Source organism: Anser anser (genome assembly GCF_964211835.1).
Source record: "Anser anser genome assembly, chromosome: 21".
Taxonomy (NCBI): Eukaryota; Metazoa; Chordata; class Aves; order Anseriformes; family Anatidae; genus Anser; species Anser anser.
In genome coordinates this window covers 896,237-1,932,134 of record NC_139742.1, presented here as the reverse complement: position 1 = coordinate 1,932,134, position 1,035,898 = coordinate 896,237, and the positions used below count along the sequence as shown (strand labels likewise).

At 52.1% G+C, this 1,035,898-nt stretch overlaps 45 protein-coding genes and 2 long non-coding RNA genes across 143 annotated transcripts; 29 read left to right on the top strand and 18 right to left on the bottom strand.

Annotated features, from left to right (window-relative positions):
* Nucleotides 1–2,594: 2,594 nt before the first annotated feature.
* Nucleotides 2,595–13,834, bottom strand: LOC310884988 (cholesterol 7-desaturase nvd-like). Of its 2 annotated transcripts, XM_083807668.1 has the most exons (7): nt 13,516–13,834; nt 9,504–9,692; nt 7,648–7,826; nt 6,468–6,593; nt 6,062–6,181; nt 5,384–5,560; nt 2,595–4,011 (listed from the first exon to the last, which is right to left on the bottom strand). In XM_083807668.1, exons 1-7 carry the CDS (start codon nt 13,817–13,819, stop codon nt 3,850–3,852), a joined length of 1,257 nt encoding a protein of 418 aa, XP_083663794.1. In that variant the 5' UTR covers nt 13,820–13,834; the 3' UTR covers nt 2,595–3,849. The 2 variants fall into 2 exon arrangements, with proteins under 2 accessions (XP_083663794.1, XP_083663795.1); XM_083807669.1 differs by lacking the exon at nt 9,504–9,692.
* Nucleotides 13,835–24,221: 10,387 nt separating this feature from the next.
* Nucleotides 24,222–58,802, top strand: GRIN1 (glutamate ionotropic receptor NMDA type subunit 1). 13 transcript variants are annotated; one of them, XM_083807639.1, is made up of 22 exons: nt 24,222–24,704; nt 27,683–27,817; nt 33,611–33,787; nt 38,130–38,192; nt 38,985–39,085; nt 39,613–39,734; nt 40,213–40,387; nt 41,904–42,048; nt 42,142–42,225; nt 42,812–42,947; nt 43,701–43,828; nt 43,961–44,125; nt 44,226–44,344; nt 44,635–44,747; nt 45,215–45,363; nt 46,144–46,301; nt 46,730–46,891; nt 47,900–48,009; nt 49,055–49,200; nt 50,823–51,074; nt 51,862–51,972; nt 57,594–58,802. In XM_083807639.1, exons 1-22 carry the CDS (start codon nt 24,447–24,449, stop codon nt 57,660–57,662), a joined length of 3,078 nt encoding a protein of 1,025 aa, XP_083663765.1. In that variant the 5' UTR covers nt 24,222–24,446; the 3' UTR covers nt 57,663–58,802. The 13 variants fall into 13 exon arrangements, with proteins under 13 accessions (XP_083663765.1, XP_083663758.1, XP_083663770.1 ...); XM_083807632.1 differs by lacking the exon at nt 57,594–58,802 and adding an exon at nt 54,512–55,650; XM_083807644.1 differs by lacking the exon at nt 50,823–51,074.
* A 694-nt stretch (nt 58,803–59,496) lies between these two features.
* LRRC26 (leucine rich repeat containing 26) lies at nt 59,497–61,985 on the bottom strand. Its single transcript, XM_083807647.1, has 2 exons — nt 61,371–61,985; nt 59,497–60,531 (listed from the first exon to the last, which is right to left on the bottom strand). The coding sequence occupies exons 1-2, from the start codon at nt 61,954–61,956 to the stop codon at nt 60,272–60,274; spliced, it is 846 nt and encodes a 281-aa protein (XP_083663773.1). The 5' UTR covers nt 61,957–61,985; the 3' UTR covers nt 59,497–60,271.
* On the bottom strand, nt 61,943–70,798 carry RNF224 (ring finger protein 224). 2 transcript variants are annotated; one of them, XM_083807645.1, is made up of 2 exons: nt 66,693–70,798; nt 61,943–66,062 (listed from the first exon to the last, which is right to left on the bottom strand). In XM_083807645.1, exons 1-2 carry the CDS (start codon nt 66,995–66,997, stop codon nt 65,555–65,557), a joined length of 813 nt encoding a protein of 270 aa, XP_083663771.1. In that variant the 5' UTR covers nt 66,998–70,798; the 3' UTR covers nt 61,943–65,554. The 2 variants fall into 2 exon arrangements, with proteins under 2 accessions (XP_083663771.1, XP_083663772.1); XM_083807646.1 differs by having other exon boundaries at nt 66,850–70,798.
* Nucleotides 70,799–70,934: 136 nt separating this feature from the next.
* On the bottom strand, nt 70,935–72,919 carry LOC310884985 (uncharacterized protein). The gene is made up of 2 exons (XM_083807651.1): nt 72,783–72,919; nt 70,935–72,331 (listed from the first exon to the last, which is right to left on the bottom strand). Exon 2 carries the CDS (start codon nt 72,290–72,292, stop codon nt 71,906–71,908), a length of 387 nt encoding a protein of 128 aa, XP_083663777.1. The 5' UTR covers nt 72,293–72,331; nt 72,783–72,919; the 3' UTR covers nt 70,935–71,905.
* A 16,439-nt stretch (nt 72,920–89,358) lies between these two features.
* Nucleotides 89,359–93,492, top strand: RNF208 (ring finger protein 208). The gene is made up of 2 exons (XM_083806934.1): nt 89,359–89,694; nt 91,142–93,492. Exon 2 carries the CDS (start codon nt 91,807–91,809, stop codon nt 92,626–92,628), a length of 822 nt encoding a protein of 273 aa, XP_083663060.1. The 5' UTR covers nt 89,359–89,694; nt 91,142–91,806; the 3' UTR covers nt 92,629–93,492.
* A 5,221-nt stretch (nt 93,493–98,713) lies between these two features.
* Nucleotides 98,714–100,838, bottom strand: LOC310884975 (ring finger protein-like). Its single transcript, XM_083807625.1, has one exon. The coding sequence runs from the start codon at nt 100,082–100,084 to the stop codon at nt 99,113–99,115; it is 972 nt and encodes a 323-aa protein (XP_083663751.1). The 5' UTR covers nt 100,085–100,838; the 3' UTR covers nt 98,714–99,112.
* A 1,555-nt stretch (nt 100,839–102,393) lies between these two features.
* On the bottom strand, nt 102,394–117,360 carry NDOR1 (NADPH dependent diflavin oxidoreductase 1). 3 transcript variants are annotated; one of them, XR_014574481.1, is made up of 16 exons: nt 117,155–117,331; nt 116,460–116,594; nt 115,922–115,999; nt 115,466–115,563; nt 114,708–114,806; nt 114,122–114,223; nt 113,423–113,629; nt 112,937–113,058; nt 110,838–111,058; nt 110,355–110,462; nt 109,614–109,728; nt 108,542–108,688; nt 107,839–107,957; nt 106,408–106,563; nt 105,636–105,978; nt 105,112–105,206 (listed from the first exon to the last, which is right to left on the bottom strand). XR_014574481.1 is itself a non-coding variant. In XM_083807606.1 (15 exons), the coding sequence occupies exons 2-15, from the start codon at nt 116,592–116,594 to the stop codon at nt 102,457–102,459; spliced, it is 1,791 nt and encodes a 596-aa protein (XP_083663732.1). In that variant the 5' UTR covers nt 117,338–117,360; the 3' UTR covers nt 102,394–102,456. The 3 variants fall into 3 exon arrangements, 2 of the variants coding, with proteins under 2 accessions (XP_083663732.1, XP_083663733.1); XM_083807606.1 differs by lacking the exons at nt 105,636–105,978; nt 106,408–106,563; nt 117,155–117,331 and adding exons at nt 102,394–102,601; nt 117,338–117,360; XM_083807607.1 differs by lacking the exons at nt 105,636–105,978; nt 106,408–106,563 and adding an exon at nt 102,394–102,601 and having other exon boundaries at nt 117,155–117,307.
* A 44-nt stretch (nt 117,361–117,404) lies between these two features.
* On the top strand, nt 117,405–118,241 carry TMEM203 (transmembrane protein 203). The gene has a single exon (XM_083807627.1). The coding sequence runs from the start codon at nt 117,516–117,518 to the stop codon at nt 117,924–117,926; it is 411 nt and encodes a 136-aa protein (XP_083663753.1). The 5' UTR covers nt 117,405–117,515; the 3' UTR covers nt 117,927–118,241.
* A 13,529-nt stretch (nt 118,242–131,770) lies between these two features.
* Nucleotides 131,771–140,072, top strand: LOC310884973 (ectonucleoside triphosphate diphosphohydrolase 8-like). 4 transcript variants are annotated; one of them, XM_083807623.1, is made up of 10 exons: nt 131,771–132,124; nt 132,537–132,672; nt 133,613–133,730; nt 134,570–134,720; nt 135,254–135,413; nt 136,167–136,400; nt 137,379–137,651; nt 138,087–138,197; nt 138,817–138,954; nt 139,214–140,072. In XM_083807623.1, exons 2-10 carry the CDS (start codon nt 132,547–132,549, stop codon nt 139,235–139,237), a joined length of 1,335 nt encoding a protein of 444 aa, XP_083663749.1. In that variant the 5' UTR covers nt 131,771–132,124; nt 132,537–132,546; the 3' UTR covers nt 139,238–140,072. The 4 variants fall into 4 exon arrangements, with proteins under 4 accessions (XP_083663749.1, XP_083663747.1, XP_083663746.1 ...); XM_083807620.1 differs by having other exon boundaries at nt 131,772–132,124; nt 139,031–140,072; XM_083807622.1 differs by having other exon boundaries at nt 131,772–132,124; nt 132,537–132,713; nt 139,031–140,072.
* Nucleotides 140,073–141,802: 1,730 nt separating this feature from the next.
* LOC310884967 (ectonucleoside triphosphate diphosphohydrolase 8-like) lies at nt 141,803–147,256 on the bottom strand. Of its 2 annotated transcripts, none has more exons than XR_014574480.1 (9): nt 147,121–147,256; nt 146,375–146,492; nt 145,539–145,689; nt 145,131–145,290; nt 144,583–144,813; nt 143,304–143,567; nt 142,830–142,940; nt 142,439–142,622; nt 141,803–142,247 (listed from the first exon to the last, which is right to left on the bottom strand). XR_014574480.1 is itself a non-coding variant. In XM_083807603.1 (9 exons), the coding sequence occupies exons 1-9, from the start codon at nt 147,253–147,255 to the stop codon at nt 142,038–142,040; spliced, it is 1,518 nt and encodes a 505-aa protein (XP_083663729.1). In that variant the 5' UTR covers nt 147,256; the 3' UTR covers nt 141,803–142,037. The 2 variants fall into 2 exon arrangements, 1 of the variants encoding a protein (XP_083663729.1); XM_083807603.1 differs by having other exon boundaries at nt 142,439–142,576.
* A 9-nt stretch (nt 147,257–147,265) lies between these two features.
* Nucleotides 147,266–158,812, top strand: LOC310884968 (ectonucleoside triphosphate diphosphohydrolase 8-like; the record flags this gene model as incomplete). Of its 2 annotated transcripts, none has more annotated exons than XM_083807604.1 (10): nt 147,266–147,721; nt 151,605–151,736; nt 152,170–152,287; nt 153,153–153,303; nt 154,238–154,397; nt 154,849–155,079; nt 156,201–156,464; nt 157,036–157,146; nt 157,302–157,433; nt 157,995–158,812. In XM_083807604.1, the coding sequence occupies 10 exons, from the start codon at nt 147,266–147,268 to the stop codon at nt 158,184–158,186; spliced, it is 1,947 nt and encodes a 648-aa protein (XP_083663730.1). In that variant the 3' UTR covers nt 158,187–158,812. The 2 variants fall into 2 exon arrangements, with proteins under 2 accessions (XP_083663730.1, XP_083663731.1); XM_083807605.1 differs by having other exon boundaries at nt 147,532–148,352.
* Nucleotides 158,794–172,995, bottom strand: NOXA1 (NADPH oxidase activator 1). The gene is made up of 15 exons (XM_083807619.1): nt 172,701–172,995; nt 171,250–171,332; nt 170,172–170,280; nt 167,843–167,977; nt 166,681–166,788; nt 165,921–165,980; nt 165,655–165,692; nt 165,008–165,149; nt 163,564–163,617; nt 162,533–162,605; nt 162,305–162,363; nt 161,280–161,449; nt 160,353–160,458; nt 160,147–160,270; nt 158,794–159,919 (listed from the first exon to the last, which is right to left on the bottom strand). The coding sequence occupies exons 1-15, from the start codon at nt 172,872–172,874 to the stop codon at nt 159,822–159,824; spliced, it is 1,533 nt and encodes a 510-aa protein (XP_083663745.1). The 5' UTR covers nt 172,875–172,995; the 3' UTR covers nt 158,794–159,821.
* A 521-nt stretch (nt 172,996–173,516) lies between these two features.
* On the top strand, nt 173,517–470,009 carry EXD3 (exonuclease 3'-5' domain containing 3). 30 transcript variants are annotated; one of them, XM_083807591.1, is made up of 22 exons: nt 173,518–173,662; nt 182,640–182,706; nt 240,160–240,274; nt 268,424–268,488; nt 272,628–272,795; nt 274,104–274,271; nt 284,758–284,811; nt 285,393–285,532; nt 286,361–286,461; nt 293,828–293,901; nt 296,632–296,670; nt 313,994–314,160; nt 319,289–319,427; nt 319,796–320,009; nt 320,779–320,888; nt 322,019–322,229; nt 323,481–323,647; nt 326,041–326,211; nt 332,699–332,752; nt 334,476–334,607; nt 460,570–460,663; nt 469,454–470,009. In XM_083807591.1, exons 3-22 carry the CDS (start codon nt 240,238–240,240, stop codon nt 469,765–469,767), a joined length of 2,619 nt encoding a protein of 872 aa, XP_083663717.1. In that variant the 5' UTR covers nt 173,518–173,662; nt 182,640–182,706; nt 240,160–240,237; the 3' UTR covers nt 469,768–470,009. The 30 variants fall into 30 exon arrangements, with proteins under 30 accessions (XP_083663693.1, XP_083663707.1, XP_083663717.1 ...); XM_083807586.1 differs by having other exon boundaries at nt 272,625–272,795; XM_083807587.1 differs by having other exon boundaries at nt 182,640–182,786; nt 272,625–272,795.
* On the bottom strand, nt 365,016–368,998 carry LOC310884980. Its single transcript, XR_014574486.1, has 2 exons — nt 368,892–368,998; nt 365,016–365,712 (listed from the first exon to the last, which is right to left on the bottom strand). It is a non-coding gene; the product is annotated as an uncharacterized lncRNA (long non-coding RNA).
* Nucleotides 470,010–481,118: 11,109 nt separating the features above from the next.
* NRARP (NOTCH regulated ankyrin repeat protein) lies at nt 481,119–484,492 on the top strand. Its single transcript, XM_083807631.1, has one exon. The coding sequence runs from the start codon at nt 481,313–481,315 to the stop codon at nt 481,655–481,657; it is 345 nt and encodes a 114-aa protein (XP_083663757.1). The 5' UTR covers nt 481,119–481,312; the 3' UTR covers nt 481,658–484,492.
* Nucleotides 484,493–499,188: 14,696 nt separating this feature from the next.
* Nucleotides 499,189–504,479, top strand: AMBP (alpha-1-microglobulin/bikunin precursor). The gene is made up of 10 exons (XM_083807624.1): nt 499,189–499,400; nt 500,283–500,425; nt 500,566–500,642; nt 501,186–501,299; nt 501,752–501,853; nt 502,061–502,098; nt 502,765–502,843; nt 502,924–503,091; nt 503,252–503,428; nt 504,350–504,479. The coding sequence occupies exons 1-10, from the start codon at nt 499,293–499,295 to the stop codon at nt 504,379–504,381; spliced, it is 1,038 nt and encodes a 345-aa protein (XP_083663750.1). The 5' UTR covers nt 499,189–499,292; the 3' UTR covers nt 504,382–504,479.
* Nucleotides 504,480–505,512: 1,033 nt separating this feature from the next.
* RABL6 (RAB, member RAS oncogene family like 6) lies at nt 505,513–563,962 on the top strand. Of its 3 annotated transcripts, none has more exons than XM_083807600.1 (15): nt 505,515–506,086; nt 513,108–513,242; nt 520,560–520,607; nt 527,342–527,394; nt 528,960–529,051; nt 529,930–530,070; nt 531,207–531,312; nt 538,168–538,271; nt 547,682–548,040; nt 550,211–550,373; nt 556,206–556,418; nt 557,184–557,529; nt 559,349–559,520; nt 561,189–561,238; nt 561,846–563,962. In XM_083807600.1, exons 1-15 carry the CDS (start codon nt 505,957–505,959, stop codon nt 562,038–562,040), a joined length of 2,307 nt encoding a protein of 768 aa, XP_083663726.1. In that variant the 5' UTR covers nt 505,515–505,956; the 3' UTR covers nt 562,041–563,962. The 3 variants fall into 3 exon arrangements, with proteins under 3 accessions (XP_083663727.1, XP_083663726.1, XP_083663728.1); XM_083807602.1 differs by having other exon boundaries at nt 505,518–506,060; XM_083807601.1 differs by lacking the exon at nt 520,560–520,607 and having other exon boundaries at nt 505,513–506,086.
* Nucleotides 563,963–564,833: 871 nt separating this feature from the next.
* Nucleotides 564,834–582,309, top strand: AJM1 (apical junction component 1 homolog). Of its 4 annotated transcripts, none has more exons than XM_083807560.1 (3): nt 564,834–566,684; nt 576,688–576,761; nt 578,421–582,309. In XM_083807560.1, exon 3 carries the CDS (start codon nt 578,483–578,485, stop codon nt 581,738–581,740), a length of 3,258 nt encoding a protein of 1,085 aa, XP_083663686.1. In that variant the 5' UTR covers nt 564,834–566,684; nt 576,688–576,761; nt 578,421–578,482; the 3' UTR covers nt 581,741–582,309. The 4 variants fall into 4 exon arrangements, with proteins under 4 accessions (XP_083663686.1, XP_083663684.1, XP_083663687.1 ...); XM_083807558.1 differs by lacking the exon at nt 564,834–566,684 and adding an exon at nt 573,827–574,116; XM_083807561.1 differs by lacking the exons at nt 564,834–566,684; nt 576,688–576,761 and adding an exon at nt 573,827–574,116.
* A 103-nt stretch (nt 582,310–582,412) lies between these two features.
* On the top strand, nt 582,413–584,147 carry PHPT1 (phosphohistidine phosphatase 1). Of its 4 annotated transcripts, none has more exons than XR_014574485.1 (4): nt 582,413–582,615; nt 582,813–582,937; nt 583,313–583,585; nt 583,696–584,147. XR_014574485.1 is itself a non-coding variant. In XM_083807628.1 (4 exons), the coding sequence occupies exons 1-3, from the start codon at nt 582,456–582,458 to the stop codon at nt 583,786–583,788; spliced, it is 378 nt and encodes a 125-aa protein (XP_083663754.1). In that variant the 5' UTR covers nt 582,415–582,455; the 3' UTR covers nt 583,789–583,797; nt 583,953–584,147. The 4 variants fall into 4 exon arrangements, 3 of the variants coding, with proteins under 3 accessions (XP_083663754.1, XP_083663755.1, XP_083663756.1); XM_083807628.1 differs by lacking the exon at nt 583,313–583,585 and having other exon boundaries at nt 582,415–582,615; nt 583,696–583,797; nt 583,953–584,147; XM_083807630.1 differs by lacking the exon at nt 583,313–583,585 and having other exon boundaries at nt 582,419–582,529; nt 583,696–583,797; nt 583,953–584,147.
* Nucleotides 584,148–588,125: 3,978 nt separating this feature from the next.
* On the top strand, nt 588,126–599,092 carry MAMDC4 (MAM domain containing 4; the record flags this gene model as incomplete). The annotated part of the gene is made up of 27 exons (XM_083808076.1): nt 588,126–588,408; nt 588,571–588,696; nt 588,859–589,082; nt 589,207–589,291; nt 589,549–589,680; nt 589,931–590,074; nt 590,636–590,730; nt 591,021–591,179; nt 591,879–591,963; nt 592,480–592,629; nt 592,781–592,894; nt 593,124–593,255; nt 593,429–593,559; nt 593,639–593,744; nt 594,102–594,218; nt 594,486–594,620; nt 594,779–594,909; nt 595,022–595,238; nt 595,506–595,643; nt 595,805–595,926; nt 596,067–596,157; nt 596,305–596,451; nt 596,886–597,020; nt 597,301–597,428; nt 597,514–597,628; nt 597,991–598,166; nt 598,778–599,092. The coding sequence occupies 27 exons, from the start codon at nt 588,126–588,128 to the stop codon at nt 598,823–598,825; spliced, it is 3,666 nt and encodes a 1,221-aa protein (XP_083664202.1). The 3' UTR covers nt 598,826–599,092.
* A 1,202-nt stretch (nt 599,093–600,294) lies between these two features.
* Nucleotides 600,295–603,819, bottom strand: EDF1 (endothelial differentiation related factor 1). The gene is made up of 5 exons (XM_083807626.1): nt 603,660–603,819; nt 603,318–603,369; nt 602,087–602,247; nt 601,425–601,518; nt 600,295–600,865 (listed from the first exon to the last, which is right to left on the bottom strand). Exons 1-5 carry the CDS (start codon nt 603,735–603,737, stop codon nt 600,804–600,806), a joined length of 447 nt encoding a protein of 148 aa, XP_083663752.1. The 5' UTR covers nt 603,738–603,819; the 3' UTR covers nt 600,295–600,803.
* Nucleotides 603,820–604,223: 404 nt separating this feature from the next.
* Nucleotides 604,224–630,708, top strand: TRAF2 (TNF receptor associated factor 2). Of its 13 annotated transcripts, none has more exons than XR_014574482.1 (12): nt 604,224–604,641; nt 604,802–605,132; nt 606,977–607,197; nt 607,790–607,868; nt 608,258–608,356; nt 618,704–618,778; nt 620,536–620,610; nt 621,320–621,697; nt 622,643–622,820; nt 626,348–626,496; nt 627,248–629,879; nt 629,922–630,708. XR_014574482.1 is itself a non-coding variant. In XM_083807613.1 (12 exons), exons 3-12 carry the CDS (start codon nt 607,010–607,012, stop codon nt 627,464–627,466), a joined length of 1,602 nt encoding a protein of 533 aa, XP_083663739.1. In that variant the 5' UTR covers nt 604,224–604,641; nt 604,802–605,132; nt 606,977–607,009; the 3' UTR covers nt 627,467–630,708. The 13 variants fall into 13 exon arrangements, 10 of the variants coding, with proteins under 10 accessions (XP_083663739.1, XP_083663740.1, XP_083663743.1 ...); XM_083807613.1 differs by adding an exon at nt 615,788–615,949 and having other exon boundaries at nt 627,248–630,708; XM_083807614.1 differs by adding an exon at nt 615,788–615,949 and having other exon boundaries at nt 604,224–604,767; nt 604,952–605,132; nt 627,248–630,708.
* An 813-nt stretch (nt 630,709–631,521) lies between these two features.
* FBXW5 (F-box and WD repeat domain containing 5) lies at nt 631,522–644,452 on the bottom strand. Its single transcript, XM_083807608.1, has 8 exons — nt 644,116–644,452; nt 641,852–642,009; nt 641,103–641,277; nt 640,039–640,187; nt 638,177–638,663; nt 635,428–635,575; nt 634,242–634,454; nt 631,522–633,581 (listed from the first exon to the last, which is right to left on the bottom strand). The coding sequence occupies exons 1-8, from the start codon at nt 644,306–644,308 to the stop codon at nt 633,335–633,337; spliced, it is 1,770 nt and encodes a 589-aa protein (XP_083663734.1). The 5' UTR covers nt 644,309–644,452; the 3' UTR covers nt 631,522–633,334.
* Nucleotides 644,453–644,759: 307 nt separating this feature from the next.
* Nucleotides 644,760–648,407, top strand: C8G (complement C8 gamma chain). Of its 2 annotated transcripts, XM_083807553.1 has the most exons (7): nt 644,769–645,005; nt 645,338–645,477; nt 646,088–646,158; nt 646,458–646,565; nt 647,256–647,357; nt 647,637–647,675; nt 648,128–648,407. In XM_083807553.1, exons 1-7 carry the CDS (start codon nt 644,874–644,876, stop codon nt 648,139–648,141), a joined length of 606 nt encoding a protein of 201 aa, XP_083663679.1. In that variant the 5' UTR covers nt 644,769–644,873; the 3' UTR covers nt 648,142–648,407. The 2 variants fall into 2 exon arrangements, with proteins under 2 accessions (XP_083663680.1, XP_083663679.1); XM_083807554.1 differs by lacking the exon at nt 647,637–647,675 and having other exon boundaries at nt 644,760–645,005; nt 648,128–648,277.
* Nucleotides 648,408–651,069: 2,662 nt separating this feature from the next.
* On the top strand, nt 651,070–653,940 carry LOC310884962 (lipocalin-like). 2 transcript variants are annotated; one of them, XM_083807557.1, is made up of 7 exons: nt 651,070–651,277; nt 652,234–652,373; nt 652,555–652,631; nt 652,825–652,938; nt 653,168–653,269; nt 653,465–653,490; nt 653,788–653,940. In XM_083807557.1, the coding sequence occupies exons 1-6, from the start codon at nt 651,179–651,181 to the stop codon at nt 653,488–653,490; spliced, it is 558 nt and encodes a 185-aa protein (XP_083663683.1). In that variant the 5' UTR covers nt 651,070–651,178; the 3' UTR covers nt 653,788–653,940. The 2 variants fall into 2 exon arrangements, with proteins under 2 accessions (XP_083663683.1, XP_083663682.1); XM_083807556.1 differs by having other exon boundaries at nt 653,784–653,940.
* Nucleotides 653,941–654,653: 713 nt separating this feature from the next.
* LOC310885013 (lipocalin-15-like) lies at nt 654,654–657,117 on the top strand. Its single transcript, XM_083807728.1, has 6 exons — nt 654,654–654,849; nt 655,395–655,534; nt 655,757–655,827; nt 656,092–656,205; nt 656,640–656,741; nt 656,855–657,117. Exons 1-6 carry the CDS (start codon nt 654,754–654,756, stop codon nt 656,878–656,880), a joined length of 549 nt encoding a protein of 182 aa, XP_083663854.1. The 5' UTR covers nt 654,654–654,753; the 3' UTR covers nt 656,881–657,117.
* A 1,101-nt stretch (nt 657,118–658,218) lies between these two features.
* Nucleotides 658,219–661,776, top strand: LOC310885014 (extracellular fatty acid-binding protein-like). The gene is made up of 7 exons (XM_083807729.1): nt 658,219–658,376; nt 658,694–658,833; nt 659,495–659,565; nt 659,973–660,083; nt 660,560–660,661; nt 660,938–660,963; nt 661,576–661,776. Exons 1-6 carry the CDS (start codon nt 658,290–658,292, stop codon nt 660,961–660,963), a joined length of 537 nt encoding a protein of 178 aa, XP_083663855.1. The 5' UTR covers nt 658,219–658,289; the 3' UTR covers nt 661,576–661,776.
* A 12,566-nt stretch (nt 661,777–674,342) lies between these two features.
* LOC310885130 (olfactory receptor 2A25-like) lies at nt 674,343–676,900 on the top strand (the record flags this gene model as incomplete). Its single annotated transcript, XM_083808075.1, is given in 2 exon segments — nt 674,343–676,670; nt 676,673–676,900. Coding segments are annotated over 2 exon segments (1,161 nt in total). The 5' UTR covers nt 674,343–675,737.
* Nucleotides 676,901–678,211: 1,311 nt separating this feature from the next.
* On the top strand, nt 678,212–683,493 carry LOC310884876 (lipocalin-like). Of its 2 annotated transcripts, none has more exons than XM_083807340.1 (7): nt 678,212–679,067; nt 679,491–679,630; nt 680,806–680,876; nt 681,679–681,744; nt 682,426–682,536; nt 682,762–682,863; nt 683,280–683,493. In XM_083807340.1, the coding sequence occupies exons 1-7, from the start codon at nt 678,615–678,617 to the stop codon at nt 683,300–683,302; spliced, it is 966 nt and encodes a 321-aa protein (XP_083663466.1). In that variant the 5' UTR covers nt 678,212–678,614; the 3' UTR covers nt 683,303–683,493. The 2 variants fall into 2 exon arrangements, with proteins under 2 accessions (XP_083663466.1, XP_083663465.1); XM_083807339.1 differs by having other exon boundaries at nt 678,219–679,067; nt 683,277–683,493.
* Nucleotides 683,494–685,719: 2,226 nt separating this feature from the next.
* NPDC1 (neural proliferation, differentiation and control 1) lies at nt 685,720–716,866 on the top strand. Of its 2 annotated transcripts, XM_083807332.1 has the most exons (9): nt 685,726–685,881; nt 703,847–703,990; nt 712,199–712,306; nt 712,624–712,800; nt 712,947–713,013; nt 713,516–713,600; nt 713,751–713,830; nt 714,076–714,172; nt 714,962–716,866. In XM_083807332.1, exons 1-9 carry the CDS (start codon nt 685,782–685,784, stop codon nt 715,037–715,039), a joined length of 936 nt encoding a protein of 311 aa, XP_083663458.1. In that variant the 5' UTR covers nt 685,726–685,781; the 3' UTR covers nt 715,040–716,866. The 2 variants fall into 2 exon arrangements, with proteins under 2 accessions (XP_083663457.1, XP_083663458.1); XM_083807331.1 differs by having other exon boundaries at nt 685,720–685,881; nt 713,516–713,830.
* A 4,379-nt stretch (nt 716,867–721,245) lies between these two features.
* LOC310884870 (POU domain, class 5, transcription factor 3) lies at nt 721,246–727,140 on the top strand. Its single transcript, XM_083807323.1, has 5 exons — nt 721,246–721,841; nt 724,195–724,306; nt 724,636–724,766; nt 725,431–725,595; nt 725,879–727,140. The coding sequence occupies exons 1-5, from the start codon at nt 721,326–721,328 to the stop codon at nt 726,128–726,130; spliced, it is 1,176 nt and encodes a 391-aa protein (XP_083663449.1). The 5' UTR covers nt 721,246–721,325; the 3' UTR covers nt 726,131–727,140.
* On the bottom strand, nt 726,996–737,069 carry FUT7 (fucosyltransferase 7). 3 transcript variants are annotated; one of them, XM_083807338.1, is made up of 3 exons: nt 733,946–737,069; nt 733,058–733,168; nt 726,996–731,707 (listed from the first exon to the last, which is right to left on the bottom strand). In XM_083807338.1, the coding sequence occupies exon 3, from the start codon at nt 731,606–731,608 to the stop codon at nt 730,565–730,567; it is 1,044 nt and encodes a 347-aa protein (XP_083663464.1). In that variant the 5' UTR covers nt 731,609–731,707; nt 733,058–733,168; nt 733,946–737,069; the 3' UTR covers nt 726,996–730,564. The 3 variants fall into 3 exon arrangements, with proteins under 3 accessions (XP_083663464.1, XP_083663463.1, XP_083663462.1); XM_083807337.1 differs by having other exon boundaries at nt 726,996–733,168; XM_083807336.1 differs by lacking the exon at nt 733,058–733,168 and having other exon boundaries at nt 733,946–737,068.
* A 2,505-nt stretch (nt 737,070–739,574) lies between these two features.
* Nucleotides 739,575–783,149, top strand: ABCA2 (ATP binding cassette subfamily A member 2). 5 transcript variants are annotated; one of them, XM_083807309.1, is made up of 49 exons: nt 739,575–739,848; nt 752,743–752,836; nt 755,386–755,497; nt 755,978–756,144; nt 756,332–756,459; nt 756,671–756,775; nt 757,276–757,461; nt 757,529–757,762; nt 758,475–758,806; nt 759,118–759,277; nt 759,503–759,631; nt 759,930–760,097; nt 760,419–760,515; nt 760,953–761,126; nt 761,208–761,310; nt 762,308–762,422; nt 763,097–763,287; nt 763,687–763,837; nt 764,166–764,370; nt 764,933–765,097; nt 765,373–765,553; nt 765,839–766,051; nt 766,363–766,559; nt 766,931–767,113; nt 767,576–767,760; nt 768,099–768,219; nt 768,505–768,714; nt 770,035–770,253; nt 770,620–770,722; nt 771,138–771,466; nt 772,089–772,302; nt 772,466–772,571; nt 773,020–773,131; nt 773,547–773,607; nt 773,811–773,985; nt 774,067–774,182; nt 774,467–774,614; nt 774,976–775,099; nt 776,443–776,575; nt 776,862–776,979; nt 777,103–777,281; nt 777,576–777,717; nt 778,099–778,233; nt 778,517–778,620; nt 778,933–779,025; nt 779,339–779,441; nt 779,593–779,730; nt 779,992–780,198; nt 780,496–783,149. In XM_083807309.1, exons 1-49 carry the CDS (start codon nt 739,783–739,785, stop codon nt 780,529–780,531), a joined length of 7,467 nt encoding a protein of 2,488 aa, XP_083663435.1. In that variant the 5' UTR covers nt 739,575–739,782; the 3' UTR covers nt 780,532–783,149. The 5 variants fall into 5 exon arrangements, with proteins under 5 accessions (XP_083663435.1, XP_083663433.1, XP_083663434.1 ...); XM_083807307.1 differs by having other exon boundaries at nt 768,505–768,795; XM_083807308.1 differs by having other exon boundaries at nt 739,576–739,848; nt 757,544–757,762; nt 768,505–768,795.
* Nucleotides 783,150–783,292: 143 nt separating this feature from the next.
* CLIC3 (chloride intracellular channel 3) lies at nt 783,293–787,146 on the top strand. Its single transcript, XM_083807341.1, has 6 exons — nt 783,293–783,682; nt 784,496–784,605; nt 784,898–785,023; nt 785,161–785,267; nt 785,614–785,789; nt 786,207–787,146. Exons 1-6 carry the CDS (start codon nt 783,647–783,649, stop codon nt 786,363–786,365), a joined length of 714 nt encoding a protein of 237 aa, XP_083663467.1. The 5' UTR covers nt 783,293–783,646; the 3' UTR covers nt 786,366–787,146.
* A 265-nt stretch (nt 787,147–787,411) lies between these two features.
* Nucleotides 787,412–789,261, bottom strand: PAXX (PAXX non-homologous end joining factor). The gene is made up of 4 exons (XM_083807345.1): nt 788,935–789,261; nt 788,520–788,591; nt 787,986–788,079; nt 787,412–787,888 (listed from the first exon to the last, which is right to left on the bottom strand). Exons 1-4 carry the CDS (start codon nt 789,134–789,136, stop codon nt 787,849–787,851), a joined length of 408 nt encoding a protein of 135 aa, XP_083663471.1. The 5' UTR covers nt 789,137–789,261; the 3' UTR covers nt 787,412–787,848.
* Nucleotides 789,262–789,496: 235 nt separating this feature from the next.
* On the bottom strand, nt 789,497–789,907 carry LOC310884882. Its single transcript, XR_014574443.1, has 3 exons — nt 789,770–789,907; nt 789,615–789,664; nt 789,497–789,534 (listed from the first exon to the last, which is right to left on the bottom strand). It is a non-coding gene; the product is annotated as an uncharacterized lncRNA (long non-coding RNA).
* Nucleotides 789,845–791,888, top strand: TMEM141 (transmembrane protein 141). 2 transcript variants are annotated; one of them, XM_083807344.1, is made up of 5 exons: nt 789,845–790,159; nt 790,236–790,302; nt 790,424–790,507; nt 790,805–790,936; nt 791,593–791,888. In XM_083807344.1, exons 1-5 carry the CDS (start codon nt 790,106–790,108, stop codon nt 791,667–791,669), a joined length of 414 nt encoding a protein of 137 aa, XP_083663470.1. In that variant the 5' UTR covers nt 789,845–790,105; the 3' UTR covers nt 791,670–791,888. The 2 variants fall into 2 exon arrangements, with proteins under 2 accessions (XP_083663470.1, XP_083663469.1); XM_083807343.1 differs by having other exon boundaries at nt 790,068–790,302; nt 790,424–790,455.
* Nucleotides 791,889–793,361: 1,473 nt separating this feature from the next.
* ENTPD2 (ectonucleoside triphosphate diphosphohydrolase 2) lies at nt 793,362–805,104 on the bottom strand. Its single transcript, XM_083807318.1, has 9 exons — nt 804,857–805,104; nt 798,090–798,207; nt 797,447–797,597; nt 796,626–796,785; nt 796,300–796,527; nt 795,504–795,770; nt 795,186–795,305; nt 794,768–794,902; nt 793,362–794,536 (listed from the first exon to the last, which is right to left on the bottom strand). The coding sequence occupies exons 1-9, from the start codon at nt 804,965–804,967 to the stop codon at nt 794,336–794,338; spliced, it is 1,491 nt and encodes a 496-aa protein (XP_083663444.1). The 5' UTR covers nt 804,968–805,104; the 3' UTR covers nt 793,362–794,335.
* Nucleotides 805,105–823,852: 18,748 nt separating this feature from the next.
* On the bottom strand, nt 823,853–843,261 carry SAPCD2 (suppressor APC domain containing 2). Its single transcript, XM_083807342.1, is given in 7 exon segments — nt 823,853–830,825; nt 831,334–831,456; nt 832,047–832,148; nt 832,976–833,122; nt 837,059–837,192; nt 842,600–843,122; nt 843,124–843,261. Coding segments are annotated over 7 exon segments (1,272 nt in total). The 5' UTR covers nt 843,238–843,261; the 3' UTR covers nt 823,853–830,696.
* Nucleotides 843,262–851,964: 8,703 nt separating this feature from the next.
* UAP1L1 (UDP-N-acetylglucosamine pyrophosphorylase 1 like 1) lies at nt 851,965–882,200 on the top strand. The gene is made up of 9 exons (XM_083807317.1): nt 851,965–852,298; nt 866,730–866,934; nt 870,386–870,561; nt 871,803–871,975; nt 872,880–873,073; nt 874,029–874,169; nt 876,836–877,021; nt 877,825–877,891; nt 879,917–882,200. The coding sequence occupies exons 1-9, from the start codon at nt 852,025–852,027 to the stop codon at nt 880,001–880,003; spliced, it is 1,503 nt and encodes a 500-aa protein (XP_083663443.1). The 5' UTR covers nt 851,965–852,024; the 3' UTR covers nt 880,004–882,200.
* A 2,411-nt stretch (nt 882,201–884,611) lies between these two features.
* MAN1B1 (mannosidase alpha class 1B member 1) lies at nt 884,612–907,780 on the top strand. Of its 2 annotated transcripts, none has more exons than XM_083807314.1 (13): nt 884,612–884,906; nt 886,936–887,044; nt 887,679–887,815; nt 888,285–888,442; nt 891,391–891,500; nt 893,486–893,671; nt 895,958–896,106; nt 896,744–896,932; nt 897,876–898,066; nt 898,888–899,008; nt 900,539–900,736; nt 901,038–901,169; nt 902,019–907,780. In XM_083807314.1, exons 1-13 carry the CDS (start codon nt 884,778–884,780, stop codon nt 902,220–902,222), a joined length of 2,013 nt encoding a protein of 670 aa, XP_083663440.1. In that variant the 5' UTR covers nt 884,612–884,777; the 3' UTR covers nt 902,223–907,780. The 2 variants fall into 2 exon arrangements, with proteins under 2 accessions (XP_083663440.1, XP_083663439.1); XM_083807313.1 differs by having other exon boundaries at nt 884,617–884,906; nt 888,282–888,442.
* A 2,007-nt stretch (nt 907,781–909,787) lies between these two features.
* DPP7 (dipeptidyl peptidase 7) lies at nt 909,788–932,301 on the bottom strand. 3 transcript variants are annotated; one of them, XM_083807319.1, is made up of 13 exons: nt 931,347–931,598; nt 930,962–931,075; nt 928,509–928,648; nt 927,609–927,772; nt 925,612–925,747; nt 922,724–922,805; nt 921,778–921,944; nt 920,481–920,541; nt 912,461–912,579; nt 912,194–912,350; nt 911,843–911,907; nt 910,822–910,892; nt 909,788–910,216 (listed from the first exon to the last, which is right to left on the bottom strand). In XM_083807319.1, exons 1-13 carry the CDS (start codon nt 931,414–931,416, stop codon nt 910,081–910,083), a joined length of 1,482 nt encoding a protein of 493 aa, XP_083663445.1. In that variant the 5' UTR covers nt 931,417–931,598; the 3' UTR covers nt 909,788–910,080. The 3 variants fall into 3 exon arrangements, with proteins under 3 accessions (XP_083663445.1, XP_083663447.1, XP_083663446.1); XM_083807320.1 differs by lacking the exon at nt 909,788–910,216 and having other exon boundaries at nt 910,821–910,892; nt 911,794–911,907; nt 931,347–932,301; XM_083807321.1 differs by lacking the exons at nt 925,612–925,747; nt 927,609–927,772 and having other exon boundaries at nt 931,347–932,301.
* On the top strand, nt 912,587–920,474 carry LOC310884865 (kelch-like protein 13). 2 transcript variants are annotated; one of them, XM_083807316.1, is made up of 5 exons: nt 912,587–913,649; nt 914,298–914,654; nt 915,263–915,515; nt 918,142–918,302; nt 919,468–920,474. In XM_083807316.1, the coding sequence occupies exons 1-5, from the start codon at nt 913,596–913,598 to the stop codon at nt 919,864–919,866; spliced, it is 1,224 nt and encodes a 407-aa protein (XP_083663442.1). In that variant the 5' UTR covers nt 912,587–913,595; the 3' UTR covers nt 919,867–920,474. The 2 variants fall into 2 exon arrangements, with proteins under 2 accessions (XP_083663442.1, XP_083663441.1); XM_083807315.1 differs by having other exon boundaries at nt 912,587–914,654.
* A 644-nt stretch (nt 932,302–932,945) lies between the features above and the next one.
* LOC310884871 (dual specificity testis-specific protein kinase 2-like) lies at nt 932,946–1,026,385 on the top strand. 12 transcript variants are annotated; one of them, XR_014574437.1, is made up of 10 exons: nt 932,946–932,970; nt 955,323–955,522; nt 960,136–960,257; nt 960,404–960,452; nt 961,479–961,628; nt 962,950–963,123; nt 963,706–963,789; nt 965,142–965,228; nt 966,749–966,965; nt 1,026,369–1,026,385. XR_014574437.1 is itself a non-coding variant. In XM_083807324.1 (9 exons), the coding sequence occupies exons 1-9, from the start codon at nt 932,961–932,963 to the stop codon at nt 978,126–978,128; spliced, it is 1,128 nt and encodes a 375-aa protein (XP_083663450.1). In that variant the 5' UTR covers nt 932,946–932,960; the 3' UTR covers nt 978,129–978,581. The 12 variants fall into 12 exon arrangements, 6 of the variants coding, with proteins under 6 accessions (XP_083663450.1, XP_083663455.1, XP_083663454.1 ...); XR_014574438.1 differs by lacking the exon at nt 1,026,369–1,026,385 and adding an exon at nt 982,068–991,259; XR_014574439.1 differs by lacking the exon at nt 1,026,369–1,026,385 and adding an exon at nt 981,164–981,539.
* On the bottom strand, nt 976,999–989,906 carry LOC310884881 (ficolin-2-like; the record flags this gene model as incomplete). The annotated part of the gene is given in 11 exon segments (XM_083807346.1): nt 976,999–977,247; nt 978,611–978,745; nt 979,212–979,341; nt 979,818–979,942; nt 982,193–982,294; nt 984,631–984,666; nt 988,070–988,123; nt 988,562–988,675; nt 989,510–989,632; nt 989,635–989,674; nt 989,676–989,906. Coding segments are annotated over 11 exon segments (1,338 nt in total). The 3' UTR covers nt 976,999.
* Nucleotides 1,013,173–1,026,352, top strand: CFAP119 (cilia and flagella associated protein 119). Its single transcript, XM_083807330.1, has 8 exons — nt 1,013,173–1,015,162; nt 1,016,114–1,016,145; nt 1,016,471–1,016,530; nt 1,017,374–1,017,519; nt 1,017,594–1,017,664; nt 1,018,164–1,018,280; nt 1,018,363–1,018,477; nt 1,019,260–1,026,352. Exons 1-8 carry the CDS (start codon nt 1,015,136–1,015,138, stop codon nt 1,019,685–1,019,687), a joined length of 996 nt encoding a protein of 331 aa, XP_083663456.1. The 5' UTR covers nt 1,013,173–1,015,135; the 3' UTR covers nt 1,019,688–1,026,352.
* Nucleotides 1,026,386–1,035,898: the final 9,513 nt, after the last annotated feature.

Below are 1,035,898 nucleotides of genomic sequence, written 5' to 3'. Positions count from 1 at the left end.
TTCCAAACGAGCTGAGCGCTCCAGGCCAGAGCTCGGTTATTTGGAGATACCTTAGAGACATGTTTCTGCAACATTCTTTTCAGAGTTGATGCCAAGGCAGAAGACAAACTGTAACTGTAAGAAAGCATCCGTTGCTTGAGGATTTTCATGTCAGTGTTGTATTTATGGTTTTACAATAAAACAACCTTTAGGAAAAAAGAAGTGTCTGAGGTTTTCTATTTTTCAAGCACGTTCATGGGACCTCACTCAATGCTGAGTGTCTCGGTGTGAAGAGGGAAAGGAAGACATACGCTAAAGGGACTTAAATGTCAGTAGCAGTCTCTTCGATGGTCCTAAACAGGGTTAGAACTCTGTAGTGGCTTCTCACTGCCTCCCTTGTGCACCCAAAGCATTTTAAAGTATTTTCCTGAGCATCTTCTGCCCCAGGCGTGGTTGCCAGTGCAGTGAACCTGCTCCTCTCCCCAGCAGGACATCTGTGTCTATCAGAAAGTGAACCAACACTATTTGGCCAGCTGGATGTACGTTGTACAGTATGTTGTAATGAAATGTTTGTGTTCACACAGCCAGGACGGGTTCAGGTCAGCTGAATTTTATGCTGTTATAATTAGTCTTAATTCACACATGCCATGTTCTTGTCCAGTGTGGTCAGTGATTTTCATTTCTATAGGCAGATCCTCCTGTGAGCTTGATAAGCCCCATAAGAAAAGAGGTGTCCAGGCATTGAGCCAGGCGCTGAGCAGGCTCGGCCCTCTCCACGAGACAAGGCACACGGTGGCCGTTTACACGGATAGCCAAAATATCAAAGGGCACAGAAATCCTTGCGTAGAGGCTGTGTCAGCCTTGACCTGACTCAAGGTGCCCCACAAAGGTGTGGGAAATGGGGCTCACTCGGGAGTTTTGTATGCAGGGGGGTGGCGTTGCTGATGCTGTCTGGAGCTCCAAAACCCAGCTCCAAAGGAACAAGAAGTGTCTGGGGAATCGTCCCAAGTACAGACCAAGTACATGGGGCAGGGTTCAAAGGAGGAGCCCAAGCCTACTGCTGGCAAATCCAAGGCATGTTTCCTGTCACCCTTCATGTATCCTTTTCTTTGAATTGTTTTGATATCCTTTGGGGGTTTCTAACCTTGCCAGAAAAAAGAAAAAGAAAAAAAAAAAAAAACTTGATAGTTAGGAAGTTTTTAGTTAATTTCTTTTTTAGAATAAAAGACGTGGTATGACAACAGGTCAACAGGTCTGGCATTTGGATGTAACTGTTTTGGCAAGTGTGAAGATATGAAGATATGCGACAATAGTAAATACAACTATTAGCGTATAATAGTAAGAATGTCTGTAGCTTCAGAATATAATAGAATGTCTGTAGCTTTGCAGGAAATTTGATGTAAATGAGCAATTTCAGTTAACAGTAAGCTTAGATGCTTTCACATCCTATGAGTAAGGATTTGTTTGAAAATCTACATATGTGAAGTGGATAAAGAATAGCCAAAAGGCTTAGCAGACTGGAGGACAGTGTTTGCTGTCCTCTGGCTTGCCAGTGCCTCCCAGCACTGACTAGTCCTTTTCGCTAGACCCTTTTAAAAGGATAAATACGATTGCAAAAGGAAACCTAGAGGCTTAAGCTAATCCTGACTTATTTCCCAGTTTTCTAATTTCTGCCTTAACAGAAAACAACTACTTTAGTCATAGTAAAGAAAGAAATGGTAACTCAGAAGTCAGGCTCTGTTGGTGGTGTCCCATGCTTTCCTCTGATTTCAGAAGAACTGATGAATCTAAGAAAGCCGATTAGACTCACTCCCTCTACTCTGATCTTCACCAAGTTGAATTCCTTGGATTTTTGTTCATCCTGAGATCCTGTATGGGAGCTCAGTGCAGAATGGGGAGCAACTGGGCTGTCTCTGTCCCAGAAGCTGGAACTTGTGCCTCTCGCTGTATCTCCATCTCCTTTCCCCTGCCCATGCCCATGCCCGCAGGGGTTCCCACAGCCCTGAGAGGAGAGCAGGGCAGGCCTGGAGGTCAGGGCCAGGCTCAGCCAAGTCCAGATCATCTGGCAAGCTCATGGTAATGAGGCAGGTCTGAGGACAAGCTGGGACATCAATCTGCAGCTCGCAGTCAGGATCAGGCCTGGTGAGGGTAACCAGGGTCAGCCACAGCCCTGCGATCACGGGGCAGGCCAGGCTGGGAAGTCAGCCCATGGGCAGGGCTCAGCTCAGCATCGACAGACCTGCAGCATCGCCTGGGACAGGGAGCGATGGCCCAGAGCTGAGCTGAAAAGGGGCTCCTTGGCCATGGGCAGGATGGATGAAGGCCCCATGTGGGGCTGGTCAGGACAGGCTTCTTAGGGCTCTCGTGGCCCTGAGAGGCTCAAGCTGCCAGGCTGGGCAATGCTCCTTTCCCAAGCTCCCTGCTATCTTTTTGCATTCCTTGCAGGAGAGCTCCTGTGGCTCCTGAAGCAGCACAGCATGGGCCAGCAGCAGGACCACTTCTGCCATGCAAGGACGCACACACGGGGAAGTGTCTACACACATAAGCCCATCTGAGTACAGGCACATCCTTGGCTTTGTGCCACAAGTGAAAAATGACAAATCAAGAGCATGAGATCAGTTGTTAAAAAATTTTAATAGTAAAGTATTGCCAGTGCAATAGGCTGGTGTGAAGGGCAAAGACACTGCTTGCACAGTGTTATCCGGGGTGCTTGCCAGGGTGGGCGATGAACTCTGCACTGGCAGAGCCTGCAATGGCATTCTCCAGCTCCTGCTCTACGGGTTAATGGTGAGGGAGGAACCAGAAACCTCAGCAAGGTGCAGAATTCACAAGGCACAAACAAGCACACAGAGTGCAAGGGCAGCAGCCCCCAGCCTGCTTGGAAAGCTGCTTCATTTGGGCATTTGCTCTTGCAAGCTTGTGGCATTGCGTAGCTGCCAGAGTCCTGCAAACTGTACAAGGCAGGCTGTTTCTACAGTGAATACAGGTTTCTCTAGGGTGTGCAGCAAGGCAGAATTTAGCCCTTTAATATCAAACATTTAGGCACAAAGCACAAGGGAGCCTAGACCACTTTTAGCCATATTTGCAGCCTGATTTCTATGTGTTAATTTCTGAGCACAGTCACAGTAAGTGACATGTGCTCTTGCCGTGAGATACAAATTTTTACAGCCATCTCGGCATCCTTGGCATCACTGGAATCCAGGGGTTACCAAAGCAGGATCTTATTAACATCCTTGACCTGCAAAGATGTTCTCAAAGTGGTTTGGTCACTGGGATGGTTCCTCTGCTTCCCAACTTGGTGCACGAGGAATTCACTCATGCAGAGCTCAGTAGGCTCGAGGAAGCCCACAGGTCTGGTGAGGGCAAAGTGAGCAGTTAAACCCATGCTGCCCAGCCTGCTGTCAGATAGCAGACAGCAAACACCTGTGGGCTTTGTAATCACACCTCTGATGCCATACAGACATTGGCCAAAGCTTCCCTAGAGAGCCGAAGCCTGCCCCAGCCAAGGTGCAGAAGCAACAGCAAGCATGGCTGGGAAAGGAAACTTCAGGCAATAAAAGGCCATATGGAAAGTGTTTTGTTTAACTACACAAAGTGATGACAGCAGTGAGAGACAAGGATGTTTTAGATGCAGTTCTGTCAGTCTTAAGTTCAAACTCAGAACATACATGACAGCAGAAGTGCAACAGCAAGCATGTTACAGCCTCAGGGCTTCAGTGCCCTTACAGAGGGTAAAAAGGGGAGCGCCAGGGCTCGGGCTCTCTTCCCTGCGGCAGCATGAACACAAGGGATTTCAAGTCTGCACAGCACCACTGCCCGCCAGGAGCCACCTGAGAGCTTCTGGCCGTACTGCAGAGGGCGGCAGGGTCCTCACCAGTCCAGGCCCTCCTTCGGCGCCGAGGGCCTCGTGCTCTTCTCGCTGTAGAACTGCGCAAACCAGCGCCTGTGCTTCTGGATGCTCGCGTCCTCTCTGACCAGCAGCGGCTTAGGCAGGTACTGTTTGTTATTCCAGATGGTTATATCTCGCTCAAACTGGGGGGAGAAGGGTGGTGAGGAAACTGAATGAGCAGTTTTGTGCATGCTGCCTGCACACTAGGTTTATTTTTTAGCATTTCTTCCCAGTGGCCGGTGTGGGACTATTTTTAAACTGCAACACTGCTGCTCTCTGTCTGCAGTTAGCAGACATTTAGCCCATTGCAGCTCCCCAACGAGAAGCTACTTTCAGCTTAGACAGCCCCTGCCAGGGGATATACTGGAAAACGAATGGAGGTTGTGAAGGTAGGAGCAGCTCCACCTGAGATTTTTGATTTGTTGGGTAGCTCCAGCCAACCAGGGCACTATAAATTAAGCACAGGTGTCTTAAATTCCACTCAGACATGCACCCAGTAAGGTTTATGGAGTTTCCCTTCACAAAGACCTCTGCAAAAATAAGTGCTGCTTATTCGCATTAGTAACAATGCAAAATTTTAAACCATCATTTAAACAATACAAGCTAGCAAAGCTAGGTTTGATTTGGGGTAGGTTTTTGGCATCTGAAAATCATCTTTTGGCAATATTTACTGTGGTGCCCTCTGGTCAGACCAAATGGTTTCCATGCTTTAACCCCTGACAGAAGGGAATGACGTGAACTATTCTGACTGCTTAAAAGGGAGTTACAGGGATGAGAGAGTCAGATTTTTCTTGGTAGTGCCACCTGGTGTAATGAGCAACAGCCACGGGTTTCAAGTTGAGAAGTTCCAAATGGACAGTAAAAATAAAAATCAACGCTGTGGGTAGAGCAGTAATGGAATGGGTCACCCCGAAGGGGGCAGTCTCCTTTCAAGGCTCCTAGAGAACTCCATGCCTGACCTGAACTTGGCCATGGTCTTGCTCCAGGTGGGATTGGAGACATCCAGAAGGGCTCTCCCTCCACTTTTATGTATCCCTTTTTGTAAAGACCTGGAAAAAACTCTGTCAGGAGGGGCAAGAATTGCCAAATCTCATGATAATCTAACAGCAGGGATATTTCCTGGCACAGTTATCACTGAAGGATATTGGATGGTTTTAAAGTACCAGCCTGGGGTGCTGGAAATCTGGATGCAGTTATTAGAGCTTTCAAAGATGTCCTGCAACCCAGGAGAGGTGGCCTAACCCTTGTACCCCAGTTCCCCACCCACAGCAGATGGCTAGCATCTCTCCATCATCATAAACAGATGAGCCACTGCAGGGACCCTCTTCACTAAACCTTGAGTTTAGTTCTTCGGGCCCCTAAATTGGAAAGATCATGCCAAGCACTGAAAGGATCTTGCCCAAGCCTATTTTGCTCCCACATATCTCTGAGCCCACATGGGCTGGATGTTGCTTTATGCAACATCCAGCAAGCTCCAGGGGATCACCTTTCGCTGCTCTCCCTCAGAGGCCTTACCTGTATGCACTCTGCTCTCAGGATGAACTTGGGGACTATGGCCGGCACATTCTTCTGATAGTAGATTTTGTGGACCACGTTCTGCAGGAGAGGCTCCAGTGGTGTCACAGTCTGCAAGATGACCCCGTGGCCCAGGAAAGCGTGCTCAAAGATGAGGAAAACCAGCCCTGGCCCCACCTGCGGAGCAAGAGCACACCCTCAGGGGAGAGTGCCCAGCAGACCCACCGCCAGAACAGCAGCTCCAATGCCCTTGGTAGGGCAGGCTGCGCTGAGCAGGCAGGCAAGGACTTGTCCTCTTGGCCTACCGTGCCCTTCAGCTCAAGGGGTCACCCTGCTCTCAGATCCAGCAGGAAGGGGTAGTTCAGTCACATCCATGAGGTCTCCGCTCCTGCCAACACCGGCTTTCATTTGTGAGACAAGAAAGCACCCTGCCCTACCTGGTTGTGCAGCTCATGCTCACTGCTATTAATGCAACCTCCTGCCCTTGGCTTCTGCAAGCTACCTCACCGTGTTTGACCGCATAGGCTCACTTGGCAGGTAGGAAATATGGTCTTGTGTAAGTAAAAGTGACTGGTCAGGATGCAAGGGCAGCGGGGCCAGGCACCATGCCCATGGCTCACCAAGCCACCTGCCTTCCCTGGTGTCCATACAGGGCATTTCATGGCACGCGGGACATACCTGCCTGGCTGAAACCGACAAGTCCAGCAAGGGGAAGTGCTTCCCAAACACAGTTGCGGTGTGTTGGAGCAGCATGCGGGAGCAATGCTGGCTGGGCTCTGGCTCCGGCTGCCACTCGGCCTGGAGGGGTGGAGAAGGAGCGGCTCAGCCCAAGAGCCAGCGGTCAGGAACATGGGCTGAGGGGAGGTAGCATCGAGAGGGTGACTAAAGGGGGGCTGTGAAGGGCATCTAGAACTAAGCACAGATGAGGGAGTGAGGCTAAAACCGCTGAGATACAGAAAAGAGACTTGCAGACTGAGGGATGAGGCAGAAGAGATGAGGTAGGACTCAAGCACTGAGGCAGAAAGGGGACCTGGCCTCAGGGACCTCAACCTACTCACGGCCACGAGGGGACGTAGGGTCCTACCTTCCAGACGTGCTTCATAAAATCCCACACCTTGGACTTGGTGTATCTCAGATCGGATCCACTCAGAAAAGACGGTCCATGGAGAAAGGCCAGGTGAGCTGTGTCAGCCGCATTCTCAGGGATTTCCTGCCGGGGGGAACAATTTATCGCTGTGAGAGCTGACCTGGGCACGAGCTGCCCATCTGTAGCAGCAGCGCTGCAGCAGCAGTGGTGTGATTGCAGCACAGCCCAGGGCCCTCACCCCATGGCAAGAGGCAGCCCAGGGAGTGGAGGTGGGGTCTCAGCACTCACTGACCTGGGACCAGCTCTTAACTACTGTGTGAAATAATTTAATGTGCCACTAGAACATTCAACATTATTATTAAGCTCAAAGCAACCTAATCATGTTAACTTCTGTAGCCACACGTGCTGGGATGCCAAACAAGTCTTTCCTCTGGCCCTAGAACAATTGTAAGGAATGAAGCATTTTTGTGTTTGTGATCCTAGACTGGATTTCCCATATTTTAAACGAGTGTAAACCTCTAAACCCCACCAGCCTGCCCACATCAGGTCACTTGTTGAGGTTTTAACTGCTTTGTTACTCAAGTACACCACCTCTCCTGCAGCTTGGCAAGTAGCACGGACTGGCCATAGCACAGACTTGTGTGCAGTGGTTCACTTCTGCTTACGGCCACAAAACTTCTCCCTTTTCCAGCCTCATTTCCACGAAGACAACAGAAACTGCAGCCATTTTGTTTGGCTTGGCACATTTGTCAGCATATGGTGGTGATTATGAACATCGACAGCAAAATAACCGTGCGTTTCCATTTCTGTCATCGGTGAGTTGAAAAGCCTTCTGAAGCTAAGTGCTGCAATCCTTGAAGAATCTTTTTTTAAAATTACATCGGATATAGGTCAAAGCAAATTAATAGATTCCCTTTAAGTGCCACCCAGGACATCTGTTGTCTCTCAAACAGCCCATGGACCCCCACATATGGGGAACATCTGCCACGTTCTCAGTATAGGGCGCAGTGATGCATTCCTAGGTGTTGGCTCTGCTGGCAGCAGCAGCTGCCCAGTGGCACTGGGTTAACTGGGAGACGATGCCCATTAACGTGTCATCTGGGAGGAGACATCCCTGAACTGGACTCCAGCAGAGGACCCAGCCCCAGACATGCCCTATGTGCTGCCCCAGTGCTACCTGGATGTGGGCATCCACAAAGTGCTCCGTCTGTCCCCGAAACACCCACTCCTTGGCGGCAATCTGCGGCTGCTCGGGCACAGCCCACGTCGGGCCGGTCTCGTCGCAGTGGTACCAGAGCAGCAGCATCCCGTTCACCTCGCAGCATGGCCACGTCCGGACCTTGGCAAAATCTGGCACTGCAGGGAAAGAAAGGAATTGGATTAACGCAGCGTTTCTGAGTGCTGAAGGTCACCTTGTCCTGGACTATGGCTCAGAGCTCATTTTATGGGCAGTATTAATGTGGCACAAGCTCCCTGGTGACATTTGTCAGTCTGCTGAAAGATTACAGCCCCTTAATTTCACAGAAGTGTTTGCCTTGATGAGTCTCATTTCAGTGGTATCTTTTGCGGGTCCCTTCAGGAGGCAGGAGGGATAGCTGCCCTGCAGCCTACTATCGCTACTCAAAACCATTTAAACAAGTAAAAGGCTGCGTCAACTAACCCTCAAGTTTCAGTGAGCTAAAAAGCAATGGTTTTAGGTGGACAGAGAGTAAAACCAGCTTACACCCCTGAGTTCAAGTCATTCTGATACAATACAGCAATACCATGGGGTGCTTTAAGAATAGATCTGCACTTTCCAGCCTTCCCACTGAAATGCCTTTTGATATTTACATTTACTTGATTGTCAGAAAACTCAATGGGAAGGCTTTTGCTTTCATTACTTTTTTTCCTCTAGTTTGCAGACAGGTGTCTACAACCACTTGGGAAGCCAAATAACAGGAGAAATTATGTTTCTCTGTCAATCACTGAATGTCAGAAGAGGCAGGAGGAGACCATCGGTACCACTTACAATCTCAAAACCTGGCTTTTTGGGTAGGATTCATCTCACTGAACGGGGCTTTGCCAGCCCCATGCAGAGGCCTGGAGCCATGCTGGGCTCTGCAGCTCCCTGCCTGGCTGCCGGAGCTGCCCCTCGGGGCCCCTGGAATCCCCCCACCGCAGCGCCCTGTGGGCACGCAGGCAGCTTCTCTGTCTGTTTAAATCAACCTGACCTGTCCGGGCTGAACTGGCAGCTGGGCAGCTCTTTGCAATTCTGTTCTCTTCATAAAACACGGTAATCATGACTCTGAATAAGGCAGTTTCCTATGAAACAATACATTTTGGCAAGTATGTGTGTATGTCCAAAATATTCGTTCTCATTTTGTAATGAAACACATCTTTACTCATTACTTGGAATCAAATTTTTCATCCAAATGCAGCTCCCGAGTGAGCATATAGGGAAAAAAAAAAAAAAGAAGAAGAAGAAGAATTGCAGTTTGATGCAATCTATAAGCTGTTTATCTTATCACATATGGAGAGTATGATTTTTCCACTTCTGGAAAAATAGACTGTTTAGTAGAAAGACTGAGTTTTGCTGCTACTCGGTGCTTTCATTGCTATCCCAATCAATCCCAATCAGAGGAAATCGACCTTCTAAGGGAAATTAGGAATCACAATCCAAAGCAGAATTCAAAGTAAACTACTGGTTTCAGCCACATTTAGAGTTGGTAATTTATTTCAATTAATGCAAATAATTGTTACGTGTGAACTTTAAGTAAGATGTTTTCCCTACACAATCACCGCAAACCATGTCTAAAGACCCGTCTACCATCTAACATGTGCAAGGGCACTGGAACACTGTGTCACAACACGGACAACCCAGGAGGAGAATTAGGGCGCTGCAAAAAACAGGGAAGCGGGGGGGGGGGGGGGGGGGGGGGGGGGCATGGTGAGTTATTATGAAGCCCACTTTTCCTTACTGAAATATTTTTTAGGACGATGCCCAGGGCACTAACAGTACTGCAGGTGCTTTCTGCAGACCTGGGAAAGGTTCACCTTTTTCAGCATATGGGATGCTGGCGCATTTTCCGTCTTCTCCTCGAAACTGCCAGCCGTGAAAGGGGCACTCGATGCAGTCGCCCACGACGCGCCCACCGGCAGCGAGGTTGGCACCGAGGTGAGGGCAGTAAGCGTCCACCACATGGGCCTGGCCGTCCTGGGTGCGGAACGCAGCGAGCTGCTCTCCTGCAGAAAGACGGGGTCACCGGCATGTCCCTAAAGCCAGCAGCCCCGGGCAGGGGCAGGTGGGCTCGGGGATCCGGGACCAGGGACCCAGCCCCGTCCGCGCAGCCACCAGGGGACACCGGGCGGCCGCAGCAGCGGTCCCCAAACCCGCACGGCTCCCACCCTCTGCACCCTTTCTCTGGGCTGTCAGAGCCGGTTACAGCTGCAGGAGAAAAGGCACCTCCTCAGGAATGTGTAAAGATGCTCCCTCTGCTAAAGAGGGGCTCCAGGTAGAGCAGAGCAGCGGCTGCATGTAGAGAGATTCCTGTCCCTTTGCCCAAGATGTCTAGAGGAGAGCGTGGGCTCGTGAATTTCAGGAAAATCTGGCTGAAAGGAGAAGCCCTTTATCTGTTTGCTCTTGACTTCCAAGAGCCGCATGCACCCCAGCCCAGCAGCTCAGCACAGAATCGCTTCCTCAAGCAGGGCCGGCTGAGCCAGAGCCCCGTCACCTCCCCGGCAGGGGGGTTCTTGCTAAGCAAAAGGCAGCTCCTGCCCCAGCCAGCTCTGTGCAGGGAGGGATGGAGCCAGCGCTGGCAGAGCTGGGGCTGCATTGCCCCGATACCCAGACTTGCTTTGCTCTGCTGCTGGGCCAAGTTCCTTCTGCCCCGATGCAATGTGAGGTTTGCCCTGCTGATATCTGTCTCTGCTCACTGGGATCACACTCCTCCTCCCTGGCCCCAGGGCAGCACCCTGCTAGCTCAGCAAAAAACTCTTGCAAAGTTTGCCCTGGCTTCTGGAGAGACAGGCTGTGCCCATGCTGTAGCCGTAGGTCTGTTCATGGCACACGTGGCTGTGCGAGGAGGCCGTGACTGCGCTGTGTGCCATGCCATCACCTCCAAGATTGCTCTGCCCCAAGGGACAGACCTGGTGCCAGGAGCTTTCCTGGCACAGCGCGAGCTGCTCCTGTGCAGCTGCACGCCTCGGTGCTGCGGCACCATGCCGTGGGAGCAGGGCTGCTCGTCGGGACCTGGCCTGAGAGCAAGGCTGGACCTGTCCCCTGCATCCTCTCGAGTTGTGTCCTAGCTGGTCTGGGGGCTCGGAAGCATGCTGGGGGCTGTTCATATGGATGCAGCCAGTGAGTTAAAGGCTGGGGTGCTCCAGGGTCCTCTCTTCCATACTATGCGCCATGCAGTGCATGTGTATTAACCCACCAGCTTGTGAAATCTGATTATTATAGCTGGTACTGTACCTTAGCACTCAAACAGTAAAAAATGAGACCAAACTGAAGTCCAAAGACCAAACTAAGCTTCTGTCCATGTTTTCCCAGACAGCCACATTGATGACCAGTGACACACTGTGAGCTACACAAAGCTACTTCCTTTGGTTTTGTGTCCTGGGCAAAGAAAACAAAACAGTGAAAACTTCCCCAGCCTTCAAACCTAGAAAAGGTTATTTCTGCCACCTGGCAGAAAAGCATGGTTTTACTGCAATGCCTGGAGGTGTCTCCTTATCCAGGACGCCTGGCGCTGCTGCCTTGCTGGAAGGCGCTGGTACCTCTGCTGGCAGCTGGTGAAGGGAGTGGAGGTGCCGGAGGCGCAGGTCCTTCCCCCTGCTCCAGGCAGCAACCAGTCATTCCTCAGCATCAGCATTTTCTCCTATCACCAATCCACCTCTTTGCCTGACCTGAATTTCAGAGCAAAGGGGGGCTATGCCAGGAGAGGTTTCTGCCCATGCAGCTGTTGGAGGTGACAGAGTCACTGGGAGCAGTGGTGCAGGAGTGGTGCTGGGCAGGTCAGAGTGGGGCACTGGGAGCCTGGGCTCCTGGGGGGTCCCGAGGAACAGCCCTGCACCCTGGTGCTTTGCCCAGGAAGGTCCCACCTCTAGAGCTTTCCTTCTTACAGTTAGTCTGGAGCTCATCTGCCGTGGAGAGCTGAAGGGGTGCCTGTGGCCAGAGCCTTGCGGGGCTGCCTGGACTCCTCTCCTGGGACTCCTGAGCTAGCACTGCTTTCATCTCCAGCCTTTGAACTCCGGAGCCAGCAGAGCCAGAGGAGAAGCTGATCTTTGCTTAGGGTGGTGCATCAAATCTGATGTCTCCCCATGTGGGAGGACAATATCCCAGCCTAATATATGCTAAGAAACTCTGTTGTAAATGAATATCTAGAACCTAAGAGCCACATACAGGCACAGATGTTTTCCTGTGAAATTAGTCTATTTTCTTCATGGAAAATGAATGGCAATTATGGCAGGAATAACACATGGCACAGAAAGAGACACAAGGTCATCGTGCAGTTCTTGGCTGGGGACGCAGAAGCTGGGAGAGAGCCCAGAGGACTCACTCAGGGGCTTTGCTGCACAGGAGCCTCCCCTGGGGTCTGAGCAGCTTCACTGCAGCAAGCCCCAGGCAGCAGAGCTGCAGGACACAGCAGCCCTCAGGGGAGCCTGGGGCTTTCCTGCATGCTCCATGCTGTGGTTTGGAACGTACCTGGTCCCCAAGGTCAGGTCCTGCAGGGACCAAGTCAAGAGATTTTGCTTCATCCCCTCTTGCTCACTGTCTCTGGAGCAGGGCCACATTTCAAGGCTATGCTCAGAGACTCTATCCCAGATAAATTAAACACAGACTTGGAAGCTTTGGGTTGTTTAACTTTCTTATTTACTGATAGTCTTCCTGGCACCAGTAAACTACTATCATGCTGCGATGTGAAATGATTTTACTTGCACATTTTAGCCAGACCTGGAGGACTGGGTGCCAGGGCCCAGGCTTCAGGTAGACGATGAAGGGATGCAACTGATAGGCTGGCAAGGGCTCTCCAGGATGTACATATTGAACTGGAAAGTTCCCATCACACAAAGAAACAAAACATCACAGGAGAAGATGGCTCTTGAAAACAGATCTAAAAAAAAACAACACCACCACTGACTCTGACGGACTTCAATGCAGAAACCTCCTTTATGATGAGGAAGGCACCTGAACAAGTCCCAAACCATCTTCAAGGCAAAAGGACCCTGGACAACCTAGGAGACCTTTCTGGATGTGGCTGTGAGACCTGATCTGCCCCAGGACAGGGGGAGCTGTGAGCACAGCAGTGCCTGGGAGGGGAACCCAGGCAGTGAGGTGCCCTGCTGTCCCAGAAGAAGCCCAGAGGGGTGCCCTGCACACGCACAGTGAGCCTGTGCCACAATGCCGCAGCTGGGGTACCTGGTGCCTGTGGAAAAGCCGAGGCTGTGCCATGCTTGGTGCCCTCATCTGGGTGCTGCATGGGGTGCCCCAGAAGGGATGCCCCAACAGAGATGCCTCAGTGCCACAGCAGAGACCACAGCAGAGATGCTCAGGCAGAGATGTCCTGCACACTGGCAACGGCCAGGGCAGGGAGCCAGCATGGGTGCTGGCAGGGATGGCCCAGTGCCCTGGCAGGATGCCCCCGCAGGGTGCCCAGCGCCCTGGTGAGGATGCCCAGGTGAGGGTGTCCTTGTGCCCCCACAGAGACACCCAGGCAGGGATGTCCCTGTGCGCAAGGAGGGATGCCCCCATTCCCCGGTGGAGTGGAGATATCTGGGATGCCCCGGTGGGGATACCCTGGTGGGGATGCCCTGCTGGGGATGCAGCGGGGCTGCCCCGGTGCCCCAGTGCAGACGCCCGGGGCAGGGATGTCCCGGGGGCCCGTCAGGGATGCCCGCCGTGCCGTGCCAGTGCCCTGGCCGAGACACCCATCAGGGGTGTCCCCACTCCGGCGGGGATGCCCGGGCACGGGCACGGCGCTGTCCCGGCGGGGACGCCGGCGGGGATGCCCAGCAGCCTGGCCAGCATCCCGGGCCCGGGGAACGGGGACGCCCGTCGGGGACTCACCGAGCAGGGCGAGGCTGCGGACGGTCCCGGGGGGCAGCTGCGCGGAGTCGAGGACTCGATACCAGCCGTTGGGGTACGGCGGCGGCCGGGCGCCGGGGCGGCGGGGGCGGCGGGGGCGGCGGGGGGCCGGGGCCGGCAGGGAGCCCACCTCCCCGCGGCCCCGCCGCAGCGCCAGAGGCCGGCAGCAGCCCGGCAGCACGACGAGCAGGAGGAGGAGGAGGAGGAGGAAGAGCCGGAGGAAGAGCAGCGCCCCGCTCCCCAGCCCCGCCGCCAGCAGCTCCGCTCCGCACCACCCGCTCCCCATAGCGCGCCCGGCCCCGCCGCCGCCGCCCCTTATAGCGCGGCCGGCCCCGCCCGGCTGGGGCTGGGGAGGGGGAGCTCGGGGGGGCTGGGGGGCAGCTCACACCCCCGGCACCCCTCAGGCACCCCCGGGCTGCGGCGGCTGACGATTCGTATGGCTCAGCCCCCCGAGGGCTGCGAGGTGCACAGCAAAGAGTCACAGCAAGACAAAATCACAGTCACTGAGTCACGGAGTCACAGAACTATGGAGTAACGGAACTGTAGAATCACAGAACCACAGAACGGTTTGGGTTGGAAGGGACCTTAAACCCCATCCAGTTCCAACCCCTGCCATGGGACCCCAGCCTGGCCTTGGGCACTGCCAGGGATGGGGCAACCACAGCTCCTCTGGGCAGCCTGGGCCAGCGTGTCACCTCCCTCATTGTGTAAAATTTCTACCCTACATCTAACCAAAATCTCCCCTCTTTTACTTTACAACCATTCCCCTTTGTCCTATCATCATCTGCTTGAGTAAAAAGAGGCAGTGAGCACAAGTTGCTGCAAAGGGAACTCCACTTCCACAGAAGGAAAAGTTTGTCCCAGAAGGAGCAGTACAAATTCTGTTCGATAGGTTATTTAGATCGATGCATACCACACCACCCTCCTGAGCTGCTATCTCGTTCCCAGAAAGATGGGGCCGGTGTTGGGGCTGGCTGTGACAGCGGCTGCCTGACAGCACTCTGATGTGTCCCTTGGAGTCCGAGGACAGCTCAGAGAGTTGTAAGTGCAGGAAAAGGAAGGGATGCTCTCGTGCAGAGAGAATAAATCAGGGCCAAGGAAAGATCAGGTTACTTAAGCATTTACAGCTTGCTGTAGAGTGAGGTAGGGAATTAAAGCTTGATTTAGTCCTAAGAATTGTACAGTTCAAGAGGCACCTGCAGAAAGCCCACCTGCTGCCCATCACGTAGATATAGCCAGGGATTTCCAGGCATAGAAACAACCCCCCAAACCCTACATAGTACTAAGTAACTGAAAAGGGAAAAGCACACAGAAATGGAGCATCTGGCTGAAGCAAAATCAGCAACCAAAAACGTGAATTCAGACAGGTTGAAAGGCCTGAAGACCCCTAACTAAAGGTTCAGGTAAATATATCTGACCTACTGGAAACCTTTTCTAGAGGAGAGTGCCAGTGCAGCTATGCAGGAGATTGAATACCCCAGAGGGAAGTGAACAGACATCCCTAAGAGAGGGGCGGGTTGCAAGTCCTGTCCGAATGAGGATAAGGAAGAACAACGAACAAGGAAGAACAAGTGAAATATCTAGTCAAAATAGGGCCAGACAAAGAGGGATTTTCAAGAGTAACTTACTAAGGGCATAAAAGCACGTAATAAATACATCCGCAGTGCTGAAACAGAGACTTGATGGCAGTTTGGGGATTGGCAGACCAAGGACTCTTCGCACTGTGCTGGGCAAGTCCACCAGACACTGTAGTGAAGGGGCTCTCAGGCACAGGAATGAGTATGCTCCATTGAGGAAGGGTCAACAGCACATTTCTAAGTAGAATCCGTGTCTCACCAAGAGAGCTTAGGACTCAACACACAGCTGAACAAGTTCATGCTTTGTTCACTTGGACTTTCAAGACACTTCCTCTAAGACCTGCTGCAAAAGGCTCTTAAATAAGCCCGAAGTAACAGGAGAGGAATCCTCTTTGCTTCTTTAATTGGTGAGAAGACAGGAAACAAGTAAAAGGAACAAATGCTCAGCTGTTACAATGGAGAGTGGGGATCTGCATTTGTATCTGCCTATTCATGAAGAAACTGAGAAACAGGATAAACAGATCTCTAAATCACCTGATTAAGATGGTTCTGAATTATTCACTACAGTAAAATGTAAAGTTGACTATGAACTACTGCAAAATAAACCCTACAAATCTCTCAGTGACTGGCAGGCAAACAGCAGTGCCTGCCATTGAAATGTAGTGCATGTGGCGAAGACCCACAGGAGACGGTTAGCTATTAATTGGCACTTGGAAAGCGATCGGCACATTACTTGACTTGGTCTCTGAATACATCCGATCACTGTTCCACTCAGCTCAAAAAGACAAATGCAACGCTAGGAATAATTAGCATTAGTGCTTTTGTAGACATGGTGATCTAAGCATATAAGAGGGGCAAGGTCCATAGAGAACAATAAAATTTTCTGTTAGATGCTCTGATACAGTTGGAAAAATAGTTCATGAGCTTTGAGGCATAATAGCCCTCCTTCGAGAATAATTAGGAATGTAATTGGGAACAGAGCACGAAACCATCTGCACGTCTGGTGAACTGCAAGGTGCATGTAATGGTGGCCACCTCATCTTGCATGGAGTAAACCTAGAGGAGATACCGAGAAATGAGGGCTGTGATCAGAAGCAGGGAATGGCAGCCGCAGGAGGCGTGAGAAGAACAAATACTTGAAGTCTTGAAAATCAGAAGACAATTGACACACCCATTATCAGTCCCTGAACTAGATAGGTCTCAATCTAGGACTTTCCTTTTAAGCTCATATTTCACCCCTTTCCAAGTCTGAAGGAATTTCTGATTGGGCAGAAGTGGGTCCAGCAGGAGGGAAGTGAGAAAACAAAAGGACAAATGGCAACACGGGGAGTCCAGGGGTGCTGGTGGGACACAGAATTCCGGCAGCTGGGCACAGCTGGGGGGCTCCACGGGAACCTCTGCTTCTACAGACCGGGGCAGGGAGCAGGAGTGGAACAGCCCATGGTGTATGAAGGCAGTTCTGAGCAGTACAGACAGCACAAGAGCCACTTATAGATGGACTTAAAGGGTCCAGGAGAGGACGTGGGGTGTTCCCGGGTGGCACAACAGCAGAAGCACCCAGGAGCTGCTTGAGCAGCACAGAACCTCTGTGCCCACACGGGGTGTGAGGCTGTGCCTTGTGTCCTCCTCTTCCTGGGTGCCTGGCTCTAGGGTGGGGGACGAGCAGTACTGGGATGAAACAGCCCAGGCTGGAGGGGAAAAAAAAGTTCAGTGCAGGAATTTCCCTTTCATTCTTTGTATGCAATTTTAGGATAAATTACGAGTTTTTTGACTGGTAATGTAGCAACCTCAGCTATACTAAATAATTTGTTTGGGATTTGAAGTAGTGTGTATAGTGCTGAAAGCCTTTCACCATGTACAAAACCCTGATTCTGCATGCTCCCGAGTTTGTTGAGCTACCTATCCAAGACTGAACTCCGTCAGTCCCTACGCTGGATACATAAATGAGCAGTGGTTATGGTACAGAGGATTCCTTTGTTTCCAGAGACAGAAAACATAAAGTTTAGCTCTGTCAATAAATAAATAAATAAATAAATAAAAAGTAAAGGAAGAATGTGGTGTTTGGCTGATATTAGAAATCTTTGTATTGGGTTGGACTTTCTAGCAGGTTTCTGCATTAGAGCAGAGGTGGGTCTTGATGTGGTGTTCAAAATCGGAAAAAAAGGGCAATTCATGGGATTGCAGGAGGGGAATGAAGCCTTGGAGAAGGGGGTTGCTGGTCACAAAGTCTCTCAATGACATTTTTCATCAAATAAGGGTTCTACCTGTGTGTTCATCTTTCCAGGAAGCCTACCTCGAGACTGTGCTTCTTGCTTTCCAGATGCACTATGCAGTGCGTGCATTATGTGAGTGCACCTCTAGGGGAGGAGATAAGGAAAAAACTGTTTTCTTCAAAACCAACACAGTTTCACCTAGTCTCATCATGTTTTTCTTTATTTTTAGGCTGGTTTCATAATCAAACAAAACTTGTGCAATCAGTCCTCAATGTGTCCTCAGGAATAAGGTTTTGATCTCCTTGCAAATATCAATCACGCATGACAGGAGGGCACAGCCCTCCAGAGGGGCATGTCTGTTGTCACATTCCTGTGCTCTGGATTTTGTGTTTGAGCCCTAACCCACCAATTATCTGTTCTGGCACACGGAGGAGCACACCCGGGATCCCGCTCCAGCCTGCCAGCTGGCTCTGGGGTGAGGCACATCAAGTGCAGCAAAAAGCCTGGTGCCACACGGCTTCTGCCCCTGCTTGCCATACTGACACAACTGGGCCAGCTCTGGCGTCGTCAGGCTTACTCAGCATTCTCCAGAGCTATTCCTGAGGCTGTATGCCTCACACTCATTATGCCTGGTGTCTTTAAAAAAGCCACATAGGGCAAGTTGGAAAGCAGCCCCCTAATTTTTCTGTTCTCCCCGGGTGAGGAGCATTCACATGGGAGTTGCACAGGGTGGGAAGCCCCTGGAGCGAGTTAAACATTCACAGGGATATGAACATTTCCCAGCAATATCATGAAGCCGAGAGAACTGAGGTGTCCTAGGCAGACACATGCCATGGAATCACAGAATCAGAGAATGGTTTGGGTGGAAGGGACCTTTTTGAAGGTGATCTGGTCCCCTCCAGGGACACCTCCCACTAGATTGGGTGCTCAGAGCCCTGTCCATCCTGACTTTGAACTCTTCCAATGATGAGGCATCCACAGCTTTTCCGGGCTCGTTCCAGTGTCCCACTGCCCTCATCATAAAAAAATGTCTTCCTTATGTCTAACTTAAATTTACACTCTTTCACGCCTAAAACCATTACCCCTTGTTCTGTCACTACAGCCCCTGGTAAAAAGTCTTTCTCCACCTTTCTTATTAAGCCCCCTTCATCTTTTGAAAGGCTGCAATGAGGTCTCCCCAGAGCCTTTTCTTCTCCAGGCTGAACAGCCCCAACTCTTCCAGCCTTTCTTCACAGGCAGGGTGTGGGGGCATCACAGAGCGGGGCTGCAGGAGGTGAGGGGAGCTCTGAGCGCTGTGACGAGCTCCTGGGAGGGAGCTGGAAGGCTCAGGGATGCAGGTGAAGGGGGGTCTGCCGAGGAGATGTGTGCTGCCTTCTCCCAAAAGCAGGCTTCAGGAGTGCGGAGGTGGGAACCATTGCATATTTCTGCACCCATCACTGTGAAGACAATGTCCTGCTTTGAGGACAGTTGGCTCTGGAGGTGTTACAATTTCTGGAGTGCCACATTGTTCATTGGCACGTTTTTCCTTCCCTCTTTTCAGCTTCATCCCACCCCAAAGACGCTGGGCATGCCCCGATGTCTTGCTCTCCATTTGACAAGGCACAACCTCTGCCTACAAGGAGCCTGTCACCACCTGCAGTCACACCTGCCTGGAGACCCTTGTACAGTCCTTGTAGAGAATTTTGGCCCTCCAGCATGCCTCCAGCTCCTTCAGAAGGTCAGGCCATCTCACGTGGGTAAGGTGCTGCACAGACACACTGCTGAGTCTCACGATGAGCAGGACGGGTGCAGCAGCAGCCTCTGGTGTCTTGGTGTCTCCACAGAGTCCCTGCAGACAAAGACAACAAATGTGACAGCCCCAGGTGACAGCACTACCTCGTCAAGCAGGGCAGCCACATCCTGACGCAGCTTTATCACAGGCACCCAGGCTGTTGGACTGAGCTTCTCAGCAGCCGTGCTGATGGCCCTGAGATGGGCTCCTGTGGGTCCCATCCAGCTCGCTGGCAGCAAGGGCAGGTGCTTGGGAACGGCAGCATGGCTGAGTCATGAGTTTAGAGAGGAGAGCGAGGGGCTGCCCGAGTTGGACCCCCTTATAGAGAGGCTGTGGAGGTGCTCACAGTGCACGTAGAGGGTGGGCATGTGTGGCGGCTGGGGCTCCCCCGTGTGCTCCATGCCCAGACACTTGTCACCATGTTACCTGCGGTGACTTTGTCACAGCGTTACCTGGGTCCAGGCCCTAGCATCCTTCACGGTGAAGATGTGCAGGAAGCGCCCAGCAGTGACAGCTGTGCCCCTGCTGTGCAGCAGCCTGGGGAGCTGGGGGTCCCTGGGGATGGCCGTCCTGCTCCCCATGGACAGCGTGCAGGCAGCTGCAGCCCAGCCACCTCATGGCTTTTTTTTCCATCAGAAAATGGGGATTTCGTCAAAATGAAATTTTCCCTACAGAGTATTTCAAATTTGTGAACGTTGCTTTTCCCTTAGAAAATTATTACAATGAAAATTTCTACCTGCTCCTACAGTCCATTTGACTGTGCGTATCTGTGCATTCAGTCCCTTCTTAATTCCCCAACACTGTTCTTGTGTTTCTCACCATCTTTTCCTCTGACCACTGGTGTTTCGTGTTCCATCCTCCCCACAGTCACAAGACTATCTCCCTGCCTATTCAGAAACCTGCAGCTTCTTCACATGATGACAGGACTGCAAAGGTGATACACACTGTGCTCAGGAGGGTAGCAAAGGTTTCTGCAGTCCTAGATCTTGTGTCCTGCAGGGAGAGCTGAGCGAAGCCAACAAGGATGAGCACTACAAACAGGGCAGCTGCTGCTTGGCAGCTCCACCGAATTGCAGAGAAGGCTGGGCTGGGGCCCTCTTGTCTGAGAAACCATGTAGGGAGAGCACAAGACCTGCTCTGTGACTGCAGTCCATCCAGGATATCATCTGGAAGAGAGGTGGAGACAGAGGCAGAACGTACGACAGCAACAGCTCAACCCAAAGGGCTGCTCTGGCACTTTCACCTCGGTCTCCATCCCAGCGCTCCCTTCAGCCCCCACCACAGAAACAACTCCTGTGGGCATGCTGATGCCTGCCAGCCTGGCTGGATGTCCGGTGCGGTGACGGGAAAGTCCTCCCGTTGCATCCCAGCTGCTCGCCCAAATCCCATTCCCATGCAGGCTGCCGGTGGAGGACACTGCGCCAGCCTCAGGCGGGTATCAAGGTGCTAAAAGTGGCCCCTGCAGCCCTTCCTCGCCCATCGCCCCTGCCCACCGCCTGCCTCCACGGGGAGGGTCACTGCTGTTCTCCTGCCCCAGCCCCAGCCATCCGTGCTTCCTCTGCCTGCAAGGTTCCCAGGGCATGGGATTCCCCAGTGAGCAGTAGGAACAGGCTCCAACCATGGAATGGAGGCTGTGCATGGAGGCTGGGTTGGGCACCAGAAAACCATGTTCCACCTTCACCATCCTGCCTGCCCCAGCTGTGTTCCAGAGCCTGGAGACAGCTCCTCTGGTGTGGAGAGCCCCGGGGAAAGCGCCAGGTAGCAGTCTGTCATTGCTCGGGTGGGCGGTGTCTGACACCGCAGGCAACATGCTTTGTCTTCAGCTACTGCACCTCCTCTATAGCATGAGGAGTTCATCCTCCAAAGAGCCTCTGGGGACCTTTTTTCCAGTTTTTCAGCCTCTTTGTAAAGAATGCAGTCTCCACATCTGTGGGCAGTATTCCCATTGGGGTTCCCCCATGCTTTGTACAGAGATTCAAGCCATTGCCTGCTGCTGCTCTGACCCCTCAGGAGCTCATCCAAGGACAACACTAGCTCTTCTGGGCCTTGAAACTCGTGTTCAGTGACCCCCAGTCAGTAGTGGAGGCCCACTTTCCAGTCAGTGTTAGTGCTGTCCCAAGGGCAGGACCAATAATACCCGCTTCTATTCTTAAAATGTTTCAGTGTGCTCAGTTTATGAAACAATCCAACTATTTGCTATTTCACAGATTTATCAGCAGTGATTGCTTCCAGAGCAGTGGTAAAAATAATGAAGCACCAACCACCTCTCAGATCCTGTCATGCCTGTAGGAACGCCTGCCGCCAGTTACTGTTCTTCGCTAATCTTCGTCCATCAGCTTAACCACTCCTGCGTCGTGCAGCTGTACACAGAAGGCGTTACCACAGCCTGTGTTACAGCCCTGCAGTTACCAATTACATTTTAACTTTCTCAAAAGAGGAATTTAGTTTGTTTGGCAGCTCCGTGATGACTGGCAAGACTCGTATATTCCTAATGCTTCATTTCCTCATTTATGAAATTTCGTATTATCTTTTCCCCCATTGGGACTGATGCCTTACTCCAAGGCAGATGAAATTCCAGCTGGGTTCGGTGCTGCTCCTGTGCAGACTCTCAGTTTGCTGGGGGCTCACCCTGGCCTGGGAGGATTTACACCATTTGCAAGCACAGACACCGCACAGAGGTTGGTCTCACGCTCTTGCCCAAATCCCCTGCATCCAGAAGGTGCCACACATAAAGAGAAGAATCATGCTATGCATATGCTAATTGCTAACAGGCAACTGTTAATTGCACCAAACCATGGCTGAGAAGGTTGCCATGACGTGCCAGGAGGAAGCCACAGGAAAAGCAAAGCCCACTGCTTGCTACAGAGTCCGCACGTGGATCAGCCGGTGGGTGCAGCTGTACCTGCCATTTACACAGCTTCCACCCCGCGAAAACCCTGTGTGCACCCATTGCCTTCTGATGATCAAAGAGCCTGAGGACACAGCAAGAGTGGAAGTCGTGCAGTGACAACGTCTGCACTGGCTGCGGCTTGCTGCTGGAGCTTGTGATCTGGTCTGTTCCTGGTGCCAGGACAACACGGCCCGGTGGGAGGCATGGCCTGAGACAGAGGCAGGCATTTCCCCGTGCTCGGTGGTGGTGCCAGGAACAGCAGTCTCTGGAAGAAATGGCGACGTGGTGGTTAGAACCTGGCTCCTGAGTACGACCACCCTAGGCTCATGGGCTCAGGAGGGGCTCAGCAGCAGTGTTAGTTTTTCTTCCTATGGGGAAGTCCAGACAATAAGGAGGGAAGACCTTTGGCACTGCAATGTGGGTAAGACTAAAAGTTTCAAAGCCTGTCTTTTTCAGTTGTCTTCTCTGCTAAGTCCCCTGCTGTGGCCAAGGGGGCTGTGTTACTCTGCTGCCAGCACACCAACCAGGGCAAGGTAGAGCCTGTGCCTGCTTCCCAAACAACCTTCAGTAAACATGCCTGGTAAGCAGAGGAGGGAAAAAAGCCAAATGTGTGTAATCCGTCGGTGTGGATGCACCTCCACTTACCTGCTCACATGGGCCCCTCAGGGTGGGAAGAGCCACACGAGCACTGCGAGGAGCAGAACAGTGCGGTGGCGCTGAACAGGGCAAAGCCCGGGAGCCTCACTGCGTGCACAGCAGGATCGGTGCGGAGCGCCACACGAAGCACTGCAAGAGTTAAGATGAGGTGGGGCCATTTTCCTTCTCTCTCTGAGCACATCACGACTGCCATGGGCTTCATTGCTTTCCCAGGCAACTGGGGCTTCTCTGAGAGGGTCCCCTGGAGGGACGGTGCCGTGCAGCTCCGCGGCCCCTCGCACACGGCAGCCCCGCGGCGTTACACAACGGCCATTTTGCTTCTGCCGCTTCTTGCGAGAGCATGTGGGCAACGTGGGACACAGGCAAAATGGTTTCCATGGCAACTTGCACTTCAGAGATGCCAGTGAGAAAATTTGCGTTGGGGGAGAAAATTCTGCTTCAACTCACGTTGCAGGCAAGCACAGAGGTGGGCTGTGGCAATACCCTAGAAATGGCTGATGTAAAAATATCTCCGGTGATTTTTCTTCTGCAGGCTGCTCTCTCGGCTGGCACACAGTGGGCTGGCTGATGGCATTTGTCCCACGCAGTTACAAAGCAACACCATGTCGCTTTCTGCAGCCCCTTTGGTGTTTTTTTTTTTTTCCAAAAGGACTATGTTGGCAGCTCTGGAGTGCAATGTTCTGTTCTTGGAATTGGAGAGAGGTGGTCCAGGAGTGGAACGCAGTCCCTTTCAGCCGTGGAGATGGACAGTCCTCCAGATGTTGCCCACTAGCTGCTGTGGCTCCCTTTCCTTCAGGGGAGGCTAATGGTAGCCATGGGGCAGAGAGATGAAGAGAACCCCAAGAAGTCTCATCACCAGACAAATCTTTAAATAATAGCCCAGACGTAATGGAGCAAATTTAACGGAAGAAGTTGCCCTTTGAGGTAATGCCTGGAAGAATGATGGCTCTGTCTGGAGGGACAGAGTAAAGCCAGGAACCGGGTGAGTGCTTAACCTCTCTGCCCCAGAGGTGTGTTGGCCAAGGGAGGGTTCTCCAACTCTAGAGTGAACACAGACCTTGATGACATTCATGTCATGGGCTGGGAAATCATGCCAGAGGTACTGTGTAACTGGGAGCACAAACTCAGAAGACCTTGCTTTACCCAAAATGTAGTGTGATTATGCCTCCCAAATTAATGGGGATACCCACACCCTGAACGGACAGCCCAGCAGCAAAGATGAAAAAGAAGGAGCCGGACCCCAGGAGATGCTTTCCAACAGCAGCCCGGGGCTCAGCCCCACTGGGCTCTGCCCCCAGCACCGCACCCCCCCCCACACACACACACGCAGCAGCCCTCCCGGGGGGTGCAGGAGCAGGTCCCCGGCCCTGGAGTCCCCGGGGCTCCTGCAACCGCCCCCCGGGGCCGGCTCCCTCCGTCCCTCCGTCTCCCCCCGCGCACCCGGGTGGGACCTGGGGTCGGGGAGGGGAGCGCCCCGGACCCCGCACGGAGCGGCGCTGCCGCAGCGGCCGGGCCCTGCCGGGGTCCCTCCCGCCGCCCGCGGGGGCCGGGGGCGGGCCGGGGGTGGGCGCTGCGGCAGCGCGGGGCCGCGGAGCGGGAGGAGCCGGCGGCGGGGAGCGGGGCGGCGCGGAGCGGAGCGGAGCGGGCGCTTCAGCACCAGGGAGAGCGCCCCGCGCCGAGCCGAGCCGAGCCGAGCCGGGCCGGGCCGGGCCGGGCCGGGCCGCGCCGCATGGGGCCGAGCTGAGCGGGCGGGCGCGGGCGGCGGGGAGCGGGCGGGGGCCCGGCGGGCTCCGGGCCGGCCGTGGATGAGCACCATGCGGCTGCTGCTGCTCGCCCTGCTCTTCTCCTCCTCCTTCGCCCGCGCCGGCTGCGACCCCAAGATCGTCAACATCGGCGCGGTGCTGAGCACCAAGAAGCACGAGCAGATCTTCCGCGAGGCGGTGAACCAGGCCAACAAGCGGCACGGCACCTGGAAGCTGCAGCTCAACGCCACCTCGGTCACGCACAAGCCCAACGCCATCCAGATGGCCCTCTCCGTCTGCGAGGACCTCATCTCCAGCCAGGTACCCCGGGCCGGCGCCCACCCCCCGCCCCCGCCGCAGCCGCCGCCGGAGCCCCCCAGCCCCGTCCCCGGAGGGCGCCGAGCCCCGCTGCCCCCCGCTGCCCCCCGCTGGCCCGCAGCCCCCAGCCCCCAGCCCCCGCACACGCCGCGGCCCCGCGGCGTCCCCCGGCCGCCGCCGAGGGCTCGGGGCGCACAGAGCCGCGGAGCGGGGTCGTGCCCCGCCGGCCCGGGGCGCCGCTGCCCGCATTGCAGCCTTTATGTAAGCGCGGGCGGGCTGCGCGCTCCGCCGCGCGGGCACACGCACGCCCCCCGGGGCACACGCGGGCTCCCGCGCCCGGCGAGCGGGTGTGCAGGCACGCAGCCGCCGACACGCGGGCACGCACCGCCCGCACGCGCGCCCCCAACACGCGGGCACCCGAGGCAGCACTCAGAGCCGCGGGCACGCGCTGGGTGCACGCGGGGCACGGGGAGCAGCACGCGTGCACACGCATCGTGCGCGCTCGCATACGGAGTGCCCACGGGCTGCGCTGCATGCGCGTGCACATGCCCTGTGTACACGCGCATCATTGTGCAAACATGGGCACACACACAGAACACGGCAAGTCTATGCTCCTGTCAGTGAGCAGGCGTGCTGGTTCAATCACGCTGTGCCACACGCATACGCGCATCCGTGTGCACACACGAGCACACACTGCACCGGGTGCACATACATGCTCACTGTCACGCAAACACATCCCACTCCATACACTGCAAGCATCCGTGCACAAAGTACTGCCTGTACACACCCACCTGCACACACCCACGGGCCATACACTTGAAGGTCTGTGCACCACAGCTGCACCCCCATCACACGCAGCACCACTGCTCCCCCCAGCACCGCACCACACATGAAGCAGACACAAGCACACCCATTACCACACACACATGCATGAGAAACATGAGCACACTGGGGATCATAGATACACAGACAAAGAACACACATGCAACTTGCAGCCACACTGGAGGTGCACACACACACATACATGCACACACACTCCCCTTGCGCGTGCTCTGGGGGCTGAGCCCACCGTTCCCCCTGCTTGGGGTGGCAGGTGGGCAGACAGGCACGTAAAAACCCACCCCCACCTCAAATGCACTCGTGAGCATGCAAAAAGGTGTCCACAGAGCTGTGCTTAGGTGCACAGGCATGCACACAAAGCGTGTGAACACCTGCACCACGAGGACTGCACACGGACATGCATAAACACGGGCACGCCCCAGCACACAGAAGGGAAGGAGCTGAGGTGCTGGCGGAGCAGCGCTGGCAGGGTCACAGCGCAGTTCCCCAGGGATGCAGGATGGCTGCAAACATCCCCAGGGATGCCGGCAGCACTGGGCAGGGAGCACAGCACAGGCTGTCCCTCGCCAGCAGCAGGGAAAGGGCTCAGTCGGGTCCCTCCCTCGCAGGAGGCTCTATTTCAGTGACCCAGCTGAGGGATGCCCGTGTCCAGGCCACCTCTGTGCCTCGTCCCCAAGGCAAACCCTGCAGGCAGGGGCAGCTGCCACGCTGCAATGCAGAGGGGCTGTGGGTGCTGGGGTCAGGATGCCTTGGTGGCCACGCCATCCCGATGGTCCGACTACTCCTGGCCCCGCAGCCCTAGCTCGGCACACAGCTGCTCCCATCCTGGCTGGCTGGCGCTGCGCTTGAGCAGGGGGCTGCAAGGCAGAGGAGGGGCTGGGCGCCTGCCCCACAAAATGGGTCCTCTCGGCCAGCTGCCGTGCGGCGTGGAGCAGCCCTCGCCTCCCTGCCTCTCCCCCCCGTGCCTGGTGCTGCCCAAAGACCCGTCCCCAAGCCCATGTCCCGGACCTGCCAGCACAACCCCCTCGCCCACCCCTGGTGTTGGCTGGGCAGCAGACACCCCCTCTGCCGCCTCCCCATACCCTGTGTGTTCTTCCCAGCCCCTTTCCCTTAAAACCCTCCCATGGTAGGGTCTCCAAACCCTGCCCCAGCTCTCTCTGCACCTTCAGCCTGCTCCCCCCCCAGCACCGGGCAGGATCTGCCCTCATCCCACCCACTCATTCCCCAGGCCCTTCCCTGGGCACACTTCATCCTCCTCTCCCATCCTACCAAGCCATCTCTCCAGCCTGGGTGCACAGCACATCCGGGGGCTCGGGCAGATGTTTGGAGGAGGGAAGAGGGGCTATCTGCTCCTGGACATCAGTCCTTGCATCGATTCACCCTCACTGGAGACCTGTCACCAGCTGGGGACATTCCTGGTGCTGTGAAAGTGCATTATTATAACAAAGGGTCCCCTAGGGATTACACAGCTCCTTTCCCCTTGGTTTGACACAAAACATGATCCTGCTGGAGACCAAAATCCCAGCCCACTAGAACAGCAGGATGTTGCTGGCATCCTCCCTCCCCATTTTGGCACAACCCCATCCCCTGCACCCCATTGCCCACGCTCCGGGCAGATCCCCTGTCAGCGCCTGAGAGCCAATGCCCCCGTGCCCCCCGGCTCTCTGGTTTCTCGGCGTGCCTGGGGCCAGATGGCTGATCTGCGCCGTGGCTCTGCGCTCTTCCTCCGGCTCCGAGTCCCAGCTGACCACTTTGTTCATAATAGTCCTCGGAGGGGAATTACAACCGAGTATTAAATGTGTGGTTAAAGAAATCGCATTACACAGTGTGACTGTAAGGGAGATGCTTCCCTTTAATCTGTAATCCATGAAAGTTATTAGTTTAGCTGAGCAGCTCGGCATGGCGTTTCCACCAAGACACAGCCCTGAGCAGACCCATCCCCTCCGAGCCGCGGCAGGCTCGCTGCACCCCTCGCCGCGCCCTCGCTCCCAGGCGCAGTCGTGGCTTTGCTGATGATGATTACTTGAATGCCGCTGTCATGCTAACGTGGGGCTGTTTAACGTTGCAGAAAAGGAAAATCACACTCGATGGCCGATGTGCTCCTGTGAAATAATGTTTGTGTCGTGTATCCTGTCCTGCAGGTCTATGCAATATTAGTTAGTCACCCTCCTGCTCCCAACGATCACCTAACACCAACACCCGTATCATACACAGCTGGCTTCTACAGGATCCCTGTCATTGGTCTGACAACACGCATGTCTATATATTCTGATAAGGTAACTGATGCATGTTTCTAGTCTAGTACCTCATACATGTGGTGTAAATCAAGAGTGCCTCAGGAGGGTTAATGATGTTAAACACTTCCTATGTGTCTGTCTGTCCATCCACCCTCTCCGGTTAAACCCGCAGGTCCCTCCCTCTCTAGCATCCCCAGTACATCATTTTTTTGCAGCTGCCAGTGTTGACCTACATAGTGTGGGATGATTTCTGCAGCGTTTCTCTGCCAGGCTGCTGGGCTCGCTGCTCTTCAGCCAAGCCAAATGCTTGCACTTGCTCCTGCCCTGCTCGTTAGAGGCAGCCAGGGGGTCCTGGGTGCTCCCCAGGTGCGGGGGGACCTGCGGATGGGCAAGAGGTTTTATGTGATATTGGCAAAGGAGATAATAGAATTGCCTAACAAGTTATCCCGAGGCTAATTCGCCTTCCCTGGCCGTGCCCAAGGCCAGGCTGGGTGGGGCTTTGGGCAGCCTGGGCTGGTGGGAGGGGTCCCTGCTCCATTCCCCATTGGAACCAGGTGGGCTTTAGGGCCCCTTACAACCCAAACCATCCCATGGCTCAGGCTGAGCAGCACTCAAGAAAGATTCAGATTCCAGTCTCAAACCACCCTCTGCTGTCCCCGTGGAAACACATGGATCTTGATGCTGGATGTGCTCCTGCTGTGTAGGATCTGGGGCCATGCCCTGGCGTGTGCTCTGAGATGCTCTGGTGCTGCATGCTCTCAGCCCCTCTGCAAAGCCACGGCATGGCCAGCGAGAGCAGAAGCAGCAGCTGAGCAGGGCCAGGCTGTCCAGGTGCCATCGCAGCCCTGGACCAAGGCAGCCTTGTGGAGGGTTTTGTTCAGCTGCACGAGCTTAGTGCGTGACAGCAGGCCTGCTCCAAAGCACGAATCATAGGCCTTTGCTTGGAAATTTTGAATATTCACAAATGCAAATGTTCAGTGCAAAAATAGTCACTCTGCCCACATGCTAAATGAAGCCAAATTTCAGGAGAGGAGGAGCAGAAGCTCCCAGAAACCCAGCCAGCAGCGATGCTCGGCAGAAGCAGCAGCAGGGCTTGGTAAAACCTCAGCAGGGTGGCCAGCAAACCAGGGCCATGGCAGTGGCAGGGCTGGGGACCTGCCGGGGTCCCTCCAGGCACTGCGGGAAGGGGAGGGGGCAGGGGAAAGGGTGATACCAGAGCTGGCTGACCAAGGGAACAGGCAGCCGGGACGTGTAGGGGGATTTGCTTCGTGCTGATGTGAGGTGGGGATGGGCTGGACCTGCAATGCCAGCAGGTCAGCAGCTGCTTCCAGAGGGTGACCTTGTGCTGAATTCTCCTGCTCCCCCTGAGAGGGTGGAAATTTCCCATGCAGACATCCCCAGCCATCTTTCCCTATTTAAAAAATGTTCTCCACAAAAAAAAAAAGGCTGATAAACACCATCCGGTTCCCCTCAGAGCCATGGCGGTGGCAGGGGGATGCACTGGGGGCACTGGGCAGGCGCAGGGCCACAGGTGCCCTCGCACGCAGGGACTGGTGCCCTGCCCCAGGCACCTCTCGAGCATCCCTGCGGGGCTGGCCCCCGCTCAGCAGCCTTCCTGCAGAGAGGGGCGATGCCTGCAGGAGCTTGGGCATGGGCAAAGACTGGATGGAGAGAAGAGCAAGGAGGCTGAGCATTTGGCTGGCAGGCGCTCAAGGGCACGGAAGAGTGAAGGAAAAGGTGAAGGCATGGGAGAGGGTTGTGCAAAGCTCTGCCCACCCCGTGCAGGGCAGGCTGGCGCAGCACTGGGGCATTCAGCTGCTTCCCTTTTTGGTTTTCAGTGATCAGCTTGCTATTTTGTTTTAATTCAGGAAATTATATCTTTTGGTTTAGTTTCTATGGAAACAAGCGTGCAAGATCACTTTGTGTGCATGCTCCTGATTGGTTTTGAAGGCATCAGCCAATTTTAGCTAAATTTCACAGGGGGTTGAAGTCTCAGAGTTAATTATGGTCCTCCCAAGGTTAAACTGCTTGAGAGGGGAGGCGTGGGCCTCAGAAAGACAGATTTGCCCGGTTCCTTTTGATGCTTTCGGAGCGTCTCCAGTGAAGTGCAGCGCTCCACGAGCTGCAGCCAGTCCTTGGTGATGATACCTGAGGGAAGCAAGCTTTACTGCTCCTGGTATTCAAAGAACTGTTTGCTGCAGAAATGGGATTGCAGCCAGCAATCCCATTGATTGGGGCATTCACATCTCCTTTACGTGTCACCCAGAAAAATGAAATGCCGTTGACACCTGGACCCTGACATTTTTCTGGAGAGGCAGTGGGGCAGGAGATCAGGGGCAGCTCTGGACTGAGATCTGCTCTGCTGCTGGAAGAGATGGAAATCGGAGCTTATGCAGGCTGCACTGGGAGAGGCACGTTAATGTCCAGCACCCAGTCCTGGTGGTTGAGATGAGGTCTGCCTCTCTCTCCAGCCTGGGTCTGGGGACGGCTTTTCCCTCTGGTTCCTTGTCTCACTCCATGCTCTCTCAGGGGGTTATTGCTCACTGAGAGAGGGGGTTTGGTTGTTTGGTTGTTTTCTTTTTTATTTATTATTATTGTTTTTATTGCTGGCCTCACTGTTAAGTGATGCTCAGCAGCAATGGTGTGAATCAAGGCGAGAAGCTGCACTGCAAATGGGGACAAAACCAATTCCCCCCAACCTCAGCTGAGGTGTCAGGGTCAGGACTTGAACAAGAAGTGATGTGAGAGGCAGGAGGGGGGCTCCCAGCCTCCTCCCAGCAGCACAGCCATCAGCAGGGGCAACTGCAGCCAGTGACGGGCTCTGGGAACGGCAGCCAATGCTGCTGGCAGTGGGGAACCCACCCACCCCAGCCCAGCAGAGCATTCCACAGCCTCCAACAGAAGCTGGAGGGGACCTGAGCAGCCCCATTGCTCCCAAAGGACACCCTGTCCGTGCATCACAGGGGAGGGGAGGACGATGCATTTGCACCCAAGCTTCCCACACATCTGCCCCCACCAAAATCCCTCCCAGCACGCATCTGAGCTCTTGCAGAGTTATTTCAGCTTCCTCCCATGCCTGCAGCTTCCAGGAGGGGTCTCGGCGGGGTGGACAGGCTGAGCAGAGCAGGCAGCACAATAGCTCAGGACCCTTCCACAGAGGCACTGGACAAGGCTTTTTAGTACCCAGCCGATTGTTTTGGCATAATTGGTACCTTTCTATATTGGGATTTCTGTCAGTCTCCTTGAAATTGCCCAATGGCTCAGTTTTGGGGTGTGTTGCTGGGAAGGGGACTGACCTCATGATGCCCACAGGTTTTCAAACCAGAGCATACTGTTTCCTGCAGCCTGTAGGTAAAATGACTGTCCCAGCAATGGACAGAGAGCTGCGATGTGTCCTTAGGCTGAGAGAGGTAAAGAAGACAGCAACCCTTTCACTCAAGGACCTGTACGTGGTCCTTATGTGGACACACGTGTGGTACCCGGTGGCCCCACATGCAGCCACGTACACCTGCGTCTCCTCACGTGCTCATGTCAACAAAGTCAGCAGCACTAAAACCCTGCCGGTCCCTGGCTCATCATCTCCCTGGCTCTGGCCCCAGTCTCGTAACCACAGTCACTCCCAGTGTGTTTGGGTTTCCGCTGGGGTGATCCTGCTATGAAGCCCGAATTCAGTCCCAGACGTTTTTCCCCAGAAGCAGAGCTCAGTGAGGGGGCGCAGGACTGAGCTCCCACGTTTCGGCAGGGGACAGGAGGGTGCTGCAGGGAGCTGCTCCCGGGCTTGCTGCGGGCGATTCCCACGCGCCCATCCCAGCCACCCTGTGCCCAGCAGGCACAGAGGGGAGCAAACGTTGTGAATCCTGCAAAACGACTTGCAAGGAGAGTTGCTGGTTGGTAATGAGGAGCGTTTTTGCTGTGTGCCCAATCTGAGGGGAAAAGCAGTGGGTAGTCAGGGTGCATGCTGTGGTAGAGGTTATCAAAGCACCAAAACATGATCCCCAATGGCCTCTGCACATCACAAGCTGGACTTGTTAACCTTTGGGAGAATTTACTCTCATTTTTCCACCGACCTCTGGGCCCTGCAGAGAAGCTCAGGAGTCCCAGGTTCTTCAAAAGCAGGGTACAAAGATGGGATTGTTCACCCTGAAATCCAGACTCAGCATTTGCAATTAGCTTTTCTTCAATACCCTACTTAAAAATGACAGTTTGGAATCCGAGAGCTGAGATACCCTCATAGCAAGCCCATGACCTTTTTGACACTGCCTCAGAAAGTAAATATGCCTGAACCTACAGCAAGTAATGGGTGCCTCTGGCCTGAGGTGTGGAACTGGACCTGGAAATGCCTGGGAGTCTCCACCAAAGAGAGCTCAGACGCCATGCTTGCATGGAGACCACATTTCTTGTCCCATTTTGTCCCTCTTGGGCTTCTTCCTGATCCCGTTGTTCAGTGCTGGGCTTACAGGGTGAGCTGTATTTCTCATGCTCTGCACGTGGTTGGGAATGTTTGTGCTAGTCATACAAAGCTGCACCTCTGTAGCACTCATTACGACTCTCCTGGTTCCTTTTCTCCTTTAGTTAAATAGCCACAGCTCTTCCCTGTCCTTCCATAATTAGGAAATGCTTCCAGGCTTTGGTATCTTGCTGCTGCCTCCATCATTTCCATGCTTTGGGCCAGGGCAGCCGAGCAGCCCCGCTGTCCCGGAGATGTCCCAGTGCACGGAGATGTGGCCGGGACAGGAGCTGTGCACTGCTTGTTGTGTTTGCATGCTTTGGTTGGACTTCATCACTGTGCTGTGCATGAGGAAAAGGCACTGGCTGGTCTGCCTGCTCCTCCTGCCTGGGTCCGTGATATACACAGTGCCTTTTCCCTCCCAGCCTGAGCTGCCATGGCAGAGTCAGGACATTTGTGACCCATCTGGGTCAGGTCCCTGGATGAGCAGCTCTGGACAAGCCCTGGTGGGTCCAGGGGGCCATCTCAGCCTAAAATAGGAAACACTGTGGTGCTCTCCTTTCTGTCCCCTCCTGCTTAGACCTCTGCTTCCCTCCTGTGCAGAGCTGGTTTGCTGAGCTGCATCCATGCTGAGCGTAAGCACTTCCATTTTCTAATATCTGACTCTGGGGCCTTTTGGAGAAGCTGCATTTTTTGAAATCTCTCTGTCAGCTGCAGCTTTTGGTGCAATTGCTCCCCAAAGAGTGCTGTACTTAATTAGGCTGGAATTGCTATTGCTCAATCATCCAACCATAATGATGTCTTTAACCAAATCAGATAGGTTAGCTGGGGCAGGAGTCCAGCACTGACTCCTCCTGCATGCTGCTGCAGAACAAGCTGACCTAGAAACAGTCCAACAGCATATTATAAAACTGCTTTTCTGAGCTTTTCTCCTGACCAATGCCTGCTATATACCTGCATATATAGCAGGCACCCGCAGCTGCTCCTTACCATGCTCTGAAGGCAATTTGTTTTCTTTGTGATGCCCATAGCTCTGTAATATTTTTGGACAGAGCAAAGAGCAAAGGCTGTATTTGCACTGAATATTTTTGACGGTTCATTCCTGGATAGGGTTTTTTCACCAAGCATTTACGGGCCACAAAGCAAAAACCCTCTCTCCCACGCACTGGATAGGCCACAGCAAAGCATGAAATCGTAGCCAAGGTTTGCTTCTCAGCCAAAAGAAAGGAGCACAGGAACCAGCTGAAGGTGTGCAACCCCCAGGACAACCCAAAATTGCTGCTTTGCCTCTTTGGCCTTGCGTTCTCAGCCCTGCCCGGTCCCCCAGATGCACCCTGACAGATGACCCACACCAGTCTATGTTTAGCTCTTGTTCTTCCTTGCAGAGCATCCACCTGTCCTTTTTGCGCACGGTCCCACCATACTCTCACCAGGCCAACGTCTGGTTTGAGATGATGAGAGTCTTCAACTGGAATCACGTCATTCTGATAGTCAGCGACGACCACGAAGGTCGTGCTGCACAAAAGAAGCTGGAGACCCTCTTGGAGGAGAGAGAGTCCAAGGTCAGTTCCTGAACATTGTCTTGTAGCTTTGTTTAAGCAACAACAACAAAACTAGAAGTCTCGGGCTGTTGTATGTATGTAGATTTCTGTATGTAAAACACCTTTTCTTTCCATTGTAACATGGCTAACATGCTTAAAGCATCAACAGTGTCTGACTAGTACCTGACAGAACTTTGTACTTTATTCATTTCACTTGCTTTGCCATGGTCAAAATCTCCTACATGTAAATCAACTACAAAATGAAGGGAAGGATAACCTGGAGCTCTGCAAATGCCTCGCCCAAGAGTCCCACCTAAGGAGAGGACCAGTCGCTCAGCTTAGGGAAGCACCTGCGCCACTTACAGCCACCCAGGGGCCCACCCAGACCCAGCAGTGCCAAACCAACCCAGAAAGCAGCTTCTGAATTGGCTAACTGGAGCTCACCTTAGTGGCTTAGGAGGGGCGAGGGCGGCTGGCGCATTGATGCACGGAGGTGTAACACACCCTCTCTGTGCAGCTGTCAGCTCCGAGGTGTTAGGCTGATGCCCCCGTTCCCATCTCCATTGAAGCACACGCTAAATGCCGCTTTCCTGGCGCCTCATGCTGTCACCAGTGCGGCTGAGGCTGGCAGGAGGAGCTTTACCGAGGAGGTGCGCGGCATCTGCACGCAGGGAAGTAGGGAGGGAGGCAGGGGAGGTCCCCTGAGCCTGCTAGAAATTTGGCAGGACAGCCACAGACCTGCTGCCATTGAGTAACGGGACCGAGCAAGCGTTCAGGCCAAGCAAAGGAGGACAACACAGGGAGCTGGTTGGCTACAGCGGCTCAAAGGCAGACACCTACCTGGAGAGCAAGGAGCTTCCTGCCCCGTGGGGCAAAGTCCCAGCGCGCCCTCTCGCTCTGGGCAGCACTAGGTCCTCTGGGGGAACAGAGCCCAAGCCCACCGCTGGGTCTGCAGCAGTACGTCCCTTCCTGCTCCCTCCTGGCTCATGGCCACAGTCTGATCTTCCCCAGCCCCAGCCGTGGCCTCGGGACGTTTGGCAGTCGACTGCTGAGATGTGCTCATAGGCATCTCTCGTGCTTGGAGCTGGCATCTAAGCTGCAACCAGCCAGAGCAGCCTGCCGCTGCTCTTCCTCATCTCTTGTCAAGCCACCGAAGGAAACGCTGGTGCAGAGACGTGGGCTGGCACAAACCGAGCTGACTGGCAGGCTTTTGGTTTTGGCACTGGACTCCAAGAAGTTGCACCCCCGCTGCAGCCTGGGCCATCGTGAGGCTCTGGTGTGCCACTGACCACGCTGGGATCCTCCTGCCTCCAAAGGCATCCCTGTTGGATCACGGCAGGACTGTGTTCCTCCCCACAGCCTCTTTCCAGCACAGTGTCCCTCACCCAGGGAGCACTGTGGTTGTTCCTGCTGTCAGTCCATCATCCCTTATCTGTCATCTTTTGGTTTCCACCTTCCGTTTTCCTGCAGCTCCTGTGCATCCTCTCTTGCTGCTCCCTCTCACACCTCCCCTCTGCTTGCTCTGTGCAGTGCTCCTGGGCACAGGGTGTATTTCTTCTTTGCTTGTGCATTGAACAGAAAAGCCATTGAGACCTTGGGTTTGAAAGGCAGGGGAGAGAGGATCTGTCCTCAGATCTGTCCTGCATTTGAGCTGAATCTATGACATCTCTTGGTGTCTCCTGGCAGCTGCGGGGCTACTCTGGATGCCCTGCCCATCCCCAGAATGGGGCTTGTGCTCCGTGGTGGTAGGTCACGGCGTTTTTCCTTTGGGGTCTGCCACAAGCTCTTGGTTCTCTTTCCCTTGAGCTTGCTTTGGTCAAACTGGCTGGACTGGCTGGTCTGGAAGGTGGTAGCTGCTCCCATCAGGGCTTTCCTCTCTTCCTCATTTCTTCTGCTAATTGCCCTTCTAATCACTACTGTGCCAACTCTTCATGCTGTGAGGGGGTGACCCGGCCCCCTCCCCAACTTTTTCCAGGGCATCCTGAGCCCTGGGGAGACAGCAGGCAGGAGAGCTGCTCTTGACCTCCTCACAGCTTGGATCACAGCCCCTGAGGACCTGGGAGACTTGTAGTGAGTGAGAGGCTCACCTGGCCCTTGCACGGCTTGTCTCTGGGGTCTGCGCCAGCCCTGGCTGTTCCTCAGGCGTGGATGTGTACTTCAAGCAGGTGCTTGGAGCCCAGCACTTGACCAGCCCAGCCCAGCCCTGGCACACCCACCTGCAAGCCTTGACCGAGGTGTCTGCAGTAGCTCTTCACCAGGGGCTGCTGCTTGGGCCCTGGCTGAGCGGCGCAGCTCTGCTGTGCCCACCAACCACCAGCGCTGATTGGGCTCAGGGAGGTACCAGATGCTGTGAAACTCAGAGCTTGTCCAAGTCAGGGGTGGAAGGTCCCTGGGGTGCCAGCGCCCTTCTTCTGGGATGGTGGTGTTCATGCAAGCGGTAATTTTTAAGCGAATGCTGGAGAACCTGGTGGAAAGTGAATTTTGAATTTGTGGGTCCCTGAGTGAAACATGGGATGAGGAGCAGGGAAGAGCTGTGGGACCACACAGAAAAAGTGGAAAGAGAGGAGAAGATTCTGCTGATTGCAATAGGGATGGAGACAGGGAGAGGCAGAGGTGATCAGGTGCCATCAGGTCCAGCTGTGGTGGACCCAAGACTCTGCTTCGCTTTGCTGACCAGCTTCAGTCTAGGTGCCAGCACATCCTGGGCACATGAGGTCAACCATGTCTGAAGGCTGCGGAATGGATGACCAAGTTTCCAGCTAAATTGATGGTGCCTGAGGGAAAGTGGCCAGTCTCTCTTCACTGGAGAGCATTCGTGCTGTCCTGCTGCTGCAGCTCCGCTCTCCTCTGAGGCTGTGTTCCTCCCACTCACCGCAATTGGAGCAGACTCAAAGAAGCAGTTGCAGAAAATCCCACTGTGGACGCCATCAGAAGTGAAGGCAGAGCCGGGCTTGGAGCAGATTTTCCTCCTCAGATTCTTTTCCTTGCAAGAACCCAACTTCTTAGAGCAGTGAAAATCTGCCAGACTGTGCCCACGGAGAAGAGAGGGCAGATCACACAGCTGCACAGATGGGACACCTGGCAGAGCACCTTGCCGAAGCCTGGCCCGAGAGCTCAGGAAGAAGCATGCAGTTTAGTCTGGAAAGCAAGACACAGAGGTTAAACCTGGCTGCCTGAGGAACAACCTGGGAAATGGAACCCTTGTGTTACTGGAGTGCAAAGGGTCGGGTTCCTGGCAAGAATCAGTTGCCATAAGATACTGCAAAATGGAGATGTAATAGAGCCATGTCCTGCACCCCACACAGGCAGGTCAGGGTTGCCCAGCTGGGGTGGGAAGGGGCCGAGAAGGGGTCAGACTGTCCCACCAAGGCTTCCTGCCCTGCAGGCCCCACCAGGCTGGCACTGGGAGGACCGCGGGGCTGCTCCCGGGGTGTCGTGTGGGGGTCTGTGTGTGCTGCTGGGGTCACAGCCCCGGGAGCTGGCACCATCAGCCCCCAGCACGCTGCTGGAGGAGAAGAACCTCCAGAAGCAGGTTTTATGCCCCTGGTCCCTGGGGGCCACGCAGCGGGAGCGGCTCAGGCAGGAGGCAGGGGAGAGGCAGGCTCCCTGCTCCGCTCCCCACGAGACCACCTGCATGGGCCGAGCACCCCGGCAGCCCCGCGGGCACCCTGCCTCCAGCAGAGCCACCAGGTGCCCCCCAGCACCAGGTAAAACTACAGTGTCATCCCATGATCACCATTGCTTCATACTGCCATGCTTTGAGCCGACACAGGACATAGCAAGCTTTTTTCTTTCTCTTTTGGATGACAACAGAGCTCCAAAAAGCTGCTCCCTCCTTGCGGGAGGTGAGAAGTTCTGCTGAGGCTCCTCACATGCTGCAAACTCTCTTAGGGAGAACAGGAGTGTAATGGTAATAGTAACGGTAGTGATGCTAACGCTTTGATAGTAACAGTTTGTGTTTATCCAGCACTTTCCGTACACAACATTTTGTCCTTTACTTCCACAGTAATTCCATGGAATTCCCACCACTTAGGCCCTTAGAGATGCGTAGATTGTTTCTGAGCTTAAGATAAAAATTCCTTGCTGAAGAATTCCCCAGTCCCACAAGGGAAACGCAACTGCACCGTGACAGCTGTGGCACTCAGGCTTGCTCTAACCAGTACGGCTTTGCACCCTGACGCTCCCGCGAGAGCTGAGGCACTCTCTCCTGATAGTGGTTTTTGCGAGCTCCAGCGTTATAGAGACCCTTTAGCAAACAGTGGAGGAGGAGGTGGATGTTGGATTGCTTTACTACACGTCATTTTCAACTGTTTATAATATTCTTCTGTGTCTACATATTTTCTCTGTGCACATTATTCATCAGAGTAAAAAAAGGAACTATGAAAACCTCGACCAACTTTCCTATGACAACAAGCGAGGACCCAAGGTATATATGCATGGAAATGCACGCCGCCCACCAACCTAACTAGCAAATGAAAAATAGCCACAGCCACCAGAAAAGATAAAAATAAAAAATAAAATAAAATAAAAAAGAAAAAGAGAAAGAGAAAAAAGAAAAGAGAAAGAAAGAAAAAAATAAAAAAGATCCATGACTATGTTTCTTGGTAGCACGTTTTTATGTTGAGATAGTTTGGTTTGGACTTGAGAATGGAAACCTAGCCAGCTGACCCTGGAAGGATTTCTTTTTGAGACATGCATGTGAACCAGTAATTAACTTGCAAGTGTTTTTTTTTTTTGGAAAGTTGAACCAACCCCTTTTCCTCCCCAAAGGAAACGGTTCCTTGGTGTAAGTTGCTCACTTTTATTCCCAAAGGTTAACCCTGTGCAATATGTTTTTTTCATTTCCCATGTTTTTGAAAAACAACACTCGTTTGAGTTTTCAATTGCATTTCAAAGCCTTTTTCTCTTTCCTGTACAATGCACGCCTCTTTTTGGGTCTTGATTGACTTCAGTTTGCATGCACAGTGCAAAAAAAAAAAAAAATCAAACCAAAAAGCCAAAACTTTAAAAGAGGAAGGAAGGAAGGAAAGAAAGAAAAGAAAGAAAAGAAAATAAAAGAAAAAAAAAAAAGAAAAAGAAAAAAATTTCTGTAACCAATCTTATTTAGCAGACTTTTGTGCAGTTTAATGAATTTTCTTGACCCTTTTCTAGATAGCATGGCTCTCACAAACAGTCCTCAGTCTCCTGCACTAACCAGCTTTGCTCACACTAACCACAGGCTGAGAAAGTGCTTCAGTTTGACCCCGGGACCAAAAATGTGACGTCGCTGCTGCTGGAGGCTAAGGAGCTGGAGGCTCGCGTCATCATCCTCTCTGCCAGGTGAGGCCCGCTCAGCTCTCCCTCCTCTCCCCTACACCAAATCCCCTGCTCCCCCTTGCAATGCTGCCCAGCCCTGGAGTCCGTGCAGATCTGGGGCACGCTGCTCCTTTTGAGGAGCATGGGAGAAAATCCACGTGAAGCCCCACATCCCAGCACGGGGTGCGCTGCCATTCGGAGACCTTGCAGTCACAGCCACAGTAGAGGTGCCTGGATGTCCTGCAAGGCACAGCAGCTGTGGGTGCAGCGGTAGTACCACTGACGTATCCTGAGCCCCATGAGAATGTGTGGGCCCTGTTAATTATAGATGGTGAGTGATAAGGAAGAGGCCAGATTTTCTGGGTGCTGTGGGATTAGATGATGCTGTGAGAGAGGTTCCCATTGCATCAAGCAATTACCCATTGCCCAGAAGAACCAGTGCCCGGAGGTTGATCAGAGGAGGCTGCCTGGGGCTCCCAGGGGTGCGAGACAGGGTGAAGGGGGCCATCGGCACCTGGAGCCACAGTGCTGTTCCCTTCTTCTCATTGCAGCGAGGATGATGCGGCAACGGTGTACAGATCAGCAGCCATGCTCAATATGACGGGCTCCGGCTACGTGTGGCTGGTGGGGGAACGGGAGATCTCGGGCAATGCCCTGCGCTACGCCCCTGATGGTAGGCACCTGCCGGAGGCACCCACCCCATGTTGGCCAGGCCTGCTGGAGGAGCCTGCTTGGGGCTGGGATGAGTGGTCCCGATGATGGGATGAGTGGAGAAAAGCGATGTCGTGGTGGTCCCGAGCGAGTGGCGGGTCCCACACAATGCTCTGCCTTGCCCGCATGGGGTGGCAGCAGCCTGAGGGCCTTGGCCACGCTGCCTTGCCCCACATCCAGCTGGCTGAGACCCTGCAAGATGAACGTCACCTGGGAGAAAGGCTCGGTGTCCTTGTTGTCCCCTGTTCTGCTGTGGCACGCTGTGGGGTGCCAGCCCAGCACCGCTGCAGCCACCTGCGCCTGCCCAGAGCTCAGACAGCCCCCCCACTGCATCCGAGGGGACCTCAGCCCCATAATCATGTGCTTGCCATCCACAAGCCCTGCCTGTAGGAGCGACAGCGGTGCCCAGTGGGGCTGACCTGCTCCTCTGCTCGTGGCAGGAGTCATCGGCTTGCAGCTCATCAACGGGAAGAACGAGTCAGCCCACATCAGCGACGCTGTCGCGGTGGTGGCCCAGGCTGTGCATGACCTGTTTGAAAAGGAGAACATCACCGACCCGCCGCGGGGCTGCGTGGGCAACACCAACATCTGGAAGACGGGGCCCCTTTTCAAGAGGTATTTGGGGAAGGGTGGGTTCCGCGTCCCCAGGGGAAGGGTCCTGCTAGGGGAAGGAGCTGGAAAAGGTGGGAGCATGTGGAAAAGGTGCAGGAGGGCAGCACGGTTGCTTTGTGCAGAGCATCTGTCAGTACAGCATGTGGCACAGGACTGTTTGCACTCTCCTGCATGATGCAATGTGAGAGCCACATCTGTCCTAGAAGAGTAGCCAAGACACGGGCTCAGGCTCTGGCCCCAGTTTGTCCAGGCTGTTAGGGCACCATCCTGGTGCCTGGCACTGGTTCAGTCCCTGCCACCCCATGCTGCCCTGGGCAGTGCTGGGACAGCTGGGGTCAGCTGGGGATGAGTCCCCAGAGGACAGCTCTGGGGACATGAAAGGATGGAAATTAATGTGGGTGGGAGAGGGGAGAAATGGGGTTTTCTGCCAAATCAGGGTAGGGGGAGGTATCTGCCAGTGCTGCAGGCACGTTTCTTGCTGGATATTTCTGGGCTGCTGTCAGGGCTTGGGGACGGGAGAGCTCCATGCATGGGGCAGGCTGCTCTCTGCTGTAGCAAACTCTGGTGCCATGTTCTCAGGTAGTGTGGTCTCAGCAGACCAGGGCATGTGGTGCAGGATCAGAGCACGTGTGTGTTGATCTCGCTGCTGTGGGTGGTGTGATGGGCAGATGCTGCATGCGGTCCCCGGGACCTGATCTTTTTTCTGCATGGTGTTTTGTGCTGCATCTCTGCAGATGCTGGAGCCACAAGGGCCTCTTCTGCAGGCGGGATCTCGCTAAGGCAGCAGTTCCCTCCCTGTGCAGGATGGCAGCTTGGCCCCTTGTTTCAGCAGTGGGATCCTGTGCTGGGGGTTGCTCCCTGCAGACATAATCGCGGTGTTCTGCAGGATGCTCTTTCTGTACGCCTGGGTCCTGTTGAGCGTGGGACCTGCAGAGTGTGAAGCTTTCTTTAGAAAAGCAGTGACACAATCTTTGGCACAAGCCATGTGATGTTGTTCTCTGTGGTGCACCGCAAGGGGCCCAGTCTATTCTGTGTTTTCTCTGTCGTTTTTCAAGGGCTCAGAGAGGTTGGTTCTCCCCTTGGTGGTGCATGTGCATGCTGGGGTGTTTCTCAGGTTGTGATGGGCTGCTGCCAGGCAGAAGCAGCAGGAACTGTGGCATTGATGCAGCTCCCAAGAGACCCCCAGAGGAAGGTCTCCTTGGGTGCTGTGGTATAGAAGTATGGGCCAAGTCATTCCATAGGGGACTGGGACTGATCCGATGGAAAGGAGGGGACAATGACAGAAGGTAGGGTAGTGCAGCATTTGGGAAATGCGGCTCCTCAGACTGCATCCACCTGGAGCAGATGCCCACCAAGCTATGAACCAGTCATAGGTGGCCTTGATTGGACTTCTGTAGGGTAATGGGCATACGGGTCATACCAGGCAACTGAGAAAGCATTTGCCTTCTGAACCCTTCTTAGATCTCCCAGTGGCCGCCGCCGGTTTTCTGTGTTGGCCCCACTGTGTTTCTCTTCACAGGGTGTTAATGTCCTCCAAGTACTCGGAGGGCGTCACCGGCCGGGTAGAATTCAATGAGGATGGGGACAGGAAGTTTGCCAACTACAGCATCATGAACCTGCAGAACCGCAAACTGGTCCAGGTTGGGATTTACAACGGCAGCCACGTACGTACAGCCCTGGGCAGCCTGGGCGGGAGGGGGGTGCTGGTGTGTCTGCCCACAGGCTCACGTCTGTCTCCTTGCTCGGGCTGATCACAGGTCTTGACCAATGACCGGAAGATTATCTGGCCAGGGGGAGAAACTGAGAAACCTCAAGGCTATCAGATGTCGACCAAATTGAAGGTAACAACACATGGCAGCAGGGGCTGTGACTTCGTCCACTTCCCACTTCTGCTGCTGCCCCTGCAGCTTCCAGCACCTGCCGTCTCAGAGCGGTTACAGCAGAGCAACTCCGACAAGGTGCTGGAGGGTGCTCAGAGCTGCGGCACAACTTCCAGCTGGGGGCAAACCATGAGGGTATAACCCTTTGGTTTGAAAGGAGAAAGATGGAAGGGGATATGAGAGAGTGACAGAGAGGGGGCGGAGGGGAAGGTGGTCACTGTTCCTCATGGCTTGGGAGACAGAAGGCACCTGGCACAGGTTTGCAGCAAATACAAGGATGGGTTCCTTTGACCAGCACGTGGTTCGGTTCTGGAGCCCTTTGCTGCTGGACAATGCAGAGGGCAGAAGGAAATGGGTTCAAAAGGAGGTTAAACAAGCTAATGCAGGGTAGGTGGGCTGAGAGCTGCAGTGCTGGGCTCAGGAAAACCCTTAACAGCTGATGGCCAGAAGCAGGAAGTAACACTGGGAGAAGGTCCCTCTCCCCACCTGGGAGGAGATAGCTCTGGAGAAGGATGGAGACAAGCGGACACTTGTGCTTCCCCTGCAGATTGTGACGATCCACCAAGAGCCCTTTGTGTATGTGAAGCCCACGCAAGCAGATGGGACATGCAGGGAGGAGTTCACCATCAACGGTGACCCTGTCAAAAAGGTCTTCTGCACGGGGCCCAACGAGACCATCCCAGGTAACTCTTTCAGCAGGGAGCACAGCGGCCTCTGCAGCCCACACGGCCTGTGCTGTGACCCCAGCAGATGACTTTTCCTCTGTCTCACTTCCGTGTGGGCTCCAAGGCTGTTTTGAAGGATTGCGCCCCATGTTTGTGTCTCATGACAAACCCGCACTCCCTTTGCCTTGATCTGAAGCAGAGGAACCAAGCAAGAGCCCCAGGGCACCCACTGCACTGGCGTTAACACTAGCCTCACACCATTGTGCTGGGGAAAGCCTGCTTCGGGATTAGGAGTGAGCACCTGGTGGGGGCTGTGAGAGGTGCAGCAGTGCCGGGCCTGCCCCAATCCCCCTGAGGTGCATCCCCTTGGCCCATCACAACGTCCTCTGCACAGCTCTCCTCAGCCCCGAGCCATGTCCAGGCCGTGTCCAACCCAATGGGGCCTTGTTGGCTTCCTCCCGGGCACCCAGCCCCCTCCGTCCCCCGCTGCAGGTCAGCAGCAGCTCAGCCCACGTCCCTGCAGCATGTGCCCTTGGAGCCCTGCTGTCCCCACCTTGCCTCCTCCCACACTGCTCCTTCCCTCGCACCCCGGGCGATGGAGGTGGTGGGAAAGGTGCCCCAGGCGGGCGGCACTGTGTAACACGGTTGCGCCTCACATGACACCAAAGCTGTGCAAGGAGCCACTCTCCCCTGGGGACAAGCGTGGGTGCTGCAGGGGGTCCCTGGCAGGGGGCTGCCTCCACTCACCTCCCCCTTTCCTCTCGCCCACAGGCCGCCCCACCGTGGCACTGTGTTGTTACGGCTTCTGCATCGACCTGCTCATCCGCCTGGCGGGGGTGATGAACTTCACCTACGAGGTTCACCTGGTGGCTGATGGTAAATTTGGTACCCAAGAGCGGGTGAGTCTGGGCAGCCTGGGGTACCTCTTTGCCCGTATCTTGTGTCAGAACACGGCCAAGCCATTCGGGCAGAGCTGGCCGGTGGGGTGGGTGCTGGGGCGAGGGGCTGACCCCGCGCTGGCTCTGCGGCAGGTGAACAACAGCAACAAGAAGGAGTGGAACGGGATGATGGGCGAGCTGCTGAGCGGGCAGGCGGACATGATTGTGGCTCCCCTCACCATCAACAACGAGCGGGCACAGTACATCGAGTTCTCCAAGCCCTTCAAGTACCAGGGTCTGACCATCCTCGTGAAGAAGGTACGGGCTGGGATGGCTGGGCTGGCTGTAGGAGATTCTGGGTGGGCAGGGTGCAGGCTCGGTGGGTGCCAACACTGTTCTTCTTTCTCCCTTGTGCTAGGAAATCCCCCGCAGCACGCTGGACTCATTCATGCAGCCCTTCCAGAGCACGCTTTGGCTGCTGGTGGGGCTGTCTGTGCATGTGGTGGCGGTGATGTTGTACCTCTTAGACCGATTCAGGTGAGCGCGCTGTGGGCCACCCAAGGGTGGGTCACCGAGGGAGGCAGGGGACGGGGAGGGGTCTCCCAGGCCTCTCTGTGGAGTGGTACCAGCATGAGGCAGGCAGGGCTGCAGGTCGGCAGTGTCAGGGACACGAGGGCTGTGCAGCCAGGCAGGGAGGCAGGGTGAAGGGCTGCCTGGGGCAGAGCACGGTCTGTAAGGACCAGTGCTGGAGGGCTCCCAGGGCATGGGGAAGAGCCTAAAGAATCAGGATAAGGGACACCAGATGAGCTCTTTGTCTTGTTTTCCAGCCCATTTGGCCGCTTCAAAGTGAACAGCGAGGAGGAGGAGGAAGATGCCCTGACACTCTCCTCGGCCATGTGGTTCTCCTGGGGAGTCCTGCTGAACTCTGGCATCGGAGAAGGTGCGCCGAGGCAGGCAGCCGTGCTGCCCTGTGCTGCAGCCCTGGAAGGGACCTGGGGGACACTGGGATGGGGGAGAGCCCGTGCCCCCTCCCACATCCTTCTGTCTGTGCCCTGCCTTGTGCCCTGCCTGTGCCTATGCCCTCGTCCCCCATCAAGCCTTCCCTGGAGGGGGATTTGGTGATGCTGGGGTGGCATGCTCATGGCACTGCTCATGCAGACAGTCCTGCCATCCCTCACCCTCAGTGATGGGAAGCCCTGTCTGGGCTGCTTCTCTTTCCTGGGGTTATCCCTCCATCAGGGTGCAATGCGTCCTGCACAGGAGCTGGGTTTTTCTTGGTTTGGGCAATCATAGCTGTCGAACAGGGCACATCTGCAGCTTTCATCTGCCTTGTATGGGGTGTGCACAGCTTTGGTGACAAAGTCAAGCCCTTGTTGTGCCATTCTGAGCTCTCCTCTCTCCCTCCAGGTGCTCCCCGGAGTTTCTCTGCCCGTATTCTTGGCATGGTGTGGGCTGGCTTTGCTATGATTATTGTGGCTTCCTACACTGCCAACCTGGCTGCCTTCCTGGTGTTGGACCGACCTGAGGAGAGAATTACAGGCATCAACGACCCCCGGGTAATGACCCCTTGCTTCATTTCTCCTTCTCTGCCCACCTCTGGGAAGAGATGAAGATGCCTGCAGTGGGCACCTCCTGGTCCCTGTAACATGGCTGGTAGCACCCGGGGCCTGCTTAACGTGGCTGTGGGACTGTAGGGCTGTGGGGCGGTGCCCCTGCAGTGTGTGGGGATGGGCAGACACAGGCAGGGATCAGCAGGGAAAAATGTTGTCCAGAAACAGCACGAGCCCAGCCAAACTGCCTGGCAGTTCCTGGAGAGCCTGCACTAACCAACGAGGAAACGATTCATTATGGATGAGTTATAGCTGATGAAAATGTCCCTGCGGTGCAGTCAATACTCTCAGCAGATACCGGCATGCTTCATACCCGTTTCCTACTCTGGCAAGGACACAGCCACAGACTATCAATCTGGGCTAGCAGGAATGCACCCCACAGAAGTGCCAGCCCACAGCATCCCATGCCCCACTGCATCCTCTGCCCACAGCACTGTCAGCCCCATGGCACCTGCGAGTCTCCTGCATCTTCAGCACTGTGATGTCCCTGTCCCCTAGCATCCCCTGCCCACCACCGTGGTCTCAGAGCATCCCTAGCCCCACAGCATCCTGAGCCCCACAGCATCCCCTGCCCCATGGCACCTTCAGCTCCACTGAGGAGATAAAGGTGTTACCTGAGAAACAGGTCCCTGAAGGGGATGGAAAATCAGGAAACACAAGTCTGGGGGTGAGCTGGTTTGGTTGATGTAGGACAGAAGAAACAGAAGCCCTGCCCTTGCCTTTCAGCTGCGCAACCCCTCCGATAAGTTCATTTATGCCACGGTGAAGCAGAGCTCGGTGGACATCTATTTCCGACGGCAGGTGGAGCTGAGCACCATGTACCGGCACATGGAGAAGCACAACTACGAGAGCGCTGCCGAAGCCATCCAGGCTGTGCGGGACAAGTGAGTGGGACCAGCTCCCTGCCTGGCCGTGCTGGGGTGGGCCTCGGGGGGCAGGGGCCGGGGGAAGTGAGCAGGGCTGGTGCAAGCCCCAGGGGAGCTGCTGCCGAAGCGTGGCTGGGTGGGAGCTGTGCAGACCCAGCACATGCCAGGTCTCTGGGTGGAGGGCTCAAGGGCTACGTGGGGAGAGGCGCGTTCAGTGCCCTGGCACTGGCCTCCCTTTCTGGCCTCTGTGCCAGACTGGGTGGCTTCAAACTTTGTTTCAACCCCTCATGCTCCTCAGAAATATTTCCTATCCTTTGCCAGGAGGGGGATGCTGGTCCCCATGCACAGGGCTTGAGTTAGGGCTGGTGATGTTGCTGCTCCTGCAGTAGCTGCAGACAAGGTGAACTGCCTGCCCTTACCTGTGTTACACCTCTCTTGGTGTCCAGCAAGCTCCATGCCTTCATCTGGGACTCGGCGGTGCTGGAGTTCGAAGCCTCCCAGAAGTGCGACCTGGTGACGACGGGGGAGCTTTTCTTCCGCTCCGGCTTTGGGATTGGGATGCGCAAGGACAGCCCGTGGAAGCAGAATGTCTCCCTGGCCATCCTCAAGTCTGTACACGGCTCTCAGCCCCCAAACTCTGCATGTGCTAGCACGCAAGTAGCCCCACACCAGGCAGTGCCACCCCCTGCGGTGGGGACACCTCCCTGTGAGCTCAGCCAGGCCAACAGCACCGTGCTGCCCGGCTCCATCTCCCCAGGGTTATTCTCTCCACTCTATTCCTGTTAGGCAGAGATGCTTCAGGTCCCCTCCCAACTCCAAGTAAGGCTCTTATATCAGCGTTAGCCTGCAGTCTGGAGTGCCACAAAGCATCTGGTATCACAGATAAAAAGGGATTTCTCTGTGTTGGTTTGGAAATGCCACGTTCATTGCAGAGAGTGGAATGTGGCGATGGAGGAAAGGCAGCTGGGAACCAGCTGTGGAGGGAGGGGAAGATGCAGGATTAATTGTAGAGGGTCAGGAGCCAGCGGGGTCCTGGCCAGAAACCACCCGCAGGACCCAGGGTAACCGAGGGAGGCCCTGGACCCCACCTGTGGGGCAGCTGTGCCAAAGAGCTGGGTGGTGGCAGGACGGGTGGGATTTGGGGCTGCAGAGCCTGGAGAGGCACCAGGAGCCCTCGGGGCCCTTCTGGGAGAGGACAGGGAGGCCCAGGGCTGCAGGTGGCCCAGGACGGCAATGAGGTGTGGGGATGTGCCAGGAACAGGGGACAGGGATGTGCCAGGAAGAGGGGACAGGGATGTGCAGGGGCCCCGTGGTGGACGTGTGCCCTGTGCCCACCCCCATCCCCGCGCTGTAACACTGGGTGGGTCCAGCTCTCGCAGCAGGGATCTGCCCCCTGGCACCAAAGCTGTACATGCACACGCGTGTGCACATACACGCACCCTGCCAGGCATACACGCACCAGTGCACACACACACAGCACCCGTAGGCGTGCCCGTAGGCCGCGGCCAAGGGCAGAGCCCGAGGACAGAGGGCTGCAGAGAGCACGAAGCCAGCCCCTGTGTCCCAGCCGCCTGCGCCTGGTCTCCTGTGACCATCCTGTATCCTTGTGCTTTCAGGTCCCACGAGAACGGCTTCATGGAGGATTTGGACAAGACTTGGGTGAGGTATCAGGAGTGTGATTCCCGTAGCAATGCCCCAGCAACACTCACCTTTGAAAATATGGCAGGTTTGTTCTGCAAACCTCTTTCTTCCTCTTCGCTGGGTAGCCTGCTTTCGCTCAAGACATTCTCCTCTCCTGAGCTCTCCTCCCGGGCCAAAGCTCTGCTTCTTCTGGGTTTGTGCTTTCCTAGCGCTGGGAGGCTGCTGTGGTGGGTTCCCACCCCGCCTTGTCCGAAACAGCTCTGCGAAGCTTCCTCCACCTTCCCTGGGGTGGCTTCCTCATCGGCGGGGGCGGCTGCCATGCCCATCACTCCTGTCCCTCCACTCCGGCCCAGCCACAGCTGTCGGGGTGCAATCGGTGCAGAGGGAGTGGGGCAGCATCTTGGGAAGGGGCGAGCAGCACAGGGGTGAGCAGGAACCCTGCTGCAGGAGGGAGCTGGCACAGGGCAGCCCTGAGGAGTGTGTGCTGGTCCTGGGCAGGGGCAGAGGGCAGGGGGATGGTGATTGATGCGGTGTTTTCTTCTCCTTGGCCCCTCTTTGCAAAGATTGATTTCTCCCAGGTGGGTTCTCTTCCTCCAGTCAGTGTGGCAACGCAGGGTTAGGGGTGTCCGAGGGGACCCCGTGCATGCTGGCATCAGCGAGGATGAGGTGGAGCCATCTGCTCCATTCCTTGGGATGCAGGGCGCTGTGCCACCTCCCCATCCCCAAGTACCAGCCCCAAGGGTCACAGCCAGCTGAGGACAGTGTAGAGAGCTCCGCACATGCTGCGCTTCCCCGTGCACCAAACAGCAGCACCAGAGCTGGGTCTTTCTGCTGCAAACAGCCCTGGGAACAGGGTCTGCCCTGGTACATGGTGCAGCACCCAGCACCCCATGCCTGCCCTGAGCATCCCTGCAGTATCACCGGTGCCCGGACAAGAGGAGCTCACACGGATGCCCCGAACCCATCACCTCCCTGCCTGTCACCATGGGTGCCCCTCTGGGACTGCGGAGGGTGGCAGGGGCCGGGGGGCCGGGGTTGGCCGATGCTGCTGGTGCTGAGCGTGATGCAGAGGAAATGAAGTGTCGTGGTGCGATTCCCACTGCCCCCTGTAACTTTCCTGCTTATTTCAGGTGTGTTTATGCTGGTGGCTGGAGGTATTGTTGCCGGGATATTTTTAATATTCATAGAAATAGCTTACAAAAGGCATAAGGACGCGCGGAGGAAGCAGATGCAGCTGGCGTTTGCGGCCGTTAATGTGTGGAGGAAAAACCTGCAGGTAGGACAAACCGTTTTTAGAGCAAATCTCCAACAGGTGCGTTTTCCATTCCTTCACCAAATCAGTGAATGCAGAGCTGTGGATTAGCATGGGCCCCCCTGTCCCCTGCCCCACACCCAGTGACTCTACTTAACAGCACTGCTAGCGAGCTGTAGGGCCCTGCTTGTCCCCAGGGCCACCCCTGGCCGTTGCCACCTCCCATGGGAGGTGTCATATCCAGCTCTGTCCTGGAGAAAGACCTGGCCTAAATGCCTTGGTTTGTCCTTGGTGGTGCTGGGGACAGGGACCTTGCTCTGCTGGGGACCATGTGCCAGAGCCACATCTTGTCCCAGCTGAACCAGCGGTGCCAGCAGCAACTTTTGTAGGCTCTCTGATCTGCTCCAGCCACGCTCACCAGCAGAGGAGGGGAGGGTTCACATGCAGCCACCAAGCATCCCTGCCCCGTGGTCCTGACCATCCCTGCCCCATGGTCCTGAGGAGCCCTGCCCCCATGGTCCTGAGCAGCCCTGCCCCGAAGCCCCCCAGCATCCCTGCCCTGGGCCCCCGAGAACCCCTGCCCTGCAGTCCCATGGAGAATTGCTCCGGGTTTCTTGATGGTTTCCAGTGCCTCCCCCTCCTGCCCCCCCCCCCGGGGCTGTGGTTCTCCTGCCGCACCCCAGCCGGTTCCATAAGAGGCGGTGCGTGCTCTTGTCACTTGGGGATAAAAACATCTCCCCCCAGCATCTCCCATCCCTGAAGCACCCCAGGTGAGGGGAGCCCGGGGGGGCGGTGGTACCCGATGGTGACACAGCCCCAGGCACGTCCCCGAGCCTCCCCCCACCCTCGCTGCGCTGCGCCCTCCCAGCTCAGGGACCGCCTGGGTGCTCTCTGCAAACCGTCCGGGCTCCGTCCCACCCTTGGGGAAGCAAACCGGCGCTCAGAGAGCCAGGCATCCGTCAGGGGACTCAGGGACGCTGCCGCTTGCAGGGCCACTGCCCAAGGGACAGAGCCCCCCGACGGCGGGGTTGCTGGCCGAGTGCAGTGCGGGGTCCCCGCGGAGCGGCGGGGCATGGGGGGTGCTTGGGGGACACCACCTTCCCGAGAGCAGCGAGGGGAACACGAGGCCGGGCTGCTACATCCTGAGAGCTCGCTGGGTTCAGTTCACTGATACGAGTTTCGGAAAAGCCATTTCTTCTTTTTTTATTATTTATTATTATTTTTTTTTCCTTTGCTTCCAAAAAGCAGCAGCACCGACGGGGTTAAGGCTGCTGGGACAGAGCACACTAGTCGCACTGCCATTTTTCACTTGCCAACCTTCTAGAAAATACTGCACTGGGTCCTTGGGCAGAGTCTGTGGGACTGTGAGCAAAGCATGCTGCCCTGTGGGGATAAACAGCCTCATGGTAAAGAGCCGTTTGACATTGTAAGACTTTTCCACAGGAGGAAACGTCAGAGCACTAGTATCTGGTACATTGCTAGAAGGTAGGCAAGTGGAAAGATTTATTTGTTAAAACAAACAAACAAAAATAATGGTTTTTGGGATCACAGTTTTGCCATGGCTATTTCCTGAGATGCCATGGAAGAAAAAGACATTTCATTCCATTCATCTTGCTTTCCTTTCCGTTTGTGCATGTCCGCAAAAGAGAGAACTGAGAAGGAGGAGCAAATGTATCCCCGAGCATGCTCTACGCACCAGCGGGATACATTTTGGTTACCCCCGTGCGGTAGCAGAGCCAGACCTGGTCACTCCGTCCCCCGTCGGCAAGGTCACACTCATTGGCACGAAAGCAATTGGGGAGGAATCGTTGTCAGCGCCCGCCGCCGAGCGCGGCCGGTCCCCACGGCTCGCTGCCCCCGCACCGTGGCGGCTGGTGCTCCCAGCCTGCGCCAACCAGGTCCGACTCGCTAACACCAATGGCTACATTTTTCAGTTCTGTTTCTCTTTGAGTTCATCCCGACCCTGATGACATCATAGCGCTAACGCTTTGCTTCCTCCCTTTCTTTTCCTTTTCTTTTTGTTTTGTTTTGTTTTCTTTTCTTTTCTTTTTCTTCCAGTTTCCTTTTTTTCTTAAAAAAAAAAAAAAAAAAAAAACGGTTTTACTTTGGAAAAAAAAAAACAACAACAAACAACACAACACCACAAACACCAGCAACCACGTTCGGCTTTGCACAAACGCGTCATTTAAATTTTGGAATACCTTTTTTATGGAATATTCATACAATGACTTCTCTTTCAATGCAGTCCTCTCTCTCTCTTGTGGCACTAGGATTCAGCCTCAGAAAAGGCCCTGAGCAATTTTTTTTTTAGTGGTAGGTGCAGCATCTCACCTCTCGGTCTAGGCAGGCTGGCGGTGGAAGCAAGGGGCAGGGCCAGGCGGAGCACCCGCAGGTGCTCCCGAGGAAGCAAGGTCAGCGCTGCAGGCTGCCGGCAGACACCCAGGAGACGCAGGGCTGCTCCCCAGAGGGGTTCCAGCGCTCCCGACGCGAGGCCGGCCCCGTAGCCGTAGCAGTGTGGTGGCCGCGCTGTGCCTGCGGGTCACAGAGGCCCTTGGAGGACTGGGAGTGACATCTCCAGTAGCTCTCTCACCCAAATGAAGGACATGACACGGGGCAGTATTCAAGTAGATTTAGCGTTTCCAACAGCACACTAGAGATCTAATCGCTTATACATATTCATTTTAGGATAGAAAAAGTGGTAGAGCAGAACCTGACCCTAAAAAGAAAGCCACTTTTAGGTCCATCACCTCCACCCTGGCCTCCAGCTTCAAGAGACGTAGGTCCTCCAAGGATACGGTAAGAGGAAGAAGAACAATTCTGCCCTCTCTCTTTCTCTCTCTTTCTCTCTTCTGCCATCCCATCGACTGCCACACACCCATCCCGAAGCTGCCAGTGTACATGCATAGCTCATGTTCGTCACCAGTCAGTCAGTCAGTCAGTCAGTCAGTCATCCCGTGTTCCTGAAAGGATGCTGGGATCCTGGAGGGCAGGCAGGAGGTGCTTTGGAGTCCTGTGATGAGTTGGGAGATGCAACCGAGTTTTTGTTTTGTTTCCGTTTTCTTTTTGCCTGGATGATTTCGGATGTTCCTCTCTGTGCTTTGCTCACCGTACCGGTGCTGACCTCTTGAAACCGATGACATTTTTATTTTCTTTTTCTGTTCCTGAGTGTTCCTGTACCTGTTTGTCATTGTATGCCTAAAAACGATCACCCCGATTTAATTTGGGCACTGTGTCACCTCACCGAGAGCCATACATGTCACATTCTCTACATGTGATTTTTGTTTGTGACTTAGCATTCGGGACGTAGCCCTCGGCACAGGAGGGACAGCTCTCTCTGGTTATCGTCAGCAGCGAAGCCTCTCTAGAAAAGAGGCACCACGGCTTGAAAGAGGAGGTTGTTAAAGACCCAGCCTGGTTCAAACCTGGGCTTTCCACATCGCAGTATCGCTGCTCGCATGTAACCAGAGAACATTTCCAAATAGCTGCCTCTAAAGCCAGCCGTTTCCCCATGTGCAAACGTGTCTGCTCGTGCTGGAGCTTCGGACACGCCAGCGTCAGGGTGGGCTGTTGGTCTGTCGGACTGAGCCGGTGTCCCTCTGCATGTTGCCGTCTGTCGTACGACACTCTGCACTGTGGCTACTCTGTTGTCTCGTGTGGACGCGGGCGCTGCGCTGCCCGAACCTCTTGCAGTGGGCTCCCCGCCGCAGGCGCGATGCACGGCGGGGATGGGGGGGACGCGGCGGGGCGGCCCGTCCCTGGCTGCAGGCTCGCGGGGGGGAGCGGCGTGCGATGTCGCAGGGGGTCTCCGGCCACAGCGCTGCATGGAGGCGGCTGCGTTTGGCACCAGGGCAGGCTCCGTCCCCGGCACCCCTGGGACATGGCCCCGGGGACAGCTGAGCCCTCCACCGGGCCCGGCTGCCGCCATCTCGCACAAAGCGCTCCCCCAGCTGTCATGGGGTGTCCCACGTTCTCCTCGCTTGTCCCTGTGCCCACTGGGGAGGACAAGCATCCCCGTCACCTCCCGCACTGCCCCCTGAACCACCTTGTTCTGGTGGTGCCCCAACATCGCAGGTGCCCCCACCCCGCTGCCCCAGGGACCAGACCCCTGAGCTTGGGGGAGGCTCGGAGGAGGGTCTGCGTGGCCAGACCCCGACCAGGGGACAGGAGGAGAGGTGGGGTGGGTGGGGTGGCAAGGAGAAGGTGGGGAGTGAGAAGAACCATGAGGAGGAGGGACTGGTGGGGAGAAAAACCTGCAGGGAGAGCTGTCAGGGGAACCCTCAGCCTGGCTGGAGTAGACCCCATGTTTTGTCTCCAAGGTTTAGCAAACCGAGGGGAGCTGGCCTGGGAGAGTAGGAGCATCACAGCAAAGTGGGCACCAGAGGAGACACATGCCCACCACAGGCACGTGAGCAATGCCAGGAGAGGGGACCCCATGGCTGTGGCCATGCCCTCTCCTGGGTGCCTGCCCGCTCCCCCAGGAGCAATGGGGCACCCCAGTACCACCTCCAACACCCTGCTCCCTCCCCAGGGATGCACCCTGGGTCTGATCCTGCTTCATGGTGCGGTATCCATGGCCTCATGCCACCCCACCACCCAGGGCTAGGAGCTGGCCAGGTCCAGGGACCATCTACACCAGAGGCTCCAGAAGATGGCATCCCACTCTGGCGGCAGCTGCAGCTGTGGGGCAGCTATGGGCAATGATGCCCCACTGTCTAGGAGCCCGTCGCAGTCTTCTGCATGCCATGGGGTTACATGGCTGGGCCCCAGCATGTGTTCTGAAGGGGGAACAGGCTAGTTGGGCCAAGAACAGGCTAGCAGGACCAAGATCCAAGCCAACTGGGCCAAGACTGAGGCTAGCAGGTCCAAGACCTGGCTATTGCAGGAGGCCCACAGTGGAGCAAGCTTTGTGGCGATGTCGGGCAGGCCCACTGGTTGCTCCTTGGGGTGAGCAACCAGCGGGAGGGTGCTGTTACCAGTTCACGTCACAGCCTGCCTTTTGGTGCCCCCAGCTTCAATGCAGCAGCCCTGGCTCAGAGACCCCAGTGCCCTCCTGCTGTGGAAGGCCCCATGAGTACATAGCATGCGGGAACACGTTGCCTGGGGTCCTTGTAAAGGCGAGAAAGCAGTGAGGTGCTCTGTTTTGTGATGCTCGGCAGAGCCGCGGGCCCACACCAGGTCTCAGTTGGGCAAGGCTTGAGAGCCCATGGGGCTGGAAGGCCAGGCTGACCCCGGCCCCATGGGCTCTCCTGGCTAGCAAGCAAAAGATGCAAACCTGGTGGCCTTGCTTCTTCCCTTTTCGTTGTCGGGAGTTTTAAAAATGGATTCTGCTCTGCAGCCCTGCAGAATGGTCCCTCAGGAGTGCCAGAGAGACAGGCTGGCACCATGGAGCCAAGACAGCCCTGGGAAGCTGCCACCCCACTCTGAACGTCCTAGCGCCCACCATCACCCGAGCTGCACAGCCTCTCCGCGGCACATCATCCCCACCGCCCCAGGAGGAGATGCATGTGTTCCCCATAGGCAGCTCCTGCAACTCGAATAGCACTCGCAGAGCTGACGTACTGCCATCCATCGCAGCCACCCACGCTACTGCAACCCCACAGAAGCCATGTGAGACGCATAAACCACACAGACACCTTCCGAGCCGGCACATTTCGTACAGACACGTAACGAGACGCACAGATCCCTTAGCCCCCACTGCAGACGTCATCAGCCCCCGCAGCCCCACTGCCAGCCCGCGGGCCCCCAGACACAGCACGACACACGTCCCACGTCACCGCCAAGCGAGGGCCCCGCCAGCGTGGGGACGATGCCAGAGCTGGTCGAGAATCGAGGGGGTTCATGGAAAAGGCCACCTTTTCAGTGAAAGATCAGCCATTCCAAAATCAAGTGCTTTTTGGCTGAAAAAGAACCTAGTTTTTGGCCCCAAACGAACAAATGTAGGCCAAAGACAACTATATTTTTTTTTTAAAGGAAAGTTGACATTTTCTACAGCAAGATTGCATTTAGCTGGAATCCTAATACTTAACTGAAAAAAAAAAAAAAAGAAACCCAAAATTCTTCCAGAAAATCTTCCACCAGCCAGGGACTACCATACGAGCCCAGATTAGGTTGAAGTCATTTTTAAAGACATATTAAGTTCTTGTCTATATTTTCTTCCTGGTGTCATTTAAAGTTTTTGGTGCCTTCACTTCACTTCCATACCTTAACATGTTTGAGTCTCTTCTACGGTTAATATTGATTAATTTCTTGGCTTTATAATGTTTGGTTTGGGGATAATTGCACCATCCCTGTAACATCATTTACCCTAAATTACTGATATGTGCTTCTAGCTTTAGTTCTACTTTAACATAGTTTTGATATGACAATTTTCTTGTTTTTTTTTTTCCTTTTTTTTTCTTTTTTTAATATTAAAAACTGCATGCATGAACTCTACACAAAAAAAAAAAAAAAGTAAACGCGAATGTTACCCTGTGATAACTGTGATTGGAGGAGATATGCTTTCAAACCCAAAGCCATGCTCTTGTATTGCGATTTTCCTGGCCAGGCCCCCCAGATCACTTGGTGGTGTCAGGGACTCCCGGAGCTGTGCAGAGAGGCCAGAGCACCCCGGCCCCCCTGCCAGACGCCCCTTGCCGCCCCACGGCCACGTGCACCGAGGCACACGCACCCACACCCACACACGGCTTCTTTCCTGGTTGCGTCAGGCCGGTAGCGCAGGGTATTTAACAAAGGACCTTTTCTTCTGCCCGTATGTGGTTTTTTTTTTGTTACTTTTTTTTTTCTTTTTCCTTTTTTCTCTGGAGCTCGTCTTTCAGCAGCGGCTGGCACCATCTCCTCTGGGTACCCGCCCAGCCTCTCCCCTCTCCAAGTCATCTCCTCCCCATGGGGCTCCAGCCCCATCCCATGAGCTTTGCTGTGGCAGCCGAGATTTTGGCAAAGAGGGGCAGCTGCACCCCTGTAGGAAGAGGCATGCTTTTAGTGGACCAGCAAAATGCCAGAAAAAGCTCCCCAGGGTGACAGAGCAATTTGTCTGAGCAAAACCACCAGGAGATGGCCAAGGTGCTGCCACTCAGCGAAGCAATGAGGAATTTCATATAGGCTCCATTTTGATAGTAGTTGGTCCCCTACACGAATGAACGATCCCAAGAGGTGTTCCTTCAGCGGCAGTGTCCCCACCACGCACACTGCAGGGATGGGACTGTGCTGGCTCCAGCCCCTGCCCCAGCAGCTCCCTGCCAAGGTGCTGGGGTCATTGTGAAGCAAAAAACCACACAGGTGAACCCCGAGGAGCCCACACCATGCTTGGGGGGCCACCAGACCTCCCTGCACAGGCTGAAGGGCCACACAGGGTAGCCACAGTGCTAGAGCCACTAGCAGCAGTGCGAGGGCCACAGTTGCCCCCAGGAAGCAGAGGATGGGTTAAATCCTGTGAAATCCTTCTAAAAACCAAGGAGTCCCCGGAAACCCAGCAAACCAGCAGCCCTCCTAGGTGCACGGCCAAGCCAATATAGAGAGGGTCCATGCAGCAGCAGGAGACCCACCAAGTCCTTCTGCCCATGTTAGGTTCCCAAAGTGGTGGCAGATGCATTGGTGTCACCCATTTAGGGCTTGGAGCTAGGAGAGGGAGAGGAAGGACATTTGGAAGGAGGTAGGGAGGAAATAACTGCCCAGCTATAAGCCCCTGCCTGAGGAGGAAGGGCTTTTTTTTTTTGCTTTTTTTTTTTCTATTTTCTTTTTTTTTTCCTTTTTTTTTTTTTTTTTTTTTTTCTGGCTGGTTGAGGGGTTTTTCTGCTCTCCCTGCTTGCTTGCTGGTGGGACCGCTGCTGGGGAGGTCTTTCCCGGGGGTGTTGGCCGGGCCCCCACTGCGAGGAGCGCAGAACCCCAGATCCAGGCCACGTCTCCAGCACAGGCTGCATTCTCACATTAGCAAGTGATGCTACAGCTAGTCACAAATCACCCGCACGGCACGGCTCCTCACCTGCACAGAAGGATAGTGAGAGCAGGGGCACTCAAGCAAGGAGGTGCAACACCCTGGCCTCAAAGCACAGCTTGAGCTGGCACCAGCCAGACCCTCCAACCACAGGCGTGGCTGTGGGTTGGGCTGGGGGGTCACAGCTTTCTCCTGTAGCTGTCCCCATGTAGGGACAGGCCGGCTCCGCAGGCGACACGGCCGCCGTGCGCTGCGCCCTGCTCCTGGGTGTCCTTCCCATAGGCCGCAGGGTGCTTGGAGAGCGTCTGCAAGGACCTCTGCACGAGCCCACACTGGGCATGGGGCCTCGGCCAGCAGCAGGTCTGGGGCCATTGCATCCACCCCAGAGACATCCCGTAGGGACACAGGGGGTGCAAGGAGGCGCGGGGGCGAGTGCCGTGACTGCCTAACACTTCTCTCTCCTTGTCTGTGTATTTGTGTGTTACAGCAATACCATCCCACCGACATCACCGGCCAGCTCAACCTCTCCGACCCCTCCGTCAGCACTGTGGTGTGACCTGCTCCCCGGGGGCCATCAGCCCTTGCCCGACACAGCGGGAAGGCACAGCCAGGACTGCCTGTCAAGGGACACTGATGGGTTCTTCTGGGTGAGACGGGAGGAAAGCATCCTTCATCCATACACAGTGACTTCATTGTATATCTCCCTCCCTCCCTAGGCCTGCTGCCATACTCACGCCCCAAAACGCACGGCGGAACCAGGACAGGGTTTGGACTTCACTGTACAGAGGTAATCGCTTCCAACCTGTGCTGTTATTGATCAGTATCGCCACTGGCCAGCTACGTGCAAGGGGAAAGGACTTCGAAGGCACGTGGTGCCTGCTCTCCCACAGTAGCAGGGAAGAGCTGGTGCCAGACTGCAAACCCGTGCTTCACCTTGCAGGCTCCGTGTTCTCCACATGTGTGTGGCTCTCGGAGCACCCAGAGCTGTGCTGGTGGAGCAGCCTGTTTAGTTCGGCAGTCCAGGGGCGTGCTTCTGCCGTGCCGTGCTCCACCACCACCACAGCAGGGCTGGGAGACGTGCGCTCTGCTCCTGGCCAAGGGATGAGCCCCCCGGTCCTCCCCTCCATCAGCCTATGGTACAATTGAACCTGGTGCTCTGGAGCTTACAGCACGCTGTCAGACAAGATCCTGGCTCCCCATATCTCTGCACACCAGCTGTCCCCAAGGCCAGGCCACGGCCAGCACGTAGCTCCCACACTGCAGCCATCCTGACCAGGAGACACGGCAAAACCAGGTCCTGGCTCAGGAGGAGGTGACCAAACAAGACTGCCTGGAGCCCTCCTCCCGTGGGCACCGTGCCTGCGTGCCAGCCCCCCAGGCTTCCTCCAGGCAGGCTCCACGAGCGTCTGTGGACACCCCAGAGCTGGGGAGCAGAAATCCCGCCTGTGATTTGGTACCAAGCCCCAGCGTCGAGAACTGCCTTCTCCTTGCCCCAGCCAAGCAGAGGGGGCGGACGGGGCCAGCAGGATTTTTGGAGGGCAGCTGGGGTCTGAGAGCATCGTCCCACTGGCTGCAGTGGTTCCATCAAATTCATCTTGCTCCAGCTGAGAAATCGAGCCCATTCAACTTTATACGTCAGTGTAACATTAATACCAAGTTTTTGCAAGAGCTCAGTAAAGTCTAGACTGGATCACGGGCTGGTTTTATTGCCTCTGTCTGTCTCTGCCTGCCGGCGGAGCTGGCTGGGAGCCCTGCACTGAATCAGGGCCTCACCCAGCGCTGCTGCGGGGCACGCGAGCAGAAAAGGTGGAGGGATGGGGAGGGAAGGAGTGGGGGGGGGGATAGGAGCTGCAGGGAGGACTGGGAGGAACAGGACGTTGCTATTCAGGGCTGGCCAGCATGGGGCAAGACCTGGGCTGAAACCACCCAAATGCCAGCCCCTTGCAGGCTGGTTCGCACCCTCCATCCAGAGGAAAACTGGGGTGAGGCTGCTGAGGACGTTTCCCTGGCCACTCCTGCTTGGTGGCAGCAGCCATCTCCTCGCTGTGCCACCGGCTCCTGCAGGACCCCCCCCCCCCCGGCTCCCACGTGCTCCATGTGTGGATGAGCAGAGTGATGGGCACAGCAGCACCCCCAGTGCCCATCCCCATCCCCTCCAAGGCTTTTCCTTTGTGATGCCCAGTCTGTGGCCACAATGGCTTCTTCAGCTTTGAGCCCCCGGGCAGGACAACTGTCCCCCTGGGAGGAGCAGGCAGGGGCAGCAGGGCTCAGGGGATGACGGAGGATGACAGGCAAGGCCCTGGCTCCACATGGGAAGCCCAGGCCTTCTTGAGTAGGCCCACATGCACACTGGGCTGTTCTCTGTCTTGGAAATAAAGATGAGAGCAAGTCACAACAGAGGTGACGATTTATTCTCTGCAGGATTTATTTAACCTCCACTGAGAGCTTGCCAACAGACACATTGACCACATCCCTGGCCTGTGCCACAGCTCTTGCACAGGCAGGAGATCATTTCTATGCCACAGGAGCTAACAGGGGGAGGTTGACACCCATGGCCATCTCATTATGGCTCTTATTGCCTTGCGGTGGGTAGGAACTCGTGCCAGAAGGGACTGTTTCTCCTCCTTGGGGGTTGACCCCTTCACCCCAGCTTGTACTTTCCTTTGCTGCGTGGAAGCTCTGGAGTTCCCTCAAAGCACCCAGAGATCCTCAAGTGCACAAACAGGCCTATGGAGAGCTTTGGGACACAATAAAAGGCCTTCTGGAGACACAGAAAAGGCACGGAAAGTCTTTGGGGCACCAGAAGGCACCCAGAGACTCATGGGGTTCACCAAAAGGCACGGGAAGGTAAACAGTGCACCCTGAAATGCACACAAGAGCCCTGGGGAGCAAAGGGGCAGGAGGGGGTGAGCCAGAGGAAAAGGGTCAGCAGCCCCCCTGGGAAGGGGCTGTGCAGGTCTGGGGGCGGCCTGAGGGAGCCTGCCGAGACAGGGAGCAGTGCTGCAGCGGGGCCGAGCTGGGGGCAGTCGGGCAGAGCTTGGGGATTCCTCAGGGCCCCAGGGAGGAGCAGGAGCACTCTGCAGGAGCAGAGCATCCGCTCACTGCTCCACAGGGAAACCTTCACAACAGCTGGGTGCAGGCACTGCCCAGGGCTGGTGGTCCTGCTCAGTGCCCCCTGCAGAGGAGGGGTCTCCTACAGAAGCGGGGTTCCTTGCGCAGGTGCTGGTAAATGACCACGACGCAGCCCATCAGGGTGCAGAAGATGATGCTGGCCAGGAAGGAGGACAGCCCGAGGAGCAGGAAGGTGGCGTAGTGCTGGGCAGACAGTGGGGTCTTCTGGCACGGCCAGAAGGACTCGTTCCTGAAGTCCATGATCGGGTACGTGATCAGCTGCTCCGGGAACACGCACTGGAGCGAACTCTCCTCTGGAAGAGAAAAGCAGTGGTGGTGGGCACAGGGGGCAGCTGGGTGCCAGGGACAGGAGGGACAGCAGGTCTGCGTGGGACAGAGGGGTCAGGGCAGGAGGACAGGGACTGTGGGGCCATGTTGGCCGAGATAGCCCAGGGCAGGGCACAAAGGGCACAGTGAGGGTCCAGCACTTGCATAGGTCCTGCGCCTTGGGGAGTGGGATGGGACAGGGAGGTGGGCGCAGTGCTGGGCAGGACACGATGGGGCAGCACAGGAAGGGGCAGGCAAGGCGGTGGGGCTGGCTCCCTGGGGACAGGCATGGGCAGCAGTGAGCAGCCAGCCCGGAGATGCCACAGAAAGCCCCCCCCCCCAATGCAGGCAAGAGGCATGGGAGTGGGTAGCAGCAGAGGGAGAGACCCCGCTGGCGGAGCTGCTTCTCGCCAAGCCTCACGGAGGAAGAAATGCAGGATCAGACCCATTCTCCTGATGGCACTGGGGAAGGGGCTGGAGGAACTGAGTCGTGGCCAAGTCAGGGGTGATGTCCACCCCACAGGTGCCCGTTGCCCGTCACCCCTCGCCCTCCCTGTGGCAGGACTGGTGCCACTGCCGGGGACAGCGCCGGGTGCCATTACCCAGTCTGCCTCTGCAGGAAATCCCTGCTGGTGACCAGGGACCAGCCACCAGCCACTAGAGGGTGGCACCAGGGACCAGACCCAGGGACAAATCCACCCAAGTGGGGCTGTCTTCTGGGAAACCTTGCTACACCCACAGGAACCCCATCCCCGCAGACCCATGGCCTGGCAGCTGATGGGGATGACGAGCGAGGATGGAGCAGGTGGGGGCTTGGGGCACTCACCTGGCACTTTGTCCCTGTTGTGACCAAGCCAGCGCCAGAGGGGCAGGATGCTGCAGGAGCACACCCAGGGATTCCCATGCAGGAAGAGCTCTTGGAGCTGGGGCAAGGCACTCAGCACCCCGGCCCCCAGCTCCTCCAGCCTGTTGTTGCCCAGGTTGAGCGTGACCAGGCTGCCGAGGGGCAGGAAGCTCTCGGGGCTCAGCATGGCCAGGTAGTTGTTGCTGAGATCCAGCTCCTGCAGCGCCCCGAGCCCCACCAGCGCCTGCCTGTCGATCATCCCCAGGTGGTTATGGGGCAGGCTGAGCCGCAGCAGCGCTGGCAGGGAGGGGAAGGCGCGTGCCCTGAGCACGGCGATGAAGTTGTAGCCGAGCCAGAGGGTGCTGGCGTTGGTGGGCAGGCGCGGCGGCACCTCGTGCAGGGCGCGCTGGCGGCAGTCCACGTCCCCTGCCCAGCAGCGGCAGGCGGTGGGGCACGCAGGTGCGGGCAGCGGGCACAGGAGGAGCAGGAGGGCCAGCACGGTGCTGGGGCCCCTCCACACGCCCATGGCTGCCCACTCACGCAGAGAGGGCTCCCCGGCCCCCAGCATCAGGGCTCCCCCCGGGGGCAGGGTGCCCAGCGTCCCACGCCTTGCCCAGTCACTCGTCCTTGCCCGGCACCCTTGGGTGCGGTGAGCGGGTGGACGCGCACGGCTCCCGGTAGCTCTGTGCATTCCCCACCGTGTGCTGTGCGGGGTGGAGCTGCACTTTTCTTAGGAAATATTTTTGCAGTGATGCCTGCCCTGGCAAGGTGTGGCTGTGCCCTCGTCCCTCCCCCTGCCAGGCGCCGCTCCAGCCAGGTAAGCAGCCAGCTCCGTCCAGCCCGCAATTAACTGCTTGTGGGCACCGCAGCCTGGGGAGGTGGAAAAAAACAAACACCTCCTGGCCTCCATCATCCCCACGGGGCAACCTGCCATGCACAGAGGACCCACGGCTGCGTAGCTGGCTGGGATGGGACAAAGCTTCAGTCATGCCGTTGGCGGGTCTAATGCTGTCCCTGCCGTGCCCAGAGGTCCTTGGTGGGGAGCCCTTGGCCAGGCTCTGTTTGCCCCTGGCAGGAGACCACAAGTGAGAAGGGTTGGGATGTGACCCCCACCCGAGCAGGCATGAGGGAGGTGACTGTGCCAGGCTGCTGCCACCCGAAACTTGCTCGCCCTGGCCTTGGCGTGGCAGTGCCGGCACTGGAGGGCTCAAAGTCTGCCTCCGCCCTGTTTACACCTGCTCCTGTTTGAAAGCCCCGCAGCAGGAGCTGCAGAGGGGAGGTGCCAGCTCCCAGCACCCCCCTCCCTGTCAGGGCTCCAGGGACCCCAGGGGACCAGAGGACCTCATCCCACCCTGCCCAGTGGTAGAACAGGGATGCTCTTGTGGCTCCTTTGCCATTTGGGACTTGGGGCACGCCTGCCCCATGGCAAAGAGGCTGAGAGGCAGCAAAGCAGCGCGTGCCTGTGCCCCCAGCCAGATCCCGGATGTTCCCAGACCCAGGAGCAGGCAGACCGGTTTATTAATAGCCTCCAGAGGAGCTTTGGTTTGTTTATCTACCCTGCGGCAAACTCAGTTTGCTGCATTAATCCCCATCTGGAAATAATTCAGAGGAATCCTCCAGCCCAACCCAGCCCCACAGGGCTGCGCAGCTCCAGCTCACCCGCAGCACCCCAGGCTGTGTGGGGACACAAATTTCAGGGTCCCAGTGCGCTCAGAGGTACTTTGTCCACTGTCGTTTTCGAAGTGCAAAAATCACCAAGGAAAAAACAAAATGCTGTGAAAAACAAAGTCATTTACAGATTTTGTGCTCAGAGAGCCCAGGAGGCTGTGAAGCATCCCAGCACCCTTCTCTCACTGCCACCCTGCTGCACACCCCACTGGCACATGGTGGGGGGGGGGGTCCTGCACCCCAGCAGACCCAGTGTCCCCACCACTGTCCCTTCTCTCACCCCAAGAATTTCTCTGCAGGGTACCAGGCTCCTGGCACCCCCAGCAGCTTGGCCCTTTGAGGCCCTGTCACTGCCCTCTTCTCTGGGCAAGGGACACAGTCCCCGTCCCCATGCACCTCTCCCCACGGAGATGCCTCCCCCGGAGGAGGTTTTGGGCTCCACAGCCCAGCACAGCCCCAGGGCCAGCACCGGCCCTGAGCATCCCCTGCCCTAGCGGGGGCTGCAAGAGCGGTCCCCATGGCATGGGCAGGGGGAGGGAGTCAGGGTGCCCAGCCAGCGTGCTGAGACCATTCCCAAAAATGCAGAGGCAGAAAAACTCCAGAGCCCAGCCACTGACTGCTCCTAACACAGCTCTCCAGCTTGCTCCTGGAGCTGAAGGGATGCAGGGGTGGTGGCACAGAGACCAGGAGCTGGGGCTGGGGGTGGGCAGCCGTGGGTCCTTGCTGCCTTCCGCCACCAAAGAGCTGGAGCCGGGTGCTGGGGTGAGCACAGAGCCTCGCCGCCAGCTCTGCCCCTTCCCAGGCTGTTCCCACTGCCCCCCTGTGGAGCATTTGCAAACCGAGGAGCTGGGCAAACATCTCTTGCCAGGCGAGAGCACTTTCTTATGCCTGGCCTGAGCCCTGCAGGGTGCTGCAGCTGCCTGCGATCCAAGGATCCCGGCAGGATGGGACCCGTCTCCTCCTGGAGGAACCAGCACCAGCGCGGTGAGGCTGCAGCTCTTCCAGGAGCAGGACACTCGGTGCCTCCAGGGCTTTGCAACCCCGACACCTTGCTGGGGGGTGGGCTCGGCTCCCACACAGCCCCTAGCACCATCCCCACCACCGCAGTTCCCCCAGGGTCCCTGTTCCCAGGGGTTGTCCCTCACAGGAGCACAGCACAGCCTCTGCTCAGGCAGGGCAGGAGGTCTCCATGCCCGAACCTGCGACAGGGACAATGAACCACTGGGCAGCAGGAAGATGGAGGGGAAGGCACCTTAGGACTCCAGGACAGCTTTTATCACATCCTCGAAGATTTTAAGTTATTGCATTTTTCCACGCAATTAAAGAATCGAGGCCGGCAGGTGCCAGCACCATGGCAGGAAGGAGCCCCCAACGCACACCATGCTCCGGCCAGCCCCCTGGGCACCCCTGCCTCTGCCCTGGGGCACCCCTGGAGCCTGCTCTGCCTGGGCACAGCTGAGGGCTCTGACTTTTTTATGGCAGGTGACACCAAGTGGCAGAACCGTGAACGGGCGCTGGGCACAGCGTGGGCACTGTGCACGCCAAGGGGACAGCTGAGCACCAGGACATGGGGGCGCGAAATCACCGCGGTGCCTGGCACGGGTATGCTGTAAGAGCTCAGGAATTGCATGGAAAATGGATGCAGAAACTGGACTCTGAGGAAGGATGGCCTCTGCAAGCCCTCTCCTCCCAACCCAAGAGCTGTATTTACATCACCCTCGTGCACCCCTGCCCCCCCCTCCTCCCCCCATTTTGCCTCTGCTAACCCATATGGTGCTGGAGCAAAACAGCTGGAGGCCAGATCAATTCAAAGAGCTGGAGCCACGAGCTGTGGTCCCCAGTGACCCTGTCTTCCTCGGTTTTAACTATTCACCTGCCCCACAAAGCCCAAATTTCTCATGCAAATGGCAAGTAGAGCAAACACTTAAAGAAAAACAATTGGACAAAGCAGGTCACTTCTCCCTGCTCTGGGGGCAGGGCTTGCCCTGGGCTAGCATGAGGCTGACTAACGAATACAACCAACAGGTGCAGCACAGCAGGTGTTTAATAGATGTGTTGGATACTCCCCGGAGCATCTCTGCATCGCTGCACTGTGCCAGGCTCCTGCACCCCCTGCCCTGGTGAAGGTGTCCCCATCACACGTCTGCATGCACAAGAAAAGCCGGGCACCAGCAAGCCCTGGGCCAGGCACCAGGGGACACCCGTGATGGTTGGACCAGGTTTTGGAGCTGTCAGGATGAAGGGTGGAAATATCCTCATCCCCTCCTATTGCACCCTAAATCCCAGCAGGATAGAGAGCAAACCCCGAGAAAGCTGAATCCCTTCCTGGGCTGCAGGGACAGCCCCACCACTACCATCCACACATGGGCCTGGGGCATGGCATGGGGTCCCCAAATTGTGAGACCCTGGGAGCTCAGCGTGTGATGCAGGATGCCGTGGCTGGCTCCACTGAACCGCACCAAGCCTGCCCGCATGCTGCTGTCCCCATGTCCCCCAACTCAGCTCTCAAAATCCGCCGTCACCCCGCAGCAGATGCATGGCCGGCAGCAACCGCGGCGTGGGAAGGGGGCCTGGGGCACCGCGTCTTGGCACAGCCCCGACGGCTGCTGCGTGACCGCCGGCTCCTTGCACGAGCCCTTGGTGGCCGTGTCTGGCAGGGACCGTCCGGCCACCCGGGGCTGCTCCTTGTCAGCCTTGACGGCGAGGAAGGTGGCCAGGTCGAGGTCGAGCATGATGACGCCGCCGCGCGGCGTGGGCGTATTTTGGCGGCACTGCGGGCAGGGGATCCAGCGCTGCTCGTTGGCGACGGCGTCCAGGCGCTTGAGGCAGGTCTGGCAGAAGGTATGGCCGCAGTACAGCCGGCGCGGCAGCCGGCCGCACAGGTCGTAGGAGGAGTAGCAGATGATGCACTCGACCCTCTGGCTGCCCCGGCTCGGTGTGCGTGAGTGCGCCTCGGTGCGTGGCCCCGTGTCCTCGGCCCGGGGGCTGCCACCGGCCTGGGACATGCTGCGAGGGGAGGGGAGGGCAGGAAGAGATGTCAGCCCCATGGCTGGGGCGGGGAGCAGGGTGTGGGGTGCCACCTCCATGTGCAGACAAAGTTCAAGGGAGATGGGGACCAGTCCCACGCAGTGGGGGCACTTGGGGGTTGCTGGAGGTATCAGGGTTCCTGCCCAGCATCTCTGCCTGCCCTGTGGCCAGCCCTGCCCCTCTGGGGTGAACCCCATCCACTGGGATGCGTTATCGCGGCGCCACCCTACACGGCTCTGCTGAATGCCCCTTCCCACCCACAGGGGCTGGGGGCGGCCAGGCCTCATCTGCCTGCCCAGGGCTGCGGGGGCTCTGGGCCAGTGGGCACCATGGGGTGGGAAGAAGGTGGGAGCAGCAACCTGAGTGCCAAGCCATGCCATAGCCCTGCTTCGTGCCAGCCTTGGGCACCAGCCCATGGATGTCAGCAGCAGGGGGAAGGCATGCAGGCCGGTGGGGAGGGGTCCAGCATCATCTCAGGGTACCCTCCAGCACGTCTGCAACCCTCTCCAAGGGGCCACCAGGACCCCACACCTTCCCCACTGGTGACCTTGAGCATTTTGGTTGGTGTGGGCACCCACTTCTCCCCCCAACCCTGTTCCCCATCCCTACCTGGGGTACTGTCCTCCCCAGGACCTCAGGGGAGGTGGCAGAGGGGCTGCAGCATCCCGAGGGGCTGTGGCAGTCCTGGGAGCAGCATCAGGGTCCCAAGCAGCTCCCTGCCAGGTCCCAGCGGCCGCGGGTGGCTGTGCGGTGGGAAGGGGCTCACCTTTCAGGGGCAGGCATGCTATCGGATCCGCTGCTGGGAAGCCAAGCCTGGGAGATTGAGTTACAAGTGCCTGGATAACAAAGACCGCCGAAATTGAAGCCCTGCCTCCCTCCCTGGGAGCGTTCATTAGCCACCCGCTCTGCCCCATTAGCAGAAGGCTCCGTCCCTGCGAGGTCGGGCGTCACCGTGTGTGGACATCGGCTGTGCCTGGGCAGCAGCGGCGGACACCTCCCCGTCCTCGGCCACCACATTTGGGCAGATGTTGGCCAGCAGAAGCCTGACCGCTCCGCAGACTCCCTGGGACATGCACAGCCAGCACATCCCCAGGTGGCCCGGGCTGCGAGGACGGCTGTGACTCACGGGTGAGGACACCAAGGGTCCAGGCTCGGGCCAGCTGGGGCTGCCAGGGGGTCACCCAGGCTGCAGCCCGCTGCGTGGCTCCGAGGGGGCAGCACCCACACGTGGGGCGGTGCAGGGGGACGGGGACCCTGTTCTGTGCCTTGGGGGTGACAGCTGCGAGAGGAAAACCAGCTGGGGTGTGAGGAGGGCTGGAGCTGGGGCAGGTGGGGGAAGGAGTGGGGCACCCGAGCTGTCCTCGACCTCCAGTGCCTTGCTGACCGTGGGAACGGGGGCGAAGGCAGCACGGCACAGCACAGCACAGCTCTTTGCTGGTGGCAGCAGCTCGGAGGGGCTTGGTGCCTGCAGGCTGACGGGGAGCAGGGTGACACTGCGGCCCAGCTTCTCCAGGAAAGCCACCAAATCCACGTCCATGCCCTGTTCCTGCTCTTCCTCCTGGGGCTGCAGAATCTGGTATCAGGGTCCTCGGCTCTGCTGGGGACAATGCTCATCACTGGATAATGCTGGGGAGATCCCGGCACCCCCCCGGTGACACTCGCAAGGTCTGTGCTGATGCACGACCCAGGGGCGGCGGCAGGGCAGTCCCCGCAGCACCAGCCCCTGCACGACCCTGGGGCCAGCAGCGGTGCCACAGCCCCAGCAGGGAGGGTGCTCGGAGCAGGGAAAGAGGCTTTGGGGGGACGAAGCCAAGATCCTGGAGGAGAAATGCCCGGGCCGGAGCGCTCAGCACTTCTGCCTGCGAGCAGGAGAGGGCAGCAGGCAGCAGCGCAGGCAGGAGCAGGGTGCCACGCTGTCCCCACGCTGTCCCCACGCTGTCCCCACACTGTCCTCACGCTGTCCCCACGCTGCTGGGGCTCTTGGCAGAAAGAGACAGGGGTTTGGGGCCGGACACCGAGTGCCTCACCGGGACTCTGCAGAAAAGCTCAACCCTGACCCTGTGCAGGGCAGCAGAGCTGGCAGCACAGCAGCTTCGGGCTCGCTGTCTCGACTTGCTCCATCACAGCAGCACCCGGCAGGTGGGACCCCGCTGCCAGGGACCTGGGGCAGGACATGGGGTGGCACAAGGTACCCAGGGGACCCTGCAGGCCGGCAGCATCTGTCCCCATGCGTGCTGGGGCAGGGCTGGGCACACAGATGGCACTATGAGCTCCATCCCAGTCCTGTGTGTCCAGGGATGTCCATGCATCCGGATGCCTCTGGATGTCCTGCATGTCCCAGAGCCGGCAACAAGTCACTCTCCTGTCCAAAGCACCATCATGGCCCAGCTCACTGGCCAGGCAGTAATGTGTGCAACCCAACAGGCATCACTTGGGTCGTACAAAGTTAGACTCAAAACCACTACATACATGTCAGGGTGGGCTTGGCTCTGTGCACAGCCAGGGTACCCATGGCACTGCCTGGTGAGGAAGGGTAGGAAGGGGCAGGGAGCCATGGACCTGGCACAGGAACCTCCTGAGGTTCCCCAGGGAGAGAGGTGCAGGGTCCTTCCCCCCAGGGAGGAACAGCCCCGGCCCCAGGACGTGCTGGGGGCACCCAGCTGGAAGCAGCCTGGCCAGAAGGGCCCTGCTGGGCACCAAGCTGACCGTGCGGCGGCAACCGGCCCTCCCTCGGGGCAAAGAAGGCAGGGAATGGTGCCCTGGGCTGCATTAGGGAAAATAATACCAGCAGGTGGGGGGAGGTGATCCTTCCCCTCTTTCAGCACTGCTGAGGCCACCCCCTGAGGGCTGGGTCCCGCTCGGGGCTCCCCAGAACAAGAGACCCGGAGCGAGTCCCCTGAAGGGCCACGGAGACGAGCAAAGGCCTGGAGCCCCTCTGCTGTGAGGAGAGGCCGAGAGAGCTGGGACTGCTCAGCCTGGGGAAGGGGGACTCCGGGGGGATCTCATCAGTGCCTAGAAATACTTGGAGGGAGGCCACAGAGGACAGAGGCAGGCTCTCATCAGTGGTGCCCAGTGCCAGGACAAGAGGCAATGGGCACAACCTGGAGCACAGGAGGCTCCCTCTGAGCACCAGGCAGCCCTTCTGTGCCGTGCAGGTGACAGGGCACTGGCACAGGCTGCCCAGAGAGGTTGTGGAGTCCCCTCCTTGGAGATCTTCAGGGCCCTCCTGCTGGGCACCCTGCTCTGGGAGGCCCTGCTGGGGCAGGGCTTGGACCAGAGGGACCCAGAGGTGCCTCCAGCCTCAGCCGTGCTGTGATTTTGTGAAACTGGGACACATGGGACCAGCAGGCAGGGCTAGGTTGGGGTGGGGGAAGCCCTTGGGTGGGATGGGCACAGCGAGTGGCATTGCTGCCTGAAACCAGCTTGGCTCCACCTGCCCTGCAGAAACAGGCAAATCTGGACGTAGGGGAAGGCGTAGCTGCAATCAGCAACAACAAGAGGGTGGGAAAAGTGTTTTTCTGTTCCCAGGGCTCTGCTACAACCCTGGGACCTGCAAGAACCTTTGGTACAGCAGGGCAGGGAGAGGCACCATAAGGAGGGTGCAAAGGTCTGGTCCCGATGAGCCAGCGCTGTGCATCACCACCGACACCCCACCCGCAGGAGACAGCAGCCACCCAGCACCGCCCTGCACACAGCTCAGCACCCCGCGGACATGGGCAGTGCCTGCGGGACCCTGCACGAGCATCGCCCAGAGCCCTGCGTGTCCCTGCTGGGGTCTGCCCCCACCGTGCCCTCCCTGTCCCCCCTGCTCCCCGCCAGCCTTGCCGCTGCCTCCGGTTTAATCATTGCCCGGGGGCTGGCAAGGAGCGCTGTTTGCTGCCATCCCAAGGTTATGCGGAGCGAAGGGCGGTGGTGACACTGGGTGCTGCCGGCGGGTGCTGTGCCCTGCCCAGCACATCCCCACGTCACACCCACGGGCACCAGTTTCAGCCAGGGCCATGTGCCACCGCCTCGCCACCGCGTCCCTGCCCAGCCCACGCTGAGGGTGGGCTCCGAAGTGGGGAAGGGCATCTGGCATTTGGGACAGGGAGCCCACAAAAGCAAACACGGGGTGAATCAGCTCGTCTCTGTGTCAGCACTGACAGCGCTCCAGGCAGGGCGGACAAGAGAGCTCCTTGTGCAGGACAGGCTGCGTGGGGCTGCGTCCCTGCCAGCGTCCCCCTGCCAGAGGAAACCCCCCCACCCCCCCGCCAGCCGCCAGCACGGGACCTGGGCCAGGTGGAGGAGCCGAACTCCTGCACCCCTGCCAAGCCTCTGCCTCCCTGGCCCAGAAGGTCTCAGGGGCTGCAGGAACCCCAAGGGGTGGTGGAAATCCCAAGGGGTGGGTGGGCTCCTGGTGCTGGTGGGTTCCCAGTGCCGGTGGGATCCCCAGGGGTCGCAGGCAGCCCGGGCAGTGGCACAAAGCCCCCCCAGCACCCACCTGCCCCAGCCAGGAGCCCACCCCTTCCCCAGCCCCCCGCAAAGCCAGGCGCTCTCCTTCCAAGGGACAGGAGGGACAGCATCCAGCTTGGCAGGGTCAGGCCGAGCCCCAGCCCGCGTCCCCAGGCTGGCAGCACCGTGCTGTACTGGCAATGCCTGGGCGAGGGGATGCTGGAGGGGGCTGGCAGCAGCAAGATGGGGAGCTCGAGGCCCCTGGTGCTGCTGCAGTCAGCAGTGAAGGAGTTAAGCCCAGTTTTCGGGAAGAGAGCGCCGCGTGCCCCCCACAGCACAATACAATGCACAGCCCTGCTGGAGAGGCAAGAAGTAACTCAGGAATCCCGGAAAACCCGGGCCAGAGGGAAGAGGCGTACCTTGGCAGGGCAGGAGAGGGCAGTAACTTTATTTGTGGCACGCTGAAGTCATCTGCTCACACCCGCGCTCTTTCCAAGCCCCTGCAGACGAGGCCATTCCCGCGGCCGCCGCGGTTGCTTACGCAGCTGCCGCTTGGCAGCGCGACGGCCGGGGGACGCCAGCACAACGGCCGGCTTGTTCCAGCCCCGCTGCGCCAGCCCCAGCCCAAAACCGAGTCCAGAGCCACCCCAGCTCGCTGCGAAGAGGCCAGCGGGCTCCACGCTCACTTTTCTCAGTGCCTGGGGGTTGCAGAAAGCCGAGGATGGGGATCGGCGTTGGCACGGGGGGGCCCGCACACCCCGACTGCATGGGACTGGGGGGGGTCCTGGCATCCTGACAGCAGGCCCCCAAATGCCACGCCATCAGGTGCTGCCCTGGAGTGCTGCCTGGCACCCTGACACGCTTTGTCTGTCTGTCCTTCCTGTCTCCTTCCCTCCGTCTGGCGGGCAGTGTGGCGAGGAGGAGCGGCACCCACCCAGAGCTCGGCGCAGGGCGTGCGGCAGCCCCGTGACACTGCATGGGGGCACTGCTCGAGGAGGGGAGGGGTCCCCGTCCCAGCCGGGGACGTGTCCCTGACCCTTCTCCATGGGTTTCCCAGCAAGGGTGGACCGGCCAGCTCAGTGTGCAGGATCGCAGGCTGCTCCAGTCCCAACGTAGGCACTCCTCGGAGGCATCTGTGTCGGCACGCATCATCCCCAGGGTCCCTGGGCCTCCGTGGGGTGGGGGGGACCCGTCCTTATCCCCCACACCCCACTCTGGGCTCCAGGGAGCCAGCAGGCACCCATCACCGGTGTAGCTGGTGGCAGAGCTCATGGGTGAAAACCAGAGGTGAGTCCAGCCGGTGCCACCTCCCAGCTGCCAGAGCAGGTGATGGGGCAGCTCCCCGGGGTGCCCGGGCTGGGCGCCCCCCCCAGCATGTCCCGCGCGTCCCCTTAGGAGATAACACAGCAACACTTTCTGCAGCAGGGGCAGCACTTGCGGCAGCAGTTCCTCCCACCAGCCTCGTGGCCTTTGGGTGGCTTGTCCAGGGTGACGGTGTAGAAGGAGTCAGGTGAATCCCCATTGGGCATCTTCATGCTGGCATAGGGGTTGTAGGGCCGGGACTGCGACTTCCCCGTGGAAATGGTCTGGTTGTCGCAGCTGCCGGCGCGGTCTGCCTGCTCCTCTGTGCTGTACACAGGCACGACGGCGGGGTTGGCGATCACGGTGGGCGAAGCAGGCTCTTCCTTCAGGTAGTGAGTGATGAAACTCTGCTGGAACTGGGACCGCGGGATGTTCACGCTGGCGTAGGGGTTCTCCAGGGTGACACCGCGATCCATGTCCCCGTCCCTGCTGGCTGGCAGCGCTCTCCCCACCTCCTGTGAGAGATGGACCCCATGAAGCTAAGCCATGGGGGCACCATGGGGTGGCCCCACTAGTTTGGGAGCAGGGTGCCGAGCTATGCTCACCCCTCCCTGGCAGCCCCACAGGACCCAACAAGCGACCCGTACGTGTGGCCCTACAAGCAAGGGCAGCAGAGCCGGGCAGGGGCCGGGGGCAGGCGGGGTGCTGGGGCTGTGGGTGGTGCAGGAGCTTCTGGGGGGAGCAAACCTGGGAGGAAGGGGGGCACCGGAGGGAGGGGAGCAGGGGAAGGACAGGAGCCGGGGGGGGGGGAGTGAGGGGACTGGACCGGGGCGGGGGGGGGGAAGAACCGGGGCAGGGGGACTGGGGCAGGGGACGGGGGAGCACAGCGGGGCGCGGGGACGGGGAAGGGGCGGCGGGGCAGGGGCAGGGGCTGCGGGGGGCTCCCGGGGGGCTCCCGGCACTCACCGAGCCGCGCGGCTCCGGCCGGCTGCGGGGCGGCTCTGCCCCGGCTGCGTTTCCTCCTGCGGCGGCGGGGCTCGGCTCGGCTCGGCTCGGCACGGCCCGCCCCGGCCCGCCCCGCCCGGCCCCGGGCAGGGACAGGGGCAGTGCCGGGGGGGCACCGCGCTCCCTGTGCCCTGCGGGGGGGCACCGGGCGCTGGGCACCGGGCACCGCCTGGGCAGCGGGCAGGGGACACCGCGCACCTGCGCCCCCCGGCACCCCCAGCCCACCCCCCCGCCAGGCTCCCGCTGCCCCCAGGCCCCCCCACACCCAGGTCCGTGCAGCACAGGGGTCCCGCAGCCCCTGCCTGGCTGCGTCCCACCTGCCCAGTGCAGATCCAGCCCCTGACACCCCGATGCCAGGTCCCCAGTGGGGTGTGTCCGTCGTCCCCCCCCCCGCCCCGCCTGGACCCCAGGCAGCGAGAGGGGCACAAACCGGGGGGGCTGGACCAGAGCCCCCAGCCTGGGCCTGGGCATCAGCTGGGGACGCCGCAGCTCTGCGGTGCGATGTTGGCTGTTGTGGGAGCCAGGGCCAAGAGGGAAGATGCGTATTTGGGGCACCCTCCACCTGAGAGCAGTCAGGGGAGCCCCCGTGCGAGCCCCAGCCCCAGCCCTGCTCTGGGGTGAGACTTCTCAGAAGATGCCAAATGAAAACCCAGCCCAGAAGCCAAGCGCCGTTGCCTTGGGGCCCTGATCCTGCCATATTCTCACTGCCACAAAGCCGGTGTCCCTGTCCCCCCGGCCACCCGCCGTGCCCTCGGAGGGGCCCTGGGCTGCAGGCAGGGCAGCGCTGCCCCCAGGCCCCCGGGGCTCCTTGTGTCCCAGCAGCAGCACCAGCGTGGGGACATGTCACGGGGACGTGGCACCACCACAGCTTCCCTGCTCTGCTCGGCGCACCGTGTCCCTGCTGCCAGGTGCCTGGGGCAGGGGGGGTCCGCAGGGGACCCTGCCTGTCCCCAGGCCAGGGGCGCAGCTCCCGGCCCGCAGCCGAGCGGTGGCCGAGCACCCGTGGGGTGGGACGGGGCCACCGGGGGTCCCCAGCTCCGTGTCCCTGCCGCGTGATGTTGCCGCGGCCACCGCGGGGACCCGCGCCCTTCCTGCCACCCGAACGGCCCGTGCCGAGCCCCGGCCTCCTCGCACGGTGCTGGCTGGGGCCGTGCCCGTGGGGCTGGGGCACGGGGCCCCCCCGCCGCAGCCGAACCCTCGGGGACCCGAACTACGTTTCCCACAGCACTTTGCAAGGGGAGCCGCCCCCTCCCGCGGCTCTGCGGGACCGCGTTACGCTTCCCAACCGGCTCCGCCGGGGGGAGCCGCGCAGAAGAGCCCCGCAGCGAGGGGCTGGGGTCGCCCGGGTGAGTGGGGGCGCGGGGCCGGCGGGGGGAGACGGGGCCGGCACTGGCAGCGCGGTCCCCAGGGGGTGCGGGGTCTGGGATCGGCTTCGGCAGAGCCTCCCCCGGCCGGCTCCGTGCCTCAGTTTCCCCAAGCCCGGGCACCGGGAGGGGCGCGTCCCGCACACCCGGCCCTCGGGCCCCGGGGGGGGAGCGGGGGGAATCGCGCTCCCGTGGCAGGAGGGCAGGAGCTGCCGGACCCCCCCCCCCGGCCCTTCCGCCCCCGGCTGCCCGTCCCGGCTTGAGCTGTGTCCCCAGAGAAAAACGGCTGGATTTTTATTTTTATTTTTATTTTCAGATGGAGGGAGGCTTTAAAAATAAAATATAAAATAATAATAAAAAAAAGAAAAAGGCAGCGCCCCGGGAAGAAAAGCCCGGCCCGACCCGCGTGTCGCTGCCCGCCCGGGCGGTGTCGCTGTGGCTCCTCCGGGGCCCGCCCCACGCGCGGCCGCGCTCACGGGTGGGCTCCGCTCCCGGCACCCGCTGCCCGGGCCCCCCCGTCCTTCCTCGCCCAGGGGGTCTCAGAAGCGCAGCTCCTACAGCAGGCGCCTCGGAGGTTTGGGGGCAGGGTTCCGGGGAGGTTTTATGGTGGGTTTGGGCGCCGCCGCCCCGCTGTGCCGCCGTGGCCCCCGCAGCACCCGGGGGGGACCCGGCGGGGGCTGCCCCGTGTCCAGCCCGCACATCTCGCTGCGTGCAGCCTCCGGCGCCTGCTGGGCCGAGCTGTTTGCGGCCTTGTCTCTGGAAGCCCCTTCCTGCCCCAGCTGCTGCTCTCCTCCTGCAAAACTTCGCCTTTCCAGCCTCCGTTTACGGATGGCCAGTTTGATCTTGCACCAACGGTGGCTTTATTAACTGCAGGCAAAGCTGGAAGGGTCTCCAGCAAGATGAGGGCTTTGGGCTTCTGCAGCAAGTGGGGGCGAGGCTGGGGCATGCCGGCCCCAAGAGGGACTAGGATTCCGCAGTTCAGCCCAATGCTGTTGCCCCTGGGAAGCTGAGCCCCCTTGGCTGCACAGAGATGGGCAGGGGCTGCGTCCCCAGCCCCAGCAGCGTCCCCAGAACATCCCCGTGCTTTGCCCTGGTCACACCACCTCCAAAATCCTTGCGTGCTCTTGTGCACAGACATGTCCACGATGGTAGTATAGCTCCAGGATGGGTTGGTTGGGATTTGGGTTAATCTGGGTCCCGTTGCAGGGAAAAGGAACAGGAGCAGCTACAACATCTGTGGACCCTACAGGATCCGTACTAGACCAAGGTGGCCACCAAGGCAACTCTCTTCTGCCTGCGAGTACTTGGTCTGCTGCCTAAAGCCAAAGCATCCCAGAGCCTGATGGATTCAGGGTCACAGCAGCATCGCCCCTTCCTCCCCAAAGCTTTCCAGCCCCATGCCATCTTCAGGAGCTTCAACCCCCTTCTGCCACATCTCAAGCACGGCAGCTGGGGAGCCCTGGCCCAGCCTCAGCACAGGGCTGGAGGCACCAAGGAGGGCTGGGCTGGGCAGGGTGTGTGCAGACCCAGTGCTCCACGTTGATGCATTTTATCTGAGATACTTGGAGGTGAAAAACTCCCTCAAAGGGACGTGGGGATGAGCAGAAAGGCCTCTGCTCCCCACGGTGCTCCTTCTGTGGTGGAGGACCACGGGCCATTGTAGGGCGCAGCCATCCTCAGTGGTGAAGCATCTGCTGTGCCAGTTTCTCCTTGTTTTCAGCACAGGGAAGATTACAGAGCCGTGGGTTTGTCTGCCGTGATAACACAGCCTGGTGCTGCACTGGTGTTTGCCTGTGGGACGTTTGTGCTTCGCTGCGAGGTCAGATAGGGACTGGAGGGGACGGTTCCTCCTCCCCTGTGCTCTTCTGACTTGTGCCATTTCAGGCCGCTGTCCCCAGCTTTTAAATATTAAACCTGTCCTCGTGGCGTCGGGACCGAGGCGTACCTTGTGATAAGACATGGAGCGCTCTGTGCTGCCTTTGCCCCTCTCTGGGGCTCTGTTCAGGGTGCAGGGTGAAGGCAGGGGCTCAGACCATTTCCCTGCGACCTGGGGATTTTACTCCTCAACACCTCCCTTATTTACCCCATTTCTGTATCCTCGTCATGGGGCTGTGCTCCCCCGTGAGGTTGCTGCTACCTGGAAGCAGCAGGGCTGAAGTCCTGAGCCATCCCAGGGCTTGCTCATCCTCTCGGAGGCTTTTTGTCCCAGCTCTGCCCCAGGGGCTTCACCCTGTCCCGGTGGGTCTGGGGGGTCCATAGGAGGTTACAGCTGCTCTTGCTTTCTTCTGGCAGATGCTGGGGACCTGGCAGAGGAGGAGGTGGAGGCTGCGGTGCACCGGGGGACCACATGGACACACTGCTGGGGACAGAGCAGGGTGACAGCAACAACCCCTTGCCACCCTGGAACCTCAGGGGCAGCGGAGAGAGCCCTTATCCCTGAAGCACTCCCATGGCAGAGAGCCCTATAAATGCCAAGGCACAGGAGGGGCTTTGTGCCCCACACCAGCTCAGACACTGCGGACCCCCACGGGTCAGTGACCCAGTGGGACCCTCCTCTGGCACCGGAGAAATCGGGCACCTCGGGAACGGGGGTTTGTGTGCAACAGGGCAGGGACGGAGGATACACCCAGGAGAGGGAGGTTGGCATCACAGGCAGTCATCAGCACGTGCTAAGGTTAAATCGACGGGACCACTTGCCCTGGGTGCTCGTGCTTTGCCCTGGGACCTCCTCCCGTCCCCATCCATCACTGGGAGCATCACGGCGTTGGTCACACCTGTGCTCAGGGCCGGCAGGGTGGACAGGACAGACACCCCTGCACCAGGCGGGCGTGCTGCCCCCACTGCACCCTGATGGCAGGAGGGGGCTCGGGGCTCACCTGTCCCTGTCAGGGGACGACGGGCACCGGCCCTGGGAGTCCTGCACTGACCCTGGTGGAAGCAAACCAGTCCTTCAGCCACAGTGTGTTCCCCGGGAGGGCGCTACAAGGGGGTGAAAGCCCGAATCTGTCCTTTGCAGCATTCAACAGCATCATTCCCTTTTCCTGTCCTCAAAATTGGTCCATCCTGCGGCAGCCACAGGCCGTGGCAGAATCCTTCAGCGTTTGTCTGGCCAGTGCCAGGCACAGGGCAGACCCGCAGCCGGGGCGAGCCGCCACTGGCCCTGGAGCTGCAGCCATGCGTCTGGAGTCTGATGTTCAAATATTTAATTTGTTCACAGGATACAACTCTGAACTGAGCTAGGAGAGCCGTGTCTGGGTCCCTTGGTGGCAGATAAGCCGGACCGAGGTTGTGGCTGGGCTGGCAGCCGGTGGTTGCTTAGGAACTGCACTTGCAGCAAGCAAATGAGCGAGGCGAAATAACGCCTAGCTGTTTGTCGCTTCGAAGCAGCCTCGTTTCCCGCAGTTGTCTGTGGGGAAAAGAATTTCAGCAGAAAAATGCAACTGGAAGGTAGGAGCCACCTGAGACGTGGCCTGTTCGGGGTGAGGTGATGGGGAGAGAGGCCCCCTAAAGATGTCACGGCACTCACAAAGATGCTCCAACTCCGTGCATGCTTTCTCCAGCATGCAACAATGCAGCAAGCAGTTTGAGGGGAGAAAAAGCCACAGCTCAAGGTGAGGAAAGCTCACAAAGTGAGGAAGCTCAAGGGCAACCCAAAAAAGCAGGCAGAGCCGTGGAAGGGGGCCATGCACCGTGTTCCCAGCAGGGTCCTGATGTCCCCATCGGGCAGCCAACAGCTGGTCTGGAGCCTGCGGGTGCTGCAAGGACAGGAGTGTCCCCGGCCACGGGACATGCAGGGCATGGCTCCACCAACAGCCACCCACCGCCTGCCAGCCCCGGTGGGCGCAGGATGGGGTCTTTCATGCCACCTTTCATGCTGCCGTTCTGCCCATGTCACAAAGCACTGGTCTCAGCATCTCCCGCAGTTCCAGCCCCCAAAAGGTCTCTGTGGCCATGGCAGAGCACCCGCAGTGCCCAGTCCTGTGTGACCAACCATGAGCCTGCCAGGATGTTTTGACTGATACCAGCGACCTCAGAGGATGCCTCAACTCGAGCCTCGAGGACCTTCACTCAACATTTATTTTGTTAGCCCCAGAAGGTCCTGCTGCAAGGACAGGCATTTCTGACCCGAGGTTCTCCAGGACCCAGCATGGCACCGACAGCCGTGTCCATCGAGTGTTTCCCTCCTGCTCCCGCGGCCACGCAGTGCCACGGCACGGGCACAGCAGGGTGACTGGGCTCCTCCCAGCCCACCCATAGCAAAGGATGATAATGGGGGGGGGGGATTTTGAAATTGCCAATGTGCTGGGAGACGAGAGGCATAGCAAGGAGCTTCCCTTGCAAACGGTGACTTCTTGCCACTGCTTGGTGGACTGGAGACTTTTTGGAAGCTAAAGAAAGGGTGCGGGTGGCCCAGGGGTGGGAGTGGGGTGCACTGGGGGGTGGCACCTGCAAAGGGGTCGGTGCTGGTGGCGGTCAGTGGGGTGTCCAGTGAGCAGGGAGGTGCTGGGGAGGGGACTGGTGGTGTAGTAGGGTGACACAGGGAGCACAAACCAGTACACAGGGACAGAGCTGCCAGGGAAATGGGATGTGGGGGCTCATGGTGGCTACAGGGGCTCTTGGTATGTCTAAAGCAGAGCCCTCGGATGCACTTGTGTCTCCTGAGGGGCGGAGCAAGCATCACCCACAAGCATCACCCACACCACCAGGCTGCCAAGCCCCAGCACAGCTGCTGCCCCTCGCACCCATCAGCAGCACCAGCGCCCTGGTGGAAAAAAGCAGCGAGGTGCAAAATCTAGATCCCCCGACACAAGGCCCAGTGTCCCTACAGCCGTGCTGTCCCCAGAAAGGGCTGACAGCTCCCCAGGGCACACAGGATCCCTCAGCAGCTCTGTCCTGCTGATGTGACATCTGAGCCACTCCACCAGCCTGGGAGCGGGGGACAGGGACACTGGGAGCAGCACAGGGGCATGCAAAACGTGCCGTGCAGACGTGGGTGCTGTGCCCTGTGCCTGTACAGCAGGTGCCGGTGCTGGGCACCCCAGCAGCTCCCCAGCTGTAACCGTGCGCCTGCAGGAGGCAGCCAGGGCCCTGCAGCGGTGTCCCTGGGACTGCGTGTGTGCAAATTCGCAGCTCCCGGTGCACTCGGTGTCCTGCAGGCTGTGCCTTGTGTGCACAGGGGTGCTCATGCCGTGGCTGCACAGCCCAAAGCTTTTGTAGATTAAGCCCTGCTCTGCCCTGCCAGGGGATGCTTGTGCTCCTCGAGGATGATGATTCAGACAATGCACTGGCACAGCTGCGGTCGGCGTTGCAGGGGTCAGCCGTGCCTGGCTGGCTGCCGGGGTGTCCCCGGGCTCGCGCCGGCCGCAGGGACCAGGCAAGGAGCCGGCTTCCTTATCGCCCTCCCGCACTCGCCCGCCGCCCCTCTCCCCCGTGGCTCCTGGCCTGGCTCATGCGGGGGCTTGGCAGCGATGGGGGGGAAGCTCACATTGTGGCTGCCCACTGCGGCCGGGCTGCAGGAGAAAGCAAGGATTTCCTGGCCTGGAGCAAGTCCTTCCCGTCCCCTCCCTGCTGCGGGGGCTGGGCCCGGGCTGCTCCTGCTGGGCTCTGCGCAGGGAACCGGCGGCTGCCCCTGCACGGAGGCAGCAGGGATGGAGCTGGGATTTTGCCGACACCACCCTCCGGTGCCAAAATCTTGTCCCACCAGCTCTGTTCTACCACATGCACAAAGTCCCTGCTCCAAGAGGAGATCCTGGGGACGGGGTTGGTGTGGGGTGGCCTCACAGCATTGCACAGGGTTGTACCCTTGGGCAAAAGTCCATGTTGGGAAGGGTGATTCTGGCGGCAACCTCAGCACGGTGCAGGCTGGATTTGGGTCCCCTGGGCTGCGGCTACCGCTCCCCGCTCAGAGCCAGGAGCAGCCGGCAGCCCAGGATGTCTTCCAAGGCTGCTCACGCGCAGAGACACAGAAAATGGCCCTACGAGCCCCAGCTGGGGACACCTGGCTCAGCAGCTCACGTGCACGGCCACCAGCTTCCCTCCTCAAATTTCATTTCTCCTTCCAGCTGAGAAGGCGCTTCCTGTGGACAGGGGGCCAGGCCGGGATGCTGCGAGCTGCTGGAACCCACGCTGCCGCAGGTCCCCTGCATGACCCACTTTTGGTTTCGTTGCAAGTAGCCGCGCGTGGTGATGCTGTGGCTGCCTGCTTCTGCCGTGCCACAGCCACAGGGAGATGTTAGAGGTTGGCTGCACCTGGAGATGTTTTTTAGGTTGTTTTCCTGTTATTTTTTTCCATGATTGGGAATCCCAAGGCCTTGGCAGGAGGGGAAGGGGTGTCACCTGTTGTCCTGACCTCGGGCACCCCCAGCATTTTGCCATTGTCCCACTAGTCCCAACCCTAGGGACAGCGTGGGGACATCACCATCCTGTCCCCAGCGAAGGTCCAGGCTGAAGCAGGGACACGGTCCTCATGGGAAGCAGCGGACCCTGCGCAGCACCCAGCTCCCAGCCAAACCCTTGGCTCCGGCTCCCTCCCCGCGGAGGTCTGTTTTCTGTCCTGCCGTCTGCTTGTCCTCCCCTGGCTCAAACAGTCCCCGTTTGTTTGGCTTTTGCTGCCGGCTGGAGCCGGGGCCGCGTGCCGGGGCCGCCCGTGCACAAGGGCCCCTTGTTCACCACCGCTCGCTGGCCTTCCTCCCTCCTCACTCGCCTCTCGCCTGCTTTAGCAATTATCCCAATTAGCGGTGCCCCCTCCCTGCTGCCTGGCTCCAGCACGGCCCTCGTCCCTCCTGCTCCGTGTTGGTGGCAGCCGCCCTGCCGTGCACACAGGGCCACTGGCCGTGGGGACGTGGGCACCTGGGAGATGGCTGCCTGTTCGCAGGCTGGGAAGCAGGGGGATTTTGCAAAATTCAGGTGCCTAGAGGCCCGTGCAGGACACCAGGACTTCCTGCAGGCTCTGGATGGAGCACGAGCGTGGCTGTGCTCAGCCCTACAGCCGCCAGCCCTGCAGCATCGGCACCTCCACGTCACCTTCGTGGTGGCTTCCCGTCCTGCCCCAACCTCGGGGTGACGCCGCGGGGCCGTGGAGCGTGGGTGCAGCCCGGTGGCTTCCTGCGCACCGTGACCCGCGCGGCGCTGCTGACACCTTCCTCCCACAGCCACCGGCTTCACAAGAGCCTAGGGCAGGTGCTGGAAGTTTCCACTCACCGACGCAGGCAGGGGCCGTGGCTTCCCGCAGCAGTTCCCGGCAGGGCCCTGTGCTGGGGCCGCCTTCCCCTACAGAGCCCCGGGGGGGGCCGCGCAGGAGCACCCCCAGCAGGAGCAGAGCCGTTTATTCCTGCACTCCGGCAATGTACATCCCCGTGCAGGCAAAAATCCCATACCCAGTCCCTGTGGCGCGGTCCTGAGCCACAAGGGGAGCAGAGCCAGCCCCAGCCGTGGCCACCAAGTGCGGTGGCAGCGTGGGCAAGCTCCTGCCAACGGGACCGTGCCGTGGTGGTGCCAGGACGTGGCTTTTCGGTGGGGGCAGCAGGCAGGGCGAGCGATGCAGTGCCTGCCAGCATGGCTGCGAGCACCCCATCTCGTGCTGACAGCAGCCCCGGGCACCCAGGGTTTGAGCTTTGCAGCTCGAGCCAGCCTGTCCGCTCCCATTTACATCTGCTGTGTTTGCAAGCTCCGGGCTCACGCAGCCTGGCAGCACCGCGCTGCTGCAGAGCCTCCTCCGCAGCTCTGCCGGCCCCGGTGCTGCGTGTGTGCGTCAGGGTCCTCCAGTGACCCCGTCACACGTCTGCAGAGCCTGTTCTGCCCTGGGAGGATGGCACTCATCCTAGAGCATGCACCCAGAGCAGCACCTTCTTCCCCAGCTGTAGGACCACGAGTGCTCCAGAGCATCCTGCAGGCTGTGTGGGTGCCGGGTGCTCTGCGGCGCTTACAGCCCTACCACCCACAGCTGCCCCCAAAATCCACGCATGCGCCTGGCAGACAGGGACATGGCTCATGGTGGTGTGTGTCTGTGGATATCCCCGTTCTGCTCCCAGGGCGAGTGTTTTGGTGGCTCCCCCAGCACTCTTGGCATCCCTGTCCCCTTCCAGGTCGGATCACCAGCTTCCTGGTCTTCACATCCCCATGGCACTAGGCATGGGGCTGGCTCTGGTGGGATGGCTTGCTCCCCGCAGCCTGCATGGAGCACTGGCCTGTGGCTCTTCAAGGTCCCCAGGGCCCCTATCAGCCAGGACATGGGAAGAGAGTGGCTGCAGGGGTCAGCCAGGGAGCTGCTTCTGCCTCTTACCCCTGCCTCTGAGCCTTGTGAGCACTCTTGCAGCCCAGGACAAGCAGGCTCTTCTGGCTGGGCTCTGCCCATTCCTCCTGGTCCCCTGCAGGAGCTGCCCATCCTCCTGCAGCATCCCAGTACAGCTCCTGACACCATATATTTTGTCCAGGTCCTTGGAGAATGGAAGAAATTAGGGAGAGGAAAGAGGTGGTAGAAACTCCAAGGCCAGATGGTGCCCATCAGCCCTGGAGCCCCCTCCTGTGAAGTCAGGCTCTCGTCCAAAGTGATGCTGGGGAACTCCTGGAGGCTCACACCTGCCTCCAGCCCTGTGACCCCGGCTCCCCCAGGCACCAACCCCTCCCCAGCTCTGCGAGCCGCCACGCTTCCCCCAGCCAGCCCCGTGCTGCAGCTCTCCCCGATGCACGCTCACTCGGCTCGGCTCAGCTCAGCCCTGCTCAAACCACAGCAAAGGTGCAGGCACCCCGGGGGCCCCCGCGCACCCCTGCCCACAGAGCTGGGTGTGTGGGAAGGAGCTGCTGCAGGAGCAGCTCCTGGCTGCACACCCACACCGCTCCCACGGGGGGAAAAGCAAGATCCTCGGGTTCAAATTTGCCCAAACTTAGCTAGAAATGCAAATATGGTGCTCTGTGTCAGCACATCGGTTGCTCAAGCTGAGCAGATGCGATAGCAGGAGACCTGGGGATTCCTGCAGGAGGTGCAGGAGATGGGGTGAAGGAAGGGGAGCAGGCTGTGCCCCCAGGCCCTGCTGGGGACGCCAGGAACGTCACACTGGGGCAGCGGGATCACACCGCCCACGAGCGCAGCTGCAGCTGCCGTGTGTGGGGCTGCATTCAGAGCAAGGGGCTGCAGCAGCACTGCCCAGATACAGGTCCCATCTAGCTCATTTGGGGATGTTTTCTCGAAAAAAGCCCAAATTCTGCTGCAAAAACAAATTGCTGCTTCAGTGCTCAGCTGCTCTGTGGAGCTGTTCCCCAGCCAATGCAGAGCACAGTCCTGCAGTCTGGGGCAGGACGAGCTTGGGGACAGACTTCTGCAGAGGTGCCAGGACCTCGTGCAGGGCTCAGGCGCACCCGAAGCGATGTGAGGTCCCTGCTGAGCTGCTGGCAACATCTCGGGTGCACGAGCGGCCGCCGCGCCGCCTCCTTCCCCGTGACCCACTTTGCGTCCTCGCCGCTGCATCCCTCCGCGCCGCGCTGTCAGGTTACCAGTGCTGGGCTCTCCCAGGGAGCCAGCCGAGCAAGCGCTGAATGTCATCGCAATTACACGGCGTCTGCCTCAAGCCCAGCATCCCCGGCACCAGCGCTGCTCCACCAGCTCCCAGCAAAAGAGCCGGAAAAAGCTGCCGTGTCCCTGCTCTGACACACGCTCCTAAGCCCCAAGCCCCTCAGGCATTATTAAACCCAGCTTCGGCTGGGCTGGAAGTGCAGGGGGAAGGTTTCTGCAGAGCTGCCATTTCTATTTCTGACCAGTCTGTTCCGTTTCTCTTAGGCACAAGGTGTTTTCTAAAGGACATGGGTCTGTCTTGCACCGCTTGCCCTAAATCCCTGCTGTATGTCCTTGAGGCTGCTCTCCCCGGCCAGCAGCCCCAGGAAGCTCTGGGTTTCCCTGTCAGCCCCTAAATCACAGCAGGAGGGATGGGGAGTACATGACGTGACAGTGCTGCTGCTGGGTCAGGCTGGACGGTCCCATTCCAAAGCAGAATCCAAAAAATAGCCAATGTGCTGCTCAGTGGGGTTTTGGGTATCTCCAAGGCCAGAGGTCCCAACACCTCTCTGCCCTTGCTCAGGGTTTGACCCTCATGGTGAAGATGCTTTTCCCTGTGTAGATACAGGGAAATAAAGTTGGAGTCCCCTGTGTTGCCAGCTAAGGGCTGTTGCCTCTCGTCCTTTCACTGTGCACCTGTGGGAAGAGCCTGGCTCTGCCCCCTCCCTCCTCCCATGAGACAGCTGTGGAAAGCAATGCATTTTCCATGAGACTTCTCTGACGGCTGAACAGGCAGTCCGTGGGGCTGCAGGCAGGGAGCTGGCAGGGAGGAGAATGAAGGTCACCACACCCAAGGGAGAGGAGACAGCCTGTCTGGCCCTGCCGCCTTGATTTCCCCTCTTCCCATCTCCATCTGTCCTGTCCTGCCATCTGGGGACACCTCGGGGTGCTCCCTGCTGCAGGGAGGGCCACCTGGAAGGTGGGCGCCCGGTGCTCAGCAGGGGCTCCAGGAATGGCCACAGTATTAAACACTAAAATGATTTAATAGTAAAAATAATGGGATTTAGGAACATCCATAACCTTCAGGCTGGCCATAAAACCACATGTACAGGTCTCTCGTGCCACGGAGATTATTGCTCCCACGATCTCCAAGTCTGCGTATGGTGGCATGGGGATGAGGCATGGGCTTTAGACCACTTTGCAAATATCCTGAGCACCATGTTTCTTACACTGGAGTTTGTGTAAAGGCTGGATGCCTAGAAATGACCACTTCCAACCCCCCGCAGATGCAATCAAACAGTACTGCAAGTGCATAAATGGTCAGGTCCTGACTGCCACCGACCCACACGCTTTTGCTGCTGCAAACCGCAACCAGAGCAGAAATAGCTGGCTCACAGTAAGAAATTCTCCTGCTTTCTTGGCAGATGTTTTAACAGCATTCCTCCCTCAAAACTGTGTTTGCTCAGCTTGGGCAAGCGCCCATCCGTGGGAGCTGAGCGGCTGCCCCGCTCCGCACAGCAGCGCGCTGCTGGCTGCCACCCCCGTGCCACTGTGTGCTGATGCCACCTCGGCCAGGTCTGGAGGGACGCAGCCCGGGGGGGTGGCGATCATGGCACCTGGGATCCTGTCTTAATCCTTCCTTGCATGCTGGTGCTCTACACTGCACATCAGTGTGCGGGGAAGGAGAGAGTCCTGTGGGGATGGAGCACGGAGAGCGCAGAGCGCGAGCAGCAGACTCACCCCTTGGCCAGCTGCAAGGCAGAGCACCCAGCTGGTGCCACTGCCCAGCCCACTAGGGACCTGCTGATCACAGCTGCTCTCTGGAAAGCTGAAGGTGAGCTCATTTTTGTGGGTGAATTACCTGTGTAATCAGTGATTCACCAGTGCAAAACAAGCCCATTGGGAGAAGCAGGTTGGATTTTGGAAAGAGTTGTTGATGTGTACCTGACCTGGTCAAACAAAGTGTGTAAGGAGAGCACCAAGCAGTGGATAGAAGAGGCATGAGTCAGTGCAAAAGCAGCCCAGGTGCTGAAGGCAGATGCAAGGACAGCAAAGAGCAATGCCCAGACGTGCACACGGGGCAGAGGGGCCCTGCACATCAGGCTGGTGTGCACGGTGCTGGCCTCCCCTGGCTCCAACAAAAAGCAAAGCCGCGGGCAGTCACAGCGCAAGGCTGGCGCCAGGAGAGGAAGAAGCCATCCTGCTAGAGCAGGTCACTCTCGGCACACATCGTTAAGCCGAAGTGCAACAAAATCCCAAGTGTGCAGTTGGACCAAGCTGATTTTGGCTGATGGAGATGAGGAGGAGGAAATGTAAGGTCAAGTTATCTGCTGGCACAACCATTCATCTCAGCGTGGTTGCGCCAGCAGTGCCACGCCACTTGATACATCTGTAAAGCAAAGTTTGGAAACGGTCGATTTGTGACACTGGAAACCAAGGAGCTCACGGAGAAGCTGTGGTGGCAGGCAGGGCAGTCCCAGCAGTCGCACCGAGGACCAACCACCACTCGAATACAAAAAGCAGAACTTTGTTCAGCTGGGTGGCAGGAAATGAACCCACTGGCAAAGCCGCTCTTGTGTCTGCCCAAGGAGAGCCCAGCCCTGCACACCAAGAACTGCAGAGCGTACCCCGGGCACGCTTGGTCTGCTGGAAAGGACACAGAAAATGGGAAAAAAATTTACCAATGTTTGTAATACCCAGAAACATCAGCACAGAGCTCAAAAACACACAGAATGTCCCCATGCAACATAAAGATGTACAGTTACAGTAACACACAATAAGAAATACATTTATGAAAGATAGTACAGCTGCTGGAGTCGTGTATGTGATAGATTTGGGCAGTATGACCAGGGGCCATGCAGCAGGAATAAGGGTTTGGCCAGGCCCAAAGGTTCGAGCCTCCCACAGGGCTGGGATTTGCTCTGGACCTCACTCGAGCGTGGCTGGCGGGGAGATGTCCGTGCTTTGGAAGACGAGGTTCTTTTCAGCTTGGGATAGAAACCAGAGGTCTTGGTGGGACCAACTCAGCGCAGGAAAAGGGCAAACTCTGCACCTCCAGCTGCTATTTCAGGCAGTGTTTATTTATGTGACTCTCACGGGGGCTGTTCTAATGCTGGAGAAATGAGAAGAATCCTGCACCTGCCCTGCGGCCAGGCCCAGGTACCCCTCCATGAGCTGGGGGAAAACCCAGCCAAGAGAAGCCTGGGAGAGCCCTGCCAGCCTTGCTGAGCTCTCCGATGCTGAGATGAAAACAGAAAGCATCCATTGTTGGAAACAGGAAAAAAACCTCCCTTGCACTAGACCTAACAAGTGGCCAAGGACCCTGTCAAGCCCAACACAAGCTCCAGGAGAAAAAGCAGTGCCAGCCTTGGCTTGGGCTGCAGATGTCTCCAGGAGAGTGTGCACAGGTGTAGGGGAGAAGCTGCTGTGCTGGGACGGGGACGATCCAGTGCATGTCCAACAAGTGCAGGAAGCAGAGGATAACCAAGCCATCAGGGCAACACGAGGATCGCCAGCACCTTGGCACAAATACACTCTTATTCAGCAGGAAGCATCCCTGATATCATTTATGATTATTTTTAAATAGAGCTGTTGCTTAACTCACTGAATAGCAGCATAATAACACCGTGTGGCTGGGTCAGCATGGGGATGCCACATGAATTAATAACAGAAAATGGCTCACGATCACTCACTTCCTGCAATTTCCTTTGCTCTGTGAGTTCAAGCATAATACATCAGTTCTTCGTATCTGCATCCAGAAGTGCTAGCATGAAAGTAAGCAAAAAAAAAAAAAAAAATTACATGGAGAGGACAGGGAAGATTAAGGGAATCCCTGTTTAGCACTGTTAGGGTGCTAGGCAGCGAGAGCCTCACACTGCTTTCGGCAGGTGATCAGATCAAAGAACTATGCTTAGCGGGACTAGAGGCAGAGCCGCTGCAAAACCCCTCGCGCAGCACAGAACAGGCAGGTTGCAGGCGCAGCCGCCAGCGCTGCCAAGAGGGGCGCGAGGGGTGCCGGGGGCAGGGGCAGGTGGAGCCGCAATGCCCAGGGGATGCCACGCTCTCAGGTGGGCCCAGCTCAGGGACGCAGCGGGGCTGAGCCCATGGGGTTTGGTTGTCTTCTCCGGGCCAGGCACCTGGGTGGGAGTTTTAGCATCATTGCCTGGAGCTCGTCCGGCCTGAGCTGAGAGCGGCTGCTGGGATGTGTAAGGCCTGGTGGAGCTGAGCTTTCCCCGAGGCTGACAGTGGGGACACAAAGCTGCTCGGTGAGTACATGAGCTCTTGTATCTGTCCTGGGGATAGAGGGGAAAGTGATGGTGTGAAGGCGTGATGCAGGTTTGCTGTCCCAGTGCAGCTCCAGACCCCACAGCTCAAGGGCTTCACTGCAGCAAGGGCTGGGGTCGGCCAGCTGGGTCGTGGTGTGGAAACCTTTGCTGGCTGGAAATGTGTGCTGCAGCAAGGCAGGGGGAAGGAGATCAAAATCCAGGCAAAATCCTGAGGCCAATGGATCAGAGGGAAGGAGTACCAAGAGCAAGACAGTTGCAGAGGGTGGCACGAGCAGCAAAACCCCAGCAGCACCCAAAGGAGCCCAGTGAGCCTGATCCCAAAGGTTGGTGTCTGCCTGTACCAGTGGAGGGGGGCAAAGCAGCAAGACCAGCCCCGCACACTGCTCCCCAGCGCTCTGCAGGGCCCTGGGGGCGTTATGGGGGGCGCTATGGGTACCCGGTGGTGCGTGACCCCTGCTCACCGTGCCGAGCTCACCAAATCCCTCGTGGACCAGGGAGACCCCGTGCCCTGCTGCCCCCTCCCTTGAGCTCCGGGGGGTCAGGATGCTCGGCTGGGTTTTGACCTCAGCCCTCACCAGCGGGGCAAGGCTGGCTGCGGGTCTGGCGGTGGGGATGGGGCCGTGCGGTGCAGGTGGGGAGCCCGGGGCCGGCCCAATACCAGGGCCAGGTGGGGAGCGTGTTCCCACCGCTAAGGCCGTTCCCCAGCCCCAAATCCCACGCGGGCCTCCCGCGGGGAGCCCTCTGCCCCCTATACCCCCCACACCCCCCCCCAGCCTTGGTGGGGCCCCAGCCCTCGTCCCCCGCACCCCATCGGAGGAGCCCCCCAGCGCGGCAGCGCCGGCAGCAGCGGCGGCTGCTGAGTCACCGCAGCCCCCCCCGGGGAGCTCCGCGCTGGGCCCCGGCCGGGGGTGGGCAGCGGCGGCGGGGGGCAGCGGGCGGCGGGGCCGGGGCAGGAAGGAAGGAGCGGGGCGGCCCCGCGGCGGGCGGAGGGGGCGGGCGGGGGGCGGAGGGCGCTGCGGCCGCGGGCCCCGCGCTGCTGCTGCTGCTGCTGCGAGAGAGAGAGGGAGAGAGAGAGAGAGAGAGAGAGAGAGAGAGAAATGTGAGCCGGCTGCACCACTGCAGCGGCACTGCGGGCGCCGGGAGCGCGCAGGGAGCGCCTCCGCGCAGCGCCCGCGCCGCCGGCAGCGCCGAGCCCCGGGGGACGGCGGGGAGGGAAGCGCCGGGAGCCCAGCGCCGGGGCTCGGCCGGGAGCCCTGCACCTGCCGAGCGGAGCGGAGCGGGGAGCTGGGGGGGGGGGGCCGGGGCCGACCGGCGGCCCCCCAGCCCTGCACCGGTTCGGTTGCATCAGCTCTCGCCGGGGCGCTGCGCGGCGGGGGCTGCGGGGGCTGCCTCCTCCCCCGGCGGAGCTACCGGAGGCAGCGGGGCCGCCGGCAGCCCCGGCCTTTGCGGGAGGCCGCCCGGGGATCGCGCCCCGCCACCTTCCCTCCCCTCCGAGGCCGGGCGGGCTGCCCGAGGCGGCGGCGGGGCCGCGGGAAGCCGGGCGCGGCGGGCGCGCAGGCGGCAGCATCCCCGCGGAGCCCGCGTCCCCCCGGCTGCCTTTCAGATAACCTTTAGCCGCCCGGGCCTCCCCGCCTCGGCCGCGGGGCCGGAGCGGGGCTTCCGGAGGCTGAAAGCAGGACGCGGCCGCAGCGGGACCCCGCATCCGAAGCGTTCTCCCCGGGGCTGCAGCCACGCAGGTAACGAGCCGCAGGCACCGGGGCTCTCGGCCGGCCGGGCCGGGAGCATCGCCCCGCGGGCGCGCAGGCGCGGGTGTGAGTGTGCGCGGGTGTGCACATGTGTGTGCGTGCACATGTGTGTGTGTGCACATGTGTGTGTGTGCACATGTGTGTCTGTGCACATGTGTGTGTGCACATGTGTGTCTGTGCACATGTGTGTAGTGCACATGTGTGTGCACATGTGTGTGTGCACCGCTGGGCTGCGCGCAGCGCGAGGCGGGGGGCTTCGCGCCCGCGGCTCGCTGCGGGGGGCGGGTGCTGGGTGCCAGGGGGGCCGCGGGGCGCCGGGGGCTGGTGTCGACGCGGGGCACCGCGGGGTGCTGCGAGGCTTCGGGCTCTGCCCGAAGGGGTGTGACGGCGCGAGTGCGGCGGCCGCTGTCCGAATCGGCGTGCCCATCGCGCTGCGGGTGAGTCTGCGTGAGCCCTGCGGGCAGCCGGCCCCGGGGCTGCTGCTGGGCGCGGGGGGGGAGCCTGGGCTGCCTGCAGGGCGCGGAGTGCGGGACGTGGGGTGCAGGATGCGGGCCGTGATGCGGGATGCGAGTCCTCTTTCCCCGGGGCAGGTGTTGCGGGATGCTCCCGGGAATCGGTGCAGCCAGGGCATTCTGCCCCCCCCCCCCCCCACCCGGGGTCAGGCAGGGATCTAGCCCCCGCGGCTCCTGGGCATCTAGGGCTGAAGCCCCCCGGCCCATCACTGCCACCTCCGCAGCCAGATGGCCCCCCCCGGGTCCCCTCCGTCAGGCCTGGCAGGGCTCGGTGGGAGCAGGCATCCTGCTAACAGCATTTGCAGTGTGATGGAGGAGAAGCGCCTTCGCCCTTCCAGGAGGAGAGGCAGGCTGTCGCCGGGGCTGCCCAAGGGAGAAAATGGCCCCGGGCTGGCTGCCTGTACCCCATTGCCAGTCCCCAAACGTGGCCCGACTTCCCCAGCAGCTCCGGGACAAGGGCAGGGAGCTGTGGAGGGGTAGAGGGGGAGAGGGAGAGATGATAGAAGGGACAGATCAGGAGCGCGCGACAGAGGTAAAAATAGATCCACAGAGCAGAGGAGGGGCTAAACGTGAGCGAAAGCCCTGAGCACAGGCAGGCCGGGGGGGGAGCCCCCCTCAGAGGGCCCTGCACACCCAGTGGGGCACTCAGGGACCCCCGCACTGCCCGGGCATGGCCCCCAGGGCCGGGGGCTCCACAGGGCTTTTCCCAGCCACGGAGGAGATGCCTGGGGGGGAAATACCTTCCAGCTCCCACATCCGCCGGCCCAAAGCGCGCAGGGCAGATGGACAGGACCGGTAGGGCCGGTGCCGCGGGCAGCAGAGAGCCAAATTGGCAGGATGGAGGCAGGCACGCATCCGCAGGGAGCACCGTCCGGCAGAGCTCCAGTGAGCCCAGGAGCCAACCTCCTCTTGCTTTTCCTTTCCAGTGAGCACGAAGCTGAGCTGGGGACGGAGGTGCTGGCCGCAGTGGGGAGAAAGCATGCAGCAGCCCCGGCGCCGGGCAAGGTGAGCGCCCGCCCGGGCGGGATGCGCCCCGTGCCCTGCGGGAGCTGCCGGTGACAGCAAGTGGGAGAGCCGGGAAGTCAGAGCAAAGGAATTTGCAAACACATTCTTCAGCGCCACGAGGATCCCACGGCGGTAAACAGGAATAAAGACTGGGTGGAGGCGGGGGCTGCCCCCCGCGGCACTGCCCACGTTTCTGCCACAGCCCCCCCCCCCAGGCTGCCTGCCCGGGCATCGCCCGGCACCGCAGGCATCCATTTGCCATTTCTGACTGCAGCCTGTCTGGTGTGGAAGTGCCAGCAGGGGCAAAGGGGGGAGCTGCCGAGTGGCAGGCGATGTCACGTTAACGTCCCGTGAGGCGCCGCGGGGAGCAGACGCTTTGATCGCCTGCCCGAGAGCGTCCTCAAAGGCGGGCGCGGGCAGGATGCGGCCTTGAGCGCCGCTTTCCCCTGCACGCCTCCGGCACCCCGGGGTGGCCGGAGAAGAGGGGCGCAGGGCCCGCACGTCCCCCATGTCCCCAGGATGTCCTGTGCCGGCAGCTGCCCCCCTTGCTCCTGCTTCATGGCCAGAACGAGATTGAAAGCGCTGCATGCTGCCGGCATGTTTTAGCCTCATGCAGGCGTCCCTTGGAGACCCCAGAGCAGTGGACAGTAATGTGAAAACCATACTCATGTCGTGTCTGAAAGGGCAACAGGTCATCATTAAAATGGAGGCGATGAAAATCATCCACCCGGAGAAGTTTTCAGAGCTGCAAGCATCGCAGCCGCGCTACGCACCGGCCCCACGCCGTGAGCCGCCCCTCGTGGCCAAGCGCGCGTGGCCCTCCGAGTCCGAGATCATCGTCAACCAGGCGTGCGGGGACATCCCGGCGCTGGATGCCACCCCCGGTCCCCTGCCGCTGCCCCGGACTCCCCCCCTGCCGCGGCGCGAGCGCGGGTACCAGGGGCAGCGGAAGGGCAGCTCGGAGGTGTGCTACCACCGGCAGCCGCCGTCGGACGAGGTGATCGTCAACCAGTACGTGCTGCACCCCTCGACGCCCTGCGAGCCCCTCGAGTGCCCCACCTGCGGCCACATGTACAACTTCACCAACAAGCGGCCCCGCATCCTCTCCTGCCTGCACTCGGTGTGCGAGGAGTGCCTGCAGATCCTCTACGAGTCCTGCCCCAAGTACAAGTTCATCTCCTGCCCCACCTGCAAGCGGGAGACCGTGCTCTTCACCGACTATGGGCTGGCGGCGCTGGCTGTCAACACCAGTATCCTCAACAGACTGCCGGCCGAGGCCCTGGCCGCCAACCCCGTGCAGTGGAGCAGCGACACCGACCGCAGCTGCTACCAGACCTTTCGCCAGTACTGCGGGGCCGCCTGCACCTGCCACATCCGAAATCCGCTGTCTTCCTGCACCATCATGTGAGGCCCGCGCCCGCGCCCTGCCCCGGCCCGGCCCCATCGGGGAGAGGACAGAGGACGGTGCTGCGCCCCGCCAGCCCCCGGCGATCCAGCTGTGCGGGGAGGGATTTGCGCTGATCCTTCGTACAGCCGCGGACATGGGCTCGCTCCCACCCTGGGCTCGCCAGCGCTGGCGGTGGGGATGCTGCGCTCTGGGACATGGCGTGGATCTGGTGGCAGCCCCCCACGTGCCAGTGGTGCTCAGGGAGAGGGACATCAGGATCGGGGTCGTGGCACACCCCTGGGCATCTGTGGCAGCCCCGCTGTGACCAGCATCAAACATCCCAGGGGCTTCTCCCTCCTCTCCCAAGAACGGACGCTCAGTCCCACCGGTGACACCCTACCCATTGCCCCGCAGCTGGTGGTAACGGCACGAGGTGCCCCGCAGAGGCACGGTGCCCAGCACGGGACAGGAGCAGGTGTGAGAACAGGCCCCCATCACCCCCCCCTTCTCTGTAAGTTATTTGCCAAAGCTTTCATCTCAGCGGCCAAGCTGCCGTGCGTCTGAGTTGCTGTAGCCACGCCAAGCCGCTGCACCAGTGCGAGCAGACACACGGCCCGTTTCCTCCGCAGGCCCCTGAGGAAAGCTCCCGTTTGTCCTCGTTTTGGAGGATTCTTGTTTTTCCCTGTCTGTCCCAGGCCGCTGTGTGTTCACCAAGGCATTGCGCTGTGCCCGTTCTCTGTGGCTCCATCCACCCAAGGCTGCGAGGGACCCTGTGCCCTACACTGATGCCCCGTGGGGCAGCAGCCTCTTGTGCACGGTCTTGCTTTCTCCAGGGCATCTGGAGGGGGAAGTTTGCTGCCAAAAAAAAAAAAAGCAAAAAACAAACGAACAAACAAAGTAAAAAAGAAAAAGCCATAATTTGCAGGTGCTCCCATGGGGCTGAGCACTGCAGCACCAGGGCAGGAGGCAGAGCCCCAGCACAGCCCCCAGGACATCGGGGCTGGGGAAGCCGGGGGGGGGGGCATGGAGCTGCCCCCTCCCATCCTGCTCCCAGGCACTTCAGGAGCAAGGAGCAGCCCCGGCACCGGCCAGAGCCCAGCATCCACCCAGGCAGAGGGGCCAGGCCTCCATCGCCCACCCTGAGGAGTCGCCGCCGCCAGCGAAGCCCCGACACCACCCTGCTGCCCGGGGCTGGGGGGGCGCGGAGAACGGGGGCCGATACCAATTCTGTTCTGCTCTGCCAATGCCTCCCGCTGCTGGTTGTGACAATGATCATGTTTTATACCCGGCCTTGTTCGACCCTGATCAGTCTCCCCAATAAAGATTATATTGGAACGAAGAGCATGCGAGGGTGTCGGGGGTGTGATGCTGCGGGGGGAGCGGAGCTGTGCACCAGTGGGGTGTGCTCAGGACACTACACTGTCCTCACATGGTTCGTGGGGTGTGTGGTGGTGGTGGGATACCCCAAAGATGGGCTTTCCTGGGGACCAGGGCTGCCACGTCCCCCTCTGGTTGTGTGGTTGTGTCTCCTCCCTGCCTAGTCCCCAGCCCCACAGCTGGGCACTGTGGGGTGCCCCGTGGCAGGACACTGCCCCATCCACGCCCTGCGGTCTTGAATAGCCAGGAGATCTGATCCTCCCCAAGAGATGAAGTATACGGGGGTGGATTTGCCAGCGTGGTGGCACCCCCAGGCAAAGGGACACGGGCAGGGATGGGGCAGTGCTGGGCTCCCTCTGCCCCTCTCTGGCTGCAGGGCCGGTGTGTGTCCTCCTGCAGCACAGCCCACACAGGGCATCCTGGTGGTACCGGGAGGCACGGGGCAGCCCCACAGGCATGGGGCAGGCACCGCTGCAGGGCCAGGGGCAGGCTGTGGTTTGGACGAGGGAGGATGTTCTACAGGACCCGGATCTGCACAAACCTGGGCAGTGAGATCCGGCTGCACCCTGTGCATGGCAGCGCAGGCAAAGAGCATCTGCAGGGAGCACCCGGTGCTTTCTCCAAGAGAAAACTGGGGTTGCTGCAATGGGAAACCTCCAGCTAGGACAAGCAGCAATTGCCAGGGTCAGGCTCCCCGGGGTGTCAGCAGCTCCTTTCTGCTGGAGCCACAAGCGAGCACAGAGCAATGTGGTGCCGAGCACACCTGAGGACGCCTCCGTGTGTGTACATGCATGCAGGGGCTTTCTGTGCACACGCAGCCCCAGTGGCCCGGTGCTGGGCCCCAAATTTCGTGTCTCTGAGCCGCTGCTGCCTCTGCACTCTGCACCCTGTGGCAGGCGAGGGGTTCCCCGCCAGGCACGCAGCGAACGCAGCACCTGCCCAGTGTCCGTGGCTGTGCAGGAGCACACACGGTGCTCGGGGCGGGGGGGGGGATTTCTGCCCATGAAAATGAAACCACTTCACAGCCCATTGGTGCTGAATTACAGCATCAATAATGCAGCCAGTGCCATCCCTGGCCCTGCGCACGCCGCGGCCGTGACCCGTCTCCGCAGCCCTGCACCTGCATCCTCCAGCGGATGTGGGGTGCGCACGCGGCGCCGGGCGCTTTGTGGGTCGGGTGACGTCTCCTGGCCTCTCGCCCCAAAGGCCAGGACACCGCTTGGAGCGGGCAGCCTGGCCCCAGGGCGGGAGCCAAGGCTCCCCGTAGCTCTGCCTCCTCCCGTGGTCCTGGCGGTGCTCCGGGAGGCTGGGGCGGCCCCAAGCCCTTTCCAGCAGGAGCATCTCCATCGCCCCAACCAGTTCTGAAATCCTTGGCTCCAGGGAGACTCCTCCAGCTGTTTTCAGTTCCCCAGAGACTGAAGCACAGATCTGGGGACAGTTTTGCTCTCAAAGCAGGGATTTGCTCTTTTTATTACATAAGGATGAAGGGTACAGCATGTCCTCCCATCTCCACGGTACCTCTTGGGCACAGAGTAAATTTAAAGCTGCTAATTTGGTTTTGAGTCACAATTAAGGAAGAAACGGGGCCTTTCAGGAACAAGTGCTGGGTGACAGCCCATTTCTCCAGCCCTATTTATCTCAAACAAGCACACGCTGGAAGAGGGGCCCAGGCACAATGCTGGGAGGACAGGACCAGGGTGCCAGTGCTCAAGCCCCAGCTGCAGGTGAGCTAAAAGTCTCCTGAAGTCACTGCAGCATCCCAAGCCCAGAAACATTCCAGCAGACTCGACGGCCAGGCTGAGCTTTTTGCCTCCGAGGTGAATTTTCAAAGAGCACCGAGTTCCACCAGCTGCTCAACCACAACAGACATCGCTGGGGAGAGGTCCCTGTGCACTGCCCCATCCTCTGTGGGTTGCACAACACTGGTGGTGACCAGTTCCCCTCTGCACAGAGCTGGGGGAGGATCTGGCCATGGTGTGGCCAAGGGGTGAGGGCTGCACGAGTCCACGGGAGAGCATGACGTGCTCGGTTCCTGCAGGTTGGCAGGGAGAGGGCTGAGCACCACGGCTGGGCCCACCTCGGGGAAGCACATCATGCGTGGGAAACTTCAATGTGGGGCAGCCACGCACCCGAAACGGCCGTTCGAGCAGAGAGGAAGCTGCTTGCGACAGCTTCTTTCAGTGCCAGGCTTGCACAATGAAATACAACCCTGAGATGCAAAGCTAACGGGCTGCGGCAAGGAGCCCGCGCGGCCGGGACAGGTCCCAGGGCAGCGCTGGCCCCGCGGGCAGGGAGCGGCTGGGACCTGGCGTTTCCCTGCGGACGAGGCCGGTGAGAGCTGCGGGCAGCCCTGGGTGCCAGCGCCACCGTCGAGGTGCACGAGGTGCTCCCGGTGCTTTCGTGCCGTCCCCACGGATGGCAGCACTCTGGCCTCTCTCGCTCGGGCTGGGGACGGAGGCACGGGGTAGGGCTGGGTGGGGAAGGGACCGTGCTGCTGCCACTTGTGGTGCCAAAGCGATCAGATGCCTCTGGAGCTGGATGGGGACCCCAAAACGCTGGCCCTGCCTGAGAACTGTCAGGCTCCGTGCGTGCCCCCAGCCGTGTGACACTCGAGGACACCCCAGTGCGACCCTTCCCCACGGCCACCTGTGCGCTGCTGGGGAGCTGGGCTGGGGGGGGGGGGGGGGGGGGCGGGGCACGCTGGCCTTCAGAGAGGTGTGTGCAGGGCTGGGGACAGCCACATCGCTGGTCTGAGGACGTGGGGGTGCCCCTCCCCCCCAGTGCCACCAGCAGGGAGAGACAGTGAAGCGTTTGGGGTGCAGTGGGGTGTCAGGGCTGGTGAGAGGGCGTGGGGAGGGGGATGGGGGGTGACGGGGTGGGTTTGGGGCACCGTGATGAGGTGGGGGGGGGGGGGGTGAGAGGGGCTGGGGGCTGCAGGGGAGCTACGGGGGCAGGTAAGGAGGTGGAGGATGGCTGCCGGGGTGTGTGCATGGGGAGATGGGGGCATTGGTGCATACCAGGGTACAAGGGCCCCTGTGCATATGAGAGCAGCTTGGGGGGGGGGCAGGCTGTGCATGGGGACGGTGCCCCCCACCCCACCGCAGCCTCCCCCAGCTTTCAGCACACCACCCCAGCCCCTGCTCGGCGTGCCTGCGGCGCTGCCTGCCGCTATCTCAGCGCGCTAAATATAACCGAGTCCTTGTGAGCGGACATTGCAGCCGAATTCCTGCGGGCCAGCCCTTCCTGCACGCCGGGCTGGCCGCCCGCGCTCGCACCGCCTGCGATGCCACCACCCTGAGGCTGGTCCCACACCGCAGCCCCCCAGGACCCTACCCCTGGGGGATTTAGGGGCTGTTCTCTGGCTTCGAGCCCCCAGACAGCTCGGAGAGAGCAGCATGGATGTGCTGGAGGATGGCATTGAGCATCGTGCTCCAGTGCCGGTCCCCATGGGGACAGCTGTGGCCTGGTTTGCCCAAAAAAGTCCACCCCCCCGACAATGTAATGTAGAGCAGGGATGTGTGCCAGGTGTCCCACATGGTGATGTTCCCCCCCTCCCCGTGTGAGCCCTCCCTTCCCTGCAGGCCCAATGTAGCCAAAAAACGCCCCCAGCCAGGCCAAGCTCACAGTTCTCCTGATGGAGATGCTCCACTTTGTATAAATAATTACTCCTCGGTGTAATGGGGCAGGTGGGGTGGAGGGGGCCCTGCCGGTCTCTGCCTGACCCATTTTGGGGTGCCCCTCTCCTGTTTCTGCCCCCTACACCGTCCTGCAGCCTGAGGCAGTGGCAGCATCGTGACAGTGCCCTCAGCACCTTTGCCAGAGTTGGGGCAATCCAAACAGGCTGGGGGGATGCAGCCCCCTGGGTGGGATCTGGGGGAGTAAAAGAGTGAAAATTTGGGTAGTTTCTGCTGATGTTGCTCATGGTCAAAGGAAGAGTGCTTCGGATGCAAAGCAGCATTCAGTGTCAGTGCAGGGGGCTTTTTCCCAGAGCAAAGCCAATTCCCCCGTGGAGGTGGCCTCAGCGGCTGCCCCAGGGGTGCGGGTGTTCCCAAGAAGCTGCCGCCAGCCCCATGTCCCGCCGCACGGCTGGGAGCACGGGTGCAGAGGAGCCGTGCCATGGGCTGGGCATCCCTGCAGGGGGGCCTGGGGAGCAGTGCATTGTGCCCCCAGCAAGGCTGGCTGCCAAGCAAGGAGGAACATCGCTGCTGAGGTGTTCCCAGTGCAGGCGGGCAGCCGGTGGTCCCAAGAAGAGGCTGGCACAGCCCCGGTGCCACGGGCTCCCCTGCCTGCCCTTGTGGGCACGGTGCTGTGAGCTGGGGCCCTGTGGGTCCTGCTCGGCACTGCCTGTGCAGAGCCTTCAGGAGCAGAGCAGTGTTTGCTCTCTTATCTCCATGCACGGGGAGGCGAGCAGCTGTGAGAAAGGCACAAGCACGGGCTGGCACCGCTCGGCTGGGGGTGGGAAGCTGTGGGAGCCTGGGCACTGGGGGTGGGGGGGGCAGGCGTCCTCTTCCAGGGGGCCGGGGACCACTGGCAGTCCCCGTCCCCTCCTCAAGCCATTGCTTGGCCATGAGGTGTGATGGATGCAGTGCCTGCCTTGGCGTTCCTCCATGGGGTGATGCATGGCAGGGCTGGCCCCAGGGACACGCTCAGCACCCCCCGCTGTCCTCATCCCCAGCCAGTGCAGCATCATGCTGCCCTGCCAGACACCAAACTCAGACGGACACTGCCGTGGTACAAATGCAATTTGTATTTTCAGTCCATGCCGGGGAAAACCCCATTCCATCTGTCTTGGGAGTGGGCAGCAGATTCCCACAGCTCAGTCCTGCTCCACCACCAGAGCTCCTCCGGCTCCCAGCCCCAGGGATGTGCCCCCAGCGCGGGCAGGCAGAACCCTGCTCCTGCCCTATCCATCCCTTTGGGGCCATGGCACGGTGACACGCGGTGCCCCATGGGACATAGGCGATGCTCAGCTCCAGCCTTGCCTCCCTCGGGCACTGCCCCAGCTCCTGCACTGCCTCACCTGCTCAGGGCTCACCGGCAGCGCCAGGGCTCCCCGGCTTCCCAGGCTCAGTCCCAAGCTGGCATCTCTACCCTGCACTGCAGAGCATCCGGGGGCACAAACCCAGCACTATTTATCGAGGATGAGGAAGAGCAGCACCATCAGGACGATGGGGAGGAAGATGAGGAGCAGGCTGAACAGCTCGGCCACCAGCAGCAGGGCCAGCAGCAGGAGGTAGCAGCAGCGGCAGCGGCGCTCCAGCCGCCCCAGCCCGCGGATGAGGCAGGGCGGGTAGCGCACACAGGGCAGGCACCCGAACATGCGGCTGGTGTGGAAGCGCACCTGGAAGTGATGCTCGAGGGCACCGGTGAGGCCCGGGCGCCGGGGCGGCAGCACAGGGGGCCGGGGAGCTGCCAGGGCGGAGGTGGGGCTGGGCTGGGCGTGCAGCAGCAGCAGCTCCTCCTGCAGCTTGCAGATCTCCCACTCCAGCATGGGGGTCTTCTGGCGGCAGATGGGGCAGCGCACGCGGCCGAACTCAGCGCTGGCAGCTGTGTCCATGATGGCACGCAGACAGGCACGGCACAGCCCGTGGTTGCAGTTGAGCAGGGCTGGTTTGTGCCGCTGGTCGTCGTAGGGCTCCGTGCAGATGGGGCACTCGTCCTCGCCGCCCACCGGCGTGTGGCACGGCTCTGGCACCGTCGTCTCGCTGCTAGATGTCTCCCCATCCTCGGCAGAGAGGCTCAGGATGGAGCTGGAGGCACTTCCCAGGCTGGGAGACCCCTCCGGGGGCACCGGGGTCTCCTCGTGGGGCAGGATGGGGATGGTGGCGGTGGGGGGGTCCTGCCCCTCCGTCAGGACTGCACCGTGGGTGGGTGGCTTGTGGCACCCGTTCAGCAGTGGCTCTATCGTGTCCTCTGCCACTGCCGGGCTCCAGCTGCCCCAGGCCGCAGCGGGTGCCTCTCCGCAGAGCGGGGGCAGCTCCGTGGGGCCCCCCGGCCCCTCAGGCTCGCTCTCGCCCCGCCGCCCAGCCTGGCCCTCCCCGCCGGCTGCCTGCATGGGCCGGGAGCCAGGCCCCAGCTCCTCACCCACCACCAGCTCCATGGGGGCAGCCGTGGGGCAGCCGCCCCCCTCACCCACCACCCACCGAGTCCCCTTGGGGCCGGGTGTGGGACACCGGTGCTGCTCCAGGGCCGGCGGTGCCCTTCAGCTCCACTGCCAGGAGGGTTTAAGGGCGGCAGCAGCAGCGTGGGGTCCCGTCATCCCTCCATCATGGCCTGGGGCCACCTGCCAGGCCGAGGGGTCAGGAGCCCCCGAAACGCGGTGCATCCCCATCGCCCCCAGAACCAGACCACCCCAAAAGGGGCATCGCCAGGAGCGTCCGGCAACCGCTTCCTCCTCCTCCCCAGTGCCAAGGCAGTACTGACCCACCGCAGTCCGGAGGAAGACAAGGAGCCGGGCGATGCGAGGTGCTCCGGCGAGGGCCGCAGCCGTGCGGGGCCGGGGCTGGCCCAGCTCTCACCAGGCTGGTTTGTCAGCTTCTGGAAGCGGCTCAAATGGAGGCAGCCCGGGGCAGGCGGCCATGGCCGCGCCAATCAGCTCCCGTGGGAGCCGGGGAGGAGCTGGGCCCGCGGCCGCCTCTTCCCCTCGCCCCGCACGCTCCGCACCCCGGGAGCCAACATGGAGCGGAGCCCTGGGGCCAAGGCACCCCGCAACCGCAGGGACAAGGGCACGGTGCTGCTCCAGGGCCGCCCGCAGCTCAGCCCCAGCACTGCCCGCCAGCACGGGCCCAGCACTGCCCCAGTACTGCCCCCAGCTGAGGTCCCAGTACAGCCCACCAGTATAGGCCCAGCCTTGCCCCCACTATGGCACACCAGTATAGACCCAGTATAGACCCCCAGCACAGCCCCAGCACTGCCCCAGCACTGCCCACCAGTATGAGCCCAGCACTGCTCCAGCACTGCCCCCACTGATGTCCCAGCAGTCTCCAGCACAGCCCCAGTACAGCACACCAGTATGGGCCCAGCGCTGCCCCAGCACACTGGTGCACACCCCACACCGCTCTCCCTCCATGTGACCGCCCTCGTTTCTGCCCCCCTGTGCTGTGTCCCCGCCACCCCTCGCTGCCTGCGGATGGTCTGGGTGGTTTTTGCCACTGGGAGAGCCCAGCTCATCCCTGTCCCCCCGGCTGGTCCCTGCACTGGGACACTTCTCCACGCTGTGTCCCCTACAGCCTGATGGCGATAGTGGCTTGCAGCCACTGGAGGGGTGAGCGCAGCCCAGACAGTGCCCCACACAGGGGGGGATGCTGACATGCAGCAGCTCCCTGCTGGCTCTTTGGGGACGCCCAGCTCTGCCCTGGCAGCTGCTCTCAGCAAGGCAGCACAGGTACCACTGCAGGGTGGGGAGACCCCAGAAACGTCCCGTTTTCTCTCACTGCTGCGGGGCAGAGCGGATCTGCAGCTCGAGCAATGCCCTGGAGCACCGCTCACCCACACAGGACCCTGGTGATCTGCAGTGTGGGACGGTGGCTGGGTCACTGGCACGGTGTGGCAGCCCTGTCCCTTCCTGTCCCAGCCCACTCCCAGGGACCGTCCCTGACTCACGGCCTGGACCCTAATTGCTATTTACACTGTAGCATGGAGTTCGCTGAACTGGGCTAGGAAGGTGGTGGCACTGGTCCCAGCGGGGCAGGAGCAGGGCTGGCAGCACCAGGGATGCCAGGGAAAGGGCTGGGGGCTGCCAGCTCGCTTGGCTCTGGCTGGAGGCAGCTCCTAGGCTGGGGCAGAGGATGGGTCCAGCAAAGCAGCAGCTCAAGGAATGGGAAAACTCAATGGAAACCACCACTGGTGCTCCAGGAGCTCAGGCCTCAGTGTTGAGCAGGCTCAGGAAGACGAACCAGCAGCAGAGACAGAGGGATGGAAGCTTCCTCCTGTGCCTGTCCCCACTGGCCTTGGCTACCAGAGACAGGGGGAACAGGTCTGTCAAGGCAGCCTCCTACAGCAAGGCTGCTGCTGCTGACTAATGCTGGGTGGGGAGACTCCCATGCAACAGCTCACTTCCTTTAGGTCCTACCACAAACAACGGCCACCCCAAAGCCGTAGCTCTAGCAATGCCCGCGGGTGCTGCTCATCCAGCACGGGGGGCCCTGGGAGCTGGAAGTCCCAGGACAGCAGCTCGGACCCCCACAGGAGCCAGCCAGCAGCATCCCAGCACAGAGAGCTCTCACCTCTGCCCCAGCAGGGAGCAGACACGGGGAGTCAGGCTTCACCCACACCCCCAGGAGAGGGATCCCCCTGCCCGCTGTGGCCCTGCTGCCATTGGGGAAGGGCAGGTTGGGTAAATCCAACCCCTCCGCCAGACCTCTGCCCTGGGTGGGAGAACCTCAGCCCAAGGATGATGCCAGAGGCAGATCATTTTGCTGGTTCCTTTATTCAGACACAGCTCACAGGGAAGGGGGAGGCAGGGAGCCAGGCTTACGACCAGGTTTCAGACTGGAAGCGCTGGGTCTGTTCCAGGGCTGTTAAATACTTCTCTGCTTCGGAGGGCGACAGGCCACCTTCCAGCTGCAACACTGACTGCAAGGCTTCAGCCACCGCCGCTGGCATCTGCTTGGCATTCCTGGAAGAGAGAGCAGGTGATGTGATGGAGGGCAAGCAGGAAAACCCAGGGCACATCCACATTCCCTGTGCTCCAGTGAGGCAGCAAGTCCCCGCAGCTGGCCCCACTGGCCCCCAGCACAAGCCTGGCCACATGGGCTGACACTGAGCTGGGCTGGTGGGAACCTGCCTCACCCTGCAACACGGGCTCCCTGGCACAGAATAAATGACAGGCTTCAGGAGGCAGCTGGTACCGCTCCCTAGAAAGCGGCGCCGTTATCCATGCAGGGCTTTTAAGCACTGGCACTCGCAAGCAAGGATGTGGCCTCGGTACCTAGTCCCTGGCTGAGGAGCATCACAGCTGAGTGCCCTCAGCTCTGGACCCTGTACCATTTCATTTCCCATCAGCATCATTAGAGGGGCACAGGGAACAGGCATGAGTTATAATTTATTAGCACGAGGTCAGGAAATGATCCTTTCATCTCAGGGGAGACACTCAATGCAAAACGTGTCTGATTGTGAGCTGGGCAGGATGACTGCTGCAGAGGAGACTGAACACAGCCACTTCAGTCCACCCACTGTCTCCTTGCAATAAATCTAAAATGATTGTTTTGATGGTGACAATTGTAATGAAAGTCAGTTCTAACCTCAAAGTAAGAGAAATGGTGAAGTAAACATGAGCTCCTGTGTAAAAAATACTCAAAGAGGATTCAACGTTTCCAAGTGCAATTATTTCTTATGGGAAATAAGAAATTCAGACTTTTTCCTGGAGAGTTTCATTTGATGAACTGTGCTACTAAAAACATCTAATAAAAAAAAAATTCCCAGACAGCTCCAATTGGCATGAGCATCTGGCACTGCCCTCACTGTTTCTAAAGAACGAGGCAGAATTTTGATTTGCATTTGAAGTTGATTAATGTCCCAAAATACACAGAAAGGAGGTCTTCTGTTTTTGGAAGAGTTGTATTATTTCTGAGTCAGGCATTGATATGCAAGTGCAAGATAATGTAGCCGTGTCTGTGATGGAAAACATGTCAAATATCTATCTCCTGCAGAAGCAAGAGACTCTCAACATGTTGGCCCCTGGGCTAGATAAGCAAGGCACAGTTAGTGAGAAGATATAGCCCTGGCTCCCAGCTGCCTGGCCGGGGCTGAGAGCCACCCCTGTGCCAGGGACGGACCATGGGACAATGACTGGCCATGGAGGTAGGTCTCAGAAAAACCCTGACGTCCAAAACACCAGCACCCATCTTCATGGCCCCCTCAAAATCCTGCAATGGTGGGAGATATGCAAGCTCTGCTCTTTCCAAGGCATACAACTTGAGGGAGGACATCAAACCCGAGCCCCACGTCTGTGGGTAGGAATCACCACTTTGGGGTGAGGGTCCCAGGAAGCCCTGCGGTGCGGGGAGGCACAATGGGAGAGGCGGCAGTGCCAGCACAGGAGTGATGGGGTGGCCAGCAGCCTGGCCCACGCTTCCTGGGTAGTCAGCAAAATTCTCCTTCTCCCGGGAATGCAGCGAGGCTGGTCGCGCTCTGCAAGGCACCGGGAAGTTCCTGCTCTCGTGAGGACAGGCAGGAAAAGAGCCTCCTGCAATTGCTGCTTGTGTCGACAGCAAGGCACAGGAGCAGGGCTTGTGCTGTGCTTTCTAGGTCACAGGGTTTGCAGGACAAACACCACCACTTCCCTCTCATCAGCTCAAGGAGCCCATTGCATTTCACAACACTCGCCCCGGGCAGCAGGTGAGCAGCCTCCTCCCTGCCATACAGGCAGCAACAAGGGCAGGTGGGTGAAGGGGTTTGCCCTGGAAAAGAGTCACAGAGCTAGGAACAGAGCCGCACATGCTCTGCCTCCAAATGCTCCCAACCCCCGGTTTTTGGACACCACTTGGAGATTTCCAACCAGCCCAGGCTCAGCAGCTGGCAAATGGCTGAGCTGTCACAGGAGGCAAGCCACGGTGCAACGCGGCCCATCCCTGCCCCTGGGAGGCAGTCTGGGGTGCAAAGAGCCAGCCAGGATGTGCCAAAGGTCCCAGAAGCTACTGCTTCAGAAGCCTCCTGCCCACCCGAGCAGCTGCAGGACCTGCACAAGTTTTTTTTGGCGCAGTTTGAACAAGCCCCGCTGGAGGAGAGACATGTGAAGAGAGGCTCTCCCACACATGGACTTGCCATGGGTCAGAGGCCAGGCAGCCCCTGCTGGGAGGTGACACCAGCCACAGGCACTGGCAGGTGCAGGGACGGGCTCACGGGGTCAGCTGAAGCAGCTTTACCATGGTGCCAGCTCTGCCCCTCCTAACCGGAGTGCAGGGTAGGTGAGAAATGGCCCTCTCAGCCCAGGGCTTGCCAAGCGGGATGCAAAGGGAGGAGGAACCATGCAGGCAGTCCCTCTGCAGCAGCCACTGTAGGCCCCTAAGACATGCTGGGGTGCAAGCACTGCTCTGGAGGCTGAGCAGTGGAAAAGCCTCCAGGGAGCTGGAGAAGCAACCATATGTGACCCTATTCCCCTGGTCCCTGTAGGGAGACCTCACTCACCCAGCCAGGTAGACGTGAGCACTCCTGCTGGTCAGCAGCTCCCACACCAGCCTTCGGTTCTCCTGGATGCGGTGCTGAACGTACACCTTCTCCTCCTGCAGGGAAACACAGCGCTGAGCCTGCCAGTAGCCCCAGCACCCATATGGCCCTTGGGATTTCTCCCAGGGGCTGCTCACAAGAGCTCAAAGAAGTACAGCCCCTTTGGAGAGTGGGGGGCACCGGGAGCTTGGCAAAGCAGTTGGACCAACTCTTGCACAGGGAAGGGGAATCCCACACCCACACCGCTGCAATCAGGCAGGTCAGTGGGAGGCGGGTGCAGAAGCTTCAGTGGGGAGAGCCCCCCCGAACAGCCCCCAGACTCCTTGGCTGCTCCCCGCCTGCTGCCAGCTCCGGAGAACAGCCAAGGGTGCAGAGCCCTGAGCCAGGGTACCCCCCGAGGGCTCCCTCCTCTCCCTGCACGGGCAGAGGAGGCTCCACGGCCCCTTGTGCCAGGGCTGCTGCTGGGCAGAGACCCTTTCTCGTACCGTTGGTTGCTGGTGCCTGCCCTGTCACCATCTGAAGGACTGCGACAGAACAAAAGGGCAGGAAGCCAGGAGGGATGGCATCGGTCCCACTCCCTGCCCCTCCGCTGCGCTTAGGCACTGGGTACGGCTGGCGTTTGGCACAGTCCAGACCAGCTGAGCAGAGCTTCCAAAGGGTTAAGCCGCAAGACTTCGAGCGTCCTGCCTACAGCCCTGGCGCCTGCCCAAGAGGAACTCCACGGCCAACGTGCTTGAATTCACTGCCGGCCCAGACAGCTCCTCCGTGACAAAGGTGACACTGTGATGCAGGCCAGGCCCTCTGCTGCATGTCCCACCACGCCAGGCTCTGCAAAGGGGTGAGGCGAGCTGCAGACGCAGCCTCCTCCCCGCGTCGCCCCACCTCCCATCCAGCCCCACGGGCAACAAGGCTCTTGCTGCACCCCAGGCTCCCGCTGCCCGCAGTCTGGAGGTGCGCGTGGGAACGCCCCGCACAGCCCTCGGCGCTGGCTGTCACCGGGGCTGTCACCCTACAGCCAGCTGGTCCCACGGGGCCCCAGCAGTCCCACCGCACGGAGGCAGGTCACCCCTGGGCACAGCTCCACAGCCCCAGCCCAGCCGTGTGAGTTGCGGGAGGTAAGCAAGCCTGTTGCAAACACCGACACAGCCAGCCAGTAGCTCAGCTTCAGCGTAATTAACGTTAATCAGCTAAGTGCTGACAGAGGCTCGACCAGCAAGGCCAGGGCTCTGAGCAGGTCATTTAAGGACCTGAAGCTACCTGGAAACCAGAGCACCCAAGTGACAAACTCAGGTCACGACGTCTCGGCTCAACCCCAGGGCATCCTGCTGAGAATTAGCAACGGGCGCATTAGGCAGGGATCAGTCCGCTCTGCAGGGCAGACGTGCTGTGACAGAAGGTCACTGCAGAGGGCACCTTAGAGAGAAGAGGAAAATCCTTCTCAGCTGTGGAGCATCCCAGCTCAAAGAGACTGCCAGGCTCTTTGAAAACACATTTCTGACAAGTTAACATCTGCTAGGACTCCGGGCACAACGTCCTGATGCAGCACATCCCACCTGGCTCTGCTGCCACTCGCCTCCCTGTGAAAAAAACTGCAAGGACGCGGCAGAAGACCCTTATGACAACCTGCTTTGTTCCATGAAGTCAGCAAAGCGGAGAGGCTGGGAGGCACATGTTGAAGCCAGTCCTGTCCCTACAGAGCCTGGAGGGCAGGAGGAGGCTCTGGGGCTGCTCTCCAGATTTGGGGAGCTGCACATTTCCCCTCCACTGTGTGAGCCATCAGTAAAAAGTCAGAGTAGCCATCCAAAATAACCTCTGCAGAGCCGCTCCTGTTAATCAAAGGCTTGGAAAGCCTTCACAGAGCATTCAACTCGTGCTTTACAAGTGACCAGATGAAAGATGCTGGCTTAACGTCAGTGCATACACACAGCCAGGAGAAAAGGACTGGTGCAGCTGAGCTACCCAGGAATACCAATCCTCACTGACCCTTTTTATCAGATCTCTATTTCAAAGCCAGGCTGAGCTTTTGATGCCGTCAAGGGACTGGGCAACGCAGTCAGAGTCCCAGCTCGCCAAGCCACTCCTGCAACTTAAAAAAAAAAAAACTCTGCAGCCCAGAGAGGGGCTGAGGAAGAGCTGCCCACCAAGGACACTGCCCGGGAAATTCGGGAGCAGAATGAAGGGCTGAGGAGCAGGGTGCTCTTCCCTCTGGGAAGCCTCCGCCTCTGCAGCTGAGGCTCTGGGGAGGTGGCACGGAGGTACCATGAAATAGGGCAGGAGGCCAAAGCTCCTCAGCTTCAGCCAGTGATCAGAGCGACACAGTGGGGAGGGTGGCATTCAACCAAGAAAGGTTATTGCCTGGTGACCCCTCTGAGGGGCCTGGGAGCCTTTTATCACTCACGTGGTCCAGCCAAACAAAGCTGGCTAACACCTTATCTGCTCGGCACTTGCCAGCCCCGTCCTAGTGACCTTTCCAGCTCAGCTCAGCCAGTCGTGTCCCAGCCAGGCAGCAGCACTGTGCTGCCAGTGGCAATCCTGGCCAGCACCCAGGTGACGCAGGGGAGCGAGGTGACCACTGTGCCACCCCACCAGGCCCTTCACAGACCATGCCAACAGGCATAGGGGCCAGAAACACCAGCAGGCCCTCATCAGTGTTGCCTGAGATGCTTCTCTCCTCCTCCAAGAACTAACCTGGTCCCTGGAGAAGGCCGTGAAGAGTGTCAGGAAGCCCTTTGTCACCAGCTCTTCCCACTCTGCCTGGCAGTAGAAGTCCTTGGATTTCTGGCGGCAGCCAAAGAACAAGCAGTTCCCTGCAGAGAGCAGACCATGAGGGCTGCGTGGAACAAACACCCTGCAATGGCTGGGGGCAATTGGCACCCACAAAACTCAGGAGTTGTGTGAGCCTGACTGCGGGTGACCTGTGGCAACCAGAGGTCCCCGTGTGCTGGGAACGCAGGAGGTGCGGGGCAGGTAGGGCAGGGAGAGCCCCAGGTGCTGTTTCCCTCCACCAGCCCCTTTGCAGCTTCCTGTGGAGACCCACAGCTGAGCCAGGGCAATGAGGATGGAACAAGGACAGAGGCACAGCTCCTTGCAAAGCAGAAGACGAACTCAGCAACCCAACTCCACTCACAGGGAGATGACAGTGAGCCGCCGCAGAGCCCTGCCCTGCCCCACGGGGCAGCCTGGCAGCACAGCCTGTGAATAATCACACAGGCTGCACACACCAAGCTCTGGTGCTGAGCTCCCCCAGAGCCCAGCTTGCTTCCACCCAACCACAGCAACGCTGGGGCCTGTCCAAACCCTCCAGAGCCCCCAGTCCTTCCTTCCCCTGTGCTGAACACAGACCTGCCTGCAGCAAGGGGCACCCTGAGTCCCTCTAGTGACCGCCCCTCACCTTTCCATCCTTGTGCCACCCGCTCCTGTATTGCTGCTCTGAAAGGTGCCACCCCTGTGCCAGGGCCAATCATGATCACAGGGGTGTCAGGGTCAGCTGGGAACTTCATTCCTCCTTTCTTCACCCAAAGAGGGACTCGGACTTCACCTGCCAAACAGACAGACAGACTAGCATCACTCCACACCTCTGCACCCACAACACCGGACCCAGCATCCAGCCCTTCCACAGTGCTCCAGAGATCCATCCCGTGCCTGGCTGACCACCACCCAGCATCGTGGTGCCAAAAGCACAGCGTGTATGTGTGTGTGTGTGTGAAAAGCCCTTCAGCTGTCTCAGGACTGTATCTGCAAGGACTTGAGCCAGCCCCAGAACAAGGCAAGAAGCCCCCAGCACAAGGGCAGTGGGACAGCCTCCTCCTCACACCTGGTGCCTGGATAAAGACAGCAGTGGAAATCTCTACCTGGCTGCCCTGTAAAGGAGGGCAAGGCCTGCCTCCTCTAGGAGCCAAAGGAGAAGTGTGAAGATCCCCATCCTGTCCTGGAGTCAGAGCAATCCCCCACCATCCTGCAGCAAGGAGAACTTGTAAGCTTGTCACAGTTGCATGGGGACCCAGCTGGAGAGGTTTTGTGGTTACAGCAGAAGAGCAGCACACACAAGCCTCGCAGGACAGGATGGCTATGCTCATACGAAGGACAATCCTTCCAAGAGCTGATGTAATGAGGCTGGAGATGTCCAGCAGTCAGAGGAATATGAGCTCCAGGATGCCAGGAGCAGCCCCCTGTGGGGACAGTGGGGCATGTTGGCACTGGGAGCAGGAGGGTTGAATGACAGAGAAAATGAGGAGCTCACAGTGCTCAGGGCAAGCTAGGGGAGCACACCATGCTCTGAGAGGATGGGAGCAGCAAAGAAGGGCAGCTACCACGCATTCAGCCTGTTCTCCTGGCAGTGGTGTTCCACCAAAGGTCGAGACAATTCCAGCACGTGGCCAGCACACACCACCACAGTCCCATGGGATGACCACTGTGCTTTGTGGTGAGCACCCAAGGTCCTCATGTCGTCCAAGTAAAGTTACCTTGCTCTGGGTTGAGGGAAGCCAACCAGGTAGAGCAGAGACCACGGCGGGGTTTGCTGAGCCGCGTCTTGTACCGCACTACTGCCACGAGGATCTGGATCCGGTCGGGGTGAGCCTGTGTGCAGACAGAAGCCATGAGAATCAAGATGCCTGGCACAGCTCTGCAGGAAGCACCCAACGCCTCCTCCAGGGACAGAGTCCGTGCCCAGCTCCTGCCAGGGCATCTGCAACGCTCATCCCAGCCTGAAACAGCCATTTGGGCACAGAACAGAGCAATCCTTGCCCAAAACCTTCTCAGCTAGGGAAGGTTTTCCCAGAGCAGCACTGCCACGACAATGCTCTGTGTAGCTGGCAACAGTGACAGAGACAGTCCAACCCCGGTCCATGCCACCAGTGCTTGGGCTGACGTCTGCCAGGCCCCGAGGCCAGGTCCCACCGCCACCTCCCGGCAGCAGCAGGAGCAGCATTACCCCTTTCCCGCAGCCGGGCGCGTCCCAGCCTCCGTGGCACCACATCCCACAGCTCCCTGTGACCCGCACAGCACAGCTCTGCACTGCGCCAGCCCTAGCGCTTGCAGGGCTGCAGGAGGATGCCCTCATCTGCAGAAGGGTCTTGGGTGGGCTGTGGGTGCTCACAGGGTCGGGGACTACACGTTGAAGGTCTGCGGTGTGCACAGCACCAGCAGTGCCCTGGCGCTCAGCTCAGAGCCCAACATAAGGCCAAGAAGGGCTGAGCTCTTACCAGCATAGAGGAGGCGATGGAGAAGGCACGGGGTCTGATGCGAGGGATGAGGTCCAGCAGGTATTCGGGGGGAACGGCAGATGTCGTGTGAGGGAAATCCCAAAGGGCCTGTAAAGCCACAGAGAGGTGAGACCTGGTGCACCCCATGTCTGCTTTTTGGGGGCAGCAGAAGCTGTCCCATAATGCTGTCCCACACTGCCCTTGGCTGAAGGCATCACACTAGGTATTTCTGAGCACCAATCTCCCTGTCCCACTGCCCTGCCCTCATCCCCAGGCTGCGGCACAGAAACCAAGAGAGCCTTGAGAATTTGGAGCAGGTCTCAGCCTGCTTAATCCAAGGACACTTCAGAAAATGGGTAAAGTAAATTAAATTCCTCAAGAAAGTCAAGAAATTTCCCTTCCATCAACTGCCTCCTCTGCCTTGGGTGCTTTATGCAATGGCACAGCCCTCATGGACGGGCCTGCTGTACTCGCCAGGCGTACCTCAAGAGTGGTCCTGCGGGGCCGGTTGCAGTAGCTGTACAGCTCCTCCTGGCCCTGCGCAGAGCTGAACTCCTGCAGCTTCTCCCGCTCCAGCTCATTCGTTGAGAAGTAGGACAAGAGCTCGAAGAAGGAGCGCCGCGGCACGCAGGAGATGTCCAGGTAGTGGGTGACCAGGTGCCGGATGGTGCAGGGCTGCGGCAAGAGGGCAGGGAGGGCTGTGCCTGCAAGCGAGGCACGAGGGCGAGCTCAGGGCTAGCTCTGGCACTCCCCAGACATCCAAACAAGGGCAGCCCTGCTGCCTGGGGGCATCCACACACTACACGAAGGTGCTAGCGGAGCTGGCTTTAGCCACCACCTTTGCTGCTCCCCCTGACATGCTCCCACTCCCTCCTGCTCTCCTTAACTTGCTTTGCAAGCACACAGGCTTGCAACAGAGAAAGTCAGTGATGCTGAGCATTCCCTTAATTTTTTTTAGGTGTTTTTGGACACGGCCCTACGCGTACGCATCCCACCTTGCCCACACACCACAGTGGAAATAAACAGCAGTATTCTATGTGCTGGGCCTGTCCTTGTCTCCTCGTTCCCTCCCAAAGGTGTGAGGAGCAGCCTGAATTTCTCTTGGGTTTGCCTGGCAGGCCAAAATCCCAGCGCTGAGGGACAGTCAAAGAGATGGAGGGGGGAAGACAGGAAATATGGTCTCGATAGAGCAGTTACTGGCTAAACAGCAGGTGCCTGCTGTAACCTCTGTGGGTGCTGAGAACATCCTCTTGTGCAGCAGCAGGTGGGGTGAAAGGAAGGATGAAAATAGTCCTGACCACTGCTACCTAAAAAAGGACCACAGAATTGCTCTGCAAAATCCGACATCTGATCAATCAAGCCAAACTGACAGCAATGTGTTTTACAGCTTGACAGATTCCTGAAAGGATGGGGATGCTCACACGCTGATCTGCAGGTGCATGAGTCAGGATCTTCATGAGAGGCAGATCCCTGCAGGTGGACTGAAATGCCAGGGATCGATGCTGGGACAGATCGGGAACAAGAGTACTCAGAGATGGTGGGGATGGAGCTGTGGCAACCTGGAGACAGAGCAGCTCTTCCCTATCACAGTGGCTTGGACACTTCCTGGGCCACAGAAGCCCATCAGAGGGTCCTCACAGCACTGTCTAGCTTCAGCTGGCAGCAAGCAGAGGGGCTGGCAACGGCTCTGCATCCTTTGAAAGGTCCACAACTTCTCCTTTCCTGGAGAAGACCACACCAGGAAGGTTGTAGAGGAGGATATCAAAGGATTCATGTGCTCTCCCTGTATGGGCAAAAAGAGTGTGATGCTGAAGATGTCTGTGTTCCTTCACTCCCAGAGGCAATCAGGAAAGAAGGGAACAAATGAAAGCACAGGTCAGAGCCTCATAAAGGCCTGAGGCACAGGAAGGTCTTGGGGTGAGTTTTCCAGGAGATCTCAAAGTTACTTCCTGTCATCTTCAATTCCTTGTGATCTCTGGGGGATCCTGTTTCGCTGTCAGTGTGGACTGTGCTCTGCCCAGGGAGGAGCTGGGCACTCCAGAGAGAGAACAGAAAAGGAGAGAAAAGAAAACTCTCCCAGTGCCATGCAGACTGCAGAGCCACGTCAGTGCCTGGCAAGGGGCTGTTGCCTGCAGGGATTCTTTCTGGTTGTTGGTGCCAATCTATGGCTGCTGAAGCATCTGCATTAGGATCCTGGGGTGCAGGCAAAGCAGGGGGACCTGCACACCCCAGCAAGGAATCAGAGATGGATGGGGGCAGAACTGCGAGCAATCTGATTTGGGTCTTGGGCTGGGGAGCGTGTAGGATCCTTCACACTCTGGGCTGGCAAAGACAAAATGCACGGGTGCAGCCCGGGCACCACTGGGCCCCTCTCTACGTTAGCCCTAATATGGGAACCCCATGCACGGAGAGCTGGGAGGGAAGGAGAGCCCCAGCACTGCAAGGCAGGCAGATGTCCTGTACCCATCAGCCACTCCCAGCTCCCTATTTACTGGGTCTGAAGCAAAGGAAAAGCAGAGCTCCAGGCTCAGTGGGCTGCCCTGTCCCAGCAGAGAGGGAAAGGAGCAGCCAGCAGGACCTACCAGGCTCCGTGGGCTTCAGCAAGAAGCTTCTGTCTGGATCCAGGCGCAGGAGCTGGCAGAACTGCTGCACGTCTTCGGGGCAGTTCTGAGGCTGGATCATCACCACGTCTCCTGCGCTGAACCTGCAGATGCAGCAGGACCTGCTGAGCACAGCTAAGGGGCAGGCCTGCAGGCACAGCACCACAACCCCAACCAGCACCCACACCAGGGGAGAGGCCACAACTCAGCCAAATTCTCAGTGCCGCTAACATCGTGCTCCCTAACCTGACAAGGCAAAGAGCTGGTCCACGAGCAGAACCCACACTGCCACACATCCCTCCACACCCTGACTTTGTCATGGAATGGTACAGTACAGCCAGGACCACACTTGTGGGAAACAAGCTGCAGTCTCAGGTGTTACTGAAGAAGGGGAGAGGAAGAAAAAGAAAGGTTATGGGACACCTGATCCTGCACAGAAAAGTTTGGGGGAGTCAGAACAATGCTCACGTGATCCCTGATCCCGCAATATCGAACTCAATGAGCCGGACATCCTGGAAATGGGATTCTGCCGTGACACGCTGGTTGGACACCATCCGGGCAGCAAAGGGATGTAGCTCAGAGGGAACAGCCCTGGGTGCTGTCGGCTGGAGCAGGCCACCATCAGGGTGCATGGAGTCCTCAGCCAGGTAGTGCAGGGTGTATTTTGGGGGCAGGCTGTGGGAACGAGAGCAATGCAGTCAGTGCAGTTACCTCCACGTCACAGCTTTTCTGTTACCTTAGCTATAGAAGCTGGAGGTAGGGAGAGGCCCTGACGTCTCTCAAAATATTCAACACCCTTTGTTCCTGTACCTTGGAGCTGGTTTGTGAAAAGGGATCACAACGCAGCCAGTCTGCCAGGAGGAGATCCCAAAGGTGGCGGAGCAAGCGAAGCAAGGCTGGCCAGCCAAGGGCAGAAGGGCATTGGGACAGTGAAATGGGCAGAACCCTGCCAGGGCAGCTGATAAGCCAATATGCACAGCCAGGGGACAAGAGGACATCCCATCTAGTGGGAGAAGAGACCACCCACGGCCCAAGTACAAGGAATGCTTGGGACACTGGGAGCTGTGCAGGGAGACTTCCTGATCAAAGCAGGGCATGTGTCCACCCCAGAGAACAGCCATAGAAGCCATTTCGTGCCAGCCAGTCCCAGCAGCCCTCTGCACTTACCGTACATCAGGACTGATAATCTCAAGGCCAGGAGGGAGAGGATACAAGGCGAGGATCTTGTCCCATAAGGCCAGGAGCCAAGGATCAATCACTGCATCTGGCCTGCAAGGGGGAGATTCAGACTGCAGCAGAGCTGTGACTCTGTCACCATCCTTTCAGGCTCCAGAGATGCTACACCAGCAGAGTGCACTGCTGCCACTGCAGAGGGATGCTGCAGTGCCACGAACAACTGTGGTTTTGCTGTCTTGGTGGGCCTGATGCTGCCTCTGCACCTGGACGATGCTGGGCCGGCCCTGGGACACCACCTCTGTTGTCCTTTTGCAGCACAGCCGGTTACTTCTTGCAGTTCTGCAAGACCTTGGCACGTGCTGGGGGTCGCAGAACATCCCAGTGAAGCAAATCAACCCAGCCCTGGCACAGGAGAGGTCTGAGCGGAGACCACCATGCTCACACAGGGCAGGAAGAGGCCACTGGCCACATCTGGAGTGCAGGAGTAGAGCATACGCAGCCCTGCCATCAGCCCAAGGACAAAATCGTAGTGCAATTCAGGGCCTCCCCTCCTGCCACCCCTCCACCAGGCACTTACCCCAAGTCATGCTGGTCGTCTCCCAGTGCCACTGGCAGCAGGGGATTGCCCCCAAGCTGTAGTACCCGTTTGTGCAGCTTCTTGGCAACAAAATTAAACCTAGGCAGAGAATAATCACAGCCGTGGAGGGCAGGGCTCCTCCAACAGGACACACAAGCCAGCACACGCTGCTGGGGCTACCAGAGCAGCACAGGGGCAGGTCCAGCCCGACCCAGCACACACACCCATGCCCAGCCCATAGCTCTGCTGTGGGACAGCTCAGAGAAGCTGCTGTTACCACTCTCAGGGCCACACGAGATGTGCCCAGCCCAGGGACTCAAAGAGACTCCCCTCCTGTCCCACTGCAGCTCTGCTGGGGACATGGGAACAACCTTCTGGGAGAGAACTGAGATCAGTAGGGCTGGCTGCCACCTAAAATTATGTTTGATGCCTCCTGTTAGCCTTGTCCACTGACATTTCTGTGGTGTAGGCTTTCCTGTAATTCAGAAAAGAGCATGTCTGTAAAAATTGACTGGGAGACAACGTCTGAGACGCTGCAAAGCATCTGCTTGAGAAGGCCAGGAGGAAAGAAATGGGCAGAAGCCCAGTTCTTGGGGGTTAGGAGGCACATCGGGCTAGTAGGGCAAGGATTTTGAAGGCTGGTAGGAATTACGTTTTGTCCGAGCTGCTGCTCTAGAGCCACGTTCTGCCTCTGTTTGCCCCCTCAATTCCCCAACCACCGTCTCATCCGAGCCACAAGGAGCACCGGAGCTACTTACTTGGGATAGGAGGAATCACCAAGGCCCAGCACGGCGTAGTCCATTTGGCAGAGGGAAGAGGGTGGCAGGTTCTTCCGGAACAGAAACCTCCAGAACACCTACGAAGGACAGGGGCAGGAGTCACGTTGCTGTGCATGGATGCCTACCCTGGCTGCTGGCTCCCCCCTCGCACACCCTGCTGAAATCTCAGCAGCTCATGCCCCATCAGTAACAGCAGAAGTTTCTCAGCCCCATACAAGATTGGCAGTAGGGGACTACCACTGAAGACAAGCCCCAAAAGGCTGATCTGAGTGAGCAAACATCCATTTCACACCATCCTGCAGGATGACACGTGCTGCCCCAAAACACCCCCTTCCAAAAAAAACCAAACAAAAATCCACCACTCAAGTTGCTCCAAGGGATAAATCAGGTCACAGGCCGGGTACATAAAAGCCATATGCACAGAACAGGTCCTACCTTCATGTTGTCAGGTGGGTCACCCTGGCCAGTGGTTGCACACACAAATACCACCAACAGCTCATTGATGAGGTTCGCCTGCAGGCACAAACAAGCATGAGAAAGCACCTTCAGGCCAGCAGCCTACAAAGGTATGCCCCAGCTGTCTGGACCCAGCTGCTACCACTGCATCGAGCTTGAGGCCAGATCCCATTTAGCTTAGAACTCACAACCCTGTCTGACACAGCCTCCTCTACAGGCACTGCAGCATCTGCTGCCCCCAGCATCAGCTCCTTGGTGCTCCCTGCCTTGCAGGAACACAGGACATGGCTGATCATCTGCCAGCTAACACTGCCTCTATCCCAAGAGTCATTGCTCAGTTTTCACATTTTCAGCTGAATTAGGCATAAGCTGCCCTCAGGAAGGGTAAAGAGCTGGGATGTGGTGAAACACAGGAGGTCACAGCACGGGTGGAGGATGCCTGAGCCCCAGAAATGGGTTTGCTGGAGATGAAGCAAGACCAGAACTGCCCGGAGCAGCCCTCCACATGGCCACTCACCACGTCATAGCTGTCCAGTGCCTCCACTCGGCACTGGAAGTGCCGGCGCTTGGCTTCTCTGCCTATTCTCTCAGCTGTATCTTGAGCTGTCCCAGTTTGGCTGCCATAAAGAACGAGGAGTCTCCGCTCTGCCATCTGCAAGAGACAAAACCAGAGAAATCACCAGGAGCCAAGGCAGAGTCGGACCTGCTCGGGGCTGGGCGTCACACCAACACCCTACGCAGGCTTCAAAGGAGCGCTGGCAGCTCTGGGTTCAGGTGAGATTTGAGGGCTCGACGCTGCAAGCAGCAAGCAGGGGGACAGCTGAACAGCTTGGTGCCAGTGGCACGATTCAAGGCACCTGGGCTCTCCTTCCAACCTGATCTAGCGGGTGGCACCCCTGCCCACGGCAGGCGGTTGGAACCAGCCGACCTTTAAGGTCCCTTCCAACCCAAGCGGTTCAATGACGCTGATTCCAGCCGGGGCAGCGCTGAGCGACTGACACCCGTTTGGCCCCGTTCCCCGCAGCACCACGGGCTCTGCTGCGCTCCCCGCCCCGCCACCGAGACTAAAGGCAGGGTCCGGGGACACCGAATCGCGCTCAGGCTCCTTCTAACCGCCCTCAGCCCTGCGCTCAGCACCCCCCCGGCACCAGCCGTGCCCCGCTGCCGATGGCAGCACGGCCCCCCCCGGGTGCCGCGAGCACCCCGACCCACCGCCAGCTGCGCCCGAAGCCCCGCGGCAGGACGGGGGCGCTGCCACCCGCGCGGGCCCCGAGCAATCGCCCCCTGGCGAACCCGGCCCCGCGCAGGGAAGCCTCGTCGCGGCCCGACCCCCCGGCCCTGCCCGCGGAGCCCCGCGGAGCCCCGGCGCCACCCCGGGCCCGGCCGCGGCCCCACCGCCCGCCGCTTCCGCCGCCGTCATCGCGCGGCGCCGCCGCAGCTCCGGGCCCTGCGGGGCGGCGGAGGGACGGGGCGGGGCCGGGCGGGGCGGCCGGGAGCGGGCCCTGCCGGTGCGCCCTGAGCGTCGGCCCCTGAGCGCCGGGCCGGGGCCGGGGCCGGGGCCGGGGCCGGGACGATGCTGTTCTCCCTGCGGGAGCTGGTGCAGTGGCTGGGCTTCGCCACCTTCGAGATCTTCCTGCACGGCCTGGCCCTGCTGGTCTTCTCTGTGCTCCTGGTCCTCAAGGTGGACAGCGAGGCCTCGGCGCTCTCCTGGTGGGTCGTCTTCGTGCCCTTCTTCGCCGCCGACGGCCTCAGCACCTACTTCACCGCCATCGTCTCGGTGCGGCTCTTCCAGGACGGCGAGAAGCGGCTGGCCGTGCTGCGGCTCTTCTGGATCCTCACCATCCTCAGCCTCAAGTTCGTCTTCGAGATGCTGCTGTGCCAGAAGCTGGTGGAGCACACGCGGGAGCTGTGGTACGGGCTCATCATGTCGCCCGTCTTCATCCTCCTCCAGCTGCTCATGATCCGGGCCTGCCGCGTGAACTGAGCCCGCGGCCCCGCGGCAGCCCTGGCTGGCACACCCGGCTCTGCGGGGACCCCAGCGCCGTTCGGGGGCTTTCCCCCATCCTGGGTTCCGGACGGAGGTTTTGGGCGCAGGTGCGGCGCTGCGAGAGGCAGGGCTTGCGGCAGCGCGCTGTCACCTCGTACATAGCTTTGTGCGTATCTTTCTTCAGGAGATCCTTTTGCAGCATCGTTACTTCAGGTTCACTTAGTCCTTGGTGTTAGTCTTAAAATATCGCAATGTGCAGGCACTGTCTGGTATGCCGGTTATTTTATTTTAAAATAAAAGTGCATGGAAGGATTGGTTTTATTTATAATATTATTTTTTACTAGAAAGCGTTTGTACCTAAAACTGGTGCCGGGAGAACAGGAGTCCCGTGGAGGCCGGTTGTTTGCTGTAGGCACCTCGCACACCTCAGGCTGCTGCTGGCCAGAAGCACCATAGCTGCTGCGTCGCCTGCGCCACCCTGTCCGAGACCACGATCGTATCGATCTGTTGTCACCAACAGCAACGCTCATTTACTTCCAACTTTCCCGAGTGGTACTTCATGCCTTCAGTGTACTGACGAGATTTTATGGGGCTGTGCTCTGAGCCAGAGAGAACTGATGTGTGTGTTTTTGAACAGAAATGTAATTTTTTTTCCTTTGTAATGCAGATCCATTTCCTACATAAAGCTATGGGGGTACTGGGAGGGCAAGGCACGGGGTAGCTCAGCCAGATATACAGATCGATGTGTTAAATGTCCATGTTGTGGGGAGCTCCCAGCACCAAAGACTCTGTGTCATCTGTCACAGTGGCACAGCCACCACGAGGGTGCTGAGAACCTGGGTCTGCCGCTGACCTATCTGTGAGAGGTTGCATGTTGCTTTGGTGCCCAGACGACTGTTCTCCTTTGGAGAATGAATTGTCAAGCCCTCTGTAATGCTGGTGGCAACAAAACACCTCCAGGGCTTCCCTTTGAGCCTCAGCTGCTCCCTCACCCATCTGTGTCTGCCTCATCCACCCTGCTGGTACCACCCTGTGCTCTCTGCGCTCTCAGGATCTGTTTCATGGAGATAAGGTCTTGAAATGGAAAACTGCTGCATAAAGGGCTCTCAAATTCGGGAGAAGAGGTGGGATGTAGCTGGCAGAGCATGCATTAAAAAGAGCTGAGAATTGCTGCAGAGTGGGACTTCATTGTGATCTTAGAAATTAGGATGCATCTCAGGTTGCATAAAAGAGACTTTTCCAGATTCATACCTGGGTTCTAGAAAATCTATAATTACCTAGCCTGTTGTGTAACTTCTGTTTGCTTTTAGATTTCAGAGGCATGCAGGAAAGAAACGACCAATTTCCTTTTTTTTTTTTTTTTGGTGTGCTGATTGGATAAGCTTGCGGTGTGAGTTCAGAGCAGATCTCACAGGATATTCCACATCACCTTCCCTTTTGAAAAAGCTTTCTTTAGCAAGGTGCCTGATGCTTTATCCTGCAAAAAGTTCATTACAAATTCTGAGGCCTGCACAAGGAGCGCACAAAACATTACTGTGTTGATTAAGGGCATGAGCTGAAGGCTTCAAGGAGAGAATTTGCACAGAATAGGACTTGGAAGAGAGGTCAGTGATAAACAGCCGTTTCTCAGGGGCTGCTCTTGCCTGGGAGTAGGAGTAGGGGGACCTGTGCGCAGTCCCTGTGAGCAGGTGTAGGCACACAGATTGGGAAGCATGGCCCAGGAAAGCAAGTATAAGCAAAGAGCGTAATTTCAAATAATTCATTTTAATAATCCAGTAATTCAGTAAAGCACTAGGAGCTCCCAATGATTCTCTTGCTTTTCAGCCACAGTCACTGGAGATAATAGATAACCGATGTTAGGTAATAGATAATAGATACTGAATCTAGAAAAATACTAGTAAATGTGCTGGAGATGTGAAAAGCCACTTGTCCTCGCGACAATTACTCATTTATGATGAGATTTATGATGACCCCCAGTGACCTGGTGCTCTAGAGCTGCCCAGGGAGGAGGGAGCCTCCTCTCTCTTCCCCATGGCCGGCAGGCTGTCTTGTTCTCAGGACACAAGGAGATGCTTCCCTGTCCTTAGCAGATGAACTCCCCAGGGAAGGTTCGTAAAGAAGAGATCACTATTCATCATTCAGCTTTATCTTAAATGCACTTCTGACTGAAAAGTGTATCAGTTCATTTCCCATTGTTAGCTCTGAGTAGATGGCAAGGAAACTAAGAAGTTAAGGGAAAAAAAAAAAAAAAAAAAAACCACCAGGCTGGCTCCAAACAAGCCATCTGAGGGCAGCAGAGCTCAAGTGTCTGGGTTCCCCTGAGCTAAAGCACCACTGAGGCGGATGTGAAAAGCCACCTCGTGGAGTTATTGCTGCTGATGTCCCCAGGTCGCAGGTCCTGAGCCACCACAGCAGCGCAGCCCTGCGTGGTCCACCCGGGGCTGCTGAGGACGTGCGGACGAGGCAGCCTAGGCATGCAGCGGTGAGGACAGATGGCACAGGACAGACGGCACCAGCCAGACGCACGGCACGGCTGAGACCGGAGGCTGCGTCTGCACGGCGTGATGAGCAGTTACAGAGCACGCGGGAGTTGTGCCTGTCTGTGCCCACGGGTACCCAGGGTGAGAGAAGGGGGTTGCTGCTGGGTTAAATACGCTGCTGCGGAACCAGGGAAGGAGAAGGAACTGGCCGAACGTACAGAAGGGAGTGGTTAGCGTGGGCTTTGGCTGCTCCTCGCACGTTACTCATGCAGCTGGGCCTGCTGGTGCTGAGCGGGCCCCAGCTGAGCGGGGCCTGGGGCTCCATACCCTGGGGTCCATCCGTCAGGAGAAAACTGCTCCACCATGACTCCCCCGAAAGGGGGGCAGCTCCCCTCAGATCCACCTGCTCCACCAGGGGCCTCTCCCCAGGCTGCAGGGGAACTGCTGCTGTGAGCCTGGAGCACCTCCTGCCTCCTGCTGCACTGACCCTGGGGGCTGCAGGGCTGGTGCTCACTCCTCTCTCCCACCTGCTGTAGCACAATGTTGTGGTTTTTGTTTGTTTGTTTGTTTGTTTGTTTTCCCTTCCTTAAATCTGTTCTCCCAGAGGCCCAACCAGTACCACTCGTGGCGTGGCTCTGTCCAGCAGCGGGTCCCTTTTGGAGCCGTCTGGAGCTGGCTCTGATCTGACCTGGGGCAGCTGCTGGGCTCTGCTCGCAGAGGCCACCCCTGCAGCCCCCCACTACCAAACCCTTGCCACGTAAACCCAACGCAGTGACGAAGGCTGTCCCTTCATGCTGATGCTGCCTCATCCAAGCCATCATGGAAAAGCGGTGGGAGAGCCAGTGGCTGGCCCAGCAGGACCCCTCGGCTGACACCAGCTTACCCAGCTGGGCCATGCTGGGGCTTAGCCCCTGGCGTGTGGTGTGACCTGCTCCCCACCAGCCTCCGGTCAGGTGGCACCTGGCTCGATGTCCCCAGTGACTCTCGATGGCCCGTGCTAGGCTGGCATCAGGCTCCAGCACAGGACAGGAGCACCCATTTCGCTCACTCCTTGTAAACCCTTAGGTGGCGCCGGGACTCGAGCACAGGGACCTGGTTCCTCCACTCCTGTGTCACCTTGTGATGTGGTTTTCCAGGGCTCTGTGCCAGCCAGGTGCAGCCACAATGTCCCCAAGCACGCCTCTCGTCCTTTTGCTTGGAGCCAGCCGTGGCTCACTTGTGTCAAGCTATGGCACACCAAGGTCACGTCACCTGGGAGGAAGCAGGCGGCTGCTTCTGGTCCTCTTCCACCTCGTGCCGCTGGGTTCATCCCCACGCTCTGTGTCCCCAAATTGCGGCTGTGCCCACAATGTGACAAGTCACTCTGAGTGCACGGGCCACAGGCACTGCGTCACCTGCACCCACGGGGTCACTCACGTGGGTCTAGGGTGGATGAGGGCCGGGGGTGATGGTGTGAGGGTGGGGGAGCGAGGCTGGGGCAGGCGGTGGCACTGCTGGTGCCTGCTGAAGGGTGCCAAGGGCAAGAGCTGAACAGGATGGAGGCCTTGGTGGGACACGGAGGGGCAGGGAGCAGGAGGAGGCTCTGAGTCAGAAGAGGGCACTCACTGAGTCCCCCTGGGGATGGGTGGCTGCCTTTGGGCTCCCAGGGCTCTCCCAGCTAATTAACCCGAGGAAGGGGCACACCAATAAAGATCAGACAAGTGACTGCATCCCGCGGCCTCGCTGTAACGCTGTGCAGAGGAGCGGGGCAGCTTCCTGGTGCCGACCCGTGGTGGGGCTCACCCAGGCCCGTCAGACCCAAGCTAGCCATGTCACCAGGGCGTGGTGCGTGACACGGGGGATGATGCCACGTCCACCTGCGTGCCTCTGAGCTCACCTGCAAGCAGCTTGTCCTGCATTTTGCACATCCCCCAGCCCTGCTCTCCGAGGCCAGGCGAGCTCCCAGGTACATTTGGGGACACAGGGGTGGCATGGGGCTGAGCCGTGGCGTGTGGGTGCTGCCCTCAGTGGGGGTGCGAGTGCTCCCTGCGTAGTGGGGGGTGGTGGTGGGCTTCACCTGGCAGCCTGGACCAGCCAGTTTGCTTCCCAGGACGTGCTCCTTGCCCTGAGGAGTTACACTCTGCCCAAGTCCTGCAGCAAAACTTCTCAGGGTTTCATGTCCCTGTGGCCGGGGAGATGTGGACCGGCCGTGGAAGCTTCTGGGAGCATTCCCCTGTGAAGTCCTCCTGCATCCAGGGGCAGCCCCTGGCACCTGTCCCTGCCCGGTGCAGGAGCCCTGGCTCGGGGAGGAAGGCTCCTCAGGGCTTGGGCTGACAGGCTCCTTCAGCACGCTGGGATATGCTCTGGCAAAGATAAGAATCTAACCCCTGGGTTTATTTTTGTTGCTGCAGCCACAAGTCGCTGCCAGCTGGGCTGTTCCCAAAGCAAATGAAGCTCCTGGGTGGAAAGCCCATACTGGGGGGTGCCCCTGGTTTGGTCCTGCAGATGCAGCACCATGCACCTGAGGGTGTGGGGAAGGAGCCCCCAGCAGCCCAGGCACCTCCTGGCCCTGTGGGGGAACCGTGGGGGGGACAGCACCAACCCTGGCTGCCCCCTCCCTGTGTTCCAGCGCCCGGAGCCCCCTGCTGCAACAGGAGCAGCTCTTGGAGGGACATCTGCATTTGGGGATGACCACACGGGAGGGAGACGTGGCTGGGGCTGTCATGTCCATATGGCATCTCCAGAGCAGAGCCCAGCCTGGGACACCTCAGATGGATTTCACACACAGGGGGGATGAATGTCCAACATGACCTGAGCTACTGCAGGGACAAGAGGGGTCCCAAATGAGACAGCTGGGAAGAGGTGGTGCCAGGGGGCTCCACCTCCACCTGCATCTTGATGCGGGCAGCACCTGGGAACCTTTTCAGTATAGTTGTGGCTTTAACATCACAATGCATTGGGTGGCTCCCAGTCAGGAGCTGCGAGCTGCATCCCTGGCAGGATGCCTGTGTTGTGGTTTGGGCAGCGTCCTGCCTTGCCCAGGGCTGGTGGGAGCAGAAGCCACTGCCCGAGGGCAAGGCTGTGAGATGAGCAGCCACACATTCTGGGGTGTATGAGGAGGATGGTGTGGGAGAATGAGCAAAGGACATGGCTGAGGGCTGCCGTTGGCTTGGCACAGACAAGCTGGGAGATGTGGAGCACCCTCAGTGCCGTGGCCACAGCTTGAGGACTGAGCCCTGTGTCCAAGAGGTGGGCTGTGTCCTCCAGAGCGGTTCTGCCATGCAGAGATGGCTGGAGCTGCCCCAGAAATAAGCCCAAGTCTTGAAACTAACTGGGAGCAGTTGCTAACCGCCCCAAAAGCAGTGTGGAAAGGCCAAGGGAGCAGGGAACGAAGATGCCATTAGTCAGCCTGTTCCCACGTCCAGTTCTCACACAGGGACAAAATCCCACTAAACTGGGTAAGATGCACCAGGGCCGTGAGGGAGAGCTATCCAGCACTGCCCAGCCACCCAGCAACCCCCGCCACCGCCCTCACCTCTACCAGGCTCCAGCAGTCCTGCAGCTCCGCTGCTGTCTGTCCAGCCGGCCCTAGTGCTCAGAACATGCATCAGGAACAAGGACATCTGCCGAGAAGGCTTGGGCCGGCCCCTTGCTGTGTTTCCTGAGGGCAAGGGGAACAAAAAGCCTAACTTCATTTGGGCTTTGAGGCTGAGCACGACCATCTCAAATATCTCCATTCATCTCCTGTAAGCACACCCTTGTGAGGTCCCGCGGCTCCCGGCAGGGCTGCAGCAGTGGTGCCAAGCCGTGCACCCGGGGCTCCCAGCAGCTCCCGCCTGGGGCTGCCTCACCTCTTTCACCCCAGAGATTGGGGGTTGTGGGTGGAACAAAGCCTTTGCTAAAGCATCTCCATCAGACGCTCTCTGTGCTTGAAACTCTCCAGCCTTTTGCAATGCTCTTTGCAGAGGATTAGCAATCCTGGCAGCAAGCCTGGATGATTTATTTCTTTCAACCATTCATTTTCACACGTGCCAGCAAAAGACAGCTTAAGCAAAACCATCAGTTGCTCGGAAAGAAGCCCTTAACTGGAGTGCTTCCCCTTCCAGCTGACCCTGGCCAGTCTCACCGACTCTTCTCCCACACTGCCCATACCAGATGTTGTCTGTAGGTTGTCATCTAATCCTTGGATGATCGGATGATTGTCTGACATTGTCATTTAATCCTTGGATGCTTCTCACCAGAACAGAGGGCAAGTTCACCCCTTGGTGCTCAGGGGTTGGTTAGATGCCCCCCTTCCCACCTTCAAAGCACGTACACCCCACTCACCAGTCTGTGCCTGCATCTTTGCTGTGAATGATGGGGGACTGCGGCCAAGGCGTGCATGGAAGGAAACCAGGGGTGGTGGAGCAGCTTTCAGATGTCTGTAGAGTCAGGAGCGAGGCACCAAGATCAGGAAGGCTCATCCTGCTTTACCACGTGTGTGGGAGGTATAGACAATACATGGTTGTCAGGAGTGGGAATTACACGATGTCCTGGCTAGTGGCTGACTTTGGCGAGCCCAGAACATGTCTTGCATTAACCACGCTGGCTTCTGCGGCCTTCCCTGGGATGAGCTGAGCTGCAGGGACCCAGCAGCTGCCGGCTGTGGGCAGGGGCTGGGGCTGCCCAGGCTGGGTGCACCCCAAGCACCCATGCACGGCTGCTGGCCGTGGGCTGGGCAGGTGCCACCCAGCAAAGGAAGGTTCTGATGGACATCTCCAGCAGTGCGTTCGTTCAGGTTTTTCTCGTGGCTTTGGTAACTTTCACATGCTGAAAGGATTCACAGCCAAAACACTAACTCCATATCCAGCTCTCCTCCATGCATATCTTTAAGGAAATGGCTTGATTCATGCAAGTGCAACTTAGATTTTTATTGCTAAATTAGCTGAAACATGTTTCAAATCACCATGGCCTGGGAGCCTTCTCTGTGCTGGCTCTGACGCGTGGATCACTCCAGAGGTTTGCACGGTGCTTTGTGGTGCAGGAGTTTCTTCCAAGGGCACGTCACAGCTGGGGCAGGATCAGCCCCTCTGCAACCCCACCGCTGCTGCTGCTGGTGCTGGGGGCTGCTGGGGGCTGCTGGGGGGCAGCTGGAGGAGCCATTTCAGTGGGGGGAGACATTGAAGGCAGGGCCGAGCTGGAAGCCCCCCTGCTGCAGGCTGCTCAGCAGTGTCCCGGCCCTCTGACCAGGGCTCTATGAGCAGCGTCTGTGCTTTGAAGGAGAAATCTCCACGGGTCCTCCTCTGGGCCTGGAGCTGCCCGGAGCACGCTGACCACCTCCACCACCTCCACTGCTGGTGTGGTTCCCACGCCATCCTGTGCTCTCGGTCTGCTTTTCTACTTTCCTCCCTTTTTATTTAAGGCCCTCAAACAGCAAAGGGAAGCCCAGTGCCACCCGGCATACCCCAGCTGGAGCATCCCTGCATCCTGGGAGAGCCAGGATGGCAGTTTAGGGTGGCAAAGGCGGTGTTTGCAGCAGGACGGGTCCTCTGGTCTCTTCCTCCACCAGCAGCACCTGGGCCATGTGGTGAGAGCCCAGCACCAAATCATGGCCTGGGATGTGGTACCAGTGTGGCTGGTTATCTCGCACATTCCCTGTACCACGATAAGAGGCTTGGCTGCCTGCACCAGCTCTGTCCTACCAGGAAAACAAGAGAAACACAGCACAGCCCTGCCAGCAGCAACCACAGAGCCTGCAGGCTCCCTCGTGGCTCCCACCTGCTGCCATCCAGCTTCCCACCTCTTTCTGAATCCCCATAAATTAGCTTTCTTTTGTTTTCAATAAGCTCCTGTGTTTGGGATGTGTTTTACCTCCACATCGGAAATGGCAGATTGCAGCCCTGGTGGCTCAGCTTTGAACTGCTGGGAGCACTGGGACAGGCAGTCAAAAAGTTATTGGAGAGTCCCAAGAAAACGAAGAGAGAAGTAGCGTTTCACCTCAGTTTGTCAAGAAACCATGCAAATCCAACCTGGCATCCTTCTCTTATGGGTGACACCCCCTCAGGAAATAAAAGAGTCCTGTAGCTTCATTTTTGTTAGATTTTTTGCTCTTTTGGGTTGTAACTGTAAGAAAAATTGTCACAAGGAGCCTGCACAGCTGTTTTCAGTGGTTTGTACAAGTGAGTGGGGCTGCCTGGAGCTCAAACAAGGCTATAACTGTGATCTGGCCAAAGGGATGAAGAGGATGCACAGGGACGTGCTGGTGGCTCCCTGCTGGGAGAGGCTGATCGTGTGCTTGGGGCCATCTTTCAGATTTCAGAAGGTCCTAACAAGCAGGAGAAGACATCCAGGAAAGGAAAAAAACAATGGATCATTCACCCTTTGGGATCACAGGATCCAGAGGTGGATTGGGGTGTCCCTGGCTAATACGGGCAAAAGAAAAATGTCACCCTGTGAGCACACAGCGCCGACGTCTTCATCCTGACATGGGTGCTGAGCTGCTGCAGCCCCCAGGTTCATGGCTGATGATCCTAGGTCTCCATCTGTAATTTTATAGAATAATTTAAAGCTGGCAAAGTTCTGGTTGAAAGCATAGGTCCATTTCGCATCACCACTCTTGGAACGATGTGATGAGAAGTGTGCAGCGAGGGCTGACAGTGCAGAGGGGAGCAGCTGGGATGGGGTGGCACAAGGAGGAGGAGAGGCTTGGACAGGAGGTTTCAGAATCGGTGACCTCCCTGCAGCAGCTTCTCAGAAGCTTTGCTGAGACTCTGCAGAGAGCGAGGTGCTGCAGCAGCACTGCCTGGTGACGTGGGACCACCAAGCAGGGGAGGAGGGCCATGGGCCATGGCAGGGGAGTGGCTCCATCACAGCTCAGCTGCCCTTGTCCAAACCAGTTCGGCAGCTGGAGGGAGACCTCCCAGGGCCCAAGATCTTCCTGGTCTCCCGCAGATAGCCTACGGCCATGCTGAGGGAAACCTCTACCACGTCACCGTTCCACCTTCTGGCTTGTTTCCTTATGGCCCTGTTGATTGTACTGAAGGAAATCAAACCCTGCCAGATCTGCTCACCTCAGCCTCCTTCCATGCTGTCTCCAAGCACTTGTGACACAGGTGAAAGGGAAAACCCTGCCCTAAGGGTGCTTCAGCCTCATTTCTCTGTTCTCAGGAAGGAAAAAGCTTCAGGATGCCCAGAGCCAGAGGAGAGCCTGTGGCTGGGGCTCTGGTGAGCCAGATCCTAGACACCCAACCTCATCCTGCTCTCACCTCCTGGCTGGTGAGCAGGGAGAAGTCCCGACCTCTGAGAGCATCCCTCAACACAGTCCTCAGCCCATGCCTCCACTCCACAGCACACAGCTCCCAGCCCATCACCACAGCACTGGCGCTCAACCAGCTGCCCCTTTGGCATCGAAGCCCTGGTATTTTCACTGATAGCATCAGTCTCGGGATGCAGGTGTTGTTGCACTGAGCCCCATCCCAGTGCCGCAGGATGCTCAGCAGCAGTAGTGCCAGCCCATGTGCAGGGCAGGTGCCCCAGCTCAGCGCCAGGCAGAAATTCAAGTGTTTTGGCTGGAAGATGGGACTTTTGGGAAGCAGCATGCAGCAGGGGGATGGGAAGGTTTCCTGTGCAGCTAACCACACTGGGGGCCAGGGAGGTTCCGTGATTATTACAACCAATAACTGCTGACAGATTAAACAGACAACCCTTCCCTCCTCTCCCTAATTTTAGCAGCAGTTTCTTCATAAGGAAATTCTTACCCTGGATGGTAGCTAGCCTGGATGCCTCCTTCCTGCCTGATCCCTGATCTCACCCAGCACCAGGAGCAGCAGCTCACAGTGCTGTGATCAGGGTTAATGCTGCAGCCCCGGGCACGTCCCTCAGCAGCAGCTCTGAGACAGGAGCAGCAGCTCCGCTTGTGTGTGGCTGCTGGTGGCACCCATGAGCACTGCAAGGGCACCTCAATGTTAGGATGCTCTTGTGTGGCTTTTGTTAATTCAGGGGCTTGTGCAGAGATGGAAAAAGCAGTGGCTGGTGGGAGGGACACCTGGAGGGCAGGACTTTGTTGGTGAGCTGCTCTGCTGGCTCTACAGGGGTCCGTGCAGCTCCATGAGGTCTGCGAGCATGGCTGGGGGGGATGGCACCAGGGGAACCCAGGAACGTGACCTCCCCCTGCATCCTGGAGAGCATCGCCATCTGACTGCCTGCCGCCATGCCAGGCCCCAAAGACTCATGTGAGCCGGGACAGATCCGTGCCTCCAGATGGGTTTTCCCCCACCAAGGACACGGCAGCAGGGAGGGGGAACAGCCTGGGGTGCCCACACTGTGTGGCTGGCACAGCGCCTGCTCCAGGTGCCCATCCCCAGCCCAGAGCTCCTAAACCCACAGCTGAGAGGTGGCTCCAAGACAGGCACAGCTGGGGCAATCGGGGCATGTTTATTAATTATACACTCAGGGAAAGATGGTAGGTAGGAAGGAAAGGTCTGGTCTGTTATTTGCCAGCGGGGAACAGCAGGGATGAGGGGTGTGCATCCCATAGGCAGCTGCAAATGTCCCCGGCTCCACCAGCCCTGGTGGAGTCGGATGGGGAGGGAGGGCTGGAGCTGTTCCCCCTGGGACGGGTCGCAGTGAGGCCTAGGAGCCTCTGGGAGGGGAAAGAGGAGAGGGGAAAGAGGAGCTGGAGTGAGCGGAGCAGCTCAGCCAGGCAGAAGGCACCAGCACCCGCTGTGGCCAGAGCTGGGGTGGCCTCATGGTGCAGGAATTGCCTGGCGGGGAAATGAGAGGCTCTCCTTCCTCCGGGCTCCTGTCCTTTAGGAAGGCCCAGGGGAGATGCTAGTACCCGAGGGGATCCCACTTCACAAACAGCAGCTGTGCCAGCTGCTGGCAGTCATGGATGGGCTTTGAACCATGCTGAGCCTCCAGCAGCTCGGCAACATCCTTCTGGGTCTCAAAGAGTCACCCGGAGGGCCGGGGACAAAAACATGCGTGTCAATAGGTGTGTGGTGTACTCTTTCTACTCTTTCAATACCTCCCAACAACAGATCTGTCATCCTGCAGCAAGAAGAATGTGACCTTTAGGTCACTTCTCCAGTTATGAGCAAACAGCACATTCAGCTCTCCTCACAGCACATCCCTGAAGGCAAACAAAGCTGGGGCTCAGCAGCGCTGGGACAGAGCACCCGAGGGTGTGCGGGCAGCCCCAGCCCGTGCTTTCACAGGCAGACACCCTTTCAAGTGGCATCACCCAGTGACTCTCTGGCATGGAGATAAGGCTGTGGTCACCTTGGCAGAGCCCAGCCAGGACGGTGACACCCATGAGAAGGAGCAGTGTGCTGCACGTGGGGCAAGCGCAGGTGGGAGGGGAACCAGCCTTGTGCCTCCTGGGGAGCAAGGGGGAAGAGAATGGGCCAGTGCCCAGCCCAGAGGAGGTAAAAGCTGAGGTAATTACCCGATTTGTTTATGCAGGTTGAGAGTGAACCCACCAAGGGAGCAGGCATGGGTGCATGGTGTGTGATGCATGCTGGGGACACAATGCAGGTTTGGGAAGGGGTCTGCAGCAAGCCTTCACTTGGTCCCAGTTGGGCTCTGCACCTTCTTCTGTTCCCTGAGGTTTCTGCAGGGAGAGTTTTGTCAACAAATTTCCTCGTGACTTGCATCAGGATTATTTATTGTAAGCAATTGGATCTTTTAACTGAGCTATTTAAAGACAGCATTCCCTCTCCCAGCAAAGGCCCTGTCCTGCCCTGTGCCCACCTGCCCAGAGCCTGTGCTGCCAGCTGCCCACTCCCCAGCTGCAGCCCGGCCGAGCCCTGCCAGCCCCAGCACTCACATGGGCTCTTTGCTCAGGGAAAGCAGCGGGGAACGGGTTCTCCTGCCTTCGCTTATGCTCATTTCCTCCCAGGACTCATCCACTTCTCCTCCCAAGAGGAAGGTGGAGGACTGGGGCCCCAGTGGGTGAAGGGGGACGTGTCCTGGCCCCACTCATGGGTGCAAGCTGCTGGGTTCCTATGGGGAGGTTGCTCCAAGGCCCCCTTGGAGTGACCACGGCTCCTGGAGGGACCGGGACCAGATTCCTGTGCTGGAGCCAAAGACAACGGGTGGGACCACGGGGCCACATGCCCCTGCAGTGGCACACATCCCACTTACTTGAACATGTAGTCCTGCTCACCACATTCACAAGGTGTCCTCTGCTCTCAGAAGCTGTGCTGGTGGACCCGGCAGCACCGCAAGGCTCTGTGCCTGGCGTGTGGTCCCAGCTGCGTCCCAGCTCCCTGCCGGGATGTGCACCAGGCTGGATGCAGACCTGGGGTGCTCCCATCCATCCCTGCTCCCCGCAGCCCAGGGCGCCCTGCCGTGCACCACAGTCCTGCATGGCTGCCTCAGCTTGGGCCCACGAGGTGTGTCCTTCACTGCCCTTGCGCCCACGTGGATTGGGGCCGATATTGTTAAGTGACCTCTGGAACTTTATTTCCTACTGATCGACCAGGAAAAGCAGGCTGAGGGGTCACTCAGCCCTGCTCAGGGGCAGGAGATGGAGGGTCTGGTGGGTGTGGGTGCAGAGCACTGCATGGAGGAACTGGGGTCAGTGCCTCTCTGTCCTGCCTGGGGATGAGCCCCCTCTGCTCAGGAAAGCCCTGTCTGGTGGCTGTGCAGACAGCAGGGGATTTCAGACCCAGAAAGGGAGCAGACACTCAATCACCCTCTTCCACAGAAGACCTGAGTCCAAAGGGTATGTGGTAGGTGGAGATAGGAGCAGAGGAGTGGTGGCACCATTTGGGCTCAACGCATCCCAGCAGCAGCATGTACCAGTGCAAAGGAGGCTGCCAAAGAGTGACTGGCCTGAAGGTCTGAATTGCAGAAGCAGAGAGCCCCGGGGATGGCCAAGCCCCCTGTTTTGTAGGGTGCTGCTTCGGCTTCAGTGCACACAGCAGGGCCTCTGAAACCACCATCCCTCCAGGCACAGGGAAGGGTGCTCTGGGAAAGTCGTAACACACACCGACAGCTCCTCCCTCCTGGCAACTCTGCTTGACTCAGCTGAGATAAGGCAGCTGGGAACTGAATCCTTCTGCTGCAATCAGCCTTGTGACAGCCGGGTCACACACGAGGAAGGGGTGACCACAGCCCCAGACGGGCCATGTAGACTTCCCCCTTCCCCGGCTCTCACGCCTCCCCTGGCAAAGCTCAGCGAATGCTGCTGAGACCCCCGGCAGGGCCACCCTCCTCTTCCAGTGTGACAATCCTTCTCATCGTAATAAAACTTCTAATCAAGTCACCTTCCACTTTGTGTGTGATTGCGGAGCATTGGATGCTGGAAACATCACTCTCACCTCTTAAAGACCTTGTAGAGACTTGTAATGGAAGGATTAAGAATGGTCAGAGCAAGGAGAGAACAGAACTGTGTGTGTAAAAGCACCAGAGGAGCAGGGGAATAAGGGTTAAATGGGATAAAAGACAGGCGTTACCCAACAGCCGCCGGGACTTCTATGTGTGATTCCATTCAAATGAGGAGGAGGAACTACCTCGGCAAGGATAAGTTGTCAGGAAGATGCACAAGGAGGCTGAGCCATAAATACACGCATAAATCAAACATGAGTTTTGCTTAAGGCTGATGAGTTTTGAGGCAAAATGAGGTTGAGAAGACCTTCAACCTGTGTCCACTTCCAAAGGATATAAAAGGTGAGCCCAAGCTGGGTTTGGTGCCAGCAGTGGAGGAGCCCACAGCCACAGTGAGGACTCACAAGCCAGCTCCTGAGCTAACAGGTGAGCTGAACTTTATTGTAAAATAAAATCACCTTCCCCTTCTACAATATCTTGCAGTGGGGTTTGTTGTAATTTCTCATGTCCTTTTCTGTTTGGTGCAGTGTTTCTTTTCTTTTTCCTGGACCTGATCCTTCCCACAGCAGTGAGCTGAGCCGGACGGGCTGTGGGACCTGGAGGACCATTGTGAACCCCCATGGTTGTGCCAGACTCCTGGGGAGAGGCTCCTCTATCCTCAGCCCCACAGGTTTTTTCCTAATATTGCTGCTCTCAACGAAAGACCTGACTACCCACAAGGACTTTTGAGCTTGAGATACTGTCAGCCTCGGGAGAACTTTTGGGGGTGCTCTCCTCAGTTCTTGCTGACCAGGTGGACGTGTGCAACCACCTTTCTCCTCTGTGTTTGGGTTTGCAGGTGCCTTCCCATGATGTTTGTTAACAAAAAGTTCTTCACCACCACCCTCCTCGGGGTCCTGGTCACACTCTCCATCATCGCCCTTGTTCTCAGCCTGGTGAAGATTGAAGATGTTGCCCTGCCACCCACAGTCAAGGTGAGACCATAAGAGGGTCCCTCAGCAGCCACCCTGGGGAGGTGAGCAGAGACAACGGCTTGTCTTCGGGGTTAGGAGTGAAGAGGGTGGTGGCACCTGCCGTGTATTAGCTGGGTGGGCATTTTACTTTCATTCCCAGTTGCAGGCAGAAGAAATACAGCCTGGGCACATGGGAGTCAGGTCACTGCACGCTGGGCTGCCTCTGGCTGGCTCCTGCCCTTCATCTGAGGCTGCGTCTCCATGCCCTGCCTGCGGGGCAGCAAGCACAGCCATATCGTGGCTCCTGCATGGCGTTAAGAGCATGCAAGCAGTGAGAAAAAACTGACAGCAGGTTGGGGCCAGACTCCTTGCCAGGCAGCAGAGGGAAGCCTTCTCTGAAACCTGCTGCGTGCCTGATGCGTTACGAAGAAGCGGGTGGGTAGGGCAGAGTCCCTCCATGTGGCCTTTGTCCCCTGGCAGCCTGGCATCCCGCCAAGGCTGCTGAAAGAGGGGTGCAGGGTCCCAGCAGAGCCGGAGGGCTCTTTGGGGAGGGTGACGTGGCCGGGTGCTCAGGGCCAGGTGTGGCTCTGCGGGGCTGGGTGCAGCGATGAGGGGTTGGAGCAGGGGGATGGGGAGCTGCTGGCCCCGAGGTGGGGCAGGGCAGATACAAAAGGCATTTAACAGAAAAAGAAAATAAGAAAGCATGAGGAAATCACCAAGAGAATGCTTGTGTGAGCTGGCATTGTTGAACAGGGCTCAGCAGAGGCAATGAAAAGCCCATCAGGGAGAGATGCCCATCCTGAGGCCGTGTGCTGGCGGATGCGTCCTGCACTGCCGCGCTCTGCCTGGGGTGCAGAGCCGTACCTTGCAGTGGTGCTTTTGGGGCATCCTCGGGGCTGAGCACCCTGGCAGGGGCAGGCTGCTCCTCCCACCAGCATGACATCTTGGTTGTTCCTTCCAGTACGGCATGGTGTTCGATGCGGGCTCATCCCACACCTCTCTGTTTGTCTATGAGTGGGACTCAGACAAGGAGAACGACACCGGTGTGGTCAGCCAGACCTTGTCCTGCGATGTGCAGGGTCAGTATCCCCTGGGCATGGGCTCACATGGCAGATGGGGTGGCCTGCTCTCCTGCTCTTTGCCCAAGCTGGGCACCCCCTCTGCAAGCTGTCACTGCTGTCATGGTGTCATGTGGCTGCAGGCAGGGGGTCTGTAACTCCCGTTTCTTTGCTCATGGCTGGGGAGCCCTCAGCACGAGGTAGTGCCCAATCACTTGGTGGGACTGAAGTGTCTTGGAGCTCCTCTGGAGTTTCATCCTCCGCCTGGGACTGCCACCAGCAGCACAAGCTGCTGTCCCCAGGGAAGGTCTCATCCATACAGCTGGGGGCGTAGCTGGGGGACACAGTGGGGACCCTGATGCAGCTCTTGCCCATTCTGGTTGGTGCCTTGGCTCATGCACTGCTTGGAGGTGACATGTCCCATTGCCTCTGCTTTTAGCTTCTTGGGCTCTGCTTTGCATCGGTGCTCTCTGCTGCAAGGCTGGCAACTGCGCTGGCATCCACAGAGGAGGGCATTGACACTCCACTGGGACTTGGTGATAGGGCAGGGAAGGGACTTTGAAAATGGCCATTCTACCTCTTGTGTGCCTGCAGAGGGCCCAAACCTGTATAAACCCAGTAATGAAACATGGCCAAGTGTTAAATACCCAGTCGGGGCTTGGCTGGGAGCACAGATGCAGTGGGACAGCACTCAGAGGTGGAGTAGCAAAAGAGGAGACCTGGGTGAGCCAGGTCCTGCAGGACCAGGGGACCCTGACAAAACACCCGTTGTTCCAAGAGGTGAAAGATGTCACTGCCCTATGTCCTCCTGCTCCTTCACCTCTTCCGCATCAGCCTGTCCCAGCCTGACTCTCTTCCAGGGCCAGGTATATCAAGCTATGCCAACAATCCCCCAAAAGCCGGTGATTCCCTAAGGGAGTGCTTGGATAAAGCCCTGAAGGTCGTTCCTGCTGAGAAGCAGAGGGATGTCCCAGCTTACCTTGGAGCAACGGCAGGCATGAGGCTACTGAGGTACTGCTCTGGGGTGCGGGGCTGACGGGGCAGTGGCACAGCATCTTCTCCTGCTCTCAGCTCTCCTGCTGCCTTGAGCCAGGCCCACTGCCAGACCAGTGGGGACTTTAAGGTTCTTTCCAACCTAAACCCTTCTATAGTACTATGATTGCATGATTTTCTGATGTCCTGTGTTACGTAGCACATTAGATGAGCTTGTCCTGAAGGTTCCCTCTGGCCTTCAACACCGTGAAGATACTTAGGTAGCAAAGGGTAGCCTGGCAAACCACTATGTGACTGGAATCAAGCTGCACTGGAGGGAAGAGGTCAATATGGTTCCTAGATTTGTGATTCTGAGCCTAGATGGTGGGACAGCTAGGATTTAGGCAGCAGAAGCTGTGTGAGCAGCTCCCACAAGTTACGTAGCAGGAAACACCATTTCACACCATCTGCCTGTTGCAAAAAGCTCAAGCGAAAAAGCAAACTGTTTCTTGTGCTTCCTCTGCAGTACTGATGTAGTTGGGTATGGGTCCTGACCTTTGAATCCTTCTTAGGCTACAGAACAGCTCAGCTGCAGACCAAATCCTGGCTGAAATCGCTAAAACCATGCAAGAGTACCCTGTGGCTTTCCATGGGGCTCGGATCATTACAGGAGAAGAGGAGGGAGCTTATGGCTGGATCACCATCAACTACCTGCTGGAGTCCTTCACCAAGGTGGGTGACAGGCAAAACACCCACTCTTTTGATAGCGCAGAAGGAAGGGACTGTGTTAATGGCTTTCAGCAGTGGTCTGGGGGCAGCAGCCAGTTATCTTCTGACTTGCCCCCAGTGAAAGAGGCAAGAAATCAGGAATGGGGGTGCTCCTGCTAAAAACTGTGGGCACCACGTGGACATGGGTTCTCTTAGGGGCCATACAGCCCAACAGGGACAGTTTGCTCCTGACAGGCTTTGCCTCTCTGCCCCGGGAACCTCCATGTCCACGTGGCACCGGGAGGTCTGTGCTTGGCTTCCACGTGTCACTCGGGAGGAGGCTGGAGCCAAACCTGCTTCCTGCCATCCTCGCTTTCCACACTGCCACAGCTGCCCGCAGTGCCGGCTAACGGAGCCTTTCTGTCCTTCCCCTGGCTCTGATGGCCCGCAGCCCTCTCTCCAGAAGAGCAGAGGTCCACCCCCTCCAAGTCAGGTCCCCTGCAGCCCTCTGGGGGGCACAAGTGACCTTGAGCCCACTGAGCCCACGTCTTGACCATCAGATGGTGCAACCTCTGTTTTCTCCTGGCTCTGAGGAATGTCCAGGCTGGTTGAGCTGGGAAGGCAGTGGGACCTCATGTACAGAAAGAGACAGCTAAGACCCCACACCCATCACATTTAGTAACAAAACCCCACTGACTTAAATGGATGACAGTTTTGCTCAGGGCAAGTAATCGCAGCCATATCCCACTCCTCTTCCTCTCCTGTTTGTCTTGGCAGTACTCCCCCAAAGCACACATGTGGGTCCGTCCAGAGGCAGCCAACATTTTTGGGGCGCTGGATCTTGGAGGAGCATCAACTCAGATCAGCTTTATCCCCAAAGGTTCAGTTATAAACTGGAACGAAACCTCCAGGTTCTTGCTGTACGGGTATAACTACAACATCTACACACACAGCTACCTCTGCTACGGGCAGAATGAGATGCTGAAGCGCCTGGCAAAGGAGCTAATTCTGGTGAGAGGAGAATTGGGGGGTAATCAGACTACCCTCGGGATACCAAGCACAGGCTTGTTAACGTATAAAACAAGAACGGATAATGCTCTTTCAGAGAGGCATCAGCAGGGACTGAGAACAGGTACAGAAACGGGTAGGCAGGCGTGGGGAGGAGCATGGGAAGCACCAGAAGGGGAGGCTCAGGAAAGATCATCTGCCTGTATGCATCTGCCTTGCAGGAGGGTGCAGAAAAGGCAGGATCAGACTCTTCTCAGAGGTGCAAAGTGACATTGCCACAAGCTGGAACATGGGAGCTTCTGACCAGATGCAGAACTTTTTCCCAAAAAAGGGTAGCCAAATATTGGAATAGGACCCAGAAATGCTGTGGAGTCACCACCCTTGGAGACATTCAAATCTTGTCGGGACAAGGCTCTGACCAACCTGATCTAGTTGGTGATGCTTTAAGGAGGGGGCTGGCGCAGAGTCTGATAGCTGGCCCCTAGCCTCAACTACTCTGTGAATGTGTGGGCCTGAGAAAAGACAACCAGAGACATTGCTCAGGGCACTTTTGGAAGGTCAGAGGGGAAGAGGGTCTTCATGGAGTTGCACCTTGCCTGAGGTTTGTTCATGCTGCATAGCCAGGAAGATCCCATGTGGTGTCCCTGGATGGGACTGGAGCTGGAGTAAGAGCTGGGGTAGAGAGGGTCTGTGTGTCCCAGACCATGGAGCAGCTTGCTGGGTCTGCAGCATCTGTCTGCCTCAGTGGGAGAAGGGTATCGTGCAGACCGGAGCTGCATAAAGCAGGGGGAAGAACTAATGCTAAGCTCAGGCTGGGACTGCAGGCGGACAAGACCAGGATTAAACAGCGTGGGGGTCATTCCCTGCTGTGGAGGTGGGATATGCCTGCACCATGGTCCTGGAGGGAAGCCACCTGGCATGCCCACCAAGAGGTTTGGAGAAGGCTGCAGCCTGCAAATCACAGAATTTTGCTATTCCCAGGAGTCGTCCTCCAGCACACGAGTCGAACACCCGTGCTACCCCAAAGACTACAATGAAACCATCTCACTGTCTTCCTTCCACACCAGCCCCTGCACCAACGCGAGCGACCCACGCCTGTCCCCCAGTGACAGAAATGTGACCCTGGAGGGCAGGGGCAATGCCAGCAGGTGCCTGGTTGCCATCAGGAAGCTCTTCAACTTCTCGGCATGTGGCCAGAGCCAGGACTGCACCTTCGATGGCGTCTACCAGCCCCCCTTCAGCGGGCAGTTCTTTGTAAGGCAAACCCTGTCCCCCCACCTGCCAAGCTGCACGTGTCCCCTGGGCACTACAGTGTCACGCTGTGCCCCGTGCCACTGTCACCTCCCCACAGCAGAACAGGGGCAAGAAGCAGCCACATTGCTGGTGCCCCAGGGCACGTCAGGGCTTGCTGATGGTGGGTTTTCCAGCCAGAGCTCCATATGGGACCATTTTAATAAGACAGGAGCTTAGCCAAAAATAAGTTTTCAGTAAAAAAAAAAGAGCAGGCACACAGACCCCCAGCCATTATCTCTGCCGGGACAGGGACAGCGATGCTTAGGGCTGTGCAAGGGTGGGACAGACCTGGTGAAGCCGCCCCTGCAGGCAGTTGTGCTCTGAGGGAGACAGAGCCGCTCCCCCGGGGGGTTCTCTCACGGTAACAGATCAGCGACTGTACCTCTTGCCTTTCAGGCCTTTTCTGCTTTTTACTATAACTTCAAGTTTCTCAACCTGACCGAGGGGCAGCCACTGGCCACCGTCAGGGAGACCATCGAGTGTTTCTGCGCAAGGAGCTGGGAGGACGTATGTTCCTCATGATCGGAGGCTCTGGGGCAGCTGCACAAGCAGATTGGTGGGGGGACTGCCCCAGGGAGAGGCTCCCTGATTGCTGAGCTGTGCCCTACACAGAGGAGCCATCCCTGGGCTCTGGGAGGGAGCCAGGACCATCCTACAGCTATCCTTAGGGGCCCTTTTTGCCCATGCAACATGGGGAAAGGGGCAGGTCAAAGCAGCATTGTGTCCCCATCATCATGGGAGCTGGGATGGAGGTGGGGATGGAGCCCTGGAGGAGGGTGGGAGGATTCAGCTGCTGGGGAGGAGTCAAGCGGGGATGAGTAAGGTCAAGAAGTGTGATAGGACCACCACGGGGCAGAAAGCAGGAGCCCCTTGTACAAGGAGGCTGAAATGGGAGAATTTGGGGCGAAAGAAACTCCATCCAATATGTCTCTGTACTTTCACGTGGGGATTAAATCCTTCTCAAAGGAGTTGTCCTGTGTAGACAGAACCAAAACACCCGTATGGCCCTGAAGCCTTTTTCTGCATGTTGGTGGTTGTGGAGCCATTGCTCCTTGAGCAGGGCATTGTCCCTGAATGGAAATGACTTGCAAATAACTTCCCTTCCTCTCTAAACATCCCCTCCCAGCTTTCTTCCAGCTACCCTGAAGAGAACCCTGAGAGGCTGCCCAAATACTGCGCCAACGCCAACTACATCCTCACACTCCTCCTCGACGCCTACAAGTTCAACGAGAGCAGCTGGAACAACATCTTCTTCCAGATAAAGGTGAATGGCAAACCTGGCCGGTGGGTGGGGACAGGGGCAGCGCTAGGCTAACTCAGCGCCCCCTCTCCTCACGCAGGCGGGGAGCGCCGACGTGGGCTGGACGCTGGGCTACATGCTGAACCTCACCAACATGATCCCGGTGGAGGCTCCGGGGCGGCTGAAGGGGCACGCTCCCTCCCTGTGGGCTGCGGCCGTCGCCTTTGTCGCCCTCACACTGGCCTTGGGGCTCATTGCCCTGCTCCTGCTCTTGCGCGTGTAGGAACAGCAACCTCCAGGGCACTGAAGAACCAGCGGCTGGCCCACGGGACTGGCCCCAAACGTGAAGAGAGGCACTACAGGAGGTTTTCAGATCAGCCTACGCACCGCAGCCATGCCGATCTGCCTCCTCGCACCGCCACGCCTGTTACAGGTCCGGCCTGCACCCGCCAGCCGGAGCGTGGGGCTGGGCAGAGCCAGCCGGGCCGTGGAGGACCTGGGTGCCGGACCGGCAGCCTGTGGCCACAGGCACCTGGTGGCCGGGTGCTTCCTCCAGTGCTGGGTCTGACCATGGTCAGCCAGGAGGGTTCCTGCCAGGTCTGCCAGCCTGAGGGCATGCAAGGCCCTGTGGCGCCCCAGCTGGCTCTCCTAAATACCCGTTGTCTGGGCTCAGCTGATGGCCTTGGAGATGAAAGGCAAATTGAGCATCCAGAGCCAGAAGGGTGGTCCATGCCTCCCCACAGGGCCCATATCCCCTCCCCTCCCCTTCCCTCCCCTCCCCTCTCTTCCCTTCCATAATGGGATAAAGGGATCGCCGTTCCCAAGCACCTTCCCAGACACCGGGCTGTCCCACCAGCACAAGTCCTGTGCACGCTGGGTGTCAGGCTGTGACTCCAGCAGGCTGCAAGTCCTGCCCTGACCTGCACAGGGCACTGAACTGGGTCCTGCCCACAGCTGTGTCCTTGCCTTTGCCTTTGGTCCTGCTCACTCCTTATCTGCCCTGCGCATGATTCATCTTGTTATTTGCCGGCAGCACATTTGCCTCCCGGCAGTACAGAGCTGACATTTGCTGTTTCTGCAGACAGGCAAGCACCCAACCACTCCTGTTATCCAGAAATAAACATTGCAAAAGGCAGCAAAGACAGAAATGCTTGTTCTATTGCTCCTGAGCAGATAAGATTTTATTGCTTCCATGTCCCAGGTAAGGGCCGGTTATGATGACGACAGGAACTCAGGGGAAAGGGGACAGGATTGCCCCATCCACAGGAAGTGAAATCCATCCCCTCAGCACCGCCCAGTGCTGCAGGGAGCACGGTGCTCGCCCCATGCGGTGCCCACCGGACCTTGGGGGCGCACCAGGACATCTTCCAAGAGCTGGGGTTCCCAAATCGCCTGGGTGCTGGAAAGGGCGAGATACCTGCCTGGCACAGACACAGGGCACAAATGACAAAAGATGGACCTTGTGTGGGAAAACAGGGGGGCTACTCCCATCTGTTGTCTACCCAGACTTCAGTAAGGCCTTTGGCACTGTCCCCCATAAGATCCTCATAGAGAAGCTCTTGAAGTAGGGGCTGGATGGGTAGATTGAGGTGGACTGAACAGCCACACCCTTGGAGGGTCATTAGCAGTGTGCCCCAGGGGTCAGCTCCAGGTCCAGACGTGTTTAACAACTTCGTTAACGATCTGGATGAAGGGGCAGAGCGTACCTTCAGCAAGCGTACAGCTGGCACAAAATGGGGTGGCATTGCTGATGCACCAGGGGGCCCCGCTGCCAACCAGAGGGCGCTCAACAGGCTGGAGGAATGGGCTGATGGGATCCGCCTGAGGTTCCCCAGGGAGAGAGGTGCAGGGTCCTTCCCCCCAGGGAGGAACAGCCCCGGCCCCAGGACGTGCTGGGGGCACCCAGCTGGAAGCAGCCTGGCCAGAAGGGCCCTGCTGGGCACCAAGCTGACCGTGGGGCAGCAACCGGCCCTCCCTCGGGGCAAAGAAGGCAGGGAATGGTGCCCTGGGCTGCATTAGGGAAAATAATACCAGCAGGTGGGGGGAGGTGATCCTTCCCCTCTTTCAGCACTGCTGAGGCCACCCCCTGAGGGCTGGGTCCCGCTCGGGGCTCCCCAGAACAAGAGACCCGGAGCGAGTCCCCTGAAGGGCCACGGAGACGAGCAAAGGCCTGGAGCCCCTCTGCTGTGAGGAGAGGCCGAGAGAGCTGGGACTGCTCAGCCTGGGGAAGGGGGGGCTCCGGGGGGATCTCATCAGTGCCTAGAAATACTTGGAGGGAGGCCACAGAGGACAGAGGCAGGCTCTCATCAGTGGTGCCCAGTGCCAGGACAAGAGGCAATGGGCACAACCTGGAGCACAGGAGGCTCCCTCTGAGCACCAGGCAGCCCTTCTGTGCCATGTGGATGGTGGGGCACTGGCACAGGCTGCCCAGAGAGGTTGTGGAGTCTCCAAAGCTGCATGGACATGGTGCTGGGAAAGGAGGAAGCCTGCTGGAGCAGGGGTTGGATCAGAGGGACCCAGAGGTGCCTCCAGCCTCAGCCATGCTGTGATTCTGTGACTCCCCACCTCACACAGCTTCTCAGTCCTGGGCAGAGCCCAGGCCAACTTTCCCCCATGGCCCCAACATCCCTCTAGGTGGCACCTCTGTCCCACCTGGGGTATCTGCTGTAGGTGGCGACCAGCCCTGCGATGATCCTGTTGCTGCCAGACACCCCTTCTCTCTTCCTGGCCGCTCTGGTCATAGCTGCCCCCCATCACTGCTGTTGCCAAGCCCCCAGTGCTGAGCCCTGCCCCACACAGCCATGCCCTTTCTCCTAAAGGCTTCTTCAACCAGCAGCAAGGGGAAAGAGAAACCACACAGCACACAGTTACAGGGTGGGGTTTTTTTTTTTGTTTGTTTGTTTGGTTGGTTGGTTGGTTTTGTGTTTTGTTTTTTTGTTTTTTTTTTTAAGCCTTGTGCTGCTTCCAGCTCACTAGGCCATGACACAGGTGCCCCACATTAGAAGTGCACAGCTCTGGGACATGGGACCCATTCCCCCCATGGCAGCTCCTTGCACAAGCTTGGCAGCAGGACCAGGTGGCTGCAGCAGCCTCTGCAGCCAGCACTGCTAGAGGCTCTCATAACCGGAGTAGTTCTTCTGGTAGCACACAGCCACGAGCAGGCAGAAGGTGAGAACCAGCATGACGGCCAGCAAGACCATGGCTGCTATCCAGTTGCTTCTTGGGAGCCCTATGACACTCTGGGGGGCCTCCGGGGGAATCATGTTGGTGAGATTGAGCATATAGCCCAGAGTCCAGCCCACATCTACATTCGAGACCTGCGCAGACAGAGAAGGAAGAGGGATGTGAAGGGTTGCAAAGTATCAGGCAAGCCTGGACGTGGGTGGTGGACTGTGCCAACCTATCATCCCCTGTTCCCGCACCCTGGTGGGGCAGAGCAGGGTGGGCACAAGCGTGCAAGCTTAGCGAAGCAGCTGCGAGGAAAGGTGGCAGCCGGGCGCTTTCCTACCTGCTGGCGGAAGTGGATGTTGTGCCACGTCTTGTGGTTGAATTTGTAGCCTTGCAGCAGGAGGGTGAGGGTGTAGGAGCTGGCTGCGCAGGAGTCACGGAGGTGGGTCCTGTTCGCAGTGGGGAACTCCTTCTGCAGCTGTAGATGTGGAAGAGCAAAGGGAGGCAGCCAGTGGGGCAGGGCCCTGCAGTGCAATCAGGAGCAGCAGCTGTGAGGCTGCAGGCTGCTCTCCCACCTCTCTCCCTGCCCAGAGATCTTTGTGCTCTTTCCAGCTCCCTCCAGCTGCCCTTCTGCGCAGCACAGGACAGGCTGTGGCAGGCCCTCAAGCTGCCCAGCGTCCAGGCTGGGTGAAATATGGGCAGGGGCCAGCAGCAGCTAGGCGGGATCTTACCTTCTTCCAATTCCTGGTGCAGAATTTCCAGACAGTGTCATTGACTGAGCTCAGGGACTGCTCTCCAGTCAGGTTCAGAAAGTGAAGGCTGTAATAAAACCCTGAAAAGGCCTGTGGGTGTTTATGACCAAAAGCAGCAGGTTAGTGAAGGGCCCAGGTTTTCCTGCCACCCTCCACCCTCACTCTGGGTGCCCTGTGGGTGTCTGCAGGGCAGACCATGTAGGGTGCTGCCTGCTGACCAGCTTGAAGAGAGCTCTGGAGACTCTGGAAATACAGAATATGGTAGTCTGTTTGGCACACCAGTGAGCACCCTGCATGTCTCCATACATCAGGAACACCCCAGCTTTCAAGGCATCCATTGTCACTGGCACTATTCACTTTCCTCCCACAACAGGTTTCCCAGAGCCTTGGCCAGCCTCTGGTGCCCCAAAACCCCACACCCACACCACCACCGTGGGGTCGCAGGCTCCTTACAAAGAACTGTCCCCGCACGGGCGGCTGATAAACCCCGTTGAACCCACACGTCCTGTTGGTCCCACAGGTGAAGTTGAAGAGTTTCTGCATGGCAGCGCTGCACGCCGCCGGGTCCCCTGTCCCCGTTACCATGAGGACCTGTGCGGGGCTGGGTGTGCTCGGTGTGGGGACACAGGGGCTGTTGTAGAGCTCTGCCATGGTGACGTTCTCCTGGTATTCCCTGGGGTAGCAGGGGTGCAATATGTGCTGGGAAGACAGGTTGCCCTGGAGAGAGAGGGAGGCATTAGCATCACTCTGGCACTGAGGATGAGGACGGAGAGAAGCAGCCCACAGACAGTGCCTGTTCCCACACCCAGACGCAGGCACCCTGCCATCACGCAGGCCCATGAGGTCTCATCGATACCAGGCCACCACCATGCTATGAGGTGCAGGCACAGTGCTGTAGGCACAGCCAGGGCATGCCATGTCGCAGTCAGGGATCAGCTACAGCAACAGCTGCATGCCCAGGGCCTTGGGGTTTTGTGCCCTGTGCTGAGTGTGCACCCATTTTGTCCCCATTCTTCCTTTCTAGTGTCACCAGACTCAGAGGCAGAGCCAAAGCTGAGAAACCACTTAATCAGAAATGAAATGGATACTGATTTCTGTCCGCTAATATGCTCTGGATGTTGCCTTTTGCCCATTCTTGTTCCAAGCATCATGAGCTGGCATTGAGACCTTGCCCCTCAGCCACGCTACAGACACGAGTGCTACCCTGAGCAGCAACGACACCTCCCTCCACTCTCCCAGCACCTGCCTCTGAAGACCAGCCTATTCAGACTCCTCCTCATAAACCCAAGTTATTCCCTACCAGGCGTATGCTAAAAAATCCCACTGTGTCTCCCCCAACCTCCTGGCACCCAGTGTGTTCCCTCCCCCAGGACTCAGGTCCTTCTAGCAGCTGTGACTGAGGCTGGGCTGGCACAGCCCCTCCATCAGGACAGGGAAGGAGAGTGGGTGGGCAAGATGGCCCTGGGACAGGACCCCGGGCACCAGCTGCCTTGGCAATGCCTGTGGTCAGGCACCAGGCATCTGACTCGATCTGTTTCATTCCTGCCCTGATGTTGGGGCACGCCTGAGGTGGCTCCTGAAAAGGTGGCCCCAATGCATCCGCTATCCTGACTGCTGCTTGCACAAAGGCGCTGAGCCCCCTGGTCACAACACCCAGCATGTGCTGCCTGCCCAGCTCAGTGAGATCAGGGCTTTGGCTGCAGCAGATGAGCACAAGGCTGGAGGCAATTACCTGGTGTAAAGATGCCATCAGCCTCTTCAGGGCTTGCCTTTGTCCATAGCAGAGGTAGCTGTGGGTGTAAATGGAGTAGTTGGTCCCGTACAGTCTGAGGAGAGCTCTTGTGTTGCTGTCATCTATGGTGGTCCCAGGAAGAAATGTGATCTGGGTGGAAGCCCCACCAAGGTCCAGAGCTCCAACGGCATCCTCCACTGGTGGGTGGGTCCACTTGCCTGTGAAGGAATGCTGCCCCGAACCGAGACTCACTTACAGGGCGCACAGACCCAGTGCAGGGTGAGCGCAGGAGTATTGGCTTCCCAGCCCAAACTACAGCATGGCAGGGAGAGGGGACCCACAGTTCACTGGCCTCACAGCCTCTAGGGCTCCTCCACACACTGTGGGGGCTGATGCAGCTCCAGATTTCCCTGTTTCACCTTCAAACAAGGACTGACCCCAGGGGATCCTGACCCTGATGCCCAGAAATACTGAGGATGCTCCATCAAAGCCGGATCTCCCAGCACAGTGAGACCTTCCCTCCCCTCTGCCCTCTCACCATCCCATACCTTGATGAGTGTCTCCAGCAGGTAGTTGACGGTGATCCAGCCAAAGGTGCCCTCGTCATTCCCTGTGAGGATCTGAGCTCCACGGAAGTCCACAGGGTACTCTCGAATGGCCTTGGTGACCTCAGCGAAGACCTGCTCAGCTTTTGTGCTGTTTTGCTCCCTGCGAAGGGAAGGAGAGCATGGTATGGGCAGAAAATGTGTAACGACAGGGTCACTGGTTCCCCACCACAAATGGGTCCACCAGAGATGCCAGCCAGGAGGGCAAAGTGTCCCTTCAACCTTGCAACATAACCTCTGAGCCCTTCCCATCACCAGCAGCCCTGTCGCAGTGCTGCTTTCACTGGAGAGCAGGCTCTGAGGGTTTGGGGCAGGGCTGTGGAGGTGCATAGCTCCAGGCAGCGCCAGTACCTCAGCAGCCGCATGCCCGCTGTGGCCCCCAGGTAGGCGGGGGTGTCCCGCTGCTGCTCTGCAGGGATGATCGTCATGGCCTTGTCCAGGCAGGGCTTCAGGCTGGCTCCAGCCCCAGCGGGGTCATCTGCGTAGCTGGAGATGCCAGATCCTGCAAGACAGCACCCCCTGATGGAGCCAGCCCAGGAGGGATGAGATAGCAGAGGACATGTCCACCCATCCTACCGCCCAGGGAGCTCTCTCAGCCTCCCTGGCAATACTCAGAAGTCTCAGTCACTGCCCAAAACTCTGTGTTTTGGGCGTACCTAAAAGACAGGTACTGACCCAAGGAGCAGGTAGGAAATGCAAGCAAAAACTCAACAGAGACACAGTAACATTTATCTGAAGAGCTCTTAGGAGGCCTCGTGGGAACATGAAGACACACTTTAAGTCATGAAAGAAACTGTAAAGAGATGTTATGGGAAGAGCTAAATAATTGGTTGCACTGGAGAAGACTCGAGCTCTGCACTTCCAACACCCAAGGCCGCAAGATGAAGCACAACACCTGGCCGCAAGATGAAGCACAACACCTGGCTGCAAGACAAGACTGGTTCCACGAGCTGTGCTAACTGGGGGCCCAATTTCTTCCCCACCTCTGGGCAGCCTCTGGGCACCTCACCCTGATACTCTAGGGCTCCCTAAACCACAGCCTCTCCCCCACAACAGTTTAGTTTGGTTCTTCTGGGCCATCTCCTTTTGGCACAGCACATGCTGTAAGACTCTGGTCGCCCACCATGCTGCAGGAGTTAGGGACAGCAACCTGGGGCAGAGGGGCAGACCTGTCCTGGCACACTCACCATTCACGGTGCAGGTTTCCACCTGGCTGACAATGCCTGTGCCATTCTCCTTGTTCGCAGGCCACTGGTAGATGTAGAGAGCTGTGTGCGTGGAGCCAGCGTCAAACACCATTCCGTACTGGGGAGGCAGAGGGGACACGAGGTGACAGCATTCTTGGGGCTGCACCAACTGCCATGGGAAGTCTCGCTTCCTACGTGTACCCGCCAGCAGCAACCCTCAGCCTCCCTTCCCCGGTCCCGCTTCTCTTCTAAGGCCCTGACGTGGCCAGCCAAGGCAGCCACCGCAGAGGGAAGACAGGCAGGACGGCTGCAGGATGCGCGGAGCAGGGAGGCATCCCGACATGTGCTACAGAGCTCAGCCAGGGCTGCTGTCAGACCTGCAGCCGTGGCAGATCTCACAAAAATCTGTGATTTTTAACAAGTCTGCAAAAGCCCGTATGAGACGACAGCAGAAAGCAACAGGAGAGAGAGAAGGGAAGCACCGCGCGGTCCAGAGGTCTGACACCAGGGAAGAGCAAGCGCCCGGGTGAGGACGGCGCAGTGCGGGAGGCAGGCTGCCCTTCGCCTTCCCCTCCTCGCCAAGGAGACGGGACCACGGTGTGGGGCCCGGCCCGCCAGGCCCTGCCTTTGCTAAGCCCGGAAAAGCTGGGCCGGTCCTGGGCAGCCTCGCAAGCGGCAGTGCCGGGGCAGGAGCCGGGCCGAGCAGTGGAAGGGGCTGGCGGCCCTTCCTGGCCCCGGGCACCTACTTTAGTCCTCGCGGGAAGGGCAGCGTCCCTGTCCGGGCCCAGCACCAGGAGGAAGACGGCCGCCACCAGCACCGCCAGCACGACCAGCGCAGCTGCCGAGCCCCAGCCCGCCGCCCCGGCCCGGCACGGCCTCATCGTGCCGCCGATGGGCTCCGCGAGGCCGCCCCGGCCCGTCCCGGGGGTCCGGAGCCGCGCGGGGCCTCGGGCGGGGCCCGCGGGCAAAGCGAAAGCGCAGGGCTCGGACGGCCGGGACCCGCCCCGGGCGGCCTGCGGGGGGTGCGCGGCGCGGAGCGGGGCGCTGCGGGGCCGGGAACGGGGCCTCCGGCCGTGGGGACGGGCAGGAGCCTCACCGCGGGGCCAGAGGGGACTCCGGTCACGGGGGGGGGGGGGGGCCGCTTGTGATCTGCGGGGACGGGTGCCGGCCCCGGGGACAGCTGCGTTCCTGGCTGCCGGGATGGGTCCCTCGGCACGGGGATGGGTCTGCCTGGCCGCGGAGGCAGACGGGTCCCTGACGAGGAGAATGGGATGCTGGCGGTGGAGCCCAGCTGTGGGGACAGAGAGGACCCCGTCCATGGGGACTGGTCCCTGTCCGTGGAGACAGGTGGGTGCCTGGCTATGGTGGCAGGTCCCTGGCAGTGGGGACGCGTTCCACTGTGTGTCCCTGGCCGTGAGGATGGGTCCCCACCTGCTGGGTCCCTCATGTTTCTGCCCTGGGGACCTCTGCAGCTGGGGTGCAGGGTGACAGGCTTGGCCCATGCCTTACCCTGCAGCGTGTTTATGCAGCAGGGGTGGGACAGGGATATCCGTGGGGCAGATCCCCTCTCCCAGATCTCAGCTCCTGTCTTGGTCCTGGTGGCTTCCTCGAGGTGCAGAGGGGAGGGCTGGGGCTCTCGTGGGAGTCATGGAGAGCTGAGCCCTGCCGAGCCCCGCCAGCACTGCCAGGCATGTGCGGACCCAAACCACCCACAAAGGCGGAGATCTCGGCGGCAGAGCCTCTCCTCCAGCAGCAAAGTGGTTAATGCCAGGTGCTGTTCTCACCCGGGCTCCCCAGCCTCAGCCCTGCTGCCTCCTGGACGAGCGCTCTCCTGGGCAGGTTGCTGGTCTGGGGCCAAGGGGAGGGCCGTACGGGGGACTCCGGGGCAGCCTTTGTCCCAGGCACTGAGCGCCGCACTCCAGGTACGCGCTGACACCGAGGCGAGCGGCAGCCTGGCCCTGTGCCGGGAGCAGCCCAGGTGAGCTGCGGGCAGGGGAGGGGGCCGGGGCACCCCTCCAGGAGGCTTTGCTCCAGGGGGCTGAGAGCTGCTGGGGCGCTCTGGCCAGCAGCAGAGCCAGACGCTGGGGATAAACACGTGCTGTGGGCTGGGGAGGTGAGCGGGAGGGCACCGGGTCGCTGCTCGCTGCTCGAGGTGCCCACGGTACGGGGTGCAGAGGGGATGTGGAGGGCCCCGCTGAGCCCCCACGCTGGTGGGAGGGATGGGAGGCACGGGACCACTCTGCCTGGCAGGGATGCTCCCAGCGTGCGCGTTCACCCCCTTTCATATAACTTTAAGAAATTTTTGACATCCGAATCCCACACGTGCACGGTGGGGAGGTTTGATTTCCATTCTCCCGAGCAACACACAGTTTAGATCCAACAGTGCTTGCGAGACTTTTCTCCTTAATTTTGAGGCTCCCCCTCCTCCCTCCCTCCCTTCCCTCAAGGGACGCTGCAAGATGCTGCCCTGCAGCTGTTGGCAGATCACTTCTCTGTGTTTGGTCATACACAAACCAGTGCAAGAGCAGCCCAAGCAGTGTGCACAGCTGCAAACTTTCTGCTTGCTGAAACATCTGGGCATTACTGCTTGAGCTGTGCAGCAGCATGCTTCTTCCTTTGCTCTGGGGGCATCACCGCTTTTCTTTCCCTTCTGCTTGTGCCCCAAACCTGCTCCCTGAGAGCGCCGTGCCAGGTACAGCAGCAGATACGGGCACCTGGCCAGCCCTGAGGTGCCACTGAAAAACAGGGCAGATCCATCGGCTTCTCACATCCCTCCCTCCTTGTTTTCCGCTTGCAGGGCTCCTTCCCCATGCCCTGCTCTCATCCCCTGGCCTTGCAGGCTCAGCCTTTGGGTGTTGCCTGCTACCAAGAAAAAATGGAATTTAGTCCCTTCCAAGAACAGGTGGAGGTAGTTTTGCACCTGCTCCCGCACACAAGACCGTGCAATTTATTACCATCACACAGTGGCTGGGACAGGATTTTCCATGATGCGTGCTGGGATAGGGACTTTTCTATTTGCTCTATAACCCGGAGAAGGGAAGGTACAGCCCAATAACACAGTTACACCTGTGCGGACTCCAGCAGGGCTAATAGGACTGGAGATGTGACAATACAGGAATTCATCGCCATCTTACATGTCTCTATTGTTACCATACAGGGCAGGGCTTTGGGGTATTGGATAAGGTCTGATAAATGTTTCCTGTTAACGGAAACCTGATAAAGGTTTCTGTGTCCCATATGCCGTGACATGGAACAGAAGAGAACAGCTGTCACCCATCATTATACATCTGATGTCACACAGGGCACTGGTCACCCTTGTTTGTCACTGGAGATGCTGACTGAAACAGGAATCAGCATCTCCTGTGACTTTGCCAAAGATCTTTTTCTCTCCTATTGAAACTGCTGATCCGGCCAGTCTGAAGGGCGAGGGAATTTTTTGTGTGTTCTTGGGAGAACCACATAGCCAAGTGCACACCCCGAGGTGCCCCCCGAAGCACCATCTGGGTCAGACCACTTCTCTAGGTTGTGTCTGGGGCGCTCGGGGCATCTGTCGCGTGGCTGCGATCTGGCTCGCAGCCTGATGCCGCAGCTGGAGGTCAGCCTCGCTCCCTGCCGGCACGCTGCGTGTGCTGGTGCTGCGGAGCAAGCTGATGCAGGAGGAGGAGGGAGAGCTGTGTGTGTAGAAAAGCATACCTGGGGTGGCCTCAGGGTGGTGAGCACGTGAACGTGTCACCTGCTGTGCGCTGAGGCTGCTGTGGAGAACCAGGCCCTTGGGCTTTGCTTCTCTGCTGCAATTTCTTACTGGTGCCTCAGGGCTGATCCTGCTGGGAGCTGAGCTCTGGCCAGGCGAGGGGAGGCATAAGGCCCAATCCATTTCCCACGGGCTCCTCAGTGCCTCGCTGGCCTTGCCTTCCTGTGACCATCAGCATGCCAGCTTGGCTAGCGTGGCTGTGTGTGCCCAGATCAGAGGGAGCTTTCTGCCTCTGGCACCCTTCAGGGGCTGCGGGAGAACTTGGAGCATCGATCGCCTGCAAGCCTGGACACCACCCCCGTGTGTCTGCTTTCCTGCTGCAGAATCACCAAGAGCCAAGGGGAGCTGGAGCAGACAGAAGACATGTTGATGGAGATGCTGTTCCCCTGCATGGAGAGGGATCCTAGGGCAGTCTGAGACTGTTGAGCAACAGATGTCAGTAGAATCCCCATCACTGGAGGTTTTCAAGATGCACTTTGACAGGGTGCTACATAATTTCATTTAGGCTTCCTTTCCTATGACATTTGGGGAAATTTGGACCTGATGATCTTTTCAGGTCCCTTCCATCTGGACTGTTCTATTTTATGTGACCTGATGGTCCCAAGTCTGTGGGATGGATTGTGTGAGGGTGCAGGGTCTGATGGCAGCACGTGGGTGCCAGAGGGATGTGGCTCTGCACCCCAGAGGGGACAGCCCCACTGGGAACCTACCAGGGCATGGTCCTGCTGCCAGCCTGGGTCTCGTGTTAGCCACTTCCCTACTGCTGCTGCTGGAAAGGGAGATCCTCACCTTCCACACAGTTTGAGTACTGCCTATCTTGAAAAATCCCATCTGAAAATCCCCCAGGGAGGCAGGGCTCAGAAGGACAGGGTGTCTTGGTGACAAGGGCCTCCCATAAGAGCAGCTGGACACTGCAGAATGGGGCCATGAAGATGAAGCCCCTCTGCTGTGAGGAGAGGCTGAGAGAGCTGGGACTGCTCAGCCTGGAGAAGGGGAGGCTCCGGGGGGGTCTCATCAGTGCCTAGAAATGCTTGGAGGGAGACCACAGAGGACAGAGGCAGGCTCTCATCAGTGGTGCCCAGTGCCAGGACAAGAGGCAATGGGCACAACCTGGAGCACAGGAGAGTTCCAGCCTCACCTGAATACCAGGCAGCACTGCTGTGCCGTGCAGGTGACAGGGCACTGGCACAGGCTGCCCAGAGAGGTTGTGGAGTCCCCTCCTTGGAGATCTTCAGGGCCCTCCTGCTGGGCACCCTGCTCTGGGAGGCCCTGCTGGGCTTGGACCAGAGGGACCCAGAGGTGCCTCCAGCCTCAGCCGTGCCGTGACTCTGTGATTCTGAGAATGGCTTCGAGCCCTTGTTCAGTACATGGGAGAAGCTCTATCTTGACAGGTCCCATCTCCATCCATGACATCTGCATTTCAAAACTGGCCATGCAAATGCAGGTGTGCTAAGCTGGGGGTTGGGGCTGTTCTTGCAGGTTGGAGGAGGAATGGAGTACAAAGCCAAGGTCATTGCAGGTCTCCTAGCAGCCACCTGTGTCTTCAGTATCATTGCCCTCATACTGAGTGCCGTAAATGTGAAGGATGTGTTTCTGCCTCCCGGCACTAAGGTAAGGTCCTTGGCAGGAGCTCAGCTACCTGCTCTCACTTGCGTGTTGGCTAACCCTTGGTAGGAGATTTTCCCCATGCTTCAGGCAGACTGTGCTGTTTGTCACCAAGACGGGGACAAATGGCCATGCAGGCTGGCATGCCACGTGGGTGTGCCACGGTTTTCTTGCTGACAGCACATGCGGTCCTTTCCTCGCAGAGCACCAAGATACCTTCCCTGCTGGCTCCCAGGGCTTGTGATGGAGCCTTGTCTCCGATACAGCTGGTGACTGCAATGTTACCTTTTGCCTGCTCCGGTGATGCTCTTTGCTTTGCCACTTGAGTTCCCCGTGCCCACAGGGAGCTCTGCCAGCTCTCCTGCAGCAATCCTAGCTCTGCAGCCAGCTGAAGGTGCTCTGCACCCCCTGTCACCTCGTGTCCCCTCTGCCTCCCCAGTATGGAATGGTGTTTGACGCTGGCTCCACGCACACAGCTCTCTACATCTACCAGTGGCCTGCGAACAAGGAGAATGGCACAGGCATTGTCAGCCAGGTGGAAACCTGCACCGTGAATGGTGAGTGTGCCAGGACAGGTCTGCCCCTCTGCCCAGCCTCTGCTCTGCCTGGGGACGCCGCAGCTGGTGGGTCCCGGTGCCCGACAGTGGTGGCTGTTGTGGGTAGGGCCAGGTAGATGGTACAATGAGCTGGGCTGGGACTGGCGAAGGCCACTGGGCTAGGGGACAGTGCCTGGGCAAGGGGGTGAGAGGTTGCAGAGCCTGCCCTGATGTCAAATCAAGGCTCTGTGGCTGCAGTGTGGCAGTTACTGGTTAACTGCTCCAAAGCAAAGGTCTGGTGGAGGGCAAAGGGTAAGGGAGAGGGCAATTGGGCTAGTGACAATACTGTAATGCAGAACTCAGGGGAAGGTAAATAGTGGTATTAACCATCCCCACCCACCACAGGACCATGCTGGGTGCTCAGTTCTGGCACCAGCCTCTAAAAATAGAAAGATTTTATTTGCACTGAGCTGCACACAGAGCACCTCCATGGGTGCATATCAGCTCCGCACGTCCTCCCAGCAAGACAAACGAGAGCTTCCCCCTCCCCTGGGGAGATAAGGAACCACGATGTTTGTTAACCAAGTGCTGCGGGACTGGATGGCTATGTTCCTGCTGTTTGGCCTCCCTGGGATTAAGCATGCACTCAGCATCACAGGAGCTCACCACCTGTCTCTGCAGATGCCGTGGCCGTGGCACATGTGCCACCTCCAGGCAAACCAGCTCTGAGCGGTGGCCTTCTAGGGACACCCTTGGCAAGGGCATGCCTGATCTGGGTACATGGAGAAAAAACCTGGGGGCTTCTAGGCTGTCTGGGCGGATATGTCCCCCATTGTCCTGTCACATCCCTCCTGGGCTGGCTCCATCAGGGGGTGCTGTCTTGCAGGATCTGGCATCTCCAGCTACGCAGATGACCCTGCTGGGGCTGGAGCCAGCCTGAAGCCCTGCCTGGACAAGGCCATGACGATCATCCCTGCAGAGCAGCAGCGGGACACCCCTGCCTACCTGGGGGCCACAGCGGGCATGCGGCTGCTGAGGTACTGGCGCTGCCCCACCACACGTTGCTGAATCTTAGCTGGTGCATGAGGCTGGGATGCGGAGGCAGGGGGTTTGGGGGCTGCTGCCCGGACAGACCATGGCAATGAGCAGAGCATCCATTTCTGCAGCCTGCTGGGGGTGTCCAACAGACATGACTCACTGTGCCCATGGGGAAAGCCCAAAAACCCCCACCAGCAGCAGTATGACAGTGCCCTGAAGGAAGAGGAACCTCCTTTACCAGACTTAGAATCACAGAATCACAAAATGGTTTTGGTTGGAAGGGACCTTTAACGAACACCTAGTTCCAACCCCGTGCCATAGGCGGGGACACCTCCCGCCAGACCAGGTTACTCAAAGCCCTGCCCAACCTGGCCTTGAACACTTTCAGCAATGCGACATCCACAACTTCTCTGGGAAACCAGTTCCAGTGTCTTACCACTCACATTGTGAAAATTTTCTTCCTTACATCAAATCTGTATCTACCCTCTTTCAGTTTAAAACCATTGCCCCTTGTCCTGTCATTGCAGTCCCCGGTATAAAGTCTTCCTCCGTCTTTCTGATAAGCCCTCTTTATATAATGAAAGGCCGCTTTAGTCTCTCCAGAGCTTTCTCTTCTCCAGGCTGAATGACCCCAACTGTTTCAGCCTTTCTTCATGTGAGAGGTGTTCCAGCCTTGTATTTACCTTCCCATCTGCTCAGGCAGAGCCTGCGGGCAGCATTTTTAGGAGGACTCCCAATGCATCAGTTTAGTGATTTGGTGGCTTGAAGAAGAGACAGCCCACAGGTAGAGCGGTGGATGGATGGGGCATGTGCCCTCTCTCCGAGTAGTTCCATTACTTTGCAGCAGACAGCAGCCTTTTAACTGTTAGCTCTGCCCTGAAAACTCCCCAGCAATTGCCTCCTTCTCCATGTGGAGTTTATCTCCTTCTGCAGGAAGCAAAATAGCACAAAAGCTGATCAGGTCTTCGCTGAGGTCACCAAGGCCATTCAAGAGTACCCTGTGGACTTCCGTGGAGCTCAGATCCTCACAGGGAACGAGGAAGGCTCCTTTGGCTGGATCACCGTCAACTACCTGCTGGATACGCTCATCAAGGTGCAGGCCAGAGGAGAGGGCATGGGGGTTATGCAGCCTGTGTATCCCTGTCTGAATTATGGCCAGGTTTCTTTATTCCCAGAGGAGAGAAAAATGTTGTTTTAGGGCAATAGTTACCCAAACAAATGTGGCCTGTCGTGAACTGCACCTTTGACTCTACTGACATGATTAACTCAGAGGCAGGAGGATCTTGTGTCCAGCTCAGCCCAGCTACGCTTTCGCTCCTCAAAGTCCCTGGATCCAAGCTGCTATGCAGTAGCCAAGGGGCTGGACCTCAACGCTACATGGAGATCTAAGTGGGTTGAGGAGGACGTGGGCAGCGAGGGGTTAAACAGGGACACAGAATGTGGAACCTTTCTCCGGGGCTTTTAAACCACAAAACCTTGAGGGAAGGGACAGGGACTATGATTTCCTTCAATTCACACTAACACTTGCCATTTTATGGGGCTAGTTTTCCTTTGCAGAAAAATGGGAACATCCACAGGGCACGGAGGTTCTGGGAGCTCTGGACCTTGGAGGTGCCTCAACACAAATAACCTTCCAGCCCGGAGTCACCATTGAGGACAAAAACACATCTGTCCTCTTCAGGCTGTATGGCACCAACTACTCGCTCTACACCCACAGCTACCTCTGCTATGGGCAGACGCAGGCCTTGAAGATGCTAATGGCAGATCTCCACCAGGTATCGCAGTCACTGGTAAACAGGATCTGAACCTTTTCCCATTGCCTTGAAAAATATCTTCCAAAAAATTTGGACGTGTGTCAGGGAACAGAGAAGTTTCACAAATTCAAGAACCTGGGAAAAGCTTAGACTTTATGTACTGAATGAAAAAATTCTCAGATTTAGGTGGAAGGTGGTGCTGGTTCCCTGCTAGGGCTCCCTTCTGCCCCTTTATTGTCACGTAATGGCATTGTTCATCATTTCCCTAGCCCAGCTGTATCTTTAGGTTCTTCCCTGTTCCCAGTGATAGGGGCATGAGATATTTCCTTGCCTGGGTGGTTTCCAGGTGTCAGCTTCATTTTAATTCCAGTGGTTCAAAAGGCCACCAGGTTCTTAGGGCCACTGAACAACAGATGCAACATCCAGGTAGCAGAGGACAGGGAGCCCAGTCACCCACAGACATGATCTGGCACCTCCTGGCTAGGATTTTTGAGCCTCCAGTCTTCGTGCCCTTAAATAAGAGAGCAGGTGGGGTGGGGAGCTGAGACTCCACAGGACTCAGTGCAGACATGGTAACTGTTAATGGGGATTAAATTCATTTGCCCCCTTGACTTCTGCCCCAAAGAGGATTTCCAACACCCTCTCCTGCACACTGCTCCACTACTAACCAGTGTCCTCCCCCCTCGCTTCCCGTGGAGGGCACAGCCCAATCCCATTAGAGATGGAGATGCTTGAGAAGTGTGCAGATAGAACACACCTTCAGTCCTTCCTGGGTTAGGGCCTGCGAGATGCTGTGGGGACAAACCAGATGCCAAGAACAACCTTTCTGCACACGCAGAGTGTGTACACTGCACTCAGGAGCAGGTTTCAGCCTCACAGGGAGGCAGTGGCTGACAGTGGCACTGCCACTCCAGCCCAGCTCAACAGCAGGGTCAATGGCAGGACCAGCACAAGTCATAGGCAGGTTAAAGTTATCCAAAGGATGGATTCTGCTTCTCCTCAAATCCTAGGAGGGGAGAAATCAGAGCCTAGGAGGGTCTAGATCCTGCTTTGTGGGAGGATGTAAGCGCAGGCTGAGCTGTGGGGTAGGGTCTTACTGGCATCCCACACCGAGCACTGGTAATGCCTCCCTCTCTCTCCAGGGCAACCTGTCTTCCCAGCACATATCGCACCCCTGCTACCCCAGGGGATACCAGGAGAACGTCACCATGGCAGAGCTCTACAACAGCCCCTGTGTCACCGCACCGAGCACACCCAGCCCCGCACAGGTCCTCATGGTAACGGGGACAGGGGACCCAGCGGCGTGCAGCGCTGCTATGCAGAAACTCTTCAACTTCACCTGTGGGACCAACAGGACGTGTGGGTTCAACGAGGTTTATCAGCCGCCCGTGCGGGGACAGTTCTTTGTAAGGAGCCTCCAGCCCCACGGTGGTGGTGTGGGGAGGACGGCGGGTGGGAGTCTCCTCTACTGCTGGTTGTGGGAGGCGGTAAGGAGAGAGGGGTCCCCAAAGCCAGTCCCATCTGCAAACCTCTCCTCCTAAGGTGGGAAGTGGCTTCTGTTTCTTGCAAAGTCCCAGCCCTGTCTGAGAGAAATGGAAGATCTTGTTCTCAAGGAACAAGTCTGAGTTGGCCAGGCTTCCACATGCAAGCAGCAGTCCCAGGGCTCATCCACCAGCTCCAGGTCTTTGTGGTAGATCATCAAGTGGGTGCTGCATGCAGAACCCCAGGGATTACATGGAAATCTGTCTGTCCCCAGACAGAAGGTCCCCTGGGCCAGGCCTTACGCTAGGATTTGGCCCAAGCAGTCGCAGTGAGATGCTCTGCCACAGGCTCAGGCAGCCCTCCTGATCTCCTGTCATCCCACTCCTGTGGGACAGGGATGGCAGTGCTGACCCCAGCCCAGAGGGGCTGTGAAAAGAAGCCTTCCTTTGGGTGAGGAGGGAGATGTCATTTTCACCATCACCCCTTCTTCCTCAGGCATTTGCTGGGTTCTACTACGCCTTCCACTTCCTGAACCTGACCAACCAACAGTCTTTAACCCATGTCAACACCACGATTCGGGCCTTCTGCAACAAGACCTGGCAAGAGGTGAGAGCCCCGTACAGGGCAGCAAGGAGCCCTGTGCCTGCCCTGTCCCAAAGCTCTGCCCAGAAAGCACATGCCCTGCTGTTCCCTGGGCCAGGGAGGGTTTCTGAACATCTCTTTCATTCCTCATTGCACCATGGCCCCTGATGGCCCCGCAGCTGGTAGAGACCTTCCCGCAGGACCAATACCTACAGACATATTGCTCCGTGGCGACTTATATCTTGACGCTGCTGGTTGATGGCTACAAGTTCGATGAAAACACATGGAGCAGCATCCACTTCACACAGAAGGTAAAAGCCCTGTGGGGCAGCAGGAGTGGACGGGGGGCTGTGGCCACATCTTTACCCTGGCCCGAGGACACATTCAGCAGCAGCAGCCCTGGAGTCCCCTGAACCAGAAACGTGTCCCTGCCTCATGCCTGTCACTCAGGCACCCAGCACAGCTTCACTCACTCCTGCCTGCCCCCAAACCTCTGCCCCCAGCTCTTATGTACTCTGGTGTGGATGTAAGCTAATTTTAAGGGGGGCAGAGGGATGCAGAGCAGGATTTGGCCACTTTGATCTCTGATTTTGGGTAGAACACACGCAAGCATCAGACAGGTGATGGTGGTCCCATGACCTATCTAAAACTGAACATGTCCAAATTCCCCCTTGAGAAAGGGGGAGAGCAAAGCTCTCAGTGTAAATGGTGCTGCCAAGACCAGGTTTGCCCCTGCCAGGTCTGTGTACGAAATCACAGCTGGGGCAGCTCCTCGGAGAGGCACCCACCAGTCCCTTGCACCAAAGCAAGGGGAGTCCTTTACTACCTGGGAGAGGCACATTTTGATGATCTCCTCTGCTCTGTCTCCTCAGGCGGCAAACGCAGACATCGGCTGGACGCTGGGCTTCATGCTGAACCTCACCAACATGATCCCCACGGAGCCTCTGGAACACCTCAAGGGGCACCAGCCCAGTCTGTGGGCAGGTGCCATCTCCTTCATTGTGCTGGCCATAGTTGTGGGCCTGTTGGCAATTCTCCTTCAGTGTTTCTGGAAATCCAAGTAGCTCCCAGTATCCAAGCTAGGGGCACCCTGCCCACTAAACTAGACAGGGAAAGTGGTGCAAGAGAAGGTGGAAGGGGAAGATGCTGAAGGGCATTAGACTCACCTCCACTGCTCTGGAGGCCCGCTTGAGCCACCTCTGTAAAGGCATCAAAGATGGCAAAGGCATCTTGAGCTCCCTACGCACCTCTAAGAGGAAGAAATACCTGACTCCAGGAATGTCTTCAATCAGGCTGACAAAGGCCAACCGAGACAAGGTGGCTAGAAGATGAAGCCATATAAATTCAAACTAGAAATAAACCTCTTTTTGTTTTGCAAACACAAAGGTTGCTAACCGGCCTAGCAGAGTTTCCACCCATTGGCATTTCCAGTCCTCGCGGGTTGGCTCTCCCAGCAGCCAGCCAGCTGCAGCCATGGGAGGCAATGGGTGCTGGAGAGCAGTGGTGACCACCTAAACGCTAAGGAGGACTGACATTTTCTTTATCTTGCCCTGTGCAAGATGTGCAAGATTTTTGTAGCATATGACAGAAAATCTTTCCAAGGACAGACTGACTGACAGCTGTCCTTAAGATATTTACTGGCATATCTTAGCAGAAAAATACAATCAGAACTTGATTTAAGAACTGCCAACTCTGGCTCAGAGTTTATTTTATATTCAAGTTATATAGCTCAGCTTTGTCAGACACTTAATCCACAGCACGTTGCAGCTCCAGGCACTTGAGTATTTTATCTACATCAGCAGAGCCCAGACCATCTCAGCTGCAGGAACCAGACAGTCATTTCAGTTTTTCAAGCTACAGCTACCAGCCCAGTGCTGCACTGCCCAGCCAGACCCCTCCACAATCCCTCCAAGCCTCTGACAAAGCCCAGGGCTGCTGTGAGCAGGGATGTTTCCACAGCTACCTCTCCTCTGCACTGCAAGACCCCTGTCCACACAGCAGTAAAATCCAGGTAGGACTTTTTAAGGGCTTGAAAAAAAAAAAAATCAAAGGCATCTGGCCTAATAAATGATCAGAGCCCTTTGGCTCCGGCAGATCCATGATGGTCCTAACCCAGGGTGTTGTCCCATATACCCCACTGCAAAATAGTTACAAAAGCCTTCCAAAAGAGCAGCAGCTCTCTCTAGTGCAGATAAGAATATGTGGACAAGGGCCCCAGGGAGTGCTCTGCCTCCTGCTCACAGTCAGCTTCCCTTTGCTTCATTAGAGTAAGGCTCAGCCTTCCCAGCCTGAACTTTAGCAGCAAGGGAGATGGGGTGAATTCCTCCATGCAAAGGAGAATCTTCCCACCCTGTAGTTTGAGCTCCTGAGCTCTGGCAGACTCCTCTGGTTGCTGCACGGACGTTTCCCATAGCCAAACATCAGATTCTTCCCTCCTCTCTCTGCCCCGTACAAGCAAATCTTTGGCAGTGGAAGCACAGAGGTAAAAATGTCATATCTGGGAACAGGCCATAGTAAATGCTGTCAAATTGCTGGAACAGACGCCATGGGATCTGTTTGTGGCGGTCATCTCCTGTTCAGAGCTCCTGGCTAGGCTGGCTGTGGCCAAATGAGCTGGTACTGGTGTCTCCTACCCCTGGCAGACAGGACTGATGGCAGTGGGCTCCATGTGCAGTCAGGCTGGAGAAGGCTCCTGTTCCCTATGGGAAGGTAGCACCACAATTGGTCTGGGTTGCAAAGCATTTGGGGAAGATGCCAGTCTTGCCATTGCAGTGTCCTTCAAGCCACTCCTCATTCACTGGGGAAACATAAAGAAGCAAGATTAGCTTTGACCCCTAGGAGCAGGATTAGGGAGAGTTTTCATGGCTGGAATTTAACTCTGGGCAAAACCCAGCGCTAGTCTGCACATCCTGAGGGCACAAGCTTGAAACAGCATCGGAGAAGCCATGCACTCCCCAGTCCTTCCCTGCATCACACTCTGAAAGCCTGGCCTGGGACAGCCTGCAGACAGGCCTGGAGAGCTACCTTCAGAGAGAATATCCAGCATGTCGCCCTTGCTGAACTCCAGGTCCCCTGGTCCCTGTGCAGGGTAAGCGTGCTGAGCCAGCATCCGGTAGAGGATGGGTCTGCCTGAGTGGGAGTCCAAGTCCTAGAGCAGAAAGTCAGAATGGAAGTTGCAAGGCAGAGACTAGAGTCCAGCACAGCAGAGAAGCTTGTCATGGCCCACGTACCTGGCAGCAGAGGGTGAGCCTGCCATCTGTCAGCTGCTGCCACATCTTCCCTAGATCTTCCTCTCCTGAAACTGCACCCAGTTCTTTGCCATCCGAATGCCTGTAGCTGCAAGGGTTCATTAACATGGCTCAAATCATCTGATTTGAAGACAAGCTTTGAGGTATTTCTAGCCATCTACCACCTTCAGTCTCCAAAGCTCACTTTGTAAACCAGCTCCAGCTTATCACCTTGCACAATGACACGGGGCCATCCTGCATGCTCAGTGGGCAGAAATGGCACTGTTAGGAAGAGATTCACCTCCTTAGACACTTACTTGAGGGGTAGATTCTAACCTCTCATGACTGCACTGCCCGTGTGCCCCTAGGGGTGTCGCCGTCAGTGGGATTTCAGCCCAGGACCAGTTAACACTTAGGCCAGACTCCCAGATTGCTCTGCATTGATCCTAGAGTGTCTTAAAGGCTGAGTTGGGCACAAAAAATCCAATATACAGCAGTTGTATATGTACACAGTTTTTCCTTCTGTTCCCCCATTGGTACAGGTTCTCTGGAAAGAGCCTCCAGTTAAATGACCCCAATTAGGACCCAAGGGAATGGTGTCAAGCTGCGAGAGGGGAGGTTCAGGCTGGATATCAGGAAGAGGTTCTTCACTGAGGGTTGTTGTGCACTGGAACAGTCACAGCACCAAGCTTGTCGGAGTTTAAGAAGCATTTGGACTGTGCTCTTAGTCACATGGTCTGAATTTTTGGGTAGACCTGTGTGGAGCCAGGAGTTGGACTCGATCCTTACGGGTCCCTACCGACTCGGGATATTCTATGATTCTATGGTAATTAAATGTTCCCAGAGACCAGACACAGTCAGCTGCCTGTGTCCTCAGGGAAATCACTGCTGTCACACACTGCAGGGAAGGCATGCACACCGAGAGCCTACCTCAGCCTCCCACGCTCTGCCTGCTGGCTGAAGCGCTCCCGTAGAAGGGCCCGCAGCTCGGGCAGAGACGGCACCTCGCCTGCCCTCACCACCACCATGCACTCGCAACGCACTCGCAGCACAGCTGGTCTGTCCAGGACGGATGAAGCATCTCCTTGGGTGTTTGGGATCTGCAGAGAGATGTGGCAGCATGGACATCCCGGTTATTAAGGAAGCTCATAGCATCAAAATGAAGACCTTAATGTTGGAGGGGGGAGCTATGTGTTCAAAGCCTGGGATCAAATGTTCTTCCCGTGACCCAGAAAGCCTGTTTCTGGGCCTGATCACACAGATACCCCCAACGCCAAACCTATATGAGCAGAGCCCCAAGACCTCCAGCCAGCTGAAGAGGTGCAGCCAAGGCCCCGTGTCCTGCTGCCTTCCGTCAGAAGTACAGCTGACAAAAAATGACTCCAAAATCCCTACAAACATAGGCAGCAAAGACAAGGCAGCAGAGCTGATCTGCAGCTGACACTGCCAGAGAGGTGCTGTCCCCAGGCGGACAGAGGAGCAATTCCAGCTCCATCACACACAGTGGTTGGTAATAACAAAGAAGTGCATTGGAGGACATCATCCCAGAAGAAAGCTAGTGTGAGTGAATTATTGTGGTACCCAGGCTGACAGGGACACAAAATGTCACACTGGCAAGGGACTGCAGGTAGTTCAAAGATTGCTCTCTCTTGCAAAACAGGCTGCAAAGTGTGTGCCTGAGAGCACTGCCATGCCTGGGGCTTCTGGCTCATTGGAAGATGGCAAAAGGGCATTGCCCAGGTAAAATTCAATTTTGGGTTGCCTCACAAAGCTGTACGGTCACAGACATGGGAGTGGTGGAGGAAAGGCCTCTCTGGAATGGCAAAATGGACAGAGGAGGAGTTTTTTTTTTCCCCAGTGGTTTTGGGGCAGCTCAGGAATTTTGGAGGATCTGATCTTTGCACTTTTTACAACCTCCTGAGGCTGTGACAGCGTCAGTTTGTGAAACACCTTACCTCAAAGCCCGTCTGGGAACCAGCATCATTTGCAGAAGCATTCACTCCACCAGGAGATTCTGCAGAACAAGAGCACAGAAACAGACCCTGTAGTCAGCAGAGGCCCCACACAGATCTTCTGCAACCCACTAGCACACAGGCAGCCTCTCCACACACCCCTAAAGCTGGGGGCTTTGGGCACACCAGCTTCACAAAACACCCACTCGGGTCCTTGGCCCAGGAGACTACCTGGTGTCTGCTTCACATGGAGTCGGTTGGGAGGCACCTGGGCAGGAGGGAGAGGAATCCCAATGCTGATCTTCTGCAACAGAACAGCATCAGAAAGGAGTGAGAAGACACCAGAGAGTGAGCAAGGCCAGTGTTCAGGACAGAGCCTGCAACAGGTTATAAATTTCAGGGTGCAACCTCAGAGAGAACCCTAGGGAGACCAGTTCATGAAGCAAATGCCCAAGTGCATGCTATGGCCAGGGATTCATTTGGAGGAAAAAATCGTAGGAATATTAAAACAACCATAAGCTTGAAAAATCTCTCAGAGGCAACTAGGGTCTGAGTCACACCTTGCTGCGTTGGGTTTGGATGGAGAAGAATTGAGATCACGTATGGAGGTGCCTATGGGAGATGAAGGAAGTTTTCCTGAGTCAAAGGTGAGGGTTGAGGGCTTAGGCACATGGCCTCCAGGCAAAAATCTGTGCCTGTTTAAGATATTACTATCCCACTGCAGATTTCCCTGCTTTTGCTCTGCTGGCAAACTAGAACATGCAGACGCTCCTCACCCGCTTCTGTGCTAAGTCTGGTGGCTGTAGACATCAAGGGAACTGGCTGGGGGCTGAACGATCACGTCTCATGCCCTCAGACTCATTGTGACAACAACGTGACAGTTGGTCAGGAGCGCTGTGGCAGCCGCTCCTGTTTGTGTGATCCATCAGCCCACTGCAGATAAGAGACAACAATACCTATATCTGCCTGTGATACAAGCCACTGTGGCCTGGATATGTGTCTAAGCCCCTCCATTTTGCTGTAAAGAGATCAGATGTATAGAAAAAAATCAGCTTTTTTCCTGCTTTTAACCCTTCTGTTGTTCCAGTTCAAGAGCACTTAGTCCTCATTTAAGGTGTCTGAGCTCAAACATTGTGTCTGAGCTCAAACACTGTGTTTACCTTACACCACTCTTCTATTCTGTGATAGTCTTACAAACAAATGTCCTGAGTGTATTTCTTAGTCCCTTCCTCTCTCCCTGGGTTGCAAGTTTGTCAGCTCACCCCTTTATCCATCTTTGAGGCAGGCTCCAGAAGAGAGGTCGGTATGCGCAGCTTCTGTAGGACACAAAGCACAGAACTGAGACAGGAGCTGCTGCTGTGGCAGCTCCAGCCTATCAAGTCTGTCTTCTGTTAACACCAGTTTGCAGTGCTTCTGCCCTTGCAAAGCACTGTTGCCTTTTCACCCTATTGCAAATGTGCCCACGGCACGCCCAGGGATGAGCCCAGTATCCCATATGGTTTGTGCTCAGAAACCAGAGAACAAAATCCAAGGGTCCTTTTACATCTTTTTCTGCTGAAAGCAGTGTGGCTACTGGAGTGGCTGTGATGTGACAGACCAAACACCAACCCATGTCCAACACCCTGCTCCTAAAACAGATGCTCAGGGAGAGAAGCAGCAAGGATGTCAAGGGGTACCAGCCCATTTCCTGCGACTCTTATCAATCACTGCTATAGAGCTATTAATTTCAACTGATCACCGAGAGTAATTATGTTTACTTTCTTCCAGTATGTGTAATGTTTTACTCTTCTTGACTTTGAATTTTGTCTGACACTTTACTGACCAGTCAACCAGCATATTCAAATCCTTCTGTAGCTCTTCACTGTTAGCTCCAGGTCTATGCTATGTTGAATGATTTGACTGTCAGTCATGGCACATTATCACCTTAAGAAGCACTGTATCACTACCACTATTACAATATCACTTAAAAATATGCTAAATGCTGAGGTAACAGCAGATTCTCTGTTGGGACATCCTTTCTTAAAAACAGACAAACAAAAACACCTGTACATTTATGCCCACCCTTTTTTTCTCTTTTAAGCTGTAATCAGTCCTCAAAGCACTGCCCCTTGTGCTTAACCAGCTCCCTTTTTTTGTGGCTTTATGAACAATCTTTTCATTTATTTATTTGAAATACAGGCTAATGATACGTTTACTGGCTCAACCTAATCCAGGTGTGCACTGACTTTTTCAAAGAACTTACACAGATGTGAGAAATGGCTTATGTCAACAAAATAATTTTCCATGTTGTCATATTTACCTGTTTCTATTCAATCTATTTATAAATTATATCTAGTAAGGGACCAGGCCATCTCCTTGGCTCTGTTAGAACTCCCTGGTGACAAATACTGCTCTAAAACGTGGTCCTTCATGACTGTCATCCTACCAGATTCCACCACAGGAATACATACATCCCATACAGTAGAGAGCACAAATGCCCACAAAGGTGCCCTTGTGGGCACAGAGGTGAATGGGAGAAGCTGATGGGAGCCAAGCGTCAGAGACACCTATGGTTAGTAACTGGTCTGCGGAAATGAGCTCCTGAACTCATCCTCAGCTCTGCAGTCCTATAAATGGGTCCCCAACGATGTGCTCAGTGGACTGCAGTGAGCTTCTGTTCACAGCAGGGCTGTGGTCTCTGCTGGAAAGCCCCTCCGTTTCCCTTACCTGTCCGTCATGTATGGCTGTAGCCCAGCCATCCGCTCCTCTTGCTAGCACAAAGACCAAACTGTTGGCTTTCACTGCCAACTTCTCTGAGTCCTCAAGGTAATAATTGGACAAAACTCGATAGTAGCCCGATTCACGGTCTCTGGAAAGAAAGAATGAAAATAATGATAAACATCTTCCAGATCAAAACAATGACTAAATTCAGCCTTGAAGTTCTGTTGGTACAAGATCACCAAACCAAACGACTTTCATGATTTTTGAACCAGGTAGTGAACACACTTTGTCCTGGAAACTACGACTAGACAGCTGAGTAGCCTCTGCCACTGACCTGAGCAGGTTCTACAGCCTCTCCGCTCCCATTTCCCAGCCACATGATTCTTGCCTGTATCCCAAAATCATTGAATCAGTTCTTTCAAACTGCCCTGATATCTTTATATAAGAGGTGCTACTGAACTGTCAAACTCTTTTCAGTTGCAGTATCTCTCGCAGCCACAAACCTTTGTGCATTTTGTATCCACCCCACCCTTTGGGGGAGGTGGCTGTGGATCATAAAGAGTCCTCAAACAAAGACATCAGAGGACAAAACACAACTTTCTGAGCAGAAATAGTAAGAGCAGAGTTAGACCAGGCTGGAACTGAACACTTACCGTACAGCATCAGCACTGGGTTCATAAAAGCCCTGTTTCTGTGGGGGAAACAACAGAATCTATTTATAACAGCATGTAATATAGCAAAGGCACTGTCTTATTTACTGTCCCTCTGAATGGGGTAGACCTTCACATGTGGTATTTTCTGTCTTCCCCTTTTAACCACATTCATCATACACTCTTACCATGACAGAGTTAGGATCTGAAGCCCTACATGGAGCTCCATGACTGCTCCATTCCACCTTTCACAGCTATGTCCTGCTCACCTGGGGCCTGAGAGGTTCAAAGCCAATGTACTCATCATTGGGAATGATGGACGAGATCACCTGTGGGAGAAAAAAAATGTGAATCCAAGGTGGATGAAGAGATTTCCTGCAAGATTATCCACTCAGACCCCCTTCATAAAGTAGGGCCATGCACATAGTGGAAAATGAGAGCTAGACTCCCAAAAGAGCTTCAGCTGTTTTTGTCCGTTTTTTTCATTGTTCCGAAGTTCTTCAAAAGTATGTGAGTGAATTACTTTCCTGTTCCTTTATTCATGTAAGAGCTCTATGGCCTATGGCACTTCTGATGAATGCACTGGGCACAGAAGGGATCAGAGAAATTCTCTGCTGACTTGCATTAAAGTATGTGGCAAAGCATTTGTCTCCTGAACACACGTTTGTCCCAGTGGGAATGCAGCAGTGAGTAGGAGCAAGCTGGAGGAAAGCACTCCTTTGAAAATGTCGTTGTCAGCACAAGGTTCCCTAAGCACACTCAGCTTTTTCAGAGTTTAAGTGACTCAGATTCAAAGCTTTTTTTAGCAGCAATGTGAGATTTTGATAGAAGAGGTGTCAATTCTAACAGATTTTGATTTGTGTGTCTAAGATGCCTTGACTCGCTGCAAGTCCTGACGGTTCTGCCATTGGGTCTCCACTAGTGCACTGACTGATTGCTGGAGTGTCCAGCAATAATGCTCTCTGGAGATGTCAGGAGGTGGAATTTTTATATGCTTGCTCTTAATCTTAATCTAAACATGTCTTTTACCTTGGGTTTACCCAGGAAATCTTTTGAATCCAGCTGTTCAACTTCCTTCTTCCGTGGTCTGAAAAATTCTCCAAGGGGAACCTGCATAGGCTCTAAAAACAGATGATTCTAGGGCAGGGAAAGAAGATAAAGGAAAACCATCAGTTAATATTAAATGAAATGTGGCAGCAGTGAAAAGCAAGTATAGCTTCTGTGTGTGTGTGAAACCAGCTCCAGGAAGACAATGGAGCAAAAAATCTAGCTGTGAACTTGAAAAAGGTCACTCAGGTTTAACAAGCACATGAAAATTAAGAGTGCAGTAGCCACTGCCTAGTGTTTAATCAAAGGCTGACTCTGTCAGCATGGGATGGGTGGGAAGGGAGGGCAGTAGAGTAAGGCTTATTAAAAAAATCTCTGAGCAGTTTGATTTCTGATGGTTTTGTTTTGTCAGTCTATGCAACCAATGAGTATCATGCAAACAGCAAATGTAAATCATATGCTAATGTAAAATGCAGTCATGATGCTAAAAGAGATGGTCAGATTTAAAAAGTGATAAATCTTTAGAAATCTTTAGAAAGGATACAAGTAAGATAAGGACCTATGGAGGTAGGAAAATAGTGGATCCTCCAGGGAAAGTAAATTGGAGACCTCTAAGTTGTTCCTGATCATAAAAAAGTCTAACCGAAAAGTATTATTTAGAACCAGCTCCGTAAACTTGATTACACTCTATTCAAGCTCTAAATGTGATCGCCATTTATGTCTGAGCTGCTACTAATTATCACTGAGGCCAAAAGGATTCAAAAAAGTCAGACAGTTTCATGAAAAGTGAGACCATCAAAATCTGCACTTGAAGGGGTACTGCAGTTAAACACTCCAGAAGACAACTTGTTTTATAGTATACGTATGAATATAACTAAGCTCCTGAACAGCAGGGACTAGAAAGTACCCTCCCCAACCTGAGAGGTTATCCCACAATTCCCAACTCTGGTGTTTCTGTGGAATTACTAGATTAGCTGAAATTTGGTAGAGCATCACACAGAGATGGCTTAGACTGTCCCCAGGAGACCAAGCAGGTGGGTTGACAGGAAAACCTGAACAGATACAATAATTAGCATGTTTTTATCTTGGATTTATCATCTTGAGCCAAAGGCACACCCCCAGGAGCCCACAGACGTGGTCTTACCTGCACCTGCTCAAGGGCCAAGGCCAACATTGCTGTTCTTCCTTCAGGTCTCCACACGACAGCCTTGTCTAGGGTGACTCTGGCTTCCTGCCACTGCTGCAGCCGGCACTGCGCTGCTGCAGTGCTGTACAGCACCTGAGGCCAGCAAGGAGGGAGCAGAGCTGTCTGCCTGCTGCTCAGAGGGCTGCAGCTGAGCAACCACCCAGTGCAACCTACAAAGCTCAGCCAAGCAAGAGGGACCTGGCACAGAAACACTGTGAATATGGCAGCAGCACAAACCTGCTCCCCTGATTACAGGAGAGGCACTGTGAGGAGCACAGCTGAAAAAAAAATCATAATCAGAGTGGAAAGAGATAAAAGCTGTACTCCCAGCTGGGAGCTGGCAGTCCAGTTCTGTTCAAGACAAGGAGTGGCATGGCGAAGAGCAGATGAACACTCTGCTACCACACAGGTTTTGATCTTATTCCTTCCGTGTCTAAGAAGCCAGTGAGGACTTCCTTGGCAAGCTGCATGGGTTCTTTTATGCATGTAACTAGGTAATATTTTTTGCTGTGCAGAATTACTCTGATTCTCTTTTGCTTTGGGATAACTTAACTAAAATTGTTGTCCATTGCAGTGGGCTCTGAATGCGTAAGTTGTTAGCTGTAGCTTGTTACCCAGCATGTAAGTACACTCTTTGCTGAAGTGGCAAAGTGTGGAAGTATCACGAACTGGGTGTCAGGAAGCCTCAATTTATATGCTTAAGTAAGAGGACGATAACTCTTTCCTTCTTGTCACTGGCCAACAGTTAGTGTACAGAAACGCTGCTGGCCTACAAGACAGAAGTGTGGCCAAATAGCCTCCCTCCAATTTCTTACTATTTTACGTGATGGTTATCAGTTTGTAAACTGCTTTGTGTATCTGGATGTGAGCTGTGCTTGGGACAGATGTGCAGGTAGTAGGATGCTTTTCCTTCACTCCTTCATCACAATAGAAAATTGTTCTTTCGGGGTAGAATGGTCATGTTGAACGCCTATTGGAACTGCAGAGGTACTCCCTCTTGGAAAGACAAGGCAGCAGCTTTCACTCAGCTCAGTAGAGGTACTACAGCCCTGAAAGAGGCAAAAAATCTCAGGATTTCTAAACCATCCACCAAAATTTCCTTTGCTTTGAGAGGATCAGATACAGCCTTTGAGAGGCCGTACCTGGGGAAAGCTGATGGCGCAGTTCTGCAGAAGGCTTTTGTCTGCATAATTTGTACAATGAGCTGCAGGTAGATGTCAGAGTGAAATAGAAATGAATCAGGATGTAGATCCTGAGTTCAGGGTGTCAGCACCGTGAGGGCACACATCCTGGTAATACGTAGAGCATGTGGAGCAAGGGACTGGATATTCATATCAAAGAGCACCAACTTCCTCCTAATGAAACTGGGCACTCCTGTAGCCCTGTGCTTTTTAAAGGGAACCTATTATTTCTAGGTGTGTCTGAGCTCAAAGAAAGCAGTACTGTGGCACTGAAACTGTTAAAAACAGTAAGGTTTGGGTAGTGTTACAGATGCCAAGGATAGCTTCTTCCTGCCAGGTATAATGAGCACAGAAATTAAACAAGGCTGAATGACTGGTTCATGGGCATGCTTGATTTGAGTTGCACAATGACTGCTCTTGCAGGAGTAAGGGATTAAATACTCATTTCCTGTATCTACTTTTCTGTCTGTGTGCAAGAACTCAGGACAGAACACAAAATGAACCCTCGCAGTAATGCACGCACAGTTTCAAGGAGTCATTTACAATCTCAATATTACCAACATTTATAATCAGTTCAGACAGACTTTTATGAACAGGATGTGGCAGGTCATCTCTGTGGAAAAATATAAAAGCTGCAGCGTGAAGTGTTACAGAAGCAATATGCAGCTTGATGCCCAGTATGTAGGTTAGACAGAGATAATTTTGAGACAAGTTGCTACGTTTGGAAAGATGGCTTTTGTGCACATGAGCTTTTTAAAAATCTTCATTCTGGACAAATTTTTTTCCTATCTGTCTATACTTCAACCTAACTTTCATGCATATTTATGCAAGTAAGCTTAAAAAAAAAAAAAGGCAAATTCCTGGGGATCTGCTCCAAACAATTTCACTTTTCAAACAGTAATTTGTTAAACTCTTCAGAGATGACATTGTTGTATGACCTTTTTTTACTTTTTTAAGGGAACTTAATTATAAAAGCACAAACAGAAATTTCTTACTGTCCTAATGTACTGTCTTGAAAAGCTCTTGGGTTACTAGTGCCTACTGCTGAAAACACGATGAATACCCCCAACAGAGGGGAAAGATGACTGAGACAGGTTGGCCCTTACCTCCCATGCATAGAGAATGTGCCTCAGCCCCAGCTGCTTGTAATCAATGAAGGGATTTTGTCTTAGATGACTGAAGGCCATCTGATAGTCAGAGAGAGCTTCTTCGTACCTACAATGCAGAGATGACAGGTGAAACTGAGACTTAAAAAAGCTAAAGACTCTAATACGAAGTTCAAGAATCAAACTAGCAATGTATTCTTCCTGAAAGGCTAGATGAAGAGAGATGCACCACAGACATGTCGTCCTGTGACCACAAAACTTCCTGTCCTATTGGGTAGTTCCTACCTATTGGGTAGTTCATACAAAATGAACACGGTGCATCTCTTCTCTAGGATTATCTGCATTATTTTACTATTTGGGATAAACAATAGGCTTTGATACCCGAAGCACAGTTGCATTGCCAAGGATGAGAAAATATAAAGAACAAAGGTTAACAAATGGCATAAGCTCCATCACCTGATGGTGAGCATACATGAATGGCCAGAGCACTGCTAGTAGAAGTTTGGAGAAACTCTAAAGATAAGGAGGGGATTAGTCTGAATTTATACCAGCTATACAACCGAAATCAAAACAGGTTCCCACTGAGGTTTCAGGCTATGAAATGTGGGAAGGGCTGTGCAGTGGTTACCTGATCAAGAGCTGGAGGGGGAGCAGCTCTAGGCCAGGGCAGGGCACTACCATCCATGAGCCTGCCAGCAGACTGTGTTTTTGGGAAGGCCAAACTCGCGTATAACATGCGAAGACACACCAACTAGTGCAATTATATTTTCATTCCCAGTGAAAAACTGGATGGCAATATAATCTCCCATCACTCCTGCATATAGGAGTGGCTTCTTTCTCTGTGTGTGCATGACAATAATGTCACATTAGCCAGCTCTGGGGTCCTGGAGTTGTGCAGCTCACATTTTCTCAGTTCTCCTGTGTAAATGGGAGGTAACACTTGCTGACGTGTGACATGGTTTACAAGGCCAAATCAGACCTTATGAACTGCTTAAAATTACTGGAGGAGTGAATTTTAGGAATAACTTTTTAGTAAAAGGAGAAAACCAGAGAATGAACAGGCAAGAGCATCACTTACATTTCCAACTGCAGATAAACGAACCCCCTCTGAAAGTAGCCAACAGCGAGGGAGTTGTCCTTGGTAACTGTTTTATTGAATGCCTAAAAAGAAAAACACAGATATCCTGGGGGTCAGTTAGGATCTCTTATGTCAGTGTCTGGGCATATGTACCCAGCGGGGTGCAGAAGCCATCCCTGGGCTTGTGACCAGCTTGTCTTGTCTAAGAAATGTGGGGCTGTGATCCAGGCCGAAGGGCAGGAGATGGCTTCAAGTCACCTTTCAGGTCTTGGCTCTGTATGAGATAAGCTTCAGGATTTTATCCTTCCTTGGGAAAACAGACTGACAGTAACAAATGAACCATGTTTGCCACATGAGGTTTTGTAATCTGCAGAGCCTGTTGCCTTGAGCAGAGCTTGCCCTGATAACTGGCTGTTTGAAATGCCTGTGGTGATGAGCGTGTAAAGGGAGAAAACTGAAGGGGTTCACAAACTGCATCTACAAATTGGTATTTCTGATCCCAGTTTCCCAGCTGAGTAGAGGTAAGTACCAGGAAAGCTGGTAACAGCATGTAAGCAGTGGTTCAAAGTGGTTTCCCGCTCTGCTTTGTACTAGTACCTTTCTGATAAAGCTAGGAGGTGTGTCCTACACTTACCATTGCAATGAGATGGCGTGTAGATAATGAATCAAGCCTGCAACCCCAGACTTTCCTTACATTGTGTAAACAGGGACAGCACCGCAATGGGGAAAATACGTTGCAGGACATTAAGGAGTGACTGTGCTCCTCGGCAGAGGTGGCTGGCCTCTCCCATGACTCAGCCAGCACACTTTACTTTGTCTGCTCTACCGTGCTATAAAAGACAAAATAAACAACCAACCGTTGGTGTAAGCAGAAGCGTAACTGATCTGCTTCCCCATAGGTGCCCGTTTATTGGGGCTGGAAACAGGCTCTCGGGCACCACCATGCTGCTGTCTCGCAGCGATGGCCCTGCTCGGTGCTGCCCCAGTTCTGCCCCAGCCCCTTCCAGCACAGCCTGCGCTCCTCTTTGTGCTGTTTAAGACAAAGTATTTATATACATCTCTTTGTTGGGCTGCTGATAGAGAGACATGCAGACAGGCTGGCTGCTAGATGCTGAAACAGTTTATCTCAGCACACTTCTCAGGTAGCTAGTTCACTTTCCAAAAGACAAGGGTAGTCCAGGATAGCAACTTATTTTGGAGAAATCTTAGCTCGTGCGGGATTACTTAGGGATGCACAGAGCTGCAGCGCTCCCTGTTTTATCCCCACACCATCACCACTCACACCCAAGCTATCAGCCCGACGCGCTGAGTAAGGAGCACTGGATTTTAAGTAGTTTGAGAAAGGTGTCTCAGAAGAGTGCCTTCAAGCACTAATCCCCCAGGAATCAAGGTGAGGAAAGCGCCATCCGCCCCAGACAGAGCCCGGCCCCAGCCCGCCGCCAGCCTCTCACCCGCAGGGCCTCCTCCAGCCTCCCGGCCCACAGGTGCACGCAGCCGATGTTGAAGCAGATCCTGGACGGCGGCTCCTCGATGCCGCAGAAGATGTCCAACGCCGCGTCCCAGTCGCTGCCGTCCGCCGCCAGCACTCCCTGGTGCCAGCGCCTCAGCAGCTCCCGGTAGGCCATGGCCTGCGCCCTCCGGCCCCGCGGCTCCCAGCCGGCGCCCCGGCGAGGAGCGGGCGCTGCCCCGGGCGGGAGGCGCTGAGGAGGGAGGCGGCCGCCGCGCCCAGCGCCCTCCTTCCCGGGGCCGGCGGGGGGCGGCCAGAGGCCGGGAGCCGGCCCCGCTGCCGCCCCGTAGGTCCCGCTGCGTGGGGCGCGGGGGCCCCGCGGGCCCGGCCGTGCTTCGGGGGAGAAGGGCGAGGTGAGAGGGCGAGGGGCGCACGGCGTCGGCTCCGCTTGGCCATGGCAGCGAAGGGCGGCTCAGAAAGCCCCTCGAGTAGAATCTCCGGCGGTGCCGCTGGCGGGGCACGGGCAGGGGCAGGACCGGCACGGCCCGCGAGGCGTTGGTTTTATTCGGTGAAATACAGATTTATTGTCACGGCCGCATCTGGGTGCACCTCAAGCAGGGCACGCGCAGCGGGTCAGTACGGGAAACTCTCGGGTCAGTACGGTACATTCCCCTCACACTCACACACACAGACTCACACACGCGGTAAATTCCCCTCACACTCACACACACACACGCGGTACATTCCCCTCACACACACAGACTCGCACTCACACACACACACCGGGTTTGTTCGCAGGTTTGTTACGGGCATCGGCGCCCCCTGCAGGCGCCGCGCCGCGGTCGGTGCTGCCGCCAAGGGGGGCCGGCGGGGCGGCGGCACCGGGCGCCGGGGGTTCCGCGCCGAGCCCAGCCGAGCCGAGCCGAGCCGCGGGCCCCGCGGGGGGGCGGCTCCGAGCGGCGGCAGGTGAGCGGCTCGCGGTGGCGGGGGGGGGGGGAACGGACCCGGAGCCTCGGGAGCGCGAGGGGCGGGCGGGCCGCAGCCGGGATAGAGCCGCGCGGCCTCGGTCGGGCCCCCGGTGCTGCCTCGGGGCTGAGGGGGAGCCTGGGGGCTGGAGGCTGGGGCGGAGGAGGCCGGGCAGCGGCGGCGGCTCGGGGGGGAAGCGGCTGCCGAGGGGGAGCTGCCGGGGCGCAGCTCCGCGCCTCGGTGCCGGCAGGCTCGCCGTGCGTGACCCGCTGCGTGGCTCGCGGGCGGCCCCGGTGGTTGCCGAGGGCGAGTTGGCCGCGATCAGCGGAAGCCAGGGGCGCCCTGCCGTAGGCAGCGACGGCAGCGCTGTGCCTTCAAACGAAGAGGCGTAGTTTTAAACCCGCTGGCCGAGTTCCCTGTTACTGATTTTTAAATACTTTTGGAAAGTCGGGGGAACAGTTCAGCGGGATTGGAAGTGCCACAAGTGTTGTCCGTGCACGTGGAAAGATGAAACGTGTTGTAGGGGGGGAAAACTGTAGGTTTGGTAACCTGGTGTCTGTTGCGGGATTAAGATAAAATAGGAGGTGACCGTCCCCCTGTTCTCTGCTCTGGTGAGGCCGCACCTCGAGTGCTGGGTTCAGCTTTGGGCCCCTCACTACAAGAAGGACATCGAGGCCCTGGAGCGTGTCCAGAGAAGGGCTATGGAGCTGGTGAAGGGCCTGGGACACAAGTCCTGTGAGGAGCGGCTGAGGGAACTGGGGGTGTTTGGTCTGGAGAAGAAGAGGCTCAGGGGAGACCTTATTGCTCTCTGCAACTGCCTGAAAGGAAGGTGTGGGGAGTTGGGGGTCGGCCTCTTCTCACAGGTAACCAGTGATAGGACTGGAGGGAATGGCCTCAAGTTGTGCCAGGGGAGGTTCAGGTGGGAGATTAGGAGACATTTCCTCTCAGCAAGAGCGGTCAGGCATTGGGACGGGTTGCCCAGGGAGGTGGTGGCGTCACCGTCCCTGGGGGCGTTTAAGGAAAGGTTGGACGTGGTGCTGAGGGACATGGCTTGGTGGGCGACATTGGTGGTAGGGGGATGGTTGGACCAGGTGATCTTGGAGGGCTTTTCCAACCCTAATGATTGTATGATTCTGTGATTCAATGATGAATGTAGATACTAAAGACCAAGAGACATGCTTATAAAATACTTTTTTTTTCTTTTCTAATAAACCTCATGTCCCCTCTTGGGAAGAGATTTCAAGATCCAATTAAGTCAATTATTATTATCTTGACTGTCGCGGACTTGAAATTCTCTGAGGAACTTGATTCTATCGCAATGTGGCAATTTGATTAAACAAAGATACTGTTGTATGGCAGTGAGGCAAAAGTGCAGAAGGAGCTTAGGAACAAACAACACAGCTTGATTGTTCATTGGAAGACATAAATATGCGGCCTATTTCCAGTCAGCTCCTATTCTTACAAATTCTTTGTTCGAATACTAATATGTCTACTGACTTAAATTATCCAAAAGAAGGTGTATAACCTTTGCAGTGACAAGATGTTAGTGCTGTAGCCTGTTCTGACCTTTCTGGTTAGATGAGTCCAAACTGGGGAAGCATCTTAATGTAGTGAAAAAGAACATATGAAGTCTAAAAACCAAGGTCACCTCCTCTGTTTATGTGGTAGGAAGCTGTTAGATAGCGACTTGCAGGATTTAGTTGCATCAGTGATGCCATTTGAAGTTTGCTGTTGTGGGAAGAGTTGATATCCTCCCCTTTTTAAAGGGAATCAAGTTGGAGTGATTGTGTGTGCACACAGTATTGTTAGAATGGCTGCTAGAGCATAAGGTCCAGTTATAGTAGCTCTTCAGGTAAAGTATGAAGATCCTGGAAGGTTCAGAGGAGGCCACACAAATGTTCTGGTTGTGGAAAAGCCCTGTAACAGATCTAATGAACTCAGTTTATTCAGACACATCCAAGAGAAGAAGGTCAAGAAGTCTCAGCTACTTTGTGGAAATCCTTGCCTATTGAAAAGTTGTTTGATAGTTGAATATTTTTAGTCTCTTTGAGATCCGGTAACTGAAAATCAAAGGTACACAGATTCTTTAAAGTATGACACAGTTTCCTAGCAGTGATAGAGCTTACATACAGGAATAGCTTGCAGGAGAGGTTAAAGGCTTGCTTTTATCTGGAGTGCTTCACCTGGAGCTAGATAACAATGTCGAAGAAAGGCTTAAACCTGGAATCTCAGGGAACTTAGTGGTGTAAAAATGTCCACGTGGTTGGGGGGAAATCAGGGATGTTGTCAGTGAGTCACCTTCTGGGACTCTACTTACTCTGCTTGTTCTTCCTCTTTGCTTGGCTGTAGGAATAGCAGGATTATTTATTTGTTTATTTATTTGTGTTGCTGGTACCACTTTAGTTCTAAATTAAGATGGGTTTAACAGATTTTATGCTTTTGGGTGAACCTCCACTTTAAGGGGGAAGCAGGCTTTTCTTACAGGGGAAAATTGTTTAAGGTAGTGTATTTCTTCCTCCACTGTTCTCTAGATTGTCAGAGTTGGCCACAGAGAACAGACACTGAGGAGGGTAAATTGGTGTGCTGTCGTAGTCCAGAGAACCCCCTTCCTCATGTAATAACTCTTCCCCGTATGTGTGCAATCTGCTCCATGTTTGAGGTCAGGAAGGGGTTTCCAGACAAGTCTGATTAATGCACGAGAAGAGTTTTTTCACCTCCAGCAAGAACATAGTTTTCATGCTGGGACTTTCTGCTGACACTGTTTCTGTTTCACCAGGTTCTTGCAAAGGGTGGATCTATTTGTGTCCATTTGTTGTTTTGAGAGGATGAGAGTGCTTTCAGGGTAGTAGGTGTTATAAAAAGTATATGAGATGATGGACTCAACTAGAAGATCTGTTGACTCATTCAGAAATCATGACTTTTGAGTTAAAAAAAAAAAAAGCCTCCTGTACTTACTTCCATGAATACTGAAACTACCTCACATAGCACTGTGTTTTTTGGTGTTCTTTCTGGTTTTCGTTGGAAGCAGGCTCATGGCTGCATGACAGCTTTTTGGCACAAGTGTCACTAATAGCCGTAACTTCTGTTCCCATGGTTTTTCTCACTGTTTATGAGCAAACAATAGAGCAGGAATAATCAGCAATTTTAGCATGTGGAGTAGAACCAGCGAAACATATAATCTAGAATGTAAAATGATCTGTCGGAAAATGCTGTCTGCTACAAGTAATCATAACACACAAAAAATTGTTGGTGCTTACAGTTTATCAGTTAGAGCAAACTTCTCAGCTTTGTCAGGGGAGCTGAATATGCTGCTCATATGAAACTGCATCAGAGCAGAAAACAAAAGTAACTTATGTTGTGAGGAAAAGGAGAAGTGGGTATTCTCTGTCTGCTGAGTACATACTCAGCAGCGCTCAGAGCTTAATGCAGAGGTAGTCAGTTCACAGTTATTAAGAGGAGCTGGTCTGTTCATCTAGGCTCTTTGGCAACCAAAGCAGTTGTTCCTGTGTAATTTTGCCCAAACTTGCACCGAATACTTGAAATATGTGAAGTGATGGAGCCTGAGAAGAGCGGGGATGAGGGGACACAGGCCACCTCTGGGCTAACTAAGAAACAGCAAGCGTTCTTCCCCTGAACCAAGTTTTAATAATTGAATTCAAAGGCAATTGCTGAGCTTGAGCAGTATGCCAGTGGCTTAAAAAAATAATTCTTACTTTTTTTGTAGCTGCCTCCAGATGCTTGATGCTATGCAGTCAAATAAGGACAGCCTACAGAGGGAGCTCCCTGTTATCATTGATCACCATTTCATTGATCATCATTTCACATATCTAAAAAAAACCTTTTTATTGTCTTCCACAGACTTGGCCAGCTTCAACTCTAGTTGGGCTTTGGCCACACGAATTTTCTTCCTACAAATGTGAAGTGTCCCTGTTTTCCTTCCGTGTTGCCTGACCCTCCTTCCAGCAGCCGTACATTTTCTTTTTTCGCCTAAGCTCCAGTAGAAGATCCCTGGTCAGCCAGGCTGGCCTTCTGCCTCGCCTGCTTCACTTCTGATATTTTGGAATTGCCTGATTCTGTGCTTTTAGGAGGCAGTGCTTAAAGACTGACCAGCACTGATGGATGCTAATGCCTTCAAAAGCAGTTTCCCAGGGGACCTTGCTGACTAGTTCCCCGAGCAGCCTGAAGTCTGCTTTCCCCGTATCCAGGGCTGAAGTTGTGGTGGCAGTTTTCCTTCTGTCGCCAAAAATTTTAAACTCAACCACTTTGTGGTCACTGTGGCTGAGACAGCCACCAGTTGCCACGTCTCCCACAAGACCCTCTCTGTTCTCCAGCAACAGATCAAGGAGGGCACCTTTCCTAGTTGGCTCCCTTAGCACCTGCACCAAGAAGTTATCATCTAGGTGCTTTATGAACCTCCTGGACTTGCTCGTGTCAGCCGTGTGGTGATCCCAGTTGACGTCTGGCAAGTTGAAGTCCCCCATAAGGACAAGGGGAGTTGATCTCGAGGCATCTCTTAGTTCTGCAAAGAAAAATTCATCGGCATTGTCGTCCTGGCCGGGTGGTCTGTAATAGACTCCCACAGCGACATCCCCTTTATTTGTTCGTCCCTTAATCCTTACGCAGAGGCTCTCAACTTTGCCATCGCCAACTTGAAGTTCCACACTGTCCAGCCCCTGCTTCACGTACATCACCACCGTGCCTGACCTGCCTGTCCCTCCTAAAGAGCCTGTAACCATCTATTGCGACACACCACCCACAGGACTCATCCCACCAGGTTTTGCTTATGCCGATGATGTCGTAGCTGTGGGGCTGGGCCAAGACTTCTAGCTCATCCATTTTATTCCTCATACAGCGTGCATTTGTGTAGAAGCACTTCAAATGCGCCTCCCTGCACGCAGCACCTTATGGAGCAGACCGAAGGACCTCACTAGCACACAGTGCCTCTGATTCTAGTGCACCATCCCTTAGCTTATCACCGGCGTGCCTGGTTTTATCCCTTTCCCCCTTCGACTCTGTTTTAAAGCCCTATCTACCAGCCCTGCTAACTCCTGAGCAAAAATCCTTTTCCCCCTCTGAGAGAGGCGCATCCCATCTGGTGCCAGCAGGCCTGGTGTCGCGTAGACTTTCCCATGATCGAAAAACCCAAAGTTCTGCCGGTTGCACCAGTCCCGAAGCCACGTATTAATGTGATGAGTCTGCCTGTCAACATTGATCCCTCCTATCGGAAGGACAGAGGCAAACACAACCTGTGCCCCTGAACCTTTAACTAGTCGCCCTAAAGCCCTAAAGGCCCTTTTGATCGCTCTCGGACTTCTCCTTGCTACCTCGTCATTGCCAGCCTGAAAGACCAGTAGTGGGTAGTAGTCGGTGGGCCGTACCAGGCGCGTGACTTTCTTAGCAATGTCTCTCACCCGAGCCCCAGGGAGGCAACAAACTTCCCTGTGGGTTGGGTCCGGTCGGCATATCGGGCCCTCTGTCCCTTTCACAAGGGAGTCCCCCATGATGATAACCTTTCTTTCCTGACAGAAGGTGTAGCAATGCGGGGGGTAGGTTGCCTTGCCTTAGGCACCCTCTCCAACTGGGACGGGCTTTTGTCTACATCGTTGTTTCAACGGTCATGTTCTAGAGCTTCATACCTGTTAGAAAAGGGTAGATGGGAAGGTGAGGTGGGCAGGGACAGGGCTCGCCTACCCCCCCGAACAGGAACCTGCCTCCATTCCCCCCCTTGGCCTAGGTCCCCTCCTACTGCCTGGCGGGATGAGGGAACTTTGTGTAGCAGGAGACACTTGTGCTGTGGCAGGCTCGTGAGTCTGTGTCAGAGAGGGCAGAGTACACCTGCACCAGTCAGTTTCCTTCTCTGACTCCCTGATGCTCCTGAGCCTGCTCACCTCCTCCCAAAGCTCCGCTACGTGCCTGAGCATCTCTTCAACCTGGGCACACCTCCCACAGGTGTACCCCTCGCTGCTGCTGTCAGATACCGACAGAAGACTCGGGCGCACCCTGCAGCCCAAGACCTGGGCGGCCGCGTGTTTCCCCGAGCCCTCCGTCTGAGTAGCCACATCGGTGACTGTGGCTGGAGAGGCCGCAAGAGATGCGGAGGCCATGGTTTTCTGCCTGGTGGCTACCATGGCCCGGCTCTACGCGAGCAGGTTACAAGCACCATTGGGAAAGGCCACTGCAAAAGAGTGGTGAGGGCCCGCAAACTGCCGCACCACGCCCTGTTTGTCCGTCCTGGTCGCCGCGCTCCCCAGGGGCTGCTGTTGAACATGAGGGGAGCGCGCGCTGCTGGCTCCACCTACGCCTCGTCAGCCTCCCTCGTGAGGGCTGCCGGGTCCTGGTGGCTCCCTCGGCTGCTTCGAGTGGCCTCAATGCCGAAAAAAAGCCCTGCCCGCCTCGATCCCCTGCTCCGCTGCAGAACGCGTCTGCCCTGGAGCCGATCGCCTCGGCGATGCATTAAATCAGTGTTGTTTTTTTCTTATATAGAAGTTTGTTTGAGAATAGCAACTGCCTCAACCCTCAGACAGGTCTGTTGTGAATCCACATGCAGGTTTAGTGATGCAACATCACCAAATGGCATTAACTTGGGCATGGAAGGTGGGAGTGTTGTCCAACTGCTCAGGATCAGGAGTAGTGTGCTCTTTCCCAGCTGCGTGAATTCCCCGCTAGATGAATTAGGGCAAAGAATGCCTTACGGTCTGCAGATAATAAACAAAAATAACCCCTACTCATGTAACTAATAACTTATTTTGTCTCAACTTTGCCACTCACTTGGGATGACACTTTGGACGTAGTCCTTGGTGTTGGCTCAAAGTAGCAATAGACCTGTTTGAGGGTTGAGGCAGTTGCTATTCTCAAACGAATTTCTATATAAGAAAAAAAAAACACTGTGATTTTATGTATTTATTTATTATAATAATCCTTTTTGCGTTGTGTTCTGCAATAAAAACCTAAAGAAAGATTGTTTTGGAATCTGATCATACCAGAAGCAACTAAAAATCCAACTTCTGCCCTTTTACTACCTGTAAAACATGAGAGTCCTGTTCCTTGTCTGTCTGGCACTAAACTTGTGTGTTACCTATATTCAAGTTACAACACTGGATCTGGAAGAAGAAGAAAGTTGCTTATGAAGAAAATAGAAATAATGGAAGAATCAAGCACAAGAAAGTTCTAATTTACAATTGTATAAATGTTTAAACAGCAACAGCACTAGAAACTGTTTTGAAACTAAGGTATAAGGCATGGTTAAAGTTGGTGTCTTGAGACAGTTGCTAGTGTTGATAACTACCAAAAAAAATAGTGTCAATGTCTCATTTTTATGTGGTAGTATAGAAACGAGGTTCCCTATTCAGTGCTCCAGTCTAAACCATTACCGAGGCTGTTCATGACAGCAGCTTATTTCAGCTCATGGAAGCAGATTTATACCAGTGTAGGTGAGATCTGGCTGCTGTGCATTTAGCAAGGGCCTGCTGCTAAGCTGAGCGAGGTGATTCTCGTTACCTTACCAAGCTAGAGCAGCAGAGGCTACGTGTAGCTCTACAGGTATTGCACACACTGTAACGTGTTCATTCCCCCTTAGCTACCTCTCCTGCTGTGCCAAGGACGTGGTCAGACTTTGTGTTAAGTGTAAACGTGCGGCTGCTGTCATTTTAGACTTCTGATTAAAATAATGTCGTTCCTGTTTTGTGTTTAGCTGCATCCATACAATCCATGGATTTGTTCTTGGCTGTTGTTACTCTCACCTCCAGAAGGCAAAATGCTTTACAAGAGGCTGCTCCTGTAGCTCTGCACACAGCTGTGCAGCTTGGCTACCAGTGCTCGTTATGTCTTTCAATAACCTTTACTGTTTTAAACTTTTGCCGAGTGTGAATTGCCTAGTCTCAGTTTTAGTTAATAATTGCATTCATTATCATACTTTCAAAAACACACACACACACAAAAAACAAAAACCAAGCATGATGTGATATCTCTCTTAGCAGTAATTATAGCTCAGGCTGCAAAATATTTTAATTTTCAGTTTCAGTTTTTTCTTGTGCTTATGTTTTTCATTCTGCACTGAAACTTTCTGCTCTGTGGTTCTAAAGGCGCTCCGTGATCATGTCTAATTTTCATGGAAATTCATTGAGCCTTGTTTGGGTTACATGTTCATGAAAGAAAAATCCCTTTTTCAAAACATCCAGGACACTGTCCACCACTGATCTTTTTAATGTCAAACTCTGCCTGAACCTCCTCAAGGAATAAGCTGTTAAGTCAGGAAAAAAGTTGGCTGGAACATAACAGTGCTGTGAGGAATGTCTGAAAATGTGGGAGAGAGCACAGGAGGAACTGTGCCCTGCCTGGGGAGTGCCTGCGTACCACACCGCGCCACGTGGGCTTTCTTAGGTTACACAAATCTCTGTAAATTTTTGGGAAGTATTCCCCAGGGACTGAAGTATCCCACTGTTACAAACTAAAGGGAAATCAGTTTGGCTTTTTGAGATGAGTGCAGTCTTGCTTTACAGAGCAAATGGCTGCTGTTTCAGACTGCGCTAAGCTCTTTTTAGCAGCCACGTTTTTAAGCTTTGTTGTGTGCCTTTTTTATTTTTGTTTTGTAAGCTGTTGTTGCCAGTAGGTGATTCAGATGAATGGGAGGGGAGATGGAATTGTGTTAAAGTGGACACTGCGCCTGGATTGGGACAGTGGGTCTCAAGGTAACACTCTATAACATCTGCCTGGTGTTCTTTCTATTCTGTTGTGGTTCTTAGCCACATGATCTTAACGTTACAGTAAAGATGTTTAGCAAGAAGTAAAAACACTGGCAAGTATCTAAGGCCCTATTTCAAGAAAACACTTAGTGTTTGCTTGAATCCCGGTCTTTGCAAGGTAGCACTTAACTGGGTGCATGCGTGCTCGCTTAGGTACGGTTGCTTCAGTGGAGCACAGGTGGTGTGTGTACAAAAAGCTCGGTGTGCTAACAGCAGACCCGTTTGCTTCCTTGCAGGGCTGCACAGCACTGGCATCCCAGACGTCACCCAGCAGACAGCAGGGTCGGGTTGCTGGCCGTCGGGGTGAGTTTGCCAAGTCTCCGGACCTGAGTCTGTTCAAAGGCTTTTGATGATGCGGAAAACCACACATTTGGCAATACAGCGTAAGGAGCTCATACCCCTTGCTAGCCCCTGTCTTATTGGGGCTTAGAAAATGATCAGTTTTAATGCTTACTACTTTGTCCATCTCTTCCTCCTTATGCGTGGGTGTTTGGGGGACGGCTGAGTGGGGTGCGCCTTGCTGTGGAATGGGGTGGGAGGGAGAGAGAGGCGATTGCTTAGGCTGCTGTGACTGCGCTGCCCCCACACCGAGAAGCTATGCCCTCTGCGGATAGTTAGGGGCAGACCTGTGAGTGGTACGGCCCCGTTCTAACAAGTTGACAGTGAGATTATTAAGGTTAATTTCTGTTCAGTGGATGGGTGTCAGCTTTTCTGCGTGAGGTTTGCTTCTGAAAGTATTACAAGCACCTTTTGTTCACAGGATGTTTTGCTAGTGCATGTGTTTGTGTAGGTAGGTGACAGTGAACTCGACAGTAAATGAAGTAATAGTTGTACAAACTTGTAGCAGGTTTCGTTTCATCATTGTATTTTGTATGACCACTATTAAATGAAGATATCTTTTCAAATAAGCAATATTTTCATAGTACTGCAATGTAATAGGGAATAGTTTTATGAGGATTCAATTTTGATTTGTGAACTTCATTCATGATATTCAGCTATTTTTTGTAAAGATTGAGCAGTTCCTTAGAGATAAAGCAGACTGTGTGGAACTCAGTTTATCTTTAAGTTGTAGTCTTACAACTGGAGTCTCATCTAATTCAGTATCCTTTCTTCAGTCAGAAAGGGAAAGCTGAATTTTTCAATCTTTCTCTTTAGTTCTGCTGCCTACTGATGTATTTACCTCAATGAGGGCTTGCACAATATAAAATGTCTGTGCAGCAGCAGTCCACCAGTCACTGTGTATCACCTGTTTTCCCCTTTTGTTCGACTGAAAGCAAAGCTTGGAGTTTAAAGAGAAATTTCTGGAAAGTCTCAGTTTGGGTTTTTCTGTTCTCCTGTGTATGTGTTCTGAAATACAGCTGCAGCTTCGTTAGAGGGCACTCTTGAATAATGCATGGCAAGACTCATGCTGTCGGACAGCATTCACCACATCCTCTTTGGAGGAAAAGAAGTACTGGTGGAAACGTTACTTGCTGCTCCAGAGGAGAGAGTTTGAAGCCTGAGATGGATTACTCTATATGCTACACTATCTCGTGATGCAATGCAAAAATGACTATACTGTAGGCTGATTTAATGCTAGCACTGTATATGGAAGATAGCAGCAATCTATTAGATAATTCACTGTAGTCTTCCAACAGTGGATTAATTCATTTAGCTTGTTTTTCTCATGACCTTTGCCCCATAAACTATCATGATCCTAAATGTATGTTCTTTTGAGAACTTTTTTGTATTGCTGCCATCTTAAAAAAAAATCCTTTAGAAACAATAAGTTGCTTCAGAAACTCTTGGATTTTGATTCCAACCCTTACATGAGTTCCTTCTGTGCCTCTGACAAATTGCTTACTGTGTCTTATTTCACTTTCCTTCCGTAATAAAGAGCATAATGATTTTTACCTTGGGACAATTTGTCAATATGTATAAATGTTCTTTGAAATCTGAAGTATTTTATTTTTATTTTTATTTTTTTTTAATATATTAACATATTGAACAAAGCAGGAGTCAGGGAAGTTGAATTTAAGACAATGATTATTGCTCAAGTGTTTTGGTGCTTCTCTTCTGGCAAGATTATAGAGCCAGATCATTTGCATTAGTTTTGACTTTTCTTGATGCTTTTAGCTTTTGTCCAGGGAGCAACATTCTTTATGTGCAGGAGTCAGATTGTCTGTAAACATAAACAGAATCTTAGCTTTGCCCAAAACATACCTTGTTTTGCTTTTAAAAAAGCATACCAAACCGGTGTAACTTGAAACATTTTTCTGAGCAATTAGCACTGAATCATACCCACACTGGATAGGCTTGGCTAAACTGAAGCGCATGTCTTATGCTGGAACCGTGCCTACTGCGCACAAACCTCAGCTTTAATGTATTGCTTTACTTTGCCTTTCCATTCCCTGTTCTGTCTTTGCATTTCTGCTGCTGGCTGGGTTTTACGTAGGCACTCGGCAGTGCTCCTGTGCCTCAGAAGAGGCAGCGCGTGGGGTTGTGATTTGCTTACGGTCACGGAATAGGGTAGTGACAGCTATGGCCAGAAACCAGTCCTCTGGCTGGCTGACCGTCTCCGTACCGGGACGAGTTCCTCCCAGCTGGGACTGGCGGGTCTGTCTGCCAGGAGCTTGGCTTCACCTCGCAGAGGTGGCAGCTGTGCCTTAGAGGTGGTAGACACTGACAGCCAGAGAGTTTATCAAGGCGGTGTCTGTGCTGCAGATAGAAGACTGTACTTTGTTTGGTATCCTGAATGACTGTGTAGCGCTTCCATGAACTCTAATATCCAGGAGGGTCAGCTTCCCAAAATTAAGGTAGAACAATAAGAAAAATGCACTACTTGCTAGGCCATCTTTTACTTTCCCTAATTTTTATCTTCTCTTGCATTTGCCCTTTCTGTCCCACTAGCGTGTCTCCTTGTAAGCCTTGTTGGCAAAGAATGGTTGCTTGGATTAAGGGTGGAAAGCTGAGAAGCTCCTTCCCAGGAGCCCTCAGTGTCCGTCCTGTGTAAATGGTAGAGGAGGAGGCAGCAGGAGCAGAGCTGCAATATGGCCCGTGTGCGTGGCTGCAGATGCATGGGAAGGAGCACTCGTGCAGACCATAGCACAGTTGATTGGCATGAGGTGAGCAGCAGGAGCTTGCTCTTGCAGTAAAGTCATGGCTGGGTAGCTTTAGAAAGTCAGTTTTTCCTTTGCTTGAGGCTGTAGACTGCAAGAAGTTTTTAATTGCTAATATTCTTTAAGACCCGATCTTCTGTACGTACAGTTAGTTACCAAGCTTTGGTCTGTCGGTAACCGCTTTGCGTGGAGGACAAAATGCTGGATGAGAGCAGGCACCCTGGGTGGCGTGTCTCTGGTGTTGCCTTTAGGGCACAATAGCTCGTGCCTCCAGCGGTCAGCCGACGTGCTGGCGCGCAACTTGTGCGCCTGTGACCCCAGTGCTCCTTATCGCGCTCCACCTCCGGCGGGCCGGTGGCAGGAGCAGCTTCTCTGGGCAAAGGCAGCAGGTCCGGAAGGTGGGCAGCCCAGAGCTGGCCCCGGGGCTGCTGCGTCGCCCCCGGGATCGTTTTGGTGAGCTGGGAGCAGGGCAGGCGGGCGGGCTGGCTTGTCCAGCAGCCGGGCATGGTGCCCAAGTAACTGCGTCAGCTGTAGTTTGGAGGAATCTTTTATTTGCTTGACTGGCAAATGGAATTTAAGGTGAAAGAGAATAAATAAGGACTTCTCTGGCAGAAAATAACAGTTAGGGAGCTTAAAGTATTTTCATCTGTGGGGGCTGAGGAATGTATTTTTAATGGTTTTGAAGAAGCCCATCTCCTGTGATTTCTGTAAATGAAATTAGGAACAAAGTTTTGAAAGATAGAAGCATCAGCCAAAGTCTTCATCCCCTCAACGTTATTACTCCTTGCCACATGTAGATGCCCTCCCGTGTTTTACCACGCATAAAATTTGGGTATTCTAAAAAATAATATTAATCTTGCAGCCAATGACATCTAAAAAATGTGCTGAAGAGAAGCTCCAGCACACTGGAATGAAATACGTTTCTCCAGTGTTGAGTAGCATCTCCTACAAATGTTTTCTCACAGAACATTTCCGTAGAACTGACAGTTTATTTTTACGATGATTTATGTTTTGGTCTTTGTCATTCTTTGAACACTAGCTGGAGTTGTGTGGTGACATGTTTGCATGGGGTAGCCAATGCCATCTTCATGTGTGTATCAAATGTAATTAGTAGATGCTAGTGTCATCTCTGCTTTAGCTCTCAAATCAGTTCCAGGTACCATCTGATTTTAATTAAAAGAGATGGTTGCAGTTCTTGGTCCCATCTACAATTACAATCAGTGTCGTACTTAAAATGTTCTGCCAAGTCCTCCTTGTTTTTCAGTGTGCCTCAGCAACAGCTTTGGGATCTGGAGACCAAATGCGTATTTCTGGGCAGTATTTTGAGGATGGTGATTGTAGTTTCTTGAGCACTTCCCTGTGCTTAGTGTCTATCTAAGGACTCGGATCCTGACGTGGCAGGATATTCTGTTGGTCTCAGCAGACGTGGGAGAAACTGCTTCCTGACATGGGTAGGTAGCAACAACTGAAGAGTGTTTCCTTCTTAAGTAAGAATTAAAAAGCTGCTTCTAATAGAATTTGAAAAACAAATTAGAACCCGTGCTTGTGAAAACACAGGACAGGAACATAATGGGGGAAAGCGTAAGTTTAGGCCAGTCCTTTGCCTAATGTAATAAGGTAAATGGAGTGAGCACTTTTTTACTTTTTCAGTAGCTAAGAGCCCAGTGGTGCTACCTGTCCAATTTGTCAGAAGTTTATGTCCCAAAATGTAAATATTTTTAAGCAAAGCAAATGCAAAACTTTGGCAATAAAAAAAAAGGGGGAGGGGGGTGGGAGGAGGGCAAAACCAAGAACAAAACCAAAGAAGCCCTTTTGTGTGCTGTGTCCAGACCAATTTAAAAATGCTTTTGTTCCATGCCTATATAAATGGTTGTTTCAGCCAAAGAAATCTTTCCTATTGATTTATTGCACCAATTTAGATATAAGCCCTCTGTGCAGAATTGTCAGCTTAATAGAACAGCTTTCTTTCTCCTTTCAGATTTAATCCACATGTTGTTTTATCAACAGAGCCTTTGTCTCAGCTCGGTTATAAGTTATCCTTTTTTATAAAAAAAAAAAAAGTGAAAACACATGGTTTTTAATAGCCCTATTACAAAAGAGCATAAGATGACATATGGGAGAGGTGACCAGCAAATAGTGACTCTCACGTGCAGGTAACTTCAAAGTGTCGCTTCAAATGAAAGAGTGGAAAACGGACCTTTCACCTCTCCCTGTCGTAATGAATGTGGAAAGCCTAGCAGTGACAGGAGGAGGCAGCATTATCTTTAACCAGGATTACCTAGTTTTTTCCCAGCTTGTTCAGTGATGCTAAACATACTCTTTTTTAGTTAACTTTAATTTCCTTCTTTTTTTTTTTTTTTTTTAAAGGGGAACTTATCCAGAGGTGTATGTAATTCATGTTTCCTTCCTTCCTGCCTCCCTCCCCGCAGAGAAGGATTTCTTTCTTGGACCCCTCCTGTTTTTCAAGCAGGGGAGAATTGCTCTCAGGAAACTCATGCGTTTGGTATTATTTCTATACTTGGTTTTGCGAGAAAACATTTATTTGAGTATCAAGGCTCATTTGATATCTGCATGGGAGCGAATGTTAGAGCTGTTTGACAAAGTAGTTCATCATTTGATTACAATCTTTACTTTGACCTTATCATGTGACTAAACATCATGCAGCATCGTGAATTAGTTCATGATTTACTTCAGTGCATCCTGAACTGGCAGCTCGGTGGGCTGAATACAGCCAAAGGCAGAACAGTTGCAATATGTGTCTTTGTGGTGCTGGCCTGGTTCCTTCCGCTTGTGTTACATTCCTGGCAGTCATTTCCATCTCCCTTAATTCTCTTTTAGATGTCAGCACAGCAGATCCCAGCTCCAGAGTCAATATAAGTACTTGCAGCGATAGGATGTGAAAAGAAATTAATAGTAATGTCTTCGATGGAAAGGAATTTGTCTGGCACCTAAAAATGTGGTGCAGCCCTATTCTTAGTCTAAACGTTACAAAAGAGAGTAAGAAAAGGTCTACCTTGGAGGCTTAGCACTCAGTGACAGGAAAAAAAAGTTGCATCCTTGTTGCCCGAACCAGATAGTAGGCCAGGCAGTGATATTGTGACTCTGGGGAAGGAAGTCTCGCTATATCAGGCAGATTCCTTGGTCCACCAAGCTCTTGCAAGCAAACACAAAACCCTTGGAGAGTGTGTGCAGCTCCAAGGAACTGGCAGCATCCCTTCACAGAATTTAAATCAGTCAGGCTTTGTCAGAGGAGAGGTAAGCCTGGCAGTGGTCAGGAGAACCTACTAACTGTGTTAGTAGAAGCAGGCTGTTCATCTCTAAGGCAACTTACGTACTATCAGATTCTCTGCGTGTTAACCATGTTAACTCTGCTTCTTGCACAAGAAGAAAAAAAAATCAATCTCTTTCGACATGGCTGTGGAATGCAGACTTACTGGGGGCCGTTTGTTTTCCTGCAGGCTGGCCTTTTGTCACTGCCTGCATTTTTTTTATGAGGTCTGAGCATACCTTTCCAACGTAATTTAAAACATGGGTTTTGGGAGGAGTATACTTTCCAAGCTCTCTCAGACAGTCTCCCGTCCTTAAGTATGCATTCTACCAAGCTAAGTTCTCCAAATGTTGGTAGTAATGGATATTAAGATTAGATTGGTTTCCCTTTCAGTTGATCACTGTTCTTAATGGCAGGTAACCATTATTACTTCTCTCAAAACAGCTTAGAACTTGAATCTTTCAAGAGCAGTAGTAAATGGAAGGGGTATTCAGCTAGCAGGAGCAATTTCTTTATATGTGGATTTTGCAGGGCACTGTACTGTGTTGTGCTTTCATCTAATATATCCTTGGGCAGCCTCATCTGTCTTTGAAGTTGGCCTTCCTTTGAGCAGGGGATTGGACTGGAAACCTCCAGAGGTCCCTCCTAGATGAGCTTACTTTGTGATTCTGTATTCTGGTAGAGTTCTGGCAAAGATACTTTTGGCTTCATTTTTATCTCCCTTCATGCTCAGTAGCTTTCATCATGTTCCCATGATAAACAATTCTTTAAACTGAAGTGATGTGTAAACATCAGGAACAGTTTCTAAACTGCAACACAGAAGTCTTCTTCCTTCATAGTTTAAGCTGGTTTTTGTGCTGACACATTTAGATGACCCCCCCCCCCCCCTTTTTTTTTTCAGGCCCAAATGTGTTAACATAGGGCAGTACAAAGGATGATTTTCATAAAGCTGATGGATCTTGTTCTAAGGTCAGCTTTGTGCCTTTGCACTTATTCTTTGTTAGGAAACTGCAGAAGGAAAGATGAAGAAAAAAGCCTTGCTACTTGGGATTTATGAGACTATATCATTACTGCATTTTGAGTGAGATTGTGCATTTCTGAGTTAAAAGGTGTTATTAAGAAAAATAATTTTTAATGGATATTGGTATCTATTATCTAACACTTTAGCTCATACTTAACTTTATGCTGTACGGTATTGCGGTATTTTGCTTGAAATTTAAGCAGTTGCTTAAACACTTTGAATAGTAGTGAACTTAATAATGTGTCTTAGTAATTCAGAAACTGTGTGCTTGACAAGGGAATGCTGACAGTTTGTTGGCTTGTTTGGATTTACGACTTTGTTCTGAGGGCAGGACAGGATGGTGGGGCAATTAGATGGAGTTACATACACCAAATGTGTAATTTATCACATATGTACTCAAAACTGAAGTTGACTAATCTTGTAGCTCATGCTTGCTGTATGTTCAGTCTTTAACCTCTCTGTTTAGATTGCCAACATGGTGCCAATTAGTGGGACTGTGATGTGGACACTAAGGAATATAACTCACTTCACATGGGTTGCCAAACAGCTAGCAGATGTTAAGCTAATGGTTCTTGGCTACTACCAGCCTGACTTGGATTTCAACCCAGAGGTGAAAGAATTTATTTCTTTCCCATTACCATTTCCCTTGGGCCATATTGTCCCAAGCATCGAAAATTCCTTCAACTTGCTCTGTAAGATGATGTATACATTCCCCCTCCCTCTTAAACCTGTTCTCACGGTGCAGTGAGTGTTTCTTTATTTTTTTGTTAATTTGTCTTCTTTGGTACTTGATATTATACCAGTAGGTTTTTTTGTAAGTGAAAACTGTAAATAAAACTCACAACTGACATTTTTAACAAGAGGTCTGTGCGGAGTGTATGGTTTGGTTCGGTGGTTGTTCGTGTCCTGTACATGCAGCTACATTTCAGGGACTTGACAAAAGGTCTGTCCTAGGACTGGTGTTGTACAACAAAGGCCATAGAGAGTGGTGGGCCTGGTTTGCCTGGGATTTTGCATGGTTTTTGTGTGGCCCATAGTTTTTCTCCTAAGGATGAATCAATGCAGAAAAAATAACAGACTCTGCAGCTTCTTCAGTGTAATTTAGACCAAGAGGCAGTACTTGTTACTCAAGCAGATTTAAAATATGGTGTGAAGTATAGTTTGATAACTGGAACATCACTTTCAATTAACATCGCTTTCATTTTCTCTTCTGTGGTCTTTCAAGTGGTAAGTATCATAAGGAGGTACTTGTCCATATAACCTTAGTAACTTCAGGAACAGAGGTAGGGTAACGGAGGGGTCAGCTGAATGAAGAGCAGCACTTCAATACTTACTGATGCTTAAATCCCCTTATAACGCACTGCACAGTCGTTTTTTTCTGTTTTACCAGTGTGTGTACTATTAGGGGTGATGCTTTTTGCTCGCTCTCTGGTAACTTTCTTTTCTTTCCTTCTGTGAGGATTTAGCCCTTGACCTAAAAATTTTATCTGTAACATTTTACAGCATCCAATTTTTTGGCCATAGCGCTAAGTTGCTCATTTTACACTTCATTAAAAAGCAATATTAGTAGCATAGCAGGTGTCTGGAAATCTTTCACCAAGTATGAATTTGTTTTTCAGTTATAGCTTCTTTTCCTGATGATGTGCTATTTTGGGGGTCCCAAACATGAGCAGTATCAACATGAAGGCCAACAGGAAGAGTTGGCTAAGGTTAAGTAACTGTTGTAGTTATCTTTCAGTGAGCACTGAAAGTAAACCGCTTGCAAGGTCCTGTCAGTTTTTGCTTTTCTTCAGGGTTCTAGATCAAATGTTTCATTTGGTGATGCATTTGATTTTTGAACTTCCAAAGAGAGCAACTATTTTTAATCTCTTGATATGAGCGGAACTCCTTGCGTCCTGTGGATTAATCTTTCTTACATATGTAGTAAAGATGATGTAACTGAAATAAGGGAAACATTTCTGTACTTAGATGATGAATAATAGCTAAATACTAATTCTCTTTCTTGAATAATTAATAGTTTTCACATTTTCTGTAGAATGAACGGGGAAAATTCAACATGATAAACTAAAGACTAAGCTGAAATATAATTTTTTCAAGAGTGGCAGGCCATCAGGTTTTGGGTGTAGGAAACAAAATCTGACAGCGGTGTGTAACTATGTACGTTCTTCTCTTTCAGAATCTAAGTTATTGAGACCATGAGATGGACCCTTTCTCTAGATATTTCATTGGCTTTCTTTGCCTCCAGACTTCCATGTAGCTCTTTATAATAAATTACTTTTTTTTTTTCTTTTCTCTTTCAAGAGATTTAAGAATCACTGATGGCCATGTCTGTACTTGTGTATTTTAGCATATAGCTTCAGGGACATGCTAAAATTATAATAAATACAGAAGGTTTTTTAAGTACATTGTCGTGTTCATGTATATATTTCAGAAACAGTTAAAAGTTAACCTGAGAAACAAGACACAAGATATCCCTCCTTCCCCTGGGATTGCTGGCTGAATTATTATAGGGTTTGTCTACTGTCAATGAAAATAAGCTTTCTGGTTCATTTTTCTTATCATATAAAAACTTATGCCTGCCATGTTTGCTTTGTCACTGAAAATTTTCACCATATGACCAATGTTTTTTTCTCCACTTAGATTAGCATTGACATAACATGAAAAAATAGAAGATTGGACCAGATATGTATGCATTTCTAGGCAGACTCTGAAATCTTAAGAAACGAGGTAGATGACCTAAGAAGTTTGTTTTTTATGTGAAATTGTTAAATAGGGCAGTAAGAAGGTTGATGGAAGAAAAATGTCATTTGGAACACCCTGATATCAAGTTATAGGTTACATAAAAATGACAAAAGGTTTCAAACCCATGGAGAAAGACTGTGGTGTCTTAAAGCTGAAAATCAAATCAGGAAAATAACTGTGTTATAATAGAATCCCGAAGATTAGGAGTTTTGCAAACTTTCAGATCAGAAAATTATAGACTAATACAAAGTATGTAGCTTTAAAGTAGGAAACACAATAGGAGAAAACTGGCACCCCAGTCCTCTTACACATCACGAACAACACCTTTGGGAAACATCTGGTCAGGGAATCTAGAAAGAGGAAAATACTTTTGACTTTCTCCTGAGAATTGTGCAGAACCTGGTGCAAAATTTTACTACCAGTGGCCCCCTGTAAGTGTGAACACAAGAGTACTTACACATCCTTGCAGAATTAATCCAAACCAAGAATGAGGAAGCTTGTTAAAAAGAAACTGAAAGAAGCAGTGAAAATGGGGAGATGTTTGTAGTAGCGTGAAGATTATTTAAAAACACTATACTGAAGAGCAAATGCCCCAGCCCTATCAAAAGCCAGTTGAGAGAGAGAAAAGCTATGATGTGAAACAGCAGGGAAGAAAAGCTATAGAGTTAGAGGCATCCTTCCAAAAGCTGAAGTCATGACCAAGTGAGGATGATAGAAAAGAACAAACACTTTGGAAGGCCAAATAACAGTTCTTTTCCAAATATTTAGGGAATAGAAAAGTTTGTCTGAAGGTTTGCAAAAACCCTTAAAAACTACATTGTAAAAGAATCACTTGGATAAGGAGGAACAGAAAGAAAGAAATGAGTTTTGTGGCACCTGTGTTCATCATGGTTTCTGCACCAGAACTCAAAATGTTCAAAATTAATCCAGCCAGATCTCAAAATGAACTCTAGAAAATTTAAGAAAGCTGTGACAAATAATGAACTGCGGGAGCCAGATGATGTTACAGCCCAGGAGGGATTCAAGAGAGGAACTGCTGAGTTATAAACACTTGTGTGCAACCTTTCACTTAAAGCATCCTCAACCCTAACAGAGAATAGGTAGGGCTGGTATGATGACAACTTGGAAAAGACTTCCAGGGAGCTTGGGGAACTGCAGACTGAGAAATCTGGCTTTCTGCTGTGCAGAAACATTGAACTAGTAATATAAATTAGAATTATTGGGCATATGATAAACTTTATATGAACATGGAGGAGTCAACGTGTCTTTTTAAAAGGAAGTTGCACTTGACAAATCAAAGGACTTGAAAGGCTCATCAAAAGTCTGAATTAGGATGTTCCAGTACCTGTAATATCCTCGGATTTTCAAACAGTTTCAGACAGGGTGCTTTGCCACAGCTTCTTAAGGCAAGCTTAATGTCTTGGAGTGAGAAAGAATACTCTTTATTTAAATGTTGACTGGTGAGAAAACATGTGGCAGTAATAGTTGTTACAGTGGACGGAGGTTACCATTAGAGTCGCATGGGAGTCTTACAAGACCTGTGCTGTTTAACACTCTTTCTCATTCTGTAACAAAAAGTAGGTACAGCAAATGGAAGTAGGAAGTTCAAAAGAAGCAAAAAGAAATACTTTGCACGATAAATAAAATGCATCAGCTTTTGAAACAATACTCTAGTGCTAATAGTTTGCATGAAAATGTTGGACATGTTCTTGGAAGAATGATCCACAAAGTCTGTTTCATACCAAGGCAGAAGACCTGGCATGTGGAGATCTTAAGGTACACTTTGTTGCAGGCTCAGGAAATGTGTTGGGCCATATATTTGCCCAGTTCTCTTCCTTAGCCATCGACCGCTAACTACTGTGCAAGATGCGATATGTGCTAGATGAAGATACAATCCGAGTTGGTATGTCTTGTCTTTGTACCTTATTCTCTTATCTGAAATAGGCAGGTACAGAATAATCCCTCCTCTCTCATATACTCCTCCTACAAAATAAATGAAGTTTCTTTTTTAAGAAAACAAACTTTTATTTTGTTTTGGTTGGTTTTGTGTAGTACATTGAGTTGCCATGTGTGTAGCATAGTTTATTGTGTTTGTCTAGAAACTTCTTGGACAGAAAATGGAGCTGCTTCTTAAGCATTTCCATATGTGTTCAGCTGTAGTGTTCAGTTATATTCTTCACCTAATGTAACTGGTGAAAATAAACATCTTTAAAACATTATTTTCACATATTGGTAAAGAATTAATAGAAAATGTTCCGGATCTGTGTCTGTCCCTACTGTGGCTCATAAGAAGGCTGTGTCAAGTCCTACTAGGTCTTAAGCAACCTACAGCTTCATCTCTATGAATTTGATGGCGATTTAGTTGATCCCTTTAGGAGACTCGGTTGAATACAATCCTTCTGACATTTGAACACAGCAAAATACTCGAACGTTAGCAAGTTTTCCATTTATAAGTGAGTTGTTTGTTAAAAGTGGAGAGAACAATCCAGACTCTGCCAAGTACATGCTAGGCGTACACAGCCCTGCTGGCCTCAGACATAATGTGTTGTCAATTTTGTTTTTTATTTATGGCAGATTTGCAAAGCTGGTGTGTTGATAGGGACATAAGGGAATGTGCGATATGTCCCATCTGTGTAAACTTAGTTTCCTATATGCTGTGTTACCCAGATGGTATGCTTTATAGGGCTTTTTACTCTCTTTAGGCTGAAGAAGACAAGTTTGAGGAGGTGTTCTATATTAATTTAGCTGCTTGAAAATTTAAGATAGCTTGTTGATGAAGGGATAGGTAGAAGGAAAGAGTGGTCACCTCTGTCTTCTGAATCAGCCCCTGAATCTCCCCAACATTTCCCATTCAGCACGTTGTGTCGGATTCTGCACCTGGGAAGGGGCAACCCTGGCTATACATACAGGCTGGGGGAGAGCTGCTGGAGAGCAGCCCCGCAGAAAGGGTTCGGGGCTTTTCATCGACAGCCAGCTGAACATGAGCCAGCAGTGTGCCTTGGTGGCCAGGAGAGCCACCCGTATCCTGGGGTGCATCTGGCATGGCATTGCTAGCTGGTCAAGGGAAGGGATTACACAGAATCACTGAATGTTAGGGATTGGAAGGGATCTTGAAAGATCATCTAGTCCAATCCCCCTGCCAGAAGGAGAGTACCTAGATCAGGTCACACGGGAACACGTCCAGGCGGGTTTTGAATGTCTCCAGAGAAGGAGACTCCACAACCCCGCTGGGCAGCCTGTTCCAGTGCTCTGTCACCCTCAGGTATTGAAGAGTTGATGCTGGTCCAGGTGCTGTTTGGAGAAAGGAGGAGAAAGATGGATAATGCGTGCTGGATCCCTTAACTGATGGTGACTTACGGCTGGAAACTGAGAGCCTGTTACTCAATAGTCAAAGGGAGCAGGGTGGCAGAAAGAATGAGGATTTAGGTTTATAGCCATGGCCTGTGTTCAATATTTGTAAAAAATGGTAAGAGTGCAAAAGCTGTGTTCTGTGATAGTCCTGAACTTTATTCCATGGTTGGTGTGTAATCATCTAATCAGGAATTTAAGCATTTTGGCACATGCTGTAGGACGTGGATGAAGGAAATCTCTTTTGCAGTAGTTATTCTCTTGTGACAGCCATAGCCGAGGCTGTAAAGGGGAATCCAGGGTTTTTCCTGTGTTTACCAACTGAATGATTTCTCTCAAACTTCTCCTTGCTCAAAGTTATAATTTTTTAGAAATACCATCACAGAAACCCTTTTATCTTGTCTGCAGTGTTTAACGCATAAGTATATAGCCACATCTCTTAGATATGCCTCCAAGAAAATAGCAGAAATTGAAAACTAATCTTGAAAAGCACCTCAGAAGAAATTACTGCTTCTCATGAGCTTGGAGAATATTGGCCGTTAAGAGAGAGAGGGATTTTATGATTGGAAAGGATCATTAGAACAAATTTCCTCTCTTTTATAACATGGTCCACCTGTTTGCATTTCAACTTCTTAAAAAGATATTTAGAACTTGCATACAGACTTTCTTTACGCTTTCAAAAGGCAGAATTCTTGCAGAATCACAGTATCCCTCTGAAAATGTCCCCCACTACCTCTTTGTCCATTGATGCATCTAATAGGGAATTCTGATACTAATTTAAAATCCGTATTATCTTCTTTTAATTTTTATTTCCTCCAGACTTCTCTGATTTGTCAAGATTAGTTTGCTTTTTATTCCTGTATGTCCTTCCTCATGCTAGCAGCAGCTCCTAGTTTGGTGTATTTTGCAGATCTAATAATCATATCTTGGTTTTCAAATCTTTTTTTGACTCAAGTAGTAGCTGTGAGTGATAGGCAATTTCAGCAGTCCCCAGTAGCTTGGTTTTCTCTCCAGCTTGTTGCATTATTACCGCCTGTTTCTTTCTCTTCCATGTTCCAGTGTTTGATCATTGCCTCATTTGCAATGTCTCAGAATTGTAATCGGAAGGGAATTTGCTCACAGCCCTCTCTAGGCTTGAAGCCTCTTAAAGAAATTCAAGTTTCACCTTCTAGCCATTCTTTACTAAGTATTTGCAAATGAGGGTTTTTCTGTGGCTCTCAACATGGCCTAATTGGGGAGATGTTAATGAGAACAGCAAAAACACATCCGGGTATGGAAAATACACGTGTTCTAGAAATGGAGGAAATACTTATGAAGGAATTCTCTAAAGTAATTAAGTCTGCAATTTCCATCAAGGAAATATGCTCCTAAATAAAGGTTCATAAAATTACAGGCTATTTCAAATCTGAAGCACTTTAGTCATATTGTTGGGGTTCTGCAAGTTTGGTATAAAATCCTGTATGTCAGTTCCAGAAGTGCAAGTACCTTATATCATCTAGTTGTGTGCCTAGATTACAATGTGATTTTTTATTATTAGCATTCTGCTGTTTTTTGTTTGTTTGTTTTCAAGCAGGACCCAAAAGAGACTTTCAAATGTTACTCCTCTCCTGTTTGGTGCTTCAGCCCAGGGGAGCTGCCATACCTGGGGGCTGCTCCACAAAGTTCAGTGGTGCTCTGTGACCTGCCTCTCTCTCTATTGCCCCCAGCGAGACCAGCCTCTGTACTTCTGGCTGAAGTGAGGTGAGAAGATTCCTACCTGTCTCTGAAAAGGGACTGAACGTAGACATCTGCTGTGCCCTGCAGAGCTGGTAACCCCAGTATTCAGAGAGTCAGTGGAGAGAAGTTTCTAAGGCACGATTCAGATTATCCTAAAGTGCATCAGCTGAATGATCTCTTAGAAGTGCATCTTTATTTTTACAGCAGGAGTAGCTACAGGAGACATGGTAGACTTAGACGTCCTAAGATTGGTCAGACAACCTGCAGCCTGTATCTCAAGGAAATGCTAGAGGAGAAAGCAAGGTAACACACCCTGCCAAAATGGGAGCCTGACTAAAACCGAACAGAGACATTCCAGTTCAAACATTGCTATTGAGCAATCAATGTGAAATTGTTTTCAGGAGCAAAGTACTTGAGCCTGCTTTACCCTTTTCTTGTTTGTTTTTTTGTCTTGGTTTCCATTTCCTGTATCATTGTTATAGTACTTCACAATGAACTGTTGAGGTTTAACTATGGACAAGCCAAACTTTGTCTGCCGTATGTATAAAGACATTTGCCAGAGCCTCCCCAAGCAACATGGTGTGCAAAGCAAAATATGCTAATTTTTCTCTTGCTGTCTCCCATCTGTGCAACCACAGGGATACAGTTGTACAATCCTGTACAGCAGGAGCTAGACCAGTTCCCTGGTGACTTTGTTGCCCTGAGGAAGGGGTGGAAGACTGGAGTACAACAGGAGACTGAAAATATGAAAATTGCAATCTGTTTCAGCTGACTAAATACGCATTATCTTTTAGTCAAAATTTTGCTGAAACTGCTCAGTAAATGCATATGCTGGATCTGCTTACATGAGCCCAGTGCATTTTTTCAGCTAAAGGAGTCATCCTTCCCCAGTCGCCAGCGAATGTGTCAGTATGACTTGTATGAACTGAACATAACCATCCCGTGAAAACGATGGCTGAAGTTCTCTGTGTTAGTAAAGCTGAGATGTGAAAGGCTTTTAGTTAAGGGCTTTGGACATACCATTGCCAATGGTAATGGAATACAGAGGTGTACAGCGCTGCTCATAAAACTTGATTTATACTCAGTGATCCTCTTATTGACAAAAAGAGGCTGGTTGGTATCCAAGTGCGCTTGAACCACCTGTAGAAGGAAAACATGTTTCATTCTTGTGGAGGATAGATTTGTTCTAGTCCATATTAGCCTGTCCCGGTTCTTCATATAATAGTTTGTGTGAAATGTTGTGTCATGCACAAGCATTAAAATGCAGTCTTATGGAAAAATCATAAATATTTAAACATTTAAAGGAATTTGAAGAGCAAAACCAATGAGAGTAATAGAGTTCCTCCTTCCTTGGTCTCTGAAAGATAAGAAGATTGTTGCATGTCTTACTAAGTCTTTCCCACTGCACTCTGTCTTCTGGAGATACATCCATATATACCAGTGCAGAAACAATAAATCTCCTAAATCCTTCTGTTACTTAATTTAACGTTTGCGGTATAGAGTAAATCCAGGCTAGAAATAAGGTACCTTTTTCCAATATCCACTTTTATTGAATGGAGAGAAAGGAAAGAAAAATGTGTTTTAGTGAACTCTCCCTTTTTAATGCAGAATATTACAAAGATATACGCCTGATCTAATAATGCCCCTAGGCTTGTGATTAATTTCAAGAACTTTTTAACTTTAAGCCTTAGAAGTAAATTTTGCAGATAGATACGAGGTGCTTTGCTGGGACCTTAAGGAAGGTATTAAAAGCAGCAGGGCAAGGAAATTATATGAAGTGTCTGTTTGAGTTTCTTTTTTATGCTCAGTGACAGTTGCACAGGCAATACTTGAAAGTCTGTTTTACACAGTCCAGTTTTCCCAGTCTGCTAAAGTGGAGACCAGCATTTTCCTTTTTCAGTTTGGTACTGCTGAAGATCAACCGAGTATGTTCCTGGAGTAAGGGCTGTCTGTAATTTCTCATTCACACAGGCTTGGAAGCGTTGATGCCCTGCTACTCAGTATTGCTGGGTGCAGTGTGCGGTTGGTAACACAGCATCGTCTCCCTAAAGCTGCAGGGCCTGTTGGAAGCTAACCCGCTTATCGCATTGTCCGCCCCCTTGCCCAGCTCCCTGGAGGGCCCTTGACCAAATAGCTGTGGGAGGTTAAAAGTATATCACTCCCCAAAGTCCTTCCCAGGCATATGCTCTCATTGTTCTTATAATTGGAAAGGATTTAAATGACAATCCATGCTGGTGGCATAGTCACAGCTCTCCTATTCATCTGATATTTATTACCTCCTTTAGGAACAACAGCATTAAATTTAGAGGGTTGTGCACTGTTATGTTCCTCTGTAGAGAGGCTTTGGAATCCTTTTCCGTTGTTTTGGGCAATAGGTTAAAAATAATGGTAAAAAGGTATACAAGGGCTCAACAGCTTTATTTAGCTGAAGCTTTAGTCTATATTCTGCATTTGCTTGAGCAGATGACCTGGAGGTGTTTAGTGACAGGTGGTAAAATAAACAGCCGGTTACTGTGTTACCGTATTGATAGCGGAATTTATCGCATTGTCTCACTAACTAATGCTGAAATGAATGTATGGGAGGGGGTCTGTTAGCTCTTAGAACCTCCACCAGAACTCTTGGCATTCGTGTCTGAGTTCTTTGGAGGTGTATGTAAAGGTAGTGAGCTAAGTGTTCAGGATACTGCAAAGGCAAGTCTTGCCAACGCTTTTGAGAATGATCCATATTCAAATTCTCCTTGATCACAGAAGTGGATTAATTTGCCAAATCCAAACTGTGCATGTTTAATTTATTAAATTGTATGTTTGTGTCCAGTTGTATTTCTAGAACTATAGGAGCAAAACTAAACTACTGTAGTTTTTCTGCTGAAGTAATGGCCAAAAGAAAATAAATGAAGCTTCCCCAAGGTCTTATATTCTTGAAATCTAATCTTTTAGCATTCCTAGAAGATCTATGGAGCAAAACTTTGTTCCTTTGAAAAAGGATCAAATTTAGAAGTCTGTATTTTCTCAGTATTTAACTCTGTATTTTTTTCCCTGTGTTCTTGACTCCTTTTCAGTGATCATGACAGTTCAGTGAGACTGTTGGATTTTGATACCGAGTGTCCCAGCTGTTGGACACCTTAAGTAGATTATGATTAGTGAAATAAAGAACAGGAGTAGGCAGAGATTGTGAACAATCTCTTCCAATACAAGACTTACGGAATTTCAAATTAACAGTAGAAAGGTTTAGGTAAGCAGATGCTTTTTTGTAGATTGTAGGTAACTTATGAAAATTGATGCATGGCAGAGTGTGCTAAAGCTCTTGTGAATTCAAGAAACAACTGAACAAACTAGCAAAAGAAAATTACATCAAAAACTACTACAAACACAACCTCCATTCAGCTTCCCTATGGTGGTAGACTATGCGAAGGAATTATCGCTTCACACCCTCCCCATTTTATAATACTCCCTTGGCATCTGCTGTTGTCCACCTGTGTTAACAGGTCACTGGCTGGATGACTCCTTGCTCTGTTTGTTCTCCCGTCTTCGGAGGGCAGTGAGCACGCTTCTGTCCGATGAACGTCTTCAGTGTCCAGCTGTGCAGTAACCCAGCCAGGGGCTAGCTCAAGGGATAGGTTTGGGAGCATGCCAGTAAAGAGATGACAAAACACAGATCAAATAGATGCTCGAGAATTATCTCTCGTCAAGGAACTCGTGTTAACCGAGGTGTCGTATATTCAGTAAATTACTGTTAAGCTTGCAGGAACCGTCAGGCAGAAGGAGAGGGCCTCGTTACGCATGGTGCTAGTGTAAAGCTGTCCTAGAATGCTGACAGCAGCTTGCAGCCATGAGATGAGAGCTGAATCTCTGAGTCCTGTTTTATCACGTCAGCTGTGCATGTCTCCTGGCTTGACTGCCAAGTTAATCAGCTCTCTCATTTTCCTGTGATGCTGCAAGGAGGGGCTGGTAAATTCAGCACACGAAGGTGTCCCACGAGGGGACAAATCATTGTTACGAGAGGGGAAGGATGTTTTAATTGGGCAGTGTATGTGTTTACAGTGGGCTAGTCCCCTGAATAGACCATTTCTCTGTTTGCTAAGCTCCTCTTTATTTGGATTTTGTGGCCGGTTCCTACTAGTCAACGACGAAAGGGAAGCTTTGGCTTTTTTTTTTTTTTTCCCTCCTGCAGCAGCGTCTGAAATAGCTGCTCTGATTTGGAAGTGCCAATGGTAGATACACAGAGTGCCTGTGACCTGATCAGATGCAGATAGGTGCTCAGATTTTCTCTGTGCTTGTTACTGTTGTGGGAACACTCTGCAGGGAAAAGCTGCTGACACTTCTGCTGTGCTTCAATGAACTGGAATGAACTGGAAAGCATGAGGCAAATACAGAAAAGCAGTTTGGCCAACCAGCCATTTTCAGTGTTTCCATCGCTGCCATCTGTCTTTGGAAGAGAGTCACTCTCCCCCATATGTGTCTTCAAATGTTCTGTTCCTCTGAGTTGTGTTTTTTTTTTTTTCCTTTTAATCAAGTTCAGACCTCTTGTTTTCACCAAAAGCTTTATTCTGTGTCTCAATTTTCTGCTCCTCAGTATCCCTAGTGAATTCTGTCTTACAAAATCTGTGGCCATAAATTGACCCATCATTAATACAAAAATAAAATAACAATGAAGAGGCACTCCCAGATCCCCTTTGGTCTTTGGTGTGGTCTGTCTCAAGACCATACCCCTTCCAGTGAGGGGCTTGGGGCCTGTATGGGACAGTGCTTAATGGTAACACCACAGATTCAGTGGTGAGGTCATGGTCTTCTCTTCACAGAAATCGGATCTGGAAATTGTCTTAGTAACACGTTTAATCCATTTCCTTGCCATTGTCTGATTCTTTCCTGCAGTACATTTGTTGGTGGTATGCCCAGTCTCTCATAAAATACCCACGCAAAAGCGCTTCCACTGTTTCCCTTAGGAATAATTCCCTATATTGATTCTCACTCTTCAAGATTTTTTTCCCAGATACTCAGCCTACCTTTTGCTCTTGCTTAATATCATTGCTGCCTTGCCTGTATGTTGGTGTAGTTCTTGATATTACTTGCCAATTCCTTCCACTCTTGAGGCTTGCACTTCTCAGATCAACTCTCCCAGTGCTGTTGCTGTTCTAAAACTGCTTCAACCTTGGCTCCTAATCCTGTGTTCAAGGGTTTCCTGATCCCTGTTAGTGTTGCTTCAAGTACGTTGTGCAGCAGTATTTCCCTGATAAGGAGATGCCAACATTTCAGAAGATGCGTTACCACATAGGATGGTTGACTCCAGCAGGCAGTTAAGACCTGCTTCTCAAATGCTTCCGCGTCTGCAGACCAGAGCAGACATTTCTGTGAAGTCCACGTGCACATGGTCGTGTTCTGGGAAAACCCTTGGATGCCTTTACGAACTGGGGTGTTCTTGCTTATTCTCATCTGTTTATTTACGGGTATTTTTCTGAAGTACATTTAGTTTACTTTTTGCTCAAACTTCGTTTATTTTTTTTTCATAAGCTTGAGGTTACGCAGGGTTTTTCTGGTTTTATTGACTTCTCCCAAAACATTTGAATAAGGATAATCTGCACAATTTCTTTAGGACATTTACCAGTTGTTCAGAATTATGTAAGAAAAATGGAACCAAACAACAGTATCTTTCCAAAGGAATCTAAATAAATGTTGGCTGTAAGCTTTTGTATAAAGTTCTTGTAGTTACCTACATTTTGCATTTTTTTGAAAAATCAAAGTTAATCCTTCTGAGTAGTCTGCTAAAGTTTATTTATCGCGAACCTGTCTGTGGTTTTCTCATCACTTTAGAAAATGAGTCCTAAATTTATTGAAGCCAGTGGCAAACCTGAGAGTTAAGCTATTGATATTCCGTTTTTCTTAGCATCTGTTTTCTAATGCCAATCTCTTGTTAACACCAAGAATATTTTCCTTTGTGAAAATAAGTGTCGTGTCACAAATTTGATGTTAAAAGTGTCTCAGGATTAAAAAAAGTAATAATACTAGTGTTGAAAGACCTCTGTTGAGCTGACATCAAACAGTAGATTTCTGTTGAAAAATGAAGAAGGTGAATGTGCAGCTCCTTTATTCGTATGTCCTCATTAGGCTGTGTTGTGTCCACAGGTGTGGCAAGAAACAACCAGTGAATGCTAAGACAAAGCATCCCTCCCTTTGTTCTTAGCATGTGAGTTAAAACAATATTGCTTTCAGCAAGAGGAATGCCTCTGTCTGAGCCTTGAGACATGGTGCCATATCTAGCCGCCTATGTAATATTTCTTCCACTGTGCCGGCAAGGTTAAATAGCTAAATAATTTTTGCTTTCAGTTTAGTTTATTTTTACTGGTATATTTTATTTCTGCTTTGTAAGGTAACTTTTCTTAATGAGTGATAACGGTTGAAATTATCTATGTAAGCTGTGTGGCGGATATGAACTGACATTACATTTGATAGTTTATGGAGCTAAAATTTTGATCCTGTAAAACGTCTTGAAAGAACCATGGAAATCCAAGACAGTTTAGTCCGTGTCTTCACTGGAAAAGTGTGTGGTGGGGGTGCTTGTCACCTGGGAACTCTTGCTCAGCAGTTGCTCTCTGTATGGGAGGAAAGTCACAGGTCCATATGATCACAAGTGAACGAGGTTAGCACTCTTTTCTCTTCCGAGGGTCACCTTGCCTGGGTTGATGTGTAGGAAAGCTGCCAATGGTTTGTACTCCCTGGGTTTGTACTCACAGGAGAGCTAATGCAGGCTTGCTCACTGAAAATACACATTTTTTGGAAGGCAGTGCAAAGCCTGTGTCATGTAAGTGACTTTGAAGTTCCAATTCGAAAAGAGTGATGCAACGTTCCTGAATGTTTCAGTGCCAGATTTTCAAAAGCTCTCAGCAGCCAGCAAGTACCATTGTTCTCAGTGGGAGGTGCTGGCAGGGTGCGCTTCAGAAGATGAGGCGCTAGCAGTGCCTCAGTGCCCTGCACCCCCAGAATGCCAGGCAAAGGAAGGTGCGCGATGCTGTTCCCGGTTTGCAGATGAGAAATGGGCCTTGAGGGTCTTCCCCCAAGTTAATGAACCGAACCAGATACAGAAATAACTGCAGATTATCAACAGCACAGTTGTTAAAATATTACTTTAAAAGGATGAACTAATGAACTGTGATGACTGTGATCCTGATTACAGTCAGATTAATGACACTGCTGATTGCCATAGGAACTAACTTGCAGCATTTGCTCTAAGTGTAAGATAAGTTGCTCTAAGTTACAAGTCTGTAAATACAGGAGTTTTGAGTAAACTAAACTATTAATTTATTTTAGTGGTGTTTTCTTTGCAGGAATCCTAGCTGTGCAAGGACAACATTACCTGTCCCTTGCTTACAGGTACTTGTGTTGTCTGTGGAAGTCTCAAATACTGATGACATGCAGCCTTTAGGAAAGGGAACGTTTCTCATTCGAAGCTGTGTGACTCCCACTAGTCTACGTGTAGTCGGAATTAGATTTTGTGTTGTGAAGGGAGAATCAGGCTGATTCCTGACTCTGTTTCTGCTTGGCCATAAAGGTAGAAAGGGAATTAATATGAATATGAATCTAATCTTAATCTCCATTTAAGATGGTCCTAAAAACGACTTTTTTTTTCTGTCTGTGATTTGGCTTATGTAGTTGTCACATCACTACCAATGCAGATGCCATACAAAACAGAAAAAAGGTTATCCTTTTTTTTTTTTGCCTTTCACATACCCTCTCTTTCTGAAAACAGTAATAACAGCTACTGTTCGTTCCCAGTGGAAGAAGTTGTGTTGAAACTTTGCAAATACTGTCAATACATTTTTAAAACCCTGTACTTGATTGCAAGATAATACTATTTACTGGACGACTAGGACAATTTGCAGTCGTACACATGTAGGATGCATCTAATTTGTTCTATACTTATTCTGTCAAACAAGTGAAAGTTGACATGTGCATGACAGTAAAATTCTGAGCTGGAGCTTGAGTAAATATTCCAAAATTGACATGAAAATTGTGTAGGTTGGTGAGAATAAATGGTACGATTTGGGAGTAACTGGGTAACTTTTAGATGAAGTTGTGATCGGATTTCAATACATTGTAAAGTTTCTGTAATACTCCTAAGCATGTTTTTGTAACTATTTTACTAGGATTATCATTTTTTTACTCACTGGGCACAGTGATAATCTAATATTGGTATTTTTGGAAAGGCATTATATGTGCAATTATTCCCAAGTCTGGAAATAGTTTTTAATAATGATCCTGGAGTGAGGTTCTTAAAGAAAAAAAAAATGTCAGTTGCATGCAATATTCCTAGAGGCTGGAAAAATGAGTCGGTATAGTTTTTAGTAAAAGTCCGTGAGTAAGATCCAGAAAAGTCCATTCCTGGCTGAAACATTCATGTTAACCAAAGGATTTCCAAAGAATGCTCTTGGAAGTCATTTCAGGATACGTTAAGCATCGTAGCCTGGAAGGGGTCTACATGCATGTGGTTTTTAGCAGGGGCAAAAATCCTGGATTCTCTGAGCTCATGCAGAATAGAACATAATGTTCTCTTTAGAGGAAGGCCACTTAGAGAACAGCTGCTTCACAGCATTGCAATGTTTAGTGAGCATGCTGTGCATCTGGAAATAGATTTTTTTTTTCTTTAATATTAAGCTGCGGTCTAAATGCATTCACCTCGGTGTTGTACAGTCTTGTACTTACAGTTGGGGTAAAGAGGCAGCACAAAAACTACACTGTAGGAGACAAGCAGCTTACCACCTTTTCACAACTTCCTTTCGTTTAGAATGAGTGTTTGCTTTGAATCCTCATCCTTCTTTGGAATGGGATGTGGGTTATCGGTGAGTGGGCACTGTCACTTGTCAGGCCTGGTGTGAGATCCTGTCCTGCCACAAGTCTTGTGACAAGCCCCTTCCTCCGCCCTTTCTGCATGTGTGTGGCAATATCTGCTGGTACTAATGAGCTTTGTGTTCTTTTGGAGGTTTTATTTGACCATTCAGCTCAAGTTGTATGTGAATTTAGGAAGAAACTGTGTGAGCATGTGTTCACCAGTGTTACAGGCTCTTCTGGAGGAGGGAGGCTATCTAGAAGCTCAGACTGTATCAAAGAAGATTCCTTGGACTTTTTTCTGTAATATATTTAAAAACAAAACCAAAAAACTTTTAAACTTTCAGCTACAAAATTTGCCTTAATTTATGAAACTAAGGTTGGCTGTCTGGTTTAAACTCAGGGATTTTTTAGGTTGGCAGTAAAATTTTCCCATTGATAATTGACTATTTCCTCTTCTTAATTAGCATAACAATTCTTTCTGTAGTCAAATCACCTTGATACCTTCACGTACTGCCCAAATTTCTTGGTTTAATCTGTTCATCTCTTAATCTGTGCATCTCTAAGGACCCTGCATGATTTGCTGAGGAGAAGGAGTGCAAGACAACATCCCGTTGACTAACGGTAATGGTTTGTTAACCTTGCTTTTTCTTGAAATGGAGATCAAATGCTATGCAGAGAAGCATTTATTTACCCTTGGATGTTCATATAAGTGTTAGTGGGACTGAATTAATGGCGATGAATAAACAGGTCTGTAATAAGCCAAGTGAATGAAAGATTCACGAATATTTTGCTGATGCTACATGCCTATTTTCCAAGGACTTTATTTGTTTATTAGAAACACACAAGTAATCTGTTACTCTAGGCCAATACAACAACTGTTGTATTAGTTTGACTTTTGTATGCATTTATAAATGTGAAAAATTATAATAGATTTCCACATTGGTTTTGAGGCTGATCAGGGCAATAACATAACACCATCTCATCGCTGCAGAAACAAGTCTTAAAGAATACTTGAATTTGCCATTGGAAATTTGTCTACTGAATATTTCTCCAAGCTTTCAGGATTTTTTTATTTGAAATAATGTCTGAGTAGGTATAATGCTGGCCTGATGCAATAGAAAACTGTGACAATTCATGCTGTCTTGCTAGATAATATGAAAATCAGCCTTCTAAGATTGTTTACACACTTTGTCAGATGCAAAGTTTTTTGTTATACGCAACAAAAAACGAACAAGCACAGACTATCTAATTGTTAACAGAAGTTAAATTTCAAGTTTTACATTTGTTGTACGTGGTCCTTCTTACCAAAGGGTTAGTGAAAGGATAAGTCACCACATAATTTCATTCTTTGCCTGTTGCTAAAGCTTTTTATTCTTATTTTTCAGTAACCTGGCTTGTTTTTTTTTCCCCATCGCTATCACAGGGGTAGACACCAGTAGAAGCTTCTGCCTCTGACAGCATTATTAATACAAATGCAGAGTGTATCTGTATCCACAGGTGGGCTTCCTGAGACATGATCTCATGGTTTGTTGGGACCTGAGCTAGTACAGAACACAGTTTCCCAAAACTGTACTTCCAACTTTGTTGCTTTAAATGTAATCCAGGTTGCTTAGGCACTTTGTATTTCTTTAAAATGTCCCTACTGGTTAGACTTTTTCTTTTGTTCTGGAGATTGCTGATGCAATCCTTACAGGCATAATTAATGATTATTTGCTGTTGTTAATTCTGGTCAGCAAGCAAGGAGGGAGTAACAGTGATCGTTTTGCTCATGGTGATCCTTTGGGGGCATGTTTGATGCTGGCTTTCAGTTTCTGTTTTTCCTGGCTTTTCTTTGATTTTTCTGTTCTTATCCATTTATTGACATTGACATCAAGTGGGTTCTTAGTCATGATTTAGCATACTACTCTGCCATTGTTTTGTTGGAGAGAATGGCTTTTTAGTTCAAACTCTGTCCTGAAAAATCTTATAGTTATTTTACGTATTGTTTTTGTTTTGGTGAATTTTGCCCACATACCTGTGTGATGCCAGCTGTGTGGAGCTGTTTTGCATCTTCACTGACATAATTGAATTTAATCATGTGCAGTTCGCTAAATGCTGTCATGTGATAAAATACCATGGCAAAACTTGGCATGAACCATGAGAAGCTTTTAGCGGGCAGAATAATTGCACTAACATTTGCTCTGAAGTACACTAGAAATTAATTTAACACACCATTGCTAGCAAAGTGCATAGGATGACAAAAATACTCTGAATTGCCAACTAAATCTGATTTGCTCTTGAAAATTCTTAACTCTTGCACTTTCTTCCTTAGCACTCTAAAAATACATCTGTTCAAACAGGTAATCAAAGTTAAGATAAACTGCTAGAAAGTGTACATCGCTTCAGGTAGAATGTAACAATTGACCGTGTACTTCACTATTCAAACAGTATATAGAATTATTATATTTTGTCACCTTGTATTTATTAAATGTATATGTAATTGTTTCTGGGTTAGAACATAATCATGAAATTTCAGTTAGGTACAATTATGCTAGAACTAAAAATCTACTGTAGAGAGGAAGGTGATAAACTAAGTTTGGGAGGAATTACTGAAAGTGTGTCAGTGCGCTAAGTAAATAATCTTTGAAAGATTGGAGAAGTGGCCTAAAAAGAGTAGTTCAGCTATGGTAAGCAAAAGGCTCAACATTAAAGCAAGAATTCCAGTGAGTTCAGCCTGGGAGACAAGTGACAAGGCAGCAGTTGTATAAACTCCATTGCCTTATGTTTTTTGTTTTGTTTTTAATTAAAATAAAGTAGGTATTGATTGCGTGATCCTTGGAACAGTTTTTATATTCAACTTCTTTAGTACAAACATTTTCCTAAGTGGTATAGTAATAGATGCAACGTTAAACAAAATTTCTTCATATTTTTATAGGCTGAGTTGAACAACAGCATTCAAGATGTGCCTGGACATGGTGCTACGAGATATGATTTAATAGCTTAGTGGATAGTATTGGTGATAGGAAGACAGTTGGACTAGATTATAGGTCCTTTCCAACCTTGTGTTTCTATGATTCTGTGATTGTGTCTACACAGTGATCTACTGTAGCTCTCAATGTCCTGGATGGAGGGAACAGACCCATGCAGGTGTCTTTAAAACGTGAAATAATCTTGTTATGCCAGTGAGTCATGGTAAGACCTCTACCTGGAGTATTGTACCCAGGTTGGGATGTTGCATTTGAGGAAAGCTGTGTTCTACTAAGGGGAAAGAGCAGTAAGCTGTTTTTCCTGTGCATTTTGAACAGAAATAATGAAACACAGGAATTTAGTGCCTTGGTGAGTTGTCAAGTCTCCAGATTTGAAAGGCTTTAAGACTGGATTAGACAAGTATCTGAAAATGGACGAACTACAGTTGATTCTGCCTTAAGGCATAAGAGCTAGACTAGATGAACTCTTAAGGGCTCTTCCAGCTCTGTTCTCTGATTCCCTAGTATAGCTAAATGTTTTCATAGCATTCATTATTGTCATCACAAGCACAACTAACTGAGAATGTACCACTGCAGCAATGTTGTCAGGCAAATTAAGTGACATTTTATATATAAAGTACAAACTCATTGCCAAGAATTTTCCAACCTTTTCCAGCATGAAAATTTAAAGAAGCTAGAGCAAACAATTATATGTGTATTCTATTTAAAATTTGGTTAAACAAGGATTCATCAGAATTTGCAGATTATCAAGGATGGTAGGGGAGGGTGCTATCTACCCAACTCTCTGGAGAACAGTATTAAAGTTCTGTGGAGAGATTTCATTGTGCAATAGCTGAAGCTCATGTCTTACCTTCAAGAGCTCTAGACAGAAAACATGTGGAGGGTGAAAGGCAAAATGTAAACATTGAGCATGAAAGATATAATAAAGCTGGCCAGGGTGCAGCATGATGTTCTGACGATGAGATCCAGACAGTGAGGATTGCATTATTCAAACAGGAAATTGGAAGAATGTTTCTTCAGTGCCTGTCCTTCCAAATCCTGGGAGCTGAGAAGAGTTATCAGCTAATTGTTATGCTGTGCTGGAGCTGGGAAGATAATGGGGAGAAGTTTGTCCTCCAGCCACAGCGTTGCCATTCCCAGGATCTGCATGCTCTGCTCTCGCAACAATCCTACTTCTTGAACAACCAGCACGAGCTCCTGCCTGCTGTGTTTTGTCTGATAGGACCACATCTAAATCATCATTTGGTCTCTTTTGAAGCTTGAAAGAGGCAATCAGAAGTTCAGCCCTAAGGAAAGGAATCTTTTATCTACCAGCTGGGCTGACAAATCTCCTCATCAAAGCCAGATGTATCATTAGGAAGCCAGCAAAGCAATAATAGGTGCACTAGTTAAGTTGTACCTGTCATGTGAACTGTGCAAGAGAAATGGGAGCTTCAGACTGATTTTGTTTTTTCTTTCCAGAGGTTCCTCAATTATAGTAGCTTTCTCTTTAATAGAAACTCAGAAAGGCAAAAACAGAATTGTTGTTAGTCTTGGGCTGCTTTCTGCCCAAACCAGCATTTGACAGCAGCATTCTTCATTTGGTAAGAAGCCTGCTTGTTGCTCTGTCCAAATTCTGTGGGTTTCTGTGTAATGGTGAAGAGGGCCCCAACAGCTCAGTAGTGCAGTGGTTCTAAAATATTGTTGTATCAACATTACTGCACGTTGATTTATGCTGGATACACCACAGAGGTGTCCTGTGTTCCACCTACTGCTGCTCTGTGTCAGCCTTCCCCCTGCCCGGCCCCCTTTCCTGAAGCTGGGCCAGCAGGAGTGTTCAAACAGAGGGCTGAAGGGCCTTGGCTTCCTCTTGCAGACAGAGCAAGATGAGAGCTGGTGTGTGAGAGACCTGATCTCCACAAGCCCTTGCCGAGGCTGTGGGCGAAGGAGGGGCCTGCACTGTGGCGGAGGATCCTCCAGATCCTCCAGCCCGGGAGGAGCAGGCAGTCAGGAGGTGGGAGCGCTGTCCTGCCATGACCCTCTGCTGTGGGGTGGAGCCCCCAAAGTGGGACTAGCTTCTTCCACCCAGTGAGATCTGCTGTGGAATGAGGTGTTAATGCTTAATGCTTGGTTTCCATCTTCTAAAGCACCCACTTAGAGCCCTGCCCGGCAGGATTTTGTGGTATCATAACAGGAAGTGGGATTTAAAATGGCCTTGCCCATGACTGACAGGCCCTGGTGGGAAGCTGAAGGTTCTGCGTATTCCTCATTCTGGAAAATGAGCAATGGCCAGGGTCCTGCAGTGTGCCGAGCACCTCGCCCACACCGGAGTGCAGAAATCCAACAGTCCTCAGTCCGCAGTCTGGCCCTGTGACTGTGACCACATCGATTGTCCCCAGGTTTGAGTTGGGGGCTCCACATGTCTTGTGCTCTGTAGCCAGCAGTGCTGCGGCTGCTTCCCGTCAGACTGCATCCCCTCCAGCTGATGTTCCTTCTCTGGTGAAATGCATACAGAATCATGGATAATTTGAGTATCTAAAGTTTCTGATGTGGTGATGAGTATGCTGGAAAATGTGAATATTTAAATCTGATTAAAACTGCTTCTGCCCTGAAAACACTAACCATTTATGTTGAAATCTTAGACTGAGCCTGCTTGCATTTGAAGACAGTGGAGTCAATGATGACTCCAGACTGTAGAGGTTGCATCTTTCTCATGGTCTTGGGTATAATCTTAGCAGCTCTTCAAGGGGGCTATAATACTTTTGTTCGTCAGAGTAATGCCATACATGTATGCTCTCATGTGACAGGACATGACCATGCATTTGTGGGTCTCCCCGCTTCTTGCTTATACTTTTCTTTATAGCGTGCAGTATGTCAGTTAACCATTCTTGATGCATTTGGCATTCGGAGATGTCACTTTTGGACAGTGACTTTTGATTATAAAAGAAGTCATTGTAAAGATTTTAAAAAGTCTAAGTCAATTTAGAAGTCTCAGAAAAATGTATTCAAACCCACTTACAGCAGATTACAATCTATTAATGATTTTAAAGACATGATATAGAAAAAAACAGTGCATTAGATGGCAAACTGTTGTTTTCTGACTGCCTATAAATTGAAACTGGGAGATGTCTATTTGCAAAAAAGCTTGATTAGTTGTAACCCATGTTGCTTTTGAAGATCATGTAAATATGAAAGAAAAATGCTCTTTTTTTCCTGTTGACTTACCCCTGTTTGACTAACATACGTTCTGTCTTAAAATTGATCTCTCTCTTCTTGGCAATAACTCCATCATTGAAGAACTTATATTCAATACTGCAGTGATTACTATTGTCATTATTTTATACCGCAGGGTCCTTAGAGAATCCTTTAGTGCCACACTGGTGATGGCTATGTTTATCATTTTGTCCAAACCTTTAGAGAGATGCCAATGTAGCCTTAGTGTCTTCAGGTTTCAGTGGGACCTAACATTTGGATAATTAAGAGAAAACTCCTTGGCAGAGATTTCAGAGTTGACCACTTGATGTGGCTGCAGGAATGAGCAACTGGAGACACAGGGAGATGATTTCCTGGGAACACCTGAAGCAGGCATTCTGGTGAAGAATACAGCTCCTGGTGCTTCACCTTTGAGGGGCATTCCGAACACCATGGATGAGCCTAAAACCTACAGGGCTTACAAACAGTAGTACTTGAAGTGTTACTAGAGTCACAGTTGCAAAATAAGATTATAGCATTAAATAATCATGTTTTGTTCTTGTGGCTCAGGAAGCAAATAAAGCCACAAACTTTGTAGCCCCCTGTTAACAGAATTAATTTTCTTTGCCCACTCCTGAGTCTTGGCGAACACTGCATCACACCTTAGAAGTCACAGACTGTGGGGTTATTTCAAGCAAGGACTGTGTGTGTCCATACATGCACACGCACAGCGTGTGCACATGCACGATATTCATGATCTTTGTGAGTGTCCTTCCAGGATGCTTTATTATAATAAGAATCTGGTTTGTGTTGCATGTAGCAATGCACTGAGGGAGAGAGGAGTCGGCAGTCTGTCAGAAAGGCAAGCCTAACTGTAAGCTGAACTCTGTTTTTAAAGTTTAGTCTATTGCCACTGTAACTCTCCAAGTGCTTGTGCTAAAATCTTGCAGTGATGTGTCCCATTCAATAAACGAGGTAGTGCCATCTGTATTATCTTTGGACATCCTGTATATAACCTGTATTTTGTCAGTGGCAGGGCAGATCTGTAAAAAAAAAAAAGAAATTGCATACTCTGAACCTAGGTACAGATGGCTGCATGCTGGTATCTCAGCAAGAGGTGTATTTTTAGTTGCCACCTTTATTTTTTCAAATGTGCTGAATGTTTATCTTCTTCCAGTCAACAAAAAAAAGGTTTGGTTGTGTTTTACATAGCCAGTTTGCCCGGAGTAGCTTTAACAGACTTGAAAAGAGGCCATGCAAAGAAGAGAGATTGTCTGGCAACTACTTGCCCAGTGCTGTGTGAAGAAGGATTTCTGTGAGTCTGCTGGTACAGGATCACTCTGAGCCAGGGTGGGTGACTAACCTACGTCTGGGAGGTTTATAAGCACTTTTTGAGTTGACCAGTGGAAACTCAGTCTGCCATGAGGGGTGTTGGGGCAACCTTCACCAACATCTCTTCTCTATCTTTAAACCTGCAATTATCCTCTTTGCCTCGCATAGCTGGCCTTTTGCTACCTTCCCTTAACTATGGCTCAGCTAATGGTTTCTTTATCTGAGCTGGACAAACGGAGATGAGCTACCAGGTGTTGTCTGTGTGCTGATAATGCTGCATCCTGCCTGTCCAGCACCCCCATGTGTTAAATAGGAGGAGTCATAAACTAAGATCATAGAATAATGACATGCTTTAGATAGGAAGGGACCTGTGGAGATTACCCATGCCTCATCTTCTCAGGGCAGGACCTACTTCAATTATGTCAGGTTTCTTTGGGCCTTGTCCCTCCTGTATCTGTAAGGAAGGAGATACCACAACCGCTCTGGGTGCCTGTTCTAGTGCTTTTATTACTCCTGTGAATCCCACACCCCCATTATTAAGCTAGAATTTACCTTGTTGAACTTGAGTCCATTGTTCTTCATCTTTCAGCTTTGTACAAGCCTTACCTTGAGAGCACTCTGGGAAGAGGAGCAGTTGAGATTTTCAAGCAGAAGTGCAGCCCTGTCCATTCCCTTTCACGCCTGGGTCCTCTAATTGGTGGTACCAGGGTATGTAGTAATCCCAGCTAAGTTTCATTTGCATCCACCACCAGTGGGAGAACACTTATGAGCAAAACCAATCTAATCTCTTTATTATGTTCAGGTCTGTGCTTCACCAACACAGTTTATGGAAATGACAGGTAGCTGGAGGCTTGTTATAGAGTGAGTGCTGGCAGGCTAACTGGACCCCTGAAAAATGTATTGTTCTCCACTGACTGGGTTCCTCTGTTGTGTGTAGTGAACCTCAGTGCTCGTGTTGTGCACAGCACAAGGGAAGATGGAGTCTTTTCTTCAGATAAGTTGTATTTTAAATGAGAGCGATGAAGTAAAAAGACAGTCTGTATCATGCGTTAGCATTTCTTACCAAGTCAAAATTGCTTCTGGGAATAACTGCCCTTCTTGGTGTGTCTTCTCAACATTTCATCTAACATATTAGATGTTCTGAGGGCAGTTATTGACAGTTAAAATTTTTTCACACTTCCATTTGAAGTTTTAACCCGCTAGCATTTCTCATACAGGAATTCCTCCATTACAGCTACATGAAAATTTCTTCTAAGTCTTATTCTTAAACCTGAAGCCACTTGTCAAATCTCTCAGAAATAGGCAATTATATTAGTCCTTTTGGTAGAGGAGTTGTCTTTGGTTTAAAGTGGTGACTCTGATAGAAGAAGAAAGAAACAGAAAATCATGCTGTATATTAGGATATAAGTTTTTCATGTCTTGGAATCATGTGTTTAGCATTGCCAAGCATTCTTATTTTATCAGGTAGTTACTGTTGTTTCTGGCGAAATGCAGCTGATGAAATGCACAGTTTGGCTTCTTGTGCAAAGGGAGCCCTTCTTAGGAAGCGGGGACTCCTGCAGCATGAGTAACTGATTAGTACCGGATTGCAAAAACTCGTAAAATGATTTGGAGTTGGTTGAAGAAGTAAGAAATAAAATAAGAAACGAAAATGAATTGCAGATGTGCGTTGTAGATTTTAAACTGGGAATCCTAAAACCACTTGCCTAAGTTGAACCACATTAAGGGCTTGAGAAACACCAGGTCCATGGGAATCCTGTGCTTGTTGGCATTGTGTCCAGAAGCCTCTGTTTTTCAGGCTAGACACCACATTTTCAGCTAGAGACTATTTGGGTTCCAAGCAGATTTTTTTCATTTCATTTTAAGCTAAATTAAAAAAAAAATGCAGCCAGCAGCCAGGAGAATATTTGGCTTTTGTTTCTTTACCAGCTGTTTTCATTCTCGGAAACTCATTTTAGCTCCTGGTGTGTTTCTTCAATTTGTAGCTTATGAATTGCAGGAGCAGATGATACGCTGCTGAGTGCACCCTCTGTACGGGGCTGCCTGTGAGAATCGAGTGGTTTTGTGCAGCAAGGGCAGGCAAATAATTTGACGTTAATTCCTAGAAAGAGGGAGCTTTGGGGTGAAGGTCGCTAGACAGGATCTTGCGACCGAGAAGTTGGCTGCTTTTAAAAATCTTGATTAGTGAGAAGGCTTTAACAAGCTCCTTCTGCGTCTCGTGTTTTGCCTGTCCTGGAGCCGCGGGTAGTGCCTGCTGCTCTGGAGCTTGCTCCCACGCAGCGTGCGGCAGAGACTGGCAAAGGTCTGTGTGAGAGCTCTTGTTCGCACCTTCCCCTTCATCCTGCTTCAGGAGGCCGCTCGCTCCGCGGCCCCGTGCAGCCCGCTGGTCCCTGGCCGCCCTGCCACCTCCTTGCCCTGCCCCAGCTCCTCCAGGCCCGCCGCGCTTCCTTTGGCCTCCGTCTGCTCAGCCTTGGCCAAGCGACCGCGTCACTCGGGTGGGGGCCCAAGTCTTGTCTCCTCGCAGCTCTAAACCTCGAGGTCTGGTCGCACTTTGGTGAGGATGCTTCTTATCTCGGCCATTGTTCCACCTTTCCTGCTTGTTCCCTTAACAACCGCTTTTGATCCGGCTCCATAGCGACTAACCCATCCTACACCCACGCGGAGGCATGCGTCGTCGGCAGGGAGAACAATGCCGTTATCTCCTTGCCGTTGCTCGTGGCGTCAATATTATTCTTCGTTTGTCTAGTGTAAGAATAAAAAAGAAGATTGTGTTCAAGCCCAGTGGTGTGAATGTGTGGCCTTGTCAGCCTGAGTCCTTTCTGAATCCATTCGCTTTCCCATTTCTTCTCTTTGATCTCAGCCCCCTGTATTTTCTCTGTAGCGTTGATTTGTCAAAGCATGTGGTGCTTTATCATGTGCTTAATTTTAAACACAGTGAGAGTGCTTATGTGCTCAATCTTGTTCAGATGCGTTCCTGTCTTGGGCCTGGGGTGTGTCTGAGGAGCCAGGATTGTGGCTTAATTCTTGCAGGGGATCTAGCTGGGTTTTCCTTCTGAGGAATTATTTTCCAAAGATATTTCTTTTTCTGCACAATTAATTTATGATGTGGTACGATAAAAACATCACTTAGATTTCAAACGCAAGTAGCCTAAAATGAGGAAATGCCAGAACTAAGGATGCCTGCACAACTCCAACCTACCACAATGCGGGTGTGAATTATGACGGTCTTTAATTACATGACCACATACCAACGTGGTGTTTTTTTCCAAAGAACTGTTGCCTTTCACAGTGTTGAAGATGGATGTGCTCTGGAGTGTGTAGCTAAGAAAGCGCGTGTCTGTCAAGCGCTGCCTCACTCGTTACCCTAGCGGAGGGTGCAGAGGGAGCCGCGCTGTGTATTGCAGGAAAAATTGCATTCCTGCAAAGCCTGAAGTTCTGTTTTCATTTCTTCCATAGAGGTCTCGTACAGAAGTAGCTGTCCTGCAGCTAAGCAGGATTGAGAACAATTGTTCAGAGTATCAATTAAATTATCTCTGACAGAAGAAGTAGATGGGACTTGTGGAATGGCAAGGGGTAAGGGTTTTGTGGGGTAGTGGGAAGAGAAGTGATGAGGAAAGAGCCAGGTGTGTAATTTATAACCTGTGGAACATGGTCATTGGAGAGAGGAGGTTATTTAAATGCCACAAAATCCCTTCTGCTGTTTTACCTAAGATGGTTTTCTCTGCCTTAAATCTAATATATATATATTTTTAGTTTAATAAGGGTGATATAATAAAAGAATTCTTGATGACAAACGTAGAGTAACGTAGCTGTAACAGTACCACTTGGGTTTCTTTCTTTCTTTTTTAAAGCACTTAACTTGACCACGGTAGTTCCTGAGATCTCAAGGTGTGTTCCTCATGGTGGCAAAATTATGTTGTCTCCCTCTGTGTTTCAGTTTCCCATCTGCAAAATAAAGACAGCACTTCTTGGTACGCTCTGCTCTCATGGCTTCCAGTCTCAGTACTGCTGTCTGGTTTTGTTCATCACCCTCTGTTCAGAAGGTGGCGATGCAGGGGAAGGAGGCATTTTGCAGAGCAGTGCTTGTTCTTGATCTAATTTCATCCCTCATAGAAAACTCCAAATTAACACACTATCTGTATTGTCTAGATAAATTATCCAACTTTATTTTGTTATGCTAATGGTGGTCCTGACACCACTCCCACTCCAGCATCTTCAGGTCAGGAGCACTTATAGTTTCATGTGCTGGGGGCAGCGCTGGTGATGCGCGGCCAGTGGGATGAGCTGCAGGGCTGGCTGCTTAGCTGGAGATGTGTCAGCCTGCAAGTTCCTCCTCGGGGAGGTGGGAGAGACCTGGAGCAGGTCTCTGACTTGTCTCTGACTGTCTAAAGATCAGTGGAACCAAACGGAAGGCTTTAAATCAGGATGTTTCCTCCTGAGTTCCTGTGGGAGTTTAGCTCTCCCGGGAGAATCCAGGGCTGGTTTCTGAGGCAGGAAGAAGCTGAGCATTGATGCTGGTGTCTCACTCGTGGGCTGAAACTGTTTTGAATGCTTCCGTCTCACTTTTGATATTGCCACTAGAATTACAGTTATCATAGCCCTGCAATTACTGTGCCACAGATAACATAAGTATTTATTAGACTGTTTTATGTTGTGTTTCTTTTGTTTCAAATTAAGCATTTTTATAAGAACAAAAAAACAATGAACAGATGCAAGCTTTGAAGAGAACTGTATGTTTTCAGAATATGTGGCAATGGGTATAGTTTGATAGGTCATAATAACTTTCATCCCCTTGTGTGAGCATATTGCAGGTGTGTTGGATTCACAGCATGCTGTAGCTGCTATACGTAATTTTAAAAACTTTGTAAATGTAACAGCTAGGATTTTTTTTTTTCAGACATAATGTACTTTAAAAAAATGCAGTAGGGTGGTTAATTTAAGGCTCTTAAAGCAATTGCAAAACCAGATTTCCTTATTGGTATTCATTTTTTTTAATTTCTGCTGGACTTGGGGATGGATAATCACCTAGCAGCGTAAGAATGTATGATTCACAAATACCTCTTCAGCATGTCTGTTACATTCTGTTTTCCTTTGTTCCACAAAATCCCTTTGCTCTGTAGCGAATCCCACAGTACTCAAAGTGGAGAGCGCTTCTTGGATGAATAGCATCTTGTTGTAATCTTTTAATTTCAAATTCTTTTCTGTCCAAAACATGTTCTTACTGAGGCTTGGTCAGCTTGAAAAAAAAAACCAACAACAACAGCAACAAAAAACCAACTGATGAGCTATTTACTTTTAATTTTTGTCTTACTAAGCTTGATTATTGTTTTAATTATCCATTGTTATTGTTTGTGACCTTCCACTAGAATTGTTCAGCATGAGTTTAGAAAGATTCCTGCTTTTATGTGAGGAGGGCGTGACTGTGAGGAAATGTTTGTTCAGTTGGGTGGAACAACTTATCTTTCTTGTGCTTTTTGTGGGACATTCATCTTCTGAATGCTGCGGGACCACTTACTGAATTGTTTATTGCCTTTAGAAGAAAGGGGTATTTTAGATTCAGTGGATTGAATCCTATGTTTCCCTGAAGCCACCTGGTGATTTTCTTGACTGGGGTGAAATGCTTGAAGGAAAAATATGCTCTTAGTATCTTATCTTTGTATATAGGCAAAGAAGGAAGAAGTTGGGCAAACCTAAACGCTAGAGAAGATGCCTTTTGCAATCAAAATCTTTTAAATTTGGATTGTGCGATGTAGCCATAAGGCAGTAACTGAATGTGCTTTAATGGATAAACTATTAAAATTGTTCCTTTGTAACTTGTAGTTGCTGTATTTCTGTTTTGTGTCTTGAGGAGTTAAATTCCAGCATGGTAGAGTCAGGATTTTGATGTAATGTTGGAAAGCAAATGCTGCCAATTTGGAGTCCATGACTTTTGTAATTGGCGGCCCTACTGCGTTATCCATAACAAATGGGCAGTTCAAATGTTTTATGTTTATAGAACTAATTTCCTAATTTAAATGCCTATTTAAAAGCTCTGGTTTAGTGTTTCATTTCTCAGTGACCCTATTGTATTGAGGGACTGAGTTTCAGATCAGAGTCTTTCTAGATGTTACCCAGTAGATCTTAGGAGTACTGTACTGTCTGAAATATACTGAATGTGAAAAAAGGCAATGTAAAGCACTCTTGGATGCATACAAATTATGTGGGATACACTAGAGACTAGGACATGTTAAGTCTATGACTGAATAGCAACTACTGTAGAAAGTTTTATAGATGTGAAACGCAACCATCGTTCTGCAGGCCTGTGTATTAATACAGTTGTTTTTGAGGTAGTCCGTCTAATGCTGATATTTAGGGGGTGCACTTTTAAATGGATAATAATTTTGTGCCTAATATACTAGGTTGAACTTACAGCTTTTTCTATGAGAGCTGTATATATTAGCTGTATATATTAGTCAGCTGTATAGCTGACTAATGTTCTGTGCACCTGACTATATTTAGTTTCTCAATTTTAAGTACCTATTAATCTTTAAAAGTTACAGTCTTATGTTTTACATCCATGCAGGGTTTTTGAGTGGCTTCTTTGGGGCATGGAAGAAGCAAAATAACCAAAGGTTTGTCCTTTTTGTATTTTATCAAGATCTCAGTGCAATTACTTGATACACAGGTTAGATGCTTATTCTTCATGTAGCTGTGGCAAGTGTGTGTGTGTATATATATATGTATGTATTTGAACAAAATCACTTAGCTAAGGGCAGTGAAGGCTTCTGAAATTGTAAACTACAGAAACCAGAGTAATGTTTTAGAACATGCTCATTTGGGAACAGGTTTATGTTCCAGATTCTTAAAACCATCACCTCTTGTTTTAATCAGCAGCGTGCTTGTTGAAAATATGCTTAACCTCCTGGGGGGGAGACAAATGAATAATGTCCTACTTTTCATTAGAATCTCATTAGTTTTGCAGTTATGAGGTATAAATCAAAAAACATAAGCAAAAACAGCAGTTCCCAAAGCAGAGTGCTGTTTAGGTTCCTGCTAATGGATGTCTGGCTCCTTATACTTTATGTCGGTCTGAGATTGGAATTCAGTGGGGTACCGCGAGGTTTTTGGGCTTGGTCTGGTTAGTATAGATTGCACTAGAAAAATCCATCTGTTAGCATATGTGTGTGAAAGTATGTTTGGATTCGCATGAATTTGCATAGGTGGGAAGTCTGCTCACTGGGGTTTGCACACAGTGTATTTGAACACGCTCGGCCTGAAGAAGATATATTTTTCAAGAATTTCTCGTGATTGTGAAAAACATTTTAAAAAGAAGACTTAATTGAAACTTTCTGTCTCGGATGTGTTTTGCAATGCAGCAATTTTAATTTTAGTGGAATATTGACATTGTGAAACATTGTGAGATCTGGAAGTGGGCATGAAAAGAAGGGAAACTTAATATGTTTCCTTCACATGCAGTTTTTGCAAACTTATGGTAAACCGGATAGTAGCAAAAGCACAGTGGATTGTTCACGTGCAAATAAAACTTGCAGAGGTGAAGATGGGGAGTGCACTTCTTTCTGCATGTTACATAGAGCATTCCGGGGGGAAATCTCCAGCGTAATAGATGGGTTTTCTTTTCAAAGCTGACTGTGGTGCTGCGCTCTCTGAGCTCAGTCCTCACAAACATGAGCTCTTCTCCGTCCTGTCCCTCTATTGCAGCACTCCATTTCTGCTGGGCTCAGCAGACTTTTCTGTTGCAGAGGTGGAAATCCCACGGGAGAGGAGCGGGCTGCAGCCTGGAGGCTATCAGCAGTCCCGCTTCCTGGGAGCGCAGCGGTAAGAGTCGGGAGAAGCAGTTCGGCGGTGCAGGCGAATCCCTGCCGGTGGCATGTTCTGGTGGCGCCGTTAACCTGTGCGGCCCTGCTGTCTCCCAGGCCAGCTCACAGGCAGGGGCAGCACAGCCGTGCGCGTGTCGCGGGGAGCAGGGACCACAGCCCATCTGCTCTCACACCGCCTCAGGCTGGTGGGGTCAGGAGGGAAGCTGGTGAGAGTGTTCCCATTCGACTGATGCTGTGACTGCGTCCTGCTCGCCGGCTGTGGGTGGACTCTGCTGAAAAAACACCTTTTGTTGGTTGCTGTTTGTTTATGTACACCCAGGACCCACACAGGCCTCCGTGAACCAGGGAGGCTTTTCATACTGAGGCCTTTGGGACAAAGCTAGACTCGTTTTCTTTTTGTGGTTACCACTTGGCTTTTATGATAAATATAGGAGATAAAATATAGCAGTTCAAGGAGAGGAAAATGTCTCTAGCTGAACCGAATTCTATGGAAAACCAATTCTCCCTTTCGGTGTTACAACAAAAAGACTACCTATTTGCATTTACGTAACACCGAGCATGTGTAATTTTAAAAAGTGGGACCTTCTTTCTTACAAAAATGAACTTGCTGGGCCCAAACAGATTTAATAGCTGAGATTGGAGGGTGCATGCAAGTCTGTTCAAAATCTGTTGTAATTTGACGTGGACTTTGATTTCCTGCCAACCTGAAATGTAGGTCAGGAAAAACAGGTACTTGTTTCTACAACAACTGTTTGATTGCTGTGGTGTAACGTGCAGAAGCACTCTCTTTTTTTGAAAAAGATTTGCATGGATTTATAAATCTTTAAATTTAGAAAGGAAAATTGGTCTTTCAGTTTTTCCAGCAGCGCTTCATTCTTTCCACAATATACATTTGGAAATCTGAATGCTCTTCTGCTTGGAGAGCAGGGGAGAACGACAGTGGAATGCTAGCCAGTTTAAAATGCTTGACATTTTTTAGAGCAGCACAGGCCGCACTAAGAAGCATTTTGAACCTTTCCCTCCAGAGAGCCCTGGGATGCCATGTGGCCTCATTAACTTGGCTACTCCAGGAACAGATTGAAAGCTGCTATTTTCATGTATATTGTTTAAAACTTGGCTGCAGCGATGAGGTGGGGAGGGAACATGGGGGAAGGAAAACAAAAAACAGAAACGGGAGAGAGCAGGAGAAGGAGCCATAAGGCCAATATTGTCAGTTGTTTCGTTACAGATATGTACATTTTTGAAATTTTGCTAGGATAACATCATTTTGGCTTTTCTTTTATGTATTTCATTTGGGATGTCTTCTTTACACTTGCTGAGTTTAACTTGGATTGGGATGAGGAACTCATACAGATTTGAGCATGGCTCTGTAATGTCTCTCTTGGTGGTAGATTAAAAATAAAAATAGAGCAGTTTTGCTTTTTTTTTTTTTTTTTTTTTCCTCCTGCGGTCTAGATGAGCGTAAAGAGGAACAGGCTTTCCATTGTGCTGCTCTCCTGGGTTTCACTCTGTGCCGAGCGAAGGATGGGGCTCCGCTCTGCCTCCCTAGAGGAGGCTGGCTCCCCCGGGGGCCGCCGAGAACTGTGGGTCAGGCCAGGCGCAGACGGGCAGGCACCCGAACCCCACTGGGCAGGCACCCGAACCCCACTGGGCAGGCACCCGAACCCCACCGGGCAGGCACCCGAACCCCAGCGGGAGCTGCCGGTGCCGCGTGCGCCCTGCCCTGCATGAGCGTCCCCGCGGCCGAGCGAGACAGCTTCTGCCTCCTGTCTTGGCTGGGAGCAGGGCGCTGCCTGCGGTGGGCAACTGGATGCTTGCTGGAGGGGATTTCTCCTCAAAGCTGGTGGTCCTGGTGGGCCAAGAAAGAACATCATCCTTCTTGTGTTCCCTCTTCGTCCTCCACCTGCCTGCGGTTCGGCAAAGATTTTGGTAATAGGGTATTTTAATGTTCAAAACAACGATGGCCCTGCAGAGGACCATGAACTTTCTTTTGATGGACGTTGAAAGGTTTTCATTTTTGGATGTAATTCGTCCTTCCCGTACCGCTGCCTCCTGGAAGCATCGCATTTCCTCAGCCTGACAGCAGGTGCGGGACCCAACTCCTGCTGCCAGGCTCTGTGTCGAGCACCGACCGCAGGCTGCGAGCCCACAGGGGGCCGTATCCTGGCCGCGTCCCCAGGGCCGTGGCCGTACTCCCCACGTGGTCTTGGCTTCCCCCCGCGAAGGACGGACGGTTCAGCAAAATCTACCTGTGTTCAGAGCAATTCGTTTTGGTTTCAGGCTGCTGCATTTGACTTCAAGATGTCACGTCTGGCTAGTCTAAACTTCCTATTGACAGTGTCTTGGCTGCTCTAAGTAGGAAACCAGAAGCTTTCAGGAAGGCCGTCTGTGACAGGTAGCAGTCATGCTCAATTCTGTAGGCATGCCAAAGATGCCAGGTGCTTGTTCAGAAGTGTGCGGGAGGGGGGACGCTGCCCTGCAGTCAGCCGGTGCCGTGTATACCTGGCCTCGGAGGTCATCTTCGGAAGAGGGACTGGAGCCTGTAATGGGTGGCCGGTGGCTTTTGCTGCTGTTGCTGTGCAGATGTAGGAACAAGCCTAATGCCACCCGATAAAAGCTTCGTCATTTGCAAGCTCTTTCTTCCTTCGTACTGAAGTCAAAAGAGGGCACTGGAAATGCTTTCGTTTTAGCATCTTTTGCAGTTTGTAGATCAATATAGTTTTAATTGTCGATTCTATCAAGGAATGGCTTCTTCTTCCCTGCTAATTGTTCGTTCGGCCCTTCAGAGGCCTGGGGACTGGTTAATGGCACGGTATCAGATTGATTGTTGCTGCATCTAAGGCGTTATTGTCTGAAGCTTGGCTTCTGATGCTGCGTGCGGCAGCAGCGCGCTGCGAGCAGAGGAGGATGACAGATGAGCAGAGGCTTCCTAGAGAGCAGGCAGCGCATCCCCCAGCTGTTTGGAAGAATTGAGGGAGAAAAAAAGGAGAAAGGCAGATTATCCCGTTATGTTTACAGGGCATCGGTCACACAAACAATGACTGTCCTCTTTGACAAGAGGATTGTTTAATTAGTTAAGGGTTTGATAAAGAGATGACTAAACATACAGTGCTCTGAAGGCATCTGCCTTTTAGTACAGCAGGCACGTCCTCCGTGCTAGTGCAGTACTCTTCTCTCTCCTCAGGAGCTCTGGAGACCTCCAGAGCTCTGTTCCAGTTCTCAGAACTGGTTGCTGTGAGCATATTAAATTGAATTTCTGTTATCTGAGAAACAGATTTAAATTATTTAGTTGCCTGTGAACTAGCTTTGATGATTCTGAGTGAGAAGATGTAAATTATACTCGGAAAGGTGTATTTTTAATATATATGTTCTAGTGTCCTTAGTCCTCTTATCTTCATAGCTTTTCCTTTGCTACTTTTTTCTTATTTTTAATTTGTGACAATCTTCACCAATTTAGATTCCCTCCCAGAAACTTTAAACTGGACCTCAATGCGAATCTGTGTAAATGGATTGTTAATTTCTTCATAGGTAAGCGGGTGTGAACCAGTGGAATTAAGAACACGTGTTGCAGTGGTCTTAAGTTCAGGATTGCACTGTCTGTGCCATGCTTCTGAACTTAAACATAAAATCCATTTTGAAATATAGAAATAACAGAATGAATTCATTTAGTATATCAAAATGCTGATGTTAGCACTGATTCCAGTCTACAAATCTCAGGATCAAGGAGTGTACAGAAATAAAATCAATATTCAGTATTTGTAAAGTGTTCTAGTTGAGCCATGAAATTTGCATTCATGTTATATTTAACTTCATGCTGCACTTAGAATGGGTTTCTTGTTTTTAAATTGGCATCTGCCTTTATAAACTAATACTGACAAATAATTGCACATGACCGATTCTGTGAAATAAGAAAGTGTTGTACAAATATGATTTTTTTTTTAAATGAAAGCTTTCTAATATTGTTCTGTTGTTGTATTGCACTCTTAAGGCATAACTTAGAAGCCACTTATTTCTTAGTGCATAGCGTTATTTTTAAGTTTTGAGCCTCCTTGTATTTTTTTCTTGGACGCTTTTTATTTTTTGTAGTGTTTTGTGACCACAAAACAAATTCTTTTAATCTACCAGAGTGTGAGTTGTTAGACGTGTAATCATGGCCAGAGACAATATGTATCTAGTGTTTTAAATTCACAGGGGGATCGTACACCAGGATTAACTGCCCGGCGTCGGGGACAAACTGCCGTTGTGTCTTCCAGTTATTGATCTCGCGCTTGCAAGCTTCCTCTTTGTTTGAGGGTGACAAGTGGGTAGGCTGTGCCATGCGTCAGCGTCCTTCCTCAGGCTGGGGAAGACAATGCATGGAACGTCGCAGATGGGCGAAAATGACAATAAAGCTGCAAATGCCGATTTAAGTGTGGGTCAGGCATGCCTCATACCTGTGTTTGTTTTCTCAGTGCTCCCGTCTCAAAACGTCTGCGCTGCAAGTTTGCCCCAGTCCTCAAGAATATGAGCTATTAATTAATATGTGAAAACAGAGATGCAGCCCTATGCTTAAACAATGTTATCTGGATGCAGACACTGCCCTGCACCTCTTGGGGCCTCTCCTGCGTGCACCAGCGCGGGGCTTGGTGCTGAGCGGCACCGGGCAGTGGCGGGGCTCAGCGAAGCGTTAGCAGCTGACGCCTGCTGTCTGCAGGGATCGCAAAAGTTTGTGCAGCCCCAAGTTGGTGCCTCACTTGCTAGAGTTCCGTTAGAACTCTGTAGGGAGATGCACAGTGCTCTAAAAGAAGTTTTTCCTCCCAGTAAATAGAAAGCGGCTGTTAATTACTGTCGATGAGCAACTTCCCTCCTCCCTGAGCCTCTGGCTCAGGCCACTGTTGACCTGGCTGCTTGTGTCTTCCTGTTTTCCCCAGGCTCTTTAGACTGGTGGAGGTGGTAGAAGGACCTGTGAAGAAAACCCAGACCAAGCATCTCATCAGCACAGGTTGCTGTTTCATGCTTTCGTGTCAGTGACGATGGTATTTCTCTTCAGTATGAGCTGTGCCAACTTCACAGACCACAGCTTTGACAAAGGATATTCCTTCAGCATTTGAAGGGATTAATAATTTCTAGGAGTTGGCGATTTTCTGTTTCCAGCATGTTACCCCTGATTTCCTTGTTGCATCCCAGAAGGCTTTGGAGCAGGTGAGAGGCACGATAAGGAGCAATTGTGCAGTCAGGCTTGCCTGCATGGAGAGGGAATGCTGCAGTTCCTCCAAAAATGTGCTGTGTCCATCCAGCACTATTTGAGAATGAAGTTAGTGGTTTCCTGAGTTGTGGTATTCCATCTTTGTTGGGGCAGGAAAATCCCACTTCTCAGGGAGGTCTTTTTTTCTGAGATTCACGTGGATGTGCTTTGAAACGTTACACCTTGGGCAGTCCCTCTGCTTCTGCCTTTTGCAGCACTGCTCTTCTCCGTTGGGGAGTTTCTTGTGTTTTTTTAACCAAATATTGCTGTCTGTAAACACCATCAGGCTGCAAGAACTTTCTTCTCTGATAAAGAATTTAAGTAGCAACTTTCCTGCACCTTATTTCCACCACTGGGCTGATAAATTCCCTGAAGAGGGACAGGAACAGCCCACAGTCACATACAGCTTTTAAGAAGCTGGTCTGCATTTGTGCAGGGGATGCAGTCAGTCCATTGCTGAATGCAAAGGTACCTCAAACAAGACGGGAACACATGGGGCAGGTTCAAATCTTTTCAACTAGTGCCTTTCTTGTCAAGCAGGACCCTTGTCTGTTTTCTGTGGTCTCACCTCACTGAAACACCCTGCAGGGAGAGCTGTGCTTAAGGCTTTCCGCCTTGCTCTGCGCTGCACCTATTGCTTGAAGCTTGGTGAGAGACATTCCTCTGGGCATGTTCAGGAGACTGGACATGGACGGTTGGTACCTGTGTGCACATCTGGCTTCCCCTAGCTCTGTAGCAGAAGCACTCAAAGCTGGAGCGAGCTGTTTTGGTACCTGGATTGTTGCCACATTTTAGGTTTGTGACCTGTGACAGCATCAGGGTTATACAGATTTGCCCTCATTTGTATAAAACCTGATCTTTGAAAAAACAGCAGTTAATAATTGCAGGGGAGCTAGGGAGGGGAACGAGAGGGCTTTTCCTCTGAGGTAATGCATGCTCACTGCTGAGCACCTTTCCTAAGACAGCATGCATAGCTATAGCTCCCCTTCCACTTTTGAAGCAGTCAGGAAAAGTAGTTAAATAGCATCACAGTCCAGCTTTCCAGTGTGGAAGGCCACGAAGGGCAGATAGGTGGAGTAAGAGATGATGTTTGGGACCATCCTTCAAAACTTCTAAGAAAGTTTTAAAAGCATGTAAGAAAAGAATGCAATGCAAACAATGTCGAGGCGAGCAGAGCACTGTTCTGTTGTGAACGTCGGCCAAAGCACCCAACACTTCTGTTATCGTGCATCCTGAGGATGATGCACGGTGCCACTTTTGTTCAGTGTGCAGCCTCTTTGGGGCTTAAGAAGGAACTAGAGGTGCTGGTCCCTCTTCAGGTGAGACACACACATCAGTCCTGGGCATTCTGAGCGTGTAGCATCCTGTTCCTTTTACCGACCACGTAAGCAGACATCCCACAATGTCGCCTCCACAGTGCCTGCCAGCAGCATGGAAATGGAGTTGGCTGGATTAGTGATATTGAAGAAGTTATGATTCCCTTTTCATTTGCTTTTCAGACCCTGCACTTTCTGGTAGGCATCTGCATGAACAAACTCGCAGAATGGAGAGCTTTGCTCCGTAGGGTGGGATCTTTCTCCTGTGGTTACTTTGAACGAGTGAGGACTTGTGCGTACATAAAGCTTAATAAGAGAGGCACTTTATGGCATTGTGGCAAAGTAGTGTAGACGCACACTAGCTTGAAGTAGCCAACTTGCTGCTCTGTGAACAAGTGAATTAGGTTAAATCACCCCTGAGCAGACATGGAATTTCATGTTGAAATGAAAAAGGAAAGAATCCTGATCTTTGCAAGCGGTTGCCCACAGCTTTGCTATTTAACTTTGAATTTGTTGCCAGCTGTTCAGAAGCCAAATCATTTGGCAGACATAAATCAGATATTCCTACCCATGCCTAAAGGAGAATAATATGTTGGTTCTAACATTTGTATTATTTTATGGGTCGATTCATCATTACTTAAAGGTCTTTCAAAAGGTGGTTAAAACTATGCATAAACCGTAGTACTTTGTGAAAAATTAGACCATGATTATTGCAACTATAACTGCAGCTAGTAAATCATAGTGAGAAAAACACATGCCTTTCAGGGTAATAATACTGTTTATGGATGCGCAACAATGCAAAAGTTGGCTAATGCAGCGTTTTTCTCAACTTCTTCTGAAGATAATGGTAGAGACTTTTGTAGCATACTGGGATCTCCTGGTCTGTGCAGCCAGTCTCATGCACAGTGCTGTACATGCTGCTTCTTGGACATAAATCTGAGCCATTGAACTCGGGTACACTGTTCCCCCTGAAACTGTATGACTCATTTGCCGGGTGGTGATGCAGAAAGAGGATGGAAAGTCAGAAGAAGCAGCAAAGGGCAGTGAGAGGGTCGCTGGAGACCCATTTTCCAGACATACTCAAAAGCAAATGGAAGGCCTGGCTCCCGGTGCAGGTGTTTGAGGAATGGTTTGTTGGCTACACGGTGCCAACCTACAAGGTATGTTGCGAGAAGAACTGAACCTCAACTTCCAAATTTTCCTTTATCCTATGTGAAAGTTGTTTCTGCCACCAAATACGACCTTGTTATTCCAACTCGTGGTATATATAAACACTGCATTGAAAGCCTGCTGACTGAGGAAGACCTTCTCAAGCTTATTCAGGAGTTAAAAGGTGAGGAAGAACTCTCCCCCAAAGGAGTTTTGAAAGCAACTTATCGCACGTGACGTAGATAACACTGAAATGGCTTGGGAAGAGATCCAAAATAAGGCGCACAGTTTATGGTGAATAGCGTGGTCAGAATTTATTCTGACTTTCTGGGATTTGTCGTTAGCGTGCGCTCCAGAAAGATACTGTTTCTCTGGCTGTGGGTGCAAGCAGAGGAGGCATACAAGGCAAGTGTTGTGGAGTTGTTGACTTCATCCTCTGAATGCTTGACAAAGACTTGATTGACCCTGGGAAGCAGCCTTACTTGGTCTTGTCATCGTTTGGTGATGACAGTGAAAAAAATAATTGCTCAGAAAGAATCACTGAGAACCCTCACACTGAAGGATTAGTACAAGGTTTTTAGTCCCTTAGATGTAGTAGTGGAAATTGTTCAAGACAGTGGTCTTCTCAGTGCTTGGACAAGGCCACCAGTGCATTGTAAGATTTGATCTTGTATTATAAAAAGATCTACTGGTCAAAGCCTCAGGCCAGTAATCAGTTGTCCCTTCTTTTATATTTTAAATAGCAGGGAGGATCTTCAGCCACTGTGAAGCCAGTGTCTCCTTCAGCTTTAGGTCACTATAGTTGCTGGTTAGTTGATCCCTGGTGGCTGCATCTCCTGCATCTCCATTCTCTGTGTCATCTAATGTTCCTCCCTCCTTGCTGCCGTCTGCCTCAGCATGTCAGACCACTCTGAAACTCATGTTGCACCACGTGAGCTTTTACTTGAAATGTCACTTAGTTTGATAAGAAGTTCACGAAGTCAAAATGTTATTTGCATTTCAGGCATTTAACAAAGAGGATATTCCCTCTTTGAAGGAGATAGGAGGACCCATGCATAGAGATGCCCACATCAAAGTCAAACATAAATAAGAGGTAAAACTTACTAAACCGACAGGGTTCATGTTGTTAACAAGGTATATCAGCTCTCAGGTGAGAAAAACCTGAAGAAAATATAGGTCAAGTCTGATAAGATAACCTAGAAATTAAAATGCCAATAGCTTGTGGGATTCCTTCTGAATTCTGGAAATATTTACAAGACGTACCAGCAGTGCCTTTGGGAGAAAGAAAAGGCACTTCTCACCAACTTGAGTGTTGCCTGGATCCTGTGTAAGCTTCAGACCTGCTGCCTTAACTCCGGTCCAGGACGGAAGATGCGGAGCTGCAGACAGGATCCGAGGGATTTGCTAACAACAGGGATAACAGAGGAAATGTTAATTTGAACGGAAATCCTTGGATTATTGTGCTTTGATTCTAGTAGTGTTTAGGCCTGGTCTGGAATGAAAGTAATCATGAAGAAATCAGCATGGTATAGTTTAAGGTCCTCTGGGTGAATAGAAAGGGAGATCAACAAGGGAAGCAGGTCAAGATAGAGAAGATTTACTGGATTGCTGACGTTACCCATTCATCCAGTAAAGGGTTATGTTTTCGTGCTGCGTCTACAGCTACAGCTACTCAAGCAAAGCCACCATGAGAAGGAAAGCTTCAACTCTGTTTTGTCAAAGACAAACCTTCCTCCCTCCCTCCTTCCCTAAATGACATGATTCCTAAAATTGTATCCATCTTGTCTGGGATTTTGCTCAAGCATCTGTCAATTGGGAAGTGATTATTTTTACTGCATTTTTACCAACATGCTTGTGCTTCCAAAACTCTCTAGTGCAGTTACGGCTGAAGAATCTTGGTGATCCCTGAGGATCAGCCCCCAAAGTGAAGCATTCGGCAGGAGGCGAGAGTTCAGATCATGTTCCTGCATGCACTGATGATCGGTGTGCGTTACTGCTCTGACTCATGTCTGCTGGCCAAACAGCTGCAATAATTTAAGACATGACTGTCCCCCGCTGTTTATTAGTGCTGCAGAAGGAATGTGTCCTTCTATCTCAGTATCTCTAGTTCAGAGCGCAGCAGTTCCGCACAAATACTTTCACCCACTGTTCACATTAATATGCCAAAACGAGAGCCGAGATAGCCGAGGCATCTGACGTGCAGACTTCAGCCAGCTGTGCTCACAGGCAGCCTCTCCTGGCAGGGAGAGGTGGGGTGAGCAGCTGGCGAGAGCAGTGGCTTCAGCTGTCACAGCCACGCTTCCAGAGCCCCTCAGTCAAAGCCCTTGAGAAGCGTCGGACTCTGGAGGACGGTTAATGCATTAAAAGAAGAAAATGAATAGGTTTAAGCAAGATAGTGAAGCTTCCTCAGCAATCCAGGAGAAAACATTCACGTGCTGTCCCCCCAGAGCACTGGACAGATGTTAACAATGCTGGCTTCGTCGCTTAATTGTGGTGTCCGAACTTGAAATCAGAATGCTGGGAAGCAGACAAAGGTCTTGAAGTCAAAATGGAACCACTCCAGCTCTGGTTTGGGAGATAGCAAAGTCACGTATTGAGTCTGTAGGGTTGTTCTGCTTATGGAGTTAATATGAGGTTATTCTAGGACTGGAAATAAGAGAGTAAAGAAAGATTATTTTGGGCAGTAGTTGGGAAGCACTCAAGTACTGAATTGTCAGCATTTACAGTAACTGCACTGTATCTCCTAGTTAGGACGTACATATTACTGTTACAATCTTGATTATTGCATCCCATGGCTTTTTAAAGTTTCTTTTTCAAATCTTGTGCATTGTAGTGGTTCTCAGTCATGGCCAACAACTTAGAATTAAATTTGTAAATTGTGTGCCACCCTGACCTGTTTTCCTACATTTTAAAACCTTTTTTAAAACTTCTGTTCTGGTTGAAATTCTGCACTGTGTATTTCCAAAGTTCACTCATTTTTTGAAGGTGTTAGTTTGGAAGTAAAGTGCTACATTGGGGTTCTGTGTACTGAAGTGGAGAACCTTTGTAGGTTAGGTACAACCTTCAAGAGCTTGAAATAGCATTTAGAAATTTAGTGTTCAGTGTCTATATAGCCTGCAAAAATGTACTTTGGTCTACCCAGTGTAAGCCAACTGGCAAGCAGGGCTTATTCTTCTGGCCTTTTCTTCATTTGAATATAAAAAAGCAAGCAGCAGAAAAATGCAGGTAAGAGTGAGGCTGAAAATCAACCTCCAAAGTCAACACCTCTCAGAAGATTAGGTTTCTATTTCTCTGCTACATTTACACAGAATATTCTCTGCTCTTAGCGTTTGTTGTTCAACTTGAAGCTTAAAGTGCAGCACAGCGGGTCAGTATGCATCACATCAGTGACTTAGTTAAGCAAAGCCCTTCACTTCCAATATCCGCTGACTGCAGAGAGTCTGGGTGCAAATATCTCAGCGTACCTGCATCCCTTCGCTTGGGACCCACGTGCTGGACACGTTACGGGGTCGTGCTGGGTACATGGCAGAGGTCTGTGTGACCACGTCCTCCCTTGCCTGCCTTTCTGCCAGGTTGCTGTGGCGCGGAGCCCCCCTGCCAGGCGCTGCTCTCACTGCCAGGTTCTGCAGCCGCTTCTGCCCCTCTGCTCCCTGCTCCTCCTGCCCAGCCGAGGGACCTCAGGGAGTCACAGTGCTACGGGAGCCATGGGAGAGGTGTGGGGTGCGGCCCGTGGGGGGAATCGTGCACCAAGAGCGTGGGACTGGGGGTCTGCACAGTTCGCTGATGTCAGAGCCTGACTGTCACGCTTTGGTTTATTGTGCTTTCTGTTCTCCAAATCGGTGTTGGAGTTTAGGTCACCTCCCTGGGACATGCCTTTTTGGAAAGAAGGGAGAGGATAGGTGCTGCATGCAAGGTGGTGGAGGTCATTGGTAGGTGGAGAGGATGGGAAATACAAAGGGTTTTAAGGTAACACAGCTATGAAGAGTAGGGTGGCTTCCTTTATGTAGCGGGCTCAGTTACCAGAGCAAACCAAGAGGAGGGAGGTGCATCTGTGATTAGTATTATCTTATGGAAACATCTGGACAAACAAATAGGAGAGAAGAAATTTGAAGTCATATCATGTTCATGTAGCAAAGGAGGTGTGATTATGTTGGCAGTATATGACTTTTCCAGCTTGAAACTTCTCTGATTGCACTGGGCACTGGATGGGTCTGCAGGGATGAGCACCTCGGTGGTGGTTTGTCAGTAGAGGGTGCCAGAGACCAGAAAACAAAGTCACGCTCTTTCAGCCTCCGAAGGGAAAAGCAGGTGTGAACCACAAAACCTTGTGGTCCAGAGCCAGCATCCTCCCCTGGGACCAGGCTGTGGCTAGAGAGCCACCTTGGACACTGGGGAACATGCTTGCAGCCTTGCGCTGGGCTTCAGCAGTGCCTTGGGCTGTGCTGGCTGTTTGCAGGGTGAGTTTTCCAAGAGACCGAATGTGACTGATGTGTGAGAACAGCGCGATGATCAAGGAGAGCTTGCTCTGCAGAGTGGGACCTGATCATGTCGCTGGTGGAACAGGAGGACTTCATAAGTACTTTGGAAAGGTGGAGGCAAATAAGAAAAGGCAGAGAACAGCAGCTGTAGTCCTGCACTTGAATTTGTAGACAATATTTGCACACGCTGTTAGCCTGCGGGAGCCTCTTGGTGGGAGTGGAGGTTTGCAGGTGATGAGGCACACTGGTCTGGGAGCCCTTCAGAAGCTCAGAGCCAGCAGTAAGGTGACAGGAGACCATGGGCAAGCTTTTTTCTCTTGATGCAATGAGCCTCTGTGGCAATTAGCTTCCAAGAAGCGAGATAGCAAACTGTCTCCCAAGTAATTCTGGAGGTGGCAGGAATACTTAAAAGAGCCTTGTATTTACTTTGTCCTCCGTAGTTGTGACTCTGGATTTACAAGAAAAAAAGACAAACATTATTCTTACCAAATGCCCTGATAGGCAAATGTCTGGGTGCAGATCTGCGTGGGACAGGCAGCAGCAGGAGCCCTGCCTGAGCGTGCGAGTGCCTGGGCTCTTTCTTCTAACTCACGTGTGCTTTAGGAGTCACCGTGTACCTCAAACGGGAGAGCTTTAAAGCAGAAAGCACTGAAGCATCATATTTAAAGGTCTTTCTGTTTTCAGGAGCTCAAGTCCAAGCTAAGAATTTTTCTTTGATTGCCTTCCTTTGGAAAGGAGGATTCACCTCATCGCAGGGGGTTCCGTTAGATTGCTTCTGCCCACCCTGTGGTACAAACCCTCCTTGCAGCACCGCTGCAAATTGACTGAAGTGCTTTATCTCTTCATTACCTTCAGCCAGACGCTGCTGGTAAACTCTGCCCTAGCTGGAAGGGACGGGGTGACCCAGCTGTTTGAAGCTGCTGCTTTTCTAACGGAGGCTCACCTCTACTATCAGGAGCAAAGCATCCTGAAGTGAGCTGCTGGCCTGCGACGTGCACTGTCAGCTACAGGCTGAAAAGGCTGGGGGGAACTTCTCGGTTTCTGATGGTGCTTCGCAGGGCGAGTACCAGCATGCGCCAGTTGTTTTCTTCTTGGTATGCTGTGGATGTCAATGACGTGCTGGACATGTGTGCAGGAAGACATGCTCTCTGGTGTGCAGGGCTTTCTCCATGGGTTCAGTTTTTATTTATGCCTGTGGTGTCACAACAATTTGCTTATTATTGATATTACTTACTTGAACAGGAACTTCCACTAAAAATACATTTGTGCCGAACTGGTGGGTTTCACCGTGTTGAGGGTGACAGCTTTGATAATACAACAGACTTTGATAGGCATCTGATGATATTTTGTCAGCTGCTTTCTAGTTCTAATGTCAGAAGTAATGAGGCAAAAGGAGGTACTCTAGAACAGCATTACCCTACCGACTTCTGTTGTATTTGGTCTGTTTTGAGCCTTCAGCTGTTCCAGTGAATCTTATGGTAATAATGTCATTAAATGACTTCCTTAAATGTTCAAAAATCAACGACCATTTTGTAAAAACTCCATTAAACTGAAGCAGAGGAAGAGCAATCTCCTCATTGGGATGAATTAGGTAACCTGGATAAACTCGGTGAGCGCAGGAGGCGGCTGTTATCTGCGTGGTCTCGTCCCGGGGGGTTCCCACGGCCACGGCTGCCCTCGCGGTGCTGCGCAAGCCACCTCTGGATGGCTCGGGAGGGAGCTCCTCAGCCCACCGTGGTGGTGGAGGGCTGAAGTTGCCCGTGGCTCTGTGCACTGGAGCAGTGTTGCTTGTAGGCACTGGCCTTCTGCTGCTTTTTTTTTTTTTAATTCCTTTTTTTTTTCTTTGCTGGTTCAGTGCCTTTTTTTCCCATATCCTTATCATAAAGAAATGAAGCTTCTATTTCTGGGTAGTGAGAAGATCTATGTGATAAACAAATGACTGTAAAATAGGTGGAACTGCTATTTGCATTTCAGCCTGAGCTACAAGGAGACCTAGCATATGTGACTTTTTTCCGCTTTGAAATAATGTAGGCTACTGAGATTGCTTGTAAACAGTCTCAGTACAAAGAGGTCTGAGGTGACGGAATTCAGGAATGGGGCAGAGGCTTTGGCTGCTGTAGCTTAGCAGTCTGTAGTATAGTGCTGGGCAGAATGAAATACTGGGTTTGTGGCTGGCCCCAGGACTGCTGAACTGGGTTTAGTAGAGGAATCAAAGTCTGAAAAGGTCAATGAAAAGACACCCGTGCACTTTGGATGAGGCGTTTGGTAGGGCTTCTGGGGCTAGCCTTACCAATGCTGCTCATTCGTTTGTTTTCTAGAAAGGGATCTGTGCTGCTGGATATCTCTGGCTGTGTGTTCTGCAACAATAAAGCAATAAAAGCCAGGTTGCAAAAATGTGAGGTAGGCTTAGAAATCACAGTATGGAGAAGAATACAAATAAACATCACTTCCTTGTAGTTGTCTTCTTCTTTCTAAAGCTTTAAGTTACTCTCACTTCATATTTTCAAATCTTTTTTCCGTCACCAAGCAGAATAGAAACCTACTTCTTGTTTTGGTGACACTGTTTTGTGAGGAGAGAGAAGATTTTTCTGCAGGCCCTCCACCCGGCTGCTGGGCTTTGAGGGAGGCACCAGCTGTGCCAGGGCTCGAGAAAGTCTCGCTGGTGCAGCCCCCGCAGGGCACTAACGCGCGCGCTGGGCGAGATTTGCTGCTCACTGCTGCCTGCTGGGCTCAGGGTTCGGGACTCTCCTTTGCGCAGTGCTGGGGTGGCCCTGCTTGAACTGAAATCGCGTAAAAGGAAGCCAGCGGCCTCCAGTTCCTCGTCTGGTGTTATCTGTGGCCTCAGCTGTTACTGAGGAAGCAGGACCATGAACTCTGCTGGTCAGGCTGCAATGCCCCCCGACCCAGCGTCACCTTTGGGGCAGTTACGAAGTGAGGGCAGTGCAACTCTCAGACACGTATGAGGCCTTTTGCTTCAGAGCATATGTGTTATTCAGGACGGCTGCTACAATCGTCGGCTCATTTTGCTTAAATATGAAGCAAAACTCTCCTGCCTGGCACTCATCCCGAAATCAAGAGCTCAACAGCACCCACACCTGCTCTGGAGAAAAATCAGACGTCTCTGGTGAAGCAGTTTGGCAGCAATTTGCTGAAGCTTTTTACTTCACCTGTTCTCTGCTCGTTGCCGTATGGGAATACTTTGAACCAGGCAGAAGACATCCATAACAGTGACTGCCTTCTAATACGCTGTTTGTTGTTCCCCGTTGTAAACTGATGGCAGCATCCTGCAAGGTGCAAGATGTGAAGTTGTGCTTTCCCTCAGGACACACTTAGGCCTAACTAGGGCTGACCAAACGCACCCACCTTCCAACCCTCTTTAAACACCCCAAGAAAAACCACCCCACAAGCTTGATCCTGACTGCAAAAATAGCAGACAAAGAATGAGAGGATAGCCTTTTTAATGAAGAACAAATGAACTACATTTAATACTAATTCCTAACATATTCTCATATGATGGGGAAATAAAAACAACAAACAAACAAACAAAGGCTGGAGTGTTTTTAAATAATTCAAGGTTGAAAGAGGCCTCGGAAAGCAATTGGGACTTTTTCTTACTGTTCAAGAGAACAGAAGTAGTGCTTCAAAGTGTCTTCTGGCAAGAAACCCTCACTTTAATAAATTATTGGATGCGTCTGTTTAGTGCCAGTGACTTGAAAAACTGTGAAGCAATGTAGAACAAAATGGAGACAGGTATCCTGCAGCAAGCAGTGTTTTCTGTTGGGGTGAATAACGGAGAACAGTCTGGGGTAGACGATGTTTCATTGGAAATCTCAGCCTTGCCTTTGGGCAATGAGATTTGTCTGTGTTCAACTGTGCACATCCCAAATGCAAGGAGTCTTTTCTTAATGTACAGCCTTCAGCAGAATCGCTGAATTGAGAAGAGTCTGACTCTGTCGGACTCTTGTTTCCATGTAGGTATATGAAGATAAAACCGCAGGTAATTGAAGTAACTCAGAAAGAAAGAGTAGACAATGGATTCAAAATGCCAGATTTCAAAGCAGTGTCATTCGTCTTTGTTTAATACTGCTGCTTTCCCTGACAGTTTCGGATGTGTTTCTCCATGTGCTATGGGACAGCAGAGCTATATATTCAGTTCTGGGGGAAAACCAATGATAGAGCAGGGGATTGAAGTAGTTGAACACAGACGCCTTTGCCTGAGGTGGTCACCGAGTCTCTAGGCAGTCAGCAGAGAGAAGCGGGTGCTCCACGGACGTCTGCTTAGAGCTGTGCCCATTGCGGTGCACCCCCTGAGGTGCCCCTATCTCCCCTGGTCGGAAGGGAGCCCCGACGGCCAGGTGGGATGCAGGTATCTGCTTGTGATAGATGGATCCCATCCAAAGTGCCTGTGGAGAGGGGCTGTGTGTCTCCAGAGCTGCACTGATACACCCTGCGGTTGGTTTGAGAGCTGTGATGTGGGGATCGCTGTGGCCTTGGAGTTTAATGAGCAAATATAGGAGCTAGTTGTGGGGAACAGAAGCTTGGAGATGTACATGTGGGTACGTGGTAGGATGGCTGCCCTCCGGCCAGGCTTCTCCAGAGAGAAGACTCTTCCTTCAGTGGGGCTGGTAGCTCCATCAGGGCCTTTGGGGTGCAGCCTGTGTCTTGGGGCTGTCCTGCACCCTGTGCACCAGAGGCTGAGCATGTCTTGCATGGGTCTGCTCTCGTGGCAGCTCTTTGCAGTTAGCTGGGCGTATCTGATGTGTTGTTTAACAGCTGTTCTAGATTGACAAATGTGAGTCCAGGACATTGTGACTGAAGGCTTGGGTTTGGTTCCCTGCCCCTCAAAAGTCAGTCCTTCTGGAATTTCTATACAATGACATTTAAAAGGGGGTATAAAAGAAATTTTGTCAGAGTTCTGGGAATCTGCCCAGGCGCGTTTGTGTCAGTTACTCTGGTGGGCTCCCTTGGGACACAACCTGAAAAGCCATTGCTTGCAAGTGGGGAAATTCTTCTCCTTTGCCCAACTGCTGAACAGAGCCAAATTCTTCAGAGTCCGGGACCATGAACTTGCCATTTCAGTGGGTTTGTGTTCTTTGGCAGATCACGGATGAATTACAACCCTTTTGTTTTCTAGGAGGCTAATGGGGAAAACTGTGTTTAGGTTAAAAGTATTTGCTCCGCTGATATCTTCTTCCTGCCCTTCTCCCCCCTCCCCCCAGTTTTATTTTGGCTGAAGACCTTAAAGAAAGAGCAGGCCCTTTGCTGTTGCAAGATGTTGAGATAATTCTGACCCCCCAAGGCCACATTTTACAGCTGCTTGCACTTAGCAGCTTAGTGTGTGATGCTACAAAAGGTGACCTTCGCAGTGCCTAGTAAGAATATAAACCTTTGAATCTCCCCTCTCAGAGTGACGTATACCTAATGCTCAGTGTGGGCTAGATGTTTCTGAAGTTACGTATCATCTTCAGAAGACAAGGAGGCTATTACTCTGAGGACATCCGGATGTGCTGCTTGCTCTGTGTAATGTCCTGCTTGATGGTGCCTTCCTCATACTGCTGCTAACAACAAAAAACAATATGCTGATGTACCTTTAGTCTCTTGTACAGTGACTTAAATCACTTGTTGTTATTCCTAGTACATTTGTATTTTTCTAAGCATTTGTGTTCCACCAGCACACTCAGAGTGAGTACTCTCAAGGGGGAATTTCCTTCCTGATAAACAATTCTGCAATGTGATTCAGCAGGAAGGATGTTGTGGTTAAGGCACTGGATTGGGATTTGGGAGACATGGGTTCTGTTCCCAACTCTACCACAGTCAAGATGTGATGAGTGGAAGGGCAAGCAAACAAAGAGGAGGAGCTGTTTAGCTGTGGCAAGAACATGCTTTCACATTGACTGTCTAGTTTGGAGGTTAGATAGGTCTGTTTTTGGGTTTAGTTAATCAAGTAAACAGCGATAAAGACTCCTGTATGTGCAACTGAAATCTGAAAGCTAACCTTGCAGTACTCCAGGAATCTAGATTTAGTTTTAACTCATGTAATGACTTTCATGAGGTTTCGGATACCACTGTTCAGTGTTTCTTAGTTGACTTTAATTTACCAATTCCCTGTTAAGTTCTCTGATCTCTAGGCAATGTACTATGGTTTCCATGAGAAGCCATATGCTCATATAGTTTCTACGCTATCTTGTATGCTTACATGCCAAAGCTACAGACCATACATATGGTATTTCCTTTGTCATACAGGGTGAGGTTCCTATAGTTTGATCATAACACTGCATCTTTCTTTTCAGAAGCAAGAGCTTGGACTACCAACTCTGAGCTGTAGACTATTAAGCTCAGCATCTTAATTCGGTGCCACCTTTGGGAGGATGAATCAGGAGAGCGACTCAAATGATGAGCCTGCTGGTGAGTTTTCTGCTTCTCGAGACATTTGCCTGTCTCTGGGTCATTCAGCATCATTTGCTTTCCATTTATTTTCCTTAGTGCTATTGGAGGAGAATGCTGAGTCACAAGCAGAGCAGAAGCTCTGAATTCGATTCCACATTGCATATCATGAAGGTGACCAGATCTTTGAGGTTGCTTGGGTACACAGCTAGATGTCAGCATTCTTATATTTCAGGTTGAAAATTTTTAAAACAATTGTTTTTCTAACTTCCCACAAATTCAGAAGTGCCCCATCTTATTAGTATATTACACAACTCATTCAGATTTCATCCATACTTCAGTTTTCTCATGAATTGCTTCTGTAATTGCTATAAAAAGTAAGACTTGGGGAAGATGCACACACATTCTGTTGTCATGTTATGTCCCACAAAGTTTCAGTGTCAGGGTCATTGCCGCAGAGATGGAACGGACAGGAATTTGTTACTTACTCTGGCTCAGTTCTGCCAAGAATTTCCTCTCTTCTTCCATCCCCTTCTTTGGTTACTGGAAGTCAGTATCATCTACTACTTCTGGATGTTTCTGCAAAGGAGAAGGGCCTGGGAGACACACAAGCCAGAAGCAGCGCCTGACAGCCTCCCAGGCTCTTGCTCAGCTGTGTGCTTTTTTGGATGTGTAAAGGAGCATTCTTAGTTCTGACGTGAGGGCTATTTTTTGACAGTTTTCATTGTTCCCCACTCTTTGTTAATGGGTGAGGTCTTTTTGTCTGATGCCTTTTTCAGAAATAGGGGCTGATATAGGAGCTGTCGGTTTATTTTTTTTTGTCTTTGTAACATGTCCTCCCCTTTTTGGACTTGTTCAAGCAAACCCATCCAGACTATATCTGCCTGACAGGATTATTAGGATATCCTCTTACTGGGGTGGCAAAGAAAGCGGTCCTCATAGACACCATTCTTCTGCCATTCTGTTTTACTGTCACAGCCCGCATGGGTGTATGCAGTGTAGGTTGGTGAGTTTGGGATTCAGAACATCTGCCTACACTGAGAATCTTGCTGTTGTCTGTGGATTTGAATCTGGGATTTCAAGAATGGAAATTTTAAGAAAATTCTTCTGTTAGCTTGGAAGAAAAAGAGATCATTTATTGTTCCTTACAGTCCTGCCAAGCTGGCTATGGGGCTGAGAAGGGAGAATCTGTATTCTGTATTACTCTGCATGCATTTTTTTTTACTGTGAACAGATGAAGATTGCATATCAGGATGCCATGCAAATTCACGAGTCATCTACAAAAGGACTTGGAGGCAGGATCTTTGGAAAAAGGCATTCAAGGAGGCCTTCCATAACACAAATCATCCTGGGTGCTCATGAGAGAGGTGTGGATCACATGGTCAAAATACTCACAGGTTGCTCATTGCAACATTATTTTTCTTGGGGTAATAGAAAATATGCTTTGAGTTTTGATCCACTGTCTAAGAAACAGGCACTAGAATGAAGCTGTCAAGAAGGACACATTTCCAGCGTACAACTACTGTGTATTTTACACCTTCTGCTGGAGTGCTTAGTACTGGTCAGTCTTGGAGTCAAGGTTCTGGGTTACACAGGTCTGATCCACTGATGATTTATATCTTGGCTGAACACAGGGATCTTCAAATTTGGATCTGTTTGCGCAGCTTCTAGCACCAGCGCTCTGTAGCCACCCAGTAAGTGTTCCATTGTCAATTCATTTCATTATCTAAGCCTTGCTGCACTGTAGCTATAGTTAGAGAGGAAGGATATTATAATCTTGTGAAAGATTAAAATATTTTTACTGTAATCCAGCTGGAAGGGTAGCACTTTTCTCAGGGTAGGAGACAGCCAAGGTTTTTCCCATTCTGTCCTCCCCTTGTATACAGGAAGGAAGTACTGGCAAGGGCCCCCTCAGCTTCCTGTCGACTTTGGAGCACATTTCCAGACACTACCTTCTCCACCATCCATCACCCAGCCTAGCCAAACAATCACGGCAGTGCAACGGGAAAAACACACGTCTCACATAAACACTTTGGAGGCAGCATGAGTGCAAACCTCTGGAATTCATGCACAGGCCAGTCTGATCTGTAAAACTTTGACAGCAGGTTGCTGAGGATTTTCTTCCCTTCCCTTCCCTTCCCTTCCCTTCCCTTCCCTTCCCTTCCCTTCCCTTCCCTTCCCTTCCCTTCCCTTCCCTTCCCTTCCCTTCCCTTCCCTTCCCTTCCCTTCCCTTCCCTTCCCTTCCCTTCCCTTCCCTTCCCTTCCCTTCCCTTCCCTTCCCTTCCCTTCCCTTCCCTTCCCTTCCCTTCCCTTCCCTTCCCTTCCCTTCCCTTCCCTTCCCTTCCCTTCCCTTCCCTTCCCTTCCCTTCCCTTCCCTTCCCTTCCCTTCCCTTCCCTTCCCTTCCCTTCCCTTCCCTTCCCTTCCCTTCCCTTCCCTTCCCTTCCCTTCCCTCAAATATTTCAATAATCAAAATTCTCCTTTAGAATAAGCTTTAAAAAGAAAAAAAGGGGGAAAAAAAGAAAAAAAAAGGGAAAATGGTAACAGGTAAAGGAGCTGATGCTTGGTAAAGAAGCCACCAGGACTGTGGAGCCTTAAGCCAAGGAGGTGACTAGGCATGCTCTCTGGTTCACAGCACCCCAGGGTGATGTGTCTGGCCACAGGGGAAGGAAGTAAGTGGCATTACGGAGGCAGAGGTTTCTGTCAGGTTTTCAGGGTAGGGCAGTGACAAGGCAAAAGCGAGTCTGATGCCTTGAAAGAGGAAATAAATAAGGTGGAGGCCTCACCATTAAATGAATCACCTTTATAGAATATGACTCCATGCCTCTCTCCAAGAAAGCACTCTGAACTGAATCTTGATCTTTTCTTCATATTAAACAAAAGTTTAAAAGCTGCATTACAATATTTGGGTAGTATTTTCAGGCTTATCTGCTCTGTAACCTTTTCAAACCATTCCTTAAGCCGTCAATTTGGTTTTCTTTTCTTCAGTATGGCTTCAGTATTCTTATCAAATTTGAGCTAGGAATTTCATTTTGATAATCAAAGCAGCAGTCTTGCCTGCAATAATTAGCTGTTAAGAGGTGATGAGCACTCACTGGAAAGCCTCTCGAGACAGCTGTGTAATCCTGTTGAACAATTGGATGATTCAGTTATTCAATCTGTTATGAATCCTCATAACAGATTATCGGGAGTCTTAACTTGGTGGAGAAGCAACTTTTTTATGTTTGAAATTTAGTTTTCCTTGTACATCAAGCTTGAATGATTTATGGTTAAGGTTGAACACCTAGCGTAGTCTCTATGGGCATCCACACAGTCAGAACCCTGTCTATGTAACCATGTTCCTACTCTGCATTTTCCAGTAGTCCTCGTGGAAGCCATCTTATTATCCTTTGGTGTGAGATGCTTCAAAACTACCTCCCAGGAGGCTGCGTCCAACAGCAAGGGGCCCAGATTGTAGTTGCGAATGGAAGGCGGGCTGGGAAGGCTATCAGCCGTCAAAGCAATTGCACCTGCCCTCCTCGTTCTGCATGGATGTTGCACATATTGAACTGCACCCCGCGTTCGAGCCCCCACGGCTGCATCAGCCAAGTACATTGGCTTGTAAATTAGCATGGAGTTAGAACACCTCTCAGATTTCTCTGTTTGTGTCATTGGAGAGCTGGGGTAAAGTTCATTTAAGAGTCCAGCTTAATAGTAAATTTAAAACTCGCCCTAAAATTTCCTCTGTGCGTACTGGCCTACGTGGCAGTTGTATTTGTAACATCCTTCAGCGCAGTTGGTACTTTCTATCGCGTGAAAACCAGTCACTAACTCTTAACTGTGTTGAGACTCAGAAACCGCCCCAGCTCCATGCTGGCTACCTGCAGGAGCGCCTTCCTGCGGCTGGTGCTTTCCCTCTTGTCTGGCTCACGCTCGTGTTGTCCTTTGTCTGGGCTTGTAACGGATGTAAGCTCCTTACATGCCTTCAAATACTCTGTGGGGCAGAAACTATTTCTCATTTAAGGTTTTTACAGAATGTGATACTGTGAAGTCCTTGTTTAAAATCTGAAGGCATTTCTGAAATGCTAACATTTATTTTGAAGTCTACCAAAATGAGGGCATGAGTAACACCGATTGAAAAGGAGGTAAAATGGACTGGGGCTGGGGAGGATGGTAAATAGCAGTGATAGCTGTGTTTTTGTAAAAACAATAACAAACAAACAAAACCTGTCCCCATCAGGGCAAAGGCTTAGAATGAGTTAATGTCAGATTTCCCCCCACTGAGGGCTGGGAGTAAATGCTGTCAGACTGAAGCTGTATCAACTTTTAAAGGCAAAAAACAAAACTTAACAACCTAGTTTCAGGTCCTGCCTTAGACCTGAAGTCCCCAGACAGGGAAATGAGACTGTTGAATGCCACAAACTGTTTATAAAAGTATTAATCTTCCTCTTTGTGAAGGTGTTTGACTGTACATGGAACAGCATTCACGTTCACAGCATGCAAAATTTCTTAATTTCCCTGCAGAAAGTAATTTGTTGCGGGATTGCTTCTCCTGGACGTCCTCTTTGGAGGAAGAAGACATCACTAATGGGCAGTGGGTGCAGTCTACTCAGTTCCTACATCACTGATCTCTTGTTTTACTCATCTAATTATTCCCTGTAACAGCAATGGGTTAAAGGAAAGTGAGGTAGGGCTGATTTGTTGGCAGTGTCCCTGTAAAGCACAGGAGTGCCAAGGTGAAATCAATCTGCCACACGCTAGCCGAGCAATGCAAGGAACGTGGGGTGGCAGAAACGTGACCAGATTTGCTCGAACCACCAAGCAAAAGGGCTGCTGTGTTCGCAGGAGCTGTGAGGGACGGAGGTGCTCATTTCCAGCACCTGTGGCTGTGAGGACTGATGCTTCTCAAGGAAGCGAGAGCGGGTGGGGACTGGCGAGCCCCTTTTGACATGCTGCTGGCTGTCACGGCTCAAGGGAAGCAAGTCCTCAGGACCGCGCAAGTCTCTGAGAAGTCAAAGAAATGGGCTTGTGATGGTAAATGCTGTTTGCCCAGAGGTACAAAAACACTGTGATGATAAAATTTAGTGCAGATTGGATATAAACTGATCAATAACAAAGAAGTCTTCTGTGAATTGCCTTCTGGTGTCTATGTTCCCCTTCGCAAAAAGGATCTGGTTCTTTCACATGTATTTAGTGAAGGCAAAGGTTCAAGTTAAATCCAGCAGCCCCACGCAATCTTCACAAACTCCCAGGTCCATGTTACAAACTGGTGGAAAATGTACTGTGAAATCAAACAAGCACTTGCCAGGGCTAGTGAATCAGAGGCAATTAGTTGTAGGAGGTGAAATCACGACGTGTGCCACAACGCAGGACTGTATTACTGCAGCACCGTGCCTGTGCAGCACCTTGAGTGCTTATAGGGCTTTCTGCATCCTACTTTCTCTAGCTCCATAGCCATTGATTACTGGATAAAAGTCCTTTTCTCCAGCTTGAAAGGAACCTGCAGGAGCAGAGGGGCTTGCCTGTGGTACTCAGATGCAGATCTACTCACCCAAGGTTTCTGCCCCTAAACAAAAAGGTTTGGGCGTAGAAATCCAGCTTCCATTTGTGGGGAAGGAGGAACGGCTCTGCCGCGGCAGGGATTCATTTGTGTTTTAGTGGGAACTGTGAGGCAATAGAAATGTTCTGCTCCGAGTCTAAAGCAGTGTTTGCTGTGTGTGTGATTGTGCGTTCTTTTAAATTAAACTATTTTGCAAGCACTTCCTTCCTGCATTTCTCAGAAGGAGGGAGGGGGGTGTGCAAAGAATGTTTAACTGCCTTTGACGGAGGAGGAAAACTGAAGAAAACAAGAGATGCAATCCTAACTACTGACCTTTTACTTGAGCTTGGTGATGTTTTTCAGCAGCAGAGCCTCCAGGGAGTAACAGCATCCTCCTTGCTATTGTGCTGCCTGCCCAAAAAGGGGGCTAAAGTTCAGCTTTTATGATGTTCTCACTCTGGGCTTGTGGGAAAAAGGCCACATTCCCTTTCTTAGGTCATACGAGTGCAAGAGATGACAGAGTCTACAGTCTAACCCCAGGACATGAGGCCGGCGCAGAGTGAGACTGGGATAGGCAGCTTGGTAAAAATGCAGTCAGCTTTTTCTCCTTACGAGACTCACAGCAGGTGGGAGGGTAATTTACATTGTTAAATTAAAAAGCACTGATTTATTTTATGTTGGTGTGTTATTGTTTCATAAAAGCACATGAGTTGCTATTACTCATGGTGGACTCTTGCACTTTATTGTTAAATAGTCCTTTTCCAATTTGGTCGACAGTTACTGGAAACGAATGGTGCCTCTTGTTTTTGCCTTAGTGGGTTACTAAGCATAAAACAAACCCCCAGTCTCCTTCCTGACAAGGTGCTGTTTTTTAGGGAACCCTCCACAGTTTTGAGGACTGAGATTACTGCAGCTGATGTTCTCAGATAGCCTGTTTGTCCACCAGACTGTTTATTCCCTTTGCGCTCTAGAAGGGGTTAGGGGCTAGCAAGCCATCAGGCCCTTCACTCCCTAGTTCAGGTCTGGCTCCTCATCCGCTCTTCTTTCGGTCAGCGTCGTGGTCGGCTGGCTGTTGCCCGTTCTGTTACAGCTTCTAGCATTTCTGTCTGTTGAAGTTTCCTTCAGCCTCATTGCAGAAGTTTTGCTCGGTGCGTATTGACCTGGAGTTTCTAAATGGCATGATCCTGCCTGTGCTTCCCAAAGAGTGGAGCAGAATTTGGGGGCAGAGGAGGTGGTTCTCCCTGTGAAGGCTATCTACCTTAAGGACAGAGGTACTGTTTACAATTGTTTTAAAGTTGCTTTAAGACATAATGTTTACAAAATAAACCTGGATGATCCTGACGTCCGTGTGTTTGCTTCTTCCAACAGTGCTTGCAACTCCTGCTGTAGATGAGGGCGCTGCAGCATCTTAGCCTGGCCATGTTGTGCTGCAGCAGACTGCAGCAGACTACACATCTGTGGCTGATGTGTATGAGTTAACTGGACTTTGAGCCATGTCTTTTGCATGTTGGAAAATGTAAACCTCAACATGGTATCTACCTACCTGGCAATTCTTAGAAGAATATGTATCACTATCTATTGCGTCTACCTATTATATAAGTAATACGGCATCCCTGTATATGTCATAGGGGAAGGCGCATGTTCTGGCAGAACAGAGCAGATGGAAATGGTGAGTGATGCAGCAGATTAAGTCCAACTGCAAGCTGAAGGTTTTGCTCCGTGCCCCTCTCCCTCGTGCCCTTGTCCCCAGCCCTGGGTCCATGAGTCATCCGCTGTGCTCCAACACTGGTGCCTTGAACCCTTTGCCGAGTTGCTTCACTTCACTGGCCCCACAAAAAGTGCCCTGCGTTCTGGCCGAGTTAGCTTTCTGCCAGCAGCGTGGGTGGGGCTGGCTCCTGAAAGTTCTGCCGAGGGCCAGGGCCATGCGAAGTGGCACGGCGAGGGGCTCTCTGCTAAAAGCAGAGAAAAAGAGGGGAGGGCCCAGGTTGGTCTGTGTACCCGCACTCACATGCAGCATGAATAGAGATATAAAGAGAAGTCACTTTTGCTTTTGAATGACTTCTGCTGGCATAAGTAAAACGTCTTGGCACCAGCGAAGTGGCGAAGTACAGACAGATACTCATTCAAAACACTTGCAGTATGTGCATATGCCAAAGTACACCTTCAGTGGCTGTTAGATGTCCCCCCGAGTCATGCTTTCACCTTCCTGGTGTCACACATGTGACATGGCAGAGCAGCTCGACAGACCTTGTGATTTTCTTTGTTCTTTTCACATTCAGCCTTGTCTTCTGCAGCATTCTTCCAGTGGCTCTCTCCTTTCTTTTCTTGATCCTCAAATTTGGTAAATACAAGTGTCTTGTTGAGGTATGCAAGCGTTTGTGTTTTTGGAGGTAAGAAAATAGTATGTTTTTAAAAAAACTTGAAAGTTGCTTAATATTAACCTGTTTTGGGGGCTTGAAAGTATTAATTTTCATGTATGAAACAAAGCACCTGTGGCAGTATGACATTCAGTTCGGTCTTGGCATGGAGCTGGGTATCTGTACTCGCCCAACTGCCCGCTTCCCACCAGCTGCCACCCAGCGAGCAGCTTCAGCAGCTGGGAAGAGCTGCCGTCTCTGCTGAGTTCAGGGAGCAATGCCATTTTTTTCAGAATCAGAGCTCTTGGCTCTATGGATCATTCATTTAACCTTATTATTTAACCTTACTTTAATTTTGCCTAATTTAAGGAAGTTTCTCTTTTGATTTTCTTCTGTATGTTCTCTGTATTTAGCTACCCAGACATTGGGAGGGAGAAGAATTTTTCTGGGGTTGTTTGTTTTTTCTTGGGAAAAAGAAATAAAGATTTATCGTAAGTTTTCACTCTTCAGGGTTCTACCTCAGAAAAATCTTCTGTAAAGAAATTTTCAGCTTCTATTGCAAGAAGTATGTAGCAAGCTATCAGTAATTCAGCATAACAAAAGTTCATGCAGTTCAGAGCTTTCATGATTGCAGTGAAGCTTTTCTTGGGATTTTTAAAATGTCCTAGACATTTTAAACAATTAAAAGAATTTCTCAGCAAGGAGAGTGCAAGCTGGGGACTCTCCAGCAGATGTAATCACTCAAGGAAAACTTTGTTTGGCTTGGCTGGGTCCTGCCTTCGTTCCATGCTTTTATCCCGCCGCCTGTCTTTGTCTCTCAGTCTTTTGCAGTGTCTCTCTGTACGTCTTTGTCCGTCTTTCCCTCTTTCTGTCTGCCCCACATTCTCTTGCAGGCTGAATGGGACAATGTTAACCTGGCTACTTCCAAGACAAACAGCAAATCAGATTGAAAGAGGGGGGCCTTTGGCTGTCAGGATCCTTTGCGGTCACTCACTTCCTAGAATTAAAGGCTGGGAGTTGATCTGTAAGCCAGCCAAGCCAGAGACAATGATTGGGTTTCCATTTTGTTCCTTTGATACTGACTTAAATATGTGCACCAAATACAAAAACAAAATTTACATAAAAGTAAGTAGAAATCCACTTTCTTACACAGAAATGTTCTGCCCTGCATCGTCTGAGATGGATTTGCATCTCACAGGTAGTAAAACTCACTTATTTTTTCTTGAAGGACTTTGAAAGTCTTGTCTGCTCTTAGGGAACTGATTTGTCATTGAATTCTCGACTGTGGTGGTTTTATTTTTATTTTTTATTTTTATTTTTATTTTTATTTTTATTTTTATTTTTATTTTTATTTTTATTTTTATTTTTATTTTTATTTTTATTTTTATTTTTATTTTTATTTTTATTTTTATTTATTTTTTTGGTAGCTGTGAGAAGATGGGTCTAATGCAGCTGAATCCCGGTGGGCAAGAGGAGACAGTATGGGTGCTCAGCGGCTCCAGGCACAGCTGGGGGACGTTGAGTCCCTGTGGCCCCTGCCTCCAGGGTCCTGGTCTTCAGAGGGGGACTTTTCCAGAGCTGCCGATACCAGGCTAGAATAATTATGTAAGAAATGACTGTATAAACAGGTAGATCCATACTGATGCAAAAATGAGGGAGATCAGAATTGGCACCTGCTGTGGTTTCTCTGGTGGTTCTTTTGAGAGACTTTGGGCAAACTGCTTCACTTCTCGGTGCCTCTCTGTCCCTGTGTGCAGAGGAAATGTGACACCTACCTGCCTTATCAACTGTAGTGTATTGCCTGAAGCTCAGCTTTTTAACCAACACCTGCTCAATGTAGAAAAGGTAAAATACAGAGGATTGTTGTCTCCCAAGCAATACACGTTACTGGCAGGTCATTACAATAGTGCTTCATTGAACACTGCTGCTTTGCAGTGTGTCTTAGTAGCATCGCAAGACAGTGTTCAAGTGGTCAAATTAAACGCTGTGAAGGGACTGCATTTGGGAGATGAGCACTTGCCTGTGTGCAAGCCTGATAGGGAGGTTTCAAACACCTTTATTTAAAATGTCTTATTAAAAAAAAAAAAAAGTGGTGGAAGAGTGCAACTTAGAAAATATTTTAGGTAACTGCAGCTCACAAACTCGTGCAGAGTGTGGTAGGTTGTTCAGGTAGCTTCGTATAGAGCTTGGGGATGTTTCCGCATTGCCAAGGAAGCCAGTACAGACTTCCCAATGCATCTGCTTTAGTGCTCTCAGGAGTCCAAAACCAGTGTCTTCGCTCCTGGACCAGCTGCAAGCCATTATGGCTCATAAATTGTTGCATCTCCTGGATGGAATATGCTCTAGAGAGCACAAAGAATTATTGAAGGTAAGTATTACAATCAGTCACATCCCTCACACTTTGAGATCCCTTTTCGGGATCGAGTTGTTGTGACTGTGCATGGGCACTTTGATGTTTTAATCCCTAGCAACCGCATTGTGCTCTCCTTGGAGAGCTGTTCCAGTCCACCTCCTCACTGCTCACTATTACCGAGTCCATGTATTTATTATCCTTCGCTTCAGTATGTGATTGTAGTCATTTTTCAGGTTAAGATTTTTTACACTCTACTACATCATCGTTATTCTAACCATATGCTCAAATAGTTCTGTGGTGGACTAGCTATTATAAGGCAAATTATTGTTAATACCAGGTCTTCAGTGTCAGTCCCTGTGTCTAATAGTGTACAATGACACAATTGTTCTTGTGAATGACTGGAGCAGTGCAGCGTATGGTCTGGTTCTTCCAGGGGACATGATGACATGCAAAAGGTCTTAATGGATATTTTATTTTAAATTGAATATACATTTGAAATAAGCAAAGCTATGAAGAAATAAATGCGTGAAAGATTGTTGAACTGTTTCAGAGTTAACAGCTGATTCTTGGATACCCCAGACCAAAACATTTGGCAGTATAAATTTTGCTCTGAGGCTGAAGACTGAGGAGACTTTAACTCCAGTCCACAGTAGGAATGAACCCTCAGGAAGTCAGGCTGGAACATGCTATCCTTCTCCTTCATTTTTTGTTTGATTCCACGTAAACCTTTATTCTCTGAGTGGTTTACATATGCCAAACGTCTCCTAAAACACAGAGGGATGTCCCACTTCCACCCTCTCACTTACCTCCTCCATCTTCCTTGTTGAACACCCCATTCTTCACGCTAACAAAGCAAAACAGCAGCTGGCAATTAACTTTCCAAGCTGTGCTTGTATTTTTTTTGTAAAATACCTATCTCAAGGTATACCTTATCCTCTCTGCCTGCCCACGGGGAGTTTTTCTCTTTTCCCAGTTGAACAGGAGTGATGTATTAAAGGATGTGAGAGCTGACTCTGGGTCATCCTGTCGTATTGCTCAAACAGTTCCTTGTTTCATTTTTATTAACTTGCTCTGGAGCTGGAGGTTTCTAGCCAAGTGTGTTGCTCATGCACGCAGGTGACAAGAACATGAGTGTGAAGACCAGCTCCTTTCCCCTGCTCCAGAACCTTCAGTGGGACAATGTTGTGCTTTTTGGACACAAGCTGGTTTAGTGCTTTAAACTGCAGCGTTATTTGGCTGAACCAGCTTGTCCTAATTAGTGGGCACCAGTGATTGCAGCACCATACTCTGCTGTGTGGCTCTGACATGTTTCAAGTTTCCTAATTGATTAGTAATCATTTTAGTAAGGAGTGATAAGGTTCCCTCTCGGGCACTGATGGACTTTTAAAATGTTTAAAGTAGCTACGATGATTACTTAGGTGGGTTGAAAACCTGCGGGCCTGAGAAATGCCTGTGAAATGGTGACCAGTGCCACGAACTGCTTTATAATCCTTTCTGGCTTCCCTGTGTAGCAGTAGTGCCATTGCAGCACCCCGATTCACTGTACCTCTAGCCATCAGCAGTCCTTGAAATGAATACAGATTTTTGGAGGCTGCAGGACATTGCAGACTAAGCTGTTCTTCAGTTTTGATTCAGCAGTGTAACTCAGTATCTCACACTAAAAAGACTTTCCATTGGTATGCATGGCTCATATAACAGCTCCTCCACTGTTTCCTGCGGGTTAGGAGGGAAAGGATCTTTCCATGCATAATTTAATCACATTCAGCAGTTCAGCATTTGGATTTTTTTCCATAGAAAATCTATAACATCTTGGTAGTTAAGTCTTATACTTTTAGAAATGTCAGTGTGTGTGCTTATCTTGTTCATTCAGATAAACACCTCTCAGCATCCTGTTTTTCTTATGTCATACGAACAGGAAGAGAACGATTGTTTGAGATGTGCGTCAGTCATAATTGTAACCAGGCAGTCACGTTACCCTCCCCATTTACCATAGAAACCAGCAAATCTCTTCAAACATGCTGGTGGTAGCTGTTAGGTATCCTTTCTCTTCCACTTAACCTCCCAAGAGCTGTAACGTTGCAAGTCCTGTATAGTAGGACCTCTCAATGATTTAATTTTATTTTTTATCTAAGATGATGCACCTATAAATTTTGCAAATCAATACCCATCACTACTTTTATCTTAAGTAACTGTGATGTCTTTTGTTCTGTCTTGTGCCTGTTGTTAAACACACTGCAAACTCCGGGCAGTGGTACTGCCTGAAGTACTAGGCAAGTCTGGCCAAGCTTTTGCCTGAGTGTATGTAACTTCTAGAAAAGCATTTGAGCCAGACAGATTTTTGAAAGGCATTTGGCTATTTTGCAGTCACTTAAAGGTGACCTGGAGAGCTTTGTGCATGTAGGGAACACATTCTGCATCTGGAGAACCTTTCAGAGGAGCTGGTAGTGTTGCTGGCACCTTGGGGTGGGATTTTTGAAAGCAGCAAAGGGAACAAAGATGCATTTGAGAGACATGTTTTCTGAAGGGGCTAGCTTTCTCTGGCAATAGTGCCAGTGCTGGAGATGTAGCTTTAACCTAACACCGTGAGATGTAGTTAGTTAGAAGAAGTACTTTCACCATTATTTTCTTCAAAATAAGCAAAACAGTTATTGCACTCTGCATATGGAGAGCATGTTTCAGCCTAGGCAGATGGGTTTTCTCCAATTTAAATTTAATTACATTATATGTAATATTTCTTTACAAGAAATATTTTTAGAATCGTAGAACCACAGAAGGGTTTGGGTTGGAACAGACCCTAAAGCCCATCCAGGTCCAACCCCTGCCATGGGCAGGGACCCCTGCACCCAGCCCCATCCAGCCTGGCCTTGGGCACTGCCAGGGATGGGGCACCCACAGCTTCTCTGGGCAGCCTGGGACAGGGCTTCACCACCCTGTGAAGAATTTCTTCCTCATATTGCATCTAAACCTGCCCTCTTTTAGTTTAAAGCCATTACTCCTTGTCCTGTCACTACACTACCTAATAATGAGTATCTCCCCGTTCTAGTCTAATCTCTCATGATTAGAAGAAAGCTACTTTCTCAAATTATCATGTAAAGCAAACCACTTTGGTTCGACGCACTGTCCCCCAAGAGTGCAGATCACAGGCGCCGACATCTGTCCTAGGCGGCTGCTACCCACCGCCCGTCCCCGCATGCGGGCAGGGATCCACGGTGTGCGGAGCTGGTGGCACCGCCTGAGCGTTCACCTGGGGAACCGCAGCCCGAGGGGCAGAGGAGGGCACTGCTGGCCTGGAGGTGCTGGCATCAGAGGGATGGCAGCAGTCGGGTCCGAGGGGAAAGCAGGTTCGGGAAGGCGGCAGCGCCGTCTGGGCGCAGCGTGGGGCAGGCCGCGAGCGGCAGCGCCTGAGGCGAGGCGTAGAAGGGGCTGGCGGGGTAGGCGTCCTCCAGCTGCGCTCCCAGCGTGCGGGCTGGAGATGTGGAAGTCGGCGAGGGAAGGGGCGCAGCACGCAATTCTCACACATCTGCATTTTCAGAAATTGACAGATAAAATCTGGAGAGCCGTTTGTTTCAGTTTTCTGTACCTTTTTTCTCCCAGCAGAGGAAGGCTAGAAATATCATAATCTCCTACACTATTATCTGCTGCACGTTTAATTATTTTTTTTTGTTTTTTAACTCATGGGAAAGGTTCCTACAGATTGTAAGGTGTGTGGTGGTAAGAGCAGATGAAGAGGAACTGTCATGCAGATAGTGGAAAGCTGTGAAACTCAAAGTCAAAAGTAATAAATGGCAAAATGTAACGTGTTCTTAAATTTCGTAGCCTTGTTTCGATTGTCAGACCTCCTTTGATTCTGCCTTTGTTGACCATTAGACGATAAAAGCTGCATTTTTTTTCCTTTGCTGCTAAAGTAGGTTTCAGTTTTAATTCCAAAGTGCTAATCTTGTCTCCAATACTCACCATTAATTGGTGTTTTAGCTAAGCTGACAGCTTTAGTTTCTGCTAAACTGTGCGTGCTGAGGAGATAACCTGCCTCCAGAAAGAGAAGGTGGTGCTGCTGTCATCTTGGCTTTTTCCCTCTTGCCTACCTGTAGATAACTTGTCAGTGTATTATGATCTACAGAACCAGTGTTATAAAAAGTAATGTTCCAAACTGAGTGGTCAAGAGTGGTGTTCCCCAGGGGTCGGTGTTGGGGCCCATCCTCTGTAATATCTTTATTGATGATTTGGAAAAGTGAATTGAGTGCACCCTCAGTAAGTTTGCAGATGACACCAAGTTGGGGAAGTATCAATCTGCCAGAGGGTAGGGACTCCCTGCAGAGGGACCTGGACAGGATGGGTCGATGGGCAGAGGCCAATGGGATGAGGTTGAACATGGCTAAGTGCCAGGTCCTTCACTTTGGCCACAACAACCCCATGCAGCGCTACAGGCCTGGGGGAGAGTGGCTGGAAAGCTGTGCAGAGGAAAAGGATCTGGGGGTGTTGGTTGATGCTTGCCTGAACATGATCCGGCAGTGTGCTCAGGTGGCCAAGAAGGCCACAATGGCATCCTGGCTTGTAGTGCAGCCAGCAGGACCAGGAAGGTGATCGCCCCATGTACTCTGCTCTGGTGAGGCCGCACCTTGAGTGCTGTGTTCAGTTTTGGGCCCCTCACAACAAAAAGGACATCGAGGCCCTGGAGCATGTCCAGAGAAGGGCTATGGAGCTGGTGAAGGGCCTGGGACACAAGTCCTGTGAGGAGCGGCTGAGGGAACTGGGGGTGTTTGCTCTGGAGAAGAGGAGGCTCAGGGGAAACCTTATCGCTCTCTGCAACTGCCTGAAACGAAGATGTGGGGAGTTGGGGGTCGGCCTCTTCTCACAGCTAACCAGTGATAGGACTGGAGGGAATGGCCTCAAGTTGCACCAGGGGAGGTTCAGGTTGGAAATGAGGAGACATTTCCTCTCAGAAAGAGCGGTCAGGCATTGGGACGGGCTGCCCAGGGAGGTGGTGGCGTCACCGTCCCTGGGGGTGTTTAAGGAAAGGTTGGACGTGGTGCTGAGGGACATGGTTTAGTGGGTGACATTGGTGGTAGGGGGGTGATTGGAGCAGGTGATCTTGGAGGGCTTTTCCAACCTTTATGATTCTACGAAGCTGCATATTAAGCATGTGAGAAGGAAATCTCTATTCATGATGTGCCGTCCTGCTTTCCCTACGTGTAGCTTGGCAGTATCTGCCCCTCATAAGCAGAACTTGTCAGTGTTTTTCAGCAGCATTCTGTAGGAGTTCCCAGCATGTTTTCCCCATCCCAGGTGAGCTGCAGCCTTATACTCATGTGAGAAAGCTCGGTTGCACCTTTCTTTTGCTTCACTTAATAAGCTGAACTCCTCACAACTGTACAACATAGAACAAAAAGAGTTTCCATCCCCACTCCTATGTGAAACAAGATCTGGAGTGTCTTCTTGATATTTAGTTAAAGCATTTAATAGTACGACTTTATAGAAAGCTAAATAACCCGAATTTAGGTGAAATTCTTTACTTAAGCAGAAATTAAGCATGAATTAAAACATGGATTAAAAAGTTAGGATGTGGTCCCAGCTCAGTAAAATGCTTCCTTAATTGACGTGTATGGAAGTGTTTGTGTCAGCTCTGTTGCTTGAGAATTTCATCCCCAGAGCTTTTCCTTCATAGATGTTTAGGTTTAAGGCTTTGGCTGAAATACATTGATGCCACTTGATTGGGATGTGTTAAAATACATTGACTTTTTCAGCTGAAGGACTGAACCTTTGTGTTGGGGTAGTGGAAGTGGACCAGGTGTTTCTAGCTATGCATTTTAACACGGTCTTAAACGCACAGTCTAAATACTTCACTAACATCAGCTCCCAGCAAGCAAAAGTGTCTATTTTACCTTCTGTTTTTAAAAACAATTTAATTCTTGTTGGAATACTTTTACAGCAAAGCTTCCTTGAAACTCATTTCTTATCTTCAGTGATCTAAATGGTCTCAGCTATTAACAAAACAACAAAAAAGTGAGTTTCTGTTTTACTGGAAGGGTTATTTTAACATGCTTCTGAAATGCTGGCGTAAAAGCTGAAGTATTCTTCAGGCTCAAGTTGGCTTTTTCAGGTATAACCTACAGGTTTCTGTTTTTTTTTCCAGCCAAAGTTGAAAACAAATTGTTTGATGGATATTAAATACCTGAATCATCTTTACCAGTTACGTATCATTGATTTTCACTGAAAATTACAACCAGTTTATCAGTGAGTCATTGGGTTGTGCTGGTTTTCCCAAGAAAAGCCTGGATACAAAAGATTGGGAGCAGGCAGTCTGTGGTACATTGATTCATCATCCCGTGTCCGTGGGAAGTGTCTCTGCCAGACTCATTTGTCTTTACCTAAACTTCTTGCAACCATAGAGTTTCATTATGGCAGCATCTTCTTGTGTAATCTCAAAGATGACCTGATATATCTGAGGTGAGTGTTTTATTATTTTCGAAAACATGGCTTTTTAGCTTGCTCACTTGTCTTACGTGGCCCCATGAGTCAGTGTGTAATTCACCATTCAGTTCTCTAAGGGCAGAAGGAGAAGGTGAACTGCAGGCTTCAGGTGTTCATTCACTCTCCTGTACCAGAAAAAGAGTGTCTGTCAATAATAATTAAAAACAATTAGGAGTGTCCTCATTAGTGTTAACCTTTGCAACTAATAATTGCTGCCCGTTCCTCTTCCTTGGAAGAAAGGAGGTTAGTGTTTTAAAAAGGAAGCTGGATGGCTTCGAAACATGTATCAGGGCTTTTTAGTGTTAACTGTAGGGTTTGGTGCTTTTTTTTTTTTTTGTATGTGTGGAAACCTATTTAGGAGACACAGTTAAAGGCTTTTAGGTTTTTTAGGTTTAGAACTTGGGGATGTCTGAAGAGATGTCTGAAGAACAAAAAATGCTATCTTTTTAGCTTCACTTTTCATCTGATGCTCCTTTTCCAAATTGTAGTTCGATCTGCTAGACCTGCTGAGGCTTCTGTTCTGACAGTCACTGAGTAGCCAAAAAATGAGGACATGTAATAACATTCCCCCCCCACACGTTTATCCTGGATAGTATTAGTTTTCTTCATCTTTGCAGGATTTATAAGCTTAAAAGAAGAAATTGCTGGCTTTCCAGAATGTTGTTTTAAATGTTGTTTTTAAACTCCCAAGTTTCCATTTCCATTAAAATGTTATTAACTGGGTGTAGGGGTGTTGACTGGTATCCTGGTTATAGCAGATCTCTTCTGAGGCTTGATGATCTGTGATAAGAGAGCAGCCAGCACTCAGTGCTGAGATGTGGTCAGTGGCTGATTCCACAGCAGTGAGTTATCAGCACTTCTGGGAGCGCGATGACTCGCTCCTTACCGCTCCCTCCACAGCAGTGACACATTTTATGGGAACAAAACCCTTTTCTCTTTATCACTAAAAAAAATGTATGGCGCTGTTGGCTAAAATGAGGAAAAATAGCTTGGGCTGAAGGTTTGGGAGAAAAAATATTTTATGATGAAAATGTATTTTTTACTTTAATAGATTTGAAGAGAAGAACACAAGCCATGGGCAAGGGTGCATCAAGCTCAGCAGCTTCAGTAGCCTCTGACCATAACTGGTAGTGAATATGTATAGGGAGAGGGTGGAAAAAATCAGAAGGGGACGAGGGAGTGAGTGCCCTGCTGTCCTCCTCTTTGCATGTGCCTGACTTCATCGGTCAGCAGCTCGGAGTCCTCCTATGCCAAGGACTGTTTTGTCATCTTTGTGCTTAACGTTGAGGTCATACCCCATGCAACAGATGAGGAAACCATTAAAAGTGCTGCCAGTTACTTGCAAAAGGTTAACAATTGCTATATTTTTAGGCTTTTATTAATTTGAATTTCATTACCTGCATAAAAAGCAAGCCGTTAGTGTTATTTTTAGAATTGCCACTTCTGTAAAAATAGGTGCACTTTTCCTTGTAAAACAGGGGCGTATTGAAAGTATTTGATAATGCTTTCTGTATGTCTGAAGTGATGACCCATGTGCGTGAGCAGGCTGATGGTGTCAGATGCTCTCCTTGGCCACTGTACCACAGGAAGGGGTGTTTGTGCTCCCTGCACGGGTCATCTCGGCCAGCGAGATGGGCTAAGGATGTGCCCAAAGCTTGGCGACTTCTTGGTTAGATTTCATTTTTATTTGCTTCAGTTGGCCCCAGATCTGAAGAGCATCTTTTGCTCGCATGCCATGGACAATGCCTAAATTTTGTTGTTGTTCAGGTGTCTGTGTGCACTAAGTGGGAGAGAGAATGCGAGTGCCCCGTCGGGCTGCTGTGGGTGGGTTGGTGAGCAGCAGGTCTGGACTGGGGCAGCTGGTAAGCAACTTCCCCTTCTCCTCGCTGACAGAAAGTGCTCGTAAAATAAGAGGAAAGTGTTATTGGCTGTTCTGCTCGTACAAGCAAGCCTTTTATTTTAACGAGAGTGCATTTTGTTTGATCTGCGTTTTTTTGGGGGGATGATGAATTTTAGCCATTATGAAAACAAAACCCATGGTTATTTGTAAGGACTGCTTTATAAGAAGCATATGTGTGCTTTATTATTCTTTTGCTTGGAGTGTGGGGATTGTTTTCAGTTGGGAGGTTGCATTAGAAGAATGTGAACTTCTGACTCACTGAAAAATAGAGCGTGTATTAGCAAAATTGTGAGGTTTCCTATTATGTTTTCATAACTCAAATTTCTCAGAATGGAAGTGATCTCTTTTTGCCTTTAGTGAAAGAATGACTTTTACTGCCATTGAGAAAGAATGGATTTTTCTTCTAGAAAAAGTTGTATTGCATTTAATATACTTTTACTCTACCCACTATTCTTCATTCCCGCTTTTCTTCTCTCCAGAGTAGCAGCTTCTCTCTCTGAGGGTAATCTGCCTGTGGAACTCATTCTTCAGCCACGTTTCTGTTTGATGTCTAAATTTTGACTTTTTAATGATGACGTAGTCAACAGTAAGACCAAGGTGTGGCTAAACACGGTGATCCCAAGAAGGGGTCGACTCAGCTAATGGCATCTGAGGAATCCCAGCTTTCCTCTGGAAGAATCGAATGAGAAGCATTAAATTGGCTTTGAATGCTTAGTTGATTTGCAATAAGGGTTTGCAAAGATACTAGAGAAAATACAAATAGAGCTAACCCTGTGATACAATATTGCATGTTACCACATTAACGCAAGAGACCAAAACCAGAGGCTACAATTTTTGGAATTGCTGGCCTAAGCTGCTGCTTCTACACGCAAGGTCTGTCTGAAAGTTGAAGAACCTCCAGAAAATAAGCTCCCAGATGCTGAACCCCTCACAAAGTGATGCAAGATGTCTTCTGTTTAGTGAAACAAATACCTCATTTTAATTAAATAGAAACTTTCCCCTGTGCTTTTGATATGAAGAGAAAACTTCTGGGGGAACCTAACTTTTCAGTCTGGCCTATGAACCAAAGCATAAACTGATTTTGCAGTTCCAGTTGTTGCATGGAACACCATGTCGTGGTGGTGCGTTTGGTGAAGGCAACGCTTTGGTAATGATTCCAGCCAGGGGCACTTTATCTGCTGTAGCAACACTGCAGGGGCCGTCCAGCCAGGGCCCGTGCGCTGTGCCTACAGGCCTGCTCTCCTCTGGTGAGCAGGAGACAAAGACTGTCGTGTAAGAGGCTGCCAGGGCTGGAAGAAGAGCGTCAGAAACAGTCACAGCTGGTCAACAAGCTCGGGAGCAAGGAACCATTCTTGTTAAATGCAAATTCTGGCTACTGAAAATGAGCTGATGTTCATAATCAGGAGGCTACAAGTGAGGAGCTTGCTTGGTTTTGTTCTTTTTTTTTTTTTTTTTAATCTCCTTTTTTTTTTCCTCCTGTCTGATGCGGATACTTCCATGGGCTGCAGAAGGTGAAGCCAGATGTGTGAATGAAGAACTGGAGGGACATGCAATGAATTCTTTTCCTTTGGTGAACCTAGACTCACAGACCTCCCAAAGGGCTAAATCTTTAATGTTAAAATTATAGGGGAGGTGTGTGGTGTATGGAGCTTTTAAGACTGCAGTTACTGCGTGTGGTTGCTTCCCTTTTGAGATCTGAAGCCTTCTATGCAGTGAAGTTCAAAGCTCCGTCGATTAGAAAGCTGTAGCTAAAATTGGAAACTGAGCCAAAGGCTGGAGTCAGCCAGACATACCTTATTCAGACGGACCCTCTCCGTGTTGTTGCTTCATTGCCTTATTGTTTGAATTCAGCTAAACCAACATAGTTATACCTTTAAAAAGCATATTTGTCTTTTGCGGGAGACGCATTTAAGGAATGGTGGCTGGGCATGCTGAGTGTGTTTTGGAGCTCTGGAAATTGTGCTAAAGCGGAGCAATTTATTGCTTCTGAAATGAAATAGTTTTGTGACATTTGATCCTCTTGTAAATTTTGCACTGGAGATTTCAGTGGTGGGATATAATTAACATTTAAATTGGTTGGGCTCTTATGACAGCATTCCTCTGCCTGTCTGCAGACACTGGTACAGTCGACCTTTCCCTGTAAGCAAATAGCTCTGGGGAGCTTTTATTCTTAGTGGGAATCTACTGACTGCAGCTGGTGGGGATTCGGATGAATCACTGAGTGGTTACCCCTTAGTCATAGTGTGCTTGGAAGTGAACTGCTATCATTCCTGGAAATATCCATTTCTGCTAAGACAGAGACTCTGCCATGAGAAAGTGTAGAAGAGCCTATGAGCCCTTTGGTGCAGGTGCCTCTGAAATAGGAGTGGGCACTCTTGTGAGTGTAAAACCTCCCAGTCCCCAGGATAATTCTAATTTACATTTCAAAGTAATGTGCAGGGGAGGAGAAGGATGCATTGGAAGTTCGTCCTCAATTAAGGGGAATTTGAAGATCTGAACAGGAGATGGCGTGGACATTTGCTAGGCAGCTGATGGGGCGTTTTCCCTGCTGCCTCCATGACAGAGGCTCATATGTCAGCTAGGGACAGTGAGGTACAGCCAGGGCAGCGAGAGGAAGAGAAGAGCTTTAGGAAGCCCTCCTCATCATGCTGGTGTTTGCTGCTGTAAACCTGAGCCCGAATGCTTAGAGCACCAGGCTTCCTTCCAGGCTCTGCAGCAAGAGAATTTCCCAAACTGGCTCCCAGGAGAGACTTCTAGCTGTGCGTGGGGAGCCTGGGGTGTGTTGCCTTCAACAGATCCACACTCTCATTCCAGTCCCTTGCAGTGTGTTGGTTGAACTCTAACTCTGGGGGAAGTACCGTGGGTGCTGGCTCCCAAGTGCTTCAGCAGCATCCACAGATATTCGCGTGCCCGAGATGAGCGCGAGCCCCACGGCCATAGCATATGGTGGCCCCTGACCTCACGGGAGCATCGTCAGTTTTGGGGCACGGAGGTGCAGCAGGAAGAGAGGGCAAACACGGCAGTTGCATGGTAGGCACCACCCTTGCTTTGGCACCAGCCTTGCTAGCATGGTTTCTCAGCTGTTTGGAACTCTGCCTTTCCGGCTGCTAGCTGAGTTGTTTGATTTTTCATTCCTTATGGGGAGAGTTCTTACTGGGGAAAACCGTGGTTTTATTACTTCTCCTCACCCACACCTATAACTTACTTGGTACAGTGTTGTGTCTGTTGAGCAAAACCCTTTGTGACATTTATATTCAAAAACAGAACTGAATGAGAATGGTGAAAAAAAAGACTTTGGATTTGCAGAAGATGGTGGCTGTCCCAGCTGTGCTCTTGTATCCACATGAATGCAAAGCAAGCAGAGGTTGCATTTCATTGTGGATGAACAAGGAACTACAGTCCTTGTCACTCTTTGGAAAAATAAGGGCAAATTGTGTCTCTGCCATTAAAAGACATTTAGAACACGTGTTCTCAGTAAGAAATGCAGAATGGATCAGTGCGAAGGGCATGGATCGCTGCCGGCCCGCTGCTCAGGATGTTACATCCACCAAGGTCTGGTCAGCTCCGTGTCAGGATACTAAGTCCTGCCTCTGACTTCTGCAGCTTCTGATGTGCTGACTCCCCTTTGCTGGTCCTGCCTCTGAAACTGAGGAAGGTCGATTGCTGCGTTAGCCTGGCTGACAGGTCATCTTTGAGCTGGGTGCACCCGGGCTGAAACATGGCGATTACTCCAAAAGGAGCAGCGAAAAGCAGGAAGCTGCTGAAGCTGGGCAGGGAACATGCCCTTGGGAACGTGCTTCCTAGGGGCGCTGTGGGCAGGGGGCCTCTTGTCGTGTGAATGTCTCAGTGGTTTGGGGGAGATTTCCCCATTTCATTGATAGGTGTGTTGGAGGCCTCATCTCCCGCTCGTGCTGCTGACACAGTGATGGAGCATCTCTTGAAAGGTGAGTCAGGGACATCGCGGCTGGACCAGAGTGTTGCAGTAACATGATCCTAGCTCTTCTGCTGCTGCCCTTTTTTTTTTTTTTTTTTTTTTTAAGAAAGCAACCATATCTATTTTGACAGGTGACCATAAATTCTAGTTTTATGATGTCTTTACCTACTCCACTGCTTATGTCCCATATTAAGTATCTCTCCCCACACCCTATGATAAATTCAGGTAAAGAACAAATTTCTGAAAAAAGCCTCCTACAAAGCAAAAGGAGAATGGCACTCCCGTTTCCCACTGGCTAATACCCAGTGCATATAACATGCTTTTTAAAAATAGTACAGCATTTTACCTTCTGTATCTTTATTCTTTATTGTATCTACTTTCTCGTAGGTTATCTTTTTTTTTCTTTTTTCTTTTTTTTTTAATACAACACAGAACACAGAATTTCACAATGTGCATTATATAGTACCTGTATATTCTAAAATTGTTTTGGTATATTTCAAATATTATTTCAGATAGGCAGGAGAAATTCCGTATGGAATCGTTTTCGGAAGTTCAAAAATATTTAAACAAGATTGGAATGTTTATGCTGTGTGCACTTGTTAAAAGTGGGCACAATAAAAACACTTAGAAGGTGTGAAAATCTAAAATTTCCTATTGAGGAATTTTGTTTCTTTTCAGTTAAGTCAACTTGTTCTTAGAGATCAAACATTTGTCTGAAGAGAATGTTTCTGTGCATTTTTTGCATAATCAAAGTGATGTTTCTGTTCCCTATCAGCCTTCTCTTCTACAAATCCAGCATGCATTTGATCTGAGCCACAGACACTTTCCTGAAAAAAAATTGAGGCAAAGTAGATTTTGATAAGAGATTTTGATTAATTCTTAATCCACGTAGTATAATATTTTTTGGATTTCTGTTGCAATCATGACATTTAAATAACCCGTGACACTGCTGAAACAGGGGGTTGCTGAATATCGCTCTGCTCACTCCTCTCCCTCTGCCAATTTGTAGATTGCCTGTACATCTACAGATCTTTATTCTTAAGTGCAAACAGACCAGGTGCATTTCTGTTGACATGGAAGTGTCTGGAACCGTTGTTTTCCTTTCAGAAAAATATCTCAAATGTTTTTGCAGATTGATGAGAGTTTTCACAGAAGATGGATTTCAGGGATTTATTGCAGGGGCTCACAGAACAATGGATAGTACTAAAAATTCACTGATTGTTTAGTGCGGTATTGTACATTTTGCATATTTTGTTGTATATTTCATTAAACATTTATTAAAATCCTGTTAATTTTCAAGGCAAAGGTGTAAGCTCTCCGCCTAAAGAAGGTTTAAGCATTTGCATGTTGGTCTCGACCTTCCTTGTCCTTCCTATCCAGGAATTTCAGCTGTAATTGACTACCTAATATGATCCTGCATTTCAATCACATAATCCCCTTTTTCTTTTTTTCTTTTTTTCTTTTTTCTTTTCCTTTTTTCTTCTACTTTTTGCATCCTCTGTCTCTTAATTCATTGACTGTAATTCTTCCAGGTCTCAGGCCATGGGGCGTTCAATGGCTTTTGACACAAAGCAAAAGTGTTGAGAGATTTTTCACTGGTAAATTCTTCCTCTGGGGTTTGATGTCTCACTTTCCCTATGTGAGACACACAAGTAGCCTCAGTCAGAAAGTGGATTTGTCTTGCCAGGGCATTTCAGCAGAATCGGTGAATAATACAGCAGAATTTTGCAAGGATGCAATAGCAAAACCACTGCTTTACCTCACCAGCCTGCAGGCACATTTTTTGTTGTGATCCCAGCAGGTTTTGAGTGATCTTATGCACAAAGGAAAAAGAGAGAATGAACAGAAAGCAGTTTATGGCTTTCCTCAAAGACACTTTTCTAACTCAAAAATATAAGCCTTGTGGTTTATATGGTTTTGAAATGTAACCACAGATATTGAGAACTGGAAAAGATCTGATTTACCATCTCCTTCAAATTTGGTACCAGATTCAGGGCAGAGGAAGTTTATTTTTGTAATGAAAAATATTAAAAGGAAATATGTTAATATCTTTAAAATAAATAAATAAATAAAAAGCAGGAACATTTTTGGAGAAACTATCATATGAAAAAAATCTAGGTCATTTGTGCCTTGATGGAGTATGTGTAGATGTGTCTCTGCAACCTCCACCAAAGTAATCTTGTAATCTTGTTTTGGTGAAGCTCTACTAGACGTTTAATGGTGCACAACTCCCTTTCTTTGGAGCAGCAAAAGATCAATGTCAGACTACGGGCTTCGTCTTCAAGCTTGATCTCGGAACTGAATGGGGTTCGCTGTCTGGGACATGTCTCAGCTTCTCTAGTTTGCGAGCTGGGTAGATCTGGCCATGCTTGGCAGCTCGTGGCTGGCAGCAGAGAGAGGTGATGCCCTCCCACTCACCACACTGTCTTTTTTTTCATGCTGTTTGATATGGCCCCATCCTTCTTTAGTTTGTTTTGCTCATTGAATGACCCATTTGCTAATAGTTGGGTACCTCTTCGTTATGTAAGAGTCTCTGTAGGATTTAACTTTTCTTCAAAAAGGAAGATTCTTGATGTTCTTGATATGTAGAATGTAAAGGTATTTTTCTGGCCTCCGGGACCTATCCTTGCTTTTGCAAACACTGTTCTGTAATCATTTTAATATGTCTATCAACCTTTATCTTAGTAATTGCTGTTTCTTGCTCCTACTGCTGTGGCTGGAGGTTGGTCCAATATTTTCCTGTTCTTGTCCCCTGATTTGAGCCCAGATGCATTTGTGGTTCAGTTACGACCATTTGGTTTTCAGATGCTTTGCTTTGTTCTTTTTTCCCTTCTATTTCTTCCTCTCTCCCTTTTGCATTGAGCAATCGTCTGCTCTCCCCATTTGCTCTGGAAAGCTTATGAAACTCCTCATAAGGCCCTTGTCCTTCATCCTTGGATATCTTGGCATTAGTTTCTTGCTGTTTCTCCAGTCCTTTCTCAGATGTGGGTGAGCAGGGTCTTGTCTGGTATTCCGATGGGAGCTTAACAGTACTGTTACTGCCAAAGACAGTTGTTCTCACTCTTTCTGGGTGCCTGGAGAGCCAAGGGGAGTCCAGTCCCCGGAGAGGTCCTGCTGGAGCATGAAAAGAGGAATTTTTCTTCATTTCTTTCAGCAGCCAAAATGATGCGGGCCTTCCCATCCACATCTTCTTTCCTAGCTTGAGGTTGCGAGGTACAAGAGCTCAAGGTCCAGTGTGAACTGTAGCGGCTTTCCCCTCTGGTGGGGCTGGCAAAAGAAGAGTGGTGCTTCGTGCTCTCGTTTGTTTGGCTCTAGCAGTGTCTGCTTGCCAGTTGTTTGTTACGTAGCGCCTCTGACCGTGTTTCATCCCCAGGTACTTCCAAGGTTTTGTCTGGTAAGGGAAGCAACCAAACCGTTTGGACGTCAGCATGCTGCGGTGCTGGCTCGGTACTTTCTCTCCTTGTTTAATCCCCGCTCTGGAGAATCACCTGGGAGATGCCTCCCCGCTATGCACAGAGCAGCGCGGGAGCGAGCCCTTCGCGTGCGGCTGAGCAGCCGGAGGAGCAGCCGCAGGCGCGAGGGGCTCCGCTCCCAACCCTGGCTGCCCCAGCACCGCGGGGAAGTCACCCTGCTGGGGGTACCTCTACTCCCAGGGCCCGGGAGGGATGGGCGACGCTGTTTCCCACTCACCTGTGCCTGCACAGTAGCACGCTGGCAAGATACTGCAGTGTTTAAAAGCGACTGGAGGGATGGTTTTCATGCGAGTGTGTATTGAAATAAGGGCGAGGTTGGATTTCAGCAACAGGGAGGTAAGGTAGGAAAAAATCACGTAAGAGCAGGGCTTGTTTTGTTGATTGAGGTTTAGAAAGCGTTTTAACCAGTTGAATTATTGGCTGTATCTGAAGTAAAACACTGCTTTCCTAACTGCTCTCATTTCCTGTATCATTCCAGCTTGTTCGCTGCATTAATTGGAGTTCAGATTTACAGTGTATTTGGTTACACACTGGGCTGCATTCTCTTTTTTTTTTTCCTTGTGTGTATAAATTCTTTGGGAGTTGGGCCAAGCGGAGAGCGTATGTATGCACACACACACACATGGGCTGAATTTCACTGTTAGTTGCTAATTTTGTGGGGAAAAGGGATCTGGATTTTTTTCTGTTTTCTTGTAAAAAGAGACTTTCCTTTTTCCAAAGAAGAGGCAGCAGCTGAGAACAGCCAGTGTTCAGAGAGTTCAAGATTTCAGAGCAGCAAGAGATGAGAGAAAATAGTATCTTATGAATTGTAAATGTGGCATTTTCAATTTGGCTGGTGTTTCCCAGAGGTTAGTGGATAATGGAAATGCTATCGTTCTCCTGGCTCAACCAATAATCAGCTTGCTACTTAAAATATTTTATAAATACTGTGCTTCAGAGTTGAGTTGGATGAGGTAGAGCTTTTCACAGTTGAAGTAGCTTTTTGTGACCTGAAATATGAAGTGAGAGGGGATACTAAACGAGAAACCTAGCGTTTTGAAACAAGTTATTTAGGAACTGTAGAAGGCAGAAGGTGATTTAAAGGATGTTTCCTTTTCAGTTGAACATTTTTCTTTTGGCTTTGTGAAAACATACGAAGAGGTGCACTATATGTGTGAGGAGTGTTTTTTGAGAACTTGTAGATTTTCAAATTCACTCTTCATGTGTAAACTGTTGATAACCTGTAGAGGATTTCCATTCAGAATATTGTGAGTCAAAGTTTTTAAGCAAATGACCATTAATTAAATAGAACCAGGTATTAAAAATGTTACTGCTTTTAAAATTAAATATTCCTAATCATTTAATTCAGAAATAATGATATGATGAATAATATTGGTATGATGAGTAATAGTAGGTACAAAATAACCGGATGCCAGTTTTCAAATACCTAGGTAAAAAGAAAAAGAGAATAATTCCAAACAACCTTCTTCTGAAACATTTGATCACCCGTTATTTTTTATGCTTGACACTAATCCCAGCAACATTTCACCTTTCCCCCTTCCTCAAGCACCACCTCAGCTGCATGCTGTCAGGGCACAGCCTGCTCCCGGGCTGACGTGGGCGAGTTCGGCTCCTGCTCGCCGGGGCTGGCCAAGCAGAGCTCAGCTCCCAAAAAAAGTCACCCACTGCCTCTACCATCCACAGGGCGCAATGAGATTTGCACCTTAGAGCCATTTCGTTAAAAGTTTGTGCGTGTTGATAATTCCTTTACAGGCTGCGAAAGACGCTTACTTTTCTGGGACTGTTTTGTTTTAATATTAAAAAGAGAGAGCTGGCGGGGACACCACTGTGGCTGTATTTGATGCATAGCAGCAGCATGATTTAGTTGTAAATGCACTGATACAGATTTCAGTATTTGAGCCGGTGTGGGTGTTTAGTTAAAGCCATGCATGGATGGTGTCTGTTATTTTGTTAGGATCTCAGAGTGAGGGGTTTTAGCACTTTAATCCTGACTGACAGTTGGAAGGTTGGTGGTTTCAAACACAGTGGCACAGAGTAGCTGATTTCTCTTCAGTCAAACAATGCACCAGTGTGTCTAGGCTGCCTGTACAGAGCCAATAAATCTGTTTTGTTTTGTTTTTCTCCCCCCTTTCTCTCTCTCCCTTTCCCTCTTTCTTCCCCCTCCTCCAGGCCAGGACCCACTCCTACTGCTGAAAACCCTCCAGCTTCTCTGGACAAAGAAAGAGATGAAGAAGGTAAGGCTGTGTAGCTGAGCCTCCCCTCCTCGCTGCGGTTAATAACTGCATGCAGAGCATGTCCAGACGCAGAATGCTTAGGTCAGACCTGCAATTCTTCATGATTGCTTTCAGTTCCAGCACACAGGGAAAGAGCCTGTGCATTTGCAGCAAGAAGTGAAAAGGTAGCTCTGTGTGATGTGAAGCAGTGAAGGGACTCCTATAAAAGAGCTGAAGTTTACAGGGCTGAGTTACAGGCAAAAAAAATAATCAAAGTTGCTTTTGTTTTCTTTTAAACACGTTTTTGTCCATTATATTGAGTGTCTTGGGGGAGAGGGAAGAATATTTCTAGTAGCTGAAAAAGTAAGGGTTGAAATCAATAGAAAAAGTGCATTTTGCCAAGTGGAATGATATCAAAACCTTTGTGCTCAGGATTTTTTTTACCCTTTTTTTGGTTTGGTTTAGTTTTGCCTTTTAGAGTGGTGAATGCAATTTACATTGCCTCTCTAAAATTAGTGATATATTTTTATACAGCACCCTATGGGCTCTACGTGGAGATTTCTCAGAGGGAGTAAAATAGACTTCATCTAAATTTGGGTGCTTGCAAACTAACAAAAACACTAGATGTATCCGCTTGGTGGTGAGTTTCCCATGTTTAACTCTGTGCTGTTCAGGCATGTTCATAGATGAAATGTTCGTTTCTAAAAGACCCCAAAGCCAACAGCTCACCACGTAGCTGTGGAATGTGTCCTGTGTGAAACGGCTGCCGTGGCTATGTTGGTGTACGTGCTCCATCCTAGGTATCTGAAGTGTTTAGTCATTGTCCTTGTCTGGCGCACTGAGACTTTCCATTGCCGATAGTCTGTGGTTCCCAGCCTGAATAATTAAACAACTGGAAACCCAGTGTGAGAGGTGCCTTTCCAAATGGTCCGTCACTGACATAAACTTGAGCTCAGCAACTTGGAAGCTTTGAGCTTTCTATCAAGTTTTGTTAGAGTTGGTGGAAAAAAAATATTATTTGTTAGGTCTTGAGGGCAGTTAATCCCGCAGAACAACAGTAGGAAATAATAATCATCAAAATCTCTATGCTGTGTACCCTGGGATGTGTGTGGATTGTGAAGAAAAATACTCTGAAAAAGACAAAGCATCCCGTCGATGTGTCCTTGGGCAGAGAGCACCGCAGCTTTTCTGCTGAGGGTGGAAAAGCTTGAGGATCCCCATGAGTCATGCTGGCAGCTCCGCTCATTGAGTTTGCTCGCTTCTGGACCGATCACCCCAGGAAGATGCATGGTTTTGCAAAGCACGCGCGCTGAGGCTTCACAGCAGGGCAGGCCCTGTCCTCTTAGTGCCCATCCTTCAGCCTGTGCTGCCTGCCTGCAGGCGTGGGCAGCACCGCGGCTCTGAGCCCCGGGGATGTGTTTCTGAAGCAGGAGGAAAGTCATTTCGGAGAGATGAGGAAGCGGCGCGGTGAGACCAGGCGGTGGCACGGCAGCAGCTGGTTCTAAGGTGGGGAGCCCAGGACGAATGTCCCCAGTGGTTTCTGACATGTGCCTGTCACACTAGCACTAAGATGCCCTGATCTTCAGACATGTGCACCCACAGCAATGCACTTTTTTCAGGAGTACCTGCTGCCCTGCCTTCTGTGTGTAACTCAGTGCCTGGTGCTGCTCTTGTCCTAAGCACACCAGTATCTGACATTCCAGTTAAAATAAACGAGGGAAGTTGACTTAAATAGAGCACAGCCTGCTTCATTGACATTTAAATGGCAGGGAGCTGCTTTACCTTTTGCTGTGTGGGAGTGTAAGTCAATACTGTCTATTAACTGGTGTGAATCAGTCATCTCCATTAGATGATACCTGTCAGTCTCAAATCAGTGCACATCATCAGAAAGAGGGTACCTGTCCCTGATGTGACCTCAGTCCTGGAACATGGTTATAGGAAGTAATCATTTCCTACATAAGAATGATAGTTTTGCGATAACAGATGCATCAGCACACTGCCCTGAGCTGTGAAATAAGGGATCAAAACAGAATGAAGGAGTGTGTAGTTTGAGCATCAGCAAAATTTTCCTATTCCCATGATCTGTCGGGCTGTAGAAATCCCCCAAGGAGCATTCCCTGCCATGGGAATCAATTGAAATGGAAATGGCAATTACATGTTTAAGAGGAATCCTTCTCTGGCAGAGAGAGGAGCCAGGCAGCACAGCACTCTTTCCTCTCTGATTTAGGTGTCTCATGCGTTTTTATTTTTATTTTTTTTCATTGGTTGGTCATTTCCCCTCAAACAACACATACCATAATTGAAGTCTTCAGATTGCTAGGAAGTTTTGGAGAAGGCTTTGCCCCTGTTTAAAAGTGGAGTAGGACGAAGCCTAGATGTGTTGTCAATACTCTTGCCAGTTGTGTAAGTGTTTGGAGATGCTCTGCGTGTGAAAGCAGACTTGGGCTTTTGCAGGACGTGGTGTCTGCTGGCAACCGTCCTGCCAAAGCCCAGGCTCTGGTTCCAGCTGAAGGAGGAGCTGAGTGGTGTGGTGAAAGCTCTTGTTCAGTCTAAATGTGCTGAAGTGGGGCTTTGGGGAAAAAAGGAAAAAAAGAGAGGCCATTTATAAACAGTGCAATTTAGTTGGCCAGTTGCTTTGTTTTCCTTTGGCTGTTGTGTTGGATATTTGTGGTTGGATAAGATCTTGCCTTCTCCTTCTGCAGAATCTTGCAGTGAAGTTGGAGCCCTATGTTTAACATTGCAAATTCTTACCACAGTGAAACATACTTACAGGGAGAAAACTGTTATCTAAAGTCACATCTTTGTTAGTCATCAGCTTTTTCTTACTGCATTTGATAATCTAGTGAGAAGGAAACCGTTTCTGTCATAAACGATAGGTTTTGTGGTTTTTCCCAACATGAAAGACACTATGGAAAATAACTGTCTTCCAGTAAATATTGTTGATGAATAAAAAAAGAACAAATTCGTTGGCAAATTTTCTGTAGATTTTCTTTTGTTTTTTCATGCCATTCTTCAAAGTTTATGTTGTTTCCATTGGAAGCCATGACTGAAGCCATCATATACAGTAAATTACAAGTGCTGGCTGCAGGCAGGAATGAGCATCTTTTGGATTTTGCTTTTTAGCCAGAAAAGAAAGAGAGCAGCTGCTCTTAGTGATTTCTTGTTTTCTGTCTCTGCTTTTGCCTTGCTCCACGCCAGTACATGTACCATGCAGTGAAAGGTCCTGTGTGGGTACTGAAGGATGCCACTTCTTCACCCTGCCAACCCTCCGAGCGCCTTGGAAACTACTTCTAATGTAAACATTATAAAGATATTGCTCAGTACTGCTAATTTATCACTTCTACCAGATGGGTAGTAAGTAGCCTATTAACATTCACAAAGTGAGTGTACAATTCCTGCACATTTCTAAACACATCACCCTGGGATTCCTAAGATTTATGGCGTGATGCTTTCCCAAGTTCCAAGCCCCTTCCTACGGCCTTTAGTTCTGCTGAGGTGTGCAGTGCCCGCTGTGTGGAGGCAGCAGGCAGCCTACAGCAAATACCTTGCTCGGATAGGTTTGGAGCAAAGAATAGATTTACATTTATAGTATTGCAGTACGACAGGGTGTGAACTTGGATCTTCCTTTCTTTTTATTCCTGTATGTAAAATCCAAACTATTTCAATGCTCCCAAATATTGAGGAGCCATTGTGGCTGAAGTGGGTATAAGGTCAAATATGAAAATTTGTGGTACAGGAGGAGGGGCTTATCTGAGTTATTACTTGCAGGTCTCTTAGAAGATGAGTAGGTTTTTGAGCCCAGTTATCTACCTTCAGTATCACTATTTTCTTAATAACACCCCTTTTTCCAGCTCACTTCTTTTCTGCCCCTCCCCCAGATCCCAAGCCCCTTTGTCTGCTCCACGGAACAACTTCTCTGTCTTTATGGGATAATTAGTGTGGACAATTGCTGCTTTTCCCATTGGGTTTGAGGTGCAGTGAGCCATGAAGGAATCTGTAATGACATGAAAAGTCACTGGAGGCGCGGATGGTGGCTGAATAGCAACAGTTACCTCTCTGAATAGATTAAATTAAAAAAAATAAAGCTTTGTGTATAGCCGGGGGAAGGGAGGATTCACTAATCTTTTTGTACATGACAATGTGGTTTTGTATCTCAGCAGCTCAAGGAAGAAATCAGGCGGGGCTTTGCAGGACTGGAGGACCCATTGGCAGGACTCCTGGACATACTGGAGAGCAGCAGCGATTGGAAGGGGAAAGGGCATTCCCTTGGGTATTACATCACCAGTGAGTTGCAGCTTTGGATGAAAGAGCATCCTGCTGTTCAACAGGTTAGAAAATGAGAGAGCAAGAGAGCCTGGGGAAAGGAGAGGGCAATTGATTTTGATGTCCCTCAAGTGTTCCCAATTGCACTTCGTTCTGTAGTCTAGTGTCTTCTCTGTAGCCTCATAGAAAGGTAGTGTGACAAGGTGTGAAATTCTTACTGAGATGTTGCGATCTAGTGATTCTGGCCTGAAAATGAAGTAACATTAGAAACTATGATGTGAGACCTCTGTTTCCCCTTCCAAGCTGGGATTTCCATCTTTCCAGATCAAAGCACTTTGATCAAGCATGGCTCTTACAGCCTTTGCTGGGCTGGAGGCTTTCCCACTGGAACTCACATCGCTGCTGTCAGGATAAACCCAGTTGCAGTAATCTGCTCTGCATATTCTTACAGTTCTGCAAATAGAAGCCAGTTACCGTATGATTGCTTAACTCTTACCATCTGGTGGGGAGCTTTTATCATTGGGAATGCAGAAAATGGTAACAGTACAACTTTTCAGCAGCTGAATGATTAGCTTTGTAATTTTGGGTCATCAGATTTTACATCCTAATGTTTGCCATTCCTTATGCCTTCATGTATTCTGACGTCCCAAGATTTCCCTTTTTTATATGGTTTTACCTCTGAACTGCTTACAGTTTTACTTTAACAATTTTACTTTACATACTTTTATATGTGTTGTTTCATTTCCCATTCTTCCAAGTGGTTCTTTTTAGACTTTGAGCTGTGTTTAGATTCTCAAAGAGCACTACCATTACAGTATCTGCAAAGTGCAGTGAAGTGCTACTGGCACTGAAATTCCTGTGTCATAAGAGAATGGTCATAGAAGAACACAAGGATTAATACTTGTGTCTGTGCATCTTGCTACAATGCTTTTGCTTTTCCTGTTGTTCCTGCACCCAGGAGCAAGCCTGGGAATGAAAGCTGAATTCTTAGGCTTGATAGGTGAGATGTCCCTTGAGGGGAGTTGCTGGATTCAAAGAATTTCTTCTGGGAACTAGAGGGGAGAATTTCTAAATAGCTGTGTTAGTAAAAGAGGGCATTTTTCCAGTTTCGTATTTTACTTTTGCACAAGGCCATATGCCTTTTCCAGAATTATCCTGCAAACATTTAATGTTTTTAAATTGGATGCTGTGAAAAAAATGTGTATCATATTGTTCTGATTTCTGCTTGCAGACTCCATGGGGAAATTGGAGAATCCCTTCCCAAGAAATTGGCTTCTTCCACTGTTTAAACAAGCTGCATTTTCAACTGCCATTGAATTGTAGCCATCTTTACTAAATCTGTGTTTGATTTCTTTTTTTTTTTTTTTTAATAGTCTGGCATGAAGCTGAAGAAGCTGCAGACCCGTGTACTCAGAATACTAGCCCAGTGCCCAGCTAATCTTCTTGACCCTCTGATTAGCATTTACCAGCTCCATACAGCAGACCGGAACTATTTGCTTGGACATGTCAGTCATCTTTATCACAGGGGCGATTACAAAGAGGTGGGTCATGTCTTTCAAATAAATTTACCTTCCCAGCTCTCTAGTTCTCTGTTAAGGTCTGTGTCCTTTTTTGGATGCATTTCAATGTGAATTCCATTTCATCACAGCAGCTGCACACTGTGAATGGTACAGCTTAGCATGGTCTTCTTATGTACAAGAGTAGACTGTGTTCAACCTAATTTTTTCTAATGGCTGAATACAGAATACTAGCGAGTCTTTCCTCTAACCCTTTTTTGACCTTTGAAAGTGATAGGTTAATAGGGTTTAATTTGGAGAATTTAAGAGGATAGATGTATTCTTTTTTTTCCTTGTCCTTGGCAAGAAAAGAAGGGATTTTAGTAGTTGGTCATAGACCTGCTGTGCTATCTCCAGTCTGCCTGCAGCGAGAAGGGGTTGGAAAATCTCTACTCCCACATGATTACTCTAAGCAAAGGGTTCTCAGCTTGAGGAGGTTCTTGAATCTTATGTGTGTGTGTTATAACTCATGTATTTGAGTTTGAGTGACTGACACTGGCAGAAGTTCGCTAAAACCAGGATTTGGTATGCTTACCCTGTAGTTTAGGTTTCTTATAGCATCTCTGGCATCACCATTTGCTGATATCCTTGAGAGTGTTTTCAGGAGCAAAATACGATACTGTTAATTTTTCTTATTTTTTGCTTTAAAAAAAAAAAAAGAAGTTTGTATGTTTGTTTTCTCAAAGGGAAATAGTTTGCTTTGACAGTGTAAAGCAGCCTGACCTTGCTTAGCAAAAGAAAAACATCAAATAGCATTTTTATAAGTCCTATTCTTCAGTAAAGCTCAATTCCAAAGTAAGGTCGTAGAATTCCATTATTTCTGATTTTTTGAAAGTAGAAAATAAGCTATTTCATGTGTGATTAGAAGTTCATAGGTAGCTACTTGAAATATACTTTTTGGTCAGTAAGACTTGAACATGAGTGTTTGAAAATCCTAACAGAAGTATATTATTTGACTATATTTAAGTGTGATTTTTAAATCCATGTCTTCAAATATATTTATGATTGTCTTTTAGAAATGCAGTTCTTTCTAGATCTGGTTTTGGAAAGCTCCAAATTTTTGGTGGAATTTGTTTTTCAGTTCTTTTTTCCACAAAAAAGCTCATTTGCTAGTCATTCCAAGTGTGAAGAACAGGAAAGCTCCATTTGTGATTACCCTCAGCCATGACTTTCTTCTAGTGTTGTTTTGTTGCCAGAAGGATGAATAGAATTATCTTCGAGAATAACAGGAAATCTTTTATTCCCCTCGGGGACTGATCATACCTAATTTCACAGCAACTAACCCCCCCCCAAAATGGAACAAAAATGGAACTAGGGCTCTGAACATTTACAATAGACTGTGGCCTGTCTTTTCTTCCTGTTCTTCCCCATCTTTCAGTTGGGGCAGTAAAGCAGGTTTAAGTGCAAGTTTTTTCGCTCGTGTCTCATCTGAGAGGACAGAAGCCCTTATAATTCCTTGCTCTTATTATTTGTTTTCTAGCCCACATGCCACATTTACTATAAGGCACCAGACTTATTCTAGATTATTTATTATTCCATTTAACTCTTTTGATACATTTTATTCTATTGTGTTTGAATCCTAGAAGTCACAGCTTTGATCCATGTGTTGATATTCCTTTCCCTCACAAAAGTTTTGGAGAAAGATCACTTCAGAAAACAAGATCCCAGAGTTCCCTGTGGACAGGCATGGCAGTTATGTGTTTCTGAAGCTGCTCTGGGCCTGCCTGTACTAACTCCATGTTAATAGCAGAACTGGTCAGAAGCTGAACCAGTTTGTTAATCACACCGGCCTAAAGTTCTGCAGTTGAGCTAAGCTGCTGCTTCTTGCTCATGAACCGGACCGCAGCCTCCCATAGTGGTAGACCTTCCACGTGTCAGGGTGCAAGTGTCGTGGGGGTGTCAGTTCATAATGGGAAGAAAGATCATCATTTGTGTGGAGACAGTGGTACGTTTGTTGGAAGATGGTGAAGGTGGAGGTAATCTTTTATTCCAATATAATAGCATAAAAGAGTGGCTGTTTTTAGGAGGCACCTGATTGAGATGTGGGATTGAGTTAGCTGGCCAGCGGATGGCAGTATTTCTCTCATGACACACAACAAACTGATGAAGCGACAATTAAAATAAAAACCAGGGACATAAAAGTGGGGTTTCTTTGGAGGTGTCTGGCAGGTTTGGCGTTTTCATCCATTCTTTTGTGAACGGGGTTTGCAGCTGCTGGAGTAATATGGCATGGGGCCTTGCATGACACTCCAGAGCAGTGAAGAGCACTTCTGAGTCCTCTCCTCATGGCTCACAGAACATGAAAACTCCTGTTCTAGAGGAGAATCTGGACAGAGGGGTTGTAATGTCCATGTCTGGGCAGCTCCATCTGAAATAGCTGCAGTTCCATCTGAAATACCTGCAGCTTCATCTCCTCTTAGGGTGGGTTGGGAAGCCCCAAGGCTGCAGGCTGAGGCCGGCCGTGAGGCTCCGTGCATTGGGCAGGACCGGGGCGGCCGGCGGCACCACAGCCTTTCATCGGTGGCTCCTCGGGCATGCGGCCCCAAGTGCCGGTGGATGGCTTTGTGGGAAGGGCGATGGCTGCTGGTGGGGCCTGGACAATGTGGGGATTCAGCAGACCGGGGGTAATGCAGTGCGAGCGAGTCTGTAAGAGGCCCTGAATAGGCCAGGCTGTGCTTGAGAAGAATGAGGGGTAGGCAGAAGGCAAGCTAGTGTTTCATGGTCATCTTATGTTACACTTCAGCCTTTCAAAGAGTGTCTGGGGCTGGTTGAATGAACCTCTCTTGCACTGCGAATGCGGGAGGCTAAAGACAAAGGAGACTCTTGTCACTCGCAGGCCTCTTTCGGGAATAAAAGCCATTGTCACATGAACAGGGGCAGTCTGGCAGGCTGTGCATGCTTCAGTGCCCCATGATATCGCTAAGTCTCGGCAGAAATCACATTCAGGGCCCTGTCAGCTTTGATTAGCGGGGTCTCATGACTTAATGTGCTGCGATATTTCATGTCTAAGGGTGGCGGCTGTCTTTCTGTGGAATGAATGCCCTCTATTGTCCACTGAGTTATTTTATTTACATTTTTTTAAACAGCTTATAAAGGTAAAAAGATAGCTGTGCTTAAAAAAAAATCAAATTCCTTTGCTTCTGGATCAGTAGTGAGTGCTGCTCGGGTCAGATACAGTGAAACTTGTTTTCACAGTCAGCATCAAAGTTCTTGTCTTGTTTAACAGCTTTATAGTAAATTCTGAACAGGTGGCAGTGGAGCTGGGTTTAGGAAGGAAACAATAAATAATCTTTTTAGCCTCTGACAACCAGAAATATTCCTGGGCCTGAGAGAGCTCCCACTCCAACTTCTCTCTGCCAGTGACTACCAGTGTGTCTTTCCCCCTTCATCAGTTTGTTTCATAAACAAGAACACATAAACAAGATCACATAAACAAGAACACAGGTCTAGCTTATTAGTGCAACAGGGAGTATTTACTTTTTAACAAGTTGTTGTTGCTCATCCTGACTTCTCCCTTTTCAAAAGCTGTGTATTATTCTACTAACGTTTCATTTGTTAATTTATAAAAATAGGGAAGGTTGATTCTCCATATTAAGTTCAGTAAATATTTGCTGTTTCAATTTGAATAGTGTGGGTTATCTTATTAAAAAAATCAGTTGTTAAAATTTGTCATAAAATAAGTTGGAGTAGCCACAGGAAAAGCTCCATAGACACAGAATACAAAGTTTTTGTCAGCAACACATACTAATACAGAAATAGTTTGATAATTCAATAGGAAGAGCAGCCGACCAAAGAGCTAAACTTAAAGGAATACAAATATGCTAAGGTCAGGAAATGCATAGCTCAATCAGCAACATGACCTTATTTTTTTTCTGTAGCAATGTTTTGAACACTGTTTCAGGGATGTTACTGCTTGTAGTTCTACTTCATAGTGGTGCTTGAGTACACATGTATTTTTGCAAATCTGTCAATATACATCAGTGTTAAAATTGACTGATCACCATAACGGATGTTCAGATTTTAGATTTCTTCACTCTGAACTTTTTGAGCTATTCTCAGGACAGTGAAAAGTCTCTGATTTTGCTTCCTTCCCCGATTCCCCACTTAAATTGCAAAGGTTTGTTCATTTCATATGGTATTTGCACACGTTTATATAAAAAGTGTGCACTTGATTTCGTTGTTTCTTTTAAATTAAAAATATTTGATAAGGAAACCAAGGAAAATGTAACAAGGGATGTTTCTCATGCAGAGATGATGGTGTCAGTCTCAGCCTCTTTTCTTATCAACTTAATCTACTGCTTTAGTTGCACATTGTCTGCAAGATGCATTGCCACTTGAACAGAGGTAGCCAACCTGCAGGCCATAGGCAACTCCATAGTCTGTTCCCAGACACCATATCTTCTGGAGCCACTTTCTGCTGCTGGCATCTGTCTGCTGAAGTGGTTGGGAAGGAGCTTGAATGTTGCTGGGAAATAATAATTCAGATGGTAGTACTCTGCTTCTGCTGCAATTATTACTGGGCTCTCGTCAAGCAAGGAGAGAGCTCTCTGAGAAGAGGTGTCAATGTGCAGCAGACCTACCCATACAGAGAGTCTGGATCTGGAGAATCTGGTGAAGGTGGGTGGCCTGAGTACACAGGAAACTTGGGCAGTGCTGTAGAGGATCTTTAAGTTGTGAGGGTGCACTGACGAGTTAAACCAGGTTTAAAACTGCTTTGAGTGACCTGAGGAAGACAAATCACTGCAGTGTTTGTTTTAGTTCCCTCTTCCCTTCACCTGTATGCACACGTATTCCAGCCTTGACTTCTACTTCTCTTTCTCTTCCTCAAATTCTTTACATATGACTAACACATCACCACTTACTTTTGACTGTCTCACCCCTTATAAAATATGGTCAGGCTCTCTTGAAAGTAGACCTGGTAAATCTCATGTTTTTCTTGTTTCTGAAGATCTGCCCAAAGACAGCTGTGTATATTGTGTGCTCTTTAAGCAGGAAGTAATTAAACATATAACCTGATGTCATATACTATGCAGTGATGCATTGTGAGAGTTTGAGCAAAGTTGATTAGCCACAAGTTTGAAAGGAGTGATTCCAAAAACACAAAACAGATGTTCCCGATGATTAATAAGTGATGTGCCTTTTACTCAATTATTTCTACCATTATTATGTATCTACACTTTGATCACAATGATTTGTCTTAGACATGACATTGGATCCTCCTCTGCAAATCTCACTCTGTTGTTTGGTCTGTTATATGGGTTTTCAGAAATTCCTTCACCATTGGTTTAGAAATACTACCGTAAGTGAGGCATATTTACCTTTGTGTTGTCTCAACTTGCTTAGAGCAAGGCTAAGTAATGCAGGAGTCATCAGAAACCATTTGTGTCTGTCCTTCATCATCACTCCGAGCAGTGTTACTAGCAAAAGGTTATTCCTCTGATGCTAACCCCACCGTGGGAAAATTGCCTAAATTGTCAGTGTAGACACCACCCAAGTGTACATGCCCTTGCAGATAAGATCTTGTGTGGCTTCCTGCGCTTCATACTGTATATGGAAAGAATAGTCATTTTTAGATGAGACAGAGCCAAATGCATTCAAAACAAGTAGAGAGAATCAGGTATTGGTGCATGTGTGTTTGCCTAGAAGCAGTCATCATTTTCTCATATTCTTGTTTTTGCAGTTGCATGACTAGAAAAGTGGTCTCTCGGTGCAGTGGCAGCTGCGGTGCTCATGGCTTGGCCTGAATGCATCAAGTTCGTGTAACTTCCCCCATGCTGTGGTCAGTGCACCTCCACACTTTTTAGATATAAATTAAAGTATTTTTGTCCACCTTTGAATTCTTTCCCATGCGCATCCAGCCCTCCTTCACTGCATTTTTTGAGACTTTATCCTCAGTAAGCGAAACAGCAACAAAATGTCCAAACATGATCTTCCCTTTCCCGATAATTAAAGAATGATCTAAAGCTCCCTGAAAACAATCAGAAGGCTCATAAACACTGAGGAGATTTGAATCAGGTGGTGGGTCATCACCTTTTTTCCTGTACTGCTAAGCAGTGGCTTCATCGTGTACCTGTCCCCTGTATGTTTGGGGAATGAAAGGAAAGAGAGAGATCCAGCTTTGGGGCCAGGGCTGGGGCGGGAGTGTTGTAATATAGGTTAAACACTTGTATGTGTTATTTCTTTGCTTTTATTAGATTGCATTCTAGGAACTCGCTCTGTTTGACATAGTTTTGTGAACAGACTATTTGTATCACATAATCACCTGTCAGGACTGTAACACATTCTCTTTCATAGATTGACGGAGGGCGGATAGACTGTCTTAATAAATTGACAGTATGTTGGAGTTCACCAGAGCTTTTCGGTGTTCTTGTGCAGTAGCTGTTTTTTGCTTTTGTTTGTCAGCTGGTGAAGTGGGGGAGGCATCTGCTGTTCAGGATTTTGGTTGCCTTGCCGTTCCAACCTGAGTTTGAAGATCTGTAGCTAGACTAACATGACTGCTAGCTTCCAGCTACCCTGGCTAGTCTCCTAGCACAGCTTGGACAGTGCAATTGCATATGGGGAAACGTTTGTTGGGTGGGAAGGGGGATTCTCAGCATTTCAATTAGAGTGTGCTGTCTGCCTAATTGAAGTGTTTGTTTTCTAACTATAAAATGAGTCTATGAATGAGGTGTTGCTTTTCTGGAGATTTTATCATCTATAAACAGACTGTTAAAAATAGGGTCGTTTTACACAAAACTTGTTTGTGGAGTGAAACAATTCAAAACATGATAATAACAAAACAGAATCTTAAAATAGCCTAAAGTTGAGACCACAGACACAGCTGCCAAGCACTTTCATCTTTATTACAGTTACTCATATCTCTTCTCTTATTATTTCTATTGTAAACATGCTGATTTTATCTAAGTTGTCCTCGCTATTCAGCCAGCCAGCCCATGTAGCTGCACCCTGCAATCCAGACTGGTTGTTTGTTCCTAAGGCCTGGGTCAGGCATCACCTTCCACGCTTTGCTTTGTGCATGGGAAAGGCCGCTGCCCCGCCACCGATGGCACTCCCGCTGCAGGAGGCTACTGCCACCGACCACCGGCAGCAGTTTGTCTGACTGCTCCATCACCTGCTGTAATCGGATGATGTTAAAACGGTGTTAAGAACCAGCTCACGTGAATTGCTTGAAGTGGGTGAGTGTTGGTGGCAGGACAGTGTTCCTTTGGCCTGTAGCAGCAATGGTGGCGTGAGGTGGGTCTGCCACAGCGGGGTTTGGAAGGTGCCGTTTCTCCACACGCTGGCTACATGGATAATCATTGCCCTCCACCCTGTGCAGAGCAGTATACACATCCAGCAAAAGAGGTAAACCTAGCCTAACACAGCGTGTGTTCATCTGATTAGGTCACCTGTACTGTTAATAGAGATAGAGATAAAACTATGCCATTTAGATAACAGTTCTGCAATTAGATTAATCTGAACATGCCTGTGAACATTAAAAAGCTATTAGGGAAACAACTGTGTGCTTGCATGCTAAAACTAAGAGATTACTTGTTTAATAAAAGATACAAATGAGATCAAATGGTGAAACAAGATTTTGAGAGTTTTTTTTTTATTTGGCCAGCTGAGATAGCTCGGAAGAGGAAAAAAAAAAAACAGCCATTGAAGTTTTGGAGACACAAAACCCTTCTTCAAGTCCAGAACAGATGTAGCAACATTCAGCTTATGTACAACTTGAGAATAATTTCTCTGCTTGCACTTTATGATGTTAATCTGATAATTTGAGAGAAAAGGTACTTGATGCTCGTGGAGCAGAATAGCACATTTGGCCTTAAACTGGTGGATTTAGTTATCAGGTCTGGAGTGAGAGAGAAAATTTGTTGCAGAATTAGCTGGGCTGAGACATTATTATGTGACTTTCTATTCAATATCTGATTTGCATCACACAGTCTTTATATTAACGTCAGTTCCTGGTTTTGTCACTTAAAGTTCTTCTCATAATTTCTCTTTTTGATCAAACATGGACAGTGTCTTGTAAAAAATAAATAAATAAATAAATGTATTCCCCCTGATAACTGGGCATCGTTATTCTGCTGGACAGTCAGAATGAACTTAGGTGGTGTCTGTTGGTTATTTGCTTTTGTATACAGTCTTTGATGCAGTGGATGTAAAACACACATAAATTTTCCAAAAGGTAATGCTATCCACAGCTTCTGCTGCCTCCTACCCCCTCTTAGGTTATTTCTCTTGTTAAATTTTTCTGTAAAGGTTTCGTGCAGTGAGGGTTAACAGTGAGGTTTGTATTGGGGGGGGGGGCAGGGAGGCATTTTTTACTTTATTATCTTTGTTTACGTATTCTAACATGTAACAGTTCAAAGAAAAAACAATTAAAAAACCACAACCATCATACTCTTGATCTCTTTCTCTCAAAGCAAAATGAATAACAATATCAGACAAACCTGTTGAAGAGAGTAATTTTCCTGTAAGGCCTAACCAATTGTTTTTATCCTCATCGGAATAAATAGGCATTTGTGATCTATGTTGATGAAATACTCTGTTTCTTTGTCTGTTGCTTAGCGTTACAAGCATGCTGCAGGAGGGTCAGAGGTGCAGCACTATCAAACTTAGGTTTCAACCATCTTGGAAAACACAGCCTAACTTTTTGCTAGGTCATGTGAAGGACACTTGATTAAAGCCTCCTTGTTACATAGTTAACAATTATGTTAGTACTAATATGTAAATGTGTTAGAAGGCTCCTTGCTCTTACTACATCATTTACTGGAAGAACGCACTATACTAAAGAAAGTCATTACATGCTTATTTTTTATTTGAGATCCAAGTGTTCTCACACATACAGAAATTAAACACTGCTAACAGCTTAAAATCCTAATTAGTTTGTGTGCCTCCTGTGCAATGCACAGTTAGATATTAATATATTTCACAGAATCACAGAATGGCTGAGGTTGGAAGGGACCTCTGAAGATCATCTAGTCCAACCCCCCTGCCAAGCAGGATCACCTAGAGCACCTTGCACAGGATGGCATCCAGGTGGGGTTTGAATATCTCCAGAGAAGGAGATGCACAGCCTCTCTGGGCAACCTGTCCCAGTGCTCTGTCACCCTCCCAGTAATGAAGTGCCCCCTCATACCAGTAAAGAAGTGCCCCCTCATATTGAGCCGCAACCTCCTGTGCTTCAGTTTGTGCCCACTGCCTCTCGTCCTGTTGCTGGGCACAACTGACGAGAGACTGGCTCCATCCTCTCGACACCCTCCCCTCAGGAATTTATATACATTATTGAGGTCTCCCCTCAGTCTCCTCTTCTCCAGGCTAAACAGGCCCAGCTTTCTCAGTCTGTCCTTGTGCGACAGGTGCTCCAGTCCTCTAATCATCTCTGTAGCCCTCCTCTGGACTCGCTCCAGGAGCTCTATGTCCCTCTGGTACTGGGGAGCCCAGAACTGGGCACAGTACTCCAGGTGAGGCCTCACCAGGGCTAAGCAGAGGGGCAGGATCTCCCCCCTTGACCTGCTGGCAACACTCTTCTGAATGCACTCCAGGATACCGTCGGCCTTCTTGGCCACAAGGGCACATTGCTGGCTCACGGTTAACCTGCTGTCCAGCAGGAATCCCAGGTCCTACCCCTCAGAGCTGCTTTCCAGCAGGTCAGCCCCCAACCTGTACTGGTACTTGGGGTTATTCCTCCCTAGGTGCAGGACCCTGCATTTGCCTTTGTTGAACTTCATGAGGTTCCTCTCGTCCCAACCCTCCAGCCTGTCAAGGTCCCTCTGAAAGGCAGCGCAGCCCCCTGGGGTATCAGCCACTCCTCTGAACTCCAGGCTGAGCAACCCCAACTCCCTCAGCCTGTCTTCATAGGAGAGGTGCTCCAGCCCATTGATCATCCTCGTGGTCTCCTCTGGACTCGTTCTAATATTTCCATGTCCTTCTTGTGTTGGGGGCCGCAGAGCTGAACTCAGGGCTCCAAGTGATGAGCCTTAGTACATTCAGAGGTCTGGAGCTAGGCAGAAATTATACAAGCTAAGACCTATTGATTTGAGATTCTTTCAAATATGAGTAGTTTTCACAAAATAAAACTATTTTACAAAACTTAAAGGCACTGCAAGATGTATATTCAAGTTAATTCAGAAAAGTATAATGGGTCAGGATTTTTTACAATTATATTGCTAGAAAATATCCTTCATATCTAAGTTTGTCCAAGCACTTTACTTTCTCTCTCTCTTTCTGCCAGACAACCTGATCTTTAGTTTTTATGCCAGGGTATGCTACTGCTCTTCACAATATGCAACGCTGCCAGGACTGTTCTTGTACATTTCTAAGTGGACTGTATGTGGTCAAATGTTTATACTTGAAAACACAACAGAAATAATTATCACATTAAAACTTTCTATAGTAGCATATATACTTAACTTTGGAATAACACCTGTTTATCCACTGTGTTTTCTTTTCCTAAATACACTCTTTTTTTTTTTCTCTCTAGGCAGCCATACTGAGTATTAAGCTAAAATTACAGCCAGATCAAGATGTGGAGAAGGTGAGTCATTTCCTCTGCATGCCTCTCTGTCTTCAGATCCACCTTTTGTTATGCAGCACATCCATGAAGGCCCTCCAAGTTATGATGTGTTTCACTTGAGGCTTTATCTTGTTTGCAAGAAGTCATTCTGCTGCATTGCTAAAGTACCTTTACATCTGGAGAAGTGACAGACTATATTTTGTTAGACCACATTAAAGCTTATTAGACTATTTTTCTAGCTACAACCACTGCAATCAAAAAATCTACCTGTGTTCTTGACAAGTGGTTATCATTATGGTAAATTTTATTGGTTTTGCTACTTTAAGGCTTTGCCACTTCGGCTAATGTTTTATGTTGGAAATGCCATATCCATCTTTTAGACAACACTAGTTTATTAAGCAAGGGTTTTGTGACTTGTTCACAATGTCTGAGCAGTAGGGGATGAGACAGCCCTCTGCCAGGTTTCAGTCCCGTTTCCTGCACATGAGCTGCAGGAAACCTTCCACGCCTCCTGCTTGCTGCAGCACTCAGACTGCTGAACATTGTGATCAAAGGCAGGGCATAACTGTGTCATTTGCACTAGATGTTATTTCTTTTCCTAGATGTGTATGCCACTGCTGTTTCAAGATAAAATTAACTTGATGGAAGATTATGTGGGAGAGTATCCTGAGCTCCAGTGCAAGCTCTTACAGATCCTGGACACCTGGTGTGAACCTGGTTTTAATATCAGAGACATTGCAAGGTAGAAGTGTTTGTTGAATTTCTAAACAGCTGAGGCCAACTGCCTGCCAGAGGACGCTATGTTCTTTGGTTGTCTATCTAAGATCATTTTCTCAGCATAATGGAGCGCAATATATTTATTTTTCAGCTGAGAATGGGGAAATTTCTGGCGTCTGTGCCGAAGTCTTTTCAAATGCCTTAGCCAGTAAGACAGAGGTATCTTTCCTATTGACAGATGCTTAGCTCCTGACAGGAGAGAGGAGTACAAAATGAAAACTATGTAGTAGATCTTAGCAATATAACAATATCAAAGCTCCCTCCAGGAGGTTGTACTAATCAGACTCTCGTGCTTTGCTACAGACAAGGCTGAGTTTCAGTATCGGTTGTACAGGTTTGGCAGGAAGATAATACTGTGATGAAGTGGCAGAAAAACAAGAGAAGCAAGTGGTTAACCTTCATGTTCTCGTGAAATAGTTGTGTGTGTTTTAATTTATAAATCGCCTCTCAGTAGAATAGCTCCTGTCAGTCACAAAGCCAACAGTACAGTAAAAGTCACAATGTAGATGCAATGGTTGCAGTCTTAGTGCTGAAAGAAGATGAAGGAATTCCTGGCTTTCTCTTTCTTCAAAATAAGTCTCTGGTCTTGCTACAGTCTTTGACTGGGAAATGTGTGTGGTTGTATTTTTGGCTTTTTGCTGTAACTCAGGAAAGGTAGGAGACTTTTCTTACCAATACCTACCAAACCCTGATATATCTGCTGTTAAATATCTACTGTTTGCAAAACCTTAGGCAATTCCACAAAGGTGTTGTGTTTGTGCTTTTTTTTCTTATTTTGTTTGTTTGCTTACAGACAATATCAAGGTCTGTCCAGGTACAAACCAGACAAATTGAACCGCAAAATGCTAAGCAAGCTGGTCTTCAGGCTCCTAGACCGATTTAACGTAGATCCAGGTATGTGATATTGCAACATCTTCTGGAGTTATCTCACCAATCAGAAACAGATGAAGTCAATTTATCTTCTTCCATGTTCAGCAAGGAATCTCTGCTGTAATTTATCATGGGGAGTTTCAGAGTTTAATTAATGGTATTCAAAAACAAAGTTGGTAAGTTATGGGAATTACCACTTTGTGCTGTCATAGAATGAAGTGCTTGTGACTAATACACTGCTCCTTCCATGATATGAAATAAATCTTGACCTCAGAATGGCTCTACGTAAACACATGATGGTCAGCTTTGAGTTATGACTCCATTCCGCTCACATAAGAAGCAAGTCATTACTCATCTGCGGATCTGTTTTCTTGAGTTGTGAGTCTGTCAGTACTGAAGTGATAACCCCCGGGAAGCAGGAGCCTTACAGCTCTTTGTATTCTTTCTGTAAAATAGGGTTGGCAGCAGGGATTTTTAAGACTCTTCCAGTCTTCTGAGAGAAGTAACACATTGCACATCATTGAATAGATCTGCTTCACTACCAGTTGTCTAATAAAATCTTTGTTTTGCTTTTGTTGTTAGTGGAGACTGTTGATCTTTTCAGTTTTCTTTGGGACCTTACGTTGGAAACCTTTAGATGCACCATAAGGTTTCACCCTACAAAGCTTTCCATCATCAGCAGAAGATACGCAATTCTCTTTTCTTGGATTGAAAAGTGTTTTCTAACCACAAATTACGGGTTTATTATGCCTGGCAGCAACACTATATTGCATATTAATCTTCACATCTTCAACCTGCTGTTCAAAAGTTAATAAGATAATCCTTGCAGACCCCCATTGGAGGATAAGTAAATATAATTAAACTTAGCACGTTGGTGTGAAATCTGAGACACAAGGGGGTGATTTATTTAACATCTAAATCCTTCCCTGGAGTTTACTAGTCTTCGGTAATTTTTTCTCCTTTGTAAGACTGGTCATTCAGTAGGCTGTATTGTCCTTTATGATCTGTAACGAACATTGAGTTTTTCCCCTTTCTTTTTGAAAGATTCACCAAGGGTACGGTGTTAACTGTAAACATGAAATGCATGTGAAATTTTGTTCACATGCAAAATCCTGAGAAAGTTTTTTTTAAAAATCTAGCAGAATGAGAAAGAAGAGTATGTACCTGTTGATCTCAGGTGCTCTCTGTGGGATGACAGCGTGTCTTAGCCTGTTAATGGTGTCTCAGATATTGTTGCTGCCACTAATAATGCCAAACTCTCACTGGACCTCCACAGTAGGTTCATGGGTGAGGAGCTCCCTTGAGATACACAGAACAAGAGTCTCTCCTATAGACCCTATTCCTGGCAACACTTCCAGAGAGTGATTTATCCTATGCCAACTTCAATTCCTACAATGTAGGATAAGCCAGGTGCTAGAGAGGACTGACCCTTCTATTGATGGGAGATGGGATGTGGGCTACTGATTTAGAAAAGATGCCAGACTTGGGCCAGCTAAAGCCAAGGTTAGCTGATTCTCACTCATAGACTTATATATGAAAGTAGATATTCATTTTTTTACCTAATATCACATGTAATTCAAAGCAGCGCTTTACTAAAAGGTTGGCCTCAGTCTCCTCTGAAATGCTTTGGAAGCTTTGAATCCCTGCAGAGGAATTTCTGCCTTAGTGCTGGTTCATCTTGAACTGAATTGGAAAATGGTGGCAGTTTTCCCCTTCTCCCCTCCTTTTTCCTCTCTTTTCTTTAGTGGAAGTAAATCTAACTGTGATGAAAGAGAGTTCAAAAAGGAAGCAGACTAGGTAAAATATACAGATTTAAAAAACTAATTGTTCTTGTTCTGAGCAGTTCCACCAAATTCTAGCAGTAGGGCGAAACTCACACTTCTTGTTACCTAACCTGGTTGTGGGCTTGCTTGATGCCGCAGTCTTCTGCTGCTTTCTGTCTCCTCTTCTCTCATGACTCCTACTCACTGTAAGAGGCTGAGAGCAGCAGCAGCAGAGGGAAGTGGCTTTTGGTGAGAAAGGCTGGAGGAGGACAGGGTTTCTTGGTATGAGAAGGCAAGCTTATACGTGACTTAGTTATTGTAGTTCCAAATCTACTTTCGTATTTTGCTACCCAAGAGCTCGCTGTTGTCCACTTAGAAAGTTTCACTGACTCCTAAGCAAAACTTAGATGTGTGTTGATCAACATCTAAGGTTTGAAACACTCCTTGGAACAGCCAGTCTTAAAATTCAGAGCCAGATAAGAGGTGGCCCAGTAAAAACAAAAGGTCTGGAGCCTCAGAAAAAATAAGCCATCATCATAGATTAGTCCACTGTTTCTTTTTCTGACAAGAGAATGTTGGCATTCCTGCTAACACACACAGCAGTGGAAGATTTTCTTTTGAGTCCCAGAGGTGTCCCAATAAACTATGCATGGATTTCATATAATTAGCTTTACTGGGGAAGTAAGAGGCTGGGCAGAAATGGCAATGATTGAGGAAACAGAGTTTTATAGAGTCTTTTCTCACACATGGGTCAGTTTATGCACTGGTTTAACAAGCCTTGTAGCTATTGCAGGCTAATTACTTAATACTCTTTGGAGACCCTGTGAGATCGACATAAATTTACAAATAAAACTTTTAGTCAAAACAGTTCTCAGAGATGAGGGAACAGACCCTCAAGTCTCAAGAGCCTAAAGTACAACTGTCCTTATTTCTTGGACCTTAGTACTCATGGCACAATAAAGCAGATATTAGTGGTGTTGATGGAAAAGAGATGGTAATTGAATGTGCAGTTAAAAGTTGTCTTATAGCAGTATAACAAATTGCTTAAGCACCTTAATTCCTGAATGCTACGAATGTGTTCTTACTGTAGTCTTTAGAAAGTGTTTTTAGTATAAACCTGAAGAAATGTTCTTCATTTGGTCACCAAGTTGTTCCTCTTGGTTTAACATTTATTTTAGATTCAGTGTGAATTTTCTAAATGAAGCCCCCAGAGCTGTCTTGTGTGATAAAGTGTTATCACTCCGATAGTGTTGGGGCAGCAGAGGGCAGACGAGGGCTGCTCAGCAGTCGTTGCATTTGCTCAGGTGAGGCACAACTGTCCCCAGGCTTCTCCAGGTCTGCCAGAGCTGGGAGCAGGGTGTCAGCAGTCACCAGGGAGAGCCCCACAGAGACCCGTGGGTTCACTGCACTGAGCACTTTGAAAAGATGCTGTGCCAGAGAGAGCAATGACTGTTAAAACTCTACAAGAAAGCCTTTGGAAGGAGGATAGTTCAAACGTTTTTACCTTTTCATTGTTAAGAGCAGAAGATTATTCCTTTCCTTTCCATATGCTTTACAAGGGTTGTTCCACCCTCCCTCCCCCCCCCCCCCCCATTCCATGGTGATGTCCCTTCAAAGTTTTTTATTTAGCTCTTGAGTTACATGCCAGCACATTTCTGTATAACAGTGTGACTAAGGAGCACCTCTAGGCTTAGACATTAGAAGGTAGGAGCCTTCTGCTTCTGAGGTTGAAGTAGCTGTGGAGTCAAGCTGTCGAAGGAGAAGGGAAGTGAACATCCAAGAGTCCATCCTTGGCCCTTACCTTCTTAAAAGCATTTTTCCCTGCTGAAGTACAAGTAGTAGAAGATGATCTGCTTGAGACAAGACAAGCTGGCCAGCAGCTCCAAGCTTTCTATTGGAAAAGTCATACCCCTTGTAGTTCTAAGCATGAATTTGTCATATGCAGATGTGTGTAAAGACTACACTGGAGCATTTTTTCCTTTAGGCATACATTGAAACTTATATGCTATGCTCACTGTTCTTCCTTCAGAGTCAGCCAATGCTCCAAACAGCAAAGCTAGCAGGTACCTCAACAGTTTGGGGCCAGTCTGGGGCTTCTGCTGTTTCACTTTCCCTTCTAAGGACCACTTACCCTGATCTTCAGTGGCACAGAGCATATTATGAGAGACAATTTACCTTTGAGGCTACAACAAAAAGAGGTTTTCTTGAGTCCTGCCCTACCCTCCAGTAATTCGCACTTAGGGAATAACCTCATCATAATATACTGAGATTAATGCACCGTTCACTCCTCATCAGATTCCCCAGCAGTCCTTAGCAATATCAGGGCAAAAGCCTCTAACATTTCAGGTACTCTGATTTTATTAAACCAAGGCAGCTTTACTTTGTCCCAAAACAAAGTGTGCTTTGTGTGGGGCCTTCTGTTATGCCAGGGCAGGGTAAAGGAATCTCACTGTGAATGGAAGTCAGGATCTCAGTATAACAAGAGGATCAGGTCTCCATCCCAGCTCAGGAGGAGTCATTTGTAACCTGGGAGCAACAGCCACACACCACACCTCAAAATGTATTGCACCATGTCCCCAGAAGACACATTACTGCTGTTACATGAGTGGAATAGGTGTGTATTAATGGTTTCGTTCTCTGTGTGACAAATGGATTTCATTTTTACTTCCTCTCTGTTGCTAATAGTCACTAATTCTCTGCTAATGGCTGACAACAGAATGGAATTTTTGCTTCTGAGTTAGTCCCAGATGTGAACTGTAGCTCAGATGCAGCACTGTTGTGGTGGAGCTGCCAGGGTAAGAATTAACACATGGCCAAGAGTTGCTTTCCCTGTATTATACTGTTTGTATTCCATTGGTGCTCCACAGCCCAGTCATGATTCCCAAGCCCTCCACAGTACAGACGCTGAATGGAAGGTTGGTTTCTGTTCTGAAAAACTTAGGTTGTTGTCTTCTGGTTCTGCAAACAAAACACTGGTTTTCACTCAGGAGACTTGAGTTCAGATTCCTGCCCAATCTTAATGAGTTGTGTGATCTTGGGTAAGTTGTTCTTCTCTGAGGTGCTTTGATTTCTGGAAGTGTAAAGCACAGATAGTTGTGAAACTGCAGTGAAAAGATTTGGCAAAGATTCTGCAGGCCACCTGTTTCACCCTTCCTGCCCCAAAGCCAAAGGAGCTTTCCTTCTGTTATTTCTATATAAGATGTGTAACTTATTGTTAAAGACCTCCAAGATGGAAAGTTTACAACCTCCCATACAACCTATGATAGTTCTTCTCTAGCCTTGCTGTTAGATTTTTTTTCCTCCAAAATGTTAACTGGAGTTTCTCTTGCTATAAATTAAGTTCATTACCACCAGCTTTATCTACTGTGAATGTGGAGGTCTTGAAAACCCTTAAAATGTTGCATTTGACCGTATCGAAAACATTACTGTAATAAAGATGAGCAACAACTGCTGCTTCATCTTTATCCAGGACACAGCTTACTGAGTCACAGAAAAGTATCAGAAGGACTGATATGACATGGTTTGTGGGTTTTTTGCACTGTTTTTTTGGACAGTGCAAAGTCTGTAACAAATCACATTTTCTAGGTGCTCACAAGTAATATGTTTGTTACAGTATATGTCTAGAAAATATTTTTACTTTTCCAAATACAGTTGTACTATATTTGGAAACTATAGTACTATAATGGTTTGTACTTTTTTGTAGTAGTTATTTGTACTTACAGTTGTATAGTACTTCTACAGTACTATGGTTGTTTGTACTCTTTTCAACTTTCTCCCCTGTGCTTCACATCTTCTCAAAGGTGACTCTTACACAGTCATGGGTGGGTTACATGAGGCCTAGGATTTGGAAGCATATACTGCACCTGAGCGCACATGCTAACCTGATTGTTTCTTCTCTAACCTCAGTTATAATCCATTTGTTGCTCTTTTTCAGTTAGCACCTTTAGTTGGGCCTTCTCTAATGAAAAGTGAAGAAAAGCAAGTATTGTAATCATTTTCATTCTTCATGCCCTAATTCATCAGCTTTCCTTTTCTATCAAGTGACTGACTAGCACTTTCCCTGGTCTTCCTCTTTCTACAAAAATATTTTCAGAATGATTTTTTTCCTGCCTTTGTGGCTTTTGGTAGATGCATCTCATAGTTAACTTTGGGCTTTCGGACTTTTTGTGTTTGTGTTCTTCTTTTGTATGTGTCTAATTCAGTTCCACTTTCTGTGTATTTTCTTGTTGTATCTGCGGTCAATAGAAGCTTCACATTTACCAGAGTTAGTCTCTTAGTTCACTTCCAGTTTTTCCATTGCCAGCTCTTACCTTCTTTTCCCCTTATAAGCTATTTCCACATTATAAATTATTTCCAGTTCTCTGAGTTTATTGAAGTCCATTTTGTTTTTATTTTGCTGTTCTTCCTTTGAACTCTTCAATTCATTGTCTGTCTTACCAAGTTAGCTTTCATCTTCACGTTTTCAAGTAGTTGCTCTCTGTTGTTTATAATAAAATACAGAAAATGGATTCAAATTCAGCTTCATTCTCCGTCAGAATAGAAAATGTCACTAGTTTCTTTTAAAATGTTCCAGAGTATCTGTGTTTCTCTGTCTTGACACTTTAATTCTGATTCCAGAGTCTGGTATTCAAGGATCTTTCTTCATCTGATCTTTCTTCATTCTCTCCATTTGCAGTCCTCTGGGCATGCCACGTGAGACACGTGAGTCCTGTGCTCTGAGGCCCTCTGAATCAGTAGCACTGTTTTCTCCTGGTGTCCGCTGAATGCAAGTGAGGCTGCAGGGAATTTTCACTTTACTGTTTTCTGTTGCTATTTCTGAATGTTGATCCTGCTTCTTCTGGCCACCAGCGAGATGGTTTTAGCCACTGAAACCCCAATGAAGGCTTTGGTTATGTCTTTCCATGTACATGCATACCAGCATTTAGCAAGAACTGACAGATACGTATGCTAATCCTTTCTAATCTATTTTATCTTCTACATTTATCTCTTGTTGCATTGGATTTCAAAACAGGGTGCTGTGTGAAGATCTTGTTTTCTGCAGTTGTAATGAGGCATATCTAATGAAGATGGCAGGAATAAAAATAAAAACAACTGTTGCGTGCTAGCTCAGCAAAACAATTGTCACCTCACTTTTTGTATGGATATGGAGTCTCTTTCATGGGTATATATTTTATTGGATAAACCATAGACACAAGTGTAAATCCTGAGTAACATGTTCAAAACTGCTTCAAAGGATTAACAGCACAACTTCCATTTAAATCAAAATTAATGTAGCCTTTAGAGACTGGAGGTGTATGAGGATGCAATGTAATTAAAGGTGTGAAGTCATTGACTGTGAAGGATATTGAACCAGCAAGTGGATCTTATCATTCAGGGGTGGTAGAACCAGAGATATCAGTAGCCAAGGATTAGCATTGGTAATCGTGGTTGAAAGTGTAAATAACAGTTTATAGTTTAGGTAAGCTGACAATGTGTGTGTCTGTCCCTCATTGTTCTAAGTTTGATGGCATCCTGCCTTCCATTTACTGAGTTCAAACTTGGGGAAGGAAAAATGTAATGTCTAGACAGTAAAATTTAACGGAAGTTCAGCTATGTTGTATACTTAAATGTCATTTTCTTTCTTTTAGCTCTCTGCCCTAATGTCATAAATCAGCGGCACTTAAGAACTCTGCATTATCTCTTTTACAAGAGGTTTGTTGAGGTACGTTTCTTTATTATGTGGCATGAGTGTGAATGAGTTTTCTTATTTATTTTTGCATTTCAGATAACTGATATAATAGAGATATATTGATTATACATGAACAAGCTGTATATACATTGGGTACGCCACTGGACCTGTACTTTCTGTGATTGAATAATTTGTGTGTCCATTCATATTCTAATGACTGGGTGTTACAGTTGCACAGAGCTGGATGCTTTTCCACCTCAGCATCTTTAGCAGCTATCTGGGACACGTACATTGGGATATACATAGGTCAGGGTGGAATCTCCATGTGTCCAGTTTCAGCCATCTCAAATAAACAGGGAGCATATCGGATAGAGATTTGTTTTTACTACCACTATTATTACTTTTAAGAACAGAGTTATTTAAGCACTCTGCATTGCTGGGTTATTTGTAGCCACTACTTTGATTTGGTATTGGTGGCCTGGCTGTGATAGTTACGCCACAACCTGCCCCAGAAGCTTCTTGTGCTAACAGCCCTGTTACTGCTGAGCAAAATGGGAGTACTTTCAGCTCCTGAGCAAATCTCTGAACTAACTTTATTTTTGTCCAATTTCTGAGTCTCCTTTCCAAATACACTAGTGCTTGTCCTGACACTGAGGGCTTGTGGAAATAAGATGCCGTTATTTTTTTCTGTGGAGCAGGTTTCTAGGAGGCAGCTTGGAGTTTGACTTGCAGTTCATTGCAGAATTACTTGACAATGCTTTCTCCTCCCCTCTCATGAATGTACTGAGCCAAGTCACTGCCCTTTGGATGCTCTCGAGCACACTGCAGTGGGAAGCACATTTCTCTTCTTGTTAACAAGGCAGTTTTGGTGCTTGTCTTGATTGTCTGGCATTCAGCATCATCCTGTGCCTGGAGACAGATAGTTCCAGCTGAGAATAAACTTTTGTTCTTCCTCTTCTGAAAAAAACAGCTTGCTTGCAGGTGTTGTATCCAGGTATATTAATTGGGCTGTGAAAGACAGGGACCACAGGGGACTGAACAGCACAGATAAATGTTTTCATTTCATGAATTTTGAATTACCAAGATGTATTTGCCAAACATTTTAATGGAGCAGTATTTCATCTGCAGTTCACAGAGAGCTTACTCCCTGTAGATACAAGAAGCTTTTAAACAAAGATTTCAGAAGCCCAGCAGGTTGTTCAGATGTCCCTATATATGGTACTATTGATCCAGTCTTCAGAGATTCAGTTTTCAGGAAATGAGACACCTCCTCCAAAAGTTTCTGTTCTTTTCTTCAAAAGAGGATTTGTTTGATGTTTACTTTGGATGCAAAGATGGGGTTGAGTGGTGGTGATCTGATGACACCATTCTGGCACTGGCAGTTCTGCTTCCAGGACCTCCTGATCCACCAGTGAAGGCTCTGATCTGCCTTTCCTGCCTTCCAGATCCACTGACACAAGACCTAGGGAGGCTTGAGCGTTTCAACGTCCTTCAACTCAAGGCTTTAATGTTGGATGGCATCATTTTAGGGAGCTTTCACAGTGAGAGAGAAGAAAACATTGCTCCAGGTGTATTTATTTAGCGGAGTGAAATTAATTTTTTATCTCATGTTCTGCTCTCCCTGGCCTTCCATTTCCTTTGTTTTGGAGTTTATGCGTGCTTTAAAGTATCCAAGCTGGCCAGTTAATTCCATTAAGGTACATTTGGCAGCTGTTTCTGGACACCATCCCTTCTTCTGAGAGCTCTTTGGTGTTCTGTGTTTACCATTCTCAGCTGTGTATGAGGCCTGGTCAAATGGCTACTTTATCTCAGTAGTATTTAGATTACATGCTTGTATATCTCTGAGATGTTCTCTCTGAGGCTCTTTTACTCCCTCTTTGCTCCTGTAGCTTTCTTTTATGGAAAAAAAATAGAAGTGGCACTGGTAGTCACTGTGACCTCTGCCAGAAGTGGGGGGTGAGACTCTGGCCTGGAAGGCTGATCGGTCTCTTGCAGCTTGCATTCTTGGCAGAGTGGAGAGTAGGTCCCATCCCAAGTTTCTCCCAAGGTTGGCTCTGAACTGCATTTGAATCAGAATATTAACTTATCAGTTTCCTTTCCCAGGCCTCATGATTCCAGAGGACTTTTCATGACTTGGCTGTGGAGAAGAGTTTGTCTTTTTATATTCTAGAGCCTCGCGGATAATCCCTGAGATCATTTCCTTACCGGAGCCTATGGGGATAGCTCTCCATTGGGCTAGCTGCTGAGGTGAACAGTCTGCGGACACATTGCAGCTCTCCTGAGGTGGAGGCAACAGCAGCGATCCACGTGTTCCACCACAGCATGGCCTATGTCAGCTGTGCTTAGCAATGTCTCTTGCATTGCAAAAGCACCACTCAGGCTTTGAGGCCTTCAGAAATTCTGCTGCACTTCGCAGAATCTTGTTAAGGTGATTATTTTTTTTGCGAATGAGTCCTAGCTCCAGGTAACGAGGAGTGTTTGGTGGAGCTAGGTGAGGATCTGTGTTGCCTGTGTACTTTGATCACATATGAATTTTTGTCTTATGTGCTGCAGCCTAAACAGTTGTCCGAATTACTTGATCTAAGCTGTGTTTTTCTGCCATGCCCTCCCTGGTTGGTGACATAGGAGAATCACAGGTTTCCAGAGCATTCCAGTGTGCGTTCCTCAATCACAGTTGATGCAAGTGTCTAAGAACTTTTTCAGCTTGTTATATGTAACATTCTTCCTTTTCTAAGGTGGCTCACAAGTAATTTGTCTTTTCAGAAAACCATGACTCAGGAGAATTGGACAGATCATGTTCAGGTGAGTATGGATTTTCTTCTCCCATTTTCTCAGGTTTTGCTTTGGAAATTATTTTTATAATGTTCAAAATATACAACTCTGGATATCGGAGTCCAACAATTACAATTTTGCACTTCCTCATAATTTTGTACTCATATAGCAAAATAATCTGTACAGGGAAGAGCAAGAAAGAAAAAATGGTTTTGAATTCCTGTTACGTCTTTAAAAATGGTCTAGTTTAGCTCTAGCATTTAGATGAGATTATCAAGTACATTCTTGTACTTCCATGCACTGATTTGTAAGTAAACACTACAAATATTGAGATTGCTTAATTACAAGGAGGAAAAAAGGAAATTTTCTTCAGGCAGCTAACAAGTTGTATGCATAAAGCTGGACAAATGTTAGATTCCCCCTACATGCTCCACTGATAATTTTCAACAGGTTTATTATGTGACTGTTAGATACCGTGACTTCTACAACTTGTAGGACATGAATAGTTTTAATGACACAGGAAGAAAGGAGCAGTATTTTTTTTCTTGGTGTATAAACAGGAGAGTTCAGGCAACTGTGTTTTGGCCTGATACTACAATAAATACATATGTGGCAATGAAATGTTAAGAAATTCCATGGTGACATGCCATTAGTGACAATTTATATGCCCATAACATCCCTGTGGAATTGCAACTTTATGGTGAGTGTTGGCTCCTTTTCTATAACTCCCTCAGTTTGAATTCTGCAGCCATTAAGGATTTCTGACTGTCAGCAAATTCTGCCCATGAAAACCCATTTGATCAGTGTGGGCCTCTGAGTGGTAACAAGACAGTCCAATTAATGTCCAAATAATGATGAGATCTTGAGATCTTATGCAGTATCTGTGCACACTAGATATGGCTGCATTTTAAGCATGAGATGTTTCTTCTCTCTTCCAGGAGGTGTAGAAGGAAAAAGGACAATGCAAAAGCACGAGGTTGTTTTTTTAAGACAGAGGTGGTTGATAAGATGTCCACCATCCCTTCGTGGTAACTGTTAAACCTACTGAGCATATTCAGAGTTGAATATTCAGCTTCTATGTGTAGTTTATTGTACCCATGCAGAAGGCCAGACTTCGTGAGAAACGAAGGGGCCTTGCCTCTTGATCTCAGTGATCTTATCCACTGTAGGAACTTTCAAGCATTTTTGTGAGTTCTCTTTGATTCTCACAGGCTTTGAGGCCAGCACAAGTGCAGGTATCTTGCAGGATCAAGACCTGAGATGGGATTGGCCACGATGGTGTAACAGACATCTCTGTCACAAGTGGCTGTACTTTGGTGTATGCAGTGAAGGGGTTTCTGCCAGCACCATGGTAGACAGTGGGAAAAAACTCCTAATTAACACACACAATTGCAGATCATGTCAGTCACTTGTGGAGGCCTGAGGCTTGGGAATAGATACTCTCAGAAAGGTTTGGTGCCTGGTAAGAAAGCTCCCTTGTGAACTACACAGAGCTCAACCGGATGATGGACTATGGCAGGAGGTCATCTTTGCTTTTTCAAACTATTGCAAACTTCATATTTTCCTGATTGCTTCCAGCTTATTCAGTTTTGATAGCTATGTAATTATCACACGAGTAGTGCTTAAACTTGCCTGTTATCAACCCTGACTCGTAGTGCTATCAGAGATTACTGTCTTTGGCACCACATTAAAGCAATCAGAATCTGTACCTATGCATCTGGAGGAAAACGAACTAATCATATGTGCAGATAGGCTTCTGCTTCACACTGCTAGCAGCATGGCTGCACTGAACAAAAGAAAAGTTACAAAGGAGGAATCTCTGGGCATGTTTTGCTTTTCAGTGCAAAAAACAAAGCTGACTTTATCTTTTTTTGAAAGACTGGGCTTTACATGAGGGAAAGATTCTGCTTCTCATTCAAATTTTCACCTATGACCTGGCACGTTTGACCAAAAAAAATATGTATCTCTTAGATGGCACCTTGTAGAACTGGAGAGAGTGTTTGTGTTGTATGTCCCATTCATATTCTGGTTCAGGCTCACAGAGAGTTTCTATCTCCTGAACTCTGCCTGGCGACACAGCGTTAAAGATGCATTGCACTGAGTAGGAAGCAAAGGGTGAGATGCAGCGTGACCTCTGATCACCTGGGGGAATGGGAACCAAAACTCCTGAAAGGCTGAGCAAGCTCTCAATCAGAACTTTTAGATAAATTTTTCAATTTTAAGTCAAAAGAGGTTGAAAGCTTACATGGGTTTAAAATTCATTTTTGTTTAATTCTGTGCTGCATCCATAACAAAAAAAAAAAACAAACAAACATAAATTATGTAGGTATTAAGAGCCTGGTCAAAGTCCAGTCCCTCCCTGTCCAATGGTGCTGGTCACATCACATTCGGTACAGTGGACGATAGACATTTCTGGGTTAGTATTTCTTTTTGTTTTCCCAGAGGAGTACAAGTACAGAATTCTCCTGTTCCTGCCCAGTAGGACAAGCAAAACTGTGATTCTGATTGCTCCTACAAAAGGCAGATCTGTAGTTAATTGTGGGGCCAACAGAACCTGTTTTCAGCCCTGTAGCAAACTGGTTTTGCCCCCTCCTCCTTGCCAGCTCCCCTGCTGCAGATCTGTTGGCCAGGCTGCGGCTGAGCAGGCAGCGATGGCAGCTGCAGGCAGGCAGAGGAGGCTGGAGGGAAAGCAAAGGGATCAAAACGTCTTCATACCCTAGGGAAAGTGCCCTCATCAACTGCCTGTTGGCAAGCCTGTCTAGCCCAGGAGAAGAGCTACATTTGTGCCTCTTCTCCAAGCATAGGTGCCTCGGGGGCAGAAGGAGGGGAAGAGCACTCTTCCTGCACAGTGCCAGCTGTGTTGCTATTCATTAGCTTGCCTAACTGATTCTGTGAGCTGCATGGAAACACGCAGGGGAGAGAGTGCCTGTCTTCACAAGCAGAGGAGAAGGTGTGTAGGATATTGATGGTAGATATGCAGGGGAAAAACAGGCAGGGCATGAGCCAGCTGTCTGCTTTGCTATGTATCCACTGCTTCCATTTTTGCATGCTTAATGTTTTTCATAGTCTTAATTAGCATAAAGATAGTAGAATTGGGTACAGCAACCACAGAACAGTCAATATGACGCTGATCACACACATACAGGAAACGTCTTACTGCCAGTGGCTGCAGAGAGCACTTGGCCAGCAGCAAGAGGGGCTTTTTGAATGTTGATGCTTGCCTGGAAATTCTGCAGGAAACAATCATTTTGAGACTAAAAAGCATGGAAGGCATTTTTCAATCATCTGCCAAGCTTTTAAAAAGCAAGCACACACAGATCAGTAACATGTACAGGAGGCACAGTAGGGGAGCAATCCTGATAGCAAATGTCGCATCTGAGTGCTTTAGATGTCAGACAGCACCTGAGATACTCGCGTGAGGTTGGCAGTACAACATGGGACCTGCTGGGGAGCACTCCCTCCTGAGTTGCGCCAGCCACCTCTGTTCTGGTTACCTGAAGTTCCCTGATTTAAACAGGAAAGGGAGGGTCAGGTGCTTTGATGCACCTCTTTTAGCACGCGGTGTTCTCATGGCTGTTTCTGGAGCGATCTTGCAATTGTGCCCTTCCAGTCTCAGCTTGGTTGATTAGTGCCAAAGTGCCCATTTTGTGTGGAGTCACCCACACCCCTCCGGATCCGGTCTGTTCCACATTGCAGCTGTGCCTGTCTGCGCGAGCAGAGAGCTGCCTGGGAAGCTCTGAGGCCCTGATGCCACCCACAGGTGACAGTCGTATCTTGGCAAGGAAAGGCTGGGATAGCCGAGGTGTGTACGGAGGAATGATGGAATGTTATGGGTGTTTTCTGAACAGTTAGAGCCCAGAAGGCACATGCATGCTTGGTGACTCTAACATCCGGAGTATTTTTGCAAGAAATATTTCAACTGCAGCAGAGCTAACCAGTTGGTACAGTTTAAAATGTTATTTCAAGGTGTTTTGATCCAGGAACTATACTTGTGTTTGCGTGGACTTCTGCTATGAAATTCCTTCTCCCATGGAGCAGAGCAGGGCGACGTAGAACAGCAAAATGACTCTTCGTTTGGGGCAATAACTAGAATACAGTGTTGAGTAAGGTTAAAGTCAATTAGTTTTTTTAGGACTGCCAGCAGATAATTCCCTATTTTGCAAGATGTCTGGAGCAGTGAAGTGGTGATACAGTGCTACCACTTTTTCTGACCTTGAGCCAAAGCGCCTTTTGTTGCTAGATCTGAAAGCTTCGTGTGCTAGTTTCTGTGCTAGTTTCTGTGCTCGTGTTTGCACAGGGTAAACTGTCCCTTAGTTCCTCAGATGTTAAATCCTAAACCATTCCAAAATTAATGCTCAGAAAAAGCGCTGGAGTTTGAAACAACATTACTTGTTCTCTGGGCATTCATTGTGAGCTGTGGCTCTCCATCCATCCATCCATCCATCCATCCATCCCTTTTGCCAGATAATGGTTGGCAGCAATCTGCCCTTCACTTGGCGTGTGTGACTTGAGAGAAGGGCACGGGGATACAGCACCTAGAAAAGTGGCCCCTGTTTTGCAGCTATCCCACCTACTCTGGTCTTGCATGAGAATGAAGCAGATGAGCTTTGCAGCCAGCTGTTTCCCATGTTCAGCACTGGGAGAGGCTACAGCTAATCTCCTCTCCTTCTCCAGCTGTGAAAATGAGATAACTTATTTATTTTAAAATTTCTGACCATGAAAATCAAACACTGTGAGCTCATAAGTCTCATTCCCTGGGTGACCAGGGGTGAGATGCTTGCTTGTAATTCATAGCAAATGTATAACCCGAGTTACACTAAAATTCTAGGGATGTTGTGCTACTTTAGAGAATATTCAGAGATCTGCCAAACAGTAGACATAAAAGTGAGCTGCCCTCCCTTACATATAATACATTTGAAAACTTTGGCAATTTCTCATCCATAGGTGTAAATTATCTTACACTACAGCAAGGAGTTGACGAAATCTTATTTATGTAACCAGTTAAATAAATGGCAAACATCTAAATGGCAAACATCCTCAATGACTGACGCCAGGATTCTAATGCACTCTGTCTGTACAGGACCATTTTGACCCCAATTAAAATGTAACTACCTCTGGGATAAAATGTAATAGCTGTTACGCTCAAGGAAGTGATTTTGAGTGGTATTTAAAGGGCAGAATGCAATTTTATTTTATTTTATTTTATTGAAGTTTTTGTGGACAGAACACCTGGCCAATAATCCTGCTCTGGGGTACCTTTAATAAGAATAAGAGGTCAAAAAGGTCACTGTGCAAATATCAATATCTAGTGTCCTTCCCTAGAAGTCCTGAGTTGAGGCAAACTTTTAAATTGGCTCAAGATTGTTCTGAGTACGGCAACGTCCCTACAGTGTAAGTAACTTAATATGTATAGGGAATTAGGCAATCTGTGCAATGCAAATGGGAATGATATTCAGGAGGTGCTTAATAAACGACATGTCTTTCAGTGTAAGTCTGCCTGTCAAATTATCTTTCACTCTGAGTGGACTGTTTATTCAGGGATATAATGGATTTCATCACTCAAATGTTAAACCTAGACTGGCTGTTTTCCTGGAAGGTAGAAACCAAAACTAGTTTAACCAGCCGTCGTGTGGTGTCCCTTGCTAGTATTTATGGCCTCTTTTTTAGCAGGAAGTTAAAGCCAGTGGTGATTGGTTTTGTACCTTCTGGTCTCAAGAGTTGCAGGGAGGCATCTTCAGCTGGAACAAATGCTCACGGCTCTGCCAGCGCTGCTGCACAGCGTGCCTGAGCTGAGGAGCTGTCCCACAGGGGCTGGGCAGCGCTGCTGGGCGGGTGTCTGTAATATGCTGGAGCTGCTGCTCACCTCTGATTATTTGGCCTGCACTTAGTCTATTAAGCTAACTGCGAAAGAATTGTATTTATCTTTTCCACAGCTTTAAGCAGCTTCCCAACAGCTGCCGCATAAAACAGAGATTTTTTTTTCCTTTCCCTTTCCCTTTTGCAAAATGGATGGTATTCAGATCTGGACAAATGACAGATTTAAGATCTGGTATCTCTCTTGTGAAGCCAGAGTGAGGGAATTGCTTTATATCAGTTGAGATTTGGCAGTCTCTCTTCCCCCATGCTGCTCTGATTGCTCTTTTCATTCCTCTTCCTGTGTTTTGTTTCCTGGTCAGGGACTGACCAGAAACTCAGTGGTGGTGGGAGTGTTTCCAGTCTCAGTCACGGCAACCTCTCTGCTTTTGCCCCATGCCTTTTTATTTAGATTTACTATTATTGTCAGAGGTCTTTGGAGAGAACATACAGCCACAATGTGATGTAAAAGTATATTGCACCTAAGGGTATATTAAAGCATGAAGAAACTGGAAAATGAAAGTAGCAGGCAAAGTATAGATTTCCTTCTATTTTTCAGTTCAGTTTGTAAGTGGTGTCATATACTTAGATAGCTGAAACATCAGAGTTGCAGAGCAGCTAAGTTGCACGCTTACTGATAGGGTTGATGCAGAAAACAGGCACATCTGTGAATGTCTCTGGAAAAGCATAATGTGATTCTTCAGTCACATTCTGCTTTCTGGATGGAGAGCAGTAAAATATGCATCTGTACTAAAGAAGTTAGCACCGTTATTCTAAAAGAAATGGGAACTTCTCATTTAACAAACCCACAGCTGCCGTGGGAGAAATACATGGGAAAAGCCAAACATGCTGAGCGTTCTGTACCTTGCTATCTAAAGAAAAGTCTAGCAAAGGATGATATATACACTTAAATGTAAATACCTCAACGTACCTCCTGCACGGCTTAGATAGGATTGTTTTCTGTGAGAGCTGGTGTGCCTAATAATAATTGTGGTAGCTTTATTTATAATCCAGCCATTTCTAAATAAATAAATAGTGGTGAAGCACAAAGATACTAATGAATTCTGGTGGAATTTGATGTTATGTACAAATAAGCTAAGGAGAACTGCCACTTTTTCCGTACCATCTACCAGAATGTCAAAACCGAGAAAAAATCAGCCACAAATTTCTCAATGGAAGATGTGTTTGCTCAATAACATTGGAAAATTAGCTCACATTACTTAAGTAAGGATCTACAGGGAGAAGCTCTGGGAACTCAGCAGAAGCTTATGGGAGCTGGGTGTCCATCTTCTGCTTCACTCAGGTGCTAGAAAGTAATTCTTCTGAAAGCTCAAGACCTCAGTCTTTAAAAGTTATGTCCAAATAGCTTTTATCTGCACACATATTAAGTACTAAAGATTAAAAAAAAGGAAATAGAACACACTGGGGGAAAAAAAATCCTTAAAATGTTTCAGTGTGTCAGAGATGCTTCCTGACCTTAAAACCCCTGCAACCAGACGTGGCTAGCTTGATTCTAAGCAGTGTAATAACATTTCTGTCACTAGCATGCTGTCATTCAAAAGCCCAGCTTCATCAGAAAGAGATTTGGTATGCTATAAAAAAGAGGGTAATTGGCTTATGGCTGTAGGTTGGAAGGTCACGATTAGATTAAAGAGTAAGACCATTAGCAAGCTGTTAGACTTAACTGATGTACCCTGATGGTATGTTTAACTCAAACAAATGGGAGAAATATTGCTTTTATGAATAATATAGGAAGTAGTGTCATTCAAAAATTTATGGGAACATGTGAGGCAACCAAGGTCCTTAAAAAGCTACATCAGGAGTCTTATATAGTAGTTTCCAGGATACCTATTCCTGACTCCAAACTGCATCAGCTTAGTATGCTACAATGAAAAAATGAGACCAGTCTTATTCCCCTAGAACTTACACAAATCCTCTTGTTCTTTTTGGTCTAAGACAAAGGGAATGATATCGAGTGTGCTAACATTGGCCTCTCCAGCAGAAATAGGCAAAGAAGAGGATGGGGACATTGAGCTTTCTGCTTCCTGTGTTAGAACAGAAAGAGAGGATGTATTCAGTGCCTTTTTGAAAGTGGGAGGCAAATATGTCACCAACAAGGCTCTGCACGTATTTTATTTGTGAGTGGGACATGACTCTTACTTGCAGCTCTTTGGCAGGAGACATAGAAGTCTTGTCCTGTGGTAGTTTCTGCGTGACTGGGGATGTGCAGATGAAAGGGGCTATGTTTGCCCAGTTTTACTGAAGTTTTATACCTCGTGCATTTTCACACACATGCACAGATCCACTCTTATATTCTTATCCAGCCAAGCAGTATAACTATCCAGTCATTCAATAATCATCCCAGATTATTTAAAAACCCTGTAATCGATCAGTACCTGTCTGAGTGCTTCCACGGATAGATACTGCATTCTAAAGGCCCGTGCAAATCAGCTGCCTCTCACAAAGATGCTTGGGCTATTTGCAATTGATAGTTTGGCTGTATTATACTTTTAGGCGAGATTAGTTCACCAGTTCCCTGCCAAGAAGGGAACCACATAAACAGAGGATTGTTTAAAAAGAAAAAAAGATCCTCTCAACAGAGAAGTCATGTAAATGGGAAGAAACAGGAAACTAGTCTTCCCTTGTTCGCTCTGAAAGAATGCATATCTCTGAGGAATGTTGTAATTATGGATTTAGGAAATCAGTCCAATTTGCCAGGGTGTGAATTTCAGAGTTCATTCAGGCAACCCTCTCAGGCATTTCTCTTTCAGAACAAAAAACACCAGGGGTTTAAATGTACCAAAAGAGATTAAAGGAGAGAAAAATCTACTGCTAAGCTTTTCTTTTGGTAAAGATCCCGCAAAGATACTTACTATTGCTTTGGCTGTGAGCCAGTTGAGGTTCGTGAATGGTAAAATAGAAATAAGTAGTAACCCATGTTTTTCCTGTGGGCATCTATTTTTCATAGACTAATGATGGGAAGAGTGAGTGCTCCTGAGCAAGGATTTCCATCATCAAGATTTTTGCTTGTTCACTTTGAAGATTTTCCTAAATAGAAACTGTCCCCTGCTGGGAATGGCACATGAGCATGTTCTTAGAGAGAAAAGATTCGAAAACCAAGTTCCTAACTATTCTGAAGCAAGCCTGGGCTGGACCAGGTCAATTGGCAGAGCGAAACAAGGAAGTGGGCTAGGTGTGAATACAAGGCACAGTGAGGCTCAGGAGAATTAATGAAATAACCTACAGTGTGCATCGCTGAGGATTACAGCATGACCTGCAGAAGGGCTCTCTAAGGCTGGTCATAAGCTCTCATAAACCTGCTTAGAAGCAGCAGTGCGGAGACTAAGAAATTTGATGTGAGGGAAGCTCAGGGCTGGGTTAAAAAGAAAGCAAAGAAATTAGCTTCTTTCTTCTGTTCTTTGGCAACAAACCCTAGAGATTTTAAGTTAATTCCGCTTCAGAGCTTACAGGCCTTTTAATTAAGGTAGTGATGGAGCTGAGAACCTGGAGCTCTTTGATGACCAATGTCTCATGTAACTGTTTCCACAAGAAAAGTTGAGATCTGAGGGGAATTGCCAGGCATTAGCACTGTGTCCAAGCAGCATAATGATGCATCCTGGTATGGAAGGACCTCTACGGAAAGCTGTTAAAATACATCCTGAGCCAGGACAAAATAATGGGAGATTCCTGCTTTGTTGTTTGGTTTCATGTCTTGGAATTTGACCTGAGCAGGGAGATTGGAGTAGGAAGAGAAGGAGAAAAGTTTCCGAGGCTCTTTCCCCACCTGCAAATCCTTCCTTCTTATAAGTCTGCATCGACCGTGTGGAGCTGACACAGGCTGGACCCAAGCAGTAAATCCTCCTGCCCCACTGGGGACCAAAAGTACTGGAATTCCAAATTTTTTAGTTAGGAAGATAGAGTTTATGAATTGTCATTATGTATGTGACTGGGTATGGGAACATTTAATTGAGTGATTGGTTAGGTTAATTGGTATACTGGTTTAGCTTGTTAGGGTTAATATTAGGGCTTTTGAAAACAAATGGGAAGGCGTCATGGTGATTTCAGTTCCTGTGCATCCTGACAGACTGATTAAGTGTAATCCTGCTAGTTTGTATAACAGCAGCGGAGGAGACACAGCGACAGTGGTTTTGTTCCTGCAGGCTCTTCTTCTTTACACATCTGCAGCTCTTGCAGTCCTGTAGTGAAGCAGTGCTTTAGTTCTCTGTTCTTGTCCCCACAACACTGTTGTTCCCTGGCAGCATGTGGCTGTCACTGAGGTCCCTTGCTGGGCTTTTCTAGCTGGAGTGACAGATCTTGTAGTGCGCCTGGATGTCATACTTGCTGCTAAGCTGGATTTTGGAATAGTTACGTTTTGGTAGTAATCCTTCAGGCAGCCTCAGAATTCTGCTAAGTCATAGTTTAACAGAGAGTGTTTTATTTTCCTCATGCAGGATTTCAAGCTTCAAGACACAAAATGAAGTAAAGTTGTGTTATGGTGACATTAGTAGAAAGTTGATGAAAGTGCTTGGCAAGCGTGTATAAATCTTCTTAGGCTTGAGGGACCGGAGAAATTTTGGGTCGTAAGATCAGGCTGAGTGAACTTCAGTAGCAGTGTAGGTCACCTGATGTGCAGTATATGGTGGCAGCCCTCGCTTTCTTAAACTGGAGAGCACAATTGGCCATTTGCCACAGTGACACTTTGTTCGTATGTGTGTGACAAAATGACAAAAGGCAGATAGATAAATGCTACTTCAAAATACACTGGGAAGATAAGGGTTGCCAGTTTGTCTTCAGTGCACTGTTATTGGTCTTAGACAAAGCATCTACTGTGATAAGTAACATATTACTTTGTGCTCTGAAAGAGTTTGGCCAATTTCCCCATCCTCATTCATTTTCAGGCTTGCCAAGTGCTGGAATCTTCCCAGAAAATATCTGCCATCATGGGATCTAGAGGTGTGAGAAAACTGGAAGCATATCAAAACTGTGTGGCTTATTTATTCAGAGCAAGTTCTTGGTCCTTTGCTGATCCCTGTGATGAATAATATCCAGCAGTTCTCGGGCCAGAGTTAGGTTAGAATTCAGAAGACGCCTCTGCAGCAGTAATGAAAAGGGTTTTCTGGGAGAAGCACAGACACTCAGGACAGCCTTCACATTGAACTAGATCACCAAGCTGAAGACAAAAGAAATTATATCTTAAAAAGCAAGTAAAATTAGTCTAGTAAAAAGCAAGTCTATTAGTCTTAGTCTATTTGTTAAGGATTTATATTCATTTTGTTTTTTGTGGATGCCATGCAATTATTTCTCTCTCCAAATAAAGCTGACTTGAATAGGGTTAGTTTGGCTCTATAGCTCATTAAAGGCATATATCTATGACATTCCCTGAACAAGTGGAAGGGAGAATAAGTACTGCAGGTGAATGCATCTTAATTTGTGTATCCACATACCTGGATCTGTTGTGGGATGTAGTTGAAGAAAATGAGTTAATTTAGGTTAAAAAAAGATAAAAGTTCTGCTGTTCCCACAGTGAAAGTCGCTAAAAGTGTAAGGCTCCACCTACAGTGCTAAACAAAAGAGGACCATGAACTGATCCCTGGCCCCAAGACAAGTGTCACTGGCTGACTCATACCCACACAGCCTCAGGCTGCCTTCCCTCCTGGGAGATTTGTCTGAAATAGATGGTGACATGCATGGAGGGATGGATTCCTTTGCTAACGTCACTCTGCAAGCACAGCAGTGGTAGCTAATCAGACAGTAAAAGCAGATTTTTCAGGACAGCATTTAAGAGGCTGCATTGATAGGCTGGTGTGGTTCACCAGCCTCAGCAAGGACTCAGCCTCAGTGACAGTCTTAAAGACGTATCATGATGCTCTTTCCTAAATCCCCCAGCATCCCGAAGCGGCTGGGGGATTGTGCGGCAGACCATTCACTTGAGCATGTTGGGAGCACTGTTGTCCTAGAGTATTACCGCATTGACATTAAACCTGGATTTCTGTCTGGGCTTAGGCTTTCTGCAGCCAAGAGTGATACCTGTGTTCTGGTTTGCTGCTGAAGTTAAAGTTGGCAACATTTGTGTAACATTCAGAGCAGTAAACTGTTGTATGGAGTGCTTTTTTGTCTCTGAAGTAGACAGAATCATGTGCCCTGTGAAATGGAGCTGTTGCCAGCACTGTTATGCAGCTCTGAGTTGAGTGAAGTTTGCTGTGAAGTAGTGTTCAGTTGCCCAATGTTGCAGGGTTTTGTTGTTGTTGTTTTTGTTTTTTAAAGTCTAAACTTCTTGCTTAGTATTTGTTGAAAATACTCTCTCTTCAGCTCTGATTTTGAAAGCAGAGTCTGTTCTTCTGCTTCTGTAATATACCTTGTCTCATCTGTGGCAGCATGAGCAGTTTTTGGAGACATGATGATTTCATCTGGCGAAGATGAATGACTTCCCTCAGGGGCTGCCTGACAGAGGTTTGGAAAGAATCCCAATGCAGGATATGTATTTTGGATCTCTCTGTAATACTGTTGAGCATGATCAGGACCATCCTGTATTCTGGGTAGACGAGATCTTGGGTGTTCTTAGCCCGGGAGGTGCTTGGAACTTGAAAGCAGCAGTTGCTGCAAGAAGCCGCCTGTCTGTGTGAAGAGAAGCCTTGGTGCTTTGGAAGGCCTGGCAGCACTAATCACAGAATCAGAGGCTAGGTTCAGTTTGAAGGAGCCTGTCGAGGTCTCTTGTCTGTCCTCCTGCTCAAAGCAGGGCAAACTTCAACGTTGGACAAGGTCTTGCAGGGCCCTGCCTGGTTCCACAGTTCCTCTAGACCCATTTCAGTGCCTTGGCGCCCTCACTGTCACCTTTTTTTCCTTTATACATAGTTGTACTTTCTAAAAGGATTTGACTCTGTCTTCTCTATGATGGCCCACGATACGAGAGAAGGGAACGGCTATATTTCCCCATACACCCCAGCTAGGCCTTCCCTAGGCTGAACAAGCCGTGATCCCCCAACTCCTCCTTACACATCCCGTGCTTCAGCCCACCAGCCATCTTATCAGCTCTTTGCTGAAGTCTCTCCTTTTTGTCCGCACCTTGCTTACAATGGGGTGCCAAAACCAGGCCCCACGTCCAGAGGTGGTCTCCCAGGTGCTGGGCAGGGAGCGATCGCTTCCCTCAGCCTGCAGCTGGGCATGCAGTTAGCCTGGGGAATTTGAGCAGACAAGCTGGACATGTGATACTGGCGCCTGGGCTTCTGAACAAGAAATTGTTTTGGTAAGGTCGTGAGAGCTGCAAAAAGAGGAACAGAGCCAGACACATCTCTTCGCATGGTGTTGTCCTAGCTGGCTGTCACAAGCTAACAGCTCTGTTTGGATGTCCCGGGAGCAATAAGCTCCTTGTGAGGAGCCCTGGTGCAGCCACAAGTTGGCTTTAAACATTGCTTTTGCCTTGATCCCTTCAAGTCATATCGTAAGTTAGGCTCCTCTGAGTTGCCTTTCAGAAGAGCCGTCTCTCCCAGTTGATTGCATGGGGAGACTGGGAAGCCGAATCTCCTGATTCACAAAGCTGAAGTTAGGTAGTGTGAACATGCCCCAGGGAGCCACATTGCCAGAGCTTTGTTGAAAGAGAGAAGAAAGACCACTTCCCCGCCATTGATGTGGTAATGGCCTCCAGAACACTGAAGTGTGGCTCTGTCAATGACGCACTGATTGCTATCTGAAAGTCAGTCTTCTGGGATGTGAATGGAGGCTATTTTGTTCATCTTCAGTTCATAAATTAGTGCATCTGAGCAGCCTGCACTGTGAGAGAGAGAACAGCTCAAGTGGTGAGAAAATCTGTCTTTCTCATGCTTCTGTCTTTTGTGCATTGGCCATGGGTGAGTGGCCTGCTGCTTTTACAAGAAACCCTGTTCAGAAGTGAGTGTGAGTAAAGCTGGCATCTTTTATCTGAGTGCCATCTATTTCGGATATCTGGTGGTCAGGATCCTCCTTCTCTTGTGGAATGGGCTGTGACCCTGCTCCGAGCTTGTGCTCGGGGTCCCTGCTCCGCACCAAACTGTAAATCCTTTCCTTTAATGAGCTACTGCTGTGGCACCTCGCCGTGTAGTACAAACGATGCTAACTTCAAACTGGAAATCTCAATCACAAATAAAGTAACAGTGAAAAAAACACAGTAGGATGTTCCAGGGTATCTTTAAAACAAAAGTGTCTGCACAGTACCTGCAACAATGCATGATTTTAGAAATGCTTGTGGTGTCCTCCATGGCTTACAGTGGTCTTGACCTCTCCATTTTTTTTTCTGCTTTTAAAGTTGCTGGCTCTAAAATATTCTACTTGACATTTTCTCTGCACTAACAGGACTTTTTTTTTTGTTATTTCTGGAAACACTTGAGAACAGGGGAAAATGGCCAAGACATTCAAAAGTTAAATTAAAATCTGACTCTGCAAATAGTCAGTGTCGCTTGTGTGAATAACTTCACTGCTCGGTAAAAGGTATTGGGAGAAAGTGGAGAATTGTATCAGACAGAAATGCAGCTTGACTCACACAGATAAAACTAATTTAGGGCTGGTGAGTGTGACTTCCAGAAAAGATGTTGGATATTTGAATCCAAAATTTTTGATAACAATGGAGGAATTGCTGACACTACGTGTTAAAATCAGGACATTGCTAAGCTTACTCTACACTGACTGTTATGAGCTCTGTAAAGCATTCAGCTGGGTAAGAACAGGATTTACGGGTAGGTAATCTGCAGCAGTCATTTTGGAAAGCTTTAATCATGGGTTATTGTTGGTGTCAGGAATTTTTGTGTGTGCCTATGGTTTAAAGAACGTATGATATGTCTAGAATTCAGAGAAGGATGTAAACAAGCCTCATGGTATAATCTTTTCTTGCTTGGAGGTGTCACTGATGTTGATCAGAACAGCCATGCCAGTTTCCTCTTCCAAGTGTCCATATACTGAAAACAAAAGGCATGAAATGTCACCCCTAGTGAAACATTAGTCTCTGAATCTGCATCCACATCTTCTGGGGCCAAAGTTTCCATGTTCTTGCTTCTTGCAGAACTGTTGTGGTGGAAGCCTCTCCCCTTTACAACAATGTTATTTTTTTCAGAAAAAAAAATACAAAACAAACAGTCTATTTTCCATTTCAAAATGCAAGATGTAATATCTCTGGAGAGATTAACCATCTTTACAGAGTTGTTTTTGTGGTTGAAAGAATAAATCTGTTATCATAAAAAAAAAATGAAGAAAGAAAAAAAAATCTGTACCTCATTGTTTCCAGAAATAAAGCTGACATAATGAGATTTATTAAGAATTGACTCTGGGTGAACTGAAGAGAGATCCAAACTCAAAGACTTTGTGTTGTAGAAAAAAAGGCAGAAAGACAATAGGATGGACACAGGGGAACCTAGAAGAGGGAATTGCTCTGTGATGTTAATAAGAAAATATGTTCTTTTAGGGAAGGACTCTGAGAAGTGGCTTGGCAAACTAGGCAGGAGGAGTTATTCAAACCCCTTCATGGCCTAGGTGCTTGGCTGAGCTCAGCTGCATAAGCAGAGATGTGAGAGATGCACAAAGTATCTGGACTGGCATGGCCAGGAGAGGAGGTCTGGGGGGAGGAAATGTAGAGGGCAAGAAGCTGCAGTGTGATAGCTGATCCCTTCCTGCTCTGCTCTGTCCCTGCGTTCCCTCTCCCGCTTCTCTTCTGTAGCTGAGCCCCTGGTTAGCTCCCACCCAGCCCCTGGATCCCCGTCCTGCTGACAGTGGCTCCTGGATGCATCACTAAGCTCTTGGGAACAGCAGTGAAAATATCCCTCCACATATCCGTGAGAAGAAATGTGTTTTGGCAGTTGGTGAAGTCACAGGGGTGCAGACTTAGTGCTGAGGCAGCAGTTTTTATGGGCAGGCTGGCTTCTTGTGTGCGCTACCTGGGATGCCAAATTTCTCTGTGGTTTTTCTTCCAAGTCTGTATTCCCTCCTGCACCTCTGTGGGTTTTTTGTTTGTTTGGTTTTGTTTGTTTGTTTGTTTGTTTGTTTTCCTTCCTTTTTACCTCCAGGCCATCAACAGGTTTGTTTCCTGATTTCCGTGAAGGGTGTCTGCTTTGAAGAAAACTTCTCACCTTTTAGTTACTGAAAGAATGTGAGGAATGAGGCCCAGTGGCCCCAGCATACCACCCAGCCAGCAGTGTTTGCACATGCGGTGGAGGAAGAGCAAGGTGCCTGCAGGCCCTGGGAACAGACTCTGACCCTGCCAGTGCTGCTTGGTGGGGCAGCAAAGGAAGGATGGCAGCGGCGTGTGCACCTGAGAATTTAATTCCTGTGGCTTTTCACTATGCTAAAAAATACTTGTTGGTAGTGCTAGGAGCAATAGAGCCATATATCTACACATCCTGATCTACCATGCAGAGTTTCAACTTGTTTTAACAATTAAGTTTTCTTGACAGTAATAACTTCTAAGGCAGATCCATGAGTAAATCAGTCAACAGGACTGGCTAGAGAAATAAACTGCTGATCTGACTGCAATGGCTCTGGGACATTTGCAAGCACAGCTGGGTTGGCTGGGCAGAAGGAGGGGGTTATTGCCACCTCTCTGTAGCTGACTGTTGGTGTCACCGTATTCATATTTCCTCTTAGAGCTGCTGTGCCACAGCACCTCAGAGAGCAAGAGGGTGTTCAAGAGAAAAGCTCTGATGGTTCTAACTGTTGCAGTGGAGAATATTATGGGCCTATTTGCCTGCCTCTGCACATAGTTGCTCCCTGGTGCCAATGTGGGCAACATGCTTGATTCCCCACTGGCTTAAACCACAGCCAGCAGTGAGTTTGTGCTTGTGCCTCCAGGCTCTGAAATGTGCTGAGGCACATGCACACCATTCACTCCCACCAGAAAGTATTTGGGAACAGGGAACATCTCCAACTGCCCTCCCCTTTTGCAGGTGCATGTAACTCAAACTCCTGCACTGACACATGAGATCATGTATGTCTTTACTGCAGAAGCAAGAACATCAGGTCACAGCATCACTTCAGAGTCATGTGTGGGCACAGAAAGGGACTAAAACAATACAAACCCTAGCCCCTTCCATAATTGCCTGCCTAATGAGCTCAAAGACCTGTACTCTGGTCAGTCGCTAGTTCTGATTTTTCTTAATGTAATCAGTATCTGAGACCAACCAAATAATATCCTAGTCATCAGTCTGGCTAAATGACATTGTTTTACCCTTGTTTATCTATGCTGCACCTGTGGCCTTCAGACAGTCTCATTCCCTGAACAAATGCAGTTTGGAGCAGCCTTGCTGCCGAGAAATCCAAAGATGTCAGTGAGATCTCAGGGGTCAGATGTGCTTTTCATATCTTGGCAGAAAGAAGTGCAGCACTTGGTGGGCTTGAGCAATGTCACTCCTGTAGTGTAGGAATTCCTGCTCCTTTCTGCACTGGTCCAGGACCCCAGGGAGGATGCTGCATCCTTAGAGTGGGTGAGACATACCTGTGATGGAAATTGTACTGACTCTCTTCCTTCACCCCTAATTCCTTGCAGAGCACAGTTGGAGAGAATCAATGGCTTCAAGGGCACCTGATACAGTTGCTAATCAGTTACTGTGATTTGAACACAGCAGCAAGATGGGCACAACGCTGCAATTTGCCCAAGGAGATGCTACCTAATGGAGTGGCTGATGAGCTTCAAAAGCTTAAGATCCAAGAGAGGTAAATACTCTGTTTCATTCCTCATCATTGTAGACTACTTATCATACAAAGACTGTATTTGCTTAAAATAATCTACCATAATTCTTCCTTCTGTGGTGGTTTTACTCAGGTGGGCAGCTGAGCTCCACCATAACCACTCTCTCACTCCCCCTCCTCAAAGGGAAGGGGGGAGAAAAATACAATGCAACGGGCTCAGGGGTTGAGATAAGGACGGGGAGATCACTCAGCAAGTATCGTGACAGGCAAAACAGACTCAGAGTAGGGAGATAGTAAGATTTATTGCCTATTACTAACAAGCTAGAGAAGTGAGAAACAAAGGAAAGAAACCAAAAATGCCTTCCCCCAACCACCCTTTTTCACCTCTTCCCGAGCAGCGCAGGGGAACAGGGGAATGGGGGTTGTGGTCAGTCTATGGATCTTCGTCTCCACCGCTCCTTCTCGGTCACTCTCGTCTCATGTGCTGTGAGGTCCCTCCCACAGGATGCAGTCCTTGCCGAACTGATCTGGCATGGGCTTCCCACAGGCAGCAGCTCCTCAAGAACCACTCCAATATGGGTCCGTACCACGGAGTCCACCCCTCAGGAGCAAACTGCTCCAACCTGGTTCCCCCACAGGCAGCAGCTCCTGCCAGGTCACCTGCTCCTGAGTGGGCTCCTCTCCATGGGCCACAGCTCCAGCCTGGAATCTGCTCCGGCAGGGGTCCTCCACAGCCCGCAGCCTCCGTCAGTGCAGGTCCACCTGCTCTACCACGGTCTCCTCCCATGGGCTGTGGGGGGACAGCCTGCTTCACCATGGTCCTCACCACAGGCTGCAGGGGACTTCTGCTCCGGTGCCTGGAGCACCTCTCCCCCTCCTTCTTCACTGACCTTGGCGCCTGCAAGGCTGTTCCTCACTCCTCTCACTCTCCAGCTGCTGTGTGGCAGCATTGGTTTTTTTTGTTTGTTTGTTTGTTTTTACTTTCTTAAATATGCTCTCACAGAGGTGCAAACAACATAGCTTATTGGCTCAGCTCTGGTCAGCAGTGGGGCCCTTACCTAACATGGGGCAGCTTCTAGATTCTTCCCACAGAAGCCACCCCTATGGCCCCCCGCTACCAAAACCTTGCCACATAAACCCATTACACCTTCGTGAGATAATTTTGCAAAAACTTTCTCCATTTCCTGAGATCACGTCTTGGTGATGAACATGCCACATTTGCTTTTCATAAGCCTGGAAATGTCTGGGAAGGTGCATTTTAAACTCACTCATGAGTATTTAGAAGCTGTGTGAGATGCTGTGGACAGGTCTTCAGACTGCCTCTGCTAGATCGCCAGTGAAAATGAAATGATGCGGGTAGGATCTGAACATGCATTTATTTTATTGAGTTCATTACATGTCTGTGTAAGTTGTCCATATACTCTACATCCCCCATGTACTGTAATGTGGTTTAATGCCTTTTGGGAGACTTGTGGGCAACAAAATAAAGTTCCTCAAAATTTCTTAATCATGTCTATTTTCCTCCTCCTTTGACAGCTCTTAAGGCAGTCTGTATTTTTTGCTTCATCCAAAGCTCTCAGAAGTAATGGGGATTTTTGACACTTGGGATCAGATCCTAGAAGAGTCGTGTTAACTGAATTTGGGATAAAACCAGACTCCCAGGCACAAATTTACCAAGTGAGGTTATAAGTCTTTAGCCCCCTAATTAGTTGCCATCCCTTTTCCTTCCTCTAATGCAATCCCAGTAATGCAGTACCACATTTCCTCTTCTGCTTTGGGACCCCTGTGTTGTATGCAGCACGTTAGCCTGCAGCAGCCGCATTTCCTCTCCTAACTTCACTCCATTGCGTGACCTGATAGGGGAGTGCAAAGGCAGAGCTACAAAAAAGAACCCTTATATTAAGATGGGTTCTTACAACTCCTTGATTTCAAGTGCAGGGAACTGGGCAAACAGCCCCAGCCAAGGCTTTCTGTGAACCTGCTGGTGCAGGAGGAGCAAAGGGGTAGGATGAAGGGTCTGCTGAGGGAAAAGGTCAGCCAGGTTCAGCACTGAGTGCAGCCAAAGCTGTAGGAAGTTGAGAAGAGGCTCAAAATTTAGGAAGGTCAAATATAGCCAATTAAAGGATTAGAAACTGTCCGATCCCCACAGTGTGCTAAATGTGGAGGAGTACCAGAGCTTTGTAGTTCTGATTCTGGGTATTCTGTGCTGTGTCTGGGAGACAGCAGCCCCAAATCATCCTCTTCGTGCAGCAGTATCCCAGACAGTTGCTGAGCTATGCTGTACAGAGGAAGAATGGCTGCATTTGGGTAAATGATGCATTGCAAATAATTTGCTGAGTCCTCAGTTGCTCACTTTTTGTTCACAAGTGATGGTGTTTCTGCCATGCTTCAGTGAGTCTGTCCACAAGCTTTTTTTAAAGCAAATTTTTGAGAGATTGCCATATTTGGCACCCTTTTTTAAACTTTTTTTTTTTTTTTCCTGCAAAAAGGCCTGCACATATGCAGGCTACTGCCAAGTCTTGAGGAACTGCAGAGATTGCAGGTGGTGCTGCATGAGGGTCCTGTCAGGGTCTCACCGAGGACTGCACAGGATATCTGGAACTTCGGTCTGGGTGAGATCTGGTCCCGTAAACACACAGCCTGGTAGCCTCCGTGCCCACGTGTGTTCATGAACCAAACTCCTGCAGGGCTGCAGGCTACCACAATCCTTGGGTTCAGGCTAATTGCACAGGCATTTTGGAGACCTGTTGCAAGCAAGCAGCATTTTCTCCACTCATTCAAGAACAGGAATTCATCTAATTGGATTCTCTGCATAGAAGAGGACCAATCCCTGAATACTCGATGCAAATACAGGAGGTCTGTGGGCTGTCTTGTTTCAGTGCAGCATAGCTCAAAGCTTTGCTGACATTTGAGGAGCAATCACATGCTTCCAGGTAGAGTCAGGGCTTTTGTCAAAAACATAAAAGAGGAAGCAGAGTCATAATTTTGGGGTCCCCTAGGACTCTTCCATTGCTATAGACATCAGTAACCTTATTGCAGGATGCTGTGCTTGTCTGGACTTGGTACCATTTGCCCGATGTCTCTTTTACCCTCACTTGTGAAATGTTTGATACTTGGGGGGGATATCACAGATAGCCTTAAACAATTCATGATCAGGGATCTGATCTTTCTCCCAGTGCAGATCTGCACTGGTTCATGTTCAAGTTCCGTGTAACCTCAGGAAATATGACACGTATGTATTCACCCTCAAACACTGACTGCAAAGGCTCACTTCTCCAGACAGTACATGGCTTTCTTGGAGCACAGGAAACTCTCGTCTGTCTAGGACCTGCTTCTGCTTAGCTCTGATGCATCAGTGGAGCTGCTTCCTCCTCCCTCCTGAATCTGTACCAGCCGCCTGTTAGGAGCCAGGAAGTTTTTGCATGAGGTGTAATCCCTCAAAACACAAAGAGGTGGTTAACAAGAGTGTGACCTAACCACAGACTGTGCATCTAAGGAGATAAAAACCAAAGAAGTTAGGAATCTCTGCATGTCTCTTCTCCAGGAAGCCTGTATCATGCCGAGGTGGAGTGAAGGCACACAGATTAGGATGTGCTATGCCATTCATGATGAGTTCTGGCAGACAAACAAAAACCTTTGTTGCCTGGGTTTACTCATCCGGTCATGATACCTGCTGCAGTAGCTGCTATAAAATCAATGGAGCCATGGAAGCTAATAAAACAATCTTTCTGCTATGTTATTTATTGAGTTAACAAAGCAGCAGATTTCCAGAGAGGGTGTTCATAGTGTAGAGAACAAGGTGGTACCAGCATATAAATGACATCATCTCTGTCACTGCTCACACCACATGCTGCTCCTGAACTCCGCGGACGAGAATATTCCCGGAGACCTGAGGCTGCACACCTTCATTAAATATTTTACACAAATATTGACTTCCGCATGCACGCAAACCCATGGAAAAGAGTGTTTGTACAGCGAAAGCTGCTCTGCTACAAAATTAGTCACACAGTCCCCTAAACATAAGGTTAGTAAATATTTTCTCAAATAATAAAACATTTCAGGTCTCTATGGGAAAGAGAGTGTCCAAAAATTTGTGATATGTCCAAAATAGCTGGATATTTTTATTAGTTTCTTTCCTCTGATTGCATCATCTGGCTGAGACACCACAGCAATATGTTGACCTTCCAGTTACAAGGCCATTTCAAGAGACTCTGCTGCATTTTGTAAAGAAAATGTGCTGCGTAAGATCCTGTTGTAGGAAATCAGTTAGCTCATTCTGCAGGCATCTTCCCAACAATTCCAGTGTGTTAAATACAGAGATAGTGAATTTCTTTGCATGGTACCATCTGAAACCCAAGTGGAGGGAGTAGCATAGGCCAGGCACATGGTCTGTGGGGTCAGCTGGCAATGTAGTGCTGGCTGTGCAGTATAGGGCAAATGATCTTGTACAGAGTATGCAAACGTTTTACAGGGAAGGCAGTAGAGAAGAAGAAGCTGCAACAGGCAGTACATGAAGTCTTCCCAAGTCATTGCACTATCAATGATGAGAGAGACCCATCCGTTCCCGGCTGGAAGTGATCTTAGTGTGAAGCAGTCTGAGGTTCTCTTTCTGAGCCAGTTTATGTTGGGGGGAAGTGTGAAGCTCCTGTTTGGACACAATGCTGGTCAGAGATGACTTCTCTGTTATGTGTTACACCGTGGGAACGAGCAGACTTCCATGTTAACCTCCAGGGCAAAAAGCAGTAAATCTAAAATGTGTTATCTCTGAATGTGGAAACAGCTGCCCAACTTTGTCATCCAAATTTCATCAATTCTGGGAAAGAGGGATGAGCACTGAGGACAGGGACTGGGACTCTGACACAAGTGTTTTGGTTTGACTTTTCTTTGCTGTGGATACAATGCATTAGTGTGGTGAGGTTGCAGACACGGTGCCATTTCTGTGACCATTTTTAGGAATAAAAAGAGAAGATGAGTCAGGATGCAAAAGACAGTGATTACAGGTAAAATGAGGAAAGAGAAAGAGTTAGGTAGCATGGGGAAACAGAGGACCAGGTTGAAATCAGGGGCTTAAGACTTCATGATCCAAAGTTCCTCCAAACAAGGATTTCCCCTCATTGCATTGTTTAAAGTTACTGCATCTGCTTCTGTGCAGTGTAGAAGAGGCCGCAAAAGCAGAGAATTATGAAGAGGGCAACAAGAAGGATTATTACCAGCTTCCTATTCCACGTGCAAATATTCATTTCCTGCAAAAGTGGGAAGAGATGCTGCAGTGCTGGGAAAAGGTGCTGCAGGTGAGTGTAACTCTGGTATCTGCAAGATCAAGGAGCAGAAACTCCATAACAGGCTGGGACATGGGATTGTGTGTGGGTCACTGCCATCAAATGTCTCCCTCCAGAAGTCAAGGACTGCAGTGAGGCCTAAAGGCTTGTGTGACTGGGGAATGTGTTGGGAATTGCTGTAGCAGGGAAGCCCCAAGGGGATAACTCAAGTGTGCTGTGAAAGTCACTTGAGACTGTTGTAGTTTGCACACCAGCAAAGAGATGCAGTTGTTGAAAAGGAAACACTTGTATTCTGGATACTGACTGTTGCTCAAGCTGGTCCCAGCTATGTTTAAGTAAGGACAGTCTGCAAGTGCAGGAAGTTTTTGTCTCTGCTGCAGCCCGGACAGATTGTTGCTATTGACATGGAGTGGAGGCCTTCATTCGGCATGGTTGGGAAGCCCCGCGTCTCCCTCCTTCAGATCGCTGTGAAGGATGAGGTGTTCCTGCTTGATTTGCCACGGCTCCTTGAACACGCTGAGATGGAGGGTGAGAAGGAGAAGCTTCCCCATTTCATCCAGATGCTCTACTCAGATGCAGCCATCACTAAACTAGGTAACATGCTTCTCTTCTCCCCTGCCTCGGGTCTTTAAAGCAGCTCAGTTCTGCAGAAAATGCCTTGGTCCTGTTGGGGTTGTCTTTCTCACAATCCAGTTATCATGGGATCACCTTTTGTAGCCCTAGGTATTCAAAGACTGCCATACCAAGAATCAGGGAGAACAAATAACTGGTAATTTTAGAAATGTCTCCCTGTTTCGGGCAAGACTCAAGATTTCTGAATTAGCCTCCCCGTTCAGGCTTAGGATTGCTTTGGTTAGTTGCACCCAACCTTTAGTGGTCTAGGGAAGTCTACTGTCCAGAGCTTTCTGGATTTGCTGTCCCTGTCTGCAACCAGTCCTTCTGGACACCAGCGTTCTCCAACTTACCATACAATTGTTTATGTGGTCTTACGTGGTTTTCAGTTCTGTCAAGAGGCTTTTTGGCAGTTCAAGGGCAAATTCATAATTCTCTCTTTCAAGTTCCTAGAATCTAAACGCTTCTTGCTCTGTTCACCTTTCACTGATCTAGCACATTTTAACAAAGTTGAGTTTAAACTCAGCATTTTTCATCTACCTTTTCTTCTCTTCAAGTCTTGATCTGCAAGAGTATCTCTTCGGAACAGGAGAGATGGGAGTCGCATTGTTCCCTATCAGAACAGTCTTTCCACCAAAGTTTACACATATATTATCAGCATTTTAACTCCAAACTAGAAAAAAAAAAAAGCTGCAGTGCATTAGCCATGATTTGAGTTTTTCTAACTGTGTGGTATTTTTTTTCTCTCCAGGTTATGGGATGTCTGGAGACCTTAGCAGTCTTGCAGCCACGTGCTTTGCTTTGAAAGGCATGGATAAGCAATCACAAGGTGTAGTGGACCTACTCACAGTAGACAAACAAGTAAGGGTGAACATGTGAAGATATGGAAAAATGTGTCTCCTGCTTGTGTGCTGGTAGATAACTGTCATGATTTCACAGCATTGTACTTTTGTACCCTGTATTGGCAGGGAGATGGCTAAGAGAGTGAATAGACTCTTTCCTCTTCTGGCTTAGAGGGTAATCTGATTTTGTAGCAAAAGACAGAAGCATTTAGTTTTCACCAGCTAAAAAGTGAGTGCTTGATATACTAATAATCTTTTCATAGCCTTCATACAAGTTATGAAAATGTAATCAAAATGGAGATATAGCTCCGTTCAGTTAGGAAGAAGTTTCTGAGCACAAGGCATACTTGAACTTGGTATGAATAAATTCTTGTACAAACACTGATATTCCAACAATATGTTGAAGCAGATATGAAGCTCATGATTTGTAGAAAACTCATCACATTTCAGAAGGGCTGCAGGTGAGTTAAGCACAGGAATTTCTGTTCATCTGAGATACAGATGTCTGTGGCTTAACACACACTATTTTTTGAGCATTCTGCAGAAATGTTAAGGAGAACCATTTTAATGGGTAAAATTTGCAGAGTATGTTTAAAGCTGTGGACTGGGGAGGATCCAGATCTTTGGGACTGATAGCTTAACCTGGGAAGTGCAGTGGTGTCTGAAGTACCTGCCAACAACTGTTGCCTCAGTTTTATCTGAGAAATGGCAACTTCAGAAAGGCTGTTGCCCACTGTGTTGGGTGGGCACCTGTTGCCCACCTTTTCTCTGGATCCAGGAGGAGAAGGGTGCTGAACGTACACTAAGTTGGTGTCCAACAGCCTTCAGTGTGGTTGAGCACCCTGCAAATCTCCTTGAAGTCACAATCACAGCCCCACTGCTATGATGCAATGTTGTCAGTCTGTACTTTTTCTTTTTCCTTTGTGGCTATGAAGCAGATTTCTTTCCAGCAAGTGTGTTTGTTAAGCAAATAATCAGACACTTTATACATCTAATGTCATCCCAGCCCTTGTCTGAGACAATGGGATTCAATGTGCCAGGCAAGATATAAAAATGATAGAGTTGCTGTGTGGCCCCACCCACCAAAACAGGAGGTGTTGTAGAATTTGATTTATAACCATGTGTTTTATATCTTTCTTTTTCCATCAGCTTCAGAAGAGCTCCATTGACTGGAAGAAGGGCAGCCGGAAGGCTGATATACTGTCTGCAGAGCAGAGCTATGAGGATAAAGGGATCAGGCAGCCAGAGAAAGGGCTCAGCCTCTTGGTACAACACATACTGGGAAAACCTCTAGATAAAACAGAGCAGCTGTCTAACTGGGAGAAACGGCCGCTGCGGGAGGAACAGATCATATATGCAGGTCTGGTCACTGACTCTGTCACAAGGTGCTACATTTGTCCATTAGATGACATGTTTGTCTGTTGTCTGTCACCAGAAAAATTGTTAAGTAGCAAATGGAGAAAAATGGCTCTGTGGATTAATTCCTGTTCAGAGAAGCCAGCACATGGTATATTTGTCCTTTTGCAGACATAGCTTTAATGGTTGAAGTTTAATCTGTCCAGTGATTCATTATTTCATGAAAGAATTCCTGTGCTTTGCAGATTTTGTCTGATGAAACATGTCAGTGGATACTCCTCTCAGTAAATGAATGGAAGAAAGTCCACTTCCTTCTGCCTCATTTCACAGCCTTTCTGGGCGACAAGTGCTCTGTTTATTTGTCATAGTGACGTGCTTGTTAGAGCAATACTAAAAATGGGTAGACATGGTGTCAAAGACTGTAGCACAGAATCGGTATGGTGGAGGCAACAGTGTTTTTTACTGCTGATTACCCCAGAGTCAGAAGTCTGAGTCTAAATCTTTTCCTAAGGCATCAAAGGACAGCCTACTGAAGCGAACCAGCCCTTTGTTAAATTCAGCTATCCTTGAAGTTGACACAGTTCCCACAAAAGTTAATCACCAAGGCTTGTAACTTAACTGGCTTAACTGGCTTGGAGACTTAGTTCCCGTTGCAATGAACAGAGGCTGGATGGCAGTGCGTGTGGGCAGGTGATTGCAAACAACTCAGTTATTACTTTTTAAGATATTGCATCTAATGGGAATTTACCTTCCCATACCTGAGATGCAGTAATAAACCACGGGCAAGCCGCTGCTCAGTAACAATGGAGAGTGAAATGGGTTGGCTGAAGCTATCTTACCTGGTGGTTTAAACAGACACACTACAATTTGCATTACATTACAGTCAGAGACAACAGAGGGCCTATCAGTTTTGGGCTCCTTTGCCTTGACTCTTGGTGATTGTGTGTTAGGTTATGATGGTCACTGAATCAATAAAAGAGTACAGAGTACGACAAGGCCAGGTTGGATGGGGCTTTGAGTAACCAGATCTATGGGGAGGTGTCCCTGCCCATGGCAGGGGGGTTGGAATTAGATGATCTTTAAGGTCCCTTCTAACCCAAATTCTATGATTCTATGACACTAATGAGCTGGAGCTTCACAGGATGTGTGCATTCAGTGGCATTTACAAAGATGCTGTCTTTTCTTTGCATCAGGAAAGCTTCTTTTTGGCTTTTGAATGAAACCAGCTGATGCTCATATTCTGTTTTTTTTTCAGCTTCAGATGCATACTGCTTGCTGGAGATCTACGAGAAACTGTGTAAGGATCCAGCAAGCTTTGGTCTGAGTTCAGACCTGACTAAAAGTCTGGTGGGAAAACCAAGCGTAAAAGCCAGGGCAAAGAAGCAGCTGAATAAACAAGAGGTACCGTCACCTTGTGGACAGGTTTGTAAACATCTTCAAAGAGCTGCCTGTTGCTCAAGACCCCTGCAAATCATATGTTGCCTTGTCTCTCAGTCATACTATTAGCTATGCCTGGCATGCCTGTTTGTAGTCTGTTCTCAGGACTATTGCAGCAAACATCTTTCTTGCTCCTCCCCTTTACTGTTAAGATGCGTTTCCTCCTTTGTGTGCCTCAGTTCAGGTTTCCCTGCAATTTTAGGTTTAGGTCTTTGCAAAATGTTGGTATAGATCTGGGTGGCAGAATCTAGCTAACACTGCTAGTAGAAATGCTCCTTCTGCATTTCCTCATTAGTGTGGGTTTGAATTCTGTGGCCTAGGTGGTGCATTAATCAGGTTTAAACTCTGATTTCCTTACTTCTGCTCTTAACTGACCTTGTACATTATGATTTCACAATGGGTATGCCTCCTTTATTGTGCCTGCAGTAAAAGTCTGCAAAGTCAAAAACAATCAATCAAAAAAGTCTTTCTGCTGATGGTTTGTATCTGGCACCCAGCCCACCACCACATACACTGTGACTAGCATACCCTTGCAGTGTATGTTGTGGTAGAGCCTTAAAACTCAGCTGGCAACTTGGAGCTATGTGACTTATTAAATATTTCGGAACGTGACTGGACCTTCTCTCTTCATAATAAAGTTTTACCTCTGAAATGCAGCCATCTGGTTGTTTATGCACCTATGAAAACATCAACAGAAGACAAGTTTTGTTTATTAACTGACAAGACTCACTATGGCTGCGTATCCTTCCAAGCAGTCCCAAATGTGAATTTCTCTCTTGAAGTCAGTACTACATTCCATGCTTGGACTGAGATACTCTCGCGTACAGCTACCAGGATCCTCCTTATCAAGCATGTGTGAATGTACACTATCCCATTAGTCTTAGGCAGTAAAACACAAAGCTGCTTAGTAGTTTCCTAAGCACTCTTGTGTTCATGGGAAAATTGTATGTTACAACAGATCTGACTGGCTGCTGCAGAGATGGGGAAAGTTAGCACTTCAGGCTTGAATTACCTTGTGAACTCATGGGTCATCGTTGTGTTTTGTACAGTTAGATTCATTAGCCAAGAGGTGGTTGATAAAACTTGGCCTGGGACTCAAAAAAGCAGACTTCTCCTGTCTGTGTCCTGCCTGAATCCAAGCTCTTTTTGCTAGTGTTTCCTTGTCCACTGTCTGAAGTGGGGCTAATGACACTGTTCTCCTTTAGAAGCCGTTTGCATTCTGCTGGCATGAAACGTGAGAAAAAAGCTACGTATAACATTGCCGGCCATTGAATAAACACGAGCTAAGAGCCAGCTGCTGCTCCTTTACATCTGTTTGAACAGAGGCAGCAGCACAGGGTTAGTGTCTTCCAACTACCTCAACAACGAAGGGTCAGCTTGATCTGTTATCACTGCATTCTGATGCCTCAGGGCATCCGCCAGTGTCCTTTCAGGAGCCAGTGACAGTCCAGCCAGTCCACCCGGTGCTGCAGAGCTTTGAGTGCATGGAGCAGCTTCTGCGAAGTGTCATCATGCAAATTGAGCTCTAGGATCTGAGCTAGTTCACACAGTCAGCCCAGGTGCTATCTGCATGGTGCTCTACAGCATTTCCAAGCCTGAGTCAGCTCCTGCAGAGCTTATCTGAAATGCTGCGAAGAGCATAAAATCACAGAATCATAGCCCCACGTAGATGGTGGCTGTCTCCTTCAGCCATCCCAGCTGACTCCAGTTCCTGAAGGCAAAGCTGAACCCTGGAGGCTCCTTAATAACTTCCCTTCTCCATGAATTTAGCTATTGTACTTCTGGGAGCCTCCAAAGACAAAGTCTCCAACTACAGGAACTCACCCAGGAGCAGACATTTGAAATGAAATAAACAGAATTCAGGCACTGTCTATTTTTAAACTTCCGAAGATAACGAGGCTGACGTGATTGCTTTGTCTACCTGTTTCTCCCTCTGTCTGTCAGATCCCCTCCCACAGAATAACCTCAGCACATCTATATTATTTGCAGCCTAATTTGATAGGGGAATAGCAGTCTTGAAGATGTATTTCTGTGACTTCATGGAAAGCAGTGTCTGTAGATCACAGAAGGCCAAGCTGGTATTTCTCTGGGGAAGGGTGCGGATCCCTGCTTTGGGTGGCTGGTTGGCCAGTGAGTAAATGTCTAATTTAGAATTAGCCCCATCATGTCTTGCCTCCTGCCCAAGTGGTCGGTGGTCAATGAAGAAAGGACATGAAGGGAGAGCTAGAGGTATTGCAGAGCATGAGGGAAATTGTAATACATGTGGCAGGGGACAGTAGAGTTTATCATGGCTGAATGAATGTAGGGAGGCAAAAGCACAAGTGTAATGGCAATCAGTCTTCCATTCTACTGCTTACAGATCTCTTGCTTTTCTGTAGCAATGCAAAGGATCTGACAAGGAGACCTCACATCCCCCTGCTCCCATTTCCCCCAAAGAGTTCAGTGTGGTCTGTGATAACATGCTGCAAGGCCTCGGACGCTATCTTCGCTGCCTTGGTGTAGATGTCCGGATGCTGGAGAATGAGGATGACCATAGGAAAGCTGCTGAGGTTAGTTGTGCGTGCGTGTTTATAGTTCCCATCTGCACTCCTTGGAGAAGGTCTGCTGCTTGCTGAATTACTGGTTAGTGACTTGCAGGAACTGCCCAGCCCATGCTTCCTCCTGTGCCTATGTGAGACACAGTTCTCTGGTTCAGCCAGAACCATTTGCCTGCCTTGTGCCTGGGTCAATCAAGAAGAAACATAATTAGAAGTTGGCTGTTCAGTATGAATGGGAAAATTTCCATAATAAAATTGCCCTGTAACTTCCTAGCTGGCTACCAGCTTGTGAGATGACTCAGAGTTGATCAGCCAGAAATTGCAGTGGAATATTTGGGAAATGAAGAGTGTCTAACATGCACAGGGACAGCGAACATTGATCTGGACTCCCATAACCACTTTGACCTTTGGCCTTTCGGAGGAGAGACACATGCTTCTTCATTTCAGACATATTTCTACCATGGCAGAAATGGAGATATCCAGCCCACACAGTGTGTTGCTATCAAATGTGCACTGATCACCCGGCCTGGTGCACAGCATGTTTCCTCTTCAGATGTCATTTTGGCCTGAATCCTGGGCAAACTCTAACTTCTGCAGAAATAATTAATATCTCATCTCTGCCAAGCTTGCACAAGTCATTTAAACAAACTAATTCTCACTGCCTCCCCCCAGAGCCCTGTCTCCGCTTCTCATCCTGATACCTTATCGTGCTACAGACAGGATGTTTTACATTGCTTTCTCTATGGTGACCAGACAAACATCCTTTCACTATCAAAAGCCCTTGTAGTGTTACTGTATTGCAGAGCCTTTGATCTGTGCTTGGATAATCAAAGATAAAAATAGACTCCTCCCACTGTGCTTTATATCTGTCACTCTCAATTGAATAAAAGTTGAATGTTGAATGCTGTACACCCAAAAAACAGCAAATGTTTTTGCAAAGTCCAGGATAAAGGTTTGGATTCTGGTCAGCAAACACAAGATTGACAGTTTGGGTGTTGTTCCAACACAGTCTCAAACTAGCGTCACCAGGAACACGTAAGTGTATACAGATATGGTGTTTGTTCTGCATTGTCATTTCCCTAAAATGACTTATCAGCCATGTTGCATGTCTCCTTGCACCAAGCACTCCTGAGTAGCCTGGCATTTGGTCCTTATTGTTCGCTGTCACTTGTCGAAGTGACTTCAAGTATTGGTAGGCAAAGAGGTCTTTTCCTTCACCTCCTGTTCTATGAGATCAGACTTAAAAGCCTGAGAGCTTTGTAAGTTGTGCTTGGGGGCAGCCATTGATTTTTTTTTTATTTTTTAGACCAATGCATGTGATAGTAATAAGAGTAATGCTCATGCATTGGTTTGAAAAACCCCATTCCCAGGATAAACTTGAAGTCTGTGTCCTGTGTATTGCTTCATATTGTGCTGCTGTTATTCGCTAAATGCTTTATTTTGGACAACAGTTGTCATGGCAAGTTTCTCATGTCAGATCTGCAATCTCAGATCTGCTGGCCTATGAGAGCAGGACCACTGATGCAGGAGCCAGTGTGTTCCACTGTTTGCCCACAGTTAGTTTCTTTGAGAAGACATCAGTTTGCATTCTTCTGTATTTATTTCATGGTGCCATTTATTTAGAACTAAACTGGGGAAGTGATTGATTAAAACTACTATCATAATCATGGACATGGGAAGTCTTTAATAATGGTGGAATAATATAAATTCTTACTGAAATTTTATTTCTATGTTTAAATCTTCCTCATGTTGAGAGCAAAGAGCTCACAGTCCACCCTTAGAAAAACATTTAGCCTTCTATTCACAAGTACCAGCCTCTCCGGGAAGAGCAGCTTTGTGTCTGAGTATGGGCACTGTGTCATTTTTCCAAGTCTCATTTGTTGGGGTGGCAGCGACATTTTTACCATGTTGCATTTGCCTAGCTGCTGTAGTGCTGTGCACACAATTGTTTGGCAAAGCAGATATGCAGCTGGGAGATAAATATTTGCACCAGCTGTGCTGGACCTGACTTAAAGCAGCCTGTGAACTAGAGACAGGGGTTGCCATATGCTTTCCCTGAAACATGGTCTTGACTGACAGCAGTACTCTGGTCTGGCACCTTGGGTAAAAAATGTGTCAAGGTGGCTTTGCGTAATGGTCTAGACTAGCCCAAGCCTGGCGCCCTACTCTGTGGCAAAACAGGGAGGTCTTTCTTGAAGAAGGGCTGCGTGCATCCATCTGTTCCTCACCACAGGCTTCTGACTCCATCCCAAGCCTTGATATTTCTGCATGCACCCTTTCCCCTAGGGATTTAGTTTTGTTACTGGTAAAGAAAGTAGATATTCAGTATCTCTTATGCAGCATCATTCTGTGTGTACAGCTGCCATTATTGGGGCAAGCCACCCTTTGCATTCCTTTTTGTTATCCCTATAAAGAACAAGTTATTTCTATTTAAATACATTTTTCTTTACTTTATCAAATCCTATCCCGGTTCTGTTTCTGGCCAGGTCCTCCAGTTTCGTTTCTACAAACTTCTTTGTAAGGAATTTTAAGTCCCTCTTTTGGGCCGTCTAGGTGGGTAATTGGAAGGAGGTGGGAAAGTTTCAGTGGGTGTGCTTCTTCTCTGCAGTTTTGCAGATTTTGGTGGAGCAGTGGGATGCTCCTTACACTAACCTTAAAGGATCGCGCACCAGCCTGAGGTAACTGCAGTAGATCTTAACAGTGCTGCACTTCAGAAGTGCACAGAAGCTCGTAAGAACATCACGTTAGTTTCTTAGGTCACTAATGTCTAAGAAAAGGCTTGGTGGAATCTCAAAGGGATTCAGGATTCAGAAGTCCTCAAAGTTGAGTTGTGGGTTTGTTTTATTTATTTTTAATGGACTGTGCTCTTGGTCTTCAAAATCATCTTCATCTCTAAGAATAATCTGCACACTGAGGCAAACTTGGTATCTTTTGAAGTGTGATAATATCCAGAAGGCTGGTAGAACTGCCTTCCTGCAGATCCCATGGTGTAAAAGGTTCCCTCACAAGGCTATATGCACTCCCCCAAAACTCCAGGTGAACCGGCAAGTTGGAGAAGAGGCCTAGGCTTGGCTGAGTCTCAGGAGCCAGAGGGAGCAATGTGTACCTGGATCTGAATTGCCCTGGCCTTGTCCCCCTGGTTTGGATCCAGGGGACACAAAGGGGACTTCTGAAACTGCAGTTAGCAGAGCTTCATGTGATGGGAAAATCTAATCTCTGATCTCATCTCAGTTTTGAATGTCTTTCTCCATAGTTTTGATGTAAACCACATTCTTTGGGTTTGCTAGTCTTTCTACCTTCCCACCACTATGCACAGTGAATTTGCAGAGGACAGATGGAGAACTGCCTTTGAGATTAGGACATAGCTTTTGATGTTTGGTCAGCAGAAGGAGAATTTCTCTGGAGACCTTATTACAAATGTGCCTGCATTAAGAAGCAAGGCTAGGTTTATGGTTTAATCTAGCACTTGAGGCCATGTTATGAAATCATGCTGTAACGCTTTGCAATTTATGATTTTCAGGAATGCTGAAGAGAAGTCTAGGGTTGAAATACCAGCAGTACAGCAAGTGCACAGCAGGACTGGACTGAGTGCATTTATAGTTATTAAGCTCATCAGTTAACTGTCTGGGACATTGTATTTTAAGAGAGTCTCAGATGATGGGTAGGAAGACTTCAGGGTTGGATTGAGTTTTGTGATCCATTTCTCCAGTAGATCGCTGGCTGGGTGCTTTTCCGGTACACATCCTGAAGCAGATGCTTGCTGTCTACTTCTTTCTGTCCACTTCTGTCTGAACTGGGCCCTTGCTGGCCTAGGCTCAGGGTCACTGCTGGGCATCTGCCATGGCAAGATGATCACAGCTTTTCCTGGACAGCTACCTTGCAAATGGAGCGTTGCAATTTGCCTCTTCAAGGGCATGTAGTGCTGCCCAACACGTTGTGCAAGGCCTTGGCTACAACGTCAAGCACAGTTTCTCTTTCCTTTAAATTAAAAATCTGTGGCACTGTTTTTGAAACCTTCTTTGGCTTTAGTTTGGAATCCTTTAGGTTGTCAAGAATCTTTCCATTGCCAGTGCTAGCTTCAAAACATAGGGTCTCTCTCTGCCCTCTCTCGTCTGTCATTGCCCTTACAGGTCTGTCTTGTAGTAATTCATTTGTGCTCATTCACCTCTGCAAGATGAAAGTTAGCTGAACAGACAGCCATGTAAAGGGCTAAGTAATAATCCCAAGTTATTAGGGAGTGCTTTTTATCCAGAAGGTCTCAGCCTTTTCCAAAGGAAGTTGATACTATCTTCGTAATAGATTGTGAAACTGAGGACAATGCCCTCTCTGCAGCACTTGGGATGGAGCAAAACACCCTGACACCCACCCCGACACTCTGCTTGGATTCTTTCTGTTTGTGTCAGTGAGCACACATCTCCCAGATGGTCCTGGCACTGCACTTGGTTATTTCTTTCAGGAGAAGAGAAGGAATTGAGCCTCTTTCTGCAGCATGTCTCCTCTGTGGGTTTTGGTCAGATGTGTGCTATCACATGGGTTTTCTGGCTTTGCACATTTCTCCCAGTGATTGTTCCAGAGGTAGAAAAAAACATGCTGGAAGAGTTACTGCTTTTCTCCTTTTTATTTGATGTTCTTTGCCTGTCTCTGCAGAGCCATTTAGATAAGGGGGATTTATCAAGCTTGAACTAATTAACCCTGGATGCAGGAAGTCAGAATGGAGTGTTCCAGCTGTGAAATCCTCAGACATATCCTGACGCACACATGGGTCTAAAGGAATTTCATATCTCTTTTCCCGTGTTGGTAAATCACTATGGTAAAATTTTGTTCTTGCCTTTCTGGACTTCTATTGCTAATGTGCCATGAGGATGTTTTGTAGGCAGAGCTGTTTAGTAATCCGGACTGTATGTAGTACGATTGTATGCAGAAAGGGTTGTCTTTGCTGCCACTTCAAGGTTTCTGTTCCTAGAGGTTTTTTTTTTTTTTTCCTTTATTTGTGAGACAGAGTTGATTTTGAAAGAAATGCAGTAATTTTGCCTGTAGGAAGGTACTTTAGAAGTTCTTGCCAATCACCTTCTCAGTGCAGAATTGGCAGCCAAAGCAGTGACTTTATATAAGAAAGGAGGAAATAGGCTATCTGAAAGGTCAAGATAGGAAAAAAATGGTTACTCATTTTACTACAAGGTGCCTTCAGAGTGTTCTCCCCCTTGTTTCATGTTGCCATAGGTCAAGTGGGTCTTAAGAGAGTAGTTATCCGAGACAAAGTTTAAAAAAACTCATTGTTTTGTTTGTTTGTTTGTTTGGTGTTCCCTGGCTGTATTTGGTGTTGTCAAACTGCCTGGAAAGTGCAACAAGACTCAGATCCCAAATCCCTCTTGCCAGGGTTAAAGAGTGATCAAGAGAGAGCTTCTGAGACTCTGATCCAGAAGAGAGAGCTCCGTGACACACATCTGGAAATAGTGAAAAATGCAAGGGCTTCCAGCAGAATCGAAGCCAGAGAAGAGAAAACCTCGTGCCTACCTCAAAGTGCCAATCTCTTGTCAGCACTAGCACAGCAGAAGTGCTGGTTCACATGGGAATCCTATTGCTACATCCATGAAACTATTCCCCTCCAAGAGGAGAGGGTGAAGAGGTGGAAGGGAGCGATGTCACTTAATCATACAAAGATCAGCCACACTTCTGTCTTTCTGAAGAACTGCAGTTCCAAACTTAGTATCTTCTTTTGGCACCAAACCATATCAAAGATTCTCTTACTCTATCGTGAAGGTTGGAATGAGACCCTTGTTAACTCAGTGCAGACCTTTCCCATGAAGGACAAGACCTCTGATAAAAGCATAGGACTGCAAGCCAGGAGACAAGCTCTGATGGAGATGTTCTTTATAGCCTGGAAAGGGTGCATAATTGCCGTATGTCTGCTCTTGGGCTGTTGGGAGAGTGACACTGTCTTACCTTTAAGATGTGAAGATCATTCTGTGAATGTCTATGAAGCTCACAGGCACATTTAATTGTACCTTTTTTTTTTTTTTTACTTTTTTTTTCCTGGAATTACCTGCTTAGGGTATTTTTCCTTTCTCCCCTGTGTATTGCTGTGAGAGCAGAACTGCTTGCTTCTTAGTGAACCAGACCATGGAAACAGAAAGAGTCCGGGTTAAAGAAAAAAAAAAAAAAAAAAGAGAAAGCTTTTTGATAGGATTATTTCAAGGTGTGTCAGTTCCCTGGACCATCTGCAGTGCAGATGCACAAGTAGCTGTTCCAGCACATGTGAGGCAAGGCGGGTATTGGCAGGGAGGGGACATGTATGGAGCGAGTGATACCTTACACTGCTATTGCTGTCAAAAGCATCTTGTTGAACCAGACCCAAATACTCTTGGCCTAGTGTTTGTCGACATAAAGAGAACGACTCCATATCATCAGTTCCTGTTCTTTCTGTTTTGACTGAGAGGAAAGCTTGAATCCAGTCGTAGCTTCAGCCCATGTTCCTTACAATTTTTACTGTTTTTTCCAGATTGCCCGACAGGAAGGAAGGGTCATTTTAACCTCTGGACTGCCATATCAGACTGTAAGTGTTCAGAGCTTCTGGTATTTTTCTGGCATTGTATCCTTGTATGGTGCAGGATGTTCAGAGTAGAGAAGAGGACAAGACAGATGTGAAAGCAACAGCTGGCTAGGCTTTTTCATGTTTCCTGCACTAAGAACTATGTAAAGGGTTTTGTGAGGCACTCTGTTGTTTCTGAATGGTCAAAGGTTAGGGTGAAATGTCTTTTATACATAGTACTTCATCAGTGGGAGTGCGATTGCCCTCCATTAAAGAAAATAAAAAATCAAGCCAAACAATCCCAGAACAAAGTGTTTCTGTTTGGCCTCACTGGCAGGTGAAAGACAGCTCAATCCCCATGCATTTTATCAGGAAGATTCTTGTTTGCTGATTTGCTGCACATTGACATAGTTTCAACACTTAAAGACTTTTCTTCTGGCTTGGAAGGAAGAGAATGGAAGTTACCAAGCATGGATCACTGTGGAAGCTGTGGAGGTTTTTTGTTTCTATAAATATACACACACATTAAAAAAAAAAAAAAAGCAAAACCCAACCCTCAGCACCAGATGTTGAGAGCCGTTCATGAGACATGCTTCAAAACAGAGTGTTGATGGAAATACATTGAACCTATCATTGTTTGCAATGTCATGATGCCTGCTGCAAGTCCTTGCACTTTGTTATTGCCCAAAAAATAATTTGGAAACTATTCTGGATTACACACATGAGCCAGAGTGAGGGGCTTCTTTGTTACAAACTACCAATATGAAAGCTCCCAACTATTTGAATAGTTACTTAGAGTATTTGCAGAACTTAGGTTGTTAATTTGCCAGATAGTAGCTGAGCACTGAAGAAAACTCCCCCCATGATAAGATACTGTGAGACAAGTGCAGCCATGCCGTGCTACGGGTTCCTTATCCAGACTGTGGTTCCTCTATCGTACAGTTGATGCAGTAGGTAATGCAGTGTCCAGAATGATCTTACCTGCAAAACTTTAATTTCAAAGCACTGTGTCAACATCACAAAAGGAAAATAACTGCTTCACAGCATACAATACCATCCTGGGAAATGTCTGGTTCCCTTTGTTCCCTTGCCTTTGTGTGCCCTACGCTTGGACAGAATGGCTCTTCTGCTAGGCTCTTTTATGCTAGTAAAAGATGTAGCAGATCCCACCTAGCTGTCAGTACTCATCATGTTCATAAAGATGTGTCTGGACACTTCCCAATTCTTGTTCCCAGAGAGACTTTTCTGCCAAATGTGGAACAAACATGACAGGGATGTCCACACCAACCACTTCAAGCTCTTTGGCCATCAGTGAACTTAAAGGGGTGAAGTGATAAAACTGGCATGAGACACCATCTCTTTGATTGTACCTTTGCATACAGTGTGTGATCTGTAAGGTTTCACATGAGAGCTGTGATTAAATTCAGTTTCCTCTCGCTATCCCAGTCAGCCCCACAGCACTAAATGATAAGTTAAAGGGAACTGGGCAAACATGTTTGATATATTGAACACTGTACTGCTTCAGTTGTCTCAGAAGTATTTACAGCAGTGGCTAAGTGTTAAATTTTACCTGTTGTGCCCATTAGATGAAAATTTAGTCTGTAAATGCACATTAATTGCAAATGTCATTTGTAATTAAAACCAAACTAAGTGTATTAGGGGGAAAAAACCAAACACAGATCAGGATCAGGCTGCATGGAATTTGTCTCATTTACTGTCTTTTTGGTTTATGACTTGTCTTTTCAAGCTGCAGTCCCAGGTAGGAGAAGGAAGGTGCTTCTCCGTGAACTGCTCAGAAAAGGCAAAGGAACAGGCCCTGCAGGTTTTGAAGCACTTCAACGTTCACGTAACCCTGGAGGACATCTTCAGCCGCTGCCAGGTAGGACAAGTCTTGTCTAAGCTTAAGGCCATGCTCACTTACCATCCATTCACAGCTGGCACTGCCTCAACCCCAACCCCTGTTGGGGTTTTGCACTCGGTGCCATGTGCTTGGTTCCCAAGATTTCTGCTTGAACTTTGGCAACAATCGTGCAAAGCTGTGAGGAGTTTTGAGCCTGCCTACATCCATCAGAGGTGTTGATGACCAAGTCAGAGGCACTGCATCTGGAACTTGCTAGAAGTTGCACTGTGTTCTGAGTATTGATACTTGGCGTGTGTTTTGGCATTAGCTGTCAAAGTTATATTCTCTTTGTTCCTGTGTTCTCTGTCTAGGACACATGCTGTTTTAATTATAAACTGTGTTTAATTATGGCTCTGTGATTCTGATAACACTTAATTACTTTAATAGGAGGATTTTTTCTAGGATCGTGTTTTTTTCAGAAGCTGTTAGGTTAATTCATGTCCATGCTGGTTGATGATTCCAGATTGTGTTTGGCACTGGATATCTGCGGATTGTTTTTAAGAAGAAATTTTAATTGTGTTAGCTCAAATCTTCCTCTCTTCCAATTTCACTCTTGTATTTGTTACAGTAACACGCTGAAACCTATCCCTTCAAAAACTGTAATATAAACCAAATTGAGACTTCACCATCTCTCATCTTATCAGTGTTCAGAGAGAGAAAAAGAAGAAACTGCAAAGGTGGCTAGAAAAGCAGCTCTCTACAAGGAGTAAACGAGCCAGCCGAGCACTTCAGTAAAGTCTGATTCTGTGCCTTTTGGTTGAACTAGCAGGGTCTCCCGGCCTGGGGAAACTGGACAAATTTTGTTGGAATAGCAATGGCTCCAGGGCAAACACGGCAGAGTACAATTTTTTAGAATTCTGCTTAGATCTGATGCTGGTTGTTGAAACCATATCAGTACCCTGTGGAGAAAATGGGAGTTGTCCAGCTGTGCAGGTTGCGTATAAGATGAGAATGATTTAACAACATATAGATTGGATCAACACAGTATGAGCTGATCAGTTGATCTTACTGCACGATAAATGTGTATGCTTAGATATAAGATTGCATTCAGTCTGGTGGTTTTATTGTTCCGAGAACAGATTTCAGTTGTTATATAGTGACACGCTGGCTTTTTTTGCAATTAAAAAAAAAAATGGTAGATTCTCCGATTCCCTGAGATCCCATAAAATGTCAGTGCTTTTCCTGGCGGTTGTTGAAATACCACAAGAATAAGCACATACAAAAAAAAAAAAAGTGCTGCTGCAGAAAACTGTGATATCTGTAATAAATACAGAAGGCTGTGCAGCATACAATCTAAAACTGACCCCTTGCCCATGATCTGGAGTCCGGAACTGTTTAACTATATGGCTTTTTAGTATGTGCTGTCTTAGTTTACAATATAAATAGGGGTAATCAATCTGGCTAGGAATATATACGAAGTGTTCTCTTACTTCCAGAAGAAATGTCTTCCCTGTAAATTGTGGTGGTAGAACAGCTGCATGTTTTATACTGCTAGGCATGGGAAGATGCTATTATTTGTCAAAGTGCTCTGTGTTCTGAATCATATATTTACCTACATTTAAGGCCTTGGCGTTTTGGAGCTGATTTTGTTCAGCTGTCATCTACAGCCTGTGCAATTGATGCTGTTGTTCTCAGGGAGAATCCCAAGCGGTTACAGCTGTCTTCCTAGCAGACACCCAGCCCATTACGGGAGCACTCAGCACTGCAGCGTGCGGCCATTCTGTGTGCAAGGGAGGGCAGCGGTCAGTAGGTTGAGAAGGATGATACTGTATAACTGCTGAGCATATTGACTGCCTGCATCAAAAATGGCAAATTTCTGCATTTAAAAGGGTGCTCTGGGGCCACTGTGTCCAACAGAGACCTCAGTGCATCATTTGCAGGTTCTTTCTAAAACATCCTAACTCTCTGCAAACCTAGTGAAGTTTAATTGCACTTAAGTAGGATGGGGGCTCCATCCTTAAACTGCTGAGCTGTTCCCTCCATGCTCCCTGTTGTGGTCTCTAACCACTTTACAGACCTCAGGGCTCGCAAACTACTCAGAGTTCTGCCACCTCGTTGCAGAAATGTGCGTTGCTAATGGATGACTGAGGGTTTCGGCTGTCCCTGGAGCAAGGGAGGGCTGACAGCATACAAGCCTGGGTCATGAAGAGCTTCTGCAGGCGCTCTCAGCAGAACAACGGACCTAAGCAATGCCAGCTTGTGAGCGGGGCCCTCTCCATCCTCACCTTTCCAGGGCTCGGCTGGACAGTGCTGACAGCGAGGGGCCAGCTCAGCTCTGCTCACAGCATGCTTGGAGATTCATTATCGGCTGCAATCATCCCTTGCAGATAAGCATTTTCTGTGTGTCACAGGAAGCAATGTGGCATCCTGCCTGCCTCTCTCTGTCTCGTGGAGCAAGGGCTTGTTTTGTCTCTTGGGCTACTTCTGTAAATGATTGGAGTGAATATGTCAGCAAATATCGTTGCGGTAACAATTAATGCGTGTAGTGCACATGGTAAAAATAGGTCCCAATTCAATGTTGTACCCGGGGTTGCTGTAAAATACATTTCCTCTGTCAGGTCCCTCAGCAGGGATGGGCAGTCTCCCTTTTGTGGATATAAAGAATGGACTGGCTTTGTAACTCTGCCAAAACACTGACTTTTTCTGTTAAAGCAATGGCAAATACCAGTTACCTCTGACTTCTCTAGCAAGTGCAAGGAGAATTTCACCCATGTGCTTCTCATCATTTCTGCCTTCAGTTGTACTGGGCTTTGACTCGTTGCTCTGGTTATAAGCTCCAGAAATGGAGGCTGCTACCAGCAGAGCCAGTTACAGCCTGCCAAATGTGCCCATCCCATGGGTCTCTCACGTGCTGCATCGCAGGGCTCTGTGATTGTCATGGAGAAGCCACCTGTGCACAGCAGCTTTAGCCAGGCCTGGTGTTGTCTTCAGTGAGGAACATTCTAGGGGGCTTGAGGGAAAATAAGATAAATTCTGTCTTTTAGTGGCTCGCAAAAAAGCCCCAAGAAGTCATGTTTCCTAGCTTTTAAATCTCTGAAATAAACTCATTTCCTCCATCTATCTGAGATGCAAATACACACATTTGAATATCTCATACAGCTTTTCTTCTTTTCAAATAACCAGAAGTCACTTCTTCAGGCAAAGGTGATATGAAATGCATGTTGGAAGTTGTTTGTATATGATAAGTTCAGCACCTTGGTGCCTTAGACTAGTCAGAAGGTCTTTGTGGAGTTGCCAGGGGCTACTATAAGCAGCATTAGGGCCAACTACCGAATTAGCTTGAGTGGAAGATCAGCTCTTGGTAATGTGTGGGAAGTTATCACACACCTTACATTTAAGAAAAGATCAAAACCTGTGTCTAACTGGATGGCTGCAATTTTGGGTTCAAACATCAGACAGCTAGGTTGTTTTATATAGGGTTTGACGTTTGGCACTCCCACAGTTCTGTCAGTTCATGAAAGAGGTCACTTCCCAAAGAGGTCACTTCCCAAAGAGGTCACTTCCCAAAGAGGTCACTTCCCAGCCCTGCCTGCTGCAGCCACCCATTGTGCTCCATGCTGGTGTCTGAGCGGCTCAGCACTGGCAGGAGAACGCAAGCTCCATTCCACTTTCCTGAAGAAATTCTTGAAAATGAACATTTTTGACATATTAGCTGGATGACTGACTTGGCTTTTTCCATCTTGCTTCTCTGGACCATCTCATTGAAAATCCATCTGGTCCGGGAGAAACATGGGTAGAATGCATCTGCTGACCTTGGAGTGTGGTTGATGCGTCTCTGTGTACTGCTTTTTTGCTCTGTGAGCCTCATGTAACAAGGACTTTGGCTTCCTTGGGCTGAGGTTTGGTGTCAGGTCTGGCTGACGCTTGCCAGTGAAACAGCACTTGTGTCAAAGCAGATAGGTTCAGGAGGGGGCTGGAAGTCCTTGGCTGTGAGTAATGCTGCTCTGTGCAGCACAGACAGGGTGAAATTATGGTTTGAATGGTGATAAACTGAGGAGATAAACAGTGCAAGTTGTTAGCTTTAAATCTTTATATCACAAGTGTTTGGCTCAACAGTTTGAGGGAAAAACACTGTGTTCAGTATTGTATGGGATAGCTGATAAATTATTCCTGTTATATCGTTAAAGGTTTATAACTCTGCTGCAAAATCCTTGCTGGTTTGAAGCTGTTAAGGGAGATTTTGAGGCAGAAGGGCCTGTCCGTCTTCAGCAAAGCTGATTTGTGTTTTACTTGAATGTGTAACTGCTGCTTAGCTGAACTTTGAGGTTTGGTTGTTTTTTATTTTGTTTTGTTTGAGTTTTGCCCTTGCACTGAGCATGGGAAGAGTGGGCTCCTCTGGTGCCCAGCCCGGGCGTGCTCAGCTGGGCTCAGGAGACATGGGTGCTGCTGGGGGCTGTGCCACATGCTGGCTTTTGACCTGACCGTTTAGCTTCTCCTCTGTCCAGGGAGGGAACCCTGCTTGAACAATACCAAATGCAATGTGGGTCTGGTCCTAGGTGAGAGTTCTAGGCTTTCCTGCAAGCAAAAATTATTGTACTTATATCCCCTGCAAAAATAAATGTGCCAGGAAAAAAAATCTCAGGCTCCAGCTGCAGTTTCTGCAACTGAACAGCCCTGCATTTATTATAGGATTATCTGCAAATTCAAATAGGTTGTCTCTTTCACTTCGCTGAACGCTGTGATCCTAAATAAGCAAATTACATCACCTATTCTGATGTCCTGTTTAACTTGTGACCTCAGCCTGAGCTCTGCAGGATGTGAGAGATAGCTGCTTTATTTCATTGTCTGGAGATCTGATATCTTTTTTTTCTACCCCCTTCCCTGTTCTTTCAGTTTCAAAGCTGCTCACCCCAGCCTTTTACAAAGGTGTTAGCATGGGATTAGGAGTAGGCGGAGAGGAGGGGGGAGGAAAGGAAACCACCATTTTTTTGAAATTAGGTGCAAAAGTGTTATAACAGTTACAGCAAATGTTTCTGTTTTTTTGTGGTTAAGGTAACGAATTTCATTGCTGCAAAGCTCATCATGTGCAAACTGATTTACACAGTGAGCCGGGTATGGAGCAATCCATTTAGCAGGGACAAAGAAAAAGGCATTATGATTAGATGAAAAACCCTGTGCTTGGGGCACTTTGCGAGAACCTTTGAAGCCAGCCTGGGAACTCTGGCAATATTAGTCGATAATTAGTAATATAGATCCCTCAAGCTGTCGTTTAGGTTGAAAATGTGCACGTCTCTCATGAGCCTCTGTCACACCAATCTGATCAGCAGGCTTTTTTGTTCCTTTTATGTGGGTTGCTCTGTCGGTCCAGATGATGATGAGAACTCCCAGACATCATCTTTCTCACTAACTTGTGAGCCAAACAGCTATCTCCCGGCACTGTCGTGTCATGGAAGTGGGACCAGGGCAATTTTGTTTTGTGGTCACCTTTCTTGGCTTGGACAACAGTCATTTTATTCTTTTAAATGTAGCAGTTGCCCTTTCCTGCATGGACTTAAAAAAAAAAAAAAAGGAAAAAAAAGAGAATTTAAAGGCTATGTATTTCATAAAAATGTTTCTGCCTTAAAAGACAGCGAGGGATTTGCCTCAGGAGCTGCTTAGGACAAAAAGCATCTGCAGCTGAAATAGGACTGAAGAGATCATCAAAGAATTTTGAAAATGCCAGTTCTTAGATCCCACATTTCAGCTCTGAGATGCCTTCCAATGATGCAACATTGTGTCCCTGTTTGCTTCCTTTCAGCCCCAAAGTCTCTTTGGAAAGGGACGTGTCACCATCTCAATGACAAATTAAGAAGGGTCATGTGCACTGGATTTTGTAGACTTGGGAATGCTGAGAAAGAGAATATCGTTTGGAAACCCTCTGTGGTTTAATAAAAGGTTCATCCATAGGATGCAATTTGTCAGCGCCTACAGGTCAGGAGAACCTGTGATTAACAGCATCTGTGGTTTCCCCAGATGTGTGAGCGAGCTGCCTACTCCTCACCAGCCCTTAACCTAAACTGAAAAGTCAGCCCTGTGCCTACTCGAGACGTAGGCTGTGATTTCTTGGTTCAGAGTGTGATTGTTCAGCACAAAGGGTAAGGTCCTCTTAATCTTTTTGTTTATCCTGGGCCTGGCAATTTAGATGTAATCTGCAACTTGTGCTGCTTAGATTCTGGCCAGGAAGCACAGCTGGTATTATTCTGCCTCTACAGACATTGTTGACGGAGTGAATTGACCTCAAAAGGTACTTGTCCCTGGGCCTGTTTGAATGTGAGCATTCAGTTGTGAATGTACCTAGCCCTGAAACAGCAGCGTTTCATTCAGAGAGATGTAGCTCTTTTTATGCGGAGTGACTCTACACATAGTTGTTAAATACCATCAGAGTTTGTGAAATTTTGTCGTAGCAAATCATGCTTCTTTTAAGTCTTGAGTTGAGATTTTTATTTGCTAATCTCTAAGATATTGTAGCTGGTGTTGAGAGCTCTGGTGAGTGGGTGGTCACCATTACGGTCAGGGAAGCACGGGCACACGAAGCAAGGTGGGTCAGGTTCCCAGCAGGAACGCAGCCCATGACTCCTCACCCCACCTGCACCTGGTCTTGGAGATACAAAGGAGTCCTCCCAGGCTTCACTGTATTTATGCACCTTAAAGGGGGAAAAGAACGTACTTAGCTGCCGCTAATGATAGAAAAGGCTCATGTGGAGCATGCCACAGGAGACAACCCTGCCATCTGGAGTGACTAACGGACCCCGGTGTGCAAGGCAGGATGGTTGGCAGGACATTGTCCATACCAGCGCCACCACGAGATACACAAGAGGGGCACCAGCACAATACATAGGTTCATAGAACACAAGTCCTACAAAATTCCCTGCCTGTAACTTGCCTAACCCTGTTATCATCCATGTACAGCTCAGAGCCCCCCCAAAAAAGGGCTCAACTGGGCCTAATTCTCACCAGTGAGCCTGGACAGTAGTGCCTGGTTCCCACAGACTGTACACTTCCCTGCCAAGATTTCAGTATCTTCAGAAATTCAGTGGAGCATGAAGGTCACAGCAAGGGAAGAATGACAGCCTGAGACTTTTTTTCCCCCCTTTCACCAGCTAGGAGCAGACTGTTGTCTCTCTAGCATGTTGACTGTTTTCATAGGGTTAGCGTGAAAGTTTATGTTTTACACAGACCAGTGGAAGTCAGATATGGGAATGCAGCAGATCAGCTGTGTTTCTTCAAGGAAGACGGTCTCGTGTTGCAGACTTGCTTTCTCAGTGTCTGCAAAGGCTTGATTTCCAGTGAAATTTCCTTTACAGATCTTTGTCTTTAGGCTCTTTTTGTGGATGTATGTGAGAGACTGTACCCAAGGTTTTGGGCTGTGTATTTATTTCCTTTCTCTGATTTTTGTGTGTGTGTGTGTTTTTTGTTTGGGGGGAGGTGTTACATTTTTTTTATTTTTTATTTTTTTGCTTGCTTGCCAAGCTGCAGGCGAATATTAAACTTCAGAGAAGAGGACTGTTAATTTTTCATGGTGTTATGTACCACACTGCTCAAAATGATGATGCCAAATTAGCCATTAGAGGTCAAACCTCGGCTGACAGCAAATGTTTTCTTTTGAGGAAATCATCCTTATTCCTGGGAACCAGCTTTGTTCTTCTGTGCTAAACGCAAGAAAGGTATGAATGTGTGTTTTTTCCTGGAGGGTAACGCTAGCTGGAAAAATGCTGGTTTTAGCCAGTAGAAACAGAACAAGCAAACAACGTTTGGCAGTGAAAACAGCACTTGTATTTAGACTAGCATAGAAAAGAAGACACAATGTAGTACAGAGTAAACGTCCTTTTATACAGTTCTGTACAAGGCTTTTTCTTCCTCTCATGGGTTTGGACAGATTGGGAAGTGCATTGGTCAGCAGTGATGCTGGTGCACTGGGAGAAAGTAGTGAAAGGTCAGTGGGTGACAGTGATGGAGTGACTGTAAGGAAAATGAAGAACTCTCTGGAGAAGGCAGTGACACAGCTATAACTCCCATGTGTCCCAAAGAAACTGTCCCCATGTTTTCTCTCAAATGTCATGAGAAAACGAGAGATTTGTAGCCAATTTAAGTTCTGTTGGTTTCCAGTCCCCTGTGCCTCCTGAGGTCAGAGTTCAGTGTATTGACTGTGTCAAGAAGTCAAAATTCCCATGTTTTATACACTGTAGAGTTTCTCCTCCTTTTTGACATGGGTGCCCTTATCATGTTCATTGTTTGTATGTCATAGTAAGGATTGGATGTCCAGTTCTTGGTGTGTGAATGGCTGTATATTTTTACTGGTGGGTTCTCAGGATAATAATCCTATACATAGACTCACGATACATTTAATGCATCTCATTGTTTGAGATATCTCATACCTTAAAAGTAAGATAATGTCAAAGTTCTTCTTTTCACAGTGGGGTAACTGGTTGCATCGGTAGTTCAGGTGAAGTGAGTTGACTTGAACTCATCCAGAAGGTCTCCAGGGCTTTATTTTCACTTCACAGAACAAGGTGATTGAATAGTAGTGGATAGGAGCCCTTCTTCTAAACAGTTTGATGTAGACCATCTTAATATCACACCTATGTTTTCCCTATTCCTGTTGATAATCTTGCACAAAACTCTTATCCTGTTGTTGCAAACACAATTAAAAACCCACTGTGCCCTTAATGGGGAATGAACAGTTTTGCAGTCATCCAAGATTTGCAGCGTTTGCCTGGGCAGCTGCTAACACCAGCAGCAGACCTTTTCTCCTTCAAAAGAATGTGTGATCTCTAGGCATTTTTGAAGCTTTCATTTGAGTCAGCATTATATACTGAGGTACACATACTTGACTTCACTGTAGAATTTGCCAGATCTGTAATTACTTGACAGCCTTTATCTGAAGACCTTTAGGCAATAAACCGTGTAACTTCCTATTGGTATAAATTAAACCATATCTGTTATTTGTAGCATTAATTATATGACGAGACACCTCACAGCAAAGAAAACCATACGTCCGTGGACCCCTGTGGGATACAGTTCATGATTTCCTGTTTTATCTACTGCTGTGAAAGCTTTTTCAGCTAGAAGCTGTTAATTCTGAAGGTGGAAAGGAGCATATGTAGGGTTTGTGCTTTTAAAGACCTTGTCCACAAAAGCTACACAGGGTCTAAAATGACTTACTTGACATAAGAAAAGACTGCTTTGTATTTGGATAAACACCAAGAATTAAATGCTGTTTCAGAAACAGGTACAGCAGTATCCTGGTGAAACCTGAAAAGAGAAGCAGAAAGCTTCTAAATGAGTTTCTCAATTCTTACATTATGCCAGTCTTGAAGAAGGTAGTATTGATGAAATACAGCTATATTGTATGCCATAAGCCAAAACAGGATTTTGCTGAAATGGCACGGATGCTGTCTTTAACTGAAATCATTTATAAGAGGGTCAGGATAAATTTCTCTCTCTCTTCCCCGAGGAAAGCAATAGAAAACCCTTGGTAGCACCAAGGGTTTTATAGTGAACTTATCTGAAAGCGTGCTGATCTAGAAAAAAGTCTGACCAGCACAAGCATTTTTTTTTCCAGGGGACACCCCAGTGCCCTCTGATTTCTCAGCTATGTGAGTGGTAGCTCAGAAGGAGAATGACAACTTAGGAGTTTTGGCAAAGTTGAAGAACATAATGTTTAGGGCACACTTCTTGTAAGTGATTATCTTTTCTCTGGAGAATTGAATTTAGATGATTTACCTGTCTTAGTTCAAGATATGCAATCTGAGTCGACCATACTTTTGATCAAGAAAGAGCTGAGGGAAGACGCAGGTGAAAACCTGCTTTACACTTATCCTCAGGATCATCTCTGTTCCAACCTCCTTCACCTTGGCTTTTCTCTTTGTGGGTCCAGAGGGACCTGCCCCTACTAAGGCCTTTTAGTGACGTAGGAGAATGTCATATGTTGACGGTGAGCACAATCAGGATTATTTTCCTAATGCCCACTGTAATGACTGTGGTGACAATCAAGTGAGTCTAGCCTGAGGCTGTCTCACTGCCCGGAGGGTGGCCCAGCAAGCACCTCTTGGCCTCTGCGCACTTGTCCTTCATGTTTGCAACTCCTGCTTGGGAAGGGAGCATGTGGGCAGCCAGGTGCTGAGAATGGTCCAGCTGAAATGGGTCAGAGAACATATTTGCAGCTGGATCAGGCACAAAGGACCACAGCAACAAGTTAGGCTCTGGTGTACTGCTCACATGGATCCCTCCATCTCTGGCAGACAATTCCTGGTGCCATGCCCCTGCTGATAGCCTGGAGCATGGCAGCGAAGAGGCACGGGCAGAGCACTAATCTCTGCAGCTATTAGATTTTTAATTTAACTGTCTAAATTCATAGACTTTAAAGAAGGGGGCATCATGGAGCTGGGTCATGCAGGAGGAAATGAGACGGTGGTTGGAGAGGAGGAAGTTGGTGACACAGGAGTCAGATGAGGAACACAGTTCCCTACAAACAGGGTCATGTGAATGCCTGCTTGGTGACAGTATGGAGTGATCGATGTGCAAGGATAATAGGTCACTGGGGAGTCAGCCTGAAAGCTAAAGCCTCTCAAAATGTGTGGGACACTGTGGAAAAGAAAGTTAAAAAGACAAGTAAAGTCAGACTGCTTCTTGCACACCAGCCTGACTCACAGCTCTGGTTAGCTTGCTTTCCTTGGCTTACTTTGCACAGTCCAACTTCTGAATATATAAATGAGTTGGGCACTAAAAAGTTGTTCATGCTTCCCTCTGAACAGACCCAGGCCAGTGCTGGAGGATTGAGCCTTCTCTCCCTGGAGTGAAGCCATCCCTCGAGGGGACCAGCCCTTCCTTGCCCCGACAAGCCTTAGCTCTGGCTGCCTTCTGCAGTGGGGCCATTTCTCCCTGGAGCTGGGCCTTCCCTGGATCAGCGGCATTTAGTGGCATTTACTGGAGGGCTCAGATTACCCCAGTGAAAATAATCGGTTATGCAAAGTTACGCTGTTTAGATTGGGTTTCTTCTGTGTGGCCAGTGAGGTGTGAAAGTCAATCTGCTCTGCAAACCCTGAGGGCACTTTCTCTGTGCTGACTGGATATGATCCCTTTGGGGTTTAGCTGTCGGGGGAGAAAAGCTGGCCCTGAGTTCAGTTCAAAGGATGCAGAGCACAGGTGGTTGCAGTGGGACTGAGCTCAAGAGCCACACAGCCTGCTAAACCCAGATGGGGCCGAGCTAGCCTGGCCTGACAAAGTGAGACGGTCAGCCAAGAGCAGGGTGTGAGGTCTGGGCCCTGCTGGGCTTGCGCGCCTTCAGTTGCCTCAGCTGGGTGCAGGCCAGCGGGGCAGAGCCTAGCTGCAGACCAGGCATGGCTGTTTGTGGTTGCAATTCTCTTCACAGGCCATCGCAGCCCATGCAGTAAGCGACAGTGTCATTAGCAAGAAGGCCTTCCTGCAGCATGAATGTTTCATGGCATCCATCTTATACATCATTCATGATTATCTTCCTTTTCTCCCCGGTGCAAGCACAGATTTGGAGTTTCAGTGCAAGATCAGGAGCAGAAAAGTCCCTGTGGACAAACACTCCCTCCTGCTGCTTCCCGCTTGCCGGCCATGGGTCTCAGTGTCATTGCTGCCCAGGGGGACATGGGCTTGCCTTGCGATTGAGCTGGTGGGTGACGGGAGGCAGCAGGTGACCAGGCGATCGGGTTGAGGCCCTGAGCTACTGTACTGGTATGGCACTGGAGCCTCTGCCTGTAAGGTCTCAGTAGTGGCATGTGGTAGCCATCCTAAGAGGCTTGCCAGCCCCTTGGTAATGTCTGGAAGTACATAAGGAGTCCAGTAATAAGTGTGAGGGATGGCCCAGGGACTACTGTCTTTGCCAGGTAATGTGAACATTTTGTAATGGAAGCAATACTGAATGGCAGTACATGCATATTTAAATCAGCACCAATTTATGCTGCTGATCATCTGCGACTTACCACAGTATCATTCATATTCAGCTTTAGTGCCAAAAACAATACTCAGCTGCTTTCTTGTTTCTTAATGAAAAATACCTCTTTAGGGTTTCTTTGAAGTCTCCACCCCTGAAAATCCCCACTATATTGTCATCATTGTTACTGTTAACAGCCCCTGCCAGTATCAGGAGCCTTTCCTGACAGATATCTCTGCAGGGGCTTTGTCAAGCGCTGCAATTCAGCCCTATACTATAGACAGTTTTAAATGGCTAATGACGGGCCTCCCAGGGGATTTCTGCCAAACTCTCAAAGACCTCCCAGGTTTAAAAGTGGCAGGGTGTCCTTTTCCTGGGGCCAGTCGCAGGAGGAATGCACACAGTCAGATTCTCCTACCTAAGCTGCATCAGCCTAGTTATTTTTGCAGTTGCAAAGACTCATCCATGCGTATATAGCTGGTTGCTTAGCAGAGGAGAGATAGTTCTGTCAGTAGAAGACGTAGAATAAAAAGGCGAAACTTCCAGAAGAAAAAGATTAGGTGGAAAATATCCCACTGGTTTGACATATTACTGCATTTAAACTTTGAAAATATTTTTGTTTGACAGTAGCAGAAAAATATGAAAGGCTTCAAAAAATTAAGCCAGGTTCTGTATCAGAGGGAGCAGAAGGCTCATTTTTCCCCAGTGTATAAGGGTGATACAGATATTTATGGGATAAAAGTAGGAATGTGAATGATGTTGAAATAAGCTGGGCTTCTATATGCTATTTTCAGAAGAGAGGCAGAAAAACACTTGAAGATCATTGAGAGTCTGCTGGAAATGGGTCCCAGGCTCTTCTGCCCATGATTTCAGGAGAGTTTCAGATTGGTATAGGCTGGCACAGACAAGCCATGCATCTCCTGCCACCTCTCCCCTGCCCCAGTGCCTCTCTGAGTACCCCTTGTCCCATCACAAGTGCTTGTTTAACTGCAGGGTCTCTGGATCAGGAAGCTGATCCCAGCTGATCAGGCCTGTCACAACCAGATGGCTGATTTTAACCCAGCTCTCTTCCCCAGTCTGGTTGGCGGCGCAGCTGCCCATATGTGCATGCGGGGCCGGCAGGAGGACTCTGCCTCCGCTGTGTCAGCACAGGCTTATGCTGGCCAAAGCCCTTGTGAGCCTACAGCTGAAGGAACTAGAGCCAGCATTTTGACAGCCCTCGTCTGTACAGTCCCAGCATTAAGAGAATTTGGATTATGCTGTGGAGCAGGTAGAAGGCTCACCAGGGAGCACAGTCGCCTCTGTGGATATCCAGGCTTGGCCAAGGAGATGAAGCCTTCAGCCTGTCTCAGCCCTACCCTGTTAATAACCATTAAGACCCTACTGGCAGTTCAAAATCTGTTTCGGTTCAAATTTGACGTTGATCTTCAGATTTATGAAAGAAGTACAGTCAGGTGGATGCTCATTCCCACGTAGACAGAAACCATTCTATTTTGAACAGCTTGTAGCTGTTGTTCACCTCACCACATTTTTGCATCGTGGCTAAATACAGTTCACAGTTTCTGAGTGTATTTCTCAATTTATTCATAGCGAAAAGGGCTCTTCTCAGAGATTAGCAAACGAATTCTCCAGAGAACTTTTAAGAATTGGTTCTTCACTTACACTTGTGCTACCAAACAAAACTAAATCTTTTCACTTTCTAAAGGAATCAAAATGAATGCTTTTTCTTCTGTATTGAAATAATTTCAGGTCTTTTACCGGAGGGAAAACTACCATCTCTTAAAGTGATTCTGTGCCTTTAACTGGGCTACTGTTACGCAGGATGGTTGAAGCTTCATTTAGCCCGAATGAAAAAGTTGATGCATGTTGCTGAAGAGAGGAAACTGGTAGTGGATGATTTACTTGGAATGCCCTACAGCAAGGAGGTTATAAATGAAGTGGGGGAACACCGAGAGCACTAAGATCTGAACCAGAGGAAATGCATGAAGCCTTGAAGTGACCTTATGTAAATTCCTGATGATGAGACTTAATTGAACTCATTTTTTCAGGGGTTGTAAAGATCCAAATAACTACAGCCTTGAAATGCAAAGGCCTCTAGAAAACACATATGATCGTATGGTTACACAGAGCTGAAAACTGCCTGGGTTTGTGTGACCAGCTAGCCCAGCAGCTGGGTGTTGCACCCACTGTTGCTCTGGGAGCTGTGGTGCCCGGGGGCCTGGTGCCAGCCTTGGCCCCAACCGGCACAGCGAGGCTTCTCAAGGTGCACGAGCAAGGCCCAGAGGCCATGTCCTGTCTCCCATCCCTGTGCCAAAGATGCCTCTACTCAAATGCCTATTTTAAACTGAAAACTGATGTGTTTCTGCACTGACTCCCAGGAAGCCTGACGTGCCCTTGGATGCCGGCAGCGTGCAGAGCTGTGTGCAGCTGGAGACCCCTCTGTGAAACGGGCTGGTGGCCTCAGCCCAGCTCCTTGAGGCGAGTGTCCCACTGCACACATATGGAAATCCCAGTGAGGAGAAACAGAGCGGCTCTGGAGGGGTCATCAGGCTATGCCCTTCTTGATGAGGTTGGTTCCCAACGTGAAATAATGTGGGCATGTGTTCAGTGTGACAGTGTCAGAAACTAATACAGAGACTGTCAAGACCAAATTCCTGTGCTGTTTCTAGAGCTCGGGATTTTTCCCTCTCTACTTGCATTAGCTCTAGGATTCACTCATATTAATGGATTTATGATAACATGATGAAGTATTGATCAAGGAAAAAGGAACAAGTGATCAATTCTGTGAAAAAATACTTATCTGTGATTCCAGTTCCTGAACTCTTCACTTCTCTGAGCTGGCATTTTCCAAGGGCTTGTGCAGTTAGGTACCCAAATGCACTGAATGTCTGTGAAACACCAGCTGCCAAAGTCTCCTGAGTTTCATTCAAAATACCAGATTAATTGATTTATTTAGATTCATAAACAGCAGTGGAGAGTGGGAGGCTCTGACCCAGTGAGAAACTGCGGATATGGCTGTGAACAGCAGGCTAATGAAGATGAAAAACCTCCCCTGTCCAGAGTAATCCAAACACAGCCTTACATATTAGTCTGTTGGCCCAAGTGCAGCTGTTTGTCTTTTCAGTAATCTGAAGCCAGAGCAGTACCCTGAGAAGCAAAGGGGACAGTGACTGTTTGTACATAGTGGAGGTCAGCAGTGCTGCTGCCTGAAATGCACGACTTCATGCTGCGGAGGTGACATGGGTGGCACCGCGGTGCCACCACGGCCCCAGGGCCATGCTCCCATGGGCTGAGCCCGGCTTCCCAGCTCCGCCAAACTCAAGGAGAGCGAGAAACCCAGCGTCTTCCCTTCAGAGGGAAGCTGGAAAATCTTCCCTGTATTTAAAGTTCCCATGGCTGCAGTTTGAATTTGGCACACAGTTGGCCATGGGGTTATCTGAGGTCATGTACTCAAATAGTTGTAGATAAAACAAGGGCCTGTTTGGATTGGAAATCTCCAGAGGGCTTTTCCTTTGCGCGAGGGTAATGATATTGCAAGAGGACATGAGCCAAAATAAAGATTCGGCTCCGTATGCAGTAGCTCAGTAAAATAAAATGAGCAATGGAAAAAAAGAAGTAGGGAAAAAAAAAAAGACGACTATTTTCATTACGTTATTTTTTGAACTTGCTGTGAGATGGAGGAATTACAGCCAAGGAGAGGGAGTCCTGCAGCGCGGTGCCGTCCAGGACTCAGCTCACAGTGCTGCTCTTCCAGGAAACTCACCGTAGTTGCAGAAAGCCCTCACTTTTTGGCTGTGCTCACCTGCTGGCAGGCTCGCCCCCTGTGCATCCCGCACTGGGGCAGGCTCCCATGCCACAGGGGATGCTGTGTGGCCACTGCCTCTGCTCCTGGGGCAGTGCCAGTGGCAGCCAGCCCTGTAGTGCCTCTGCTGCAAAGGTTTGTTTCCAAAAATCCCTACCAGTTGGGACGGTTATAAAGAGGGAGAAGTTAATGTTTTTTGGAAGTTAAAGAAGGAATCGGATCCTGTCAGACTCTTTCACAGGCCCTTGGGCTTTTATGGGAAACTATTTACTCACCACTTAATGGAAGACTGCAGAGCAGAGCACATTTGGACAAGAAATGTGATTCGCTACTTTTCCAAGTTGCCATTAGAGCAAAGCATATGCTTGTAACAACAGCTCTCTTATTGCTTGCTTGCTGCCTGGTACAATGATCTTTATGACTTCGCAGCCTGTTGTTATGAAAATAATTGAAATTCAAAAGCAAAATGACAAAGTTGGGAAGAAAATTAGGCCTTCGGGGGCTTTCTGTCTTCCTGTGGTGCACTCAGATGCAATGCTGATAGATGCTGCTATAAAAGCATCTCTCAACAGGTAATGAAAAAGTAAAGATGAGACAAGAAAGAGGAGAAAAAGCGAAAGGAAAAGATGTTCTCTGCCCTTCACATGATGCTGCAGGCTGGGGCTCCAGGCACTGGGTGTAACCAAAATGGTAACTGACTTTCCTCTTGGTGCCGTGATGTCCTTCCTGTGGGCCTGACTGAAGCACGTTCAGGCTGCAGCGGGATAGGCAGCATCAGCTTTGCTGGCCTCGAGGTGCCCGCTCTGTTGGCAGCCAGGACAGCTGTGTGTCAGGGGGGAGCGCTGCTGCCTCCCTGCCTGCATTGCCGGTGCTGCCAGGTGGCCCCACTGCCCATGCTAGAAATCCCTGTTGGGTGTGGTTGGCCAAGTTGTGCCGAGCTGCTGGGTTGTGGATATGCATTTCGGATGGCATTGTGATGGGTGGCATGTAGGCAGTGCCACCTCCGGGCTCTCCAGGTGGGGAGATGCTATATGAGAAGAGACAACATCCCACACCACACAGGGTCATTACAGGCACTGTGCAGACCTGCTGCGCGTCCCTTAGGGCTTTCACTGAGAACTGGGACCGAAACTTTGTTTGAATGCAAACTTAATTTCAGCATAAAAATTATCTGAAGATGGCTTGCAGCTTTCTTACGCTTGTTTTTTCTGTTGTTTTTAAGATTGCTTGCTGAGGAACTCAAAGTATGGATGCTTTGTTGGTGGCTGTGAGCATGAGGAACCCAACTGCCACCAAGTTTAATGTGATTGGTATATCTGTTTCCTCTGGGCTGCCAACAAGAATTCAGCCTCAGCTGACAAATCTTTACCTATGTGTTCACTGGCGTTCACTCAAAATGTTCACTGGAGACTTTGGGAGTTTGAAAGGTTGAATTCATCATTTGATTTATTTCTCCAGTTTGGATGGGAACAACTGATAAATTTACATTTCTGGTGTGGATTCTGAAGTTTACATCTTCACAATTCAGTTTCTACTAGTATATGCTTAAAATGTATATTCACATTCTTTAGTTTGTTAGTAGGGAAGGAGTCATAAAAAGGTCGCATATTCATCAGGATTCATTTTTAGAAAGAGAACAAGCCTGTATGCATGTCTCCTTGGAGCATTGGCCCCTGCTTTTCTCCTTATAGGGAGTATTTTAATAATGGTAACACTAGTTTTTCAGCTTATGGAGACATACAGCAATGTTCCCAAAAAGACTTAGCTGCAGTCAGTGCCACCAAGTGTCTCTTCATGCATCCTGTGTTTTTACATGGTGCACATTACTACAGGCTTTCCGTATCTTGTAGACATGGTATTTCTTAATACGCTTATGGTGTGATTTTAGGACTTAACTCCCATGACAAACTACTAACCAAATACTTTAGGTCTATAGTATTCCATAAAAAGCACTTCTGACCTGCTAGGTTTCTTTCAGAGCACGTGTGGATGTACTGGGAAAAACCAGCAAGTCCTCACTGACCAAAGAAAGAGGTAATGGGAGGACTGGGTGCCTGGATGGATTATTATGATGGCATACAGAACTATATAAAAATTACATTTTCTTTATAGAAGGGCCGAGTGCAAACCTCGTTTGGGTGACTGTTAAAGTCAAGCGATTCATTACCACCAGTCCTGCTGCTGCCCAGTGGGTTGTGCAGTTGGTCTGAGTCACAGCTGGCAGGATCGCATATCCCTGACCAGGCAAGAGGGGACAGAGGGTGGCTGATGTGGCATTAGAGGCAGGCAGTACCCTTCCAGCAGAAAGCCAGCCAGGACAAGTTAGTTTGATTTTTTTCTTTCTTCTTTGTAGGAATATGAACTGGCTCCCTAATTTTGTGTTGCTTGTACTGTGTCACGTGCCTGCGCTGCCTTTGATCCCATACCAGAAGCTTTAATGCTGGATTTACTGTATTGTCACACTGCAGCCTGTGTCTCTCTCTCACCTCTCTTGGGCAATAGTCCATTTTAAAAAACCACACCTGAGTTTAGCAGGATTATTATTCTGGTTCAAAAGAAACTGAGGACTCGACAGATGTAAATGCCAAGGTTTGAAATGCATTTAGCAAAGCTGGGAGGTGTAAATGCCAAGGTTTGAAATGCATTTAGCAAAGCTGGGAGGATGAGGGAGAAATTTGTCACCTGAAGGTTCTGTGTGATTTACCATCTGGCAATTTTATAATGGCGACATTTTGCATTTTTTCCCCAGTGGTCCAGCAAAAATCAGTGAGAAATGCTTCGAAAGGACAACTGTTTTATGGTTATCATAGCATGAGTGCAAGAGGAGGCTTGTCATCATGGCAGCCTTGGAACAAATTTGCTGAGACATTCAACTGCCTTTAAATCTCCTCTAGAGAACTTCTGCATTTCTCGTCGTGGGTCACTTGTGCTAATTTGGCATCTCTTTTAGAGCAATTTACATTTTTCTTTCAACAGAAACACTTACCCTCTCTAATAATGAGAACGCTCCTGTGCTTGGTTTTGGGGGTGGTGGTGAAAGTAGTTCAAATCTGAAAAGAGGCAGCTGTTCTCCTTGGCTCACCAGCGTGTTTCAGGCATTTGTTGAGCCTACAGAGGAAACACATTCTTAAAGTCTGTGTCGGGAAACCAGCTTCTAAGGCAGAAAAGTCGTGTGAATTTTCAATGTTCCTGTACGACCTATAATTTGTTACAGCACTGTGGGTGCTACAGTTCGTTTGTGGTGTGTGTCAGTGAGGACCTCATGGGATTTGCGCTGCAACACATTTAGCAGATTTCATTCTAACGTTACCAAGCTGAATCAGAAGTTTCTGCATGAGAAGTTGGGACATGTGGTTGTTAGTATGTAGAGACGTACTCCTGACGTGAGCACAGGCCCGTAGCTTTGAGCATGCACCAGCCAAGAAACTGGAGCTTTTTCCAATGCAAGTGAGACTGTGCCTTAAAATATCTGAACGCTAAATGCACAAAGCAAGGCCCGTATCCTGCCCCATCCTGTGCACTTGATGTTGGAAGAACGGTGAGACGCTTGTCCCTGAGCTGCCCAATGCTGATGGGCTTAAAGGCTCCAGAGAGGTAATTTATTGGTGAGATCAGAAGGATGTTTTATTCGTTTCAGAGTATGAGGGTGCCAACATCTTTTAGAAGAGGACAGTGGTACCTGAGTGAGATGGTAAAGTCCATGAGAGCTCCTGCACAAGCAAAATGCAAAGCAGGGCCCAGAGCAGAAGAGTCCCTGAAGAACAAAGCATTGGTGACTCAGTCTCCCACTGAAGAGTCCCAGGGAGGACATGGCCCTCAGGGTAGATGAACAGGAAGAGAAACAAGTGATTTCTATTAGAAAGGGAGATGGTAGGACTGAACCTGGACGCAGCTTCTTGAATAGGCTTTGCAGATTCCCTCTTCTGTGCCAGTGAGCCTTGATTTCAGGTTTAAAGTAAAAAGCACAATTCAGATAAGTCCCTCAAGCCTAGCTAACAAATGTCCAAAACATGAAAGTGAAAAACAGCCACTTCCCAGGAGCAGAAGACCTCTGAAAGGGGGATTATTTGTTGCTTGTCCAAGTGACAATGATTAAAGGTTTCTCAGCAGGTTTGCTCCCTCGTTAAGAGATTTGAGCCTCTGCTTTGAAGTTCCATCTCCAGCTGGAAACTCACACAAACCTTTGGGCCAAGAGCCCTTTTTTTCCCTGAAATATTTGATATCAATGCTTTGGTGCAAATCTACAATCCTTTCCCTTTCTTCTCTGCAAATATAGAAACTTCTAACTCTCCTTCATACCAAGTGTGTATCATTTGGAAACATAGAGCATAATAATGGTGTCAGAAATCCTTTGTCTTTTTGCAACTAGGGAATATTTTAAATAAAACTTTGAATCACAGCCCTCACATTTAGTCCTTCAGAGGGTTGGAGGCTCTAGATCAGGGTGCCAATACAGATGTGAAGGTAAAGCTCTGCTGTGTGCACATGTTGAGGTCAGAGCATTGTGGGACTGCTCTGCACACACTCACTTTGGTTCTCTTTTCTCTGCGGCAATACTGGATAAGTGTGTAAAGAGGAAAGATGATGTACTCGGAGCAGCCGTGCGTGTGCATCTGTTCCTTCTTCTCTTGAAAATGCATTCCCAAGGAACCCAGGAGAAATGGGTAGCTTCAAGGTCTGCACTGCTGCCATGCTGCAGTCCGTGCAGGAGGGACCTTCTGGTGGTGGCCATTGGCCACGCAGTCCAGTGTGCACCTGGACTCTGGATTTCCCTCCTCGGAGCTGGGGGATGTTAATGGTGTTCATGTGTGGCCCTTGGAACAAAATGTGCTCTCATTGCTGCCGCTGCAGTACCCCAGCCGGGCCCAGCAGGCTGGGATGGATGCTGAATGGATGCATCATACTTGCAGGGACGCTTGGTAGAGGCTTCAGAAAGCATTTCCATGGAAGAAAGTCCTGTCCCGTCATCTCTCCCCCCACCCCCAGTCACAAGCATCTTTGTATAGCCCTTCCCTGTCACTGTTTTCCCATGGCAAGAAGTGCCTAGTTCAGAAAGCATCAGACCCAAGTCCTTTGATCTTTTCTTTCTCAAGAGAAAAAAGATTAAAAAGAGACAAGAAGTTAAGGATTTGTGAGGGGGAACGGAACATGAATAGCAAATTCTGCTGCGGAGGTCACCTCCCCCCGGCTTTCTTCCTGTGTGATCAGAAGGACGGCGCGGGGTGGGAAGGGTGCTGAGTGGGTCTATTGGGGAATCCAGGGAGGAGGGGAGTGAATTGGGGGCAGAGGAGTGGGGGTGGAGTGGTGAGCCCTTCAAAAGGAACAATGCTTGCAAGCTTCTGCATTGTTAGGCGGCCTTTTACAGAGAGTGCCATGAATACAGGTTATAAATTCTTTGGCCATTGAGAGAGCTCTCCAAACCTGACTCCATCCTGCACTAAACCAGGCCTGAGCCCTATCAGTTGCATAGCAATGAATTCATTTACATCTGGATAGTTAATCTCCAATTCACTTGACAGTTTATCTCACCCTTGGAAGAGCAAGCAGTGCCTGTCTATTGTGTTGAAGCAAGTCTATGATCATCAGCTAGGCTAGCACCTCTTTTTTGTGCACAGCAAAGATAAGAAGGGTGGGTGTTGATATCTAGATTATGAAACACACGGTTATTACCCCAAGCCGCATGATTCTGCTTTGCTTTCGCTTGACATCTTCCCCATTTTCACCCTTTGCCTCTTCAGTGTGGAAATGCCGTCTGATCATACTCCTCCCAGAGTTACTGATACAGGATGCTACAAGTGAAGTGCTGCTTTTCTAATACGGATGGCATAGATGGATGATTTGCACAAGCCAAAACTATTTAGTTTGTTCTCACTTACTGAGGTCTCCTCATTTTACATTGTTTTTTTTTTTTTTTTTTTTAATCTCTGGATATTTTGCTCAGCTCCCTCAGGGAGGAAGCACTGCTCTTGCTCCAGCTTGGCTCAGCAGAGCATCTTTGGGGATGCCTGTGGCAGTGCGCTGCAGCCGCTTCGCAAGAGGCTGCTGAGAAGCCTCGGATATCCAGAGGGATGGGAAAGGCATCATTCTCCCAAAACCCTAGCAAGATGAGGCAAACCTACTTGTGGGCCAAACCCTTTTTAGTAACACTGATTTGGTCCATTGTGGCTGGGGAAATAATTACAAGAGTACACATCCAAATGGGCAGCAATAGAAGAGAGAAGTCACTGCTTTCAAGCAGTGTGGGCATGCGGAGATGAGAACAGAGCCTATTTTGATAGATAGACCAAATTTCTGCTCGTGTTAGGAAAGTGGATCAGGAAAGGAGACCTTCAGGGTCAGACGACAAAGTTAAGCATGAGAATTCCTTGATTTATTCCTATTTTTAAGTCTCAACTTTAATTTCCTGCACTCGATATTTGTTCATATTTGATGTGGCTTGGACATGATCTGTGTAAAGACCACTCTAATTAAAACATCCCTCTTTTATCTAGAGTGGCTGCAAATCTTTAGCCAGTCCTTTTGTTTCCTTTAACACACGGTGCACTTAGTTCTGCTCTGCTCGCAAGAATTATGTCTGAAAAGCTGTCTGAAATGTTTAGTGTGGTTAATGGTAAACAGTGAAAAAAGTGAAGTCCAGTAAAAATGATGTGATTTATAACTAATAATAATTTGAGGAGGGAAATCAACTTCAGCTTTTCCTTTCTGTAAGTATTAAAAGAATCTTTGGTTTGTCTGCAACCAGGAAGGCTAGAAACATTTCGTCTTCCAGTGAAAGCTCAATCTGTCACTGATCGCAGCATCTGGCAAATCTCCAAAGACGGGTAACAGCTCCTGCTCGTCTTTCCGTCTCGCCTCACCTCGCCTGGGGAGGGCTGGGCATGAGGCTAACAGGAGATGCCATTCAGTGAAGAGCAGCTTTGGAGTGTCCAAGCAGTATGTCTCAGATGGGACTCTGCCTGTGTTACTTGTGATCTCTAACCATATTGTTTTTAATTTTGGAAAATTTGGCTCAACAATGTGGCCATTACTTGTTGCTGGTCTTCCTTCAGACCAAGGCTGTGGAGACTGATCCTACTCAGGCACATCTATGGGTCGTGTTTGCTTTCTTTCCATGTTGTTCTTAGGAAGCCAGTGAGAAACCAGCAACTTAACCAGCCGACAGTGTATCCTCTACGTGAGATATAATGGAGCTGATACTGCTTTCCTGAACAACACGGTTACTAACATTGTAATAATGTAACTCAGACACGGGGCAAAAAGACAACCCCACAGAATTTATTTTGTAGACATAAAGATGGAGACAGAAGGCAGAGTATGAGGAGAGGGGCCTGGTTGGCAGGCTGCAGAGGTCCTGACCTCCTGAGATGGGGAGAACGTAAATCCATTCTTCTTTAATGGTCACAGGCAGCTGAATGCCACAAAAAGATACGAATGGGTCAGAAGTGAAGTTGGCCCCTCCACACTTCATGAGAAGCGATAGGTGTGAGAGGGACAGGACGCTGTGCTGCATCTGGGAGTGAGAGGGGAGCTGGGGACAGGGCGCACCGAGGGGCGAGGTGGCCATGGCGTGGGTGGAAAACGGTCGCTGCGGGAACGCTCCAGTGAACGAGGGGGACAAAATGGCATTGGCTGAGACTGGAAGAAAAGATGCTGCAGCAGCTGGAAGGAGGCAGTGAAAGCCTTGCAGGGCCACCTGTCAGAGTGCCGGGCATAGGGACAGGTCACAACCCTGTGCTGGCTTGTGGCAAAAATAACACAGCCAACAGGTAGTCACCTTGATTTCGTTCAGAAAATTGAAAGTTTGGTGGAAGTTTGAGGAAGGGTAGATATATCTACTGCAAAGACCCTGGCTGCTGGAAGAGCTGGGGTGGGACTGTCAGCTAACCTGGGAGCATGCTGGCACTGCAAAGAGGCGCCGAGCAGCATTTTCCCATGGTTGGTGTTACCCAGGCTGAGAGGTAATAGGAGGAACAGCTGTAGCTTGGTCAAGGTTGAGTACTGTTTTTCTCCCATCCGCACTCCAATCCACAGGTCCCCTGCCCTGGGGACAGGGGTTGCAGTTCCCTAGCAGTGGCATGGCAGCCGGAGCGGTCTCTTTGCAGCCGGCAGGAGGCAGGCGATGAGGAAGACGTCCGCAGGAAGGAGGATGGGGAGTTTGGGACTGGGGAGTGGAAGGGTGTGCCACTGCATTGCCACTGCCTGGGAGAGGCAGGATGGGGGCCGGGCAGGGATGGGGGCAGCACCGTGAGCTTGTTCTGATCTCCTTCAGCTTGTGGTGCTTGTTCCAGGGCAGATGGTGGAGCTTCGCCCTAACCTCCGTCTGTCTATGGCATGGCCTCAAACACAGCCTCTCCTCACCTGGAGCTAGCAGCCTGCCAGGGTTTCTGAGCAGACCTGGAAGAAAGCATGTGCTTTGCAGAGTGTTATTCTCTGAGCTGATTTCAGATATCCTCGTTTGAAGCAGCGGTGCTCTCCAAAAGCAGCAGGTGGGAGCATCAGTACTTTCCTCCATCCTCTGTGCACTCAGTGCAAAGGGCAGTGCAAAGCCAAACCACACCAAAACAAAACAAATCAGAGAAAAATCATCTAGAGCTGGAGAAAATGTCTCCCAAGCTTCTGATAAAGGGAACTGAACTGCTTTTTGGTTGCTCTGAGAAAGCTGAACTGAGAAAGGCCAGGAGCAGCTTGGCCTCAGCCCCAGAGGTGGTAGGGAAAAACAAGATGATGGTGGGGGCGTTCTCTGGAAATAACAGCAGGTGTGCTATTTTGAGGGCTAAAAGTATTATTTGTGTGTGTGTATGTGTGTGGTAAGAATGGTATTGCATGAAGTTTTCCAGGACTGCACTGAGAGTGTGGTGAGAAATGCTGTTCCTTTGCAAAGGCACTGTAAGGTAGATGTACCCAAACTAGCTCCGAATGTGCTGGATCAGTCCAGCTGCAGCATCATTAGCATCTCTCCTGGTGATGTCCAGCAGGATACTCCCGTGTATGGCGCAGAACATTCACAGAGCCCAGTTTTCCTACACAAACCAAACTGCAGAAGTCCAGGCTTAGTCTGCGTCTCTGTGCCTCTGGGTGTGTGGGCCATCCCTGCGGGCATGGGTCAGGCTGGCTGTGCTTGCCCTCGGCCTTGTGCCCACATCTGGGGAGGACTGACTCCCTGCACTGGTTGCCACAGGGTTGAATGACTCCTTTGCCTTTGCAGCATGTGAACATGCATTTTTGTTATTAAATGCTAACATTTTAATTTGCCAACACAATTTTCCACTTAAACTTTTACTCCTCGCTCTTTCTTTTTCTTGGGATGTTGCTGTGAAACGTGCAAAGTCCAGGAGACTGAGCTGGTTTCCAGGACCACCTTGCAGTGCTTTGCCCACAGAGCATGGCAGGCTGCTGCTGCCTGTGGGGACTGCAGCTCACCGACATCCTCAAAGTAGAGATCCTGTGCACACCACCAGCGCCATTCCTCGTCCTGGGGCGAAGGGTGCTTTCTGTTTGTGTGACAGCAGAAGTGTAACAATGTTTTAAATGCATTTGTTAATTAGTGTTGGCAGTCTGGAGACTTTCTCTGGCTTAGAAACCTCCTGAGGTTTGCTTTCCCACTCCTCTCCAGCAGCTGAGGGTAAGCACGGCTCTGCCTCCCCGTTGAGTGAAGCGGTCCCAGCTGTGACAGCACGCTCAGCCCATGGTGTGCTGCATGCTCAGCACCAGCCAGCCAGCCTGCTCCATCCTGCCTTCCAGTCACACTTTTTTTCATTTCTGATACTGCTCAGTAAAATCAGCCGAGACCCATGGTGCACCAGTGGGTGCTGCCGTGCGGACAGCTGGAGGCCAGGTGCTGGCTGTAGCTGAAAGCATCAAGGCAGAAGGACCTTGGCATAAGAGGACACAAACTGAAATTTGTCTTCTTACAGTGAGTTTATATTTGCCTTTGAAAAGGACCATTTTACCCCAGATTGGCCATTTCCCATCCTTTGGTTTACCTGACATGGGTAAAGTCAGTCTCCCGTACAGTGCCATGGTTTTCCTTCTGCTGGAAACCCTGTTTCTGTTTCTTCTTGTGAGCCACCAGTGTCCTCAGACAGAGTCCTTGCAAGTTTTAAGCATTCATCGTTTAGTTTTTGGCATTTCTCTCTTTTTTTTCTGCTTCATGAGAGAAGAGCCATTTTGTTTCAAGATAGGCCTATGTTTGTGATAGGAATGACACACTTCTGCTGAGGAACGGCACGTGGAGAAATAATGATTGAGCTCTGGAACAGCTCTGGGTACCAGCGTGGTGCATCCTCCCACCCTTGCAGTCTGGAGACCAGAACTATGAATGCCTTTCCAATGTGCGATAGCAGAAGGAGGATTTATCTAAACAGAACTACGTTACTGACCTTAAAGTCTATGGAGAGATTCAGAGGTTGGTGGATAAATTAATGGATGTGAAAAAGCAGCATTCTGTTTCAAAGTACTAGGCTAATTTTTCTACAGAAAGTGGACAGGGTTGTGGTTTTTTACATTTCTTTTTTTGTGCTCATTTGGAAGATAGATGAGGAATCATTCCTTCTCTTAGCATTAATCCTGTGCTGCCATCACAACTCCTCTAAGTGTTTAAATGCATTTTTTGTTGTTCCTTGGTGTAGGAGCAAATTGCTGTTTCTTGTGTTAGTGTCTACTGACCCACAGCCATCTCTCCACATGAAAGATGTTTTCTATCTATCTTATCTGGTCTGTGGTTTTTGTTTTTAAAACAGCCTAACACAGCTTTATTTTAATTTACTTTTATGTATGCGTTTAAATAAAAATAAATTATAATAAATAATATTTATGGTTAAGATTTTAAACTAAATGAAATTAGGGTGTTCAAAGCCATGTTTTCCATAGCAGCTAATGAAGCTCTTTCTGCTTCGTTTCTTGGTGGTCTCTGAAGTGGGCTTGTGGCACGTTGCACCCATGGGGTGTGGACGGGATGGAGCGAGACTGCACTTGGCATATTTGGCATTTGCTCATTTGAAATTTCAGTCATAAAGTCTCACTAACTCAGTTACATGGGTTTGAGTTACTTACTTTTTTTTTTTTATTTTTAATTAGAAAAGCAGAACAGTTCTTTCATTTCTTCTTTCACTGTACCAGAGCTTAAGTGTGGGCTTGGGTAAGCGCAGGTGAGTTGGCACACAGAGCAGCTCTCGACGTGATGAGCAGAATGGTGTCATGGTTTGCAAATCGTTTCTCCTTGTGCAAGTGCAGGGATCAGTGTCTCGCTTAGGACTCTCCACACCATGTTTGAAGGTTTAGGTCACTTTTTTTTATAAGCAGGTTTTAGAATTTACAGATGCACACAGGACGCATCTGGAAAGTGTCTTAATTAACTGATGATAAACATCACATTTTCATGCTCAGCTATCTGAAAACCAGCCGTACGGGATAGCATGAAATGCTTTCGCTTAGAGGGCGTTTGTTGGTATCTAAGTACAAGAATTACTGCCGAATTCACTCCTGATAAACCAAGCCTCCGCCTCTGAGGAGGTGTGAGTCGTGCTGGAGGTGCCCTTCTTGCGCTGCGGGGCAGAAGTCCTCTATTCTGCCGTCTCCCTTGCAGAGACTGCAACTTTGTGTGAATATTTGTTATCTTCCATGACAAAAGCCAGATGAATAATTGCTGCTACTTATACTACTGAACTTTCCTAAAGAAATTCTCCACTGAGTTAAGAACAAGCATGACAAATCTCAACCCAAAGGACTTGGGGAAGGCTGGAGTGTTAACTTATAAGCCATGAAAAACAAAAGCTCTTCACAGAGAATGGCTTTGCACTGTAACACTTCGCACTCGCTGGCCGATGCTTCAGCCTGTGTGTTTGGTGCCACCAAGAGAAAACGGGGAGCATGTCCATGCCTCAGTGAGCTTGTTCATTGCTCCACAGGGGCCAGATGCGGCCCAATGCCCCCTTTGCTGACAGCAGGCCTGGCGGGCAGACACTTGTCAAGTTTTGCTCTGGGCAGAGTGGTCCAGGTGATCTGCAGATGGGGAATGAGCGTTTGGGCACTTCAGGGAGTACTGGGGGCCAGGGCAGGCAAAGGGCAGCATTGCTCATGGGGCTGTGGGCTCTGGGGATGGGCAAAGCTCTCAGCTGCTCTTTGGTGGCCGTCTGGGGGCTCCTGCCCGTGTTTGGAGAGCTGCAGGCCTCAGAGAGCAGACAGGTGTGGGGAATGCTGGCGATGCCCAAGGGAGCCGTCCATGGAGCCTCCTCTCCTCCTTCCAAGCGCTGCCCTGGGGGACCGCGGGCGGTGCAGGCGGGGTGGAGGCGGGTCTGCCGTGGGGCGGCTGTGGAAGGAGATGAAGACCTGAGCTTTTGTCCCTCCTGTCCACCAAGGCGCGCCGCCGCTCCCTGGCACTGTGCTGACAGCTGCAGTGTCTGGAGCCCTGCTCTGATGCCGTGGTCTCAAAACCAGTGCAGGGCTGTGTTCACACGTCCTGTCTGGTGGTGGTGGCAGTGAGGACATGGTGTAACTCCCCCACAGAGCCACTAGCCACAGCATGAGGCCATCATTTCTGCACGCTTCTCTGAAGAGGTCAAAGGGCTGCAATTCCTTGGGGGGCATGGAAGGGCACATTGGGCAGGGGGCGGTGAGCCCCCCCTGTGCTGCCAGCCGTGGACCCCCTGCAGGCTGGGAAGGGTTAGGAGAGGGTGTGGGGTCAGGGGCTACTCTTCCAGTTCAGGTGGCTCTGGGAGCGCTACTTGTGAGCGTGTTCCCTGTGTGCCAAAAGTGGGGGCCAGAGGCATTATTTAAACCTTAGAGGAATATATTTTAAAAAACAAAAATGTTTTCTTCTTGAACTAATGCAAAAAACAAAGAGCTCGCTTCAGTGTTTGCCACCTCATTCAAACTGGATGTGATCCTGGATTTTTTAAAAGAAAACAAAGCATATTTCAAATACAGGCATTCTTTTATTCTTTTATTTCCCCCTCCAGTTGCTTTCTGCTTGCTGACAGAGATTTTGGAGCCCTGGGGAAGGTACATCTGCCAATGATAATCTCAGCTCTTCGGGAAGCCAGGAGCGGCAGAGGTCTGGGTGGTGCGGGGCGGCTCTGCCCCCTTCCTGCTGCTGCAGCAGCCTGGCTGGGAGCAGTCTGAGCCATCGTGGCAGGGGCCGTGCCCTGGTCCCCCACATGAGATTGTAATCTGGGCCAGAATAGGAAAAAACAGCTCTCGGCTGTGTGCACAAGCTGTACCCAAGGCCTGTTTTGTACAGCAGCTTCAGGTGCTCTAGACACACCTAATGCTACAGTCGTTGAAGACTCACACAATTCTCAGCAGTTGCAGGCACGCACCTTTGCACGCTGATGAACAGTGTCTGACAGCCCCCACTTTTACTGAGATCCTGAGGCAGTGAAATGATCCGTCCCATGGCCTCTGGGAGCATTGTGGCAAAGCCGCGGTTTCTGGAGATAGGCAGGGACAGAGCGGGTGCAGAAGGGATGTGTTAGAGCTGTGCTGTGGTGTTAGCCTGATGTCAACCCCTAGACGAGAAGCTTGACAACTGGCAGAAGCCAGAACCTTAGCAGTGCCCTCCTGTGCCTTATCAGAGGGAAATAAATCTTGACTGATTAGGTTTTTTTAAATGAGAATTCTCAGCAAATAAATGAGCTGCCTGCACAGTGATAATAGCCTGCTTGGAAAGCAAGTCTGCGGAGTGTATACGTTGCTGGAAGTCATCAAAATCATCTTATCCCATGGAGTCTCCTGTGCTGAGCTTGTGTTTACAATATCAGACAGAAAAAGGAATTTTTCAATGGATATTTTCTGATAATTTTTTTATCCAAGCAGTAGTATAATTAGGGCCTGTCTGTGTGGGGCCAGGGTGTCTTTGCTGGCTGTGGAGGACTGGCAGCCTTCTCTCTATCTGCTTCTTACTATTTTGATACATCTTGCTCTAGTTTAAATTACTGTGCTGAGGTTTCAAGGAGCCTGAACACCCCATTAATGGTTTGCCAGTGGCCCTAAGGGACCATCAGGGAGGACAAGCTGATGCCCAGGAGGTGAGCATTTCTTCACAAAGCTGGCAAGGATGCAAATTCTTCCACTAAGTGAAGCTTCCGACAGTATTTCTTGCTGTGATTTAGCATTGTTATTTTTAGGCACTAACTATTTTTTGCTTAACAAGTTTTTCTAAATAATTCTGACTAGAGTAGTCACTTATTCTAAGCTGGAGTAAGAACAACCTTTCCAAGGATGTTCATAAATATTTGATCACAATTCATGATGCTGTTCATTTCCCCCAATCTTCACCTCTCTCCTTCCTTTCCTGCTATCTTCTTACCCATAAAGATCCCTTTATTAGTTCCTGCTGGAAGTCAGTGCTGGATAATTGACCAATTTCCTGCATGCTGACTGTTTTGTGGATTCATTGTGCTCACGTTCATCTCCCTTGCTGTGTGTCGAGATCATCCCTACCGGGGAAGAGCAGTAGCTGGACCCAGCCATGTCTGCAGGTCAGATCTTGAAAAGTGCTGTGCAAAAGCCAGAGCTGCAAATGCAGTGTGCTGGCAGAGCGTGCTGTTGTAATAGCCTCCTTCAGTAGGAGAGGAAATGTGTGCTCTGCTGACTGATGCTGAGACCGTACTTCAGGGAGAGTGTTAGAAAAAAATCTAGAGATTCAGATCAGATGGCTGGGTCCAGCATTAGGTAACCATGGAAAAAATGCAAATTGAACTTGAAGCCCAATCTCCCAATTGTTTGTGTGTGTGAAATCTCTTGGCATCTCACATCTCCTTTCAGAAAAGCTGGTATTTTTAGATTTACGACAGATTATTTTTGATGCTGGAAGCCTTAAAACTGTTCTGACATGAACCCAAGCTATGCTGCTATCTTAAAAAATGAAGTCTTACTTAAATGAGAACTGAAACTTATTGAACTATACTTCAATTACAGTATAGCAGAGCACTTTAACATGTGCATGGAAACAAGCCTGGGAGGAAGGGGAAAAAAAATAAACAAAAACAAAAATGGCTCAGAAACTGGAGCTGTTCAGAGGCACTGCATTGGTTACCCCTCTCTGGAGCTGTACCCTGGAGAAATCAGCTTTGCATGCGAGACGATCACAGTCCAGCTGTGAAACCCAGCTGAAATGTAAACTTCTCTTAAGTGTTCACGGGAGGCTTCCATCTGTATCTGTGCCTGATTAGCTAGAATTGTGCAACTGCAGTCATTTTTGTTGCCAGTTCTTTCCTCCTTACCTTGACCCATGGCTTCATTCATTCGCGTGTTGTTTTGTCTTTGGCTTGAGACCATCGTCCCTTGTGTGCATTCAGCAGCAGGCGCAGCGAGACCCTCACTGTGTTCTCCAGGAGCAGTATGATACAAAGCCGAGTGATGTTTCTGATTCCAGCAGGCATTTATGTGCAGGGACAGTTCACCTGGAGAGGGGAAGGACAGACCCAGGACTGGAGGTGGTCATGAGTGCAGACTTTCTGTAATAGGATTTTCACGATGATTTGCTTCCCCTGTCATGTTGTTTCAAATTCCTCGCAAGCCATACTTTTCACAGTCTGGATTTTCTCTCATGAATTTCTCAAGGGGCTATCTGAAGGGGAAACTATTTCTCACCATAACAAACAACCAAAGCCTTCATCGTTAAAAAATAAAGCACTAACATGGCCCTACAATGGACCCCTTTGTCAAGTTACATCTGTTTAGATCACCAGAAATGATAAGCCTTTACTTTTGAAAGTAATTTTCTTTTATCAAAATAGGAAAGAGGACTGCAAAACATTCAGAAAAAAATCTGCATGAAAGCTAAGGCATGTGACAGTAGTACTCTGTTTTACATAGAAAAATGAGATTAAATTGCATACGTACACAAATACTGGACTTGTGCTCTTCTAGCACAAGTTAGGGATGGCTCTATAGTGCAGCTTGCTGCCGTGCTAATATAAAAACAGTGTGAACAAAAAATCTGACCTGCTAGATAGCAAAGCTCTAATTTCAGTGCTAATCCAAATTACATTGTTTTTTAACCCCCAAGTTTAAAATCTGTTTCCCAGAAGTTGTCTGCCAATGATTGCCAAATTGCAAAGCAAGCTGAATCACACAGAGAATGGGGTCAAATACTACGTGAGATGCATTTGATCATTTGTATTAAATAATCCCCAGACATTTGCCCCCAAGTAATAAAAGTGATTGCACACCCAGAGGAAGTTACAAGTGCTGTTATCCCCGTGTGAGACCTATATGCAATTACGCAGAGGTCTCAGATAGGGTATGCTGATGCTGTGGCAGGAGCAGCTGCCCAGAAACCCACTGCCTAAGGCCTCATGCTCCCTGTTTGCCAGCGATGCTTCTCTTTCTCTTTACAGTGTGAGCTGCCTCTCTGCAGGTGAGGAGCTGGTAACCACCATCACAACAACAACACATCTCAGCGTCATCCTTGGCACTTGCCCAAATCAATCGTCTCCTTTGGAAGAGAAGTTTCCCCTGAAACAAGGGTGAGATGTGGCAAGGCAGTGATTTTCAGGACAGCGGGCGCAGATTGTCTCTCACTGGATCGTTAAGCTTTCCTGGGTGCTTTTGGAAATCTGACTCGTATGGATGTTTGCATTTAGAGCAAATACTTGGGCTGAATTCATCATGTTTGAATTCCACTAGGTTTCTGAACCCGACGTTCCTACTGGCAGGGCACCGTGGAAAGCCCACAGGGAAAAAGGCTTGGGGGAATTGAGATGAGCGTGGTGGGAGCCATGGTGCTCAGGAAACAGGGTGAGTTGGGTCTGGGCTGTTAAGACGGAAATATTCTGTGGAAAGTCCTGCTCTCTCTGAGGTCACATCAGTCTTGCTATTGGCCGTAGTGGAAAAAGGAACAAATCCCTTGTTTCCATCGAGCCAGCTGAAACACAGACTGTGTTCATCCTGTTTCACCTACAGCTTTTAAACCATCGTTACTGCATCGCCACGGGAAGTTTCACTAGTGGTTAACTGAAATGTCACAAGCCTTGAATCTGATGTGAAGCTGGAAATAAACTCTAAGTTCGCCCACGCTAAGAACTGAAGACCATGTGTTCATGTTAGGCATCTTCTGTAGATAAAAAGAGGGAGAAAAAGAGGCAAAATTGTCTTGATGGAACATTTTTCCCGTTAGAAAGTTCTTCAAAGCCTTTTCAGAGGCACCGTCAATCAAGATGAATTGCAGATCATTCCTGTGCATCCAATAATGAGAATGGTTGTAGAAATTCCTCTAATTGCATATAATTGGTTTTGAAATTAAATGATCTGGAATGTCATTGAGTGACTCTGAGAAGGATTATCTGCTAAGAAAAAGGAGCAGCCTGCTGGAAGGAGATAGATACGTGGAAATAATTATAGCAATGGTTAGTTTCAAGAATTACGATACCAGAATAAATAAGACTAGTTTAGGTCAATGCATCTGGACTGTTTCCCAGTTGACTCCTGCACAGCAGTACTGTGTTCTGGCAGGTCTAGAGCGACACGCGTAGCTTCAGCTTCTTTAGAGGAAGAGGCTGAATAGCATATGCTGAGGCAAGGTTGTCAGATGTCAGTCCTTCGTATTTTCAGTGTTAAGTGGTACAAAGCAGAGCTGCTTTTTCACCATCCTTTCCCCAAGCATCTGATTCTGTCAAGTGACTTTTATTCATTCATAAATATTCTCTGGACTGCATGGTCATGCCAAATATGCAACTGTCTGGGTAACAATGTGCAAACAAGGTGTGCCTGATTCCTGCATATAGTTACCGTGACAAGTGCAAACATGCAGCAGGAATTTGAATACATGAATGAACAGACACCTAGATTAGCAAAGAATTTCTGAATGCAGAGAGCCGATTTGAGCAACAAGTCATGGCATCTGTATGTGTAAATTATGTGTGCCATTGCACATGAATTTTGAAACTCTGTTTCTAAGGAATAAAGGTATTTCTGTGACCACAAAGCTTATCTGGGTTCCCCTTTTAAAACAGTGATGAGATCACTGGAAAAAGAGTTAGCCACTGCTCATCACCCTTCCTCATTTTGAAAGCCTGTGTGTTAAAAATCACGCAGTGCTTAGTTCAGAGCTTGGATATCTAGGGAAAACAAGATCCAGAGATGGAGGAGAGAGAATAAGGGGACTCACAACCAGTGGAGCCGTGGTGGCAACAGAAGGGTTCCTTGTGTGCCAACCACAAAGAGATGGAAAAAATACAGAATCCAGCTCCCGAGTTCCCGGAGCCCACAGCCATGAAGGATGGAGGTGATCAGTCCGGGAAGGACTCTTCTGTCCCCTCCAAGTCACCCACATCACCCACACCCCGGCCACCATTGTCTGCAGCAGCAGGATGGGAGCCTAAGGCAGCATGGCGTTGTGGAGATCTCTGCTTGCTCAGTCCCTGGGAGTCTAGCCAGGGATTTCTCTTTTGAGGTAGTTGCGTTTTTGACCATTTCTGCACGCTACATGCATCCTTCCCCATACTCTTCCCTTAAAAAAAGACAGAAGGCAAGAAAGGACACCATGACACCTGAGCTGCTGCTAGCCTGCAAACTCATGGGGAGCATCGGCACTTCCCACTTTCAGACTCTTTCACTTCTGAATGCTGTTTAAAAATACCTGCTAAGTCTGACTGGACTCAGTCACAAGGGTGGGCAGCTTGAGGCCAGATGCTGGATGAAGCCTGCTCCTTGCTGAGAGCTTCCTTCTCAGCTGTTGTTTGGGCTCCGTCTGGGTGCGTGTAGCATCAGTGCTGGCCGTGCTCCTCAGCTCCGCGCTAGCAGCAGTCACTGTTTCTGTTATTACTGTGCTGAGCTGAAGAGGAAATAGTGATGCCTTTTTTGGAGCTTTTGAAGGCTCTTATTTCTCAAAGTCTCTTTTAGAAACCTAGTTCGGAAAATGGTGTTTAATTAGCAGATGCTTGCAGCCACTAGAAAACTGAAGCAATGAAACAAAGGCAAGCTATGTTTAGCTACATAAAGCATACAAAAAAATGAAAAAAGATGTGGAGTACAAACCGTTTTTCTTTTTGCAGGGTTACATGCAACACAAATGAGTTCACTGGCTTGGTTTACCGCATCAGTCAACAAATAGTTGTGTCAGCATACACATGGGAGCAATGTGTGCAGGGCTGGGTGGACAAGCACCCTGAGCTGACAAGAAAAGGGTACGAGGGCTGACATGGACGTGCACCTCCAGAGAGAAGAGTACCCTTGGGGGCAGAGCTAGTACTTGTCCAATACTCCCTTTTTCCTTGCCACTTTGCTCTTCTAGAAAAAAGTTGGGGGCATTGACTGTGACCTGACCATAACACTGAGTAAGCTGCGTTGCAGGTACATGGAAATGATGAATGCACCTGTGCAGCTGTACTTTATTTCTCACTTTTATATTTTGACTTGATTCTTTGTACACATTTATGGATGCTCTTCTTGTTTTTTAAGTCCCCGTCCACTCTCAGTCCCCGGTGAGTGTAGGTGTCGGTGCAAAGTGGGACACTGTGACAAAGCAGAGTTGCTGAAGTCCTCCCTGCTTGCTTCAGGGACACACGGTGTGCAGCACTGGTACCCAGACAGCATTCCTCCGGCATCTATGGCACATCCACAGGTGGGAGCGGGGTCGTCACACACCTTGTTCTGGGGATTGTCATTGTCGTGTACTCCCCAAGTGCTGTGCAACTCTCACCACCGTAACAGCAGGGCAGGGTAAAATCTCTGTAGCACTGGTTTAGCCCACACAGTGTTAAAACGACATCACGGTCTTGTCACTGTGCTGCAGACCGCTGCCAGAGACCTGCACCTTCCCCAGGCCACGGGTCCCTGCACGGGCTGGGCAGCCCTTGCAGGCAGCACCGTTCGCTGCAGCCTGGCGGGGCACGTGCCCTGCAACGGCAGCCCTGCCAGTTCTGAAAAATGTCTGTTTTGTTCCTATTATCCACATCAGAACTCATAAAATCACCCGTCTTCAGAACCAGTAGCCAAATTTCTTGCCTGTTTACATCTCATGTTAGAGCCTGGGTAATTTGGGGAGATTAGGCAGTAAACAGTTGTAAACAGAATAAACCTGGATAACGTTGCAAAGGGCAGCCCTCTTAAATGTTGTTTTTAGTGTCGGTGTAATTTGTGTGTGGTTTTGTTTCGTTTATAAAGGCAACACAGTGATTAGATATGCTGGATGAGATAATTGGAAAATGCCTTACTCACCGGGATGTCTTAAAGGTTTAACCATTGGCTTAAACTCGCTTGTAACTCCAGCCACTGCTTAGGCCTGGGCGTGAAGCCTGCGTGTAGCCAGGGCCCTTGCTCCAGCAGAGGAGCAGAATTAACTTTTTCCTGCCCTGGCCAGGTACAGGGAGGGCCGGGACCCATGCAGACGGACTGGGGATGGGCAGAGCTGCTGGCAGCTGGGAAGTCACCGTGTGCTTCTCAGGCTATTTTTGAAGCTAGAAATGCAAGTGTAGCCAACTCTTCGGCATTTTCCCACACCTTTCATGTGACACGGGACTGTGCCCAGTCACAGGACTCTGTCCTTAGGACTTAATGAATTATCACAGTTTCACTTCCCCGGTGTTTTTTTGTTCCTTTTTGGAGGCAGCAGAGTTGGTTCCCTTTGCTGCCCTGATAGCTCCCTGGGGAACTGCATGGTGGGGCTCCTGTCCAAAAAGTGGCTGTTATTGAAGGATTTTCTCCAGTTTGGGGCAGTTTCTGCAGGCCGGTAGTGCCCATCTCATTCTCTCCAGATGTGTTTCACACCAGCTGTTCAGTGATTTCAAATACAGAACCAACCCTTGGGGCAAAAAAAAAGGAGCTTTGCAGGTGGTTTTATGCATAATTCTCACTATGGTTAAGCACTAACCTTAATGCAGTTTAGATCAACATTTAAAAACAGTGAAATGTACAGCAATTCACATCGTTATATTGAAATGGTTAGAGAAAACTTAACCCTAACTACTGCATGCACCCGTTGCCTACCCACAGCTTTTGGATTTCTTGATAGCCAGTCCCCTTCAGGTCTTTGCCCATTGTGCTGCGTGGAGGACACAACCATGAGGAGCTGCACAGCAAACATATGCAGAAAGACTGGCTACACAGAAAATGCTTTGACTATACATATAAAACCCAAGCTATGGATTGAGGTGCAGGTTTTCTGATCTGCTTCAGTTGCAGCCATTCTAGGGATGCCTGTGACAATAATCATTAAAAATGCTCAAACAGCTATATGATTTTTAAGTCAATGGTATCCTTTAAGTCTAACATAATATTAGAGTGTTAATTAAAAAAGCATACCAAAATGAAATGCTCCTTAGAGAACCAAGAACCTGTCATTTGTGTGAAAACCCTGGATTATAAACTGCTTCTTCTACTTTTGCTGCCAAATATGCAAAGTAAATTGCACAATTTCAGAGATGCAGTTGAGCTGCTTTATATTTTTCTTTCTCCAACTGAGAAAATTTTTTTTTCAATCTGAGAGGGAGTCATTTGTTTTTCTTGCGGTGTAACACATATGGGCCCTCATCAACAACAATACAATATCTTTTCCACCATTTCTTATCTCAGTTTATCATGTGGTTGTGATTTTTCTAAGAGAAAAATTGTTCGTTTGCTTTGTTTGTTTATAATTTCTGAGCTATTTTTCATAGTCTAATTTATCAAGAAAAGCAGCAATCGCAGTTGTGTGTTGTTTGGGGGCACGCGATCTTTTTCCCATCCATGCTTAGTTGTGAGAATGTTCTCAGCATGTGAGACTGTTCTCATCCAGATTGTTCTCTTCCTTAGTTGTCAAATACCCAAATCCTTTTACTTGAGCTTCATCAGTAGATTGCACAATCAATGGTTGCTTTATGGCAGATGCTGAGATGCTTTCTTACCAGTTTGTTAGCACTCTTTTTTTAACTTGCAATATTATAAAACGCTGGTTCAAGTTTCATCAGTGTTGTAATATGCTCTGGGAGAAAGGGATGGAGAGCTTTTAGAAACCTACCTCAATAAATTCTCAAATTCACGTGCCTGCAACTCAGTCATTGAGAATGGGTTTATGAGTGCAATCTCCTCAATGGGAGAGGGAAATTGGACATAAAAGTATGGGCTGGTCTCAGCCGCAGGGATTGGAGACATTAGGTTGGCATAGGACGTGGGTATTTCATGGGGAATGTTTATTGTAGAAAGCTTCCAAAACATGTTTAGAGCATTTAAAATCTGATGGGCTTAAAATCTGATAGCATATATTAATTGCATAAATCAGAATAGTTAGTGTGCTCAGTCATGGTCCCTTTATGTGTAAATTGTGCTGATAGCTCAGTGATCACCAAAAGTGTCCAAGTCTTGTTCCACAGGTGGGACAGCCACTTTCCTGTACATATGAGCTCTCCAGACTTTGGTAACCTGTCCATTATTTATCCCTTTACTCTCTTTGTCTAAATTGTCACTTCGGATTTTTGTTTTGTGTTGTGTTCCCAACATCACACCGGATATTTCGGGGCCATGCAGTAGCTGCGAGTCCAAGCGCCCGCCTCGGCCATTGCGGGCGCTGCTCCCGCCGTGGCGGTCAGCGCGCTGCTCGGAGGGGCCGAACACGGCGCCCTGCTGCTTCCCACCCGCCCCAGCAGCGTCTCAGCCCCAGAAGGGTGGGAAACATTTGCCTGCTTTGCTGCTGCTGCTGAGCTCACTGTATTTGTCCTCAAAAGCATATAAAAAGAAAAAGAGGAAAATTGTGTAGATTCCTACAGCTGAGGCTGGAAGGGGCCTCCGGGAGCCCCTGGGTCTATACAAGTTTGATAGGTAGTTTGGTCTGAGTACAGAAAGGGACTGTGAGTGCTGACATGAAATGTTTCTCTCCTGAGGCCCATCTGAGGTCCTTTCAAAGTCAGCACAGGGACTGCCTTTGACATTGAGTGGCAGATCTGGGGTCCTTGTGGTGACGTTCATGTCTCCAGCTTTGAACTTCTAACAACCGGGCAGGTGGTGTAAGCTCCTGGTAGAGACACGGACATCTCCAGGACTTCCTCCACCCGTCCTGAGGCACTTGGGGATATGAGTGACCTGCTACGGATCCTGTCTCAATCCACCAGCTTTTGGGAGAGCCTCTGTAATTCACTCAGCACTTTGTGGGACTTTCAGCTTGGCGAGGACGTTAAGTTGCCTGGCTGTGCTGAAAGCAGTTCATAATTTCTTCCTTATTTCAGAAAATCTATTTGTTAAGAGAGATTTTAGTCTGTGATAAAACAAATGACTTGTGAGTTCATCACAGCTCTTCAGGATTTGCAGAGGCTCAGAGCTCAAGTGTCATTTCACAGCAAGGGTTTTCCTGCTGTTAGGCTTATGCTGCATGGCTGGAGTGTGAGTGGAGAAGGGTTCGGCCAGCAGGATTTAAGCCCAGAAGCTGAAGGCATTAGGCTGTGGACTTACTTGCTCTCAAAATGTGTTTATAGACAAGAGGTTGGGAGTTTCCAGGAAATCCACCAAAAAAAAAACAAAACAACAACAACAAAAAAACTCTGGGGCAGCATCTGTTACACACCATGATGTGAGACTGCAGCAGTGGAAAGCAGCTGGATTGAACTTTCTAAGGCTCCTTTCTTCTGCAAAGAAAATCAGAGGTTAAAAAAGCTGCGGTATGTTTGCAGGCAGTATTCAGCCCCTACCACAAATGCTGGAAATTGAAAAGAAAATCCAGTGCAGAATGGTAAAAGCCATCTGTGCACGTATATGCTGTAGAGTTGTATGACCAAACATTTTTGCAGGGAGAAGCTCTTGCTTCCAGGGGAAAAAAAATCAAAGTATGTGCTCAAAATAGGAACAGGCAAAAAGCAAGACCTCTTGGTTGATCAGCATTCCCTCTGCGTGCTTGCTGCCACATGTCCCAGTGGCAGTCCTCCATTGCCCTTCGCCTGTCGGGTGTAACTAAAGAGAGGCCAGAGCCAGAGCTGGCCGCACTGCATGGCACCGGGGTCGGTCACAGTGGTGCGTACGGGGCTGCCCACCTGGCTGAGCTGCTGCAGCGAGTGGAGGCGCGGGCATCTCGCCTGCAGTGCTCGGGGCGGCTCTGGCTGGCTGCCCTGCCATCACTCTGCGTCCTGGGCTGCTCCGTGGCCTGAGCTGAGCCCCACGATGCTGCCACGACCCTGACACTGCAAGCTGCCTGGTGCAGAGCTAGAGACTCAGGAGCCCACCCTGTTGCAGCACAGGGTGCCCCGGCAGCATTTCTGGATCCAAAAGCGTTGTCTTACTACAGCCCGGTAGGCTATGCACGGTGAAAACTGAGGGATGAGCTACCCATCTGTACATGAAGGCTATATTTATAGCTCTTCCTAATTCAAAAATACTGGAACCATGTAGAATCTTAGCACGTTTGCATGTCTAGACCACCAGGCTAGGGTTGTGTTAGAGCCAGGCTTATTTCCACTCAAGCTGATGCCAACAACTTGACTAATGCAGGACTGGAATTACCCCTCGCCCCTCAAACACAACTGGGTCTGGCAGCAGCATGCAGCCGGGCACCTCGTGGGCAGAGCAGGGTGTTGAATCCCGCTACATCAAGAGGCTGCCCCTGAAAACCTGCCCTTGCTAACAGCTAAATTTGGCATTTCTGCATCTCAGCCAAGAGTCATTTTTTTGAAGATGTTCAATGGACAGAGGAGATGAAATAATGTATTGCAAGACAGTGGCAGCTGCTCTGAGGTGCTGTGGGGCTGCAGGGCTTGTAGTAGTGCTTCTGGTATCCAGAGCATTGCTGCAGCTCTCTCACATAATCGTCTTGTAAAGCTGATGTCGAGTTCCTGACAGGCTCCTAATCCGTCCTGACATGCACACAGATGCTCAGCTGAGTGTCATTTCCTGCTCTGAGGAGCCCAGATTGTTCCTGACTGGCCCTTGGGTTTGAGCAATCAGTTTAAATTTTCTCTCTCATTTATTTCTTTGCCTAAGGGAGCTGTGCTTCAACCCCCTTCTGTAAATCTCCTTATCATATAACATGCAAAATACACTCAGCAAGGGCAAGGGCTTTATTGACGAGCTGAACTCCTGCGAGATTTCATGATGCTGCAGTGCAGGTTTGCTCTGGGTGCCTTGCAGCTCTGCGCTCTGGTTCCACGTACCCAGCTCAATCTATGCCGGTACTGTGCGAGGGCAGGGAGAGGGACTCTGCTGTCCTCAGGAGGCATAAAAGGCTCCAAACCACTGTTGTCAAACCAAAGCAAGGTTTAGGCTGAGCAAACAGCAAGGTGCAGCTCCTTTCCAGGTTGCTTGCTCCTGCTTTCACGCCCAGGACAGCTCAGGGCACACCGAGAGCAAGGTTTCAGCGCGAGCGCAGTGGCTGGGGCTGGCGCAGCGGGGCTGCAGCAGCAGCAGATGTCTCAGGACCGCTGTCTGCTCACCATTCAGAAGGGAATGCTCCACTTGGAGTCCTTTCCAAAGGACTCCAATTTGAGGTTAATTAGCAACTTCTGGCTTCACTATCTAGCTGTTCTGTTTATCTTTTGTCTGAGTGAGTTCTTTTCTCTTCCTGTTGTTGTTCCTTCTTCCTGAGCAAAGGGGGGCCACGCAGACACCCGACCCCTCTGCGTTCGGGGGACTTGCAGGCCAGCACAGGCTCTGCCGCCTCCTCTCTGCTCCCAGATGTGCTGGCTGGTCCTTGCCTTGTCAATTGTCTCTCCTTAACCTTTAATTTTTGGTTTTGCCTAAATGTGGGCCATTTGAGTGCAAGGTGACAGAGGTGAGAAGCATGGTGCTGGGCTCAGTAGTTAGAAGAGAGCGTTTTGCTCTGCTCTGAGCCACCCTTTCTGGCGTGGTCTCAGCTCCCACTAGAAGTGCAGACCTGGTGGCCGTGCTGGCTGGGACTGCTCCTTCCCGATCCCCAGCGCTGGGGCACTGGGACCCTTCAGCGCACCGCCGCAGCCCGTGGGTGGCTGTTGGAGCAGAGAGGTGAGATCTGAGCTGCCCTCGGAGCCCAGCTGCTAATGTCGGTGGAAGGGATCCAAATACTAGCACATGGGCTGGATGCAGCTCAGCCGTGGGGTAACCCCTGCTCTTCAGCGGGCATGCACTGGCCATAAATGTAGTCCCCTGTGTTACTCATGCCCCCACCCTCAATGTTTTATATAACCTCGTGAACTCCACGTAGCTGTAATCTTAAAAAGCCCGTGGCCTTTGCTAGACTTGCATTTTAAGCAAGAGGCCTGGAAGAACCAGGCCATCTGTGGTGGTAATGAGTTTCTCATCCTTTCAGAAAGCGAATAGTCCCTTGGTGGCCTTCCCCATGCTGAAGGCTGCATGGGATTTTCCTAACTTGCGTGAAAGCGGAGGATGGAGCAGTGCGGTTAGGGAGACCGTGGTGTGAAACTACTGGATATGACCCTTAAATTCATCTGTCAAACTGCCGCCATTGTAGGACAGGTGAAACAACAGATACTGAGCATGGAAAGATCATCTGTATGTGGAGCTATTGTGCAGTCTGTAAACGATGCCCAGATCTATGCAAACCCAGAGGTGCTTCTGAACCAGGTGTCTGCTGTTAAGCTTTTCCCTCCCCTCTGGGACTGTGAACTGCCCGAAGCTTCCTGCAGACCGGGTGGCAGAAGTTAACCACCAAATACCTGCTGGGGGCTGCTTTTGCAGGGGCCATTTCTTATCTGTTAACACTTCTGCCTCCATTTCTCTGTCTTGATCCCGCCTGAGCCCTCTGCATGGAGTACTCCACTCCTCCTTCCCTCCTTCCTGTTCTCTCTTTGTGGTTATACCACAAAGGTCTTCGCCAGGCTCAGCTCCTCTGTCTCATGGGAGACCCCGGCTCCCTCTTGGCCCTCTCATCCTAGAAATCCTTCCTGCTCTCCTCCCACTGTCCAGTGCAGCACGCGGGCAGATGGTTTCTGTTGCAGCTGTCAGAGTGCAGCTGCATCGCTGCGCGCTGGGACAGCCGCACGGTAGCTCCCCTCATCCTTCGCACTGCGCCCGGCCTTCTCCTGTCCCCTCCCCAGTGTGACGGTGCACAGGTGACGGGCTCCAACCAGCTCACAGTCAGCAGGGACAGCCTGGGTCGTGCTTCTCTCCTTTGCACCAGAAATTTTAACCACAGCTCTGCATGCACAAGTGAGTTAGAAAGTCAAGCGACGGGCATGCTCCAGAACAATCCCTTTATTTCTCAGTGCGTGAAGTCTCCAGCCCAGCCCTCAGGTTTAACCTTTGAGTGGTTCTGCTGCATTTCAGGTCTCTTGTGAGTCTCTCAGCAGTGACTGCCACAGCACCTGTACGTGGCCCCTATGGGAAAACTCTCTGTTGCTGCTCGGTCTTGGAGCACGTGCCCAGGGATTGCCTTCCCCCAGGTCTAGAGTGTATTTGGGGTAGCAGCAGCATGATAAACAGATAATAAGGGAAGAGCAGTATTGTGAAAAGGACCATCCCTTCATGCAGGGACTGGAATCTTGGAAATACCCGATGAGAGATGTGCGTGGACGTGCATCTCCCAGTATCAGATGGTTTGTTCCTGTAGCCAGTCATCTGGTCACACAGAAGAGAAGGCGTCTGTCTGGAAATCGCATTTTCACACTCCCACTGTCTGGGTTTTCAATTCAAGTACTGCCCCAAACATGCATCTGCTTTCCCTTCCTTTTTTTTTTTTTTGGCTTTTACTTCTTGCTTTTTCCCCCCCTCCAGTTTGAAGTATTTTTCTGGACCAAAGTGATCAGGAAGGAATAGCAAGGGTCCCTCAATTCGTGTCTGGGTGCTCTGTTCTGCCAGACTCCCCCCATGGTCCTGCAGCTGGCCCATGTGCTGTTTATATGGATCCCAAACCATATCCACTTCTCTGCCAGGATGGACCCAGGATCTGAGTTTCAGCTTGGTGGTCCTTACCAAACCACTTTTTTTTCAGAAATTCAGGTCATGAGAAACAGTGTAAATGCTTTCTAGTTCTCCCAGCTCCTATTCCACCCCCCCTGCCCCATTACTCTCAAGTTTCAGCGGCAGCAGCGCCCCTCTGCCAGCCCTGTGTGCCCTGGGCCCTGCCAGGGACTGGGGTCTCCCGGGAAGAGCCACCGCGCAGCCTCGCCGGTTTGTTTGCTACGGGGGGGAGACACCAGCACTTGTTCTCCCGCTGCCAGCTCGGCTCTAGGAAGTCTGTGCTCTTCCCACTGTGTCAAATGTGCTCCAATTTCAATGGGATTTCGTTTCCACCAGTAGTGGTTCACATGGTGCAGCCCAGCTTCTGGGCTCGGCCTCGCTCCCTGCCAGAGAGGTTGTGTCCTGGAGAAACCAGCCAACTGCAAACAGTACGTGGGGCTGATATCATTGCAACCGATCTTGGCCCCATGCATGGGAGAAACGAGTCTTGGCAGAGAGCTTGCTCTGCTCCGCTCTTTCCCTCCCGCCTGCGACGTGCTCCCGCAGGACCGCACCAGGGACCCGCTCCCACTCCAGGTGGCTCCAGGGCTGGCCAAGCCCCACCTGGTGTCTGCCCCTGGTCACAGCTGCAGCCCATTAACTCTGATAACTTTGTGCAGGGCTCCCCCGCGTCCCCAGACCTCACCAGGAATGCCCATGCACAATCCAGGGGAGCAGCTTGTGGCCTTTCTGGGGAAGGGGCCGGAGGCTGGTGCGGCAGGATGCCACCACCCGCATTTGGGCTCTGCCTGTGCAGCCCTGCACTGCAGATCGCAGCCTGGCTCTGCTGCCTCTGGTTGCTCTTCCTCTGCTCCAGGTCATTAGTGGGAGAGGCTGAGGGCCTTGCCATAGCCCCAGCCCATCTGCCAAGCATGGAAACCGCTCCAACACCTTCTCTACTCCACCAATATACCATTAATGGTGATAAAAGAGCTGGTAGGAGACCAGGTCTGAGAACTGTGGTGATGCACAGGGCAGGCCAGAGCCTTGTCCACCCTGCTGCCACGCGGTCTGCAGGAAGGTGGGAACATGCACTGGAGACAGATAAGGAGTGGGGGACATGCAGGGTCAGGATCTGAATTTGGAGGTGACGCATCTGCAGCTGCTTCTGATTGCGACGGTGTAACTCATGGCTGGGAAAATCCCAGTTAATTGGTGGAAATTTGGATCAAGCGGATTAAGAAAAGGAATGGTAACGTGCCAAGATATGTCATTCGTACTTTAAAGTATGCATTGGGCTAATAAGCACGCAGTAGGAAAAGAAGTTGACGGGTGGGGACCCATAAATCCTTCCAACTTCACGTGCGAGACAGAACTCACAGACAGCCTGATCCTTGCCTTACTTGCCTGCTTCCACCTTCGGCTGCGTACGGTGCCTCCGGGATGAGCCTCCCCTCGGGGACAGGAGGCTGCAGAGGCAATGGCCGGAGCCTGGATGCCTGACTCGGGGCTGCTGTGGGTGAAGCTCACCCGTCTCTGGTGCATCATTTCCTTGGTGCATCATTGCTTCTCAGTGCATTTACCGCTGTGGGATCTCATGAATGTGTAAGCAACTTGCTGCTACGAGACGCTGTCTCTGACCACAAATTGTGAGTATTTAGGCAGTCAAATTTGTTTCCGTTCCCATGCTGCTGTTGTAGTTATCGTGGTGCAGGTCAGAAGGCACGGTGCCGTGATTTGCAAAAAGCCCAATGACTTGACGTTTTGTTCTTGTTGGGAGGGCTGCTAGCCCAGGTGGAGGTGTAGGGAAAATAAACAGACCAAGTCTGAGAGCAGAAAATGCAGGCTGGCCTCTGGCATAACAAGCCCTCACCCTGCAGCTTCATCTAGCAACTGTTACCTATGATTAAGAGTCCGTATCAATCTTGATGTCATGAAAGTCATACAGACCATGAAATCCCCATGTTCAGTGTGGAAATACAGCATTTGATGCATTTTTGTTTGAAATGCGTTAAATCTGAATTAGAGAGGCCGCAGGGAGTGCTCTGGGCCCTGTCAGCCAGGAGTAACTGAGTCGCTTCACCCCCTGGCCAAGCAGAGCACACAGATTCACCACCATGCATAACATTTTCTCCCCGGCTCATCCATGACAAACTGTAAAAATCGCAGGGATGTTTGCCACGAACAGCCTGTGAAATCAGCCTCCTCTCTAGGAATGAGAAGCCTGCATAGCTGTGCGCCTGGGCTTCTCTGCCTGTTGCGTGTTCCCTGCCAGAGAGCAGCACCAGAGCAGCAGCTCAGAGGCAGGGTGGTGGGGCAGGGTGGTGGGGCAGGGCATCAGGGCTTGCCTGAGCAGTCTGTGATGTGCAAGAGGAGTGGGGAAGCAGGGTGAAGATAAGAGGCTGCAGTAGTTTGAACACTTCTCTGTCAACCTGGCACTTGCTTATTTGCTGGGCAGGGGTTTAATCTGTCAGGGACTTTCTTTCATGCGCTGTGTTCAGCACAGGCTATAAAGCCACTCTCTGGGTGAGAGTCTCTGTTGGCAAGTAAGATGTGTTTTAGCAGCCAGATAGCCCCGGGGATGTCCCCGATCGTTCCAGCCATCCCATGGGATTCCTGCGTGCACCTGCAGCCAAAGGGGAAGCGGTGAAGTCTGCTCTGCTGCACCAAAGGAGCTGCTCGTCACTGCAGCAGGGCTCAGGGTCTGCCTCGGGTTTCGTACAGCTCCGCTGTCTGCAGCTACAGTTTCACTAACATGCTGATTGATAACTCTCTGGAGTGCATTGTCACTTCCTGTCCACATTTGTCCCAAACTCAGCTCTCCCTTTGACATTTCCCACTTGTGGAGCAAAGATTGGGGTTTGTCCGAAAAAGGGGCATGTCAGAGAGGCCAGAAGCAGCTCCCTCGCTGAGCACGGTGGCCTGGCAGCGTTTGTTTGTGCGAGGTAGAGTTCTCACGCTCTAAATATACAATCTGCGATAAGGGAAGGGAAAAAGCCCAGCATGGAAATATTCCCTCTGTAAGAGAAATAATTTGCCGCTGCTAAAAATATATGTTCATATTATTCCTGCCTTGGTCTCTAGTTTGATGGGAGAGAGTGCACGCAGGCTGCCCTCAGGGGACTCGGCTCCGCTGCAAATACCCAGAGCTCAGCAAGGCTGCGTGTCCGCTGGGGCTGGAGGATCACGGGGGGGCTCGGCATCTTCGCACTGTTTTATCATCCCCATCTCTTTCTCAGGGCAGTAAAGCTGTGGTACAGGGTTACCCTAAAGGTCATAGTCAGTAACCTCTAAGCAGGTGCTGACAGTGGGAAAGGAAAGTGATCCGCGGCATTCCCAGAGCAGCTGGGAGCCCCTTCCCAGCCCTGTCCGTGCAGCGGCAGGAACGGCTTTGTTCGAGGGGGACGCGTGCTCAGGGTGGTGGGATATGTGTAATCCCTTCCTGTCTCATCTGTGAGCGTCCCGGGCCCGGTGCTTCCTTCCCTGATTGCTGCTCCCGGGACCCCCGTTCCCATTCGCAGTGCTTCCGCGCCCCGCGGGCCAGTGTAGCAGCCGCCCCGCGGGGCAGTGCCGGATTTCCCAGGGACTGCCCCAGTCAGAGACAAAGCCAGCCCGGTAGAGTCCTGCCCGCTTGCTTTTCCGCTGCTATCCGGTACTGAGTGAGAAGCGAGCGGCGTTTTCTGCTAATTCAGGGGCCCACGTCCTCAGCTGGCAGAGCCTGGTGTGGCTGTCTGGAAGTGGCTGTGTTGCCCAGAGAGCTGTGCCCTCCGCTCAGCTGGGACCCCAGCCCACCCAGCCCTTTCTCTGTCCCCAGTGCCACTGCACACAGTCACAGAATCACCGAATCATCTAGGTCGGAAGAGACCTCCAAGATCACCCAGTCCAGCCTCTGACCTAACACTAACCAGTCCTCCACTAAACCAGATCACTAAGCTCTACATCTAAACGTCTTTTAAAGCCCTCCAGGGATGGTGACCCAACCACTTCCCTGGGCAGCCCATTCCAATGCCTAACAACCCTTTCAGTAAAGAAGTTCTTCCTAATATCCGACCTAAACCTCCCCTGGTGCAACTTTAGCCCATTCCCCCTCGTCCTGTCACCAGGCACGTGGGAGAACAGACCAGCCCCCACCTCGCTACAGTCTCCTGTAAGGTATTTACAGAGAGCGATGAGGTCTCCCCTGAGCCTCCTCTTCTCCAGGCTGAACAATCCCAGCTCCCTCAGCCTCCCCTCATAAGACTTGTTCTCCAGACCTCTCACCAGCTTTGTTGCCCTCCTCTAGACTTTCTAGACCCTGTAGTTCGTATAATCAGGTGAAATCCTTAATCTTCACAGTCTGGGTAATGAGACCTGTGCCGTCACTTTTGCATCACAAGGTTACCACAGCCACACGTATCTCCTGACTGTTATTTGTGAAGTTGCATTAGTTTACAGCTAGGTGATTATTATGGGAAATAGAATAGATTCAGTTCAGGATCCAGCAGCTGGACCACTTGGCAGGGAAAACATCCCTGTGAAAGCTGAAAGATGCCTTTTTTGTTTACATTCTAGTTCAGACACCCTCACCATGCTTATTTCAGGAAGGTAATGAGAATAACTGTCGCCACTCAGAGAGGCGCTCCAGAAAGCCCTTTGCAACCTGTGCACTGGTCGCTGACATGGTTTTGAAGTATTGTTTGCTTTGCCAGGTTTGCTCATGAAGGGCAGTGTCCACAACTTGCGTTGGTGGGGGCTACAAACCCAAGCCAGGCTGTACTGCGTCGTGCCAAGTTGGGTTTTTGAAAGGCTTCTGCAAAGCCTGGAGGAGGACTGAAAGGATTTCTCTGCTACATGTGCTAAGCGACGTGGGTGGAAGTGCTGACAGAGAGCCTGAGGCCCAGGAAGCCACACTGGTGGTGCAGAACACACCGCACCCCGATGTGCTGCCATGGCCTGCGCCTCGATGTGGCCGCGGGGCGATGGGGAGGGACAGCCGCCATGCCTGGCGTGACGGGGCAGCGAGCGGGACGTGTGTGTTTGAAGAGGAAATGTCCATGAGGCGAGGGTTGGATGCACTAATCGCTACGTTTGGAGCTGTTTAGCTCAGGTGTTCTAGCTCAGGTTAAGTGCTGAAAGAAAAGCAGAATATTGACCTCACGTCAAGCTGGTCCCAATGCGTTTCCATGTGGCCTTCGGGGAAGGGTTTTATTTTGCTTCACTGCCCTGTTTGTGCCACTGGGTGAGTCACAGCCCCGTATCGGCCCGGCAGCGCCCGCAGGTTTCCTCCTGGCCTCAGCAGGGCTGGCCAGGACGCAGCCTCCCCCCGGCCACAGCCTTCATTCAGCTCCACGCTGTGCTCGGGCTGTCCCACGTCCATCCTGGCACCAGGTCAGGAATGTGTGCGCCGGGCAGGCATGGCAGGGCGGGGAGCTGCTGCAGAAAGAAAGGGAAAAGCTGCCTCCTTGCTCTTCCTGCTTCAGACCCTCTCCCATTTCAATCGCTGGGAAAGGCAGGGCTCAGCCAGCTCAAGGTTGCGTCCTTCTGCTGCCTGGCCGCAGGCCAACGTGCGTGAGAGCAGCTAGACACAATAACCACGTGTCACACGCAGCATCGCTCCCCTGCGACTCAAGCAGGCATGCAGGCAGTGCTGGGAAGGGATTAGCAGGAACGAGGCTAGTGGTGGGGCTAAAGAGTGTCAGAGCTATTAAATAGGTTTCTGCCAGGTATGCTTCCAAAAAGGCAGCCTCATACCTTGGTACACTGGGTTCTGGAGTGCAGAAGTTCTGCCCCATCAGGCATTCAGCTGCTCAATGGGATGTGAAAAATATGGGGAGAAGCAGCCTGCACACGCAGCCTGGATGCAGACTGGTTTAAGCCAAGGAGACAAAAGGGGAGGCTTGAGCCTCTGCTCAGCTCATGCCTTAAGCAACCAAATGCTGGTGAGGGCCTGCACTGCTCCTGACCTCAAGCCCAGGCAGTATTTGCCTGTTGGATGCTTTGGCTTAATGCAATGTTTGGTTCTTGGTCAAAGATTGGAGCAAAATCAGATCAGCATCTGTGCCAGCAAGTCAGTATAGCAATAGCAGGACGTATTATTTAGGGTCACTTGGTAACTGTTTTAATACAGCCTTTATCTTGCTTTGAACACAGGGAATATGGAGCAGATCTTAACGAGTGCAGACACAGCCAAAATTATTTATTGGTTGCTGCTTGTCAGGCTTGCCCTGCTCATCCGGCCGCACGCTGCACCCAGGAGAAAGCCTCTGCTGAGGGCTAAGACATTGTAGGATTTCTTTTCCTTTATCCTATGATGGTAAAAGGTCAGAGTCTGTCCTTATGGATGGAGATGGGTTTGGGAACAGAGCTAAGGAAGAGCACAAGTCCTCTCCTCTCCCTCTGCCCTCTGGTCACCGCTGCGCTGGAACAAGTCCATGTGTTCCCGGGTGACTCACACCAGCCCTTCCCAAAAAGAGGAAAAGGAGACGGTGGTGGTTTATAGAAGAAGGAGATGGCTGTTAACAGAAGTGTTTGGGATAATTACGGAAAGACAGTGGGTTGGGTGGTGAGAAGGGATTGGCTGAAGATTTCCTCCCAGGCTCTATTGGGCCATCACTTCGGTGTTGGCCTTCCCCAGGCAGTTACTTCTCACCTGGCTCCTGGATCTCCTACCTGCTGCAGCCGGAGCAGGGGAGTAACAGTGGTTTGTGTGCTTTCAGCTGGGGTCTTCATGTCCACACAAGTGGTGGGACGGGGAGGTGGCCAGTGGCCCTGCGCTGGCCCCCAACAAGCCCCATGGATCAGCCCCACTGGACGCACACGCTGCTGGTTGTTTTTTGAAGATGTGCTAAAAGAGGTTGGAGGAGCCTGAGGTGCTTGCTTATACATCCCAGTCCTGAGCCTGTCTGCCACTCCTCTGCATTGTGCTCAGTGTGGAGAACATACATGTCCTCTGCGGAGAAGTACCCCTGCTTTTCTGATGGTTTTGTCTTTAATCGTTGCTTGCTTTCCTGACTCTCCTCCCCTGCTAAATGAGACCGGGAACCCACGCTGCAGCCATGCCCTGGGAATGCGGCAGTGACAGACGGTGCCACGGCAAATGCCTGGAGCACAGGAACTTCACAGCCTGGAAATGGCCATAGATGTTACGTGACACAACCAGGACGACAGGAGAAGGTGGGATAGAGCCTGGCCTGGTCTCATGAGCCCTGACTTAGCACCTGAGCCTCACAGTTCTGCTGAGGGTTATACTTTTAGGGGGAAAGTCCTGGCAGGTCTTCAGTGGGCACCATGGGCCATGCCCAGTGCAGCACTGCTGCTGTCACAGCCCGGAGAGGCTACGTGTGTCCTGGCTTTCAGCAGTGGAGTGGCTGAGCCAGGGCATGTCAGTTCACTGTCTGCAGAACTGCTGTGACCCACAGTGAGTCCCTGTATCTCATTTGCCTCCTCAAAAGCACCTTCAGACCCATGAGTCAGTAAAAACCCCAGTGAAGTCACTCCGGCTGCACCACAGGGCAAACCCTCAGAAGCCACAGCTCCCGGCAGCACAGTGGTCTCCTACAGCTCCCATCACCGTGCTGCCCCAGCGAGCACACAGGGTTAGAACGCAGAGCCGTGGGCATGGGCACTCAGCACATCCTTTCTCTATGCCTGCAAGCTCCTCGGCATCACTCAGACCCGATCCAAGCCGCAGCAGCCCCATGGTTTCGCAGAGCAGCCTGCAGTACGAAACCTCAGGCCCTGCGAGCAGAAACCTGCAGAGCAGAGCTCTGCCAGGCTGGGCCGCTGGGGCTCACTTGTCCGCTGGTAACCCCGGCCTCGGGTGCCTTGCTGCGACCCAGGTAGAGCAGGGTTAACGCCAGCGGTGTCCCACTGCAATGGCCTTTTTATCTGATGCGATCCAGCGCATTTCCTGGTGGAGCAGTTTGCGTCCGGTCGTTAAGGCTGCTTGGCAGCTGAGCAGAGAGGAAGGCTGGAAGTAAACAGAGGCGCTCTTGGATCGGTAGCTGGGAAAACCAGTGAGAAACGGCATGGGATTGCCGTCTCCAAAGCCTTCTTGCTTCCTCGCCTCGCAGACAAACGGCTTCCTGCCAGGGACAGCGCACACAGCGCGGCTCCGCAGCCACCAGCCCTCTGCCTGGCCAGCCCCAGTGCCGCGCGTGCTCTGCCTCCAGCAGGGGCTTCCAGCGAGAGGAACTCATCGGGGACTTGAAGAGCTTGTGGGGTTTGCATGCCTGGCTCCATGAGGCCCCACAGAAAATCCCAGGCTGTATTAACTTGCTGCGTTGACCTCTTGCCCTCGAGTCCTCTCTTCACATTCAGACTATCTCACCTTGGGTGTACAGCTGCTCCTGGACAGGATGATGGGGCTATTTTGGCTGCTCAATTCTGAATTTCTGGACTTTCCCCTTTCTCCTTTGAACCACTTTGAGCATGTCCTGGAGGTTCCTAGAGTGAATGAAAAATGTGTTTCTAGATCTTTGGGATCAGATAGGAAGGCATCATCTTTCTCAGCAGCTGAGGACTGAGTCATAAGTGAGGACTGGACTCTCCCATGGCTAATTAAGCAGTGAGAGCAAGACCCTATCCCTCTAGCTGTTGGTCTTGAACAACAGCAACTCAGCTGCCCAGGTACAGATGTCACCATCTGATTTGGACAGACGATGGTCATGGTGCTGTGGACTTCCCTGCAGTCACCTCGTCTCTTCAAGGTTTTCCTCTTTTCTTATTCCTAATGCAAAACAGTTTTTCTCATGACTTCTCCCTGGATTTGGGCAAATATTAGTGTACAAACTCCAAGGCTGACAGGAGGTCAAAGTCTTTCTTCCAGAAAGGAGACAGATACAAAAATGGCCAACTAGACTAAAGAATGAGAGTTTGTTTGAGTCCACAGTGCTGAGCATGTCTGCCAGAAGGATTTCCCAAATAATGAAAACATTCGCCTGTTTCTGCTGTTCTTTATCCTGTACATTAAAAAAAAAAAAAAAAAAAAAAGGAAAGAGAAGAATAAAGGAGGAAGGTTTGAGGCTTTTCTTTATAACTCTGTATTAAATTATGTAGCTGGTGATCAGCTACAGAAATAAATAATCCATCACATGGAGCTATAGCTGAGGTTCAGGATATGAACTCCACTCCAGTCTGTGCAGAGAAGGAAAGCACTCACCCAGTCTAATTCAACAGAAATATCCTTAGTTTCTCATGGAGGCATGAAATAAAAAGGGGGCTGTTTCCTTAGCCTGAGCTTTCCACTGCAAGGTCAATAATCACAAAATGCACCAGACTGGAGGGTACTGGGATCCCAGTCACAGCGTTTTCCATGTCACAGGCTTGTTCTGAAGCCTCTCTGTAGCTGTGAATGGAAATCGATAATGACTTCACTGTTTTGCAATGTAGTTGCTGCCGGCCATGCAAACGGCAGCCTTTATCCTGGCGGTGAATTTGCCTTAGATTCCCACTGGGGCCTCATTTGAATTTCATGTCTCAGTGCAGAAGGGCAGTTGGCTGATTTCACGTTCCCACTGTCTCAGCTCTTCTCTGCTTTTTATATGCATGGACTTTCCTGGACTTTCCCTGGAAGCAGAGTCCAACCTGCCATTTTTCCTTTTCTTTCATGTCATTGCTGTTTCTGCCAGCCTTAACGTTTTTGAACAACCAGGCCATCACACCGGCCATCAGTGTCACATAGAGACCCTGGATCTTAAGCCACCAACACCACTTGAAAACCCTTGTCCCACATGGGGATGTGCTAGCTGCTGAGCTGAGCACTGCCTCTCCAGTTACCATTCAGAGAAGGGACGAGCTCATTGTTGCTGTCCTGCAGAAGTCCAGCCAGGCCAAGTCAAGCTGAGCTCTTTGCTCTCCTGAACAGGCTTGAAGATTTGGGCTTTGCTGTTGGTATGTGTTTTTGGCTGCCGTACAAATTCCTCTTTTCCCTTGAAAAATAACCATACAGTTGAGAGTTCTACCTCAAGACTGATGTTGTGTGGGGGAGCAGTAGTGTACACACTACCGGCACAGAACAGCATGGTCATTACCTTCTGCGGGGATGTGGGACATCACCCAGATCCAATCCTGGAAAATGAAACAATTCTGTGGTTCCTCTTGCCCTGCTCTGTTATGTCTGGGCAGCTTGTGTTGTTGATCTGCAGTTCTTTAACCAGCCTTTGGGATTGTTTAAGGACTCTTTGCTCAGTCACATAAATCAAGAGCCACTAATAGTAAGAGATACTTGATATCAAGACTTACGTATTTACTTAGAGTGAAAGGCTCTACTTCTTCAACAGATCCTCAGTGCTGTGTATCTGAGGGTTTCCCTTCAGTTTAGCATCATGGCTGAAGTGTTTGAAGGAACCAGTCTGGCCCCAACACATCTCAAGATGAGCAAGAGGCAGCCAGAGGTAGACGGGGCTGAGGCAGCAGCGTCCCTTTCATGTGTCTGCCTGGCTCAGCAGCCTTGTGTTTCAGAGGCAAATATAGGCCCTTCTTCACAATGTTTTTGCTCCCATTTGGCTGTCTGGGATTATGTCTCCATTGTGCTTTGAAAATTGGTGAGCGGTTATTCCTTTAGGATTTCCTCCTGAGATGGCACAGCTTTTGAGGAACAGCCGTACCCTCTGGTTTTCCAGCAGCCTGCTCTGCCCCAAGCCTGAGCCTCGCTTGAGCCTGTCTCTAGCTTCCTACCACTCCTGCTTCTTCCTCCTTGGCCCATGTAGTCCAAACCAAGTACATGTTCACAGGAGATCTTGCCAGGCTCATGGATCAAAACAAAATATTTAGAGACTTAGGTTTTTCATGAGCTCGTTCCCTGAATCTGTTCCTAAGAAGAGCCAAGTTCCTGTGCCGAACAGTTTCCTCCTTGTTGCAACACGCACACGCTTGCCTTAGGATTTGCATGTCTGAATCCTTGCTCACGCCGCGGTGAGGCGCGGCTCCACAGGTCCCGCTGGGAGCTGGAGGGGGACGCGGGAGCACGCTGTAGGGGAGCAATGCGAGAGAGGGAGAGCGGATGCCTGGATCGCCGGGCGGAGGGAGGACACTGCGCTGCCCTTGGTGGGAAAATGAGTGTCAACACCTGTTCCGGTCTGTGTGCTCGGACTCCTGACCCACAGTGGATTCTGTCCCTGGACGTCAGTCCTGTACTAGCCTCTTGTCTGGACAATGTTTCTTGACAGGAGCAGTAAGTAGAGCTGGACCGTCCTGTGGCAGTGCTGGGGGAACCTGCAGTACTTTAAGCTTCTCGCTCCTTTCACGCCGTTTGTGCCCCTGTTTATGGGTGCTGGGGCAGGGGGAGCCCTGACAAAGCACAGCTGCTGGGGAGCATCACTAGCAAGTGCCCAGCCACGTGTTCTGCTGGGTGTTTGAAGCAGGAGCTGAGGTTCCCTTCTTGGCCGAGTGCTGAGCCCCAGCTTGGGCTATAATAATCTCTGGTGTTGCTCTGGCACCAGGCCATGGAGGCTCCCGAGCCAGTTTCTCACCACCAGTTAATGAACTTGCTGTGTCTCCTCGAAAGGCAACCAGTTTCCTATAGCTGCTGGTAGAGCTAGGGAACCAAAGGCACATGGAGGTAAAGTGGTCTGCGAGGTGCCAGGGATACAATTTCTGTATCTTGGCTGCCCTTAACCATTAGAACCAAGTCAGTGTGTGACCTTTACTGTTTTGTATAAACATCAGTGTGATTATAATATATCACCAGGCTCTGCTTATTCGCAGAACATGTGTCCAACTTCTCCTTCAGTGCTGTGGACCAGCTGAGGAATCTGATTCTGCTTTTCTACCCAACACTGAGATAGCTCAAAGGCCATGGGACTTTCTGAACTGAGGAATTTAGCTGCCTACAAGATAGAGTGTGAGGTTCCAGGTTAATCCATGAAGTTGAACCAGGAGGAAATGTCAGTAGAGACATTTAGCCTCCATCCAAACCCCATGAGTCTCTCAGCTGCTTTGAGGTTTTGCTTGGGTTTCTCCATCCAAGATCCCTTCCTGGCATCCCTCTGTGTGCTGCAAAGGAGGAAGAGGATATTGCTCTGACTGCAGGTCTCATGAAGCACAGATGGGGCATGGCCACCCACATCCTCCTGGTGCTTAACATTTCTGTGTCTGGGTACAGAGAAGTTTTGTGTTACACTTGCTCCATTTGCCAACTGCAGTGCTGCAAGAGCTGGAGTCCATCTGAGAAGTGTTTCGGGTTTCTTCCTGATTTAAGATAGTGAAGGGAGAAGGGCCTGTCCCCAGCTATTGGGAGGAAAGAATCTGCCCTGAGCATGCACAGAGGGAGGGCAGACAGCTAATAAATAAAGGTATTAAGTCCTCTCTCTGGAGAATGTCCCTGTGATGCATTTTGCCTGGTGCAAGATCACAGCTTTGGTGCAGCTGTGCAGAACAGACGTGCAGCAGGGCCCCAGGCGCTATGGATGGTCAGTGATGAAGGGACACTGCACTGGCTGCTCTGGATGAGCCTTTCCAGCCCAGTCCCTGCCGGTCTGGCCAACGAGCTGTGCCCAGAAAGCAGTGTGATGGTCCCTGGCAGCAAGTTGCTGTAGCTCACCAAGAGGCTGGTGTGAGGCTGGCAGGCAGAGAGGGGAGCAAACAGAGGTTGTGTGTGCGGGGAACCACTGTTGGAGCTGTTCCTTTGTGAGCAGGAGATGGACAGAGTGCTCCTTCCTGGTGCGGTGAGGGCTGGCATTGCCCCAGCGTCTGGGGAGCCCCGGGGACAGGTGCCTGCTGATGGGGACGAGCCCTTAGGAAGCAAAGTCCTTCCAGCACTGTCTCTCACTGCCCTGCTCTTGGCTGCAGCGGGGGTTTGGAAACTCTCCCGCAGCTTGACACCCCCTTCCCTGGTGGCTGTCAATCACAAGGGGCCACCAGGAGCCTCTTTGTCTCAGAGCACCTCACATCGAGGTGTACCCCAGTCCTGCCATGAGCAGGGAGGCTGTCATGTGTGGGGTGGGGGTGGAGAACCAGCTTTCTGGCTTCACCGACTTTGTAAATAGAAGGAAGTAGGAGAGACGCGAAATCTCTGATTATCTTCCAAGGGGACTCCCATCCCCTCCAAGGCATGTCTCAACTTCCCAGCCAAGGCTGGAGCCATTCCAAGAGCCGCAATGTTTCTCGTCCTATTTTGAAGCACTTTGCTCCTCTCGGTACAAACCTTCTAAGGTAGCGATGCCCCGAGCCCTGGTGCAGAAGCAGTCTGTAGCCAGAGCACGCAGCTGACTCACAGGATCCCATCTCTCTTCCTGCTGCAGGGGAGACCTGTTCCAGGCAGAGCATTTGCAAAGGTGCTCCAGAGGAGTGACTTGATGCAGAACTACAGGTTTGGAGTTCTGCTCCTGGTTGTCTCTGGCATCCGTGAGCTGGGCATGTGGGCAGGACCCTCTGGCAGTGCTGCTGCTGCATCGCAGGTCTTTGTGGTGACCGGGACACTCTTCCTCCAGCAAGGCGCACTGATGCAGAGATGCTTCCCAGGTCACGTTCCTAGGGTTTTCCTCCTCCCACCTACATCGTTCCTCCAATTTTGTGGATATTTGTGGGTTTGCTCTAAAGGCACTCTGTGCTGCACAGCTCAGCAGAGCCCTTCATGGCTTTGGGGAGTATCTGAAAGGAGAGACCTAAAAATTATAACTGTCATTATCAAGTTTTGCTTGATTGCAAGAATCTCACCTGGTCCCTGGGGGCGCACTGGGCCATCTGGAGTGGGTGCAGGCACCTGCCCAAATTACTCGTCTAGTTTCTGGTGCGGTGGGCAAAAGGCACGCAGGGCTATGGCAGCACCCCCTTGGTGCTGCCAGCCAGCACATTCTGAGCATTGTTCTCTGCAGCAGGACACCACCACCCACCCGCTAGGTCCACAGTGGGGTTAACCTCTCCTGCTCCCCTGGCCAAACACAAACAGGATGGCCCGTGGCCTTGCAACCAGGAAGGCTGTGAGTCAACAGCAGTTCCCCCCTGCTGACAGAAAGCCCTGCCGGTTTCCCGTGGTGGTAAGGCAGGGACTTGAGAATCTGTGGGAGCAGGAATTGGGTTATGGAGTTGGTGGGTAGGAGGAAGGGATGCTGTTGAAGGAGATCAGGGAGTCCACAGGCAATGGAGGAAAGACCAGTACTAGGAAGAGATTTTAGCTTGGATATAAAAGCAAACAAGTCTGAAAGTAAGGCTGAAGGCAACCTTGTCAAGGTTGTTAAAGGAAATGGCAAAAGACGGGTTGCGCAACTCTTGGAAACTTTCCAGCCATATAAATGGAAAGGGAAGCAGGAAAGAAGAAGTGGGGCTGGTATGCACTGAGGATGGGACAGAGATGAAAGATAATCTAAGTATAGTCCGGAAATAAAATGAACACTTTGCCCTGTTTTTTTGGTAGCAATGGAGATGCTGGCTGAGGGGGCAGATGCAGGATGAGTCATGCAGTGTGTGGGGATGGGAAATGCCACAACTCAAATGGAAGCAGCAGTCAAGGATTCTTGAGCATGCAAGCAGGTAGGACCAGCTAGCTTCTCCGCTGGAAATCAGAAAGGACTGGCACAAAGCTGAAGTCACGCAAGAAGGGTTTGTAATAAATCTGTCAAACCACAAGGGTTGGATGGTTTGGCTGGGGAACAGCAAATAGAGGTCTATTTATCGGGGTAGGGAGAATGTGTTCTTGGCACGTAGGCGGCTATTAGTCTGAATCTATTAGTATGCAAACCCTTAGAATAAACATTAAAATAGAGAATAATTAAGAACATGGATAAGATGAGATTTGGATTTTCTGAAAGTAAATGATGCCAGGGTAGATAAAAAACCTGATCTTCTTGACAAAGCAGACAGGATATATCCGAGTTGTCTAGTCTTCAGTAAAGGAGCAGGAAGGTGCTGGGCTGTGAGGACAGTGCTAGATGGATTTCTCAAAAGTCGGCCTTGGAAACGATGTTGTTTCATATTTTTCTTAATGGCCTTGGCACAAAACATAGAAATTGCTAATGAAATTTAGTAATTACCCGTAATTGGGAATCATCATCAAAACAAAGGAGCTGGGGAAAATTGTGCACAGTGAACTGGATGCCCTTCAGGATAAGAAAAAAATAGCGGAGTGATGTACAGAGGGGTGTATAGCTTAGGTTTCTGCTCCGCATGAGGAGCTGACGTTCACCTAGAATCTCACAAACCTAATGTTGTGAAAGGCCTCGGTGTGTGAGCGAGCCACTGAGTCACTGAAAAGGGGGCAGAGGAAGGCTGAGAGGGGACAGAGCACTCAGCAAAGCTGCTGGAAGGGCAACGCTGTCGCACGGAGCCCTCTGAGTCCTCTGATCTCACAGGAGTGACATAGAAGAAGGTGTGCATGGAGGAGCAGGAGGTGCTCTGGAGAAGATCAGACAGTAACGGTAGAAGCGCTGCGTGGTTTTGTGTGATGCATAGTTGGATATGGAGTCTGTCACAGACTGTAGAAACCAAATACAGAGATCAGAGAGGATCTCTGAACACAGAGAATAGAGAGATCCTGCTTTTGGTGTGGGATGTTGTGACTCGTGCCGTCTGCATCCCCCGATGTCCTGAACCTGTTTGGTCTTGAAGCCTGGGGAGGACTCACTCTTTCATGCCTGTTCTTATTGCCCTCTCACAGGATGTGATTTCATGGGATGACCTGACTAATTTTAACACGTCACTGCTGCCAAAAGGTGGTCCTGCCCCACCCAGCTCTCCATGGGGAGCTCTGCTGAGCTCGAGCAGCTGCTGAGGCTTCTCCAAACAGGCAGAAGAAGCCACTTCAGTGCACTGCTGTGGCAGAAAGCAAACGTGGACACAAAAAAAAACTGGGGGGGAGGGAGGGGGTGAGGGGTTATTTCCACATTTGCAAGCCAAATGGCTCCCATGAGTTCTGAGGTTGGGCCAGGACCAGCCCAAGGGTGTGAGCAGGCGCTGAGAAGGGGGTGCAGGGCCGGGACCTCTGAGGGGTCCTCTCTTGGCTGCAGGCAGCTCAGACGCTCACAGCCCTGCCATGAACCTGGGCCCTGAGCTGCAGCGGCTGGTGGGCGTGCAGAGCAGGCCGCCGGCCCAGCAGGCCTGAGCTCCGCTTTGCGCAGCTCGGTGAGGTGGTTGTTCCTCGCGGCAATAGTTCCTCCCGGTTCATGGCCCCGCAGATGAAGTCAGATGGGAGCCATGGGGAAATCTCAAGGCAGGTCAGGGACATGACGATGCCGCCACACAAGAGGAGACCTAAAAGAGCCTGGCACAGTCAGCTTAGGTGCGGGGCTGGCTGAGAGCGGCTCCCACAGCTCTTGCTGGGTGCAGGCGTGCACAGAGGAGGGAGGAGAGACCTAGAGCCAAGACACAAGGGTGGCACAGGAGCAAAGGTGCGGCATGCCAGGAGTGAAACCATGCTAGAAATGAGAAGGAGGCTCTGAATCCCCCCAAAAACAGGTCACATGCTTGTAAACCTGTGGTTGCACCCTTGCATGTGCTCCTTACATGCATGTAAACACCAGGGTATTGTTGTCTGTGTCCTGCCCTACAATTATATTTCCCAGTTATGCTGCACTGCAGATAGTAATACTCCAGCCCTAAAAAAATCCCTCCTGGATTTTTGCTGTTTCCACCATTTGCCATAGATCTGTTGCTATTTGCACCATTTGCCGTAGAGTCCCTTCCAGATATTGGCACTGGCAGAGTGTGACAGAAAAATGATGATTTGCGCACGGTCCTTTCTTTTTTCTAATAATCCCATGATACGGTATTTTGTGTTGCAACACAAAGGATCACCTGAGGCAGTAGAATGGTGAGAAAATAAGCCTATTAAAATGTTCAAGCTTACTTAACTCTCAGACAACATCAGAGGATAACTGGTAAGTTTTTAGCCAAGTCTGTGAGTCATGTTGTCCTGCACAATTGTCACAGCTCGGCTCATCTGTTCAGCTGGAGCAGCTTTGATGCAATTACAGGGAGAGCCACTGTTAGCAAACTACGAGGCATCTTGCTCAGAGCAGTGAAAGACCTGCACACGGGTTTCTGGTCAGCATTAGCAAGTCACTGAAGCCCAGCACCTGAAATTTAAAAAGAAATAAACCCTTTGAATAATTAAGATGGGAACTCATCAGGAAATGAAGCTTGTCTTGCTGATGATACTTCCATCTACGCGAAGCTTTAAAAAAAAAGATGATTATTTTATGTAAATAAAATGTGATATCAGCACCATTTGGATCATCTCCTATCTCAGGTACTGGCAGAAAGCCTCCAGCCTTCCCTTGTAAAACACTGGGAAAATGGTCCATTCATCGCCAGCCACTGTCAAGTGTTTTTTCAATCTGTTCCTGTTTAAGCAGCATGGTATCAAGGGGATAATTGCTCTTTGGAATTGATCCCAGAAGAAAAATCATTCAGTTCATTCTTATCAGGTCCTTTCTTGCAGGGCAAGATACCCACAAGACTTATCTCTTTCTTCAGTGTTGGCCTCTAATTACTATTTAAAGAGCTCATTAGAAAACCTTCATTTAAGTGTTATAGTTGAATCTGGAAATAAATTACAGATCATGCTGTGGTAAAGCGCTGCCCTCCTACAAGCAGGTGGGGGCACCACTCGCAGCCCCAGGGCTGCCCGAGCGGGGCACAGCTCTCAGCTCCTCGCAGTGCCACCGGCAGCGGGGCTGGTGGAGGAGCTCACTGCAGCACATACTGGGCCTGGGGGATGTGGCTCGTCCTGGCACCCACCTGCCCGCCAACTGTCCAGGGCACATCACGGCATTTCTCCAGCCCTGCTGGAAGCCTACCAGGAACAGAGCTGCATGCTCAGCCCACCGCAATGCCCAGCACAGGATCTCAACAGCTGTGGAGCATTGCAAAGTTATGATTACAGCCTAGAGAAAATGAAAGACCATAGCAATCCCATTTTAAAGAAAAAAAAATGCATACATGGGAAATATTTTTATATGAATTGACTTGCTGGTGAAACATTAGTGTGTGTGGGCCTAAGGTCCGCTCTGTCTCTGCAGAGCATGGAGAGCATGGTCAGTGTCAACACAGATTCCCCCCACAGACGTGCTGCAGGTCTGGCCAGGCTGGCTCTTACTTAGCTGGCACTAAAATAAGTTGGGGAAGGAATGGACATGAAGGCTCTTTACTTCCCTGTGTCCTGGCTCCCTGACAGTTTCAGCCCCAGAGGAGTCACTTTTTGGCATTAATCTTCTGCTGGGTTTTTCAGCAGGAAAACCGCAAATGTTTAATAAAAATCATTGTGAAAAGCATGCCAGGCAGCACCCAGTGAAGTGTGCATGTGTGCCCTTTGGGCTGGCGTGCATGCTTTGCAGAAGTGGGGCCTGTAAATATTTTCTTGACATTTAGGAAGTTTAGAGAAGTGCTTGTTACTTTGCTGCCAACTTGATGACCATAGCACGAAAAGCACAGAAGATGTGCATGGCTCCCTCCTGAGAGCAGCACTGTGGGGTGTTCTTCACCATGCAGCATGGCTTTGGGGTTTGGGGGAGTTGCCCTGATCTAGAAAAGGGAGAAGCTGCAGCTGGGGTGGGGTCTGGGTACTCCTCCCTTCCTGCCGCTGTTGCCCTCTCTGTGATTTGGGGTGATGCAGGAACGTGACATCCAATTTGCTCGTCCCCAGCGTTGGCTGTGGAGCTGCTCGCAGAGCTTTGGACGTGGGCACCCTGGCTCTGGGTAGCAAGTGTGGTTCGGGACACTTTCAGGCGCCCCTGGCTGGCTTGGCTGTCTTACAGTGAACCTGCTGAAATTGGAAAAAGCCCATGTCCCATCTGTGAGTCAATCCAGAGCCACCTTGCCCAAAGAAAAGCTAGAGATGTCAGCGGTTACAGGCAACACAAGCCTTAAGGTAGGCATTGACTCTTACAAGTCCCAGCATCTGAAAAGAATCCCTTTGCACTCAAGAACACTTTTTTTCTCTTCCACTTTGTGAATCTAAAACTGTACTTTTGTGGACTTACTGAAAACTCTGAAATACATAACTCCTCTGTGTACCCCAAACCCAGTAATGTGGCTGTAACCTGCTGTGCCTTCAGGGAGCCCGCGGTGGAAACTGCTTAAGCTGCTGTAGCTGGCTCCATGCTAATCGCTGTGTGGTTATGTGGCTATACTGCTGAGCTGCCTAAAGCAGGGGGTAAAGCAGCAACCAGCTGTAAACTCGTATGTACAAACATCTCCAAGGTCTTATTTCAGAAGTGTAGGATGATTTGTCTGGGTATCATTCTGCTCTGTATTCACTGCACTTTTTGTGCCTGAGCAGTAAGCAGAAACAGAGCTGCAGGAGTCGTAGGGAAGAAGAGCACGCAGCCTGGAGAGGAGCAAATTGGAGACATTTTCAAGACAGTGTTTGTGGGACTGCAGGATTTTTTTTCTTTGTGGATTATAACTGCTTCAAAGTATTAATTTTGTCTTCTGACATCACATAGTGACTATCATACCTTTGAGCACCACCACCATGTATCTTGCTGCAGAATCGAGGGAAGGTAGGCAGTTCTGCAAGTATCGCTTTAAATCCTCTTACCAGCTTGGTGAGGGATTTACGTGTTTAGCAATTTCTGGTACAGCTTTAATGGAGCGGTTCTACGTTGGGGGGTCCTTTGAGGCTGCGAGTGGAAAACTGGACGTGAAGCAATACTGAAGCATTGTCAGAATCGATTGTCACTCGTCTGGCTTTGCTGGGCAGGAGGGCAGCAGGTTCCTAAAAGGGCACTTGGGAGTTGCTGTCGCAGGTTTGGGAACACGTGGTTCAGCTGGCCTTTGTCGGCCCTGCCTCTGGCAAAGCTGCATTGCCTACAGCAGCTGCGCCGAGCAACGTGTGCAGGGCCTGGCCCTACCTCCCATTATTGGGGCCTGGGACAATTAAATGATGGCTTAGGTGCATCCCCTCTTTGCCATCAGGCTTCTGACTGCGGTGTAGGCATGCCCTCTGCTTTTCCAGGTGTTTCCCTTTCAGGCATATCCCAACGAGTGTATTAATGATGGAAACTCTTGTGGACCCGGCAGTTTTGTGAAATTCTCAGGTCTCTATACTTTGATTCTCAGTATTAACGTTTTCTTTCTGTTTTAACTAGAAGAATGGGGACAGCGGAGTCCTCCCCACCACATGGAGCTGTAAAGCATCGCACGTAGGCAGCTGTTGGCTTTTTCTCTTTTCCCACTTCTGTCCGCTTGTTCCTTGTACTCATTCCTTACAGTTTCTTTTTCTCTCACTCTGTTTCAATGCCTCCTAAACTTCGGCATTGTCACTGCTGCAGGTTTCTGTGCTTGGTTGGCACCTTTGGTATCTGATTAGGTCAATAACCATGACATAGCACGGGCTGTGTGTTGAACAGAGCAGTAGGCAGTTGCGGAAGCTAACAGTGACAAATGATTAATGCATGAGTTGAGTGAAGAGCCTGTATTTGATGGAGACCCCAGCTGGGGGGGAGGGGGAGGGAACCTGGCTGGCACGGGGAGGTGGGATGCAGTTTTCATCTCGTGGGCGACCAAAGAGCCAAGTGCGACCGACCCAAATTGCCAGTGGTTTGAACTCCTGTAGCTCTCTGAATTCAGGAAGAATTCCCCATGCATGGCATGTGTCTGCCCAAGTAGCTTTTGAGGGAAGAACCTTTTGGTCCCACACCAGTCCCCGTGACCTGGTGCTGCGGTTTGCAGTCCTGTGGCACTGAGGAAGCAGCGTGGGAAGGGCAGGGCAGGAGGGCAGCAGGTTCCTAAAAGGGCACAGGCTGCACTGCTCAGCGTAGCTGGAAATCACCTCCGGTGTTTTCAGGAGTGCAGACTAGGCACGCTCGTTCATGACTAAAGCTGTTCACCAGACTGCAGAAAAAATAGCTGGGGTTTCCATGAGGTGCTGCCTTTCTCAAGAGGTTGGCAGGAGCTCCTCTGATGCAGCCGGCCGTGCACCCCGTCAGGTCCTCAGAAGGAGCCAGGAAACATGACCCTGGAGCAAGGGGTCAGAGCCAGTCAGAAGCCACCACGCTTAAAGCTGAGGTGCCAGAAGCGGTGGCTCTGCAGGGCAGGAGGTAGCTGGGTGAGAGCAGAAACCATGCTGCAGCGCCCGCAGCGCAAGCCCCGCACTGGGACCCTGTGCATCAGCACTCTCAGGGTGACAGCCCCTGTGGCGGGGACTGTCCCTGAAAGCCTGCACCGAGGGCCAGGTCACTGTGAGGCCATCCAAACCCTGCCTCTGAAACACGCTTAGTGCCTGAAACCGGCTTCCGACACCACCACTGGTCCTTGCTTCGTAAAAACGTATTTTGTCCAAAATTGTACTCCCCTGCTTCACCAAGCCAAGAAACAAAATTCTTTCCAATGTTGTATTTCATCAAAATGCTTTAATGAAAAACACTTTTTAAAATTAAAACATTCTGAGCAGAAATTATAATTTCTCCATTGTCAAAGTATCAAACCATAATTTCTCCAATATCCAAGTATCAAGCAGTGTAGTGCTACAGGATCAAGGTGAAGCTGCAGCGAGCACCATGAGTTCCTCAGTTGTGCTTGCTTTGCAATCCCTTTCCAGGTACCATCTCTTCCCAGGCCTTTTCCTGCATGCGTATAAATGTATATATTCTATTTGCTCTGTTAACAAATCATGAGGAAGCAGTAGGAGCTCAGACCCACAGCTCTTTCTCTTCCATTGAACTTTTCTCTGTTATTCTTGGGGAAGCTGAGCAGGGGTCAAGCCCAGCTAGGGAAATGAGGTCTGGGGCTATGGAAAACTCGGACCCCAGCGCCACCTCCTATTATATAGATATAAATGGAATGGAAAATTATTTCGAATAAAAGTGCACTGCCCTCTGAGAAATGTTCTCACAGAACCGCCTCTGAGAGTGTCTTAACTCTTTATCAGAGCACGGGGCTGTGCCGGGGGGGGGACTTCCCTGACGCAGCGCAGCCAGCACAGGCTGAGTGCGAGGGACGTGCCTGCAGCCAGCACCCAGCGGAGCGGCCGAGCGGCCGTGCTGCTTTCCAGGCACAGCAGGAGGGCGATTCCCTTCGCCTTCCCTCTTCCCTCTTGCAGGTGGTCAAGCTGCATCAGCATCACCCGCTGGCCCAGCCAGCACTGCGCCAGCGACCCTGGGCTGGGTTCGGGCTTCTCCTCCTCCAAGGGCTGCGGGAGCAGTGCAGGCACAGCCTGAGCGCACCCAGCGCCACCCAAGTTTTTGAGAACATCACGGTCAGCAGCATGGTGCTAGACTCACACAGCAAGGCAGCAGCAGGGACATGCACCAGCCGTTCTCTGTCTGTCCCCACTTCAACGCCAGTCCATTTGCATCTCTCTGCACGTGAGAGCAAAGCGCTCATCCTCATGGACAGAAAGAGAAGCAGAGGAGATCCCACCCTGCGGTGCCTGGACGCGGCCGCGTGCTGCAGATAGCAGGCAAACAGGCGAGGGGTGCGGGGTGAGCGATGGCTGAGTGACAGGGTGCAAGGAACAGGGGGAGGCAGGGGAAGGAGCAAAGCCGTTGTGACACTGCAGCTCCTGGTCACTAGCCTGGCCTCCTTTGTCACTTGTCACTGGCAGCCCCATCACCTCCCTCTCCGCTAGCAGCAAGGCAGCTAAGTGCCAGTAAGCAGGAGGAAAGGCTGCGCCGGGCGCTCACGCACTGCTGGGAGAGCTCCTGGAGGAGAGGAGATGGCAGAGCTGGTCGGCATCTGCACCCAGCCCTGGTGGCTTTCTTCAGCCCAGCAGCAGAGCTGGAAGCAGCGGCGAGCCTCCCACCTGCAGGGCTGGAAAGCCGGGCGCAGGTTCGCAGCGGGTTGCTCCAAGCAGTTCACCGCTCCACTCGGTTTTCCTCCCCATCTACACAGCCAGGCTCCAGCTCTCCTGCTGCCTCCCAGCACCTCCTAAAAGTCAGAGCTTTTTTTTTCCCCCTTCTCATTTAGGTGTTGAAACACAGCTGCATTGTTTTCTGGTCATAACTGCACCACCTGCACAGGCAGAGAGTCCTGTAATTACAGGCTGGGTTGCAGGATGTGAGTTGGAACAAAAGTCAACAAGCTTGTACGAACACACGTGCACAATAAGGCAACTGGGCAGAAATTTTATTTGCTTTTTAAGGAAACATTTTGAAACAGCCACTTAAGGACTTCATCAAAGGCAGAAAGCAAAAATCTAATGGGCCATTTTTTGCAAGGCCTTGTGGCAAAATACCAAATCCTAATTCAGTAGCCCAAAAGAAACTGACTTGGTTCATTAAAAAAAAAAAAATTGTAAGTACCCAAATATAACACTGTGACAAAAACCAGACACTGGAGACTGGTCAAGAGCGAGTCCCATGTCCATTTTCCTGTGCATCTAAGTGACCTACTGGATAAGGGGAGGAAACACATGACACATTCCTGAGCTTACAAACACACTTATGCAGATTCCTGCGCTGTAGTTGAAATGTGCTGTGCCAGGTTTTTGGATGAGCGGACAGCAAAACCTCCCATGGAGGCATTTAAGGACAATACTCTTCAGCCTCTCTTCATCAGGTGGCATGTCTTAGGTGTGCCCTGTGCTTTGGAGACCTGCAGGTTGTCTTCCGCCTCTTGTGTCTCCTGTGCCTTCTGATGACAGAGTTAGGAATGCACCTGCTAAGGGTTACGTATCATTCACATTTTGAGAAGTCATGGAAGAAACAGCCAAAATGCACTAAAAGCCTTCCAATCTCTAATAAAAAAAAAGAAAGACAAATGACAGGGCTCCAGGTTTTGGCTACAACTGCTTTATTTGTGTATGTCTTATTTCAGTTCTGAAGAGGAGGACAGATGTCAGGCATGAGCTGGTCTGCAGGTTCGGGAGTGCTGTTCAGCCTAAAGTAATGAAGAGAGACTTCCTGAGCTCCCTACAGAACAAAGGCAGAGAGAGTGTTATGTCCTGAAGCTGTATGTTTCTGTGTTTACATACTGCTGTAATTGTTATTAAATTTCACCAAGTACTTATGAAGAGTTTTAATGAACTGATGTACTGAAAATGCTAATACTAATGTTTAAAAAAAGAAAAATGATCTAGTCAATAGAGTGCCTGTAACAGTTCCCTGCACAGCCTCTCTCTCCTCCATGCAGTATGGAACTTTGCAGGCAATTAAATGCAGAGGGCAAAATGGCAAGTTTCAGATGAGTTATTTAAGTCACGAAAGGATTCTTACAAAACAGAGCTGCAGCCTTAGTAAAGCCAGTAAGATGCATGCAAGTGGGGCAAGCAAAATATAAGGTAAGATTTTGTAAACCACAAAGAGCTCATGGTCAGTGCTGCTGACACATGAGCAGAGAGACTGAAAAACCATCACCAAGCAGAACGTAGGGGAAGAATAGGAAGATAAGGATGTTTTAATAAAACAAAATGGTTTCTCAGCACCCTCCTAACCCGCAAAGGACATGGCAAAAATACAATTCATTCAGACAAGAATTACGTAGGAGTCACTGCTGGGTTTATACATTTTACCTACTAAAGTAATGATTTGAGTGTAGAGCATTTGCAGTAGCTTCATGGGGATGCTGCCCGCTAATTTGACCTCACAATTTTAGCTGTCCTTGGGAGTGTATGAGAGAGGCTGGGATCTGGCTCCTTGTGCAGTCCTGCCGACCAGCTCCTAGCACGGGCAGGCGGGCGGGAGGCTCGCGCCGTCACTGCAGCCTCCAGTGAGGCGTGGTGAGGAGCAGAGGACGTGTCCCTGCCGCGACCAGAGCCGGTGAATGAGGCCGGCCCCGGGCCGTGGGTGACTTCTGGCACTGGTGCCCGTGGGGCTGCTCTTCCTCTCCCGCACCCAGCAGTGCCCAGCGCGCTGTCGGAGCTGGAAGGGAAACGGTCGACGCCTGGGAATGGTTTTGCTGATAGGGGAATTAGTCATTGTGGATTTTGGAGCAGGGCAAGCTGGGAATAGACAGGAGACTTTTCATTTGCGCATGGAGGAGGTTGCGTGCCCTGCGATAACAGCTGCCCAGCTGCTGGTGGCTGCTCTGCTGTCGGGGCAGGTTTTGCTGTTGGCTGTGGTCATCTTAGCGGCAAGGTATTGTATTTTCCAGCCTTGTGCTGCCCACCAAGGCCCTGCTGTGGTCCTGGCTGGATTTTGCTCCTTGCCAGCCCAGCAGCAGTGGGGTGCAGTGAGTGTCCCAGGCTGCAGGTTTCACCAGGGAAAGCTCAGCAGCATATAACCTGCTCTGTGCCAGCCCTGACACAGACAGGCGGAGATCAGAAAGCTCTGTCTTACATGGGAATACCAGGCACAGGCCCTGCCTGGCACACTTCCTGCGGGCTCCTAGCCCATGTCACTCAAGGAAAGTAACACCACAGTGAAAATAAATGATGTTACCAGTGTGGTTATGATGAGGTTTTAACTGTCTGCTGCTGTGGGTGGCTTTGTATGCTCTGACATAGCACCCACCCTAGGGCCTGTGTGGCTGCTCCCGGGGATGCTCCATCACGGAAGGCAAGGACCATCGGGACACTGGTGTGGTGTCACCTCCCCTCGACTGCTGCCTAAGGGACCACTCGGGGCCACCTGCCTGCCCACGCCTTCAAAGGCTGACCTTGGGCATTACAGCAAAAAGCTTAAGTCAGGCGGAGGCAGGGCAGCCTCATGGGCAGGAGGAGGGCAGGTTGCGGGTGGCCATCCCAGCTTGGCATTTGGGTGAGCCAAACAAGCAAATTCTCCAGACCCCCATTTCCCCACCGCATGCTTTTCCTTCTGCACAGATCACAGAATGTTAGGGATTGGAAGGGACCTTGAAAGATCATCTAGTCCAATCCCCCAGATGCCTTCAGAGAGCCTCCGAAGGGGTGACTGGCACCCATGGCCCCGCAGCGGGACCCTCACCGAGGTTCATCTGTGGCCATCAGCACAAGTCTCGGCTCGAAGGAGCCAGGTCCCCAGCACGCAGGCTGTGTGCCACCCCCAGCAGAGCAGCACCCTGCTCTTCTCCCACGTGTCCCTGATGTGTGGCAGTTGGATGGACAGGCTCACAAGCACTGCTGGGAGAGCTTTTTTTCCCAGGCAGATTACGTAGCCTTTTTAGCTTCATCCACCCCCCCCCCCCCCCCAACACACCCCCCTTCCTCTGTTATTTTGGTGCCTTTCCCCAAGGGAAACAAAGTTTGCTCAAATGCTGTTCCCACCAGAAAGGCAAAAGCTCCCCCCCCTTTTTCCTTCCTCTTTTGGGTTCATGGTAATGTGTCCCATGACAAAACAAGCACAAATCTGTGCACAAAGTGCTTTGCCTTTCTCCTTAAAGGGAGAGTCTTTCTCCAGGGCTGGCGCCTGGGGCCAAACTGCCATCATCCAGAGGTGCCTCTCTGATGGAAGGAAGGTCAACGCTGACTCTTTGTGTTTGCACTGAAAGCAGCCTGTGGCAAGACATGGGGAGCCATGCTGGTGGGTTGAAGAAGGTCTTGTAGATGGGTAATATGGAGTGGAGCTCATTGGTGTAGCCAAAAGAGCTGGGCTGGAGGTCTCGTGGCTTTGCTTCAGCCAGCCGTGGTGGAGAAGTCTCCATGAGAATGGGTCGTTTACGCTCCTCGGCAGCCCACAGGGAGAAAAGGCCCCTCCTGGGACCCTAAAGCAAACATCCAAAGCGGAGCAGCTGAATCAGGCACTCAGAATGCTCACTTCTCTCTAGTGCATGTAGGAGTGATGGGTGAGGAGAGCTGCTCATCCCCCCGCTGGAAGGGAAGATGTGATGGGTCCATATGTAGGCAAAGACCACCTCAGCCCAAACAGCCGGCCAGGTTCGGTCACGAGAAGCATCCGTGGAGGTGGCAGCAGGAGCAGCCTGCAGCAGGAGCCTGCCCTGGCAGGGGAATCCCTCACACACCAACCACGCACAAGCCCATCCCTGGTGTCCTGGACCTGGGCTGCAGCAGCCAAAGCTCCTGGTGTCCAAGGTGGAGCTCAAATGTCAATTGTACCTGAAGCCAAGATCCTTGCAACATGTCGGGGATGTTTCCAGCACAGACTTTCACCCAGTACAGCCTTCAACACCCATCATTTTGTGGTTTGTTTGGCTCTGTTATAAATGCTTCACTGGGAGAGGCTGATGCTGGTCCCCAGGTGAGCACCCTGATGTGTCTCGGCACTGGCTGAGGCTGCCTCTCTGGCTGCATTCCCACAGTCAGTGAGAGCTCTGGTGTGTCCCCACTGCAGCAGCGTTGGTAGTGATACTTGTGTGTGAACATGGGTCTTGTCCCACTAGTCTGCCAAGGCAGTTTTGTTGTTGGTCGGTACATAAGACCTTCTTCCCAGAAATCGCTGGTCACCACTCGCCTGCCTGCCATGTCAGAGAACATTTACGTTACCTTCGGTGTATGTGGCCACTGTATCCACCCGTCCTGCTGGGAGCAAAGTGTCTCTGCTCCGTGCAAAGTGCCCACCAGCCGGGACCCTGCACGCCACGCACCGTCACCAGCATGTGCTCTGGGAGGACAACGACCTGCAGTTTTGCACGGACTGCTGCCCAGAGCTGATTTGTCAAATGCGGCTCATGTATTAGAAAACTAACTGCAGATCTAGCAGAGAGCAAGCCAGATACGGGGGCCAAGCTGAGATGTGTGTGAGGCCAGGTGCAGGAGACCTGCTGGCATTGTGCTTGTTCAGCATTTAGCACTGAAACACGGCACAACTGAGGGTCTCCACAGAAGTAACCAAAACAGCGTGACTAATGTTTTTCCTTGTAAATGCTTTTTTTCAAGATTCCCTCTGCCCTTAGTTTTCTTTTAACAGTATTTAACAAATGTGATTTTAATACATCCCCCTAAACAGAGAGGCTATAAATGTTTGTTTCCCGTACCAGCAATAAATGAATGGTGGGAGCCTGAGGAAGGAGAGGTGTTTCCTATTTTTGCAACTCAGTAATTTTTCATAATGAAACCTTGGCAGCTCACACTTGGAACCTGCTCCTGGGGTAAGGTATCTGAAAAGGAAGGAAAAAAAAAAAAAGAAAAATGAGAGAAAGAAAACGTAAAGGCTGGCTAGTGATGAGAAAGGCAAAGTGAAAATTTAATTTATATTTGCAGTTTGTGTTTTTTTTTTTTTTAAAAGTTTCAAAGATCTTAAAATCAGACTGTTTGTTTGTTTCAAATGTTTGCAAGAAATACAAAACTTGGAAAAAGTAGGAAAGTTTATTCAGAGCATTCACACACGGAGGCTGGGTGGGCGCTCGGTGGCCTGGGGGCAGGGTAGGGGCCGTCCTCTGCAGCACCTCTGCAAGTGGCGGTGCCTGGGGAAGGGTCATAGCCTCTGGCAGCCTTCCCCTTTGGGTGTGAGGACCCGTGCTGTTTCCCTCCACAGAGCATGAACGGAGTAGTACCGCCAAGCCCAGGTGGAGACGTCCCCTCACGCAGCAAGAGCCAGCCTGTGCTCAGAGCCAGCCATCCGCTTCCTATCAGTATCAGTGGCCCTTGTGGCTGGAGAACCTCCCAGCCAAAAATGTTCACCTACTGCCAGTCTGTGGAGGAGCCAAGCAGAGATGTGGTCCCGGTCTCGTGCTTGCTGTCAGGTACTCGGCTTCTGTTCCACAGTGCTTCCAAGATGATGTTTCTGCCCTGAGAGGTACCTTCGTGGCTGGTGCACAGTGATTAATGACTGCCGGGTCCCAAAGGTGTGGATGTGGGAGTGAGCATGGTGGAGCGGAGGGAATACAGCTCTCCTGGCATAGGATCTGCAACAGCCTGGCTCATCCGTCAGGAATGCCGTGATGGAGGGGACGTTCCAAGTGTAGTCAGCATGGGAAAATATTTTATCAAAGAAACTTGGAATAAAATAAAATTAAAATCTAAACATGAACGCTTGACACAGTGCCACATGAGGGCTATTTTTAATTTCCTTCCTGATCGTTCCACTTGTTTTCATCATCGTCAACTCTTTGAATGGTGGAATTAGTCACCATATGAGATGAAGTAAACAGAGAGCCCGTGGTTTCCAAGTGAGCATCATCTTACCTCTCCTCAGGGAAATGAGAGCTGTGCCCATCGACTTGCCACCAGCCATGGGTGTCCTGGTGGCACCTGGGACTGTGTGCTCAGCTGGGGACAGCGCCATCGGGTTTATTTGGGACAGTGGCACCCAGGGGAGAGCTGGGGATGCTGGTGGGACTGGCTGTGTCAAACCACACTCCTATCTTTCTTGGAGGAAGGTGCCTTCTGTGGAGTCACCAGCTTAAATATAATCGGGGAGGCGGGGGTTAGAAAGAGGGAAAGCAGGCTTATGCTCTGTGCTCACCGCTCAATATTTTTATTCTGATTAGGTTTAGCTACACACTTAATAAGCTGGAGGAGCTCTTGCTGAGAGATTTGCCCAACACAAGTACGGGCTTGATGTCCTCCTGGGGGCAGGTGTGGAGAGGAAGAAAAGCTGAGCGCCAAGTTCCAGCATAGGCAAATGCAAAACCGGATTTTCCCTGAGCACCAGGTCCCGAATTCGCAAGCTGTCCTGCTGGGGGGCTGGAGGAGGACCCGGTGCCATCACTCAGCCAGGAGCCGCAGAGGTCAGTGCCCATGGCACAGCGGTGTCCTAGAACCATCTGCTCCACATCCTTTGAAAATGCCAGTTGCACCGTGTGTTTTCTTTCTGACTCTTTGGTTTCTCAATATACTTAACAAAAAGCAATACTAATTTCTTGAATTTCTAGTTGCGTAGCTATGTCTATGCTCACTGAATTCCTGGGGGGGGGGGGGGGGGGCAGGGGGAGAGGGGGATGTTATTTGGGTGATGCCATAGCTGCAAAATACTTGGCAGTGTAAGCGGAGGAGTCACCCTGTTCACTGGTACACAGAGGAGGATCCCTGTGATTAGCCCTGTAACAATGCTGATCAATTACAGAGCACTTCCCATTTTGCAGAATGCAGCCCAGACTTCAGTTAATCTTTCTACTAGTCCTTTGAACTGATCTCCTGGAGTTAATGGGAGTTATTTGGAAGCCTAAGGAGGAGTATGCACACTAATGGCTTTGGAGCTGGATTGGAGTAATACCCGTTCATTAGAGTGGCACTCTATTTCTTGGGAATCTCTTTCTAGGCAAATTCTGATGTGTTTAAAATTTCGCTTCTTAACCACTATACCTCTTCTGTATTTTTCTGGTATCTTATCAACTGATAATGATCCATTTAATTGCAATACTAAACTAAACACCAAAATATCCAGTTGGGGCTTTGATTCCAGTGCTGTTATTGCCTGTGATTTCAATTTCACACTAAATTTGTGTCCAAGAAGAGTTAACATCACCTAATAAAATGGCACAGGTCCCCTCCAGTGTCTTTATGTTCGGATTTATGTTTTTAATGAGAGATTTGCTCTGCGCTTTGGCTGACTTGATGGGCTATAAAGACGAGCTGGAGGCGATGGTGGATTTGGGTTGTGCTGGGAAATGCGATGCCTGTTTCTGGACAGAGACAGTGGCTGCCCCAGCAGTGCAAGCTGCTACTCCCACCAGGTCTGGCAAGACCCACGTGTTACAGAGCTCCATGAAGAACAGTTTGGTTGGCATTGGGTTATTTAAAAATACAAACTAATGCGGAAAACCAAGATTATTTGTTTTTGTAGAAGCCTGGAGTTTCCCACGGTGGGATGTTGCATTTGGGGACTGTTTGAACTGACATCCATTTTTTCCCTAAGATGAGGATCGTTCCTCACTAGCACTGTTGGGGTGACAACAACAGACATTTCCTAATGAGTCCTTGATCATGTGTTGGCCTCTCCGACATGGCCACGTGGTGACTTTCTGGGTGCTGCTGTTGGCAGCTGGCAGAGGGGTGGCCCTGGTGCAGTCCATGAGTGCAGCAGAGCACATCCATACATCCCCACCTCCCAGCCCATTTTGGGCCAGCCTGCAGTGCAGCAGGCTCCTTCTTGGGACGGCATATCTCTGGCCAAATCCTTCCCCTCCTGCAGCAGTGCCCCATGGCTGTGTCCCCAGAGGGATGCAGGGACACAGAGTTCACAGGGAGCCTTTAAACCAAAGAATTCTGGCAGTGCAGAGGTACCCCATCCCTGATCCCACAACTCCCCCATGGGCAGTTGTGCAGTGAGGGAATGCACAGAAAGGAGACCAGCTCCTCCCAATGGAGATGGCGTTTGGTAGGACCAGGGCATGGGCACGTAGATCCTCAAGGGCAACACCAGCTGGAGGTGCATGGGCACAGCCTGTCTCCTCGGCCAGGTAAGATGGGGAGAAGAAGGAGATGGAAGGCTTGAGAGGCTGCTTGTTGAGATTTCCAGTGGGTGAGAGTTAAATCCCCACAACAGGACTGTGATGCGTCACACCTGCAGTGAGGACCATTATCAGCCATCTCACCAAATCCACCAGCCCAGCCGATAACAGAGCTCCCACTGGTTGGCAGACTCGATGATCTCTGATTTACCAGGTTTTCTCATTTAAAACACAGAGGGCTCTGCTTTTGGTGTTGGAATCACTCCTGTGTGCTTTGATGCAGACACAGGGCTGGGGATGCTTCTCAGCTCTCCTGCTCACATCTCCATCCAAAGCACACAGCGTCATTGCCAACACCAAACGCAAAGCCACAGCGGGAGTGATTTTCTCCAAGTCTTTTCTCCCCCCAAGACTTTTTCTTGCCTTTGTGAGAGCGCGGGGCCAGCAGCAGCATGCAGGGTACCCCGGCGGACCCCGTTCCCACACTCATAATCCCTGGGTCACTGGAGGCACAAAGGAGCTGTCGCGCTGCTGGGAGCCGAGGAGGGGGCAGAGCCAGCTCCGCTGCCGCTGCCTCATTTCTTTCTCACCGAGGACGACCTTCATTTTTTTCCCCTGCTAATCCCTCCCTTTAATCCCCTTCTCCTCTCCTTACCAGGGTCAGGGCATTTCAGGGTGTTTTCTAGTGTCTGCCCCCCCCATCCCTCCCCCAGCAGCTCCATCCTGATATCTATTTAGTGAAGGCCAGACCCAAGCAGAGGTGTCTCCACCATCTGCACAGCGCAGCATCTCACTGCTTTCTGGCGCCTCAGAGCCACCACTTTGTGCTACAGTCAGTAACGGGAGCCTGTGAGCCCTCTGTGCTGAGCATCCAAAAGAGATGGGGGGCCATGGGAGTAAAAGCCCACGTTTCTGTGGTCCCAGGGCAAAGCTTCAGTCTCAGGGTTACTCCTTGGAGCTAGTGGTCCTGGCTGATCCCTCATCCCTGCCTGAGCTGGGGCCACAGCAGGGCGCAGTGCTGGAGCGTCCTCGGTGTTGGGAGCCAGAGGCAGGCACCTGCCCCCAGTACAGGCACTGCCGCTGCTGGGCTCCAGCATCACTGGGACGTAACGCCCAGGGCTCAGCTCCAGGGGCTTCGGGCAAAGTTTCCACATGAGGCTGTCCAACAAGAAGGGTCCACACTGCCATTTTTAAAGCGGCTTTGGTCCCATGTAGCTCTTGCCAAGAGGATGACTCTCCCTGCTGGGCAGCAGCCTCCTGGCTGTGGAGTTGGCCACAAATGTCACCGAGCAGACAGCCCAGCATGTGCTCATGCCCTGGGGCAGCTCATCTAGCCTTCTGGGCAGGTTTTGCAGCTCCGTGGTGCTGCAGCTGGCTGGGGAGCAGCAACCAAGCTCAGGTGCCTACAGCCAGCATGGAAACGTCTGCATGGGACATTCCCTGAGGCTGGCAGGTGGCTGAGCACTTCCTCTTGTCTGTTGCTCATACAAAGCCTAGAGCAGCAGTATCCCAAACCACCGCCTGGGCTCCGAGACACGTCCACAAGGCAGATAACGAACATGATGGATAACAGTGGACTGGGTTAATTTCAGCTGGGGAGCCATGGAGGGACTTAAAGCTGCAGCTCAGGTTCCGTGCAGAGTCAGAGCAGCGCCTCACTGACTGACTTTTGGTCCCAATTTGGGATAATCTTGGCTCTAGCATCATAACATCAGTATGTTCTTTATTAAACTGTCTAATGCAATTGATTTCCAGTCCACACTGTAGCTACTAGACAAAGTGCTCAGTAGACATGAAAGTGAATGAAGTCCGTAGTCATATTTTTATTGAAAATCTAACAGTAGCAGCCACATTTCCAAGGACTGGAGGGATAAGCAACATGTTGCACACCGTGTCTGCAGTGCTGCCTGCAGACTTCAGACCTGTCACTTTTTAGGGCTGTAGCTGTTTTTTGGAAATGCTGCCTACTACTAAAACCAGTAGATCATGAGAAGTTAATTCTTTTTGTCTGGGATTCAGGTACTGATACTTCTGCACATGGCATGGCCCTTGCCCACTGGTGAGCGGGTTTCTCCAAAATCTCTTGTGTTGGGAGAGCTGTCACCTGAACTGGTCCCTGGTACCCACAAGACTGGGGGTTGCCCTGTGCAGGGAGTTCCTGCCACGCTTCTGGAGAACCCTGGTGATCTGCCCGTAAGTTTATCATGGTAATAAAATCCAGGCAAAATCCAGGTGCTCGGGGGCTCGGTGATGCCTCCAGAAGTGCTGCTCAGAGGCTCAGGCAGCACAAAGCCCTCTCGGCGGCCCCGTATCATGTAGCATCAGGAAAGCCAGTGAAAAGAAAGCAAAGCTGTGGCAGGAGAAGCGGCTTGGGATGGAAGATAAGGTCTTCCTGTTTCCCACAACACCCTGGGCTTCTTATCTGCAGTACTGCAAATAAAAAACAAGGAGCCAGCCAGGCTGATTCCCACAGTACATGGAAGACTCATCGGCATGTGTTTTCCCGGCAGCTTCTGTGTCTGTAGGAGGATGCCCGGGACCCAGGATGGGATCCCCTGTTGAGGAAGCTGTGCCAAGGGGTTTGGCCTTCCCTGCGTCCCAGGCAGGGCTCAGCAGCGTCCCCTCTGTGTCCCATGGGAAGGGTCCTTGCCAGCAGCACATGCAGCAGGGACCGGTCCTGGGGCATCTTGCGGAGGTAGAAGCCACTGGTTGGCCCCGCCAGAGCATCACATCCTCCGGGGACAGCAGTGCCTCGTCCATCCGTGCGTTCAGGGAATGGGAGCGTCCGAGCTCCAAAGCTTGCCAGAAGGACGCGTGACCCGCGGGGGTCGGGGTCTGCTTCTCTGCAAGCGTTTGTGTTCAGGAGCCTGCTCCCTCAAAGAGCAACACTCGCAGGTCACTTGGGCAAATGTTGAAAGTTCACAGTATCTGCTCATTATTTTATGAAGTTTGACTTGTTTTTTTGAAAAGTGGGAGCCCTCATTTATCACCTGCACTAAAAATAGGCCGCTTATTTCTGTGTCAGCCCTTTCAAAATGTTGGGTGCTTCTGCTTGCAACCGCTCTGTTTGCATTACCCATTTCTGGAGACTTCCTTGCTCTGTGATTGCGCCATCTCTCTGTGAAAGTTAACGGGAGAAATGTAGGTGCTTCTGGTCTGGAAATACATTCTCAAGTCAGCTTTTGTTTAGTAAGCCCTAGGACAGCTCATCTGTTGGAGCTACACCTCTGATTTCAGGAGGAGTCAGTAAGAAGTCCAGGCTCGCCTAGTAAGCCATTAATAATGACCAAGCATCACAGCACAGATGTAGCCTGGCAGCACAGAAGTAGGGCTGGTGCCCATGGAATCAGCAGCTGCTCCTTCGCTCTGGGAGTGTTTAAGCCAGAGGGAACTGCATGGCAAGAGAAAACAGCGCAGTGTTTTTCCGGGCCTGACAATGAGGGTCAGTTTCCTCTGCCTCTTAATGAACTACAGAATGGCACCGTAAGCTTTTAAGTGCAACAACATCGAAGTTTTAAGTGTTTGTACAAGCTTTAAAGACGCCAAACATTTGACTTGTGTGAAAAAAAGCAGCGAGGGAGATTCCTTTTTCCACTGGAATAAGTCTGGATTGGCAGTCCATGCCCAATTAGCAGCACAAGCCAGTAATGACCCAGCATGTGCAGCTCCAGCCTCCGATGCTTCTCGCAGACCCCATGATCTCCAGTAACATCTTTTCATCCACCGTTTGCTGGCATGAGGATGCACTCTCTCACCCTCCCAGTGGAAACCAGCTCCACCAGAGCCTGAATTGGTCCGGGGCAGGAGTGTCCCTGGGTGCCAGGGGCAGCAGCACCCCTGGCTTGGGGCGATGCTGTCACCTCCCAGGAAGGTCCCTGGCTAAATGAACGGTCTCTTTGGTGGCTGGAGCACAATGTTGCCCCGAGGTGCCTTCTCCTGCTTTCCCCAGGGCTGGATTTGGGTTTTCCCATAGTTATATTCCTCCTAGCCCCTTTTTGAGATTATCAATTACCAGCTTGCCTCCCACTAATGGCTCCGTGCAGCCAGTTCTCCCCAGGGCCATCCATTGGGCTGCCCAAAATCCTCACCTAGGTGCGATGGAAGCTCCCCGCAGAGATGGAGGTGGCCCAGGATGCAGAGGGAGATGCAGGAGATGCCGGCTGGCGTAGCTGGCGCCCGCAGGGCCAGGCAGGGATGCTGGCATAGGGTCGGGGGGGGGAGAAGCTTCTGGGAAGGGAGCCACGGGGAGAGGGTGTGCCCCCGGGAGCTGGTGGTACTGCTGCAGACCCATGCTCTGGGGATGCTGTGCATGCTGCTCTGCCCTGCAAAGTGCTACCCTCCTGCAGCCTGCCTGTGCTCTCAGCTTCACTTGAGCTGCTTTTCTTCCCATCATCTTTGAAAACGAGCACAACTGCGGGGCGGGAGCTGGAGCCCATTCCTTCACAGGGAGCTGCTGTCCCCATAAATCTGGGCGCCTCCAGGATTTTGGGCTACACCGTGGTTGTATGCGCATTTCTCAGAGCCCTGCCATTCACCAGCTCCTCTCCACATCTTGTTCCTAATGTTCTGCTCCTTTTCTGAAAGATTTGACCCTAAAAATAAGGGCAGCCCACATATCCCTGCCATAGCTGTGACCCCAGCCAAATTTCTGCGTGCCCCTCCGTATCCCTGCTCCTGTGTGCACATCCCTTACAACATCCCCATCCATCCCATGGCATGGGCAGATTTCCCAGAGCGTTCCACAGACAGATTGGGGCTTCGTCTCCCTGTAGCCACAATAATCTTCCGCAGGACCACAATAACTCAGGCAGGTTTCCTGCTGTCACCAGGGTTTCTGGGGCAGGTGCCCAGCACTGCAGTACCAAGGAAGATCCAGGCCACCCCCACTGGACGTCTCCATGTTGCATTTCCACCAGCTGAGGTGCCTGATGTTACACCACTATCAGGTGCCAAACAATCAGAGACCCGGTACTGCCTCCCTGCCTTGCTGATGGCTCTTTAAAATTGGAATGTTTTATTTTAGATCCTAACTGCCCAACAATACAGAAATGTACTTTATTAAAAACCCTAGAAATCTATTTCACTAAAGCAGTAAACAAGCAAGGCAACAAAAAGCAGATAAGTCTGCTAATTATTTGCTCATTAAAAAAAAAAAAATCTCCAATAAATCCTTTTAAGGTGATCCCATAAATCTCTCCAACATCATTAAGGCCAGTTGTCTTCAATTCTTATCTCCCCCTAGGGAAGCCTTTTATGGGTGTACAAACAGAATGCTTTTAGGATTTGTATCACAAACATAACCAAAGTCTGACGAGATCATCCAACAAAAGTGACCCTCTGTTCCCCGTGGCAGCAGCTGGAGAACAGCAGAGCCTCCCCAGGGAGGCAGATAACACCAGTCCCCCTGGGACTGGGCTCCAAGACCGTCAGCGCTCATCTCATGTCTTCAGGAGCAGGTTGCTGTGGCGTCACCATGCCAGGCATCCCGGAGGCTGCGTGGACACTGGGGCTTGGCCTGAGGTGCTGCAGGCGGCTTTTCCTGGTGTGCACCAGATGAGCCTCACCACAGGCAGCGGGGCTGCTGCATGGGGTGCGTGCAGGGACCCTCCTGGCTTGGCACAGCACCTACACGCCAGGGCACAGCCCGGAGGGAACCTGGACACAGCCCAGAGGGAAGGGCGGCTCCGGCCAGCCCCTGGCCGCTGCTCTGAGAGCCCGGGGTCAGGATGGACGTGGCCGGGGGCTCTGCGCAGCACAGGTGGCTCTGTTAGCAAAAGGCCAGGAAGCCTCATATTTGTGGCTTCCCCCACATGCCACAGACCCGAAACCAGCCCAGATGTGCACCCAGGGCTTATTAAAAACCTGCAGGGAAAGCATTCCCCCAGCCACCCTTCACAGGCATTCCTCAGTGGCAAAAAGCTCCTGAAAACTTGAAACGGCTGCAAAAGACTTTTCAACTTGTGAGATGCTGATGCTGGGTAGTTTCCTGAGATGTCTTGGCTGTCTTTTTCTGCTCCTCTTGCCCAAACAGCGCTTCCACCATTGTGGTTTCTTTCATTCATATTCATTTGCTCATAGCAGTAGATGCCGGATGTTACCCTCACTGGGGACCTGCGCTGGTGACAGAGACCAGGACTGACTGAGGTCTGGAGACCCTGCTGCCTTCACCAAGCCACCTCCATGCTTTTTGGCTGGGGGCTCCACCAGCCTCCCAGCGTCCTTGCATGTGGCCACCCTGTGCTGGGAGCCCAACAGGCTCCGGTGACAACATGGCAGCTCCTGTGGCCTCACTTTGCTTATTACTCTGAGTGACTACTTAATGGCTGCTTTGGCTCAGGGGTGCTGGGCAGGGGTGGGCACAGCCCCAAACTCTCTGTCAGCTGAGTGGCTGTGGCTGTGCCACGCGTGGGTCCTTGGCAAGGACCCCCGGAGCCCTCGGCTGGGTTCTGCAGGGACAAGCATCCTCCAAGTGCAGCACCACACCGTGCGCCAGCACCACCTGTCAGCACACCCTGGGCATGTGGAAGAGATGAGGCGTTGCAGCTGGCCCAGAAAAAGGGTGTCTGCTCCTCTCCATCCAGGCAGCAGTACCCTTGGGCTGTCAATAACCTGTTCCTCTCCCTCCTGCAATGCACCAACCCAAGGCACCTTGCTGCCAGCCCCAGATTTACAAGGGGCCTCTGGTGTCTCGGATCCACAGCGTTGCTGCCTTTCCGTTATCTGCTTACACCTACTGACCTGGAGAAAAAAAATGTAACAGACATTGAGTGAAAAGACCCTGAGCTTTGGCATCTGGGTGCTGTATATATGAGATGCTCCAAGAGTTTTAACTCCCAATGGTCCTGGGACTTGGAGCCGGGAAACCTGGTTAATTTTCCCCTCTCCTTGCTGAAGTGGCAGTGATTTTATTGTCTGATTTTATTTTTTGCCCAAACCTGGTGGCTCCCCAGCAAGCTTCTAGGTTTGTTTTATTCCTAAGTGGAGGTTTGTGCCAGTGGCTCCTGCTGCAAGCCGGGCACTCGGCACGGTGAAGGCTGGGCATGGCGCTGGTGGCTGCGCAGGCACTGCCCCGCCAGTTACCCTGCGCCCTCGGACTGCAGCTGCTGGGACTGGGAGCATTTCCCCCAGCAAATGTCACCAGCAGCAGTGAAAAGACTCATATGTGAGCCTGATGCTCCCACTGCAGCCTTGCAGTTCATCCTCATCCCCTGCTTCTGTTCAGGCTGCGGCCTCAGGCTGTGTTTTATTTCCAAGTTTTATGACTCTACAATTACAGTGCAAGAGGGGGCTGTTTCTAACCACCCTTCTCTTGCAGAGATGATGTGTTGCTTGATTTTATGTTTTTTCCTGATGAGTTGTGCTTTCTGCTTGTGAAAAGCCTCGCATCTATTTTATGGAGTCAGGCCAACCCAGCCAATGCCACTAAAATCCTCTGCCGGCACCCGGGATCCTTATCCCAGACACCCAAGAGTATAATCACTCTTTCCAAAAAACGAGAAGTGAAGGATGTGTTTATTTTTTGCATCTCAGCACATGCAAAGGCTCCAGTCTGTTAGGGAGCCCTGGCTCTCCTGCGGGATGTGGCTCCGTCGGCGACCGCCTTTTTCTGAGGCCCATCAGTGCAGGGCAGTGCAGATGCTGGCGTGCCGGCCGGGCACACCGGGTGCTGGTGCACGGCGTTGCGGGGGTGCTCGGGAGGCAGCAGAGCTGTGACCGCGAATCCATGCTGGGCGCAAAGATGGCTGGGTGCAGAGTGGGCTCCGCAGCCCGTCCTGCATCCATCCGCTCTCTCCTGGCCCCAGGTACGGCGACAACTTCAGCATAGCCCAGGTGGCCGCAGCAGCCTGAGCCGCAGCTTCTCCTCGTGGGTGCCTCCTGGGCAGGGCGCGGGGCTGCGCTTTCCCCTCGCTGCTGGCGCCCAGCCCCAAAGCCGCCTTCCCACGGTGAAACGCAGCCGGTCCCAGCCCCCTCCCGGCTTCTCTCTGATGTGGCTGCCGAAGGATGTGGTGACAATAAAAGTGTCAGTACGGAGAGGTGCTAAGGCAGGGGAGGCAGTTGGTTTCCTGTTAGCACCGGTGCGACAAGGCGCAGCTCTTCCCTGCCGCCGGAGCGCGTCGGTTCCCATCCCGCTCCCTGCACCGCAAGCTCCATTTGCAGTTATTTACTAAAACAACACACACTGTGTGAACTCCCTCTAGGCCAAAAATAACTGCCGCCCCATTAACTCGAACTGTTTGTTTGTTTTTGGCTCTTTGGTGCCCCGATCTCAGGCAGGGAGCCTGCCTGCTGGGGGCTGGGGAGCGGGGTTACCACCCCTCCGCCACCCAAAACTGCTCGGCTGGTGACGCCTCTGGGCTTTGAGCTGGTTTGTGCTGCAGGAAGGTTTTCTCACACCAGATAAAAAGCAGTGGCAACCAGCATGTCTATGGCCTCTTTGGGTTTTTGCTTTGTTTTTTGCAGTGGGTCTCCCGTGTGGGGGCCAACGCAGAAGGGGCTGAGCCTTGAGGGTGGAAATTTGGGGGGACCTTTGCTGGTGTCAGGAACCATGGGGAGTGCTGGTGCCAAGCAGGGTCCCCAAGCCCCCTGCCTGTCTCCAAACCAGAGTGTAGGATGGCTTTTGCTCATTTTTCCCCGAATACACTGCAGAGGGAAACACCCCCGAGATAGGCTCTAACGTCAATTCTTAGTCCTTCAGCCAGTTTTCAGGGTTATGAATGATAGTTTTTACCCTTAACAAGTTTCCCGGGAAACCCATCTTGGTTTTCAACCAGCTTTAAGGAGAAAAATCTCAACATCAGAAGTCTCTGTGAAAAGATGTCCTAGATGACTGGAATGAGATGAATGAATTTAAAGCAAAAAATAACACTTTTTTTTATTTGTTCCACTAAAAATAATCTCCTGTGACAACGTTCACATAGGGCTGTCAGCAGAGCCCATCGCTGCTGCTGTTTCTGGAGTCAGCTCTTCCGTCTCATGCTCTTCAGTAGCAGCAAGTATGTGGGAAGATTTGGCAGCTTCCATCCCAGCAAGAATGAATTCTGAGGCAGGGAGAGGACTCGGGAGGGCTGCAGACCTACCTGATCCCATCCTCGCTTGTTTCTGCCCACGTGAGAAGACATTGTGTGGGCACCTCCGCCCCTCATGCACTGCTCCTCGTGCTCTTTCCTTGCTTTTCTATGGGTGCAATCTGAGTACAGCTGCCCTTCGACTGCTCCCTGGCCTTTTCAGTTTAGTCCATGAATTTTTGTTCCATGTTTTATATGCCTAGGATATAGTTTCTTTTTCTTTTTTTCCCCTTCTACCTCTGAATATTGTGTTTATTTCGCAGGTTTTGCTTGCACTTAAGAACATATGGGGATTGCAGCCTGCTCTGCCCTCTGTGCATCTCACATCCCTGCCATGATGCAGAGAGATCTTGAAAACCCTCAGCATTTGTCTTCGGTCTCGTCAAGACAGTGAGGGCAGAACTGGGGCAGTGCTGTGGAAGCCTCATGCACTGTTGGTGTCCCCAGCTCTCCCTGGGAGCAGACCGTGGTGTCCCAAGCACAGCACCTTGCCAGCGCACTGCTTGCCAGGATGCACTGCCTTGCACAGCCTGGCTCTGTTGGCCAGGACGAAGCAGAGTATTGCAGGATGCTTAAACTCAGGGCTTTGTCATTACCTGGCCACAGCCAGAAAGTCCCTTACTGTTCTGTTCCACAGCCAGAAATAAGAAGTTGGGTCTGTCACGAAGGAGAAGGGAATGTTTTGCATACTCAGAGCGCTCCCAGCCACCTCTGCATCTGTCCCACGCAGCCTCCCCCGAGCATGTGCCTCCACAGCGTGGTGGGCAGCCGGCTGCTCTGCAGGGCCTGTGGAAGCTCTCTGCATGGCAAAGTCATCTCCGTAAGGCCCCAGGCTGGGGAAGTCACTTAAAACAGCCGTACAGCGTGTCCCCCCGGGCTTCATCTCAAAGCGCAGCTGACTTTGCAGGGAGGAGCCTGGTTCTCCATAGGCTGTAGCTGCACCACCCTGGCAAAGGCTTCTCCGTGGTGGGCTGCGGGAGATACAGAAATACGCCAAAATGGTCTTTTTGCTTCTGTGAGGAAGATCTGGCTGTACATAGAAAGATTACTGACTTCCTGGAGTGTTGGCAGTCTTTCTCACGCTTCCTCAATATAAAACTTCACATGCAATTGCTGGTGCATTGATAGCTATGTCCATGTGGTGCCCTCACTAAGTGGAAAAGTCAATGAGGAACTGATGGACCTGAAATAAATATTATCTAGGAAGTTACTGGACTCCTATAAGTAGCAAAACATCGAGCAAAGCCCTTTCTTTGGCAATAGTGGTAGCTGGTCAAGATGATTCATTCAGGCAGGGAATGCCCCAGGGTGGGAATTATCATCCAGGACCATTTCATCTCCATTAGCACGTCCATGGAGAAGGTTAATGGAGAGGTCAGAGATGGGAACTCAGCTCCGGGCTGCGGAGAGCACAGGACCAGTAACCAGGCAATTTTGCAGTTTGGGGTTTCGTTTGTGCAGATAGAGCAGACAGCCCGGCTGTTTTATTTGTTGACCCAACTAAGGTGTTTATAGTTGCCATCAAAGTGATTTCTAATTTCAGGAGGCTCTTTCCCATATTTCTTTCCTCTTCTGACAGCTGAACATTTTTCCCAACCTGGCAGCTTCCTCTTACATGATAGATGAGCTCACAGCACATGAGAACTCACCTTATGTTCCGGACGGTCTCTGCTTTGAATTCAGCAGGTATACCTCCAGTTCTAAGTTTGCTTACACTGAGATTGTGGCCCTGGGGGAAGCCTTTTCCAGCCCTCTTTAAACCTCTTCTGATGTTTTGTGGGAGCTTTTGGGGTAACTGCAGAGCCGAGGCTGCCCAGCGCGCTCCGTGGGAAGGCGCTGACCACGCCACTGCTCCCAGCACCTCCGTGCACAGCACCCGGAGCCCGAGGAAAATCCTTCCCATCTGCCTGCTGGTCCCTGGGCTTCGCACCTCCCTGGCGGAAAGCAGGGCCTCTCCCTTCAGCTGTTTCCATGCAGGCTTGTGGCTGAGTACACAAGCTCGCGGTTAGTGTTTGTTTTTGGAGAAAGCACAGGGGAACTTTTCACATGGGTCTTTTGAATTGCCTTTTATTCCTCAATAAACAAAACAACATTCTTCTCCGTGCTCAGAGAAAGCAGGAAGAGAAGCACCTTTCTTGCCTGTAACATTATTTTCCTCTTGGGAGTATCTCCCAGAGCAGGAAACTAAAGTGGGGGCTCGGGTGGCACCTGCCTGGGGGAGCGGGGCATCAGCTGCGCGCTGCTCTGTTGCAGCCTCTACAACGTAGGTGGGGGTCCTGAGCTTACCCCTCGGCCCGGATGAGCCCTGCAGTTCCTAGGTTCGTGGTTCCCAGGGCCTGTGCAGAGGCCTGGGCTGAAGCAGCCATGAGGAATTATCACCTGACCACCACAGGGTATTTTGGGGATGAGAGCAGGTGAAGAGGCTGGAGCTGCCACCAGCTGTGCTGGGGGCAGGGGTCTTTGCTTCTCTAGAAGCACTTTGATGCCAAGGCAGGTAGGTACCCAACCTTCTGCTGGTTTAAGTCAATCTGCAGGTGGACCAGCAGGGCCATTTTTGTGATTTAACATCAGAAATTGTGCAGGGTAAACAGGCACTTTGATTGCCCTGTAAGCTGGGCAGACAGATCTGTGGCTGAGGAGGGAGGGAAACGCAGCTCACAGGGTGGGTTTCCCATTTGGGCCAGGATTCAGGCTCTACCAAGGACCGGGTACTCACCCTCTTTCCCCAGATGATGACAGTCTGAAGACTAAAAGGAGCAGAAAAGAGCAGAGCAGCAAAAATTCTGGTTCTCTTCAAAATTTCGGGGTTTGTCTATGTTTAAGGCAGGTCAGAGAAAGATTTTGCAAGCACATTTGATGAAATGAGCTACTTGCCAGGTGGCCTGTGCCACCAGGTGAGCCTGTAGGGACAGCAGCCCCATTGCAGCCCCACGGTGGCCATGCAATGTGTGGGGCAGGGCAGCTGGCCCTGTGCTGGGGCCTCGCTGGGGGTCACGGATGTGCCGGGGCCACCACAGTTTGCTCCAACGTGCCCTGCTGACCCCCAGGATGGAGCAGGGGTTGTAGCCAGGGCGCTGCAGCCTCAGGAGCAGTCTCAGAGCAGGGGAGACCTTCAGAGATGTGTTTGGGGCTTTGCAGCTGTTCACCAAGACCACTGTGTATGGCTACAGCAAGACAGGGCTGGGGTCCTGCTGCGCGCTGGGTGGCCTGGGAGCTCTGGCACCGCCGAGCAGGGCAGAGCAACCCTGGGGACACCCGAACCCTGGTGAGCTTTGGGCCTCTTGCAGCGGGTTGGGTGTGCCGTGGTGGAGCACCGCGGGGCAGGACTGGTCCAGGTTTCGCAGGTGTGAAAGTCTCCAGGTATCACCTGCACAGCACACTGATGCTCTGCTATGAATTACATCTAAAATCACTGAACCAGAGGATGTTCACCCAGTGCCTTACCTGGACTCGTGTTCTCGGGAGCCACCAGCCCTGGCTTTTCAGAGCTCTGCAATACTGCTAAGTGCACACTTCTCGGGACAGCAAGTTTGGTCCCAACTGGCACGTGACGTTCCCCAGTGGTTGGGGTGATGGCATTTTCCTTTCTGGCATTGCAAAGAAGTGGGAGACATTTACGGTGCTGTCTGGCATGGGAGGCATGGCACTTCTGCTTTCTCCTCTGGGAAAATGTTCATAGAACAAAAAATAATAAATTTTAAAAGACAAGGTATTTTCTTTTTCTGGGTCAGGGAAGAAGTCACTGCTGTTTGTTAAAGATAACAGAGGGGATGGATGTTTACCATGTGGAAGAAGCCACACCTGGCTTTGGCTTGTTCACAAGGCCATCATCTCCATGGCCTCTGACAGCTCACACGGAGTGAAAGACTATTTGAAAATCCTGATGCTGTCTTTAAAGCAGAAACAGGCTCAGCACAAATCCTGTGTCCATGGTGCTTCTGATTGTTGGTCTGGCTCTCGCTCTGTGGTGGGCCTAACTCCAGTCCCTCTTCCAGAACATTTTCTAAATGCCTTTTGACAGCAGGGAGCTTTGAAGCCAGCTCTGCACCTGATGGTGCAGAAATCTCCCCTTTTCCATCAGAGTGTTTGTTCCAGCTTCAAAGTGGCTGCAGAATGCCTATGGCTGGAAAAACACGCTCAGGAATACGTTGATGGGAATAGAGGGTGAATAAAGACAGTGAAGAGCAGGAAATGCATGTGCAGGGGTTGTGCATTGGGTAAGGGGCGGAAAACATACCTGGGGTGTCAGGGGTGAGAGAGAGCTGTGTGCACGAGGGCTGCTGGTACACCGATGGGTCTGGCTGCCCACCAGGACCTGCAATGGGGGCCGACAGATGCCAGCACCCTTGCTGGCTCTTCTTGGCATCACAGTCCCACTACAGGCCCTGCTTCTGAGGAACCATCTCCCCAGTAGGTCTGCAATCTGGGGGAAGGGTTCATCTCACCATCTGATACACTTGGAAAAGTCAGGTGCCCCTGTCTGAGCTATTCCCCCTCAGCTAAAAATAAACAGGTCTTGGTCCCTGGAGCACCTAAATGCTGATGGGTCAGTCCTCAGCTGGCAGCTGCCCGTGGGTGAAGAAGGGGTCCCATGGGGGACACGGGGCTGAGCACCTTGCCTGGGTCAGTTCGAGCACTGGGGCCTCCATGGCTGCAGAACAGAGCATGAATGCAGAATGTGTTGTGCCACCTGCCTTTTGCTCCAGGTGGGTGTCACAGCGCAGCAGCCACGGCGTGACTCTGCCCTGTTCCTCACCACTGCTCGCTGCCTCCGTGTGCGCATCCCCAGGGGGTGGGTAGCACTGCAGCTTGCTGGGGACACCAGCGTCTGGGTGTTAGCCCTGGGTATGGGGATTGGAATAGCTGGGGCACCAAGTCTGAGCAAAAATCCCTGCCTGGATGCCACAGGGTACCTGAGCTCCTGCCCCTCGTTCGTTTTGTCCCTTTGCTTGCATCGGTGCCATCCTGCTCGTCAGCGTGTCCCTCTGCAGCACTGAGCCCAGCAGTGGGCTGCCGCGGGATGACAAATACACACACGCACCGACTGCTGTTTATTTATTGTCACGGCCCCGCAGGCCCCCAGCCGAGCTTCTTGGCACTCCAGCCGCTTCGCCTTTTTGTTTCCTTGTTCGCACATTTTTCTGGACACTACGTTTTCACATCTCCTGTTTGTTTTGAATGCGGGGGGGGGGGAGGAGAGATGACGGCAAATTCCCATCCTGGACCATGCTGTGCTGGCCGCCTTCTTGACACAAGGCAGGGGGGCATGAAGGCGCCCGCTGAGAAAGCGCTTGCGTTGCAGCGACGATGTCAGACGGCTGCAGCCTCCGAGCAATTCATGTGGCTGTGGTGGCTGCAGCCCCTGGGGACGGGGACGAAGGGCAGCAGCTCCCAGTGCCACACTGTGGCCCTCGGCTCGTGCCAGCCCCCCCCCCCCAGCACTTTGGGGAGGATGTGGCTGTAGCCAAAGGGAGGAATTAGGTGTTTGGTGTGTTCTGTTCTGCAGGACGTGAGGAAGAGGAAGGTTTCTGTTTGCAGGTGGGAGCAGCTGAGAGAATGCCCGTGGCCGTGGGGATGCATGTGCTCACTGGGACCGGGCATAAACCTGCTCCTGGGACCATTTGTGTTGGGCTGAGGCTTCCTCCCAGCTTTGTCCCACTCAGCTCCACCAGACCCTTCTGGGTGAGGTCAGGGCCACGCAAAAGCCTTCCCTTTGCAAGCACTGCCTTTTCCCACGGGATTTTGCTCTGCTGCTGGGTCTGGATGACGCTCGGCCTGACTGGTAGCACTCGGGGGAGCGCGTCCCAGCCCCTTCCTTAGAAAAACAGACCAGCACCCTCTCCTTAGCCTTTCTTTCAAAACAAGACAAAAGGAGTTTCACATCAACCTCAGTAACTCTGGCATGTGGTTGTCCTGTGGGTCGGGCACCAGGAGGGAAAGTCTAGGCCTTAAAAACAGAGCTTGTGTGGGTGCCTGGGGGCATCCGGCTTTGCATCTGCCTCCACCTCCTCGCAGGGGCCGTGGAGGCTGTCCCGCCGCCCCCCACTGGCCTTCCCCTGACCAGGCTCAGGACCTCCTCCCTTTCCTTCCCCACATCCTCCTGCTCGCTTGGGAGCGGATCCTGTTTGTGGTAGACCCCGGAGGGTTTCGCCCATCGGGCAGTTCCCTGTTTCTGGCTGCCTGTTTGTTGGATCCGGTTGGGGGGGGGGGGGGGGGGGATTGACTGATTTTTCATACTTTTGTGTTTTCGTTCCTGCTGTGTGTGGCCTGGGCTGGTTTGCCAGGGGTGCCCCACAGACAGCCCAGCAGTGCTCAGGGGAAGGCAGGCTGAGATGGGTAGCAGGACGGCAAGGGCCAACACCTCCTTGTAGCATGGCAGTGCCCAAATCAGAGCCCAGCGGGTGCCCTGGAATGGCAGAGATGGGCCCACGCTCCCACCAGCTCTGCCTGGACACAGGCTGGGGTCACACCACACTCCATCTCCTCAGAGCCTCCAGTTCCCTTGCCAGGTTTTCGTGTCCTTCCTGCAAAAAGCTTGAGGAAGGTCTTGTACCTGCAGATACACAGCAAGCCAGCTGGAGTCACTTGACTGGCATTGGTCTCTAAGTAGATGGTGGCAGCTGCCTAGGGAGCCAGGTCACCTCTGCCCATGACAGTGGCACAGGCTGGATCCCACTGTGCCTTCCCTGGGTGCCAGAACAGAGCCAGGCTCATTCACAGTACCGTGGGCATGACAGAAGCTCCCGGGCTGGCGTTAACACCCAAGCAAGCATCAGCACCCGCAGCGGTGTGAGCACCCAGGCTGGCGCTCTCACCCTGCCTCCAGTTTTGCGTTGGGTCTCGGAGCAAGAAGTCCCAGCATGGGCTGCAGTCAGCCTGTCACCAGAGAGCGGTGGCCTTGCCCCAGTGCTGGCAACAGCTAGGCGAAGGCTAGTGCCAGTTCTGTGCCTCCAGCTCCCTCCCTCCTTGTCCTCTGCCAGGGAGGTGACAGACAGACAGACAGACGGCAAGGTGTGAAGCTGAGGGCACCGCTCTCTTGCTGCTCTCCCCCGGCTCTTTTCGGTGCGTGCCCGGCATCACTGTGCTCAGCCCCGTTGTGTTGTAGTCCACAAGGGGGTCCGGACGTCCCCAAAACTGCCAGCAGCAGAAGCGCACGATGTTCTCAGTGCTCCCAGGAGTTCTCAGTGATGGAGGCACACAGGGACGAGTGGCATGGCGCATTTGCAGGCATGTGGTGCCAGCTCCATGTTCCTCTGCTGTTGAGGACATTCAGGACCTTGGCTCGTGCCGCAGCTCTGGTGGGTCACCCATCCTCCTGCCTGTGGCTGAGGATGATGCTGGTAGGGATGCAGTTTGGATTAATCCCAAAACCAGTCTCTCCCCAGTGCATGGCAGTGTTTGCACAGCTCCTTCCCAGCCCCAAGCGAAAGTGCTGCCCCCACCAGCTGCTCCCACACCGCAGCCGCCTTGGCACTGCCCTTGGGGGCTGCCCCACCAGGTGCCAGAGATCACATCCCTGAGGGGCTCATGGGCACCGCTCCCCTTCACAGCTGCATGCACAGAACTTCCTGGCAGACCGCGGCCATACAGCACTTGCATGAAGTCAGGCTTGGAGCAGGGCCCAGCGGACATTGCATGTCCTGCCGGTGGCCTTGCGGAGGCTGCGGTCCCCAGCATCCTCCCCAGATGGGACAAGTGCCAGCAGAGCCCTAGGGTGGCTTTGGGGATTTTCCTTGGGGCTGCCCTTGGGCTGCAGCAGCAGGGAGCAGCAGGGAGCAGCAGGGCAGGGAGCAGCCTGCACCTTGCTGCCTGCTGCACGTGCCCTCTTTGTGGGGCCGTGCCTTGTGCCAGCCCTTGCTGATGCCGGAGCCTGAAGCAAGACTTGGGGAGCATGGTCCTGAGAAGGGAAAATCCCCGAGCTCTCCACTCCCACCTCACCAGCCCAGCTCGGAGCATTTGTCATTGCTTCAATTTCTACTCGCTCTTGGGACACAAAGACCAAAGCTGCCAGTTTGCCTGGAATGACCCCTGGTGCCCTACAAATCTAACCCCTTCCTCGAAAAGACAAAAATCCCATTGCCTTGCACCTCCATCTGTTTAGAGAACAGTTTAACCTAACAAGATTAGCATTTGAGGTCGTCTCTTCTTCTTTTACTTTTTTTCTTTGCCGATTGCAAAGAAAACAGCATTGGATTTAGGACAAAGGCTTGAAAACCCTCATTTGTAAGTAGCACAGCCTTTGGAAACTGTTTTGTTCCAGAGTTGCCTTGGAAAGGGGCTTGCAAATCCTCCACTAAAGCAAACAGCAGCCAGCCAAGGGGGCCAGCCCATGTGAGGATGGAGCCAGCACCCAGCATGGGGCTCCCACCACCCCTGCGCCCTGCTTTGGCTGCCGTGGGTGTGGAGTCGTGTCGCCTCGCCGTGCCGAAGCGTGCCCAGGAGGGTTTGTTAGCAGGGGAGGCTGGAGCAGGAGGGGATGGGCATTCAGATATGTGGTTCCCCCATGCACACCCATTTCACTGCACGCCTCCATCCCCGTTCGGGTGTCCCACGGCGATGGATGAGGCCGCTGCGGGAGTGCGGTGGCGGAGCAGAGAGCCCTGGAGCCCGATCAGCCTACGAGGGGACACCAGCGCTCGCTCTGTGTGCACGCTTGCTCTCACCATCGTGCCCCGCGGGAGCCCTGCCTCCTGGGGCTGCCTCCCTGCCGCTTGCAGCCAGGAGCTGAGGAGTCCCCAGGGAATCAGCGGAGGAAAGGTAGAGGGTTTGATTTTCATTCTTTGGGACTGTTTCCCCTCCCTCTTTCCCTCCCCCCCTCCCTTTTTGCCACATTGTGCTGAGCTTGAATCAGACCTTCACAAAGGGGATTAGAGGCTCGGTGCTGATAAATAGCAAAGCAGGTTGGAAGCGTGGGAACCAGCCATGGCGCAGCGCAGAGGGACATTCCTGCTCCGGAGGGCCGGGTGGGAGCAAAAGTCCGGGCTAACCCCGGGTCACCCGGGGGACCCAGTGCCTGAGAAGATTTGTTCGGACACTGGCTTTTGTTGTGCACAGTTCCGTGTCAGCCCAGCGTGCATCTCGCTGCCATTGATGGGGAAGGAAAGCGCTGTTGTCAGGCGCACGAGGGCCCCCCTTTCACTCTGTTGCTCTCGGGGTTACGTGGGAACCACTGTGCCACGGGAGCTGGCCCGGTGTGGGCACACAAGGATGGGTGTTCAGGGACACCCTGGGGTGCCCTGCACTCATGGCACTGGGGCTGCTGGCAGAACTGGCATCGTGTTTTCCCCTTGCAAGGCTTCTTGGGTTTGGGGAGAGAACTTGGAGGGCATTTTTCTTTATCTCAGCCCCAGCACTATCAGTAAATTTCCCAGACGGAGGGGATGAGGCAGGGCCGTGCCAAAATTCATGTCAGGAAACTGCTGCTGGAAGCGAGTGCACTCCCCACCTCCAGCCACATCTCCCACATGAATCCAGGGATGTCTGTGTGTACATGCTCTTGCCATCTGGGCACCTGCAGACGGTTTGAGCGTTTCCCTCAACCTCCAGCACCTGTTTGCCAACAGTTTTAGTCTCCATCTGGACACCCTGGGAGAGAAGGGAGAAGGGCCTGGGGTGGTGCAGAGCTGGGTCTGACCCACACCTCAGATCCGTTCCTGCTCCAGCCTCTTTTTGGGAAAAGGACAGGCAGGGAATTTCCCTGATGAAACGCTACGTGGTGTTCAGCAAAGCTCCTCTGACAGGCTAAATGAAGCTCAGCTGCTTTGCATCTGGCACCCAGGCTTGCTACAGCATCACTGAGCATCTGGAGCCACGCAGCATGGCAGGGATGGAGCCTGATGGAAAAATCCCTCCATCCCTCCTCCAGCTTTCCCCTGTGAGCTGGCAGTGAGGACCTTAAACCCTGCAAGCTGGCTTTTTCTGTCCAAGGCTTTGCACGTCTCTCGACTCCGAAAAAGAACAGAGCACCAAGAGTCCCCCCCAGGTGCCTGGGACTTGTGCCGAGCCACAGGAAGAGGCTATGGCTTTCATCCCCTCATTCTGCGGGGTCTCCACAGGGACTGTCAGGGATGTGTGACTCCAGAGCCAGCCCAAATCTCCAACATGCTGCAGATGGATGGTCTGAATGGCCGCATCCCAGTGTGACCCAAAGCCTTTGTGTTGAGGCTTCCAGCAGGGAGGCAGAAGGGTGAGAGCGGTGACCATGCTTGCTGCTGACTGTGCTCTGTCTGCACTCCACCACGTCAGAGATTGCAGGAATGAAAAACAAAAGCTTTGTCTGCACTCTAGGATTACCCTGGAGAAATGAAGCAGCACAAGCGGGACAGTGGGGACTGGGGCTCTTACCGAAAGCCCAAGCTGCTCCGTGCCTCACCGAGGCTGCATGTTGTCCTTCCTGGGAAATCTGTGTGGGCAGCAGCATAAATAGTCCTGGAGGCCACTTGGGAGTCTAGGAGCTGGAAGGGCAGCTTAGCTCAGTTAGGGCTGGGCAACGGCCAATTTTTTTCAGAGATGTGAAAAAAAGGGAAATAGCTTCCGAGAAGCAGGATTTCAGCATGCGCCACCTTGGTTCTCCCGGGGGGGTGGAAGGAGCCCACCACCACCTGTCTGCATCTGTGGGCCCTTTCCCAAAACGCCACCGCAGCCCCATGCATGCCCAGGACAAGGTCCCATGGCACCTCATGCCACCAGCATGGCTGGGTCAGCACTTAGCAAGACTGGGGTGTTCCTGTTGAGCCTGGGAGCATGTGGCCATGGGGCAAGGATGGGGATGGGAAGAGGGATAGGGACAGAGGCACTTTCCTGGTCCTGTTGCTTGGAGCAGATGGGATGGTTTCAGACACACCACCCTCAGTCAGCTCATTCCTTCCCCAAGCCAAACCAGCCATGGTCCCCAGGCTACTCCTAACGGCCCGATCCCCCAACTCCTTCTCTTCTCCTGCAGGCGCCCACAGGGACAGAGGGAGCTGGAGTGGGATCGGCCCCGACAGCCATATCCTGCATGCCGCTGTGTTGTCTTGCACCACTGGCGTACACACACTACAGCACAGAGGGGCAGCTCCCAGCACCCCACGGATGATTCTCTGGGTGAGGATGCGCCTTCCAATCACTGCCCCTTGGGTGCCCAAACCTGCTGCAAAGGCATCTTCTGCACCCTCCCGTAGCCCAGCATGCGCCATCCTGCAGAACCCTATGGGGCACTCCCCAGAGCCAGGCTTAGCCCTTCTGGGGAGCTGAATGAGCCATCCAGCAAGTGTCATCACTGCCTGTCCCACCCCTACAGGCCTGCTGAAAGGACCCTGCCAGCCACCTTCTGTTTTGTGATGGGGTGTTTACTTTCTGTTTGATTTTTCTACAGAAAATGTATAGTTCTGCAACAGGAGAGATTTTCTTTTTATTATTCCCAGGCTATCAGAGCCACCAAATTAGCCCTTCCTAATCGAATACAGCTGTTTCCTGTGCACTCAACAACAGGCCTGACGCTGCACTGTCCTCCCAGCAGCGTTATTTAAGTAGGTAGGATCCAGATTTCCGGAGTGAAACAAACAGTGCCGGGTGGCACAGCCCTGCAGCCCCTGTGAATGGCGCTGCCCCTGACACCCCTGCACCCATCCCCTGCAGCATCCCCTCCATCACTGGGATGAGACAGGACAGGATGCACACACCTGCTTCAAGCCTCCTGTGTGATTGAAGCCCCCAAGGCACATGTGCGCCAAGGGCAAACATCCCCGTGCTCCAGAAGATTATATTTCTTTGGCTGAGTCATTAAGACTGCAAGAATCATAGGACCATGGGATGGTTTGGGTTGAAAGTGACCTTAAAGCCCATGTAATTCCAACCCCTGCCATGGGCAGGCACTCCTCCCACCAGCCCAAGCTGCCCAAAGCCCCATCCAGCCTGGCCTTGGGCGCTTGTAGGGAAGAGGGGCTGCCTTGCACCGCTGTGACTCCCGGGGCCAAACCTTACGGGTGGCTGCAGTGGGGTGCTGAGCCCGGGGCCAGTGTGCCCCTGACCCAGCTCTAGCAGCCCTGGTGCCATGCATCCCAGCGTGAGGGAAAATAAATTACTCAAGTAAATTACCCAATTCGAAGGATAAATAGTAAATGAGAGAAAAGGAGAACAGCCAGAGTGGCTGGGTTTGGAGGGGGAAGGCAGGCTGGGAACATCGTTATGCGTTGAGGCAGACTATTAGGCTTTGCTGGGCTGAGTTTTGTGACCGTTTTACAGGGCAAGATTAAATTTAGATGGATATTAACCTTCTGGTTTCTGTAAGACTATAAAACAGTTCAATAAACAACAGGTGCTAATCGCTTCCTTTTAACTGATACTCAACATTTGATCAGCCAGAAAACAGACTTGAAAACAGGGTCTGTGATACCCCATTAGGATTTGTGAAGGCACGTGGTGAAAGCTTACCCAAATCCTCTCGCTGTCCCTAGGTACGAGGGATGTCAGATGGGAAGGACAAGGTGGGTGCTTTCTGCTCGGACATGGCCATGTTACTTGTGAAGAGTTTGCCTTGCAGGGGCACACGGCTTCCCGGGCACTGTCCCTGCACGTGCGTGGGTGCTCCCCAGCCATCCCACCGACCCCGCTGCTGGCTGCTCCCCATCACCAAACGTGCTGGACTGCCTTTTCCCTGCCATCCCACCGGAGGTTTCTCAGTCTCCTGACCATTGCTTTCTGTGACCCAGGACACAGCTGGGGGCTGCGGCTGCTCTGCAGCCCCCTCCTCTTGGTGTGGCTTTTGCTTCAGAGCATCCTCCCTGCCCCACAAGCGGCACCATTCCTGTGACTTGTCCCTTTGGCTTTTAGCAGAAGAAGCATTTGGTGGTGTGTGAACTCTCTGGTGTTAGTTACTGGCTTTCTGGGTGCAGTTATATGATGTGGCAAAGTTGAAGTGTGGCTTTCCAACACTGTGCATGCTGTGCCTTGCCTGGCCTTGCATTCAGCCCACTGTGTGCAACACCACTGACCGCAGTGCAGGGAGCTAAGCCAGCAGCAGACTCTTCATCTGCTTTAGTGGGTTTGTTTTCTGCTCCCTCAGCTCCCCAGGGTGGGAGCCACCAGAGCCCGTGTGTGTCCAGGGCAGGACCCTGAAGGGGCCAGCAGAGACAGGGTCCCTTCAGGGGATGAGTGGCAATGCTCCGCTGCTCCTGCTTTGCCCCGTTCCTCAGGCAGGTGTGAGCCAGACACAGCTGGGGGAAGTAAAGCAAAAGCTTTTATTGTGCTCCCTGACAGTGCAGGTGCTGCTCCTTATCAGTGCTGGTGCACAGCCCCCCGAGTGTGGATCCCAGCCCCAGGCTGCTAAGAAGGACCATGGGCGGCTTGGAGGTGCAGCCAACATCACACAAGAGTCCTGGGTCTGGATACTTGGGAAGAACCTGCTGCTTCCTTCTCCTTCTCCTTCTCCTTCTCCTTCTCCTTCTCCTTCTCCTTCTCCTTCTCCTTCTCCTTCTCCTTCTCCTTCTCCTTCTCCTTCTCCTTCTCCTTCTCCTTCTCCTTCTCCTTCTCCTTCTCCTTCTCCTTCTCCTCTCTTTTTCTCTTTTTCTTTCTCTTTCTTGGTCTCATTCTCTCTTAGCTTATCACATTACCCTGTTGCACTCTTTGCAGTCTGTACCAATCTTGTTTAATGCTACCTGTAAGGATTCACAGTCCTTCAGCCATCTCCCTATCCCAGACGGCCCGATTTATGTTGTGATCATGATTTATAGGATTTTTCATTTTGGAGTTGCTGGTGGTGTCACCAGCGAGCCTCCTCCAGCAAAGCCTCCCACTGCACTCAGCACCCATTTGCTGTTCTCTCTGCTGCTCTTACTTTTTTTCCCTTTAGTGCAGAGAGATCTGAGAGAATTTGGGATTGATGGTTTTTAGGGATCTGGCAGGTTTTCAGAGTTGGTGACTTCTCTGCAGCCCACGGTATGAAGAGCTGTCACCTTTAAACCAGCAGGTAAAGGACAAGCTGCAGCAGAATTGTGCAACGGGACGATTCTGGGGCTGGTCACGAGCTGGGCCCTGGATGTGCATCAGGGCCCCAGCACCACCCTGGGGGTCAGGGAACCCCTGGCAGCTCAGTGCCCACCACATCCCTCCTGGACTCTGACCTCGGCTGCTATCTCCCTGCATAGAGGAACAAAGATGAGCCGAGTTATGCCAAGTTCAAACAGACGTGAACAAGACCAGGCTCGGGCCTGGCCTCACCACACTGGTGCGTGGCAATGGCAGGCCCAGCACAGAGCCAGCTGGGCCCCGCGGCCCAGCCCAGGCCCCGCAGCGCTGGTGCCACGGTGCCGAACTGGGACCATTTGGGTGCTGTCTGCGGCACGGCCGCCGGCGGGGACCCCGTGCTGTTCACACCTCTGCGGGCTGGGCAAGATGAAAGAGCCGCGCGCTCGGAGATGAAAGAGTCGGCGGGGAGAGGCCAGGAGGGGAGGGAGGCCCAGCAGTTGGCTTCCCTCTCATCTCCGCCGCTGAGCTTTCCCAGGCAGAGCTGCCCTGAGCAGGCGGCCAGCACCGAGCCCCCTCCCTGCCGCCGGCCCCAGGGGGAGATGCCGAGCAGGCGGCCACCAGGCTGCGCAGGGATGGGCGCTGCAGTGCCGCTGTGGTGCCATGGCCTCAGCTGGCCCCTGGCTGAAGTTTTGGCCATGGTGAGGCCCATGTGTTGGGACAAGGCTCGGCGGCTCAGCTGGTAGGAGAGTGGCACCAGCAAGGCAAACTGCGGCATCCCCAGTCTCTGCGGCTCCTGTCCCTGAGCGGGAGCATCCCCATGTCACAGCATCCCGGAGTGGTGTGCAGGGAAAGCCCCGTGCTGCTCAGCCCTGTGCTCCTGAGCCCTGGCCACCTCGGGTTTGCCACCGCAGGTCTGGACCCCAGGGCTGAGCTGTGGGCACAGTCCTGCCTCTGTCCCCGTCACACCAGTGACTGCCCCAGCTTCTCCTGCCCTGAAGCCACTACAATTGGACCCAGCTGCGATGTGATGGGGACAGCTCTGTCCCCGACAGCACTGACTGGTGCAGGGCTGCTGTACTGTGGGGAGCCCAAACAGCAACACCCTGCTTTTTTACCTTAACAGAAAAAACGTAATTCTCTGCTTAGGCCCCCCGCCATCCTCCCCCTTTGCCCCCAGCTTCTGCTGTGATCCTGTCTGAGCCTGGGGCAGGGGGAGCTCTGGCTTTGTTGGGCATGCTCATGAGCAGGAAGGTAGAGAGAAGCCTGAGTCAGCGCCCGCAGCCATGCCATGCTGTTCCGTTCCATGCCATGCCATGCTCCCATTAGCTCAGCCCAGAGTTTTCAGGTGCAGAAGTGGTTCCTGCAGCTTCAGGGCTGCCTGGCAGCCTCCAAACACAGGCTTGAGCTTCTCACTGGAGTTTTTTTCCATAATTCCTTTGTGGCAAAACCCAGGAAATGTGGAGTGTGTGACTCCTGAATGTCTACAGCACTTCTAGTGACTCTGGGAAGGCACTTGCCAAGGGTGGCAAGTATGCTGAAAGAGGCAAGGGGAAAGCACCCACTCATTCTTGTGTCTTTTTACTTCTACCAGCCCATGGGAAGGGGGGTGGCAGCCCTCCAGGCTTCGTGCAGCTTCAGGCAGGGTGGTATGCCTCCCCACGTAACCAGTCCAGCCTCAAGGGGTGTGGAGTTTTCTGGGCAATTTGGACTGATTTATAGTTCCGTGCTGATGGTGAGAAAACCTTGCTGCTTTTCCCAGAGAATGGGTAATGCTTGGCAAGGGGGCTGAGTGCTGCTTTGGTTAGGATGCCAGCAGGAAACATGAGATTTGAGCCTGGGAGAGTCCAGGGTCCCTGAACCCTTCCTCACTGAGACATGCCCTGCAGAATTTCAGACGTGTCTCTGCACCCTTCAGAGCTGGCCAGAAGTGTGTAGCCAGCGTTCTGGGGTGGGACTGCCCATCTGCAGCAGCACGTTGTGAGTTTGGGAGCACCGGGGTCAGTTGGTGAAGGCCTGGGAGCATATCCCAGGAGGAGAGCAGAAGCTCAGTCTTGATGGGACAGTTTGGTGCTGCAGAGGACAGGACAGCCTCATCCGTCCCTGCTGACGTAACAGTGCCTGCACTGCCCAGGGCCACGCTGGCACACCCCATGTGCCCTGTACGCTCCCATGGGACTGGGCTTGTCCTGTTGTCCCCAGGCCAGAGCAGGAGTGGGGCAGCACAATGGGGCACATCAGGTCAGGGCTGTGCTGTCCCCATTCTGGCCAAAAGGGCTGCTGCTTGTGCCAGGATCCACTCTTTCATAAGGATTTTCCCAAGGAAATGACCCCACTTTTCTTCTCTTTTTTATTTTTTCCCCCACTTCTAGAAGAGGCCAAATTTACTGCTGCTCTCAATCCACTCCTCAAAGGAGGATGTTGCAAAATCTGCCTTTTAAGAATGTAGGACCAGAGTTTATTATGTTGCAGCACTCCCAGTGTTGCTGTTGATATAAGAGGAATGGTAGATTCCCTCTTGCAGCAAAGAGCTGAGCTGGCAGCTGTGGGACAGCAATAGGCTGCGTCTGGCTAGGAGAGAGCATGGAGCCATCCTCCAGCTACATGAGCAAGCTGTGCTGCTCGCATCAGCCTGGCTTTTCAGGCTAGATGTTTCAGTGCCTCCTCTGCCATCTCCACTCATAGGGTGTGATTTAGCAGGGCACAGACAGCACCAACATGGGTCCCCTTTTATTATGTGCAGTCATTTGGCCCCAACAAAAGCTGGAGGAACAGCGATTCTGAAGGGAGTTAGGTTCAGCGCACGCCGAGCGGGTGTCTTCCAGGCTGTCAAGGATGCTCTGCTTCAAAGGTCACAGTAACCTCCTGCATTTCTGTGGTTTTCCCTAATGTCTCCTACAGAGCACTGGGACCAGAGGCCAGTGCACTGGCAGATGTGCACACACTCTGTCCCCAAAAAGACTGGGACCGTCAGAATTGGACTTAGACTTGCCTTGGACTTTGGGGTGCAGCCTTGAAGTCCAAACCACAAACTGCTTCCCCCTAAAACCTAGGGGGTTACGTAGGTATCCAATTACAGCCCATTCTTCATTTCTGTGCATCACTTCTGTATGCGAGAGCTTTGTGCAAGGGACTGGGCTGTCGCTCTGAGGAGCCTCAGCCTTTCAGGTGCCCATGAAATGGGGCTGAGCAGGAGAGGCTCCCACCCCCTCCATCATGCTGCATCCCCGCACAGGGCTCCCAGAGTGAGGATCCAGTCTGCTGGCCCCAGGCTGCTCAGGCAGGGGGTATTATCCACCAGCCCCAGCCCTGTGCATCCCAGGGCTCAGCAGATGTGCAGCGGCTCCTGACAGGCTGATACTGGCCAGAGGCCCTGACCAGCAATGGCCATGAGCAAAGGACAGAAAAGGGCACTGAGTCCTCTGACATCTCAGATGGGGATCATCAAGGCTCTGGGGACAAGCAAAGAGTATTTGGCAGGGATGCTGATGGAGCCGAAGAGGTCTCTGGCTTGGAGTCTGCAAGACCAGGACTGTGATGTGCTCATTGCATGGACTGAACTGAAAAAGTGAGGGGGAGGGTGCAGGGAGCATTCACTTTTTTCAGCTTACAGTATTGCATGTGGAGTTATTTTTCATTGCCTTAGATTTGCTTGAAATTTTGATTGCCTTAGATTCGCTTCTCAACCTGTTTGGAATGATCACATTCAGGCAGACTTCAGGCTGGGGAAGCAGAAGATCTGTGACCAACCTCTAAAGTGAATTCTCAATTTGTGTCTCCTGGCTGGAGTCCAGGTCTCCCAGCAGGTTTGGGGCCTCTGCCTTGCCTGGGAGCAAGTGTGCTTGCTCAGATGCCACTGTGCATTTTCCACGCTGGACTCAAGCAGGCTCCAAGTACAGTGGTGGGGACAAGTGGTGGGGAGCCCAGCTGGGGCTAAGGTGTTGGACAAGCCCTCCTGGCCTATCCTCATTCACAGCAGCAGTGAGATCACCTCTACTCTGCCTCCCTGGGGAGCATCAGCATTTCTGGGAACTTTGCAGTTTGGCTGGCAGCAGGATGCCCAGGTTCAGTGGCTGGGAGGATGGGGCTCCTGGCTGTGCCCCTGGCTCAGCTCTGCACCTCTTCTCCGCACCAGCACCTTCTCATCCTGCCTTGTCCGTGTCAGCCTCTGGGTAAGGATCACATCTCACCTTGCACAAAGTTTCACTCCTATGGCCCTGCTTCGAGTTGTGTCTCAAAGGTGCTTCTGAACTACGAACCATAGATGATAACTGGCCTGCATGCTGCCCTCTGCCCCATGGACACATTCGTGCAGCAATGCTGCTGTGCTCTGTGCAAGCACAGTGGGCAGGAGCTGTCCTTGCTGCTGCAAACACCCGGGCACCCGTGTGAGCCGACCTCCTGCCACACGGCCCAGCCTGGGACACACGTTTTGCACTGGAGCGAACCAAGAGCTCCTTGAAACCAGCCCAGAAATGTACCAGGAGACAGCCTGCATTTATCGTGCTTTTGCTTGAATTCCTGTCCTCTGACACCTTCAGATCAAACTTGATGACCCAAATCTGACTGCAGTAACTGAGAAGAGAAGAGACCTTCTAAAAGCGTGGCTCTGCAGGCACAGGAGAGCAGCCGTGGGTGCCTTGGTCCAGCCCTGGGCTGGCCATTGCAGGGAGTACAGCCAGGCAGCACCAAGACATTTCACTGGGTTTAATTCCTTTGCCAAGCAGGATACAGCACTGGCAGCTCTTCACAGCATCACACGGCAGCAGCAAAACCTCTGGAAGCTGTCATTGACTTGCTGGCAGCCTGTGCGAAACGGCTTGGTGGTCTTGGCCCGGATCTGATAAATGCATGCAATGCAAAACCCACCTGCCTCTGTGCAGTGGAGCTGCGGTGCCCATCTGGCTGCAGGCAGTGCTGTAGTCTGGAGGAGTAGGGGGTCTCCCCAACCCCCCCCGACACCGGGGCTCTGGGAAGGGGCCAGCAGATAGTTGAGGGACCTGGAAAATCTCTCAGCCCTAGGGGACAGGCAGGCAGGCAGGGCAGGGAGGGAGCTGCCTTCACAGCCAGCTCCAGAACAGGTGCAGCTGGATGCAGACAGGGAAAGAAGCAATAGGAGAAAAAAAAAAAAAAAAGGCAGAAAAATGGTCATGCATCCCTCCTTTCTCTTGCTGTCCTCATCAGACACATTTTGTTGGTTGAGGCTGCAAAGCTACAAATGAATCGGGAACTAGTGGGGTCTCCCAGTGAAGCAGGGAAGCAGATTTGTGTCTCCAGTGTGAAACTCCATGGGTTGTGCTGCTGAAGCCTGCTCAGGCCTTCAGCACTTGCTGTGGGCACCTCCCAAGACCACTTCCCCGAGCTGACAAAGGTCTCCATCAAAATAGTGGGGCAGGTGATCAGATACTTTCACAGTGAAGAAACCAGGGAAACTCCTTTCAACATCTCTCCTCTAGGGCCCCCTTTAGCTCAGCATCAAGAAGCTGCAATGGGCAGGAGCTCAAATTTCTGCCCTAGGCAGGTCTCATTTAATTAGCAGCCTGAGAAAGGAGAATGTTGCCCCAACTGCTCAAATCGGGCGATGCCTGCCAGCGTCCGAGGAAGGCAGATGAAGGGGGCCGCCATCCACGCTCAGTGCTCCCGATGGCCCAGCTGCTCTCGGTGCTGAGCTGGGGCCTCCGGCGCTGCCAGCCGGTGTCCCCGGGGGTTGCACGAGCCGGTGATGCTCCCGCAGCCCCGCTGAGAGCGGCTGCAGAGCGGATGGGGTGGGAAGGGCAGCAGCTCGCGTGGTCCAACATGGCCACAGCCCAGCCCACCCACCTTCGAGGGTGCCCGAAGGAGAGTGGGGATTTCAGAGCATGCAGGTCCCAACGTGGTCAGTGGGGCAGGAAGAAACGAGCGCGAGCCATGCAGGCTGCGCAGGGGGAGCCTGGGGAACTGTGGTCGAACTGGTGGCCTGAGGGGCTCTGCCAGCTCGGGGGCCCCTCCCTCAGGGACAGAGCAGGGCTCTTTGCAATGCAAAACCCCCCTGCACCCATACCCACAACCCCATGAATCCTGTGCTGGGGGACAGGCGAGGTGACACCGTGAGCACTAGCTGCCCTTGCTCATGAAGCCCTGTCCCCCCGTGTATGCTCACCACAGTCCCCACAGCTCCACAGGGGTGTCTGGCCCCCAACCCCTGCTAAGTGCTTGTTGGGTTGTTTTTTTTCCTACTCCTGGGAACGAAACATTAGCTTTTGTTGGTGAACAGACTGTAGCTTTCATGTGAAAAGGTTAGTACAGTATGTTAGTTCCTAATGAGGGGATAATAGAGACTGATTCTCACACCCCGGGGACTGCGAGGTGACAGCAGCATGGGAGAAGAGCATTTAACACCTTCACCCTGGAAACCTTTTCCCTCCATAGCCGGTGTCCCCTTCCTTGCCCAGAGCAGGGGAGGACAAGGGACAAGCACATTGCAGCTCCTTTGTCCCAGCTTCCCACTCACTCTCCACTCCATCCCAGCAGCACGCGCTTCTTTCCAGTAGGAGCAGCCTGGAAAAGAACTGGCCAAGAAGTCTGGCTCCAGCCCCACATCACCGGCTCATGGTGTCAAAATTTCTGAAAAACTCCCCAAACACAGTCACGGTGGGGAGCACAGGAAGGCTGTGGGTCACAGTGCCTGAGGTCAGCATGGTCCCCATGGCCACCGCCTCCCTTGCTGCCTTCCAGCTGGGGGACACTGGCCAAGACCAGGGCTGTTGGAGCAGCCCAGTGCATCCTTAGTGGACCAGGGCTTGGGGATGGACGTGTCCTGCAAAGCCTGACAGCAGCACAACCCTGGCTAAGAGCATTTAAGGTCAGTGCTGCCTGGCCTTGGTTTCCCTAGGAAAACCAAGATTTCTTCCTAAAATCCAGTTGTCCTGCTGCAGCAGCGTAGAGGAGGATGGGTCCCACAGGTGCGTGCCAGCCTGGGGACAGCTCCGGCTCTGTCCTGTTGCCAGCCCTTGGCAGCTACGTGCCGTCCCAGTGGGCTGTGGACACAGCTCAGTTTTCCTGCTCTCCCGAGGTAACAGCTCCCTGCAAGGGCAGCCCAGGTGCCTGGGTGAGGCTTCACAGGCGATTGCCTGCCTGGGAGCAGCAGGGAGGGATGGAAGTGCATTTGGAGCCTGCTGCAGAGCAGCGCGTTGGTGTTTTCCAACCAAAGTGGCCTGAGATGGATAACCCCCCAGATGCCGTATTTATTGAGGGAGTTTAATTCAGACTGCCTACACAGGGTGCTGGAATGTCCTCGGAGCAGGAGAGACCAGTTCTGCCAAATTCCACCCCCATGGGATGCCAAATTACAAGTGTCCTCACCCAGGCTGTCACTGCAATCAGAGCCTTTCAGGACACACTTTCCCACTGCCTAGCAGTTTCAGAAATCACAGACTTTCATTGTCACCCTTTCCTGGGTGTCGAGATCATCAGCCAGTGGCATGGCTTTATGATGGGGCCATCTGTGAGCAGTGGTGGACCTACAGCCCATGCCGTGCCAGCGTGCACAGCGCTGTCTTGTGATGCTGATCTGGACTGCAGGTCTGGCAAGCAAAAGCCAGTGCTGTATCATGCAGCGAGTCATGAGGATTTTCTCGGCTTGTCTGTCTCCACAGGGTTTGTTTCTTATGCTGAGGCTGCATGTGAGGCCCCATCCCTGGAGGTGTTCAAGGCCAGGTTGGATGGGGCCCTGGCAAACCTCATCTAGTGGGTGGCATCCCTGCCCATGGCAGGGGGTTTGGAACTATATGAGCTTTAAGGTCCCTTCCGACCCAAGCCATTCTATGGTTCAATGTGGGAAACCACCAGCTCCCAAAATGTCAGTGACCCCAAGCATAGTTTGCTGCTCCAGCCCTGTGCTCAGGTGTGGCAAATCATGCTGCAAAACAGCATCAACTACAGCATGTACCTGGTGTCAGCAGCTCAGCTCCCTGGGTCTGGATCAGCCCCTGAAACACCAAATGGTAATCCTGCTCTCTCAGGCCCCTGGTGTGCGTCCCCAGCTGGGACCTGCCCTGCGTAGCCTCGAGGCAGCTTTAGGGACAGCCCCAGAGCTGGAGGGAGGGCAGCCCCTGCAGAGGTACTGCTGCTCTCCCTCCTTTATGTCCAGCTCCCAAAGCACATCGGTTTTGGTCAAGGCTTATTTTGGGGGGACAGCAGAGCTCCCGTCACTACCCTGATAGCCCCACAGGCAGCCAAGCCCTGCAGGGACACCCTACAAGCCCCAGCGTGGGGCAGCAATGGTGGCTTCAGGAGTGGCACAGCACGGCAGGAGCAAGTGTTCAGCTCCCATAACAGCACATCAGAGATGTGGGATTTAAAGTGGGCTCAGCTTTCAGCTCCTGAAGAGATTTCAGGAAGCCACTGCCAGGCTCTGAAGGATGTCAGACCGAGTCCCACACTGACACAGTACCTGCCTCCCACTGTGGGTGCCCATCCCATGCCTTGAAGAGACCTCCTGGGATTTTCCTTGCAGGGACACAGCCCTGCAGTGGCTCATCCCCTGGGGTTGCTCTTCTTTCTCTAGAGGAAGGCTCCCGCAGTGCTCGACCAGCATCACACTTTCTTGGCTCACCATCACCACACCAGTTCTAGGCACCAAGGTGATCTGCAGAGGGGCAGATGTTCACACCTGTGCCCCTCTGCTTACTGACTGTGGTTGAGGAGTTCCAGCACTCCCTCCTCGCTCCCTGCAGCACTTGGATCTGTTTCTCCGATCCCTTGTGCTATTTTGTTTGTTCTTCATTCTTTGAAATAGCAAGATGCCAGCTCTGGTCTTGCCTGGTTTTATGGTAGCACTGTTTGAAGGGTTCCCGTGTCTCAGTTCAGCAGTGACATGAAGCTGGTGGCATTGCCTTCCTTTCCTCCCTGTGATGCACAGATATATCTGCAGGTCAGCATCCTGAAGCACCCAAGGAACGAGAATCTAACATGTTGTTTTGTGGTTATTTTTAAATGTCCAAACCTACTAGGCTGTGTGATGGGTGGAGGTTATTTTTAAATGTCTACACTTGGGAGCCCAAGTGTGGTCCAGTTCTGGGCTGGGGAGGCAGCTGCCCTGTTGGCTGCAGTTCTGCTGGAAGTCAGGGATCACCTAAAAATTAATGGGAGCCCAGACCCAAGTGCTCAGGGGATGGTTAGCAAATGGGGCTGGCTGTGAGAGCAGTGAAGTTTGGGAAGAATTTTCTGTACTGAAATAGGAGTTGTGAGGTCAAAAAGCTGCTGTTTTTGAAGATGGAGCTCTTGAGTTTATGGTTCCTGTAGGGCATGACATCGAGTATGGGGTTGGCGGGCACTGACCTTGCATAAGGCCCACCCTACCACATAGGGGTGGGGTAGATTCACAGACCCTGTTCATCAGTGGGCGATTCGAGGGTCCTAGAGGCTGGTTTCAGGGCTGGCCCTGAGCCTGGCTCTCCGTTGCACCAGGGACAGCCAAATGCTCGGAAAATGGGTGGTGTGGGCTGCGCTACTCTCCGTCCTCCGGGAAGAGGGAAGCACGTGGCCCCAGCCTGCGCCAGTTTGCTGGGAGCAGGTTGCCCACCCAGCCCTATGTGTTTGCATTGCCCCTGGGCTGAGGAGCATCTTTCTGGGTCATGCTGCATGAGCCTGTTTGCACCAGAGGAGATGTTTTCCAGCTGAGATAGCCTGGGCCTGAGAAGCAGACATTCCCTTGCTTGAGTGTGCTGAAATGTTTAATTAGAGTTTAACAGCAGCCTGGGAAAAAGGTGTCTTGTCATATTTCTGGGCTGCGTTTTGTTTTTTAACTGCTCGCCCTGTACATGCACAGCCGAGGGAGACCTGCGGCACAATGAGTCCTTTATGTGCCTCTCCCTGCGGCTCGCCCCGACCCTGAACTTTCCCATCAGCTGCTGGCGCCGTGCCCTCGCGCATGTGCCTGGGAGGGAGCCGGCACAGGGATGGGAGCACAGAGTGGCCAGAGCACATAAATCCCTGCAAGGGTCATGCAGGGGATGGTGCTGGGGCAGCATGTAGGTCGCCCCGCTCTGCTCCCTGGTTTCTGGGCTGCTGTTTCAGAGCAGTGTCTGGAGGAGAGGACGTGCCACCAGCTGTGCTTGGATGTCCAGACAAGCCTGAAGTTTCCTGCTCTGAAGCAGGGTCCAGCGTGTGGCCTAGCAGGTGGCCATGGGGACACAAGGTGATGGCCATGTATGTGGCAGGACCCTAGGGTGCAACCCACAGCAGGATGGCACACAGGGACACAGCATTGCTCGGTGAGGGACCTTCATCTGAGTGTTTCTGAAGATGCTGGGAGCTGCCCCAATAGACATGAGGTTTCATGTCTTAGAGCAGACCCCAGCAGGGAGCCAAACCTCAGTCCCTTCCACACCAAAAATCAAAGACCCCAACCCTGCCCAGAGCCAGCGGGGCCCCAGGACTGCACTGCCAGCCCCTCCTGCCCCGTCCCTCACCCCTGACCCCAGCGGCCATCACGGCCAGGGTGACCCCACCACCGTGCCGCGGGGCAGGGAGGAATGTGAGGAATGGAGCGGAGCGTACACCTTCCTTCCCTGACCTGGCCTCCACAAAGAGCCCAGCAGCACTTTCCACTCACAGGTATGTTTTTGTGAAGTGAAATTAAAGTTTTGCCAGCTCTTGCTTGCTGATGCAATGTTTTTCAGTGAAAGAGTGAAAACAGGCAACTGTGGAGGGGCTGCTCCACTCCTCTCTCTGTCTGTCCCCCTCTCTCTTTTCTCTCAGCGAAAGCTTAAAAAACGCCACAAGTTAATCTGTCTCTTATTACTTTTTGTAACCTTTTTTTGGTGTGACACAAGTGTGCTGTGCTAGCTCCCTGGGTGCCGGCTGCTGTGGTGAGAAGATACGGAGGTGCGGGGGACACCCCGGGAACAGCCCCGCAGCCTGTCTGTGCACTGGGCTGTCCTCACACACCACTAATGTGCGTTCGCTGGGGTCACGTTACCACATCTGAAGGTGTTGGGCTGGAAATGTGCAATATATCCTTGAAGAGACCTCCTGGGGTTCTTGCAGAGCCCTGCAGTGGCTCATCCCCCGGGCTGTTCCCATACGCTTTCCCCTTGAAGGTCCCACTTACCAGCTTGCATGGGCTTCTTTCTGAAACTGTTTTGGGCAATCCTTTAGGAGAAGCCCCACAAGAGCTGGTGGTGTCCCTCTAGATAAACTGCATGTGTTTGTTCCCAAAGAAGTGGTGCTGCCCATGAGCTCCTCTGTGCTGAAAATGTTTCCAGAGTCCAGGCTCGCAACCATCACAGCGCATCATTAAAGCTTCCCAACAGTGCTTGGCAGCAGCCTGCTTCTCACTGGAACCCCCACTTTTTCCACCTTTGTTCCACCAAAGACCTCTCAATAGGTTCAGGGCCCCTTTGCAGCACCTGGTCTGTACACGGTTATTCACTGTGTGTCCTACAGCTGTACCCATACACCTTTGGACCTGGGGGCTCATCTGCACTCAGCAGTGCGTGGGATGGAAGTTGTGTTGCAAAGCTCCCTTGGCTGGCCGCCTTCCCCCCGTGCAGGGGAAGGCCTTTTTCCAATTAAAGCAGCGTGGCCAGCAGGGCAAGGGAGGTGATCATCCCCCTTTGCTCTACTCTTGTGAGACCCCACCTGGAGCCCTGAGTTCAGCTCTGGTGCCCCCAGCACAAGAAGGACATGGAAGTATTAGAACGAGTCCAGAGGAGGCCATGAGGATGATCAAGGGGCTGGAGCACCTTTCCTACAGAGACAGGCTGAGGGAGTTGGGGTTGTTCAGCCTGCAGAAGAGAAAGCTCTGGGGAGACCTTACAGCGGCCTGCCAGTGCCTAAAGGGGGCTGCAGAAAGCTGGGGAGGGACTATTTGCAGGGTGTGGAGTGATAGGACATGGGGTAATGGCTTTAAATTAAAAGAGGGTAGGTTTAGATTAGATATAAGGAAGAAAATCCTTACTCAGAGGGCGTTGAGGCCTTGGCCCAGGCTGCCCAGAGGAGCTGTGGGTGCCCCATCCCTGGCAGTGCCCAAGGCCAGGCTGGATGGGGCTGGGGGCAGCCTGGGCTGGTGGGAGGGGTCCCTGCCCATGGCAGGGGTTGGAACAGGATGGGCTTTAAGGTCCCTTCCAACCCAAACCATTCTGTGATTCTATGAAATACCTACCTGCTAGGAGATCCCAGGGGATTCTTTAGCTGTCCTGTCAATTGTACCTGCTTTGGAAAACAAAATCAAAATATCTTCATACAGCTGATGACTTTCCTAACTGGATGGAGCTGCAAGAAACCAGAAGGGACCATGGGACCATGTCAGGGACTGTTGGGTGGGGCAGTTTTTCTTTCCCCAGTCCCTCAGAGCTGTCTAGAGAGAAGGGTGCTGCCAGAATGGATCAGGAATGTGGTCTTGGGTGTTACCATTGCTCCTCAGAGCAACTGGGATCCCAGAGTGCTCGCAGCCTTGCCTGCCCTGGCAGGGGCTTTTGGAGCCTCTGGGCCACCCTGGCTTCCCACCCCATCACTGCACCCAGATGCCTGCACCTCAGCAAGGCATTTGTCAGGAATCCTTCCTGGCCCTGCTGGCCCTGCGAGAGGAGTGGGATCTGTATTGAGAATGACTTCTCCCCTACAAATGTGGCTATTGTTTGAGCTCGCAGAGCAAATGCAGGGATGTATGGGATTTTTGTGCTCTCCATGAGGGCAAGAACACGTCCTGACTCACAGCTGGGAAGATTCGTTAGATCTTGAGCTGTGAGGAGAGCAATGACTGGGGACGTTGGGCATCTCCATCAGCAGAGGCTGTTAGGATGGCATGAGGGTAGGTCTGGTCTTCTCCTGGGAGCTCTGGTGACATGGTGGCCCTCTACATCTGGAACATCCAGGCAGCTGCTGTGTTGCTAAGCTATATCTGTACTGGGCCCAAGGAAAGAAGCCCTGATCAGAGAGCAGCCCTGATGCCACAGGGAGGGACAGGCTGAGAGGATTCCAGGCAGGATGGGGTGGGCACTGGTGGGTCACAGCTGCAGGGCAGACCTGACGCTGCTGAGGAGGGTGCAGCCACAGAGAAAGCAGGACAAGGAGCCCCAGGTATCTGGCCCTGCTTGGCTGCAGCCCTTCTTGCTGGCAGGTGTTGCTGATCAGGGTTTGGTGGCACCAAATCCCTATCTGGGACCTGTTTCCTGCTTCTGGGGTGTGTCATGCTGCCTGCACCCACAGGGAACTGAGACTTTAAATGCTTGCCTGGCTGCGTGCATCATAGGTCCGTTTGTCTGGGCTGATGCTGCAGTGTCACCAGAGCTGGCATGGGACATGCAGCCAAGCCAGCCTGAAGCACTGGAGCAGTGCCATCAGGGAGGGGAAAATGTTCCTGCTTGGATAAAGCAGGATGTAAAAGCTGTCTTGAAAAACCCACTTTTTTGCCCAAAGCTCCCGGCTTCTGGCTCACCCATGTCTTCCCCCCAGGATCCTGGAGTTGAACACCAGTTCAGAAGGGCTGCTGCCTGAAATTTCTCTTGGTTAAGCTCCAGGAGCCCCTGGGCTCCCAGCCGGGACACAGGGGAACGGGTTGGGGTTGGGGTGCCCAGCACTGGAAGCAGGTCCCCAGGGTGTAAGCAGAGAGCTGCTGCAGGTCCCTTTTGGTCAGTGAGAGGGGAAAAAAAGGTCACCAAGGGAGACCCAGGGGACAGTGCAGTGACAAATGGTGACCTCAGGAGAAGTGAATCCACCTGGGCAGTGTGGTGGCCAGCCCATGTCGCTGCTCCAGGCTCTGAGAGATTACGTGAGAGATAGCTCATGTTCCTGCTTCATAATAATAGTAATGGCAACAATTGCATTTGCGAAGGCAAATATTTGCTCCTTCTTCCCACCTGCCAGTCTGGGAAAGCTGCCCGTTGTGGTAGGCTCTGAGATGGGAGTCAAGGTTTAATTATCTGGAGGTGCCAAGGAGCTCCAGCTGCCCAGGGTGCCACCGTCCTCACCCACCTGGTGACAGCTGTGTGCCCAGGAGGGCACAGACTGGGGGTGCCCCTGGGTGGCTCCCGTGTGTGAGGACTGCATGCTCCCTGCCAGCCCATCAGCATGCCCTGAATTGCAGCTTGTTCCTAGAGCGTTCCTTGGCCACACGAGGGTATTGCAGCCCTTTTCTACTGTGTCCAGATGTGCGGGATCTGGCCTTTGTGCCCAGGTGGCGATGGTTTCTAGAGCACAGTAGCGCACACCAGGCCAGCTCGAGGGGAGGAATCACAGTGCTGGGACAGGCAGGCTCTGCCCAAGGCTTGCCAGCTGCTGCCAGAGGTTGCCCGATGAGGACAGGGCAATCCCTGTCCTTGGCCCAGTGGAGGAGCTAGGCTGGAGGAGCACTTGTGCTCGTGCAGAGCACAGCAGTGCTGCAAGGCTGGCCAGGGCAGGCAGCTGCTGCAGGAGTGGTGCCATCGCATCGTCATGGAGCAGCATCGCTGCCTCGTTGGGAGCAGGGGGTGCTTGGCTGCAACAAACACACTCAGGCTGAGCTGCGAAACATCACACAGAGCTGAGAGGCAGAATAGAAACCTCCTCCACCAGTGGGAGGCCGGTGTTAGGTTATTTCCCCTCCATCCCCAGCATTGCTCCTTCCCCTTCTGTTCTGCAAAATGTCAAATCTGCTTTCATGCGTTTGTTTCTCCTCTAACCATTTTCCACCTGCGTGCGGGTGTGCTTTCCACTGCGGTGCTGCAACCTCCCATCATCTGCTGGGCTGCAGTTTGGGCTGGATGTTGAGTTTCTGGCCATCTCATGCAAGTGAGGAGAGCCCTGGCTGCAGGGACTGCGGGGCAGGAGCTCTGAGCTGGACCACGGTCTGCACCGAGGTCTCTGCAGCGACCAGCTGAGAAGCTGCCCAAGCTCAGCTCATTTTCTTATCACCTTCACTGAGTGCAACAGAAATGGGCCTCCTTAAGAGCTTTTCTGATACAGGGCTGATCATGGAGCACAGGTTTGCATTTGCTATTATAGGGCTGCTGGCAGGCTGCCGCCTGCTGGAATGTTCCTCAGAAGTAAAAAAAATGAAGCAAATCATTTGGTTGGGAAAAAAAAGGGGAAGTGGAAAAGGAGGTGCTGGTCTCTGCTCCCTGGTAACTGTTGACAGGAGGTGCAGGGACAGCACAAAGCTGTGCCAGGGGAGGTTCAGACTGGACATAAGCAAAAATTTCTTTACTGTGAAGGTGATCAGACACTGGAACAGGCTTGTTAGCACAGTGGTTGATACCCCATGCCTGTCAGTGTTCAAGGCATTTGGATAGTGCCCTTAATAACATACTTTAACTTTTGGTTAGCCCTGAACTGGTCAGGCACTTGGGCTAGATGATCTTTGGAGGTTCCTTCCAACCAAACTATTCAACTGTATCCTGTCCTGTCCTATCCTATCCTATCCTACCCATATCCTATCCTACCCCATCCTATTCTATTCTATTCTATTCTATTCTATTCTATTCTATTCTATTCTATTCTATTCTATTCTATTCTATTCTATTCTATTCTATTCTATTCTATTCTATTCTATTCTGTTCTGTTCTGTTCCGTTCCGTTCCGTTCCGTTCCGTTCCATTCCATTCCATTCCATTCCATTCCATTCCTAAAAAGAGAAAGAATCAAAAGGACTGGATGGACTTGGCTCTGAGAGGAGAGAGCTGTCAGGAATGCTAGCAGGACTCGCAGGGCTTTGCCCCTGTAGCAGGGTTCCTGCAGCTGGGGCTGTCCCAGGCTGCACACAAGGGAGCAGCCCTGAGCTGGGTGCGAGGTGCTGGGCGCAAGGTGCAGGGTGCTGGGTGCCAGGCACTGGGTGCCATGACCTCTCCCTGGCTGGCTGCACAGCCCCAGCCGTGGGGGGAGATCCATGACCCGGTGCTGGGGGACCAGACTGGGGGTACCAGGCTGGAAGCAATGGAAGCAGAAGGCAAAGGCTCCATCAGGGGGTTGGTCCTTCTACCCATGGTCCTGCCTTGCTGTAAGGGGTCGTGCTCAGGGAGAGGAGCCCCAGCTTCACCACCACATGGGTTGCACACCCATGAGCGGCTCCGGGCCATGCATGCACCAAGCCTGGCAGGGTTTATTCTTTGCCTGGACCTTGTGGACAGAATCGTGCAAAACGAGATGCAAAGTGCGTGACTCCACCAGGCTGCTGGCAAGCTGCCCAAGGGGCCCCACGGTGTTGCAAATGTGGTATCTCTGCCTTAGGATCTTTATTTCATTGTTAAACTAATGGCTGGCTTTGCCTGTCGGGTGTCCGGGGCTCATCACAACACACGTCCTGTGCACTTGCACCACAGCTGATTTTTATGGGCTCCCAACCCGCAGAGCTGATCCTGAACCAGCTGCGAGGTCTGGTTCAGCGCAGGGACCCGGGGCAGCCCCAGGCCACGCAGACAGCCCTGCCTGCATCTTGAGCCGAGAACCTCTGCCTGCCCTGTGCAGTTGTCCTGTGCTGCTCCCTGCCAGATATTTGGGGAATCCAGGGCCCCATGCGCTGCTCGCTGAGGGGAGCAGGCTGGAAAGGCAAGACGGCGTGCTGGGAACCCAGCTGCAGACTGAGAGGGCTTGCAAGTGTGTCAAAGCAGAAAAATGTGCTGGGAACGGCTTTGCCCTTGCTCTCTTTGGCTCCTCCTGTGTGCACCAAACAAGGCCAAGTCCCAGGGCAGGCTGAGAGCACCGCTGCCTCATGAGGCTACTGGAGCTCAATGGGATGGGGACTGTTCAACACACGGTGCGTGGAGCACAGGCTGGGAATGGGCCCTGCATCCCCAGCAGGGCTCCGAGGTGCAGGACCAGGAGGACGGACCCAGTGCGGCCTGCTGGGAGAGAGGCCTGTGGTCCTGCGGAGCAGCAGGGCTGTGGAGAACAGAAATCCTCAGGTGCAAGGAAGTGCCTGCAGTTCAGTGCAGGTCCTGATGGTGGGTTTGTTATTACAGCCATTAAGCTTCTGCTTCAAAATAGGAACCATCCAGCCCATCTGTGGTCTTGGTCAGGGGCTCCCAACCAGGCTGCAGGGGGCCGCATCCATCCCCCCCAGCTGTGTCAGAGCAGGGGACAGGCCTGGCCCGTGCTGGAGCTGCTCTGCCTGCCCTCCTGCCTGCCGGGCTGCCGAGCTGGGCTGGTAGCGAGGGTGGGCATGAGCCAGGCCAGCTGGGAGGGACAGACGGACAGGTTGCCCTAGCAGCGAGTTGCCTGCATCCTTCATCTGTGTCCCTGTAGGTTTTCATCAGCAACCACTCATCCTGCCTGCCCTGCGCCATGGGACACGGGGAGGAGGGAAGGAAGCTGCATCCCTGCTCCTTCCCCAAAGGGCCGTGTTTGCGGTGTGGTGCCCAGGCAGGTCTGTGCTGCCCCATGGGCAGGTGTAAGGAACAGCTTCCCACCCCCCGGGGACACCCAAACCCCTGCGGCACAGCAGCGCCCGCTGCCTGCCGGGGACCTGTCCAGGACCTGCTGCTGGCTGGGCTGAGCCCAGGTTTGGGGTGAGCCCAGGCCGGGGTGAGCCTGCCTTGGGGCTAATCCCATCCTCGGGGCTAATCTCAGACTGGGTGCTAATCCCAGCTGGGTTAAACCTAGAGTCTGGGCTGAGCCCTGCCAAACACGAGCTGGAGGAGTGATGCCGTGAGTTGCTCTGTCCCGCCCCGTGGGTACGAGATGGCCCGGTGAAGGACTGGGGTTTTCCCACCAACCCCGCTATTCCAGGCTGCAGACCCGGCTGGGAGCAGCCCCTCTCGCCCTCACCCGGAGCCGCACGGTGCAGGATACAGCCCCGCAGGGTCCCAGACACTGGGGCTGCGTCTCCCGGTGCTGCCTGGGCGCTGCGGGAAGGGCAGCGCAGCCCTGGCAGCCCACAGGCTCTGAAGCCTGGGTTGTTTTGCAAGCTGGGAGCGCACGGGGTTAGCCTTCCCGTCCCCTCCTCCAGCCGTTCCCAGCCTATTCTACCTTATGTGTAGGAACTGGTTTTTCTTCCTGGGCTATTGTTTCCGCTGGATTGGTTAGATTGCTCCAGGCCTTGCTCAGATTTCCTTTCTCACGCTTTTTTTTTTTTTTTTTTTTAATTCCCGTTTTCTGCTGCAGCTTCTATTCTCGCCCCAATTAAAGCAGCAGGCACTGCTGCCGGCTGGGGGAGGAAGGGGTCTCAGTCCGCTGGTGCCCATCGTGGAGGCTGTGGGCTGTGCCCTGATGCTGTCAGCGTTGTAACGCCATTCCAAAATGGTGTTCCTGTGTCAGGGAGACTGCTCCTAGGTTGAGGCACCCGGGTCCTGGCTTGGGTCCCTGCCTGGCACAGCCTGCAAGCTGAGCAAGCTCCTCAGGCTCGAGATGCTGAATGTTCCATTTTTCTGCAGCCATGTTGGCTAAATCTGTTTTGTTGCTCTTTAAACAAAAACCTACAGATCTGTCGCAGTGCTGCAGTCACAGGTCCCAGCTCCGTGCTGGTGTTCCGAGCCGTGCAGTGGGATGGCAGAGTCACAGGCGTGTGCTGAGCCAGTGACCGGGTGGGCTGTTTGGGGTGGCTGCTGTCACACTGCTCCTGGCTCCTCGCCATGATGCTGCCACTGGTCGCTGCCCTATTACCTTTCCAGACCAAGCTCATCCCTCTGCCTTTCAACCACAGCTTCTGGGCAGGGGGTGAATCGTGGCCCTCTTGGGCCAGCGCTGTCCTGTGGAGGTGCACAGCATGGCGATGTGGCCAAGCTTGAACAGGGACACATCCATCTCACCGCTAGCACTGCTGGTGGTGAGGTGAGTGTGGGCACGAGCTGCCCTGGTGCCCCCGGGCGTTTGGGTGTGATGAGATGCCCCTGGTGTTGAGTACCAGCCCCTGCCCCCACCATGGAAGGAGATGCCTGGGTGCCTCGGAAGATGCTGCCCTCTCCCAGGAGGTTTGGCACACTGACAGGGAAGGCAGGTAGCGAGCTGATGGTATCTGGCCAGGTGGGGAGGCAGCGCGTCCCTCGGGGGCCTCCAGATTGCACCATGGGCAGGCTTTGGTTCCCAGATAAAAATAGAAGCTGAAACGTGAGCCCAGCTTCCGCGGCCACCACCATCACCACCCAGCTCTGCCTTGGCTGCTGCACCCATCCCAGGGGCCCGTGGGAGGCAGCAGGGAGTGGGTGAGGTGGGGAGGTTGTGAGCCAGCTGGCCACAGAGGAGAGGAGCAATGGAGCACCTGGCCCAGGGTGGCCTCAGCCCCTTGCACAGGGTTGAAAACTGCTCTGGAGAAAAACAGAGACCTTTCTGGGGCATGGATTTTAGACAGACATGACTTGGAGGGCTCAGTGTGGAGTATGGAGAGAAACCCTCTGGCAATGTTATTCAGATGACCCCATGAGCCCAGCTGTGCAGAGGAGGGACAGCTGCCAGGCGAAGCCAGGACAAGCAGGAAGAAGGGTAGCTGTTGTCTTAATACATAATAAATATAATTTCCTAAAGCTTGCCTAGCACCTGGAGAACAGGACAGAGCCTTGAGGATGGCTGCACATCCAACTGTGTGAAACGCTACCCCGGGAGGAGGGTGCAGAGACACAGCAAGGCCTCTGGTTGCAGTGTTAAGTTTTTGTGGCACCTGAATCAGGCAGAAAACAGACTCCAATAGGGCCAGTGTGCAGTCGGGTAACTAACAGCAGTGCTGTGAGTGACTGTTAGTGGTCTGAGTGGTGGTCTTGTCTGTAGAAAGAGCTTTTGTCCTTTGCATTTTCAAGGCTCTGACTTTCATTGTCAGAAAATGTATCTCCGGGACTCGCTCCTGGTGCCAAAATCAAATGCTCCTGAAGGTCTAGAGGACCTTCTTTTACTTTTAGACGGATTTCCACCTGTATTTTAGATTTCAGTTGAGATCCTTTCTAATATGAGCTGGTGGGACAGGACCCTTGCCCTGTGTCCAGAGCTCAGGCAATCTGAGAGCTTGAGTTGGGTTGCTTTTTTCCAGCACTCGCATCCACCAGCCTTGAACATCCTCAGGCCAAGAGCTGAGATCTCATATGCAACTAGACAAAACTCTGTAGCTTGGTGAGAGGAGCAGCAATTATCTGCACTGCGGAGAGCTGGGCAACTTAACCCTTCTCCTGCTATGGCACAGCCTCTCTTGGGATGGCTCAGAACCGGACCTACAGGAGGTATGCTCCTTGGATCTGATGGCTGCGGGATGCACATTTGCACACTCAGGAGGGGCTCACCCTCGCCCAGAGGTGGCTATAAAGCAGGGAATTTCATTTATGCAGGCAGAAGGCAGCATGCTGGCATAGGGCTGGAGGAACTGAGGCACCAGCGGTCGGGCAGGGCGAGGGTGGGAAGGAATGGCTTGCCTGCTGGCCCCAGGAGCTCCTGGCGTGGAGCTCACCCTGAAATAAAGGCATTGGGGATGCCGAGCAGCCTCATTATAAGGCGGTTATTACTGGTTTGGCTTTGTTATTAAACTTCTTGTAACCCCTAGGAGCCTGTCCCAGAGCAGCACCCCATTGTGCTGGATGCTGTATAAACAGGGCTTACGGCTACGGTTAAGGTTGGGTCAAGGGTGCTGCTGCAGCTCAAGCTTTTCAGAGGGGCTCAGCCCCCATCTAGTGAGGAGGAAAAATAAGCAAAGGAGACTTGAGACAGCTGAGATGCAGCTGCAAGAGATGGAGGGACCTGGGGGGGGGGAGGGGGGTGTGCATATGAGTGTTAACAGCATTAGTGAGGGGTTGAACATCTTACTTTTTTTTTTTCCCCTGGGAAATTCAGCTTTGCATGTGGGTTTAGGTGCAATGTCGGGTAAGATTCTCATCACTGCAAAGGCCTTGAGGTACGGAAAAGAGCTTTCGGTGTCGCTGACGATTAGTCGCCCACAGTGCAGTGCTGACTACCCCAGGCAGTGCGATGGCGAAGCAGCAGCGGGATGGGGTTTGTGGTTAGGGACCTGCAGCTGTGAGCACGTGTGCGCAGAGAGGAGTGAGCATGTCCGATGGGTAGGCGCTGCAGCTGGCACGGCACGGCATGGCACAGTATGGCACAGCATGGCGTGGAACAACACAGCATGGCACCCAGAGCTGCTGCCACTGTGGGGACAGCCCCTCTGATGCTCAGCCAATGCAGAGGGCACCTCAGGTCCAAAAGGAGCACACGCTTGTGTGAAGGAAGGGGTGAGCATACCGAGGGAGATGTGTAGGTGGTAGGGGGATGGTTGGACCAGATGATCTTGGAAGTCTTTTCCAACCTTAATGATACTATGATTCTGATATGGCTCCTATGCCGAGGCGCCTGGGAGCTCAGGGCAGAGCTGGAGGGATCAGGGCGCTGCAGGCAAAACCCTGGCCCCATCCCTGCTGGATGCTGAGCCCACTCTCTCATCTTCCCTGTATCACCTGGGGACTTGTTTGTGCTTCTCCACTGGAGGGGAGCTTCCCTCTCCTTCTCTGGGGGAGCTGAAAGACCCCCACCATCCAGAGCCATGTCCTGCTCTCGTTGGGATGAGAGAGGGGGCTGCCCCAAAAAGGGAGACTCAACAGGGGCACCCCACTGGAGTGGTGCCTGCCAGGGCTGCGTCAGCCCTGGCCACTTTTCCTCTCCCCAGGGCTGACCTCCATTGGTGCTATCTCCCCAATCTTGTCAGCTCCGCTAATCTGCCCGTTTCAGTGCCCGTGGTTCTTGTTTTGTGCTCCCAGACAAATGAGGCCCTTCTAGCTGTCAGGTGAGCCTTTCCCAGAGCTTATGCAAATGATACTAATTAAAGGCATTCTTATCTGTTCGATTTCCCACACCTTTTGCCTCCAAGGGGGATAGAAAACTTCGTGTTTTAACTCTGTATTTCATGGCACTCAGAAGGACTGCCTAGGGAAAGCATTGGGAAATGCAGCGGGTCACTCCTGATGAGAAGAGCTGGCTTATGCAAGTGTTGAAACACTTTATTATGCATGAGAAACCTTCCAGAAACAGATGACTAATAGCAAAGCGGGAGCAGAGAAAGCAGTGGGAACGCCATACCAGGCTGGCATGGGATCCCATGTCATCTTACCAGCTTAGCAGGGTTGGGCTAGGTCAGCACTTGCCTAAGAGACCTCTCAGAGTACCTGGCTGGCGATGAGGGAAGTGATGTTAATGATTCAATAAACAGAGCCCTTCCCTCTTTGTGAACCAAAATGCCCCTGTGTGATCCCAGGGACCCACTGGCAGCCCCGTGTTTCCACTGGCAGCCCGTCACTTAGCTCACAGGGCCATACCAGTACTGTTGAATGATGCTGAGGCTGCAGTCCCACGTGGCCATCATGGTTCATCTCCTGGCATGGCTCTTGCTGCTTTGCTGGCAGCTGGGGCTGCTCGGGTTTCAATGGAGGCTGAAGAAGACTGGTGCACTGAAAGCAACCGCTCCCCCAGAGCACTGGGCTCACACACCCGCGCCAGCTCTGCTGCTTCAGTGGGTTTGCTGGCACTCAAGGCAAGGCGTTAGGCCATCTGTACCGGAGCAGGAGCAGCAACATGCACCGCTAAGATTCCCGGGTGCTGCTAATGAGGTCAATAAGAAAAGCTCTTGGCACAAAAGGGAAGGGAAGCAGCCCAGCCCACTGCTTTCTGAAGCCCCTCTGGGAGGTGCAGCTGTCCCAAGGGCCTGGATCATGCTGTGCCTGGAGGTGGCCTTTGCACCTGCAGGGGTGTGGGGAGTACCTCCAGGTCGGATTGCTGAGATTTACACACTTTATGCATGGGCCTTGGAGATGCTGCAGGTCAGAGGGGAATCCAGCCCCCAGGTTTGGGAGAGGAGGAAGAGAGTGTCTGAAGGTCAAAGCTGTGGCTGCAGCAAGAAGAAGCTGGAGACTTGTGAAAAGCATGAGAAGATACATGGATTATCTCCTGCACATGAGCAGGAGATAACGAAACCTGACTCGGAATTCCTGCTTGGTATTTGCCAGTGCTTGTTACTGATTTTCTTTTACTGTCCTTCCCACCATCTCCCTCCTTTCTGGGCCCTCCCTGCTTTGGGTCATGGGCAGGGGGTCCCAAAGAGGCAGACCTGTCTGTGTAGCAGGGCTTGGAGGCCGCACGTGAGCAACCTGTGCTGCTGAGAGCTGGCTGGGCCTGGGCAACCTGCATGCCCATTATGGCGAGTTTTCTTTTCTCAATATGTCCCTGAAAGAAACTTTACTTAAGGACTCTGGTTTCACAACCAGAATGAGAGTTGCAACCTCCATCCGGAGGAGTGGCCCTTTCACCACATGATATCCATCTCAGAGAGAGGGAAAGAAAGGAAGGGAAGAGGGTAGGCGGTGAGTAGGAAAAGAGATATCACTGCAGGTGGCTGTTGAGTAGTCCTGTGATATGGTGAGCAGAAGACGCCCAGGGAATTGTCTTGACATGAGCTGCCCCCAGTTGCCCCAGAGAGTTCACTCCGGGCACTACCAGTGTTGTCCTTTACAGCTGATGTTGATATATTGAGAATTTCCTAAGCTAGAAGCTCTCCAGGCAAAGAGAGTTGCATCTCACCGGCAAAACCAGTATTGAAAAGAGCCTTCAGCACTGGTGAGTGACACTGGCCTGGTGCCGTGTGTCAGCAGGGTGAATGGGAGAAGCCCTGCAGGCCTGGAGATTGTTTTGGGGCCAATTCTTCTGGGCAAAGCTCAGCACCAGCAGGGTAACTCTCAGAGCACTTGAGTGATGCAGCGTTCAAGGATATCAAAGGAACGAACAAGACTGGCTCCACTCCAGCCTGCACCACACCTTCCAGTTGCTGGGCACCAGCCTCTGAACTTCCAGCTGGCCTCAAGCCTGCCTCTTCAGCCAAGCTCACACTGGCTCTCAGGGTCTTTCTGGAGTCCCAGAAAGTTTGGTTCCTGTTGTCTGTTGGACCCGGGTTATCTTTGAGCTTAAGGAAAAGGTGGAGGCCCGGAGTGGGGACAGGAAGCTGAGATGGCCCAGGAGCTCCAGGCTGAAGCATCCAGTCCCTTGAGTTTGTGCGTCACTGCCAGTGAAATCCCCCCAGGGGGTGGGAGAGGCAGGGATCGTGCCCTAAACAAAAAAGCCACCGGACAACCCAGCATTGCAAAAGGCATCTCGCTGCCTTGTCCTCCTTGTCCTGTGAAGGCAGGGAGAGCCAGGGGGAGCCAGGGCAGCTCACGCTGCTGGGGCTGCTGCTGACCCAGCACAGGGATCCGTCGGCACTGACTCACTGTGATGTCTTCTTGGTCCGGGGCCGCTGGCATCACCCCTTCTCCCCATGTCATAGTTCTTGGTAGTGGCTCTTGGTGTCAAAGCTCTTGGGGCGGGGTGGGGGGGAAGTTTCTGTGGGCGCAGCAGATGCTGGGACAGTGGGGCAGGAGCTGTGGAGGTGATGGTGCCTGCACCAGGGTACAGCTCCAGTGGGCAGATGGGAGCAGGAAGAGGGGACAACAGTGACGGACCATAGTGGAGACAACCGGTTGAGCTGAGATGGAGCAGATCCACTCCTCACCCTTGACATGGACACAGCGAGCAAAGCAGAGGCAGATCGCAGCCATCCCTGCCCTCCAAAAAAGCCTGTGTTTGGCACAGAGCTGAATGGGCGGCCGAGCCATGGTGCAGCAACGGGAGCCAGGAAGTGCGTGCCCAGCTCTGCCCAGCTGGCACCAGCAGCACCAGTGCCCAGGCACCTGCACGTGCACCACACCGGGCACCCAGCACTGGCCCCGCTCGCGCTGCCTGCGACAGGGCTGATTCGCACGGGGCGCTAGAAGCCGGTCTGCCGTGGGAAAGCGCACCCGCCATGGCTCCCGAGCGCCGGGATTGCTTCAGCAGGGGTGCAGCCAAGATCCGTTTCACAGCGGGCAGAGCAGATCTCGGCTGGGATTTACCAGTGACTAAGCGTGTGCTGGCAAGGGCTGCCCTAGCGTGAGAAAGCACTAGCTGCTCCTCCTCGGAGGTGTGCTCGCGGGCTGTGCCGGGACACATGGCCCCCGGGCACCCGTGGAGACAGGCACCCTCTGTGTGACAGAGCATGGGGGCTGTCAGACCCTGTGGGGACCGTGGGGGCTGCAGCCATCGAGCCCCCTTCTCCTGGGCTGAACTCGCCCCTTCGCTTCAGGTGCCCCAAGCTGTGGGGTGGAGATGCAGTGTCCCTTCCTGCTGCAGTGTCGCCCCAGCTCACACCCCAACAGCATCCTCAGGTGCTGCCAGTGCCCTGCTGTCTCACCTCCGTGAAGAGTTTTGTTTGTATGTGTGCACTGCTGCTTGGGGCAATGGCTAATCGTGCCACAATGGGTCTGGGGAGACCAAACCAAGGAGGAAAAACCCATCACAGAGGCTCTCCCCTGCTGTCCTGTGCACCAGCCACTCACAGAAACTACTCCAAACCCCCGTGTGGTGAAGCTGGGATGCAGGAACCGCACCAAGCCTAAGGCCATCACCAGCCCCTGCATGGCACCCAGTCAGCCTGGCATTATCTAGGTGGCAGACTGCCCTGCTCCCTTCATTTCTACTGTCTCATTTTGGCAAGGCATTAAAAAAAATTAACTGCAATTTTTATTACAGCTAATTGGCACTGCTGCTAAGTGGCTTATCAAGCTCTGGAGCCTGCCCTGTGCTTTGGGAAGCTGAGGGTGGTGAAGGCCCGGAGGCTTTGGAGATGGCAAGAGGCACGGAGCTTCATAGCAGAGCATCCAGGAGCCCCAAGCAAGTGTGAAATGCACGGCCACGCTAGGCAGCCAAGGTGTACGTGGCTCTGAGGGGTGGATTGCACCTGGGTTGCAAGGACACCGGATTTCAGGAAAGCAGAGAAATTTGCCTGAGGTCACCCTGGGCACCTGAGGGAATGAGGGCCCCGTGCCCCGTGCCCAGCGTGCCCACATTGCAATCATAGGCTGCATGCACCAGCACCCGGCCACCCTCGCATGTCCTGGCCCCTTGCAGCCACACAAAGACTTTGGGTGGCTCTGGAGAGGCAGAACTAGTTGCTCCCTTTTTCAGTGTCACCTGGGAATCCCATCACAGGGAAGGAAGCACCCCAGAGAGCAGCAGTGTATGAAAGCAGCTTCTCCTGCACTGCACTTGGTGTGACAAGGCAACAGCAGACCTCGGGGAGCAGGGACAAGGCAATGCAGAGCAGAAGCACAGAGCAGGTGGGAGCTGCAGCCAAAACTCCTGAAGCCAGAGGCTGCAGCAGGACAGCTCCGGTGTTGAGGCAGCCCTGCAGGTCTGGCCTGTGCAGGCTGGGGACTCCTCGAGCCCCAGAGGGATGGTCCTGTCCTGCAGCATCAGCATCAGGTCAGCTCCACTGTGCAGCAGCTCTGAGGCTGTGCAGTCCCAGCAGGTAGCAGGTGACACTTGTTCAAGAAAAAGGACTTGGTCTGTCTCTCCCTTCTCTGCCCATCCCTGGATCCATCCATGCCCCTCTTCCCTTTTTATCTTCCATCTTTCAAGGGATGGCTCACAGGCACAGCTGAGCCAGGGCAGAGCTGGAGAAGGAAGAGGGGAGGCAGGAGGCAGAGGAATGAATGCGAGCCGTGAGTTCTCCAGCTCTGCCTAGTCCAGGCAGTCAAAGCCTAAGATCAGATCAGATGGTATCGGGCAGCCTCCACCTGTTATCATGTCACCTTCCCTCGTGTGATGTTGGCAGTGAAATTCAAAGTGACATCTGCTTTATGATCTGATAACTCAAAACGCTGATCTGGCCCCTCAGCTGAGCTTCTCTCAACTGAGGTTCTCTCAGCTGAGATCTTCTTTCTGCTTTCCTGGGGTTTCACACAGTTTCACTTCCTCTGGGTACATGGCTTTTAACGTGACAGCCCAGAGGGCGCCTGGTTTCGGCATGGAGCCGGGCAGGCTGGGGCCACATGCTGCTCCAGGACAGGGGTCCTTCGGGTGCATCAGCATCTGCTGCTCTCCCAGAGTGAGTGAGAAAAAGCAGGACTGGGGAGCAGGAGAAGGGTGCAAGCATCTGAACCACATTAGAAAAAGCAGGAGATGCCTGGTGCTTACAGTCATGAAAATGAGAGGAGTTTTGCAAAATTCGCTTTTGGGAGTGATGCAGAGGCTCCCAAGTCACTTGGGTGCTTTCGAAACAGCACCACATCCGTCTCCATGTGTCTTGGCCATGCTGCTGCTCTGCCAGGCTGGAGCAGGGGTTCAGGCTTTGAGCACCAAGCAGCATAACATGCAGGCAGGCTGGCCTGCTGCCTTCAGCCCATCCAGGCACCCCCTCTCCTCCTCTTCTCCATCCCCAGCAGGGCCCAGGGGGCTGCAAATGCTTTCCTCTGCCAGGCAAGGAGAGTGCTGGGGCCACGCTGCTGCCGTGGAGGCAGCAGGGAAGGGGCAGAAGCTCTGCTGAGCTGAGGCCACGCAGGGCTGGGAGGACGCAGCTGGGATATGTGGCCCCCACGGCGCAGCTGCAGCGGGGCCGTGCCTGCCTCAGGCTCTGCCTTCAAGGACCAGAGCCTGGCATCTTTTCGTAGCCCAGGCTGGAGACTGAGTGTTGGTTTAGCAGGTGCTGCGGAGGCTGCAGGTAGAAATCCCTCCTCCAGCTGCGGGGCAGAGCTGCCGGGACATCGTGGCGAGCTCATTTTCAAACAAATCACCCTTACTGAGGCAGTGTGTGGGAAGCAGGGGCATCTTTGCACCTCCCCGTGACCCTAGCGCTGTTCCAGCCAACACACCACAAACACGCAGAGCTGCCGAGGGCCCGCGCCGGTGCCCGCTCAGGCGGTGGAAAGTTTTTCTGGTTTCAACAGGCTTTGGAGCAAACCCCCAGGCAGGGAACTTGTTCTGGTTGGTGAAGTTATGCACCTGTCTCACTGCTTTCCTTGCGTGCAGCATGCCCAAAATGCTCCGCAAGCAAAAAACAGCCCCTTAAAACAAATAGCAAACAAAAGGTGTTGCAGCACATCCCAGCAATCATCCCGCTGGTTTCCACTGCCTTAAAATGCTCTCAGGGAGGGTAAGGGGAGGCCGAGCACATCTGGCTGCCAGCTGTACCCCAAGCTCTGCCCGAGAAGCCTGGTGGGGACAACCCTGGCCGGATGGTTGGAGCCTCCCAAGGTAAACCAGGAGTCGGGCGGCACATGGGCCTGGCTGCGGCCACAGCCCAGGTGGGCGAAGAGGGCAAGCTGAGACCTCGACACATCTCGGGGTCCGCAGCCATCCTTCAAAGCTTTAGTGAGATGCGAGAGAACAAGTTATGAACCCGCAGCCCAGCCTTTGGGTGTCTGCTTGATGTTTCAAGGCAAACCTCAGTTTCTGGTGTTTTCAGGCATCATGTAGGACAGGGGTGGCTTTGCCCTGCTTAAAGATACGGAACCTCTGGGATGGAGGATTTGTGGCTTGTACACCCCAAAGCTTTTGTCCACTTCCATTGTGCCACCCCCACTCAGTGGGACAGGCTGTGCCTCAGTTTCCCCATGCACGTGAGTGGGGGAGCCCAGTAATGGGGCTGTGTGCTGGAGGCACTTTCCTGGGCTGTAGATGTCCCGGCCACCATCTCACCACCTCCCCTCCCTCTTTTCCCAGGTGTGCAACTGCAACAAGTACCTGAAGGTCCCAAAGGAGAGGATGAGGCAGCTGGTGGAGGGCAGCAAGCGCTCAGCGGGGGACGGCGGCACAAGTACGAGTGCGGGCAGCGGGGGCTGGGTGGGGCAGTCAGAGACCAGGGTCCTGCAGCCGGCCCAGGGCTGCGCACACCCACCCGGACTGGGTCCCTCCAATAGGGAACGGGGACCCCGGCACCAGGCTGCGGCCAGGTACAGATGTGGACCTGCTGAGCTCTCCCAGGCTCCTCCTTGGCCATGCTCGTGCACGTCCGAGCACAGACATTGCCCCCCAGCAGCCCCTGCAGAAGAGTTGCATTGCCCGGCAGGAGCACGGCTGGGTTTTGCATGGGAAGGTGTGGGGTGGGTGAGATGCCAGTGGTGGCTCAAGTGTTGGCCTGAGGCCATCGCTGCCTGACTTGGGAAACACGGCTGGGGCTGCAAAATGCCTCCACGCTGTTAGTGGTTGCTGATGTGCAACACAGTGCCTTTCTCACCTTCACAGAAGCTGTTAAACTAGGTCAGGCTGCAGGCAGAATGAGTTCAGTGCTGCTGCTGGCATGGGGAGCGTGGTTTGGTGGCATGATGCATGCTTGGGAAAAGTGTGCTCACCCCACTGCACCCCTCGAGCCTGGCTCTGCTGCCAACCCTTGCACTGCCCGGCAGCGTGCCTCGGTTTTCCCATCTTCTCAAGCTGGGCAAGGCACGGGCCGCTGTGTGCTCCTGGGCGGCTGCAGCTTTGCCAGGGGCAACACACGTGGCTCGGAGGATGAGGGACGTGGCGACTTTTCGCATGGCGCCAGCAGCCTGGGAGCGCTGCACTACCCGAAAGGCCAGGGCATCCTCTCCATGGTTTCTCTGGTGAGGGCACTCGCTGTTTGTGTGTACCCAGGGACCAGCCAGGCCTGTTCAGCCAGTTCTGGAGCATGGGAAATAGCAATGCCGTGGTTTGCATTCAGCCGTGTGAGCGTTTTCCCCATCCCCCTTCAGGAGGGACTGATGGCACTGGGGGGGGGGGGGCTCACACAGCGTCTCTGCTCCTCCACACCACCTCTGTGGGCCCCCCCTTCACTGCTCCAGCCTTTACACCATGTCTGCAAGACCCCCCCCACCCCCCTGGGCCATGCAGCCTCTCATGGTTCCCCTGCTGCAGAGGGATGGGGTCAGCAGGGACCCCGTGCTGCTGCACCAGGCAGGAGCACCGTGCCAGGCATAACCACGCCAAGGAGAATCCTTCACCACCGAGCAGTCAGTGGCAAAGAAAACACCACAGCGTCCTTGGGGGGTTGCTCTTTTGCTGCACTGGAGATGCAAAACAAAAGCTGATTCACCTGGGCTGTGTCTGTGCCCGGGAGCAGCCAGGTGGGCACAAAGTGTGGATCTCACCGAGCCTAGAGCGGGGACCCCACAGAACTGCCAGGGGGTTCCCTGTGTCTTGCCACACTGGGATTTCTGTTTCTGTTCAGACTCTGCTTGGGGGCTGCTGGACTGAGAGCATCAGCTTGAACTGAAGTAGGCTGTCCCCGGAATGGCCCACTTTGTATCAAGTTTTGTGGAAGAGAAGCAGAGAAAGGATGTGATGATGATGTGCCACAGTCAGGCAGGTGGTGGGGACAGTGGCAGCAGTGGGACAGGCCAGACAGCAAGAGTTCACGAGAAAAATAACAATCGTTTTCCAATCTCCATTGCATTTTCCATCTGGTGGGAGTGGGTGAAGGGGAACTGCTCTGCCCATGGCTGGCCCAGTGCACCCCCAGGCTCAGCTCTGGCCTGGGCCTCATCAGCTCAGATTTATCCCCCGGGACTGTGGGCAGATGCTTGTCCAGCACCCCAAGCCTTGGCAAGAAACCTTGCACCTAGGTTGTAGGGAACCTTCTCCCTGACACAGCCATATTTTCCCTGCATAAGAGCTTTGATGGAAGTGCTGGAAACTGTTTCAAGCCCAGACAGCTTTGCCCAGTGATGCCTTTTTCCCAATGGGGTGCCCAGAATGGCTTTTTTTTCTGGGGGGGGGGACGGGGAGACGGGACAGGCTGTGTGCCTGGAGCAGGCTGAGGATGGGGGAGCAAGAGGTGACGGTGCTATAGGTCCCCACGTGGCACAGGCAAGATGTGATGTGGCTGGAGGCTGTTGGCAGCATGCGGGCTCCTGAATGACCCAGGTGGATGGGATGTGTCCCAGGCTCTCGTCCAGCCAAGGGAAGCTTCTTGCTTAGTCAGTGTGGTATAACTGGCTGGCACGGCGCCCCGGCACTTGGGGATACTCTGCCAGATGAAATCTGGTCCCTGGGAAAGGCAAGGATGTAGCCCTCTAGAGCAGGTTAGGATTTGACAAACAGAATAGGCTTCTTTCGTCATAAAATTGCCCCATTCCATCTGAAATATTCTGTAAAACACAAAAACAACCATTACTGCTTTGCTTGGAGCTGTGCTGCTAACTAGGTGTGCCAGTCTCCTCGGGTGCTTGTGTGCTGCCACGTGTCACTGCTGCATGAGGGAAGAGCTGATAGCAACTGGATGCTCTACCAGGAAAAATCGCATAATGAGCCAAACCCGCAGCATTGTCTTTGTACAGCCTCTGGCCAATTTCTGCTTAAAAACCCTCTCCAACTCACCCACATGCAGATTGGAGCAGTCTGACCCCACCAGCCCTTGCTGCCTTGGGAAGCCCTTGCTCCTGCTGCACGCCATGCTGGTTGCTGGACGTGTCCTCACTGCCACTCCAGGCTGGAGAGAAGCGGAGGAGCAGTGGAGGGGGTTTGGACACCCTGAAGCAACATCCTGGAGAGCCAAAAGCATGGCAGGGCTGGTACTCAACACCTGCACCACCCCTCCTTCTCCTCAAGCCATGAAACCTGCAGGTGCAGGAGGATATGTGCAGCCCTATGTGCTGCTGGAGGAGCAGCCGTGAAGTGCCCCCGCAGTGGGGCAGGATGGCATGGGGTTGGTGGGGCTCCAAGCAGATGGGCTGGGGCGTCTGCTTTGTCCCTCCCACCCTGGAGCCATAACTCAGGGTTTCCTCCCCAGCCCTCAGCTCCAGCGGGGGCTGTGTGGGGTGTGCAGGCAGGCAGAGGAAGAGCTGCATGACTGCAGCGAGCAGGGAAGGAGCACAGCAGCTTCCAGCCGGGGCTGAGCCAGCACAGTGCCGCACCTGGATGTCAGTGGGCATGGACTGGCCAGATCCCTTTCCTCAGCCTGGTGCTCCGATGCACCGCAGGACACTTTGTGTCTAAAACCTTGAGGATGGATTTGCTTTTTTTATGCTCTGCTTCCCTGATCTGCAACATTTGGCTTTGCATCAGGCCAGTCTGACTGGCACGTGGGAAGGCATGCAGTCCCCGTGCTGTGCTGTCCCACAACGGCTCTCACACTCGTGGAGAATCCCATGCATCCCTGCTGCCTCGTCCATAGCACCAAAACTGGCGTGTGGGGGCGGCCAACACACCTTGCATGTGTCCAGCTGCTCTGCAGTTTTGGGCAGGGAAGGACACCAGTCTTTAACGGCCTGCACCCATGGGCTGGGGGGCTTCCCAGCTCAGACCAAGCAACCAGGAGCTCATCCCCCACCGTGCAGTGGGGTGCTGGAGTCTTCCTCGCTTCTACCTACAGATGGGGCAGGGATGGGGCTGCAGAGCTGCCACACAGGGTTGGGAGCAGAGGCTGCGGTGGGGACATATGCTGGGGCCACGCAAAGCTTTGCTCCTGCCTGGCCACCAGCTTTGGAGTGCAGAACTGGTGGGGTTTGTTCCCATGGTGGCATGCAGAGATTACAGCAACTGAAGGTGCCCCTTGCCTTGAGCTCATCCTCCCGCCACCGCCCTGGGAACGTCTCAAGAACATGGCCAGGCCTCTGCAGCCCAGGTTGCACAATCCCAAGTCCTTTGTCCTTTGCTTATCTGACTTAGTGAGGAGGAAAAGATAACCAGGCATCTTCAGCGCCCTGCAATCGAGTGTGTTTCTCAGGCTCGTAACTCCTCTTATCAGGTTCAATCTCTTACCACGGCGAGGTTTCCCATGCACCTTTGTACTCCAAGAATGCTCCCAGGTCTGCTTTCAGACTTGTGCAAAGTCTTTACAGCGTGCGCTTTCTCCAAAACACCTAATCCTTAATTGCCTAATTATGGACGAGTCTCCCGTGTGTGTGCACGATGACAGCTGGGTGCGGCTGTGGGGCTGTGGGAAGGGTTCAGCTTGCACAAGCACTGCCGGAGCCCCAAGTCTCTTGGGCTGGGGCAGGAGGCTTTGGTGAGGGATCTGCCTGGGTGACACAAAAGGACCCAGGCTGGAAACAGGTCCTGGGGGCAGGATACGGTGTAGGAACAAGCAGCCGGGGGGGAGGGGGAGAGGGCATTACCCACTGGTGCTCTGGGCACACCAGGTTATGGGGGGGCATTACGCATTGGTGCTCTAACACTCAAGCCCTGAGGGTTCCCAGGGCACCCACACAGGGGGACAGGTTGTTTGCAGCCAAACCAGGGCTACGTGGTCTGAGAAAGGGGAATGGGCACAGCTTCACACTGGGTTTGATCCTGCTCCATCCCAGCTTCCCAGGCCCTGCTGTGCCTCCGTCTTGCAGTGGGGGGAAGAGGGGGTGTCTCAGTGCAGACTAGGCTTCAGGGACTGCGGGGCACCAGTGCCACTGTCATGGTGGCCTTGGAATACAACCCCACAGCCCTGGGGGCCTCTCTGTTTGGGGGTGTGCACGTGCCCCACTTCGTGCCCCCATCCCTCCCAGTGGATTCAGAGTCCCTGGGCTGTGGGCAGGACCTCTCAGCAGGGCACGCAGCCCTTTTCTTGGGACTCTGGAACAAGACCACCCCACCTCCGCTGCAGCACCTGAGCCTGAGGCCACAGGGCCCCTGCATGCCGTTCCCAACCTGGGGCAACCCCCTGGCTCCGCATCCCCCTGGGTGAAGCTGCCACTGGTTTTAGGGCACCAGCACCCACGCTGTGCCCCAAGGCACAAGACATGGCCTTGCAGTGGGTCTGACGGAGGGGGGTCTCTCACAGGCTGGTGGGCTCATGCCACCACCTCCATCCTGGGGCCCTGGAGCCCATGGCAGTGGCTGGGGCAGGAGACAGGGTTCCTGCAGGGGCGATGAGCAGGTCTCTGGGCTGCAGGGAGCTGGCTCCCACTGCTGAGGGCGGCCTTGCTCAGCCAGGTGGAACTGATGCAGAAATAAGCAGAACTGGGGTCCTGCAGCATCCTCGCTCCCCCAAGCACAGCCATGTTCTCTGGGAGGATTTCTCAGGTGAGGTGTTGTTGTGGGGAGGCTACAGCTGTGCTTTGTGTTACTGTTATTGGGTCATAAAGTCACAGAACCATAGAAAATCCCAAGTTGGAAGGAACCCACAAGGATCATCAAGTCCAACCCCTGGCTCCACACAGGACCACCCAAAAAAATCAGACAATGTGTCTGAATGTTGTCCAAATACTTCTTGAACTTTGTAAGGCTCAGTGCCGTGCCCATGCCCCTGGGCAGCCTGTACAGTGCCCAACCACCTCTGGGTGCAGAACCTCTCCCTAACACCCACCCTGACCCTCCCTTGTCCCAGCCCCATGCCGTCCCCTCGGGTCCTGTCGCTGTCCCCAGAGAGCAGAGCTCAGCGCCTGCCCCTTCCGCTCCTCTCGTGAGGGAGCTGCAGGCCGCCATGAGGCCTCCCCTCGGCCTGTTCTGCTCTGGCCTGAACAAACCGAGGGCCCTCAGCTGCTCCTCGCACACCTTCCCCTCCAGACCCTTCACCATCCCTGTAGCCCCCCTTGGAGGCTCTCTAAGAGGCTGGTGTCCTTCTTCTCTTGTGGCACCCCAAGCTGCACACAGTGCCCGAGGTGAAGCCGCAGCTGCACAGAGCAGAGCGAGACAAGCTCTGTCCCCCCGGCCGGCCATGCTGCGCCTCAGGGAGGGCACCAACTCCCATGCCTCAGCATGGCAGGCAGGCAGGAGCCAGAGCAAGCCTAATGGGGCAGAAGGCAGCTCGCGGGGAGGGCAGGCAGGGCTCTGCAGGATGGTGGGATGCCTGCTCAGTGCTGAGCAGGGCCCCCGGGGTTGGGGACGGGGACAGGGACGATGTTCCGTAGCACCGACACTTTGTGGGTGCTCAGCCCTGTCCCCAGGGTGTGGGAGCTGCACATCTCTGGCCCCTGAGCTACGCACAGAGCCCGCCTGGCTCTGTCATCCCTGGGTGAGCAGGGCAAGAGGGGGAGAGGTGAGCGAGAGGCAAAAGAGCTTTTTATTTTCAAGATGTTTTATAATGGGATTATTAGTTCCCAAGAGGTGTTTCTAATTGATTTGGTAAGGAATTGCTTTCATTTCTCCTCCACAGAGTTGCAGTGGGAATCTAGCCTTGGTGCAAACTGTCACAGATTTCATGAAACCGTAGATCCGACCCCCCCCCCCAGCATGTTGGAAGGACACATCCGTCCCCCTGGCCCCACGCACCCCCCACGTGCCATTTGCTCCATCTCTGACGGACTCAGCCCCTGCTTGGGGCTTGGGGTACAGTGTCGGGGTGAGCCGCAGTGTGGCCCCACTGGAGCCACATTGCAGGGGGAGAAAGAGCTCCCTCCTTCCAAAAATGTCCCTTTTTCCCAGGAAAACTTTTTTTTTTCCAAGGATCTGCCCTTTTCACATCATGTTTTTCCTGGTGGACGCTGCCTGGCCAGCACCCTGCGCCTGGTGCCCAGCGGCCCTTTCACTGCGGTGAGGGGAGCACAGGCATCTTCAAAAGCCCTGCAAAGAATTTGGTGGGAGGGGGAGAGGGGGTTTTACAAGCTCCCATTCAAAAATGGTTACTTTGAAGTGATGTAGCTTTTTCAACCCTTTGAAGCACTACAATTAGGAGGGGGCTGGTGCAGGCGTAAGGCAAAGCACTGGATGACTATCACGGCCTCTCTCTTTCCTGGGCTTTTAAGGGATGAACTTTTCCTCCCTGCCTGCCTCTTTCTCACAAGCCACCTACCAGGGGGGTGAGACTGGGGTGTCTGGGGAGCCGGAGGTCTAGCAGGGAAGGAGGGGTCTCTGATTTGCTTCGCCCGCTGGCAAGAGCCGGGGAGATGCTGCTGCAGGCAGCAGCAGGGTGGATGGATGGAGCATGCCCAAAGGGAGTGCAGATTGACAAGGGCATTGAGGCTGACTGTGCCCTCACGCTGGTGGGGCTGAGATGCTGCAAGTTGGGAGGGGACATCCATGGTGTGGGAAGGTTTTCATGCAGCATCAGTGCTGGCTGCCGTCACTATCACTGCGATTATGGTTGGATCCATCCCACTGGGGTCCTGGAGGCCAATACAGTTTTGGTGCTTAAGAACAGAACAGGCACCATGAATAGAACAGACAAAAAGAGTATATTTTTGTCTGCATGTTATGAACTGGGACTGAAGGAAAGCAAGTGCCTAGCCCACGGTTATCCAGGGCGACTGGTCCACCTGCTTGGGGCACATCCCATGGCTCGGCCTTCCCAGAGAGCCGGTCCCTGTGTGGCCCGGCTGAGGGCTCCCGTGCCATCAGGACACATGGGCTAGGGGGAGGCAGGGATGGGATGAGAACTGGGCTCCCTCCCCAGCCTCCCACTGGTGGACTCTGTCTTGGAGAAGCCCCCAGGAATGGGGATCCCCCCCCACACACACTGTCCTCACTCCAGGCAACTCGAGGATCTTAGAACAGCCAGATGTTTCACCAGATGTGAAAATTTGTAGAAAATGAGAAACTGGTTTTTTTTGGCTTTTTGTATCTTCAGGGAGAACTGTATAGGGTGGCTCTGATGGGACAGGGTGGCCATTAGAGGGTAGCCCTTTAGCCTTGCTTTCTCCCACCAAAATTCCTGGTGGGCTGGGATGCAGGGACAAGCCAGCCAGGACCACTGGTGCCCCCTCCAGCGTGGCTGGCCCCCAACAAAGTCATCTCTGATCCTCAAAAGGGGCAGGTTGGAAGCCCCAGAGATGCGGCTGGAGAGCTGCAAGATGCCTTTTGTTGTCTTAATTGATGCTGGGCAGGACGAATCCCCCCTGCCAAAATGAGTCATCCCAGAGCAGTGAGTGCAGCCCGCCCCGTGTCCCCGGCTGCCAGGCATCCTGATGGATGGGAGTCAGCTCAGCCCTCGCTTCCGCCGCCCGGATCCAGTGACCTGCCATGCCCCGGCTGCGGGGACGCGAGCGGTGAGAGCCTTCACCCAGCTGCCAAAAACGCTGTGGGTTTTGCGGCACTTTGGTTGCGATGGCAGCAATCCACCGGCTCGGCAGGAACACAGTCAGGGCATGCAGGGACAGCACATGGGACACGTCCCCACACAGTGCCCCGCGGTGACCCTGCCCAGGGGGGCCGGGGTGGTGCAGTGGAAGGGGATGTCACACGTACCCCAGTGCCCAATGCATCCAGGCAGAGCAGGAGAGCTTACGGGGGTCATGAGCAGCGCTGGCAGCTGTTAATGGTGTGTTTTTAACCATAACAGCAGTAAGGGCCTCTTTGCCATTTGCATGCCCAGCAATGCGGCTGCCTCATGGGGGGACAGCCCGTCTCAGAGAGCAGCATTGCCTGACATGCGTCAGGGAGGCAAAACCACTGCACCCCGTACAGCTACACAGTCATTGGTGCGGTTCCCCAGCCTGGAATAGCTCCCACACCAGGGCTGGTCCCCAGCAGCAGCAGGACATGGTGGAGGAGCTGCTGGGAACAGGAGGCTGCACTGGTGCCATGCTCAGGGCAGGCAGTCTGGTGCTGGTGATCACCTCCCGAATTCGTGGGGTTCTCTTCCCCAGGGTACAGCCCTGAGGGGGTAGCAGCTCCTCGGTGAGGGTTGTTCCCATGTCTGAGCACAGACCTCTCTCGTCACACTGGCGGATGGTTGTTTATCTGCTGTCTCCTGTCTCTGCAGGTTGCTCCACACCGTGCGAGGAGAAGTCCAGCCGGACCTGCGATGCTGCCCAGCCCACTGAGACCGCACAGGGCGAGTGGCCAGAGGGAACAGATCCATGTGGGGCAGCTGTGGGGCTGGAGGAGGGCACGACCCTGCAGGTCGCTGCCATCCCCCCTGGGGTGCTGGACAAAGCTGAGCTCACTGACTTCTACTGCTGCACCCGCTGTGGGAAGGTGTTCTGGGAAGGGTCCCATTTTGGACGTGTTGTCTCACAGTTTAAGGATGTTCTTGTTATCACGGGGGATGAGCAGAGCATCTACAAGCTGAGCTGAGGGGGACATGGGGCACAGGACAGCTTGGCAGTGGAACAGGGACCATGGGGATGCACTCCCCAGATACCCTGAGCAGGTTTGCATGGAGTAGGCTTTGGTTTGGGGGGGTGAGGCTGGAAGGTGGGCTCACATTTTGGGGTCCACGGTGGAGGGGGCTGTCATATTTGCAGTGACCAAGTGATCGTTTTGGTGGTTTGCAACATGGACTCCATGACAGCATTAAATCAGAAGCATCTGGGGAAGGGATGTTCTGCTTTATTTCTGCCTCCCTCCAGGCTGGGCATGGCAAGAGGGTGGCTGAGCTCTCCAAAATGCCACCTGGGTGCTGCTGACCCTGTGGCACCCATTGGTCCCCAACACCCTTACGCCAGTGAGGTGTGTCCCCATCCAGCTGAGCCCCACGCGGCTCTCCATGGGGAGGTCAATGGGGGGGGTCCAGGAGCCTGCTCTGTGCCTCCCTGCCAGGTGCTGGGAGCCAGGAGCAGCATCCCTGACAGCAGCGCATTGAGAAAGCTTCTCCGGTGCCCAGCACGCTCCCAGGCTGTGGGACTCATTCCGCATGGCTCTGCATGATGCCACCATCTGTCCCCAGCCTCCCTCTTGCCCTGGCCCCATCACCCGGGGCTCTCCAAGCTGTTCCACGGACACACTGGGTGGGCACAGGCTGGGGGTGCTGAGCAATGCTGGGCAGCCACCAAAAACCCCTGTGGGTACACCAAGATGCCCTCTGGCACCTGCATCACCCTGCACCCCAGCAGAGCAGGATGGCTCCGGAGGGAGCTCCTGTGGGTGCCAAGACACCTGGCCAGCTCTGTCAGCCCCGGGCAGCTCCATCAAGTAGCCCCGGTGCCCAGGGCTCTCTGTGACATGCACAGGAGAGGCAGTGCAGCCTGTGGTCCCTCCATCACCAGGAGCCGGGGCTGCCAGCGGGACCACCCGGTGTCCGAGGAGGCTGCAGGGGTCAGCGGAGGGGACAGGCTCCCAGGTCGCAGCAGCAGTGGGGTGAGGAGCCCTGACAGCTTGGTCCTGCAACTCTGGGTGCTGCTGGCTGGCGTCTCCCGGCCCATGGACAGGCTAAGTGCACTCCACCCAGTAACAGAGGAGCATTTGCAACATTCCTCCCCTAATCCCGGTTAACTACCAGGCACTGATGTTATTGCTAACAGGGCCCGAGGGGCTCTTGGTTTAAGTGTGACATTTACAGACCGGTGAAATGCCTGCCCAGGCAGCTTACTCTGAAATGTTGACTTGCTTTCCCTCTCTGAGTGCTCGTGGCCATGCGGTGGGGAGGGCTCCTTCTCCGCAGGGACATTTCACCCAGCGCTTCTTGATCCCCACCTGAGCCCTGTGGCAAAGGGGCCCAAGGCAGCTCCCTCTTGCCTCACGAAAAACACTTCTTCCACTTCATTCACCCCTCTTTCCATGAGCTCCTGCTGTGACATTAGCACAGGCGCCCATCATGCCTTCTTGGCAGTCCCTGCTGCACAGCTGGAGCCGGATGTGCCACCCCAGTGAGCTCCTGCCACCACAGCTCAGCATCGGCATCAGGGGCTTCCCCCGGCTGCTGACATTTCCATTCCCGTCCCCTTTGCATTGCCATGATGCAGCTGTTTTGCCCCAGTCCCAATCAGAAGACAGCAGAGGGGAGTGGGGCTGCCACGGTGCTGCCCACCAGGGCTCCCTGACCAAACCCATCCCGTTTTAGCAAAAGCTCCCCTCCCAGCCACCCCATCGCCTCCTTCCCTGACGCGTGCCGCTCTGCAGCTGCTGGTGGCTCCTCCTGTACCGCACCAGGCAGGCCGGCTGCTGGACGCCGGCACAAGCGACCCTCCCCACACGTGCATCGACGCCTCAAGCCATGCGGTGCATTGGGGATTATTTCTCCTATGGGATTAAGATGCCTTGTCCTCAGTCATCATCGTTTATCCATTGATTCTTTCCGTTTCCCCACTCAGTTGTCTACATATTTTGCATAACCTAAAGGAATTGTGTTTCATTTCCTGGTTTTCCAGCCCTGAGCTCTCTGTAGGTGGTAGTGCATTTTTCTTAATTCCCTCTTTATCTGGAATTGGAATTTCATCTTCCCTTTTACCCCAAGGTCATTTTTGCCTGTTTCTGATACAAGTTTGGGGCCAGGCAGTGGCAGCCATGAAGAAGCTGTTTTGTTAAACTGACATCTTTAATGGGCACTCCTGGCCTGGGGCACTGGCAACTGTTTGCAGGGCTTCTAGTGCTGGAAAATCAGTTAGTGGAGGGACCAAACATGCACTCATGGGTGATGATACAGTGAGCTGGAGATAAATAACATGTTTTTACATGGCCTGGGCCAGTCCCCATCATTGGGACACAATGAACTTGTCCTGGGCCTTCAGGACGAGCTCCAGTATTGAATACCCTGTCAGCACAGGGCTTTGTGCACTAGGAAATGATCATCTACCACATGTGGAAGGTCTGAGTGGTTTTGTTATTGTGCCAATGACACTACCGACACCCCCCCCCCAGCCATCGCCCCCCTCCCTGCAGATGACATTACCTAGGATAAGAGGTTTTCCTCCTGTATGTTGCTGGCAGATGGTTAAAAAATGCCTGTCCCCTGTTCCCAAAGACAGCATTCAAAGCAAGTGTGTTCACTCTGAGCAGCTGAGGGCCCTCCAACCTGAGTTGTCCCTGGTGCTGTGGCAGGACTGTGGCCTTGCCTGGGCAGGGACACGCACAGACAGAGGTGCTCTCAGTGTGCCAGCTGCACTCCCAGCAGCATGGACCATCATCCATGTCCTCTCATCCTCCTTTGCCTCCAGCTCTGAAGCACTGGCTCTTGATCAGACCTTTCCCTCTCCATCCCTCTCCCACAGGCAGGAAGGAGACCTGGGAAAGATGCAAACAGGGTCACTGCTGAGGCACCCCCAGCACCCACCTGGGTCATCCCTGATCCATGTCCACCCCCTCGAGGATGTCCTGCTGCTCTCAGCCTTGGGCTGCTGTGCTGGCAGCTTCAGCCTGATGGAGCTGAACAGTTGAGCTGTTTTGGGGTTTCTCCATTTGTCCCTGGGGGTCCAGGAGTTCTATTTGATGCCCGGAAGTGGCGTAGCACTGATCATATCCTTATGCTCACCCGCTTCTGATGCCAGTACCCTTGATGCTCTGCAAAACAGTGATCAGCTCGGCAACACGAGCCACCTCCTCCATGAATGCTCCTAGCTCACGCCTTGCCATGTCCTTCTGCTCAACCAGACCCCGCAGCTCCTCTGGAGGTGTGGGGACTCTGTGGAGAGTCCTCAGAGCAGAGGGAGGACAAAGCTTGTGCTTCACCCACAAGCCAACCGCATCTCTGTGCAGACTCGCACGTGTCAGCGTCCTGCCACAGTTCAAGGAGGCTCTTGGGGTTTGCTCCACGAGGGCAGAAAGTGGGAACGGAATAGAGCAAGACTGTCCCCAGCCTCAGTGGTGAGCAACACATCTACCCCCTCGTGGGTGATTGTGTAATGACGTGAACCCCACCGGACCCAGGTAGGGGGAAATTTCTGAGTCATCCGAGCACCTGAGTCATCCCATCCCCAGACGGCAGTGAGGAGGCTGGAGCTGCAGCCCTGAGCCCTGAGCCTGACGAGTTATGTTTTCAGACAGACTGTGGGCATTTTGGTGCTTTGTTTACTGGGTTTTTCTGAGCTGTGGCTTCAAGCCTGTCTACCTGACCTTTGCACTGAAGACAGCTGGCTGGAGGGACAGCAGAGCAGCTGACCCTGTCCCTAGGCCTGGAGATGGCTCCTGGCCACACAGCTCTCTGGAAGGGGCCCCTCTGGTCCTTGGGGACCTCACAGGAGGCGCCCCTCTGGTCCTTGGGGACAGCAGGGTTGCCTCCTGGCCACCTCTAGGAGTTCATCAACCTGATGCCTCCCTGAATTTGGGGGCTTTGGCAGATCAGCCTCAGCTGCTGGCAGTCAGCTACCCTGGGTCAGGTTCACCACAGCAGGACCTGGTTTTGGCCAGGAGCAGCCCAGGGCAGTCTTTGCATGTGGGCATGGCACAAAATGACTCCCGTGGGTGTGCTCCAGCTCAGCGCTGCAGGGGATGCGAGGCAGTGGCTGAGACCCAGGTATACCCATGTGTGCTCAGCCACAGCACCTCTCCCTTCTGCTGCTTGAAGAGGAGGATGTGGAGATGCCATCTGTGCAGCGAGGTTATCTCCAGGCATAGACACAGTCAACATCAAACTCCAAGTCAGACCAGCCTTGAGCAGCATCCAGGAAGTAATAAATTGTCCGGTTTTCAATGGTGGATACACATCAAAGAGAATTAAACCAGCTTTTTAATCAGCCTGCAATATTGTTTCCCTATCTGGTTTCTTTTAAAATAAAAAAAAAAAAAATCCCATTGTCTGTGCCATACTAATGTTTAACATTTATTAGGGCAGTAATGAGTCCTTCATGTTTTTATGGGGCTGTTTGATCATGTGTTTGAAGGGCAGCTCGGGCAGCTCCTGCAGGGATACAGGCTCTGGGTGGCCTGGACGTGCCAAGAGCTGCCCGATCCCCGGGACGCTGCACGTACACCCCAGTTCTGCCTCTGCACTGCACGTCGTGATCCTGGAGAAAGCTGTCATAAAGTGGTGCTGAGGAAGAATGTTTTTTTTTTTGTGCTGTCATAGAAGGGCCTAGGCTGGATGAGAACACTGGAAAAAATGCGGTTTCCTTGGTGGCATTTAGCAGCATCTCAGGATGTGTTCACCTGTTTCAGCATCTCCTGCTGAAACGCCCGAGTCCTTCTGCACCTGCTGGGAGTGGGAGTGCTGGCACCGCCCCCTCCCCCAGGGCCAGGAGCATTTTGGGGTGCAGGAGCAGCCACCGGATGGCCCATGGGTGCTGCCAGCCCTGACCCTGGGCTTTGCTGTTCAGTTCTGGGGTGGCTCCAGCTGCCATGACCCCACGGAGCCCTGGGAACTCACACGCTGCATCGGATATCAGCCCAGTTCCTCTCCTCGCCTTGTGTATTTCTTGCATATCCTTCGGAGTTTGATGGGGACAAGGTGTTTGGCACTCGGGCCAGTTTTAGTTTACAAGTGAATATATCAACATTGTTCCTCATCAGGCAGGAATGTGCTTCCCTCCCTTCTCCCCCACCTTATCCCCATCCCCTTCCGAGCAAACTTCCTTCCTTGTGTAATCTGGATCGGAAACCTTGCCGCATGTTTGACCAGCTCAGAGGAATCAGCTCCGCTTTCCCTGGTGTGATTTCGTGGCTTCAGCCAGGGCCAGTCCATCCCAGCACACGGCAGGATGAGGGCAGGGGCTGAGCCACTCATCCTCGGGGCCGAGGCTCCCTCCAAGCGGGTGCTGCGGAGCCGGATGCTCTGACCGAGCTCCCAGTTGCTCGGCTGCCGTTTTCAAACAAACCAGCACATTTCTGGGCATGGACCCAGCCCTGGCGAGCCTGAGGTTGGCTGCAAGCTCAGGGCATTTTGCTGCCCTGTGCTGCTGAAATGGTGCTCCCACGGGCCGGGGTCAGCTCTGGCTGGGGGGCAGCAGAGGGGAGAAGTGTCGATACCACGTGAGAGGGATATTTGCATCGGGAAGATGTCTGCTCCCTGGGAAATAGCCTGGGACCAGTCCTTTCTCATCAGCCTGCCGGTATGTGGGCATGACTTTCAGGCAGATGAACTTCCAGCCTCTAGCCAGGCATGTCTCACTCTGTGTCCTGCAGAGAGTTACAGCTGTGCCACCCCTGAGCCTGCCCTGACCCTAGAAATGTCCCCACAGAGCAGTCACTGGGTGCCCAGGCCAGGCTCAGCAGGCTGTACCACATCTCCTGGCGGAATGGAGCGGTGGGAGCTGTGTGCTGACGGCCCCCGATCCTTGCATCCCCTGCAAAGGAGCAGGCACGCAGAGTGACGGCTGTCTCTGGAGACGCGGGCTCAAGCGCAGTTTGGTCCGAGCGTGCGCAGCTGCAGCAGGGACATCAGCCAAGGTGATGCCACGGGGTGGCCTGCGGGGCCAGCAGCTGGAGAGCCCTGTGTGCAGCCAAGGGCAGGAGCAGCAGCAGCTCTCCACCTCCGAGTGTGTCAAATTTGGTGGCTGTTTGCCTGAACAGCATTTTCCTGCTGTCAGATACGTGGAGGCTGTAGGCTTTAAGCAGGGTTTGGACATCGTAAGTGCTGCAGCATTCCCAGCAGGATAAGACCCAGCACTGAGGAAGGCTGATAAGGCAGGGATTGAAACCACTGCGTGGGCTGAAGGCCAAGCCAGAGTGGAACAGCCCAGTCTGCACAGCCCTGTACAAGTCACTGCAGACCCTGAGGGGCATCGGGGTCCTGCTGCATAGGGCCACCTTGCAGGGCTGCTCCCTGGGTGCGTCCCCCCAAAGACAATGAGCACACATGGGACTGTGACCATGCTGGAGATGTGCTCAGGTTTTAGAACCTTTTATCACAGGCTGGGCGGGAGGGACCATGTGGAGCATCCCAGCTGCCACCCACGGGAAGCGGCAGGTCCCCAGCATACATCCCTGCAGTGCCCCCCGTGGTGTGGGTGTCCCAGGGGGACCCGGGATGCGTGGATCCTTCCCTTGTCCCCAGGCTTCCCAGTCACCGAACTGCAGCAGCTGCAGGGGACCTGCACACTTGCCCTTTCCACACAAGCCAAAGTTTCCTTTGCAAACCTCAGCTTCTTCAAGATCTCCCTGCCTGCGGGACTGGCAGAGGGCTTGGCCCAGCCTGGGGCACTTTTTGGGTGTTGTTGAAGGCTCACAGTGTGTGATGTGCCCGTGTTACCCAGCTGGGAAGGGTGCGAGGCTGCTCCCAAAGCCATCGCCCCACACGCTCCTGCTGCGAGCAGAGGAGGCTTCGCAGCACTTCCCTGGGCAGTCCCTTCCCTGCAGCTCCCTCCCAGGTTTGGGAAGCAGCCTCCCGGGACAGGGCTCTCCTCCTCCCACCCGGGCTTCCGAAGATGCAGCTATGGGAGGGAGAATGTTCCCAAAACCACGCTGCAAACAAGCAGCCTCAGCACCCGGCACAGGGCTCCCTTCCCTCCCCGTGTCCCCTCAGCCAGGCAGGGAGCGCTGGCAGAGCCCTGCATGGCACCGCTGTGGCTCCGGTGACCCACAATGGGGACACAGCACCAGCCTGGCCAGCCCTGGGCTGCGGCGGTTCCTGCACTGCCTTTGAGCTTCCTCCCAGCTCACAGCAAGCCGAGAGCGTGCGCAGGCTGATTTCTCTCTCGCGCGCGCCTTTTGCTGGGTCTCTGTGCTGGGAAGAAAAGCTCTGGTCTTTCCCACGCTCTCCGACACATTTTAATGAATTAAGTGGGGGCACGCCCCCTCGCCGCCTGCCCCGGATCCGTCCCCCTGGCTCTCCGACTCCCTTCAAGGAGGCCTCCGGGGGTGGCTGGACTCTCGCTGCCTGTCCGCCTCGCCCGAAGGACGGGCACTGCCTGCTCGGCGTTTTTGGAGAGGGCTCCAACGCGCCCAGCCCATGGTGCTGAGCCTGGCGTGGCGGCTCTGAGCCTGCAGTGCCACCGGGAAAGCAAATGGAGGGGAGGCAGCAGTCCCTGCCCATCTCGCCCCAGACTCTCCTAAGCAGGGGGAAATTCAGTCGTCACGTCTCACGCCTCTGCGTTTCTCTGCGTGACCGCTCGCTAAATGCGTTACAGCACCGGGCTCCTTCCCTCCTCCCCCAACCAGCAGCAGCGCCGGCCCTCTCTGCAGCTTCCCCCGTTCTCAGAAGGGAGCAGATAAATCACAGGGTGGGACTACTGGTTTTGCAAGGCACTGCTGAGTGCTGGGCGAAGAGGAATGTCTCTCGAGGCCTTCCAGCACACTCGCTGTGGCCCGTCTGGCCACCTGAAACCCAAAGCGGTGTCAGAAGGCTGGCCCGGCTCGCCGAGGGCCGCAGCAATGCACCCGGCTCGTCTCCGGTTACAAAACCGAAACACAAATTGGAGCTGAAATGCACGCTTTCAAAATTGCCTTTTTCTTTTTTTTTTTTTTTTTTTTTTTTCTCTTTCCCTGGCCCCGTTCCCAGGCAGAGTCCTGCCCCCACCTGCCAGAGAGGGATATTTGCATGGCTGGGTCCCTGCCCGGGTTGTTATTTTTCTCACCAGTGTCACTGGCAAATGCAGAGCTGCCTGCGAGGACGTAGCTCTGGCCGAGCCCCAGACCGGGAGGTGTGAGCAATTCTCAGTCTCCCACGGCTCACTAAAGTGCCAGAGCACTGACACCTTGCAGGATTCGGCCCATAGCAGATGCTAAGCCAGTTTGCACCGAATCAGCTGCCCTGGGATATTTAGGAGCGGAAAGGACAGGGTGAGCTGGCGCCAGCAGAGACCCCACACCAGGCTTCCACTGCTCAGAGTGGGGAGGAGGGAGCCCCGTGGGGCTGGGGGACCACGGCCCTCGCGGTGGGGACAGACGGACCCCAGCTGCAGGCACCCCAGGGGACGGTGACCCTTGTTTAGTGACCCTGGTCCGGAACTGCGAGCCAAGTGTCCTGGGTGTCACAATCCTGCCATTGCAGCCGCGGCACCGTCCGGCTCAGGCAGAAGCAGCCGCACGAGCAGATGCTTTCCCTTTGCTGGGCTCCTGACTGGGGTGGCTTCCACGGCCGCGCAGCTCCAGCCCTCCCCGGGGCTCCCGCTGTGACCGCTCGCTTTGCCAGGCTCTGACGGGACCCCGGTGCGGCTCGGGGTGCGGGGCAGCCACAATTCCCCGTGAGCCGTGGTGGCTCCCGGCACGTCCCTCCACTCACCCCGGATAGAGGAGGCCAAGGATTGCCACTCGTGTCCCCCGCTGCCACACCACAGCCGGGGCGATGTGGGGCAGGGCCACTGCCTCCGTCCTCGGAGCGGGGGGGGGAGTGGGGAGTCTCCTCGCTGCTGTCACGGGACAGACCTGGCTTCTGCACCCACATGCAGACTCAAAAGCCCTGAGGCCACCACCGTGTCCTGTGCCGGGGGACGGGGGTGCCCACCAGGGCCATGCACGCAGCAGCGAGGTGTGCCTGCCGGTGCTGCGGGGGCTCCGCATCCCAGTGGTGTGGGAGATGTCCTGAGAAAGGCTGCAGGGACACAGGACACCAAAATGGGGGGGGGGGGGCTGCAGCCCAACTGTGGCAGCAGCTACCGTGCTGTCCCAGCACCACCACCCCTCCTGTGATCACGTCAGAACCCTCGCTTTTGTGTTGCACTTCCATACGGCTCTTTTATATAGGGCGATGCACCTCGATGCGCTCGTGTCCAAAAGATGTGACTGGGAGAGCTCTGGCTTGGGGAAATTAAACGGGGTGGGGTGGAGACAGGACTGAGGATGGGATGGTGACAGATATGAGACAGGGATTAGGATGGGCATGGAAATGGGGATTAAGATGGGAATGGGATGGGATAGGAACGGGATGGAAATGGGAGTGGGAGAGGGATTGGGTTGGGCTTGATGTGGGGGTGATACAGGGATTGGGAGGGGGATGGGATGGGAACAGGGATGGGATGAAGATGGGAATGAGGATGCGGTTGAGACGGAGATGGGGTAGGGATGGGGATGGGATGGTGACGGAGATGGGGGTGGGCACAGGCACGGAATGAGGTTTGAAATGGGGATAGGGTTGGGAAGAACTGGCTGCAAAGTATGGACCCAGAGGAGTGGTCCCTTATAGAAGCTGTCGGTCCCTTACATCGGAGTCAGGCAGGGCCGTGCTCACTTCAGCGCTGGCCTTGACTTCTGCTGCCAAGGCAAGAGCTGCTTTCACTGCCTGGGCGAGCCAGTGGCACCGCCGCTGCCTCGCAGCCCCCATCAGGCTGGGTCACCTGCCTCCACCAGACGAGCCAGACCCAGCAAGGGAATGAGCAGAGCACCAGCCCCAGGCCACCCAGCCCCAGGGAAAAGCCACGGGAAAACACCGGGGGGCAGCTCGTGCCCCGAGCTCAAGGTGCAACCCATCCAAGAGCTCTCACTTGATCTGGGCAGAATTTGGCAGCTGGCTGGTTTGTCCCTTTCCACCCCCAAAGCGACATGCCAGCAAGGCCAGGTGAGAGCCGGTGTGCTGGCGTCCGCTGGCCAGCTGCGGGGGCCCTTGGCACGGTGCGGGGCTGCCGTCGCCGCGTTTTATGGCACTCTCCTTCCTCTCCTCCCGCCCTTCCCGCCCTGCTCGAGCCGACCAAATGCCCCACGGAGGCGGATGTGCTGTCCCGGGGGGCGCGGGGTCCCGGGGAAGGGTCTCTGCTTTGCACCAGCCTTTGCCATTTGTTCTCCCCAGGGCCAAATGGGCGCTGGGGGGGCTCCGTCCTTCCCAGCGCCGCGGTGCACGCCGGCGTTTCCCACTCTCGCTCCCCAGCGGTGCACGAGGCCGGGGGCAGCGGCCGGGAGACCTCGAGTGCCCCAGCACCGGCCCCGCCAGCCCGTTTTTGCTCCATGTGCTGATTTCGCACCCACGCTCCTGCCTACCCGCAGCGGCCGTACCGCGCAGCGCTCACCCCCGGGAGGCCCCACAGGCGCCGTGCAGCGGGTCCCGGCCCGGCCACGGCCCCCGGGGACCGAGCGAGTGGCACCGAGCCCCCCGGGGCCGGCGGGACCCAGCCGAGCCGCCCGGACCCCGCAGCCCGGGGCCCCGCACCGGTCCCGCTCCCGGCCCCCCGAGCCCTCGGGCAGCTCCCGCAGCCTCGGCACGGAGCCCGCAGGGGGCCGAGCGCAGCCGCCCGGCCCGCACTTCGGCCGCTGGTGCCCCCTGCCTGCGGCCAGCACCGCCGCGCCGAGCCGAGCCGAGCCGAGCCGAGCCGAGCCGGGGCAAAGCGAGGAGGGCCGGGGCGTGCCGAGCCTGGCCAAGCCGAGCGGCGCCGTGCGGGACCGAGCCGTGCTAGGGTATGCTGAGCCGGGCCGGGCCGAGCCGGGCCGGGCCGGGCCGGGCTGTGCTGTGCTGTGCTCTGCCGGGCCGGGCCGGACCGAGCCGTGCTAGGGTATGCTGAACCGGGCCGTGCCGAGCCGGGCCGAGCCGAGCCGAGCCCGACAAAGCGGAATAAGCGAGGGGAAGCTCAGTGCCGTCGTGCGGGGCTGCTCCGGGCCGAGCCGAGCCGAGCCGAGCCGGCTGAAGCCCGGAGGCACGGGGCCGGCCCGGGCCGTGCCCGCCGCGGCACCGGGGGGGGGTCGGGTCGGCTCGGGTCGGGTCGGGTCCGGGCCGTTCCGGGCCGGGGGAGCCCCGGGCCAGCCCCTCCCCCCCCGCAGCTCGGCAGTGGGGGAGGGGCGCGCCCCGCCCCGCGAGCGGCCGCTCCAATGGGCGAGCGGGCGGCGCGCCCCGCCCCCGCCGGCCCGGCCGTGCCATTGTTATGCAAATAAAAGGGGGGGGTAAAAGGCGCGGCGCGGGGCCGGCTCCGCTCCAGAGAGGCCCGGGCGCGGCGGCGGTGGCGGCGGCGCAGCGCGGAGCGGAGCAGCGCGGAGCGGCGGCGCGGACCCGCCGCAGCCCGGCCCCGCATGCCCGGCCGCGCGGGGTAGCGGCGGCCCGGCCCGGCCCAGCCCAGGCGGCGGCGGCGGCGCCGTCCATGCGGGGCGTGAGGCGAGCGGGGCCGGCGGCAGCATGAGCCAGAGCGAGGTGTCGCCGTGCGCGGCGCCGCCGAGCCAGCGCGTCTTCCAGGAGGCGGTGCGGCGCGGCAACACCAAGGAGCTGCAGTCGCTGCTGCAGAACATGACGAACTGCGAGTTCAACGTGAACTCCTTCGGGCCCGAGGGGCAGACGGCGCTGCACCAGTCCGTCATCGACGGCAACCTGGAGCTCGTCAAGCTGCTCGTCAAGTTCGGCGCCGACATCCGCCTGGCCAACCGCGACGGCTGGAGCGCGCTGCACATCGCCGCCTTCGGGGGCCACCAGGACATCGTCCTCTACCTGATCACCAAGGCCAAATACTCCGCCGGCGCCCGGTGATGCCGCGGGGCCGCCCCGCCGCCTTCCTGACATGTCAAAGCTGCTCGGACTCCGTGGTTTTTGTGGTTTGGTTGTTGCTGGTTTTTTTTTTTTGGTTTGGTTGTTTGGTTTTTTGTTTTTGGTTTTTTTTTCGGCAAAGAAATTTGGGGCCCCGCAAAGATTTACTGAAAACAAACAAACACACCGCCATTTACCTGCTTCTAATTTTGTTTTTCTTCCAAGGGTTGTTTTCCTACTGTAATTTTTTTTTTTCCATCTACCTCGGCTGCACTCACAGTATTCACGGTTTCAGTTTGACATCTGGTCAGATGCTTTAAAACGGTTGTTCCCCCCCATCCCCCCCCACCCTTCCCTCCCCGGTAATATTTAATCCTTTCTCCCCTCTCCTCTAACCCCCGTGGTGGCCCGTCCCTCGATTTTGAAGTGTTCTGGCTCAGAACCGAATTCATTTCAACGCCTCCCCAGATGCACCCGCGTCCCCGGGCGGTGCTTTCCCCCCCGAGCCGGCTCCGACCACGCCGGGACTCGGCGCCGGCGCCCGGGCAGGTGGCTCCCGGCGGCCCCGCCCCGGAGGGGGCCGCGCATCTTCCCCCGGCAGGCTTCGCCCGGTGTCTTCCTACTGCTCGGTTTCATTTTTTTTTTTATTATTTTTTTTTTGAGGCAACTCCATTGGAATATGACAGACATGGTTTTCTCGCCCTGCCTGATTGCTTTTTGTGCGTGTGCTGGGTTTTTTTTGTGTTGTTTTTTGTTGTTTTTTTTTGTGGGTGTCCGAAGAAAGTCTGCATCCTCAGCCGATTCTTGAATCCATTTAGCACACGTGAGATCACAGGAAAAGACGTTGAATCCTTCCTTCTGGTTTTGTGTGTAAAGGGAGGATTAGTAAACCCTGAACTCTTCTTTTTATAAAAAAAAAAAGTGAAATAAACTCTAGAGGCAGAGGATTTGCTTTTGCACAGAAAAGGGGCGCGAGCGCTCTCTGCTGCCTAGAGAGATGCCTGAAAACTACTGAGAAATAGTTTGGGAACTTTTTTCTTTTGGTGAAACTTGGATAACACTTCTCAATGCAGAATGATTCACTTGATGTATGTAGAGTCACCTGCCTTTTATACTATATATATGTCTAAGTATATATATATTTATAAAAGAAAGGGAGGAAGAAGAGAAAGCCACCCTAAGTCGCATTTTGAAGTGACTGCACGTATAATCGCAATGCTGCTTTTTATTGCTATGGCACAAGAACACCCATTTGGAAAATACGGAAAATTTCAGAAGTCTCCTCTCTCCCCCTGGTCTTTCATCCCTCTTCTGTTTGTCTGCACTAAAACCAACCATATCACTGCCATCTCCCTGCTCTTTCCTCTCTTACTCCCTTTATCCAAACCATTACAATTAAAAAAAAAAAGTTACCTGCTGTTTTTTTGGGTTGTGTCTTAACTATTTATCATGTATGTATATATTTGTGGGTGAAGTTTGTGAGCCTGGTTTTTGTTTGAAGCTGGTGGTGAGTGTTTCAAAATATGGTTTGGGAAATATGCTTTTTTCCTAGTCTCAAAACTAAAACCTTGAGTCTGCCATTATTATTTCCCATTGCACTGAATATTCTGCTTTGTCTCTGATGGTTTCACCTGCAGTTTGTTTTGTTTCTTCCACTTCAACAATTTGAGTTAAGTAAAAAGCTCCAGATTCAAAGAAGAAAAAGGAAAAAAGCCCTGTCGCGAGTGTCTACTGTTAATGCTGTAACTTGCAAGGAACTGCTTAGCTGAAGTCTTTTCTGTGAGCCTTGAAGGTGGTGTCCAGCACTTCCACTGGTGCTTCTGTGTAATAGTTACAGGGTGGGAACAATATCTTTTCTAGCGAGGTTTTATTGTCGTTACCAGATGGTTGCACATTTTTTTGACTAAATGGATTTGCCACAATGAAATGTCATAACATTTATGACATAATATTAAAAAAGTGTATTTTAAAGCCAAGTTCTAGATGGATTTTTAAAAAGAAATCTTGGTTATAAACCCAGTCTAAAGGGAGCTCTGTCCAGTGTTGTAAAGACAACATGATGTAACCCATATTTATATTTTTATAAAATACCTATTAAGACTGTGAATCTCCTGTGTGAATTGCTGAGTGAGTTTAAGAAAAGTATTGTTCCTTTCCAGCTTCCTGGAGCTTTAGACACGCTGAGATTTTGGAAATTGTATGTCGGGGAAGGGGGTTTGCTCTGAAATTGTGAGTTGATGTATTTTTACATCCCTTTGTATTTTACTGAAAAGCTGCTGCCCTTCCTAGTCCCTAGAGTTTCAATTTTCTATGCAACCCCCACACCCCGTCTCTCTTTATCTTGAGAAGTAAAAGGGATGCAGATTGATTCAAATTGAAATGAGGGTCCCCCCGCCCCCCTTGTTGGCTCATAGTGCTGCTGACCCTTCACGCCAAAACGGGGAGTACAAGAAAAGAGGCAGGTGGGGGAGGCTCTTTCGTGCATGACTGGTCACCTTATGGCAGTCATCTTTTTAATTATTATTATTATTTTTGTAAGAAGAATATATTGATAATGTCAGTGAAATAAGCAGACATTGAAGCTGATGCACAGATTGCTCCAGAAAGGAGTTTTTCTGTAGATTTTTCTTTAGATGCGAATACCTTTTTTAATTATGTTAATTAATGTTAAGAATTTTTAGGCTTATATTGAAGCTGTATGTGGGTCACTATATGATCATTTCTAACTGGATAAAGTCTGTACAGTACAGCATATTCCTGAGTGTATGATATAGACGTGTAGCCCCAGAGTGCGAAATTTATAAATAAATTTTTTCATTGATCTTTTTATAAAAAAAAGTCTTTTTTGTTTGTTCTTTCCCATGCATGGGGCTGCGTGGCAGCTGTGATGGGGGTGGTGGGTCCCTGGCTCTCCCTTTAAGCTGCTGTGTTCTCCTTGGGGGCCCCCAGGGTGGCTGTGACCTGTGCTGGCAGCGCTGCACCTGGGGTTTGATGCATCCCCGAAGAACACTTGCAGGGCTGGGGGGCTGGGGACCGTGCGTCCGGGGCTCTGATGGTTTCCCCATCCCAGCCTCAGTAGCGGCTGAGGGTGCTGGCTCGGGTTGCAGCCTGGTGCCAGGCCAACGGCTTGGGGTTCGGGCCTCAAAAGCAGCCCCTGCCCCGGGGAGTGAGGCAGGAGCCCCCTGCACCTCAGCTCACGCTGGCTCCTCTGGACCAGTGGTTTTGGGGTCTGCAGCCTCAGTCTGGCAGGCTGAGTACCCGCAAACCCTCCTGGGCTTCTTTACTGCCCTTGGTGAGGTGGGTGAGGTGGCCTGGTCCCCTCCCAGCCTGTGCTGGGCCTCTGGGCTGTGACGATGGGGCCATTGCCATCCAGGCATTGCCATCAGACCAATATTGACTCCAGCAGCCCCCCATGGGGTGAGGGGCAGCATCACCAAAGGCGTCCCCAGTCTTCTCCCATAGATCAGGGCAGGCTGAGCCCTGCACCTTCGGAGGCACCCGGAGCAGGGTTCAGCTGCACAGGCAAGTGGGAAAAGCAGCAGCAGCCCCATGCCTGTGTCACTGGGGGCAGGGTGCAGCAAGCCTCCAACACCAGGGTAATTTAGGGACCAACCTCTTTCCATACAGATAATTGTACCAGCTCTGGCAATGATCAGATCCTCTGGAAACATGTGCCATGCCCAGCCTGATGTTGGGTGTAGGCTCTTGGGGACTCCAAAAGCGATGTCCTGCAAAGGGCAGTCTTCCTGAACCTGTTTGGTGCCACTTGGGTGCTGTGTGACATGGGCAAGGGACAGGGACCTACCCAGGTAAGGCACCACCAAAATGCTGAAGCCCTCCTGGTGCCGGAGCGCTGCTGGCAGGATTGAAAATGCTCTGAGCAACCCTAACAGGCAAACCCTGACAGGGGTATCTCTCTCTGCTCTCAGGTAGTTTCTGGAGGCACGGAGCCCGCTGGGCAGGGTGAGCTGTAAGGTACTACGTAGCAGCTTAGATGTGAGTGTTCTTCTCTGCTCGTACCTGATTGACAGCGCAAAACCTAAAGCGGGGTCACAGCTGTGACTGTGGGCACTGCTTCGCTCCGCACAAGTCGGGTGCTGGGGCAGCCCCTGCAGTGAGACACGCATATGCCCATCCCCCTGCCCGCTTTGCCATCCCCAGCAGTGCCTCTGTTTGAGACAGTACTGCTAAAAAAAAAAAAAAAAAACAAACTCATCCAGGTGCTATTTTATTGCTGCAGAGAGAAACCCAGGGCTTTTCATCATGCACCTTGTCCCGCATCTTTTGGCCAGCCGGGCTGTGCAAACCATGAGCAAAAGGACTGTTTCCCAAGGAAATGCGGCATCTCTGTGCAAATCTTATCTCTTCCCATGGAGCGGGCTGGGGCCTCCAGGAGCCCCTTTGCAGGAGATTTCGGCCGGTCGGTGAATACAAATCGCATACCCCTGGCTGCCAGCCCAGCACCGGCGAAGCCACACTGTGCCCTGGGCTCGCATGTGCACAGCCGCCCAGGTGGCCCTGAGCAGAGGGGTAGCGCCGAGGCCAAGGGCGCAGCGGAGCTGTGCATGGGGACAGGGACAGTGTGGGGCTGGCGGTGCTCAACACTGGGCTGAGCCCCCGGCCCCGCTGCAGCGCCCGGAGCTGCCCCACTTTGCAGCACTCGTCTCTAAAGAAACCTAGTCCAAGAAATCTAGGAACTCCAAAGGCTTTCTTTCTTTTTTTTTTTCCTTTTCTATTTTTGTTCCAATAAAACAAAAATATTGGAACGTTTCGTGTCGTAAGCACATTCTTCTGGCATTTTTGTGTGTCCCTGGCTGCATGTTATTGTCCACTGGCCACATTACGTAGGTTCTGTTGTTCCAAGAGAAACCAAAGAAAGAATTTGAACTTTCAAGTGCTTCCTGCCATTGTCTTTTGCTTTTGTTTGTGCTACTGACTCCAAAACAGATGGATCGGTCTCCCCTCCGTCCACAGGGGTGATGGGAAGTCAACACAGCCCAGAGAAGTTTGACAGCTTTGTCTTCTGTTATATTCCCCTTCATTCGTCAAGCCCAGACATCAGAGCTGAATCGAACAACGCATATGGATGGGGGGGAGGAGGTGGGATTTTATTTGAATTTCAGGGAGCTTAACACAGTAAGTAATGAATGAGAAAGAAAGACAGCGAGTGAGCGAGCGAGAGGGGACGGGCTGTAATCAAAATTCAGTACATTTTAAATAGATGCTTTGTTGGCATTTGTATGACTATGATAATGCCACAGCCTGGAGATCCGAATAGGAGTTACCTTTTTAAAAATCACAATTGACTACTGTTCAGTGCCGGGGAGGAGACGGCGGCTCAGTCTGGCTGGACAGGCTCTTCGCCCTTCCAGCTGAAACATTTTGCTACTTCTCGATGCCTTCTTCACTGGATCCCCACAATTGGGGTGAAACCCCTTGGCATGAGCATAAGTGGGTGGTAGGGTGGTCACGGCACACTGCTGTCAGCAGCACCGGAGGTCTAGAGCACATCATGTGGGACCCTATGTTCCACAGGATGCTTTTGTTTCAACCCATTTTACTGTGACCCAAAGCCTCTGTGGTGTTGGGTACTGGGACTGAGCCACGTTTGGCTGCGAAGATCCAGGTCCCTCCTGGGCTGTGGCTAAAGCTGGCCATGCCATTCCTGCGGTGAGATCGCTGCAAGCCTCTGTGCCCTAAAATCACGGGCACTCTGAAGACCTCCATGCTCGGGGGCTGTGCTGTCCCAGGGTTGCTCCCAGGGCTGTGACAAGGTCTGGCAGGGCAGCGCGTGAACTGCGGGTGGCCCCCACTTCTCCTTGATGGCAGCCAGCATCCCAGGGGATGACACTGCATCACCATGTCGTGTGGGCAGGAGGAACATCTCTTCTCAGCAACTCTCCAGCTGCTCACTAAGGAGAGGTGACCTCTGGGTCTCACAAAGAAGCAGAGATTTGGGTGTAATGTAGTTTTACATCGCACTTACAGGTTGCTTCATGTTTTCAGGTTTCTCTTGCTGACTAATGAAATGCCCAAGCAGGGCAGCATCCTGGTTTGGCTTGCTCGGGGGAGGGCAGTGGATGGGGGTTGGGTCTGGAGGTATGGAAGGCTGCCCAGATGGAGGGATTACAGGCTGGAGACAGTTGGAGGGACAAAGGATGGAGGGATGACTGTATAGGGATAAAAGGATTGATGGGAATGAATGGAGAGATGGAGGATGAGGGATGGAGACAGGGGGACAGGAGAATGGCTGAGGATGGAGATAGGGATGGGTGGAGGAATGGACAGAGGGAAAGCTGGACAGCTGGGTGAGTGGCAGGATGGGGGACAACTTGCTTGGACTGTTGCTGGGACAACTGTTTGCGCTGGAAACTCTTCATTTGTCCTGAATCCAGCACACTTGATGCCATTCTCTGGCTGCTGCTTTTTAGGAAGAGGTTCCCAGAAGGGGCCTCCCCTTTCTGCACCACGGGCACTCCCCGCCTGACCTGGGCAGCAGCTCTGGCAGCCCATGGGTGCACAGAGAGGCACAGACACCCGGACATCGGCTGTTCACTGCAGCTCCTCCAGCATGGCTGTGCCGGCCCACGGCGCCGCAGCCAACACTGGCACCTGCTCTCTAAGACCACCTTTGCCCCTAGTCCAGCCCAACACCAACCAGCCCCATGCTGCACCCAGGCAGGCTGGATGTGTACCCCATTGGCACCAGCCCTGCCCAGGTGTGGAGGACGCTGGGGACCCGGCAGCCTTGGGTGTCGATGTGGGGGTGCCGCCAGGCTCCCGCACTGCATGGAGCAGAGCTGGGTGAACGAGCCAGGCAGGTATGTACAGCCCTGCTTGGGGATGTTGGCAAATGGCTGTCAGCTCTGCAAAGCATCTGTGGGGCACTGGACAGTGCAAGGCTGAGCCTTTGCATGGGGCCTGAATGAACTCTACAATTCTTGCTTTAAATGAATGGTACAACGGAGAAGAGCCACTGCCTGGAAATGGCACCTTTCACCCCAGGAGTGCACTGCAGCCTCATTTCTTGTTTTTTCCAGATGGAAAAACACTTCTCACTGATTCACAGTCAAAAGCAATGTTATACATGATGCAGTTGCTCAGATGGGCTCTGAATGTGCCTAGACCTGTCCCAGCTTTTCTGCACAGGACCAGATTCCTGCCTGCACAGCCCTGTTTGCTGGGGAGCTCTTGATGGGATATCTTATTATACCAGGCTCTCCCCAGAGCAAGGCCACATGCTGCAGGAGTGGTGTGGTGCTCCTGCACATCTAATTTCTTTCACTGATGCCTAAAGTACTTGGTCTGAGTGGCCAGAAGGCTCTGCCAGGGACGGGTTTGCAGCATGCTGCGGAGGCTTCCCCTGCTGTCCCATCCCATGCCCCATAGAGAGCAGCGGGGTCTTGCAGGAGCCCCAGACCTTGGGGGGATGGCAGTCGCTGTAGCACACACAGGGAATCCCCCCAGGCTTGAGACCACCACTGGGGACCCCACAGACCCAATCGCCCAGCACAGACAGGGGCTGGGGGTCCCTAATGCCCGCAGGAAGGGGGCTCCAGGCTGGGGGTGGCTGCAGGCTGGGAGCACAGGGAGCCAGAGCAGCACACACTGCCTCGCACCACAGCCCCGGGAGCAGGTCCTCAGGGCCCAGCCCAGCACCCACACACACAGCTCTCCCTAGCAGGTCCTCGCATTTCACCCTGCTCACATTTTCAGCTACGGTGACAACGCTGAGCCTCCCCCCCCGCCCCGTCTCCTTTTCCACTCACAGCCCGCCCCCCCCCCCCCCCCCCCCTCCCATTCAAAGCCCCTGTCCTTTTAAGCTATTTTTTTCCCTCCTATTCATTTCCCGGACGCCTCTATCCTTTTCTCTTGACTAGCCCCTCTCAGGGAGCAGCTGCTATGCTAATAAGCATGAGGCAGAAAAGGGAGAGAGCCTTTGCAGTGGCTGGGGAGGAGAGAAAGACCCCGAGCCCTCCAAATGCTAAATAAATCCCGGGCTGGAGCAGCATCCCCGAACAAAGAGGCCTGGCCTCCCCCCCCCTTCCCCTCTTCCCAATTCCACCACCTTTTCACATTCAAATCCATTAAACAGCGAGCAGAAAGACCCCGAGTATTCATAGCATTGCATTAAAGAGAAAGCCCCGTGGTCCCTCTCCACGGCCGAGGGAAGGCCTCGCACCCACCACGCTGCGCAGGCCCCGCGGCTGCGGCCAGCTGGGGAGCCGCCACCCGAGGCGGAGGGGAGACAAAAGGGCCCCGGGCACCGGGCAGGGAGAGGCTGGCCTTCCACCAGTGTCACAGCTCGGCATCCCCACCCGGGCCTGCTGGGCTCCTCCGTCAGGTGCAGCTGGGGGTTGGGGCCATTAGGAGGTGGGGACCCCCCCCCGTGTCTCCGGACTGTCAGCAGGGCCAGCGCTGGGCAGTGTGATGGCAGTGACAGGGCTGGGGACACCCAGGTGGTGTCCCACAGCTGATCCCAAGGGGCAGGAGGTCTTGGAGGATGGTTGAGGAAGGAGAGGCCAGGCACAGCCGACGGCCACCATGAGGCGCCCACCAGCCCCCGCCACCTCTGCCTGACCGCAGCTGGTGCTCACCCAGCCAGACAGGAGCCTCATGCTGATAACAGAGACCCCTCCTGCCAAAATTGGTGGGTCTGTACCTGTTTTGCCCATTTCACCCTGGAGTCAGAGCAGTTTCATCGTGCAAAGACCTCAGCCCTCATACCCCAAGTAAGAGAAATGTGGGCCCTCACCACAGCCCCTCTCAAGTACATCCAGCCTTTGCCTGAAGGACCACAAGTGTCCCCAGGTCCCAGTGGACCTCTGATGTCTGCTGCTGGCTGCTGCCTGCCCATTTTGGTGAGGAGGATCCTCTGCATGGCACAGCTGTGGTGCATGTGCCATGCAGATCTCCTCTCACCACTGTGCAATAGCATGACGTGAGCCAAGCCCACCTCTGGAGCTGAGCCAAATCCAGGCTGTGGGGGTCACACTGGGGTTCTCCCACCACAGCCTAGGACGGGGACCCCACTGCTCCCCACATGGCACAGCCTGTTTATGGGAGCCAGCAGGGATCAAATGGGGCAACCGCACACCACGCACAGACTCAGACAGCAGGGGTGAACGACCGTTTTCTGTGGGGGGATTTGCAGGTCCCACTGTGCTCCTACGCAGGTAACATGCGGGTGGGTTCCATAACTGTCAAGTCTGGTGGCACCTGAAGGGATGTGGCTCTTCCCTGGAGGAGGAATAGATGAGCACAAGAATTTTTCTCATCTCTTTTCTAGGACAGAAATGGAGATGCAGCTCTGGAAGGATTTCACGTTCTTCTTTAGTCACAAGTTTCTGATAGAGTCATAGGACACCAGCACCTGGGGCTTTTAGTGCCAAATATTGAAAAGTGTGTTCAAATCATGGGGAGGCAGCAATAACTGGGACCCAGCATGTGCAGCTTGGTCAGTGGAGTGGGATTCAGCTCCAGCCCTGGAGTGTCCATCTGAGGTAGTGCTTGGGCTCCTCAGGGTGCTCCCTGGGGTGCTCCTAGCAGCATGGGATCCCTGGGACGCCTTCAGAGCTGATGCTTTGCGGCTGTCAGGCTTTGCTGACCCACCTTGTCCCTGTTCCACACTGCAGATCTCCAGCTTCTTGGCCTGGAAGCATCTTGCTGGGCTCCACCTGGGATGTACTTCACCAAAAAACAGAGCTCTCTGGTATGCATGTCAGCAGGGACTCAGAGAAGTTTCCAAGAACAGCCTCCCCCATCCTGTGAAGGAAATCACCTCCGTCCAGAAAGTGTCAGCCTCAAACTCCCAATTAATGAAGGACAGGGGCGTTTCCATCCTACCATTGGCAACCCCTGTATGCAAGCATGAAGGCCCAATCCAGCACACTGACAAAGCAGAGCATGATGTGTTGCTCCAGCTTTGCCATCACTGAGCCAGCCTTGACTTGGGCAGAGACAGGCACCGATCCTGTACTTCCCAAACCAGGTGACTTGCTTCCACCCGCACAGAGCTCCTTGCCTGACACAAGACACCTGGAGGGTCAGGTAGGTGTTGAGGGTGCAAGAGGCATGGAAAGCCTCAGATATGACAGCACATTCCTGCTCCTGAGTGACTTCCCATGGGTTTGGTCAGTAACAGGTACCCTTGCAGTCCCCTTACTCCCAGTGTGACCCCGAGTCCATCCTCCACCATCTCACTCAGCTCCAGCCCCTCCGAAGGACCAGCCCCAGCAGCAAAATCCACCCTGCTCTGGACCAGTCCTTGGGAGTAGTCTGAAGACCAGAGCGGGACCAGTCCGTCATGCACACGCTGGTGGCTAGATGTGGGAGGGGATGAATGCAAACCACCTCAAACTGCATGGCCATGGGAAGTACTGAGAAGGACAAAGAATACATGTTGGGTTTTTGGGGGGTCTTCTACAGCTGAGAGGACGTGGTTGATGGGCAGTGGGGCACCACCACCTCTGACGCTGAAGCTGTGGCTGCAAATACCCCAGCCCTTCTCCAGGAGGGCAACTGCCCACCTCACACACCAGTTCAGGCTCCAGCCTTTCTCTGAACACTGAAATGGCGGAGCTTGCTTCAGACTCCAGCCCTGCAAGATGGGGCCCATTGCTCTGCCGGGGTGCGAGCCACCTCCGTGAACCCGCCGGAGGCCGGAATCACCCCGCCTTGCCTCCAGGCTTGCCGAAGAGCTGCTGCAGGCTGCCAGCTGCCTCCTCATCGCCGCAGGGCTGCCTCAGGACACAGCGGCCCAGGCTGGGCTGCCCGACCCCGGGGACTCGCGGGTGCCCCGGTGGGGCAGGACCTCCACGCAGGTCTACCTGCGGCGGCAGGTGGGGCGGGGGGGCCGGGGCGGTCTCCTCGGGCTGGCTGGGGAGAAAGGGCCCTGCTTAGCAATGCAGGAATGCAGCGGGCTGAATGCGGCGGGGCGGGTCTGATCTGGTGCCCCACTAAGCCCCCATTCTTTCCCAGCCGGTGCATCTCGTATTCAGGCTGCCTGCTCCTAAGCAGAGTGTCTTTAATCCTTCCCTTGTCTCCTCCGTTCCCTTTCAGGCCTTCGGCCAATGGGAAGGGGATGAGCAGCTCTCTCCAGGAAGGAAATTAAAAGCGGGGAGGAGGTGGAGAGGAGGAGAGCGCGGGGAGGGGGACTTGGACGGGGAGACAATCCTGGAGTGGAGATGCCAGTCATCGGGGTCTCAATAGCCCCATTCACCCTGCCCAGCCACACAGAAAATCAGGGTCACCAGGATCCATGCCCTGCCTGGAGACAACTGTTGCTTTATTCTTTTTAATTGCTGGAAAACGCAGAAAAGTTCACTTGTGTGTGTGGCTGGCTCTGGTGGGGGCTGCGAGGGGGGCGCGGGCGGTGGCGGGGAGGGGACGGACGGGGCGAGGCCAGCGCACAGCCAGGAGGGACACAAAAAGCCCCGCACGTGAGGGTGCAGGATGCGACCCGGCGCGGCGGAGGAGCCATCTGCACAGCTGGGGCCACGCCGTGGCGGGGACAGGGGTGCTTCACCCCCGGGCACGCCTGGTGAGGACCCCCGGGGCTGGAGGTGGAGGGGACAGCCCCCCACGCATGCAGGCAGATGGGCGGATGTCCCCACGTCTCTGGCCATGGAGATGTCTGGGGTGATCCTTCCAGCCAGGGACACAGCGAGCGGGCACCCACGCAGGAGGACACAGCAGCACGTTGCCACCCTGGTCCAAGCATGCTGAAACGCCTTCCAGACCAAAGCACAGCCTTGTCACCACCACCCTGAGGCCCTGCTCCCATTGCCACCGCCCCAGTCAGACGGACAACAGCCCCCCAGGGTGCGCAGGCAGGATGCCCCATAGTACAGCGCCCGCCCCGCTGCCCCGGCAGCCAGCCCCAGTGATGTCCTGGAGGGCATGTGTGCAGCCTCAGGGCTAGGGGCTTGGGGAAACCTGCTACCCCAGCAGCCCTCTTGCTCTTCCACTTGCTGTCCCATGCACCTAGATGTGGGTGAGCACCAGCATGGAGACACGAGCTGCCAATCGGCAGCTGAGCAGCTCCGCACTGGCAGGTCCATGGCTGCCATCCATCTGATGGGTGGTGGATACTGGGGGCACTCCGGGAGCAAGACAAGAGTGCCCAGGACAGAGCTGGGGCCGGTCCCAGCCTGTCCTCATCAGGAGCAATCTGGGAGGTATCTGGTCCAGCCTTTGCACCCCTTCTGCTGAAGACTCAAATTCTCCTATCTGAAGAGTGTCAGACATATGCTGGCCATGCTGGTGGTCCCATCTGCTCCCATCCTGCAGCTCATCCTCAGGCCATAATGTGCTTCCAAGCATTCTGTGACCAATAGCAGACAAGGCAGCATCCTCAGGTTTATGTGATACCATGGCTCACGCTCCATCACCTCGCCCACCCTATACATACCCTCTTGGCTGGCATGCCGCTGGCAAGCCCAGTGCAAGGTGCTGCAGGCAGCACCTGGCAGGGTCGGCCAGCCTCCGGAGCAGGGGAGATGCCTGCTGAGGCCCAGAGACTCTCCTCTGTCAAGGCTAGGATGAAGGACCTAAAAAACCTCAGGGTAGGAGCAGAGCCCCTGAGCTAAGGAGCACCCAGTGGGCATGGAGGAAGAGGAAAAGGAGGAGGAGAAGGATGAGGATGAGGCCAAAGAGGATAAGGAGGAGGACACGGACAAGGTTGTGGAGCACATTTTTGCTCCACTGGAGAGCATTTTGCTGCTCAGGGCAGAGGGGTGCAGGACACACCACCCCCCAAAACCCAGCCCAGGTTCAGCATGTGCCTGCAGCCCCACTCCCTTCCTGGCAGATGTTATTTTAAAGCCATAACTGCAACTATTTTAAAACCATAACTTGACCAGTCTTGATCAAATGCAAGCAGAGATCTTCCTCAGGTCACAGCCTGGGTAGAGGTAGACAGGAGCACAACCATGTCTGGGAGACAAAAAGGCACCTGGGAGACAAACCAGGCCCAGGGTGCTGAGAGCATATGGAGAAGGGCACGAAGCAGAAATGCAGGCTGGTGACCCCTGACACTGCCAGAGACTGGCCTGGGAGCCAGGGCAGAACTGCAAATGCTTTCGTAGTGGTGCTGGAAGCATAAGAGGAAACAAAGACCTTGGCATCACCCAGCGGCATCCTGCACTGGGCCAAGAGAGACCTGGTAGAAGGAGGCTAACCAACGAGTGGTGTCCTGGCTACCAGCTTCATCGGAGTGACAGAGGAGGGGTACAGCTGGGAGGTGGTTTATGTAGTGTGAAGATGCTCAAAATATAGCAGGGAAAGAGCGCATAAAGGAATCCTTATAGGTGAAAATCCCAGACTAAAAAAAAAATGTAAAATTCAGATTGCACATGATGAGAACAGTAAGATATCTAGAAATATGAAGTGATTCCAGAGAACATGCAAGGTGGGATGTTTACATCACTTCCCCCATGCATAGACTGGCTTCATCAAGACAAGATGTAGAGATACAGTTTGTGGATGCAGTAAATGAAGCCTCTTGAACCTATAACCCACATGAAAAGATGCTGTTCTGGGCTGGATCTTGAGGGCTTGGGACCTGGCTGAAGAGATGCTGGGGGAACTGCACCATACTGAAAAACACAGCACTACCAGGCTTAACAGTGCGGTGAGATAGAGGTATACCCCATAACAAGTTCAGGAAAAGGAACTATGTAGAATTCAGGAATACTACCCAAAATCCCATCCCCAAATCTCAAGGTCCCAGAGATAGATGGATGGTATTACACAAGCGTGAGAAGCTTGGGTAAAATGTGTGCCACAATTCAGAAGGAAAATGAAGGGCTAAACCCCTTCCTGGTTCTACGAGAGTTAAATGGTGGTGCTACAGAAAATGCCGATGTTTCAGAAACAGAAATCTTGCCTAGGAGAGGGAAAGCCCACAATGTGGCACGTCAGCTGAAATCAAGAGACTAAAAAGCTAAAAATGAATGTGCAAGAAAGGATGTTATAGCTGGTTGAAGAATATCCCTTAATCCATTAAGAGCAGAAAGACATCGAGGGGCTGGGGAGATGCCCAGGGTGTACAGGGACCTTTGGGATGGTAAGGCCACAAGGAGAAACAGCCCAGTGTTTTTCTTTCTTGGACAAAGGTGGTGAGGAGATTCCCAGGCCTGGCACACTCACTGCAGCCGTTGCTCAGAGGACAATTGCCAGAACAATTTGAAGTAAACACAGTGGAAGGCCCAGACTGGTGGGATGAACTGTCATCCCAGACAGATGGCTCATACCCGGGAGGAACACAAATGTTAAACCATGGAGGTGCTGGCTACAGCACGGTACCTTGTCTTACAGCCAGGCAGCAGGCTGGTGGATGGTGAAACTTTTACCTCTGTAAAGGGGATGCTGAGAGCTAAAAACTGTAGACTCTCCTTGCTGTATTACTAGTTAAAAAGCAGAATCTATGCAGAAGGTAGGTCTACGCTGAGCATGTGGCCCCTTTCTGCAAGGGAAATCCTCCTTGTCCCAGAGAGGATCCAGAAGGCATCACCAGACTGGATTTTCAGAAAACTTCTGATGGTGCACCACACCAGAGATTATTAAAGAAACAAACTTGCTGTGGGAGCAGAATGGCTGTTCTGTGAACTCAAAGGTGGTTGAAGGATCAGAAGCAACACGTAGGGCTGAACAGCCACTCCTCAGGATGGAGGACACTGGGTCCTCCAGGGGCCAGCCCTAGGGCTGGTTGTATATCTGACATCTTCGTCCATCCCCTGGAGAAGGGAGTGAACAGGAAAACCTTCAAGTTCACAGATGATACTGGGGTCTTTTGGATAGCAAAATACTGTTCGTGGCAAGGAGTTTCAAAAAGACCTCGCAAAAACAAGGACAAAGAGGTAGGAGGTAAGTTTTGGTGTAGAGAAATGAAGGTGATGCTTCAAGGGAGAAGTGATCAGAGCAAGGCATTCGCATGGAGCTCAGGACAGGTGGCTAGACTCAGGAGCAGAGCTGGGAGCCATCAGTGACCTGGTTTCAGAGAACTGTTAATTAGCAGAGCAGAGAAAAAAAAAAATCAAACTGCTGTGTAATCAGCAAAGTCTTGGGAACAAGATGGCAAGTGTTTTGACACTGTAGGAAATCTTGGAAAGACTTACCTTGGGTGCTGTGTGCTTGAGCTCTTGTTTCCACAGCTGAAGAAGGAGATGGGAAGTCAGCTTTCTCTGGACCTGCTTTGTAATAACTGATGAGATGAAATGCCTGTTGTATGAGAGGGGACTGGAAAAGCTGAGACCTACCTTGAGAGAGGAGAGCCAAGAGCAGATATGACTGAGGCCTGCAAAATCATGAGGGTGGTGGACAAGCCGAGCATGAAACTGTAACACTCCAGCAGTCCTTGGAGTTAGAAGCACTGGCGGGAGATAGGTTGAAAATAGAAAAGATAAAACTTCATTACATAGCAGGTTTTGAACTTCCAGGGCTTGTTGCCACAGGGAGTAGGGGAGCCAGATAACACTGGCAGGTTCAGAAAGGGACTGGATGAGCTCAGTGAACAACTGGTTTGCAAAGGGACAGTGGAAGGATGAGGCAGGGATGCCCCCTCTAATGCTTGGATTCATGGTGGATGCTGGAGAGCAGGAGAGGAGTGGAGTCAGGCTCTTAGTATCTCATTTTTCCAGTGATGAACACGGAATCTCGGTGGCCTTTACCCTGCAGGGTCTGCCTGATGTTCCACAAACCCCCCGGGCAGCCACAGGAGAGTTGCGACACCTGCAGTGCCTGCAGGAGAGGGGTCCGAAACTGAGTGGGTGTAAAAGGGAGGTTTGAGTCAGAGCAGTGGGGCCGGGGGGGTTGTTCCGCAGGAATTTCATGGCGGTTTCTCCCTGTGTTTGGTTTCTGTCCAAACCGGTCTGAAACCAACATGCTGGCCGCCCTTCCTTGCCAGCTGGCAGCAGCCTGTACCCCACGGATCCCGCAGGGTCCCTGCGGCCCCGAGCCCTGCCGGAGGGCCCCGTGGGCATCTCCTGCCCCCAGCGCTGGAGCCGTGGCTGCCCCAGGGCTGCCGTGCGCGGCCCCAGCAGTCGGTGCCCGCCTGGGGCCCCGATGCGGGTCCGTGCAGCCCCTGGGCCTGGAGGGCTGTGCCCTGCTGAGGCTGCCACCGCAGCCCCACGCTCCGCAGTGTGTGGGGCTTCTCCATCCCCCTCCGTTCAGCGGTCCTGGTGCAAACACAGCCACAGCCCTCGGGACAGGGGCAGGGGCAGGGGCAGGGGCAGGGGCAGGGGCAGGGGCAGGGGCAGGGAGCGTGTTTTTGGAGGAGAACACGGGGCTGCCGAGCTGCACCGCATCCCCGGCCTTTCCGGGCGCAGGGCTGGCGACGTGCAGGAGCTGGGTTTCGCAGCCGGCTGCGCTGCTCCCCACCTTTCCCGGCTGCACGGTGCCCGCGGGGCCCGGCTGCGCCCCAGGCCCGCACCGTGACGGGGCGGGGGGCGGCTGCCGGCCGTGCCCGCGGCGGGGCAGGGCGGCGGGCACGGAGCCTGCCCGCGGCCACGCGCTGCGGCCCGGCCTCGCCCGCGCCTCCCGGCCCCGTTTCTCGCTTCGCGAGGCCGCCCCGGGGCTCGGCGGGGCCGGGGCTTTTCCTGGCCGCCGGCTGCCACCTGGCGGCGGCAGGGCCGGTGGCAGCGGGGCACGGCCGGGCTCCCCCGGAGGGCCGGGCGACGAGGCGGGCTCGGTGAAGGCACCGCACGGCCCGGCCCGGCCTCGGCCCGCTCCCGAGGACGGCCCGGAGGCGGCTGGGGGCGACGGGAGGCTGGAGCTGCCCGCCCCGGCCCGCCGCCTGCTGGGCCCGGCGTGGGCCGCGCCTCGCGCCCCTGGGGACGGCGGCAGGAGGAGGGGGGGAAAGTCCGGCCGGCCGCTGCAAGCGTGCCTGCAGCTCTCGCCCTTCTCTGCAAATATTGAGCTACCGGCCGGCTGGAAGAGGGGCTCCTGCCCTTTGCTCTGTTTGCCGTTTCCTCCGGCTGTTTGGTTTCAGTTAATCATCCTGAGAAGGCAAACAGGGGTGGGGACGGACGCTGGGCCCGTGCCACCCGTGCCTGCCGGGCCCCGGGACCCTCAGCGCAGGGTGGGTGCCACCCCGCCTGCCCCACGCCTTGGCCACCAGCTTGGGGCCCCCGGGGAGAGTCTCACCCCCGCCGCCAGGAGGGGATCCGGCTGCTGGGCTCAGCTCCCTGTGGGCATTGCTGAGGAGCAAGGAGCCCGTGATGCGTGCTGGGGACCTCTTGGTCCTCTCTCTGCAGGGTCAGGTTAGTCCAGCACTGGGGGCACCATCCGGGCTCCTTACAGGATCCCAGGGCAGGAATACAAATCATAACATAGAATAAGGCAGGGCCTGGTCTGTGCCGGGGCCGAGAGGTGGTGTAGAAAAAGGTGAGGTGAGGAGCTCACATGGATGTTTGGCCCTGTGCTGCTTGGGCCATGGTGAGCTCAGGCCACATGGCCAGGTCTGCAGGGCCAGGAGCTGCCCCCACGTCTCCCTGCCCGGCCCCCGCCAGGCTGGCCGCCCCGCTGGCGCTGTTCTCTGCGGTCTGAAGGTCACGCTGCTGCGCAGTGAGGGCGGTGAAGAAACACGGATCCCTCCAGCGCGCTGGCACTCAGCAGCACTCTGAAGCCACCAGACACAATGTTTTGGGGTCTCCTTTCTCTCCTCCTCTTTGCCATGGCCAGCGGAACCCCCATTGGGGACCAGGATGAAGACATCCAAGTGCAGGAGAATTTTGATGCTGAGCGGGTAACAGCGGCTTGCGGTCCCTGGATGTTGGGGGTAGTAGGGATGGGAGAAAGCTATTTCATTTTTCTCTAGCAAGAAGGATGACATTTCCCATAATGGGCAGTGCAGGGCTGGTGCTGGCAGCGCAGATCTCCCTGGGTGCTGGTCTGGGGGGGATTCAGCCCTTGGGATGGCCTCACCCCAGCAAACACACAGGCACGCAGATGAATCCCAGTCTGTTCATCTGTCCAGACTAAGAGCTGTGGCAGGGCACACCAGAAGCCCCAGAATGTGTGTGGGATGCAGCCTGCCTGGGGGGGTCTCCTGCAGGCACCTCTGTCCCCTGCCCAGCTCTGCGTACCCAACGTGCATGTGAGTCCAGGCTCCGCTGGGGCACATGGTGGGTACCGGCCCCCCTTCCTGGTGAACAGGAGACACAGAGACACTGCCCTGGGCTTGGGGACCCCACTCTGTTCCCAGGGACTGCCTGTCCCGCACGCAAAAAGTGACAGAAGTGGAGGGGAGAAGGGGCCAGTACCCTGCTCAGTGGTAAGCACACATGGGCAACAGGAGTCCAGCTCTGACTTCCCCAGCAGTTTGGCGTGAAGCTGCTGTAAAGCTGGGACATCTTGGCTGCCACCTCTTCTGACAGACAGCTCTCGAACACTGTCAGGGATCCAAGCACAGAAGCCTGGGAAGCTGTGGGAGATGGGTGACCACTGAGTTGGAAATCCTGCTGAGTGCTGATCACCTTCCTACAACAGCTCTGGCCCCAGCACCTTGCGCCGTAGCTCACCAGTTGGTTTCTTGGTCATGAATATTTCAGCTCTGCAGAAAGCCATGGGATATCCTACCTTGGTGGAGGAGGCGTGTGGCAGATATGTCCCTTTCTTTTCCCCACAGATGTATGGGAAGTGGTATGATGTAGCCATTGGCACCACCTGCAAGTGGATGAAGAACTACAAGGAGAAGTTCAACATGGGCACGCTGGTGCTGGGCCCTGGCCCCAGTGCCGACCAGATCAGCACAATCAGCACCAGGTTGCGGTACGAGCAGTGCTGTGGGTGCTCAGGGACGTCAGGGGTCCTGTGCCATGGGCAATCTGGTTGCTTCAGGCACAATTTTCGCAAGATAAATAGGAAAAGAGATGACCTGAAGCTGTTTATTCTTTTCCTCCTTCCTCCAGGCAAGGTGACTGCACTCACATCTCGGGAGAGTACCAGAAAACCAGCACCCCTGGCAAATACACCTACTATAATCCCAGTAAGTTGGGCTCACTGCTGGCCTGCTGGGCCCTAAGAGCTGCTATGTGGTCACAGGATGTGAACCAGTGCCAGGCCTCAAAGGATGCAGCTGGTGGCTGGGGAAGTGGTTCAGGGGAGCAGGGCTCAAGGAGAGGAAGCTGCTCCATAGTGTGGGTTATTTCCAGACAAGGAAGCAGGGAGCAGGGTCTTAGGAAAACCGTTTCAGAGCTGCCTGCGTAGGTACAGGACTATGAGATATTCCAGCAGATCTGTCTCATCCCCAGGGTCCCAATCTGGGACAGGCTCCCACCAGCCACATTTAAGGAGCATTGATAGTATCTCAGCTGTCTGCAAACTTTGGATTCCAGTCCCCTCAACTAGTAAGAGGCTGGTGAGGTGAAAGAGTGTCAGGGTTGTGCCTGCTTCAGTAACTGCCTCCTAATAATCTCATAATTTCCTGAATTAGCTGCCTGATTTCACCCCCCAGCTCTGGCAGTGTCGTCTATACCTGTTCCTTCCTGAGGGGCAGGAATGATGTCCCCTGTATTGCTGTCTCACCTAGAATGGGATGTGTCTATCAAGTCCTATGTGCTTCGCACCAACTACGAAGAATACGCAGTCATTCTGATGAAGAAGACAAGTAGTTATGGTCCAAGCACCACACTGAAGCTGTACGGTAGGTCTGGCTATGGCACTGTGGGCAAGTAGGCCTTTAGGTGGGCTCAGTAACACCATTCTTTGCTTGGCTTTGAGGGACTTGAGGGTGGCTTTGGAGGTGGTGCCTTGAGTCAGCTCATCTTTGACACCAAAGAAGTTGAGTTTTGTGGCTCCGTTTAGAGCCACATCACACAATTCGAACCAGAGTGTTATTTGGGATGAACAAGATTTGCCTGGGAGACCCAGACCCTGAAGTGGCGGGAGATGCTGTCTTTCATGACTGGGAGACATTTAAACAATGTTATCCAAGCCCTTGACCAACTGTGGTCAAGAATAATGGAGGAGAGGTTGGGTAGGACTTGTACTGGGCCTGCAGCTGCCTGGGCTCTGCAGGTCTGTGGCTGCTGGGTGCTCCATACAGACTCTCGCCACTGCTGACCCTGCTGACAGCCCGTTCCTTGCCCTTGCCAGGGAGAAGCCCAGAGCTGCGGGAGGACCTCATCGAGGCCTTCCGGCAGCTGGCTCTGGAGATGGGCATCCCTGCGGACTCCATCTTCATCCTGGCCAACAAAGGTAATGCATGCAAGGCATGTGCCTCTTCTGCTGCCTGCGTCCCCGACGTGATGGTGTGCTGAGGCTGCTCCTTCTTGGTCTGCAAGGCTGGGGAGAAGAAGGGAGGGCCAGGACGGAGGGAGGAGAGATGACAGCTTTGTTGGGATGGGGTAGAAAGGGGACCACCCCTCTCAAGCTGCTGATCTTCTCTCCTGTCATCTGGGCCAGGTGAATGTGTCCCCCAGGAGACTGCCACTGCCCCCGAGGTGAGTGCTTCAGCCAGGACCTCCTGGAATTAATTAAGGATGGAAGTGGGCTTTGCCTGCAAGGACAGGGCACAGGCTGCTAGGACAGGGGTCCCAGGTGCATCAGGTGTTGCTAGGGCTCACTTCCAAGCAGAAAGCAATGTCCCTTTCCTACTCTGATTCTTTTGTAGGGTAGAAGTTGCAGCACATGAAGCCTGGTGTCTCTGTACCCTTTGCCCGCTCCTGAGTGCCCCAGCTGGGCTGAAGACTCCCCTCCACAGTGGGGGAGGCAGCTCATTGCCCTACTAATGCTCCAGCTGCAGTCATCCAGCACGTCCCAGTCTTGTAGTGTTGAGTTTAAAAGGTTTTTCAAGAGGGGATGGGACTTCATAGGAGAAACAGTCCAGTTGAGGGTAGATATAACATCTGCAGGACGCACCACCCTGTGTCAGTGGGAGCAGAGGCATGTCCTCAGCCCGGCACAGGGCATGGCCGGGGCACTTTGAGTGTCTTTACCCAAAATGCATGATTCTGGCCCCTGTCTGGGTTGAGCACAGGGCTCAGAAGGCCATGAGTGACCCCAGGCCGATGAATGGAGATGTATGGGGGCACTGGGGGAGCTTGTCACCAGAGGCAGAAGGGCAGGCAGGGCTGACAGCGGCTCTGTGCTTCTTCCTCCCGGAGCAGAGGGCGCGGAGAGCAGTGCTGCCACCTGAGGAGGGCTCAGCCGCGGGACCCTTGCCCCCATACGTTGGCAACAAGGAAGGTGGGTCCTGGCAGAGGGGCTGTGGCGGGCATCCCTGCGCCCCCTTCGCCTGCCACAGCCCGTGTTGTGCTCACCTGCAGATGCGTGCCGGCTGAGCCGGGACCCCGGGCCCTGCAGCGGGATGCTCTCCCGCTTCTTCTACAACGTCTCTTCCATGGCCTGCGAGACCTTCCTCTATGGTGGCTGCCTGGGCAATGGCAACAACTTCTACTCGGAGAAGGGGTGCTTGCAGGCATGCCGGACTGAGGGTGAGCAGGCATGGGGCTGGGAAGGGGGTGAAGGGATGCGGAGGGCGGGTGAGGTGAGGCCTTCACTCCAGCCCCAGAGGGGACTGCGTGCAACCCCGAGCCCTGTGTGTCCACGGGGGTCCTGGTCCTGCTGGCCTGCCGCAGCCCCCTCTCCCTGCAGCTGCCTGCAGGCTGCCCATCGTCCAGGGGCCCTGCCAGAAGCCAGTGCTGCGCTGGGCCTTCGATGCGGCCCAGGGCAAGTGCATCAAGTTCAGCTACGGAGGCTGCAAGGGCAATGGGAACCAGTTCTACTCGGAGAAGGAGTGCAAGGAGTACTGCGGGGCTCCTCCACTGGCAGGTATGGCACAGCAGTGTGTCGGGGGCTGGGGCAGCAAGCGGGCGGGCGCTGCCTGCACATCTTGTCTGCTCCAGACTGCACCCGGGAGCACTGGGTCTGCCTGCAGCTGGGGTGGGTCTGTCCTGGGTCCGGTCCTCTGACGGACCGAGGAAAAGATCATCAATCTACAGACAGCATCACACATGGGGAATGTGTGTATGGGCTGCAGATGCACCAAGGCTGGGGTTGAACTTTAAAATGCTTGTGATAACAGGGGGAAAGGCCCCGGGGAGGCCAGAGTGCAGCGGGGAGCAGTGGATATGGCAGAAGTGTCAGTGGGAATAGCAGCTGAAAAATTCGAAGGGGTGAAGGGACCCTGACACCAAATAGAGACTCTGGGTGCACCCAGAGTGTGCCCTCCATGCGATGCCCTCCAGAGCCTCCAGATCTAGTCAGCACGAGGGTTTCCATATTGAAACCCTTTTGGAGAATCAAGAGGCCTGCTCAGCCCCCAGGACGGATGGACAAGCATTCTCGTTTTCAGCAGTGTAGCAGGGGAGATCTTCCTGCAGAGGGGAGTGAGCTCGGGGACGTTCAGCCACAGCCCTGGATGAGCCTGATTCTGATAACGGCAAGCTAGGGTGGGAGCCCAGCAGATGGGGAATGGGGACAAAGTAACGGGTCTCAGGGCAGAACCCATCTTTTATTATCTTGTCACCAGTACAAAGTGTATTAATGCCACTGTGGTGGGACATGAAGTGACATCCCTGGACAGCAAAGGGATGTGCGGAGAGCCCAGACTGCTTCCCTTATCACTGACAGCAGGGACAGAGTGACAAAGCGGGAAGCATCAACCATTGCCACCTGTCTGTGGGGCATGGCGGGGTGTGAGGATGGGGTCTGTGGGTCTGCCTGTCATACTGCACACTGCTCTGCTTGCAGAGGATGAGGAGTTTCTGCGTCTGTCGCACTGATGTGGTTAGAAGACGAGCACCGAGCACTGGAACCAGGGCCTCGCATGAGCTCCTGGTGGTGCAGGAGATGTCTTCAACAGTAAATGTCTCTAAAGTAACCAACAAGCCTGGTGTCCATCTCAGAGCCGGCGACGAGCTGGGCTCTAGGAGCGGCAGAGGATGCTGTTGAGTCCTCGCTGGCCTCCCCTTTGGTGTCTGTCCTGGCGGGGCTGCTGGCTGCTGTCCGCTGAGCCCCTGTCCCTGCCTCAGCCCTGCTGACCACCACCTGCACGGTGCTGGGGTGCTAACCCAGGGTCTCTGATGTCCTGCTGGGTGGGGGCAGGCGGGAAGGAAGCAGCAAGGGGGGACAGGCACCCACTCCTCCCTGAGGGCGAGTAATCCGTGCTGCATCACATGGATGGGGCGCGGTGGGACCACGGGTTTGTGGTGAGGCTCTCTCCCTGCACGGTCCCTGAGCCTCATCCTTGGTGGGTGTGAAGAGACGTGGCTGCCTCCGTCCCTGCGGGTTGTGCCCTCCCCAGGACACCGGGGGCCCTGGCGCACGGGACGGGGTGCTCACAGCCCAGAGCCTTGCCGGCACCCCTGGGCCTCAGCTGGGCACCGGAGATGGGGGGCACGGGGCGGGGGGCTGCTGGCTCCCGGGAGGGACGGGGAGCGATCCCGGGGCGGGATGAGGGTGCGGCAGGGGTTGTGGGAGAGGACTGGGGGGGGAGAGCGGAGGGGGGGGGGCTCGGGAGGGGGCCGTGGGGCTCGGGGGTCGCAGGGGACCCCGGGGGGGGTCACAGGAGGGGACTGCGGGGGCGCGGGGTGTCGCAGGGAGGCGGGGGGGGGGGGCGCAGGGCAGGACTAAAGGCCCCGCAGTGGTCGGGGGGGGCTCGGAGGGTGACGGAGGAGCGTGAGGGGTTATGGGGGCCGCGGGGGGGGGGCGGTGTCCGCGGGGGTCCCGCTGAGCGTGGGGCCACCCCCCCCCCGCGGGCACGGGGCCGCCCCGCCCCGCCCCGCCCCCCCGGCCTCGCTGGCCCCCGCCGGCCTCCGTAGCCGGCGCCGCGCGCGCCCGGTCCCTGGCGGCGAGGCGGAAGAGGCAAGATGGCGGCGGCGGGAGCCCCGCGCCCGGCCCCGAGCCACGGCGCCCGGCGGGGCTGAGCCGCGGCCCGGCGCCCCCCCCCCAGCCCCTTGCGGGGGCCGCCCGCCCCCCTCCCGTCCCCCGCCCGCCTCCTCCCGTTCCCTGCCCGCCGCTCCGCGCCGTGCCCCGCCGCCCGCCCCGGGCCATGCCCGGTTAGCGCCCCCAGCCCGGCTCACGGCGGGGCCCGGCCGAGCCCCTTCCCCGCCGCGTCGCCCCCCGGGCCGGGCCGGGTCGGGCCGGGCCGCGCAGCTCCGCCCCGCCGAGCCCGGGCCGCCCCTCATGGCCGGAGCGGCCCTGCCCGAGCTCTGAGGGACCCGCGCCCCCCCGAGCCGTGCCCGTCCCTCCCGTCCCGTCCCGTCCCTATGCCCCCCCCGGGGCCGCCCTGCCCCTGAGCCCCGGCGCGGCGGCCCTTTTCCCGGCGGCGGTGGCGGCGGAGGCGCGGGAGCGGAACGATGTTCTCGGCCCTGAAGAAGCTGGTGGGCTCGGACCAGGCTGCGGTCAGAGACAAGAACATCCCCGCGGGGCTGCAGTCCATGAACCAGGCTCTGCAGAGGAGGTTTGCCAAGGGAGTCCAGTATAACAGTGAGTCGGAGCCCGGCCCCGGGGCCTGGCGGGGGGCAGAGCCGGCCCGGGGGGGGGGGCAGCCCCGCGGGGCCGCCCCGTCCGCGGCCGGGGCCCCCGGTGGCGCTGTTGGCGTGTGGCGGTGCTTTTGCCGGTAGTCGGCCGAAAGCCGAGCTTGCCAGTTAAATGTCAGAGCGTGCAGAGCTGGGGGGAGAGGAAGGACGGCAAACTTGTGTGTGTCTGCGTGGCACTTGGGAGCCTGCGGTGGCCTCAGGCAGCAGGAGGTGTCCTGAACGGCTGCGTGCCTAACGCTGACTGGGGCACGGGAGGGAGTTCTTCGCAAATCGGTTACTGTCAGTTAAAGTAGCAGGAGCGTGTGGGTGACCTTCCCTGCAGCCCGGGATAATGGTATTTATAATTAAGCTGTAGTGGCTATATGATAAGGGTCTGTTGAAAAGCTCTGCGCTGCCAGACTTTAATAAAAGGTGAGTGGTGTATGCCTTTATGTGCCCTTGGTAAATAATTTCATTCTGATTATGTTTCTGCAACTGATATACTTGCTTTTTTCTCAGGAAACATTTTTCAGAATTCTTCCCTTTCAGTATTGAAGCTCAGGGTTTCGTTTTTTTCTGCTGAAGCTCAGTAAAGGTTGTTCTTAACACAGTATTGCAGGAAGGCACCGTAAGTATGTGAAACACATCCCAAAGTAACAATAGTGAGACGGGGACAGTAGTTATGTCACCCCCGCTGAAAACAGAGCTGCGTCCACAGAGCACTGCGAGTATCAGCTCGTCTGCGGGAATGGGCACGCTCTGGAGTCAGGCTGCAAGAAGCTGAGAGAGTGGCAGTTTGGAATGAGACTGCTTTGTAAGTGTGGCACTGGTTAATTTCTGAGCAGGCACACGTGACGGAGGAATAGAATTTGTGCTGTATCTTAATTTGAAATTGTAAAATTTCAAGGAAGGGAGAGATTAGCACGTCAAGAGTTTGGTGTGTTGTTTTTTTTAGTGTTGTCACTATTGACTATGCTTTTAGTCTGATATGTTTTGGAAGCTCTCAGCTATGCTGGGGAGAGCATTTGCTGCATTTACCCAGAACACATCTGGTAGATATTCCAGAAGCCCTTAACTTCGAAAGTGAGTGTCTTAGCAAACAACTGTGAATATGACAAGAAGCACACGTTGTTAAGGGACATAATTCTAGTGAGAGATGGGGGGTGAAGATGAAACTATTGCACCTTGGCGTACAGCACTGCACCGTTCAAAGCATGCCTGGAGATCTGGTTAAAGGCTATTGATCTCTGCAGAGGCTTAGCAGAGCCCACAGACCAGAACATATCCTTGTGCTTCAGTGGGAAATGTTTGAGACCGGGTTGCTTGTATCAACTTGTGAATTACGTAGGAGAAAGGAGCTGATGTTTCAACAGCAAACATTTGTGCAGCATGCGGTACAGATCAGCTGCATCCTGCTGGCACAACAGTGAAAAGGGACAGCTCTTCGTTAGGTGTTGACAAACTGCACTGCCACCTAACCTTAGTGGATGTGTACCTGCTTGTCATTAATACAGCAGGGCCAAAAATGCAAACAGCTAAGCTGCCAGCTGTAGCTTTGTTTCTTTTTGTCTCATTACCAAAAGCCTCTGGAAAGCTTTTTCTTTTGAGCATGGTCTTGTCAAGATTTGTGTCCTAATTACTGCTTTTATATCAAGAATAAAACTGCATCTTTCTGTCCCTGCCTTAAGGGAAGCTTTCCAATCTCCATAGTAACTCTTCCCCGTATTACGGTTATATAATGTTTGTAGGAGATACGGGCAGGGTTATGAAAGAGTTTCGAAGCACCCTCAGAGCCATGGCACTGGATAAGTAGGGTGGGTTCCAGGGTGGCGAGGGTATGGGCGTTGCAAGGGCCATTGCCAAGTGAAGGGGAGAGCTGCATATCCTTTCTGTTATCAATGCTCCTTTCTTAGGAAGCCTGTGAAATTGAGCAGAGGGGGGTACAAAATTCATTTTGTAGCCATCTTTAACACAGGTCTTTAAAACTCTTCCTTTTCCCTGGAATTGCATAACCCTAAACCAAAGGGTGCAGTCAACGACTGGTTCTGCAGAAATATTTCCTTGTTTTCATAGTCCACTACTGATCGTGCAGTGTAGCCCATTTACTTACCAGAAATATAAATGTGCTGAAAATGCTCGCTGATAAAGTGGCAGCAAATGGCTGGGACGTGGGCCTTGTCACGTGGCTTTTGATGCCGCTCTCCTCTGGGATTTGGGGCGGGCAGGGCTGTGCCAGCTTTCGTGGCTGTCAAGTACATTTCATAACCAAACAGCCCCAGTCAACAGATTTGCGTTGATGGTCTCCCTCCCACTCAGGTAAGTTTTCAAAAGGAGGAAAGTTGCCGAGTGGGTAGGTTTAAATTTCTGGTGAGAGCAAAGGCCACTAACAGCCCTCGGCAGCAATCGCTTGCTCTGCATGGGGCACCCTAATTTGAAACAAAAGTGTTTTCATACGTCATTCCCGGCATACACTCCTTATTGGCTCTTTTTATCGTCTGGATGGAGCTTTTCTGTTTTTACGTACGGTAGCCCAAATAACACCAGAGTTCCCTAAGGTACAGAGAAATTAGGAAAATGATGTGGGTCTGTACCAATTTTGATTTTAATGGCTTGGCTGTTTATGTGAGATTGTGGTTCCCAGCACGGGGAACCAATCTTTGCAAAGACTTGCTCTTTTTTTCCTGGTGGGGCTAGCTTCCCACTTGGACCAGGGCTGCTGCTGTTCGGCGAGCCGTGCTGGCCCCAGGAGAGCAGCACAGGCCTGAGTGAACAGGCTCGGTGTAGAGAGGCAGAGGTGGATCTCGTTCCTTTGGAAGCGGTGCTGGTTTAAACAAATTACAAGACAAATTACAGAAGGAAGTACCAGCTCCAGGTTGCTCAACCATGGAAGCTGACATAAGGCAGTGCTGGCCGAAGAAGGGTGCAATGAGTGGCTCTGGCTGGGCTCCATGGATGAGAAGACTTCCTGGGAGCTGCAGACTGATGACTGGTGACAGGGGACGTGGAAGTGCTGTGTTTTCAGTCCGGTGGTCCCATCCCCCACAACACAGTACACCTTCTGCTCTGGGCTTTATTCTGAAAGCTGTGTCTAGCGTGCCACCCGACAAAACCCACCGCCGTGTGTGCCTGGAGCCCAGGCTGCTGTCCGCCCCGTGGGCATCGCTCTGGCCTAAACGTGCAGCGGTGCTCAACTACCGTAGGCAGTAGCTCCAAGAATTCCCCTGGTCCCTCCTCTTATTACTTGCCTGTCTAAAACGTGCTTTAAAAGACAAAACTTACTGAGTATGGTGCATCCTTACTGTGAGCGCTGGAGCCCTTACTTCCTTTGTGTTGTTTCAGAGTAGTACTTCCCAACTTCCAATTGTAGTTTTGTTAAATATTTTCACTTGGTACTGCTTCCAAAAGAAAGACCTTCCCTCTTCCAGCTGCTTCCCACCTTCTCATGTTTTTTTTTCCTGTTGCTGTCACAGGTGTTTGTGTAACACGTGGGAAACTTGCTTTGACTGCTGTCTGGCCTGTTCTCCCCGGGAGCTGTGCTTGGGGGTGTCTGTAGATCATGTCTGCTGCTTTTGGCGGCAGACCCAGCTTGTAGTGTTCAAATTACAGCCTTGTAGTCACGGCCTCAAGCATCTTCATGAGAATAAGGTTATGACCCTTCATACAGGGCTTATTAGCAGAGAGATTCAGGGGTTTTTGCTCTGGGATCTGAAGTCCTTAGCTGTTGCAGCATACTGAAGGAATACGGGCAGTGCTGAGAATTCCCCATTCCCAGTCCTGAGTCGGTCTGTGACCTGTTCCCTGGGCCCGTGTCCTTGCTGCTCTGCTTCCGTTTCCCCATTTGCACAACAGAAATCCCTGTATTTTTCCTGACACAGTGACAAAGTGAATGAGAAGTGATCCGTTCAGTTTTTTCTTCACGTGTTTATCTATTCCCCATCCCTACCCTTTTTCCCACAGATAATTCTGCTGTCTTTGCTAACAAGCCTGTGGCTGCTTGCAGTAAGTACGGATTTAACTAGAAATCAAAATAAGGTAGCAACTGCGTACGTCCCACAGGTAACAGTACTAACCTCACCCATAATTGCTGGTCTTGTCACATTCAGACCCAGCCTGGGCCTGTGGTTTGCCTGGCTGGCTGTGCCCTGAAGCTCGTTCAGCTCTTCCTGACTTGCAGATGTCTGTCATTGAGCAGAGCTGCCCCATCCAAAGTCTCAGATACTGATTTTGTTTTGCTGAAAATGGTCTGTACGACCTGCCTTCTTCCTGTTTTATTTTTAAAGACTTCTCCAATTGTGAGAACCAAACAAATGAACAAAAACCGGTGAAAACTAACGCACTGTGTAGGAGGAAAGAGATCCTAACGCAGAAAATACTGAACCTGAAAAGGGCCGTTGGACATGTTCAAATGGAGCATGTGCTGCTACAGGCACCCGAAGCTGATCTCAGTGTAGCTGCTGGGGGGTGAGGGTGATCTCCTTGCCCCCCCAACCACGCCGGCGCTGCTCCTACTGCTCCTGCAGCTGTGCCCTTAAGCTAGAGGAGAAAACCGAGCGTGCTGAAAATGGATAATGTGGGGGTTGGTTTTCAGCCAGTTCGGTTTCTTGAGCCAACTCAACAATGGCTGCGTAAGTAATAGCGTTGGCAGTAGGAAAAGTGGGGAGCTGGGGATTACCCCTTCTGGAGAAGAGCTCACAGCTGAGACATCCGTGGGTGGTCCTGAAAGCGCACCTTGAGAGCAGCCTGACTGAGGAAGGCTCTGCTTGTCCCCTCAAACTCACCGTGTCAGTGGCTCGTGCTGTGCTTTATAGAGGAATCTGAATTTTTAAATCTCTCTCTAAGGTAGGCAGGGAGAGCATTTTGAAAGGTTCAGGTTCTAAAGGGGACAAACGATCTTATTCTTTGTGTGGCATGAACTTGCTGCATTTTGTTAATTAAGCAATATCGAAGGAATCCTCCTTTGGTTGTTTCCCCATCTGTAAGCAGGAAACAAAAACCCACGCAGGGCAATGGGAAATGCAGGAAATGGTTTGTTGTCTCTACAGAGATGCTCTGGTACCTGTAAACGAAGTCATTCTATAAATACTGCGTTCTTTGTGTCTTTATTACCCTTTTGCTGTTTTAATAAGTAACTTTGTAAAAGAATAAACAGCAACACCTCTTAGTGGGTGGCAGCAGAACAGCAGCCGAAGCCCGGCAGAACTGCAGCACAGAATTTCCCCAGGCAAACCTCTTCCACAGACTTGGTACATGTTGTCTGTTTTACCAGGCACCGTTACTCTTCAGCTTGTCTCTGAAATGCCTGCAGTAACTCCTGAGTTACAACAGAAGGCAGCCTTCAGTCTGAGATTCCCTTGCCCAAGTGATGACGCACAACCTAATGCTAATCACCCGAATATGCCGTTAGATGTCTCCGAGCGGCCCGTTTCCCGGTGGATGATGGCTCCTGTGTATCAGATGCAAGCATAAAAATTCTGGTCCTGTTCAAGTCAGCTTATGCTTCTCAACAGGCTTGTGGTGACCACTTAAAGCAAAGATGGTATTTAAAAACAGAAGTCCCGTGATGTAATAGAAGATCTAGAAAACAGCGTAGTCCATTTTCAGATCGAACAAGATAACGTTAGGGTCGCCTCTGGGAAGTGGGTGGTGTTAAGTGCTGAAGCAGTTGCTTTGCTGGGCTGCGTACAGGTTGTGGTAGCAGTACAGGCGATGCTCTCTGCAGATGGGTTGTTTTCCCTGCAGCAAGACGAGATAATTTGGACGCTTCCTTTGCTCAGGGTGGGCTTGAATGCGTTTTGCATGGACAGACGCTCCTTGCAGCAGGCAGGGGCGTGCGGCATGCTAGGTCAGCCTGGTGGCCTAGGCAGCTGGGCCTGAGGCAGGCCACTGGAAGTGGGGCTCTTCTGATGTACCCGAGGCCACGGTTTTTAAGAATGCCTTTGCTGAGTGCCATCAGCACGTTTGTGCCTTAAAAATGGTTAAGACCTAGCTCCTGCCATAGAGGCCCTTCCTCTGCCACAGAGGGGACCAACAGAGATTCAGTTTTTCTTGGTTTTATTTCTGTTATTGAAGCTGATTTATGTCCCCAGAGTGGTGTGCTTGTTCTGCTTCAGCCTAGCTTGTTTCTAGTGCATGTAAAGTAGATTTATTGTGATCTGATTTGATTCAAACTGTGGCCATCAACAGAGGCAGCTTGATGAATTTCTCGGTGGCGGTTTCAGGTAAGATCCCTGTGTCGTTAACTGCCTCGTCCCTTTGGCAGAGGTTGTCAAGGCTTGCCTCCTCCTCAGAGCTGGGCTGGGCTGTGAGCTGGAGCAGCGACACACAGGCTCGTTCCGCTCCTCCTGGAAAAGGGGATGTTGCACCAGTGCAGGGAAGCTGGGGATAGCTGAAAGCAGTGGTGGTCGGGCTCAGCAGAAGCTTCCTCTCAGCTCTCCTACAGCATCCACAAGAACTTTTGCACCAGTGCCCGGGTGCAGACTGACACCTCTGGACAGGGGACCCTGCCTAACTCAGCTCAGCTAAGAACTGATCCTTGGGCTTTTGGTGACTTGGGGCAACTGGCTCTAGGAAGTGATTATTTCTGCGAGGAATGGGCAGTGTTTAAGGAGAAATGTGAATGGCAGAGGAGGTAATTGAAGAAGCAACCTGACATAAAAGGCTTGCAAAGAGAGAGGGTATGAGGGAGGGCTGGGTACAGGTAAAAAAATGCAGGAGGGTAAAAAGAGCAGCGACTGAGCTAGCTGAAGTTGTGCAGACTCTGAAGTTTCAATCTTGGTGTTGGTTCTTTTTGCTGAGCTAGTGTGAGTCGCTGAATAAACGCTAATTTTAATGACAGAGTCTCATGGTTTTTAACAAAACCCATCATGCCTGTGTAATATGGGAGAACTAATTACATCTGAATAATGCTTGCAAAAAGTTAACATGCTCTTCACAGCATTCTTTGATTTGCTTTTAATCAACTTTATTTATCTGCTTGCTCTTTTCCCCAGTGAAAATTGTTATCCGAGGGGACAGGAACACTGGGAAAACCACACTCTGGCACCGACTGCAGGGGAAGAAATTTATTGAGGAATATATTCCAACTCAGGAGATCCAAGTCACCAGCATCCACTGGAATTACAAAAGTAAGATGAAAGGGGGCGGAAGGAGTGACTGTCATGGGACAGTGGGTCTGTGTCTTGGGGGCAGAAATTCCACTGCGGCCTTATTTGCTTCTTCTGTGTCTGCTTGGGAGATAAAGTGAGCTCTCATCAATCGTATTTTAACTTATTATTCACAGTTTCTCAGTCATATTTTCAATAATTTTAATCAAACTGTGTAAGAGGTAAAAAATAGACCTTCGAAAGTTGCAACTCTAGGAAGTTTTTTAGTAGGTGATCCAAAAGATTCGAAGTATTTGTGATATGCTTGACTTGCTAATGAAAACAGGTTTATTATGAAAATCTGTCTCTGAGGCTAAACCTGCTTGGTGTTACATTGTCGTGTACGAGTGAAGAGCTTGATGTAAACTAGTCTTTCACTGATTAAAATGTAAAGAGTATCCCTTAACTGGTGATGATGATGTTTTAAAAATGGTTGGAGTACTAATAGCTCTAGGCTGACTTACTGAAGCACGGAAGTATCTTACCAGTAGCTTTTTTGAGAGATGAGCTGTGATTTTTTTTTTATTTTTTTTCCCATCTGCTCTGGCAATGTAAAGTGGCTCTGAAAGCCCTGCATCTAGCCTGGAGAAGACACTGCAGGCACTGAAATTGCAACACACTATGGTTCCAGAGGGTGTTAAAGTCCAGCTTTTAGATTCCTGATCAAAAATGCCACAGCCTTGGGGCATGCGCTACTGACTAAGCATGAACTTGCTCTGTAAGACTGATTTTGCTTTGAAAAAAAAAAGTCAGCAGTTAGTTTACTATCAGATATAGTCCATCCACACCACTTCGCCTTTTTTTCTGAAGCAGTTGCTCTGTCTCCTTATACATAAAATAAAAGCACACAGTTGAGGCGCACAACATCAGGTGCTTTGTCTAATTTACCAATAAAATTTGTGCTTGCTGGATGATGCCATCGTGCCAAAGTCTCTTGTTAATGATCGTGGAGCCCCAGGGTGTGTTGACAGGCCATCTGCCTAGGGATGTTACTCTCACAATCCCTATTGGCTTTGTAGGTTTTGGTGCGAGGAGAGAAGGTCGATGCTGCTGTTGTATGTTTACAGGGAGCTGGTAACTGCAGTTCTGGAGATCCTCATGCTCTTGTGAAGACAGGCTTCCACATGAGTCAGCACTTCTTGACACAGGTGGAAAAGGTTTATAAGGATAGTGTAGTGCTTTTACGTGGAAAGGTTATAGTAGCAGGGGATCATAGGGATGGCTTCTGCGAGAAGAATCCAGGAGCTGCCCCATGTTAGGTAAGGGGGCCGCTGCTGCCCAGAGCCAAGCCAATAAGCGATGTTGTTTGTGCCTCTGAGAGAGCACATTTACGAAAGGGGAAAAAAAAAAACCAAAAAACTACTGCAGAACAGTAGCTGGGAGAGAGAGGAGAGCAAGGAGAAACAGCCTTGCAGACACCAAGGTCAGTGCAGAAGGAGGGCAGGAGGTGCTCCAGGCGCTGGAGCAGAAGTCTCCTGCGGCCTGTGGAGAGAACCACGGTGAGGCAGGCTGTCCCCCTGCAGCCTGTGGTGTACCATGGTGTAGAGCAGGTTTCCACACTGCAGCCTGTGGAGGAGACCACAGTGGAGCAGGTGGATGTGGCCTGGAGGAGGCTGCAGCCTGCAGAGGAACCCTGCCGGAACAGATTCTGGGCCGGAGCTGCAGCCCGTGGAGAGGAGCCCATGCAGGAGCAGGGGGCCTGGGGGGAGCTGCCGCCTGTGGGGGACCCGTGCTGGAGCAGTTTGTTCCTGATGGATGGAGCCCGTGGTACGGCCCCATATTGGAGCAGTTCTTGAAGAGCTGCTGCCTGTGGGAAGCCCACGCAGGATCAGTTTGGGAAGGACGGCATCCCATGGGAGGGACCCCATGCTGGAGCAGGGTGGCGCTCGCCTCAGTGGGCTGACCTCCCTATGGTTGGGGCCGAGCCTGAGGCTCTGGACCACACCAGGAAGATCCTGAGGAAAAAGCTTGGATATATGGGGAAAAAAGGGCATATTGAGAGATTGTAGTTGTATTTGTGCACAGCCAGTGCTCCTCTCCACAGGGTTTTTTGGCCCTGTGTGTTGGTATGTACATACAGACCCACGGGTGTGGGTCACAGGTAGGTCCATGGGCCTGTCCCTAGGAGAAATGACTGCCACGCTACACCCGTATTGCTCAGTGTGTAAGGTATCGATGGTGCTGGCCTGCTGTGGGGGAAGAAAAGGGATGGAGTAAGTGCTTTTGTAGGGCTGGTGCTCTGGGAAGGACCCCTCAGTCCTTTACCCTCCACTTGTTCAGGGCAGCAGCTATTTAGGAGCTGTTTCGGGTAGGATATGTCTGTCGTTCACAATACTGTGCTCACTTTGCTGTAGGGGCTACAAAAGGTAGTGTAAACCAGTTGGCTTTGGGGGATGAGACCTTGTTGCTCTCTACAACTACCTGAAAGGAAGGTGTGGGGAGCTGGGGGTCGGCCTCTGCTCACAGGTAACCAGTGATAGGACTGGAGGGAATGGCCTCAAGTTGTGCCAGGAGAGGTTCAGGTTGGAATTCAGGAGACATTTCCTCTCAGAAAGAGCGGTCAGGCATTGGGATGGGTTGCCCAGGGGGGTGGTGGTGTCACCGTCCCTGGGGGTGTTTAAGGAAAGGTTGGACGTGGTGCTTGGGGACATGGCTTAGTGGGTGACATTGGTGGTAGGGTGATGGTTGGACCAGATGATCTCGGAGGGCTTTTCCAACCTGAATGATTCTATGATTCTACGAGAGTGATTGAGAAGGAGCGGCAGAGACTAAGTGCTATAGACTGACCGCAACCCCCGTTCCCCTGCACCGCTCAGGGGGAGGAGGTGTTTTTGGTTTCTTTCCTTTGTTTCTCACTTCTCTAGCTTGTTAGTAATGGGCAATAAATTTTACCATCTCCCTACTCTGAGTCTGTTTTGCCCATCATGATAACTGTTTAGCGATCTCCCCGTCCTTATCTCAACCCTTGAGCCATTTGCATCGTATTTTTCTCCCCCTTTCCCTTTGAGGAGGGGGAGTGAGAGAGCGGCTGTGGGGGAGCTCAGCTGTCCACCCAAGTAAAACCACCACAGGTGGATAGCTGCACTCTGCCTTGGGTGGGGGAGAAAAACAGGTCCTTGCTCAGTCCAGTGGTGGTTTTCTCTCACATTCAGGATCTGATGTTGAGCTAAGCCTGATGTCACAGGTGTTTAGATTCTTTGGTGGGGACCCGCTGTATGGCCATGCTCCAAAGGTGTGTTGGTTAGCTTCTGCATTTCTTCCTAAAAGTACCTTTATTTTGGGTACCACGTTATGGATGTTCTGCCTATCAGCTCTTGCAAGGTGTTGACAGATCTGCGGTGTTCATGCAGTGGTGTCCTCCATCTGCATCGGGATGTCTGGCATACTGCGTTTCAGCTGTGCCATCCTTCCCCCACGCTCGTACTCTTCTCTTCCAGCATATCAATCCATTGGTTATTGATGTGTGAATGTAGAGCTTATGAATTGTTTGGATGATGGAAGCTATCTCTAAAATCAAAATTGCTTTAGCCTAAATAGACTTAGACCAGACTAAGACACGGAATACCTCATTTTTAGATGTCTAAGTCTAAAGATTGCACTGAATGTTAATTGTGGTTTTCTGCGTTATCACAGGTAAAACCCTCTGAATTTTAATTTCCTCTCCAACCAATGTCAGTAATACATGTACTGTTTGTAAACACAGCTTTTGATTTCTAAGAGGCTTATTCATGCCTAATTCTTTTTGTGTTTGTGAACAGTTACATGCAAAAAGATGTTTGAAGGCTGCTCCTTGTATAGAAAGATCCATTCATCTTATATGTTTCTGCATATTTTAGGGACTGTATCGCCTTTTAATGAGCTGAGACTTACGCACTGGCTTTTTCAACATGGATGTGATCCCAGGGTAGAAAGCAGCTACACGTGAGGATGGCGTTTACTGTCAGTTGGTAACCGCAGGTGTATTTGTCATTTCTAGTTCTTAATTCTAGCATTTATGGGATACATCTTTATAGAGCTTCCTGGTTAGATTTGGCAGCAGTGCGTACATATGGCAATGGACTTTTCTCAAGGCCAAGTGTTGTCAAGCTGCTGCAATTTGCTGGAAGACTGTACATGAGATTGTGCCTTTCGTTTGTGTTTCTTTCACTTGATAAAACACCATATTATTTTTTACTAATAATTTCCAGTAGGAAATTCAATACTGACCTTAATACTTGTAAAAATAACCTCCTTTTTAAAAAAATGCGCAAGATATGTTTCCTGCTCAGAGAACTTTCCATCCAAGATAGGTGATGTGCGCACTCTGAGAGATTGGCTCAGATCTAATTACTGACCTGTTAGCTAAGTTAATCTGTAGAGGAAAAATACAGTTTGTTTTTCCTGTGATCGTGCTCTTAAGCTACCTTGAATAAACATTATGAGGTAGTTGGCAGCAAATATTTACGGATGTTAATTATATCACTGTCAAATATTCAAGGATTCTTACAATGCTTGTTCCTACTTGGGGTGAACCAAATCACTTTTCTGTGCCAGTTGTATCTGTTATGGAATTTTTTGTATCCAAGTAAGGAATTACCATTCCCGAGTCTAACGTATGCTTTTTTAGGGTATGGTAGTCATTAATTTTATTCTCCTTTTGTCAGCCTCAAAAAGGGAGTCCGAAATAAAAATTAGAAAATGCTTTTGTTCCAATACTTTGAGTGCTTTATAGATGGGTGCGTGGAATTGCAGAGTTGCTCTGCTCCGTAGGATTTGTGATCCAAAGAATATGAAATGAGTCATGTAATTGCGTGAGAGTAAATATGAACCCACCCGTAAAGCAATGATTCTTATTTTTAAATAAACACTTGCAATCGGAGTCTTCTCACCTCTTCACCATTTTCTGGGTGAACAGTGCCTTAACGTGCCACTGGCTACGAAGTACTTAGCGAAATAGCAACTGAGTAGAGATATTTTTTAAGTGTTTTGCTCTATGGTTCGTGCTAATCCAAGTTATAGAATTAAAATGATGCATTGGCACTCTTTTTCCTGCGACATGCCTTCAGAATCCATTAGGGTGAAATGCTGCTCCTACTGCTGTGTGAGTCATAAAAAAGTCAGCACAGCAGCACTAAAGTAATTATCCTCTTGTGTGTTCAGGATAATCAGGAATGAAGCTGGTGATGAAAAGGAAGAACTTACTGGCTACTGGCCAGCAGAAGCACTGGTGCTAACAGGAAACAACAACAACAACAAACATGGAAAACAATTTTTTTGCATCTTGTGTAGTTAGTTTCTTAGCTAAGTTCTGCACTTCCCCTCAGATAAAAGGGTATAGAGAGATCTTTCCTAGTCAAACAGTTCAACTCCTCAGCTCTCTAGGAGTGCTGCTGCTCAGCAGGATTTCAGTACTGGGGAAATTACTCACCAAGAGAACATAACTGAGGGTACATTGGTGTTAGGATAAGGAGGTGGGGTTCTCTGGAGCTTGGGAGCAAAGTCCCAGTACTAGGTACCAGGCCTAGGAGAGCACTGTGTGGCACCCCAATGGCCTATTTTGGAATGGGGTTCCAACTTCTCGGGAGAAACCTCTTCTTAGTGCTTATGTGCTGCTGCATGTGGAGCTACTGGAAAGATCAAACTGCCTTCTGGATGCCTGCTGCGCCCCTGAAAGGTTTGCCGCCTGAGAAGGGAAAGCATGTTCAGTCCCTTTGCAGAATGTCTTGACTGTTGAAAGGCACCAAGACTGGTCGGTCTGTCTGTCTGTCCCTCATTCTTCTGGGGCAGCAGCAGCACTGCCAGTCCCAGCTGTCAGGTATGAATCTGGGGGCAGAACTCAAATAGGTGATATGTGCCTGAGCACCTGCTGCCTGACTGCACACCCTGCACGCACCGTGGCCTCGGGCATGCCGTGTCCCGGTGAGAGCGCCCTGCCGCACAGTCTGGGGTGTAAGAGCTGCTCGTACAGCTGGGCGAGTAATGGCGAGCGTTTGGACTTGAGCCCTACCCGATTTGGTGATTTGTAGAAATATACAGGGACAGACTGAATTTGGGGAGTGTTATGGTTTGGGCAGAGGCTGTGAGGCTGCAGGCTGCTGTATGCCTGTTGTGTTTTTGGCCCCATCTGGGCCTGTGGTGCTCTGGCTGGGCTGACCCTGGGTACGTCTCCTCATCTTGTGCCCCACTCCTTGCTAGCAAATGGGAAGGTGAGTGAGAATTGCTATGAGGAAAAAGAGAGGCTAATTGAGCTTTATACATAAAAGTAAGAAGGGATGTTTCTCCAGAAGCAGAGGATCAAGCTTTACAATCATTCAAAATCTGTATTTACAATATTTTGAAACATTTAAGTTAAGCCAACAGTGAATTCTGTAGGGGAAATGTTTCCCAGCTGGACAGTGGCACTTAGCTAAGTTCTCTTGCCATGCTATGAGATTATTTTCTGCTCTCAGATGTTATCATCTTCATGTTCCACTGCTTTAAGTTCAGAGCTGCTCCAAGTCCAACCTTTGCTTTGTAGCATTTCCAAAAGTAACTGCATTGTGGAACTTTGTGAAGATCAGACTGCTTATTCAGATTCAATATATATTTCTAACCAAAGCTACCCATCCCTCATGCCAACTGAAAGTTTAACTGCTAGCTGTCAGTACTGGCCACAGTGTCTTTCTAGTGAGAATTTTGTTTGTCTTGCTTCAGATTTTAGCAACTCAAATCTACCTTGCTATTATTTACTGATTTTAGCAGTTTTGCGTCTTAACAAGCTGCAGGAATACCTTATTTTTCATAGAGTGCAACTTGAAATTTGCAGGGAGAATGGATTTCTGTGGCTGCCGGACTGCCTGCACTCTTTGTAATATTTATGTGAAAATGGCCTTAGTAAGATGGATTTTCTTGAAATGTGTGTATTCCTTTGTTTTTCAGCTGTATGCCTTGCTTTCAGGCCAGAAGTTATTCAAATTAAATTTATATCTTTTCTGAAAAAACGTGAGAACCTCTGTATGTTATGAAAAAAATGCATATGAAATATTTATAACACATTTTAAATCTCTGATAAAATGCAAAGGAAATCTATCATACGAGTAAGAATCTTTAAGAAGTTCTTTAGATAACACAGTATTGGATTACAGCCCGTTCCTTCAAAAGTGGGCCTTGTGTTAGTTGTGTTTAGGTTTTCTTTTAACTCAATAATTACTTTTCTTTTGACTTTGATCTGCTACTTTGACAGTACTGGTTTTGGGTTAGACAATGTGTGGTAAGGGTCGAGTGTTGTTCATTTTGCTGAAACCGATTTTTTTGACGCTGTCTTTTTTTTTGTGCTTTTAGCCACTGATGATATTGTTAAAGTTGAAGTATGGGATGTAGTTGACAAAGGTAAGATTTATAAGTTCTTTTCTATTGGAGATTCAGTGTTTTTTCTCAATTTTAACGAAGAATTTATATGGAATCACAAGTACCATTTACTTCTAATTTATTTAGAAAAAGGTGTGTATTTATTTTTTTGAAGTACATTGATCTTACTTCCTGGAAAAATATGGAAGGGAAAGAAGAGTCTCCTATGCTAGAGCCCATTATTTGCAATTTGAACTTCAGATAAAATGCAGTATTTAGAAGCAGTCGATTCATGTGCTGTGTAACAGATGAAATAGCCGCCTGCTTAGTGTAATCAGACTCTGAATTTTACTATAAACTTCATCTTCTCTCCTTTATAGTTATATATATATATATATATATTTATACACAGGTACTGAATTCTTTGTTCTGTTTATAAAATTCTTGCCAAGCTGCTTTTGTAAAGGAATGGTATTGTTAAATTGGTAAAATGTTACCTGCAGTGAATAATGTATGCAGGAGGGAAGGATGAAAGAGAAACTGATTACTTAAATCTGTCCTAAATGCTTAGCCAAGGAAAGTGTTAAGATGTATAAAATGTGTTTTTTATTAGTTTTCAATTTTTGCTAGTGTATAAAGTTCTATTTTCTTAAATAAATAAATGGTAGACATATGTGAAGGCACAATCCGAATGCAATGGAATCTGTTACTAGAATGGGTTGGGAGCTCAGATGTAAATCCTAAAGCCCATTCTGTAGCCTCAAATTCATGTTTTGTTTGGCTTTTGAGAGGTCTCCTGTGCCAGACAGGCTTGTTGTTTAAAGTGTGAGTAGGATCATGAAAGCAGCTTTACAAGTGAGCGTCTTATGCTCTGCAAGTCTGCTGTTTGTGTGTTTCTCTCCCTCAAATTTGTTGACAACAGTGATTGAAATTTAAACTCTTACAGTTTGACTCCTGACACATTCCCTCAGCAGACCTACATCCAAGGTGTTCTACCTCCGAAGTACCACACGTGCAACTTACACATGCATTAACATCAAAAAATAATAGGATGGGTACAATAGGGAGTGGGAAAGGGAGAAAGTAAGTTTTTCATGTTAGCTAAATGATACTGAAAAGAGCAAAAACAAACAGGTGATTAAGGTAGCATCTGTAGTTCAGATTCTTAACAGAGCAGAGCCTATAGCTTAAACTTGAGCCAGTAACTTTAAACGAAAACCCTGGGAGCTTTATTGTTTTATTCTTTTAAACCCCGCTCTTTCACAGCGTAGGCAAAAACCTTACTTAAGTCAGAGGTACTGCTGAAGTCAAACTGATTACAAGTTGGCTTTCAGATCCTGGGATAATATGCACAGGGCTGGAATCTAAGCAAAACATCTGTTTTCTCTCAGCCTTGCAACTTTGGTATGAATAGATTGACAGTTAATTTGGGAATCATGTGGTTCCAGCATTTATTTCTGTGAATAGCTTCTCTGAGCAGAGTCATCTTCTAAACTAGAGACTTGTCATTTTTTTGGCAAGATGGATTGGATTTGATATGAGCAGATGTTGATAACAGTCTTCTGGTACTGCATTCATTTCTGGCTGTGGAACGTGTATTAGAAATCTGAAGAGACTCTTTACCTCCACTTTATTTTCAAGATGAAACTCATTCTGTTCAGATCTCTACTTATGGACCACAGATGCTCATTTTTATATTGTTAAATGTACTCAATCAATGTAGTGTAAAACTTCAGACTATCGTGATAGAACAAAATCGAATCCTTTCCCATTGCCGCAGCATTGCAGATTCTTGATAAATGCAACTTCAGGAAAGTGTGCAAGTTAACCATTAAAAACTGGCTCATATCTAAGCTTCATCTAAATGTTATTACATGACATTTTTATTCTTTCTTCTGTATGCTTAGGACAAAAAATCCTCCTGCGTGATGCTTTTGGTGAGAACAATGCCAGTCTAGACAGTAGACTTCTATCCAGTGCCGCTGCAGAATAGTGCTGATGAGAACCAATCCTCCTTTTTTTCCCTTGCCTACAAGACCCAGGCTAACATGCATAGTTAGAGATGTGCAGAACGCTGCATTTATCGGGCTGGATTTTAAACTGCCAGAAGTGCATGCTCTGAGCATGCATTTTGACATGCATTGTTTTCCAGGCTAAATTTTTTTCCACTTTTCCCATCTTGGAACAACTGTTCCTTGTTACAGAAAATTAAGAGAACTCTATTTAAATTTAGATGTTAGAAAACTTGTATTGAAGGCCTGATGTGGGGATGTTGCTAGACTGTCTGTCTAAAGGATGTATCCGTAAACTTCAGTGTTCAACTTCGGTCTTATAATGCAGCTTCAGCTTCTTCTCTGTTATGCAGTGCTGCCATTCTTTGTCTCAGTGTGAATATGTACAGGAGAGTATGGGGAAACTCAGTCAGCTGCACCCTGAAAAGCTTCGTGTACATTTTTGCACTGAGTTAAATGTTGTGGTTTTACCATTTAGCATTTTTCCCAGCGCTTACCAACATTGTGCCTCCCTGTCCTTGTTAGTTCAGCAATGTGCTTTATTTTTTTTTTCCCTCCAGTCTGTGTTAGGAATGCAGGAAGTAGCACTGTTGGTCCTGCCTGGCTGATGAATGGTGGTGAATCGGTGGCATTTGTTTAGCATAAAGATGTTAATTTGCAAGTAAGGGGAAAAGGTTTGTTGTGAAAGCTTAGAGTCTGTGAGGGCAGTTAATGCATTGAAGCAAGAGAGAATGGCAGTTGTTACACTGGACTGCTTCTCTTACAGTTTTCTTGACTCTTGGATTTTTTTTTTTTAAATGTGCAGACTCATTGGAGTAGTTATCTGCAGCCTGCTGGGTTCTCCATAGGCCTGCTCAGAGAGCTCATTTGTGTAATGATGCAATTTGTTAAACTCTTTAACAAGTAGAGTTTGCCCCCAGCTCTGGATTGTATTGAATTTTATCCAATATGTGTAGTAAATACGGTCTCCTTTGCTGCCCTTGGAAGTAAAAGAACATAGGAAAGATATCTATCAGCAAAAGTCGGTCCTGACTCATCTTTCTGGCTTTGCAGCAAGTTGTGTAACTGCTGCAGGTCGTAAAGCTGTAACAGATCCTGCATGCAAAGAAGTTGCTTGAAATTCTGATGATTCAAGACCAATTCCAATCTTCTATCACGTAACTTCTGCTAGTCTGGTTTCTGCATCTTTTCCCATACTTGAACTGAGGGGATCAAGTCATATTTTTTTTCTGTGCCAGCAGAATAGCATAAACGCTTTCCCCCCCCATATTGGAGACTGATTTCCTCTCCCTTCCCCTTCGCTCTCCTGCCAGGTGTGCTGCAAGAATGGGGAAAGGTCAGAATTAATATTTCTGTTATTTTCTGATATCATTAGATGATGCTGGAGATACAAACATTTTAGAAATATGTATTTTGGAATAATGTACAGAAACATCTCTCCCTGACTGTGGACAGCATTAGTTGGCAAGTTTTACTGAATCCTTGCTATCCTGCAACAAATTTGATGGTACACAGAGGTGCAGAGGCTGTCACATTCTGGCCATGGATCCAGTCTTCTGGTATCCAGAGGAACTGTTCTGTAGACTTAGAGGCACTGCTGGAGGCTTACTTGTTTTTAGCGTTGCTGATAGGCCTGCAAAGAAGGAGCAGTCATTGTGCCAGTTAGAGAAGCTGAGCAATCACCACATGAACACCCTTGTTTGCTAATTGAGGCTCCTAGATCACACATCAATGCAACCTTAAACACAGGACTTTGTTCATATAACCACATGGTCATCTTTGTACATCTGTCTTTACAGCCTCAAGTGGATCTTTTCACTACATACATCATGCCCTTATCTGGCTCATCTTGCAGTTTTGGTTCCAAAAATAGGCACTCTGCTTGAATAAGTACATACATGCGCTTTCCAGCTCTGTTACTCCTTTATAGATGACCTCCTTTACAGCAGTGAGGAGAGTCACGTGTGTTACTCACTCCTCTTGGTACATCTTAGAGCCCTAAGCAGGGAGAGGTGTACAAGTTGTATTCATTCTTAAGCATCAGTCTTAAATATGTTCAAGACAGAAAGACAACTTGGTTGTTAAGGACGAGAGAGATTTGTGAACTATGAAGAGGTCTTAGATGGGTATCTGGTTTCTTGGACTTCTGTTTTAACATGAGAAATCCAGGTCATGGCCAGCACAGTTTGGCAGTAACTAGAGAAGTGGTGATGTTTTGACATTCAGAGAATCTACATGAGTTCCACTGACTTGAAATTAATTAATTCAAGAGGGAAAAGGTATACATGCCCTAGACATCCCACAGCTTCAGTTGCACTGGGAAGAATCAGAACCCATACTTGTATCCTCGAGGGAGATGAACTGCAAGAATGGGGAAAGATTGGAATTAATATTTCTACTACTTTCAGATGGCAAAGTAAGATGATAGTAGGGCTGCAAATATTTTTTAAAATGTCTGCATTTTGCACTGATGTGCAGCAGCATCTCCCAGATGCACCGTCATGGTGTTGGGACTGCGATCTCCTGTATCTTTTAGCTCATGCAGAGTTGATGTGCAAGGCCTGCTGAACATTGTCCCACAGAGTTTTCCATTCAGAAAAATGTCCCAAACTGTTGTTTTCTTAGCTGACGCTAGTTGCTTAACAGCTAACAGGTAACACAGCTGACCAGTATTTACCAAATGTGGGTTGCAAAGTTGTGCAGGAGAAGTGTATCAACTTCATAATTAGCGCTGCCAACCAACGTTGCTTCCAGTAGCCTAACGCTGAATTCAGAGGGGGCGTATCCTGACATCTGTGTGCACGATTCTATACTAGTACCTGGGGAGAGTGTTGGATGGGGTGATTTTTTTCTATCCCAAATTTTCTTCATTTGGGTTTAAGTAGGGAAGCACTACAGAATTAAAACTTTGTATTTCGTAACTACTTTTCCTTGACATGCACGGCAGAAGAAAGAAAGAAACTTTCCCTGTTGTCATGTGCAGTATTTGGCAGAACCATGAATTTTACAATTAGTCAGTTGATAGTTCATTTCATTAGTTGAGTTGAATAGTTAATGGAGGCTGGTTTTGCCCCACATTGCAAAATCTTAAAAGAGATGATGGGAGTGTTTTGTGGGTACATCTGAGCTGCCAAATATTGCTGTTGTCAATGACAGGGTGAATTTCTAGAAATTCTAGTCTCTGCCATACCATTATGATTTAGTTAACTCATCGCTGTTTAGACTGGAGCAAAGTTGATTCAGAAGTACAGTTCTTAATTACTGTCTTTAACATCTGGAAGATATTTGATGTCTGGAAAACATAACTCTAGACTTTGCAGGGTTATTTACTGTGCAGTGCTGTTCATTTGATAAAACTCTGGAAACTGCTGTACGTAACTAATTTAAATAACACCTGGGGGCCAAGGACAGTTTTTTCATGGTGTGTCTACTCTAAATTTCTTCAGCACTAGGTGAGAGAACACGCGCTTGCTCTTGCATATTGAGATTCACAGCAACAGGTAGTGACAACTGTCTACACCAGAAAATCATGTTAGCCAGTGGCCCCTCTGCTGATGCTAGTTACTGGTACGCGGTGTCATCTTCTTTGCCCACTGTGGCCCCGGCCTTTAAGATTTGTAAATGTGATTACAGTGTAACTGATGTTACTGCTAAATGTCAGGAAGCCTAAGATTTAAAACACTGACTCATTTTCTGGTGATGCTGAGTCAAATGCCAGTGGTACTTCGAAAGTCAGCCTGTAAATGTTTTCAGTGCTTATTGAAGTTGTCAGAAAAGGAAGAAGTCTTAGGGGGTCTGGCCTTTAAGTATAAGGGCCGCAATTTAGTATCTGCCTTATTGGAAGCAGGTGAGTTGGAGAGAAATGTATAGATCCCTCAAGATGGGATTATGGCCATGAGATGGCGGAAGTCTTTATAGTAGTTTTCTAGCATCTTCTCCAGGTGTGTAGTCTGCCTCTTTTACTTTCCGATGAGGTTAGTCAGAGTTTTGTCTGTCCTGTAGCGTATTCTTGTGTGCATGTCTCTAGAGCGCGTGGCTTTGAGTGCATGCCTCTTGAGGATTTCCTTTCTTCTCTTCTGTGGTGATGTCCAGATCTGGCCCATCCAGCTGTAGCATTTTGTGCATATATAGGCTGTTTTTCTTCTGCTTCTTCAGCCTCCTCACCAGTTACTCGATTTTGCTTGGATTTTCCCTTGTCTAAGTTTTGTCTGTGTTTTGACTGTTAAAATCTCAGTTGCCAGCCGCTCTTTTTTGGGTCACAAGGCAGCCCCAAGCACCTAATGGGATATGAGATCACATTTATTTCCAGTATTGCTTGCTTCAGGTTAGTGTAATAGTGCAGCAACATCATAGCATCTCAGAAAGCTGAGTATGTGGTTGTGCAGTTCAGTTGTAGCAGCCCTGTGATCTTTTGCTTCTTCAACGTTAAAGCAAGAGCAGCTCGCTTCGTGGTCAGGGAGTATGCAGAAACATGTAATAATTGTAACTTTATGCCATGAAGAGTGTGGTTTAAGCTGCTGCATACTTTTTTTCCTGTTCATCTTTGAATTAGACCAGCTGGTATTCTTTAGCAAGGCATGCCTGTCCCACCCCTCCTCATTCTCCAGGCATGTGGTAGAATTTGAATCTGCTTTAAGGTCATGTTCTAAATGCTGTGGTTTCATAGGGATTCACAGAGCTGTCCTGGAGTTCTCTGCCCAGTGTAATGCATTTTTTTGTTTGTTTTTGTTCTGTTTGTTTGTTTGTTTTACAATTCTTTTTAAGGAAAATGCAAAAAACGAGGAGATGGTTTGAAGCTGGAAAATGACCCCCAGGAGGTGAGTCGCCTTGAATGCTGACATCTGCCTCTTAGCAGGAGGCACCTTGTTCACCTTTGCTTGGTCTATGGAGAATAAGTTCTGTATTTGTTTCCGCTTTAATGCTGGCTTAGAGGGTGAGTAAGGGACAGTGTGATCCCTGATGCTCTTTCGCTATTTTGCCTGTGCTTTTTATCCCTGTTGTGCCCTTCTCACAATTTTCCTGCTGTTTTCAGTTCTGTCTTTTGGGAATGACCCCACCGCAGCTGTTTATTTCGTAGCTTTGTACCTGTTCTCACGCAGTCAGTGTCAGGAAGTCCTTTTGTAATTGACTTCTTGTGAAACATTGAATAAATCACTTAACGGCCAGGGTCTCTGGCTGCCCCTTAAAACTGGTCCAACAATTACCTTTTAGCACTCTTTGAAATGTAGAGGAGGCAGGGGCAATAGAAGTGCCGCCTGGTGTGCAAAAGTAAACAGAGTTGCTTCCTTGAGGCTCTTGCACAAATGTGTATCCTTTGGATCTACTGCAGTAGAACTGAGTGCCGTATGGGAAACCATAATCCTGTGTCTCCCAAACCACGTCGGGGCTACTGGTGCACTTCTGTGGTATCTCTTTAAAAAGCTATGTGACGTTATCCTTGAGAAAAGTCAATTTAAAGGCAAAGATCGAATGAGCACTGCTGCGGCTCTTAAAGAGCTTTATTACTCCTGTTTGTGTGTCGTTGCCCTTTGGGACCCAGCACATGGGCAGGTTTTGGTACTCCCTCAATAACCACTTGAAAACTGCTTGAAATTGATGCAAAATCTGGTGTTAGTGGTACACGCTCAGTTACGGGGATGAGTCAGGGCAGTGAAGAGTTACCTCTTTCACCAGGGTGCCAATCTTGCTCAATCTGTGTGATCAAATTGGAAAGATTTTCTTCAAAAGTGTTCTCTTATGGCAAAAGGCCTCTATGAGAACAGATGGCACAGCTGCTTCTTTGCAAATGTGTGTGCATTTTTCACTCCTGGAAATAGGAGTGAGAATTGTTCTATTGGTACCAAATTGCAGCGGGAGCCTTGCAGGTTCAGTTCTGACTAGCGCACCGTGTCTTGCAGAGCGCAGTCTAAATTTGGTGAAAACCAAATTGGCTACTAATAGGTTGTTTTAGCTCTGCATGGAAGGAAGTCAGTAGAAACTACATCTTGGTTTTACCAGTGTTTGTGTTGACGAAGAGACGTAATATAGGAGCCAAGTCCTCTGTACTCTGTCCTGTAGCTTATATGGACTTACCTTGCCAGTGCACAATTTGGGGGCACAACGGCAAGAGGAGGAAGTGAGTTTTATATAGCATTTGCTGTCAGTCTTTTTTATTTTTTTTCCTGAGACTGCTGGGTGCTTCGTGCCCTGATCCTGTGGGCAGTGGAAGCTGTGACCCACCAAGTACGTTTTTTAATGATGACGACATGAAATCCATGGATATTTTTTTATAGTGGCTGTTACGTTAGACATTTTGCCTGTTCAGCACTGTGTCAGTTGTGTTCTCTATGATCCTGAAGTTGAGTCAAGTTATTTACTGCTTCTTTTGCCTTTATTTTCCCAGGCAGAGTCAGAAATGGCTCTGGATGCAGAGTTTCTGGATGTTTATAAAAACTGCAATGGTGTAGTGATGATGTTTGACATTACCAAACAGTGGTAAGACACCTTCAGCAGCATGTGCTATGCGATTCTCACTTTTTTAATGGAAGCGAATGACTTCTAGACCTCTTGGTTCCCAGATGGTCTCTAGAGCTGATATGCAGCCTAATGAGTCGAAGCAAGCTTGTAATAAGCAAGCTTAAAATAATAGCTTTATCTTCTGGCATGTCTTTTAATATACTCCTCTCCTGGGTTTGTTTCAAACAAACAGTCTCCCTGTGGGCTTCTGGACTGCGGTTTCTGATATGCTGGTGTCTGAGGCTTGATAATTAGCACTATCACAGGTTCAAAGTATGCTGGACATGTTATAAACATCCTGCTCTACAGAGCACAAGGGAATATGGAAAGCTAGCAAGAAATTCCCAGGAAGACAGGTATTAGTAACGATTATTTAGATGCTCTGGGCTGCATTAATGTATAGAAATAATGAGCTGTCCATTTTGCTCACCTGAGGAGAAGGGGGAGAGTCACGTGGAAGCCAGAGTTGAAAGGGGAGGTAGTAAGAGTTTTTGCTTTACACGTAAGCTTGCGTTTTAAAGGTTTGGTATGGTTCAGTGAGACCATTGGCAGCGTAAGTTAAGGAATCCTTTTCATCTGCCGACCTCACACAATTTTGTAGGACTAAGAGAAATATTACTTGAAGAGATTTGTCGTCTCTGGTGGAAGTGGATTATTGAACTTGTCAAGTCATTTTTGAGTAAAGAATGATACAAACATATTTACAGTTAATATATTAGAGGGAGGGTGAAGCCACAGTATTGGAAGGATTTGGGGAAAAAAAAACTTTGTATTTTTTTCTGTGGTTTGTGCATGAAACTGCTCACAGAATGGTGTTTCACCCTCATTTGCCTGTGTCTGTCTTTCGTTTGGTGAAGGACATTTAACTATATTCTGAGGGAGCTTCCTAAAGTGCCAACCCACGTTCCAGTTTGCGTGCTCGGGAACTACAGAGACATGGGGGAGCACCGCGTCATTCTACCTGGTGATGTGCGGGACTTCATTGACAATCTGAACAGGTAACTGGGGATGGCACCGTGGTCACCAGCCAAGGGGAGCAGGCGTCAGCTGCTCTCTGTCATCACCCATAGATAACGGTTGCTGCTGTGTTCCAGATCTGCGTCATGTTCATCCTCCAAGCCTCTGCTTAGCTTCTAGGCTTTGGTGACTCCGAGAGTCTCACAAGGAAGTTTCAGTTTTCATGATGGACTCTTTCTCCTTTGATCTGGGAGCCCATACTGAGCAGATTGTTAGCTATATTCTTGGGAACAGTGAGTGCATGCCAGCATGTACCTTTCTGAAGTACTTTTCCCAAGAGGTCATTTCCTTTCTGGATACTCCTTATCTTGTGAAAGAATTCTCTGCCTGCAATGCAACTGTTCTCTACTCCACATAACTCTGCTACAAGAAAGCCAGCTAGTGTAGCTGTGTTTCTCACTCTTCTTCTCATAGCATCTCCGCACAACGTTTTCTGGGCGCAGCTAGATCGTACTTCGCCCTTTCCAGACAGGCAGGGTTTTCCCATATAACAGAGAACCTCAGAGGCCCGTATATAAAATTTTTCTTGTTGGTCAGGTGTCAATAGATTGTACCTTCAACGCAGTTTTGTGTTCTTAAGGCAATTTTTAATTTTCTTGGTCTCTTGCTTGTCTGTGACTGTGTCAGGCGTACAGAAATGTGCCAGTTTTAAGGCTGGATTCTGTAAAGTAATCATTTCTTTTCAAATTCATCTCTATATATGACTTAGCTGAGTTTAATGCCCAGTTCTGATGCTTGAGTAGGTGACTTAATGTAGGTCTATTTGTGGTTTTAAAATAAAACCTTCAGTGAGAAATTGATAGCTTGTACATCTACAAACCCCCAGCTTAGTGAACCAATAGCTCAATGTCCTGATGCAGTATCTCCTAGTCTAGAGGCACTGTGACAATGCAACATAACAACCGCTGCATCCAGCTTTTTTGCCACCTTCAGGAGGAACAAAGTCTAAATTTTCCTGTAAACAAAATAACAAGTCACTAGCAGAATGACGTGCCAGCCTCCATTTGAGGACTGAGGGGCTGGTTCACAGAATGGAATTTAGCGAGTACCTCATCTGTGTGTATGCATGTGTTTTGTACAATTTTTTATTTCCTCTTTGCATGTCTGGTTGAGACAGGCCTCCTGGCTCCTCGTATTTTCGCTACGCTGAGTCTTCCATGAAGAACAGCTTTGGACTCAAGTACCTGCACAAGTTCTTCAACATTCCCTTCTTGCAGCTGCAGGTAAGAGCGATGGTATTTCCCTGATGTTCAGGGTGGGTGGGACAGAGTTGATTTTTCTCTAAGGTGGGAATATGATTTTATATGCGGGATATTTTGTTGTTAAAGGATCCTGAATAGACTTTTGTTTTCATAACAGTGTAGTTAACAGAATTTTATTAGTATATTGGTGCCTGTGACTTAAACGTGTCTCTGTTCGCAAAAGTGCTTGTATTTGCTCTTTCATTCAAAAACTCTTACCTGTGTAGAAGGGCTCCAAGGTGATGAATATCAGTGCAAAGAAAACTGCATCCAGTGTTGTAACTACCAAATCAAAAACGTTACATACGCATAGTTGTTACACTTTTTATTTAAATTCTGTGTTGTCAGTCAATTAAAACTTGAACGAGAAAGGTCTTGTCTCTGAACTATTCAGTTCATACCACCTGTTTGCTGAAAATCTTTGTCCTGAGATGAACAGTAACTGATCTGCTTGGATCCAATGCAAGCAGGTAGAAGGCTCAGATCTCTGTCATAATTGAGCCTTCTTTTCCTTCAAAGAGGAAAGGTAAAGGCTGAGTGGGAAGGGTGAAATTCTTATCCGTGGTCCTTTAGAAGAGGACCTTTTGATATCATACAGGGGTCCTTTGGGGTCAGCGACTTACTGCTTTTGGAGGGTGCATATGAAGCTGTATCACAGTTCTCTTCTGCTTGGAGAAATTCAGACAATTGATCTTGACGATCTTTCACCAGCAAGTGAGATGTCTGTGTATATTTTTACACTAATAATCCAAGCTGAACTGCTAGTTCAGAATAAGCTTATATATGTTAGTGGATGTTACCGCATCCCAAGTCTGCAGAGCAGATGCATTAGAAAGAACCAGGATAAGAAAACTAAATATACAGAAACCCAGTAAAATAACTAAAACACAACTTTTCCTCAAAAAATGTATTAAAAATCTGAGATTTAGAGCCAATTTGCTGCTCAGTGGAGAAGACTAAAATCTTCCAGCATGGTGTGTTGGTTACATGTTTGTTTTTATAACCTTGGTTTCTATGGTAAAGCGATGTCTTGTGGAAATCATGCAGAATAATTAGTTCCCAGGTTACTTTTGTCACTTTTGTAAATCTCCCCTCTTCTTCTCAAATAGATGTTGTTAAGAGACAAAGACATTAGCATGGGCTTCCTGCTAGATTTGTGTCTGAAAGTTGCTCATATGATACTGTTAATGGCCACTATATGCAATGTTTTTCCTAAATACGGTTGTAAGTAGGAAATATCAAAGTGTTTGTAGCACTACGTTTACGTGGAAGCAGCTTTAGGATGAGAGTCTTAGGGGACCTTTCATTAAAATGTGCTATGTATAAGCAAACATGATCTATTAATCTGAAAGTAATTAGGACACTTATATAAGGTAATTAGCCTCAAAGCCAGAGAACTTCTTGTACAGATCTTGTCCTCAGGGAAATAGAAGAAATAAATCTGATACGGCCTTTAGCTATTTGGAGATGTCAGTGACAGTTGTTAGGAGAGGTGAGGGAAGCGGGGTGACCGGCCCCCATTTATTTCCTGTTCAGTGGGCATGGGATGGCACTGGGGGTAGTGCAGAATGCAAGGTACAGGTGCTGATGTGGGTTGATCTCAGTTATTAGACTCCCCAATCCTGTGGTGGTGGTGTTTTTGTTCTTTTGTTGTTGTTTGTTTTGTTAAATGTAATTAAGCAATTCAACACTTCAGAAACAAACATGATGAAAAGGCTTCTCCATGAACAGCTTAGTTTCTAAAATGCGAAAGGGAAAGATTCACATGGGTGCACGTAAACAATGCTTGTAAATGTTTGCACTGTTCTTTGCATCTTGACATAGGAGGTGGTAGTTGAGAAAGCTGGCTGTGCCTGTTGGAACGTTTTCTCTGTGCAGCCAGAGTGGTGCTTCCTGGCTTTTCCTTTAAAACAGCAGTGCAAAAACATGTTCCTGCAGTTATGTGCTTGTATGTGGATTGCAGGCAGGTGCGTTTCCATGCGTTCTGATAAAAGTCACAGTGTAGGAGCCATTATGAAGATGGTCTGTTTACTTTCCCCCCGGTGTGAGGGAGATCCTTGGCCTGGCCATTCTGTGAGGAGGCAGGTGACACTGCAGATTCAGAGGCCTTTGGTTGCTGCCGCCCAAGCTTTGGGGCTTTACTTGATGTCAACCTTCAGCCAAGACATGCCACGCTTTTTCCTGTGCCGTTTGTGTTTCTGATGCAGGTTTATTAGAAGAGCTTTGTGCTGTTCCACAACAGCTGCTGCTTTGCTGGCTCTGGGCATTTGCTGCTCCTGGTTGGCATCTGGGACTCTTGCCTTGGAGTGCGCTGGGAGCCAGGGCTGGCTCCCCCCGGCCTTATTACCAAGCAGTGCAACATGGTGTTTAAATTTGCAGGAAAGTCACAACTAGACTTAATTCCTAAAGGTACTGTTTGTACCTTCAGAGAGACTTGACAGAGGCTCTAGAAAGGAGTAATTTCCCTGGTACTTTGGAGCGAAGTAGGTAAAAGGAGAGGAATTCTCCCCAAAATTAAATGCACATACCATTTAATTGGTCTCAGTTAACTTCTGAGGTTTCTCTGTTCCTCAGCCTGCTCTCCCACAGCTCTCTGGGGGAAGAGGAGCTGTTCGGCCATGTGTGGGATTCCACTGTGTCCTTTAGTGGTGTTGGCATCTAGTGCATTGGTTTTAAGTTGCACATTTCTGTGTTCAGCTTACCTTTATGCATCTTTCATAAAGAAAGTGGTGGGTGAAATTCAACCCCCCAGTATACAGCAAGTTCCGTCTGGCAGCCTGGGCTCTTTGATTATTTATCGGGTCTCAAATCGGAGAATGCAGTGTAGCCATAGGAACTGCTGGTGGCCCACATAATGTGCTAATAGGATCAGGTCAGCCAGGCCTTCAGAGTGATGCACTGGAAGGTGACAGAATACTGCAGACAGCTGAAATTGCCTTTTCCCAGGAAGCACTTGAAAGTGGCATTCAGCCAAAGCATTGGTCTGCAGCACATGATTTATTCCCTCCTTTTGGGTCGTTGCTAAAAATAATCTGCTTCTTTAATATTTTAATACCAGCATGGTAAAATAGAATTTATTTTTATGTATTTAGAAGTCCGTTATTAGTAATTATCTTTTTACAAAGTTAGTTGCAAATTTCTCTTGATTAAATCTAAGTTCTGAATTTACTGTGATCTGTGAAAATTGAAGTAAATAAAACTCAGGTGTATGTCTTACTGCCAAAGTATGAGGAAAGTCAAATCACTTGTTTAATAAAAGCCCTTACCTAAGTGCATAAGATAAGCACCGGAGAGCAGTGTCCCCTCTGTATCTGTTTATTCAGCTAATTTGATCAGCATTTATTTCACTTCTGTTAGGAAAGAGGACAAATAAGCAGAATAGTTTCCTTTTTTTTTTTTGGCCTGATTTTTGCTTATAGTCTATGAATAATACAAAAGGATGAAATTTGTTACTTCTAAAATCTTGAAGGATGCAGGAACCATACAGCAAGCATTTAAAGTCACTTAGTACAGATTAGTACATCTTCTATTTAGTGTACTGAGTTCAAATGTATAGCATGTTTTACCGAAACTTTCTTGTCTATACCACAATGAATGAATTTCAAGTTAACTAATGACTTCATAGTTGTTTGTTTACGTTTTAATTGAACTCAAATTTCCATCTGCATAGAGTTTATGAATATGATGAATAAAAATTACCTGGTGTGGTAATTTTACCCTGCTGGGCAGCTGAGCTCCACCATGACTGCTCTCACTCCCCCTCCTCAAAGGGAAAGGGGGGTGGAAATACATCGGAAAGGACTCAAGGGTTGAGATAAGAGTAGGGAGATCACTCAAAAGTTATTGTCATGGACAAAACAAACTCAGCATAGAGAGATTAATGTAATTTATTACCTATCCCTAGCAGACTAGAACATTGAGAAACTAAAAACACTTTCCCCCCCATCCACCCTCTTCTATATCCTCCCCCCAGTGGCTCAGGGGAATGGGGGCTGCAGTCAGTCCCTAACACTTTGTCTCTGCTTCTCCTTCACGGTCACTCTCCAACATGGGATCCCTCCCACGGGATGCCGTCCTTCCCAAACTGATCCTGCATGGGCTTCCCACAGGCAGCAGCTCTTCAAGAACTGCTCCAATATGGGGCCATACCACGGGGTCCATCCCCCAGGAGCAAACTGCTCCAGCGCGGGTCCCCCACGGGTGGCAGCTCCCCCCAGACCCCTGCTCCTGCGTGGGCTCCTCTCCACGGGCTGCAGCTCCGGTCCGGGGCCTGCTCCTGCGGGGGCTCTCCACAGGCCGCGGCCTCCTCCAGGCCACATCCACCTGCTCCACCGGGGGCTCCTCCACGGGCTGCAGCGTGGAGATCTGCTCCGTGTGGGACCCGTGGGCTGCAGGGGGACAGCCTGCTCCACCAGGGGCCTCTCCCCAGGCCGCAGGGGAACTGCTGCTGTGAGCCTGGAGCACCTCCTGCCTCCTGCTGCACTCACCCTGGGGGCTGCAGGGCTGGTGCTCACTCCTCTCTCCCAGCTGCTGTTGTGCAGTGTTTTTTTTTGTGTGTGTGTGTTTTGTGTGTTTTTTTCTTAAATTTCTCTCACAAAGGCCTAACTAGCATCACTCGTGGCGTGGCTCTGTCCAGCAGCGGGTCCCTTTTGGAGCCGTCTGGAGCTGGCTCTGATCTGACCTGGGGCAGCTGCTGGGCTCTGCTCGCAGAGGCCGCCCCTGCAGCCCCCTGCTACCAAACCTTGCCATGTAAAGGCAGTACACCTAGCAAAGGCAAAATGGATCACTCCATGCACTTAACACAGTAACAAAGCGTAAAAATGAAGAAACTAAATGTCTGGTAAGCAATGAATTAGCTTAAACGATCATAGAAGCTGTTAAATTTTGAGAAAGGCTGTGCCTTCCAGTGAATTAGTGTGTTTTGTGGTTATCAATCAGTATGAATCACCCAGTCTCACAAATGTAATACAAAATAAAAATGACTTAAACCTTGCTTGCTGGGTTAAGTTATGGTAGAGTTCAGTGAACTGAATAAATCCGTCTACTCCATGGAGTGCTCAGACTGTGCCATGGCTACTCCCCTGGACGGGGCATTGTGGTGTCTTTCATATGAGGCAGATGAGTTACTTGTTCTTTAAATCTGTACACCTTCTTGGTAGCTGCAGAGTTGTCATGTCTATGGAACTATATTGTCAGTAGTATGTGCACATAGAGACTGAATGCCATTGCTTTATCGAAATGTTTGTTTTCCTGTAGGGATTTTATACTGTAAATTATGTACTAGATTTCCTTTTGTGCTTCTTACCCTGATGGGATTAGTTAGTGCAGCGAGCATATGTGTTCTCAAACATGTGACTAAAAACTAACCATGGTTACTAACTCTAAAAAAAAAATAGTCATCATAGCAGAGAACAAATGCATGTTGAGGATGAAGCAGTTATAAAAGCAAGAGCCTTTGCAGTTTGGATGAAACCTGCGATTTCTCTTCCATCTCCTTCTGGGCCATTACCTCGTCTGTCTGGGTACAGAGCAGCTAGTCAGCCTGTGGTCCTGGGGGACCTTGTTTGAATCGTGCACTGTTGCGGGTCCACGAGCAGTCGGACACGTCTCAGCACAGGATGTGGCCGCTCCCCATGCCACCTGCATGCAGGCAGCGGAGAGGGAGGGCTGACGCTTGCAAGCCCGGAGCACCGTGGCTTTTGACTCCAGGGCGTGGTGTGTAAGCTGACTCAGTGCCCCTTGCTCGGAGCCTTCCCAGGAGGCCGGCGGTGCCTCCATGCCCGTAGCGAGGACTCCACCTGCGCAGCCTCCGTCAGGCCTGGCCGCTGCCCTGTGGAGCAGTGTGGCTCCCGGCCATCGCTGGGAAGGGCCGCAGGGGCTCTGCTGCCGGAGCTGTGCCGTGGTGCAGGGTGTTGGAAGCGGGTGCCTCTGGTTTTGGCCAGGGGATCCCCCAGCGTGTTTCTGCAGGAAGGGTTTCTGCCTTGGCCTCACGGCTCCTGCCGTAGGAGAGCCAGGTCCCCGCCAGGCAGGCAGTGCGGCAGTGAGTGCTGGTAGCACTGCAGCTTGCCTTGGGCTGCCGCTGCAGGCAAGCCCTTGAGCTGGTAACGCTGGCTTGGTCTCAGCATAATGCATGCGGTTATTGATCCCTTTCCATTGCCATCCGGACTATCAAGAGGGGTGTGCTGGAGCCATTTGCAATTGATTTAGAGTCTTTTAAGATGTAGCTTCCCCTCAGCTGAGGTTTCTGCTTGAAATGTAGAAGGGGAAGGACCGAGTTAAAAAAAACTTACCTGTTTTACATAAGCAAAGCCTACGTGCTTTATTTCACGTTTGAAATGGACTGAGGTGTGTTTGTCCCCCATCTGTAGGACAGCAACTGAAGGTAGAGGGGCCATGACTTCTGAAATTTCACTGAGCTGACAGGCTGTGGTTGCTCATCTGCCCCAACATCTAAAAAAAATAAATATTGTGAGGTTTTGCACAGAGTCCTGCTCCCAGAAGGGCTTATTTTTGAACTGGTTGTACAACTGTTTTCCACAGAATTTGATACTGTTCTTCAAATGCAACTAGTGATCCTGTGTCTGATACAGTTTAGCTCTCTGAACAGATTGCTTTCTTACAGTCAGACTTTCTGGATTAACATGCTTTTGCTACCACTTCTGTTTCCCATTATGCTTCTGTAGTTAAACTGAACACCATGAAGTGGTCCAAAGCTCCTGTTTAATTCATTGCTGCGGGTAGAGTGGTGACACCAGATCTCACTGCACACTGTGAGCACGCAGAGATCTGTTACAATGACCCTTCCTGCTCAGACCCAGCTTGTTTTCCTTTCTTCAGCGGGAGACATTGCTACGGCAGCTGGAGACGAATCAGCTGGATATTGATGCAACTTTGGAGGAGCTGTCAGTGCAGCAAGAGACAGAAGATCAAAACTACGAACTGTATGTCATTGAGCCATCTTTTCTAACTGTTTTGTTGCAGTCCAGGTATCATACGAATGTCGGACAGCCCCAGCTATGGCATGTGGTCAGACTGAAGTGTTGTGAGTGACATTTGGGGTTTCTTTGGATCTTGCAAAATGTTACTTTAAGTGGCATCTCATGAAATAAAGCATGCGCTTTGGGATCCCTGTCAAAGGGTCTGGTTCCTACAAACACGTGACCTGTGGGAGGGCAGTGGAGGTGGAGTTGAGCGGTACAACTGGAGGCAGCACATGGTAAAGAGATTATAGATAAATATGTTGCAGCCTCTAGTGCAGAAAGGGGATATTTTCCACTTCTCTAATGCTCAGCACACAATTTGATTCCTTTTCTTCCGGCTATTGCATTCCTGAGTACTGTGTATCTTGGGATAGGCAGAAATTAATAGCTACAACACTGCTGTTGTTTGTTCCCTTTAAATACCTCTACTCTCCTCAGCACATTTCTGGTTTGAAACAGTGACTAGTTCCTTCCTTGTGTTTATTCACTGCCTCATCTGTTCTCCTGATGCTTGAAATGAGCATTTTCCAGACTTAGCCCTGCAAAGCCAGTATATCTGTAGCACAGTGAGCTGGAATCTCTTCAGATTTGTATGTTGCTGGCAAATGTGTTCCATGAATTCCTATTGCAAGGTCTTCATTGCTGTAACATGCAAGTCAAGTCAACCCCAGAATGAATTGGAAAAAGATTCTTTACAGGCATCTTTAGCTGTAAGTTAGAATCAATGATTATGAAATATTCATGAACAGCCATTTTGACAAGCATTTTTAGACCAAGTTTCAAGTTCCATAACCTTGGTCAGTGTGTTTTCCTTTGTGAGAGCATTGGAATAGCCCGTCTACACACAAAGCAGTACTGGTTCCAGAGTATTCACCTCATTTGTTTCCTTAGGGAACAGCTAGTTTCCTCATGCCTTCAGCAATTCTCTTGATATCCCTGCTCAAAGGACTGGGCTGTGTGGGCTGTTCCATCAGGTTGTTTTCCAGTGTCTTCTATACTGCATCAGTAATGGGAAAATACTTAAAAGAATCAGGACTTGGCAGAGCTGTGCCAAGCTTACACGAGAAGATCTTGCTACCTATTCACTTGTCACCCTTATACCAGCTTTAGTATTTGCTGGACCCTCACATGAACCAATTCAAATCACAGATCACAAATGCAGCAGAAAACTGACATCTACCACTACCCACTTCTGGATTAGCTTTTGCCACACAAGTGGCAAAAGCCCTCAGAGCATGAGGGCTTGCTCTGAGAAACATCTGCTCAACACCAGAGCTTAATGGAAGCAACAAGAGATGCAACAAGAGATGGGTCTGGCAGATGTGGGATGACAGGACCTTCTAGTTCCGGCAATAGATGTTGCGTTAGATCATCCCATCCAGTGTAACCGCACCAGCATACAACATTTTATAATATTGGGGTGCTTCCACTGCAAGAGAGTACCCGTTCTGTAGCACCTACTCCTGCAGACACACCGTGATTACTAAAGAGCATCATTTGCAATGTGGCAGCATTTAGAATCCGAAGGCCTAACTGGTCCAGGCAGTACACACTAACAAGTCAAAAGGCACGTTCTTGCTTTTTACAACCTCAAAAGAGCTTTCAGTGCAGTCTGTAGTGGCAAGCTTCATCTCTGTAGAAGCTCTTGGGCCATCTGCAGATAATCCAAAGCCAGATAACCATTTGGCCCATATGTCAGTTCCCTGTTGTTTTTCCAAACCAGCTCGTGAGCACAGGAAGAACAGGAGTTGGGGTATGTGCACCTGAAGTACTTCAAAGATGCCCACAGCCCTGACAGGCAGAGTAGCTGCCCCTCTCCTGCGCTGCAGAACAGAGTGCTGTAGCAAGGGACTGCTGCTCAGCTGCTGGGGAGGGCTTGCCCTGCAAATGACTAATTGCACTATTACGTTGAATAACTGGCTTAACATGGTGAAAGAAATACCTTAGCCATGATAACTTTGAGGAGTTGCTCAGAAATTAAAAGCAAGACTTTTTCCTAGAATTCTGGTTTAGCAAATAAGCTGATTTCTTTATGCAGCTCACCAAGTTCACTTCAGCTACTGCAAGCTTGTCTGCATACTGAGACCAATGTTCTTTGCTTTCAGAAAGTAATGCTTCTTTACAGAAAGGTCCTCAAAATATCTGTGGATTCTTCCTGGATTGAGCCAATGATTCTCCCCCCAAAAAAGCACAAGGCCGTGTCATGCCCATCTACTTTGACCACAGTGACTAAAATAGAGTGCTATTTGAGGATTTTTGAGGTTTTTCTCTGCACCTCAGCTAGATATGAAAGGTCAGTTTCAGAGGCACCTCTGGAGCAGATGAGCTGCAAGGGGTTACTTCTATCACACAGTTGAAAGGATACTCTCCCTACAAATATATATTTTATATCCCTGCAGGAGCTCTTCAGTTCCTGACCTTGAGTCCTTCAGCCCAGGTCCTGATTTAAAGAAATAAGCACACTCATATGGAAAGGAACACAGATTTGGGTAAAGGTCTGATTCTTGGTAAGCTGCTTAGGCTGGTGAGTGGACTATCTGTAGACACATCAGTGGTGGCTAGTGGGAAGTAGGGTTTGCTGTTGAGGCAGGTCTTCAGTGCTCTTGAATAGGGCTTGGGAAGGTCTCGCATCCCTGCTTGACAGATGCCCATCCTCTTACTATGTTTATCATGCTACTGTGGTTGTCAAAATGAGCACCTGATGTGTTTTACTTTGACACCCTCTTGTTACAGCACATGTATTCATGCAGTTTGACTTGTTGACCATTAGCAGATGTGACACCCTTGTGTTGGCTACTTGGATTTATATGGTACTTGGAGTGCTGCTGTCAGTCACCACAAGTTGCTTAGCAAGGGGAAGGTGTCCACAAGCACTGGGGGCTGCAGGCCTTGGGTGCGGTGGGGCTGCTGCACCACCTCCTCTGAGGTAGTTCCTGTTCTCCTTACGTTTGCCAACTTGTGCTGACATAAAATCAGGCAGTGGAGCCTACAAGGTGGCAGTGCTCGTCTCAGTTATTTCATTCACCCCTGTGCATGTCTGGTAGCTGCTCTGTCACAATGACTGATGCTAAATTTGGATCAGCGAGAACAGAAGGAGCACAAGAACTCTTCATCCTGCTCTGTTTGGGTACCTGAGGACAAAACGTCATTGCTCTAAAATGTGCATCCCAAAGAGAACACGAGGTGGCACACAACACTGCCTCATCCAGCTTATGTAAGCGATCCCTTGGCAGCTGCTGGCCGAGCTTTGCCTGTGTAATGCATGTTTAGAGGCTTCCAGCTCTTTCCCTCTGCTTAGTCTCTGCCTGCCACACCTTTTGCTCTGGTACTTTCCCTGTGGTGTCTCAAAATTTACATTCTCAATACAGCTAAAAATATGTTTCAGCCCTTTTTCAGTTTCCGAATTCTTACTAAACAAACAGCAATCACTTTTCTGACGTCTGAATTTGTAATATGCTCAGTTTTTCCATGTTGTGTCCATCTTATCTCCTCTCACAAGGGAAACTTTTTATACATTGTGTTTGTTCAGTTACAGCATGTCTGTTCCCTCACTGAATGGAGATGCACATGGAGAAGTATTTTTAGGAAATTATGGAAGCTGTTCCTGCATTTTTTTTTTAAGAACTAGTTGAAATGCTTGCAAAAATGAAGAAGAAACAAATCTAATCTGTGGTTTTGATGAACTTTTATGTTTTGCTGGAATTTTTTCTAATATTTTCTTTTTAATATTAAAAGACAGAATTTAATTTCAAGGGTTAAGGATTCAATTATCTTTGAATTACCTTTTTTTTTTCCCTGAAGATTAATATAAATTATTTAAAAGGGATACTAAAATTTTTCTTTGTGAGAAGGCCCATCTTCTCTCACAGTCAGTTTTGAGAAACTTCAGGAAATTGTATCTATAAACCACTGTGTGATTGTTTGATTTATAAGCATCTGAAATCCAATTTATGAACAATTCAGGTGAAAAGGAAACATTGTCAGATCACTTTTCTGCTGGTGTTTAAGAGTTCTCAAGCAAACTGTTAGTCAGGCTTTGCAAAAATATATTCGTAGAGACTGAACTGCAGATTGAGATATTGTATGATCTGAGGTACAACTTTAGCAGCGGTAGAGTCCGTTCCAGGCATGCCACGTGATGGAACTCCTTCTGGATGCTTTCTCAGTGCTGCCATGCAGCTGGCATCTGCACTGTCAGGTAATCCTGGAGAGCCAGGTGCTACCGTCCTGGCAGGGAAGATGATGAAACAGTGACTGTAGAAAGGCATTTGCTCTCTCCTAATGAGGCCTCTTATTTTGGGGAACACGCTTCCTGTATTAGACAGCTTTATTCACTACAAAGTCATTTGTTGGGATTTTGGGTTTTGTTTGCTGGTTTGTTTTTCAAGCATTGAGCACAGTTCTTAAGTTTGCAAAGACCACGGTACAGAGTAGTGCCAAATGTCTGACAGGAGAACTTGCTGCTACAGCAGCTCTCCAGCATCTTCAGCTATATCGAAATACAGGTCTGGTGTCTCACTGGCCAAAGGCTGAAGTGCACGGTACCAGTTACGAAAGTAAACCCCCTTTTGTTTTCTTTTCTTCTTCCCCTACCTTTATCATCTCAGCTTGCTGTGAGTCACCATTCCCATCAGATCAGGAGCCAGCGTGTACTAAATGGGACTCTAGGTCACTTTTTTTGTGTGGCTGCATTAAGAATTAATCGCACCTGGTCCTGTCATCATGGATCTTGCTAGAGAACTGGAGAACGTGGAGTGTATCCAGAATGCTGTAGAGGGACATTGTCCTGCTCCATCAGTTCTGTGTCAAATGGAAAACCTGAGGAACATCAGGGGAGGGATGGAACATCAGGCCTTGACAGCCAGCTTCAGCCCAGCTTATGCTGACAACTAATTTCACATTCAGGAACCTGAGCTCAAGGGGGAATCAGGTTCAGTACCTTTTAGTAGCCCAAAGCAAACAAGTGGAAATCTAACCCTCCATGCAATAAAGCCAATGAAATTGATGTCACAGGGCTTATTAATCTTCATTTTCACAATTAATAAAATAACCTAAAGCATTTCTTGCCGTATGAAATCCATTTGAAAAGTTGATCACAAAACAGAACAAGGAGCCAAAAAGCTTCAGGCTGCTCCTGTGTTCAATAGTAAATGAATGCAAACACTGACAATTTTAGGACTGAGTCCTTTTGTGCTTTTTTTTTTGTTTGTTCTGTGCACAGAGCAAAAGTAACCTCAGGCCACGATGAGTTTTTGTTCCTGCAGAGCATGTTCATCTTTAAAACTGCATAGAAGTCCCCTCTTGTGAACAGGCCCAACACCAAGTGAATTATTCAGGGATTTTGAGGATATGGACTTGTTATTCAGCCTGAAATGGAAGGATTGAAATGCAAACAAGGAGCCCACATGGGTGTGGACAGATAACCCATCTGAACTTACATGGCACGTTTGCTATCTCTAAAATGAGAACAAGTGTGCGCAGGTCACAGCATGAGTGTATCAATTGTGCATCAATTTTCTACAAAATCTAGTGTGAATATGAAGCTGCTTGTTTAGCAGTAAGATTTTGAGTGAGGCCATTTACAAAGGACTGCCAAAAAGGATACAACAAGGAATACAATAGCCAGATTGTATAGAATATGAGAAGAAACAGACGTGTGGAGACATTTGGCAAGTTTGGCCTGGTGCGTTCCTAAAACAGCCATGATCATTCCTCTGAAGAGTGTGTGTAAAGTCAGAGAAAGCATTCATGCATTATGTAGTATTTTTGAAGTGTGGAGGATGCTTAGACACCTCCACCCTGGAAATTACTGAGAGCTTGCTGGCAGCATTTTCACGTATGCTGTTTTTCCACCCACCTCTTCCACGGAAGAAGATATGAATATGAAAGCTCAGCATAGCTGCATTATGCAGCACATGTAAAACCAGTATCAGACCATGCTTATTTCTCTGTTGTCACGGCACACAAGGGAGTTTGGCCCATGTGTCTAGTTTAGGATGAGGAAGGTCGCATGAAGAGCACGTGCCAGAACTGTCCTTGGTGCTGTGCTGGATGGAGTAAGAGCCTGTGTCATGCTGTCCCCAAATAACCAGTTGTACCTTTCTACTAAAAATAACTTGCTGTGTCTTGTTCTTATGCCCTTCAGATGAGCAAGGCATAGGAGCAGGTGCAGAAGGGAGCCTGCATGTGTGCTACTCCCCAGACTAGCTGAGCTGGAGGGAAGAATGACAGTCTTTACACTTCAGTCGTGTAGCGTTTTTTCCCTCCAGCTCTTAAAATGCGTGTGTTTCTGTAGGAGAAACAGGTGGTATTCACAGCCCTCCCTCCCTCTGGAGATGGCCACTTGCCCAGAACAAAGCAGGTTGTTTCCAAACTGGGTAGCTTTGATGGAACAAAGTACAGTAAATCTTCAATAGCCTGATATTGTAAAGAGTGTCCTGCACTTCATTGGGACCAGCTTTAAATACTCTTCAAGCTCAATATTCTTTATCCTCAAATGACTACATATGCTCTTTGTATGTACTTCATACAGGATCCTGTTCCGTAGCCTTCAGTACGCAATAGTCTCATCCTACCTGAGGCACCCAGCTGCCTCGATTGTGGGACAGTGTCGTGATCAATAATGCAGTAGTTGTTCGGTTCTGTTTGCATGTAGCCTTGGTGAGTTAGGTGCTCACACAGACTGGCGGGGCTGCTCATAGCCAGAAAGCTCAGCTCAGCCAAGAGAGCAAGCAGAGCTGGCACCAGTACCTCGGATGCTGGCTGTAGCAGCGACCAAGCTTGCAGGCCTTCCAGCTGGGAGCACGGTTGCTATAAACAGGAATAGGGGTGCATGTAGATCAGTTGGCATTCATTTCTCTCCACGGTTGGGAGGTATGTCTTTAACCCTGAGCAGGGCTTGGGAGAAGGAATCAGTACCACGAAGCAGAACTATTCAGCCATCCTGCCTTCAGTTCACTGGGAGCCCTGAATCCAAGCTTGGAGGGGCGAGCTGATGGAATTTATCACTCAATGCTTCTGGTGTAGATTTGCAGAGCTGTACATCCTGTGCAGGCAAGCATCTTGGATAGTTTTTCACACCACAGCAATTTTGTGGGTTCAGAGCATTTGCTTATTTGGATAAGGGCTGAATTACAGGTACCCTTCCTTGGTTTATCTTTCCTTCACCACAAATGCAGTGCATAGTCTGCTGTGGGGGGTGCTGAACTGTGTGTATTGTGACCACCTACCTTGTCAAGAAAGGAGTGATGTGCAATTCCTCGGTCCCACAGCACAGTGAAAGGCATGCATTGAAAATACCCTGTTAGAGTCTTGTAGTCTGTGCATGATGCATTGCGCACCTTCCAAACAAACCTGATACTGTCTCCACAGAGACGTCTGTACTTGTATGTGCAAGAGTTAAAATCCTTTGTGTTTTCTGTTTGTCACGTGACAAATCCATGCATCATTTTCAGCAGGACGTGTTGTTGCGCAGCTCACCCCAGCTACGAGTCCCTTGGGAGGCTGGATGCTGGAATGGATGCTTTGTCGCGTGCTCTGATCGCAGTTCTGATGGGCGCTTGTTTTGTTGTACTCAGCATAGGTAGAATAAACATGTAAGCCTTGCTCAAGATCCTGGTGGAAGCATCAGATAGGTTAGCACAGCACTAATTTAGCTGCCTTGACAGCAGTCTCAGGGGAGAGGCAGAGGACGGGCCACGTGACAGCCTGGCTACTTTCCTGCTCCTCACAGGCAGCACCGCATTTGTAGTCTTCTGGCCTGGTCTTCTGGAACGAGCAAGGCAAGTCTTTCCTAGCCATGCAAGCGTGGTGAACTTAGAGCAAGAAGACCTGTTCCCTAGCCTTTGAGCAGATGACTATTTCCTTTGCATTGCTGAATTCCGTCACGTTTCTGCGTTGCACAGTCATCCAATTCTTTCTGTATTTTGTCCCTGTCTTCTGTGTTGATGAACTCCTACTTGCAACTTCATGAACATATCTGTGGTCCTTGTACCACTTACTGAAATACTAAAATACGTCTCAAGGCTAACTCTTGAGGAACTCTACCAAGGATTTCTTTCCTATCAAATACCACTTCTTAGTGCTGCCCTTTATCCTCTCTTTAGCTAGTTTTTCCGTTTTAACTAGCAGCTTCCTGGGGTTTTTCACTAGGGCTCCGGACATCCTGTGGTCACAAAGTATATTAATTTGTTTCATAAACACGTATTGGGTTGTTCCTTAAAATAGAAAATGGTATCTCAAGGAAGTTGTAGAATCTTTTAGCCCACGATGTTTGCTTCTGCTTAGAAATCATTCCAGTGAAGGTGTCTGTCTGTCTGAACTCCCTGCAGGACAAGGTCGTGCTCTATATTGGAGAGCAGCCTCCATTTCAACGTATTCATTGCCTGGAGCACAACCAAATCTGTCTTGCAGAAGCAGTTGGACCTAGAGCCTCTGTGCACATGAGTTTATTAGGCTTATTGAAAGGAAGCAAGACCATGACATTTGCTAGATTTTATACATGATACACTTCAGGTATCCTATCTGTGTATCTTTGATGTGCTACATGTAACAGATCTTACTTTGAGACCATTCTGTAGAAAAAGCCTTTTCATTTCATCAAGCTTATGAAAAGACTGTTAGCCAAATGGGCTGCAGAAGGAGGCTGCAGCAGGATCAGACTTGGTTTCATTTTTTCAAAAGGAGGGAGCGTTTCACCCTTTCTGACGGTACAGGCTTTAACGCTCTTTGAGTCAGGAATCCAGCCAGGACCGCAGTTTGCTTCAGAGCATCTGCTGCTTGGTTCAAATGGCTCCCACACATGGTGTGTGTGTACAAGGGGAGAGACTGCACATATATCTGCATGTCGTGAGAATAATTGCAGTCAGTCCTCTGAGCCTCTGGATAGCTCTTGTTTTTTTTTTTTTTTAATTCAAGGGTTCTCCTCACAAATCCATTCTTGGCTGAAAGAAGAGGTTTTCATAGTATTTAAGATTTCCTGAACACTTTGATCTCTTCTGCAGAATACAGAAATGTGCCATTCCCGTAGCACTTACTCCCTTAGAGACATATGTCCAAGTACTGACTTAAGGCTGAGTTTCAAGCCCTGGCACGTTATTATAGTCTATCTATCCAGGGAGTTCCCAGCAGCGTTACAAATGTAGGTTTCATCCTGCAGTGCAAAACAGGTTGGGATTCTCCACACCATCATGCAGATCCTGTGACTTTAGCACACCTGGGTGAAACAGATTTATCATGACCCAGGGAGTTGTGGCAGCTCTGAAAGCAGGCCTGTACCCTCCCAGCTCAGCGTGTAGCCAAAGCAGCACAGCACTGTACTCTGTTGAGCATATCTTCTCCATTACTTAAATTTGTAATTTATCTTCCTGCAGCTTCCTTGAAATGATGGAAGCCCGAAGTCGAGGACACACGTCACCACCGACAACTAATGGGCAAAGCCCTTCCTCTGGTTCCCAGTCACCCATAGTACCTCCAAGTTCCACATCGACAGGCAGTTCCAGCCCTGGCACCCCACAGCCACCACAGCCGCTTTCCACAAGCTCTGCCATCTCTCCTGAGCCCCCCTCATCTTTTTCACCAGTGCCTGCACCTGAGGCTCAGCAGCCGCATACGCCTCTGCCAGCTACCACCTCCCCAGCACCTCCAGCTGCAGCCCCACCTCCGAAGCGCAGCATCATTTCACGTCTGTTTGGGACATCTCCTGCGCCAGACCCCTCTCCTCCCCAGCCAGGTAGGTCTAGACAGGGTGTCACCCATGGGTGTTTCTCTGTTTTCTGCCTTTCCGCAGTGAGAGGCCAAGCAGACAGTTGTCGGAGAAACCCAGGCCCTGTTTGTGTGCAGCACGTCCAAGGAGAGCTACATGGGCACTTGCTTCTTTCCTCCTGATTGGCGTTTTGTTTGTCTCTGTGTTGGACTTGGACAGGGACTGTCCAGCCAGCTGGACAGGGGCTGTAGTGTGCCTCACGAGGAAGGTACTAAGCACCCAGGGGACACTAATAAAATAACTGTCAGCTTCTTAGCAGGAGCACATACGCCTCTTGAATAGCAAGAAAAATCATTAGAGAAGCTATTTGAAGCACTGTCTTCACAAAAGTCTGGCAGCTCAGAGGGGCTCCTGCGTGTTAACAGAAAGCAGCAGAGTGCTGGTTTTAAAGGTTATTCAGCCAGAAATGATCACGTAAGTCCAGGCTCTGCAATGGATTCCCCTCCGGGGAAATAAGCTCCTTTGAAGATGGTCTGAGGAGGAGAGCAGCCCGCCTTGATTTCTTCCTTAGCACTAGTAAACAATGGAGCAGAGTGGCACAGCATTCGGTCCAAACCCTGGCTAGATGAAGTTGCAGGGCAGAAGCATTGAGAGGTTTGCTGCATTCATTTTTACTGATCTGGACCTTAATTTGGCTGTCACATTCACTTTGTTTGTGAAGCTGACTGGAGTTGCAGAGCTGGCACTGCCTAAAAATTATTAGTGTGACATGGTTTGAATCACCCTTTGGAAATACCTTCCCTCTCAAACTGTCAATCCCTAGAGCTCACAGTGCTCTCAAGACACCCACAGAAAGAAAGGAGGAGGTGCTGGGAATATGGTTTGCAGTTTCAGATGTTGAAATCTTTCAGTTTTAGATTTGTACACAATGTTCTGCATCCTGAATCTGTTACCAGGTATGACACAGTACACCCATTCCAGTTTGTTTGTGACTCTTCCTATCCACAAACAAACAAACAATAAAAGAGGAGAAAATGTTAGAAATGCCTTGTTGGCAAAAAAAATTGGTCATATTGATATGTATAAAAAAGACTAGTGGTCTACTACCAAATCTGGCTCAAGACCTCTTTAGGCTTGTGGCCTGCAGTCCTGGGATCTCTGGAGTGCTTTTTAGGAGGGTTGCAAAAGGCAGCAAGGAAAAATTGATCTGTTGTTGTTGTATTTATGTAGTGTGCCAAGGGTCTGCACCTCTACTGGAACCTGCCTAGGGACTAGCTAATTGGAAAGCAGTTGAAAATCACTATCAGAAAGTAATACTTGGTGTTTTCTGTGGGAGCTGTTATTTAACCTTTCCATTGAAGTCTTGTGGCAGTAATTCTTTTGGCCATGTTTTTTCTTACACCAAAGACGCTCAGTGACATTAGTAACGCTGCTGTTCGTATGCAGAAGTAAACTGAAAGCTGTGCTATTAGGGCAAAATCTATATTCATATAGAAAGCTTGCTCACCCAAAAGAGTCTAGGTGTGAAGTGCAGTCCAAGCAGAAGAAAAAGGTTTAATACTGTGAATCTGAAAATATTAATCTCTCTAGACTTCAAGTGTCTTTCATCCTGATACCTTGACAATAGGTAAAGGTGTCTCCACACATAATTTGTGTTAAAGCAAATCTTTATTTGCAGTAGCTCTTGAGCTTTTGGTAACATAGGGCATTTGAAAGCACAGTACAAACAATCCTGCCTTTGACAGATAGAAGTTTAAAAAGCAAGAGGAAGTGAATGAGTGAACTGAACAGTCTGGAAAAGGTGAAAGAATAATGAAGGGACATAACACAGGAGTGATGCATACAGTTTAAGTACAAAAATGTGGTTGTGGTATAGTCAGTTGTGGTATTCACTGTACAGCAGAATCAGCTACCATTTTAAAGAGATTTTCAGACTCATCTAGGAGGCTGGATCAACCTTGTGCTTTGTAAACCACAGTGGCTGCACGAGGTCTGTGAATGACTTCATGTGAGATTCTGGACTGGTTTCTGTATCCTGTTCATAGCTTTCCTCTTCCCTTGCTGCATAGCTGAGGTCCTGCTTTGTGGCTGTTATCTGTGTGCTAAAGGGGCCCTGGACAGGATAGGTGTGTAAAAATCAAATTTATGTCTTGCTCATGGTGAACTCAGTGTTTTACAACTACTGTTGCTAATACAGATGCTGCTGCTACTCCTCCTCCCCGTCCTGAAGCCCCTACAAAAGTACAGAGTGTGGAGGACTTTGTTCCTGACGACAGCCTGGATCACAGCTTTCTAGAAGACTCAGTTCCACAGAAGGACAAAGGGAAACTACAGACCAAACACCGTATCGATAGTGAAAGGTAAGGGAAAGAGGGTGGAGCAAGAGCAAGACAGGGATGTACCAGGATGTGCAATCTGAATAATTGCTCAGGCCTAGCTAACCCAGTACAGCTGTTCAGAAAGGGACTGCAGAGCAATTAGCTGCCCCTATTCCTTTCTGTCTGTTACTGTCTCCCTTTTAATGATACACACTACTTCCTGGGAAGCAGGGGAAGGGCAGTAAAAGCTAGTTATCACCTTCCTGGTTTTGTTGTCTTCCTTTCGTGAGCAGTGATAAACCAATGGGTTGCTTTGTATTAGGAAGGGTTTTCCCTTCTAACCAATGTGATGAAACGTTTGAGGTATTTTCCTTACGGCACTTGACGCACTTTGCAGGATTCTCCTGTTTTGCCTATTGAATAACTTGCCGCTGCAGAGGCCCGAAGAATGGACAGGTTCCTTCATGGCCTGATACTGCCATTTTGGAGGCATTATGAGGAGGACTGTGGTTTTTGGAGGACCCTTGGGGGCACTCCATGGCTCAGTGGGATTCTGGAAGGAAGGATGGAGATGATTGTGCTCCTTTGGAAATGTCTCTGCATGCTTGCCTGCAGATTCCAGAAAAGTCTTAGGGAAGGCCTTCTTGTTCCTCTGTCCATTTCTAATGTCCCTTCCCAGTATCCTTCAAATGGGATAGAGCTGAGCTTATGGAGGCTGGATTTTCTTTTTTTATTATTATTATTTTTTATTATTATTTTTTCTCCTGGATTTCATTTTTTTTATCTAGGAAAGGGATTGTGATATACCAAGCTGCTCTGACAAGAGGATGTTCAGCAAGGCTGTCTGAAAGCAGGCTGTCATTTGAGAGGTGACCCAAGAGTACTCTCAGGCTCTGTATCCATCTGCTTAGAATAGTCTATGCCTGCTGCCTCTTGTCATCACCACTGGATTAACTAGGAGAGTAATTAAACACTTATACAGCTTGTCTGTGAATGTGGATTCTGCATCTCTTGACATCTTTGTTATGATTCAGTGTTCTTCGGTTCAACCACAACAACTTGAAATCAGTGCTGTGTGTGAAGCTCAGTGCCTGCCTAATGCAGGTCAGCCTGAATCACCATCCCTTATGACAGTAGAACGCATAGATGTTTTTTATTTAAAATTTTAAAAAAAGGAAAATAAGAAAAAAACAGTAGTTGCTAGAAACATGCTGGCCTACGAAGTGTCTTGCTTGCAGCTGTGGCCAGGCTGGATTATTTTTGTGTTTAACAAAGAGATGTCAGGAGAGCCAAGCCTGACCTTCCTGGGGTTTGCTGAAGGACTGGGTCCTGGAGTGCCCTTAGCCGCAGTTCTTGCTGTGGGAAGGACGCTGGATCTTTAGCACAGGCTTCTCTTCTAATAAGCGTCAGTTATTGGAAGCAAATAGGTGTATAAAATCCAAACGTCTCAAGCAGTTGTGTAATGAGCTCTGCTCCTTGCCTGTAGGGTTGTCACATTCTCATCTGTTATGAAGCCCTTCTGTGTTCTGTCCCCAGTCTTGGTAGCCTTCCAGGCATACAAGCTGGTTGGGGCAAAAAGAGAGATACCTTTGGGCTTCCACTGGGCACAGAGAGGACACTCAGTCACAGTTTCATCTTTTGGGGAACGGTGGTAATCATCTACTGTTAGAATAGCTCTGTTTCCCTGGGAGAAGACCTTGCAGCGCATCCCTGAGAATTCAGGTGCTTGATACTCCTCTGCAGCATGGCATCCATGTCTTGCTCTGATTTCTTATGTAGTTTGCACAGTTTTCTTGGTTGTCTGGTGATTTTACGTTCTGTTTCTTGCCGAAAAGGGCCTACCACAATAAACCAGGCATGCTGAAATTCAGAGCTGTGCTATGTGATTCTGTCCATCACCTGCAATAACAGATTTGATTGAGGATCCCAGTTACAACCCCATGGTGCCCAGGAGCAGCATAAGAGTTCTGTAAGCACCATCTCTAATAATTAGCCTCTACTGCAATAAGTAGATTATTGTAGTTGCAACAAAATCTGCTGCTGCAGATATTTATCTTGGACCTAAAGAACACAACAGTTCTGTGAAACTGCTGAAACCTAATAGAGATGTCATTGATTTTAAAAAACAGACGTACTAGAAGTTGCATCCCCCTTGAATCTGAGTGAGGAACAAAGCCTAAGAACGTTCTAGAGAGATGCATTCATGTTTCCTGAATGTTTTAAAGCAGAGATCTGAGTGTTAAGCTTACACAGCTTGCCAGTATTTCCTATGGGTGTGTTAGGACCAAGTGTAATCTCCTAACCTGAAGAACCATGCAAGACAGAGCAGGAAAATGGGCTTTGTCTTAAATATTCCTAGACTTACTTCTCTTAGCTGAATAAGATGTATTTCCTTATTGGCTGTAAGCAGGAGTCTCGCAGTTAGCTCATAGGAGAAGCCCTTAGCGCACAGTGCGTTTCGTACATGAAGCAGAGGTAGTTACTTCTTGTCATTAGAAGCAGGGTGGTGTGTAACTGAACCGTGTCCTGAACTCAGTGTTGCGCTTGCTTCCATGTATAAGAACTTGTTTGCTTTTCCTTTCTAAGCTTCAAAAAGAGGCTGTAAATTTTGATATTTCTCATGCATTTTAGTTACATTGGGAATTCAGGGTTATTGTTTTCAGTGATGTTATGTGAACTTCTCCCATTCGGTATTCCGTAACAGCTCTCTAAACAACCGAGCAAGAGTTGACACAGAGCAGTGATGTTAGAAAAAATGTTTTTTCTGAAGCATGCTAGCAGTGAGGAAAGAGCTCTTGTCTCTGAAACAAAGAACTTCTTGCCCAGCGATCAGACAGCTGCTCAGACTTCCAGCATGTACTGATGTCTCTTGGTGTTCTTATAGCTAAATCCCAGTGCAGATCTGCAGAGATTAACGGAGTCCTGCACTTTGTTTAATGGCATTTTATGGTTCTCCAGCCTGCAGTAAAGAGAACTCACTAAATCAGTTTCCTTAGCAGTTGATTAGGAAGGCAGTTCAATTATTCCAGTTTGCTGCTTCAGAACTTACTTTGCTGCTCTTTAGCTTGATACTCAGAGCCGGTGTGTATGTGACTGCATCAGAGGAGCTAGTCTGACTCCAGACTGCCCTCTTCCCTCCTGCTGGCTCAGGCTGTCCTGGGTCCGTGGATAAGCTGCAGGTGTCTATTTGAAAGTGAGTTTGTGCTGATGCTAACAGGATTCCTGTTGAGTTTTCTCCATATCACTAGACATTTATCATAAGCATTGATTAGATGTCTTGTATCTGAAGGACTTCTAATTGGTTCTTTGCTTTTATTGCCTCTGTTTTATACATAGTGGTATCCAGTTGTGCTAGACAAAGCAAGGAGACCTGAGGGCACTGTTTGGTGCACACTAGAAGACCCCCATTTCCTGGAATGTAGCCATGCAGGCTCACCCTGTGGCATGTGATTCCCTCAGCTTATCTGCTTTATTAGAGTTCGTGTTTTTCCTCTATCTGTAGCCACAAAAACTGATGTGGCAAAAGGATTCTGATGGCTCCTGGTGGCGCTGGATCCACTAGCTGTACAGCAGGGCTGGTGGGATACTTGTCAAGCGAGGTTTGAGAGCATACGCTGAGACTGCAGCAGGATTTGTTTCATCACCAGAGGCTGTTCCATGCACATGATGGAGGGCTTGCTCTGAGGAAACCCTGATGCGCTCTTTGGTCAGTAACTCATACAGACCTCCGCGAGCATAGTCATTTTTGGTGGGTACCTGTGCCTGCAAACATGTTGGCTCAACACTAACGCAGGCTTGGCAGTGTGTCAGGTGTTGGCAAGAGTGGTGCAATGTGCTTGTTTTTGCATGCTCTGACTTCCTTCCAGCTGGAATCTCAGGACTACAAGCTGGTACTAATTTTGCATTGTCAGGCCTTGTTTATACTGCAGCAGTGATTTTTCTGACATATATTCATTTCTTTGCTTTGCTCTTAAGCTGCCGCTTAATGATTTGTGTGGAAGTTATACATGGAGGCAGCGTATTCACTGCAAAGGGAGATGACCCACTTTGCATGTGTGTGCATACACACGTAGATGTTCTCTTCAAACTGGGAATGCTTTAGAGGCTGCAAGTCGCGTATGGTGTGCAGTGGAAGGACAGTGGCAATAGCAACAGTCTTACGCTTCTTATGCTTGATGGAGTGGTGATGTTACAGAAATACAGTGTCACTTGTTCAAGATAATATGCTGCCATTTTTTAGGGTGTGATTCCATTTTCTTTGCAGCACATTTCTAGAGAAAACACTGCCAGTGTTTCACATACCTCAGAAATCTCTCACTTGTAATTCCTCCAGCCAGTGCGGTACTTGGAGGCTGCTTTGAACAGCACTTTTCTTCTCCTTTGTGTGGGACAGGCTGTGTCCCTCCTTTCTGGCTCAGTATGAGAGCAGCAGTGTTAATGACAAAGGGGTTCTCGAGCAGCCTGCCTCTGCTTGGCTGGGAGCTGAGCTCTGAGTCCTGAAAGCAGAGGTGCATTTCAGGACTCAACATGGAAAGCAGGAGGGAACGGATGTTAGTCCTGATCTTAATGCTGTTACCCAGACAAGCAGCAGTTGCAGTCACTCTTAAAGTACTGTGCTAGTTGTGATTAGCCTAGTGCCCCTTATGTCACAAATGCTACGCTATCTGTTGTCACAAATGCTACAGTATTCTTTAAAACTAACATGTAAAAAGTAACTGGCCATAAGAAGAGCCCAGGTGAGTAGTACAGTCAGGTGGACTGTGTTAGTGCCTCGGCATTTCTTACCCCATCAGCACAGCAGCCTCCACTGTCTCTTTCTGTGCTGGCTGGCTGCTGGCACCATCTGCCAGGTTAGGGATTGTAGTTTTTGGTGGTTCCTTTCGTGACTCTAAAATCTAATCTGTTTCAAACCATAACCTTTTTTTTTTTTTTTTGCCTCTGCGTAAAAATGAATGCTGTGTTTGTACAGTCCGTATCGAGTCAAAAGGACGGTGGAGTGGGTATCATATACAGTAGGTTGTCAGGAAGGAACTGAGTATCTGTTGCAGATAAAGCAAATAGAATGGGGGAAGGTAACGCAAAGGTTCATCAGCTGAGACTGAAAAATATCTATATTCCTGACCTGAGTAAATCCATCAGAAAGTATTAAAATTGTTGAGTCGTGGGGAAATCCAGACAAGAACCCTTCAGCTGGTAATTTCAGCTGTGAAGCTCTATCAGGATGACTCTGAATACATAACTGTATTGCATTCATGGAGCCTGGCAGATGCTTAGCTCTAAAAGTGTGTCCTTAGGTTAATTTATTTTGGGAAATGTCAAAGCATGGTTATGGTGTCTGAATGGCTGCCTGCTTCAGGGAGCACCAGAGAAACAGAAATCATTCCAAGAAGCTAATAGCTGCAAGTGAATTTCCACAGTAGTGGCAGTATATGATCAGGCTTAATTACAGGATGTGGGGATCGAGGCAGGCGGTTCCCACTCTTCAATTGGCTGATCCTTGTATGTGGGACCAGAGATGTTCTGATAGAGGCCCTGCTGAAGAAACAGGCTGCTCTACAGCGTTAAAGCTTACTCATCTTAGCCTTGAGTGGTAAAAGCCACTGTGTGACACATCCTTCTGTGACGTGTTTTGGTACTGGGCTTGTGTCACCCTTGTAGCCCACAAGGAGCAGGTCCACCGTGAACGGGGCTGTGGGCTGGGGGCATGCAGCAGGAAGACAGCAGCAGAGCTGCCCTGGACAGCCCTGGACAGGGTAAGGGTAGGCCTGAAATTGGCTCTAAAAGCATGGCAAGTGGCACTGTGCTTTCAAGGGGAGGCATGTCTGTCCTACCGTGTCTTCAGGGTGCTGTGTCTAATCATCGTCTACTTTGCAGTGATGGAGAGGCACCTGGGGGGAACCCTATGGTGGCAGGTTTCCAAGACGACCTAGACCTGGATGACAAAATCCCCAGCAGACCCATGCTGGCAACAGAGCGAGTGCCCAGCGAGAACATCACCCTGTCCAGTGAGGAGGAGGAAGAGGTTAAGGACTCTAAGGTCATACTCATACCTGATGAAAACATTGACACAGAACATGAAAAAAAAAGGTACAAAGCACATCTTGAAGTGTGGGATTGTGCTGGCAAACTTGGGCTTCTTCTCAGTCTTGCCATTGACTTCTGTGCAGCTGTGTGGAATCATGGTATCTCTGGAGCCCATTCCTTCATCTTTAAGTTGAATCTGGATTTACTTGAGCTGGAACTGCTTTATGCAGCACCTTCTGAGGGGGGTTGTGGTACTAGTAGCTGTCCTTTTGGTACAGCTGCATCACACCTAAGTAGTGTGCTTTTGAGCACTGTGTTTCTTTGGTCGCTGGTACATTTCTGTTTGGGAATGACCCAGCCTTTTTTTCAAGTTTGAACAAGAGACTGTAACTGAGCTCATGGAAATCTGTTAATAGCAGTGTGAGGAGGACAGAGGTATCAAGTCTTGCAGTGGGAGTGGAAGTCATTCACCACATCCTGTGCTGGAGAACGATGAACTGAATCATATTCTCCACATACCATACGCTGTGGGTAGTATGATTGGATTTGGCCCACCAGTGCAGGCACCTGTACGTCAGCATCCTCAGAGACATGAGAACATTCAGCATTTGACTTACTGCCAGAAATACTTTCGCCATCTGAGTGCTGTGTGTTCAAACTCACATACACACACACATAGGATGAGCTACATCTCTTACATCTCCTGTTGAGATGCACACTGAAGCCCTTGAGGCATGTTCAGCTATTAATTGGTCGTCGTGCTTTGCTTCACAGCATCACAGAATGGTGGTGTGGACAGGCTCTGTCAACTTGTTTTTTTCTTCTCAGGTCTTCCAGAAATTCTGTGAAACCACAGAGTGAAGCAGTACTGACCAAAGCAACTGACCTGAAGCCTCCTGACAGTTTACCTCCACATTCTGTGTCTGAAAGAAACAGCAACAGCAAGCTCAACGCTAGTCTGCCAGCTGCTGCCACCACCCCAGCAGCAGTCCAGGCCCCAAAGACCACTTCCCAAAGCAAAGGACATGCTCTCAAACTGAAAGTGGTCAAAGAGGAAAAGCCTGAGGAGTCTGACAGTGATCAAGAGGGACCAATAGCTACTCAAATGCTCTCATTTGTTATGGATGACCCAGACTTTGAAAGTGAGGAATCTGACAGCCAGAGGAAGAAAATGGTAAATAACATGCTAGAATCACTGTGCACTGCTGCAGAGCTGAGCTTGAAGTGTTGAGGCATCTCACTGAGCAGAGCTTTCATCTGCTCTGCCAGTCTCTCAGCAGCAGTCACAGCAAGTCAGGTGCTAAGCAACCTGAAGAAATTGATTTAAGCACAAACCCACTAAAGCTGTGATTGGTGAAGCCATGCAGCAACAAGGTTTGTGCTCACAGATTTTAATGTGCTGTTTATTCTCAGTAAATCCAGAGTGTGGTCAGTCAAGTAGCATGGAAGGTATGAAATACTAAGCTGGTGGATTTTCACCTGAAGTTTAATATGTAGAAGCGTGTGCATGCTAGAGAGAGAGAACAAGTGAGCTCCTTAGAGTCAATGCAGCAATCAAAAGGCCATACCAAATTTGCTTGGCAAAGCTCCTTACAGAAGTAGGAAAATCTACCCAAGAAGAGGGGCAATCTTTCCATTACAGCCAGGTTAGCTGTAAAATGTCGGTAATGTATGTGAGCAGGAGTCCCTTCCATCCTGTCCCTAGCCTGTCGTGTGTTAAAGACGGAGATAATGCAAGCATCTTCTCTGTGCTCATAAGAATTTGCTGCTGTGACTCTAGGTACTCCTGATTTCAGTGACCTGCACTCACAGCCAGCAGAGCAATCTCTGTAGGAACTGAAAATCATGATTTGGGATGGACGGTTGCTGTTCTTGTACCCCAAGTGTCTAGGCCAGCTTTTTTTTGGGAGTGTTTTGTATGTTTGCATCATTCCAGAAACCTGCAGTAAAGACAGCTGTCCCAGTTTCTTTCACTGTGGCTATGGGTCCTGCTGTTTTTTATGAAGTAATTTTCCATTCATTTAGCATTTCAGTACCTGCTTTTCCTGGCATCTTAATATAAAAGCAAAACTATTTGGAGTAGGTTTACTTTTTGTAACTGTGATGGTACATGTAACAAATGATGATGAGAAATGGGATTTGTGAGAGAACTTGCTGTTGCGACAGTCTCAGGGAGATGCCCCACAACTTATGAACGCTTTTCAAGTACGAGGTGTACTGGTAAGGGGACGCAGTAAAAACACCGCCATTAAGCAAGGAGGAGGGGAACATTGCCTAAATCATCAGCAGAGTGGGGTGTTTATGGTCAGTTTGGAGGATCTAAAGAAAAAGGTTAACAAATTCTGAAGATTAGTTGCACATACAGAATATTGAACTTCATTTCCATTCCCATTGTGCAGAGAGGCAGAGGATTTGGGGGGTGATATCCAGTCTCTGCAGCATTCTGTTTCTGCCCACATTGAAGACGAAAATTTGCACTGGGAGCACATTCCCTTTTGACTTGATGAACGGATTTATTCTGCAAACACAGACTGCTTTCTTGGCCCTGCTGCATGTTGCCTCTGGTGTGCTAGACCCCCCAGAGCTACACAGGAAAGGTTTTGTCTGTCAAATCTGGAGTTGTTTTCAGCTATTTAGATTTGATTTTCCCCAAAACAGAGGTGCTTCACCAGGGCAAGTAAAGGCTGGTGCTGTTGAGCTAACACAGTTGAAAGTCTCGTTTAATCCTTTTATGTCATGAATTTGATTTTGGTGTCATGAATGATAAGTTATCAGAGTGTGCTTTCCAGGATCAATGCTACCTAGCCATTTTACCGTAGCAAGAAATAGATAGAGCTTACAGCATCATAGTCATTGATTTTCAGGCAATAACAGCTCAGTTCAGCTACCATTTCCTTCCCTCCTCCGCACATGCTGACATCTCTGTATACAAAATATTTAGAGATTTTTGTTTGAAAGACCTGTCTGCATTGTCGGTCTTTTCTTGTCTCTAGGATGAATTCCCTGTCCGGGAAGATCTCTCTGAAATATCTGATGATGATGCCTCGTTGGCAAAGCCACCCCAGCCTGTGAAATCAACAGTCCACTCCTTTAAACTGAAAAATGACTCAGATCTCTTTGGTTTGGGTTTGGAAGAAACTGGTCCCAAGGAGAGCAGTGAAGAAGGTAACGGTCACACCACATTTCCACTCTTGCTGATTTTGTTTTTCAGGTGTCTGTTTTTCCCAAAGTGGTTCCAGGGTGTAAGCAAACCAATTTGCACTAAATAAAATACCATGCAACTTCATGCAGTGCCCTGTGTGAGTCTTTAATGTGGTTTAACACAACATAAATAACTTTATGTTTTTCCCCATGGGGGTTGGGAGAACTTGGCTCATCCATGGCATAAGCCATGTATTATTTCTGTCCCAGCTGGAAGCAGGAGCACATCTTTCATGAGCTGCTTCTGTAAGGCTTCCTGTTTAACTTTGCATGCCTGGGAACTGATGCTCAGCATTGCAGTGTCCACCTCCTCAAGAATTTGGATCAATGTGAGCAAAATGTTCTGACATACCCTGCCAGTTTCCTCTTCTACTTTGGGGAAAGTTGGGGTGAGTTTCTGGTTATAACCTAAGCACTCCTCGGGCTTTTTATTTTCCCCCAGTCCCCTAAGGGAACAAATTTTAGTTGTGCAAATGATTTCTGCTCTCTTGGCATTGCTGCAAAGCATCTGTCCTTGATGTCACCCAGAAAGATGAAAAGTTAAAAACTTAAGGGGAGACAGAAGCGACCTAAGTGAGGTTTATCATGGAAAAGCTATTACAGAAGTGTAAGTAAGGTATTACAGGCAGTGATGGTTTCATTGGCTTGTGATTTTTTGTTGCTGAGCAGCACAACTTGGAATAGGTAGAAGTGTATCTGCAGAGGCCCAGGTCAATAATTAAACTTCCATTTAGCACTTTTAATAATCCAGTGTGGGTTCCTCCTATCTCCTCTGTCTGGGATAAGTACAAAAACATACCTCGGTAACCCAGTCAGTTGGAGCTTGACCAGCAATTAGGGTTCTCCATGGCTGACTTGCATTTACGTATCAACTGAGGGGAAGACTGCATAGGTATCAAATACCACCTTGCGAAAAGTGGTGCAGCTACAAAGCCTCCTGTGTCAAGCCAAATAAATACTCTCCTGTTCAAGGAGTCTGTGCAAAGTCAGTGGAAGTTCGGCGTTGAAATCAGTGGCTGAGCTATCAGCCACAATAAGCTGGGACAAATGTTTCGACTGTGATGGGCTCTGGGGCTCATTTGATACAGTGAAAATAGCCACTGCTGTAGAGCAGAACTGCAACAGTGGCACTGTGGCCTCAGGGTGACATAATTTCCATATGCAGCTTGAACAACCAGTACTAGCCTGCTAGTCTGCTCCAATGGGATTTCCATATGCCTTCAAGTATTAAGTGGCCAGAGGCAAATTGTTCCCCATAGCTCTTCTTCAGTTCAGGAATTAATAGTCTGGTGCCCAGTTTGGCCTTTAGACCAGTTTGCAGGTCTGGTCTCTGTATTTGTTTCTTCAGTGGCTGTGATACAGTGAAGACCCAGGTGTTCATAACACAAAATAAAATAGATGGTATAATGCTCATAATTAAGCTAGCTACATCTAGTCAAATTAGGACCTTGTGCTGGAACCTGTGTTAGTTTCGAAGGGGTCACAGTTTGTCCTGAGAAATAAGGATTGCCTTTGCATGCGGCTTCAGGACAGCATTTTGTTCTGAGAAATAGGGTCAGGGCAGAATCACATGGCTTCTGGTTTGCGGTGATTTAAAACAATATTGTTTTTTTTGTTTGTTTATTTGAACAGATAAACATGCTTCTAAGGAGAAAAAGAAGAAGAAGAAGAAAAGCAAAGAGGTACTATTTAATTCCTCAGAGTTGATCTGCCGTATTGTCTAGCAGCCAAGGAAAGGGGTAGCTACCTACAGTGTGCTCTGTGCACCGGGTGGACTGCCTTCCATTCTGGTATCCTGCAGCCAGAGCTGTGCTCCATGGGCTCTGCAGACCATTAACCACTTGCAGCTTAAAAACAAACTTCCAGAACAGTTGGCTTTTAAAAAGGCAGTGTGTGAGTTTGTAAAATGTAGGATTAACTAGAGCAATGCATCTCTGCTGATTGGAGTCTGTTACAGTCCCATGGCTTTTTCCAAGCAGGGGGAGATCCCAGACAGAGCTAATCTCAGAGACAGCGAGGGAAGTCTGCAGGAGGCTTCATCTTTGACATTTCTGCTTGTCCAGTAATGTGGTATTGTCAGGCACAAACTGCCTGACAGACCATTGCTACATAAAAACCAGATGGTCTGTCTTCTCTTCTGTCCAAACTCACAGAAGGGTCCCAGCCAGCCTTGGTGGTAGATGCTTCTCCCTAAGTAAGGTTCCCATTAGAGCCAAGTTTCAGGGCGATATGTGCTGGGTTACTGGCATGCTCAGAGGATTTACTAATTACAGTTTTCTCATTTTGCAGGAAGAGGAGAAGTCTGTGAAAAAGAAAAGCAAACACAAGAAGAGCAAAGAGAAGGAGGAGAGCAAAGAGGAGAAAAAGAAAAAGAAGAAGAGAAGCAAGGAGAAAAACAATGAGATAGATGAACTGGAGGCTTTTCTTGGAGGAGGAGCCAGCATGAGCAAGCCACGAGGAGGTGGGGACTATGAGGAGCTGTAGGCTGGCTACCTGTACATGCAGCGGACTCTTCTGTCGTGGTTGTCTCCATCTTTTCTTACGAGTCACACCAGGACAGATGCAGATGTGTAAAGCTTTTTGCCATGTATTCACTCGAAACAGATCTGGCAGAACAAAAGCTTTACATCTGTGTGTGCTGTTCTGGTGTGTTCGTTACACAAAGAAAATGCAGCTGAGATGTACTTGAGTAAGGGGAAGGTTTAGGGCATGGTTCCCCGGCCCGCTTCCAGGCTGTCATTTTGTCTCCTTCCAGAGATGCCCTGTTTGGTAGCTGTCAGGGTGTGGGGGGTGAAAGGGACCTGCTTCCAGCTCCACCCCTGTTATATGCCACTCCTGCACACCTGAAGTTCCTGTCTTGTTAAGAGGAGTGCAACAAAACATGCTGCATGAACGCAATTGTGCTCGCCTGTCTCAAGTCTTTAACTTTTTATCCTTCCTATTTTTTAATGAGAAAGGTGGTATTGGCCATTGCTCCACCCAGCAGCTGATGCTTTAAATCAAGCAGATCATGCTATGATACAGCTCTACAAAACAGCAGCTACAGGACCAGAGTGAGAGAGAGCGTGTGTGATTTTGGAGTCCTTTGAAAGGGACCTTTCTGCACAGCAGCTTAATTAGCACTCACTGGTGCTGCTGTTGGAATTCATGAAGCCCCATTGATTTCCGTGGCCCCAGTGTCTCAGACACTACATGTAAGCTGCTATGCAGTTTGGGAAAACAATGCAAAGTGCAAAGCTAACTTGAAAAAGAGAGGAAAAAAACAGTGCTTTTCTGCATTTCCCACCCTTGAATTTGCATACACTAGAATCCCCTCCCTTTGGTACCTCTCAGGGACATGACTCTCATGGAAATGAAGATATCCAGAGCTTCAGAACTGTCTACAGAGCAGTGTTAGCATGGCAAGGCATTTGCTTCTCAGGCATTTTACAGTCAGGCTGTACAGCACCGGCTGCCTCTCTACACTGAGAGGAACAACCACTGTAGCTCAGACGACCTTTCCTGGTCCAATTTGTCGATATCGCAGCTGTGTTTACTGGGCCAAGCCTCTCAGCAGCCAGCGTGCTGCCCTTCCCTGCCCCAACTGGAGAGCCTCCTCCTATCCCGTGAGTTTGGGAAGTCTTTTAATTTTTGATTTGAACTTAGACCTGTGGATTGGTGCCTCCTCAGCAGTGCAGGCTGCAGTTGGATAGGCGCTACAGGCCAGCTGTTCACACTTGCCTGTGTCCCAGTGAGTCACCACCATGTTTGGTGGAGTTTGTTAGTTCTCCATACCCGCTTCTGTTTTGGTTCTGGGTCCCTTTTGCAGCTCGGACAGTGAAGCTCCCCCCAGGTTCTGTGCATTCCATTAGCCTGTTGCACCCAGGTTGATTTGAGGTTTGGTTTTGTTCTCCCTCCCCTTTTTGTTGTGAATTGTCAACCGTGGTATCCAAGCTGGGATTTGCTACTACATCCCCATAAAGCAAGGTGTTCTTTTGATCCATTGTCCACTTCAGAGTTGTCTTGAACAGCAGGCAGTTATCTGCTCTATTTTTCTTTTTCTTCTCCCCAGCCCCCAAAATGCACATGTAACTCCCTATAAAATGAACTGAGTTTGCTGCATGAGCAGTATATTGTTCAGGTCTGTTTTCCATTAGCATTCGCTATTTCTCTGAACATTACTACATTTCTTGTGACACTGTGGGGAAATCGCATGGGACAATTCAAACTTTGCACGCCTGGAGAGGAAAAAGTTGACGCAACCAAAGTTTGTGGCCTCTCTTGTGAGAAGGTAGGCAGGCGTTCAAGCTTCAGCTGGCTGTGTTCCTGAAAGCGCTTCTGTTCTGTAAAGATTTTGGGTCATGTTCCATTTTGCATCAAAAAACCTGGTACAATCCATTCTGACTATAAAGCTCTGTTGTACAACTGCCTCTGTACATCTTCTTCTCCACTGCAGGAGTGTCTGCCCAGGCCCATGAGCTGCTTGTCCCTCCACGATCCTTTCACAGAAGGACAGCCTTCTGTCACGACCTCACGTTTTTGCGATCTCACACTTTGTGGAAAGGGGTGCTAAACTAAAAATCATTCAGAAAAAGTTGAACTTAAAAACCATGAGTTTTTTTCCCAAATCTGAGGTCTGTCCTGAGAGAGCTGTTGTTTCACACAGCACATAAAGGAGAAGGCATTTTTGTTCAGCTCAGCTTCCTTGCGAACGCAGCTCATGGGTTAGCAGAAGGTTGAACAAGTGCTGAGCCCCCTAGAAATGTTTATGTTGGCATTGGTTTGTTTTTCACCTGGGCCAGATTTGACTACCAGTAGGAACCTTTACACTCCCTGCAGCTCAGGTTCATTGTCAGCACAAGGAACTGAGACAAAAACAAGCAAAGATGAGTCACTGTGATCCAAAATTCTCCTTTAGGAGAAGCAGATGTGGGAGCTCTCTTTACTTACACTAGAGAGCCAGGAGGGCATGTGGCATATTTTGGCTTTGACGGCAAGGCCAGAGAAATCCTATCCAGTGGGTAAAGTGGGAGGGTGGAGAAGAATAGCAGCAAAAAGGCATTTTTTAGACTTAGATTTATCCCTTTTCCAGGCAATGCTGAACTAGTTAAAGCTACAGAGTAAGGTGTAATCCAGCGCTGATAAGCGTGATTGAGGTGAGAAAGAAATAGACCTTGTCTGAGTTGGGCTCACCCATGCCCAGTCTTTCAAATAAGCTAAATATAAGAAGTATGTGTACGTGCCTGTCACTGTGGGGAAGCTTCTGCAGGATCACATTGATATAAATAGATCCTGTGAGTATCTCTAGAGTTACCGGTGTATGTTTTTATCCGTTTGGGCTTATCAGTCATCCAAAAAAAATCAAGACCTTAAGGCTGAGGAGCTGCAATTTCTTACGGTTAACTCTGGCCAGAGCTGCATGTTGTATAAAGTCTCATTTGGTAGAGAGCAGCAGGAGGGAGAAGTGCAAATTTGTGTAGTCTGACGGTTTAAAGAGCCTGGTTCTCGAGTACAGCAAGGGCAGCCCTGGCCTCGAGGGCTACTACTGGAGGCACACGTCTGAAAGCTGCACTGCCTGCTCCCCTGCCTCCATACTGCTGTGGGACTGAGATCCCCTGGGGTGCTCTGACATGGTACAGTTAAATCTCGGCTTCCACTGCGCCCATCTGAAGCCAAACCATCCATGATAAGTCATGAGAGGTAACTGCAAGGTCCTGTTCCCACCCCCTGTATCTTCCCAGCCAGGATCACTCAGCTGCTAAGTCACACCTGCAGCCTCCATTTGCTTGAAGCATCGAGCATTGGGCTGCCTCACAGGCCCAGGAGGAGAGGGGACTTGGCATTTACCTGGCATCTGGGGGAGTCTGGACATCTGCTTTGTGAGCAGGGTTATGGTTACCTGGGATAGCTGGTGCTGTGCTGCTAACCCGAGATGTGAATGGGAGCTATGTGCCCAGCATTTGTTTTGGGGAGGGTTCCTTGCTATCCCCATCCTTGGAATGGTAAAATTATGTTACGGTTAGCAGTTCCCATCACTGTTGGCAGTCTCTGGCATATGACTTGATGCAGCTGTTGTGGCAAGACACAAATGAAGTCGTACTCTGAGAGCAGGCCGATGTTCTGATCTCTGCAGGCTTTGCAGTGTGCCTTGTGTGCAGACTTCACCATGGCTCCCCAGCTGGGAGCCGGTTTGGGCAGGACCTTCTAGCTCACCTGCACCTGAATGGCCTCAAGCTGTCTGACTCCTCTGTGGCTGTACATCGTCTCCTTGCAGATTCATCTAGTGCAAGGGCAGCATGTTCGCAGCATCCTTCTGATGGCCCAAGTCTCCTTAGAACAGGTGGCCATCCCTGCTTGCTAAAGCTCTTGCTCGTGTTAATCTGTGTTAGTCACAAAACTCATCCCTGCAAGTGAATCAAGCTGCTTATCGCTGCTGCCGAGCCGTGTACCCAGCCCTGCGTGGCACAGTCTGTGCTGAAAGGAGCAGGTTTCTCCATACCCAGCCTGTGCCTTCCTCCATCCCTTTGTCAAACACCAGGTAGAAGATTACCACCAGGACAGACGGACTGGTCCTGGCAGTGCCAGCCATCTCCAAAACAGCTCAGTTTCCAGCATCCATGCAGGAAGCTGTACGTCAGTCTTCTGCCTTGAGGTTTAGGAGCTGTCTGATAATTGCCATCCAATTTTATTCCTGGCCAATTTCTGCTTATTTGTTCTTTTGCCAGCACTGTTGTTTAAATACTGCTCCACCTCCTCAGTCCTGTGCGGACAGGGCTCGTATCCCTGCTCTGCCTCATCCCTGCTCTGCCTCTCTTCTGCCGCACAAGCTGTCCCCTGGCTGTTCTAGCGGCCGTCCTTGGCACCAGCTCCACTCTGAGTTCATCTTTCTGAGGCTGTGCCAGTCCAGATGAGGTCGTGCCAGGGCTTGTACTTAATGTTTCCCATATAATGCATCTCCTGCTGCATCCTGGGATGGTGCTGGCTTTATTCACAGCTGTTTCTTGCGGCGGACTCACAGCTAGCAGCTGGCTGACTGGTGTACTGGGTCTTCATCGTTCCCTGTGATTTATGACGGGCCAAATGCAAGGAGTGCAATGATCCTGCACTTCGGGGGATTCAGATTCACCCTACTTCTGCTGCTCCCGTAAGGTCAGAGCATGTTTTCCCTTGGCTTGCCAAGGCCTCGGGTGGGAACATTTTTATGTTAGGTTATTGAAGCTCAGGTATTAGCAGGATGCAAAATGGATGTGGGAACTTGCAGGTGCCTTTTGAGGAAGCCTGCTCTGCAGAGAGCCGTGCAGGCTCCTGGAGGTGCTGCGGGGCCGGGCAAACAGCTGGACTGTGACAGGAGCCGGTGCAGGACAGGGCAGGCAGGTGGCTGGGCCGGGGACAAGATGAGCGATGGACGTGCTGTCTGCGGCTTCCCTGCAGTTGAGGGCCCTGCTCCTTGTGAGATCCCAGTTCTTGCCTGCTTCTGGGATGCCCCTGAGCTCGCAAATGAGTGATTCTGGGGAAATCCTGCAGTAGGATGGGCTTAGGGACCAGTTGCTGTAACCTAGCAACAGCCTTCATCATGGCATAATGTAATTAATCCAGAGTTGGCTCAGTCTGGTGCTTAAAGATACCAGGACAAGTGGTGGAGCCTTTTTAACTTGTGGTTTTGCCTCCAAAACAAGCCTTCAGCATCTCAGGCTTCCAACATGTGCTTGGCCCTAGGATGGCTCACAGTGAGTATCCAGACCTGTCCTTCAGCCACTTTCCAGAGAGGTCGCTGAGCAAAGGGAAACAATCCCCTGGTGCCTTGAGAGAGCTGTTGTGCCTGAGCCCCACGGGCCCTACGGGCCTGGGCAGACCTTGGCCAAGGGAGGAGATGTGGAGTAGTTGGCAAAGGTTCAGGCGCGGAGCAGCCTGCAGGAAGCCAGGACGTTACGGGTTGAATCAGGAGGTGTTATTTGTCTGCACGTGTGCTGTGCTCAGAACTGGATGAAGGATGCTGTGTGGGGCCGCAACCCAGCCTGCAAAACCCATGAACGTGTCGTTATCTCCCAGTACTGCCCGGCTCTGGCTGACATCGGGAACAAGGAGGGGAGGCTGGCAGCGTGGCTTTCTCTTGCAGCGTAGGTGAGCTGGGAGGAGGAGGCTGTCGTGTTTCCAGGTGGCCAGGATGACCTGCAAGGTGCCGCTCTCCCCAGTTCCACCTTCCTGGTCCGCGGCCACGCCGTGCCCTTGTCCTGCTCCAGGCGGGCATGTGCGGGTGGGCAGCGTGTCGGCACGGGAGCTCTGCCTGCGCGTGAGGTTTGGCCTGGGAGGCAGATGCAGACGGAGACTGTGCTGGCATGTGCAGGCTGGCAGCAGGAAGGAGCCAGCCGGCTGGGAAAAGAGCAGGCTTCTCCCTGGAGCTGGTAGGAGAAACACCCCTTGTACTGTCAGCAGAAAACAGTTCCAGCGAGAGGGGCAGGACAGGGGGCTTGCTGCCTTGAGCACTGCCCGGTTTAGGGGACAACAGCCCAGCACGAGGGGTTGGTTCACGCATCACAGCGGAGGCTGGTGGGCAGCTGATGTCTCGGGGGGATAACGAGCAGCCGATGCTGGCATGTGGCACTTGGGCGGGCTGGAGCCAGGCCCTGGGTGCGCTGCCGCTGCCCGCTCAGCCGGGACCCAGCTCCCACCGCCTGCTGGGGCCGCACCGAACTCCTTGCCTGCAGGGCTGAGGGCACCCAGCCGGGCTGCAAGGCAGGCCCCAGCTCCCTCCCTAGACCCCGAGGCAGGCAGCAGGACTGGCTTCTCCCTTGTGTCAGCTAGGGAAGGGAGACGATGGGAAGAGGAGAGAGGCTGGAGGAGGGGAGAGCCCCACCACAGCCAGCCCAGGCCCAACAGCTCCCAGCTCTGTGCTGCTCCAGGGGGGCTTGGCTGCTCCTTACTCAAGCGTCACCCCCAGGCGGGAGGCGCAGGGCCCGGTGAGCATCAGCGAGGGGCCAGGCAGGCAGGGCAGTGGGCAGGGGTCCCATCCCGGCCAGGGTATCCCCACATTGCCATGGAAATGGGATTTCCCGGCAGCCTGTGGTGGTGATGCCTGCAGAGAGGTGGTGAACAGAGAGCCTTCCCTGTGCCCCTTGCCAGGGGGTGTGAGCAAACATGGAGCCCTATTCCCCCAAGCCTGCCTGTGCCCCTCTCCCCCTCACCCCCCACCCGTGGATGGGGCAGGGGACATGAAGGCTGCCAGCCCCAAGCTGTGTTGGCCCCACTGAGGCTGCTGCGGTCCCCAGCGGGCTGCAACGCGTTGCCCTGCTTGGCTGGCCACACAGCGAGGATGGTGACGGGAAAAATGAGCTTGGAGCAAAGGGAAGGTATCAAATATTAATCCCTGCTGTAAATTCAGCAGCGTGGGAGGGAGAAGAGCAGTGCACAGCATCCCTGGCACCCTCCCGGTACCATGCGTGAATCACACACAGGCCCCCAGACCCCCTGGGCCCACAGGGGCACAGCACTGGATGCCCATCGCTCCATTTCCCATGGGGTGGCTGTGGCAGGGGGTGCTGCAGGCCCTATCCCCACGCTGTTGCCCTGGTGCTGGAGCCCTCACTCTGCTGGGCGCCGCTGCAGTGGCGGCAGCCCCCACGGACAGCGAGCGGCCCGGGATCACACAGAGCCAGGGACCGGCAGCCGCCACCGGTCTTGCCAGCTCTGGGGCACCTGAGCACTGCGGGCAGCTCTTGTGGTCACACGTGCGTTCTCCGGGTCCTGGGGTCACGTTCAGTGACTTGGAGAAACCCTTGGAGAAACACAAGCCCCGAAAGTTGCAGAGAACCAGCAAGAGCTGAACAGAGCCTTGGAGTAAATATGTTCTCTTTGACCAATCTCCGAAAAGCGCCCGGCAGCGGGGTCTAAGCTGCCGGCCTTACCCAGCCCCAGCTGTGCTGGTGCCACGGCCGTGGGCTTCAGGGGGATCAGGGAACGGATTTGCTAAAATAAATAAAGCGGTGGCGGTGTTGGCAAGTGCGAGGCAAGTCCCAGGCTGGTCCATACCAGGTGTCCTGGCTACAGCACGGGCCCTGCATCACCTCCGAATGCTCAGTACAGAAACCTGACCCGGCCCCACAGGCTGTGCGCTGGGGTTGCGCGGATGCTTCTGCCGTGTTTGGGAGGGCGAGTACCCCTCTGCCGTGACCCAGAAACCGTCTCCACGCCTGCCTCGCTGGAGCCGCTCGTGCTTGGTTGGAGCCATGCCCAGGCCCCGTTTCTCACCGATCACCCTGTGAGCACAATCGCCCTGACGCCAGGCTCCATCTCACCGGTGTCCCCGGGGCCAGGCTCGCGGCTGCCTACGCAGCGCTGTCGTTTCCAATTGCGGTCCCCGCGCGGAGCTGCTCGGCCCACGCAGGGGCTGCTCGCGTCCTCTCGTTGTGCAGCCATGCTGTTGGGGCTGCGCGGCCCTTCCTGGCACCACTCATGGGAATATCAGAGCTGCCAGTACGGGTGATGTGGGGATCTGCCACGTTGCCCACACGCTGTCCCGGGCAGCCCCAAACACCCACAGGGTGGGATTCACCTGCCTTGTTCCCTGGGCTTGCAAGGGCAGCCTGCAGGAGGGAGGCTTGGCCCTGATCTCCCCAGGCTGGGCGTTTTGGGGACCTGCTGACCACGTAGCTTCTGCCAGCCTGTCCCATCCCGCTGAGCAGATCCCGGGCTGTGACCTGCACTGGCCTGGCCGCCCGGTCCATCACGACTGGTGGGTCGGCAGCTTCAGCCCAAGGTGCATCCGTGCTGGTGGGCATGCACTGTCTTGCCAGTGCTCAAGACAGAGATGGAAGCCACTTCTACGTTTAATTCCTTTCAAATGATTTTTTTTTCCCATTTCTTTCTGAGCCTCGCTGCAGTGCCAGCTCCCTTTGCTCCCCCAGACCTGGCCGTGCTGGGCTCCCCTGGCTCCAGCACACCCAGTGCCCCAGTCCCGCTGCCAGCCTGATGCCAGGGGGCTCCTGGGAAAGCCCCCTTGCTGCAGGATGCTCCCTCGCTGCCTGTGCTCGCTTCCTCGGTGAGTCTTGGGCCCTCCTGGTAGAATACAACAGCATTTTGCAAATGCCCAGGAAGGGCCCAGCTGTGACGTTGCCCAGCACTGGCATGGCCAGAGCTGTCCTCTCCCATGTCCACGCTCGAGGCCTGTGTCCCCCCTTCCATCGTGTCAGTCAGTGCCGGAGGCTGGGACCCGGAGAGCCCCCGTCCCAGCAGGAGATCGGAGGGCTGTCCTGCACCGCTCACCCGCTTCCCCCCTGGGTCAGCGTCTCGGGGCACCCGCTTGGTGCTCCAGCTCCTGCCCCAAGCTGTGGTGCTCAGCACCAAGGGGCCTCGGGGGCTGTTGCCGTGGCAGGTGCTGCCCTGAGCGAGCTGGGTATCGCATCTCTAGCCCAAGTCAGGAGGGAGCTGGGCTTGGGGCCAGGCAGCAGCTTGTGAATCCAGCCAAGCCCAAAACCTCTGAGATTTTTCCATTTCTTGCCGCCCAGAGATGGGGCTGCCTCTGCCAGGTCACCCTGTTTTTGCAGCCACTCCCTTGCCACCTGCGGGGCTGTGCCGGTCAGAGGAAGGCACTGATGAAAATGAGCAGGGGAGCTGGGGGTGTGGCGGGACTCGGGGATCCCAGCACCGGGGCCAGCAGGATGGCAGCGAGGAGATGCCCGGCTCTGCGGCAGCCCCGGTGGGATGGGTGGCTCCCAGGGCTGGCAGGTGACCCATGGGTGCTGCCTGTCTGTCCCCACAGCTGCCCCCTCCCGCGTTCCCAGCTCCCCACGCTGTCCCACGGCTCCAGCACAGCAGGCTGGGGCAGCTGTCCCCATGCATGGTGGGATGCCCTGGTGGCACTCTCAGCTCGGGGACATCTCGATGAACCCGCAGGTGCAGGTGGAGGCTGGAGGGGTCCGGCACACTGCGGGGCAGTGGGGATTGACCCCTGCAAGCAGCAGCTCCCTCAGCACAGAGTCAAGCTAAATGGGACGGTTCAGGGAGGCTGGAAATAGAAGAAATGTCTCCAGGCACCCTATATCCCACAGCACTGTGGGAGAGGGGGGGGGACAGCAGGGACCAGCCCTATGGGCTTTGCATCAGTGGGGACTGGTCCCTGGGGAGGCCTGGTGTGATGCCCCCTTCCCCACAGGCTGCACAGGTTGGGGGTGAGCCCCCCAACCCCAAAGCCGAGGTTGGTCCTGCCTGAGGCGGCCAAGGGCACAGCTGCTCACAGCCCCCAGCACTTCCCAACCAAAACCAGCAGCCACACGGGGGGAGGAGACGGTCCCACTGCCCCTCACCACAGGGCGCATGGGGACACAGTCCAGCCTGCTCACCGCCACTGAGCCCCATTGCCCTTGGGCAGCTGAGGCTCTGTGACGGCCCTAAAGTGTGGGGCTGGGGCTCTGAACAGGTGACAGCCACTGCGGACTCCCACCCACCCTGGCCCTTGCAGGTGTCACCCAAATCCACAGCTGCAGGGACAGAGGTGGCACTGCAGGGGACGCAGACCCTGTGCCCTTGGCGCAGGCATCTCAGCACCTGCCTGGCAGCAGCATCCCCTGCATCAGGACTCTGTGTGTTCCCCACAGGATTTGGTCTCCCGCATCTTTTGGGTGATTTTCCTGGATTTTACCCCGTTGCTTTCTGGCTGGCTCCCAGCCAGCGCTGCCTTGCTTGTCCTGCCCTCCCTTTGCAGCTGCAGATTTACGCCCATCCCTGTGGCTGTGTGGGGTGCTGAGCAACACCCCCCCCCCTGCCCCGAGCTGCGAGCTGGCCTGGCCCTGGCACCCACGTGCAGCAGTGGCGGTGCGGCGAGCCCCGTCAGGGCTCAGCTCAGGCATGGGGCTGGCTGGCGCAGGGCTGGCGGCAGGTGGGGAGCAGATGGAGCAGCGCAGCGGGGGCCGCGGGGGCCGCAGGGCTGGGAGCAAGGGGCAGCGGGAGCAGCCGAAACGAGCGCTGCGTCCCGCAGGGAGGAAAATGGAAGCGCTGAGGGGGAGTGACAGGGCCCCGGGCCCCAATGCCCTGCGTCGAGAACGGGCTTCGCTCACCTGTGCAGCTCACAAGAGCTGCCCCTTGCAGCACCTGCAGCCGTTGTGCCCCGCTCAGCTGTGCAACGAATTCCTGGGGCTCAGCCCTCTCAGCTGTCCCCACAGCACCCCTGGGAGCACAGGGGCATTTGGGGGCAAAGTGCCTAACAGATGCCCGTGGCACATTTCTGCAGGGAGTCACAGCAATGCCAGCACCAGCACAGACAGGTGCTGGGTACAGCCAGCAGGTGCATCCCCGGACCCCCCGCCCTGCCCCTGGGCGCTCGGCAGCAGTGGGGGAAGGCAAGGGGACCGTGTGTCCATCTGTCCATCCCTGTGCACCACCACCACAGTCCCGGAGGCCACGCGTAAGGACATCTGCACCGGGTCACCGTGAGTCGGTTTCCAGACCTGAGCACGACTGCGAGCACTCAGCCAGCGGCGCTGCCCGTGCCCGGCGCTGCTCCCCGCAGCGGGCATCGCGCCACAGCAGCCCACGGCGCTCCCGCTCCGAGCGCACCCAACGTGTGCGTGTGCATGCGTGTGTGCGTGCACACGGGTGTGCAGGCGTGCTGCTGGCACGGCAGTGACTCCAGCGCTCCTCTGCTCCGTGCACACACGCGACAGTACAGGGGGATGCTTGCGGTGCCGCAGCGGAGGGGGGAAGGATCTTTGCCGGGGAGGATTTTGAAATGCAGCAAATCCCATTAAGGCAGCCGCTGCGCAGAGACGTGGGCCTGCAGCTCGGAGCTGCCTGCGACCCCCAGGCCGCCCCGGCGGGTCCCCAGCGCCAGGGCCGCTGGCCAGGGCGTGCCGCCGGCGGGGGAAGTGGGGAAACTGAGGCAGGGCCCGCCCGCTGCGGCCGTCGTGCGCTGGCAGCCCTCGGGCACGGTGCCGCCCGTCTCGGCGCTGCCGTTGTGTCACCTGAGTGCCCCCCCCCGGGGCTCCGGGCGGAGGCAGCCCCGTCGCGCCGGGGAAAATGGGGCCGCCGCACGGCGGGCGGGGGGCCCGGAGTGCGATGGGGATGGGGATGGGATGGGATGGGGATGGGGATGGGGATGGGATGGGGTAGATGGGGATGGGGATGGGATGGGGTAGATGGGGATGGGGATGGGATGGGGATGGGGATGGGGATGGGGATGGGGATGGGATGGGGATGGGATGGGGTAGATGGGGATGGGGATGGGATGGGGATGGGGATGGGGATGGGGATGGGGATGGGGATGGGGATGGGGATGGGCCGAACCGAACCGAACCGAACCGGGGCCGGGCGGGGGGCGGGGAGGCGGTACCGGGGGGTGGCCCCTGTCCGGCCCGGCCCGGCCCCGGCCGGTAACTCCGCCTGCCGTATTTATGGGAAAACAAGCGGCGGAGCCGGGCGGCCGCGGCGGAGCGCCGTGCCGTGCCGTGCCGTGCCGTGCCGTGCCGTGCCGTGCCGTGCCGTATCGGGCGGAGCTGGGCCGGACCGTGGCCACCAGGGCGGCGGCGGGCCGAGCGTAGCGCGGCGGTGGGGATGCAGCGGGGGGGCCGCCGAGGCCGCGGGTGCGGAGCAGGTAAAGAGGGGACAGAGCGGGGGGGGGGGTCGGGGCCTTCAGCACCCCCGGGACCGTCTCCTTGCGGCCCCCCTCGGTCCATCCCATCCCATCGCATCCCATCGCATCCCCCCACACTTCCCCCGTGCCCCACATCCCCGTTCCATCCCCCGTCCCCTCCGGGCCAGCGCCGCCCGGCCCCCCCCCCGCCATCCTCATCCCATCGCATCTCCAGCCCCCTTCCAGGACAGCCCCGTCCCCATCCGCATCCCGTCCCCCCGGGGCATCCCGCCCCATCGCATCCCATCCCCGTGCCCCCACCCCACCCCGCGGCAGTGCCCGGCCGGCCCAGCTCGCCCTGGGCCGAGCTCCGCGCCCCGCGCGGCCCAGCGGGCCCGGAGCCGCCCGGATGCCGGAGCGCAGCGCGGGGGTGCCCGGGGCCACCGCCCTGGGGCCGCCGGGGAGCGGCGGCGGCAGCGCCCGGGGCAGCCCCGGAGCCTCCCGGCCGCGTCCCGCAGCCCCGCCGGGGCGCCCGCCCCACGCAGCCACCCCGGCCCCTGGCCCGGGCCCTGGAAGCCGCGCGGGTGACAGCGGCAGCGGGGGGACACCGGGCCCGGCGATGCCTCCCGGCCCTAGCGCCCGACGCCCCCACGCTCCCGGCTCCCTCGGCCATGCCCATCTGCGGGTGCCCCCCCAAGGGTGGGAGCCCCCAGCACCCTCCCCTGCAAGAGGAAACGGGGCCGGGTCTGGGGGCCGGGCAGGCGGGGGACATCGGGGTGGCCGGAGGGGTCCCTGCCCCTGCCCTGCAGGTGCCACCCACCCCATGTCCAAATGCCAGAGCTGAGGCTTGGGGCACGGCCCTGCACTGGGGCCGGGTCCCCACGCTCCAGCAGGGCGACCCCCCCCCCCCCCTCCCGGCCGTGTAGGTGGGGCAGGGAGTGCAGGGGCACCCATGGGTGCTGGGGCAGGGAGCTACGGGTTCCAGGCAGGGGCTGTGGGGCTGTGGGGGGTGCCCTGGGCACAGGAGCTGGGGACAGGGGCCCAGGGCAATGGGGGGGGGGGCAGAGAGCACTGTGTATTTGACATGTTCATGGGGGCCGGGGGCGGTGGGTTCCCTCACTGGGGAACCTGTGCACTGGCAATGCCCAGGGCAGCGTGTGCAGGCAGCACTGGCCGTCAGCACCCTCCTGCTGCGTGCACGGAGTGCACAGGCCTGGGCTGCGCTCAGTGCATACGGCGCAGCGTGCGCAGGAGGCAGCACACTGGTGGTGTGTCCAGCATGGTTTGCACAAGCCCTGTACTTGCAGTGCACAGGGTTCCTGGGTCACGCTGTGATGCGTGCACACACACACTGCACCTAAGGCCGTGGATGCTGCCAGCGTGCTGGCAGCAGCCACAGGGCCGTGCACAGGCAGTGAGCTCAGTGCAGCGCAGCGTGCGCCAGCAGCGTGCTTGCGCTGTGTGCGGTGGTGCAGCGGGAGGGTGCTCGGTGCAGTGCACGTGGAGGCAGCTTGCTTGCAGCACAGGCAGGGGGCGTGCTGGCCGTGTACCCCGAACAGGGCACCCATGCAGCGCACCTCTGCATGCTCAGAGTGACGGCTGCAGGCCGGGTGTGGGGCAATGCCCAGACAGCACGCACAGAGCACGCACTGGCAGCGTGTGCGGTGCAGTGTGTGGCAGTGCTCAGTGCTGTGCCCACCAGCAGCACGCTCTCTGTGGGCACGGGGAAGGACGCAAGCAGGGAGCAGCAGCACTTGTGGTGCCCAGGCAGTGCGGTGGGCACTGACACTGGCACTGCACAGCCCCTGCACCACCCACTCATGCCACATGTGGGGAGCGATCCCGCTTTGGGAGCTCCCCGAGGGCAGTGGTGCTGGGGATATGCAGGATGTGGGAGGACGGCAGTGCCCCTGCTCACCCCTAGGCACTTGGTGCCTGGACAGTCCCCCGCTGCCACCCTGGCTGACCCCATGGCTCAGCCCCCTCCTCAGGGGCCCTGCTGAGCGCCACCTGAGCAGAGTGGCCTGTGTGACACCGGTGTCTGTCCCTGCCACAGGTGGCCTCAGCAGCACCATCCCATCTCTGACCCCAGCACGCAAAGCTGCAGGTGCTCCCCGTGCGATGCTGCAAAGCCCTGGCTCCCCCTGGCCCCCCAGTGCGCAGCCGCCCCACCAGCCTCCCCACGCACCCACGCTATCCTCGCAGAGGAGGAATAATTCGGGGAAACCATAGCAACCCCGGGCCCGCGGCACTGGGGATGCCAGCACCGCTGCTGTCCCCGGGTTCCCCCACCAGCACGGCCTCACGCGGCTCTGCAGGCGGGGGATGCTGCTGGGGCGGGCGGGGGGGGGACGTGCCCCTGCGGTGTAACCGGAGCAGGTGTAACACGTGCCCCCCCCCACACGTGCCCCGCTGTGTAATGCAGTGCCCGTGGCCCCGGGGCGCGGGGGAGCACGCAGTGGCTCAACGGGGCTGGGGCTGGCTGTGGTTGAAGGACCCACCTCACTGCCCCCTCTGCCCCACAGCCCCAGCAGCTGCCCGCCCTCGTGGCCGGGGTTCCCGGGACCCTCACGTGCCTCTTTTATTTTGCAGTGCTGGGATGGAGCCACCACGGGGCCCTCGGCCAGCTCAGCCCACCCACCCCATCCCTGCTGCGGCCGGACCAGGTAGGACCCTGGCCCGCAGGCCACGATTCCCTGCCCGTGAGCTGCCCCGACGCCATGGGGATGGGCTCCCCAGTGCCACCGCTGGCATCACCACAGCTGCTTCCCTGTGCCCTGTGGCCATGGGCCCTCCCAAAGGCACCTCCTGGCCTTTTCCAGACCGGCCTCCATCTCTCCCTGGCCACTGGGCTCCCCATTCCCCCCAGGGACATGTCCCCTGCTGCCTTCTCCCCCAACCCCCCCCCAGCTTCACCCCTTGCCTAGCATCCGTGTCCCCCCCCAGCTTCAGGACAAGACAGGGGGTTATCCAGGTGGGAAACGAAGGCTACAAGGGAGCCAAGGCCTCTGCCACATCTCTGCGTAGTTGATACTGCTTCTTGACAAATAAAGTCTGTTCCTTTTCTCCCTGAAATACATTCCCTGTGGTCCTCTGCTTCTGTTCAAAGCAAAACGCATTTTGATGGCCTTTACCATGCACCTTTGTTGTTTCCTGGAGCTGCTCGCACACACGTGTGCTTCCGTGCCTCCTGGCCAGGTGGCCAAAAAAGGTTTGAGTGTTAAAGACGGTTGGGTGTCCCCACTGTGGGCAAAGCTGGCTGTAAGCGCACTTGGTGCCAGTTACAGTCTGCAGACATTTTTCAATGGTCTTTCAATGAACACCACTGCAAAACCCACCAGATCCTCTGGGACCTTGTCTTCTTCCCTGGTCACTTTGGGGGTGCCAGGATCATGCTGGTGTGCCTCCTCATCACATGTGTGGCGGGGGACTCTGCCCCCCCAGCTGGGAGCATCATCCCACAGCACTGTGGGCACTGTGCAGGTGCCTGGTGTGCACCGGATCCTGTGTCCTGTGTAGACGCAGGAGCTACAGCCCCTGTCCCACCAGCAGAGACGTGACTTGGTGCAGGACAGCCTGGGACATGGGAGAGGACAAAGCTGGAGGGCGCTGAGCGAGCACAGCCCCTCCGGAGCTGGATTATTGGCAGGAGTCTCAGGAGCACAGGTAGCCCAGGGGTGCTCCGAGCCGTGGCTGGTGGGGAAGTGGCAGAGGGTGTGGTGAGTGCTCACAGTGCCTGTCCCTGAGCAATGCTGCTGGCTGGGCTGTGCTGCCCGCACTGCTGGGATTGGGTGCATCGTGTGCTGGGACAAGGGTGCGCAGTCCTGGGACACCCCCCTGGCTGCTTGGCTGGTCACGGTGGGATGCCGGGCACACATTTCCCATATGCTACAGACCCTCCCCTTACTGAGTCCCCCAACCCCTGTTCTGAGCTTCCTTGTGATGCTGCAAGATGGTCCCCATGTCCTGCGCCCTGGCCCCAAAAGCTGGGGCAGGGAGGTCAGCGGCCTCCTCTCCCTACGGCGAGCTGGCACAGCAGTGCCACGCAGCTCTTTCTTCCCAGGTGCACCTGCAGGTGCTATGGCATTTGGTCCTTTATTTGTACTCCGGATTGCGAACATCTCCAACTGGCGTTTTTCTGCTTCTCCCCCCAGCTGGGAGCAGCCTTCTAAAAGCAGCAGCGGAGGCTGAGACACCCCTGATCTCCCAGCTCTGAAGAGGTGGCTGAAATTCCCCTGAGCCAAGGGCTGTGGGGCTTTATCCCAAGCTGTCGTGGCCCCTGAGATCCTCGCCAGGATTTAGGGACCTTGTCTGTTCTCTTGCAGGGCCAGCTGCCTTCCTCTGAGGCCATCTGAAGGGGACTGGCGATAGAAGTGTCACTTTTAAGATGACACGAACGGACCCACCTGACATCCTGGTGTCTACGGTGTACCAAGACATAAAGGTGGCCTCCACAGCCCCCGGGGATTCGATCGTCCGCCAGCCCCTGCCACGATGTGATGCCTCCATGTCCTCCTCCCTGCCCCGCGAGCCGCAGCCCTTCAACAAACGTCACTGCAGGAGCTTTGACTTCCTCGAGTCGCTGGACGAGCAGCTGGGCACCCCCCCGGCCATGGAGCGCCCCTGCCCACATCCCGGCACTCCCGAGCCTGCGCCGGGGCTGCCAGGCAGGCGCGCGCCCCCGAAGCCAGACCCCTATGGTGGCAGGGCCCCCCCGCCAGCCAGGGAAGCTTCCCGGGGTGAGCCGAAGAGGCGAGCCCGGTCCAAGAGTGCGCCACGGGTGAAGTCCACCTTCACGCCGGTGCCCATCGCTGTCACAGCGTCACCACCGCCAGCCCGGCGTGGGCGGGAGGCGCTGCGGGTGGTGCGGGAGACGTCCCGCACCGAGCCTTCGCCGCGCCGCGAGAGCCACGTGCCCCTGCGGGCGCTGGCCAATGAGGTGCACCCCATCAAGCTGCAGCCACAGCGCAGCAGCGTCAGCCGCATCTCCCCGCTCTGCGTGGGCAGCAACTGCTTTGAGGAGGGGCTGGGCACCAAGGTGGGCGCCAGCCCCCACGTCAAGTGCCGGGTGGATATCAAGCCAGATGAGGCGGTGCTGGTGCACGCCGCTCGCAGCCTGCGGGCCACACACAGCAGGCCAGAGCCACCGCGCTGGCCCCGCACGCCTGGGGCTGCCCGCAGCCTGGCGGTGCCAGGGAGCAGGCAGGTGTCCGTGTCCCGCACACCCACCCCAAGTGACTCCTACAGTGGGGAGCCCCCGCTCCTGCCCTACCCTGGTGAGTACTACGAGGCGGACCCCCGGGCGCTGGCATACCAGACGGTGCCGGTGCCGTCCTCACGGGACTTTAGGGAGTACCCCGAGAGGGGCTGCATGACCTTCTCAGCCCCCAGCGTCCCCACCAAGTTCTTCTACGCGGAGGAACCAGTGCGGTGCCCCAGCCCCGCTGTGCCGCTGCGGAGCTCGGGCTATGCCAGCTACCCCTACCCCGGGCGCCATGGCCCCCCGCAGCACTTTTATGCAGAGGACCCAGCCAAAGCCGGCGTCCACACGGTGCCACCCCGGACGTTGTATGTGGAGGAGGCACGGGGCTTCCCCGTGCAGGAGGCACCCACCCATGCCTTCTATGGAGAGGAGCCCCGCTTCTATGCGCCCCGTGGCACCCCCATCAAAACCGTCTACGCTGAAGATGCCCGTACATACCCAGCCCTCGGCTCCTCAGCCAGGGTCTTCTACGCTGAGGACTACGGGAAGTACCGTGAGCGGGAGATGCTTTCACGGACATGCCCCCCTCCCCGCAGCACCCAGCCCTTGCACTTTGGCGATTGGTACTGCCCCGAGCGGAGCGCGCTGCCTTACCAGAGCTTGCAGGTGTCGCGCTTTGCCCCACAGCCAGCCGGGCGCGAGGCCATGCTGTCCTCCTGGCACGCCAGCTACAGCACAAACCCCCCGCGGCTGGGCCGGGACAGCCAGCACTACTCCAAATCCTGGGACAACATCCTGGCACCTGCAGCACGCAGGGAGGACGCCCTGCAGCGTGGGCGCAGCTACGAGAACCTACTTGCCCAGGAGCAGCACCGTGCCTTATCCCCCGATGAGCGCCGGCAGCCGGTGGTGATCAACCTGTCAAGCTCACCCAAGCGCTACGCCGCCCTGTCCCTCTCAGAGAGCTCCATCCTCGAGCGCGTGCATGCCGATGGCAGCCGTGGCCCCCTGGGCCGCTCCTGGTACGTCACGCCAGAGATCACCATCACTGACAACGACATCCGTGCCAACGGGCTGGGCAGGAGCGAGAGGCGCTCGGCCAGCTGGGATGTGCTGGATGCGGGGCGGGAGCAGGCGCCCTACGCTGTGCCCTATGCCCCACAGCCTGTCTCCAAGGAGAGCAGCTCAGCACGCCAGCGCAGTCTGGAGCAGCTGGACGAGCTCATCACCGACCTCGTTATCGACTACAAGCCGGCACCGGGCCACCATGCTGGGGACAGGGACAGCCTCGCCGAGCAGCTCAAGAAGCTCCTGAGCACCAGTGCCCCAGGGCCGCCCCGGCGGAGCGAGGGGAGGAAGGTCCCTCCTGGAGCGCCTGAGGGGCTCCGGCCTACAAAGGAGCAACCGGGTCCCAGCTCCTTTGGTAGTGCCCCACGCCCCCAGCCCTCCCCGCCAGCCACCGGCACCTTTGAGAAGCCGCTGGAGAACTGCTCGCCCGACCTGAGCGCGGAGGAGGACGACATGATGATGTGCTCGAACGCCAAGTGCCGGCGGACGGAGACCATGTTCAACGCCTGCCTCTACTTCAAGTCGTGCCACAGCTGCTACACATACTACTGCTCCCGGCACTGCCGCCGCGAGGACTGGGACACACACAAGGAAAGCTGCGTCTATGGGCGTGTGGGCAGCGTCTGCCGCCACGTGCTGCAGTTCTGCCGGGAGAACACTGAGGTGCACAAGGCCTTCTCGCGCATCGCCAAGGTGGGCTACCTCTCCCGAGGCCGCGGCGTGCTCTTCCTGGGCTTCCCCAACTCGGGCTCGGCTGAGAACTTCCTCCAGTTCGGCCTGGAGAGCCTGCTCATGTCCCCCACCTACCTGTCCCTGCGGGAGCTGGACAGCTACTCGGACAACCTGGGGGACTACGCCCGGGAGCTGCGGGAGACTGGCAACCAGTATGACCCTGATGAATGTTTCCTCTTGAATGTAACCGTGGCCGTGGCCCAGAAAGTGCCAGAGAGGCCGTCTCCGAAGATGCAGGTGCCAACGGTCAGGAAATACGCCAAGGTGGCCTTAGCCTCCTCCAGCCCCGAGAAGAAGATCCCGAAGAAGGAGCGGGACATGGAGACCTTGATCCTGACGCCACCGCCCGGCACAGCGGACATCGACAAGGAGGGCGAGGAGGGCCGCAAGGCGCGGGAGGTCTGCTTCATCAACATCCAGCGAGAGCTGCGCATCCGCGGCGTATTCCTGCGGCACGAGTTCCCTGCTGTCTACGAGCAGCTCTGCGACTTCGTGGAGAGCAACAAGCGCTTCACCCCCACCACCATCTACCCCATCGACAAGAGGACAGGCAAACAGTTCATGTGCATGATCATGGCAGCCTCCGAGCCCCGCACCTTGGACTGGGTGGCCAGCCCCAACCTCCTGGACGACATCATGTGAATGCGGCGCGATGAACATCTTCCCCCCCCCCCAGCCCCCGTCTGACCCCTTCTGTAGACAGGCGTTTTCCCGGCGGTGCGGTGGGACGGGCACCCCCATCGCTCCCCGCGGGTGCCAGGGCAGGGCAGGGCAGGGCAGGGCGCTGCGCCGGGGGCAGCCGGGGGCTGGGGACGCCCTGCGGGGGGGCTGCACCCAGAGCCGCCGGCTGCTGGGCCGGGGCAGCCGCGGGGTGGGGGCGGGGGGGGGGGGAAGGAAGGAGCCGGGGCTCGCCACGGGGCACCGGGCACCGCTGCCGCTGCTCGGTGTCCGGCAGCACCCTGCAGGCCCCCGGGCGCCGCGGCCGGAGCCCCTCCGCTCCTGCCCCACGCACCCTGCCCGCGCCCAGGGACCCGGCCCGGCGCTGCGGGACGCGTCCCCGGGGGGGGTCCCAGGGCCCCGCTGCGGCTCCGGGAGGAGCCCCCAGAGCTCGAGGGGCACCGCTGGGCGCTGCTGGCGGCCCGCGGGGCTCTGCGGGGCTGCCGGGGGCGGCGGCCGGAGCCGGGACGGGGCCCGTGAGGCGCGGCCCGGGGCCGGACCCGGCCGGGGGGGGGGCCGGGGCAGGGGCCGCCCCGCCCGAGGAGGCCCCGCCCCGCGAGGCGGCTCCCGCGGAGCCCCGGCCGCAGCGGGCGGAACGGGCGGGGCGGGGGGGGCGGGGCCGGCGGCGGGGCCGGGAGCGATGGCGGCGGAGGCGGAGGCGGCGGCGCTGGGGCGCGTGGCGGACGTGGAGATCGACGGCGGCGGCGTCTTCAAGTACGTGCTGCTGCGAGTGCGGCCCCGCCGCGCCGGCGCCGCCGGGAAGGAGGTGGTGCGGGGCCACGGCTGGGCCGAGTACCACGGTGAGGGGCGGCGGCGGCGGCGGCGGCGGGGGGGGGCCGGGCCGGGGAGGGTGGCGGCCGGGCCGGGGTCCCCGCAGGCGGGCCGCAGCAGCTCCCCCCCGCCCCGCCCGGAGCCCCGCGGTGCCGGTAACGGGCGCTGCCCCGGCCCCCGCCCCGGCCCCGCGGCCGCCTGACCCCGCGGCCGGCTCTCCCCGCAGCCGACATATACGACAAGGCGGCGGCGGAGCTGGAGCGGCAGGGCTTGGACTGCGAGTGCCTGGGGGGCGGCCGCATCTCCCACCAGCACGAGGAGAAGAAGATCCACGTCTACGGATACTCGGTGGTGAGTGCCCTGCCCGGCGGCGGGGGGCTCCGTGGGTGCCGAGCCCGGAGGCGCCCGGCTCTGAGCCCGGCCGGCGCGTCCCTGACGCGGGCACGCCGGGGTCGAGGAGTTTTCTGTGGATGTGGCTCCTCCTTTCTAATGGCTGCCGCTGAGGCTGCACAAATGGCCGCGCTGGTCCTGCCGCATGAAACGAGGCAGCGTCTGAAAGCGGGAGCGCCGAGCCGAGGCGCGGAGACCGCGGCTGAGTGCGTGCTGAGCTGGGGGTGCCTGCAGGAGCCACGTCTTCTGCCCTGCGGCTCCGCGCCAGGCCCACCTTGGCCAGACAGCGCTCAGTTGCCTCCCCAGATCCGTTTCCTCTTCCCTTCCCTGCTGCAGCTGAAGCTCTGGCCGGGTCCCCGAGGGGCTCAGGGTGGAGGCCACGCACCTGTGTACCCTGAGAATGGTGTCAGTGATAGCAGCTCCGGTTCCGCCAGCGCCTATCACCCAGGATAGCTCTGGAGTGGTGAGGTGGCCCAGCGCCTGGGCGGGCGCCGTGCTGCCTATCAGCCAGCACCAGGCTGAGCTGCGCGCGGTTTCAGCCGGTGTCACATACTGACCGGAGCCAACGAGCCTTTCACAGACAGGGGATCAGTGGCATCTTCCATGGCTGTAGGTTTCTCCCAGAGCATCCAGTTGCTTTGAGGTGTCTCAGCTGCTTGATAAGCTCTCACAGTGATAACCATGCCTGCTTTACTTTTGGATTCTCTTTCCTCTTCCAGGGCTTTGGGCGAGCAAATCATTCGGTGACTACAGAGAAGCTGAAAGCAAAGTATCCCGACTACGAGATCACTTGGGCAGACGAAGGCTATTGACGTGATCTGGTGGGGCAGCAGCACTGGCATCAGCCTGGAGCTGGTGGGGCCACCTCCAGCACTCAGGAAATCGCAGCAGGGGCCCTGTGCTCAGCAGCACTCTGGGCTCCACTGTGTTTTCCTTGGCATTAAATTCACTGTACTGACGAGCTTCCATCCTCCAGGGGAACTTGCCCATCTCCACTGTCACTGGACTTCCCATGTGCCATGGACTCTTCCCATCTCCCTGCCACGGAGCCGCAAAGCCCTGCGGTTGAAGTCCTTACCTGGCTGAAGCTGGTGGGCACTCAGCCCTGGCCTCCCCCCGGCACGGGTTTGCCCCATGTGTGTATGAGGATTAAACATGTTGGGGAGCGCCACTGGCCCTGCTCATCTGTGTGTTCATGGCTCAGCTTGTTCCTGCATGTCTGGGGAGTAACTGGGCCTGCCGTTCTTCACAATGGGAGTGAGCCCCTGCGTTTCCATTTCTGCAGAGACTTGGAAGCAGCATCTAGGAGGCAGCAGGGTGCATGTCAGGATTAGCCTTGGGAGCAGCTGAGACATGGGGGGTGGGCTGTGAAAATAGTGCCTGTCCTCCAGCCCTGAGGATACTGAGCAACACGGGCCAGGAGGAGAGCTGTGAGGGAACCTCCTGGAGAAGGCAATAGGTCTCCATGCCTGAGTAAGGGGAGGGCAGAGCAGGCACGCAGACTCCCTAGGCAGAAGGAGCACTGCGATAGCAGTGGCCCACGGAACACATCTATGTTCGTGTTCTGGCCCTAGCTTCTGGGACACTGAGGGTGTGGCTGCCAGGGAGCGTGGTTTGGAAGAACATGTCCTGTTCCCACCCAGGCAGGACACCTGGAGGTAGAGCATCCTCCTTGAGTTCAAGGGCAGCCAGTGCTGGCTCCTGCTCCTCGACGTTTCCCAGCTTGCTCTTCCAGGGGGACTCTGCTTGTACTTCCACGGTGAGGAGGATGGGGGTGGCGAAAGGCTGGGAAAAGCTGCTGGAGGCTTTGGTGGTGGGAGAGCTCAGGGGGTGGGATGCCCTATGGCTGTCTTGTACAAAGGCAGGGCTGGAGAAACCTTACCTTCCCAGGCAAGCCTTTGGCCTGCCCCCAGCCCCTGTTTCATTCAGCTGTGCTGCTGTGTGCGTGTAGTCCCTCTGCTGGGCTGAAGTTGGTGGTGAAGGCCAGGCTGCAACTGAGCTTTTAGTATTGGTCTTCAGCAAGTATGCTCCCAGCTGCATCCTGACTGCTGTCTGTGTGGCTCCCTGCCTTCCCCAGTTTGTGCTTTCAGGGGATGTGTGCGGCGTGGACAGAAATCAGAAGCACAGAAGGGTTTGGGTTGGAAGGGACTCTAAAGCCCATCCAGGCCCAACCCCTGCCATGGGCTGGGACCCCTCCTGTCAGCTCAGGCTGCCCCCAGCCCCATCCAGCCTGGCCTTGAACACCACCAGGGAGGGGGCACCCACAGCTTCTCTGTGCAGCCTGTTCCTGTGCCTCACCACCCTCAGAGTAAAAAATTTCTTCCTTATATCTAAATATAAAACTATCCTTTTTAGTTTAATGACATTAAACTTGTCCTATCACTACACTCCCTGATAAAGCGTCCCTCTAAGTCAGGGTTTGGCCCCCCTCACAAGGAAAGGATCAAACCTGATCAGAGAGGAGGAACAGAGCCCTGCTCACATCTTATAAGCAAGGAAGACATCGACATTCAGATCTGGAGCACAGTGGCGCAGTGCCCTGGAAAAGCAGCTCGGGTGTTGATTCCTTCCTGGTCAGGAGAGTCCCATAGAGGAGATGTGCAGTGTTAGTGAGAGCTGACGTTCAGCCCTTGTGCCCCATGTCCTGCTTCGAACTTCTCATGTGCAATTGGAAAAAGTGTGCAATGATGGATGGGGGAGAGCTTCGTGGGCTCTCCCCCATCGTGGGCTGGGCTGGGGGTGCTCCCAGCTTTGTCGCAGAGCCCACTGCCTGGCTGGTGGCTCAGGGCTGGAGCTGTCTCCTGGGGAGGATGGTGTCCAAACCTGCCATCTTACAAGTTGGGGGGTGGGGAGGGGGGTAGGAAGGGAGAACACCAGGAGCCAAGCCCAGGTTCCCAGGGCATGCACTAGGTTGCACTGGGCCCGCTCAAGACAGAAGATCATCCCAAGACAATCAGGGAACTGGACTACCTCTCCTATGGGGAGAGTCTGGTACAGCTCAGCCTGGAGAAAAGGAGGCTCAGAGGGATCTCATCAATGTCTATAGATACCTGGAGGGAGGATGCCATGAAGACAGAGGCAGGCTCTCATCAGTGGTGCCCAGTGCCAGGACAAGAGGCAAAGGGCACAAACTGGAGCACAGGAGGCTCCCTCTGAGTACCAGGCAGCCCTTCTCTGCCATGTGGATGGTGGGGCGCTTGCACAGGCTGCCCAGAGAGGTTGTGGAGTCTCCAAAGCTGCATGGACGTGGTGCTGGGCACACTGCTCTGGGTGGCCCTGCTGGAGCGAGGGTTGGACCAGAGGGACCCAGAGGTGCCTCCAGCCTCAGCTATTCTTTGTGATTCTGCGTGAAGAGCTCTGCTCCCTGCAGGGCCTGGGTGATACCACCCAGCGGTCACGTGCACAGGGTCCAATTCCCTGCACGTGAATGGCTGTTAGACGTCAAAACCTGGGAGGGGGGCATGAGCGTCTTGCATCAGTAGGATGGAGGAGCACAGCTTCCCTTCGAGCCCCTGAATTGCTGAGGTTGGAGGCACCTCCAGAGATAGCCTAGAGCAACCCCTGCTCAGGCAGGGTCAGCTGCAGGGGGCTGCTGTATCCAGAGGGGTTTTGAGCATTCCTGCAGATGGAGACTGTGTAACCTGCCCGGGCAGCCTGTTCTCGTTTTGATGACCCTCACCATAAACAGGTTTTTTCTTAAGCTCGGGTGGCATTTCATGTATTGGAGTTTGCTCTCATAGTCCTGTCCCTTCCTTGGGCACCCTGCTCTGGGAAGAAGAGCCTGGCTGCCTTGTCTCCGTTCCCACCCACACTGAGCCTTCTCCAGGCCGAGCAGCTACACCTCTTGCAGCCTCTCCTCCTGCGAAGGATGCTGCAGTGCCTTCGTCATCTCCGTGGCCCCAGCTGGAGCACGTGCACATCTCTCCCCAGTGCTGAGTGGAGGGGAGGGCTCGGCCCTGCGGGAGACGCTCTGCCTAGGGCAGCCCCACAGCCTGATGCCTCCTTTGCCCGGGGCCCGTGGGCAGCTCCCGCTCAGCTCGGTGCCTTCCGGGGCTCAGCAGGGATCCTGCCCACAGCCTGAGGGAGCGGCACGCAGGGTGCCCTGACTGAGGTGGCTGCTCCGTGGGAGGGCACAGGGTTTCTCGCCTCCGTGTGTCCTCACTCACACTCAGAAAGAGTCAAGCCCCTTGTTTTACTACACCTGATGCAATTGCGCTGTGCGGCGGCACAGATAACGGCGGGGCTGAAGTCCAGAGTGCAGCAGGTCCTGAGGAACAGATTCCAGCCTGGGGCTCACAGCGTGGCCTCCCCCGGCCCCTGCCTTGCCTGCCTCCCTTCTGCCCTCGTCGCATCCCAGAGGCTGAGATGTCTGGGCTCGCGCTCCTTGCAACCCTGCTGCTGCTGGGTGAGTTGTTTTCCCGCATGGGGGCCATGCCTTGGGTCACACTTTGGGACGAGAAGGGGCCACAGCACTGCTGGTCCCGTCCATCCCTGCCCCATGGGAGTTGGGCTCACTGCCCCCCCCCCCCCCCCCAAACACTGCTGCAGCTTTCCCAGCTGAAAAGGGGGACCCAGGGGACCCCTCTGTCTGGGTCATGGGGGTCAAACGGGGAATCCCTGGGGCAAGCACATGCTGGAGCTGCTAGGGACAAGTCAGCGTCAGGCTGGGTTTATGATAGCTTTCCTCAGCATGATGAGGAAGTGCTCGCATTTCAGTGGCAGCGCGGCAGGGCCAGTGCCATGGCCCGGACAGGCGGTGGTGGTGGTGGGAGATGCAAACCACCGTGAGGGTGGGTGTGAGTGGGCAGGGATGGGGCAGGACCCCAGACTTTGGGGGATTTTGGTTTTCTCCAGGCCCTGGTGAAACCCCTGCCCTAGCTGCCAGCCCACCCAGGCAGTGGAGGGTCCCACTCATGGAACAATGCTGCCAGGAGCCCAGTGCTCCCAACCAGCAGGGTCCCAAACTGAGGATCCTGCACAGATGTCCCCTGCTGTGGCCCCGTGCCTGGCTCCTCCATGAGGCTTTTCAGCCCCTTCCTCTCTCTCGCAGCTGGGACCACCCTCTCCAGCAGGGCCGCTGTTGTCAACAGCTGCAGCAGCACGGCCGAGCACCTCTGCAACTTCGTGTGCTATTGCAGTGACTGCTCCGATGAGAACCAGTGCGGTGGGTGCCTGGCGAACAGGCGATGGAGCTGGGGGCACGGCAGCTCCCTGGGGTGGAGCCATCCCTGCCCTGACCTCTGCCCCCCTGTCCCCAGGGTACCTGGGGGTCTCAGCTGCGCTGGGCACCCCCTTCACCTGTGATTTCGAGGAAGGTGACTGTGGCTGGCAGGACGTGAGCACCACAGCTTACAGATGGGTGCGGGGCCGGGCCAGCCTGGACAAATGGGGCACGGGGCTCCACTCTGACCACACCGTGGGCACAGACAGGGGTAAGTGGGATCTGCTCTGTGGGCACCCACAGCACCGCGCCTCCGGGCTGAGGGTGCCCTGAAGTTGCCAGGGCTCCTGTTCTGGCAGGTGCAAGGGCATTGCCCACAGGAGTGATGCTGGCTGCAGCTCTGGAGCCTCTCGCTCTGCTCTGGCCTCCCCAGGGTGGTTCATGGTGACAGTGTCCCCACCGGCAAAGGCCACAGCTACCGCCTGGCTCAGGTCACCCGTGATGCGGGATGTGGCTGCCACGTGCGAGATCCGGGCCTCGTACCACCTCTCTGGAAGCGGTGAGTGCAGCTGGGTGCCCACAGCTGGTACCAGGGCAGGGAAGCGGCCATGGGGGCAGTGATGGACAGAGCCACTGGCACCTCGAGATGGGTCCCTGCCATCCCACTCGCCTCTTCCATGCCCCGCAAGCAGAGCTGGCAGGACCCTGCTTTGGTCCCCAGAGCTGTCAGGATCTGAGCCACCCCGCGGCCACCCCGGGGTGCCCACTGCCAAGGGCCGCATCTTGGGACTCCCTGCAGGGCTCAACCAGACAGCGTGGCCGACGCTGCGCCTGGCCATGGCACTCAGGGACAAGGTGGTGGAGCTGTGGCAGAGCCCCCAGCATGGAGCCGAGGGCTGGCACCAGCTGGTGGCGTACACGGGCCGGATCACGGGGCAGTTCCAGGTGAAGAGTTAGGGCTGGAGGGTGCTGGGGTCTGCCTGGCCTCCATGGGCTGCACCGGGAGCAGAGGCTGCACCGGTGGCTTGGGCAGATGAGCAGTTCACCCAGCCCTCGCCTCTTGTTGCAGCTCACCTTCGCCCTGAAGCAGCCACCCGCGCGTGGGGCAGTGCTGGCACTCGATGACATCGTCTTCAGGAACTGTGGCTTGCAGAGTGAGTCTTGTGGCTGCTGGGATGCTGCAGGATGGCACCCCAGGGTGGCGGTTCGGTCTTTGTGCTCTGTGCGAGCTCTCCCAGTGCCCAGGGTGTCTCAGGGGTCACCTGCCCCAGACAGGGCACACAGTGGGCAGAGGGAAGCCATGCCTTGAATGGAGAGAGCAACCCAGGGAAAGACAGAGTGGGGAGCACAGCACAGTGGGGTTTTGAGCTCCCTGTGGGGGCCAGCGAGGTGCTGACACCATGTCCCACAGCCCCAGCACCTGGGCAGCAGGCCTGCGGGGTGGAGGAGAGATGCAGCCAGGGCTCCTGCCTGGCACCGAACCGCTTCTGCGATGGCACCGACGACTGCGGGGACGGCTCAGACGAGACTGCGCAGCATTGCCGTGAGCATCTCCAGCCCCAGGGTGTGGGGGGGGCATGGATGGGCAGAGGGTCTGACCCTGTGGGGCCATGGGATGGCACAGGGCTGGCATGGGTTGTTCCAGCACCACCCTGGAGCTTTACAGCTGCAGGGGCAAAATCACCCAGCAGGCTTTGTCATGGGGAAACATCAACACAGCCCATCATGGGGCCTCCCCGCCTGGGCAGCGCTGGGCCCCCGTCCCTGTGTCACTGCTCTCACTCCCCCCACAGAGAACTTCAGGAAGTGCTGCTTTGAGACTGATTTCTGCGACTGGCTGGAGGCTGGGCAGCCGACGTGGGAGAGGAACACAAGCATGAACTTGAGTGCCACATACGGCATCCCCACCCGGGACCACAGCACAAACAGCGCAGCGGGTACGTGCTGGGTAGTGGGATCTCCTGTGAGCCCCATCACAGCCCTTGGGATGGCACACTGGGGAATCCAGCCACCTGCCAGCCTTGGCATCACTGGCCCCAGCATGGAAGTGCCCTCTGGCCCCTGCGATAACAGCATGCCTAGGCTCAGCTTGAGGCTGCACTGGGAAAACAGCCTCTGTAAACAGTGAACACCTGATGGCTCCCCTGGGAGAGGTTTTGCAAGCATGGCTGGAAACCTTGCAGCAAGTCAGCACTGATAAGCAGCCACCCTTGCTGCTCCTGGCAGCACCGGCTGTCTTCTCCTGGGCCCTCTGGTTTTCTTTTGCTTTGTGCCTTGGCAGGAAAACAGCTCCTTGGTGAACACCAGGGGAACCAAATTGAAAAGTGTGATGGCAGGGCCGGGGCGGCGCGGGGCACAAGCTGGGAATGGTTGTGCAGGGCACTGTACGTGCTGCCTGTTGGTCCCAGCCTCCCCAGCCCCTGCTGCCACACCTGCTCCTTCTGCGTTTGTACCTGCATGCCTGGAACCACTTGGCTCCATCTCAGTGTCTCCCACAGGCTATTTCCTCCATATCAGCAGTGCCTCAGCTGCAGGGTCCAGCAGCACGGCCAGCCTGAGCATTTCCATCATCCCCTCCAACAGCTCCTGCTACGTGAGTCACCGTGGGTGCATGAGTGCAGGGCAGGGGACAGCAGCCCCATGGGCATGGCAGCGGTGAGGGGTGGGTTCCCCGTTTGCAGGGAGCACCACATGGGGCCAGGTCTGCCTTGGCCCTTCGCCTGGGGAGAACAGCAGGTTTGGGGGTGGTTGGTGGCATCCCCAGCACCCGCTGGGAGCACTGAGCTTCTCCAGCCCCACCTCTGTGAGCATCCCATGGGGCGTGGGGGCTCTGTGCTCCTTCTCAGCTCCCCGGGCTTGCTCACCACCACTCCCCGGCTCCAGCTCGTGCTGTACTGCCACCTCCATGGCTCGGCCACCAGCAGCCTCAGCATCTCCTACATGACCAACACCACTGAGCAACTGGTGAGAGAGAGGACAGGGGACACGGGCAGCTGCTGGGTCCGGGAGAGAGTGGACTTCAATGTGACAGAGAGCTTCAAGGTGGGCTGGGGCTGTACTGGGTGAGCTGGGTGCCCAGAGCCTCACTGTGCCCAGGGACCTTGCTGTGACACTGCCTCAGCCCTGAAAACCCGACCCCAGGGCAGCCTCCACCAGCCTTGCTACAGGGCAAGGGGCCGCCCCCAAGCAGGTTGGCTGATCTGTGGGCCCTCAGTATGCACCCATGGGACCAGGGGTAGTATATGGACTGGGAACCAGAGGCCAGAGCTGGGCCTCCTGGTGGTGGCAAATACCACCCTCATGTCCCCTGTATCCCCCACTTCCAAATGCCCCCCAAACCCAGGGACCATCCTGATTCTTCACATACCCCATGTCACCCAACATCTTCCCCCAGCCCATCTGCTGTCCCCCATGGCCACCCATACGACCCAACCCTCTCCCAGTTGCCTGTGGAGGGCACTCTGATGGCACCCCTGGGCAGCCGCAGGCCATGGGGCATGTACAAGGGCAGCACCATTGCCCACGCCCCGCCATCCCACCCCATGCACCCCTTCCAGACACAGCAACACCCTTGCTCCCGTGGATCCCCTCCCTGGGGGTGCGAGTGCTAGCTGATCAGAGGGGCTGGGTGTCCCCCATCCCACGGCTCCCCAGCGTCCCCCCATTCCCAGCAGTGTCACACAGCCCCTCTGTGCTGTGCAAGACCCTGTGCTGACCTGCCGGCATGGTGCTTCCCTGCAGGTGCTGATCAAGGGGGTGGCCAGAAGTGGAGGGACCGTGGCCATCGACGACCTGTTCCTGTCTCCAGGCTGTAGTCTACATCCGGGTGAGCTTGGATGCGGGCTGTGGCTCCCAGGTGCCTTCTGGCCATGTCACCATCACTAGAGGACTTGCCTCAGGGTCTGCCTGTCTTCTACTTATCACGGTGGCCATCCTGGGCACAACGTAGCAAGCACTTGCCCTGGGTACCACAGCCTGGAGTGCCTGGTGTCATGGTCCTGCACCTGTGACACCCCTGCCCCAAATCCTCCTTACCCAGCCATATCACACACACAGATACCACTGACAACTACCAGGTCCCCTTTGTTTGGAGGCAGCACCAGTGCAGGGCTGGGGGACATGGAGAACTAGGGAGGTGCTTGGGGCCAGCGGTGACCGTCTGGGGGGACAGACCAGTAGAGTTGTGCCTGCACAGGGCTCTGCTGCCATGGCCGGGCTGTGCTGGCAGGGGACACCTGGTGGGGCTACAGCTGGAAGCGGCAATGCTGGGACAATGCCTGGACCCAGGTCTGGCCTCACACCCCGCCAGTGCTGCACTCCAGCCTGGGGCTTTCACCATCAGATCCGTCTCCGACGGCGCTGCCAGGCCAGGACCGTGCCGGCACCTGCACGGCCAGGGAGTTCACCTGCGATGATGAGAGCTGCATCAGCAGCGAGCTGGCCTGTGACTTTGCCAAGACGTGCACTGATGGCTCTGATGAGAAACTCTGTGGTGAGTCTTGTGGGCGGGAGCTGGGCACCCAGCTCCCCATGCCCAGAGTCACTGCGGGGCTGGGGCAAGGGGACCCGGGGCACCCCCAGCTCGGTCTGGGGCAGCCCAGGAAGCTCCATGGTACCACAGCGCCGATCGCTTGGTTTTGCAGGAGCCACCACCTTCGAGGAAGGGGACGGGGGTTGGCATGATGTCAGCGTGGGTCGGCTGCGCTGGGCCGTACAGAGGGCCACGGAGCCCAGAGCCATTGCCCTCGTGGGAGCAGGTGAGGCCATTTCCACTGCTTGAAATGATGCTCGTTGGTCCCCAGCACCATGGGGGCTCCCAGGGTGCAGAGCCCCCTGCCCCTGCCCCTGCTCCTGTTCAGACAGATGGAAGCCGCTGTGGGAGGGGGTTGGGGTGGTGCCCAGGCAGGGTGCCAGAAGCAGGGTGCTTTGGCAGGGGGTGCTCTCCTGTGGCTCTGCCCCAACCCCTCAGACTGTTTCCTTGTCCAGGGGCTTTCCTGGCCCTCCAGGAAGGAGAAGGACAAATGGTGGCTCCCGCAAGGGCACGCACGCCTCTGCTGGGCCCCTCTGGCCCGGCCTGCAGCATGGAGATGAGCTACCGCATCCAGAGCGGCCCCCAAGGTAGCCCCTGCCTTGCCTGGGGTCAACTGCCAGACACTGCTGTCCTTCCCAGCCCTGCTGTCCCCCATCGCGCTGCCTGGAGCTGGGGGCGTCCCCGTTCCCTGCAGCTGCAGGCTGGGTGGGTGGTGGCCACGTGGGTCACCTGTGCCCCCAGCACCATTTCTCATGCCCAGGCTTCCTCGCTGTCAGCGTCGTGGACCACACCACAGGCATGACCCACCTGGCCTGGCACGTGCGGGGGAACGGCAGCATGGCCTGGGGACGTGCCCGCGTCCTGCTGGGAGAGAGGGCCCGGCCCTTCCAGGTACAACCAGCCTGGCCAGTGGCAGGCCGGGCAGTGCTGGTGCCACCAGCAGCCCGGGGCTCACCGCAACCACCCCCAGGTCGAGCTGCTGGGGCTGGTGGACCTGCAGGACCCAGCAGACGCCGCCATCGACAACGTGACATTCGTGCAGTGTGACCCCGATGTGCTGCCCCCAGGGGCCAAGGGTATGTCAGAGCATGCGGGTGCCTTCCTCTGGGCGTGGTGGGCAGGAGGGGACCCTGCTCAGAGCCACCAAGCCGCTGGGAGGTGGGTGCTGCTGCCTGGGGGCTGCCAGGTGATCCTCACCTGTCCCCACCCCAGGGACAGGGCCGCAGCCGCGCGAGCCCTTGGCCCAGAGCACACATCCTGCCCCCTGGCATTTGCCACCCCCAGGAGCATGGGGCAAACCTGGGGAGTGGGGCAGGGAGGGGGGGGCGGGGAGCAGCTGTGCTGGGCAGGGGAAAGGGACATTTGGGGAACCTGTTTGCTTTCGGGGTTCTTTATCCGCACCACCCTCCCTATGGTCACCTCTCTCTGGCCAGAGCTGTCCTGCAACTTCGAGACAGGCCTGTGCGGCTGGTACCAGGATCAGGCCAGCGACTTCCAGTGGGTCCACAGCACGGGGCAGGGGCAGGGCTCTGACCACACCACTGGCTCGGGTAAGGGGCCAGCTCTTCTCATGGGGGCCCGGCCAGCTGGGGGGACCCTGCAGCCCCCTGTCCCCAGGGTGGGACGTGCCCTGCGCACCCTGAGCAGCACTGGGAGCCCCACTGCATGTGGGACGGGCTCAGCCACGGCAGCCCAGGGGCACCCAGACCCAGGGCTGGGGGCATGATGAGGCCCTGGCAGTGAGGGCAGGACAGGTGGGTGCAGCATAGAGCGCCCATGCCTGTGCCCCATCCACCCTGGCTGTTCCTGATGCTCAGGCTATTTTCTGGCCGCGAACCCCTCGGCACCATGGAGCCGTGGTCAGCGTGCGCAGCTCATCACCTATGGCCAGGAGCCTGCCACCACCCCACGCTGTCTCACCTTCTGGTACCGCCTGGCCGGCCCGCAGATCGGTACGTGGCCCTTCGCATCCTCACCAGGATGCTCCAGCCTGGGTATTGCTGAGGAGTGCAGGGTCCCGGTGGGGTGCAGGACAGGGCACCTGGGGCTGTGCAGTGCTGCAGCGAGCCTGGGCACTGGGGCCGACTCCTCAATGCTCCCCTCTGCCCAGGCACCCTGAACCTCAAGCTGCAGCTGGAGGGAGCAGAGGAGACGGTGCTGTGGACCCAGCGGGGGACCCAGGGCAGCCTCTGGCACCGGGGGCTGGCCACACTCCCTGCCACGGGACAGCAGCGCTACCGGGTGAGTGAGGTCCGCGGGTGCCTGGCGGCGCGGGGCTGTGCTGTGCTGGGGTCCCTGTGCTGTGGGGCGCAGCCGGGCCCCTCTGAAGCTGCTGTCTTGCCCCTGGCGGCAGCTGGCCTTTGAGGCCCTGCGGGACGGCTTTGTGGGTGATGTGGCGCTGGATGACCTGTTGGTGACGGAGGGCACCTGTGGGGCCGAGCTCTCCTGCTCCTTTGAGGCAGACGCCTGTGGGCTGACGGGCAGCAAACAGCCGACATGGCTGCGGCAGAGCAACAGCACCGGCACCATCGCTGGCCCCCCAGCCGACCACACCACCGGCACTGCTGCAGGTAACGGGGCCACGGTTTCATGGGGTCTGGGGAGCTGCCCTGCTCACCTCTGCTGCCTGCATGGCCACAGGCCTTAGCCCCCCCGCCATCCCCTGCACCCTGAGAGTGCTGCTGCTTCAGCATAACAGAAGCACTGGGTACAGCACTCCCCAAGCCCAGGGCTCCTCAAACCCATTTTCCCAACCCCAGGGCTCCCCAGTGACCCTCAGAAGGGCCGAGCAAGGCGGGGGGGGAGGTGTCACAGCATGGGGGCTTCTCTCTCTGCAGGGCATTACATGGTGGTGAGCACCAGCAAGGGCTCCCTGCCCATGGGGCATAAGGCCACCCTCACCTCTGCACCATACCAGCCCTCTGCACCCGCCCAGTGCCTGGCCTTCTGGTACCAGCTGAGCACCGGAGACCCAGGTGAGCCCCATGTCCCCCTTGCCATGTACCGCAGGTCAGCACAGGATGCTTGGGTCCTGTGGGGCAGCTCCCGGTGGGTAGGCACCAAGGGGCCAAGTGCTTGCTATGCACCACACCGCGGCACAGCATGCATCCAGCATTGCGGCCGGGTCCCTGGACAGGTTCTCTCAGCATCCTTGTGGAGGAGAGCGGGGTGCTGAGGAAGCTGTTCAGCATGAGCACAATGGAAGGGGACACCTGGCACCGCAGCCACGCCACTGTCCAGGCAGATGGGGACTGGAAGGTGAGGCAGGGCCCAGGGCACCTCCCAGCAGGGTTGAAGCTGCAGGAGGAAGCAGGCGCTGGGGTGATGACGGGTACACTGCTCCAGCTCACTGCCTGCACCATGGCAGCTGCCAACCTTCGTGTCCCCACTCCCCACAGGCAATATTTGAAGTGGTAGGAGCCGGGGGTGACCATGGGTACATCGCGCTGGATGACCTCCATGTGTCGGATGGAGCCTGCCCTGAGCCAGGTGGGAGCCCGTGCCATGGCAGCAGCATGGCCAGGCTGGGGTCTGAGGCACCCCATGGGGACATGTGGCTGTGGGGATAGGGACAGCCCATCCCATCCACCACCACCCATCTAGTGGTGCATGCGTCTTAGCCCGCATTTCCTACAGTATCCTGTGACTTCGAGCTGGACATGTGTGGCTGGAGCAGCCCCGCGGATGAGCGCCTGCACGGCTTCGCCTGGGGCTGGAAAAGTGGGGTCCCCCTGGCCAAATACCCCGGCCCCGAGCAGGATCACACTCTGGGCACAAAAGATGGTAGGAGACACCCCTCACCCCCGCCACCCCACCCTAGGGTGCCCTGGCATGGCTGGGAGGGTCAGGAGGAGCTGGGGATGGAGGAGGTCACCCATGAATGTCCCCTCCACTTCATCCCAGCCCTAAAGTCTTTGCCCTTGTCAGCTCTGTCCTTGCCCCAGGCTTGGACTGGTACGAGACCAGGCAGAACAGACCCCATGAGGGGCAGATGCCCACCCAGGTGACAGCACAGCTCCACGGTGGGCCCCAGCCCTGTACATGGAGGGGGGGATGGCTGGCTCCATGGCATCCGCATGGCTTGGTCCCAAAGGCAGCAAGAAGCAGGACTGGGGGGGGGTCGGGTCTCAGGGCATGTCTCAGGAGCATGGGGAGCAGGAGGCGCTGGAAGGGCCGCAGGACAGGGGACACCCTGCGCTCTGTCCCTGCCCCTCCAGGTCACTACGTGCACTTTGACACCCGCGTGCTGGGTGCTGGGGGCACCACTGCCCAGCTGGAGAGCCAGCACCTGCCCGCCACTGCCGATTCCTGCCTGCGCTTCTGGTACCACATGGACATCCCGGAGCACCTCTGTAAGTGCTGCCCCAGCGGGCTGAGCAGCAGGTGCTGTCCCTGCGGAGGGTGGCTTCAGCCCACGGTGGGGGGGGGGGGGGGGGGCGGGGGCGTTGGGGGCTCAGTCAGGGGGCTGCAAACCCCCTCCCTACCCTGGGTGTGTGTGTGTGTCTTGCTGGGTGCTGCCCTCGCAGCAGAGGGTGGCACAGATAGAAGGGCCTGGCTGCTCTTGTGAGCTTTGAGCCGTCGTTGATATGGGGGTGCACCCCCCCCCACCCCCCCCCCCCCCACACGTTGCAGCTGACGGGGAGCTGCGGGTGAGGCTGCGGAGTGCATCAGGGCTGCGCACAGCCTGGAGCGTGGCAGGACACCCAAGCCGAGGCTGGCGGAGCAGCACAGTGCCCGTGCAGAGCCCCAGTGAGTTCCAGGTGAGCGGGGCTGCGCCGGGTGCCGTCCCAGGTTGCTGGGTGCTCTCCCTGCGCATCACCCCCACCGACCTGTCTTCTCTTGCAGATTATCTTTGAGATCACCACGCGGATGTGGCCAATGGAGGGGACCGTGGCGCTAGATGACATTGAGTACAGTACCACTGGAGGCTGTGATTCCAACCCGGAGACACAGGGGAAAGGTGTGGGGCAGCCCCAAAAAACAGTATCTTGTGTTCTTTGGGATTGTGGCCTCCGCAAGCCCCCAGAGCACGTGGGGCACAAGCAGCTCGCGCACGGCTGCTTCCAGCCTCAGAGAAGGGGATTTGACCCTCCCCATGGCAGCTGGGCAGGGTGCTGCTATGAGGCAGTTTTGTGCGGCAGGGAGGGCTCCCTCTGGCCACACGTCCTGCCAGCTGCAGAGGCTGGATGCAGGCTGCCTTTGGCACGGTGTAATGGGGGAAGGTGAATCCTGTGCCACCCAGGGTGCTGGCGTTTTGGCTGCAGCTCGAGCCGGCTCTTCCCAGCGGTGGTTGAGACTGGCAGCATCTCCTTTCCCTTGCAGAGGAGTCTTCCCGTGGCTTTGTGGCAGAAGTGGTGCTCAGCCTTCTGCTGGTCATCCTCATCCTGGCACTGGCAGTGGCCGGCAGCTGGTACTGGCTGAAGAGGCGAGGGCAGGGGAGCAGGATGGCAGCAGAGAGCAGCACTCCCCAGGGCTTCGACAACATCACTTTTCGAGATGTAAGGAGCAGCCCTGGCCCTCAGGATGAGGGTGCAGGACTATCCCATTTGCCCAGCTGCCCCCAACAGCAAAAACAGCCTTTCTTAAAAAGCTCAGCAAATTCTAGCAGGCACCTAGTGAGCCTGCAATCTGCTAACACATCAGAGAGGTGCAAAGGGCTCTGCTTCTTATCTGGTCACTGGCAAATGAGTGACCCTAGAGCTGTAGGACTGACCTAGATATTTTGCTGCTGTGATCAGGCATCTGCTACAGAAACAGCTGAGGCTGCAATCCTCCTCCCCAGGGCCCTGCTGGGGAGCAGGTCATGCAAACATTGCTCAACCTCTTCTAGCCAGGAACTTCAAACCTAGAGGGGCAGCTTAAACTACGTTCAGTTTCTTTCAATGAGTTTGCTGCCATGCTGTCCCCAGCAGAGCCACTGACCTCTTGCAGCCATGCCAGGGCTGATCTCAAAGGACAAGGAGCCCACCCAGACTCGCTGGGCAGTTTTGTCTGCTGGGGTTCACGTGTGCTGGCATATGGGTTATCCCCTCCACAACCTGGAGGTCCTTGGATTTCCTATTACACAGCCTACACTTAATGGAACCAGCTCACACAGCCTTCTTTACAGGACAAGGTCATTATATCGCCAGTGCAAAAAGAGGGGGATGAAGATTGAATTAATAAGCCAACAACACTCTTTGCCTCCTCGTGCCTGCGAGGCACACGTGGGGCAGAGCATCCTTCCAGCAAAACCCCCCGCTCCGTCCAGCTCGCAGCCTCGCCCAGCCCCAGGCGCCCTCGCTGTCCAACATCCTGCACTGCGGAGCTGCAGCGGGCACCAGCCCCAGGGGCACAGCTCGGATGCTTCCTCCACTACCTCCAATGCTGCGCTCGGGAAAAGCACTGCTGTCTTTTGTAACATGAGCTTTCTGTACCACACCGAGACAGCGTGACGTGCCTGTGCATTGACAGACCCAGGGAGCAGGGGTTTCTCGGGGCAGGACCGGCCATCCTTGTGTGAGCAGGGTCCTGGCAGCTGCCCATTTCTCAGGTGGAAGGGGGCAGAGGGCACCATCCTGCACCCCTCCAGGGGTGGGTGCTAGCATCCGGCAAAAGCAGTTTCCCACTCCCAGGATTAAGCAGAAGAGCACAGACCCGTCAGCTCCCAGGGCACAGAAGCGCCTGGCCAGCACGGCGGGGCTGCGGGGGCTTTGGGTGGAGGCGGTCGGGCAGGGAGCAGGGTGGGCAGCACCACACAGCACACCTGCCAGCAGCCAACAGCTCCGACCCAGCTGTACAGGCACTCACCCACCACGGGATGGCCCATACTTGTTTTGAGGGCTCCTCGTAATTTGCATTTAAATGACAATGGAAAATGCAAGAGAAAAATCCTCCCCAGGCACAGACTGGGCTCAGGGCCAGGTCAAGCACTGCTGCAACCAGACCATGGGAGACCATTGCCCAGGACCACTCTTCCCCCCCTCCCCAAGCTTACAGAACAATTTAATACTATCGCCCCAAGCAAGCCCTTACCAAGTCTGCCAAATAAACGCAACAACAAACCAGTTCAGCCTCTGTGGAGGTAAATAGCTCATTAGCAAGCCCGGTCTCTTTAAACTGCCACAGCTTGGCTGAAGGGAACATAGCATGCCACTTACGCGATTTGTGGCAGAAGCCTGCTTTTCCTCTTGTCCTGCTACAGACAATTAATTCTCCCTTCAGCTCTGTCCCACTTAGGGACAGTCACGCCACACAATCATGTTGAGCAGAATCCTTAAAGCTCCACCACAGCTCCCATCCTGGCAGTGCTCAACAAGAAGGGTAAAAAGAGGATATAAGGAGGGCTCTGGCTTCATACAAATACCCCACTGTCTCTGCAGTCATCTTGCTTTGTACAATGCCACAGACTCTACTCACCTTCTCCACACAAGACAAAAACACGGTATTGATTTAATCTCTGGGACGTAAGCCAAAGCTGCAGTCCTAATCAACAAGGAAAGAAGCAGAGCAGCTAGGAAGGCTGCGACCACCACCTGTTACCCTAGATGCTCCAGGCAGTCCCACTGCACTTCCAGAAGAAGTGCACCAGTCACAGCCAACAACAAAAACTTACTGCCAGCTGGTAAGCATGAAGCAACTACCCCATGCAACTGAAGGGTATCAAACTTTATTATAGATCTCTTTAAAACAGGCTGGAAGGAACAAAAAAAACGTCATTGCAATGCAGTGACTGAGTCATCATTTCAAATGCAGACACTGATCAACCCTCAACTCTCCCAAATTATTTATATATAATATATCCCACCCTTCCCCAAAATTGTTCCAATTAAATTATCACATTTCAGACCACCCCAAGTGTCTTAACATTAGCTGCTTCTAAACACCAAGACACACATGTTTTGTGGCAAATTAGATGCAGTATTTTTTTGGGTTTAGTTCCTCAAACTCTGGAAAGGAGGAAGGAAAAACAAAATCAGGACAAACGCTTCTTTAAGGTTGCCTTTTTACAGCAGGTACAGATTCTGCAGATTTCCCCCCCAAAGCAAGTCTGAAACCCTCTTGTTCAGCTTGGCAATACGAAGAGAGATTCTGGTGGTTAAGGAGAACCAGCCAGACGAGATCAGTCTGAACAAACTGATTTCGAGGCTTTGTTGTCACTTCCCTTTGGGGCCAGTTTCGAGTGGTTTTCCAATATCCTTCCCACGCAGTTTAAGGCCTGGAATAAGACAAAGGAAACAACCATCAGCTGCTGTGCACTTGATCATTCACCTGTAAAGAAGAGAGTGTCCAGAAAAGAAGGCAGGGGAACCAGATTTAGGAAGAATCCTACTTTAGTTTGTAGCAGCATCAGAAAGTTACAGAAAAGGCTCTGATTTTGCTTGTGCATTGGCTGTGTTCCTAGCAAATGGCGTTTGAACAGGAGTAGGAGACCCACATTAACTCCAGGGGTGGCAAGATACTTTCCTGAGTTAACATCAGACCTTCTAGGGACATAGCGTATCACTGATTCTGGGGGGACTGTATACAAGAGAGGTCCCTGGGGCACAGACCCACACACAAAGACGGAAAACAAAGGCAAGTAAGAGCTTTGAGTTCACAGTTCCAGATCTTAAGAGCACACAGTTTAATGACACAGTAACCATAATGGCCCACAGTCAGCACTTGTTCCCGACTGTAGGTGTAAACAACTTAAACAAAAACATCTCTTACTGAAATGTTGAGACGTTGAGAAAACTGAAAACACTGTCATTATTTTTGAAGTCTACTTGACTTACCAATGGCTCTTTCAATCTTGCCCATAACCTGATTATTGGGGATTGCTCTTCCTGATTCGTAGTCAGCAATAACTTGTGGTTTTTCATTGATTTTCTAAAAAGACATTACGTGTCTCAAACATTGGCTCCATACACAGTAAACGTTCAAAACCAGCCCCCCAGTACTCACACAGAAAAGATGCATCCTCTAATTCTGCCAGGATCAGAAGACAAAGTGCCCACTTCCAGGCTTACTGCATCATCCCTCTATCACCTCCCTTCACTATTTGAGTGCCACAGTGATGGCGACGCTCATCCTGGACAGACTTCTCTTAGCCTCCCAGGAGGAAAACCACTAAATACTGCTGCTCATTAGTAAAGCAACGGACTTCTGAACACAGTACAGAAGAACTCACATCCACACTGAGCTGATGGGAGGAGGGGCAGGGTGAAGCCTCTGACCAGCTCACCGGCTGTAACAGCTGCACAAATAACCCCCTAAGCCTACCTAACTCATTCTCTTGGAGGTCAGACAACAGAGATGCTGTATTCAAACTTCCTGCTCGTGATACCCATGGAGATACGGGAAAAGAAGTGTCCATCTTCACCTGCCTCAAGGTGCTTATCTATATTCATTCCCAGAGAGCTAGAGGGGAGGCCGGATAGCGCTGGGCAATACTTACTGTGGCCAAGTCCTTCTGCGTCATGCCCTTGCTCTGCCGACCCTGCTGGATTACTTTGCCCACCTCCAGGGGAACTCTGTCATGGTGCAGCTCTTCTGTTTCTCGGTCGAGCTTGGCTGTGTTCTTTGTAATAAAGTGTTGTTTGTTTTGGCCTGCTGCCCCTATCATTCAAAGCAAGAACAAAAAAAACCAAACACACACACACACAAGAACAAACAAAACAAGGCTCAGAGCTGCACCAAAAAAATATCAAAGCAGTTTTTCTGAACACCCAGCTGCCCAGGATCCCAGGGAGTTTTCACGAATTTCACGTGCCAACATCAGCAGGGACCTCAACCAGATCTTGCCTGCCTGCCGCAGCTCAGGGAACATGTTATCTTAATCCTATTAAATGCTGATGTCTAAACAGTCATTCAGAGCCCTCCCCTTTCTTTACTTCATATCTGAGTTTCATTCCAGCTATGCAAATTTTTGCTCTTGCTTGGGGTTTTAATAGTCAAATTTCACTCCATACACCCAAGTTTTTGCTACAGCCGGGAGGATTTAATACTGGAACTTGTACCTTGCTTGCTCAGTCACAAGGCAGCATGAATAACTAGCTTTTAGTCAATTTTCCGATGCCGTTTAGAATTAAACTGTAACCCCATTTAGCTTTGCAGAAAGCCTGGGGTTCAGGAATATGCTGTTGCTTTACCTCACGTTAATCAGAACGTTTTAGTCATAGCTCGAGCCCCTTCTCTAACATCAGCCTCTGAAATTCGGTGTCTTGAAAAAGCTGACTGAACCCTGTTCAAGGGTCATCTGTTCATTCCTTTACAGCCACCACAGTCTTTCCCGTGCGGTGTCCGATTTGTATCGGACAGCAGACAGGATTTTTTAACTGGTACGCTACGGGAAAAAGAGCGGTTACTGACATTTTTAAGTGTATGCTATCAGCAAGAGAACTAGCTGCGAACGGGGAGCTTAACCGGGGGCATGTGAGCGCGAAGGCTCTTTCACGGGCTTCGCAGCCCTCGAACCAGCGACTGCCGTGCGTGCACGCTGACGGAGAGGGGCGATGCGTTCAGCGTCTCGGCCCGGGGACAGGCACCGCCGCGCACGGGCGGCTCGGCGCCCTCACGGAAGGCTCCGGCAGCAGCCGGCCCCTGACGCCAGGCTCCGGGGAGGGGGCGGCCGGGCCGGGCCGGGCGGGCCCCGTGGGGGGCTCAGGGCGGCCGCGGGCCGTACTCACACTTCTTGGAGGTCTCCACGTCCTCGCCCCGCCGCTGCGCTGCCAGGATGGCCTGCGGGAGCAAAGCGGCCGCGCTCAGAGCTGGGGGGGGGGGGGGGGGGGCCGGGCACAGCCGTCCCCACGCGAGGCCCCGGGGCCGGGCGGCCCCGCCCCGCTCCTTGCATCAGCCGGGCCGCGGGGGGGGCGGGGAGGGGGCGGCCGGGCCGGGGCCCCTCAGGGCCCCCCCTGAGGCCGCGGGGGCGCCCCCGCAGCTCCCCCCCACCCGTCCCGCCCCGCCCCGCCCGGTGCCGGCTCCGTGCCCCGCGGGGAGGCAGCCCCGGGCTGCGCCGCCGCCCCGCCGACCTGCTTGGACTTGGCCTGGGCCGCGCTGGGGCCCTTCTTGCGCAGCACCGTCACCGTGTCCCAGTCACTCTCCGCCATGGCGCCGCCGCCGCCGCCGCCCCGGCCGCGCCGCCCCCCGCAACGAGTGGGCGGGGCAGGAGCCCTCCGCCAGCCCGGCCCCTCCCCACCGAGGCGCAGCGCCCGCCGATAGGGCCGCGTTCACGTCCTTCAGGGAAAGCGGCCAGTCCGGGAAGGGGGGCGGGGCGAGCGCGGGGGGCGGGGCTGGGGGGGCCGCAATGGGCTCCGGTAAAAATAGCGATTCCCTGGCAGGTGTGACGTCATCGCTGCTCATAGGCACAGAACCCCAACGACCAACCCGCTCGCGGATCTCATTGGCTAGCGCGCCCCGGGCTGGAGGCGGGCACGCGTTCACTTTTGCGCTCTGAGAGGCTACCGCAAGTGCCAACAAACTCGACGCCAAGGGGGGATTGGCCGAAGCCGCAGCGCTGTCAGAATTACCAGCCAATAGCCGCGCCCGCGTGGCGGAGTGTGCTGAGGGCGGGGCGGTGGCCGGGGGGTGTGGGCGGGCCCTGAGCGCCCCGGGGGGGCCGCAGCGTGACAGGGCCGCGGGGTCCCGAGGGGCCGCCGGGGCCGGGCCGGGCCCGCGGGCGGCGCGATCAAATCCCCGACCTCCGCCGGAGTCATCCGAGGAGCCGCGCGGTGCGGCCGGGAAGCCCCCGCAGGGCCTCTCCCCGCTTCTGAAACACGGGGGGGCGGCGGGGAACCCCTGGGCGGTACTTTCGGGGCTCCTCACCAGCGCCGAAGCCGGGAGGAGCGGGTGGCTTCCAGGCCGGGGCCGGCCCGGGCGCTGCCTGAGTCAGGCCCTTTCCCAGCGGCCGGGGCTCTCCCTTCTCGCCGCCGGTCGTTCCGCTGCTCTGGCGTCGCTTCGGGCTCGGCTCCCGCGGCCCGGGAAGCGGGGGAAGGAGCGCGTTGGGGAATGCCGGTGGGTGCGGGCCCGCCGGGGCGCAGCTCGCTCTGCTTCTGGCCGCGTGGCGGCCAGCGGAGCATTGCGGCAGCGGGCTCGTTTGGGGCAGGCCTGGCTGGGCCCCCGCTGTGGCCAGCAGCCCAGGTGAGTCGTTGCTGATCAGTTCCCTTCTCTACAGGAATCGCTTTCAGCGCGTCCTGCCCCCAGCACTGCTCCTGTCAGGGTCACATTTTGTACAGGAAATGGAGAAGGGGATTTTCTCCACCGGATTACACAAACCGGTGAAGAACTTTAGCAATGTGGAGTTTTTTACACTTGCACTTCCCAGACAAGTGCGGCTGTGCCAGGAAAAGGAACGTTGCAACACAAGAGCTGAAGCAGTGCCAGCGAGGGCACGCGGTGGTGCTTGTCCTGGAGGAACAGCGTAGTGCAAATTCCCGGCGCTGTCGCGTGCACGGGGACACAGCTCGTGGCCTCGACCTCAGCAGAGCCATCCCACTTGACACCAGGTGAGACCCAGGGCTTACCCCCAGAGATGGGGTGAGCTGTGAAGTTTCTGCCGAATGTCAGTTTTCCTAGGCTTTGCCCTCCCTCTGGGGTGTCCCCTGGTGCGTCCCCACCAGCTCTCTTCTGTCTCGTGCGTGCCATGTCTCCCAAGGGCTCTTGTGCCTTTTTCTGGTCACGCTCAGGGGTGACCGCAGCCAGCCCAGGATGGTGCTGTGGGGCTGCATCTCCTGGACGGCTCTTGTAGCGCTCCCCGCCTCAGTGCACGCTTCTGGAGGGGCACGGGGCAGCCGAGACATCAGGAGAGGAGCAGCGTACCGGTGCCCCCTGCTAGCGCTGGATGCATTGTGGGGTAGTTGGTAACTTCATGTCAGCCTGCTGCCTGGGGTTGGGGTGCGTGGCACCCACGCATGCATTTGAACGCCTGGGGCAGCCTTGGCCCTGGGAAGTGGATGGGAGCACAGCAGGCTCTGCTCTCCGTACTCACCAGGAACGTTCATCCTTACTCCCCAGGTTTCCTCCCTTCCTCGCATCGTGATCAGCACCCGCCCTTGTCTGTCCAGCTTCTGCTGCTGGCTGTGGCTCGCCACCAGCGCGGCTCTGCTGTCCACAGAGAGCCGCGCAGGTGGCGGTTCAGTGCCAAGCACGTGGCCCCAGCCCTCCGCGGGAGCCCCCAGGAGGGCTTCCACCAGCCCCGCAGCTCGCGCCTCACCTCAGCACCCGCCTGAGCCACGCGCAGGTGTGCGCGGGTGCTGGAGGGACCGGCAGGGCACGCGCTCGCTCCAGTCGGCGGGGCGGCGTGGAGGAGCCGCTGGCTCCCCAAACTCCCCGGCAACCAGCTCAGCCCCTCAGCGTAGCGCGGGGCTGCACGGGGAGCTGCCCTACCCTCCGGTCCCGGGCTGTCCAGCCGGGAGAAACGCCCTGGCTGCGCCTCGGGGCTCTGGGCGTTCCGTTAGAGGGGCAGCAGCGAAGCGGTGCCGCCCGCTTGTGCCCGAGCAGGATTTCCCCGGCGTCGAGTGAATTCCCCTGCGTGGGGAGGACGAGACCTCCCCGCGTCCCGCAGCCCTCGGGGGGGGGGGGCTTCAGGTCACCCCCCCCCCCCGCGGCTCCCTGCCCCCGCGGGGCTCCGGGGCGGGGAGCTGAGCCCCGGGGGGGGGGTGCTGCGGGTCGGGACCGCGGCGGTCAGGAGCTGAGCCGCCTGCAGCGGCGCCCAGTTCCCCCCCCCCCCCCCCGCAGGAAGCGCCTCGGAGCCCGGCGGGACGGGGCTGCGAGGGTCGGGGCTGCGGCCTCCGTCCCCCCCCCGCCGCCGGGTCCCCACCGTTCCGGGGAGGGGGGGGCGGGGCCCGGCGCCGCTTCCGGTGCGGGGCGCGGGCGGACGGGCCGGTGAGTGCCGGGCGGCGGGGGGCGGCCCTGGGCCGGGGGGGGGGGGGCCCTGCCGAGCCCTGCCTCGTGCGGCGCGACCCCGGGCCGCTGCTCCGCCCCGCCGGGCCGCGGCGTTGCCGGGACTCGCTGCCGCCCGCGGGGCTCGCTGCCGCCCGGCCCCGGCCCTTCCCGGCGCGGCGGCGGCGGCAGCGCTGGGGCCGGGAGCCCCGGTTTCTCCGGCGGGGCCGCGTGCCGGTGAGCGGGGCTCGGGGCTCGGCGGGGCCTCCCCGCCGCCTCCGTGCGCCCCGGGCTCGGCGCCGCAGCTCGAGGGCGAGGCGCCGTCCGCGCTCCCGGCGAGGCCGAGGCGGTCCCGCGGCTCCCGGCGGCCTGCCTGCTGCTGGCCTTAGGGCCGGGCCGCGGGGAGGGCTCGCGAGGAGCCACCGGCAGGCGGCTGTGAGCAAACGGGGCGAATATTTTTTGTTTTCAGGCTCTGGACCTGCGGGCAGAACTCTTCGTTCACATGGCAGCAGCAAACTCTACTCCGCCAGGCTCTTTGGATCTAAACCAGCCTGGGTTTTCAAAGGCGATACTGGGAACTAAACTGGAGGTGAAATACCTCTGCTCGGATTGCAAGAACATTCTGAGGAGGCCGTTTCAAGCTCAGTGTGGACATCGCTACTGTTCTTATTGTCTGAAGAAAATCATAAGGTAACTCCTCTGCCTCCGGTCTAGAAACAAGATGCTTAAAAGTAAGCAGAAGCAAAAAAAGAGCTGAAAGTCGTTATTTTCAGGGCCATCTCTGTGAAGGAGCCGTGTTTAATCTTTGAGAGTCAGCATCAGGCCCCTTCTTTAAGGGAGCTTGTAAACTCTGACTTGCTTTTGTTGTTCGGGGGGTTGATTCAAAGTTCACTTTTCCGGAGTCTCCCGGATTGTTTTTTGCAGTTCTGGCGGCAGCGCAGGTGGAGCGCTGATCTCCTTCAGTCTTCATCAAAGCCGCTGGGAGGAACTTCCTAAAAGTGATGGTGGCACGTGTGAGGAAAATTAAGCACACATTGACTTTCAGAAAAGTTCGTTTGTGTTTTATCTTGCTTTTGCCTTTGAATGAAATTGAGTAGAACAGTTAATCATGAGACAAGAAACCATTGGAAGTGGGCATCCAAAATACAATTGAGCAAAGGCTTGATGTATTGTCTTTAGAATAAGAAAATTCTTTAATTTTGTTAAGTTATTAGGAATCTCCTATTATTTAGTATATCAAATGGCCTCGTTTTTGTTACGTGTTTATTTTTTTATCTGCTAGTTCTGGACCTCAAAAGTGTGCAAGCTGTATTGAGGAAGGGATATATGAAGAAGGAATTTCTATTTTGGAAACCAGCTCAGTAAGTAAAATTGCATGTTTTGTTGTTTGTTTGTTTTTAAAAGTAAACTCACTGATGTTGTTAATACCATTTGTGGTTTCTGTTTAAAGCACGAGTTCTGAGATTGCCTTATTCTTAGGAAATGTTCTCTCAAGTAGTGAGAATTACGATGAGTCTGGTGGACTCCACAGCTTCTAAAATCCAGGTTATGTTAATATAGCAGTGGCCTACTTGAAAGCTGTAATAAAGGTTTGTTTGCCATTAACACACCTCTGAGGATGTGATGTGGCAACTGGCTTGGGAGGAGTCTTTTTTTTTTTTTTAAGAATTGATAATAAGGAACGAAGAGACTGGACCAAGACTGCAACCCCTCAATAATTTCTGTGGTTGGTTTGTTTTTTCCATTGCAGGCTTTCCCAGACAACGCAGCTCGTCGCGAGGTGGAAAGTCTGCCTGCTGTCTGTATTAATGATGGTTGCACGTGGAAGGGGACTATCAAGGAATACGAGGTAAATCTCAAAGGAAGGCTTTTGATGTCTGTGTGCTCTTTCTTTCCTCTGTGTATGTGCAATGTTAGGGGAGGCTCAGGTGTTCTGCCTTTCTGCTGATGCTGACAGTGATGGTGGAAGAACTGTCAAGAAATTGTGCCATGTAATGACAGCGTTAAGTTTGCTGTGTTATGTGAACCTACAACCTGTTTTCAACCTGTGAGCTTGGGGAAAGTGGCCTGGCTGTGATCCGGTTTCCAGCCAGCTGCTTCTGGCAGCTACGGTGCCATGTAGTGTCTGCAGGAGATGGGCAGTGAACTTGGGCATCATTCACTGTCTTGCCATACATCTCTCCGAGTCGCTCTGGACCACCAGACCGTTGGACAGAATGGCTTTCTGCTCTTCTTTGGAATGGTTTTGCCCTGCCCTTCCTGGGGAGCACGTCAGCTCTTTAATTCAGGCCTTCTTTAGATGGCACAGGGCATTTATTTGGGCCTTAGCATGTATACAGCTAATGTGCCACATGAGAATTGTGTTCTGACAACTGCAGAGAACCACGCGCTTCTCTGTGCTTTCCAACAAGTCAACACTGCTGTGGGAGATGGCATTGTTAAAATGTGTTGGCAGTTAGGAGCAATGTTTATTCACCTGTGAAGTTTTGGTGCTCCTGAAGGACAGTTTTGTCATCTGTCCTGGAATGGAAGGATGTGAAGCGCCTGAGATAAGAGGAATCAACGTTTTTTCCCCTCCAGCACTAGCCCTAGGTAAAGATTGTTGCCCTGTTGTTTGTGGAGCTTTGGTAGTGGCTGAGATGTGTATCAGGAAAAGGTTTAAGCTCCGTTTGGATTCTCTTAGCAATGCCCGTGCGAGGAAGAGAGAGCACAACTGGGGGTTGTGCTTGAGTGTTCTGCTTGGCTTGCTGCGCCTGGGACCAGAGGGGTGTCCTGCACCTGTGCTTCCTTGTGCTCTTGTCTAGAGCTTTCAACTTTTTCGCTCTACAGTGCTGTCCAAAAGATAGTAGGATGTTAAATGCTTCCCCTGCTTTGAACCCGTTCTTCTTAGATCTGTAAGCGGCACGTGGTGTGTGTGCATGTGGCTGAATAAACGTCAAGTTAAAAGCTTAACGCCGGCACAGCAGAGAAAACTGAGGAGTTGCATTCAGAGCACTGGGTTTTACTGAGGTTCCAGGGCCAAGCTGTTCTGTTGGCGCCTGCAGATTGTTTGGCCCACGCTTTAATTTGTGCCGGTGACCTGTTGCTTTTAATGCACGGTTCTCGTGCCTGCTGCAGCGTTCAAAATGGTCATTGTAGTGAGTGAGCTTATCGGCGTTAGCCTAAACCAAACGACGTTTGTCAGCAGCTTGCAGCGCTAACGTCAGGGTGCTGTGACTGATGAGCTCTTCTGATTTCTTTTTTCTGCTGGATTTAAAAGAAGTCTTGAAGAAAAGTTCTTCAGGGTGCAGCAAAAAATCATCAGATGCCAAGGGTTCTTAATGTGGTCAAAAGCAGGCGTGGGTCCAGCCAGTACTTGCATGAGAAATGTTAAGGAGGCAACAAGCTAAGCCTCTCTTCTTGCAGGGGTGTGCGTGTGTGGCGCTTTGGGTTCTTGTGCACAACTGTTTAAGAGAGTCCGAGCTGGTAAGGCTGCGCTTCGTTTTTCGCTCTCCATGTAGTCTTCAAAAGGCCCTGAGAAATGTTTCACGAGAAAAGTGTTTCCAAGGGTGTTTCCTGGAGTTCTTGGGCTGCGGCTCTGTGGTGCTGTGCTCAGCTGCTGCAGCCATCGTTGGCCTGGGGCTGGGATGCTGGCGGTGCTGCTCGGTCTGCCCTGGGGGGGCTTTGCCCCTGCTGCTGAGCACAGTGCAGACTGTGCTAGCAAGGGAAACGCTGTTTTGTGCCCTCCCTGGAAAAGCTAATCCTTGGCAGGGAGCTGGTGAGGGGAGGCAGGGTCAGGCTGGTGTTGCCTCTCCTCCCAGCTGCCTGCACAACAGCTGTGGCATTTCACCGAGCCAGGCTGTGCTCGCGTGGTCGGGAGCTGGGGAGGCGGTGGTGTGTGTGGCTGAGGGGTACTGGCGAAAGGAGCTGTCAGACAAAGGTGTTAGCCTGGAGCCTCTAGCATACGTGAACTGATGTTAAACAGCGACTTCTGGGCAGACTTACTAGCTTCGCGCTGGTTTGGTGTCAGCTCATCTTTGCAGTTTGCCTCGTGCTGTACAGTTGCATCTGTAGCCAGAAATGTGTGTAACGTCCTGCAGCAGCTCAGCGCTCCCACTATGGAAAGTCCCTTGCTGTGCTATTTCCGACAGGACATGGAAAGTCCCTAAGAGCTAAATCATTGTTTGCTCATTTAAAAATTGTGCAGTATTGGTACTGAGAGACTTATTTGGCTGCTGTTCTCTTACAAATCAAGAAATACTGTCACTTCGGGTTTGCTAATGTTATCCGAGTTATGAGAAAGGAAAAAAAATGCTCTGTAGCTGAAAAGTTCTAGATGTTCAACTTTAAATAAATAAATAATTTAATCTCAGTTTTGCTTTCTGTGCAGGCTCCCAAAGTTCAAGTCTCAAAGGGACGTACAAAACTGAAAGAGTGAAATCTGCTTGGACGTGACTTGCACTTCTGCTTAAAGTTGTGCAAAGCATACAAAATATTTACGTGCTTAGAACATGTCTGGCTTTACAAATGCATTTTTCTGACTACTGGATGCAGTTGTAAATATTTAGTAGCATTTGGATAAAGTATTTTGTGGTGGGACTGGAGGGGTTTTTCCTTTTAATCTCTAACCTCTTTTCATATATAGGCTTCCTGATAAGCCTGCCCGAGTGTACATGAAGGAAAGCAGGCTGTGGGCAGAAGCCTTTAGATTTAGGTGGGAAATCTGAGGAGGGTTGCAGAAACTAAAAGTAGCCCATTCTAAGACCGAGAAAACGTCCTGTGATATCCAGGTAGAGGGAGTTCGGGGAAACAATGCAGACACCTCTGTTGGAGGTGGAGGCCTTAAGTCCTCTCATTCCTCAGCACTGACGCGTGTTTCTTTTCTCTGGTTGCCTCTCCACCGCTCTATCAACATGTCTCCAGTTCTCACATGCCTTTTATTTTCACCTTCCCCACCCCTGGCTCCCTCTCCTCGCCCCCGCCTGCAGTACCCGCAGGTCCCGCGTTCCGCTGGCGCGCTGCCTGGTGGCTGCGCAGCCCTCGCTGCCACCCCGGCCAAGCAAGGTGGGCATCGCGTCCGCCAGGTCAGCCCCACAGGCAGCTTCGGCACCCGCGGGCCAAGCAGGAGGGGTTGGGGTGGGAGGAGAGGGCTGCAGAGGGGTGTTCGCGTGGTCAGCTGCGTTGTTCTCATTTATAACCTCAGAGCTTTTAGCTTCATTTCTTACGAAATACAGGATTGTTTGAGACATAGGGAAACTAAATTGTATACGTTTTGCAAGGAGGAAAACTACAGTCTTAAGTTTAATCCTGGTGGCTGTATTTAAGCTGAGATAAATATTAATTCACTGGGGGGAGTGCTAGTAAAACATAAGCTCAGCCCATCTGACTGCCACCCGCGGTGATGGTCTGTCCTTACCCAAGCTGGAGAGCGTGTGTTTTCCTTGTAGTAAACTGCCACCTTGATTTTGAAGAGTTCCCTTTAATCAAAGCCTAAAAGGCTGTGGAAGATGCAAAACTCAGAAATTAAGTGCTAGTACTGCAAAGCCCGTAGTGTTAGAGAGCGTGCCTGCAACCCCTCCAGGGCTCTGTGGTTTCCTGGGACCGGGAGGACCAGGTACCTGGGAATTCCTTCCTGCCCTGTGCTCCTACACCTCCCTGGGACGTGATGAAGGAGCCCTGGAATGCTTTGTGTAGGGAAAACTGTCCTTCCCTGAAAATGTTTCTGGGGGCCCTGAGCTGGGGGTCTCCTCCTTCGTGATGCTTTATGACCCCTCTTTTCCAGCCGTGTCCCTGCGAACGCCCTAATAGCTTTTGCTGGTGGTTTTCAACTTCAGCGTCAGGCTTTTGTGTGTTGTTTGGAACAGAGCTGCTGATCTTTGAAACTACTTTGCCCGGTTCCTTTTGCCTCAGAACTGTAATGTTAAATATTTTATAGCAGCGTTACCTGTATAGGTACAGCTTTTTAAGTGTTGGGGCAAGCGTACTTGGTGACGCTGTACCGGAGCAACCAGAGTTCCTTGTAAAATCGGGAACGGTGTTTGTCTTTTTTGAAGATTTTGGCCTCGAGTTACAGTATGGTCTTGAAGGGTCATTTGCAGCCAGCTCCAGCCTGTTCAGCAGTATCCCCCAGGCCCAGATCCCTCTCTCCTGGGAGGATCCATTTCCTACAGTACCCTGCACTTGCAGATAAAGATGATCTAAAGGGCCTCCTGTTTTAGCAAAAAGGACACGGTACACCTTTACTTTCCGGAGCTGGCGCTGAGGTCCACAAACAAAACCTGGCCTCCCTTGCAGTCCCCGAAGTTGAGTTTCTGTGGCTGGCTGCCCAGAAGCTAGGCAGCTTCCCGTCCAAGCTGCGTGGTGGGAGGTAAGCCACGGGGAGTGCCCGAGAGCGCGCGTGGGAGGGGGCTGGAAAGCCCCACCAGCAGAGGGTCTGCTCTCAGTGCTCGCCCGGAGAAGCAGCTCAGCCTTGTTGTGGTGGCCCACCCGATTAACAGCCTTAACATCTGCCCCTTTGAAAACAAAGAGCTGTAACTTGCTAACTTTGAAGCTGAGAAGGGTGATGTGTCCCACTGAAGCCTTGACGTGAAGCCCCTCGGAAGCCTCGGTTTGAACACAGCTTTCGGAGACAGGAGCTCCTTGGGTTCCAGACACCAGGCAGGTGCCAACGCCACGACCGTGCACGCACCCTTGTTTAAAAGGTGGAGGCGGTTTCAGCTTTTTCGATAAAGTGATAGGGTTTGAGATCAAGCTGCTCACCACGGGCTTGACTTCTCCAGTTTGCAAAAGCCATCTGTCCCCTACTGTGAGCGCCTGTGCTGCTCTTGGCCTTGTGCTGTGGCAGCCCTTCTGTGCGAGGCCTGTGCCTTCCCTCTGCGAGGCACAGCCTCGGCTGCGAGGCACAGCGTCCGTGCTGCCTTTGCTCACCACCTGTGTCCTGCAGAACGTCACCTGTCTTAACCGTGCCCTTTCTAACGTGAAGGGCCAGCTAACCAGTGAGAGACTTCAGCCTGAGCTGCCAATTTTGATGTGAGAGGTCAAGGTGAAGCTTTGCATGCTGGTGAAAATACTGCTTAAAGGGTGGGGGAGATCTCATGTGTGGTCAGGGTCTGGTTGTGGGCATGGTCAGTGTTTTTAGCATGCTTAGAGCAGAGCTGTCAAATTTTTGTCAAAGCTTTCCTGCTGCTAATTAATGACAGTTTGGCTGCCAGAACGGCATATTGGCGGTGAATTCAAAGTAGTGCTATGAATGTGCCAGTGCCTGGCGTCATTAGCATGGTGGCATGATTGGAATCCGCTCCCTGGTGACAGTTTGCTGTTAAGCAGTGACCTTGTTAGATACGAACAGCACATCTTGACGATTTTTTCACGCGACTGTAACTGGTAATTGTAGCCTGGAGTTACCTCTGGGTCACATGTTCCAATTCCTTTGAACCTCACTATTTGTCAAACAGCAGTTTACCAAGACTTGTAACAGTCCACTGCGGTAATTCTTAATTTCCTTGGCAAGCGGATTTCGTCTTTTTGTTTCAAAGCCACGCTGACCATACCTGCAGCAGGGGCGCGGCGATGCAGCAGCTCTGACTGCCAGCCTTGCACGTGCTCTGGGCAGCGGCTGCACCTCCATCCAGGAGCAGTTCACACCGACACCAGGTCAGGTTCAGGCTTGGGCTTTTCTAGATCGTTCTGAGGCCCAGCCCCTCCATTTCAGACTAGAATCTCCCTGCCAAAGTCATTCCTCTGGGATGGCGGGGATTGCAAAACACAAGAATTTGAAGAAAGCACCCTTGAGTAACCCAGAGCCTAGTACTTGCATAGTTCAAAGCAAGTAGGGAAAGACAGAGTCTGTCATAAGAGATGTTAGAAAACCTGCTGCTGCTTTCAGAAGTTTCTTGTGCCTTCAACATTCTTCAAACCCTGCTGTTGCTTTACAAGCTCCTTCAGCGCAAGAAATGCTGCCTTGAATTCTTTCAAATAAAGCCTAAATCAAATGTCTGTCTGATCAGTCCTAAAAGCTGATTAATAAAATAACAGAATGCTGAAAGCAAAAGTTCTTCTGCAACTGAGGTCCTCATTCTGAAACCAGAAGTGAGCAAGGCCCTGTGAAACCCATGACATCATTTCTGCCAATTTTTGTGCTCAACTCGGATGAAAGCTGAGGCTTTGGCCGGCAGAGTAAGGGCTGTGATGGTTCCCGGTTCCCTCGCTGACGTGCATGCTTAACTAAAGTTCAGAGCTGTGAGTGGTACTGATGTGGACTTAATCTGTGGTTTTGGTAGTTTCTTTGAGGTTTACGTAGCTGTGATGTCAAGTGGGCTTGCTTGTTCTCTCGGCAGCGTGTCCCAGCAAAGGGAGCAGTTTGTGTCTGGCATCTACTGATGCGATGTTCTCAGAAAGCTTCCTTTCCCCTGGTGCTGTGAATCACAGACTGAATCACAGACCCATTTTCAGTGTTTTCTCTACAAATCTGTGGGCCCACCGTTTGCCTTGTGCCCGGGCTAAGTTGCCTGGGCTTGCGACTGTCAAAGCTCTGGCAGTGCTCTGTTGTGCCACTTCCCCTACAGCTGTTTTTCCTCTGCATTCCTGTCAATTTTCCTTCCTCTTAAGTGTGCCCGCCCTGCTGCCAAGCCTTTCAGCTTTGCCTGTGCTTCTCGTTGCTGTTTTCATGCTCTGAGGGTGCTGCTGGCTCTCACTGAGCAATGTGCACCTGTGGGAGGCTTTGCGGAAGAGCCAAGTTGTGCAGCCTACCCCGAGCCTGTCCTTCCGTGTGTCTGGTGTCCCTGGCCGCCCTGCTCTGTGCCTGTAACCCTGGGGGGGGGGGGGGCGGGGGCTCCAGCAAAGGCATCTCGCAGCTGCTGGTTGCTGCTCTCAGCTGCTTGCCTTGTCTCCTAGCCAGAGGGGAAGCGTTGTGTCATGCCGATGGATTTCCTAGTGCAGTTGAAAAACCTCCATAAAAACAGGTTTGTGGTAATATGCCAGCTTACGAGCAGGGCAGCTGAGGGCAGGTGCGCATCCGTTCTGTCACCGCGATGCAGGGATAATAACTTTCATCGGTTACCTCTTCTGTAGTTCAGGTTTGGCGAAGCTTTGAGACACAGAGCAGCAATCAGATTAAACTGCAGTTTTCCCTTTTGTCTTATTTACACAGGCTCAGCAGCACAGCTCTTCCTGGCGTTCCTTAGCAGATGATCATTACATCCTCCAGGGATCAGCTGCTGTTACTAAACCCAGCTTCTTTGCCTGTGTGTGTCTGCGCTTTTCCGTACGGCTGTACTGAAATGTGCTGCTCTTGTTGTCACAGAGCTGCCATGAGGGGAACTGCCCGTTCCTGCTGATTGAGTGCCAGGCATGTAAGGGAGTGATCACACTGAATGACAAGGAGCGCCACTCTGAGCGGGAGTGCCCCGAGAGAAACCTCAACTGCAAATACTGCAAATTGCTTTTCTACTTTCCCGATATTAAGGTACGAGAGTCACAGCACGCGCACAGGCAGGCGTGGTCGTATGCGACCCGGAGGCAAGGGGAAGAGTGCTGGATGTCCCTGCTGCAGCCCACCTGTGCTGCTCTGGAAAGGAGTAGGGGCAGGTGTTACTGTGCCGAGCGGCTGCAAGGGTCACCTGCAAGCATGTGCACCGTGAACAGATGCTCGCACGTTACCATGGTCCTTCCAAAGGGGGTGATACCCGATTTTTTCCAGTAATCACCTGTTCTGATGGAGATGTAACTGGTGTGGTGTACAGCAGTGTCACTGGGTCATCTTGCTGTTTATTTCTAGGGAGGGAAGTCCAGTTTGTGAGAGCACCCAGATGTTTTTGGTTTTAGTCGAGTGGGAAGAGGGGGGGTGTTACCATGGAGGCTGTGAACTCTGCCCACGTTTTTTTCCTGCTGCTGTTGAATGCTGGGCCCTGACCTGCAGGCCAGTCTGAGCCTTGGTTTCCAACTGGTGGGTGAAGTCAGTGCTGAGGTAGCTGGAGAAACAGCCCTGAAGGTCTGAGTCAGGCTGTGGTCTTTCAGCTCTGCTTTAATTCTTTTATTGTCATCTCCCCTCTCCCACCCCCTATCTAACTGGATTTTCATTGCAGGTTCACAGTGAAAAAACGACTTTGCTCTTACCTAGCATGTTTGCAGTGATGGCTTTCCAAAGCTGCCTAAAATATTTATAGCGAATGCCTGACGGTCAGAGTTGCCTGTCCTCGCTGCAGCAAAGCTCGTGGATATGGGTTTGGGAGAGCTGTAAACAGGAGGATTGCCTCATTCCTGGGGGAGTGGAGTGCTGCGGTTCGGGCTTGTGCGCCAGCCCCGGCCCCAGCTGATGGGTGGGGTGGGTGCCTTTGAGCAGATCCACTCCTCTCTGTGTGGGCACCTTCCTCCGGCACCCGTGGGGAAGGGGCAGGGGCAGGAGTCAGGGGCAGGGGATTCCAGAGGAGCCCTAAACTCTTCGTATAAAAATGTTTGTCGTGAGGTTTGGATCTGTGCTGGCTGGAGTGCGTTTCTGGGTGTCTTAAGCAATTCACACACAGACCAGTTGCACTCGCAGCTGAGCCGTGCGGCGCTGTTCAATGAGTGCTTTCCTTCTCCGGCTGTGAGCTCAGTGCACGTCTCAGATTTGCGTGTATGTGGTATGTTATATCGTGGTGCAACTTGGCATCAAAATGGGAGGTAAACGCTATGTGGTGTGTTAGAATAGCAGGGAGGTGGGGAGAGGGGAGTGCAAGGGGAGGCTGATTTGCGAGGAGGTGATAATTTCGCACATAGCAACTTGCACAGGAGAAGGCAAGTTTTAAATACCCCCTTCTTAAATAGCTGTATCTGCAGTGACATCTCCTCCTCCAGCCAGCCCGTAGCGTCTGTTCTTATGCCAGCATTTTGTGGGTCATGGGGAAGATGCTATCTGGCGCTGCTGGAACATGAGAGCAGGAGGTGGGTAGAAGAAAGGGTTCAACCCCTCTGTGCGAGGGGGATGAAGGAACATGCTTTGCCTCAGGCTTCCTCTGCAGGTGCTAATCCAGGCTGCCCGTGTGCGTCCAGCTGAGATGCAGAGCCTGGGAGGTCACTCTTCCAGGGACAGTGCAGTGAGACCTCTGACTCTGATTACTCATTTAAAGTATAAAAAGGAGAGAGTAACTAACAAGCCAAACCTGAGCCACTAATAGGTTTCACTTTCCAGTTTCTGATGTGGTAACAGTACAGAACAGCTTGTCCATGTCCCTCCCCCCCTCCGAGAATAACTTCTTTTAATAAAGAATAAATGTGACCAAGTTTTCAAAGCGTTTAGTTTCAGATAACTAGTTTATAAGTGTTTCATTTTTTTTTCTGTTACTACCACAGGGGTATAGTTAAATATGCTTATCTTTTAATCTGAATTTTGAACTACATTTTAATGGCATCTATAATGATGTGTCAAAGTTCACATAACCTTGGATAGAAATGTACCACGTGTTTCAGCTGGGTGGTATATAAAGAGAAGGTTGAAGTAGTGTGGAAATAATACAGAAAGCAGAGGCATGTTCCATCAGTCCCATTTTAGCTGGTACTGCTGGCCCTAGGATCTGCAGAGGACAGAGGATCACATTGCCATGATCATTTATTCAGCTTCTCTGGCCACAAAACAAGTCGTGAGCTCTTGCTACAGGTGTGGGTGCTTGTGTGCAGGGACTGTCAAGTGAAATTCTTTTGAAAAATTTTTTTCTTTCTGGTTGAAAAATGATTTCCTGTTGAACTGATCCAAATGTGAAGATTCTGTCAGACAGTTCAGCTCAGCACATGACAGGCTATGGGTTCATACTTCAGCTGACTGATAACCATTACAATGGAAAAATTATACAAATTATCTTGCCGAGATAGTCTCTTACTTCACTTAACCTGCCTGAACGTGTATTTTCCTGCCAAAGCCGTAAATTGAGCTTCCTGTTGATTATCTTGTCCATCAAAATAGTAATTTGATTATTTTTTTTCTTTCGAAATTATTATAGCAACTTCTTAAATTGAGGCTGAGACTTGGAAGGCTATATAAGCACCCAAAATTCTGGTAGCCTGGAGATTGCAGAAATGAGTCAGCAAAAAGACTTCCCAGCATGACCAAAATTTGAGATAAGTTGGTTGAGGGCAGCCCCCTCACGTAATACAGAACTGTGCCTGTTGAGCTGTTTTCATCTTAGTAACCTTCTTGGGGCCTTTATTTAGAGGACCAAATAGTCTCCTGTTGATTCTTTTACAGGCTCACGATGAAGTCTGCCCTAAGTTTCCATTGACTTGTGAAGGCTGTGGAAAGAAAAAGATTCCAAGAGAGAAGGTATCCGACGGCTGGGGAGCTGTGTGATGGCGCCTGGGGTCCTGGGTGACTACAACCAGAGCTTCTCAGGGCTGGGAGGAAAACTTGGACCGTTAGAAAGTGGAGTGGGGAGAGCAACTAGGTGTCAGCAGTTTGTACAAATCTGACTTTTCCATAAAGTTGAAAATACTGGTAGGGAGTTGGGGAAGGTGTCTAGTCAGCAATTCTAGTTCAGCGTTAATACTGCTAACGTAATCTTCCTATGACTTCTGAATTTACCATGTGTAGATGCAGAACTTCCGTAGGAAAAGCACACTTGTGGGTTTAAAGGGTAACTTTTTCATATGTAAAGTGACTATCTTTACCACTAGCGCAATCTTGAGAAGCAAACCCATCTCCAGCTAAAATTTTTTTTTGAATTAATCATGTAAATGAATCTGTATCTAGTAGGGCCTCTATGCTGCTGGCTCCCGGTGCGAGGCACAAAAGTCTGAAAATCAAAGTTTTGGGAAACATCTTCAAAAAACACGTTCATCTGAAACTGGCCTGCCTGCTGTGAGCAAATATTTTTAATAGTGCTGTTGCAAAAGGCCTTTGTGTCAGGGCAGGGGGCATAGAGGCATCAAAAAATGAGTAAAGAGTTCTTCAAAAATAGCCAGCGTAATAAAGGACTTAGTGCTGTGATCTTCGGATGCTGATCTGCTCGTCTGCAGGCTGAAGCTGGAGCCCAGCAAAGAGTAGGCTTATGCTTGCAGGATTCCCATACATGATCTGTTGTTTGTTTAAATGATAACTCCCTCTTTTATCTTTTTCCAAACTTTTGTTAACTGCAGAAATTGTAGCCCTAGTCCTGCAGCATGTAACTGAGTAACCTGACTCATTAAACAAGCCAGATTGATCTAGAAGTTTTTTAAAAAGTGGTTTAAAAACAGTTTCAGTTGATATCTGTTGTGGCAAACGTAGGTGTTAAATGTGGAATGAAGCTGTTGTTCAGCATACACCACTGATATCTAATGATGAGAGATATCAAAAGCGAGATGATGGTGTGCCAGTGCTTGTTAGCATTACTCATACATTGTGTGGGAACCCAAAGGAGTCATCTTGTAGGCTAGAGGACTATTGGCGCTTTTCTATAGAAATATCCAGCCTCAGCCTCTGTTCTTCGTGGCAGCTGCCAGATGTGAGGTGGCTGAGGTGTGGTGTGCCTACGTACTCCAGCAAATGGGTACTGGATGCAGCAGAGGACCTTCCCTTGCAGAGGTGGATCTGCAGTAGTTGCTATAAATACTCAGGCGGGACCATCAGAAAGCTCTTTGTTCTCAGATTTATAATGCTTAGTTGGAAGTAAAAATATCAGACTGTGGCACATCCCCACCAGGGTTACGTGAGTTGTACACGTGTAAATGGATACCTTTTTCACAGGGTTGTTCCTCATCCCTCCTCTTCTTCTTCAATGAAGCTCGTTGCTCAGCATCCATAATGTGTATCTGTGCTATCTTCTTTTTCTTTCTTGCGTGTGTAGGTGAGAAGTGGGACCTCCTAGTCCTAGAGAAAAATAAAACTTCCTTGCAGATGTCAGTGCTGTATTTAAATTACAGTGGCAATCCCAACTGATGGTAGGCAGTGTCCAGGTTTAACCATACACTTTGGAAGCTAGTGATTAGTGATGGCTTGGTTGTTCTTTAGTTTGTTTTCAGTTTCCTAGACCTCAGTGAGACAGAAGGGGAGTTACTTAGGTCACATAAGATCTGTCTAACGTTATCTTCTTTCTTTTCTAGTTTCAGGACCATGTGAAGACTTGTGGCAAATGTAAAGTGCCTTGTAGATTTAAGGTTGTTGGATGTGCTGAGATGGTAAGGGTTTGTCTGTTCGTGTTTGTCTTAGGGACTTGTTTTTCAGTTCCAGTGTTAAAACCTCCAGACCACTGTAGCCCAAACTTCTGCAGCTGCTTGTATTCAGCTATTTGAACAAAATGGTGTTTTAAACCCTTTGCAAATGCAGCCCAACATCATCTGCTGTCCAGACTGTGGGTACCAGAAAATGAACTTAATACAGAAGGAAACCTTCTTGAGAAACGCACTGAGTACTTTGAGGCTCCTGGTGGTCATGTCACTGACAGCTGTAAGCTTAGAACTGGGTGTACAGTGTCTTACTCTCCTGCTAGAGCTTGAACAAGGCAATGTTTCCCCATGTGACGTAGTTTTCGTAGCTCTTACTGGTGATGTTAATATAAATCCATTCTCAGGGGGATTATGTGAGGCTTTGTCCTTTGGCGTCATTAAGTATATCTGAGCCCTTTTGCAAAGGAATGGAGGAAGACAAAGTACAACAGTATGTGCAGCTGAGGAAATGTTAAGCATCCATCATTATATATGATTGCAGCTTTTCTTTAAAAAAAAAAAAATCCACCAACTAACACCACATTTTTTAAACTATTTTTCTTTGGTTTTTTCCCTTTATAATTTAAAGCTAATGTTGTGGCCTTAGGAGGAGGATTTTTTTCTGTGGATGGTGAGAGCATAGCTTCAGCTTGTTGAATGGGATGTATTTCTCTTCGTGTAGGTGGAAAATGAAAGGCTACCAGAACATGAAACCAAGTGTCTGGCGGAGCATCTGTACATGCTACTGAGTTTTGTGCTTAGCCTCAAGAGTGGGTCTGGAGACCTGAAGCATCTTCCTGCCCTTTCCTCATCACAAAGTAACTCGCCACTACTGGCAGCAAACTCTCTGTGCTCAGAGTCAGAGCTCTCCAAATCCATGGAGCTCTCCAAGTCCCTGGAGCTCTTGGGAAGATGTGAGGCCCTTGAGAGGAAAACAATGACCTTTGAGAACATTGTCTGCGTGCTCAACCGGGAGGTGGAAAGAGTGTCTCTAACGGCTGAAGCCTATAGTCGGCAACATCGACTAGACCAGGAAAAAATTGAATCTCTGAGTAACAAGGTATGTAACCGCTGGGTAGGGCTTTCCAGCACTCTGAGCAGAGCTTTTTCAGTTTACTTTCTATGTTATTAGTTAGCAAAACTTCACCATGTAGTCCTCAATCTCCATAAATCTGAAGGTAGAACTAAAATACCGTTTGTGCCCATGCCCAACCCTCAAAAGCTTCCTGGAAAAGATGGGAATCAAACTGACATGCAGAAAGTATTCAGGTCTCTGTTAGTAATGAAATGATGCGCACATCTTAGGTAAAGCTTTCCAGCGAGAGACAGAGTACCCAGCATTTCACTGAATCTCTTGGGATTTGTGGGCCGTACCACTTTCCAAACCTTTCATAAGGAGCCTAGTCATCAATGCTACATCATTGATGCATTGTACCTAGCATGGTCTAGAGTGAAGAAGCTGCCCTGGCCGCTGTGCTCCAGTACTGTCCCAGCCGCGTGCTGCCCTTGTGTCTTGGTGACTGGGAATTCTGCAGTTTGTAGCTAATCTTTGCGCTCTCAGCATGAGATCTGCCAGTATAGATGTAACCCTGCTACCTAGCAGCAATTAACTGTGGCGAGACCTTCTTGGCTCTGTGTAGGTTCTTCTGTTTCTCAGTCTAGTTTTGTCACAAAGATGACTTTTTTCCCCCCATCCTCACCTCTTGGGTCATAACATACCGGAACTGCTCATTGAGAGGATTTTTCCGTTCACTGCAAGAAAGTTTCCAGTTCAGACACAGAGTTGCATTAATGTGTCCTCTTCAGAATGGCAGGACACAAAAGGAACTTCTGGTGAATTGGCTTATGGTGTTAATCTTCTCCCCCCTGTGGCCCTTTGTCGCTTCTGGAGATTGTCTGTCACTAAAGATCAGACCTGAAGGGGATTCTGGTGGCTGCTGGCTTTCTTAGGTCTCACAGCAGAACGTGTGTCTAACCAGGCTGCACCATGTGTCCCACCGAGCAGGTTCGGCAGCTGGAAATGAGCATTGGGCTCAAAGATCTGGCCATGGCTGAGATGGAGGAAAAGATCCGCAACATGGAAGCTTCCACCTACGATGGTGTTTTCATCTGGAAGATAACAGACTTTGCCAGGAAGCGCCAGGAGGCGATAACAGGCCGCTCTCCTGCGATCTTCTCTCCAGGTTATTGCCCGAAAAATAGCAAAAGCCTTTTGTGCCTCAGCTGGGTGTGGGATTTGTAATGGTGACCTTTGCAAGTGACATACTTGGACATTCAGATGTAATTCTGTTCTCTCCCTCTTTCCCAGGGGAATCTGAACCACGTATGTTTTTTATTCTTATTTTAAAAGCAATGGGCTAAATAAGTGCTCTGCTCATCGCAGAAGACCGTTTTTAATTTCTCATAATGGAAAGTGTAAACATCGTAGTTCCAGAATAGCCCTGCATGATTCTTTAGTTACAGTTAAAATACCCAGAGACAGTAAAGCCAGCAATAAACTGGTTAAGCAAGGGAAGAAATCAGAAATACGTTTTAGAGCCCAAAGCATGAAGTTGCAAAAGACAGTGTCTAAATAAAGCCCATACCATACACAGGGAAGTGCTTGGGCATCTATTCCAGGAGGGGCCTCTCCTTGTGGAACTTGCCCAGCCTTGTTGCTTCTGTTTTTAAAAACAAACAAAAGAAGAAAAATCTCGTTAAAGAATTCGTTGTGATCTAGCTTGTTTGCTTATGAAAGCATTTCTCAGGGTTGTAGCTGTGAGATGAAACCATCTCTGCACACAGTTCATTGCTTGATGGGGTGCTTGCCTCACAAAAAACAGTTGAGGAGGTGAGTTTGTGTTTCCCTGAGTAGGAATTGCTTAGATCTAAGCATGCGGGAGAGCTTTTTCAAAATATCCACCTGCACATGAGCCGAGAGCATGTATGCTGCACCTGCTTCCTGGTGTAATGAAAAATCAGGTTGTTGCTGGACCAGGAGATAAAAACAATTGCTTTTTAAAAACTGTTTAAAAAATCTTTTCTGGATGAAGGCTGTATAGGTCCTTTTTCATGAAAAACTGAAAGAAAAAAGGATTCCCCCTTTTCAGGGGAACTGAACTGAACTGCTACTGAAACTGTGTGCATGCAATTAGCATTTCCTTTTAAAAGTCAGTGACAGCTGTGGAAAACCCCTGTTCTCTGTTCTAGAAAGGCAGCACTTCCTTCCTTCTCAGCGGGTATAAATCAGGTTCAAATCTGTTCTGTTTGGCTTAGAGATAGGGCCTTAAATCTTGCATCCTGTCTGTTTCCTGCACAGTGCTCAGGAGCTTCTTGACCTCAGCATCTCCTGAGGCTGCAGTTTTGAGGCAGAGTCTGGACCGAGCTGACAGCTCGTCCTCCTGGCCTCTGGCCACCAGCATCCGCTGCTCACCGTGCTGGGCTCTGGGGCTTCCCGCACCCTCCACGAGCTGATACAACCTGGTGTCCTCGCTGGGGGACTGGGATTCTTTCCTAGGGTGAAGAACCAAGTCAGCTGGTGGAGGGCTATAAGCAGGAGTCGGCTGGAGGGCAGGAGCGGAGTGGAGGAGCTGGGGAGGGAGAGGGGGGTGAGACCTCTTTGAATGCAGATTTCTTCTGTCCAGATGTTTGCTCGATGGTGCTCTGAATGCACAGCTCCTCCCAGAGCTGCATCTTGTGTTTCTTGTGGCCTGCTCCTTGGCGCTGTGTGCAGCCTGGTCCCCATCCCGCAGTGCTGTGGTGCTGCCCAGTAAATCACCAGGGAAGTGAGAGCAGGCGAATGCCAGTCTCGGCTCTTTTTGTAAAGCACTTCGTCAAAGGAAAAACAGTACCTTTTGGGCCACCAGGCTGTTTTGTGGTGCTGGTTGATACCAGCAGTCTGCTAGTGAAAGTACTGTACGTGGCTGGAGGGACCGGAAGGTAAAGGTTGCCTCTGCCGAACACACAAGGATGTTTATGGAAGAGGCAGGACTTTTTTTTTTCTCTCTTGGCAAGAGCAAAGTACAAGGCCTTGTTTCCTTCTGTATTTGATTGTGGCGCTTAGATGAGAGATTTTCATTCCCTGTGCTGCTTTACCTGAGAAAACTAGGCTGAGAAACAAACACTTTTTTTTTTTAAACAAAAACCAAAAACGTGCGGAGGTGTTTTTTTCCTCCTACAGAGTGAAATAATAGTCTAGGAATTTTCAGCCTGGGAAAGAGACAGCTGGGAGGAGAGAGCTGTGAAATGATGAAAAAGGGAAATGAGTGTAATTATTGGTTTTGTATTAAAATATAAGACCAAGGAGATACCACATGAGATCCGTTTTAAAACAAATAGAAGAAAGTACAGTTACCGCTCTCAATTGCATTGGCAGGAGAAAACAATTGCTGCAGGATTTTGCGAAGGCCCAAACTGTGAGAGTTCAAAAGGCAAATCCACCCAGTAAGGGTGGATCCAGGGCAGTCCCCAGGTGAAGCTCCTGCTCGGCAGCTGCTGGCCGCCAGGAGCAGGCAGCTTGCTGGGATCCTGCTTTGCCTCTGACGTGCGTTGCCTTTGCTCGCAGCCGATGGGGAGCAGCGCATCCTGTCCCTGCTGCTGCTGTGGGTCCAGTGGCCTGGTGTGCGTGCGCGCTCCCGCTGGCGTCCTTCCCCCAGTCCCCTGCCTGGCTGCACGCTGACAGGGTCACAGGAGTGCTGAGAAGCCCCAGGGTGAGGGGTGGGCTGTGAGGACGAGCTGCCTGGACTAGCAGGAGATGGCATCTGCCCCAATGCCCCTCGCTTTAGGGGAAGCAGGTAGAGAGAGGGCTGCCTAGAGGAAGCGGGCTGGGAGTGTCGGTAGGGCCGCACGTGGCAAAGCCCTGATTTTCTGCTCCTGCGTGCCTGGCCCGTGGAAGCGCATGGCCTCTCCGCCACTGCCGGTGCGCCCGTTCAGAAACGTGCGCCAAGCCACACGTGAAGCGCCACCCGCAGTCACCTCGGCGTGCTGCCGGGCTGCCCCAGGCCTGCGCTGCTGCGAGGGGGCAGCTGGCGGCCGTACCCACTTCTGAGGCGCTGCATGAAGTTGGGAGGGCACCGTGGGCGTTGTTAGGATTGTTTGGAAGCAAGGGACGCCAGTGCCAGTACCTGGGAGCACCACTTGCTTGCTGGGCCTCTGCTCTGGTCAGGGGCAGTCGGCTTATGAAGAGGGTGCAGTGAGTACCAGGCACGCTCTGCCCCGCCTCGGGTGTTCTGCATCTCTTTGCTCTTACCCGTCAGGGCTGCTGCGGAGAGCTGGCGCTCACCGTAAGGCATTTTCTGGCTGCGTGCAGCACAACGGGTCGGTCTGCGGCGGGGTGTGGGGGGGATCGCACCGGCACCTGGCAGAGCTCCATCTCGGCCTACGTCTGGGGAACCTCAGGTGACCTCGGCGTGCGGGAGGGCAGGGAGAGGCTGTGCTGTGGGCAGCCTCTGCGATCCGTGCTGCAGCACTGTGCTTCTCGTCTGGGTTGGGGGGCTTGTGGGGGCCTCGGCCTTAGCCGTTCCCAAGGCAGCCCGCAATCGCATCTGACCGTTGTCTGTCTGTATCTGACCGTTGTCTGTCTGTGGTGGCTTTCTGGAACGTATCCGTGGTGTTTTAAGATCCCAGCCTGGTTTCTTCCAGGATCCAAACCGCAGCGTCCTCAAAGTTCAGAGGAAACTGCTGGTGATAGGCTTTGCTGGTTCTCACCCTCACTGTGTCTGTTTCGCAACAGCTTTCTACACAAGCAAGTATGGCTACAAGATGTGTCTGCGCATTTACCTGAACGGGGATGGCACCGGGCGTGGGACCCATCTGTCCCTGTTCTTTGTGGTGATGAAAGGACCCAATGATGCTCTTCTTCGCTGGCCTTTCAACCAGAAGGTAGGCTCGGGATGAAGCCTGCCACGCCTAGCGATGTGCCACCCTGAAGCTCTGAGCCCACCTGAGCTGTGAGGCACCAGCCGTCCAGCCTACTGCCATCAGCCACCCCGGGGATTCCCCTGTTGTGCTGAAAGCACCACGTGTGCTACGGGGCAGGACGTGTGAAACAGCAAAGGCTGTGGCAGGAGAACAGCGTGTCTGGAGGGCAGGCGGAGCCTCTGCACTCCTGTGGGGCTGGGGAAGATTGTCATCTCTGGACTCTGTTCTGTGGCTGCTGCTGGTGCTTTTGATGCTTGTTCAGCATCAAAAGTTCAGATTTCAGTTCCTAGACCTGCAGGGTTTGCAAAACGCTTGAAGGCTGAGCCAGGGCTTACTGATACAAGGAGGGCCACCTTCTTTCTCAGTGGGACGGGAACGCTCTGGAACCTGATGAAATAGCTGTGTGGAGTGTTGGTAGCAAGCTTCATGGCATCCAGCTTTAGGCTTTCACAGTCAGTGACAGCCCTGTTCTACCGCACAGAAGTTTCCAGTGACAAGGCAGGATGTGGGGAGCATTTCTGCAGAATGTCAGAGGTGACATTCTGTGCTGACCCTAGTTACAGGCATTTTCCAGATTTGCAGATGTGTAATGTGGCTTATGGTTGCATCTGTACATGAATGTTTAACGGATTTAATGTGAGCAAATCACTGGGCTGGGTTTCACTGTCCTTTTTATTCAGCTGCTCTTGTGTCTTTTCACATTTCTCCACAGGTAACTCTGATGCTCTTGGATCAGAACAACCGGGAGCACATCATCGATGCTTTCCGCCCTGACGTGACATCCTCCTCCTTCCAGCGACCCATCACGGAAATGAACATTGCCAGCGGGTGCCCGCTGTTCTGCCCCGTCTCTGTGATGGAAGCGAAGAACTCCTATGTCCGTGATGACGCCATCTTTATTAAAGCCATCGTTGACCTCACAGGCCTCTAGCCCTCCTCGCCTCCAGGAGCAGTGAACACAGAGCCAGCCCTCATGGGGCACCCCCCCTCGTGCTGCCCTGGAGGCAGGTCTTGGAGTGAGGAGGGGGCAGAAAGCAGAGGGGGAGAAGCCTATACCTAGCCCCTTCCCAAAAAGGGACCTTCTCTGCGCTGAGCGGCAGCAAGGTGTCTGATGGGAACCCTCTTCCCTGGTGTCAGAGAGACTTTTCCAGAGGCAAGGTTAGGGTGGACATTTGCAGTTTGCATGGTACAGGGGTCACCTGCAGGGACTTGGATATCTGAACTGCCACCACGCTGATTTCCCAGTGGAAGCAAGTGCAGCTCGCTCTGTCAGGTCAGTGCGTGGCCTCAGCTCTCTGTAGCAAAACAAGGATTTGGCCTGCCTGAGCACCACCTCATCCATCTGGGATTTTCTTCAGAGACCTCTGTGGTCCTGAAGGTAGCGCTGGCTGAAGGAATACCGCTGCCCCACGCTGGGGCTGGTTTGCGCCTCGCTGTCAGGAAGGCTGCGGCGCTGCCTGGCTTGCTGCTGTTCTCTTGCCACTGATGTCCGCGTGGAGGAACTGAGGTGGCACAGGGGGAGCAGCGCCCTGTGCCCAGCTGTAGCTGGGTTTTCGATTGGGGGAGTGCTCTGGGCGTGGGGGGTGGATGGGCTGGCAGCACCAGGGCTGCCTGTGATGAAAAACAAAAGCGACTGTCCGCTGGAGCCTGCCCCTCCTCTCAGGGGAGAGGAGGTGACTGCAGGGCTTGTGCCTGCCCCAGGCAGACTTTTCGCGGGACCCTGCCCCTCAGCATTGTGTCGGGGGGCGGTGGGTGCAGTGGTGGAAGCTGTCTTCAGGCACACACAGATGCTCATGAGCGTGCTTTAACCCTGGTCATGGGGCAGCTATGGCAGTGTGGGCACACCAACCTTCCCAGGCCCCAGCACCCTTCCTGGTGTGGGCATAAGCCCCGGCCATGCCCTCTCTGGGAATCACCTGCCCAGGGCCTTCTGGTCACCACAGCAAGCTCCCTCAGCCTCTTGGAGGGCCTGCAGCCACCAGGGTCAGACTGGAAGGGGCTGGAGAAGTCCCTGAGTGAAGCTTGTGCTGTTGCCCTTGCTGTTTCTGGTTTCCTCACACTCCTTCCTTCTGAGCAGCAAATGTTCTGCACCTGTACCCCAGAGGAGGTCTCTGTATTTCGTGGAGAAGAAACTGCTGTCATTTCCCTCCATCGTGGCTAGTGAGTCCCTCTGGTGTTGCTTCGTGGTGGCCACATGTAACTCTGGACTGACTGTTAGCCAGGTTGGACTCTTGAGGCCTGCTGCCTTTTCTCCCTGTGCTTTCCTCGCCCATCTCATTGCCTAAACGTGACCCGTGAGATGCTTGGCTGGCCAGCTGGCTGTTGGGCATCCCCCCCCAGCCCTTATACTTGCCTGGGTCAGCTCTAGCTCCTGCACTGCGCCGCTGGCCTGGAGGGCAGGCAGGGAGGCTGCTGTGCCTGGCTGGAGGGCAGGGACCCTACCCTTGGTGCTTGGGAATGCAATCGCTGTGCAGGGGGAGTGAATCTCCCTTGGCTGGGAGCTGCCAGAAGCCTGGAGGCGCTGCCGTGCGCTCCGTGGAGGAGCCCCGAGGAGCCCCGGGCCCTGCTCTGCTGGCTGCTGCTGACACTGTCGTTTCTGCAGCCGCTTGCCCAGGCCTGGGCCACGTCTTCAGCGTGGGTGGCTCTCCCTGCCTGTGGAAGGGTGCCGGGGTGACCTTTCAGCCCCCCATTTGAAGTCCGGTGCAGATCTTACCCCTGCTGCAGTAGCTGCTGTGCCCTAGCCCAGAGTGCAGCTGCGCAGAGCCTGGGGCCTGGAGCAGACCTCGCTGTGCCGCAGGGGGCAGGAGGCTGGGCCAGCGGAGCCGGGGTGGGCGCAGCAGCAGTGTCCCCAGGCGGCTCCCGCTGGCCCACAGCTGCCCGTGCCCAGCCTGGTGCGGCCAGCAGCAGCCTGGATGGACCACGCTGAGCCCGCCTAGGGCTAGCGGGATCGCCGCTTTGTGTAAGGGCAGGGGAAGGTAAGGGGAGCAATTGGGGTTGGGAAATGAAAATGACCCCAGGTCCCTCTCCAGCTGCTTCAGGCTGGAGTCAAAGCAGCAGGGACTGGCCAGGGGAGTGCTGAGGACTGCCCCTCTCCCTTCCAGCAGTACGTGGGGTGGTGGCGGCTGCGTGCCCCTGCGCTGCCTGGCCCCTTGCTGCAGCCCCTGCTTTGTGGAGAGGCGAGGGGCTGCGGGTTGGGCAGGGGCTGCCCATTTCTTCCCGAGTGCAGATGGTCAGCGTGTGGGATGGCAGCCTGGAGCAGAGCAGGCCCGGAACGCTTTTGCACCTGCTGCTTGTGGCCTCACTGCTCTGTGCAAACCAGCTTGGAGCTTGTCCTGGGGGATAGGGTAAGCCCTGTATTGGCAGCCTCACCCTGTCCTGGGGGATAGGGTAAGCCCTGTATTGGCAGCCTCACCCTGCTGCCTTAAGAGGAAGAAAAAAAAAAAAAGAAAAAAAAAAAATCCTAGCAAGGCCTGAACTTTGTGGAGGAGACCAGGCCCTGTGCTGCCCAAGGAGTGTCCCTGCCCACACTTTGCTTGGAGAGGGGGAGGAAAATCAGTGCTAAGGGTTTAGAGTTGAAATTGTCTTATTGTGGGGGGAGTTTGAGCTGCAGCAATCTGTGTCTTTGCTCGTGGGGCATTTGCTCAGCACCCCCATGCCTGGGGGGGGGGGGACGGGGGGGGACACCAGGTGTGGCTCTGTAGGGCCTGGCAGGACAGCCTCCAGGGAAGGCACCCAGCAGGAGCACGGCCTGGGGGGCATCGGGCTGCGCTGCCGGACAAGCAGACAGGAGCCTGCTGGCACCTTGACCTGCCGCGTTGTTCGTGTTGTTTCCCTTCCCTTCCAACAAGGCTGAGGAAAGGGAGGGCTGGTGCTGAAAATGCTGTCTGGCCCTTTTTCATTTTTTTTTCTTAGCTCTGGGGTTTGCAGGGTTAGTCGTAGTGTGTACCACTTGCAGCGAGCTGCACTGTGGTGGGAGGGCAACACGGCTTCCCTGGGTGCGATGCTGAAGCTGTCTAACAGATGGACATATAGCACCAAGCACAGCTGGATTTGTTTGTTTGTTTCACTATTTGACCGCAGCTATTGGAGAACACCCACCTCAGCCTGTCAATGTGAAGTTTTTCCTTGAGGATGCCATATGGTGAAAAACCACTAATAAAAGCAGTTTGAAGAGCTTTGTTGTGTAACTTGGGGAAGGCTGTGGCTCCAACACTGCCCATGGTGGAAAAGGAAGGGCAGGGCCAGGACCGCCTCAGGCAGGGCTGGAGGTTATTTTTGTGCTCAGCGTTCGCAAGCTGCTGGCTCTCCGCAGGAATGCTGCAGCCCTGCTGATGCAAAGCCATCAGGGACACACTTCCCCAGTGGAGCGACCCAGCCCCAGGCTTGGCTGCTGAAGACTCAAACACCCAAGAGGCTGCAGGGCTGCTAGGAACAGGCACTGGTGGTGCTGTGCCAGCTTCACAGGGCCCAGTAGCAGCCACCAAGGGGACCAGCTGTATGGAGAGGCACAGCAACGATGTTACACATAGCCAGTAAAAGAGCAGTTAAATTCCTCCAGGCCAGGCTGGTTTTTTTTAATCAATTCTTAGGTGCTAAGCTCCAGCCTTCGTTTCGTTCTGGGTACCTTACGACAGTCACTGCAGTGCAGGCCCGGTCCGGGCACCTCCCAGGAGCTGTAGCACTGGACCAGGTCCTTTTACTTGCACATCCACAGAAGAGCCAGGGATGGGTACTACACGAGGAGCCTGTCCCCTCTCAGGAGGGGCAAGCTTCTTACAGGGCAGCTGGCCCCGATTCATGCAGAGGTGCTGCCTGATGCAAACAGCAGAAGGCTGAAAGGGGACACTGGTGGCTGGTCCAGCTCCTGTCCTGTCCTGGAACAACAGCTACTTTTGCAGGGGCTGCAGCAGACAGAGCAGTATTGTGCTTCTGGCTTCAGTAGAAAAAAAAAGCTGTACTAGGAAAAACAAACTCACATTGCAGAGATGCTTTAGCAGAATATTTATTCAATGCCATAGTGAAGAGCAAAACTTGGTACAAACATAAACCCTCAGTGCCTTGCTCACTACTACACTGAGCCAAGGGGAAAAACATTTCACTGTCTTGGGGGAGGAAAGGAGGAAGGTAGAGACTCTGCTCCTTCGATGTGTAATTGGACAGAGCTGGATTCAGATCCTGTGTGCACACCCACAGACACACACGCACACAAAGGACTCCCTTGTTTCTAGAAGTCCTACGAAGACAGAAAACCTGAGTACAGGGGTTTTGGATAAAGCCATGGGCACTTGCTGGGGCAGAGCAAGAAGGGCACAGACCCTCTTGCCAAGGGCTTTCGGAGCTGTTAAAGCCATCAGTGCATATCAAGACAGTATCTGCTGCCTCCATGAAGTACGTTTGCAACTCAAGGCTGTGAGTGGCACAGACAACTGCCCAGGCACTCCCATGCTCAGGAGAGACCCGAAGCTGCTCCTCCAGCCCATGCGGACCGTTTGGCTCCCTCCCAGACTCTGCCAGGAACCCAGCTCCCAGGAGTAATTGCAGCTCCTGGGGTCACTGCTGGCCCTGGGAGCTGTGGGCCCCTGCTGTCTAGGCCAAGACAAGATTAGGAGCTTAATTTTAGACTCTAACATTTGGCTACCTGCTAGAGAGAGAAAAGCTTCGGGGACAAATACAGAGTAAACAACACTGAGTTCAAAATAGCTTAAAGTAAGCCAGCTCCTGCCCTCAAAAGAGTCTTCGTGGGGAGCTGATCGCTGAACCCAAGGGGAGTCAACCCAGGTGGAAGGAAGCTTATTCAAATGTCACTTCGGGCAAGAGGGCTGTGCCTCCACCCGTTCACCTGTGGGTGCCTACACCTATTCGCAGAGAACATACCAAGAGAACCTAAAGTGCCAGTTTGAGTAGCATAGGAGGGAAGTGACCATGAGACAGCCAAGTGACATCAGCCATCCTCACAGCTGCCCCCTTGGGAAGGGTCAGCAGATCCTCTGGAATGGACGTGTTACCAACGCCATAGCTTATTTAACTGCTATGGAGCAGAGGAAGACGGGGGCAAAGCCAGCACCGTGTTACCACCAGCTCCCCCCACTCTCAGATTTGGAAACGGGTGGTACCACCAGTTGGTTGCTAACCAAATGCACTGGCAGGGCAGCACCAAACGCCACAGGCATCAGCCAGGCCCCTCCAGCCCTGTGCCAGCGCTGCCTCCCCTGCTGCCATCACCTTTTCGGCCCTTGCTGCCCTCCATGGCCCTAACACTGTGTGGGGGGAGGCACTCGGCACACCCAGCAGCCAGACGAGTTACCCACGGAGGTTTGGGACAAACAAACATTAATAAAACTAGTATATTAAAAGAGTCCTGCAGTAAGGCAGCACAGCACTGTACCGCTGTTTTTGCCAAGTGCTCTGCAGCCAGTAGCTCTCACTGAGGTCAGCCACGTCCCAGGCCCACACAGCAGAAATCCCCGAGACATGCCTCAGTCTGTTCTCAGATGCCAAAGCTCACCCAGAGAGAGCTGTGACCAAGTAGCAGCGTTTGTGATAAGCTGTGGGGAGGCTACCCTGCAGTGACCAGCTCGGGCTGCTGCCCACCATGCCCAGGAAGAGGTCCTCAGCTCTTACGTTCTGTCTTTGAATCAGATGCTCTGAGGAGGAAGCAGTTCCCGCTACTGGGGTCCCTCCTGACTCAGCTGATGGGATTGGTGTGCCCAGAGCTCGTCTCTGTTGTGCAGGGCTCAAAGCTCTGCAAGCTCCAGAGGTGGCTGCAGTGAGGAAGCTGCAGGAGCAGGTGAACCTGGATTCAGCTTTTCTGGTTCATGAGCCAGGAGAAGAGCAGTTTCCTGGGCCTGGGCTTCCTGGCCTGCTGGATTCGCACCGTGCGAGGGGAGCGCCACACCTTGATGGTTGTGTCATCACTGGCTGTCAGGAGCAGCTCCTGCTCCACTGGGCTGAAGGCCACTGAGTTGACCACATTGTCGTGCTGCAGTTTGGCCAGGCAGATGTTGTAGTGCCGGTCCCAGATGTAGCCATGGCGATCTTCTGCTCCACTGCATCAGACAAGACACCAGTAAGGACGTCACCCAGGCAGCCCCGATAACCTGCTTCCCCCAGGCCCTTCCTTCTGCACAGAGGCCGCAGCTGCTTTGACCCAGCCAAAGGCCCCAGCCTCCAGCTGCAGTCCCACCACCTACCAGCACTCAGCCTGGGCAAGCAAATCCCCTCTGCGACCCAGGCTCTGCCATAGGCAGAGGTGGATTCCCAGAAGTGAAATGAGGCCTCACAGCAGCAGCAAGAAAAGCCCTTCAAAGCAGTACAGGCACGTGAGCAGTCAGGCTTTGTGCCTGAACCCACGGCCAGGCTCACACCACGGCACCAGCAGTGAACCCACCGTGTTCCGGGCTGCAGCGAGGACCACCCCTGCAACTCGCCCTACAGCACCTGCTGCCTGCAGCTCCTAAGAGGGCAGATCACCACCCACTGCCAAACATGCCACAGCCCAAAATTTCCTCTTTCCTCGATGATTTCACAACAGGACCAGAGCAGACAACCTTTATTAGCGCCCTTTGATTCCGTCACTCTGCTTTTTACAAGCCTCCCGTTTCCTGCTCTGCTCACAGTTGTTGTCAGCCCTGCTTGCACAGGCCAGCCTGCAGTGCAACACACAAGGCCCTCCTTGTGTGATCCTGCCCAGCCCCATCACCACACACCTTGCCACAAAGTCTCTGCTGACATCCAGGAAGATGAAGAAGCACTCCTCATTGGGGGTGTAGGCCCGATGTGCACGGAGGGCTCTTTTCACTTCCTTCATTGTCTTCAGGTCAAACACATGAAGATCGATCTCCTCAGCGATGGGCGGTGGCTGCATCGGGTCAGAGATGACGCAGTCCCGAGGCCAGGCACGGCTGTTCACATACAGGTATCTTGGGGAGGGGAGCAGAAGCGTTATCCTGAGCCTCACCGCACGCTCCAAAGCTCCTGAAGCCCCAGCTGTAAAAGCCTTTCCCCAGCACAGGCAGGCAGGGAGGGGGGTGAGCGGTTGCCCTGGTCCTTAGCAAGCCCACAGTTCTGCTCTCTGAAATTCAGGCTGAAACACAGCAGCACGGTGATGAACCATTTCCTACCTCACTTGGAAAGGAATGGGCCACTACAACTGGGTTGATGGGCCCTAGAGACTAGGTTGAGCCTCTTTCATCTCAAAACCAACTCCAAAGATGACAGCCTAGCCCTCTGTCTTGGGAGCAAGCTGGGGGCAGCTCCTCTGCTCTCGCAAGGCTCCTTGCCTGACCCGATCCTGAACTGGGCTCAGCAGCGCAGAGGGAAGGAAGATTTCCTGCGGAGATCTGGGGAGATGCTCAGATGTACACGCACCATCAGCACTAGCACCTAAGCATAGGTCCTCGTAGCAGGTAGCCCGTGCAGGCTCCCTGCTCCAGCCACCAGGCCAGCAGCACTCCAGCATCAAAGGTCTGAAACTGCTCCCAGGTCTGGGATAAATACAGCAGGGCCACGTGCTCTTTCAGAGCACATACCGTATCTTCCAGAAGGTGAAGTTCATTCACTGCCAGCACTCAGGGGAAGACAAGTAACCACCGTCCTGTCAGCTATGTGCACGTACACAAATAGGTCCCTGGGGACAATCCCGGCCTGCAGGCATTTGAGTGAGGTGGCCCAGCTGCTGAGACTTTTTTTTTTTTAACCGTTTTGCACAGCCAGTACATGGGCAGCCACCTGGCCTAACGCAGAGTACCTCACCCCAACCTGATGCAGACAAGTCTCCTCTAATTTTTCTCCCATTCACCCCAAAGCCTCCAAACAGCTGTCACCCAAACCCTCCAGTGCATGACACCAGCAGGCAGCACTCACTCTGCTTGCCTCCCATCTCCTCATGCTCACCTGTGGTCAGGGGAGAGGCCCATGCCAATGATGTGCCCATGGATGTCAATGACGTGATCCAGCGAGTCAAAGAACTCATCCGAGCGCCTCTCCTCCCCAAGCACTGGCCCAGCAGTCGTCATCTGATGGGGCAAGATTCTTTTAATCCCTTGAGGACAAAAAGGAGAATCAGGGCATTCTGCAGGGTGCTGCCAACAGATAAGCAGGGCTGATGGAAGTCCCCAGGCTTCAAGAAGGGGCTTCCCTCTGTGCTGCTAAGAAAGGAGAACCGGCTCATTTACGGCCAAGGACCCAGGGAGGGACTGGCAGAGGGCTCCTGTCCATGCCAGCTGCTCACAGGCTCTCGCTAGCAGTGCTTTTGGCCAGAACAGCGCATACAAATGACATGCTGGCACATTCAGCCCCAGCAGCAAGCTGCCCAGTGCCCAGTTGCCAACCCAGCGGGTGCAGCCGCGCCTGGCCCCGAGCCTCCCGCCAGGCCACGGCAATCCTCAGAAGCTGCACGGGCCTGGGAGGCGCTCTGGTTGCAGCAAGGTTCTCCTTACCCACCCCCTTGTATATCAGTAAATCATTGGGCTGTGCCCACCTCCTCCAGTACCCACTCTGGAGAAGGCCCATGAGATGCACTGGCTGCACAGGGTTTCCTCCTGTCGCTGTCAAGCACAGCCGGGGGTCAGCCTGGAAAGCTCCAAGAACAAGGGTTTAAGCCAGAACTAGACTCAGTTTTTGAGCTTCCTGACAAAGGGAGATGCATGCTATGGGTCAAGCCCTCTCCCTTCCAGCTCCAGACAGAGGTCCCAAACACAAACCATATGCAATGGCTTCCTGGAGGCCTCCCACAAACCCCAGCAGCTCTTGGGCACACGTGGGCTCAGCCCTCCCTGGGTGCCCAAAAGAAATTGGAAGACAGTCCCACCGCCCCTCCGAGGGACTCACCGCTAACCACCCTTGATTGTGGCCTTCTCCCACAGGGGAACAAGGCAGGGGTTACACCACACTGTGCCTCTGGGGCCCTTCACATCACACAGCTGAACCTGGGCAGCCCAGGACCTTCACCTTTCCCACCCAACTGTCACCGCTCACCAGCACCTTCTTCCTCACTTGGGCGTCACTAAGCTCCCAGTTTCAAACTCAGCTATGTGATCTCCACGCGCACGAGCCAACAGAACAGGCAGATTTGCCCACGAGTCAAGCTTTCCACCAGCACAAGGGAGACAGGAACTCAAAGGGACCTCCTGCAGAAGTGCTCGTGTGCAGCAGATCAGGTGAGATAGCGCCGATGCCCAGCGGTGGGCCCGGCTGCACCCGCAGCGCAGCTCCCACCAGCACCACCAGCCCAGCAGACTGGCGAGAGGCAGCGTAAGAGCGAGTTCTTTCAAGTACCAGCTCCTCGGGGGAAGACAGCAGATGCACAAAGGCTGGTTCGGCGACACACAAACCTGCTCGCAGAGGCTGAGCCATGGTGTTTGACCACCCGTCGTGCCGCGGTGCTGCCAGGGCAGGGCCGAGCTGAACTCTACCACATCTGCCTGCAGCCCCAGCGAGGGACAGGAGCACAGAGCATCACAGCTACACTCGGTCCAGGCTGCATTCCTGCCTTAGGTGGGCAAAGACCGGGTGACTTTTCTCCATGTGGTCTACAGCTCTGGAAACAGCCTTTCCCTGCCTTACTGGGTTGTGCTGGTGTAGGCCCAAGTTACAGGAAGGTTAGAAGAGCCTGAAGCAGGAAAGAGGCCGTAATTGCGCAAGCATCAAAAGGAACTGAAACTGCCTGGCTTTACGGAAGAATCTTCTTGCGTGGAAGCAGCTCTCCTTCCCTCCTTCCATTTCTACTCATCTGTCTTGTCCTTTCCACTAAACTAGCTTTAGGAGCTTTTTGAAAAGCAGGCAGACTATCTGCTTCTGCTCATCACCGCACCGATTTCCTCTAACTTCAGTCTCTCCCAGTTCCAGTGCCTCAGCAAGAGTGCCCTGAATGGGCAAGGGAAGTCCCACCCCAGAAAAAGGTCTCCAGCAGTGCCCTTTCTTGGATTTTGCTGCAATTACTGTCCCTGGTACCCCACCACGAGCTAGCAGGCAGCCTGGCTCCAGCTTGGCATGGAAACACCCACCCAAGCAGCTGATCATCCACTGTGAAACCCCTCCTGCATCAAGCCTTTGGTTCTGCTTCAGCCGCCCAGGTCACACCAACGCTGAAAGGCCAGGTGGCACAGGGTCAGCACTCCCTGGGCAGCGCAGGAGGCAGGCAGGACACAGGGGCAGGCAGGGCTCTGTCTCCGAGCTGGGGGAACCGCACATCCATGATCTCCCAGCTGTTCAGACTAGCCTTGTTCCAACGCCCCCTCCAACCTCCACGGGGAGGCCAGGATTGAGGCCCTCCCACAATCAGGGCAACCACTGCCCTTCGCATCCACCCACCGGTGTGCAACGTGTGACTGATGTTAAATCATTCTTGATTTCCTGCTTAGTCCTCACCGTGACATTCTTGCGTCACCAAGCGTCAAGCCTGGTAGCAACAAAACAACCACAAGGCAAGTGCTTGTGGGGGAGAACCCTCTCCAGTTACTGAAGGCATCTCAGAAGCTTCTGGCCCTGTATTGAGAATGCAGCCTGAGCAGAACTGCAACTCAGCCACCACAAACAAGTGGCAAATTAACACAGGTCTTTTCCAGATCCAGGTTCGGACTGTAGCTGCAGCCCACACCCCCCTACAAAGGCAGACGCCCCGGAGCTCAGACCACAGCCTTACCTATCTGATGTGGAGAATAAGTGAGGCATCCTGTGGTGAAGATCAAGTATTTTGTCTTGCTGTTGCTCTCTGTGGGGAGCAGGTTCACCTCAGGTGGTTTAGTTCTGTTGCGTATGAACAGCTCAGCCACCTTGGTCTCCAACTCGGTCTCAGTCATGGCAGGCCTCACGCGACCCTCCATGATATCATCAAAGAACTGCTGTAGCCCGTCCTCTGCTGTCACACCCCCGTCATCTGGCAATTCCTGTACGGCTGGCTCTGGAGTCTGCTTGGGCTTGGCCTCCTCTTCTTCACTGTCACTGCCAAGATCAAAGACTGGGCAGGTGGAGGTGGAGGAGGCAGCCAGCTGCTCCTCATAGTCCAGGAGCAGGTCTGGGGAATCGTACCGGCTGCAGTCAGCCACCATCACGGTCCGGATAGTGCTGGCATTCAGATTCTGGATTTTGAACAGTCTCTTCACTACATTCACATTCTCAGACTCTACGCCCTGGGAGCAAATAAGAGAAGTAAGCAGGAATCACCTCACCACAACATCGCTCGTACAGCCTCTGCTCAAACTAAGAGATGCTGCCCTGAACCTGAGCCCATGGTGCAGACACCGGTCACGCACTGACACCTCTCAGCACTGCTCTCTGGGCACCTCTAAGCATCGCCATGAGCGCTGGCCCAAGAGGCAGGCCAGCTCTGCTATATTCCTTCCCATCTTGGAGGTGGGCTTGCTGAAACAAAAAGCCAGGGCCAGGCTTTTGCTGGCAGACGACAGCTGAGCTGGGAACTCAGAGGCCAGGCAGCCTTGCTCCCACCTTCCTGCCTGAGATCATTAGCTGGCACTGCTTGTGGCATTACAAGAATTTCAGGAACAGGCCTCTGCGATAAACAGGTGCAGTGGGAAGCGCCATCCCTCTAGCCTACACAAAGCAGAGGGAGAGCACCTCAGTGCTCCTGGAGTTTGCATGTGCCCCTCAGCAGCATCAGATGGATTATCAGCTCCCAGAAATAAGCAAGTCTCTTCCCACCTAACTGCTTCTGCTGTCTGCAACCGCACTTCAATATTTCTATCAAATTGGGCAAGGTCCTCCCTTGCCTCTTGGAGATGGATGAGTTAATGCTGTAATGTCAGTGCAGCACAGAGATGTGTTTTTTGAAAGGATCCCTGCTACCACAGGGAATTTCACCTAGGACCAGCATCAAAGGTTTGTGTTGAAAAAAAAAAAAAAAAAGTACAAGACACCAGGACGTGCAGCTGTGACACTGGGACAGAGGTAAGATGGAGGAGCAACATGTCTGAGCAGCACAAGTAGCAGAAAATGAACAAGCACACACTGATCTCTGAGTCTCATCACAGCATAACAGACAGCACCTGGCCCACAAACCTCAGTAGTAGCAGGCAGGACTGAACCCAGCCTCCCAGCCACCTCCAGGGTACAATGCCATGAGCTGCCAAGCGGGAGAATGGTCACTGCTCAGATACATGCCAGGCTGCAGCCACCCCGGGCTCAGCTTTATAATGGGAGCCTTGAGGACCTCAGCAACCTTGCGGCGGTTCATCTGTTCTCCTGTTTAGCAACACATGCTCTAGGGCACTCCACTCAAGTCTTCGTCCCAATTAATGGAACAGGAATTAATGGGAGCAGAAGATAGAGGAAGAACATTGCAACAGATACCATAATACCAAGCGTGGAGAAACTTCATGCCAGGATTGCCTCAAGCTCAATATTCAGAAGGCAAGTCAAAGGAGATAAACAGGGCAGACAAGGGGACTCAGCCACTGTTCCCCTCTCCCATCCACTCAGCAGCTTTTCCTCCCACAAGAGCCAGCAGGAAGCTGCACTGCCTGGGGAGCTGGAACAAAGGCACCTTACCTGGAAAGCGTTGTTCAGCCAGAGCACAGAACAGGAGGTTATACGCCCAATCCGATGCAGATTGCCAGATATCAAGTTGGTTTCATTCAGCCAACAGCCAAACACATCATAGGGTTTATTCCTCACCCTGGAAAGCAGAGTGAAGTTCTCTGGAAGGGAGGGGAAACAAGCATCAGGTGACGGCTCCTGACAAGGGTCCTGGAGAAACCATGGCAGAAGGTGTGGGAAGTGGATTCAAGGTTCAGCCTACAGCACTGTTGCAGCACCTTCACTGCAAGCTGAGCAGACACTGCCCAAACACCATCCAGCCTCCAGGCACTGCTACGGACGCAGATTATTTCTCTCTTCTTTGGCGATTTGTGGCAAGTGCATGTACCAGGGAAAACAAAGCATAAGGACAGCCAGATAGAGCCAGACCATAGAGCAATCTAGCTACATAGCCCTTCTCCAAGCATGGCCCAAAGCAGACACCCCAAGGACAAGAAAAGTCATACACATACAGATCTTTGCACACTCTCATCCTTCCACGCCATGACTTAGGGCCTTTCTGGACAAGAGAGCTGTGCCTTTAGCAACAGTCCTTGGTTTTGGGAGAGTAGCACAGAGATGGCAAGAGACAATGCAGCTGGATTTAGTGGGTTTCACAGAACTGCAACAGAAAAAGGTAGAGCAGGACAGAATGACTGCGCCTCAAACCACGTGAGACCTCAGGGCAAGACTAGCACTGCTCGAGTCAGAAATGGTGGCTTCGGGACAACTGGTAACGTGGACAACTCTTGCCTTGCCCAGACTCTTACTTAGAGCTGAAATTAAATGAGAACACACACACACCACACTGCACTTTCAGGTGATGACATGGTGACCTGAGTAGAGTTATCCCTACGGCTATCCGGAAGGTTTACCCTAAGGAATTGCGATCAAGACCTCTTTGCACAGATGGTGGAAGTCAGGACAAGCAGAGGTCAGGGCCGCAGCATACAAAGAGCAAGTGGAAGAAAGAAGCCCCAGCTCCCACCACTTTACATATTCCAGGAAGCCCCAGTGAAGGCAAAGGCAGTATTTACCCATGCTGATTACGGCAATCTCTCCGGACGAGGAGTTGTGAGGCCCCACAAAGACACCTGATACCAGAAGGAGGGAGTCATCAGAGTTGAACTGGGAGAACTGTGTGTAGCTCCAATTGTACGGCCTCATGTTGGAGCTGTGCTGCAGGGAGATGTCCAGCTCATTGCTCCAGATCTACAGACAGATAAATGAACAGTCAGGAAGCTGTAAGAAGCCTGAGGGCTGTTCCACTCCATCTATCCTGCCAGCTTTCACCAGGCAACAAAAAAAATATTGAAGACCATACGTAAACGCCTCCAATTCTCAATTTCCCTGTCAACTCCCTTGACAGAAAATGACCAGCAGCTTTGGAGAGCAGCTAAATGCAGGACTTCTCCAAACGTCTCCATCAGCCAGGCAGTGACAGTTATCACCACAGCTGGGTTTAAGCATGTTGAGAGGGATTTCTCTCAAGACAACCACTCATGCAAGACTGCAGTAGGTCATTACCTCCACATTCTGTTAGACCCAAGGCGGGACCAATTTGCACCTAGAAAGCAGCCAGAGCCAGGCAGCACCTTCCAGGCTACAATTGCAAGAGTCGTTATTGCTGTGGCTTTGAGAACAACTCAGCACCTTCAGGAAAAGGCATAAGTCCAGGGACACCTGGTCAAACCTCACCTCCCCACAGCCCTCCTAAATGCTACTCTCACAGCTGAGCCCTACTAAATCAAAACAAAGTTTTGTGCAGGGGATGCTACCGCCTTACCTTAACAGTACAGTCTTTGGAGCACGAGGCAAAGAGACAGCCAGAGTGGGAGAAGCTGAGGTGCAAAACCTGGTCATTGTGCTCCTTCAGAGCCTGCACTTCAATGCAAGGGATGGTGTCGTAGAGCCTCTGGAACTCGTCATACCAGGAGACGGCAGCTGGAAGAGAAGCAGGAACACTTGACAGGAATGCAAATGGCAGGGAAGCAACAGACCTGAGCTGAACACAGCAGCTGCAGAATCAGCCTTTAATAAAGCACAGCTCTGACCGCCACCAGCAATACCAGTAGCTCTGCTGTGGCTCCAGTCCCTGCAGCTTCAGTTGTGTTGGCAGAGCTTAACATTTTTCTCAGTAGTTTCTCCACTCTCCCCCACATGAAAAATATTTTCTTCTAACAAACACACTTCTCACCATATCGCTGCTTTCTAAGCTACTACAGTCACTGCAAGAAACATCCAGGGCACAGCTACTAGCTATCTAACAACAACTTCGCTCATGACAAAACAGCAGGCAGAACTGCAGACGTGCTCCAGCACAGCGCAAACAAATCTATCATGTGATGAAAGGGAAGTTGTTCCTCAGGGCACAGGGCTCCACTCTGATTATCTGTGTCTTGTCTGACACAGAATTAAGAAAGTTTCAGAAGGCGTATGAGACCAGGAAAGAACATCTCCACGAGCCAAAAGACTGGGGAAACAAAAGAGAAGAACTGGAGCTAGGTACAAAATGTCAAGGCAGAAGAAGAGCCCTGCAGTAGAGGAGCCTGGAATACGCTCAGAGAAGTCACACTGACTGCTAGTAAAGAGATAAATAAAGAGGAAGATCCTTAATGAAGTGCCCAATAAGGCAGTCTACAGAGTTCTTGCAGCAGCAAATCCCAAAGGAGCAAAGAGTTAGACATTTATATGGATAATGGCCAGCTTTCCTAGTTACACTCCACAGGACAGTTTTTCTGGAACTCACTGCAGCCCCAGGAGGCACCTGCTCCTGGGGCAGGGAGCAGCTTGCTGCCAGCACGTCCCACCACTGCTCACATGGCAGGGCGCTTCGTCCCCCTCTGAGGCTCTTGCCCCCAGCACACCCAGCAGAGATGCAGTCAGGACAGATCCCATCTGGCCAAACAATCCCAACGCTTACGAGAGCCGCTGGATGCCGCTCACCACACCACAGAGCTGCTCAAGCCAGGCAGGCTTGCAAGGCATTTCCCCAGCTCCTGGGACTGCCCACCTACCCTGCCATCATCCCCCAGAGGATGATTTCCACAGCTTGGGAGGTGCCCAAACACATTACTGAGATACACTGACTGCCCACTCCCAGTTAGCTCACTCCCAGTTAACAAGGCAGCTGTCCGCTTACTCAATTCAAGAGACACGCGGCGAATGAGGCTGGCCGAAGAGCCTCAGATAAAACCTAAAGATAACACCTTCAATACAGAGGAGCTCCAGGAACTGCAAAAGCAAAATCAAGCAACCTGCACAGTCACATCCACAACTTCTCCATTCTTCCTCGGAGCTCTCTCGCACCGGTGTTCCCTGCTGAAGAGAGACGGGTTCCTCGCCGCTCGATCCGCCTGGCTTCTTCCACCCTTCTGCAGCAACTGTAGCCAGAGAGCAGGCAGCCGGTTCTCCCTGCCACGGCCCATGCTGGCAGCACGATATGCGGCCTGGGGGCCAGGCCCCTCCTGGGCCTCTGCAGCACACCGGGAAGGGGCGTTTCTGACTCCCAGACAGGCCCAGCTCGACGGCAAGGACTCCCGTCCCCGGGACCCGTCTCGGCTGTTAGGGCAGAGCCGGGCTGCCGCGTTCGGCACCTGCTCCTCGGCAGGAGCGCGGCAGCGGAGAACAGACCCGCGCCCCCCCCGCCGAGGGCAGTGCCCAGGCAGGGCCGCGCCAGGCGCGCAGCCAGCGCCGCCCGCTAACGGGGCGCTTCCCTACCGCCAGCCGAGCCCGCGATCGAGCCGGACCTGCCCCAGCGGAGCGGGCCGGCCGCCGCGCCCGCACCCGCACCCGCCCGCCGGGCAGCCCCCCCGCTGCAGAGGCAGAGCCTCGCCGGCCGCGCCGCGCCCCGTGCGACCACCGCGAGCGGCTCACGCCCGCCTCCGGGCCTCCCGAGCGCGGACGAGAACGGGGCAGAGCCCGGCGCGGAGCCGCGAGGCCCCGACCAGGAAGAGCCGGCGGCGATCGCCGCGGGCCCGGCTCCCCCCGGCCCCCCCGGCCCCTCCCCGGCCCGGCCCGGCCCGGCCCGCCCGCAGCCCCGCGGCGCACCTGGGTGCCGGGGCACCTCGCGGGAGACGCGGTAGTAGCGGTAGAAGAGCTCCTTCCACAGGAACTCGTCGCGGGCCACGGCGCGCCACTGCTGGCACACGAGCCCCACCGAGAGCACGTCGGCGTGGTCCAGGTACAGGAAGATCTCGAAGAGGACGCTGTCGGGGAGCAGGGGGCCGCCGCCCGCGTCCATCGTGTCATCCTGCCGCCGCGCCTCGCCGGCCCGGAGCGGAGCGGGCACCCCGCGGCCCCCGCCGGACCCGCACCGGGACCCGGCTCGCCGCGGCCCCGCCTCCCTCGCGCGCCGCTTCCGCCCCGGCCCCGCGGGCCGCTCTGGCCGCCTCTCGCTGGTGGCCCGCCGCCCGCTGCCGCGCCGCCTGCAGGCGCAACCAGCCCGGCGCCGCGCGGCGGCTCCGCCCCCCGGGCAAGCCACGCCCCCTCCCGCACAAGCTCCGCCCACTCAGCAAAAGCCCCGCCCCTCTCCACAAAGCCCCGCCCCTCTCCACAAAGCCCCGCCCCTCTCCACAAAGCCCCGCCCCCCGCGGGCCCGGGTCTCCCCGGGGCCGCCCGGGGCCGCCGAGGCACGCGGTGCCCCAGGGGACCCCCGCCCCGCCCCGCCCCGTGCCCGGACCCCCCTCGGCCGCCGCCCCCGGGGAGGCCCCGCCGGCCGCAGTCGGCCTGGCAGGGCTCCCGGTGCCCGCTGACCCCGTGCCCTCCCGGCCCCGCCGCTTCCCGGCAGAGCGGCCGCTGCCCGCGCCATGGCCGCCCCGCGCGCCCTGCTGCTCCTCGGCCTGCTCCTCGCCGCGCCGCAGGGGCACGGCCGGCGGCCGCCCCCTCCCCAGAGCCCCCTGGAGAAGGTGGCGGTCGCGGAGCACCTCAGCCTCCCCCAGGTGAGGCCGGGGGCGCCTGGCTCGGCCCTGAGCGCCGCCCGCCCCGGGGCTGGGGTTTCCTGCAGAGCTGCCCCACGGGGCAGGCGTGGGGGCAGCGACCTCAGTGGGGAGCCCCGTGCCGGGCAGGGGCCGTCCCACGGCACCTCTGGCTCCCACAGCCGCCTCTGCGCCCTGGGGTGCGGGCAGCCGCAGGCAGAGGTGCCAAGCGATGGTGCCACGGACAACGGGAGCTTGGGCTGGTGGGTGCTCGGGGCAGCGGGGCGGTGGCACCTCGGGGCGGTGGCGCGCCGTGGTGCTGGCCGGGCAGAGGACACCAGCCCTGTGCCTTGCAGCTGGCAGGGCGGTGGTTCCTGGTCGGCGTGGCCTCCCGCTGCGGCTACCTGGCAGAGCACAGCCACCAGCTGGAGGCCACGGCGGTGACAGTGGCTGTCCCGGACGGGCAGAGCCTGACGGTCAGCACCTTCAAGAAGCTGTGAGTGATGCTGGCAGCTGGGGCCACCGGGCGGGACAGGAACGGGGACAGGGAAGCTGCAGGCAGGCTGGGGCAGGGCCAGTGCCTGGCCACGGGCTCCACGCCGGGAGAGAACTGACCTGGAACAGTGCAGGGGGGCGGATCTCCTCTGGGATGTTTTGTGCTGGAAGTCCTGGTTGTGGCGGGACTGGCAGCCTGCAAGCGGCGTGGCCGCCAGCCCGAGGTTGGCTTGGGGTGGCCAGGCTGGGCAGGGTGGGAGGCAGCCAGCCTGGGGAAACCGAGGCACCAAGCAGGCACGCGGTGCCTCTACAGCCACCTGGTCAGGGACTGGCTCTCAAGGGCCGCCACAACTGACGGTGAGTCCATGTCCGTGGGCGCTTCGCTGGCCACGGGATGACCCAGCTGAGCAGGGTGTCAGGGGTTTGATGGGCTGAGCCAGGCTCAGAGCTGCAGGGAGGGGCTTGGTGGGTTATCGGACGTCCCTTCACATCCCCTCCTCAGTGGAGGAAGCATGTCCAGTGTGCGCCGTGGAAAGCAGGAAGGGCAGGGGCGTGGGGCTGGGGGCAGGGACCTCTCCATCCTGCACCAACATCCTTCCCTCCCCGTACAGGGATGGGATGTGCTGGGAGATCAGGCAGCGCTACCTCCCTGCTGGGCTGCGTGGACGCTTCTTCCTGAAGGGTGAGGGGGACTGGGCTGGGGTGGCGTGGGGGCCGTGGAGGCCACGGAGCTGGACCCCCTCCTGCTCCTGGCAGGGCTTTGGCACCGGTGTCCTCTCCCGTGGTGCGCTCCCAGTATGCCAGCTCTGCGGTCTGAAAGCGTCCCAGTGCCACATGCTGTCACAGGCAGTGCTGCGGGCTGGTGGGGAACAAAAGCCCAGCGGGGATGTACCTGCTCTAGCCCTGATTTACACCCTTTGTGCCCTCTGGCGGTGACATGAGGGCTTTGGACGGTGCCCGGGCTAACCAGAACCTCCCCAGGCCGTGGCTACGGCAGCAAGGTGGACGTGGTGGTGGCAGAGACAGACCACAGCAGCTACGCCATCCTCTATTACCAGAAGGGCCAGAGCATCTCCGTCAAGCTCTATGGTGAGTCGGCGTCTGGGGCTCGGGGATGCCTGTGCCTCGTGCAGGGCAGCGCTGCCCCACATCAGTCACGCTGCCGGGGGCTTGGGACGAGGGGCTGCTCCCTCTCCAGAGCCCCGTGCTGTGCTGGGGGGGGGGGGGGGGGGGGGGAATGACACCCGGCACACACAAGCCATTGGGACTGCCAGGGGACTTGGGGGAGCTGGGCTGGGTGGCACAGGGGGTGGGACACCGTGCTGTGTGCAGGGGATGCCCTGCAGAGCTGCCAAGGACCCAGACGCAGGGCTGGGATCATGTTCCCATGGGGAGAGTTTTGTCCCCAAATGCTGCATGGGGGAGAGCAAGGGGAATCTCCCTGGAGCAACCCCTGTTCTGGCCGGGGCAGATCCCACAAGGCGAATGAATCCATTTGCTTGGCTATGCAGGGGTGCCAGCCTGCCCACTCGCTGCCTGTGGCCCCCTGCCTGCCTGCACCAGCTCCGCGGGCGGGCAAACGGCCATTTCACCCCGGGAAACCGCAGATTTTCCCCAGCATGCCAGCAGAAACAGCTCTCATAGCGGCAGGGTTTTGTAGCCGTCTTTTCTGAGCTGAAAATCCCTTTGGCCCCGAGCCCGGCTGTGGGAGGCCCAGGGAGTAGGGGCAGGGACAGGCAGGACTGTGAGGCTGACGGTGGTGTTTCCCTGCCCACGCAGGACGGAGCAGCAAGGTCAGCGATGCCATTGCGGACAAGTTCGAGCAGCGCGCCAGGGCTGTGGGCCTGAGTGAAGACGTGACCTACTACTTCCCCACGTACGGTGGGTGCCACGTGGTCACCCAGGAGCAGGGGCACCTGCGAGGATGGCTTCACCTGGGGGGTCCAGCACTGGGGTTTGGGGTCTGGCACCACCGGCATGGGGAGGGAAGGCATATCCACGTGTGTCTGAGCAGCTGGTGTCCCCGTGTCACATACAGCCCACACCGTGCTCTCCCCAGGGGACAAGGATGCAAGGACAGGACTATAGCCTGTGGTGTCCCTGGGGTGCGTGGCTGTTGTGACTGGGCAGGGTGACGGCTTCGGGCTCTCTCTCTTGCAGGGTTTTGTGACTCCGCAGATGAGTTCCACATTCTCAACGGTGAGCTGCGGATCCCAGGCAATGCATTGGCCGCTGGCACGCACCAGCCTTGGCACAGGCTGCACAGCCTCATGCTGCCACAGCCCTGTGGTCCTGCCCTAGCAGTGGTGGTCCGGCATGGGATGGGGAGTCCTTCCTCACCCTGGTGTGGGGCAAGGAGGTGGCAGAACATCACCCAGGATGGCCATCGGCTGCACCCTGGAGAAGCAAAGCCCATTTTGGCCCCTGTGTGGGTCAGGCTGAGCCTAGTGGGGTCTGTGCTGGCATTTTGTGGGGTGAGGGTCTGGGATGGGGTGCTCTGTTATGGGGACAATGTGTGGTGAGTGCTCGTGTCCCTGGGGACAGCTCCGTCATTTGTTGTTGGTGCTTGGGTGGGCTGAGGTGAGTCTCCAGCCCTGGCACTGGTCTCTGACATCTCCCCCAGCCCCTCAGCACTTCTCTTTCTCTTCCAGAAATGAAGCTCTAGATGGAGGCAGAGTTGCCAGGACATGCCCAGAACTGATCCCTCACCTCATCCAGCTGCCTACAGACACAGGGACGGGCAGGGACGAGCTGGGGCCTGGCCAGACCTCGCTGCTGTACAGCAGCCCTTGGGGCTCCCCAGCTCCTCCAGCTGCACTGGCAGCCCCCCTGCCTGACCTTGTTGCGTCCCCCCATGGCTTTGCATCCTTCACCCCAGTGCCCTGCAGCAGCCAGCAAGACTCCAATAAACACAAGAAAAGGGTCTGTGTACAGGCAAGTCACTTCTCAACTGCCCCAGCACTGCCTCCACCCTGGGCTGAGCCTGCTGGTGCCACAGCTGCGCCCTGGCTCACTGCTAGTGGCCTGGGGGGAGTCAGTGTGGTGCTGGGAGCCGTGTAGCCCCCTCCTGTCCCCAAGGACCCCACAGCCCCTTGTCCTTTCCCTGAACCTCACCTGAACCATGCAACAGTAAGGCAGGAACAGTGACATTTCCTGATTTACTCTGCAGTGCTGTAGTGTAGCCTGGCCGAGTGAGAAAAAGCCCAGATTGCCCAGTAGCCCATGGCAGCATGGCCTGGGGAGCGCACGTGGTGCTGTAGGCTGGGAGGACTTGGGGGGCACTGGGGACCTGTGCTGGATCAGCTCTTCTCCTCGGGGACCCCAGGGAAGGAAACCACAGCCCTGCAGCAGTCCTGCTTCCCGTTCCCAGAGTCACCGGGGCAGTAAAAGAAACCATGCCCCTGCCCCTGCACTGGGGACCACGGTCCCCAAGGGGCTGCTGCCATTTGAGCCAGACCCATAGCATTGCCTGGCTGAACTGTATGGCCAGGCTGGGGGCATCCCTTGAGCACGCTGTTCTCTGCAGGGGCTTGGCCCAGGGCCGCAGGGTTAACCCTGGGGGTGCAGGACCGCCCCCCCAGCCTGACGTGCAGCCTAGCCGGGGCTGTTTTGGGTGAGCGGTGCCAACCCCCGTGGTGCAGGCAGGGAGGTTGGAGGGCAAGGGGCACAGCCCCCAGAGCAGCCCCTGGCCATTTCTGCTGATGCAGGAAGCTGGAAAGCCCCTTCCCTATAGCCCCCCCCCCCCGCCCCCGGCAGGCTGATCCGCAGCCCCTGGGGTGGGAGCAGCACCCCGCCCTCAGCACCGGCATTTTGCAATCTTAGTGGGAACTGGTAACACATGTTGTTTATCAGGGACTTATGTAAGGAACCGCCACGTGACTCGCCCGAAGCCAGCCACTGTCCCCGCTGCCCACGTGTAGGGCGGCCGCGTCCAGCTGCGCTTACAGACCCCCCAGGCTGCCTCCGAGCCTGCTGCGCCGCGCGGTCTGGATGTCCCCAGCCCCTCTGGTACAGCGCGCTGTACCCAGCCGCAGGGCTGCTCCCCAGAAGTGCCTGTGTCGTGGTGGAGACGCGGCACAGCAGTGGAGTTCCTGCCCAGCCCATGTGTCTGGGGTGAACTTGTTTGTAGGGTGCAGATGCCCAGGCGCTGCAGCTGTGCCTGTCTCGTGTTGCTGTCAGTGCCCCTGCACTCCTGGGCTTGCCGTGGGCCAGCACCCAGCTTTGCCACCCCAAAAGAGCTGAGTGAGGGGGGCCCTTGGGTCCCCTCATGCCACCCTAGCAGGGAATCAGGGCAGCTCCGTGTCCATGCACAGCACAGAACAGTGGGGACCCACGTGAGTGCCCCATGCTTCCGCTTCCCAATGGATAGAGCTCTTTCCAGCACCCAGCACCCCGAGGGCCCATGGCATGCACCCACACCAGCTGAGGATGGACTCGTACCAAGGCTGAGCCTGAGACTGGCATGCAGCGGCTCTGTCCCGCTCTTATGATGTTCAGTCCTACCCAGATCCGCTTTTGTTTTGGTTTATTAAATCCACAGAGCTGGGGCCAGCTCGGCTCCCAGCACGTGTTGTGCAGGGCAGGCCGGGCTCGCAGCTGGATGCGGGGAAGGGAATGTGCTCAGGCGGTCAAGCAGGGTGGGCTGCAGGGAGGGAAAAAACAGCTGTTGTGAAAACACGCTCCTTACGTAAAGATCCTTGGCAGGGCCGTGCTGCAGGGAGAGCTGCAGGCTGGCAGCACAAGCGCCTGCCAGAGCCATGGCCCTGGGGCAGCACGGCCAGGCTGGTGCTGTGTCCTGTGCAGCCAGCCCTGTCCCAGCCCCGTGGGAACCACTGCTGACACCCAGTGACGACCCGCAGCACGAGGGCTGGGGGTGCTCAGGGTGTCCCCAGCGCAGCTCCTCTTGGCTGCTGGGTGGCGTGGGGGAGGTCCTTCTGGCTGTGTGCTGTTGTCTGGGGAGCTGGCCACTGGGGTCTGGCTCCCCGCTGGCCGCAGTGTCCCCCAGCACCCCTCTGCACACCCTCAGGGTGCTCCACAGCTGCATCCTGGTGGGGCTCACCCCGGCACGTGGCAACCGAGGTGCTGTTTCAGGCAATGCAGGGATGGATTTGGGATTTTGGGGGGGTGTCCCATGGGAGCACCCAAAGGTGCCTATGAGTCCCACAGGTCCGATCAGGACTCAGTAGGTACTTGGTGTTCCCTCTGCCTTGCTTGGGCACCTCTCCAAGTCCGAGTTCTGCAAAGCGGGCAGCCAGCGAGCCCTGACCCGCAGTGCTGCCCCTCTGGCATCCCCAGCCCCCTGCCTGTGCCGGTGGCAGCACTGCTCCCCCCCATTCCCAGCACTCTGCAGCTCTGGGGGCAGGGACAGCCAGCGAGCTGGCTGCAAGCTGTGTTTTTGCTGCGGAGCAGTTTGGCATCCCAAGGCAAACATGTAATATCAACAGGAGGGAAATTTTTGCAGGTTCCCAGCCTGCCCTTTGGATTCAGCTCTCGCCCCTGCTCTTGCTTGCATAACAGCACGGGGGGAGACGGGCTGGCCTGCCCAAAGCACAGGCCCCCCGGGACCGCTGTACTGCCTGCCCATAAATAGGGGCTCAGCAGAGTGTCCAGCACTGCAGCACTGACTGCACCTCCCACTCGGCTCGGCTCAGCTCCTGCTCAGCTCGGCTCGGCTCGGCTCGGGGAAAGCAGGCACCGGGGACATGCAAGCCACACTGCTCAGCATCCTGGGGCTGGCCCTGCTCGGGGCACTGCACGCACAGGACAACATTCCAATACAAGCCAACTTCCAGCAGGACAAGGTGACCCAGCCCGACCGGCCTCACCTGCGTGGGGGCCGGGGCGTGCGGGACGCTCGTCTCCCCAAGACCGTGCAGAGAGGGGGTTATTGATGGGTTAGGGGCCAGCCTTTCCAGGTGCAGGGAGGAGGGGGGGCACCTGATGCATCTTCATCCCCTGTCCCTGGGGACCTCAGTTTGCTGGCTCTGAAGGGGATGCAGGATCCAGGATCCAGCCTGTGGGGTAGGACAGAGCAAATGTGGGGCCAGCCTGCCTCCTGTGCCGTGGGGTGTCCATAGATGCACAGGAATTTTGGAGAGGGGACTGAGGAAAGCAAGCTGAGTTTGATAGGCAGTGCGGAGGTGGGCCATGGATCTCCCTCCCCAGCAGAGCCCACCCACCCCCAGTCCAGGACCCCAAAAAACACAGGCTGTTGTGCCAGCGGAGCCTACACACCCCTCTCCCCTCCCAACCTCTGGGTACTGGCATGCTCAGGGTGTCAGCAAGGCCCTTCCTCCCTCCACAGTGGGCACAACACAGCAAGGAGAGCCCTGGGGTCCCACTGAGCTGCAGGAGGGGTCATGCTGCCAGGTCCTCCAGGGGTGCTCTGCTGGGGGGCACGGCCACCCTAGGGAGGTGATAGGGATGGAGGCACGTCCATGCTGGCCCCAGTCTGGGCTGGACCATGGTCCTGACCCCTTCCTTGTGCCATGGACAGATGCAAACAGCGTTTCTGGTCTGGGTGGTCCTATCCTTCCACCAGGGCGCATGGGAAGGAAAACCCCTGAGTGATGGGCAGCGAAAGGCATGTCATTAACCAGGGCTCACGTTGGGCTTTGTGGACATCGAGGGCTGTAGCAGCTCCTGGGGGGGTGAGGACTCCGGGCACGGTCCTGCCACAAGGCCCAGGCTGGCAGGGACGGGAGAGATGGGCTGGGCTGGGGCACCCGGCCCCACGCTGAGCAGAGGTTATGTGCAGCTCACGGGGAGATGGTACAGCATCGGCCTGGCCTCCAGCTCCAACTGGTTCAAGGACAAGAAGCACCTGATGAAGATGTGCACCACGGTCATCGCTGTCACCGCAGATGGCAACCTGGAAGTCAACTCCACCTACCCCAAGTACGAGCAGGCGGCAGGGGGGCAAGCTGTGGGGGACGTGGGGGCAGCTCTGGGTGCTCTCTGCTCCCGGGCTGGTGTGTGGGCGCTGGGGGTGGGGCAGCAGTGCTGTGCCTGGGGCTGTGTGCAGGCTGAGCTCCAGCCTCCTCCAGCCCCGCTGACATTCTTGTGCTGTGCTCCCCAGGGGTGACCAGTGCGAGAAGAGGAACAGCCTTTACATCAAGACGGAGCAGCCCGGGCGGTTCAGCTACACCAGCCCACGTGAGCATCCGACCCCACCGCGGGGCTCCTGGCACCTCCTCTGGCAGGGCAGGACGGAGCTGGGGTGCAGCCCGTGCTCCTGCCCCAGCCAGGACACCTCGGGGCGGCTCACACCCTGCAGGAGTCTGTGGCTCCCCTGTGGGGTCTGGGCTCGGTGCTGGGGGCTGAGATGTGCCCATTCCATCCTTCGCAGGCTGGGGCAGCAAACACGACATCCGCGTGGTGGAGACCAACTATGATGAGTATGCTTTGGTGGCCACCCGGATCTCCAAGAGCACCGGCACCTCCACCATGGTGCTGCTCTACAGTACGTCCTTGCCAGCCCCCATGCCAGCCCCCCTGCGCCTTGGCAGATGGGGCCCCCAGGGTGTTTTGGTGGGGATCTATCCCACGGGAGGGGGCAGCAGGACAGCCCATGGCATGGCTGGGTAGGGTCCCCCTTCCTTGGCCCCTGCCAAGTCCTTCATGGATTTCCCATGCCCTGGGGCCATCCTGCAAGGGACAGGGGCCACCTCTAACCCTGCTTTTGGCTGCAGGCCGGACTAAGGAGCTCAGTCCCGAGCGCCTGGAGAGGTTCACCCAGTTCTCCAAGGAGCAGGGTCTGACGGATGAAGAGATCCTCATCCTGCCTCAGACAGGTAAGAGCAGGCGGAAACAGAGGGGGCAGCGGGGAGCAGAGAGCCCACATGTCCGGGCACCGTGGTTCAGCCCCCAGTGCCTCTGGACAGAGGTGGGGGTCCTCAGAGGGGTGTGCTGGGGCGAGCCCCACACCAGGTCCTGACGCTGTCCCCACCCCATGGAGGGGCTGATTTCTGCTTTTCTTCTTCCTACAGACAAGTGCATGGCAGAGGCTGCCTAGGTGAGTCCTGCCCTTGCTGGAGCTCAGACCAGCTCTGGGGGGGCTGGGGGTGCCCTGAGCCTCCCCATCCCGCGGAACCCCTGCCTCTTCCAGCCCATCAGGCTGCTCAGCCGCAGCCCAGCTCCTCTTGCTGGGATATCTCCCATCCCCCTGCGGCGGGTCCCACCGCATCCCCATGGGGTGGCTCTGGATGGTGGGTGCCTGCCCCCTCAGTGTGGGGCTGCCAGGGCCACCAGCACCCCGTATGCCCCCCGCCTGCCCGCTCAGCCATGCTCGCCTCCCCTCTCTTCCAGGCAGACCCACCAGCTGCTGCCGACCGGAGCCCCAAGAGCGCTGCAAGGTGGTGGCAGCCCCATCCTGTCCCCAGCACCGTATCTATCCACCTTCACTTCCTGGCTTTGCACCCCATGCCTGTACCCTCACCCCCATTAAAGCCCATATAAAACACCAGCTCCTTGACCATGTCTTCTGGGTCATTGTGGGGGGGCACCCTGATGGGCCCTTCCGAGGTCTCCCTTGCTTGGGCTTGTGGGGAGGGGGCTGCAGCGGGGGGGGGGGGGGGGGGAGGGCTGCTGCATTCAGACCCCATGTGTGCTTGTGGGGTGCTGCCTGGCCATGAAACTTGTCCTGTCTGGGGATGAAAGGCTCCCAGGGCTGGGACCAGCTGCAGGGATCAGCTCCAATTTGCCCTCTCAATCACTCTGGGCAGTTCCAGCTTCTCTGCCCCAGTTTCCCCTCCAGAGAGCAGGCTGGCAGCATGGGGATGGGGCAATGGGTGATTGCAGGGGGGGTCTCCAAAACTGGGCGGGGAGCAGGGTCTGTTCCCAAGGGCACTGGGCTGCAGCTCGACCCCAGGCTAAAACCCCAGCCCAGCCGCCCTCCTCCTTGAGACAGGACCCATCCTGACACGGCCAGACCCTGTGGCCAGAACATGACAGCCAGGAGGGGAGTGGTGAGGGCACCCTCTGTGCCCGTGTCCCCGTCCCTGGACACCCCACCAGCACAGGACGTTGCCCAGTCCCGAACATGCTCTGTGCTGGGTCTCACACAAGGCTGCATTCAGTTGGGACTGGGCAATTAAACTGGGAAGGGGCCAAAGCTGTCACCTAACACGGGTACAAGTTATCAGTGCTCTTGTGTAACCTGTTGCATAAAGGGGGGGTGGGCAGGGACTGCTGCCAGCAGTGGGGGCTATAAAGGTGGGCGTGAGAAGAGGCAGGACTGCGTAGCCTCTCCAGCCCGTATCCAGACGCCGGAGCAAGGATGACCACAGTGCTGCCGAGCCTGGTGCTGGCCCTGCTCTGCCTGCTGAGGGCAGGTGCCGAGGTCCCTGTGCAGCTGGACTTCAACATGGGGAAGGTAACAGCACAGGGTGCCAACCTGGCCAGTCCTGTCTGGGCTGGGGCAGGGTGACTGTGCTGCGTCCCCGGGCACCCCCTGGTCCTGGGCACCCCTGGGCACCCCCCAGTCCCAGCTCAGAGTCTGCTCCAGGGCTGTTGCTGCGAGGCCATGGATGCTTGTGCAAAACCAGGTCAGTCCTGGACGACTGTAGCCCATCTCCTGCCACAATGGGCAGTCCCAGTGATGGCCCCACTGCGGGGATACACCCTGGGGCTGCGATGGTGCCAGAAATTCGGAGCTTTCCCAGAGAATATGGGGGGACTCCATGCCACCACCCTGGCACAGGACAGGCAGTGCTCTGCACACAAGCAGGTGACGGGTCCCCATGTTAGGCTTGGCTGGTCCCTACAGCAGGAGGCAGGTCCTTGCGGAGGGTGGCAGGTCCCCTACCACAGGCTGTCAGGTCCTCCGATGGGAGGGCAGGTCCCCATAGCATGTGACAGGTTCCCCGTGGCAGGTCCCCCACATCTTTCCCGAACCCCGCTGGTGATGGCTTGCTGCAGTTTGCAGGGAGGTGGCACATCGCGGCTGCCATTTCCAACTGCCCCGTGTTCCTGAGCATGAAGGACAAGATGAAGTCATCCATCGCCACCATCAGCTTCACGCCGGAGGGGCACCTGGCTATGGAGGCTATCTTCCCCCTGTGAGTGCCCAGCTCTCTTGCGCGGCTGTGGTGGGCTCTGCTGCAGATTGATTTGGTGCACGTGGTGTTCCCCTTGGGCCAGGCACTGCCCTGCCTGTGGCTGCAGCTGGGTGGGCAGCATAGTCCTGCAGATGCTGCTGCCCTGCCACGCTGCCCTGCCACACCGTCCTGCCGCCACGCTGGCTTCGAGCAATGTTTGCTGTTCCAATTTTCTCCTTCCAGGCCAGAAGAATGCAAAAAGGTTAAGCTGCTCTTCCAGAAGAGTGGGCAGGCAGGGCACTACACCAGCACAGGTATGTGTGGGCAGAGGGACCCCAAAAATGCAGGACAGGCAGCACAGGTCCCCTCCATGCCCAGGGGACAGCGGGAGGCGGGTTTGGCCCCTCTGCCTCCATCGCTTGGTGAGGGTCAGGCCGCGAGCAGGCAGCAGCTCAGCCGAATTGCACACAGCTGCTGGCTCAGAGGCAGCAGTTCGCTTCTCAGACCCCAGTGGGGCACATTTGGGCCAGGGCCCTGCGTCGCGTCACCTGACCGGGCGCTGTCTGGGGTCCTTTCAGAAAATCAAGAAAAAACGGACCTGCGCGTGATGGAAACGGACTACCAGCACTACGCCATCGTGTACACCCTGAGGGACCGCGGCCAGGAGCCCAGCACCATGCTGCAGCTCTACAGTGGGTGTCGCAGCGGGGATGGGCACCCCAGGGCTGGGCTGGGCCACGGGCAGTGGTGGGTGGCAGGGTCAGTGCTCCCCATCGCCACCCAGGGCCACCGATCGGCACCCCAGTGTGCCGGCACCGAGCCACACCCCAGGAATTCACCTTGGGGTGAATGAAACATTGCACCACCAAAATCCCCAGTTTACTCTGGTTTCCACCAGATCCTTGCCTGTAGTGTTTCGGTCAGGCTGCAGACCCCCAGAGCTGCCAGCTGCTCTGCTCGGAGCTGGGTGGGTGGGTGCGCAGCCCCGGGGGGGCGTTCACTCATCTGGGGTGGGGGTTGTACCCCCTTGCTGCCAGCCTGGCATGGCCGTGGGGTACCCGGCGGCTGTCCTGCGCCTGCTGGGCTCCCTCGCTCACCAGCCTTCACCTTGGGTGTCTTGCTGCAGCAAGGAAGCAGGATGTGAGCCCCCAGCTCCTGCAGAAGTTCAAAGAGCTCTCCCACTCTGTGGGCCTGACTGAGGACATGCTGGCCATCCTGCCACAGTCGGGTGAGTGCCAGGGATGGGGTTGGCCCGCACGTTCCCTCTGCACCGGGAGGCTCCACAGGTGCTTGGGGCTCTCCATGTGGGAGCACACTCACGGCTTTCTTTCGGTTTAACAGATCAGTGCACCAAGGCTCTCGCATGAGCGTGGCCGGGGGAAGCTGGGCTGAACGGCCCCCCAGTCCCTGCTAATCCTTCGTCCGTCTGTCCTGCCTTCCTGCAGCTGAGGGGCTGGCACAAGAACTGTGCCCTCCAGAGCTGGTGGAGTCCAGGCTCAGCTCCCCCCCCCCGCCCCGGTACCCCTTCCCATCCTCTGCCAGACCTGCTGCTCTGCACCAGGAGCACACCTCTCCTGCTGAAATAAACAGGTGCAGAAGCCGCACCAGAACTCGCTGCTGTTGTTGGCAGGACTGAGGGTGCTGCCAGGCACCCTGAGCCCAGCAGCCCTGGACCCAACCACAGGGCAGTCTGGGGGCTCCTTTGCTTCATGGTTTGCAGAACACAGCATGGAGACTGGTGTGTGTGTGGGGGGCGGGGGGGTGTCTGTGGATGTGGGTGTGGGTGTGGGTGTGTGTGCACGCGCACGCACAGAGGCTGGGGAAGGAGGTGCACTGGGGGAACCACTGAGGATTTGGGCAGGGGATGAACGAACGGTGTTGACCAGGCAGCCCAGCAGGGTGGGCAGCAGGCAGGGCTGAGCAGGCAGCCTGCATGGCCCTGCTGCACGGGCTCTGGATCCGTATGGGCTTCTCATCCCCAGGACACCCAGGTCCCTGCTGAGCCCCTGCCCCGGGGCACTCAGACCTGCCCAGGGGGGAGTGGGACCGTGCCATGTCTGCTCAGAGACCCCCACAGGTGTCTGCCAGCACCCTCTAGCCATGCTGCAATGAGCCCCAGGGGTGGCAGAGCCCTGCCTCCAGTCCCCCTCCTCCCGCAGCGTGGAGGCAGCCCCTGCCCCTTCCCCCCCACACCCCCCCAGGCCCCAGCAAATGGTGGCCAGGGAAGGGGAGTCCCTCAGTGCCCAGCCAGGCACGGGGCTGTGAGGAGGCAGCACGGACCCGCCTGGGGCTGTGATCCCCGGAGCCCTTTGGAGCCTGGGCACAGCACACCCTGGCATGGAGGGGACGCTCGGCAGTGACAGGAACCAGCGTCACTGGCACCCTGCGCTGGCACCCAGGCTTGGTGTCACTGCCGTGGCAGTGCTGCCCGCAGGCTACGTGCTGGGAAGGACCTCCCTGCTCCTCCCGGCAAGGGAAACAAGAAGTACTTTTGTTCTTTCACAAGAGACGTAAAATACGGGAAAATCTTCATTTTTGTCTGTGGTGCAATAGCGGTCCTGCAACCCCGCTACTCAGATCCCTCCTCGGGGCTTGCAACACTTTCTTCCTTCTGTAAGACGCTGTTTACCTTGGGATGGTTTCAGCCCTCCCAAGCCACCACCTCGCCGCAGGCCAACAGCAGCACGCAGCGCGGGGCGGGGGCAGCACGGCGCTATAAAGCCAGAGCCCCGGCACCGCTCCCATCCCGCGGTGACACCACAGGAGGCTGCGCAAGATGAGGACGGTGGTGCTGAGCCTGGGGCTGGCACTGCTCTGCTTGCTGCGTGCAGAGGCTGGGGCTGCGGGGCCGGACAGGAGCAAGGTGACACGCAGCACCCCAGGGAGGGAAGCGCGGTCTCTGGTCACCAGGGTGGGGGCAGGAGCGGTGTTTGGAGGCTGGGGGTGGCTGGGGATGCTGCAGCCACTGCTGGCTGTGCTGTCTATGAGCACCGGACACCCAGGTGAGGACAGTTACCCAGCGCCAGCAGAGGGATCCAACAGGGATTTAGGTGCCCGGATGGGATGCAGGCACCGTGGCCTGGGTGCCGTGGGAGTTTGCGGGTGTCCTGGCCACTTGGCTCCCAAAAAGGGACAGGTCCTGCCTGGTTCTCTGGACTTACAGCCCATCTATGCTGCCAGATTGCAGGGAAATGGTACGTCGTTGCTCTGGCCTCCAACTCCGAGTTCTACCTCCGTGAGAAGGATAGGCTGAAGATGGTGATGGCCAGCCTCTCTGTCCTGGGGGAGGACAAGCTGAAGGTCTCATTTGCAGCTCTCACGTAAGTGCCAGATGCTTTTCTCCTCGGGCTTCGCTGAAGGACTCTCTCCGGGTCTGCATGCAGGTACCTCTAGCCAGCACCCCAAGAGATCTGGGCAGGGGCTGAATCAGGGACACCAGCTGACAGCAGCCACAGGTTTGAACTCGGGAGAGCTGGGCCATGGAGACCCTGGGGCCCCAGTGCTGCCCCAGGCTGTCCAGTAGAAGCAGGGAGCCAGCGGCCGCAGGGCACAGGGCAGAGCAGGCAGCCTGGCAGCAGTGTGGGCACAGGGCAGGGTCCCAGCATGGAGGCTGAGCCACCCTGCTGCGTGCCGATAAGGGACAGCACAGAGCCTCCTCATTAGGGCTGGCCTCATCCCACCAGATCAGAGTGAGAGCAAGGAAGTGCCCATGAGACCCACAGGACTCTCGGGTGCCAGCACCCCGCTCTGGCAGCCCAGGCACCCATTGCTGTGGGAATGGCAGCCATCCATCCCCCTCAGCCATACCACCCCCTCCCCTAACAGCACCTCACGCATTTGAGCTGACAACACCAGAGCCGTTGTCCCAGGGCAGGGAACCAGCTGGGCACGGTGATGCCCCAGCCTCTTGCAGGGACAAACCCAGCTGGCTCTGAGCATGCCTTGAGGATTCGCGACAAAGCGTCCTTCCCTGCCTTGCAGACCGGAGGGGTGTAGGAGACGGGAGACAATCTTCAAGAAGACCAGTGACGAGGGTGAAGTCTACCTCTCAGGTGAGTGAGGACAGGGTCCTGGCAGGGGCAGGGGTGCATCCCTCACTCACCTGGCTGATGCAGGGTCAATCTGCAGCAGGGCTGTGGATGGCTGCTCCCAGGGGACAAAGCAGCAGTGGTTTCCCCTGTCCCCAGCCCAAGAGCTAGTCCAAAATTGCTTAGGCTGCTCTGCCGCCTGCAGTGGCCATCCCCGGTCACTCTGCTGTGCCATCATCTGTGGGCTCCCCTAGGCTTTTGGAGGAGCCTTTCCAAGAGAAAAAGCTGGGAGGGGGGGGTGCAGCAGAAATAGGGTCTGGCTAGGTCAGGCCCCTTGGCTCGATGCACAGGCATTCACACTCTTACAGTCCTTACAGGAGCTCTCAGGGGAACATAATTAATTTTTCACTTTGCTCCATGTCCTTTTTCAGAGGGAGGCGATAAAATGGTACAGGTGCTGGACACTGACTACAAGAGCTACGCAGTAATCTTTGCAACCAGGGTGAAGGACGGGAAGACCTTGCACATGCTGAGGCTCTACAGTGCGTGCCCAGTCCGACTGGCGGGACGAGGGCTCAGGGGTCCTGGGGACACCTCGCATCACCCCTGCCCATGTGCTAGCTCTGGTGCAGGAGGGGGGCAGTGCTGCTGCTTGGCCACACACAGAGGGGAGGGGAGGGGAAAGGGGCTGCAGTTTGGGGCTGGGTCTCAGGCTTCTGCTCTGTGCCAGGAGTCCACAGCCTTAGGTAAGACTCTTGGCAAAATGGAGCAAAGAGTGGGGGTCCTGCTGCAAGGGAGGGTCAGAAGCTGTGGAAATGGGAACTAGGGGAAGAGATGCTGTGGTGCCTGGGGACACCGGTGCCAGCCCATGTGCTTTGTCTTGGCCCATGGGAAGGTGAATGGCATGCCCAGGCACCCAGCTGGAGGTCCCTTGCTCCCTGGGAACTCCACCACCACCTCCTGCCCCCCAAGGGGTCATCGTGCATCCCACCGACCTAACTCCTGTCCTTGACTTCAGGCAGAAGACAGGAGGTGAGCCCCGCGGTCATGGCACTGTTCAGAAGGTTTGCCAAGGAGCAGAGCTTCACCGACGAGATGATCAAGATGCTGCCCAGCCAGGGTGAGCATGGCCCAGCACCGTGTTCACACCAGCCAGGCTGGCTCAGTCCTTATGGGGAGCCTGAATGTGCTGCAGGGGCTTGTTTGGTTGTCATGGCCATCGCTGCATGGGGTGGGCAGCCAGGAGAGTGCCAGTGATAAGGGGTGCTCTGGCTTGGCATGCTATGACTTCTGCCTTACTCAAGTCCATCTCTGGTTGTCTGCCTCCTTCTGTGGGTGCTAAATGGGACTAGCCAGACCACAGCCCTGCACTCAGCCTTTCTCTTTATTTTCACAGATGAATGCAGAGTTGATGAACCATAGGTGAGTTGTTGCAGTGCAACACAGCATTTGTAATGTCCTCACCTGAAAATTTCCCCCTTGGTGCCCCAACAAGGGCCACCATGAACTCCTCGCATTACTCTGGAGACCGAGTTGTTTGAACCTGTGCTGGCGGTCACACCCAGGTAGGACCATTTCTCTTGGAGCTGCTCTGCAGCAGTGGGCACAGGGCCCCCTGATGGAGATGCAGCTGCCTGACAGTGGGCAAGGACACCTGAACCAAAACCCACCAGCTCAGTGGAGAAACAGCTACTGAGCTCATCCAGCAGCAAGGTCCAAAACGCTGATTCTTACCAAGGGGAACTCACTGTGGTGAATCAGCAAAACTAGCAAGAAATTGGGTTGATATCTCACCATGTGAAATGTAGAGGTTGTTGGCCCACTAGACAGCCCTAGCATATTATTTCCCACCACCCCAGTGCACATTCTGTTGCGGGGGTAGGCTAGGAACCCATCCCTGGAGATGGCTGAAGCCTACAGACCTGGGGAGAGCTGGAAGAGGAAACACTGGTCCTGGTGGAGAGCCCTGCCCTGCCCACTCTGTTGGCCTCCCCACCTTAAATACTCAGCCCACCTCTCCTGGTTGTTTTCTAGGAGGCACAGGATGACTGGATAATGCTCCTGCTCCCCAGGCGCGGCAAGACCCATGTGCCAAAGCTCCAGGCTGCTGCTCTGCTATCCCTCTTCAGGGCTCTGATGCATCTCCTGCTTCTCCAGTACATCGTCCCTCCATTTCACCCAAATAAAGAGAACCCCCCCCAAGAGCTTGTTGTAGGCATCTGGGGAGAATCTGGAGTGTCTGGGCATGTGCTGCCTCTTGTTGTCCTAAAGGGGTTGGTGGATGGGGAACAACCAGGGGTGATCGTGCAGTGAGCTCACCCGAGCAAGCGCCTTCTCGGAGCCCAGCAGCCCGAGGGTCTGGGCTGGCTCCTGGAGCAGGACCACAGCCAGGGTGACGTGAGGCAAGGGGTGAAGGACCTGTGGCCATGTCCACTCCCCAAATGACCTTTCCTCTGCTCACCCTGCTGCGACTGCAGCCCCCTGATCATCTGAAGCCCAGCTCATGCACCAGCTCAGGCTGGGCCAGGGCAGGGACAAGGCTTGGCTCTAGGCCCTCTCAGCCCCTTGGCTGCAGTGCTCCCAGGGCTGGTGGGAGGTGTGGGTATCTGAAGGTATGCCTCTGGATCCAAGCCCAGAAAAGCAGCATGACCCTGTGAGCCCCAAAGCATAGAATCATAGAATGGCTTGAGTTGGAAAGGACATTAAAGATCATCTGGTTCCAACACCCCTGCCATGGGCAGGGATGCCACCCACTAGACCAGGTTGGCCATGGCCCCATACAACCTGGCCTTGAACACCTCCAGAGATAGGGCATCCACAACCTCTCGGGGCAACCTGTTCCAGTGCCTCACCACCCTCTGAGTGAAGAATTTCCTCCTAACCTTTAATCTAAATCACCCTTCTTTTAATTTAAAACCATTCCCCCTTGTCCTATCATTATTTGCCCGAGCAAAAAGTTGCTCTCCATCTTTTTATAAGCCACCTTTAAGTACTGAAAAGCTGCAGAAAGCCTTCTCCAAGCTGAACAGCCCCAGATGTCTCTCAGCCTTTCTTCATAGGAGAGGTGCTCCAGCCCCTTGATCATCTTTGTGGCCCTCCTCTGGACCCACTCTAACAGCTCCACATCCTTCTTCTGCCGAGAAGAGCAGAGAGGCACAATCCCCTCCCTCCCCTGCTGCCCACCCCTCTGTTGATGCAGCACAGGATGCAGTTGGCCTTCTGGGCTGCAAGTGCATGCTGCCGGCTCACGCTGAGTTTTTTATTGACCAGAACCCCCAAGTCGTTCTCTGCAGGGCTGCTCTCAATGAGTTCTTGTATTGGGTTTATATGGCAAGATTTTGGTAGCAGGGGGCTGCAGGGGTGGCCTCTGTGAGCAGAGCCCAGCAGCTGCCCCATGTCAGATCTGAGCCAGCTCCAGATGGCTCTAAAAGGGACCCGCTGCTGGACAGAGCTGAGCCATGAGCAAAGCTGGTTGGGCCTCTGGGAGAGCAGATTTAAGAAAGGGAAAAAAAAAAACCACTGCACAACAGCAGCTGGGAGAGAGGAGTGAGCACCAGCCCTGCAGCCCCCAGGGTGAGTGCAGCAGGAGGCAGGAGGTGCTCCAGGCTCACAGCAGCAGTTCCCCTGCGGCCTTGGGAGAGGCCCCTGGTGGAGCAGGCTGTCCCCCTGCAGCCCACGGGTCCCACATGGAGCAGATCTCCACGCTGCAGCCCGTGGAGGAGCCCCCGCTGGAGCAGGTGGATGTGGCCTGGAGGAGGCTGCGGCCCATGGAGAGCCCCCGCAGGAGCAGGCCCCGGGCCGGAGCTGCAGCCCGTGGAGAGGAGCCCACGCAGGAGCAGGGGTCTGGGGGGAGCTGCCACCCGTGGGGGACCCGCGCTGGAGCAGTTTGCTCCTGGGGGATGGACCCCGTGGTACGGAGCCATGTGGGAGCTGTTCTTGAAGAGCTGCTGCCTGTGGGCAGCCCCCTCAGGCTCATTTCGGGAAGGACGGCATCCCGTGGGAGGGACCCCACGTGGAGCACGGGCAGAGAGCAAAGGTGTAGGAGTGGCGGCAGAGAAGCGCAGCCCCCATTCCCCATTCCCCTGTGCCACTCCGGGGAGGACATAGAAGGTGGGTGCGGGAAGGTGTTTTTAGGGTGCTTTTTTTTTTTTTTTAGTTTCTCACTGCTCTAGTCTGTTAGTAATAGATAAAAAATGATATTAATCTCCATATGCTGAGCTTGCTTTGCCTGTGATCATAATTGATGAGTGATCTCCCTGTCCTTATCTCAACCCTTGAGCCCTGCCATTGCATTTTCTCCCCATTTTACTTTGAGGAGGGAGAGAGTAAGAGGGTGGTGAAGCTCAGCTGCCCAGCTGGGTAAAACCACCACAGTTCTTTCTCCCAGTCTGTATTCATGTCTGGGACTGCCCTGATCAAGATGCAGCACCTTGCACTCGGACTTCTTGAACCTCCTTAGGTTCACATGGCCCCACTTATCTAGCTTGTCCAGGTCCCTTTTGGAAGCAGCATGACCCTGGTCAGACTCTGGGCTTCGCTCAGGTCCCAGACACAGGGCTGGACCTCCCCATCCTTTCAGAGCCATCTCCCCATGCTGCCATCGCTGTAGAGCTTGTGCACAGGCTGTGCTCCACTGAGGGCTGCTCCGGAGAGATGGTGACACCGACAGCCCACCCTGAAGGCAGATCAACTGGTGGTGGTGGATCTGTCTCCAGAGGCCATATTCCTTTGCATTCATATTTCTGAAACCCTGATTCATCCTGTTCTTCCACATGCTGACATTTCCTGCTCTGTTCAGCTCCCCAAATCCACATATGAAAAATAGCAACCCACCCAGGACAAGCCATGCCCCCAGCAAAGCTCTTGTGCCCCAGCATCTCATGCTCACTCAAGCACTGAGGTGTGGCAGAGTGCAGAAATCCTCTCCACTTGACTTTCCACACTGCCTGTTCCTGGCCAGCCTTGCTGGCCACACAGGCTTTCATTTCAGCCTACAATCTGCCTCCTTGCTGTGTGCTGGTAGGAAGAATGCTGAGCAAGTTCTGTCCCATTGCTGAGCCCATCAGGATGTTCTCAGCTGTTCCTTCCCCATCACAGGGAAAACATGTTTGGGAAACTTCCCCTCCTGATCCTGGTGTTGAGCAAGGCGAGAGCTGGTTGCATCCCGGCAGCGGCAGGGCGAGGGAGCCTGCTGGGACTTCCCAAGCCAGTGTCATCTCCGTCCTCTTTGGGAAGGAGCCCAGTGTTTCCAGTAGGACTTCTCCTCCCTGCCCAGTCTGAACAGGAACAACTGTTCCTGGACAGGAACAACTTGCTATCTGCTGTGCTCCTTAGAGTGCTGCTCCCACACGTAGCTTTGCCTCAGGCTTGTTTTCAGTACATTTGTTGGTTTGGATCACAACATCCTGCAGTTAGCACCGCCCTTTGCCAAGGGCTCTGTGTGACAGGGAGTCCCGGTGTTTCCACATCATGTTCCAGCCAAACATTTACTTCCTGCCATGCGTGGGCATTGTCCAGGCAGACAGTGGTGAGATCATTTCTCTCTGCCACCGGTGCTTTCCATTTCCCTTTCGCCTGTTTTCTCTCCGTGCCTGACTGACCACCCAGAGCAGGTCTGCACACGAGCTGTATTTTTAACTCTCTTATGGGTGCAACACCCCTCCATGCAGAGTGTGGGAGGGTGTCCATACTGCATCCCCCCCACCTGCATCTAGCCTATTGCTGTACCTGCTGCTCACCAAGGGAGCTTTCACCACGATGCCCTCCCCAGCCCAGTGCTGCTCAGCAGTCGGGTGCCATCCTGGCAGCTCCATGCTGGGAGCCGGGGTGCTGGGTGCCAGGGCAGAACTCCTGCCCTGCCCTGCCATGACCTACAGCAGCTGTGATCCCCTCCCAGATCCTGCCTTCAGCTACAGGCAGGTACAGGTGCAAAGAGAAGCACAGGGGATGGGCAAAAAGGAGGTTATACCTGCCCCACTTTATTTTCGCAATAAGCCTTGCCAGATGTCGTTATATAGTTAATGACTTCCACGGGTCTTTGTTCCATGAGTTTGTCTAAAGGAGTCCTGGGCCATTGGCAGCATCCTGCACTGGGAAGCAGATTGGTGCAGCGGAGCTCAGCCCAGGCACCGGCTGGTGGGGAAGGCTCTCAGGGGAGAGAACAGGGTGGTGGTGGGGCAGGGGAGGCCCGGGTGCCTAACAGCCAGGAGGTGCTGAGCATTGCATTTGTGAGAAGCTCTTCTGAAGACTTCACAGCCGATGGCTGTAGTGCTTGCTGGTGCTGTGGAGAGTAGCTTCCCTGTTCATCTTCTTTGTGCTGATCCGGATCTTCCTCACTTTCCCAGCTGGAGTGACCTGTGCTGTACCTCTCAGCCTTCTCTCTCCCTCCCCTGCTTAGGCTCGGTGACTGGATCTGGACCTCCACCCAGCCCTGAAGATGTGAGTGAGACCTTGGATTTGCACAGTGCCTTGTCCTGCTCCCTACTCCACTCCTAACACCTCCTCCTCTTGCTGCATCTGCCAGTTTCACCTCCTGCAGCATGTGGGTGAGATGTTTAACGAGCCACCGTCAGCATGGTGAGCTCTCTGGGCAGCAGCAGCAGGCTGAGAACCAGCCCTGGGGTGGGACAAAACAGCTCTGTCCTGTGTCACTGCCTTGACATTTCTTCCTCTGAGACCTCAGCGTTACTGCCCTGCTAAGGGGCAGATCTTGTCCCCAACACGTTTAGCGCCCTTTCTAGGTCACCTGGGGTCACACCAGCCAGCATGTGCATTACCATGTGTTGATGAGGCTACAGGGGTGCTCTTCCTCCCCTGGAAAACTGACTGGTTTTCTCTCTCTCAGCCACTCATTTAGCCAAGTGAAGATCTTCCTACCCATCTACAGCAGTTTGTCCTCCACAAGCTTTGATGAAAACCCTTCCCAGATTACCAGGGAATGTCCAACACTAGTATATTGTTGACTCCTCCAGAAATTGTATTTGTGAGGTGTGACTTTCCCATGCAAAAGTTGGATTCAGCCTCCCTTGTGACATAATTTGACCATACATTAACCAATTCTGCCATGTATTACAGCTCTTACAAGTATGTGCCTGCTCTGCATAGTAGGTCTACTTATCTGTAGTCTCTTTTCTTCTGAGAACCTCTTTAAAATCTGGCATAATATTTGCTTCCTCTAGCTTTCTGGTGAAAACCAGAGGTACCAAATGTGAGTATAAGCAGCAGACGACATACTACAGTGAAAAGTTTGAAATTCATACCTGATTTATTTTGTCTGGAAATGCCATCTCCTTCATTTTACTACTGACTTGGACTTCTCTTTTGATTGGACAGACCCTTTAATGTGTTTTTAAAAGGTATCTTCTAGGCTGGGGTTCAAAGAAAGATCCTTCTCAGCCAAGGCAGTTGCCGAGTTTCTTTGCTTTTCCATCAGCTTATTTTCTTTGAATATTCAATCTGAATTTGACCAGCTCCTGGTCAAACAGATCCTAATGTTCAATTCCTGTTCCTGGAGCCTTTGAAGAAAAGACTATATGTAAGTGCAGATGTTATTCCTCAGAGCAAGTGGACAAGTTTTGGTGTCTTCATTGCTTGTCTTGTTTTGTTGCTAGTCAACTTACTAGGGTTCATCTTACTGTCTTCATATGGATGCAATTTTAAGAACATTTATCTTATTTCTGACCACCTTCTTTAAATTGATTTAAATGCACTGGTTTCCCTTTATAACTTTGTTTAAGGTTTGTATTTTCTAATAACAGCTTAAGTGCTCAGAGCAAAGGTAAACAATCTCTGTGCCACATGTGACATTTAACCCTTTTGACTTTACTTTTTTTCCTCCTTTTAAAAATAAAATGTAAATGTATTGGAGCATCTCTGGTTCTAAGCATAGCACTCGCTATACTGAGAAGAGCATTTTGATTCCCCATGAATCAGGTCCCCCCTGCAGCTCAGGATCTGTGTTAGAACCTCGTGGATGTCCCATTGCATGCAATGGGTGCTGGCACCGCTGTTGTCAGCTGGCAATATGGTTGTTGCAGCAGGAGTCACTACTGCAGCACGAGGTTGTCAGATCTTGTCTGTCCATCTTGGACCGCATGAGGTGAGACGATGGGCTTCCCCAGCTACCACTGTACCTGGGAGCTGGTGCCAGCCCAGCTGAGCCTTTCCTTAGCACCCTGGTCTCGAGGTCTGTCCCCTGTGGGGACTTGCCTCAATGGGCAATGGCTCTGTGGCATATGCAGGAACTATCTGAAATCTCGTGGGTCAGGGGTGAGTCACCTCTAAATTGCTAATTACTGCTTAAAGACACTTCTGTGCTGGGTCTAAGCCCAACAGAAGAATAAACACTGTTTTTGTTCCTGAGTTTGGGAAGGGGCAAATATAGCTCCTGTCTCCAGGCACTGCAGTGGCACAACACGCCCCTTGGAGCCTTTTCAGAAGTTGATACTGCAGAAGTTCAGAAACTTTTAATGACACCAACTGAGACCTGTTAAAAGTGAAGAAAAAACTCACTGTTGCTGGGGCAGCAAGGTGCCCTTTTGGGCCATAGCTTCATGAGACACTGGCACAGAAAACATGGCAGGCTTTGGGTGTTCCTGCTTCCTCCAGGTGCACTGTTGAAAGCACGTAGCTGTTTTCAACTTGGATCATCTCAGGATGTGGCTTTATACCTTGGCTCTATGACCAGCAGACCCAACACAGCTGATGGAAAGTGTCGGGTGACCTGAGGGTGGTGAGCAACGTGACTGGGGATTTCCCAACCTGCCAGGTCCAGCATCTCCTGAAATGTGCGAAGATGTGTCACTCCAAGCAATGTCCAACGTCAGGGACAATGTGTGTCTTGGGGACAACAAAGCTCTTGGGACTGGCTGCTGTTCTGGCAGGCAGGGCTGTCATTCAGAGAGGCCTCAGCAGCCCCCCAAAACGGGGTAGCACAAACCTCCTGGTGTTCAGCCAAGGCATATGCAAAGTCCTGCCCCTTGGGAGGTTAACCCCAAGCAACAGGGCAGTATGGGCCTGTGGGTGAGATGGCAGCTTTGCCCTGCACATCCAATGGTCAACAAACTGAGCATCAGTCAGCGGGATGCCATTGCAGGAAAGGCAGCCAAGTGCATCCTCTTCTGGATTAGCAAAGAGTGGCCAGCAGATCAAGGAGCACTTGTGAGACCACATCTGGAGAGCAAGGTCCAGTTTGGGGCATTCATTGGGGCAGGGAGAAGTGCTGTGTCAGGGAGAGATGCTCCTGTTCCTGGCCAGCTTCCCCATCACTCCCCTAACCCCAAAGATGTGGATGGTCTCAGGCCCCACAATGGCCTTTGAAGACTGGTGAATCTTGGGGGGGAAACCTCCTTTCCAGAGTCCCAAACTTCTCAGAGGTGAAAGGTCACTGAACAGCTTCTCTGAGCACAGAAACAACACACCTTGCACTTGCTAGACCCCCCTATATCACTCTTAAATCCAACCAGCTTGTCTAGAAGAAACCAAGGTTACCCAAGAAGGCCAGGAAGTACATTCTTGGTTGCAAAAGTGAGGAAAACAAGCTAGGAAAGGAGAGCACAGGCAGAAGAGCCTAACTCTGACGTTCCCAGACTCAGGCTCTCGCTCCCAGGTGTCTCTGTATCAACTGGGCTGCATAGCCTACAGCACTACCCCAGCTGCACAACAGGGCTGCCCCTCTGAGAGCCTGCAGCTGCTGGAGGACTGGGGCTGCCTCATGGGGGTGCCCTCGGTTGACACTGACCACAGGACTCTGTTGTTTTCACTTGCACTGTGCTTCCCTGCTCCCACAGCATCCTAAAGGGAATGGCTCAAGGGGTTGTGCCTGAGCAATTATGGACTCTGCTGTAACAGGGGATCTTTTCCCATGTGCCTCCAAGGGGTATATTGAATTCACCCTGGTGTCTCAGACCACTTTTGCTGCCATACACACCTGGTGTGAAGAGAAGAAGCATCTTCTCAAGGTAAGCTGTACAGGCGCTGGGTCCTCGCATGTCCCCAGCCGATGTGTGGGGGGACTGCTCAAGAGCAGGACAGCTGTAGGGTCGAGGAAGGCCGGCATTCGCCCCATGCAGAGCCTTGCAAGGCCAGCTCTGCTCTGCTCTGCTCTGTCCCCCTCTCCCAGGACTGGCAGATGCAAGCCCTTTCAGTGCTGCTCATGGCCCAGTGGCTTGTTGAGTACCCAGGAGCCTGGGACACGTCTCAAAGTTCACACCGCTGCAGCTCGCCTGCTCACAGCACCAGGCGAGCCCTGCCCCTCCTGCAAACACGGCTCTGCCTGGGAGCAGACGTGTCACTTGCTCATGTCACAGTGCTTGCTGTCTGCTCCCAATCTTGACATGATGTAGCTCTGCAAACCCAGCAAGACCATAGGGTTGGTGTGTGCTCCACAAAGAGCAGCACTGATCAGCTGTCCCATTCTATATTGAGCTCACTTGTCTTGTATTAGATTTGATTTGAAATCAAAAGCTATTTAATTAACAGAAAGGCAAACAGACACTTCCAGTGACTGGTTGATCATCCAGTTAAAGACTATTAGATCAGCAGATTTAATTGCAAACCCCTACAGTTATTGGAAAATGAAACAAAGATGCCACTTATATCCCAACTAGTGCCAGAGAAGCCAAGCTGGTTTGTGGTGGTGCTCTGGGGAGACCGGGGGCCTGGGTATGCTCCCAGGTCTGGAGGGGCAGAGGGCCATGGTATGCAGGGAGAGAGCTGGGGGGTTGCTGGGTTCGTCTTTGTGCTAACTTCCAGGCACGTAGTTTTCTACCTCCACTTCAGTAAACTGACACTAAAGGCTCTGTGGACATCTACGTACAGTCAGAGCATGTTTATTTTAGGTAAAGGGAAAAGATTTAATTGGTGACAAACATTTAGGAACCAAAACTCCTCCTGTATTTACCCTGGTATGTAATCACTGTGGGGTCTAAACCGTATGAGAAAGCACCACATAGCACCTTGACTCCTTGTCCAAATCTTGGTGCATTAGAACTAAGGATGTGATTCCTAAGTACAAATCGTTTTTGAAATTGGGCTTAAGCTGTTAGCTGACACAGGATTGTCCATGCCAGGCCCACCCACAGCAGCATGCTCTAGCGAGCGGCTCTGCTCCCCCTTGCAGCAGTTGCCTCCCTGCTGGGCTTTGCTGCTCCAGGCTGACCACATCGCACCATGCGCTCCCCAGGGGCTCTCCCTTCTGCAGGCGTAGTGCCATGGCAGAGCAGCTCCCTCTTCCTCAAGCGGGCTCCCTACGCACCACCTGGCAAGGTCTCACTAACATATCTCAGCATGTCTATTTTCCCACAAAGACTGGAAATCTTTCCTCCTGTCCCCACGGCCAGTTTGGCTTCCCCTGCCACACTCATGATTTGTCATTATCCTGGGCTGGCTAGATTGCTGGGTCTCCTGCTGATATCCCTGTGGGCCGGCACACTCCTCCACAGTCGCAGAGCTTCTGTGCCCAGCCACTTCTCATCAGCACCTCCTAACTTGTGGCCTCCCATTTCCCAGCACATCGCAACGTATGGTGCTCTGCTCTGTAACAACTTCAGTGGGGCCAGCCCGTCCCCCCAGGTCTCCCAGGAGCTTCCCCATTGCTCCTTGCCCTTTCACCCCTGCTCCTCTCAAGGTTAACATGGGGTTTTAAACATCTTTTTCTGAGATCCAGGCAAGTGATAGTTGTGCCATTCCCACTGCTGAAGAAACCAAGTGTCTTACAAGGGCTGGACAGATGGTTTGTTGGGTACAATCTCCCCTTGGAAGCCTGGGTTACATTTTACTGTAACTTCAATTTTTCTTTCCTCTAAAACCTTGCAAATGTCCAGTGCTGGATTCTTATTCTCCTATCAGATGTAGCTTTCATCACAAAGATGCTTTGCATCCTCACTGAAGGAGAAGCAGCATTAATTCCTCCTAAATTCAGGTGCAGCCACATTACCTTCCTGCAGCCCCACTGGTATTCAACAGACCTCTGAGGACCTTCCTCTCTGCTTGATGCTGCTGTCCCCATACCTTCATGTTGTCACTTGCAACACCACTTTTGCCATAAATTGTCTTCCTGGAAAACTGGGTTTGGGTGATTCTGGGTCTGGGTGAACTGAGAAGTGCCACAGGGCTGCCTTTCCTTCAAATACATGGCTGAAGCATGTACATTAATCTCATAAGGCCGCACACCATTTTCATGGTCTCCCTGCACTCCTTCGTCTTTCACTGTAGAGTTTTCTTGCTGCTTTTTGAGATCTTTTCTTTGCTTGCAACTTTCCACTCATTCCAAATGTCCTCCTCAGTGCACGTACATTACTTGCTTGCTAGAATCACAAAATCACAGAATGGTTGAAGGGACCTCTGAAGGCCAGCTGGTCCAACACCCCTGCTGTGCCAGCCACTCCCTTGAGTTCAGGAGGGAGCTTTAGGCAAGTTTTGCACCTTTGGCTTCACAAAGTCCCAGACGTTTTCTATGTTTGCATGCAATAACTGGCTTTCCTCACTTGTGCACGTTCATGGCTACAACCACCAGTCTGCTCTTATCGATCTTCCCATTTCCATAATATGACATTGACTCATGCCTACCCTAGCTGAAGCTATTTTCTACAGACATTTTTTCTATAAACAGACTGTTTTTCAGGGATGGGTACCAAAACCCCATCAGTTCGCTTCATGCTGTGACGTGGTAAAAACATGTGAGATGACATATCCGAGGGTGTGCCCTGATCAGCAGAGTGCCCTGGCAGCCAGGAGGGCCAACCGTATCCTGGGATGCATCAAGCACGGCATCGCTAGTCGGTTGAGGGAAGGGATTGTCCCGCTCTACTCTGCGCTGGTGCGGCCTCACCTCAAGTACTTTGTGCAGTTCTGGGCACCACAGTACAAAAAGGACGTGAAACTGTTGGAGAGTGTCCAGAGGAGGGCAACAAAGATGGTGAAGGGCCTAGAGGGGAAGACGGATGGGGAGCGGCTGAGGTCACTTGGCCTGTTCAGCCCGGAAAAGAGGAGGCTGAGGGGAGACCTCATCACAGTCTACAACTTCCTCGCGAGTGGGAGTGGAGGGGCAGGCGCCAATCTGTTCTCTTTAGTCACCAGTGATAGGACCCGCGGGAATGGTGTCAAGCTGAGGCAGGGGAGGTTTAGGCTACACATCAGGAAGAGGTTCTTCACTGAGAGGGTGAGTCGCCCACTGGAACAGGCTCCCCAGGGAAGGAGTCACTGCACCAAGCCTGTCTGAATTTAAGAAGCGTTTGGACTGTGCACTTAGTCACATGGTCTAAAATTTTGGGTAGACCTGTGTGGTGCCAGGAGTTGGACTCGATGATCCTTATGGGTCTCTTCCAACTCAGGATATTCTATGATTCTATGATTCTAGGGTTTCTGGAATGGTCATTATAGACTAGGCTGTGATTTACAGCCTCCCCTCTCCAAGGAGTTATTCTTCCTGGTAGAATTTTTCTCTTGTGGCTTTGTTCTTGCCCCAGTCTGGTTGAGGGATCTGTCAGGGCAGACCTTCCTTTCCCTTCTCCCCAAGGTGATTTGGACCCAGGAAGATGTTTTGATGGTGCCTTTCAATGTGTTGTGCTGTTACCCATCCTCCTCATCTCCCTTTCTTGCACTCTCCTCCTGCATCCTCTATTGTCTGCTCTGGTCACACCAACTGTTTCGCTGACCTCCAGGAATATCTGCTGTCATGGGATGCTCCATGTAGCAGCTTGAGCTGCTCCATACCAGCTTTGCCTGAAGCCACAAACATTTGTATTATTTCCTATGGACCATCTGCTCTTCCTGAGCTAGAAGAGACCAGCCTTTTGTTTGGCTGTACCACTTTCCCAGCTGCTCTTATCATAGAATCATTAAAGTTGGAAAAGCCCTCCAAGATCATCTGGTTCAACCATCACCCTACCACCAATGTCACCCACTACACCAGGTCCCTAAGCACCACGTCCAGCCTTTCCTTAAACGCCCCCAGGGACGGTGACGCCACCACCTCCCTGGGCAACCCGTCCCAATGCGTAACCACTCTTTCAGAGAAGAAATATCTCCTAATTTCCAAACTAAACCTCCCTTGGTGCAACTCGAGACCATTCCCTCCAGTCCTATCACTGGTTACCTGTGAGAAGAGGTCGACCCCCAGCTCCCCACACCTTCCTTTCAGGTAGTTGTAGAGTACAATAAGGTCTCCCCTGAGCCTCCTCTTCTCCAGACCAAACACCCCCAGTTCCCTCAACCACTCCTCACAGGACTTGTGTTCCAGGTCCTTCACCAGCTTCAGAGCCCTTCTCTGGACACGCTCCAGGGCCTTGATGTCCTTCATGTTGTGAGGGGCCCAAAACTGAACACAGCACTCGAGGTACGGCCTCACCAGAGCAGAGTACAGGGGGACGGTCACCCCCGGTCCTGCTGGCTGCAGTGTTCCTAATACAAGCCAGAATGAGGTTGGTTAGGCAGGTCTTTTTATGAACCCAAGCTGCTTATCCCTACAGCTGCTTCCCTTTCCTCTGTCTCTGCTTTCTGTGGTTATGCCCTTGTTTAACAGTACATACTACACAAAGCATGGAGAGTACATGCCTTTCTTCAGCCACCAGTCCTTTCGTGGTTCAAAGCCTGATATGTCATTTCTCCCAGCTTGGATCCCTGAAAGCTTCTCCCTTCCTGCTGGAGCGCCTCCTTGCATTAGGAGGAGCGTGTACATGGAAGCTCCCAGTTGCTCAAGTGCTCCAGCCTTGCTTGTGGGACCAAACCTTGGGCTGTCTGCTCCTCCCTCCCTCCCAAGTTACACATCCAGCCCATTTGCAGGGTACCAGGACAAATGTACGGCCCATCCCTGAATCTCCACATTTTGGAGCTCATCCCCAGCGTGGTGGGGATGTCCTTGTTGCCTTTTGCAGAGACCTTGCAATGTTGTTTGATGGTGCTGAAGCCTTCTCAGCCTGGTACCCACCTCCTCCTTTCTCCTGGAAGATGCTCCCACACTTCCCTCTACAACAACCTGGTGACTGCCCTGTCAGCCCCAGCAGTGACAAATTGCCTCTTGCAAGTTTGGACATAAATCACTGATTGTCTCCTTCCTGCTCTTCCTAAGAATTCAGTAGTTTTAGGTTCGCACTCAATATCTTCTGTATCCCTGAGCTCCACTTTCTCATTAGATTCAGAGTCTTTCCCTTTTCCTACAGGCTGGTGCCTCTGCTTTTTCTTGCCACCCTCGAACTACCTGAACAACACAGTCACCTTCAGATGCCTTTCTGGTCCTCCTGTGATCTCTCAGAATTCCCTCCCCACAGTGCTTTCTCAAGGTGCTGATGAGACTACAGTGCAGTATTTGCAATCAGACACCATCTTTGTAACTTTTAAAGGTGGTTTGGTTTTGGTTTGAGGTTTTTGTTTGTTTGTTTGTTTTGTTGTGTTTGTTGTTGTTGTGTTTGTTGTTGTTGTTTTATTTTTTGTTCTGTTTTGTTTTTTCCTGGAGAAGGATGAGATGTGCTCCCACAGTCTGTGGTCTTTCTATATCTTCATTAACAATGTAAACACAGCTTGCTGCTATGAAGGGCAGCAATAGTTCAGCAAGGCAGAGTCCAACCTGCCATGTTTTTTGGGATATTTAGACCATACTCCAGGTACAGCCCAGGAAACCTGGAGGGGAGAGAGGGACTGCTCCTGTTTGTTCTCATTTAACAGTTCCTGGGATCCTTACTGACTGCAGTGGTGATGTCCCTGCTCTCAGGTGTTCTTCAGGTGATGCAGTTTTGGCCTGCTCATCACCAGGTCCTGCCCCAGCTCAGACAGAGGCACAGGGAGGTGGTTTTGTTGTGTCATGGACTCTTCAAACAAGTACCTGAAGAGCTAGAACCATTTCAGCCAGGTCTGTCAGGTTTCTACCAGAGCCCACTGGCAGCACTGGGCCAGAGTGGCCCCCGTGCCAGCTGAAACAGCTACGGGGCAGTGGGAACATGGGCATGGCCGTGCAGGTGTGGGCTCCTGCAGGGTTGGCTTGAGGACTGAAACCCCCTGGGCTGAAACTCATCACCTGCCCCCACAGACATTTCCCATCCCAGAGCCCCTGGAGCCAGATGTGAGTTGCGAGGGTTGCCAGAGGTTGTGGCATGGCTTCAGCCCGCGACACAGCAGAACAGAAGGCTGGAGACGTCCCACGGCAGGGGTGAGTGCTCACCCTGCTCCCACCTGTCCTTCATGTCCTCCTGCTCTCCCTGTAGATGAGTCCCGAATCCCTGCAGGGGGGAAATCTCAGCAGCCCCACCTCATTCCTTCTCTTGGGGTTTTCCAGTGCCTACAAAGCACAGGTGGCCCTCTGCCTGGGTTTCTCGCTCATTTACCTGGTGACTCTGCTGGGGAACCTGCTCATAATGAACCTCGTCTGGCTGGACGCTCACCTGCACTCCCCCATGTATTACTTCCTGGGCCACCTCTCCTTCCTGGATATCTGCTACTCCTCCGTCACACTCCCTAAGATCCTCAAGGACTCCTTCTCACCACAGAAGACCATTTCCTTTGTGGGCTGCATCACACAGATCTACTTCTTCCTTTGCTTTGGGGGCTCTGAGTGCGTGCTCCTGGCTGCCATGGCCTACGATCGGTACCTGGCCATCTGCTGCCCCCTTCACTATGCAGCGCTCATGAGCAAGAAGGTTTGCCACTGCTTAGTGGCTGTTTCGTGGCTGAGCGGCTCCTTCTCGTCTCTGATCCAGGCCTTTCTCACAGCCCACTTACACTTCTGTGGGTCCAATGTCATCAATCACTTGTTCTGTGAGGTACCCTTCTTGCTGAATGTGTCCTGCAGCCCTAATGCTCGCCTCAACAAGGCTGTCCAGTATGCTCTGGCTGGGACTATTGCCATGGGCTCTTTCCTCCTTACCCTCATGTCATATGTTCACATCCTCTGGGCTGTCCTCCAGAAGGGAGCAGGGGGGCAGAAGGCCTTTGCCACCTGCACCTCCCACCTGACTGTGGTGTTCCTGTTCTTTGGTGCTGGGGCCATTGTCTACCTGCTGCCCCACTCCAGCACCTCCAAGGAGATGGGCAAGGTCCTCACCCTGCTGTACGCCATCATAACCCCCATGTTGAATCCCATCATTTACAGCTTGAGAAATAACGAAGTCCAGGGGGCCATCAGGAAAGCCCTGCACAGGGTGTTGTCACAGAGCTCCACCAAGGACACAGGCAGGGCTGCAGAGCAGCCCCTGCCCTCACCATGCACGGAGCGCGGCTGCTGATGACCCAAGATGATGGGGGACAGTGGGGCCCTCTTGGACCAGTGGCAAGCAGAAGAGTGACCTCTGGAGATGTGAATAGACCAGGAGGGGATTCCATAAAACCATTAGGTCTTGGTCACGGTTCTCCCAAAAAAACAATTCTGTGAACTTTTTTCCTAAGAAATAGGTATTGTCCAGGTAGAGAAGCTGTGCTGAACCTCCACAAAATGCCTTTGTTGTGACGGTGCCCTTGGTTAGCCTTGTTTTGTTTGTTTGTTTGTTTGTTTTAATCATTTATCTGCACTGAGGCTTTGTCAGGCTTTCTGGAAAGAGCTTTTATTCCAAAGCAAAGCTCTTTCTGAGGTGAAACACTGCAAAGTGCAGCAGTAATGCCCTGCTGTAAGCATCTCCTGCTAATGGTGGATAATCTTGTCTGGGCTGGACTTGCAGACACTGCAGAGCCGGATGTCTTTCTCTTAATGCAATAAAATATGTATAAGTAGGAAAACCACTGTTAGGGGATTGATCTTTGTAGTTTCAGGAATCAAAGCCAATCCTGGGAACAGACATCTGCTTCCGCATGCAAAATGGTAGTGACAAGGCAGGAGTGTAGGTGGCACCTGAACATGCCTGGGAGAGCAGATTATTTTGGTTCATGATGTGCTTTCAGGAAGAGTGCACAGGGCTCATGGCACCACACAGAGCTGAGAAGGCGTTGCCTGGTGGCCACAAATAAAGGGATGTGAAAGAACACCGTGACCGTATCTCACTGTGTGCAAGAAGATACGCCTACAGGCATAGTGAAACATCCTCACATCCTTCTTGGACCTCAGCCGAATGCTGGGCTGTGATTTCTCTGCAAGCTTCTGTAAGGCTCCTGTTTAGCAGAAATTATGGGAACTGGTTTCCTGTGATTGGAAACAACCCCTCCTCTGGTGGAACCAAGAGTTTCCCAGTCAGAACCCAGTGTGCTTTATCCAGCTTAGGCAAGGATGTGACACACCCTCCCCAGAGCACACCATCAAGGCAGAGCTAATTGGGGAACCCAGTTTGCAGGACAGATACAAAATTGGCTGCTCCTTTGCCAATAAAATAGGAATTGCACATTCCTTCTCACCCACAGTCCCCAGGACATGTGAGCCAGATATCCACCTCTCGCTACTGATGCCGAAACCCAGGAGGGTTCAGTTTCACAATTGTTCCTGCCAGTTATAGCTATTTTCATATTTGGCCAAGTATGTACCTCTTGAGGTGACAGATAGAGAAAAGACGATGAAGAGCCCATGGGGCAGGGAAGCGTCATGCACCACAAGTCCTAAGTGTGCTCTATGCTTGGTCAGTGTCTGCCACCAAAGATAAAATAAATATATCTCCCTTTTATCAGACTTATTTGTTTGGGAAAATCTCTGCTTTCTCTATAACAGTGGTCTCCAAAGTGGAGTGTGTGCCCTCCAGGGGTGTGCAAGACAATGCATTGGGGTAGAGGAAGAAAATATTTTTGTACCACTAATAAATAAAATATTTTAATACTATTTTAAAACATCATCTTTATCTCATCCTTTCTTAATTTCCATTTTTCTATATATTCTATAATGTACAGTATTAATACATGTATGTAATTTGTAAATAGCTATATTTATATTGGAGATATGTGCTCAAAAGCTTTTTAGTGCGAGGGGTGTATGATTAAAAAAGTGTGGGGATCACTGCTCTCGAACAACACATCTGAGCAAAAATATTGTGGGGGAGTGGAGATTTACCCACAGCAAAGGATGATTTAGGGATGTAGTCAGGATGACTTATGCAAACCAGACAAGTTGAAGCCCATGGGACTAGGTGGGATGCACCCAAGGGTGCCGAAGGTGCCTTTTTGGGCTCTGCATGACTCCCCAGAGCTTCCTGCTTTGGTCCCGCAGACACTGTCGGTGGCAGGGGATTCCTCCCCACTTCTCCCTGCCCCTGGCGGCAGAGCTGAGCATATCGCTCTGTGCCAGCCCCAGCAGGAACACGCTGTTCGGATGCAGGCGGAAGCAAACACAGTGCCAGCTGAGGCCACGGCTGCCGATGTTATCTGTGCAATGTCGTCAGCCGTCATGCGTGTGGCCAGAGACAGGTTTGCTTGCTGCCTCTGAGGAGCTGTGCAAGCATAAAAGCTTGGAGGTCCCCATGGAGCGCAACGTCCTCACAGGTGTGCTGCATGGGTGCCAGGTTGTGCTGGGCAAGAGGCCAGCTCTGAAGATGAAGGTCATGTTCCTGCTCTTGGAGCTGATGCTTCTGTCGGTGCTGCAGGCCCGGGCAAAAATCCCTCTGAAGGAATATTTTGATGCAGAGAAGGTAATGACATTCGAGGGAATTTTCTCATGGTGGAAGATGGGGAAGCTGCCTTGCTTGGACACAGCCTTCGTAAGATAGCAGAGATCAGACAAAGCCCACCTGCACATTTCTGTGAGGACCCCAGCTCCTGCTGGGAGTCAGAGTCCCTCGGGCTTTCTGACATTTAAAATCTTAACATCTGGGTGCTCAAGCACCCTCATGGAGCAGTCAGCTGGCTAGCGAGTATTACTGAGTACCTGGGTTTGTCCAAGTGGATTTTGCATCTGGTTAGCTCTTTATGGCAGACCACTGCTTTGCATTGCAGAAGAAATGCTTTTCCACCCCGTCAGCAGCTTAAGCTGAGGAGGGTTTCGGGGCTTCCTGCTCTATCCCTGAATCTCCCATTGTTTTCTGTATTAATGACTGTAGAGCCATTCTCTCTAGCTTGCTGGGAAGTGGCATACCATTGCCATAGCTTCCCACTCCAGCTGGATTGAAGACTTCAAGAGAAATGGGAAGATGGCTGTGAGCACTGTAAAACCACAACAGAATGGTGAAATAATCATCAAAACTTTAATTTCTGGGTAAGCTGCAGTGCAAATCTCATTTGCTATGGCTTTCACCACGGGCTCCTTTCCTTTTTGCTCTGAAAAAGCCTCTCAGTTAGCTCTTGAGTTCTTCAGAAAAACATAGGAAAAACTATGTAGGTCCCTTGGGGGAGGTCATTGCTTCCTGACATAGTAACACGTGTGCTGTTTGCATGCATGGAGCAGAGTTTCCAAGAGCTGGCCTCCATCCTCCAACCTTGAACGGTGATCAACTAAAAGTAGAAAAATACAGTGGACGTGGAAACATCTGCCGTGTGGCTGGAGACTACAGAGGAGAGACCAGAGGGGCTACTGTGCTCTGTGCCCACGCAGGAGATGTCCAACATCTGCTCCTGCTGCTGACTCAGACTTAAGGTACAGCCTAGTCTGGCAAAAACAGAGCAAGGAACTGTGCAAGGAAACCCTTTGGCCTGGTGGGGGAGATTTGCTCCTTCTAGCTGCAGGTGGAGCCAGAGAATCAGTGCATCCACGGGTGTTTGTAAAGCACCTCTAAGTGAACAGTGTGAGCAAAGATTTAGGATTATTGTCTTTGCTCCACTACCAGGCTGTGTTGGGGATTGGAGAAGTGTCACTAAATCAAAGAAATTAGATTTAAACATTTTTCTATTTAATCTATCTTTACGAGTGCAAGATTGTCTTCACTTGTCATTCTGTGTGCTTGAAAAGAGAGGCCAAATTCAACCAAGCTTCTTCCCAGTGGAGAAGACTGATGTGGCTCCACATGCTTTAAAATTAGTTTCTTCTTTTCTTTAGCACTAACTAGAGGATGCCACACACCCCACATTACCTCTTCATTCAGCCTAAAAAAAATCAGATTGATGAACCTCTTCCTCCTAGAAAGGTGTCCAGTCTTGGCTGGATGACGAAGGATGAAAACCATAACATTTTCTTGACAGCTTCTTCCCAGCCACCCCTGACGTTGTTAGGTGTGCCTTGTCTCTGAGTGGAATTGTCTCAGCTCAAGCCCCAGCTGCATCTTCCTGCCTCCCCCTGCAGCTGCTTGGGCTGGAGCAACCAAATGACCTCTTGAGCTGCTTTTTGAGGAGACCAAAGGAAATGTGGTGGAGCTGCTCCAGCTAAAGGAGCACTGGGAAAGCCGAGGGGTTTGCATGCCATCAGCCAGAGTCTGATGGTCTTTGTTTGCTCCCCAGCCCTGAAGGATGTGAGCAGAGGACGATGGTCCTAAAAAGAAATGATCAACCTAGTCAACACACAAACTCCTGTAAGTACCAGGGGACCACAAGGGCAGAGGTGGGAGATCTGTTCCCGACTCAGCAGCAGGGTTTAAGTCATCCCCTGGACAGGAACCCTCCATGGCCCCTCAAGTTGGGCTCTTGCCCCCCATGCAGGCAATGACATGTACCACCGCAGAACAGACCAGCAGGAGCTAGGGATTCCCTGTCACAATGCATAGGATGATGCCGGTGTAGACCCCTTACTCAAGGCAGGTCCCTTAATGGAGCTGCTGTGATGCCTTCCCCTCTCCCCACGCAAGCCCAGCCCTCAGCCCAGCTCACCCGTCACCACCCATGCCCAGCTCACCCGTCACCACCAAGCCACGGAGCTGCTGTGGCCTGGCGGTGGTTCTGGAAGATGCCCTGATCCCAGAGTGATGGGAAAGGGCCCTGGGCTGCCCGCACCAGGCCTCCGGGGTGACCTGTGAACACCTCCATCTCCCCTGTCCCAGAGCCCAGACCTGCACACCTCCAGCTCTCCAGCTCCCTCCGCTGATCGTGCTAGGGTTGGGATTTATGGGTCCTTTTTCTGTACCATGCAATGGAGTCACGTTACCAGGTGTCCCAGAAGAGATTAATCTGGGGAGAGGTTGTTCAGGAGCATCCTCAGAGAGGGCCCTAACCTCCTTCCAGCAAGTGATTGGGTGCAGTGCTGGGGGGCCCCAGACTCTCTCATGGTGCAATGTAGTACCACAAGGGCCCCCTGGAGGGGTGAGATCCTCAGGCTTGCAGGGATTGGATGTTGAAAGTACTCTTTGCTCTCAGGACTAAATAAATGACTTTCTTCAGGCTTTTCAGGGTTTAGGAGCTCTGATGATGGTCTTGAGGAAAGAAGTGGCACTTCTCACAACCACGGTAAGAACCGTTGACTCTTGGTGGATGCAGCCCTGGCTGGTCCCAGGGCCACGGGAACACCCTGAGGTGGAGACAGCCCTGCTGAGAGCTGGACACCACCACGTCCCACAGCCAGAGAGTGGAACAGGCGGTGCTGGGGATGAAGCTGGTGTGACGGGGATCCCACGCTGTGCCAGCGAGCAGGTGCAGGGAGCCTCCCTGGACGCAGAAAGGGGAGCACGGCAGCAGCTCAGCAAAGCCTGTGGCAGCCTGAGCTGCACGGGCTGGGAGTGGTGCTAGCTTCAGGAACAGGATACGGCAAGGGGTGCACAAGGGGTGCAGAAGTGTGCTGGAGAGGGGTACAGCAGAGGGTAGGGGGTGCAGAGGAGGGGTACAGGTGTGTAGGGTGGAGGGGCTTGGGTGTGGGAGGCAGAGGGGGTGCAAGATGGGGCTGAGGCAGGGCAAGATGCGTGAGAGGCTGCACGCAGCCTTGCAGGGCAGCTTCTGGAGGCCTGGGAGCCCGGGGCATGGGGAGGCTCAGCCTGTGCCCGATGGGAGGCGATGCCCTGAGCTCACCCCTCCCTATCCCACACCTAACACGTCCCTCCATGGCTCACAGTCCTCTCCCATCTCCCTGCCCCCTGCCAGGGGGCACGGAGCTCTCTCCTTGCCAGCGCTGTGTCCCTCTGCTTTCTCCTGCAGGGGAAGAGGTCCCCAGCTGCAGGCTGCTGGATACAGACTACAGCAACCACATCCTCCTCCTCAGTGACCGCGAGTACCAGGGGCGGATCATCTCAGTGCTGTTTCTCTACAGTAAGTGTTGGAGAAAGCAAGAGCTGGGGAGGCAAGGGGTGCACGGGGCAGACCCTTCAGCAAGTGGGATGGGAACTGCAGGAGAGTTTTCACCTGGTCAGTCTGGGGATGTCTGGACTGTCTGCTCCGGCAGGAGCACAGCACCCAGATGTGCTCTCTCTGCCTGGGAGGAGGAGGGCTTGGACAGTTTTGGCCAGGCTGCAGACACCACTCTGTCCCCTGCAGGCAGGGATGCTGAAGCGAAACCCCACATGTTAGAGAAATTCAGAGACACCATGAGCCAGATGGGGCTTTCTGAGGAGCAGATGATTGTGCTGCCCAAGACCGGTAAGAGCAAGAGGCAGACCTGCCCCCACATCCTCCCTGCCCAGTGGGGTCCTGCACACTCGGCTCTTGCACAGAGCAGCATTGAAGTGGGGGTGTGGGGTGGGGGAAGGTGGCACCTCCCCACAGCTGTTTCACTGCAGACCACTGATAACCACGGCTCACGCAGTGCAGAATGGGTCAGGAAGGGTGGCGCTGCCCTGGGATGCTCCGTGCGCTGAGCTGGGGCAGGTGCAACCCTTGCAGGCAGTACACAGGGTGTGAGGCAGAAACAACGCGATAAACTGGGGTCTGCAGGGGATTTTAGCCTGTGCATCCCTCTGTACGTGTGCTGAGCAGCTCTCCTCTGTGCCACGTTACTCCTCGGTTTTCTCTGTGGGAAAGGAGGTGGGCCTCACTCCTTGTTTTCTTTCCAGAAGAGTGCACCCCGCCATCCGAGTAGGTGACATAGAGCTCCAACCATCCCATCCTGTTGCTGGGTGAGCCCCAGTGTCCTCCTGCCCACCCACCCCGAGCTGGGAGCACAGCCAGTCCCAGCACAACCATGCACAATCAGCTCAAAACCGATCCCAGCCCAAAAGCACTGTTCTCCTGGGGAAAGGCTTAAAACCATATAAAAGCTGGAAAATACAATTTTCTTTTCTTTTTTAAGCTTTTAGCCAAGTTTATTGTAAGATCTGAAATTCAGCATTAGCAATAGATGTGGCCTCAACCCGAGTTTTGAGAAGTTGGGAACCAGCAGCTGCTTGCAATGGGACAAGCCCTTGGAGCTGGGGCCGCCTCACTGCTGGGAGTCTGCCTCTGGCAAGCAGCAAGCACTGCTCCAGGGACAGGGAACAGAACCAGGGCATCACAGGGCAGTTCAGGCAGGAGCAGACCTTTGGGGGTCTGCAGTCCAACCACTTGCCACAACAGGGCCAGCCATGGGGTCAGCCCAGGTTCAGGCTTTCACCCCACAGGGTCTTGCAACCCCCTGAGGCTGGGTTCAGCCTCAGCAGCTCTTTCTTCTCCCCCAAGAGAGCCCCACTCTCAGGCCCCTCCCGGGGGAGCCCTGAGGAGGGCTCTCAGTCTGCAGGGGAGCAGTTGTGCTACCATCCCTGCTTGGCCCCCACAGGCCCCTCTCCTGAATGCTATGTCTGCAGAGCAGCCTGTGCATCCCCCCTGCTCGGGGCTGCCCTGGCCCCAGCACTCCCATGCTCGGCTGGGCACTTGCTGGGTTTACTTCTGGACAAAGCCATTGCCTGACCTCAGCCATTTGGCCGTGGTGACTTTTCCATGTCCTGGCCCCTGTTTTTGCAGCCACGCTGCAGACTCATGGCCCGGATCAGCTTTGTAACTGCAGCCCTGGTCCCTGTGCTCCTCACACCGCCAGTAGCCAGCACCTCGTCCCCTCCTATCCCGCAACCTCAGCGGCTCCCAGTTAGCCGGTGGCTCCATCCCATGCTCTCTAACCCCATCAGAGAAGTGCTGCCTCCTGAGGTCTCTGCTGTACCAGTCTGGGGGTGCTCCCAGAGCTGCCCTGGAGACCCCAGCTTGGACCTCTTCAGATCAGACCCAAAACACCCTGCTGCAGGGAGAGGGAACAAGGTTGAGATAATAGCAAACGAACTGGTGGAGCCTCCGGTGGGTGCAAGAGCATCTGTCATTACGGGTAGCTCTCACTCACCAGATGTTTCTTGGCCTGCAGCTCCTCAGGCTGAGTCCTAAATGTTTGAAATATAGAAATTAGGAGACTCCAATTAACCAAGTCATGCAAGCATGAAGCAGGGCCTCTTCCTTCCTTCATGCAAAGAGAGGGGAAAACAGCAGTAGTCGGGGAGCTCTGGAGTCCTGTGGAGGAGCAGGGCACTGGGAGGACATGGTAGGGCCAGGTCAGTCTTGGAGCACAGGGACCTGCCCAGTTCTGTGGGCGAGGGGGTCCCAGCTGGACCCTGCTGTGGAGATGGCACCGTCACGCAGCTGGGAGCACTGGTCCCGGCACGCAGCCAGGGGCACTGGCTCTGGCAGTGCATGGGACAGGGCAGGAGAGGCACCTGGGGGGACCTGGCAGGGACTTCACCCGAGTCTGAGCTTGGCCTCTCTGTCCCTTGGTGACAGGGACAACGCAGGGCAGAAGCAGGGGCTTGGCTCCCTCTGAGCACCAGGCAGCCCTTGTGTGCTGTGCGGGTGACAGGACACTGGCACAGGCTGCCCAGAGAGGTTGTGGAGTGTCCGAATTGGCTTGGACACGGTGCTGGGCACCCTGCTCTGGGAGGCCCTGCCGGAGCACAGGTGGGACCAGAGGCTCCCGGAGGTGCCTTCCAGCCTCAGCCGTGCTGTGATTCTGTCATCCCCACGCATGGGGTTTCACAGCCCCGAGCCCCCCTTTCATGCACTTCCTGAGGGGTCGGGGCGGGACCTCAAACCCAACACCCGCTGCTTTTGCCTCAGCTCTGCTCCTGGGTTCGGCTCCTGGCACCCTGCAGGCACAGCATCCCTCCGCCCCTCACTCCTTCCCTTTCTGTGCGAGCACTGCATTTCTCATGACAAGATTGGATGTTACCTGTGCTGCCCAGCACGCGGAAACAACCCCGTGCGGAACAGCGGCCCCGCCGAGCTAGCTCACGGCAGCCCTCCGGTCCGCACAAAGGGCCCTCAGCCACGGCGCTTGCGGGAACGGCTGCGGGCGCCCTTCGGGCCTCGGCAGCGCCCCCAGGGGGCCCGACCGCGGCGGGCCGCTCCCGGAGCCGCAGAGGGCCCGGCCGGGCCGCGCCGCCCCGAAGCCCCCGGCCGCCATCCGCGGCCCGGCCGAGCCCGGCGCCGGGCGTTCCGGAGCGAGCACCGCCCCGCGGGAGGGGGGCCGCCGCCCCGCCCCGCCCCGCCCCGCCGAGCCCGGCGCCGCCGCCCGCAGCCCCGCGGCCCCGCGCCCGCGCCGCTGGAGGATGGTGGCGGCCCGGGGCGCTGCCGCCCGCCGCGGAGCGCTGCTGCTGCTGCTGCTGCTCGCCGCCCTCGGGGCCTGCCGCCCGCGCTCCGCCCGCGCCGGTGAGTGCGCGCCGCGGCCTGGCTGCGGCTCCGGCTCCGCGTCCGGGTCCGGCTCCGCGTCCGCGGCGCCCCGGGGCTCCGCGCTGCGTTGTGCCCAGCGGTCCCCGGGCCGTTCTGGCCGGGCCTGCTCCTGCCCCCTCCCCAGGGAGCCGCCTGTCGGCTTCGTGCCCCTCTCCCCCGGGGGCCGGCCACCCGCGGATGAGCAGTGCCCACCCCGCTGGGGCGGGCCCTGGGACGGGGCAGGGGCTGTGCCCCCCCCCCCCCCCCCCCGGCGGGGCAGCGGCGGCCGAGAGGCGGCGGGCGGTGCGAAGCCGGGGCGGGGAGCCGGCAGCCCGCAGGTGCCGCCGGGGCCTCTCGCGGTCCTGGGGCGGACGAGCTCTCAGACCCCCCGGGCTGGGGTCGAAACGCCTCGTGGGGCTGCTGTCTGCTTCCCGGGGTGCCGCAGACCCGGGCTCCGCCGCGCCCGGCTCGGAAACGCCACCGGCCTGAAGCCGTGGGTGCGCGGCTGAGAGATGTGCGCTGCCCCCGGGGCGTGCTGGGCCCCAGCAGGGATGCCTTGGGGGCGATGGAGCTGGCAAAGCAGCTCCGCTCGAGTCGGGGCTTCCCAGCGTCCTCCTCCGGGGCTCCCGGGTGAGGAGCACAGCGATGGACCGTGCCTTCGCGAGGTGTGAGGATGAGATGGAAAACGTCCCTTGGTCTCCTCCGTGGTGTCCTGCAGGGTCTTGTTTCTCCTGCTGTTGAGCTGAAGCAGGCCCTGGAGCACAGCCAGCCCAAGGACGGGGTGGATTCAGCCACTTGCACCCCGCCACCTCTGCTCCCTCACTCGTGGCCGAGCCGCCGCAGGCACTGGGCGAGCCCAGGTGTGGGGATGGGGCTCAGCAAGGGGGAGCACAGCACATCACATTCCCCGCTGGGTTTTTGGGTGCCTCTGGCAAGGCCCTGACAGCTGGTGCCTTTGGTGCAGGCTGTGCCCCGAGGCCAGAGGTGCCCGCAGGTGTGGGGGCTGCTCCCAGACTGGCAACAGAGACTGAACTGTGTGGGGCCAAGCAGTGCGTGAGGGCGCTGGGACGACACTGTGCTGTTGCTGTGGTGGAGTGTCTTTATTGAAAAAAGAAACAAACAAATAAAGCTGCTCTAATGACTGAGCCATCTTACTGAGCCGTCATGGGGATGCGTCGGTCCAGGCAGAGAGAAGTCGCCCGCCTGCCCTCTGCTACACCGACAGCGCAGGAGCGTGCTGTTTACTCACCCGCCAGAAGAACCGCTCTCCTCGAGAAGCACCACCACTCTGCGGGGCTGACATATTGACGGGAGGCGCTTCTGGTTTTCTACAGGGGAAAAAAAAATGCATGGCTTTCATTTCCCTCACAGCAGCTCTGCATTTGGCCTGCTTTCTGTTTTCTTAAGGGGGCTTTGCTTTGTTTTGGAGTTTCATTTGGCACGTCTCCCCGGACAACACACATCTTTGTGGGGTTTGATGTGTGCGGGTCCAGCCCTGGGCACACACCTTTTCCCTCGCTCTGTGCCCACTGCCGGGCTGTGCAGGGCTGCCATGGGCAGGACCCCGAGCCCTCCAGGTGCACTGCACGTGGGAAGCCGGGGACATGGCCTCCCGCCTGCACCTGGTGTTTGCCGTTTTTGGCTGCCAACAGTGCCGGGAGCTGCCGCAGAGGCGGTGTCCCTGTCCCTGTGTGTGGGACAGAGTGTCTCTCTTGGCAGGTGCTTTCTGCCTCGCCGGTTGCAGAAAGCACTCGGGTGCTTGGAACCAGGCTTTGCCTCCTTGCTCCCAGCATTGTTCACGGGCAGGCACTGTTCTCGCTGGGCTGTCCTGGCAATGGGGTGGGTGCTGGCAGGAGTGCAGCATGGGCCGGGGCCGGCATGACCCCACTGGGCTCCCACCAGCCCTTTGGGAGGTGCGATTTTTGAAAATCTCCCAGCGGTTCAAAACATGCGGACCTTTCTGTGCTGGGGTGGCTGTAAGCAGGCCCTCTGTGTGGTTGCTGCGTGCTCGGCATTTCCACGCATCGAGGCCAGGGCTGGGTGCATACCTAGCGGGGGTATCACAGCTGGCAGAGCCAACTGGGGACCATGACGCATGCTGCAGAAGGAGGAATGAGGTCTGGGTGGCTCTGCAGATGTTCTGGTCAGACACCAGTGATCTGGCATAATCTCTGCTGGCTCTGAATTTAAGACCATTACAAAGCCATGGTGGTTCATCTGAAACTGCGGGCTTCAAGGCAGCAGCGTCACCCTGCAGAGGTATCCCCCAAGGAGCGTTTCCCGGGGCAGGGCAGGCATGCTGGCAGAGCCATGCTGCTGGGGGACCCCTCGAGGGGGCTGCTCTGGTGTCACCTGTGCAGTTTCCCCTCCCATCCCTGCCCCGTCAGAGGGCAGCTTCCCTGAGATGAGGCGAGCGCAGGCTGAGAGGGGTTGTTGCAGGCAGCAGCCTGTCCCTTCAACTGGGCTGTTGTACTCTCTCAGCACAAGTGGGTGTAATCTGGGGGGCACTACTCAAGCTCTTATTTTCTGCTCAGGCCTGAGCGGAGTGCATCATGCTCAGGCTGGCCAGGGGTGCCGGTGGTGCCCTGCGTTAGCTCTGGGCTGTGGCTGCCCGCCCTTGCCAGTGCTGCAGGGAGGGTGTGCGCCCTGGCCAGACGCAGGTGCCTGCCATGAGGTTTCTCCACAGCTGTGCAGCAGCTTTGCAGCACAGTGTCCTCAGACTCAGCCTGAGGCTCTGCTGGTTTTTGGCTTTCCCCCAAGCAAAGGCTGGGGATAGTTTCTTTGCACTGTTTCCAATAATGTCATTTTACAGCCTGGAAATGCTGACAGCAGCATCCCACTGCCAGGATGCCAGCTTTGCATGGCACACAGCAACGGGGAGGTCAGGATGCGGGCATGCAGCGAGAGCTCTGGGTTAGTTTCTTCTTCTGGAGCAGCCCCGGAGAGCGTCCCTGCCCTGCCCTGTCCCCTCTGCTGGCCCTGTCCCCTGCTTGCTGTGGGGGAGGTTACAGCTGATCGGTGTCCAGCTGGGGACTCTGTGGGCTCTGCTGCCTTCTTCCTCAGGCGCAGCTGGGAAGGGGAAGCGTTGGCTGTTTCTTTCCGTTATTAAATTTCCCCTCTTGGGAGGATTGGGCAAAGCTCTGCTTGCTCTGGAAACGTCTGCGAGGTGGGGATGGCGGGGCCCAGCAGCATCTCCTGCTCTGTGCCGTGTGGGTGGTGCCAGACCCTGTCAAGGAGAGAGCCAGGGGAAGGTCCAGGACCATCGCACCTGTGTCTCTTGGCTCTGCAGCTTCAAGACTGCTGCTTCAGGCAGAGGCTGACATCTCCTCCCCAGATTTGTCTGCCTCCTGCACTGAGACCAAAAGGCCCCTGCAGTAGATGGCATCTCACAGGACACAGATGGCGCGTGGCGCAGTTACATCCTCATCTTGCCGAGGGCCTGTTCTGAGATGGAGGAAGGCAGCAGCTGGCTTTGGAGGTGGTACAGCCAGTACTCTTTTGTTTTTTGTTTTTTGTTTTTTTTTCTGTGTCTCTTTATCCAGTGTGCACAGCTTCTAGCAGAAATGCTTGTGCTGCCTCACCTGATTTTCTGGCTGCATTTCCTGGAGCATTAGTGAGAGTCAGACTTCTCACCCCTTCTTGAGAAATTTGTTTGCCAGATTTGATCTATTAATACTATAAACAAAAAGATTTTCCAAATCAGATGGCAGGAGAGAACCTCTTTTCAATAGGACCGAAAACCCAGCCCTGCTGCTGCAGCCAGCAGCTTGCATCAGAGATGCCCAGAGAAGCTGTTAAGCAAAGCATGAGTAGTCATTTTGGGTCCAAGTGACCCATTTGGCCCAGCGTTCCTGGGAGGATGCGTGTGACTTGCAAGCTCCTTGCTCCCTTTCCTCCTGGTGCCACCTCTATGGGGGGTGGAGGTGAGAGCACAAAGACGGTTACTGATAGCAGCTGCCCAGCTCTGCGGTGGTGCAGGGAGCTCTCAAGGTCTCGTGCTGCACAAAACAAGGCAGGAGTTATCTGCCTGGCTCTTTGCCCTGTGAAGCCTTCATGGCTCAGCATGCGGTAGGCTTGTCAGTTGCTCAGCTTTTAATTTGTCTGCTTTGCAATTACCCTGGTGGGGAGGGAGCTGCTGCGGGGTCTGGGCACGGAAGGCTGCTGGCCTGGGGAACTGTCCTCCTTGTGCCTGTGGAGGAGAAGTGCCAAGGAGCTGGGCACTTGCAGGCTTCCCCAAGGGCTGTGGGATCAGCTGATCCTGAACACTGAAACTGGGAGCAGGCAGAGGGTGGGCTGTAGCCTGTGCCCAGTTCTGCACCCGTGACTGTCTCCTCACTCCTTGCAAGTGACGGTTCTGCCTTGGAGAGCTTCCCAGGAGCTTGCACAGTGGGTGAGCAAGGCACGGTCTCTGAGCCCCCACACCATGCAGGTCCCTGCGTTGCTGTGTCTGGCAGTTGGGTTCATCTGCAGAGAGCAGAGGCTTCCAGGTTTCTCTGCCTTTTCTTGAGATGCAGAGAAGGTCATCTGAGTCATCCTGGTCATGGTGGTCAATTATCCCACCTGGTGGTGAGGTGCTCTATGCCTGTACTGTGGATGGCACTTCAACTGAAAACCTGGTGTGACAGGGGACTGCTGACCACCCCTGCAGTGTGCAGCCACCCCATCGTGGTTAACCCCCCCAGGCTGAGCGTTGGGACATCTTCTGCCACACAGTGGTGCAGCCCAGTAGTTCATGTGTGTCTTCACGTGTCCCTGGGAGCTGGGTTGCTCAGTTTGCTCCTACTGTGAGAAATGACTCCTCCTGGGTAGGTAGCCCAGGTGTGGTGGCAAAGGGGGAGCAGGAGATGAGGTGCTCGGGCACCCTAAGGGTTCTGTGGATCGATGCCTGCACTGGGGAGCATTGTTGGGCAAGGGTCTGCAGGCGTGGGGAGGGTGGGAAGGGAATGGGTGGGAAGACGCCCCTGATCTCTTTGATCCCCCCACTCTCTGCAATTCCTGATGCAGCCAGCTCTCCTCACTGCCAAGGCAGAGGTTTGAGAGGGCTTTATGGAGGAGATGCTGTGACACTCCCGCCCCCTTCTTGGCTTCCACGCAGCGCAGGCAAATGCCACCCTTGTGAGACCTGGTCTCCTGCCATGAAAAAGGAGGCAAAATGCTGCAGAGACCACGTGTCTCTTTGGAGGCAGAAAGGAGCATGAGGACGAGCTGCAATGGGGTTGCCCTTTGGGCACCACGCACCTTGGTCCCAGTCCCTGCTCTGGAAGTTGCTTTGTCATCTCCTGTTGCTGTAGCTGAGGGGACCCTCGTATTGGTGTCTCCCTGGACATGATGTTTGCCGAAGCCAGGGCAGGGTCTTGCATGGGGCGACCACATCCCAAGGTATGGGGAGGGCACTGGCTGGGGCCATGCAGGGAGATGCCTCTCAGATGTGCAGCTTCGCCAAGTGCTGTCCCAAAGGGCCGGTCAGGGTCCCATGGGTGCTGCTCCCAGCCAGTCTGCGGGGCAGGGAGCAGGGCAGTGGGTCCTTGGCACCGGGGACTCACAGTCCTGCACACTCCTCAGCATTCTGCCAGGGCACCCTGAGGCTGGGCTGGGCAGGGCAAAGCCCCAGCCATTGGGGCAGCAGCACTGGGCGCCTTCAGCTCCCTGCTCTGGACCTGGGTTTAGCTTTTGGGGTCTGCGGGCAGCCTTGAGGGCTTGGTTTCAGTGTGCTGCTTTTTGGGAGCAAGACCCTGGCATAATCCGGTGGCTGCTCTGCTGGAGGAGGCTGCTGGTGCTGCTGAGGCCCCTGCCAAGCTGATCCCCCCTCCCCCCCGAGTCTCTTCAGCACAAACACAAAGATGAGTTTGAGACATTTGCCTGAAACAGTCCTTCTGGGCCATCGGAGTATTAAGGGATGTAATCGGCTTATGTCTGCTCCATGCTTATGGCATGGCAGGGGCACTGGGGACAGGAGGGGGCACAGGGTAGGAGGGGTGATGGGGACAGGAGGGGCGGCCCTTCCCCAGGCGTGAGGGTCTTGGTCCCTGAGCACAGGAGCTGCCATCAGTCCTCTCCTGTGCATTAATTACAGGAGTATGCACGTGGTGTCCCAGTGCTTCATTCCCACGAGGGGCTCTGGGGCCGGTCCCTGCTCCCTGACCAGTTCAGGTGCTCCTCAGGGTCACTGCTCCCTGGACCCACTCACACCAGGGCACGGCCCCAGCACTAGTGCCACTGACGGGGCGTTTTTCTCTCATGTCCTTGCTCTCTGAGGGCACTGTTCCCTACCTGCCTGGCCTCAGGACCACATCGCCTCCCCCAGCAATGCCTGAGCCCAGTGTGGTTTTATCTACAACAGTTATTGCAAGGGTAATAAGAGCACTGAACAGAGGCAGCAAGCCTATAATTAGCCATTTCATGAACTAAGGATAATTGCAATGAGAAGAAACTGGCCGTTAAGTGCCTGGAGCGTCCGTAGCGGCCATTTCTGGGAGGGACGGCCGGGCTCACACTGCAGAGGGCAGCTCGGGGCCTGGCCCAGGCAGCGCTGCGTGCTCCGGGCACCCAACCTGACAGGAGTGGTGCGGGGCTGGAGCCGGGCACACACCGGTCGCCAGGCCTTGGATGTTTTTTCGGATCCGTGTCAGGGAAGAAGCTCCAGGAGCTACTTTGCACGCATGTGGGGCCGTTCTCTCTTCTGGGAAAGCAGAGCCTGGGGCCTTTTGAGATTCTGGGAAAACGAATGTCAAAAGGCTTTGACAGTCCCTGATGAAATGTTTTGTTTCCTGTCTGCGTGTGGGCTGCTGGAGTGTGTTGCGTTGTCCCCCGTTCCCATACGGGCATTTTCCATTTCCTTCCATTGTCTGCTTTGAATTCAAGGAAGAAAATGCAGCCAAGAGCAGGTGATATTTAACGTCCTGCCTCTTCCTACCAGTGAAGCACTGCGATCCCAGTTGCTCCATTTTGTGTCCAGCACAATGTAAGGCGGCAGCAGCCTGCCAGTGTGCCCAGCAGCGCATTTATGGGGCCTCTCCAATACGGACAGGGCAGGCAAAGCCCTCACTCCAGCAGCAGGAGGGAAGTTTGCTTTCTGCGGGCTGAGCCCCGCCAGCCCAGGCAGGTGACACACGGGTGACGTGCCAACGGGGAGCTTTTCTGGCAGCCAGCCCAGCCCAGCCCAGCCCATCACGGCACTCCTGACGTGCTTCTAAGCCTCGGTTTCCCTCCTGGGGGAAGGAGGTGGACAGAGGGCAAAATGTAGGGAAGGTGGCCCTGGCCCTGTATGCGGGCAGCGCCATGGGTGCTGCCTGGGCCTGGCCGAGGCTGGGGCATTTCTGCGGTCTGCGGCTGCTGGGGAGTGCTCCTCAGGGCTGGCAGCTCTGGTGTGCCGTGGGGCAGCGGGAGGAGAAGCTCTGGTTTGAGCAGCTCATCATCTCGTGTCTGCCAGGGATTATTTCCGAGCCGCCTGCTAAGCCATCAGAGAGAAAGGCCCCGATAATCTGCCAGTAATGTGACCCGGCGTGGGGCTGGCTGCCGGCAGCACTAATTCTTGGCTTCCTGGCTGGAAATGAGGAGGTTTGCTTGAGCTGTCTGCCTCTGCTGGGGGATAAAAAACAAAGGAAATCTCCATGTGGTTCCTCTGCTGCTCTGGCACTGTCTGCAGCCCCCTGGAGTCCCAGGGTGCCGCGTTCCACAGGCAGCCCCCAGACACGGCTGTGCCTCCTGCGGGGCCGGGGCCAGGCCTGGCTCCTGGGCAGGTTGCAGGAAGCCCCCCTGCGCCCCCAGCCCCACAGGGCTGGCTCTCCTGCAGCTCTGTCTCACCGCGGGCTGAGTCAGAGTGGGTGCAGTCTGTGTGACGGCTGAATGAGGGCAGGACAGGGTGACACGGGCCTTTCTGTTTGTCTTTCACCACGCGTGTCCAATCGAGCGCTGGCGTGGGTGGGCTCCCTGCCCAGGGTCCCATAAGGGTTGGTTTGGCTGCTGCAGCTCTGTAGGGCTTTGTGCCCCCTGTCCCCTGGGACCTGTTGGTAACTGGTCATGTCACTGGTCCCGTTTCTGCAGGGCTTCCGGGTCTGTTGGGAATGCTGAGGCCAGTGCCAGCGTGTGGGTCAGACAGTGTGGGCAGGATGGACAGACCACCCCACACGCAATGAAGCTGCCTGTGCTGCTGCCTCCAAGCTGCCGGAGGGTGTTCTATCTGCAAAATCGTGCCTGATGCATCTTTACTAAAGGCTTCCAAATGTCTCCTGGAGGTGTGGGATGCAAGCGAGATGTGGGAGGGAAGCATCTGGCCCCAGTGGGCACAGTGGCACTTAACCTTGGCCCTGCTGCTCCTGGATTTATTAGAAGCTGTGCTGGCACGTGCAGTCAAAGCACGCTCCTGTGCACAACGTGCCTGCTCAGGGCGCCCTGAGCTGGAGGACCATGACAGTGGGAATGATAAACTCCCAATCGATCCTGAATGTGTGCGGGATTTGCTGCTCCAACTGGATCCATACAAGTCCATGGGTCCAGATGGGATTCATCCTAGGGTGCTTAAAGATCTGGCTCACGTCATCATGGGACCTCTCAATTATTTTTCAGTGATCTTGGGAATCTGGAGAGGTCCCAGTAGACTGGAAGCTGGCAAATGTTGTGCCAATTTTCAAGAAGGGTAAGAAAGAAGACCGTAGCAACTACAGGCCTGTCAGTCTCACATCAGTGCCTGGTAAAATTATGAAGATTATCCTTGAAGTTATTGAAGTGCACCTGGGAGACAATGCAATCATTGGTCCCAGCCAGCATGGGTTCATGAGGGGCAGGTCAACTACCCCTAACAAATGCCTAACAAATTTGATTTCCTTTTATGATGAGATCACCCATCTAGTCGATCAAGGGAAACCAGCTGACGTGATCTTTTTGGACTTCAGCAAAGCTTTTGACACGGTTTCCCGTAGGATCCTACTGGACAAAATGTCCAGCATACAACTAAACAAAAACATCATACGATGGGTGAGCAATTGGCTGACGGGCAGGGCTCAAAGGGTTGTGGTAAATGGGGCCACATCAGGCTGGTGGACGGTCACTAGTGGGGTCCCTCAAGGCTCCATTTTAGGGCCAGTCCTCTTCGATGTTTTTATAAATGATTTGGATATAGGACTGGAAGGTGTTTTGAGCAAATTTGCCGACGACACCAAACTTGGAGGAGTTGTGGACTCGGATGAGGGTGGAAAGGCCTTGCAGAGAGATCTGGACAGATTGGAGAGCTGGGTGACCACCAACCACATGAAGTTTAACAAAGGCAAGTGCCGGGTCCTGCACCTGGGACAGGGCAACCCTGGCTATACGTACAGACTGGGCGATGAGACGCTGGAGAGCAGCCCTGCAGAGAGGGATCTGGGGGTTGTGGTTGACAGCAAGTTGAATATGAGCCAGCAGTGTGCCCTGACAGCCAGGAGGGCCAACCGTATCCTGGGATGCATCAAGCACGGCATCGCTAGTCGGTCGAGGGAAGGGATTGTCCCGCTCTACTCTGTGCTGGTGAGGCCTCACCTCAAGTACTGTGTGCAGTTCTGGGCACCACAGTACAAAAAGGACGTGAAACTGTTGGAGAGTGTCCAGAGGAGGGCAACAAAGATGGTGAAGGGCCTAGAGGGGAAGACGGATGGGGAGCGGCTGAGGTCACTTGGCCTGTTCAGCCCGGAAAAGAGGAGGCTGAGGGGAGACCTCATCGCAGTCTACAGCTTCCTCACGAGGGGGAGTGGAGGGGCAGGCGCCGATCTATTCTCTTTAGTCACCAGTGATAGGACCCGCGGGAATGGTGTCAAGCTGAGGCAGGGGAGGTTTAGGCTACACATCAGGAAGAGGTTCTTCGCTGAGAGGGTGAGTCGCCCACTGGAACAGGCTCCCCAGGGAAGGAGTCACTGCACCAAGCCTGTCGGAGTTTAAGAAGCGTTTGGACTGTGCACTTAGTCACATGGTCTAAAATTTTGGGTAGACCTGTGTGGTGCCAGGAGTTGGACTCGATGATCCTTATGGGTCCCTTCCAACTCAGGATATTCTATGATTCTATGATTCTGTGCTGTGGCCGTGCCTGCACTTGGTCTGGCAGCTCCTCGGGTGCTCACTCAGGGTGGATGGGCTTACCTCTGTACCACCGTAAAGCCGTGCAGCTGCAGCAGTGGCGCCAGGGATGCCTGTCCCCTGCGATGCTGGTGCAGTCCCCAGCACAGCGAGAATCTGCAGCACTGCACTGTCCTGTCCTGGAGCATAACAGGGTGCAAGAGTGGGTCTCCCTGGGTGGGGCCCCATGACTTGCCCACCTGACTGCTCTCTGCACTTGGGCCTTGTTGCTTGTGCTGGCTGGAGCCATGGGGCCTGGGGCATGGAGCTGCTGCTGGGCAGCTTCAGGAGAACATCCATGGCAGCCCCTTGCCAGGCTTTCGTGGGGGGGAGCACCTGCAGACAGCAGCTTGTGGATCAGTCTACCCTCCCCCAAGCCTCAGTGTCCATCCAGAAAAAAAAGGAAAATAAATAAATTGGTATTTGCTTGAGCAAAGCCTGGTAAACCAGAACAAAGGTGGATGTTCTAAGCTGCAGAGCACAGCAAGTTCTTTTTGGCATGGGGTGACACCAGCGTGAGCCTGGTATCCCCAGTGTGGGGGAGTTCAACTCCCCCCCAACTCCATCCACACCCAGAGCACCTCATCAGTCTGACTGGGGAATGTCTCCTGCATGCGGTACATGGTGCTTGGCTTGCACCAAGTAAATTGCATGTAACATCTATTTCTCCTCCTCTTTTTTTTTTTTAATCTCTTCCTAAATATGTAAAGCAAATCACTTGTGGCCGGAGGCAGGCCCCAGTGCTGCAGAGCTGGTGGGTAGGAGATGCCTGATCTTCCTGGTGCTGTGCAGCCACCATGGGGCTGGAGCTGCCTAGGGATGCGCTGGAAGCAGCGAGAGGGCTGCAGGATGGAGGATGGGGTCTTGTATGGCTCAGTGTCCCCAGGTCACTCCACGCACCTTGCAGATAGACCTGTGTGACTCTAGGAAGGGTGAGGTGGGACGTGTGCCTGGGCTTGATGACCACTCCCATGAGAAATGCAGGGCTCTTCAGGGTAGCAGTGGTCCCCTGTGGCCACTGGCAAGCAGGGTCCTGCCCCCCAGGCAGCTGCCAGCCCGCCTGCTGCAGGCAATGCAATTGCGGGGCAGGGGAGAAGGGTCCCAGGTCCCCGTCCACTGCTGCCTCCTGGCCCTGCCCTGGTATCTCCGAGCAAGCAGCAGCTTCACCCAGTCAGCAAGGCCAGTGGGGCCGGGAGCTGTGGTTCACAGGAGCTGTTTTCATCCATCCTAGTGCCATCTCCCCTTCCTGCAATGCCCATTAATCCTGCTCCAGTTTCCTTGATGTGCCAGGCAAATTGCCAAGGTGGTGAATAGTAATTTTTCTGTCCAGTCAGGGATTTTAGTGGCAATTAAATGAAATACTGCTCCTTCAGCTCAGCACAGGGAGAATGTCTGGTGCTACCTCTTTCCTGTTCTGAGGAGTGGGAGCACAAGAGCTCATGGAGTTTTTGAGGTGTTTGTAGTCAGGATCTGCTCTGGCAGTACCGTATGTATTGTCCAAAGCAGGTGCTATGTGGAACTCACCACTCCACTTTCTGCACTGCTCCCATCCGTCTCCACCCCGTCCTCCTCTCCCACTCCTCCAAAGCCCTCTCCTCAGGGAGGATGAACACCCCTGACAGCCCTGTACTGCAGCTCCAGTCCCTTCCTGGCATGTCAGGGACACTGCCGAGACATGCCCCAGGGCATGGCAAGTGGCGCCTCTGCAGGGACCAGCTCTAGGGTAACGTGGTCTTGGTGGAAACTGCTGTAAGGCGAGGTGGCTTGAGGATAGCAAGGGTTTTGCATCCCCCCCCCAGCGTCTGGGCTGGGCTTGGCTCTGACTCTCCGTGTTGGCACTCTGGGCTCCCACAGCACCCATGGGTGCTCACTCCTCGTCCATCACAGCTTATTCCTGAGGAGCAGAGTGGTGAGCCTCTGAGTGCACCTTTATGGGCTGAAAACACTGGGAGAGCCTTCCAGGGAGGGATTTGTTTTGCAGGAGGGCTGCGAGGCCCCTGAGTGTCCTTCTTGCAGTGCCCGCCCCAGGAACAAGGCAGGCAGAGGTGGCCTGTCCCCTATGTGTTTCTCCTGCCCTGTGCTACCCTGGGAGGTTGGAGTCAGGGCCCAGCTATGCCCCTCTTGGCCTTTGCACCTTGTCACTGGGCCTGGAGCTGACACATCTGGAGGGGGACACAGCTCCAGGAGCCCATCTCGATGTCTGCGGGGCTGGCACAGGCAGCCATCCTCAGCTGGCACAGATCCTGCCTCCTCTCCCACCTGTGGCTGCCCAGCCCTGCAGGGCTGTCACTTGGCTGTGGCTTTGGGGACAGCCTGTGCCAGACCTCTCCACCCGCCTGGCTGGAGAGGACAAAACTCAAACAAGCTGGAAGCCCTGAGGCGAGCTGCTCGTGGAGGCATGTGGGCTGGGGAAGCCCAGTGCTGTGCTCTTGTTGCTTGAACAAACCCGCCAAACAAGAAGGCAGGCAAGTGCTTTAAGCTGCAAGTTGATTTATTTGCAGCCTCCAGCATGGCCCAGCGGGCTGTGGAGTGCTGCTGCGGGTGTGGGAGACGTGCTAGGTGCAGGGCTGGTGACAGGAGAAGCGGTGGCACAGGGCGGGGGCCATGTGGCTGTGGCCATGCCATGTGCTTGGCTCCCAGGAGCAGCAGTGCAATGTGGCCAGCGCTCAGCCTGTTTTGCCTGCCTGCTTCCAGTGCAAGAGCAAGGGCTGGAGGACCCAGTGTCAGCTCTTTGTGCCAGCCAGTAACCTGTCCGAAAATCCAGGAGCAGAGTGGAGAGCTGAGGGCTTCCCCCATGCTCTCCAGTTGCTGGGATTTGCGCTTATGGAAAGTGTTTCTGGAGAGGCAAGACCTGGTCTGCCTCCGTGCGTGATGGGTCTCTGTGCTGCATTTGTGGGGGCAGGAGCACAACGGTGACGTGAGAGGTTGCAGACAGCGGCAGAGCCCCAGCGGCAGCTGTGGGAGTGGAGCCAGGGCGATGGCAGAGGTGCTGGTCAGGGCTGGGTCCCTGCGGCTGGGCTGGGGGGGCACTGGTGTCGGCCCTGTGGTGTCCATGTGCATCACCCCTGCTCCAGCAGAGGGTCCTGGCTGGCTGATGTGCCCGACCGTGCTCAGGCTCCAGGGTCTTGGCTGGGTGCCTGCCTTGGCAGCCCCGGCTGTCCAGCCTGGCCTTGGTGGTGTCAAGGTATGTGCTGCCCTGCTGAGCCTCCCCCCATCTGCACTGCACCTGTGGGCATGGGGGAAACAGAGCCAGGGTTTTCAGACGGTCTCATCCACTCCTGCTCCTGCCTGCTGCTGGGCACCAGCATCTGTCCCTGCCCCCAGGCTCCCCCCTCCTTCACGGGCTGGGCAGAGAGACACAAGACCTCCGCTGTCCCTTGAGGGTGGGGACAGGTGCTCCCCAAGCTGAGTTTGGGCTCACAGTTTGGTGGCACGTGGCCATGCAAGGGAAAGCAGCCACTGCTGCTCCAGCACACAACTGTGGGATCATCCGCAACACGGGCACGATGCTCAGGGCAGGGGGAGCATGCACCAGGGCTGCACCTGCGCACTCGCCTGGCTTCACCTGCAGTGAGCGCAGCAGGGTTGGGAGCGGTGTTAGCCTCCACATTAGCAGGGATGGGAGCTCCTGTGCCGTTTCTCCCCCTTTTGCGCGGACAAAGCAGTGCTCCGGTGGGAACCAGCACTTGGTGGTCTGCGGCACGGAGCAGCAGGGCTGCCCGCCTCCTTGCTCAGGGCCAGCTCAGCCATCAGAGCGGGTTGCAGAGGTGACACCGGGAGGAAAGCCCTGACTGGTGCCAGCTCACAGCAGCGTCGCTGGGAACACGGATGAGGGAGGCAGGTTGTGAGCAGACCCAGAGCAGGTCCCACGTCACCTGGCCGGAGGAGGAGGGGGAGGAGGAGGAGTGACCTGCTGGAAGCTTGCTGGGCTGTGTTTGCAGAGGCGCTGGCAGTTTTCCAGCAGCAAGCGGCTGCCTCCTGGCCTCTGACAGGTCTCTGGGGGCTGTATCAAAGTAGTCCCCATCCCTGGCAGGTGGGCAGCACCCCGGGCAGCCTGGCCAGGCAGTGACAAGGCCACGTGTTGCATTTTCCAGATGTGCCCATCCCAGCACAGTGGCTCCTGCAGGACGTGAGGAGGAGGCAGCTGTGCTGCTCTGGTGGCAGCAAAGACCTGTCCTCTGTCCCCAGGGAGTCCCAGTCTCTCCCCTTGTACGGTGTCCCCATGACTCAGCTTGGTCATGGGAGGCCACGGGGTGCGAGCTGTCGCCTGCTGGGGGCTTCACTTTGCTTCTGTGCAGGGCCGGATCCTTCTCCCTCCTCACCTGTGGCCCTGGGGTGGCTTTGCTGCTGGCGGGAGGCAGGCGAGAACCCCCCCGCCCACACAGCTGCCATAGCTGATGCACTGGTGCATGCATTGCATGCTCACATCGCTGGCGTTGGCACCAGGGCTGGGGCCCCACTAGCCCGGGAGGTTGGGTGTCACCTGTGTACAGAGTGTGAGTGCTCATACCAGCCTTAATTAAGTGCTTAATTAAGTGCTAATTAATTTCCCTCGTACGTTAACTTTTATCTGCTGCACTTAAACACCAGGGGAACTTCCTGTGTTCCATTGCCACCCGGATGTCTTCCTTGATTTATTTTTTTGTCATATTTGCATTTTGGCACAAATGTCAAAAAACATTTTACTGGGGGCCATGAGTGTCAGCAGCTCAGCACCCCTTCAGACCGGCCTGAGGTGGACAGTGCGGTAGGTGCGCTGCTTGCCCCGGGGCTGGGGGCAGCGGGTGCCCCAGGATGGTTCTCCCCACATGGGAGCTGGGGGCTCTGATGTGGGTCCTTAGGGCTGGGGAGAGCTGTGCTGAGCTTTCCGGCCCGGGTAATGTATTGGTGTGTTTGTGTGTCTGTGCCTGTGTGTGTGTGTGTATGTACACAGCTCTCAGACCAGCATTTCCTCCCACGCACGGGGCCAGTCCCATAGGCTCTTAGCTAATGTTCACCCTGATGTTTGTTTTTCCACACTGGCTGCAAGGTGTCGAGCTCGCTTGTCCCTCCTGCACAGGCTGGCAGCAGGGCTGTCCTTAGGCTCAGCTCCTGCCTGCGCCTCTGTCTGCGGGGAGCCACCGAGCCTTCCGCGGTGTGGCAGGTGCCTGGTCCCAGCCCAAAGCCCAGGGTCAGGTGCTGCCTTTGCTCACGCTGCACTGGGCTGGAGGCAGAGCTGCTTCTCGCCGCTCCGCCTGCACAGGAGGTTTGGACGGAGCATCCCCCACCCCCAGACCTCCTCAGCACATCTGGGCATGGTGTTCTGGGCCGTGCTTCGCGCACTGTTTTATGGGGCACTCCTCTTGCGTGTCTGGCAGCTGGCCTGTACCATCCTGCAGGCAAGGCTGCGTGGCTGTGCGGTGTCCATGACAGGGGGTGCCGTGGACTCGGGGAAGTGCTGTGGCCGGGAGAGCTGCAGCAATTTGCAGTCCCTGTACCCCAGGGCCAGCCTGGGCCTCACTTCCCCACCCCATCCTGGGCTCTGAGCCTGAGGCCAAGGTGTGACCGTGGGGACCTGCCACGTCTGTTACCGCGGTGCACACGGGAAGCGCGTGCTGCGTGCGTGCGTGCTCGAGGCTGCCAGCGCGGACACCTGCCTCAGGGTCCGCGTGCAGGGGGACCCACAGGCTCAGCCAGGGCCAGGGGGCCGCAGGGTGCCGGGGAGGGTCCTGCCCTGGCAGTTCACCCTGAAACGGGAGGTGCGCCCCATCATCTGTCTGCTGGTGCCCAGGGCAGGGTTTCAGAGGGCTCGTGGGGCCCCAGAGCTGTCACAGCAAAACGGGGACCCCAGTCCCCAGCAGTGTGCCCACATGGCAATATCTGCTCACTAACCAGCGATTGATTAAACATCGGGAGCTTAATTAGATCAGTGCCTGTCTGTCTCACTCTGAATCCCAACCCGTGACAGCTGCACAGGCACAGCTCGTTCCTCAAACAAAGATAACGACCTTTTACATATTGCAGGCTGAGTTTTATTTAACTGGTTGCTGGGCACTGGCTGAGGATGCCAGGACCATGGCTTCCCATTGCCCTTGTGGGAAGCGGCCACCTGAATTTCAGGCTGGGTGTCACCCTGTAGGGCTGCGGGGTGTCCCCATCCCTGGGGCTGCTGGCCGTGCTGCCCTGAAACCTCCTGCACTTAAGCTGCTGACTTTTGTTGTTTTTTTTTTTTTGGTGTGTGATTTTAAGTGAAATGAACGTGGCCTTGAGAGGGAGGCCGGGGCAGGCAAGCAGCAGACAGGCCAAGTCCAGCTCCCATGCTTAAAGACCCAATTATTTTCCCATTACACGTTAATTCACCTCTCAAGTGCTCCACCTGGCCGAGCCCTGTGCTGTGTCTGGAGGGGCCAGCTGCAGGCACAGGGGTCCCTGGGCCCCAGCGCCCCGCTCTGTGCCTGTGCCTAGCAGCTGGGGCAAGCTGTTCGCTGCTGCCTTCTCACGGAGGTGTGCCTTCTGAAGCTTTTGATTCCCCTGTTGCTTTCTGTCCTTTGTTTTTTCAGGCTGGCTGATGCTTTCTTCTGTTAATGAAGAAATTATCAAGCTCTGGAAGCAGCTATGACTTGCTTCTCACGCTCCTAATGCTTTTAAACTATCTGCATTAAGTGCCTCCAGCCTCTCCCCAGCCGTGGCGTGCAGGAGCATACCCTGAGCAAATCACGCCAGCTTGCTGCTGCACGCACGGCGCTGGGCTTCAGTGGATCAGGCTGCTGTCCTAATGGGGCCTAATTGGAGATGTTGAGAAAACACCGCCTGCACAATAAACCATCGCAGCAAAGGCAGCTCTGCCATCCTTCGTTAAATTGAGATGGCAGCTCTGCCAGCCTGAGAGCGATTAATGGGATGCACCGCGGGGAGGGGGAGCAACAGGTGGCCAGTGCAGGGCCATAGCAGCCACCCCTGCCATGCCGCCGCACTCTCTGCACCAGCAAGGTGACCAGCCAGCCCCACGGCGAGGACACTTTGGGTGACATCGCGCCTGGCGCCTCTCTCCCGCTGGGGGCAGAGACACTGTGGTGGCCCTCGAGCGATGCAGGCACAGGTAGCTCTGGCACCTTTGTCCCGTGTCGGAGTCCTCTGCTGCACTGGGCCTGGGTGCAGCAGTGGCTGCCCTGTGCCCTGTTCTTGTCCCAGGCATGCTGCAGGGATGGGGACACTGAGGAAAGACCCAGAAGCTGGTGTTCCCCTTCTCGTGGGGTACTCCTGGCGTCAGCGCCATGCTGCTCCAGGGCTGACCTGGCACTGCCATCCCCACAAGCAGGCAGGGGGCGCGTTCCCTGGCATGGCCCTGGCAGCTGGGTGCTTTTGGGGGTGTGCAAGGGATGACGGGGATGGCTCCTGAGGCGTGGGATGGTGCTGGGAGCCTGACTCATAACCAGGTTGGGGGGCAGCTGGGCCCTACAGAAAGCTGGTGGCACTGGGAGGAAACGGCAGGGTCACGTCCCCAGCAGTGGTACCCAGGAGCAGTGGCAGGGTGCCCCCTGCTGCTCTGAGCCGGTTGGGGACTCGGTGCCTTTCTGAGCCAGGCACCCATCCCTGCGGGGCCAACGTCTCTGTGTAGGCACAGTGCCTCACAGGTGGGCACATCTAGGCACGGCGGGGTGAGGAGCGGGGCTAGCCCAGCTGTGCTGCCCCCATCCCACTGTGCCCAGTGTACACTGAGCAGAACCTGCCCAGTTCTGCCTCGCTGCCAGCTTGCACTGACCGTTAGAACACGTGCTTAATTGCTGTGGCTTGTGAAGGCAGCAGTGCTGGTCAGGGACAGCTTGCAAGCCAACTAGGTGCCTGGCCCGAGGGCACCTCCAGCCCCCCTGCTCTGCCTGACGTGTGTCTTCCTGTCCTGCAGCAGAGTCATGTCCCCGGAGCCTGGACTGCGCCCTGCAACGACGGGAGTTCTGCCTGCCAGGCTCAGGTGCCTGCGGCCCCTGCCTGCCCCAGTTCCTGGAGGATGACAGTGGACGATGCGTCCAGAAGAAGCTCTCACTCAGCGGTACGTCCATCCACCCGTCCTGCAACCCCTGCCTGCCTCTGCCTGCCCTATGGACACCCGCCCCGTGCCCCGGCGGGGGGCAGGTTCCCATGTCCCTGCCTTTGGCCCCAGCTTTCGGGCCACATCTGTTGGCCTCTGACTTACATCCGAACCCTGCTGCCCATCCTCTGCCACCCCCACTCCATTGCAGCCATGTCCCTGCCAGCACTGGGGCAGCCTCGGCTCTGCTGTGTTGCCCCAAGCCCCACCTTGCCGCAGGTGCAGGGTGGTTTTGGAGCTGGCAGCAAGTGTGCAGAGCACTGCCCTCCCCTCCGCACCTTCCTCCAGCTGCTCGGGCCTACAGTGGCTGGGCTGGCAGCAGCACAAAGGGCAGTGCTGGAAACCACAGCTGCTGCAGGGCCCTGCCAGGACACGTGGGTGCCACCTGGGGGCCCAGGGGCAGAAGGGGCCTGGGTGGACACAGGGATGCTCCAGTGCTGCCTGTGCTGGGTTGGGGCTCTTTGGAGGAGGAGAGGTGGTGGCACAGAGGCCGTGCAGCAGCAGAGTGGTGGCTTTGGGTGCACGGAGCCACGTGCAGACCTGATGCAAGCAGGTGCCCACAGCTGCAACCACCGTGTCACCCAGTCCAGAGCTGATCTGTGCTGGCATTTGGGATTTAAATACCTGGTTCACATTGGTTTGTAACACTGGCCTGTGGTTCAGGCCCCTCTGTGCCATAGGCACCGAGTGTGGTAAGGCTCCCTCAGCCTGGCCTGGGCTCTTTAGTGCTGCAGCTCATGGCAGCTCATGGCAGAGTTCACCTGGGGTTGCTCTTTCCTGTGCTGCTTTGATCCCTCCCCATTCTGCTCCATCCCTGCCTCTCCATTTGCATGCGGAGCCAGCAAGGGAGACCGTTCTTCACAGAGCAGCTGTCATAGCGAGATGGAGACAAGGATCTGCTTCGGGCTGCCATCTCTTCTGATGACGTTTTAACAGCCTGGCATTCGCGTGCGGAGGCTTTGAGTCAATAGCACAAAGTCTGCTGGGTGAGAGCCCTGTCCAGCTGTGCGCAGGGCGCTGCGGGCTGCAGGGTGCCTTGTCCCCCTGCTCCTTTTGGGAGAGACCATGGGGCTGTGGCACAGCCTGGGTTGCTCTGCAGAGGGCAGAGATGAGGAGAGCACCCCCGGGGAGCAGGAACCTGTGGTCGCCCAATCCCAGGGCCACTCAGCACTGTGCTGTGGCACATGGAGGTGCTCCCGGCGTGGCTGCGTGCAGCACCCTGCAGCCTGGATCTGCCCAGCATGCCCACGGCACAGAGACACCCATCTTCCCGCACAGCCTGCGCAGGTGGAGCCAGGTATGTGAGTTGTCTAGGGTGACCTTTGACTCTTTGTGTGGTTTGGAAAGCTTCAAGCTTCTGTTCTGTCCCCACCGCCGCCCCCATGGTTTTTCTTGCAGATTCAATATGCAGGCAAAATAAAGCTGTAACTACAGCTCCACCCAATTATTTTTGCTTTTACTGAAGTCAAGCAGCCTCTTTGTGTTGGGAAGGAGCCAGGACCTGGCAGTGCCTATGCATGCTGCTTGCTCGGGGGTGTCACTGGGGATGATCTGGGTATGAGACTGGGGCTTCTGCACTGTTATTGCACTGCCACATGGCATGTTTTGGCTTTTGCGTGCCAGATGCTTTCGTGCAGGCCCTCATGTGCACCTGGTGCATGCGTGAGTGCAGTTTGCTGGGTGGCAGTGCCCCTCGGCCACAGCTGGCCCCCTGCCCATGGAAAGCACTGCTGGAAATGAAGCCGGGAGTAATACAGAGGAGGGAAGGGCAGTTTTCTCAGAGCATCAGTGGGTACCAGCATCCCGCCGTGCAGCTGCAGTTACCTGCCAGGCACTTTGGGTGCCTGTGGTTGCCCTGTAGGCAGGTCCCTGGAGCCACGGGTGTGACACAGAAACTTCCTGGGAAATGCAGAGTGGAGGCAGAGCCACACTGAAGCGACAGTCATGCAACAGAGCTGTCATGCTGCTGCAGTCAGGGGCAAGAGTGTCCCCTGCAAACCAGCGTGTTCCTCCAACCGCCCCTTTTCAACCTGCTTTTCACTCCTCCAGCCCCCAAACCTTCTTGCTAAAAGGCTGGGGGCTTTTCAATGGCCAGCAGAGCTGAGGGTCCCTCCTGGCACCCAGCTCCTGTACATGGTGGCACCCTGCAGCACTGGCCCAAGGGGCTGGGGCATGGTGGGGCTTGCTACACAGCATCCCTGCTGGCACAGCACAACAGCCCCTGACACGGCCCTTCACAGCAGTCCCAGGGACAGGGGAGCTCCCAAAATCTTCTGAGCAGCTTGTCACATCCTGGGGCAGACCACAGCGGTGGTGCCAGGCTGCGCAGGAGGCAGGCGAGCAGGTGGGGAGGATGAGTGCTTGTGCACCTCCTAGGTCAGGGCCATCCATTATTTATGACAGCGTTTGCGTTTCAAGCAGTACCATGAAATATTCAGGGGAGCGAGCCTCCAGCAAATGGTCCCAGACTTGTGGAGGGCTGGGCAGGTGGTCGCATGGGCTCCCTTGGGGAGATGGGGACGGCCGGGGGTCCTGGTTGTCCCACATGTGCAGGGACCGTGCCACTGCTGGCTTGCTCCGTGCCTTGGCAGGGCCCACTGCATGGGGCTGAGCTGTAGCAGGACCCAGAGCCAGCTCCCCCAAATCCATGCTGGCTTTTGGAGGGATGGGGTCATCCAGGGGGATGGTTTGAGTTCTGGTTCCTGTGCATTGAGCACCTTTGGGGTCCTGCTGTGGTGCTGTCAAGGCAGCGAGACCTGTGTGGACATGAAGGCTGTGGGGACCGGGCAGGTGGCAGCACCCAGCCATTGCAGGGCAAGTCCTCCAGGGCAGCATTCAAGCACAGGGCTCCTGGCACAGGTTTCTGCTCCCTGCCCCTAGCCCATGGCTCAGCTGTCTTTATCTGTAGATGTCTTCCCCAGCCCGTGCTTCCTGCGTGCAGACATGCAGGGGGCAGTCCTTCCTACCTCCTGCATCAACCTCCTGGTAGAACGATCGCCCCTTAAATTAGAGGGAAGAAAAGCGAAGCGAAGCGGCCCTGGCTCTGTGCTGCCTTTTGGCTGTCGGTCAGAGGGGATGGACTGTGCTGAAACAGAAGTGATTGTGAGAAGAGGAGGTGCTGGGATGAGGTCTGGGCTCAGTGCTCAGCAGCAAGCAGGGGCCCAGCAGACAGATAGGTGTTCCACACATAGGCTCTGCTTCCAGGGGTGCCGAACAGCTCTCCTAGAGGGCTGAGGTTTGTTCTGTGAAGTCTTGGGAGTGAATTTCCCTCTAGGAAGGGCTGCACATGCGCCTACATCTCCATAGCAACCCTGCTCTGTGCCAGCATTGGTAGGGAGATGCGGGGCTGCAGCAGCATCCTCTCCTTGGGGGTAGACCTGTAGGTGCCTCTGCTGGCCTTGCTGCCGGCGTTGTTCCAGCTGCAGCTTCAAGCAGCACCACCAACTTCTGGCTCCCACTTCAGCCCCTTGCTGCAGGCCAGCCTGGCATTGCAGCAAAGGTGTGGAAGAAAATGATTTCCCTCCCAGATCCTCTTTTTTAGCGTTCAGGGGACCAGCAGCATCCTGAAGCACCTTTTGCGGAGTGGGTGGCAGGGTGGCACCAATTCTTCTGTGGCTGCTTTTGCGTCCTGGGCACTGACCCCGCATCTCCGTCTGGCAGCAAGCAGCAGCTCCCAGCTCCTGGCTGCCTCTCTCAGTACAACCAGGAGATTCTGCAAGGATGCAGAGGAGCTGTGATATCTGCATTGTGGAGGGGAAGATACAATGCCAGCATGGAAGCGGGGTGGTTGCCACGTCTCAAGGATGCCTAAACCTTTAAAAGGGCTGCCCACGCAGTGTGGGCAGCCCCTTTAAAGGGTTAGGCATCCTTGAGACACTTGCGACTGCCAGTGACGCTGATCCTGGGATCCCAGCTGCTGCGGTGCTCGCTGCGGCACCGTTCCCATGATTGGCTGCAGCTCCTGGCAGGAGTGTGGGCAGGAGCCAGGGCTCCTCTCCCTGGCGCACCCACTCACGCACACAGGCAGCCAGGCCGGCACCGAGAGCAGCAAAGCTGTGTGCGCTGCTGGCTTGGCTTTTCAGGGCAAGACACGCTGCTTTGGGTCTCAAGCGGATGATGCACGTGAGCCGCGTGTTCCTCCCGTTGGTGACGGCGTGCATGGGAGTCGTGGTGTACCCAGCGCAGCACCAGCACAGAGGTGAGATGGGGTGCACTGGACTCTCTGTGGAGCATCCTGCAGCAGACTGCCTGCTCCTCACTGGCGCTCCCAGCTCCAAGGTCACCTCGGGGTTGTGATGGGGTCTGAGCCCCCAGATGATTGCCAGCGCGCTGTGGGAAGAGCAGGGCTGAATCCACGCGCCGTTTGAACACGCTGCAGTGGGTTTGTGTTGAGGGTTGCAAGACGTGGCTTGTACTGTCAGGTCCCTGCTGCCGCGTGCTGCTGCTCAACCCCACCGGCACAGAGCCTGCAGCAGGGCAGGGTCTGGCAGAGATGGGGCTGAGCCCCGCCAGGCTGGGGGAGGCGCTTTGGGAAGAGGGGAAGGGGGGGGTCCCAGCCCCACTTGCTGCACTGCCCTGCACTTGGGAAGGCATCTGCTTTCCTGGAGCAAGATGGTGTGAATAAGTGGATTTGTAACAATTTTATGACTTCCCATGGAGGCTGGGATGTTTACACTGTCAATGCCAGGTTTCCTCCACCTGGAGCGGAAGCCTGCACATGTCCCTTCTTGCTCTCTGCTGTACCCAGACCCTACACGGTGAGACCCCTGCATGCTGCAGAGTCATGCGCAGGAGACCACGGGCAGGGAGCGCCCCAGGCTGGGGTTGTCACCACTGCATGCCAGCCCGGCCGGGCCTGCCTGCAGGCAGGTGCTGGCAGCCCCCATCAGAGGGCACCCGCACCCCGTGCAAGCCCAGAGCTTGCCTGGTGTGCACCCTGAGCCTGGGTGCCCGCTGCGTGTCTGCTGCCTGCCCAGCGGGCCCACTCTGCTTCAGTGGGGGGAACTCAAGGTATCGGCTCGCAGGACAGCCTGCGCATGTGGCAAGTATCTCCTTGGAACGACAGCAACGTGGTGGCGTACCTGGCTGCCCTCCCCTGTGGGTGCTGCTTTCAGCTGCTGGCACAGGTGCTGGGGACTGCTGCGGCCGTGCTTCTCTCTGATGGGCCCCCATGCAGCTCCCTGGCCTCTCTGTTTCCACCCCTGGGCTTCAGCAAGGCTCAGTCCTCAGTTTCAGCAACCTCTCTACCAGAGACTGCCCTGCATCCCAGCCCCCTGAGCTCCCACACACAGGGCAGCCCCCAAGTTTGCCTTCACCCTCATACAGAGTTGTCCCAAATTGTGGTGCAGGGCCACTGCATGGCACCAGCTGTGGGCAGGGCTGAAGGTGGGGTCTCTGAAGCCCTACATGGGGCCTCCCCAAAGCTGCCAGTGCAGCAGGGCAGGTTTGGGGCTACAGCTCCATCACCTGGGGAGCAGCTGCTGGTCTGGGGCTTCACTGCAGCAGTCCTACTGCTCTCAGTGCCCAGTGGGATCCTTCGTCAGTGCCATGCTGCTGCTTGCCGTGCCCTGTAAATGCTGCAGACTGGCAGACATGGTTATCACTGGGGAAAATCTCTGCTGCTATTAAAATTAAATGCTTTTAAAATTTAATGGCCCAAAATGAAAAGGTCTGTATTCATTTCAAACCAAGTGAAATAGGGGTATGGGGATTTTTAGCAGCTGAAAGGGAACTTAGAAATAAAACTGGTTAATGCAGGTGAGTCACCTGACCTGGAATCTCCTAGCAAAGCTGAAAATGAGCAAATGGCAAATCTGCTTTAATGACTTTAGTGCCACTTTAAACATTGGAAAGGCTTTGAGCGCTGTGTCCCAGAGCACCTCAGGAGCTGCTTTCATCCCTTTCTGTATGGTTCTTCCAGCATTTTGTTGTTTTTTTATTTTTAGCATCTGCCCAAGCCAAAGGGTACCACAGCACAACTATGACATGGGCCGCACACCCCGTTACCGGAGGCACAAATAACAGCCCAGATTCCCCAGGCCTGAAGGTGACCACAGGTCTGCACAGGCAGGGCTGTTCCCTGGAGTCCCTTGGCACAGCTGATGTTGGAATGGAAACAGTCCTTGTCCTAAATGTGGCAGAGAGCCCACGCAGGGCTGTCCCTGCTGGGCGCAGGGCTGCCCCCATGGTATGCAGGGGCTGTCCCGCTCGGCCCCTTCCTGGCAGGGAAGCCTGGCCACATGTCAGCACCTTGGCACTGCAATGCTAACCTCTTCAGCTTGGCACCGATGGCACGGACCCAAACCTCATGCTGTTGCCTTCACAGCTTGTGCTACTTTGCAAAATGCCTTGGCAGTGGAAATCTGGGTGTACAACGAGCCAGGCAAAATGGGCACGTGCAATGCTCCAGCTGCAGCATCCCTTGATGGGGACAGGGACTGGGCGCTGGGCTGGGAGGTTCCTGGGAAGCTGGGGTGGAGGGATGCAGGGGGATCAGTGGCTCTTCATACTCATTTTGGAGCCTCCTGCGTGCACGTTTAAAGCAGGTGCTGAGATACCTGGCCAAGCACATGATCCCAGAAAGCAACCAAAGTGAGGTTCCCAGTGTGACGGCGAGTGCTGGCACGGGCAGGATGAAGGCTTTGCCTCCCTTGGCTGGGCACAGGTTAAATGGGTCATGTTAGTGCGGAGACACAACCTCCCTGTTCTGAGGTGCACCAGCCCTGGCCATGGTTTCCTTTCCTGTGGGTTAAGGTTGTCTGACCCTCGGTGTCTCTGTTTAAAACTGATTTTTGGCTTGGGCAGACAGACAGCAGCTCTGAGTCACAGGGGTAGGCGGGGGTGGCGGAGGGGCCTTTGTGACTGGCTGAGAGGGAATCAGTGTTTATTTCCAAACACTCAAAGCGATGACAAATTCCAGAGGAGCTGTAATTGTTATAACCTTGAATTATCCGGGAACCAAACTGCCTGCACCACATTGCCTTTGTATGTCTTGGTTTACCCTCCAGGGCTTCCCACTGGGGACAGCCTGAATGCAGCAATTGAGAGGCAGAGGCAGCGGGAGCAGGGACATCTTCTAGCTTTGAAGTTGAGTTTAATCCTGTTAAAAGCCATATGCGTGAGCATACGTTCTGCCTGGTGCTGCAAGCATGGGGTGGTGGTTTCCCTCCTGCTCTGCCAGTCTGTGTTATCACCCTGCAGGTGGGCACCCCCAGGCTGGCAGGGACCTGCCTGTGCCCCATGCTGCAGGGGGCACTGCTCATGGCTCGGGTCCTCACCAGGTCAGGTTAACATAGCTGAGGGCTGCCCCACCACGAACTCCCCACCAAGGCCTTGGGGATACCTAGTGGTCCCCACTGCACAGGGTGTGGGGCTGGGGGAGGAACTGGCCACTGCCCCATTGCTCATGGGGCTGGAGGAGCCTGTGGCAATCAGGGAGCAGAGCACAACGCTTGCCCGGGCAGGGGCTGAGTGACCTGTGAGCCCCATGGAGGTGGAGAGGAGCTCAGCCCTATGCAACACAAAGCCGCAGCAGCAGGGGTCTCCATGCACGGTCCCAGCCTCCTCCAGCCATTAGCCCTCTGGGTGACTCCAAGACCCCTGACGTGTACAGGAAAGTTTGGGACTGAGGCCAGCATTCAGGTGTGTCTTCACTGGCCTTGAAATGGCAGTTCTGGGCCTGCAGCAGTTCTGAGATTTGCCCCTGTCAGAGCTTTCCCTCACACCCCGCAGCAGAGGAACAGCTTCCAGGTGCCTCTCGCAGTCTGGCTTGTGTCCCTGTGCTCTGCGCTGTGAGGCAGGGGGACACATGGTAGCTCCTGAGCAGCACATGCTGGCAGCTGACTGCTCCTGTGGGACTTCACAGGGACCACGGGCTCCTACATGAAGGTGGTTGTGGCTGTAGTTGGTTGCTCCCTGACTTGCAGCCTCCAGAGTTTGTGGCATGAAAACTTTACAAAGAGTGGTTAGGAGCTTTCCCAGCTTTGGAACCATCAGTGTGCCAGAGGGCTACATTGGGTTGGGGCTGGACTCTAAATAGCAATGTGAGCCCCTTCTCAGGCAGATGCTCAATGTGGCCTCTGGGCTGGGCTCTCACCCCACATAACGGGAGTGACTCCATGGCTGTTGTCCCAGGGCATCCATTTCACACACATGTCTCTCTTGGTGCAGGGAGGACGTCTGTTCCCAGCTTAGAGGAAGAAATTGATTTTCTGGCAGACGTGCTGGCCAGGCAGGACGCTACTCGCCCCCACGCACTACAGGATGGCAAGCCCAGGAGTAAGTGCTACTTCCAGTCAGTAAAGTCCTGCTCAGGCCTCTCCTGGGGAGCTGATGGGGCAGGAAATCACATCCAAGGCTCCTGCCTGTCCCTCGCTGGCTAGGACAGAACAACAGTGCCAGCCTGGAGCCGCCAGGTGCTGCGCAGCCCTGCTCTTGGAGGAGGCTGCTGTCCCTCCCCATGCAGGGATGTCCCCTGCTTGCCCCGTTCCTGGCCCTGAGTGACTTGGGCCAGGCCTTCCCTAGCTGCATCCCTCCCAGGCATGCAGCTGGGCACCAGGCATACTGCTCTGCTCACACCCAGCTTTGTCCCATAGCCACCCCAGCCACCACTGGGAGACAGAGAGTGCCCAGCAGGTTGAGAGAGGAGCTTCTGCGGAGGGGCCCTGCTGGCAGCAAGGCAGCTGCCACCCTCTCCACCTCTACCAGCACTGCAGCAACGAAGTATCCTGTGGAGGCATCCCCCATCCCTTCGAATGACGACGTGGTGCTCGGTAAGGCCCACAAGACAGACGTGGGAGGTCTCACGCCCTCACCTGGGAAACACAGGCTGGCAGTGGCCAGGCTGGCTCTGCACTGCTCTGGGCGCTGCAGGGTGGGCGCTGCACAGCTGGGCCTCACCCCAGCGTCCCCTCCACAGGGCTGATCGTGGTGTGCACAGTGGCTGGGATCTCTGCTCTGATCGTGGCTGCAGTCTGCTGGTGCAGGTAAGCACAAACCTGCTGGTGCTGGCAAGTCCTTCAGTGTCCTTGTTCCTGGGGAGCTTGTTCCCCCTGTTCTCCAGGGCGTGGGGAAGGCTTGGAGTAAAGGTAACAGCTGTCCTTGCTGGTCCCACTGCAGACATGCCGCTGCCCATCTCCACCAGGGTCTGTGCTGGAGGGCAGTGGTGGGACACCCCCATGCCAGGCATAGACCATGGCTCCTGAGAGCGCTGGCACATGCTGTGAGCATTGCTTTGGTACTGGGTACTGACTCCCCTGGCATGTTGGTGGCTCATCTCCAGCTCCCTGTGTACCCATGGCCTGCAGGATGGAGGTGGCTGTGACCAGGTCCCCACACAGTGGCAGGGCCACCTGGCCTAAGTGTGCGGCTGGTCACAGGTACTATCACAGAGAACAGGGATCTGTGTGGGAGGGCTGGGGCCCCCAGGAGGACCACTGGCTCCCCTCTGGAGTCGCTCCTGACACTGCTGTCCTCTCCCGTCGGCAGGCTGCAGAAGGAGGTCAGGCTGGCGCAGAAAGCAGACTACTCAGCAGAGAGGATGGCCAGCCCTCTCCCCTATGACAAGATCTCGGTAAGGTGCCCACCTCCCTCCTTGCGGCGATTTTGGAGCTTGGGCCAGGCATATGTCCCCCCCACGTGGCAGGGGACCCCCCAGGTGGCTGCTGTGGGCCCGGGGCTCTCCAGAGCCCTGCCCTCACAGCTGCCATCGCTCTCTTTGCAGCCTGGGGACAAGACGCTGGCTCAGAGTGCCCAGATGTACCACTACCAGCACCAAAAGCAGCAGATGCTCTCCATGGAGAAGTAAGCAACCTTTACCTGGAAACAGCTGTAGCAGCTCCAGAGCTGCCGCAGCCATGCCACAGACTGAGGATCCCAATAGCCTGTGATGAGAACATGTGGTCCCTGCAGGACCCCCCCCCAGGGCCTGGCCCTGGCCCCCAGCAGCAGCTGTCTGGCACACACTGGGTGGCATGTCTCATTACCTAGGGTCCCACTGATCACACCTTTGGCCTTCACCCCCCCCTCTCTGCAACCTCTCTCCACAGGCATAAAGAGGAGCCCAAGGTGCCAGACTCAGCATCATCCGATGAGGAGAACGAGGATGGAGACTTCACTGTGTATGAGTGCCCTGGGCTGGCTCCGGTAAGGTGGGCACGGGATGGCTGGGGCACCTGTGAGCTCTGCAGGGTGCGCTGGGGGGACCCTGTGTCTGTGGGGTGGGCTGTGTCAGATGCCCAGGATGTGTGGCTCATCACAAAGAGCCTTTTAAACTTGTCCTTCATCAGATGGTCCAGTCCCTCTGCCTTCTCCCTGTCTCCCAGTCAGCTCCCAACAGGCCACCGGACTCCAACGGGCAGGAACAGGGCTCCCCAAGAAGGGGCTGGGACTGGGAAGCGGGGACAGCCTGCTGCACTGGGATGTGGGCACGCCAAGGGGTGGCTCGTCCTGTTGGCTTGTGACCTCTCAGACCCAGAGGGGACATTTCTGACCCTGCAGCTCGAAGCAGACCGTGGGGAAGGGCAGCTCCTAACAGCCCTGGGTACAAAGAGCACAAAGAGGCCCCGAAGGAGCCTTTCACATGGTAATGGCTGCGGAGCCCGGCCATCAGGGCCCAGATTAAGGGTCATCATTACATCTTTACAGGCCCATTAAGGGGCAGTTGATGGCAGTCTGGGCAATGAACCCCATTCCTGCCAGCCAGGTTGCTGGACATCGTGGTACGGGTTTCTGGGCCCACAGCCCAGCACCGCACCCCACCGCTGTTCTGGGGTGGCCGGAGGGTCCCAGCTGGGGGGCCGTGGCCTCCCGCCCTTGGGTGCTGCTGGGCTGTGCCCTGGGGCTGGGGTCCAGGCCCGGCCCCGTGGGATGGGGAGGCTCAGCCCCACAGCAGGACCCTGACCTTCTGCTTTTCCCCTCCATCTCACTCTGCAGACTGGAGAAATGGAAGTGAGGAACCCGCTGTTTGACGACTCGTCCCTACACCCCCCAAACCCCAAGTTGCACCAGTAACACCCCCCCCTCCCCACACCCAAGCTCGCTATGGACTGCGTGCAGAACGGCACGGCCCAGGTGCGGCCCGCGCCACAGGGCACCCATGCTGGGCCGAGGGGCGTGGGCCCCTCTGCCAGACTGTTCGACACCTGCCCAATAAACACCCACTAACAGCTATGGGAGGGGGGGTCGCCCCCATTTCCAGAGTCCTTGTCCTCTTTGCCGATGTGATCGCGTCCCTGCCATCTGTTCGCTGCTCCAGCTCCGGGGAACGCACCAGCCCTGCAGGGCGCCCCAAGGGCGATCAGTGCCAGTGACCCCAGGGCCATGGCGCTGCCTCTGTGTTGTGCTTTGAGGAGGGCTAAGGGCTGCTTCCCAATGCAGCTGGGGACGATCGGAGAGGGGTTTGGGGAGCAGGCTCAGGGCTGACAGTGTTGAAGATGCCTGGACAGCCCAGAGGAGTGGGTGCTGCCAGCCAGCTGCGGCGGGGGCCAAACTGCTGAGAGCCCCTCCGGGAGGGACTGAAACTTTCCTAGGAGTTGATGGCATCTCTGGGAGCTTCAGCGCTGACTGGCGCCAGGACCTGCTCAGTCCCCTCCTCCCCAGCTATGTTAGCAAAAGGCAGGAGCAGGAGGGAGCTCAGGCGTGTTGCAGGCATTGCTCCCCGCGATGCTCCTTCAGCCGCCACAGAGGCCACACTGTGCAGTGCCTGGCCAGGAGGACGGGGTCTGCCTGGGTCCCTGGGCCAGCACTGACCCCTCTTTGGGGCTGGTCCTCAGAGGCCCTGGGATGCAGGCAGTCCTGGTGCCACTGCACACACACACACCCACACCCACAAGGTGACAGGGCCTGAGGGACCCCATGCCCAGGCTGTGCCCATTGGAAACAGGATTCCCTAGAGGCCCTTGCTCCCTGCTGGGCTCTCACCCCAGGCATCAGTGCAGTGAACAATCAGAAAGGGTTAAGTATTTTGGTTTTAAACCTGTGTAGCTGTGGAGGAGGAAGGAGAGAGAAGGGCAGGAGCACAGGGGCCAGGAGCAGTAGGCAAGTCACAGTGTCTTTGCTGCACTGCTTCCCCAAGCCACACAGAGCCTTTGGAGTGAGAGCAGCGGGGCAAGCATAGCCATGCCCAGTGCAGAGCAGGAGCAGCCAAAATGCTCCCTCCACATGACAACATTTCCCCCGGCCCCTGCCCTTGTCCAAACCCACACCCTTGCCCAGTGGAGCCCATGCCCTTAGCAGCATCCGCACATATCCCGGCCCATTGCTCTCTCCACGCATCCCATCATGGCAGGGGACAGTCTCCTCCAGTCCATCTTAGGGTCCAGAGCCCCATCTGAACCCTCTGCCCATGTCTATATGTCTGGGTGGAGCATGCAGGAGAGGGTGAGTTGTGCTCTTGCCAGTCGCTGCAAGCACATCCTTGCTCAGAGCCCGATGCTCCAAGTCCCAGAGTGTCCCTGCTGCACTGGCCACAAGCCCTCCAGCATAGGGCCTGGGATGAGTTTGCAGATGTTTTCATGTCCAGCCCCTGGTGTGGACCATCATAGCCACAGATGACCTGCTGCACAAGGGGAGCCCACTGCAGGTGCAGGAGCTGTTGCCAGCACAGGCCCCCCCAGCAGGTACGGCATGGCGGAGACAGTGGTGTGGCCCTGTGTTAGCATGGTGGAGGTGCAGGGTTGTCTCCCCACAGGGCTCAATGGCAGCAGTCATCACTGCACAGATCCTTTTCTCTTCGCCGTGCTGTTACATGCGGGTTGCTGCCCCTCTCCCCAAGACCATTGTTGTTGTATGGATTGTAGTTATTTTAAAAGGAATTTTATTAAACAACCATGTTTGAGACCGATGTGAGTGTGTGCTGTGGGGCTAGGCGGGCTGCGCCCTGCTGCAACTTTGCTCTGTTGCAGGTGCTTGGATGTGGGGCCTGTGCTGGGACCCTTGTGTGTGTGGGGGGGTCTCCTCTGGGGAGCAGGGGATGCCAGGGGCAGGGAGGGGAGCTGCCATTCCCCCATCCCAAAACCTTCCCAAGAGAGAGCAAGAGTAACTGCCTGCCCTCCTGCTCCAACAGCAGAACTCTCCGGGAGCCAACTCTCTGGGCCATGCCCAGGGGTTTTCCTAGACCCAACAAGAACCATTTTACTTTTTTGCTTCTCAGATGTATGTGTTTGCCAGAACATCCAGTCCATTGGGGCAGATTTCCCTGGAGAGGTGTTGAGTGGGAGCCCCCAGCTGTGTCTGCCTGCACCCAGCCCTAAATCACCCAGGGCAAACCCTCCCACCCTGATAATCTCTCACCCCCCAGGGCCGGGCCCTTCGCACCTCGGTGGGGCTGGCAGATAAGGGCTATCGGTGCTCCCTCCCGCCAGCCATTGTGTAGCCCTAGGAGCTCCTCTCCCAGCCCTTTGATCACGCCAGCCCCCTCACACTGATAGAATCTCGTCTCCTCTGGGTTTCGGTGCTGCAGGGTCGGGTGCTATTGTGCAGCCCTGGGCGGGTCCCTCCCTGACTCATCACTGAGCCACCTGGGTACTGTCAGGGTGCTTTGCTCGTGCCTGCTCATGGCTGTCCTGGCCACCCCATGGCTGGGGACCTGGCCAGCATTACCCCCATCCTGACGCCATGCCAGGCTCCCCAAACTTGCTGGGCCCCCAGGTAGGTCTCAGCCTGGCGTGTTTGACCTATGCGCACTGTATGGGGGACACCGGGGTCTCCAGTTGCACGCAGGGCCATCATTTGCACTGCCCTGCTCACCGAGCCCCACCAGGGCTCACCCCTGGGAAAACGCAGCCCTTGCATGATCACCCCCTCCAAGGTCCCCAGATTCATCTTTCCTTTGCTCTCAGAGCCCAACAGCCTCTCAGAGCACACACAGTTTTTGGGGGAGTCTTAGCTTTGAGTAGGAGCCTGCTGCTCCTCCTGTAGCCCATTACAACAGGAAGACCCCCTTACTCAGGGCCCCATAGTAGCAGGAGCCCCGTGTTCCCCAGGAAGTCATGCCTCTGCTGCACGACTGGGCACAGAGGATTCATTTGTCCTGGGACAACACTTCCATGATGCAGACATCCCAGGAAAGACCAGGGTGAGGTAAAGGGTCTGTGCTCAGTCCCTGTCTGCCTGTGCTTCTGTTTCCCCACCTGTAAAAAGGCAGGGAGGAAGGGCTGGCAGGTTTGGGTACTGCAGTGATGTGGGTGATACCCAAATTATACCCCAGGCTCTGTACTGCAGGGTCCCCTTCGATGAAGGCACAGCTCTGGACCAAACCATCCTCCAGGATTTCCATCTCAGCTGGGCTGGTAAGCACCAAGCCTCCTGCCTGTCCTCCTGGGGTCAGCAAGACTGAAGCAGCTTAAAGAGCCCAGGGAGCAGGGGCTCCTGCTGAGCAGAGGCAGCAGGGCAGGCACACAAGGGCAGAGCTGCTGCACAGCTCAGCTCAGGGAGGTCCCAGCCCACTAACACTTATCCTGGCAGCCTGAGAACCCACCACCCGCGTGTGAGGCTGCAGCCTCTCCCCAGCTGTGCCTCCTAGGTTGCTACCACTGTGGGACAAATGCTTCTCCTCGGTCACAATTCCCTTCCCAAAGGCACAAGCTCCCCATCACTGCGAGCCCTCTCCTGCCTGGCCCTGCATGCCTGGCCCTGGCACCTCTTCTGGTGCAGCCAAGCAAACTGCAGTGGCATAGAGGAGCTGTGCTTCCCCCCCCCCCAATGATTCTGGGGTGTAGATGGTGACGTCTGGGTCCAGCTGTGCCCCATCCCCACCAGTGCAGGGCTGCAGCCTACCATATGACTCTGCTTGGTTGCACTAAGCATGAAACTGCAGCATCCAGCACAGAACTGACAGCTGTGTTGTGGATTGACAGTGAATAAAACATCATCTTTGATCACATACTCTCTTAATATTTTCTGTCTCCAAATCAGTGCAAACCGGTGCCAAACCAGCACGCCCAACAAAGGAAAGAGACAAATGTTTCTGCATTTCTGTTGCCCCAGCTTGCTACCATCCTACTGAGCTGGGGAGGACATGCACAGTCCTTTCCAGTAAGCTTTTTCTAGTGGGATCCCAGTGATCTCTGGCTGATCACAGAGCTTGGCCTGCCAGGATGAGCTGCAGCCCAAGCCTGGGGACAGAGCAGGAGGATCTGCCCTGAAAGGGCGAAGAGATGCTGAGCTCCAGCCACTGGCACACAATGACCCCCACCTTACACAGCCCCAGAGATCACCCTATTGAAATGTACAGGGGACGCTGAGAAACCCCACTGACTCGCTCCACATCCCCCAGCTAAAACCATCACCGCCACAATGGGCCCTGCTCCTACAAAGGGCCAGTTCAAAGTCAACGTCTCCCTTCCCCTCCGCCTGTATATGAAAGGGAGCAGGAATGTGTTTGAGGCCTTGGCGGGCAGCAGGCTTGGGCTGCTTCCTGGGGGGATGGAGAGAAAGAGCAGGTTGGCAGGAGGAGGGGGCCCGGCCCAGGAACAATAAATCAAAGGGAAGGGGAGTTACTGCCCAGCCGAGGCATCTTCTGAAACCCCGGGGCCGCAGCTGGAGCCCGGAGGAGCCGGGGCTGATGGCAGCGATTGGAGTCCCGCAGCGAGACCTCCGCAGCCCTGCCTGCGGGACCCGCCGGGCGCACGGCCCCGGCCCGGCTGAAACACGCACCTGCAGCCGTGACTGGGGCGGCGGTGAGGCAGAAGGGCACTGGTGGGAAGGATTCTCACCCGTTGTTTCTCACCCCAGGCAGGTCCTGCAGACACGGGACTCATTCAGGATTGCCCATGTCCCCACTAGCTTTTCGCATCCTTCAAGTTTTCCCCGGTCATTTTCCTTGCCTGCTGTCCCCTCCTAGAACTGCAGGATCGGGGCAGGTTGGTAAATGCCCAGTGAAACCAGCAGGACTCAGGAAGGGCCCCAAATCCACCTCACTTTGTCATTTTTTCACTTATATGAAAACCATCACAAGGGGGTGGTTCCAGTTTCACTCTCCCCATGCGGCAGGGCCCTGTGCTGGGCTATGGGCTGCCACTGGCGCTGCGGGTGCCAGCCCTGGGCACGTACCCCTGCTCAGCCACCATGCACAGAAAACAGCAGCAGAAACCAGCAGCAAGCCGCCTTCATCTCCAGCCTGCCAGAAGCACCGCTGCAGCACACAGTGATGGGGAGGGTGCTCCTCAAGCCTATCTCCTTGGCATATCTCAAGTGTGAGACTACAGAGGCTAAACAACAGCTCCCGGTAATCCGGGTTAATAAACAGGGAAAGGTGCTGGATCAGGCTGCCCCTGCCCTAGCTCTGTCTCCAGGTCAGCAGGTACCAGGCCTGCCTGGCCCTGCCTGGCCCCAGGAGCTGCCATGGGGCAGGCGCATCCCAGCTTGAGCCTGGCCATCAGGAGCAGCTGGCTGTAAGGAGCATCCTGGGAAGCTCCTGCCAGGGAGGAGGGAGTCTCGACCTGGGCCGACAGTTCCATTGCGAGGAGGCAGTGTGAAAGGAAAGCCCTTGAGATAGAGAAAATACCAAGCACGTCCATTGTGGAGTAGATCAGCCCGATAGCGAAGGCTGCAATTAGCCCAAGAGGCACACCCAGAGCTCTGGGGCCTCTAGCCTGCCTCCACGGCACAGCCTGCCACTGCACAGCGAGGGAGGGCAGAGCCGCGCCGTGGTGTCAGGGAGCTGGGAATGCCCAGCCTTGCCCAGGGAGCGCTGCCACTTGGATCCTGTTTCCCACTGCAAGGCAGAGGTGGAGGGGATGGACGAGTGGTGCACGAAGGCACCAGTGTCCCGGCGGCCGCCCGTCCCCAAGGCCTCAGTCTTGCCCCGGCCTCCGCTCCCACCGCTGCGGCTGTCCCCGTCCCCAAAGCAGCCACCTCCGGGGCCACCCCTGCCCTTGACGAGCCCCCGGCGAGGAGCCGCTGAGGCCGCGGCCCTGCCCGCGGGGCCGGGGTCGTCGCCGTCCCCCGTCGCGGGCGCCCCGATGGCCGCGAGCAGGGGCGGCGAGCACGTGGGGCCCCCCCGGCCCCCTCCGCCCGCGGGGCCGTCCGGCCGGGCCGCTGCCCCCTCCTCAAGGCTCAAGGGGATCAAGTTCACGCCCGACCCACCGGCGGTGGGGCCGCGCCGCGGGGGCCAATGGGGCGGGGGCCCATTTCCATACGGTCCGGCCCGGCCCGGCCCGGCCCCGCCGCCTTCAGTGGCCCCGGCGGCGCCGCAGCATGGAGGCACCGGCCGACGGCCCGCGCCCGGCCTGAGCGCGGCGGCCGGGCCGAGCCGAAGCCCCGTCGGCGCCGCATGGAGCCCTAGGCCGCGGCCACCATGTTCAGCCCGGACGGGGGGCTGCCGGCCGCCCCCTTCGGCCTCCTGCCCGACGGCGGCCCGCCCTTCCCGCGCGGCGCCTACGACGGCGCGGCCGCGCAGCAGCTCTTCTTCCCTTTCGCCGCCGAGCCCGACGGCGGCCGCGACGCCGCGGCGGCCCGCGCCTGGCTGCCCCCGGCCGCGGGGCCGCCCGCTAAGGCGGAGGCGCGCCCGGGCCGGCCCTGCCGCCAGGGCTCCCCCGAGGCCCGCGCCGCGCCGCCCGCCGCGCCCTGCTGCGGCCCCGCCTGGGCCGCCCCGCCGTGGGCCGGCCCCGCGCCCCCCGCCGCCGCCGCCGCCGCCGCCGCCGCGCCCTTCCCCAGCGCCGCCGCCGCCGCCCCCTTCCCCGCCGGTCCCGGTCACGGGCTCTGCCCCGGCGCCCTGCAGCCGGGCTCCGGCGGCCTCGCCAGCCTGGGCAGCAGCGGCAGCTCCAGCGGCGCCGCCAGCGAGGGCGGACACTCCAGCGACAGCGGCGACGAGGTGAGACCCCCGCTCCCTTCCCCGGCGCGTCCCGGGCCCGCCGCCCGGCCGGGCCCCTCCGCTGCCCCCCGACGGCTGCCCCGCCCGCCGCCCCGGCCCCGCCGCGTGCTCGGCGCGCTCCGGGTCCTCGTCGACGGTCCCCGGCCTCGGCACGGGCGGCTCGCCGTCCCGACTTGGCAGCTGTCGACGGGACGGCCGCCGGCGGGGGCGGGCCAGGAGCGCGTTAGCGGAGCGTCCTCGGGACCCCGAGCCGGGACCGGGCCCCGCCGTCCCCGTGTCCCGCTGGGAACGAGCGGCTCCGGCCGGCCCCGGCGGGGGGGGACGTTGGGAGGAGCGCTGTGCAGCCGTCGGGTCCCCGCGGCTCCGACTGCCGGCAGCACGTCCTCGTCCCGGCATCGCAGCTCCCTCTGTCCTCGGGGCCTGCGCAAAGTGCAGCTTCGCGGCACAAAAAACGCCTTTGAGGTTTCTTAACGTTCCGAGGAAACGTCTGTAGAGAGAGGCTCTGCGTAGCCGTGGGGAGCGGCTGCGGAGATCGGCCCGAGGTCAGGGGACGGGACGGCAGCAAACCTGCTCGGGGCTCCGGGCTGGGAACCCCTTAACCCGCCGGGTGCCTGGCCACCCCTCCCCTCGGCGCGGCCGTGACTCCTGTAGAGTCGGGGAGGCGCTGACGAAGACGGGGACTTCCAGGCTGGCACCCAGCCGGGCCGGGGGCCATTTCCCTGCCCGCGGGGCCAGCCCCGTCCCTTCTCCCCCAGCGCAGAGACCGGGGGCTGCACGGCTACAGCCAGCCCCCGCTGCACCGCGGGGCTACACGGCTGCCTCAGCCCGACGGGCGGCCGAGGGAAGGGCTCGGCCTCTGGGGAGGTGCTTTAGAGCAACCGGGACGCTTTCGCGGCCCCGCGGGCAGCGCCCCGCCGCGCCCGGCGCCCCTCAAGCCCCCGCTGGAGGAGAGGGGGCTCCGCTCGGTCGGGAGCCCGGGGCGGCGCGGCGGGGTCGGGCCCGGGGCTCTGCTCTGCCCCGCTCAGCTCCCGGTCGCCGCGGTTGCCCCACGCCGCGCCCCGCGGGGCTGCGCCCACGCGCGACGCCCCCGGGCGGGCACCGGGACGAGAGCGGCCCCCCGCTGGCTGCCCCCGGTGAGGGCAGGCGCCTTCACTCGGCAGCGTGACTGGCGGCCGTCTTGGGGGATTTCGGTTTTAAATCTTTTCGGGGCGCGACGTAAAAGCATCCCTGCCAGCAAACGCTCGCCGGGGTTAGCAGCAGCGATGATGTGGTTGATTTCAAAGCTTTTCCGAGCTTTTCGTTTTCTGTTGTGGGTTTCTTGTTTTTGCACAGAGTTGCTGCTGTGTAAGTGGCAAAGTAAGGTTGGAGCTCCCACGCCCGCCGAGCCCAGCACGTGGGGCACCCGTGTGTGTGTGTGTGTGTTACACGGCCGGCGCCGAGCTCTCCTGCCCGCCCTGCAGTTCACGTCCTGCCGTGCTGAGCCGAGGCAGAAGGAACAGTTCTCTCCTAAGAGGGTCGGGGTGCCCCGTGGTAGGGATGCTCTGGGCTTCTTGTCGCCGATGTACTTGAGCAATTAAAAGCTGAGACTGGCCGGCAGGAGGTGTGCCTGTAAAATATGAAAAATGCGGCAAACATGACAATTGGTGAAAAGATTGCAAAATGCCCACTACAGCAGTTCGAGACTGTACTGCAGGGAGGAAGTGAAGCACTTGGGTAAGCAGCTTTCCAGAAGTGAAGTCTGGCTGTTGCAAAAATGTGCTTGAAACCCAGTCAAATCATATGTTCTTTCAAAATTCACTTTATCTGAGTCATTTCTTCTTCACTGGGCTCAGCCAGGAGAGGGGCTGGTGCCTGCCCTGCACCCCAGGGGACACGCTGTGGGGTGCGTGGTAGAGGAATGATGCTGGGGAGATTGCCAAAGCCGCCTGTGGGTCTGTGGTGCCCCTGGTCAGGCTGTGAGGGTGTGAGCCCAGGCAGAAGGGACGTGCTCCCCACACCTCAGGGCAGAGCTCCCCACACCTCGGGGCTCTGGTGCTCCACGTCCTGCATTCTGTCCCAGAAAAGGGCCAGAGGTTTCTCCTGTGTGGAGCAAGATGTGGGGGGGGGGGGGGCATGAGGGGTCCAGAGCCCAGTGGAGTCCATTGTTTGGGGGTTGGGGAAAATCCTTTCTGCCCCTACCCCGTCACCCCAAGGTGGCAACGGCAGGTGTGCATCACTGCTACCAAGGGTTGTCCACCCCTCCTTGTCCCTATCCCAGGCCCGTACTGCCCCCCCCGCCAATGGGACTCTGCTCTTTGCAGTCCCAGCCCAGGTGGGTGCAAGTTTTCCCTCTGAGTTTGCTTTTCCCTGCCAGGATGCACCAACCTCAGAAGAGCTGGAGCAGTTCGCCAAGGACCTTAAACACAAGCGCATAATGCTGGGTTTCACACAGGCTGACGTGGGGCTGGCTCTGGGCACTCTCTATGGTAAGCTTTTCTCCACATCTCTCCCCATACCTGGGGGCAAAAAGGGCAACATGGGGATGGGGCACGGGGGCAAAAGAGATTTTTGCTACATAATGACCCGCAAAAGCGGTGGCCAGCACCAGCCTGTGTTTGCTAAAGCTGCTGTTAGCACCAATGAACTGGTTTACAATAGCTGTTTCTGAAGAGTTTCTGAGTGCTTTAAGTCCCTGCCGAACCAGCAGGGAAAACGCCCTTCCTGGTGCCTGGTCCCTGGGGAGCCCTGGGGGGCTGCTGGGGGTGGCAGCTGCCCTCGGGGAGCTGTGCATAACAGCGCCTGCCTCCCCGTGCAGGGAAGATGTTCAGCCAGACGACCATCTGCCGCTTCGAAGCGCTCCAGCTCAGCTTCAAGAACATGTGCAAGCTGAAGCCACTGCTACAGCGTTGGCTCAACGAAGCAGAGAACACGGACAACATGCAGGAGGTACGGGGCTGGGCAGGGCAGGGTGTCTGGTTTACGTGCTGACAAATGAGCTGCAGCCTCTCCTGCCCTGCCCTGCACACATGCTTTTTGGGAGAGGAAGGGAGGAGCAGGCTTCTCTTGCCATGGCAGTGGCTCACCGCCTTTCTCACAGCCATGGGTTTGGTCCCGAGGGGGGGGTACCCAGTCCACCGCTGATCTGCTAAGTAGCACCCTTCAGCCAGGCAGGTGGGAGCCCAAATTCCCCCCATGTGCACCATATGACAGCAGGGGCAGCTCTCGTCTCGGAGCAGCTGACTACTGCTGGAGTCTGGGACGAGCTGGAGATGCATCTTGCTGCTCCCTGAGGGCAGGCTGGAGGGATGGGATGTAATGCAGAAAGATGTGTCCGTCTCCCCTGCCCATGCCGGTGGGGAATCAGCGGTAGGATGCTGGGAATGAGCCCAGTTGCAGTGGGGTGAAGCTCAGCAGCGAAGTCTGAGCTTTTACTGCGTCTCTCTGCACTGCTGATCAGAAAGAGGCTGTGCTGGCAGATGGTCACAGGGACAAAGCCTGCCGTCCCTCCCAGACCTCTGCAGCCAGCTCTGTGTGTGTGTCCGGAGGCTGGGGGGACATTGCCAGCCTTGGGCCACCCTGTGACCAAGTGTGTGGTCTCTCTCACTTCCAGATGTGCAATGCAGAGCAAGTGCTGGCCCAAGCCCGGAAGAGAAAACGCAGGACCAGCATCGAGACCAATGTGAAGGGGACGCTGGAGAGCTTCTTCCGCAAATGTGTGAAGCCCAGTCCCCAGGAGATCTCCCAGATCGCTGAAGACCTGAACCTGGACAAAGATGTAGGTTTCGCAGGGTTTGGAGGGTGGGGGGCGGGGGTTCCAAACAGCTGCATTTCCTGAGCATCCACATCAGGCCAGTTTTGATACTGGAAGAAGGTGTGGGAGGGTGGCTGGAGCTGGTTGCCACCATCTGCCCCTCCGTGCTGAGCCCCAGGAGGAGCCGTGCAGGGGGTCAGGCGCTTCAGGGCCGTGGAGGTGCCACCAGCAGAAGGGTCTTGTTGCCACAGTGTCCCTGGGCTTGCAGAGCACCACTCATCCTTGCCCTGTCTCCCCTCCCTCACAGGTTGTCCGGGTCTGGTTCTGCAACCGGCGTCAGAAAGGCAAGCGGCTGCTGCTGCCCTTTGGCAATGAGACGGAGGGGGTGATGTACGACATGAACCAGTCCCTGGTGCCCCCTGGCCTGCCCATCCCGGTGACGTCCCAGGGCTATAGCTTAGCGCCATCCCCTCCGGTCTACATGCCGCCCTTCCACAAGGCCGAGATGTTCCCTCAAGCTCTGCAGCCTGGGCTCTCCATGAACAACAGCAGCCACTGAACCAGGGCAGGCAGAAGTGCGCCCCGACTGCAGCCCGTCCGTCCAGGGGCAGCGTCCTCCCCTTGCCCTGACAAGGCACGGGCATGGCTCCGGCCCTGCTCCCAGGGCTTGTCTGGGCAGTGGCTGTGCTATTTTACAGCTTTTGGGGCCTGAGGGGCTGAGGAAGGGCCGGGAGCCAAGCGTGGGGATGGTGCCCGCTCTCTACAGTTGCTCCCAGCCCTTCCCAGTTACGTGAGTTCGCTGGTCCCAGCAGCCCCCCTGCATGGGGTCAGCACCCTCCTGCCTTTCGGGGGTGTGGGGGAGAGCTCCCTCACTGTTACCTGCCAAAGCCATGCGTGCCTGGGGGCTGGGTGGAGCCGCCTGTGCCTGGCCCCTGCCGAGCTGCTCCTGTGAGAACCAGAAAAAAAGCATTTCTAAATTTTTTAGGGGTGGGGGGAGTTTTTTTTTTTTTTTTATGGTTTTGGCTGTATTTCTAGTTTTTAAAAAGCAAAATTCTTTGTAGTGATCACTAGTTTCCCAGATGCCTCCTCCCTGTTACATAGAGCAGGGCTGGGGCATTGCACACGGGGAGGGGGTGGTCCCCTGGTGGGCTCTGCCCACTGCTGCGGGTGGCTGGGGTGAGCCCAGGGCTATTGCGTGATGCTACGGGGGGAGCCCTCAGCAGCCCCAGCCTCCAGCCCTGCTCGTCCTGGCAGCGCAGGAGGGTCACCCTGTTGCCCGCCCACCGTGGCAGGCCAGCAGGGCAGGGTGGTGGGGCAGGGCCTCCCCTCCCAGCATCACCCCGGAGCCTCTGGGCCCTCTTCACTCTCTAGCCATTGTCACAGCCCCTAGCTGGGCTGCCCTGGGGCTATTCTGCAGCGGTCCCAGCCCAGGGCCCACAGTGGGGCTGATGCCATCTTGTCCATGCTGCTAGCACCCCGTGCCTTTGAGCCTGCTGTAGTTGATGATGATTTTTTTTTCCTTAATCATATTCCCTCTGGCAGTGAAATAAATCTCAGTTCTTTGGGGCATGAGAGCTAGTCAGCTCTTTCCTTGCCTCCCTTATGTCCTGTGCCTGCTTGGGTCCTGCTGTGGTCACTGTCTGCAGACCACAACGGTGCCAGTCTGGGTCTGGCTGCACATGGGGGGCATGGGGGGGCTGTGCTGCTCCAGCAGCTGGACGGTGCACCCACGTGGGGCTGAGCTCCCTGCTGTGCCCAAGGCTTGAGCAGGCAGAGGGGTTACACTGAGCTTGGTTGTGAGAGTTGGTGCTGCCACAGTCTAAAAGACCCGGCTTGTCGCTGCCTGCAGCGGCTGGAGATACAGCAAGCTGGCGCCCACACCGCAGCCGGGAGCACTGCTGAATGGCATGATCTTAAATTGCAGCTGAGCCACTGCTTCGTGCTGCTGGAGGTAATTCAGGTCAGTGGGTGCTGGCCCATGAGCTGCTCTGGATCCAGCTCTTAACCAAGGGGCCTGGCGGCTTGTGGAGCAATGTGTCCAGCTCCAGGAACTGGGTTGCAGGTCGGTGGGGGCACACAGCCCATTTCCTTTCCTGTCTGCAGAAGCAGATGTGTTCAGGAGTGTGCACAGAGGTCACCTCCCACCCTTATGGGGCTGCTATTTTTTTCCATAGCTACTTTTTGGAAAGGCAAAAGCCCAAGGGAGTCTCAGGTGAAGGGTCCCTCCAGGGTCCACGAACAGGGAAGGGCTTGCTGGGGCGTGCTGCTTCACCACTGCTTGCAAGAGCAATATGCAAGTCCTGGGCAAGGCACATCCTGGACAGCCTCAGCATTGCCAGGTGGCCGTGCTGGTGGCCAAGAAGCCCCACGGCACTGGGGCCAGCCGGGAGCAAGGCTGTGCGGGGTGATGCCAGCAGGAGGTGCATGGGGACTGCCAAATGGGAGAAGGAGGGCACTTCCAGGGTGCGACAACTCACTGCTCAGCACCCTTGGCTGTGCAGCCTAGTTTGCTGCAGCCATCAGTCTGCACCCTCAGGGTTCTCCCTGAGCACAAGCAATTAAGTGACCAGATCTGTATTGAAACAAACTCTGAAAAGCCCCTTTATTAGCTCAGCTGCCAGTTAATGATGGTTTTGCTCTTGCTTTTCAGGGCTGGTCTGCACCCTCATTCTCGTGGGCTGTGCAGGAGCTGGCTGCTGCTCTCAGAGCACCTTGGGATCCTGCAAAGGGCAGAGGTGGAAACACATGCAGGACCCCATTGCCCTCACCCCTGTGTCCCCACTTGTTCTCTAGTACCTGGATGCCCAGGACTCCTTGCCCACAGCCTCATTTAGCAGCAGGACTCAAATCCTGGGGCTCACAGCCAGGCACAGCGCCTGCTGCAAACTGCTGTGGCCAGAGGTGCCCTTGGGAGGGGTGGGCGGGGGGTGATGGAGGCTGGCAGTCTGTGATACATTAGACCGTAGGTTTGCCTACAGAGGTGCCATTTCTGCCTGGGAAGGCTGTCACATTGCTTAGGTTTGACTCTGCAAGTTTCAACCATCTGATTTTCTGCTGCAGTTTGCGCAGCCAGGTAGGGTCCCCTCGGGGAGCAGGCTGTGGGACGCCCAGATCTCACGGGACCCCCAGATCCTGCAGCCCCTCATGGCCGTGCATGATGATGGAGAAGTGATGCAGCCAGCCGAGGCTTGTTGGGGCCGTGCTGCCATGGAGGCGAGGGCAGCACTGACAGGGGTGTGACATGTTCCTGCTCAGTTTTCAGTTGATCCAGAAGACAAAATGAGAAACCACACTGCAGAAATCAGAAGGTTGTGGCGTGTCCTGTCAAACTGCCACATGAGGCAGGTCTGGACCAGGCTGACGCTGGGGGGGGGGGGGGGGGGGGACGTGTTCACAAAGCGCACACCGCAAGCGGGATCGTCCCCTCTCCTGCGGGTTATCGCCCATGCGACCAGGTCCAGTGGGTGGCCGGCAGCTTGCTGGGTGCTGCTGGGCAGGGTGGTGGGGCTCAGGCTGTGTAGTCTTGGGGGCTGCAGTGAGGGAAACTGGGCAAAATGTGTGACAAAAGGAGTCACCGGTACTGGGGAGGTAAACGAGAAGACACATGGTGAGGTGTGGGTCTGCACACAGTGAGGCGGGGATGGAGCAGTCACATTCCTCCCCAGTTTTGCTGCCTAGCCCCGATGTCTGCTGCCAGTCCCAGATGGGTGCTTCCCCATGGAGTGCCTGGGGGCTGCCCATGCCCGGGGTGCAGGGTACCCACAGAGCAGGATGCCCTTTGCATGGTCAGGGGTGCGTGGCGCAGGCTGTAGGTGGTGCAGAGTGCCCACAGGGCAGGGTGCTTTCGGTGCAGGGTACCCACACTGCAGGGTGTGTGTGCTAGCAGGGGGCCCACAGTGCAGGATGCTCTTGGGTTCAGGTGCCTGCAGTGCAGGGAGCTTCCCAGGCAGGGTGTGTGTGCTGCAGGGTGCCCACAGTGCAGGCCGCTCGCCATGCAATGTCCACAGAGGGGGTGCACACAGCGCAGAGTGGGATGCTCGTGGTGCGGGGGTGCCCAGGGCACGTGGTGTGTGCATGGCACGGGGTGTGCGGGGGCTGGCAGTGCCAAGGGCACTGGTGTGGGGCGTTTCCTTTTGGCTCGCTGCAAAGTTCAGGACAGCACCATCTCAACAGCTTCCTGTCACAGCAGTACGTGCAGCCGGCAGTGCAAAACCACAGCCATCCTGCTCTGACTCGGCCTTGCACTGAGCAGGCTGTGATTGCTCTTGAGAGCATCCGGTGTCCTGCCAGCACGGGGACACCAGTGGCAAGAGAGCAGAAGCAGGGGAAATGGCTTCTGCAGGGCTGTGCCAGCACAGAGGCTGTGGGAGCTGGTGCGATGCGTGAGCTGCTCGTCCCTGGCTACAGGACGCTGGGTCCCTGGCAGGATGCAGCCTCTTGCCCTGAGGTCCCTGGGGACCATGTCTCTCCCATCCCGCCTCCCTCTCAACACCCTCCCCCCCCCGCCCCCGCTGCGGTCACCCAGCCGGAAACATCACCGGGGGCCTCTGCCACCATGGATTTGCTGCCCAAGTAGTGTTGGGGGGGCACAGCATGATTACAAGGGCATGAGGAGGAAAGGAAGGTTGGGGAGCTGATGGTTCCTGCTGTCCTCGCCTGCCCTCAGCCCTGCCCAGGCCCTGACAGATGGGCAGAGCCTCTGGAAACCTGTGTCATTTATTTCCAAAGCACCCTCTGGTTATGCCAGCACCATAGCAGGGTAGGTCAGTATGGGCGGATAGTCACATTTGGCAGGAAGCTAAGTCACACGGAGTTGCTCAAGGTAACAGTGTGGCAACAACAGGGCGAGTATTAGAGGTCCCACATCCCTCCCTGCACAGCATCCTGTTCTGTCGCAGGGTGCCCCACACTCCTCCCACTTTTATCTTCTGCACAAATGCATCCCTGATGTCTCTGGCAGTGCTGAGTGCCCTCAGCGCATGTCAGCCCTGCACTAGGTGTTGAACCAGCTCTCCAGGTCGGGATAGACACGGCCTTGGGGCAGGCTGGGGTACATGGCACAGATGGTACAGATGCGCTCCCTCCAGTCTGCGTAGAGCTTCACACTGTACTTCTTCTGCCATGCGAAGAACTGCTGGTAACGGCTGGAGTTCATGGTCTTCAGGAAGGTGGCCAGCTCTGCCAGGGAACTAAAGTCATCAACATGAATAAATGAGTCTGCGGGGATGAACCGCTCATAGTTGGCCCGGGCAGGCCCCAGCACCACAGGCACGGTGCCAGCCATCAGGGAGTTCCTCCAGAGCTTCTCAGTGATGTAGTCCCGGTGGATGGAGTTCTCGAAGGCCAGGTAAAACTTGGACTTGGATGTTGTTGGCAAAAGGCAGTCTTTGCAAAGCGGATTTCTGTTTGCCTTCCCATATATGTTCACGTGGAGGTACCTGGACAGGTTCTTGTAGACTTCAGCTCTTTTCTGAGTCCTGTGATAGTTGCTAATAACCCAGGATACCAAGTTGGTCTTCGTGGGGATGTTCATGGTGGCTGACTGGTTGGGCACAAGCTTGCCATAGGGGATGAAGATGTCTGAGTCTCGTCTGTAGGTCATCACCCAGTTGAAGGTCTGTTTCCATCCTGCTAATGCTTTAGTGTTTGTGGGGGACTCCAGGGAGACCCACACCCAGTTCTGCCCTGGTGGCTTCTCCTGGGGCAGCTTGTCCCTGCCCTGCTGGAGCCTGGTGTGATGAAACACCACCACGTCTGCCTGGTGCAGGAGCCGCTGCTCCATGGTGAGCCAGCATCCCTCAATGCCGTACAGCTCACGACAAATGTCCCCACTGATGTTTGGGACCTGATCTGAAGGCCATTCCCACACCAGGACCACCAGTGGCTTAGTATGCTTGGGGGCTTCACCAGAGGTGTTAGATGAGTTGATGAAGCACTTCAGGTTCCAGAGCATGGTGACAAACAACCCAGCAGTGACCACTGCCTTCACACTGGGCCGGCCCCATGGCAGCCGTGGCAGTGGTGATGCCCGGGACATGCTGCCGGTGCTCAGCAGGGCTGGCTGTCACCTTCTTGGTGGTGTCACCTTCTTGGTGGTGTCACCTTCTTGGTGGTGTCACCTTCTTGCAGGCTGTGCCTGGGACAGAAGAAGCCAGCAAGGGCCATCAGCTCAGCTTGCCCAGCCACCTGGCCAGCGGGAGCATGGAGGAGCGAGGAGATGCTGGGGCTGGCGTGGCTGGAGAAACACTTCTCTGCGCTTCCTCCATGGCACCCAAACCCCGTAGGGCTCAGGCACAGCAGGAGCCCCCAGGCCCCAGTATACCTCTGCCCCCCTGCAGGGTCCCACCCACGCACCCACTGCCACAACCCTGCAGGGATCCCTGGCCTGGGGCAGGCTGGGGATGTGGGCAGCACCTCGGCCAAGCAAGGGGATGGGTGCATGCCATCCCGGCTGCCACAGAGGGACCCACAACTTTCACCATGTGCTTTCCATTTTTTTTCTGGGCTTTTGTGCTCTTTTTTTTTTTTTTTTCCCTTTAGTGTTGACTTTTAAGCTCATAAAATCCCACATGCAAAAGATAAAAGGACTTTGCCTGAGGCTACCTGTCAGGGTAGGAAAAGGCAGGAGCCGTTGCTTCTGTGTCACACCAAGCTGGTGCTGTCATTTGCATCACCCTCCCTCATGTGTTCCCCAGTGCCCCCAGTCTCTAAGGGCAAGCAGTGCTGTTGCTGAAGGGGGTGGGGAGGGCATACAGAGCCAACAGTCAGGAGCCACCTGTGCCCCTGTCACAACTGATAAGCACCACTCCCAACTGCACACACAAGGGATGCTTTCCTTGTCACTTGCTCTGTGCCTCAGTTTCCCCATCCGACAAAGAGGCACGGTCCCATTCCACACTTCTCGCTTTGCCTGGGGCGGATGTTTTGAGCTTGAAATGCAGCCAGCCTTGCCACAGCAAAGCCTGGGAGGAACGTGCTGTTCTTTCTGGGGGGCTGCAGGTTGGGGCCACATGCCAAAGGGTGAGGGAGTACCCCGAGTCTGGCCTCACAGCTGGCTGGGAGTTGCTGCAAGAAATGCTGTGAACCCACACCCCATAGCAAGGCTCCATCCCTGAACCCACTCATGGATCAGCCATCAGGAAGTCCCAAACCCCATCAGGGCCAGATCAGGGTCCTGCCTGAAACAAGCCTCACTTGTCCCAGCACCCTCCTGCAGTGATGGCAGGGCTCCTACCCGGCTTGGGGTGCTCTCCCTGGGCTTGGGGTGCTCTCCCCAGCCACGAAGACACCAAGGCTGGGAGCTGGTTGTCTTGGCACCGCATATACCCATACTTTATTTTCAGGTGCCCCAGGTTTCCAGTCCCCAGCAGGCAGGGCAGAGGGAGGTACGGGCAGAGGGGCATTTGGCTCCCCCACAGCTGGGCTGCTGTAGGTCTCCAGCTGGCGGGGCTCGGCCCGTAGGCACGTGGGAACCCCAGTCACCCACCATCCAGCATGAGAAGCGCGTCTGCACCTTCGGTCACCCCACTGCAGTGCCCTTCTGCCTGCGTCTGGCCTTGCCAAAGGTTCTGCTTCTTAACTGAGTCAGAGTTGCTCCCTGAAATAGAGAGCAGCAAGAGCAGATGCGGGGGCTGGGGGGCGACATTCAGCTGCACCAGGTGCCAGCAACCAGCTCAAAACCCCATGAGTGCTGGTCCCGAGGGCTGCACGGCTGGACACTGCCTGATTTTTTTGTCCTGCTTTGGCAATGCTTGGGTGGCCGGGCATGGAATGGGCTGCAGGCACAGCCCCGGGTGTACAGGGCGCTCCCCCTCAGTTCCTTTCCCTACCCATTTGGCAGTGTGCATTTCTGCATGTGTTGCAGCTAAATTTTTGGCAGGTCACCCACAGTGTTCAGCACCAAAGACAGTTTCCCTTTCAAGGTAACCTCTGAAAGCATATTAGATGCCCCAGCCCCACAGCCAGGCAGGAGGTGCTGGTTCCTCTGTGATTTTGGAGGCTTGTGGAAGGTGTTGCCCTGCTTTCCCAGCTGATCTGCAGCAGCTTTGCTTTTGCAAATCCCTTCCCTGCTCTGGCCTGCTCCGTCTGGCATGCTAAAATACATGAGCTAAGTTTAGGCTCCAGAAAAAAAAAAAAAAATCATTATAAGAGGGAAAAAAGCTCTGCCTGCTCCCTGCACCACGCATGAGGGCACCGGTGCTTCGGGCCCCTTTGCCTGCCAGTCCCCAGCAGTGGGGACACTGCCCCACATTCAAAGGATGCTCTGGAAGGGCAGATCCTCAGGCTGGCAGCACCAGGAGCCAACCCATTGCTTAGCCCCCTCTCCCCATGTTGTGCGGCAGTGCTGGCACGTGGGCTCAGCCTGCGGACTTACTGTGGAACGGACAGCGGCTCGGCACGGCGTGGCGCGGCACAGCACGGCGCAGCACGGCACAACCAGGGCTGGTGACTGCCCACGCAGGTACTCCGGGGCAGCTGCTGGTTCTGGGCTGGAGCACTCAGGGCTTCCTCCTTTCTGTGGTTTTGCTTTGTCCCAGCCCCCAAGCAGGTCCTTCCTGCTGCTCTCACAGCGCACTCTGAGCACTTCCCCCATGTGGGTGGCAATATCACCCATGGCTGGGTGCCCCATGGCTGGGCTCCTTCTCACATGGCTGGGGGGTGCCCCATGTCAGGATGGGATCCTGTTGCACAGTGCATGTCCCGTGCTGCCCCATGGCAGTGTGCTGCACCCTGGTAGATGCTCGCAGATCTCTGTGCCTGCGCACCTTGCCCCATGGCCTTGTGTTTTCTCCCGACTCTCTGGCAGGGCTGCAGCTCCTTGCAGAAGAGACAGGTAGCCCTGTGTGGGGTTTCAGTTCCCCAAAAGGGATTTCCAAGGGGTCGTCTTTGAAAGCAAGCACAAATCATATCTCGTGTCTGCCGAGCACCTCTCCCATCCCAGCTGCTAGCCAGAACCCCAATGCCCCAGATGAGCTGTGGCTTCTCCTGGTACCTGCCCATTTGGGGGTTTGCCCAATGTCCCTGTGTCCCTGCACTGGGGCTCATCAGTGCTCTCCACCACGTGGATGGAAGGAGCACGGCTGCCCTCAGAAGCAAGCAGGGACTGGGTTCATGCCCACACTGGCCACCTTCTCCAGCCAGGTCCCTAGGTCTCCCACCCCCTGGCATGTCTTCTCCTCCAGCCCCATGGCAGAGGAGTGCAAGGGGACAGAGATGGGTCACAGGGTGATACCAAGGAGGGGACAGCAGGGAGAGCCCCCCCCCAGTCTGGTCTGAGCCCTGCCACCCAGCCCCATCCTTGGGCGTGAGCAATGTGGAGCAGGATGTAGGCAGGGTCCGGTGCCCAGCAGGCTGCCCTGGCCACTGTGCTCCTGCCCGCAGCTGCCTCCCAGGGCAGTGCCCATGCAGAGCACGGCAGGGAGGGAGGCTGCAGGGGCTGGGCTGAGCCCGTGGGCAGCTCTGCGGGCTGGCAGTTTCTGTGCCAAAGCACATCCTGCAAACGCTGTTTTGCTGAGACCACTAGAACAGTATTACTATTATTTTGTTTACTCTTGAAAATCAGGATTGTCGTGTCTGGCTGCAGGTTCCTGGCACACACAACTCGCTCCAAAATCACCCAGAAGCAGATGAAGAGCAAGATGCTCATTTGTCTTGGAATAAACCTTTGCATTTTCTGCCTTTGCATTTTCTTCAGCCCATCGCAGAGCTGAGAGGGGTACTAACAAGCCCAGAACGTTAGCCTGGCACCATCACCAGGACCACCTGTGCTGTGGCTGGGCTGGGGGCAATTCCCTCCTGGCCAGTGCCGGGAAGGAGCAGGTGTGTGCTGGGGGTTCAGCACGTGCACGCTCCTGCTCCGTCCCAATGCCCTGCCTGCTCTGAGATGGGTGCAGGCAGGGCCCTGCCCTCAGCCTCCCCAGGGTGCCTCCTGTCTGCCACCCTGCAGCCAGGTTGAAAACAGGATGCCAGCCTGATTTTGGCTCCCACTGACTCATCTTGAAACTGTCAGCTAAAGCAGCACCAGCAGCTCCTCTGTTCTGCCAGGCCTGGGCACCTGCCCTTGCTGGGATGTTTTCTGCCAAAAGGGGAAGTGGGCACGTGCGTGCCTTTACTGCGCCTGCACTGAGAGCTGTGCCCATGCCTGGGGTCTGGCTGTGCCACTGTCCTGGTGAGGCCACCTGCCTGGTTGTTTCTTTGCTGGCATGGCTGCCTGGGCACACCTGTCTCCTAAGGCCCTGGCAGAGTGAAGAGAGAGGGGGAAACCGAGTCGGAGGCAGGGAGGAGAGCCCTGAGGCATGTAGTACTGTCCTCTGAGTGGACATGTACTTGCATAGCATGGCATGAAGAGAGTAGGGGAGTGAGGTCCACTGTGCTCTTTGCCCCTAAACCACTCCTTGGGGGCTCTTGGGGTGCTTGAGCAGCCCTGGAGGCTGCACCCCCCATTTCACTCTTGCTTCTCTCCATCCCTCTGGCTGCCCGGTTCCTGGGAGAAGGACCACTCCCATGGGGCCCCTGCCAGCACTGTGCCCACAGTGCTCTGCCAATGTGCTGGGGCGTAGCAAGGCTCTGCGGTTTCAGTGCCACCCTCAGAGACCTCTGAGGCCAGCTGCAGTGCTGGGTTTGGGTATTTTTTCCTCCTCAGACGTGTGTCCTGTTTCCTGTTATCTTTTCTCAACTCCCTTTCTGCATCTCTTCCCCTGTGTGATTGAGAACCCTGATACTGGGCACTGCACAGCCCACAGGGCCCTGTTCCCAGGCTGGCCTGCCCCAGCCCGATTCGCTGCTGGCAGCGCTCCCTGACAGCGCTGTCCGTGCTGCTGTTCCCCAGTTCCCTGTGTGGCACAGGTGGCCGTGCCACACTGGCCATGAGGTTTCCACCAGGGATGCAGGGCAAGATGGAGCCGAAGGAGCTGTGTCCTGGAAGGCCTGGGAGGCTGCTGGAAGGCCACGGCCACATCTGCAGCTGTCAGCCACGGTGCTACCCTAGGCAGGGTTTTAGAAGCCCCGGGCAGGAATTTGCAGCTGGTGTGTGCAGGCAGCAGCCCAGGGGCATGCCCAGGGGCAGCTCAGGGGCAGAGACTGTGCCAGGCTGGAGCTGTCTTGCTCAAACCCAGGCTGGCAGCTGGGGTCTCTGCCAGCTCTGCCCAGCTGGGTGGAGAGCAGCCAGCATCTGTGGACAGGCCACGGGCCATCAGGTAACGCCAGCAGCACCCGGAGAACTGTGGGTGGGTGGTTGCTGCCCTCTGCAGATGGATGGATCCTCTGCCCATGGACCAAGGAGCAAGACAGCCCTGTGAGAAGTGCTCAGGCTCCAGGTCCAAGGAGGGATGGGCAACCAGGTTCTCTGGGGCTGTGCTGCCCCATGTCCCACTGCTGTTGGTGTTCAGAGTCATGCCAAGCAGAAGACTGGGGAAGCTCACCAAGACATGACCCAAGGCAGTGGAATGGAGGGAGGTGAGAGACCAGGTCACGGGCACTGCTCCGTAACCCCACTAGTAACTCACGCTACTGCCCCCTGCCCTGAGCTGAGCAGGGTGGGGTTTTATGAAGTGTGGGGTGAGGGACAAACTGCTTGCAGTCTCTCAGGAACAGTGAGAAGCTGGGTATATGCTCAGGGGGAAGGAGGGTGCATACATCCCTCCTTCCCCAGGGACCAACAAGAAGCCCCTGTTGGAGCAAAGGCCTTGGCCCTGGGCTGACCACTGTCTGAACCACTGTGGCCTGTCTTGGTGCTGCTGGACACAGCAAATACCACTGGGGTTTTAAAGCAGGAGAAATGCTGGTCAGCCTGGTGGCATCCCAGCATGGCAGCCCTGTGACTCCAGCCAGCGGAGTGTGGTGAAAAGGCACAGAACCAGCCCTGACATCCCCAACCTTGGCACCTCTCCATGCCAGGGAGCTCAGGTGCCCGCCCCCCACGCTCCCTGGGGGCTGCCCCACTGCTGCCCTCACAGAACAGCCGACCTCCACAGGGCACCTTGGCACCCAGTGCCCCTTCACCACTGCGTCTCCTGGGTGACCCTTTGTGCTTGGTCACTGCCCAATGGCCCTGGGAGGTGACACCCACCTGACAGAGATGCCATGCAAGGTTTTGCCCAGAAGTTTTCTGAATAATGGCACTTTGTGGCAGGACAACAGGAGCTTTTGTCATGCCCAGGCAGCTGCTCCAGAGCAGTGCCTGAAACACTGTCACCCTTAGCAACAAAACTTGGAGCCGGGGCAGCCAAGTCATTCACTGCTCTGGCTGCACTTAACCCTGACAGCAGCACAGAGACAAGATGGTTGAAGATAGCATCAACAGCGGAAAGGGAGCAAGGGGGTACAGAGAGCCAGGAGGGAGCTGGTTGGAGGCAGGGACAGGGCAGAAATGAAACAAAACAGTGGAATGGAAAGAGAGGGGGAGGGATGGAAGGATGGCTGGCTGGTTGTCTGTATGGAACGAAAGAAGGAAGGAAGGGAGGAAGGGTAGATGTCTGTCTGGTTGGTTGGATCAACAGGACAGAGTGAGGGGAGGGACAGAGCTGGCCTGGTTCAGTACCTGCTGGTGTTGAGGACATCCTTCCCAGCCTCAGAGTCACAGCTGGGATGGGGCAGAGCTTGCTGCAGGCAGCTGGTCCCCTCCAAGAACAGATGTGGACAGCCCACCACTTCTCTTGCCCACACATTGGTTGGGCAGGAGCTGGGCAGCCAGCAGCCAGCTGGGCTGAGGGCAGCCAGCACACAGGGACACCAATGCCAACCTCACATGCAGGCAGCCTGGGCAGCCAGCCCCTCCAGGCCACAGCTCATAGCAGGCCCATCAGGGAAGCAGGTCACTGCTGCGTGACAGAAACAACCATCACGAGAAGATTGCACCATTTAAACCCCTAAATAATCCGTCCCTCTCCACTGTACCAAGGAAGGTCATTGTCCTGAACACTTCTTGGGGTGAGATGCGCACCATGGCTGCAAAGGGCTTGCAGTGCCCACTGCCCCACCGTGCTCACCTTCTGGCGATGCGCTCCCCTGAGGCAGGTCTGCCCTGGAGGAACAGTGGTGGAATGGTGCAAATTGCTGTGAGATTTGTAACCCCCACTCTCAAAACTGACATCAGGGCATTTTACAAGGGCTGTTGAATGCCAGGACAGCAGCTCTACCGCTCTTCCACTGCCCCATGGCTGTCAGAATGGAGATAAGCAGTGAGGTCCTGTGGACCAGTAAGTCTCACTGACAGAGCATCCCTTTGCCTGGGGCAGGAGCCCCCCTCCTGGCCAGGCCATACAGCATGGGCAAGCCCGGGGTGCTGTGGTCAGCTCAGCTAATGTCCTTCTGGGCCTTCTTGGCCATGCACCCAAGGGCTCTGTGCCTTGGTTTCCTGAGAAGCAGGAATGACAAGCACGCACCCTTCGGCACAACCTGGCTTGCAAAGTGCTTGGTCGTCCTTGCACGATCCTACCTCCGGGCCCAGCACAACTGCCCCTGCTGCAGCGAGGGGCAGCTGGCTACCGACGGTCTTCTTCCTCCGCGGCAGCACGGCGGGCACCCACGAGTTTCGTGAACCGATGTCGGACCCCCTCCCCAGGCCCTCCGCCCTCCCAGGAGCCGGCTGGCGCGGTCACCGCCGGCCTCACCACCTCTCCTGCCCTCTCCTGCAGGAGCTCACACCCCTGACGCCCTGAGCCCGGGGGGTCTGCGAGCGCAGCGCTCGCCCTGCCCGGCCCGCCAGCCCCCGGCAGGCCTCTCCCCCACAGCCACCCCGCCGTCGCCATCCTGCCGCAGCAGGGCCCCGGACCGGCGGCGGTGGCAGGCCCCGGGCCCCGCCGCCCTGGCCGCAGCACGACGCCTCCAGGCCGCGGCAGCCCCGGGGCGGGCGGAGGGGGTCGCACCGCGGCCCCCCGCGGCGGACACGCGGGGGCTGCGGCCCGGCGGTGCCTTTAAGGGGCGGCGGCGGCAGGCGGCCCCGGGCCGGGGGCGGTGCTGCGCAGGGCCGGGCCGGTCCAGGCCGGGCCGGGCCGGGCAGGGCAGGGCACGGCCCGACGGGCGCGGGAAGGGGCACGGGCACGGGCACGGGGAGGTCTGCCCGCCCGCCCGCTCCCAGTCCAGCCGAGCCTGCTGCGGACAAAGGCGGCGGCGGCGGCCTGGGCATGGCGGTGGGCGGCGGGTGAGGCGCGGTGCCGAGCGGGGCGGGGCGGAGCGGGGAGCGCCCTGCGGCGGGGCCGGCGCGGCGCGGCCATGGGGTTCCTGCACCAGCTCCATCTCCTGCTCTGGAAGAACGTGACGCTGAAACGGCGCAGCCCGGTGAGAGCCGGCGGGGGGGGGCCTGCTGCGGGGCTGTGGCCCGGCCCGGGGCGGGGGGGGGGCGGTGAGCGGCAGCCCCCGGCCAGAACCCGCCGGGGTCCCCGCGGCGGCTCCGCCCGTGCAGCCGGCGGGGGCCGGCTCGGTGCTGCGGGCGCCGGCATCGCCAGCTCTGCGCTCCTGGGAAAGCCGGGGTGGCCGAGCCCTGCCGGGGGGAGCGAGGCGACGCGTCCCCCTCCCGGTGCAGGCTTGGGGTGCGGGGCCGAGAGAGCCTTCTCCGCGGTTTGGGGGCTGGCTCTGCTCCGTGCCCGGCCGTCCACCTGCGTGGGCAGGAGGGCAGCCCCGTGGGGCCGTAGGCTGCGCGTGGCTGGGGGCTTGACATCCCCGCGTGCCGTTGCGTGCGCTCTGGAGCCAGGCTGTCCTGGGCTTGGGGCTGCTTGTGACGCCTTTGAGTGCCGGTCCTCTCTGTTCCCTTGCTGCAACCCTTTTCTTCCTGTCGGTTAGGCTCTGGAGATGAATAATGCATGTGGCGGTGGATGCAGAGATCTAGTGATGTCCGCTCGCCTCGCAGGCCAGAGAGAGAAAGTGTGGATGCTGTCTATTTATAAACCCACAGAGCAGCTGAAAAACACCCCTCCTTGCCCGGCTGCCGGCATCTCTGCGTGCCCTGGCACAGGCTGGGCAGCTCAGTGGCGCACGTTTTGTAGCAGCAACAGTTAGGTCTCTCGCCTGTCCCTGCTCCCACCTCGTGCCTGTGGGAGCCGTCCAAGCCCTTGGCAGCAGCAGGCACTGTGTATGGGTGCCTGCATGAGGAGTCCAGGGCTGCTGATTAGACTCTCTCCCCTCTGCCCAAATGCCCAGCACGTGCAGCTCCTTCCTCCCTACCTTGGACCTGTCTCAGCTTCCAGAAGCACTGGGCGTTTGCAAGCTCTGTTTCTGGTCCCAAGGGCCGCGTCTCTGGTGTGGGAGAGCCTTCCCAAGTTCTTGATGTCTGCATGCTATAAATAGGCTTCTAAATTGTATGTGGGTCAGGGCTGTGTCTTCCTAGGGTGCTGGAGAGAGCTGCTCCTGCTTTTTGGGCATGAGGTCGAGAAACCTGGTCTATCCCGGGGGTTTGTCTTTGCTCTGCCCGCTCCTCAGCTCCCAGGGAGGTGGCAGAGGAGGCAGGTTCCCACCTCCACCTGGCTGCTGGTGGAACTGGCTTGAACCGCACGCTGTGCACATCCGTTCCGGTGCACATCCATACGGGTGCGTGCATTTGTGTGTGCTGGGGTTGAGAAACTCGTTTAACCCTTCTTTGGCCTCTTCTGCCCAGTGTGTCTAGGGGAAGGCAGGCCTGATCCTGCCAGGCAGGTGGGGGATGCGATGGGGGGTGCTGGGGCAGCCTCTGCCGCACAGATTGCGGGTCTGTAGGGCCCACGTGTGGGAAGGGCTGGAGGTGAGGTGCCGGTGGGGAAGGGCTGCTGAAGGTCCTGGCCGAGGAGGAACCCCGAACCCCATCGCGAAGGGCGTGGGCTGGCCGGGGGAGGGGTGCGCTGGGCACGGAGGGAGCTGGTTATTTTTAGAGGATGGGGGAGGGTAGCGAGCTGCTGCTCCCAAGCTGGTGATTCTCTTTCCTCTTCCCCCTCCCAAATATCCTGCAGGCCTGATCCTGCGTGTTCTCCTTCGCCGGCAGCATGCGAGCCTTGGGCCCTACTTCATCCTGGCACATGGAGCGCTGGAGACAGCTGGGGGTGCGCCGGGCCAGGGAGGGCACGGGCAGGACCGGACCGAGGCTGTGCCATGGGCAGGTGCCCACCGGGGCAGCCCCTGCACGGTGGATGAGGGTGATGCTCTCGGCTGAGTCATCCCCACCCTGTGCCCTGAGTGCAGCCAAATGGTTGTGGCCGGGGACTGCCTCGTCCCTGTGTGTCACAGACCCCTGTCCGCAAGGGCCAGCAGGCCTACACAACTATGTTGGGTCTCGACAGCTGCCCCTGGTGTCTGCTGGCCCTCAGCAGCTGCCCCAGACCTGGCCACCAAGCCCGACAGGTTTACAGTGTGGGGCTGCGTGCATCTTTTGGGCACCCGTTTCTCCATGCCTCCTCAGCTCTGCAGGCAGTGCAGGAGTGCAGTGCAGAAAGCTGCAGTGTGGCTGCCAGCTCCCAGGCTGCTGGGCAGGCAAGGAGGAGAGTGAGGAGCCTGGGCCCAATCACCTCTGTGTGCAGGGGCCGTCATCTGAGCGGGGCCGGGGAAGGGCTGGCACCTCCTTGCCCCCAGTGATGCCACATGAGGGTGCAGAACAGCAGCCCCATCCCAAAGAGAGAGCTGCCCCTAGCACAGAGCATGGTCAGTGGCTGGATTTGGTGCAGCCCCTTGGACGTTTGTGTCCTGAAGACATGGGTGCCTTATGCGTGTCACCTGAGCTGATCTCTTGCTTCCTTGAACTCCTGCTGTGTCTGAGTCCTGCAGTCACCTCGCACTCCCCTTGTGCATGAGGACGACAGCCTGCCTGCTCCCAAGGCAGCTCTGCGCCCTCCCAGCAGCTCGGGAGCAGAGCTGGCTGGTGCTGGCAAGCTAGGGCAGAGTCAGGCCTGTGCCAAAATCCAGCATCGTCAACCTCTGTGGATCCCTGCAGCTTGCTCTGCCGGGGGGGGGGGGTGTGAGGCACACCGCCCTTGCCCAGGCTCCATCCAGAGCTGGACATCTCGCCAAGGGAAACCAGCCCCTGAATCCCTTGGGCTGACCCAGTGGTGCCAGGCAGAGGTTAGTGGACCAGGCTGGGTTGATAAAGCGCGGAGGAGCACAAGACCCTTCCCTGGCTTAGGTTCACCCTGGGGAGTCAGAGGTGGTGGTGGGATGGGAATGGGAATGGGCGGACTTCTGGCGCTGTCATGGAAGGAGCGTGGTGCCTGGGCTGCCCTTGCTCTGCTGGCAGCTGACTGTTGGCGTGGGGCACTGCACTAGGGTGCATGCCTCAAACCGTAGTGTCCTTTCCTTCCTGGTAATGCCTGGACCGGAGCCCTGGGGCAGCAGGGCAGGGGACAGGGAGGGTTTATCTCCCAGGCAGATGCCTTGTGCTTGGCAGAGCCCGTTGCTGCAGGCTCTGGGGCTCAGGAGAGCTGGGGCCAGTCTCTTGCTCTGCCACTGAACTGTTGGTGGCCCTGAGAAAGTCGCCTTCATCCTGGCACCCAGACTTGGGGGCTGTGGCTAGGTTAGCGCTCCAATGAGGTACGGCAGCGGTTTTGAAACAGACTTTTTCCTCAGGCTCTGCACTTGCTTAGGGCTCAGCTTGTCCACTTGAGAATGTAGCAGTGGCAAGTGCCAGCCCTGTGCAGGGTGGCCGTGCTATCAGGCAGCCGTGGGAGGGGGTCCTGACCCACTGTGCAACATGTCACTGTCTTCTGTGACTCTGCTTCCCAGCCCTTCCCGGGGGGGGGCTTGCTTTGCCCTGGAATCTTGGTCCTGCAGTGGTGGTGTCAGAAACCCTTGCTGCGGTCTTGAGACGTGCCATTATGTGTGGGCTCAGCAGGGAGGAGGCAGAGGAGCTGGGCCGACCGCAGGATCCATGGCTACAAACAAAAGCAGGGCAGGAGCATACCAGAGCTCGACATCACTTCATCTGTGGAAGAAACTGGCAAAGAGCAAGGACATCACCAGACAAACTTACCTACGGTATCTGTGCTGCTAAGCTCCTGGGTGGTGGCCGAGTTGGGCGCTGTACCTTGGCTGTGTCGTAGCACCCGTGTAAGGATTTGAGCCCAATCTGTGGGAGTCTCTGACTGCCCAGAGTGGCTGATCTGTTCTAGGGGCTATTTGGGGGTTTGGTTGTGATTTTTATTTTTCCTAGGGTAGAATTTGAGGCAGGAGCCCTGGGGCATTGGAGGTTTGAGCAGAACAGCATCACCTCAGGATGGAGTGAAGCCAGGGCTCCCCGTGTCCCAAGCACAGGCAATTCTCGGGTGCAGATGCTCAGCAGTCCTGAACAGTGCAGGTTTGAGGATTTCTTTGCACAAAGGAAAAATCCACGACCTATGGCACCTTGACTCTGCTGGGACTGGTGGTGAGCAGAGCTGTGTGTATCTTTAGGGATGGGCTCTCAGATAACTGTCAATAGTTAATTAAACCTACACAGGATGTAAAGTGAACAGGTGAACTCTCAAGTTACCCCAGGCTTTGTGTGAGGGTAGAGCCAAGCGTGTTTAGCCATCGTTCCTGGTTGCTTTCTGTGCAAACATGTCTGGGACAGGAAAGCAAGTGTCACTGGAGTTCCCGGCTTTGAAGTGCCAGTGATGGAAGGGTGCTGTTGTGTTTGATTTTACATTTTATTTGAAAGTGCTGGCTGCGCGGGACTCTTTTGGAGGAATGATAAAGAGGAGTTGAGACTCCAGGAACCGCTTCTGTGCCTCACCCTGGCCATTTGGGAGCTGCTGCAGCAATGCATGTACCAGGACACAGTGCACAGGCCTGGGGCCACAGCACCCAGTTCCTGACGAGGAGCTCCCAGAAGCTTCTTCCCAGCGCTGGATGGGAGCGGGGATCGGCCTTGGGCGGGGTTTGATCAGGCCGGGCTCTGCACTGACTCAGGATGCTCTTTGCCCCCCTCTTTGTTTGCAGCTGGTGCTGGGGAGGCGGGGGTGGTACGCACAGGCTGGGCCGGTGCTGGCGCAGCGCTGCCAGGCAGCATCCCCGTGAATCACCACCACAGCAGGAGGCTGCTTGCGCGCTGCTGCAGGGCTGGTGCAGGAACAGCACAGGGACAGTGCGGCCAGGCCTGGCCCGGCAAGGGCACCTGTTGCAGAGCGATTCACAGCCACGGCACAAGCTGCTGCACTGCTCCTCCCCTGCAGCCAGGCTCTGCCTCGCTCCGTGGCCTCTCCCTTCCCACAAAGTGGAGCGGGGCGGCAGTGCCTTCCCCATACTGGTGTGTGGTCATGGCCCTGCAGGCGCTGGCACCATCCGGCCTGTGCTAAGGCCAGGCACCTCTTGCCAGTGGGAGGGTGGATGTGTCCTGAGCTCGTGTGGGCATGTGGGACCTGTTTCACTGTGTGCTGCTTGGCATGAGCCAAAGCCGTGAAGGGCAGTGCACTTTTAGTGGGCAGCACTGGGGCACTGTACAGGGGGGATGCTGCAGGGCTCTCCAAGGGGCTGTAGGTGCTGTTTGGAGGGCAGCAAGGGGCTGTGAATTATTTCCTTCCCTCTTCACGTGCAAAGCTCCAGAGGAGCAACAAGGGGCCAAAAACACTGGATGCTGTGTTGTGCCTGAGCCTCAGCCTTCCCAAGTGCAGCAGGGCTCACATCCAAGGTCTGTGCATGGCAGAGCTTGTGCTTCGGGGGGAGCAGACGTGGTGCTGGGCTGCCAGGACTGCTTGGGAGTTGACTTAAGCTGGTCTCCCCCTCTGCAGGTGTTGGTTTGGGTGCGGAGAGGAGGTGGAGGGGTAGGGGCTTCGGTGCTGAGAAGTGACACCCACCTGGGAGCAGTGCTGCAGCCAGTCCAGGAGCTGGTCCAGCATTGTCACTGGTGCCACATCCTGATGGACCCTTCCTGCTGGCACTCAGTGACAGCAGTGCCCTCTCACTTCTTTACTGGGAGGGTGACAGAGCACTGGGACAGGTTGCCCAGAGAGGTTGTGGAGTCTCCTCCTCCGGAGATATTCAAAACCCACCTGGATGCCATCCTGTGCAAGGTGCTCTAGGTGATCCTGCTTGGCAGGGGGGTTGGGCTAGATGATCTTCAGAGGTCCCTTCCAACCTCAGCCATTCTGTGGGGCTGGCACAGGGGAGGAGCTGTCCTTTGCTCTCCTGTGGCTCCCCTCTTGGGGTCATGAGAGGCTTCAGCAAACCCAGGCAGGGATTTCCTTGTCCTCCAGACACATCAGGACCTCCAGCTTCCCCAGGCTGTCCCGAGCCAACAGTGCCAGTGCTGTGTGCTGGGCAGAGCCAGAGGCAGGTTATGAGGAGTGGAGAGGGGTGGCCGTGGGACCAGTGACAACGGGCACAATTTGGGCCAGATGAAATTGCGACTAGACATGGGATAATAGCAGCCAGACCCAGTGGATGGGCCAGTGGGGTGGGCTTGGCGGCCCTGGTGTGACCAGGGTTGTACTACAGGTGGCCCCATGGCTTGAAGCAGGCCCTGCTTTGTCTGGAGCATGGTACAGAGACCGGGGCTGGAGGGCAGTCACTAACGGTCAGGGCACAGGCCAGACATGGCCTTTTGGGTGTCCTAGCAGGGCTGGGGGTGCTCAGCCAAGTGGTGACCACCAGTGGGTGCCAGTGTCTGGATCCCTGCTGGGGTGCCACAACAGAACTGGCCCTGGATGTGGAGCATGCCTGGCGGGGAGCTCCACTCGGCTTCCTCTCTCAGGTACTGTGGGTTTGTGCAGCTCTGAACACTGCACTGGGATGCTGGGGTCTCTGATAATCTTCTCTCACAGGGACCACAACGTAACCCATTTGTACTTCTCAGCTCTAAGACCATATTTGCAGTAAGCAGGTATTTGATGATGCTGCAACTAAAGTTTGGAGCCATCAATGCACTTAAAATATTTCCTCTAGTCTTTAAAGTTGGGGCGTAGATTCTCAAGGAGATGAACCACTGTTCCCTGGGCCTCCTGCAGGCTGTCACCTTCTGCTTGGTGGGCAGGAGAGACTGGTGGGGAAATGGCAGCAGCAGGGCTCTGCTCCCTCCCTCCTCCCCAGGGAAGAGGTCGGGCAAACCCTGCCCCTCCCTCTTAGGTTCAGAACAGGGGCTCACCACAGGCCAGCCTTGACTGAGCTGTGTAACGTGGTGCTACTATGCCTGGATCAGGCCCAGTAAATATCCTTGCTTCTGCCAGGGGAGCAGCTGTCCTCCCGTGTCCTGGTGACAGACCAGGGCTGGGGAGGGTGCTGGTATGGTAGTTTTGGGGTGGAGGGACCTTGCTGGAGTTGCCACAGGGTTTGGGTTAGAGAAGTGGTTGAGAGGCAGCTGCCTGGTCCCAGCCTGGGGAGGCTCCTGGCTGCACCACTGCTAGGCCGTGCTGGCTGAAGGTGATGGCCGTGGGCTTAGGGAGATTTCTTGGAGCAGGCAGGAGGGATGGAGCGAGCTTCTGGCTGACAGCAGTGGGCATAGAGAGCTGGGCCTGGCTGCAGGGGGCATCTGGCTTAGCCGTCCAGGCATGCAGACAACCACGTGTCCCATGGCAGCTGGACTGGGGCAGCTGGGGACGCTGGTAGAGCTGTCCTGCCAAAGTCCATGGTCCAGTGTCTGCTTGGCAGATGAAGACCTTTTTCAGGCTGCACAGCATACAGCCCCTGCTAGCCTCTGGCTGCAGTGTGTCCCTCAGCTGTCTGTGGCGCTGGTCCCGAGCGCTGGCTGGAAGGGGACCACAGCCCTGTCAGCGTGGGTCACTGTGCCAGGCCGGGCCCTTTGCTCTCGCCCCTCGCTGGGCCATGTCCCATGGGTTATGTCCAGTGCTTCCCCCAGCACGGTGCCCTCCTCTTGCCCCTGCACTTATTCTGCCAGGGTGCCATGCTCCGGGGCACTGTGTGGCCTCCCCTGGGAGCTGCCTGCCTTGGCCAGTGCCATGCGAGCAGCACTTGTGCCAGCCCCTGTGCCTGCCTGGCTCAGAGCTTCGGGCTGGAGCCAGGAGCGTGAGAGAGGCTGAGCACGTGGGCCCAGCCTGCACATGTACCACGTATATGCCATGTATATGTGTACATTCCCCTGCAGCTGCGTGGACCACAGGCAGGTGCCCCACATTCGTGCAAACACAGCAATGGTGGCCTCATCCTGTTCAGCCCTCTGGCCAGTCGAGGTGGATGCCTGCCTGTGGAGGGGGTTGTACGCATCTATGGGCTGGATCCCCTCAGCAGCTGGGCTCAGGACCTGCCCCAGCCAGGCCTCCCCTATTGCTGGCACCCAGGCACAGGGACCCTGGGACCTGCATCCCTCCCGGCGCTGAACTTGTGCAAGTACACTCAGACCTGACCCAGTGCAGAGTCAAGAGTGGAACTGGGAAGGAAGGCAGTCCAGATTCTCCGATCAGTGTAGGGCATGGCTGGGCAAGTATACTGAACAGCCATGCTTACAGGGGCACAGCCATTTTTACTCCTTTATCCATCTGTTTTTTGTAGCATCACTTCCCGGTCAACCAGATCCATGCCTTTCCCTGCCTGTACTTTCTCCCACAGTAAGTCCTGTGCAATCCCCAAATGCTCTTGCTGTGTCCTCCAGTGTTCCACACCCATAGGTGGTGACCCCTGCTGGCACTGTGTCCACTGGCTGCTCTGGTGGCAGGTGGCCCTGCTGGGTGCCACCCCCCTGGGGGACTGAGGCTCTGCTGGGACAGGGTTCCTTCCCCGTGGGCAGGCCCCCTTGCCTGCCTGTGTCTCTCTGTGCCCCGTTGTGGGTGGGCAGAGGCACTGTAGCACATAACCTAGCTGTGGGAAGGGCTGGGCAGAGTATGGAGCAGTCGCTGTTTCCTCTGCACTCTCTTAGGGCAGGTGTCCCGGGTGAAGCTGGGGGACCCTGCAGTCCAGCTGTGGGTGGGAGAGTCTGGAGGAGATGAGGCCGGAGTGTGGGTGGCATTGCGGTACCCTCTGCGTGATGGGCTGGGTGACAGGGCTCAGGGCATGTGCTGGGCTTGGGGGTGAGAGCACCCACCTCTGCTCTCTCTGGGCATGAGGCAGCCTTGACCCCATGCCCAAGGTGTTCAGCACAGTGTGGGCAGCCTGGGGCTGAAGGGACAGGATCAGTCCCTGCGGTGTGGGTTGGTGAGCCCTGCTCTGCCACCACATCTGCCCATGCCGGGGGCACCCAGCCCTGGCATTGAGGGACATGGCAGTGCATGGGGGGTGCCCAGTGTTGCTCTGGGGTCGGGGTCAGGGATGGGGGGTATATTTGCTGCCCGGTCCTATTTCTGGTTTGTCCTGGAGACGGAGCCAAGCAAAAGGTCAATGACCTGCTTTAAAGAAAAAAAAACAAACACACAACAATGAACAGGCGCCTCCTTTTGCCAACAAGGACCAAACAGTCCCCAAAGGAGCCCTGCCTGGTACGGGCGCAACATGGGGTGTTGGGGGTGGTGGTGGAAGGACAGACCCGCACCCGTGTGTGCACAGAGGCACGATTGTGCGCCTGGTAAACAGGCAGGGGAGGGGGGCAGGCGTGGGCACAGGGGCGGTGATGGTGGGGGTGGTGCCTGGGACCAGTGGTGCCACACAGACAGGGATCCCCCCATCCCTGGCACCACTCCCAGGCAGCCTGGCTTCCTTCCTGCAGCACCCCCCATCCCCGTCCCTTCCAGCCCTTGTTCCACCATTCTCTTCTTCCCTTCAAATCAGTGGTTCCCAGCATGGAGTGGGCAGTGAGGAAGCTTTGCAGGGAGCTTTGCTGGGGCTGCAGTGAGGCCCTTGAGCAGCACCTGTGGGTGCAGCACCCATTGATGCAGCCATGCCCTGCCCACAGACCCTCCTGGCCATGGCCATGCACCAGCATGGGGTACGGGCAGAGGGGTCCCTCTGCTCACTGCCCTTTGCTGGGCAGAATTGTTTTTTAGCTGAGCAGTTCCAGCCCCTGGCTGAGGCTGGTGAAGAGGTGTTGCCATCAGAGACAGAAAGGCCTGGCTGTCACCTGTTGCGGACTGTGTCTTTTCAGGCAGACACTTTTGTTTTAAAACCCTGTATTAAAAACAAAACAAAACTGTTTCCCATTTTTGTGCCTGACCAATCCGGTGGCTTTCTATGATGGAGTGACTGCATCAGTTGACAAAGGAAGACCAATTGATGTCATCTACCTCAACTTCTGCAAGGCCTTTGGGGTGGTCCCACATGACATCCCGGTCTCCAAATTGGAGAGGGATGGATTTGATGGGTGGACCGTTCAGTGGATAAGGAATTGGCTTGAAGGTCGCACCCAGAAAGTGGTGGTCAATGGCTCTATGTCCAAGTGGAGGCTGGTGACGAGTGGTGTACTTCTGGGGTCTGTCCTGGGATCAATACTGTTTACATCAACGACATAGACAGCGGGATTGAGTGCACCCTCAGCAAATTTGCAGATGACACCAAGCTGAGTGGTGCAGTTGGTACGATAGAAGGAAGGGATGCCATCCAAAGAGACCTGGACAAACAAGAGAAGTGGGCCCACATGAACCTAATGAGGTTCAACAGGATCACAGAATGACAGAATCATTTCGGTTGGAAGAGACCTCCAAGATCACCTAGCGCAACCCATGACCTAACACTAACAAGTCCTCCACTAAACCATATCACTAAGCTCTACAAATAAACGTCTTTTAAAGACCTCCAGGGATGGTGACTCAACCACTTCTCTGGGCAGCCCATTCCAATGCCTAACAACCCTTTCAGTAAAGAAGTTTTTCCTAATATCCAACCTAAACCTCCCCTGGCAAAACTTTAGCCCATTTGCCCTCATCCTGTCACCAGGCACATGGGAGAATAGACCACCCCCCACCTCGCTACAGCCTCCTGTAAGGTACCAACAAGTCAAAGTGCAGGGTGCTGCACCTGGGACAGGGCAATCCCAGACGTGAGGACAGAGTGGGAGAAGAACTCACTGAGAGCAGCCTTGCAGAGAAGGACTTCGGGGTTCTGGTGGATAAAAAGCTCGACATGAACCAGCAGTGTGCACTTGCAGCCCAGAAAGCCAATTGCATCCTGGGCTGCATCAACAGAGGGGTGGGCAGCAGATCAAGGGAGGTGATTGTGCCCCTCTGCTCCGCCCTTGTGAGGCCCCACTTGGAGTAATGTGTCCAGGTCTGGAGCCACCAGCACAAGAAGGATATGGAGATGTTAGAGTGGGTCCAGAGGAGGGCCACAAAGATGATCAAGGGGCTGGAGCATCTCTCCTATGAAGAAAGGCTGAGAGAGCTGGGGCTGTTCAGCCCACAGAAGAGAAGGCTCCGGGGAGACCTCATTGCAACTTTTCAGTACTTGAAGGGGGCTTATAAAAAAGATGGAGAACATCTCTTTGCTCAATCAGATATTAACAGGATAAGGGGGAATGGTTTTAAACTAAAAGAGGGGAGATTTAGATTAGAGGTTAGGAGGAAATTTTTCACTCAGAGGGTGGTGAGGCACTGGAACAGGTTGCCAAGAGAAGTTGTGGATGCCCCATCCCTGGAGGTGTTCGAGACCAGGTTAGATGGGGCCCTGAGCAACCTGTTGTAGTGGGTGGCATCCCTGCTTATGGCAGGGGTGTTGGAACTAGATGATCTTTGAGGTCCCTTTCAACCCAAGCCATTCTGTGATTCCATGGTTCCTGTGTGGAGTTGCTGCTTTCATCCTTTGCAGCTGTGTGCAGGGTGCACTGGAAGGGTACTGCTCCAAGAAGGACTGGTGAGACGCGCTGGGGGGCTGGCTGCTCTGTGTCTGGAGGGCAGTGAGATAGCAGTGGGACAGACCTGCCCTAGGGAGCACGTCCAGAGATCACCCAGGTGCCCTGTGAGTTCAGCTGGTGAATCTGCTGGTACAAATGGGCAGCAGGGGCTGCTCCCGGGCTCCCAGGTGGAATGTGGTGGGTGTTTGCCGCTCTCCAGCACATCTGACCCCAGCCTGGAGGCGTGTGGCTGCCTGGCATGAAGCTGCCTTCTCCCCACAGGTGCCCAAGAGTTGTAGCCACTGGCTGGCACCAGCTGTGCTGAGGTGCTCAGCCCGTCCCACTGACAGGCTGTTCCCAGGAGGTGGCCAGCGCACAGGGAACTGGGCTTGTGCAGGAGCAGGGTGGGAGCTGCCACTGCCTTCCCAGGAGCTGCTTCTTGCCTGTTGCAGTTGGGTACCAGGGTCAAATTCAAAGGTGCTGTGGCTCAGCACCAGCAGGGGCCCTGGGGGCAGCATGGGCTCAGCTCAGCCCCAGCTCGGGCAGCAGCGAGGAGTGGGAAGAGCTGTCCTGGTTCCTGTGCCAGTGCAGCTGGATTTGTGTGGCTGGCTCCCGGTGTGCCTGGGGTCTGGTCTGGCCCTGGAGTGAGCTGAGGTTGGCTCACCTCACTCTGTGCCTCAGTTTCCCCAGCTGTGGTGTTTCCCCTGTGCTCGCTTGTGAGGGCAGCGGTAGGGCTGTGTTTGTGGTCTGAGCACTCTTGGTACAAACCAGCAGCAGCTATGCCTGCTTCTACGGGTCGCTGAAGGCATTGGTGCCCATCCCCAGGGCCTCTGGGCTATTGAGGGTCAGTGTTTCCTGGGGATTTGCAGCAATTTGCCATATGCAGCTGGTTGAAAATCCTGTCTGGCTGTTGCTTTCTGGGAAGGCACGGAGGGGGTGCCAGGAGGCCTGGACCCCCTGCACTGCCCCCAGTCACACATGGAGATGGTGCCAGGTCCTGATCGAATGTCTCCTCACCCCAACAGCATTGAGGTCTGCTGCCTACATTGGGTTCACAGGTGGGATGGGGCTGGGAGCTCCCTGGGGCCCAGCTCCACTAACAGAGCAATCACACAGGGCAGGGGCACTCTGGGCATGCCAGGCCAACCGCAGGGACCCAGCGGGGACAAGGGGATGGCATGACCAGGCAGCTGCTGACTGGGAGGGCACTGCCAGGAGGGTGACTGTGGCTCTTCGCAGGCCACAAGGACCTGGGGCTGTTGTCTGCCCTGGGCAGCTCCAGCTGTGGTGGCCCGTCAGGGTCTGGGCTCATGCCCTAGCACACTGTCTGATGGGCCCATCCTGTCCCATGGAGCCTCCTGGCAACGCTCTCCCTGCAGAATGGAACAGGCAGGGTGCGGGCAGGGACTAGCTGGAGCACCTCCGGTGTCTCAGCCATGGTGGTGCCACCACCCACCTGGAAGACATGGGCACAGTGCTGCACTGCACTGGGGCACGGGGCAGGGGCTGCCCGAGGGAGCTTCATCCTGCTCAAGCCTCTTCTTGGTGGAGGTCCTGTCCCTGGCTATCATAGTCCCTCTGCTTTGTGTCATCTGCAGTGGGTGCTGGCTTTTGAGATCTTCATCCCCCTGGTGCTCTTCTTCATCCTCCTGGGACTGCGGCAGAAGAAGCCAACCATCCCTGTGAAGGAAGGTGAGTATGATCTGGTGGTGCCTGGGACACCCACACCTGGGGGCAGTCTAGCCCCCCCCCTCCACCCCCCCATGGCACTGGGGAGCTTTTCCAGCAGCTGTCCCCATGAACAGCCTGGGGCTTAGGAGGACACTCTGACAGCTGGCAGGGACCCAGAGGAGCCTTTTGGGGACATAGGTATGGGGAGGGGCTGCAGACAAGTGCTGTTGCAGAAGATGGGCTGGAGAGCAATAGGACTTCTTTGCCAGGGGAGCTTCCTGGGGCTGGCCAGGACCAAGCAGCCTTCAGGTGCCATCAGCAGGGACATCTTGTCTCTGCCCCAAGGCATTCGTGGGACAGAGGGGTGGTGGGGCTGGGTGGTTCCGGGAGAGCTGCAGTGCCCCTGAGCACCAGGTGCGCAGCTGGGAGGCTCTGGGAAGGGACAGGGGGATGCGCTCTGTGTGTAGCTCCATGTGTTGCTTCAGGGTGGACTCTGGGGCTTGCTGGGGGCAGGGTGAGGCCAGCGAATTGATGGGGCAGGAGCTCAGGGTGCCCCGGAGATGCACAGCTGGAGCTCCATGGGTACCGTGCTGCCAGGAGGAGGTGGTGGCGCAGAGCTTGCCTGGCCTTTGTGTGGCAGCAAGATGCCTCACAAGATGCCTCCCTGGGCGGGTGCCTTCCGTGGGTATGGGGACAGATGCCTCAGGGCAGCATAGCGGAGCCAGGGGAGGCGCTGGCAGCTGGTGGCCATGGCCCAGTGTGACAGTGGTCTGAGCAAGTGCTGGCAAGGGAGAGCCCGGCTGAGGAGCATAGGGGATGAGCTGAGGGTGGCCGGCGCTGCCCTGATTCCTGCCCCGGCGCTGATATGTGCTCTGTGTTGTGGTTTTTGGTTTGGTTTTTCTTTCTTTTCTCTCACGTTTTCTTTTTCTTTCCCACCATCACCCCTGCCCGCCTGCCCTCCATGCCTCTACTGCATGCTCCAGTCTGTAAGTTGGTTGGGTGGGTGGGTGCCTCTCCCCTTCCCCTGCCATTGCCAGCAAAATCTTCTGGGGAGAAAGAGACCAGTTTGGATCAGCTCACTCTGGCCTAATCAGCACCTCTGTAACCTGTTGCCTTCCTCCTCCCTCCTTGGCTGGTGAAGATGAGCTTGGGCAGTGCAGTGTGGCCCTGCCTGCCTACCCGCGTTGTGCCAGCCGCCTGTGGCCCTCATGGCCCTGGCCCCCGCTGTTGCTGCCCAGCCCGGGCCGGCCCCAGACACTGCCTCCAGTGGCTTTTCCTTGCTGAGGCTGTTTAGCAGGTGCTGGGGCCACTCATGGCTGTGACCCTGGCTGGTTGGGCTGCAGAGGGCATGCCAGGCCTGGCAGAGCTCCCTGTCCCATCTTGTTGCCTCTCTCCTGGGGCAAACCCTGCTGCCTGCAGGCTCCAGTGCAGCTCATGATTGCCCAGTTGTGCCTGTGTCCCACTGGCTGTCCCCAAAGCAGCCAGTCTGGAGGCAGCTCTGGTCCCCTGCCACCGGGTCCCTGTCCCAGGCCCTCGCAGCTGGGACGGAGCTGGGACACAGCACTAGCAGAAGGAACCAGAAGGACAGCAAGAGGTCACCCAGATGCTAGTGTTGTCACCTCACCGTGGCACAGCTTACAGCATGGAGCCCATCCATCGTGTGCCTCAAGCAGGCTGTTGGCCCATCTATCTATGCCTGGGCACGTCTGCCCTGGGCTGTCCCCATTTGTGCCCAGAAGCCCGTCTTCACCAGCCCTCCTGTCGCGGCTGTGTTAACAGGACTGACCCACCTCTAACCAGGGGCACCGGTGGGTCAAGGGCTAACCCTACCCAGCCCTGCCAGGTGCTGCCCAGTGACAGCCTTTGGTCCCCCTCAGGAGGGATCTGTGCAGGCTGCTGTGCTTGCCCTGCCCAGGGAATGAGGGGAAAAGGCTGCGGCTGGTGAGGGCTCAATCCTGTCTAGGGGTGAAGGTTTGCTGTCTCCTCACTGCTCCTCATTTTCTCCATCTCCCCCCTCACCGTGTCTCCATTTCTCACCTCCATCAGTCTCACGTCGGGGCAGCCAGGTGGGGAGGAGGATGGGTCTCAAGAGGGGCCCTGGCCTGTGGGTGACAGCTCTTCCCTGTTGTATTCTTCCTTCTTCTCTTCCTCTGGAAATGCAGCAGTGCCTCTGAGGTTACTAACAAGAGCGGCCAAGAGGCCGGGGGAAGTTGGTGGCACTCCTGTGGGCAAGTGTCAGAAGTCAGCACCATCCTGGGGCCGAGCGGCCACCATCATCCGGGGTGGAGTGGGCACAGGCAAGGTGGCACAAGCTGGGGTGGCTGTGGAGGTGGGAAAGATTTGCCCCTAGCCCCAAGGGGCTGCCAGCAGGGACGGTCTTGGTGGCCATGCAGGAAGGCTGCAAACTTCTGACCTTGGCTGCCCAACGTCCCCCGGGGCTTGCAGGGCGCAGCAAGTGCTTCTCTCTGAACTGAGTGTCTGTCTCTCCGGTGGCCCCTGCCTGCCCTTGCCTCTCCTTTTTCCCGCCCCTGCCTTCCCCTGCCTCTTCTGTGCTCTCTCACTGGCTCCAGCTTTCTACACGGCGGCCCCACTCACCTCGGCTGGGATCCTGCCTATCATGCAGTCCCTGTGTCCCGATGGCCAGCGTGATGAGTTTGGCTTCCTGCAGTACTCCAACTCCACGTGAGTCACACTCTTGCTGCACTCTTCTTGGTCCTGCACATGTGCACACACACGGACATGCACATATGTACACATGCATGCACACATGCCTGCGTGTGTGCACACACATGCACGTGTGCACAGCATATCTGTTCTCACACCGGCAACATCCCACTGGGGAAGGTGCAGAAGTACGCGTCGTCTGATGCATGTGTGTGCAGAGCCCCTTGTCCCCAGGGAGCAGGGGAAATCTCAGCCCATCTCCCCTGCACTTGCAGCATCCCAGGTGCCTTACACTGTGCTGGGAGGAGGTGGCCCTGGGGACACCTGGAGGTGCTGCAGCACTCCTCTGCATCCCTGGCACATGTTTAGGCTCAGAGTGCAGGCGAGTGCAGCAGCATGGGGCCATGCTGTGTGGGTGCTGCGGCTCCTGAGGGGCCCTTCCCCCCGGGCAATGTGTGTTCCATCCCTGAAGCTGCAGTAGTGCTGTGCTCCCTACAGGGTGACGCAGCTCCTGGAGCACCTCAGTGAGGTGGTGGAGCAGAGTAACTTGTTCGACCCAGACCACCCGGGCCTGGAGGAGGAGCTGGAGTCCCTGCGTCGGCGCCTGGAGGCCCTCAGCAGCAGCGAGCCCAGCTCCATGGAGACCCACTTCAGCAGCCAAGCAGGTAGGCTGTGCCCTGCCAGGGATGGAAGTGTCCCTTCACGGGGTGCACACCAACGTGGCAGTGCCCTGCCACTGCCCCTCATGGCTGCATGCCAGGCAAGGCCAGCTATGAGATGTCCATGTGTGGGGCCAGGCTGTGTCCCCTCTGATCATGGGCTGCTCTGACCTCCTGCTTTGCTCCTTGCCAGGGTCTGGCTTCACACTGGGGTGGGCAGCCAAGGACCGGGGTGAGCTGCAGCGCTTCCTCATGCAGAACCTGTCCCTCCCCAACGGCACGACCGAGCTCCTCTTGGGCTCCAGCATTGACCTGCGGGAGGTGGGTGATAGCATGGGGGTTGCAGGGCGCTGCATTGCAGCGGTGGGCAGATGCGTCCCAACCCAGACTGAGCCCTGACTGCCAGACCCGTGGGGTGGGGGCCAGCGGGCACCCAGCAGGGACTCACCCCACCCTGTGCCAGGGAACTGCTGGGCAGTGGGGTCCTTCTGCTCCTAGCATGCTCAGCAGCCTTTTCCCGTCCCTGGTGCAGGTATACCACCTGTTGTTTGGGTCCTCTCCTTTGGCACCGGACAATGTCCATGAGCAAGACCTGTGGGATCGGTTTGGACCCAGTGACAAGATCTCACAGCTGGAGGTGAGGAACGTGCAGGGGATGTGGTGGGGCAGAGCTCGTCCTCCACGTCCCCTCTGCACTGGCCTGCCTAGCTCTGCCATGCATGCAGGATGGTCTAGAGTTATCTGTCCAGGCAGAGGGGATGTGATGGGACATTTTCAGATGTCCAGAGCAGCAGTAGGGTCACCTGGGTCCCACCGTGGTGCTGTCACCAATTCCCCAAGTGCTTTGAGGTGGGTCAGTGCCCACAACTCAGTTTCCCATGGCAATGGGTGGTGGCACTGCCTGGAGCAGAGGAGGAAAAGATTATCCCCTGTGGCCTGGGATGCTCTTGGCTGTGAGGACTGAGCCCCATGCCCTGCCTAGGACGGTGCTTCCCCAGATCTGCATGCTCCCTTTTTCTTTCCCCTCTCTGAAGACTCTGGGTGTGGGTGCTGTGGGGCCATTCACGTGTGCTTGGGATGGAGGGAGACACTGGGGAGCCCCCACACTCCCAGACACCCTCTTTGGTCCTCTTGTAGAAGAGCCTCCCCAGCGGCTGGAGGAGCCTGCGGGAAGGGCTGGTCCACAGCGCGCTGCGCAACCCCTCCACAGCCCTGCAGAGGCCGGCGTTGCTCCGCCTGCTCTCCCAGGCCCTGGGCCTTGCTAGTGCCACCACAGCACCTACAGGCTCCTACAGCGCCCAGGCCTTCGTCACCGAGATGGAGGTGAGTGCCTGGCTGGGGTGAGGAGAGGCACGGCCGCGGTGCCCTCACTGGGGCAGCTCAGCCACAGCTCCCTGCCCTGCAGGGTGTTCTCTTCACAGCACCAGTGCTGGAGCAGCTGACATGTGAGCAGAGCTCTGGGACGCTGCACCGCCTCCTGCGCGTGGCCCCAAGCCAGCAGCCGCTGCTGCAGGCATACCGGGTGCTGGTGTGCAACGGCAGCCGGGCAGCCCGCGAGGAGCGCTTCGCCCTGCTGGCTGCCGAGCTGCGGGACCAGCTGGATGTCCCCAAGATCATCAGCAGGGTGAGAACGGGGCTGGGGCATGGCTGCAGGAGCTGGCGAGTAGTGGGGCTGGCAGCTGTGGCCCTGGGGTGTAGGGTGAGCCATGGGGCAGGGCTGTGTCCCAGACTGCTCTTCCCTAACTGCTGGGGGCTGCACTGGGATACTTTGCCAGCCCTGGTTTCTGTGACATGCTTCAGTACGTGGCCTGGCCCCTCCTTACCCCACGTGGGCATCTCCCCTGTCTAGCTCCACGGCCTGCTGGGGATGATCCTCACAGCTCCAGTGGGACCCTAGATGATGTCCCCCTGCTGGCACCCACTCTGGCACTGCCTGTTGGATGTGATGAGGGGCAGAGCTATACTGGGTGTCCACAGCATCCTCACAGAGTGTCCCAGCAGGGTCTGCACCTTTCCGTGGTGCCTACAATGCCCTTGGGGGCACAGCTCATTGAGGCTGTGTCTGAGGTCCCCTATCTCATTCCATCCTTGTCTGACAGACACTTCTCACAAGTTCCCCAGCAAGACCCTGCCAGTATTTGGCTGTGCTCCTGCTGTCTGATTGCTGTGGATGCAATATGATGAGTCTGGGACACAGCTCCAACCTTTTAACCAAGAATGGGGACATCATCACGTGGAATCCCCCTTAATCCCCTCCTTTTGGCAGCAGGCGAGCAGGGCCCCTTTGCTCCAGTGCCCTGGCTGTGAGGAATCCTCTTGCCTGCTTGTCTTCACAGCTACAACTGGATGAGGTGAACAGCACAGCAGCCCAGCACCGGCTCCGCACCCTCCTAGAGGACCTCATGGAGATGGAGAAGGTTCTCCGCGACATGGACATCCTCTCAGCACTGGCCAGGCTCCTGCCCAGGGGAGCCTGCACCAGCAAGGCTCCACCACCTACCGCCAACAGCACTGGCTGGGCCAGCGCTAACACCACGGCCAGCAATGCCACGGTGGAAGAGGAGGGTGCCAGGGGGGACCTGGCTGGCGGTGACAACCCCCAGGGGCAGTTCTCAGCCTTTGTGCAGCTTTGGGCTGGTCTGCAACCCATCCTCTGTGGCAACAACCGGTAGGAGTCCCATGAGGAGAATGGGGCCAGGGAACTGCCTGAGCCGTGAGCTCCCTTCCTGGGGCAGGGTGCAGGGGAACCCACCTTGCTTCTGCCAGTGGTAAAGGGGCAGAATTGTCCCTCACTGAGTATGCAGGATGTGGGTGCCGCACCACGTCCTTGTGCTGCTGCCAGGGGAAACTCCCCGCGCCAGGCAGCACTGTGGCAGCACCTCACTGGCATGGGATTCAGTGGGAAATCTGCCACAGGGCTGCCTGCAGGGAGGGATACTGGGGTTGGAGTGGAGTTTGCAGCCTGGACTGTGTTTGCAGGACAATTGAACCTGAGGCACTGAAGCAGGGCAACATGAGCTCTCTGGGCTTCACCAGCAAGGAACAGCGAAACCTAGGACTCCTTGTACATCTTATGACCAGCAACCCCAAAATTCTTTATGCTCCTGTGGGTACCGAAGTGGACAAGGTCATCCTGAAGGTGAGGGCTTCAGCTCATGAGGGTGCAGAGTCCAGGACCCCTTTGCTTCCCCTCCCACAGGAGGGCTCGGGGGCTGGAGCTGAGCAGGGAGGAGGGAGCCAGCTGCCAGCAAGCACCTGCAGGGCGGTGGGCTGGTACCTCCATGGCTGCTAGGGTGGAGTGCAGCACTGTCCTGGAGAGCGGTTAACCCAGCATTTTCCCATGGCATGACCTTCCACCCCACAGGCCAACGAGACCTTTGCCTTTGTGGGCAATGTCACCCACTATGCCAAAGCATGGCTGAACATATCACCTGAGATCCGGGCCTACCTGGAAGAGGGCAGGCTGCAGAGACGCATCCGCTGGCTCCAGCAGGTAGGGTTGTGCTGTGGGGACTGAGCCTGCCTTAGGTTACTGCCCCATGGGCAGAAAAGGGGTGTCTTGCCCCCAGGTACCCCTTAGCTTCCACACATGGAGTGCTCAGGTGCTACTTGGATGCCTACCCTGCTCTTGTGAGAACCAGGCTGGTTCCCTGTGCAGGGCAAATGCTGTCTTGCTGTCCGCAGGAGGAGCATTAGGAAAGGGTTGGTCTCATCTGTGTCCACAGGGAGGGCAGTGCTGAGTGGCAGGGGTACCCCAACTTCTGTCTTCCATGTCTTCCTCCCTGTTCTAGTTCACCACTGACCTCCACAAGCACCCAGAGATCCTGAATGTCTCCGAAAATGACCTTCTCCGCAACTTTCTCAACGGCAACTTCTCACTGCCCAATGCCAGTGTCCTGCTCCAGCAGCTGGACACTATTGATAATGCTGCCTGTGGCTGGGTCCACTTCATGGCCAAGGTGAGACTGCACCCATCTGTGGACATGCAGGCGCTTGGAGCAGCACCCACCACCCACAGCTGGGCTCTGCAGGGCCAAAGAGGGGTCAGATCTGCTCAGATCTCCTTCAGGCCACATGTTGGGAGACCTAGAGAGGAGACAGTGGCTTCTCTGGTGTCACGAGCTTTGGGGGAGATGTCAACAGTGGAGGTGCCCATCCTCTGCTGGGTTCAGGTCACTTGTGTGGTCACTGTGGGGGGCACATGCTATAGAGGGGGTATGGGGTCCCTGACCAGAACCATGAGGGGTGATGGGATCTGCCTGGCCTTCCCCTCCTACCAGGTCAGTGTGGACATCTTCAAGGGCTTCCCAGATGAGGAGAGCATCGTCAACTACACACTGAACCAGGCCTACCAGGACAACGTCACAGTCTTTGCCAGTACGTCCCTTGGGAACCAGCCCCTTTGCAGGGGTCCCTGTAGCCATGTCTGAAGCCATCCCCCAGACCCGGGGCCACTGGCTTTGGGACATTGGCTGCCTCGTGCATGTGTTGGGTGGATGAGTGGATCAAGTGTGCCAGCTCTCTCTTCGAGTACGTTGCTTCTCCCTCTGCTCTGTGCATTGATCCTGGCTGAGCCCCTACAAGCACAGCTCCCTGCCACTGTCCTGGCTTGCCCACCACGGGTGCCTGTAGTCAGTGTGACAATGGGGCATGAGCACCGTCCTTGGCCATTGTAGTCCTCGTCTCGCCCTCTGCTGCGACATGCTGAGCCCGGGGTCCTGGCCATCCCCGCATCCCTGCCTGTCACTGTGGGCTGGCCGGTGTGGCCATCTCCTGCAGTGCCACCAGGCTCTCCGCCTCTACACTGCCCACAGGTGTGATCTTCCAGACCAACAGGGATGGCTCACTGCCCCCGCACGTCATGTACAAGATCCGGCAGAACTCCAGCTTCACGGAGAAGACCAATGAGATCCGGCGTGCATACTGGCGGCCCGGACCCAACACTGGTGGCCGCTTCTACTTCCTCTATGGCTTCGTCTGGATCCAGGGTGAGTGCCAGCTCCTTGCCCCACCATGCTCCCCATCCCTGCCCATACTGCCCACTCAGCCTGGCCTCTCCTACTCCCCAGACATGATGGAGCGTGCCCTCATCAACACTTTTGTTGGCCATGATGTGGTGGAGCCTGGCAACTATGTGCAGATGTTCCCATACCCATGTTACACCCGGGACGAGTGAGTAACACCCGTGTGGGCATGACCTTCTCTCTGCCCGTTAGGCAGTCCAAATCAGCCACAACACTTCAGCTGGGGAACAGGGACAAGTCTGGGGGCTGGTGACATTGGGAGTGATGAGCAACCAGTTATGCCCTGTGGCTTGTACCACCGAGCTAAGCAAGCAGCAAGCAGGGGGAAGGATTTTTTTCCTCAGTTCATAGTTCAAGTGAGGAACTCGTGGCTGCAGGGTCTGGTGACAGAACGAGGGGGAATGGGCTAAAGTTGCGCCAGGGGAGGTTTAGGTTGTATATTAGGAAGAACTTCTTTACTGAAAGGGTTGTTAGGCATTGGAATTGGCTGCCCAGGGAAGTGGTTGGGTCGCCATCCCTGGAGGTCTTTAAAAGACATTTAGATGTAGCACTTAGTGATCTGGTTTAGTGGAGGACTGGTTAGTGTTAGGTTAGAGGTTGGACTCGGTGATCTTGGAGGTCTCTTCCGACCTAGATGATTCTGTGATTCTGTGTCTCAGAGACTGGATTACTTGGGGGGAACGAGAGAAGTGTGGTAAATGTGTGGCACATGCATCTGTTAGTGGTTATTGAACACAAAGGTCTGGATGAAGCACCTTGAGAAGTCCGATACCCACCAGCCCTCCAGGGCAGGAAGATGCAAGGGGTCCTCTCCACAGCAGGGTAGGCAGTGCACCAGGCCAAGTCTGTGCAGCTGCTGCAGGCCTGCCTGCTGGGACCTAATAAACTGACACCAGGCTTTCCTATGGACTCACTGGAGAAGCTCTGAAAAATGCCTCCCCTCCCCATGTCTCAGGTTTCTCAGGTATCAAGTAGAGATGGGAGCAGTAGCTCTTGCAGGTCACTGAGGAGCTGCTGAGGGCTGCAGTAGTCCCCAGGTGGTGGGAGAGCACCTCCGCTGGCCTGTGGCCTGTCCCCAGGGCCGCCCCAGGTTCCTGTGGTGGTGCTGCCATCCAGCTCTCCCCTCTCTTCCTGTACCCCACCAGCTTTCTCTTCGTCATCGAGCACATGATGCCCCTGTGTATGGTGATCTCCTGGGTCTACTCAGTAGCCATGATGATCCAGCATATTGTGACAGAGAAGGAGCATCGCCTGAAAGAGGTGGGGATGCTGGGGGAGATCCGTGGGGAGGAGCTGGTGTCTCCTTTGCGCAGCTGCCTGGCTGCACAGGGCATGCCAGGTGCTGGGACTCATCCGTCCTGCCAAGTTGCCCCTCTGGCACCCTGTAGCAGTTCCTAGACAGCAGCAGCCCAGGACCCGGCTTGGCCCAGAGCTGCCTGCAAAGGGGAGAGCTCTGCAGAAATCGAGAGCGTGCTCAAGCTGCTGGGCACAGTGCCAGGCTGAGCTGGCCGGTGTCTCAGAACTGCTGCCAGCAGCCAGGACAGCCTGTGGGGAGAGCAGTGACCCCAGCTCAGCCTGTGGCCCTGCTGCTCCAAGCCCTGCCACATACTGGGACACTCAGCCTGGCACTGCCAGGGTAGGGCAGCCCATTGCCAAACCCCTGGCTCCATCAAATCCTGATGCCCCAGGCACAGTTCTCAATCCTGGGGTTCTGCCATGGCTCGTCCCTGGGCTGAACTGTTTGTCCAGAGCATCCTTGTCATGAGCTCTGGTTAGAGCTAGAGGCAGCTGAGCCTGCAGTCACCCTGGCATGGGGTGCTGTGGTCTGGGCACTCCCCTCGGTGCTGTCCTTTGCTCTCCCAGCCCCAGCAAGTGACAGGCTGGGAGATGCACAGGGTAGGGAACAGCCTTGCTGAGCAGTGCCAGTCTTGCAGGTCATGAAGATGATGGGCTTGAACAATGCAGTACATTGGGTGGCTTGGTTCATCACCGGCTTCGTCCAGCTCTCCATCTCAGTCACAGCACTCACTGCAATCCTGAAGTATGGCAAGGTCCTGATGCACAGTGACGTCCTCATCATCTGGCTCTTTCTCGCAATCTATGCTGTGGCCACCATCATGTTCTGGTGAGCTGCCTGGTTCCCTCCATGGGGTCAGGGGGTACCAGCAGTGCCAGATCCCTGGCAGGGTGTCCTTGTGCCGTGGGGTGAGGGTGCTGGGAGCTGTATGGTAAGGGCTGGTGGAGCAGTACAGGTTCCCCCCAGCCGATTTGAAGGGTAGTTTATCACCTCACCACCAATGAAATCAGACAGTGTGGGGAAAGCCCTGGTGGGGCAGGATCTGGGGCTGGGCACTGGAGGGTCCCTCCATCCTTGGCAGGGGGAGCTCAGCTTTCACGTCCCTGGGGGGAAGGTGGTGCTGGGTGTTGGGAGAGGAGGATGCCCAGGTGGGGCAGAGCTTCTCTGGTTGTGGGGTCACCTCTGTCTTGCAGTGGGGCTGGTGAGGTGACACTGTCCTCCCTACAGTTTCCTGGTGTCAGTGCTCTACTCCAAGGCCAAGCTGGCTTCTGCCTGCGGAGGCATCATCTATTTCCTCAGCTACGTGCCCTACATGTATGTGGCCATCCGGGAGGAGGTGGCGCATGACAAGATCACGGCCTTTGAGAAGTGCATTGCGGTGAGTTGGCTGCAGCTACCAGGAGGTCCCTGGCCCAGGATTTGTCCTAGGTACCCTATGTCCCCTACACAGGTGACAGCTACCACTAAGTCGTGGGCTCCCCACATCCCGTACACAAGTCACCAAGCCCTAGGCAAACCAATGCGCATGTGAACTGGCTCGCCATGGGGATTTGGAAGCATCTCCAGATGGTTTGGTGCCTCCCAGGGTGGGAAGTGTGTCCACGGGCCTGGGGGGGGCAGAGCCAGATGGGAATTTGCCCCAACCTGTTCCTCCAGAGCTGTTCTGTGGTTCCGTCTGACATCCCCTTTCCCCCTCCTCCCTGCAGTCTCTCATGTCCACCACGGCCTTCGGGCTGGGCTCCAAGTACTTTGCGCTGTATGAGGTGGCTGGTGTTGGCATCCAGTGGCACACCTTCAGCCAGTCACCTGTGGAAGGAGATGACTTCAACCTCCTGCTGTCCATGATGATGCTGATCATAGATGCCGTGGTGTACGGGGTGCTTACGTGGTACATTGAGGCTGTGCACCCGGGTACGTGCAGGCAGGGTGGGCAGGGGCAGCATTAGAGCACTTCTGATCCTGTAGGAGCCTCCCCACTGGGGATGCTGCTGCTTCCTGGCTGTGCTCAGCCTTGATACAATTGGATTCAGCACAGCATGCCTCCAGGGTCTCCTGTGTGTGTCCTCCTGGGGACACCTGCCCACATGCCTGTGCCCACTGGTGACTTCCCTGTCCCTGGCAATTTCCTAGGAGGTCTTCAGTCATCTGTCTCACTTTACTGACCAACATGGCATCCATAGTTGGAGCATTACTCCCTCTTACTGCCTGTTTGAGGAGTCTTAACTACTCTGTTAGGTTTTCTAGGAAAACTGAAGCATGAGCCAGGCCCAGTTTTGCTTTGTTTCCCTGCACAGCCCAGCAGCATTTCCCCAAGCAATGGCAGCCCCATCCTGCAGTGGTGTTCCTGGGCTGGGAAACCTCCCTACCCATGCCTGTGCCTGTGCTTGTGCTCAGCTCTGCCCCAGCCCTCAGACGGCTTCTGTGCAGATGAGGTGCGGGGATGGCCCTGACTGCAGCAGGGTTGTGCTTGCAGGCATGTTTGGCCTGCCGCGGCCCTGGTACTTCCCCTTCCAGAAGTCCTACTGGCTGGGAAATGGACGAGTGGAGACCTGGGAGTGGACCTGGCCCTGGTCCCGTACCACCCGCCTCAGCATCATGGAAGAGGATCAGGCTTGCGCCATGGAGAGCAGGAGGCTGGGTGAGCTGGTGGGTGCAGAGGGTTGGTGGTAGGGCTTCAGGGTTTGGCCCTGGCTCTGTGGCCGTGGATTCCATGCATCCCCTGCACGCTTGTCCTGAAGGACAGATTGTATGTCAGGGCAGGATCCTTCCCAGGGACTGCTGCCCATCGCTCAGGGCAGGGAAGGTTTGAGATGCAGAGGGGAAGGGCCAGGAGCCAGCACGGAGATTCACCCCTGGGAACCGCACTCACTCAGTGCCCAGCCCTGACTCCTCACTGCTCCGTTCTCATGACAGAGGAGACACGGGGAATCGAGGAGGAGCCAACCCACCTCCCCTTGGTCGTCTGCATTGACAAGCTCACCAAGGTCTACAAGACAGACAAGAAGCTGGCACTGAACAAGCTGAGCCTCAACCTCTATGAGAACCAGGTGGTGTCCTTCCTGGGGCACAATGGTGCAGGCAAAACCACCACCATGTGAGTTCCTGCTGGGGTGGACATGGGCTGTGTCCTGGCCAGCTGTGGTAGGTTGGGAAGGTGCTGCATGGCCGGACTTCCAGGGCTCCATGGCTGCTGGTGCTGTCCCCGGAGGGAGGTGGTGTGGATGTAGGGGTGACACAGAGGGGGACCAACAGCCAGTACACAGCCCTACACTGATACTGCTCTAGGGCCCAGCAGATACTCTGGGAGGTGGTGGTTGGGACTGGGGCCAGGGGGCTGCGTGTGACGTTCCTTACCATGTCCTTTTCACCATCCATCCAGGTCGATCCTGACTGGCTTGTTCCCTCCGACCTCGGGCTCCGCTACCATCTATGGCCATGATATCCGGACAGAGATGGATGAGATCCGGAAAAACCTGGGCATGTGTCCCCAGCACAATGTGCTCTTCGACAGGCTGACAGTGGAGGAGCACCTCTGGTTCTACTCACAGCTCAAGAGCATGGCAGAGGAGGAGATCCGCAAGGAGATGGACAAGTAGGCACCCCCAACTTCTTTTGCCCCCCTCTGTGCTTTTTGTGGAAGCAGGTCCCCTTCCCACTGGCCATGCCTTGGTAGGTGATCTGGGAACAGGGATCACCCCAACATCAGCTCCACCAACTCTTCTTGGAAACTTGGGATATTGGGCTGGCATAAGATCCTTTCGTAGCTTGGCTGTAGCTGGGCTGTCCTGACTGCCAAGAGACTCGGGTACCATGTGGGGAAGAGGAGTGAGATGCTCCCCACAGATGCTGGCTGCAGGTACAGGCCAGCCCCAGCAGTCCTGGTGCTTCTCTTCCTGTCCCCAGGATGATTGAGGACCTGGAGCTCTCCAACAAACGCCATTCCCTGGTGCAGACCCTCTCAGGAGGCATGAAGAGGAAGCTGTCAGTGGCCATTGCCTTTGTAGGTGGGTCACGGGCTGTGATCCTGGATGAGCCCACGGCTGGAGTCGACCCATACGCACGCAGGGCCATCTGGGACCTCATCCTCAAGTACAAGCCAGGTGAGCCAGGACAGCACTCACCTGGGTTGCCAGAGTGGGAGAACAGCTTGCTGTGGGGCAGAAGACAGAGCCTGGGCTTAGGAGCACAGAGAAAACCCCTCACTGCCTGCTGAGAGGGACCAGATGGGCCTCTCCTGTCTCCCTGCCCAAGCTGTGTCATTGTCTCTCCCCGTGTCTGTCTCCCTGTGGCAGTTGGACCCCTCCACGTGTGACCCAGGGGTCCCTGTGAGACCCCTGGGGGCATGGCCAGCTCTGTGCTCTCCTTCCCCATGCCCCCAAGCAGTGTGCCTTACCTAAGCAGGGCAAGCATGGGCTGCAGCAGCCTTGGTGTAGCCCCAGACCCTCTCCTTATGCTTTGTGCCACCGGGCAGGGAGGACCATCCTGCTGTCCACTCATCACATGGATGAGGCTGACCTGCTGGGCGACCGCATCGCCATCATCTCCCATGGCAAGCTCAAGTGCTGTGGTTCCCCACTCTTCCTCAAGAGCACCTATGGCGATGGCTACAAGCTGACGGTGGTGAAGAGGCAGTCAGACACCAGAAACAGCACAGGTCTGTGGGCCCAGCAGGACCCTGGGTTTAGAGGATGAGTAGATGGGACCAGCCCTTTTTGTGCACAGGAAAGGAGCAAGAGGTCAAAACTCAAATGCTCCTGCCTCAAGTCCCCATAGGCCACATATAGGGCACAGGGGGACAGGGTAGTGATGCAAGAGGTGGCATTGCTCGGGTCTTTGGTTCCCCAGTTAGATCCTGCGTGGAGGTGTTGCCTCCAGGTGCTGATCCTGTTGTCCAGCCCAGGGGCTGCCTGCTGATGTCTGGTGTGGGCAGTGGTGCTCTGTGGGGCTGAGGGCAGAGCACCTACCCAGGCCAGGAAGCACGGCCAGAGCAGCCAGAAGCTGCCAGCACCCTGTGATAGATGCAGAAGGAACCCCTGAGGTGCTGGGGGTACTGTGGATGGCAGGGGTTGCTGGTAGAAGGCCAGAAGAGATGACCAGTGCTGCCCCTCTGCTGCAGAGCCAGGCCAGCCCCACAGTCCTCTAGGCCACTCCTCCGTCAGCCCCTGCTCTGAGCCCCGCGTCTCCCAGTTCATCAAGAAATACGTGGCCTCCTGCCTCCTCATCTCGGACACCAACACTGAGCTCTCCTACATCCTGCCCAGCGAGGCTGTCAAGAAGGGCTGCTTTGAGAGGCTCTTCCAGGTACCTGAGCCACCCACAACCCTGCTGCCTGCCTTGCTGGCAGTGCAAGGATGGGGATCACCATGAAGGGGCAGGACAAGCACAGATGGGCATGGCACCTCATGAGGCTTAAGGGGGGACAAATGTGCATGTGGGCCCATGTGGAGTTGGTCCCAGAGGGGCAGGACACAGCACCGGGCCCGTTCCAGCCCTGCCAAAGAGCTGCCAACAGCAGATGGTTTGGGGCTGTTGTCCCGCCTGGCACCAGCACTCACCAGACGAGTGGCTGAGGGTTTGCCCTGTGCTGTGGCAGCGCTGGAGCCTCCTGTCCTCCTCATGCAGCGCTTTGCCTTCCACAGCACTTGGAGCAGAGTCTGGAGGAACTTGACCTCACCAGTTTTGGGCTGATGGACACCACGCTCGAGGAGGTCTTCCTGAAGGTGTCTGAGGAGGACCAGTCCCTGGAGAACAGTGATGTGGGTATGGACTGCAGGAGGCACATGGCAGTGCTATCGGCACTGGGGCACAGGGAGTGAGGTGAAGGCACCGTGTGCCTTTACGTGGGCTTTGTGTCTCCTTTCCGCTTTTGCATGGGAGCAGGAGTCTCCTCTGCAAAGAGGAGGGGAGGCCTCTGGCAGAGCCTGCCCCAGCTTAAGGGCAACCAGCAGCTGCTCTGATCTGGGTTTACAAAGTACATCTGTGCTCTGCTGTGCAAGGCACAGCAAAGGCTGGCACAGACAGCAGCAATGCCCCTTCTCCTTCCAGACATGAAGGAGTCCAAGAAGGATGCCCTCCAGCCACCTGCCCCTGAGCTGGGCCCAAAGCCAGAGGCCAATGGGGAGCCCCTGGCTGAGGCGGACGTGCCTGAGAAGCCCGAGGTAGAGCTCAGCAACCTGGTGACGTGCTCCAAACTGGCGCAGTCGCAGGCGTCCTTGCGCTCGGCCTCCTCAGTGGGCTCCGTGCGGGGCGACGAAGGTGGGGCTTATTCTGAGTTCTTTGGGGATTACTCTCCATTGTTTGACAATCATCAGGACCCTGACAACATCAGTCTGCAAGGTTCGTAATGCCGAGTGGCGGTGTGTTGCTTGTGCACCATGATAGAGGTGCTCTGGGACAGGGAGGATGGCTGCTCCAAGGCAGAGCTGGCCTTCACCAGGGGGCCATGCCCTGGTGTACTGGGGGTCATGCTGGCTGAGCTGAGCCCCCAGTGGGGGTGAGCCTGTGTTCCAACAGACGATGTGTCCAGGGAGCCTGTAAAAGAGAGAGAAAGGGAGGCACAGGCCCTGCAGCCTGGGAAGAGGATTGGGGTGGGATGGCTGGAAACCGGTGCTTCTAGCCAAGGTTGGCACCCCCTGAACTGGTGTCATGTGCATGAGGGGTTCTGTGCTGAGGCACAGAGCTGGTGGGCTCACCGACAGGTGGAGGCACAGCCAGTGTTAGCCCTTCCCTTTGTCTCTCTTGAATCCTGCAAGCGCTGACCTGCAGACTCACTCCCACTAACACACTCCTCACACTAGCAGCTGCGTAGACTGGCAGCACTATGTGGCATGGGGTGCACTGATATGGCGGCTGAGCTGCTGGGTTTTCTCCTCTTGGCTGGCCAGCCCAGCCCTCCAGCATAGAGTCGTCTTCCAGAGAGCGGCTCACCCTCCAGACCCTGGCATGGTTTCAGGACTGTCCCTGCCTGGATGCTCAGATTGCACAAGCACAGAGCATGCAGGCAGGAGCCCAAAGGCTACTGTTTAATTCACAAATCCTTTTCTGGGTTATCCCACCAGTTCTTGTCATGGTTAATTTATTGCTGTGACACTTCCTCCCCTGCCAGGTTTGTGTATTGCTCTGAGTATTGCTGAATTTGGGTCACTGGGAGGCAGAGCAGCAGCGGTGTTGCACTGCGACCAGACTTTCCAGGTCCTAGCCCCAAACTCACTGCCGTGCTGGGTCCCCACACCCACAACCTGTCCCCCCTCTTCCTGACTGTGCTAAGCCCTTGCCATCCAGGAGCCTCTGGGCTGGCTAGAACTGATGGGAAGATGGGGGGGGTCTGCAAACAGCACCACTTTTTTTTTTTTAACTATTGTAACAATTTCCCATTTTGGGCCAAGAGAAACCTGCCAGCCAGCTGCCTTGCTTCGTGCCATGGTAACACCGCAGCTCAGTGGCCCCTCAGAGTGGCTGTGCATAGCTCAGCATCTGGGTGGCCACGGGCTAAGGCAGGTGTGGGGTCACTGGGGCCCTGCAGGAGCAGCCGTGCAGGTGGCTCACATCCTCCTCCCTGCCACCTCCTCCCTGCAGACCAAGAGGCCGATGTGGAGGCAGAGGACCATGACCTGGCCGGGCAGGGGACCTTCAAGCTGGAGGGCTCGTGGCTGAAGCTGCGCCAGTTCCACGGGCTGATCGTAAAACGCTTCCACTGTGCCAAGCGCAACACCAAGGCCCTCTTCTCTCAGATCCTCCTGCCTGCCTTCTTTGTCTGCGTGGCCATGACTGTGGCACTCTCCGTGCCTGAAATAGGTACCTGCAAGCCCTTGTCCCAGTGGGGTGAGGAGGACAAGGGCATCTTGCCCTGTCCCCTCTCCAGGGCCCAGACTCGTGCCCCTGCACCAGGTCAGGTATCCTCTCTCTGCATTGGCAGCAGCTTGGAGTGAGGGCACATTGCCCACCCTGATGCCCTCACACCAGCCAGGTCTTGCTGACCCAGATGCTGGGGACTCCTCTTAGCCCCTTCTGCCTGCCCCCATGGGACTGGTGGTGATGCTGGGGGTGGGACTCAAGTGAGACAAGGACAAGGCTTGTGGGTGCTTAGCCTGCCTGTGAGCATGGGGCCACATGGGCAGGGGTGCTGAGGCCACAAACAGGTTCCTGTCCTTGTCTCCACAGGTGACCTGCCACCCCTCATCCTCTCGCCATCACAGTACCACAATTACACGCAGCCCAAGGGCAATTTCATTCCTTATGCCAACGAGGAGCGGCGTGAGTACCGGTGAGAGCTGCCGCTTGCTCAAGAGCACCATCCTGCACCCCAATCTCACTCCTGTACCCAGAACCACAATGGGTTGATGGGACTGGGGAGGGCAGTTCACAGTCGGTCTGGCACTGGGGCTGGCTTGGGCTTGGAGCAGAGCCTGGCCAGTGCAATGCCCCATGCAGAAAGTGGCCTCCGTTCTCCCCTGGGGTGTCTCTGGGAGAGGTGCCAGTCCTGACGCTGGCTGTGATCATCAGCTTGGCTCATGCCAGGCCTGGGCTGAGTGGGTACCCAAGGCTGTGTGGCCGTGGTGCCTGTGCCCATTCAGCCAGTACACGTACTGAGGCTGCAGGGACTTGCCCAGAAGATGGCCAAGGTGGGATGTCCCATGTCTCATGCCTCTTGTTCCTTTTACCCGCTGCTCTCCCTGCAGCATCAGGCTGTCTCCTGACGCCAGCCCCCAGCAGCTAGTGAACACCTTCCACCTGCCCTCTGGCATCGGGGCCACCTGCGTGCTCAAGACAGCCTTCAACAACACACTGGACCAGCCCGTGCAGACCCTGAACCTCAATAGCAATGAGTCCAAGATGCTGGCGGCCAAGTACTTTGATGCTATGTGCATCGACTCCTTCACTCAGGGCCTGCCGCTCTCCAACTTCGTGCCACCGCCTCCATCCCCAGCTCCTTCCGACTACCCCATCTCAGTGGATGAGGACTTGCTGCGTGCTTGGAACGCCACAACCTTCTCTTCTGCTATCAAAGGTGTCACTGCACCTAGTGCATCAGTCTGTCTGGGCTGGGGTTTCATCTCCAGGCAGGGCAATGTGTCTTCCTTGCAGGAGCAGCTGTAGTGGCACCTCAGAGTGCCCATCGGGTGCGGTTTGGCTTGGCGATAGCAGAGCATTGCTTGGCTGCACTTCCCAATCAGGGCTGGTGCTAGCCTTGCAGCACTGCTCCCCATTCAGCCTCAGCAGTCCTTGTGGAGCTTACTGGGCTGATGATGCCGTTGGGAGTCTTGGTACTTGGGTTGGGTACTTGGTCCCCAGCCAGCGGAATCACTGCATTGCTTTCTTCAGACATACTTCATGCCCTGTCTCTGAACCATTTCTGTTCCCTGTCTGCTCCCACGTTTTTCCCGGGTCCATCTCTTGGCCCCTTTATATCACAGAGACACAAAGGGCCACTTAAAGACTGGGCTCTGGTCAGCAGGAGCTAACACAAGGGCAGCAGGGCGGCTCCTCTTTGCCTGGCCAGAACCTCTTGGCTGAGTGTGAGGGAGGTTGCTCCATGTGCTCCTCTCATCCCCTGTTGTCCCCATGTTGCCCCACACAGCCACCACAGCCAGGGCTGCCTGGGGCCTGACTCTGCCTCCTCTACCCCACAGAGACCATCACCTCGGCCCCTGCCCTGCCACAGATCATCCATGAGCCTATCAAGTGCACATGCTCCATGCAGGGGACTGGTTTCTCCTGTCCCAGTGGTGTGGGAGGCCACCCCCCACAGATGAAGGTGGTGACGGGGGACATCCTGGCAGACATCACGGGGCGCAACGTCTCCGAGTACCTGCTCTACACCTCGGACCGCTTCCGTCTGCACAGGCAAGAGGGAGGCTGGGAGGGCTCTGCCCTCTGCCGTAGTGCAGGACTTGGGGCCGGGGCCTCTGGGAGACCCCAGGGGTGCTGACGGGAGCCAGGAGTGTGGCCCTGTTCCTGAGCACAGGGGACAGCAGTCACAGCTTCTTGGGGGTGCTTTGTCCCACAGGTACGGGGCACTCACCTTTGGCAATGTCCAGAAATCCATCCCAGCCTCCTTTGGGGCCAGGGCCCCTGCCATGGTGCGCAAGATCGCTGTCCGGAGAACAGCCCAGGTAGGATCAAGCTGAGCCCTGAGGTAGCCAGGGGATGGGTGGGCAGCAGCAGCCCTGGCACAGGCAAGGAAGAGAAGGGGGATGGCGGTGCTGCCTGCGCAGCTGGGCCCCTCATCCGCTGCTCTCCAGCAGTGCTCTCCAGCAAGGGATCTGGTGGGGCTCTTAACCACATGGAGCACTTTGCAGAGCTCCCACCATAATGGGTCAGACCCAATGTGGTCAGCAATGGCCTGCTCTCCTCACAGCCATGAGCAGGGGGGCACCCTGCCACCCCACGCCACCCCACCCCGCGCCACCCCGCACCACCCCATCCCATCCCATCCCATCCCATCCCATCCCATCCCATCCCATCCCATCCCATCCCATCCCATCCCATCCCATCCCATCCCATATCTGGTGTGAGCCCAGCTCTCCTGCTACCTCCCACCACTCTTCTCTGCTCCTCCAGGTCTTCTACAACAACAAGGGCTACCACAGCATGCCCACCTACCTCAACGCTCTCAACAATGCCATCCTACGAGCGAACCTGCCCAAGAGCAAAGGCAACCCTGCTGCCTACGGTGAGGGCCTGGAGGAGTTTTAAGGACAAAAGCACATCAGGAACAGCTTTAGGGCATGGTCCAACAAGGCTCTAAAGTGCCATGTTCTCTCTTGGACCAACAAGGCTAATGCGCAATTGGGGCAGCGGGTTCACACACATTTATGTGTGGCTTGAAATCTAAGCTAGACAGTGTCTGGCTGGGGCAGCACCTCTTGAGGTGCTGCTGCTGGCACCTGGGCTTGCAGGCTTGTCTGAAGGATGCTGTCTGCCAGCTGATGAGAAGGAGGTCTTGGCCCCAAAGCACTGTGTTGCTTCTGGGCTACAGGGAGGGAAACTCCTCCCGCTGAGAACCAGGACCAGGCAGGCTGGGGCTGGGGTAACGTTTTCTATCCTGAGCCAGGATAGAAACACTCCTATGTTTCTTTTTGCTGCAGGCATCACGGTCACCAACCATCCCATGAACAAGACGAGCGCCAGCCTGTCCTTGGATTACCTGTATGTCCAGGGAGCTGGTTTGAGGGAGGGTGGCCATCATGTAGCAGGGGAGGGAGCTTCCCACTCTGGTTTGCATGGGAAGGGACTGGGAGGCTGTGACATGGGGGGTCCTTGTGCCATGCCCTGTCCTGTGTACAGTGATTGTCCCACACCAGGTTGGGGAGCTGAGGGTGATGATGTCTCTGCTCTCCTCTTCCTTGCAGTCTGCAAGGCACAGACGTGGTGATTGCCATCTTCATCATCGTGGCCATGTCCTTTGTGCCTGCCAGCTTTGTGGTGTTCTTGGTGGCTGAAAAGGCCACCAAGGCCAAACACCTGCAGTTTGTGAGTGGCTGTGACCCTGTCATCTACTGGTTGGCCAACTACGTGTGGGATATGGTGAGCAGGGCACATGGCCTCACCAGCTGAGCCCCCAGGGCTGAGTGGGCAGGCAGTTACAGGAGTTTCTGTCTTCTGCAGTTGAACTACCTGGTACCGGCCACGTGCTGTATCATTATCCTTTTCGTGTTCGACCTCCCGGCATACACCTCTCCCACCAACTTCCCAGCTGTCCTCTCACTCTTTCTGCTGTATGGGTATGTTGGTCAGATGGGGTGAGCAAGGGAGGGGGTGAAGTCAGGATGCACCAGTGGGTCCTTCTGATGCCCCATCTGCACTGTGGCTAAGCAGGCAGGATCTAGCCCAGATTTTTCCGTCCCCCTGTCTTTCTGTTCTGCGGCTCCTGTAGCTAGTGGGCTGTGAACCCTGGAGTGGGAGACCCCAGGAAGGATGGGGCTGGGAGATGGGCAATCCCAGGGCTCTCCAGTGGGTGCTACGGTCCTACCATGCTCATGTGCACTCCTGTTGCTTGCCTCCCCAGCTGGTCCATTACCCCCATCATGTACCCTGCCTCCTTCTGGTTTGAGGTGCCCAGCTCTGCCTACGTCTTCCTCATCGTCATCAACCTCTTCATTGGCATCACTGCCACTGTTGCCACGTTCCTGCTGCAGCTCTTTGAGCATGACAAGGTACAGGGTTCACATCTGTGGCTGGGGCCACCAGAAAGGGAGAAGATGCCTCCCTCAGCTTGATGAGAGGGGAGATGCCTCTGGCACAGTGCGAGGAGCCACCACACTGTGACAAAGCCTGTGGCTCCCTGTGGCAGGTGGTGGTGCCTGCTTGCTGCCAGGGTGGTGACGGCGATTGGGTCATGAGACAGCTCAGGCTGAGTGAGATCTCAAGAGGTCTCTTCTCCAAACTGCTGCTCACAGCAGGGTCAGCTATGAGGTCTGGCCAGTCTGCATATTGGTGGCGATCCTGGTCCTACTGTGTGCTCACAGTCCTCACAGGTGTTTCCAATAGTCATGTTCTCTCTGTCCATCTCCACAGGATTTGAAGGTGGTGAACAGCTACCTGAAGAGCTGCTTCCTTGTATTTCCTAACTACAACCTGGGCCACGGCTTGATGGAGATGGCTTACAATGAGTACATCAATGAGTACTACGCCAAGATTGGTATGGCCTCTTCCTCTCTCCCTCTCTTACTCCAGGGCAGGTTGGGCCAGGGGTGGACCACTGTGCCAGCACATCCCCTCCAACCACCCTGTGGGGCTCAACCAGGGCCCAGATCAACCTGAAGCAAAAATCCAGGGGATGTGAACTAGAGGGACCCAGGAAGAGGCACAGTTGAGGGTCAGGCATGTTGTGGTACCTGTGATGCTGAGCACGGTTCCTTGGGTCATCTCAAATATCAGCCCCCACAGAAAGTGGACGTAGTGAGCCTTGGCAGAGTTGTGCATTTCTGCTGCCATCACACACTGCCCATGGTGGGGCCACGCTGTGGGTGCGCAGTGATACGAGGGATGGGAACTGCAATGGCTGTTTTGTTCTAGATGTGGTCTCTTGCTTGCAGGGCTGCATTGCCCATCCTAAATGACCCTTTTGCCAATTGCAGCTTCAGCTCAAAATATTCTTGCTTCTCTCTACTTCTCAGCAGCTTCTGTATCTAACTTGGGTGCTGCTGGCATCATGGGGGGTGTTTAGGAGCAGAATCTGACACATCCATCCAGTATGCATTCTCAGTTGGGTTGATCCTACCCACTGAGGTTGAAAAGTTGCAAGATGATTTCAACAACAAATACACTGTGAATGGAAAGCCTTGTTGTAACCAGCCCTGGTGCCAGCAACACCAACCAGCCCAGGCAGCTATGGCAGCAGGCACAGAAGGCAGGGGAGGGCACAATGGAGCTAGACAGTGTCATCTTGTAACAGGCCAGCTTAAGTTGTACAGCAAAGGTGGTGGTCAGATAAAGGCTGCTGCTGCCTGGCTGTTTTGCTGCTGAGCCTCTGACCAGGAACGTAGCCTGCGTTATCTCCAGTTTGAGTGTTTTTTCCTTGTGTGGGTGGGGTTAAAATCAGCCTTCTGGTCTGGGAAAACCATCATTGTTTTCTCCAGGGTGCCGTGGTAGGGAGGGAGCGCACAGAGTGGGAGTGTCTGTGTGTCCGGTAGTGCTGCCATGTGGTTGCAGCCAGGGCTGGCCTCCATGGGCAGGGCTGCCACACGCTGTCAAGGGGGCTATGAGGTCATTTCAAGGCCACAGAGTGGAAAATTGTGGGAACCTGGTTGCTGCAGTAGTTCCCACTGCAAATATTTGCTGCTGTTTCCAGAGGTCATTTTTAGATTTTGTGCAGCCTGTGAGGCAAGGCTCCCTCCTTGGTGGTTGGATTGGTGTCCCCATCCCCTGGAGAGGCACTGTCGCACTGGGGCCGTGGGTTCAGCCATGCAGGAGGCCACATGGGCTGGATGTCCTCCTGGGACGGTGTCCCCACAGCTGCTCTGTTCTCTTCATCCCACTCAGGGCAGTTTGATAAAATGAAATCGCCTTTCGAATGGGACATTGTGACGCGTGGGCTTGTTGCCATGACAATCGAAGGCTTCGTCGGCTTCTTCATCACCATCATGTGCCAATACAACTTCTTCCGGAAGCCCCAGTGAGTGTGGCTGGGAGCGTGGGGCCAAGCAGGCAATGCCCAGCTGAGAGCTGCCTCTGGGTGTTTCTAGCAGAGCACAGCGAAGCAGGGCAGAGCCTTCCCAGATCTTCTAAATGGGGCAAAGTTTTGCTTTGGGACCCCTTAGCTCAGGGCTGCCTCTCCAGCAGGCACAGAGCTGGGGAGGCCCTCTGTCCCCAGCCTCTGCCTCCTGTGGGGGAACAGGATGGCAGCTTGCTTGGTCTCTGCTCACACCCATCTCCACCCTGCCCCTTGCACCCTCCTGCAGGCGGCTCCCTGTCTCCACCAAGCCCATCGAAGACGACATTGATGTAGCCAATGAGCGGCACCGTGTCCTGCGTGGGGATGCTGACAATGACATGCTGAAGATTGAAAATCTCACCAAGGTACAGCAACCCCAGGCTGCCCTGGGCTTGCAGGCATGGGAGATGCTTTGGGGCATCCAAGGGGTGTTGGCTGGTTCAGGGTGCCGGGGCAGCGTGCTGAGCACCCCTACCCTGCTCTGCCAGGTGTACAAGTCCCGCAAGATTGGGCGCATCCTGGCCGTGGACCGGCTGTGCGTGGGCGTGCGGCCTGGGGAGTGCTTCGGGCTGCTGGGTGTCAATGGTGCAGGAAAGACGACCACCTTCAAGATGCTGACAGGGGATGAGAGCACCACAGGAGGAGAGGCCTTCGTTAATGGGCACAGGTACGGGGGCGCAGCCTGACTGGACGGGATGGGGCCTGCTTTGGGGTCTCCCAGGAAAAAGAAGCCTGAGTGGGACTCTGCAGCCCTATGTCCTGCTGGGCTGACCCTTGTCTGTGGTGTGGCAAGTGACCCTGGCTCTTGGCCAGGGCTGCCTGTTGCAGTTTACTTGGTATAAGATGCTGCTATATAAAGGCATGTGATAGGGGGATGAGCAACGGGTGTTCTCAAAAGGGAAAATTGTGTGTGGGCAGACAGTAATTCCTTTTCCCCGTGGCCCCTCTGTCCTTTCCGCAGCATCCTGAAGGAGCTCCTGCAGGTCCAGCAGAGCTTGGGCTACTGCCCACAGTTCGATGCGCTGTTCGACGAGCTGACAGCCCAGGAGCACCTGGAGCTCTACACCCGTCTGCGCGGCATCCCGTGGAAGGATGAGGAGCGGGTAGGGCTTTGGTGGGGCGTGTGAGTGCTGGTGCTGTGCCACGGGCTGCTCTGGGAACAGAATTTCACCAGCCACCAGTGGGGACCTGAGCGGGTACTGCTGCCCTCATGACTCTGCCTGTTGCTGCCCAAGGGCAGTGCTGCTCCAGCAGTGTGCCCATCACTGGGCCAAGGTTGGGCACAGGTGCTTACAGGCCCCACCGACACACAGGGCTGTGCGAGGGGCTGTCATGGGGCTCCCCTGCCCGGCACATCGCTTGGCAGCTGGTCCATGCTGTGGGGCCTGCCTGCTTGCCCGTTGCATGCTGCCAGCTTCGCATGTCCCGTGACCAGGGGCATTTGGAGCCCTGGCAGGGTGACCACAGCCCTCTGCACCTTGCAGGTAGTCAAGTGGGCACTGAAGAAGCTCGAGCTGACCAAATATGCCGACAAGCCTGCCAGCACCTACAGTGGAGGCAACAAGAGGAAGCTGTCCACAGCCATCGCATTGATTGGCTACCCAGCCTTCATCTTCCTGGTGCGTCCCGGGCCACCCCAACACCCTGTGATGTGGGGTCCTTGACCCACCCCCATCACTGACCTGTGCTCCCACTCAGTCCCATATCCCTGGGGCTGGACCCAGGCTAGTGTGCAGCCGTCCCGGGTGAAACAGGGCCCTGGGTGGAAGCTGCCTGCCACTGGCTCCACCACAAGAGTTCCAAGGGGCAGAGAAGCAGAGCTGTGCCCATGCGACGGGAAGGCAGGGAGTGGCGGGGTCCCCCCGGGAACTGCCTTGTCTGAGCGTGCCATCTGTCCCACAGGATGAGCCAACGACAGGGATGGATCCCAAGGCACGGCGCTTCCTCTGGAACCTTATCCTGGATGTCATCAAAACAGGCCGCTCCGTGGTGCTCACGTCCCACAGGTCTGAGGGGCTTTGGGCTACACCCATGACACCTCCAGGCACCTCATGCGCTGTGTGGGCAGGTGGTGGGTGGAAGTGGGGCTCTTTGGACTCCAGGGGACAGTGTATGGCAAAGGACACAGGGAGGGAGCCCGGGACACCCTCTTGCTGTCTGCCATCACTAGTGGTGGTGCCATGGCACAAGGGGTGAAGGCCTGAGGAACTTGGCTCCACTTATGCCCAGCCTGCAGCCCCTTGCAGGTAGACATTGCGCCCTCTGCCCATGCTGTGTGGCCTCTAGCCACCCAGCTCAAGCCTGTCCTGTCTCCCCAGCATGGAGGAATGTGAGGCGCTCTGTACCCGCCTGGCCATCATGGTGAATGGGCGGCTCAAATGTCTCGGCAGCATCCAGCACCTGAAAAACAGGTAAGAACCTAGCAAGGGGTGCAGCATCCTGTGTGTGCCACATGCCAGGAGGTGCTGGTTCCTGCATGGCAGGGTGTATGGCTGGTTTCTTCGTGGCATCTGCATCAAGATATCAACCCTTTGTGCGGTTGCTGCTTTAGAGGGTGGGCATGGGGATCAGGGCAGCCTGGGCTGGCGCCTGACTGTCCTGGGGGGTGCAGTGGCAGCCTGGTGAGTATCATCCCCAGCAGGCAGGTTTCCATGGGATCAGTACTTCCCCACAGAGGTGCAGGTGGGGAGGTAGGGTCTCACGGGGTCCCTCATGCCTGTGCAGGTTTGGAGATGGCTACATGATCACAGTGCGCACAAAGTCCAGCCTCAACGTCAAGGAGGTGGTGAGGTTCTTCAACCGCAACTTTCCTGAGGCCATCCTCAAGGTGAGATCCCAGTGGTGGCAGTGCAATCCCTGCCAGCCCATGTGTCATGCTGGAAAGCAGCCTTTGTCCCCCAAGGGGCTGTCCCTTCCATGGGATCCCCCTGTGGGGTGATGGAATGGGGTTTGGGGTGTGACCTCAGTGTCCTTTGCAGGAGCGGCACCACACTAAGGCCCAGTACCAGCTCAAGTCAGACCAGATCTCACTGGCACAGGTCTTCAGCAAAATGGAGCAGGTGGTGGATGTGCTGGGCATTGAAGACTACTCTGTCAGCCAGACCACGCTGGACAATGTGAGGCCTGGGATGGAGTGAGCAGCTGGGTGCTCATGCCCAGGGAGGGTGACTGTGCCCAGGGAGGGTGACCATGCCCAAGTGCCTGCAAAAGCCTCTTTAAGGACAAGAGCAGCAAGTGCTAGGCCAGAAACATGGGGGCATGCAGAGGCGGGGACGTGCTCATGGCTCATCTCCGGTGGCAGAAACGTCAGGCTAGGGGCAGCCTGGGGCAGGGTTCTGTGCCATGTCTCTTGCAGCCTCTCACCCTTTTCCTGCCAGGTGTTTGTGAATTTTGCCAAGAAGCAAAGCGACAACCTGGAGCAGCAGGAGACAAGTCCTAGCTGTGCCATGCAGTCACCCTTGGAGCGTGTGCTGAGCCTGCTGCGCCCACGGGCCACCCCCACAGAGCTGCAGGCCCTGGTGGTGGAGGAGCAGGAAGACCTGGAAACTGACGACGAAGGCCTCATCAGCTTCGAGGAGGAGAGGGTGAGAGGTGGTCCCAGGATCTCAGTGACCAGGGTCCCAGCTATTTTTCTATCATGGAGCACTGGGGCCAAGCCCTGGCATTGCACTAGGTGCTGCAGCCTCATCCTGGGGAAGAGGGACCCTTTGGGGCAGGGGCCAGGCAGGAGGGTGCTGTGTGGGAAGGAAGGTTGTGGGTGCTCCCCAATGTCCACAACAGGTCCTGGCCCCCACAGTGCCCCAGAGCTCAGTGTGCTGGGCAGAGCTGACAGTCTCTTGCCTGGCCCTGGCCCCTGAGCCCTGCTGTCCTTGTGTCCGCAGGCCCAGCTCTCATTCAACACGGACACGCTGTGCTGAGACACTGAGGGGGGGGGGCCACATCCCCTGGCTGTGAAGCCACCAAATACTTTTTGCCTCTCCTCTCCCTTCGTCCCTGTCGAGCGGACGCAGTCGGCGTGGGGATGCGGGGGACTGCCCCCACATGCCCAGGGGGTCAAGCCCTGCTGCTGGAAAGGACACAGTGGGTGCAGTACCAGCCTGGATGGACTTTGAACCAATGGCCACCAGCCAGCCTTTGTCCCCTGCAGCTCTGGAGCAACTCCCCACATGGCACCAGCAGGGGCTGCTGTCCTCGCCAGCTTGCCCGGCTAGTGCGTGCCACGGACAGAGACTGTGAACAGAAGGACACTACGGTGCAACAGTGCCGCCAGCCCTGCGTGTCCCATGCTGGCAGGGAAGAGGCCTATGAGAGTGGTGCCTTTGGACACCCACTTCTGCACCCACCCCAAGGGAATCCTGGCCAGGGGGTTACCCCTGCCCCATCACTACCCCAGGCCTGGCCCTGGCATGGCCAGAGGAAGGACTGCTGCTTTTTCCTTGGTTCCATTACCTGCCGGGCTTGGTGCTTGCTCATGGCATCACAGGGGGCTCATTGGCCCAGCACTGCAGAGGCAGGAGCTCCAGTGCTTCACCCTTGTTTGATTTCTGTTGCCAGCACTGCTGACAGAACATCACTTGCGACCTCAAGCCCGCTGGAGACAGGGACTCAGCCCTGCTGGTGCTTCTGCCAGCTGAGGGGTTTGGCCCTGCCCAGCACTGGGCTTGCTACCTTGCCCAGGGCTGCCTCTGCCAGGTGCCAGTGCTTGCCCTGGCTCTGCCAAGCCTTTCCTTGCTCGCTCAGGGCGCTCAGTGGCATCCCTGGGGCAGGGCACTGGCGCCCATGCAGAGAGGCACGTGGTGGGGCAGAGAGGTATTTCACAGGGTATTTCACATGCTGGCACCAGCTGTTTTTCCCCTCTGCCCCCAACCATGTCCCAGAGCCCCTCACCCTGCCCTCCTGCCTGCCATCACACTCTGCTTCCCTCAGCGAGCATTAGGCACAGGGCATCGCTGCAACCGTGCCACCTTTCTGCTGTCACCCATCCTTTTCTCCCTTGCCCTAGCACTCATTGCTCAGAGTCTGGCCCAGCGTGGGAGCTACTTGTACTGGATTCTTATTGTTGGTTCACTGATGGCACTGGGAGAGGGGACTGCTGCACCCCAGGATGGCTTTTGAGTCTTGGGGGAGGGAGGTGGCCTCAAGGTGTGAGGACAAGGCAGCCTGACTCTGCACTGGTTCAGCCTGGCAGAGGTGCCTGGGATGTTAGGGAGGGAAGGATGGAGGCCAGCATCTGCGGCCCTGCGTGTCACCTGGGGCAGGCAGCAGGCACCCCCGCAGGTGGCAGTGCCCCTCCTTTCTGCAGAGGGTCTTGCCACCGTTGTCACCCATGGGGGCAGTGCCCAGCCCGCTGCTTTTCAGCATCCCACAGCTGTGCCAAAGTAGGGGTGACCTCCAGGCTCACGATGCTAACCCTGACCACCCACCCTGTGCCCTGGGACGTCTGCAGCACCCTGGTGTGTCCATCCAGAGCTGCCATACTGCACGGTGCGACCCTCCATGGCTGCCTCCATCCTGGAGGCCTTGCTGGCCTTTCCGGTCTCCCTGGCATGGGTGTGGGCTCAGCCCCGGGCCCCATAGACCCAGGTGCCACCTTGCCCTCTGCTGTGCCCATGCCTCTCCCAGGGCTCACCACTCCTGTATGCCACCTGCTATAGATTGTGATACAATATACAGTATTTTCAATAGGGGAAAAATTGGGGGGAGATAAGCTCTATTTTCAGATTTTTCAGACCATATATTTTTTATGGCATACTGGAAACTTGCTGGTCCCTGGGTGGTGCAGATGGTGCGCCACACTGTGCTGGGTGGGTGCTGGGGTACAAGCAAAGTCCAGGTCAGCTCTGTGTCTCTGCCGCCATGGAGAGACAGTGTCACCTGCAGGCTTTCAGGTGTCACCTTGGAGGTGGCACAGCTCAGCCCCCTCTGGGCACCCAAGGGGGGCATGGTGCCCTACACTGCTGCAGTGGCCAGCTCTGGCCAGGCAGGGCGTCATCCTCACCCCACACCTGTCCTGCTGCTGTGCCTCTTGGGGCTCCTCAGACAAGGAGAGCCCCCAGTGCTCCCATCGGCAGATCTGTGCCCACCTGGTGCCATGCCACCGTACTACTGTCCTTGGATGGTCAACAGAGAAGCTTTTGTGCCCCTAGCACAATGTGTCCAGGGCACACTTAGCAGCCTGGGTGGCTGTAGTGGCCTCCCCATCCCAGATGCAGGGCTGCCCTTGACCCTGGGGCACCCTGAGGGTGGTTGCACAGACAGGTGCCCCATGGCAGCAGGGCCAGAGCGGTGCAGCATTGCCCGAGGTGGGGGTGACTGCTGCCTTAACATTATTTGCTTTACTGAGTTTGGCCCTGCTTCCCACCTTGCCTCCCTCCACACGTCCTCAGATGCCAGCACCTGTGCCATGCACAGCCCCAAGTGTGGGGCACCCTGATGGGTGGAGATGCTCTGGAGGAGCCTGTACATTGCTAGCAAAAGAAAAAGATGAAATGTGAAAATAATGATTGTTTTAAATAAAAAATAATGACTGAAGCCAGCAAGGTTTTGTGGTGTCTGGAAGGAGGTGGACAGGAGCTCAGGGCTGCCAGGGCTGTGGTGCCTGGGGAGGGATCTGGCTGGGGAATGGCAGAAGAGGGGCTTCATCGTGCCCCGGGTGGGGTGCAAGAACCTGGTGTGGGTAAAGGGAGCTGAACGCAATGCGGGGCCATACCCAGCACATGGCATTGTCCAGGGCTGGTGGCAGGGCTGGCTGGGGGGTGCTGGCAGACACAAAGCCCCACGGGACGCAGCTGGCCCAGGTGCTGAGCAGGAGCAGCTGCAGCTGGTGATGCTGTGAGCTGCCCGTGTTGGTCCCAGGCCAGCAGCAGCCGTGGCAGCCAGGGCCCCACGGCAGGGCGTCCCCAGCCATGCCGTGGGGCCAGGCGTGGGTGGGAGCGGGTGCACCCCAGGGAGGAATGTGGGCTGGGAGGGGCTGCAGCTCCAGCACAGGCACTTGCAGCACAGTCACCAGTCAACCAGCAGCCACCACCCAGCATGGCTGAGAAACCCCAAATCCAGCTCTTCGTCAAGGTGAGTGGAGGTCGTCCGGAGGTTGGGGGTGATGCGGGCTGGGCAGGGACGCTTCTGGCTGCAACCCCTGGCAGTACCCCGGGCTGGGGTGGCCCAGCTACCCCTGCACGCCCCACTGCCCACCTGCGGGTTCCCGGGCAGGTAGCGGGCAGCTTGGCATCTTCTCCAGCGCGCTGCGCTGCTGCCTGCCCCACCGGCATCGGTGCTCAGCAAGGGCTGCTGGGCTGGGGTGTCACATCCCCTCTCCCACCCTCCACTACAGGCACCCTTCGTGTGTGTGTGTGTCTGTGTGTGTGTCTGTGTGTGTGTCTGTGTGTCTGTAGGGGACCCCTGCACACCAGCCCAGCCACTGCGGTGCCTTGATGCCTGCACCTGCACCTCCTGGGCCCTTCCTAGCCACCGCCTGGCTAGGACAGTTTGTCCAGCTGTAGAGGGCAGGACACGGCCTGCCTGGGGGCACACCTGGAGGGTGACAGGGCCAACAGCACTGCCGTCAACGTCCTACGGCCACCACACAGCCCCTGTCTCGCCGGGCTGCCCCCTGCCACAGCCAGGTGCCGTGCTGGTGGCTGTGCCAAACCCCTGCCGCCCAGCGCTGCGGGCCACCACCCGCTGTGCCACGCAGGCTGCTCTGGGGTGGGGCGCGGAGGCCCCACGAGCAGGCAGGGGCCAGGGACTGGCGCTGTGCCCAGCGTAGCAGGTCCTAGAGGCTGCCTGTATTGCTCGCTGGCCCGCGGCCAGCCAAGGCCCCAGCCTGCACCCGCTGCCGGAGCGTGGGGCTGGGGCAGCTGAGCTCTCTGTCTTTGCCCGCAGGCAAGCGAGGACGGGGAGAGCGTGGGCCACTGCCCTTTCTGCCAGCGGCTCTTCATGGTGCTGCTGCTCAAAGGGGTGCCCTTTACCCTCACCACTGTGGATGTGAAGAGGTGAGCGGCACCCCGCGGTACCCACACACCGGTCTGAGGGGTGTAGGGAGGTCCCCACCACCTTGGGAAGAGGCATGAAGGGTAAAGTCTGTTTTATCCCCCTGGCTGCCCGCCACTGCTCTGAGGGAGGGTGGTGGGCATTTCCCAGGGCAGAGCTGCCACAGGCACACACTGGGGCAGGAGCAGCCCCGGGGGAACCACGTCATCATTTTGCCCTGGACACGCACACAACACAGTGCCCTGCTAAGCTCTGGGCAACGCAGGCATCAGCAACCATCCCTGTCTCCTGCAGGGCACTGGACGTGCTGAAGGACTTTGCACCAGGTGCCCAGCTGCCCGTTCTGCTCTACAACGGAGACCCCAAGACCGACACTGTCAACATCGAGGACTTTCTGGAGGACAGGCTGGCCCCCCCCATGTCAGTGTCCAGCACTGCCCCAGACGGGGGAAGTGGCTAAAGAGCGGTGGGAGAGGCTGAGAAAGGGGCAGGGGGCAGGCAGCACCTGGGCCTGCCAGCCTCTGCCTCCTTCCCCAGCTGTGCCCACATCCCCACAGGTTCCCCAGCCTGGTCCCACAGTACAAAGAGTCAAGGTTGGCTGGAAATGACATCTTCCACAAGTTCTCCACCTTCATCAAGAACCCAGTGCCTGCCCAGGACGAGGGTGAGGAAGTGGGGGGGCCACCTGTGCTGTGCCACACTGGGGGACCCCAGGCAGGCCCTCAGGTGCTCAGACCCCTGAGGCTGGCCAGCCCTTCCCTGCCCGGGGCCACTGCTTGCATCCCTCAGCGTCCTGGTACCCCCAGCCTGTCCCTCCCAGCGTGGTTCAGCACGGCTGAGCCAGGGCACCCTTGGCAGAGCAGGGACCAGCCTGGGCCAGGCAAGAACAGCGCGGGCACCAGGGCAGGCTGGCAGGAGGCTACGTGGCAGGGAGGGCTCGGCAAAGCTGCCGGTCCCAAGCCTGCAGCGGGGCGCTGCCCTGACCCAGCGTGCTGCTGCCCACCCTGCAGCACTGCAGCGAAGCCTGCTGAGGGCCCTGCTGAAGCTGGACGAGTACCTGAGTGCCCCCCTGGAGTATGAGCTGGCCCGTGAGCCCCACCTCCGGACCTCCCAGCGCCGCTTCCTCGACGGGGACCACCTCACGTCAGCTGACTGCAACCTGCTGCCCAAGCTCAACATCGTGCAGGTGAGCACACGCAACCCCACGCCGCGACCTTCCCCTTGCCCTGGCTTCTCTGTACTGCCTGCCCCACGCCCTCACCTCCTCCTGGGTGCCAGCCCATCACCTGCCTGCAACAACTCTCCGCCCCTATGCCCACCCCTGTGTTGCCTCCTCTCCCCCATTCACCATGCCCCCCAGGTGCCTGCCTGGCATGCCCTTCCCCATGAGCCCTGCACAGCTCGGTGCCTTCCTGCAGACTTCACTCCCCCCTGCATCCCCCACCAGGTGCCACCCCTCCATCCCGTGCACTGCCACAGATGTCCCCTCATGCTATGTCACCCATGCGGCTGTGAATGCCACCACCTACCAGCCACAAAACCCTCCTTGGCACATCGCGGGCACACAGGGCTGGGCAAGAGCTCACGCTGTTTCTGCCTGCAGATTGTCTGCCAGCATTATCGCCACTTCGGGATCCCCAAGGACCTGCGGGGCGTGTGGCGCTACCTTAACAATGCCAGCGAAACCAAGGAGTTCAAATACACCTGCCCCAACAGTGAGGAGATAGTTCAGGCCTATCGCTCCGTGGTCCGGTCTCCGTAGTGAGCCGGGCAAACACCCAGGTGGGCACAGGGATGGGGTCAGGCAGCAGGCCAGTGCCTGCCCCTGTCCCACTGCCATCACCACCGTCCTGCCTGAATTGCACTCGGGAGGGCAGAGAGCATGAGCTGCATCCCTGGTACCCAAATTTCCCCAAGCTGGCACCCTTGCCTGAGGTGCTATCAGCAAGCTGCCTTGCACCGAACCTGCAAATGCATTCTCGCTTCTTGTGTCACCCTCCCTGCCTGGCCAGGACGCTCTTGACCTACCCCGTGATCCCTCAAGCACAAGGATGGGTGCAAAGGTACAGCCATGGGCACCACTTGTAACAGAGCTGGGCAACGCTGAGGGTAACAGCAGGAGCCGAGCCTCAGTTTGGGGAGGAAAAAGTCTGCCTAGAGCAGAGAGCCCAGAGCAGAGAGGGTATCCCCACAGCCTCCCTCAGAGGCACACTGTGCCACCAGCCACGTGAGGGACCCGAGACAGGGCTGTGCCAGGACAGCTGGCACCACCTGATGCCTGTGAAGGGCAGCACAGGGTGAGGGGAACAGCCATGGCAAAGCCCTGGGAATGGAGCTGTGGGAATGCTGTTGGTGGTGCTGATGACCTTGCCCTCTGTCCCCATTGCCCTGTGCGAGGGGAGCAGAGGGCACTGCCCCTCCAAGACCCACTCTTAGGAAGCTCTCTGGAGAAGATTTGGGACAGGGAAGGGGATGAAGTGGGGAAAGTCCAAGCCATGTATCAGAGCACCTGGAGATCAATAAAGGCTTTGCAAGCAAGATAACTGTGTCTGGAGTGACCGGCCCCAACAGCTCTCCTCCCACGCAGGACTTTGCACAGGCCTCCAAGTCTAGCAAGGGCTGGGCCCACACTTCCAGCTCTCCAGGGGGCTGGAGAAGCTCTAACCAGTCACGCACCGGCCCATTGGCACAAAACTGTCAAGAAAGCGAACTCCTCTGACCCCCTGACCCCTCAGATTCAGTTGAAATTGGCCACATGGCTCCAGAGCAATGGAAGGGCAAAAGGGAATGACACACGCACACTGTCACTCTGGACAAGCCCCCAGAGACCAGCTGGCTAAAAACAGCTTTACTGGCAATAACTTAAGCACAGGCGATCTTTAAAAAAGATAAATCCTTCAAAGTTATTTTTTAAAAAAACACCAATTAATGGCAAGTGGAGTAAAGGGGTGGCCCCTTTCAGCAGGGAGAAGCTGCAGGGAAAAAAGCCTCCGCTTTGTCACCCCTGCCCTGTCTACCCCCCTCCCCCCAAGGCCCTGCCACAGTACCAGCTGAGGATCTGCTGCCCCCTCAGGCCTGCCAGGCACTGCCTCCAGGTCTCTGGGTCCTGCTTGCCCCATCCATCTCCCTTGTTGACCATGAGCCACACCTGCAGCAAGGAGCTTGGCAGGGCCAGGGGGCAGTCAATCCTCTATCAGCCACACATGGTTGAAAATGCTGCCATCGGGGGGACGGGACAGCACAGGTCATGAGTCTTCAAAGTCCACTCCAGATGGTGCCTTCTTGCTAGAAGGGGATGGAAGGGCAGTCACAGGCCAGCCCAGAGCTCACTGGTGTCCACTGGACGTCAAGTCCCAGCACTGGGCTGTGGAACAGCGCTTACCTTTTGAAACCAGGATTAATGAGAGACTCTCCTGGGATCTTCCGCTTAGCTGCCAAAGCTGAGCCAGCGCCCCTTTTCTTGCTGGGGCTGGGGTCTGCCTCAGTCAGAGACAGGAAGGACAGGGAAAGCAAAGGTCAGCTGGTTGCTTTGGCAGCCCTGCAAACCCCTCTGTGCCCAGGGCGTGCCTCCAGGAGCCATGGATGGTGAGGGGCTATGCTTGGTCTCCTCTGTGAAAGCTCCAGGGACCCACAGAACTGCCATGGAAGAGCAGTGAAGCCTGACCTCCTCCTGGAGGCTGGCAAGCAACCCTGCTTGGTGATACTAGGCATCAGACCTGAGCACAGTGCACCTCAAGAGCTACCATGCTGAGCCCTGGCCCCTCCTGTGCTGGGAAGGGCACCAAGGGCAGGCTGGTTGACAGCAGCCAAAGCAGAGGGGGCTCAGAGTTTCCTGGAGAGTACCAAGACACAGGAGCCAGCAGCTTCCTGGGGAAGAGAAGGCAAACAAGCAACACAACCCATGGCAACTGCCTACCTGGCAGGAAGAGCTGCTGGCTCTGGGCAGCATTCTTCTCAGGGCTGCAGGAAGACCCCAGTGTGCCCACCACTGCTGAGACAGGAATGAGAATCAGATTATGGGCCAATGTATCCCGGGCTTCCCCAGCAAGTTCCCTCTCCTCCACAGCCCACAACCAAACCTAGCAACATTCTCCTTCCAGCCATTTCCAACTAGGGTGCTGCTACCCCAAGACCTTCACAGAATGGTTGAGGTTGGAAGGGAGAGCTGGAGATCATCTAGTCCAACCTCCCTGACAAGCAGGGTCACCTACAGCATATTGCACAGGATCACATCCAATAGGGTTTTGAATATCTCCAGAGATGGAGACTCCACAGCCTCTCTGAGCAGCCTGTTCCAATGCTCTGTCACCCTCATGGTAAAGGAAACTTGCCTCTGTAAGGCAATGATGGTGTGGTGTCAGCCATTAGGGCAAGGTTGTGCTCCTGTACACTGTCACAATGCTGCTTTTGGTCCCATGCAGGATCTCTTCTGCCCAAGACGGTCAGGGAAGGCCCTGGCCAGCTTTGGGAACAGGTCAGCCCAAGCAGGAAGACGAAAGTAGCACCTCTGCCGCCCAGCCCACACATTTGCATCTCTCCTGGCCAATCTAGCCAGAGCTCACGAGGAGATGTCACGTGGGATGAGACCGTGAAAACACAGCCTCCTAAATGCCATCTTACTTGGTTCTCTGAGCCAGCTCACTTGGGGGAAACCCTAGGTGGGAGAGAGACGATACCATGACAGCGGATGGAAGCTGATCTCCTTGCTCCCGTTGCCCTGTTCCACAACCACACACAGACCTTCGAGACGTTCTTCTAGGTTCCTGATGCAAGTCGCCAAGCCAAACATCAGCGCTTGGAGCTGGGTCCTCGCCTCAGCAACAGGAAGCTTGCAGAGATGAAGGGCTGCGTGCCCGGCCTCCCCTTGCAGCTGCAGCGTGGCCCTGCCATCCTGCAGGCTCAGGGAGACGGCCCCGCGCCGCAGGGCTGCCCTGCGCGGGCAGGAGCCCGGGGTGAGGCGGGAGCTCGGAGCCCTGCGGCAAAGGGCCCCGGGTCCCCGCCGAGCACCCACCTGAGCCTCGCGACGCCGTCCTCCGGCAGGCACGTCCCGCCCTGCGGCACCTGGGGGGAGAGGGCACCTCCTGCGGCGCGGCCGGGGCCCCGCCGCCCCCGCCGCCCCGTCCCGCCGGCCCGGCCCTCCCCGCGGCCCCCAGCCCCGCTACGTACGCGGCCCTGCGGCGGGAGGGCGCCGAGCTCCCCGGCCCAGACCTCCAGCGCGTCGGTCACACTGCGGGGGGCAGCGGCTCAGGCTGTGCTCGAGCCGCCCCGGCCCGGCCCGGCCCGCTCCCCCGCCCGGCGCTGCACTCACTAGACGGTGCCGGCAGAGCCGGGGCCGGCCGCGGGGCAGCAGTAGCAGAGGTACCGGCCCGGCCCGGCCCGCAGAACGCAAAAGGGCCCCGGCGCCTCCGCCATGGCGACAGCGCGGAAGGGGCGGGCCGGGCCCCGGGTCCCGCACGGCGAGGCGGGGGCGGTGCCGCTGCCGCGCGTCCGGGCGGCCCCGCCATGGTGAACCTGGGGCTGCGGCGGGTGGAGGAGAGCGTGGCCGCCAAGCACCCGGTAGGAGCCGCCCGCCCTCCCCGGCGGGGCTGGGGGGGCCGCGAGCCGGGCCGGTGCCCTGACGGTGTCTCCGCAGGCGCTGCAGCAGTACGCGGCGTGCCAGTCCCACGCCTTCATGAAGGGCATCGGCACCTTCCTGGCAGGTACGGCTGGGGCGGGCGGGCGGAGCGCCGGGCAGGGGGGGGCCTAGCGCTCGCCCCCCCTCCCCCATCCCCGGGGGGTGGCCCTGGCTGGTAACTGCTCGCGGTCCCTGGGCTTCGGCAGGCAGCGGAGCCGCTTTCGCCGTGCAGAAGCTGGTGAGCAAGAAGCTGCCGTACAGCCTGCAGTGGAACCTGCTGGTGTCCGTGGGTGAGTGCCCTGAGCCCCCGTGCCCTGCCCGGCGCCTGCTGCCTGGGTGTGGCCGCGGGCCGGCAGGGCCGGGCCCCGCGGGGAGCACAGCCTGGGCTGGCAGGGCCAGGGCCGTGTGTGCAGGTGGCACGGCAGCTTGCCCTTAACGTGGGGGGCGCTGCGCCCTGGCTCGGGCCACCCTTCTGCTCCGCAAGCTCCTCGAGGGTGCCTGGGAGGCTCAGGGACTGCCCGCAGGCAGTTGCAAACACCCTCGTTACCAGTGCTCTCTGGAAGCTGCCTGCGTGTTGGTCTCTTCAGCTGCAGGATCCCTCGCCAGCTATATGGTGACCAAAGCGGAGACCCAGAAATGCTCTGACTTCTGGATTTACCTGGAGACGGGCAAGTCCCCACGGGAACGTGCCATGGCCGATGGGGTGTCTCAACCTACAGGTACATTTCATGTCTCCTTGCTGCTTTACCTGGGCTTGTCTTGCCTGCTGCAGCTCTTTGCTGTTCCTGCCTTGCTTCTAAGCTGGTGACTATTTGTATCTTTCTTAGAATCCCTGCTAAAGTCCCACAGAGGCACCCTGCAGTTAAGGGACTCTTCTCTTACGTGACAGGAGCAGCCCTCCGGGGTGGCAGCAGTGCTAGGGCAGCCAGAGTGCCCTGCCCCGGTCTCACAGCTCTCAGTTCTCTGGGCCCATCATTTGGGCGCAGCCAGCGGTATGGAGAGCGCATGCTCACTTCTGCTTGCTGGCCTGCCTGTTCTGTGGATTCATGAGAGACATTGTGGAGGAGGTTTTGTTTGCTAGAAGAGGAAGAATAGGGCAGGAGATGGAGTGAGCTAGCAAACCCCTCCATGCTTGTGCTTAAGCCAGGCTGCTCAGTGAGAAAGGTAGGGCTGCAGAGGACACCAGAACAGGCTCTGCTGGGTGGTTTTCATGGCTGCCTCCTGCTATCTGCTATTGGCATCAATGAGCTCTTGAAGCTAGGCCAAGCAGAAGAGACAATAAACTCTTCACCAGAGCTTTATAGTTCTCTGCTCACCCCTGCCAAAGATGCTGGGATTGTCTGGGGTACAAGGAGTTTGTTCTTGTCTATTGCAGAAAATCTCAGCCCAGAGGATGCAGAGAAAGTCGCACCACATGTGAGGAGGAACAAGTACGGAGATATTGTGGAGTAGCCAGTGCAGCACAGTGTGCTATGCCTGTGTCCTGCTGCTGCCGTCTTCACCCCTTCCTGTTTGCCTGATGTGCCTGTGCTGCATGGGAGTTGTCTGCAGTACTGCCAGGGAGCTTAGATAAGTCAGTTGTGCAGTGTATGCATGTTGGAGACCTGAGACTCACAGGTGTGTGAGCATTGCACATGGCAAACATAATAAAAGTCCAGAGCTGAAAGTGCACACTGTGGATAAAGTAAAGGCTGCCAATAGGATGGAAAGAGGTGGGGTGCAGGTGTCACCTGGAGACAGTCCCTCTGGTAAATGTTGAAGCAGAATGAACAGAGAGTTGTGGCTAGAACTTAGGAAAAAAAAAAAAGAGGGTTTATGACCTTTGGAAAAGAGGGCGAGCCACTCAGGAAGACTACACGGACGTTGTAAGGCTGTGCAGGGACAAAATTAAAAACACCAAAGCTCACCTTGGAGCTCAATCTGGCTACTGCTGTTAAAGATAACAGAAAATGTTTTTATAAGTACATAAACACGAAAAGGAGGGCTAAGAAGAATCTCCATCCTTTACTGGATGCGGGGGGAAACTTAGTGACAAGAGATGAGGAAAAGGCTGAGGTGCTTAATGCCTTCTTTGCCTCAGTCTTTAGCAGCAAGACCAGTTGTTCACTGGATACCCAGTGCCTTGAGCTGGTGGAAGGGGATGGGGAGCAGAATGTGGCCCTCATAATCCACGAGGAAATGGTTGGTGACCTGCTACAGCACTTAGATGTATGTAAGTCCCGGGCTGGATGGGATCCACCCGAGGGTACTGAGAGAACTGGCAGAAGAGCTGACCAAGCTCTGTATCTGGCCGCCGGAGGGAGCTCCTGTTCTGGAAAAACAACAGGCTGGGCATTGAAACTGGTTGTGTGGGCTAAGAACATAATCTAAAACTAGAACTCCATTTGTCCCTACACAGAGATGGGGAGCAACCATCAGAACAGCTAAAGTCAAAGTGGCTTAGAGAAAAGTTCAGTGCAGTGCGGTGTTAGGGAAGGACATCAGTAGGTGAGCAAACCCAAGGAGGAGAGCTGGTACTGTCTGCAAGAGCAAGGAGGGCAGTGAGAAGCTGCTCCTCTCTTGGGGGTGCACGGAGGAACGTGGTGGGGGCAGCAGGCTGTTACCAGATGGGATCCATGAGTCAGGATGGGCCCCGCACAGCTGTCCCACTGCTGGGTGGGCGCTGCAGTGGTTCTGTGAGCCTGGCAGCTCAGAGCAACCTGCACTGACAAATTCCTGACTGCTGTTCTGCCCTGGCTGGACAACAAAGCCTTTCCTGTGTGCACCGGGGCATCTGTGAGTGCAGAAGTGACTGCACGGAACAGAGCTATGCCGAGCACTGCCTACTTGCACCTTTGGGGTGACTGAGTTCTTGGTGCTCAGGAAGCCTGAACTTCTCAGCTGTGGTTGGCTTCCACTTCCAGTTGGGCCTAAGCCTAGAGTGGGATTTCAAGCCCACTTTGTCTTGTCTTGGGGAATTGTGCAGACTGGTAAAGCATATAAAACCATGGCTGTGTCTGAGCACTGGGCAGGTTGCAAGAGACCAAGTCTTTCAGGCAGAGCTCTACGTGCGGTTGTGTCCAAGCAGAGCCCACCAGCAGCACTACGTCTGTGGGACAGCCAGGCTTTGTCAGCCTGTTGCTATGATGGTGACAAAGCCATAGGAATGGTTACAAAGATTTATTTCTGATTATATAAAAAAAAAAAAATCAACAAGAACAACAAAAAAAACACAAACCTTTCTGCACATTTCCATGTCCCTGTTTTTACTCATTCAGACATGAAGGCACATCCTCCCAGCTGTCTGGCTTGGGGTGATGCAGGATTCAAATCCTAAAGCAGCAGAAAGCCTTGCTCACACAGCAAGTCCATCACCTGTGCACTGACACAGCCATGCACCTGAGAGCCAGAGGAGGCACTGGCTGTGGCAGAGGTGAGACTGGCCTAGGAACCACAGGAATGAGAAAGGCACTGCATATGGTTGCTGAAGAAGAGGCCTGGGAAGCTGCTTGCTCTGGTTGTTGCTTAGTCCCTACCCAAAGCCCCTTTGGGTAGTGGAAGGGGCCCTTTCAAGGCAGGTGGAAGTCCAGGTCAAGATCTGGCATTCGGGAAGGTCACTGGAGCTTGTGCATCAGCCAGAAAGACAGTGTAGGTTCTGGGTGATGCCTGGAGCTCCCCTGAATGGCTGGGCTGATTCTCCGGGGACAGGATAGTGGGGTCAGCTATATGGACTAGAGTGATATTCCTCACCTTCCCCATGCACATGAGAATAAAGTCCTGCAGTTGTCTGGACTCACTGGCCCAGTCCAGCCCAGGTCTGGTGGTAGAAAGATGCCCCAGATACAAGTGTCCTAACCTCGAGACTGCTCTAGCATCCGTCCCTGAGTAGTAGTGGGAAACCCTTAAGACATTCTCTTCCTGCTGCACTGCAGGGTCAGCAGTCCTCTTTTGTCCATCCCTACCTTTTCTGCTGCTTGAAAGCAAGGGGAAGGCAAAAAGGGGCAGCTTTCCCTCTAGGGCAGACGGCATTGGGTGTCAGAGGACAGTATCTCCAAGCACTTGCTGCAACCCAAGTAGTCAGACTTCAGCAGAAAGGATGGTGCTGGCTCCTGCAGACAAGGCCTGTCCTGTCCCTGCAGTTAGATTGCGCTGGACTTGCTGCGGCGGAGCAGGTAGACAGCAGTCACCAGAGCTGTCAGGGTGGTGACCACAAAAAGCAGGATGAGGATGACCCAGTAGTTGTACAGCATGCTTTTGTGGGAAGCAGGTTCCTCTGCTGGGATCATGTTGGTGAGGTTCAGCATGTAGCCAAGGGCCCAGCCGATGGAGGTTTCTCCTGCCTGTGGAAACAGCTTGGCATGACCACCCTACAGTCAACTCAGATCATTTTTTTTCTCGATATCCCAAAATATAAACCCCAAAACTGAGTCCCATCCTGCCCCTTTTCCCCAAGATCTTTCTTCACGCATTGCTTGGCTCTTTCTTGGTTTGGGATGATCGCTTTTGTAGTGCTTTCTGGCCTAGTGTCAAATGAATGCTATGGGATGGATATGTGCTCTGGTGTTACCCACCTTCTTCTGGAAGGCAATATTTGGGAAGGAATGGTTGTTGAAGTTGTACCCTCTGGTGGTGAGCAAATAAACGAACATGCTGGTAGCACAGTAATCTGACAGCCTCTTCTCCAGTTTAGGAGCCTTCTGGAGCAGCTAGATGGGATGCATGAAGAGAGAGAAAGGGGGTCAGGCCAGTATGTTCCAGGGTTTGTTTCTGCAGCCCGAAGCTCTAAGTAGCATCTGGCTGGCCAAGGCACTTCTCATACCCACCTGAACCTCTCCTGGTTCCATGTGGGAGCCATCACCAACCCTTTCCCTACTTCATGCTATGGGAAGGTGCCAGGACACCCAGCCCCCTCCAAGAGGTGCTCTCAGAGCCCAGGAGATGCCCCACATGAAGCACCCCTCTCCTTCCCACTGTGCCAGGGGAGCCCACCTCACTCCAGCTGGTGGCACAGATGGTCTCAGCAGCATCCTTCAGGTCTTTGGGCAAGTGCACAGGTCTCTCCATCACTGTCTGGATGAAGTCCACCGTGTAGAAGAAGGCAGAGAAGGCCTGAGGAATGGAAACACCTGTAGGACAGGCTGGGAGCAAACCCTTTCACCACAGAGAGCTGGTGTAACCTGTGGTGGGTGCAAGCAACCGCCCATGCAGAGATGGGGTTTGGCTTTGCTGACACATGACACTTGGGAGCCAGGGGACTGCTGCAGATCCTACAGCCAGACCACCACCCTGCTCCATGCTGGGACTTACGATGAAGTTTCCTGAAACCTCAGGCTGGAAAATGCCATCAAAGGAGCAGCGGGAGAAGGAGCAGGTGGTGAAGTTGAAGAGCTTGCTGATGTGCAGAGCACAGAGGCTCCCATTCCCAGTGCCAGCCATGGTGATGATGGTGTTGAGGGGAAGGCTGGGCCTCTCCTTCTCTGTGCAGGGGCTATCGTAGATGCTGCTCAATGACAGGCTCTTGCGGTAGCCTGTGGGCCAGCAGGGATTGGGGACAGTTGCTTGGTAGCTCTCAGCCTGCCGGAGGAGCAACACATGGGCCCCTGTGAGCTTTGCCATCACCCTGGCTCCCCTGTGCCACAGCAGCCCTGGCATCGCTTGTCTGGCTCTGGTTCCCACCAGGGAGATGCCGGCAAGCCTGGGATGCAAAGGACTACAGGATGCAGCAGTTGCCCCCGTCGTCTCGAGATGACTTAGGACATTTGGCACAGGCTGAATGCAGCACCTTATGGAGAAGGTGGGAGGAAGCCCTGGGACCATGGGAGAGGCTTAGGGGGCAAAAGCCAAGAGTTGGCTGGAAAATGTGTGCCCCCAGGGCTGTCCTGGAAAGCAGGGCTGGGAGAAGCCCACAGAGAAAGCATGAGTCCCAGCAACCCCAGGTTCTCTGCAAATCATCCCCTTCTCGCCCTGGCCCCCAAAGCTGAACCCAGGAGGTAATCACAGGTCCAAAGCAGTGCTTTGAAGGATCTGGGGTGCAGCACCTCCCACCCTGTATAAATGCTGGGGTGATGATAGCCAGCATCCCTGGGTGAGCACATGCCAGTACCTGGAGGAGCTTTGAGAGCAGCCTCTTGAGGACCTGGTCCCTTCCATAGCAGAGGAAGCTGTGGGTGTACACTTTGTATGGCTGGCCATACAGCTTCAGCATCACCTCATTTCTGGGGTCTTCAATGGTGTCCCTGGTTTCAAAGGTGATCTGTGTGGAAGCACCCCCGAAGTCCATGGCCCCCAGGGTCTTCTTCTTGGGCTGGATCCATTCCCCGAGCCACCCGCGCTGGGCAAAGAGACAGTAGCAGGTGCAGGAAGCAGTTAGCTGCAGGGCAGTCTGGCCACTGCAGCCAGCCCTGCTGGGCACCAAGCTCCTCTGCCCACCTTGATGAAGTTCTCCAGGAGGTAGTTTGCTGTGACCCAGCCGAACACCCCCTCCTCTTCCCCTGACAGGATCTTTGCTCCACGGAAATCGAAGGGGTATGACTTCAGCATGGCTGTCACTGTGCTGAGGACGGCGTTCGAGGCCTGGAGGTTTGCAATGCTGCAGGCAAGATGGAAACATGCAGCAGTGCAAGGGGCAGAGTTAGAGCTGTGTATCTCTCCGGCTCTGCCAGTGTGTGGGAGCTGACTGCAGGCAGGTGGGGAACTCTTACCCATGTACCTGCTGGGACATCCCCCAAAACCCAGCTAATTTCCTTGTCTCTGCTAGGGAAGGAGCCAGGAGGCAGAGGTGGAGGTGTGCTCTCTCTTTCTGGTGGCCAGGCAAATGGGGCAGGACTGTGTGCTCATGTGGATTTGGGGGATAATATCCTCATTGTGTCCAGTTGGGCTGGCAGTAAGTGCAAGGGGGCTTTGCTCCTAGCTAGCCAAAAAGAAGGGGTGGGTTATCCTGGAGCTGCCCCTCCAGACCTCCACTGCCCCTTTTCATCCCACATGGGGAGTACAGAGGGACATGCTGCCTGTGTCCTGAAGAGCGTCTCCTGCAGCATGGCATTCCCCAGCAGCTCTGCAAGGCACACGGAGCCACTGCCTTGGGGAATCTGGAGGCAGGGGGCAGCTTTGCCTGGCAAAGGGGTGACCTCACAGCCCTCCTTCACATCTTCCACCCCCACCATGGGTGGTGGGATGGAGGGGTGGTGAGGCAAGGCCTCCCCAGTAACATTTGAGGCCAAGCAGCTGGCACAGCCAGAGCCAACACTCACTTGAGCAGGCGCATGCCAGCCGTAGCGCCCAGGTAGAGCGGAGTCACCGCATGCTTCTCCTTGGGCACATCTCTCAGAGCCTGGTTCAGGCAGTGCTCTAAGCTTTTTCCAGCAGCTGGAGGGTCGGAGCTGTAGCTGGAGATGCCAGGACCTGTGGAGAGGGAAACTGCATTGCCCTGCAGCCGTGTGGGTGGTGGGAGGATGTTCAGTGAGCAGCTTTGCCCCTCCCAGGATGTTCAGCAGAGCTGAGGGTTGCTGTAGCTGTTCACACAGCTGTCCAAGTAGCCAGAGCTTAGCCACATCTCCTCTGCCCATGCTGCATCCCTCACTTGGTGGCAGTTTGGAAAAGGTTGGATAAATGGATAGTGGAAAACCACCCCTTGCTCCTTGCTGGGCTAGGCAGTGAGCCTGAATTGTGTTCTGGAGGTTTGATGCATGGCAGGAAAATACAAACTGCCACCACCCTTACAGCGCATTTCCCTTGGGGGAATGGGGTGGGGGAGGATTGGGAACAGAGTCAGACCCCTTTTAACACCTCACTGCCCCTGGTGAAAGCACAGGGAGGGCAGTCAGGCCATGTGGACAGCCATGGTCACTTGCCAGCGAGGGGATGTGCCACCCAGGGGGCTGGGACAGCCCTTACCCTCCACGTCACACATGCTGTGCTCGCTGACCACCCCAGTGTCATTCTCCTTGTCTGCAGGCCACTTGTAGATGAACATAGCGGTGTGGGAGGACCCGGCGTCCAGCACGATGCCATACTGCAGGTGGAGAGGCAGGAATCAGGCCCAGAGGGTGGGAGCCCCTCTGGCTGCCCCGGCCGCCTCCAGGGAAGTTACTGCAGCTGAGTCCCACCATCCTCAGCCAGCTCCTCTGGGCAGTGGAGGAGCATCCTCTCTTGGGGTGAGCACTGTGTGAGTGAGGTCTTGCCTGTCCATACCAGGGTCTTGCCTGGCCTCGGATGTTACTGGGAGCGGAGCGCTCTGCCCAGCCAGAGGGACACCGCTGCCCTGGGATGCTGCTCAGCACACCAAGGGGACTTGCTCTTTGGGCATAGGGACCCCCTCGCCTCGTTGAGCACGGGCCGGGAGGTGCTGCCTCCTGCTCCCACCCCCACGGCACTGCTCCTCGTGGCAGGCAGCTGTGTTGAGCTGTGGCCCCTCAGGCCAGCAGGGAGGACACCTGAGGGCGGCCGCCTGGGGACGCAGCGCTCCAAAGAAGGGCAGCCAGCCACCTCATCCCTCCCTGCCCTTGTAAGGCTTGCCCATTCTGCGGCTATAAATAACCCCTGCTCCCTCCTGCCAAACACAGTTACCCAGCTCCTGGGGAGAAGCTGCCCTGTGCCACGCCACTGGCAGCCCCCAGGCCCCAGACCCCTTTGCCTCACTCAGCTGTCCATGGCCACGGGGCTGCCTGCCTGGGCCTCTTCACACTGTGGCCAGAGCTGCTTTTCTGCTGGAGAGGAGGCTGCTAGCTTGGGGCTGAACACAAGATGGTTCAGTGCTGCCCCAGCTGACCACCTCTCCGGACTGAAACGACCTCAGACTTAAGCCTGGCCTAAACAATGGCTTTACCTGCACCCCATAAATCCCTGCCAAGCACCCACATGGACTCTTGGGCAGGGGCAGGCTGCTCTTCTCCCAGCCCAATGCCCTCGAGCCGCCCTGGCCCTGCCTGGTTGGGTCCCACGGGGACAGACAACCAGCTGGGCCTGTGGGGCCATCATCTGGCTCTGAGCCACTGCCCCATCGCTGCCTGTCCTTGTCCTCAACCAGCTGCAGAGTGGGCTCCAGGTCAGGTGGCTGCAGGGTTCAGTTTTGGGTAGCTTACTTTTAGCTTGTCAGAAGAAGCAGGAATGAAGTGTTGGGGCATGGGAAAGGTCACCTGAGGTTCCCCCCTCAGAAGCAACCCCCATTTCCATGTGAACAGATGGCCCCACAACAGACAGTGCCTCCCTGCTCCCCTGGGAACCATTTTCAACATGTGACCCCCCTGGTGCCACAGTCTCGCCCGTCTCCCATTAACAGGCAGGGCTTTGCTTCGTGCCCTTGGACAAAAAAGCCAAGAGAGTCCCCCTCTGCGGCCAGGAAGAAGGGGGAATTGGGGCCAGTGTGCTGAGGCAACCCCTGAGTGATATTATGATTAGCTGGATGACAGATCTTCGCCAAAGGGGAAAGCACCAACAGTTCACCCTCAGCCCCCAGGGCTGAGCAGAGCTGGGGGCTTGTGCTGCCCCTGCATCACCAACTCTGGGGTGATACAGGGGGAGGCTGCAGCCTGCCAAGGGGATGGGCTGGAAACAGGGGTAGCTGAGGAGCAGCAGGGGCTAAGAAGTGCTGAAGCAGGAGGCTGAGAGGATAAGTGCTGAGCACTCAGCGCTGGGGATGCCTGGTGCCACAAACAAGGGATGTGAACAGCCCAGTGGGAGCAGCTCTGGGGACACGACACTGACCACAAAGCAGGGACAGACATGGCCACACCAGCTCGGACACATGGCCGTACTCAGGGTGGGCAGAGGAAGCTCCACATGCCTGTGGCATGTGGGGAAATGTCCTGTGACAAAGCACTGGTGTGGGGTTGGCTGCTTCCAGCTCCTGGAGAGCTGTGGTGGTGGGTGCACGTGTGGGGGGTGCAGACGTGCACGTAGATGTACGTGTGTGGGCATGCTGGTGTATGGCTGTACATATGTGGGGGTACGTGTGCATGCAAGAGGGTGGATGCACACAAGCGTGCAGGCGTGAGTCTGTGTGCACATGGGTGCCGGTTTGTATGCACGTGTGTGCATTTAGGGGTGTGTGTGTGAATGTGTGTTCGCATGTACGTGTGTACATGTACATGTACAGGCACGTGTGGGTGTGTGTGCCTGGGACAGCTGTGCTGCCTGCTCAGACCCACAGTAAGCCAAGCACACTCAGTAGGGTCTTGCAGCCCTGACCCCATGCTCCCCCCGGGGCATGCGCCGAGCTCTGTGGGGTGAGTGGGGCTGCCCCCCAACCCCAGAGCTGACTCCCGCCCACACACCTCCACTAAGCTTCCTGTTGTGTATGCAGGTTTCCTCTGTAGCTGCCAAGGCAGCAGCTGGGGAGTGGCATTGCCTGAGGGCATGTGTTTCCTTCTAGAATCCACAACTCCCATTTCAGTGTATCACCAGTCCGGCTACGGCCTGGAGCAGCTTCCCTGGGGGATGTGTCAGATTTGGGCCACACTGCCGGGCATCTTGCAGAACCAGAACCAGTTGCCCCAAGCAGGCATGTCCCTCTGCCATGTGCTCTAAGCGCCTCTTAGTGTCCTCTTGGACCCCAGCGTTCTTGTGGGGCAGAACCCATTGCTGTGAGGTGTGGGGTGAAGACGGGCAGCAGCCCAAGGAGTTGTGGGTGAGGGACCCGTGGGGACATGGGTGCCACAGGCAGCAGCATTGGGATCCAGGTGAGGTAACAACGAGTGGCAACACAAAGTGCTGGAGAGAGGTTGGCCCCAGGAGCTGGGCCCAGGACTGCTGAAGGGAGCTCCCAGCACAGACAGTTGCTCCGTCATGTCCTGCACCCTGGCTGCCCCTGCACAAGAGGAACCACGGCCTCTGCATGGCATGTGGCGGGAGCCAGGCTGCCTCGGGAAGTGCTGTGTGCCAGCCCTTCCTGACCCCGTTCCTGGCCTCCACAGGACTCTGCATCCCAGCCTGTCCTTGCGGAGGGGCCGTCCTCCCTGGCAGTGGTGGCTTGGCCAGCACTGCCTGCCTGGACCAGCAGCTGAGTGGCAGTGAGCAGGAGTGGAAGGCCATGTGTGCACACGTGTGTATGAAGGGGCAGAGGCCAGACCCAGGTGGCTGAAAGGGTCCCAGAGATGAAGCAGATGCCACGTCCCCTCCTGCAGAGCCGGGGTACGCACGTTCCTCCAGCATCTGAATGGCAGCTAGGGACAAGGTCTGCCGCCCACAGCAGGGCTGTGTTGGTGCCAGCACCAGCCCCTGTCCCTGTCACAGCCCCTACCCGGGCCACATGCACCTTGCAGGGCCTGGGGGTAGCCGGGGGTGCAGGGAGCTCAGAAACCCAGCCCAGTGCTCTCCCGAAATGAGCACCAGGGTGAGCTCTTGGCTCCTTTGTCCCTTTGGCCCCTTTGTGGGGTACGTGGCTGTCACCAGTGCAGCCAGCACGAGCTGCTGTGCAGGCACAGAGAGGCTCATGGCAGCACTGGGAGCCTCAGGCGGGTCACGTACAGGGCTCTGCACACGGCAAGCCTCTGGAGAAAGAAGCACCACCAAAAGCCCATCTCATTAGTGATTTGCAGTGTAAGTGCTGCCTCAGCTCTTTAGCCAAGGTGTCCTGCGCCTGCCAACAAGCTGGCTGAACACAAGGACTGGAGGGAACAATGATGTCCTGGCATTCTCCTGTGCTGGTGCCTGGCTTCCATCACCCTTCTCACTGGCCCTGTCCTGCTTGGCTGTCAGAGTCACAGGGCTTGGCAGGCTTCACACGCATGTCTACAGCCCTGTCCCCAGCCTGTGGGAGTCCCACGACACCAGCATCTCCTGGCAGCATAGGAAGAGACAATTTTTCTATCTATAGGACCCACCAGCCTGACTCCAGTGATGCTGCAGGACTGGGGACAGTCCCAGCACAGCCCCACATGGGGACAGTGGCCCTGTGTGGCCCGTGGGCTCTGCCCTCCTTAGCCACAGCCAGGGCAGCTCAGTCCCCACGGAGAGGACACAGTGTCGATGTCCTCAAAGGCCACAGGGCAAAACCGCGGGTAGGGCTTGGGGTTCCTATCAAACGTGTGGCTTCGCCCAATGGACAAGCACAGCACAGCTCCAAAGGCTGCCCAGAAATGTCCCACACCCCTGGGGGAGGCAGGGAGGGGTGCTGAGAACAGCCCAGTTCACTGCAGCTGGTATCGGGCCCCAAGGCCATGCTTCATGGCCCAAGTTCCCCATCCCTCCCCACCCACGGGCTCTCTGGGCTGTCCCACAGTACAGCGTGGGCTCAGCTTGGCCCCACAATGGAGCCCACCTCCCTTGAGGGTGCTGCTGGTTATGGCAGGTCTCCTGCCACAGGAACCCGAGCTCTCCCCAGGATGGCTCACAGGGAACAAACCTGACAGGCTTTATAAAAGCCAGTGAAGAGATTTGCCAAAAGAAGGGAAAAAAAAAAAAAGAGGAAGGTTTGCAAAAGGAAAGAAAACAGCTCAGAGCTGTAAGGCTGTGGTGCCATAAGCTCAGTTGTGTACCCAGAAGGGAAGGAGAAGACCGAGGTCCCTCTGGCAGCAGAATAAATAATCTGGGGTATTTTTAGGGCTATATTCCAAGCAAAGGAGCTAGAAGGAGAGGAGGTAGAGCTGTGGGTCAGCCTTAGCTCCTAAGTGAACTGAGCTGTCACCCAGAAGCTGTTGCTAATGTGGACCAAGCCAGCAAGGACAGTGATGTCCTGCCCAGGGTGGGAGGGGAGGATGGGCCCACAGTCCCCCCCAGCCAAAAAGGAGCAGGACTGATCACAATCATGGCTTAACTCTGGCTGCCACCCTAAACTGAGCAGGACAAACCAGCAAACAGGGCCTGATCCTTGTGCTGATCCCGAGGCTAGCAGGATTCCACAGGATCCACCCACTCATGCATCTTCACCCCACGCAAGCCCTGGCACAAGCAGAGGTGCAGCCAGCTCCTGAACACAGCCCAAGGCAGGGGAGCTACTGGGTAGTTGCAGGGCTGGAGTATCTCTGGTTTGCTGCCTCTGCCCCTCCTTCTGCCTCTTAAGGGCTGGGGACATTGCTCCAGGCTCCCCATTGCCACAGGGTTGGCTGGCCGCACAGGGGCTCTAGTGGAGGCCAGCCAGGCACATGCCACAGCCCCGCATGGCACCTGCAGCTGGAGCTGGCCCCTTGACTCCCTGACCAGGGAGGGCAGAAGGAGAGCAGGGGCATGTAATGTACCCCAAAGCAGCATTAAGCTGGAGGGCTGTCTCCTCTGGGGAGAAGGGACAGAGATTGGGGCTGCCCCCCCATGCTGAAATGGCTGTTGGTGATGGGTGAGCAGCAGCACAAGGGTTGGGACAAATCTTGCAGCTCACCAGCATCCAGGCCAGAGCCCTGGGCTGGCCGGGGCTGCCAAGTGAGTCCAAAACAAGCACTTCACCCTGTGTTGGTGCGTTTTGGGCTGAGTTAGAATAAGACAAATCTTTGCATCCCCAAAACAGCCCTGAGCTTTGTGTAGAACTACCTCCCTCCATGCCTGCCCAGCAGCATCCCCCCAGGAAAAAGCACCATGGTGCCAACCCTGCTGCACTTGCTCCATCCAGGAACGGGGCAAAACCCCAGGTCTCTGGGCTGGGCCGCTTAGCCTCAGGCACATCTGTGCAACCCCAAACTGCAGTGCTGCATGAACACAGCTGGCTTAAAGCTCCAGATAGGAATCAACTGCAGGAGGATAAAAGGTTTCCCAGAATGACCAAAGCACTGCAAATACAGACAGGTCTCAGCAACAGTAGTTGTAATTCCCCCGTGTCCAAAGAGACATAATCAGCTTGGAAACCAACTATGAGCACAGCCCCTAACTGCCACAGCACGTGGAAATGAGTGGCAAAGAAAGGTGTTATAGGAAAAGAGTTAATTATTAGTGATTATACTAACAACCAGGGAGTATCATCCTGGCTAAGCCAGTTCATTTTCTCAACCTGATGTTCATTACATCTGACAAATCTGGAGAGAAGGCAACACATCTGGCAGTCAGAAAGTTTCCAAGCAAATTGGTCAGGATGAGAAAGAGGGGGTTGTGGATGAACCACTTTCCAGGACAAGAGCCTGCTCCCCATGGAATAGCCGTCTGTCACTGAAAGAAACAAGACCCTTTTAAAACAAAATACTTGCGCAGCAGGAGTCAATCAGAGGACTTTGGCAACAAGAAATTGTTCGGGAGCTTCCTTCGGTGCCTGAATGTCAAATTAAAAAAAAAAACAAACAAAAAACACAGAACAAGAAAACAACAAACACCAGCGCATTTCCATAGGCAAGCGCCTTTCTTGCCCTGCAGTGCCAGCTAAGGCAATGCAGCTGCAGCCCAGCAGCGCCCGGGGCGCCCATCCCCAGAAGCCCGGCCGGGGGCACCGCACCCCGGGCCCTGCTCTGCTGCGCTCCGAAGGCTCCTCCGAGGCGAACGAGGGCAGGCGGCAGGGCGCGGCCGCGCCGCGGTGTCCCCCGCAGCCCCCCGGGCTCTCTGGCCGGGCTCGGGGACCGCCGGCTCCGAGGGTCTCTGCCGGCGCCGGGGAGCCCCCGCACCCCGGAGCCTCTCCGCCACCCGGAGCCCCCAGAGCCGGGTGCCCTCCCTGGCGCTCGGGGCCCCCGAGGCCCCCGGCCCCCGTAGCCCAGACGCCACCGGTGCCCCGCGTCCCCGTCCCCTCCGCACCCGCACCCGCCGCCGCTCACCTTGAAGCCCGGCGGGCCGCGCGCGTCCCCGGAGCCGAGGCAGAGCAGGAGGATGCCCAGGAGGCAGCCGAGGGCGAGCAGCAGCAGGACGGCGGCCACCCGGCGGGCCATGGCGGGGCCGGGAGGGCGCTGCCGCTCCTCGGCGGCGGCGGGGGCAGGTGAGCGGCTCCGCGGTGGCTGCGGCGGCTCCTGCTCCTCCTCCCCTTCCCCGTCCCCGTCCCCTTCCCCCTCCTCCTCCTCCTTCTCCTCCTCCTCCTCGCCCGCCTTTCTCGGCTGAGTCACCGCCGCCCCGGCCCACCCGGGCGGGCCACGGGCCCCGTCGGGCAGCGGGGAGCCGGCACCGGTCCATGCCCCTGCCCCTGCCCCTGCCCCGGGCTCGGCCCCGTCCCCCCCAACCTTGGGCACGGCCCCTGAGCCAGGACTCGGCCCCCGGGCACCAACTCCTCAACTCCTGTCCCAGGCTCTCAGCCCGGTCCTGGCCCCCGTCTTGGGCATCGCCCCTGCTGCGGGGCTCAGCGCCGCCCTGCCCGCTCCCCCGGGTACTACCCCTTGTCTCAGGGCTCAGTTCCAGTTTCTTGCTGCCCCAGACGTTGTCCTTAAGCCATCCTGGGCGCCCCTTGCACCACCCAGGCTGCGGGACTCAGCCCCTCCTGTCCCCAGCTCCGGCATCACCCCTGCCACAGCCACGCTCTGGGAAAGTGAGGGCCTGGCAGGGCTGGGGACCCTGAGCCCTGGGGCAGGGAGTGGGGGGCTCCCATCTGCCTCAGGCCAGAGGCCCTCCAGCACAGGGCACCCCAGCGGGTTTGGTAGGAGGCGAGCAACAGAAAAGCTCTGAGAAGAAGTCTCACCTACCAGCTGTTATAAATATATTACTGCTTTTAATCATTACAAAGAGTTTATGACAGCTATGAGGAGTACAGACATATATTGAGATAGTTTTTAATATGGTCACAAGTGAATAATGAAATGCATTTCCACATGGAGCACTGAGCCAAGGGAGGCTGGGCCCCTGGCTCTGAAAGGGACATTTTGAGCTTGCTTACACAGAGGGATAAAACATTGAACAAAATAATAAACAAGGAGATATCACCAAGGAGAGCAGTCTGAAGGAGAACATGGCTTCCAGCCCAGTTGAGTTGCAAGCAGAAGGGTCACACTTTAGCTCCTCACAGGCAGCCTCACTTAATTTTTTTTCTTAAGCAAGCCACTTTTCACAGTTGCCCTGCACACAGCACATATTGCACCAGCACTTGGGTTTCTTAAGCGCTTCCTGACCATTGCTGTGGCATCAGGCTTTTAGAGAGGGCCTTGCCTTTGCCAAGGGCTGTGGTCTGCGTGCCCTTGGCCACCACTCCCCTGCACATCACGGAGGCTCTGCTGCTGCAAGGCAATCCACCGGGGATGAGACCATTGTCCTCCCTCTGAGACAGTGATCTTTCCTGGGCTTTTCTCTCTGGGAGCATGCAGCTGGGCACAAGCTGAGACCTCCACCTGCAGCTTGCTGTGGTCAAAACAGGGGGGCTCTCTCCTGCCCCAAAAGCAGGGCTGCAAGCCCCTTGTACAGTGAGAATGGAGGAGATCATCACCCCATGTATCAGCCCTGCTCTGCTCGGTGCAGCCAGAAGTGACCAGCAGCAGGGCTGGGGAAGTAAAAGGTTAAATAAGGGCACAGAGAGGCTGGTGCCCACTGACAGCAGCGCATGGCTTTCTCCTCTGTGTTTAACTGGTGAGTGTTTGCAGGTGTGTCCAACTCCTCGCTGTAAGTATTTAGCCTCTAGAAAACCTGTATCAATGAACACCAAGACATTCATGTACAGATTTATGTGGAAAAAAAAAATCCCTTTTTCTTTAAGTCTGCTGCTTATACCAGAGAAGACCAGAGTCTTGGGTCTGAGGTTTAGCGGAGTACCATTTTCTCTGCCTTCCTGCATCACTGATGACTTTATAGGCTCTTCTCAATTTTCCACGGGGAAATATCTGACTGTTCCTGACTCTTCTTGCCATCCCTCTCACCCACATAGTGTTTCTGAGGTGCACACCTGCAATTGTCACAGGTGCAACTACACCAGGGATTAACACGGAAGCAAAAATATCTTCTCTAGACACTCTTAATCCTTTTCCCAATAGCTGCCAAGACTCACATTTATCGTTTTGACTGAATAAGCAGTGAGAAGATGTCTTCTGAGGCTGTTTGAAGAGGAATCAAGCTCTCCTCTGATTAGCATTGAGCAAGGATGGCTCTGGAATAGCTTTGTGGTGGTAGGGATGGTCCCTTGCTCTTCGTCCTTATTTTGCTTTCAGAGACATGGGGACATATCTGCCTTTCTGTCAGCTCAGTGCTGTGGGATCCTCCTACAAATCTCTGCACGTGGCTGGATTAATACCTTGGCCATGTGCAATGTCAGCCATCCTGTTCCCAGGTTGCCCATATGTGGTGTGGAGCAGGGGCTTTCTCACTGCAGGAAGGTTGCTCCCCCTGGCCTTCTCTGCACAAAGTCACGTTTGCTACCCTTTGTTTACCATGCCCCAATGGGCAGGGAGCTCCTTGGGCATTTGCTGCTGATTCTTGATGCCTTGTTTCTCTGTCCCTTGGGCTGGCCCTGCTTTCCCACCCAGGGAACTCCAGGGTGAAGAACTGCTGAGGCATTTCAGCATGGCTGTGCATGAATCGCCTTTCCACTGCACCACTGCTCACACAGCAGCTCCATGGCCCTTGGTGGTGCCTTCAGGCATGCCCCCAGCACAGCCCAAACCCAAAACACAGACTAATATCCCAGGACACTGAACTTCCAGCACATACAGGGAGGCACTGGTCACTGGGATATGCTTGTGGGCTAGATGCACTCCCAGCCACGCAAAAGGAATCACAGACATGTGAGCCCAGCAGTAGCCAGAGAAACATCTCAGCGATGCTGCACCTACATGTGGTGCAAAACGGTGCTGCTGCATGCAAGGTCAGCCGTGGTGCCCCAGCAGCCAGGCGAGGTGCAGCCACTGGCTGCTTTGGCCCCAGAGGGAGGTCTCCTGTGAGTGGCCATGTCTCATCCTGCCCCCTTCACCAGGGCTATCACTGGGAAGGGCAGTGGGGCTGTGCCTCTGCCTGCAACCCAGCCATACCCACAGGGAGGACCCAGCACCTGCACTGAAGTGGGTATCCCATATGGGCTGTCTGTGCCAAGGAGTATAAAATTAGCTCCAGGCATGAATGAATTTAGCAGGAAAAAGAAAGGAAGGGACAGGGAGGGTTTTCTCATCAACGGAGGATGGAGCGGAGGATTTCCTGATGCCATGAGAAGAGAGCTCAGCTTCATTTGACTGAGAAAATCAAGGACACATGGGTTTGGATGCCAGCAATGCAAGTGCTCCAATGGCACAGATGTCACCTCTGCAGGGCTCCAGATTATGAGGTAAAGGACCTGCCTGAGCAAGCAGGTTCACTGTGTAAGTGACCATGCAGGGAGCCAGCCTGCTGCAGCCTGATCACCCTGCCTCTCTGCTGCTCTGCCACCCTGCTGCCCTGCCACCTCTGGGCACCCTACAACACTCCTACATGTCCTTGCGCTGTGCAGCAAGGCAAGGGCAGAGGTCTTGGGGCCCCATGTCCCAGCAGACATCAAGGCTGTCCAGCACCTCTGGAGCCCCCCTGTCATCACACCACTGGTGCCTTGCCTGCAGGAGCTCAGTACTTGGGCATGCAAGTACTTCCCAGCAGCTGTGCCCAGGCAGGCAAGTACTCCACTCAGCACCCAGCTGCAGCCTGGAGGCACTGCCAACCCTAGACAGGGGCATAGAAAGGGGATCCATGGAGGAAGATGCTGTCCCTGCTCTCTGCACATCACATCATCATTATAACTGTTCCCAAAGGAGCTGACCATGGCCCCCAGCCCACTGGGCTCAGAAGACATGCAGCAGCTGAGAAGCCTGTTGGATGGCCAGATAAAAGGGGGACACTCCCCCCAGCACCATCCTGCCTTGAGAGCCCCCAGTGACAGAGGCACAAGATGAAATTTCAAGGGCCAATTCTCCTGCTTTCATAGCACTGGGGACAGAGACCCTCAGCATGACCAGACATGTATGGTATTCTAAAATATCTATATAATGAATCAGATACAGGTCCAGAGCTTGCTGTGGGACAGCAATAAGGTCCCCATGAGTTAATGCAAATTCTGCATACTTGCAGCCTGTATATAGGGTGCCACCTTCATTACAGGGCCTCTGCAGAGAAGGAGCAGGCATCTCTGTGAGATGTCACGTACTACAGGGGTCCCTTTGCTTACCAGCAAGCCCAGAGGAACAGCCAGATGACACAGGCAAAGAGAGGGCCAGACCCAGAGCCCCAGCTCTGCCTTTACTCACCCCATATCTGGGTCAACAGTGAGTGCTTGGTCCCAGGTAAATCTGAATTAGGACTTGGCACCAGCATGCCTGGGGCATCTGCAGGCTCTTGAAATATATTGCTATATTACCAGCAGCTGCCAGGCTGAGGCACTAGGCATCGTTTCCCAAGGAAAAACAGGTCTTGGTGCAGCCCTGTCCCAGCTGTGCAACAAAGCCTGTTCTCACCCTGAGGGACTTGCAGCCAAAATACTCACTAGGGACAAAGCAGCAGGAGGGGAACAAAGATGAGAAGTCTCACCCAAAAAATCTCAGGATTGCTGGTTTCCCAGACAAAGGAAATAAGTTTTTCTAATCCACCTGTTCCAACAAAAGCATCTGACACAGGGCCACCTGGGAGACTGCTGGCCAGGCCGAGTAAGTGATGAGTGGAAAAACTGGAAGGAAAGAAAGGGACTCGCTGAGAGTCCCTCCCAGACAGAGAATGGAGTGCTGGCCCTGGGAATCGGTGTCTGTGGGTGGGGCTGCTTGCTGCTCGGGGCTGGGCTTCTCAACATCTTCACTGAACAGAAAAGAGATGACAGCACATCTGGGAGCACTGGTGAGTGGCTCTGCAACTCCATATGTGGTTGGGAAATAACAGGAAGAAGGGGATGTGCTTGGAGTCACTGCAACAGACCTCGGTCCAAAGAGAGGGATAAGCGATGGGTTTTTCTGTTCCCATGCGCAAGTTTCTCAGCTGAGAGCAAATGCAGGGGCTATGCATCTGGGAGCACTCAATAATCTTGGGGTAAGGATGAGCTGGGATAAGATGAGCCACCATAAGATCAGCCATGCTTAGCCATGAGCAATGCTGAAGCAACCTCATGACACACTCAAGAGCCGCTACAGCAAAACATTGATCTCAGACCAGATGAGAGGTCCCAGTCTGCTCCTGAGGGAGCAGGGGAGGGCAGTGGGGTGCCTCAGATACTCTACAGACATACTTGGAGTGAGAACAGTAGGAAGGGAGAAGGGCTGGTTAGAGACCAGCACAGCCTTCACAGTAGGCAGCAACACATTTGGGATGGCAGGATCCTGCAAAGCTGTCCTAGCAGGAGCACCGCCCCTCTCTGCAACATGGGCAGCTCTCAAGCGGTACGTTGAAGGGAGGTAATGGCAGGAGCTCACTCCTTGGTCATGGGCTCAAAGGGCCCAAAGGGCCATGTGTTTTGGCCCATGGGAAAAGGAATCCCCCAGTATCACTCTCAGTCCCAAAACCAATACAAGAACCAGTCCCCAAACCAATCACAAGAACTAATCCCAATCCCAAAAACAAAACCAAGCCCAGTCCTGCCTGGGAGCAGTGTGGAGCCACATCCAGCTCAGAGTAGCTGCAGCCTTCTCCCAGTCCCAGGGCCACATACTGCCCAGCCAAGATCTGTGGGTCTGGGGTCAGGACCAGCACTGACCCAACAGTGGGGACTCAGCTGAGGAAACAGGTGTATTTTTTGGAGAGTTCAGGCCAGTATGGGCCAACCACCCAGCAAGCCCAAAGCCTTTCCTCAGGGATCTCTGGGCACTTTGAATTCTGCATGAACTGAAGGATTTGGGCATCTGGGCTTCATAAACTGCTGGTGCTGAACTACTCCACAGTGGCTCTTTTCCTTGCATGTAGGAGTCCAAAATTACAGGCAGTACTGTAAAAACTGCAGGCAGCCTGAGGTCTGCGCTGCTGGGGGGATGAATCCCTCAAGCCAGCAGAGATGTTTGCCTAGGGTGCATCTTCTCACATCCCCACCTGCACTGATTCACCAACACAGCAAGAGCCATACTAGGGCTGCCCGGGAAGATTTGGGGAATGCCCACACTAGCCTCCAGCACTGAGCAAGCCCACTGTGCACAAATGCAAGGCTTTTTTTTGAGTTGTTGTTGTTCAATCTGTGGGCAATAAGGCTGCAAGTTCATCTATTTTCCATTGGTACAGGAGAAAAATAAAGGGGTGCAACAAAACAAAGTGAAAATGAGGGCAGCTCCCACTGAGCCAGTGTCTTTTACACTCAGCAGGTGGGAGTTCACCCTGATGCACTTGAGCTTCGAGCCCAAAGATTTTCCTCTTACGGTCACTGAAGCACTCAGGGACTGGAACAATAGCCATGTATCCAAGGCTATAATCTCCCTCCTGGCAAAGATGCCTGCCTGGAAGCGAAGATCAAACCCAAGCAAAAGTCTCCATTCTTGCCTTCCTTTCTAAAACCTTTTTTCTCTCATTTCCCAGCCCAGTGTTTGGCCAGCGCTGGACTGGGGGCTCCTGCAGGCAGGTTCCTGGCTGGGGTAGCAGTTCCCCTGGTGCTAAAACAGACAGCAAATGGGTGTGCTTCTCCAGGAAGGTGTTGCCAGTTGTCCAGAAAGCAGGCTGCCTTGCTGAGAGCCCTCTGATGCCCAGGACAAACTCCCCATGGACTGGTTGCCCTCTCATGCTGGCAGATCCAGGGCTGCAGGATAAGGGTGCTGCCAGTGCCTTGCGAGCCTTTCTGCAGCTCATGGTATGAGGCTGCGGATCCCAGAGGGGGGGCTGGGGACTGGGGGCAGAGCATCCTTCCCCTGCAACGTGGCCCCAGCGCAGGCACGTGCAGGGCTCTGGGCAGCACAAGCGCTAACAGACCTCAGCACCTCCTCTTCTGCATCCCCATGCCCTGGCAGGGCTCCTGAAGGAGCACCCTGCAGCAGGATGAAAGAAACCCCCCCAGGTCTCTCCTCTCCCTCAGAACAGCATTCCCCCTTCACATCCAAAGCCATGGCAGGTTTTGAATGGCAGCTGAGTGGCTCTTGGTGGCCACAGCACCCTGGAGACAGATCAACTCAGCCCATGCCTGCCCGGGGGAGTGTTGCCATCCCCCCACACCACAGTGCCCAGCTCACCTGTCCCCAAACTTGTGTGGGCAGGAGGAAAGCACACAAAATGAAGGAAAGGAGCACTGGCATGGACCTGTGGGACTGAGCAGGAGCCACAGGCCCACGGTCAAGGCTGAGCAGAGAGGTGCCAGCTGCTCCCTGTCCTGAGGTGCTGCACAGCCAGTGCCAGTGCGCAGCTGGGTCTGCAGCGGCTGAACCCTTGTGCTGAGTCAGGGGGCACAGGGCTTGCTGCAGCCTGTGGCCCATCATAATGTCTGTGGCCTCGTAGAGGGCCACAGAGGGATGGGGTTCCTGGTAGGCCACTCTGCTGGGATGCCAAAAACCCCAGATGCCTGTGGCACTGCCTCCCCCGCCAGGGTGAGCACTGCCAACCACTTTCTCCCCAAACCCACCCCACTTTCTGACCTAAAGGGGTCTCTTGCTCCACAGTTATCTACATCCAACACAGTTCCAGGAAAAATTTTCTACCATTGCTGTTGCCCACAACACAGACACACCCTCTGCTCTGAGATTCCTTTGATTTCCTACAGGTGTTAGGGACAAAACTAACATTTTATTGAAGGATGGTGAGCACCGGGAGGGCCCTGCACACCCACCACCCTCCTGCAGTTTCATAGCAGCCAGGTCAGGAGGTAGGAGCCCCCTGTGAGCGTGTCAGCCACTTTCCTTTAAAGGCCCTGCAGCTGTCTGGCATCATGCTCCAGGTGTGGTTCTGCTCCAGCCCCCCTTTTCTGGGCTCATGGAGGAGAAGCAGGAAGGTGCCAGCCCAGCACAGTCCCATTTTGGACCACCACTGGAAAAATTATTTTGCTTCTCTCTGATGCCTGCAGTGGGTTTTGGAGACCACCAGCATTCCATAGACGGTTCCTGCCTGTCAGATGCAGGAACCACCAGTGTGCAGTGCTGTTACTGGAGAAGCTGTTCTGTCCCTGGCGGCTGCTTGTTAGAATTTGTGACACCAAAACACACTTGTTTGATTAAAGACCTCTCACTGAGAGCTCAACCCAGGGAAAAGGAGGGGTCTCTGCTCTGCTTTGGCAAAACTTTATTAATACACTAGAGGCCTAGTTTAGCCTGGGACTCCCTGGTGGCTTCCCCGTGAGGTTGTGACAGCCAGCAGAGATGTCCCACCATATCCCATCCTCTCTCCATGCCACATCCTGCCCGTCCTGATGGGAAAAGCCCTATACACATGAAGCATCTTGTCCGGATTCCTGGCCGCACCAGTCTCTTTTCACACACTTTTCAAATAGGAGCAGGGGGAGCAGCCCTGCCTCAGCAAGGCACTGCCGGCACGGCAACTCAGAGCCATGTGCCCACCCTGCAAGGTGCCCCTGGGCAGAGGCAGCCCCTCATGCAGCTCCTCATGCCCAGTCATGCAGCTTAGCAATTGCTAAATGCAAGTGCACCGGCATCATTTTTTCTCACCCTCTCAAAAGAGTTTTCTTTTGATAGACGGTTATTTTCTTTATGTAAAGACGCAGCCCCAGAGAATTGTCCTCCAGCCAGCAGGCATGTTTCCAGTCCTTCCCACATCCCAAAACACAAGAAAAAAATCCCCGGATGGCTGTTTCCTTTTCAAGCTGTAGCACCAGGGCCTGCCTCAGCCCCAGCTTAGTGTGTAACTTTGTCTACACAGCCGTAGTCCAAATGGCATTTTCCCACACTCTCCCCACCAGCCTGGTGCGTGAGCAGCCACAGCACTGTTAGGCTCCTAACATGCAACCCCAGGCTGCTGGCTAAGGGAGCAGAAGGCAGATTCAAAACCAGCCGTACTGGTCCCAGTCCTGGGAGAACAGCCTTTGTCCTGGGACAAGGACTTCCCACCACCACACTTCTGACTTAACCAAGAACCCACTGCACTGCCCATCAGCACCAGATCTCAGCTCCAAGTGACCTCAGTAAGTCATTTCTCACTGCCTCCCAGGGCACTGGGACCTCAATGGGGAAGGCAGGAGCACTGACATCTTCTGAAAGGGAACACAGGGGAAAGACCTGGGTTGTGATTATCCTGCCTTGAGCTGTCATCACTCCTGGCATTGGGACCCAAGAGCCCAGTAGAGTAATGCTGGTGTGATGGCACAAGCAGAACAGATAAAGGCACCTGCAGGACAAACTTCATGGAGGGCACCACGAGCCTCACAGAGCAGCCTGGCATGCTGGCAGGAGTGCTGGCAGGGATGGAAGCAAAGGGACCCATTACAGCACAAGGACAGGAGAGCAAAGCCGTTGGGCCAAGGCTCAAGTGAGCCCTTCCTTTCCCATCTCACCTCCCAGACCTTTGTGGCCACCCTGGGCTCTCTCACGGCCAGCTGGCCTGCCTGCCTCTTGCTGCCCAGACTCTGAAGATTTCAGCCGAAAACTGCAGGCATCTTGGCACTAGGTAGGAAATGTCCCCAGCTGCTGGTGGCTCCTGCTTTGGGCAAATACGGCTAGAAATTTGCTCTCCTAGAGTCACTCCCTTGACATCTACTTCTGTGCAGCCCTCTCCTCCTGGGTAGCATCTGGGCTCAGTGTCTTCAGGCAAACCTAGCACTTCTTCAGGCCTACCCAGGAGAGCAGAAACAAACTCTGTGGGGCTGCTGCAAAATATGCTATTACTGATGTCAGGTCATTGAACTGATCCATTTCCAGGGAACAAATCAACTTTAATGAATTGATTAAAGCCACTTGTTTCCATATTCAATCTTTCAGCTTCACCCTGGTTGCCCACCCTGGGGCCCTCCATAGGAATCCTCGTGCTGAGTTCCTACTGCAGCTCTAGCTCCTTGGCCGCTCCACTCTGCCCTGTCTCTCTTGGGCTTTTTTCTCAAATGACTCAGAACTCAAAAATTGAGTCAGATACCTCAAAATAATGAAAATTAAACAAACAAACAAACAAACAAAAACAGGAGAAAGTTCATGAGCTTCAGATACTGTTAGTTTTCAGCTTTTGAAAATAACTGCAAAACTGGACTTTTATTTGTGCTTCAGTGAGATCTGGAGCTTCTAAGCTGACCACAGGATGCTAGCAGCTGCAATTTGAGAAAATCATGTGCTGTGAAGGGCTCAAAAAGCCCTTGAGAGCCTAATTTATTTAATCCTCCTACATATGTTATAAAAAAGTGTGGTTTATGAGTAGGTGGATGCTCCTGAGTATGCAGAAATCTCTACAGCTGCAGACAGACACCGTCAGGCCATCTGGTGCAGCAGGTTACATGTTCCTGCCCCAAAACAAGGGCATCTCTGTGAGCTTTCTCCAAGCCACTTCAGGAAGGTCAGTCAGCTTGGTGCAGAACTCTTGAAAATGAAGAGAGTTGCTTCGGCATGAAGCAGGCTAGGGACTACTCCAAGTCTGCTGCCTGGAAGAACTCAACCCTGGAGGTTGGAGCTAGATGATCTTTAAGGTCCTTTCCTACCCAAACCATTCTGAGATTCTAGGATATTATGCTGCAGGACAGAAGAGCAAATAGGACCCATATTTAGGATGACACCAATTAAAAATATGTCCCTTAGGCTAAAGCAGGTTGCAGAGATGATGGAGTCACCAGTAGGGGAAAGGCTGTGTCCATGCACGACCTTGAGGCCTTCAGAGCTGCTAGCACTTCCCTCAGTGCCACCACCTGAGACACTTTGCCCTTTTAATATATGTTTTGTATTTTATATTTGTATAATATATGCTTTGTAACCAGGACAAAAGGAAAAGAAAAACCCACCCATTTTCATCTGCAGGCAGCTGGCAGTGCAATGTCCAGGTGCTCCTTCATGATCGCGGGGATGGGGCTGTGCCAGAAGAGTGCATGGAGAGGATGCTAGTCCCACCTTCAGGCACACTGTTGCCCTCAGGTTTCATTAGATGGCTTGGATTGAACTATCAAGTCTAGCTGTTCCCAGCCTCAATTATATTTTCCTTTTTTGTGAGGTGGAAGGGCAATCATCACTTCCCATGTTTCTGATGGGGGCTGCAGGGAGACACTGCACACCAGCCCTGAAGCAGGAAAATCTTTGTTTGCTGGATTGACTTTTTCAGCTAAAGTCCCTAAGCAGCACTGAAGTTAAAACCTTAGATCAGAAAACAGCCTTGTGCCGGAATGTGAAATCTGGCAGAGGCTGGGGTGATGCGGCTCGCCAGAGGCTTGTTCAGCAGCCAGCAGTGTCTTGTCTCCTTGCCGAGGAGCAACTGTCAAGGTGCAGCTTCTGAAAGGTTCCCCCCATGAGGGGTGGTCCTTGGGACTGCTGCAAGCACCCAGCTGTGTGGAGAGCTGCTTTCAGGTCAGAAACAGTCCCTGTCCTGGGCACGTTGGCAGCAGTGGGTGTGAAGGAGCGGCCGCAGCCCACTGCTGGTGCATCCCCAGTCCTGCTGGGGGATGTCAGATGCCCTGCCTCAGAGCCAGCCCCCTTGCCACACAGCCCCGGTGGCTCCAGGCAGGCAGCTGGTGTTTGAGGTGACGAGCATACAGGTGGTGGCCCCCAACAAGGCCCAGCTTCAGGGGCAGGTTCAGAAGCTACGCCAAGGCCAGCAGCCTGCCTGGGGTTATCTCCTCCAGCCCCTGCCAAGTGGTGTATGAACCCTTGCATGTGCCTTGCTAAATGATTCAGCTTCCTTTTCTGACATCCTGCAAGTGTCACTTTCAGAAGCAAGCCCTGGGATCGTCACTTTCAGTTCTGCTGCAATTATGTGGGTGGCTGACCACACAGGGACTTCCACAGTCATCTGCCAAGTGGCTGCTATGTTCTGGCCTGGACCAGCCACGGCCATGTGGGCGTGAGGCAGAGACCCCAAGCCTCGCCCAGGCCTCCAGAGTGCCTTGGCCTCTCCCCACGGCTCTGCGAGGGCCAGCGCATCAGCCAGGCTGTAGCTGGTTGGGGCACAGCAGCAGGACACCAAGGCCTGTCATTTCAACCACCACCACCATCTGTGCAAGCAGCCACACTTCCAGCATCTGGAATAACGGGAGTCTCTGGGAGTCACTGGGATGCTCACTTAGAAATGAGGTGCTCCAGCATTTTGCACCCTTGGAAGTAAATTTAAGCTTTCAAGCAAGACCTTAATGGGCACAAGTTTCATTGGTTTAAAAAATAACTATGTCAGGGCCAGCCAGAGCCTGTGCAGGCTGCGTTCACAGCCAGCATGCAGCACGCTGGCCACATAAGCCAGGGATCAGCCACCGGTAACATGGCCACGGGGTCTCCACTGTCCCTTCCAGACGTGCAGTGGTGCCAGGCCTTACACAGCCCAGTATCCAGGGCCAGATGTCCAGAGATGAGTAAGACCACAACAAGCGTACTGAAATACTTTATTTGAGCATTATTCCAGTCTTTGGCTATTTTCAGCTCAGGGGATTTCCTGGTTTCTCTGTATTTACGCCCTTCTCTAGATTCCTCTTTTATGGACTTGTCAAAAACACTATTTGAGCTCATGCAAACCGCTGGCATTGATACCATCCTCCAGCATGGAACTCCTGCTACCCCAGCATGAAGAACCACCACTCTGAGTTGTGTTGCATCTGGCTTCCACGCACTTCCTCTCATTCTTGCACTGGAAGAGATAGCGGCTTTGTTCCTCTTAAGACTTTCAAGGACAGTTCTGAGTTTCCAGAACCTGTAAGTGTTCTCTCTGGAAGGACGTGCCAGCTTGCTTGGGCAGCCAAGGTTGCTTCCCACCCAACTTTTCAGTGACCCTATGTCCATGGCAATGCCAGCCAGCATGGCTCATCTGTGACTGCTGCTTCTCATGCCTTCATAGCCCTGGGTGAGCACCAATGGGACCCTGGGAGGCAGGATCATCCCCTCACTGCCCTTGCTGCGGTACTGACACCCTGGAAGCAGTGGGCTGCAAAGTGCCTCCAGGCACCATGTTCAGTGAAGGGGAAAGTCCACACAGGAGGCTGTCTAGGGCAAGGAAGTCAACTCCACACCTCAAGACTTCCTCCACCAAGAAGGAAAGAAGGGTAATGGTCATAGGTGACTCCCTTCTGAGGGGAACAGAGGGCCCCCTATGTCAGCTGGACCCTACCTGCAAGGAAGTCTGCTGCCTACCTGGGGCCTGGATCCATTACATTACAAGGAAACTTCCTGACCTTGTTCGCCACTCCAATTACAACCCTTTAGTGATAATTCAGGCTGGCAGCGATGAAATTGCTGAGAGAAGCCTGAAGGCTATCAAAAGGGACTTCAGGGGATTGGGGCAGTTACTGGATGGATTGGGTGCGCAGGTGGTATTTTCCTCTATCCCTTCAGTGGCGGGGAGGGATACTGAGCAGACTTGGAAGGCCTGGCTGATCAACACATGGCTGAGAGGCTGGTGCTGTTGCAGAATTTTTTATTTATTTATTTATTTTTTTGATCCTGGGGAGGTTTACTCAGCACCTGGTCTGATGGCTGCTGATGGATGGCTCCCACCTTCCTTAAAGAGGGAAATGGACTCTAGCCCAGGAGCTGGTAGGGCTCATCAAGAGGGCTTTAGACTAGGTATGAAGGGGGACGGGGTGGAAATGAGACTTGCTAGAGATGGGAAGCAGTCCTGGGTGGAGCAGTCCCAGGGCTGAGGGTGAGGGCAATGGTGCAACTCAAGTGCATCTACACCAATGCATGCAGCATGGGCAAAAAAAACAGAAGGAGCTGGAAGCCATTGTGTGGCAGGCAAACTATGACCTAGTCACCATCACTGAAATGTGGTGGGACCAATCCCACAACTGGACTGCTACAACATATGGCTACAAGCTCTTCAGAAGGGGCTGGCAACTAAGGAGGGGAGGTGGTGTGGCTCTCTATATTAGAGAGCGTTTTGATGCTATTGACCTCAGGGTTGGGAATGATAAGGTAGAGTCCCTGTGGATAAGGGGCAGGGGGTTGGCCAACAAGGCAGACATCCTGGTGGTATCTGTTATAGGCTGTCAAATCAGAATGAAGAGATGGATGAGGCATTCTGTAAGCAGCTGGCAGAAGTCTCTCAATCACCAGCGCTTTTCTCATGAGGGACTTTAACTTCCCATACATATGCTGGAAATACAATACAGCCCAGAGGAAGCAGTCTAGGAGGTTCCTGGAGTGTGTGGAAGACAGCTTCCTGATTCAGCTGGTTTGTGAGGCTACTGGGGGGGTACCCTGCCAGACAGGCTGTTCACAAACAGAGAAAGACTGGTGGGAGATGTGGTGTTAGGGAGCTGTCTTGGGCAGAGTGACCAGGAAATGGTAGAGTTCTCTATTCTTGATGAAGTCAGAACTGGGGGTGTCAGTAAAACTGCTACCTTGGACTTCCAGAGGGCAGACTTTGAATCGTTCAGGACACTGGTAGGGAGGGTCCTTTGGAAATCAGTCCTGAAAGGCAGAGAGGTCCAGGAAGACTGGATCCTCCTTAAGAAGGAAGTCTTCAAGGTGCAGAAGCAGGCTGTCCCTGTGTGCCGTAAGATGAGCCAGCGGGGAAGAAAACTGGCGTGGCTGAACAGGGAACTTTTCCTGAGTGGCCGGAAGAAAAAGCGAGTTTATGTCCAGTGGAAGAAGGGGCAGGCTACTTGGGGAGAGTACAAGTTGCCAGCATATGCAGAGCAAAAACCAGGAAGGCCAAAGCCCAGTATGAGCTCAATCTGGCCACTATGGCTAAGGATAACAGAAAATGTTTTTATAAATATATTAATAGCAAGAGGAGGACCACAGAGAATCTCCATTCTTTACTGGACGCAGAGGGGAACATGACTACTGAGGATAAGGAAAAGGCTGAGGTTCTTAATGCCTTCTTTGCATCTGTCTTTACTAGCCAGACCACTTATCCTCAGGGTACTCAGCCTCCCGACCTGGAACTCTGGGATGAAGAGCAGAAGAAATACCCCACAGTTCAAATGGAAACAGTTAGAGACCTGCTGCTTCACCTGGACTGTCACAAGTCTATGGGGCCAGATGGGATCCACCCGAGGGTGCTGAGGGAGTTGGCAGATGTTATTACTGGGCGGCTTTCCATCATCTATCAGCGGTCATGGTCATCCAGAGAGATCCCGGATGACTGGAGACTTGCTAATGTGATGTCCATGTATAAGAAGGGTTGTAAGGAGGACCCTGGGAACTACAGGCCTGTCAGCCTGAACTCGGTGCCAGGAAAGGTGATGGAACAGGTCATCATGAATGCAATCACGCGATGTATGTGTGTCAGCCAGGGGATCAGGCCCAGCCAGCATGGGTTCATGAAAGGCAAATCCTGCCTGACCAACCTCATCTCCTTCTATGACCAGATAACCTGCCTGGTGGATGAGGGAAAGCCTGTTGACATAGTCTACCTAGACTTCAGCAAGGCCTTTGACATGGTTTCCCAGGGTATTCTTCTGGAGAAGCCGGCAGCCCTTGTCTTGGACAGGTATGCTCTTTGCTGGGTTAAAACCTGGCTGGACGGCTGGGCCAAGAGAGTGGTGGTGAACGGAGTGAAATCCAGCTGGTGACTGGTCACCAGTGGTGTTCCCTGGAGGTCGGTGTTGGGGCCCATTCTCTTTAATATCTTTATTGATGATTTGGACGAGGGAATTGAGTGCACCCTCAGTAAGTCTGCAGACGACACCAAGTTGGGGGGAAGTGTTGATCTGCTGGAGGGTAGGAAGGCCGTGCACAAGGACCTGGACAGAATGGGCCAGTGGGATGAGGTTGAACATGGCTAAGTGCCAGGTCCTGCACTTTGGCCACAACAACCCCATGCAGCGCTACAGGCTTGGGGGAGAGTAGCTGGAAAGTTGTGCAGAGGAAAAGGATCTGGGGGTGTTGGTTGATGCTTGCCTGAACATGATCCGGCAGTGTGCTCAGGTGGCCAAGAAGGCCACAACGGCATCCTGGCTTGTAACAGGAATAGTGCAGCCAGCAGGACCAGGGAGGTGACTGTCCCCTTGTATTCTGCTCTGGTGAGGCTGCACCTCGAGTGCTGTGTTCAGTTTTGGGCTCCTCACAACAAGAAGGACATTGAGGCCCTGGAACATGTCCAGAGAAGGGCTCTGAAGGTGGTGAAGGGCCTGGGACACAAGTCCTGTGAGGAGCAGCTGAGGGAACTGGGGGTGTTTAGCCTGGAGAAGAAGAGGCTCAGGGGAGACCTTATTGCTCTCTACAACTACCTGAAAGAAATGATTCTATGATTTCATGCTTGGCAGGCATGTCTATGATTCTATGTGCCCCGGCACTGGCACACTGATACGCGTGCCAAGCATAGAATCATAGAATCATTAGGGTTGGAAAAGACCTCCAAGATCATCTGGTCCAACTATCCCCCTACTACCAATGTCACCCACCAAGCCATGTCCCTCAGCACCATGTCCAACCTTTCCTTAAACACCCCCAGGGACGGTGACGCCACCACCTCCCTGGGCAACCCGTCCCAATGCTTGACCGCTCTTTCTGAGAAGAAATGTCTCCTAATCTCCAACCTAAACATCCTCTGGCGCAACTTGAGGCCATTCTCTCTAGTCCTATTGCTAGTTATCTGCGAAAAGAGGCCAACCCCCCCGCTTCCCACACCCTCCTTTCAGGTAGTTGTAGAGAGAAATGAGGTCTCCCCTGAGCCTCTTCTTCTCCAGACCAAACATCCCCAGTTCCCTCAGCCGCTCCTCACAGGACTTGTGTTCCAGGCCCTTCACCAGCTTCAGAGCCCTTCTCTGGACATATTCCAGGGCCTCAATGTCCTTCTTGTCGTGAGGGGCCCAAAACTGAACACAGCACTCGAGGTGCGGCCTCACCAGAGCAGAATACAAGGGGACGATCACCTTCCTGGTCCTGCTGGCCCCCAAGAGTCCCCACCACAAAGAAGGTGGAGATTAACACCCAGCTCCCGGGCACCCCCTGTCCCCTAGATGGCCAAGACTGCTCAGCCGGGCTGGCTTTTGGGATATCACTGGCTGTGGCTCTGTGGGGCCATGCTGATTGTCTGCCCAGGGCCACACCATGGGTGATGGTGGGTTTGCTGCCCTGCACCTGTCTCTTGCTCCATGTCCTGGTTGGGGATGAGCAGGGCATCCACATCAGAAGCAGGTGTTGGATTGTTGTATGCTGAAGCCAGTCCAGATCCACCTGAGCCACTTCAGTCTTAGCAGCCTAATCCACCTGATGTTTGTTTTGATGTTCACTTGGCCTGGTGAGACCCTCAGAATGCTTATTAGGAAGAAAATTAACTCTATCCCAGCTGAAACCATGACAATATGCACCCCTTATCAAATAATGAGCCATCAGTCTTGCTCTGGGAGAGCCCTTGGACGCTTAGGGAGCACCTCTGAGAAGCCCCACATGATCTCACAGGCTGTTCTTGCAGGCCCAGATCTCTTTGATTTTCCCTCCAGCAATGTGTTTTCTACTGTATTTAAAAATAAAATCCAGCAACAAAAGTTCCAGCTAATTTTATGCTCGGTTTGTTTTTTTCCCAAGCCCCTGCAGTTTGACATGCCTCCTCCAGCCTCACTGCACTAGTTCACCCTGGGTGCACAGACACGCACACATGGCCAGGGTGATGCCATGTGTGGATGTGTGGGTGTGTGTGGACATGGATGCATGTGTGGACAAGGGTGTGTGTGTGTGGACATGGGGTGTGTGGGGGCTGGGGAGGACATCAAATCCCAGCAGAATTTGTTGCACACAGATGGGCTCCTTCTTCACTTTGCTGGGGAGTCAAAAACTGAGTGGGGAACATGGGCACGGTGTGTTGGGACTGAGAGCACAGGTTGGTGTGAACATGGGCACAGTGTGAGCAAGGGCATGGCATGAACATGGGCATAGCATGACACAGCATGGGCCGGACAGCCTGGCACCGTGTGAGCCTGTACAGCCACATATGCACGGCTGTGCACATGCCTGCAGCTGTGCATGTGGTTGTGGCATGGGTTTCTCTAATGGTGCCTGAACTCCTGAGTTTAGACCAGTGTTGTGAATGCAGGCACGCTGGTGTCTGTGCTGCTATCTTCCCTAGAAAGCCTCTCAGCTGCCTGTCTGTGAGTGGCTCGCTCGTTTGGGGGTGTCTGTTAGTGCACTCATGGGCTGTGCTTGAGTGGCTGTTGAGCTGCAGCTGTGGTGTGCAGTGCTATTCACATGTTTGGGACGGGGCAGGCTGACACTGGCACATGGTGGAAACAGGGAAATCCACCTCCCAGCCCTGGAGCTGAGCTGGTAGGATGGCAAAAGCTGCCCTGGCCTGCAATTATTACCCTGCAAACAGGGTTCTACCAGGAGCAGAGACAAGACCTAGGGCAGGTCAGCGCCCAGGGCAGCAAGGGCAAGGGGGGCTCAGAGACCTGCAAGGAGGCGGAGAGCCCATGTGCCCAAGATGAGCACCCGGCCACAGCATTTGGGGAGACACACCCCATGCAGACACTGGTGACAGAGTGGTAGTAGCCACACTGTAGCGAGGACACAAACTCTTTGGGTCATTTCTGTCAGTGCCGCTCCTGCCCTTGCAGCCCTAACAGCCCAATGGCTTTGCACATCTTCTTAACCAAATGAAGTTTTGCAATATTTTGAGTGTTCAGAGCTCTTCTGGTTACACAGGTCTGGGCTCCCACCAAAGAAGAGTGTTGCATTTCCAGCCCCACTGGCTGCAGAGGAAAGCTTGAAGATGGTAGTGTTGAAGGCTAGAGAGGAATAAAATTCCTATCCTAAAAGTATTATTTACAAAGGCTTTATTTATTTATTTATTTGTTTATGGCTAATTTCATGATTTTAGAAGGTCCTTTTTTAAAGGAGATTTATGACTTCCTGCAAGTTGGCAACGGTGTTACAGCCTACTCATCAGAGGGAAATGTGAAAAATGCCTGGGCCAGAAACACCCCCTTAAGATTTAGGACAGAGAAGCAAAGTGAGGGCAGGCACTTCCAAGTGTTCTGGGCAGAGCCGCCCCGCCCTCAACTCTGGTCAAAACCAGCCAAGTGCCTCCAGCCACCGGGCCACAGGGCCATGGCACTCCTCGGGCCGCGGTAGCCCCATGCTGCTAGGTGGCACAGCCACTCCTGCCCCCGTGGTGTGGTGGGTGCCATCTAGATGTTGGGCTCATCGGCCTCTGCAGGACGAGCCCACAGCCTGATGTGGAGCAGAGGCTGCTCTCCTCTGCCCCAACAAGCCCCACAGCCATGGATGAGGAAGCATCCGCATCAGTGCAGGAGCACAGCACCAAGATGTCTCTCACAAGCCCAAACAATGTTCTTGCTAAGCCATCAACATTAAATATTTAACGATGAAATCATTAGATTATTCAGTTGTTATCCTCATGGCCAGTCCAGCTGAGCTCTCTCTAAGCTGGTCTGGATACATCCCTTGCTGGTGCTGGGAAGCTGGGGATGTGCTCATTGCTGAGCCCCAGCCGCGCTGCAGCTCCCCAGCCAGGCGTGGAGGGATGTCCAGACTGCCTCTGGGACCTGGTCTGCCCTGCAAAGTGTCTTAGCCTAAGGACTGATGGAGGTTTTGGAAGATATTAAGATCTATTTAAGGTTTTGGAAGCATCCCAAAGAAGTCTGCATAGAAGAGATCATGCCAGAAGTACCAGGATGGGGCCATTTCTGCATAGGTAACTTAGAAATGGCCTTTCCATTTGAACTGGTCCTAAATACGGAAGGAAAAATGAAAGCATGTTTAAAAAGCCCCAAGATAACTCAAAACAATACAAAGTATTTTCACTTAGGACTAAATGAAATTTTGGTGAATGAGGCAATGTTTTTGGGGTTGGTTTGTTTAGTCAGTAATAGTAAAAAGCATATTTCTTTTCCAGTTTGACCAGCACCACATTCATTGCCAGCCACAGCCCCACAGGTCAGCCCACGCAGCCACTGTGCGGCCTTGGTACAGGGTGGCTGGGTTCTTGTTTCCCTTGGTCGCCTCCATGGCAGAATTGCTTGCATTTCTATGCCACGACTTTACCCCTGATGCCAGATCTGCCAGGATGGCAGAGCTGCAGTTCAGTGGTGCAGAAGAGCCCAGGGCTAAGATGGAGCAGACCTGTGCCTCTTGTGAACCCCACCCTCAGGCCATGGCTGGGCAGCACCTCCCCCTACCTGGGTAGGGCCTGGCAGGAACCAGCCTCTCCATGGCAGCTCTGTCCTCACCGGCAAGGAGCTGGCCAACGCCATGCCTGTGGATGTTTCTCAGGCTTGTGGACACCCCACGGTCCTCCTCCATGGGCAGGAGACCATCTTCAGCAGCCAAAAGAAACCAGAAGCACCTGCCTGCACGGACCTGGCTGAGGATGGGGTGTCGCTGGCTGCCCACGGCAGAGGACAACTGGTTTGTGGGGTCCCTCAGCCCTTTGCAGGGGCGCACTGGAGGGCACACAGGGACACATGCCCAAGGAGGATCCGGGGCAGCAGGGGAGCCCCCGTGTCCTCACTGGCCTGTCCTTCCCTCTCTGGGAGCATGTGTCCAGGCTCTGGCAGGATGGGAAAGCTCCAGGGCAAGCCACATCACTTCCAGGCCTCAGAGTTGTTGCAGTGCAATTTGGACCCAACATACCCCTCTGATGCCTTGAGACAGGGAGAGTGCACGGTAAAAGAAAGAATGAAAAATGCTCAGCTGCTGAAACTGTGCAGGCACAAAGCAGCCCAGGCTTCCTGCCATGCTGACGCAGCTGGTCCACACGCCTAGCCTTCTTTTACAGCTGGGGAAACTGAGGCAGAGCAGTCACATGGATGTAACCAAGTGTGTGAGTGCTGATCTCTACCTGGAACGTGACTGTAGCCCAGCACAGGCTCACTGCCAGAACTCCCACTCCTTCCTGTTCAGCTGCCTACCCCCCATCCCAAAGCACAGCCCTGCTTGGCATGGCACCATCTCTTGCGAAGGGTGACCAGAACTGTCCCAATGGCAGGGGGTGGAGGAGAACCCACAGCCACCTGTGAGTGCCACAGGCACTGAACTGCCATACTGGGGGGGGGCTGCAAGAAGATGCTTATAGGGTCTACTCACACAACGAGTGCCCTGGGGTGCTGCTCAGGAACCCAGCCTCTGGTCTGCCTGCACCTCAAGGCAGCAGCCAACCCCAGACTGCTCCCCAACAGCTTGCTGCTCCAAGAGCGAGCAAGCAGGGTGGCTATCCGCCACGGCAGCTGTGCTTTATGTAATGGGGAGAGTAAAGTCACAGTCCCCACGGCACACAGCTGCAGAGCAAAGTAGGAATTTTGGGAGCCCCACCTCCACCCCCTCCCCATTGTGCCAGGATTCCCTAGGGAGGGAGCATCTGGCTTCAATAATCTGTACCTTGGAAGAGGTTCAGTTGCACAAACAGCAGTGATCACACGTGCCAGGCTGGAGTCATGCTGCAGGGAGACATCCGATCTGGCAGGATGCTGGAGTGGAGCCGGAACTGCTGTGCTCGATCCCCCAGTGATGGGCACCCTGTGGGCACCTGGCACAGCCGAGGCACCAGCATCCCCCCAGGAATGAGCTGGGATGGGGCAGCAGAGGTCCCAGCTCACCCACTGTTACTGCTGCTCCCAATTACAATGATTTACACAAGAAGAGGTGAGGGCAGAGCTGGTCCTTATCAACTGAGAGCCTACACCGTGACTATGGTCTCAGCCAGGGAGGAGGAAAGGGGAGCACTAAGCATACATGTGTCAATGCTGCTAATGCAGGAAGCAGTTGTACATCTGCCAAAAGGAGAAAAGTGCTGGCAAGCTGGAGGCTGGGATTCAGGCAGGGCTGCATGGTAATAAGGCACAGAGGTGATTTGGAGCAGGAGAAAGTACCTTGTAATGAGAGATCAAGGAGGTGAACAAGAGGGACTGGGTGCCAGGTCACAGGGCTGAGAAGTGCCAGGCACCAACCAGCCCCTGAGCTGAGGGAACAAACACAGGCAGTGGTAGCTGCACATGCCCTGCACAGCCCAGCTCCCCTTCCCGGAGAGGATTGACTGACTGCCCCAGGACCCAGGGTGCTGCCCAGGTCCTCAGGCCATCAGTTCATCTCCCAGTGATTTGCAATGGAAAGAGCAGGACAGTGGGTGCAAGACAGGGGCAGTCTGACAGTGCACTGGGTGCTGGAGCTGCTGAAAACTGCCCAGGGCAGCAAGGAACCCTGCTGGGCAAAGAGCCGTTTCTGTGTAGCAGGGAAGAAAAGCAAAAGCACAAAACGTACGGGCTGGGGGCCCAAGATGCAGCTGTTCCGGCTGGCATTTGGAATAATTGCTCTGCTGGGAGAGCAGCCCTTCTTTAACGGGGGTAGCTGGGCACACAGCCCAGCCTTAAAGGGCGTGAGAAGGGCATGGAACTGGGCAGAAGAAGAGAAAGAACCTACAAATAGACCTGGGCAATTGAACCCTTCCCAAAGAGCATTGCTGAGGACACAGTAGATGAGATCATGGATCCCCTGGGGCAGGTTGGGGACCAGACCAGACTTCTTGGTTGGCGAGGGCCAAGCACACCCTGCCCACACCCCTCTGTGGATGGTCCTCTCCCGACACCAGCTGCCCCTGTTCAGTTTCACCCTGGGGGCAGCAGCTCCTGAGCCTGTGATAATACATCAAGACCTGAGTGGTGAGTATATGGTGATGCACCTTGCTTTTGACCACCTCATGTGTCAGGGGGTTGAGTTTAGGTGGTTTGGCTGGGCACAGACCGGACCTGCTGTGGTGGTTCCTGCTGTGCTGCAACTGTGCACAAGTTTCCAGATGTGATCAGCACACCTGGATGTGCTTTCCCAGATCTGTGCAGACCCAGTGAGATCAGAGCCCAAAGAGAAGGGAAGATGTTCACCCACTTCACCAGCACCCTGCTAACAGCCCTGGGCACAAACCCAGGTCTCACAGCTGCTGGACCACCACAGAGCTGCTCGTGGTTAACAGGGTGGAAGGTGACATAGCCTAGGCACACAGGTGAGGGTCAGGCACAGGCCAGGCCCCCCCCAGGGACCCAGAAGCAGTGTAGCCAGGCCAGGTCTTGCAACTCCAGGCCAGGGACTGTGACTCCCAGCCCTCAGGGAGTCTTGGCAGGAGGCTCCCATATCCCAGAGCTTCCCTCCAGGGAGAGGGCCCGGGGCCAGCACTGCCCAGGCTGCGGAGAGGCCGTTCCCCTCCAGCTGGGCAGGCCCCAGCACAAGGGCAGTGGCAGAGCTGCCCTGGCTCCACACAGAGTGGCATTGAGCAGGGACAATGCTCCTCTCTTTTCTTTGAAAGACCTCTGGGACTTCACATCCTAGGAAAGATATTAAACAGGGGAACTGAGGGCAATTATCACCCCCCTCCTTGCCCTGTCTGGGAATTGTGGCTACCCTAATCACCGCTTGAAAGAGGCTGCTGCAACGATTCTTCTCCCAGGCACAGGAGGCTTGGCTCAGGTCTTCCTTCCGTGGCTCAGCTCCCATACTGGGAGCGTGGAGGCTTGGGCAGCTTGCCTGCAGAGCACAGCGCTGCAGGTTGGTCTCTGTAGCGTGCAGCAAGGGTCCCAGTCCACCCAAGGTCACGGCTCTGCATAATGTCAAAGGAAGGTGCCTCCTGCCAGTGCAGGGCCCTGAGCTTCACCTGACGCAGGTGCAGCCACCTTTGGTGCAAGGCAGAGGGATGTGCACCATGATGCACCCTGCCAGAGAGTTCCCCTCAGGCTCCCTGTGCAGGAAGACAACTGCAGAGCTGGCACCAGCCCTTGCGACCACAGCTGCCCACAGTCATTGGAGGTGGTCATATTGGAGCACTGCTTGAGAAGAAATAATAACATTAAAGTTTGAGGGGCGTGCACGGGGGTTTCATGATCCCATCGTACAGTAGTGAGGGAAGACTGGGAGCGTCCCCAGCCCAAGAGTGCAGGGATGCCCAGAGGGGAAGGGAAAGAGCATGGGAACCCAACCTGGAGCAGAGACCCACTGTGCAACCTCAGCTCACCCACAATCCCTTGGGACAGGACAGTCAGGAACTGCAAGGCTTGCAGCAACAAATGGGCTGATTTAGTCAGAGAAACAGAAGGATAAACTAAACAGTTCACCCCACTTTATTATCCCTAAAGACAGATTATGAAGAGAGATGCTTTTCCTTCAGCCTCAGGCAAAACAGGGACTGGACACCAGAGGAGACCTCAAAGAGATGGCAGGCACCGATGCCCAGGGGATAACTAACACCATACTCCTGCAGACACAGGACATGACTTGCCATGGCCTTGCTCTTTCTTCCTTTCCCTAACACTTTACTGATGCCCACTCTGGCAGGGGGCAGTAGGCACAAAGGAAGAACTGTGACCACATGCCCTGCAGTGAGCTTCAGGTCGAGATCAAGCTCAGAGAGGAGTTGGGTAGGACAGACAGCACTGGACTGGTAGAAACATCTTCCCAGGACTGGGAGATGAACTGGTTTGCACAGTTCCCAGCCCAACAGAGCTAAACCTGTTAAAGCAGGGCAGGTCCAGAACCTTTTGCCCAGCTCAGTGCATTGTGCCACAGCACTGTGCCAGTGGAGTCCAAGCACAAACAATGCTGAAGAGAAAGGTCCTGGATCTACAAAGGACTAGGACTGTGCTACATGGGGATTCACGTGGATCTCCTATGAATGTACCGTAAGTACCAAGTACCAAACCACAGCTCAAGCCTCATCATTGAGCTGGGTGGGAAGGAGGAGGTATCCCGAGGCACACCAGTCTAACATGACCACCACCCCAACAGAGCTGGAGAAGGATTCAGTTCACACCCAGGACGTCACCCCAGGTAGCCTGCATATACTACCAGGTCACCCAAAGCTGCCATTTCTCCACTTGGAGATGTGCAAAGAAAGAGCCTAGCAGCTTCTTCTTCATCACCCACATTCAGTTACAAGAAACCAAGTCCTAACGCCCCAATGTGAAATCAGGCTTCTGTTATTGTCCTCCTTCTAAAGTTATCATGAAAAAATATGACTGCCAGGCTTATAAGCAAATGCTTACCAGGTCAAACAAAATAAAGTGACATAGAGGTATCTGCCTCAATCTGCAAACAGCCTGAAACAGCAGCTCAAGAGGTACAGGGCTACCTCATTTGGGTCTATGGCTCATTAACTACAGGAGCCTGCAGACGTATAAACAGCAACTGTGGCATCACTATGGCAAACTGGAGAAAGGGATTGCCCCAGGAGGAGCACCAGCTCGGGCACTGCTCTAGCCCAGTCTGGTTCCACCAGCAGACAGCAGGGAGGAGCTAGGTATGCCCCATTACAGATTTTCAGTCTTGTCCCCTGACAGAGGGACAAGCAACAGACAGGGCACCTTTCAATGGCCAGGCTTGCCTGGGAATGCCAGCTGGAGTGTTCAAGATGCATCATCTTTTTTTAAGAGCAGCCAGAATTCAGCCTAAGTCAGGCCAAGAGTACAGCAGCTCTCCCCAGCCTCTCCCTGTGCAGACAGCATGGGTAGCGTCTGTTTCACCCAACACATTGGGGATCACGGGATGGGGGAGTAGTCACTGCAGTCAGTTTTAGAAAAGGAGTAGCTTGCGAGCAGTGCTGCTGGCCGAGCACAGCAGGGAGGGTAGACTCCCCAGGCCTGCCCAAGCAGGGTTGGGGAAGTGCTGTCCCCAGCTTCCTCCCACAGGGACACCACGGGCAGTTCTAGACCTGCACAGCTCTTGAGAGCTCCACACCTGGAGCAATGAACGCAATGGTTTTAGGGCAAGAGTCCCAGCCCCACAAACCCCTCTGGGGAAGCTCAAGTACAGAGCCAGGAAGAGTACTGGGGGACAGGCACTAGATGAAGGTGGAGTCCAGCTGGCTCGTTTCATGGTTGCTGCGGGCACGAGCCTCAAAGAGCTGCTTGATCAGAGCAGATTTCTCCTGCTCCAGCTGGGTGATGCGTTCACTCTTTTCAGTCACCTCCTGCACAGGACAGAGGAGGAAAATGCTGATCAGAGCTCTGCTGTGCCTGAGGCATCTGTAAGCTGGGCTAGGCTCAGCTGCTCTAAGCCCCCCACAGGCCAAAAGCACCATTTGCATGTGCCAGGATGCGAATCCCTGTGGTGAGCGTGGCCCTGGCAGGGGCATCTTTGGTGTCTGCTTTCCAGAAGCACTGCTCACAGACCCAAGAGGCAGCATCTGCACCCTCTTGTGGCCTTTATTTGTCATGGTCTTTTCCCTTTGGCAGGGAAAATGAGGTCCATGTCCACAGTCCCTCACCTAGCAAATAGCTAGACACGTGCCCCTCAACAGGAGGGGTACCCAGTTGCAGGACATGGAAGGGCTCCAGGTGTAGCCCACAGCCCTTCTCCAGGATGACCAAGGTTGGCCAGATTGAAGGAACACTTTCTAACTGTCTCATACTTTTTCCCCAATGGCTCCCTCCCAGCCTCCTCTGTAAGCGTGTCTCCTCTCCGTCACCCCCACTCACCTTGGTGAGAAGTCGGTTTTGCTCTTTCAGCATATTGATGGCTTGCTGGGAACCTGCTGAGGCTGGGGACACCACGGGGGCTGTGGGGGCCAGCCTGCTCAGAGCTGAGGAAGGGTTCCCTGGCTGTGAAGAAGATGAAGGGAAGGGCTGAAACATCGAACTCTCTTCCTGGTGGCCATCCCCAACCTGTGTCCCAAGATAGAAGCTGTTTCTCTGACCCATGGGGAACTAATAGACTGGGAGCTGAGCAAAGTCCTACACAGGATTAAGACCCCACCAGTACATTCAGCACAGGCCATCACAGGGTCTCCACCAAGGCTTTTCTAGACAGAAGTGGAAGCTTTCATGCCAATGTGTCCTGCTCCTGCCAGGAGCCCATGTGACCTGGCATCCAGGACAGCCAGTTCCAAGAGGACTGGCTCGGCACCTCAGCAGGATGCCTTCCTTGTTCACATGACAAGGTCTACACCTTTTTGGGGACCACCTTTATCCCTTCAAATACCTTGAGAATCCTCCATCCTAGCCCAGGACTAGCTGCACTGTCCTCTTGGCTGTCTACCATCCTTGTCTTGCCAACTGAGTCAAGTTGGCCCCTAGAGCCTGGGGAAGCTCTGACAGCTCCAATGACAGCCCAGCTGTCAGTGTGAGGGCAGAAAGGGCAGGCCCCTAGCTCACACAAGTGATGGCAAGCCACTAACGTCCTGCTATCTCACCTTGCCCACGGTGGACAGGAGGTCACCCAGGCAGCGGTTCACCTCCTGCAGCTTGGGAAGCAGGCGCCCCAGGTGGCTCTGGCTGCCATCAGGGAAGAAGTCCTGGAGGATGGGGCAGAAGAGTCCAGGCATTATTTTGGGGCCAGCTTCTAGGGAGTCATTCTGCCCTGCAGAGAGGGCTTAGTGGCTGGCTGGCCTCCAGCCTCCTCCAAACACCTCCCAGAGCTGGGGCACCCACCTGCTTCCATGTCTCAGCTGGCCCTGCACCTCTGCAGCATGGAGCTTGCACAGGCCATGGGACATTCCCATGTTCAGAAGGCAAGACACTGGCCTCAAGCTTGGCATTATGGCACAGACAGCACAAGGGCTGAGGCTGTGGCTGCTCTGTCATGCTCTGATCCTGAACCTGCACGCAGCCTGGCAGGAGGTGAGTGGGGCTGGCCAGCTGTGCCAAGGCCACGGGTGTCCACACAAGGGAAGACCCTTCCTGTGCTGCCCTAGGGCTCCCCCAGGGGGGCCGGCCCAAGGAAGAGCCCTGTGGCTGGCAGGTGGGCAGCAGAATGTCCCGGTTGGTGAGGACGGGCCGGCCTATCTGCATTGGGCAATTTTACCTGGGAAATCCACCATGGTGAGAGGCCAGGCCTGATCCCCTTCAGGCAGCAACCCCACAGCTCCACACCAGGTGCATGGAAGGGCTCGCTCATACCCTCCTTACCTGCTGCCACTCTCCCTCTCTTCTGCCAAGGGAGGGTTGGTCCAGTGTCCCCAGCCCCTCTGGGATCCTCGGTCAAACAGTGAGGGCACACGCAACAAGCAGAGGCAGCAGAGCCAGGCCAATGCTGGGTGCACCAAAACATCCCAGCCCAGTTCTCACATCCCACGGACCCTCCCAAGCAGATGGGAATCCCCAGAACAAGCCCTAGACTCACAGTACTGGTTTTGTTTTTTCCCAGGAGTCTCTGGCGTTCTTGCATGAAGTGGATGTGCTGGTGGTACCATTCACGGGCACGTTCAACCATCTCCAGACCCTGAAGCAAGAAATCCTTCTCCTGCTCCAGCTCCTTCATATGCTTCAACTGCAGGACAGTGCACAGATGTGTTACCCCCTCCTCACCCAGGTCCAAGTCAAATGTTCAGAGAAGCACTGCCCCATCAGATCCCAAGTGAAGGCATCTACAGATCAACTTAATCCAAAGCTCAAGCAATTTCCTCTAGCCTAGTCCAAGGTCTTGCCAAGCCCAAGGAGCTGGTTTCTTCATGAGACACAGAGGAATTTGGTTACCAGCAGCTGTATCAGTCCTTTTCCCCATGAAAAGCTGTGGAGAATTTGGATGATAGCCACTGCCTGATCCTGATTTGGGGTAAGAATTCTCCAGTTTGGGAGAACAATTGCAGCAGCTGAAGGGCAGTCAGGTCGCCTCCATCCTCCTGTCTAGGGAACCAGGCCTGCTCCCCACCAGCTCTTAGTGAAGAAGCACGTTTCTCTGCTTTGTCATTTATCCAAGGATGTTTTAAGAACGGGGCCTGCACCCACTCTCTAAATCCTCTTGAGGCTGCAAGCTTCAATCAGTAGCACAAGTTCACCTGGCTTTCAGAGAGCAGCCAAGCTATCTACACAGACTAGAACCCCAGGCAAAATCTACAGTCCTGTTTACCCAGCTCTCTGCTTTCTCCTTTGCTTTTCTGCCCAAGGCATCTTGGAGTTGAGCACAGCATACCCTTCTGCTGACAGTGTCTGCTTAGTCTTTCAGGTTCAAGCTCCAGAGTCATATGGAGAGGGACGTGATATGTTCTCATGTCCAGAGGGCTGCTAACAGAGCACCCGGGGCTCTTGCCCCCACCCCTTTGGGACGAGCAGAACAGGGCCCTGCCAGCCACAACCTGATGCAGCACAGGCAGCTTGGGCCCTCCATCAACAGCAGGCAGCAGCAGCACCTAGCTGCCTGGGCCCAGCTGACAAGGGGCCTCCCTGCTCTGCTGCCACCCCCTTCTCCCAAGGCCCCTTGGCTCTGCACTGCCATGAGGAAATCACAGAGGTGTCAAGAAAAGGGGAGGCTCTGATCCCAGAAGAACAGAACGACCACAGCACAGTTCATCAGCCTTCACTCTTCCCTGTCACAGAGTCATAGAATATCCCGAGTTGGAAGGGACCCATAAGGATCATCGAGTCCAACTCCTGTCCCCTGCCCCCAAGCTGTACCAGCCTGCTCCCCCAGCTCATGCCCCTCCTGGGCCACCCTTGTGGCTGCTCCAAGGCAGAAAGGCCTTCCTCCATGTCGAGAGCACTGGGCTGCGTGCCCAGCACTCCCCAGAGCAAATGGCTGCCTGCCTTCTCTGCCATGATGTAGCCTGACCTCCACAGCCTGTGGCACAGACTGAGCACCAGGAGAGTCTTCACTGTGGAGGGCAGACAGCTCTCCATCCACCATAAGCACTCTGATCACACAAGCAGGCAAGCAGGACACTCGGGAACCTCTTCTGCTGTTTTGGAGAACATCTGGATGGGAACAATTCAGCTCAGAAGCGACCCTAAACATCGATCGGCTCCAGCAAACAGGTGGAACTGTACCAACAGCTTCTTCAGGCTGCCAGCACTTCTCTATCCCCACCTCCACTCCCTAAGTCTCACAATTGTCACATGCCAGCTACCCCTTATGCCAGGGCTGTTCTTGCTCCCTCTGCTTCTGGAAATGCTGATTACGATACAGCAGCCACTCACACACACATGCTCGTATGGACAGACAGACAGAAGGGGACGTATCCACACGAAGAACCGCAGAGTCTTGGTGCTACACAGAGTATTGCTGAGGGGCATGAAGAAGGTGCTGTATGTGGCAAGGACCCCCATCCAGCTCTGGCTGCAGCCCGTGACTGCCTATCCCAACCTGGTCCCACTGGGCTTGCTGGTCAGCACGGGAACCGGAGGAAGAGGCAGCATCCCACAGAGCAGTGGGACATCAGCAGTTCTGTCAGCTGCAGGGATAGACGGAATCGATCTAGGGGCAGAGGACAGGATACAGCTAGGGGCAGAGCAGCTTCTGGGGCAGGAGAACGGGGAGGTGGAATGGGCACAGAGCATCTTGGTTGGTCACTGCCTGTGGTGGAAGGGGAGGGGAGAGTGCTGTTCTCAGGGCTGCCTGCAAACAAAAGTGCTTGGTTTTTCACAGGTCTCATTCCAGCTATGCCAAGGACATGGGGAAATTGGGTCAATCAATGGACTCATTGAAAATAAAGCAACAAAAACCACCAAACATCTGAGCAGTCACCAGCTGTCTACCAAAAAGGGTCCCGGGGCTGCAGCACAGCCCCCACTCCTCTGCTTTGCTGATCAGGATGAACAGGTCCTAGTGCACCTATGGGACGCACGATGGACAACAGTGCCTCACTACCCCCCTTCTACCCCCCCAGGTTTTAGGCAGATTAGCCTAATCACAGCTGTGTGCCTTGTCTTGCCAAATATCCTCCCAGCATCAGGGAGGAAGTGTAGCCAGGCAAGATCCCCACCCTGCATGCAGATTCAATCCTCGCTGGATTCAAACCTGTTCCAACCATCTCTGCATACTCAGAAGTGGAATTGGTACCAACTACTTCTGCCCTGGCGCTTGGGAAGGCTTCTCACCCCCACAGGACAAGCTGAGGCATCCTATCTCTGGGAGGAGGAACACAAAGGCAGTGCAGCACTCGGATACACTAGAGATGGACGGATGGAAGAAAGGTAGAGCACCTGCCTCCCACCTCCCCCACAACTGGGAAACAAAGGCCATGGCAACACTAAAAAGCAACAGCACTTGTGGCAGTGCTGGGAACAAACACCAGCTTTCAGCGGACACCCTGGCCACCATCCCCTTCCTCATCAGCACCAGGCAGGACTTCACACTCACGGCAGTGATGACACCTCTGCTGCATTCCACCTTGGAGCCACGTGCAAATGTGAGAGCCCTGCTAAGGGAGGAAGGGGGCATACCCTGTCAAAGCAGCAACGTCCAACCACCAGAAACCTGAGGACCAGAGGGAGCCCTAATCCCAGGCAGACACATCCACGTTTATTGCTCCGTGTCAGCACCTCTCAGCAGAGACCCCCTCAGTCTGAGGGGGAAAGACCCAGCCCCTTGCATTGCTGTAAGCCCAACAAATCTTTTCCCACGTGTGGATAAACTGCCCCCTCCCCAGACTGGTCAGGCCACGAATCAGAGCGTGTTATGTTGCCCAAGGCCAGTGCAATGCTGTAAATCAATGCTGCACAAGGACACCCATGCAGCCTGCTGGCCCTGCTCAGATCAGGGAGCCGGTGACACCAGGGTGCCAAAAGTGGAATTGCAGATGTGAGAGTCACGGCCTTGCCTGCAGCTCTCATGCCACGAGACAGAGCGAGGAAGACCAGACAATCACTCATCCTGCAGGCAAGGTCTTGGCTTGAGCTTGTGGGCAACATGCCCAGGCAGCTTCTCCATTCCACCTGGGAGCAGCACAGATCCCTTGCTCTGGGCAATCTGATCCAAACCTCTCCATTCAGGGACAGAGAGGGGAGCAGATCCCTTGATACTGGGCTTCCCAGCCAAATTCAGTCCAGATTTCTCTGCATTAATGGCAAAAATCTCTTGGGAGCCACAAGGATCAGCATGCTTGAGCCCTGACCTACAAAGAACAGCTAGCAGAGGACACAGCACAGAGGCTCTGCACAAGGCATGCCTGAAAAGCCCAGAGACCAATCTTCTCAGATGACTGCAGCACTGGGGCCTTCTCCTGCACCGTAAGGTAAATTGTTGCCTTTCTCTACCCAAGTTTTTGCCCATGAAGACAGCGTTTGACTGCACAGGTGCCAACTCCATGGGCTGACATCGCTCCATGGGACACAGGGGAAACCATACCTCCTCCTTCTCCCGCACATTTCAGGACAGAAAACACCTTGGAAGTAACTGCAAGACTACCATGTACATCAACACAGCTTTATAACAGAAATCCTGCAGGGACAGGCCCCTTGACTGCAGCCCAGGACAAGGCTGTTTTCTTACCATGCTAAAATCCACACCGTTGGCGATAGTGTGTCTCCGGTGTTCTGCACGTCCCCTCTGATGTCTCCGAACGTCCCCAGCGCCTCCATGGCCACCATCTCCCTGGGACTGCCCAGCAGACTTAACGTCAATACCTGTAACAGATGAAAGCATGAGGGCACCAGCTGCTTGCAAAAAAACCTCCCCATGGCCCCTCTGTGGGGCAGTCTGTGGGGTCTGTCTTGAGTCTGTGCCTCAAGCAGGCAGGGCAGGCAGCAGCTGAGGAAGCACTGGCCCTAGCACCTGCTCACATCTTTGTGCAGGCAAGCCAGACCTCAGCAACAGCTTACTTTGTTGTGCCAGGCTGGCAACAGACTTTGGTGATCATCTTCTGTAAAAAGCAGGCAGCTTCCAGGCAATGCTGCTTCAGTTCCAGCACAGTTGCACCATTAGTGGTACTGCCAACCCTTTTGTCCAGTCTTCACAGGATCCCTGACTTCTGCTCAGGAAGCACAGGCTCTGCCATGCACTCACCTCCTCCTGAAGGCAGCTCCCGTTTGGTGACGGGCTCACACAGTCGCTCCCATTTGTACAAACAGTGGCAACCCAGCAGCATCAGAGAGAGTCAGAGATCAGCTCCTTCTCCAGTCACATGTGGCAGCTCTCACAAGGGGCTTTTTCTGGAGGGGGCAGCCACTTAGAGCAGCTCTGGAGATGGTCATGGAGATCAGACCAACACATTTCAGAACAATTACACTATCTTCCCCCACCCAGATACGTGCTCGGTGCTAAAGGGGGTGATGCATACCAGAAGCCGTATGCCTTTGGTGTAAACATACAACAATCTGGCTATAGGGTTACCAAAATTTTATCAAAATCCCAACATCCTATTTAGCAAAAGGCTGATGTACTACATACAAATGATGCTGGTCCAAATCCACACATAACCTATTTTGCAGATTAAATTCACACTGGCAGATTTCAGGCTGGATCAGATGTCTCCTGCCCAGGCTATATGCTGGTACACTAAAGCAGGTACTGGCCAAGCACCTGAAATCAGCACAAGCCCTGTACTGCATGCCCTGGTTAACTTGCCAGAAAGGCAGCCCTGCAGCCATGTCCCAGCCAGCTCAGCTCCATGTTTCTGGATGAGCTTAGAGCACCGCCCTGCTGCTGTGAAGCGTGGTGCCAGGGCACCAAGGCTGCTGCCACCACCCCTTCCAGACATGCCCAGGCAGCAAGGCTGCTGCGCTCCCTCCTTGCTCCAGTCCCCTGCCGAGTCCCCAGCAGACCCTACCGCGTGCTTACCCCCTCATTCTTGCTGCTCACCATGCTCTCTGATCACAGCTTTTTGCTTTCCCTACTTTCAAAAAAGAGCCAGAAAACGGCAGCGGGGAAGGAGGCAAGTGAAAGCAGGCAGCGAGGCAGCTGTGGAAAACTTCTCTGTGGGACTGCTGCCCATGTATCTCCCAGGCACTCCCGTCCATCGCCACATCCTTCTTCTATGGGCTGGGCACATCCCGGCTCCCAGGCACCTGAGCAGCCTCCCACAGGTCTAGCATGTTCTCCAGAGCAGATGGGCATGAAGGACTGGGAGTGCTGAGGCAGGACGTGTGGTGCTGCCCAGCCAGGCACACCACCTAGCTGCTGCACAACCCTCCTCAGCAGAGCACACAGATGGGAAGGAAGAGGAATATAGGGCAGGAGAAGCGAGCTGAGACAGCAGAAGTCACCCTGCATCTCAAAGACAAGCTCGGTTCACAGGAGGGAGCTGGAAGGCAGTGAGGTCAGGGAGAATCGCACCACGCTGCGGGTGTCTGTGCTGCCACATGTCTATCAGTTCAGCAACAGGAGCTAGAACTGCACTCACAGCAGGCAATGCCCCAGCAGTGGCATGCTATGCAGTCACCTCCCTCAGCCTGACACAGCCTCACTGAGGAGAGGGGCCACGATGGTATGGGAAAAATCCTCCCGCTGATTCATCACAGTGTCTCACTTGTCTTATCAGCAAGTGCTCCAGCAGAGACAGGTCTCCGGCATCTTACTAAACACAAAGTCTTTGATATCGCTCATTTATCTGTTTTGCCAACTGTCTTTAGTTTCAAACACCCATATCTACCTGGGAGGGACAGCTAAAACAGCAAGACTGGTGCAGCTGTGCACACGTTCTCCTAGCAGACCTGTAACACATCCTGATGGGGAAGCAGAAGAACAGTCCCAAAACTGAGAGTAGCTTTGATAAGCAGAATCCCAAAGCAAAATCAGGAGCACCTCTGGGAAGAGCTGCAGGGTAGAAACAAGATTTTAAAACAGTTTTTGCTGCTGTTACTCGAAAGTGCTAGTATTGGGTCTGTGTGGCATGATAAAAGCACGGAGCCCACAGGCTGATCTGAGCTGAAACTCTGAACTGCTAGAGTGTGCTCACCAGTCAAACAAATGAGCTCTGTGCACCTGAGCTAACAACACAGTGACTAAAACAAAACCTCTGGTAATGAGTAGGGATCAGCCTTTCTAGGGTGCAGAAGAGGTCCTGCCTCCTCCCTCCCAGGCTGCTAGAGCCAAGCCACCCGAGCCACAAAGGCTGCGCTGGTAGGAGGCAGTGCCCATGGACACTGCAGACCCCCTGGGCAAGGCACTTACCACCCCATATCTTAATTCCTTGGCTCTCAGCAGGGATGAAAACTTTTCCATAGGGAACCGCAAGCGTAAAGACCCCTGATGCCGAGACACCTGTTGCAGCAGGCAACCTAAGAACCAGCAGCAGGGAGCTGTCACGGTGCCTTCTGTGCACGGTGACATCTCCAACATCAGCCTCACCATCCTCGTGCCGGGCACATCAGTGGGCTCCTGGACACTGTGGCTGGCAACCAAGCAACTGCTCACAATGTGCAGGCTGCTCCAGCACTGCCTGGCTGACAACAACTTCTGAGAAGCTTGCAGACGACGTCGAGCAGGAATGTCTTCAGAAGCCCATGCTACCATGTCTCTGCCCGTGCTAACAGAAGCCAGTGATGAAGGTGGAACAGGGACTTGAATTGCAGTCCCACTGGCTCACTGCACCACCTGAAAGCGCCAGGAAGCTCACCTGGCCATCAGCCTCTGCCATCTTGCCATAATTCATATTCAAATTTCCTCTGTCACATGCGGATCCACCCTGGGCCAGGAAGTAGGGCTTGGGTAGCATCCTGTCAGTACCTCCTTCCCTCAGAAACACAGACAGGGAGAGCTCCCTCAAACTCTTTGGTGTTTACGAGTACTGATACACCATCGCCCCACTCCTGGCTAGAGTTCTTACAAAAGGTACATCATGTGACTGGAGGCTCAGAACAGCCTTGAGCCCAAATGATGTAATCTAATTGAGACAGGCCTTACTGGACCCACATTTCTCCTCAGTGAGAAAAGAGCCAAGTCTTGCCTCATTGACGCTTGACTCTTTCACATCCCTTTGGGGGGAACATGCTCCAGTTCAATCACACGCTAGGAAAGCCCTCTGCAGTAGAAGGTATCACTGAGCAGGTGTGCAGGATCCAGAGTTAAAAGAGATATGGTAACTCTGAGTTATAACTGTCACTAGGTTGCTGAATTAGTCTGAAATTCAGGCCTGTTGCCAGAATATAGCCCTGCTTTTGGGGAAGCTGGCAGCAAGGGCTGAGGCACTAAACCTGCCTGCAGACTCAGGACATCGGTATACCGTACTATAACGGAAAGATCCTCAGCAACCAGAAAGTTATATTCTGCAGTAGTCATCTGCTCAGTCCTATCTAGTAGAGAGCTTTCAATTTGATGATTATTTATCAAGCAGGATTTTTTTTTCATTTTTTTTTCTGGATTTACGTTCTTGACGATAAAACAGCCAGCCAGTTTAATACCATTCCGCTAAGTAAGTTCTAGTGATTAGTCTGGAGGCAAAATGAAAAGCAATCTCTGCAATGTTTAAAATTTCTTCTCCACCCCACAGAAGGGCCTGGGAAGGAAAGGGTGGGGAATGGAAGGCAAACTAGCTCAGACAACTTTCCCAAGGTAAAGGAAGTCATCCTGCTCAACTGTTGCAATAACAAACACCAAATTCTCACACAGAGCTCTGTTTCAGTAGATCTCAACGCACTTCACTGGAAAAGGTAAGAAGTCCTTATAACATTTCCTACTTATTAGCAGCAAATCTAGACGTCAGTGAACAAGCCTCGCCCTTGCCAAGCTCAGCATGCCGCACCGTGACTGGCAAACGTGCAGAGGGGTGCCAGAAGTGGTGCTCTCCCTCTCCTGCCTTTGTCAGCCCAAAGTTCTCACCAGCCCGTCAAACTGAATGATTGTGTAGCTGCCAAAGAACACATATAAGCACATAAAAGTATAAAAATAATGTCTTTTACACCCATTCAGTTGGCTGAATCACCTCACTCCATGAACCTCCCAGTCACTGCACCTAAGACAAGTGAAGGATGGAGAACGCTGGGGTGGGGGTAAGAACCGTGCTTCCTGCAGCAGGAGGTGGATGCCCCACTTCAGGTGCAATGCCAGACTGCAGCCCTAGGACAAAGCCACACGAGACAGCACAAAGCCCTCGAACAGCTCACTGGCCCAGGATCAGGAGAACCCTGGCAGATCCAGCACAGGGACCCCAGGTCCTGAGGAAGGGACACAGCCAGCAGCGACCTGCTGCTGAGCTCTGCAGCCAAAGCTCTGCCAGAGGCTGCGGGGCACTCCCTGTCCCGGCCACGCGGACAGTGCTTGGGGGCACTGAAGCACATCTCCCTAATGCTGCTTTCCCATTCATTTATTGCTGTAAATAGTGCCACATAATTAACAAAACTGTTGAATCAGATTTTGCTCTTTTTCACCATTCAAAATGTGCCTGAAGTCATGGAGCAACCCCTTCCGATAACGCACACTCACAGCACGGACTCTGAGCACGCAGCGGCGGCTGGCACCCAAGCAAAGCTGCTTGGCTCTCGGGAGTTTGCTTCCCCATCCCAATACCCAGCGACTCTCAGAGACGATCAGCTTCATGATCCACCCCACAAGGAAGGTCACCTACAGACTTTGTGCCAGAGGACAACTACGGACATGTTACTGTAAAGCCCTTAATTCTTCTTGTCACCACTATAAACAGACAAGCGCCCACATGAGGAGAAACGTAAAGGGAAGAACAAGCCTGAGACAGAGCAGGATTTGCAAACTGTGCGCTCTCCATTCCGGTTTATCTAGAGCTTGAAGCAAACCCACTGAAGGCAAAATAAAAAAAGATCAGCGACTTCTCAGAGCTCTGCATCTGGCCCGGGGGAAGAATTTGCTGTCGCTTTAAATGAGAAAGGAAGAACAGGTCCGTGCTGCCTGAGAACCAGCCCCGGCCACGGGTGTGGATCCCAACCCGCCCTGCCTAACTCGACTCTCCGGCACCGGTGCCGCCGGACCGCTCGCAACTCCGCCGGCCCCGCTGCGGTGCCTGCCCACGGCCGGGCACCTCCGGCACGCGGAGCGGGCCCGCTCCGGCCCGGTGAAGGGACCCGCACCCGAAGCCTCCCCTCGAGCCCCGGCCGGCCCGGGAGGCGCCGGGGCCCCTCTCACCTCGCGCCCGGGGCTGGCTCGGCTCCGGCTCCGGCTCCCGGTGTCCCGCGCTCTGCCCCCGCCGCTCCTCGGCGCCGTGGGGGCTCGGCAGCTTCTCCAGGCTCCGCGAGGCGCTGACGGCGGTGCCGCGGCCCCTCTCCCGCTCCCTCTCCTTCTCCTCGCCGCGGCCGCGCCCCGGGGCTCGTCCCTTCCCCGGGGGCCCGCCGTCGGCGCCGGGCAGCGCGGCGCGCAGCCCCAGGACGAAGCGCTCGAAGGTGAGGTACCCGCTGGCCGGCGCCGCCCGCCGCAGCCCCTCCAGCACACCGGCGGGCAGCTCGCGGGCCTCCGCCCCCTGCCAGCGGGACTCGATCTCCCGGAGGTGCACGTACCCCCGCCGCCGGTCGTCCAGGATGTCGAACAGGGTGCGCAGGCTCTGCAGGAAGGCCCTGGGCAGCCCCTCGGTGCCGGCGGGGGGCGGCCCGGCGGGGGGCGGCCGGGCGCCGCGCTCCGGAGCCATCGCGGCCGCCGCCGCTCCGAGGGCGCCTCGCCGCCCGGCCGCGCTGGGCTCCCGGCCCCGCCCCGGCCCCGCGCTCCCATTGGCTGGCGGCGGGCGGCCCCGAGCTTCCATTGGCTGGCGGCGGGCGGCCCCGCGGGCCCATTGGCTGCGGGGGTGGCCGCCGGTTTGAGTTGCGGCGCGAGCCGCCCCCTCCCCGCTCGCCCCTGTCCCGGGGGGCGCCGCCGCCCCCGCCCCCGCCCCGTCCCCCCCCCATCTTGGGGAGCGGCCCCCGCCGGCCTCCTCCGCGCAGCGAGCGGCCTCAGCTCGGCCCCGGGCCCGCAGGGCCCTTCCCGGCCGCTCGCGGGGACGGGAAGGCGCCTCCCGGCGGCAGCCGCAGGGCGGGGGGCGCCGCCGGTAAGGGCTCGGTGCCCTTCGCCCGCAGCTGCTTCCCGGCAGGGGGGAGGCCCGCGAGAAGCCGCGCGGGCCGGAGCGGTGCTGGTGCTTCGAGGGGCGCAAATCCCTCTTTTCTCCCAGCACTGCCTCGCCTGCTGCTTCTCCGCCCGTAAATCGGCTCGGTTGCCAGCAGAACCAGCAGGCTGGTGCTACCTGTGCTCGAGCTCGGCGGCTTTTTCTGCTTCTTACAGCGACGGACTTCAGCTGCTGGGCGGGATGGCCGAATCACCCAGCTGGGCTTTGCACCTTTCCCAAATTTTGTTGCACACCTGTTTGAACAGGTAGAGAGCCTGGGCTGTACAGCTTTAGTAAGGTAGGCGGGGGAACATTTTTTTCCCTGGGAGCCTTTTTCGCCCCCCTGGAAGCCCTGCCTCTCCCGCACCAAAGGCACCGCAACCTTGTAAAGGGAAGCACGTACCTTTTGAAGCGGAGATACCTGAGGGCTTAGCATTTCTAGCATCTCTAGAGCAAATCTGGTTAGTGAACAGGCTCAAAAAGTCCAAACTGAGACACGACTCTTACTATCAGCTTTGCAAACGCAGGTGAGAAGTTAAGTTTCAGTTCAGCTTCCTCACCTTGGCAGCATCCCCGCAGGAGGCGGAGGTACTGCTCTTGTGCGAAAGGCACAGTGCGCTTCGCTTGCCAGCTGCCACAGGGGATACAGGTGCTTGCAGCGGGAATTGCGTCCAGGCATCCCAGGTTCTGTGGCTGGTGCAGCAGCACTGACCACAAGCCAACAGAACCTTGTTCAGGAGCTGACAGCCCAACGGTGCCACAGATACGGAGAAGGGTGTAAATAAAGTGTCAGGGTTGACAAATGTGAGAGAAACAGGATTTATCACGGAATCGTTAGGGTTGTAAAAGCCCTCCAAGATCATCTGGTCCAACCATCCCCCTACCACCAATGTCACCCACTAAGCCATGTCCCTCAGCACCATGTCCAACCTTTCCTTGAACACCCCCAGGGACGGTGACGCCACCACCTCCCTGGGCAACCCGTTCCAATGTCTGACCGCTCTTTCTGAGAGGAAATGTCTCCTAAATTCCAACCTGAACGTCCCCTGGTGCAACTTGAGGCCATTCCCTCCAGTCCTATCACTGGTTACCTGTGAGAAGAGGCCGACCCCCAGCTCCCCACACCTTCCTTTCACGCAGTTGCAGAGAGCAATAAGGTCTCCCCTGAGCCTCCTCTTCTCCAGACCAAACACCCCCAGTTCCCTCAGCCGCTCCTCACAGGACTTGTGTTCCAGGTCCTTCACCAGCTCCATAGCCCTTCTATGGACACGCTCCAGGGCCTCGATGTCCTTCTTGTTGTGAGGGGCCCAAAACTGAACACAGCACTTGAGGTGTGGCCTCACCAGAGCAGAGTACAGGGGGACGATCACCTTCCTGGTCCTGCGGGCTGCACTACAAGCCAGGATGCCGTTGTGGCCTTCTTGGCCACCTGAGCACACTGCCGGATCATGTTCAGGCAAGCATCCATCAGCACCCCCAGGTCCTTTTCCTCTGCACAGCTTTCCAGCCACTCTCCCCCAAGCCTGTAGCGCTGCATGGGGTTGTTGTGGCCAAAGTGCAGGACCTGGCACTTAGCCATGTTCAACCTCATCCCACTGACCCATTCTGTCCAGGTCCTTGTGCACGGCCTTCCTACCCTCCAGCAGATCAACACTTCCCCCCAACTTGGTGTCGTCTGCAAACTTACTGAGGGTGCACTCAATTCCCTCATCCAAATCATCAATAAAGATATTAAAGAGGATGGGCCCCAACACCGACCTCCAGGGAACACCACTGGTGACTGATCGCCAGCTGGATTTCACTCCTATCTTTCTTACAAACTTTTTATGAACCAGCAGTTTTAAGATAAAGGGTTTCTATAATTTAGCCTGAAATTTGAACTGTCTGTTAGATCTAACAGTGCAAAAGATACTGCCTAGTAAAAGATACCGCCTTTCTCTGCAAGCTGCCTCTGTCAGGTGCATTGCAACAAGGCAGGCTACAAAGCACTGGTGTCACTATTCCCATGCCCCAGGCACAGCAAGTGGCTCAGCCATCAGGAGGCACCTGAAAGGAATTTGTCCTGATATGATGCTCATGGCGCTGAACTAAGGGAGTCAGGCAGTTAGTGTGCTGGAGAAGGGCGATGGCCGGGCTTGTGCAGGCACAAAAGCACATGTGGTTGCTCAAGCAAGTGGCTGCTCTGTTTTGTTGACAGCACAGACAGCACTGCCAGGAGCAAGTGGGACACCAGTACCTGGGAGAATCCAGACAGCACATATTCATCCTCATCAAGTCCCTGTAGCCAGAATTGGCTCGGCACACAGAAAAGAGAATGAGCCACTATCCAGTTGCTAATTCCTTGTGAGGCTGTCTGTGGACATCTCCCTGTGCCGTCTGTTGGGGTAATTTCCTTTAGCTCTGACTTGGCTTGAAAGGGAGAAGGGGGTAGAGACTTGGCCCTCATGTTCTCCTATTGATGTGGCCTTTTCTCTTCTCCTGACTGTCAGCTTCTCTATCAAGTCCCCTGGTGCCTTCAACAGCTTTGTCCCATGCCTGGCTTTGCAGCCCGTTCTTGCCTCTCCTCTTGTAAATGGAGTTTCTCACTCACTTGAGGCTCAGGCTGCCAGGTAAATTGCAGCAGCCTCTGGAGACCATCACTGGTCCTTTCTCTGTCAGGAACCTGCTGTGACTGGTCTCTGGGCTATGGCCAGGCTTTTCACAGCCTGCTCTTCTTTAAACCATTTATTTTCATAACTTTTTTTGGCCTCCCTACCTGTTTTGAGATCTCTGCCTGGCTTGGCCACATTTGACTGAACACATTCACACCTTCGTAGGATACAGGGAGAAGTAACTAGTATATTATTCCCCTCCTTTCTGCTTCAGAGGCAGAGCAGTGAATGTTATGCTGCTCAGCTCTGGTAACAGCAGGAGGTGAGGAGGCTGCATGCCCCTGTAGAGCTTAAAGACTCATACTGTGCCACAAAGACAGGACGCTTCAAAATGATCCAAACTGTGGCATCAGCATGGGGGCTGTTATGTTCAACAAAGGCTGCTCTGTAGGAGAATAATTTTTCCCTAGATTCCACCCACATCTCTGGGTTTGCTGGAACAGCAAGGAATAATAGTGGGAATTTAAAATTACCTTAATGTCTCTTGTCCAATTTCCCTGTCTGGCAGGTCTATGTTACTAGGAAAGCAATCTGCAGATACCAAAAACAATTCTTGGTGTTAACTGTATATACTGGTTCAAGTGAAATACTCTCACTCCTCCATGTGGAAATTTCTATTCTGGCAACAAGAAGCTGGGGCGTAATTGCCCATTGCAGTTCCAGTTTTACTATGTTTTCTGTATCAAAGTGACCTGAAGGGACTGTCATCAAACAGACCTCCTTGGAGTGGTAGGGTGAATAGGAGATTTTGAAAATTCTTGAAAAAGGCTTTTGTTTTTTATTTTTTCCTCTCTCAGTGAATATTTTAGGGCCAGGCAAGGTTCTTTTCACTAGCAGAGGTTTTTTGTTTGTTGGTTTGTTTGTTTGTTTAAATTTATTTATTTGTATTTGACATAAACAACTTTGTTATTCAGTTATCCTTCCTCCAAGCAGAAAAGAGAAGGTGGTGCTTCCTGGAAAGCACCATCTGCCATTCAAAACAGTCCCAACCCTCCCTCTCTGCTGGCCCTCAGGTGCTGGCAGCTGGGGATGCAGTGATACTTGCACTGGCTCTCGTGTGGTGGCATCCAAAAGCACCATTGCTCCTCTCTGGGAAGGGCACAGGGCATCTGATATCCCCTGGAAGGCAGGTAGCAGACCAGCATGTCCCACCAACCAACACTGCCTCCCCTGGGTGAAGAGGTCACAGCAGCCTCATCAGTGGGGTTAACGAGGTGATTTTGGTGGAGACGGGCATATTCTTATGCGACACTGACAGCACATGCATAGATGATGCTGTGTGACTGTGGCAGCAGATTAAGCACCATGCAGATTTCAGTGTGACATAGATGTTCACGTACATGTGTGAATCTTAATTCTGCTGAGACATGGTGCTTGCTGCCATATGAGGCTGTCCCCTGATCAAAGAGTCAGGGACATGCTGTGAGCCCCACTGCTGCCTTCTTGTGGGGGAGAACAAGGTCTAGGGGAAACAATGGTGTGTCTGTGGGCTCTATGTGCTACTACCTGCCACCCAGACCAGTTGGCATGGTACAGCTGGCCTCTATCGTAGAATTATAGAATGGCTTGATTGGCTCAAGAGAATGGCTCAGAGAATGGCTCATGAGGGCGGAGCAGAGGGGGACAATCACCTCCCTCGACCTGCTGATCAAGCTGCTTTTGATGCAGCCCAGGACACAGTTGGCCTTCTGGGCTGCAAGCATGCACTGATGCATTGTGTTGAGCCTTTCATCCACCAGAACCCCCAAGTCTCTCTCTGCAGGGCTGCTCTCAATGAGTTCTTCTCCCAGTCTGTACTCATGTCTGGGATTGCCCAGTCCAAGGTGCAGCACCTTGCACTTGGACTTGTTGAACTTCATTAGGTTCACATGGGCCCAATTCTCTACCTTGTCCAGGTCCCTTTGGAGGGCATCTCTTCCTTCTTTGGTATCAACTGCACCACTCAGCTTGGTGTCATCTGCAGACCTGGTGAGGGTGATCTCAATCCCATCGTCTATGTCATTGTTGAAGATATTGAAAAGCACCATTCCCAGGACAGATCCCTGAGGGTCACTGCTCGTCACCGGCCTCCGCTTGGACATTGAGCCATTGACCACCATTCTCTAGGTGCAGTCATTGAGCCAATTCCTTAGCCACTGAATGGTCTGCCCTTCAAATCCATACCTTTCCAATTTAGAGATTAGGATGTCATGTGGGACCGTGCCAAAAGCCTTACAGAAGGCCAAGTAGATGACATTGGTCGGACTTCACTTGTCGACTGATGACGTTACTCCATCACAGAAGGCCACCAGATTGCTCAGGCATGATTTATCCTTGGTGAAGCCATGCTGGCTGTCTCAGATCACCTCCCCGTCTTGCATGTGCCTTAACATTGTCTCCGGGAGGATCCATTCCATGGTCTTGCCAGACGCAGAGGTGAGTCTCACCGATCTGTAGATCCCTGGGTCCTCCTTTCTACCTGTTTTAAAAATGGGGGTGATGTTTTCCTTTTTCCAGTCACCAGGGACTTCACCTGACTGCCATGATGTTTCAAATATGATGGAGAGTGGCTTGGTGACTACATCAGCTAATTCCTTCAGGACCCTGGGATGCATGTCATCAGGCCCCATACACTTGCAGTTGTTAAGTTGCATCAGGAAGTTCTGAACTTGTTCTTTACTTACAGTGGGAGGGACTCTGCTCCCCCAGTCCCTGCCTAGAGGGTTCGGGGACACAAGAGATGTGGAAAGCCTTACCACCAGTGAAGGCTGAGGCAAATAAGTTGTTCAGTAGTACCTCAGCCTTCTCCACGTCTGTTGTTACCAGTTCTCTGTCTTCATTTGTCAGAGGCAGTATGCCCTCCTTAGTCTTTCTTTTGAGGCCAATGTATCTGTGGAACCCCTTCTTGTTCTTCTTTGCATCCCTCACCAAATTTAGCTCTGTCAGTGGCTTAGCTTTCCTGATCCCATCCCTGCACAACTGGACAGTGTCTCTGTACTCTTCCCAGGGCACATGGCCCTGTTTCCACCGTCTGCGCATTTCCTTCTTTTGCCTAAATTTGATCAGCAGGTTCAGCCATGCTGGTTTTCTACCTTCCCTGGTTGATTTATTACATATGGGGATAGAGAGCTCTTGCACTCTAAGACAAATATTCTTAAAGAGTTGCCAGCTCTGATGGAATTCTCTGTCCCTAAGGACAGTGTCCCATGGGATCTCATCCACTAATAGTTTGAACAACTGGAAGTTGGCTCCTCTGAAGTTCAGGGTCCTGAATTTGCTCTTAGCCAGGCCCATATCCCTTGAGATCACAAACTCAGCCAGACCGTGGTCACTGCAACTCAGGCTTTCTCCAATCTTAACCTCTTTAATGAGTTCCTCTGCATTGGTGAGCACCAGGTCCAGTAACACTTCTCCTCTGGTTGGTTTGTCTAAAACCAGGACGAGGAATTTGTCCTCAATGCACTCCAGGAATCTTCTAGATTGCTTACTACCTGCTGCGTAGCTTTCCCAGCAAACATCTGGGTGGCTGAAATCCCCCAGGAGGATGAGAGTGTGTGAGCACGATGTTTCTCGTAGTTGGAGCAAGAAGGCCTCATTGCATTGCCTTACAGCATCTATCAAGAAACAGCGCCACATCCAGAGTGGATTTCCAAAACAAGACCCTGGAACTGTTAGTTGGCTCTCAGTTAAAGCCACACCAGGAACTATGCTAACAGCAGTCTAGATGACAAGTTCTGGTCCTCTCTGTTGCTAATTTATTAAGTACAGTTTGTGCTAATCCCTTCTCTCAGCCCCAAAGCTGAGAGGTTGCAGGGAATCGCTCCCAGTAGGATACCAAGCTATCAACCCAGCAGCTCATCCAACCCTTGCAAACCTCTGAGCAGGAGTGTGAGGTGGCAGGAGGTGTACAGTCTCAGGGCAGCAGCAGACTTTCCCTGCAGTGAGGGTTGTCTTGTTTGCTCTTCCCAGCACTGAGATGCCATCATTTCAATCTTCCTGCTTACTGGACCTCCTGAGGACATGGTTTGTTTGGTTTGGAGAGGGGCAGGTACTTCCCATTACATTGCTTTTCTTTCCATCAGACTGTTTTTTCCCTTGGAGGCCCTGTGAGCAGGAAGTCTGGTTGCTGGCTGGCGGCTCTCAGGCTGTCACGACGGCTGAGAGAAGGGCAGTGGGTGGGGAGCTAAAACAAGCAGCTGGGGGGCAGAGGAGTGTATCTCCTTAGTCTGGAACGTGCTTAGGTCAGCAGAGCAAGAATCTGTATTTCCACTGGCTCCCACTATGGCTAGTTTGGGAACCAGGGCCTGAGCTGGCAGCTAAAATGGAGCTTTTTTTGACAATGAACTTCCTGTTCCTTGTGCATGTTTGCATTTTGTTTGGCCCAGTCTTACCTACATCCTGCTTTCTCACGTTGTCCTGTCTGGTATGTCATGGCTGCATGCTGGAGTTTCTCCAAGCCTATGCAGCAAGGGCTGCACCAAGTTCTGCAGGAAAAAAAAAACACAGGGTGGAATTCGAAAGTCGTATCTGAGAAAGCCTTTTCTGATAACTATGTGTTTGTAAGGGTCAATGTTTATGCAGGCACCATGTGTGTGGAAGGACACCCATTGTGGGACTACACCCATTCACATACCAGGCAGACAGTGAATACAACCACAGCAGGAGGAGCTTTGTGTAAATGGGAGCAGCAGGGATCAGAGCTAGGAGTTTTTAAAACCCTAGGCCTGTGTCCACATAGTAGTTCTGCTGAGTCCTCCACTGAGACATTGTAGGAAAACAGACTGTGAAGCAGAAGGTATGACAACTAGCAGGGCTTCTTCCTAACCTGGCTGTCTCATCCAGATGGGGTCCAGCTCCCCAGCTCCAGCCACACACAGGGAGGTAGCCATGTCCAAGCAGCTGTCTGTATGTCTTCTGGTCTTGTTCTGCCCAGCTACAGAGACAGGCTGATGGCTGCAAGAGGATATTAGTGACCAGGTCGCCCAACAGCGAAAGCAGTGGGGTTTTGAGGACAGGAGTTTAGGCCATTGTGTTGCCCTCTTTGTTGGCAGCCCGTGGCCCAAGTGTGCGTGGCAGAAGAAGCCACCTCATAAAATCACGGAATCATTTAGGTTGGAAAAGACCTCTAAGATCATCAGATACAACCGTTAACCTGTCACTGCCAAGTCTACCACTAAACCATGTCCCTAAGCATCCATATCTACACCTCACTGTGTGTCATCCGGCACCTCGTGACCGGCTCGGCCTTCTTTGCATTTCTCTGTCTCAGCGCTTCCTCACTGCTGGTTCAGTCTCTGATCAGGCGCTGCACTTGGGAGCTGAGGGAATCTGACCCCTGACGAGCATCACAGCTGGATGGAGCAGGACCCACCCAGCCGCGTAAGGTGCTGAAATTAACTCCACGAGCTTTCTGATGCATGAGCGGATGTAATCCTTCCGAGTTTCTTAAGTATGAAGTTCCCAGCGCGAGCACCTCTGGTATCCCCATCAGATATATCTGAGCAGCCGAAGCACTTCCGTACGCACAAAGCGCTGCAGAAGCGTATTCTAGCCTGGCGGGCGCCTGCAGAGCACGGGCAACGCTGGCCCGAGGAGGGGTGGGAAAGGCTGCTGGCCGAACGCAGCCGGCCTCGCAGGGCAGAGGAAACGGGAAAAAAAAGCCGACAGCAAGCCCCGCCGGGGCGCAGGACGGGGCGGCGAGAGCGAGAGTCGCCCGGGGCGGAGCGGCGGCGGGACAGGGGCAGGCCCGGCGGCGGGACAGGGGCAGGCCCGGCGGCGGGACAGGGGCAGGCCCGGCCCCGCTCCGCCCCGCCGCCTCCCGAGGCCGCCGCCGCCGGTCGGCAGAGGCTGGGATGGGGCCGCCCGAGGAGGTGCGGGCGCGGCTGGCGCGGGCCGGGCAGGAGCACCTGCTGCGCTTCTGGGCCCAGCTGGGCCCGGCGCAGCGCGGGGCGCTGCTGGCGGCGCTGCCGCCCGGCCTGGGCGAGCACTGTCGGCTGGCGGCGGCCTCCGCCCGCCAGCCGGGGCCGCTGGAACTCCTGGACGGCCGCATGGAGCCGCTGCCCGCCGAGCTGCTGGGCAGCGCCCGCTGCAGCGGCCCGGCCGCGCTGGAGCGCTGGGAGGCGGAAGGTGAGCGGGGCGGGGCGGGCCGGGGTCGCTGCCCCCTTGCCTCACGCCGAGCGCGGGGCCGGGCCCTCGCCGCCGGCCTCCCCGCCCCCGGCGGGGCCCCTGCCGCCGGCCCGGCCCCGCGGGCCCGCGCCCTCCCCGTGCCCCGCCCTGTGCTGAGGGGGCTCGGCCCGGAGGCGCCTCCCGCTGCTGCGGGCCGGGCAGCGCCTCCCTGGGTGCGGTGCTGCGGCCGCGCCGGTGCCGGCGGGAGGCTGGGGCGCAGCCCGGGGGAGGACGGCAGCGCGTTCCCGCGGTCGCAGAGCCCGGAGCGACCGCAGCGAGCTGCTGGCTCGTCCCCGTGGAAAAACGTTCTCTCTAAAGCCTCTGCTTTTTCATCAGGCTGCGGAGTCCGCAGGCGCTGCTGAGGCTGGCAGGAAGCAAAGGTGTTTGTCTGAGGGCGGCTGTTCGGGGTGTCATCAGATTCCTGAGCACACCGCTTGCACAACTGAAAGCCAAAAATAGAGAGGGTTATCTTAAAACCGGAGTGTGGTGTGGTGCCTGTGAAAATCTCCCAAACTGACTGGATCTAGCCGTGGGCCGTCATGCTCCTTGCGTGAGGCTGGCTTGTCTTCCTGGTAATATCAGGAAGGGCTGTGTAACGCGGCATGTTTGGGAGGGCAGCTGCCTTCCTGTGGCACCCTGGAAATGGCTGATGGAGAGCTCAGGTCTGTTGCCAGCGGGATCCCCAGGGCAGAGAGCAGTGTCCTGCGGCATCGTGGTTGGGGTGACATCCGGCAGCCTGGATGATGGCACTGCATTTTGTACCGGCGGGGTTTTGCCATGGTGTGTGGTGTCAGCAGCAGGGCGAAGAAGAGTGGCAGCCGAGTATGATGTCGGGGCAGGTAGGGCAATGACCTCCGTGACAGTGTGGGGACTCTGGTTTGGAGTTAAGACCATATCTTGTTAGACCAAGCCCTGAACACAGGCAGTCAGATCCCTGGCGAAGGTTGTTGAGGTGTTTGGGGCCAGCATGTTTAACTTTCATTTCCAGCTGTTCAACACAGCAGCAGTGGCTGGAGAGCCGTGTGGTGGGCAAGACATGGAATAGCACTGCGTCTCGCAGGAAGAGGTGAAGTCCCTGGTGATAGGTGGAGCAGGGTCTGTGCTGCTGCTTACCCGGGAAGTTGCACCCAGGCATGCGGGTGGTCTCATGGGCACCTTGCTGGCATGAAGTTGGTCTCCTGTTACAGCAGAGGCTGGAGCAGAGTGATCTTTAAACTGCGTCACTGTAGCACAGGAAGAAGATGAGATCTGAGAGCTGGGCAGAGAAGTGGGTAGCGGTAGGAGAAGCCCAGGGAAGGAAAATACCTGGTCAGACAAGGCAGGTGGATGGGGAAACACATTGGAGGAGTGCTGTCTGGGGGACAGCTCTGCTATCAAAGCATCCCCTGACTTCACGTGCGTGGCAGTTCCTGCATCATCCCTCCATGGCTGCTGAGCCTGAGGCGGGCCTGGCAAGTGGACAGGTGCCTTCACCCGCACAGCAGACTTCGCATGGATGGCTAGGCTGATCCAGCTGGCATACCCAGTGAGTTGTTGGGGACTGCATGTGGTGCCAAACCACCTTCCTCATTTTTTGGAGCCTGGTGGATATTGGCAGCTTTCCTTGGTCACCTCGTGAGTGTTTGAAAGGTGGGGTTGATGGGAGAGGTGGTACCTAGACCTAGGCTGTGTGGAGTGGGGTGCTGCGCTTCCCAGTTCCCCATCATATGTGTATTACATACACATCCTGTGCTTTTTTCAGTGTGCTCTCTATTCTGTTTCTTTTCAAAGGTACAGTGGCCTCGCTCTGCTTCTTTATAAAATAACACTGTTAAATAAGTAAATATATACAAAATTGAAAGAAAGCAAGAGAAAAAACAGCTGTGGCCAGAGTAATATCCTAAAGTCTGGCAAGTGTCTGTACAGTCTTGACCTAGACCTGCCAGTGAAGAGGTGAGGATGTGTGGGCAGAGGAGTAAAAATTTCCAAACAAAATCAAAAAAGCAAACATGGAAGTGACACAATTATAGAACAGAAGAGCTTTTCAGATGTGTCAGACTTCGCAGATGGGGCTGAGTGGTAAAGGAGGGAGCACGAGGAAATGTCTGTCAGGGCAGCTCCATTGCTGAAGATGTTCAGGGTGGCGTCTCCGCTTGTAGGTAGAGGATCATGGCCAGCCTGCCACTTGCTCTGGTCCTTGAACAGATTAACATTGGTGACATGGGCCATGTGTGCCTGGTCCTGTCTTGTGGTGGTGAGGCTGTGGTGGCCTGCTGGCCTGAGCAGCTGGGTGTCTGGTTTAATGCAGTGTGAGCATCATCCTTGCACTGCTGGAGTCTTGGCTGATCTGGGTTCATCACCTTCCACAACGACTTTCTTCTGTTCAACAAACTGGGGCTGGGCCTAACCACAGCCCAGTGTCTAGGGCTGGTTTCTGGTAAGCGAAGAGGTAGGTTCTCATGACAGTGGAGGCAAGAATTTGTGTCCAACCAGGCTTTCCAGCAACGTTGCTTACATCTCCCACCCAGCCTTTCTACTGCATAGAGCTTCAGTGAGCTGAGCAGAGTGGGAGCAGCTGCTCAGGAATGCCTGGTAGGATTTGGGAGTGAAGCTGCTAGGGTGGTGCTTACTGCCTCAGGCTTGAGGATGTTGCTTTGAGGAGGAAATGCATGAATTTTAGGGTCAGATGATCTAGGTTAGGGCTGCACAGTTAAACAACTTTACTAAACTGGACAGCAAGGTCCTTCATCTTCAGCTCCGGGACAGAGAGGTTCTGGCATGCCTGACTTGTGCCACTGTCAGCAGCAAACAAGGCAAAGTCCGTGGGACTGACCTTGCTTCCTGCAAGCAGTTCTTGCCAGAGCAAGAATTCAGAAGGCCCTCTGTGACGGGGACCACGCAAACGTCACTTGACCCTGAAATCCAGATTGCCCCGATGCCCATCTGGCGTAGAGACCACTTCTAATTTCTACCAGGAGAGGGGGATGCAGTTCTTAAATATCACTTTACTTTGTTTTTATGATCCAGTTTAATGCTACAGGTGAGAATCAGCCCTCAGTTTTATTCCCTGGGAGTGAGACTTTGTAGTGCTGAACCCCAGCAGTGTTGCAATGGAGACTGGTGCACAGAAGTTACCTCTCCCCAGGGAGGAAGCACTGATGAGCCCCCATTCAGTGTTCCCTGGGGGAGCTAGTGGTATCGGCACAGGATTCCCTGGGTTTGTGCAACCCTGGGAGGACTCAGGCTCCAAAGAGTTTTTTCGTTAAAGTGAACTGTTCCTGGTGTTGAGCTGGGACATGAGCAGAACAGGCTCTGGTTCCGATCAGGCCCTCGTGCATGCCTTTCTAGACATCTCAGCTTGTTGCTGGATGTCCCAGAGGTTGCATGTCTCTGATGTTACCATTTGCTTCAGGGGATTGCTACCACCCCTAAACTGAGCTCATCTGTGCTTTGTAAGCGGGCATCTGAATTCCCAGCAGCTCCCATGTGCAGCAAGCACGTCATCTTCAAATAAAGACTGAACAGCTGAAATTAATTTCTTGTCCTTTCCCCTTCCCATTTTTGTGATTAAAAAGTTTGTTAAAAGAGCCAAGCAACTCAGAAGCTATTCTTGGGAACATCCAAGATATTTTTAAACTGTTAAAAAAAAAAAAAAAAAGGGGGATCTGTTATTGTCTGTGAGATGATAAAACTTAGCTCAGACAGATTTGCTTTCTGGATCTTAAACACAAACATGAAGTTTGCTTTCTAGGCAGATGAGGATATAAATAAAGTACAGACACTTTTAGATTCTGTAAATGTTTTATTAATAAAATCCTAGTCTAGGGCATGGGCCACAGTATAGTTGCCATTTCGTCAGGCTTTGATGAGCTGCTCTGGTTATTTGACTACTCTGGATTTTTTTTTTCCTGATTTATTCTTTTCTTGCTTACTGTTGTTATAATCAGGCTGATGCATCTGTTCAGCAGGAGAATTCAATCTGTTCTTGCAAGATCAATCTGTTCTTCCTGCAAAATCTATTTTTGTTTTTGCTTTATATGCAAACTAAGACTTACTGCAGATATCTGACAGCCAGCGCATCTTCCTTTTTTTTCGTTTGGTTCAGCTTCTGGTATTTCACGTGCTGCAGAAGATAAGCTAGACTTACTATTTTTTTTTTTAAGTGTGATAAATATTTCAATTTCCTGCAGGAATATGCAGCAAGATGCGTCAGTTACTATTTTTTGTTGTTGTTATGAATGCTAGTATTTTTGCAGCTAGGTAGTGAGAGCAGAAGTACTTACTAAACCTTCGGGGGATATTTATTTTCATGGCAACCTAAAATCAGGAACTTGAAAAACTCTCCAGTAGTTGTAGGGTTGCACTGTAAATACTGTGAATGCCATAAATGATGGGAAGATCTGTCCCATCCTGACATGCTTGCCATCAGGGAGGGCTGTTCACACAGCCCTAGAAGCTGTTGGACCTCTTCTAGGAGTACAGTGACCCTGCTTCTGCTGGAAAGGAGGGCAGAATTTCTCATGGTGGTGGTAGGAGCAGTGATGGTTTCAGCAAGTCCTGCAGCGTGCCCACCTGCTAGGAGTCCTGGGTTATCTGCCTAGTCAGTCTGTTGGATTCTGGGAAGTGAAAAAGAAAATGGAACTGTTGATTTTATTAGTGGTATTGCTTTGGAGTGGGGTTCATCCTGTTTAGGTCTGAGTTTCAGAGTTCCACCTGCATTCCATGCAGCGAGGCCACACTGGGGAGGTCAGTGCGAGAGGCTCAATAACCACTAGGCAGTTTCCGTCCTCTAGTCACTGTGTGGAAAACTTAGGTGAACTGTGTCTTATCTGAGGCATCCTGCTTTAAGTGGAGTGGCGCTCTGGTACCTTTGAGTCATGGCCAGGGATTGCAGCTCCTCCTGATGGATGTTGCTTGACAAAATGGGCCCTCATGGGGGCCTATTAACAGTGTTAATGCTAGGCTTCATATGAAAGATGCCCGCTGTTTGCAGTCTGTTACTATGCCTAAACCTGTCCTTTGAGACAAGTGGCACTTGGGAGGAGGTGATGTGGCCTTTTTGTGTCAGGACCAGAGTGTGCATGTGTATGCGTGAGCTTGATAGATGCTGTTACAGGAGCAGGTAATGCTGCAAGGACGGAGCTGGGTAAGGGATGGATGCGGATTAGTGGATGAATCAAAATATTGGAAGTGTTGCTTTGGAGTTCAACTCCAAAGAGTTGACCAGCAAAAAGACCAGCAAGTCCTGATTTCAGTCTTTAGGCAGCTTTGTTTTAAATCAGTGTGAAATACTTCAGCTTAGCCAACTTCAGTTCTGAATTATTTAGGGATTTTAAAATGATTTTATTACCCTTTTGAAACGAAACTGGTTCATAAGTGTCTCATGGGAACTTTTTTAGATTATTTTTTTCCCTGTAAGTTTTTCCCTCATGTATTTTTTTTCCCCCACTGGAAACTTCTGTGTGAAGTTCAGTGGAAGGAGCCAGGTACCAGGCATTTCAGGGCTGTCTTGCTCACATACACGAGACCAAATGGAGAAGTTCCATCTGCACCAGCCCCGCAGTAACACAAGGTTAGATAATCATAGAATCACAGAATGGTTCACCTGGGAAAGGAACTTAAAGACCATCTAGTTCCACCCCTCCTGCCATGAGCAGGAACACCTCCACTAGAGCAGGCTGCCCACAGTCCCATCCAACCTGTCCTTGAGCACTTCCAGGGATGGGGCATCCACAATTTCTCTGGGCAGCCTGTTCCAGGGCCTCACCACCCTCATGGCAAAGAATTTCTTCCTAACATCTAACCTAAACCTACCCTCTTTCAGTTTAAAGCTATTATTCCTTGTCCTATCTCTACACTCCCTGATAAAGAGTCCCTCCCCAGCTTTTCTGTAGTCCCCTTTAGGTACTGGAAGGCCTCTGTAAGGTCTCCCTGGAGGCTTCTCTTCTCCAGTCTGAACAACCCCCAACTCCCTCAGCCTGTCTTCACAGGAGAGGTGCTCCAGCCCCTTGATCATCCTTGTGGCCTCCTCTGGACTCCAACAGGTCCATCTCCTTCTTGTGCTGGGGGCCCCAGAGCTGAACACAGTGCTCCAGGTGGAGTCTCATGAAAGCAGAGTAGAGGGGAAGAATCCCTTCCCTCACCCTGCTGGCCATGCTTCTTTCGATGCAGCCCAGGATATGGTTGGCTTTCTGGGTTGCAAGCACACATTACCGGCTTCTGTTGAGCTTCTCATCCACCAGCACCCCCAGGTCCTTCTCCTCAGTGCTGCTTTGACTCCATTCTCCACCCAGTCTGTATTAGTGCTTGGGATTGCCCCGGCCCAGGTGCAGGACCTTGCATTTGGTCTTGTTGAACTTCCTGAGGTTCGCACAGGCCCACCTCTCAAGTCTGTCCAGGTAGGTCCCTCTGGATGGCATCCCTTCCCTCCAGCATCGACCACACCACACAGCTTGGTGTCATCAGTCAACTTGCTGACGGTGCACTCAATTTCACTGTCCATGTCACCAGCAAAGATGTCAAACAGCTCCAATCCCAGTGCTGATCCCTAAGGAACATCGCTCATAATTGTTTTCCGCTTGGGTATCGAATCATTGACCCCAACTCTTGAAGTGCAACCATCTAGCCAATTCCTTACCCACCAAGTGACCCATCCATCAAATCCACATCTCTTCAGTTTGGAGACGAGGATATCGTGTGGGACAGTGCCAAATACTTTGCACAAGTCCACATAGACAACACCAGTTGCTCTTTCCTTATCCACCAGCTCTGTAACCCCATTGGAGAAGGCCAACAGATTTGTCAGGCATGATTTGCCTTTAGTGAAGCTGTGTTGGATGTCACCAATCACCTTTTTTTCCATGTTCCTTATCATAGTTTCCAGAAGGATCTGCTCCATGATCTTGCCTGGCATAGAGGTGAGACTGACTGGCCTGTAGTTCCCCAGGTTTTCCTTTTTTCCATTTATAAAAATGGGGATTATGTTTCCTCTTTTCCAGACCATGGGAACGCTGGACTGCCACAACTTCTCAAATATGATGGATCGTGCTTTACCAGGTTCATCTGCCAGTTCCCTCAGGACTCTTAGGTGCATCTCATCAGATTCCATGGACTTGTGCACCTTTAGGTTCCTTAGGTGGTCTTGAACCTGATCATCTCCTACATTGGGCAGTTCTTAATTTTCTCAGTCTCTGCCTTTGTCTTCTGCAACTTGAGTGGTGTGGCTAGAGCACTTGCCAGTGAAGACTGAGACAAAAGAGTTGTGGAGTATCTCATTCTTCTCCATATCCTAGGTAACCAGGTCTCCCATTTCCTTCAGGAGAAGGCCCACATTTTCCCTAGTCTTCCTTTTATCAACAATGTACCTGTTGAAACCTTTCTGGTTGCCCTTGACATCCCTCTCCAGATTTAATTCTATCAGGGCTTTAGCTTTTCTAACCCGATCCTTGCCTACTTGGACTGTTTCTCAGTATTCCTCCCAGGCTTCCTGTCCTTGCTTCCAGCTTCTGTAAGGATGAACACTAATGAATACTTGGATTTGGAGCATAGGGGAGAGATGTCAAGATTGGCCTGGGATGGAAGCTATGAACCTGCACCTGCCCAGTGACTCATAACTGAGCTTCCAAACAAGTACAGTCGGGGACTGATGTGGCACAACCGGTGCAGCTATGAACAAGTCAGGTACTTGGTTGCATCCAGAGGAGCAAGTAGCTGGAGCCATCTGGATGGTGATGTATATATTTCAGCTTCTCCCTCTGCTCGGTTCAGTAGGATGTGCTTGCTGGGCATACTGGCCCCTGTAAGGGTCTTGTTCTGCTTTTCAGTGGCACTTGTGTTGTCATGGGTGACTGTGGCATGGTGATGCCCTTTGCATTGCTAGGTGTCTGGGCCCATGACCATCTGCTGTGGATTTTTAATGTGTCTGGGAATCATTGGAGAGTGACTCGTTCACTGTGGCTCTTGATCGTGGGAGTGATAGCAAGTCCGCTTTTGCCAGTGCTAATGGCTGAGGGATTTTCTTTGCTCAGATGCTGCTATTTGTCTTGTTTCATGAGAGGCTTATTGTTAGTGCGGAGAAGCCAAGATTAAATCTGTTCAGAGATAAACTGACCAGGGGAGAGGCTTTTCCCTGCATAGTGAATCAGATACCATGCTGCCTGAACTTGGCAAGACTGTAAAGGTTGTTTTTCCTTTTCCTGAGGTAAAGCAGGGGAGGGCAATAAGCAGGATGTGTGCAATTGCATCTTCACTCATGGTAACACTGCTTCATTTACAGCTGTGACTTTTCTCTCTGTTCCCTGCATCAGAAAAGGGGGGTGGCTGCCACAACAGTGACTCATACTGAAGAGTTTAACTTTGGTTTCTAACCACAGTTGCTTTTCCTTTCTCTCCCCGTTGGTAACTTAGTCATTGCTGCTGACCCTTCGACAGGCATTTAATTGCTCACCGTTCCATCCCTGCGAGTTGTTTTGTAGGTTTGCCTCATACAGCAGGGGCTGTGTGAGGCATCTCATCCTGTGGCTTTTCCTCCAAGGCACAGGAACAAGTGAAGATGATGGTGGGCCGGATTCTGGCAGACTTGTGGACACAAAAGCTGGCTGGGAGTTGAACACCAACAGTTAACCAAGTGCTGAAGTGGCTGTCACTTTGAGTGTGTGTCTATATGAAGAGGTGAGCAGAGGGAGAAGGGAAATGAGAGAGGGGACTAGTAGGAAAGAAGCTTTTCCGGAGGTTTTTGTTTCCCAGGGCTGTAGCACTCCAGCAACCAAGGATTGTGTGCAAAACTTCTCGATCCTCTTGCTGATGCTTCCCTTCTGCAGCTTCTCTTGCACTTGAATTTGCTGCCTCTCTTCTCCTCGGAGGACACCCTTAGCACAGGGTGCCAATGGAGAGGCAGCCACCACCCTGGAAGCATCGTCTTGCAGCCCCTTCTCTCAGGTCCTTCCCACGGCACTCCATGGTGCTGTGTGCTGGAGAGGGCCTCGCTGGGCCCGCATGGAGACCTGTGTCTGCAAATGAACCAGACACTAGCCCTGTGTCCTGGCTGCCTGTGCAATGAGAGTCGGTGTTGCAGGCAGGTTGGAGCCTGCAACCAAGGACTCAGCAGCAACTGGTGTGCCAAGGACTCTAGCAAATAGTAGTGGCATAACTTACACTTTAGACCCCCAGCCCTGTGCTTTGTTAAGTCTCTTGCAGTAGGAAGTTCTGTAACAGAACCGTTGTTTGTGGTTTGTTGCATAAAGTTAGGTTTATTTTAATTTCATCGGAGTTACAGAACTGAAACTTTGGAGCTTGCCGTAGTAGAGCTAGTAGAGCTAGTAGAGCTAGGTGTCTCACCATACAGCTCAGCCAGTACTGTCATCTGTGCCTTTTTAATTTTAAGTTTAAACCCATTCGAGCTTTCTCATCTACTCAGGAACCTCCTGAAAGTTTGAAATCCCAAGTCCAAGACCCTCGGTGCTGGTTTCCTTCTAGAAAGCTCTTCTAATCTTACCTGGTGCACGAGGCTGGGCTACCTTTAGAGGTCCCTTCCAGCCAACATTTTGTGATCCTGTGAATTCAAAGCCCTGTCCTGCAGCAAAGCAATGGCAATGCTGTGTAACTGGCTCCCTTCATTGTGCCTAACCAGGCATTAAGAGCATTTTGAGAAACAGTATATTTAGGTAGAAACACGGTGTTCCTGCTGTGGTCTGGCTGAAACCTGTAAGCGTGGGGAAATCAATAGTGTTATTACAATGTCAGGGATAACTTACATCTGTGTTTTTATTGCTGAAGGCTAGGTTTTTGAACAAAACTAAAACAGAGTCAGGTTGTTACATCAGCAATTGGTGTTTTCCTTCTTACTGCTCATTTAAGCAGCCAATTATTTAAAGGTGAGCATAAAAACAATCCTGGTTTCCTTCTAATTCAGTATTTTTGGTCCCTGTGTCTTTCAGTCCAAGTCAGGAATCTTTTAGTCCCTGCTGAAGTTAAAGTTTGAGCGTTTGTCTTCTGCTTGGAGGTTGTGGTGAAGCATGGGCTCCTGTACTGTGGGGGGCATTGGCAGGCTCAGCAACGGTCAGGATACTTCTTGAATTAGGTTGCCAAAGGCTGTGATTGCTACTGTACAGCAGAAGAGGTGTCGCTTTTGACCTGGGCAGTCCCAGAGCTCACTGTACCCCAGAGGAATGTAGAGTGTCCCCTAAGGAAAATACTTTGTTGGATTTGAGCCTAGTGGTTGCTGTGGTGATGATTTGAGAAAAAGCAGGGAACAAAGTGTATGAATGAGCTGTATGATTCTGCCCCAAGGTCTGGACATTCCTGGCTTGTCAGGAGAAATGATATGGTTTTTAATTAGATTGTGGGAGTTGTGGCTTCTGCCAAATTTGCTGTGTTACTATTAGTCACTGCAGGCAAACAGAAGCTGGAGCACAAGTACAAGTAGCTGATTGAGGTAGCTTCCAAAAATCTTCATGCTTTACTGAAGATGATGAAGCTGTTTCTTTGGGATGTAGAAATGTTGGTGTTGAAGGACCCCCTTACTTTGAACAGAACCACACCCAGCCCTAGGTGAGGTCAGCTATCTTTATCTAACTCTTGAAAACCTCAAGGGATGGATGTCCCCCACCTCTCTGGACATCTTTTCCAGTGCTGCACCACTTTCCAGTAATTAGTTTCTATTCTAATGGCCAATTTGAACATCCTAAGCTGCAATTCACAGCTGTTTCTTGTTGTTAAACCATCTGCTGCTTTAGATGAGGAAATGGATCTATCAGCGAGAGGTGAAATGATTTTTTTTAATTTTTTTTTAAATGTTGCATGCAGCATTGTATTTGTTGTGGTTTAACCCGGCTGGCAGCTAAACACCACACAGCCGTTCGCTCACCCTCCCCCCTCCCTCTCTGGGATGGGGGAGAGAAACGGGAAAGTGAAGCCTGTGAGTTGAGATAAAGACAGTTTATTAAGACAGGAAAATAATAATAACAATAATAATAATAATAGTGATAATGGTAATAGTATTAACAATAATAATGTGTAAGAAAACAAGTGATGCACAATGCAATTGCTCACCACCCGCTGACCGATGCCCAGCCTATTCCCGAGCAGCCGGCCCCCCCACCCCGGCCAGCCACCCCTATATATTGTTTAGCATGACGTCAGATGGTATGGAATACCCCTTTGGCCAGTTTGGGTCAGCTGTCCTGGGTCTGTCCCCTCCCAGCTCCTGCTGCACCCCCAGCCTGCTCGCTGGCAGGACAGAGCAAGAAGCCGAAAAGTCCTTGGCCTGGTGTAAACACTGCTCTGCAACAATTAAAACATCAGCATGTTATCAGCGCTCTTCTCATCCTAATCCAAAACATAGCACCCTACCAGCTACTATGAGCTACTTAACTCTGTCCTAACTGGAACCAGGACAGATATCCACCCCTTATTCCATACCATTTATGTCATGCTCAGGTTACACTCTGTCCAATACATTCTAATTAATCACCATTTTCATCTATGATATATAGCAATCATGGTAGTGATGACATACATTATTATATAATAATTAACATACTACAATTCAACTCATGGGCTATTCTCACCCAGTATCAAATCCCCTTGAGGTACACACCGGACCTCCCCATTCTTTTGCATTACCCACCAAGTGCATCCAGGTCCCTGAGCAAAAGCAATTCCACGAATGGGTTTGCCTTTTCCTGAGGCAGGAGTAGCCCAGACTGTTTTACCCAGCATGTTTCTTACGTGCACTACAGGAACTTTATCCCCTTCTACAGTGCGTAACAGGTTTGATTGGGCAGGTCCAGCTCGGTTGGCAGATCCCCTGGTATTGACTAACCAGGTGGCCTTTGCCAAATGTGTATCCCAATTTTTGAATGTCCCAGCACCCATTGCTTTCAGTGTAGTCTTCAACAGTCCATTGTATCGTTCAACTTTTCCAGAGGCTGGTGCATGATAGGGGATGTGATACACCCACTCAATACCATGTTCTTTGGCCCAAGTGTCTATAAGGTTGTTTCGGAAATGAGTCCCGTTGTCTGACTCAATTCTCTCTGGGGTGCCATGTCGCCATAAGACTTGCTTTTCAAGGCCCAAGATAGTGTTCCGGGCGGTGGCATGGGGCACAGGATATGTTTCCAGCCATCCGGTGGTTGCTTCCACCATTGTAAGTACGTGGCGCTTGCCGTTGCGGGTTTGAGGGAGTGTGATGTAATCAATCTGCCAGGCCTCTCCATATTTATATTTCAGCCATCGTCCTCCATACCAAAGAGGTTTTGACCGTTTGGCTTGCTTGATTGCAGCACATGTTTCACAGTCATGAATAACCTGTGCTATAGTGTCCATGGTCAGGTCCACCCCTCGATCACGAGCCCATCTGTAGGTTGCATCTCTACCTTGATGGCCTGAGGTGTCATGGGCCCATCGGGCTATAAATAATTCACCTTTATGTTGCCAGTCCAGGTCCACCTGAGCCACTTCAATCTTAGCAGCCTGATCCACCTGCTGGTTGTTTTGGTGTTCTTCAGTAGCCCGATTCTTGGGCACATGAGCATCTGCATGGCGTACCTTTACAACCAGGTTCTCTACCCGGGCAGCAATATCTTGCCACAATGCCGCAGCCCAGATGGGCTTGCCCCTGCGCTGCCAGTTGTTCTGCTTCCATTGCTGTAACCACCCCCACAGGGCGTTTGCTACCATCCATGAATCAGTATAGAGATAGAGAACTGGCCACTTTTCTCGTTCAGCAATATCTAAAGCCAGCTGAATGGCTTTTACTTCTGCAAACTGACTCGATTCACCTTCTCCCTCAGCAGCTTCTGCAACTCGTCGTGTAGGACTCCATACAGCAGCTTTCCATCTCCGATGCTTTCCCACAATACGACAGGACCCGTCAGTGAACAAGGCATATTTCTTCTCATTTTCTGGTAGCTTGTTGTACAGGGGGGCTTCTTCAGCACGAACCACCTCCTCCTCTGGTGATATCCCAAAGTATTTGCCTTCTGGCCAGTCCATAATCACCTCCAAGATTCCTGGGCGACTGGGGTTTCCTATTCGAGCCCGCTGAGTAATCAGTGCAACCCACTTGCTCCATGTAGCATCAGTTGCATGATGCGTAGAGGGGACCCTTCCTTTGAACATCCAGCCTAGTACCGGCAGTCGGGGTGCCAGGAGGAGCTGCGCTTCAGTACCGACCACTTCCGAAGCAGATCGAACTCCTTCATATGCTGCCAATATCTCCTTTTCAGTTGGAGTATAGCGGGCTTCAGATCCTCTGTATCCCCGACTCCAAAACCCCAGGGGTCGACCTCGAGTTTCCCCAGGTTCTTTCTGCCAGAGGCTCCAGGTGGGACCATTCTCTCCGGCTGCGGTGTAGAGCACATTCTTTACATCTGGTCCTGTTCGGACTGGCCCGAGGGCTACTGCATGAACTATTTCCTGCTTAATTTGTTCAAAGGCTTGTCGTTGCTCAGGGCCCCATTCAAAAGCATTCTTCTTACGGGTTACTTGGTAGAGCGGGTTTACAATCAGACTGTAATTTGGAATACAGGTACAGCAGACTGGAGATTAAGGCAATCAACATCGTGACTAGCAACTATTAAGCAGGTCCAATACTTATACCAATTTTAGTTTAACACACTCTGGTCAGATTTGTCGATATCTCAACCCTTCGGGCCCCACGTTGGGCGCCAAAAAGACTGTTGTGGTTTAACCCGGCTGGCAGCTAAACACCACACAGCCGTTCGCTCACCCTCCCCCCTCCCTCTCTGGGATGGGGGAGAGAAACGGGAAAGTGAAGCCTGTGAGTTGAGATAAAGACAGTTTATTAAGACAGGAAAATAATAATAACAATAATAATAATAATAGTGATAATGGTAATAGTATTAACAATAATAATGTGTAAGAAAACAAGTGATGCACAATGCAATTGCTCACCACCCGCTGACCGATGCCCAGCCTATTCCCGAGCAGCCGGCCCCCCCACCCCGGCCAGCCACCCCTATATATTGTTTAGCATGACGTCAGATGGTATGGAATACCCCTTTGGCCAGTTTGGGTCAGCTGTCCTGGGTCTGTCCCCTCCCAGCTCCTGCTGCACCCCCAGCCTGCTCGCTGGCAGGACAGAGCAAGAAGCCGAAAAAGTCCTTGGCCTGGTGTAAACACTGCTCTGCAACAATTAAAACATCAGCATGTTATCAGCGCTCTTCTCATCCTAATCCAAAACATAGCACCCTACCAGCTACTATGAGCTACTTAACTCTGTCCTAACTGGAACCAGGACAGTATTTCTCTCTGAACTGCCAGTAGTGGGCATTGAACTGTCAGCTTCTGGCTGTTGCCTGAGCTCTGTAGAAAGGCTCAGAAGAAGGGCACAGGATGTTGACTGTCTTTGTGATTATTATGTTTCCTTTGGCTTCTTTCTCCTGTTCAGGTTTGCATCAGATCTCACAGAACAAAGTGGCAGTGCTGCTCCTGGCTGGAGGACAGGGAACACGCCTGGGAGTGAGCTATCCCAAGGGCATGTACAATGTGGGATTGCCCAGTGGCAAGACCTTATATCAGATCCAAGCAGAAAGAATCCGCAAAGTGGAGCAGCTTGCTGGCCAGAGATACCACTGCAAGTGTGCCATCCCCTGGTAGGTGATCTGGAGCCACAGACCTACTGTACAGAGGTCTTTGCACTCTAGTCTTGCCTATGTTGTCTTCTGGAAGTGCTGTTCTAGGTGCTTTGCAGGGACATGTCAGGGGAGAATCTTTTTCTGCAGGGTGTGCGATCCCATCCAGAGGGATGCAAAGGGGTGGGAAATGACAGGCCTGTGTCTGCAGATCTGAGGAACTGAGCACTACCCTTGAATTGTCTTTTCAAGCGCGGTCCCTGACAACATAATAAACAGCACTTTTCAGTGCCTGTTTCAGATTGTTTGTGAGAGATGTCATATGTTTGTGCCATACTTTCTCAGATTCCTGTATGGAGAGAGAGATCACACTGTGCTCACATTCCAAGACCTTCTATGTGCATCTTCAGCCACAGCATAAAACTCTTCCCTTCCACAATAGTAAATGCTTGTCATGCTCCATTTTTAGGCTACCTCCTGCTGTCATTGTTTACAGCTGTCTACCTTATCTGCTGGTTGCTACCAGCTTTCAGAAGTCTCCAGGCTCTGTGCAAGGTGCAGATTATCAATTCCCTATGGGATGTGGTGGTTGAGAGAGAGAGGAAGGCACTGCAGCATGGTTCTGAGAATGTTTTTTGCTACGTGTTCATCCTTAGAATATAAAGAAATACCTTTATGAAATCACTGTCTGGTGTGAGGCAGGGTTTGGGAAGAACGAAAGAGCACGTATGTCTCAGGTCTTCAGGATGGCACGTTGTTTTACAAATCGGAGATTGAAAGTAATTAAAGTCTCGATTGTGTGCTTCTTTCTGAAGCCATGTATACATAACCTGAATTGCAAAGGCATTCATCCCTGGTGCTGTTGGAAGGAAGGATTCAACATCTGCTGATAATGTTTACAGTTTATTTTCCTTGGGCTGAGGAGACAGCTGGCTGCCACAGTACCCCAGAGGCCAGGCTCTGCTGTGCTGCAAATATGTAAATCTGTGTGTACATGAGGTCTAAGCTCTCCTGTGCAAGTGATGGATACCCTCGTGTGCTTACAGAAGACCCCATATACCTATCACATGTGTTGAGGAAGTGCTGCACAGGTACATGGTGAAGATGGCTCTTAGCTGGTTGAGGGAAGTGCTTGTCCCGCTCTATGCTGGTGCAGCCTCACCTTGAGTACTATTTGTGGTTTTGGGCACCACAATATAAGGACATAAAGCCATAACAGCATGTCCAAAAGAGGGCTACGAAGATGGTGAAGGGTTTAGAGGGCAAGACGTATGAGGAGCGGCTGAAGTCATGTGGTTTGTTCAGCCTAGAGAAGAGAAGACTGAGGGGAGGCCTGATAGCAGCCTACAGCCTCCTCATGATGGGAGCAGGGGAGCAGATGTTGATATCATTTACGTGGACTTGTGCAAAGTATTTGACACTGTCCCACACGTGTCATGCCTGACAAATCTGTTGGCCTTCTTCCGATGGGGTTACAGAGCTGGTGGATAAGGAAAGAGCAACTGGTGTTGTCTACGTGGACTTGTGCAAAGTATTTGACGCTGTCCCACACGATATCCTCGTCTCCAAACTGAAGAGATGTGGATTTGATGGATGGGTCACTTGGTGGGTAAGGAATTGGCTAGATGGTTGCACTTCAAGAGTTGGGGTCAATGGTTCGATACCCAAGCGGAAAACAATTATGAGCGATGTTCCTTAGGGATCAGCACTGGGATTGGAGCTGTTTGACATCTTTGTTGGCGACATGGACAGTGAAATTGAGTGCACCGTCAGCAAGTTGACTGATGACACCAAGCTGTGTGGTGTGGTCGATGCTGGTGGGAAGGGATGCCATCCAGAGGGACCTACCTGGACAGACTTGAGAGGTGGGCCTGTGCGAACCTCAGGAAGTTCAACAAGACCAAATGCAAGGTCCTGCACCTGGGCCGGGGCAATCCCAAGCACTAATACAGACTGGGTGGAGAATGGAGTCAAAGCAGCACTGAGGAGAAGGACCTGGGGGTGCTGGTGGATGAGAAGCTCAACAGAAGCCGGTAATGTGTGCTTGCAACCCAGAAAGCCAACCATATCCTGGGCTGCATCGAAAGAAGCATGGCCAGCAGGGTGAGGGAAGGGATTCTTCCCCTCTACTCTGCTTTCATGAGACTCCACCTGGAGCACTGTGTTCAGCTCTGGGGCCCCCAGCACAAGAAGGAGATGGACCTGTTGGAGTCCAGAGGAGGCCACAAGGATGATCAAGGGGCTGGAGCACCTCTCCTGTGAAGACAGGCTGAGGGAGTTGGGGGTTGTTCAGACTGGAGAAGAGAAGCCTCCAGGGAGACCTTACAGAGGCCTTCCAGTACCTAAAGGGGGCTACAGGAAAGCTGGGGAGGGACTCTTTATCAGGGAGTGTAGAGATAGGACAAGGAATAATAGCTTTAAACTGAAAGAGGGTAGGTTTAGGTTAGATGTTAGGAAGAAATTCTTTGCCATGAGGGTGGTGAGGCCCTGGAACAGGCTGCCCAGAGAAATTGTGGATGCCCCATCCCTGGAAGTGTTTAAAGCCAAGTTGCATGGGGCTTTGAGCAACCTGCTCTAGTGAAAGGTCTCCCTGTAGGGGAGCTGGAATTAGATGATCTTTAACACAACTCATTCTATGATTCTATGATCTCTTCTCTTTGGTGACAGCGACAGGACCCAAGGGAACGGCATGTAACTGTGGCAGGGGAGGTTCAGGCTGGATGCTAGGAAAATGTTCTTCGTTGAGATGGTGGTTGGGCACTGGAACAGGCTCCCCAGAGAATTGGTCACAGGACTGAGCCTGACGGAGTTCCAGAAACATTTGGACGGTGCTCTTAGACATATGGCTTCATTTTTGGGTGGTCCAATGTGGAGCCAGAACTTGGATTGATGATCCTTCTGAGTACCTTTCAGTTTAGGATATTTTATGATTTTATGATTCTAGCCAGTGTTGGAGATGGAAGGTAATGGAAGGAAAGACAGAAGCAATGTGGAGCTAGAAGGAGAGGAGGAAACAGAGAAACTTAAAAGCAAGTTGTGCTGCTCTTCATGTTGGCGCAAAAGAGGCACTAGCATACTTTGAGCTCCTGGAGTTTCATGGTTCATTCTCAGCACCTTATGCTGGTCACTACTTCTTTAAATGGTTACTTTCAGTTTGAAATTTGGGGTGAATGAATCTCTTGTGCTATTCTTTACTCTGTTTTGGAGCTGACTTGGATATCCAGATGTTATTCGTATTTAGGGAAAGGCTTTTCTGTCTTGTCTGGAGCTAAATCTGTGGGTAGGATTGCTCATGAGACTTTGTACAGCCTTCCTGCAGGATGAGCTTTCAAGGAGAGCTCTACTAGTCAGCTACATACCATAAGTTACTGTATTGTCATTCATTTAACATGCTAAGTTTTTTTCCCTTCTCTGTCCCATCTGTAGTTTTTTTCTTTTTCTTGTTCCTTGCTCTACACTTGTTCCTACCCAGGTACATCATGACAAGTGAGTTCACCCTGGGGCCGACAGAAGAGTTCTTTGTAGAACACGGCTACTTCAACCTGGATAAATCCAATGTGATCATGTTTGAACAGAGGATGCTGCCAGCTGTTACCTTTGATGGGAAGGCCATCTTGGAGGAGAAGGGGAAAATTGCTATGGCTCCAGGTATCCTGCTGTTTGCCCTTATTTAGTACAGTAATGTAATATGTGTTGAAAATTGCTGTCAGCCGGTCTTGGCACACAGGAGCAGTATTTGGAAGTCAATGTCAATGCTTCTAATTAGCATGGGAGGGTTCAGTTAAATGCTTTAGTCTGTTAATCAAGAATGTAGTAACCTCTGTTTAGTTATTGCTGGAGATTTGCCCACATCACTTTTTTTTTTTTAAATCAAAGCCTGGGAATATTAGCAGGATTAGAAGGGGTGGGGTAGCTGCAGGTTTGGAATAGTGTGCATGTGCATGGGCAGGGCTGCGTATAAGCTAGGGATGAGTCCCCAGGATGACAGCCTCTGGGCTGCTGCCTCCCAGGGTGAAGCTGTCAGGAGAGCTGTGTGTGCTCCTTGCCACGCACTGTGCCAGCTCTGAGTTAGTGTTTGCTCAGCAGTCAGCAGTGATGCTGTCAGGCTGGGGAGGAAGCTCACCTGGCTGAAGGCTCCCCCTTTCAAGGCTGATAGCTGGAAATGGGGAAAAAAGCAACAAGCAGCAGGAAGATTAACTCTTGCCAAAATGATTGAAATGTCTCACATCTTCTCTTCTCTTAACCTGGACATGGCAAGAGACTCAGTGAAGGCAGCCCATTCAAGGCTATGTTGCAGTAATTTGTTTTTTGTGGCTGCAGAATGGTTCTCCTGAGCTAACTGGAGTGTTGAAGGAAGGAGTGACCATGAAATGGTGATCTGCGGTGAACAAATAAATGTGCAGATGGAGTTTAAGCCTTTAGAAGGTCATTGGATACTTCTAAGGGCAGGAATATGCAGAGGATAAGACTGTCCTTAGTGTTTTTCTACAGGCTGAGTTTTAAATGTGCTTTTGCTCTGCACTGGAAGAGAAGAAATGTAGCAGTCTTTTCCCATCCTCTTTTGCCACACTGTTTTCCCCATTAGTGTTTTTCCTCTGAGGATCTTACAACACTTCAAAGTCTTATAATGCTTCCCTGTGAGGTTGGTACCCAGTCCTACTTTGCAAGGTTTCATACTAGGGTGTGAAAGTTCAGGCCTTGCCTGAATTGAGTTGGTGGCAGAGCTGGAAATAAAATCCAATGGCACTGATTCTTGTCTAGAAAACATTCCCTGCTCTGCTGTTAAAGAAAATCTGTTCAGGACTTGTACCCTTTGCTTTGTTAATTGCAATAAAAACCCTGCAGAGTCACTAAATAACCAGGGCCTCTTCTTTTCTTTTGCATTATAGATGGCAATGGTGGCTTATATCGTGCTTTGGTGGATAATAAGATCTTGGATGACATGAAGCAGCGTGGTATACAGTATGTTCATGTATACTGTGTAGACAACATCCTCGTCAAGATGGCAGATCCAGTCTTCATAGGCTTCTGTGTTTCCAAAGGGGCAGATTGCGGTGCCAAGGTGAGGCGGTGCTAATGCTGGGCCATTTCCCCACAAGGAGTTAAGATCCGATTACTCTGGAAGGTAGTGGTTAGGGTGAGCTCGGAGGTACTGGAATGTTCAGATCTCTGCCCAATGACAGCTCCCTTGGAGCAGATTTAGATGTGGCATTCTGAAAATGCAAGGGGGAGCTGCTTGCTGTCCATTTTGTATTCAGAATTTACTTCCTGGGGTGTACTTCTAGGGCCTCTTCCCCTCTTCCCAGAGTACAATGGAAAATAAACTTAGATTAAAGCAGAGACTGTAATTACACAGGAAACTACAAACTGGAATCGATTCCCTTTTGTGTGTGCCCTTTCTATAAAGGCACCTGAGATATCAAGAAGCTTTATTAGACTGTGATGTGTTTTATAAATACACCTTTAAGTCTAGTCAAGGCACTCCTTACATCCCACTGTGGAGGACAGGTGAAGTTGAAAGAGCCTGGTTTTGTGACTCCAAAAGAGCAGGTGCCTGATGTTTATGAGGGCAGTTTAGTATTGCTTTAATCCTGGACACTGTTCATGCAGACAGGGAGCTGAAAGTTAATAGCTGTAAACATTCTTCATTTAATGCCAGGTCCCAGTTAAAAGTTGATAAGAAAAGTGTCCCCACAGTATGCTGATTTCTTCTAACTGTGGTTTGTCTTCTGGGTAACTGCAATTTAAGTGGTCATGTAATTGGTTTTTATGCCAATTTATGGAAAAAAAAATGCCTCCAGCCTACTTTGTATACTCAGCACTGTCTTGCCTGTGTTCTTGAGGCATTAGAGGATCAGCGTGCAGCAGGGTCTAGTAGGATAATTTGATAATTTTTTTGGGGGGGAGTTGAAATATTGCCAGGTTTTTCTTTCTTCTTGTCACAGTCTTCTGTCCTGTGTCTGCAGGTGGTGGAGAAGGCCTACCCCACAGAACCTGTTGGGGTGGTGTGCCGTGTGGATGGGATCTATCAGGTGGTGGAGTACAGTGAGATCAGTCCAGAGACTGCGCAGCTGCAAAGCCCTGATGGGGGGCTGGTGTACAGCACTGGCAATATCTGCAACCATTTCTTCACAGTTGAATTTCTGCAGATGGTGGCCCAGTAAGTTCCAGCAGAACTACCAGGCAGCTGTGCATCCCAGAAATGCTTACAAGAGTGGATGTTCCCATTTCCCACTTTGTAATTATAGTTATGGGTACCTTCTGTCTTCTCAAAAGAGTTTAAAACAACCATGTCCACTTTTGACCACTCCAGCATGCTCTTTAGGCTTTACGTAATGGAGAGTCTGCATGCTTTGCTGTAACTAAATCAACGGAGATAAACCAGTGCATGGCCTTTCTGGGCCTGCAGAGATGAGCAGGCATGTGAGCTGTGGTGTAGTCAAGCAATGCTGCCCCACATTGAGGGTTTTCAATAGGAACGTTACCAATGCTGTCCCTTGGGACAACAGGTTGGGGGAGTTAATGGAACTGGGGGAAGATTCTGCTTGGAGTTGGAAGAGGGAGGCACGATACGGAGTGTTCAGTGTGCAGCTCTCTTCCCTTAGATATGGTACTGACCCAGGAAAGGCTGGGGATACTGTCTCTGTGGGAGTATATGATACTGATGAAGTCTAAAGGTGTGGAGATAGTTATGGGGGACCTAACTTAATTTTTGTCTAGTCCTGAGCCAGACAATATTCCTGAAGAGCTTGATCTACCTTTGTGTGAGAGATCTGCTCTGTTCCATTTTCAACCTGGCCATCTAACAGTTTAGGTTATCTTTTTTTTTTTTTCTTCTCTGCTTGTGATTGCAGCTGGATGCTAGGTCCTCCCTCACTTTTTCCTTTACCCTATTATGTCATGTTGTGCAGGAGTGGAGTGCTGCTGCTCCCTGCCATGCAGGTGTCTGGGCTGCTTTGCTCAGTGAAGTGTTTCCTGGATGTGATTTTATGTCATAACCCACAACAGTTGAGATATGACCTAGGGTAATAATAAGCAGTGTGCTTCCCAGAAGTTTACTTCTTTTCTCAAAGTGGGCAGGAAGTAAATTATCTTGTTTGTCCTCCTTTTTGCAGAAAATATGAGCCCCAGCTGAAGCATCACGTAGCGATAAAGAAGGTGCCTTACATTGACGAGGAGGGAAATCTGGTAAAACCGCTAAAACCAAATGGGATAAAGCTGGAGAAGTTTGTGTTTGATGTGTTCCAGTTCTCTAAGTTAGTGGCAGACATGAATATTTTTTCCCCTCTCACTGTTTGTTTGGATGACTGCAAGTTGTAAAAGACTTTGACAGAGTGTGTGGTTTGTGGGTGACTTGTTAAAAAGACGGTTGGATCTACCAAACTCCAGCATGACAGTAACTTCACAGGCTCTGAAGGGTGCATTCACAGAGCCCTTGGCAGCAGCTGGGCTTTCTCTGACCATTCTTTGGGAACCTTTTGTTCTGTGGAGGATGGTTTGGCTGGCCCAGCCTTTAATAGCCATATGAAAGAGAGAGAAAGAGAGACAGAAAGAAAGGAAGGAAGAAAGAAAGAAAAGGAAATCTTGTGCAAAGCCAACATTTAATACAAGTGCATGTTGAAGTATTCAGAATCTAAGAAATCAGGCCTTATACAATTGTGACTTCCATAACAACTGCAGCTCTTGTTACATTTTAGGTGCATATTAAACAAGGGCTTAGTTCACACCCTTTGCGTTCAGAAAACATGTTGCTTAAGCACCATGGGACTAAGTTACTGTTGCTGTAGGAACTGTAAATGTTGGCTTGCCAAACTCTGAAACATAGCAGAGATATCTGTGCTACAGCGTTAACACAGGAGCTTTGAGTTTAGGGAATGTGGGATTTTAATAATTTAGAAATCCACCAGAAATTTATAAATGCTATTTTTGAAGGCCTAGAATTCATCTGTAAAGATTCTCTTCCAGGCTTAAATGAATGGCAAAAAGAGATCTCATGCAAACTGAAATATCTTGTTTGGGGATTGCATTTTTGTTTTTAGAGGATTTACTTCAGGAAAAGGAGCTCAAGTTTTGAACCCTGGTCTCCATTTCCTGACATAGTCAGTAATGAAATATATGAAAGGCAAAGACAGTGTATTGGAAATAGTGCAGAGCTCTGGGATTCAAAAGAGCTCATATGCAAGCAGTGATTTCCTGTACTTTGTAAAAATAACGCAGAAATTGCTTGGCAGATGCTCTTCACATGTGAAGTGCAGAAATGTGCAGAGGCTGGTTTCTTATTTGAGTTCCTTTTTTCTGATAAGCAACTGTACTTAACATTGACTGTAAGTCCTCCCTTATTGCTTATTCATACCTGGAAACTGGTGTCCTCAGTTCATCCTTGCCCACAGACTCTCAAGTTCAGTGACCATTTCTTTGAGCAGGGGTGCTGTGCTCTGTAGTGAGCAGCACAGCTCTGCCGTGCATCTGAGCTTCAGGTGTTGCTGTTAGCTGAGACTTTTTGTCCACATGTCTCTAGTGCCTGGAGAAGTTTATGTGGGATCTGTGGAGAAGTTTTGTTTTTCCTCCTACCTCTGCACAGTTCTTGAGGGTCATGAGGAAAGAGATTGGGCACCTCAGTTTATGAAACGGTTAATGAACCTGATCTCCTTCTGATACAAGGTGACCTGCTTAGTGGATGAGGGAAAGGCTGTGTATGTGGTCTACCTAGACTTTAGCAAAGCTTTCAACAGCGTTTCCTAAAACATTCTCCCGGAGAAGCTGGCTGCTCATGGCCTGGGTGAATGTACGCTTCACTGGATAAAAAAAAAAATTGGCTGAGTGGCTGAGCCCAAAGAGTTGGGGTGAATGGTGTTAAATCAGTTGGAACAGTTAAATCCAGTTGGACTCCAGTCACAAGTGGTGTCTTGCATGGCTCCGTATTGAAGCCTCTTCAATATCTTTATCAATGGTCTGGACGAGGGGTTCGAGTTCACCCTCAGGAAGTTTGCAGTTGACACCAAATTGGGCCGTGAGTGTTGATCTGCTTGAGGGCAGGAAGGCTCTGCAGAGGGACCTGGATAGGCTGGACCGATGGGCCAAGGCCAACTGTACGAAGGGCAACCAGGCCAAGTGTCGGGTCCTGCACTGGCGGGTACAATAACCCCATGCAATGCTACAGGCTGGGGGAAGAGTGTCCGGAAAACTGCCTGGAGAAGAGGGGCCTGGGGGTATTGGCCGATAGCCAGTTAAATATGAGCCAGCCGTGTGCTCATATGGCCAAGAAGTCCAACGGCATCCTGGCTTGTATCAGAAGTAGTGTGGCCAGCAGGACTAGGGAAGTGATTGTCCCCCGTACTTGGCTCTGGTGAGGCCGCACCTTGAGTACTGTGTTCAATTTTGGGCCCCTCCACTACAAGAAGGACATGGAGGTGCTGGAGCGTGTCCAGAGAAGGGCAATGAAGCTGGTGAAGGGTCTAAAGAACAAGTCTTACGAGAAACAGCTGAAGGAGCTGGGGTTGTTTAACCTGGAGAAAAGAAGGCTCAAGAGAGACCTTACCATTCGTTACAGCTACCTCAGTGGAGGTGGGGGGTTGGTCTCTTCTCCAAAGCAACAAGCGATAGGACAAGTGGTAGTGGTAGTGGTAGACTTGGCAGTGCTAGATTAATGGTTGGACTTGATGATCTTAGTGGTCTTTTCCAACCCAAAGTATTCTGTGATTCTATAATTCTATTCTGCTTTTCTGTCATAAAGTCCTGGTATTCTTTGCTCTTCAGGTGGGAGGTGGACTTTCCTTAGCTTGACTTTGCCCCAGGCTGCATACATCAATGCTCCCTAAAATATATATGAACTCTTCCCCTTGAAAGTTGTTTTTGCATCTTTTCTGCTAACAGGGCTGATGGCTAGCTTTGTTTTTCATTGTTTTCTCCCCTTTGCTTGTAGGAATTTTGTGGCATTTGAAGTTTTGAGAGAAGAGGAGTTCTCACCATTAAAAAATGCAGACACAGCTGACAAAGACACTCCTACCACTGCTCGGCAATCCCTCCTGGCCCAGCATTACCGCTGGGCTCTGAAGGCTGGGGCCAGATTTCTGGATGAAAATGGTTGCAGAATACCAGAGAAACTCAGGTGTGAACCTTTGTGACCTTCTCTGCAACTTCTTTGCATGTGACTGCCCAAACTTGAAAGCTCGCTAATGGCATGTACACTTCATTCTAAAATCGGGCATTTGCCGGATCACAGGATGACTTGGCATGGGTTCTGTTCAGCTGGCCTTTTCTGAACATGCCAAGTATTATCTGTAACAGCTACTGCTCCATTAGTTACTGTAAGTACTCTAGTCAGTAATGGCCAGTAATCTTTGCTTTAAGTCTGGCTGAATTTCCTGCCTTGGAGACAGTGAGTTGACTCCTCGTATAGCAACACGAACACAGGGAGACAACTACCTTAGGTAGAGGCAACCTTTTGTATCATTCAGGATTTAGCCAGCCCAAGGAATTGTAATTTGTAGTCCTCCCCAGCTTTTCTGAATATGATCCTAGTACTTAAAGCCCATCTAGAATCTCAGGTGGACATGAGTATTGGCTATTAGAGCAACTACCAGTTTAAATACTTCCTGCATCACACTGAAGTAAAAGCAGCTTTCCATTCTTGGGACTCTTAATTCATCAAAGCAAAGTTAAATAAACCCACAAGCTGTACGTTGTATTTGAAAAGCACCTCTTTAAATGTTATGTAATTGTTTTGATGACAAATAGTTGGGACCTGCTGATTCCCTTTTATTTTCAGTGTTTGTGTTCAAATGATGTCTGATGTATGTGAATATAACAAATGTCTTACCCTTCTGGATGTCTTACTCCTGACAGACTTTCAAAGATGACACACTGCTTTGTAAGCATAGCAAGAAGTTAATCCTGTGTTCTCTTCTTCAGTCTCTCAGGAACTGAAGATCCTCCGGCTGTGTGTGAGATTTCTCCATTAGTGTCTTATTTTGGAGAGGTGAGAATAACTATCTATGGAAGTATTTTTAAGAGTGTGCAGGAATGCATCTGATTTCTGTACAGAAACTGGATTTCTTTAGCCTGTGCTTGCTGAGAAATTATAAGATCAAGGGAGCTAGGACTTAGTCTCTGTGTTATGTTTGTGGTTTCTTCTGTGGCTTATTCTTCAGCAGGTTGTTCAGTCTTCATTTATAACAAGTTTAGCTATATGTATAATGAGATTTGTAATGAGTCTGTGCAGTTTCATGAGGACTCACGAGTACTTTGAGATCCTCTGAATGAAATGAAAAGTGCAGAATATTCAAATTACCAAATCCATGGGGTCACTGTACACAGTTGCATACTGATCTGTGCTAGCCTTCCACGGTGAGTGAATAGTGAGAGTATATGTGCATTGTCTGTAGAGGAAACGCATCTTAGAACACATTTATGAGGTTCGTTCCTCGGTAAACGATTGGTTCTGAGAAACTAATTCCATTTAGTAATGAGGGAAGGAGCCTTTATACATTGGAGAAACAGGGTGAGAAAGAGTAGATTGCAGAAGGTTGTGTGCGCTCTGGGGAAGAGCATACACAAAAGTTTACATCTCCACTAGGGAAGAAGCCAGAGGGTTGTGGTTAGTGGTATGGAGTCAAGTTGGAGTCCTATATCTAATGGAGTCCCTCAAGGGTTGGTACTGGGACCAGTGAGGTTTAATATATTCATTGATGACTTGGATGAGGGAATGGAGTGTGCCATTAGCAAGTTTGCTGTTAACACTAAACTGGGAGGAGTGGCTGACATGCCAGAAGGCTGTGCTGCCATCCAGAGGGACCTCAACAGGTTGGAGAATTGGGCGGGGAGAAACTTAATGAAATATAATGAGGGCAAATGTATAGTCCTGCATCTGGGCAAGAACAACCCCAGACACCAGTATAAGTTGGGAACTGCCCTGCTGGAGAGCAGTTAAGGGGAGAGGGACCTGGGGGTCCTGGTGGACAGCCGGATGACCATGAGCCAGCACTGTGCCCTCGTGGCCAAGAAGGCCAGTGGCATCCTGGGGTGTCTCAGCAGGGCTGTGGTTATTAGGTCAAGAGAGGTTCTCCTCCCCCTCTCCTCTGCCCTGGTGAGACCACATCTAGAATATTGTGTCCAGTTCTGGGCCCCTCAGTTCAAGAAGGACAGGGAACTGCCTGAGAAAGTCCAGCACAGAGCCACAAGGATGATTAAGGGAGGGGAGCATCTCCCTTACAAGGAAAGGCTGAGGGAGCTGGGTCTATTTAGCTTGGAGAAGACTGAGGGGTGACCTTATTAATGTTTATAAATACATAAAGGGTGAGTGTCAGGAGGATGGAGCCAGGCTCTTCTCAGTGACATCCAGTGTTAGGATAAGGGGCAGTGGGTGCAAGCTGGAACACAGGAGGTTCCGCTTAAATATGAGACAAAACTTTTTTATGGTAAAGGTGACAGAGCACTGGAACAGGCTGCCCAGGGGGCTGTGGAGTCTCCTTCTCTGGAGACTTTCAAAACCTACCTGGACGTGTTCCTGTGTGACATGATTTAGGTGTTCCTGCTCTGGCAGGGGGATTAGACTAGATGACCTTTCAAGGTCCCTTCTAATCCCTAACATTCTGTGATTCTGTGATTCTCTTTCTGCCTGCAATTGGCTAGCTCATCATAACTGATGCGTTATAAGAACAAAATAAAAATAAGACAATTTAAGTTGACTTTTCTTTGCTAGGATTGTTCTAATAGGAGGTAAGAACACTCCGCTCCATGCTTCACCCTCCCCAGGAAGATTTGTTCCAGAGATCCATTGTTTTATAGTTCATCCATGCCTCTCCTTCATGAACTGTGGTCATGTGGCTAAAGTACTTTCCATCTCTGTCACTGGGGAGACGGTTGCTATTGTCTGTCCTTCCCATGGCCTTTTAACCTTGGGTAGTCAGTCATTCTTCGAGAACATTATGGAGACTTAAAAATAGTACAGGTAACAAGTCTGATCCATTTATAACCTAACTTTACCGTCTTCACACATTCTTAGGGTCTGGAGGCGTGCATGAAGAACAAAGACTTCTGTTCTCCCCTTATACTCGATGAAAGCAAAGCAGAAATGCTAGGAAATTCTTGAAAAGGAGGGAGGACTTCTCCTCAAATCCGATACATGTCTGTCAGAGCCATTGAAAGAAAAGACACTGCTAAAATGTCAGTTATGAAGTGTATTATGTATTATGAAAAATTGCTTTACAGTATCAGATAGTTGGCAAATCCTTGTGGCAGTTGTATTTACACAGATGTGCATATGTACCAGTTCTGTTTGGTAACTTTGAAGGCTATGCCTTTTACTTTGGTCTGTCTTGTAGACTGATGTGAATGAAGATTAATACCTTCCAGGTACCAAATGGATTTTATATTTCTTATTTGTTATGCATACAAATATGTAACAGAGTAAATCAGAAACAAATCAATCAGCTTTGCATTCAAGAAGATTAAATCTCTGCAGTGCCTTGCTATGTATCTTATTTGTATCTTTGTTCCATTTTTTTCTTGTTATTGTTGCTGTTTTTTTTTTTTTTACTGTGTGCACAGCTGAAGAAGAATCAGTATGATGCCCCACCCTGAAAAGTATGGAATGACTTTGTGTACTGGGTCCTCTGTCTCTAATCTTGTGCTGGTTAGTAGACCAAGTTCAGCACATCCTCTAATTGGGTTATGCATAAGAGTCTGCTGTAGGTAGGGATCCTTTTATGTGTAAGTTTTGCTTGAGATTTGGCCTCAGCAGCAGAACAGGCTATTTTGCATATGTAGGCTCAGTGGTGGCATTCCAAGAAAACATAACTAAACATGCAGCTCAGGCTGCATACTCTTTACTCTTTACAGCTGTAGTGAACAGTTTTTTCATTATTATTTTTGAGGGGTCGGAGGTGGGGCAAAAAAAAAGGCTGAGGACTGTTTTCATAATAACCTTCTACTCTTCCTGTTTTAAGGCAAACATTTATTTTGCTTTCCATTTTTTTGTTTGATGTATATCCTATCCCTCAAAGGGGAACTCTTTTAAAGTGGCTGAAAGTAATAGGAGGAACATGCTGTGATGGTAGAATTTGATGTGTAACCAAAAGCAGAAAAATGCCTTTCTTTTAAAATATGTTACTAGCTATTATGTGAAGATAATTGTCAGCTTATTGAGGACAGCAATTGTCAGAACACATGTAGCACATGAACTCAGCCTTGGCTGAGGGCTTCCAGAGTGACCATGATACACAGCTCCTGTTTAGCTCCAGCAGACCTGTGCCGTGTGGGCAGCTGCCTACAACAGAATCTTCACTGAACACACCAAAGTCGTTTCACACTTCACGAGGACACTTCGTGTGCTCTGCTGAGTGGAATTGGGTTAAGGAGCATGCTATGCTTTTCACCCAAATCGGGTATAAGGAAGGTGATGAGGAAGATAAAACATTTCAGATGAGGCATCATCTGAAATACCAGGTCTCAGTATCTGCTTCTGCTAAGGAATTGCTGATGCTGATGTTAAGCATTAATCTTTTACATAAGTGATTTTCTGAAATTCCTCATATGAAGGTGTGTTCAGAATGTTGGAGAAGTATTGAAATAGCTTTGAGAGTAATTACAATTTATAAGTAGACTCATGTTTTCTAAAGGAACCATTTAAATGTCAATGGCAGAATTTAAAGATATAAAGTGTATCTACATATGCATAAGTAATTAGCCTTTTGCACATGCAAACCAGCTAATTACAGTTCTGATTACCTCATTTTGCATGTGCAACTAATAACTGATTTTTAGTGTAAATTAAACATTTGTCTTTGATGCTCAATTCTGTAATTTTTATTGCACAATTTTCTATGGGTCATTTTCATTCCTGTCGATCAATTTTTACATCTGAGAACTAATCGCATGGTATCCTTGTAAGTATTGCTTGTCAATTCAGGCACAGGTTGCTTTAAGTTGCACTGTGCTATAAAGAAAGAATATATATATTTTTCATTTATAAAATGCTTTCTCTTTTGAAACTCAATTATAGCCCATTTTCTATGTGCTTAAATGATGTGAACACTGAACTGCTGACATGATTTTTAGAGATTGTTTTCAAGGTGAAACTGAATTAGTATGATGAACGCCTTTTTTTTTTCCCCTATGACTCTTCATGTTTTAAACTGGAACATTAAAAGATTCTTGAGGGAACTTTAAAAAAAATTCTCATATTCATTGTGAAATGAAAAAAAAAAATCTGAAATAGAGGGGGATCCTGTAGTGTTCCAGAAACTTTTGGAGACCTAAGCTTTTTTATAATAAAGATGTTACTTTGATTTCTGTGTCTGTCGTCCTTGCTTGTGAGGAGAATACACTTGTTGTCTTTGTCCGTACACATCATGGGTGTTGTCACCACAGCTGCAGGACACTGATCCTGTGCCACTGGTAGTGTGACTGGAGGCTGCAGTGCCCATAATATGTTTACAGGATGACATGGAACTCAGCAACATGTAATACCTGAAGAGGTTTGACATTGTGGGATGTGTTTTTCCATCAGAAAGTAAACAGAACACTGTTTCCTCCCCTGCAATTCTGTGTTGTGTGGTTTTGTTTTCTTTCTTTTTTTGTTTTGTTTTTCTTCTTCAAGTTTAGCAACTCAGTTTGTCCTCCTTAATTGTGGATGGTGTGCATTTTTCTTTTATTTAAAGTAGAGTAGAGTGATCTGGTTCCGAGGCAGGCTTTCACAGCTATTGTGTAGGTAATGAGGTGTGCTAAGCACCGACTGTGGTAGTATTTCTGCTTGGCTTCCAATTAAATGGCACATTTTAAACGGGTCTATTTGTAGAACAGTAGGGAAAGATAGTAATTTTTCCACAAATGACAGATTGTCCTCTCTTTTGGGGGTTTAGTGCTAAGCCTAGTGAGGGTCAAAAGCAGATTTTCTTTCCTTACCTATTTCATCCCATATTTCTCTCTTGGCACCCATACAAGGGTTGCTGGAATTTTTAATGCATTTTTAAGCTACATGAATTTGTCGTTTCCTGTGATAAGAAAATGAATACTAAAAAATGAATGCATGCTTCAGGCTTCTGTTAAATTGTTTCTCTGCTTGTTTGTGCAGTGTTCAAATCTCCAAGAATGATTTGCTTAGTTGCTTTATTTATTATTATTATTATTATTTTATCATTAAAAGTCCACCCCATTCTCAGCTTTATCTGGAGGATAAACCAGAGGCAGATTCCAAATTTACAGGCTCATATGATGCATGTTAACTGAATAGTTAGGCACGGATGTTCAGGGCCAGCACTTAAAGTAGTATCCATGGCTGCTTCAATAATTTTTTTCTGTTAGACTGTGAACCTGATATCGAAGTAATCTGGTTCTCAGATGTAGGAGATTGTAATGGATAATATAAAAATGCAGTCATTATGGCTCTAAATTTGTATAATAGATGTATATTTTTATTGTATAATTTGTATATTAGATGGTACTCTTCCCTACTCCTCTACACCGATTGATAATGACCATCCTCTCTAATGAAGATGCTGACAACTATTTGTGCAGGGTGGGACAGATCGCAGTGGGTCTGTGGAGAAGCAGGTAGAGGAATTGTGTGCATCCTGCTGTGTACCAAAATTCAGTGCCAAATCTTCTGCAAGGATTTATTTACAAAACTTACATTTACTTTTCCTTACTCACACTCATTCTCTCACAATTTTGTTCATGCACGTTCGCACCTGTGTGCTCTCAGGCCAGCGTTCTGATGATTATCCATCCAGCACTGGGTGTGATGCAGAGGATGAGGGATGCTTTAGACAGCTCTTCTCTATCCTGTGTGAGTCAACAGAGGTTTGGGGTTTGCTTTGCCTGGTGGGCTGGCTGGAGGAGCAAGGGTGTGTGCAGCTTTGCTGCCTTGCTGATGTCCTCCAGCCAGGATACTGTGTGGTTTGTGCTGCACCCTTACCAGAGCGCAGTTTTCCAGGCTGGGCAGGAGATGTACCTTCCTGAACTTGACTAGTGGGAATGCATTCCTTCAATTATTTTTTTTTCCTGATTACCTCCCACATATACATTTCCACTTATGTTTCTTTCATGCCAATCATGGTATGACTGTGACTTGTCTTTGTGATAATCCCACACTGTGGAGGAAACGTGAGGGCTGTCAGCTTCTCCACATCTCATTCCCTGACCAGGCAGCTGAAGATGGAGTCTGACTACGTGGTGAGTGAGAGTACCCAGAAAGTGAGGGCTAGCAAGGGGAGGGAAGGAAACAAATTCTTGCAGCCCGGAAACTCCACTGCCTCTGCCCAAAAGAACTGGCCGTGTCCAAGAACTGGCCGTGTCAGGATGACCGGGGGCACTGTACAAAACAGGTGACAGCGGGCAGCAGAATATAACCTGCTCCCCTCGGCGTGCTCGCTGCCTTCCGTGTCGCTGCCGCTCCCGCCCCGGTTTCTTCTACTTCGGGACACGCCGGCTCCGCGCGGCCTGGCACCCGCTGCGTGTGTCCCCCTGAGGGGCCGGCGCGGTGCGAGGGGAGCGCTGCGGGGGCCGACCCTCCCCTTGCGCAGAGCCGCGGTCAGCTCCGCCGCCCTCCCGCCGCCCTCCCGCCTCCCGCGCCGGCTCCCGGCGCCCTCCGCGGGGCGCTCAGCGGCGGCCGGGCCCGGGCCCGCCCAGGGGCGCTGACGGGGCCCGGCCGCCCGGGGCCGCCGTTGTTAGGGCACGGCGGCGCTGTCGCTAGGGCCGCCATAGAGCTCCGGAAGTGCTGTGGGCCTAGAGCGGCACCCGGAAGCGGCCGCTCTGTCCCCGCTCGGTGCGAGGAGGCTGCGGGATAATGGCGGGCCGCGCGCGGGGCGGGGGGCGGCCGGGCTGCGGCCCCTGAGGCGGCTGCGGCCCCTGAGGCGGCTGCGGCCATGTACTCGGCTGCCGCCGCCTCGCCGCCCAGGCGGGACTTCATCTCCGTCACCCTCAGCCCGGAGGAGGCGGCGGGGGTCGGAGGCTACAACAACAGCAAGGCCTGGAGGCGGCGCTCCTGCTGGCGGGTGAGGGCGGCCGGGCGGGACGCGGGCTCTGCCCGCGGGGTGCCCCCGCCTGGGAGGGGCTCGGGCCTTGCCCGCGAGGGGAGCGCTGGCAGCGAGGCTGCTGCGGCGGGACCGGGAGCGCTGGGCTGCGCCACGGAGCCGCGGGATGGTTCGCGTTGGGAGGGACCCCCGAGCCCGTCCCGGCCCAACGCCTGCCTGCGGGCAGAGACGCCTCCCCCTAGGCTCTAATCAGGGTTGGAGGAGGGAGATGAGGTTTGCTTTGGGTGCCTTTGTCCCCCTGTTTTGCGGCTTGAACGGGCAGCGCCGTCCTCTGCTGCAGCTTCTCAGTGGAACGGTTCTGCCTTTTGTGGGAAGGCTGAGTGTGAGAAGAGAGGTCCCCGGCAGAGCTGTGTGGAAGCGACCTTATTGTCTGACTGGGACAGGGGGTGGGCAGGCAGATTTAGTAGGGGTGAGCGTCTGCTGCTGGAGAGGTAACCTGGGAAAACGTGAGGCAGTGGGATGAGGTGACTGTGGTTGCAGACAGGGAGTGAAGTATAGCCAAATGTCGAAGACTTTACAGATCGTTGGAGGAGGAATCGTATGAAGAACTTGTTTAGGGACACAGGACTACAGCTCCTCTCTTATTTACAGTTCAGGAAATGCGGGGACCGAGCACAAGATATTTCATCTTTCCTTTTGCCTGTCTTCTTTGCCAGCATGAAAAAGGAAGATGCTGAATGCCCTCATGTATTCTTGTGCCTCATTCCTGTCCACCCCAAGAACACACAGGCAGTGCCTCTTTTCCCATCCTATCCTGAGGAAATAAAGGGCTGCTGGATTTCAAGCATCCTTTTGCAATTGGATGACTGTGTGGTTGACAGTGCAGGTAGAGCAGAAGGTGAAGGAGCAGGACCAGCATGTTGCAGCATGCGTAGGGAAGGATACACAGGGTTACTGTCCTGTCAGCGGTGTGGGAGGGAAACAGGAAACGTGCATCTTGGAGCCTGGCAATGTGAACGCTTTGATATTTTCTTCATTGAAATATTTGCAGCCTCTGGCTCTTACTAAGAGGATGAGAACTCTAGGAAGTACCGTGGGGTGTAGAGAAGTTTGTAGGAAGCTGCAGGGTGTTCCCAAGTGTAGCATCAGCCCTGAAACTCCCTCTCTGTGTGCCAAAGCCAGTAGTTAGAAGCAAATTCCTGCTTTGGTGCATTTTGCTATGACTGTTTTAAAAGCAACAAAATGGTAATTTAACAATTGATGTTTAACTGCTCTCTCTGTAAACGGGGGAAACTTCTCTGTTAGTCTAACATGTCATTTGAAGTCTGACTTAGTAATTTTGTTGTAAGTACTTCGATTTTAAAAACACATTTTTGCCTAAAACCAATCTTGAACATGTGTTTTTGTTTTGCTTATTAAACTGTTGTTTACTTCTTTTTTATATGTTGCTACGGGTTGGTTACTTTTTTTTCTGGTGACAGACCCTATTCTACATGACAGTTCTACGGATGATTTTTCCAGGGGCAGTATGCCTCGCTTTTCTTGTCAGTGACTGGTCCTTAGCTTATTTTAAGCCTTTCTTCTTTGCTGCAGTAGTGTTTTTAGTTTTCCTGTCACTTTTTCTCCCGGTTTCTTATTTTGGCTGTCTGTTTTGTAGTAGCTCCCCAGCAAGAAGGGAAGAGACTTTTGGCTTGTTTCCAAAGTGACATCTGGGCAGGTGCACAGGTCAGCCAGCCAAGGCTGTGATGAAAGTCACCATGCTGCAGATGACGCTCTCTGGGATCCTCAACATATGGCATTCTCCAGGGTTCTTGCAGCAAGTGGCTCTAATATTTCTCTGAGCCTGCTGTGCCATATGCTAGCATGTTATATTTCTTTTTTCTCTGTCATCAGAGAAAATAAGCAATGGATTTTTGCAGTTGGAAACAGAGGGTAAAATTAAACAGTCAGTTTTGCATTACTTGCTCCAAATGAACTGATAGGTTTATTTATTTATTGATGGAGTGGGCTCTTAATGTTGTGCTAAATATTCTTCCTCTCTCTCTCAAAGAAATGGAAGCAGCTGTCTCGACTGCAGCGGAGTATAATTCTCTTCCTGTTTGCCTTCTTGGCAGTCTGCGGAGTCATTTCATTTACCAGCATGGGGGAACCATGGAAAAGTATGTGTTCTGTATGGCTCTAAATTACCTGCATGTGGTGTTATGTTTAAGAGAGTGTTGTAATTTTTATAACTCATCTTAAATTCTATTGACTGTGACTTATTGCATCTCTTAAAGCACAATTGTTAAACGATTTTTTGTGACATGTTTCAATGGGTATGCTTAGTCTGAAGTACTTATCTCTTTGTTATCTTGACTGGAGCAATGTTTTGTTTTAGTTGGTTTAGATATCTACATATAAATGTTACGAAAAAACATAGAGGCTATTAGTAACCCAAACCTAAGCAGTAGGATAAGGTGATACTCTTTTGGTTTTGATTGTCCATAAGATTTGAAATTCTAAGGTTTTCTACAATACAAAGGCACGTTTACCATTGACGTAATCTTGCTGCCTGTGTTGTGAAGCTAAAATAATAGCAATAAAAAAAAGCATGTGCCTTTCATCAGCCTCCTTTGATATTAAAGAGTTTGTTAATACCAAATGACACTTGGTATTCAACAATTAGTGCGGGTTTATCAGTGATGAATGGAAACACTTTTTGGGGGTGCTTCTAGTGTGTGAATGCAGCGGACTTACAAATTTCTAGCTGGACGTGTTAATTCTCTGTGCTGAGCAACAGCTTTGTATGTTTAGGTTTAACAAACAAATCATTGGATGAGCAGAGAACAGAACCAGAAATACCTGGATTAAAGCTGGTGAATCCAGCTGTTCTGCCAGCGCCACAGAAAGCAGACGCCAACGCTGGAGACTACCCCGAACGTTCACCTCAGGTATTATGAGAAGAAATGAGTTTTGTAAATATGCCAAAGAGTTTGTGGAAGCTGCAAATAATGATTAGTTCCAACAAATTTTGTGGAAAAAGGTGTTATAACTTGCAACAAAAACCTGCTGTGGGTGGAATGCTGTCATCTCAGGAAGGGCTTTGGGCATGGTGTGGTATTGCCTGGCTTTAAGTGTTCAGTGTACTTTTTCTTCATCAGTGATGTACCTAAAAAAACCAAAACAAAACCCTACAACTTAAAATTTGGGTAATTTAACCAAAAGTTTTAAATGAACAAATAAAGAAAAAATTAAAAAAAATTAAAAAAACCTACCACCACCAATGAGAAGATGGTGTCTTCAGCATACCTTCCAGTCAAATCAGAACTTGCCTGTTGATATTATATCAAAATTAATAATTTTGATTTATGGTTTAAATTCTACCACCTGTGCAATGAGCATTCTTTATTTCTTCAGAAGCAGCCAAAATTGCCTCACGTTCGGCGTAATCCTTCCAATCTTCAGATCAAACCACCACGGAGGGATGTGAGGCTGAAGACGCGACATGCGACCAGCAAGATTGTAGAAGAGCCGGTCCAGGCTGATAAAGAAGAGAAAACAGAGAAATCTGTTATCAGGTAGAAGTGTTTCCAGCAAGTTATAACTTTTTTTCTTCTCTCTTGCCTCCCCCCTGCCCCTTCTCTAAGGATCCATTGGATGTTGGAGTGAAAATTGCAAGGGCTTTCGTTGTCTGTGTCTGAGGTTGATTTCTGTCTTTACCTGTGTTTGTTCTTAAGTTTGGTCTGACAGCGATAGATATTGGTGGATTGATTGATTTAATTTGGGTGAATGTGCAGCTTTTCTGTTTTTACTATTTGCTTCTAAGAATTGCAGAAGGTTTGGAGCCCTGCTAGGCTCTAATGCATTTCTAATGTATTTAGACAGTTAATGCACTGGAGAATTATCAGTGTCTGTGAATTTCTTCCATTTGTTTTGCAGTAAATGTTAATGTGACGGTATCGGTATAATAATATAGTCACAAGCCTCTTTGTTCTGGGCTAGATAAGGAAAATTGTACCAGTGTCATAGTGTTGATTAGGGATATGATGCCAGTAAACAAAGTTAAGCCCAAGTTGAACTGGCAGAAGCTGTAGACATGTATATAGCATGTAACTGTGTAAAATATGTTTACTCCTTTCTTATAAAAGATTAATCATACAGTTCAAAGAACCCTTATGCAGATACAAAAATGTCTTTACTAGAGGAGCTATGCTGCTGTAAATATATTGATCTAATTTATTAGGTTATTATCCAAGATAGTATTGACTAAAATCTTTCGGTTTGGGAATAATTGAAGAAATGTAACTTTGAAAATGAAAAGACTACCAGAAGTTCAGCAGAGGTGCTTAAGATATGGGAACACCAGACTCCCTCCCCTCCGCCACCCCCGTGTTTGTGTCCTTTTCAGCACTGGCACAGCTCAGCTGATCATAGCATCAGTATTTTGGCTGTTGATACTATCCAAAATCTCTCAGAATGACTTGAACTGTTTTATTCCTATGCTTCCACTGATGCTATCACTTGTAGGATTAAACCAGTAGTAACAGGAAAATGCGAGAGTGATGAAATCACTCAGACTTGATAGAGATCTAAAGAATGAAAGTAAGAAATGAAATGATTGAGTTTATGGAAGTCAGAGGGCACACTGACTGTAAACAATAGAAACTTTAAAGGTCTTGTAAGCTCAGTTCTGTAAGGAGAATCATCATAGAATCGTAGAATGGTTTGTGTTGGAAGGGACCCGAAAGATCACTAGTTCCAAGTCCCCTCCATGGGCAGGGACGCCTCTCACCAGACCAGGTGGGCAGCTGAACTCCACCACAGATGCACTCTCAATCGCCCTTCTCAAAGGAAAAAGGGGAGAAAATACAATGGAAAGGGCTTAAGAGTTAAGGACAGGGAGATCACTCAGCAATTATTGTCACGGATCAAACATACTAAGCGTAGGGAGATTAATGTAATTTATCCCTAGCAGACTAGAACAGTGGGAAACTAAAACCAAACTATAACCACCTTCCCCTCATCCACCCTCTTCTAGGTTCTCCCCCCGAGTGGCGCAGGGGAACGGGGGCTGCAGTCAGTCCCTAATGCCTCATCTCTGCCGGGCCTTCATGATCACTCTCTGCCCCTGCTCCATGTGGGGTCCCTCCCACGGGATGCCATCCTTCCCAAACTGATCCTGCGTGGGCTTCCCACAGGCAGCAGCTCTTCAAGAACTGCTCCAATGTGGGTCCGTACCACAGGGTCCATCCATCAGGAGCCAACTGCTCCAATGCGGGTCACCCGGCAGCAGCTCTCCCCAGATCCACCTGCCATCCATGGCAGGTGGATCAAGGGGCCTCTCCATGGGCCACGGGGAACTTTTGCCCTGGTGCCTGGAGCATCTCCTGCCCTCCTTCTGCAATCACCTTGGTGTCTGCAGGGCTTTCTCTCACTCCTCTCTGCCAGATGCTGTTGCGCAGTGTTGTTTTTTTTTTTTCCTTTCTTTTTTTTTCCTCCCCCTTTCTTAAATCTTCTCTCCCAGAGGCACAACCGGCATCTTGCATTGGCTCAGCTCTGGCCAGCGACAGATCCCTTCTAGAGCTGGCTCTGATCTGACATGGGGCAGCTGCTGGCCTCTCCTCACAGAGGCCACCCCAGCAGCTCCCCTACTACCAAGCCCTTGCCATGTAAACCCGGTAGACCAGGTTTTCCAAAGTCTCATCCAACCTGGCCTTGAATGCTTCCAGGGACAGGGCATTCACAACTTCTCTGGGCCACCTCTTCCAGTGCCTCACCACCCTCCAAGTAAAGAATTTCTTCCTCACATCTAATCTAAATCTCCCCTCTTTTAGTTTAAACCCTTGCCCTATCACTGTCTGCCCATGTAATATCATGAACTCAAGATACACCGCGACCTCAAAGTTAACGTATCTACGTAGTAACAGCATGGTTGAGACCGATCGATTGATGTTGATATGAACCTGGCTTGATGTGAAGCCCATTCTGAAAGACTTTTCCTTCAGGAAATCTGTAACAATAATGAAAACCTCTTTCGATTGATTTATGCTTCTGTGTTGGTTGGGGATGCTTGGGAAATCTCTTGGAATTAAAGCAGTTTTAAATGGCTAGTCCATTGTGTTTATTCATGAGTTCTTACTGATCATCGTTTGTGTGGTACTAATTTAGTGTTAGTGACTTCTGTGACTATTTCAGAACCAGTAGGTAACAAAATGCTTCAGTGCAGCAATCTCAGATATCTTAGTACTTTTTAAAAAATTCATTAAATTCTGTTGTCAAGATACTTAATGAAATTCCAGGAGCCTGTTCTAAGATACATATCTTAATCCAGTAAAATTTCTCTGGCACAAATAACTTTTTCTTTGAACAAAACAATTATCTAGTGGACCACATGGTTATTTTGACCCTTGATACAAAATCATTCCTTTTTATCAAAATATAGTGAAAAATAGGAAATAAGTCTCATTCAGTTGCAGGACTTACTGTGATCAAATTAAGTATTAATTTCAATCCTCTGTATTTGCAGCTGGAGAGGAGCAGTGATAGAACCTGACCAAAGCACTGAGCCTCCCTCTAGTAAAATAAAGGAGCCAGAAAAACCTTCATCTTTGGAAGCTGAAGGCCAGAAGGAACCAGGTAAATAGTACAACAAATTTCTGGTCACTCCCTGCACATTTTTTTCCCTTTAAATGAAGGAAGCAAAATTCTGACAGGAGAAAGGAATAAGAATAAAAAATGTGTAGGAAAGATGATTTACCTAGGACATCCAAACCTTTCAGTTTCCTTATTTCACCATGACAACGTACATGCTTGTTAGTCTTCAAAATTTTGATTGAGTTGCAGCCTCCGCTTTCAGTATTGAATGAAGAATACTCTGATGCATGTGTAGAACTTAACTAATGTGTCCAGTGCCGTGGTAGGAAACAGTTTGCTGTGACTGTCTTCAGTGGCCAGATTCTATGTGAGTAGGTTGCAGAATGTGCGTTACACGTGCTATTCCTGGCAGCTCACTGCTACCTCTGTCCTGTTACAAAACGCACATGTCCTTCTGGAAACTGTATTGAATGCTCTATGTAGCGCCTAAGAGACAACATGTTCTCTTCCGTACGTTATTGGAACCATAACTACCAAGGGCTCGTTTTCTTACATGCAATCTTATGTGTCTGTTCCCTCAGACTCTATATATTTGCAACAGCATTATGTCCTCTGAAAGTCTGAAGCAAGTTATTTTCTAAGCTAGAGAGGCTTCTGATTATGGACTTCTATGTTTCTTTGCCAGAAGATAATCTTGTCACGTTGAGAGCACTGTGAGGATGCCCTCAGTTTCACCCCTTATCTTTTGAATCTCGGCTGCTACTCTCCCACATTGATTTTGTCTCGGCCATACAAGAAAAATCAGAAGAATGTGCTGAAATATTTGCATGACGTATTTTTTCCCTTTGTTTAGAGAGGGCACACATTCCATTCAGATCTTCTCGCCCAGCCTTTGCTTTCCTTAAACTGTTAAAATGGTATTGAAAATAAATTTTAGTGTCAAATTTTCGTAATCTATTCTATGGGAAGAGCCAGACATTCCCGTCTGTCCTCCAGAAAAGGGACGTTTAAAGAGAGAGGGCTTGAAAGTGAGTTTCCTTTTTCAGCAGTGTTTTCTTTTGTTCTGCAAATCCAAGGAAAGTGACTTCCTCCCTGATTTAAGTTGAGCTCTTTTTAAGGCTCAGCAGGAAGCAGTAGAAATTTGTTTTTGTAGTTGTTGGACTCCTTGTGGAGTAAAGAACCTGTTGTTATGCTTCATGGTTTCATGTAAGGAAGTTCCAGTCTGATAAATGTGGCATAATACAATGTGATGTATTTGGCTTGTGCTAGCTTAGTATAAGTGGGGTTAGTTATATACTGCTTGATATTCCCCCTTTAGAATTCTGTTTGTTTATAGCTTTCCAAAATATTAACTAATAGGCTTCAAAATTTTCATGTTGGATATGTACCATGAGTTCATTTTTTTCTGACAAATTGTAAGCAAAACCTTAAGTTGAACCAGGGAAAAGGAGATGGATTTGCCTCAGTCAGAAAATGACAATTTTCTTCCTTTTGTTTTAAATGAAAAGTTCGAGAGAAACAATTTTGTAGAACTGACTTTAAATTTAGCAAAAGGGAACAAATAAGATAGGAAGATAAAGAAAAATGGTATGTGGTAAAAAGCTGAGGTCCGTACCTAGTAAGCATACATATACAGCAGCTGAATTACAGTTGATTTAAAGTCTTAATTCTGGTATTTCCCGACTTTCAGGTCTTTGAGCTTTAGTGATACTCATCTCACAGCTGTGTGTGTGAACATTTTAATGTTGTATTTGGTGAAATGACATTGTCAGGGAGTGATCTCTGTTTCCATGAGTAAATTGCTGACCAGAGACGCTGACTGGTTATTCCACACAGGAAAGGCTGTGCTGAAAAGAATAACCTGAGTTTTTTCTACTTACATAATTTAAGTAGTTTTAGAAGAAAGCTTATTCTGGGTAGGATTCAGCAAAATGGTGTTCGGTATAGGGATGCATGTATATGCAGTATAGGGAGTTTGGTAGCTCCCCTGCAGAAGTCTTGAGCAAGGTGCTGTCTTCCTTTTGCAGTGCCCATAAATGAACGTCAGATGGCTGTGATAGAAGCGTTCCGCCATGCATGGAAAGGATACAAGGATTTCGCTTGGGGCCATGACGAACTGAAGCCTTTGTCCAAGTCTTACAGTGAGTGGTTTGGACTTGGGCTTACCTTAATTGATGCCTTGGATACTATGTGGATTTTAGGCTTAAAAGAAGGTAATTTCTTTTTTCTCCTCCATTTTTTCCCCCTGAAATTGCTTATTTTCTATTCAGGCAGTATATGGTCAGAGTTCTTTAAGGGAACATTTATTAGATGTGGCTGATAAGTTTAGTTTTCCTGTGAGGGTGAGTGTGCACATGCACACATGCACAATGTCTAAAAATAAATACTAAAAAAAAAAGTATGAACAGAGACCATTGCTCTTGGATTAGAATTTAGAGCCACAAAATAATACTACACTATTACATATAACTGGATATATATGCTAGAAACTGAGGAATGGATTAATAAGCCACTTGATTTGGTTTCTGTACTAAAATACTAGTGACATCTTTGTGCCGTTATACAGCCACTGTCACCTTTCTACCCATCAGCCTCATGTAGTTAGCCTGAGATCTCCTGGTTTGTGTTTTAACATACGTAATATGAATATTTCATAGCTGGATTTCAGAAGTTTATGTAAGGAATCAGTGGATAGAGGAGGGGAGTATTCAACACTACCTTTGTGAACTGCTCTACTGTCTGTATGTTTTTCAAATATTCTGGAAGTGACTTTGTTTTTAGAAGACTTTCAAACAGATTCAAACAGATTTTAAATACTAAGTCAAAAATCTGCAGTTCTGTTGAAGAAAACTTGCTTAATCAGTATTTAAGTGTGCAAGAGTGTTTTTGTTGTTGTCTAGGTTTTCTTTTTTTGGTATTAAATTTTTTCTGGAACTTTATGTATTTAACACTGGTAGATAGCTTCCTTTGTAAACTTTTACAAATCATGGCATTCTTAGTGTCAAGATAGGAAGAACAGAGTTGCTAGAAAGGATACAAGGAACAGTGAAATCTTTTGTGGTTCTCTCTTTTCTAAGTCTGAGATTCGTGTAAAATACTAAATCAAACAAAAACTCCATTTCTTGTGTCTGCAGCTCTAGACTTGAGCAGGTTGTCTTGAAGTTTCATCAAGTTGGCAGCGTGCTGCTTTTTCCATAAAAAAAAAAACTGTGAACTGCATAGAGCTTTTAAAATATTAGTAGTTCAGATGTGTTAAAAATAGATTCTTGTTGAAGACTACTTTATATTTTATAGCAATTCTTTGGTGATTGCCTTAGAAAGCTCTTGGGGTTTCTTTTGAATAAAGTGCAGTCTAAATGAAAGTTACATTTGAGGTTGCTGATATTTCTTATAAGCTGATAAATGCTAATGCTTCTGTGAAAAAGAGTACCTTACGTTTTTTTATTTTACTGTTAGATAATGGTAACAACAGACAGCACAGATTTTTCTGTGGTTCTTCTCAAGTAGACTGAGAAGAATGTTTACCCCAAATACAAGACATTCAAGAATTGAATACAAAAAAAAAAAAAAGAAAAAGCTGCACAAGCTTTCTTGGCTGCTCTAGTTGAAATCCTTTGTTCATTTCAGGTGATCTCAGGTTTTATTAAACAGGGTACATGTCATTTGCACCTTTTTTGCATCCTTCTGCTTAATCTTCATATGGAATACCTTTCATTTCCGGGGAAATGATTATTCTTCTGTGACTGTTTAAATGCAGGAGTTTCTGAAGAGTGTGAGATAGTTTAAGATAGCTTAGCCTTCAGTGTTAGAGGTGTAGGCTAACTCACGTGGACCATGGAGATAAACCCTGTGCAAAAGCAGTCATCAGGTGATACTGCTGAAATGCTGTCAGATCCCAAATGTCTCTTTATTTTTTAATTGCTTTTTGAATTAGTAGTGTCAAAACAACCACTTTTGTTTCTGGAGAAAAAAATTGCGGACAGTTTTCAATAGCATGTGTCTTTGTATGTGGATTTTGTGAGTTAAGTGCTGAACTAGGAGGCAGGCTCCCCAGGATATTGCTAGACTAGAGGCATTAATGGCTTTGATTGAAAATGTTATCGGTTATCTTGATAGATCTCAGCTTTGGTTTAAAAAGATTTAATTAAAAATTTCAAACAGCTCTTGTTGGAAGTGTAACTAATTGTCTGACAAATCAATGGATGGACTTGAAAGATCTCAATTTCTAGACTATATTAATAAAGAATTGTTCCAGTTCTTTATTTTGCTGAGTATTTCTCTTTGTATACGTCTGTGGTGCATGCTGAATAACCTCTAAGCTGATGGTAATCAAACTTCACCTATTGTGTTCTCTTTGCTACAGTTTTCAACCAAAAATTATGATCTTGGTAGACAGATACATAAGTAATTGTCATGGATATATGGAATGCTGATTTCTCTAGTACAGTTTTTGGAACATGCCAGAAACCCGTAAGTGAACTACATTTTTTACCTTTCAGAGTTTGAAGAAGCAAGAATATGGGTAGCGAACGACTTAGTCTTTGATAAAAATGTGGATGTGAACCTCTTTGAGAGCACAATTCGTATTCTTGGTGGCTTGCTGAGCACCTACCATCTCTCTGGAGATAGCCTCTTCCTGGAAAAAGCTGTGAGTAATTATAGAGTCTTAGTAATGAAACCGGACTGTATACGTCGTATTGGACAAAGTTGAGGGAGGATTCATCACAAAGTTGAATGTTGCCATTTTGCAACCATTTCATATTTAAAATGGTGGGAGAGGGATTTACTATTAGTCTTTTGAGCCTGCAGTTCTGTTTGCACCCTGGATCACCTCAGAGCCCTAATATGTTTTATCAGGTATACTTATAGATGTGCCTGTTCCTCTGTTAACGAAGAGCTGACCATAATAAGAAAGTTTATGGAAAAAAAAGGGGTAAATGACTGGAAAAGAGTAATAGTTATATTTTTTTTGTTGCCTTTTCTGTATAGGCATCTTAACAGCATCAACCACCTCCTTAAATTAGCATCTCAGTCATTTACTTCAGGATTAAATCACATTGTATAGGGACTGCAGACTCAAATGAGGCATACAGTACTAGGAACAAGGTAGAAACTCTGTAGTTGTTGTTAGGAATAAATCCATGACCATTTTTAATTCTTTGCTTTCTTTCGGAATCTAAAACTAAGGAACTGTTCTCTCTCTGGTAGCTGAAAAAAATATAAAGGGTTGGGTGTCTGTATATATTTTTGCATATGTGTGTCCTGTGCTCTTGGGTTTTCTTTAGAAAGACATAGGGAATAGGCTTATGCCAGCATTCAAGACCCCCTCCAAGATACCCTATTCTGATGTCAACATTGGCCGGGGCACTGCACATCCACCTCGCTGGACATCTGACAGCACTGTGGCAGAGGTGACCAGTATTCAGCTGGAGTTCAGGGAGCTCTCTCGTCTTACTGGAGATGAGAAATTCCAGGTATGGAAGAACCTGTTGATGTTGCTCCTTTTTTCTACCTATTTACAACACTGCCACTGACTCTGACTCTGTAGTCTCTCAGTGATGTTAAATGAGTTCTGAAACTCTAGATGAAGGAAGAATAAGAAAAATAAATCATTCAAATTATTTTCTTAAATATCAGAAGGTAGTAGTGGAGATGAATAATTATTTTTCTCCCTGAGGAACAGCTTTCATTTTTATAAAGCAAAACAAAACAAACAAAAAAAACCACACAGTTTTTAGTACTGATGTTTTCGTTTAACACCACATTATTAGGTTTGAAAAAAAACACTAAGCTAAACAAGGTCTGTGAAGCTGTGCCTTGCTTAATATTCAGAATTCTGTGTGTGGTTTCTTGATGCCATTATGTAAATGCAAAGAACAAAACCCTGTTGTTGCCCTTCAAGGAATTAGAATTATTAAATTAGATTCTGAGTCACAGTATAAAAAAAAAAGTTGAAACAAATAATTCCAGATAAAATAATAATTTCCACTCTTCTTTTTATTTGGTAACGTAATTCTGTTGTTTTAAAGAATTTTTAGCTGTAGCGGGTTCATGTAGTTGTTCTTTTAGCTGGACTTCTACTGTGCAAGTATGACTAAGTCAGATTGTAGTCTCATGCCCCAGTACTGTTTTTTGCAGTACTGGTTTTTGAATGGGCTTACAGCACTCGGGAATATAGCTGAATATAGCTTTGTATTTGGGAAGGAGATAGTTACAATTATTGCAAGGTAATCATATTTACCCATAACATGAGGTTATGAAAGTCATAAAGTTTGAAATCCTGTATTTAATACATTGCATGAATGGAACTTGATATTCCCGATACTAGTTTGAAGAAGAATAAAGATTTGTTTTCAGCCTGAAGCTACTAGCTACAGTCTTGTACGTGTAATTTCTTTTTTTTTCTCTTTCTTCTAGAAAGCTGTAGATGAGGTGACGAAGCATGTTCACACGCTCTCAGGGAAAAGTGATGGACTGGTGCCTATGTTCATAAACACCAATAGCGGGCAGTTCACTCACTTGGGTGTCTATACTCTGGGAGCCAGAGCTGACAGCTACTATGAGTATTTGCTCAAGCAATGGATTCAGGGTGGGAAAAAAGAAAATGAGTAAGTTCTTTCCACTTCTCATATTGGTGTGAAAATGGTGCAAGCTGTAAAAATTTCTGCTGTAGATGACTGCATAAAGAAAAATAATCTGTATGTGCAACAGTCAGCTGAAAATATCTCTGTTTTTAAAAGCGAGCCAAGAGGACCTGTGGTAAGTTGATGTAAAAACAGCATGAGAATTAGGCTTAATCTAAAAACTTCTCCTCCTCAGAAAATTTTTCTTTGTTAGCACATCAGATGCGAGGAGCACTAGAGACTGGAGAACAGATAAAAGTCTTTGTGCTAAATATGGAGCATAAATAGGCTAACTTCTGAAATAATGGTGATACTTCATTTCAGCAGCGGTACAAGCTTTCTCTGGTACAAGCTTTTCCTTGTTTTGAGTACTTTTATGTAAGAAAAGCAATTAAATATTGTGAAAAAGTTTCATAAAGAGGGTAGTGAAATATTAGAAAAGATTGTGCAAGCTCTTTGTTTCTCCATCTTCAGAGATACTCAGAAATTAATTGGAAAGTCCCCAAGCAACCTGATATAATTGAATCTAATTTAGAGGAGGGGGTTGAGCTAGAGATGTCCTTACTAGCCTGGATTAACTGTGGTATGAATTACTGTACTCTTAAGGATTCCTGAAATGAAATCTGGTGGTTGTCTGGAAACAGAGTTGGTGATATCTTTACCTTAATACTTTAAACTTAGGGGTTACTTGAAAAGCAAACCTGTATGGTTACATGGTAGCAGTAACTAATAAATGTCCAGTATCAAGTGTGGTTAAACGTATTATGTGTGTATGTGAGCCAACTTGGAATGGTTTTAATTCACAGACTGTTGGAAGACTATATGAGAGCCATAGAAGGTGTGAAAAAGCATCTTCTTCAGAGATCACAACCCAAGAAGCTTACCTTTGTAGGAGAGCTTGCTCATGGCCATTTCAGTGCCAAGATGGTAAGAATACACCTGCATTTAAGATGACAATTAAAGAAAACAACAGCAAAACAACTACCACCAAAAAATATCCACATACGTACAGGCAAATGCAAGCCTGCTGTGTTCTCTTTCCCCTCTGCCCACCCCCACAAAATGAACAAACCAACAAAAAAAAAAAAAAGCCTTGGTAGCTGTTGTGTGTCTCATGAGTTGCCTGCAGCTTGTCAGAGAAAATCTGACCTGTAGTGATTGCCGTCTGAGCCGAGACGTGTTCTCTGGACATGTGAGACACTTCTGGAAGATGACAGAAATGTCCCTGTAGTTCTTTCACTGCTGCTGTTGCATGTTGGGAAAGCAATACAGAATACTCTGCGCACAAGTCATCCTCAGGTGCCTTTCCTCTGTGATATACAAGAGCCAAATATGTTTTGTTTGTAGTGCCTAGTATCTGTGACGTTCAATGTGCTATAAGCAAGAGGGGAAGTCTAGGAGAGGTAGTGGTAGGAATGGGAGTCAGCTGTTTCCTGTACTCTAGAAGAATGGTACTCTTACATCTCTGATGCTCTATAGAAGTGAGGGGTAAAAGCTTTTTATTACTCCAAATAAAGTTGCAAGAAAGGGGCAAGCTTTCAGGCAGAAATATATATATGAAATCTTGTGTTTTCCAGTTGTAACAGTGGTTTTGTCTCTGTGAATGCTGTCTGTCTTACGGCAATGTTAAGGTGATTATTTCAGAGTAATGAAAATCTGCTTCAGCTGTCCTATCTCCCTTCCCCTAAGCTTTGTTTTCTGTTGCTGACTCATCTTTCTCTTTGGTCCTACCTCAGGTTTTATGTTAAAATACTGGCACATGTTACATGTTTATTTTAAATGCTATTCTGTAAAAATACAATTTAAAACATCATTACTTAAATAATTATTAAAGTATTATATAAATATTTTAAATAATGGTATTTTTAGGCAATATGATTTTCCTTTAACTTGCTGTTTTGATGGACATTATAGTTTATTAGCGGTTATTTTTGTGAAGATACTAAGCCTTCAAAATCCACTAGGATCTCTTTTAAATGCTGTCTCAAAGTATTTTTCTTTTTCTAATGAACCTTATAGCAGTGCTTGTGTTCTATTATAAGTTTAATTTTAAGCTCAGGTGATCAGTTTGTCCCTTATTTAGTTGTCTCTATGGAGAAACCTTCAGATGATCAACCTCCCCCCCCCAGTTGGTATTAAATGTACAGTTCTGGTAAAACGGAACACCCCCTTCCCCCTAATTTGCCCAGACCTGCCACCCTTCTTTCAGATACCTGACCTAAAAACACGTGGTCTGATACCTTTTTCAAATTTGTGATGTGACTGTAATAATGCTTCCTGCTTTGTGTTGCATTACACTACATAGTTAAAATTTACCTTCAAGTAATTTGTACCTGAAATGTCAAGAAAACAAAACACAAACAATTTGAACACAAATGTGTCTGTGTGTGTAGTATTAATCCTGCTTCAGTTGATTTTTGTAACTTTTTTCCTGGTAACAGTTGTCTTGTCTTACAGGATCACTTGGTTTGTTTTTTGCCTGGTACTTTGGCATTGGGAGCTCACAATGGATTGAGTGCTGATCATATGAAACTGGCCGAAGCCCTGATAGAAACATGTTACCAGATGTATGAGCAAGTAGAGACAGGCCTGAGTCCAGAGATTGTGCACTTCAATCTTCATGCACAAAAGGGCCACAAAGATGTGGAAATCAAGGTGAACAGTTAACTGGCCTCAACAGTACTTTGATGTCTCTTCTGTATCTCTAGTATGCTGTTAAAGCTCCCGTCTGGACATTGGTGATGTACTCTGTTCTTGTGAAGCAGCATGTTCTGTGGCTGCATTGCTTTACAGGTGTACCCTAGCCCTTGGTTTTAGTTAACCCTGCAATGTATTTATTATAGAAGCTGAATTATACATAGTAACCCCTTTAGGGTAGGTGGAAATGGGAATTGCTGTTTTTCTCTCTGCATGTGTATTAATCTGAATTATTTGCCTTTTTATTTTTCTCTTGCAGCCTGCAGACAGGCATAACTTACTGCGACCAGAAACTGTGGAAAGCCTTTTTTATATGTACAGGTTCACCGGAGATAAGAAATACCAAGACTGGGGCTGGGAAATCTTGCAGAACTTCAATAAATACACACGGGTAAGGTCAGCTGATAACAACCTGGTTCTTTCAGGACTATATTCACTCTCCCTCTGTCAAGAACTTCAGAAACTTTGTTTCTCAAAAGCCATCAAATAACTGAGGATACTTAGAAGAACACAATAAAATGCCGGTTCGTGTGGTGTCTTACAGTCTGAGATGCACCAAATACTTAGTATATTCAGTAAGATTACTTATATTACATTGATTAAAAGTAAAATGAAGAAGGTCTATGCAGACTACCAAAGTACTTGTATGCTGTCTTGGAAGCTATTAGGATCTATACTGTGATCTTTAGAATTCAGAAGCTGAGAAGTACCTGGCTGGATTGAAACAATACTTTGATTAAAGTGGCCAGACAAAAATTGCCGTGGAAGTGCATTAATGCTTTAATAAAGGGCTTTTTTTATTTATTCTGATGACAGTGCTCATGGAGATACTGCTTTGATATGCTGTAAAAATGTGGTCTAGATGCCAATGGTCATTAAATATCAATGGTCTGTTCTTAACAGGATAGGTATGGTACTCTGACCAACTGTAATGCAGACATTACACTATTTAATTCCTGTACATTTGTTCAGAAACTTCATTGGTATGTTCTTCGTGATACTTCTTTAAATTAAGCATAAATGGACATTTTGCTTCATTTTATTCTAGCAGTTTGTTTGGTGGTTTGTTTTGAATTGCACAGAGATTTTTTTCATAACTGTATTTTTATGTGCAAATGAAAAGCAAGTACTAATAGATCTTCTTAGCACTTTTCAGGAGGAGCTGCATGTTGAGATTAAAATATTTTAGGTTATAGGAAACATACAAAGTTTCTGCTTATTTTTTTCTCTTTTTGCACAGGTTCCTACAGGTGGTTATACTTCCATTAACAACGTTCAGAATCCCAGTAATCCAGAGCCACGAGATAAGATGGAGAGCTTCTTCCTTGGGGAAACGCTCAAGTACATGTTCCTGCTGTTTTCGGATGACATAGACTTAATCAACCTTGACAAATTTGTATTTAACACAGAAGCTCATCCACTCCCAATCTGGGTGCCGGCATAGATAGGGTGTCAGTAGACATTCCAGTGGTGTTGTTTTTATCTTCAAGTCACTTTAATTTTCAGGGTTTGAGGAGAGATGCTATATTGCACCTTTTTTAGGCTTAAACAAAACCTTTGAGAAAGCATCTCTGGTTTGGAGAAGTCACGTCAGTCTTATATCTAATCCCTGTGCTTTGGTTCTGTGATGGACAATCTGTGCAATATTAAGCTGCTTTTCCTGGTACTGATGATTATGAGGTTTAGAGAATAATCATAGTGTGGACCATGACATTCACGGGGCTCTGGTGAACCAGAACTCACTTATGTCAGTCTTAATAAATGTTAATTAAATATCAGGAATGCAGCAAGATGTCTTAAAGCACAGGGATGTCTCTGAAGAGAAGGAATAAGCCTTCAGGTTTATTCTGGACATACTGAAACACTTGGTTATGGCGCCATTCTTTCATAAGAGCATATGGTGTTTCAGATGTTAAGTGGAATAAACGATGAACCGTAATTTCCGAGGTAGAAGTTAAAGCTGTCAGTATTGTTACTGATACTCTTGATCTCATTCCAACCTACCAGGCTATGCTGCATCACGTTAGAAGGAAGTGGCAGCAGAGCAACTGTTGTACAGTGTCTTAGTTTTATAGAGCACTTTGAACAATCTGTTCAAGCTGTGGCTGAAATGAATGATGGAACAGAATTTGCTGCTGATTTGGCTCAAAGTGGTATATAATTTTGTAGACGTTTTGCAGTTTTTTTAACTTATCTGCAGGAATGCAGGAGACAATGTGAAACAAGTGAAACCACACATGCATTATATATATTAATTGTATCAGTTAGACCTCAGGTATTCTGACTGAAAGCTGCTTTGTGAGGTTGGGCACTGGGAAAGCTTGTGAGCACATTAGATATAATTCCAAGTCAACCTCCTTCCATCCCTTCCTGTCCACATCTTGCATTGTAAGGTGTTTGTTGGCTCAACATGCTTACAACTATACAGCAAAATTCAGGTTATTCATCATTGTTTAGACTGTAGAGAAGTTGTCATTTTTTTTGTTGTTGTTAGGGGTTCCTTGGTAGATGTGTTTTCATCAGAAGTATTAAAAGCAGACAGTCTAGATGTATTATGAGAATTCCTGGTTGCAATAGAATTACTGAAGATTTCTCAGTTCTTTGAAAAGAAAGCAGACTCAGGTTTGCTTTGTATAGAATCTTATGGGAGCCTTGGGATCTTTTGTTTTTATATGTGCAAATAGGTTTTAAACCATGAACTCGGAAATCAGCTTTCTGTAGTTTTCTGCCTTTGGCTTTGTATCTACTTGGACAGTTCCGTATTCACAGATCACAGAAATTTGTATGTAGTTTTAAAGAGGTTGTTCTCACCAAAATGTCTTTTCCCCTTTTTAATTAGTTAATGGGAGCAGTGGGAAGTATGCAGGTGTATGGTAGTGGAAGAGAGGTACAGTATCCTATAAATCTAGGGTTGCAAAACAGAACTAATCTGAATCTGATTGTAATGGTTAATTTTCCAGTGGCTTAGGCGTATGTGTATTTTACAGCATTTGTAACCATTGACTTTTAAAGTAAGGTATATCTTTGTTTTATGCTGATTAAGTCTGTTTGCTCGAGTCTGAACTTACTATATGGACCACCACTGAAGTCCTTTAAAGAACATTTATCATTCCATTTACTAATGATGACTTATGGAGATGAAGGAATTTTATAAATTGCACCGTTTTCTGTCATCAAAAAGAGCCTGTGATTTTTCTAGACAGGACAATTTTGTGCAGAATTACAATGTTGCTCCAGTTCAAATGCCAGCAGTAACCTTGGAAGTAAGTCTCTCATGTGTACAATGTAATCCAGTAGCCTTAGCCTGCACAACCTATTTGATACTAAGATTTTCTTTGATGTAACAGAGAAGAAGGAAACTGCTGTTGAAATGGAGGAGGAAACACCTTCAGTTTTTTAGTTTGTGAAGCAGGTTTGTGTTACTTTGGAGCTCAGCTTTGGCTAAAAAATGATTAAAATGAGATAAAAGGAAAAAAAGATGAATTCAGTGTGAGTACACAACCTCTTGTTCTAACTTGTGTTGCTTGGGCCTCGTGCCTTCAATTGCAGCTAGTATTGATCCCATAATTGCTGATTTTGCCATGCATCATAAAAATTCCAGACTTTGGTGTTTCACCTATAGGACAAGCCCTGCTGAGGGAATGAAGAGAAGTCTGAAGATGTGAAATATATCTAGGTGTTCACCAAAAATCTGTTGTTGAAGTCTTACGCTGATCTTAATGTAGTTGACTCTACGAATGAGACTGTGGGAGTCTGTGTTAAAATTTCCTTTTGTGTCATGTTTAACATGAGACTAATACTAATCCATTGCAGAATGAGCAAAAGGAAGGAGAGAAGAATAAACACACACTTTCCCAAACACGTTTTCTGTTTTCTAGCTGAGCTTGTTGGTCCAACTGATTTCTTCTCTACCTAATTCTTCCTCGGAAACTGAATTGTCTTTGCAAAGTGTGACTTTACTGTACTCATCCTTCAAGTCTGAAGTTAAGATTGCTCAGCTCTGTTTAGTATAGAAAGCAAATGCTTGTTTGACTCCTTTATCACATGTGAAATGGCACAAACCTGAATAATATGACAAAAGCTCATCTGCTTCTTCCTGTTCTTTTGCAAAAGTCATTTTAATTGCTTATTTATTTTTACTTCCTTAATATAATACGTTGTGTCAGATCAGACTGTGAACTTTGTCCATCTCACTTCTACTATATATTTTCCCTTCCTGCCCTCCCAAAGCCAACAGAAATTGTGCACTTTTTTTTTGTTTTTTCCAGGGGCATGTGGGGGTGTACTCTTGTGGTTCTTTGAACCACAGCCTTAAGTCTGGGGTCTGCAATTCATTTTGGTGTTTCAGCATCCTAGTGTGCTTCTGACGCTTAAGTCAAATGTTGTGGAAACATCATCTCTTCAAGCCAGTGATTTTGTCCTTTTGCACAAAGAGCTGCCTTGGTTTCTCTCCAAGAGCTTGAGTGCCTTGTCTAATTTAACTAAAGCAAAAAAAAACAGTTGTACCCAGCTATACTGTTTATTTATGCTTTCACTGAGAAACAAATGGGTATGGTCACACCCATAGAGTACTGCACAAATGTAGGGGTTGGAAACCTCCCACTCTGGGATTTAATCTGTTTGCTCAAAGAAAATTCAATACATGGATGGGGAGCACATTTAGCATCTAATCTTTGTTCAACCTTTTTGAGAACTGAATTCTTGCTACCAGAGTGGGAAACTGAGGGTTTTGCAAGGTCCATGGTATAAGCTTACAGGGGCCCTTCCATGTTGAACATTTAAGATTTTCAGCATTAAATGTCAAGCTCAAATACAGCTGTATTTACTCCTCCAAATACTAGACAAAGAATCAGCTCGCTTTCCTATTCTGTACCTGTGTGATAGTGCAGTGATAAGGAATGCAGATAGGACAGTTTTTTTGCAACTAACATGTAAACAGTTTTGTGAGTTCTTTGCATTTCTCCTGCTCTAAGACTTTTTTTCCCCAACTTCAGATTGGAAGAGAATTTTTTGTGTGCGCGTGTGTTTGTTTCTGTTAGGTTGTTTGTTTGTCTGCAAGTATTGTTGGAACTTAATGTCAAAGTCTGGAGGCCTCTGCTTCCACTAAAAACGAAACCTTTGGATATTCATATTTTGTGCCTGCCAGCTTCCCAGAAAACCTGCTCATTTGCATGATCAGTTTCCAAACTCTGACTTAAAGGCTTGTGGCCAGACACACTGGTCTTACTGCTTTGTGCAATGTTCCCAACTTGGTCATACCTTCCTTATGCTGTTATGTGGTGATAAAATAAGCCTTTTCTCAATGACATCACTGATACAGGTCTTAAACCAGCATTTATTGACAGTGTTTCAGGTCATGTACTGTCTGCTTGCACTCCATTTTCCTTTTGTGTTCCCAGAAATTCAGCCACAAGCACCCATCCCACAATGTGTAGGAGTGGTGATTGCTGCTGTTGGGTTTTCCCTGTCAGTTCACAGAGCACCGCATAGCCAGGCTTTTCCGCTTAGATCCCATCCTTCCTTGCCCAAGGCTTCAAAATGTTATATGTGTTTGTGGTACTACCTTCAGTCTTCAACCACAGTTTGAAGCATATTTTTGTAATTATTTTTAGTACTGCTCATCTATAATCTGCATGGAAGTCCATGTATATCTAGTTTATCCCTTTGCTGTAGTACTTTAGATTTTAGTATTCATCCATCCATATAAATCAAACACTTGATGCGTGTCCCTCACACTATGTGGATTCCTCTGGGGCAGGTACTGTCTGCAAGAGGAAAATAAGGGATCAGCCATAGTTCATTGTAAGAGGATTAAAGAATTTGAATCCCTCTGGAAGCTCATAAGATGCCTTGGGCAGCTGATCGCTCAAAGGCACCAAAAAAGCTGGTGTCCAAAGGCGGCAAATTGCAGATTACTTTCCAAAAGGCGTACACTGAACTTGTTTGCTTTGATGTACTGCTGGTTTGGTTTAGGGTGCCTGCTTGCTGGGAGCTAAAGATGCTGTTAGGTAATAGAAGCAAGATGCAATCCCCTCTCTTTGCACAGACATCCACCACCGTATGCCTTTTTTATGTGGTGCTACTAATGAATAATTGCAAGGGTACAGCAAATCTCAGTTCAGAAAAGTTGGGGGACTGGGGGTGTCTCTGTGCATGGAAGATGAATACCAGGTTGTAGCTCACTAAGGCAGATTTGTATGACCCATAGTTTCAGAAAAAGAAATCTGAAGCATGACTAGTAATGAGCAAAAGGGATGCTGACAGCTCTTAGCAGAAGGATGCAGGTTTTCCTACAGCACAAATGGGAAGGGAAAAAAAAAGATTACTGAGCATATAGTTCCATTAGTAGTCTTAAAGCCTCTTTATTTGGGGCCTGGAATTTGACTAATTGTGTCTTCCTAATGGTGTTCTTCATTTGTAAATATCTGAACAATTTGATAAATGGACTTCCATCTGTTCCTGTTCTTCTTCCTTGCATTACTCAGTAGGGGGCATGGGGCAGAAGCTTTGGCTTTCTGAGCTTAAGAACAGGAAAGAGGTAAGTTAGTCATATGCAAACAAAACCAAATCCTTTTATCAGCACCTGAATATTGTGAAATAACATCAGTGATTGATATTGTAGCTCTGGGAACCAATGTACTGTGATGGTAGGGAGGACCTGGCAGTGCCAATACTTAAAGTCTTGTGTTTGAGCAATGTAATGTAAGTTGAAGCAATGCCATGACTTTGTGTAAGTAATGCAAGCCTTTGGTGTCCTGTGAGACTTCTCTACTAACTCATCAACTGAGGCATCCAACCGATAACTAAGATGTAATATTTTTGCAATTATGCTGATATTTATTGGTATATAGTAATTCTAGTAGGTGAGAATCTACTTGTTAATGTGCAAAGATGAGTTTACCTTGAAAGATCAAAACTATCCTTTTTTATCTTCTTTGCTTAAACTACCAAGCCATGAAATTGTCATATACTTTAATAAACTTGTAATTTATTTTAAAAAGACCTGAAGATGTCTCAAGTGTAAGTGCATTTCCTGGTCACTAGTACTCAGCTCTTGAGTAACAGCAGTACAAAACAAACAAATAAACAAAAAAACACCCACAGCACTGCATGAGGCTGACCAAGTCTATTTGTGTAGCTGAACACTAGTGGAATCTCTTATGAACCTGTGCATGTATGATACAAAGATGTCATGAGGCTGTGTAGGGACAAAATTAGAAGGGCCAAAGCCTAATTTGAGGTCAAACTGGCTATTGCTGTTAAAGAGGAAAAAAAAAAGTTTTTATAAATACATGAACAAGAAAAGGAGGACTAAGGAGAATCTCAATCGTTTCTTGGTTGTGGGGGGAAACATAGTGACAATAAATAGGGAAAAGATTGAAGTGCTTAATGCCTTCTTTGCCTTGGTCTGTAGCAGCAAGACCACGTGTTCTCTGGGCACTCAGCCCCCTGAGCTGATAGATAAGAGCTTTCTTCTGCTCCTAGGCCCTTATAATCCATGAGGAAATGGTTAGCGACCTGCTACACCACTTAAATGTGCACAAGTTTATGGGGCCAGATGGGGTCCACCTGAGGGTAACTGAGAGTACTCGTCAAACCCCTTTCCACCATGTGTCAGCAGTCCTGGCTATGGGGAGAGCCCAGTCAACTGTCAGCTAGCATATGTGACACCCATCTACAAGATAGTTTCCCAGATCCTCCTTCTGGCCTATAGGCCTGTCAGTCTGACCTAGGGAACCTCATGCAGCAGATTGAGTGTCATCACACAGCATTTACAGGAGAACCAGGTGATCGGGCCCAGTCAGCATGGTTTTTTTCCTCTTGGAGAAGCTTGCTGGACAGATGTACGCTTCATTGGGTTAAAAATTGGCTGTGTGGCTGGGCCCAAAGAGTTGGGGTGAATGGAGTTAAATCCAGTTGGAGTCCGGTCACAAGTGGTGTCTCCCATGGCTCCATATTGAAGCCAGTTCTCTTCAATATCTTTATCAATGGTCTGGACGAGGGGTTCGAGTTCACTCTCAGGAAGTTTGCAGTTGACACCAAATTGGACCGTGAGTGTTGATCTGCTTAAGGGCAGGAAGGCTCTGCAGAGGGATCTGGATAAGCTGGACCGATGGGCCAAGGCCAACTGTACGAAGGGCACCTAGGCCAAGTGTCGGGTCCTGCACTGGCAGGTACAATAACCCCATGCAATGCTACAGGCTGGGGGAAGAGTGTCTGGAAAACTGCCTGGAGAAGAGGGGCCTGGGGGTATTGGCCGATAGCCAGTTAAATATGAGCCAGCTGTGTGCTCATATGGCCAAGAAGTCCAACGGCATCCTGGCTTGTATCAGAAGTAGTGTGGCCAGCAGGACTAGGGAAGTGATTGTCCCCCGTACTTGGCTCTGGCGAGGCCGCACCTTGAGTACTGTGTTCTATTTTGGGCCCCTCCACTACAAGAAGGACATGGAGGTGCTGGAGCGTGTCCAAAGAAGGGCAATGAAGCTGGTGAAGGGTCTAAACAACAAGTCTTATGAGAAGCAGCTGAGGGAGCTGGGGTTGTTTAACCTGGAGAAAAGAAGGCTCAAGAGAGACCTTACCATTCGTTACAGCTACCTCAGTGGAGGTGGGGGGGGTTGGTCTCTTCTCCAAAGCAACAAGTGGTAGGACAAGAGGAAATAGCCTCAAGTTGCACCAGGGGAGGTTTATGTTGGATATTAGGAAAAATTTCTTCACTGCAAGGATTGTGCAGCATTGGAACAGGCTGCCCGGAGAAGTTAGTTGAGTCACCATCCATGGAGGTATTTAAGAAACATGTAGATGTAGAGCTTAGTAGCATGGTTTAGTGGTAGACTAGTACTAGGTTAAAGGTTGGACTTAGAGGTCTTTTCCAGCCTAAATTATTCTATGATTCTATGTAATGACCGTACCTCTGCTTTTCCTCTAGTCATCCAATTTTTATGTTCTCTAATAATTTACCTTCATCCTACCCAACATACTACTGTTCAGGACAGTGATGACTCCTGGGCCTTGAGGCAAGCTTTTATTCTTTCCATCATTTACAATAACTTCTCAGTAGTAGGTGAACATGAAATTCTCATAACATGGTTTTGGCTTCAGTCAGTGATTTATCCTTTTGTTTTTCTTTTGCTTCTTGATTAGGTGCAGATAGGACACTTCAGGAAGGTGAATTTTCATCAGCATGGTAGGACATAATACCTTCTCAAAAAGAACAGCTCAGCAGGCTGTGGTCTTTTTGCAGCCTGGTAGTAAGTAGTGGCAGCCTTGTCATCTCAATGCGGGCCGTGTGTGTCTTATCACAGCTACCCACTTGCTGAAGCTCCAGAGCGCTTCTCCCATCCTCTTTTTGTCCTTGCAGCTTTCACCCAGTCACTGATGATGCTTGCTTCTAACTTGCGTGCCTCTATGACAGATGGGGGGTCAGCTGGATTGTGTCCTCTAGAGAAAGCAGAGCAGTATGAGCTAGTTATGGGAGAGCACCGATACATTTTGGCTAAGCCATATCTTTGTCTCTTGCATAGGGAAAGCACAGGCAGGGAACTAATAGACAGAGATCATGTCTTTAGTCTCATGGTTTGTACTTCATATTTAAACCCCAGAAAAGAAGTTAACGTAACGCCCAACAAGCTTGGGAGAGGCAAGAAAAGCATAGAGCTCTCCCTTGCGTCAGTGGCTGCTGCCCCCTCTGCTGCAGGATGGAAGGCCGATGGCTAATGCCAGGAGACACTGGACTACTTCATATGACTGACTGCCACAGACCATCAGACACTCATGGCAATTCCAGTGCAAGCAGAACATGTTCCAAGAAAGTACATGAGTTTAGGGATGAGTCCTGCATAACCTGTCTTCCGTGAAGGCTGTAAGAGCACTTGTATTAGGTTAGAAAATGACTCCAAAATTATGCCTTAACAGTCTGGTATCCAGTTCTATTTAAATAAAGTATCTCCTTGTTCTGTGGACTGTGGCTAGCTAAGACCAAACACCCATGGCAGTAGGATCTTGCCATCCAAAGGAAAGTAACCTGTCAGTTACTACGTACTTACCGGAGATCCAGGTGATGAGCACCTCCTTTAATGGTTACTACAATTAGTGAAGGACTTACGCTGCTATTTATCTGGAATGAAAGGAACAGAGAGAAATTCTCACCAAGTAACCAGGCAGAACTGGACATCAGTTCTGAAAACTGATGTGGGCAGGAGTGATGAAATGCATGGGAAGAGATTGTTGGTATAGCTGGTACTGTGTGCATGACTAACTCCTCTTGAGTCAAACCCTCCGACTCAGGTGAATTGGAGGCTTCCCCTAATATGAAAACTCAGCCTAATCTAGAATAGGCAGTTTGAAATACAATATTCATCCACCCTAAGGACCCTGTTCCTTTTGTAGCTGGGACTGCCAAGCCAGCCTAAAACAAGGGACCACCTGCATTATAATCAAGAGCTCAAATAACTCAAAATCCTGTTTTGGGTCTTTTTAGAGTAGAGTTCTATCACCACTCTGAAGTTTTGTTAACTCTAAACTGAAATGTTCCCAGGTTTAGATTGATGATTACAGCAACTGCCTGATCTAACAAAACATGCCGAGAAAGGAAAATTCAAGGCACACTCAGTGCTGAGACTGTCCTGAAATAGAATTGTGACTGGTTAAGGTTCATAGAATCGTAGAATGGTTTGGGTTGAAAGAGACCTTAAAGTCCATACAGTTCTATGCCCTAGGGACACCTCCCACCAGCCCAGGCTGCCCAAAACCCAATCCAACCTGGCTTTGAACACTTCCAGGGGTTGGGTAGACCCACAAGGTGCTGGATTCCTGCCGTGTCTGCTATACTCAGGAAGCCAACACTACTGCCGCCAATGTTCCTGGCTGTTTGGCAACTCACTACTCAAACGTGTCTGTCATTAACATCCAGGGACTCCTGAATGGTTCAGCATAAAACAGCCACTTGTAGAAATTCAGGTAGGCTAAAGTTGAATTGCCAGCGCTGATTTGAAAGGGAGAGGTGGGCAGTGCATCACCTGGGAAGGCTGCTGTCTGTGCTTGGTGGAAGGGAGTTCACCTGCTTACCCCACCTCCAGCCCATGGGTCCAAGTCGCCATTTGAAAAAATGATGTTGCTTGCACTTTTCAAGTCTGAAATTCAAAGATGACATTTGAGAGGCTTCCTTCCTGCCCATTTACCCACAGGTGTTTGGCTTCTACAGCAAATAAAAACAGTAACAGAAAACACAAGAGAACAGAACTTCCCACTTGAATCTCAGAGAGAAAAGTCTGCTCAAGCCCTTATGCTGGGCCTGGTGTTTTTCTGCTGGCACTTGTTAGTTAGCTGTGCCTGTTGTCCCTGCAGGGCTCAGCCAGGCAAAAGGAATGCAGGGAGCAAATTACACGAGCAAAATGATGAGCACCCAACACAACATACCTCCTCCCCAGAAGTTTGTCTGCAGCCACTGTGCTCTTGGCTTCACGCTCCATTTGCTCTGACAGTACTGCTCTCTCATGGCTTCTGTGAAGGGCATCTCAGGGAACATGTCAGTCACGTTGTTGCTGTTGAACGTTAAGTTGATCTCCGTACAGACCTGAAAGAGGTACAAGAACTGCCACTGGAGGTAGAGGTGGGGGGTGGGGAGGGTGGGGGGGGAATAAACAGGGCAGCTGTTGAAGCTTGGTGGTGTCTCTAACACCTTACCTGATAGTCCCAGGCCTCAGCGTCCATGCCAGTGCCACAGCCTGTGGGATCAGCACAGGGCCGGTACAGTTGGTATATGTCATAACACTGTACTGAGCCGGAGGAGTTGTAAAATACCCCTGCCAGGTGGAAACACAACACAAAGCCAACTTATCATTACCCCTCTGCCCTTTCAGCCACAGTCTTTGTGAAAGTCGTGCATCCAAGACCATGGAAAGGTTGGATACCCCAGGTAGGTGAGCAGGTAAGGCAGGGATAGCCCTAGCAGCATATGTACCAGCTTTGGGTTATGATCACAACTTTATGCCAAAGTGTTCACAGGGTCTTGCTACCATCTATGTTCTATCCCTTGCTTCTGCTGCATCCACAGTTAGGAAGAGGCTCCCGAAAGTTTCCTGCTATCTCTGCTCATGCCAAAAGCTGAGTGACCAGATCACTAGTCTTTGGGAGGGCCCCAGCCTCCAACCCCTAATGCACTCAAGAGCAGGCTGTATAGAGAAAACTAGTCCCCAGCACACCCGGCTTCAAACTGAACTGGACGTGTCAGCTGACACCATCCTCCTCCCCCTCCCAGCAAGTATCTGTTGTGTGAATGCATCTAATTAAGCAAGAAGGCCAAGGGGGTGCGTCACAAGATTTTGTTTGACTGTTGTTCAAAAAGGGAATGATGGCATGTGCAGGCTTGCCCTGATGAAAGTACCTGACCACAGGGTCCAGTGAAGCATAGCTGGGGAGCTGCAGAGGAATGAGTTGCTTTTGTGCAGATGGGTAGTTACCAGATAGCACGAGGAGGAATGCAGTAACGCCAGTGGCTGTCCACTGCTGCCAGTGTCACAGCCCACAGGCAAAACCCACAAACACTGCTTCTGCGATAACCAGCACCAACAGCTCTGCTGGCAAACAACCCCACTTAGCTCTGTGAGGCACGCAGCACTCGGCTCCGGCAGACGCAACCTGAAGAGGCACGATGAGGAGAGAAGTTGCTGCCGTGTCTGCATTTTGGATGGGTCGGTGGAGCAAGGAGCACAGCCTCAGCTCCCTCAAAGCATGAAACCCCTGGTTCATCTGCAGATGACTGCACAGGAGACGCACTGAGTGTACAACGACGAGTCCTGGGACTGTGCGGTTCAGAGCGATGCTCTTCAGCTCGCAGACCAACATGGAGAGGCTTGTGTCTGACACTTACCTGGTGAGACTCCTAGAAGGGATCAGCAGCCTTCGTGCCCAGAAAGCACTGTGTGATGTAACACTGGAGGCAGAAGGGGTTTGCTTTCCAGCACACAAGATCATTTTAGCATCAGCAAGTAATTACTGCAAGATCCTATTTGTTGGAAACTTGACAAGAGTGGGAAGCTTGGATTGTAACGTCCATCTGAAAGCTGTCAGTGCTGCAGGGCTGAGGAATGTTCTCAACTTCATTTACTCCAACAAATTAGATCTTTCATTACAGAATATCGAGGAGACATTCAAAGCCGCAGAAACCCTGCTTGTTCGGGAAGTCATCAAGCTATGCTTCCAATTTCTGGAGGGCTGTTTGAACTGTGAGAACTGCATGGATGTTCTTAACATTGCTAAAAAACTTGGCACGGCAGAGTTGAGACAGAAAGCTATGCGCTATGTAGGGCAGAATTACAAACAGATACTGGCTGATCCTCAGTGCTTGAAAGATCTTGACAGAGGAACCCTTTGTGAAATCTTAGACAGGACCAACACAGAGGGGTGCAGCGAGCTGGAGCTGTTCAGAGCTGCTGCGAGCTGGCTGCAGCACGACCGCACACGGTTGGAAGATGCAGCAGACATTTTAAGGCGCATAAGATTCCCTCTCATTCCTTTACAGGATCTGCAGCGCTTTGTTCAGGAAATGCCTTTTATGAGGCTGGATTCAGGCTGCCACAGGCATCTTCAGGAGGCTCTGACTTACCACTCCCTGCTATATGCTCAGCCACTCCTGCAGACCCAACGCACGAGCCTCCGCTCCAGTTCCACCATGCTGCTTATTGCTGGTGGCAGAACCACTGACAACTGCATTTGCAGGGAGATGTGGGCTGCTGACAAGAGCTGCAGCACATGGCACAAGGTTGGGGACCTCTGTGTGCCAGTGTACAACCACTGTGTAGCCATCATCAGTGACTTCCTCTTTGTCATTGGAGGACAGTGCAAATTTGATCCCATGGGAAACCAACCATCAAATGAGGTAAGATACAAGAAAGCTTTAGACTTGGAACAATGGCTAGGGAAGAGAGGAAGGGAGGGAGGGAGGGAGGGAGGGAGGGAGGGAGGGAGAGAGGGAATGTTATTCGGCTTGCTCACTGAAGGTCTCCCACCTCTACATGTTAGAATTGCAGAATATCTTGATTTGGAAAGGACCCACAAGAATCATTCAGTCCAAGTCCCACCTCCACACAGGACCACACAAAAATAAGACCCTATGTCTGAAGGCATTGTCCAAAAGCTTCTTGAAGTCTTGGTAGCTTTGGTGCTGTAAACACTTTCCTGGGCAGGCTGTTCCACCTCTTGGTGAAGAACCTTTTTCTAACACCCAGCCTGACCCTCCCCTGTTGCAGCTCTATGCTGTTGCCTTGGTTCCCTCGGGTCCTGTCACTGTTTCCAGAGAGCAGAGATCAGCACCTGCCCCTCCGCAGGGGTGCCAGCTCCATCAGCAAGGTACTGCTGTTTCAGCTGTCCAGCTCTGAATGTAAACCTCAGCCCAGAAAAAAATGTTAATCAGTTCTTGAAGCCACATGAGATGCAAAGCCAGGCACCTGCTTTCTGCTAACCATCTCCTGTTTGGTATATTTCTAGGTTTTCCGATTTGATCCACGCAATACTTCCTGGCTCCAGGTTGCCAGCATGCTGGAGCGGCGGACACGCTTCCATGCAGATGTGCTGTCTGATCATATCTTTGCTGTGGGTGGTGGGACACTGCTGGGGACCCTCACCCGCACTGTGGAATCATACCAGCCTGCTGACAACAAGTGGGAGTTTGCAGCTCCTTTCCCTGTGCCTATTGCTGATCATGCAGGCACAATCCACAAGGGAATCCTCTATATTTCAGGTGACAAAGCTAATCAAAATCAGCATATTCCCATATACTTTCATTGATTTTTACTAGCATCTTTACATCACAGTCCAAGCCTGTACCCACACCAACAACCACAGCTCATGCCCTTTTCCTGCTGTGTCAACACAACCTCACTGTGATCTTGGATTGCAGGAGCCATTTTCTTTCCATGACATTAAACATGACATCATCTACTTGCAAACCACACTCCTACTTGGCTCTGACCTTGCAGTCCTGGCTAAAATCCCAAAGCTTTGCTGTCTGAAAAGGTAAATGAGGGCCCTAGTGCTGGGGATGGGATTACACTCTGGTATTAATCTGGATGGAATATGTGGGACTAACTCCCCTGCACTGCACTGTTAGTCCATATAAAAATAAGTACAGTGCAGGTTCTTATCTTCTTACCTGCACGACCTGTACAGCTCTTATCCTCTAAGAGACCCCTTGGTCTTTACAAGGATCTTTGGTAGATGGTGCAGTATGTATGTTTAACAAGAAAGCACCATGGATTTAAACATTTCATGGAACTGCTGGAAGATCTTTAGGTTCTATAGCTACTAATTCAGACTTGAAAGATAGTCTTTAGTTTGTCCTAGGAAAAGCACTCTGGTGTTTGTTATTGGTCTGCAGTTAAAAGTCCTGGGGTCTGCCTGTCATTGCTATAGGATTCATGCTTCTTAAATCCCTTATTGCCAGCTGGGATCCCTGTGCTGATCCAGTCCAGATTAATTTTTAACTGTACACTTGCAAAGACCTGCGCTTCCCTGCAACTATTTGTACACCCAACGTCCGGAGAGCAGAAAAGGCAGTGCACAGGCTGTCTTAAAGCAACACACACTCCACTGACAGCAGGACACTTGTACTGGCTGTGCAGATGACCAAAAAGGAAGGATACTGGTTCAGCCAGAGGAAAAGTTGAGGCTCAGGTACAAGTCCCTGCTTTGGCTCAATTGACCTATGGTGCCACAGAAAGCTCATTTAACCACTGTTTGTCTTGATTCCTACCAGACAGCAAGGACAAAATTGCCTCCTTGCTTCATAGAGCTTCAAACGTGCTGTAGTGATCTAGGCTGGATAACACTATTCCAGAAGTACCCCTTATGTAAAAGACCTTACCTGTCTATAACATTATTTTCCTTCTAAAATCAGTGGCGTAACTGCAAATTTGATTTACCCTGCCCAAGCAAACTCAGAAATTAAGTGTTACTTTAACAAAAGATGTAAAAATAAGCTCCATGCAGACAAAGTGTCCGTGTTGTCCTGGTTTTGGCTGGGACAACAGTTAATTTAACCGAAGTTAATTTTCTTCATAGAGAAGAGATGGTGCTATGTTTTGAGTTTTTGACGAAAATAGCGGTGATAGCACACCAATGTATTCAGTTGTTGCTGAGCAGTGCTTACAGAGTCAAGACTTTTCTATTTCTTGTGCTGCCCTGCCAGCGAGGAGGCTGGGAATGCACGAGAGCTGGGAAGGGACACAGCCAGCACAGTTGGCCCCAAATGGCCAAAGCAATATTATATTCCATACCACAGAATGTCATGCTCAACAATAAAACTGGGGGGGAGGGGAAGGAGGAAGGAGGGACATTGGGGGTTATGGCATTTGTCTTCCCAAGAAACCGTTATATGTGACGGTACTGCTTTCCTGGAAATTACTGAACATCTGCTTACTGATTGGAAGTAGCAAAAAAATTCCTTATTTTGCTTTGCTTGCATGCACAGCTTTTGCTTTACCTAGTATACTGTCTTTATCTCAACCCACAAGTTTTTCTAACTTTTACCTTTCTGATTCTCATCCCAGCGCACTGTTGTTGAGTAAACAAGTGGCTGTGTGGAGCTCAGCAGCCTAATGGGGTTACACCACAATGCATACAGAGAAAGCATCAAAGCCCCAGGAAGCTGGGCATATGCCCAACCAGAAGTATCACCTTCATTTTTTGCAAAGCCTCTCTGCAGGTTGGAATTCAACAGGCAGAAAGTTAAAAGTATTTACCCTTCCAATAGCAGCACCTTTGACCTGTAAGGAGCTTTTTATAAGGCAGCCCTGAAATACACAAATGAGTGCCTAAACGAGAAAGCTGACAATAGCAATGGCAGATTGGCTCTGAACTTTGAATCTTTGTCAGTAGGTCAAAGAACTTCAAATGTTTTTCTTTCAAAAACCTATTCTGTGACTCTGTGTGCTGGAAGCAGATTCCGTAACTAAAGCTGTTCGTGCTTCCTGGTTGCACCTGAAATACCCCAAGAGCTGATACAAAACTCATTTGTGAAAAACTATCTGCAGAAACAGTTGGAACTATTTTTTAAAAATAATATCTAAGAAGCTCATGTTTTATATTTCATACCATGTCAGCTCTGCTGATGTTTGCAGAGGGTTTTCCTGAATGTTTGGGTAGTGAGGCACTGTAACAGGTTGTCCAGAGAGGTTGTGGATGCCCCATCCTTGGAGGTGTTCAAGACCAGGTTGCACAGGGCCTTGTCCAACCTGATCTAGTGGGTGGCATCCCTGCTCATGGCAGGGGTTTGGAACTAGATGATCTTTAAGGTCCCTTCCAACCCAAGCTATTCTATGATTCTCAGACTGATGGATGGGTTTTCAAGATTTCTGCTTTTCTTCTAGGAGGCTTCTCGGCAGGTAAAACCTTACGAGACACTTACAGCTACCTCCCTCGCCTCCGACGTTGGACTGGCAACTCTGCCATGACCTTTACCCGCTGTGATCATGGGATGGCTACAGTAAAAGACAGAATCTTTTGCATTGGAGGAAGGACACTAAAAGGAGTAAGTTCATTTGTTCTTGTAACACCAATTCTCTTCCAAAATGGAGTCTCTGTACTGCTAGGCCCTGACTGCATTATTCCAGCAGGATGACCAACAACTTTATTATTTTTGTTCTCTTAGTGGACTTGCATAGTTGCAAGTTAGGCCAGTAAGCTTACGGAAGCGTACCTGCCCAAAATCATGCCCACTAAAAGCTGCCTTGTCACACCCTATTTGCTAGGGTACAAAGGCTGTTTAAAGCTCTATTTTACATAGAGAAAACATACAGTGTAGCTGCAGCCTAACGCAGGAGAACCTAAGGGTAAAATTGCTCATGTACCTGCCCAAAATATGTTGATTTTCCTTGTTTGTGCTGAGAGGGTGTGAAACACTGGCAAATAGAAGAGGAATGGACTGCAGTGAAGACACCAGCCTAGATTTTAGGAGACATGAGTTCAAATCCTGGAATGCAAGCAAAGCCTCTTCAAATGTTGATCTCCCTCTCTGAAACTGGATCAAAGTCTCTGTGTAGCCTTCTTGGGAGGGGAAGCTGAAAGGAGACATCTGACATTCTGAAATGCTCAGTCAGGGAGACTCTCATTCCCAGAAGTCAAGACAAAAAAGTTTTCAAAGATCATTCAGCAATTCCTATTTGAAAGTAAAGATTCAGGATCCCATGCCCAATTTTGGCCAGTGCTGTTTCTTTCAAAGGAATGAACGTATCTTAGAGTACTTAATTGCTTCCTGAGGAAGTGATAGAAATCTGTAAAGAGAAACTGCACATCACATCTGACATCAAATTCCTCCAGATGACACAAACTCAGTTATGTAGAATTCAATGCACTGTAGCTCTCTTCAGATGAGGTCCTCCATAATGTGTTAAGTCTATGGAGACCAGGAAGGACTTGGGCTAAACCAATTCCGGTAGGTCCCTGTGGCTCATTCCTCCCATTTTCCAAGAACAAGCCTCTTTTAGAGCAGTTCTTGAGTGGCATTCTTTTATTTTATTCAGCTTCTTTTGATGCTCTGATTGCTAAATTAAGATTGAAGATGTGGCACCTTGAGCTCCACTGTATTCAAATAGATGTTGAGATTTCCTCTACCATGAACCAAGCAAGCCTGATGTGACATTGATACCTGCTTGAGGTGTAATATGATGGATCAGTGTTGGTCTGGTTCTTTGCAGGTGGAGGAATGGATTCACGTTGATGCAACAGAGTACTATTGTCCTGTAAATGATCAGTGGACAACGCTAACGCTATCCCCGTTCAGCTGCTGCCAGTTCAGTATCACAGCCTGTGAGTCTATGCTCTACCTCACAGGAGGTGGGTCACTACAGCACATGCAAAAAGAAGACAGTGTTTTCATGTATGACATAGAGGGGCAGGTATGGAAGAAAGCCAGTTCCCTGCCTAAAGCTCTGGCTGATCATGCCTCTTGCATGATTAAATTGTCCCAAGTGAATGCAACTGGTGAGCCAGGGAGAGGCACAAAGTGCTCCCTCACCAGCAGGAGGGAGAAATGTACTCCCAGCTTGTTCATCACAAAGAAAAAAAAGTCCCTCTCTTCCTCTGAAGAGAAGTAGGATGTGAATAGGTCAAACTGATCTGACAGTGTTTGCCAAGAGGTTAGTACATTAGCAACGCTTCTAGTTCCCTAGCCAAACATTTTCAGCTGTGATTTAGAATTGACATTTTATATTGCTGGCTGACAATTTAAGTACTCACAGAGATAAGCATATACAATGTATTTACAATTGTCTTGCCACTCAGTTAAGATTGTAGGGCATTATGATGGCAACCTTGTCCTCAACTAGCAGACCAGAGAACTTCCTTCAGTGAACATGCACTGAATCTGTGACTGCTTGAGCCAGAGTATGGGTAAACTTTTAGAAAAGAACCAAGTACCTTAGAAGTCACATTTCATCAAAAGTCAACAGCCTGCAATGTTTTTGCAGCAAGGGCTGCAATGGCTGAAAAACTTTGCAAAGATAAGTTTGAAAAGGTGAGAGAATGAACCTGCCACCATGGAGTGTCCCAATGGATGAAAACAATACAGCACAAACCATCCCACTGGAAAATCAGAGTTGTACCAGCTCCCACAATACATAAACCACATAATGATGAGACAACTCTACTTACAGGTGCTTCTAGAAAACAGGATTTTAAATGAAAGACCAATCTGATAAGATTCACTCACCAACAAGAGCTGCCAGGCCTTGAATTGGGTCTGTCTGGGCAAGGATTTGTTCACAGCCAACCTGGATGAGACACATTACAGGAAAATTGCAGGCACGATAGGTAACAGTCTATGCTGCAGAAGGGATAAACAGGAAGATTTGTCTAAAGTATCACTTGCATATTTGATTGTTCAGCAGCTTTCCAAGGGCCTAATGCAACATCTTTTTGGTGTTTTTTCCTCTCTCTGGCAACAAAATACATAGAAACAGGGAGAAAGGACTAAGACAGTCTATTTCTTTTCCAAGGTAAACATCCACAGCTATGTGGAGGACACTTACAAGGAACAGTTCTTCCTCCTGCAATCAGAATATTTTAATGCCCTTCTCAAAGGAGGTTAGAATAATATTTCCATTTTACAGATCATTAAACAGACCCTGGGCTGGATGCCCAGTGGAGCCAGAGACAGCGTCTCCTGGATCCCTGTAATACATGGCCTGTAGGACCTCTTGCATAGTGTGCATTTTGCTCCAGGTAGGACTTGAACCATAAATGCCAGCTGCTGTCTTAGCCACAAGGCCAGAAGCATGTAAAGTTCCATTAGCCTGGTGTACAGGAGTGCAGCAGAGAACAGAAGCACAAGGCTGACAGCAAAGCAGAAGTCAAGAGCTGCAATAGTGACAGGTGATCTGGGACCTTTTTCAGGCCCCAGCTGCTGTCTAAGAGGTGTTTGTAACCCTCTGAGAACCAGGCTGTTTTCCCACACTTGGCCATCTCCTACTCCTTTGAAAGTTTTTAGGTTTTCTAGTCCCCATAGCAGCAGGCATTTCTCCTCATTGTACTCTGAGGTGTAGCATTTTACCAGGTGATACTTTAAAAAGGAAACTGAGTTTTAGAACTCCAACCTACCCACCAAGAAAAATGTGTCTATGAAAGTATTTCAAGGCAGGCTACCACAAAACTACATTTTTTGATATGCTGTATATTTTAGCAATCAAAAACTGAAGTCAACAAGCTTGCACAGGCCTTTTTGTCTAAAGTAAACACAGAGAATGGCAGGTATGGCTCCAGCAAGCCCTCCCTGACAAGCCTAATAGCAATGCATTTCAAACACAACAGTTACCACCTCAGAGGGGCTTAAAACATGTAGATTTATCATCACAGTGGAAGTGCCATAACCCACCACTAACTCTCCCTGTCACCACCACCCAGTGGTGTGCCTGATTGTGCCCCATGCTGTGCAGCCCTGCACTCAGGTCATTGAGGTGTACGTCCCTCCCTTCAGAAAGTGCAATTCTCACCTGTGTCCTGGTACTCACCTTCACTGGATTAGCAGGGAGGTGACCCATGAAATCAGTTCTGTAAGGGTAGTCCATCATGGCCATCATGGTGAAGGCATTTCTAGCAAAACCAAAAAGCTGGTAAACATCCTCCTTGTTAGAAATCTTATTGCACGTAGCCATTTTGCTGCTGATTTCATCATAAGCTACAGAAGAAAAGCAAATGAAAGGCATGAACTTCAACAGAGTAAACTAATACCAGGCTTCAGCGTCTTGTTTCACACAAGGATAATGAGATATGTTAACACATAGTTGAGGTTTCCAGCAGGAAGGGTATGTTACATCTAAATTTACACAAACACAGATGTTCAGGCAAAGCCTTCCTGTGTGGCTTCACTGGCCTGCAGCCTGCATCTCCCCCTGCCGAGACACAGAAACCTCCCTGGTGAACGTCAGTGGAAGCAGCACCCTCTGAGACAGAACAGTCGAGGCTGATGCAGTGAAAAGAGCATTAAGTACAAGGCTGTCCTCCCCAGCACCCTGTGTGGCAACGCCCTCCTTGCTCCCTCAGGCTCTGCTGCCTCCCACCTGCTGTGCCCTTCAGAGCCAAGCAAGACAGGCTCATCAATCAGGCTCTCGTGCAGGAGAACAGATATCCAAGCAAAGATATCACAGATATTACCAGCATCAAATTGAAGGTGTTTTTGAACACTTTTTTTTTTCCTGCAGAAAAGACGGTTTAATTAACACAGTGCAATCCTCCATATAGGTACTTGCATTTTAGTGTCCATATACCAATACTGATCAAAACTGTTCGTGAAATCAAAAATCAGTCATGCAAGCAGAAAGGTCAGGCAGACATTGGCATCGATTTAGCTGGAACCCATTTAAGGCCTAACCAAAAACCTGACAGAATCAACTTTTTGCCCCCATCCCTGAATCTACCTACTCCTGGGAAACAGTCTGTGGGGCCATTTGTTCTTACCTCCACTCAGGCACAGATACTTGATCTGATGGAAGGCTTTGCGTACAGCTGTGACACAGTCTGGGCCAGACTTCTGAAAGTCCTGAAAGGACAGAAAATGACAGGATTACAGTTGTACAGAGGAGATACGTGCAGATGCTGCACAGGGAAGCTGCCAGAAGTACCAGGAGATGACAGAGGTTACTTGCCCACTATGGCCAGAATCGCATCTGCATCTCCAGAAGCAATGACGGTTGTGCTTCTGCTTTGAGCTCCAGACAATCAGAATGTGCCAGCACAAACTAACAGCCTGCACAGCTCAGACCAAGCAGTAATTGTTTCACCAGGTCGCTACTGGGACTAGCATTTAGACAAAACACTTTGCACTTTGTGGAGCCATTAGACTGAACATGAAACAATGAGATTAGACATGTGCCTTGGACATGGGAACAGGTACCAGACTGTTAGGGTCAAGAGCAGTTTTTTGTTTTTAAAACATACAGTAGAGGCCTCCTACCGTACTTTGTCTGTAAGAAGGAGCCACACAGGGCTGAGCACTGGACTGGGAAACCAAGACCTGCTTTTCTTCTTAAGCTTGCCAGTGACCTACCAGATGACCAAGAACGCCATGTCTTCTTTTCTTGGGAAAAGCACTACTGATCCTCTTGAAAAAGCACTTTAAGGTATGCTTGAAGAGCTGTGGCAGGTTACGCTGTTGGAACAAGTTGTTTCTGCCACTGAAGGCTCTAGCAACCCAAATTGTTTCTCTTCTGTCAGCTCATAAGGCAGTTTGAGATCTGCCCACAACCAGTACTTTGTAATAATAAGTAGTAGGGCTCTTTTAAGGTCTCTTCATCATGTGAGAACAATGGTAACTAACCACAGACCACTAGCTAAGCGTTTTTCTTACAAAGACGCAGCCTCAACTACAAACAGATATGGGACCTTCCTTTGATTCCTCTCCGTGCCTTTTGTCTGAAAGTTCGAGAAATCACTTTGGGATTTTCCGTGGTTTAAATCTCCTTCTGTGTGTGCTTATTATCAACTAATGGCTCTAAACTGGAGCATGCAGATGAGTCAGTCTGGGATGGAAGAGCAAGTCTGTTCTGGCTGCAGTGACCACTGCGGTCCCTGAGAGGCTAATGCCGAACTGCTGCAGTATGCTGCCTGACATAAGGAACCACTGCCAGTTTTGCTTTTCCCCAGCAGACCATTATGGACATAGAAACAGGTCAGCTGAGCTGTCGCAGAGGCAGGAGGCATTACAGACATTTCAAGAAAAGCTGTTCCAGCTTGGCAATCAAAGCTTTCAGGCTGCCAGCTTTACTCTTTTGAATTACACCTAATTCAGAAGTCTAAACCATGCTGAAGTTGATAGCTTGGCCAGCCCCTGCAGCAGTAAGCTTACAGGAAGCACACATGTTGCTGCACATGTATTCTTCACACTAGGGCTTTCTGTCTGGCTGCAGGGATGGCAGTTGGTGTACATATAAACCTAGTCTTATGCAAATGCCATACACAGAATAAACTTTCTGCCCTTTGCTCACTTCCCCTGTGAGCTGTAGGCTCATGAAATGTGCTGGAAATGCTCAATAAAAGTCACAGAGAAAGCTGCTTTGAGAGAACACGCTCTGACTCAGAAGCAGAAAGCAGAAAAGAGAGCTCCCACAATGATTCACAGAAGGTTTGTGCCTTGATTAGTATTAACAGCTCTCAGGGACATTTGTTCACTGAGAAGAGCAGCTGAATTGAGCCTTCAGATGCACAGGGTTGCTGTTATGTAAACATGCTGAAGGTGGAAGGAATTACTTTGAAAACAACTCAAAGTGCTTGCTTAGTATCTGAATTAGTATTTTTTTTCCACATGAAAAGGTCAAAGCTCTGATTTCAGGGGTGTGTAACGACTCACAGCACATTCACAACTGAAACAAGTCAGAGCTATCATCTGAACAGGAGTTCTGAGAAGGAATTAGCTTCATCCAGAGACGAATTTCCACTACAGAGCATGTTAGACAATTGAGTGATACCATATATTCAAAATGTATAACTTTAAGACAAGATGTCTTTTGTTCTCTTATATACTTAAAAGTTTCAAATGCTATTGAGTTTGTTTATTTTCATGACACTCTTCTTTATGCTTAGCAGTAATACTGTCTGCGCTGTAAGTGTCTACATTAAAATAAGGTTTCATATATGTAACAAGAGCAAAAGGACCACATTTCATACACAGGTAGTTCACACAAAGCCACATGTGTCACCCAGATCTAGAAAATCATACCAAAGAGGCAAAACAGCCACCATCACAAGCTTTCAGTACTACCAGCTAGTACATTTCTTTCCATGTAAACTAAATGCAACTCAGTTCTCAGCAATACTCCCATGGATATTTCCATTTATTCTGATGTCCTTAGAACATGAAAGCCACATTTAAATTTTGGTTTTCAGTGAATCCAGGACACCATGCACGTTTTTATTTAGTGAAATATTCAAGTTCTTCATTGAAATGCAACCATATTGAGAATAAGGATCTACAGTGAATCATAAATATCAATGCAGAAACATTTTGAAAGAGGATTTGAACAATTAATTATCCAAAGGTTTCAGCCAGGTACAAAGGAAAACTTTCAGCCTGTAATTTGTACAACCACTAGAAATGGAAAAGTGAATTCTTAGTGGTACTAAAGGTCACAGAACTGTTTTGTGTTGTTTAGAAGAGCAGCACCTTTGAGCCCTGAGCTGCCCCAGCCACAGCAACACTCAACACTGTTTGCAGCTGCTGCTTTTCCTTGCAGATCTGTCTAGCACTGATGCTGCAAAACCAGCTGTTTGTTTAAAGACATGGAAAAGAAAAAAAATCTTGCCTTCTTAAAGGAAGAAGAAAAATGTTCTTGCGAAGAGCTATTACTTACTGCTGTTACATCTCTGAAGAACTGAGTGGGGTCTCCAAGCCCAGCCACAGACAACAGAGGAGCACTGGCAGCTAATGCTCCAGCTACAATGTTTGGGTACTTCATCCTCATGTAAGCGCTCAGCATTCCTCCATAGCTGGCACAGGACAGAGAAGAGTTATTTCCTTTCACAGACAGATTATAACATACTAACTTGAAAGTTCAGGCCAGCAGTCACAAGCTCACCGCACTCAAAACAACAAAATGTTTATGTAAATCTAGGTGTCATCCTTATGTAAAAATATCGAGTTATAGTTAATGAGCTGTACACAGCAAGTTCCTACTGGCTTTTCCCCAGACCCTCAAGTCAACTCTCATGGGAATACACCAGCCCAATTGGATTCTGCAGACAAATGTAAATGCTGCCTTTATCTAACTCTGCCCCATCCTGAGCACGTCCTGATGATTTCACTGAAGAACCAACTGGGGCTCAAGTCAAGCTGTCATTACTTAATGGGTGAAGGAGACAACATTTTGCATATAGGATTATAAAGACTGTCTAGGCAAGAGCTAACAAGCAAAGGGTGTCCCTGAACACTACAGAACATTCAGCTCCCTCTAGTGCTGGGAAGTGGGAGGCAGTCATCTTGGGCAACCCAAGTAACAGCTGCATAAATTACCAGCAAAGGCCTAGGGAATGGGAGACATTAACAAATACCACATCAAAACTCAAAGCCACCTTGACAGCTTCAGTGACAGGGCCACAGATCTGCAGATATATCTGGGATTGCTAGATAAACCCAAGGCCACAAAAGTTATGCAGATGCAAATTTTTGTTGAGTTACTCTGAGGTCATTCCTGGGGCTGATAAATGACAACCCTAACACAGAGATAACACCTTGTCTGACTCCAACCTCTTCACTCACAGCTCAGAAGTATTCAAGTCCCACATCACCCACATGTAAAGCCATATACTTTTCTCTAACTCTGGTCTTGGAAACAGAAAAAAGAAATTGACACAAAAAAATTCAGTTCCACCGGATAGTTTGGCAAAACTATAAGCGACTGAAGGTTGTTTCAACACCCCCCCCCCCCCCCCGGAAACATGCTGCTCCAGTACTGCCGTATTTCAGTATTCTTCAGATAGGTTTAGTGCTGTTCAGAGCTGCTGCATGTTTAACTCCAATTTACAAACAAACAGCTGTAGTCTAACAGCTAGCAGGTCTCACTGAATCCCACCTCCCCACCCCAGGACTGTTCTGGCCCTTTTTACACTAGCTACTGTCCTGGTAGACATGGTATAAACACCACTGGGATCAACAACCCAGTCACCACCACAGTGCGCTGGAGTGTAATGATAATCACCTGATCAAATGCTTTTTAGCTCACTGCAGTGACTGGGAAGCCCTGTACTCATTGGAAACCTTTTAAAGGGATGCACCTCTCTGTATGAGTGTAGGAAGCCATTCAAGAGACAGGGACATGATATCAACACAGTTCTGAACTGCAACTGAGCAAGCACTTTGCGGAAGGATGTCTGTTGGAAGCCAGGAGCAAACAAGCAGCAGGTTACAGAGCAGAATTATAAAAGAGCCTACAATGAAAGTGTCTGGATACTGATAAAGAGGCTGTGTTTGATAAAAAGCTGGATGGCCCCAAGAAAGAATATTTTACCAATTATTGATTTTCAGCATTTTTCATGTAAAATCATCTGATACTGCAGGAGGAACTTATCTTCTGCAGTTTTGGCTGACTTGTACATTGAAGATGTCTAGAAACACCCAGTCTCCAAAGCAAACATGCCCAAAGGCAATCACAAGTCAAGACTAATTCTTAATGGGAGAGCTGCCTGGGCCCTGGAGATAAGCTCTCAAGGAGCTCAGGCACATATGCTGTCTATAGAATAGCTTAGAGCTCTGCCTCTAAAGCTTGCTGGAGAGCTAAATGGAACTATGAGAACACCACAACTATGTCTAGGAAAGGATGCAGAGAAGGGAAGAACCACACACAACCTTTACCTGCCTCCAAAAGCAATGACAGGGCAGTCTGCAGCACCATACTGCTGCTTAAGCTCAGTAATTAGCACTGCGTAGTCAGCAAGGGCTTGTTCCACAGTAAGCAGACCAGTCCTCTTCAGCTGTATTGACTCAAGTCCAAATGGAAGAGACTTGCCATAGTACCTCTGGAAGCAAAGAGATATGCTGCAAAAATGTTGGTGTCAAAGCCTGGGTCTTCCCTGTCCTTCATTATAGGAATGGGACAAGTGTGCACAAATGGGAAGTGATAACAGAGCACACATCATCCCCTTAACTTGTTCTTAACTGAGCAAATGCTCAGATTCTCCAGAATCTGCCTATATCAGATAAACAGAGACCTTCAGGATACGTCCCATAGAGGATGGGAAAGTTCAGGACAAGCTACTTCAGTGGGTGCCAAGTGGAGCCTTGACATGTCTCTCTCTTGAAATTCCCAGCTAGAAAAGGGAACAGTGTATAATCTCTTCATGCATAGGTTGGAGAGTAATAGATTTGTTAGGGTGGTGTACCTAGGAACAGGATGGTCTAGGACTTCACAGGCTAGAGAGAAAAACATTATCTTAACAAAAAAACTCTCCAGTCCAGTGTGGAGTTCAAGACCAGTGGAAACTATTTATAACAGCTCTGATCTAAATCAAATATGCCATAGGATAAGTTTTACTGAAACAGTAGTCTCTCTCCTGGACTGGTGGTAGGTATAATAAAAAAAAAATATTCAGAGACTGTGGTTAAATAATGAAGAGCTACTATTATGACAAGAAAGCCTGCAGCAGGTCTACCTCTGCTTTGTGGCAAGAGATGTTATTTTTCTGGACCTGGAGAAAGATGAATTTGGTAATACGAACACAACTCTATAATATACATAATGACTAAAATACTCACGTGCTCAGCAAATATCACAAGTGCTTCCTGTTCCTCTGCTAATTCAAATATGAAGTCAGAGTTCTGAGCAAAAGTCCAGATATCACCTTCATTGCCAGTATAGAGAAAGATTGGTCCAAATCCTTTGTTCCAGAACTTTACTGAGTGAGATAATTGACAGAAGACATAAAACAAAAACAAACAAAAATGTCAGAGCATGAAATGTCTGGTTTTGGTGACTTTGGGCAGGAGCTTAATGAGGAAGAACTCTTTGAACAGGCTGATCCCTGAGACCTGTGTTGGGGAATGCAGATGTTAGAAAGGCCAGGCTACAGAAATCTGTCATTTGAGCAGGGTTAAGTAAGAGCTTCCATGAGATCACTATACGACCTGGAACTTCTACTTCTGCCTAAAAATCCTGAAAATCTCAGATCTACAAGGAATTTGCAAACAGCTGCCCCCAAAAGAGTGATTTCCCATTTATATACCCATTTCAACCCAATTTGTCCCAAAACACTTGCACAGATCACTTTTCCTACAAAATGAACATTGAGGAATTGCCTGCCTCTTTCTACTGCTTTTATTGTGATGTACAACACAGAGCCGAGCTGTAAATAACATATTCTCTATCTTCTGATCTGTCTATAACTGATGGCAAATTGAGACTACCAGGAGGAGCTGACCGATGGTGCCAATACTTGCTTGTGTAACACATGGCTGCTTTACTGCTGATTTTGTCAAACATTTGATTTTAGCTTACTCTTAAATTGTACAGGAGTCGGGGTGGGGGGGGGGAGAATAAATAGCTTTCTTCAACAAGACTTCAGACTGTCAGTTAAGCATTAATTTTATCACCTAAAGGGAACCTCCAACAAAGGTCATGCTATGGACGCAACTGCAGCATCTCAGGCAAGGCTGTTTCCATTAACAGATATTCTCAATGCAGACCTGCCAGAGCAAGTATTGGCTTGGAAACAGGCCTGAAATATGTCATTAGTGAAATTCTTGATCTTTGTTAACAAAAAGGCTGATTCTTTCTGTGTTGCATCTGTTTTGGGTATCAGGTAAGAAACTGAAGTGCTCTATTTACTCTGACATTTCTTCTCATATGCTTCATGGCTTCTGTAGCAAACAGCTGTGCACAAGAGCCAAAAACATAGACAGGTTGCTTAAACAGATATCTATTTTCAGATTTAAATCCTGGGGCAACTGCGAGCTAACCTCAAGACAGTCAGATGCCTGGTTGTGAAATAATAGTCTCCTTCAATTTCTCACTGATAATCTGAAGACTTGTATTGCACAAGAAGCAGAAAGAGGGAAAAGAAACTACTCAACATGTTTTGTTTCTCACAGATATTACTTAGCTCTAAATTTACAACCTTTGCCCTGGAAGGACATGCAGATAAAACATAACACTTTAAAAATCAAATTCCGCAATGCTTTAAACGAGGTGATCCCTAAGTTCTGCTCAAAGATGGTCATTTTATTTGTGAAATTTCAGTCCTGGGTATGCCATCAAAATTCACTAATGTTCTGATATCTTTGTGCCGAAGTGATCCCTGAGCTCATGCTTGGTGTAATACATATAACCAGGTGACAGTGATGAACAAGCTGCAGAGTAACAGATAATGAGAAGGCAATAACGTGTCTAACAGGCTCCAGGCACAGGCCTATAGGCCTAAGATGACATTGAGTGAGTGCTAGGACCGGGCAGTGCTACCCAGAGGTAGGTAGCACTCTGGGCTGATGCTAATCACAGCGCCACACTTGCTGTCTCACTGCAAATCTCCCCAATAACTCCAAGCATGTAGTACTCAAAAACATCTGACACTAGTTATTGAAATTATGATGAAAATGAAAGCATGTTGTTTGGAAACGCCTCCTCTCTCTTACTGCTTGTGACTCAGAAGACAACTCATTATTTAGCTAGAAAGACAGACACTGCAGGCTCCTTGTCCTCTTTGTTCAGCATGCCTTAAACTATCTAAAGTTGTTGGGTTATGAATAATGTGAAATTCAGGCCCAAGAGACATCTTTCTTGGAGTTGTCTTCACATGTAAGAATCACGAGTACTGACTGCAACATTTGGGTCACTATTTGCTCTTCCTGATGCATTGAAGCTGCACTTAAAAGATACTGTGTCTAACTGAAAATACACATGCACAGGGCCAGCCCAGTTCAAACCTACCACTGCCATTTTTTCTTACCTGCTCACGTTGCTAAGAGGCCAATCCCCTCATCTGCACCGCACATCTTACTACCAGAGTGAGGAACTGAAGCGGATGAGAGGAGAGGCTAAGCAAAGTGACAGGAGAAAGGACTGGCTCGCGGTGGGCTGGTGCTCGGCTCAGACCGACCGCTGGCTGCTCAGCACAGCTCTCTGAGAGGCTCTGTCCCTGTGCACGAGCGGCGAGCCTTCGGAAAGCTCGATCGCTGCCACAGGCCGCAGTGCACCCCCGGGGCCCAGGACCCACCTGAGACCAGGTACCGCTGCGGGAAGGTCTCGTTGCCGCAGGTCTCGAAGCTGAAGTGGTCCCGCACCTGCCGGAAGAACCGCTCCTCCAGGCCGGGCCCCGCTGGCCGGGCAGCTGGAGGAAAGGACCGTCAGTGCAGGGCTGACCGACGACGGCCGCCACCCCCTGGTGCGGCGCGGCGCGGCCAGACCCGGCCCGGCCCAGCCCGGCTGGCGGGAGGGTGCCGGTTGCCCGTGCCCGTTCGGGGCGGGGGAGCTCGGAGCGCCCGGCCGGTGAGGCCCGGGCCGACTGGGGGCTCTCGCCCGGAGGGGACGGACCCGGGCGGGCTCGCAGCACGGCGCGGGGCGCAGGGAAAGCGGAGCAGGGCCCCGGCTCGGGCACCCACCGGGCGCGCCGCGGGCCGGCGGCAGCAGCGGGAAGAGGCCGAAGAGCAGCAGCAGCGGGCGCGTTCCCATGGCAACCTCCCGCTCGCGCCTCCGCTCCGCGGGCACCGACCCGTCCGCCGGCGCGGGAGCTCCGGAGCCCGCGGCGTCCCGTGGTAACACCCCCCTCACGTGACCACACGGGCGCCATGTCTACCGAGGCAGCGCCGTGTGGGCCGGCGGGGCGTCCCGCCAGCCGCTGCTTCTGCGCGCAGCCGGGGCCTGCCGGGGGCTCGTGCAGGCAGCGCGGGGCCGGGGCCCGAGCCCGAGCCCGAGCCCGAGCCCGAGCCCGAGCCCGAGCCCGAGCCCGAGCCCGAGCCCGAGCCCGCTGTGCCCCGTGCAGCAGGCAGCGGGATGGAGCTGGAGCGTCGGCAGGGCTCAGGTGAGAGAGGGAGTTAGGAGAATCTTATCACGTAGAGATAGAGCGCTGATGGCATTAAACTAGGATGCTACTTAGTGTCTTTGCTAACTATGGTGCATTGTGCCAATTAACTAAAGCAAGAAGCCTTGGGCCCCTTGCCAAGGTCAGTCTCCTAATAAGAGAGCGAGCCTGTCTTAAGAAACTGGGAGAAACTGGTCCTGCAGGTGGACAAGAGCCAAGGAGCAACTGAGTGTGTGCAAAGACAAGAGGTCAACTAGCGGTGACGAGGAAGAGTCACCAACCTTCATGCCCACGACCACCACCAGAATACACTGCGCAAGTGCAGATGGGAGGAGTTTATGGAAATGACTCCTTGGAACTAATTTTAATATGAAGCAGGGATAGGTTATGAATATGTATAGGCGTGTTGTGAAACTTCATGCATATGTAACTCTTTACTGCATATAACTAAAGCAAGTTGCCACGTCAGACGTGCATGATTTTGGTGGGACTACCCTCCGTGCTGCCCAGTGCTGAATAAACATACCTACTTTACAATCTCGCTGATTGTGGAGTCTGTTTTCCGCAAGTCACAGGGACAGTGTGCTAGGGTGGGGGTGGTAAGGTGTCTGTGGCGATGCTCAATGATGAGAGCAGCTGGTGGGCTCGCTGTGCCTGCTGTTGACTGTGCAGCAAGCTCCTTACTGGGAGCATGTGGGGCATCGTGGGCAGCAGGCAGGCTGTCTGTGCCAGCTGGTCTCTGGGCCTCCTGCTTCAGTGTTGGAAGCCCAGCTTGGGGAGTGAGGATGAGGAAGGTGGAAGTCAGCACGGCTCCATGCTGGTGCTAGGCCACCACTCCACCCCTGCAGATCTGGGGAATGCTGCTGTGCAGGGGGTGAGGAGTCTCCAAACCAGCCTCTCCACTGTCTTCCGCTCTTCCTACCTTTGCAGCATTCACATCGTGGTGTAGGATCAGTGCTTCCCTTTGCAGGAAGAATAATGACACCTAATGCCTGCTCTTTGATGCCTTTGCATGAGAAGGAGGAGATGGGCAGGGTAAAAAGCTCAGCCCTGCCTTCACACAGAGCACACAGCAGCTGGGCTGTATAGTGCCTGGAGGTGAGAGGGGAAAAAAAAAAAAGTGGTAACAGTGCAGGAGGAACTCAGGGCAAGGGCCAGGAACCATGGTAGGCTTTGCCTCACGTCTGGCAGTCAGATGAGGAGTGGTGAGTGAAGGAGTAGCAGATGGGAAGAGGTGTGGATGATACCCCTCACTCTTGGCAGGAGCCTGTAAGTGTGTGCCAGGATCAGAGAATGTCACTGTGGTGGTGATACACTGGTGGCTCTGTGGTGAGGGGAGGGAGAGAGTGTACCCTGTTCTGACAGCAAGTCGGGAGCAGCTCTCAAAACAGCCGTTAAAGTCATTTAATGGGTGATTTCTTTAGGTTTTTGGTTCCAGATAGAGGTCCAAGAGAATTTCCATCAGACCAGCATGCCCTTGGGGATATGTGTAATGGATGAAGTTGTGTTGCAAAGTGGGCAGGGCTGGACCTGTTAGTATGTCTGTAAGTAAACCCAGCCGTACCTGTGATCTAGCTCAGTCTTGTTATGCTGAGTGCTGTATGAACATGCCAATAAATAAATAAGGGCCTAGTTTTACCCCAAAGGACAAATAGGAAGAGTGTATGAAGATAGGAAGAAGCATCTAGTGATGGAAGCTACTGGATTTTGTCAGCTTATTTAAAATGTGGCAGACGCTTTACAAGATGTCTGTGAATGTTGTGGAATTTTATTTTATAGAAGAGTTTTAGCTTACTGAAGACCAAAGGAGCTGTTATGGGAAGAAGATCCAAAGGATGTGGTCATAGGTGGGAAACTACAAAACCGGTAGATTTTTCATGTCTACTGTTACCGTCTGCAGCCACGTACTGGCAACCACAGTATGCAAGATTGGTCACAAGACAAGGTTGAAGTTAAATGAAGCCTGTCTTGGGATGTTAAGAGAACAACAGAGCCTCAGGTGGTGAGTGAACAGATGACAAAGGGGCTTTTCTACTGCTGAGTTCATACTCAAGTTCCTGCCTGAGCAGGTGTGAAGAGATCCTGGCCACTTCTCCAAAACTTGCATAAGTTCAACTTACCCTTGACAGACTGGACGTTTGATTGAAAAAGTGGGTTTTAGCGTATTGCAACTTAAACTGCATTATGCTTTATGAATTTAATAGAATTAAAATATGATACTGAGGGCCGTTCTGAGCAATATTTCAATTACTTTATTTTCTGATTAATTTCCTGCATTCCAGGTTTGTGCTTTTAGTAAACTTTCATTTTAAGATTTTGAAATCTCTGATTTCATTGGACTATTGTCTTTAAACCGGTTGGGAACAATGGTCCAGAGAATTTTGATTTCTGCAAAAGGTGTGGTTCAAACAACTTTCTTCCTAGCTCTTTAGAAAGGAGAAGGATTTGACATGGAGTCTTTTCCATTTCGTAGACCACTGGGCATTCTTCAGACTTGTTTTAATTTAAAATGTGAACTGATACAAAGAAAACTAAATACATTAGCAGGAAATTGTTTGCTTTTGCAGTGGAGAGGAAGGGCTGGAAATGGTCCTTTGAGCAGGTTCTTTGTGGGCTCAGGGTGAAGGCTGTGCTGTACAGCAGGAATAAGCTTTATTTTTAAGACTACTGCTTAGCTAAATTCTGTCCCAAAGAGCTTTGCAGTGTTAGGCAACAAGAAATGGCTGTGAGGTGTGTCATCCAGGACTTTAAAGGAAGAAGAAAAGTAGTTATTCTCTTTGCTGAGCTTTTTGAAGAGTTTGGGGAAATCGTGAGGTGATGAGGGCAAAGACTCCTAGGGTGAGTAAATTTTTTTTTTCTCTAATGCCTTTTGTGTAAACCAATCCTAGTAGAATAATGGCTTCAGAAATGAAAATACTTGCTTGTGGATGTATAAAGAGCCAAAGGATTTCCAAGATCTGCAAAGAGAAAGAAATAATCTGTTTTTGTCCCTCTCCTGTCAATAATACTGAACTCACTCAAAAATAGTAAAATGAAAAGGGAAGTCTCTCTGTAGTGTTACTTTCAGATTACCGGGTCCAGCTGGAGAATCCCCTTCAGGTAACCCTTGGTGAGGTTGTTTGCCTCAGAAGACAAACAGTGGGATAAAAGAGCAGGGCTGATGTGAAAAGACCTCTTGACCCAAGCACCACAGTCCTGTATTTTTAGAAGCCTCTATTTTTATTTTGTCTATTCATTTAAAATTATGTAAATCCTTCCTCTGTCTGCTGCAGGTTAATTGTTTGTAAGTTCCTGTTCTGTGAAAGTGGAGAGAATAGATACTTGTCCTGTCTGAGCTGAGCAGCATGTCTTACTCCAATAGTCTGTGGTACTGCACTGTCTTTCTGTGGATTGATTTCTGTTGTCAGCTAAAGAATGGATGGTGTAAAGGTCCTTTGGTCCTAGCTGTCAGTACTGCAGTGGAATGTTCAAACCTGTACTGAAGTAGGATGTTCAAACCTGTTGAAAATAGAAAGAGGGTCTGAGCATATGGTTAGATATAAACAGTTCTGCACCTAGTAATTACACAACTTCCGATTCCCTCTTTGGAGGAAGCAGGATGTCTGTCTTCCTTTATTAAAAAAAAATCCAAGAATGCCTTTGTGATCAAATACTTTCAGATGCACAAAGACTTCCTCAGCAGGCCTGCATTGCTGCTCAGCCCAGGGGCTTTGTGGGGAAACAGCAGAGCTGTTGGGTGAACTGCATGTTGGAACACATTCCCTAGTGAGGCATGACTGAGATGGAGAGCTGACAGTGTCTCATCAACATGGCCAAATGTTAGTGCAGCCTCCTTGAATTGTCAAACTGCAGTGGTTCCTGTTAGCTCTGCCTGACTTGCCTTCCCCATGTTCCTCTGACTGTTCAGCATGAGGAAGAGAAGGCTCAGAGGGAATCTTATTTATGTGTACAAATACCTGAAGGGAGGTGCGGTGGTTTAGTCCCACCAGGCAGCTCAGCACCACACAGCCACTTGCTCGCTCTCCCCACGTGGGATAGGGGAGAGAATCAGAAAGATAAAAGTGCGAGAACTCTTGGGTTGAGATAAAGACAGTTTACTAGGTAAAGCAAAAGTCACATGCACAAGCAAAGCGAAACAAGGAATTCATTTGCTACTTTCCATTGGCAGGCAGGTGTTCAGCCAATTCCTAGAAAGAAGGGCTCATCAAGTTAATGGTTTCTTGGGAAGACAAATGCCATTGCCCTGAACACACCCTCTCCCCATCCTCTTTTACCCCAGCTTTTATTGCTGAGCATGAAACCATGAAAATGGAATATTGCTTTGGCCAGTTTGGGCCAACTGTGCTGGCTGTGTCCCCTCCCAGCTCTTGTGCATTCCCAGCCTCCTCGCTGGCAGGGCAGCACAAGAAATAGAAAAGTCTTTGTAAGCACTGCTCAGCAACAACTGAATACATTGTGTTATCAGCACTGTTTTCATTGAAAATCCAAAACACAGCATCAGACAAGCCTCTATGAAGAAAACTAACTCTGTCCCAGCCAAAGCCAGGACAGGAGGGTGCCAAGAGGATAGAGGCAGGCTCTTTTCAGTGGTGCCCAGTGCCAAGAGGCGGCAGGCACCAGTGGGAACATAAGAGGTTCCATCTGAAGATCAGGAAACACTTCTTTATGTGCGGGTGACAGAACACCGGCACAGGTTGCCCAGAGAGGTTGTGGAGCTTCTTCCATCCTTGGATATATTCAAAACCCATCTAGACATGGTCTTGGGTAAGTGGCTCTGGGTTACCCTGTGTGAGCAGGAGGTTGGAGCACATGGACCTGAGGTGCTTCAACCAGTCTGCAATTTTGTGTCTGCTTGTTGCTGACAGCAGGGAACAGCATCACTGCTAGCTTGGATTAGTCTTGCTGAGAGTGAGGATACGGTGTATTTGAACACTGTGTCCTTTCCCCTGCTTTCAGCTAGCATCCTGGAGCATCCTGTGGAACAAAAAATGCAGTCTTTATTTTGGAAAAGGTCCCTGTGCTTCAGCTTGTGGCGCAAGTGGAAAAAATACTGGAGGAGGTGGTCAAGGTTTCATAAAGGGGGACATTGAATATTCTTACGCAGAGGTGGGAAGCGGGTCCCGTAGTTGCAGCAAGGCCGAGGTTGCCTGACCTTGTGTTTGTTCAGGTTTGAGCTGGAGAAGGGGCATCCTATTCATATTCTGGTGCTTGTTGGGTTCAATCCCATACACAGGTTTGTGCTCCTGGGTAATAAGCAGGACCAGGGATCTAAGCCAGCTGAAAAATATTTTCTCATTCCTCCCATTGAATTAATTCTCTGAGGGATCAGTCTTCAGATCTGGTTCCAAACACAGTCTACGTAGAGGTTTGTGCCAGCACAAGGCAGAGGGAAGGAGCAGTGGAAGTGTGGAGAGTGTATGGCAGTGCTTTCTGGTGGGGTCTGGATCAAAGAAATGGTGTAGCCTTGGAAAATGCTGTGAAGCAGATCAGTTAGCATGCAGGGTGTGTGTCCACTCAGGGTGAGTGATGGAGGCAGTCATGCAGTGGATGATGTGATGCAGAGGACTGAGGTGTCTGGCTGAGAGGTGCTGCTGCAGAGGTTGCTGCTCTGGCAGATCCTGCTTGCCCCAGCTAGGAGCTGGATAGGGACCTGCGTGTCAGATGCAGCCTGTGGATCCTAATGCTCTGGAAGAGAGCACACTCTTTGCTAATATGCCTTTCCTGATTCTGCAGGCCCTTTTATTTCAGCTGACCTAATCATTTTTTTGGCCTGGTGGTTGGCAGAGGAGAGGTTTGATCTTGTTTCTTGCTGTGTGTGTCCCTGTGGAGCTCTGAGTGTATGCTTCCAAGGCTATGCTAGCTGCTGCTTTGAGCCAAAGTTGAGCACTGCAGGACTGGAAATGCAAGGAAACCACGTCCCTAGGAAGTGCAGCAAATGGAGCTGTGCGATATGCTGGTGAGCCTAGGGTACAGAAGGCAATGTGTAGTTTGTGCCAGCAGGTTTAGCAGCATGGTGACCTTGACAAGGCTGCTAGCTGAGGAGCAATGTGGCTGAGCTGCCACAGAGGTGTGTGCTGCTGCAGGAGAGCTGAGGGGCTGGATCCCATGGAGCCAAGCCCAGGCGCACACGGCTGTGTCTGTCAGTCACTGCTGCATTTACCAGTACTGCGCTTGTGCAGGCCATGACTCTGGACACCACTGCCTTGGGAGAGACTGTGACAGGTGCTTTGGGGTCCACCAAATCTGCTAGTGGCACTTGGTGACGAGGCTCCTGACAGGACCCGCAGCTCCACACTGCAGGCAGGAGTGAGCACAAGCTGGAAGGAGAACTTGGCTGCTGTGCAGCCTGGTGAAAGTGCTGGTGATGTGCTCTGTCCACCAGAAATTGTACTTTCACTGTTGTCTTTTATTAACCGGAGCAGTCTGCTGCTCTGGCAGGTGTCCATTGCTCCAAATTCACCCTGCAATAAGTGCCCTAAAGCCCAGTCTGGAGCGAGGCTCCACTTGGCTGTTGTGTTTCACAGGAGGGTGCAATCTTTTTGGGGCTAAGGGTGATTCGCATAAGCCAAAAAATGTGGACTTGCCCGTGAGCAGGAGTGAGTGGGCTGATAGTGCTGTCTAAACGAGATTCTGTCTGAACACTGGGAAGCGCTTCTTTACTGTTCAGGTGATGGAGCACTGGATCCAGTTGCCCAGACAGCTCGTGGAGTCTCCCTCATTGGAGATCTTTTAAAGCCACCTGGATGTGACCATGGGCAGACTGCTCTGGGTGGCTCGGATTGAGTACGAATTGGTCTGGATGGACCCAGAGGTCCCTTCCAGCCTCAGCCATGCTGTGACTCTGTGCTGACTGAGAGTTTATTTCTGCCATGAGTGGCTCACAGCACAGAGCAATCGGTGAGCATCGCGCTTTGCAGGCAGAAGAGGAGAGGCTGGGGTCTCTCCCTGCGCATGCCACTACCCACTGGAGCCCAGGCCTCTCCCACCTCTGTGCAGTGTGCAGCAGATCATGCAGCCTGGGGATGTGCCAAGGGAAAACATGCCTATCTCTGCTCAGGCTAACAGGCAGTGATGCTATCAGCCCTCAAGGATGTTCATGGACAAGGTCCTGGAGGCAGCTGCTCACATAGATGTGTGTAGCCCAATGCAGCTGTGTGGTGAGCTGGTGGGAGGTTTATGCATTGTTGTGGGACATGGGCTCAGTGGAAACCTCAGGCTTGCATAAATCACCAATGTAAGCCGTAGTGCCCTGCAGGGTGACACATGGCCATGGTTTTCCTCCTCTGGGGTATGAGAAGAGTCTCTGCACACAATTTCTCAAGCTATAAACTTCCCCCTTATGGCAGAACCCAGAATTCCATGGTGTTCTACTCAGCTGTCAACGATCTGGTTGTTCCATGTTGGCAAGAGGAGCTGCAGCAGATGTTTTGGCAGATATGAACAGTCACTGTGCTGACTAGGTACTTCCTGTAAGGACTTCTTCCAGTTGGGTACTCTGCAGTGCTGTTTTTAGTGTTTAAGAAGGGGCAAGCTCCTACCAGAGCCTTTCCTACTGCTAGATTTCAAGGCAGTTACTCTGGGATGTGGATTCTGTAATGTCTGTGATGGGGTGAATTCATGCTGCAGCACCTCCTACACTGGGAGCACAAGAATGGTCTCACTTCCCCATGTGCTGCTTGTTTTCACCAAACCAAGCACTTCTGAGGTCTTGAGCCTTCTGTTAAATGTGGCTGAACTGGCAAATGAGCCCCCAGATTGACTGGGGCAGAACAAACAGGCAGAGGCAGTATGATTGCACAAGTCTTATTTCTAGAAGAAGCCTCCCAAGGAGCATAAAGGGAAAAAATATCTTACATGGCACTAACCTACAGAGTGATGTGGGGCTGTGCTCTGGAGAGCATAGCCTTCCCTTGAGTTTGGGTCCAAAAAAGGCATGCGCTTAGACATCTCAAGTCCCTCTCTCCCTCTGTTACCCTGCTGCAGGCCCAGCTGGAGTTCCCAGGGCTCCCTTACTCAGGGGCAAAGTGGCCCTCCATTCTCTGGCACACCAGGGTCCCTCTGTCTGTCCTCAGCAGAGGGTTTTTCTATATGTTGGAACTTTTCCATTAGTGTTTTTTGTACCTGGCAGAGGCTCCTTTTTAGGCTGATGCTTTGGGACCAAATCCTGGCTGTGGCTGTCACACCTGTGGTTCTGTCAAATGGTCTTTCAACATCCACCTGCAAAGATCTCCAGTGTGGAGGACAGGCAGCTGTCACCTGAGGTGTTCCCAATGAGGCAGTATGACTGCTAGCTGGCATGGAAATCCCCAGAACCAGTTGGTGACCATCAACTAAGGGACCAGACTGGGCTTCAGATGAGAGTCTTCTCAATGCCTCCAGTGACACCCTTCGACCTTTCCTTAGTTACTTCAGTGACAGCAAGCACACAGAAAAGAACATCCTTGACAACCTTCCAGGTGTGGTGGTTTTACCCAGCTGGGCAGCTGAGCTCCATCACAACCGCTCTCTCACTCCCCCTCCTTAAAGGAAAAGAGGAAGAAAATGCAATGGAAAGGGCTCAAGGGCTGAGATAAGGATAGGGAGATCACTCAACAATTATCATCACAGGCAAAACAGACTCAGCGTAGGGAGATTAATGTAACTTATTACCTATTTCTAACAAGCTAGAGCAGTGAGAAGCTAAAACAAACAAACAAAAAAACACGAAAACACCCTCCCCTCCATCCACCTTCTTCTACATCCTCCCCCCTAAGCAGCACAGGGGAACGGGGGCTGTGGTCAGTTCCTAATGCTTCAACTTTGCCACTCTTTCACAGTGACTCTTCCCTTGCTCCAACATGGGATCCCTCCCACGGGATGCCGTCCTTCCCAAACTGATCCTACGTGGGCTTCCCACAGGCAGCAGCTCTTCAAGAACAGCTCCCACATGGCTCCGTACCACGGGGTCCCTCTGTCAGGAGCAAACTGCTCCAGCACGAGTCCCCCACAGGCGGCAGCTCCCCCCAGACCCCTGCTCCTGCGTGGGCTCCTCTCCACGGGCTGCAGCTCCGGTCTGGGGCCTGCTCCTGCGGGGGCTCTCCATGGGCCGCGGCCTCCTCCAGGCCACATCCACCTGCTCCACTGTGGGCTCCTGGACAGCCATGCGGCACCCTGGAGAGAAAGGATTTCTGTTTCCTTGTTGAGGGTCATCATATGGAAGTAGGAGGGGCTTCAAGGCATCATGTCTGGGGCTTGGGGAGATCTGGACAAAACTCCCTTGAAGACAGCAGGTAGATGTTCCTCTCCACATGTCAGTGTGCTGTTCCAGTGTGAAGTGTCATTGTATTGAGGGTGTCCAGTGGTGCTTCAGAGGAAGGAGCTCTGCGACACCCCTAAAATGAAATACCTGCCATATCCAACCAGTCGTCTTTGCTCCACCTGATTTCATTCTCTTGTGAGAAAACCACCATTGTTGGTTAATCCCTCTGAAGACAGGATTTAAGGACTCTCACCCATGACAGACAGCATGACTGCTCCACATGCTCCCCCTTGCACCACGAGTCACTCCCTGGGATAAATGCTGCTCCTGACTCCATGTGCCTCTGGCTGCAACAGCATGGATCATCCCCTGGGAGCTGGCAGTGGTAGAGGGGAGGGCAGGGACTGCTTGTGGCCCTCCCCAGTCCCTGCTGTTGGGTGTGATGGAGGCCAAGACAGGAGCACTATGGAGGGCTAAGCATGTTTCTGTCCTGGGAGCCTCATCCTGCTCTGGAGCACACTGGGGTCAATGGGATGGCACTGATGTTTCTGGCTGTGGCTGCCCAGCCTCTCTTGTCATCAGCTGCATCTCTGCAGTCACAGCTGCCTCCCTCTTACGCACAACACAGATTTTTGATTGTCTTATCCTCATCAAGTGACCTAAATGACTCCTGGGTGCTCTTATACTGGGGTTTGCTGAAGTCTGCAGGGTATCTTCACCCCATGTCACAGCAGTATTTGTGTCAGTGGAGAAACAGAGTGGTGTCTATTGCACAAGTGAGGGGAGTCACCCTGCCCATGCAGGTGGATAGCTGGAGCCCTTGGTGAGGGGTGCTGCACAGCTGCCCTCGACCTTTGTCCTGGCAGTGATGGGACAGGGCTGGCACCAGCTGGACAAGGAGCCTGAGCCACTGGAGAGTTCGGAAGACTTGGCCTGTAGTCAGAGACAGAAATAGCAATAGAAATAGACCCCTCAGTCTGGGGGTGCACAAACTCCTCTGGCTTCATGCAAGTACTGTGAAGCCCTAGTGCAGGAATTTGTCTCCATTAATTAGTTCAGGGTCTAACAGTGGTGTTCATGTGAGATAGACATGTCCACATGTGGCATGTCTGGAATTTGAATGGCCTTTGCTCTAAGCAGCTCTCAGCACTAGCCACAAGCGTGCTGCCTGGGGCAGGACCCTGCTCAGCAAACCGCAGCCCCACCACGGGCTGGGGGGGGGGGGAATTCTTGACCAGGAGGGGGCACCCTCACTGGGCTTGAAGGAGGTGGGGTGGGGGGGCAGCTGTCGGAAGAGCCGTGAGCTGGGTACGCGCGCTGCCGATGCTGGACGGCGGCTGCGGGCCCGGCTGAGGGGCTGCTGCCCAGAGAAGGGCCGCGGCGCCCGCGGGGAGCCCGGCGGGGGCTACCGGCGGCGTTAGGCCTTCCCTGGGGGGCGCGGCGCGAGGGGGGGCCGTGCACGGCGCGAGGGGCGGGGCCGCGCGGGCTCACGCCGGTGCAGCGGGGGCTGAGCGGAGCCGCGCCGAGCCGCGCCGAAGGCCGCTGCGGGGAGGGCGGCCCGGCGGGTCCCAACAGGAGCAGGTGAGTCCGCGGCGTGCACCCCACCGCTCCCCGAGCCTCGGCCGGCGCCTGCTGCCGGGAAGCTCCTGGCGCCTCGGAGCGGGCCCCTGGGGCACGAGGCAGCTCAGCCTGCGGCAGCCCCGCTCCCCGCAGCTACCGAAGCGCCCCGGCTCCCTTCCCCTTTTCTAGCGAGACTTTAAGGGAGCGGGAGCGGGGGAAGCGGAGCACGGCAGCCCCGCCGGTGCATCCCCGGGCAGCCGCCTCCAGCAGCCCTTGAAAAAACCGTAAGGGGACGCTTTTGTCAGTTCAGCCCAGATGAGTTCAAGGGAAGGAGGCTGAGCTGGTTTTAGTAGCAAGATCCCGACTTTATCCTACAGCCCCCTGAGTGGCGAGGCTGAGTTGGACAGGGGGTGGGGGAGAGCCGTGTGGGAGGGCAGTGGTGAGGAGGAGCAGCCTGGGGAGATGAGCGGTTCAGCGGGTCCTCAAGCCTGAGCTGATCCTGAGCCGAGGACAGGGCAAAGCTGGGTGATCTCCCAGCTGCTGCTGCTCCTGGGACCTGCTTGGTGGTCTGCAGAGATCAATGTCTCTAACACTGTCTATGGTCTTAATTTAGAGAATTAAATTAATTGTGGGCATTTTGGAAGACTGCAGTAAAGAAGTAGATACTAAGGGGGCAAGAAGACAGTTTGTGCTTGTGCATGAAACTCCTGGGCTGCTGCTCCATTCCACCCCTCCTTATGTCCAGACAAGTAATTTGCTTCTGATGTTGCTTGCACAATTCTGGCTCAACTTGGTTTGCTGAAGGAGAACTGTGTTTTCAGCCCAGTCTCTGCTTTGCAGAAAAGGTCCTGCTTCCCCTGCCCTTTCCTTTCCAGCATGCCCAGGGCATCATTCTTCCATTTCTCTGACAAGTTCAGTAATTTCAGTGTAGAAACAGTACTGAGGAGAGAGCACACTCAGGGCCTGGAGGATCCTGCCTCAGCTTCAATCCCAAATGCATCTTGTTTTTCTTAAGAAAAGAGTCGCTCAATAGGGGAAACTGAACTGGAGGCTATGTAAAACCTGCATGCAAAGTGTAGGTAAAAGTGTGGGGTAAACAAATGATAAAAAGGCAGCACTGAGTGTTGTGAACGGATTGCAGTTATCTTGCAAGGTCAGTCACAGCATGGCACAAACCTGCAAGGGGCTAAACAAATGACAGCTGGAGCTGAAGTGAACAAAGCAGACATACCTGTATGTGGATGATTATAAATCACAAGGTAAACGTTACAGTGTACTGTCCCCAGACCAAAAAAAAAGTAAAATCAAGCTGGACCTGAGCAGTGAGGCTGAGAGATGCACTGGGATGTCAGTTAATCAGAAAATGGACCTTCCAGCATCAAAAAGATCAGGCAACAGTGAGAACCCTGACAGGGTCCTGCAGTTCACTCATCCCACATCCTTCCACTGTGTTTGGCTGGAGCCGGGGCTCAGTCACTGAGGGTGCCCAAATTGTATTTCCTTGTCTGTTTTCCATCATGTCTTACTCTGCTGAGGTGCTCTTGCAGGAACATTGCTACCTGTGCCAGACATGGAGGTTGTGTATGGTGATGAGGTACAGCTGTGTTTCCAGTGTCTCTGCCTCACTGGCTTGCCAGGCAATGTCCTCTTTGTTCCATAAATCCCTCAGCAGGCCCCACTGCTGATGCTTGCTGTTGATATGTTGTTACTATTTTCTCTTTAAGTTAATAACCCCCTGAACTTATGGTTTGATGCAATCTGTAGTTTGTGCCATTTCAGAGGGTCGCAAAGCAATGTGTAAGCTCATTGCTTTCAGCAGCTGGAGGTCCTCTCACAATCAAAGCACTTTTCAACACCAGTTGGCAAAGCTTTCAGGAGCATGCTCAGTCTCATTAGGTTGCACCCCAATGCATCTGTGCCTGGGAATTGACATGGGAGTTACCTGGAGGTCATGGTGTGTAAATAGGGAAGCCCCTGTGAGACAAGGGTAGGAGGCAGAAGCTGTGATTTTCTTGTCACCTCCCTGCTTCTTTCTGTATGTAGAAACATACTGCTTGTCTGTCTTATGAGCACTGAAGCTGTTTTTCATCTGGAAGGCTGGGAGCCTTATTCAGCTGGAGTTTAACACATCAGGGCTTCTGGGCCTTTAAAGAAAACACTTCTGGGTCATTCCTATCATTTAGGTCTTGCATATTCCCTCTTCTCTAAAGGTAGATTTTGCAGTGAAAACTTCATATAAAGTAGTAGCTTGTTTTTATGGAAAGTAAGGCTACAGGGTTTTGGCTCGGAGCAGAGTTTCTGAAGCCACTTTCAACTTTGAGCATTGATAGCAACTGCTTTGGCTCCTGTCCCATCTGTTATTTACTGTGAGTGATTAAGGCCAGAGATGTAAACCTGTGGCCACTAAGTCTGAAATGTCACTGCAGCCGTTTAACAAGTGGTTGGCCAGTGCTCTTTTCTTCCCCTGTCCTCAGTGACATTAACAGCACAGGCAATTCTGACCTGTCTTGCTTTAATGGGATGAGTGGTTGAGTTTAGAAAAAGTTCTTGTACTGTGAGTCAATTCCTTACAGCTGTAAGTTTGTTGAAGGTGCTAGAATTACAATAGGTGTAAATGGCCCATGATGTCCAGGGAGAGTTATGCTGCATGAGCCATGTCTTCACAAGCCTCCTCCTTGACAGGTCAATTTCTGCTGAGGTTTCTCTTTGCTGAGGTAAGAGCTACTGCTCTCTCTGCTTGGTGTAAAAGCAGGCACCAGTAGTATCCACCAGTGAGGTCATCTCAGGGCATAGGCTGGCTAGGGGGCTGGAGAGGCAGCTGCATTCCGGTGCACAAAGCCACTGTGGTCACAAGTCTGCCATTTTGGGAACCTGTGTCCCACAAACCTAGTCTCTCAAGGCTGGTCTAGGGAGGATGGAGTGATGTTAGGGGTGTGTGTGAAGAGACACTACAGTGGGCAGTACTGATGAGGCACAATGAGCCATGCTACCAAGCTACGCAGCTTCTGACCAAAGTATATCCTGGTGCTAAAGTTTATGTAGTTTCAAAAGGTTTATTGGGCAGATTCGAAGAAGAAAAAACATGCATTAAGAGCTATTCAATACAAAACATCAGTTATCAAGTAGGTCCCCTGCTGAAAAAATATACTGGAATTTGAAAAGGCATTCTCAGGAGGTAGCAAGCCTCCTGCAATGCTCTGCACTTCCTGTGTTCTAGATGTGACTGAGCATCCTCAGGTAAGGATGTAAATTCATCATGTCCACTAGATGCAATTCAGTCTGACCTGGCCCAGAGGTTCCCTTGCAAATTGCTCAGAAATAGAGAAAAGGCATCTGGCTTTGAGGAAGGGCACTTGTTTGAAATTCCCTGCAGGAACTGCTCTTCTGTGCTCAACTGAGCCACAGGAAGTGAGACCCTGGAAGGCAAATGAGCAGAGCCTTTTCTGTAAGCCTGGGGGCAAGTGGAGTCCTTCTCCCCCCTCGAAGCTCGGGCTTGACATCCTACCTTAATAGGGCTCATCATGTGGCAAGTTACTTAACTTGCTTTTAAATATTTTAGCCTTAGTTTTTCCATCTCTTAGCAATAACAAAGTCTTCCTGCTTTGTGGTACTAGACTAGTAATGCTTATGAACTGTATGGAGCTGGGATTGCTCTAGGGATTCAGTCTGCTTTGTTACATTGCTAAGAAAATGTCTCAGGTACAAATCTATTTCTCTTTCTGGGTTTCTGTGGTCCTGTGGGAGCTGCTGAGTGAGAACTTATTCCTTGGAGACTTGCTGCATTCAGTGTCCCTGGCATTAGTTGGCTGTGATGTTGTGTGGGGAGCTGTTGGAAACAGCTTGCTTGCCTTTAGAAACTTATGATGTGTTGGAGTGCAAATACTGCTTGTTTGTATAGCATTACATGGAGAAATGGATTTAAGTGGAGTGAATGATTGATTTGCCTAGTAGGGGTAGCTTGCCTTCCTGAGGTGTACAGGAGATCTGGGCAGCTTGTCAGCCAGCTATGGGAAAGTTAAACCTCCCATAAGTCACTGGGTTTTTAATAAGCCCCTGGTGGATTAGATATGACAAGGAGCAGCAAGAGGAAAGCTCAGAGCAGAGAAAAAGGGGAGAGTAGCCCTGGCTGCTCGAAGCAAGCTCAGTTCAGACTATTGATGCTGGCAGTGGTGTCCCCCAGTCTGTGTCCCCATGGCAGCACTGCTGAAACAGGAGCCAGATGTGCTTGTGCAGCCTCAGAGTCTGAGAACTCTGCAGCCGACAGATATGAATCCTTTGTTGGCCCTGCACCAGCAGCTGGCTGTCCCACACCTAGGCTTACTGTCTCAGGGCACATCTGGTGCTGTAAGGGAGCTTTTGAGAAGCCCAACTTGGCCTCCCAGAGCGGTTGGGATGGAGCTTCAGAGGTGCAAGGAGGAGCTGGATATGTCCTGTGCCACATCAGCACTCCATGGCAGTGTGTATGTGTGTGTGGGAGGTGTCAGGGTGGGTCCTGGAACAAGTTGGCCGGAGATGTGGGATGCCTCAGTGGTGTTGCTGTGTGCCAAAGAGTCAGACTGACAAACTCCACCCTGACATAGGAGGATGTGAGCACTCTTATTCCTCTCTCTTGCAAGACTTGACCTGAAGGCTGCTGGCTGGGACCATCTCCCCAGCTCTGCGCAGCCAAGCTACAGGGGTCTGGGCGAGGGATGAGCACAGAGCAGGGATGCACTGCTTGAAAGTGCTGTGGAGATGCTGAACTTCTGGGAAAACACTCATCTGTGGTACAGAGTTGGATCTGGTTACCTTCATCTCAAACCAGAAGCTTTTAAATTATCTCATACAGCCTTCAGCAGGTAGATTGTGGTTTTAGACCCTACATACAGATAAGAGGGTCTCCACGCCCACTGGTGCTCTCTTGCTGGCCTTTGGCATTTAGGAGCTTTGTTAGCTTTGTTTAGAGTATGAAGTGAACTAATCTATTTGTGTTTCCAATTAAAAAAACAAAACAAACCCCGCTGCCATTGCCTAAAACCTGGAGTCTCAGTCACATTTCTTTGCTGCAATACAGTCTTGAAGACTGCATGTTGCTGGCCTGTCAGTGCGGCCAGGATAGCATAGATGTGTGGTTGGCTACTGTGCTGATGAGTACCTGTGAAGTTTTGGGTGGCAGAGACTGAGAAGTGGGCTAACTGAAATGAGCCTTCTTTAATGCTGATGTATCTAAGAGGATTAATTATCTCCAACTTTGTGTAGTTTGAAAAGGGAAGGTTTGTTTCTGTGTTTCAGTTGCATCCTGCAATGAAATCAGGTCTAAAAGTTACATTTTTCCAGCACTGAGAAACCTTCAAAGCACGGCACTCTCTGCAAAGCCTGTTGAAATGATTTTTCTCTATTTTGTTGCAAGAAGAAGGCTAAGAAGCAGAAAAACCTTTTTCTTCCCCTTATCTATGGAAGACTGAGACAATTTGCTTCAAATTCTTTGTCTTTCAATAATTTCTTTTAAGCTGTCTGGAGAGATCAGTTGTTTAGCCCTAGTGTTTGGGTGAGCCAACTGCTCAGAAAAATAACATCTGAAATGCTCTAACTGGATTTCAGCTTTATCTGCTGGATATTTACTGTAGTCCTGCTTGGGTGGGAGAGTGAAAATTGTGCAAGAGGAAAAAAGTGCCAGGGGCTTCTTAAGCTTACAAGGAGCAGAATTTTTCCCAGGATGACCCCTCTGACGTAGCAGGGTCCCACAACAGGTGTACCAGCAGGTCTGTGTCCCCAGCTGGACTCAAGTCTGTTGCCAAGATGCCTCCTGCTTGGGGACCCACCACTGTCTCCTTCCTGTCACGCTGCCCTGCCCAGCATGGGGATGGTTTGGTCTGAGGTGGCACATCTGCAAAGATTCTGGAGTGAATTCAGCAGTTGTGGTGGTCTTACTCACGTGGGCAGCCGAGTTCCTCAGCTCTCTCACTCCCCCTGCTCAAAGGAAAAGAGGGAGAAAATACAATGGATAGGGCTCCAGGGTTGAGATAAGGACAGGGAGATCACTCAACAATTATCGTCACAGGCAAAACAGACTCAGCATAGGGAGATTAGAAAAAAATATTACCTATTACTAACAAGCTAGAGCTAAGAAACAAAGAAAAAACATAAAAACACCTTCCTTCCACCCACCCTCTTCCACTTCCTCCCCCTGAGTGGCGCTGGGGAATGGGGGGCTGTGGTCAGTCTATAGCACTTCATTTCTGCCACTCCTTCATGGTCACTCTCTTCCCCTGCACCAATGTGGGGTCCTTCCCACAGGATGCTGTCCTTCTGGAACTGATTCTGTGTGGACTTTCCACAGCTCTACAAGAACTGTTCCAATATGGGTCCATACCACAGGGTCCATCCATCAGGAGCAAACTGCTCCAGCACGGGTCTCCCATGGGTGGCAGCTCCCCACATATCACCTGCTACTGCTTGGGCTTCTCTCCACGGTCTACAGGTCCAGCCCGGAGTCTGCACCAGTGGGGGTTCTCCACAAGCCACAGCCTCCTTCAGGTCAGATCCACCTGCTCCTCCATAGGCTGCAGTGTGGAAATCTACTCTGCTGTGGTAATACCATGGGTTGCAGGGGGACAGCCTGCTCCACCGTGGGCCTCTCCGCAGGTCACAAGGGAACTTAGCTCTGGTGCCTGGAGCACCTAAGACACCTGGTGACTGGTGTCTGCTCACCCAGAGGTTTCAAAGACCTTAAAATCTTAAGACCTTAAATTCAGTTTATCATGGTCAGTGTTTTCCTAGGAATGGCCTCAGAAGAGCAGGGTTTTGTGGTCTATCCAGCCTGTCTCCATCCCACATGGCAGCCAGCATCTGAGCTGGACCCATTGGACCCTTTTTTCATCACCTGCTTCTAGTTTGTAGGAACAGCAGTTAACAGGAAATGGGTCCCCATTAGCTGTCTGCTCCACTCAGCTCATTCCTCATCTCTGAGGTACAAAGGTACTGTTGGAGTATGGTTCTTAGGTTCGCTGGGCCCTCTCCAAAATGGTGCCTTGGGTAATTCTGGGACTGAGCCATTTGCTAATGGTTTTCCACATGTAAAATCAAGTTATTCCCCACCTGGTTCCTAGAGTGCAGAAACGGATGGTGAAGAGCTTGTACAACTCCAGCAGCTTATTGAACATATAAAATACTGTTAGTGCCAGGTATTACTACTGCAGTGAGCTTCTGGAGCACCCACAGCTTGGCACATGGCTGTCTCTAGCACTGGCGCATACTTGCGGACAGTAGGTAGCAAATGCTTGGGGAAGACAAGCAAGGTGTGCAGGAGAGGACCTGTGGGGCAGGAAATGATGTCTTCTCCATGACAACGGACAACAGTGATTCTCCTTGATGGGGTTTACATAACATACCAGAATGCTGAGCAAGACCAGTAAGGTGCTGTTACTGCTATTTGGCATTTGAGGGAAGATGGATACAGAGGCTCATTCATCATGTGGGGAGCCAATGGTACTGCATGGAAGTAACAAGCCTTTATTCCAGCTTAGAACTCTGGCCATCTGTACCAAGAACAATCCTTGAGCTAAAAATAATCTCGTGGCTTCTAGGAGCCACACTGAGTGGTTAAGATTTGCTTGTGGATACCCCAAAGATAAGGGGCCTAGCTTTCACCAGCTGTAGAGCGTGTTTGGGTTTGCAAGGAGCCCTTTGTGTGTTGACAATACAGCCCCCACATCCTTTCCAGGCCCTTCCATGGCCTCCAGCCCTCATCTCTGCCTGTGAAAGGAGGCAAGTTACTGTAATTGCTCTTAGCCATGCTTGGAAGCAGATGCAGCCTCTGAAACATTCTGGCAGTAAGGTCACAGTAGCTTTTCTCCATGCTGATGCATTTTTCATAATGAAGCAGGTGGGTTGGGGATGTTCTAGCTAGCTCAAATGCTTGACAGTTTCCACATGCTGAGCTTTCTTTTAAACACCCACATGCCCTGCTTTGTTTTTCAATTTGTATAGCATCAGTTAGATATTGGGGGGAAAATGTTTTATATATGCTGGTGAAATAAGTGCCTTTTGACATCAGTTAAGGATCTTATACCATGAGTCTTCAGAACTAAAATAAAATTCATGGCAAATGCATAAAGAATGTAGCAAAGGGAGCAGAAATAGATGGTAATTGTGCGGGATTAGGCTTGTGGTTGTTGAGTTATATCTTTTTTTTCCTCTCTTCTGCACGTTTCTTTTTCAAAGAAACAGTATGCCTTGTCAATCATCATCCGTTTTGAAAGGTGAGCTAATTTGAAGCCTTTGCTGCTGACTGTCCTGTAGCATGTCTTTTCCTTTGTTCTTGTCGTGTTTTTCTTCCTTCAAAATACCCACAGATTTTCCATCAGGCAGGCAATGGTTTGGTACTTTGTGTGCATGGGAAGTGTTACTGGGGAGACCTCCAGGCCTTTGCAAATAGTTGGGTAAAACTAACCCAAAATTTGGTGCAAAAAAAGCCAAGTTCTCACTGGGATAATGAGGTGCCTGAATCTTTAGCCTTGCTGGAAGCCAAACTGTATCTTAGCTGCCTAAATGTCTTTATGTATTCTGGCCTGATGAGTCTTTATCAGTTTTGTGAAAAACTTGTCAAGTGGGACTTGATTCAGTACGTGTAGACGTGCAGGAGCTGGAGTTCTCCAAAGGTAGATGACATCCACTGCTCTCCCCCCACCTACTCAGCTGGTGATGCCATCATAGAAGGCAACGAGGTTGGCTGAGCACGATTTCCCCTTGGTGAATCCATGCTGACTACTCCTCATAACCTTCCTTCTCTTACAATTGCTTGGAGATGGCATCCAGAACAAGCTGTTCCAACACCTTTCCAGGGACAGAGGTGAGACTGACTTGCCTAAATCACTTCTATAAACCCACTCAGGGTTTACAGGTTAATTAGTTATGAGATTTTCTAAATAAAACAAATGAACAAAAAAGAAAATGTCTCACCTTTTTAGATTTTACTACTTATATACCTTGTTTGTCCAAATACTTCAGAAACAGTTTTCTGATCTTTAACATATGCAGTACTTCCTTCCTTCAGTTTCTCTTCACTGCTTTATTATGATTTATTATGTCTTTCCAGTACCTGTAGGTGGGGAAAGATCAGAAGAAGACTCAGGTTTGCTTTTCAGAATGGCAGCTAATTTCAAGTTAATCTGTCAGGGAGCAAGCTCTCTTCAATATTTTATATAGCCTTCAAGACTTTCCTGTCTGCCTGTGAGTAACATGCCAGGCTGCGGTGGGCATGGCACCAATGCGTCTCTCAGTCCTGCAGAGCTGGGAGGTGCTACACACAGATGAAGCTCCCCACCTGCTATGGGCACAGCTGAAGGCATGGGGATATGCATCTTTTTCTCCAGAGGGTGGTAGAAGTGGCACCATGTTTTCCATCTCTCTCCCCTATTCCTGCAGGCAGGACAGCTTTGAAGGGGACAAGCAGCTCCTTTGAGGCTGTAGGGGAGCCTGGCAAAACACGGCCAGGGCAGCTGGTAGCAACGTGTGTGGGTTTGGTGTCTCCTCCTGTACCCAAGCCTGCTCTCCTCACATAGACTGAATTCCAGCGGGGAAAATCTGGGAGCTCCAGGAATATGAGTAGCTGCCCATGTATTTTGCTCACTCAGACAGAAGTACAGGTTTGGATGCTTCAAACCTCGTGGATGATATGAGGATGTGCTCTGCCTGTTGGTGCAGGCTTTTCTTCTGAGACAGACCTTAGTGCTCCGCATCCCTCTCCCACCCTCTGCCCCTCCTTCCCTGGCTCCTAGGAAGCCTTGAAATAAATCTTTGCATTTCGAAAGGCTGTTTTCTTCCCCAGCCTACATGTCAACACTAATCTGGGGACAAAAAGCCACATTTAAGAAAAGAAAATAAAGTCTTGGCTCCCACTCACTAGCATAATACAAGGGCCCATTCCCAGCATGCTGAGGATGTTGTGGGGATCCTTTTGTGGACAAAGGGGCAATTGATGAACTAGGTCATGGCAGGAAGAGATGGTATGTGGGAAAAGCACTGAACAGAGAGGCCTCTGAAAAGAAAGCCATTCCCCATGGAAGAGGCAGCCCCCCAGGATCTTGCTTGACCTGTTTGTGCCTGTGCCGGATCACCCTGCAGGCAGGAAGGGTTCTGAGGAGGTGAGGGGAGAGAGGCACCTGTACGTGTGCTGCTATACAGAAGAAAATCTCTAATTTCCATTTCTTTTCTTTACTATAGTAGAAGGAGAGGCTTTCAGAGCCTGCTGGTTAAGTGTTTGTGTCTCTAGGGGCTAGAGCAGCAGCTGGGGGTGTGGTACTCGCCACAGCTCTGTTAGTGAGTGACTGGTGCTCCTTTGTGAGTCTGTGGCTTGCTGCATTGACTCTTTCTCTATCCATACAGCAAGAGAGAGCAAACCTCTGTCCTGAGCTTGGGTGCACCCTCAGAGTGCATTCTTGAGACTGGAAGGTCTCCTGCTGCTCAGAGCAACCCTTTGCCATTCCTTCTTCATGTTTCATTGGCAGCATGAGGTCATCAGGACCCATCCAGCTTGGCAATGTCCACTTATGTCCTGGCCAATTCTGCAGAATGTAAGGGAACTCCTCTGTTTCTTGCTGTCTGAGTGTGAAACACTGCTCACTTGTCCTGGACCTAAAGCATATCCTGTGTCCACCCTTCAGCTTAGTGGCTCTGCGTGCTGAGCACAACCTTGAGTGAAAAATAGCACCTTGCTGCATCCTGCCACCACGTTATGCTGGTGCCTTGCCCTGCTGCAGCCATGCCCCCAGCCCTGCCAAAGCCATGCTGTTTTGCATGCCAGAGAGATCTGGGTTAATTGTCCCTGTGGAAAGGTAATGCCTTGAATGACACAGCCAGAGCATGGTGTCTTTTAGCAGTGCTGAGTTTGATTGACTTGTGAAGTTGGTTCTTTCCCTTGTTTCTGAATGATCTCCTTCCCTTGCACTGGTGTGTGGCATGCTGCCTGGGTGCTGGCAGTGCGGGAGGGGTCTGTCAGGGCTGCCTGTCAGAAGTAGTTACTGTCCCGAGACAAAAACCTCCAGGCAGGTCCCTGCAGCAGTGTCCCATCGCATGAGGTTCCTGGCTTGCCTGTCATTGGGTCAGAGTGGGTGTAAAGCAGGGTGCTCTAACTTCTTTCACACTTCATGCCTGATCTCAGCACTCTTCATGCCCACTGGTTGGTGGCGATGAGACCTTTCCTGCTCATGGGCAGCTTTGGGGCCCTGGTCCTACAGGTGTTTGCTATGAAATGAAGTAGGAGCCCATGTGTTGTCTTGATTTTGGTGGGACTAGATTCTTGCAGTCTGTGTGGGACTGTCCAGTGTCAGCAGCTTTCAGGTTTGGCTGATTTCAGAACTTCGTGCTGCTGTTCCCCTGTTGTGCAGCTCCCTGAGTCTCAGCCCAGAGCTTGCCTGCTGTTTGTACCAGGGATTTCTGCCCTGCTCAGTACCATCTACACACCCACACTCAGCTCTTCCTGAGTTCCTGTCCCAGCTTAGCCCTGACACCACATCTGTCTGTCCCCACTTGGCATCTCTCTCTTTGAATCTTGGCTGCAGCAACTGCTGGACTGTGGATGGATGTGGAGGTTAGCGCAAGTATTTTATGCATGTCTCTGCAGATTTTATGTCACTCTGTAAAAGTGAAGTAGTCCTGAAAAAATCCATGAGATCAAGGGATGCTAATACAGCTCCTTTTGCAGTGTAGCACCTAGGACAGGAGCTTAGGAAGGTCAGAGCTTATCTTTGCTTCAGGTGGAGGCTTTGAAGATTCACCTTTCTGTCAAATGTTGTCTCAGTTACGGTCTGGCAAAGTGGCTCAGGAATCTGAGCACGTGCTATGAGTGGAAAGTGCTAGGACAACATTGTAGTGGACTAACGGCTGTTAAAAATTTTCTAGAAGTAGGTACCTTATTCAGACCTCAGACAGTGTCAGAAGCCCTTTTTCCACTTCCTCTGGATTTGTGTCCCCTGCATCTTTGGAAATAACTGGAGGCAAGTGATGCAGGAGGAATGAAAGGATGGCATATGGCTTTGAAGGAGTCTGAACCTGGTTCTGTTAAAGGCAGAAAGGGGAATGGAGGGAGGGGGCTGTAGAGTTAAGTATCAGAGCAGTAGAAAAACGAGATAATTTAGTAGAGGGAACTGGGTGGTTGGAGACAGATTCGGGTTACACAGATAGGAAGAGAGTTGTTGGGGCATTTCCTCGTTTGATTCTTTAGGTCTTGTAATAAACAGAAGGTACCTGCTGAGTAAGGACCCTTTTAGGATTGTATGTTTTGTGCTAGCATACTCAATCAAAGGCCTGTCTAGAGGTCTGGGATGATGAATGTGGCATTCATTAGTAAGTCTCATGTGACCTATGTTAAAAGCCCAATTTTGACATGGTAGCCTTTAACCCAGTGTAAGCTGGCTGAGTAAGATAGGATTCACCAGATTTTTCTTGGGCTGCGCTATCATGTGGTGATGGTGATGCATGCTGATATCCTAGACCCTTGGAAGGGATAAGTGAATATATGCTGATTTGACATCTTTAAATGCTAGTATAAAGAAGTCCAAATAAAACCTGCATATGGCAGGCCTAAGCCCTTATCAGAGGGAGAGTGCCCATGGATGCTTCCCATTGCAACGTGTACCTCAAGGTGCATCATGGCACAACGGTGCCTTGTTTACAGCCCCTCTGTTCTTGAGGCTTCATCCAGCTCTGGTCTCTAGTGCAGGTATTTGTTTGATGTACAAATGCTGCTTTTGGCTCACTGTGAAATGCACTGTGTTTCAGCTGTTGCCACCATGATGTGCAAGGCAGGGCTAATCACACCAGAGCCCTCCGACCCCATGCAGTACTATGGCGAATCATCTGACACCTACTACCACATGGACCGCTGGCAAAGGCTGCGCACAGCTGTCAGGAAGCTGGAGTTCTGGGAAAACTTCAACGCTGAACTGATAGGTAGTGGCTTCTTCTCCAAGGTCTACAAGGTAAAAGTGCTGGGACTGACCCAACGCAGCATGAGACTGCTGCTGTGATGTATAGGCAGCCCACAGTCCTTGTGAGAGCACCTGAGTACCTGCTGAGTCTGTGCAGATGGTGCCTCATTTGAGGAACCATCCCCCAGCTTGTTTCCTCATCTTCATCTCTCCTGGCTCACCCTGGCAGGTTGGCTGAGGCGAGGGAGGAGAGGACGCCCCCTCTGCGCACCTAGCACATCACCTTTGATATGCATCTTCCCTTCCATAGTGTAAAATGAGACAGGAGGACTTGATCAAGCAATGTTTGTTGGCTGTCATCTACCAATACAACAGGCTTGTCAGGGAGCTAAACAGGGGTATTGGATGACTTATGGGGATATTTATGCTCTGTGCAGGTTTTGTTGTCAGAACTGTGACAAAATATGTTGAGAAAAGGAATGTAAAATCAAGTTGCGTATGTCTCCCAGAATACCTGCCACCCACACCTCCTGGAGATGCCAGTGCCATCACCCCTCTCCTGCTCTGTGTTACTGGTGATACTGCAGAAGAGCAGGTGACTTGGAGTACAGACAGAGTGGGACAGGCTGCTGGTTTGTCCGCTTTTGCCTCTGCTGCCTTCATGTCAGGAGATCTATGGCTCCATGCAAGCCTGTGTCTGATGTGTATGGTGTATCACCAACGTAAATCTGTTTTTCTCACTGGGGCTGTTCTGAGTCACTCCCTACATCAAGCTCCACTGGTATGGCAGTTAAACCCTGTCTTAGTAAGCACAGGATTCAGGGTGTTGCTAGCTTTGCTCCCCATCCAGTGCTGTTCCTCAGCTGAGGAATACTTTAGCATCTCACCATTGCTTATTTGGGGTGAAGGGATGGGGCGTGGAGCTCTTTCCCTGCAACCCTCAGTCATCACTGTTCTCTCTATGAACAGCTAGATGAAAGGGGGACCTCTACCTAGGAAGTGAGAATGCTTTGCAATGTGGCCAGATTTGCTCACATAATCTCTCTTCCAGCACACTCTAGAATGTTGTTGCTGACACGGATCTTGATTGTGTGTGTGGGTGTGACACAGACTCAGTGGAAACAAATTGGGCCTGGCTACATCATCACTTTTAGCTCCTTATCTTGACCAGGTGCAGGATGGACACCAGGAATGTATATTTCTTCCCGGCCACCATAAGATACTTCTGCCAGAGGAGTACTCTGACATTACTGTGTGAGATCCCTAGCTGGTGTAAGCAAGTGTGGCCTATTGAACCTAGTGAAGCCAGACTGGCAGGATCTGGCCTTGGAGCTGCAGAAAACACGCAAGTTGGATAGATAAATACACATTGCTTTCTTAAAGCTCTGTCTCCTCCTTTGTTGCATTTGGGATTGGTGTTATGGTCTTTGAGTGCTCTTCAGGTCCAGCGATAGTGCACTAATGCTGTTCAAAGGGTATCTCCAGCCAAGGGTATATGGCAGCTGTTTTCAGACTGGAGCAATATATGACCAATACCTCTCTGCACCATACCCTCCCTCCAGTAATTCCTTTCCCCACTTACACAGCATATTGTTGCCATCACTTTCTCTTTCCTTTATCTAGCAGGTTTTCATAGTAAGGACTGCTGTCTCCTGTGTGTGACATTTTCCTCCTGCCCTGGCAGTAAATTGAGATTCCAGCAATAGGTGGGCTGGATGCATGGATTTTGAATGAAAATGGAATAAATTCCTGAAGCAGAAGGAGGAAAAGAAATGTTAAAACAAACAAACAACAATGGTATGGGTTAAATAGTTAGAGGACAGTGGAGGAGGACTTGGTACAAGGACAAGTCTTTTGTAGGGACCTGACGTTTGTCTGTGGACTTGAGCGCAAAAGTAACTGATTACTCACATTCCTCTTGGGTCAGCCAGTGTCCTGTAGACTCATAGCCCTAAGCAGCAGTGCCCCTGCTGTAAAGCATCATGGGTGATGGTCCTTTGAAACTCTTTGCCAATGCGGATGCTGTCTTCCAAAGCACTCCCACCACATGGACATAGACTCCTCTGTATGTGATGCTGGCACTGAAAGGCTGCCTGTTGTTTGTGCCATCCCTTGTCCTGAGGAAAAAAGATTCACTTGGTTTCACATGGTGACTCAGACCAAGAGATCTGGGCATGACCTCCTGCTCAGTGAATTATGTAATGCGTAACCTGAGTACAAGGTACTTTCCCTCTTTTTCTGTCTTAGTTTTCTGATGTGGAATAAGGAACTATTCAAGTACAAGTTTTGCTCAGGGAAGGCATGAAGCTCCTTTCATTGACAGTTATCTGCTGCGTGGGGTCTGAGGTGCTCAAAAGCAGGAGAGAAATGCAAAGTGATTTATTTTCTGGCACTGGTTTAAGGCATTGACCAAGGTGAGCCTCTGAATAATGTCATCTTCTGGCCCCCAAAAATCTTCACAAGCATTAGGAAGTACGGTTCCACTCCCAGTTGCATGGTCTGCAAATTCCCACTGCCAGATTTTCACCTTTATTTCGCTGCTTGAGGCTGACACTGGGCCTTTACCCTCATCAGTTTTTAGCATGAAGTGAGAATACCTTGGGGGGTTCTCTGCACACTGATCTAGGGCAGAACTGGACAGGGTGTGACTTAGAGCAGGCCAAGGGATGCTCCAGGTTGGCCAGGGTAGTCTTAGAGCCTGCAAGCTTCGAAGAGGCCTTCTGACCGCAGGTGCCTCAGTGAGCCTGTGGTCAGCCTAGGAGTATCTCTTGTGCTACAGTCTCTCCAAGCTCAGTGGGATCTGTCCAATACAAAGAAAATTTTAATAATCTTTTCTATCATAGAAGCTTGTTTCCAAGTTCAGAGTCAGGATTGTGATAGGGAACACGTCTGATTTGTCAGAGCAGAGCAAGTGTTATCTCCTAAATTTCCACTTCAGTATTTTTTTTCTAAGCTAACAGTAAAGCTGACAGAAGACTAGTGCTGGGTTATGGACTAACAAAGCAAGGAGCTGTCTGTTGTTGAACTGTGATGGGTAGCACTATAAAATTGACTAATTACCCTAATTATTGTGCCAGCAATCAGCTGTTGCTAGAGAGGAAGGAGGCAAGAAGTTAAAAATGAATTATGGGGAGAAGACACCAGTCAGGGGGCTCTCCATCATGACCTAGCAGTTCAGCCTTTCTGCATGAGGTGGGTGTTGCCTGAAGTCTGATCCCCAGTAACTGGAGGTCCCCCAGTTTGGCCCCCCTGAGTAATGACTAACTGTGGTTATGATGTCTCATCAGGTGATGCTCTCAAAGCCCTGGTTTCTTTATGACCTGCTGGAATATACAGGCAGGCTGTCAGGTTGTGTTCCTTCAGAATGGAAGCAGCAGTTCATGTTTCTTCCAAGACAATTTGTTTTGTGATCCTGATTATAATCAACCTTTCTCTCCTTTCAGCTTAGCTAGGTCTTACATGCAGCTCTTTGTTCTCCTCATATGTTCTGGTAACCTTAAAGTAGTCATCACAGAGAGCAGTGGGTGATGCTTTAGGTCTCAGACTGCTGCTTTGAAGCCATCTTATGCTGTTTGAACGATTTTGACGTGAAAGCAAACAAAAAATATAAACCTCAAGATGAGAGAAAGTTAAACATCACTGAATTCTCTATTCACTCTGGGGCAAATGTCAGGACATCAGTGTGGACCATACCTGATATATGAGTCTCCATAAAGCTGACTTTGATTAATGTTTGAAATATTAAAGTATCACAATGCCTTGTTATGTAATCTGGAATCTGCTATTCGGATCCTCGACCCAGATTTCATGAGTTGCAGTGGACCTTGGATGGTCCTGTCCACGCTGAAAGTTGGGGGACCCCTGTATGACTTGCAGCCTGCGTGAAACCCCTACATGCAGTACTGTCCAACCATGGTACTTTCATGGGGGACAGCAAATTTCCTCTTAAAAATGCCTGCTCAGTCTGTTATGTGTTATAAGTTTGAGGAACAACATTTTGTTTTCTGTTCTTTACTTTCCCATATCCCTGCTAGAGGGAAGGCCTAGGCATGAAATACATCTGGTAATCCACAGCAGAGGTTCAGGTTAGCATGTGAATGGGAAGAAGACTCAGGGCCTCTGTCCAGGGGCACTGGGGAGAGATGAGCTGGCTCTGCACTTGCTTCATTGTGTCTGTCTAGCAGAGACTGTAGATGGGGAGCCAGGTGTTGGCAGGGGCTCAGAAAGCAGTGGGGATGAGGAGTGTGACAGCAACCTTGTGCAGCGACCAGACCCAGGCAGGAAGGAGGGATGGAGGTAGGCAGGCTATGGTTGGGATGGGCCATTGGATGTAAGGCATTGGAGAGGAGAAGGTCGGCCCTTCTTTAATTCTGTGTGGACTGAGGAATTGCTCCAGCCAAAGTCACTTGAATTTGGGTTGAGAAACAGCTTTGTGCTGTGTTGTGACAGTAGGGATTTAGCTGTCTCCAGCCTCCAAGTCAGACATCACTGGTTTGGAGCTTGTGTGGGAGGGACAGCACCTTGCCCTTGTGCAAATCATTGTGCAAAGCTCTGGGCAGCAGGGAAATGAGATTCAGGACTCGGCTGGGAATGGATACTGTTGTCCAGAGGGGCTAGACGACATCTGTAAGCTAACAGATGTCCTGCTCCAACCTTGGATCCAGGTGACCCAGGCTGCTGCTTGTAAAGTGATGGTGGTGAAGATCTACAAGAACGACGTGGACGAAGAGGTGATTGTACGTGAGATCAGCCTGCTGCAGAAGCTATCCCACCCCAACATTGTCAGGTGGGCACATCCTCTGGCCATGACTGGTGTCACTGGCAGGGGCTGGAGTTGGTCAGTGTCTATAAAGCAGTTCTGTGGAAAGGGAATAAACAGAACCTTGATGGCTTGTTTTCTTTTTTTTTTTTTTTTTGGTGCATCCTGCTTAGGTACCTTGGGATATGTGTGAAGGATGACAAGCTGTACCCCATTCTGGAGGTAAAAGTTTCTTGCTTGTAAGTGTGCTATAGGCAGGCAAGGACTGTGCAGTTCTTTGGTAGGGAGGATGGCAGATATCCTGTAATGCATATCTGCATATCTGACACTTGAGCCTGTGAGTCTGTACTAGTAAGACTGCCTTAGAGAACCTTTTGGTTCTTTTTGCCCCCCAGTTGCTCATGGCTGAAGTGGGCACAGTCACTATAGGACCATGAGATTCAAGAAGGATAGCCAGAAAGTGTTTCAGGGTGGTCTAGTACCACCCCAAAGAGCAGAGGAGCCACTGGTTGGAGAACAGGAGTAGAGCAGATGTAGACTGGCAGGAACTTTACTGTGGCTCTGACGTGGTGGTGTGGCTTAATAGAAAAGCCTTGGCCGGTACCGGAGAGGCCTTGTCTTGTTCCTGCACCATCAGCAGCCTGAGGCATTGACTGAGCCCCTGCAAAAGGCTTTTTGCCTATTGGTTGCTGCCTGTGAGTGAAGACTGTGGAAGGGTCCCCTTGGCACCATACTCTTGGGTGCAATGGGAGGAGCAGTACAAGGGCTGGTGTGAGCATTTTCTCACTGGACAGAGGAGACCACTGCTAGGTGAGCCTGGCAGAGCAGGGGGCAGCAGGTGGCTGGATGCAAGTACTTGGAGATAATGTAGTGGCATTCAGCAGCAATGTGCAGAGGAAAAGTGTTGCATGGCACTGCCTGGTTTGAGGTGGGCACCCAGGAAGGGGCCCCCACCATTGCCAACAAGTCATGAAGGCACAGCACAGGTCCCCAGTGCAGGTTTGGAAAGTTGTTTGCCATGCTGGCTTATACAGAAGTCCCTGCAGCAGGGCAGTACCAGAGACCATCAGTGTCTTGCTGTGTCAGGAGGGGTATTAGCACTACACCATGCACAGGGACCCTTGTGTGCGGTGGCATTTATTATCTCTGTCCCAAGGTAGGGAGCTCCTGGGTTGGTGAGGGAGAGCTCAGCACCAGGAGAGCCTGTGTCCAGCTGCATAGGTGCCTGCTTTTTGTCTCTGTTCACAGTATGTGAATGGGGGTTGCCTGGAGGAGCTCCTGGCCAGCAAAGACATCACTTTGACATGGAAGGAGAAAGTGGACTTAGCTTCTGACATTACCAGAGGCATGATCTACCTGCACTGCAAGAACATCTACCATCGAGATCTCAACTCCAAGGTACACAGCTGGAAAGGGGATGTCACCCCTGAAGGGCAACTATGTTAGGGGACCCTACAGAGGCACTTAGGGCTGTAACCTGGAGACCTCAGGCTTCTTCTTGGTCCTCTGCTCCATGCTAATCCCTTTGCAGGCAAGGAAGTTTTATTAATAAAACCTGTAATTACATTACATTCATCGCTTGTCAAGCAGAAGACTCAGCTTTTTAAGGAAAAAATCAAATATTGATGAAGGTCGGCAGCATGGAAGCCATTCAAGCATTACAGTCTTGAAAGGCATCAGTACAGGAACCAAACTTGCCTTTGTAGTCTCAGGCTGTTTGGTTGGCTCAGTTCCTAACTGGGAAATCACAAACTACATGGGAGGACAAGGCACGAGTCTGTTTCATTCTGATGATGGATTTCGTGGCACGTGTGCTCTGAAGTCAGTTGAGATGCAATTTCCTGTTTGGTGATAACTGATGAGTTTGGGATATGCTTGTGGAAAGTTAGTGAGTGTTGCAGGTTCCTGCCTGTCCTTTCTGTCTCACTATGGAGGTTCAGCCCTGGAAAAAAGTTAATACTTCCCAGGAGAGACCTGGGAAATCTGCTGTGATGATGGCTGAAGATACAGGAGAGAAGTGTATATTATGTTTACTTGATTTCTAGTTGTCCGTGAGAACCATCTGGAGAAGATATTCATAGTTTCTGCTAGCTCTTTGGGAGCAGATGCCAAGAGGAAATCCTGGGGAACTGAACAGGTTGAAACCACTGGGGTTTCTGAGAATCTGTAAGATAATTTTGTAGAAATTCCTCCAGAAAACACTGTTAGGGACGTACAACCCTGGGCAGCGAGAAGGGCTGTGACTGATCTGCCTGCCTTTGACTGAACAGTGAACAAGGCTGATGTGCACATTTCTAGGTCTCTTTCAGATGAAAGGATGTGGATCGTTGTGTTCATATCAGGTAACTTTGCAGATCTCCGTTCAGGTTAGTTAGGATGGAGTGCCAGCACTGAGTCCGGGAAGGCTGTATCAGGAGGTAGGCTGAGGCACAGTGGTGATGAGCAAGCAGGGCTGCATGGTGAGGGCTCCTGACAGTTCTGGGCATGGGATGGATGGTGAACCAAAAGCCTCCAATGGACACAGGCTAGGGAACTGCTACTTCAAAGGACTTTTTCTGGCTTCAGATGTGGTCAATGTGTGCTGCCAGGATGCAGGCCTCTGGTGAGAGGAGAGCCAGTAATGGCAGGGGCTGAGGGCCAGTGAGGTGCTGCACAGTGAAGTGTGCAGGCTTTTCCTTGTTGGGCATCTCATGTTTTACCCCCCATGGCCTCCTTTCAGAACTGCCTCATTCGAGTGACGCCACGGGGCCGTGAGGCACTGGTGACTGACTTTGGGCTGGCCAGAGAGGTGGTGGAGCTGCCTGTGAAGGATGTGGAGAGGAAGCTTTCTCTGGTGGGCTCTGCTTTCTGGATGGCTCCTGAGATGCTGCGGGGAGAGCCCTATGACCGGAAGGTATGGCAGTGCTTACCAGCTCCTTGTTCATCATCAGAGGTCCTGAGCAAGAATGAGGGATGTCTGCTGGTGACATGTTCCAACAGCAGAAAAGCCTTTCCCTCCCTCCCTCCCTAGGAAACGTAGCTCTGCTATCTGGACCTTTGTTCAACAATGTTCTGCATAGCAACTTAGATATTGCATGTGTGGCCTTGTTAAGTTAAACTCTTAGGGAAATGGATTACTGCTGTTGACGAACACACTGAAGCCTCTCTGAAGAATATGCTGGAAGAGTTACAGCCTAAGCTGTTGTGGGATCTATGGGGGGTGCCAGAGCTACGGTAGAAGCACCAACTACGTTGAAGTGTGGCATGGGTCCATGTTTCCCAAAGATAAGGCTCAACCCCAAGTGAGGCTATGGTGTTTCTGGGTGGGTTCAGAAGCATAAGTTCACCTGAGAACAACTGATTTGCTGCCTCCATCTTCAACACACCTTTGATGGGCTCTTGGCTAACTAATGGAAGAACCCAGTCATCGGTACTTCCCATTTGCATGCTTTGCTTCTTCTACGTATGCTTGGTCCTACCTCTCCTCATCTTGCAGGTAGATGTGTTTTCCTTTGGCATTGTCCTTTGTGAAATCCTGGGCAGGATACCAGCTGATCCTGAAGTGCTTCCCAGGACTCAGGTAATGATTTTTGCAGCCAAATTTAACAGTGTTTTCTCCATGATACCAGATTGTGGTTTCTCTCTGGGCCATGCAGACCTGACACACAGGCATATGTGCACGCTCAGATTTCTCTCCAGAGTGTTTTTCTTGAGAAAATCTGGTGACAAAATGTTCAGTGTGTAAGTGGAATCATCTGTAGTTTGAAAACTTTTGTTAAATCAACAATATGAGATACAACAGTTTTGTTTAGAGATCTTAATTCCAATAATTCATTTGGCTTTGACATTTCAGCTTCTGTATTGAAGTGGCAGGTCAAACACAACTTCATTGTGAATTTCTATTTTCAGATACATTAGGGTTAATATACAGTTCATGTAAAAACAGTGGGCTTCTCTAGAAACATGGCCTTTTTTCAGTATTTGCAACAATTCCTTTCCACAAAGTGAGAAGGGAAGGTTTTTGCAGAATGAGGGTGAAAAATCCATCAGGAAATAGCAAATTGCTGCTTTCCAAGCAGTCTTCAGGAAAAAAGCAATGAACCTGTAATGACCAGAGATTATTAGATGTTTCTGCAAGACTGAACAGTAACTAAAACTGCATCTCCATTTGTAAGATGGAAGAGAATTATGTATCAGGGACTCTGATGTCTGAAAGGACTAAGCTGTAGCTATGGAAACAGCTGGCTGGATCCCCTCAATCGGTTGTCATTGGAACACCAAATAATCTACAGTTTCTGTCCTTGGCAACCACTGCTCAGCACCTCACCCAGTGCTGGTTGCTCTACATGCTGTTTTCTACCTTTGTGGTTCTTGTTGCCTTACTCTGAGCTTTTCCAGGAGGACACATTGCACTTCAGGGAGAGCACAGAGCAAGCAGAAGGATGTTGCAACGTTCTCCTAGTTCAACGTCTCTTTTACCATCTGTGTCCTCCTGGCAGAGCTGGTACCTTTGCATAGCCATAGTTAAAATAGCTGTGATGGAAACCATGAACATTTTAATCTTTAATTAATCAGCTTTAATCCATGAACATTTTTTGCTTTAACAACTTGAGAAGGGTGAAGAGCCTTTAAAGGACTTCATAGCTCAAGCGTTGATTACTTTTTCCTTGCTTCTTACTGTAAAACCCTTTTATCCTGGTGGTTTTGAGGTGGAAGGAGGATGGCATTTGCAGCTAAGAAAAGCATAAAACCCAGACAAGGCCCATCTCAATAAGCAAAGGATATATAGGACACATCTTGAGTAAGAGAGGGGCTTGAGACCTATTTTACCTGTTTTCCTGGGGAGGCTGCATAACTGACTGCATGTAGTCAAGGCCAACTCAACCTCTTCCTGGCTGGTTGTTGACCCATGCTCTACCCCTTCCTCAACAGGATTACGGCTTGGATGTTGCTGCCTTCCAAGGGATGATCAGTGAATGCCCCAGGCAGGTGATGGACCTTGCTGCTAGCTGCTGTCGGGTGAGATTCTTGCTAGACTTTTTTTTCTCTTGGTTTTCTTGGGTTTGTATCACACCTCTGTAAGAGTATGCTCTCAGTGCCAGCACACAGGGCTCTGCCACTTAAGCTCTGAAGTGAAGAAGTCTTCCTGGAGCAGTAGTATGCTTTCATCCATTGCATAGTTTTGCCCTAAGAAACACTTCGGAGAAGTGATCGGTTTGTGTATTACAGCCCAAAACATCACAAGGTCCTGCCTGTTCCCTTGTATATCAACCCCAAAGTGGGAAGCATGTTGGTGACTATGTCTGATCCCCACTTAGCCAGACTGCAGGCAGAGACACCTAGCTGATTCTCTCTGGAAGGCACTGCCTCACCATTACCAGCATTGCAGGTATCATCAGAGCAAATTTCTCCAACCTGTGTTGCTTTGGCATAAAAGGTAAAGGTGAAAGCTGGGGGACCTCCCTGTGCTGCCTCAGGATGCAAAGTAGAAAGAAAGGATTCAAGTTTATCTTTGAAAGGAAGGAGAAAAAAAAAAGGCAATAATCAGGAGAAACTAGGTGATCGTAATGCAACTCAATTTGTTGCTCAAGGCAGCAAATGGAAATAATTCTAGCACGAGTCCCAAGGACACGTGAATGACTCGCCCTGGATCAGAGGAGTAATTCACATGAACAACTTGCTTTGGTTTGTATGTGTTCTGATATTGTATCACAGTTTCCTAATGCAAATTGATTGATAATGTGCGTGTGCCAGAAATGGCTCTTGGGGCTGTTATTTGCTTTTGTGCAATGTGCAGGTTTGGGCAGGTTCTGGTGCGGGTTGGCTTCCCCAGGGCCAGGCACAAGGGCAGCCTCAGGATGGCACAGTGGGGGCCTGGGCTGGAGGTGCCCGAGTGCCCCAGGCTGTGTTCCTTGGCAGCCCTTGCATTTGTGGAAGAAACTGTGGGTTCTCCAAGCAGGGTGTGAGGTATACTCTCTCCTGTAAGAGAAGGAGGGGGGCCTGGACCTCTCTGCCCTTCAAAAGGAAAAGGGACAAACCCTAACTCTGAGGATACGCCAATGGCACTGGGAGGACGGGAGGATCACAGCCCACTGACAATGACCTGTGTCAGGGAGACAAGACAGATTCCAACTATCATGAAAAAGCCCAGGGAATGAGACATCTCCCTCCTGACACCTATCTCCAGTCTTTCCCGTGCACAACCCCTGGCCCTGCACTGTTCAGGTTGGCTTTGGGATGAACAGTTCCCGCACCCTGTTGAAACCTGGCCTGACACACCATGACTTCAGCATCTTGCTGTCTTTGCTTGTGCTGTACTGTGCCTTGGGATCTGTCTTGTGGCTGCTCGTTTGCAGCAGTCTGTGCCTGGATCACTGTGCAGTAATGCCAGAAAGCTCTGCTGGCAGGTGCATAGCCCAGGCCAGTGCTGATGATGGATGAATGTCATTGCTCAGCCATGGGGGACCCAGGAGAGCTGCTGCACAGCACCCACTTTCCTGTCCAGGGTGTCATCTTCAGCCTCTCCCTTCTCGTTCCAGGTGGAAGCGTTTAAGAGGCCATCTTTCTCCGAAATCCTGGATGAGTTGGAGGATGTTGCAGAGAGCCTGGAGCCTAGGAGGGAAAATCAGCTTTTGGGCTGAGCTGTGGGCCTCCTGCAAGGCCTGGTGGAGTATTGCACAAACTGTAAATCAACTGTCTTGGAGGGTCAGGAGTGAAGAAGGAAGGTGGGAAAGGGAACAGCCAAGTGACACACTGGTATTTATTTAATCATAGTCTCAGTCTCTAATTTCTGGGTTGGAAAAAGTGGTTAAAAATGGAGAAGGGATTTATCAAGGGTATATATTTCTTAGGTAGGTTTTTAACAGATGTAATTCAGACTCAAGCAGCTTTTGTTCATTTGCTTGTTAAAAGCACATGATCCTGGAGGGGCAGGTCAGGGACCTGAACTCCCTTGCAGATGCTTTCCAAATACCCAACAGAAATGTAGTTCTCTCCTGCTTCCACGTGTCCCCTGGACTCAGGGTCTTCCCCTTCCATATCCCCTCTGGCCTTGGGGAATCTCCTCTATGGAGGCTGTGGTCCTTGTGGTGTGAAGGAGTAGGGCTTTGACACACTCAGTGAGCCTCAGGGTTGCCTTATATTTCAAAGCCTTACAACACCCATCTGGTAGCCTTGCAAGGACAGGTACGTTCTAAATCTCTGACTAGGTTCCTTGACATTGTACACAGGATGCATCAGTATCAGGCAAAGTTTTGGAGTGCTGGGACTATCCACAGGGTGCTCACCTGCACCGGGCCGAGGCAATGGGTAGGGTGTGCCTCCTCAAGATATGAATTAACCAATTAATATCTCCTATCATAAAAGCTTTGTCAGGCACATGCCACGTCAGAGTTGTCCCAGTATTGTAGCAGTCTGGATTTCTCCCCACTGTCCTCAGTCTGGGTTCAGAGATGGGAGTCTGGGTTCAGGAGTCTGCCTCCCCACCTCTCATCCTGTTGCAAATACATGGTGACAAGCACAGTGCCAACAGCTTGTGAGGCCAAAGCAGGGGAGAGTTGGGTCTGGCATTATGCAGTATCTCACCTATTCCTCTGCCTGGTCGAGCATCCCATTGTCTCTCCAGCGGTTAGACACCCTTGCAGGCCCCAGGGCTCATGCAGCCATGAAAGGATTTTCTTTTGGTACTTTCTTCTGTGTTTTCTTCTGTGGGCTGGAGGAAGGTTGCTAGGTCTGCAGATCCAAACCAGAGCTGGGAAGAATAATGGCAAGAAATGGTCTGGCACTGCAAATTAAGAGAGAGAGTTGAGCAGACAAGTTCATGTCTCCAGATCAGCCGATGGCTGCACCATCATCGTGAAAGACAGGTTCTACTAGGACCAAAATTTTTGTGAGTGTAAATAGGCATATTGCCTGTATAGTGGTGGAGCAGTGGCTCTCTTCTTGTAGACCGTAAGCTCTTGGAGCAAGGATCCTTCATTTGTCCATGAGAAAGTAATTGTATAGTGTATAACCCAATGGAGCTTTCAGCCTTGTGGGAGGAATGATGTGCTCTCACATAGTGGTATAGACCTACATGTGAGTCTCATCTCAAGCTCTTGAAGTAGAATTTGGTGTCACATATGGCCCAACATCTCTGTGTTGTGGTGCTTGTACAAGGGAGTGTCACTAGTGTGCCAGGACAGAGATGTTGTGGAGGAGTGGTGCATTTTCCCTAGGGATTTCCTTATGATCAGGACCTGACATGAAATGCACTGAATGGCACCAGAATCATTGTCTCAGCCACATGTCCAGAGAAATTCTCATTCCCCAGAGCTGCCATCATGCTGTTGACATCTGTGCAGAAGAAACCTCCTGCTCAACAGTAAAACTACTCAGCAAAAATCTTCCTCCCAGCTTCATACTGCTAGCAGCAAGGAGCAAAGCCTTGAGAAGTAGAAGACTGAAAATAAAGGAAGTTTTTCAACTTGGAGGAAGGCAGAGTGGCTACTTTTTGACTTGCACCAGTTTGGGGGCTTTGGACCCCTAAATGAAAAGGGCTGCAAAGGCAGCACAAACTTTATGTATGTACTTGTGCATCTTCAGTGACAGCCAGACAACACCATCATTGCAGCAAAGTGGTGGGACAGAAATCACAGGGTGTGTATTTGGCTACCAAGGGATGGACATAATCACAGAATGGTTGAGGTTGGAAGGGAACTCTGGAGATCATCTAGTCCAACTCCCCTGTCATGCAGGGCCACCTAGCACACTGTACACAGGATCACATAGAGGCAGGTTTGGATTATCTCCAAAGGAGACTCCATAACCTCTCTGGGCAACCTACTCCAGTGTTCTGTCACCCTTACAGTAAAGAAATATTTTCTCCTATTCAGCTGGAGCTTCTTGTGTTTCAGTTTGTGCCTGATGCCTCTTGTCCTGTCGCTGGGCACCACGGTAAAGAGTCTGGCCCCATCCTCTTGACACCCTCCTTTCAGATATTTATAGACATTGATAAGATTCCCTCTCAGTCTTTTCTTCTCCAAGCTAAGCAGGCCCAGTTCTCTCAGCCTGTCCTTGTAGGACAGGTGCTCCAGTCCCCTCGTCATCTTTGTAGCTCTCCGCGGGACTCACTCCAGGAGCTCTATGTCCCTCTTGTACTGGGGAGCCCAGAACTGGGCACAGTACTCCAGGTGAGGCCTCACCAGGGCTGAGTAGAGGGGCAGGATCCCCCCCCTTGACCTGCTGGCAACACTCTTCTGAATGCACTCCAGGATACCGTCGGCCTTCTTGGCCACAAGGGCACATTGCTGGCTCACGGTTAACCTGCTGTCCAGCAGGAATCCCAGGTCCTACCCCTCAGAGCTGCTTTCCAGCAGGTCAGCCCCCAACCTGTACTGGTGCATGGGGTTATTCCTCCCTAGGTGTAGGGCTCAGCATTTGCCTTTGTTGAACTTCATGAGGTTCCACGTTGTCCAGTGCTCCAGCGTGCCCAGGCCCCTCTGAATGGCAGCACAGCCCTCTGGGGTATCAGCCACTCCTCACAGTTTTGTGTCCTTAGCAAACTTGCTGAGGGTGCACTCTGTTGCATCATCCAGGTCATTGATGAAAAAGTTGAACAACACTGGAGCCAGTACTGACCCCTGGGAGACACCTGTAGCTACAGGCCTCCAACTAGACTGTGTTGCTGAGCACAACCCTCTGTGCTTTGCCATCCAGACAGTTCTCATTCCACCTCTGGCCATTCATCTATCCCACACTTGTTGAGCTTGCCTATGAGGAGACAGTGTCGATGCCTTGCTGAAGTCAAGGTAGACAACATCCGCTCTCTCCCCTCATCTACCCAGCCAGCCATCCCATTGTATAAGGCTACCAGATTGGTTAAGCATGATTTCCCCTTGCTGAATCCATGCTGACTACTCCTGATCACCTTCTGCTCCATGTGCGTGGAGATGATCTCTGGGATGATTGATTCCATCACCTTTCCAGGGATGGAGGTGAGGCTGACCAGCTGTTTGTTTCCTGGGTCCTTCTTGCCCTTTTTGAAGACTCAGGTGACATGGGCTTACTTTCAGTCCTCAGGCATCTCTCCTGTTCTCCAAGACCTTTCAAAGATGTTGGGTTAGCAGTAACATCCACCAGCTCCCTCAGCACTCGTGAATGCGTCCTGTCTGGGCCCACAGATTTGTGGGTGTCAGTTTGCCTAAGAGGTCTCTGACCTGCTCCTCTTTGACCAAGGGGAAGTCTTCCTTTCTCCAGACTTCCTCTCTTGTCTCTAGGATCAGAGATGCCTGAGGGCTGGTCTTAGCAGTGAAGACTGAAGTAAAGAAGGCATTCAGTACTTCTGCCTTCTCTGTATCCTTTGTCACCAGAGCACCCACCTCATTAAGCAGCAGTCTCACATTTTCCTTAGTCTTACTTCTGCTATTGATATATATGTTCTTCTTCTTGTTGTCCTTGACACCCTTTACCATATTTAACTCTAGATGGACCTTGGCTTTCCTTATTACATCCCTGCATCCTCTGACAATGTCCCTATATTCTTCCCAAGTGGCCTGTCCCCTTTTCCACGTTCTGTATACTTTCTTCTTCCATTTGAGTCCTTCCAGGAGCTCCTTGCTCATCCAAGCAGCTCTCCTGCCCCCTTTGCTTGCTTTTTTTGTTCATAGGAATACATAGATCCTGAGCTCGGAGGAAGTGATGTTTAAATACTAACCAGCTCCCTTGGACCCCCTTTCCTTCTAGGGCCCTGACCCATGGGATTCCTCCAAGTAGGTCCCTGAAGAGGCCAAAGTTAGCTTTCCTGAAGTCCAGGGCTGCAATCCTACTTCTTGCCCTGCTTCCTTCTCACAGTATCCTGAACTCCACTATCTCATGGTTACGGCAGCCAAGGCTGCCCCCAACCTTCAAATCTCCAACCAGCCCTTCTCTGTTTGTAAGGACAAGATCCAGCAGCACACCTCTCCTGTCCTTGTTGGCTCCTCGACCACCTGTGTCAAAAAGTTATCATCAGTGCTCTGCAGGAACTTCCTGGACTGCATCCTGCAGGAAGGACAGCATCCTGCAGGAGGGACCCTGCACTGGACCAGGGAAGAGAGTGGCTGTGAAGGAGTGGTAGAAACGAAGCACCACATGCGGGTTGACTGCAGCCCTCACTCGTGCCTGCCCCCTGCACTACTCAGGGCAGGGAGGAGGTGGAGTAGGGTCAATGGGGGAAGGTGCCCCCAGCCCCCAGTTTATTTCTTTGTTTCTCACTGCTCCAGCCCATCAACAATAGGTAATAAATTTTATTAATCTCCCTATGCTAAGTCTGTTTTGCCTGTGACGATAATTGTAGAGTGATCTTGCTGTCCATATCTCAACCCTTGAACCCTTTACATTTATCAGGGGCTCTCAGTGGGACTAGCTTTCTGAGAAGTCCTGATTCCCCTGTTTTGAATTTATAACAGCAAACAATCTCTCCTCCTTCTTCCACTCTGGATAATCATTCCCCTCCCCCTCTTCTCCAGTGAATAATATACTCAAGATTGACATCATTTCCCCCCCAGGAATACAGATTAGGCCTTAGAAACTGATCTAACTGCTCTAATCCTATAGGGTCCTCAATTAAAGACTTTATTTCCTTTTTAAAAATTCTAACCTCTCTGCTGGGGGGGGGGGGGGGGGCGGAATTCACTTCTGTGCTTGCCTCACTGGTACCTCCCTAAGAGGATACATAGGAGTGTTAGTACTGTTAGTATCAGGGAATGGGAAATTATCAATATATCTTCTACATTGTTCTAATTCTTGCCAGAGCCTAGAGTGCGCTCCTTCTGTAGGGAAGGAAGTGTTAATTGCAGTTCCTGTCTCCCTTCCTGGAGTGGCTGCTGCTGCCGCCGATGCAATTTTAGGATTATAGGGACAGGGTAAATTATCCAAGGGTTCCTATCTACCTGTCCTTTCCTCTGACTCCTCTTTCTCCTGGTCCTACTCCTTTTCAATAAAAACTGACTTATCCCCTGCACCCAGCAAGCAGCATAACTTGACTCCTCCTTGGAAAAAGGAATCTTATTGTTTACATATAAATTTAAAGCCTGAATTTTCACCAGACCCATATTTTGGCCAAAATACGGCTGTTTACTTAATTGGTTCCTTTGTCCAGATTAATACGCAGTATTTAATCATTTTCTTTTTTATAATTTCCTCTAATTTTGGGATTATTTTTCCAATTTCTTATCATTCTTCCTGAAGGACTGTCAGGCACTGCCCCAGGGATATCTCCCTGTCCCCTGGAACACTTATTTCCCATTTTTCTTAGCCCTTGCCAGTGTGCTGCTACAGAAATTTTTCCTCCTGCAGGGCACCACACACTAACGTTCCAGTTCTAGAAAATGGGAGTGTACTGCCAAGCACTTTACCATACACAGGGTACCGTACACTTATGGGTTTAGTAGATTCTCTGGCGTACTGCCAAGCACTTTACCATGCAGGGGGGTATTGTACACCAGATTTTCCCAAGACTCTTCCTTTCTCCCTTTTACCTCTTGCTTCGTCCATCTCTGGCTGCGCCTCTTGTGGAGCTACAGAACCGCAGATTGGGACTCCACACTTGCTTCCTACTAAAGTGTGTCTCAATCACACTTCACACAAGAGTCCTACCTGACTCCCAGGGCAATACTTAGTATTTCTTATCTTGGTCTGTGCACAGAGTTACTGGGTAAATTCTTGAAACCGGAGTGCCTACCTTCATTTCTTCCCTAGTTCTTCACTGATCCTGCCTTCTTAACCAGTCTCGGTTCCTTTGTCAGCTCTCTGCAGAACCACTGTCACCAATGCACATGACCACTGAAATCAGCAGGGCATGCCTTCCTGCTGTGGTGGTAACGGGTGTCCCCAGAACGCAACTGGATCCTGGATGAGCCCTCAGTTTGTGAGAAACAATCTGCAGCCAATAACACGGGCTCAGGCGAGGATTTCAGTGAAGTAACAATTCTATTTGTGATTGCAATGGTGGGCATCCTGCAAGCAGGAGCGTATCATAACCTTATATCCCCTATTACCAGATGCTTGAGTCCTTCCCTGTTTCCTCATTGGCTGAGTACTACAGGTTCACAACCTACTTGGCGCTTGTTGCTATACCATATATGTAAAATTTTATTTGACCGACCTTTAATTTCTCCTTTTCCCCTTTATTTCTTCTTCTCTCGTAACTGGAGGGGCCCATGATTATTATTATTATTATTTTTTTCTGATTCTGCAACTGCTTGTCTTGTTTTTCTTAGCCATCCTGCTTATTTTGGTACAATGGGACCTTCCACTGTCCCCTTCTCTGCTTAACATACCCCCACTGTTATGCCATTGTTATGCCTGTACAATCACTTTTGAATGTGCAAGGTTAGTGGATTTTTCCACTGCAAAAACACAACTTCAATTCTTACAAGCTGTGAAATCTTTGGGCACTTGCACATGGCAAAACTGCTGTGTTCTTCCTTGGAAAAAGCTGCTGTGGAGCCCTTGGAGGCTGGCAGTAATCCCATGGGTGGCTTGGCCTGCTGGGTCTTTCTATGTCCCAGACAAAGCATGAGGGTATCACTGGAAGCAGCCCTGATCTGGCTGGGGGGCTGCTTTTCCTTTCATAGAATCATAGAATGGCCTGGGTTGGAAGGGACCTCAAAGATCATCTAGTTCCAAGCCCCCTGCCGTAGGCAGGGATGCCATCCACTACATCAGGTTGCTCAGAGCCTCATGTAACCTGGTCTCGAACACCTCCAGGGATGGGGCATCCACAACTTCTCTTGGCAACCTGTTCCAGTGCCTCACCACCCTCTGAGTGAAAAATTTCCTTCTTAACCTCTAATCCAAATCTCCCCTCTTTTTGTTTAAAACCATTCCACCTTGTCCTATCATTATCCGCCCGAGTAAAGAGTCCTTCTCCATCCTTTTTATAAGACCCCTTTAAGTACTGAAAATCTGCCATGAGGTCTCCCCGGAGCCTTCTCTTCTGTGGGCTGAACAGCCCCAGCTCTCTCAGCCTTTCTTCATAGGAGAGATGCTCCAGCCCCTTGATCATCTTTGTGGCCCTCCTCTGGACCCACTCTAACATCTCCATATCCTTCTTGTGCTGGGGGCTACACACCTGAACACAGTACTCCAAGTGGGGCCTCACAAGTGTAGAGTAGAGGGGCACAGTCACCTCCCTTGACCTGCTGGCCTCTCCTCTCTTGATGCAGCCCAGGATGCAGTTGGCCTTCTGGGTTGTAAGTGTAGGAGAAGAGGAGGGTTTTGAAACAAAAGATGCAAGCCTGATTCATAAGCTTTTCAGGACATGGAAGAAAAGCTCAGATGAGCAGTAGCCAGTATCAGTCACTGATCAACGGGGGCCATTCTGCTTTTCTTCTGGGGAGAACCTTGTCAAGAAGATGTCAAACAAGAGGGACTAGATGGTATCCTGACAGTTTGGGGAGCATATTCCTTTAGGGCATGTCCTTTAGGATGTCTCAAGTCTCTTCTCTGCTTTTTCCCTCACTGGTCAGGTGTAAGAGCTGATGGAGGACTGAGAACCTTTCCATGAGTCAAGATGGGAGCTCTGGGCTGGTAGTTGTGGCAGTTAGCAGAGATGGATCTTGGAGACCCTGTAGGGGTAGATGTCATTCCTCTGTTTCCAGTTATAGCAGTGGTGTACTCACTCCAGGTCCATTTCTTTTTCCTAACAATATCTTCCTCCCCCCCCAGCTCCATGCACCAGCACATTTGCTAGGCATCTTCTTTAGGGTCACTTGCATCCCAGACTGCATCATTGCCAGTAGTCCCAACTAGCTACAAAGGGAGTCCAAGTGGACTAGCGTGTCTGGGGACATGGCACATGTCTCTCCAGGGAGACATATCATGAATCCTAGTGCTTCAGTTCTTCCTGGCTGATGTCTGTGACCCACTCCCACATGGCGACTCCCACTCCCCACATGCCTGTATCAACAGAGAGCATTTTCCTGCCTTGCAGAGGTTGTGGCTCATGCTGGAGGGGATGCAGTGCTAGCCTACTGCATTAGCTTAGGGGATGCAGGAGAATCTCACTCTCCAGACAGGTACCAACTACCTCACCCAACACTGGTGATGGCTTGTCACATGCCCCGCCCCCCCCCCCCCCCCAAATAAATACCTGAGTATTTCCTCTATGGAAATATTCACTTCACCAAGTGAAGGTGTAGGAAAACCAACCAGATGGACTTGGGTAGACTGTTCGTGGTGTGCTCTTAAACCTACTAACCTGTGTGTCCTTCAGAGCTGAAATTTAAATATTGAAGGTTTCTGTGTAATAAGAGGAAAACGTATTGGGGGACCAGAGAATGGGGATTCAGCACTTTTAGCTAGGTTAAAATAGCGGGTGTCGGCATCAGTTCATGTCTCCACAAAGGAGCTTGTGGTTCTCAGTGTTGTCTGTGGCAGTGCTATGGGCTTCTCTGAGAGACTGCTCCTGGACAGCAACATTGGTGGCTGATCTGGTCAGACAGAACTGGATGCTGTAGGATGTTGGTCCTGCTCCTGATGAGGGCACATATATCACTGGGAATAAGAGAAAAACATAACTGAGCCTCTGGAGATAGGGAAGTGACTATGGGAAATTCAGTGCGTTCTCTGCTCAGACATGCACTTTGTCATGTACCTAAAAAAGAGGAGTGAGCAGGGAGAGGACCTAATGTACAGGGATGTGCAAAACCTCAGATTTATTTCTCAGCATGTCACCCATGTGCTGGGTGAGCGGCCTCTTCACTTTTCCCACACTCACAAGGTTTGGACTCAATGTTTTAAGGCTTACCAATGTTGTAAGTATTACCTTGCTACACATTTGTGCACTAAGTAGCACAACAAACCTGTAACCTTTAGGAACATAACACAAATAAATACTCTGGTTCCACCGACTGATTTGTCCCTGCAGTGCAAATTTAGCACTAGGGTCCCCTTTCACTCATCATCTATAGGGGTAGGAGTCAAAGAACAAGACATGTTATTTAACTTGTTCTGCTAATAGTCAAATTATGGATAAGCTGTTTCCATCTGCCCCTGGGTAGCCTGTTTTCAAATGCTACTTGAAAGAAAATGAAATGGAAGATACTGGCACCTGCTGGCCACTTGTGCGAGGTTTAACTTGGGACTATTGTAGTGTCTTAGTACTACACACATTACTGGACAGACTGTCTTGTATTCAGCTCTTGGTCCATGGCGGCTTAAGAACGAGATGCTGAAAACATGCCTTGGGAATGGCTGAAGCTGGCTCTGGGCCTGGCTGCAGCTGGATCTTGGTGGGCAATGTCACTGTGGTTCCTGGAGTACATGGTGTGTGAGACAATGGGAAGGGAAGCAGGGAGGTGACAGTGCTAACAGCACTGTACTGGAAGCTCAGTCCTTTCCATTTCAGGCTACATCATAGCTCCAGCATGGCCTGCAGGGAGGGGTGAGAATTCAGTGCCTTTCAGATCACTCTTGGGTCCAACAGAAAAAGAGGCTGCAAAACCACTGAAGGCTTCAAATACATGGATTAGAAGGAAAATTACCAGTATTTGCCACTGAAGGAAATACCATCTGAGAGCTTTGCTGAGATGCAGTAGCCTTACCATCACTTGGTCTTTAAATCAAGGCAATGATTTTTCAGAAAAAAGATGCTCAAGCTTAGTCAGCATCTGTAGAGCTTCTGCTTTCTAAAAGCTGCTGTGGGCCAAAGCCACAACTTACAATATCATTCTTTGTTCAGTTTTGCCCTCAAATAACATTATGTTTTCTGTCTTCTGCTGGCTGTTGAGTGGCATGTGTTGGTACCAGTCAGACATCCTCTTTCCCTGTTACAGTGGCCTGAATTTCATTTCTGTTTGCTTATGGGAGTAGTGGTATTCTTTGCCGGTCTTCCAGTTTATACCATCAGCATAGCTCCCATGAACGCCCAGCCAGTACATCCCATTCAGGTTAGAGTAGTGGCAGTCATTGTACCACCATGCTCCCTTATAGGCTATGGCACAATTAAAGGAGCTCATGTCGTTGTCCTGGTCTGTTGTTGAAAATGGCATGTCCTTGTGGTATGATAAGGAGTCTCCTGCAGGGGAGTACAAGTTCACAGTTAATGCAGTAGTGCAAAAGGGAACTTAATGTTTCTGTGCATCATTGCAAGGTATCAGTGGGCCTTGCTGGATCATAGAACATAGAATATCCTGAGTTGGAAGGGACCCATAAGGATCATCGAGTCCAACTCCTGGCACCACACAGGTCTACCCAAAATTTTAGACCATGTGATAAGTGCACAGTCCAAACGCTTCTTAAATTCAGACAGGCTTGGTGCAGTGACTACTTCCCTGGGGAGCCTGTTCCAGTGGGCGACTCACCCTCTCAACGAAGAACCTCTTCCTGATGTCCAGCCTAAACCTCCCCTGCCTCAGCTTGACACCATTCCCACGGGTCCTATCACTGGTGACTAAAGAGAATAGATCGGCGCCTGCCCCTCCACTCCCCCTCGCGAGGAAGTTGTAGACTGCGTTGAGGTCTCCCCTCAGCCTCCTCTTTTCCGGGCTGAACAGGCCAAGTGACCTCAGCTTCTCCTCATATGTCTTCCCTTATAGTCCCTTCACCATCTTCGTCGCTGTCTGGACACTCTCCAACAGTTTACATCCTTTCTGTAAAAACTGCAAGGCAGTTTTTATAAATCCTGCTGTTCTCCTGTTTACCTAGGTATCCTCCTTGGTCATAGAGAAAAGGAGTATCCTGAGCTCTGCTAGGACTGCTGACACACATGGAGAACTTATCTATGCCTGCGGAACAAATGGGCCAGATTCTGGTTGCAGTTACACAACTCTTACAGCACTTGGATTCTCTGCAGACTTACTGTCTGATCTGGACTGTCAGAAAGAGTTGCAGTGTACAAAGCTACATAAACATGGAGCAGTGCTATCTCAAGTGTTGGTTTCACTCATTCTCACATGAAGGGTATTGACTTTTGCAGAGGATTTGTTTGCTTTTTAAAGAAAGAAAGAAACAAACAAAAAACACATCAGGAGTTAGGAGGATGTGCTGATGCTGAAAGTATTGAATATCACCCCAGCCCTAGAAATACCAAAACTTCATGGTAAATATTTATGTCCAATAAAACTGAAAGCAGAACTTGGCCTGGCTGCTGTGAAGGTGTGGGAATGCTATGTGTCCCACTGCTCAGAGCCAGACTCTGCATTTGCTGCAAAACTTTGTGGCAGGGCTTTTAGTTACTGCTCTGGGTCACGCTTCTGTGGGTGATGGGTGTCCCCTTCCTTCCCTGCACCCAGAGGTCACTCTGTACCTTGGGTGCCTTAGGCAGCTTTAAAAAATTGACCCCAAATGTAGATGGTGCATGACAACACTCTGTACTGTAAATACTGAATGCTTCTGAATTGCTTTGGGAAATGGTCTTTCCTAGTAAGCTGCTAACTTACCAGCATTTCCACCAAGGAAGTCTCCTAGAACTAGTTTGTATTTCTCAGACTCTCCTAAAATTCTGAAAGAAGCGTACTTGGCAAAGTAGTAGTTGTTCTCAAAGTCTCTCAGGTCAATACGGAGTTCACAATTTCCTAGAAGAGAAGGTGGAGAGCAGTTCTGTGGGGCTGGTGGTAAGTAGGCAAATGGAATTCAGGGGTGACGGGTTTAAGGAGCCCTGAGATAACTCAAGAGGAGCTACCACTACTTGAGAGATTATGATATATTTCAAATTGCTGTAGAACCATCTGTCCTGCACATAATTGTGAGTTCCAGGCTGTTTGTGAACATGATTGTCATCACAAACAGTACTAGTAAGTAGATGTGTTGGCCTTTCTCCAGGATAAGTCATGCAGACAGCTCATTCACTTCTGTTACTTGTAGTTTTACCTTTTTTAGAGGTAATTTTCCTGTGTGCAATGGACTGCAAGAGCCTGCATGCTGTTTAAAATTAACTGCTGGGGCCCAAGAGAGATGCAAGAAGTTCAGTCTTTAATGGCCTAACATTGCGCAGTGAGTGCACTCTAACAGCCCCAGCCTGGGGAAGGAGGCAGACCTTACCCAGAGAGGTGAGGAAGTGGATGTTGTCATTCCCCAGCCAGAACTCTGTTAGCTGGTTGCCAAATCCTCGCTTGTATGAATACCAATCTCGCAAAAAATTCACTGATCCATCCGAGCGTCTCTGGAAAACCTGCAGGAAATAAGAGTCTCACCCCTGTCAGGCCATTCTTCACTAAAAGAAGCTCCATTGCCTGACTGCAGAGAACGGGTGGCACAGCCCTTTGCAGCAAACTCTCCCATTGCGTTGGGCCACGCCAGAGGGTAGCTGAGAGGACTGAACCGACAGGGAAATCTCTCTCACAAATTTGCTTCATCTATGCTTGGAAATGAGGAGGGATTTTTCTGACTTAAGCAGGAATGGAAGAGAGTTCGTGGTGCTCAGTCTGTTCCCAGAGATCTCTCCCAAGAGAATCCCCTGTATTCACATAGATTTACCCAGGTTTAACATGAACTTCGGCTGTCACCTCTCTGACATGGCTTCATTATGTGTTTTTCCTGTCTTTGATACTTTTCTTCCTTTTTGTTGCTATTTTAGTGCTATCATTTAGAGCCTTAATAAAAATTGCTGTAGGGTTATAAAAGCTTCCATCCCTTCATCCTACTCACAATCCATCCTCCACCGTCTGTGTCCATATCACAGAAGACAGTGGTGGCATTGCAGCCTTGGGGGTAGATAGTGTACCATCCACTCAGGATCTTGCCTTTATCCAGCAGCTCTTGGCAGTTCCTAGCTTGTGAGCAAATCAGAGAAAGAGTGAAAGTGGAGAGAATAATGATGTGCTCACTGCAGCTGGAGAGCACATCAGCCTCATGCTCTGAACTAGCTTCTTTGGGCCTTCAGTCTCCCAGCTGGCTCTTTGCACTGCAGAACTCTGGTGCACATCTACTTGGAGACAAATCCTGCTACTCCCCGAGTCAATATGTCACAGGGTTGATGGGCTCTTTCTAAGAGATAGTCTAATGGGCTCAGACCCCTTTCATCTGCAAGGGGTCTTTAGAGGCTCTGGGTGATGGAGCTGCTCCAAGCGGGATGACAAACTCAAGATCCAGGAATTTGTTTGGACTCAGGAATGTGGGGCACTGAAGGTGTGGGGGTAGCTGGCAGCATAGGAACTGTGACACACAAAAAACCCCCACCTACCTGTAACACAGAAAATACCATTCAGCTCATCTCTTGTGAATTGAACAGGGGGCAGTTTTGAATATATACATCTATATTATGTATATATTTATTTTTCCTCACCAAATCCACAGCAGCTCAGATTCATGGGTGCCAAAGGATTGACGGAAATTCTTTACTCTGAGGGAGGTGAGACACTGGCCCAGGCTGCCCAGAGAAGCAGCGGATGTCCCATCCCTGGAAGTGCTCAAGGCCAGGCTGGATGGGGCTTTGAGCAGCCTGGGCTGGTGGGAGGGATCCCTGCCCATGACAGGGGTTGGAATTGGAAGAGCTTTAGGTCCCTGCCAACCCAAGCCATTATGTGATTCTATGATCCCAGCTTACAGCTGCATTTGTGGTATGATTTCGCAGGAGAAAGTCTGGGAAGATTTACACTGAGCATCCTCAGTGTATCAGATAAGAAGACCCCTGCTCTACCCAGAACCCAGTGCTGTGCCAGTGCATGGTGTGTGGGTGAGACGACTCATTGCCCTGGTGGGACACACTGTCCACTTCTTGCAGGCAGGACCTGCCTCTGCACTCCAGAGCTGCTCCATGACATGGTAGTGGTGATACAAGTGTCTGAGCATGATGAGCATCTGATGTGTGGGCACACAGCTGTGCCAGGCTGTCTTGTGAGCCTGGGTGTCCTTCATAATGGAGGTCTGCTCCTGGATGTGGCCTATTACTTATTAGTCAAATGTTTTTACGTGCCCAGGAAATGTAGAACTGAATTAGAGTGCTTGAGGCAGTGAGGCGGTGAGTTCATGGCATCCTAATCTCTCTCTTTCAGGTGTTACTGCAGCTCTCCAATCTGTTTGAGCCTCTGCATGGGATTCTGTTCTTACGGCATCCAAACGTAGCCAGAGTGGGCTGGAGCTCTGCTTTGATTCTAGCTCAGGGAGATTTAGTCAACTGATGCTCCCTTCCCTTCCCTTCCCTTCCCTTCCCTTCCCTTCCCTTCCCTTCCCTTCCCTTCCCTTCCCTTCCCTTCCCTTCCCTTCCCTTCCCTTCCCTTCCCTTCCCTTCCCTTCCCTTCCCTTCCCTTCCCTTCCCTTCCCTTCCCTTCCCTTCCCTTCCCTTCCCTTCCCTTCCCTTCCCTTCCCTGCCCTGCCCTGCCCTGCCCTGCCCTGCCCTGCCCTGCCCTGCCCTGCCCTGCCCTGCCCTGCCCTGCCCTGCCCTGCCCTGCCCTGCCCTGCCCTGCCCTGCCCTCCCCTCCCCTCCCCTCCCCTCCCCTCCCCTCCCCTCCCCTCCCCTCCCCTCCCCGGCTAAGGCTGGAAGGCACCTCTGGGTCCATCTGATCCAACCTCTCTGCTCAAGCAGGGCCACCTACAGCTGCTTGCCCAGGACCACATCCAAGCAGATTTTAAAGATCTCCAAGAAGGAGACTCCACAACCTCTCTGGGCAACCAGTTCCAGTGCTCTGTCACATGCACTGTAAAGTGCTTCCTGATGTCTAGACAGAACCTCTTGTATTTTTAGTGGCTTCATCTTGGAAACCAGGATACTGTGGCTGTAAGGACCAAAACAGACCTTCTACAGGTCACACAGAGGGCAGGTTATTTAAGAAGCACTCACAGGACGTGACTGTTCTATCTGATCTGGTCTGGGTGGATTACAAATAGCCATGCAGAAGCTGCATGTGGCTGAGAGAAGCAAATAGGTAAACAGTAATATCTCCTTACTCTGTCCTTCAGTGTCACTCTGAATTAGTTGCTGCCCTGTCCTGACTTCCGATGCAGGGATTCTGCCTTACTGCTTGTCATCACTAGTCTGTTCTGCAAAGCCAACAGTGGGATGAAAGACCAAGGAGGAAACTCACCCAAAGTTTCTGGAAACCCAGGCTCTCCTTTTGTTCCTGTTGGGCAAACAACATCATCAATTGCTCTCTGCCTTCCACACCTAGTCCTTCCCTCTTCCACAACTTGACATTGTTTGCTTTTCAAGCCAAATCCTGCTGCACTGGTGTGAGCGGTGATGTTAGGTGAATTGATAAGCTCATCTGCATGCACAAAGAGGCATGGTGCAGCAAAGGCAGGAGGAAGAACTTGTTAGTGATCTGTACTGGCTGGTTCCCAGCCCATCAAAGGCCCATCTGCTCAAATCCAGAAGAGCACAGAGGGACAATGGCAGGTGGGAACCCAAGCTACAGGCTCCTGTAATTACAGAACCAAGTATCTTGTCTGGCTGCTTCCCAGGGCTGCCCCCACAGAGCCTCAGTCCCGTGTCCAGCTGTGACACCCAGCAGCCTGAGTCAACAGGAACAACTCACCAGATCCCCTGGCAGGCACAGGGGGGTGGCTGCCTGGGAGTGCAACACGTTATGGGATGCAGGGGAAGAGGACAGGAATTATTGTGAGATGTTCAGGAGAGGAACCAAAGGTGGGAAAATGGAGGGATTTAGGTGATTTGGGAAGGAAGAAGACAGGGAAAATAGAGGGTAAGGGGATAAAAATGGTTGATTTTAGATAGCTGGTCAGTATGCTTGTTTGGCTGTGCCCTGCACTGATCACCACAGTCTGTCCTGTCATCTTATTAAAAACTTTTCTAGTACTGTCCTGGGTGAGAGCTCTATTCTGTGTGCCCATGTGTGTATGGGGTGTGAGTGCAGCACCTGGAGCCAGACCATGGCTCAGAAGTTTGTGGGGCAGCAACTGGCATAAGTGCAGGTGTGCAAGTGAGTGTGATGGCTAGCAAAGATCAACCCAGGCAAAGCTGGTGAAGTGGTCTGGACTCCAGGAGGTGAGTGCGTCTGAACATGCTGCTGTGGGTGTGAGGGTACATGGGTGTCTACAGGGGCAAGAGCACAGAGGGTTGGCTGTGGGGCTGGGGTGCTCCAATAGTTGTGCGTGTGTGTGTGTGTGGTCTGGAGTGGGGCTTCAGCCTCAGGGTTCTGTGTCCAGATGCCAGCAACTGGTGAGACTGAGATCCAGCTGCTAGTTAGACTAAGTGAATCCTCTTGCTGGAGGAATCCCCCTTGTACCGATTTATCTACGCAGAAAAATTCTCACCAGTGGACTGCTACCCTGCTCAGCCAGAGAGGGAAGCAGGATGAAGCTGTTGGTGCTCTCTGTGCTCATGTGAGTGCTCTGAGTGGCTGTCGGTGAGGATGAACATGTATATTCGTATAATTGTTTATAGGCACGTGTGTATATATTTATATTATGTGTGTATATATATATATATATATAGTGTATACATGTCCTCTTCATGTATATGCCTACTGGGAACTACTTCAGCCTGGCTACCAGTTGGACCTGGGGACAGGGACAGGGAGTGGCAGCCTCGCTGCTCTTGGATTTTTGGACCCAGTATGATATATTTTCCTTTGACACCTGATTAGGGGTCAGGAAGTCTAAATGACAAGAGTAATGCAATACATGTCTATGTCAGACCTGCTAGCTGCTAAGACAGCCTGACAAATGGGGTGCAAACATTTTGTGCCAGTGAGTATTACTTAGGTGGGACACACAGAACAGTAGTAGATGGGTGTGGGAAGGAAATCAAAACACACCCAGGGAAGGAGGCAGGGTCAGAAGCACAAAAAGGGGAACAGTTACTGCTGGCAGAGGTCTTTAGTGGGTGTTTTGGGAGCAGCTGTGACAGTTGGAGCAAATGTGCTATACTAGTGACCAGCTCAGTAGCATTTGGCTCCTATTACAAGCCAAAGACTTGTGAGAGAAGCCACGGTGCAGAGAGAGCTCATTTATATGTGCCAGTGGCCTTAGCATGCAGGATGATGTTATCAGAAAAAAAAATATATATATATATATAAACATCACCTTGTTTACTCTCTACCCTATTAATAACACTGGAGAGAGACAAATTTCTGTGGCATTAACAGTAATGGGGTTTCATCTGAGTCTCTGCCTTTTGACATAGCAAGGGACCGTCAGAGTTCTGCCCAAATGTGTCTGGTCCCTTGGGCTGGGGTGTGCAAAGTCCTGCTGTGTCTGTAATTGATGGTTCTGGACAGCAGCTTCAGGCTCCCAAGTTGTTGGCAGCCTCTGTTGCTGTCTGGCTGGTTTGGGAGAGGGGCTGCTCTCATCACCAGGGGCTGGGGCTGAGCCTCTATGGGGAGCTCCAGCAGACCAGGCCCTATGATGGGGGAGAGCTATTGTCAAATAGCCCATCCAGTACCCTGTGGGGTACTTTTATTTTTCTATAGTTGCTCCCACATGGTGTGTTGCTCTAGAATGGCATGGGGTGGAAGTTGAACTAGACAGGCTCCCATCATAAATTCATCTCAGCATGATTTACCTTTTGGTCCTGGGAAACCAGGGTCTCCAGCCACTCCTGCAAGAGACAAGAGAAAAATGCTCGTCACAGATGACTCAAAGGGACTGAATTACAGCAAATCCCTAAGTAGAGGCTCCTGGCCCTCTGTGTTTCCCAAATGTACAGGAGAGGCTGTTGTAAATGGTGCAAAGCCATGGTGCTCTGTGAGTGCCCGAGTTGAAGGCAGCCTGCGAGGCCCTGCCTGCTCTCCAAATCAGCAGCATCTCTCAGGAACAGCAGGACAGTTGCTTCTCCTTCTGCTGGATTCATGCCTCTGTCTCAGTGATTTTTTTTTTTGTTGGTTTTCAGTTTTAAGCCTGTGACCTGTGAGATTTCAGACAATAGCTGCTGTTTCAATGTGTCCTGTTTCAATCTCCTCCTGTGGGGTTCTGCTGATGTCTTGGGTGCTTTTGACAGGGAAATATGTACATATTCAGCATGCAAAGGGGCTCTTTTCCCAGCTGTTCAGTGTGCCAGCACTCAGTTCCTGGATGATACCATGTGCTGGGAGCTGGAAATAACATGATTTGCTTTCTGAGTCTGGACCATGTCTATGAATGCTTCTAAATGCATGGCTCAACAGTCTTGTCTTATGCAGCCCTACTCTCAGCTTGAGTCTATGAACAGAGAGAGATCAAATAAGTGACTTCCTCATTTTGTGGAGGGGGGTCAGCCCGTTGCAAGGAAATCCCTATTCCCTCCTTGCTTCACTGTATGCCAGCTGTCTCCACTCCAGGAGTGGAGAATAGGGAATCACAGAATCATAGAATCATAGAATGGTTTGGGTTGTAAGGGACCCCAAAGATCATCTGGTTCCAACTTCCCTGCCTGTATCAGGGACACCTCCCACCAGACCAGGTTGCTCATAGCCCCATCCAACGTGGCCTTGAACACCTCTAGGGATGGGGCATCCACAGCTTCTTTGGGTAACCTGTTACAATGCCTCACTACGTTTACAGTGAAGAATTTCCTCATGACGTCTAATCTAAGTCTGTCCTGTTTTAATTTAAGACCATTCCCCCTTGTCCTATCATTATCCACCCGAGTAAAGAGTCCTTCTCCATCCTTTTTATAAGACCTCTTTAAGTACTGAAAATCTGCCATTAAGTCACCCCGGAACCTTCTCTTCTGTGGGCTGAACAGCCCCAGCTCTCTCAGCCTTTCTTCATAGGAGAGGTGCTCCAGCCCCTTGATCATCTTCACAGCCTCCCTCTGGACCTGCTCTAAAAGCTCCACATCCTTCTTGTGCTGGGGCCCCCAGACCTGGGTGTAGGACTCCAAGTGGGGCCTCACAAGGGTAGAGTAGAGGGGGAGAATCACCTCCCTTGACCTGCTGGCCACTCCTCTTTTGATCCCGCCCAGGATGCAGTTGGCCTTCTGGGCTGTAAGTGCACATTGCTGCATCATGTCAAGCTTTCGGTCCGCTAGAACCCCCAAGTCCTTCTCTGCAGGGCTGCTCTCAGTGAGTTCTCCCACTCTGTACTCACGTCTGGGATTGCCCCAGCCCAGGTACAGCACCCTGCACTTGGACTTGTTGAACCTCATGAGGTTCATGTGGGCCTACTTCTCAAGCTTGTCCAGGTCCCTTTGGATGTCTTCCCTTCATTTTGTCTTATTGACTGCACCACTCAGCTTGGTGTCATCTGCAAACTTGCTGAGGGTGCTCTCAATCTCCTTGTCTATGTCATTGATGAAGATATTGAAAAGCACTGGTCCCAGGACAGATCCCTGAGGTATCCTGCTCATCACTGACCTCCACCTAGACATGGAACCATTGACAGCCACTCTCTGGGTGAGGTCTTCAAGCCAATTCCTTATCCACTGAATGGTCCACCCTTCAATTTCATCTCTCTCCAATTTGTAGATCAGGATATCATGTGGGATTGTGTCAAAGACCTTACAGAAGTCCAAGTAGATGACATCAGTCAGTCTTCTCTTGTCGACTGATGCAGTTACTCCATCACAAAAGGCCACCAGATTGGTCATGCATGATTTGCCCTTGATGAAGCCATGCTGGCTGTCTCAGATCACCTCTTTGTCTTGCATGTGCCTTACCATTGCCTCCAGGAGCATCCATTCCATGAGAGACGCAGAGGTGAGTCTCACTGATCTGTAGATCCCTGGGTCCTCCTTTCTATCCTTTTTAAAAATGGGAGTGATGTTTCCCCTTTTCCAGTCAGCAGGGACTTCACCTGACTGCCATGATGTTTCAAATATGATGGAGAGTGGCTTGGTGACTACATCAGCTAATTCCTTCAGGACCCTGGGATGCATGTCATCAGACCCCATAGACTTGAAATTGTTAAGTTTCATCAGGTGGTTTCAAGCCTGCTCTTCACTTACAGTGGGAGGGACTTTGTTCTCACAGCCCTCATCTACATGTTCAGGGAAATGAGGTATGTGGGAAGCCTTACCACCAGTGAAGAAGTTGTTGAGTACCTCAGCCTTCTCCATGTCTGTTGTTAGCAGTTCTCCCTTCTCATTTATCAGAGGGGGAACACTCTCCCTGGCCTTTCTTTTCTGAGCAACCTACTGATAGAATCCCTTTCTGTCATTCTTTGCATCCTTGCCAATCTCAGTTCCATCTTTGCTTTGGCTTTCCTGATCCCATCCCTGCACATCCAGACAGCAAACCTGTACTCTTCCTAAGCCACATGTCCCTTCTTCCACTTCCTGTGCATTTCCTTCTTGAACTTGACTTTGACCAAAAGGTCCTTGCTCAGCCATCCTCATTTCCTGCCCTCCCTGCATGCTTTCTTACACAGGAGGAGGGAGAGTTCTTGTGCTCTAAGAAAAACATCCTTAAAGAGTTACCAGCTCTGTTCAGCTCTTTTGTCCCTAAGGACAGTGTTCCAGGGGATCTCAGCCACTAGATCTTTAAATAGCTGCAATTTCGCTGTTTGGAAGTTCAGGGTCCTGACTTTGCTATTAGCCAAGCCCGTATTCCTTGAGATCACAAAGTCAACCAGGGTGTGGTCACTGCAGCCCACATTGCCTCCAATCTTAATCTCTTTTATTTGTTCATCTGCGTTGGTAAGCATGAGATCCAGTAACGCTTCTCCTCTGGTTGGTTTGTCTCATATCTGGACAAGGATGTCTCATGGAGTCTCTAGGAGTCTCCCAGCTTGCTTACACAGCCTGCTGTGTAGAGAGATGTCTGCTTATAGGGGGCTGATAAGGGGGACTTCAAAAAGAAGAGTAGTATCTTCCTCTGAGTTGTGGTCCCACCCTACAACACTGTTCCTAGTACCCATCCCATGCCAGATGCATGCACCAAATCTTCCTGGTCTATGCTACTTCAGGGCTCTTTCTTGGAGTATGACCAACCCTCAGGTATTTTATCTCTGTAGATCCAGTCTCCCTATGTATGCCCTGAACTTCAGTGGGTTTATAGATTGAAGCCAAGTGTGTTATGCATTACCTTTTGTACCGGGTGGTCCTGCTTTCCCAGGGAGTCCCTGGGTTCCCATTTCTCCTACAAGGAAAAACTCAGTTTATATGTGCATATTGTAATCTGATCAGAGGGGAGGTGACACAGAAGCCTGGGCAGCTAGGCCTCAGCTTCTGCAGAAACAAGGAAGATGTTTTTTGTTCATTGGATGATATTTTATAACATATCTCACTCCCTTTCTTCTACTAAAGCTATACTACACAGGTACTGCTAATGTAAGTCCTAATTTACAGTTCACTTATGAATTTCTGTGAGCTTTGTACATCTGGGAGCCAGTCCGTGGCTTTTGCCCCAGTGGAGTGGCTCTCTCTACTGTTGTGACTCACTTTGCCTACAAGTCCACTATGACATGGGAGGCCTTGAAGGACTCCTATGGGTATGAGGTGACCTTCAACAGCTCCTCCCCCCTGCAACAAAGCAATCTAATATCAAAGCATTCACTGCTGGGTTTTGAAATCTCACCTTTTGTTCCTGGGACACCTGGTTCTCCTTTTGAGCCAGAGGCACCTGGGATCCCTGGGCATCCTTGGAGAACAGCAAGCCGGTCAGCATCACCTAGTCCCACTATTCTCACCTCTGAATTAATGAAGACAGTCATCATGGAGATTATTACGACTCTGAAATGTCTTTGAGAGGAAACTGAACCCTTTGGACTTCAGAAACAGTGCAAAAGGCAAAGATAAGCAAGTGATGTCCAGTCTGAGGAAGGAAGTCTGGCATAATTATATGTATTAAGAGACGGTATTGAGGTTGTTGCATATTAGAATTAGACACTGGATCTCTCTGGCTTCAGGGGAGTTTAGTGGAAGAAGGCTGTTATATGTGACATTACATGCATGACAAATACATTGTAACTTAATAAAACAAAAGATGTGAGGTGCTCTGTGGGGTAATACAGCAAAAAGTAAATGGCACTGATGAGCATGTGGATAGTAAAGATTCTGATTTAAAGGGATTCTAAAGATTTAGCCTGATTTCCTGACACCAGATCAGTTTAAAATCACGCCTATTGCCTTTCTGGAGAGTAAAGACCAAAAACTGTGTTGTGCAGTGTTCCCAAGTTGCCAGGGTGCCGGGCACCCATCAAGCACTTGGTTGATACTGCTCTGCATCCTCCAATAACAGAGGTAAGGCACCACAGATGGAAAACATAGAACAGGGTGGAAAACTATGAATGGGGCAGCCTGTTCCTGGAGATCCCTCTAGTGAGTGGGCAGGATGCTAAACTTTTGGTTGGAGCCAGCAGCTTTGTGAAGCCACTACTGAGACTTCATCACCCATCTTCCAACTTGCAGCTGAATTAAAGAGATGCATAGAAGGAACAAATCCACCCCCCTTCCCCCCCCAGCTCAGCTCAGCTCTAACAGCCTGCCTTAGGGCAATTAACAGTAGGATTTGTGCCCCACTCACCTGGGCAGGTGTCCTGGGCATCGCAAATGGTGGCTGTTATGCTGAGCAGGACAAGAAGGACTGGGGCTACACTTCCCATTGCTGGCACAGCTCTCTGCTCTCTGCTCAGCTTTCCTTCTCCATGTCCCAGGCACTGTCGTTAGTATTGACCCATCTAAGCCCTTTATACGTAATAAAAAAATCCAGTGTAAGCTCCACCTCTGTGCTTGCCCAATGCCTGGGTCCCCACTCTGCATCTCCAGAGCTTTTCCCAGGTAAGCAGCTTTCCACAGGCCTGATGGGGAAAGTCCTTGCCTGGCTGCCCCAGCCTGCCTTGTCTCAGGCCTCTGCAAATTTTGGATGCATATCTCCTCCTGTACTGTATTTCTAGATGAAATGAACCGGCAAAAACATACATTTAGCTAAATGCAGACAGCTCCCCTCTTCCTTCCTGCTAGTGGCACTTTTCAAAGAGCAGCACTTACTCTGTGTATGGGGGAACTGAGACATTAGGAAAAGAAAAGCCCAAGGTCAACAAAGATCACAGTCAGAAGCTGCAGTGCCCGACTCATGCTCCAATGCTCTGCCTGCCAGGCAGCGTTGGATCACTTTGCAACCTTTCAAACAGAGGTTTCAGTTTATAGGTAATCCAGGACTGACCTGGAGTTAAAACTCTGCATATCCAAGTGAGGTTTGGTGGGAAGAGCATGTCTGACTTTTTTCCTGCTTTTTTTTTCTTTCCCCCTCCAGTTCCTGTTCATTGTAATAACGAGTAGGATTTCAGTTTCTCTGTTGTGCACTCTGTTCATTTGTGTCAGCATTACGAGGTTCAAACTGTTTCAAGTCTGACTCTTTTGTTACCTCTATGTACAGAACCTTTAAAGTTTATAGCAGAGTTTTTAGCAGCTCTGTTCAGCTCCTTTGTTCCTAAGTATAGTGTTCCAGGGGATTTCATCTTTAATAGCTTTAAATAGCTTGAAGTTCACTCTTCGGAACTTCAGGGTCCTGACTTTACTCTTTGTCAGGCCCATGTTCCTCAAAATCACAGTCAACCAGGGTGTGGCCACTGCAGCCCAGAAATGCAATAGATGTTTATGATTGTTTTTGTTCCCAAGACATAATTTTGTTAAGGGAAGTGCAGGTCTTACTTTCCTTTCCCTGTCTGGAAAAAAAAAAAAAAAGCCTGCAAGGAAATCAGAAGGAACGCGATCTGAACACCTGAATTCAAATTTGGGTTTTGTTTAAAATGGGAAAAAAGTATATCATTCACGGCAAGCGTTGTGTATGCAGTTCTCAGGGAGAAATGAGAATAGCTTCTTTCTTCAGCTTTTCAGAAGGAGAGAGAGAGAGAAAAAGGATGAGCAGATGTCTCTGATCTGCTAGGGCAGGAGAGGTCTATGCAGAGTCATTTAAACTGACTGGGGCCCTGTGCACTCCTCTTCTCTCCCTCTCTACATCACAAATGTTCATGCAACGCAGGCTGCTACCTGTCTGGGACACAGTTGTTTCTGCCCCATGGGGCAGGTGAAGATGAAGAAAAGCCAGCTGCTAGTACTGAGAAGTCTCCTCCTACTCAGCACTCTGTGTCCTGTGCTGTGAGCTTGGTAACAGCTGCAATACTTTGTTACAATATCTAGCAGCAAGAGCTACCTGTTTCCCTTGGTAAGTCACTCCAAAAAAGCAATGGTTAAACTGGCCTCACAGGTTATCCTGTCCTTACAATCTGCCAAGGGCTCCTGGCTAGATCTGTCCTGTAAAAAAAAAAATAAAAGTAAGAATAGGTTTGCCCCAGCTTTTCCCAGTTAATCCCTTATCAAGGTGGCCAGACCTGCATCAGGCTGAGAATGCATATTGTGGAGGCAACACTGACGTATCCACCTAGGTGTTAAAGCCTGTGGGCTCCACCCAGCCTGGGGGACACCTGGAGATGTCACCTTGCTTTCAGACAAGGAGGCAATGCTGCAGTGTCCTTGTGGACATGGCTAACTTTGGGAGCAGGGGGAAAACTGCAATTGAACAAACAGTCCAAAGTAGGTCAGGTCCCTGAGGGTAGATATTGAAATTGGCCCAGTGATCAATATGCCCTAAATTGTTTTTCCTCACACTGTGTCCTAATGAAGATCAAATAGTGCAGATTGTTTACACCATCAGCAATTCTTTTTTTCTATGTAGGTTCTCACTTGAGTCCTAGGAAATATCCCCTGTCAGTTGTGAAAGTCCAGTATCACTTTGGGAATGCAGAAACGAGTTTTAAGTACATTGCATGAATAGGGAGTGCCTCTAAACACCATGACTCTTCAGCTCCAGAGATGTAAATGTCACAAGTGAAGTCTCCAGAACTTAACTGACTTGTAAAGCCACAAGAAAATAAGCTTAGCAAATCAGAAGAAACAAACAAATGACAACAGATCTTCAAAAAGTGCATGTCGGAACATGGTAACTGCACAACAGAGGATTTAACACTGATTTATTCAAAATCATAGGTGAAATCCAGGCTCCTGGTAGTTTTGACATTGGCTTCCTTACCACCAGGAGGCTAGAGCTTCACAAAAACATCAGAAAAGCTGCAAAGGCTGTAAATACCTAAAACAATAGGCAGCAAGCCCCAGTCATGGCATTCCTCTGCTTTGTCTCATGGCCACACAACTTCTAAAGGTGCCAGAAAGGCAGACAGTTTGTGCTGAGGAGCTGAGACGGAAACTCTGACATATCTGACTTCAGGCTGACGTGCGGAAAACAGACTCCACAATCAGTAAGATTGTAAAGTAGGTATGTTTATTCAGTGCTGGGCAGCACGGGGGGTAGTCCCGCCAAAGTCGTGCGCATGCCACATGGCAACTTGCCATGGTTATATGCAGTAAAGAATTACATATGCATGAAGTTTCACAATGCGCCTATACATATGCATAACCTGTCCCCGCTTCATATTAAAATTAGTTTACTAAGTCAACTAAATTAGTTTACTAAGTCATTTCCATAAGCTCTTTCCGTCTGTGCTTCCGCAGTGTCTCCTCGTAGCGGTCACCAGGGGTTATGGGGATGAAGGTTGGTGACTCTTCCTCATCACCGCTAGTTGACCTCTTGTCTTTGCACACACTCAGTTGCTCCTTGGCTCTTGTCCATCTGCAGGACCAGTTTCTGTCAGTTTCTTAAGATCACTTAAGGCTCACACAAAAATTCCTTAGGGCAATGTGAGATAACAGTTCACTTGAGAGAGTCAGCACCATTGCAGGTGCCCACTGGGAGCTTTACAGTCTTGCCTTGCTGGGAAAGGAGGGATCTGATCTGCAAGGGTAGATTATCATCTCCATCTGTAAATTATCACTCCATCTGTAAATCTGTCGTGGGCTCTTCAGTGGTAAAAATCTATTGAGGCTGGAACTGTGGTATTGGTGGTATCCCCAAGGATCTTTGTAGGTTACAGTGCAGTTATTAGGAAACGGATCTTTGGAAAAAACAGCATGTTTTTGTGTTTGATCGACTCCCTTGTAGATAAAACCAACAAGCCTTGTTAAAACAATTTCAGCTTCTGTATGTTACTAGAGGCCTATCCCAAACAACATGGCCTGTCCATTCTGCATGTTCTCTGTGACCTTCCGGGAATGCATTCCTCTGCAGTGGCACAAAATCCCTGTCCTCACACTTCTCTCCTTCAGTCGAGGGTGGCAAGGACCCACTGAGCTAGAGTGGAGGAGACAGATTGGCCTAGAGGTAACGTCTCTGCAATCCAAGATATTTAGGTCTGTCTTGTCTCTTGCTTGCTGCTGTTACTTGCTTACTTGTTACTTGTTACTTGCTGCTTGTTACTTGCTTGTTACTTGACACGCTCCAGAGCCTGGATGTCTTTCTTGTAGTAAGGGGCCCAAAACTGAACACAGTGCTTGAGGTGCAGCCTCACCAGAGCTGAATACAGGGGGACGATCACCTCCCTGATCCTGCTGGCTGCAATATTTCTGATACAAGCCAGGACTTTGTTGGTCTTCTCGGCCACCTGGGCACACTGCCAGCTCATGTTCAGGTGAGCATCGACCAACACCCCCCAGATCCTTTTCCTCTGCACTGCTTTCCAGCCACTCTCCCCCAAGCCTATAGCGCTGCATGGGGTTGTTGTGGCCAAAGTGCAGGACCTGGCACTTAGCCGTGTTCAACCTCATCCCACTGGCCTTTGCCCATCGACCCATCCCAGGTCCCTCTGCAGGGCCTTCCTACCCTCCGGCAGATTGACACTTCCCCTCAGCTTGGTGTCATCTGCAGACTTACTGAGGGTGCACTCAATTCCCTCGTCCAAATCATCAGTAAAGATATTAAAGAGGATGGACACTCAACCCCTGGGGAACACCACTGACGACCCGGTCACCAGCTGGATTTTACTCCGTTCACCACCACTCTCTTGGCCCAGCTGTCCAGCCAGGTTTTAATCCAGCAAAGAGTGTACCTGTCCAAGACATGGGCTGCCAGCTTCTCCAGGAGAACACTCAGGGAGACCATGTCAAAGGCCTTGCTGAAGTCTAGGAAGACTACACCAACAGCCTTTCCCCCATCCACCAGGCCGGTTACCCAGTCAAAGAAGGAGATGAGGTTGGTCAGGCAGGACTTGCCTTTCATGAACCCATGCTGGCTGGGCCTGATCCCCTGCCTGGTTGACACACATATATTGCATGATTGCATTCACGATGACCTGTTCCATCACCTTTCCTGGCACTGAGTTCAGGCTGACAGGCCTGTAGTTCCCAGGGTCCTCCTTACGACCCTTCTTTTAGATGGGTGTCACATTAGCAAGTCTCCAGTCATGTGGGACCTCTGCAGTTGACCATGACCATTGAAAGATGATGGAAAGTGGCCCAGCAATCACATCTGCCAGCTCCCTCAGGTGCATCCCATTAGGGCCCATAGATTTGTGGGTGTCTTGCTTGCCTAAATAACCTCTAATCCAATCCTCTTCAACCAAGGGAAAGTATTCCTCTCACCAGGTATTCTCTCTTGTTTCCAGGCTCGATAGTGTGTGGGGGCTAGCATTAGCAGTGAAGACTGAAGCAAAGAAGGCATTCAGTAATTTCCGCCTTCTCTGTATCTGCCATCACCAAGGCACCCACCTCATTTAGCAGCACACCCATGTTTTCCTTAGTCTTCCTTTTGCTGCTGATGTATTTGATGAAGCCCTCCTTGTTATCCTTGATGTTTCTTGCTAAATTTAATTCTGTGGCCCTTGGCTTTCCTCATTGCATCCCTGCACTCTCTAACAATGTTCCTATATTACACCCAATTGGTCTGTCCCTTCTCCCACATCATATATGCTTTCTTCTTCTGTTTAGGTTTTCCCAGGAGCTCCTTTCCCATCCACAAAGGTCTGCTGCCCACCTTACTCAACTTCTTTCTCACAGGGATGCTCCAATCCTGAGCTTTGAGGAAGTGGTGCTTGAATATTAGCCAACTCTCCTGGGCCTCCTTTTCCTCTAGGGCCCTGGCCCAGGGGATTCCTCCAATTAGGTCATGAAGAGGTCAGTTAGCTCTTGAAATCCAGGGATGCAGTCCTACTTTTTGCCCTGCTTTGTCCTCGCAGGATCTTGAACTCCAACATCTCGTGATCACTGCAGCCAAGGCTTCCCTCAACCTTCATGTTTCCAACTAGACCATCTCTGTTTGTTAGTACCAGGTCCAGAAGCGCCCCTCTTCTTGTTGGTTCACCTATCACCTGCGTCATGAAGTTATCTGCATTGTTCTGCAGTAACCTCCTGGACTGTTTGTTCTTAGCTGTGTTGTCTTTCCAGCAAATATTGGGGTGGTTAAAGTCCCCCATAAGAACCAGGGCCTGTGAACGTGAGGCATTTTGCAGCTGTCTGTAGAAGGCCTTATCCACTTCCTCTTCCTGATTTGGTGCCGTGTAGTAAACACCCACCACAATGTCAACCCTGTTGGCCTGCCCTTTAATCCTCATCCATAGCTCTCAACTCGCATTTTGTCCCTCCCTAGGCAGAGCTGCATAGATTCCAGTTGCTCACTCATGTAAAGGGAACTTCACCACCTTGCCTTCCTGGCCTGTCCTTCCTAAAAAGCACAAAGACATCCATGGCCATATTCCAGTCATGAGAGCTGTCCCACCATGTCTCAGTAATTGCGATGAGATCATAGCCCTGCAACTGCACACACACCTCCAGTTCCCCTTGTTTATTCCCTATGTTGTACGTGTTCACACAGAGGCATTTGAGTTGGGCTCCCGATGCACCTTCCTTTCTGGACGGGGCAACTGTAACTTGTCCATGTGGGCCTACGGTAGCTCTCCTGTTCTCTCTCTCGGCTCTGGGCATCCTTTGCTGGGTGTAGTGTCCAGCTGGGATGAGTGGGATGGCATGTCATCATGTACCTTACCACCAGTATTCCTGATGATACCCCACTTCCGCATAGGATCTAGTTTAAAGCCCGATCAATGAGCCCCACCAGCTCATGACTGAGGACCCTCTTCCCCCTTTAGGAAAGATGAATCCCATCCGATGCCGGCTGTCATGGTGCTATGTAAGGCTTCCTTTTTTCAAAGAACAAAAAATTTTGGTGATGACACCAGCCACAGAGCCATATGTTAATGGACGTTATCCTTCTTCCTGTCACTGTCAATACTGGGGAGAATGAAGGAGAAGATGACTTGCACACCCGAGTTCCTGATCATCTGTCTCAATTCCTTGAAGTCCCTTTTGATTGCTCTCGGGCTACGCGTTGCCACTTCTTCTCCCTCCAGCTGTAGGTCCAACAATGGGTAATAGTCTGAAGATCAAACCAAGCTGGGAAGGCTCCTGGTGACGTCCTTAACCCGGGCCCCAGGAAGGCAGCAGGCTTCCCTTAGAGGAGGGTCCCTTCTACATATTGGATCCTCTGTTCCCCCTATTGTGTAATCACCCACAACTAAAACCCACCTTTTCTTTCTTCTGCCAGTGGTCTCAATATGGGGGGTTGGCCTTTCCGACCCTGGCAATATCTCTGGTCGAGAGGGATCTTCACCTTCTCCATCCTTTGATTGCTTTTCAGCCTCCAGGGCCTCATACCTGTTGCTCAGGGCTACCTGATAGGGTGAGATGGGTGTGGTGTAATTGCCTAAAGTAACTAGGAAAATAAAACTAATATTCACATTTTAAAGAAAATGTACAGCATTGAAGAGGCTTTCAGGGTAGGACGTAGCTACATTACCTGAGTGTTCCCTAGGCTTCTGTTGTGGTTTAACCCGGGCGGCAGCAAAACACCACACAGCCGTTCGCTCACCCTCCCCCCTCCCTCTCTGGGATGGGGGAGAGAAACGGGAAAGTGAAGCTTGTGAGTTGAGATAAAGACAGTTTATTAAGACAGGAAAATAATAATAACAATAACAATAACAATAATGATAATAGTATTACTAATAATAATGTGTACAAAACAAGTGATGCACAATACAATTGCTCACCACCTGTTGACCGATGCCCAGCCTATCCCCAAGCAGCCGGGCCCCCACCCCAGCTAGCCACCCCTATATATTTTTTAGCATGACGCCAGATGGTATGGAATACCCCTTTGGCCAGTTTGGGTCAGCTGTCCTGGGTCCGTCCCCTCCCAGCTCCTGCTGCACCCCTAGCCTGCTCGCTGGCAGGACAGAGCAAGAAGCTGAAAAGTACTTGGCTTGGTGTAAGCGCTGCTTTGCAACAATTAAAACATCAGCATGTTATCAGTGCTCTTCTCATCCTAATCCAAAACATAGCACCCTACCAGCTACTAGGAGGAAAATTAACTCTGTCCTAACTGAAACCAGAACAGCTTCCAACCTTAGATGCTATTGCACTGGGGGAACCTGGTGTACTGACTCTAAGGAACAGTACAGAGCATAGAGTGGAGTGGAGACACCACGGCTAGGCTCTGTGAGTAGGTGGGGACTCGATTATTCTTGTATTGGTCACCGAGACCGATAAGCCACACTTTTTGCTACCCTGAGCCAATGACCTGTCATGTTTTGACAAATGCTGTACTCTAGTGTACTTTTGCTCATTATACTATTATAATACTAAAAAACACCTCCATCCCAAAAGCTACCCACCTCCAAGGTGCGACCACCCCTCACTGAGCATGAGCTCTGAATTTCTCGGAGCCTATTCCTTTAAATGGAGACGGGAAAACTTTTCACCAATCGTAACTAAGATATGCTTGACTAGAGTCACTCAAGCTCCACCTAAAAGATAGAAAATAATATAAATTGGCCTAAGAGAGAAGGGATGTTAGGGAAGATACCATCGTTAGGGAAGATACCACCATCAGGGGAGATACCATCACAAGGGAATACACCGTCCCGAGGACCTCCTGACTCCTGGGATCAGACGATAGACTGAGCCTCTCTTCCCTCCCCATTGGGACGCCTTTGGGTGAGATTTGAACACTTGATTATACTGTGTGTCTCAGTGGAAACTTAGAAATCTCTATAGAGTCTTTGTGCCTTTTAACACGTTAATTTCCAGGCTGCGCACCTGTGTATTTAATGCATGCTAGCTTGCTTTTGCAGACAGTAAATTGTCGCTGGCAGTCCAAAGAACCTGTGTACCTGTTGCTGTAATAAATTGCACTTGATTGCATTGTTCCTAGCCATGATAGTTCTCATTGAACGCGACTAGAGTAAGGGTGGTTATACGTTATTGGTGAATCCGTGACCGTGGTAGTTCAGTGCTAAGGGTGTTATATGTTATTGGTGAATCTGTGACCGTGGTAGTTCAGTGCTAAGGGTGGTTATACGTTGTTGGTGAATCTGTGATTGTGATTGTGATAGTTCAGTGTCCTGAATCCAACCGGACCCGTGACGGTTAATCGGCTACCCTGAATCTGACCGGACCCCTAACGGTTAATCGGCTACACCCCTTAATGTGACAACGGGTGAAGGTGGATTTCTCCTGCCACCTCAAGCCTGGACTTGTTTCCATTCATTCATGTCTTTGCAGCTTCTGCCTTGTGTCTGCTGGGGGATGGATACTGCATTCCCTTCTTGTTGGGGAATTCCTGGTGCCTGTTCTTGTTTCACAGAGTCCAGAGCTTGGCACCACCAGCCTATCTCCCTTTCTGCATCCCAGATGCCCCTCAGTTTTTCCACCTCTTCCCATAGCTCAGCTACCATGCTGAGCAGGTCTTCCACCTGCTCACACCTCATGCAACTGCTATCTCTGCAGCTGCCCAAAGGTGGTGTGAAAGTTTGGCACTCCCTGCAGCCTGACATTTAGACTGCTGTGTGCTTTTTTGGAAGCTCAGTTTGGGTGCCCAATTCCTTTTTGGCAAGTGTGGACATGGTCTTCTGCCAACCATTTGCCATGACTGGTCTCACACAGGTGCTCGCACCACACCCTGTTTGTCTGCCCTGTTCAGAGCACACCTAGTTGCCCGTCGTGCTCCCAGGGAATGCCTTTCTATGACAGAGAAGGGCGCTGCTGCTGGCTCCACCCCAGCCTTGTCAGCTGCCCTCTTGAGGGCTGCCAGGTCCTGGCAGCTCACTCAACTGCCTCGAAGGGACCTTGATGAAGCAAAACCCCTGCATGCTGCAACCCCCCGCTCTGCTGCAGAACCTGTCTGCTCCAGAGCCGATCACGTCACCAAGATGTATATGTTAGAATAGATATAAATAGGATTTCTGATTTTATGTATGGAATTGTTGATGCCACACTACCGTGGATCTTGGAAATCACGCTTGTGTTGATTAAGAAAAAATGAGGCCACATTACACAAACCACATGCTACATAGCAGTAGAAGACAGGTGTGGTGGATATAAGAAATTATACTACTTTATATCAGATGTTGACATAGAGTGAACGAGCAATCTGTCAAGTATGAAGACGAATACAGAACTACTGTCATTCTGGGATCTCTTTTTTTAGTGGCTGTCAGGGAGGACTTGTCTTGATACTTACATGTACATAACCTGTGTACTGGGGGGAGTGAGGCCTGTGCCTATGTTTGATAAATTACATCAAAAATAGATGCTTACCAGTATGGGGCTCTGAATATCTTCTGGCAGTTTTCCTAAGGTAAGATATCAGTGGTGTAACGTTGCAGATGCTATGGGAATAAATGAAGTTTTCCTTCCTACAAGAAGATTTCCTTTGCAATTTAATCAAATGCATTGGTTTTCTTTCAGTCTTTTCCTAAAGTTGTGCCACACGAGTGCACACAACTAAAACTTCAGTTTCATTCTTTTCTGGAAGATGTTTTTTACCTACTTACACACTTCTGCCTTTACAATATGTGATGCACTAGTATCAGCAATTGCTGGGAATGAGAAATACAACAGCTGTACTACCAAATATCTTTACTGCTATTTTTTCATATGCCTGGGGTGGAAATGGGACAAGTCTTAGGAAAGTGGAGTCCTGAAGATTAAGAACTGCACATTTTGAATCTCCAGAGGATAACAAAAACTGACCAGGGGAATGACAGATGTTTCCAGAAGACCAGCAGAATTTGTTCAGTGGCACATTTAATTCTTAGACACCATTGTGTTGCCTTTTTCTCTTGGAACATTGGAGCAACTCAGTAGTTGGACACTGGGTGAATGAGGTGTTTGGTCTCCACTGCTGAGTTGTGGCTGTTGACTTCCCTGTTATCCACTGACATTTCGTAACTCCAGAACTTTTCCTTGTTTCTGAAGTCTTTCTTCTTGACCTTTGATAAAGCAAGCAAACAAACAAACAAACGAAAAATCTGACATTGAAGAAAAGTGATTATTTAAGTTCATGAAAATTTTTTGTTCTATAGTTGTAATGGACAGTTTAGAATAAAGAAAACAACAGTGCAATGTGTGAGGTTTACAACCATGGTGGGAGGGTTTCTTCTCACCTGAGATCAACATATTGACAAAACATTGACTGAAAGAATTGTCATTGGAGAGAATAGGTATGAAACTAGAAGAAAAAATTGTGGATAATATGTCAGTTACACACTGAAGGACTTAAACAGGAAAAAAATTACATGAATTTAGAGAACAGAGTTGTATTACCCTGTCTTTAAAAATGTAACGTGTCAGCAATAGAGCCGAAGTGATAGTCCTGCTAGAAACAAGGGTATTCTGCAGAAAGGAGAGGTGGAAAAACAGGAAGTGAAAGAGAACCTTAGGAAAAATGACAAATAAAAGGAAGGGAAGAATCCAGGAAGAAAAGTCAGAGTATAGAAAGAAAAGGAAGTGACATGAAGTAGAAAGAAGTGGTAGAATACAGGCACTGTATTCAATGTTAGGAAACAGGAATAGAAAGAAATTCTGCTAACTGGATGGTGAATGATGGAGGTGTTAGGGAATGTTATTTAATAGATGGGAATAGAAAGAAATGTCAGACAGCAGATGGGAATAATAGGAGATGACAGGGAATAAAAGGAAATGACAAACAGTAGGTAGAAGAATGATGGTGAATGGAAGGAAATGCAAAGAAATTTATGAAGAAATGCAAAGAAACCGACGGGATGACGACCATGATCTGGCTGAGTATCTACGACATCAATGATTCGGAAAAGCATCATGCTCGTTGGTACCCTTGTCATCACCGTGGGGTCAGTATGTTAACAAGCTAAATCATTAATAAATTCTTTGTCTTTTCTATTGCTGCTCAAGTGTGTCTGTGTGTGAATGTATTTGACATCCCCAAATAGCTTGCTTGCTTTATATACATTTACAGCTCTTGTCTGATCCTTGCTGGGCTGAACCAATCAGCTTCAGCCCCCGGAATCTAATTAGAACAACCCCCAAGCTGGGTTTTGGTAGTCACCTCTCCTCATCCCTCTCATTTGGTAAACTGCCAAACTATTTATGCAAAGTGTTAATTAGTTACAAGGGATGCACCAAAATAGCAGAGTTAAAAGTTCACCTACAGTAATGGTACCTAGGTGTCCGATGTATGTGCAGTTTTGCCCTAGATGGAATAGTAGGTAAGGGTGGCGAATACATGGGAATAGAAGGAGATTATGGGAAATAAGGAATGATGGGGAATAGATTGGGATTAGCCAGGAAAAATGGAGAAAATTAGGGAGTAGACAGGATAGGGAACAGAGGGCAATGATGGGGAATAGAAGGAATAATAGGGACTGGCTATTAAGGCTGTTATAATAGGAACAGAAAGAGTGCTAGTGAAAACTAGCTAGGAATAGAAAGAAATGACAAGGAATAGTTTGGAGTAGGAAAGAATGGTGGGGATTAAAGGGAATGATATGAAATGACAAACTTCACAAAGGAGAGTACAAGAGACTACAGGCCAGTCACTTCACAGTCTCTGGGAAGCTCATGGAGTCAACTAATGCTGTAAATCATTTGCAGATGCATGGAGGACAGGAAGGTGATCAGCACTAGTCAGCTACTCTACTCTAGTCTACTCTGCCCTGGTCAGGCCTCACCTGGAGTACTGTGTCCAGTTCTGGGCTGCCCAGTACAAAAAAAAGACAAAGGAAAAAGACAGAGACCTCCTGGAAAGAGTCCAGCAGAGGGCCACAAAGATGACATGGGGCCTGAAGCATCCTCCCTATGAAGAAAGGCTGAGAGACCTGGGTCTGTTTACCCCTGAGAAAAGAAGAGTGAGAGGGGATCTTATTAATGTTTACAAATATCTTAAGTGGGGGAGACAGAAGGATTTGGCCAACCTCTTTTCAGTGGTTTGTGGGGACAGGACAAGGGGCAATGGCCAAAAAATGGATCACAGGAAGTTCCACACCAACATGCGAAAGAACTTCATGGTGAGCATGATGGAGCACTGGAACAGGCTGCCCAGTGTGGTTGTGGAGTCTCCTTCTCTGGAGATATTCAAGGCCCATCTGGAGGCCTACCTGGGCAACCTGCTGTAGGGAACCTGCTTTGGCAGGGGGGTTGGACCTGATGATCTCTTGAGGTCACTTCCAACCCCTACAATTCTGTGATTCCGTGATTTACAAATGGGAAATTGTGCCTAACCAGCCTGATATCTTTTTAAAATGAGCGTGGTGGATGAGAGGAGAACAGTGGAGGTTGTTTACCTTGACTTTACTAGGGCTTTTGACACTGTCTCTTGTAACACCGTCTCGTCATAGACAAACTGATGAAGTATGGGTTAGGTGAGTGGACAATGAAGTGGACTGAAAACTAGCTGAATGACCGGCCCTGGGATATGGTGATCAGTGTTGAAAAGTCCAGGTGGAGGCTAGTCATGAGTACTGTACTGCAGGGGTAGACAATGGGGCTTAGGGTATTCGATGTCTTCATTAATGACCTCAATGCCAGGACAGAGTGCACCTTCAGCAAGTATGCAGGTGATACAAAATTGAGAAAAGTGTCATTTCAGAGAGTAATAGGTTGATAGTTTCAGTTGTTTATCAACTTGGGCACACTTGAAATGGTGACCTTGATGATGCACGCTGGAACAATTTCTGTCAGCAGAAATGATATGCTACTAAAAATGTATTGAAGGAGATACAGAAAAACAGTCGCAAAGTGTACTACACACCAGCTTGGTTCATGGATCCTGGAGCTGTGTAGACCAGTGCTAATCCATCAGATAGAAAAAGACTATTACAGGGAGTGGAGAGGGCAAGAACTCACTAGTGAACTTGCTACTTTCCCCATCAAGAAAAAGAATATAAAATCCAGAAAGTTATTACAACACTTTTCAGCTCCCCCAGTAATGCTTTGGTTGGAGGGTTTTTTCTAAGTGTCGGAGTAGGAGACTAAAACTAAACAATGCTAGCAAGAGCTCTGAAATGCAGACGAGCTTCTCTGCGTTAAAAGGGCTGGGGGTGGGGTGGAGTGGGGAAGGGAGAAAGAACAATCTCCCATAACTCACAGAATTGTTAAAATTCATAAAGATCAGATTTTAAAAACAAATTTAATACATAAATAATAACATTTCGTAAATTTCTCTCCTGTATAAAGTATTTTCCATCTGCCGTGGTTTTGGTGATGGTATCCACCCAAATACCCAACTAAATAGACATTGTGCACATAGCAGTTCAATAGCTTTCTCAAAGTAATGTGTAGATTTATGTAGAAGTGTATCATCCCATTTAACCACTGATGTAGTCCATCCCCTGTGTATATCAAAGTGTCTTTACATGCTGTTTTAATGCTGTTAGAGAGGATTAGATAGCCTAATCTATGGCTGTGCCCTCCCTCAATCTGTGCTTGCGGGAATGTCAATGAATATTTATAATTAAAATGTCAATTAATATTTATAATTAAAATTTGTTGTTTGTCCCAAAGCCATCTTAAGTGACTGTAAGGATTAAAGCATACTTTGACTAGAGGTTTATAGCATCACTAATAAAGGCACTTGGCTATACCCATACTTCGCAAAAGTTTACTTCATTAAAAAGAATGTTTTTTTTTATATGGAAGTCTTTTAGTATAAGTTTGATTTCACAGAAACTTTCACTGGAACTCCTGTAAACCTTTTGGAGAGTAATAGTGGTGGAAAGCAGATGCTTTCACATGAAAACATGGATTTAAAAGTCATTCTCATATTAACCCCCAAGGCATATATTATAAGAATATAATCAGAAGGTTATCAAGATAATTCAGGAATTTCTTTTCAGACTGCTGAATATACTACTGGCATCTTTTATAGCCTGTGTCTATTCTGAAGGGATGGTAATAAGCTTGAGAGGCCTGTCTCCCTTCAGTCTTCTCACTGCTCCTCTTTCGTTCCTGGTTTGTGGTAGTTCTCAGTGACACCTTTTCAAACACAGTTATCCTCTGAAATGCCTGTATCCTAATGTGCACAGAATGGACAGCAAAACGAGAAATTTGAAGTCTAATATGGGCGGCAGCGGCACCGCAGCCCCGCCAGGCGCGGGGTGGGGAAGGGGTGGTGGCAGCCGCAGGTGGGGCCGCGCTTCGCCCCCCTCCCCTTACACTGAGCCAGGCCCGGCCCGGCCCGGCCCGGCCCCTCCGCTCCACCTGGGGGCGAGGCCGGCACCTGCGGCGGGAGCCCGCCCTGCGCCCGGGCAGGAAATCGCCCGGCGGGGCGGGAGTGGAGCCGGGCCCGCGCTCCTCGGCGGGGCACGGCACGGCGAGGCGAGGCGAGGCGACGCGAGGCGAGGTGAGGTGAGGGGCTGGCCGCCTTCTCCTGCTGCACGGAGGCAGCCTCTGCGAGCAGGGAGCACAGTGCTGCATTGCCATCTCCTTGCGAGTGCGACTGGGAGCACAGCTGTACATCATGCCTGAAGCGTCTCACAGCAAGTAGACCAAGGCTCTCAAAAATCAACATTCCTCGCAAGGCCCCAGGCATGGAAAAGCTGATATGGGAACAGTACACTGCGACCTTACAAAAGGATTCAAAACGAGGATTTGGGATTGCAGTTTCTGGTGGCAGAGATAACCCACATTTTGAAAATGGTGAAACCTCAGTAGTCATTTCAGATGTTCTCCCAGGTGGCCCAGCAGATGGGTTACTTCAAGAAAATGACTGGGTGGTCATAATTAATGGAACCCCAATGGAAAACTTTCCACATTCTTTTGCGGTCCAACAGCTTAGGAAAAGTGGAAAAGTGGCCACTGTTTTAGTGAAAAGACAGTGGAAAGTGCAGGCTGCTGCTTTGAGGAGAAGCCCCTCCCTTGACTATGAGGACAGAGCTTTAGAAGTAATGGATGATCATGCAGAATTTGATGGCAAAAGTGCTCGAAGTGGCTACAATGAAAGAAGCTGGTACAGTGACAATGGAGGGCGCAGCCAAAGCTGGGGAAACAGCCTAGATCAGAGCTGTAGAGATGATGAAGACAGAGGGTGCAACAAAAGCAGAGACCGTAGTAAGGAATACAGCTACAGCTGTGATTGCAGTCGTGGTAGGAGTGTTGACAGGAGCTTGGATCGAGACTATGGAAGAGATCAGAGCAGGAGAAGGAGCATCAACAGAGATAGTGGCTGTGAACGGGACTACAGGAGACTACAGCCCACACAGTTACAGTCATGGATCTCAACCTGATCCTAGATATGCGAGGGAGGTGAGGAGCCAAAGTAGAGACAGGCTTCGTTCCCGTAGTCCTTTGCCTGAAATGCACCATCAACATGAGTACCTAGGACACTGAGGTGCTCGAGCAAGTCCAGAGAAGGGCAACGAAGCTGGTGAGGGGTCTGGAGAACAAGTCTTACGAGAAGCAGCTGAGGGAGCTGGGATTGTTTAGCCTGGAGAAGAGGAGGCTCAGGGGCGACCTTATTGCTCTCTATAGGTACCTTAAAGGAGGCTGTAGCAAGGTGGGGGTTGCTTTATTCTCCCACGTGCCCGGTGATAGGACGAGGGGGAATGGGCTAAAGTTGTGCCAGGGCAGGTTTAGGTCAGATATTAAGAAAAACCTCTTTACCAAAAGGATTGTTAGGTATTGGAATGGGCTGCCCAGGGAAGTGGTTGAGTCACCATTCCTGGAGGTCTTTAAAAGACGTTTAGATGTAGATCTTAGTGTTATGGTTTAGTGGAGGACTGGTTAGGGTTAGGTCAGAGGTTGGACTGGGTGATCTTGGAGGTCTCTTCCAACCTAGATGATTCTGTGATTCTGTGAAAAACTTCTCCTAAATACCAGCTAAAAGGAAATGTCTTCAGTCATCCACTGTGATGCCAGAACAATACAGAACTCAGGTGGTGTTCCCACACTATAAGAAGCTCTGAGGTAGGCAGTGCTGAGTTACTAAGGCCCCGGTTAAATGGAGGACCTGGCAGACCTCCCAGGGTCACAAGGGTAATGGCAAAACTGAACTTTACTGTGGTTTTAATAAATCCCACTGTAGGCTGCTGAGTGGGAACAAGGTTGAATGCTGTAGTCATTCCAATTGGGAACAATTACTGAAAAAGCCCTGATTAATAAATGCACTTGCACGTTAGACATAGCAACAGACGGCTTTGTAGTAAGTAAGTAAGTAAGGCTTTGTAAGCTGTATATAAAGTGCTAATATAAATATATACTTGGTGCTATATCATTGATTGTTGTTATTATTTATTGGTGCTGCTGTTGAAAAAATAAATATATTTGCTTTCCTGGTAGTAATGCAAAATAATTACCTTCAATGTTTTTTATAAATCGTTTGGATGTAGGACTCAATGCATACTAAGGAAGTTCTCAGATGATACTAAACTAGGAGGAGCTCTCCCTTGAGAGTGGAGGGTCCTTGCAGGAAGATTTTGACAGTTTATGGGGCTGGACTATCACCAATTGCATGAAGTTTAATAAGAACAAGTGCCAGATTCTGCACACACAATGGGTCAATCCTCTATATATGTCCAGACTGTGGGATAAGAGGCTGGAAAGCAGCCCTGCAGAAGGGGATCTGGGGATTCTGGTTAATTATAAGTAGAATATGAGTAAACAGTGTGCCTTGGTGGCCAAAAGGGCCAACTGTATCCTGGGGTGCATCTGGCATGGCATTGCTAGCTGGTTGAGCGGAGAGCTTGTCCCACTCTGCTCTGTGCTGGTGTGGCCTCACCTCAAGTACTGTGTGCAGTTTTGGGCGCCACAATATATGAAGGACATAAAACATTAAAGAGCATCCAAAGGAAGGCTACAAATATGGTGAAGTGTCTAGAGGACAAGTCGTATGAGGAGTAGTTAAAATCCCTTGGTTTGTTCAGCCCAGAGAAGAGACTGAAGGGAGGCTTCCTGGCAGCCTACAGCTTCCTCATGAAGGGAACGGAAAGGCAGGCGCTGATCTCTCTGATGACAATGATAGGAGGGAATGGCATGGAGCTACATCAGGGGAGGTTCAGGCTGGGCGTTAGGAAAAGGTTCTTCACTGAGAGGGTGGTTGGGCAGTGGAACTAGCTCCCCAGGGAAGTGGTCACTGCACCAGAGCTGCTGGAGTTCAATAAATGTTTGGATAATGCTCTCAGATACAGGGTTTGATTTTTGGGTGGTCCTGTGTGGAGGCAGGAGTTGGTCTTGATGGTCCTTGTGGGTCCCTTCCAGCTCACGGTATTCTATGATTGTATAGCACTATATGTATGCATATATATACTAGCTTTTAAAATCATAGGTATACTTGCTAGTGGTGATTTGTAGTAATGTGTAATAAAGTAGAGAAATTTAGGAAATAAAGTTGTCATGTCCTTGTGCATTTTGGAATCCTGCAGAACACTGTTGTGATCGATTTCTATACACCCATAGGCTGGGTAACCCTTTCAGTTGTGACAACGCACCACAAAACAGGGCTGTCCACTTCAGTGTCCCTATTTGAACTTTCCCTGTTAAAGGACACTGACTCCAGTCTCTCATTAAAGCTCATTGTGGCTCAGATTTCCATTTCCCCTCTCACTCCTCTTCAGGAATTGTGGTCAGCTTTGCCTATTTTACCTTTCCCTCGCTTTCTCTTCCCACTTTACTGGCTTAAAATTTTGTTTTGCTTTGATGCTTTCTGTTAGTTACTCTGGTAGGATCTTCAGCCCCTTCCTTTGTCTTGCAGAGGGTTACCAAAAGCTGAACTGATCTCCCATCTCTCAGAATCACAGCTCCACCAGTCATTAGGAAAGACCTTAAAAAGAAATCACAGGTCTCCTGAAAAACAACAACAACAAAAACTTCTCAGCTCTGCCAGACTTTACTGAGTGAGCTGTTCCTGAATTACTGCATTCAGCAATGGAAGATAGATTCCCCCCTCCCACTCCCCCCACTCCCCAGTGAAACCCAGGGACATGGGAAGGCCAAGGCAAAGCTGCCTACACAGATCATTAGCCCAGGCCTATATCTGTGCCACATCCAATCCTTAAAACCAAGCCAGACTTCCAACAGAGAAACCTCCAATCACCTCATCACAATCCACCTCCGTGGATTAAGCTTTATCCTTGAGCAAAGAAACCAGGGATGGTAGAAGAAACTCTAAAATTTCCCAGCAAGAACAGAGTTTAGCCTGATTCTGATTTGGAGAAATGTCAAAAGGGCCCATTCAATAAATGAAAACATCCTAGGAATGGCTGTTTAGAAAAACATATGCTGTAAAATCTATACAGACATGTCAGAAAAGTTTCAGCATATTTTTTTCCACATATTCTTTTGGCACCTTTGGGAATTTGAACAGTTTGTAGTGCCCATGAAAAAACACCAGTCTGTAGTAAACAAGTTTCTTCAGATGTTTTGAGTGGAACCATCTCCATTGAGAACCATCTCTATTAAAAAATACTGTGTATTTCTGCAACTGCAGAGATAGTTCTGTGGCACAGTCTGTAGAGAGAGCATGGGACTCAGTTACTCACTGAGTTGTCTTTCTCCATCTCCTCACCTAAAAGGACTGATTTTTTTTTTTTTTTGCACTTAAAACTGGTGGTATCATGGCTCTAAAAGTGGAAGTCTTCTTGTTTCCACTAAATGTGCAGCTCCACTGGATTTTTGGATATACACTTTTTTTGGCTAGTCAAACTACATATTAGAGAAGTGAGTTGCTGTTAACAAACAGATAAAATCACATATAAATATTGAGTTTCTTGTCTTATTTACAATATAGCCTGCATTTCCTGTTCACTAAGCCCAATCTGTACCAGCTAAGGCCGCAAGGAGCTTGCATGCTTTGTAAACTGTGGCAAGAAGGAAGTATTTTCAACTAACATTGCGGAAACAGGTCTTCTCCATGGATTCAGAGAGAAATAACACCCTGGCAATGCCTAATTTCAGCTGATCTCAAAAGCTAAGCGGGCTCAGGCCTGGTTAGTACTTTGATGGGAGACCTCCTGGCAATACCAGGTGCTGTAGGATTTATAGGACCTGGAAAGCCCAGCTGATCAATACATGGCTGAGAGGCTTGTGCAATTGCAGGATTTTTATATTTATTTTTTTAAATTATTATTATTTTTTTACCATGGGGTGGTTTACTCGACACCTGGCCTGATGGATGCAGATGGGTCCCACCTTCTCAAAGGGGGAAACGGATCCTAGCACAGGAGCTGGCAGGGCTTGTTGAGTTGGCAGGGCTTTAAACTAGGGAGACAGGGATGAAATGGGCCTGGGGGAACAATGGCTGGGGGAGAGGGCCATGGTGCAACTGAAGTGCATCTACACTAATGCACACAGCATGGGCAACAAACTGGAAGCCATTGTGTGGCAGGCAAACTATGACTTAGTTGCCATCACTGAAATGTGGTGGGACCACTCTCACAACTGGAGTGCTGCAATGGATTGCTACAAGCTCTTCAGAAGGGACGGGAACAAAGAAGGGGCGGTGGCGTGTCTCCCTATATTACAGAGTGTTTCGATGTTGTTGAGCTCAGGGCTGGGAATGATAAGGTCGAGTCCCTATGGCTAAGGATCAGGGGGATGGCCAACAAGGCAGACGTCCTGGTGAAGATCTGTTATAGACCGCCAAACCAGGATGAAGAGACAGATGAGGCATTCTACAAGCAGCTGGTGGAAGTCACGCAATCGCCAGCACTTTTTCTCATGTGGGATTTTAACTTCCCAGACATATGCTGGAAATACAATACAGCCCAGAGGAAGCAGTCTAGGAGGTTCCTGGACTGTGTAGAAGACAGCTTTTTGACACAGCTGGTTAGTGAGGCTACTGGGGGGGGTACCCTGCCAGACAACCTGTTCACAAACAGAGAAGGACTGGTGGGAGATGTGGTGGTAGGGAGTTGTTTTGGGCAGAGTGATCATCACAAGGTCGAGTTCTTTATTCTTGGGGAGTCAGCAAAACTGCTACCTTGTACTTCCAGAGGGCAGACTTTGAACAATTCAGGACACTAGTAGAGAGGGTCACGTGGGAGTCAGTCCAGAAGGGCAAAGAGGTCCAGGAAGGATGGATGCTCCTCAAGAAGGAAGTCTTCAAGGTACAGGAGCAGACTGTCCCTGTGTGTCATACGATTAGCCGGCGGGGAAGATCAGCATGGCTGAACAGGGAACATTTGCTGAGTCTCTGGGAAAAAAAAGAGTTTATGTGCAGTGGAAGAAGGAATAGGCAACTCAGGACGAATACAAGGAAGTCGCCAGAATATGCAGAGAGAAAATCAGAAAGGCTAAAGCCCAGCACAAGATCAACCTGGCCACTATGGTTAAGGATAAAAAAAAATATTTTACAAATGTATTTATGGTAAGAAGAGGGCCAAGGAGAATCTCTGTCCTTTACTGGACACAGAGGGGAACATGACTACTGAGGATAAGGAAAAGGTCGAGGTTCTTAATGCCTTCTTTGCATCTCTCTTTAATAGTCAGACCACTTATCCTCGGGGTACTCAGCCTCCAGACCTGGAACTCTGGGATGGGTAGTAGAATAAACACCCCACAATCCAGGTGGAAACATTTAGAGACCTGCTACTCCACAAGGACTGTCACAAGTCCAGGTGGCCAGACAGGATACACCTGAGGGTGCTGAGGGAGCTGGCAGATGTGATTGCTGGGCCACTTTCCATCATCTTTCAATGGTCATGGTCAACTGCAGAGGTCCCACATGACTGGAGACTTGCTAATGTGACACCCATCTAAAAGAAGGGTCGTAAGGAGGACCCTGGGAACTACAGGCCTGTCAGCCTGAACTCAGTGCCAGGAAAGGTGATGGAACAGGTCATCGTGAATGCAATCATGCAATATATGTGTGTCAACCAGGCAGGGGATCAGGCCCAGCCAGCATGGGTTCATGAAAGGCAAGTCCTGCCTGACCAACCTCATCTCCTTCTTTGACTGGGTAACCGGCCTGGTGGATGGGGGAAAGGCTGTTGGTGTAGTCTTCCTAGACTTCAGCAAGGCCTTTGACATGGTCTCCCTGAGTGTTCTCCTGGAGAAGCTGGCAGCCCATGTCTTGGACAGGTACACTCTTTGCTGGATTAAAACCTGGCTGGACAGCTGGGCCAAGAGAGTGGTGGTGAACGGAGTAAAATCCAGCTGGTGACCGGGTCGTCAGTGGTGTTCCCCAGGGGTTGAGTGTCCATCCTCTTTAATATCTTTACTGATGATTTGGACGAGGGAATTGAGTGCACCCTCAGTAAGTCTGCAGATGACACCAAGCTGAGGGGAAGTGTCAATCTGCCGGAGGGTAGGAAGGCCCTGCAGAGGGACCTGGGATGGGTCGATGGGCAAAGGCCAGTGGGATGAGGTTGAACACGGCTAAGTGCCAGGTCCTGCACTTTGGCCACAACAACCCCATGCAGCGCTATAGGCTTGGGGGAGAGTGGCTGGAAAGCAGTGCAGAGGAAAAGGATCTGGGGGGTGTTGGTCGATGCTCACCTGAACATGAGCTGGCAGTGTGCCCAGGTGGCCGAGAAGACCAACAAAGTCCTGGCTTGTATCAGAAATATTGCAGCCAGCAGGATCAGGGAGGTGATCGTCCCCCTGTATTCAGCTCTGGTGAGGCTGCACCTCAAGCACTGTGTTCAGTTTTGGGCCCCTTACTACAAGAAAGACATCCAGGCTCTGGAGCGTGTCAAGTAACAAGCAAGTAACAAGCAGCAAGTAACAAGTAACAAGTAAGCAAGTAACAGCAGCAAGCAAGAGACAAGACAGACCTAAATATCTTGGATTGCAGAGACGTTACCTCTAGGCCAATCTGTCTCCTCCACTCTAGCTCAGTGGGTCCTTGCCACCCTCGACTGAAGGAGAGAAGTGTGAGGACAGGGATTTTGTGCCACTGCAGAGGAATGCATTCCCGGAAGGTCACAGAGAACATGCAGAATGGACAGGCCATGTTGTTTGGGATAGGCCTCTAGTAACATACAGAAGCTGAAATTGTTTTAACAAGGCTTGTTGGTTTTATCTACAAGGGAGTCGATCAAACACAAAAACATGCTGTTTTTTCCAAAGATCCGTTTCCTAATAACTGCACTGTAACCTACAAAGATCCTTGGGGATACCACCAATACCACAGTTCCAGCCTCAATAGATTTTTACCATTGAAGAGCCCACGACAGATTTACAGATGGAGTGATAATTTACAGATGGAGATGATAATCTACCCTTGCAGATCAGATCCCTCCTTTCCCAGCAAGGCAAGACTGTAAAGCTCCCAGTGGGCACCTGCAATGGTGCTGACTCTCTCAAGTGAACTGTTATCTCACATTGCCCTAAGGAATTTTTGTGTGAGCCTTAAGTGATCTTAAGAAACTGACAGAAACTGGTCCTGCAGATGGACAAGAGCCAAGGAGCAACTGAGTGTGTGCAAAGACAAGAGGTCAACTAGCGGTGATGAGGAAGAGTCACCAACCTTCATCCCCATAACCCCTGGTGACCGCTACGAGGAGACACTGCGGAAGCACAGACGGAAAGAGCTTATGGAAATGACTTAGTAAACTAATTTAGTTGACTTAGTAAACTAATTTTAATATGAAGCGGGGACAGGTTATGCATATGTATAGGCGCATTGTGAAACTTCATGCATATGTAATTCTTTACTGCATATAACCATGGCAAGTTGCCATGTGGCATGCGCACGACTTTGGCGGGACTACCCCCCGTGCTGCCCAGCACTGAATAAACATACCTACTTTACAATCTTACTGATTGTGGAGTCTGTTTTCCGCACGTCAGCCTGAAGTCAGATATGTCAGAGTTTCCGTCTCAGCTCCTCAGCACAAACTGTCTGCCTTTCTGGCACCTTTAGAAGTTGTGTGGCCATGAGACAAAGCAGAGGAATGCCATGACTGGGGCTTGCTGCCTATTGTTTTAGGTATTTACAGCCTTTGCAGCTTTTCTGATGTTTTTGTGAAGCTCTAGCCTCCTGGTGGTAAGGAAGCCAATGTCAAAACTACCAGGAGCCTGGATTTCACCTATGATTTTGAATAAGTCAGTGTTAAATCCTCTGTTGTGCAGTTACCATGTTCCGACATGCACTTTTTGAAGATCTGTTGTCATTTGTTTGTTTCTTCTGATTTGCTAAGCTTATTTTCTTGTGGCTTTACAAGTCAGTTAAGTTCTGGAGACTTCACTTGTGACATTTACATCTCTGGAGCTGAAGAGTCATGGTGTTTAGAGGCACTCCCTATTCATGCAATGTACTTAAAACTCGTTTCTGCATTCCCAAAGTGATACTGGACTTTCACAACTGACAGGGGATATTTCCTAGGACTCAAGTGAGAACCTACATAGAAAAAAAGAATTGCTGATGGTGTAAACAATCTGCACTATTTGATCTTCATTAGGACACAGTGTGAGGAAAAACAATTTAGGGCATATTGATCACTGGGCCAATTTCAATATCTACCCTCAGGGACCTGACCTACTTTGGACTGTTTGTTCAATTGCAGTTTTCCCCCTGCTCCCAAAGTTAGCCATGTCCACAAGGACACTGCAGCATTGCCTCCTTGTCTGAAAGCAAGGTGACATCTCCAGGTGTCCCCCAGGCTGGGTGGAGCCCACAGGCTTTAACACCTAGGTGGATACGTCAGTGCTGCCTCCACAATATGCATTCTCAGCCTGATGCAGGTCTGGCCACCTTGATAAGGGATTAACTGGGAAAAGCTGGGGCAAACCTATTCTTACTTTTATTTTTTTTTTTACAGGACAGATCTAGCCAGGAGCCCTTGGCAGATTGTAAGGACAGGATAACCTGTGAGGCCAGTTTAACCATTGCTTTTTTGGAGTGACTTACCAAGGGAAACAGGTAGCTCTTGCTGCTAGATATTGTAACAAAGTATTGCAGCTGTTACCAAGCTCACAGCACAGGACACAGAGTGCTGAGTAGGAGGAGACTTCTCAGTACTAGCAGCTGGCTTTTCTTCATCTTCAGACCCTGGGAACTACAGGCCTGTCAGCCTGAACTCAGTGCCAGGAAAGGTGATGGAACAGGTCATCGTGAATGCAATCATGCAATATATGTGTGTCAACCAGGCAGGGGATCAGGCCCAGCCAGCATGGGTTCATGAAAGGCAAGTCCTGCCTGACCAACCTCATCTCCTTCTTTGACTGGGTAACCGGCCTGGTGGATGGGGGAAAGGCTGTTGGTGTAGTCTTCCTAGACTTCAGCAAGGCCTTTGACATGGTCTCCCTGAGTGTTCTCCTGGAGAAGCTGGCAGCCCATGTCTTGGACAGGTACACTCTTTGCTGGATTAAAACCTGGCTGGACGGCTGGGCCCAGAGAGTAATGGTGAACGGAGTGAAATCCAGCCGGCAACTGGTCATGACTGGTGTCCCCAGGGGTTGGTGTTGGGGCCCATCCTCTTTAATATCTTTACTGATGATTTGGACGAGGGAATTGAGTGCACCCTCAGTAAGTCTGCAGATGACACCAAGTTGGGGGGAAGTGTCAATCTGCCGGAGGGTAGGAAGGCCCTGCAGAGGGACCTGGACAGGATGGGTCCTCCCCTGCTCCCGTGGGATGCACCTTCCCTCGCCACCCCGACTATGGGAGCAGAATTTTCTGAAGGCACTGTCCCAGCAGCCAAGGCTTGCCGCTCATCAGACCGCAGAATTGTCACCAGTGGCTGCCCCCCTCAGGCAGCCACAAGGCAGCTCCGGGCGAATGCCGCGCCCCCCACCGCGCCGCCTTCCCACCCCCGCCGCCCCGAGCCCCGCACTGCGGGCGGAGGCACCACCGCTGTGTGCTGCAGTCGGGAGGAGCGCGGAAGGGGTGCTTGGTGGGAATCCCTGCCACCACAGAAAGGGTGCTGAGGATTGGCCGGTGCCCTTCCTCCTTCCCTCAGCGGGACAGCAGTCAGAGCCTTTGTGATTGGCTGCTGCTGTCCACACCTTGCAGTAAGCCTCTTCCCGGTGGCTGCCAACCGCTGGGCTCGTGCGGCTGCGGCCTGGGCCAGCAGCACCCATGGGCTCCCTGTCAGGGCTCCGGAAGGTGGGGGAGCGCAAGGGGCAGCACTAAGTGGGAGTGATGGTGGAGGCAAAGGCGGGCACCATGGCGGCGGTCAGGCCTAGGTTAAAGCCCGTGGTGATATCCTGGGACTGTGTCCTCTCGTGATTTGTGAGCAGCAGTGGTCTTCACAGATTTTGACATCGTCAGTGTGTATTTCCTTGTGAGCACTGGTGGCATTACTAGACCTGTCCCAAATAGCCGCATTGTGATCTGTGACACAGTGAGTGCTAATTGCTAGTTAGTACTAATTATCAGGATTTGTGCTATAGTAGTGAAGGCATCAATGCTCATAGTATAGTAGCAACAGTGACATCACCACTGTTTTTGCCATCATGTGCATTACATGTAAGCCACATTGCAAACGACTATGACGGAAGATGCTTTGCTGGTCATTCGATGTTTTCTGATTTCAGGGCCTTAACGCAGACGACAGTGATGTTAAGGGTGTAAGTGACATTATACAAAAAAATGTCAGAAATAGTATCAGAAACTAGGTCAAAGTCATCACTAACAACAATGTTTTTGCCACTGATGAAGTCACTGCTGTCTGTGCCACCAGCACTGACAATGTTTGGAGCAGCAGTGTCATCAGCTTTCACAGTGACACAAAGGACAGGACATTGAGGTCCCACCAGCAGTTGGGGCACCCTTTCCATCTCCTCAGGGCTGGGGACAGAGTTAGTCCTGCTGAAGCTGTGTGTGGGAACACCTCAGCACCAGTGCGAGGACAGCTGTGGTCCTGCTGGTGGTTTGGAGGCACCCTGGGGAGATTGGGGCTGCACCTTTTCCTGGGACTGTGACAGCAATGGCCCTGACAGTAGAACTGGAGATGTATTATCCCTGTTCCTAGTTGGGGATGGTGCTGGCCCTGCAAGGGGTAGGGCTGGGGGCACCCACCTTCCTGACCTCACAGCCCTGCTCCTTCTGTTGCAGACCAAGTGGCTTGAAACCAAGATCTGTGTGTGGTGAGTATGGCCTCAAGCCTGTTCTGAAATATTCACAGTGGATCTGCTTTCCCTTACTGTCCCCAGCCATGCCCAGGTCTCCCATTCTCAACTGTCCACACTTGTGCCTACATCCTTTCTCCTTTCTGTCCCTTTTTCTTCCTCCCAGAAGTCTGAGAGGGCACACCTGGGCCCATGAGTTCTCAATGGCCTAGCTGTGTCTGCTTATCCCCAGCTGTCCTCTGCACCCCCTGCCCTTCCCCACCCCCCAGTCCCACTGTCCCCATCTGTCCCCATGTCTCTTGTCATCATTACTCCCTCCCCTCCTCCCCCCCCATCCCTGCAGGACAGACCTGGATATGGTGCCCATGGAACGACTTGAGGCAGCCCCAACCCTGCAGGATCGGTGTGTGTGAGTGAGGGGATGGGGGTGCTTGGAGGGGCCTTGGACACTTGGGTCACCCTGAAACACCTCTGGACTACCTTGGGTCACTTGGGATCCCAGGGGAAAAACACGTGGGGGACCCAAATACCAGGACACCAGAAGGGAACCCTGGAGACACTGTAGGACAATTCTGAGGCTCCTGAGACCCCTGAAGACACTCTGGTGACACACTGGGACATTATGGGGGCTCCAGGCATGATTGGGAAAAACCCAGAACATCCTAGGCAACAGATAGGACACTCTAGGCACCAATGGGACACTTGAATAGTGCCTCTGGGGACTCCCAAAAAATCCTGGGACAACCCGGAGACCAGTAGGACACCCAGGGACCTCACCTCAAGGACTCCCAGGGATACCACTGGTATACCACCATTCACCTCCCACCCCCTCAGGATTCCTTTAGTCTCCCTATCATCCCTGCAGTATCCCAATTCCCTTCATCAACCCCAGTGTCCTTGTCCCACCCAGGACATCCTAGAATCCAGTCCTGGGTGCATATGTCCCCTCCCAGGATGTCCCCATATCTCCTACTGGTATCCTTGTTCCCCGTAGCAGCCCTCTAGGTGTCCATGTCTTCTCCATGCCCCGTTACCATGGTATCCTCCTCAGGTCCCCTCAAGGTGTCCCAGTATGCCCCGGTTGCTCCCCCTGCAAGTGCCCACATTGTGTCTCTGAAGGATATTCTGGTCCCTTTTGGTTTCCCTGTTGTGTCTTCCCAGGTTGTCCCTTTCATATCCCTCAAGCTCTCCCTGTCCCCCTAGAATGTCCCTGTCATATCCCCCTAAGGTGTGCCTGTTCCTACAGTGTGCTGACAGAGGTTCTGCCAGGGCCCCCTGTTGTTCTGGATGCCTACGAAAGGGTCCTGGAACTGGGCCAGGAGCTAGACCTGATCCCAGGGCCGCTCTCAGCCCTGTTAGGCATTGTGCGTCAAACCATCATCATGTGCACAGGTATGTGCAGGGCTAGGAGAGGATGGGAGGACACTGCACAGCAAAGGTCTTACCACCGACTCTCCCAATCCCAGAGACACCCTTACTGGATGTGGAGGAGTGCTATACCTACCTCAGTGAGCTGCTGCTGTGCCATGCTGTGCATGTGAGTCTTCACATGCCCCTCACAGCTTTATTGGCATCCATACATTCCTTGCCCCATTCTTGTATGCCTGTTAGTACTTGAATTCTCCCTGCGCACTCCATATGTTTCTCAGCATCCACACAACAACCTAAATACACCCCACATGGTTATTGGCACTTACATACACTGTCCATGCTTATTGCATGGTCCTTATGTACTCCTCCCACACTTAGGCCCTGTGCTCATAGCATGCTTTCCACACACTTACTGGTGTCCCCATGGCATGCTTAGTGGTGCACTTTCCCCATGTACTTGTCTGAACTTGCAGCCTGCACACTCCCACATGCTTCCTTCAGGTTTGCCAGAACTTGCACGTTCCTTGTGCTGTAAACCCTCAGATTCCCAATATGCTTGTTGCATGCTTCTCTCTCTTCCTCTCCCCTCCCCTTGTACGCTCCATGCATACTTACCAACCCCTGGCTTTCTTTTACCTGCTCCTGCCATGGTGCCATTGCTGTAGTGCCCTCCGGTCAATGTGGCTGTATTTGGGCTGACCCAGGTTGCCCGCGTCGCAGCCCATCTCCTCGAAACAGTCCTTCGGCATGCCAAGCTCTATGGCTACATCCTCACACCCCAGGTGAGTTTGACACTGTTCGAAGTATGCAATGGAGGCAGTACCTGCCCTGACCTCACTCCATGTCTTGTGTCCCTGCCCATAGACCTGCCTTGACCTGACCCTGGTTTATGTGGGGAGCCCTGAGCGTGGCCAAGAGGTAGAGGTGTCCACTGCCTTCCCCCAGGAGGAAGGAGAGATCCCTGGGAATCCCAACAAAGGTGGGATCTCCCTAACTGGGAGGTTATGGGGAAAATGCTGGGAATTCAGGGGGCTGGAGCAAGATAGGGCAATGAAAGGGACCGTAGTGTAAGTGGGGGCACACCCTCCTATCTGGGGTGCACTGTAGGATCTCAGAGGAATGGAGGATCATGTGGAGGGTCATGGGAGGTACCTGTGGGCACCCAGTGGTCTGGAGGGGTCAAATGACACCTTAGGGTTATAAGGAGGGTCATGTGAAGTACAACAGCATCTGGTTGCATCAAGGGGGGCACTTAGGATCATGAGGTGTTTGGAGAGGACTGGACGGCACGCCAGGACTATGGATGGCCCTGGGAACCCACAGGATCAGGCCATACCTTGCTCCATGTCCACCTGCTCCCCTGGTTCCACCATGTCTTTCACTGTCCAGTAGCGGCTTCATCCTGAGCCCTGTCTTCTCGATGTCCTGCTTTGTTCCTGGTAGAACATGTCCCTTGTTTTCACAGTCCTGCTGTATCCTTTGCCAGGCCCTTAACATGCCCTCTCCCTGTGTTCCCTGGATCCCTCTTCCCCAGTCACTGGTTCCAAGCCCTAACTCCTGACCTCTGTTACCCTCTATGCCCTGTCTGCATGCACCCCAGTTTTAGTCTCTGACCTCTGCTCACTTACATCCCCTCCTTGTCCCCATGTCCCCCTGTGTATTCCCTGTGTCCCTGGTGTCAGGCCCTGCGCCCTGTCTTCCTGTGCCTCCTGTTCCCCTGTCTCTGATGCCTGGCCATGACCTGTGTGCCTGTGTCCTCAGGGTCTTCATTACAGGAGGTAGTAGTGGCTGAGCTGGTCCAGGTAGCTCAAGTTTGGAGCCAAGATGTGGAGGCAGAGCTCCTGTGTGGTCATGATCAACGTGGGACCTGCCTGTCCCCTGCAGAGATAAGCATGACCAAGGAGGATGCCTCTGGGTCCCACCAGACCTCCCCCAGGGGCAAGAAACACCTTGGAAAACCCCAGGGATCTTGCCAGGGAAATAAAGGCCTTGGACTGTGCCAGCATCTCTGTGTTGTCTGTGGAACCTGCCCTATGTCCCATAGGATTCCCTTAGGACTCCCTCTGGGACACCTCTGGGGAACTCCTCTATCTACTGGGTCCCCAGCATTCTTTGGGATGTCACCCCATGTCACTAGGTTCTCATATCCCCTCCCTTGGAGTGCCCCACACCCATCCCAAAGCATATAGACCCCCTTTTTCTCACAATATTCATTATCTGTGGCCCCAGTGGATGTGGTTAATCTGGTGGCATTGGTCCAAATACCAAATACAATTTATTTTCAGAATTGCAATCTCTTGCAACAGTTGGAAGCAAGATGGGCTAGTTAGACCTTCAGTAACTGCATGCTAAGAGAATGCCACCACCTCACTTATTCTCAATCTATTGCACGCTAATACTTGCTCTGGAACTTTGGTCTAACCTATAAACAAGCAAGGTTTAGGTGACCACAGAGCAGCTGTGATTTGACAAGGCATATTCATGAGTAAAAAAAAAAAACAACAAAAAACAAAAAAACTAGTTCACTTTTCTGAACATGTCTTCAGAGCTTTGCCTGCTCAGGATTTACAGGGATGAAACATTGTGATTCAGTTCATCCAGACCACCCACTTATACACAAACTCAGGCCTAGAGGCTTCCTCAATGTGATGAGCACTTTTGGAAGTCTGTATTTGCCTGCTCTCTCCTAAATACAGAGTGTAGCTGTGACAGATGCTCCAGCTGTGTTTGAATGGTATCTGTGAAAGCTAATATGTTATGCTTATATTTATTCTTCACCCAAGGAATATCACATACACGAACACACACACACAAGACTTGCCTGCTGCTGTGCAGTCAGGCACAGGTGGCCACACAAGCTCATACAAAAACCACGTCTCTGCTTCTGCCCTATCTATCCCCTAATCAGGGAGAAGTGACATCAGAAGCACTAGCTCGAAGACACTCCCAGGAAGACATGGTTCAGGTCTCAAAGACAGAGTTTCTTCTACACTCAGAAAATGTGCTTAGAAAACCCACCCACTCACTGCAAAGGCCTTTGTGTGAAGCACAAAAAAACAGCAACAATTCTCCCACTGAAGAGAAGGGTGAGCATTGAGTGGGCAGTCTCAACTCTTTGAAATGCATTGGGAGGAAAGATTTCTCCTCACATACAAACTTTCCTGTCCAGGTTTTAGTTGGGATAGAGTTAATTTTCTTCATAGTAGCTGGTATGGTGCTGTGTTTTGAATTTAGGATCAGAATAATATTCATAGCAAATATGCATAGTACACTACATTTTAGTTGTTGCTGAGCAGTACTTACACAGAGTCAAGGACCTTTCAAAGGGGACACGAACAGGACAGATGGCCCAAACTGGCCAAAGGGATATTTCACACCAGATTGTGTCATGCTGAACAATGAAAGTGGGGGGAGTTGGCCAGGGAGGCTACTGTTGGTCTAGGACTGGCTGGGCATCAGTTAGCTGGTGAGCAATGGTGTCCTGCATCACTTACTTGCTTTGTATATTCATTTTGTTAATATTATTTTTTTCTTTCCTTTCCCCCCTTTTTTTTTTTTATTAAACTGTCCCGATCTCAGTACAATAAATTGATTTATTTTTTATTTTATTTTATTTTTTATTTTTACGTATAAATAACTATTTAAGTATAACACCCAGACATGTGCCCTGAGGCTGAATAGTTAGGAGTGACAGGGTGTGTGGGATAGTGTGGCCAGGCACCTAGAATAGAGGACACCTCCAGTGTTCTGGAATTTCATCTCTGAACAAGAGTAAAATCCCAATAAACTGTTAAAATGTTTGGGAAAAAGTATGCTGTTGCCCTGGCCATTCCAGACAGTCACAAATCACTGCAATGTGCTGGGGCCTTGCCCATGCCTACCGAGCCCTTTTCAACACTATTCAGCACCCTCAATGGGAAGAGGTTTCTGGATGTGATGACAAAATAGCACACTGGGGCTAATCCAACTCCCATAACAGTCACAGTGGCTGTTGTGTCTGTTTTGATGACAGAAACTGTGGCTCAACCAGAAAGCCAACTGGTGTCAGTATCATTTGCCCCTATAGTCAAGAAGAAGCAATAGAAGCAGAGGTCAGCTTGTCTAGTAAGGGAAGAAGCAGCTTCTCCTAGGAGAGAACAGAAGGAAGAATTAGAAGAGGCAAACTGCTATGCAGGGCCATTGTGAGAACAGGAGGAGGAAGAAGGCAGAAGGCTTTAAAAAGTCAGAAACCACCTAATCTCCATCTCAGAGTGAGCTGCGAGATATATGAAAAGATTTCAGCTGTCGTCCAGGTAAGCACGTTATCACCTGGCTGCTCTGATGCAGGGATAATGGGGACAGTAGCCATGAATTAGAGGGCAAGGAAGCCAAGCAGCTGAGATCCCTCTCTAGGGAAAAGGTCATTGATGAAGTGATTGGGAAATGGGAAAAAGCCCTTAGCCTTTGGAAATGATGGAATGCACTGTTGTCTTATACCAGTGCACTGGCAGTGATGAGCTGGGAAGATGGAGAGGAACCAACAGTGGATGTAGTGGCCAGCCAACTCTGCCAACACAAAGAAAATCTCTCTGCTTCCGTATGGACCTGCATATCAGCTGTGGAGAAATTGTCCTGAGAGGTCCAGCAACTCAAATAGAATATATCTTCCTCCCCACCCATATGGACCGGTATCTCAGCTATTAGGAGTAAGGATTCCTCTGTCCATTGGTTTTGCCTGCGGGACCAGAGGGAGAACATGAGGAAGTGGGGAGGGGGACAATGCAGTCATTGGTCCCAGCCAACATGGGTTCATGAGGGGTAGGTCCTGCCTAACAAATTTGATTTCTTTTTATGATAAGATCACCCATCTAGTCAATCAAGGGAAACCAGTTGATGTGATCTTTTTGGACTTCAGCAAAGCTTTTGACATGGTTTCCCATAGGATCCTACTGGAAAAAATGTCCAGCATACAGCTAAACAAAAACATCATACGATGGGTGAGCAATTGGCTGACGGGCAGGGCTCAAAGGGTTGTGGTAAATGGGACCACGTCTGGCTGGCGGATGGTCACTAGTGGGGTCCCTCAAGGCTTCATTTTAGGGCCAGTCCTCTTCAATGTTTTTATAAATGATTTGGATATAGGACTAGAAGGTGTTTTGAACAAATTTGCCGATGACACCAAACTTGGAGGAGTTGTGGACTCGGATGAGGGTGGAAAGGCCTTGCAGAGAGATCTGGACAGATTGGAGAGCTGGGCGATCACCAACCACATGAAGTTTAACAAAAGCAAGTGCCGGGTCCTGCACCTGGGATGGGGCAACCATGGCTATACGTACAGACTCGGCGATGAGACGCTGGAGAGCAGCCCTGCAGAGAGGGATCTGGGGGTTGTGGTTGACAGCAAGTTGAATATGAGCCAGCAGTGTGCCCTGGAAGCCAGGAGGGCCAACCGTATCCTGGGATGCATCAAGCACGGCATTGCTAGTCGGTCGAGGGAAGGGATTGTCCCATTCTACTCTGTGCTGGTGCAGCCTCACCTCAAGTACTGTGTGCAGTTCTGGGCACCACAGTAAAAAAAAGAACGTGAAACTGTTGGAGAGTGTCCAGAGGAGGGCAACAAAGATGGTGAAGGGCCTAGAGGGGAAGACGTATGAGGAGTAGCTGAGGTCACTTGGCCTGTTCAGCCTGGAAAAGAGGAGGCTGAGGGGAGACCTCATCACAGTCTACAACTTCCTCCCGAGGGGGAGTGGAGAGGCAGGTGACCTATTCTCCATTACCACCAGTGACAGGACCCGCGGGAACAGTGTTAAGCTGAGGCAGGGGAAGTTTAGGCTGGACATCAGGAAGAGGTTCTTCACTGAGAGGGTGGTCGCCCACTGGAACAGGCTCCCCAGTGAAGGAGTCACTGCACCAAGCCTGTCTGAATTTAAGAAGAGATTGGACTGTGCACTTAGTCACATGGCCTAAAATTTTGGGCAGACCTGTGCGGTGCCAGGAGTTGGACTTGATGATCTTTATGGGTCCCTTCCGACTCGGGATATTCTATGATTGTATGATTCTAAGTGGGATGGGAAAATCTACCTTGACACTAGAGGCACAGATAAGTGAGTTGCAAGAAAGAACAGCAGCAAAAGCAGGGTTCTGCCAGTAAAATTGGTGCTCCAGTTTCCAGCGGGCAGTTCCCCAGAGTAGAAGGGCTGATATTTCTTCCGTTCTTGATGAAGGGTCTTCTTGTTTTCATTTACAAGAAGTGAGTAAAAGATGCTATGACAAAGACTAGGGGAGCCCTGCCTTCGATTAGGTGGAGGAAAGGGACAACCAGGTTTATTGGAATGTTTGGATTCAATGACCTGGCACATCAGACCCCGAGGAGTATCAGGCTGAAGTGAGACTAACTGGCAGTGCAAGGCAGAAGCACACCATTGCGACTGGTGCAGAAGCTCCATGGCATAGACCCAGGAGAGAACCCAGAAGAGTACCAGTGGGCTTTTGGCATAGCTGCTTTGGAATGGAGAAGACCAAACTGCTGTCTACTTTGCCCAATCTCTCAGAGTACCCTTCTCTTTAGAGGGACCTGGACAGGATGGATTGATGGGCAAAGGCCGATGGGATGAGGTTGAACATGGCTAAGTGCCGGGTCCTGCACTTTGGCCACAGCAACCCCATGTAGCGCTATAGGCTTGGGGGAGAGTGGCTGGAAAGCTGTGCAGAGGAAAAGGATCTCTGGGTGTTGGTTGATGCTTGCCTGCCTAAACATGAGCCAGCAGAGTGCCCAGGTGGCCAAGAAGGCTAACGACATCCTGGCTTGTATCAGGAATTGTGTAGCCAGCAGGACCAGGGAGGTGCTCATTCTCCTGTACTCAGCTCTGGTGAGGCCGCACCTCAAGTACTGTGCTCAGTTTTGGGCTCCTTACTACAACATCGAGGCCCTGGAACGTGTCCAGAGAAGGGCTACAAAGCTGGTGAAGGGCCTGGAACACAAGTCCTGTGAGGAGCAGCTGAGGGAACAGGGGTTGTTCAGTCTGGAGAAGAGGAGGCTTGGGGAGACCTTATTGCTCTCTACAACTGCCTGAAAGGAAGTTGTGGGAAGCTGGGGGTCGGCCTCTTCTCACAGCTAACTAGTGATAGGACTAGAGGGAATGGCCTTAAGTTGTGCCAGGGGAGGTTTAGTTTGGAAATTAGGACACATCTCTTCTCAGAAAGAGCAGTCAGGCATTGGAATGGGTTGCCCAGGGAGGTGGTAGAGTCGCCGTCCCTGGGGGTGTTTAAGGAAAGGTTGGACGTGGTGCTTAGGGACACGGTTTAGTGGTTGACATTTGTAGTAGGGTGATGGTTGGACCAGATGATCTTGAAGGTCTTTTCCAACCTTAATGATTCTATGATTCTGTGGAGAGGACCATGGTGGCAGCCCATGGGGTACCACAGTGGAGCAGATTTCTGTGCTGCAGCCCGTGGAGGAGCCCACACCAGGAGGAGGAGATCTGGGGGGAACTGTGGCCCGTGGGGGACTTGCGTTAGAACACTTTGCTTCTGATGGGTGGAGCCTGTGGTGTATTTGGAGAAGTTCTTGAAGAACTGGTGCCTGTGTGAAGTCCATGCAGGATCAGTTTGGGAAGGATGGCATCCTGTGGGAGAAACCCCACAATGGAGAAGAGACAGAGAGTGACCATGAAGACTGTGAAGTGTTATATATTGACTGCAGCCCCCCTTCCCTGTTCCCCCATGCAGTTCAGGGGGAAGGATGTAGAAGAGGGTGGATGGGGGAAGCTGTTTTTAGTTTTTCACTGCTCTAGCTTGTTAGCAATAGGTAATAAATTGCATTAATGTCCCTATGTTGAATATTGAGGCCCTTGAGTCTTTTCCATTTTATTTTCTTCCCCTTTCCTTTTGAGGAGGAGGAGTGAGAGAGCAGTTGTGGTGGCGGTTGTGGTTGTAATAGCTCCATACTTGCATAAATCCCATGCGAAGTTTGGAGATTCATTTCCTTTTCCCCTGCCAAGGAAGGTGAGGAGAAAGGCCACCCAAAAACATCTTTCACTGGATGATACTAAAACAACAAAGAGAGGTATACAGATAGAAAAAATAAAGTCTTCTGCAAGCCTATCCTACAAGAGATGCAAGATATGAACAAAGCAGGCTTAACAATTTACGCTGTCCAAACTCACAGTTAACTGAGACAGGATTGCCCAGCCTTACTGGTCTCCCAGATCCTTGCTGTGCCATAGTGTTTTGGCAGTGCTAGGGTTCTTTTGAACACCACAGCTCGTTCTTTCCCTGTGGCGTGTCCAGGCTGGGACATGGACAGATGGTTTGCATGCACTTAACTTACCTGCTTCCTGGTGTGCTCTCTCTTCACTTTTGCAGCAGTGTTCACAGGGCTTGGACGTGCGTATTGATTGCAGCTCGCTAAGCATAGCTCGAGACACCCAGCACGTGCTTTGATTTTTGTGGCTCTGGCATTGCCAGGCTGAGGACATCACTTTTAGAAGCTATTCTCTGTTTCATTGGTTTTCTCTTTTTTAAATGCTCATCCTCTTTTTCTGGGAGTGCATCCTTTCCAAGCTGGATATCAGGTGCTCCTCCAAAGTCAGATCGCTGAGATTTCAATGGCAAAATGCCAAGAACCTTACACTGCACTCAAAGAATACTGAATTTCCTTTGGAAAGCTGTACACAACCATACTCTGAGCTTTGTCACACCCCAAAACCTAAGACCTAAACAGAACCCTCACACCAGGCAAAGCGCACTGCAGCTTAGTGCCAAGGAGCACTGGAGCTCGGCCCTCCTCCCCGACTGCACCTTTGATTTTGTCACTCTGGCATTGCCAGTGCGAATATATATTCTCTGATATGTTGTTTTTCTTTTTTGTTAATGCTTCTCCTCTTCTTCAGGAGTCCATCCTTTCCGAAGTGGACATCAAGTGCTGCTCTGAAGTTGGGACCGTGACCTTTTAATGGCAAAGTGGCAAGAACCTTACACTGCAGTCAAGGAGACCTGAAATTCATTTAGCAAGCTTTACGCATCCTCCCTCCCATCAGGTCTCTGCACTTTCCTTCCAAACCTTTCCCTCCCCTAATACTCACCCTAACCTTAGATAAAAGCTACCTAAGCTACCTAGGAAATGCTGGTGACGACAGCCTTTTGGGAGACCACAACTGGCAGCCTTAATACAATCCCCCCCACAACAGGACTCTGAGCTTTGTCGCTTCTCAAAACCTATGCCCTAAACAGACCCCCACCCCTGCCCTGGGCAAAGCGCACTGCAGCAAAAGGCCAAGAAGTGTTTTGCCAAGGGCAAGCCTTGCTGTGCTCTAGTGTTTTGGCGGTGCTAGGGTTCCATTGAACACCACGGCTTGTTCTGTCACTGTGGTGTGTCCAGGCTGGGACCTGGCCAGATGGTTTGGGTGTAATTAATTTACTGCTTCCTGGTGTGGTCTCTCTTCGCTTTTTGCAGGATCCTGACCCTATGCAAATTGTAGCTAGCCTCGCCAGAGTGCCAGAGCTCTACTCTTCTCCCTGACTGTAGCTTTGATTGCGTTGCTCTTGCATTGCCAGCCTGATTCCATCACTTTTACAAGTGTTTCTCCATTTAATTTATTTTATTTTTTGAAACCATCTCTTCCAGGTGCTGAGGCAAGAGGGCTACTGTTTTGAAACGATAAAATTAAAAATGGGATCACTTGTGGTGTTGAGGGATGGGTGCTAGTGCTGGCAGAGGAATGATTATCTTCTTTTCTCTCTCTCTCTCTCTCTTTTTTGTTTTTTTTTTTTGTTAAAGCTGAAATGCAGCATCCAAAATGGGATATCATGACCCAAGCTGCCTCTGGCAAGGTGAGTGATGAACAGATGTAGCAGTTATTTTTTGGGGTGCTGTTGTCACTGCAGTTCTTTTACTACATAAAATACAGTAAAAATCCTGTCTGCATTTTAGGGGTGCTGTAGCTGGCTTATGAGGGCAGATAGAATCATCTGCCTCGGGGGCAGGTGAGCAGCTGCGGTAAGGGAGCGGATGAGAGTAGCTGTGCTAGGGGTGCTGTGGCTTTGGCTGCTACCTCAGCCTGTGCTTTTCTTCCTCTTTGACAGGTGTCTCACACAGTCTCTGCGGGGCACACTGCACACTGAAGAGCAGTGTGAGAAGGTGGGCTGGTCATCAGCTAGGTTGGAGCAGAATGGCTGAGTAGCGCAAGGTGAGAAGGGTCTCCCTCTTGCTTTGCAGGTGGCATGACACGCTCTCAACTGATGTCGCTGTAAGGAATGGTCCAGCAATTCGTGCCACTAAGGGATTTGAAGGGTTAACATTGAGGCCTGGGTTTAGGTGATAAGAGAACAAAGGGATTTCTTCAGAGAAAAACTGCTGACTCTGCACAGACGTGCAGTAACTTCTGACATCCGGCCAAGAGACCACCAGATAAGGAGGAAGAATATGAGCCTCCCGTCCAAGCGGCCCCTGAGAGACTACCAGAGACTGATAAGCAGGCACCCCTGGGAGGACTTCAGATTCGGGAAACCAATTATAATAACCCTGGCTCTTTTAGAAGTAGTAATAAATATGTATTAGCCTAGGAGTATAAAAAATCAGCTGTCTTATGTAACGGGTGTGCGTCTTGGTGGAGCAGAGACTCCCGGTGCACCCAGCACTGTCTGCTTGCCTCTATTCGTTTAATAAATTGCAAACTTTGACTGCAGTCCTGTTTGGGACTCAGTCATTTATAACATCACTGAGGATTTGAGGCGAGGCCAGAGAGCAGCAAGGAGCGGCACGTGCAGCAGCACTTCCAAGCACTGCAGTTGCTTTCTCTTTTGTTCACCAGGTGCTGTGGGCAAGGTGGGATGTGACATCAGTCTTTAGAATTGGTCTTTTATAATTGTCGCATAGCTTCTGGGAATGGTGATGTAGCAGATAAAGTCTGCATGGGACAGGGAACAAGGGAAAGCATTTAGATTTTTCAGGTTTTAGCTAACCCAGGGAGTATGCTGTATATCAACCACAAGGACAGGACTGAGGCAGGGAGTATGAGGATGGGACAACACTAAAAGATAAGGGAAGAAAAGACTTCATACACACAGATAATAAAACAAGCAGGAACTGGCTTGGACTGCTGAAGTCTGTAATAGAAAGGAAGGGTCAGAAGTTTAGCAGTGAGGAAGACTTCTGGCCTTCATCAAGACCACCAGAGTACACCAGACAACCACCCGAGGACTCTAGCATGCATGCAAATAGGGGTGGGAACCTATGTTAATAATTCTTCAGATACCTAATGAATATGCAGGAGACTTACGGGGAAGTGAGATGAATATGTGTATATCAAATTACTATAAACACCCATGTTGTGTGTGTGTTAGGTAGAGTGATCCCCCCCACACCCAGTGCTGTAATAAAGAATACCCACTTAATGTGTTTAATAACTTTGGTTATTGAGTTTTCACTGCATCATGCACACGGCAGTGTGTAATATCAGTCTATTTCTGCAGGTGAAGAGGGACTTGAAGCCCCATTCAGTGTAGCCTGTGTACGCCTTGATGAGGATGAAGTCTGCTTTCCAGCAATCTATAAAGCCAAGCTGTGTCTGTGTCTTGAGCATCTAGGGCCTGCATCTGTGCTTTCGTGCCTCTATATAGCATTTGGCACCTATGTCAATACCTTTTGGGCTTTAATTTAGCGTTTGGGGTCTGTGTTTGGGTTTTGGGGCCCATCTGGAGTCCTTGGGACTGCATGTGGGTTTTGCGGCTTGCATCTTGGGCATTAGGGGCCTGTCTTTAGCATTTGGGGCCTGCATCTGGGGTTTGGGTCTGTCTGTAGTGTTCAGTGCCTGTCTGTAGTGTTTGCGGCCTGTGTCTGAACTTTTGCAGCCTGTCTGTAGCTTTTGGGGCCTTCATCTGGGATCTGGTGCCTGCGTCTGAGCTTTGGGGCCTGCATCCTGGGTTTGGCGCCTGACTGTAGCGGTTGGGGCCTGTCTTTAGCCCTTTTGGCCTCCATCTGGGATTTGGGGTGTTCTGTAGTGTTTGGGATCTGTCTGTAGATGTTTGGGGCCTGTGTCCAGGGTTTTGTGGACTGTCTAGTGTTTGGGGCCTGCATCCTTGGTTTGGGGCCTGCATCTGGGGTTGGGGCTTTTCTGTAACATTTGGGGCCTGTCTGTGGTGTTTGGGGCTTTACTGTAGTTTTAAGCATCGTGTATATTGTGCATTTTTTTCTTTGTTCCTTGTTTGGGGTTTGGGGCCTGTTACTTGTTTGGGGTTCGGGGCAGTTTGGGGTTGAGACTAGGGTCAGTGACATTAGCATTAGGGGGTTGAGGTTAAGGGTTAGGGTTGGGGTTAGAGTTGTTAGGGTTTAGGGGAATTAGGATTTTAGAGTGAGGGTGTTGGGGTTTTAGGGCATCAAGGTTATAGGTTGTTAGGGTTTTTGAGTTTTAGAGTTAGAGTGTTAGGGTTTTAGGGTGTTAGGATTTTAGGGTGAAACAATGAGTATAAAGTAGAAAATATAAGCTGAAGGGATTGCTGAAATTGTTAAACTGTTTTATCGGCCTTGCACAATAAGTCTCAGCTCTAGCTACAAAATCAAGGCTGAAGAAGGAACACAGTGCCCAAAATAGAACTCAAGCAATTGACTTATCCGAGTTTGAAAAAAAAGCAAAACTGCTGAAGTGGTAAACAGTGACAGAGTGTGCGGAAAACTAAAAGGAGAAAAATACAAGGTGAAGAAGACTGATAGCCTTCATCAGAAAGACCCCAAAGTGGGACCACCAGAAAGTACTGCGCATGTGAAAGTAGGAGGAACAATATGCGAATTAGTTCTGAGAAACCATTAACATAAATCCTGCTCTTTCTTGGAAAATTGCATGCATACGTATATCACTGTACCATAAATAAGTACTCATTGTCTTGCTTAGGTATACGTGTTCGGTGGAATTATCCCCCATGTACCCAGTGCTGTTAATAAAGAATACCTGCTTATAATTCTCCAAAACAAGTCTTGGAAAGACACATTGCTTTGGTGTTTCAAGGCTTTTAAGGTTTTAGGCTATTAAGGTTTTTAGGGTTAGGGTTTTAAGGTTTTTAGGGTTAGGTTTTTAAGGTTTTTAAGGTTAGGGTTTTAAGGTTTTCAGGGTTACGGTTTTAGGGTTAGGCTTTAATGGTTTTAGGGTTTAGGTTTTAAGGTTTTTAGGGTTCAGATTTTAAGGTTTTTAAGGTTAGGGTTTTAGGGTTTTAGGGTTAGGTTTTTAGGGTTTTAAGGTATGTAGGTTTAGGGTTTTAAGGCTAGGGTTTTAAGGTTTTTAGCGTTAGGGCCGTAGGGTTAGTGTTTATGGTTTTTAGGGTTAGGGTTTTAAGGTTTTTAGGATTTTAAGGTTTTTAGGTTTAGGGTTTTAGTGCTTCAGGGTTTTTAGGGTAAGGGTTATCTGCCACTTAGGGTTAGGGGTTAGGTTATGGTCAGGTTTAGCTCCGTTATGGTTAGGGTTAGCTCTGTTGGGGTTAGGGTGTATGTTAGGGTTAGGGTCCCCACAGCTGTTAGGGGTTAGGGTTAGGGTCAGACCCCAGCCTAGGGGTATGTGTATGTATGCTGTACGTATTTTTTAGGGTCCTAATTAGGGTTTGGCACAGTGTTCTGGTTAAGGTTACGTTTAGGCTTGTTTGGAAAGAGAGAAGGTGCAGAGTCCTGTTGTGTGTGGGGTTGCGTAAAGGCTCCCCAAGGGAGTTCAGGTGTACACAAAGGCTTCCATTGGAAGCACTTTTTGATGGAAGAAAGTGGTGCTGTATGTGTTTTCTAGGGTCCTAATTAGGGTTAGGGTTAGGGTTAAGGTTAGGGTTAGGGTTAGTCCCCATGGCTGGTCCCCAGAGCTGGTCCCCAGGTCCGGTTGCCAGAACTGGTCCCAAGACCTGGTACCCTGAGCTGGTCCGCATATCTAGACCGCAGATGTGCTCTCCCAGACCTTGTCAAGAGAACTCGTCCCCACACATGGTCACTAGCTCTTCTCCCAACATCTGGTCCCCAGAGCTGGTCCTCAGACCTGGTCTGCAAACCTGGTCCCCAGACCTGCTCCCCAGACCTGGTCCCCAGACATGGTCCCCAGACATGGTCCCCTGCTCCGGTCCCCAAACCTGCTCCCCTGACCTGCTCCCCACACCTGTTCCACAGATCTGGTCTCCAGAGCTTGTCCACAGTTGTGGTCACAAGATGTGGTCCCAGACCTGCTCCCCAGATCGAGTCCCCAGACCTGCTCCCCACATCTGGTCCCCAGACCTGGTCCCTAGACTTCGTCCCCATATCTGGTCCCCAGGGCTGGTCCCCAGATCTGGTCCCCAGGTCTGGTTCCCAGACCTGGTCCACAGACATGGTCCCCAGATCTGGTCACGGATCTGGTCCCCCGATATGGTCCCCTGATCTGGTCCCCAGAATTTTTTTCGCCAGGAACTCGATTTGACAGAGCTGTCAACTGTTTCTTTAGCTTTGAGGATACTGAAATGGTCCCTGGCCAAGAACCACTTCCCAGCCTGTCTCTAAAAAAAGCTGCTTAGGGCTAAAATCTGAGTTTCCCTTCTGTTACGTGAACATCAGAGAGACTCATCCTCCCTTCTCAGTTGACTTCGGTGCTGCCTAGTCTTAAGATTTTCAGTACTCAGTTGCATCCCCCAGACCCTCGTATTTTGAGAGGGATTGTACTCCCCTTACATAATATAGGAATCCCATTTTTCTGTCTCAAGGGTGAATGGTGTAAGGCACTTATAAGTCATTGCAGATTGTGGTTGTTGTCAATTGCCATGTAAATTAAGGCCATGCAAGTACCTTCTGCTGTTTCATCTTCCCTTTCATTTGTTGTCTGGTTACTACTCAATATTACCTATTGGGTGAAATGTCCTAAAAAAGCATTACTTTTTAATTTTAACAACTTTTGTTTTTTCTTTCTCTAGGTCTGCCAGCAGCTGACAAGGTAGAAAGATGTGCTTTTCTCTTTCATTCTTGTGAAGTTAGAGGCAGTGCCGATTTAAACTGTGACTGAGGCTCTGCAATGGTGCAAGTCTATCTTACTACTTCAAATCCAGTGACGCAACCTGAGTTTACATTAATTAACGTTCAAGGATTCAAGCAATTTAAAGCTTTTGGACAATGACAATTATTTGAAAACATTCCTACAGGTTTATTTTCTTCATTTACATTTGGTTGCTATCTCCATCTTATTCAAAGCAGTCAGGACTGGTTTGCTTCTCTCTTCTCTGGAAATTTGCACTAGGAACCAGTGTTAGGATCAGAATCCTGATCTAAGAGTATGATGACAAATGTTGCATTCCAAGTTGGAAATTGGAGAGGAAAATCTTCATGTATACGTAAGAATTCTGCTCAAACAGCTGATGACACTTTTTCTTACACCTTAACAGATGCTTACACCTTTTAACTTTCTACCTGAGAAACAACAGGTAGTTTCTACGTTTCCCTTGGGGATAGTGTACTCTTCTGTATTTTGCTTCTATACAAACAGTTCAAAATTTTAAAGTCATGTTGTCAGTCATACAACCAAACAACCTTGCACGGCATTACTTATTCCCCCCCAGATAGATCAAGCCCTGAATGCAAGACCAGACAAGGAAATAATGCCAACATGTAAAACTAACTTGTAAATACATTACTTTTTGGCAGGCTTTTTGGCACTTTGTGGGGCTTAACTGTACTTCAGTGAGAAGAATGTCCTCTGGTGTGAACTGAAATTATATCTCTATGCCACAGTTTCTACTTTTTTTTTTTTTAGAGGGGGTGGAGGGAGAGGGGCAGAATTCCTTGTGGACACCTGAAGGAGTTGCAAAATAAAATAAAATTGAGGTGAAGGAAAAGTTCCTTCTCTGTTGTTGTTGTTGGTTTTGTTTTCTTTTCCACACAGTCTTAAAATGAAGGTCCCCTTTTCTGGCCTTTGGCAGATTGTAAGCATGCCAGAACACTTCACATTACGTAGATCATATTTGTCTGAAATGATAATATCATACCTATAGTCTGCTGCAGGCTGAAAAGTAGCCTATGCCTCAGGAAATGAAATTATCCTATTCAGAAGAAACACCATCCAGAAGAAACTTCAGTTGTGAGAGCCTGAATTCTCGCTGAAACCAAAGGCGAGTATAGAATCGTAGAATAGCCTGAGTTGGAATGGTCCCGTAAGGATCATCGAGTCCAACTCCTGGCACCACACAGGTCTACCCCAAAATTCAGACCATGTGACTAAATGCACAGTCAAAATGCTTCTTAAACTCTGGCAGGCTTGGTGCAGTGACTCCTTCCCTGGGGAGCCTGTTCCAGTGGGCGACCACCCTCTCAACGAAGAACCTCTTCCTGATGTGTAGCCTAAACCTCCCCTGCCTCAGCTTGACACCATTCCCGCGGGTCCTATCACTGGTGACTAAAGAGAATAGATCGGCGCCTGCCCCTCCACTCCCCCTCATGAGGAAGCTGTAGACTGCGTTGAGGTCTCCCCTCAGCCTCCTCTTTTCCAGGCTGAACAGGCCAAGTGACCTCAGCCGCTCCTCATACGTCTTCCCCTCTAGGCCCTTCACCATCTTTGGAGCCCAGTTTCTTACTGACTTGAAGAAAGAGGCTTTAATCTCTCCTGGTTTGTTTACTAACGAAGGAGCACGAAAGAGACGCGTGTCCTTGTCTCTGAAGAGGAGGTGAAGGAACAGCTAGAGCAAGGAACACAAAAATCAGTTGCGCCAGACTAATACGTGGTTGTATCTAAGCTTGGAGACTGCAACCCTCGTCCATCTTCCAGATCTAGAGGAACGCTTTGGTTGCAGCCTAAAAGCCACGTGTACATAAGCTCCCCCAAGCCAGCCAATCTTCTTCCCATGACGTGCCAGGAAATAGCAATGTAGGCATGTAACCAAATTAAAGCCCAAACCTTCAGCCCAGTCCTTGACCTGAATAGTGAGTGAGGATCCGGATCCTGGCATTTATACGTGAGAGTTTATACGCAGCCAAAGGAAATAGTGAAGTCAGAAGTCACGGGGCTAGATTTTGAAAAGTCCTACATAAAGAAGAGATCTCAGAAAAGCAAATTTAAATAACATTAATGTCAAGAAAAGTAATTCTGATTGCTATATTCTTTATCTGCCGTGACTAGACAGATGAAAATCTATGATAGCAATTTTGCCTTTAAGGTAATTTCTTTTTTCTTTTATTTCTTCTGTTTATTTATAAATCGATTGATTGATTGATTGATTTTAACAGGCTCTGTACTAATTTTCCTCACAGAATGACTAACAGAAATAGGACCCTTGTGCACCTTTTGTAGTTAATTCATTAGGTGAACTCTAACCACTAAGCCCCATCTCAGGCTATTTCTATTAGTGATAAGGAGCGATTGACCTTAAAAGACTGAAGCCAGGTAGATGAGCCTATTCCACAAGGTCTCTTGGCTCCACCCTTGTTAAGTGAAATCTGCCAGGTGTGGATCATTTAACCTTTGCTATATAGGAAGCATGAGGACTTGTGGGGAATTGCCCCAGGGGAGCTAGAGGCTTGGGTAATCTGGGTGCTTTTCTGCTGTGGTGAAATGGACTCAGTGCTCCTCAGGAGGCTGCTTTTTCTTCATGTTTTCTACCATCCCTGTGAAATAGTTTTAGTGACTCTAGGAGCTAGCTATGTTTGTGGTGCCTTCTCATGCAGTGCAGTGCATCCCCAGTGGTGCCAGTGCACTCTCTGCAATCACTGCAGTGCATCCCCAGTGGTGCCAGTGCACTCTCTGGACTCACGGCACTGCATCCCCAGTGGTGCCAGTGCACTCTCTGGACTCACTGCACTGCATCCCCAGTGGTGACAGTGCACTCTCTGGTCTCACTGCAGTGCATCCCCAATGGTGCCAGCGCACTCTCTGAACTCACAGCACTGCATCCCCAGTGGTGCCAGTGCACTCTCTGGACTCACTGCAGTGCATCCCCAGTGGTGCCAGTGCACTCTCTGGACTCACTGCAGTGCATCCCCAGTGGTGCCAGTGCACTCTCTGGACTCACTGCAGTGCATCCCCAGTGGTGCCAGTGCACTCTCTGGACTCACTGTACTGCATCCCCAGTGGTGCCAGTGCACTCTCTGGACTCACTGCACTGCATCCCCAGTGGTGCCAGTGCACTCTCTGGAGTCACTGCAGTGCATCACCAGTGGTGCCAGTGCCCTCTCTGGACTCACTGCACTGCATCCCCAGTGGTGCCAGTGCACTCTCTGGAGTCACTGCACTGCATCCCCAGTGGTGGCAGTGCACTCTCTGGACTCACTGCACTGCATCCCCAGTGGTGCCAGTGCACTCTCTGGAGTCATGGCAGTGCATCCCCAGTGGTGCCAGTGCACTCTCTGGACTCACTGCACTGCATCCCCAGTGGTGCCAGTGCACTCTCTGGAGTCACTGCAGTGCATCCCCAGTGGTGCCAGTGCACTCTCTGGACTCACTGCAGT

Coding starts and splice junctions, on each gene's coding strand:
- RABL6 (XM_083807600.1), top strand. CDS start 505,957: ATGTTCTCGGCCCTGAAGAAGCTGGTGGGCTCGGACCAGGCTGCGGTC. Junction 538,272..547,681: donor GAAGATCAAAACTACGAACT/GTATGTCATTGA, acceptor ATCTTCCTGCAG/CTTCCTTGAAATGATGGAAG. Junction 556,419..557,183: donor ACAGAACATGAAAAAAAAAG/GTACAAAGCACA, acceptor TTTTCTTCTCAG/GTCTTCCAGAAATTCTGTGA.
- NDOR1 (XM_083807606.1), bottom strand. CDS start 116,594: ATGGCAGAGCGGAGACTCCTCGTTCTTTATGGCAGCCAAACTGGGACA. Junction 113,630..114,121: donor ATTATCAGTCCTGATGTACG/GTAAGTGCAGAG, acceptor TCGTTCCCACAG/CCTGCCCCCAAAATACACCC. Junction 111,059..112,936: donor GCTGAAGCCCACGGAGCCTG/GTAGGTCCTGCT, acceptor CCTCGCTTGCAG/GCACAGCCCTCCCTGCCCTC.
- LOC310885014 (XM_083807729.1), top strand. CDS start 658,290: ATGAGGACGGTGGTGCTGAGCCTGGGGCTGGCACTGCTCTGCTTGCTG. Junction 660,084..660,559: donor GCACATGCTGAGGCTCTACA/GTGCGTGCCCAG, acceptor CCTTGACTTCAG/GCAGAAGACAGGAGGTGAGC. Junction 660,662..660,937: donor CAAGATGCTGCCCAGCCAGG/GTGAGCATGGCC, acceptor TTATTTTCACAG/ATGAATGCAGAGTTGATGAA.
- PHPT1 (XM_083807628.1), top strand. CDS start 582,456: ATGGCGGCGGAGGCGGAGGCGGCGGCGCTGGGGCGCGTGGCGGACGTG. Junction 582,616..582,812: donor CGGCTGGGCCGAGTACCACG/GTGAGGGGCGGC, acceptor CTCTCCCCGCAG/CCGACATATACGACAAGGCG. Junction 582,938..583,695: donor ACGTCTACGGATACTCGGTG/GTGAGTGCCCTG, acceptor TTCCTCTTCCAG/GGCTTTGGGCGAGCAAATCA.
- UAP1L1 (XM_083807317.1), top strand. CDS start 852,025: ATGGGGCCGCCCGAGGAGGTGCGGGCGCGGCTGGCGCGGGCCGGGCAG. Junction 874,170..876,835: donor GATGTGTTCCAGTTCTCTAA/GTTAGTGGCAGA, acceptor CTTTGCTTGTAG/GAATTTTGTGGCATTTGAAG. Junction 877,892..879,916: donor TAGTGTCTTATTTTGGAGAG/GTGAGAATAACT, acceptor ACACATTCTTAG/GGTCTGGAGGCGTGCATGAA.
- LOC310884876 (XM_083807339.1), top strand. CDS start 678,615: ATGACTCCCCAGAGCTTCCTGCTTTGGTCCCGCAGACACTGTCGGTGG. Junction 679,068..679,490: donor AATATTTTGATGCAGAGAAG/GTAATGACATTC, acceptor CATTCTCTCTAG/CTTGCTGGGAAGTGGCATAC. Junction 680,877..681,678: donor TAGTCAACACACAAACTCCT/GTAAGTACCAGG, acceptor GACTTTCTTCAG/GCTTTTCAGGGTTTAGGAGC.
- NRARP (XM_083807631.1), top strand. CDS start 481,313: ATGAGCCAGAGCGAGGTGTCGCCGTGCGCGGCGCCGCCGAGCCAGCGC.
- EXD3 (XM_083807562.1), top strand. CDS start 241,488: ATGAAGATTGCATATCAGGATGCCATGCAAATTCACGAGTCATCTACA. Junction 241,621..268,423: donor CCTGGGTGCTCATGAGAGAG/GTGTGGATCACA, acceptor CCCCTCCTCCAG/GCCAGGACCCACTCCTACTG. Junction 284,812..285,392: donor CAGATCAAGATGTGGAGAAG/GTGAGTCATTTC, acceptor TTCTTTTCCTAG/ATGTGTATGCCACTGCTGTT.
- LOC310884985 (XM_083807651.1), bottom strand. CDS start 72,292: ATGGATCGCGGTGTCACCCTGGAGAACCCCTACGCCAGCGTGAACATC.
- FBXW5 (XM_083807608.1), bottom strand. CDS start 644,308: ATGGACGCGGGCGGCGGCCCCCTGCTCCCCGACAGCGTCCTCTTCGAG. Junction 634,455..635,427: donor GGCCTCTCCCCTGACCACAG/GTGAGCATGAGG, acceptor CCCCTCCCCAAG/ATACCTGTATGTGAACAGCC. Junction 633,582..634,241: donor AGCAGAGACTTTGTGGCAAG/GTGTGTGGTGAT, acceptor TGTCTGATGCAG/TGGAGCAGAAGATCGCCATG.
- RNF208 (XM_083806934.1), top strand. CDS start 91,807: ATGCTGCCGGCATGTTTTAGCCTCATGCAGGCGTCCCTTGGAGACCCC.
- FUT7 (XM_083807337.1), bottom strand. CDS start 731,608: ATGTCCCGGGCATCACCACTGCCACGGCTGCCATGGGGCCGGCCCAGT.
- CLIC3 (XM_083807341.1), top strand. CDS start 783,647: ATGGCTGAGAAACCCCAAATCCAGCTCTTCGTCAAG. Junction 783,683..784,495: donor AAATCCAGCTCTTCGTCAAG/GTGAGTGGAGGT, acceptor CTTTGCCCGCAG/GCAAGCGAGGACGGGGAGAG. Junction 785,790..786,206: donor CCAAGCTCAACATCGTGCAG/GTGAGCACACGC, acceptor TTCTGCCTGCAG/ATTGTCTGCCAGCATTATCG.
- PAXX (XM_083807345.1), bottom strand. CDS start 789,136: ATGCAAATGTGTGGGCTGGGCGGCAGAGGTGCTACTTTCGTCTTCCTG. Junction 788,592..788,934: donor ACCATCATTGCCTTACAGAG/GCAAGTTTCCTT, acceptor CTGTCTCAGCAG/TGGTGGGCACACTGGGGTCT. Junction 787,889..787,985: donor ATTAATCCTGGTTTCAAAAG/GTAAGCGCTGTT, acceptor ATCCCCTTCTAG/CAAGAAGGCACCATCTGGAG.
- C8G (XM_083807553.1), top strand. CDS start 644,874: ATGGCCGCCCCGCGCGCCCTGCTGCTCCTCGGCCTGCTCCTCGCCGCG. Junction 645,478..646,087: donor GTCAGCACCTTCAAGAAGCT/GTGAGTGATGCT, acceptor CTCCCCGTACAG/GGATGGGATGTGCTGGGAGA. Junction 647,358..647,636: donor CTACTACTTCCCCACGTACG/GTGGGTGCCACG, acceptor TCTCTCTTGCAG/GGTTTTGTGACTCCGCAGAT.
- LOC310884988 (XM_083807668.1), bottom strand. CDS start 13,819: ATGGGGAGCGGGTGGTGCGGAGCGGAGCTGCTGGCGGCGGGGCTGGGG. Junction 9,693..13,515: donor CCGCAGCCTCGCCCTGCTCG/GTGAGTCCCCGA, acceptor GTCTTTCTGCAG/GAGAGCAGCTCGCTGCGTTC. Junction 6,594..7,647: donor TTGTGGATGCCCACATCCAG/GTAGCACTGGGG, acceptor TCCCCCCGGCAG/GAAATCCCTGAGAATGCGGC.
- TRAF2 (XM_083807613.1), top strand. CDS start 607,010: ATGGCAGCAGCAAACTCTACTCCGCCAGGCTCTTTGGATCTAAACCAG. Junction 608,357..615,787: donor GGACTATCAAGGAATACGAG/GTAAATCTCAAA, acceptor TTGTTGTCACAG/AGCTGCCATGAGGGGAACTG. Junction 626,497..627,247: donor GCTGGCCTTTCAACCAGAAG/GTAGGCTCGGGA, acceptor ATTTCTCCACAG/GTAACTCTGATGCTCTTGGA.
- TMEM203 (XM_083807627.1), top strand. CDS start 117,516: ATGCTGTTCTCCCTGCGGGAGCTGGTGCAGTGGCTGGGCTTCGCCACC.
- LOC310884967 (XM_083807603.1), bottom strand. CDS start 147,255: ATGAGGCCGTGCCGGGCCGGGGCGGCGGGCTGGGGCTCGGCAGCTGCG. Junction 146,493..147,120: donor CCCTTCCCGCGAGGACTAAA/GTAGGTGCCCGG, acceptor CTGCCTCCCCAG/TACGGAATGGTGTTTGACGC. Junction 145,690..146,374: donor GGAAACCTGCACCGTGAATG/GTGAGTGTGCCA, acceptor GCTGTCTTGCAG/GATCTGGCATCTCCAGCTAC.
- NPDC1 (XM_083807331.1), top strand. CDS start 685,782: ATGGTGGCGGCCCGGGGCGCTGCCGCCCGCCGCGGAGCGCTGCTGCTG. Junction 703,991..712,198: donor GAAGAAGCTCTCACTCAGCG/GTACGTCCATCC, acceptor CTCTTGGTGCAG/GGAGGACGTCTGTTCCCAGC. Junction 714,173..714,961: donor AGTGCCCTGGGCTGGCTCCG/GTAAGGTGGGCA, acceptor CTCACTCTGCAG/ACTGGAGAAATGGAAGTGAG.
- AJM1 (XM_083807560.1), top strand. CDS start 578,483: ATGACACGAACGGACCCACCTGACATCCTGGTGTCTACGGTGTACCAA.
- LOC310884975 (XM_083807625.1), bottom strand. CDS start 100,084: ATGGAGCTGGTGGTGGGTGAGGAGCTGGGGCCTGGCTCCCGGCCCATG.
- EDF1 (XM_083807626.1), bottom strand. CDS start 603,737: ATGGCGGAGAGTGACTGGGACACGGTGACGGTGCTGCGCAAGAAGGGC. Junction 603,370..603,659: donor CCCAGGCCAAGTCCAAGCAG/GTCGGCGGGGCG, acceptor TTGCTCCCGCAG/GCCATCCTGGCAGCGCAGCG. Junction 602,248..603,317: donor CGTGGAGACCTCCAAGAAGT/GTGAGTACGGCC, acceptor TTTGAATGATAG/GGGCAGCAGGCCAAAACAAA.
- LRRC26 (XM_083807647.1), bottom strand. CDS start 61,956: ATGCTGGGGGCCGGGGAGCCCTCTCTGCGTGAGTGGGCAGCCATGGGC. Junction 60,532..61,370: donor CAACAGGGACAAAGTGCCAG/GTGAGTGCCCCA, acceptor TTTCTCTTCCAG/AGGAGAGTTCGCTCCAGTGC.
- MAN1B1 (XM_083807313.1), top strand. CDS start 884,778: ATGTACTCGGCTGCCGCCGCCTCGCCGCCCAGGCGGGACTTCATCTCC. Junction 898,067..898,887: donor GGTGGGAAAAAAGAAAATGA/GTAAGTTCTTTC, acceptor TTTAATTCACAG/ACTGTTGGAAGACTATATGA. Junction 901,170..902,018: donor ACTTCAATAAATACACACGG/GTAAGGTCAGCT, acceptor CTTTTTGCACAG/GTTCCTACAGGTGGTTATAC.
- ABCA2 (XM_083807307.1), top strand. CDS start 739,783: ATGGGGTTCCTGCACCAGCTCCATCTCCTGCTCTGGAAGAACGTGACG. Junction 765,098..765,372: donor CATGGAGAGCAGGAGGCTGG/GTGAGCTGGTGG, acceptor TTCTCATGACAG/AGGAGACACGGGGAATCGAG. Junction 774,183..774,466: donor TCACTCTTTCTGCTGTATGG/GTATGTTGGTCA, acceptor TTGCCTCCCCAG/CTGGTCCATTACCCCCATCA.
- LOC310884870 (XM_083807323.1), top strand. CDS start 721,326: ATGTTCAGCCCGGACGGGGGGCTGCCGGCCGCCCCCTTCGGCCTCCTG. Junction 721,842..724,194: donor CCAGCGACAGCGGCGACGAG/GTGAGACCCCCG, acceptor TTTCCCTGCCAG/GATGCACCAACCTCAGAAGA. Junction 724,767..725,430: donor ACACGGACAACATGCAGGAG/GTACGGGGCTGG, acceptor TCTCACTTCCAG/ATGTGCAATGCAGAGCAAGT.
- TMEM141 (XM_083807343.1), top strand. CDS start 790,106: ATGGTGAACCTGGGGCTGCGGCGGGTGGAGGAGAGCGTGGCCGCCAAG. Junction 790,303..790,423: donor CATCGGCACCTTCCTGGCAG/GTACGGCTGGGG, acceptor GGGCTTCGGCAG/GCAGCGGAGCCGCTTTCGCC. Junction 790,937..791,592: donor TGGGGTGTCTCAACCTACAG/GTACATTTCATG, acceptor TGTCTATTGCAG/AAAATCTCAGCCCAGAGGAT.
- LOC310884865 (XM_083807315.1), top strand. CDS start 913,596: ATGCTCTTCAGCTCGCAGACCAACATGGAGAGGCTTGTGTCTGACACT. Junction 915,516..918,141: donor GGGAATCCTCTATATTTCAG/GTGACAAAGCTA, acceptor CTTTTCTTCTAG/GAGGCTTCTCGGCAGGTAAA. Junction 918,303..919,467: donor GAGGAAGGACACTAAAAGGA/GTAAGTTCATTT, acceptor GGTTCTTTGCAG/GTGGAGGAATGGATTCACGT.
- LOC310885013 (XM_083807728.1), top strand. CDS start 654,754: ATGACCACAGTGCTGCCGAGCCTGGTGCTGGCCCTGCTCTGCCTGCTG. Junction 654,850..655,394: donor TGGACTTCAACATGGGGAAG/GTAACAGCACAG, acceptor GGCTTGCTGCAG/TTTGCAGGGAGGTGGCACAT. Junction 656,206..656,639: donor CACCATGCTGCAGCTCTACA/GTGGGTGTCGCA, acceptor GTCTTGCTGCAG/CAAGGAAGCAGGATGTGAGC.
- LOC310884962 (XM_083807557.1), top strand. CDS start 651,179: ATGCAAGCCACACTGCTCAGCATCCTGGGGCTGGCCCTGCTCGGGGCA. Junction 652,939..653,167: donor CACCATGGTGCTGCTCTACA/GTACGTCCTTGC, acceptor TTTTGGCTGCAG/GCCGGACTAAGGAGCTCAGT. Junction 653,270..653,464: donor CCTCATCCTGCCTCAGACAG/GTAAGAGCAGGC, acceptor TTCTTCCTACAG/ACAAGTGCATGGCAGAGGCT.
- ENTPD2 (XM_083807318.1), bottom strand. CDS start 804,967: ATGGCCCGCCGGGTGGCCGCCGTCCTGCTGCTGCTCGCCCTCGGCTGC. Junction 795,771..796,299: donor TGCTCTCAAAGCTCCTCCAG/GTACTGGCATGT, acceptor CTCCTCCGGCAG/GCTGAGAGCTACCAAGCAAC. Junction 795,306..795,503: donor AGGTTTCAGGAAACTTCATC/GTAAGTCCCAGC, acceptor TCCATTCCTCAG/GCCTTCTCTGCCTTCTTCTA.
- LOC310884973 (XM_083807620.1), top strand. CDS start 132,547: ATGATGTTTGTTAACAAAAAGTTCTTCACCACCACCCTCCTCGGGGTC. Junction 133,731..134,569: donor CTTGTCCTGCGATGTGCAGG/GTCAGTATCCCC, acceptor ACTCTCTTCCAG/GGCCAGGTATATCAAGCTAT. Junction 137,652..138,086: donor CCTTCAGCGGGCAGTTCTTT/GTAAGGCAAACC, acceptor CTTGCCTTTCAG/GCCTTTTCTGCTTTTTACTA.
- DPP7 (XM_083807319.1), bottom strand. CDS start 931,416: ATGGGAACGCGCCCGCTGCTGCTGCTCTTCGGCCTCTTCCCGCTGCTG. Junction 928,649..930,961: donor GCAGCGGTACCTGGTCTCAG/GTGGGTCCTGGG, acceptor TATCTCACTCAG/TAAAGTTCTGGAACAAAGGA. Junction 921,945..922,723: donor GTATCTGTGCCTGAGTGGAG/GTAAGAACAAAT, acceptor TTTCTTCTGTAG/CTTATGATGAAATCAGCAGC.
- NOXA1 (XM_083807619.1), bottom strand. CDS start 172,874: ATGGCCTACCGGGAGCTGCTGAGGCGCTGGCACCAGGGAGTGCTGGCG. Junction 171,333..172,700: donor GGCTGGAGGAGGCCCTGCGG/GTGAGAGGCTGG, acceptor TTTTCTTTTTAG/GCATTCAATAAAACAGTTAC. Junction 167,978..170,171: donor ACATTCTCTATGCATGGGAG/GTAAGGGCCAAC, acceptor TGCTGGCCTCAG/GTGCTGTACAGCACTGCAGC.
- LOC310884871 (XM_083807324.1), top strand. Junction 955,523..960,135: donor TCTTCTCCAAGGTCTACAAG/GTAAAAGTGCTG, acceptor CCTTGGATCCAG/GTGACCCAGGCTGCTGCTTG. Junction 961,629..962,949: donor ATCGAGATCTCAACTCCAAG/GTACACAGCTGG, acceptor GCCTCCTTTCAG/AACTGCCTCATTCGAGTGAC.
- CFAP119 (XM_083807330.1), top strand. CDS start 1,015,136: ATGGGCTCCCTGTCAGGGCTCCGGAAG. Junction 1,016,531..1,017,373: donor GCCCCAACCCTGCAGGATCG/GTGTGTGTGAGT, acceptor CTGTTCCTACAG/TGTGCTGACAGAGGTTCTGC. Junction 1,018,478..1,019,259: donor CCCTGGGAATCCCAACAAAG/GTGGGATCTCCC, acceptor CTGTGTCCTCAG/GGTCTTCATTACAGGAGGTA.
- AMBP (XM_083807624.1), top strand. CDS start 499,293: ATGTTTTGGGGTCTCCTTTCTCTCCTCCTCTTTGCCATGGCCAGCGGA. Junction 501,854..502,060: donor CTTCATCCTGGCCAACAAAG/GTAATGCATGCA, acceptor CATCTGGGCCAG/GTGAATGTGTCCCCCAGGAG. Junction 502,099..502,764: donor AGACTGCCACTGCCCCCGAG/GTGAGTGCTTCA, acceptor CTCCCGGAGCAG/AGGGCGCGGAGAGCAGTGCT.
- RNF224 (XM_083807645.1), bottom strand. CDS start 66,997: ATGGGGCAGAGCGGGTGGCTAATGAACGCTCCCAGGGAGGGAGGCAGG. Junction 66,063..66,692: donor TGGGGAGGACAGTACCCCAG/GTAGGGATGGGG, acceptor CTCCCCTCGCAG/CATGTCCCAGGCCGGTGGCA.
- GRIN1 (XM_083807632.1), top strand. CDS start 24,447: ATGAGCACCATGCGGCTGCTGCTGCTCGCCCTGCTCTTCTCCTCCTCC. Junction 27,818..33,610: donor TGTCTATATATTCTGATAAG/GTAACTGATGCA, acceptor TCTTCCTTGCAG/AGCATCCACCTGTCCTTTTT. Junction 48,010..49,054: donor CACCTTTGAAAATATGGCAG/GTTTGTTCTGCA, acceptor TGCTTATTTCAG/GTGTGTTTATGCTGGTGGCT.